General features: G+C 45.4%; 1 protein-coding gene, 1 long non-coding RNA gene and 3 pseudogenes across 2 annotated transcripts; 1 reads left to right on the forward strand and 4 right to left on the reverse strand.

The window, feature by feature from the left end:
* Window positions 1-57807: 57807 nt before the first annotated feature.
* Window positions 57808-931877, reverse strand: LOC144763399 (visual pigment-like receptor peropsin). Its single transcript, XM_078648972.1, has 6 exons — window positions 931751-931877; window positions 706059-706264; window positions 484156-484255; window positions 335981-336085; window positions 176806-177029; window positions 57808-59466 (listed from the first exon to the last, which is right to left on the reverse strand). Exons 1-6 carry the CDS (start codon window positions 931875-931877, stop codon window positions 59023-59025), a joined length of 1206 nt encoding a protein of 401 aa, XP_078505098.1. The 3' UTR covers window positions 57808-59022.
* Window positions 303656-353056, forward strand: LOC144763400 (uncharacterized). The gene is made up of 4 exons (XR_013596215.1): window positions 303656-303757; window positions 303889-303955; window positions 304374-304424; window positions 353038-353056. It is a non-coding gene; the product is annotated as an uncharacterized LOC144763400 (long non-coding RNA).
* LOC144765625 (28S ribosomal RNA) lies at window positions 908460-911830 on the reverse strand (annotated as a pseudogene).
* LOC144764568 (5.8S ribosomal RNA) lies at window positions 912161-912307 on the reverse strand (annotated as a pseudogene).
* Window positions 913258-915043, reverse strand: LOC144765513 (18S ribosomal RNA; annotated as a pseudogene).
* Window positions 931878-1153433: the final 221556 nt, after the last annotated feature.

Below are 1153433 nucleotides of genomic sequence, written 5' to 3' on the forward strand. Positions count from 1 at the left end.
AGTTTGGCCAAACAACGTGGAGATCTCATGGGCGCTAATTGTGTCAAGTTCCAAACTGGACAGAACATTGGCCATAATTGATCTTACTTCTACAATCTTACCCTCGTTGCCAACCATATTCCTCCATTTTAACCGTCTCCCAAAATTTGAAGGGCAAACTTCGCGTGACGATTTCCAATCATGGGGAGTTTGTTCATTAGTCCCAGACGTCCACAAGGGGGACAGTGACAAGGATAAGGGGTTGTGGTCACTATCGGTGGAGGGGAGAACCACCAGATCCCACAAGTGGCTCCACGGATTGACCTACCCTGTTGAACGTATGTACCCCACAAGGATCTGACTTTGTCCTGCCATTTACTGCCCTTACACCATATTCTAAGCAGAGGGCGTTACGATCAATGGCACGTTGGGTCCATCTCTTAATTGGTGACAAAGAAAGGGGGGGATACCTCCCCTAGCATCATCCTCCTGAGTGCCTAGTATATCTTCCACTGCTAGGGGTTCGAAGGTACAATTGAAGTCCCCAGCGAGCATGACAAACGAGTCAGCACCACAAGATCTAAGCTCGTCGTCAACACCCGTAAGCGACAGAGTAGACGTTCCACTCCTCTGTATTGTTCCCTAACTGACTAGGTCCAGGTCTTTCATCTGTTTCTTCTGCCTGGTCCCTAAACTGGCCTTGTTCAGGTGTATGCTGATTTTGACTCTGATTTGTTTCGATTTCTTCTTCCTGACTACAATTGTCTAGTCCTATCTGTTCCTGTTCAAGCTCTTCGAACTCTTGATTTTCTTCCGCATGAACTTCCGCCCTAGTCTCTATCTGTCCCTTTTCTGGTGCAGGTGTTCTGAGTGGAGTGTCAATTACCTGCTCTTCCCCATCTGATCCTCCTCAGAATCAGATTTAACGTGGATTTCGATGATCTGAGTAGCTTCTTCTTCACCTATCTTGTCCTCTCTATTCCACTGTCTATCTAACTGGGCTTGACTTCTAGTTCGTATAGGGTCGATTGTCAGATCGACTAATGGGATCCAATCTTCTTGTCTGGAGCTCGGTTGTTCTTCAGCTACTTCAGGACCGATGTCTTGGGATCCTTCAACTGTGCAAAGTTCAGCCTCAGTTTCGTCAGGTTCAGTCACTTTCTTCGTGTGGCTGGCATGGATCCAGCGAGGTACTCCTGCACACTTTACAGCTGTGGTGGTACCCACAATCACCTGTCGTGGCTTTCCCCACCTGGGCTCGAGGCAACTTTTCCGAGTGTGCTTCTTTATTACGACCCCGTCACCTGGATTCAGGGCATGTGCTGGAGTCGTTGGCCTGGCGACGTCTTCTCCCCCAACCTGGCGAGAGATAGAACGTACTTGGTCAGCCAGCTCTTTACAGTATTCCAGTACCAAATCATCAGATATGCTTATTATTTTGTATCCTGGCACCTGTGCTTGCCGCATTGCTCTTCCCATCAGGATTTCATGGGGACTCAAGCTCCTGTTCCGATCTGGAATACTTCTGAGTCCCATCAAAACAAGAGGCAGAGCATCTGGCCATTCCAGTTGAGTGTATTCACACATCTTTCCCAATCTTGATTTGATTGTGCCATTTATCTGTTCTACCACTCCAGAAGCCTCTGGGCGATATGCACAGTGCAGTTTTTGCGTGATTTTGAATGCTTCACAGATTTGACTTATTATTTCATTCTGGAAATGACTTCCTCTGTCAGATTCAATTAAGACTGGGAAACCGTAACGAGGTATAAGTTCCCTAAGTAATAATTTGGCTACTGTGATGCTGTCATTTCTACGTGCAGGGAAAACTTCCACCCATTTTGAAAACAGGCAGATAATGAAGAAGGTATTTCATTCTTCGACAAGGGGGCAACTGAATGAAGTCAAGTTGTAGTCTAATAAAAGGGCCTTCTGCCTTTCCAATTTTTCCTGGCAAAACAATAGTTTTCTTTCCAGGGTTAAATTGCTGACAGGTCAAACACCTCTGGCAGAGTGCCTCTGCTACACTTCTGAATTTCAAATTGAACCATGTCTGACGGAACATGCGAATCATCGCATCTCTGCCTACATGTGTGTTTCCATGAATTAATCTAGCCATAGGAGCAAGCATACAGTCTGGCAATACAGGCATATCATCCAGGTAAACAATGACACCATCTGCACTTCTCCTCCGACAACCGAAGTTTCTCCATCGTTGTTTCTCCTGTGGCTCTGCTGCTTCCTGTAAGTCTCTCACTTCCTCCCATGTATTCACTTCCTCTAGTATCAAAAGTTGGCAGCTGTTTCCGTTTCCCCCACCTTTATATTGATTGAAATTCTACATTTTGCACAATGTTGGGCTAACTGGTCAGCATATCGATTACCTGCTGTCACATTGTCATTGCCAGATTTGTGAGCAGCACACTTGACCACAGCCAATTCCTTTGGTAACTGGATTGATTCCAGTAAATCCTGCACATATTTTCCATTTCGGATAGGAGTGCCTGAAGAAGTCATGAACTCCCTTTGTAGCCACAACTGGCCAAAGTCATGCACAACCCCATAACCATACTGGCTATCAGTATATATGGTTATTCTCAAATTTCTCCCAAATTCACAAGCGTTTGTTAATGCAATTAATTTGGCTATTTGTGCAGACTTGACTCCATACAAGTAGGATGCTTCCACTGGACGATCTAGAGTGCACACGGAGTAGGCAGCGCTTAGGCCACCATCCTCATGTCTCATGCATGAGCCGTCTAAAACAGCTCATAATTTTCACTGTACAAAGGGTCCTCTCTGATGTCTGGGCGTGGTTTGGTAATGAATTCAGTCAAGTCAATGCAATCATGTGCAAATTCTTCCCTCACTTCTGCTGCAAATGAATTTGGTAGTAAGGTAGCTGGATTCAGAATGTTACATCGTTCAAGGGTCACGTTTCCTCCACCTACAAGGATTCTCTCGTACTTAGTCAGCCGACTAGGCGTGAGATACTGGGTTTTTGTTCTTGTCAGTAAAATTACAGCAGAATGTGGAACATACACAGTTACCGGATGTCCCATAACAATGGACTCACTCTGTTCAAGACTCATGCAAGTTGCAGCTACAGCTTTCAAACATACAGGTAATCCAGCTGCTACTGGGTCCAATGTGGAAGAAAAATATGCCACTGGACGTTGAGTCAAACCATGAATTTGGGTCAGGACTGAAAGTGCACAATTATCTCTTGTGTCACAGAACAGTGCAAAATCTTTTGAATAATCAGGCATTCCTAATGCAGGAGCAGTACACAGGCATTCTTGTAATTTGGTAAAGGCTGTCATGCTTTCCTCATCCCACTCCACTGGGTCACTTGCTCCTTTCTTTGTCATTTTTATCAATGGTCTAGCTAGGACTGCAAATCCCACAATCCACTGCCTACAGTACCCTACAACTCCAAGGAACATTCTGATTTCCTTCTGGGTATTGGGCAATTCCATGTTCCGAATTATCCTGATTCTTTCCGTGGTGACTTTTCTGATACCTCTCTCTATCTGGTGCCCCAGATATTTTACTGATGTGGTACAGAATTGCAGCTTTTCTGGTGATACTTTATGTCCTCCTTCACCTAAATGGTTCAGCAAGGCAATGGTGTCAGTTACACAGTCTCTTCGACTTTTAGATGCCACCAATAGTTCGTCTATGTATTGCACCAAAACTGATTTTCCGGGCAAAATTAGGGTCTCAAGACACTTTTTCAGAATCTGATTAAAGATTGAGGGGCTTTCTGTATACCCTTGAGGGACGCGATTCCAGACATACACGTGACTGTCGAATTCAAATGAGAAAAGAAATTTGCTGTCTGGATGCAATGGAATTGAAAAGAATGCATGACATTAGTCAATGACGGTAAACCATCAAGCATTCCATGGAATTTGGTACAAAATCACAGCAGGGTTTGGCACGACAGGACAACAAGGAACCACAATTTTGTTAACCTTGTGCAGGTCCTGTACTACTCTGTACTTACCACTAGGTTTCTTGATTCCAATTATGGGTGAATTACATGGGCTGCTCATCACTTCCTGAATGATTTTTGCTTCTAACAATCTTTTTATTTCATTGGCGACTCCTGCTTTTACTTCTGCACTCATTTTGTACTGTTTAATATTTGGGTATACTGCATTTTCTTTTATGTCTGTTTTAATTGGGTCAACATTTTTCATCAATTCTACATCTTTTCCAGTAAAATCCCATACTTCTGGTTTCACTGTTTCTTGGAGCTCTTCAGGTAAGTCTTGTATTGTCAGTCTTTTAATTTCTGAGTCTGGTCTTTCTAGCATTAATTTGTAAATTCCATCTTCGTCTGGGGTTTGAATTTCAACGCCATTTGGTGTGCAAAAGATAGTGCAGTTCATTTTACACAACAAATCTCGTCCGAGCAAGTTTACAGGACTGGAGTCACAGACAACAAACCTATGCATTTCTTTAAAATTCCCAATTTTAATTTCCATAGGTTTTGTAACTGGGGTACTAATTAGCTGATTAGAAACGCCCACTACTTGGATCGCTTCTCCCGAGAGGGGTAGGTTTGGAACGTCTGCTGTTCTCACAGTAGAACGGGTAGCACCAGTGTCCAACAGAAAGGTGACGTTATTTCCTTCAACCTTTCCTTCAATGTATGGCCCTGACTGGTCCACCGGCAAGGAGGCACCAAGCACGCACTCCTCATCTTCCCCCCTCAGGCACGTCAGTAGGTGTCATCACAGAGAAACGTGTCATTCAACAGAAATTGTGAAGTTGCTGCATTTCTATTCTCCCTTTCTTCCCATACTTCGGTGTCTTCACCCTGTTGTGCTTTGCTCCTATAATTTTGTCTAGGTGCACGAGGCAACTGATTCTGCTTTACCTGTTGCTGGGTCTTACGTGGTTTCTCATTCTGCGTCTGTGGATTTAAATAATTTATTTGCACGTTACCATTCTGTACATGTAGACACTCGTCTCTCCAGTGACCTATCTGTCCACACCCGTGACAGGGGAACTTCTTTTTGGCCTCTTCTCTGCTCATTTTTACTTTAGGTTTCACCCCACCCCCGGGGCCTTGATTCTGATTACTGGTCAATTTATTTAGCTGCTGTTCTTGGTGTTCGGTAATTTCACCTGAGCCCACATGACTTTTTCCTTTAACTCTTTTCGTTTATCTGCCAATTGTTATGTTATGTTATGTTATGTTAGCCTACCTTATACCGCGCTCAGCTGCCCCTGCAAAGGGGCGTCCCGGCGCCATGCAAGGTACCCAAAACACAACACTGTTAAAAAGCTGAAGAAATAGATCAAAGAGAGCATCAAATAAACTAGACAAATAGAATAGTCTTAATGGCCCGTCTAAATGAAAAAAGGTCTTCAAGGGCCCGAATGTGAGGGGGGAGAGCATTCCAAAACTTCGCCGCTAACACTCGGAAGGAAAACCCGCCGGCTCTGCTCAATCTGAAGCGCCGAACCACTGCCAGGTTTTGGCCCAGGGATCTAAGGGTTCGTGAGGGCACATATGGCCTCACCAGATTCTCCAGTATTTGGGGGTATGAGCCCTTGAGGATTTTAAATGCAAGGCACAGCACTTTGAAATTAATCCTCTGGTTCATCGGAAGCCAATGAAGAGAGCGTAACGTTTTAGCGACCGAACAGTACCTTGGCAATCCAATCACAACTCTGGCTGCAGCGTTTTGAACTCGCTGCAGCCGGATGAGTTCCGACTGATTAATCCCCACCAAGAGCGAGCTAGCATAATCCAGCCGGGACAGCACTGAAGCTTGGACCACTTGCTGCATCGTGGGGGCGTCGAAGAATTTCATAATTGGTCTTAAACCTCTGATGATACCGTAACAAGTAACCGCCACCTTCCTGGTATGGCAACTGAAACTGAGAGACGGCTCCAACCAAACCCCAAGAATTTTTATCTCCGATGCCGGAACAGGGGTCACCCCCAGTTCAGGAGGCCACCACCTGTCCCCCCATAACTCCGCCTGCTTGCCGACCACCATAACCTCAGTCTTCTTGGCGTTTAACTGGAGACAGTTGGTCGTCATCCAGTTGGCCACTGCTAAAAGTCCGTCACAGAACCTGGGTGCCTCCATGTCAGGGTCTCCACTCAACGAGACCACCAGTTGCGTGTCGTCTGCGTATGAGACCATCATCAGGCCCCATTCCTTGACGACCGCTGCCAGCGGCCTCACATAAAGATTAAATAAAGTTGGGCTTAACGAAGAACCCGGCGGGTCACCCAGTTCCAACGGATACGATTTAGACTGGCAGGGCGGAATCGCCACCTTAAAGGACCGATCGGCAAGAAATGAATGGAACCAACCTAGGGCAGACCCCACGACACCCACTTCTTCCCGGCGCTGAAGCAAGATCCTGTGCGAGATCGTGTCGAACGCGGCACTAAGGTCTAATAACAACAGTGCCGCCGTCCGACCCTCATCAAGCACAGAGCGCAGATGTTCCACCATGGCAAGTAGGGCCGTCTTCATGCTATGTCCCGCACGGAACCCATTCTAGGTAGGGTCCAGGATGTTAGCCCTGGTGAGGTGGTCAGAAAGAATTCCGTTCACATGAGCCTCAGTTATTTTCGCAGCCCAAGGTAGGAGGGAGACAGGGCGATAGTTCTCAGGTTTAAGGGGGTCTAACGTCATCTTCTTCAGAATCGGTGTTACTACAGCTTGTTTCCACCTAGTGGGAACAACACCTGAAGATAGAGACAGATTAATCAAAGAGAGCAAAGGGGCACGGCATAGCAGAGACATACTCCTAAGCTGAGCCGGTTTCATCGGATCTGCAGGAGAACCCGATTTGATTTTAATGCTCAAGGAGTAAAAGGTCTCAGTCGATAAAGGGGGCAAAGTGGTGAGACACTCACCTCCACCCAGACTACCACTGACCGGCTCCAGGCTGTCAGTGCCCTTCGGGAAAGTTCCGTAAATGGCTCGAACTTTCTCGAGGAAAAAGGAAGCCAGGTCCTTGCAACGAGATTCCGAACAGATTTCCGCCACCGTAGCACGTTTGGCCATCAAGTCCTTTAACACCTTGAAAATGAGTTTCGAAGGATTAGAACTGTTCTGGAATTCTTGGGCATAGAAGGTAGCACGTGTTCTACACACTGCCCTATGGTATATTTTAATACTGGCGAGGTAGCATACCTTTTTCATCGGATCATACGCCTTTCGCCACTCCCTTTCCGCCTGTCTAAAGGCTTTTTTAAGATGCGCTAGAGAGCTATCATACCAAGGGCTGGGCTCTTTTGTACAACCCCTAGCCCAAACCATGGGGATCAGAGAATCAAGAGCGTGGGTAATGCACTCGCAGAAGTGGTCATAGCCTCGCTCCACCTCTGTTAGGGGGCCCAATGGAGTCTTCCTCACAATACTTAGCATACTTCAGGACCTCATCAATTGGATTAGACTGCCAGCAGATTTTATTGTCTTTGATCCACTGTGAAGTTTCAGGTCTTAATCCTAGCACAAATCTATAAATGAAATGGGTCATGTCTTTCATCTCAATATTGTCCAGACCACTGTACGTCTTGAACACCTGTAACAGTCGTTCATAATAGGAGTGCACACTTTCATCTCTATTCTGGGTAGTTCTGTCTATTCGGGTCCAATCAGTTTCTTTTGCAGGTACTTTTCCTTTTAAATGTAATATTACCCAATTGTACTTTTTCATTACTTCGGCAGAAGGAGCTCCTGTGTTTGGGTCTCTCGGGTATTCCTCACTAGGCCAATCAATAGCAATGTTACATTCTGTCCACAAATCCACGGGAAGTACAATGTCAAAGAACCCATCTAAATCTTTCCACAGACACTTCTGGACCTTCACAAATCTCTCGACCTGTCGGTACCAATCTACAGGTTTTTCTCGTAATTTTGGGAAGTCATTTGTAAAGGACACAATATCCTGTCGGGACCATGGAATATGGACATACTTTCCACCTGGCACTTCTCTCATAGGATAACATTTTTCTGCTCTATCTGCTTCTTTTAAGACCTATTCAGAATTCATTTGTTTGGTTCTAATTTTGTCTTTTTTCTTTGCCCACCTGGCTTTCCATTTTTCTAATTCTCCCCATTTTTGCAACAGGTTCAATAACTCTCTGATCTGCACCTTTTTCCCTGACACATTCATGTTTCCTAAGTCTCTGTCGGAGAACTCTGCTCTGTAGGGTTTCGGCAATACTTTAGATTTTTCAATATCTATTCCCATACTAGCCGCGGTGTCCATTAATTTCTCATGGAACACTCTGGTATTATGGGTGATACTTTTGCAAATAAACAGCAATTCTTCTTCAGTAAAGGTATTCAGACTGTCTAACCCCACATTTTCAGCCATCAGTTCTTCCAATTCTATTCTTAATTTGTAAATATCCAATGGTTTCGTCTGAGGATTTTGTTTCTCTAATTCTCGACTCCATCTTTCAATTTCTTCAGGAGTCACTACCGTGGCACTTCTAGTACCCGTACAGGACTCAATCTGCACTTCTCTTGAAGTGAAAGGAGTATTCTTTCTCTGTGAACCCCTCTCTGGCTCCCTCACTGGTAAATCCATTAAAGAAATCACGGATTCACATTCACTTGCCTGATCATCTACAATTAATGGCTCTTTTCTCGGCTGTACTACAGATGGGGTAATAATTGGAGCCTTTGGATTTCCCTGTTTATCCCCATACAAAGGAACAACTGGTCCAATAGTTACTGGGATTGTCAAGGCTTCAGGACTTGTATTTAGTTGGGAGATTTTCTGAATTAACTCTGTTCTCTGTTTAACTAGAGCCTCTCGCTCTCTATCCTGTAGTGCCCTTTCCATGGAGGTTTCATACAATATTTGCGGAGTTAGGGATGGAGTATAATTCGGGGCAGTCGGATGTGTTATACTTGGTCCCTCACCATAATTTGGTTTTAGGAATGGATTTCCTGTACTTAAGGGTCTGGACTCTTCCTCATAAAGAGGTCTTAGACCAGAGTCTCTCTCACTTAGGGGTCTCGATCCTGCACTATAAGGGGGTCTTAGACAGGTGTCTCTCGCACTTATGGGTCTTGAACCTTCATTATAAGGAGGTGGATTCTTCATTAATAATTCCTCCAAATAATCATCATCTGAATCCCCACAGGTCATCAAATGCTTTGTTTTCTCTGTCATCTTCTCTCCCATGGGTGTTTCTAGGGTTATTACAGAGTACAGTCCTTCTACTATCATATTCTGTCTCCATTCTTTCCTTCTCTTCTCTCGGGTTTCTTTTTTCACTTTAGGATACCATTTGGTTAACCCTTTGTCCATTCTAGGTTTGTCTCGCTCAAAAGCCTCTATCTCCCATTCTTCTAAGGCCTCGTATTGCGTTAATCTAGGTCTGGGATGTAAATCATTCATTCGGGTTCTCAAATTGAACAGAATCCTGCTATTAAATGTACCATCTAACGGAAAGGCCAAAATTCCGTAATATTTAGTATATTCCACCCAATTTTCCAAACATACACAAGAGTGGTATCCTTTATCAAACATCATGAATGATGCGGGAGTATTGGGTGGAGGAATGACAACTCCTTTTCTAGTTTTGATAGGCTTGTCTTTCTTGAAATAATTCTTTACTTTGTTTACTAAGGTCATTTTCCTCTTATTTCCGTACTTGATGCTACAGTTATGACCTTTCCACTTTTCTTTAGCAACCCCTAGATATCTTGGATCAGCTCTAGTCTCCGGAGTATACGTATTCCACATATACTTTTCCGCAAGCTACCTTGTTTACAAAATCACTTCCAATCCAAATGCGTCTCTTATTTTCTCTGCAACCAATCAAGTGCGCGATTTCAAAATTATTTAACCAATGGGTGCGCGGCGTTTCTCGTAGACGAGTTCTCACGCTCCTGTGCTCACCCCTCCTTTACAATTCCGTCTCAGCTACACGCCCGCTGTCTCGACCAATACCAGCGCGGCACTGAGTGACGTCAGTGCAGCTCCGCAACTGACTCCCTCCTTCACAAGGTAAGAAACGCTTCGATTTCTACCTTTTAAAGTGCAAGTGCTTTATTTAATTTACAGCGAAAACACATTCGCCACTGTACTCGAGTGTCTAGAAAGAAAAGATTTATTTCACTGCAAGTAAACTTCTTCTATTTACTTTTCAAATACTACGAGTACATCCCTTCTGCCTACTCTTCACACAAGCATTAGTGAACCTGCTACTCCTTCGACTCATCCACTTTGGAATATATACTAAGCCAAAAGTTTCACTAGTGAACTCCTTTGCTATCAATCAAGCTTAGATGAACCTGCTACTCCTTCCGTGTGACCCTTACTAGGTTATATCACAATAGAAGTTTTGCCATCGAACTCTTTGCTACCATTTATTCAAACATTTATTCAGAAAACCCTAATTAGTGCTTCCAGTTCTGCCTAACCTGCACCAATTTTCCTCGAGCTACTGACCTCAATGCGACGTGGTTTCTCCTCACCACCCGCTATTCTGCCCCCGCGGATTTCCAGACAAACATGTAACAAATTACTAACGAGTTTTGTTAGAACACATATCAATATATCAACAAGAAAAACAATTTAAAACATTTCATAATTTTCAAAGCAATAAAACAAAAATTGTACAGTCGATCGATCAATTTAGCAGCAAATACATTTTCACAGTTTAGCAGCAAATATCCTAACTAGTCCTACCTACCTTTAACTAGTCCCTAACCATCACCTCTGCTGCCAGAAAATTACTGATAGAGCGCGCAAGTCATCAGACTCATAATTTTACCACATGCGCATCGGGCCCATAAATTCAATTCACCATATTTATTAATCGGGTAACCTTACACTCTACTACCAGTAACCCTGTTCCTTCCTATTTACTTCCAGTGTACCCGACTTACCAATCCACTGTCACAGGTACCTATGATCACACAGGATCAGGGAGCTAGCTGTAAAAGAAAGGTAGACACAAAATACAAGAATCATATACTATATTTTGCACTCATGTAATAACCACAGACTCGGGAAGTTTTAAAACCTTTATCTAGTTCTCATCAAGTTCAGTAAGCATAAGGTTTACAACAAGTAGACTGTCTATAACTAATATTATAAAGAGCACATATCCATATAGAAAGTAGATAAGACCAACCATTTATGAGTCTAAAGGGAAGGTAAGAACAGGGAACATAGGAAAATAAAACTTTAATCTATACTATGATAATTTTGAAAATACCAAGTGACTATGGAATAAGGTAAGAATGGACCATACTAATAAGACGGTGTAATTACTTGAATCGACTAAAGGATGGGTAAAGAAAAGGAACATCTATATTGTATGAACAATATATAGAACAGTACTTATAGGATGGGAAAAATTGGAACATGCTAGTATAACAACTACAATGTAGGATTTTATCATTTGCCAGTGTAAAGAGAGTAAGAGTAAAAGGATAATGTGCAAGTGCGATTTTATTAAAAGCAGAGAAAATAGAGAATGCAAAATGGGTTCCCTCAGATTTATATTTACCTAGAACGGTGTGGAGACCAACCCTGGCCACGGGTCAGTTAATGACAGGAGAAACCCCACGGAAAGACAGTCGCCAGTAGGCCAGCAGGTGCAGAATGGACACCCCAGGACAGGACAGGAAAACCAGATTAGGATCAGGACAGGACCACCAAGGTAAGACCAGCACCCGCAGTTCGGAAGCAACGCATGCGCTCCACCCTCTCTGCAGCTAACAGTCAGAACCCCGATTGGGTTATCGAATTCTCCAGCAAAGTGCTCCGCCAGCACTTAAGGTTTCCCAAAACCCCGCTTGGGTCTATGGAAATTACGGAGCTCTCTGTATCAGTCACCTAATGAGTGCGTTGGGTCAGTGACAGGTCAGCTATTCGGACAAGTCGGACAATTTCTCTAGCTAAACCTAGGCTAGTTATACTGTTTTCGGGTCAGTGTACCACCCCCCAAATGTTGCAAGTGTAAGAATCCCCAATTTCGATTGGTCCTCAAGTAGGACAGGTCAATACACCAACCAGGATTAAACTTCTACAAGCCCCAATTTGCATCTTCTGGGACCGCCTATTGAATTTGGGGTTCCCATGACATGTGCTCTTCTCCTAACAATGGCTAATACAATTTAATATACAATTGTTACAAAATGCAGTACAGTTCAGCTTCGTCCTGCTGGGTCACAGGTCGGTTCTCATGAGCATCTTGACTGTGGCTGCCAGCTGGCTAAGTTCCACTGGTACAAGGTTTTCTTCCCTCTGCAAGGGTGACATGCGCAGTAGGGACTTCTAAGATGGGGTTTCAGACACCTCCCAGGCCCAAAGGATTCGATACATGAAAAGTAAATGAAAACAATTTATAACACAGAAATAAATGAATACATTGTATACCAGGAATCCCTATTTGACTCCCCTTACTTTATATTAACTATAGCATTAATATTAATGCAAAACGAACAGCAATGCAGAAAGCGGCAGGGCAAGCTTCAGCATGTGAGAACACAAAGCGGCCATTTTAAAGCTAGTGCGCAAGCGCAAAGATTTCCCACCAGAACTGCGAGTACGTCACGTCACGTGAGTGTGACCAACGCATGCGCAGAAGAAATTCCCGCCAAGCAGCGGCCATTTTAGTGGCAAGTGTATTACGGTTAGTAAACACATATGCAAGCTTCTTTGGGACACCCCAAATGTCAGAATAAATGGGAAATTAGTGAGACAAACAGATTGATTTAGTTCATTAAAGTTATTCGAGGTTATTGAATACAAGCAAGTCGCTTTACGTGCGAATCCTTGCTCCATCACTATCCTAGAGGTAGCATGGACTAAGCAGCCTAAAGGTTTAACTCAAGAGGACATGTGAAGCCAGCTGTTTTACCATATGCAATCCTGTAATATCAAATGAAAGGACACCACACAAGTTATATATTATAAAAATATATGTATTTATTCTCAGAATAATCCCCTGTACTCTTTATGAGTATAGAAGCACAAGCGTTTAAACAAAAGCACAGTATAACATATGAAAGTTGCAAGTTTATGGATGAGGCCGGTGGCCACTCAAACCATATATCAAAAAAGTGGTATAAGTATCACTAATCGATCAGTGGTAAGGTCTAGGTCCTTGGGAATCGCTGGGACTACACTGGACTAACAGCAGTTAGGATGGGAGTAGCCCGCGGGATTCGGGTGCAGCGCTAAAAGCACACGCATGCACCAATGCAAAGTCAATGGTGCGTAAAAGTTATCGAGTTACAGTTTTAAGAGTCTTCCGACTGGACTAGAAGGACAAAACTTTAGACTTAGACACTAGAGGTGTAAACCACTACAGGAGCACCGGCGTTCAAGAGTTACCTCACCCACAGGAAGCGGGTGCACAGGTGCAAAAGCGTGTTGGGTTTCGTCGTGTAGATCTGTGGAGCCTGGAGATGAAGATGCTGTAGGTGGCCAGAAGAGAAGAGTCCGGTGTGATCCAAGGGTGGATCGAAGATGTAGAGTACCTGAAAGCAGAGGGGACAGAGTCTGGGTCACTAGCCAGTGACCAGGAAGGAACCAGGAAGGAACCAGGCGATGTCGAGTGCAATCAGGTGCTTGTCGCGAAGCTTGTCTCCACTGCCACGTGGACTCTCAGGCACCAAGGATATGCAGGAGTGGATCTCCCACGAAGGCTCTCGCTGTCGGTGGTGTCGGCTTCCGGATCAGAGTTGACAAGACTTGGCAAGGGCAACCCACGCAGGATTCAAAGATCGCCTCTTATTCGGACCAGCAAGGTCAGAGCTGGTGCTCCTTTTCAGGGGAGCGAGGGCCATTCTGGAGCAACCAGACTAGCAGAGCAAATTCAAAGGTCCGTCGGTACTGTGGCCGCTAGCCAACGGGCAAGCGACCGGACCAACGCGTCAAGCAGGAAAATGCAAAAGGGCCCCATGCAGCACTCGATGAGTGTGGAGAGGTGTGCTTCGGTGCAAAAGCTGTTAGGGGCTGGAGCTTCTTAATCTTCAAAGCACATATTCGAGGAAGCCTCGGATGCTGCATGGTCAGCCCTTTGTAGTTTTTCCAAGATGGCCGGCCCCATGCTTCAGGTCACGTCCACGGGTCTCAGCTTTGCAGGGACTGTGGATCGGGCTGTTGCAAGGCAGGAACACTGGGACTTGTCAATCTCTGTCGCTTGAGTTCTGATGGGAACTCCAACAAAGCAAACAGTGAGGCGCTGGATGGTGCCTGTTTGCACAGGGTGGTCACTCCTTAACCACAAGGGAGATTCTTCAGTCTTCTACGTCGAGTAGGATGTCGAAGGGTCCAGAGTTTCGTTTCATAAGTTTCAGTCAGGGTAATCTGATGTGCATTGGCACTGCTCCCACCTTTATTCCAAATCTGGGGGCTGGATAACCTGCTAGGTCCCTCCTATGGGTGGGACCCAGGAAGGGGGTGGTTACACCCCTTTCCCTTTGTCCAGTTTCACGCCAGAGCTGGGGCTGGAGTGCCCCAGAACCGGTTTGACTGGATTTTGCATGGGACACCTTGTGTGCCCCAGGCAGTGTCTAGTTTCTTTCAACCCTCCCTGCTCCAAACCACTATCTCCTGTCTGGGGTGGTGTAGCACCTCCCTGTGACAGCAAACTCTTTGTCCAGGCCTCCCCTGCCAGGTTTCGGTCAGCAGCAGGAGGTCAGACTTGTGTCGGGGCAGCAGCATTCATTTTGTGATGCTGAGGTTCTGGTTAGGATTAACCGCGTTTTAAGTAAAGTAACAAGTGCTTTCCCTCTAGAAGGGTGGAATGCTAACCCCGTCGCCAGAACTGGTGAGGGGGTAGTATTCCAAAGTGTATGACACCTTACACAACATGTTTTGATAAAGCCAAACCAAAGTTAGCAATAACCGCGAGGATTATAATGCACTTAAGAGTATATGGTATGGCAATACCCTGGAACAGCAGTAAGGAAATGGTTCGGAACTCTGCAGACAGGCTCAGCTCATGCTAGAGCACCATCTCACATAAAACCAAGCACTCTGCCTCCAGGATTGTTAAGGCATGCCATAGGAGTGACTTATAGGTGTATATGTGTCCAGATATAGGTTTAGATATAGGTATACTATATCTAAGCAAGGGGTGATTACACCACCTTGCCCCAGCTGAGTGATCAGCCGGTTGTGTCGATTTGAATGGCCAGCTAGGGGTGGCAAAAGATATGCTGCAGCCCCTGGTAGGCCTTGGATGCACCTATGCCCTGGGCACCTATAGTGCACTGTACAGGGGCTGATAAGGTGTCCAGTACCAAATTGGTGATGTACCTAGGGTACATGGAGTCCATTTTAAAGAGAGAGCAGATAGCCCGGGGCTCTGATTAGCAGGATCCCAGGCCAACTAAGTTGAAAACCATCTAAACACAAGGCAAAAAATCTGGGGTAACCATAGTCAGGTATCCACCTTCCTACATTCACTATCTTCCCCCCCTCTGTGTGCTCCAATTAGCCTCTGCATGTAACATTTCTCAAACTGTTTCCAGCATTTCATCTCTGTTGGACCATTTTATCCTCTGTATGTACCATGTCTGTGTCTGCTTGCACTATCTGTGTCTCTGCTTGAACCATCTCACCCTCTCTCTGCAACATCTTTTCTGTGACTGCACCATCTGTCCCTCTGCCTGCAGCCCTGCACCATCTATCCTCTGATTGTACCATGTCTGTGTCTGCTTGCACTATCTGTCCCTCTGCCTGCAGCTCTGCACCATCTATCCTCTGTGTGTACCATGTCTGTGTCTGCTTGCACTATCTGCCCCTCTGCCTGCAGCCCTGCACCATCTATCCTCTGTGTGTACCATGTCTGTGTCTGCTTCCACTATCTGTCCCTCTGCCTGCAGCCCTGCACCATCTATTCTCTGTGTGTACCATGTCTGTGTCTGCTTGCACTATCTGTGTCTCTGCTTGAACCATCTCACCCTCTCTCTGCAACATCTTTTCTGTGACTGCACCATCTGTCCCTCTGCCTGCAGCCCTGCACCATCTAGCCTCTGATTGTACCATGTCTATGTCTGCTTGCACTATCTGTCCCTCTGCATGCAGCCCTGCACCATCTATTCTCTGATTGTACCATGTCTGTGTCTGCTTGCACTATCTGTCCCTCTGCCTGCAGCCCTGCACCATCTATCCTCTGTGTGTACCATGTCTGTGTCTCCTTTCACTGTCTGTCCAGCTGCCTGTAGCCTTGCACCATCTATCCTCTGTGTGTACCATGTCTGTGTCTGACTGCACGATCTGAGTCTGTGCTTGAACCACCTCACCCTCTCTCTGCAACATCCTTTCTGTGACTGCACCATCTGTTCCTCTGCCTGCAGCCCTGCACCATCTATCCTCTGATTGTACCATGTGTGTGTCTGCCTGCACTATCTGTCCCTCTGCCTGCAGCACTGCACCATCTATCCTCTGTTTGTACCATGTCTGTGTCTGCTTCCACTATCTGCAACCTCTGCCTGCAACCCTGCACCATCTATCCCCTGTGTGTACCATGTCTGTGTCTGCTTGCACTATCTGTGTCTCTGCTTGAACCATCTCACCCTTATTATGCAACATCTTTTCTGTGACTGCACCATCTGTCCCTCTGCCTGCAGCCCTGCTCCATCTATCCTCTAAGTGTACCATGTCTGTGTCTGCTTGCACTATCTGTCTCTCTGCCTGCAGCCCTGCACCATGTATCCTCTGTGTGTACCATGTCTGTGGCTGCTTGCACTATCTGTGTCTCTGCTTGAACCATCTCACCCTCTCTCAGCAACATCTGTTCTGTGACTGCACCATCTGTCCCTCTGCCTGCAGCCCTGCACCATCTATCCTCTGATTGTACCATGTCTGTGTCTGCTTGCACTATCTGTCCCTCTGCCTGCAGCCCTGTGCCATCTATCCTTTGTGTGTACCATGTATGTGTCTGCTTGCACTATCTGTCCCTCTGCCTGCAGCCCTGCACCATCTATCCTCTGTGTGTACCATGTCTGTGTCTGCTTGCACTATCTGTCCCTCTGCCTGCAGCCCTGCACCATCTATCCTCTGATTGTACCATGTCTGTGTCTGTTTGCACTATCTGTGTCTCTGCTTGAACCATCTCACCCTCTCTCTGCAACATCTTTTCTGTGACTGCACCATCTGTGTCTCTGCCTGCAGCCCTGCACCATCTATCCTCTAATTGTACAATGTCTGTGTCTGCTTCCACTATCTGTCCCTCTGCCTGCAGGCCTGCACTATCTATCCTCTGTGTGTACCATGTCTGTGTCTGCTTCCAATATCTGTCCATCTGCCTGCAGCCCTGCACCATCTATCCTCTGTGTGTACCATGTCTGTGTCTGTTTGCACTATCTTTGTCTCTGAGGGAACCATCTCACCCTCTCTCTGCAACATCTTTTCTGGGACTGCACCATATGTCCCTCTGCCTGCAGCCCTGCACCATCTATCCTCTGATTGTACCATGTCTGTGTCTGCTTGCACTACCTATGTCTCTGCTTGAACCATCTCACCCTCTCTCTGCAACATCTTTTCTGTGACTGCACCATCTGTCCCTCTGCCTGCAGCCTTGCACCATCTATCCTCTAATTGTACCATGTCTGTGTCTGCTTGCACTATCTGTCCCTCTGCCTGCAACCCTGCACCATCTATACTCTGTGAGTACCATGTCAGTGTCTGCTTCTACTAGCTGTCCCTCTGCCTGCAGCCCTGCACCATCTATCCTCTAATTGTACCATGTCTGTGTCTGCTTGCACTATCTGTCCCTCTGCCTGCAGCCCTGCACCATCTATCCTCTGTTTGTACCATGTCTGTGTCTGCTTCCACTATCTGTCCCTCTGCCTAAAGCCCTGCACCATCTATCCTCTGTGTGTACTATATCTGTGTCTGCTTGCACTATCTGTGTCTCTGCTTGAACCATCTCACCCTCTCTCTGCAACATCTTTTCTGTGAATGCACCATCTGTCCCTCTGCCTGCAGCCCTGCACCATCTATCCTCTAATTGTACCATGTCTGTGTCTGCTTGCACTATCTGTCTCGCTGCCTGCAGCCCTGCCCCATTTATCCTCTGTGTGTACCATGTCTGTGTCTGCTTGCACTATCTGTGTCTCTGCTTGAACCATCTCACCCTCTCTCAGCAACATCTTTTCTGTGACTGCACCATCTGTCCCTCTGCCTGCAGCCCTGCACCATCAATCCTCTGATTGTACCATGTCTGTGTCTGCTTGCACTATCTGTCCCTTGCCTGCAGACCTGCACCATCTATCCTCTGTGTGTACCATGTCTGTGTCTGCTTGCACTATCTGTCCCTCTGCCTGCAACCCTGCACCATCTATCCTCTGTGTGTACCATGTCTGTGTCTGCTTGCACTATCTGTCCCTCTGCCTGCAGCCCTGCACCATCTATCCTCTGTGTGTACCATGTCTGTGTCTGCTTGCACTATCTGTGTCTCTGCTTGAACCATCTCACCCTCTCTCTGCAACATCTTTTCTGTAACTGCGCTATCTGTCCCTCTGCCTGCAGCCCTGCACCATCTATCCTCTGATTGTACCATGTCTGTGTCTGCTTGCACTATCTGTGTCTCTGCTTGAACCATCTCACCCTCTCTCTGCAACATATTTTCTGTGACTGCACCATCTGTCCTTCTGCCTGCAGCCTTGCACCATCTATCCTCTGATTTTACCATGTCTGTGTCTGCTTGCGGTATCTGTGTCTCTGCCTGCAGCCCTTCACCATCTATCCTCTGTGTGTACCATGTCTGTGTCTGCTTGCACTATCTGTCCCTCTGCCTGCAGCCCTGCACCATCTATCCTCTGTGTGTACCATGTCTGTGTCTGCTTGCACTATCTGTGTCTCTGCTTGAACCATCTCACCCTCTCTCTGCAACATCTTTTCTGTGACTGCACCATCTGTCCCTCTGCCTGCAGCCCTGCACCATCTATTCTCTGATTGTACCAGTTTAGTCTCTGCCTGCATTATCTAATTTTCTGTCTGCACCAACCCTCTCCCACTGCCTGCACCCTCTCTTGTGCATCTGCACAGGCCTATTAAGATATGGCTGCTGGTGTGTATTAGACAGCACTACCATGTTAAATCTTTTCCTTCTCTGCCTGTAATCTCACACCATGTCTGTGTCTGCTTGAACTCTCTGTGTCTCTGCTTGAACCATCTCACCCTCACTCTGCACCATCTTTTCTGTGATTGTTCCATCTCTCCCTCTGCTTATAGCCCTGCACCATCTATCCTCTGATTGTACCAGTTTAGTCTCTGTCTGCATTATCTCATTTTTTGTCTGCACCAACCCTCTCCCACTGCCTGCACCCTCTCATGTGCATCTGCAGAGGCCTATTATGATATAAATATTTCTATTTTGGTGAGAAAAAAATAACATGCATAGGCTTATTGGAGCACACAGGGGGGGGAAATAGTGAAGACAGTGATAAAATGGTACACGCAGGGGGTGTGAGACTACAGGCAGAGAAGGAAAAGATTTAACATGGTAGTGCTGTGTAATACACACCATTTAAAGTAAAGGAGTTAGGTCCTTTGAGACGTGGGAATGGCTGGACCTTATCATGTACCAAGAAGAAAAAATGCCAACCCACTTTGTATAGTTTGCTCTAAATTATAAGCAACAGATCAATATTATTTTTGATATGTTAGGTATATTTATTTTTACCTTTTCTTTAGATTCTACTTTTTGAAAAAATCATTGATTAATGTCAGAAAGACAACACAACACATATAACACATATGTACATCAACTTATACAATACATTTACCAAAAAAACATTGTTACAAAAATATATACATTCACTGTACACAGCATGACTTATGCATTTCTATTTTTAACTGTTCAAAAGGCGAATATCAACTCTTTGCCTTATTTAACCATCAGTGATTACAGTGTTAAGAACAGTAGTGAACAAAGTCACGATCAACCAGAGATATTAAGCAGTAGTTCTATGAATCAATAATTATAAATATTTCTAGTTTTTATCTCCGTTCTGCCGACGCGTTTCGAACACCATACACCAGTTATGGGTTCTCCTCAGGGCCTTGTCACTTCTATCTGCATGTGTGTAAAGAAGAGAAAAGCACCAAAAGGTGTTTTAGTGTCATTTCTCATAGCCTCCTGTTTTCGTTTCCATTATACTCTTATACCGAATACATGTTACCTTTCCTGTAGCCGTTGTTCTCCTATGTTTGAATCTGGGTCTTTGAGCTGCAATCTGCAGGATATCAAGGAATCCTGTTAGAGCCACACTCAGTTTTCGATTTGTGGTTACTTCACAAAAACACTGCATGACATACCTTTTTGTATCTATATCTGGGCGTCCCCCTATGGCTCGCAAACACTTGTAACCTGCGGGTAATACAAGGCTGGTTTACTATTTGTGGGCTTGTGTAACTATTCAAATATGTTAAACAGCTCTCAAGTATCTTCATACCTTTCTATGTCCACCATTCGCTTTTAGGGGCGTCTCACTTCATATTCGCGTTGTTTTATACATGCGTGCAATCTGTCAAAATATAACGTTGTACAGGTTCTAAGTTTAAATTATTTAAATTAAAAGAGGCTGTATCAAGTTCACAGCACGTCCGTACTGACCTGGTTTAAAGTTGTCTGCCGGGCTCCCGTTACGTGTGCCTCGTTGTCCCCGCTATGTATGCCACGTTGTTCCCCTTCGGGTTACTCGCAGTTGGATGCACTGTTAATGTTAAAAAACGGTGCGCGGATTAAGACCCCGCTTGGTTCTCAACTCTTATCGAGTCTAATCCATGCCCCATTCAGGTTCTCCTTACCTCTTTGTAACTTGCTACAGGGTCTTGCTCGCTTCACTGTGGAAAGCGGCGGCCATGTAACCTGATTATTTGAAACAGTCATGTGACATTTAGATTTCTGGGAATTGTAGTTTTGCATTTTAATTCGCACTAGCGGCATTGTATGAACTCTAAGTACAATCTTATCTAAATCGAGATTATGTATATGTTTTGTGTTGCCCGATTACAAGGAGATTTGTGTTACATATTTGCCTCGCTGTTGGTTTACCGCTCTTTGGGAGGGGATAACCAGTCTCACATGGAGCCCTATGAAAAATTCTTACATTTTAAATTACAATCTCGATACCTCCGAAAGAGTGTTCAGTCCGTTTTGCGTGCTATTAAATTTGAGAATCAGGTATGCTTCTTTTCTCAGCAAAGTTTCTTCAATGTCAATGGGACCTTTATTTCCTGATGCCACTATGGTACTCAATATGGTCCATCGGAAGTCAGTTTCGCTGTCATTTGAGTCCAAAAAATGTTGGACCATCGGTGCACTCAACACCTTCTTTTTAATTCTTGACCTATGTTGGGTGATCCTACTGTTAGCCTGCTGTGTGGTTTTACCTATGTAAATTTTTCCACATGCACAAACGACTGCATACACCACATTTTGTGTCCTACAGTTTGAAAAGCCATTGTTTTTCCACTTTATGCCCTTGTGTTCAAATTCAACCCCTTCTATCGTTGAATCGCACGATATGCAATTACCACATTTGTGGTGACCCTCGATGGGTTTAAGACCCCATTTCGAGAGTAAATCACTTTTAGGTTTGGGGGTTAGTACATCCGCTCTAATGACGCATTGGCCAATGCTCCTGTTTTTTTTATAGGCGAATATGGGCCGTGGGAAGGCACATTCAAGCTCCTCTAACAAATGCCAGTTTTTAAGGACCATTTGTCGTACTCTGTGGGTGTCTGGACCAAAAGTGGTTACGCATACCAACCTATCCAGGTCGCGTTTTACTTTTCGTTCAAGTAGGCACTCCCGTGGGGTATAATGTGCCCTTTTCCTTGAGTGACTTAACAGTTTTTTTGAGTACCCGCGATTCTTCATCTCCTCACAAAACCTTGTTGCATGTTTTTCATACTCCGTCACCTCAGAGCAGTTCCTTCGAATCCGAAGTAGCTGCCCATACGGCAAATTGTCTTTTAGACTGCTGGGATGTGCACTTTGATGGTGAAGGATCGTATTTTTGTCTGTCTTCTTTTTGAAAAGAGATGACTTCAAATGCCCATCTGTGCAATTTATTTCAATATCAAGAAATGTCATTTTTTCATTACTGGACTCTAAGGAAAATTTGATGTCCTGGTGTCTCCTATTGATCCACAGGTGAAAGTCCATCAACTCCGCGAGGCTCCCCTGCCACAGGAGCCACACGTCGTCGATGTACCTCAACCATTGTTTGATGTGTTTACTGAAAGGGTTGTTAGAATAAATAAATCTGTTTTCATACTCAGCCATATACAATATGGCCATTTCTGGCGCATAGGGACAGCCCATGGCCGTACCTTTGATCTGCATATAAAATCGATCATTAAATCTGAAATAGTTTTTCTTTAATGTTACTTCTGCTAATTGCAGAATAAACGAGGTTGGGACTTGGTGTGGTCTTTCCCTACTTTCGAGGTATAGTTCTAATACCTCTAGCGCCTCATCCTGAGGGATTTGGGTGTACAAGGACGAAACGTCCATTGTCACCATCAGTTCTGTGGACGGATCAAACTCCATTCCTTCAATTTTTAACAAGAAATCGGTGGTATCCTTCAAATATGATTTTACGGTGGCAATAAAGGGTTTAAGAAAAAAATCTATATATTTCGAGAGCGGCTCTAGACAAGACTCACACCCAGAGACGATTGGTCGTCCTGGGGGCTCATCCGGATTCTTGTGAATCTTTGGTAAGAAATATAAGATAGGCGTTCTCGGAATTTTTTTTATCAAGAATTCACTTTCTTTGTGGCCCACAAACCCATTCTCCAGTCCGGTTTGTATAATTCCACAAATTTGTCCCTGGATTGCTCTGACTGGGTCCTCAGGAAGTTCTCTATACCAGTCGACATTATTGACCTGTGTTGCCCCTTCCTTAAGATATTTTTCTCTTGACCAGATAACCACTGCTCCGCCTTTATCCGCGGGTTTGATGACGACTGACAGGTCATCCTTCAAATTTTTGAGGGCTGCACGTTGGCCCTTCGTGATATTTTGTTTAACATATTTCTTATTTTTCTCTAATTTATTTATTGATGATAACATGATCTGTTCAAACGCAACAACCTGCTTGGGGATATTTTGGTATGGAATAAACGTGGATTTATTCCTCAGGCCTGTTACCTCCATATCAGCAACGGGTGGTTTGTTTGCGAAAAAGGCTCTTAAGCGAATTTTTCGACAAAAAGCTGCTGGTGTGTATTAGACAGCGCTACCATGTTAAATCTTTTCCTTCTCTGCCTGTAATCTCACACCATGTCTGTGTCTGCTTGAACTCTTTGTGTCTCTGCTTGAACCATCTCACCCTCACTCTGCACCATCTTTTCTGTGATTGTTCCATCTCTCCCTCTGCTTATAGCCCTGCACCATCTATCCTCTGATTGTACCAGTTTAGTCTCTGTCTGCATTATCTCATTTTTTGTCTGCACCAACCCTCTCCCACTGCCTGCACCCTCTCATGTGCATCTGCAGAGGCCTATTATGATATAAATAATTCTATTTTGGTGAGAAAAAAATAACATGCATAGGCTAATTTGAGCACACAGAGGGGGAGATAGTGAAGACAAAGATAAAACGGCAAAAGCAGAAGGTGCGAGACTACAGGCAGAAAAGGAAAAGATTTAACATGGTAGCGATGTATAATACACACCAGCAGCCATATCATAATAGGCCTCTAAAGATACACATGAGAGGGTGCAAGCAGACGGTGCAACCAGAGGGAGAGAGATAGAGCAGACAGAAAATACATTTACAATTTACAGCACTATTTCTACACCAGCATTTAATCAAAACTTGAGACACAATATCAAAATAAAGAGTACCCTATAAGCAGAGAGATGCAAACTGTGAGGAGACACACCTGACATTATAGAAACATCTACAAATATATTTCTTTAATTTACGCAGACACTCAGTGTCATCCTACTCAGAAATGTTAAAACATACATTTCACCAAAACACATACACCACAGTAAATCGTTTAAGAGACAGAACACAGCCCATGAATATAAGCACTACATTGCAATGCAGAAACCTAACTCGTTTCCAAAATACATTTCCAATATGTACCATTAGTTTTTTGCCAGCATTACATCCAAACATGCGACACAATACAGGAAGAAAAAGGCCCAATATGCGTGTAAATCTGCCCATAGTGTATACAGCAGTCTATCTATATTAGGTTGGTCATTGCTAAGAGGAGGTCTAAAAAAACAGAGAGTATTATTAAGAAAGCAGAGGAGGGACTATAACATGAAAGTGGAACATTAGGGGACAGTAAAAACAACCACAACAGAGGGAACACAAGAAACTATTTTTTAAAAATAGCACTCTCAAGAAAGACAAGGAAATATAAGGAAAGAGTGGAAATTTCAGAAAACAAAGGACAGTATAAGAAGAGAGAGGTAGACTGTGAGGAGACACAGAGGAGATTATAGAAAAAGGTGCAAATATAATTCTTTAATTTACACAGACACTCAGTGTGATCCTGGACAAAAAGTTTAAAACCAAACATTTTACCAAAACACATTTACCTCACGAAACAGTTTAACAGACAGAACACAGCCTATCTATTTCAGCACTACCGTACAGTGCAGAAACCTGAGTCATTTTCAAAATACATTTCCAATTTGCAGCATTACTTTTTGCCAGCATTACATCCAAACATAAGACACAATATTTTGAAAAAAGAAGACAGTATAACTAGAGAAAGGTAGACTGTGAGGAGAGACAGGAGAGAATATAGAAAAAGGTGCAAATATAATTCTTTAATTTACACAGACACTCAGTGTGATCCTAGTCAAAAATGTTAAAACCATACATTTTACCAAAACACATATACCACAGTAAATCATTTAAAAGACAGAACACAGCCCATGTAAATGAGCACTACATTACAGTGCAGAAACCAGACTCATTTCCAAAATACATTTCCAATATGCACCATTAGTTTTTTGACAGCATTACATCCAAACATGAGACACAATGCAAAAAGAAAGAGGCCCAATATGCTTGTAAATCTGTCCAAGAGTATATATAGTACTCTATCTATATTAAGTGGGTCATTTCTAAGAGGAAAAAATAGAGGAAGGAAAAAGAACAGTGGTGGAGAGAAAGGAAGACGGTGAGAGAGAATGAACGAGAGAGAAAAGGGAGTAACTTTCACATTACAATACATTTTTATTATTAACTTACAGTGCACAACATATATCCCCTTACAAATTAATAACACATTTAAAAATGCTTTTGAAGAATTAGAACAGTGTCAATCACACACCAGATTTTCTTAAGCAGAATCTCTGAAATGTACCTCAGACACTGCAACCACAAAATGGCCCCGATTCCCTCTCATTTTTCACACATATTTCTGTACATGACCAATTAAATTTCTTCCCACACTAATTCAAAACCAAACTACCATTTTAATTGGTTGTACATTTCAACACTACCAACCTTCCCCCACTGCTCTCTCTGCCTGTTACCATGGTAACTCTCCATAGAACACCTAACTGAACTCAAATGGTGAAAAGTTCATCTCTCAATGTTGCAAACCAAAGCAGCAAGTGTGTCTGACTTCTCAATATTCCAGCTTATCCTGTGCAATGTTCTTTTCAATGACTTTTTCTAAACCAATAGTATTATTCCTTTTAGAAAACAGTAGTATGCACCCTAGTTTTCAATGTTAAATATTCTGAAACCACCAATCATTTCTTGTTTTTCAAGTGCACTGAATATCAACCACATTTTTTTCTAAACTCCTATTTTTCAAACTGCCATTTCATCTCCAGAGCCCATCTGAGTACAACCAGATCTGCCTTCAAATGCTTACAGTATGGATTGTAGGACATAGCTATATTTTCTGGAGTGAAAGGTATGCAGCAAATAGATGCTTTCTCAACCTTGATTTACCAAATGTGGATATTATGTGGATTGGCCAGAGAGGATTGAGATGTCACCAATTGATACACCCTGACCTCATAATTGTGCACTGTGGTGGAAATGACCTGTGCACTTTGACTGGGGTAGGTCTGGAAATGCTTCTAAAGGACACCTTTGGGCAATTGATGTCACTTTTTCCACAAACTGCCTTGGTATATTGTAATATATGCCAAAGGCAAAAATGGAACTGGTCCAACCAATATTGTCCACAGATTGAGAAAGCAAGGAAACATGTGAATAAGTCTGTTTCTGCTTCCCTCAGAGACTTTGGTATGGGTTCTATATACCACAACAACTTGCGTTACAACATGCAAGGCATCTATAGGAGAGACGGTGTACATTTCACAGATGAGGGGAACAGAGTTTTCATTTTAAACTTTAGACTCTGCATTGGTACTTACTTGTAGGTACAAAAAACACTCAATGAACACAACATTTTTTTTTAGAGCCACTCAACATCTAAACACACAAACTTGTTATTTAAATGTATTTTTTTTGTTTTTTATTCTGGCGTGCGCGCACCTCGTAGGTAAAAAAAAAAAAAGACATTGTTTTTTGCCCTTCGGGGTCCTTCAGGGACCCCCTGAGAAGGCCTAGGGGGTCAAGGAGTCTCTTCACTGCCTCCTTTTCCACGTTCTCCATATTGTTTTTTACTCACTTTTGCCTCGGGGTGCATGCACCGTGCGCGCACCTCGCGATTTAAAAAAATATATGTATATTTTTTGGCCCTTCAGGGGTCCTTCAGGGACCCCTTGAGAACACACTGAGGGGGTCAGAGAGTCTTTACCCTGCCCCCTTTTCACGCTTTCCACTTTTGGCCTCTGCCTTGGAAAAAAAATGGCGGCCAACACTTCCTGATTTCGACCGATTGGAATGTTGACAGAATTCAGAATTCCGCTCGCGCACACATGGTGCGCGCAACCTGCTCGCACGGGTGCACGCACGGTGCGCGCTTATAGATATATACATTTTTTCAAACTTAATTTCCTCAACAACTACTGGAAGAATTTACACCATTTAAACAAAAGGGCAATCTGCGAATCAGACTCTACCATTTTGCCAAATTTCATGTAATTCCGTTCAGCCGTTCAGGCTGTAGCCGTGTCTAATCGTCCTATGGAAAATTGCATGGGGAAAACACGTTTTGGGACCCCCTTTTTTCTCAGCCCCCACTTGACGAATCCCCCCCAAACTTTCAGGGTAGGAGCGGAGCAGGGCGGGCCATCTTCTTTGAGAAATTTGCGAAGATTCATCAACCGGCGCCAAAGTTATTCCCAATAGAATGTTGCGGATTTCATATGGAAACTAGGTCCTAACTATAACTAGGGCCTGTGTCAGGGCCAATGCTTGGGGGCACGGTTATTTCGAGCCTGCGGGCTCCAACATCTCGGGGGCATTTCGGGAGGTAGAGCGGCCCCGGCTGGCAGCGGGCAGCTCCTAACAGTTGGCAGCATTTGTTTCAAGCCCCCGAGGCTCAAGAGGGGCCCGTGTTCTGCCCCTGAGGGCCCCCGTTGTTTTAAGGGCCAGAAGGCTCCCAATGTGCCCAGTCTTTCCTGAGCCCGAGGGCTCCCGGGCACCCAGTTATTTCTAGAGCCTAGAAGGCTCCCATGTTTGGCGCAGTTCTGTTCTGAAGGGCTAGGGAGAGCCCATGCCGCAGTTTGTCATCCCCAGCTGCCAAGCAAGTAGTGGGCAGCTGCACCGTTTAGGCTTTTATTCCAAGGGGACATGTTCTTTTGGACTCAGGAGTGAGTCGCACTCCTTTGCCCTACCTTGGCCTTCCCCAGCTGCGCAGGACTTAGTGCCAGCTGCAGCGTTTAGGCCCTGTTCTGTCCCTGTCCTCAGCTGCCCAGCAAGAAGTGGGCAGCTGCTACATTTAGGTTTTGGCGCAGAAGCGCAACCTGGACTTTAATGTGATTTCTGCGCTAAATGTGATTTATGTGCTTCTTAGGGTGCTAGGAAATGTACTGTGTGTAGAATGTTTTGTGCACCCTGTTCTGATATCTCTAGACATATGTTTATGCTTAGGAGGTTGTTTTATCTTGTATGGGTTATACTAGTGTGTTCATGGTTCCCTGCGTGATATATGCCTAAGGTGGTTAGGATTGCGTAGGAGGTACTTACCTGTTACCAGTGGTTACTGGTTGTGTGCTACTTTTGCTATTTTTGGCTACAATTGTTCTATGTTCTAAGTGCTAGTTCTAAAAGTGCTTATTCCTGACAGTGGCCCACGTGGCCCTGTCCCATGTACATAATCCCCTGTAAATTCTGCCTGTGCCTATGGCACATTGTAATGTGTATGTTCATTATCTAATGTGTTTGGTATACTACAAAGGCTATTTTTATATATAACCTTGTGTGGAGTTCCTTTTGTGAGGGGTCTGGGATGTTGTTGTTGGTGGGTGCGTGCGCAAATACTTAACTTACATTGCCTCCGGGGTAAGCCTTACTGCTCGTGTCACACTACCAAGGGGGTGAGCAGGGTTATCTTGGCTTGTAGCTCCCTTGCCCTGACTAGAGTGGTGGTTTCTGCCTGGTTTTGGCTCCAGCTTTAGCCAACCAGAAATCCCATTTCTAACAATGGTGCATGACCGTTACTTCACACAAGCATGAGGAGCTGGTAACATGCAGTTGCACACCAACCTACCTTTTCATTTGGACGTTATCTATAAATGTTTGAAAGGACATCTCTTTTCCTTGTGCGTGTTATGTGACAAATTACTCCCACACCAATGAATGGAATGTAATGAACCAGTGATGATTACAGATTTAAGCTTAAAGAACCCGCGACAGTTTGCTCCTCGAGCCTTCACAGGCCTCACCGGCAGCGCATCCGCCTTATCATCATGCACCTACCTACACACGTCCCACCCTCCTCTGCACCTCGGTCGGCCCCTTTTTCCATTTCAGCCAAGATGTACGACCGAATAATTCCTGCAAGAAAATTAGAAAGTGGATGTGCAGGAATATTATGCACGGCAGGACATCATCGACATTAAGTGGTGGGAATGTGATTAGCAGAAAACTGCTTGTGACAGGGGAATGAGATTGCGTGAAGCTCCGAAGGCGCGAGGATAATGACGCAGCAAAGCCGCGCGGCCGTGAAAGTGCGCGAGTCGCGCTAAAAAAGGCCTGTGCATGTTTCCCATGTGTGCACGAGCAGGGGCACCATATGTTTGCAAGGTAATTACAAACATATGTTGTCCCTGCTTGCTCCCACCAGGAAATAGCCAGACATGCACGCGTTGCCATTGAAGAAAATGGAGCGTGTGCACGGTTTGGCCTGAAAAGGCGCATCGTGGCTGTAAAAAGTACCCATATTAAAATATCGACTTTGTACAGTGTCCAACGTATGTTATATTCCTATGCACTAGGTCATTATGTTCAACATTGTCGGACAAAGCAGGCTTGCTTTGGAAACCCAGAATTCAAATCTGTGACCAGTAGACTGATCGGTGCTACTGTGAATGGCTTGTATCACCTAAAAGTTGCTCCTATTTCTGCAACATGCTGTCTACGCCACTGAGCTAACCATGTTTAACGGCGGTGATTTGCACTTTAGACATAGATTTTAGTGTTTGCGTTAGTTACACGTAACTGCTGGTAAATAAGCCTTTACGTATCACTGAGCAATGTTTCCTGGAAATCGGAGCTGTTATCTGTAAATTCCTTTCTAACGTGGTGTAGAGGATGTAGTCTTGCGGCTACAGTGGTAGACTTCAAAGCGGAAAAAACGGGTTCGAGAGTAGGCAACAATGCTCAACATCCAGTGATTCTGGGCAAATCACTTAATATCCCCGTGCCTAACAAAATGGAATGTGTCGTCAGGTAACAAAATTGGTGCTCACGCGCTCCAATACCCGATGTTTCAAGTCTAGTTTACATGATGTGAAACAATAGTCGGGCGATGTGTTTGGGCGTCGCACGCCGTTTATAGTTAGTACATGCCTCCTTTGAATGGTTTCCAGTGTGCTTACCGTGTTATTTCAATGGTTTGTTCTGCATTCTCCGTAGACGTATTTATGCTAAGGGACACATGCAATGTGAAAGAAACAGGTGTCAACTTTGTTTTAAATTAAGGCAACAGACATATACCTCTTTTGTTGTACACTTTAATACATTGGTAAATTTATATACCAGAGAATGTGGGCTCCAATTTATGCTAGGTATGACTTTCTACATCAAGTTAGGAGCTAAATGATTCTACATGTTCGTACATTCAGTTGGAGGAATAAGCTCCTGTTATTCAGCGCCAATATGCCCCTTTGGGGGTGAAAGTGCATGGCGCAGATATGTCATGCCAGGTGTCAGAGATATGGAGGGGTTGCAGTGATCTGGTAGTGATCCTGTGCCAGTTGGGATGGTAGTTGGAACGTTTCCCCAATATAAGGTCGCAACCCTGAGGTACAACATTTCTTGGTTGTTATTTTATTGGTGTTTTCTGGTGATTGTGTGGTGTGATAACTCATCCACTGAAGAGGCCGGTGTTCAGCCTCATGGGCACAGGTTCAGTTAATGGTGGGTGCATCTAGCTTTTCATCTTGGAGGTGGGGCACTAATAAGCTACTTTTAGTCGTGCTAAGTGTCAGGAATATGGGTGGGTTGCTGTGATCTGGTTGTGAACCTTTGCTGGTGGGATGGTGGTTTAAATCTTTTCCAACTTTTCGGTTACAACCCTGGGGCAAAACAATTCTTTGTTGATATGCTGATTCTGTTCCATAACCGTACAAGGGTTGACCATGTGGCTTGATTCATGTTTGCAAGAGTGATACAATGATTTCCATTCATCAAAGCAGCTATTGTCAATGCGGGGATTTGCAACCATCGCTACGGTTACTCCTAGCTCTATATATGTGACAGCCCAAAGATAATAGGGCTAGTTAAAGAAAATAACTAAACCTGATAAAGGGTGCAGTTGGCTTTGCCTGTTCACGTAAGCAATTTTCAAAGTATCTGTCTGCTGTGTATTCCAAGATAGAATTCAGGCCCAGCATTAGGTACAATCACTTGTGGAGGGCCAGCAGCCATGTGGGGAGTGGCTAAGAATTCAGTCAATACTTAGACAGCTTAACTTAACTGCCAAATATTTATATACAGAGTTTCTCTTTTCCTTTAACTGGCTGCTGTCTTTCATGAGGACTTGTGATGTACAATACCATTTTTTACAAGGGGGGCCTTGGGAACAAAATGCATTTTAAAAGCTTATTCTTCTTTCGGGTGAACTCAAGGTGTACAATAGGATTAATAAGGGGGGGCCTTGGATAAGGGATGCAATTTTAAAAGCTCATCCCAATAAGGGGCATTTTGTTTGGAGGTTAATCCACAGGCTATGCGGCAATTGTCAGCAGTTTTTAGTAAGGACTCGTCATGCGCCTTGGAAAGGAAAGCCATTTTAAATGCTCTCCTCAAGTATGTTTGGAGGTTGATTGACCATGTTAAAATTTCATTCGTCTTTCGTGCGGACTTACGGTGTACAATACGATTAACAAGGGTGGGACTTGGAGAAGGGAGGCAATTTTAAAAGCTCATCCCATTAACGGGGCATGTTTGTTTGCTTGGAAAGGAAATCCATTTTAAATTGTGTTCAGGCATCCTGGCAGTCTGGTGTGGTATGCGGTGCCCAGGAGTTCAATTACAGAAACTGTTCGCTGTAGCACGTTAGGGCCTGCCGGCGCATCGTGCGCAGCTGAGTGGACAGCCTGGTGGGCAGAGTCAGTTAAGTTCAGTAGTAAGGCCCAGCTTAAAGGCAGGTGCAAGGTGGGGCCTAATTTTTTTACAGCCTTCGACATGCGGTTGAGCTAAACTTTACGGCCAAATCCACAGTTCAAGGGTAATCACGATGCAGTGAATAATTGTATATATCCAAGCAGTTTGGCTTTCTGATATTAGCTGTGGTTCTTAAAATACTTAAATAATAATAATTTAAGTCCAGGGTCCCAATTTTGGGGCGCCAGAGCCCAGACAAGGGGGAAGATGAGGTTTTCTGTTCAAGCTTCCTTTCATACACAAAGCCCACACTAGAGGAGAATCGATGGCATTTAGGGTTTGTCTGGAGTGCAAATGTCGGGATTATGCCTATGTGCAGGTACCCCAGGGGCCAAAACATTCTTATGCGGGCCCAGGTTTGTCAAATAATTCAACTATTTCCGGTAGTACAAGGGGTGGGCTGGCACAATGTGTGGAACTAAATGGGTCCGTAGGTGGCCAAATGAAAACTCAAAGTTCTTGGGTATGGCTAAGGTAAAGTTCAAGTGGATTGCCTTGCCTAATCTTCCTTACGGCCATTAGGAGAAAATATGTAACTTTCCAGGTTCTGTCTGGTTGGCTTAAAAAAGCTATACAATCAAACGCTGTTTCCCACTTCAGTCCTTTTAGTCATGGAAGCTAGTGGGAAGGATCTAATGTCATTGGGAAGGCATCTTTCCAGGGAGGCCTTGTTCACACATGTGGTCAAAAGTAATACTGCAAGCAGTATGGGCCGAGGGTGTCCCTATTCAGACAATAACAACATCTGTAGAGCCAACAATTTCATTATAGAAATCCTGGTGGGTGCCACAACAGGTGCAAGTTGGTACAATTTGCTCTAGTAGGTGAAGGTGACCAATGCTGCAGAGAAGGGGTGCATCTCTTAGAAAATGCACATACGCTCAAGCGGTATGGGCTGAGGGTGTCCCTGTTCAGGCAATACGGGCATCTGTAGAGCTGAACCATTTCATTATAGAATCATGGCTGGTTCCACAACAGCAACAAGTTAGCACAACTGCAGGAAGGTGGATACCTGACTATGGTTACCCAAGATTTTTTGCCTTGTGTTTAGCTGGTTTTCGACTTAGTTGGCCTGGGATCCTGCTAATCAGGGCCCCAGGCTATCTGCTCTCTCTTTAAATGGACTACATGTACTATAGGTACATCACCAATTTGGTACTGGACACCTTATCAGCCCCTGTACAGTGCACTATACGTGCCCAGGGCATAGGTGCATCCAAGGCCTACCAGGAGCTGCAGCATATCTTTTGCCACCCCTGGCTGGTACTTAAATCGACACAACTGGCTGTTCAAACAGCTGGGGCAAGGTGATGTACTCACCCCTTTCTTAGATATAGTATAGCTATGTCTAAACCTATATCTGACAGTTCAGGGGGTATGTGAGGAGTACTCCTATCTAAACTGAATATTCAATCTAATCAAGCGGTGCTGCAACTAATCAGGTGTGTCACGCCTGTGGTTGAAATACTAGTTATGATGGGATAGAATCTCATCTAGTTGCGCACAGTTCACCTGGTGTAATCCTACACCTTAAATAATTATACAATATCAAATCTGTATACTGTAGTCAATCAGTTATTTAATATCATAATCTGATTCTCTTTAAATCAATCACAAAATAATGCATTCCATAATCTTGATACAATCGTGATTAACAATTTGTCACAATATTTACACTTGTACAATTTATTCTATATCGATATTTTATAACCAATCGTGATTCATAACATTTCACTATTTTTCATTCCTGCCCAATGCATTTCAGCACCCTATAGTGCCTTCATCAGGGGCTGATCTGCAATGAAAGTAAAAACAACTAAATGTGAAAGTGTATTCTAATTGACGTGTGTCATGGGAGTATGTATATTAAGGTAATTTCATTTCATACCTCTCAATATTGTTTATGTACTCAGTCAGCTGAAAGTAAAAAAAACGCAATACCGAGTGTTAGAGATATTAGAATGGACAATCTCGGGTCTACTTCATCAAAACCAAAATGCTGCTTGCTTACCCTATGCTTTCTGGGACTTGGTGTTCTATAGGAGAGAATTGTTACAACCCGAGTGTTAGTTATGATCATTCGTTTTTATCTGTTTTTTATCAGTGAATACAACACATGTTCGATAAATAAAAGATCCTACCTTAACTGGACTGGTAATGACGACCTATAAACGCATAATGGGACGTTTAGATACTTATGTGGGATCTCAAACAGATATGTATCATGACCAACGGTTCCGAAAAAACATACCTCTAGAGTAATTGCTCTCTCCCTAGGGATGGAAAAAAAACGGGTTTGTTTTAAAAAACGAACTGATGTTATTGAGAATTCTATCTTCTAGCAAGATATATGCTATGAAGAGAAATGCCTGTATTGAATGCCGTCGATGTTCTAAACCGAGTGCTCGAACCAAATCCTGCCAGTGTAGTGAGTAAGCTAACCGCGTCTTGCTGATGTTTATCGTATCAGAATACGCGCCATCCGCTGACACTAAAGACGGACTCAAATGACAACTCTCTGAGACTACAACCGTTGCAGCGCGCCATTTGTTAGAGTGCAATGTTCATACAAAATCGTGTTTTCAGAGCTTAGAGTGGAAATGTTTCTCCTTTACTTTGAAAAATCCTAAGCCGAAAAATGTGGCACCGAATGCGGTTCACTGCTATTTACAAAATCTTATGAAGTGATTAATGATAAAACATTGTACAATAGTTATCTCTTTGATATTCAATGTATAATTTGTTCATTTTATCGGGTCTTACAATTATGTAAAACGGAACAATATAAATCGTAAAGTCATGAAACTCATGGTTTTATGTATATAATAAAACGGATCCGAGAGGAGAATCCCGATATCAACGAGTATGTCAATGAATATTGATGTAACTTAAGGATAACTAAACCACAAGGAGCCTTGACATTGGTAATTAAGCAGAGATGTTATCATGTTAAGTGTACCATGCGTGATCATATGAATGAAATGTCCATTTCAGAGAAAATCACAACATCATATGCTTTGTGATAGAGGTAGTATACATATTAAACCACAAGAAACCTAAACATTGATCATTAAGCCTAAATATTATCATTCTAAGTACACCATACATAATAATGTGAATGAAATGTACATGTCATAGATAATCACAACCTCATATTCTGTTCTAATAGTGGTAGTATGCATGTTGTACGTTATAATGAGCGCTAGACTATCTATTTCATTTGTTAACTAGACATAATCGGAATGCTATTCCGGAGGTGGATTGTTCTGAACATTGGAACGCTGAAACGATCGTCCTCATTGATTCTAGAGATAACACGATAAATCATATCTATCATTTAACCCCTTCGGCTGCATTGTCTGTAGTTGTTTGATCCAATACAACTCTTGTTGTAGGAGTCTCTCTCTATTATCAATGTCAGATTGGATTGTCACTTTTTCTATGATAAAGCACCGTAGTTGGGAAATCTTATGATTTGCTTCTTTCCAATGTGTGGCAAGTGGTGATGACAAATACTGGTCTCGTATTCTACTTTTGTGCTCAGTTAATCTCGTTTTGAACTTCCGCTCAGTTTTAAAAACATACATTTTGCCACATGGGCACTTGATCCCATATATCACATTTTGAGCGTTACAATCACTGGTATGCCTCAGTTTTATGGTTTTACCGGTTGTTGGATGTGAAAAAGTATTGCCAATGATTATGTTATTGCAATTTGTACAATTCTGACAACGTACGGTGCCCTTATAGTCAGTATTACGGTCATCCATAGTAGTACGTTTCAGTATTTGTCTAATGTTAGGTCCTCTCTTGTACGCATGCATAGGTTGTTGTGCGAATATACCTTTAAAGTCTTTCTCTGTAGACAAAAGTTCCCATCTCTGATTGATAATTCGTTTTATTTTTGTGGATACTGTAGTGAACTTTGACACAAATACCATTCTGTCCTGGTTAGTTACAGCTCTTGGTTGAAACAATGTTTGTCTACTCATTTGTGTGACACGCTCTCTGCTTTGTTCCATTATTTGCACAGGATATCCACGATCTTGGTATCTTTGGACAAACCTTTCAATGTTAGCCTCACATGTTGTTATTTGTGAACAAATCCTTTTGATGCGAATAAATTGGTAGAGGGGTAAATTCTCCACTAATCGCCTCGGGTGGAAACTGGTATAGTGCAGTGCACTATTACGATCCGTAGATTTAGTGTATAGTTCTGTATTGAAACCCGTGGGGTGTTTGTGTATCCTCACATCTAAGAAATCCATCGTATTACGATCAATTTTGTATGTAAATTGAATCCTAGGGTTCACCTGATTGAGATGTTGTATGGTGTCCAGTAATGATTCCTCAGTGCCTTGCCAGATAAGAAAAATGTCGTCTATGAAACGACAATACATTTTGACTATGACCACTTTGTAGTTTCAATCAGATGTTCTGCCTCAAATTGCGCCATGAAAATGTTCGCGTATGCAGGGGCCCCTGCAAAGCCCATAGAAGTTCCAGTCATTTGGGCATCAAAACGTTGATTCCATTCGAAATAACTGTTGTTTGAACAAAATTTCAACAACTGCAGAAGAAACACTTTATCTGTAGGTAGATCCTCCATTTGCAAAAGTGCCCATTCCACTGAGTCTAGCCCAGCAGAGTGTGGTATTGAAGTGTACAAAGATATTACATCAATTGTACAGAGAATCCAACTTTCTTCTACTTCACCATTGATTTCTGAGATTTTGGTTAAAAAATCACTTGTGTCCCTTATGTAGGATCTCCATCTTTGTACAAACTTCTGCAGAAAAAAATCCAAGTATCTTCCGAGGGGGTCAAAAATAGACCCACACCCCGAGACGATAGGTCTGCAAGGTGGGTTCGTTAGATGTTTGTGCACCTTTGGGAGTATGTATAGTTTAGGACAGCGTGTGTGATTGGTAGTCAAAAAACCTCTGATTTTGTCGTCAATACATTCATGTTCAATAGCTTTTTGCAACAAATCTTTAAGCATTAGCTGTAATAATCCTGTGGGATCTCTATCCAAAAGTTGATATGTATTTGTGTCAGAGACATGCTCCTCTACTTTTGAGATATAAAAATCCATATCCATTACTACCCTTGCTCCACCTTTGTCAGCTGGTTGAATCTGTATTGTCCGATTCATTGCTAGATTGTGTAATGTTTGTTGTTCAGATCTTGTGAGATTACTGTGTTGTGTTAACCTATAATCCAAGCCTTGTATGTCCTTTTTCACCATTGTTTCAAATGTATCGAGCATTTTATGCGACATTGGCGGTTGGTAAGTACTCTTGGGTTTAAATCGTGTATTGTATTCAGTTTGGGTTGTATCTGTAGGTGGTGCTATGTTGCTGAAAAAGTGTCTTAATCTCAGCGTTCTCATGAACCGATAGAAAGCTCCTTCCAATTCCATTTCACTTGCTCTGGCTGTTGGAACAAAAGATAATCCCTTATTTAACACTCTTATCTGTTGTTGTGTAAGGGTAAATGAGGAGATATTGATGATCAGACTACTGTCCTCCCGCTCCTTAGGGATTTTCCGGCCATTTCCTCGCCTGGTTTTTCGCTTACTGTTGTGACTATTGATTGACCCGCAGGTTGTAATCCTTTGTTTTGTGTGTGGGACAAAAAAGCCACATTACCACTAGTAGTTGGTTGCTGTGTACTCTCCGTAGATGTTGTCAAGGTCTGGTTGGTTAGTTGGACTGGTCCCCGGGTGATTGATGTTTCTTTCTCAGTCACTAAGCTCTCCTCAGAGGAGTGTGTTGTTGTTTGTACTTTTTTTGGATGGTATTGTCGACGGGCATAGATCTCCGCCCAGGTGTACACCTCATTGAGTTTGTAGTCAATGGTGTCTCGGTTGTATTTCCGTAATTTACCCTCCTGGAGTTCTTTGCAATACTTTTCGAGTTTCTGAGTTAATCCATCTATAGCAGCAAATCAAAAGGGAGAGAGAGGACTAGGTAAGCTAGTCCGGATCCCCTGGTTATATGTAGGAATATCAAAAGAGAACTAGCTTAGTTGTGTTAACGAGACTCAGAAGGTACGTCTGTAGGCAAACCATTTGGTTTGGTCATGAAGCCCTCACCCACCAACCTAGTTGGTGGCATGCTTCATCATCGGGCCCACCACAGTGACACCGAATGTGTCCCGGGTGTGCTGCGACTCCAGATTACTGAGGAGCTGGTATGCTTACTGAGTGTGCAGTGAATAGTGGGTATGGACGTGATGTTTAAAAGCTATGCAGGTGGTCCCAGTTCCCGAGGGTATAAGGATAATTTTAATTCCTGGGCCCCTGCTAGCAGATAAAAAGGATTGCGGACGATGTGGAGTGTATTATGAACTCCTACGTCCTGTGTGGTCTACATGTTTCAGCCAGGCCTTTTGTTAAAACTGGCTTTCCTCAGGACCAATGAGTATGTGTGGGTGAAAAATAAACTATATTAAGTGGTTTAGTGTGTGATAAAAAAGTGTCGCACTCGCTAAGGTGCTGTACGTGTTAGAGGGGGATTCCCTCTGCTTTACTGTACATAGAACACAGAGACATAAACAGACATACAAAGGAGAACCAATGAGAATGGTATTTTAAGTAACACAACATGGTGCCGACTGCTAATGTGCGTGAGCGACCTAGAGCGGCAGTTAGAACGTGGCCATGAGCGTTTACATGGCTGATGTGATTTATAGCGAGGCATCTGACGCAGACTACATTTCCAAACAGGAGGCTGACTACCTCTGCACACAGAATGCCAGAGTACCCTATTTTATCTGCTAGCAGGGGCCCAGGAATTAAAATTATCCTTATACCCTCGGGAACTGGGACCACCTGCATAGCTTTTAAACATCACGTCCATACCCACTATTCCCTGCACACTCAGTAAGCATACCAGCTCCTCAGTAATCTGGAGTCGCAGCACACCCGGGACACATTCGGTGTCACTGTGGTGGGCCCGATGATGAAGCATGCCACCAACTAGGTTGGTGGGTGAGGGCTTCATGACCAAACCAAATGGTTTGCCTACAGACGTACCTTCTGAGTCTCGTTAACACAACTAAGCTAGTTCTCTTTTGATATTCCTACTTAATCCATCTATACTCATTTGCCATGAGTCAATCTCCATCCTGGTCTCAAGTTCTGATTTTAATATGGAGATTTCTTCTTCAAGTTCCCGGATTGTTTTAGAAAGTTCCTCTATAATCAAAAGGATCAAATCCAGCGAACATTTATTAAGTATATTATACCACTACTCCATGAATTTTGCGTTCAAATTGAACCAAAACAACATTGGCTTGATCGACAGTCGTAGTCCCCTAGGGATCACTTGGCTTTTTGATACTGCACCAATGTTGATACATGCATTTTTTGGTTTAACTGGCGTCTGGTAAGGTATTCAAGTTGTTTTAACTGCTGACTAATAGAACCCCCATGAGCATCCATTGTACGTACTTCCTGTATCATGGAATACATTTTATCAGCCTGTTCCGTTGTATAAGCCATTGTACTGGCCCTGTTATCCGTCATTGCTGTAATGTTATCAAACTGCATCGTGACGTTGGGTGCCTCCCCACCTTGTGACAATGTGTAAAAGACAGTTCAGGGGGTATGTGAGGAGCACTCCTATCTAAACTGAATATTCAATCTAATCAAGCGGTGCTGCAACTTATCAGGTGTGTCACGCCTGTAGTTGAAATACTAGTTATGATGGGATAGAATCTCATCTAGTTGCGCACAGTTCACCTGGTGTAATGCTACACCTTAAATAATTATACAATATCAAATCTGTATACTGTAGTCAATCAGTTATTTAATATCATAATCTGATTCTCTTTAAATCAATCACAAAATAATGCATTCCATAATCTTGATACAATCGTGATTAACAATTTGTCACAATATTTACACTTGTACAATTTATTCTATATCGACATTTTGTAACCAATAGTGATTCATAACATTTCACTATTTTTCATTCCTGCCCAATGCATTTCGGCACCCTATAGTGCCTTCATCAGGGCCTGATCTGCAATGAAAGTAAAAACAACATAATATGAAAGTGTATTCTAATTGACGTGTGTCATGGGAGTATGTATATTAAGGTAATTTCATTTCATACCTCTCAATATTGTTTATGTATTCAGTCAGCTGAAAGTAAAAAAAACGCAATACAGAGTGTTAGAGATATTAGAATGTACAATCTCGGGTCTACTTCATCAAAACCAAAATGCTGCTTTCTTACCCTATGCTTTCTGGGTCTTGGTGTTCTATAGGAGAGAATTGTTACAACCCGAGTGTTAGTTATGATAATTCGTTTTTATCCGTTTTTTATCAATGACTACAACACATGTTCGATAAATAAAAGATCCTACCTTAACTGGACTGGTTATGACGACCTATAAACGCATAATGGGACGTTTAGATACTTATGTGGGATCTCAAACAGATATGTATCATGACCAACGGTTCCGAAACAACATACCTCTAGAGTAATTGCTCTCTCCCCAGGGATGGAAAAAAAACGGGTTTGTTTTAAAAAACGAACTGATGTTATTGAGAATTCTATCTTCTAGCAAGATATATGCTATGAAGAGAAATACCTGTATTGAATGTCGTCGATGTTGTAACCGAGTGCTCGAACCAAATCCTGCCAGTGTAGTGAGTAATCTAACCGCGTCTTGCTAATGTTTATCGTATCGGAATACGCGCCATCCGCTGACACTAAAGACGGACTCAAATGACAACTCTCTGAGACTGCAACCGTTGCAGCGCGCCATTTGTTAGAGTGCAATGTTCATACAAAATCGTGTTTTCAGGGCTTTGAGTGGAAATATTTCTCCTTTACTTTGAAAAATCCTAAGCCGAAAAATGTGGCACCGAATGCGGTTCACTGCTATTTACAAAATCTTATGAAGTGATTAATGATAAAACATTGTACAATAGTTATCTCTTTGATATTCCATGTATAATATTGTTCATTTTATCGGGTCTTACAATTATGTAAAACGGAACGATATAAATCGTAAAGTCATGAAACCCATGGTTTTATGTATATAATAAAACGGATCCGAGAGGAGAATCCCGATATCAACGAGTATGTCAATGAATATTGATGTAACTAAAGGATAACTAAACCACAAGGAGCCTTGACATTGGTAATTAAGCAGAGATGTTATCATGTTAAGCGTACCATGCGTAATCATATGAATGAAATGTCCATTTCAGAGAAAATCACAACATCATATGCTTTGTGATAGAGGTAGTATACATATTAAACCACAAGAAACCTTAACATTGATCATTAAGCCTAAATATTATCATGCTAAGTACACCATACATAATAATGTGAATGAAATGTACATGTTATAGATAATCACAACCTCATATTCTGTTCTAATAGTGGTAGTATGCATGTTGTACGTTATACTGAGCGCTAGACTATCTATTTCATTTGTTGACTAGACATAATCGGAATGCTATTCCGGAGGTGGATTGTTCTGAACATTGGAACGCTGAAACGATCGTCCTCTTTGATTCTAGAGATAACACGATAAATCATATCTATCATTTAACCCCTTCGGCTGCATTGTCTGTAGTTGTTTGATCCAATACAACTCTCGTTGTAGGAGTCTCTGTCTGTTATCAATGCCAGATTGGATTGTCACTTTTTCTATGATAAAGCACCGTAGTTGGGAAATCTTTTGATTTGCTTCTTTCCAATTGGTGGCAAGTGGTGATGACAAATACTGGTTTCTTATTCTACTTTTGTGCTCAGTTAATCTCGTTTTGAACTTCCGCTCAGTTTTGCCAACATACATTTTGCCACATGGGCACTTGATCCCATATATCACATTTTGAGCTTTACAATCACTGGTATGCCTCAGTTTTATGGTTTTACCGGTTGTTGGATGTGAAAAAGTATTGCCAATGATTATGTTATTGCAATTTGTACAATTCTGACAACGTACGGTGCCCTTATAGTCAGTATTACGGTCATCCATAGTAGTACGTTTCAGTATTTGTCTAATGTTAGGTCCTCTCTTGTACGCATGCATAGGTTGTTGTGCGAATATACCTTTAAAGTCTTTCTCTGTAGACAAAAGTTCCAATCTCTGATTGATAATTCGTTTTATTTTTGTGGATACTGTAGTGAACTTTGACACAAATACCATTCTGTCCTGGTTAGTTACAGGTCTTGGTTGAAACAAACAATTTTTGTCTACTCATTTGTGTGACACGCTCTCTGCTTTGTTCCACTATTTGCACAGGATATCCACGATCTTGGTATCTTTGGACAAACCTTTCAATGTTAGCCTCACATGTTGTTATTTGTGAACAAATCCTTTTGATGCGAATAAATTGGGAGATGGGTAAATTCTCCACTAATCGCCTCGGGTGGAAACTGGTATAGTGCAGTGCACTATTACGATCCGTAGATTTAGTGTACAGTTCTGTATTGAACCCCGTGGGGTGTTTGTGTATCCTCACATCTAAGAAATCCATTGTATTACGATCAATTTTGTATGTAAATTGAATCCTAGGGTTCACCTGATTGAGATGTTGTATGGTGTCCAGTAATGATTCCTCAGTGCCTTGCCAGATAAGAAAAATTTCGTCTATAAAACGACAATACATTTTGACTTGTGACCACTTTTTAGTTTCAATCAGATGTTCTGCCTCAAATTGCGCCATGAAAATGTTCGCGTATGCAGGGGCCCCTGCAAAGCCCATAGAAGTTCCAGTCATTTGGGCATAAAAACGTTGATTCCATTCGAAATAACTGTTGTTTAAACAAAATTTCAACAACTGCAGAAGAAACACTTTATCTGTAGGTAGATCCTCCATTTGCAAAAGTGCCCATTCCACTGAGTCTAGCCCAGCAGAGTGTGGTATTGAAGTGTACAAAGATATTACATCAATTGTACAGAGAATCCAACTTTCTTCTACTTCACCATTGATTTCTGAGATTTTGGTTAAAAAATCACTCGTGTCCCTTATGTAGGATCTCCATCTTTGTACAAACTTCTGCAGAAAAAAATCCAAGTATCTTCCGAGGGGGTCAAAAATAGACCCACACCCCGAGACGATAGGTCTGCAAGGTGGGTTCGTTAGATGTTCATGCACCTTAGGGAGCATGTATAGTTTAGGACAACGGGGGTGATTGGTAGTCAAAAAACCTCTGATTTTGTCGTCAATCCATTCGTGTTCAATAGCTTTTTGCAACAAATCTTTAAGCATTGGCTGTAATAATCCTGTGGGATCTCTATCCAAAAGTTGATATGTATTTGTGTCAGAGACATGCTCCTCTACTTTTGAGATATAAAAATCCATATCCATTACTACCATTGCTCCACCTTTGTCAGCTGGTTGAATCTGTATTGTCCGATTCATTGCTAGATTGTGTAATGTTTGTTGTTCAGATCTTGTGAGATTACTGTGTTGTGTTAACCTATAATCCAAGCCTTGTATGTCCTTTTTCACCATTGTTTCAAATGTATCGAGCATTTTATGCGACATTGGCGGTTGGTAAGTACTCTTCGGTTTAAATCGTGTATTGTATTCAGTTTGGGTTGTATCTGTAGGTGGTGCTATGTTGCTGAAAAAGTGTCTTAATCTCAGCGTTCTCATGAACCGATAGAAAGCTCCTTCCAATTCCATTTCACTTGCTCTGGCTGTTGGAACAAAAGATAATCCCTTATTTAACACTCTTATCTGTTGTTGTGTAAAGGTAAATGAGGAGATATTGATGATCAGACTACTGGCTTGGATTATAGGTTAACAAAACACAGTAATCTCACAAGTTCTGAACAACAAACATTACACAATCTAGCAATGAATCGGACGATACAGATTCTACCAGCTGACAAAGGTGGAGCAATGGTAGTAATGGATATGGATTTTTATATCTCAAAAGTAGAGGAGCATGTCTCTGACACAAATGCATATCAACTTTTGGATAGAGATCCCACAGGATTATTACAGCTAATGCTTAAAGTATTGTTGCAAAAAGCTATTGAACATGAATGGATTGACGACAAAATCAGAGGTTTTTTGACTACCAATCACCCACGTTGTCCTAAACTATACATGCTCCCAAAGGTGCATAAACATCTAAAGAACCCACCTTGCAGACCTATCGTCTCGGGGTGTGGGTCTATTGTTGACCCCCTCGGAAGATACTTGGATTTTTTTCTGCAGAAGTTTGTACAAAGATGGAGATCCTACATAAGGGACGCGAGTGATTTTTTTTAACCAAAATCTCAGAAATCAATGGTGAAGTAGAAGAAAGTTGGATTCTCTGTACAATTGATGTAATATCTTTGTACACTTCAATACCACACTCTGCTGGGCTAGACTCAGTGGAATGGGCACTTTTGCAAATGGAGGATCTACCTACAGATAAAGTGTTTCTTCTGCAGTTGTTGAAATTTTGTTTAAACAACAGTTATTTCGAATGGAATCAATGTTTTTATGCCCAAATGACTGGAACTTCTATGGGCTTTGCAGGGGCCCCTGCATACGCGAACATTTTCATGGCGCAATTTGAGGCAGAACATCTGATTGAAACTACAAAGTGGTCATAGTCAAAATGTATTGTCGTTTCGTAGACGACATTTTTCTTATCTGGCAAGGCACTGAGGAATCATTACTGGACACCATACAACATCTCAATCAGGTGAACCCTAGGATTCAATTTACATACAAAATTGATCGTAATACAATGGATTTCTTAGATGTGAGGATACACAAACACCCCACGGGTTTCAATACAGAACTATACACTAAATCTACGGATCGTAATAGTGCACTGCACTATACCAGTTTCCACCCGAGGCGATTAGTGGAGAATTTACCCCTCTACCAATTTATTCGCATCAAAAGGATTTGTTCACAAATAACAACATGTGAGGCTAACATTGAAAGGTTTGTCCAAAGATACCAAGATCGTGGATATCCTGTGCAAATAGTGGAACAAAGCAGAGAGCGTGTCACACAAATGAGTAGACAAACATTGTTTCAACCAAGAGCTGTAACTAACCAGGACAGAATGGTATTTGTGTCAAAGTTCACTACAGTATCCACAAAAATAAAACAAATTATCAATCAGAGATGGGAACTTTTGTCTACAGAGAAAGACTTTAAAGGTATATTCGCACAACAACCTATGCATGCGTACAAGAGAGGACCTAACATTAGACAAATACTGAAACGTACTACTATGGATGACCGTAATACTGACTATAAGGGCACCGTACGTTGTCAGAATTGTACAAATTGCAATAACATAATCATTGGCAATACTTTTTCATATCCAACAACCGGTAAAACCATAAAACTGAGGCCTACCAGTGATTGTAACGCTCAAAATGTGATATATGGGATCAAGTGCCCATGTGGCAAAATGTATGTTTTCAAAACTGAGCGGAAGTTCAAAACGAGATTAACTGAGCACAAAAGTAGAATACGAGACCAGTATTTGTCATCACCACTTGCCACCCATTGGAAAGAAGCAAATCAAAAGATTTCCCAACTACGGTGCTTTATCATAGAAAAAGTGAAAATCCAATCTGACATTGATAATAGAGAGAGACTCCTACAACGAGATTTGTGTTGGATCAAACAACTACAGACAATGCAGCCGAAGGGGTTAAATGATAGATATGATTTATCGTGTTATCTCTAGAATCAATGAGGACGATCGTTTCAGCGTTCCAATGTTCAGAACAATCCACCTCCGGAATAGCATTCCGATTATGTCTAGTTAACAAATGAAATAGATAGTCTAGCGCTCATTATAACGTACAACATGCATACTACCACTATTAGAACAGAATATGAGGTTGTGATTATCTATGACATGTACATTTCATTCACATTATTATGTATGGTGTACTTAGCATGATAATATTTAGGCTTAATGATCAATGTTAAGGTTTCTTGTGGTTTAATATGTATACTACCTCTATCACAAAGCATATGATGTTGTGATTTTCTCTGAAATGGACATTTCATTCATATGATCACGCATGGTACACTTAACATGATAACATCTCTGCTTAATTACCAATGTCAAGGCTCCTTGTGGTTTAGTTATCCTTTAGTTACATCAATATTCATTGACATACTCGTTGATATCGGCATTCTCCTCTCGGATCCGTTTTATTATATACATAAAACCATGAGTTTCATGACTTTACGATTTATATCGTTCCGTTTTACATAATCGTAAGACCCGATAAAATGAACAATATTATACATTGAATATCAAAGAGATAACTATTGTATAATGTTTTATCATTAATCACTTCATAAGATTTTGTAAATAGCAGTGAACCGCATTCGGTGCCACATTTTTCGGCTTAGGATTTTTCAAAGTAAAGGAGAAACATTTCCACTCTAAGCTCTGAAAACACGATTTTGTATGAACATTGCACTCTAACAAATGGTGCGCTGCAACGGTTGCAGTCTCAGAGAGTTGTCATTTGAGTCCGTCTTTAGTGTCAGCGGATGGCGCGTATTCCGATACGATAAACATTAGCAAGACGCGGTTAGCTTACTCACTACACTGGCAGGATTTGGTTCGAGCACTCGGTTTAGAACATCGACGGCATTCAATACAGGTATTTCTCTTCATAGCATATATCTTGCTAGAAGATAGAATTCTCAATAACATCAGTTCGTTTTTTAAAACAAACCCGTTTTTTTTCCATCCCTAGGGAGAGAGCAATTACTCTAGAGGTATGTTTTTTCTGAACCGTTGGTCATGATACATATCTGTTTGAGATCCCACATAAGTATCTAAACGTCCCATTATGCGTTTATAGGTCGTCATAACCAGTCCAGTTAAGGTAGGATCTTTTATTTATCGAACATGTGTTGTATTCACTGATAAAAAAACGGATAAAAACGAATGATCATAACTAACACTCGGGTTGTAACAATTCTCTCCTATAGAACACCAAGACCCAGAAAGCATAGGGTAAGAAAGCAGCATTTTGGTTTTGATGAAGTAGACCCGAGATTGTACATTCTAATATCTCTAACACTCTGTATTGCGTTTTTTTTACTTTCAGCTGACTGAATACATAAACAATATTGAGAGGTATGAAATGAAATTACCTTAATATACATACTCCCATGACACACGTCAATTAGAATACACTTTCATATTATGTTGTTTTTACTTTCATTGCAGATCAGGCCCTGATGAAGGCACTATAGGGTGCCGAAATGCATTGGGCAGGAATGAAAAATAGTGAAATGTTATGAATCACTATTGGTTACAAAATGTCGATATAGAATAAATTGTACAAGTGTAAATATTGTGACAAATTGTTAATCACGATTGTATCAAGATTATGGAATGCATTATTTTGTGATTGATTTAAAGAGAATCAGATTATGATATTAAATAACTGATTGACTACAGTATACAGATTTGATATTGTATAATTATTTAAGGTGTAGGATTACACCAGGTGAACTGTGCTCAACTAGATGAGATTCTATCCCATCATAACTAGTAAACCTATATCTGGACACATATACACCTATAAGTCACTCATGGCAGGCCTTTACAATCCTGGAGGCAGAGTGCTTGGTTTTATGTGAGAAGGTGCTCTAGCATGAGCTGAGCCTGTCTGCAGTGTTCGGAATCATTTCCTTACTGCTGTTCCAGTGATACTGCCATACCATATACTCTTAAGTGCATTATAATCCTCGCGGTTAATGCTAACTTTGGTTTGCCTTTATCAAAACATGTCGTGTTTGGTGTCATACACTTTGGAATACTACCCCCTCGCCAGTTCTGGCGACGGGGGTAGCATTCCACCCTTCTAGGGGGAGAAGACATGTTACTTTACTGAAAACGCGGTTAATCCTAACCAGAGCCCCAGCATCACAAAATGGATGCTGCTGCCACAGACACATGTCTGGCCTCCTGCTGCTGACCGAAACGTGGCAGAGGACGCCTGGACAAAGGGTTTCCTGTCACAGGGAGGTGTCACACCACACCAGACAGGAGATAGTGGATTGTTGCAGGTAGGGTTGAAAGAAACTAGACACTGCCTGGGGCGCACAAGGTGTCCCCGGGCAGATTCCAGTCAAACCGGTTCTGGGGCCATCCTGCCCCAGTCCTGGCGGCAAACTGAACAAAGGGAAAGGGGTGTAACCACCCCCTTCCTGGGTCCCACCCATAGGAGGGACCTAGCAGGTAATCCAGCCCTCAGATTTGGAATAAAGGTGGGAGCAGTGCCAATGCACATCAGATTATCCTGACTGAAACTTATGAAACAAAACTCTGGACCCTTTGACATCCTACTCGACGTAGAAGACTGAAGAATCTCCCTTGTGGTCAAGGAGTGACCCCCCTGTGCAAACAGGCACCATCAGCACCTCGATGTTTGCTTTGTTGCAGTTCCTGCCGGAACTCGAGCAACAGAGATCAACAAGACCCAGCGTGCCTGCCTTCTAACAGCCCGATCCACAGTCTCTGCAGAGCTGGGACCCATGGAGGTGACCTGAAGCGTGGGGCAGGCCATCTTGGAAAAATACAAAGCGCTGACTGTGCAGCATCCGAGGCTCCCTCGATGCTGTGCATTGAAGTCTGAGAAGATCAAGACCCGAGCAGCTTTTGCACTGAAGCTCACCCCTCCACACTCAACGAGTGCTGCGTGGGGCCCTTTTGCATTTTCCTGCTCGACGCATTGGTCCGGTCGCTTGCCAGTTGGCTAGTGGCCCCAGTACCGACGAACCTTTAAATTTGCTCTGCTAGTCTGGTTGCTCCAGATTGACCCTCGCTCCCCTGAAAACGAGCACCCGATCTAACCTTCCTGGTCCGGTCGAGAAGCGATCTTTGAATCCTGTGTGGTTTGCCTTTGCCAAGGCTTGTTGACTCCGATCCGGAAGCCGACACCGCCAACAGCGAGAACCTTTGTGGGACAGCTTGTGATCCACTCCAGGACATCCTCAGTGCCCCAGAGTCCACGAGGCAGCGGAGACAAGCTTCACAACTTCAACCTGATTGCGCCCGACATTGCCTGGTTCCTTCCTGGTCACTGGTTAGTGACCCAGACTCTGTCCCCTCTACTTTCAGGTATTCTACATCTTCCATCCACCCTTGGATCACACCGGACATTCTCTTCTGGACGCCTGCAGCATCTTCATCTCCAGGCACCATAGAACTGCGTGTTGAAACCCGACACATCTTTGCACCTGTGCACCCGCTTCCTGTGGGTGAGGTAACTCTTGAACGCCAGTGCTCCTGTAGTGGTTTACACCTCTAGGGTCCAAGTCTAAAGTTTTGTCCTTCTAGTCCAGTCGGAAGACTCTTAAAACTGTAACTCGATAACTTTTACGCACCATTGACTTTACATTGGTGCATGCATGTGTTTTCTGCACTGCACCCGAATCCCGCGGGCTACTCCCGTCCTAACTGCTGTTAGTCCAGTGTAGTCCCAGTGATTCCCAAGGCCCTAGGCCTTACCACTGATCGATTAGTGATTGTTATACCACTTTTTATTGATATATGGTTGAGTGGCCACCGGCCCTATCCATAACTGTGCAACTTTGATATGTTATATTGTGCTATTGTTTAAACGCTTGTGCTTCATTGCTCATAAAGAGTAGTGGGGATTATTCTGAGAATAAATACATATATTTTTATAATATATAACTTGTGTGGTGTCCTTTCATTTGATATTACAGGATTGCATATGGTACAACAACTGGCTTCACATGTCCTCTTGAGTTAAGCCTTTAGGCTGCTTAGTCCATGCTACCTCTAGGATAGCTTGTCTTTAAGGTTGACTTACAACCACCACCATAAGGGATTGTTTGGACTGATACAGGGTGCCCACAGAATTGTGGACATCATATACCAGGCCAACTTCTCACATTGGTGAGCAGTGGTACGGATTTGAGCTTGCTGTTGTTTTACCTTTGCAGCCTTTTATCAAATTGAAAGATCACATTAAGTACCATAGGTACATATAAACAAAGCTTAGCATATTTAAGTTCTACTGAACTTAATAGTTGTAGGTAGAAGGGCTTAGCACACCCTGACCACAACTCACTAGCAAGGTACAGTAGGAAAACACTTAGTGTAGGTAAGTGCATCACTTACACCTCACTAGAGTCATGTCTAGCACAGGTGAAGCTCTAAGCTCTCTACCTGTGGTGGTTGACCCTCCACAGGCAACCTCAGACTATGACAAATACAGCCATAGAGACTTGAGTGCCTTGTGCACTGCAAGGAAGCTGAAAAAGGGTCACAACCCTACCATTCCTATCATGATAGCCATCCTGGAGAAGGATGATCTTGAGAAAGCTAGAGTAGTTCCCTCAGGGTCAAGAGAAGGAGTGAACCCCCCAGAGACTGAGAACACCTCCCCAGATGTAGAAAATGAGGAGGCAGACCCTGAATCAGAAGGTGAAGAGTCAGAACAGGATCAGAGGGGAAACCAGGTACCAGTGGTAAGGCTTAGCCAAGCCAACTTGGTCCTACATGGGAATGGAGAAGGGAACCACTTCTCCAGACCCAATAGCAGAATTCTCCTAGGCAATAGGAGAGAGAGAACTCCTTCCAGGGATTCTCACATTTCTAGTGCCTCAAGAGAATCTCAGAGGGGAATGACTTCTCCCCAGAGAAAAGAGCATAAGGCCAGGATGAGAGCTGTTAATCTCAAAATAGAGAGGGAGGAAGTAGCCCTGGCCCAAGCTAGACTTGCTTTTGCAAGAGAACAGAAGTTAAGTGGTGAGATACCCACTGGTGGTAACATTATCCCTAAGGATAAAGACAGGTCCTATGACCATAGAAACCTGAGTAAGATTGTGACCCCCTACAGAGATGGGGATGATATCCACAAATGGATAACTGCTCTAGAGAGGGCCTGCATGGTACAGCAGGTCCCCCAAGAACAGTGGGCAGCACTCTTGTGGCTCTCCTTTTCTGAGAAAGGGAGAGATAAGCTCCTCGCTGTTAGAGCTGAGGATGCTAAAAATTACACTGTCCTGAAGAGTTCTCTTATTGATGGGTTTGGCTTAACCACTGAACAATACAGGTTGTTGTTCAGAGACACCCAAAAAGCTCAGATTCAGGACTGGACTGATTTTGTAGATTGTGCTACTAAGGCCCTGGAGGGTTGGCTACATGGCAGCAAAGTACATGACTATACAGGATTGTATAATTTGAATATGAGGGAGCAGATCCTAAGTAATTGTCAAAACCAGCTTTTACACCAGCACCTGGTGGACTCAGATCTGACCTCTCCTCAAGAATTGGGTAAGAGGGCAGACAAATGGGTCAGAACCAGGATTATGCCTAAGAATCAGGGTAATGACCAAAAGAAGGATACTTCCAAGGCTCAAGAGAAGGGTGGGGATAAATCTAAAGAAAAATCTCCCTCAGGGCCCCAAAACTCCAAGGATGGGGGTGGGTCCCAAAACACTTCCTCTGACCAGAAGAAACCTTATTGCCATGCTTGTACAAAGCCTGGCCACTGGAAAACAGACAGCTGTTGTCCAAAGAATAGCAATAAGGAAAATATTCCTCCAAGTAAAGCTCCAACACCTCCTGTTACTGTCAGCACTAATCCCCCAGGTGGTGGGAGCACCCCCAAGAATTTGGGTGGGTTTACTTTTGGAACCCAGGTGGATTCTGGCTTAACCAGGTCCCCTAATACAGATACTCTTGTCTATGAAAATGGCATGGGGTTTGCCAACTTCACTGATTGCCCAAACACTTTGAGCAAGTATAGACAGGAGCCCATCATCAATGGTCACAAACTTGAGGCCTACAGAGACACAGGGGCTAGTATCACTATGGTGACTGAGAATTTAGTCCCCTCAAGGCAACTTTTACCTGGTGCCACATATCAGGTGACTAACATTGATGGAGTGCCGAAAAATCATCCCATGGCAGTAGTAAATATCAGCTGGGGAGGTGTCACTGGCCCAAAGAGAGTGGCAGTGTTAGCAAACTTGCCTGTAGATTGTCTACTTGGGAATGATTTGGAAATCTCAGCCTGGGCTGAGGTTGAACAAGAAACCCATTCTAAAATGGTAAATGTCCATGGAAAGGTTAGTGGAGCTGTGATGGCCACAGCCCCAATCCAAGATGTCCTTCTTGAAAAGGTTGGTAGGGCTGTCCAAGACTCAGCCCCATCTTCAGCAGAATCCCTTCCTGAAAAAGTTAGCAGAGCTGTTATGGTAACAACCCATACCCAAACTGAGTCCCTTCCTGAAAAGGTTGGTGAGGCTGTGATGGCCACAGCCTAAGCTCAAACTGATTCATGTGTTGTGAAGCCTGAAACTATGGATCACTCCACACAAACAAAGAGCATTGAGGAGGAAGAGAAATCTCCCTCCCACCAGACATTAGGAAAGGATCAGCCTCCTCAGGGAACTGATCTTACCCCTTGTGAAGGAACTTCCCCAGAGTTAGTCAGGCCTAGCATGGCAGAGCCCCTGATGTCAGTGGACCCTTCCAAGGTGGGAACCAGTCTGGAGCAGGTAACCTGCCCCTTTCTACCCTGCCTCAGTCAGCCCAGGGCTAGAGAGGTCAAGGAGGTCAGTGAGCCCCAAAGGGCCCCCTGTCAAATAAAACACCCCCATCAGCAGATTATGGGCACCAAAGCTAGCAGCCCTAGCAAGGTGAAAACTTTAAAAATTCCTGAGGGATCCCCCTTACAACTAGTTAGGGACCTCCCCCAAATGGACACTGATGGGCACAGCCAAACCTGGGACCTAAGGGCCCCAAACCTGACCTGTCCCTCCAGTAAGCCAACCAAAGGGACCCCGCCTCCAGCTGTGGGCAGCCAGAGGTTGACCCTGAGAGCACAGTGCAACTCAGTCAAGGAAAGAAAGGCACACATGGTGGAAGAGGATTGGAGGGAGCTGAGCCCTAATTTAGTGGAGCCTCACTTCAGTACTCCATCTCAACACCAGCCTTTTACTTGGCCAAAACACACCACAGGTAGTGATTCCCTATGGTGGAGACCCTCTGATACCCCTAGGGTGAGGGATTGCTTAGTGGACCATGAGACAGGGGGTAACCATGCTAGTGCAGGCACTTCCTTATATGGCCACTTAGGCAATATAGGCTTACCTGGTCAAGGATAGCCTTATCTCCTTTCGTTTGGGGGGGGCTATGTAGGAAGGTCGATACCTGACTATGGTTACCCCAGATTTTTTGCCTTGTGTTTAGCTGGTTTTCGACTTAGTTGGCCTGGGATCCTGCTAATCAGGGCCCCAGGCTATCTGCTCTCTCTTTAAATGGACTCCATGTACTATAGGTACATCACCAATTTGGTACTGGACACCTTATCAGCCCCTGTACAGTGCACTATAGGTGCCCAGGGCATAGGTGCATCCAAGGCCTCCCAGGGGCTGCAGCATATCTTTTGCCACCCCTGGCTGGTACTTAAATCGAAACAACTGGCTGTTCAAACAGCTGGGGAAGGTGGTGTACTCACCCCTTGCTTAGATATAGTATACCTATGTCTAAACCTATATCTGGACACATATACACCTATAAGTCACTCCTATGGCAGGCCTTTACAATCCTGAAGGCAGAGTGCTTGGTTTTATGTGAGATGGTGCTCTAGCATGAACTGAGCCTGTCTGCAGTGTTCGGAACCATTTCCTTACTGCTGTTCCAGTGATACTGCCATACCATATACTCTTAAGTGCATTATAATCCTCGTGGTTAATGCTAACTTTGGTTTGGCTTTATCAAAACATGTCGTGTTTGGTGTCATACACTTTGGAATACTACCCCCTTGCCAGTTCTGGCGAAGGGGGTAGCATTCCACCCTTCTAGAGGGAGAAGACATGTTACTTTACTGAAAACGCGGTTAATCCTAACCAGAGCCCCAGCATCACAAAATGGATGCTGCTGCCACAGACACATGTCTGGCCGCCTGCTGCTGACCGAAACTTGGCAGAGGACACCTGGACAAAGGGTTTCCTGTCACAGGGAGGTGTCACACCACCCCAGACAGGAGATAGTGGATTGTAGCAGGGAGAGTTGAAAGAAACTAGACACTGCCTGGGGCGCACAAGGTGTCCCCGGGCAGATTCCAGTCAAACCGGTTCTGGGGCCATCCTTCCCCAGTCCTGGTGGCAAACTGGAGAAAGGGAAAGGGGTGTAACCACCCCCTTCCTGGGTCCCACCCATAGGATGGACCTAGCAGGTAATCCAGCCCCCAGATTTGGAACAAAGGTGGGAGCAGTGCCAATGCACATCAGATTATCCTGACTGAAACTTATGAAACAAAACTCTGGACCCTTTGACATCCTACTCGACGTAGAAGACTGAAGAATCTCCCTTGTGGTCAAGGAGTGACCACCCTGTGCAAACAGGCACCATCCAGCACCTCGACGTTTGCTTTGTTGCAGTTCCCGCCAGAACTCGAGCAACAGAGATCAACAAGACCCAGCATGCCTGCTTTCTAAAAGCCCGATCCACAGTCTCTGCAGAGCTGAGACCCGTGGAGGTGACCTGAAGCGTGGGGCCGGCCATCTTGGAAAAACTACAAAACGCTGACCGTGCAGCATCCGAGGCTCCCTTGATGCTCTGCTTTGGAGTCTGAGAAGATCCTGTCTCGAGCAGGTTTTGCATCGAAGCTTACCCCTCCACACACAACGAGTGTTGCGTGGGGTGCTTTTTCATTTTCCTGCTTGACGCGTTGGTCCGGTTGTTTGCCCGTTGGCTAGTGGCCCCAGTACCAACAAACCTTTGAATTTTCTCTGCTAGTCTGGTTGCTCTAGACTGGCCCTCGCTCCCCTGAAAAGGAGCACCCGATCTGACCTTCCTGGTCCGGTCGAGAAGCGATCTTTGAATCCTGTGTGGGTTGCCTTTGCCAAGGCTTGTTGACTCCAATCCGGAAGCCGCCACCCCTGACAGTGAGAGCCTTTGTGGGACAGCTTGTGATCTACTCCACGACATCCTCGGTGCCCCAGAGTCCACGTGGCAGCGGAGACAAGCTTCACAACATCGACCTGATTGTGCCCGACATCGCCTGGTTCCTTCCTGGTCACTGGCTAGTGACCCAGACTCTGTCCCCTCTGCTTTCTGGTACTCTACATCTTCGATCCACCCTTGTATCACATCGGACACTTCTCTTCTGGACGCCTGCAGTATCTTCATCTCCAGGCACCATTGAACTGCGTGACGAAACCCAATACATCTTTGCACCTGTGCACCCCCTTCCTGTGGGTGAGGTAACTCTTGAACGCCGGTGCTCCTGTAGTGGTTTACACCTCTAGTGTCTAAGTCTAAACTTTTGTCCTTCTAGTCCAGAGTGTAACTCGATAACTTTTACGCACCATTGACTTTACATTGCTGCATGCGTGTGCTTTCTGCACTGCACCCGAATCCCGCGGGCTACTCCCGTCCTAACTGCTGTTAGTCCAGTGTAGTCCCAGCGATTCCCAAGGCCCTAGGCCTTACCACTGATCGATTAGTGATTGTTATACCACTTTATTGATATATGGTTTGAGTGGCCACCGGCCCTATCCATAACTGTGCAACTTTGATATGTTATATTGTGCTATTGTTTAAACACTTGTGCTTCATTGCTCATAAAGAGTAGTTGGGATTATTCTGAGAATAAATACATATATTTTTATAATATATAACTTGTGTGGTGTCCTTTCATTTGATATTACAGGATTGCATATGGTAAAACAACTGGCTTCACATGTCCTCTTGAGTTAAGCCTTTAGGCTGCTTAGTCCGTGCTACCTCTAGGATAGCTTGTCTTTAAGGTTGACTTACAACCACCACCATAAGGGATTGTTTGGACTGATACAGGGTGCCCACAGAATTGTGGACATCATATACCAGGCCAACTTCTCACAACAACTTGCTCTAGTAGGGGAAAGGGACCAGTTCTGCAGAGAGGGGGTGCATCTTTCAGGTAATGCACATCAGCTCTTTAACTACATAATACTGGTGGATATGAGGGAGCAATGTCAGTGCCTAGTGGGGGGGTGAGGGCGAGTACGCCGGGTGGCTTCTCACCCTGTGGCGGAGCACTGACAGTTAACAACAAAGGGGAAGGCACAACAATGGAAGTTCAGCGATTTGATGGACCCAGGGAGGGGGTAGGATCCACGTGTGCGGAGGGTTGGCGGGGAGTGGGACCTGCCGGCGGTCCTCAACTCTACTTCCCTAACCTGCCACTTATGGACTGAGGTGAATCTTGGGGAGGGTGCCTGTGTTCAGGTACCCCCGGAGGGCCGGTGTGCTATGCGCTGCCCTGGATTGCAAGTAATGATACTGTTTGCTGTAGCGCATTGGGGCCTGCCAGCACAATGTGCGCAGCTGAGTGGGGAGCTTGGCAGGCTGAGTCCGCCCAAGTTCAACTGTGCAGCCAAGCTCAACTGCAGGTGTAATGTTGTGCACAATTTTCTTACTGCTTTTGCCAGGTTGTTGCCGCTAAAGTGTACGGCCAAACTGAAATGCAAGTGTAATGTCGTACCTAATTACTTAATGCCTGTGACCAGGTTAATGCGGCTAAAGCATGATGCTGTGAATAATTTTATATATCCTAACAGGATGGTTTCTCCTATTGATCTGAGATGAATTACCTGGTTTGACATGAATAAACAGGCTACGCCCTGGACAATATGCTCTTTTTCTGAGAGTTCTTGGGCATAGTGGGGTGGAAAATAAAGGAAATGGCGAGGAGTGAATGTTGCATTGTGCACATACTATACATTATCGGGTCTTGCTCACAATGGTCGCACACATACTGCCGGCATTTGGTGAGAGCCATCCCCCGCGCTTCAGTAAGTAAATCTACTAACATCTTCTGTTATTTCCGTAAACACGCTGCATGGCACGTTTGCATTTAACCAGTATTTCACACCACATTTTGGTATGTTCGGCATATATGTGCCTACATTTGCATTCATCAGCTCCGTGATCACAGAGTATTCACATTGTGTATGCATCAGTAAAAAGTCACAGCACGGGTTAAGTTTTGTTCTATCTTTATATTCCTCACTCACATTCTCTCTATAACTTTGCTCATTAGCCCTTGAACCTTGTACTTGTTCTGTGGACTTTTTCTTTTCTACTTTTTGAATTAATTGTTTATGGACTTTCGTAAACACAGTTCTGTACTCGATGCATGCTACACCTCCCACTACACCTGGGAGAAGGTGGAGGACTGCATTTTTCGACTGGTCACTCATTATACTTTGTAATATTATTTTGTAGAAACCTCCCCTGACGAAGGGCATTCAGTGCCCGAAATGAATTGGGTGATGTTGAACGTTTTCTTAAACAGTGTCAAGTTGATATAAACAGATCTGCGATATGAAAATTATAATATTGTTACATTGAATAAAATATCATCAATCTACACGAAGATTGGAGTCAACATTTTTATATAAACTCTTGAGATATATTTAGTAGTGCCTCCTGCGATCCTCCGCTGTGCTCAGGGGGACGGTGTGTAACTCAGGCAACGCTACCTTTTAGGCATTCCCAGATTTACCAACACAATGTTAAACCTGGGACTGTAGCATAAAGCTGCGCAAGGGAGGCGTAATGAGGATAAATATATTTATCTTTCTCTTTTCCTCTTTCTATGTGTGTTGCATTCTGCAGCACAGATAGAAAGAGGAAGACGTCTCAGGGGATTGTTGTTGTGCAGGAAGGTGTCCCTTCCAACACGAAAAATAAACCTGCTTACTACACAGGAACCCTTGAACAATGATGAAAGGCTGCCTGCATAGGAGCTAAGCAGCACATTTTGCGCCAGTGCAGGGAAATTACAGGAATGAGATGTATATTGTTTTTTTCTTCTTTAAACACACTTTATTGATGACTTTGACATTCCATCTAATGCAATGAGTATCATACAGAGGCAGCCTTTTGTATTTGTGATAGGTACAGCATAAATGTTGCAAGCAAATTCTGTACATGTTGCTCAATGCAATAACATAAAAGACCAAGAACAATGCTCTCCAATGAAATTGTTGGTACTAAAACATTGTAGCCCCAGAACAAAATGTGTCAATATAAAGCCTTTACAGTTCTAATTAACAATAGAAACTTGTTCAACCGTGTCCCCTCCCTCCCTAACCCACCCAATCCCGACTCCTGGTCTATCTGAATTTAGCTTCCATAATAATCAAAGTAGTATGTTATAAATGTGATCCTGGGTGGACTTTAGTGCCCTTGGGTTATATTGCATGGGTCAGCTTCTCGGAACCCAATGATACAGTGTCAGAGAGCGACATTGTGTGTTATGGGTTGGGGTACCCTGAAGGGGTAATAGGTCAAGTGATTCTAGTGTGAGTAGCATAATCTCCCAGTCCATCGAGATGGGTTGCTTTCTCAATCCCCGCTCTTCTCTGCGAAGAGCTGCACCCTCTGCCTTCCCCCACTGAAGCATGTCGGCTTGCCAAGTGGATATCGCGGGACAACTGGGGGACTTCCACCTCATGGTGAGGGCTCTTACTGCTAGAACGAATGAGAAGTATATTGTTAAGTACAGTGCATTCCTGCCCTTTCCCTATCATGCAGCGCAGTGCAGCGGGGTGACTGGCTGCACTGCGTTCCTTCTTAATAAATATGCCCCATAATGTATAGGCCATATTGCATTCCAGAAGATGTTTGGACAGGAGGGTTAATTTCCACACGTTCCCTGTGACATGGCTTGTATTTACCGCTATGGTATTATGGATGCCTAAGAGAAGAATTAATGAAACGGAGGGGCGGGAGGTGGTCAACATTTAAGGGGAATTTGAGTTTATGTTTTTCATTTTCTTTTCTGTGCGAATATATGTGGTGAATTAATGTCATCTATAGCAACACAAAAAGATGATGGACGGAATTTTTGACAATGTTCAGAATTCCGTCCATCATCTTTTTGTGTTGAATTAATGTCAATTTCATTTATCCTTGAACTGTGAGTATCGAGAATAATAATAAAAATTATAAAAAGTTGGGCTGCTTTTGTTTCCAATCCCAACCTGTGCAAAGCCCCGAGCTGCTCCAGTACCCCAGTAGTTTATAGGAATCTAAAAACACTGCCTGAAAATAGTTTCCACAAAGGAAACTCTTTTGTTACACGTTGGCCAAAATTAGTGCTCTGTAAGCCAATGGCTCACCTCACGAATGATATTCAAGCACGAGCCTACGGAAAACGCTTTTCTATTTTTTCAATGCTATTTAATGATCTAAACACCTCACAGTATGCAATTTATCACAAGATAGCCACGTTTAGTGCCAGGCACAGAACTCACATTTATCGTATAAGAAAGAGTGAAAAGTAATGTTTGCATAGTCAGATAGGAATATACCTCAAAGTCTGTCACATTCAACATTAATGTTCTCTTCGATTACAATTGATGCACCCACACATAATTCCTTTGTTTGAGGAGGGAGGGTGTTGCTTTGACAAACTAATCCAGAGTCATAAATTGGTCGCAGCCGTTTCTCTGAAACCTGTTTTTGCTCTCTGACATGTTGCAAAGATTCTTGTTTCTGTTTAAGGTGTTTAAAGCATTTAAGCTTCACAGGATCCCTGTTTTCCTTTGAGCAACGCAGCAGGCTGTGAAGATCTTTCCGGAATTTGGAGCTCATTCCAAAATAGATGAGAGGGTTGTAAAAGCTGGCAGATTTAGCAAAAAGGCTGGCTAGTATGCTCGTCAAGCTCGGTACAAAGTAGCCAGACGCCGACCACATGGATATAACAGCGTAGGGAGACCAGGCAACAATAAAAGCCGTGCATATGACAACAGATACCTAAAAGGAAAAAAAATAACAATGAAAAACATTAGGCTTTTATATCATTATTTTTTAAAACAAACGGTTACAACAAGTTTATTGTCATTACCTTTCGTATGCTGCGAAGTGTCACGTATAAAAGAATAAAAAGCATTGCATATAATTTCTGGTCGTAGAATGTCCTTACTTCCTTTTACACAAACCTCAATTGATTAGCTTTGTAAAGGAAATATTTTACTGGTCAATAGGAAATGGCATATGCAATTTTTCTAATGGGTAAAGATGATCAACGGGAAGAGACAATATTTAGGACTGTGCCTTGCAAAAGTGTTATCGGGACATATCACAAAATGGTATAAAGGGTATATGGGTGCAGAGCTAAGCTGTGCGCCCGCTTTTTTCAGTGCTCAATGTATACACAGGTTCAGGTTTTAAAGTCTTTATTTCGATTTTTACATCATAAAAGACAATTAAAAAGATAAAAAAGGGTACAGTTCTCAGTTTAAGAACATCATTCTTACATAATACAAATCATCAATGTAATAAAGACCATTTTTACAAAAACCCATTTAGAATCAAGATGCCTATAACTGTTTTGCTCTAATAACCCATGCCCACCCCAGGAATTTTGCAACACCTACAATCACCACCTCGGAGGGGGTGGTACGTAGCGCCCACAGCGCCTCGGCACTCCCTCGTATTTTGAGGAGGAGGCAAATGGGCCTAATCCATTTGTTTCTTGGTGCATAATAGGCGGGGCAAGCAAATAGAAAATGACCAATACTGTCTTTATGGTCGATACACCAAGGGCAACGGTCATTCGAAAAGGCGAACCATTTCTTGGTAAAAGACTTTAGAGGCAGGGAGCCGACTCGGAATTGATGGTACAGTTTTTTATCTAGTGGCTTGGTTATAAGGTCCCAGTAGTTCTCATAAGAGGGGTCTAGTTTGTGGGACAGGAATCTCCCAGTTAAGCTGGTAGCATCTGAGCTTATGACAGACTCCTGTCGAACACAGGCCCAAAATAGTGCTTTATAATCTTTCTTTGAGGGAAAGGGAGTAGACTGCGGGGAAACCCACAGCTGATTGCAGCCCATGTCTTCTAAAATTGTTTTAACTTCACGCAGCCAGGGTATGGTATTAGAACCCCGAAGCGATCTCACTTCCTCTAATTCCCTAGCAAAGAGGCTTGAATCTGAAGATGTCCAAATGCGTCTCCACAGGGCTACTAGCCGATATCGGGCCAGCTCGTTGATAGGTGCACAGCCCATGTCCAAACAAGGTGGTTTTGTCGGAGTTGATTGGGGAATTCCAACCAGCTTTCGCAAAAAATTATTTTGGACCTTAACCAAAGTAGAAAGGTCCATGAACCCCCAAAGATCAGCCCCGTATAAGATTGCGGAGCTGATCTTAGCTTCATAAATCCTGAGGGCGGGCTTAACCCGTTTGGTCAGGGAGCTTTTTTGCTCCTGCAAAAGACAGCCAGTAAGACGTGCAAGTCTTAGAAAAAGTGTGTCAACCTGTGGTTTCCAGCTGAGGCGGTGATCCAAGGTTACTCCTAGGTAGGTCATGACCTCTACTTGTTCTAGACTTACTCCGTTCATCCTCACATGACTTTTAATTGAACAACTTTTATTTAGGACCATGAATTTTGGTCTTACTAACATTGATTTTCAAGTCGTTAACCAAGCAGAACTCTTCAAATCTATTTAATGCAGTTTGCAGGCCACTGCGGGTCTTTGAGAGGAGCAGAGTGTCATCTGCAAAGATGAGCATGGGGAACTTACTCCCACCCAGAGAGGGGGCATCAGTGGGGGTATCGGAAAAAAACTTCACTACTTGGTCGATGAACAACAGAAAGAGCGTGGGTGCCAATACACACCCCTGGCAGACGCCTCGTGTTACGGGGAAGCAATCTGTCACCTGCCCTTGACCCCCCCACCTCACCCTAGCGAAGTTGCCCTCATGTAATCTTACTACTAGGTCAAGCAATTCCATCGGCAGTCCCAGGTTTTTTAGGACAGCCCACAGTTTAGCCCTAGGCACAAGGTCGAAGGCCGACTGCAGATCAACAAAGGCGGCATAGATGGATCCGCCGCCTAACAGCACCACCTTCCAGTATATCAGAGTGAATCTGAATACTTGGTCGATAGTGCTGGTGCCTGATCTGAAGCCGGCCTGCATGGGAAAAAGAATGCTTTGCATCTCTATCCAACCCTGGACCCTAGCAAGGACCATCCTAGCGATGATTTTTTGAAGGGAGTCTATTAAGCTTATGGGGCGATAATTACCCGGGACCGATCGGTCCCCTTTCTTAAAGATGGGAAGGATTTCCGCCCCCTTCCAAGAAGATGGAATCCGTGCTACCTTTGAGATGGCATTCGCTACTGAAGTTATATAAGGGACCCAGAGTTGGAGATTGGTTTTAAATAGATCGGCGGGGATGGAATCCATCCCTGGCGCTTTCCCACGCTGGACCAAGCGGATTGCTAACTCAGTATCTAGGAGCGTAAACTTTAACACTTGGTTATGAGTGTGGAGGGAACTTTTCCACCTGGCTTATCCTGTACTAGAATCTAAGTCAGGATCCAAAAACTGGCTAGAATAGAATTCTACTCATGCTTCCACGGGCATATGGTTAGCAGGAATTTGTGAATCGGGGTTCCTACCCCACTTCACTAGTTCCCAGAATTTGACCTGATTGGAGGAACTGCAGGCCTCTAGGAGATCTAACCAATGGCGTTCATCCCACTCTTTTTTCGTCTCCCACTGAACTTTTTTATACCTTAGACGTGCCTCTTTTATGTCGCTGGTGATCCTAGATTTAACAGCTTTGATTAATTCGCTATGCGCGATCCTGCATTTCTTGTTATACCATTTTTCTTGACAACCCTGTGCCCTCGCTTTGCCTCGTGTTAATGGGAGGGTTAAGAGGGCCTTAAGTTTGTCAAAACACTGTTCGTGTAGGTCACAGATCCGATCTAAGGCTGCCACAGCAGGCGATACTTTCAGGATTTCTCCCAGAGTCGATGATACTACCTCTGTGATGCCATCTAGGAGGGAGGGATTTTCTACAACCCTTGTCCTTTTAAGTCTTCTTCTATCATTGGTCAAGATGCCATCACCCGTTATGTATGCAGCAGAGGTAAGCCTGCCGGGGACGCCAGGAAGTCTTAGACTAAGTGACAAAGGGTTGTGGTCACTTTCGGGACGAACCATGACTTCCATGTCGTCCAGAAATGGCCAATATTCTATTTTTCGGAGAATATAGTCTATTCTGCTTTTACTAACCCCGTTATACACATTTTTCTTTTAAACACATCAGTGCTGGTGCCGAAGCGAACAATGCAATCAAATAGTGCATTTTAAGGCACACGTTACATTTACTAAAAAGCCAAAGGCTCTGAAATAGTACTCATTAAATATTCCATTACTTTCACGGTGGGAAATGTGTGACAAGAAACAACTTCTCTTATACTATATTTACAAAACTCATTGTGTAAGAGCCAGTTATGCCATATTACCGCCGTTTTCCCTATGTCCTGCTGTTTAAACTTGTAAAACTATGAGCACCTGAGTTAAGGTCCTACAACACCACATTAAATATGTTGTGTTGAAGCCTCTTAAGTATCGACTGCTTCAGCAGCATTTGAGATTCTTTTTTTAATAATATTTTTTACAGGAGTTTACCATCTCCAAAGTTGCGAGTAGCAAGAGATGCTGTCACAATATTCATATTCAATATGTTATATTTATCTGGGGATAACGTTAAGCCAAGGGAGCCTTCAAATACATAATGCTACCATTAGACAGGGGAGGCTAGTCTGTTCTGAATCTTTGTTTTTTACTATCATGTTTGTTTATTGCAAAATATGCGTATTCTGCTGACAGGGGAAGACGCGATAGAGGCAGAAGCTCCTTCAATAGATCAACTAGTGCTAGGGGAAGAAGCTAGAAATGTGGTATTAAAATTTTCCGAGCCAAGTTATTATAAAAAAAATAGGTTTACGGTTATGATTTCAGCTTATAAGGCTTGGAAAAGGGTATGTAAGGGGTTGCATATTACACAACTAAACTATTGTACTCCACTCGGTTCAGCTGTCAGGTTTCCGGAAATATTCTTGGACTTTAAGATGTTGTATTGGAAGATGCAGGGGATTAGATATCTGGGGGATTTATACAAGGGTGGGGTGCTATGCTCATTGAAGGAATTAGTTGAAAGTTATCAACTTCAACATCATGACTTTTTTAAGCATCTGCAACTTCGAGATTATCTCGTTAGACAACACCTGTATAAGCGAATCACAACGCTTCCAATTATAGAGGCTATTAGAAGGAAGGCCAAGATAGGGGTACTATACTCTATGCTAATTGAATCTCAAAAGGATGATCTGACTGCTTATGATCTTAAATGGGCTGCGCGTTTAGGGGTTGATGGAGAGGTGACCCAGACTTCTATAGATATAGCAGGAAAAATACTGCTCTCATCGAATTTACAAACGCAGCATTATAAGACCATCTTTGATTTATATCACACACCTGAACGCATGATGAAGTGAGGTGGAAATAATGATGGTAAATGCTTCAGGTGTTATAGCGATGGAGCAGATAGTGTGCATGTTTTCTTTGAATGCTTTGCACTGTCGCATTTAAAGCAACAAATAGAATTGTTTCTAAAAGAAGTTACAGGTACCTCTATATCAATAACGAAGGAAATGATGTGATTAGGATATGTACAAATATTTCAAACGAGCAACCAATGTACACATTTTGATACTTATCATTTATTTCTGCAGCTGTGGCGCGTCTTTGTATTGCCTCTTGTTGGCTCCAAAGGGAGGCTCCCATATTTGAGATGTGGATGGAAAAATGTTACCATGTTTTTAATATGGAATATAATTTATATGCCTTAAAATCAGGCAGGCAGCAAAAACTTGGGATTTAGATATGGGAGGTTATGATACACTATATGAAATATTCAACAGCTCTAGGTTGTTTAACGATAATATGATCATAATTTGCTTGTTGCTGATGCTCTTGCGGACTTACCCTATGATCGTTTATGATACTGTATTGACTATTTTGTTACCTTTCGCTTATAATTGCTATGATATATATTTGTGACATGGATAGAATCGATAACATTTATTTTAAAAAAGTTTCTCATCTCCAAACTTGCGAATAGCAAGAGATGCTGTCACAATATTAAAACATAGTAAACAGGAATCTGAAAGGGCTCAGTTGGCTATGCTAAGATATGTGTTTCAGACCAGATGTTCACCGAAGCTCAGCTTGCCAGCATTTATTCTATTGTGATATTAATAAACGACTAACCTGTTGTGTGGTGTTTTAGGCTTCGAGTGAATTTTCGCGATACATGCTCTTAAAAAGGTACAAATCACGTTACCCTAATATAGGCATAGAAATCAATCCCTTATTTAGGCATAGCCCATGCAACCCAAATACAGGCATCGCTACTTCCACCCGTACCAAACGTCACAACAATTTCTTGGAAAATCAGCTTAAGCAGTCAGGGACTTCCCCTTGCTTGAATATTGATTTCTCCAAGAACTCAGCATGCTTTACAATGAACAACAATTCCCATGGGGTTCATTCTGATGTTCTTATGCCCGACTTTACATCAAAACTGCGGCATTCCTAAACACCTTTAAGGTATAAATATACCTTCACTTGCTCTAGCAAGACATGGTGGTGCGGAGCAGATCGACTATCTACTTGCCCAACGCAGCTCGCTACAGCAAGTGCCGAAGGAAGCAGATCCTCCAGCTGACGCACTGATCAGAAGCTGCCTTTCTCCTGCCGAGAATCCACCTCCAATGTTTCCAAGCTCCCCTTGTGGGGTGTTGGGAAAACGAGTCCGGAGACAGAGATACCAGACCTGCTCCATTCTAAACTAAGGTATGGAGCTGATTAGAACCTAGAGAAATCTTGGATAGATTCTTGGCAAAGCAAACTAAAACCTATGCTACACAATACTTACTTCTTACCGCGTACTAGACTTAGGTTAGGTACAATGGGGTAGGCATATTTTAGAAGCACCAGTTGAGTATTTTAGTCTTTGTATTTATGTATGTTATTTTATATGGCTTAGAAACCATAAAATGCTCTTACAGTATTATTTTATAATATTGTTCTCGCTGTTCGCATTATACTTTGCAGTCTGCATTACGATTGTAGCAGTTCACTTCTCTTGTATGAGAAAGAAGACAGTTCAATAAACCCTTTTTATTGAAAACGCCCGTCTATCTATTTGTCCACCAACTCTGTTGAAACGAAGCATGCACGATTGACTGAGTGAAATCCTTATCTATTGTTTCCGCGACTCTAGAGATATATTTCTTATTCTTGGGACACAAAGTTGTCATGTTTAGGCAGTTGTCAGAAACGAATCCCTTCTTGTGAATTCGACAAAGTTTCTAGTGACCTCTGCGCTAGCTGGCACTCACTATTAAGTTTAGTATATTCAATAGAGACCTAGTCGACCTCAGTCCTACGTCATATCTATAGGATATATTATTCCAATGCACAGAGCCTATTGGGAATATAGGAACTACACTACATTGCACCCAACATTTGGTAAGGCACTAATTTAACGCTTGATACTAAAGTAACTCAGTCGTGCTTTTCTCAGAGACCCATTTTTCCCGTAAATACTCTGGAGTGGGTAAAAGGATCAAATATCCTCCATAACTGAGTAGGACGAAAATTCTATGTATTAGTTTTTGGTTTGTTCAACGGTGAAGGATACAGTGTTCCAAAATATTGTGCACCTTATCTTTGTTTTCTTGAAACTTGCTCTGCAAACTTTCAGTCAACAAAATGAGTGACGAAGAGAACGGTGGACCTACAGGCAATAATTCTGAGATACCGATGTGGATGCTATAATCATCCCAGAAAATTTAAGGTAAACAATCACTATAAAATTTATGACAAATGGCCCATCATTAAGAGGTGGTAGGGTAATTTTTGTGATAGAGGCACATGAATATCGTCAGACAGAGGTATTCTATTCATGGATTCTCTTCCCTGAAGTAAATCCAGTAACACATATGTTTCACTTCTACAAAGGAGAGGAACCTCCAACGGAATACATTCCTTTCGAGGATATTGAAATTCCACTAACTTACCAAGAGCATGCGCTCTGGTTTAAAGGCGCCCTAAAACATCAAAATAACATTACCAGGCAACATGGCCGGTATTATTCAGCTATACACCATGTGAGAAGTTGTCCTGGTATATGATGTTCACTGTTCTAGTGAGCACCTTGCACCAGTCCAAACAACCCTTATGGTGATGGTTGTAAAGTCACCCTTATAGACCAGCTATCCTAGTGGTAGCATGGACAAAGCAGTCTTAGGCTAACTCTTCAGAGAGCATGTGAAGCCAATTGTTTTACCAATAACAATCCCTTGAATATTAAATGAAAGGACACCACACAAGGTATATATCAAATATATATGCATTTATTACTAACACAACCCCTCTGCACTCTTTATGAGGTCAGAGTTCGAGATACAGCAAAAGTTACTCAATAAGCATACTATAAGTTGCACAAATACAATTCTGCCCTGGGGGCCTCACAAACCATATACTAAGGAAGTGGTATAAGAACCACTTCAGGAAAGGTGAGTAGGCCTAGGGCCTAGGAAATCACTGAGGCTACACTAATGTTAGAAGCGGCTGTCTCTAGTTGGCAGAGGTATATACTTCTGACAAATAGGGACACACCTTTTCTAGTCAGGGCAAGGGGATCACACACTTAGATAACCCCTGCTCACCCCCTTGGTAGCTTGGCAAAGCAGACAGGCTTATCTCAGAGGCAGTGCGTTAAGCATTTAAGACCACATACAGTAATAAAGTGAATACACCACAAATGAGCACAACACAGTAGTATTATAAAAATAAGGATGTTTATATAAGGCTTAGCACAAGACCAAATAACGACAAAAATATACCACAATCTTAATAAATACTCTTGGAAGGAAAAATAATAGCTCAAGCGTAGTTTCTTCTTAGCACAAAGTCTTTAGTAACAAAAGCAACTCTTCTTCTTTAAAACACAGTTCTTTTCAACAATGTAACCCACACGGGAGTCACACGACGTCGAGGCAAAGTTAATCCAAAGGTTCGGAGTCGATCGCGAGGAGCGCTACGTCGAGCCCGGAGTCGCAACCGACCCCCACAACACAGTACCTTGGAAAAGTGAAGCACACGATGATCAGCGGCGACGAGATGTCCGGCGTCGCGTCTTCGGCGTCGATCGAGCCTCGGAGTCGGGGCGATCTGCAGCGGCATCGACAGATGTCAGGCAGGAGCAGCGCTCACGAGGCGAAGCAGGATACGGCGTCGAGGTCGATGATGATGTTGCAAGAGTGAGCAGGGCTCACGGCGTCGAGATGGCTCGGTGTCGAGGCGTCGGCAGCGGCTTCGCTACTAGCGTCGATCGGGCCCGGCGGCCGGCGTCGAAGGTGCGGGACACGAGAGCTGCACTCACGATGTCGAGCTGGATTCGGCGGTGTCCGTCGGCGTCGAGATTGCTGGATTCTTCAGAGGTGCTGGATTTTCAGGTTCCAGCAACAAGCACTTTCAGCAAATAAATGAAGTCCTTTGACCCTGTGACTTCAACAGGAGGCTGGCACTCTTCCAACCGTTGGAGATTTTCTTTAGCAAAGTTTGAGAGTACACACTCAGTTCCTCTCTCCTGGTTCCTTGGTAAAAATAAAGAAGCAACTGCAGGATTCCCCCAACAAACAGCACTCAGGCAGAAGGGGTAGGCAAGTCCTTGGATCAGCAGGCTTCTTGTCCTTGGTTCAGGTTTCCTTGTCAGAAGTGATCTAAATTCTTGGTTCAGGGGTCCTTCTCTTATACCCCTTTTTGGCTTTGATCCCTTTGTCCATGCAGGGGAATTTCCCCCCATCCTGGCTTTGTTGTGGGTGTTGCCAGGCCGTGGCACCTGGCCTATTCACTGTGCAGGGCAGAGTCTTCAGCCGCCCAGCAGGAAGTGGAGCCAGCATTGTCACTGGCAGGGGCAGGGCCATCAGTCGCCCGGTAGGAGGTAGGGCCAGGATCGTCCCTGGCAGGCACAGAGTCATCAGTCGCCTGGCAGGAGGTGGAGCCAGCATTGTGTCAGGCAGGGCAGGCTATCAGGAGCTACTCTCAATGCAAATGCCCCACTCACCCCACACTGACTCATTCAGACCTCTGGAGCCACCCAGCTCCTGTCACACGCACACCAAACCAGCAGAGAACAGTAGATAGTCAGACAAGAAAATAGCCTCTTTCTAAAAGTGCTATTTTCAAACACAGAGTCCAAAAACCATCCACCCAAACGGATGCGTTATTAAACCCTGAGTTCAGGGATACCAAACTCGACATTGCACCATGCTCCCTGAGCCCGCTAGGATTATAGCATTAATAACCCGGGCAGCCCATTCTAACTGATGGAGAGCAGGTAACCTTACAATAGTGAAAAACGAAAATGGCTGTAATTCACTATTAGGACATGCCAACCTTGTCAGGTTTGTCCTACCTTATGCTTACAATGCACCCTGCCCTTGGGCCTACCATAGGGGTGACTAACATGAAGTTAAGGGAAGGTTTAGGGACTGGCAAGTAGGTGTACTTGCGCAGTCTGCGTGACAGTACCAGACTGCACATAGATCTAGCAATGGCAGACCTTTAGACATATTTTACCAGGCCGCTTCTGTGGGTGGCACAACACGTGCTGCAAGCCCACTAGCAGCATTTGTATTTACAAGCCCTGGCACTCCTGGTGCACTCTACTAGGGACTGACAGTAAACCAAATAAGCCAAACATGGAATTCAATCAATACAGTAATTTCACATAGGGAGCACTTGCACTGTGGCACTGATTTGCAGTGGCACAGTGCCCAAAGCAATATACCAGCAAAAACATCGTAAACAGAAGAGGCAAACAGAAAAAATGGAGGAGAGACTCATGCCAATGATGCCAGGTCTAACACTACACTGAACAACCAAAGGACTGCATGTAGGAGACCCACAGGATGCGTGTGCAGTGTCTAAACACACACGCGGGTTACCATAGACTTTCAATGGGAACGTAAAGTTTACAAAGTAGTTGATTTCTGACACTTCCGGGTGGACTACAGGAAAACCCAGTTAAACAGGACACTTGGATAGTTGTTACCCATGGGAGCACCGGAGTACTCGAGTTACCTTACCCAGGGAAGAAGGGTGCATAGGTGTTCTTTTGTGTCCGGTTTCGTCGTTGAATCCTATGGAGAGCTGCAAGAAGATGCTGCAGGGGACCAGGAGGAAGATGTCCAGGTGGATCCAAGGGTGGATCGGAGTCAATAAGAACCTGAAAGCAGAGATGACAGAGTCTGGGTCACTAGCCAGTGAACGGGAAGGAACCAGGAAGGAACCAGGCGATGTCGAGATGCAATCAGGTGTGGATGTGAAGCTTGTCTCTGCAGCCACGTGGACCAGGAGGCGTCGATGATGATCAGGAGCTGGATAGGGACTGTCCCACAAAGGATTACGCTGTTGGTGGTCTCTGCTTCCTGATTGGAGTCAACAAGCCTTGGCAAAGGCAACCCACGCAGGAAGGGAAGATCGTCTTCTGTTCAGACCAACAAGGTCTGGGGAGCTTCCCCTTTACAGGAAAGCAGGAGCAATCCCAGAGCAACCAGGCAAGTGGTGTTGATTCAAAGTGATGTCTTCAGGAGGGCCACTAACCAATGGGCTAGCAACCGCAAAGATGCATTGAGGAGAAATGCAGGCACAGGCCCCACGCAGCACTCGTGGAGTGTGGAGGGCTGAGCTTCGGTGCACTTACTGCTCGGGATTGGGGCTTCTCAAACCCCAATGCACAACTTTGAGGATGCCTCAGAAGCTGCACAGTTTGCAAAAAGCAGGAACTGCAGGATGTCCGGTCCCACGTCTCTCGTGTCCGCCACGGGTCTCAGCTTTGCTATGAATGTGGGTCAGAGTCAGAGAAGTCTTGAAGTCCAGAGGCTGCATCGCTAAGTTGTCGGGATCCGGCTGGAGCGTCAACAAATCAAAAAAGCAAGTTACTGGTGGTGCCTGTTTGCACAGGGGGGTCACTCCTTGACCACAAAGGAGATTATTCGGTCTTCTAGTTGCAGTAGAATGCCGAAGGTCCAGAGTTTCGTTTCAGAGTTTCAGTTCAGGATAATCTAAAGTCTCTAGACTCAGTTCCTAGCTCTATACTAATCTAAGGGGCTGGATTACCTGCTAGGTCCCTCCTATGGGTGGAACCTGGGAAGGGGGTGGTTACACCCATTTCCCTTTGTCCAGTTTCATGCCAGAGCTGGGGCTGGAGTGCCCCAGCAACTGGTTTGAACCGGGCTATGCATGGAGCACCTTGTGTGCCCCAGGCAGTGTCTCATTTCATTCAACCCACCCTGCCCCAATACACTACAGGCTGTCTGGGGAGGTGCCAGCACCTCCCAAGACAGGAAACCTATTGTCCAGGCCTCCCCTGCCAGAGTTTTGTCCAGCAGCAGGAGGTCAGACTCATGTCTGTGGCAGCAGCATCCATTTTGTGATGCTGAGGCTCTGTTTAACTGTCACCGGCTAAAGCTACAAATACATGTCTTCTCCCTCTAGAAGGGTGGAATGCTACCCCCGCTGCCAGAACTGGCGGGGAGGGGTAGTATTCCAAAGCGTATAACACCTTACACAACATGTTTTGATAAATCCAAACCAAAGTTAGCAATAACCACGAGGATTATAATGCAATTAAGAGTATATGGTATGGCTATATCATAGAACAGCTATAAGGACATGGTTCCGAAAGCTGCAGACAGGCTCGGCTCATGCTAGAGCACCATCTCACATAAAACCAAGCACTCTGCCTCCAGGATTGTTAAGGCCTGCCATAGGAGTGACTTATAGGTATATATGTGTCTGTATATAATGGTAGGTATAGGAATACTATACCTAAGCAAGGGGTGATTACACGACCTTGCCCCAGCTGACTGATCAGCCAGTTGTGTCAGTTTGGATGGCCAGCCAGGGGTGGCATAATACATGCTGCAGCCCCTGGTAGGCCTTGGAAGCACCTATGCCGTGGGTACCTATGGTACACTATACAGGGGCTCACAAAGGTGACCCAATACCCAATTGGATATGTACCTAAAGTACATGGTATGAATTTAGAGAGAGAACAGCTGGGCTGTGGGTCTGATTAGCAGGCCCACAGCCACACTAGAGTCGAAAAAACAGTGAATCAGGGCAAAAAGTGGGGTTGACCATATGAAGAAGACCCTACTCTCCTACACACCACATCCTGCCATGGAGGAAATTACAGGTGCGGAACTATTAGTTCAACTAAAACAACTAATGAAAATCCATAGACAAGTGGTTCAATATTTCATGCGGACTCTAACAGTCCAACTTCCTATAAGGATTCCACAACACACCCCTTACCAGGGGAACACAAATAAAATTACACCACAGACTATACAATCAGTCATTGGTTAATTGCCTGCAAAACGGGAACAAATTCCATTCTGGATAGCTAAAAAAATTACTCAAATCGAGGCCGTATTTCCTGATACTACCCCTCATGAGAAACACAGAATTCTAACAATCTGTTTACCAATACGGATCGCACCACACCTGGAGGACTGCGACAATTGGGGTACAGTCTTTGCTGCAATCTACACCAAAACACATGGTGTTCCATCCATGGTGGTAATACCAGACGTCCTGAAACAGATTCAAAATTAATACGGGGCAGAGCATGCTTTAAATCTAGGTATGAAATTACTGAAGGATTTCAAACAGGTCTCAACAATAATATTAGCTAATATTAAAGGTGAAGCAGCATCCGTGGCGATCCACCAAAAGCTAAGAGAATTTGATGTAACTGAGCAACCTCAGGAACTAGCCAAAATCATTGAAAAATCCTATGAAGAACTAGGTAGAGACAGTTTGGGTGGTAAACCAGTGAAACCCCAACTGACTGAAAGTCCTAAAATGGTCTTTAATAAAAACACTCTTACTCTTCCTAAAAAGAAGTGGGAGAACACTAAACAAACTTCTAAAGAGAAGCGTTCTCATTCCAGAGGGAGGTTTCCTCAAAAGGAGTCCTCTAAAACGAGGTATAACCTCAGGAACAGGGATAATTTGAAAAACCTGATAGATATCAAGATACTGATACACTTTCCTCTCGTACCTTTTAGACTCACAGAAATCCAAAAGAAGAGGACGGTCAGAACACAAGGAAGAACGCGTGAAGTCCAAAGACATTCAACACGTTCCAAAAAATAAGGAAACTTAATTCACCAAGAAGAAAGTAGCAGGCGTAAAAATCAGACATGCCGAGGATCTTGAGGACACAACTCAAGAACGGGGAGTGGGCTCAAACAATGTTGGACAGCGCATCAGAAGTCACCATAGCTCGCAGGATCATGAAGGATCATCTGGAGACAGTGGACTTGAATGAGTACATTCAAGTTGAAACTGCAGATACCAGGGTGAGTGTCCCATACACGTTATATGAAGTAACACTCCGGATGGAGGGGGACATAACTAGAAAAATAAGAGCACTCTTTTGGGAGAAGCTCTCACAGGGTTATGCCATTCTTCTAGCTGAAAAAGAATGGCCACCTGAATTTGTCAGGGAGTGCCCACATGGTGAAGACATCATTATGCCAGCCTTCTCCCATCATATTCCAATTCATAAAAAATATACCTATGCCAGGAAATGGGCAGTAGCCCAGGCTACTGCATAATACAAAAATCATGTAGGATGGAATGAGGATTCTCCTCGCCATAAAATCCAGTTAAAAATCAACCAACTGCACAAAGGCAGTATCCAGTTAAGCAAGAAGATAAAAAACAGGTCATGGAGATCTTAGATCATCTTGAATATCAAGGGGTGATTGAAACATGCACCTCGTCCATGAACAATCCTTTGTTTCCTGTCTCTAAACCAGACAGTACATATCGTCTAGTTTTGGATTACAGCCTTTTTAACTGTTGTTGCAAAACTTTTGCAGTACAAAATGCACACAGTACAGCACTAATGAATAACATTGTGCGTAAAAAATATAAAACTACATTAGATATTTCTAACTGTTTCTTCTGTCAAAATATCGCACCAGAAAGTAGGTACTTGACAGCTTTCTCAATTATGGGGACACATGGTCACTTCTGTCGTCTCCCCCAGGGATTCAAGAATAGTCCAGGGTTATTTTCAGCGAGAGTAACAAAGTTACTACAAACCTATGATGATGAGGTATTATCTTATGTTGATGACATCCATCTAACAGACGATGACTTAGATAGGCACTTGAACAAGGTGAACACCATAATACTTGGTTTCGCCTCAGAAGGGTATAAATTCAATTTAAAAAAATCGAGAATTGCCCACTTAAATGTCCTGTTTCTAGGATATGAGTTATCAAGTGAAGGCAAAAGCCTGGCAGCCAACTTCTTAGAAAAGTGTCGCTGCTCCAACCTCCAAAAATGCTGAAAACCTACAGTCAATTCTAGGTTTCCTAAATTTCGGAAGAACATACATTCTAAATTACGCAGAAAGGGTTAAACCTCTCTACGAATTAATCAAACCTGATTTCAAGACAGTTAATTGGACACAAAAACACACAGAAACTTTGCGTTAAGTACAAACAGACATGTTAGCAACAACATATTTACAAACACGCGTAAACGTACGCAACCTAGTTATCCGAATCATTCCAGGAAGATGCAGATTCACGTACTCAACCTTTAATGAAGGAGAAAAAGTACCCATAGCTTTTAAATCACACTTGAACACACAAGCAGAAATGAAATTCACCTCTACAGAGAAAATTCTGACAGCAGTTCAAACTGCAGTAGCAAAAGAGAGAGCCCTCGCACAGAGTAAGCGAATAATGGTCGTTACGCCTGTACCTGCCTTAAAGGCAGTGAAAAAAGCAAGCATTCCGAATACAAAAGCTTTACATCTGAGATGGATACAATGGGTTATTTCTCTTGCTGCAACAGACGTTGAATACGTTTTTGACCCCTATTTGAAAACACAAGAATTTCTACAATACGAACAAGAATGTCCTCTGCCTACTGAGATTCTGCCTCTAGAACAGTATGAATGCAGAATACATACTGACAGATCAGCTCAACACGCAATTGGGGTAAACAAGCTTATAGTGCTGCGTGCGAGATCGTTAAAGGTTGCTGGCGAGATGGCAAATTCTGACCTATGGTCACTAAAACACAATCTCTAGGAGATTGTACAGCTCAGCAAGCTGAACTACAAGCATTCAAGATGGCGCTTGAAAATACTGATCGCAATTCCCCACACTAATAGTGTGCGATGTTATGTTATCACAACTTCTATACTCACTACTACCCATAGGTGTCTAGGCACTTGTGGACCGCATGCTGCACAAAAAGCTTCGTTCTTAAATAACCATGTTTTAAGTTTTTTCCTAAACTCCAACAAAGACGAAATCTTTCTAAGAGTAAGCGGGAGAGAAATCCAGAGACTAATGTTACTATGACTAAAACTCCTGCCACCCCATTTGGTAGTCCGGATTCTGTGAGTAGGCATTAAGAAGGCAGTAGCCGAACAAAGTTGTTTGGAAGGGGAATACCAGTTCAAAATCTGGCAAAGAAATCGTGGGCCAACTTTATGTAAAGCCTTATGTGCTAGACACAAGGCTTTCAATTTTACGCGATAAGCAACTGGCAGCCAGTGCAGGTTTTGTATTCCAGCCCTACTGGACTGGTATTTAGGGACATTGAGTACCACTCTGGCAGCACCATTCTGCACTGTCTGCAGTCTTCTAAGTTGACGACAGTAAATTAATATATAAGGCATTACAGTAATCGAGTTTAGTCAGCACAAGGGAGGTTACAACTGTTTTTCTTGCACTCTCCAGGACAAATGGAAGCATTTTGCGCACTGTTCTAATGGTGAGAAATGCAGAGTACATCACCTTGGAGACTTGGGCTTTAAAATTCAACTTCTCATCAATTATAACCATCAAGTTTTTAGCTTTCACTACAGGCGTAGGAGGGGGGCCCAGGATGCTTGGCCTCCATACTGGGGACCAAGGAGGGGCTAGTTTACCAAAAAGCACAACCTCAGTTTTACTCGAATTAAGCTTCAAACAGTGTTTGCTCATCCAGAAACTCAAGGGTATCATACATTCGTGCAGATTGTTAGCATGATTGACTTCCTTATCAATGGTTAAAATAACTACTTGAGCATCATCTGCGTAAGAGGTCGGAATCTTGTTAAATCAAAGGTGCAAGTTCCGACACAAAAATATTAAAAAATGAGGGCTCAGAGAGGAGCCATGAGGCACCCCTCACGGCAATGTAAAAGGTGAGATTTAAGATCGCCTAGTTGCACTATCTGAGACCTGTCTGATAAAAAAGATGTTAAAATCGACAAAGCCTTCCCTCCCAGCCAATAGCTTTCAGCCGATCTATCAGTAGGGTATGGTCCACGGTATCAAAAGCTGCGGACAATTCAAGGAGGATCAGAGCTGCTGATCTCCCTCCATCTAAAGCAGCACGAATCTCCTCTGTAGACTTAATTAAGGCAGTTTCAGTCCTATGGCAAGGACGGAAGCCAAATTGGCTACGATCTAGAACATCATTATTCGAACTATGAGAGGAAAGTTCCATATTAAGGATTTCTTCAATTATTTTAGCCGATAGCGGAAATCTCGCAATAGGCCTGTAGTTAGCTGGATCCGTTACATCAAGATTGTTTTTTTTTTAAATAATGGGAGTATGCAGGCCTGTTTCCACAAGGTGGGCAAAATGCCTTGTAGAAGCATTTGATTATAAATGCCAGATAGCTGAGGGCTAATATTGTGGTTGATGGTATGCAGTAGTCTAGGAGGACAGGGGTCATCTGGAGAACCCGATTTATTTTTAAGGAGGAGGGAAGTGACCTGCTCAGAAGAAGTAGCAGGGAAATTTGTTAATGATGGTATGGCTTTGACTCCCTCATCTGAGTCAACATTTTGAGAAATGTGGCCATCAAATTGATAAAAAATTTGATCTACCTAGTTTTAAAAGTCTGAGCCAGAAGGTTGCAAAAGTCTTGCGTACTGATCTGATTACTATCCTTTTTCGAGGAAGTCAGATGGGATATGACTGATAAAAGTTCCTTGCTGGAGTTCCCTGCCATTTCTATTTTCTGAGTATAAAAATCACTCTTCTTTGTAACAATTTTATTTTTGTAATTTGCTAACATAAGCTTGTATTGTTCTTTTTCAGTTATATCGTCATTTTTCTTCCATAATCTTTCTTGTTTCCTACACGCCTGTTTATCGAGTCTTAAGGCTTCAGTGAACCATAAGGCCGATGGGTTTTTCCTATTTCTATTGTTCTTACACATGGGAGCTGCTTTGGTGAAGTTAAGGTCAAGCCAGGAGGTATAGCCTCTCACTGACCCGTCTGCCTCCAATTCAAGGTCGGGTATGCTTTGGATTAGCTGAGTTTCTAAAGCCCCTGCATCAATCTTATTCCAAGCTCTCCTCGCCAAATTGTTGTTAGCTGTATTAGTGGTCATAGAACCAGGGGACGCCCACTGCACAATTACAGCGTAAAGATCAGACCATGTAAGGGGGAGGATAGAGGTGTAATAGATAAGGCAGGATTGTTTGTGAACACACCATCCAGGGTGTGAACTGCTTGATGAGTTGCACCTTCAACTAACTGTTGAAGGCCATCATCTGAAATTATGTCTAAAAGATCCTGAGTATCTTTATCACCTGATATGTCCAGGTGAAAATTCAAATCACCTAGCATAGTAAAACTGTCGGGTGAAATGGATGGCTCTAACAAAAGCAAAAGATTGGTTAGAAAATTCACTTTTGAGCCAGGTGGGCGATACATTAGTAATCCCTTAAACGTATCTTGATCAGATATATTAATATTAAAATAAAGTGCCTCACAATCTAGAGAGGGACATATTGAGCAATGTACTACCAAATAATTCTTAACAATAATTGCAAGTCCCCCACCTTTTTTTGGGTAGGTCTATCCTGCCTAGTAACATGATATCCCTATGGCGCTGCAATGTTAAAATCAAAATCTGATGCTTCCTCACCCCAAGTTTCCGTAAAAAAATAGAATATCCAGTTTATCTAAAATAAAATCAGAGATCTCATATTTGTGCCTAATCAAAGACCGAGCATTAATCAAAGCAAGAATTAATTTTGTTTTAGTTTTGCTAACTTTATTAAAACATTTAACGGAGTTTACCTCCCCTCCACCCTCCATATGGATATTCTTAGAACAACCCAGACAGTATAGATTGTCCATAGAAAGTAGCTCCTCACAGGTGAATTGGCGACAGCCTTTGTCTCTAGGCTGACCTAAAGAAAGAAGACTCTCCCTTGAAATATGCAATGTAACATTTTGGGAATTATTTGAACCAGGAGTCCTGGCCCTGGGCCTGGTCCAGGTGCGGACGGGCTTAGATGGGGTTGCCTTAGGCGCGCCTTTGGCGCGCCAGCGTCGCGTCCGCTGCACGTGCGCTCCAGCTTGCCCCATAATAGGCGATGCTGGAGTCTAGAGCGCTAACCGGGCGGGAAGAATCCCGGAAGTGAGTTGAAGCCTTTGGTCCTCCCTCCGCAACAAACGGCCAACTGCCACGGTGGACCAGGGAGGATCGAAGTATGGTGCAATGAAATGTGCAAATAACAGGTAAGTCGTTTAGCAGCAGAGATAAAGCAGCCCAATGTTCAAAATGAGAGGCACAATTAAAACTCTGTGGTCTAAAATAATGAATAGCATACAAGAAGTGTAACTGAGCAATAAATTACAGCAAAGCTTTCTGAGCAGCGAGTCCGCTTCCCGTGCGCTCCAGCTCGCCCCTAAATAGGCGATGCTGGAGTCTAGAGCGCTAACCGGGAGGGAAGAATCCCGGAAGTGAGTTAAAGTCTTTGGTCCTCCCTCCGCAACAAACGGCCAACTGCTGTGGCGGACCGGGGAGGATCGAAGTAAGGTGCAAAGAAATGTGCAAATAACAGGTAAGTCATTTAGCAGCAGAGATAAAGCAGCACAATGTTAAAAATAAGAGGCACAATTAAAAATCGGGGGTCTAAAATCATGAATAGCATACAAGAAGTGCAACTGAGCAATAAATTACAGCAAAGCTTTCAGAGCAGTGATTCCTAATATTGCATCCAATCTTACAATTAATACTTGCAGAACTGGATTAGGAACGGTTTCAAAGATGCAAAAGGTGGCACAATCAAGCATAAATTGCTTTGGGAACAGGTAGTTCTGTTACAAAAAGAACTACAAAAGACTCATGTGATACATACACTGAGTCATCAGCGTGATGGTGTTCACGTTGCAGGGAATTCATTGGCTGATGAAGCCGCGAAAGCAGCTGTGCAAACGGCTTCCGTAGCTGCAATCACTCGTTCAAAAACGAAAATAGACAGCAAAATAATGCAAGCTTTCAATGCTTCATGCAAAGACAGTGGTAAAATATTACCAAAAGGCTTTCCACTCAAATACTCATATATATAACTGAAGCAAATAATGTTCCGTTTGCGAGAATCCCTGGAGTAGGGGATAGAGTAATTCCAAACATAGAACATAGATTAGGACTAATTTTAGCAGCACATGAAGGGCTTGCCTCTGCACACGCAGGTGTTCCCTCCACAGTGTCGCTATTAAAACAAAGACACTGGTGGACGCCATGAGGAAACATGCCAGAAACTATGTTTTAGAATGTGCAATCTGCCAAAAGATGAAAGTCTCCACAGTGAAACATCCTGCGCAGACGCCCCTGTTAATTTCAGATAAACCATTTGCTTGTATTGATCTGGACCACTGCGGTCCCTTACAGAGGGATGGTAATTATGAATATATCATTGTCGCAGTGGATTCATGTTCAAGAATCATTTGGATGTGGCCTCAGCGCTCGGCTGATGGAACTGTTACAAAAGATTTGCGAGTCTTTATTGGCACATACGCAGTCGGCACGCTACATTCTGACCAGGGACCTGCATTTAGCTCTCGAGCTTACAAGGAGGCCATGCCAATCTGGGTGTTGCATTGCGGTATCTAGTCCATTCCATCCTGAGGGAAATTCGGTAGTGGAGAGAAAAAAATGGGACATAACACAGTCTATAACAGCTAGGGTATTAGGCTCGGGTGACGGTGGGTCAAACATCTAATAAGTGTCCAACGTAGTCTTAACAATCTGCCAAGAATTTCTCTAGGAGGTATCACTCTATATGAAATCCTTTTTGGAACTAGAACGATTGTTCAGGACCTCGATCGTCACACTTCAGTGGTAGAACAAAAACCCTTTGATATCAAAGATCGTTTAGCTGTTTTGCAGGACTTAAATGAAAAAAGAAAAAGTCAAAGCAACGTGTTACTGAAGCCAACGATCACTGAAGAGAAACCACCCATCCCAGCAAGGCCTGCCTCGATTCCAAAGATTGGGGATCTAGTCAGAGAAAAGATTGCGGACAAGAAGAAATTTGGGCTTTCTTACAGACAACCAGTACCTGTCCTAGCAATCCACGGATCAAAAACAGTACTACTGCTGCCCCTTGCTGGTAAAAAGAAGAACAGCTTTGTGTCCATCGACCTGGTCAAACCACATCATGAGGCAGATCATAAGTAGTAGGCCAAGTGGACTCCAAAGATGTAGCAGACGCCCGAATCTGGGTACTATCCAAGAGATTCAAACTGAGAGACTCATCACCTTTGCGGAATCTACAGTGCGAAATAAAGGACTATGCAACAAAGCCATGGAACTTGTACCTCTTGAGACCCAAATAACAGTTCATCAAGAAACGCCTGTCTACAATGAAATAGCATCTGACTATATAAATAGGACAAGTGATCAAGTGGTTCCAGTGATTTCAATGAATCCTAATGCAATCCCTACAATTGACAAAACTGCCTCTGGCTATTTCATTAACTTTGATACATTTTCCGAGGATCCCAGTGAACCTGAAACAATGCCAGCTAAGAGAACTTTTAAGGAACAAGCAACAGAAATTTTTCGGCAACTGAAAAAAACGTGTCTGATTTCACCATGGGTTGAAATTTGGATTTTGTTGGGTGTACTTTTTCTTTTAGTTTGGTCGATCCTTGTAATTACTTTGAGAATGCTGATCAATGGAAGATATGTTAAAAAGGACACAGCAAGTAAGACATCAACTTACTACTCAAACCACACAAATCATCTCATCATGAACAAAGAGACTTGTCATCAGTGAACATCACAGCTGTTCCTATACCTGGTGGCATAGCTTTGGACATAACTGATTATGTCATCTTTTGTCCTGCAGAGCTCTTGAAGATTCTACACCAATTCAAGGTTTCCTTGAGTGACTTTGTTTCATCTAGTACCTTTTCTGATGATTGGGACTTTGAGACTATTCCTAATATGATGTCAGACTTAGAAATGTCTGCAACATTTACAAATCATGAATACTTAGAAGTTTCATCAGATTATGAGCAAATGTATTGTTATAATCACCATGGTCATCATTTCTTGCACAGATTTACAAACCCAAGAAATATTTTAAAATATAACCAATGGGAACATTGTCCTACGGCACCGAAGGGTAGCTCAAAAACATTTTATGAAAAATGTCCATACTTTTCAGGTTTTATTGTTTCAAATCCAGAGACATTTTACTTTAAAAATGTTAATAAGACAGGGATGAAAAGTTTGTTGACTAATACTAAACACATTTATTGTGAGACCTTTTTGCTCAGCTGTCTTCACTAGGTTTTGACTTTTGAAAAGACAAAATTGAGACGAAAACTGTCTGGGGCACAAAAGACTGGCAGGTGCAGAGATTAGAAGCCTTATTTAGAGCCTGCATCATCCCTGAATAAATATTGTTTTTGAATGACACTGTTCAACAGGCATCTTGTCTTGGGTTAGCCGAGATAAAAGATTTAAACAAAACGTCCATACCTACACCTACACCTGATAGTAAAAACACTAAAGAGGGGGTGGTCGACACACATACTATTTTTCTTGAAAACAGAACAGATCCTGATTGGAAAAAATGGTTAATCTGGCCCACGAATAAGACACAGGGGTTTACTTTCACTAGGCAAGATACAAGATATGTCCAGAGACAACATCCAGGGATGGTAACATCATACAGTGAAGGGAAACTGTGCCTTGAGTGGCTACGAAACTCTACACTAAAAGAATTAAAACAACACTTATCTTTACTTAAAGATGGTGTTGATCTGAGGGACTTTCTACAAGGACCTACTAAACCGCGTCATAAACATTTTATATACGCCGGTATCTATGCTGCTTATAATGAAGCATGGAAGATTACGCAAGCAGAGACTGCAGAACGAATACGAGAAATCGATCATATTAACTTAGAGAAATCTCTCTCTGTAGTTGACAATGGGTTAACGACTCTGTCATCCAGGATATATTCTTTGGACAGCATAGTTTCTTCTTAGTGTCCCTGGCGGCAGAGATAGCACCAGTAGTAGATGTGACATCACTTCCAGACCCACTCTGTGTCCAGCCTCTTGAGGATGAGGAAGGACCTCTGTTTGTCTGTACAGTTATCTTCATCTAGACCCCCCTCCACCTTCCTCCCCACCGCCTGAAGGCCCCAAAGGTGCACCTGCCCCTCCCCAGGAGGCTGAGAGAGCCTGAAAATGTCTGAACAGCCCGTGTTGCTGCTGCTCATCTGAGTCACCTGGCCTCACCTCGCCTGAACCAGTCCAACGGGACTGCAACACTGCCTTTGCCTCAACGCGGCTGCTGCAAAACCAACCAGGCGAGACACGGGCACTGGGGACTGGGGACTACAACTCCCAGCGTTCCCCCCCCTGTGACGCACACCACCTACGTCACGGAGAAGCGCCAGGAGGTTCTTTAAAGCCGCTTGAGGGCACCAGCAGCGCGGGTCCCTTTTCTAGCCCATATTGCTGCTGCTCATCTGACTCACCTGGCTTCCCCTCGCCTGAACCAGTCCAAGGGGACTGCAACACTGCCTTTGCCTCAAGGCCGGTGCCGCAAAACCAACCAGATGAGACGCGGGCACTGGGGACTACAACTCCCAGCGTTCCCCCCCCCTCGCGGCGTACACCACCTAGGTCACAGAGAAGCGCCAGGAGGTGCTTTAAAGTCGCTTGATGGCTCTCGCAGTGCGGGACGCGTGCGGGACGCGTACAGGCATGCCCGTGCGCTGGCCGGGCCAAGGGCATGCCCGTCTGTGCCAGACCAAGGCAGGGCAGGGCCACCCCCCCTGAGTCTCTGAGTCCGAAGATTCCGGCAGTTGCGGCAAAAGATCCGAAAGGTACTTTCTTTCTCCACTTACTGTGAAAACTGGACTTACACCTCTGGTCACCATTTCTGAAATCTGTTCCCTTAAACTGGTGGGCGGCAAACGCCTTAAACGTTTTAATTTAACAGCGTGGCAAACTTTTGTATACCATTAACTGCTCTACTGTTTTATATTTGTTTCCATTCAGATCACTCAATACATATTTTCTTTGTCCTACATTGTTAATTGCGTTCTATCCAGTGTAATTCAGGCCCATTAAGAATGGGGAAAAGAAAAGCCGCGGATAATGGGGAGGGGGGCCTCATAAAGAAAGGTAAAAAAGCTAAAGAATCGTCCAAATTGCAGAGTAAAACCCATGCAGCTATGGATCGCATTTCCAATCTTGTAGGTGAATGCGAGGAGATTTTACTTGATTCAACTGGCACGTGTAGCTCCACCACTGTGGCCAGTGTTGTACCACCCATACCAGCCCAAAGTAATAACCAAATTGCCCCAGTTATTCCTGATATGTTCAAAAAGTACCCTTCAAAGGGCCATCAACCTGCTAATTCCGACCCCAGTCAACTCAAAGAGAGTACTAAGCTCGCTCTGCCAAGCCCATGTTCCGCGAAAATCTGTGTAAATGATTCCGCCATTGTCTGTACAAAGCGTTTCCTGCCCCTATTGCAAATTTCCCAGGAAGAAAACATCCAGTTAACCTCTATGGGGACAGAAGATGAAAGCAATAGATGCAACGACACAATGAATAGGGCCCAATGTACATGCCCAATTCAGTTTAGAAATCGGATAAATGACTTAAAAGAGCAGACTAGGCACCTCATGGAGGAAGTTAAGGAACTAAAGGGAATGATAGACAGCCTTAACTTAGCGCTGAAAGCAAGCTCTAGCAAAGAATGTCTGGCTACACAAGCTTTGCCTCCTATCCAAGCTTGCAGAGCACCAATCTCTAATACAAGTAATTCAAATTGCCCAATTGCTAAGAACGTAGTCAATGTCCAAATGGAAAGAGTTCCGAAAAAACCACCCAGAGTTATAAACACTATGTGGAAATCTGCTGTTACTAAAGAAGTAGTAAGTAGAACAGATACTCTGCTTAATACATTCAATAGTAGGGATCTCCAATCCCTGTATTTTCCTTTTAATCAGCCTAGGGTAAGTTCACTCACAAGTGCAAGTTCTTCTGAAAATCCTGGTCCCCGCCCACTTACGTCTAACATTTTTTAAACTAATGTTCCCAGGATTTTGCCTAGCTTCACTAGAGAAGACGAACAGTCCTTGATCAACAAAAGTACCCAGTGGCTGAGGCATGTTCGTAAGTGCAGATCAATAATCAGGGAGGATATATCTTCTGCTGTAAGATACCGCATAACTGACAAATTTGGCCGCTGTGCTATCACCGAATGCAACTATCAAACAGGCCACAAAATGACACTCTATGCTATTTATGGGAGCAACCTAGACGATCCTGGGGTCATTGACGAGGTCTCTAAAGAACTTTCACACTGGTCTCTTCCGCTCCTGGTTTGTGGGGATCTCAACATAAATCTCCCGTCCGATTGGTCTCTGAAGGACGACTGGGTTTATAAAGGCCGAAAACCAAAGGTATTTCGTGCTATCAAGAATCTTTGTTTAGCACATGGGCTTGTGGACAGCTGGCAGACTTCTAATACTAATAGTAGTGATTTAGGCTACACTTATTACTCTAATCCACACCGTACACACGCCAGATTAGACTATATGCTTATATCAAACTCGCTTAGTCAGGACTGTCAAACTGTGAAATTGCCCCGTATATTATCAGATCATAATCCCCTATTTTGTACTTTAACTAATAGATCACCTAAACTAGAACCAACACCTTGGACATTTGAAAACGCCCTATTGAATGACTCCCAATATTGTCTCCATATGAAAGATTGGATCCCCAAATTTCTAGTAGAGAATATTAACAGCACTTCAATAGAATTTGTATGGGACGCTTTAAAAGCCGAGATTCGGGGCGAGATCATGCTATTCTCACTTAGATCAAACAAGCAGGAGAAGGAGGAGATACGGAGGTTACAGGATAAGGTGACGATAGCAGAAGTAGGTCTTGTTAGAGCCACCAGCAATGGTGATCCAACTGTGGATATCTTGTATAGCTTAGCCCAAGTAGCAGTTGCTAAAGCAGCAATTACTAATATCTTTACAGACAAAGCCATTCGGAAAGCCACTGCACGAAATAAACTAGTATATGAAGTAAATGAACAAGTGGGTCATCAACTAGCGGTGCGAATGCGGCAACAAACTAATGTTAACATAATTAGGGAGATTAAAGATCCAGTGGCAGGACAACTAAAAGACCCAGAATTAATTAGGGAAGCCTTTTGTCGGTTTTACACAGAACTATATTCAGAAGATAGCAGTGGGGACATAGCTGAAATGGAAAATTACCTAAAGAACTGCGAAAGCGGCAGCCTTGAGGAAAACGTACAGCAGACTCTAGAGGAAACTCCTAGTATGGAGGAGATGCTAACGGCTGTCAAAAGTTTCCCGAAAGGGAAGGCAACAGGACTTGATAGCATCCCCTCAGAGTTCTATAGTACATTTATAGATCAAATCAAGCATACACTGAATGACTTGATTATACATATTTTGTCTGGGGGTCAACCACCTAGCTCCTGGTCCAGGGCTAGAATTGTGATCTTTGCCAAAAAAGGGAAAGCCCCTGAACTCTTGGGGTCGTACCGCCTCATAACTCTTATAAATGCCGATTCCAAAATATATTCAAACATTTTGGCAAACCGGGTAGCACCAATTATACAAAAATTAAAATTAGTAGCAAGTAGCCAACATGGTTTTGTCCCCGGGAGGTCAACAATAAATCATATTCAGAGGGTTATCACGCTTTTTGATGGAACAGGAACTGCAGGAGACCCTATGGCCCTAATCCTTCTGGATGCAGAGAAGGCCTCTGATAGGGTCTCCTGGCAGTTTCTCTGGAAAGCAATGGCTATGATGGGATTTCGAACAGGGTTTATTCGGGCTACACAAAAAATGTATGTTAATCCAAAGGCTGTAGTGTCTGTTAATGGAAGCTTAACCAAGGAATTTCTTATATCTAGAGGTACTTGCCAAAGCTGCCCTTGCTCGCCATTGCTCTTTGCAATATATATAGACTCTTTTATTCGCTACCTGGAAAAAAATGACAACATTGCACCTATCATATCTCAGGGACACGCTACAAAAACGCTAGCATATGCTGACGATATTGCTATAGTCATCCCAGATCCTGTAGGTGCAATGCTGAACATTGAGGCGGAGGCGGTGACATTTGGAGCTGTCTCTGGCTATGCACTCAATCAGGGGAAGACACAAATTGTTTTAAATCAAAAAATTGTGATGGACGACCCTAGAGTAGTAAAGGGAGCAACTTACCTGGGGGTTACCATCTCCTCAAACCTGGAGGAAGTTGTGGATATTAATGTCAAGCCAATGCTGAACTTAATGCATAAGGACTTACGACGCCTAGATAACCTTCATCTGTCTATCATTGGGAGAGCAAACGCAATCAAAATGGTGTTTTCCCAAAAATATTATACTTATTCAGGGCAATTTGCTTGGAATTCTCTAACCAGTGGCTTACCTCAATGGAACGTACATTCTCAAAATTTATATGGGCATATGCACAACCCCGGCGTGCATATAAATATCTCACTCTTCCTAAAGATAGAGGTGGGCTAGCTCTTCCTAATCAGAGAAGAAATTACTGGTCATGTGTACTACTTTACAGTAAGGAACTACTACAAGAGGGAGATAACACAGAAGATCATACAGTATCAATTTTCCAGCTACTCGTTGGAAACTCTAGTAGTGGTTATCTATGGAGGCATATTCATGACAGTTATCACAAGAAGGTCAAATTTAAGACTCTCTATAGCTGCTTTAAAGTTTGGAAGGCCATAAGAGAAGCACTAGGAATAGGACAAATCTCACATTACACACCGATATGGAACAATCCAATTCTCCCACCAATGGTTTTCAAGGATAATTGTGTGAGCAAATGGCATAGAACAGGAATTACACAATTAGGGGACATGTTTACAACACAGGGGTTTACATCTTTTGAAGCTTTGAAACAAGAATATAGCTTAGATTGGAGAGATTTCTTTAAATACCTCCAAATGAGGCACTTTATAACTTGCAAACTGGGGGCTAGGACATTGGGGGAAGAAACTACCCTAGTAGAGATGATCATACATTCTAAAAATCATTCTATAGGTGGAGTTTACTCGCTGCTGTTAGCCATATTCCTGGACGACCTAGATAAAACATCAATGAAGTGGCAAAGCAAACTTGAGATTTCAAACAAAGGCTTTCTATACACCTATCAACTAGCTCAAACTATTCTGATCTCCACTAAACTTCAGGCACAATTCTACAAAACCTGTTTTTTTCTTTATTATACACCTGACAAGATTACAAAATGGGGAACCGGCAAAGGGACCTGTTGCCCGAGATGCAACTTATCTAAATCCGATTCCATACATATCTTTGCCTCTTGCCCTGGGCTAATTCCTTTAAAGCAAGACATATAGAGGTTCTTATCATCTGTTCTTCATAGAGAGGTGATTTTGTCAAAAGAGGCAATGGTACATGGGGCAGACGAACCAGATAACATTGAAAGTGGCCAAGAGTTCATATTCTTAGCGATGGCTGTTCTTCGGTTATGCCTAGCTTCCGCTTGGCTCGACCCGTTAGCGCCCTCTTTCCAACAGTGGTTAGCTAGGCAGTTGGCGGTACATAATATTGAGATAGCCATTTACCAACGAAAAGGTAAACAACGGCATAAAAGGGGCTGAAAATCTGGACCCCTCTTACACTATGGCGGGATTTACACAAACATAATCGAATGTACATATAAGGCTGTAATGTATATAGAATTTTTCTCTTAAGTCTGGCTTATGTAATGATGGGTTAAAACAAAAAGAAAAAACAATGTAATGCTCATGACGTTAATGTGCGTATGTTTACCTGTCTGTCATACAGGGGATCAGGGGGGGGGGGGAATAAATGTAATACTATGAATAAAAACATTTAAACAAAAAAAAAGTAAGATACCGCATGAGGGATATCAGCTCTGATTGTGTGTGCCTTACATTTACATCAAATATTAGGCTGAAATTGAACCCTCCTGACTCCGCCAGCTACCTACCCATTAATGTTCATGAATCAAAGGGAATCGGGGACTCGTCCCTCCAAAATATTGATTAACCACCAATTGGTCCGTGTTCACAAGGATGACCCATGGTGGCCTGCTTAACAGGAGGGGATGAAAGCGTTTCTATAAACTGTCCTTCTGGTATTGGTCTAAAAGGGATAGTTGGGTTCGATGATATGCTTAGGACCCCTGTTCAATTTCTGAGCGAAGACCAAACTCAAATGGGTAACTTTAGCCTATTAGCAAAGTATAAGCCGGTGCCAGCCATTCCTATATTGGGTACAGTAACGGTGGTCAGTCCAGGTAATACTACGGTGTACCACGACCCATCTCTATTGAGATTGGAATCGTGGAATATAGCAGGGTTGTCCCATAAGATTAACTCATCTGATTGGACTGATTTTATAGAAACACTAGACATTATATTGTTTTAGGAAACCGTTGGCATTGGCCCCGATTTTTCATCATGGTATTTGAACTTCCACAAATCCGCAGTAGGTGGGCATAGAGGAACACATTCAGAGGCTTAACAATGTGAGTGAGGCAGAGTTCCTCTCTTAAGATAATAGAAGTGAAGATTGATAATTTAGATATTCTGGTGTTGCTTATCTGTCATATCTTAACAATTTCTTAGTAAGGGAGATGGGCACAACATATTAATTGCTGGAGATTTTAATATCACATTTGAGCCCTTGGACTATGAAGACGGCCACCTAAGTGCAGATGAAGATGCCCAATGGGATATTTTTTCAATTAGAAATCCCACCAATTAAAAAATGGACCGATGCTGCCTTGCAGCTGAAAGCCTTTAGCCTTGATAGGGGTGTGAGAGCAGTAAATGGTTGCACGTCATCAGACCGCTCAGGCTCACACACTTATAATCATGGCCTGAGGAGTAGTCAAATCGACTACATCCTTATCAACATAGAGTACTGGTCATCAGTAGTGGATATGAAAGTCTGTACAAGGATCGAAAGCGATCATGATCCACTACTGTTAACAATAAAAGGCCCAGCTCATGTAGCACTCATGCCTCCAGCTGAGGTAATTGGGACCGCCGATGCTATAATCAGTAGTGATATGAGGAGGGTCAAATGGTCTCATGTAATGAAAGCTCTCTCATAAGCATGAATGTTGAGGTGTCAAATACATTAGCTCTCCTCGGAAAATGTAATAGCGAGGACGAAATCATTGGTAACATTACACACATTCATGAGACTATGTTTGAAAACATTAGGTGTTTTTTTACCAAACCTTATAAAACCCCTAAGAGACCGCTTTTAAAGCATGAGCATTGGTATGATAAGGCATTAAAGGCAGCATATAAGCAACTGTTGAGGGCCATAAAATCTAATGACGTAGATAGGATAAGAACGGCCCGCAAGCAGTATAGAATTACACAAAAATGGGCAAAAAAGGCATGGGAGGAACAAAGGTGGCATGAACTTTTGCAAGCAAGCAAAATGAACAATTCGCAAGCATTTTGGCAGCTTATTAAATGGGGCGGAGGGGGCGAAGGAAGTGTCCCTTCAAATCATATTGCCGCAGACCAATGGGTATCTTTTTTTGAGCAACAATTCGCTGTCACTGAGAACACACCTCCATTCATAGTCCCAAGTGTAGTGACACCGGTAAAATTCTCTTTAAGGGAAGTTGAAACCGCCGTGACCTCAGCACCAAAAGGTAGGGCACTCGGTCCTGACTGTGTCCCAGTGGATTTATTTTTTAATCGATAAAGGGAAATGGTTTAGGTACATCTTGTTTCTTGCAAATGCGATTGCCAGTGGAGCATCTATTCCTGATTCCTAGCGTGGGGCAAAAATCCTCCCTATTTATACAAAGGGGGATCGTTCAAGCCCCAACAACTACAGGCCTATCAGCCTGATTGATTCCACTCAAAAGATCATGGCCATATTGATTTTTAATAGAATCCAGTTATGGATAACAGAAAATAACATACTATCCCCTTTTCAAGCAGGCACGATAGACCAACTCTTTTATTTTGTACTAATCTATTGCTGTGTTGTATTGCTGGCGGGTGGAACTATTTATGCCACTTTTGTAGATCTCAAAGCAGCTTTCAACTTGGTCCCGAGAAATAAGCTCTGGGTCATATTGAGAGATCTAGGGATCCCCCACAAACTTTTGCAGCTGGTGGTTAAATTGCATTAATCAAGCTAAGTGCAGGTTCGATGGGGTGCTCAAGGAAACAATACCCCTAAATTTCCAATCTCAAAAGGGGTACGCCAAGGATGCGTGCTGGCTCCAACCCTGTTTTCACTTTTTATAAATGGTGTGGTTAGTTATTTTTCTGATTATCTAATCTTGTCCAAAACGCAAACCGGGTTGCAACGAACATGAGCTATTGGTAAATGTGAAAAAGACCAAATGTATGGTGTTATATAACCATAAAACCATCAAGTGAAGAGTGGTTATGAACAAAGAATCTCTAGAGCAAACTGATTTGTTTACCTATCTAGGAGTAAATATTAATTGCAAGTTAGATTGGAAGCCTCAAATAGAAACAATGGCGCTCAAACACTCACAGATAGCAGGGCTGATTTTGAAAGAACATAGGCTCTCCCAGACAAAGCCCATTGGCCCTGCACTCAAGATTTATCATGTTAAGGTTATGGCGTTCATTTTGTATGGGGCAGAACTCTGGGGGTTCGAAAATCTGTCCTCACTAGCCCAGGCCCAGAAAAGCTTTTTACGAGGTTTGGTAGGTCTCCCCCAGAGTACACCTCTAACTCCTTTATATTTTGACATGGGGAGCCATTCGCTGACAGAGGTTGCTAGGTTCAAACCATTGGCCTACTGGAGAAGGCTTTGGTCCACTCCGGAGCTAGCCCATTATGCCTTAGCTCCTTTGGACATCCAAGGACTCGATACTTCCCATAAGATCAGCTGGCTTCAACAGGTCAATAGATCCCTGGTGGATATGGGCATGAGGCATCTCTGGGAAGGTCCAGTTCACAATACCTTTCCCTCTAAAAAAGCATTTAAAGATGCATACTGGTCTACGATCAGATCAGGTATTTTAAGCCAATCCAGGTCTCCTTCACTGACCAGTTCTTTCCTGGACCACAAGCGGAACCATTAAATGAAGAATTCTGGGATTCTTTAACGAGGCCAATTGATAGAAAACGCTATTTTCAGTTCCAGATAGGAACACTGCCAACTAAAGTTTTCACCAAGACCTGGCACCCTTCCCAAGATAGCAAATGTCAATTTTGTCAGAGTAAGGACGAAACAATTCCCCACATACTTTTCACTTGTGTAGCCTATTGTTCGCCATGGAGAAAATTACTTAAACCATTGTGTCAGAATCTAGGCACTAGGTCGAGCGACACCTGTGATGTATTCCTATAGGTACTGTATCGATTCCCCTATTCCTGACCCTGGTCTGGTTAATAATTAACTAGCAGCCATCTAACGGTGCAAAAACCGTTATCTGATTAAGCCACACCACGGCACAGAAGCGCGTTATCTGATTAGGTCATAACGCATGCCATCTAATTAGACAAGCGATATTCCTCCAGCCCCTGATAAGGCATACGGAGTTCTCAAAACAAATCAAACCTACAGCGACCTGGGAAATTCCCATAGCCATTGTTTTGATTTCACAGAGAACTTCAGCAAAAGAATGTGCGAACGAGCCCGTTCATATGACATCCTTATTGACGTATATATGTCCATCCTTACGTCAATCTCGGCACCTTTCAGGTATAAATATTACCGACATTGCCTTAAGCAAACACATGCGGTGGTGACGAGATCGGAGCAGCGAGACGTGCCGAGGTGCCCAGCAGAGAGCGAAGCCCACAGGCGCTGCCCCGCCTTCCTGACGCGCTGAGAACGAGACGCTGCCTTTCTCCTGCTGAGAAATCCAGCTCCGGCGCTTCCAAGCAGCCCTCGCAGGCAGCTGGAATATCAAGACCTGGGATAAGAGATACCAGCCCTCCATCATTCTAGATCTCAGGTACAGAACTGAATAACCCCTTGCAGAGAATTCTCGAATCAGTCCCTTGGCAAAACAAACTTACCTTAAACTGCTACTTATCTACTCCCGCCCACGTATTAGGCTTAGGTCAGGTACACTGGGGTAGGCGTGGTTAGAAGCACCAGTTGAGTATGATTAGTCAAATGTATATATGTATGTATCTATTTTATCCATTTTAAAGTATCATATGGCTTAGAAACCATATCAATGCTTTTACAGTATTATTTTATAATTCTGTCTTTACTGTATGCACTTTACTTAACTATAAGTATTACAATAATAGCGATTCATTTCTCTTGTATGAGAAAGGAGACTGATCAATAAATAACATCTTTATTGAACACGCCCGTCTTTCCCCTTTCTCTACAATCTGGTGAAACTAAGAATGCACTGAACTGACTGAGTAAAATAAGTTGTCTTTTGTTTTCACACGACTCTAGAGATACACTCTTGATTAGGGGAGAGCAAAGTTGTCATGTTCTATGGTTGTCAGAAACTAAATCCCTTCTTGTCTATCCAGGGAGGTTAAAATCCTCCTTGCCTATTCGAGAAAGTTTTTAGTGAACTCTGAGCTAGCTGGCAAACACAAAACTTTAAGTCTAATATCGTCGGTAGAAGACCTAGTTAACCTCTGCCCTAGGTCTATACTATTGAAGATATTATTCCAATGCGCAGAGCCTATTGGGATGATAGGAACTACACTACATGGCGCCCAACGTTTGGATAGGCGATAAAACTAACTCAAGACATTAGAGTAACTCAGTCGTGCTTTTTCACACAGAACCCCTTTTTTCCCATAATACTCCAAAGACGTCTGGAGTGGGTGAAAGGTCATATCCGCCAAACCTCACAGGAGGAGACTCCTATGTATGGTTCTTGGTTTATTCAACGTTGAAGGATACACTGTTCCAAAATATTGTGCATCTAATCTTTGTTTCCATAGAAACCTGATCTGCAAACAAACAGAATAACCTTCCTGTCAGTAAAATGACAGAAAGTGAAGAAGAAAGGGAGACAGTTAGACTAGCAGCTGAACTCCTAGCAGCAGACAATACTCTGCTGGAAAATGACCCAGATGCAATACTCATCCCGGTCAACATAAGGAAATCTATAACCCTAAAACTTATAGAAAATGGACTGACACCAAGAGGTGGTACAGTCATATTCGTAATTGAGGCACACGAATATCGGCGGACAGAGGTATTCTATTCATGGATAAACTTTCCAGCAGCAAACGCTGTAACAAAGGACTTCCACTATTACAAAATAGAGGAACCTCCTAGTGAGTACACTCCTTTCGAGGAAGTGGAAATACCACTCAAATTCCAAGAGCACCTGCTCTTGTTTCATGGCGCCCTAAAACATAATAATCACATCACCAGGCTCGGTCCACTAGGTAGACCAGGAGCAACGTGGCCGGTCCTAGCCGGATATACACCACATCCAGACATTGAAGAAATGCCTGCACCAGAGCTTTTAGCACATCTAAAACAATTAATAAAAATACATAGACAATTAGTCCAATATGTAATGCGGACTTCAACAATCCAACCAGCATTTAAAATTCCACAGCTGACCACTCATCAGGGGAACACAAATAAAATTACACCTCAAAACATACAGTCCTGTCTAGGTAAAGTACCCGCAAAACGGGAACAAATTCCTTTCTGGCTAGCACAAAAAATCACTCAAATAGAGGCGGTGTTTCCAGATACCACCCCTGTTGAGAAACATAGGATTCTGACTATCTGTCTCCCAATGGGAATCGCACCACATGTGGAGGACTGTGACACTTGGGGAACAGTCTTTGCTTCCATTTACACAAAAACACATGGTGTACCATCCATGTCAGTAATACCAGATGTGCTAAAACAGATTCAAGATGAATACGGTCCAGAACCCGCTTTAACTCTCGGTATGAAACTACTGAAAGATTTCAAGCAGGTCTCTGCAATATTATTAGCCAACATAAAGGGAGAAGCAGCAAATGTGGCGATTCGCCAGAGGTTAAAAGAGACAAATATAGCAGACCAACCATCTGAAATTGCCAGAATCATAGAAAAATCCTATGAAGAACTAGGAAGAGATAGTTTGGGTGGAATACCAGTGAAACCTCAACTAGTTGAAAGTCCTGAAAAGGAATTTATAAAAAATAATTTAAACACTCAAACAAAAGAGCTGGGATGAAAATAAGCAATCCAATCCTAAAGAAAAAAGATTCTAGTCCAGAGGAAGGTCTCCTCGGCGGAGAGAAAGATCTCCTGATCAAGGATGCAAGTCTCCCCAAAGGGAGCCCTCTGTGAAAAAATACAACCTTAGAAATAGGGATAATATAAAAAAGCCTGATAGATATCAAGATATTGATACACGTCCCTCTCAATCTTTTCAGACTTCCTCGCAGAAATCGGAAAGAAGAGGACGATCAGAACACAGGGAAGAGCACGTCAAGTCCAAAGACAAAGAACCTGCTCATCAGAATAAAAAATTACAATTTCCAAAAAAGAAGGTAGCCAGTATTAAAGTAATTAACAATGCCGAGAATACTGAGGACACAGCTGAAAAACGGAGAATGGGCTCAGACAATGCTAGACAGCGCAGCAGAAGTGAGCATAGCTCGCAAAGTCCTTATGAATCATCTGGAGACAGTGGACACGAATGAATACATTCAGGTGGAAACTGCAGATACCAGAGTTAGCAAACCTCATAAAATATATGAAATAACATTGCGTATAGAGGGGGATAAGACTAGAAAAATAAGGGGTCTATTTTGGGATAATCTCTCCAAGGGCTATGACATCCTTCTAGCTGAACGAGACTGGCCTCCAGAGTTTGTCAGGGAGTGCCCACATGGCAAAGAAATAATTATGCCTGCCTTCTCAAACCATATTCCAATTCATAAAAAATATACACTTGCAAGAAAGTGGGCAGTAGCTCAAGCCCCTGCCTTATATAAAAATCATGTGGGATGGGATGAGGACTCTCCTCCTCACAAAATCCAGTTAAAATCACAACCTACTGCACAGAGGCAGTACCCGATTAAGCAAGAAGCAAAAAAACAGGTACAAGAGATCCTAGATCAACTTGAATACCAGGGGGTGATTGAAACTTGCACCTCACAAATGAACAACCCTTTGTTTCCTGTCTCCAAGCCAGACAATTCATATCGTCTTGTTTTGGACTACAGACACCTTAACTCATGTTGCAAAACATTTGCAGTACAAAACTCGCATAGTGCTGCACTAATGAATAACATAGTGCGCAAAAAATACAAAACCACATTAGACATTTCTAATGGATTCTTTTGTCAAAATATAGCACCAGAGAGCAGATATTTGACGGCGTTCTCAATAAATGGCATGCAAAAAAATGTCTGTCGTTTGCCCCAGGGGTTCAAGAACAGCCCAGGATTATTCTCAGCGCGAGTAACTGAATTACTACAAACATATGATGACGAGGCATTATCTTATGTCGACGACATCTATCTAACAGACGATGACTTGGATACTCACTTGAAGAGAGTGAACACCATAATACTTGGGTTCGCAGCAGAGGGTTACAAATTCAACTTTAAAAAGTCAAGAATTGCCCATCTAACAGTCCTGTTTTTAGGATATGAACTATCAAGTGAAGGCAAAAGCCTGGCTGACAATTTCCTAGAGAAATGTGCAGTAATCCAAGCACCTAGAACACTGAAAAACTTACAATCAATTCTAGGCTTCCTAAATTTCGGAAGAACTTACATTATAAATTATGCAGAGAGAATTAAACCTCTCTATGATCTAATAAAACCAGATTTTAAAAGAATCAATTGGACTCAAAAACACACAGAAATTTTGAGATCTTTACAAACAGATATGTTAGTTAAAACAAAATTACAAACACGTGACAACACACGCACCTTGTGATTCGAGTCATCCCAGGAAGATGCGGATTCACATACCTGACCTCTAATGAAGGAGAGAAGGTACCAATAGCATACAAATCACACGTGTACACAAAAGCTGAAATGAAATTTAGCCCAACGGAAAAAATTCTGACCGCAGTACAGACTGCTGTAGCAAAGGAGCGGGCCCTAGCACAGGGTAAACGAATAATCATTGTGACACCTATACCAGCCCTAGAGGCAGGAACCAAGGCAAGCATTCCGAATGCTAAAGCACTCCATCCGAGGTGGATACAGTGGGCTAACTCTCTTGCTGCAACAGACGTGGTATACGAATTTGATCCCAATTTAAAAACACAAGAATTTCTCCAATATGAATTCGAATGTCCTCCGCCGACCGAAATTCTGCCTCTAGAACACTACGGCTGTATAATATATACAGACGGATCAGCACAACCCGCAGTGGGGGGTAAGCAAGCCTACAGTGCTGCGTGCGCGATTGTTAAAGGTCGCTGGCACGAAGGAAAATTTAAACCTGTGGTCACTAAAACGCAATCTCTAGGAGACTGTACAGCTCAAAGAGCAGAACTACTAGCATTCAAGATGGCGCTTGAAAATACCGACCGAGGATTCCCCACACTTATTGTGTGCTATTCGTATTACTGCGTTCAATCTTACAATGAATACTTGCAGATCTGGGTTCAGAATGGTTTTAAAGATGCAAAAGGTGGCACAATCAAACATAAAATGCTTTGGGAACAAGTAGTTCTTTTGTAAAAGGAACTACAAAAGACTCACGTGATACATACACTGAGTCATCAACGTGATGGCGTTCACGTTGCAGGGAATTCATTGGCTGACGAAGCAGCGAAGGCAGCAGTGCAAACGGCTTCCGTAGCTGCTATCACCCGGTCAAAAACAAAAATAGACAGCGAAATTTTACAGGCTGTCAGCGCTACAGTAAAAGATGCGATAGAAACACTCCCGAAAGGCTTTCCAGTAAAGTACTCATACATAACTGATGCAAATAATGTTCCGTTTGCTCGAATCCCTGGAGTGGGGGATAGGGCAATTCCAAACATGGAACATAGGTTAGGACTCATTATAGCGGCACACGAAGGACTCGCTTCTATACATGCTGGCGTTTCAGCCACAGTGTCATTATTAAAACAGAGATACTGTTGGCCACAAATGAGAAGACAAACAAGGAAACATGTTCTAGAATGTGAAATATGTCAAAGAATGAAAGTATCAACAGTGAAACGACCAGCACAGACGCACCTTCTAATCTCAGATAAACCATTAGCCTGTGTTTACCTAGACCACTGTGGTCCCTTACAAAGGGATGGTAACTATAAATATATCTTGGTCGCAGTGGATTCATGCACGAGATTCATATGGTTGTGGCCCCAGCGATCGGCTGACGCCAGAACTGTTATAAAAGATTTGCGAGTCTTTATCGGCACATACGCAATTGGCATGCTACATTCTGATCAGGGTCCTGCATTTAGCTCTCGAGCTTATAAGGAGGCCATGACCAGCATGGGCATTGCATTGCAGTATTCTTGTCCATTTCATCCTGAGGGAAACGGAATCGTTGAAAGAAAAAACCGTGACATAAAGCAATCTATAACAGCAAAGGTATTAGGTTCGGGAGCTGGGTGGGTCAAACATTTAATAAGTGTCCAACGTAGTCTAAATAACCTGCCAAGGAATTCTCTGAAAGGGTTCAGTCCGTACGAACTATTGTTCGGGACTAGAATGATGATCCAAGATCTTGATAGTCAGACTTCAGTGGTTAAAGACAAAAGCTTTGATATCAAAGATCGTTTGGCTATTTTACAGGACTTAAATGAAACAAGAAAAGACCTGAGCAACATAAAGTGGAAACAACAGCCAACAACCACTGAAGAGAAACCACCTGTCCCAGCAAGGCCTGTCTGGATTCCAAAAGTCGGGGATCTAGTCAGAGAGAAGATCGCGGTAAAGAAGGAATTTGGGCCTTCTTACAGAAAAGCAGTTCCTGTCTTGTCTGTCAACGGGACAAGATCAGTAGTACTACCGCCCCTTGCTGGTAAAAAGGAGAACCGAGTTGTATCCATCGACCTGGTTAAACCACAATCATGTGGCCGATAACAAACAGTAGGCCAAGTGGACTCCCAAGAAGTAGCAGAACACCAATGTTTGCTACGAATACAGAGGCTCAAACTGGAAGACTGATCACATTTGGAAAATCTACAGTGAATCAACAAGGACTATGCAACAAATCAATGGAACTTGAACCTCTTAAAACCCAAATTAAAACTTTTCATCAAGAAACAACAACCTATGATGATGTAACTGCAGACTTTGCTAATGAAACAAAGCAAAATCCAAAAACAATTGGAACAATTGACAGAACAGCATCCGGCTACTTCATCAACTTCGATGATTCATCTGAAGACCTGAGTGAAGCAAAGAAACAGCCATCAACAAAAACTTTTAAAGACAAAGCTAAGGAACTTTTTCAACAGCTGAAAGAAACCTATCTGATTTCTCCATGGATTGAATTTTGGGTGACCTTCGGTGCATTTATCCTCATTCTTTGGCTCATCATGGTACTATGCTTGGGACATTTCATTGAAGGAAAATATGCTAAAATGGACACAGCAAGCCAGAAAATCAACTTGGTCCTTAAACCACACACATCTTCACACATCGAGAAAAGAGAACTTTCTTCAGTGTACTTCACAGCCAATCCTATACCAGGCGGTGTAGCATGGGACAAAACTGATTATGAAATCTATGGTCCGGTTGAAATCCTGAAGTATCCACACCAATTCAAGATCTCATTGAGTGACTTTGTAAAACCGAGCTCATTTGCTGATGATTGGGACTTTGAAAGTATTAATGATATGATGTCTGATCTTGTGATGTCTGCTAAATTTACAGAACATGATTATTTGCAGGGTTCGTCTAATTATGATCAGATGTTCTGCTACAACCACTATGGTAACCATTATCTACATAAATCTGCTCAACCTAGAAATGTTTTAAATTATAACCAATGGGAACATTGTGCTATTCCTCCAAAGGACAGCTCAAAAACATTTTATGATAAATATTCATACTTTTCAGGGTTTAACACAAGTAATGCAGAAACATTTTATTTCAAATTGTCAAATAAGATAGGTATGAAGACCATGCTTACAAACACAAAATTGATATATTCCGATTCAATCTTTGAACAAATGAATACATTTGGGTTTGATTTCTGGAACAATAATATTGAAGCAAAAACTGTTTGGGGTACAAGAGATTGGCAAGTACAAGGTATAGAATCATTGTTTAGAGCCTGCATGATCCCAGAACAAATTATATTCTTGAATGACACTATTCAACAAACTACCTGTCTTGGCTTAGCCAAAATCAAAGATTTGAACAAACCGTCTATTCCAAAGCCAACAGTGAACAGTAATAGCTCTATAGATGATGAGATAGACGTAAACCATATATTAAACCAAAACAGAACACATCCTGAATGGAAAAAATGGTTGATCTGGCCCACAGATACAAATAACTGTCAAGACAGATTCCTGAACTAAAAACAGGGGTTCACATTTACTAGGCCAGACCCTAGATATTCCCAAAGACAACATCCAGGGATAGTAACCACCTACAGCGTGGGCAAGCTCTGCCTTCAATGGCTACGAACGTCCACACTGGCTGAAATTAAGCAACACCTAACTTTACTTACAGAAGGTGCTGACTTGCGTGATTTCATATTGGGACCACGCAAACAGCGTCAAAAACGTTTCATAGCAGCCTCTATATATGCAGCTTATAACGAAGTTTGGAAAGTAACTCAAATTGAGACAGCAGAAAAAATACGGGAAATTGACCGTATTAATTTGGAAAAATCACTTTCTGTGGTGGACAATGGGTTAATGACTCTGTCCTCCAGAATATATTCTCTGGACAGCATTGTGTCTTCAGCAATCGATATAAAATCGCAAGACTTACTGATGTTACAACACGGTCAGTCCCAATTGCGTTCTATTGTACAGCTTGGCTGGACGTTACAAAATCTGCGTTCTGGCTATGTGCCTTGGCGTTTAATCAACACAACGTCATTATTTAATATCTTTAACCTTACTGATAAACAAATCAGTCTGGCGCAGAAGAGTGCTGACTATACAATTCTGAGCATTGAAAGACTTGAAAGATTACCATTAACAATGTCAGAACGACCTGTCATTGAATGGATAATACATGGAATAATAAATATTCCGATAACTACTTTCCAGTTTCAATTCTGCCAAAAATATATACAGGCAGGCCAGTATGAAAGGTTGGGTAAAGGGTACATTAAGTCAATATGGAACTTGCCCTATACACACGAATGTGTCAGTAATAAAGGCCAGAAAGTGTTTCTCAGTGGCAATAATTGTGCAAGTTGACTAAGCGGTACACTTCTGTGTCAGGGTATTAGCTTGCATGGAGCCTGTGAAGGGACTTCAAATAACCTTTCATGTTACCAGCTCGGCACACCTGCAACACAAATAGAACCATTCTTTAGGAGACTCTCGAACGGGAGTTACATTCTAATAGTAGATCACAGATGTTGTAGTTTGCTGCCCAGAAAACCTTATCTCATAACCGTGACTAGGAAGGTCATGTGCTGTGAACGAGTATTGTTCCCGAACGATTCTCCAGACAGGGAGGCAAGGTTATGGCCCGATTTGAAAATTGCTTCTATTCGAATAGATACTTTAAGCAGAATGAAGACTGTGCTCCTACAGACGCCGACCAGGCTCACGTCATCAAAAGAAACGTATGATCTCCAAGTTGCAAGGACAACAGAAGAGATTCATTCATTATTATCAACTAATTCCCCCATACATTTCGCAGAAATACTGAACGAAATCTTAAATATTTCTGATACCACTGGTGCCTCCAGTGTATTTAAAGCAGTGTTTTCGGGTGCTTTAACTCCATTCAAAGCCATCCTGGGCATTTTTCCAGACTTTGTCCATTCCATTTTTGGCGGACTTCCACTCCTTTTGGGACTAGTAGCGGGTATTCTATTTTTGATCCTGTTATTTCGCTATGGCAAACCATGTCACAGACAAAACACCTGCGACAAGGGAAGAAATGATCCTAGCCATTGGCTACCGGGACCGGGTAACTAAAATCCTTGGACTATCCCGGCTTAGAGACCTGAACATGACTTGGTCTCTTTCATTTAGACCAATGTGGCAAAGTTGTGTTATGCCTGTATTAAGGTGCTTGCTATGCGGCGAAGAATGCGTGTTGGACACCTGTCTGGCACTACTATCGGATGTGCCAATGGACGCAGATACCTTGTTGGGTCCGGTAACGGCTCATGCATTGTGCTGTCCCCAACGGCTACCAATCCTGATGACGGCATTCATGGAGACTTCACCACTACGATTGAGGGGTAGTGAAGCACAAGATGAAAGCAGCATCGATCAGGTACGACCTTCAGTCAGCTATGCTGATCAAAACATCAATGGAGGCAATCATGCTCAGGCTCATGAATGCATGGTAACAACCTTTTCCGAATTAGTGGAACTTACGCAAGAAGCTGTTGACAGTTTTTTCAACAGTCTAAATGATATGATGTTTTCACCAGAGCAGCAGGAATAACTTTGAGCAAACTAGCACTCGGAGTTCCCTACATGCTGAATTTGACCTTCAACTTCTCAAAAAGCGATATGAAAACATTTTCTCTCATCATTTTTTCAGACTGCAAGAGTTTTTTTTTCTCCCCAATTCAAAAATATTTACGATTTTTTGGGACACTTATCTTCTGCTTAAAGTAGACATTATTCTTAGAGAACTAAATTTCTATTTTAGGTAGTCACGAGACATTCGCTATCCTCTAGCATTATTATACATAACTTTATGATTGTGATGAAATGGTCTCGCACTTTTTTTCTGTATTAAGAGCCATTTCATGTGTATTTTTCGCATTTTTTCATGATAAATTTAAAATATGCGTTATATGTTTAGCATTATTAGACTGCTTGTGCATATGGTAGATGTGATAGTACATGTGATTATGTTTCGTATATTTCGTAGTTCAAAATTTTCAGGATACATATGAATGTATTTTGGGGTGGTACGATATACACAAACGCTACTGGTTTTACTATGCCTAGATTTGCAAATATGGACATAGTCTACGTGGAGTGGGTGTGATGTATTCCTATAGGTACTGTATCGATTCCCCTATTCCTGACCCTGGTCTGGTTAATAATTAACTAGCAGCCATCTAATGGTGCAAAAACCGTTATCTGATTAAGCCACACCACGGCACAGAAGCGCGTTATCTGATTAGGTCATAACGCATGCCATCTAATTAGACAAGCGATATTCCTCCAGCCCCTGATAAGGCATACAGAGTTCTCAAAACAAATCAAACCTACAGCGACCTGGGAAATTCCCATAGCCATTGTTTTGATTTCACAGAGAACTTCAGCAAAAGAATGTGCGAACGAGCCCGTTCATATGACATCCTTATTGACGTATATATGTCCATCCTTACGTCAATCTCGGCACCTTTCAGGTACAAATATTACCGACATTGCCTTAAGCAAACACATGCGGTGGTGACGAGATCGGAGCAGCGAGACGTGCCGAGGAGCCCAGCAGAGAGCAAAGCCCACAGGCGCTGCCCCGCCTTCCTGACGCGCTGAGAACGAGACGCTGCCTTTCTCCTGCTGAGAAATCCAGCTCCGGCGCTTCCAAGCAGCCCTCGCAGGCAGCTGGAATATCAAGACCTGGGATAAGAGATACCAGCCCTCCATCATTCTAGATCTCAGGTACAGAACTGAATAACCCCTTGCAGAGAATTCTCGAATCAGTCCCTTGGCAAAACAAACTTAACTTAAACTGCTACTTATCTACTCCCGCCCACGTATTAGGCTTAGGTCAGGTACACTGGGGTAGGCGTGGTTAGAAGCACCAGTTGAGTATGATTAGTCAAATGTATATATGTATGTATCTATTTTATCCATTTTAAAGTATCATATGGCTTAGAAACCATATCAATGCTTTTACAGTATTATTTTATAATTCTGTCTTTACTGTATGCACTTTACTTAACTATAAGTATTACAATAATAGCGATTCATTTCTCTTGTATGAGAAAGGAGACTGATCAATAAATAACATCTTTATTGAACACGCCCGTCTTTTCCCTTTCTCTACAATCTGGTGAAACTAAGAATGCACTGAACTGACTGAGTAAAATAAGTTGTCTTTTGTTTTCACACGACTCTAGAGATACACTCTTGATTAGGGGAGAGCAAAGTTGTCATGTTCTATGGTTGTCAGAAACTAAATCCCTTCTTGTCTATCCAGGGAGGTTAAAATCCTCCTTGCCTATTCGAGAAAGTTTCTAGTGAACTCTGAGCTAGCTGGCAAACACAAAACTTTAAGTCTAATATCGTCGGTAGAAGACCTAGTTAACCTCTGCCCTAGGTCTATACTATTGAAGATATTATTCCAATGCGCAGAGCCTATTGGGATGATAGGAACTACACTACACACCATGCTAAGATTACTTAAGACTAGCACCCAAGAGGCTATTGTGATAGCTATAGAGGAAGTTCCTGGGGTGGGCGTGGAGAATACATCAAAAGGCCAAAAACTAGAAGACTGTGACAGTGTTTACTAATGCTCTGTCTTCTGCTTAGTTTTATAGTATTGTTATACACTGCTTTATATATTTTTATAAATTTTTTGTAACATTTATATATCTGTATTGGGCCCAGTTGGTGTTGATTATTGTATGAATTGTTTTTTTGTGGTTTTTTTAAGCCTATACTCCATTTTTAAACTTTTTTAAATTATTGTCCTTCTTTTGTATATAATTATATTACTTGCATAATCTTCAACGAGAATTGAATTTTATGTATGTACTGTGTGATGATGTAAATATTCTTGTCTTTTATGATCAAATTGGTCGAAATTAAGACTAATAACTGAAATGAAATAAAAGTATCTTCTGTCATAGACATTATGGAACAGGACTTGGTCATGTTGCAACATGGTCAGTCACAATTGCGTTCTATGATGCTATTGGGCTGGACGTTACAAAACCTTAGTTCAGGCTATGTGCCTTGGCATCTAATCAACACCACGTCATTGTTTTCTGAATTCAATCTGACAGATAAACAAATCACACTGGCGCAAAGGGGAGCAGACTATAATGTGCTCAGCATTGAAAAACTGGAAAGATTGCCATTAACTGTTTCTGAGAAGCCAGCAACAGAATAGATAATACACGGTATAATCACTCTGCCTGTTACAATTTTCCATTTTCAGTATTGCTTAAAAGTCATACCAGCACACCTATATAAAAGGTTGGGTAAAGAATACATCAATACATCCTGGGATTTACCTTACACGCACAGATGTTGGAGTGGTGTACGGAAGTGTTTCTTAGTCATTGTAATTGTGAAAACGCACTATGCGGTTCTTTCCTACGTCAGGGTATTAATTTACACGGGCCTGCGATCGTTCCTCGAACAACTTATCCTGCCACCTGCAAGGTTCACCAGCTGCGGTGATTGATCCAATTTTTAGGCAACTTTCTAATGGAAGTTATATTATGTTGAATGATCACAGCTGCTGTGGCATGTTGCCAGAAACCCCCTATCTCAAAACTGTGTCAGCCAGGGTCAGTTGCTGTATGCAAGTATTGTTTCCAAAAACCAAAACAGACCGGGAGTCGCCACTTTGGCCTTCATTGAACATCTCTTCTATATGAATTGATACTTTAAGCAGAATGAAAGCCATTCTTTTACAAAAAACAGTGCCATTGACCTTGTCCAAAGAAACGTATGATCTGCAAGTTGCAAGGACTTCTGCAGAGATACATACTCTTTTTAAAAATATATGTTTTATTGAAAGCATTTTTATTGTTATTGCATTTTCATTCACATCCATATGAACAATAAACATCTCCATCTGAAGTTAGGTTGTAGATATCACATCTTATGGCCTACACAACAGACATGACAAATACGTCACAGCTTAGAAACTTACAATATAACAGGTGACGTTACTTTCATAGCATCCCTCCCATCTCCACAGTCCAACCTATGCGACCCTTCCAATGTTCACGGGCTTGCTTCAGGGGTTGCGTCAGTTTCACATATTTTCCCCTGGAATTCATTCCACTTTCCCCATATTCTGGACCATTTTTTGGGACACCCCCTATGGGTGTAAACTGCCCTTTCAGCCACCATTGCGACATCCATGTCTCTTTCCCATTGTTGGTGCGTAGGTAACACCCCCAGAGCCCCAGTTCTTGGCTATATTTTGTTTTGCGATTGTTGTCCCTAGCGTGGCCCAGTTCTGTAGCGCCAAATTTAAATCTGTAGGTTGCCAAACATTCAGGAGGCAGCATCTGGGATCTAGCGGGACTTCTGCCCCCCCCCACCTCCGAGATCTCATTCATCACCTGTTCCCAGGAGGATTGTATATGCGGACAGTCCCATATTATATGATAAAATGTTCCAGTATGCCCACAAACCCTGAGGCAGAGTGTATCGGGGGTGTAACCAAGCTTGTGTAATGTGGTACGTGGATAATATATACGGTGTAGCACTTTGAGTTGTATGAGTTTTAGCCTAGATGGAATCGCTGCCTCCCGGGCAGACGCTAGTGCGTCCATCCAGTCTGATTCCTCCATGTCCCCTAATTCTGCCTGCTATCTCTCCCTCAGTGTTACCGTGGGGTCTGGTTGGTTATTTACCAGTTTGCGATACGTCTGGGAGATGGCCTTTTTGACCATAAAGTCCGTGAGGAGTCTGTCTTCCAAGGGCGAAGTCTCTGCTAGTTGGGTATCTGGGGGGATAGCGCTCTGGAGCGCGTGTCTGATTTGGATATATCGATAGAGTTCTGTATTTTTCCCGCAGTGTTGCAAAGGGAAGGACCTCCCCTTTCACCCATAGATCCCCTATTTTAGTAATACCAATGAAGTCCCATTGTCTGAACCCCTTAGTGTTAGCCAAGTTGCCCAAACGTCGGGTCTCCCAGAGGGGGGTGTCTTGTGTCAGTACCCCTTCCAAGCCCAGCGCCCTTTGTGCTGTGTGCACTATTTTAATTGTGTGTGCCGTCGGTCCTGTGAGTGTGTTTTGTCTCTTATTGGTGTAAAGGACTTTCATCAGATGATCTTCAGGTAGGAGGCACCTATCTATTCTGAATGCTGGTTCATCCTGCGGGACATGCAGCCACTGGTTTATCAGCACTAGTTGTGTGGCCCAATAGTATAATTTAAGATTTGGTAATGCGATTCCCCCATCGTACCAGCTACGTACTAATTTGTGTTGTACTATGCGGGCCGGTTTTCCGTCCCACAGCAGCGTGGAAACTTCGGCTTCAATTGCTTTAAAGTAAGAGAGGGGGACTGGAAATGGGGTATTCTGAAGGGCGTAGAGGAACCTAGGCAATGCCAAAATTTTGAAGAGCACCGCCCTCCCCAGTAACGTCAACCGAAGGGATCTCCAGTGTTTGACATCCGCCCGGAATTTTTGCCAGTGGCCTCATCAGGTTTTCCTCTATAAAGATAGTTTCCTGCGGGGTAACATATATTCCTAAACATTTGAATCCTCTGGTCGTGATTTGTTACTCGCAGCCTCGTGGGAGCCTGGGAGTAGGACCATGCAGCACATAGAGCAGTGATTTTGTCCAATTGATAGTGTATCCGGACACTGTCCCGTATGCTGTAAAAATATCCAGCAAGAACTCCAGGGATCTTGCCGGAGACGTTAAGTATATTAACACGTCATCCGCGTAAAGCGAAATCCGGTCTTCCCTGTCCGCCTCCCATTTTATCCCACGGATCAACAAATCCTGTCTTATCCATGCTGCAAGTGGTTCCAGTATTAGTGTGAAGAGGAGTGGAGACAGTGGGCAACCCTGTCTCGTACCCCTCCCCAATGTAAACTCTCGTTATATACGTCCATTTGCTACCACTTGTGCTAGGGGTGCTGTGTATAGTAGTTTGATCCACCCGCAGAACTGTGGGCCGAACCCCATCTTTCGGAGTACTGCAAACAGAAACGGGCATTCCACAAGGTCAAACGCCATCGTGGCGTCTAATGAGAGGATGGCCGCATCTTCTTGGATCGTTGGTGTCCGAGCCAATACTCCATGTAGGCGTCTTAAATTAAGGGAGGTATTGCGTCACGGCATGAACCCAGCCTGATCTGGGTGAATCAGCGTCTTAAGGTGTGGCTGTAGTCGGAGTGCTAATGCTTTGGCCATTATCTTGGCTTCTGCGTTTATTAGGGATATTGGGAGGTAGGAAGAGCGAGTCATTGCGGGTTTACCTGGTTTGTGTATTGCCACAATTGTGGCAAATCTTTGGTCTTTGGGTAACATCCCCTGCTCTAGGCTCTCATTGTATATATTGAGTAGATGGGGCGTGATCTTTCCTGCCACTTTTTTGTATAGTTCTACCGGCAGGTCATTAGGCCCCATTGCCTTCCCCCTGTGAAGCGCTGTCAGCGCCACCCCCAATTCCTCGGCCGTAAAGTCTGCTTCCAGATCTTGCATGGCCTCCAGTGATAGTGTAGGCATCTCTATGTCTCGGAGGAACTGTATGTTTTCCTCCATTGTGGCTTTGGCGTGTGGCGTGTAAGCCTTTTCATTATATGTTGCCAGCTCCTCTACTATTAGTTGTGGATCAGTCGTTGTAGTGCCGTCATGTAACGTCAGTTGGGCAATCCATCTATTCGCCTTCTCCCTCCTTTCCAACCATGCAAGCATTCTCCCAGTCTTATCTCCCAATTCATACACCCTACGTCGGGTATCGGAGTGTCTGGTTTTTGCAATTTCCCACACATACGCCCCAAATTCTTGGGTTGCCAATGTCAGGGTTTGCGTTGTGGTATCGGTAGGATTTGCGGCATGTACAACCTCTGGCCTCTGCACTGCTTTTTCTAGGGTGTCTAGGTTCTTCCTATGTTCTTGTTTGTGTCTGGTAATGACCGAGATGGCTTGACCCCTAATTACTGACTTGTATGCATCCCATAAAATGAGCGGCGATTCCACTGACTGTGTGTTCTCAGTAAAGTACTGTTCAGTGGATTTCACGAGGGCCTTGGCAATCTTAGGGTCCTTCAGGTAGCCCGGGTAGAGCGGGAAAATTATTATCCTGCCAGGAATCTGTGCGGTATTTATAAATTGTATTGGTGAGTGGTCTGAGATGCCTCTTGGTAATTGTACCACTTCGCTTACCCTTATGGCTAGAGTCAGTATATAGTCTTTTCGGGTAAGACTGTTGTGCACTCCGGAGTGAAAGGTGTACTGGTGTTCGGTAGTGTGTTTAACCCTCCAGATCTAAGTCAGTCCCATTGCGTCTAAAAATTCCCTCAGGGCCTGATTGGACCTATTTGCATCTCTGGGCAGTCTTCGGTCCTTAGTAGCATCTATTACTGCCTTAAAATCCCCACCAATGATCAGTTCCCCATCAGGAAGGTCCAGTAGGACCCTCCCAAGATCCTGAAATGCTGCCTGATGAAGCGCCGGAGGGACATACACCGAGACCATGTTGTACATCCGTCGCTCCCATTAACATGACAATGCGGCGAAGCGTCCCTGGTCATCAGTCCAAGTCCCCTTTACCACCAAGGGAGAGCTTCTATGCACCAGGATACCCACCCCCCGGGACCCAGATGTGAACTCCGCGTGGGCTACCATTTTGAACCCCCAACGGTCCAGCGCTTTACAGGCCGTGCCCACTAAATGTGTCTCCTGGAGTAACGCTACTGTGGGGCCCTTCCATTTAGAAATTGAAGAACCAACCCCCTTTTGATCTTCTGCCCCAGTCCATTCACGTTCCACGATATAACGGACAGGGGAGGGCCTAGTGATCGTGGCGGCTGAGAGCTAGCGTCTGGATCTACTCGTCTTATCATAGTATATGTAACATGTGGTCCCAGTGCCACGGAACAGAAACTGCATTGGCAACCATGCTGGACACCCTTCGAATGCGAGCCGACAATGGCAATTCCTCAGTCCTGGTGCTGTTGGACATGTCGGCCGCATTCGATACGGTTAGCCATGCGGTTCTGTTAAGTAGACTGGAAAAACTGGGCGTGAAGGGCAAGGCCCTGAGGTGGATACAATCCTACCTGACAGACAGACAACAGGTGGTGACCTTAGCACCCTTCCCATCTCCCAAGTCTAAGGTCTGTCATTGAGTTCCTCAGGGCTCTTCGATCAGCCCTATTCTTTTTAATCTTTATTTGCAGCCTCTGATCCCTATGATCAAATCCTATGGAATTGATTTGATAAACTACGCCGATGACACCCAATTGGTGTTCTCCCTAGAAGGAAGACAGGCAGTGACCATGGAGACCTTTCAGGACTGCATGAGCAGGGTCTCCAGGTGGCTGAAAATAAACTCCCTCCAATTTAACGAAGGGAAGACGGAGGTGGTTTATTGTTCGTCAGCCAAATTGAGTCACCAACCTTCTTACGAGATCAGGCTTGCGCCGGGAGCTGATCCTTGCATCCCAGTGAAGACCGTGCGTAACTTAGGGGTACTGTTTGATGCAGATCTCCAAATGACCTCCCAGACCAATAAAACCATCAGTGTCTGTTTTGGATTGCTGAAAGCGCTCAGACAGATCTTGCCCCTTCTGCCTGATGAGTCTAGACCGCTAGTGGTCAGGAGTGTGATCCTGGCTAGACTGGACTATTGTAACTCTCTATATCTAGGGGCCCCCTTATACATCTTACAGGGGCTCCAGAGGGTCCAGTCTATAGCGGCTAAGCTGGCTCTCATAGACCTCGTAGCTCTTCCACTATGTTGGCACTTAGAGATTTACATTGGCTGCCAATCTGGAGCAGAGTTGCTTTTAAGTCCCTATGTATTGTGTATAGAGCCCTGCACAACATGGGACCTATTCCCTTACAGGAAAGGCTCACCTGGTATAAGCCTACAAGGTCCCTGCGCTCCTCTTGTCTGGGTTTGGCAGCAACTACCAGGATCAGGAGATCGAGGATGGGAGGCAGAGCTTTCTGCACTTCTGCATCTAGGCTGTGGAACGAGCTCCCCCAGAATATCAGGCAAATGGACACCTTGTTGGGGTTCAGAAAGAGCCTGAAAACATGGCTGTTCGTCAAAGTCTAATTTTCTTGAGTCCATCTAACAGTTCAGGCGGTTGTTTTTGTATGACATGACAGCCTGTGTATTGTTGTTTCCATCTGACTATTTCCTGTTGGCGCCAGGATACCCGTAGTGTGACAGTTGCGCGTTATAAATAATAAATACAATACAATACAATACAGTGCTGTTGGTAGTGACAGAGTAAAGGTGTAGGTCGTGTGCATGAACACATTGTACAGTCATTATCAACTTTCTTAGGAGAGATGCTTTAACAAGAAAAACATAACATAACCAGTCAAGTCCCCTGATTCCCTTGATCCGTACCCCCCTCCCTGCCTTCCTGCCTGGCCGTTCTAAAACTGCCCGCCCCCCCCAACTGACCAGAGCGCTTAAATTCCCAAACAAACCACATCATTCGTGGGGGTGAGTCTTCCGTGATCAGATCAAAGCCCCCCATCACAAACTGTCTGTTCAGTGTTTCCCCCCCATCTGTTAGATCCTACCTGTGGGGGCCTGACCCCCGGTCCAGGTTCGTGAAATCGATTGTCCATGACCCAGTCCATTCATGAACAATGTCTTATCTCGTGCAGCAGTGTCCAATAAAGGGTCTTCTTCCGAGATATCGGTGCCTTACATTAGTTCATTGGCTGTTGTTGTCTGTGTTGCGTTTGTCCTGTAGGTGTCCTGGTCTCAACCTCGCGGTGATATACCTCGTCTTTGGGTGCTGTCCTCATGCTCCTCAGCGAGTAGCGTGTGTGTTCTCCCTATTCCTGGGCCCTCTGGCCGGCCCCCATCCCTCTAGCCAGTCTCGTGCCTCTCCCGGCATTTCGAAGAAGAATGTCTTTCTTTCAGGTTCAACTCGGAGCTTCGCCGGTAAAAGCATAGAGTACTTCAGTTCTCTGACACGCAGTTCTTTCTTAACCTCCGTGAAACTACGTCTTTGTTGTGTGACGGCTGCTGTATAGTCAGGATAGAAGGTGACTTCCGAGTTATCAATCTTTATTGGCAATGCGATGCGTGCGGCCTGTAGGAATGATTTGTGATCTCAAAAGTTGAAAATTCACGCCAATGTAGGCTGCGGTGGTGCTCCCGGATGTGGTTTGCCTCCTGGTACACAATGCGCTCTTTCTACTGAAAAATAATTGGAGAGCCCCCGCGGCTGTAGTTGGTTCTGGATCAGATCAACTACAAAAAGATCTAGGGCTGGTACACCTGCCTTTTCCGGCACACCTACGAGGCGCACGTTATTTCGCCGGGAGGGGCCTTCTTGGTCATCAAGTTTGGCCATCATCATTTTGTTGTCCTCTTATAGCCTCTGTACTTGTTGCTGCAATGTTGCCATGTCTGTCGAGAGCCCCGCCGTTGTCTTCTCAACCTTCACCAGTCGGTCCGACATTTTGGCGAAGTCCGCCCGTATGAGGGAGACATCCATGGAGATCGTGCCCATTGAGGACTGCATTGTTCTTAGGGCCGCCATCACATCTTGGAGGGTCAGCTCCTCTGTGACCTCTGGTGCATCGGGAGGTCGGGCGCTGGCCAGCGCTCCGGAGGAATCCTTTGTGTAGGCATATTTGTCTAGCCTGGGGGTGTGTTGTACTTTGGGCACTCTCACACTCATCTCCACGGCCGATTGACACCCTTTGTAGGTCTACCACGCAGTGGGTTGCAAGTCTGCTTTCTTTAACCACGTTCTGCCGCGCCTTCACCGGCGCTGTATTTTGATGGTGGAGCCAGTGGGCCTTACAGTCTATTCTACTGGCTGCCACTGTCTGACTGGAATTAATGTGCACCCCCGAAAAATGTTGACCTACTCCTGTTTCTGCGCTCGAGTGGCACGTGTCTTCTCCTGTGTTGGCAGTCACCTCTCCAGGCCTTATTCTCTGCTGCCTGATGGGTCCTGGGGTGGTCTCGCTGGTGCAATGAGCCCACGCTGCACGGGACACAGATGATCACTGGTGGTCTTCCCTGCTTGTGTGTCACCCCTTTGTCTGTTTCCCCCCGCCACGGGTGCAGTGGCTGATCGCGTCTTGAAGTTGCGCAGCAGAGGCAGCGTGCCACGGATCCCAGCGCCCAGCTTCGCCTCGGCCGACGCCGCCTACCTCCATCCCGCGCCGGTCTCCCCATGTCCGGGGTTAGCCCTTACTTGAGGTCCCGGCTGCAGCGTGGTCCCAGGCTGAAATCTTCTGGGCGGTAGACCACAGCGATTGCTTGACTCTGGGGTCTGGATCAGTTCATCCAGCGTTGGAAGTTGTTTCCGCTGAAATCTGTTAATGCCACACTGATAATAGTCCGTGCCTCATATTCTGCTGCCCGTTGGTGCCTAGGCTGTTCCGGTTGTTCCAATGAGTCCCAGTCGTGCGGTGCCCCAACGACCACTGGTGGTCCTTCCCCGCTGATATTTGCTCTGTTGCTTGTTTCTCCCAGCTCCGGGTACAGTGGCCAAACAGCAGCTCGGCATTTCGCGGCAGAGTCAGCGCGCCACCAATCTCCGCGCCCAGCTCTGCCTTGGCCGACGCCGCCTACCTCCATCCGGGTTGGGTCTCTACTTTAGGTCCCGGCAGCCACGTGGGCTTAGGCCGTGATTTTCTCGGCAGCAGAACTCTGTGATCTCATTAACTCCGGGGGTCCAGTCCAGCCCATCCAGTGTCGGAAGTTTCCCTGCACTAGAATCTTGGTGCAACACTGATTTTATACAGGATCAATGAGCGGATTTATGTGGGAAGGCCCCGTCTGCCACGGAGCTCGGTTAAACTGCGGCCATCTTGTTTGGTTGCTAGCCATGCCCCCGATACATACTCTTTTAACAACAAATTGCTCTATACATTTCTCAGAAATGTTAAGTCGTATCTTAAAAATGTCTGATATGAGTGATATTGTACATGTATTTAAGACATTTTTTTCGGGACAGTTAGCACCTTTCGAAGCAGTCCTAGGGATATTTCCGAACTTCGTGCTCTCTGTGTTTGGCGGATTGCCTCTCGTTTTGGGACTCGCAGCAGGGATACTATTTTTACTCCTATTGCTCCGATATGGCAAGCCAAATCACCAGCGATACCCAGTATCTGTGGAGTCAACTCTACTGGCGATGAAGTGTCGTGAGCGCATAATCCAAATTTTGGGATTAACTCGTTTGAGAGGATTGAATTCCACATGGTTTATGTCATTTAGACCGATATGGCAAGATTGCATCTTGCTTGATCTGCGATGCCTGCTATGCGGAGCAGAATGCGTGTTAGACATCTGTATTACACTACCATCAGTCCTGCCAACGGATGTCGATACATTGCTTGGACCAGTAATGGCTCATGCACTGTGTTGTCCCCAACGGCTACCAATCCTGATGACGGCATTCGTTGAGATCTCATAGACGCAACATGCTGACGGTGAGATACATGGTGTAACAGGCGCACAGGTACCATCTACTTCGAACATTGCTAATGCGACTGACGCTGACGGCGATGCTTCACATCTGTGTACGATTGATCTTCTCAACGAGGTAATGCAACTTTCACCTACAATGGTAGATGAATTCTTTACAGACTTAGACGATTTTATGTTTTCCCCAAACAATAACTCTGACTTTTGAAGTTGGTACACAATGTTCTGAGAGACTCTAAATTCGACCTACATTTTTCAAAACAGGCTTCTAACTTTGGTACTCTATTTTTTCTACGATCAGACTTTGCTTTCCAAATTTGTATTTTTCGATTTTTGGCACAAAGTAATCTGCTTAAAGTAGTGCTATTCATAGAGAACTAGAATTTTTTTAAAGACTTCCAAGAGACAAAATTTTACCTGGTCCACATTCAAACAGTTTAAATATTCTGTCATGGAATGGTCTCAACTTTTTTCTTCTGTATTTAAGAGCCATTTCATAAAATGTATTTTTGTGATTCATTCAGACAGCATTTTTTCAATTGTCATCTACATGCTTTGAATGAAACATTGCTTTTAAACGCGTACAGCACAAATGCTCTTTTTCGAGTACAACCAATACCAATGTATTTTTATGTATTTTGGGTGGGTTTTTAACACATGTTTAGATATGTTTACTCTGTTTAACACTTAGTAATGTCGTACATAATAAAGTGGAGTGGGTGTTGTGTGGCGTTTTAGGCTCCGAGTGAATTTTCCCGATTCATGCCCTTATATAGGTACAAATCACGTTACCCTTATTTAGGCATAGCCGTGCAACCCAAATACATGCATGGCTACTTCCACCCGTACCAAATGTCACAACGATTTCTTGGAAAATCGGCTTAAGCAGTCAGGGACTTCCCCTTGCTTGAATATTGATTTCTCCAAGAACTCAGCATGCTTTACAATGAACAACTATTCCCAAGGGGTTCATTGTGACGTTCTTATGCCCGACTTTACATCAAAACTGTGGCATTCCTTAACACCTTCAAGGTATAACTATACCTTCACTTGCTGTAGCAAGACACGGTGGTGCGGAGCAGTTCAACTATCTACTTGCCCGACGCCAAATGAAGCCGACCCTCCAGCTGACGCACTGATCAGAGGCTGCCTTTCTCCTGCAGAGAATCCAGCTCCAGTGTTTCCAAGCTCCCCTTGTGGGGTGTTGGGAAATCGAGTCCCGAGACAGAGATACCAGACCTCCTTCGTTCTAAACTAAGGTATGGAGCTGATTAGAACCTAGAGAAATCTTGCATAGATTATTGTCAAAGAAAACTAAAAAATATGCTACACAATACTTACTTCTTCCCGCATGCTAGACTTAGGTTAGGTACATTGGGGTAGGCGTATTTTAGAAGCACCAGTTGAGTATTTTAATCTATGTATTTATGTATGTTATTTTATTTGGCTTAGAAACCATACAATGCTCTTACAGTATTATTTTATAATATCGTTCTCGCTGTACGCATTATACTTTGCAGTCTGCATTAAGATTGTAGCAGTTCACTTCTCTTGTATGAGAAAGAAGACTGTTCAATAAACCCTTTTTATTGAAAACGCCCGTCTATCTATTTGTCCACCAACTCTGTTGAAACAAAGCATGCATGATTGGCTGAGTGAAATCCTTAACTATTGTTTCCACGAATCTAGAGATATATTTCTTATTCTTGGGAAACAAAGTTGTCATGTTTATGCGGTTGTCAGAAACTAATCCCTTCTTGTGAATTCGAGAAAGCTTCTAGTGACCTCTGAGATAGCTGGCACTCACTATTAAGTTTAGTATATTTGATAGAGACCTAGTCGACCTCAGTCCTACGTCATATCTAAAGGATATACTATTCCAATGAGCAGAGACTTTTGGGAATATTGGAACTACACTACAACCCCTTCATGTAGAAATATAACAAAATATTTAAAAAGGTAGCGGCTACAGGGTGCAGGGTAAATAGTGAATTTTTACTGTCATTTGCATAGCTGCTGGCTAAATATCAGCGATTATGCACTATTTGAAAGGAGGCTGTGTAAAGAGGTAGCAAATTTCATTATTTACCCAGCCGCCGACTAAGTAGCAGAGATTATGTTCTCTTTGCCTGGTGGACATGCAAACAGCCAAAAAACTTCACTTTTCACCCAGCCACCGACTAGATAGAAGAGATTATGTACTGTTTAATCATCGGCCATGTACATAGCAAAGAAACGTCACTATTTATCCAGGAGCCAACTAGATGGCAGAGATCATGTACTATTCAGCCTGTGGCCATTCAAACAGCAAAGAAGATTCACTATATATACAATAGATATAGCTAGCAGAAATAATGTAATATTTGGACTGCTGGCTAGATGGCAGTTATCATTTACTATTTGGCCAGCGACTGTGCAAACAACTAAGGTACTTCACTATTTATTTGGCTGCCGACTAAAATAGTAGAGCTCATGAAGTATTTCACGGAACCCATGGAAACCACTAAGAAACTATTGCCCAAAGCAGTGCAAATAGCAAGGGAACTTCACAATTAATCCTGTCAATTACTAAATAGCAGAAATTGTGTATAATTTGGCCAATGGCTGTGCAAATAGCAAATAAAGTTAATTATTTACCCAGCTAACAACATAACGGTAGAGATCGTGCACTATATTGCAAGAACACATGAAAACAGTAAAGGAGCTTCAATATTTACCCAACCACAGACTACATAGCTGAATTCATATACTATTTGTCAGGCAGACATGCAAATTGCAATGAGGCTTCTTTATTTGCCTGGCCGCCAACTAGATGGCAGAGATCATGTGGTATTTGGCTGGCAACTGTGCAAACAGCAAGGAAAATTCACTCTTTCTAACCTCCACTGTTTACTATTTGCATAGACACTGGCCAAATAGAGCACGATCTCTGCCATTTAATCAGCGTCTGGGAAAATAGTGAATTTTATTTGCTATTTGCATGGCCTGCCTGCCAAAAAGTACAGTATCTCTGCTATGAGGTAATGTTATTGGGTAAATGGTGAAGCTTTTTTGCTGTTGCATGGATGTCGACCAAATAGTAGGTGATTTCTGCTTCTCGTCCACCGCTGAGTAAACAGTGAGGCTTCATTTAACTAATATTCATTAGGATGGTATCAATTTGCGACCCTCTGTGATCGGCTATTAACACAGGGATGGTGGCCTGCAAGGAACAGCTCACCTTCATCCCTATTACTTCATACCAAAATGGATTTCATATCCCCTATGACAGCTAACAAAATTGTTACCAAGTGTCACAGAGGAAATTTGCACTGCTACTGCCAGCGCAAACACACAATGACCGGATACTGATTACTGTCAAAGCTATGGCCTACACTGTCCCCAAGGTATTTTGCATTCCAGTGTATAAAGTCTACTTGTTCAAATGTTCTGTTCAACCTCACAACACATCTACTAACTACTGTATAGTGTCCCCACAGTGTACACTGTGCACCACTATGTGATAACATGTCACATGGTCACATACATCCACTTTCATGTCCGTGCCTGACACATAAAAACATGTAGATGCACTAAATGTTGTACTAAAGATTTGTTACAGAAGGAAATTATTCCAACAGCTATTTCCATGTGTCATGTAATTGTAAGGATGAGGGTTCACATTTTGAAATGGTACACATATATCCACACAATCAAAGCTTATTAGACAATTGCCTATGAAATCTTGAAGTACACATTGTCATTGGTGACCAATCAACTCCTACAAGGTATTACTACTGAATCTCGAGAAATAGAGGCATCACAGGGAGCAACGAATCTGGTTGTGTAGTAATGTGTAAACTAGTACCAATTAACACTTGTATGAATTTGTTGCTGTTTCATGGCATATACATGTCTGTGTGCAAGGTGAATGTAGAAAGCTGGACACAGGACATAATGGCGACCAATGCACTTCTCCCCCACATCATTATTGCTGACTAATGTAACACCTTTTTCCATTTGTTTAGCTGACCAAGGGTATGCACCGATGCCGTGGGTATTGGCACTGGTGAAGAATCCAGAAACCCAAGCACAGATGACCTACAATCAAGCTCTCGGCTGCAGCAAGTTGATTGTGGAGTGGACTTTTGGTGTCTTTAAGTCACAATTCCGCTGTCCGGATGCATCTGGTGGTCGATTTTTATACTCCCCAACCATGGTCTGCAAGATCATCCTTGTATGTTGCATCCTGCATAACATATGTGTTCGGACAAATGTGCCTTTGCCAGAGAAAAATGTAGAACTTGAAATTTCAGATGATGGATATGAGTGAGAAGAGGAGCCTAGGCAACCTGCAACTATATCTGTAGCAACAAGGTGGAGGGATATCGTAACCAATTTCTTCCCTGAATAACATGTAACATAGATCATAAATAACAAATGTGGTATATTGAGAAATGTTGGTATGTATATAAATACATTTTCACACAACATAAACATTTTTTATCCTATTAGTACACTACACTCCTGGCATACAGTTTTTGATCCGCTCGTGTATTTTACACAGACTTGCATATGATATATATATATATATATATATATATATATATATATATATATATATATATATATATATATATATATATATATATATATATATATATATATATATATACTAGCAGCCCGCCCCAGCGTTGCCTGGGGCAGAAGGGGGCTGGGGGCTGCATTTTTTGGCTGGGGCGGAGCGAGCAGAGGTAGGTGTGATGTACCTCACGACCCCCGCAGCCCCGACCCCCTGCGCTGACAGATTGCTCCTCCACCCTGCTCCGCTCCGTTCTCGGCCGCCCTCAGCCCTCAGCCGGTCAGCTGTGCTCCGCTCCCCTACGCTCGAAGTGCTGCAGCTGACGGGACTCCTCCTTCTCCTTCTCTGGAAACACGGACACGTTCACGGACACGGATCACCTCCCCCCTCCCGCCCCCCTCCCGCCCCGCTCCCGCCCGACATTTTCTGTGTTTGTAAATGCCTTACCTGATCTCCTCACATCACCGCCGCCCCATGTCCCGTCATCACGCACGTCGCGGGCAGCGCGTCGCGGCCAGCGCTACGTCGCGGCCGGCGCTTCTTTCAGGGGACTACTTTGTTTTTAAAGTTAATTTTTTTAATTTACGTTTTTTTTTAATTTTATGTAGCCTATGTCCATCTACACACCCTGACATTTTCAAGGATGTATCGGGTGTGTAGATTGGCGCTGTGGTTCCGAGTTTACCTGGCTCAAAGGTGAAAGTTCTCTCTTTATAATAGTATATATATATATATTACCTACTGGCGGTCGCCAGTAGGTATATATAGTTAGGATTTTTTCCCTATGGGATTTTTGAAAATTCTATGTCTAATAACTTTGGCGTTTGTGGACGGAATTGGCTGAAATTTTCTGGAAAATGGAACATTTTGTTTCTGAGCAGCCCCTGGAAATTTGGGGGGGGTTCGTCAAGGGGGGGCCGAGAAAAAAGGGGGGTCCCAAAACGTGTTTTTAACATTGAGTTTTCCATAGGGCGGTTGGCCTCACTTTTAGCCCGAACGGCTGAATGGATTTCCACGAAACTTGGCAAAATTGTAGGGACTGGTAGCCCGATGTGCCTTTGCTAGGTCTCAATATATGTGCTTCAGTGGATTTTGAGAAATTAACGTTCAAAAAAAGATATATATCTGTAACAGCGGACCGGGCAGCGCTCCGGTTCGCGGACTTTACGCGTAACGGAACTTCGCGTAGCGAAGCTGATTGGCTCTCCGGTGTCTGTCAACATTCTAAACAGTCCGGAGCGGCCGCCATCTTGTCTCTCGGTAGGATTGAGAGACAAGAGGAGGCCAAAACAAAGGGGGAAATGACCATAAGGGGGCATAGTAGATCCTCCCTGACCCCCTAGGTTTAATGTGGAGGCTTTAAAAGGGCCCCGCGGGGCAAAAAAAAAATTATTTGTTTTTTGTTTTTTTGCGTGGGTAGCGCCCGGTTCGCGAACCGGGAAGCGTTCTGGGCAGCGTACTATAAGGAAAAAAGAATGATAGACTTTTCAAATACTGTATGTTAATTGATTGTTGGTTTTGTTGATTATTTTTTAATTTTTTAATTTTTTAAGCAATTATTTATTATTGTGATTGTGTTTGAAAATTTAATAACATTTCTAACATTTAACTAGTTTATGAATTACATATAAAAATGATTAAAGACTCAAACAATTTTTTAATATTACATACAATTTTATTTTTCGGATTGTTTTTCAAAATTTAATAGAACGTCTAGCATTTGACTGTCCGATATGTCCTCTTGTTGAGTGAACATAAGTTCCCACATTTGACCGTCATCATAATGAAGTAAATGATCCACAGATTCTACACATTGAACTAATTCATGGTCCCGTGATTCATCCATGAAATCTGAGTCATCATTGTCCTCAATATCTTTTTCTGTGTTGTTCTCCAGAACAATTTCGAAGGAAACATTCTGCTCACCTTCCATTTTATTGCTGTAATTTGCATAAAAAATAAATATATCAGTAGAGATAGGGCACTGTTGGGTTTAAGTTCAGACAGGTACTTGTGAGTTTATAACAGAGAAGTAATCTATGGGCACTGTATGGTTTCAGGCGTGAAGTAGTACTATTAAAAAGTGCCTGTGAAGAAGCCTAAGTAAATTCATAATTATACCACAGAAACCTAAATCAATCCATAATTATAATAAAGAAGCCTTTCTCAATGTCTAACTCTTACAGAGGGATAGTATATAACTATCTGAAAATGTTTTCAAATTTATAAAATAATATCTCACCTTCTAAAAACAAGTTTAAGTTGTGAGTGAAAATGATCTTGCAATGTAGTTCAGGAAGTAGTAGTCAAAATGGCTGTGTTTCTCTCTCTTCCTTTATATATATTCAGGTACATAGCCAATCAAATGTCAGGTAAAAAAAGTAGAAAATGAAAGTAACATTTTAATTGGTTGTCAATTCCAACACTTCAGATGTGTTTTGTGAAGTAATTTACCTCAGGGTATTTAGAGAGGTCTACAGGCTAAATGGTTAAATGGAATTTCAATCAAATTTGTGAAAATGGTAGGCATTGGTATGTAGTATGAGCTAATCTATATTTGGTGAAATTGTCTCCAGTCGCTTTTCTGTAAACTACTTTCCCACCTTTTTTGATGGTGCGCTTCCCAGGGAGCGACCCGGTACGCGAACTGGCGAGCGCCCCGGTTCGCGAACCTTAAGCGTTGCGGGAGTCCACCATTTTGTGTTTCGGTCGAATTAAGATACAAGATGGAGGGCAAATAATGTTCAGAATGGGTAGAAGGGGGCACGGTAGACTTATCTTGACCCCCTAGGTTTTCTGAGGGTGGCTGAGGAGGCCCATATGTGCGAAAAAAATACATTTTTTTTAAAATTTAGCGAGGTTAGCTCCCGGTTCGCGTACCGGGTAGCGCCCCAGGGAGCGTACTTTGTTGAAAATTAGTGAACAATGTTAGAGTAAAATAATAATTGTGAGTGATCAGATGTAGGGTAGCTCTGAGAAGAGCTTTTGGGTTTATGGTACATTTAGGTACTTATAAGTAGGTACCAATGCACAGTCTTAAATTCAGAATGAAAATTCTGTTGCCCTCATCTGAGAAGTGAACTCCATCTCCTCTGTAGATATCTTGCATGTAGTAACGCAAGTTATTGTTGTACAGGGAGCCCATTCCATGGTCTCTCATGTAAGCTGAAACAGATTTGTTTACATGCTTCCTCGACTTCTCAATTTGTGGACAAAATTGGTTTGACCACCTCCATTTCTGTCTTTGGCATATATTTGAATATACCAAGGCAGTCTGAGGAAAAAGTGCCATTAATTGCTCAAAGGTGTCCTTTAAAAGCATTTCCAGACCTACCCCAGTCAAAGTGCCCAAATCATTACCTCCACAGTGCACAATTAACAGGTCAGGTTTTGGCAAATGCATAAAGGTTTTCACCAATGGTATCAATTGGTGACATTTTAATCCTCTGTGGCCAAACCACTTAATTTCCACATCTTGTAAATTGAGGTTAGGTAAATTCCTGTTCTCAGCATACCTCTGAGCCCAATAGATGTAACTATGTCCAACAATCCAGACAGAAAACATGGTGAGAGAAGGTTCTCCTGCAGTCAGATGAAGTGTGGCAATGAAATGGCAGTTGAAAAAATAAGAGTTTAAAATGAAAAAAACTGTGGAGTTTCTGTGTTAATGAAGCAGTAACAGTGATTGGTGGATTTTGATTGCTGAAAACAGAAAGTTAGGGTGCATGGATGAGTTCTTTGAAAGATGTATTTTGAGTGGTCAAGAAAAAATCATTAAATGAAAGAATGCACTGGATATGAGGTGCACTGAGAGTTCAGAGTTCAATTGCAACATTGTTGTGTGAACTTGCAAACACCAGAGGCCTTCAAGGAGGTGGTTGCTATGCAAAAAAGGCAGAAAGGGCAGAGGGGGGAAGGGTTTTGATTTGAAAAAAGTGAGGGAAGAGTTTTGATTGGGTGACATGAGAGATATGTGTGAAGAATTACAGCATTTCTGTGCTTTTGATAGCTGCAGACTCTGGAGTGCATACCTTTTGCTCTGCTGAAGACAAATTGGTGTGTTTCTGAGACTGTTTTGAAACTCAAAGTATTTGCTAAGGTGAGAAAAGATTTCTTTAATTTAGATAGAGAATAGTGTGCTTTAAGGAGAAAATTATGAAGAAAGTTGTGTTTTTCAAATGTTGCTTTGTCTCAAGTGTTTTACAAATAGATTTTGTTTCTTTGAGAAAATGTAATTGGAGAACATGTGAAGTATTAGTACTGACAGGGTGTTATTGTGCATAGGAGCTGTGGAGTCTTTTCAAATTATGACTTGAAAATCGTTTTTGAGGAAAATGAATGGTTATAATATTTATGACAAGGACATAATGGTTTATGCTTCTTTATAAGGCAATTGAGTGTCTCTGATGTTATTTTTCCCATTTTAATGTAAGACCTTTCTCTGTGGAGCAAATTGCTTGTAAATATGCTCCCACCTGTGCATGGCAAATTTAGATTTTGAATGTTTGCGTTACATAGCCATGTTAAAAGTGACACAACCATGCTGGAAAGGCAATCAAAAAACGCTTTCATGTGTCTTAAGGACATTTTAAGTCATTTCTCCATGTGCAGTGTTTTGAAATTATGATTTGAAAATCGTTTTTGGGGAAAAGGAATGGTTTTTAAATTTATGACAAGGACATAATGGTGTATGCTTCTTTATAAGGCATTTCAGTGTCTCTGATGTCATTTTTCCCATATTACATTAAAAGACCTTTCCCCGTGGGGCACATTCCTTGTAAATATGCTCCCACCTGTGCATGGCAAATTTAGATTTTGACTGTTTGAGTTACATAGCCATGTTAAAAGTGACCCAAAAACTTTCAAAGGCTTTAAAAAAACACTTTCATGTGTCTTAAGGACATTTTAAGTCATTTCCCCGTGGGCAGTGTTTTCAAATTATGACTTGAAAATCGTTTTTGAGGTAAAGGAATGTTGTTAAAATTTATGTGCGCCATATGCCCCCAAATTTCTTTTTCAGGGGTGCAGCAGGGTGTTCTTGAGACACCCCTGCACCTTTGGAAAAATTCCTAATTTGCGATGAGCTAATTGCTAATCGCAAATTGCACCTTCATTCCTATGGGCCTCCTGGCCCATGGAAATGAATGGGTAATTTGCAATTAGCAATTTGCTCATCGCAAATTAGGAATGGTAAAGAATCGCTATTTATTCCTTAAAATTCGCTATTTTGGAAATGCAAAATAGTTTGATGATACATATGGCGGTTCATCTCTAACAAGATAAGAAGCTTAGGGATACATTTATGATGACTGGCGCAATGAAGTGGACATCACTTACTTCATTGGTAGAGCTTTACATGTATTATCTCCTCTGTATTCTTCATCAAGCGTAACTTTCATCTGCAATCCTGAGTAGGCCTCACCTTAAACAAACCTCTGGATAGGGCACACCTTATCGTCATCCTGAATTAATCATTTAAAATGCTAGGGACAGATTTATGATAGGTGTATGCCTCTTTTGCGCCACTGTGCGTCACTTTTGTGATGCAGCGGCGGTGCAAAAGATTTGCTATGAGGCGACAAAATTACAAATTGATGCATTTAGGCAGATGTGTCATGGTGTAAAAAACACCGTGCCACATGAAACTGATGCAGCAGTGATGCAAAAGATGCACCATGTTGCAAGACAGGCCTCACTTGGGGCCATATGTATGAAGCTAATTAGCATTTGCAAAGGCCGAAGTTCTGTGAATTTCGGCCTTTGCGAATGCTAATTAGACAAATGGTATGTATCAAACAAGTTTGATGCAAAATAAGGAATAGCAAAATTTGCTATTCTTTATTTTGCGATTGCACTGAAGGATTTGCAAATTTTGTGATTTCTTAAATGCAATGTATCAAACAAAAAATATGCAAAAAAGACCATTAAGGATTTGCAAATGACCACCAACTTCTAGTTGGTGGTAATTTGCGAATTCTCTTCAAAAAGCTTTTTTTCCAAAAAACAAAAGGTGACATATGACGCCCATACATGCCCTTAGGGCATGTATGTGCGCCATATGCCCCCAAATTTCTTTTTCAGGGGGTGCAGCAGGGTGTTCTTGAGACACCCATGCACCCTTGGAAAAATTCCTAATTTGCGATGAGCTAATTGCTATTCGCAAATTGCACCTTCATTCCTATGGGCCTCCTGGCCCATGGAAATGAATGAGTAATTTGCAATTAGCAATTTGCTCATCGCAAATTAGGAATGGTAAAGAATCGCTATTTATTCCTTAAAATTCGCTATTTAGGAAATGCAAAATAGTTTGATGATACATATGGCAGTTCATCTCTAACAAGATAAGAAGCATAGGGATAGATTTATGATGACTGGCACAATGAAGTGGACATAACTTACTTCATTGGTAGGCCTTTACATGTATTATCTCCTCTGTATTCTTCATCAAGTATTGTTCATCAAGTGTAACTTTGATCTGCAATCCTGAGTAGGCCTCACCTTAAACAAACCTCTGGATAGGCCACACCTTATCGTCATCCTGAATTAATCATTTAAAATGCGAGGGACAGATTTATGATAGGTGTATGCCTCTTTTGCGCCACTGTGCGTCACTTTTCTGATGCAGCGGCGGTGCAAAAGATTTGCTATGATGCGACAAAATTACAAATTGATGCATTTAGGCAGATGTGTCATGGTGTAAAAAAACCGTGCCACATGAAACCGATGCAGCAGTGATGCAAAAGATGCACCATGTTGCAAGACAGGCCTCACTTGGGGCCATATGTACCAAGCTAATTAGCAATCGCAAAGGCCAAAATTCTGTGAATTTCAGCCTTTGCGAATGCTAATTAGACAAATGGTATGTATCAAACAAGTTTGATGCAAAATAAGGAATAGCAAAATTTGCTATTCCTTATTTTGCGATTGCACTGAAGGATTTGCAAATTTTGCGATTCCTTAAATGCAATGTATCAAACAAAAAATATGCAAAAAATGCCATTAAGGATTTGCAAATTACCACCAACTTCTAGTTGGTGGTAATTTGCGAATTCTTTTCAAAAAGCTTTTTTTCCAAAAAACAAAAGGTGCCATATGACGCCCATACATGCCCTTAGGGCATGTATGTGCGCCATATGCCCCCAAATTTCTTTTTCAGGGGGTGCAGCAGGGTGTTCTTGAGACACCCCTGCACCTTTGGAAAAATTCCTAATTTGCGATGAGCTAATTGCTAATCGCAAATTGCACCTTCATTCCTATGGGCCTCCTGGCCCATGGAAATGAATGGGTAATTTGCAATTAGCAATTTGCTCATCGCAAATTAGGAATGGTAAAGAATCGCTATTTATCCCTTAAAATTCGCTATTTAGGAAATGCAAAATAGTTTGATGATACATATGGCGGTTCATCACTAACAAGATAAGAAGCTTAGGGGTAGATTTATGATGACTGGCGCATCACCAGGGATGTGCCAGTCATCTTGCGCTGCTGTTCCGCCACCCATGGTGTGCTGCATTTACAATGCGGTGCAGCATGGGGCAAAAATGGCACAGATGCGTGACGCATCTGTGCCGTAAAGGTGGCGCATTGCTAGAGTTGTATCGCAAGTGTGATGCAGCTCCAGCAAGGCTCAGGGGTGCCCCATCTCCACAATGTTGCGTCAAGACCTATGCCTGCTTCAAGCAGGCGCAGGGTTTTGACGTAGCTTTCTCCTATCTGATTGTAAATGCGGCACACCATGGGTGGCAGAGCAGCGGTGCACGTTAACTGGTGCATGCCTGGGGATGTGCCATTTAACATAAATCTGCCCCTTTACATTTAAGTATGTGCAGGGGACACAGAGTCGGTGAGGCTTATCCAAGGTTAAGAAGAGATGAGTCCTGTTCACTGAAAAATTAGACATAGGCTTCACCTGCTCAGCATCGCTGGACATGGCTATATAATAGCTGCAAAATGTTACTCTTGTTAAACAATTTTACTATTATAATCTCTGAGATTTGTCTCTTACTCTGCAACATCTCATTGTTGTTATCTTTCTTTAAAGATAAAGACAACATCAACATGAGCGACAATCAGCAATCAGTTGATTTTGACCTCATCATTGAACTCGTAATTGAAACATCAGTGGATGTTGATCCCTTGGATGATTTAAATCCTGAGGATGAAGAAGAACGTGATGAGGATGCAGATTTGTCCGAATTATATGACATAGGATGGGAAGCTGACGTGCTTGAGCCTATGGAACTATAAACATTTATTTTAAAAATTTATAATAAATAAAAAGTAAAAATGTAAACCGTTTAATTTAAAAATAAAGACACCTTCAAAAACAGGTTATGTGTAGTGTCTTCAATAAAATATTAAAATATGCTCATAAAATTAGATCAGATTCACATATAAAATAGCACAGGTAACATGAATATAAATTCCATTTCTTTTCTGCTATTTCTGTATTCTAAATTTGCCAAGCACTAAAAAATCTTCTATGTAAAAATGTCAAGTAGTGTTTTAAGTTTTTGATTACTGTTATTGATTTACTGTTGGGTAATAGTGGTTAATAACATTTTTTAATATATTTTACCACAGATTCAACTGCAGATCATTTCAAGATTTCACCATGCCAACGAAAGAAAGACTGAGAAAGGCTGCAAAACGTCAAAGACAGCAGGTGAATGAAAAAAAGCAGCAGTCCTCTAATAAAAAGATTTGTCAAGTCACCAAGAAAGCACCGGGTAAGAGTACAAAAACATTCATAAGAAATATTTGTAGTAAAAAAAATATTACTACAGAAAATGTTTCAGTCCAGAAAAAGAGAAGCAATTCAAACGGAAAGGAAAGGCCAATGAAAAATGTTACTGCTAGAGCAAGAGATAACTCTGTGCATGATATTAGAAGGAAACAACAGTTTAGGGACATTCGTAAACGAATGTTCCGCAACAGGATAATTGGCAATTTGTTAAAAAATATTAAGAAAGGTCAACAGAAAGTGGTTTTTTATAAGAGAAAAAAAAAAGTTGAGAAACTTATTGATCAGGCATTTGAAATTAAACGTAAGTTATTTATTTTGATAATCAATAGAATTAGGAAGCTAAACAAGGCAATTTATGATTTCAAAAGAAATAGTAGATGGAAGAGAATAGTTAATTGTAGTAATTTTTGTGAAGTTTTTTCTGGAGAATGGATGCATAGTTCAAGCTGTGAGGCATTTTTTAATGAGGAGAGTTATTTCCAGGATAATGATTTGGTGCATGCAGTTGACACCAGTGGTCGTGCTTATGAAGTGAAAGATGGTTGTCCAGTTGAAAAAGAAAAACTTGTGACAACAGAGGCAGAAGAGGTGTTAGGTAATGAGGTTTTAGGAAGACGTGCTAAGGGTCCTGTGTACACCTGGAAGTGTAGTAGTATTTGCAGTGTGCGACAGGATTCCATCAATTTGCTTTGTGATTTTGTACGGTCATTTAATAAGAAAAGTTTGAAGCAGAAAATGAGGTTGTTGCAAGAATTAGATCCTTGCAGAGCGAGAGAAGTGACAGGTTTGCATGGTCATTCACTGGCTTGTCTTTCCAGGAGAGTATGCCAGAGTGTTTTTCATCATTTCAGGATGCTAGCAGTGCATCATAATAAAGTGAGGAAATTAGTTAGAATGTTGTATTATGCTAAGAGTCCAGCAATTATGCTTAAACAATTATGCGCTGCTCTTTTGCATGGTTCTGAAATAGATGTGAAGAATATATGTGAAGAAATTGAGTTTTGTTACTTTGGAAGTAAAGAGGAGAATGTTGAAATTGACCAAGAAGAAGCGGGTAATGTGGAAGATAGTGTACAGGTTTCCAGTACAGATAATTTCCAGAGGGAAATTGCGACGTTTCAGGTCAAATCAAGTGAGAGGCCAAATTTCACTTGTGTGTGTTGTCGACGCACTTATTATAAGAATCAGACTAAGTTAGTGGATTTATATGCAAAAAGTGAAAGGGAAAATAATAGTGAATGGAAGGATTTCACAACATACTTGATGGCAGAAAATTGTTTTGATTTGGGATTGGATCAACGTGTGTGTACTTATTGTTGTTGCAAATTAAATCAAAACCAGATGCCTGCTAGAGCAGTTCATAATAATCTGGAATTGGTTGAGATTCCTTCTGAATTGAAGGATTTAAATACTTATGAATCTATTTTGATTCAAAGTATCCATCCCTTTCAGGCTATTGTAAGAATGGAGCCAAAGACAGGGAAATTGCCTCCATCAGATTTACAGAGAGGATTAAAGGGAAGAGTTGTTTATTTGCCTCTAGATTTGAAGAAAAACATTAACACAATTGGAGTAGAAAAAGTGGAAGAGGAACCTCTGGTTATCTTAGTTAATGGGGTTCCGACAAAGAATAAGAAAATATGGCAAGATTTAGTGGATGTTAGGAAAGTTAAAAAGGCAACATTGTATTTGAAAAAAAATAATAAATACTATAAGAATGTATATGTTGCAGAAGAGGAAGTAAGTGAGGAAGAGGATAGCGATTTGTGTGCTGGTCAAATTGAGAAAGTAGAACCCTCTACTAGTGAAGAAATATATGAACATTATAGTGTTCATCCTTTGCATTCCAAGGAAGTCATGGGGAATGCTATTGAGTTGTTTCAAATGAAACAAGCCAAAGGGAGTCCCATTAGTGTTTGGGAGGAAAGTTTGGAAGCTCGGTGTTTCCCACAGCTTTTTCCAACAGGTCAGGGAGGAAGATATGATGAGCGACCTCATCAAATTCCTGCTTCTGAATACCGGACTTTGCGATTGTATGCAGGAGATGCTAGGTTTCGACAATGCATTCCTTATTTGTTTCATCTCCTGTTTGAAAGCGATCTGTCTGGACTGTCATATGCAGTGAACCACATCTTGAAAAGTGGTATACACATGCAAAACATCTCGGCAAGTGACTTTATGGATAAAGTCAATGTCCAAGACAGTATTTTGGATTCTCACCTGATTAATCTCATGGCGTGTCAGCGTGGTACTAATGAGTACTGGTACCGTCGTCATGGTGATTTAAAATGTATGCTGAGGAACTTAGGAACTCCCACATGGTTCCTCACTCTGAGCTGTGCCGAGTATGGCTGGGAAGACTTACTTGAATTTCTACTAGAGGCAAATGCTAACGTAGAAAACATCGAATTCAAGACACCCGGAGAACTGTGCTCTTTGGATCCAGTCAATGTATGTAGGCACTTCAATCATAGATTTGAAGCTATGATGTCTTTCATCATGAATAAGAAGAATCCACCTCTTGGAGAGGTGTTGGATTTCTTCTGGAGAAAGGAGTACCAAGCAAGAGGTGCTCCTCATATACATATGTTGCTGTGGATCAAGGATGCACCTAAATTTGGAACGGATCCAGAAGACTCAGTGATGAGTTTTATACAACAGTATTCTACGTGTGCTGTTCCAAACGCAAAGGAGAAGAAAAGCCTAAGAGAAAAAGTTCTGCGTTTCCAAAGCCATCGATGTGGAAAGTACTGTCGTCGTAAATTCCGAAACAAGGACAAGTTCTACACCAAATGTCGTTTCGGCTTTCCACGACCGGTGATTTCTAAAGGAAGAGTAAACAGTTTGATGTCTTCGCTGCGACATAATGTGATGAAGAAATCACCTAAAAACACATACAATTTGAAGAGGAACGAAGAGTCCAAGTACATCAACGACTACAACCCGGTGATTTTGTCCATGTGGAATGCTAACATGGATATACAGTTTGTGGCTGATAACTGTATGGCTGTGGCTCGGTATGTGACATCTTACATCACCAAAAAAGTGAAGACAGAATTGAAGGATATGTGGGAGGACATTTCCCATGAAAAGAGCCTCAGCAAGAAGTTGTACAGTTTCAGTCTGAAGATGTTGTCCCATCGAGAAATCGGAGCGTACGAATGTTCTGACCGGTTGTCTTCAGCAAGTCTCTATGCCAAGTCCAGGAGTATTGTTTGGGCGAGTCTTGGTCTTGCTGCAACGCGTAATCGAGTTCTCAAACCTGTGCGGGAAATTGAGTATTTGGCGGAAAAGGAGCCAAACAGTACCGACATTTTGAAGACCAACATGTTGGATACATATTATCCAGATCGAAGCATTCACCTCGAGAATGTTTGTCTGTATGAGGTTCTTCAAAATTACATATTCAAGAGGAACATCAAAGAAGATACTGAGAAAGGAGTGTATGCTGTAATAGGAAGTGAGGGATGTCTGGTCAAGCAAAGAAAATGCCACTTGGTAAACCATCGAAAATTGAGTGGCGAATCTCCTGAAAAAAAGGAGTTTTTCTATTTAGCACTTTTGCAACTTTTCAAGCCTTGGCGTGCAGAAGAGGAACTGCTTGGAGATTTTCTCTGTTACGAAGACTCTTTCAATGCCGCCAAGGAGACCATAGAATGTCCTGCTTTTCCCAAATATGTAGAAATGTTGAATGCGGAAATTGAGCAGGAAGCAATGATTGCAGCCGAGATTGCCAGAGACAGTTCTCAGGACAGTCAGAGTTCTGCTTCATTGAGTCAGGATCCACTAGGAGGACCTGTTATCGAAAATGAAGCTGCCACTGCTATGAATGAAGTGGAAAGAGCCATGGCACATGCTCAGGAGGATGCGGTTAACTTAGAAGAGTTGGAAAGACAACTCAACGTTGAGCAGAGGAAAATATATGACAAAGTTACCATGCAAATTGATCATGGTTTAAGTCATGACAAGAAAGAGTGCTCATGTACGTCGTTGAAGCCTGTCCGACTGTACGTGAGTGGAGAAGCGGAAACTGGAAAAAGTTTCCTTATTAAAGCAATTTCATGTTATTTGCAGGAAAGGACAGAGTCATCTCTGTCTTGTGTTGTCACCGCTCCAACTGGACTGGCAGCACATAACATTAAAGGGATTACTTTACATCGTTTACTGATGCTGCCAGTGGAGCATGACAACAAATTACAATATCACAAGCTATCTGGAGATGCTTGTTTTGAAGTTTCAAGAATCTTGAGGAAAATGAAACTTCTTATCAGTGACGAAGTAAGCATGGTTTCCAATGTCATGCTTGCCTTTGTGCATTTGAGAATGCAAGAAGTTCTCAAAACAGAGTATGATGTGTTATTTGGTGGCAAACACATCATTGTTTTCGGAGATCTTCTGCAGCTGACACCAGTGAAAGGGCAACCTGTGTTCAAAATGCTCACGCATGAAGATACCAGGAAGTGCCTAGGCAGCATTGGCAACGTCAATATATGGTTAAACTTCAATTATGCTGAACTGCATGAAAATATGCGTCAGGCGAAGGATGAAGTTTACAAGACTATTCTACAAGATGTTAGAATTGGAAAAGTGACCGAGCATGGGAAAGAAGCTTTACATGCACGATTACTGTCAAATTTATATGCAGAACAAGATGTTGTGCCTGAGAATATTTTTCAGAAAATTACTGAGAAGAAATCTGGAATATGTTTGATGCCAACTCTTGCAGAATGTGCCAAATTCAACAACAAAATGTTGCATTTAGAAAAGCAAGAGATTGTGAAACTGGAAGCTATTGACAGAGTAGAGCATATGGGATCAACAATTATTTTGTCTGAGAATCTGAAAACAAAATTGGATTCATTAGAGAAGAGTATATCTAAAACTGCAGGTTTTGAAAAGACTCTGAATGTGTGCTTGAACTGCCGTATAATTTTAAGAAGGAATTTACATGTTGAAAGAGGTCTGGTAAATGGATCAATGGGTAATGTTGTTGATTTTGTAAAATACAGAAATAGAGATGGAATTGAATTTTTAAAAATTAAATTTGATGGCATTGAGGACGTACAGCTAATTGGTCGTTGTTCTGCTAGATTTTTGCTTGTAAAAGACTTATATGTTCGCCGTAAGCAGTTTCCTGTTTGCTTGGCATATGCGGTGACAATCCATAAATCGCAAGGTTTAAGTGTAGACAGTGCATTGGTGAATATTGGCAGTTCTGTGTTCAAGGAGGGTATGGCATATGTGGCATTGTCACGAGTTAGAACTTTATCGGGATTGTACTTGATTGAGTGTGATGTCACAAGCATTTGTGCGGATCTAGATTGTGTTAAGGAATACAATAGGTTAAGAAGAGAGTATGCGCCACATTTGCCTCAATATCCTTTGTTTGAGAAACGTGTGGTAGGCCGGAAACGAAGAAATTTGACCAATACTGGGGAGGTTGTAGCAAAAAGACGAAAAGTCGATGAACCTGAAATTATAAGCAGAAACAAAAAGGATTCTGTTGAAGATGTTGTTGGTTTTCAATTTGAAAACAGTTCTGGTGTCAACTGCTATGCTAATGTAGTGGTTAATGTTTTGTTTTCTCTAGAAAATGTAAAAGAAGAGATTGTGGTCAATTCTGATCAAAGATTTTGCAGTTTGTTAAATTCTGTCTTAGAAAAATGTAGCACTGATAGAACAAACATAGAAAGTGTGTCTGAAATTCGAAATCTGTTAGACAGATGTTCAGGCCAAACACAATTCTCTCAAAATATTCAGCAAGATTGTCAGGAGTTTTTAATGTATATGCTTGATGTATTGCATGCTGAAGGTGTAGATGTAGATCAGCTGTTTGGGCTTTCTTATCAATGGCAGCATGACTGCGAGAACTGTAGGGTATCAAGTACTACTAGTGTAGACTCAGAAAGATTTATATATTTAACTTTGCCAGACAGTAAATCAGTCTCCTTTAATAAGCTAGTAAAAGCAGCTGATCACAACATGGAGTGTAGCCAATGTAAATCTGAAATGATGTCCACATTATTTATACGAACATATGGCCAGTATGTCATTTTAATGTTCCAACGATGTAGGCCTGATGGAACAAAATTGACAACTTTAATTAAAAATTTTGTGGCTTCGCAGTTGTCAATATCAGGAAGGACTTTTGTAACTGCAGCAATTATATATCATGACGGTCCTTCAATAACATCAGGACATTACACAGCTTATTTAAAGTCTAGAAATGGCTGGTCATTCTGCAATGATTCTGTTTTAATTTTCAAAAAACAATTGCCGTATGACCTTAAAAACTCTTACCTGGTGTTTTTAAAACCAAAATTTTAGGGAAAGAATCTCGGGATGTGCTCTGAGGAATTTCAAGAAGTTCTAATGGCTCCTACACGATTTGGCCTTGAGGATAAGTGTAGTTCAGAGACATAACTTCTAACCATAAGACTGGACGTCATGGAGAAATAAGTGCACTTTGAATGAGTTCAGAAAAACTATTTCTTTTTATAAGCTAATTGAAGCAGCCAATCAAAACATAGAGTAGAGGGAATGTAAGTCTGCAATGCTGTCTACTGTTTTACATTGCTTTGTGATTAAAAGTGATGTAGAGAATTAAATAATTGTAGTAGTCATAGAGGTAGTGTAAGTCTGCTTCATAGTAAGCAGTATCAGTGTCATAGGAAATGTAGAACATGACTGAGGAAGAAGGGGAAGATATTACTAGTCCAGGATTGTGAAAATGATCATCAACATTTTAATTCTGAAAGTGGCGGAAATGCCAAATGACGGGATTGGCTTACAAGAAATCCAAGAGTTATAAATGGCTCTGACAAGATTTGGCCTTGTGGAAACTTGTGGTAGAGAGCAAGAAGTCATTTATTGTATGTAACATGTTTTTCAAAACGATGGAGGTTTTCTTTCAGAAAGTGACGGGCTGAAAGTAATAACAGCACAACAGAGTATAAGCTGTTCATAGGACATCCTTCGCCGTCATGGAAAGTAAGTTAACTTTAAGGAGTTCTGAATTCTGATTTGTTATGTTGTATGGGTTTTTTAAACACAATCATTTTGATTGTGTTTTTTTTTCCCCGCTGTTATATGATGAATACCTTCAAGTCACTGTTTTTAGTGAAATTTGATACATTCTGAGAACAGCAAAAATAAACCATTTAACATGTATAATTAATTCTGTACTGTTTCCATTTATGATGTACATTTAGAACTGTGTAGGAGGCATGGAGAAGGAGAGGCTTCTGTAAGTGTCAAAGTTCTTGCATACAGTGCTCATATTCTACGTAGTCTTTCATATGATAGACTACATTTCCACAATGAGATACCTAAGCAAAGGAAACACAGGTCATATGATTGTGGAATGAGCAAAAAAATGTGCATGTTTTTCAATTATATTACCTGTGTTTCCTAACATTACACACCACATTGTGTAGATGAGGTTTAGGCCTGTTCCTGGAGACAGAGGAGGTCTGACATTTGTTCAAGAGTGCAGTGGACATTACTCACTTCGTTGGTAGGCCTCCACATGTATTATCTTCTCTGTATTCTTCAACAAACCTAAATTCCATCTGCAACCCTGAGTAGGACTTACCTGAAACAAATCTGTGGATAGGTTACACCTTATTGGCATCTTGAAACAATCATTTAAAATGTTAGGGTCAGATTTATGGTGGCCGTGCGCCTCTTTTGCTCCATTGTGGGTCACTTTTGTGTAAAAGATGCACCATGTTGCAAGATAGGTTTCAGTTCATCTCCAGCAAGATACCATCAGTTTAAAATGTATATAATTAGCATTGTGTAGGGGGCATGCAGAAGCAAAAGCTTTTATAAGTGTCAAAGTTGTTGCATGCAGTGCTGCACTTCTAGGTACTGTTTAATATGCTGGACTACATCTGCACTATGAGATACCTAAGCAAAGGCAACACAGGTGATGTGATTGTGAAATGAGGAAAAGAAACTCCACATTTTTCAATTACATCACCTGTGTTTCCTAAGTTTATGAATGACATTGTGCAGATGAAGTTTAGGTCTGTCCACGGACACAGAAGAGGTCTGGCCTTTGTTCAAGAGTGAAGTGGACATGACTTACTTCATTGGTAGGCCTTCACCTGTAGTATGTCCTCTGTTCTCTTCAAACAACTCGAAATTTCATTTGGAACCCTGAGTAGGTCTCACCTCAAACAAACCTCTGGATAGGACACATCTTATTGGCATCCTGAAGCAATCATTTAAAATGTTAGTGTCTTGCGACACTTTTCTGAGACAACAGCAGTGCAAAAGATGCACCATGTTTTAAGATAGGCCTCACTTCATCTGCATCAAGATACTGTTAGTTTAAAATGTATATCTTTAGGACTGTGTAGGGGTCCTGGAGAAGCAGAAGCTTCTGTCAGTGTCAAAGTTGTTGAAAAACTGTTTGTCCTTCAATCTTTTCCCTTGTCTTTTGTAATTTTTAAATACATGTTTTAATATTTTTCAAATGTTTGTTCTCTCTTTCACAGATTGAAAGTATAAAAACAAAAAGTGAGTAATTTAACGACAATTATAAGGTAAATGTTTTGTATTCTTTTCGTTACATTTCTATCACATTCACCTACTATTAGTTCCACAGCTTCATTTCTTTAACCCTCAGTTTCCTGCCTTTGCTACTTTCCTCATTCCTTTCTCTATTACCTACTTACTCAACTCCTTCCACTCTTTTTCTCAGTCCCTCTCTTCTCATAGTTCCTCACTCTTGTTCACTCACTCCGTCTCTATTACTCTTAGTGTCTTTGACTGATCACTCTTTCACTACTTGTTCATAATGCTTTCTCTGTGTAGTTGAAGCACACTAAGGGGCATATTATGAACACAGCCAATAAAATTATTGCTGTTTTTATTGGCAGAAAACTGGTGCAAAAGTGGTTTTAGCGGCAGTTTTCTGCTGCAAAAGCGGCTTTGGTGACATATTTCTGCCGATAAAAGCTGCAAAACTTTTATTGCCTATGTTGATGATATGGCTCTATGTTATTTACATTTCTTTGCTGTTTCAATTAATCTTTTTCTGTTACTTCTTCTTTTCTGTTTTCTATTTTTTCTCTCTGTTATTCCCCATGTTTTAATCTTATTTTGAACATTCACTCACATTCTCCAAGAAAGTCTTCTTTGTTATTGTTCTACTCTCTTTTTTTTCTTTCACTTCCTTATCTATTTTGTTTTTCACAATTATACCCTCTTCCGTCTTTTCTTCGGTAAATAGATCTATTAAACAGTATCTCTGGTTTACTCCCTATAGCTGTCTTTCTTTTAACATCACTCTCTGTTTACTTTCCTTATACTTACTCTTCTTTTTTTTTTTTAAAACATTTTTTTTGGTTAGCTCCCGGTTCGCGAACCGGGAAGCGAACTGGGAAGCGAACTAAAAGAAATAGAGCTTGCCAGAGTGCTAAACATTCTAGCAATTTTTTTTGAAAGGGGAGGTAGTTCTGAAAAGAACTTTTTTTTAATGTTTTTGTTGTTTTATATTTTTTTTTATTTTTTGAACATTTTTTGTTTTTTTTGTATTTTTTGAACAATTTTATATTTTTGGGTTTTTTTTGGGGGGGAAACAACAAAAAACAGGCATTGAAAAGGGCTCAACAGGAGCAAAAAAAAAATTACTGTCTGGGGCGGTTAGGACAATTGTGATTGTTATAAGCTAGGTTGATTGAATTAATGCTCATGTTACCACATGATATCAATGCACCGCAGTGCAGACAAGTATATTTCATATGCCCAAAATTCTCCTGGATGTTTAGCACGGTTTCCCGTGCCTCTGCTGCTGTCAACGATATTAACGATGTTGACCTGGCCACAGGAGTTGCTGTTGGGTTTTCTTCCATGTCACGTATCTCCGCCCGGCTGTAATTCAATGGATGCCACCTGTTCATGTGCCGATGCATGGTATAGTTCCCGTAGCTATACTTTTTATCAGTCCCTCTTGATAATTTCTCTTTGCAAATGAGGCAGGTGACATACCTCGCATTTACTTTTTTCTGCCCTGGAGGGATTGAAAAAAACTGCCAAATGAAACTGGCTTTCCTATGGGAAACCCGGGGCACCTCTTCCAAGAACTGTGGTCCTTCTCTCTCCTCTTCCTCTAGTTCTTCCTCTTCCTCCTCTGTGTTGGTGATGACCTGGGGAGGTGGTCCTCTCTTCCCATGAGGAGGTGGAGGTGGTGGTGGGGGTGCACCAGCTGAAGCAACTACTGAAGCCATTGCTCTACTATGAATAAAGGTCTTCCTCTCACAATGATGAAAGTCAGAGTGAGGAAAGAAGGAGGGGTTTTCATCATTTGGGAAAAACAATAGTTCTAAACCAATGAAAAGTGTTATTTTTAGGTCACCTGACCTAGCCTTACATGATTATGAAACCAAAAGTTAAATGAACCAATGAAAAGTTTTATTAACAAGTCACATGACCTCTCACGCTTATGTTACGCGCTGCGGAACGCGCCCCGGATCGCTTCCGGGTCGCTGCGCTTCGCGCCTCGGTTCGCGCTCCGGAGCACTTCCGGGTGCGCTAACGTGGCGCGTCATAAGATGCATTACGCGGCAAAGCGATACGTCGCGCTTTCGCGACGCGCCGCGGATCGCTTCCGGGGAGCTGCGCTTAGCGTCTCAGTTCGCGTACCGGAGCACTTCCGGGTGCGCTAACGCGGCGCGTCATAAGACGCATTACGCGACAACGTGATACGTCGCGCTTCCGCGACGCGTCACGATGTTGATTTCTAACGCGGCAGTTGCGCTAACGGAACGTTTACCGGTTCGCGGACCGGGTCGCGGCATCAAATTGAGCTAACGGAAAGCTTCCCGGTTCGCGAACCGGGAGCGAAACAAAAAAAATATTTTAAAAAAAAATTATTAATAAACATATAAAATATATTTTGGGATTTAAAGAAGAATACATTTTACAGCTATAGATATTAGCTTTTAAAAAACCAATGAAATTCACTGAAAAAACCATAGGTTATAGACCATATATAGTTAGGAATTAGCATTTACAAAACCTTGAAAATTCACTGAAAAAACCATAGGTTATAGACCATATATAGTTAGGAATTAGCATTTAAAAAACCTTATTTTACTCACACAAAACCATTGAAATTCCATATATAGTTAGTTGCACTAACTATATATCGCGCACCCGCAATTCACTGCTGATGATGTCACATATTACATCATTCATGACATGGTCAGTGACATCACTGATGACATCACTGATGACATCTCAAATGACATCACTGATGACATCACTGATGACATCTCAAATGACATCACTGATAACATCTCAAATGACATCACTGATGACATCTCAAATGACATCACTGATGACATCACTGATGACATCTCATTTGACATCATTGGTCACATCACTGATGATATCATTCATGTGACAATACAATGCATCTCCTCACACTTTCATATAACCTCTGTTACACCCAGTGTTTAATACAGAGTATAATTGTTTAAACCATTGACACACCAATACTAGTTACTACATACGCACTCACTGATTCCTATGTTTACACAAACACTCACTCATTCACCCATACAATCATTCATACATACAATCACTCATCTTTACAACACTATCATATGCACTCATACACCTATACAGACACTCACACTCTGCCACTCATCCATGGAGTTACTCACACACCTAGTCAGTCCTGTAAAGAATCAATCACACTTCCATTTTCTAATCTATACAGTTAAACATAGAGCACCTTACATTTTCAAACATATACTAACACATACTTACTCTCTTATACAATCATTGTTACAAGTACACATTGATCTGCACAGAGTCACACACCTCCCAGCCAGCCACACACACACTCAGTCTCCCATACACATACTTGGGCAATCAATCAATAACCCATATAGTTACTCATATAGCTACTGATCAACACATGCAGCAGTTTACAGAACAAAAGACATAATGATGCACAAATTAAGACAGTTTAGTCACTAACCCATGCACTCAGTGAGACACATTTAATCACTCACTCATACATTCAGTCATGCACCTACTAAATCCTTCGTCCAGACACTTATACATCTACTCATTCCTCAATATGTAAGACATATTTTAACTTTACAGAAACATACAGTCACTGGATGTTGTCATCAGTGATGTCATCAGTGATGTCATTTGAGATGTCATCAGTGATGTCATCAGTGATGTCACTGACCATGTCATGAATGATGTAATATGTGACATCATCAGCAGTGAATTGCGGGTGCGCGATATATAGTTAGTGCAACTAACTATATATGGAATTTCAATGGTTTTGTGTGAGTAAAATAAGGTTTTTTAAATGCTAATTCCTAACTATATATGGTCTATAACCTATGGTTTTTTCAGTGAATTTTCAAGGTTTTGTAAATGCTAATTCCTAACTATATATGGTCTATAACCTATGGTTTTTTCAGTGAATATATATATATATACACGAGTATATGATACTTACTATAACATAATACGGTACCAGAATAAATTTAGCGCACTCCAACTACAAAATGCAGATCGGGCACCATTTGGAGCAATTATCTTTGTGTCGTCACATAGATGGTGGGCCCTAACAGTGTGTCTGCCACTCCTGATGCTATCCATGTGTTTGGCTAATACTTGTGCTTACCAGTAGAGGCCACTGTTAATTGGAATACACAGGAGTGTTCCACATAGGTTGTGCATGAAAACACACTCACACAACGGCAGAGCACATATGCCATTCATGATACATTTATTTACGTGTTACAATCAGATATTTAGTTCCATTGATGCTGTCGAATGGTAATTATCTAATGTTGCCTAGGCCTCGGTGTTGCATCTGTACTCACAATGCTGGTGGAAAAGTACAATGGGACTTTGAAGCTAAAACTCGCAAAGATACAGGCTTCCACTGCTTTGACTTGGCCAGATGCTTTGTCTTTGGCATTATTGTCTATCAGATCAGTACCGCATTCTCGGACGGGCCTTACCCCATACGAGATAGTTTTCGGGTGCCCCATGAATATATGGGGAGTGCCCAAACCAAGCTCAGTGTATGATGTACCTTGTGTTTTAATGAATGACTATTTGGCACAATTAACTGACAGTTTGGTTTCTATTCATCAACAGGTTCGAGAAGTGCTCCCTGATCGGTCCACAGGTGAAGGCCATAATCTCCGACCAGGGGATTTTGTCCTCATCAAGTCATTTGAGAGGTCGAGCAGTCTGGAGCCAAGGTGGTGTGGTCCTGAGCAGGTTCTTCTCGCAACAAGAACAGCTGTCCGAGTCACCAATCGCAAGAACTGGATACATTCTCTTCACTGCAAAAAGGTGCAACCTGGACTCGTGGAGCCTGCTGTGTTGACGGACCATCGAGAACTCCTGACTGCAGAGAAAGGCCGTGCTGTGGAACCTGACGACATTGAGGAGTTCTTCCCGGACCGACAGTTTCTGGAACAAGAAGATATAATTTGCGATCAAGGAAAGAGCCTGCGGTTGTGTGAAGTTGTCAGAACGGTCTCTAGGTCAGTGAAACGGAGAGCCGATGTGGCAAGGGTGGGGGAATCAGCCCTGCATTAGTGTAGCGACACCCGTCTAGGCCCGCTGGTGAAGAAAACAATGGCTGCCTAGGGGTAAGAGTTCTGACAACACTTTAGTTTCAGAAAGATACTGTGTGCATTTGTTCGAATGGATAAGAAGAAGATTTACTGTGCTGTATTGTTCATTTTTGTTGTAGCAGTTGTTGCTACAATCACGTGGTTTGTCGAGGATGAAATTCCTGCCCGTGAGTTCTATGTTGTTTCCACTCCTATCCAGAAGAGCATTTCTTTTATACACTTCCATATCAAGAGCTGAAACATCGACAGTCATATTTGAATAACACTTTCATCCAGATGCTGCATCATACCCACGTAGCTACTAATACCACAAACTGTTGGATATGTGGGATGATGCCGGCACATCAGAAGAAGGGGGGAACACCGTTTATACCTCTCCCTTTCTCTCATAATGGCTCTTGTCGAGCCTGGTATACTTTGCTTTTTGCTACGAGAAAACCTACAGTGGGTAGATTGCTTTTTAGACTGAATAAAGAATGGCACCAGGATAAGGAAGGCTATCCACAAGCCAATGGAACTATATATGAATGGGAAGAATATCGACCGGACAATGAATCAACGCCCTACATCTTCACGAACACTAGAGACATTGTTGGCAATGAGAAATTTGTGATTTCAGTAGCCCAAGCGCAAGAAGATTTGTGTGTACAAAGTGTAGGCTATATTCCTGTAGGAGTTAGTGATTGTATTGTTATACTGAATATTGATGGTTTGAATAATAGCACATTCCTTGCCTCTCATAATACTCACTTTGTATGTGGTAATAGGGGTTATTATCGTCTACCAGCTGGATGGTCTGGGGTGTGTTATGTAGCATTTCTGTTACCACCTGTATTTGTAGCACCTGCTTCATATCATAAAGATTTGAAACTACTGAATAACGTGACTGTAAATAGATACAAGCGGACTTTGTCTATTGATGAAGTGGACCAGACAGATACTAGTCTGCAAAAGTATATAGATTTTAACTTGGGATTGTTTTTCTTTGTTGGAGCTGCTCTCAATAGTAGAAAGATACGGCGGTTAACGAGAGTAGTAGAGGCTGTGACGAACCAAACTGCTGCAGTCCTTGGTAACCTTACTGAAGAACTGCAAATTACTAGAATTGTTGCGTTGCAGAAACGTATGGTTCTGGACGTTATGTTAGCTGATAGAGGTGGTGCTTGTAGAATTATTGGAAGTAGTTGTTGTGTGTTCATCCCTGATCATACTCCTTCCGTGTACAAAGCAATAAATAAACTACATAAGATCGCAGCTGATATACATGTTGAGAACGGAACTTGGACCTTCTCATCCTGGTTCTGGACTCTAATCTCCACATGGGGTTGGAAAATACTTACGGGTTTATGTATAATTATTGCCATTATTTTTACATGTTGTGTATGTAGTCAATGTAGTCCAATGATATGTTCCCTTTGCATTTCTTTTTTTATCCCTAATAAACGAGTTGAAGCTGTCCGTCAGAAAAGTATGACCAAAGAGGTAGCAGACATGATGAGCATCGATATCAACGATGAGTATTTAGATTACCCTAGAAAACCGAATGTCTTCAGCTAATGCTGAAAGGGTCATCTGTTGTAAATAAAACAGCGATAAGTGTTAAGCATTAGCTAAAGACATGAGATCGAGATTCACTTGTGGCGTTTTACTGCTCAAATATCTTCTATGGCCAGACTCCATCTTGTTTTCTGTCCTCCATTTTGTTTGCTACATATTGCCATGTGCCCGTCATGAGGCAAGTCCTACCTCTGTGCTAGTCACCCCTGGAAGTTTGCCCAGCAACAAGTTATAAATAGTCCTTTGTTCATCTAGCGCATGCTCAGTGAAAGCCACATCTGTGTTTGATTAGCTCAGATAGGAATGTGCATTTCCGTGGGCTCCGAGAACCGTTAGCTCCGCCCATGTATCGATCATGTTCAAAAATGTCCTTATATGGTCGTAAATCATGTCCTGAGTTGAACCCTCCTATTTATGAGCCCCTTCTTTGTGTATAAAAGGGGACTGTGTACTCGTGTTCTTTGTGCTACCTTGTACAATGCCGTAGAGTGTTGTGTGGGCTGTAGTACCACCTTTAAAGGTTTATTAAACTATGTTTTTGTATTTCCAGTTTCCGTGCCAATTTCTTTGTGTAGTCTGAGGACTTCGTGTACAGGAGGGCGAACCCTTTACACTCACAGGCCTTGCTGAGGCCTGTACACATCAGGATGACACTATGGGCTGATTACAATGGCGGGGACTAACGGAGCGCGGGACCGCCCTCCGATGCTGCGGCGGTCCCGCCTTGCACATGCGCAGGATGCGCCCGCCACACTGGTAGGCGCATCCTGTGCCTTTTCCATTGTGGGTGGATCTGCTGGCTGCAGACCCGCCCGCAATGGAAAAGAACTGTGCACAGCATTGTCATGCACTACATGGCAGGCACCACGTGGTGCCTGCCACGTAGTTCATGGCAATGAGGGGGGATACCATAGGTACTCGCCATGTGCACCCTCCACCCCCTTCACCCTGGGGGCACGCAACGGGCCCCCAAAGCAAAGACCGTATGCCTTTCCAAGGCAGCAATGGTGTCTATCTACTTTGAATCTTTGGCCGGGGTTTTCAGATAAGAGGTTGATTCAGGATGTAATAGCCTTTGTGGGGTGGAATTGGCATTTCTGGCTCCTTGGTTCACATTACTAGATCCTAGAGGCTTAACTGGTGTCTGATCTTTTTTTTGTTATTTTATTTAATTTATTAGGTTGCACAGTAAAAAGAAAGACATGTCTTGCTTACAATTAAGCGATAAATGCCAACCATTGCAGAGTATATGTCTCTAAGCATCTACATGTGTGTATTCAATTGTAGAAGTAAATAAAGCAAACCTTTTTATAACAAACAGTGGTCATAGCAAAATTATTCAATGCACATTACAGGCACAGTTCTTATCTCCTATAATACAAATTATTTGCTAGGTTGGTCGATGTTAGACTTGGCATCTTTTGGCGAGTTTCCACTGAATTTTTGCTTTCTGACCTCCCGGTTTTGACTATGTTTGTGCTGGCTTAGTGTTTCTGCGTACTTTTCTCAAAGCTGATCAGTGGTAAAGTGCAAGTGCTCCTGTGGTACAATGTGTTATGGACTGGTGTTTCCATGATTGGCCTATATGATTTATGTGTCGGTCCCTAGTAAAGTGCACTGCGTGTGCCAGGACCTGTATATCACATGCTGTTGGTGGGCTGCAGCACTGGATTATGCCACCCACTCAAACAACCCGTAAATGTGACTCTGGCCAGCCATTGCAGAGCCTGTGAGCAGTCTGGTACTGTCATGTCGACTTGGCAAGTGCACCCACTTGCCAGGCCCTAACCTTCCCTTTTCTTATATGTCAGCCACCCCTAAGGTAGGCCCAAGGTACCACTGTGGGCAGGGTGCTGTGAATGTGAAAGGGAGGACATGCCCTGGTGTGTGGCATGTCCTGATAGTGAATTACTGGCAATTTTGTTTTTCACTATTGCAAGGGTGCCTGTTCCCCATAGGACAGAATTGGAAGTTTGTCTATAACATCTTATAAACAGTAAGCAGTCAAAATATTGAAAATTAAATACCGACCTACACTAATATCGAGGTGACAATATCGAAGGGACAGAATATCGATGGACAGAATATCGTCCCTAAAGTAAGTAATATCGATTTTTTTAATATCGATGTAAGTAAAATCGAAGTTAGTAATAACGATATCAAATATATTGATGTTACTAATATCGATGTTACTAATATCAATATTTATATTATTGTTATGTATTTTATTATGTATTTAATACGTATGTGTTATATGTGTTTCGTTAAGTGTTCTAATTGTTTTAAAATATATGTATACAATTTTTATACGTTAATAATGTTTTATTTAAAGTTTTTTTATGTTTTTAGTACCGTAGTAGGTTGTGGGTTTATAGGGGAATAGGGTGGGAAATAATTATGGTGGAGAAGTGTGGCTCACTGGTTAGAGGAGGCAGACCTGGAAGCAGAGGTCAGCCCGGGACCAGGGTTCAATTCCCGGCTCGGCGGGGTCTTGAGTCCTAAAATGTCCATGGACTCGACAATTCTCGCTGCAGTGCCTACTCGATTCACGGGTTCACACTCTGCGACTCTGGGCAATAGCTTGCTTAATCTCCACAACGGCCCCTCGCGGCGGGATGCCTGGCTTTCACCTTGTGGATACCCTGCCGGGGTTATCTCACAGGGGAATACCAGGACGGGTTCCCTAAGCAAGCGCTTAGAAACCGCTTGGTGATTTGCGCTATATAAATTCCTGTACATGTACATTTATTTGTAATTGAGTAATAATTAATTTTTATTAATTGGTATTGATAATTATATTATTGTTAATTAATTAGGAATTTTAATTAATAGGACATTTATTTGTATTAATTGATTAATTGATAATTATGTGAAGTGTATTATTTTATTATTGGAGTGTGTTGCGCTTTTATAGGGGAATAGTGTTGAAAGTAATTTAAACTAATTAAGTAATTACATTTATTATTGTGTATTGATAATTAATTTATTGGACATTAATTATTCATTGGTAATTATTTTAAATTATAATTTTTGGGTTATGAAAATTATTGTATTGTTGTTTTATCATTAGTCATTACATATTATTAACTATTAGTTATTGATAAATTAATTAATATATTAATAAGTAATTATTAATTGGTTATTCATGTTTAATAATTATTCGTTTGGTATAAAACATCATTTAATTGTTCAATATTTGTTAATTAGTAATTACTTTTTAATAATAATATGTTTTTTGTTATGACATATATTTCATTGTTCAATATTTATTATTTGTTAATTAATATGTATTAGTTATTATTTATTGGTATTTTTAATAATTGTATTATTAATTATTCATTGTTAGTTATGTTTTATTATTAATTATTCATTGTTAGTTATGTTTTCACTAAATATGTATTGGTATTTGTAAATAGTTTGGAGTTATTTAATAACTAATTCATTAATTATTTAAAAAAATTAGTATGTGATTTTGAACCTCTATGCTATCCAACACTTTCCCTACTGTTGCTCTCATTGGAGTGGGAATAATAATGTTTACCCTCCCGCTATCCAACGCTTTCCTTACTGTTGCACTCTCTGGAGTGGGAATAGTAATTTATACCCCTACGCTATCCATCGCTTTCCTTACTGTTGCACTCCCAGGAGTGGGAATAGTAATTTTTACCCCTACGCTATCCAGCGCTTTCCCTACTGTTGCACTCTCTGGAGTGGGAATAGTAATTTCTACCCCTAGGCTATCCAACGCTTTCCCTACTGCTGCACTCCCTGGAGTGGGAATAGTAATTTTTACCCCTACGCTATCCAACACTTTCTCTACTGTTGCACTCTCTGGAGTGGGAATAATAATGTTAAGCCCTACGCTATCCAACATCTTCCTTACTGTTGTTTTTTTTTTGCTGGAATAGTAGTTTTATTCCTTCCGCTATTTAATATTTTTTGTATTATTTTAGTTAATTATTATATAATTAATTTTAAAAATATTAAAAGTAAATGTATTTATTTTAATTTGTTTTAAATAATTATTTAATTTGTATTTATGTTATTGTTTTATGTATATAGATGTATTTGTAATTTATATTTTTTAATAATTTATAAGTTATTAAAATAATGATTAAAACGGCTTAGTAAGTATATATATTATATTTATTTGTTTAATTAATATTTTAATAAATTATATATATTACTTATTAATTTTAAACATTATAATTTTTTTAACTATGTTTATTTTATTTATAAGTATTATATAGTTCATTTTACATATTTTTTTAACAAAAAACCCCGATATTTTTACTAACGATGTTTTTGACATCGATATTTTTTTCTCTATAATTTTGTACTTGCCATGTTGTAGATAGGATATCAATATTCTTGACATCGATATTCTTGCTCCGATATTTCTGTAGGTCGATTTTTTGACCTTTGATATTTTGTCAGTGATCCCTTATAAACATAACTGGCCCTGGGAACTAGGTAGCAAAATAAAGGTTAGTATGCCTGAACTTAGAATATAAAGATGCATCTTTTAGTAAAGGTGATTTTTACATTCTGTGAAAATACCACTTTTAGAAAGTAGGTATTTTCTTGCTTAGTCATTCTGTGTGCCTCTGCTGGAATGTTGATTGCCTGTCTGGGTTTTGGATGACAGAAGGCTGGGAAGAGGAGTGGCTCCAGATAGTCTAGGTGGGTCAGGAAAGGGCCGAATAGACCTGGGCTGCAATTGGGGAAGGGGGAGGAGATTTCCTTGCACCTCAAAGGGTCTGGTCTGCCTCTGACAATGCTGTCTCCACCTCTTGCCAGGAAGTCACACCAGAGTAGGCAGAACTGGTTTTGGCTGGGCACAGACACTCTCTTCGTAAGAGAACAAAGGATTTTGGGATATAAATATTGGGGCCCAGACCCCGAATTTTAGAACGCTTTTGGAGCAAGAAGACTGCCAAGAAGAAGAGCTGGAAAGCTGTGAGGAGGAACTACCACTTTGCTGTGTGTTCGCTGTGTTGGCCTGCAGTGGCTGCTTCTGTCTTGGGCAGTGAAAGGACTGTACTGAACTTTCTGCAATCTACTTTTGGGATTTTCTCAAAGGGCTTGAGGTAGAGCTTGCCCCCTGTTCAAGAAGTCTCAGGAACAGCAAAGCCTTCAAGCTCTGGGGACTGTGTGTTTTGTGTTTTGCGCGGCAACAGAAGATAAAGAAACCCGAAGCCGTCTGATGACTCAGTGTCCTGAAAGCACTGCAGAGGGCACTGCAACCCTGGTCTCACCGACAACGCCTGCTGATGCCGCCAACGAGCCCCAGGTCGCACCCCGAACTGTGGGTACAGCACTCCACACCGCCTTACTTCACGACGATGCCTTGGTATCTCCTACGACGCCGCTCCACGCCAAAATCTACGCCACTACTTGCACCATGGTTTGAGGGCACCGCTTGTAAAGTTACATGACGCACCGCCCTCATCCCGCACCGCAGCCTTGGCCTACCGATGCCATCGACTCCAGTTCGTCAGCCGACGACAGCGCTTCAGCCACAACGATGCCACTTCTTGCACTGTGACCTTCCAGCATCGCGACGAGCACCGATCTCACGACAATGCCATCTGATGCTGCCACCGAGCCGCTGCTCGCTCCACAACCGGAGGGCACCGCACACCGCACCACTGCACCTTGCACTCGACGCCTGCGCTCCTGACTTCAACAGAGGGGAGTTCCACCTGCAATGGGTGTGACTTCAAGGGCCTCCGACCTCCGGAACCGACGCATGAAGATGCCGTGCATTCAGAAGCTCAACGAGAGGTCGCTGACGCCCTGATTTCTACAAGGTACTGTTTGCAGGTCTTCCCGACACCGTAGCTGGCCCGCAATGCTGCTTTTAGCCAGAACTGTTTGGATTGGTTTGTTCACGATGCCACGATAGCCACGGACGGAGCCATCAACATCAAGGAACAGTTTTTCAAGCATAGTTTGATAACTGAAGAGTTTTAAGTGCTGTATTGTGGATTGTTATCATTTTTGGTCTTGTCTTAAGAATATAAAAATATTTGATATTTTTCTACACTGGTGTGGTGTCCTTTTGTAGTGCTTACACTGTATTACTGTTGGTTATGTTCACATGCTTTACACACTGCCTGTAAGATAAGCCTGACTGCTCGTACCAAGCTACCAAGGGGGTGAGCAGGGGTTATTTTAGAAGTGTAACTCCCTTATCCTGACTGGAGTAGTGGATTCTGCCGGACGTTGGCACATTCTCTAGCCAACCAAAGATCCTGTTTCTAACAGTCGATCAGAGCAATCACTACTATCCACACCACATAATTTAAAATGATTAACATTTACCCTGGGTTGCCCACCGCAGCAGGAAGCAGACTTTCGTTCCGGAGATCCTGTTCAGCAAGGTATTATTAGTCAAACCCCAGAAGTTCTTAGGTTGGCTACGGGGTGGGGAAGCAGCCCCCTATCGAGTTCTGACTGCGTGTTGCAATACAAAATGTCCCGCGACCAGACCACTCATGTATTGTGGGAGGAGGACCTCACGCCCAGCCCATAGCAAACCTGTGCATTACAATAAGCATACCCATTTCAACTAGTCGCTGCAGTCCCTTATTGATTCAAGTCAAGTCAAATTAGCTTTATTCGATTTTAAAATACAAAATCATAAAAGCATACATTTAAAAACCAGTGTTAAAAAAAATCTGTACATTTAAAATTTGACGATATAAAAGAGATACTGTAATGCAATTCATATAGAGCCAATGGTTATCAGGGAAACACTCCACTCAATACAGTTTATGTAGCCAAAAGTAGAAGGAGTAAGGAATATGTATGTACATGTTGGGTTGTGAATCTTTGCGGCTTCATTATACACTATATACAAACTTTCCAAAAACTTTCTAATGCAAAAGAATACAATGTCAATATGCATTACATCGTGTTCCGGAACCTAATGATAAATCGTAAAAAGGAGGATACTGCCTTGATAACATGTTCATTTTCTAACTGTTTTAACTTAAATATGGGCTTCAGAAATATCTCCCTTGGTATCAGGTAAAACTTGCAAAACAGTACACAATGCATATTTGATTGGTATGAGGTGTCATCGCATGGGCATATTACCCTTTCCCTTGACCAGTCATTACGTTCTGGGAAGGTAATCAATCTATGAAATGTGTCCGTGCGGAAACGAGTCAACAGCATGCGAACATAAGAGCTTGGCTCTAATAACAGATACGGTTGGACCCCATCACGGATAGTAATTAGTTGCTTTTCTATAACTGTACATCTAGCTTTTTCCAGCAGCCACCTCTTATTATCTAAGTGTTCAAATACCATCTTTTTCAATGATTTTCTGGGCACAGCTTCCATGCTTATGGGATTTACAAAGAATTCTGGGTGGCCAATCTCATTTAACATTTGTTTTACATAGTTAGACCATTTTATATTAGCCGCTCAATCTAGCCTAAGGCAGTCTGCGATAAGATCTCTATTTAGGCTTGTCTCAGGTGTTACCCATACTTTGTGCCACAATAATAGCAGGGCTACAATCAGGTCAGAGAGCATCAGTGCCTCTGTAATGGTGTTCAGAGTCTGAAACACCTTTTACTAGAACTTAGCAATTAACAGACATGTCCAGACTACATGCAGAAAGTCTGCCGAACACACCCTGCATCTCTCACATTCGGCTGACTTGCGCAGCCCATATCTAAATAGCTGCTCTGGGGTATAGTAAAACTCTCTGAAGGTATTTGAAATGAATCAGGCGATGCCGACCATTTAGTGACACACAAAGTGTAGGCTCGCAGCAATACCTCCAAATGTCGTCATCAATAATTAGACCCAGGTCCTTTTGCCACTCCAGTCTAGACTTTGTATAGGAGTATTTGCGATAAGCCTGTGCAATTTCATAGAACCTAGACACTAACTTAACGGGTGTTTCTACCTGTAGTATAAGTGTAAGTGGGGTAACATCAGGGGGTTCTGCCATATCCTTGCCAAGAATTTCCCGCAGGGCATGCCTCACCCTTTGATACTGGAGCTGCACTAATGGGGGGGGGGGAGTAACGCCCTCCAGTATTACCTAGTCTCACATGCAAGCCCTCCTCTCCAAGAAGAGGTCGCCTACCACTTTGATGTTCAAAGTCTTCATGCCCTCATCACTACGCGGTCTCCGCACACATGGAGCCAAGCACACCATTCCAGCGGAGTCAGTGGGGAGTATAAAATGTTACAGTCCTGTCTTTTGAAAAAATCCCACCATGCGTGAATCATAGAGTTTATAGAGTCAAAAATTCCAGTTCGGCCGTCTCGGGGATGAAACAGACTCGTGGGTAGGTCAGAAGGAGCGACTGCCACTCTCTCAACGTGTAAGTGTGGCGGGTTCTGTGTCCGGTGTATCCAATGAAACATGTGTGTGGTTTGCAGACCTCTGTAGTACAAGTTTAGATCCGAGTCTCCCAGACCTCCCAAATAGTAAGGAAGAGTGAGGAACTTCCATTGCACCCTTGATTATTGCCCGCCCACGCCAGTTTGGTTAGAATAGTGGTGATAGTTTTGAAAACCATCAGAATGTTTAAAAATAATAACAAAAACCTCGGCAATATCACCATTTTCATTAACGAGACCCGTCCCAAGAGAGATATAGGCAATTGTATCCATCTTTCAATGTCGTCTTCTAATTTAGTAACTGCTGTCCCAACTGTCTCCAGGTTAAAGGGAAAAGTTGCTCCATGGGAGTAGTAGTGAGTATCAATGGGAAGATAATGGACTTAGTCCAGTTGATTTTTAACCCTGAAAGCTCACCAAGTGAACAACTTCCCAAAGTACAGGGGATAGATTGTCCGCAGGGTTCCTGATATAGAGCAAGGTGTCCTCAGCATACGAGGACAGTATTAAATTATACGTCGGACAAGGACACTATTAAATTATAAGTCAGAAACCTGAGCCCCCGGAAGCCATAACTTCCCGGAGGGTCCAAGCCAGGGGTTCCGCAACTATAGTGTAGAGAAGGGGTGACAGCGGGCACCCCTGTCTAATATCCCTGGAAATGTGTACTGGAGCAGTGGCCATATCTCCCGTGTGAATTGTAGCAGTGGGCGAATCATAGACAACTGCAATTAACTTTAAAAAGACCCCACCCACTCCCATCCTTTCTAAGACAGCTTGCATAAATGGCCATTCAACCAAGTCAAACGCTTTTTCAGCGTCTAAAAATACCGCTCGGGGTTGACATGTTGGAGCGCACCAAAAAAAGAATGCAAGTTGTATGTTAGATTGTGACCCGGAACGAACTTTGCCTGTTCTGTGCTTGCCAAATTCGGGACCAAAGGAGCTTGACGATTAGCCAGTATTTTTGAGTAAATATAAGTATGGATGTATGACGTTACAACGCATACTTTTACAATGGATACCTTTACAATGCATTTTTTACAACGCAACATCCATTACAACGCATTCCATTATAATGAATTTTTAACAACTACCTTTACAACGCATTCCATTACAACGCATACTACCTTTAGAACGCATACCATTACAATGCATAATATTACATTGCATGTATGGTAAGTATTGGATAGTGTAGGGGTAAAAATTACTATTCTAACTCCAGCGGGGGTGCAACAGTAGGGTAAGTGTTGGATAGTGTAGGGGTAAAAATTACTATTCTAACTCTAGGGGGTGCAAAAGTAGGGTAAGTGTTGGAAAGTGTAAGGGTACTATGCGTTGTAATGTTATGTGTTGTAATGGTATGCGTTGTATTGACATGCGTTGTAGTGGTATGCGTTGTAGTGTCATGCGTTGTAATGGTTGCGTTGTAATGGCATGCAATTTAATGGATGTTGCGTTGTAAAAGTTTCATTGTAATGGTAGTGCGTTGTAAAAGTTGCGTTGTAAAGGTTGTTTCCCATAAGTATCAACATTCAGCAAGGACAACGGGCGATAAGACTAACATTCCTCAGGAGGCTTACTCGGCTTAGGTATAGTGACTATTATGGCTTCACCCATTGTCGGGGTGAGTCTCCCTGTTTCGTAGAGCTCTTCAAAGAGCGTGACCAAGTGTGGGGTCAGGAGGTCCACAAATGCTTTATAGAAGGTCACTGTTAAGCCATCCTGCCGGAGCGCATATGATGTAATGCCTTGTGTATTTCCCAGGCCTCTAGTGGTCTCATCAGGTACTCTCGCTGGTCATTGGTGAGCCAGGGTAACTTAATGTGTTCTAAATAATCCTGAATGGCACTATCGTTTGCCTGAGAGTGAGAGCGATAGAGGGTTTCGTAGTATTGCCGAAATCTGTAGCAATATCCTCAGGCTCCGTTAGAAGCTCACCCCCTCCGACCGTATCACCGTGATCATAGATCCCTCCCTCTTTCGCCTCAACAAAGATGCATGCGTGGCTCCTGGTCATTCTCCTTCCCCATAGCTTCTAGGTATTGCATATTTCCCCATGTGTTGGACCTCGTTGTCAGCAACTTCCTGATAATCGGCTAGAGTTTTTTGCAATTCTTCATCGCCCGCTATGGCCCCATCTGGACACAATGTCGTCTCTAGTTCAATCAAACATTTTTCTAGATATTCTAGTCTACTCCTAATGGCGCCAAGCACTCCAGAATGTTTAGATATGGCAACACATCTAATATATACTTGAATGTTCCCAAATCGTGGAAAACTGCGAAACCAATCCTATATTATTTGCAAAGAAACCTTCGATGGCCTCCACCATCTCAGCTTTGAAAACAGAATCTAGGAACAAGTATGGGGGTAACCTCCAAGTAAATGGAGCAGGCTGTTTCTGGGAGCTCTGTAATTCTATGAGTATAGGAGCATGATCTGACAGGATGCGAGGGTGGACCTTACAGTCTCTGACCTCAGCACACAGTGCCCGAGACAGTAACCAATAATCTATTCTCATATGAAGAGTGTGTGGAGTAGAATAGTCTATGTAGCCCCCGTCCGCCCCTGGGTATCATGTCTTCCACACACCCAAAATATTAAGTCTTACTGTTGTGTCTCCGTTGAGTTTTGCAGCAGCAGAGATTCAGTGCTCAACGCCCCCTGACCAATCCAGTGCTGGGTCTAGAATGCAGTTGAAGTCGCCCCCCACTAACAACGGAAGAGTTACGTCAATGCCTGGAGTTGTGAAAAGGAAGTGGTAGAACTGTGGATTATCATAATTGGGACCATACACATTGATAACCAGTAAATCTAGTCCCTTCCCCCTACACTTGGAAATGGTGTACCGCCCCTCTACATCTGTCGTAACCGGGTCAATTTTATATCCTGATTTTGGGTTTACCCACGTGAATACCCCTGTAGCATGGGAAGTGCACCCTGAAGCATGGATGCAATACTTTCTGCCACAGCATCGTACTATCCAATGGGCAGGTGAGTTTCTTGCAGCAAAGCTATATCGACAGAGTGTTGTTTAAGATAGGCAATGACATTTCATACCTTGCGTGATTGTTTAAGCCTCGGACATTTCATGTTAAGAATCTAATAATCTGACCTGGCTGCTGTGTCATCCCAGGGATAGGTAAGAACCGGTAGGAAACAAAGTGGAGCTCGCTCTGTCCTCCCTAGCAAGCTGGTTTAAATAATTGAACTGCACCTCATAATCAGGTCTTCTGCTATGACTCAAAGAAAAATAACCAATACATCCCCCCTCCCCCACCCACATTGCATTACCCCCAACTTGACACAATCGGTTGCCCCCCCCCCCTCGTCACAACTCAAACAAATATGGCATAATGCCATCTGGTGGAACACACACAGGGGCGGATGTTGCCTGTCTGCAAAAGTGCTCCTTGACGTAGCCAAGTGCACAACACTGCCATGTAACAACTATTATGGCAGATTGTTGTAGAACCCTAATGAAGCACAGGCCACCCCACAGGCCGAGCGTGGCACTACGTCTGTATCATGCTCTTGGAGCGCCTAACCGCCAACCATACCCAGCTCGGACTCTGCGAAACTCCCTCCTTACCACTAGATGATAAGCTTTTCTTGTAGGGCTGAAGCGCTACCCTCTTCTTAAAGGCCGCCATTCTACAGTAAATCTTTAGCTAGTGCATACCCCACTCGGCGTGACAAATGCTCACATTAAGGGGTACACAGCCACCGAAAACCTGACCACGAATTCTAACATGATAATATAGACGTGTAGAGGGAGACTAGCATTTTAGCGATAACAAAGAACAATTCAATACAGCACCTAATTAAATTATCCATTACCTAAAGCGCGAAAACATCCATAATAGAAAAAAATCTTAATCATAGTCTCCCATCTCTAATGTTAGTATATGCTTCTACTGAAAACTAGGCTTGTGGCATGCTTTTAGTCATTTTCATCTGGGGTACCTCCCTCCGCCCCCTGCAAGCGCCTCAAAGCAGCCCCACGTTGCTGTTCCTTAGTATAGTCCTTGAGGGCTTTCTGCAGGGACTTGAGGTCTTGATAGATATTGGAGACACCATTCATGGCAACTTACAGGCTCGCAGGATAAAGCATAACGTAGTCTAGTTCTTGGGCCCAAAGCGCCCGCTTCAGTGGAGCAAACTGTCTGTGCGCATCCTGAACTTTAGCTGTAAAATCGGGGAACAATGAGATCGTGGAGCCCTCGTATTGTAGTGTCCTTAGCTCCCTGGCTTTCCTCAGTGCTGCATCCCTGCCCCTGTATTTCAAGAATTTAGCAATAATCGGGCATGGAGGCACCCTGGAGGCGGCCTTGGGCCCAACAAGTGATGCACCCGCTCAATAGAGGGTTTCAGTAAAAGTCTCCATATTGCCAGTGAATGTTACTCCTTCGAGATCTAGCTTCAAGGTCCTCTGCTTAATCTTGCAGCTGCATTAAGGCTTTCCCCATCTATTTCTGTGTTGCGTCTGTGTCCATATGTGACTCCTCGACTTCACTGATGCGCCTCTTTGCCATATCAATCCTCTCCGTGTGTTTGTCGAGTTGCTCCGACATATGATCAACTCTGTAGACCGAGTCTATCTTCTCGTCAATGGAGCGGAGACCGGATTGTATGGTTGCCAGTATTCATTTATTTAAAAGATTTGTATAGTGTGGACATGACCCCGGAGGGTATCAGAGCACTTTACATAGGTTTAGTTAGACAAAGGAAAATAGGTAGGTGAGAGAAATCATGGAAACAGTGGGGGAATATACAACAGGGGCAAGCAGAAATTAGGGTGGGCAAAGGAAGCAGGAAGGGTGAGAGCGACAAGTAGGGCAATATACATCAAGAGCAAACCAGACAAAAACAATCACTTAGAGGCAATAGGAACAGCATTAAGTTCAGCACATTGTTCATTAGAAGAGTTTGTTTAATAGTAGAGTTTTGACTTCCCTTTTGAAGCCAAAATTAGAGGGAATCAGTCTTGTTTCCACTGGAAGGGAGTTCCAGATTCTCGGGGCGATGCCAGAGAATTTACAATTGTACGTTTTCAGCTTATTACATTTCTTGGGCTTGAGCAACAGTGTGCCAGTGCTCCTTGTGGACCTGGAGCCACCTGAAAGTTCCAGTTTGTATGTCAGGTAGAGTGGGGTGTTGAAGTGTAGTGCTCTATGGGTCATGCAAGCGAACTTAAGTTGTGTCCTAGCTTCAAAGGGAAGCCAATTGAGTGATTTCAGTTCCGGTGAAATGTGATTGGTCTTCTTAGAGCCTGTGATGAGTTTAGTGGCAGAAATTAGAAATGCTCTGATAGGTGCTGAACTGAGTTTAGGCAGACCGCAAAGAGTCACTCTGCCGTATTCTAGTCTGGAAATGACAAGTGTTTGGAACCGCCGATTTAAAGTCAACTTGGGGAAGGAAGGGTTTGAGTTTTCTTAGGATGCAGAGTTGAAAGTTCGCTCTTTTGGTTGATGATCTGATGTGATCTTGCATGTTTAAGTTTTTGTCTAGCACAACCTTCAGTGATTTAGTGGAGTCAATGATGTGAGGTGTGCAGTTGAGAGCGGTGAGGTTACAGAGACATTTCAACACAGTGGGGGTTTGCCTAGCAGGTGCAATGAAGAGGAATTCCATCTTGAGGGTGTTTAATTTGAGATGGTTGGAGGTTAGCCAGTTAAGGGTTTTAAGAAGGGTTCAGTTGAGAGATTTGATGTCTTCGGGGGAGGAGATTTTCATGTGGAGTTGGGTGTCGTGTGCATACATGTGATATTGGATCTTGGTGGCTTTAAGAATTACAGTCAGTGGTTCCAGGAAAGGTTAAAAGAGTGGGGGAAAGTGAGGATCCTTGGGGAACACCCAGTGTGCAGGGACTCGGGTTGGAGAGAGACTGGTTAGATTTGACCCTTTGTGTGCGGTTGTTGAGGAAAGAGGCAAACCATTTAAGGACCATGCCTGAGAGCCTCATTCTGCGTTCCAAGAGGAAGAGTAGATTGTCATGTTTGACATTGTCAAATGCCGATGAGGGAACGAGTAAATTAAAAGGCGGGTTTCGTTTTGGTCAAGTAAAGTGAGAGCGTTGTCTACAATGTGAGTGATGGCCTTTTCGGTGCTGTGGCCAATGCGGAAACCAGATTGGAATAGGTGGAGAAGCTGGAATTGCTCAATGTGTTTCCGCAGTTGTTCATGAACACATTTCTCCAGAAGGTTCGCTAGGGTCGGTATGTTTGTGATTGGGTGGTAGTTGTTCAGGTCAACAGGGTCAGCAAAGGGTTTTTTGAGAATAGGGAGCACTAGGCCCACCTTCAAGCAGTCCGGGATCTCACCTTGAAGAAGTGAGGCATTGATGATTTTGGACCAGAGTGGTGCTAGTGAACCTATCATTTCTTTAAAGACGTTAGGGGGAGGGGGGTCATTGAAGCGATTTGAGGGTTTAAGGGTAGAGAGCATGTTGTGGATGGTAATGTCATTGAGGTGAGTGAAATAACTCCAAGAGGCATTGTTTTTGAGTGAGAAACCCTGAGCTGAGGGCAGGGGTGTGGAGACAGAAGAGTCAGGAGAGGGCGAGAGTGTGAGTGCAGCAGAGCTTAGATCTGATTAGATCTTATTTGTCTTTTCGAGGAAGAATTCAGCCACTGCATCGCAGTTTGGTTGCGGTCAAGTGGTGTGCTGAGATGGGGTAGAGGTTGTTGTTGGATTGTGATTTAATGAGCTCAAAAAGTCGTTTCGGGCGATTTTTGGCTATGTCAAGTTGGTGTTTGAAGAAATTGGCTTTCACCGTTTTAATGAGTTTGTTGTATCTGCTTCTTTGGGATCTTAGAGTGTTTAGAAGATCCGTGGAGGGAGAGGATCTCTACTTGCGTTGAGTTAGTCTAAGACTGCGTCTGTCCGCATTTAGTCTTTCATTGAACCACGATTTTGAGTCTTTTATGGGAATTCTTTTTAGTTGAAGAAGGGCCAAATCATTCAGGGCGGATAGCATGGTGTTATAGTGGTCGGTGAGGTCATGAACGTCAGTCATGTTAGAAGGCAGCGAAAGGGAGAGATTGCAGCGTTCTATGAGCTCTTTAATGCTAATGTTATGTAGCGGTCTTTTCCAGTGTTTTAGTTTGAGTGGTTAAGCAGATTTGTGGTTCCAACTTTCATGTAACAGGAATTTGATTAAATGATGGTCAGACCAGTAACAGGGGAGAATGGATTTGAGATGAATGGAGTTGGGGTTGGAGATTATGAGATCAAGTGTAGAGCCTAAGTTGTGAGTGGGTCTGTCGCAGATTTGAGTGAGAGATAGGTCGGTAAGGAAGTTTTTGTGGGTTGTAGCAGCCTGATCGTGGGGTCATTCCAGTGGAGATTGAAGTCACCTAGAAGATCTGGGGGAGTGACGGCCCAGGTTGGAGAAGATGGTTTCCATAACTTGTTCGATTAGGTGGAGGTTATCACCTGGGGGTGGTAGAAGATGTGAAGGCTGCATAAAGGTCTGTGTGTGCTATTGATATCTATGCACAGGTATTCACAGGAGGAGAGATTAGCTGAGGGGGACTGTTTTGCTGTGAGAGAGTTGCGCAAGATACAGGCAATGCCACCTCCTAATTTCTTAACTCGGTCAAGGCTGATAATGTTGTGACTAGGAGGGACTAATAGGTCAAGGATAGAGGAGTCGTTGAGCCATGTTTCTGTGCGGATAAGGAGGTCCAGATTCTGGGCTAGGATGAGATTGGCAAGGTCTGTGGCATGTTTCACCGCTGATCTACAGTTAAGTAGCATGCTTTTCAGGTGTGATTTGTTCAAGGTGTCCGTGGGCGCAGGTTGTGAAGTGGGGATCTTCAAGAGGTTATTGAAGTTTATGGAATTGGCGTTGAGTCTGGGCACTCTGTGGGGGTTGGGCGTGATGGTTCGGATGGGATCCAAATTATCATGGTTAGGGAGTGTTGAGTTATGTGCAATTTGTGAGGCTGTTAGAGAGCATATAGCAGGGCTGGAGATGGTCGAAGGAGGAGAGGTGTACATAAAGAGGAGGGTGAGAATATCAGGTTCTGGATCTGGATTTAAGGATCTTGCAGGTCTAGACGGGGCGTTAGGGTAGGGGGTGCGGTTTGAATTTTGGATAGGGTGGGTTTTGAGGGGATCGTATGTGGGATCTCAAGTGTTGGCCTGGTGGAAGAGAGATGGGGGATCTCGAATGTGGACATGTTGGGAGAGAGATCAAGGGCTAGCTCTTCGGTGGCCTTAATGAGTTTAAGGATGGCAGTTTTGAGAGTTAGCAATTCATGGTTAATTTTTCTGAGTTTAGAGGCAGGATCAGAGTGTGGATTATGGGTCGCGTGGAGGGAAGGAGGAGGGTTGGTCAATGGGGAGGGCGGGGGAGATCAGGGTAGGTGTGCGAGAGGGCTGGGGGAAAACCCTAATGGACAGTTCGATCTCCTTGCTTGGTACTGTCGCGCGAGGTGAGTGGGTGATGTAAGGGAGGTTGGGGGAAGGGAGGTTGATTGAATTCCTGTTGGAAAGTGGGCAAGCCTGCTGTCCAGTGAGGGAGTTATGTAGGCAAGCGCTAGTGGGACAGGGGGTGGGAGAAGTATCAGAGAGGTGGTCGGGCGAGGGAGAAGATGTGCTTTGTGATTATCGGTCAAAGTCTGGTCAGGATGTGGCACGATGGGTGAGTTAGGGGAGCCTGGTGTTGGAGGAGCTATGGTCCAGTGGGTGTTGATCAGGATAGGTGAGGCAGCCCTCAGGCTGCGGTCCATTAAAGAGGGATCAGGGACCTCCTGAGATGGGGTAAGGGAAAGATCGTACCTGGATTGAGTAGGGGATTCGCTAGGGACCAGGGATCTTTTAAAGAGTGCAAACCTGACATCAAAGATGTCCGGCTGTGATCGGTGGCCTGAATAAGAATAGTCCCATTGTTGTATTTGACAGAAGTCCGCGGGAGTCTCCTCACATGTAGCTCCCTGCTCAGGGAGGGATTGAGCCTCATTAGGCTCTCGATTCCTGGTCTTACACTTTTCGAATTGGATCTTTGGTTTCCCCAAAGCTGCTAGAATAGTGCCCCAAGGGAATCGTCTGGGTAAGTTGTAGAAGCAAGGTCACAGCAGCAATGCAACAGTCCGGCGCGGTCACTCCTGATAGCCCACTGAAATGTAGCTTCAGAGAAGCAGGGGGAGCCAATAAAGGACTCGGCGAATCTGGTCCTGTTCTGATACGCACACTGGTATGCACTGTTGGGGAGTGACCACCGTAGATGCCCCCAGCTCTCCTCCCTCCCTCAGTCACTCATGCAGGATAAAAATATAAGTATCTGTCAGAGTGAACACTAGACTACTGAGCCATCCTGTTGGGCTGATCACACCAATGCGTGGTTCGTACGGGGGCGCTACGGTAATGTATGTGTGTGGGAGCTTGCCCCGCATCAGCGCATTCCCAGCAGGGACCTCCCCTGGTGTGGATGCGAGAAGGCAGGGGCGTCAAGCACGACAAGGTATCTTCTGTCGCTTCAGCGCACTCCTCACATATGTTGAAGACACTGACTGTTTACTCGCTTGTTGTGCCCCATTAATTATCACCTTTTGTGGCAATTTGGGTCGATGACTTTATAGCTTGCGCATGCTTGGGTCCAGAGTGACATTAAGTCCCTTATTTAGATGTTCTGTCCCATCGTGGAGGGTGGGGGACAAGTGTGCCTAGTAGCCTCAGTTTCCACACGGGTTGTCATGAGCTGGTTTTCCCCACAGTGGCCCAGGGTGGTTGCCTTCCTGTTCCTGCCCTTCCTTTTTTGTTTGTGATGCTCTTTTGTGATTGTGCATTTTTCTTTGCGGCACACTCTTCGATTAAGTGTAATAGTGTGGAACCTTCTGGCATTTGATTTAAACTAGAGAGTAAGTTCCCCTTATTTTGGTGCCTGGTCATCGTTGTGTCTATTCCGGATGTCCGTTCAATCGTGCCTTTGCTGGCCTCAATGGTTTCAGTGGTGTTATATGATATAGTGTTTGTTTTTAAGTCTGTTAGAAGGTGTCCTAACATTGTTGGCAAAGTGGATAGTTTATCAATAATCTGATGCAGGTGGTTCCTCAAAGGGGTGAGCAAAAACAGGGAGCGGCCCCACTGGCCAAGAGACAGGGCACCACTAGTAAATATAAAGAAACGCCTTATAATCAAGTATACAGTCAACTACACTCGTCACCCAATATACACTTTATATTGGGTCCAGAGGTGTGGCTCCATTTGTGCGGATGCACCTGTATGGGTGAGATAATAGTGTATATTGGGTGACGAGTGTGGTTGACTGTATACTTGTTATAAGACGTTTCTGGTGTACGTCCAAGAGCACCCTTTCTTTATATTTACTGGTTCCTCAAAGGGGCCATCCTCCAGCCCATTCTCCACAGCTGTGGTTTAATTCAGTATGGAGTGGGCTTCCACCCAGTCCCTCAGCGCCTTTTGCAGTTCCACCTTCCTGGTGGTACTCTTGACAGAAAGTCCAAACTCATTGTAGAAGTCTCTGAGCTGGGCCACAGTGCATTCTTCTGTGTTGGCCAACTCAAATTCCATGCTTGTGGTAGTAGATCCAGCAGCCGGATACATGATGGTGAGTAAAATTGAAAAATGTCAATTAGGGAGAATCTAAAATTTTGAATTGGTTTTCGATGTGGACTGGTAGTTCACACCAATTCATTGTATAGCACTGCAAGAACACAACCCCTTTCCTCCCCGCTGATCACCAGTGCTAGAAATTAGGATCCAGGTTGACTGGGTTATGAGACCTGGTCAAACAGTAACCACAATCCTACTCAGGATAAGGCTCAATCAAACCCTAGTTTATCCTGTGTTCACACTATGTTAGCTTGGCACAGAGCAATCAGGCTTAACTCAAAGGCAATGTGTTAAGTATTTGTGCAACACTTGAAACAGTAAAACAGTGAAAACACCACACAAAAAGATTCCACGCCAAGTTAGAAGAATACACAAAACAAGACCAAAATGACAAAAATCCAATCAGTAGAACTTGAGATATTGGACTTTTGAGTTGTAGGTAAAAAATAGTGCCAAAAAGTACAAAGCACTATTGGGGGATCTCAAAATCAAACGTTCAGGCCGCCCGCGATTGAGAACAAGCCGACTACTGGGACCCAGTAATGCCCGCTGAACCAAAGTTCCGTAAATCCTGTTTGCCGGGCATTGCATGGACCACGTTGAAGATCAGTTTCACAGCAGAGGCAATGATTCAGTTCTCCAATATGGCGAGGCTTTGGTACGCGGTCTTGATGTGTCAACAGTGAGGATCCTGTCGATGGTGCTTAGACTGTGAAGGCCAATGTTGAGGTTGCGTGGCACAGTTGAGGCGATGTGTCCGTTCCGATGAGCAGTGAAGCTGTGATGCAGAGTTTCAACCTCTTTGTCAAAGGGTGCTGGGAGGAGCTTTCGCCAGGAAAAGTGTTTATGCAGTTACGGTTCCAAAGGTGATGCTTCAGTCCCAAGATGCAGGATGCAGAGACCTTGTGATTTTTTTACGACAGGTCCATTTCATGCAACAGTGATGATGAGTTGGTTCTGCTACAAAATGTGCCGCTCAGCAAAGGGGATGTCAGCTTTGCTAGGGTATGCATCGATTAGGAGAAAATGCATCTGTTCCACTGGTAAAGCACCTAGGCCCACTTTGAAGTGTCCAAGACTGGAGTGGCACCACTTGGCAGGGTAGACTAACAGATAGAGCGGTCCAGGTGAATGTGTTGGATGTCTGTTATGTCCCTGAGGATTTAATCAGGAGGCCAGCCAGCAAGCCATTAGAGTCACTCTGTGTTCAAGTGATTCAGGTCCAGTCCTTCTTTCCCAAGCAAAACAGGGCAGTAGGCAGCAGTTAAGCAAAGCAAAGCAGGAGTCCTGCAAAGCAGCAGTTCAGCAGAGTGGCAGTCCTTTCAGCAGCACAGCAGTCCTTCTTCCTGATAGAGTCTTCACAGGTCCAGAAGTGTACTGAAATGCTGGCGTCAGAGGTCTAGTACTTACACCCAGTTCGGCCTTTTAAGTGGGGAAGACTTCAAAGACAGGCCTTTGAAGTGCACAGAGCTCCTGTCCTTCCTGTTCTGGTGCCAGATTCGCTACAGGGGTTTATACAACCTTTTGTGTGAGGACAATGCACAGCCTATTCAGATGTACATGAGGCTGGGTTCAGCACCTCCCTCCAACCCTGCCAGGATGGACCTTTAAGTCACACCTAAACTTCCATTCTGTGTGGCTGAGTGTTTAGTGGGAATACACAAGGCCCAGCTGTGACCCAGCCCAGACTTGTGGTCAGAGACAGGCATCAGGCATTAAATAGCTAAAGTAAGAAATGCCAACTTTCTAAAAGTAACTTTTTCAGAATTGTGATTTAAAATCTGACTTCCCCATAAGCTAGGATTTTAAATTTGCATTTCAGAGACACCAGATTTAGAGGTATTATCTCTTCCCTATTTGAAATTACACCTACAATATATAATAAGGTAATCCCAATGTTATCCTATGGGAGAGATAGGCCTTGTTGTAGTGAAAAATGACTTTGAGAGTTTTTCACTACCAGGACATGTAAAACTTAAAAGTACATGTCTACCATTTAAATACATTAAATGGGTTATCAAGGGCCTACCTTATGGGTAGATTATATGTATAAAAAGGGAAGGTTTGGACTTTTCAAAAGGGTTTATTTTGCCAGGTTGACATGGCCTTGTGAACTGCGCACACAGTCTCTGCAATGGCAGACCTTTGACATGGTTAAAGAGGTACTTAAGTGGGTGGCACAATCAGTACTGCACGCCCACTAGTAGTATGTAATTTCCAGGCCCTGGATACAGGTATAACCACTTTACGGGGGACTTACAAGTAAATTAAATAGGCCAAGTAGGGATGAACCCTTATTACCATGTTTACGGGAGAGAGCTTCAGCACTGGTTAGTAGGGGTGAAGTGTGCAGAGTCCTGATAACAGCAAAAACAAGGTCAGAAAAATTGGTGGAGGCAGTCAACGAGTTGGGGGAAAGACCACCCTAAGGCTGTCAGGTCTAACAGCACTATTTAACTAAATATGGGGACATGCGCCCACCTTCATAGTAAAATGCAGAAACATCTGTTATTTAGAGTCTGGCCATTGAAATTTGTGTTGAGGGTGTCCGCTCCTAGAAGTGCTCTCTCCCCTGCACTGTCCTTTGTCAAAGGGACTGTCTGCCACAGCTAGAATGTCTCCAATTCTGAGTGACACCCAACACAGTCCTACGGAGTAACTGGGAATCACACCTGAAATATGCCCCATAAAGATTCAAAGGACTAAGCCATCCTTACTATCAAATGTATTGGCACTGACAACCTTATCAGCCTCACCATCTTCATGACAAAGAACCCAGGCCCCACTTACCGGTAACTTTTCCTGGAATCAGAAACCCTTGATGTGTATGGATGAAGCTCCGCTTCGATCCCACTAGTGTGTGAGTGGGCCATTCCGAATCTCAGGAATGTCAGTAATACACATCTCCTGTCTGGGGGTTGGAGTCCATACCTCTCCAGCCTCTGCAGGCCCTGTGCTTCCAAAATGGAACTCACAGGCGTCCATGTTATGTACCATCCACAGAAACACATGCAACCAAGCATGCACCGACACATATCATGATCTGTGACCGCATACACTCACACACACACACACACACACATATCACACGCTGTCCACTACTGCACACTATCCATGTAGGCCAAGACTGAGCTATATACACAGTCACATAATATTCCACTAGTGGGCCAGTAGGCACCACTCATGTGAAACATTCAAAAAGGCCTGTTAACATTACTGAATCCACTGCCACCACTGGGCTCCTATCACATAACTTCAGGTAAAGGCAGTAGCCCCTACCTTCAGGGGGTAGCGCTTGGTGTGCCCTTCTCAGTGTACAAAAAATGGGGGTGGTGCACAACACGTAGGTTTCTCAATGGAGTTTATGAATAAGGTTCATTCATTTGATAAAGGTAGGGTGCTCCACAGGTCGCGTATCCGTACTGTAACGTCATCCAATTACTGATAATTAGTACACACATAAATTATGAGTGCATCCCTGGTTTGGGCACACCTTAGGTTCTTTACAAAAGACTCCTCTTAGGTCTGTGTAGATAGTATTGTTTATTAGGTTGTAGTTTAACTTGTATGAGATATTTTCATCATATCATATCATTTTCAAGTTTTTAAATCTTTTGAAGGTTATTCGTACATGACATTCTTTAAATGCTCCGATGCATTTCGGGCTCAGAAGCCCTTTTTCTAGGAGCTCTATGAATCAAAACAGAACAAGATGCAGCCATAACTAACAAAACATGTCTCATTTCTCAGCAACTTAGAGTTAATACAAAGCATATTGTGTAGTGAAAGCATGCCCGCGAATCGAGTGTAATCGAAAGGGAGGTGACGAAGTGTGAGGGGGGGTGAAATAAAGGTGAAACGAGTACGCGGTGTGATGGAATAACGGTCGATATGGTAAAGCAAACTTACATGACTGAATGTCCGCCGCTTAAACCGCTAGGGTGCTGTAGGAACAGATAGAACACCAAGTTTAATGTGAGGCGCTCGCGCAACAAAGACGCCTCGCCAATATTCGAGAACAGGTGGAATCGGTTTGAGGACCCACTTACTTTGTAAATCGATACTCCAGCGAAGTCGTTTTCGGAATCTCGTACAAGCGGATAGCTTGCGAGTTAATTAACGCAACGTATAGGTCATGGGACTGTGTTTTTTTTTTTACAAGCTAACGTCATGGGCTCAGTGAGATTCACATGGGAGGTGAAACCTAAAAGTAGGACTAAGGCCGGCGGCCATGTTGGAACGGTGAAGGTGTGTAAAGTGAATGCATGGTGCAATAAAGATGCGAGCGACCTGAGTCAGATCTTGAAAAAAACAAAAACATAACATGTGACAAGTTATCAATCTAGGCAACATCCAAAGTACATAAGGCATCAGAACGCCACTGAAAACAGTGGTTAAATAAAGCAGCTAAATTCAGTCCTGTCATTAATCCAAAAGGGTTTCAAGGCTTTAAGACGATAAATCCAGGATGTCTCATCTTGTAACAACACTTTATTATTGTCCTTACCCTCACGTTTTTCAATGATTTCAAGTACCAAATATTTTAGTTGAGCAATGCTATGTTTGTTCTCCAAGAAATGTACAGCGATGTTCGATTGCTCATTTCTGGTCCTTATGTTAGACTTATGCTAATTTAGTCGGACTTTAATTTTCCTTTCTGTCTTGCCAATATAAATTTTCCCACATGGACATTTTAGCAGATATATCAAGTTGGATGAATCGCACGTGGCGTTGACCTTTAACTTGATGTTATGGCCCTTCATGGGATGAGTGATGGAGTTGCCTTTAATTACATTATTGCAGTTATTACAGTTCATACAAGGGCGAGTGCCTCCGCTTTCGCTTGGTTCCGGTGATGCCTTAGATAGTATCTCTTTAATGTTGTTATTGCGTGTGTAGGCAAAAATGGGTGGTGTTTTAAACAGCTCTTTGAATTCATGTTCTGATTGAAGGATGGGCCAGTGTTTTAAGATAATTTTCTTGTATGTGGTACTAAGCGTGGAATATTTTGATACTGGTACCATCCTGGTTTCATTGCTTTTTTTTATTCTTGTGAGTGCTTCTTCTCGAGAGATCGCGGATACGCGGTTTTCCGCTTGTTCAATGACATTTTGGGGGTAGCCCCTTTCTCGGAATCTGATTCCCATTTCTTTAATACGTTTCCCTCCCGTGTTGGCATTAGATGAGATTCGCTTAGCACGCAACATTTGAGAATAAGGTAAATGGCGCTTCAAAGAGGCTTGATGAAAGCTCGAGAAGTGCAGTGTATTATTGCGATCATCTCTTTGCGGAATAGATCAGTTTCAAACCCTTTGTGTGATCTGGAAATGAATACATCCAGGAAGGTAATGGATTCTTCACTCATCTGCCAAGTCACTTGTATTCTATCATCCTTGGTGTTTAATGTAATCAGAGATTTTTGTAGATGTTCTTTGGTATCTTTCCAGATGAAAAACAAATCATCGATATATCTAACATACATTTTTAGGTTATCTGACCAGTCTGAGTTGCCAAAAATGTGAGTGTCTTCAAATTCTTTCATGTATATATTCGCATATGTGGGCGCTGCACAATTCCCCATCAGACAACTCCTTTATCTATCGAAGCGCCAAATCAATCATAAAACTACATGCTAATACTCTCATTAAGTATCACAGAGCCTACGGATTCCCCGTGGATTAAGGATAGCATTGAAACCTTCCTTATGCAAGAACTCCAAAACATTCCAAGAGAAATGGAATGCGATCCTTAATAAATGTAGCCTGGACCTTATTCTACTTATCATAGAAGAATTATCCGAAATACTTATTGAACTTAATCGCGAAATCAAAGATATTGAAAAAGAATTAGAAAACACTGTTTCATCTGACGAATGGTCTAAGACTCTGGACGAGATCAAGATACAGTTAGACAAACATACACGAGAGATCAACGAAAGAAAAGTACGCAAATTCAGGAGAGACACCCTGGATTATAAACTGGGGGAAGTTTACACATGGGCAGAGGTGTACTCCCAAAGACGAAGAAATAAGCCATATAGTCAGCAAACTGATACATCTTCATCCGGTAGTGAATCTTCGAACCGTCCACCAAAAAAAAACAGGCACATTCACTCCTGCAAAACCTAGATCTGAAGCATCAACAAGCAACACGGAAAAAAACAGCCTACAAGAAGACAGTCCACCTGTTCCAGAACCTTTTTTAGAAGATGGCCCAAACGACAGAGGAGACCCAGGTGGGGCAAAAACAAAAGAAAGGGGTCCTCCAAACACAAGGAGTATGATACAAAAGAAGGACAACAAAAAGAAGAACACCTAGTTATCAACATTTCTGATACCACTTTAAAACCATACGAAATGAAACTGCTAGCAAAAGGCACATCATTTATTCCGACCACACAGACTAACTTACTCGAATTGGAAGTAAGCACCTTCAAATTCACTCGAAAATTGCGATTACGTCATTTTTTTGACGATGTTTTACCACCAACCACCAACAAAAAACCAGACCAATTGATGGGTCTACGTCCTCCTAGTTCATACCAAGCGCCTTGTAGCCACAAATGCATTGACACCTTTGAAACCTTGGTCAAACAAGACTTGATGAAAATCAATTACAACAAGAAAATCACTAAAAATATCACCCAGAAAAGATCGGGACACCATCAAGAAAATTGCCAACAACAAAAATATAAAATGCATTAAAGCTGAAAAGGGGGTGCTCTTGTCATTGTGAATACCCAAATGTACGAAAGAAAAATCTTTGAACACATTTCTGACACAGAAATTTATATGAAACTTGAGAGAAATCCTACTACACAGTTTAAAACTACATTGACTGAACTACTAGTGAAAGCCAATGAATCAGGAACCATCGATGAGAGGATGAAAAAATATTTACTTCTTGAACATCCAAAAAGCCCATCTATACATATGACACCAAAAATCCACAAAAATATCCAAAATCCACTGTTTAGACACATAGCATCTACCAGGGGATCCCTACACGAACCGGTGGGGAAATTCCTAGACAGATACTTACAGCCACTGGTAAAACAAATGCGAAGTTACGTCAAAGATACTACGGAGTTTTTGGTTAAACTAGCTGAAGTCACCATACAAGCAGACGAACATCTAGTTTTATGCACAGCGGATGTCAAGTCTTTATATACGTCAATCCCTCATGCCGGGGGAATTGATGCTATGGAAAAAGCCATCCTCAACAGTGAAATGGATACTTCTATGCAAGCATTTCTAATGGAACTCATGGTATTTATTTCATACCATAGTTATTTTGAACACGAAAAGGTCTGGTATCAGCAACTATCTGGCATGTCCATGGGGAATTGTGCAGCGCCCACATATGCGAATATATACATGAAAGAATTTGAAGACACTAACATTTTTGGCAACTCAGACTGGTCAGATAACCTAAAAATGTATGTTAGATATATCGATGATTTGTTTTTCATCTGGAAATATACCAAAGAACATCTACAACAATCTCTGATTACATTAAACACCAAGGATGATAGAATACAACTGACTTGGCAGATGAGTGAAGAATCCATTACCTTCCTGGATGTATTCATTTGCAGATCACACAAAGGGTTTGAAACTGATCTATTCAGCAAAGAGACTGATAGCAATAATACACTGTACTTCTCGAGCTTTCATCAGGCTTCCTTGAAGCGCCATTTACCTTATTCTCAAATGTTGCGTGCTAAGCGAATCTCATCTAATGCCAACACGGGAGAGAAACGTATTAAAGAAATGGGAATCAGATTCCGAGAAAGGGGCTACCCCAAAATGTCATTGAACAAGCGGAAACCACGTATCCGAGATCTCTCGAGAAGAAGCACCCACAAAAACAAAAATAAGCAATGAAACCAGGATGGTACTAGTATCAAAATATTCCACGCTCAGTACCACATACAAGAAAATTATCTTAAAACACTGGCCCATCCTTCAATCAGAACCTGAATTCAAAGAGCTGTTTAAAACACCACCCATTTTTGCCTACACACGCAATAACAACATTAAAGAGATACTATCTAAGGCATCACCGGAACCAAGCGAAAGCAGAGGCACTCGCTCTTGTATGAACTGTAATAACTGCAATAATGTAATTAAAGGCAACTACATCACTCATCCCATGAAGGGCCATAACATCAAGTTAAAGGTCAACGCCACGTGCGATTCATCCAACTTGATATATCTGCTAAAATGTCCATGTGGGAAAATGTATATTGGCAGACAGAAAGGAAAATTAAAGTTCGGCTAAATGAGCATAAGTCTAACATAAGGTCCAGAAATGAGAAATCGAACTTCGCTGTACATTTCTTGGAGAACAAACATAGCATTGCTCAACTAAAATATTTGGTCCTTGAAATCATTGAAAAACGTGAGGGTAAGGACAATAATAAAGTGTTGTTACAACGTGAGACATCCTGAATTTATCGTCTTCAAGCCATGAAACCCTTCGGGCTTAATGACAGGACTGAATTTAGCTGCTTCATTTAACCACTGTTTTCAGTGGCGTTCTGATGCCTTATGTACTTTGGATGTTGCCTAGATTGATAACTTGTCACATGTTATGTTTTTTTTTTTCAAGATCGGACTCAGGTCGCTTGCATCTTTATTGCACCATGCATTCACTTTACACACCTTCACCGTTCCAACATGGCCGCCGGCCTTAGTCCTACTTTTCGGTTTCACCTCCCACGTGAATCTCACTGAGCCCATGACGTTAGCTTGTAAAAAAAAAACACAGTCACATGACCTATACGTTGCGTTAATTAACTCTCAAGCTATCCGCTTGTACGAGATTCCGAAAACGACTTCGCTGGAGTATCGATTTACAAAGTAAGTGGGTCCTCAAACCGATTCCACCGGTTCTCGAATATTGGCGAGGCGTCTTGGTTGCGCGAGCGCCTCACATTAAACTTGGTGTTCTATCTGTTCCTACAGCACCCTAGCGGTTTAAGCGCCGGACATTCAGTCATGTAAGTTCGCTTTACCATATCGACCGTTATTCCATCACACCGCGTATTCGTTTCACCTTTATTTCACCCCCTCTCACTCTTCGTCACCTCCCTTTGGATTACACTCGATTCGCGAGCATGCTTTCACTACACAATATGCTTTGTATTAACTCTAAGTTGCTGAGAAATGTGACATGTTTTGTTAGTTATGGCTGTATCTTGTTCTGTTTTGATTCACAGAACTTCTAGAAAAAGGGCTGCTGAGCCCGAAATGCATCGGAGCATTTAAAGAATGTGTAACATCCACTAAAGATGACGGACACAAGTGAGATGCAGGTCACTTAAGTATTTATTTAAAGCTCGTGAGTACTGGGAACGCAGCGACCTAAGCCACAGCGACAGCCACAACAGGTGACAGCTCACTAGCCTTCGCGGCGCTCGCTTTGGAATCTTGGTCGTGGTGACATTCTAAGTGATGTCACCACGAGCAATTCCATTACATGCGGAGCTGCCAGGGAGGGGGGGAGGTGAGTGGGAGATACCACACATCCCCCTTCCCTACGGTTTGAGACATAAGAATTGAACCATCAGAAAACAACGATATACAACAGAGAATTACATCGTCACATATTGCTCCAAATGTCTGGGCGGTCTGGTCACTCTCCGGCTTGTCCTACCAACCAGGTGAAGGACCGTCCCCTGTTCTCTGGGAGGGGGACCCTTGCTCCCCACTGAATTGTTCTCACGCCCTCCTTTCTCACAGGAATCCTGCCCAGGGGGGTGGTACCTCACTACTCTTCCCAGGTTCCAGATCTTTCCTTCCTGGGTCTTCACAGCATTCCTAAACAATTTTGTAATCTTAGTGGGCCTACTGTATTCAGACCAACTTGCCCTCCCAGTGGGTGTTTTGATCTTAATGTCATCTCCTACTTTGAATCCAGCCTCTTGTGTAGAGTGGAGTTTATCGTACCTTTCTTTCCTGTCAACCATGGCTTCCCTCTGTCTCTCTAGCCCCTTCGATTCTTTGGAGTGGTCTGACCATGCCTTGTGCCACCCCATCCAGCCTGGCGATAGTTTGGTGTTGGGTATCCTTGCCCGGAGCAACTCAAAAGAGGTGACGCCCGTTGTCTGGTGCGGTGTAAACCTGTACGCTTCTATCCGTCTCCAAACTTCTTCCTTCCAGTTCAGGCCGCTGGTCTTTGCCAACTGAATGCTCTCTTTGAGAGTCTTGTTGAAATGTTCGACCATTCCATTGGTCTCTGGGTGGTACAAGGCGCAACGTTTGTGTGTGATTCCCCTCTCTTCAAGGAAGTCTTTCATCTCTTTCGAAAACAGTTGCACCCCATTGTCCGTGAGTAGACTGCTGTGTAGCCCCTCTCTAATGAACAATTCTTGGAGGAACTCAATGACGGTCTTCGTTGTGATTTCACTTACTATCTTCACTTCCGGCCATCTGGAGTACAGATCCATGAGCACCAGAATGTACCGTGAGCGCACTTCTCCCGTCAGTGGGCCAACGATGTCTAACTCCAATTCTTCCCAAGGTCCTGATGGGGGTGGCCTACACACCATTGGAGGTGTTAGTTGTCTCAGCACTTTGTCGCTGATGTTGCACGGGATACAGTATCTTACTTTGCTTTCAAAGGCAAGGCCCATGCGCAGCCACCAGTAGTCTTCTCTCAATCTCTGTTTGGTCTTAGTGATGCCCAGGTGGCCATCATGGGCGGTATACACCAGATTTTCCCTCACCGCTGTGGGAGGTACCAGCCTCGTCCCTCTGAACAAGCATTCGTCGACCACAGACAGTTCATCTTTGACGATCCAGAATGGCCGTAGAGCATCGTCCCGCTTATCTTCAAGTTTCCATCTGCTTTTTATTCTTCTGCACACAGCATCCAAAACCTCGTCTGACTTTAATGCTTCTTTCCATGTTTCTTCTCCTAAGGCTCCCTGAATTATTGCGCACACATTTTCTTTTTGATAGTCCTCAATCTCCTCTTCCACTTTGTCATTCATTTAGTTTCCATCATTTTCCCTCACCAGTCGTGACAAGCAGTCTGCAGCAAAATTTCGTGTTCCAGGGACATATTCAACACTGAATGTGTACTCTTGGAGGCTTACAACCCAACGTCTTATCCTGCTAGAGATTGCATCAAGGCCCTTCTTGCCGAAAACCTCTATCAATGGCTTGTGGTCCGTCCGAAGAATGAACTTTGTCCCCCATAGGAAGTCCCTGAATTTGCTCATGGCCCAGAATACCGCCAAGGCCTCCTTTTCAATCACAGAGTAATTGCTCTCTGACTTCTGTAGAGATCTCGAGGTGAAAGCTATCATTTCTTCTCCGCCTGGTCCTAGTTGGGTGAGGACCGCCCCTAGCCCCTTGGCACTTGCTTCGGTGGTGACTACAGTCACACGATTGGGTATGAAAGACTTGAGGCTGGGTGCTTCTGCGAGTGCATTCTTCACGTCTTCAAACTCTCTTTGGCACTCATCACTCCAGCTGAACACTGTATCTTTTTTCAGCAACTGTCGTATTGCAAATGTCCTTCTTGCAAAGTTCCGTACTAATTTGCTGTAAAATTCCAGCATTCCCATGAAGGACTTGATCTCATCTTTGCTCTTCGGGGGCACTAAGTTCGTAATGGTGTTTTGGAGCTCTGCTTTCGGACAGACTCCTCCTGCTGTTACCTTATGTCCCAAAAAAATCCAGTTCCTTGCAGCCAAACATGCACTTTTCTCTTCTCACCGTTAGTCCTTGTGACTTAAACCTGGCCAGCACTTGCCTTAACCTCTTGTCGTGTTCTTCATTGTCTTTTGCGAATACCAACACATCATCCTGGTGGCATAGGACGCCAGGGATCTCTCTCAAGATGTTGCCCATGAGTCTCTGGAACACGGCTGCAGCCGATACTAAGCCGAAAGGCATCCTCTTGAACTTGAATGCGCCCATGGGCGTCACAAACGCCGTGAGTTCTTGCGACTTGATCTGGAAATAAGCTGAGGTGAGGTCAAGCGTGGAAAACACTTTTGCGCCCTCTAGCATGCTCATCATCTGAGTGATGTTGGGCAGTGGGAACCGGTCGACCACGACCTCCTTGTTCAAAGCCCTAAGGTCAATGCACAAACGAACCGACCCATCTTTTTTCTGAGCTGCTACAATTGGCGCCAACCACTCCGTCGCCTCCACAGGTTCGATGACTCCTGCTTTGCACAGTTTCTCCAGTTCAATCTTCACCGCTTCTTGGATGGCAATGGGTAGCTTCCTTACCTTGGCTACTATAGGGTTCGCGTTTTCTTTCAGTTTGATCTTGTGGCAGTAATTCTTCAGACACCCAAATTCTTCTCTAAATACTTCTTTGAACTCCGTTGCCAAGTCTTCCCTTGATTCTTGTACTTCTTTTTATTAGGATTTGAGGATTCCTGTTGGGATTTAGATAGACCCCTAACTCCTTCTGTGCCTGCCAGCCCAGGATGTTGTCGCCGACTGTAGACACATAGACTTTGGACACTGTCGTTCTGTCCTTGTATTCTACTGTGTCCCAGAAATAACCCTTCATCGAGATGGGGCGACCAGCATATCCCCCATGCCTTATATCCATCCTACTCAATCTAATCCTCCCCTTGGACACTCGTGAAATTTCCTTTGCGCTGATGATTGTTATTCTTGAACAGGAATCAAACAATGCCTCTACTTCAGTGCCCTTTACTCTTATGGTGTCTTTGGGACTGCAGACCTGACCTACACCTACTTGCAAGACTATTTCATCACATACTGTGTTCGTCCTGCTTTACTCTGTTTGCTTACTCCCTGACCACTCCTGCAGTATTGCCTGAAATGACCTTTCCTGCCGCACTTGTTGCATGTGAATTAGAGGGCAGGGCACTCCTTGTCATTGGCCATGTGCCCTTGCTTTCCGCATCTATAACAGGTACCCTTGAATGACCATCCCATTTTGCTCTCTTTCTGCTCTTTACATACTATTTTCTGACCTTTGACCATGGACACAGCTGCACATTCAGTCACGACTTTGCTCACTTTGGGTTTGTCTTCACTTCCTTTCTCACCACTGTCCTGTTTAATTTCACTGACGCACTGCAGCATGTGTTCTACCTGTTTAGCAACTATTAAAACTTCCCTCAGTGGTGGGTCGTCTTTCAACCACAACTCCTCATGTATACGTTCCGTCCTACACGCTAACACAAACTGGTCCCTGATCCTTTCTTCACTTGCGCCCCCAAACTTGCATGTCGCGGCTAGTTTGCGTAGATCAGACACAAAATCTTCTACGGATTCTCCTTCCTTTTGTACCCTCTTCCCGAAATGGTATCTCTCCGTTATGGTGCTAGTCTTAGGAAGGAAGTGTAAATCTAATTTCTTCAGGCTGACTTCCAACTCATTCAGACCCCTTGCTTCCTGCGCCCCTTGGTCTGGGAGGTGATCCAAAACTTCTTCCCCCTCTGCCCCAGGTAGTATGACAATAGGGCCACTTTCCTTTCTAACCCTAGATTTGGGCAACACACAGTAGCATAATTCAAAAACACACTTATTCCATTTTTTCCATTGTATAGCAGGTTCCCCAGGGTTAGTTAGGAAGAAAGGTGGAGGCGTCACACTCTGCATAATGACAATATCCCAATGGGCCCACCCTGAATCACCAGAAAATACGTCTTTTTTAGTTCAAAGGGGTAGGAAGGAATGCCAACTGAAATCTCTACAAAGCGCAGGATATTTTACATGTAACATTCACGAGGATTTGCCTAGGATTAAACCCTTAACAGTATCTCAATGCTGGTGGTAATGGACGATATTTTTCCTTTTGTCCACTGGGAGGCACTATGGCGCCCACGTCAGTTCCTACTGAGGTGAATTGTGCTTGAAAAATGCGCTGTTGTTGTTCCTTATCACTGAACACCACCAGTCTCTCAAAGGCCAATGCGATGTACCTCCCCTCAGTCACACAGCAGGAAAGCTGTTTACGGAAGTCTATGCCGCCTGCGCTAAGATGGCTCCAACTTCAAAGGGGAAGCACATATTTGCCCACTCGTCGCGATGAAGGTAAGGCCATTTCTCGACTCTCATTGGGATTATGTTGGTTACTGCCTGTAATGCCGTCTTGCCGAGTGTATCCTATGACGTATTCACACTCTCACGCGCCGCTTCCCCGCCGGTCACTTCCATGCTAGCATTCGCCTTCAACCGCCTATGTTCGGCGGGAGCCCTTGCTTCCTCACACTGACGTGGCCCAGCTATGACAGTCACCCAGCCTGAAAATCGCCTTGCGACTCACCACTGCTCTTCGATTCTCTTGAGAACTTCAGCTGCCCAGCACGCACCGCCAGCTAACGGCTTGCCAGCCGCCTGTGTTCGCTGCCTTTCACGCTGCTGACTCCAGCCAAAGGTTACCCCCTACTCCTTACTGTAAAGATAGTAGCGGCTGGTATTCTTCACTCTCAGCAATAGCCTGCTGAACTCCAACTCGCCGCGATTTCCTCCACTTGTTGCTCGTAAAACTCCACGCTATCAGACACCACCGGAGTTTCTTACATTCAATTTCCGCTGGCTTCACGTCAATATTTCTTTTTCTTCGCCTCTCGAGCGTGTTGAGGTCGCTGTCCCCTTTTGACACTCGTCGCCACTGTAACATCCACTAAAGATGACGGACACAAGTAAGATGCAGGTCACGTAAGTATTTATTTAAAGCTCGTTAGTACTGGGAACGCAGCGACCTCAGCCAACAGCGACAGCCACAACAGGTGACAGCTCACTAGCCTCCGCGGCGCTCGCATTGGAATCTTGGTCATGGTGACATTCTAAGTGATGTCACCACGAGCAATTCCATTACATGCGGAGCTGCCAGGGGGGGGGGGAAGGCGAGTGGGAGATACCACAGAATGTCATGTACGAATAACCTTCAAAAGATGTAAAAACTTGAATATGATATGATATGATGAAAATATCTCATACAAGTTAAACTACAACCTAATAAACAATACTATCTACACAGACCTAAGAGGAGTCTTTTGTAAAGAACCTAAGGTGTGCCCAAACCAGGGATGCACTCATAATTTATGTGTGCACTAATTATCAGCCCTTCTCAGTGTAAACAGACTGTATTACCATGAGACAAGCCTAAGTTATAGACACATGCATGATCCATGTATCCCTATAATCAAAGATCAGTACCAGGGATCCAGATATTGTTGCAGCTGGGACATTCATGGCAGGGGTGCACATCTTTCCCCATGCAGTGCCCATAGATATTTCCCCACAAGAATGTTTAGGAAATGTGGTAAAGTATGAAATGCATTTCAAGGCAAATTGGGTAAAACTATATTTAGATAAGTCTTACTTTACAAAGCAGTTGTGTTAATTTCTTCCAAGAAAATGTGAATATTGGACCGATAATTTTGATCAAAAGTCAGTATAATTTATGGACTGCTTTACAGGACATTTGGAATTCCGCCAAGGAATTTTAGTTGGAGGAGTAGAATCAGTCATGTCAATCATATGTCCAGGCTCTAATTGACATGCAACTGACATGGCCTTTCTCTAGCCTTTCAAATGCATTGACTTCTCATCCTTACTTGTTTGCCCGGTAGGCCAGTACTTCTGTGGCAGAATATCAGTGAAAGCGAGGCAGGTACCAGGTCCTTCTATTCAACAGACGCCTCGCTGTTATCTGCATGGTCAACAGAGTGGTGCTATTCTGAGAAAAAAAACTCCCAGATACCCCTAGGGGTGACTGTGTTGTACTTTACAAATGCTGTTTGATTGCTTGCTTGATTGACAGTGATACAACATCTTCTGTCCTTATTATTGAAGTGAAATAACAGCAGAGAAGAGAATTCCTTAGTCCAAGAAACATTTCCAAAGCCAAGATATCTGCACCTACAAACACGTGCGTGCTTGCTGTTTGTATGCATCATCATATTAAACCACACCAATGGGCAACACCTATTGGCAATGCCAAAGTCTGTTTACTTTAAACCAGAGTTTTAGAAAAAATATGCTTACCCTTGTGACATCTCGTTCCATTCGTCTCTGTCTTTCAGTAGGATCTCCAACACTTCCCAGAACATGACTGGACTTCACTTTAATAATTATGGAAACATATGCGAAGCACATTACCAGGACAGGGAGGAAAAAACAGCATATGAAGATGGTCACAATATATGACTTGTATATTGTGGAGAAGCTGGCTTTTGTCCAATCAATCTCACAGGTTCCATACATGCGATCTAAGAAAATGGAAACATAAAATGACAGTTTAGTATCATTCTTATCTATAAAAGATAACGGGCCCAATTAACAAAAGTAAACTGGGACGAAAGTCTAACTTTACGACTTTTGGTATTCACAAAGGACATTTACTACAAGTAAATACCCTCTATGATTACCAAAAGTTGAACTTTACATGTTTCAGTATTCAGAAAGGGCATTTACGAGTAGTAAATGCCCTTTGTGACTACCAAAGGTTGTAAAGTTAGACTTTCGTCTCATTTTACCTTTGTGAATCGGGCCCAACATATATACAATAATGAGTCATCTAATGTACCAAATATCTTATCAACAGTTTTCAAATATTAATCGCAGAACATAAAAGCATGATAGAAGACTCAATAGATATAAATTCAACATTTATAAACCTAAGCTATCCTCTACATGAAAGGCCTCATTCACAAAGCCCCTGCACCGCCGGAACATCATTTTCAGTGATGGTCCAGCAGTGCACACTGCAGGGTCATATCTACAATGGTACACAAACAAATGATAGACAGAATGCTGAATAAAACATACATTCACCCCTAGTCAAGAGATCTGGGTTAAACCCATCTTTCTTTGGCTCACCGTGCCACCCCAAATTAGACCCAGCCATATGCAAATCAGTCTTGACCCTGTGCCTTATGTGAACAGTCCAGACCATACTGCCAAGCCAGGTCCTCGCTGGACCGGAAACAAGCATCCTGGGACCTGTTTCTGGGTATTACCCTTCATCAGCCAGGCTAGCTTGAATCCAGTGGCACAGTGAGCAAGGGACCAACGTGGGGGCATACCCATCCCACTTAGGGTGAAAAGTGCTATGCAAACAAATGATGGATAGAATGCTGAATAAATCAAACATTCAAACCCAGTCAAGAGATCTGGGTTAAGTCCAAAGTTCTTTTGCTCACCATGCCACCCCAGTTTAGACCCAGCTATATGAAAATTAGTCTTGATCCTGTGCCTCATGGGAATAGTCCAGACGGAATGCTGAATAAATCATACATTCACCCCCAGTGAAATAGATATATATATATATATTCACTGAAAAAAACCATAGGTTATAGACCATATATAGTTAGGAATTAGCATTTACAAAACCTTGAAAATTCACTGAAAAAACCATAGGTTATACACCATATATAGTTAGGAATTAGCATTTAAAAAACCTTATTTTACTCACACAAAACCATTGAAATTCCATATATAGTTAGTTGTACTAACTATATATCGCGCACCCGCAATCCACTGCTGATCATGTCACATATTACATCATTCATGACATGGTCAGTGACATCACTGATGACATCACTGATGACATCTCAAATGACATCACTGATGACATCACTGATGACATCTCAAATGACATCACTGATGACAACATCCAGTGACTGTATTTTTCTGTAAAGTTAAAATATGTCTTACATATTTAAGAATGAGTGGATGTATAAGTGTCTGGATGAAGGATTTAGTAGGTGCATGACTGACTGTATGAATGAGTGATTAAATGTGTCTCACTGAGTGCATGGGTTAGTGACTAAACTCTTAATTTGTGCATCATTATGTCTGTTGTTCTGAAAACTGCTGCATGTGTTGTTCAGTAGCTATATGAGTAACTATATGGGTTATTGATTGGTTGCCCAAGTATTTGTATGGGAGACTGAGTGTGTGTGTGGGTGGCTGGGAGGTGTATGACTCTGTGCATAGATGTGTGAGCAGTTGATTCACTAGATGTATGGGTTCAAAAGTGCATGTGGAAACAGCTGTATGGGCGGTTGACTGTGTGCATCAGTGTATTGGTGAGTGAATGGATATCTCAGTGCTACATGTCAAAGTAAGTACATATGTAAAACACAGTACATGTGAGAGTTGACATATATAAATAACTGTGCAAAAGAGCCAGTGAATGTGTGAGTGGCTGTATGGATCATTGTGAACTTGTATCAGGGATTGTATAAGAGAGTAAATATGTGTTAGTATATGTTTGAATAAGTAAGGTGTGTATAACTGTATAGTTGAGGAAATGGAGGTGTGATTGATTCTTTGCATGACTGACTAGGTGTGTGAGTAACTCCATGGATGAGTGACAGTCTGTGAGTGTCTGTTTACACTGAGTGTATCTAAGGTTATATTAGAGTCTGAAGAGCTTCATCGTATTATCACATGAATGATGTGATCAGTGATGTGATCAGTAATGTCAAATGAGATGTCATCAGTGATGTCATCAGTGATGTCATTTGAGATTTCATCAGTGATGTCATCAGTGATGTCACTGACCATGTCATGAATGATGTAATATGTGACATGATCAGCAGTGGATTGCGGGTGCGCGATATATAGTTAGTACAACTAACTATATATGGAATTTCAATGGTTTTGTGTGAGTAAAATAAGGTTTTTTAAATGCTAATTCCTAACTATATATGGTGTATAACCTATGGTTTTTTCAGTGAATTTTCAAGGTTTTGTAAATGCTAATTCCTAACTATATATGGTCTATAACCTATGGTTTTTTCAGTGAATTTCATTGGTTTTTTAAAAGCTAATATCTATAGCTGTAAAATGTATTCTTCTTTAAATCCCAAAATATATTTTATATGTTTATTAATAAAAAAAAATTAAATATTTTTTTTGTTTCGCTCCCGGTCCGCGAACCGGAAAGCTTTCCGTTAGCTTAAATTGATGCCGCGACCCGGTCCGCGAACCGGTAAACGTTCCGTTTGCGCAACTGCCGCTTTAGAAATCAACATCGTGACGCGTCGCGAAAGCGCGACGTATCGCGTTGCCGCGTAATGCGTCTTATGACGTACCGCGTTAGCGCACCCGGAAGTGCCCCGGGGCGCGGACCGAGGTGCGAAACGCAGCTCCCCGGAAGCGATCCGGGGCGCGTCGCGAAAGCGCGACGTATCGCGTTGCCGCGTAATGCGTCTTATGACGTACCGCGTTAGCGCACCCGGAAGTGCCCCGGGGCGCGGACCGAGGCGCGAAGCGCAGCGACCCGGAAGCTATCCGGGGCGCGGACCGGAGCGCGTAACGTAAGCATAACAGGTCATGTGACTTGTTAATAACACTTTTCATTGGTTCATTTCACTTTTGGTTTCATAATCATGTAAGGCTAGGTCAGGTGACCTAAAAATAACACTTTTCATTGGTTGAGAACTATTGTTTTTCCCAAATGATGAAAACCCCTCCTTCTTTCCTCACTCTGACTTTCATCATTGTGAGAGGAAGACCTTTATTAATACTTGAGAAATGGCTTCAGTAGTTGCTTCAGCTGGTGCACCCCCACCACCACCTCCACCTCCTCATGGGAAGAGAGGACCACCTCCCCAGGTCATGACCAACACAGAGGAGGAAGAAGAAGAAATAGAGGAAGAGGAGAGAGAAGAACCACAGTTCTTGGAAGAGATGCCCCGGGTTTCCCATAGGAAAGCCAGTTTCATCTGGCAGTTTTATTCAATCCCTCCAGGGCAAAAGAAAGTGAATGCGAGGTATGTCACCTGCCTCATCTGCAAAGATAAATTATCAAGAGGGACTGATAAAAAGTATAGTTATGGGAACTATACCATGCATAGGCACATGACCAGGAGGCATCCACTCAATTACAGCCGGGCGGAAATACGGGATATGGAACAAAATCCAACATCAACTCCTGTGGCCAGGTCAAGATCGTCAATATCATTGACACCAGCAGAGGCACGGGAAACTGTGCCAAACATCCAAGAGAATTTTGGCCACATGAAACATACTTGTATGCACTGTGGTGCGTTGATAGCATGTGGCAACATGAGTATCAATTCAATAAACCTAGCTTACAACAATCATAATTGCCCTAACCGCCCCCAGTAATTTTTTTTTTGCTCCTGTTGAGCCCTTTTCAATGCCTGTTTTTTGTTGTTCCCCCCCCCCAAAAAACCCAAAAAAATATAAAATCGTTCAAAAAATACAAAAAAAACAAAAAATGTTCAAAAAAAAAATATATATATATAAAACAACAAAAACATTAAAAAAAGTTCTTTTCAGAACTACCTCCCCTTTCAAAAAAAATTGCTAGAATGTTTAGCACTCTGGCAAGCTCTATTTCTTTTGGTTCGCTTCCCGGTTAGCTTCCCGGTACGCGGACCGGGAGCTAACCCAAAAAAAAAAAAAAAAAAAAAAGAGTAAGTATAAGGAAAGTAAACAGAGAGTGATGTTAAAAGAAAGACAGCTATAGGGAGTAAAGAAGAGATACTGTTTAATAGATCTATTTACCGAAGAAAAGACGGAAGAGGGTATAATTGTGAAAAACAAAATAGATAAGGAAGTGAAAGAAAAAAAAAGAGAGTAGAACAATAACAAAGAAGAGTTTCTTGGAGAATGTGAGTGAATGTTCAAAATAAGATTAAAACATGGGGAATAACAGAGAGAAAAAATAGAAAACAGAAAACAAAAAATAACAGAAAAAGATTAATTGAAACAGCAAAGAAATGTAGGTAACATAGAGCCATATCATCAACATAGGCAATAAAAGTTTTGCAGCTTTTATCGTCAGAAATGTGTCGCTAAAGCCGCTTTTGCGGCAGAAAACCGCTGCTAAAACCACTTTTGCACCAGTTTTCTGCCAATAAAAACAGCAATAATTTTATTGGCTGTGTTCATAATATGCCCCTTAGTGTGCTTCAACTACACAGAGAAAGCATTATGAACAAGTAGTGATAGAGTGATCAGTCAAAGACACTAAGAGTAATAGAGACGGAGTGAGTGAACAAGAGTGAGGAACTATGAGAAGAGAGGGACTGAGAAAAAGAGTGGAAGGAGTTGAGTAAGTAGGTAATAGAGAAAGGAATGAGGGAAGTAGCAAAGGCAGGAAACTGAGGGTTAAAGAAATGAAGCAGTGGAACTAATAGAAGTTAAATGTGATAGAAATGTAACGAAAAGAGTACAAAACATTTACCTTATAATTGTCGTTAAATTACTCACTTTTTGTTTTTATACTTTCAATCTGTGAAAGAGAGAACAAACATTTGAAAAATATTAAAACATGTATTTAAAAATTACAAAAGACAAGGGAAAAGATTGAAGGACAAACAGTTTTTCAACAACTTTGACACTTACAGAAGCTTCTGCTTCTCCAGGCCCCCTACACAGTCCTAAAGATATACATTTTAAACTAACAGTATCTTGTTGCAGATGAAGTGAGGCCTATCTTAAAACATGGTGCATCTTTTGCATTGCTGTTGTCTCAGAAAAGTGTCGCAAGACACTAACATTTTAAATGATTGCTTCAGGATGCCAATAAGATGTGTCCTATCCAGAGGTTTGTTTGAGGTGAGGCCTACTCAGGGTTGCAGATGAAATTTAGAGTTGTTGAAGAGTACAGAGAAGATAATACATTTGCAGGCCTACCAATGAAGTGAGTCATGTCCACTGCACTCTTGAACAAAGGCCAAACCTCCTCTGTTTCCCTGGACAGACCTAAACTTGATCTGCACAATGTGATTCGTAATGATAGGAAACACAGGTGATGTAATTGAAATACGTGCAATTTCTTTTGCTCATTTCACAATCACATCACTTGTGTTTCCTTTGCTTAGGTATCTCATTGTGCAGATGTAGTCCAGCATATGAAAGAGTACGCAGAAGTGCAGCACTGCATGCAACAACTTTGACACTTACAGAAGCCTCACCTTCTCCATGCCTCCTACACAGTTCTACATATACATCATAAATGCAAACAGTACAGAATTAATTATACATGTTAAATGGTTTATTTTTGCTGTTCTCAGAATGTATCAAAATTCACTAAAAACAGTGACTTGAAGGTATTCATCATATAACAGCGGGGAAAAAAAAACACAATCAAAATGATTGTGTTTAAAAAACCCATACAACATAACAAATCAGAATTCAGAACTCCTTAAAGTTAACTTACTTTCCATGACGTCAAAGGATGTCCTATGAACAGCTTACACTCTGTTGTGCTGTTATTACTTTCAGCCCGCCACTTTCTGAAAGAAAACCTCCATCGTTTTTAAAAACATGTTACATGCAATAAATGACTTCTTGCTCTCTACCACAAGTTTCCACAAGGCCAAATCTTGTCAGAGCCATTTATAACTCTTGGATTTCTTGTAAGCCAATCCCGTCATTTGGCATTTCTGCAACTTTCAGAATTAAAATGTTGAAGATCATTTTCACAATCCTGGAATAGTAATATCTTCCCCTTCTTGCTCAGTCATGTTCTACATTTCCTATGACACTGATACTGCTTACTATGAAGCAGACTTACACTACCTCTATGACTACTACAATTATTTAATTCTCTACATCACTTTAAATCACAAAGCAATGTAAAACAGTAGACAGCATTGCAGACTTACATTCCCTCTACTCTATGTTTTGATTGGCTGCTTCAATTAGCTTATAAAAAGAAATCGTTTTTCTGAACTCATTCAAAGTGCACTTATTTCTCCATGACGTCCAGTCTTATGGTTAGAAGTTATGTCTCTGAACTACACTTATCCTCAAGGCCAAATCGTGTAGGAGCCATTAGAACTTCTTGAAATTCCACAGAGCACATCCCGAGATTCTTTCCCTAAAATTTTGGTTTTAAAAACACCGGGTAAGAGTTTTTAAGGTCATACGGCAATTTTTTTTTGAAAATTAAAACAGAATCATTGCAGAATGACCAGCCATTTCTAGACTTTAAATAAGCTGTGTAATGTCCTGATGTTATTGAAGGACCGTCATGATATATAATTGCTGCAGTTACAAAAGTCCTTCCTGATATTGACAACTGCGAAGCCACAAAATTTTTAATTAAAGTTGTCAATTTTGTTCCATCAGGCCTACATCGTTGGAACATTAAAATGACATACTGGCCATATGTTCGTATAAATAATGTGGACATCATTTCAGATTTACATTGGCTACACTCCATGTTGTGATCAGCTGCTTTTACTAGCTTATTAAAGGAGACTGATTTACTGTCTGGCAAAGTTAAATATATAAATCTTTCTGAGTCTACACTAGTAGTACTTGATACCATACAGTTCTCACAGTCATGCTGCCATTGATAAGAAAGCCCAAACAGCTGATCTACATCTACACCTTCAGCATGCAATACATCAAGCATATACATTAAAAACTCCTGACAATCTTGCTGAATATTTTGAGAGAATTGTGTTTGGCCTGAACATCTGTCTAACAGATTTCGAATTTCAGACACACTTTCTATGTTTGTTCTATCAGTGCTACATTTCTCTAACACAGAATTTAACAAACTGCAAAATCTTTGATCAGAATTGACCACAATCTCTTCTTTTACATTTTCTAGAGAAAACAAAACATTAACCACTACATTAGCATAGCAGTTGACACCAGAACTGTTTTCAAATTGAAAACCAACAACATCTTCAACAGAATCCTTTTTGTTTCTGCTTATAATTTCAGGTTCATCGACTTTTCGTCTTTTTGCTACAACCTCCCTAGTATTGGTCACATTTCTTCGTTTCCGGCCTACCACACGTTTCTCAAACAAAGGATATTGAGGCAAATGTGGCGCATACTCTCTTCTTAACCTATTGTATTCCTTAACACAATCTAGATCCGCACAAATGCTTGTGACATCACACTCAATCAAGTACAATCCCGATAAAGTTCTAACTCGTGACAATGCCACATATGCCATACCCTCCTTGAACACAGAACTGCCAATATTCACCAATGCACTGTCTACACTTAAACCTTGCGATTTATGGATTGTCACCGCATATGCCAAGCAAACAGGAAACTGCTTACGGCGAACATATAAGTCTTTTACAAGCAAAAATCTAGCAGAACAACGACCAATTAGCTGTACTTCCTCAATGCCATCAAATTTAATTTTTAAAAATTCAATTCCATCTCTATTTCTGTATTTTACAAAATCAACAACATTACCCATTGATCCATTTACCAGACCTCTTTCAACATGTAAATTCCTTCTTAAAATTATACGGCAGTTCAAGCACACATTCAGAGTCTTTTCAAAACCTGCAGTTTTAGATATACTCTTCTCTAATGAATCCAATTTTGTTTTCAGATTCTCAGACAAAATAATTGTTGATCCCATATGCTCTACTCTGTCAATAGCTTCCAGTTTCACAATCTCTTGCTTTTCTAAATGCAACATTTTGTTGTTGAATTTGGCACATTCTGAAAGAGTTGGCATCAAACATATTCCAGATTTCTTCTCAGTAATTTTCTGAAAAATATTCTCAGGCACAACATCTTGTTCTGGATATAAATTTGACAGTAATCGTGCATGTAAAGCTTCTTTCCCATGCTCGGTCACTTTTCCAATTCTAACATCTTGTAGAATAGTCTTGTAAACTTCATCCTTCGCCTGACGCATATTTTCATGCAGTTCAGCATAATTGAAGTTTAACCATATATTGACGTTGCCAATGCTGCCTAGGCACTTCCTGGTATCTTCATGCGTGAGCATTTTGAACACAGGTTGCCCTTTCACTGGTGTCAGCTGCAGAAGATCTCCGAAAACAATGATGTGTTTGCCACCAAATAACACATCATACTCTGTTTTGAGAACTTCTTGCATTCTCAAATGCACAAAGGCAAGCATGACATTGGAAACCATGCTTACTTCGTCAATGATAAGAAGTTTCATTTTCCTCAAGATTCTTGAAACTTCAAAACAAGCATCTCCAGATAGCTTGTGATATTGTAATTTGTTGTCATGCTCCACTGGCAGCATCAGTAAACGATGTAAAGTAATCCCTTTAATGTTATGTGCTGCCAGTCCAGTTGGAGCGGTGACAACACAAGACAGCGATGACTCTGTCCTTTCCTGCAAATAGCATGAAATTGCTTTAATGAGGAAACTTTTTCCAGTTCCCGCTTCTCCACTCACGTACAGTCGGACAGGCTTCAACGACGTACATGAGCACTCTTTCTTGTCATGACTTAATCCATGATCAATTTGCATGGTAACTTCGTCATATATTTTCCTCTGCTCAACGTTGAGTTGTCTTTCCAACTCTTCTAAGTTAACCGCATCCTCCTGAGCATGTGCCATGGCTCTTTCCACTTCATTCATAGCAGTGGCAGCTTCATTTTCGATAACAGGTCCTCCTAGTGGATCCTGACTCAATGAAGCAGAACTCTGACTGTCCTGAGAACTGTCTCTGGCAATCTCGGCTGCAATCATTGCTTCCTGCTCAATTTCCGCATTCAACATTTGTACATATTTGGGAAAAGCAGGACATTCTATGGTCTCCTTGGCGGCATTGAAAGAGTCTTCGTAACAGAGAAAATCTCCAAGCAGTTCCTCTTCTGCACGCCAAGGCTTGAAAAGTTGCAAAAGTGCTAAATAGAAAAACTCCTTTTTTTCAGGAGATTCGCCACTCAATTTTCGATGGTTTACCAAGTGGCATTTTCTTTGCTTGACCAGACATCCCTCACTTCCTATTACAGCATACACTCCTTTCTCAGTATCTTCTTTGATGTTCCTCTTGAATATGTAATTTTGAAGAACCTCATACAGACAAACATTCTCGAGGTGAATGCTTCGATTTGGATAATATGTATCCAACATGTTGGTCTTCAAAATGTCGGTACTGTTTGGCTCCTTTTCCGCCAAATACTCAATTTCCCGCACAGGTTTGAGAACTCGATTACGCGTTGCAGCAAGACCAAGACTCGCCCAAATGATACTCCTGGACTTGGCATAGAGACTTGCTGAAGACAACCGGTCAGAACATTCGTACGCTCCGATTTCTCGATGCGACAACATCTTCAGACTGAAACTGTACAACTTCTTGCTGAGGCTCTTTTCATGGGAAATGTCCTCCCACATATCCTTCAATTCTGTCTTCTCTTTTTTGGTGATGTAAGACGTCACATACCGAGCCACAGCCATACAGTTATCAGCCACAAACTGTATATCCATGTTAGCATTCCACATGGACAAAATCACCGGGTTGTAGTCGTTGATGTACTTGGACTCTTCGTTCCTCTTCAAATTGTATGTGTTTTTAGGTGATTTCTTCATCACATTATGTCGCAGCGAAGACATCAAACTGTTTACTCTTCCTTTAGAAATCACCGGTCGTGGAAAGCCGAAACGACATTTGGTGTAGAACTTGTCCTTGTTTCGGAATTTACGACGACAGTACTTTCCACATCGATGGCTTTGGAAACGCAGAACTTTTTCTCTTAGGCTTTTCTTCTCCTTTGCGTTTGGAACAGCACACGTAGAATACTGTTGTATAAAACTCATCACTGAGTCTTCTGGATCCGTTCCAAATTTAGGTGCATCCTTGATCCACAGCAACATATGTATATGAGGAGCACCTCTTGCTTGGTACTCCTTTCTCCAGAAGAAATCCAACACCTCTCCAAGAGGTGGATTCTTCTTATTCATGATGAAAGACATCATAGCTTCAAATCTATGATTGAAGTACCTACATACATAGACTGGATCCAAAGAGCACAGTTCTCCGGGTGTCTTGAATTCGATGTTTTCTACGTTAGCATTTGCCTCTCGTAGAAATTCAAGTAAGTCTTCCCAGCCATACTCGGCACAGCTCAGAGTGAGGAACCATGTGGGAGTACCTAAGTTCCTCAGCATACATTTTAAATCACCATGACGACGGTACCAGTACTCATTAGTACCACGCTGACACGCCATGAGATTAATCAGGTGAGAATCCAAAATACTGTCTTGGACATTGACTTTATCCATAAAGTCACTTGCCGAGATGTTTTGCATGTGTATACCACTTTTCAAGATGTGGTTCACTGCATATGACAGTCCAGACAGATCGCTTTCAAACAGGAGATGAAACAAATAAGGAATGCATTGTCGAAACCTAGCATCTCCTGCATACAATCGCAAAGTCTGGTATTCAGAAGCAGGAATTTGATGAGGTCGCTCATCATATCTTCCTCCCTGACCTGTTGGAAAAAGCTGTGGGAAACACCGAGCTTCCAAACTTTCCTCCCAAACACTAATGGGACTCCCTTTGGCTTGTTTCATTTGAAACAACTCAATAGCATTCCCCATGACTTCCTTGGAATGCAAAGGATGAACACTATAATGTTCATATATTTCTTCACTAGTAGAAGTTTCTACTTTCTCAATTTGACCAGCACACAAATCGCTATCCTCTTCCTCACTTACTTCCTCTTCTGCAACATATACATTCTTATAGTATTTATTATTTTTTTTCAAATACAATGTTGCCTTTTTAACTTTCCTAACATCTACTAAATCTTGCCATATTTTCTTATTCTTTGTCGGAACCCCATTAACTAAGATAACCAGAGGTTCCTCGTCCACTTTTTCTACTCCAATTGTGTTAATGTTTTTCTTCAAATCTAGAGGCAAATAAACAACTCTTCCCTTTAATCCTCTCTGTAAATCTGATGGAGGCAATTTCCCTGTCTTTGGCTCCATTCTTACAATAGCCTGAAAGGGATGGATACTTTGAATCAAAATAGATTCATAAGTATTTAAATCCTTCAATTCAGAAGGAATCTCAACCAATTCCAGATTATTATGAACTGCTCTAGCAGGCATCTGGTTTTGATTTAATTTGCAACAACAATAAGTACACACACGTTGATCCAATCCCAAATCAAAACAATTTTCTACCATCAAGTATGTTGCGAAATCCTTCCATTCACTATTATTTTCCCTTTCACTTTTTGCATATAAATCCACTAACTTAGTCTGATTCTTATAATAAGTGCGTCGACAACACACACAAGTGAAATTTGGCCTCTCACTTGATTTGACCTGAAACGTGGCAATTTCCCTCTGGAAATTATCTGTACTGGAAACCTGTACACTATCTTCCACATCACCCGCTTCTTCTTGGTCAATTTCAACATTCTCCTCTTTATTTCCAAAGTAACAAAACTCAATTTCTTCACATATATTCTTCACATCTATTTCAGAACCATGCAAAAGAGCAGCACATAATTTTTTAAGCATAATTGCTGGACTCTTAGCATAATACAACATTCTAACTAATTTCCTCACTTTATTATGATGCACTGCTAGCATCCTGAAATGATGAAAAACACTCTGGCATACTCTCCTGGAAAGACAAGCCAGTGAATGACCATGCAAACCTGTCACTTCTCTCACTCTGCAAGGATCTAATTCTTGCAACAACCTTATTTTCTGCTTCAAACTTTTCTTATTAAATGACCGTACAAAATCACAAAGCAAATTGATGGAATCCTGTCGCACACTGCAAATACTACTACACTTCCAGGTGTACACAGGACCCTTAGCACGTCTTCCTAAAACCTCATTACCTAACACCTCTTCTGCCTCTGTTGTCACAAGTTTTTCTTTTTCAACTGGACAACCATCTTTCACTTCATAAGCACGACCACTGGTGTCAACTGCATGCACCAAATCATTATCCTGGAAATAACTCTCCTCATTAAAAAATGCCTCACAGCTTGAACTATGCATCCATTCTCCAGAAAAAACTTCACAAAAATTACTACGATTAACTATTCTCTTCCATCTACTATTTCTTTTGAAATCATAAATTGCCTTGTTTAGCTTCCTAATTCTATTGATTATCAAAATAAATAACTTACGTTTAATTTCAAATGCCTGATCAATAACTTTCTCAACTTTTTTTTTTCTCTTATAAAAAACCACTTTCTGTTGACCTTTCTTAATATTTTTTAACAAATTGCCAATTATCCTGTTGCGGAACATTCGTTTACGAATGTCCCTAAACTGTTGTTTCCTTCTACTATCATGCACAGAGTTATCTCTTGCTCTAGCAGTAACATTTTTGATTGGCCTTTCCTTTCCATTTGAATTGCTTCTCTTTTTCTGGACTGAAACATTTTCTGTAGTAATATTTTTTTTACTACAAATATTTCTTATGAATGTTTTTGTACTCTTACCCGGTGCTTTCTTGTTGACTTGACAAATCTTTTTGTTAGAGGACTGCTGCTTTTTTTCAATCACCTGCTGTCTTTGACGTTTTGCAGCCTTTCTCAGTCTTTCTTTCGTTGGCATGGTGAAATGTTGAAATGATCTGCAGTTGAATCTGTGGTAAAATATATTAAAAAATGTTATTAACCACTATTACCCAACAGTACATCAATAACAGTAATCAAAAACTTAAAACACTACTTTACATTTTTACATATAAGATTTTTTAGTGCATGGCAATTTTAGAATACAGAAATAGCAGAAAAGAAATGGAATTTATATTCATGTTACCTGTGCTATCTTATATGTGAATCTGATCAAATTTTATGAGCATATTTTAATATTTTATTGAAGACACTACACATAACCTGTTTTTGAAGGTGTCTTTATTTTTAAATTAAACGGTTTACATTTTTACTTTTTATTTATTATAAATTTTAAAAATAAATGTTTATAGTTCCATAGGATCAAGCAGGTCAGCTTCCCAACCTATGTCATATAATTCGGACAAATCTGCATCCTCATCACGTTCTTCTTCATCCTCAGGATTTAAATCATCCAAGGGATCAACATCCACTGATGTTTCAATTACAAGTTCAATGATGAGGTCAAAATCAACTGATTGCTGATTGTCGCTCATGTTGATGTTGTCTTTATCTTTAAAGAAAGATAACAACAATGAGATGTTGCAGAGTAAGAGACAAATCTCAGAGATTATAATAGTAAAATTGTTTAACAAGAGTAACATTTTGCAGCTATTATTTAGCCATGTCCAGCGATGCTGAGCAGGTGAAGCCTATGTCTAATTTTTCAGTGAACAGGACTCATCTCTTCTTAACCTTGGATAAGCCTCACCGACTCTGTGTCCCCTGCACATACTTAAATGTAAAGGGGCAGATTTATGTTAAATGGCACATCCCCAGGCATGCACCAGTTAACGTGCACCGCTGCTCTGCCACCCATGGATCAGATAGGAGAAAGCTGCGTCAAAACCCTGCGCCTGCTTTAAGCAGGCATAGGTCTTGACGCAACATTGTGGAGATGGGGCACCCCTGAGCCTTGCTGGAGCTGCATCGCACTTGCGATACAACTCCAGCAATGCGCCACCTTTACAGCACAGATACGTCACGCATCTGTGCCATTTTTGCCCCATGCTGCGCCGCATTGTAAATGCAGCACACCATGGGTGGCGGAACAGCGGCGCAGGATGACTGGCACATCCCTGGTGATGCGCCAGTCATCATAAATCTATCCCTAAGCTTCTAACTGCCCACAGGGAAATGACTTAAAATGTCCTTAAGACACATGAAAGTGTTTTTTGAAAGCCTTTGCAATTTTTTTGGGTCACTTTTAACATGGTTATGTGACTCAAACAGTCAAAATCTAAATTTACCATGCACAAGTGTGACCATATTTACAAGGAATGTGCCCCACGGAGAAAGGTCTTTTAATGTAATATGGGAAAAATGACATCAGAGACACTGAAATGCCTTATAAAGAAGCATACACCATTATATCCTTGTCATAAATTTACAAACCATTCCTTTTCCCCAAAAACGATTTTCAAATCATAATTTGAAAACACTGCACATGAGGAAATGACTTAAAATGTCCTTAAGACACATGAAAGTGTTTTTTGATTGCCTTTCCAGCATGGTTGGGTCACTTTTAACATGGCTATGTAACACAAACATTCAAAATCTAAATTTGCCATGCACAGGTGGGAGCATATTTACAAGCAATTTGCGCCACAGAGAAAGGTCTTACATTAAAATGGGAAAAATAACATCAGAGACAGTCAATTGCCTTATAAAGAAGCATACACCATTATGTCCTTGTCATAAATTTAAAAACAATTCCTTTTCCCCAAAAACGATTTTCAAATCATAATTTCAAAACACTGCACATGGGAAAATGACTTAAAATGTCCTTAAGACACATAAAAGCGTTTTTTGATTGCCTTTGCAGCATGTTTGTATCACTTTTAACATGGCTATGTAACACAAACATTCAAAATCTAAATTTGCCATGCACAGGTGGGAGCATATTTACAAGCAATTTGCGCCACAGAGAAAGGTCTTACATTAAAATGGGAAAAATAACATCAGAGACAGTCAATTGCCTTATAAAGAAGCATACACCATTATGTCCTTGTCAGAAATATTATAACCATTCATTTTCCTCAAAAACGATTTTCAAGTCATAATTTGAAAAGACTCCACAGCTCCTATGCAGAAAAACACCCTGTCAGTACTAATACTTCACATTTTCTCCAATTACATTTTCTCAAAGAAACAAAATCTATTTGTAAAACACTTGAGACAAAGCAACATTTGAAAAACACAACTTTCTTCATAATTTTCTCCTTAAAGCACACTATTCTCTATCTAAATTAAAGAAATATTTTCTCACCTTAGCAAATACTTTGAGTTTCAAAACAGTCTCAGAAACACACCAATTTGTCTTCAGCAGAGCAAAAGGTATGCACTCCAGGGTCTGCAGCTATCAAAAGCACAGAAATGCTGTAATTCTTCACACATATCTCTCATGTCACCCAATCAAAACTCTTCCCTCACTTTTTTTCAAATGAAAACCCTTCCCCCCTCTGCCATTTCATGCCTTTTCTGCATGGCAACCACCTCTTGGAAGACTTCTGGTGTTTGCAAGTTCACACAACAATGTTGCAATTGAACTCTGAACTCTCAGTGCACCTCATATCCAGTGCATTCTTTCATTTAATGATTTTTTCTTGACCACTCAAAATACATCTTTCAAACAACTCATCCATGCACCCTAACTTTCTGTTTTCAGCAATCAAAATCCACCAATCACTGTTACTGCTTCATTAACACAGAAACTCCACAGTTTTTTTCATTTTAAACTCTTATTTTTTCAACTGCCATTTCATTGCCACACTTCATCTGACTGCAGGAGAACCTTCTCTCACCATGTTTTCTGTCTGGATTGTTGGACATAGTTACATCTATTGGGCTCAGAGGTATGCTGAGAACAGGAATTTACCTAACCTCAATTTACAAGATGTGGAAATTAAGTGGTTTGGCCACAGAGGATTAAAATGTCACCAATTGATACCATTGGTGAAAACCTTTATGCATTTGCCAAAACCTGACCTGTTAATTGTGCACTGTGGAGGTAATGATTTGGGCACTTTGACTGGGGTAGGTCTGGAAATGCTTTTAAAGGACACCTTTGAGCAATTGATGGCACTTTTTCCTCAAACTGCCTTGGTATATTCAAATATATGCCAAAGACAGAAATGGAGGTGGTCAAACCAATTTTGTCCACAAATTGAGAAGTCGAGGAAGCATGTAAACAAATCTGTTTCAGCTTACATGAGAGACCATGGAATGGGCTCCCTGTACAACAATAACTTGCGTTACTACATGCAAGATATCTACAGAGGAGATGGAGTTCACTTCTCAGATGAGGGCAACAGAATTTTCATTCTGAATTTAAGACTGTGCATTGGTACCTACTTATAAGTACCTAAATGTACCATAAACCCAAAAGCTCTTCTCAGAGCTACCCTACATCTGATCACTCACAATTATTATTTTACTCTAACATTTTTCACTAATTTTCAACAAAGTACGCTCCCTGGGGCGCTTCCCGGTACGCGAACCGGGAGCTAACCTCGCGAAATTTTAAAAAAGAATGGGTTTTTTTCGCACATATAAGCCTCCTCAGCCACCCTCAGAAAACCTAGGGGGTCAAAATAAGTCTACCGTGCCCCCTTCTACCCATTCTGAACATTATTTGCCCTCCATCTTGTATCTTAATTCGACCGAAACACAAAATGGTGGACTCCCGTAACGCTTAAGGTTCGCGAACCGGGGCGCTCACCAGTTCGCGTACCGGGTTGCTCCCTGGGAAGCGCACCATCAAAAAAGGTGGGAAAGTAGTTTACAGAAAAGCGACTGGAGACAATTTCACCAAATATAGATTAGCTCATACTACATACCAATCCCTACCATTTTCACAAATTTGATTGGAATTCCATTTAGCCATTTAGCCTGTAGACCTCTCTAAATACCCTGAGGTAAATTACTTCTCAAAACACATCTGAAGTGTTGGAATTGACAACCAATTAAAATGTTACTTTCATTTTCTACTTTTTTTACCTGACATTTGATTGGTTATGTACCTGAATATATATAAAGAAAGAGAGAGAAACACAGCCATTTTGACTACTACTTCCTGAACTACATTGCAAGATCATTTTCACTCACAACTTAAACTTGTTTTTAGAAGGTGAGATATTATTTTATAAATTTGAAAACATTTTCAGATAGTTATATACTATCCCTCTGTAAGAGTTAGACATTGAGAAAGGCTTCTTTATTATAATTATGGATTGATTTAGGTTTCTGTGGTATAATTATGAATTTACTTAGGCTTCTTCACAGGCACTTTTTAATAGTACTACTTCACGCCTGAAACCATACAGTGCCCATAGATTACTTCTCTGTTATAAACTCACAAGTACCTGTCTGAACTTAAACCCAACAGTGCCCTATCTCTACTGATATATTTATTTTTTATGCAAATTACAGCAATAAAATGGAAGGTGAGCAGAATGTTTCCTTCGAAATTGTTCTGGACAGCAACAATGAACAAGTTATGGAACCCATTGATGACTTAGAATTCATGGATGAGTCACGGGACTATGAATTACTTCAATGTGTAGAATCTGTCGATCATTTACTCCATTATGATGACGGTCAAATGTGGGAACTTATGTTCACTCAACAAGAGGACATATCGGACAGTCAAATGCTAGACGTTCTATTAAATTTTGAAAAACAATCCGAAAAATAAAATTGTATGTAATATTAAAAAATTGTTTGAGTCTTTAATAATTTTTATATGTAATTCATAAACTAGTTAAATGTTAGAAATGTTATTAAATTTTGAAACACAATCACAATAATAAATAATTGCTTAAAAAATAAAAAAATTAAAAAATAATCAACAAAACCAACAATCAATTAACATACAGTATTTGAAAAGTCTATCATTCATTTTTCATTATAGTACGCTGCCCAGAACGCTTCCCGGTTCGCGAACCGGGCGCTACCCACGCAAAAAAACAAAAAAAAAATATTTTTTTTTTTGCCCCGCGGGGCCCTTTTAAAGCCTCCACATTAAACCTAGGGGGTCAGGGAGGATATACTATGCCCCCTTATGGTCATTTCCCCCTTTGTTTTGGCCTCCTCTTGTCTCTCGATCCTACCGAGAGACAAGATGGCGGCCGCTCCGGACTGTTTAGAATGTTGACAGGCACCGGAGAGCCAATCAGCTTCGCTACGCGAAGTTTCGGTACGCGTAAAGTCCGCGAACCGGAGCGCTGCCCGGAGCGCGCTTACAGATATATATCTTTTTTTAAACGTTAATTTCTCAAAATCCACTGAAGCACATATATTGAGACCTAGCAAAGGCACATCGGGCTACCAGTCCCTACAATTTTGCCAAGTTTCGTGCAAATCCATTCAGCCGTTCGGGCTAAAAGTGAGGCCAACCGCCCTATGGAAAACTCAATGTTAAAAACACGTTTTGGGACCCCCCTTTTTTCTCGGCCCCCCCTTGACGAACCCCCCCCAAATTTCCAGGGGCTGCTCAGAAACAAAATGTTCCATTTTCCTGAAAATTTCAGCCAATTCTGTCCTCAAACGCCAAAGTTATTCGACATAGAATTTTCAAAAATCCCATAGGGAAAAAATCCTAACTATATATACCTGCTGGCGACCGCCAGTAGGTAATATATATATATATATATATATATATATATATATATATTACCTACTGGCGGTCGCCAGTAGGTATATATAGTTAGGATTTTTTCTCTATGGGTTTTTTGAAAATTCTATGTCTAATAACTTTGGCGTTTGTGGACGGAATTGGCTGAAATTTTCAGGAAAATGGCACATTTTGTTTCTGAGCAGCCCTTGAAAATTTGGGGGGGGTTCGTCCAGTGGGGGCCGAGAAAAAAGGGGGGTCCCAAAACGTGTTTTTAACATTGAGTTTTCCATAGGGCGGTTGGCCTCACTTTTAGCCCGAACGGCTGAATGGATTTGCACGAAACTTGGCAAAATTGTAGGGACTGGTAGCCCGATGTGCCTTTTGTAGGTCTCAATATATGTGCTCCAGTGGATTTTGAGAAATTAACGTTTAAAAAAAGATATATATCTGTAAGCGCGGACCAGGCAGCGCTCTGGTTCGCGGACTTTTCGCGCAACGGAGCTTTGTGAAGCGAAGCTGATTGGTTCTCCGGCGTCTGTCAACATTCCAAACAGTCCGTAGCGGCCGCCATCTTGTCTCTCGGTAGGATCGAGAGACAAGAGGAGGTCAAAACAAAGGGGGAAATAACTATAAGGGGGCATAGTAGATCCTCGCTGACCCCCTAGGTTTGATGTGGAGGTTTTAAAAGGGCCCCGCGGGGCAAAAAAAAATAATAATAATAATAATCGAACGGCTGAATGGATTTGCACGAAACTTGGCAAAATTGTAGGGACTGGTAGCCCGATGTGCCTTTGCTAGGTCTCAATATATGTGCTTCAGTGGATTTTGAGAAATTAACGTTCAAAAAAAGATATATATCTGTAACAGCGCACCGCTTCGCGTACTTCTCGCGTTACGGAGCTTTGCGAAGCGAAGCTGATTGGCTCTCCGGTGTCTGTAAACATTCCAAACAGTACGTAGCGGCCGCCATCTTGTCTCTCGGTAGGATCGAGAGACAAGAGGAGGCCAAAGCGAAGGGGCAAATGACCATAAGGGGGCATAGTAGATCCTCGCTGACCCCCTAGGTTTGATGTGGAGGTTTTAAAAGGGCCCCGCGGGGCAAAAAAAAAAAATAATAATAATAATCGAACGGCTGATGACCATAAGGGGGCATAGTAGATCCTCGCTGACCCCCTAGGTTTGATGTGGAGGTTTTAAAAGGGCCCCGCGGGGCAAAAAAAAAAAATAATAATAATAATCGAACGGCTGAATGGATTTGCACGAAACTTGGTAAAATATTAGGGACTGGTAGCCCGATGTGCCTTTGCTATGTCTCAATATATGTGCTTCAGTGCATTTTGAGAAATTAACGTTCAAAAACAAGATATATATCTGTAACAGCGCTCCGCTTCGCGGAGATAAAATTATATCTGTATTACCTAGCTGTTGCTAACACCAGTTAGCGACGGCTAGTAGGAGATAGCGACCATCTTGGGTCCCACTTTGCATGTGAGTGATATTTATCACTAATGACATGCAAAGTGGGCATGCCAAGATGTTAGCGACTGGAAACAGTCGCTAACATCGCTATCTCCTATTATCAACTTTTGGAAATATTCGAGATAAGCGCGAATATCTCCAAAAAGTAACAGCTGCCCTGAGCAGTTCTTAGCCATGTTATCCAATGGGAGGTGGATAACATGGCTAAGAGCATTAGCTCGGTAATGCATGAATATCGCAGAGTTTTCAGCGATATTAATGCATTGCGCTCGTTTTTTATCGTATTTGCGATAAACCTTGATAATAGCAAGGTTTATCTGCGATAATTTCTGACGGTAAAAAAATCTTTGCAATGCATCGTTAGGGATAAATATCGCTTAACTTTGGTAATATGCCCCAACGTCTGTTAACGTTCGATTCGAAGGAAATCAGGAATTGTTGAAAAACATTGTGTGCGCCATCTTGTCTTTTTTCAAATGCCACACTTTTGTCGTGCACGGCAGCCATTTTAGATGCCTTGACCAGATCCACTCTGTGCACGCTGTCGATCCTTAGCATGGCTCCCCACCCTCGCAAGCATCTCCCCCAGGCAGTGGTCACCCCCGCTCTCTGTTTTATGCATGGGTAATAAACCTCCCCCCATCTGCGCTGTTCTTCCCTGAGAATCACACCCTGTGCCCGCCCGACACCTCCCTTTCGCCCTATTCACTACCGCACCCTCTGACACTCCTTTTCCTCTGTGTCCGATTGTCCAGGCCGGTCCTAGGCTATCAGCTAGCCCTGCAGATGTAGTTTATGGCCACAGCTGTAAAGAATCACCCGTCTTCAAAGGAGTTATAGTAGATCAAGGCCCACACTCGATGAGATCCGTCACAGCAGAAGCGTTGCTATTATCTGAAAACCATCCTGTATTGTGATTGGGGAGGGGACCGAGCGTGAAGCGGAAGATTCCAGGGATGACTCTTTGTACATCAAAGTTTTTACAATTATGTGTCACATTAAAAATATATAGCACTCCGACAAAGTAGTAAGATTATAAAACTTTAATAATTTATAAATATATACAAGAAAACAAAAATAGTAATAACATATAAACATTTTTAGAGAAAAACAACGAAGTAGCGGTCGGCTGTGCGAATAGTCCCAACGCAGCACAACGTCCAGATTTCCGGCGTGGGGCGTCGCGGGGGGTGGGTCATCAGTAGCAAACTGTTGTGCGAATAGTTCCAAGGCAGCAGAACGCGCCGAAATCTAGATGACACGAAAGTGATGTCTAGTAAGTTGCCACCCAGCAAATAACGGCGTGGGGCGTCGCGGGGGGTGGGTCATCAGTAGCAAACTGTTGTGCAAATAGTTCCAAGGCAGCAGAACGATGGCACCAAGGTGATGTCCAGTAAGTTGCCGCACTGGTTTTGGTATCCTACAATGCTGCTCCGAATAACGGCGTGGAGCGCCCCGGGGGAGGCGGCGTGAACGGGCCTCTCCAGGTGGAGTCTCATCTGTTTTAGTGGGGCGCCCCTTTACCGTTTCAGTTGCCATTCCGTCCGCTTTTGGTCCACTGTGTCAAAATCCGCCATTCAGCTGAGTTGCGCCCACTCTTGCGGTGCAGCGATAGGCGGCTGTCACAGGACTCTCAAAATGGCGGCAGGCTGTTTCCTTTTTGGGCCTGGTCCACTGAAATGGCCCTGGGACACCTTGGAAATCGGACGCTTGTCTGCTAGGTCTTGGACCCCATTCTCGAAAGCGTCCCCTCCGCCTTGAGAATTCATCAAAAGTTTTGGGGGCCCCGAGTCCTGCAGGCTTCTGGTGGGGAGCGGCTGCCATGATTGCTCGCGGAATGACCACGACGGAGCTACGAGATGGTGGTGCTCTCATGGTGACGCCAGTTTAGTCTGAAACATCCAGAAACAAGGTGGGGCTTTCATCGTTTGGGGGAAAAAAAAAGTTTTCATCCAATGAAAAGTGTTGTTTTTAGGTCATATGATCAAGCCTTCCATCATTAGGAAACCAAAAGTAAAATGAACCAATGAAAAGTTTTATAAACAAGTCACATGACCTGTTATGCGGCATAGGGTATAAAATGCGGAGAAAATACGTTGGCACGTGAGGCGGCGTCAGTAGCGGACCGATGTGCGAATAGGCCGAAGGCAATACAACGCGCTAAGATCCGGATGGCACCGAGGTGGTGTCATAGTTGAGAGTTCTGAGCAGCGGTTGTAACACTGTCTGAAGCTTATTTGCAGCTGCTGCAGCTTCACTACGCGCCAAGATCCGGATGGCACCGAGGTGGTGTGTAGGAAGTTGCCGCACTGGTGTGGCCATCCTACAATGCTGAAAGTCGGCGTGGGGCGCCCCGTTGGCCTGTGAGTTTGCGTCAGTAGTGGACCGATGTGCGAATAGGCCGAAGGCAGCACAACGCGCCAAGATCCGGATGGCACCGAGGTGGTGTCTAGTAAGTTGTCGCACTTCTGTGGCCATCCTACAATGTTGAAAGTCGGCGTGGGGCGCCCCGTTGGCCTGTGAGATGGTGTCAGTAGCGGACTGATGTGTGAATGGGGCCAAAGGCAGCGCAACAATATTTTCTACTATATTTCCGGAGTAGAAGACACCACAAGGCGCTGAGATGCCAAGATCCGGATGGCACCGAGGTGGTGTGTAGCAAGTTGCCGCACTGGTGTGGCCATCCTACAATGCTGAAAGTCGGCGTGGGGCGCCCCGTTGGCCTGTGAGATGGCGTCAGTAGCGGACCGATGTGCGAATAGGCCGAAGGCAGCACAACAATATTTTCTGACTGACACCACAAGGCGCTGAGATGCCAAGATCCGGATGGCACCGAGGTGATGTCTAAGTTGCGGACTGATGTGCGAATGGGGCCAAAGGCAGCGTAACAATATTTTTTGTATGGAAGATACCACTAGGCGTTGAGATGCCAAGATTCGGATGGCACTGAGGTGATGTCTAGCAAGTTGGTGTGGTCATCCTACAATGCTGAAACTCGGCGTGGGTCGCCCCATTAGCCTGTGAGATGGCGTCAGTAGCGGACCGATGTGCGAATAGGCCGAAGGCAGCACAACGCGCCAAGATCCGGATGTCACCGTGGTGGTTTCATAGTTGAGAGGCACTTCATCTGCAGTGGGGCGCCGAGATCCGGATGGCACCGAGGTGATGTCTAGCAAGTTGCTGTACTGGTGTGGTCATCCTACAATGCTGAAACTCGGCGTGGGTCGCCCCATTAGCCTGTGAGATGGCGTCAGTAGCGGACCGATGTGCGAATAGGCCGAAGGCAGCACAACGCGCCAAGATCCGGATGTCACCGTGGTGGTTTCATAGTTGAGAGGCACTTCATCTGCAGTGGGGCGCCGAGATCCGGATGGCACCGAGGTGATGTCTAGCAAGTTGCTGTACTTGTGTGGTCATCCTACAATGCTGAAACTCGGCGTGGGTCGCCCCATTAGCCTGTGAGATAGCTGTTCTTTGGATTTGGGCCTGGTCCACCAAAATGGCCCTGGGACACCTTAGAACTCGGACGCTCGATTTTTTTTTCCTTTCCTGTACATGCAAAAAAAGGTAAATGCCCGGTACGTTACACGCTTCATCTGCCACGATGAACTCTCCAGAGGAACCGAAAAAAAATATAGTTGTGGTAACTATACCATGCATCGTCATATGGAGAGGTGGCACCAATTAATTATAGTGCTGCATAAAAGAGAGATTTGGAGGAGAACCCCTGACCTGCTAGTACATTCATCAAAGAAGTGGCACTGAGAGCTTCAGAGGCAAGGGAAACGGTCCCAAATATTTAGAAGAACTTTGGAAAGATTAAAATGACATGTTTAGATTGTGGCAAATTATTTTCATGTGGACAGATGAGTGTTACTCTAATAAATACAGCATATGAACATCATCATAGTCGATGGTTGGTAGAGACATTTTGACTATATCCTGGACCTGCCCGTCCTCGCCCAAAATGGCGCCAGAATAAATGGGACTCGTAACTCCTTGTTGTGTACTGGTTGCAGAACCTTGAAATCACGAGATACGTATGCAGTTTTGAAGCACATGGCGGGCGGGGACGAGAATTGATTGAATATTTCGACATCCCTATTGATATTAAGTTCTGATGTGTTATTGATTACTGTACTGTTGAAAGTTCGAATTAACGTCACCCATGGTACTTGCCCGCAAATGTATATCTAGATAATTTTATTGTAACTGGCCCTGTCGTATTTTAATTATAAAATGTACGTCCACCGATTCCGTAACTGTTAGACACCTTAGTTCTTGCAACCTAATGGCCCGCCCGTTACGTTCCTCTACAGTGTAAATGTCTATTCATCATATACGATTACAGTTTGCTCCGTGGCCGGCCCACGTGGTTATAGGCTCGTATTTGTATAATGAAATTTTCACAATAAAGGTTTTTAAAAGAAAACATGGTAGTAGTATATACATTGGTAAAGTTTTTAATAATAGTCACTGTTTTAGAATCATTAAAAGGCAAGTGAAATAAAGCAGACCAATTACATGAAGGGTAAAAGGTATAATACGAAGGAACGCAGTAAAGATAAATGGTCAAGGGCTGTTGTGTTTTCTATTCCTGCAACATAAAGTGATCGATAAGAATCTCATATTCAGGCGTATCGGCGACTAAGACAGCAGGTCGACCCTCTTTTGCTCAACGGCTCCGTCATGGGACGAAGAAACGCTCTTTTTCTCGAAAAAAGAATATATTTTACTTGCAGGACAGTTGTAAAATTTCCGGGAAAGTACATTAGCCTGGAACATTATAACATATATTTAAGAAAAAATAATGTTCGGAAGTAATGAAAAGCGTAATTTTTAGGTCATATGACCAAGCCTTTCATCATTACAATAAGAAAAGTAAAATGAACCAATGAAAAGTTTTATTAACAAGTCACATGACTTGTTATGCTTACGTTACGCGCTGCGCGCCCCGGATGACTTCCGGATGCGCTAACGCGGCGCGTCATATGACGCATTACGCGACAACGCAGGTACAGAATATAGTCAAAATGTCTCCACCAACCAGCGGTCGGAACACAACCCCTTTCAGCAGGCTAAATAGTTCTGTTAAATGACAACAGAAGGGACAGGCAACAAGAACCATCAGTCAAAGAGGGGAGGGCTAGTTCTTCTCTACCGGGTTACATTGGGGCGCTACCGGAACTGATCGAATTGGTAGTCTACAGTGTTTCTGGATGTTTCAGACTGAAGCTGGGGTTAGCATGAGAGCAGCACCATTTCGTAGCTCCGTCGTGGTCATTCCGCAACCAATCATGGCAGCCGTTCTTTATCGTTATTTTGGGCGGGGTGGGTGGCGGAGCCGAGCTGTTTTGCAGCCATCATTGTGTGGAGTTCAGTTCATCTCACTAGTTTTGTATTTGTCATGAGGGGTTGTTCCTAATGTTTCTATTTTAGCGAGGTCAAAAAGAGATCCCATTAGTGGCCTACTGATTTTGCTCGATTCCTTTTCTTTTTTTTTACACGATTTTTCGTTATCTGCAAAGACTAAACAGAGTATTGCGACTCTGTGTTTGTTTGTAAATAGAGAATGAACCAAAGAGAACTAATTCTAAAACAGTAAATACTTGGATAACAATGAATCAAATGGAGAGAGAAGCAGGCACGACGGATTACAATGGGGGCAAAGACCTGCGTTAACTACCTTTCACTATCTGCAAAGAGAGAGTACTCCTAATAGAAATGAGGGGGGGGGGGCACCATTCAAAGCAGATCAGTGTGCATAAACACGAAAATGTTTTCACTTACCACGTACTTGACATTCGACAGCTTATGATATTTGCTATTAAAAAACCATTGAAATTCACTGAAAAAACCATAGGTTATAGACCATATATAGTTAGGAATTAGCATTTACAAAACCTTGAAAATTCACTGAAAAAACCATAGGTTATAGACCATATATAGTTAGGAATTAGCATTTAAAAAACCTTATTTTACTCACACAAAACCATTGAAATTCCATATATAGTTAGTTGCACTAACTATATATCGCGCACCTGCAATCCACTGCTGATGATGTCACATATTACATCATTCATGACATGGTCAGTGACATCACTGATGACATCACTGATGACATCTCAAATGACATCACTGATGACATCACTAATGACATCTCATTTGACATCATTCTTGTGCTAATACGATAAACCTCTTCAGACTCTAATATAATCTTAGATACACTCAGTGTATACAGACACTCACACACTTCCACTCATCCATGGAGTTACTCACACACCCAGTCAGTCATGCAAAGAAACAATCTCATCTCCATTTCTTCAACTATACAGTTAAACACACCTTACTTATTGAAACATATACTAACACATATTTACTCTCTTATACAATCCCTGATACAAGTTCACAATGATCGATACAACCACTCACTCATTCGGTGGCTCTCATGCACAGTTATTTATATATGCCAACTCTCACATGTACTGTGTTTTACATATGTACTTACTATGACATATAGCATTGAGATATCCATTTACTCATCAATACACTCATGCACACAGTCAACTGCCCATGTAGCTGTTTCCACATGCACTCTTGAACTCATACACCTAGTGAATAAACTGTTCACACATCTATGCATAGAGTCACACACCTTTCAGCCACCCCCACACAAACTCAATCTCCCATAGAAATACTTGGGCAAGCAATTAATAACACATATAGCCTCTCGTATAGCTAATGATCAACACATGCAGCAGTTTACAGAACAACAGACATAATGATGCACAAATTAAGACAGTTTAGTCACTAACCCATGCATTCAGTGAGACACATTTAATCACTCACTCATACAGTCAGTCACGCACCTACTAAATCCTTCATCCAGACACTTATACATCCACTCATTCTTCAATATGTAAGATATATTTTAACTTTACAGAAACATACAGTCACTGGATGTTGTCATCAGTGATGTCATCAGTGATGTCATTTGAGATGTCATCAGTGATGTCACTGACCATGTCATGAATGATGTAATATGTGACATCATCAGCAGTGGATTGCAGGTGCGCGATATATAGTTAGTGCAACTAACTATATATGGAATTTCAATGGTTTTGTGTGAGTAAAATAATGTTTTTTAAATGCTAATTCCTAACTATATATGGTCTATAACCTATGGTTTTTTCAGTGAATATATATATATTCACTGAAAAAACCATAGGTTATAGACCATATATAGTTAGGAATTAGCATTTACAAAACCTTGAAAATTCACTGAAAAAACCATAGGTTATAGACCATATATAGTTAGGAATTAGCATTTAAAAAACCTTATTTTACTCACACAAAACCATTGAAATTCCATATATAGTTAGTTGCACTAACTATATATCGCGCACCTGCAATCCACTGCTGATGATGTCACATATTACATCATTCATGACATGGTCAGTGACATCACTGATGACATCACTGATGACATCTCAAATGACATCACTGATGACATCACTGATGACATCTCAAATGACATCACTGATGACATCATGACACACCAATACCAGTTACTACATACGCACTCACTGATTCCTACGTCTACACACACATTCACTCATTCACCCATACAATCACTCATACATACAGTCACTCATTATTACAACACTATCATATGCACTCATACACCTATGCAGACACTCACACACTGCCACTCATCCATGGAGTTACTCACACACCTAGTCAGTCCTGTAAAGAATCAATCACACTTCCATTTCCTCAACAGTTAAACACAGAACACCATACTTCAGTGACATCACAGATGACATCACTGATGACATCTCAAATGACATCACTGATGACATCTCAAATGACATCACTGATGACATCTCATTTGACATCATTCTTGTGCTAATACGATAAACCTCTTCAGACTCTAATATAACCTTAGATGCACTCAGTGTATACAGACACTCACACACTGTCACTCATCCATGGAGTTACTCACACACCTAGTCAGTCATGCAAAGAAACAATCTCACCTCCATTTCTTCAACTATACAGTTATACACACCTTACTTATTCAAACATATACTAACACATATTTACTCTCTTATACAATCCCTGATACAAGTTCACAATGATCCATACAACCACTCACACATTCAGTGGCTCTCATGCACAGTTATTTATATATGCCAACTCTCACATGTACTGTGTTTTACATATGTACTTACTATGACATGTAGCATTGAGATATCCATTCACTCATCAATACACTCATGCACACAGTCAACTGCCCATGTAGCTGTTTCCACATGCACTCTTGAACTCATACACCTAGTGAATCAACTGCTCACACATCTATGCACAGAGTCACACACCTCCCAGCCACCCCCACACAAACTCAATCTCCCATACAAATACTTGGGCAACCAATCAATAACACATATAGCCTCTCGTATAGCTAATGATCAACACATGCAGCAGTTTACATCACAACAGACATAATGATGCACAAATTAAGACAGTTTAGTCACTAACCCATGCATTCAGTGAGACACATTTAATCACTCACTCATACAGTCAGTCACGCACCTACTAAATCCTTCATCCAGACACTTATACATCCACTCATTCTTCAATATGTAAGACATATTTTAACTTTACAGAAACATACAGTCACTGGATGTTGTCATCAGTGATGTCATCAGTGATGTCATTTGAGATGTCATCAGTGATGTCATCAGTGATGTCACTGACCATGTCATGAATGATGTAATATGTGACATCATCAGCAGTGGATTGCAGGTGCGCGATATATAGTTAGTGCAACTAACTATATATGGAATTTCAATGGTTTTGTGTGAGTAAAATAAGGTTTTTTAAATGCTAATTCCTAACTATATATGGTCTATAACCTATGGTTTTTTCAGTGAATTTTCAAGGTTTTGTAAATGCTAATTCCTAACTATATATGGTCTATAACCTATGGTTTTTTCAGTGAATTTCAATGGTTTTTTAATAGCAAATATCATAAGCTGTCGAATGTCAAGTACGTGGTAAGTGAAAACATTTTCGTGTTTATGCACACTGATCTGCTTTGAATGGTGCCCCCCCCCCTCATTTCTATTAGGAGTACTCTCTCTTTGCAGATAGTGAAAGGTAGTTAACGCAGGTCTTTGCCCCCATTGTAATCCGTCGTGCCTGCTTCTCTCTCCATTTGATTCATTGTTATCCAAGTATTTACTGTTTTAGAATTAGTTCTCTTTGGTTCATTCTCTATTTACAAACAAACACAGAGTCGCAATACTCTGTTTAGTCTTTGCAGATAACGAAAAATCGTGTAAAAAAAAAGAAAAAGAATCGAGCAAAATCAGTAGGCCACTAATGGGATCTCTTTTTGACCTCGCAAAAATAGAAACATTAGGAACAACCCCTCATGACAAATACAAAACTAGTGAGATGAACTGAACTCCACACAATGATGGCTGCAAAACAGCTCGGCTCCGCCACCCACCCCGCCCAAAATAACGATAAAGAACGGCTGCCATGATTGGTTGCGGAATGACCACGACGGAGCTACGAAATGGTGCTGCTCTCATGCTAACCCCAGCTTCAGTCTGAAACATCCAGAAACACTGTAGACTACCAATTCGATCAGTTCCGGTAGCGCCCCAATGTAACCCGGTAGAGAAGAACTAGCCCTCCCCTCTTTGACTGATGGTTCTTGTTGCCTGTCCCTTCTGTTGTCATTTAACAGAACTATTTAGCCTGCTGAAAGGGGTTGTGTTCCGACCGCTGGTTGGTGGAGACATTTTGACTATATTCTGTACCTGCGTTGTCGCGTAATGCGTCATATGACGCGCCGCGTTAGCGCATCCGGAAGTCATCCGGGGCGCGCAGCGCGTAACGTAAGCATAACAAGTCATGTGACTTGTTAATAAAACTTTTCATTGGTTCATTTTACTTTTCTTATTGTAATGATGAAAGGCTTGATCATATGACCTAAAAATTACGCTTTTCATTACTTCCGAACATTATTTTTTCTTAAATATATGTTATAATGTTCCAGGCTAATGTACTTTCCCGGAAATTTTACAACTGTCCTGCAAGTAAAATATATTCTTTTTTCGAGAAAAAGAGCGTTTCTTCGTCCCATGACGGAGCCGTTGAGCAAAAGAGGGTCGACCTGCTGTCTTAGTCGCCGATACGCCTGAATATGAGATTCTTATCGATCACTTTATGTTGCAGGAATAGAAAACACAACAGCCCTTGACCATTTATCTTTACTGCGTTCCTTCGTATTATACCTTTTACCCTTCATGTAATTGGTCTGCTTTATTTCACTTGCCTTTTAATGATTCTAAAACAGTGACTATTATTAAAAACTTTACCAATGTATATACTACTACCATGTTTTCTTTTAAAAACCTTTATTGTGAAAATTTCATTATACAAATACGAGCCTATAACCACGTGGGCCGGCCACGGAGCAAACTGTAATCGTATATGATGAATAGACATTTACACTGTAGAGGAACGTAACGGGCGGGCCATTAGGTTGCAAGAACTAAGGTGTCTAACAGTTACGGAATCGGTGGACGTACATTTTATAATTAAAATACGACAGGGCCAGTTACAATAAAATTATCTAGATATACATTTGCGGGCAAGTACCATGGGTGACGTTAATTCGAACTTTCAACAGTACAGTAATCAATAACACATCAGAACTTAATATCAATAGGGATGTCGAAATATTCAATCAATTCTCGTCCCCGCCCGCCATGTGCTTCAAAACTGCATACGTATCTCGTGATTTCAAGGTTCTGCAACCAGTACACAACAAGGAGTTACGAGTCCCATTTATTCTGGCGCCATTTTGGGCGAGGACGGGCAGGTCCAGGATATAGTCAAAATGTCTCTACCAACCATCGACTATGATGATGTTCATATGCTGTATTTATTAGAGTAACACTCAGATGTCCACATGAAATAAATTTGCCACAATCTAAACATGTCATTTTAATCTTTCCAAAGTTCTTCTAAATATTTGGGACCGTTTCCCTTGCCTCTGAAGCTCTCAGTGCCACTTCTTTGATGAATGTACTAGCAGGTCAGGGGTTCTCCTCCAAATCTCTCTTTTATGCAGCACTATAATTAATTGTTGCCACCTCTCCATATGACGATGCATGGTATAGTTACCACAACTATATTTTTTTTCGGTTCCTCTAGAGAGTTCATCGAGGCAGATGAAGCGTGTAACGTACCGGGCATTTACCTTTTTTTGCATGTACAGGAAAGGAAAAAAAAATCGAGCGTCCGAGTTCTAAGGTGTCCCAGGGCCATTTTAGTGGACCAGGCCCAAATCCAAAGAACAGGCCGCCATTTTGAGAGTCCTGTTGCAGCCGCCTGTCGCTGTAGCATCAAGAGCAGCCGAAACTCAGCTGAATGGCAACTGAAACGGTAAAGGGGCGCCCCACTACAGCAGACGAGCCAGGCCCAAATCCAAAGAACTGCTATCTCACAGGCTAATGGGGCGACCCACGCCGAGTTTCAGCATTGTAGGATGACCACACAAGTACAGCAACTTGCTAGACATCACCTCGGTGCCATCCGGATCTCGGCGCCCCACTGCAGATGAAGTGCCTCTCAACTATGAAACCACCACGGTGACATCCGGATCTTGGCGCGTTGTGCTGCCTTCGGCCTATTCGCACATCGGTCCGCTACTGACGCCATCTCACAGGCTAATGGGGTGACCCACGCCGAGTTTCAGCATTGTAGGATGACCACAGCAACTTGCTAGACATCACCTCAGTGCCATCCGAATCTTGGCATCTCAACGCCTAGTGGTATCTTCCATACAAAAAATATTGTTACGCTGCCTTTGGCCCCATTCGCACACCAGTCCGCAACTTAGACATCACCTCGGTGCCATCCGGATCTTGGCATCTCAGCGCCTTGTGGTGTCAGTCAGAAAATATTGTTGTGCTGCCTTCGGCCTATTCGCAAATCCAAAGAACTGCTATCTCACAGGCTAATGGGGCGACCCACGCCGAGTTTCAGCATTGTAGGATGACCACACAAGTACAGCAACTTGCTAGACATCACCTCGGTGCCATCCGGATCTCGGCGCCCCACTGCAGATGAAGTGCCTCTCAACTATGAAACCACCACGGTGACATCCGGATCTTGGCGCGTTGTGCTGCCTTCGGCCTATTCGCACATCGGTCCGCTACTGACGCCATCTCACAGGCTAATGGGGTGACCCACGCCGAGTTTCAGCATTGTAGGATGACCACAGCAACTTGCTAGACATCACCTCAGTGCCATCCGAATCTTGGCATCTCAACGCCTAGTGGTATCTTCCATACAAAAAATATTGTTACGCTGCCTTTGGCCCCATTCGCACACCAGTCCGCAACTTAGACATCACCTCGGTGCCATCCGGATCTTGGCATCTCAGCGCCTTGTGGTGTCAGTCAGAAAATATTGTTGTGCTGCCTTCGGCCTATTCGCAAATCCAAAGAACTGCTATCTCACAGGCTAATGGGGCGACCCACGCCGAGTTTCAGCATTGTAGGATGACCACACAAGTACAGCAACTTGCTAGACATCACCTCGGTGCCATCCGGATCTCGGCGCCCCACTGCAGATGAAGTGCCTCTCAACTATGAAACCACCACGGTGACATCCGGATCTTGGCGCGTTGTGCTGCCTTCGGCCTATTCGCACATCGGTCCGCTACTGACGCCATCTCACAGGCTAATGGGGTGACCCACGCCGAGTTTCAGCATTGTAGGATGACCACACCAACTTGCTAGACATCACCTCAGTGCCATCCGAATCTTGGCATCTCAACGCCTAGTGGTATCTTCCATACAAAAAATATTGTTACGCTGCCTTTGGCCCCATTCGCACACCAGTCCGCAACTTAGACATCACCTCGGTGCCATCCGGATCTTGGCATCTCAGCGCCTTGTGGTGTCAGTCAGAAAATATTGTTGTGCTGCCTTCGGCCTATTCGCACATCGGTCCGCTACTGACGCCATCTCACAGGCCAACGGGGCGCCCCACGCCGACTTTCAGCATTGTAGGATGGCCACACCAGTACCACAACTTGCAAGACACCACCTCGGTGCCATCCGGATCTTGGCATCTCAGCGCCTTGTGGTCTCTTCTACACCGGAAATATAGTAGAAAATATTGTTGCGCTGCCTTTAGCCCCATTCACACATCAGTCCGCTACTGACACCATCTCACAGGCCAACGGGGCGCCCCACGCCGACTTTCAACATTGTAGGATGGCCACAGAAGTGCGACAACTTACTAGACACCACCTCGGTGCCATCCGGATCTTGGCGCGTTGTGCTGCCTTCGGCCTATTCGCACATCGGTCCGCTACTGACGCAAACTCACAGGCCAACGGGGCGCCCCACGCCGACTTTCAGCATTGTAGGATGGCCACACCAGTGCGGCAACTTCCTACACACCACCTCGGTGCCATCCGGATCTTCGCGCGTAGTGAAGCTGCAGCAGCTGCAAATAAGCTTCAGACAGTGTTACAACCGCTGCTCAGATCTCTCAACTATGACACCACCTCGATGCCATCCGGATCTTGGCGCGTTGTGTTGCCTTCGGCCTATTCGCACATCGGTCCGCTACTGACACCGCCTCACGTGCCAACGTATTTTCTCCACATTTTATACCCTATGCCGCATAACAGGTCATGTGACTTCTTTATAAAACTTTTCATTGGTTCATTTTACTTTTGGTTTCCTAATGATGGAAGGCTTGATCATATGACCTAAAAACAACACTTTTCATTGGATGAAAACTTTTTTTTCCCCCCAAACGATGAAAGCCCCACCTTGTTTCTGGATGTTTCAGACTGAAGCTGGCATCACCATGAGAGCACCACCATCTCGTAGCTCCGTCGTGGTCATTCCGCGAGCAATCATGGCAGCCGCTCCCCACCAGAAGCCTGCAGGAGTCGGGGCCCCCAAAACTTTTGATGAATTCTCAAGGCGGAGGGGACGCTTTCGAGAATGGGGTCCAAGACCTAGCAGACAAGCGTCCGATTTCCAAGGTGTCCCAGGGCCATTTCAGTGGACCAGGCCCAAAAAGGAAACAGCCTGCCGCCATTTTGAGAGTCCTGTGGCAGCCGCCTATCGCTGCACCGCAAGAGTGGGCGCAACTCAGCTGAATGGCGGATTTTGACACAGTGGACCAAAAGCGGACGGAATGGCAACTGAAACGGTAAAGGGGCGCCCCACTACAACAGATGACACTCCACCTGGAGAGGCCCGTTCACGCCGCCTCCCCCGGGGCGCCCCACGCCGTTATTCGGAGCAGCATTGTAGGATACCAAAACCAGTGCGGCAACTTACTGGACATCACCTTGGTGCCATCGTTCTGCTGCCTTGGAACTATTCGCACAACAGTTTGCTACTGATGACCCACCCCCCGCGACGCCCCACGCCGTTATTTGCTGGGTGGCAACTTACTAGACATCACTTTTGTGTCATCTAGATTTCGGCGCGTTCTGCTGCCTTGGAACTATTCGCACAACAGTTTGCTACTGATCACCCACCCCCCGCGACGCCCCACGCCGGAAATCTGGACGTTGTGCTGCGTTGGGACTATTCGCACAGCCGACCGCTACTTCGTTGTTTTTCTCTAAAAATGTTTATATGTTATTACTATTTTTGTTTTCTTGTATATATTTATAAATTATTAAAGTTTTATAATCTTACTACTTTGTCGGAGTGCTATATATTTTTAATGTGACACATAATTGTAAAAACTTTGATGTACAAAGAGTCATCCCTGGAATCTTCCGCTTCACGCTCGGTCCCCTCCCCAATCACAATACAGGATGGTTTTCAGATAATAGCAACGCTTCTGCTGTGACGGATCTCATCGAGTGTGGGCCTTGATCTACTATAACTCCTTTGAAGACGGGTGATTCTTTACAGCTGTGGCCATAAACTACATCTGCAGGGCTAGCTGATAGCCTAGGACCGGCCTGGACAATCGGACACAGAGGAAAAGGAGTGTCAGAGGGTGCGGTAGTGAATAGGGCGAAAGGGAGGTGTCGGGCGGGCACAGGGTGTGATTCTCAGGGAAGAACAGCGCAGATGGGGGGAGGTTTATTACCCATGCATAAAACAGAGAGCGGGGGTGACCACTGCCTGGGGGAGATGCTTGCGAGGGTGGGGAGCCATGGTAAGGATCGACAGCGTTCACAGAGTGGATCTGGTCAAGGCATCTAAAATGGCTGCCGTGCACGACAAAAGTGTGGCATTTGAAAAAAGACAAGATGGCGCACACAATGTTTTTCAACAATTCCTGATTTCCTTCGAATCGAACGTTAACAGACGTTGGGGCATATTACCAAAGTTAAGCGATATTTATCCCTAACGATGCATTGCAAAGATTTTTTTACCGTCAGAAATTATCGCAGATAAACCTTGCTATTATCAAGGTTTATCGCAAATACGATAAAAAACGAGCGCAATGCATTAATGTCGCTGAAAACTCCGCGATATTCATGCATTACCGAGCTAATGCTCTTAGCCATGTTATCCACCTCCCATTGGATAACATGGCTAAGAACTGCTCAGGGCAGCTGTTACTTTTTGGAGATATTCGCGCTTATCTCGAATATTTCCAAAAGTTGATAATAGGAGATAGCGATGTTAGCGACTGTTTCCAGTCGCTAACATCTTGGCATGCCCACTTTGCATGTCATTAGTGATAAATATCACTCACATGCAAAGTGGGACCCAAGATGGTCGCTATCTCCTACTAGCCGTCGCTAACTGGTGTTAGCAACAGCTAGGTAATACACATATAATTTTATCTCCGCGAAGCGGAGCGCTGTTACAGATATATATCTTGTTTTTGAACGTTAATTTCTCAAAATGCACTGAAGCACATATATTGAGACATAGCAAAGGCACATCGGGCTACCAGTCCCTAATATTTTACCAAGTTTCGTGCAAATCCATTCAGCCGTTCGATTATTATTATTATTATTTTTTTTTGCCCCGCGGGGCCCTTTTAAAACCTCCACATCAAACCTAGGGGGTCAGCGAGGATCTACTATGCCCCCTTATGGTCATCAGCCGTTCGATTATTATTATTATTTTTTTTTTTGCCCCGCGGGGCCCTTTTAAAACCTCCACATCAAACCTAGGGGGTCAGCGAGGATCTACTATGCCCCCTTATGGTCATTTGCCCCTTCGCTTTGGCCTCCTCTTGTCTCTCGATCCTACCGAGAGACAAGATGGCGGCCGCTACGTACTGTTTGGAATGTTTACAGACACCGGAGAGCCAATCAGCTTCGCTTCGCAAAGCTCCGTAACGCGAAAAGTACGCGAAGCGGTGCGCTGTTACAGATATAAATCTTTTTTTGAACGTTAATTTCTCAAAATCCACTGAAGCACATATATTGAGACCTAGCAAAGGCACATCGGGCTACCAGTCCCTACAATTTTGCCAAGTTTCGTGCAAATCCATTCAGCCGTTCGATTATTATTATTATTATTTTTTTTTGCCCCGCGGGGCCCTTTTAAAACCTCCACATCAAACCTAGGGGGTCAGCGAGGATCTACTATGCCCCCTTATAGTTATTTCCCCCTTTGTTTTGACCTCCTCTTGTCTCTCGATCCTACCGAGAGACAAGATGGCGGCCGCTACGGACTGTTTGGAATGTTGACAGACGCCGGAGAACCAATCAGCTTCGCTTCACAAAGCTCCGTTGCGCGAAAAGTACGCGTCCTGGGCCGCTGCCCAGTCCGCTGTTACAGATATATATCTTTTTTTAAACGTTAATTTCTCAAAATCCACTGGAGCACATATATTGAGACCTACAAAAGGCACATCGGGCTACCAGTCCCTACAATTTTGCCAAGTTTCGTGCAAATCCATTCAGCCGTTCGGGCTAAAAGTGAGGCCAACCGCCCTATGGAAAACTCAATGTTAAAAACACGTTTTGGGACCCCCCTTTTTTCTCGACCCCCCCTGGACGAAACCCCCCCCAATTTTCAGGGGCTGCTCAGAAACAAAATGTGCCATTTTCCTGAAAATTTCAGCCAATTCCGTCCACAAACGCCAAAGTTATTAGACATAGAATTTTCAAAAAACCCATAGAGAAAAAATCCTAACTATATATACCTACTGGCGACCGCCAGTAGGTAATATATATATATATAAGCTATAGTTGGGACCTAGTTTCCATAGGAAATCCGCAACATTCTATTTGGAATAACTTTGGCACCGGTTGAGGAATCTTCACGAACTTCTCAAAGAAGATGGGGCGCTCCGCTCCGGTCCTCAGGGTGATTTAAGAAGCGGGGGCCGAGAAAAAAGGGGGGTCCCAAAACGTGTTTTCCCCATGCAATTTTCCGTAGGACCTTTAGGCAGGGCTACAGCCCGAACGGCTGAACAGAATTACACCAAATTTGGCAAAAAGGTAGAGTTCGATTCGCAGATGACCCTTTTTGTTGAATGATGTAAATTTGTTCAGTAGTTCCTGAGAAAATCATAAGTAAAATCATAAGTATATCTAGAGGAGCTTACCGTACTCTGTACTGTAATCTGTACTGTACGCTTATAGTCCGCGTACCTTCCCGAGCACGAGCTGCATGCTGATTGGATGTCAACTGTCTGTCAACACTCCAAACTAGGAAGTGTTGGCAGCTATTTTGTGTCTCGGTAGAACCGAGGCACAAGAAAGCAGAATACAAATGCGCAAAACACATAAAGGGGGTACGGTAGATACACCCTGACCCCCTAGGCCTCCTCAGGGGGTTACACATGGACCCCCAAGGCCCCCCAAACGTTTCTTTTTTAAATCGCGGGGTCCGCGTAAGTACGCTAATGCCGCAAAAACCCCCCCAAAAACCCCCGGTCTGCTGTTTTAAAAATTAGCCCCCGGGGGGGACCAAATCCCGGGGGCAAAATGATAAAAAAAGTATGGGGGGTCACAATCCCCCCACACTGCCCCGGGGACCGCCACCACCCGGGGCAAAGTAATTGTTATTGCGGGGGGGCATAGAGCCCCCCCGCAGCCCCGGGGACCACCACCCCCGGGGATTTTTTATTATTATTAAAAGAAACCAATAGGGGGGGCTAAAAACGCCCCCCACATGCCCCAGGGACCGCCACCTCCCCGGGGCACTTATATGCAAAATAGGGGAGTCCGTGATGGACCCCCCCAGCCCCGGAGACCACCACCCCCGGGCTTTTCTATGTTGGAAGGGGGCCGCACGGCCCCCCTCCTGGAGCATTGTGTGGCCCTGAGGACCGCCACCTCCCCAGGGCCGGCTCCTGCAGTGTCCCGGGGTGCCTACCCCGGGACACTGCTGTTTGTTATGGTAGGGCGGGAGTCTCGCGGCTCCCACCCTACATTAACAAACTGCTTTTCGTCAGAGAGAGCAGCATGTTAGCTGCTCTCTGTGAGAAGTTGGCCTGATGTATGATGTCTCCAATTCTGGGGGCACCTTATATCAGTCCAAACAATCCCTTATCGTGGTGGTTGTAAATCAACCTTAAAGACAAGCTATCCTAGAGGTAGCATGGACTAAGCAGCCTAAAGGCTTAACTCAAGAGGACATGTGAAGCCAGCTGTTTTACCATATGCAATCCTGTAATATCAAATGAAAGGACACCACACAAGTTATATATTATAAAAATATATGTATTTATTCTCAGAATAATCCCCAATACTCTTTATGAGTAAAGAAGCACAAGCGTTTAAACAAAAGCACAATATAACATATGAAAGTTGCACAATTATGGATGAGGCCGGTGGCCACTCAAACCATATATCAAAAAATTGGTATAAGTATCACTAATCGATCAGTGGTAAGGCCTAGGGCCTTGGGAATCGCTGGGACTACACTGGACTAACAGCAGTTAGGACGGGAGTAGCCCGCGGGATTCGGGTGCAGCGCTAAAAGCACACGCATGCACCAATGCAAAGTCAATGGTGCGTAAAAGTTATCGAGTTACAGTTTTAAGGGTCTTCCGACTGGACTAGAAGGACAAAACTTTAGACTTAGACACTAAAGGTGTAAACCACTACAGGAGCACCGGCGTTCAAGAGTTACCTCACCCACAGGAAGCAGGTGCACAGGTGAAAAGATGTGTCGGGTTTCGTCACGCAGTTCTATGGTGCCTGGAGATGAAGATGCTACAGGCGTCCAGAAGCGAAGTGTCCGGTGTGATCCAAGGGTGGATCGAAGATGTAGAGTACCTGAAAGCAGAGGGGACAGAGTCTGGGTCACTAGCCAGTGACCAGGAAGGAACCAGGAAGGAACTAGGCAATGTCGGGCGCAATCAGGTGGTTGTCGTGAAGCTTGTCTCCGCTGCCACGTGATCTCTGGGGCACCGAGGTTGTCCTGGAGTGAATCACGAGCTGTCCCACGAAGGCTCTCGCTGTCAGCGGTGTCGGCTTCCAGATCGGAGTCAACAGGCCTTGGCAAAGGCATCCCACGCAAGATTCGAAGATCGCTTCTTACTCGGACCAGCAAGGTCTGAGCGGGTGCTCCTTTTCAGGGGAGCGGGGGCCAGTTTGGAAAAACCAGACTAGCAGAGCAAATTCAAAGGTTCGTCGGTACTGGGGCCACTAGCCAACGGGCAAGCGACCAGACCAACGCGTCGAGCAGGAAAATGCAAATGGCCCCACGTAGCACTCGATGAGTGTGGAGGGGTGAGCTTCGGTGCAAAAGCTGCTCGGGGCTGGAGCTTCTCAAACTCCAATGCACAGCTTTGAGGGAGCCTTGGATGCTGCACAGTCAGCGCTGCGTAGTTTTTCCAAGATGGCCGGCCCCATGCTTCAGGCCACCTCCACGGGTCTCAGCTCTGCAGGGACTGTGGATCGGGCTGTTAGAAGGCAGGCACGCTGGGTCTTGTCGATCTCTGTTGCTCGAGTTCCGGCGGGAACTGCAACAAAACAAACGTTGAGGTGCTGGGTGGTACCTGTTTGCACAGGGTGGTCACTCCTTGACCACAAGGGAGATTCTTCAGTCTTCCACGTCGAGTGGGATGTCGAAGGGTCCAGAGTTTCGTTTCATAAGTTTCAGTCAGGATAATCTGACGTGCATCTGCACAGCTCCTACCTTTATTCCAAATCAAGGGGCTGGATTACCTGCTAGGTCCCTCCTATGGGTGGGACCCAGGAAGGGGGTGGTTACACCCCTTTCCCTTTGTCCAGTTTTGCGCCAGAGCTGGGGCTGGAGTGCCCCAGAACCGGTTTGACTGGATTTTGCAAGGGACACCTTGTGTGCCCCAGGCAGTGTCTAGTTTCTTTCAACCCTCCCTGCTCCAATCCACTATCTCCTGTCTGGGGTGGTGTAACACCTCCCTGCGACAGGAAACCCTTTGTACAGGCCTTCCCCTGCCAAGTTTCGGTCAGCAGCCGGAGGTCAGACTTGTGTCGGGGCAGCAGCATCCATTTTGTGATGCTGAGGCTCTGGTTAGGATTAACCGCGTTTTAAGTAAAGTAACATGTCTTCTCCCTCTAGAAGGCTGGAATGCTACCCCCGTTGCCAGAACTGGTGAGGGGGTAGTATTCCAAAGTGTATGACACCAAACACGACATGTTTTGATAAAGCCAAACCAAAGTTAGGATTAACCGCGAGGATTATAATGCACTTAAGAGTATATGGTATGGCAGTATCACTGGAACAGCAGTAAGGAAATGGTTCCGAACACTGCAGACAGGCTCAGCTTATGCTAGAGCACCATCTCACATAAAACCAAGCGCTCTGCCTCCAGTATTAGAAAGGCCTGCCATAGGAGTGACTTATAGGTGTCTATGTGTCCAGATATAGGTTTAGACATAGGTATACTATATCTAAGCAACGGGTGAGTACACCACCTTGCCCCAGCTGTGTGAACAGCCAGTTGTGTTGATTTAAGTACCAGCCAGGGGTGGCAAAAGATATGCTGCAGCCCCTGGTAGGCCTTGGATGCACCTATGCCCTGGGCACCTATAGTGCACTGTACAGGGTCTGATAAGGTGTCCAGTACCAAATTAGTTATGCACCTAGGGTACATGGAGTCCATTTTAAGAGAGAGAAGATAGCCTGTAGCCCTGATTAGCAGGAGCCCAGGCCAACTAAGTCGATAACCAGCTAAACACAAGGCAAAAGAATCTGGGGTAACCATAGTCAGGCATCCACCTTCCTACACTCTCTCTGACAAAAAGCAATGCCGGCTCCCGAAGGGCGTGGGGAGCCCACGGGGACCATGGGGGCTTTGGGGCTCCCCTCACGGTCCCCAACATTATCTTTTAGCCCAGGGGGATGGGGTCCCCGGGGATTATAAAAAATTAGTAATATACGCTATTTTTTTTTTACTATAGATTTACGGTACGCGTACCATGATCGCACGTACGACATACGGTGCAAAGTCTGTAAAATGTTCCATAAGCGTACATAAGGTAGAAAAAGTACAATATTTTTAGATATTTATGAAGTGTATGTGCTTATATGTTGGGTGGCTCAAAAAAGAGCCCTTGTGTTTAGTGGGAGATTTTAGTACCTACAGGTAAGTGCCGATGCAGAGTCTAAATTTCAAGAGGAAGACTCTGTTCCCCTCATTTGTAAAATGTACACCATCTCTCCTATAGATGCCATGCATATTGAAGCGCAGATTGTTATGGTAAATGGACCCCATTCTATAGTATCGGAGAAATGCAGAAACAGATTTATTCACATGTTTCCTAGCTTTCTCAATCTGCGGACAAAATTGATTGGACCAGTTCCATTTTTGCTCTTGACATATATTAGAAAAGACAAAGGTAGTTTCGGGGAAAAGTGACATCAGTTCTGTAAAGGTGTCCTTCATAAACATTTCTACACCTACCCCGGTCAAAGTGCCTAGGTCATTGCCACCACAGTGCACAATTATGAGGTGAGGGTGTTGGAGATGCATTAAGGATTTCACCAATGGCGTCAATTGATGCCACTTTAACCCTCTCTGTCCAATCCATTTAATGTCTACATTTGGTAAACCTAGGTCTTTGTGAATTTCTTTCTGTTGTGCGTACCTTTCGCTCCAGAAAATATAGCTGTGTCCCACAATCCACACTGTAAGCATGTTGAAGAGAGGTCTTGATGCACTCAGATGGTCTCTGTAAATGAAAGGGTAGTTTGAAGATTTTTTTTTTCTAAAATGGTGGATAAGTGGAGTTTTGAAAAAAAGCCAAGAAGTGATTGGTTGTTTGAAATGTTACTAGTTAGAAAAGTAGGGTGTAATTTTCTATTTTTTAAAAGCCTGTCATTTATTGGTTAAGAAAAAGTGATAGAAAAGAACATTACTTAATATAAGCTGGTATATTGAGAAGTCAAGCACACTTGATGTTTTGATTTGCAACAATGTATGATGAACTTTTCACCTGTGTGCTCAGTTCGGTGTTCCCTGAAGTGTTTCTATGGTAACTGGTAGAATGTATATATATGTGTATGTAAACAATGGTGCTCCTACGGAGCAAAATTGAGCTGCCCTCATGGAGGTGGGTGGAGGAATTAGTTTATTCGGCGTTTTCCTTTCGTAATATATTTCGGTTTATCTCAGACCTTCTTTAGAGGACAGCCAGTTCATCTCCGGACCCTCATGCGCACCACATATGCTCGCAGTATTGAAAACGTTATAGTGCCCCCTAGTGGACTCCAATTGGTGGAAATGGGGCATGCTGGTAGTTGTGGTGCGTTGAGGTTTTCTCGGTCCTTACCCTTCCATGGGCGATATTAGTACTTCCACTCCTCCTGAATCCCCAAGCAAACAGCCTTTCATGTTGCATCGGGACCGAGCCAAGGTCCAGTCCTTGGTGGCAGCCCACTGCCCTATTTGCTTACGCAGTCATCAGGTTTTTGGTCCGGTGGCGGGCAGGATGGTGGCGCTCTTGTCGGCGGTGCAGCTCTAGGCGGGACCGTGCCTAAAACATGTAAACAATGGTGCTCCTAAGGAACAAAATTGAGCTGCACTCATGGAGGTATATATATATATATTCACTGAAAAAACCATAGGTTTCACACACGTTATAGTTAGGAATTAGCATTTAAAAAACCTTAGAAATTCACTGAAAAAACCATAGGTTTCACACCAGTTATAGTTAGCTGGACATTTTACTCATACAAAACCATTGAAATTCCCCCGTTATAGTTAGTTGTACTCACTATAACTCGCGCGCCCGCAATCCACTTCTGATGATGTCACATATTACATCATTCATGACATGGTCAGTGACATCACTGATGACATCACTGATGACATCTCAAATGACATCACTTATGACATCACTGATGACATCATCCATGTGGCAATGAAATACACCTCATCACACACTAGTATAATATTTCTTCACTCACTGTAAAGTAGAAAGTGCCATATTTCAAACCATTGACACACCAATAGTAATTTCTAAACACCCACTCAGTGATTCATACATCTATACACACAGCTAATCACTTACCTATAGATTCAGAGTTATATGCAGTTAACAAATAACAGAACACTATCAAATATACTTATACGCCTATTTCAACTTACACACCAGCACACATTCAATTTACTTATACAGATAACCTTCTGAATTATGCAAACAATTGATTATACTTACATTTACTCATTCCATACTTATACAAACACCAATTTATCTATTTATATGAATAGTAACTCACACTTAGGGGCCGATTAGGATGGCGGTGAATCCGCATCCTCCGGGCCGGCAGAAGCCATGGCCGGCCTGGAGGATGCGGATTCATCGCCGCGGACATTGGAAACACTCACCGCCACATTAGGATGGCAGTGGGTTCAGCGGCGGACGGCAAGTCCGTCCGCCGCTGATCCGCAGTGTATGCAGGCAAATATGGTGACGGTGTCTGTAAGACACCGCCAGCCATATTAGGATGCAGGCTGAAACATGCTTTTCCACAGCGGCTTTTCCGCCGTGGAAAAGCATGTGGTCTTTTGTGTTTAAGGACCCGTTGTGGGCCCCCAGGGTGTTGGGGGTGCACATGGGGGTACCTATGGTACCCCCCCTGCATTTACATGCACAAAGCGGCAGGCACCGCGAGGTTGTAGCTGTGTTGTTTTGTTTTAACATTATTATTCATTTTACCTATTTGCAATATTGTTTCAGAATCTGTATAATTTTAAGATAGTAATATGTATAAGGAGAAATTAGATAAAGGGCCTATGGATAATTATTTAATTCAAAACATTACCCAGATTAACTCTAATAGACGTGCCTCTCTTGGCCAGGGGAATCCTTCTCTGACCCAGGAGGAGGCGCTCCTAATTGATATATCTTCGCCTAAAAAACCTTCTATTCCCTGTGGTAAAGTAGTTACTGCGACAGCACAGGTCCATGTTATAAAACTTCCCGATTATCCAGATATCGTGGAAAAACAAAATCATACCCCACCTGTAAGAATATTCAAAAAGGCAAAAATACGAAAGAGAAGGGGGAAGCAAACGCACAAAGTACATGTACCTAAAAAAGCACACAAGTGGTTAATATGATAAGTAAAAGTACTTGTGTGGACAATATAGGGTCAGCCCCATCGGTATCGCATGTACATAGCAGTGTGGAAGAAATTAGGTCACCCAACCTAGGAGACAGGGAGAATAAAGTTGGAGCACCGGATTATTCCACATCTGAGTTCTCCATTTTAACAACTCCTGTTAGTTTGAAACCACACCACATGAGTCTATGCAGTACCTATGTTGACGAAGGGCTATCAGACTCCCCCAGATTTTCTCCTGCTTCACTTACTAATTTAACCCAGATGTCTCCATTGAAAACTACTACTAATTTTACTAAAAAAAGAGGGGGATGTCCCATGACGACTAGGGAAGCTAAACTACAGAAGAGGAGTTTGACTCCAGTAGTGACTGATGCGGCTAACTTACCATCCCTCCCAATTTTACCTCCAACAATAACTGATTCTTGTTCTTGGGGTGAGACTGGTTTATTAGTAAAATTAGAAAGTGTGTTAAAAGGGCTAATTCAGCCACTGATGGAGGGAATTAATTTGTGTAATACCAGACTTGATCAGCTAGATAAAAAAGTAGGGAAAATACGCAACTACTAGCTGATCTGGTACAGGGGGTGAACCTCATGAAATCTAGTGGTTTATCCGTGCCAATGATGACTGCTCCTAAACTAGCATCACCTTGCCTAGTCCCCTCTACAAAATTTGCCCAAGAAGGGATAAAATTGACTGGCCCTACACCAAAAAGCGTTCCACCTGTATCTCTGTTAAAAAAGAAGCCTGACATTAAACCTGTGAGTACAGTAGGCGGCCAAGGTGGGGAAAAAATGTTGGTCGAAGAAAGGCCACTGATATCCCAATCTAAGGCCATTAAGGAGAATGGTACAGTAAATTCTTATAACAGAAAACGGTACCAACAGAGAACTGTTGACCTACCGCCTGAAGCTGCCCCTTACACAATAGTCATGGCAGGTGTCCCCGAGTTACTTATGGACGCTAGGGAAGATCACCATGCTATAAGAAATAAAGTAACACATTGGCTATACAATAACAGACCCCTGCCAGCGCATATCAATGGAGAAATCCTGACTGTGAGGCGATCAGTTTGGGTGGGTTCTAGACCCAAAGACAAGAAAGGGGATGTTATCATTGTAAATTTCAAAGACCATAGAGCGGTCCGCCATATAGGAGACTGGTATGAGTCAAAAGGCAGCGACTCTATCACTACTCACTATCTTAGTTATTTTTATCCGTATTGCCCAGGACAAAACCCTGGAGATAGGGATAGAGTAAGACATCCTGTAGATTGGTTTTCCTCAAACCAACCTGGATATGGTATGATTCCATTATCCCAACCTGGGAGACAGTTTGGTATTAACCGGAGGCAATTTTTTCCAACAACGCCTGGATTAGATTATAGGAATAATAACCTTTTCTGGGAGAATAGAGATTTTTCACGTCCAGCCTATAATCTACCAACCTACAATAGATTCGATGTATTTTCGGGCCTTGATTATGTCGATTGACATAAAAAGCTTGCCGATCGGACCAACACTCGGAGTCTAGAAGAGGTGGCTGTTCCTAAAAAGAACCTTATAAAGTCCACCTTAGGGGAGGGATGCCAAATAATCCTATCTTCAGAATCGACCCTAAATATAAACTCTGGTGACGTTGATGATCCTCCTTCTAATACTGACATCACCCAGAAGGTAGAGGCTGGGGATAACAGTGGAAGAGTAAGTCCCCCATGAAAGGAGACACCTTGTGATACCCCCACGGTAGAAGAGGAAGTAAGTAACAAAAAAGGGAATTCCTGTACATTCCTATCCTGGAATGTAGCAGGCTTAAAGAATAAGATAAATAATCCATCCTTGGAGATAATTCTAAATGAGCGGGATGTCGTGGTCCTTCAAGAAACTTGGACCACGGAACCGGTATATTTAAGTGGGTACAGAACCTTCTTCACTTCAGCTGAGGGGGGTCAACATGGCCGTGCGAAGGGAGGCCTAATAACATTTCTTTCTAATAAGCTTAAATACGAGAAAGTATGTTTTAAATCTAATTCAAATTATTACCAATTAATAACCATACGCATAAAGGGAGTTATTGTAATTTTGATTAATTTTTACAATAACAGGGGATTTGTGGCCTAATGTTAGAACAAGATATAAACATAACACACTTTGATCATTCCTTGATCGGGGATTTACTTAATGAACTAGTATTTATGTATGACTTGGGTTTTGTAAATGAAATAGCTCAGAACCCTACTCCTTTTCAACCTACATTTATTGGCAGAGGAGCCATGTCCACTATTGACTTTATTCTTGTATCAAATAGTTATAGTCATAGGATCAATGGTTTAGAGATTTTAGAGTTACCCCTAAGTGATCATTTGCCCTTATCATTAGAGGTTGAGAATCCTTTTTATGAACATTCTGAACATACTCTCACCCCATATATAGCCTCTGATTTGATTTTGGGAAGGCAAAATGGGTATACACTAAAATGGGGCAAGGTCATGCCAGAAATGTTTCTTGCAAAGCTGTTAAATACCTGTTCAGATAGTTTCTCTATTTGCCTAGGGGAGACGTCTTGCTCCAATCAGATCTTAGAGCATTTTGATAAAATAGCTCTTGAAATTAAGAAAAGTCTGTGGGTGGAGCTAAGAAATAAGACTAGGCGTACTAAAAGCTGGTTTGATACCGCTTGTACCAGGGCACTAAGTGATTTGAAACATGCTATCCATAGGTCTCCCCGGGATCACTTAGTAATAAGAGGGTTAAGGAAAATCTATAACAAGGCCCTGAAAAGTAGGAAAAATGCCATAAAAAAGGAGGCCCTTGAGGCACTCTGCGAGGCTGCACAGTCTAAAGATGCATCCGCTTTTTGGAGGGCAGTTAACGCCCCTTTCCTCTTTGATAGTCATAAGGCTCTTATAGAGACGGCGATTACCGAAGAGGAATGAGTAGAACACTTTTCAACTTTATATAGCTCGCAGGATGCTTCTTACTCTACAAATGTTTTTAAATATGTGAACGGTGCAATGGGTGAGGAAAAGTTGGTGATATCCCTGGAGGAAGTTTTAATCGGGTTGAAGGCAACGAAGGGTGGCAAGGCTGCTGGCCCAGACGGGATCCCTGCAGATTTATATAAAGCAAACATAGAGATTTGGGGTCCCATGTTAGTACAGCTTTTTAATGCCGCTCTTGCTAATGGCTTGCATTCATCCTGGTTTACCTCGATAATTGTGCCGATTTACAAGAAGGGTGAGAGACAAAATTGTGCATGTTATAGGCCAATCTCCCTTCTTGATTCATCTGTAAAAATTCTCGGTAGAATAATTTTGGCAAGACTCCAGAATTGGGCAGAGGAAAATGAAATATTGAGCGACCTACAGTACGGTTTCCAGAAAGGTTTGGGTACCGTCGAACAATGTTTAAATTTAATGATTATCCAACAAAAATATACAATGGTTAAAGGGGAACGGTTATATCTTATGTTCGTTGATTTGTCTTCGGCATTCGATTGTGTATCGCATACTAAACTGTGGGATATCTTGAAAGGGCTAGGCGTCGATGATGCCATAATTCGTTTCCTGAGAGATCTATACTCAGGTGCCACAGCATCAGTTCGATATGGCCGTGGGGGAGAATGTACTAGAAGTTTTGGAGTGGGACGCGGAGTACGCCAGGGCTGTGTTCTGGCCCCGTTCCTATTTCTTCTTTACATTAATGGACTTGAACATCGTCTCCTGCAGGAGTGCAGGGACGTGCCTAGAGTGGGGAAGAGGTCGATCCCTGCGCTCATGTACGCGGACGATGCCGTTCTAATGGCTCGAACCCCCTTGGCCTTACAGAAACTGTTATTATCCCCTGAAAAGTTCATGTTGAGCTTAGACCTGAAAATTAACTGTGGTAAAACATACTCCATGAACTGCGGTACAAAATCTGGAAAAAAGTTGAAAAGTATGTTTTTAAATAACGTTCCCTTGGAAAATATTTCGTTTTTCCCCTATTTGGGTATTTTGTTTCATGAACGGGGGGGATGGTTAAGTGCTATAAAGGCTAGAACTCTTTTGTTCCAAACAACTATAATGGCCCTTAAGACTTTTTTGAAAAAGTTGGGAAATAAACCAATAAAAGAAATCTTGACCATATACAACGCCACATGTACATCCGTAGCCCTCTATGGTACGGGACTCTGGGGCTTTTCTAATATTGACCCATTACAAATTGCTGAAAACAAATTCATGCGGGATGTCTTATCTGTACCGCAGAGTGCTCCAACTTATATTTGCCATATGGAGCTGGGTCAACCCCACGTATCAGATTTACTTAGAATACAGCCCATTCTCTTGTGGCACAGGGTATGGACTACTAATGAATGTGTAGTTAATCGGGCTGTGATACAGGATATATTGAACATGGAAAATACGGCCACTGTCGAATGGCTAGCATACATTAAGCAATTTATGTTTGATATTGGACACTGCGAATATTATGAGGATCCATCATCTTTGGGAACTATACCCGGAAGATTTTTGAAAAAACTGAGCCTGGAACACCTCAAGGATAAAAGAAGAAGAGCAGAAGCCAGTAAAAAGACAGTTGCTTTGCATAATTTGATATTGACTGGAGTAAAAGTACAGCCCTATTTGACACAGTCGATGTCAAATCATGATCGATTTCTTTTAACCCGCTTTATATTGAATCTTGTTTTTAGACTTCTGTCCTTCCCAAAAATGAACTTATGGTCGCAAAATTTATCAACCTGCCCCTGTGATGATTCCTCGTCCCAATCCGATATTCACATTTTATTCTTTTGTAAATTCTATATCACCCCTCGCCGAAAATTTTTAATCCCCTTTCTTAAAGACATGAATTTAAACAAATGTCGCTTAGCCTTCCTAGAATGTTAGAGAATGGATACTGTTTTTACTGTTGTGGTACTTTTAAGCTATTTTAAACATGTTTTGAAATTAAGGAAAACTATTACTGTAAATGAAATATAATGATAATGTCTGTTTTAAGTTAGCTGCTCTATATAGTGTATTGTTCATGTTGTTACTTTCATGGTTAATGATTTTAACCGAATAAAGTACTTTCTGATTCTGATTCTGATTCTATTAAACAAATGTTCTATATTTTTAACAATACTAAAATTTTAATTTTGATTAATGTATTATTATGTACTAATTTTTGATTTGTTAAAATAATTCTGGGCTTATTTTTTTTTGTTGGTGTTTTTAAGGTGCGCGCACACTGTTTGCACGCATGCATGCACGATGTTCACACGCATGCGCGCACAGTGTTCGCACGCAAGCGCGCACGGTGTTCGCACCCCGCGAAAATGTTTTCATTACAAAAAGTCATTTCTGTAAATGTAATGTACCTAATAACCCAAGACATTCTGTGACATAACTGTAAAAATTGTATTTTTGACTTTTTAAAACCGTATATTAGCTTTAAAAGCATTTACGAAAATTGGGTAAAACGTCATTCATATGCGACGTGCGAACACCGTGCGCGCATGCGTGCGCGCCACTTGCGCGCATGTAAAGTCATGTGACTTGAAAACAACACTTTTGATTGGTTATAGTAGTTTCTTTTCCAAATCTTCAAAAACCCCACCCACTTCCTTCACAAGCTGTTTCACTTTCCAGGGAGAAACATCTAGAAGGAGTTGCTTGTGGTTTTCACCTTCTAAAAATGGCAGAACAGCAGCAGCCACAGCAGTCTTCCTCTAATTCAGATGTGGAGTTTGTTCCTGAAAAGCCACCTAAAAAGAAAACCATGGAGTCTTTCATTTGGAAGTTTTTCACGTATCCAGAGGGGCAAAAAAAAGTAAATGCAGCAGAGGTCACTTGCAAAATATTGCTACGATGATTCGGCATGTAAAAAATCTTCTTCCCATCAATTATGCTCGGGCATCTACTGAAGATCTGAGGGACAATCCTCCAGCTGCTGTCCTCAGCACCTCATCTTCGGGAGCATCTCCATCTGCAACTGCTCTAGATATCCGGCCGGATTTTGCAGATGTACATGTACGTTGCAACTATTGCAACAAAATGTTGTGCTACGGAGAGCAGAGCATAGATTTAATCGAGGCAAAGAAGAGGCAGCACAGATGCTCCCGCCGTTAATTTTTTTTCTTTTATTATTTTTGTTCCTGTTCCTGTTGAGCAGTTTTTGGTTACCTGTTTTCTTTTTTGTTTAAGAAAATCCCCAAAAATATAAAATTGTTTAAAAAAACCCAAAAAAAATTAAAACAAAAAAGACAAAAAAAACAGTTCTTCTAAGAACTAACTTCACTTCTCCAAGAGAGCTATTTTCTTATATACTGTGTCATACTTTTTTTGAATGAATGCGTAGTGTATAAATTAATGACTGAAATGACTGAGTGAAAGGGAGGAAGGGACTTAGGGAATGAGTGAGGAAAGGGGAGTACGGTGAGTGAGGAAAGGGGAGTGAAAGAATGACTGAAAGAAGGGGACTAAGGGTAGGGGAGTGAGGTAAGGAGAGTGAAAGAGTAAGGGAATGGCAGTAAGGAAAGGAGAGTGAGGGAGGGGGTGTGAGAGAAGGGGAGCGAGGAATGGAGACAGGGAAGGGGAGTAAGGGACAGAGATGGGGAAGTAGAGCAGGGTAAGGGGAGTGAAGGTAAGGGAAGTGGAGTGACGATGAGGGAAGAGGTATGAGGATGAGAAAAGGGGCGTAAGGGAAAGTGAGAGGATGGGAGTGAAGGAGACAGAAGGGGAGTGAGGGGAAGGAGGGAGTTAGGGAAGGGGAGCAAGGAATGGAGTGAGGGAAGGAGAGCGAGGGGGAGTGAGGGAAAGGGAGGGGGAAAGGGAAGGGATGTGAGATACAGATAGGAGGAAGTGGAGTAGGGGAAGGGGAATGACGGTGAGTGAAGGGCAGTGACAGTTAGGAAAGGGGTATGAGGGTGAGGGAAGGTGAATGAGGGAGAAGGAAGAAAATTAAGAGAGAGGGAAAGTGAGTGAGGGAGAGAAGAGGAGTGATAGAAAGAGAGAGGAAAGGAAAGGAGATTAAGGGAAAGGGAGAGAGAGGGAGAGAGGGAGAGAGAGGGAGCGCAAGGAACTGAGAAGGAGTGAGGCAGTTAGAGTGAGTGAGATAGAGGGAGACAGGGAGAGAAACATGGATAAAAAAGTGAGGGAGGGAGTGAACGAAGGGGGGTAAGTGAGGGAGTGAGGAAAGAGGAGTGAAGGAAGGGGAGTAAGGGAAGGGGGTGAGGGAAAAGTACTGAGGGTGAGTGAAAGGCAGTAACAGTGAGAGAAGGGGTTGAGGGTGACAAACGGGGAATGAGAGAGAAAGTAGGAGATTAGGAGAGATGAAAGGGGACTGAGGGATAAAGTAGGAGTGAAGGAAACAGAAAGGGAAAGAGAGGAAGGGTGAGGGAGAGAGAGAGAGGGAGAGAGTGAGAGAGAAAGAGAGGGAGAGCGAGTGACTGAGAGAGAGTGAGGCGGTTAGACTGAGTGAGACAGAGAAGAGAGGGAGAGAGAAAGGGATTGAAGGGGAGTGAGGGACTAAAGGAATGGGAGTCAGCAAAAGGGAATGAGGAAAGGGGACTGACGGATGGAGTGAGGGAAAGAGAGTGATGGGGAGTGAGGGAATAGGAGCAGGAGAAAGGGAATGATAGTGATACATAGAGAGAAGAACATGACGTAGGGGAAGAGGAGTGCGATTAAGTGAAGGGCAGTGACAGTGTGGGAAGGGATATCAGGGTAAGGGAAGGAGAGTGAGGGAAAAAGAAGCATATTAAGATAGAGGAAAAAGTAGTGAGTGAGAGAGAAGGATTTATGGAAAGAGAGAGGAAAGAAAAGGAAGAGTGGTGGAGAGAGAGGGAGACAGTGAGAGAGAGAAAGAGAGGGAGAGTGAGGGACTGTGAGGGAGTGAGGCAGTTATAGTGACAGAGACTTAGAGACAGATGGAGGAAAGGGGAGTGCGGGAGGGAATAAAGGAAGGGGAGTGAGCAAAAGGAAGTAAGGAGTAAGAGAAGGGGAGTGACTGAAAGTGAGTGAGGGATGGTGTGAAGGAAAGAGAGTGAGGGGGAAGAGAGAAAAGAGTGAGGGATAGAGCAAAAGAAGGGTAGTGATGGAAGAAGAAAGAAAAGAGAAGTGAGGGACACAAAGAGGAAAGATGGAACAGGAGAAGGTAAGTGAGGGTGAGGGAAGGGTACTGATGGTGAGAGAAAGAGTGTAAAGGTGAATGAAAGGGAGTAAGGAGAGTGAGGGAAGGGGAGTAAGATGAGTAAAGGAAGGAGACTAAGGGACAGAGTGAAGAAAGTGGAAAAGGGAAAGAGAAATAGGAGAGTGATGAGAAAGTATTTTTTGTTTGTCATACTTACGTTATAAGTAAAGAAAAGTTAATAATACATTTTTTATAAATATAGTATCTGTGGAAGAGAAGAAAAAATTGAGTTATAATTAGGGCTCCCGGTTTTATGGTATTTATTTTTTTGCCATTTCCGTCTGTATTTATCCATATTTATTTTTTGGGCATTTTATCTGTATTTATCCACATTTATTTTTGCCACAAGCAGAAGGCAACGGTGCAGCTAGTATTTTTCCACATTTATTTAAATTGACAATGCACACATGCATTCGGTTGTTATTGGTCAACACAATACATTCATCGGAAAACCCCAGGCGTGTCTGTGAGAGAGTGAGATCGCAGCCCGAGCCAAGGGAAGGGAGGGGGGATGAATGCGGTTTGTGTGAGTTTTTATTTTATTTTATGCGATTTTATATAGCAAGAACATTACGCAAAGGTGTCAAAGCGCTTTACAAAAGAACTAGTTGCGATACATACGGACTTAGGATTACATGAGTTACATAAAAGATACAAACATTTTTTTTGCAAAAGTACAAGTTGTAAAGTCACACAAGGAAGAGATACAGAGAAAATTGCAAATGTACATGTAGTAAAGTCACTCAAGGAAGAGATACAAATGGATAAACTCTAAGAATCACATAGGAATGGTAGTGAGTACAAGGGTCTACTACATATGTTAGTGGTTTCATCTCTATATACATATATATACAAATAGGAGATTTGCTCAGGATTACATTTTACTGAGGAGTTGCAGCCGCAAGATGGAGGGTTCAGGTCATGGAGGTAAATATCCCCCCCCCCCCAAAAAAAAAGAAAAAAAACTAACCGGATGATCAGTCAGAGAGAACACCTACCCCTGAATGGGAAGGCAAAGTCACCAACATTTGAACATCGAACAGATGCCATGCTCCGGGTGAAGGATTCCTATAGCTAGCGTGGGTCATCCTAAGATTCAAAGACTCTGGAGGGAGGTGGCTGAGAGTATTGAGTATGGGTATTAAGTCAGAACATACCAAATGCAATTATGCACTGATTCAGGCTAATTCTGTAATAGCATTTGCATGGACGATGTGAGCAATAAGCTTTTGGTCTGGGTTTCATGACTAAACCATTGAGCAATAGTACATTAGAGCGAGACTCTCAAGAGTGAGCCACCTGGAGTGGACAGAGAGGATTATGTTGTAAGGAAGTCCCCCATGCAGTTCAGTGCAAGCACTGGGATGGTGGTGGGAAGATACACCCTGACAGCCAATAGCATTAGTTAAGAGATCAAGACTCCAATGGGCTGAGCCAAAACATGATTGTTAAAATCTCCTGTCAATGAATGAAAGAGGCTTGTCAAAGAAAACAAATGGTTGAACGGAATTGATAAAAAGCTGACTTTATGTATCTTATTATCAATTGATCTGTGTGACAATTGCACTGTGAAAGCCTAGAGCTCAGCAGACATATGCACGTAGCAGTTTCATGATCACATTTTGATTGCAGTTCGTTGGTGCCAATGATATAACACAACTACAGAAAAATTCAACTAAGATCTCTGTGTCTGAAAGGATGTCTCAGTGAATTAAACGCTTTCAATTTCCTGGCAAGGCTGATTCAGCCTTCATGTTTACGAAGTCGGTGAATCGATCACTACTACATTATGTAAGAGACATTTGTTATTTAAAGTGGTTAGTAGCAGCATAAGTGTGGTGCAAATGGTGTTACAATAAATACATTATCATTATTATGTGGACTTTGTGGTTTAATATTTTGTGCCCCGATGTAAGGCAAATGTTTATATACATCTGGTCATTTACTTAGAAACAGCCTGAGCTCAGGCTCAGAAGCGTAGGGGATAGTAGGAAACGCTGGCTGGTTGTTAGCACTTGTGGCTTTTCGTGTATGGCCTTAGGAGGAGGAAACAAAACTAACTGGCTAAATTATTGACTGTACCACCCTGTCCCCCCCATACACACATACACACCCCACCCCCTAATCCCAGTTTCAGCGTTTATCAAAATTATTGAGTGACCGTGTGCAAATCACTTTATTGTTCTTTGTTTCAAGAGGTACATATGTGTAATGTATATTTGGAAATCCAGTTGTTTGTTGTGCTGTCTACACATATTTTATACGGAGAAGTACACAGATTTGCATGTCACCTCGAGGTGGGGCGCTGAGAACAATGCAGGCCTCCTGGGGCTGGCAGCTTTGGATCATCTGGGAGCTCAGGGCACAGTGCCTCCTGCAACGACCCCCATTGTGCAGGCACTTACTGAGCGCTAAAACAATTACCAGGATTAGCACGTACTTGCCTTTCTTTTGAAATGGCTGGCCAGGCTCACTCGAGGGGTGGAGCGGAGCCCCAGACATGGCTGGGGCAGCTAACAAAAGGCCGACAGGAGCGACCCCACAGCACTAGCATCAGCAAGAGGGCGTGACGAGGCAACTCTGCTGGAGCACAGCAGTGCACAAAATGTGCTAGTATTTTCCCGTTTTTACATATAAATACAGACAAAGGAAAACATGTTTTCTGTATGTATTTATATGTAAAAATCAGTTTAAACGGAAAACCGGGAGCCCTAGTTATAATATATATATTTCACAATACAAAATAATTTGTAAAATATGTTATGTATCTTATTTTGCTGTTCTCAGAATATATTGAATTTCAATGAAAACAGTGAGTTCAATAGTACTCATCATATAACAGCGGGCAAAAAAAAGACAATCAATAAGATTGTCTTTAAAAAACCCATTCAACATTTTCATTAATAATGTAACATTTAGAAAAAAACATATCTTAAATGTTTTTTTCGAACAGCAATTTCTTACGTAAATATGGGACATCTCCAGCAATCACAAAGTAACAAAACATTATTACTTCTTTTTTATACACTCTAAATAAAGTTATGTACAAACATATGCTAACAACATTTACCCGAAATAGTCATTTTTTGTTTCAAATACCATTCCTCATGGCCAAATAGTATGTGTGAAATCCTTAGTTTGGAAGATACTTAATAGTACTCTTAAGCGTCTGTTTACCAACCTTCTGAATCAAAAGCACCAACATCTTTTGTACCATCTAACAATGGTTATACCTCCACCTGATGGTATTTATCATGTACATAGAACCTTAAACAACTAGCATGCTATCAGAATCTCAACATCATCTGGTATGCCGATGACACTCTACTCATCCTTTATCTTATCAATGAGCTGTATACCATTAAAAGAAACCTCTGCATTGGAATAAAACATGTCACCAACATCTACAACAACTACAACAAATCTAAAACACCTCTGCCTCACTGATGATCAACATCTCCTGTGATAGCTACATCACCCACTATCTGATACACTTACACTACCTCTACATCAACTATAACAATTTTTTGAACCTCATCACCCTCACTCACAAAGTACATTTCAACACCGGACTACCCTTCCTTAACAGTAGTAATTGTCCCAGGCCAATTATTTTCCCTAAAATTTTGGTTGTAAAAACACTGGGTAAGAATTTGGTAAGTCATAAGGCAAACATTGTTTAAAAATCAATTGAGTATCATTACAATGAGCCCAGCCTTTTGTACATTTTAAATAAGCATCATGGAAAATAATTGCTACAGTTATAAAAGTTATTCCTGATATTGATAGTTGAGAAGCCACAATTTTTTAAATTAAAGTTGTCAGTTTTCTTCCATCAGATCCGCATCGTTGCAGCATTAAAATTACATACTGTCCATATCTTTGAAATAATAATGTTGATAACATTTGTGAGTTACATTGGGTACAGACCATGTTTTTATTTGCTTCACTAACTAGATTATTAAAAAACACTGATTTGCAGTCTGGTAAAGTCAAATATATAAATCTTTCAGTGTTTATTTTAGTACTACTTGAAAACGAACAATTGTCACAGTCATGTTGCCATTTATAAGAAAGGCCAAAAAGATTTTCAATGTCTATACATTCATCTTGAAAAACAACAAGTGTATACATTAGAAATTCCTGACAATCTTGCTGAATATTCTGTGAAAATTGATTTAAACCAGAACTTATGTCTAAAACCTTTCGAATATCAGAAACAATTTCTATTTTAGTTTTATCACTACTACATTCCTCAAACGCAGAATTCATCAAACAACAAAATCTTTTGTCCCGATTTTCAACAATTTGTTGTTATAAAGTTTCAAGAAAAAAAACAACATTAACCACTACATTAGCATAGCAGTTGACACCAGAACTTTTTCAAACTGAAAACCAGCAACCTCTTCAATAGAATCCTTTTTCTTTTTGCTTACTATCACTGGTTCATCTTGTTTTTTTCTTTTCTCTGCAACCTCGCTACAAATTTTCTCATGTCTTCTTTTTCGACTTACCACACGCTTTTCAAATACTGGATATTGAGGTAAATTGGGAGCATGTTCTCTTCTTAACCTATTATACTCTTTCACACAATTTACATCTGCACTAATCTTTGTCTCATCAAAATCAATCAAGTATAATCCAGATAAAGTTCTGTAGTGTAGTTCCTATTATCCCAATAGGCTCTGCGCATTGGAATAATACCTTCAATAGTATAGGCCTAGACCAGACGTTAACTAGGTCTACTACTGTCGATATTAGACTTAAAGTTTTGGGTTTTGCCAGCTAGCTCAGAGTTCACTAGAAACTTTCTCGACTAGGCAAGGAGGAGTTGAACCTCCCTGGATAGACAAGAAGGGATTTAGTTTCTGACAACCATAGAACATGACAACTTTGCTCTCCCCTAATCAAGAGTGTATCTCTAGAGTCGTGTGAACAAAAGACGATTTATTTTACTCAGTCAGTACGTGCATTCTTAGTCTCACCAGATTGTAGAGAAAAGGAAGAGACGGGCGTGTTCAATAAAAGATGTTATTTATTGATCAGTCTCTTTTCTCATACAAGAGAAATGGATCGATATTATTGCAATACTTATGGTTAAGTAAAGTGCATACAATAAAAGCAGAAGTATAAAATAATACTGTAAAAACATTGATATGGTTTCTAAGCCATATGATGGTTTAAAATGAATAAAATGAATACATACACATTTACATTTGACTAATCGTACTCAACTGGTGTTTCTAACTACGCCTACCCCGTGTACCTGACCTAAGCCTAATACGTGGGCGGGAATAGAAAGTTACAGTTTAAGTTAAGTTTGTTTTGCCAAGTGACTGACTAGAGAATTCTCTGCAAGGGGTTATTCAGTTCTGTACCTGGAATCTAGGATGAATGAGGGATGGTATCTCTCGTCTCTGTTCTCGATATTCCAGGCTGCCTGCGAGGGCTACCCGGAAGCACCAGAGCTGGATTTCTCGGCCGGAGAAAAGGCAGCTTCTCGTTCTCAGCGCGTCAGGAAGGCGGGGCTGCGCCAGCGGGGTCTGCTCTGCTCTGGGCTTTGGCAAGTCTGGCTGCTCCGATCTCGTCACCACCGCGTGTGTTTGCATAGGGCAATATCGGTAATATTTATACCTTTAAGGTGCCGAGATTGACGTAAGGATGGACATAGATACATCAATAAGGATGTCATACGACCTGGTCGTTAGCACATTCATTTGCTGAAGTTCTCGGTGAAATCAAAACAATGGCCGCAGGGTTTTTCCCAGGTCTGTCATAGGTTTGATTTGTTTTGAGAACTCCGTATGCCTTATCAGGGGCTGGAGGAATATCGCTTGTCTAATTAGATGGCAAGCGTTATGACCTAATCAGATAACACGTTCCTGTGCCGTAGTGTGGCTTTATCAGATAACGGTTCCTGCATCATGGGGGTTTTCTGCCTCATGGGATGGCTGCTAGACAACTTGTTAACCAGAATAGGGTCAGGAATAGGGGGATCGATACAGAACCTATAGGAATACATCACACCCACTCCACGCTAACTATGGACATATTTACGAATCTATGCATAGTAAAACATACTGTAGAGTATCGTGTATACCTTACCACCCCAAAATACATAAATGCATTTTGAAATGATCAAATATACAGAAAAAACAGTCACATGTAATATATGCACTCAAGCTGTAGAATACTGCTAAAGTAATCACGCATATCTATACATTAACACTAACTTGTATATGAGAATCTACACATGAAATGGCTCTTAATACAGAAAAAAAGTTTTGAGACCATTCCATCACAGAATAAAATAATTATGAACATACCAGCGGGCAGCTAATGTCTATAAACTTATCTAAAATTAGAAATTTCAGTTCTCTAAGAATAGTTCTTACTTTAAGCAGAAGATAGTGTCCCGAAAAATATGCAAAAATATTCTGGGGCTGCTGAAAAAATTGCTGTCCTTGAACTGGAGGGAAAATTGTTCATGGTATTTTGCTTTTCTAGTTGAAGGCCAAATTTAGGGAACGCTGTGGGCGAGCATGCTCAAAAGTCTCTATTTCTGCTCTGGTGAGAACATCATATCATTTAGACTGTCGAAAAAGCTGTCAACAGCTTCCTGGGAGAGTTCCACTAACTCGGAAAAAGATGTAACCATGCATTCGTGCGCATGATTGTTTCCATTGACGTTTTGATTAGGATTGCTGACAGAAGGTCGTACCTGATCAATGCTGCTTTCATCTTGAACTTCACTACCCCTTAATCGTAGTGGTGAAGCTTCCACGAATGCCGTCATCAGGATTGGTAGCCGTTGAGGGCAGCACAAAGCATGAGCCTTTATTGGACTCAACAATGTTTCTGCATCCATTGGCGCATCTGATTGTAGAGTCAGACAGGTGTCTAACACGCATTCTTCTCCGCATAGCAAGCACCTTAATACAGGTAAAACACATCGATGCCACATTGGTCGAAATGAAAGAAACCAAGTCATGTTCAGGTCTCCAAGCCGGGATAGTCCCAGGATTTTTGATATCCGGTCCCGGTATCCAATGGCTAGGATTATTTCTTCCCTTGTCGCAGGTGTTTTGTCTGTGACATGGTTTGCCATAACGAAATATGAGGACTAAGAATAGGATTCCTGCAATTAGTCCCAAAATGAGGGGAAGTCCGCCAAAAATCGAATGGACGAAATCTGGAAAAATTCCCAGTATGGCTTTGAATGGTGTTAATGCCATCGAAAATACTGTCTTAAATACTTTTGAGACTCCACTGGTATCAGAAATATTTAAGATTTCATTCAGGATTTCTGCGAAATGTATGGGGGAATTAGTTGATAATAAGGAGTGAATCTCTGCAGTCGTCCTTGCGACTAGGAGATCATACGTTTCTTTTGATGACGTGAGTCTGGTCGGCGTCTGAAGAAGCACTGTTTTCATTCTGCTTAAAGTATCTATTCGAATAGAAGTAATTTTCAAGTTGGGCCATGCCCTTGCCTCCCTGTCTGGAAGGGAGCTGGGGAACAATAAGCGTCCACAGCACTTGACCTTCGCAGTCGTAGTTACGAGATAAGGAGTCCCGGGCATAAGACTACAGCATCTGCGATCTACAATTAGAATGTAACTCCCATTATAGAGTCTTTGAAAGAATGGTTCTATCTCTGTTGCAGGTGCGCCTAGCTGGTGACATGAAAGGTTATTTGAGTTCCCTTCACAGGCTCCATGCAAACTAATTCCGTTACACAGAAGTGTACCGCTCAGTGACATTGCACAATTATTGCCACTAAGAAACACTTTCTGTCCTTTATTACTGACACATGCATGTGAATAGGGCAGGTTCCATGTTGTTTTAATGTACCCCTTTCCCAATTTTTCGTACATGCCAGCCTGTATATATTTTTGGCAGTATTGAAACCTGAAGGTTGATATTGGAATATTAATTATCCCATGTATTATCCATTCACTGACAGGTCGTTCTGACATTGTCACTGGTAATCTCTCGAGTTTCTCAATGCTCAGGATTGTATAATCGATACAGAAAAGGGGGTGGTGAATTAAGCAGACCACTCTTACCCAGTCCAAAGATCAGGGCTTGATCCATCACCGTTATTTATCTCACTGCCCCATCCCAGCTCAGAACCTGGCTATATGCAAATTAGTCTGTCCCTGGCCCAGTGCATCATGGGAACAGGGCAGACCAAACTACCAAGCCAATTCTTCACCAGAAAGGAGACAAGCTACCGGGGACCGGTTTCTGGCATTTCAGCCTCTTCGGCCCGGCTTGCTTGAATCCTGATGGAGCAGTGAGAAAGGGACTCATGTCTGAGTATACCCTGCCACACCTATAGTGGCCAAAAACGATACAGAAAAGGGGGTGGTGATGAACAGAGTGTCTGAATTAAGCAGACCACTCTTACCCAGTCCAAAGATCAGGGCTTGATCCATCACCGTTATTTACCTCACTGCCCCATCCCAGCTCAGAACCTGGCTATATGCAAATTAGTCTGTCCCTGGCCCAGTGCATCATGGGAACAGGGCAGACCAAACTACCAAGCCAATTCTTCACCAGAAAGGAGACAAGCTACCGGGGACCGGTTTCTGGCATTTCAGCCTCTTCGGCCCGGCTTGCTTGAATCCTGATGGAGCAGTGAGAAAGGGACTCATGTCTGAGTATACCCTGCCACACCTATAGTGGCCAAAAACGATACAGAAAAGGGGGTGGTGATGAACAGAGTGTCTGAATTAAGCAGACCACTCTTACCCAGTCCAAAGATCAGGGCTTGATCCATCACCGTTATTTATCTCACTGCCCCATCCCAGCTCAGAACCTGGCTATATGCAAATTAGTCTGTCCCTGGCCCAGTGCATCATGGGAACAGGGCAGACCAAACTACCAAGCCAATTCTTCACCAGAAAGGAGACAAGCTACCGGGGACCGGTTTCTGGCATTTCAGCCTCTTCGGCCCGGCTTGCTTGAATCCTGATGGAGCAGTGAGAAAGGGACTCATGTCTGAGTATACCCTGCCACACCTATAGTGGCCAAAAACGATACAGAAAAGGGGGTGGTGATGAACAGAGTGTCTGAATTAAGCAGACCACTCTTACCCAGTCCAAAGATCAGGGCTTGATCCATCACCGTTATTTATCTCACTGCCCCATCCCAGCTCAGAACCTGGCTATATGCAAATTAGTCTGTCCCTGGCCCAGTGCATCATGGGAACAGGGCAGACCAAACTACCAAGCCAATTCTTCACCAGAAAGGAGACAAGCTACCGGGGACCGGTTTCTGGCATTTCAGCCTCTTCGGCCCGGCTTGCTTGAATCCTGATGGAGCAGTGAGAAAGGGACTCATGTCTGAGTATACCCTGCCACACCTATAGTGGCCAAAAACGATACAGAAAAGGGGGTGGTGATGAACAGAGTGTCTGAATTAAGCAGACCACTCTTACCCAGTCCAAAGATCAGGGCTTGATCCATCACCGTTATTTATCTCACTGCCCCATCCCAGCTCAGAACCTGGCTATATGCAAATTAGTCTGTCCCTGGCCCAGTGCATCATGGGAACAGGGCAGACCAAACTACCAAGCCAATTCTTCACCAGAAAGGAGACAAGCTACCGGGGACCGGTTTCTGGCATTTCAGCCTCTTCGGCCCGGCTTGCTTGAATCCTGATGGAGCAGTGAGAAAGGGACTCATGTCTGAGTATACCCTGCCACACCTATAGTGGCCAAAAACGATACAGAAAAGGGGGTGGTGATGAGGATTGTATAATCAGCACCCTTTTGTGCCATACTGATTTGTTTATCAGTAAGGTTAAAGATATTGAATAGTGACGTTGTGTTGATTAAACGCCAAGGCACATAGCCTGAACGCAGATTTTGTAACGTCCAGCCAAGCTGTACAATAGAACGCAATTGAGACTGACCGTGTTGTAACAACAGTAAGTCTTGCGATATTATGTCGATTGCTGAAGACACAATGCTGTCCAGAGAAAAAATTCTGGAGTCATTAACCCATTGTCCATTACAGAAAGTGATTTTTCAAAATTAATACGGTCAATTTCCCGTATTCTTTCTGCTGTCTCAATTTGAGTCACCTTCCAGGCCTCGTTGTATGCTGCATATACAGAGGCTGCTGTGAAACGTTTCTGACGCTGTTTGCGCGGTCCCATAATGAAATCACGCAAGTCAGCACCATCAGTAAGTAAAGTTAGGTGTTGCTTAATTTCTGCCAGTGTGGAAGTTTGTAGCCACTGAAGGCATAATTTGCCCACACTGTATGTGGTTATTATCCCTGGGTGTTGTCTTTGGGAATATCTAGGGTCTGGCCTGGTCATTTTGAACCCCTGTGTTTTGTTCAGGAATCTGTTTTGACAGTTATTAGTATCTGTGGGCCAGATCAACCACTGTTTCCAATCAGGATGTGTTCTGTTTTGGTTTAATACATAATTTACGTCTATCTCTTCATCTGTAGAGCTATTGCTGTTCATTGTTGGTTTTGGAATAGACGGTTTATTTAAGTCTTTGATTTTGGCTAGGCCAAGACAGGTAGTTTGTTGAACAGTGTCATTTAAAAATATAATTTGTTCTGGGATCATGCAGGCTCTAAACAAAGATTCTATACCCTGCACTTGCCATTCTTTTGTACCCCAAACACTTTTTACTTCAACATTTTTGTCCCAATAATCAAAACCAAAAGTATTCATTTGTTCAAAGAATGAGTCTGAATATATCAATTTCGTGTTTGTTATCATGGTCTTTGTCCCTGTCTTATTTGACAATTTGAAATAAAATGTTTCGGCATTACTTGTGTTAAAACCTGAAAAGTATGAATATTTGTCATAAACAGTTCTTGAGCTTCCTTTTGGAGGGGTTGCACAATGTTCCCATTGATTATAATTTAAAACATTTCTAGGTTGTGCAGATCTATGTAGAAAATGGTTACCATAGTGGTTATAACAGTACATACTATCATAATTTGTCGAACCCTGCAAATAATCATGTTTGGTAAATTTAGCAGACATCACTAAGTCAGACATCATATTATTTATACTTTCAAAGTCCCAATCATCAGCAAATGAGCTTGGTTTTACAAAGTCACTCAACGAGATCTTAATTTGGTGTGGATATTTCAGGATTTCAACCGGACCATAAATTTCGTAGTCAGTTTTGTCCCATGCTACCCCACCCGGTATAGGATTGGCTGTGAAGTTGACTGAAGAAAGTTCTCTTTTCTCGACGTGTGAAGATGTGTGTGGTTTGAGGATCAAGTTGATTTTCTGACTTGCTGTGTCCATTTTAGCATATTTTCCCTCAATGAAGCGTCCCAAAGTTAGTACCATGATGAGCCAAAGTATGAGGATAAATGCACCAAAACCCACCCAAAATTCAATCCATGGAGAAATTAGATATGTTTCTTTCGGTTGTTTCAAAAGTACTTTAACTTTATCTTTAAAGGTTTTTGTTGATGGCTGTGTTTTTGATTCAGTGAAGCCTTCAGAGGAATCATCGAAGTTAATGAAGTAGCCGGATGCAGTTCTGTCAATTGTTCCAATTACTTCAGGATTACTGTTTCTTGCATAGTCGTTTGTTACTTCATTATAGATTGGTGTTTCTCTGCTAAATGTTTTTATTTGGGTTTTCAGAGGTCTAAGTTCCATTGCATTGTTGCATAGTCCTTGTTGTAGTTCTGTAGGCGTTTCGAATGTGATTAGCCTCTTAGATTGAACCTCTGTGTTAGTAGCAAATCTTGGTGTTCTACTACTTCTCGGGAGTCCACTTGGCCTACTATTTGTTATCGGCCACATGTTGTGGTTTTACCAGGTCGATGGATACAACTCGGTTCTCCTTTTTACCAGCAAGCGTGGGTAGTACAACTGATCTTGTCCCGTTGACAGACAAGACAGGAACTGCTTTTCTGTAAGAAGGCCCAAATTCCTTCTTTACCGCGATCTTTTCTCTGACTAGATCCCCGACTTTTGGAATCCAGACAGGTCTTGCTGGGACAGGTGGTGGTTCTTCAGTGGTTGTTGGCTGCTGTTTCAACTTTATGTTGCTCAGGTCTTTTCTTGTTTCGTTTAAGTCCTGCAAAACAGCCAAACAATCTTTGATATCAAAGCTTTTTTCCTTCACCACTGAAGTCTGACTGTCGAGATCTAAGACTAACATCCTAGTTCCAAATAATAATTTGTACGGACTGAATCCCTTCAGAGAATTTCTTGGCAAGTTATTTAGACTACGTTGGACACTTATTAGATGTTTGACCCACCCAGCTCCCGAACCTAATATCCTTTCTGTTATAGATAGCTTTATGCCTTGGTTTTTTCTTTACACCATCCCGTATCCCTCAGGAAGGAAGTGAGAAGAGTCCCGCTGTGCTATGCTCACTTGGCCATGTTTCCCCTCAGGCTGGAGGGCCAGATTGAAAACAATGGTCAAACGTAGCATGCTCTTAGCGTATATGCCATTTAGACTCGCAAATCTTTGTATAACAGTCCAGACGTCAGCCGAGTGCTGGTGATCTACATTATAAGTGGAAACTAGCCTGTATATGTTAATCGGATGCTTTGCTTTTTACTGTTGGTCTTTTCTGGAGTGAAACGACACGGTATTACACCGTTTCTCTCACCACTGCGATTTCTGTTACAGTTTGGGCAGTTCTTTACAAAAATGGTATGATGCAGGCTCATGCCTGGCCACCAGTACCTTGATTGTAATTCTTCCAGAGAATCTTTTAGTTTGAGGTGTCTGAGACCCTCGCCCATATGTGCGTCTGCTATTAACAAGTTTCTCCTGTCCATGTTTGGAATCACTCTATCCCCCACTCCAGGGATTCGAGCAAAAGGGTCGGAGTTTGCATCGATTATGTATGTATAATTGAGTGGATAGTTGATCGGTAGCGCTGAGCAGTCGCCTTTTGATGACGTTTTCACCGCCAGCACTGTTTCACCGTCAATATACTTCACTGTACGCTTTTTTCGAGCTACGGAAGCCGATTTAGTTGCTACCGCTGTGGCTGTCTCAGCCAATGAATTCCCTGCAACGTGAACGCCATCACGCTGATGACTCAGTGAGTGTGTCACGTGAGTCTTTGGTAGTCCTTTTTGTAAAAGAGCTATTTGTTCCCAAAGCAGTTTTTGCTTTATTGTTGCACCTGTGTCATCTTTGTAACCGTTTTGAATCCATGTCTGCAAATCGTTGTTATATGATTTGACGCAGTAATATGAATCGGACACTATAAGTGTCGGGAATTCGCGATCCGCATTATCTAGCGCCATTTTCAATGCTATTATTTCAGTCTGTTGTTCTGAATTAGTTTCTACTGAGTGTGTTTTTGTTAATAGAGGTCTTAGTTTACCTCCGCGCCACACTTCTTTTGTAATCTCACATGTGGGGTTGTATGCTTGTTCTCCCCAAACGGAGGGTTGAGCATGTCCGTCTGTATAGATTACACAAGCGTATTGTCGTAAGGGCAGAATGTCGATAGGTAGAGGGAATGTTCTTTCATATTCTAGATTTTTCAATTCCTTTAGTTCTGGATCAAAGTAGTAGTATACTTTGTCCGTTGTAATTGAATTCACCCATTGTATCCATTCCGGATTCAATGTTGTTGTTGGTAAATTACACGGTGTTGTTAATGCCTCAAAGGCTGATTCTGCTGTTCTGACTGTGATGTGTCTACCGTCCGCTTGATCTTTTTCTCTAGCTATTGCGGTTTGAACTGCATGAACAATGTTTTCCTTAACGCTGAATTTCTTTTCAACTTCTGTGTACAAGTGTGATTTGAATGCAATTGGTACCTTTTCTCCCTCATTAGAGGTCAGGTATGTGAATCCGCATCTTCCTGGGATGACTCGAATCACAAGATTGACATGACAACTTTGCTCTCCCCTAATCAAGAGTGTATCTCTAGAGTCGTGTGAAAACAAAAGACGACTTATTTTACTCAGTCAGTACGTGCATTCTTAGTCTCACCAGATTGTAGAGAAAAGGAAGAGACGGGCGTGTTCAATAAAAGATGTTATTTATTGATCAGTCTCTTTTCTCATACAAGAGAAATGGATCGATATTATTGCAATACTTATGGTTAAGTAAAGTGCATACAATAAAAGCAGAAGTATAAAATAATACTGTAAAAACATTGATATGGTTTCTAAGCCATATGATGGTTTAAAATGAATAAAATGAATACATACACATTTACATTTGACTAATCGTACTCAACTGGTGTTTCTAACTACGCCTACCCCGTGTACCTGACCTAAGCCTAATACGTGGGCGGGAATAGAAAGTTACAGTTTAAGTTAAGTTTGTTTTGCCAAGTGACTGACTAGAGAATTCTCTGCAAGGGGTTATTCAGTTCTGTACCTGGAATCTAGGATGAATGAGGGATGGTATCTCTCGTCTCTGTTCTCGATATTCCAGGCTGCCTGCGAGGGCTACCCGGAAGCGCCGGAGCTGGATTTCTCGGCCGGAGAAAAGGCAGCTTCTCGTTCTCAGCGCGTCAGGAAGGCGGGGCTGCGCCAGCGGGGTCTGCTCTGCTCTGGGCTTCGGCAAGTCTGGCTGCTCCGATCTCGTCACCACCGCATGTGTTTGCATAGGGCAATATCGGTAATATTTATACCTTTAAGGTGCCGAGATTGACGTAAGGATGGACATAGATACGTCAATAAGGATGTCATACGACCTGGTCGTTAGCACATTCTTTTGCTGAAGTTCTCGGTGAAATCAAAACAATGGCCGCAGGGTTTTTCCCAGGTCTGTCATAGGTTTGATTTGTTTTGAGAACTCCGTATGCCTTATCAGGGGCTGGAGGAATATCGCTTGTCTAATTAGATGGCAAGCGTTATGACCTAAACAGATAACAAGATTGCGTGTGTTATCACGTGTTTCTAATTTTGTTTTAATTAACATGTCTGTTTGTAAGGATCTCAAAATTTCTGTGTGTGTTTGAGTCCAATTGGTTCTTTTAAAATCTGGTTTTATTAGATCATAAAGGGGCTTGACCCTTTCTGCGTAATTTGCAATGTATGTTCTTCCGAAATTTAGGAAGCCTATAATTGACTGTAGGTTTTTTAGTGTTCTAGGTGCTTGGAGTACGGCACATTTCTCTAGGAAATTGTCAGCCAGGCTTTTGCCTTCACTTGATAATTCGTATCCTAAGAACAGGACTGTTAGATGGGCAATTCTGGATTTTTTAAAGTTGAATTTGTAACCCTCTGCTGCGAACCCAAGTATTATGGTGTTCACTCTCTTCAAGTGAGTATCCAAGTCATCATCTGTTAAGTATATGTCGTCGACATAAGATAATGCTTCGTCATCATATATTTGTAGTAATTCTGTTACTCTCGCTGAGAATACCCCTGGGCTATTCTTGTACCCCTGGGCTAACCGACAGAATTGTTTTTGAGTGCCGTTTATTGAGAATGCAGACAAATATCTGCCTACTGGTGCTATGTTTTGACAAAAGAATCCATTAGAGATGTCTAATGTTGTTTTATATTTTTTGCGCACTATGTTATTCATTAGTGCAGCACTATGCGAGTTTTGCACAGCAAAAGTCTTGCAACATGAGTTGAGGTGTCGGTAATCCAAAACTAGACGATATGAATTGTCTGGTTTGGAGACCGGAAACAAAGGGTTGTTCATTTGTGAGGTGCAAGTTTCAATCACCCCCTGGTATTCTAATTGATCTAGGATTTCTTTTACCTGTTTTTTAGCTTCTTGCTTAATTGGGTACTGTCTTTGTGCAGTAGGTTGTGATTTTAACTGGATTTTGTGAGGAGGAGAGTCCTCATCCCATCCTACATGATTTTTATATAAAGCAGGAGCTTGAGCTACTGCCCACTTTCTGGCAAGTGTGTATTTTTTATGAATTGGGATATGATTTGAGAAGGCAGGCATAATTATTTCTTCGCCATGAGGGCACTCCCTGACAAACTCTGGTGGCCAGTCTTTTTCAGCTAGAAGGATGTCATAGCCCTTGGAGAGATTATCCCAAAATAGTCCCCTTATTTTTCTAGTCTTATCCCCTTCTATACGTAAAGTTATTTCATATATTTTGTGAGGTTTGCTAACTCTGGTGTCTGCAGTTTCCACTTGAAGATATTCATTCGTGTCCACTGTCTCCAGAAGATTCATAAGGACTTTGCGATCTATGCTCACTTCTGCTGCGCTGTCTAGCATTGTCTGAGCCCATTCTCCGTTTTTCAGTTGTGTCCTCAGTATTCTCGGCATTGTTAACTACCTTGATACTGGCTACCTTCTTTTTTGGAAATTGTAATTTCTTTTTTAGATGAGCAGGTTCCTTGTCTTTGGACTTGGCGTGCTCTTCTCTTTGTTCTGATCGTCCTCTTCTTTCGGATTTCTGCGAGGAAGTCTGAAACGATTGAGAGGGACGTGTATCAAAATCTTGATATCTATCAGGCTTCTTTATATTATCCCTATTTCTAAGGTTATATCTTTTCCCAGAGGGGTCACTTTGGGGTGACCTGTGTCTTTGGTTCGGAGATTTTTCTCTTCGCCGAGGAGACCTTCCTCTGGACTGGAATTTCTTTTCTTTAGGATTGGATTGTTTGTTTCCATCCCAGCTCTTCTTTTGTGATGTTGAATTATTATTAAAAAATATTTTTTCAGGACTTTCAATCAGTTGTGGTTTCACTGGTATTCCACCTAAACTATCTCTACCTAGTTCCTCATATGATTTTTCTATAATTCTGGCAATTTCAGCTGGTTGGTCTGCTATATCTGTCTCCTTTAACCTCTGGCGGATCGCCCCGTTTGCTGCTTCTCCCTTTATGTTGGCTAATAATATAGCCGACACCTGCTTGAAGTCTTTTAGTAATTTCATACCAAGAGTTAAAGCAGGTTCTGGACCGTATTCGTCTTGAATTTGTTTTAGCACATCTGGTATTACCGAAATGGATGGAACACCGTGCGTTTTTGTGTAGATGGAAGCAAAGACTGTACCCCAAGTGTCACAGTCCTCCACGTGTGGTGCGATTCCCATTGGAAGACAGATAGTCAGAATCCTGTGTTTTTCTAACGGGGTGGTGTCTGGAAACACCGCCTCTATTTGGGTGGTTTTTTGTGCTAACCAGAATGGTATTTGTTCCCGTTTAGCTGGTACTTTACCTAGGCAGGATTGTATATTCTGTGGTGTAATTTTATTTGTGTTCCCCTGGTGAGGGGTCAGCTGTGGAAGTTTAATTGCTGGTTGAATTGTTGAAGTCCGCATCACATATTGGACTAATTGTCTATGTAATTTTATTGATTGTTTTAGCTGTGTTAAAAGCTCTGGTGCAGGCATTCTTTCGATGTCTGGATGTGGTGTGTGTCCGGCTAGGACCGGCCACGTTGCTCCTGGTCTACCTAAGGGACCGAGCCTGGTGATGTGATTATTATGTTTTAGGGCGCCATTAAATAAGAGCAGATGCTCTTGAAATTTAAGTGGTACTTCCACCTCCTCGAAAGGAGTGTACTCATTAGGAGGGTCCTCTGTTTTGTAATAGTGGAAGTACTTTGTTACAGCATTTGCTGCTGGAAAATGTATCCATGAATAATATACCTCTGTCTGCCGATATTCGTGTGCCTCAATCACGAATATGACTGTGCCACCTCTAGGTGTCAGTCCATTTTCTATAAGTTTTAAAGTTATAGATTTCCTCTTGATGACCGGGATGGGTATTATATCCGGGTCTGTGTCTTGCAGTGCATTATCAGCTGCTGCGAGTTTAGTTGCTATCCTAACTGTCTCTCTTTCTTCTTCACTGTCTCCCATTTTACCGACAGGAAGGTTATTTAGTTTGTTTGCAGATCAGGTTTCTTATGGAAACAAAGATTAGATGCACAATATTTTGGAACAGTGTATCCTTCAACGTTGACTAAACCAAGAACCATACATAGGAGTTTCCTCCTGCGAGGCCTGTCGGATATTACCTTTCACCCACTCCAGACGTCTTTGGAGTATTATGGGAAAAAGGGGTCTGAGTGAAAAAGCACGACGGAGTTACTCTAAATATCTTACAATAGTTTTATCGCCCTTCCAAACGCGTTGGGCGCCATGTAGTGTAGTTCCTATTATCCCAATAGGCTCTGCGCATTGGAATAATACCTTCAATAGTATAGGCCTAGACCAGACGTTAACTAGGTCTACTACTGTCGATATTAGACTTAAAGTTTTGGGTTTGCCAGCTAGCTCAGAGTTCACTAGAAACTTTCTCGAATAGGCAAGGAGGAGTTGAACCTCCCTGGATAGACAAGAAGGGATTTAGTTTCTGACAACCATAGAACATGACAACTTTGCTCTCCCCTAATCAAGAGTGTATCTCTAGAGTCGTGTGAAAACAAAAGACGACTTATTTTACTCAGTCAGTACGTGCATTCTTAGTCTCACCAGATTGTAGAGAAAAGGAAGAGACGGGCGTGTTCAATAAAAGATGTTATTTATTGATCAGTCTCTTTTCTCATACAAGAGAAATGGATCGATATTATTGCAATACTTATGGTTAAGTAAAGTGCATACAATAAAAGCAGAAGTATAAAATAATACTGTAAAAACATTGATATGGTTTCTAAGCCATATGATGGTTTAAAATGAATAAAATGAATACATACACATTTACATTTGACTAATCGTACTCAACTGGTGTTTCTAACTACGCCTACCCCGTGTACCTGACCTAAGCCTAATACGTGGGCGGGAATAGAAAGTTACAGTTTAAGTTAAGTTTGTTTTGCCAAGTGACTGACTAGAGAATTCTCTGCAAGGGGTTATTCAGTTCTGTACCTGGAATCTAGGATGAATGAGGGATGGTATCTCTCGTCTCTGTTCTCGATATTCCAGGCTGCCTGCGAGGGCTACCCGGAAGCGCCGGAGCTGGATTTCTCGGCCGGAGAAAAGGCAGCTTCTCGTTCTCAGCGCGTCAGGAAGGCGGGGCTGCGCCAGCGGGGTCTGCTCTGCTCTGGGCTTCGGCAAGTCTGGCTGCTCCGATCTCGTCACCACCGCGTGTGTTTGCATAGGGCAATATCGGTAATATTTATACCTTTAAGGTGCCGAGATTGACGTAAGGATGGACATAGATACGTCAATAAGGATGTCATACGACCTGGTCGTTAGCACATTCTTTTGCTGAAGTTCTCGGTGAAATCAAAACAATGGCCGCAGGGTTTTTCCCAGGTCTGTCATAGGTTTGATTTGTTTTGAGAACTCCGTATGCCTTATCAGGGGCTGGAGGAATATCGCTTGTCTAATTAGATGGCAAGCGTTATGACCTAATCAGATAACACGTTCCTGTGCCGTAGTGTGGCTTTATCAGATAACGGTTCCTGTATCATGGGGGTTTTCTGCCTCATGGGATGGCTGCTAGTTAACTTGTTAACCAGAATAGGGTCAGGAATAGGGGGATCGATACAGAACCTATAGGAATACATCACAGTTCTGACTCGAGATAAAGCAACATATGCCATACCCTCTTTAAACACAGTACTTCCAATATTCACCAAAGCACTATCTACACTTAAAGCTTGAGATTTATGAATAGTCACCGCATATGCCAAACAAACAGGAAACTGTTTTCGGCTGACTTATAAATCTTTTACAAATAAAAATCGAGCTGAACAACGACTTAATTGTTGTACTTCTTCAATTTCATCAAATTTGATTTTCAAAAATTCAATGTCATCTCTATTTGGGTAATTGACAAAATCAACATCATTACCCATTGCTCCATTTACTAAACCACTTTCCACATGTAAATTACATCATAAAATTATCCGACAATTTATACATGCATATAAATTCTTTTCTAAACCAGCAGTTTTAGATATTGATTTCTCTAAAGAATCCAATTTTGAATTAGTAGCTCCTTCATGCTCTATTCTATCAATAGCTTCTAGTTTTATAATTTATTGATTTTCTAACTTTAACATTTTTTCATTGAATATTGAACATTCTTGCAGAGTTGGCATAAAGCATATCACTGATATCTTTTCTGCAATTTTTCTATATATATTCTCTGGGAGAATATTTTCGTTTGGAAACAAATTTGTAAGTAATCATGGCTGTAAAGCTTCTTTGCCATGTTCACTCACTTTTCCAATTCTTATATCTTCAAGAATACTTTTATAATCAGCGTCCTTTTCCTGTCGAATATTTGTAATGAGTTCTGAATATTTGAAATATGACCAAATATTAACATTTCCAATGCTTCCCAGGCACTTTCTGATGTCTTCATGTGAACTGATTTAAATACTGGTTGTCCTTTCACAGGAGTTAGTTGTAGTAGATCTCCAAAAACAATGACATGTTTGCCTCCAAATAACACATCATACTCTGTTTTAAGGATGTGTTGCATTCTTAAATGCACAAAGGCAAGCATTAAATTTGATACCATGCTTACCTCATCAATAATGAGAAGTTTCATTTTTTTCAAGACTCTAGAAACTTCACAACAAGCTTCTCCAGATAGCTTGTGGTATTCTAATTTATTTTCATGCTCTACTGGCAGCATCAATAAACGATGTAAAGTAATCCCTTTAATGTTATGTGCTGCCAACCCAGTTGGTTTGAGAAAAGGAGGGGTCGTGTCCTATTTAGCGCTGGGTAGGACAACGTAATCATGAATATCAATAAAAGGAACCCAGTCGCTTTTTGGTTCTGCTACTTATTTTTATTTGAGCAGATTTTTACACCCTACGATTTTTAATCTGTGGGTATTGTGATTAGTTTATAGCCAAAGTTACAAGTTGCTTCACTTGGATCACCCGGTATATTAGTCCGAGGGTTTGCTTTATCATGCACAGACACCAAGTTATTATATACAAAATCTACAATTAACGTCCAAACAAACAAATAGAAAATGACTATACATTACTATACAATTTCTACATATATTTTACAAACAGACAATCGAAGTTGAACCCTACTAACAATTTTTACCACCAGACCGTCATTGTATGACTTGTGTATAATTTGGGGCTGGTTACGCAAGGGCAAACGTATTTCATAAACGTTAAAGTAGAAAGTCAAACGTTATATTGATGGCCCTTTGCGCATTAAGTGTTCATGTATTGGAGTGAACAAACAAAATATGAATAAGCCGACGCGTTTCCAAGACCGTGTCTTGTTCGCCAGGCTTTTCTTCAGGGCTTTTGTTAGTTGGGTACCTATATAAAAACAATGGAGGACACCTTTCAGAATGGGACCTTACACTTACATCAATTCTGTGCCTTAAGTCATTTGCGCTGTATGTTACCTTTACAAGATGTGGGTTTAGGTCTATCTTGCTCGGTACTCCTGGGCTACAGGTGGTTCTTCAGAAGTAAGAGGTACTTATTATCTCTGTTGTCCGTGTTTATACAGCAGCTTACTGTCACAGTGATTAGAGTTTATACAAGCAGATTACTGTCACAGTGATTAAAGTTGCATCAGGACTTACATTTGTCTAAAGTCTTCGTTATCTTGTGATTGGGGAGTCTGTTTTTCTTTTTACTGTCGTTTCTTTGAGCGGCGGAGGCAGGGTCTGTATTGGCGATAAAGTGAGGAGAATCCTAAGTTATATATATTCTTGCATTTAGCGAGACTTTTTAATTAATTCCCCAATTGTTGGTGCTTACTTACTTGGGGGTTTAGTCCGCGGGCCGGCCGCTGCTTTTTTCAATTGTGCGGCGCCGCCTTTTTCTCTGTTCTCGTTTTTATCGCGTTTACTGCAAGAGTAAAAGGGAAGGTTTTTTAGGAATTGTGCTGGGAGTTCGCCTCGTTTGCCCTTCCGTTAGCAAACCTTACCTTTGGAATTCTTTCTCGCTCGTAGTTTTCCTGCCAGCTTTCGTGTTGAACGGGTGTTTGGTGATGTTGGTCACATGATCTCTTCTATTATACTCATGTCATGTGATCTGGTGGTTTATGGGTGATGTAGTCCTGATGCTAGTTTTTTGGTCAGTCTTTTTACAGAGGACACAGCCTTACATTCAGATTTCAAATTGCTCATTTAATCCCGCGGTCACGCAGTTGAACTTCATGATTAAGTACGCTTCTCTCCTAAGTAAAAGCGTTTCCACATTTCCTCCTCTTGGGGGAAGTTTTATTCCAGATAAAACAGACCAACGTAGGTCTTTTTCAGTGTGGTTCTGCTCTATGAAGTGTTGGACCATGGGTGCGGTCAACACTTTCTGTTTTATCCTGGAGCGATGTTGTGCCAATCTTTGTGTGATTTGCTGATTTGTCTTGCCAATGTATATTTTGTCACATGGACAAATTATTACATAGACAATATTTTTGCTTTTACAGTTGGTAAATTCATTATGGTTCTATTTGATGGTGTTGTGTTCAAACATCGTACCTTCAATGGTACTTGCACATGAAACACAATTGCCACATTTATGATGGCCTTGTACTGGATCTAGGTTCCATAGAGTGTGAAGATCACTTTTCACTGTAGAAACGCCTAAGTCAGCTCTTATTAGTTGTTGACCAAGATTTTTATTCTTTTTTAGAGCAAACATAGGTTTTGCGAATGGAATTTCAAGATTTGACAATATGTGCCAATTTTTTAAAACTATTGATTTAAATCGGTTTGTCAGTGGGCCATATGTTGAGACACAAACTAATTGTTCCAGAGGTTTTTTTTCTTTTTTTGTTAGCAGTACCTCTCTGGGAGTAAACCAAGCACGTTTTGTCGCTTGTTTTAACATTTTCTTCGGGTAGCCTCTAGCCTTTAGTTGCTCACAGAAGATTTCGGCATGTGTCAAATAATCTTCTTTTCTAGAGCAGTTTCGCCGGATTCTTAACAATTGGCTATACGGTAGATTTTCTTTTAGGCTCTGTGGGTGGAAACTTCGATAATGTAGGATAGTATTTTTATCAGTCTGTTTTCGGTGTAATGTGGTAACCAATTCGTTATTTTTGGGAAAGACCTCAACATCTAGAAAAGTTAAGCGAGTGTTGCTATGTGCCATACTGAATTTGATGTCTGGATGCCTGCTGTTTAGCCATTCATGGAACTGGGCCAGATGTTCTTGGGTCCCACTTCAATGGCAACAGACATCGTCTATATAGCGGTACCATTTTAGGATGTGCTTGTTATATGGGTTGTTTTGATAGACAAATCTTTCTTCGTACAGGGCCATGAAGAGCACCGCCATCTCCGGGGCATAAGGACACCCCATGGCGGTGCCCTTCACCTGCACGTAGAAGGTGTCCATGAATCGAAAGTAATTTCTTTTTAGTGCCAAGCTGGTCAGCTCTATTATGAATTTGGTGGGAACTCTTTGGGGTTTTGGCCTGGTGTCTAAGAAGAACTCAATAGCTTCAAGTCCCTCCTCTTGGGGGATCTGGGTATACAACGAGTTTACGTCGAACGCCACCATTAGTTCTTTCTTTTCATCAAACGGCAAATTTTCAACTTTATTGATGAAGTCTCCTGTGTCCTTAATGTAGGATTTTACATCGCTCAAAAAGGGTTTTAAAAAAACATCCACATATTTGGCTAGCGGTTCTAGGATAGAATCACACCCGGAGACTATCGGTCTTCCGGGCTGATTTTGCAGATTTTTATGCACCTTGGGCAGGAAATAAATCACTGGGGTCCGTGGATTTTTCTTGTTCATGTATTCAAATTCCTTTGACCCAATATGCCTTCATCAAGTCCTTCTTTCAGTTTAATTTGTATCTCTGCCTGGATCCTATTAGTTGGATCATCCGTTAGTTTTCTATACCATTCTGTGTTGTCAAGTTCAAGTTCAAATGATCTTTATTCGGATTTAGTACATCCATAAAAGTACATACAGAAGGAAAATACATTTAAAAGCATTGTAAAAACACGCATAAAAGGTTAAAAACAAATTGTCCAATTAGGTTAAAGCAGCATATTTGACTTAAAGTGCATAATATATAAAGTGCAAAAATGCATAATACAGGAGAGGCATTAGTCCATTGATGTCCATAGTTGCAAAATATAGTTATATTCTCCCTCAAGGATTGATTAAAACAAAGCACATATACAATGGAATCATTATTTAGTAACTGGTACAATGATGAAGTACACAAATACATAGGATGGCTTAATACTACTGTACATTAGCCGTGTTCCATACTTGCCCTCGATTTCACATAGGCTTTTATGAAACAACTAACAGAATAAATGACTTCATCAGTATGCAACATTTGCAAAAATTGCAGTGCAAGAATGGAGTCTCGTAAATTATATTTGCGGAGAATTGGTCTTAAATATTGGCAGGTATACAATTTATAATGGCCACAAAAGAAGAAGTAATGTAATAAACTTTGTTTTACACCTTGAAAACAAGGGCAATCCAGCTCTTCTAATTTTTTATTGTAGCCGGTAGGAAAGCTAAGCAAATAAACTATGCTTCCCTCCCGAAACCTGAATAAAAGGCTCCGATTCCATCTTCCTATAGGGATTGACAGGTATCTTATAGTATTATTTAGATTATCAACACCTGAATTGATAGTGCGCAAATATCTACTGACCACTCGTTTAATGGATTCTGATCTCATCCTTTCCTCATTATATAGATCCAGGAGTGCCGGTTTAATACTATTCTTGTGAGCGGGTACAATAGAGTCAGGGGAGGTAAATAGAGATCCTTGTCCCACACACTGCAGACTGTTTTTGACTGCATTTAGCCAGGGTATATGATGAGATCTATCACTAGACAAGCAGTCAGATATAATACTGCGCGTTAATGTTGCTGCTGGATTTAGCCATATTTTAATCCAAAAAAGCGCAGGCCTTGACTTAATAAAATCGACAATATATGGCAGCCTTAGTTCATTGTGACAGATCAAAGTGGGAGCACAAGGAACTCCCCCCAGTACCCTCCTACAAAATCTATTTTCCTCCACCTGGAGGGCCGAGCTGTTACAATAGCCCCATACTTCAGCCCCATAAGTCCCAGTTGGTCGGCATTGGGTGCGGTAGATGGTAAGAAGGGGGGTAACAACATCAGCCAATTTAGGTTGACGAAGAGATAAGATCGAATTAATTGACTTGCCAATTTTGTTACTCGCATGGACAGCATGTTGCTGCCATGAGCCTGAGTTAGAAAATAACAACCCTAAATAAGGGAAAGTACTGGTGCATGTTAGAGTATTGTTACCAGATTTAATGGATGTGATGTTATACTTCTTTGGTCCGCAGTTCATTATAAAAGATTTTTTAAAATTGGTATTTAGACCAAGGTCGGACATGAAGGTAACAAACCCAGAAATTAGAATGCGTAAAGCATTCGGTGTACGCCCCATTAATACAGCGTCATCCGCATAGAGTAGGGTAGTAATGGGGGAACCATTTATTATTGGGACATCCTTAATGATCTCACTCAGAGTACTACTTAACCTATTGATATATAAAATAAAAAGCAGTGGGGCGAGTACGCAGCCCTGTCTAACTCCTCTGCTAATAGGGATATCGTCAGATAAATCGCCATCATTATTAATTCGTACTCGCGCTTTTAAATCCCTATGTAAGTAAGAAAGAAAATACACCAGTGAGTCGTCTAAACCATAATCAAGTAAAAGTGACCACAGCCTAGAACGGTTAACAAAATCAAACGCAGAACTCAAATCCATAAAACCTAAATAAAGAGGGGATTTTTTGACAATAATATATTTGGCCATAATCAGATTTAGATTTAAACATTGCTCAATAGTGCCTATTTTACTTCTAAATCCCAGTTGGCTACAATGGAGAACGTTGTTATCTTCAGCCCAGTCCCCAATCCGTTTAAAAATTACCCTTCCCAGGATTTTTAACGTATTATCGATCAGTGAGATCGGGCGGTAACAGGCGGGATCAGACCTGTCACCTTTCTTGAATATAGGAACGATGACACCGTTCGACCAGGATTCTGGAAATGAGCTGTCATTCAGGTTATTAAATAGGTTGCATAATAGGGGGGCCCAGAAGTTGATTTCTGATTTTATTTGATCAATAGAAAGGCCATCAGGGCCTGGGGCTTTATTACTAGCACTATCAATGATAGCATCCTCGACCTCAAGTAATGAAAAAATCAGAGGTTCAGCGCTAAGGGATAGAGAGACAGTATCTGGAGCGGTAGCTGATATTGCGTAGATTTGGGAGAAATGCTCTACCCATGCCTCGCCTGTTATATTACTGTTAATTGGGTTGATGTTAGAACCAAAAGATCGTAAGGACTTAACTTCTTTCCAGAAACCTGTTGTGTCCTTCAATGTGGCAGTACGCGTGAGAGATTCCCAGTGATTAATTACTAGGGCCTCAGATCTAATTTGTAAGGCACTTTTATATTTTGATCTTAATACTCTCACGAGTTGAGAGTCCCTTGGGTTGGTATTAAGGGCTGCCCTCAAGTCCCTATTGGCCTTGGAGCAAGAAGAATCAAACCAACGGGGACCCTGGGAGATGTTCTGCCTAGCGGGTTTGGAAGATTCAATTTTAATAGCCCCGCATAAGTCTCCAAATGCGCCAACCACCTCATTACTAGGACTTGTGTGAGACAGGCAAATCTCGACTGTCTCGGGATGTTTTTTGATTACTCTGGAGAGAATTCCTTTATTATCAGCTCCCTTCCATGCTAGTCTCAATCTGTCCGTTGATAATGCTAGATTTTGAGGCCCTACCTCTTGCTTCACTGCCACCCTTGAGGTCTGGGTATTGTGTAAATAAATTCTAAGCGGGTAGTGGTCGCTATAAGCGGAACAGACGACTTCTGCTTTTAAAATTATGTCTCTTAAAGTCGGGCATATGAAAATATAGTCTATCGTAGAAGCACAGCCCTGACCTATGAAAGTTGGGGTTGTTATATTGTTTGCACTTGTACCTACAATTTCCATAACATTAACTAGATCACGGGAAGCTATATGATTTTTCAGTTCTTCCCCGTTTTTACATATTGGGCTATGGCGATACATATGTGCATTAAAATCCCCTCCGATGCAAATACCATCAAAGGGTCCGTACTTTTGCCCCCCCATGATTTCATCTATAAAATTAAACAGTAATGTAAAATTACCATTTGGACGGCTAACAAAATCATTATTATAAAAGTTAATAATACATAATTTCAATCTGTTAATGTACTTCATAGCCATAAAACAACAATTGCCCGGTGTGGGGATCAATTTAGTTTGCACCCCGCATTTTATTTTGGACCAAATAGATAATCCCCCACTGGGTCGACCCATATAAGACGGGGAAGCCTTGAGATTATAACAGCAGAAACCCTCAATTGTTGGTGACGTTGTACTCCACGTTTCTTGTAGCAACAATATATCACAGTTATTATCGACCCAATTGAGCCACTCTATGATTTTCAGTTTAGATTTTAAGCCTGCTATATTCCAGCTAACAAGAGATAGTTCTGAATCCAAAGGCAAATGAGTAAGGGTCTGGGGAGGTTTACTCAGAGTACATTGAGACAGGGATTCTGAAACAAGCAGGGGATCGGATATCGGAGTCAAAGATAATTCGACAAAAGTGGTCGAAGGTGGTCAATCTTGCATATCCAGATCCGAAAGAGGTGCAAATCTATTATACGTTTGGAATGGGAAATAAGGTTGTTGAAATTGCATAGGTGGTGGCCGAAAATGCATAGGTGGTGGTTGGGAATGCATAGATGGTGGTTGGAAATGCATTAATGACGATGGAAATTGCATAAAAGGTGGGCGAGGTTGTGTGGCCATTTGTCTATAAAAGTAACTCAAGGGTAACATGATTGCAACAGTAGGAATGGTTGAATAGTTGCTATTTCTGTTAAGGAGGCTTCTTACGGTCCCAGGATTTTTAAAATTAAGAACTATACAGTCACCTTCCTTATCCTTGAGTAAAGGACCGACCCACGATACCCTGCGGGCAGATATGATCTCTCTTGAGATGTCAAATCCAACACCTTTGTGCTTGGTCAGCCAGTCTATGCTCTTATTTCGCAATTGCACCCATGATTCCCCCTGGTCCTCCCTCAGTGGCGGAACACCCGCTAGAACCAAAACAAAAGGACAAGCATCCGGTGGCAAATGTAGGGCTGGTCCTTGATGTTTAAAAGGTTTAATGGACCCTTGAGAGCCAGTACCCACGTTGTTATTGGCAGCAGTCGGTCTTAGAGCTGCAGTTTGTTTAGTTGGGCCATTATTGCTGTTTGGAACGGGAATGTTAGAAGTAGATGGAATAGCAACTTTTCTGGGAGCAGGTATGGGGATTGGTTTTGTGGATGAGTTAGCTGTATTCATAGTTGGCCCTCTTTTAGTAGGTGTGGGTTTAGTTATTAATGGCACAGTAGATTGAGATAAAGATGCAGAATTGCTCAATACCCCACCCAAAGTGCTGGTGATATCCTGTTCCTTTGATGACAGTATATTGTTTACAGTTTCCAATTCCTTCAAGAGGCGATCTGCTCTAACTTGGTCCAGGATGATTGACCCCTTCCTTTTTATTTCTCCAGCCTTGACCAGGTTATCTAATCTATCCAGTCTTTTAAAAACGTTATTAAACTGACTGATCATTTGCTTTTCAATCCGGTTAAAAATAGTATCGACTATGGTTTCTATTATGTTCCCATTCTGTCTAGATAGATTGTAATTATCACCCATTAATGCTGTTTGGGTCCATATGGTTTTAGAATTCCCGCAAGGATGAGTGGTAGTTGCATCGGAAATACTGTCCGTATCAGCGGAGTCTTTATCCTCTATGAGGACAATTTGTGCCCCCGGAGATTTATTTTTATTCCATAGACTTTGTGGTGTAGGCTGGTTTTTGTGGAATAAAGGCTGTTTCCTTTTATTAGCACGTTGCTTAGTTATGCCTCTTTTACGTTTTTCCCTTCCCGGTTTGTTACTGGTGGGATCAGTGATATCCAGAGTAATAACATCATCCTGCGAAGCAGTTGTAATTGTAGAGACGCTCTCTGTCTGGAGGGATACTGGGGATGTCGCTGTCAGTATTGGCTTAGGCATTACTGCTGCTGGTGTTGTAGAGGCGGAATCTTGTGCTATGTAGGTGACAGTATTTTCATCATCCAGAATAGTGGGCACGTCGACATAAAGATGTGACGGTTTTACCACAATTATTTCCGGGTTTATGTGTACATCTCCATTGGCACAGCTTGTACTACTTGAAAAAGTCGTTTTATTGTTAATGGAAAGGGAACCCATCGAAAACCTTCTCTCAGTCTCCACTATTTCATTAAAAGCGGAGTCTATCATTGACTCAAAGGAAGTGATGAGAGAGACAGAAGTGGCAACACCCTTGTTTTCAACATCAATGTTATTACTATCGGCCATTTTTTAATCCAAGGTAGGTGCTCACCTTTTAACACAGATGTTAGAGGGGTGACCCGCCCGTCCACTGCAGTCCACTGACGGCCACAGACGGCCCGCCCTTTGCCCGGGCTTCGCCCCGGGCGCTCCCCACGCGCGACTCGCGGGGCGAGAGGCGTTGCACTCTTTTTACGCGCCTCCGGGGGCTCTGCTGTCGTCACGGCCGCCGGGGCACCTGGGAATTGTAGTTCCCTGCCCGCTCGGCGCCGTCGATCAAGGTGTTGCTGTTCGTTGCGCCGTTTCCCTCACGGCGGTGCTGAGGCACAGTTCTAGTGGCCCCAAAGAGGTAAATTCGGAAAGCCGTTTCCCTCACGGCACTGCTGTCTACCTCAGGAAGCTCCTATTCTGTGTTGTCTATTTGGCTCGTCGCTTCTTTAATATATTTATCTTTTTGCCAAACCTCTAGGGCACCCCCTTTATCGGCTGGCTTCACTACGATGGTTGCGTCCTCGCTTAGATGTTTAATTGCTGTCTGTTGGTCTTTTGAGATGTTTCTCCTGAAAAATGTCTTTTGTTGGCCTAACTGCGTGATTGAGGAAAGCACAGCTTGTTAAAACGCCAATACTTGTTTGGGAACCATTTGAGATGTCGGAGTAAAAGACGATTTATTGGATAAATTAGATGGTTCTGGTGGTCTTGTGTTTTCCTTATTATGAAAGAAGGCTTTTAATCTGATTTTTCTGAATAGATCTTGAACCTCTATCTTTAGATTTATTATGTCCGTTTTTACTATTGGGACAAATTTAATTCCTAGTTCAAGGACTGATCGCTCATGTGCAGTGATCTGTTTAGTAGAAAGGTTAATGATCGACGAGCTTGTTATGTCTTGTAGTAATTCTTGTTGCGGGTTCTCATCTCCCATGCTTGTGGTTGGGGCTTGAACCTTACGCGGCCTCTGCCTTCGCCCCTCTCTAAAAAAGTATTTTGACGTTTTGATGTACCTTCTCTGGGGTCTGGATCTCCAGAAGAGTCAGAGGATGAACTCTCTGAGAAGGTGAGAAAACAATTTTTAGAACGCCCTTGATATTGGGAGAGTGCTCTACGGGATTCTTGTTGAGTGTAGAAATCCTCGTTGGAACAGTAACAACACAAGAGAGTGACTACGCTGTTCTTTTCTGTAGATAAGTTGCAATTCCTTTAATTAGAAAACTTTTTCCAGTTCCTACTTCTCCACTCACGTACAGTTGGACAGGTTTAAGTGACGTACATGAGCACTCTTTTTTCTCATGATATAAACCATGCTCAATCTGTTCTGTCACTTGATCATGTATTTGTTTTTGCTCAACATTTAGTTGTTTTTCCAATTCTTCTAAGTTTATTACATCCTCTTGAGCGTGTTGCATTGCTGTTTCCACCTCATCCATGGCAGTTGCTGCTTCATTTTGGATAATTGGTTCTCCTAGTGGATCCTGACTCAACGAAGCAGAACTTTGACTGTCTTGAGAACTGTCTCTAGCAATCTCTGCTGCAATTGTAGCTTCTTGCTGTATTTCGTCATTCAATATTTTCAGATAATTGATAAAAACAGGACATTCTATACTATTTTTAGTTGCGTTGAATGAATCTTCATAACTGTCAAAATCTCCAAGTAGTTCCAGGTCTGTTCGCCATGGCTTAAAGAGTTGTAAAAGAGCTAAATAGTAAAATTCCCTTTTGTCAGGAGTTTCACAACTCAGTTTTCGGTGATTAATCAAATGTCCTTTTCTTTGTTTCACTAAACATACTTCAGATCCAATCACAGCATATACTCCTTTATTGACATCTTCTGTAATATTCCTCTTAAAAGTATAGTTTTGCAGTACTTCATAGAGACAAATGTTCTCAAGATGATTACTTCTATTTGGATAGTATGTATCCAACATGTTTGTCTTCAAAATATCTGTACTGTTTGGTTCTTTCTCCGCCAAATATTCTATTTCTTGTACAGATTTCAAAAATCGTTTTCGTAGTGAGCTTGTTACTAAGTGTACATGCACACAAGCTTCAGCCACTGCATTACACGCGCACATCATGCGACTAGCATGCGCTCTGTTCCTCATTTATGTCAACATCAGTATAACATATTATTTAAGCTTGTGTATTCTTGTGTACTCCAACTCCTCTTTGAACCACGAATACCACTAACAGTTGGTAGATTGTACTTCAAAAATGAAGGATGCACTCAACTCCTATTTTCTATCAAGCTTAAAATAAATCTTAATTTACCTCCAGAAGTTTCCACCATTACATTTTTTCTCCCTTTTCAGACCACAAGAAGGGCAGAGCAGGAGCTGACCCCGCAATGATGCCCTGGCATTCTGACAACTTCCATTGTGGTATCAAGACACAGTCCCCGACCGGAGACCTGGTCTACTGTACAAACATACCCAGGACTAGGGGCTTGCACCAACACGTCGTGGAACATACCAGTGGTGGCAGGTGAGCAGTGAAGCCTTGGTGTGCAAGACCTACAATTGAGCACAGTGTGGGGGAAGGGGCTGGCGTGCAGCACCCTGGGTGCACAGGTTCATGCAAGCATATATGTCTAAAACATTTCGAATATCAGAAACAATGTCTATTTTAGTTTTATCACTACTACATTTCTCAAACACAGAATTCATCAAACAACAAAATCTTTTGTCCCGATTTTCAACAATTTGTTGTTATAAAGTTTCAAGAAAAAAAACAACATTAACCACTACATTAGCATAGCAGTTGACACCAGAACTGTTTTCAAACTGAAAACCAGCAACCTCTTCAATAGAATCCTTTTTCTTTTTGCTTACTATCACTGGTTCATCTTGTTTTTTTCTTTTCTCTGCAACCTCGCTACAAGTTTTCTCATGTCTTCTTTTTCGACTTACCACACGCTTTTCAAATACTGGATATTGAGGTAAATTGGGAGCATGTTCTCTTCTTAACCTATTATACTCTTTTACACAATTTACATCTGCACTAATCTTTGTCTCATCAAAATCAATCAAGTATAATCCAGATAAAGTTCTGACTCGAGATAAAGCAACATATGCCATACCCTCTTTAAACAAAGTCCTTCCAATATTCACGAAAGCACTATCTACACTTAAACCTTGAGATTTATGAATAGTCACCGCATATGCCAAACAAACAGGAAACTGTTTTCGGCGGACATATAAATCTTTTACAAGCAAACATCGAGCTGAACAACGACTTAATTGTTGTACTTCTTCAATTTCATCAAATTTGATTTTCAAAAATTCAATGTCATCTCTATTTGGGTAATTGACAAAATCAACATCATTACCCATTGCTCCATTTACTAAACCACTTTCCAAATGTAAATTACATCATAAAATTATCCGACAATTTATACATGCATATAAATTCTTTTCTAAACCAGCAGTTTTAGATATTGATTTCTCTAAAGAATCCAATTTTGAATTAGTAGCTCCTTCATGCTCTATTCTATCAATAGCTTCCAGTTTTATAATTTTTTGATTTTCTAACTTTAACATTTTTTCATTGAATATTGAACATTCTTGCAGAGTTGGCATAAAGCATATCACTGATTTCTTTTCTGCAATTTTTCTATATATATTCTCTGGGAGAATATTTTCGTTTGGAAACAAATTTGTAAGTAATCATGGCTGTAAAGCTTCTTTGCCATGTTCACTCACTTTTCCAATTCTTATATCTTCAAGAATACTTTTATAATCAGCGTCCTTTTCCTGTCGCATATTTGAAATGAGGTCTGAATATTTGAAATATGACCAAATATTAATATTTCCAATGCTTCCCAGGCACTTTCTGATGTCTTCATGTGAACTGGTTTAAATACTGGTTGTCCTTTCACAGGAGTTAGTTGTAGTAGATCTCCAAAAACAATGACGTGTTTGCCTCCAAATAACACATCATACTCTGTTTTAAGGATGTGTTGCATTCTTAAATGCACAAAGGCAAGCATTAAATTTGATACCATGCTTACCTCATCAATAATGAGGTTTCATTTTTTTCAAGACTCTAGAAACTTCACAACAAGCTTCTCCAGATAGCTTGTGGTATTCTAATTTATTTTCATGCTCTACTGGCAGCATCAATAAACGATGTAAAGTAATCCCTTTGATGTTATGTGCTGCCAACCCAGTTGGTTTGAGAAAAGGAGGGGTCGTGTCCTATTTAGCGCTGGGTAGGACAACGTAATCATGTATATCAATAAAAGGAACCCAGTCGCTTTTTGGTTCTGCTACTTATTTTTATTTGAGCAGATTTTTACACCCTACAATTTTTAATCCGTGGGTGTTGTGATTAGTTTATAGCCAAAGTTACAAGTTGCTTCACTTGGATCACCCGGTATATTAGTCCGAGGGTTTGCTTTATCATGCACAGACACCAAGTTATTATATACAAAATCTACAATTAACGTCCAAACAAACAAATAGAAAATGACTATACATTACTATACAATTTCTACATATATTATACAAACAGACAATCGAAGTTGAACCCTACTAACAATTTTTACCACCAGACCGTCATTGTATGACTTGTGTATAATTCGGGGCTGGTTACGCAAGGGCAAACGTATTTCATAAACGTTAAAGTAGAAAGTCAAACGTTATATTGATGGCCCTTTGCGCATTAACTGTTCATGTATTGGAGTGAACAAACAAAATATGAATAAGCCGATGCGTTTCCAAGCCCGTGTCTTGTTCGCCAGGCTTTTCTTCAGGGCTTTTGTTAGTTGGGTACCTATATAAAAACAATGGAGGACACCTTTCAGAATGGGACCATACACTTACATCAATTCTGTGCCTTAAGTCATTTGCGCTGTATGTTACCTTTACAAGATGTGGGTTTAGGTCTTTCTTGCTCGGAACTCCTGGGCTACAGGTGGTTCTGCAGAAGTAAGAGGTACTTATTATCTCTGTTGTCCGTGTTTATACAGCAGCTTACTGTCACAGTGATTAGAGTTTATACAAGCAGCTTACTGTCACAGTGATTAAAGTTGCATCAGGACTTACATTTGTCTAAAGTCTTCGTTATGTTGTGATTGGGGAGTCTGTTTTTCTTTTTACTGCCGTTTCTTTGAGCGGCGGAACAGCAGGGTCTGTATTGGCGATAAGGTGAGGAGAATCCTAAGTTATATATATTCTTGCATTTAGCGAGATTTTTTAATTAATTCCCCAATTGTTGGTGCTTACTTACTTGGGGGTTTAGTCCGCGGGCCGGCCGCTGCTTTTTTCAATTGCGCGGCGCCGCCTTTTTCTCTGTTCTCGTTTTTATCGCGTTTACTGCAAGAGTAAAAGGGAAGGTTTTTTAGGAATTGTGCTGGGAGTTCGCCTCGTTTGCCCTTCCGTTAGCAAACCTTACCTTTGGAATTCTTTCTCGCTCGTAGTTTTCCTGCCGGCTTTCGTGTTGAACGGGTGTTTGGTGATGTTGGTCACATGATCTCTTCTATTATACTCATGTCATGTGATCTGGCGGTTTATGGGTGATGTAGTCCTGATGCTAGTTTTTTGGTCATTCTTTTTACAGAGGACAAAGCCTTACATTCAGATTTCAAATTGCTCATTTAATCCCGCGGTCACGCAGTTCACCTTCATGATTAAGTACGCTTCTCTCCTAAGTAAAAGCGTTTCCACATTTCCTCCTCTTGGGAGAAGTTTTATTCCAGATTAAACAGACCAACGTAGGTCTTTTTCAGTGTGGTTCTGCTCTATGAAGTGTTGGACCATGGGTGCGGTCAACACTTTCTGTTTTATCCTGGAGCGATGTTGTACCAATCTTTGTGTGATTTGCTGATTTGTCTTGCCGATGTATATTTTGTCACATGGACAAATTATTACATAGACAATATTTTTGCTTTTACAGTTGGTAAATTCATTATGGTTTCATTTGATGGTGTTGTGTTCAAACATCGTACCTTCAATTGTACTTGCACATGAAACACAATTGCCACATTTATGATGGCCTTGTACTGGATCTAGGTTCCATAGAGTGCGAAGATCACTTTTCACTGTAGAAACGCCTAAGTCAGCTCTTATTAGTTGTTGACCAAGATTTTTATTCTTTTTTAGAGCAAACATAGGTTTTGCGAATGGAATTTCAAGATTTGACAATATGTGGCAATTTTTAAAAACTATTGATTTAAATCGGTTTGTCAGTGGGCCATATGTTGAGACACAAACTAATTGTTCCAGAGGTTTTTTTTCTTTTTTTGTTAGCAGTACCTCTCTGGGAGTAAATCACGCGCGTTTTGTCACGTGTTTTAACATTTTCTTCGGGTAGCCTCTAGCCTTTAGTTGCTCACAGAAGATTTCGGCATGTGTCAGATAATCTTCTTTTCTAGAGCAGTTCGCCGGATTCTTAACAATTGGCTATACGGTAGATTTTCTTTTAGGCTCTGTGGGTGGAAACTTCGATAATGTAGGATAGTATTTTTATCAGTCTGTTTTCGGTGTAATGTGGTAACCAATTCGTTATTTTTGGGAAAGACCTCAACATCTAGAAAAATTAAGTGAGTGTTGCTATGTGCCATACTGAATTTGATGTCTGGATGCCTGCTGTTTAGCCATTCATGGAACTGGGCCAGATGTTCTTGGGTCCCACTCCAATGGCACCAGACATCGTCTATATAGCGGTACCATTTTAGGATGTGCTTGTTATATGGGTTGTTTTGATAGACAAATCTTTCTTCGTACAGGGCCATGAAGAGCACCGCCATCTCCGGGGCATAAGGACACCCCATGGAGGTGCCCTTCACCTGCACGTAGAAGGTGTCCATGAATCGAAAGTAATTTCTTTTTAGTGCCAAGCTGGTCAGCTCTATTATGAATTTGGTGGGAACTCTTTGGGGTTTTGGCCTGGTGTCTAAGAAGAACTCAATAGCTTCAAGTCCCTCCTCTTGGGGGATCTGGGTATACAACGAGTTTACGTCGAACGCCACCATTAGTTCTTTCGTTTCATCAAACGGCAAATTTTCAACTTTATTGATGAAATCTCCTGTGTTCTTAATGTAGGATTTTACATCGCTCAAAAAGGGTTTTAAAAAAACATCCACATATTTGGCTAGCGGTTCTAGGATAGAATCACACCCGGAGACTATCGGTCTTCCGGGTGGATTTTGCAGATTTTTATGCACCTTGGGCAGGAAATAAATCACTGGGGTCCGTGGATTTTTCTTGTTCATGTATTCAAATTCCTTTGACCCAATATGCCTTCATCAAGTCCTTCTTTCAGTTTAATTTGTATCTCTGCCTGGATCCTATTAGTTGGATCATCCGTTAGTTTTCTATACCATTCTGTATTGTCTATTTGGCTCGTCGCCTCTTTAATATATTTATCTTTTTGCCAAACCACTAGGGCTCCCCCTTTATCGGCTGGCTTCACTACAATGGTTGTGTCCTCGCTTAGATGTTTAATTGCTGTCTGTTGGTCTTTTGAGATGTTTCTCCTGAAAAATGTCTTTTGTTGGCCTAACTGCGTGATTGAGGAAAGCACAGCTTGTTCAAACGCCAATACTTGTTTGGGAACCATTTGAGATGTCGGAGTAAAAGACGATTTATTGGATAAATTAGATGGTTCTGGTGGTCTTGTGTTTTCCTTATTGTGAAAGAAGGCTTTTAATCTGATTTTTCTGAATAGATCTTGAACCTCTATCTTTATATTTATTATGTCCGTTTTGACTATTGGGACAAATTTAATTCCTAGTTCAAGACCTGATCGCTCATGTGCAGTGAGCTGTTTAGTAGAAAGGTTAATGATCGACGAGCTTGTTATGTCTTGTAGTAATTCTTGTTGCGGGTTCTCATCTCCCATGCTTGTGGTTGGGGCTTGAACCTTACGCGGCCTCTGCCTTCGACCCTCTCTAAAAAAGTATTTTGACGTTTTGATGTACCTTCTCTGGGGTCTGGATCTCCAGAAGAGTCAGAGGATGAACTCTCTGAGAAGGTGAGAAAATATTTTTAGAACGCCCTTGATATTGGGAGAGTGCTCTACGGAATTCTTGTTGAGTGTAAAAATCCTCGTTGGAGCAGTAACAACACAAGAGAGTGACGACTCTGTTCTTTTCTGTAGATAAGTTGCAATTCCTTTAATTAGAAAACTTTTTCCAGTTCCTACTTCTCCACTCACGTACAGTTGGACAGGTTTAAGTGAAGTACATTAGCACTCTTTTTTCTCATGATATAAACCATGCTCAATCTGTTCTGTCACTTGATCATATATTTGTTTTTGCTCAACATTTAGTTGTTTTTCCAATTCTTCTAAGTTTATTACATCCTCTTGAGCGTGTTGCATTGCTGTTTCCACCTCATCCATGGCAGTTGCTGCTTCATTTTGGATAATTGGTTCTCCTATGGATCCTGACTCAACGAAGCAGAACTTTGACTGTCTTGAGAACTGTCTCTAGCAATCTCTGCTGCAATTGTAGCTTCTTGCTGTATTTCGTCATTCAATATTTTCAGATAATTCGTAAAAACAGGATATTCTCTACTATTTTTAGTTGCGTTGAATGAATCTTCATAACTGTCAAAATCTCCAAGTAGTTCCAGTTCTGTTCGCCATGGCTTAAAGAGTTGTAAAAGAGCTAAATAGTAAAATTTCCTTTTGTCAGGAGTTTCACAACTCAGTTTTCGGTGATTAACCGCATGCGTGCGGGCGGAATTCTGCCCGTACGCTGAGTTTTTTAAAATCGCACTTTACGTGACGAGCTGGGCTCGTCATGAGCATGCGAGGAGGCTACCTCATGACGAGCCCAGCTCGTCATGAGCTTGGAAGGGGTTAATCAAATGTCCTTTTCTTTGTTTCACTAAACATCCTTCAGATCCAATCACAGCATATACTCCTTTATTGACATCTTCTGTAAAATCCTCTTAAAAGTATAGCTTTGCAGTACTTCATAGAGACAAACGTTCTCAAGATGATTACTTCTATTTGGATAGTATGTATCCAACATGTTTGTCTTCAAAATATCTGTACTGTTTGGTTCTTTCTCTGCCAAATATTCTATTTCTTGTACAGATTTCAAAAATCGTTTTCATAGTGAGCTTGTTACTAAGTGTACATGCACACAAGCTTCAGCCACTGCATTACACGCGCACATCATGCGACTAGCATGCGCTCTGTTCCTCATTTATGTCAATATTAGTATAACATATTATTTAACCTTGTGTATTCTTGTGTACTCCAACTCCTCTTTGAACCACGAATACCACTAACAGTTGGTAGATTGTACTTCAAAAACGAAGGATGCACTCAACTCCTATTTTCTATCAAGCTTAAAATAAATCTTAATTTACCTCCAGAAGTTTCCACCATTAAATTATTTCTCCCTTTTCAGACAGTCGATTGATCACAAGAAGGGCGGAGCAGGAGCTGACTCCGCAATGATGCCCTGGCATTCTGACACCTTCCATCATGGTATCAAGACACAGTCCCCGACCGGAGACCTGGTCTACCGTACAAACATACCCAGGACTAGGGGCTTGCACCAACACGTCGTGGAATATACCAGTGGTGGCAGGTGAGCAGTGAAGCCTTGGTGTGCAAGACCTACAATTGAGCACAGTGCGGGGGAAGGGGCTGGCATGCAGCACCCTGGGTGCACAGGTTCATGCAAGCGATTTTCCAGTAGCTAATAATGTAGGACTATATTATCTAAGAACATTGATAACATTATCACCACTTTAGCGACAAAAAACTGCTGCTAAAGCGGCTATAATAGGCTTGATAATATACTCTTGTGAATTCCCACAGAAGCCCAGGTTCGCACCGGAACCTTGGCTTCTATGGGAATTCGCAAGGGCATATTATCAACCCCTTATCGCCGCTTTAGCTGCAGTTTCCTTCCACTAAAGCGACGATAATGTTATTGCTCTTCCTTCATAATATGGCCCATAATCTCTGGCCTCATGTATTTAATTTTAAGGACTTGCTGAACCACACTCTTTCTTGCAGACCCCAGCGTCCTACACAAATGGGTGACGGAGGGTAAACACTAAGGGCTGGATGCAATAGGCTGACGCTCTGTCTCCTCCTCCCTCTCTTCTTTTAACTCTCTCTCCCCTTCTCCCTTCCACCCACTCCCTCTCCCTTCCATTCTCAGCATTGCTCTTTCATTCGGACTACCTTTCTTGACCTCTTCCACATAGCACACATACTTACGTTTCATTTTTGTCTTGCAGGTTTCCTACGCTGCTTCCACTGGAGTCCAACCCACGTTGTTTATATTATGCGGTTCTATTAAAGGTAAATTTCTATATGTTTCTGTTTTAATAAAGGTTACTTTTTTTTCAAAAAAATAACTGAGTGTATAGGTCTTCTTTTTCTGACAACACTTGCCTATTATTTATTGTGAAAATTATCTATTTATAGGAGATTTTAAGGACAACATTATTTAATATTAGAGTGCACCTACCAAACATAATCTAACTGACTATTAGACAAATGAAGGCTGGGTAATTGTACAAATGCAAGAGTTCTATGAGTGTATCACTTTATAACACCACTAGCAGCTCGTCCCGACATTGTCCGGGTATAAATTGCTGCCGGCCAGTAGTATATTGTTTTGTAGGATTTCGTTTTGATAGCATTTCTTATCTGTGACAGGCCTGTGAAACGCTCCGATTCACAGTGCACTGCTGAATCACTTAAGAGTGCGCGTTCAGTATGTGTAAACTCGAGTTTCCCTACTTTATTTTTCCTTGCAATATTATATAGCGCGAACTCGACAACATGGCATGAGCACAATTTACATTACAGAAGAACACATTCATTTGTGGCAGGCACGGGGAGACAAAGCGATTTGCCTGGAATCACACGATGTTGAGCTGATGCCGAGATTCGAACGTTGCTCCCCAGCTCTAAAGTTCGCAATTCTAGAACTTGTGGCGGGAGGTGTGTATGTCGGTGCTGGCCATCAATGAGAGAGACCTGTGCATTTTTCAAATGGGTGGTAAAAAATATGAGTATGTTGCTGGAGATGTGGGCCGCCGTGCCTACAATGTACTTACCGGGGGAGGATAAACACCCATTATTCCGCAACTTTCTTTCCGCATACCATCACTCTGCATACTTTCATTACGAAATTACCATGACTCCGCAATGCCATTATAACGCATGGCTTTATATTTTATATGCTTTTACCATGCATACATTTACAACGAAATTCGTTGTAAATGTATGAATGGTAAAAGCATGTTTTTTTATGTTTGGATAAGGTAAGTATGGGTATAGGGGTATATGTTTTGGGGTACTGAGGTATATGTTTTGGGGTGTGTGGGTATTTTAAGGGTTCAGATATAGTTTTGGGTTATGAGGTACAGGGGTAGTTTTAGGGTTTTGGGATAGGTATGGGTTTTGGGGTACAGGGGTATTTTTAGGGTTCAGGTGTAGGTTTAGGGGTACAGGGGTATTTTAAGGGTTTATGGCTAGGTTTGGTTTTTGGGGTACAGGGGTATTTTTAGGGTTCAGGGCTAGGTTTGGGTTTTGGGGTACAGGGGTATTTTAAGGTTCAGGGGTAGGTTTGGATTTTGGGGTACAGGGTTATTTTTAGGGTTCAGGCTCGGTTTGGGTTTTGGGGTACAGGGTTATTTTAGGGTTATGGGGTGGTTTTGATGTACAGTGGTATTTTTAGGGTTCAGGGCTAGGTTTGGGGTACAGGGGTATTTTTAGGGTTCAGGGGTAGGTTTGGGTTTTGAGGTACAGGGGTATTTATAGGGTTCAGGGCTAGGTTTGGGTTTTGGGGTACAGGGGTATTTTTAGGGTTTAGGGATAGGTTTGGGTTTTGGGGTACAGGATATATTTATAGGGTTAAGATGGGTTAGTGTTTAAGGGTGTTGGGGTATTTCAAGGAGTAAGGGTGGGTTATGATTATGGGGTGCAGGGGTATTTAAAGTAAGCAGGTTGGGATTAGCACATGATATGAGACATGGCATGAAGGGCGGAACTTACCACATGCCCCCAGCGTTTGTCACGCCCCCAGCACACACCCACAGCACAACGCAGACACGCCCACAAGGGACTACTTTGCTGGCACGGTTCTTTTACCTTTTAAATGTATATGGTGGGCGTCTGCATAGCCTATGTCCTTCTGCTGCAACTGCCCTTTCCAACGCTGTATTGGGTGTTGTGATTGGTGCTGTAGTTCCTGAGATTACCCGCCTCAAAGGTTTGGGCTCTCTCTTTATTATATTAGTATAGATAAGTACTGGCTGTGTGATTACAGAACAAATAAGGCACTGCCTAGGGCCACCGAGGCTTCAGGGACTGCCAAGGCAAACCCTGCATATTTAAATAAAGACCCAGAGTGTGGTGATCCCGGACTTCAATTGTCCTCGAACCCTCCGAACAATTAGTAAACAATACCCGGGAAGGTGGCACTCCCCTAGGCTGCAAAACGTCTCTGTGCCATTCCGCGCCTAATTTACATGTGACATTAAGATCCCCATTCCTACAGAGACCCCGCAATATAATAATTATATTGGCCACGAAACATTACCCACCCACCAGGGTCCTCATTTGGAGAACGGGTGAGACCCTGCTTTTTTTTCTTTTTTTTCTCTCCATTTTTGCCATCCGCATCCACTCTATTACAGCGATATAAGGTTTACCTCCTCTCGCTTCAAGTAGACGAACAAGCATTTGCTATCACAGGGTGGAAGCCATGCACCACCCTCTAATAGCAAACACAAATGTCCAGCGAATGCACACCCCGGGACATTGCATGAGCTGCGCCTGAGAGGTCACCCTCCCCACTACCATGATGCATTTGTTAGTATAAACACATACTAACACTACTTACACACGTGTAGTACAGCGACCAGAATGTAGTGAAGAAGCAGAGGAAGCGCAAAATCTAAAAATATAAATCCTACCAGCAGTCGGATGACATAGTTCAATGAGCCGACGACCCTGGCATGAGTAGAAACAGCTACACAAAGAAAACGGGTCTTCAGCACAAAAAAAGCAATTTTGAAATATTGGTGAGTGGTGCCTTCTTTTTGCCTTCTCCCGCTCATCGCCAAAATTATGTAGTGAAGAGGCAGACAGCAGTGGATCCAATAAGTAGATTTATTACAAGAAAACAAGACACCTGAAACAACCACCAACAGGAGCAGACAGCAAAGCAACCGTCTAATCCAGGACTGTGTACAAACTCCGCAAGGTTCCCCTCATGACAGCCCTACATTCTAACATTACATACTGAGGGCCATATTATCAAGGAACGGCGTTAAAAACATCGCTGCTTTAGCGGCAGGAAACTGTCACTAAAACGGCGCTAATGGGCTTGATAATATGCCGTCGAGAATTCCAATAGAAGCCCATATTTTAGAGTTAACATGGGCTTCGATTGGAATTCTCTACGGCATATTATCAAGCCCATTATCGCCGTTTTAGCGGCAGTTTCCTGCTGCTAAAGCGGTGATAATTTTAACGCCGTTCCTTGATAATATGCCCCTTAGATTCTAGTAGAATTACATACTAACATTCTACCATGACTTACAATGGAATACTACACAGAGCACATGACTTTACAGCAATGAGCTCATGGTTTCATCCACAAGTCTTGAGACTGGTAGGGGTAAGACTTTCGCTTCCCACTCCCTATATTGTATAAACGTAAACTAGCACTTCTTCCACAAGTATGCTACAGCGCCTAGAGCACATCACTTTACAGCAATGAGCTCACAATTTAGGCTCAAGGTTTAATCCCCGAGTCTTCACACCAGTAGGGATGAGTAGTTCGGTTCCCACTCCCTATATACTATAAATGCATACTAACACTACTTACACACTTATACTACAGCGGCTAGTATCCTACAGTGCCGAGAGCCCATCACTTTACAGCAATCAGCTCGGTTTCACCCCAAGTCTTCACACCGGTAGGCGTAACTACTTCACTTCCCCCTTCCGGTATACGATCAACACACGGTAGCAGTCAGTAGTTCGCTTCCCACTCCCTGTATGGTATAAACGCCCACTAACACTACTTGCACACGTATGTAAAAACACCAGACCACATCACTTTACAGCAATGACCTCACGGTTTAGACTCTCGGTTTCATACCCGAGTGTAGCACCATATCATATCACCACCATGCCACTCTGAGCAACACCGCACTTTCAGACTGGTAACAGTGATAACTACCTACTGGTGACCGCCAGTAGGTAATCAAGAACAAAATACAATAGTTTCTTGATTCTTTTAGCTTTGAAAAATTCTCTCTATTACTGTCTTTCTACTTTGCCATACAAATTGTTTTTTTAATATTCAAGTACACATCAAAGTCAGAAATGTAACTTATTCTATCAACACACTTTCTAGAACATACTACAACACATGGAGGTTAAATGTTTATAAATTCTTTTAAACCTAACAATATTTTTTTGCAACATTTTCTCAAACATTTAACGGAACGTGCAGGTTAAAAGTTCACGATTGTTTTAAGTTTGAACAGTGCCTTCCAAATGCAAGTAGCAGGTGTAGTTGAGTTGAGCATATTTTATCCTATAATATGTACTCCACATGCAAACTGCTTTTTCAAAAAAAAATTGGGAATTTTCAGAACAAAAAAACAAACAAATGGGGGCATCACAGTGACATTTGCATCTCATAGCGTGCACATAACACAACATGAAATTGGCTCGACATGTATCTAGGCAGGTGACAAGACTAGCACTTAGTATCCCACAGGGGCCCGGTACATGGACAACAACTTTTAACAAATCAAAATGTCTTGTCTACAGTAGTATATCTCATTCAGAGGGCGCCTGTGCAATCATACATACAGCATATATAGTGTTGACAAAGGTAACAGCATGGGATTATCTCCATAAGAAAGTTAACACCTCCACTCACTGTACTGGAGCAATATCCATTGTAGGCACACAAGTTTATAATATAACATTCTCTTCATCAACATTTTGCAACTCCCCCAGATCTCCGTCGTCATCTGCGCTTCCTCGAGAAAGCAAGTATGTACTCAAAGGTCCCCAGATGTCTCTAGGCCTACTGGGTATCGGCAGTGTCTCAGCAAAGATTGCAGATTGCTCCTGACAGTAAATCACATCTGCCAGCCATTCTTTGAATTTCGGGGCCCTGCCACGACCCCAACGACATGCCACTCGTCTTTTTTCCAGGAGTATGGCGATATCTAGGAATTTTCTACATGTTTTTGGGATAGGTAGTGTGTATCCTAGGAGCATTAATAGGGGGTCAAGATTTATGGACTCCTCAACCATGGTCTCAAGGGCACCTCATACCTGTTGCCAGTAATCCTGCATTGCGGGGCACTCCCAGGCTAGATGAAGGAAGCCAGCACGCTCTGCATGACAACGCTCACATCTATCATCAGTAGTTAAATGAAATCTATATTTCTTGACTGGAGTATAGTATAATCTCTGCAAGAATTTGTAGTGAATCATCTTGAGCCTGCAACTAGCAGAGACCCTTGCCGTGATATCACAGCAGTAGAACCACTGTTCATCAGTAATCTCCATCATTAGGTCGGTAGCCCAGTGAGATCGGGCAGAGGACTCAACACTCAGCCTGGACATCCGAACCCGTTTATGCATACCCGCCACCAGGTGTGAGCCATCCTGTGAGCAGAGCATAAAGTGTAGGGGAGTCAGAGCCTCTGGTTCATGGGGAAAATCAGGCAAGATCTCCCTCATTCCCTGTCGCAGTCGTATATAGTAAAATATATCAAGCGGGGTGGGATTATGAGTTTTAAAAAACAATTCCCTACTATTGAAATGGCCGTCAGTGAACAGATCGCCCCAAGTAGATACCTGTAGGCGCTGACACAGTAGTTGAAAACCTTTTTCCTGTAGGAGTGCTAGTTTAGGGTGATATGTCAAAGGCATCCGGACAGAATATAACAAGGCGCAATTCAGCATCTTAGCGATGTGTCTCCAGGGATCAATAGTGCACGTAACCGTTGTGAATGGAGTGTCTATAGCCGTCAACAGACATTGTATGAGGCCACTCAGTGGAAGAGGATTTGCAATCCAGTCCTCTGCTGCTAGCTGAGGCATGAAGGGCGTGGGGATCATCCAATGGTACGCATAATGCTCTTGGGCACAGGCATACTAGGCTTCGAAATCAGGAATGTCAAAACCGCCTCTGTCGTAAAGTTGTGTCAATACCGACCACCGAAGTCGCGGCTGCTTACCTCCCCAGAATAATCGGCACAGTTCAGTCCTCAATGTCTTGAAGAAGAAAGCGCCCGGATAGTAAGGAATATTCAAGAACAGATATAAAAAGCGGGGTAGGACAATCATCTTGATAAGTGAGGCTCTGCCTGCCATGGACAGGGAGAGGGAGAGCCAACGATCGACAGTGGTGGTAAGCTTAGTGACAGCCACTCCATAGTTAAGCCTCAGCGTCTCATCCTTATCTTTAGAGATTTGGATTCCCAGATAGCGCAGGTCCAAGCGGCACCATTCCAACGGGAAATCTAACGGAAAGTCAGTGACTGCATTCGTGAGGGGGTAAAATTGCGATTTTGCCCAGTTAATCTGCACCCCCGATAATCTGCCAAAGACCACGAATTCTCGCAGCAAGGGATTTAAATTATGCATAGGGTCAGTGACGAATAGCGTCATATCATCTGCGTATAGCGACACAGCGATCTGACGTTGAAAACAGCGAAATGCCCCCTCCGGATGCAATTGGCGCGATCAGCAGGCAAGCGGCTCCACCGCTATCGCAAAGAGGAGTGGGGAGAGTGGGGATCCCTGTCTGGGGCCTCGTGTGAGGGCTATCGAGGGCGAAAGATGGCCATTAAGTAGCACTTTAGCAGATGGCTGAGTGTACAGCAACTGGACCCAGGAGATAAATAATTTGGGAAATCCCATATCCACCAAGACGGTAAATAGATAGTTCCATTCAACTGAGTCAAAGGCCTTAGTGGCATCTAGAAATATCGCAGCAACAGGGAGCTCGGGATGTACCGTCCGGATCAAGGAGAATAAAGTTCGAAGGTTAGGGGATGTGGATCTACCAGGGACAAATCCCGACTGATCGGGCACTATTATGTTCGTCATTAAAAGGGACAGCCTGGTTGCTAGGACCTTGGCCAATACTTTCACGTTGCAGTTCAGCAGCGACAGTGGGCGGTAGGAGTCACAGGCACGAGGGTCTTTTCCGAGTTTTAAGAGGGACGTGATCATGACTTCCCGCATTGAGCGGGGCAGGATCCCGCAGGCAAGAGCTTCCTCAAAGACCTCTTGAAGAACGGGGGCCATGATGTCGATATAGGTTTTGTAAAACTCAGCAGGGATCCTATCAAGACCGGGGGCCTTACCATTTTTCAGTGACATTATGGCATGCCTGACCTCGTCCAGTTGGAAGGGGGCACTCAAGAAAGTTCTATGTACGTCTCTTAGCCAGCATAGCGCAACATCGCTGAGGAAGGGATCATAGTGCACGTCGGTTGTCGTAGCAGTAGTGTATAGCGTACGATAATGTACCGTGAAGACATTCATTAGCCCCTCAGCATCCCTGATGAATCGCCCCCCATCGTCTGTAATCTCGAGAATTGTGCTATTAAGGTGGGGATTCCGAGTCAAAGTTGCCAGGGCCTTGCCTGGTCTATCACCTTCACCATACTTCCTAGCCGTGCAGTATTTCCCCTTGAATTTAGCCTCTCTGGCTGCCTCCTCCTCATATTGTGTCAATTTTTGTCTGAATTCTGCATGTGCACATGTATAATCCCCCGTCACCATCTGCTCTTCCAGGCTCTTCAAATCACTATCAAGTGTGCGTAATGTGCGCTGTATATCGCGCAGAACTCCGAAGCTCTTGGAAATGCAGTGACCCCTGACCGTTACTTTGAATGCCTCCCACATTGTCTCTACAGAGTCTACCGTACCTTTGTTATGAGGGAAGAAATCAGCTATTTCCTCCCTTAGCTCTGTACGGAAGACATCATCCAACAAGGCCGCAGGTTGCAGTCGCCAATGCGGTCTGGGATTATCGCAACCAGGTATCTGTAGGTGTATCAGGAATGGACTGTGGTCTCAGTACGTTCTGGGCAGATGTGTTGCTTTTACTAGACCGGTACCCAGCCCTCTGTATAAAAAGAAGTAATTGATTCGTGCCCAAGTACCCGTCAACGATGTGAAGTGCATATCTTCTTTTTTGCAGGGGTGAAGATGTCGCCAGGCGTCTATCATGTCGCCTTCGTCCATTATACCCAGCAGTGCATCCCTGGTTCTAGTCTTGTATAGTGCCGCCCCATCCACCCTATCTTGAGTAGTTACCAGGGCGACGTTGAAGTCACCGCCCCAGATGATATATTTGGAACCTATATCCACAATTTTACCCCAGAGCATTGTGAAGAAGGTCGGTGTATCCACATTAGGGGCATAACAGGCCGCAATGGTAATAGTGTCTTGTCCAAGGCGGCCCCATATTATGACGTATCGCCCCTCATTATCAAGGAGCTCACCGATCACCTGGAATGGCACAGTACGCCTGATCAAAATAGCAACACCTCTGGCGTATGTGGAATTAGATGAGAAAGCTCGAGTAGCAGCCCATTTTCCGGCAAAGGTTGCTCGTGTCTGTGGTGACAAGTGCGTTTCCTGCAGCATGGCAAGTTGGACCTGATGTCGGTCCAGATATGCAAGTACATTTCGAGATTTCCGCGCATCATTCAAGTCCCTAATGTTCCATGACATACATCTTAGTAGTGTGTCCGTCTCTATCCCTGCCATGGTCCTGCATGTATTGTAAGAACAGGATATATCTCATACATGTCTACAATGCGTATATTCCACAGATGCCACACGCCCCCGTGTGGAGTTAGTCGCCGCCCCTCCTGCAAATGAAAACCCCCAACCGTGTTTCTCAACCCCACGCCCACTACCGCATCCCAATCATGCAGGCAGCCACCTGTCCCGTCCCCCACCCCATCGCACCCATTGTAATAACACCAATATGCTAAGAAAAAGAAGTCTACCCTCACCCACCCTCCCAGCCACCCTCACATGCAATGCAACAAACCCCAGTAAACAAGTCCCATGGTTGGGGTATTCCCGTAGGGGAAACAACATTAATAGCGCACAACCACTTCTCCCCCCTTTAGCCTCCTGTTCTGTGCCACCCTCGGTGGAGGCCAAGGAGGGATAGTGGTCCCTGGAGTACTTTACCACTGGAAGAGTTCGAATGTCCCCAACTTCAGTGTTGTGTCCGAGCCTCCGGTCACAATGTTCCCAAGTTCCATTCATCCAGGACAGGATCTAAGTTTCAGATCTTGTTGGAGGTACTCTGCATCAGCTGTCTTCATCCGCTATCGGCGGGTCGTCCTCCTGTTCGTCATTCCTGCCCTGACCTCCCCTCTGTGCTTTCTTGACTGCTTTCAAATAGTCCTCCCCTTTTTGCGGGTTTGTGAAGAACCACTGCTTTCCTTGGTGCGTTACCCGCAGTTTCGCTGGGTAGAGCAATGCATAGTCTATCTGGGCTTCGCACAGTTTCTTTTTGACATCCATGAATTTGCGTCTCTCCTCCTGCACTAGCGGAGTGAAATTAGGATAGATAGAAAAGGTGATACCATTGTAGTTCAGGTTCTGTTTAGTGCGGGTTGCTCTCAGTGCCACGTCCCGATCGCGATAGTTCAGCAGGAGAGCGATGATAGATCGCGGCGGTGTTCCAGGCTTAGGTATTGGGGCCAGCGATCTATGCGCCCTTTCGACAATGAATTATGGTGAGAAGGCATCCTCCCCCACTGCCGCTCTGAGGAGTTTCTCCACGTATAGCTCCATCCTGCCGTGTCCGGGGACTCCGGTATGCCCGTAACGCGGATGTTGTTGCGTCTGCTGCAGGTTTCCAAATCCTCATTCTTGGCCGCTATAATCCGTAGTAGGTTGTCCATGCGGGCAAGTTGAGATGTATGTGACGCGGTGATATCATCATTGTCCGAGATGCATTGTTAGGTCGCCGTTATCCGCTCCTCATGTTGGTCTACTTTGTGCACCAAAGCGTCCATCCTGGAGGACATTCTGTCCACCTTCTCTACCACCGGGGCAAAACCTTGTCGCATCTCCTGCAGTAATCGGTGCATGTCTAGTTCCGCAGGAGGAGAGTCTTTGTCAGTATCGCCTGCTCCACTAAGCCTAGGTCCCTCCGCCGTCATCTTCGACCTTTTCTTCGCAGTTTCAAAATTTATTTTTGGTTGGCGATTGTCTGGTTGCACCATCGTGCCTCTGCGCCGCTCACCGCACGCCACTTTAGGGTCCAGCGGTACAAGAGTGCGCCTCCACTGGCCAATTGGGGGGTCACGATACCTTATGGCACACCCTTATTCGAGGTATTGCAACAGTTCTGTAGCTCGTGCCCTCTTGTGCTGTTATTTCGCAGCGAATGTGCTAGCCACAGGGTGTTGCCCAGTCAGGGCGCAGGTGCTGGGGAGGCCACGTGCAGCAAGAAGTCCTCACAGGCCCCTGTCAAGAGCAAGGTCACACTTGGTTCCCTGTTGGAACCTTTGTCGAAATACTGCGATTTCTTCCTACGGCCCATCATCGAAATGACAAGCACATACTTCAAAGATACCAAAAGTCTCCTGGCTATGCTACAGACTATAACTATGCCAGAAGAACCCTGTCTCTTGGCAACATTAGACATAGAGAGTCTGTATACCTCAATACCTCAGGATGCCAACATCGAGGTAATTGCACATACATTAGAACAAACCGACTGGCAGTATCAGACATCTCGTTCTTTTGTTCTTGATTGTGCGACACTAGCACTGAAGAGGAATTTTTTCAAATATGAGGATGATCTCTACCTACAAGCCACCGGCACGTCTATGGGAAGCACATTTGCCCCAAGCGTGGCGGGGTTGTATGTTTTCAATTTTGAGAGCAAATACATTCTACCCAATACTAACCCCCACATCACAAACATCATTCTATGGCAGAGATATATAGATGATGTGCTGCTAATTTGGAAGGGTGACGAGGAGTCTCTACTTGGCTTTTTCGAATGGCTTAACAACCAGGATTTACATCTCAAGTTCACACATGAATATGACAGTACTGAGATTGTATTCCTGGACGTGAGAATCACGAGAGTAGGCAGAAACTTAACATCTAAAACCTATTTTAAACCAACTGCGAAGAACAACCTACTACATTACTCTAGTTTCCACCCTCAACCATTGAGAGAGAATCTTCCCTTTGGACAATACCTCCGGATCAGGAGGAATTGTAGTTAGGTCTCAGATTATAAGACACAAGCTCAGGACCTCACAAAGAAACTACAAAGGAGAGGATATCCTAATCACCTTTTGGGTAAAAGCTATAAGAGGGCACGCAATCAAAATCGCGATGCTCTTCTGGAAAACATTCCAAGAGCAACTAACCAAGAGATACCTCTGACATGTGTCACGACGTACAATGTAGCCTCGAATGCAGTAAGTCGTAGCATCAAAAAACACTGGAGAATCTTGACCTCCAATAACTGTACTTGGGAGAAACCTTTATTCTCTTTTCAGAGAGCTAGGAGTTTGAAAGACTCTTTGGTACATACCCGCCCACGACGACACGAACAGAAAACAAGAAGTGTCTTGGATGCATGGGGTCTTCCTCCTGTATGTGGTCACTTTCCTTGCGGAGGATGCAGTGTCTGTTCCCTCACATCCGCATCTAAAGTACTGTCTCTGGAACCAGGAAAAACTTGGCAGCAACGACAACACACAAATTGTAACACGTGTAATGTCGTTTATTTAATATTATGCCCGTGCAGATTGAGATATGTAGGAATGACCAAGAGGATGGTCAAGCTCCGGATTGGTGAACATCGTAGCAACATAAGATGTGGCAAAGATAACACCAAATTCACGACACATTTTAAAGAGCACAAACACTCCCCTACAGATATCCATTGGACTGTGCTGGAGCACCTGGAACATGGAACAGAGTCGAGTCTGTTTGAGAAGTAACAGAGATGGATACATCGCTTGTCTAGCCATGTATCCGGGTTGAATGATGATTAAGCATGGGCGGATTTTGCGGATTGGCAATCCGCGAATTTGCGTATTTACGGATTCGCAATCCGCGAAGATCCGCGAACTCTAGCGGATTTGCGGATTTTTCCGTTTTTTGTGTTGGCGCGTGTTCGCGCCGATTTTGGGACAAGTTCGCAATTGCAAACTTACTTTTCGGCTTGCAACGGCCGCGACTATGTTGTTTCTACGTCTGGTTTATCATCACATGTTCACAGCACCCTCTGTTTCACCACTGCCACCCTCTGGGACACCCATGCCACCCTCTAGTACATCCTCACTGGCACCTATTAGGTTTATTTATCACTGTAGATTATGGTGGTTGAAAAAAGCAAGCACACCTGCCCTTCTTCAACTGCCATCAATTAATTTGTGTTTCATTAATGTGTCAGTAATTTTGAAAGTTCCAGTCTGGCTGGCACCTGCTTCCTTCCTTATCTGTAATTTGCTTTTTGTTGCAGTGAAATTTTTTTTTCACAGGACCTTTATGGTGCTATTCTATGAGCCTGCTGTTTGGGTCATAGCAGGGTCATAGAATAGTTGCAAACTCTGGAGGGGCCCATCAGGAAGCACTACCTTGAATGTTACTAATGTTAAGTTTGAACTTTTGCACCTGCTCATTGCTTTCAGTTTAGCTAAAATCGTTTTTTCTGCAATTTCGCGCGTTTTTTGGGGCGCGAATCCGTGCGAGATCGATTTCGGAAGCCGCGAATACGTGCGAATATAAAATTGTTTTTGTTACGACGTGTATGTTCGCGTGATCTTGCGCGTGTTCGCGAGGCGCTTCTAGCTATACGTTTGCCAAGTTACCCTATCGGTCGTACACGGGCGCGGCCATCTTGTTGGCGTGACGTAATTCCGTTTCCGCCCGCTATGTGTAATCTCGCAAAGTGTGCTGCTCGCTAGTACAATTTCGCGCGTACTCGCAAGGAAAATCTCGCGCGAACTTACCCACGCGGTCGTGAACGGGCGCGGCCATCTTGTTTCTCATTCATTGCTATGGTTCTGGGCATGCTTTCTCTATCCTCTCTCAATCTCTGCCATCCTTTGCTTGTTTGAAGTTTTTTTGATCTAATTTTACTTATTATCTAACCCTCTATTTTTCTAGCTCTATATTTTTGTGTTTTCTGCAGCTTTTAGTTACTTTTAAACTACTTTTTTAAACTCTTTTCTTTTCTTCTTCACTATTCTATTTCTTCTTTATCATTTAAGTTTATTTCTGCCCAGACCATGGTAAAGGGAGCCGGGAAGCACCCTGAGAAGGGGAAGGGTCCCGCACCCCGTGCCCGGCTCCCGTGCGGGCGTTTAAGGGGGGAGCAAGTGGTCCCGAGGGAGATCTTCAGCGCGGAGGAAGTGGCGGCACTGATCTTCCACGTCCAGCGCCGCCTCCCCAAGACGATCCTGGGAGGCGGCAAGATCGCGACCGGCTATGGCATCCGGGAGCGTCGCAAGCGGTGGGAGAAGGTGTGCCGGGCCATGTACAAGATCTCTGGGGTCCGGCGCACATATAACCAGGCCACCCACCGCTGGACCGATGTCATGGACCGGGAGCGGGACTTGCTGGACGCGCTCGACGTAGAGGTCCCCGGGCTTGGTGAGTAGTAGTAGTAGTACATTTACTACTCTGTTTTATCCTGCTCTGTTATTTGCAAATCTTTGTTCTTTACCAAGAGCAATAATGCTGCCGATTACATTGAGGTAAATTATATTTCAAAATCTTCTATGCATTTCAGGTGCACTGCTCTCCTTCTCAGTAGCCTTGCTTGCTACTATGCTTCTTTGTTTTGTATGTTGTGTTCAGAAGCATTTCATTGGCCTGAGAAATTATGTATGAGTGTACTGTAAAGAAAAGAACTGCGTAATGCTAGACAGTAAGGGTCATATTTTCAATTACCGGCGCATCCCTGCAAAGTAGCAGGGATGCGGCAGTAATTGTGTGCCATGCCACCACCACCCATTGGCCCAAAACGTCACAGAAGCCTTACGCATCTGTGCCGTAAAGGCAGCGCATTGCTGGAGTTGCGTGCCAACGATGGCGCAGCTCCAGCAATGCTCTGGGGTACCCTATCTCCCCAATGCTGCATCAAGCCGTACGTCGGCTTCAAGCGCGCAGGGTTTGAGTCATGCATCATTGTCCTAAAAGTGACTGATTGACATCTTGTAGATTTCCCTCAGCCACTTTTAGGATTCGTTCCTGCGCAGGTACGCCCTCCCTTGCGCCGGAACGCCCCCTGATGGCGCAGGGCTTTACAACGTGATGCATCGCCCATATGCCCATATGTTGTTTTTTTTTTTAATATATACGCCGCACCAACACCATGGCGAGTCTTTTGTTCTGCCGCTGCGTCAGAAAAGGCACGCAACAATGGAGGAAAATCAGCCGCAACTTCCGCAAGGGACTTATAAATCAGCCCCAACAGACTGAAGTCCAGTCCTTCCTTTAGACAGTCACATGGCTATCAGAAGAAATAGTGGCGGTGGTGGCGGGTGGATTGATAGTTTGAGTATTCACTGATCTGCAAGCAGGATGGACTTTGTCTGTCACGTGTTGCGCACTGCTGCCTGCAGTGCCAGGCCTAGCCAAACCTCTTTAGTAGTCTGTTTATTGAGTTACATAGGAACTTTCTAAGTCAACGTTCCGCAAATCAGGCAATACGAATAACGTAGTATACCACATGAGATAGATCCCGTGGAATAGTTGTCTATCTATTTGCTATTTTTCCAAAATATGTTGTTATTGTTCTTTTGAAATGTTTGATTTGGTTGAAAAATCTCATCCATGTTTTCTGGTTTTTCTTTCTTTCATGTTGTACATCAGCTCCCCCCAAGGGCAAGAGGACACAGGAGGAGGGTGCTGAGGATGCAGGCCAGGATCGGGCAGGCTCCTTTGCTGGCCCCAGTAAGTTTACATTTTAATAAACAGTACATATTTTTTCCTAGCGTTCCTCATTCGATTTTTTCTAAATCGTCTTTGATCTTCTTGTAGACTGGATATAAATTCTTATCCTGCCTCGAATATGACTCCCTGTGGTATTACTAGACTATTCTTATTAGTCTGTCTGTGTAGCTAACTAAGATTGGACATTTGGCAATTCCATTGGACTCCCATTATATTCAGCAATACCTCTATGCACTGTCTCCTTACTGACTAGATAGTGTGGCAGAGTCATTCAGCTTCCGAAGTCACCGATTATAGATCCCCAATGATCTCTAGATTATCGTACGCAGGACAAGAGAGTAGTACGGAGTCACAGCACAGTCAAGAAGTGTCAGAGGCACTCATGCTTGCAAAAATTCCAAAACCTTTAGCTCATCCACTCTAGTCTAGAGGAACAAAAACCACAGAGTCTATTTAAGTGTAAAAGCTTTATTAAAAGTAAACACATTTATTAAAATCTACTTTGTCATAAAACTATTTAACTGTAAACGGAAAAGTGGTTAGTGCTGACGATTAATTGGACACATTTCTTGTGGTCGAGCCGAACTCTCACCTAGTTTGAACTTGATCCTGGTCGTGTTCTTAGGACTCAGGAGTCAAGCTTCTGTCTGTTAGGAGAAAAAGTGGTGCGTGTTAAAAATCAAAAGCAAGCATTCATCAGTTGTGCATAAAAGTGCAGCAAGACAACAGCCTTCCCTGGAAAATGGGACATTTTTACTATGGAGTAGACAGTCACAAATTATTACATTGTATTCTGTTTTTTTAACATTTCTCCTAGACCAAATATTATATAGTAGTGAGTGGTGTATTCTAACATTCTTAAATGTACTTTGTAGGTGTAACATCTGGTGACGGGGCCAGCGCGGAGGTGGCTGTGTTGGACTTGGACTCGGAGGCCTCTGGGGAGGAGGCGGCGGTAGAAGAGCTGGTGGCCGTTCCTGTGGGGGATCAAACGGTGGTGGCGGAAACAGGTAAGCTATATATTCCTTACTTATTGAGATTGAAGACTGCATAGTGTGCTTTCTGCACGGGTGTATTACAATTACAAATCAACCAGGTAGTAGCCTCCTCGAAATGTACTTCGACTTAGCTGTGAAGTTTTTGGTGAGAAGAATCCCAATAAGTTCTTAGACGAACGTGATGGATGGGATGAACGAAAAGCGAAAGAAGGGTGTAAGTAAGTGGGACGCGAACTTGTATGATGGCTGGCAAAGAAGAACGATATGTGTTTGCTTGGACCCAGAGGTGGCTGGGAAGGAAAGAATATGGTATGGTGCATGGCTGGGTCAATGATGAAGCAAGGATGGGTGGAAGGACAGCAGCCTGGGTGGGTGAAACAGAAACTGTATGTGTGCGTATACTTTGACTGAATGGATGCCTGGAGCATGGTATTCTCTGACTCTTACATAGCACATGTGTATCTAGAGAGAGTAGATGGTCGCCAGGTGAAGTAAGTGTTACCTTGAAGAGCATGTACCACCGCACCCGCACGTCCGTCCCAGTGCAGGGAAGGCAAGGAAAAGAAATTGTAAATGTGTCCAATACTACCATGAATAGTAGCAGTACTTTGTATTGCGTTTGCATTCACAGCATATATCTGGTTATTACGGTGGACACTCCGTACCTCTCTTAATAACTTTAGTTTACTTGTAGTACGTCATTCATGTGTGGGTGTATCACTGTTCACTCAATATTAAGCAAAGCACCTAAAGTCATCTCATCTGTCATTAAATACGTCCCATGTGAAGTGATAGATAATCAAATTAGTTAGCTTCTTCAGTTTCCTTTTCTAGTACTCATTTGCACTGTAGGGTGAAAGGTAAATTAATTAAGCAGTAGCCCTTGTAACAGAGTATTCTCAGTGCCACCCGTAATAGAAAAGTAATAGCTTCACCACCTGCATGTACTGGACCGGTACAGTAACGCAAGTCTGTCTCCATCATCATGGTGTGCAACTTTTTTTCTCGGGTGCAACTTCACTGTGCTGTGTCCATGTCATTCTGCCGGCTTGCATAAGATAACGTACCCATTTCCCTAAACAAGAGAGAAGAAGAAGAATAAGACTGGTGTACTGTCATAGTCGACTGTAATGGAAGTCCATAGTGGTCGTAGAATTAGTTCATTAAACTACCACTACTGTTAGAGCAAGGATGCAGAAGTGGGAGGTTACATAGATACTGTCCTCAATAGTTATGTACTGTGCTTTCAATTTGCTACTTGTACTCTGTGACCCAACTTTCGGCTCAATCACTTTGTGTTATTAATAAGGAGCATTGGTTACAGACTATGTCTTTCTTTCTTCATATAGTTGCTCCTTCCAAATCAACAACAAGGAGGGAGCAGGCTAGATGGGCCCGGCAACGGAGGCTGGAGGCCACAGTCGCCGAGTATCGGCGGCTGGTGGCCCTGGAGGAGGAGGAGGACACGCAGTCGAGCGGGGCAACATCTTCGACTGTGACCACTGCATCCTCCTCCGTGACTAAGCCAGCGGGACCGAGCCGGGCTAAGAAAGCCGACCGCCACCGCCAAGCAACCGAAATACCAGCTGCCCCCCACAGGAGCTGCAAGGAACGCCAACGCCGCCTACGAGTCCGCATGTCCAACCTGGAGCAGGAGGTCCTGAGGTATAAGAACTTGGTTAAGGGCCTCCGCTCCGAGCTTGCCACCCTCCGCAAGGAGTATGATGCCCATGCCGCATCATGCACCAGCACCAGCACCCTCCAGTAGTGGAGTGTCCCTTGCAATTTTTTTATAGACTTTTGGGGGGTGGGATTTGGGAGTTGGGATCGTTTTGGGACGTTTCAGAGACAATCGTTGGGGTTAGGGTGGGTGAGGGAGATTATTTTGTTAGGGCTAAATAAATATATTTTTCAACTTTATCTGACCATACCTGTTTTTTACTGCTTTTCAGTCTGGTGGGTGGGGGGCGGGGGTGTAACAGTAACTTTGTTTTCCTGAACAGTCGTAGGACTTTAGTAGTACAACCGTCAATCTCTTGTCTACTCCGAAATAATACTCCATTATACTACCTCCCACCAAACGCTTATCTTACCTGTAATTTGTGTTAGAAATTAGGGCTAGGCCCAGGGCTGGCTCCAGGTGAAATGGGGATTACCGTTGTCAATCCTGGGCGGGTGACATTTCCTCATTGCGGTGGTACTAGTGGTGTGACACAGTGGCAGTTGCATGCCTATGGAAAAAAAGAAAACGAAACCTTGTTTGTACTCCTTACTGTAGCATTACAACGGTTACGGTACGATCGAGAAAATAGCAGGTGACAGTACACTAGAACAGTGCCATAATGTAGCCTAACAAATGGTAAAGTATTGCAAGTATAACTAGTACTTGCGTTGAATTTATTTGACATTGGCTACTACTACTAGAAGATATAGTACTGAAGCTGAGTAAGTCTAGAAGATATCCTCGTATTCCTTCACCAGCCTGTTGCTGCTATCACCTTATCCTCCCCAGCAAGTGTGTGGAATTATTGATGTCATTTTAGTCAGACATCAAGCAAAACAACACAGCCCGGGGGAAGAGGGTTAGGGTTTGTAAAATGGATGGGAATGGGGGTTTCTTTTTGGGTAGGTTTTGTTGAGAGAAGAAAAAAAAAGCAGAGCATGGACAAACAATAATTGAAGATACAGAGTTTACAGACAATCTTTGGTTACTTACAAACTAAAGGTAAGCACATGCAGTCATACTCATAGAATAAAAGACAACAATGGATACTGTATCTGTATTGCGTATGTTGTTGGAGTTGTCCTGTTGAAATTGGTAAGTAAGTTGCATGCAGCAAACAATTCCTCTTATTGGCGGCACTCCTCCATTCCAGCTGACGCTTCGTCCATCAATGTGGTGGTGACCACTGACAGAAGAGACACCCTGTCCACTGCCTGCCTGGCGGATGTTGACTGAAACCCGGCCTGTAATTATTGAACGGAAAACAGGAAGTGCTATTACAATACCACTGATAAATAAATAAAAGGTATGTACGCTGTGTGGTTCAAAAAGTGACACTTTGATTTCCCTAATAGACAGTACAATATTTTTGAAATTGCGTGCTCTGTCTGAGTCACCTTTTTAAGGATCAATAAGTATGGCCAAAATATTATAGCGGATCTTTCCCCTCAAGGTGGGTGTACTACTGTGTTTTAGAACAAAATTTGACCTTCCCAGCAATGCTCCCACCAAGACCCTTACTAAAGCCAGTCGCAAAAATGTAGAAGAACCCAATCATATCTCCAAAAACGATGCCTAGCAGAAAAATGGTTACAAAACGTACTTTGAAAGTAACAGTAGACCCAAATACAGACCGTGGATTGTATTCAAACCACTTGCCTGCAAGCAAAAGTATCCATAGCCAGCATCGCTCCAACAGTGCTCTACAACAACAGAACCGCGTTGCAATAGAACCCCCCTAAACACATGCAATCCTGCTGCTAGGGCTAACCCTAACGAACCCTAACTTACAAAAAGTGCCAAAACTGGTGTTTCCTTATGGATTTTGTCCAACAAACTTCTAGCCGGTATTAGACCTTCCCAGGAATGCCCCAGGCAAGACCCGCCAACCCACCCGCAAAAAACACCCGACACAACACCACCAAACAGCGAAAAAGCTAAATCTCATACTTACAATGTCTCTCGGCCTTCGGTCCAAACGCGGCGCTGTGCAGCTAGGTCGTCATCATCATCAATCATCATAACTCCTGTTTTCCACCACGGATTTCCTGAAAAGCAAATGCAATCAAGATTAGACTGTCGCAGCAGTGCTTCGACAGAGACCCCGGCCGCAACCCACCCACGAACAGCAGGAAGCCCCCCAAAATGCTACATTGAGCAAGATGTCTGAAGAAATGGCAAAAAAAAGTCTTTTCCTTAAGGATTTTGTCCAAAACACTTCTATCCGGCATTAGACCTTCCCAGGAATGCCCCAGCCAAGACCCGCCAACCCACCCGCAAAAAAACACGCGACAACACCCCCAAACAGCGAAAAAGCTAAATCTCATACTTACAATATCTCTCGGCCTTCGGTCCAAAGTAACGCGCTGTGCAGCTAGGTCATCATCAATCATCATAACTCCTGTTTTCCACCACGGATTTCCTGAAAAGCAAATGCAATCAAGATTAGACTGTCGCAGCAGTGCTTCGACAGAGACCCCGGCCGCAACCCACCCACGAACAGCAGGAAGCCCCCCAAAACGCTACATTGAGCAAGATGTCTGAAGAAATGGCAAAAAAAAGTCTTTTCCTTAAGGATTTTGTCCAAAACACTTCTATCCGGCATTAGACCTTCCCAGGAATGCCCCAGCCAAGACCCGCCAACCCACCCGCAAAAAAACACGCGACAACACCCCCAAACAGCGAAAAAGCTAAATCTCATACTTACAATATCTCTCGGCCTTCGGTCCAAAGTAACGCGCTGTGCAGCTAGGTCATCATCAATCATCATAACTCCTGTTTTCCACCACGGATTTCCTGAAAAGCAAATGCAATCAAGATTAGACTGTCGCAGCAGTGCTTCGACAGAGACCCCGGCCGCAACCCACCCACGAACAGCAGGAAGCCCCCCAAAACGCTACATTGAGCAAGATGTCTGAAGAAATGGCAAAAAAAAGGCTGTTCCTTATGGATTTTGTCCAAAACACTTGTCTCCGGTATTAGACCTTCCCAGGAATGCCCCAGGCAAGACCCGCCAACCCACCCGCAAAAAAACACCCGACACAACACCCCCAAACAGCGGAAAAGCTAAATCTCATACTTACAATGTCTCTCGGCCTTCGGTCCAAACGCGGCGCTGTGCAGCTAGGTCGTCATCATCATCAATCATCATAACTCCTGTTTTCCACCACGGATTTCCTGAAAAGCAAATGCAATCAAGATTAGACTGTCGCAGCAGTGCTTCGACAGACACCAAAAATTACACACAAACCCCCGGAACCCCGCCAAAGAGCACCTCAAAGGCAAGCAAGTCAGCAAAAACGGCAAGAAATTTCCACCTCATATTTGGTCCAAAACAATTTTGTCCATTATTAGAGCTTCACAGCAATGGGCCCAAAACCGTCAACTCACCCGCAAAGAAGTACAACACCCCCACAAGTGCTGAGTCTTTCTTCATTGTGCGTAATCCAGCACTCTGCTTGGAGGGAAATCGCAGTCTGGAGGAGGAGGATAGAGGAGCATGTTCTTCAGAACTTGTGAACCTGAGGAATGTAGACTGCGGCACCTTCAAATCAATAAGCAAACAAGTGAAGACAGTTCTGATGATGGTCTTGTTTTTGGGATTAGGTGATTAAAGTTTGAATTAAATTAACTGTGCAAAACAAAGAAAGAGAGACACAAAGCACACAGGAATAAAAGTGAATAAGGACGAAAAAGAAAGTTCTTGATTGATTGTCTCATTTTCAGGGCTCGGTGTCAGGGAATAAGAACAAGATTTCGTCATCATACTCTGCGAATTCAGGCTGGATGAGGTCAGTGGCACCGAACAGAGAAAAAATCCCCTCATCTACGTTGCTGTCCTCCTCGTCTTCATGCGGCGTGCTTTCTCGTACTTTGTAATCTGGTGGTATGAGGTGCTGATTCATCTTGATCATTGTCAGCCGCTCCACATTTTTGGGCGAGAGGCGGCTCCGTTTGGGAGTTACAATGCCACCAGCAGCACTGAAAACACGTTCAGAAGACACACTTGCGAGTGGGCAAGACAAATAGTTTATAGCCAGGTTGAAGAGCTGTGGCCACAATTGTTTTTTGCCATGCCAATACTGCAATGGCTCATCATTAAGGAAGACCTCTGTTGAGTCATTCAGATAGTCCTGCACCATCGACTCAAGGTCATCAACTGTTCCTCCACTTTGCTTACTTTTTGCTGTGCCTGTGACATTTTTTCAAGAACCATACCCCATCAAACTTAGCCAATCCTCCTCCCCAGCCACTGTTAGTGTTGTCATTGTGTGTGGTGCAGATGATCCAGTTGCCGGTGTCTTTAACGGCTGAGAGGTCACTTGTGCCCCAGCCACAGGTGCAGAAGTGGATTCTTGTGACTGCGGATGGCCTGCTGATGCTGATGCTGATGTACTGGCTTCTCCTTCAATAACCTGCCGTTCTTTTTCAAACCTCTTGGCTGACCAGGCTAACCAATGTTTGTACTTTTGAACATCTGCATCAGCGAAAGGAAAGAATGCGTTGTCTGCCAGCGCCTTTTTGTAGCGTGGATCCAGAATAGTAGCACAAATGTAATGCTGATCTGAGTTGATGTTTTTAAGACGTTCATCACCACGTAGGCGATGTAATAATTTCTCAGACAAAATGAAATGGTTTTTTTTTTTTTCATCTTTTTCAAACTCAGAAGAAACCGCCATCAGTTGGTGCTCCAGTATGCACAACAATGGGATAGCTTTTCCCAAATTACAGTCCTCCTGGCTGACTGCACGCGTGAAGAACTCAAAAGGACGAAGCATGTCTGTCAGGCTTTTAACTATGGCCCATTGCGCCTTACTCATCCGCAGGTCCTCCTTCTGAGATGTAGCCTCTGTCAAGAAATAGTGATCGAGTACCGTATACTGCTCATACAGACGCTCAAGCATGTAGAAGGTTGAGTTCCAACGTGTTGCCACCTCCTGGATGAGTGCTTTCACTGGCATTCCACGTTCAAGTAGCAGTCTCCGCAGATGCTTCCGGGCCTTAAAAGAATGGCTGAAATGGTTGCACATTTTGCGGCAGGTGGCCATTACCTCGAACGCTGGACTCTCTTTATCACTCAAGAATTTTTGAACTACCAGGTTGATACAGTGCGCCAAACACGGCACTCTAACATGGTCACCAAGGAACATGGCCTTAACTACATTGGCGCCATTATCCGTGGAAACATAACCAATCTTGCGTTTTAGGGGGGATAGCATTGTCAAGACCTTTTTGTCAAACTCTTCCAAAAGGTTTTCTGCTGTGTGACTTTTCTCCAAGCCAAACATGGCTAGTGTTGCATGTTTCCGAGCAGCTTTGAAAACTTGGTCCGGGTCAACACCTGCGTTTAGCTTTGCTATAACACCTGAAAAAGAGACCCAGTGTGCAGTGATGCACATGTAATCATCGCCTGGGCCACTGGTCCACATGTCTGTTGTCAGATGTATTGTGTGAACAGAACTCTTCTGCAAAGCTGCCCCAATCGCCTGCAGCACATCTTCATGTAGTGCTGGAACCGCAACTCTGGCAAAATAGAACCGGCTCGGAACCTTCCATTTAGGGCAGAGCGTTGCAACTAATTCAAGAAAACCTACCGCTTCTACAAAAGAAAAAGGTAGAAGGTCCACAGCTAGCATTTTAGCCAGCTTAGTGTTATACAGACGCGTCAGTGGGTGGTTGCGTTCATATGGCACGTCTGAAGTAAGCATTGTTCTAATGTTGCCCTGGACCAAGCATTTACGGGCTGATAATGACTTTGTTGACCCAATTTTGCTCGCTGGTGAACTTTTGTGCGTTGGTGTCTCACTCGCTCCAAAACTCTTAGTGTGCCTCACATTGGGTGTGCTGCTGACAGGGGTACTGGGTGTAAGGGAAGTGTTTGACACGTCTTCTTCCTGCTCGTCAACATCAGATGAAACATCAACGTTTCCTTGATTTTGGCCTTTCTTGATCGCAGCTAGGTGCGCAAACCATTTGACAGCGTGCTTTCTCTCAAGATGACCACTCTGGCCGCCGGTACCATAGTTGGTACCTGACTTACCACGACTAACTGCAAGCTTACAAAGGGTACAAATGGCAAACTTTGGATCTTTGGGACAAACAGTAAAGAAGTCCCAAACTGGGGACTTGAAGTGTCTGTGGGACCTGGAGGAGGCGGCGATACTGGTGGTGGTGGTCATGAAGCTAATGCCAGATGAAGTGGAGGATCTGGATTGCCCAACTTTTGTACGTTTTCCACTTTCACCGCCACTAATTAAGGTCGAGGTTGACGCAGGTCTCTTCTTGCCAGAAAGAAATATGGAAGCGGGACGAGTTGGTGTACTACTTAACTCCAATGATTGTGGTGTTTCCACTGCCTCCTCATCGACAACATCATCATCATCATCATCACGCGCAGCAGCTCTTCGGGCTAGGGTCAAAATGTCTGTTTGCTGCATGCCCGCTGGGGCTGCAGTGACCTTTATGATGACTGGGTCGTCGTTGGCAGAGTCTTCATCAGCAGCAGTATCCGCCACTTCTTGTTGAGCCTCATCACACTCCATAAGTCTGAGACTTTGGACGAGCTTCCTTTTACGCTCAAGTACCTTTGTTGGATCATGGTGTGCCTCACTCTCAGACGGCTGTGGTGCTGGTTCCCAAGTTTGATCCGTATCATCAGAAGGAGGTGTGCTTGAAGAGGATGTAGACACCACCCTTGATCTCTTCCTTGCTAGGGTTGTGGAAGACAATGAAGGATCAGCAGGAGGAGTGGCTTCCTCAAATGATACCTCGCCTTGATTGTCGATTTCCTGATGTGCCCCTACTTCGGGAGGAACAACTATTGTGGGCACTTGTGACCCTCCATGCACCTCTGCTTGCGCATCTCCTTGCGCTGCCTCTCCTTCCACATGTACTTGGGCTTGTACTTGCACATGTGATTGTTGTTGCGGCTGTGGTTGTTCAACACTCGTCAGATGAGCTACAACAACCTGTGTTGATTGAGGGACATTGCTGCTGCTTTCTTGCGATGAGCCAACATCACTGGTCGATGGTGATTGAAGAACTATACTGGCTGCCTCTGCAGCACTCAAGGGCTTGGACTTAAGTTGGCGTGGTGGTGGTGGTGGCACTGAGCCCAATGGAGCGGGGGGGGGTGCTGCCAGCTTGGTCCCCAGCAGATCCCGCTGCTGCTGCTGCAGGCATACTTTTTTTTTTACTCCCAAAAAAAGGGGCGGGCGGCACACCAGTCTCCTTGGTAACTTGCTTCTTCTGCTCCTTACTGGCACCTTTCTTGCTAGAGGAGCTACGGGTTACTTTTTTTGGGGCCATCCTCTTCAGAGCAGGTCAGCAGGCAGCAGTTGCACGAGTTGCAGAGGGTTCTGTGTCCAGACGTGACGTCGCGTGACGTTATGCTGCACACACCGCTGCAGGACTTCTTCCTGGCACTGGTGGTTCTCTTGAGTCTTCTTGTGCACCTAAAAGCAACGGAAGACAGAGGAACATCAGTTCAGTTATACACCCCAAAAATTCGACAAAACACAGAAAAATGAGCACAATCCCATGCCATCCTTGATGTTTACATTGAAGACACCCCACAGAAAGACTACGGACATGCAAGTATGCAACACTCACTACCCCTGGGCATAATGGATGAAAAGTAGGCAAAATAAGTGCAGGCCTCAGACACTGCCTCTCCTCAAAATGGCCCCTTACACCCCAGGCACATGTTGCCTGTACCAGCCAGCACTCAAGATGGACACCACCACCACCCACATGGCCAGTCCACATCAACAGTACACCCCCAAAAAACAGAAAAACAGCCAGAAATCACCACAATCCAACGCCATCCATGATGTTTACATTAAAGAGAGTGAGACCACACCACAGGCACACTCAGTCCATGCACCACCCACCACCCCTGGGCAAAGGGCCCCACCAGCAGCCCCCCAAAAACGACAAAAAACAATAAAATAAGCACAATCCCAGCCCATCCATGGCCTCAATTATGTTTACATTCAAGAAGACACCCCACAGAAAGACTAGGCCCATGCAACACTCACCACCCCTGGGCAAAGGGCCCCACCAGCAGGCCCAAAAAAACGACAAAAAACAATAAAATCAGCACAATCCCAGCCCATCCATGGCCTCAATGGTGTTTAAATTCAAGAAGACACCCCTCAGAAACACTAGGCCCATGCAACACTCACTACCCCTGGGCATAATGGATGAAAAGTAGGCAAAATAAGTGCAGGCCTCAGACACTGCCTCTCCTCAAAATGGCCCCTTACACCCCAGGCACATGTTGCCTGTACCAGCCAGCACTCAAGATGGCCACCACCACCACCCACATGGCCAGTCCACATCAACAGTACACCCCCAAAAAACAGAAAAACAGCCAGAAATCACCACAATCCAACGCCATCCATGATGTTTACATTAAAGAGAGTGAGACCCCACCACAGGCACACTCAGTCCATGCACCACCCACCACCCCTGGGCAAAGGGCCCCACCAGCAGCCCCCCAAAAACGACAAAAAACAATAAAATAAGCACAATCCCAGCCCATCCATGGCCTCAATTATGTTTAAATTCAAGAAGACACCCCACAGAAAGACTAGGCCCATGCAACACTCACCACCCCTGGGCAAAGGGCCCCACCAGCAGGCCCAAAAAAACGACAAAAAACAATAAAATCAGCACAATCCCAGCCCATCCATGGCCTCAATGGTGTTTAAATTCAAGAAGACACCCCTCAGAAACACTAGGCCCATGCAACACTCACTACCCCTGGGCATAATGGATGAAAAGTAGGCAAAATAAGTGCAGGCCTCAGACACTGCCTCTCCTCAAAATGGCCCCTTACACCCCAGGCACATGTTGCCTGTACCAGCCAGCACTCAAGATGGCCACCACCACCACCCACATGACCAGTCCACATCAACAGTACACCCCCAAAAAACAGAAAAACAGCCAGAAATCACCACAATCCAATGCCATCCATGATGTTTACATTAAAGAGAGTGAGACCACACCACAGGCACACTCAGTCCATGCACCACCACCCCTGGGCAAAAGGCCACACCAGCAGCCCCCCAAAAACGACAAAAAACAATAAAATAAGCACAATCCCAGCCCATCCATGGCCTCTATTATGTTTAAATTCAAGAAGACACCCCACAGAAAGACTAGGCCCATGCAACACTCACCACCCCTGGGCAAAGGGCCCCACCAGCAGGCCCAAAAAACGACAAAAAACAATAAAATCAGCACAATCCCAGCCCATCCATGGCCTCAATGTTGTTTAAATTCAAGAAGACACCCCTCAAAAACACACTAGGCCCATGCAACACTCACTACCCCTGGGCATAATGGATGAAAAGTAGGCAAAATAAGTGCAGGCCTCAGACACTGCCTCTCCTCAAAATGGCCCCTTACACCCCAAGCACATGTTGCCTGTAGCAGCCAGCACTCAAGATGGCCACCACCACCACCCACATGGCCAGTCCACATCAACAGTACACCCCCAAAAAACAGAAAAACAGCCAGAAATCACCACAATCCAATGCCATCCATGATGTTTACATTAAAGAGAGTGAGACCACACCACAGGCACACTCAGTCCATGCACCACCCACCACCCCTGGGCAAAAGGCCACACCAGCAGCCCCCCAAAAACGACAAAAAACAATAAAATAAGCACAATCCCAGCCCATCCATGGCCTCAATTATGTTTAAATTTAAGAAGACACCCCACAGAAAGACTAGGCCCATGCAACACTCACCACCCCTGGGCAAAGGGCCCCACCAGCAGTCCCAAAAAAAAAGACAAAAATCAGCACAATCCCAGCCCATCCATGGCCTAAATGGTGTTTAAATTCAACAAAACAGTTGTATCATGCACCCCTAACCAACCCTGGTCCTACTGGATACTGTGGCTACCCACAATATAATTTATTTAATGTTCTGAAAAAGTTCCAAAATTTTACTTGCAGCAACTGTAATGCCCCAAACAAACTTACTTGTGAAAGTTGATTTCTAATCCAAAAGTGATCCAAAGACAGTCAAAAAGGCCTCAAATCCAAATATCCAGCAGCACCCACAAAAAGTAATCCTTCCAGCTCCAGATCCAAATGAAAGTGACCAGGAGATGGACAAAGCACTGGGAGGAGCCTGCTGGACAGGAACAGGAAGTTGGAGACTGTGGGGCACTTCCTTCCTCCCCCCCCCCCAAAATGGACTCCTTGCAAAAAAAAAAGGCCATGCAAATGTCAACCTGAGGAGTGATTCTGATAAAAATCATAATTTTCTGAAGGTTTATCCTGTTTGCTGGTGATTTTCTTGTGCGAAATTGCAAAATCTCTATTTCGCAAGTGCGAGATTGTTCCTTTCCGCCGCAACTACGTGTTCGTAATTGCGAACTCTCGCGAGGTGTGCTGTGCAAGGTGGCAAGCCGCGAGTACGTATTCGCGGGCGACAAACTCCCGCGGGAACACGCAGCAAGATCTAAAATGGCGCGTCACTCGCAAAGAAAAACAACTCGGCAAACGCTAAAATGACGGAAAGTGAACGCCGTGCACCACGCCGCGCGCCGCAACCAAGCAAAAAATCCGCCGCGAGCGGATTCACGGATTTTCGACAAATTCGCGAGCGTTCGCGGATTGCGGATTTGCCGAAAATCCGAAAAATCCGCGAGCGGAGCGGATTTTACGCCCATGCTTAATGATGATATCCCTTGGAATACTGTAATGAGACGCCAAGGCTGCTCAAGTAAACAATTATGACGCTTGTCTCAATATTCTGAATTCCAAATTACTCTACGAGCAAAGATTCCTTTTTTCTGCTAGGTACATGTGATTATAGACATAATCAACATATAATGCAAAACAGAATTGTCAAATTGCCAATTGCACCACCATATACTGATATAAGCACTGCTTTATATGGGAGACGATGAATTGTAATTTTCTTTTTCTTTTTCTTTGTTGTCCCATTCATAATCCTGCCCAACACTCTCAATCAAGGAATAAACTGAATGAGAACAACAAATAAACCATCTATTTGTTTTTGGGTGTAGATACACACAAGTGTGAAAGTAATAGATTGCACAGAACGTCGATGTAATAAATTCTGTGCTTAGTGTGTATATGTATGATGACTGCATGCAACTTCCAATCAATCTGAAGGGTGGGTGTTTAGTCCACTCTTTGTGTTGCTTCCTCCTTTGTTTGGTGTCCCAACCTGAATTTGATTCGAAGTCATATGAGGCTCAATGAGAGAAGGAATTTGACATTTATTTAATTCACAAGATTTGGACCTACATAGAGAGATGGCAATCGTCATTTATCGAATAACATCCATAGGAAAATACCAAATATAATGGGAATGCACTTTGTAGTTGAAACAACATGTGCTTAGTCCACTTTTTATGTTGCCCGCAGCACTAACGAACCTAGCCACGTTACGCTGCATGCGTGATGACGTTCACACAGCGCATAACATTGTGCGCAAGCCGGTGTCCGTGATGTTCAGAGAACAGCGTTTTTCCAGATTAGGTGGACGGCGGCGAGTCGCTGCGGTTGAAGTAAGTGCTTGCTGACTGGTAACAGGTTTGAAAAGGGTGAACTCTAATGGGTTTATTTCTTTAGAAAAGACGCCACAGCCGGAGCATGCAGTTTGTAAAAAACGGGTCATGTTTTTATGTCATTTTTACAGTGGACACGCAGCGTGAAGACTGAGCCGCGCTGTTTCTCTAAGGGGCATATCTATGATCTGATTTGATGTGAGTAGAGACTTCTGCCAATGACTACACTTTTGTGTGTATGTGTAGTATTCTTTGAGAGATTTTAAGATTCGATTGTGGGGTCTAACACACAATGTCTTCCATTTTAGAACAGGGGTAGCTTGAGAGAATGTATTTCTTGGTTTTAAAGCAACGTTCTTCCTTTTTTTCGAATTGAGAAAAAGACGCAATTCCTAAAATGACCAAAAAGTTTGGTGGAGTTTTAGAACCCTTAGATAGAGGGTATGGTGATATTAAAGATTGCCCTATAATCTGAAGACATTATTCTTATAAGATTACAGGCACAGCACAGATGTTGAAACATGGAGACAACCACAATAATGATGTTGGCTAAATGAGTTTTTGATACTAAACAAACATGTAATGAATGATGTTTTACGTTGGTATGTTATTTCAGGTTGGGCTCCGGTTGATTTACCGCGAGTACATTACGACACGGTACAAAACCGTAAGTCCCTTTTTCTTGTTTTTCACATAATATCTTCACGGTGTGGACGTGCCTTAACGCGCACGGACCCCCGGGGGATTACACATTTATGGTCCTGATGAAAGCTGCGCCACAAATGGCTTCTTTTGACAGCAGAAACATGTTGACCTTATTAATTCTGTAGGAGATAGTGATTATTACAATCAATATAACGGTCTCCCCACCCATTTTTAATGTGATCAGCAGACCTACGAATAAAGTTTTTTTGTGGTACTGCTGTTTACTTTTAAATTTTCACTCACAATCACTTAGCACATAGCACTCATTTCACTACCAACCTGCTCCGCTGCAATTGCAGGCGTTGAAGCACACGGGGGAGATACTCGGTTTCCCCCGTAGGAACCCCATGATGAAGCATGTCATCACTAGGATGAGTGAGGGTTCTTCTTACAAATAGTACCTTTTTTTCATTACAAATAGGTTGTTTCTCCATAATGATTTGTTTATTCTGCTTTTTTCACTTACACGTAGTGATCTAACCGTTAGTTGCTCTTTTGTTGTTGAAATATTTTGTAGTGGGGTAGAAGAGTAACTATCTTTAACCCTGACTCTCCTGTTGATGAAAGCAATTTTGCAGCGCACAGCTGCGAGAGTATATTCTGTTCATTGTTGCTTACCCTTGTTTAATACAGAATGGAAGATCTAGGTCTCTCTTATTCTAGAGAAGAAGTTGATGCCCTCTTAGGGGATGCGTCGTTATTTGCAGATCCACTTATCTCCCAGACTATCTCCCAAACAACCGAGTGGGATAAGCTTGGGGAACAGAAGAGAAGCCGCATTAGGGCCATCTTGCATGGCACGATGTTAAAAGAATATCTAATTAAAAATACAGCTCCTAAAGGACTACTAGTAACTAATGCCCCAAGGATTTTTCTTGAGGACGTAACATTCAGAAAGGATTGGGCACAAATAGCCTGGCACTGCACCAGGGACTGGGCAATTTTGATAATTAAAACTGCTCTGAGACTATCAGAAGCCTTACAAATTGAGATCCAACAGACCGAAAGCCATTTCAGGGCAACCCTGACTGGATATAAGAAAAAACTAGATGATCTCAATAAAGAGATGAATGAATATAAAGAAGGTTTGGCACAATCAAAAGCCCAGAAATTCCAAAAAGACTTGACACGTTGGTCATATGTGAAGGCCTACCCATACACCAGTCCCGACTTCACCCCGCCATCTAAGACAGACTACAACTCTGATGCTTCGGGAGATTCGAATAATAGCGACTCCAGCACAGGGAGTACGGGAAAAAAGAACAGGGGTCGGGGGAGAGGAAGAGGTGCCCAATATCGTGGCCACCAAGCATACCAACAGGGAGGCTATCTAGGTGCCTATCAACAACCCCTACCTTTCCCACCAATGATGGGATGGAACCCACCTTTTGGCCCACCACAGCCACAGTTCTATCAACCCCAATTATACCCACAACCGCCTTTTTTAGGGAGAGGCCGGGGGAAGAAAGGGAAATGGAGAGGGTCCAACCAGGTACATTGGGAGACAACGGAATTGGTGGGCGACAACACGAGGAGCAAGACATCCGACCAGAGAGCCGGACCAAGCAATCAGAAACCTTAGTTCTGAATCTCTCCACAACCAACCTAACCACTCCTGAAATGAGAGTATTAGAAAAGGGTTTAGGATTTGTTCCAACACCGGGCTTTGACAAATTCAAACTACGCTGTGAGTTGAGTGATTTTTTCCGTAAATTACGGTTAAAATATTTTTTTGAGAAACAAACCACGGGAGACACACAAACAACAGGAGGTGACACGGATTTTAGACCCAAATCCACTTTCACCCCACCAACGCATATGATCTCACCAGGTCTTCTGGCATTTGAGCAGGCGGTTATCAATGATGTCGAGTCCTTACAGACTCCAGTTCCTTACAAGAACTTAACCTCCATGGAGTTCCAAGCAATTCGCTCACTACAAGATAACAACAAAATAGTGATTAAGAGTGCTGACAAAGGGGGTGGCATTGTTATCCTGAATAAAGAGGATTATGATCAAGAATGCCGCCGCCTTCTAAGTAACCATACGAATTACATACGATTAAGGGAAGATCCATCTCTCAGCTTGAAAACAGAGATAATTGACCTAGTGATGGAGGCCGAACATAATGGGGAGATAAGTAAACAAGAAGCAGATTTCCTGACAATGACAGATGGGAAAATACCGTATTTTTACATACTCCCTAAGACCCACAAAGGGATCCTTCCACCTCCTGGGAGACCAATTGTTTCAGGTCTTGGTTCCCTGTTTGAACCTCTGTCGAAATACTGCGATTTCTTCCTACGGCCCATCATCGAAATGACAAGCACATACATCAAAGATACCAAAAGTCTCCTGGCTATGCTACAGACTATAACTATGCCAGAAGAACCCTGTCTCCTGGCAACATTAGACATAGAGAGTCTGTATACCTCAATACCTCAGGATGCCACCATCGAGGTAATTGCACATACATTAGAACAAACCGACTGGCAGTATCAGACATCTCGTTCTTTTGTTGTTGATTGTGCGACACTAGCACTGAAGAGGAATTTTTTCAAATATGAGGATGATCTCTACCTACAAGCCACCGGCACGTCTATGGGAAGCACATTTGCCCCAAGCGTGGCGGGGTTGTATGTTTTCAATTTTGAGAGCAAATACATTCTACCCAAAACTAACCCCCACATCACAAACATCATTCTATGGCAGAGATATATAGATGATGTGCTGCTAATTTGGAAGGGTGACGAGGAGTCTCTACTTGGCTTTTTCGAATGGCTTAACAACCAGGATTTACATCTCAAGTTCACACATGAATATGACAGTACTGAGATTGTATTCCTGGACGTGAGAATCACGAGAGTAGGCCTAAACTTAACATCTAAAACCTATTTTAAACCAACTGCGAAGAACAACCTACTACATTACTCTAGTTTCCACCCTCAACCATTGAGAGAGAATCTTCCCTTTGGACAATACCTCCGGATCAGGAGGAATTGTAGTGAGGTCTCAGATTATAAGACACAAGCTCAGGACCTCACAAAGAAACTACAAAGGAGAGGATATCCTAATCACCTTTTGGGTAAAAGCTGTAAGAGGGCACGCAATCAAAATCGCGATGCTCTTCTGGAAAACATTCCAAGAGCAACTAACCAAGAGATACCTCTGACATGTGTCATGACGTACAATGTAGCCTCGAATGCAGTAAGTCGTAGCATCAAAAAACACTGGAGAATCTTGACATCCAATAACTGTACTTGGGAGAAACCTTTATTCTCTTTTAAGAGAGCTAGGAGTTTGAAAGACTCTTTGGTGCATACCCGCCCACGACGACACGAACAGAAAACAAGAAGTGTCTTGGATGCATGGGGTCTTCCTCCTGTATGTGGTCACTTTCCTTGCGGAGGATGCAGTGTCTGTTCCCTCACATCCGCATCTAAAGTACTGTCTCTGGAACCAGGAAAAACTTGGCAGCAACGACAACACACGAATTGTAACACGTGTAATGTTGTTTATTTAATATTATGCCCGTGCGGATTGAGATATGTAGGAATGACCAAGAGGATGGTCAAGCTCCGGATTGGTGAACATCGTAGCAACATAAGATGTGGCAAAGATAACACCAAATTCACGACACATTTTAAAGAGCACAAACACTCCCCTACAGATATCCATTGGACTGTGCTGGAGCACCTGGAACATGGAACAGAGTCGAGTCTGTTTGAGAAGGAACAGAGATGGATACATCGCTTGTCTAGCCATGTATCCGGGTTGAATGATTATATCCCTTGGAATACTGTAATGAGACGCTGAGGCTGCTCAAGTAAACAATTATGACGCTTGTCTCAATATTCTGAATTCCAAATTACTGTACGAGCAAAGATTCCATTTTTCTGCTAGGTACATGTGATTATAGACATAATCAACATATAATGCAAAACAGAATTGTCAAATTGCCAATTGCACCACCATATACTGATATAAGCACTGCTTTATATGGGAGACGATGAATTGTAATTTTCTTTTTCTTTTTCTTTGTTGTCCCATTCATAATCCTGCCCAACACTCTCAATCAAGGAATAAACTGAATGAGAACAACAAATAAACCATCTATTTGTTTTTGGGTGTAGATACACACAAGTGTGAAAGTAATAGATTGCACAGAACGTCGATGTAATAAATTCTGTGCTTAGTGTGTATATGTATGATGACTGCATGCAACTTCCAATCAATCTGAAGGGTGGGTGTTTAGTCCACTCTTTGTGTTGCTTCCTCCTTTGTTTGGTGTCCCAACCTGAATTTGATTCGAAGTCATATGAGGCTCAATGAGAGAAGGAATTTGACATTTATTTAATTCACAAGATTTGGACCTACATAGAGAGATGGCAATCGTCATTTATCGAATAACATCCATAGGAAAATACCAAATATAATGGGAATGCACTTTGTAGTTGAAACAACGTGTGCTTAGTCCACTTTTTATGTTGCCCGCAGCACTAACGAACCTAGCCACGTTACCCTGCATGCGTGATGTTGTTCACACAGCGCATAACATTGTGCGCAAGCCGGTGTCCGTGATGTTCAGAGAACAGTGTTTTTCCAGATTAGGTGGACGGCGGCGAGTCGCTGCGGTTGAAGTAAGTGCTTGCTGACTGGTAGCGGGTTTGAAAAGGGTGAACTCTAATGGGTTTATTTCTTTAGAAAAGACGCCACAGCCGGAGCATGCAGTTTGTAAAAAACGGGTCATGTTTTTATGTCATTTTTACAGTGGACACGCAGTGTGAAGACTGAGCCGCGCTGTTTCTCTAAGGGGCATATCTATGATCTGATTTGATGTGAGTAGAGACTTCTGCCAATGACTACACTTTTGTGTGTATGTGTAGTATTCTTTGAGAGATTTTAAGATTCGATTGTGGGGTCTAACACACAATGTCTTCCATTTTAGAACAGGGGTAGCTTGAAAGAATGTATTTCTTGGTTTTAAAGCAACGTTCTTCCTTTTTTTCGAATTGAGAAAAAGACACAATTCCTAAAATGACCAAAAAGTTTGGTGGAGTTTTAGAACCCTTAGATAGAGGGTATGGTGATATTAAAGATTGCCCTATAATCTGAAGACATTATTCTTATAAGATTACAGGCACAGCACAGATGTTGAAACATGGAGACAACCACAATAATGATGTTGGCTAAATGAGTTTTTGATACTAAACAAACATGTAATGAATGATGTTTTACGTTGGTATGTTATTTCAGGTTGGGCTCCGGTTGATTTACCGCGAGTACATTACGACACGGTACAAAACCGTAAGTCCCTTTTTCTTGTTTTTCTCATAATATCTTCACGGTGTGGACGTGCCTTAGCGCGCACGGACCCCCGGGGGATTACACATTTATGGTCCTGATGAAAGCTGCGCCACAAATGGCTTCTTTTGACAGCAGAAACATGTTGACCTTATTAATTCTGTAGGAGATAGTGATTATTACAATCAATATAACGGTCTCCCCACCCATTTTTAATGTGATCAGCAGACCTACGAATAAAGTTTTTTTGAGGTACTGCTGTTTACTTTTAAATTTTCACTCACAATCACTTAGCACATAGCACTCATTTCACTACCAACCTGCTCCGCTGCAATTGCAGGCGTTGAAGCACACGGGGGAGATACTCGGTTTCCCCCGTGGGAACCCCATGATGAAGCATGTCATCACTAGGATGAGTGAGGGTTCTTCTTACAAATAGTACCTTTTTTTCATTACAAATAGGTTGTTTCTCCATAATGATTTGTTTATTCTGTTTTTTCACTTACACGTAGTGATCTAACCGTTAGTTGCTCTTTTGTTGTTGAAATATTTTGTAGTGGGGTAGAAGAGTAACTATCTTTAACACTGACTCTCCTGTTGATGAAAGCATATTCTGTTGCCTGCCTCTCGTCAATAGGCGCTGTTCAAACCACGGGCTAATCAAGCGTGGGTGTGCACTATATAATTTTGGCGCCCTAGTGTGCACTTAGCGCATCATCAGCAGTCGCCATTTTGTGCGTGGTATCAAGACGCAGTTGGCCGCTCTGTGGCTCCACACTTCAGCGTTATTGCGGGGCAATGGATCAGGTCTCCGCAGAAGCCAGTGGCAGGTGGCAGTCGCTCTTGCAGCCCCCTCCACGTCTCCGATAATGCTGCGCAGGCCAATCTCGATATACCACTTTAGGATCAGGGGACTAACAAATGTAACGGTACAGCAGGTGCCCCTACGATGAGTGAACAATTCGAATGCCAGATGCTGCCAGGAGCCAGAGGGATCGAGGACAGTCTCCAGGCTTCACTGACACCCCCAGCACCTGGCGTCGGTCGTCACTAACGGGTTTCACCAAGATGTCCACAGCATCAGTCTCTCTAACCCCAGCAGCGCACCATACCTTCTTGCTGACAGCAGTGATCAATTCTGGAAAGGCGTCTAACTCGGCAGCAGCCTTAGCCCGCAGCGACAACTACGGGGCCTCCCAGTACTCTTCGCATTCAGCGCCAAGTCTCTCCCAGGGCGCCTTTTCCCGACCGCCTGGACAAGGTACGCGTGTGTGTGCAATTGGCGCCAGGGCTGGCAAATCCAGTATCTATATTCCTCCCAGGTTCCAGGGCTCCGGGTGGGACCCTCAGTAGGCAGGGGAGGGGATCAATCGCCACGTTGACAGATGCGGATATTTCGGCCCCCGTAGCAGAGGCCAACGGTAATCCCCGGCCTCGCCTGGCAGCAGTACTCCGATCCCCCTGTCCCACCAGCTCCAGTGGCAGCTCCGGGGTAAGCCAGCAGGGACACTTTCTCGGTCCCAGTTGCACTCAGAGACTCCAAAGTTGGACCGAGTCTAGATGTTCGTATACGTCACCGAATTAGTAGCGTTTGGGGTCATTCGCTTTCCAGTAAGGCAGGATTAATGAAGGATAAACTTTCCAGGGAACAGGAGCCTCACCGTTAGGCGGCCATTCCGCGTGTCTGCCCTCTAGCGCCCCCAACTGCTTTTTTTTAACCAATCACAAACATACTTTTCCATAAAACGAATGTGCACCCTACTTTTAAAAAACAATGTTTTTCATCTCCCAATCAGGTACCGTTTTGTCTGCGAAAAGAAACTAGTTTCCCATCTTTAAACATACGAAGGAACTGCATGAGCTACAGACATCTTTCCATACCTTCCAGCCATACTTTCAAAATGCTAGTGTCGATCGTAGGACATAGCTATGTTTTCTGGTGAAAGTGGTTTGCAGAACAGAGACTATTGACTTAGACCTAGGTTTACAAAATGTGGACATTAAATGGTTTGCACAGAGAGGATGGAAGTGGCACCAATTGTTGCCTTTCGTTAAAACCTGTTTGCATCTTCAACACCCTGACCTCATGATTGTGCATTGTGGTGGAAACGACCTAGGCACATTGACTTTGTAGGTTTGGAAATGCTTATGAAGGACACCTCTGGACAACTGATGTTACTTTTGCCTCAAACTGTCTTTGTATATTCCAATATATGCCAAAGACAGTAGTGGAAATGGTCCAAACAACTTTGTCCTCAGATTGAAAAATCTCAGAAAAAAGTCAACAAAGCTGTCTCTGCATACCTCAGAGACCGAAAAATGGGGTCCATTTACAACAACAACAAACGTTTTGATATGGCGGATATATACAGAAGTGATGGAGTACACTTCACAGATCAGGGAAACCAAATTTTCCTGAATAACTTGAAGGTGGGCATCTGCACTTATATGTAGCTCCAACTAATGAACACAAGGACTCTTTTTAGAGCCACTCTATAACTTACAAATTAGGCCCGCTATCTGAGGATGCTGACACTACTTGCACAGATGTGGCACAGCGGCCAGAGCACATGACTTCACAGCATATGACACACAGTTTAGGCTCACGCTTTAATCCCCAACTCCCACAGCAGCTCAGCTTAGCAGCATGAGACTCTAGACACTACCTCATATACTTTCCGTACTCCAGGACTTTCAGACCAGTACGGGTCAGTAGTTCGTCCTAGTAGTTATAAACACATCCGGACACTACTTCCATAACTGTAGTGCAGCTGCCATGGCACATGACTTCACAGCATAAGACACACAATTTGGGCTCACGCTTTAATCCCCAAATCCCGCACCAGCTCACCTTACCCGCATCAGACTCTACACAATACCTCACTTAATTTCCGTAGCCCACCACTTACACACTGATAGGGGTATATACTTCGCTTTGCACCCCCTCTATAGCACACCCTAAACACCCCACAGAGGTTACAGTGCTCCTACCCTTCTATTTCCCACTTTTTCCCTCCTTTTTCCCCCCTTTTTTCACCTTACTCTCTTCAACAAAATCACAAAATGGCGCCCAACACTTCCTGGTTGCACCCCCTCACACCTCTCGCAGCCAATCAGCAACAAGCTTGTGCTCGTAACGCCTCAGCCAATCAGATGGCAGAATTCCCAAATATCGATATCTGTAATTTTCAATATTTCTCAAAAACTACTGAACCAATTTACACCAAATCAACAAAAGCGTGCTTTCTAGACCAAGACCCTTCTCCCTGCCAAATTTTGAGTAATTCCATTCACCCGTTCGATCTGTAGCCTTGTCTAAAATTTGCTATGGAAATTAACATGGAGAAAACTCATTTTGGGACCCCCCTTTTTTCTCGGCCCCTCCTTGACGATTCACTTCCAAACTTCCAACATAAGAGCTGATCTCAACAAAGAATTTGTTTAGAAAATTTCACGAAGATTCGTCAATCGACGCCAATGTTATTGGGAATAGAATGTTGTCATTTTCCTATGGTAGCTAGGTCCAAACTATAACTACCTACTGTCGACCGCCAGTAACCAAAATATATATATATAAATAAATAAATAAAAAAAAATATATATATATATATATATATATATTACCTACTGGCGGTCGCCAGTAGGTATATATAGTTAGGATTTTTTCTCTATGGGATTTTTGAAAATTCTATGTCTAATAACTTTGGCGTTTGTGGACGGAATTGGCTGAAATTTTCAGGAAAATGGCACATTTTGTTTCTGAGCAGCCCCTGAAAATTTTGGGGGGGTTCGTCAAGGGGGGGCCGAGAAAAAAGGGGGGTCCCAAAACGCGTTTTTCCCATGTTAATTTCCATAGGGCGGTTGGCCTCACTTTTAGCCCGAACGGCTGAATGGATTTGCACGAAACTTGGCAAAATTGTAGGGACTGGTAGCCCGATGTGCCTTTTGTAGGTCTCAATATATGTGCTCCAGTGGATTTTGAGAAATTAACGTTTAAAAAAAGATATATATCTGTAACAGCGGACTGGGCAGCGGCCCAGGACGCGTACTTGTCGCGCAACGGAGCTTTGTGAAGCGAAGCTGATTGGTTCTCCGGCGTCTGTCAACATTCCAAACAGTCCGTAGCGGCCGCCATCTTGTCTCTCGGTAGGATCGAGAGACAAGAGGAGGTCAAAACAAAGGGGGAAATAACTATAAGGGGGCATAGTAGATCCTCGCTGACCCCCTAGGTTTGATGTGGAGGTTTTAAAAGGGCCCCGCGGGGCAAATAAAAATAATAATAATAATAATCGAACGGCTGAATGGATTTGCACGAAACTTGGCAAAATATTAGGGACTGGTAGCCCGATGTGCCTTTGCTAGGTCTCAATATATGTGCTCCAGTGGATTTTAAGAAATTAACGTTCAAAAAAAGATATATATCTGTAACAGCGCTCCGCTTCGCGTAACGGAGGTTTGCGAAGCTGATTGGTCATTCTGTCACTGGGCTATAGTTGGGCTACATCTGGCTGATATTTGGGCTACATTTGTTTTTTTGTGTGTCTGGCGGCCATCTTTGGGCTACATTGGGCTACATTGGGCTACATTTGGGCTCCAACATATATATAGGCCAATGTAGCCCAATATATATTTTTCAAAGTTAATTTTCGTAAAAACCACTGGAGCATATATCTTGAGACATAGCAAAGGCACATCGGGCTACCAGTCCCTACAATTTTGCCAAGTTTCGTGGAAATCCATTCAGCCGTTCGAGCTAAAAGTGAGTCCAACCGCCCTATGGAAATGAAGGAAATGAATGGGTAATTTGTAATTAGCAAATAGCTCATCGCAAACTAGGAATGGTAAAGAATCGCTATTTATTCCTTAAAGTTCGCTATTTAGGAAATGCAAAAAACTTTGATGATACATATGGCGGTTCATCTCTAACAAGATAAGAAGCATAGGGATACATTTATGATGACTGGCGCATCACCAGGGATGTGTTAGTCATTCTGTGCCGCTGTTCCGTCACCTATGGTGTGCTGCATTTACAATGCGGCGCATCATGGGGCAAAAACAGCACAGATGCGTGATGTATCTGTGCCGTAAAGGTGGCGCATTGCTGGAGTTGTATCGCAAGTGTGATGAAGCTCCAGCAAGGGTCGGGGGTGCCCCTGTCGCAGGGTTTCTGTTCTCACACAGAACTGTGGACAGAGGATTGGAACCTCGGCGAATTAGGGTGTCCCAAAACTCACGTTAGTAATCAAAAACTCCTTAGCAAGCTAGGTACGGTGTCACATTGGATATAACAAACTCTCAATGTTTAGACAATCCAGAATATGAACTTATAGTACCTCAGGATACGTGGAACTCATGAACAGTCGGTCGTTATATATTTCTTAGAAACCAGAACATGGAGTTAAGAAGAACACATGTGTATTTGAAATGTTTATTTACTAATGCCGTCTTCACAGGCGTAGTATCTTAGATAATACAAGTACACATATTATCAGTAGCAAAATTACCAGCATAGTTACTAGTACATAAAAAGCGAATGGTGATAGTATGTTAACATGCTGTAAATGAATAAGAGTTAGCAACACTTATAAGCAGCCGCGGGCCGTGGAGGGAGTTACGGTGGGGCAGGGAGGCGGGGAGGGGGAGGGGCAAGGTAGAGAGGGCTCCACCCTGCTTCTCCCCCTCCCCGCCTCTCTGCCTCACCGTAACTCCCTCCACGGCCCGCGGCTGCTTATATCTCACCCTCCCTAATACACATATTATATTATTTGCTAAGAAGGTCTCTTTGTGTTGGTTTAGGGCGTGCCCATACTTTAGTGTCTTAGATTTGAAGGAATCACATCAGCATACACCAGCTCTCTCTTCATGTGAGCCGCATCAACTGTTGTGTATGTGTGTTCGGCAAAGCAATATAAAACCCGCCTCATGCCCAGAATTGGCAGAAGTTGCACTTATGTTATGAGTATGAAGTCGTGGAGATCAGACCTCATAACAATTCTGTATCGTGTTGTTCTTGAAACTTTAGCACTCGCTGTACAGATATAGTTTAACAAGCAAAGCAGATAGTAGAGCAATAACATATTATTCTCATGTAAACCACGATGAACTACTAGGTGGAAAGCTAAAGCAACAACTAAGTGTCGTGTGCAGAAGTTGCAAAAAAGGAAAAATGGCGTTTAAACCGGTAATGAGCCCATGCTAACTTAACACGGTGTAAAGATATCCAGGACCTAGATGACACCTCCCCATGATCCGGAAACGAACTGAATAAGATAATAGAAGTGCCATCTCATGAGAGCAGATTGCAAGTTTATATGTGGACGGTCCGCAAGGTAAAGCATTAAAAACTAGGAAAATTTAATGCTAAAGAAAAATAAAACAGCCAAGTACTTTATCGAGTCTTAAGCCAATAGGCAAGGTAAATAATAAAAACTTGACAAATAAGTCAATGAATTGTCAATGAAATGCTAGTACTCAGCATATCAAACATGAAAAAGGTCTATGACATAACTGTGTATGCAAAATAAGCTGCAACAGCCTCCAATAGGAAGTCACCGTCTTCATCCGAAAACAGTTCAGCCATCCAATTTAAAAGTGGAAAAGAACATACGTGCTCTCCCAGCACCGGATCCTCTATCACCATCAGAGGACAGCTCGGTGGGTTTTCAAGAAAGCTCTGTTCCAAGAAAGACTGTGCTGCCGCCAGTAAATTCCAGGGACCAAGTAGTCCATGCATCAATGCCACAGCCATAATCCTTTCGCCAGGACAAACCAACTCGTGAGTAATGATAGGAGTCATCAGCTGATTAAAGTCGACGTCAGGAGAAACCGGTCCGCAGAGACACAAATCAATGGCCCAATCGAAATCACAGGTCAGGCAGTGAAATACAGGCTGGACACAGGTGAAGTAGGAGAATCGAAAAGATAATTCATATGCCGTGCTTAATATCGCCAACGGCATTGTGCCATAATATTCTAGCATGCGATTGCGGAACAGTGTCAGCAGCTGCAGGGTGGGAGGTTGCATAGGAGGGACATCCATATTTAAAAATGTAAAAAAGCACAAGAGCGTCCGCTGGTAATGCAAGTAAAAATGCCAATCCACGAACCAGAGTGGAGAAAATAGAATGAAAGGAAGCAGGGATGAGTCCAAAGATTTTCTCAAATGAAGTCACGAGACCACTGGTAACAACTTTAAAAAAGTGTGCCAGGGACTTTGCGGAGGATGCGTTAAAGATAGTCGGAACCATCTTGCTGAATTTGAAAGGCAAATCTGAATTGAAAAGTGTGTGCACCTCTGTACGGGTGTTCGCTATGTGAAGCACGAAAGTTTCACGGGCCGAACTCAAGGCCACCTCTCTCTGAGACAAAAGAGCTCTTATTCTTGCCATGCCGTTGAAATCTGTCCCAAGGTTGGTATTTGTGGCCAGATTGAAAACTCCCTATGTTCATGTGTGGGAGGAAATAGAACATTTCTGCAGCAAATAACCCGTTCACTTACTGTTACGATAAAAGGAATACTTTTAATTAACTCAGAACAATCTTCATTATTGAGCATCAAATAACTACCATTTTCCAACAACTTGAACGTGGGGATGATAGCAGGAACTGGCGTGCCTTGCAACACGCAAGCCATATTTGGTCGGTGTTTGTTGCATGAACCGTGTAACTGTATGTGCCTACACATTAGTGAATGATCTGGCGTCTCAGTGCATTCCTCTCCATTCAGATAAACTTCTTGATCATCTTTGAAACATCTGTATGTGTATGGAAGCGACCAGACCTCATGAAGAAAAGCACTACCTAAAGGTTCATAACGACCTATTGGTATATATTTCATACAATTTGAAAACTTATATAAAGCAAAAGGCAGCGTTATTAAACCGTGGATAAGGCACGTTGCCAAAAAACCCGCAATCCTCTGCTGATGATGTCACTGAGCATGTCATGAATGATGTAATATGTGACATCATCAGCAGTGGATTACGGGTAATAGTATCTCTAGTTTACTCCCCTATAGCTGTCTTTCTTTTAACATAAGTGTCTGTTTCCTTCCCTTATACTTACTGTTTTTGGTTCGCTTCCGGTTCGCGCACCGGGGAGCGAACTGGGAAGCGAACTAAGAGAAATAGAGGTTGGCACAGTTCCAAATATTGTACCAATTTTTTAATAACGGGGAGGTAGTTCCGAAAAGAACTTTTTTTTTTATTTTTCAGAACATTTTTTTACTTTTTTTGAATTTTTCTGAACAGTTTTATATTTTTGGGGGTTTTTCTTGGAGGGGGCAATGAAAACGATTCATTGTAAAGGGCTCAACAGGAGCAACAAAACAAAAAAAAGAAGTATTTATTATTTTGGGCGTTTCGTACAAACTTGCATATGATAGTCAATAGCTCTGTTGATCAGAGTGATGCTTTTTTCTCCGTAGGAAATGAATCCATCGCAAAATACGCAGATGTGTTTTACGTCACCAAATCTCATTTGTATATTTGGCACCATCTCCCTGCCCTCTGGTCCCGTTACTTCCGGTACAACAGATCTTCTGGCCATAATAGGGAGATTATCTAGGTCGTTCCGAAACTGTGCAGCACTGTAGTTGTTAGGATGCCACCTAGTCATATGGTGATGCATTGTGTAGTTTCCGAAACTGTATTTTTTGTCGGTCCCTCTGGACAGTCTATCTTGACATATAAGGCAAGTTACGTATCTTGCATTTACTTTTGTCTGACCTTTGGGAATTTTAAAAAATTGCCAAATGAAGTTTTCTTTCCGGTGAGACGTCCTGGGCTGCTCAGGCAAAAACTGCCTCTCTTCGTGCTCGTCCTCCTGTTCCTCTTCTTCCTCTCCTTGTTGAATTATAACTTGAGCAGGTGGTCCACTCTTCCTTGGATGTGGTGGAGGTGGTGGGGAAGCACCAGCTGAAGCTACTAAAGAAGCCATTGCTCAGTGATCACAAAGGGTCTTTCTCTCACAATGATGAAAGTCAGAGTGAGGAAAGAAGGAGGGATTTTCATCATTTGGGAAAAACAAGAGTTCTCAACCAATCAAAAGTGTTCATTTTAGATTATATGACCTAGTCTTACATCATTAGGAAACCAAAAGTGAAATGAACCAATGAAAAGTGTTATTACCAAGTCACATGACTTGTTTGTGTTTACGTTAAGCGCTTTGCAGGGCCTCCCGGTTTGCTTCCAGAAACCTGCGCTTTGCGACTCGCTTCGCGTACCAGTTCGCTAACGTTGTACGTCATATGACGTATCACGCGACAACGTGAAACGTCATGCGGACGGGAGGCGTCACGATGTTGTTTTCTAACGCAGCACTTGCGGTAAAGAAACGTTTACCGGCTCGCGGTCTATTTCGCGGCATCAAGGTCAGCTAACGGGAAGCTTCCCGATTCGCGAAGCGGGAACGAAGAAAAAAAAATATTTTAAAAAAAAATTATTCATAAACATATAAAATATATTTTTGGATTTAAAGAAGAATACATTTTACAGCTACAGATATTAGCTGTTAAAAAACCAATGAAATTCACAGAAAAAACCATAGGTTATAGACCATATATAGTTAGGAATTAGCATTTACAAAGTGTCTGAACAAAGGATTTAGTAGGTGCATGACTGACTGTATGAGTGAGTGATTAAATGTGTCTCACTGAGTGCATGGGTTAGTGACTAAACTGTCTTAATTTGTGCATCATTATGTCTGTTGTTCTGTAAACTGCTGCATGTGTTGATCAGTAGCTATATGATTAACTATATGGGTTATTGATTGGTTGCCCAAGTATTTGTATGGGAGACTGAGAGTGTGTATGGGTGGCTGGGAGGTGTATGACTCTCTGCATAGATGTATGGGTTCAAAAGTGCATGTGGAAACAGCTGTATGGGCGGTTGACTGTGTGCATGACTGTATTGGTGAGTGAATAGATGTCTCAGTGCTACATGTCAAAGTAAGTACATATGTAAAATACAGTACATGTGAGAGTTGACATATATAAATAACTGTGCATAAGAGCCAGTGAATGTGTGAGTGGCTGTATGGATCATTGTGAACTTGTATCCAGGATTGTATAAGTGAGTAAATATGTTTTAGTATATGTTTGAATAAGTAAGGTGTGTATAAATGTATAGTTGTGAAAATGGAGGTGTGGTTGATTCTTTGCATGACTGACTAGGTGTGTAAGTAACTCCATGGATGAGTGACAGTCTGTGAGTGTCTGTTTACACTGAGTGTATCTAAGGTTATATTAGAGTCTGAAGAGGTTCATCGTATTATCACATGAATGATGTCATCAGTGATGTGATCAGTAATATCAAATGAGATGTCATCAGTGATGTCATCAGTGATGTCATTTGAGATGTCATCAGTGATGTCATCAGTGATGTCATTTGAGATGTCATCAGTGATGTCATCAGTGATGTCACTGACCATGTCATGAATGATGTAATATGTGACATGATCAGCAGTGGATTGCGGGTGCGCGATATATAGTTAGTAAAACTAACTATATATGGAATTTCATTGGTTTTGTGTGAGTAAAATAAAGTTTTTTAAATGCTAATTCCTAACTATATATGGTCTATAACCTATGGTTTTTTCAGTGAATTTTCAAGGTTTTGTAAATGCTAATTCCTAACTATATATGGTCTATAACCTATGGTTTTTTCAGTGAATTTTCAAGGTTTTGTAAATGCTAATTCCTAACTATATATGGTCTATAACCTATGGTTTTTTCAGTGAATTTCATTGGTTTTTTAAAAGCTAATATCTATAGCTGTAAAATGTATTATTCTTTAAATCCAAAAATATATTTTATATGTTTATTAATAATTTTTTTTTAAATATTTTTTTTGTTTCGCTCCCGGTCCGCTAACCGGGAAGCTTCCAGTTAGCTCAATTCGATTCCGCGATCCCGTCCGCGAACCGGTAACAAATCAACATAGTGACGGTATTGCGTTGCCGCGTAATGCATCTTATGACGTACTGCGTTAGCGCACCCGGAAGTGCCCCGGGGCGCGGACCGAGGCGCGAAACGCAACTCCCCGGAAGCGATCCGCGGCGCGAAAGCGCGACGTATTGCGTTGCCGCGAAATGCGTCTTGTGACGTACTGCGTTAGCGCACCCGGAAGTGTCCCGGGGCGCGGACCGAGGCGCGAAGCGCAGCGAACCGGAAGCTAACCGGGGAGCGTTCCGCAGCGCGTAACATGAAAGTTAGAGGTCATGTGACTTGTTAATAAAGCTTTTCATTGGTTCATTTCACTTTTAGTTTCATAATTATGGAAGGCTAGGTCAGGTGACCTAAAAATAACACTTTTCATTGGTTGAGAAGTATTGTTTTTTCCAAATGATGAAACCCACTCCTTCTTTCCTCACTCTGACTTTCATTATTGTGAGAGGAAGACCTATTTTGCTTCTTGGAAGACCTATTTTGATTCTATGAAAATGGCTTCACTGATTGCTTCAGCTGGTGCACCCCCACCACCACCTCCACCTCCTCATGGGAAGAGAGGACCACCTCCCCAGGTGGTTATCAACACTGAGGAGGAAGATGAAGAGATGGATGAGGAGGGAGAACAACCACAATTTCTTGAAGAGTTGCCCCGGGTTTCAAGAAAGAAACCCAGTTTCATCTGGCAGTTTTTTTCCATCCCTCGTGGCCAAAAAAAGGTCAATGCCAGGTATGCAACATGCCTCATATGCAAGGAACAATTGTCCAGAGGGACGGACAAAAAATACAGCTACGGTAATCATACCATGCATAGGCATATGACGAGGAAACATCCCTTAAATTACAGCCGGGCGGAATTAAGGGATATGATGGACAATCCTCGACCAACTCCTGTGACGAGACCAGCAACATCGGTTTCTTTATCACCAGAGGAGGCACGGGAAACTGTGCCAAATATCCAGCCCAATTTTGGGAACATGATACACTTATGTATGCGCTGTCGTGGATTATTAGCTTGTGGCAACATGAGCATCAATGCACTGAACCTGGCGTATGAACACCATGATTGCCCTAACCGCCCCCAGTAATTTTTTTTTGCTCCTGTTGAGCCCTTTTCAACGCCTGTTTTTTGTTGTTTCCCCCCCCCCAAAAAAACCAAAAAAAATATAAAATCGTTCAAAAAATACAAAAAAAACAAAAAATGTTCAAAAAATACAAAAAAAAATATAAAACAACAAAAATATAAAAAAAAAAGTTCTTTTCAGAACAAACTTCCCTTTCCAAAAAAATTGCTAGAATGTTTAGCACTCTGGCAAGCTCTATTTCTTTTGGTTCGCTTCCGGTTTAGCTTCCCGGTACGCGTACCGGGAGCTAACCAAAAAAAAAAAATTTTTTTAAAAAAAGAGTAAGTATAAGGAAAGTAAACAGAGAGTGATGTTTCAAGAAAGACAGCTATAGGGAGTAAAGAAGAGATACTATTTAATAGATCTATTTACCAAAGAACAGACAGAAGAGGGTATAATTGTGAAAAACAAAATAGATAACGAAGTGAAAGAAAAACAAGCATTGGCATAGCCAATAGGTATCGACTTTGGGACCTTCTAAGTCTTTAGTTATGCAGCATAATATCCTTGGTGCAGCAACATCAACTGTTGCATGGCGAAACACGTATAAAGTCCCAAAGGCGAGACCTATTGTCTATGCCAATGCTTGTTTCTTAAGTAGAATTGCAATACGTATGGCTCTTCCATGTAAAAAAATCTTATCTTGTGCTCTAAAGATTGCTAAAGTCTCGACAGAGAACAGGCTAGATTGTAAGTAGGGTAAATTGCGCTTGGTGATCTGTTTGAGGGAGCGTCTGCTTTGCCTGGTGTCTTTGGAGAGCAATTTTGATTGTTATACTGGACAATATAGCCCTAATGTAAATAACATAGGGGCATATTATCAACATAGGCAATAAAAGTTTTGCCGCTTTTATCGGCAGAAATGTGTCGCTAAAGCCGCTTTTGCACCAGTTTTCTGTCAATAAAAAGAGCAATAATTTTATTGGCTGCATTCATAATATGCCCCTTAGTGTGCTTCAACTACACAGAGAAAGCATTATGAACAAATAGTGATACAGTGATCAGTCAAAGACACTAAGAGTAATAGAGACGGAGTGAGTGAACAAGAGTGAGGAACTATGAGAAGAGAGGGACTGAGAAAAAGAGTGGAAGGAGTTGAGTAAGTAGTTAATAGATAAAGGAATGAGGGAAATAGCAAAGGCAGGAAACTGAGGATTAAAGAAATGAAGCAGTGGAACTAATAGTAGTTCAATGTGATAGAAATGTAACGAAAAGAGTACAAAATACTTACCTTATAATTGTCGTTAAATTCCTCACTTTTTATTTTTTTACTTTCAATCTGTGAAAGAGAGAACAAACATTTGAAAAATATAAAAACATGTATTAAAAAATTACAAAAGACAAGGGCAAAGATTGAAGGACAAACAGTTTTTCAATAACTTTGACACTTACAGAAGCTACACAGTCCTAAAGATATACATTTTAAACTAACACTATCTTGATGCAGATGAAGTGAGGCCTATCTTAAAACATGGTGCATCTTTTGCATTGCTGTTGTCTCAGAAAAGTGTCGCAAGACACTAAAATTTAAAATAATTGCTTCAGGATGCCAATAAGATGTCTACTATCCAGAGTTTTGTTTCAGGTGAGGCCTACTCAGGGTTGCAGATGAAATTTCGAGTTGTTGAAGAGAATAGAAGACATAATACATGTGAAGGTCTACCAATGAAGTGAGTCATGTCCACTGCACTCTTCAACAAAGTAGAAACCTCCTATGTTTCCCTGGACAGACCTAAACTTGATCTGCACAATGTGATTCATAATGATAGGAAACACAGGTGATGTAATTGAAATATGTACAATTTATTTTGCTCATTTCACAATCACATCACTTGTGTTTCCTTTGCTTAGGTATCTCATTGTGCAGATGTAGTCCAGCATATGAAAGAATACGTAGAAGTGCAGCACTGCATGCAATAAATTTAACACTTACAGAAAACTCACCTTCTCCATGCCTCCTACACAGTTCTACATATACATCATAAATGCAAACAGTACAGAATTAATTATACATGTTAAATGGTTTATTTTTGCTGTTCTCAGAATGTATCAAAATTCACTAAAAACAGTGACTTGAAGGTATTCATCATGTAACAGCGGGGAAAAAAAAACACAATCAAAATGATTGTGTTTAAAAAACCCATACAACATCAGCAATCAAAATTCAGAACTCCTTAAAGTTAACTTACTTTCCATGACGTCCAAGGATGTCCTATGAACAGCTTACACTCTTTTGTGCTGTTATTACTTTCAGCCCGCCACTTTCTGAAAGAAAACCTCCATCGTTTTTAAAAACACGTTACATGCAATAAATGACTTCTTGCTCTCTACCACTATTTTCCACAAGGCCAAATCTAGTCAGAGCTATTTATAACTCTTGGATTTCTTGTAAGCCAATCCCATCATTTGGCATTTCCGCAACTTTCACAATTAAAATGTTGAAGATCATTTTCACAATCCTGGAATAGTAATATCTTCTCCTTCTTGCTCAGTCATGTTCTACATTTCCTATGACACTGATACTGCTTAATATGAAGCAGACTTACACTACCTCTATGAGTACTACAATTATTTAATTCTCTACATCACTTTTAATCACAAAGCAATGTAAAACAGTAGACAGCATTGCAGACTTACATTCCCTCTACTCCATGTTTTGATTGGCTGCTTCAATTAGCTTATAAAAAGAAACAGTTTTTCTGAACTCATTCAAAGTGCACATATATCTCCATGATGTCCAGTCCTATGATTAGAAGTTATGTCTCTGAACTACACTTATCCTCAAGGCCAAATTGTGTAGGAGCCATTAGAACTTCTTGAAATTCCACAGAGCACATCCCGAGATTATTTCCCTAAAATTTTGGTTTTAAAAACACCAGGTAAGAGTTTTTAAGGTCATACGGCAATTTTTTTTTGAAAACTAAAACAGAATCATTGCAGAATGACCAGCCATTTCTAGACTTTAAATAAGCTGTGTAATGTCCTGATGTTATTGAAGGGCCGTCATGATATATAATTGCTGTAGTTACAAAAGTCCTTCCTGATATTGACAACTGCGAAGCTACAAATTTTTTTATTAAAGTTGTCAATTTTGTTCCATCAGTCCTACATCGTTGGAACATTAAAATGACGTACTGGCCATATGTTCGTATAAATAATGTGGACATCATTTCAGATTTACATTGGCTACACTCCATGTTGTGATTAGCAGCTTTTACTAGCTTATTAAAGGAGACTGATTTACTGTCTGGCAAAGTTAAATATATAAATCTTTCTGAGTCTACACTAGTAGTACTTGATACCATACAGTTCTCACAGTCATGCTGCCATTGATAAGAAAGCCCAAACAGCTGATCTACATCTACACCTTCAGCATGTAATACATCAAGCATATACATTAAAAACTCCTGACAATCTTGCTGAATATTTTGAGAGAATTGTGTTTGGCCTGAACATCTATCTAACAGATTTCGAATTTCAGACACACTTTCTATGTTTCTTCTATCAGTGGTACATTTCTCTAACACAGAATTTAACAAACTGCAAAATCTTTGATCAGAATTGACCACAATCTCTTCTTTTACATTTTTTAGAGAAAACAAAACATTAATTACTACATTAGCATAGCAGTTGACACCAGAACTGTTTTCAAACTGAAAACCAACAACATCTTCAACAGAATCCTCTTTGTTTCTGCTTGTAATTTTAGGTTCATTCACTTTTTGTCTTTTTGCTACAACCTCCCCAGTATTGTTCTCATTTCTTCGTTTCCGGCCTACCAGACGTTTCTCAAACAAAGGAAACTGAGGCAAATGTGGCGCATACTCTCTTCTTAACCTATTGTATTCCTTAACACAATCTAGATCTGCACAAATGTTTGTGACATCACACTCAATCAAGTACAATCCCGATAAAGTTCTAACTCGTGACAATGCCACATATGCCATACCCTCCTTGAACACAGAACTGCCAATATTCACCAATGCACTGTCTACACTTAAACCTTGCGATTTATGGATTGTCACCGCATATGCCAAGCAAACCGGGAACTGCTTACGGCGCACATATAAGTCTTTTACAAGCAAAAATCTAGCAGAACAACGAGCAATTAGCTGTACTTCCTCAATGCCATCAAATTTAATTTTTAAAAATTCAATTCCATCTCTATTTCTGTATTTCACAAAATCAACAACATTACCCATTGATCCATTTACCAGACCTCTTTCAACATGTAAATTCCTTCTTAAAATTATACGGCAGTTCAAGCACACATTCAGAGTCTTTTCAAAACCTGCAGTTTTAGATATACTCTTCTCTAATGAATCCAATTTAGTTTTCAGATTCTCAGACAAAATAATTGTTGATCCCATATGCTCTACTCTATCAATAGCTTCCAGTTTCACTATCTCTTGCTTTTCTAAATGCAACATTTTGTTGTTAAATTTGGCACATTCTGCAAGAGTTGGCATCAAACATATTCCAGATTTCTTTTCAGTAATTTTCTGAAAAATATTCTCAGGCACAACATCTTGTTCTGGATATAAATTTGACAGTAATCGTGCATTTAAAAATTCTTTCCCATGCTCAGTCACTTTTCCAATTCTAACATCTTGTAGAATAGTCTTGTAAACTTCATCCTTCGCCTGACGCATATTTTCATGCAGTTCAGCATAATTGAAGTTTAACCATATATTGACGTTGCCAATGCTGCCTAGGCACTTCCTGGTATCTTCATGCGTGAGCATTTTGAACACAGGTTGCCCTTTCACTGGTGTCAGCTGCAGAAGATCTCCGAAAACAATGATGTGTTTGCCACCAAATAACACATCATACTCTGTTTTGAGAACTTCTTGCATCCTCGAATGCACAAAGGCAAGCATGACATTGGAAACCATGCTTACTTCGTCAATGATAAGAAGTTTCATTTTCCTCAAGATTCTTAAAACTTCAAAACAAGCATCTCCAGATAGCTTGTGATATTCTAATTTGTTGTCATGCTCCACTGGCAGCATCAGTAAACGATGTAAAGTAATCCCTTTAATATTATGTGCTGCCAGTCCAGTTGGAGCAGTGACAACACAAGACAGCGATGACTCTGTCCTTTCCTGCAAATAGCATGAAATTGCTTTAATGAGGAAACTTTTTCCAGTTCCCGCTTCTCCACTCACGTACAGTCGGACAGGCTTCAACGACGTACATGAGCACTCTTTCTTATCATGACTTAATCCATGATCAATTTGCATGGTAACTTCGTCATATATTTTCCTCTGCTCAACGTTGAGTTGCCTTTCCAACTCTTCTAAGTTAACCGCATCCTCTTGAGCATGTGCCATGGCTCTTTCCACTTCATTCATAGCAGTGGCAGCTTCATTTTCAATAAGAGGTCCTCCTAGTGGATCCTGACTCAATGAAGCAGAACTCTGACTGTCCTGAGAACTGTCTCTGGCAATCTCGGCTGCAATCGTTGCTTCCTGCTCAATTTCCGCATTCAACATTTCTACATATCTGGGAAAAGCAGGACATTCTATGGTCTCCTTGGCGGCATTGAAAGAGTCTTCGTAACAGAGGAAATCTCCAAGCAGTTCCTCTTCTGCACGCCAAGGCTTGAAAAGTTGCAAAAGTGCTAAATAGAAAAACTCCTTTTTTTCAGGAGATTCGCCACTCAATTTTCGATGGTTTATCAAGTGGCATTTTCTTTGCTTGACCAGACATCCCTCACTTCCTATTACAGCATACACTCCTTTCTCAGTATCTTCTTTGATGTTCCTCTTGAATATGTAATTTTGCAGAACCTCATACAGACAAACATTCTCTAGGTGACTGCTTCGATTTGGATAATATGTATCCAACATGTTTGTCTTCAAAATGTCGGTACTGTTTGGCTCCTTTTCCGCCAAATACTCAATTTCCCGCACAGGTTTGAGAACTCGATTACGCGTTGCAGCAAGACCAAGACTCGCCCAAACGATACTCCTGGACTTGGCATAGAGACTTGCTGAAGACAACCGGTCAGAACATTCGTACGCTCCGATTTCTCGATGCGACAACATCTTCAGACTGAAACTGTACAACTTCTTGCTGAGGCTCTTTTCATGGGAAATGTCCTCCCACATATCCTTCAATTCTGTCTTCTCTTTTTTGGTGATGTAAGACGTCACATACCGAGCCACAGCCATACAGTTATCAGCCACAAACTGTATATCCATGTTAGCATTCCACATGGACAAAATCACCGGGTTGTAGTCGTTGATGTACTTGGACTCTTCATTCCTCTTCAAATTGTATGTGTTTTTAGGTGATTTCTTCATCACATTATGTCGCAGCGAAGACATCAAACTGTTTACTCTTCCTTTAGAAATCACCGGTCGTGGAAAGCCGAAACGACATTTGGTGTAGAACTTGTCCTTGTTTCGGAATTTACGACGGCAGTACTTTCCACATCGATGGCTTTGGAAACGCAGAACTTTTTCTCTTAGGCTTTTCTTCTCCTTTGCGTTTGGAACAGCACACGTAGAATACTGTTGGATGAAACTCATCACTGAGTCTTCTGGATCCGTTCCAAATTTAGGTGCATCCTTGATCCACAACAACATATGTATATGAGGAGCACCTCTTGCTTGGTACTCCTTTCTCCAGAAGAAATCCAACACCTCTCCAAGAGGTGGATTCTTCTTATTCATGATGAAAGACATCATAGCTTCAAATCTATGATTGAAGTACCTACATACATTGACTGGATCCAAAGAGCACAGTTCTCCGGGTGTCTTGAATTCAATGTTATCTACGTTAGCATTTGCCTCTCGTAGAAATTGAAGTAAGTCTTCCCAGCCATACTCGGCACAACTCAGAGTGAGGAACCATGTGGGAGTACCTAAGTTCCTCAGCATACATTTTAAATCACCATGACGACGGTACCAGTACTCATTAGTACCACGCTGACACGCCATGAGATTAATCAGGTGAGAATCCAAAATACTATCTTGGACATTGACTTTATCCATAAAATCACTTGCCGAGATGTTTTGCATGTGTATACCACTTTTCAAGATGTGGTTCACTGCATATGACAGTCCAGACAGATCGCTTTCAAACAGGAGATGAAACAAATAAGGAATGCATTGTCGAAACCTAGCATCTCCTGCATACAATCGCAAAGTCCGGTATTCAGAAGCAGGAATTTGATGAGGTCGCTCATCATATCTTCCTCCCTGACCTGTTGGAAAAAGCTGTGGGAAACACCGAGCTTCCAAACTTTCCTCCCAAACACTAATGGGACTCCCTTTGGCTTGTTTCATTTGAAACAACTCAATAGCATTCCCCATGACTTCCTTGGAATGCAAAGGATGAACACTATAATGTTCATATATTTCCTCACTAGTAGAGGGTTCTACTTTCTCAATTTGACCAGCACACAAATCGCTATCCTCTTCCTCACTTACTTCCTCTTCTGCAACATATACATTCTTATAGTATTTATTATTTTTTTTCAAATACAATGTTGCCTTTTTAACTTTCCTAACATCTACTAAATCTTGCCATATTTTCTTATTCTTTGTCGGAACCCCATTAACTAAGATAACCAGAGGTTCCTCTTCCACTTTTTCTACTCCAATTGTGTTAATGTTTTTCTTCAAATCTAGAGGCAAATAAACAACTCTTCCCTTTAATCCTCTCTGTAAATCTGATGGAGGCAATTTCCCTGTCTTTGGCTCCATTCTTACAATAGCCTGAAAGGGATGGATACTTTGAATCAAAATAGATTCATAAGTATTTAAGTCCTTCAATTCAGAAGGAATCTCAACCAATTCCATATTATTATGAACTGCTCTAGCAGGCATCTGGTTTTGTTTTAATTTGTTACAACAATAAGTACACACACGTTGATCCAATCCCAAATCAAAACAATTTTCTACCATCAAGTATGTTGCAAAATCCTTCCATTCACTATTATTTTCCCTTTCACTTTTTGCATATAAATCCACTAACTTAGTCTGATTCTTATAATAAGTGCGTCTACAACACACACAAGTGAAATTAGGCCTCTCACTTGATTTCATGTCAAACGTCGCAATTTCCCTCTGGAAATTATCTGTACTGGAAACATGTACACTATCTTCCAAATGACCCTCTACTTCTTGCTCAATTTCAACATTCTCCTCTTTACTTCCAAAGTAACAAAACTCAATTTCTTCACATATATTCTTCACATCTATTTCAGAACCATGCAAAAGAGCAGCGCATAATTGTTTCAGCATAATTGCTGGACTCTTAGCATAATACAACATTCTAACTAATTTCCTCACTTTGTTATGATGCACTGCTAGCATCCTGAAATGATGAAAAACACTCTGGCATACTCTCCTGGAAAGACAAGCCAGTGAATGACCATGCAAACCTGTCACTTCTCTTACTCTGCAAGGATCTAATTCTTGCAACAACCTCATTTTCTGCTTCAAACTTTTTTTGTTAAATGACCGTACAAAATCACAAAGCAAATTGATGGAATCCTGTCGCACACTGCAAATACTACTACACTTCCAGGTGTACACAGGACCCTTAGCACGTCTTCCTAAAACCTCATTACCTAACAACTCTTCTGCCTCTGTTGTCACAAGTTTTTCTTTTTCAACTGGACAACCATCTTTCACTTCATAAGCACGACCACTGATGTCAACTGCATGCACCAAATCATTATCCTGGAAATAACTCTCTTCATTAAAAAATGCCTCACAGCTTGAACTATGCATCCATTCTCCAGAAAAAACTTCACAAAAATTACTACGATTAACTATTCTCTTCCATCTACTATTTCTTTTGAAATCAAAAATTGCCTTGTTTAGTTTCCTAATTCTATTGATTATCAAAATAAATAACTTACGTTTAATTTCAAATGCCTGATCAATAACTTTCTCAACTTTTTTTTTTCTCTTATAAAAAACTAGTTTCTGTTGACCTTTCTTAATATTTTTTAACAAATTGCCAATTATCCTGTTGCGGAACATTCGTTTACGAATCTCCCTAAACTGTTGTTTCCTTCTACTATCATGCACAGATTTATCTCTTGCTCTAGCAGTAACATTTTCCATTGTCCTTTTCTTTCCATTTGATTTACTGCTCGTGTTATGGACTGAAACATTTTCTGTAGTAATATTTTTTTTATTACAAATATTTCTTATGAAATATTTAGAGCTCTTACCCAGTGCTTTCTTCGTGGCTTGAGAAATCTTTTTGTTAGAGGACTGCTGCATTTTTTTTTCTCCTGCTGTCTTTGACGTTTTGCAGCCTTTATCTGTCTTTCTGTTGTAGGCATATTAAATTCTTGAAATGATCTGCAGTTGAATCTGAGGAAAAATATAATAAAAAATGTTAATAAACATTATTATCAAACAGTAAATCAGTAATAGTGATCAAAAACATAACACACTACTTGACATTTTAATTTGAAGATTTTTTAGTCATTGCCATTTTTACAATACAGAAATACCAGAAAAGAAATGACATTTATATTTATGTTACCTATGCTATTTTATATGTGAATCTGATCTACTTTTATGAGCATATTTTAATATTTTATTGAAGACACTACACATAACCTGTTTTTGAAGGTGTCTTTATTTTTAAATTAAACGGTTTACCTTTTTACTTTTTATTGATTATAAATTTTAAAAATAAATGTTTATAATTCCAAAGGCTCAAGCAGGTCAGCTTCCCATCCTATATCATATAATTCGGACAAATCTGCATCCTCATCACGCTCTTCTTCATCCTCAGGATTTAAATCATCCAAGGGATCAACATCCACTGATGTTTCAATTACGAGTTCAATGATGAGGTCAAAATCAACTGATTGCTGATTGTCGCTCATGTTGATGTTGTCTTTATCTTTAAAGAAAGATAACAACAATGAGATGTTGCAGAGTAAGAAACAAATCTCAGAGATTATAATAGTAAAATTGTTTAACAAGATTAACATTTTGCAGCTATTATTTAGCCATGTCCAGCAATGCTGAGCAGGTGAAGCCTATGTCTAATTTTTCACTGAACAGGACTCATCTCTTCTTAACCTTGGATAAGCCTCAACGACTCTGTGTCCCCTGCACATACTCAAATGTTAAAGTGCAGATTTATATTAAATGGCACATCCCCAGGCATGCACCAGTTAATGTGCACCACTGCTTTACCACCCATGGTGTGCCGCATTTACAATCAGATAGGAGAAAGCTGCGTCAAAACCCTGCGCCTGATTGAAGCTGGCATAGGTCTTGACGCAGCATTGTGGAGATGGGGCACCCCTGAGCCTTGCTGGAGCTGCATCGCACTTGCGATACAACTCCAGCAATGCGCCACCTTTACAGCACAGATGCGTCACGCATCTGTGCCGTTTTTGCCCCATGCTGCGCCGCATTGTAAATGCAGCACAACATGGGTGGCGGAACAGTGGCGCAGGATGACTGTCACATCCCTGGTGATGCGCCAGTCATCATAAATCTATCCCTAAGCTTCTTATCTTGTTACAGATGAACTGCCATATGTATCATCAAAATATTTTACATTTTCTAAATAGCGAATTTTAAGGAATAAATAGCGATTCTTTACCATTCCTAATTTGCGATGAGCAAATTGCTAATTGCAAGTTACCCATTCATTTCCATGGCCTAGGAGGCTAATATGAATGAAGGTTTAATTTGCGATTAGCAATTTGCTCATCACAAACTAGGAATTTTTCCAAGGGTGCAGGGGTGTCTCAAGAACACCTGCTGCACCCCTGAAAAACAAATTTGGGGGCATATGGCACACATACATGCCCTAAGGGCATGTGTTGGCGTCATATGGCACCTTTTGTTTTTTTGAAAAAAAGCTTTTTGAAAAGAATTCACAAATTACCACTAATTTACCACAATAGTTTCCAAATCCTTAATGTCATTTTTTACATAGTTTTTGTTTGATACATTGCATTTAAGTAGTCACAAAATTTACAAATGCTTCAGTGCAATCGCAAAATAAGGAATAGCAAATTTTGCTACTCCTTATTTTGCATCAAAGTTGTTTGATACATACCATTTGTCTAATTAACATTCGCAAAGGCCGAAATTCATAGAATTTTGATCTTTGCAAATGCTAATTAGCTTGATACATATGGCCCCAAGTGAGGCCTGTCTTGCGACATGGTGCATCTTTTGCATTACTCCTGATTGGGTTTTATGTGGTACGTTTTTTTTTACACCATGACATATCTGCCTAAATGCATCAATTTTTAATGTTGTCACCTCATAGCAAATATTTTGCACCACCGCTGCATCATAAAAGTGACGCACAGTGGCAGAAAAAAGGCATACACCTATCATAAATCTATCCTTAGCATTTTAAATGATTAATCCAGGATGACAATAAAGTGTGTCCTATCCAGAGGTTTGTTTAAGGTGAGGCCTACTCAGGATTGCAGATCAAAGTTACGCTTGATGAAGAATACAGAGGAGATAATACATATAAAGGACTACCAATGAAGTAAGTAATGTGCACTTTATTGCACCAGTCATCATAAATGTATCCTTAAGCTTCTTATCTTGTTACAGATGAACCACCATATGTACCATCAAACTATTTTCCATTTCCTAAATAGCAAATTTTAAGGAATAAATAGCAATTCTTTACTATTCCTAATTTGCAATGACCAAATTGCTAATTGCAAATTACCCATTCATTTCCATGGGCTAGGAGGCTCATAGGAATTAAGGTTGCAATTTGTGATTAGCAATTAGCTCATCACAAAATAGGATTTTTTTCAAGCGTGCAGGGGTATCTCAAGAACACCCTGCTGCACCCCTGAAAAAGAAATGTGAGAGCACATGGCACACCTACATGCCCTAATGGCATGTATGGGCGTCATATGGGACCTTTTTTTTTTTTGAAAAAAATGCTTTTTGAAAAGAATTCGCAAATTACCACAAACTAGAAGTTGGTGGTAGTTTCCAAATCCTTAATATCATTTTTAAAATTTTTTTTTTTTGATACATTGCATTTAAGGAATCGCAAATTTTGAATTATTGACATTTTAAGTAATTTCCACATGTGCAGTGTTTTCAAAATATAATTTGAAAATCGTTTTTGGGGAAAAGTAATGGTTTGCAAATTTATGACAAGGACATAATGGTGTATGCTTCTCTATAAGGCATTTCAGTGTCTCTAATGTCATTTTTCCCATATTACATTATAAGACCTTTCCCCATGAAGCACATTCCTTGTAAATATGCTCCCACCTGTGCATTGCAAATTTAGATTTTGACTGTTTCAGTCACATAGCCATGTTGAAAGTGACCCAAAAAAATTGCAAACGTTTTAAAATAACACATTCATGTGTCTTAAGGACATTTTAAGTCATTTCCCCATGGACAATGTTTTCTAAGTGGCACAAAAGAGGTATACACCTATCATAAATCTGTCCCTAGCATTTTAAATGATTAATTCAGGATGACAATAGGATGTGGCCTATCCAGAGGTTTGTTTAAGGTGAGGCCTACTCAGGATTGCAGATTAAAGTTACGCTTGATGAAGAATACAGAGGAGATAATTCATGTAAAGGCCTACCAATGAAGTAAGTGATTTCTACTTCATTGCGCCAGTCATCATAAATGTATACCTAAGCTTCTTATCTTGTTAGACATCAACCGCCATATGTATCATATAACTATTTTGCATTTCCAAAAAAGCGAATTTTAAGGAATAAATAGCGATTCTTTACCATTCCAAATTTGCGATGAGAAAATTGCTAATTGCAAATTACCCATTCATTTCCATGAGCTAGGAGGCTCATATAAATGAAGGTGCAATTTGCGATTAACAATTTGCTCATCACAAATTAGGAATTTATTCCAAAGGTGCAGGGGTGTCTCAAGAACACCCTGCTGCAACCCTAAAAAAGAAATTTGGGGGCATATGGCGCACATAAATTTTAACAACATTCCTTTCCCTCAACAACGATTTTCAAATCATAACTTCAAAACACTACACATGGGAAAATTACTTAAATTGTCCTTAAGACACATAAAAGCGTTTTTTGATTGGCTTTCCTGCATGGTAGGGTCACTTTTAACATGGCTATGTAACACAAACATTCAAAATTAAAACTTTCCATGCACAGGTGGGAGCATATTTACAAGCAATTTGCGCCACAGAGAAAGGTCTTACATTAAAATGGGAAAAATAACATCAGGGACAGTTAATTGCCTTATAAAGAACCATACACCATTATGTCCTTCTCATGAATTTAAAAACAATTCCTTTTTCCCAAAAACGATTTTCAAATCATAATTTCTAAACACTGCACATGAGAAAATGACTTGAAATGTCATTGAAACACATGAAAGCGTTTTTTGATTGGCTTTCCTCCATGGTTGGGTCACTTTTAACATGGCTATGTAACACAAACATTCAAAATTAAAACTTTCCATGCACATGTGAGAGCATATTTACAAGCAATTTGCGCCACAGAGAAAGGTCTTACACTAAAATGAGAAAAATAACATCAGGGACAGTCAATTGCCTTATAAAGAACCATACACCATTATGTCCTTGTCATGATTTTATAAACAATTCCTTTTCCCCAAAAACGATTTTCAAATCATAATTTCTAAACACTGCACATGGGAAAATGACTTAAAATGTCATTAAAACACATGAAATCATTTTTTGATTGACTTTCCAGCATGGTTGAGTCACTTTTAACATGGCTATATAACACTAACATTCAAAATCAAATTTTTCCATGCACATGTGAGAGCATATTTACAAGCAATTTGCGCCACATAAATCATAATTTTCTCCTTAAAGCACACTATTCTCTATCTAAAATAAAGAAATATTTTCTCACCTTAGCAAATACTTTGAGTTTGAAAACAGTCTAAGAAACACACCAATTTGTCTTCAGCAGAGCAAAAGGTATGCACTCCAGAGTCTGCAGCTATCAAAAGCACAGAAATGCTGTAATTCTTCACACATATTTCTCATGTCACCCAATCAAAACTCTTCCCTCACTTTTTTTCAAATGAAAACCCTTCCCCCCTCTGCCATTTCTGGCTATTTTCCATAGCAACCACCTCTTGGAGAAAATCTGGTGTTTGCAAGTTCACACAACAATGTTGCAATTGAACTCTGAACTCTCAGTGCACCTGCATATCCAGTGCTTTCTTTCATTTAAGGATTTTTTATTGACCACTCAAAATACATCTCTCAAACAACACATCTGTACACCCTAACTTTCTGTTTTCATCAATCAAAATCCACCAATCACTGTTACTGCTTCATGAACACAGAAACTCCATAGTTTTTTTCATTTCAAACTCTCATTTTTTCAACTGCCATTTCATTGCCACACTTCATCTGACTGCAGGAGAACCTTCTCTCACCATGTTTTCTGTCTGGATTGTTGGTCATAGTTATATTCACTGGGCTCAAAGGTACGTTGAAAGCAGGAATTTACCTAACCTCAATTTACAAGATGTGGAAATTAAGTGGTTTGGCCACAGAGGATTAAAATGTCACCAATTGATACCATTGGTGAAAACCTTTATGCATTTGCCCAAACCTGACCTGTTAATTGTGCACTGTGGAGGTAATGACTTGGGCACTTTGACTGGGGTAGGTCTGGAAATGCTTTTAAAGGACACCTTTGAGCAATTAATGGCACTTTTTCCTCAGACTGCCTTGGTATATTCAAATATATGCCAAAGACAGAAATGGAGGTGGTCCAACCAATTTTGTCCACAAATTGAGAAATCGAGGAAGCATGTAAACAAATCTGTTTCAGCTTACATGAGAGACCATGGAATGGGCTCCCTGTACAACAATAACTTGCGTTACTACATGCAAGATATCTACAGAGGAGATGGAGTTCACTTCTCAGATGAGGGCAACAGAATTTTCACTCTGAATTTAAGAATGTGCATTGGTACCTACTTATAAGTACCTAAATGTACCATAAACCCAAAAGCTCTTCTCAGAGCTACCCTACATCTGATCACTCACAATTATTATTTTACTCTAACATTTTTCACTAATTTTCAACAAAATACGCTACCGGGGCCGCTACCCGGTACGCGAACCGGAAGCTAACCTCGCGAAATTTTTTTTGAAAATTTTTTTTTTTCGCACATATAAGCCTCCTCAGCCACCCTCAGAAAACCTAGGGGGTCAAGATAACTCTACCGTGCCCCCTTCTACCCATTCTGAACATTATTTGCCCTCCATCTTGTATCTTAATTCGACCGAAACACAAAATGGTGGACTCCTGGAACGCTTAAGGTCCGCGAACCGGGGCGCTCAACGGTTCGCGTACCGGGTCGCTCCCTGGGAAGCGCACCATCAAAAAAGGTGGGAAAGTAGTTCACACAAAAGCCACTTGAGATAATTTCACCAAATATAGATTAGCTCATACTACATACCAATCCCTACCATTTTCACAAATTTGATTGGAATTCCATTTAGCCATTTAGCCTGTAGACCTCTCTAAATACCGTGAGGTAAATTACTTCACAAAACACATCTGAAGTGTTGGAATTCACAACCAATTAAAATGTTACTTTCATTTTCTACTTTTTTTACCTGACATTTGATTGGTTATGTACCCGAATATATATAAAGGAAGAGAAGGAAACACAGCCATTTTGACTACTACTTCCTGGTGTACATTTCAATAGGATTTTCATTAATAACTTCAACTTATTTTTAAAGGTAAGTTGTTATTTTTAAAACTGAAGTATATTGTGCACTTTAAGTTATTATGGCAAACTTTTTCTGTTAGTTATATACTATCCCTCTGTAGTACTTATAAATTTAGATACAATCACTCTGATACTATACACTGCCCAAAGATAAATTCACTGTTAAAAACTGCCTATCTAAAATTAATCCCAACATTGCCCTACCTCTACTAATATATATTTTTTTTATGCAAATTTCAGGGAAAATGGAAAGCGAACAAAAAATTTCATTTGAAATTGTCCTTCCAGAGTCCAACACAGAAATCATTGATCCAAATGAGATTGAATTTATGGATGAAACTTGGGACCAAGAACTACTGCAATGTGTACAAGCAGTAGATAACCTCCTTGCAAATGAGGACATTTTACAACCTCAGAGACTACAATGTATATTCCATGATAATTTTGAAATTTCTGACAATGAAATGTTAGAAAGTTTAATAAAATATGAAACACAATAAAAAATGCTTAAAAAATAAAAAAAAATAAAAAATAATCAACAAAAACAACAATCAATTAACATACAGCATTTGAAAAGTCTATCATTCATTTTTCATTGCAGTACGCTGCCCAGAACGCTTCCCGGTTCGCGTACCGGGCGCTACCCACGCAAAAAAACAAAACAAAAATTTATTTTTTTTTGCCCCGCGGGGCCCTTTTAAAGCCTCCACATTAAACCTAAGGGGTCAGGGAGGATCTACTATGCCCCCTTATGGTTATTTCCCTTTTTGTTTTGGCCTCCTCTTGTCTCTCAATCCTACCGAGAGACAAGATGGCGGCCGCTCCGGACTGTTTGGAATGTTTACAGACGCCGGAGAGCCAATCAGCTTCGCTACGCGAAGTTTTGGTACGCTCCCCGGTCCGCGAACCGGGAGCTGCCCAGTCCGCTGTTACAGATATATATCTTTTTTTAAATGTTAATTTTTCAAAATCCACTGGAGCACATATATTGAGACCTACAAAAGGCACATCGGGCTACCAGTCTCTACAATTTTGCCAAGTTTCGTGCAAATCCATTCAGCCGTTCGGGCTAAAAATGCGACAGACCGTCCTATGGAAAACTCAATGTTAAAAACACGTTTTGGGACCCCCCTTTTTTCTCGGCCCCCCCTGGACGAACCCCCCCCCAAATTTCCAGGGGCTGCTCAGAAACAAAATGTTCCATTTTCCAGAAAATTTCAGCCAATTCCGTCCACAAACGCCAAAGTTATTAGACATAGAATTTTCAAAAAACCCATAGGGAAAAAATCCTAACTATATATACCTACTGGCGACCGCCAGTAGGTAATATATATATATCCTTTCAAAAGATGCCCTGCATTAGAGATGCACTCCTCCAGCAGGCGAACTTTCAAAGTTCTTTTATTTCAGAAAGAGGCATGTTCATTTCGCTTTCATACATCCTCCTACCTGACGCGTTTCAGAGCAAACGTGCTCTTTCCTCAGAGGCAAGCTGGCTGCACACAGTGGCTTTGGCTCACTAAGGGCCCGATGTAGGTAAATCTAATTTACCACTTCTAAAATACCGAATCATACCGATTTGGTATTTAAGAAGTGGTAAATTAGAGGGGGGGAAATGTAGGTAATTCTGATTCGGTAAATACCGAATCTGTAAGATTCGGTATTTACCAATTCTGTAAATACCGAATCGGTATCCCCCATTGATTCCTATGGGCCTTGAAGCCCATAGGAATCAATGTGGAATACCGAATCGGTATTTACCGATTCGGTAATTACCTATTCTTGCAAGGGTGCAGGGGGTGTCACTTTGACACCCTCTGGCACCCCAATTACAGGCATGTGTGCCATGTGGCACACAGACATGCCCTAAGGGCATGTCTGTGTGTCACATGGCACAGGTGTGCATGCACAGATGTACATGCACACCTGGATTCGGTATTTCACCACCCAATTGGATTGGGCGGTAAAATACCGACTCCTAAAGGCCTGTGGTACTCAGAAGAGTCCCACCTACATCTGGAAGGTACCGAATCGGTAAAAATACCGATTCGGTATTTTACAGATTCTGTAAATTTACCGATTCGGTAAATTTACAGAATCTGTAAAATCTGGCCCCCTACATCTCAAGATGTCAAATACTGGTCGGAAACGGCCGAATTCTGCCGTTTCCGACCGGTATTTGCCACCTACATCGGGCCCATAGGGCTAGATGTAGGTAAATGATATTTACCGATTCATAAATACCGAATTTTACCGATTCGGTATTTATGAATCGGTAAATATGAAGGGGGGAGATGTAGGTATTTCCAGATGTGGAAATACCGAATCGTTAAAATTCGGTATTTACCGATTCAGTAAATACCAAATCGGTATTCCCTATTGATTCCTATGGGCTGTGAAGCCCATAGGAATCAATGGGAAATACCGATTTGGTAATTACCGAATCGGTAAATACCGAATTCTGCAAGGGTGCAGGGGGTGTCACTTTGACACCCTCTGGCACCCCACAAATAGGCATGTGCGCCATGTGGCACACAGACATGCCCTAAGGGCATGTCTGTCTGTCACATGGCTAGGTGTGCATGCACACATGTGCATGCACACCTGAATTCGGTATTTTAACACCCAATTGGATTGGGTGGTAAAATACCGAATTTGTAGGGCCTTTGGGACTCAGAAGAGTCCCACCTACATCTGATATTTACCGAATCGGTAAAAATACCGATTCGGTATTTTACAGAATCTGTAAATTTACCGAATCTGTAAATTTACAGATTCTGTAAAATTATGCCCCTACATACCAATTCTTAAATACCGGTCGGTAACGGCCGAAATCGGCCGTTACCGACCGGTATTTAAGCTCCTACATCTGGCCCATAGTTACCTGCATTAGCTCATTAATTAGGCCTCCGGTGTGCCTTACTCAATAGTTTTCATTTCCTGATGCACGCTGGAACTTGTGGTGACATTCCATTGAATGAAAATGCCTGTTTCTGAAATAAAAGAACTTTGAAAGTTCGCCTGCTGGAGGAGTGCATCTCTTATGCAGGGCATCTTTTGAAAGGATATATATATATATATATAGATAGATATGTGTAGCTCTAGATATAAATGAAAGTCAATCAAAAGTATTTAAACCTAACTAACTTACATAGGATATTATGTCCCACTAAGTAAATAACTAAAATATGACACTCAATGTAAAGACTCCTGTACATACCTGTAGTGACTAATGATGTAATGTGTTCAGTGTAACAACAATATATCCTTTGAAATGTTAATAATGTCCTTTGCCAGTATATCAAGTCTGTGGAGAAGTGCTGGCCATGTGATATTGAAACTATGTCAACTCTACAGAGATGTTCCAGTGTGAATGCTGATGGGGCCCTATGAGCTCCTTAAGTACATTTCATCTAGGGAAAATATTATAACCAAGACCTATTAACCGTGTTCCTACACAAGTTTCTTGTTCCGTTCCACACGCACACTAGTGAGACTTAAGACTGAATTGTTTCTAATTGGTTCATTGTTCTCATATTTCAGCAAACCGGTTTGCTGAAAGAAACAACTGATATTCGATATCCGAGAAAATGCTATATTTAGCACACCTGTGTTTGCATTCCTCTGTCACTACATGCTGCCACCTAGAATACAATATTTTTGCAGTGTGCGCTAAACAAATACAATAAATACTTGTTTATCACGTTTTAGTAACAATCTATCGCCACAGAATATTTTATAGGAAAATACGTTTTTTTTTTCCAATTCGATTACCTGTATAGCTTCCCCATCCTAGAAGTGGAGCCACGGACCAGAACAAAGCTGCGAGCCAAATGAAAACCATGGCCCCCGCGATGCTGTTATTATTGATACAGTGAGCTGAAAAGTACAATAGAAGCAACTGTTATGACATTGCCTTCTTGTAAATGATCAAATATATTTTAGCGATGTCTGCATATTTCAGAAATAAGTTTCTAAACTCTGCTGTCTTACCTGTTTTCATTTCAGGAAATATTTTTGTAAATTGATTTGTTTGGTTGGAGTCAAAATGTTATTAAATATATCGTTTAGCTATGATCTGAGTGCCTAAACATGGAAGAAAAACAGCAAAATATGCACAACTTAGGACCTCATGTCCTACCCCACTCGCAAAAGGTAGTTGACGTTTTGCACATGAATCAGTATTGTGTGATTTGAACTAAGTACAAATAGGATTGTTCACAACATGACTGGTCGCAGATCGACCGGCAAACTTAAAATTCATTGGACAGGTCCCAATTTGTGACTCCCACCTACACCATACATAATCAAGAAGATGATGGCCTGCATGAGTCACTAGTGACTGTGATTGTGTTTGAATAAAAACAACTTTTAAAAAAACGCAGCCCATTCTTCTTAAAAACAAGACTACGTTCAAAAACAAAAAGTTTTCTTTTTGTAAAAAGTTTCACTGAGAATAGGCAGAGGTTCCATGGACCAATACCGATCCTGACTCTCCCTTAAACCTTTTTCAAGATTCACAAATTAGGAAGAGGCCCCAAAGAGGACACATTTCATTTTGCAAATGAGTCACCACACCAACTTGGGGATCAGTAACTTTTTCAATGTTTTGCGGCCAGATAACATTAATACATCAGGGCCCGAATCGCTATTTGAAGATTTGTGGATTTTGAGTAGGAGAAGTTTCACACACCTTTTAAATTTAATGTTTAATGAAAAACGTTATTTTACAATTTCCCTTGAGGAGATTTTGTTCACCTGACAAAACTGTTTGTAGCTCATATCAGTAAGTTTTGCAGCAAAGCTTACAATTCACACATACAAATAACTCTATAAGTTTCTATGTGACATCTGGCATAGATTTGCCTTCTAAAGTGGGAAGTATAGAGCCTCCTTGGTGCATCCTTTTATCAGACTTTGGACAAAGACTTGTATATACAATTCTAAACTAGTACATTGTTCTCAGGACATGCAACAATGAGGAACAAGTACAAGAAAATAATTTACTGCAGAATACATTTGAGGATTCTCTCATAGTAGTATTACATGGGATTTAGTCATTCTCACAGTTTAGTCAAGTGTACTAGTTGATACAATGTGTACCGACGATAGCCTAAGGCAGTCAGTCTCCTTGGTTTAGCACAGTGCTGGGAAAATTATCTGAGAACATTCTTTCTGTTATAATAGACTTGTGTTAGACCTGACACCTTGGCATGGGTCTTCCTTCCATTTTTTGCTGTTGCCTCATGTGTTTTTGCTGGTGTTAGATGCTTTGGGCACTGTGCCACTGCTGTCCAGTGCCAGAGTGCAAGTGCTCCCTGTTGTAAAATTGATGTAAATGTAAATTGATACTTGTATAGTGCACTACTCACCCGCAAGGGTCTCAAGGCGCTTGTACGAATACCACTGTGGAACCCATCCTGGCTTTCCCTGTGAGGTGTCCACTCCTGGGCACCCCAAAGGTGGAGGCCAGGTATCCTTAGCGTTGTGGGGGCCGTTTTGGAGATTAAGCAAGCTATTGCCCAGAGTTGCCGAGTGGGACTCCATGATTGGAATAGGCACAGAGTCGAGAATTATCAGGTCAGTGGAATTTTGAGCCCAAGACCCGCCGAGGCGGGGAATTGAACCCTGGTCCCAGGCTAGACCTCTGCATCAGGGTCTGCCGCTCTAACCATTGAGCCACACTTCTCCACTTCTCCATGTATTGATTAGTGATTCCATGGTTGGCTGGTTTGGTTTACCTGTCAGACCCTAGTACAGTGCACCAGGAGTGCCCCGGGCTGGTAATCCAAATGCTGCTGGTGGGCTTGCAGCACTGGTTGTGCCACCCACAAAAGCAGCCTGTAAAAGTGTTGTAAGGCTTGCCATTGCACAGCCTGTGTGAAGTCTGGTACTGCTATGCTTACTGGGCAAGTGTACCCACTTTCCAGAACCTAAACCATCCCTTTTCTTCATATCAGACACCCCTATGGTAGGCCCAAGGTCAGGGTGCATTGTAAGTATAAGGTAGGACAAGTCCTGATGTGTGTGGCATGTCCTAATAGTGAATTACAGCCATTTTAGTTTTTCACCATTGCAAGGCTACCTACTCCCCATCGACCAGAATGGAAAGTTTAAGTATTCCATCTTATAATCCTACCTGATTCAGGGAACATGTTAGAAATTCGAGTTTAGCAAGCCTGAACTCCAAATGAGAAAATACATCTTTCAGTGAAATTGCTTTTAACATTCTGTGTTTGAAAATACCACTTTTAGAAAGTAGGTATTTTCTAGCCTAACCATCCAAGCCTGCCTCTGCTCGGTTGTGTATTTCTTGTTAGGAGTTTAAGTGTCTGGGGGATTCCAGGAGAGAGGGTGAGTCAGTCCAGTGTTGAATAGAGAGTTCTGCATCCAGATGGGAGGGAGGAGTTGCACCTGGGACCTGAATAGGGCTGTGCCTTCCCTCCACAATGCTGACTCCACCTCCTGTGGTGCGTCTAATGTCTCTGCCCTGCACTGTGAAAGAAAAGAAGGAGTCATATAAATAGAGTGCTCCAGGACTGACAAGAACTGGTTTGGACTAGGCAAAGGCCCCTCTGCCTACAGAGAACAAAGAAAAACTGTGTATAAAAGAGGGGACCCAAACCCCAGAATTTTAGATCACTTTTGGACAACAACAAGAAACCTTTGCTGAGGAGTGGAACCAGAGAGACTAAGGAGAGACTATCCCTAAGCTGGAGTGCTGCTTGGGTGATTGGCCTGCAGTGGTTGCCTGACTGCCAAAGAAAGGAGAAAGGAACTTTGTGTGGGCTTTATTCAACTTGTAAATGATCTCCAAGGGCTTGAGAAAAGAGCTTGCCTCCTGCTGAAGTCTCAGGGACAACAGACTTAAACCACCAGCTCCCCAAGGATTCTTTGGAAGTGCCTGCAACTGTTTTGAGCCTTATGAGGGACTGCGTGTCGCAAGGAGCTGGAAGCACGACTCATAGAGAAGAAGCGCGTCGCCGTCGCAGCCGCTGCTGTCGCATCACTGAGCAAGGGTGTCTGCGCTGTAGCTGACGCATTGCACCGCATCACAAGAAACGTCTCGCAACATCGAAGAAGACTGTCGCCGCCGCTGCATCACTGAACAAGGGTGTCGCCGCTGAAGCTGTCACATTGCATTGCCGAAGCACCTCACTTCCACGGAGAAGCGTGCCGCTGTCATTGCATCACAGAACAAGGGTGTCGCCGCTGAAGCTACATTGAGTCAAAGCATCTCGCATCGTCGGAGAAGAGTGTCGCCGCTAAAGCCGCTGTCGTCGCATCGCTGAACAAGGGTGTTGCCGCTGCAGATGTCGCATCAAGTCGAGACATCTCGCAACCTCGGAGAAGCGTGTCGCATCAAGAAGAAGATGCCGTCTTTGTTTCTTTGCACCGAATTTTCAACGCAACACAGTCTTTGCGTGTAAAGAACTACCGCAGCACCATCCCTGCAACACTTTCCTTGTTGAAGCGTTACGCATCTTAAGGTACATTGACTCAAAGTGTCGCATTTTAAAATCTAAAGAGAACTAAGCTAATTCTACCATTTTAAGTACAGTATTGAGGATTTTTGTCGTTTGTGGTCTTGTGTTAAATCTATATAAAGAATACTTATTTTTAATATACAACTTGTGTGGTGTCAATCTGTAGTGCTGTCACTTGATTACTGTATGTGTTCACAAATGCTTTACACACTGCCTCTGAGATAAGCCTGTCTGCTTGTGCCAAGCTACCAAGGGGGTGAGCAGGGGTTATTTTATGAGTGTACCCCTTACTCTGACTAGTCGCAAGGATCCCTATTTGTCACAGGTACCTACCTATGCCAACTAGAGACCCCCAAATCTAACATTGGTGGTCAGGGGTGAGGATTCTGGACTTGCATTTGTGACTCATGTGCAGTGATTGATGAACACTACTAGTGAGTGCAGACCAAAACACAACCACATACTTTTTGGTAGATTTTTTTTCCATGAGATTTTCTATTTTTGCTAAGTTTGACAATCATGGAGCAAGCAGAATCCGTAGCCTCTGTTTATTTTGATTGGGAAGAGGAGAAACTGGAATGATACAATATAAGGCAGCTGAAGCACTTCTGCAAGAAATTCAATGTTTCTATTATTGGGCTCACCAGAAAGGAGGAGTTCTACAACGCGCTGAGGGCCTGGGTAGAAGCAAGGAATACCCCTGAGAATGTGGAAGGGGGTGAGAATGCAGATGTGCAGCTGGAAGGGCCATTGGGTCCAGGAGAGAGGAGAGCACCTTCCCCCGTAGGTAGCAGTGTTACTGGCAAAAGTCTGTCCCCAGAGGAGCTGGAGGACTGAGAGAGATGTGGGAGGCATGAAATGAAGCTGGCCGAGCTCAAATTGTATGGGCAACTGGAGTTAGAAAATAGAAAATTGATCCTAGAGGAAAAGAAAATGCAGTTGGATCATGGAAAAAGTTTGAGGGATTTGGAATTAAAAACCAGGAGCTTAGAGATTACTCCCTCTGGTGGCAGCACACCGTCAATGCCTGTTTAATCTAGAGTGTATATTCCTAAGAATGATGACATTGGGCAGTGGTTCAAGGCCTATGAGGTAGCCATGTCTTCCCACCGGGTCCCTGAGAAGGATTGGGGAGTGGGTTTGTGGGGGGCAGTTCCTTAGCGAGGGGCGGGATACACTGTTAGACTTGCCTTCTGATGTCCATAATTCTTATAGCCACATGAAAGATGCATTAATGTCCAGGTATGGTTTGACTCCTGAATTGTATAGACAAAGGTTCAGAGGTTGCAAGAAGATAGAGAGCAGTACCTGGGTGGAATATGTCACTTTTTTCGCAGAGCATTGGATGGTTGGGTGAAGGGCAGCAAAGTTAATGATTTTCAGGGGGTCTTTAATTTGATTGCATGGGAGCACTTGTCCAGTAATTGTTTTCCAGAGCTGCGCCAGCACCAGATTGATAGTAGTCTGACTAGCCCTAGGACGCTTACTGAGGAGGCAGACTGCTGGGTGAGCACCCGGTTCCACAAGGGTCAAGTGGAAGACTCCGCCAAAGGTGGGCAGGGTCCCAGCAGAAGAGTGGGGTGATTAGTGTAAACAGAGGGAGTTCGAGAAAGGGCCCCAAAGTAATTCCCAAGGGAACCAAGGGAAAGGCTCCCAGCCTCCCCCTGAGAGAAAGCAAGGGGCCAGACAGGTAACCCTGTTTACAAGGCACCCCTGAAGTGTTACGAGTGTGGGGACCTGGGTCATAAGGCGAATGATCCACGGTGCCCCCAGTTTGGAAAAAAGCGCCCCCTGGTGCTCCACCCCGGCAGAAGGCGAGTGTAGCCTTGGGGGAGGAGATTGGTGTCCCCGTGGGGACCCGCAGAGATGTCCCTTGTCTCTTTAGGAGACTGTGAGGTGGTCCCTGGGACCCAACTGCCCCACAACATTAAGAGATATGGGCAGTGGGTGACCATCAATGGCCATAAGGTGGAAGCTCTTAGAGACACAGGAGCCAGTGTGACAGCTATCAAGTGTCATCTGGTGTCTCAAGAGCAGATTGTCCCTCATGCATTTTGCAGAGTTGTTGCCACCGAAAACACAGAGAGCCATTATCTAATGGCTCAGGTTCCCTTTGAGTGGGGGGGTCTCTGGTACTCTTCAGGTAGCTGTGAGGCCCGCCATGCCTGTTGACTGTTTGTTGGGGAATGATTTGGAGAGCTCACCTTTGGGAAAGGTGGAGCGGAGTACTCACTTGGAGATGTTGGGTCTGCCTGACTGGGCGTGTGTGACCACACGGTCAATGGCAGCCTGTAGGGGTGCTCAAGAGGACCTGGAGCCTGAGAGGGAGGCCCAGGGACCTGCCTTAGAGAGAAGAGGGAGGGGCGTGGGAAACTTTCCCCCAAAGTTCCCACTGTCCAGGAGGAGGTAGACCCTGAGGGGGATGCCCTGGAGCGTACAAGGGAACAGATAGCTGAACTGCGGGACCTGCCTGAGCTGACCAATTGGTAGCAGGAAGGAGGACCCTCCAGGAAAGAATTCTGCAAGGAGCAGAGAGAATGCCCTTCTCTTGTGGGTTTGCAGCAACGGGCTGCAAGCGAGGCAGCAGGTGATCTGTCTGGATCACATTGGATCTACTGGGAGAATGGTCTCCTGTATAGTGAGCCTAAGGTTGCTTAGCCTGGGTCAGCCCGTGTGCTGGTGGTACCCCAGTGCTTCAGAGCCTTCCTACTCGGGCTGGCTCATGATGTGCCATTGGCAATACATTTGGGGCAGGACAAGACCTTTGATAGGCTTGTCACCCACTTTCATTGGCCCCGCATGTGCAAGAGTTCAGACACTCATTGCAGGACATGTTAGACTTGCCAGGCAAGTGGAAAGAGTGGGAGGAAGCAAAAGGCTCCTCTCCAGCCATTTCCTGTGGTCAGAACCCCCTTTGAACGGGTGGGTATTGACATTGTGGGACCACTGGACCCCAAGACAGCTATGGGCAACAGGTTCATCCTGGTTTTGGTGAACCATGCGACCCAGTATCCGGAAGCCATACCTCTGAGGACAGTGATGGCCCGTGGTGGGACGGGCACTGATGGGAATTTTCTCATGAGTGGGATTCCCTCAAGAGCTAGTGTCTGACCAAGATACTAACTTGATTTCCAAGAATATGAAGTCCCTGTGCCAGGAGTGTGGGGTAACTTACAAATTTACCACTCTTTACCACCCCCAAGGAAATGGGTTGGTTGAGAGATTCAACCGAACCCTGAAAGGCATGACTATGGGTCTTGAGGAACCTATGAGGCATAAGTGGGACGTTCTCTTACCATTCCTTTTGTTTGCATACCGTGAGGTGCCACAGAAATCTCTAGGGTTCAGTCCCTTTGAGCTTCTCTATGGTCACCCAGTGAGAGGACGTCTGAGTCTGGTCAAGGAAGGCTGGTAGCAATCTCCCAGGAAACCTCCCCAGGATGTATATAGCTACATGTTGGCCTTCAGGAACCAGACTAGGCATTTCAGACAACTTGCTGAGGTTAATCTGAAAGCCAGCCAGGAGAAGATGAAACAGTGGTATGACCAGAATGCCACTCTGATAGAGCTTCAGCCTGGTCAGAAAGTATGGGTCATGGCACCAGTGGAGCCCTGTGCGCTCCAGGATAAGTTGACTGGACCATTTGAGGTGGTGGAGCGCAAAAGTCCTGTTACCTAATTGGTGGTCTTGCGGTCTCCCAGCAACCCCTTGCGGGTCCTGCATGTCAACCACTTGAAGTCCCACTTGGAGAGGTCCGTAGTGGGCATGCTCCTAGCGCTAAATGCTGGAATTCAGGAGGAGACCAAGCCTCTTCCTGACCTCCTGTCTGCAACATAGCAAGATGGGTCAGTGGATGGTGTAAACCTCTCTTCCAGCCTGCCCCTTGAGCAACAGAATGACTGCCGCCAGTTGCTGGGACAGTTTTCTGATCTGTTCTCCCTGGTTCCTGGTGTCACAGATTGGTGCATCCATGATGTAGACACATGGGATAGTCTTCCTGTGAAGCACAATTCATACAGGGTGACTGACTTGCATCAAAGAGGAGGTCTCAAAGAAGCTTGTGTTAGGGGTGATTGAGCCCTCTCACAGTTCTTGGGCCAGCCCAGTGGTCTTGGTCCCAAAAGCTGCTGCAGGGTGCCACACCAGAACTCTGGTTCTGTGTGGACTACCGAGGGCTCAAATCAGTCATGAGGACTGACGCGCACCCCATCCCCAGAGCTGATGAGCTTATTGATCGGCTAGGGGCTGCACGGTACCTCAGCATGTGTGACCTAACGTCTGGGTACTGGCAGATCGCCTTGACTGATGGGGCAAAAGAGAGGTCAGCATTCGCCACACCAGATGGGCACTACCAGTTCCGGGTTATGCCCTTTGGGATGATACGTGCTGTACTTGGGACACCAGGCTGGGAGCGGCCAGGTGGCGCCCCTAAAGCCCAAAATTGAAACCATCCTGGCTTGGGAGCCCCCCAAGACCCAGACAGAGGTAAGAGCCCTTTTAGGACTCACTGGGTATTACAGGAGGTTTGTCAAGGGGTATGGCAACATTGTTGTACCCTTGACAGAGCTGAATCCAGGAAGCAGCCCAAGAAAGTGATTTGGACTGACACCTGTCAGAAAGCTTTTGAGGCCCTTAAAGCTGTCATGTGCATGGCACCCGTGCTCCTGGCACCCAGCTTCTCAGAGAGTTTATTGTTCAGACAGATGCTTCAGAGTATGGTGGGGGGACTGTTTTGTTACAGATGAATGAAGAGGATCTAGATCAACCCGTAGCCTTCATCAGTAGGCGGTTACTTCCATGGGAACAGAGGTAGAGTGCTATTGAAACTGAGGCATTTGCTGTGGTCTGGGCACTGAAGAAGCTGAGACCATACCTGTTTGGGACTCACTTCCGGTTTTAGACAGACCATAGACCCCTCTGATGGTTGATGCATATGAGGGGTGAGAATCCAAAGCTGTTGAAGTGGTTCATTTCCCTACAGGGGATGGACTTCATGATGGAACAAGGCCCTGGTACAGAACACGCCAATGCTGATGGTCTGTCCAGATTTTTCCGCCTTAGCGATGAGAACTCCCAGGAGGTAAGGTAGTTCTCCCCACATTTCAGCTGGAGGAGACACAGGTTAGACCTTGACGTGGGTCTCCCTTCCAGTTTTTTGCTGTTGCCTCATGTGTTTTTGCTGGTGTTAGATGCTTTGGGCACTGTACCACTGCTGTCCAGTGCCACAGTACAAGTGCTCACTATTGTAAAATTGATATATGGATTAGTGATTCCATGATTGGCTGCTTTGGTTTACCTGTCAGACCCTAGTAAAGTGTACCAGGAGTTTCCAGGGCTGGTAATTCAAATGCTGCTGGTGGGCTTGCAGCACTGGTTGTGCCACCCACAGAAGCAGCCTGTAAAAGTGTGTCTAAGGCTTGTCATTGCAGAGCCTGTGTGCAGTCTGGTACTGCCATGCTCACTTGGCAAGTGCACCAACTTGCTAGTCCCTAAACCTTCTCTTTTCCTCATATCAGACACCCCTATGGTAGGCCCAAGGGCAGGGTGCATTGTAAGTATAAGGTAGGACAAGGCCTGGTGTGTGTGGGATGTCCTAATAGTGAATTACAGCCATTTTTTTTGTTTTTCACCATTGCAAGGCTACCTATTCCCCATAGGCCAGAATGGGCAGTTTGATTATTACATTTTATAATCCTAACTGACTCAGGGAACATGGTAGAAATTCGAGTTTAGTATGCCTGAACTCCAAATAATAAAATACATCTTTTAGTGAAGTTGGTTTTAACATTCTGTGTTTGAAAATACCACTTTTAGAAATTAGGTATTCTCTTGCCTAACCATCCAAGCCTGCCTCTGCTAGGTTGTGTATTCCTTGTCTGGAGTTTGAGTGACAGGGGCTGGGGGATTCCAGGAGACAGGGTAAGTCGGCCCAATGCTGAATAGAGAGATCTGCATTTAGATGGGAGGGAGGAGTTGCACCTGGGACCTGAATGGGGCTGTGCCGTCCCTCCACAATGCTGGCTCCACCTCCTGTGGTGCGTCTGATGTCTCTGCTCTGCACTGTGAAAGGAAAGAAGGAGTCATGTAAACAGAGTGCTCCAGGACTGACCAGAACTGATTTGGACTAGGCAAAGGCCTCTCTGCCTTCAGAGAACAAAGAGAAACTGTGTATAAACGATGGGACCAAAACCCCAGAATTTTAGATCACTTTTGGACAACAAGGAGAAATTTTTGCTGAGGAGTGGAACCAGAGAGACTGAGGAGAGACTATCCCTAAGCTGAAGTTCCGCTTGGGTGATTGGCCTGCAGTTGTTGCCTGACTGCCAAAGAAAGGAGAGAGGTTCTTTGTGTGTGCTTTCTTCAATTTGTAAAAGATCTCCAAGGGCTGTGTCGCCGTCGCAGCACTGAACAAGGGTGTCGCCGCTGAAGCTGTCGCATCGAGCCGAAGCATCTCACATCGTCAGAGAAGTGTGTCACTGCCGAACCCGCTGTTGTTGCATCGTTGAACAAGGGTGTCGCTGCTGCAGCTGTCGCATCGAGCTGAAGCGCGTCACATCGTCGTTGAAGAGTGTCGCTGCCAAAGCCACTGTCGTTGCATCGCTGAACAAGGGTGTCGCCGCTGTAGCTGTCGCAACGAGTCGAAGCATCTCGCAACCTTGGCGAAGCGTGTCGCATCAAGAAGACGCCATCTTTGTTTCTTTGCACCGGATCGTCAACGTGTGTAAAGAACTACCACATCACCATCCCTGCAACACTTTCGTTGTAGAAGCGTTACGCATCCTAAGGTACATAGACTCAAAGTTTCGCATTTTAAAATCTAAAGAGAAATAAGCTAATTCTACCATTTTAAGTACAGTATTGTCGATTTTTGTCGTTTGTGGTCTTGTGTTAAATCTATATAAAGAATACTTATTTTTAATATACAACTTGTGTGGTGTCCATCTGTAGTGTTGTCACTTGATTACTGTGAGAAGTTGGCCTGGTATATGATGATCACTAGTTCTAGTGATCACCTTGTACCATGCCAAGCAACCCTTATGGTGCAGGTTGTAAAGTCAACCTTATAGACAAGCTATCCTAGGGGTAGCATGGACTAAGCAGTCTTAGGCTAAACTCTGTAAAGGCATGTGAAGCAAGCTGTTTTACCATACACAATCCCCTTGAATACCAAATGAAAGGACACCACACAGATATATATTGAAAATATATATAGATTTATTTCTACAAATAACCCTGATACTCTTTATGAGCACAGAAGCAAATGCGTTAAAACAAAACACAGTTTAAATATACAAAAGTTGCTCAATTATGGATGAGCCCTAGGGGCCACCTAAACCATACACTAAAATAGTGGTATAAGAACCACTATGGGGAAAGTGAAGAGGCCTAGGGCCTAGGGAATCGCTGGAGCTGTTCGGGACTAGCAGTGAAGAAGTCGGGAAAGGCCCGCGGGACTCCGGTGCAGTGCGGAAAGTGCACGCAATACCAATGCAATGTCAATGGTGCGTAAAAGTCACAAAGTTAGTTATTAAGGAACCTTCCGAGTGACCTAGAAGGATGAAACTTTAGACACAGACACTAGAGGTGTATACCAGTGTGGGAACACCGGCGTTGCTGAGTTACCTCACCCACAGGAAGCGCGTGCACAGGGTCGAAGTAGTGTCGGGTTTCGTCACGCAGGTCGATGGTGCTTGGAGCTGAAGATGCTGCAGGTGGCTCGATGTGAAGAGTTCCGGTGGATCCAAGGGTGGATCTGAAGAGGTGAAGACCTGAAAGCAGAGGGGACAATGTTCAAAGTCACTAGCCAGTGACTACCGTGGAACCAGGAGGGAACCAGGCGATGTCGGGTGCAAACAGGCGATATTGTGAAGATTGTCTCTGCAGCCACGTGGACACGAAGAGGTCAAGGACGTCCAGGCGTTGGTCACGAGCTGTCCCACAAAGGCTCTCGCTGATGGCAGTGTCGGCAACTTGATTGAAGCTAACAGGCCTTGGCTAAAGCAAGCCACGCAGGAAGTGATTCAAGCTTCTCACTCGGACCAGCAAGGTCAGAGCAGGTGCTCCTTTTCAGGGGAGCAAGGGCCAATCTGGGGCAACCAGATCAGTGGTGTAGTTTGTAGATTTCATCACCAAGATGGCCGCTAGCCACGTGGCAAGTGGCTGGGAAGGCGCGTCGAGTGGCACAGTGCAAAAGGGCCCCACGCAGATCGTGGAGATTCTGGGAGGCTGATCTTCGGTGCAAGGGCTGCTCGAGGTTGGGGCTTCTCAAACCCCAAAGCACAGCATCAAGGGTGCCTCTGATGCTGCGCAGTCAGCTTCTCGGGGGTCTTTCAAGAGGTCCGGTCCCACGTCTCTCGGTGCCTCCACGGGTCCCTTCCTTGCAGGGACTGTGGATCAGGCTGTAAGAAGTCTGGGAGTCTGGGTCTTGTCAGGCTCTGGGCTCGGGCTCCGGCGCGAGGCGGCGGCAAAGCAGACGTCGAGTTGCTGGATGGTGCCTGTGTTCACAGGGTGGCCACTCCTAGGCCACAAGGGAGATGCTCTACAGTCTTCTGTGCAGCAGAATGTCGAAGTCCAGTCGTCTTCTTAGTTTCAAGTTGATTCAGGATGATCTGAAGTCTCAGGACACAGCTCCCACTCTTATTCGAATCTGGGGGGCCGGATCACCTACTAGGTCCCTCCTCTGGGTGGGACCAGGAAGGGGGGTGGTTACACCCCCTTTCCTTTGTCCAGTTTCGCACCAGGACTGGGGCTGGAAGGCCCCAGCACCGGTTTGAACTGGCCTATGCACAGGGACACCTTGTGTGCCCCAGGCATGTCTGATTCTATTCAGCCCTGTCCTACCCAATACACAAAATCCTGTCTGGGGTGGTGCTAGCACATCCCAAGGCAGGAAACCCTTTGCCCAAGCTGCCCTCGCTGGAAGGACTCCCAGCAGCAGGAGGTCAGACTTGTGTCTGTGGTGGCAGCATCCGTTTTGTGATGCTGAGGCTCTGTTTAACTTTAACCGGGGTTCAGGCTAGGTACATGTCGAGTCCCTCTAGAAGGGTGGAATGCCACCCCCGTTGCCAGAACTGGCGAGGGGGTAGTATTCCAATTCGTATGACACCTTACTCGACATGTTTTGATAAAGCCAAACCCAAGATAGCATTTAACCGCAAGGATTATAATGCACTTAAGAGTATATGGTATGGCAGTATCATGAAACAGCTAAAGGACATGGTTCCGAAAGCTGCAGACAGGCTCAGCTCATGCCAGAGCACCATCTCACATATTTCCAAGCACTCTGCCTCGAGGATTGATGAGGCCTTCCATAGGAGTGACTGATAGGAACATATGTGTCCATTTTAGGTTAGGTATAGGCATACTACACCTAAGTAAGGGGTGGTTACACTGACTTACCCCAGCTGAGTGATCAGCCAGTTGTGTCAAATATGGAGGCCAGGCCAGGGGTGGCACAATACATGCTGCAGCCCCTGGTAGGCCTTGGACGCACCTATGCCCTGGGTACCTGGGTACACTGTTACAGGGGCCAATAAGGTGAACCAGTTCCAATTTCGTTATGCACCTAAAGTGCATGGGTAATAATTTAGAGAGAGAACAGCAGGCTGTGGGTCTGATTAGCAGGCCCACAGCCACATTAAGTCATAAACCAGTGAAGCAAAAATTTGGGGTGACCATAGGATAGCAGACCCTACTCTCCTACAATTACTATATGTGTTCACAACTGCTTTACACACTGCCTCTGAGATAAGCCTGTCTGCTCGTGCCAAGCTACCAAGGGGGTGACAGGGGTTATTTTAGGAGTGTACCCCCTTACCCTGACTAGACGCAAGGGTACCTATTTGTCACAGGTACCTACCTTTGCCAACTAGAGACCCCCAAATCTAACAACTTGCACTTCTTTTTTTAGAATATGAAACAGTAATCACTTGATACGCTAGGACAGGGATTCAAAATGGAAAACAGTGTAAGCATAGATTTATGTTCGCATAAACCCAGTTTCTAATGCATTTAAATGAGGAAACAAGAAAAATTTCTCACAACCTCCCCTTTGGATTTATCACTATATTTCTTTATTACAACACATTATTCATCAACGTCAGGTTCTTCTCCTTGGATTCTCCCAAGTACTTCAAGGGGTCTAAATGATCACTTTGCATTTCTTTAACCGTCACTTCAAGTCTGTTTCTCTTTCTTAATCTCGTTTCTGACATTGTCTTGTACTCACAATTCATACCATTCTTTAATTTAATTTACTGGTAGGATTTTCAGGAAAACAAGAACACATGCAACACTGATTAGTATAAGCAAGAGAGGTGTTAAAAGCTATTTTAGAATTCCCCCTTCTTCACTACCAAGCCACTCCACTTTCTTCACAAATCCTCCCCCAATAGATCCAACTATAGGGCCTAACAGTTCTCTGCCACCTGACTCTTTCAGCTCAGTTAATTTGTGCTTTAGGATTGTTATTTTAGTAATGTGGCTGTCAAGCTGCTTATCTATACTTGGTATGTAAGCACAGCATTCCTGAGTGTGACTGACTCTGCAAATGCCACCGTCATTTGCGAGGAGTAAATCCATTGCAAGGCAATTTTGCATAATTATTTCTCTCATTGCAAGCAATTCTTTATTGATTACAGTTAGCACTCCTGCCGTGTTAGTAGCAAGCCGATCTACAAATGTGGGCACCTTTCTAATCTTTACATCCTTTAGTGCCCCTCCTATAGAAGGTTTGAGTTCTCCAAATGTTGAACTAAGAATCTTCTTGAAAACTAAGCTTGCTTGGCCTTCTGTATTGCTCAAGAGGGAAATCTAGCTCGCTAGTATGATAAATACTAGTGAAAACTACGGCTGCATATCAACTACCAACTCAATTATGTGGCAGTTGAAAATAAACTGACTTACCTAACAGATGCCTTTCATACTTACCTCTAATATAAAAAAGGTGTTTCCCTTGACTAGGTAATTATGCTTGCATTCGCTCCATCCCAATCTCTTATGAGTCTCATTCCCATCTTCTTCCCATATTACACATAAGGATCACTTTTTGGTGATATCAATGCTCAATCTTGGGGGTGGTTCCTTTCAGGTCTCCCGTAAAATGTTCTGCCTCAGTCTCCTTTTCTCCTTTCTCTTCATCTATCTTTATCCTCTTGCTCAGTTTGTACGTAAAAATACCCTTTCATCTTTGCTAATTTTACAGGTTACATCATCTAGTTAGTAACACTCATGTTAGTTAAGGGGAACTTCATCATAATCTCAATTGGATTTGGTGACTTACACCCTTTGTAAGAATGATAAACATTTTTATTAGCTCATAAATACAGATAAGCTCCATTTACAATTGGAACCTCTTCTAATGGATTATCAAAATCAGAACAGAATAATTTGATGGAATGCTGTGGGTGAAAGAAATGCACAAAAAAGAGAAGGACAAAGACGGGTAAAAATATGCTGCTCCCTCAGTCGCAGAGGCTGGGAGGTAAGACCACACAAAGCAATTTTCTAATTCCATAACTCTAATGTGCTAGCATTTGATAATACACAACATGACTGTACATACTCCTATGCTGTGGGACACGTAAAACTTTAGTCTTGAGGTACGGTGGGATGGCTACAGATGTAAGTGTAGAGTTTGTCAGAGCGTGAGGGATATCCTCTCCCAACAGATAAACATCCAACAGCCATCCAAACATAGAAACAGAAATGGCAACCGCCAAACCTGCAAGCAAAATGTTGCAGAACTGTTGCACCATGTTAGTTTAATCAGGTCAAGGAAATCTCTGAATCTCAGATAATGGTGGTTAGTCATCTGGGGGCATAATATCAAGGACCGGTGTCAAAATTATTGCCGTTTTTTCGGCAGGAAACTGCAGATAAAACGGCGATAATGGGCTTGATAATAGGCCCTTGTTAATTCCCATAGAAGCCCATGTTTACATCAGAACACGGGCTTCTATGGGAATTAACAAGGGCATATTATCAAGCCCATTATCGCCGTTTTATCGGCAGTTTCCTGCTGATAAAACTGCAATAATTTTAATACCAGTCCTTGATAATATAGCCCCTGGGTTCTACTCTATCATGATTCACTACTCTATCTTGAAAGCTACAGGGATTTTTATTCTGCATCAGCTGGAGGCCTAAAGGAGCTTCCATCCTCTGACCGGTACTGTTAGACATGGCATCTTTTAGCATGTTTCCCATGTCTTTTTGCTTTCTGACTTCCTGGTTTTTACTCTGTTTTTGCTGGTTTAGTGTCCCTGCTCTCTTTCTCACTGCTGTTCAGCAGTGTTAAAGTGCAAATGCCCCTATTGTACATTTTAATGTGCTTATATTTGATTTACTGGTAAGTCCCTAGTAAAGTGCACTGAGAGTGCCAGGTCCTGTAAATCAAAAGCTGCTAGTGTGCATGCACTATATTTCTTAATTACACAGATTTTGCCACCCACACGAGCAGCCTGTCAAAGGGTTCTCAGACATGCCTCTGCAGTGTCTGTGTGCAGTTTTTTACTGCCATGTCGACTTTCCAAGTGCACCTTCTTGCCAAGCCCTAACCTTGTTTTTAAATACATGTGAGACACCCCTAAGGTAGGTCCAAGGTACCCCTATGGGCATGGTGTAGTATATGCAAAAGGTAGGACATGTCCTGGTGTGTGTGACATGTCCTGATATTGAACTACAGCGTAATTTGTTTTTCACTGTTGAAATGCTATTTGTTCCATAGGATAGAATCGGAAATACTTGGTAATATTTTATGAGTATATCTTCCCATGGGGACAAGATAGAGAAATGGAGTTTAGTATGCCTGAAATCAGAATGTAGAAATGCATCTTTTAGTAAACACGATCTTTATATTCTATGTTTGAAAAAACAACTTTTAGAAAGTAGGTATTTTCTTGCTTAGCCATCCTGTGTGCCTACGCTGGGCTGTGGATTGACTGCCTGGCTTTTGAGTGACAGGGGTTGGGCTGTGCATTCTCTTCAGACTGCCACTGGGGGGGGCTAGGTGTGTCCTGCCTTTCCTAGATGTGTCAGGGTGAATAGTCTGGTCCTGCATTTAGAATAGTAGGAGGAGATTTCCTTGCAACTGAATGGGCCTGGTCTGCCCTGGAAAATGCTGTCTCTACCTCCTGCTGGGAAGCTCAGCCAGATAGGACCAAACTGGTTCGCACTAAGCACAGACACTCTCTGCCAAAGAGGACAAAGAGAAATGCTGTATATATATTGGTGCTCAGACCCCAGAATAGAGAACGCATTTGGTTCAAGGAACCTGCCAAGAAGAAGAGCTGGAAGAACTGACAGGAGGAGTAATGCCCCTTTTCTGTATTGTTGCTTTGCAGGGTTGGCTGCAGTTGATGCTTCTGCCTTGGGCAGTGAAAGGACTTTACTGACCTTTTCTCACATGACACTGAGTATCACCAAGGGCTTTAAATAGAGCTTGACTCCTGTTCACGAAGTCTCAGGAACAGAAATGACTTCAGTTACCTCTGGGTACCGCCTCTGGAACTGTGGATTTCAGTTGCCACAAAAGGGGAAAGCGGCCAACACCATCACCAACACTGCTGTGGGCTCCATGTCCTGAAGGCACCGTAGAATGCACATCCGCAATTCGCACTGCAACCCTGATCTCACCTACTATGACGACCACCGCCGCCACCAAGCCCTTGCTTGCACCGCGACCTGTGGGCACCGCAGTCCACACCTCCTTGCTTCACTCTTCCGCCATGGTCTCACCAATGATGTCACTGCATGCTGACCTTGCCACCAGTGACCGCACAATGGTTTGGGGACGCCACTCATAAGTCAAACGATGTACACCCCATCCCACAGCTCAGTCTGGGTGGACCAATGCCAGCTCCCATCAACCGGCACTGCCACTTGCACCGTGACCTATCAGCACCGCAACGCGCACCACCTCACTCCGCACAACAGCCCTGGTCACTGACACCGCTGGACAACCGTCACTGAGCCGCTGCCTGCATCGCGACTTGAGGACAATGCACACTGTGCCACTATGCTTCACATCACAACTGCAACAGTTATCATGACCGGCCCACAGTGATGCGGTCAGCTGCTTTGGTGCCAGCTGACTGCATCATTTACTAGTCTGCTGACACGAATGCTGCTCCGCACTGACTCAGTTGGCCGGAACTGTTGGATTCTGTTGTTTTCGGAGCTACCGGCTTCAAGGAACTGCATTATAAAGGTTTTTTTGCAAAATGCATACTTTTGATTACTTTATGTTGTTCTTTTATCGTTTTGGCCTTGTTTGCTCAGATAAATATTGGTTTTTTTTTTACAAAAAACTGTCCTTTTGTAGTGTTTTCACCGTATTACTGTATGTTGTGGGCAAATGACCAAAACAAAGACAAAACCCAAACAAAGACAAAACCCTTACAATCAAACAGCACAACAAGCGACACCCCACACTGTGAAGCCTTCTCTGCTTTCTTTAAGCTAAAGACAGACAACATAAGAAATGACCTCATTATGGATGTAAGCCGATTCCCCAACCACACCAGAATGGCTAACACTCAACCTAAAAACAAGGCATCTTGGCTGTACTTCGATACATACTCTGAAGAAACAATACACAAACTGCTCCGCACCTTGAAGCCCTCTAATCACCTCACAGACCCTCTACCTGCTAATGCTGTAAAAGACTTCATCCCCTTGCTCCTCCCTCTCTGGACCAAAATTGTCAACCGCTCCCTGCAACAAGGCCTCATTCCAGACTCCCTCAAGGTGGGGCAAGTCACACCTATACTCAAGAAACCTACAGCAGATCCGTCTGACCTAAACAATTACCGGCCCATCACCAATATCCCCACCCTGGCCAAACTGCTGGAGAAATGTGTCCAACTCCAACTAACAAAACACATTGACCAATTTGACCTCCTCAACTCTCATCAATCAGGCTTCCGAGCGAAACATAGCACGGAATCAGCTATGACACACATAATTGATGACGCCCTCCAAATTCTTGATTGCAATGAGTCCTGCCTCCTCATCCTTCTTGACCTCTCGTCAGCATTTGACACGGTCAAACATGAGAACTTGCTGGAGTTGCTAAGCACTAGAATGGGTCTATCGGGAACTGTTCTCAAATGGTTTTCGTCCTTCCTTCACAATCGGTCTCAGAAGTTCAAGATCGACAATGTGTTATCTTCACCTGTGCCTGCAGATCTAGGTGTTCCACAAGGATCCTCCCTCTCCCCCACATTGTTCAACCTCGTCATGGAACCGCTCGCCACCTTGCTCCAAGCTTCCAATGTTCAATTCCATATGTACGCTGACGACACACAACTGTACCTAAAGCTTCAATCCCCGGAAGATATCAAACATCTGAATTCCACGCTTATTAACACTCAATCTTGGCTAGCAGATAACCACCTCAAACTAAATGCTCTGAAAACTGAGTTCCTACTCATCTCACTCCCCGGCAAAAATTTCCACCACCCAAACATGGCTCAACAACCTAACAGCACTCAATGTCCAACCCACCATCGTGGACTCAGCGAAATCCCTAGGCATCACACTGGACGCCAAGCTCAACATGCAGCAGCACGTCAGCAAAGCCACAAAAGCAGCTAATTTCCAAATAAACACACTGAGGAAAATTAAACCCTTCCTCCCTGCTGAAGACTTCCATGCTGCTGTACAAGCGTTAGTCATCCCTCGAATAGACTACGGAATTGTGGCCCTCAGCGGACTCCCGCTATCCACAACAGCACCCTTAAGAGCCTCCCTGAACGCTGCCGCGAGACTCATTACTGGCTCAAGAAAACATTCGCATATATCCCCAGACTTAAAGTCCCTAAAATGGCTGCCTATTGAAGCCAGAATACAGCTAAAAATTGCAGTTATGACACACGCGGCTGTGCACCACAATGCACCCAACTACCTCGCTCAAAAATTGTCTATATCAGGAGGTTCTAGATCCAATAGAAGCTCTAAAAATCTACTCCTGAAACCTCGTAGATTCCGGAAAGAGAAAACTTACAAGCGCTCCTTCTCAGGAATGGCACCCAGGATCTGGAATGCGCTCCCTCCTGAAACCAGGCGTATCTCCTCCACGGCACTCTTCAAGAAAGAGGTGAAAACCATCCTACTGGCCTGAACCTTATAGGTGCTGGGTCAGAGACCCTGCATTGCATTGTGTCATTGCACACCTTGTCTTTTGGCATTATACCTCTACTTGATGGGGACACTACTACGCTACTTTCATACTACCGACCAATATATGATACACGTTGGGTCACTGATTCACTCTCCCTATGCCCCCACTCAGTGCTCCCTCTATACTAAAACATTGGTATAAACCTCCAGACACCCAAGGTGTACCTGAACACCTCTGTAGTGGGGTCAATGACTTGTGCTGTCTTATATTACTTCTTTACCTGATTGTATATTGATATGTTTTATGTATGCTATTATTATCCTATCATGTTAGTGACTACTACGTTGCTCCCATTACTGCTGTTCATTCCTACTGCCCCTACCCTGTCTTTGTGAAGCGCTCTGATATCTGTAAGGATCTTGTTCGCGCTATATAAAACTTTGAATAAATAAATAAATAAATAAATGCTTCACACACTACCTCTGAGATAAGCCTGACTGCTCGTGCCAAGCAACCAATGAGGTGAGCAGGACTTATTTCTGTAGTGTCTACCCCTTATCCTGATTAGAAGGAAGGGTAACTATTTGGACAAAGGTGCAAACCATTGCCAACCAGAGACCCCCATTTATAACAGTTACCCTAACTCTTTGACCGTCCTGTCAATGTTGTCTGTAATCACCATGCATTTACTTTTGATGTGGTTTGTCTTGGTCTCAGGGGGGTTCATCAACCCCCCTGAGATGGTGCATCATTTGAAAATTATCACTCAGTGGCGTCGCTATGGCAGTGTACGCATTCCGCGGGGGCGGTGCAGGCTAACACATACTTTTGAATATGCAATTCAAAATGGCAGTTGATACCCGACCTTACAGTCACATTGCAGCACCCACCGCAGATCGCCGGTCCTGGCCGGTCACCCACCGCTGTTCCTGGCCGGTCACCCACCGCCGGGTCCTGGCCGGTCACCCCCGCCGTTCCTGGCCGGTCACCCACCGCCATTCCTGGCCGGTCACCCACCGCCGGGTGCTGGCATTGAGGTCCCCATGGCATGGATGGGCCTGGCCAGTCACCCACCGCCGGTCCTGGCTGGTCACACACCGCCAATCCTGGCCGGTCACCCACCGCCAGTCCTGGCCGATCACCCACCGCTTTTCCTGGCCGGTCACCCACTGCCGGGTGCTGGCCGGTCACCCACCGCCGTTCCTGGTGTGTCACCCACCGCCATTCTTGGCCGGTCACACACCGCCGGTCCGGGTCGGTCACCTACCGCCGGGTGCTGGCGGTGGGTGAGCGGCCTGTGCATTGAGGTCACCATGGCATGGATGGGCCTGGCCGGTCACCCACCGCCGGGTGCTGGCGGTGGGTGACTGGCCTGGACCGGCGGTGTGTGACCGGCCAGCACCGGCGGTGGATGACCGGCCAGCACCCGGCGGTGGGTGACCGGCCAGGACAGTCGGTCTGCGTTAGGTGCTGAAATGTGATTGTAAGGGGGGGTACCAGCTGCCATTTCGAATTTGCATATTGAAATGTATGTGTTAGTCTGCTCCGCCCCGCGGAATGCGTGCATCGCCATAGCGACGCCAGTGATTGATTTTTTTCAAATGATGCACCGTCGCGGAAGCACGCACATGCGGTTGCCGATGTGTGGCCATGAGGGTCCGTGCACCTGTAGCCAATGGAAACAGGTAACGCGGGGCGCGTATGCGCATTCAAAAATAGCGGAAGCCGTGCACCGCCACACCAGGGCCAGTCATTGGCTCTTTTTGAATGAGGCATCCAGAGAAAACCAATTGCTGCAGACGTGTGCCACTGAGATAAGCTCAGGGCCCTATATATGTGTGAATTTCTGCAGCACACATTCACTGCTTTCAGCCACTGCTGCCTGCGGGCATCACCTCGACCTGCTGCTGCTGAGCTATCCAACAACTGCTGCCTACGACCATCACCTCGACCTGCTGCTGCTGAGCTAACCAACAACTGCTGCTGTAGTGCCACAGTCCTGAACCTTGCCATGCAGAGAGTGCAAGAGATCCGGTCTCGTCCCTTCACCGCAGCGGAGCTGGATGTCCTTGTAGACGGTGTGCTTAGCCACTATGAATGGCTCTACGGTGCCCCCGGACAGGTGGTAAGTGCAGTGAGGAACATGTTGATGGGCATGAGGTGGTCACTGACTCCTGGCTTCTGCAAGCTTGGCGGTGTGCTGTGGGACCTTCACATGTGTTGTACTGAGCATGGCTGCATGAAGATACGTGTTTCTACGATGTTTGGAATGTCAAACTGTCCACTGACGTTCCCCTCTTGTCTCCCATCATGGTAGGTCAAGCTGCACCTTCGCAAGGCCGTGTGGAGGACCATAGCACGTGATGTACGGGCAGTGGGGGTGTGCAATAGACGACACACACACTGCCACAAGCGCTGGGACGACATATCCAGGCTAAGCAAGAATATTGCCGAGATGACACTGGGGATGATTCCAGGATCAACCCGTCTGGCCCGACACACCATGACCCCTCTAATGTACCGTATCATTGCTGTGACGCATCCTGACCCGTCCGCCCGGCTGAGAGGGGATCAACAGCAAACTAGCGGTAAGCAGACTGTATGTGTCTGTGACTTGTGAGTGCATGCATGTATTGGTGCTCAGACACAGTAGTGACATCCGTGGTGCATTTGTTTTGCTGCAATTGCATGTTGGTGCCATTAGCGGAGAGAGCAGTGGCATCCATGTCCGCCTGGTGGACATACCACTTGCTTTGTATTTGAGGGTTCCAGAACATGCCGTTGAGGTCTGTGGTCCCATGGCATGACATGTGTGGTGGTCTGCATGCACTTGCCCTGTTCGTATGATGTACATGTTTCACAGCCACCGACGGTTCTTTGATATGAGGATGTCTGGTAGGGGTGGGTCGTGTGCAGGATGGGTGCTACATGTTATTCGACTGTAAGGAAAGTTGTGATTTTGTAACCTTCAGTACGTGAGTGTAGCACTTAGGTAAACCTCTTTTCTCTCTCTTTCAGCTTTGGCAGAGGGCACTGACCCACAGATGACGGAGATGAGTGGTGGCAATGTATCCGGATCCGAGATCACACACACGCAGACTGACACTGAAGAGGGCAGCCCCGGAGAGGGGGACAGAACCGTCCCTGAGGACTCACATGTGGAAACACCATCGTCCTCATCTTCAGACAGTGTTGGTGAGTCAGCACTGTTGTCACAGACAGGGAGTGGGCAATCAACACCTTCAGTCGGAACACAGCACACAGGGCTCACACTGCCACCAACTGCAACAAGTACTGCTCGTGCTCGCCAGAGTAGGGGGAGCAGAGTTGCCTTCGGTGCAGGCACCGCAGACCCTGCCCCTGCCCCTGTGACACAAAGTGCACTTTGTGCTGAGGTTGTTGATCTGCTGCGACAGCTGAGTGTAGGGCAGACCAACATGATCAATGCATTCCAAGACCACGATAGGAAGTTGGAGCAGGAGGTGGCATTCATGGAGGGGTTGCATGGCGATGTTGCTGGTCTACACAGAACAGTTCAGTCATTAGCAAACACTGTGTCTTCAGCCATTCTACAGTCGCATAGACAGGGTGCTACTTCTGTTCCCCCATCCACACCACTTGATGTCTCAGGGGTGAGTGAATTTTCAGACCAGGCCTCATTTACAGGTTATTGCACTAGAAGCAGCCACAGGCAGCAAGGCAGGGCACAGAGGGCACAGACACCATCCCCTAGGAAAGGGAAATCTTTCACCGAAGACAACGTGAGCTACACTGGAGTTGACACACAGGATCCTCAAGGGGTGTTGGGGGAAAGGGCTTCACATGCTACACAGGCATCCCCCACAAAAGGTACTCCCAAGGCAAGGGCACCTCCCAAGTCCAGGGACACTCCCAAGGACAAGGACACTACAAAGGAAAGGGCAACTCCCAAGAGCAGGGACACTCCCAAGGACAAGGACACTACAAAGGAAAGGGCAACTCCCAAGAGCAGGGACATTCCCAAGGACAAGGACACTACAAAGGAAAGGGCAACTCCCAAGAGCAGGGACACTCCCAAGGACAAGGACACTACAAAGGAAGGGGCAACCCCCAAGAGCAGGGACACTCCCAAGGACAAGGAGGCTACAAAGGAAAGGGTACCTCCCAAGGGCAGGGACTCTCCCAAGGACAAGGACGCTTCAAAGGAAAGGGCAACTCCCAAGAGCAGGGACACTCCCAAGGACAAGGACGCTTCAAAGGAAAGGCCACCTCCCAAGAGCAGGGACACTACCAGGGACAAGGACGCTTCAAAGGAAAGGCCACCTCCCAAGAGCAGGGACAGTCCCAAGGACAAGGACACTACAAAGGAAAGGCCACCTCCCAAGAGCAGGGACACTCCCAAGGACAAGGACACTTCAAAGGAAAGGGCAACTCCCAAGAGCAGGGACACTCCCAAGGACAAGGTCGCTCCAAAGGACAGGTACACTACAATGGACAAGTCTGCACCCAGGGACAGGGCACCGTTCAGGGATCAGGGACATTCCAGAGACAGGACACCTCCTACGGCCAAGGCACATCCCAGGGCCAAGGGTTCTCCCATAGACACGAGCTCCATCAAGGACAGGCATACATCACCCCTGGCTGCACCGAGGCTGATGTTGTTGAAGGAACGTAAAACACATGTGTCAGCGGTGGAGTTCCCCCATACCTCTACTCCCATCCACACCCCGCAGAAGCAGAGGAAGGAGTACACTGTTGTTGCATCCCCCATTACACATGATACAGAGGGCAGAAGGCAGGCCCACAGCAAACGACAAGCAGGGTCCAGCACATCCCCAGAGAGCAGACCCCCACCAGCACATGATCCACCGTTGATGGGTGATGTTTCAGATGAGGCCGCACCACGTACCAGTCCAGTCATGTCCAGGGTGCCCTTACATATCCCTAAGAAACGTAAACACACACCATTGACACCTGACCACCCCGATGTCGCTCCAGTACAGCTATCCCCGGCTCCCAGAGCCACCCTGCCTCCTAGCCCATACAGCCCTGTGGCTTATCATTTCATTGGTCCTAGTGGCGCAGCTGCAGTTCACTCTCATGTGTCAGATAGTGGCACAGTGTCTATTGTTCGATGTCATGCATCATGTAGTAGCACTGTGTCAGTTGTGCCCTCTCCTGTTTCAGGTACTGGCACTGTGTGTGTCCGCCACTCTCATGTGTCAGATGCTGGCATGGTATTTGTTGGTCACTGTACAGGGATATGTCCTAGCAGTGTGTCAGGGTCTATGGCTCATGTGTCAGTCAGTAGATCTGTGGCTGTGTCTCACACTCCTGTTTCTGGTGCTGGCAGTGTGTCTGGGTCTATGGCTCATGTGTCAGTCAGTAGATTTGTGGCTGTGTCTCACACTCCTGTTTCTGGTGCTGGCAGTGTGTCTGGGTCTATGGCTCATGTGTCAGTCACTAGAGCTGTGGCTGTGTCTCACACTCCTGTTTCTGGTGCTGGCAGTGTGTCTGGGTCTATGGCTCATGTGTCAGTCACTACAGCTGTGGCTGTGTCTCACACTCCTGTTTCTGGTGCTGGCAGTGTGTCTGGGTCTATGGCTCATGTGTAAGTCAGTAGATCTGTGGCTGTGTCTCACACTCCTGTTTCTGGTGCTGGCAGTGTGTCGGGGTCTATGGCTCATGTGGCAGTCACTAGAGCTGTGGCTGTGTCTAACAAACCTGTTTCTGGTGCTGGCAGTGTGTCCGAGGCGAGTAGTTCAAGCAGTCCACCAGATTCTGTGATGTGAGGTTTAGTTCCCATCACTCACATGTAATTTGACTTGGTGTTTAGATTGTCCATTGTAACCACCCTTGCATTATTAATGTCCTTGGGACGGGTCGCTCAACCCACGTACTTGTGTTGCCAGTGATTTACCTGTTCTGTCCTATGGACTGTTGATGCACTTAGCCCCTCTCATGTACTGACTCAGATGTACCTGCTCTGTGCCATGGACTGTTGATGCACTTAGCCCCTCTCATGTGCTGGCTCTGATGTACCTGCTCTGTTACGAACACTGCCCTGTTGCTGTTCTGATACTGCATTGTGCCCTCACATGTGCTGCCTCAGATGTACCTGTGCCTTGCTATGGACTGTTGATGCACTTAGCCCCTCTCATGTGCTGCCTCAGATGTACCTGCTCTGTTATGGACACTGCCCTGTTATTGTTCTGATACTGCATTGTGCCCTCTCATGTGCTGCCTCTGATGTACCTGTGCCTTGACATGGACTGTTGATGCACTTAGCCCCTCTCACGTGCTGCCTCTGATGTACCTGCTCTGTGCCATGGACTGTTGTTGCACTTAGCCCCTCTCATGTACTGACTCAGATGTACCTGCTCTGTGCCATGGACTGTTGATGCATTTAGCCCCTCTCATGTGCTGCCTCAGATGTACCTGTGCCTTGCCATGGACTGTTGATGCACTTAGCCCCTCTCATGTGCTGCCTCAGATGTACCTGCTCTGTTACGAACACTGCCCTGTTGCTGTTCTGATACTGCATTGTGCCCTCTCATGTGCTGCCTCAGATGTACCTGTAGTTCTGAAAATTCTGTACTCGAGAATTAAACTTCATCATAGCATGACGATTTTTATATCAAAAGACCGAGAATGGCTAGTACACTATGTACAAGCATTTTCGTCATATTCGAGTGACGATTTCACCTCGAAATCGTCATTTTCGTCCTGAACCCTTGGCTTCCATTTTGTGTACGGCAGCCATTTTGTGAGTTGCCCTCACATAGGCATACGAATTAAGCCAAATTCGATTCCAAAGGACACGTACACCTTAATTGACTTTTCTGTGACCTGGGCAAGCTGGAACCATTGCCCCAGGCCAAACCCGTTTGGTCAGTTCCTCTCCCAGTGGCCGAACGAGATAGCATCAAGGCACAACAGGCCATAAACCCTTTTCATCGCACACACACCCTGCCGAATCTTGCTCACACCTGTCCCTGCTCTTTTCTCTCTCACTTGCTTTATGAGGAGGAGGTGCCCGTTTTTATTGGGGGTCTACCGGTATCTGATGGAAATGCTGGGCTTTGCCGGATGATGTATTGTGGGCTGGACGAACTGTGATGTGGGCTTGTCATCATGACTCTGCTTTTCCTTTGTAGTGGAAACATGTGAATGGTATACTAAAATTTGAAGAATGTTTGCCTAAAGCACAATATTTCGTATAAAAAGGGAAGCCTGACTTTGTAAGATTGAGCAGTCTCCTGAGAATATACATCCCGTGTTGTTGTACTTCTAGGACGCCTGTTACTTGGTTGCAGCTAATAAAATCGATCCTTGACTTCACCTAGAAGACTCTGAGTTTCTGTGGTCTAAATCAGGAGAGTACTCGAGGTCTTTGGGTGTGTACCCTGACACCACTGGGTTACCGGTTCGGTACCGGTTCTGAAAAACCCAGTACCTCAATTGGCGCCCAACGTGGGATGATACCAGCGGTACCGGTCCAGCCAGAGGTTCGTGAGGAGCTTCGTGTGAAAATTCTGGAGGAACGCCAACCACTTCATCGACCCCTGCATGTCGACGTGGTCCGAAAGTCTTTGCTGCGAGGTTCCCCGCTTCCCGACGGCTACGAAGGACTGCTGCCCTGGCTATCGCCCTGATTTGGACCCTTGAAGTTTGGTAGAGCAAAACGCTAAGACGAGTCTTCTGGTGACGTGATCAATATCTCAGTTAAGTATAAGTGGAGCGTCTCCCAGTCCTTAGTTGGTTCTTAGTTTTGGGTATCCCTTTGGGATCACTTTGTTTGGAACTTGCAAGTGCCAAAGCCGAAGGACTCGTGTATTCACGAGAAATATCGTAATCGATAATCCTTTGAAGTTTGGAGCTAGACTAGAGAGCGAAGATGCCTGGTCTTAGCAGACTTGGAAATTTGTTTTGTCTTGGTTGTAATAATAGGGATTCCCGATTGGAGGACTCTTGTCTGGTTCCTCCGATTGGAACTCCAACTTATGAACTGTATGTGAAACATGGAGTAGGCCCCATCACATATAATGAAGTGTGGATCAAATACACCAGAAAAGATGGTGTTTTAAAATGGCCCAAATACGGTAGCTTTAAAACTGAAATCTTAGATAATCTTGAAGATAAACTTTTTAAGAAGAAAGCCCGGCCGGCGATGTTTGACTCTTTCCGCCTATGGCGTAAGGAAGCCAAACAGAAGGAAATTAAATTAGCAAAGAAAAATAAGAGAGAAAGGGGTATTTCGATAACGCAAGCTGCCATGCAGTTTAAAGACGATGAAGAAGAACAGATGAGTGAGCAGTTGCACAGGCAACGTAAAATGGTAATAGATAAATGCTATCCAGTTTTGCTGCCTCTTCAGCAAGATGCAGCATAAGAGCTTGAAAAAGATCCCTTAATGGCGCATTTGTTAAGTTCACCACCCCCCTATGCGCAGAATGCTACGGCACCTCCGCAACCCTTAGCTGCGCAACCTGTGGTTGTTATGCCTCCTGTTCCTCCACAGCACCCACCAGCTACTCTTCAGCTGGCTCCTGCTCCTCCGGTGCAGCCTCCTCAAGGGCCACCGGCTTTTACATCTGCTCTTCCTATACTCCCTACAACTTTGACTACTATATCGACTACCACTCCTGGTACTTCTCCTGACACTGCCTCTGCATCTGCCTCGTCTCACTCTGCTTTCCCTCTTGTCTTTTCATCGACTTCTCCTTCTGTTCGTCAGAGAGTGGCTAGTACTGTTACTAGTATTCTGTATCCTTTCTTTGGAGCGGCAAGTCCGGCTCCTGTCTCTGAGCGTACACAGTTGCGTATTCAACAGCCTGGTTCTAGGGAGAGAGAAACGTTGAATCATTTGGCACATAGATGGGTGACTGACCCGACAATATATGATCTAGAATCTGTTATGGATGTCTTCCAGCAGTGGGAAGCATCAAAGCAGAGATACGTTTTTGAGAAAATGTGTGCTTTTCTTTGTGAAGATTTAGAGGAAAATTATTTGGACTCTAATCCTCCTGAGTTGAGCCATGTACGGTTTGAGTTTTCAAAAGGCGCAATTGTGGGTTCAGATGTTAGGAAAGTGTTGTACATGGCTTCTACCACTTTATAGTTGCTCAAGCCAGAGTGAATGTGGAGTCTATGTAGAATGTTAGAGTGCGTGATGTCAGAGAGTTCAGAATGTGTGTGTGCCTGTATGTCTGTGGAATGACAGTTGAGAAGAGTGGGCTGAGCAACTAACATCTAGCTCCTGGTGGGACTTTATAATTACTATTTACTTATATTCATGATATTACCTGAGACATACATGGAACTTGTATTAATCTTCCAATAAACCTACATCTTGGACAAACCATCCTGGCTACCTGTACATTATATCATCAATTACCCACGACAGAAAGCAGTTGCAACGTTGTTGTCACTTAGGACTGAAGGTGTTTCCAAGTAGTTGTTTGAATCTGATTCTTCTGTCAAAAAGAAGGGAAGACAATATCCCATGAGAGAAGTTCCCCCACAATGGAGAGAGGGTGACGCTAATGCTAAGCCGGTTATTCTGCCACACTTTCAGCGTGTGTGGGTACATGTCCCATGGAAGCGAGCTGAAGTTTTGCCCCTTAAACAGACATTGCCTGATCCCCGTAAGAATCCTGCAGGGTATTACAAGGAATTGTCGCAGACAGCAGGGTCATGCATTATGAATTTAGCCGATATCGATATGTTGTTTGGGAACGTTGTTCCACAGCCTTTATGGGGAAAGATTCGTCATGCAGATCATGATCAGGAATTAGGTGACTCATGGGCTAATGTTGCTGCTGCAGATGCCCTACAAGTTGGTGGTGCTAAACCTGAACCTTTAGTAGCAGATCTCCCTGGTAGGATAATTGAGTACATGAAAACTTTAATGCCTGCGATGTGTGTGAATTGGGACAAATTGTCTGCGTGCAAGCAGAAGAAAGATGAAACGGTGTCAGATTTCTTCACCAGGTTTGAAGAAACGTTTGTCGACCACAGTGGTCAAGATATGAGCACAGAAGGTGGTCAGCGATTGTTCGTCGATAAATTTGTGCACAATCTGCTTCCAGAGTTGTGTAAAAAGTTGAAAGATTCAGAGAGTTCTTGGGCAGTTTCCTCTTCAGCACAAATATTGGCTACTGCACAATATTATGAAAATAGAGACAAAGACGAGAAAGATAGAGCAGAAAAGAAAACTAAAGAGTTAAAAACAAAGGTTCTGTTACAGCAAGCGTATCTGCCACGTGGTGGTGGCCAGAATAATGGTGGTCAGAGTAACTATCAGAATAATTATCAGCAGCCTCAACAGTATCAGAGGAACTCGCAAAGAGTCGAGTATACTCAACCACGTGTCCCCGTAGGTCCCAATCAGTGTTCATATTGCAAGGAAGAGGGTCATTTCAAATATAGTTGCCCTGTCTTGTTACAGCGTACAAATGGTGCTTCTGGTGTAAGAGGTCGAGGTGTTCAACAAGCGTCTAGCGGTAGAGGACGTGGAAATTTCCCCCAGAACACACAGTCTCTCCCGCCTCAGAATTCAATGAATAGGTTCGATCAACAGAATAACGCATCTGGTAGGACAGCTCAGTACTATGCTGATGATTACTATGCAGAAGATGAGCATATGGAAGGTAATGATTGCTAGGACAGCCATAGACAAAGAGAGGGAGTTGTTTCAGTTCCAGTAGATCAGAGTGGACCTTACTTCGAGGTGATCACATCAGGTGTGTCAGAACCTTTTCTGTTGGATACTGGTGCTACAAAGAGTTCTATTATGCACTCAAAACTCCCTGGCGCACATTTGTCTGGCGAAATGAATGTTTCTGTAGGTTTTTCTGGTGCCCCGGTTAGAAATCCGATTTCTGACCCTTTGTCTCTTTCTGTTGGTCCTTGTGAATTCAAAGCACCCCTTATTCTGACAACAGGTTGTGGTGAAAACTTGTTGGGATTGGATCTGTTAAAAAGATTGTATGCGACTTTGTACTGTTCTCCTTCGGGAGAACAACTTACACTGGGTAAGAAAGTGGTTTCTCCAATGTATTTGTCAAGGGATAAACTTCCAACAGAATTGTCGTTTCTTCCTGATATTCTTTGGGCCACTGGTCCTAATGATGTGGGTCTTTTGGAAATATCACCATATGTTGTAACATTGAAAGCCAATGTTAAAATGCCACGCATTCCCCAATATAAAATCTCTAGAGAAGGTGAAAAAGCGTTGCTAGCGATCGTTTACGATCTGATTGAAAAAGATGTGATTGAAGAGACAAGAGGCAACGTTTGCAATAGTCCTGTTCTGCCTGTTTTGAAACGAACTGACCCTTCCCAGCCACCTGTGTACAGATTTGTGATTGATCTGAGAGAGGTGAATAAAATAGTTGTGCCACAATTTCCAGTTGTTCCTGACATTACTGCCCCATTGACTATGATTACAGCTTCTGCAACCTGGTTTTCAGTGATTGATTTGAAGAATGCTTTCTTCAGCATTCCGATTGCTGAGGAGAGCAGGGATATTTTTGGCTTCAGTTTAGGAGGTCGAAGCTTCCGCTTTAAGCGCGCTCCCCAGGGCTACTGTGAAAGTCCATCAATATATAGTCAAGCTTTAAAGACACAGCTTGATTGGATTGTTTTACCTGAAGGTGCTACTCTTGTACTGTACGTTGATGATTTGCTTGTTGCTGCAGATACTGAGGAAATATGTAAGAAAGTCATGTTGTCATTGTTGCGTCATCTGTGTGATTTGCATCACAAGGTGTCACTTTCCAAATTGCAATATTGTCGACAAGAAGTGACCTACTTAGGTCATCTCTTATCGAAGGAGGGAAGGAAACTGACCCCAGAAAGAATTCAGGCAATAGCAAAATTAAGTGTGCCAAGAACACAGAGAGAAGTGCGTGCTTTCTTGGGCATTACATCGTACTGTAGACAGTGGATTCCAAATGTTTCGTTATTAGCCAAACCCTTGGTGGCATTAACGTGTAAAGATACACCCAATCCCGTTCCTTGGTCTGAAGAGTGTCAGAAAAGTTTTTCTGAATTGCGCACAGCATTATGTTCGGCTCCTGTGTTGGGTACCCCCAACTACAGTAAGCCCTTTACATTGTATGTCCATGAGAAAGAAGGTTGTGCATTGTCCGTGTTGACACAGTTGTTTGGAGACAAGCAGCGTCCATGTGCATATTTTTCGTCGACTTTGGATCCGGTAGCTAAAGCATTGCCAAGTTGTTTAAGAGCAACAGCGGCAGCAGCTGTTTCTATTCGACAGTCTGCTGGTCTAGTGATGAATAACACGCTAGTTGTGATGGTCCCACATGCAGTAGACACGTTGTTAAACAGAACCAAGACACAGCATTTAACTAGTGCTCGATTGTCAGGTTACGAATTAACCTTGTTAGCAAGTCATGTGCACATAAAAAGATGTAACACATTAAACCCAGCTACGTTGTTACCGATTGTAGAGGAATTAGATGCTTCAGAACAGCATGATTGTTTTCTTAGAACAGAAGAAGAAACGAAAGGGAGAATAGACCTCCAGGACACTCCTCTTGCTGAATGTGATGGTATCTTATGGGTGGATGGTTCATGCTTCAAGCTTCCGAATGGTGACACGACTGCAGCATATGCTGTCACGACTTTGCATACAATTGTTGAAGCTGCACGTATTCCACATAATTCAGCTCAAGCAGCAGAGTTGATTGCACTTACAAGAGCATGTGTGTTGTCAAAAGGAATGACAGTGACCATCTACACCGACAGCCAGTATGCGTTTGGAGTGGCTCACAGTTTTGGACAATTGTGTAAAGAACGTGGGTTCCTGACTTCGCATGGAGCTAAGATTCAGCATGGTCAGTTGGTGAATGAGCTTCTTGAATCACTGACCTTGCCTCTGCAAGTGGCGATTGTGAAATGTAGTGCTCACAAGAAGGTGACTGATGATGTTGGGCGTGGAAATGCATTTGCTGACGAAATCGCGAAAGAAACTGCAAGGAATGTGATGAGCCGAATGTATGTGGCAGGCCCTGCAAGATGGGTTGGTGATGTTAGAATGTGTGAAAATTGCAAAAAACACAGTTGATGGACAGAATGTAGAACAATGTCATACATTCACCCCAGTACAAGGATCTGGGCCTAAATCCATCGTTTTTTTGCACACCACCCTGGGTTAGACACTGGCTATATGCAAATCAGCTCTGACCCTGTGCCTCATGGGAACAGTCCAGTCTGAACTACCAAGCCATGTCTTTCCCAGACCGGAATCAAGCATCCAAGGACTGGTTTCTGGCTATCAGCCTTCATTCAGCCTGGATAGCTTGACTCCAGTGGTGTGGAGAGCCTGGGACTCACGTCTGAGCATACCCAGCCCACTCGGGGTGAAAATTGCAAAAAACACAGTTGATGGACAGAATGTAGAACAATGTCATACATTCACCCCAATACAAGGATCTGGGCCTAAATCCATCGTTTTTTTGCACTCCACACCACCCAGGGTTAGACACTGGCTATATGCAAATCAGCTCTGACCCTGTGCCTCATGGGAATAGTCCAGTCCGAACTACCAAGCCATGTCTTTCCCAGACCGGAATCAAGCATCCAAGGACCGGTTTCTGGCTATCAGCCTTCATTCAGCCTAGATAGCTTGACTCAAGTGGTGTGGAGAGCCTGGGACTCACGTCTGAGCATACCCAGCCCACTCGGGGTGAAAATTGCAAAAAACACAGTTGATGGACAGAATGTAGAACAATGTCATACATTCACCCCAGTACAAGGATCTGGGCCTAAATCCATCGTTATTTTGCACTCCACACCACCCAGGGTTAGACACTGGCTATATGCAAATCAGCTCTGACCCTGTGCCTCATGGGAACAGTCCAGTCCGAACTACCAAGCCATGTCTTTCCCAGACCGGAATGAAGCATCCAAGGACCGGTTTCTGGCTATCAGCCTTCATTCAGCCTGGATAGCTTGACTCCAGTGGTGTGGAGAGCCTGGGACTCACGTCTGAGCATACCCAGCCCACTCGGGTTGAAAATTGCAAAAAACACAGTTGATGGACAGAATGTAGAACAATGTCATACATTCACCCCAGTACAAGGATCTGGGCCTAAATCCATCGTTTTTTTGCACTCCACACCACCCTGGGTTAGACACTGGCTATATGCAAATCAGCTCTGACCCTGTGCCTCATGGGAACAGTCCAGTCCGAACTACCAAGCCATGTCTTTCCCAGACCGGAATCAAGCATCCAAGGACCGGTTTCTGGCTATCAGCCTTCATTCAGCCTGGATAGCTTGACTCCAGTGGTGTGGAGAGCCTGGGACTCACGTCTGAGCATACCCAGCCCACTCGGGGTGAAAATTGCAAAAAACACAGTTGATGGACAGAATGTAGAACAATGTCATACATTCACCCCAGTACAAGGATCTGGGCCTAAATCCAGCGTTTTTTTGCACTCCACACCACCCTGGGTTAGACACTGGCTATATGCAAATCAGCTCTGACCCTGTGTCTCATGGGAACAGTCCAGTCCGAACTACCAAGCCATGTCTTTCCCAGACCGGAATCAAGCATCCAAGGACCGGTTTCTGGCTATCAGCCTTCATTCATCCTGGATAGCTTGACTCCAGTGGTGTGGAGAGCCTGGGACTCACGTCTGAGCATACCCAGCCCACTCGGGGTGAAAATTGCAAAAAACACAGTTGATGGACAGAATGTAGAACAATGTCATACATTCACCCCAGTACAAGGATCTGGGCCTAAATCCATCGTTTTTTTGCACTCCACACCACCCTGGGTTAGACACTGGCTATATGCAAATCAGCTCTGACCCTGTGCCTCATGGGAACAGTCCAGTCCGAACTACCAAGCCATGTCTTTCCCAGACCGGAATCAAGCATCCAAGGACCGGTTTCTGGCTATCAGCCTTCATTCAGCCTGGATAGCTTGACTCCAGTGGTGTGGAGAGCCTGGGACTCACGTCTGAGCATACCCAGCCCACTCGGGTTGAAAATTGCAAAAAACACAGTTGATGGACAGAATGTAGAACAATGTCATACATTCACCCCAGTACAAGGATCTGGGCCTAAATCCATCGTTTTTTTGCACTCCACACCACCCTGGGTTAGACACTGGCTATATGCAAATCAGCTCTGGCCCTGTGCCTCATGGGAACAGTCCAGTCCGAACTACCAAGCCATGTCTTTCCCAGAACGGAATCAAGCATCCAAGGACCGGTTTCTGGCTATGAGCCTTCATTCAGCCTGGATAGCTGTCAATGTTGTCTGTAATCACCATGCATTTACTTTTGATGTGGTTTGTCTAGGTCTCAGGGGGGTTCATCAACCCCCCTGAGATGGTGCATCATTTGAAAATGATCACTCAGTGGCGTCGCTATGGCAGTGTACACATTCCGCGGGGGCGGTGCAGGCTAACACATACTTTTGAATATGCAATTCGAAATGGCAGTTGATACCCCCCCTTACAGTCACATTGCAGCACCCACCGCAGATCGCCGGTCCTGGCCGGTCACCCAGCGCTGTTCCTGGCCGGTCACCCACCGCCGGGTCCTGGCCGGTCACCCCGCCGTTCCTGGCCGGTCACCCACCGCCATTCCTGGCCGGTCACCCACCGCCGGGTGCTGGCATTGAGGTCACCATGGCATGGATGGGCCTGGCCAGTCACCCACCGCCGGTCCTGGCTGGTCACACACCGCCAATCCTGGCCGGTCACCCACCGCCAGTCCTGGCCGATCACCCACCGCTTTTCCTGGCCGGTCACCCACTGCCGGTTGCTGGCCGGTCACCCACCGCCGTTCCTGGTGTGTCACCCACCGCCATTCTTGGCCGGTCACACACCGCCGGTCCGGGTCGGTCACCTACCGCCGGGTGCTGGCGGTGGGTGAGCGGCCTGTGCATTGAGGTCACCATGGCGTGGATGGGCCTGGCCGGTCACCCACCGCCGGGTGCTGGCGGTGGGTGACTGGCCTGGACCGGCGGTGTGTGACCGGCCAGCACCGGCGGTGGATGACCAGCCAGCACCCGGCGGTGGGTGACCGGCCAGGACAGTCGGTCTGCGTTGGGTGCTGAAATGTGATTGTAAGGGGGGTACCAGCTGCCATTTCGAATTTGCATATTGAAATGTATGTGTTAGTCTGCTCCGCCCCGCGGAATGCGTGCATCGCCATAGCGACGCCAGTGATTGATTTTTTTCAAATGATGCACCGTCGCGGAAGCACGCACATGCGGTTGCCGATGTGTGACCGTGAGGGTCCGTGCACCTGTAGCCAATGGAAACAGGTAACGCGGGGCGCGTATGCGCATTCAAAAATAGCGGAAGCCGTGCACCGCCACACCAGGGCCAGTCATTGGCTCTTTTTGAATGAGGCATCCAGGGAAAACCAATTGCTGCAGACGTGTGCCACTGAGATAAGCTCAGGGCCCTATATATGTGTGAATTTCTGCAGCACACATTCACTGCTTTCAGCCACTGCTGCCTGCGGGCATCACCTCGACCTGCTGCTGCTGAGCTATCCAACAACTGCTGCCTGCGACCATCACCTCGACCTGCTGCTGCTGAGCTATCCAACAACTGCTGCCTGCGACCATCACCTCGACCTGCTGCTGCTGAGCTAACCAACAACTGCTGCTGTAGTGCCACAGTCCTGAACCTTGCCATGCAGAGAGTGCAAGAGATCCGGTCTCGTCCCTTCACCGCAGCGGAGCTGGATGTCCTTGTAGACGGTGTGCTTAGCCACTATGAACAGCTCTACGGTGCCCCCGGACAGGTGGTAAGTGCAGTGAGGAACATGTTGATGGGCATGAGGTGGTCACTGACTCCTGGCTTCTGCAAGCTTGGCGGTGTGCTGTGGGACCTTCACATGTGTTGTACTGAGCATGGCTGCATGAAGATACGTGTTTCTACGATGTTTGGAATGTCAAACTGTCCACTGACGTTCCCCTCTTGTCTCCCATCATGGTAGGTCAAGCTGCACCTTCGCAAGGCCGTGTGGCGGACCATAGCACGTGATGTACGGGCAGTGGGGGTGTGCAATAGACGACACACACACTGCCACAAGCGCTGGGACGACATATCCAGGCTGGGGATGATTCCAGGATCAACCCGTCTGGCCCGACGCACCATGACCCCTCTAATGTACCGTATCATTGTTGTGACGCATCCTGACCCGTCCGCCCGGCTGAGAGGGGATCAACAGCAAACTAGCGGTAAGCAGACTGTATGTGTCTGTGACTTGTGAGTGCATGCATGTATTGGTGCTCAGACACAGTAGTGACATCCGTGGTGCGTTTGTTTTGCTGCAATTGCATGTTGGTGCCATTAGCGGAGAGAGCAGTGGCATCCATGTCCGCCTGGTGGACATACCACTTGCTTTGTATTTGAGGGTTCCAGAACATGCTGTTGAGGTCTGTGGTCCCATGGCATGACATGTGTGGTGGTCTGCATGCACTTGCCCTGTTCGTATGATGTACATGTTTCACAGCCACCAACGGTTCTTTGATATGAGGATGTCTGGTAGGGGTGGGTCGTGTGCAGGATGGGTGCTACATGTTATTCGACTGTAAGGAAAGTTGTGATTTTGTAACCTTCAGTACGTGAGTGTGGCACTTAGGTAAACCTCTTTTCTCTCTCTTTCCGCTTTGGCAGAGGGCACTGACCCACAGATGACGGAGATGAGTAGTGGCAATGTATCCGGATCCGAGATCACACACACGCAGACTGACACTGAAGAGGGCAGCCCCGGAGAGGGGGACAGAACCGTCCCTGAGGACTCACATGTGGAAACACCATCGTCCTCATCTTCAGACAGTGTTGGTGAGTCAGCACTGTTGTCACAGACAGGGAGTGGGCAATCAACACCTTCAGTCGGAACACAGCACACAGGGCCCACACTGCCACCAACTGCAACAAGTACTGCTCGTGCTCGCCAGAGTAGGGGGAGCAGAGTTGCCTTCGGTGCAGGCACCGCAGACCCTGCCCCTGTGACACAAAGTGCACTTTGTGCTGAGGTTGTTGATCTGCTGCGACAGCTGTGTGTAGGGCAGACCAACATGATCAATGCATTCCAAGACCACGATAGGAAGTTTGGGCAGAAGGTGGCATTCATGGAGGGGATGCATGGCGATGTTGCTGGTCTACACAGAACAGTTCAGTCATTAGCAAACAATGTGTCTTCAGCCATTCTACAGTCGCATAGACAGGGTGCTACTTCTGTTCCCCCATCCACACCACTTGATGTCTCAGGGGCGAGTGAATTTTCAGACCAGGCCTCATTTACAGGTTATTGCACTAGAAGCAGCCACAGGCAGCAAGGCAGGGCACGGAGGGCACAGACACCATCCCCTAGGAAAGGGAAATCTTTCACCGAAGACGACGTGAGCTACACTGGAGTTGACACACAGGATCCTCAAGGGGTGTTGGGGGAAATGGCTTCACATGCTACACAGGCATTCCCCACAAAAGGTACTACCAAGGCAAGGGCACCTCCCAAGTCCAGGGACACTCCCAAGGACAAGGACACTACAAAGGAAAGGGCAACTCCCAAGAGCAGGGACACTCCCAAGGACAAGGACACTACAAAGGAAAGGGCAACTCCCAAGAGCAGGGACATTCCCAAGGACAAGGACACTACAAAGGAAAGGGCAACTCCCAAGAGCAGGGACACTCCCAAGGACAAGGACACTACAAAGGAAGGGGCAACCCCCAAGAGCAGGGACACTCCCAAGGACAAGGACGCTACAAAGGAAAGGGTACCTCCCAAGAGCAGGGACACTCCCAAGGACAAGGACGCTTCAAAGGAAAGGGCAACTCCCAAGAGCAGGGACACTCCCAAGGACAAGGACGCTTCAAAGGAAAGGCCACCTCCCAAGAGCAGGGACACTACCAGGGACAAGGACGCTTCAAAGGAAAGGCCACCTCCCAAGAGCAGGGACAGTCCCAAGGACAAGGACACTACAAAGGAAAGGCCACCTCCCAAGAGTAGGGACACTCCCAAGGACAAGGACACTTCAAAGGAAAGGGCAACTCCCAAGAGCAGGGACACTCCCAAGGACAAGGTCGCTCCAAAGGACAGGTACACTACAATGGACAAGTCTGCACCCAGGGACAGGGCACCGTTCAGGGATCAGGGACATTCCAGAGACAGGACACCTCCTACGGCCAAGGCACATCCCAGGGCCAAGGGTTCTCCCATAGACACAAGCTCCATCAAGGACAGGCATACATCACCCCTGGCTGCACCGAGGCTGATGTTGTTGAAGGAACGTAAAACACATGTGTCAGCGGTGGAGTTCCCCCATACCTCTACTCCCATCCACACCCCGCAGAAGCAGAGGAAGGAGTACACTGTTGTTGCATCCCCCATTACACATGATACAGAGGGCAGAAGGCAGGCCCACAGCAAACGACAAGCAGGGTCCAGCACATCCCCAGAGAGCAGACCCCCACCAGCACATGATCCACCGTTGATGGGTGATGTTTCAGATGAGGCCGCACCACGTACCAGTCCAGTCATGTCCAGGGTGCCCTTACATATCCCTAAGAAACGTAGACACACACCATTGACACCTGACCACACCGATGTCGCTCCAGTACAGCTATCCCCGGCTCCCAGAGCCACCCTGCCTCCTAGCCCACAGAGCCCTGTGGCTTATCATTTCATTGGTCCTAGTGGTGCAGCTGCAGTTCACTCTCATGTGTCAGATAGTGGCACAGTGTCTGTTGTTCGATGTCATGCATCATGTAGTAGCACTGTGTCAGTTGTGCCCTCTCCTGTTTCAGGTACTTGCGCTGTGTGTGTCCGCCACTCTCATGTGTCAGATGCTGGCATGGTATTTGTTGGTCACTGTACAGGGACATGTCCTGGCAGTGTGTCAGGGTCTATGGCTCATGTGTCAGTCAGTAGATCTGTGGCTGTGTCTCACACTCCTGTTTCTGGTGCTGGCAGTGTGTCTGGGTCTATGGCTCATGTGTCAGTCAGTAGATCTGTGGCTGTGTCTCACACTCCTGTTTCTGGTGCTGGCAGTGTGTCTGGGTCTATGGCTCATGTGTCAGTCACTAGAGCTGTGGCTGTGTCTCACACTCCTGTTTCTGGTGCTGGCAGTGTGTCTGGGTCTATGGCTCATGTGTCAGTCACTAGAGCTGTGGCTGTGTCTCACACTCCTGTTTGTGGTGCTGGCAGTGTGTCTGGGTCTATGGCTCTTGTGTCAGTCAGTAGATCTGTGGCTGTGTCTCACACACCTGTTTCTGGTGCTGGCAGTGTGTCGGGGTCTATGGCTCATGTGGCAGTCACTAGAGCTGTGGTTGTGTCTAACAAACCTGTTTCTGGTGCTGGCAGTGTGTCTGGGTCTATGGCTCATGTGTCAGTCACTAGAGCTGTGGCTGTGTCTCACACTCCTGTTTCTGGTGCTGGCAGTGTGTCTGGGTCTATGGCTCATGTGTCAGTCACTAGAGCTGTGGCTGTGTCTCACACTCCTGTTTCTGGTGCTGGCAGTGTGTCTGGGTCTATGGCTCTTGTGTCAGTCAGTAGATCTGTGGCTGTGTCTCACACTCCTGTTTCTGGTGCTGGCAGTGTGTCGGGGTCTATGGCTCATGTGGCAGTCACTAGAGCTGTGGCTGTGTCTAACAAACCTGTTTCTGGTGCTGGCAGTGTGTCCGAGGCGAGTAGTTCAAGCAGTCCACCAGATTCTGTGATGTGAGGTTTAGTTCCCATCACTCACATGTAATTTGACTTGGTGTTTAGATTGTCCATTGTAACCACCCTTGCATTATTAATGTCCTTGGGACGGGTCGCTCAACCCACGTACTTGTGTTGCCAGTGATTTACCTGTTCTGTCCTATGGACTGTTGATGCACTCAGCCCCTCTCAGGTACTGACTCAGATGTACCTGCTCTGTGCCATGGACTGTTGATGCACTTAGCCCCTCTCATGTGCTGGCTCTGATGTACCTGCTCTGTTACGAACACTGCCCTGTTGCTGTTCTGATACTGCATTGTGCCCTCTCATGTGCTGCCTCAGATGTACCTGTGCCTTGCTATGGACTGTTGATGCACTTAGCCCCTCTCATGTGCTGCCTCAGATGTACCTGCTCTGTTATGGACACTGCCCTGTTATTGTTCTGATACTGCATTGTGCCCTCTCATGTGCTGCCTCTGATGTACCTGTGCCTTGACATGGACTGTTGATGCACTTAGCCCCTCTCACGTGCTGCCTCTGATGTACCTGCTCTGTGCCATGGACTGTTGTTGCACTTAGCCCCTCTCATGTACTGACTCAGATGTACCTGCTCTGTGCCATGGACTGTTGATGCATTTAGCCCCTCTCATGTGCTGCCTCAGATGTACCTGTGCCTTGCCATGGACTGTTGATGCACTTAGCCCCTCTCATGTGCTGCCTCAGATGTACCTGCTCTGTTACGAACACTGCCCTGTTGCTGTTCTGATACTGCATTGTGCCCTCTCATGTGCTACCTCAGATGTACCTGTAGTTCTGAAAATTCTGTACTCGAGAATTAAACTTCATCATAGCATGACGATTTTTATATCAAAAGACCGAGAATGGCTAGTACACTATGTACAAGCATTTTCGTCATATTCGAGTGACGATTTCACCTCGAAATCGTCATTTTCGTCCTGAACCCTTGGCTTCCATTTTGTGTACGGCAGCCATTTTGTGAGTTGCCCTCACATAGGCATACGAATTAAGCCAAATTCGATTCCAAAGGACACGTACACCTTAATTGACTTTTCTGTGACCTGGGCAAGCTGGAACCATTGCCCCAGGCCAAACCCGTTTGGTCAGTTCCTCTCCCAGTGGCCGAACGAGATAGCATCAAGGCACAACAGGCCATAAACCCTTTTCATCGCACACACACCATGCCGAATCTTGCTCACACCTGTCCCTGCTCTTTTCTCTCTCACTTGCTTTATGAGGAGGAGGTGCCCGTTTTTATTGGGGGTCTACCGGTATCTGATGGAAATGCTGGGCTTTGCCGGATGATGTATTGTGGGCTGGACGAACTGTGATGTGGGCTTGTCATCATGACTCTGCTTTTCCTTTGTAGTGGAAACATGTGAATGGTATACTAAAATTTGAAGAATGTTTTCCTAAAGCACAATATTTCGTATAAAAAGGGAAGCCTGACTTTGTAAGATTGAGCAGTCTCCTGAGAATATACATCCCGTGTTGTTGTACTTCTAGGACGCCTGTTACTTGGTTGCAGCTAATAAAATCGATCCTTGACTTCACCTAGAAGACTCTGAGTTTCTGTGGTCTAAATCAGGAGAGTACTCGAGGTCTTTGGGTGTGTACCCTGACACCACTGGGTTACCGGTTCGGTACCGGTTCTGAAAAACCCAGTACCTCAGTTGGCGCCCAACGTGGGATGATACCAGCGGTACCGGTCCAGCCAGAGGTTCGTGAGGAGCTTCGTGTGAAAATTCTGGAGGAAGGCCAACCACTTCATCGACCCCTGCATGTCGACGTGGTCTGAAAGTCTTTGCTGCGAGGTTCCCCGCTTCCCGACGGCTACGAAGGACTGCTGCCCTGGCTATCGCCCTGATTTGGACCCTTGAAGTTTGGTAGAGCAAAACGCTAAGACGAGTCTTCTGGTGACGTGATCGATATCTCAGTTAAGTATAAGTGGAGCGTCTCCCAGTCCTTAGTTGGTTCTTAGTTTTGGGTATCCCTTTGGGATCACTTTGTTTGGAACTTGCAAGTGCCAAAGCCGAAGGACTTGTGTATTCACGAGAAATATCGTAATCGATAATCCTTTGAAGTTTGGAGCTAGACTAGAGAGCGAAGATGCCTGGTCTTAGCAGACTTGGAAATTTGTTTTGTCTTGGTTGTAATAATAGGGATTCCCGATTGGAGGACTCGTGTCCGGTTCCTCCGATTGGAACTCCAACTTATGAACTGTATGTGAAACATGGAGTAGGCCCCATCACATATAATGAAGTGTGGATCAAATACACCAGAAAAGATGGTGTTTTAAAATGGCCCCAATACGGTAGCTTTGACACGGAAATCTTAGATAATCTTGAAGTTAAACTTTTTAAGAAGAAAGCCCGGCCGGCGATGTTTGACTCTTTCCGCCTATGGCGTAAGGAAGCCAAACAGAAGGAAATTAAATTAGCAAAGAAAAATAAGAGAGAAAGGGGTATTTCGATAACGCAAGCTGCCATGCAGTTTAAAGACGATGAAGAAGAACAGATGAGTGAGCAGTTGCACAGGCAACGTAAAATGGTAATAGATAAATGCTATCCAGTTTTGCCGCCTCTTCAGCAAGATGCAGCATAAGAGCTTGAAAAAGATCCCTTAATGGCGCATTTGTTAAGTTCACCACCCCCCTATGCGCAGAATGCTACGGCACCTCCGCAACCCTTAGCTGCGCAACCCGTGGTTGTTATGCCTCCTGTTCCTCCACAGCACCCACCAGCTACTCTTCAGCTGGCTCCTGCTCCTCCGGTGAAGCCTCCTCAAGGGCCACCGGCTTTTACATCTGCTCTTCCTATACTCCCTACAACTTTGACTACTATATCGACTACCACTCCTGGTACTTCTCCTGACACTGCCTCTGCATCTGCCTCGTCTCGCTCTGCTTTCCCTCTTGTCTTTTCATCGACTTCTCCTTCTGTTCATCAGAGAGTGGCTAGTACTGTTACTAGTATTCTGTATCCTTTCTTTGGAGCGGCAAGTCCGGCTCCTGTCTCTGAGCATACACAGTTGCGTAGTCAACAGCCTGATTCTAGGGAGAGAGAAACGTTGAATCATTTGGCACATAGATGGGTGACTGACCCGACAATATATGATCTAGAATCTGTTATGGATGTCTTCCAGCAGTGGGAAGCATCAAAGCAGAGATACGTTTTTGAGAAAATGTGTGCTTTTCTTTGTGAAGATTTAGAGGAAAATGATTTGGACTCTAATCCTCCTGAGTTGAGCCATGTATGGTTTGAGTTTTCAAAAGGTGCAATTGTGGGTTCAGATGTTAGGAAAGTGTTGTACATGGCTTCTACCACTTTATAGTTGCTCAAGCCAGAGTGAATGTGGAGTCTATGTAGAATGTTAGAGTGCGTGATGTCAGAGAGTTCAGAATGTGTGTGTGCCTGTATGTCTGTGGAATGACAGTTGAGAAGAGTGGGCTGAGCAACTAACATCTAGCTCCTGGTGGGACTTTATAATTACTTTTTACTTATATTCATGATATTACCTGAGACATACATGGAACTTGTATTAATCTTCCAATAAACCTACATCTTGGACAAACCATCCTGGCTACCTGTACATTATATCATCAATTACCCACGACATTTTGGCGACGTTTTGAGGAGAATTAAGAATCTACAGCGTGCAAGAATCATAAAGAAGTAAAGAAACGAAGAATCTGGGTAATTTAAATAATGAAGATTATCTCTGCTGAAACAGAAAACAAGAGAACAAGAGAACAACCCTGGTAAGTCCCACCAGTGTCCCTATCCAACGGACAGCCTACCAACCCAGGGTTTTCATTTAAATGAAAATTTTATTCTGACAGATAGCGCAATTAACTCATCATACAAACACGCACTTCACTTAAATGTTATGACCGAGTTGAAAATGATCGTCGTGTTATACATAAATATAATGGCAGAGTTGGCAGAAATCGTCATTGCAGAAATATTGCAGCTGTTAAGGAAAGGAGAGGTTTAATTAGAATATTACCTCGGCTAAAGAACTGCGTGTCAAAAGTGATTTTGAAACTGTTATGCTGTTGGATTTTCGTTTGACATTTAACTTTGTAAACAGAAATCATTTTCGCTTGCATGAATTTCGAGTGAGCAGTGCCGCGGATGTATTTATGGGGAGTTTGAGCTGTCACTTCGTGTGCCTGGAACATTTCAAAATCAACAACATGCAGCTGGTATATTAAAAGCACTTGCAGATGTCAAAATGAAGAACACGCAGCGCTCGAGTTTATAAACTGAGCAGAGTCATTCAAGTGCTTTAGCAATGTCTGGGAATGTTTCTCTTCAAAATTACTCAGGCTGCGCAATGGGAAAGGCATGACTCGAGTTGCCTGTATTTGAAAGATGAGCACAGTCATTGACATTTTAAATATCACAGGTTAACTGCGCAATATATAACTGTCACTTTTTTAAAGAGAAGAGCACATGGACGCGTGAAGCCTACCTTCTTGCTCCAGCTCCTTGTGACGAAGTTTGTTACTGCGATCGCAAGTTATGAGCAGAGGCGTGCCCAGAGCCACCCAGCGCCGCGTGGAATGCGTGCCAACATTTCAAGCTGTCTTTGCTTTGTTAAGGAGCAATACACAGAGCGTCACCATGGAAACATCTCTTGGGACTTGCGAGACTGTTTGCCACACGTTTTTAAGGTTAGTGAAAAGAGAATATTGCCACTTTGCGTTGAGGTTAACATGGCAGTGTGTATGTCACATCACAAGAAAATTTTACACAGTGAGATCTTCGAAGAAAGTATAAACTCTTGTGCAACTACTGTTCAAGGGAATAGAATGAACTCTTGATGGTCGATTTTTATTAAAAGCTGGCACAAACATTCTGGATGTGACATGGGAGTTAAGCCCTGACGATGAGAAAAGTATTATCGGAATACTGTTTTTATGAAAGACGTCACGAATCTTGCCATATTTACAGCATTTCCTACTACTGAAGAGGACTGCTGAGGAGAACTCAGGTGAGAGAGTTCGCTCACCGGTGTCGTAATTTACATTGTTTGAACTGTATTAATTAATTTACATTAATTTTAACCAGTGCGGTGATTTACATCATTTAAACTGTGTTGATTATTTTTACATTGATTTTAAGCGAATGTTATATTATTTACTGCTTCTATTAACCTTCTCATAAAGTAGTCAGGTACTGTATTTAATATTTTTGAGTATTTATACCACATTTATTCGTAGGATATTATTAGGAAGAAGCTGGTCTTCTTGCTCTTATTAATTTATTCAGTAAGAGTAGTGCGCACACTCTTTAACTGTTCAATACCTACATATTTATGTGATGACTGACTTACTTTCACTATACATCCAGCAGTGTAAGTTTTGTTCTTTTAGCCATGTTTTTAAATTAATTCATTATTAGTACACTCTAGTTTGTGTAATTTTAGGTGTGTACTATTTAACCTTAAAGCGCAAGTAGTAAGACGCAATGAAATTCTATAATTATTATATAATACAAGTATATGGTGCAAGTATTATAGCACAAACTTTAATATTTAGATAATACAGGTATTAAAACACGTTATTCTTCAATTTAGTAAATACAGGTATCAAAACACGCTATAAGTATCAAAACACGTTAGCTTCTATGTTTAGGAATTACAGGTATAAAGACGTGTTAACTTCATAAAATAAAGTACAGATTTTATGACGTGTTAGTTTCATAGATGAAAGCGCAGGTATTAAGACGCATTAGCGTTATTGAAGAAGCGCAGGTTTCAAAACGCATTAGCGTTATTATTAAGGAAGTGCAGGTATGAATACGCCTTAGCATTTTTATTGATAAATTTAAGTATTGAGGTTACTTTATTAAAAGTTGTGCATTCACATTATATGTATAATGCAATGAGATATCTACTATATGTTATTGCACTTTAAAAAAAAATCAAATTCACATTGTTTGATTTCTCCAAAAGAAAGGGATATATGCCATGTTTTATGGTTTATCCTTTTACTTTGTTTCGTTGTTTCCTTTATTCTTTTCACCTATTTCTTTCTCTCTTTCCTTTTGATCTGTCCGCTTCTTTGCAAGTTTATATTTCATGTTATATTTACTTAGTTGTAAATTATTCTGTTTATTTCCTGTTTATTCCATGTGAAGAAAAGGGGATATGTTGTACATGGCTTCTACCACTTTATAGTTGCTCAAGCCAGAGTGAATGTGGAGTCTATGTAGAATGTTAGAGTGCGTGATGTCAGAGAGTTCAGAATGTGTGTGTGCCTGTATGTCTGTGGAATGACAGTTGAGAAGAGTGGGCTGAGCAACTAACATCTAGCTCCTGGTGGGACTTTATAATTACTATTTACTTATATTCATGATATTACCTGAGACATACATGGGACTTGTATTAATCTTCCAATAAACCTACATCTTGGACAAACCATCCTGGCTACCTGTACATTATATCATCAATTACCCACGACAGAAAGCAGTTGCAACGTTGTTGTCACTTAGGACTGAAGGTGTTTCCAAGTAGTTGTTTGAATCTGATTCTTCTGTCAAAAAGAAGGGAAGACAATATCCCATGAGAGAAGTTCCCCCACAATGGAGAGAGGGTGACGCTAATGCTAAGCCGGTTATTCTGCCACACTTTCAGCGTGTGTGGGTACATGTCCCATGGAAGCGAGCTGAAGTTTTGCCCCTTAAACAGACATTGCCTGATCCCCGTAAGAATCCTGCAGGGTATTACAAGGAATTGTCGCAGATAGCAGGGTCATGCATTATGAATTTAGCCGATATCGATATGTTGTTTGGGAACGTTGTTCCACAGCCTTTATGGGGAAAGCTTCGTCATGCAGATCATGATCAGGAATTAGGTGACTCATGGGCTAATGTTGCTGCTGCAGATGCCCTACAAGTTGGTGGTGCTAAACCTGAACCTTTAGTAGCAGATCGCCCTGGTAGGATAATTGAGTACATGAAAACTTTAATGCCTGCGATGCGTGTGAATTGGGACAAATTGTCTGCGTGCAAGCAGAAGAAAGATGAAACGGTGTCAGATTTCTTCACCAGGTTTGAAGAAACGTTTGTCGACCACAGTGGTCAAGATATGAGCACAGAAGGTGGTCAGTGATTGTTCGTCGATAAATTTGTGCACAATCTGCTTCCAGAGTTGTGTAAAAAGTTGAAAGATTCAGAGAGTTCTTGGGCAGTTTCCTCTTCAGCACAAATATTGGCTACTGCACAATATTATGAAAATAGAGACAAAGACGAGAAAGATAGAGCAGAAAAGAAAACTAATGAGTTGAAAACAAAGGTTCTGTTACAGCAAGCGTATCCGCCACGTGGTGGTGGCCAGAATAATGGTGGTCAGAGTAACTATCAGAATAATTATCAGCAGCCTCAACAGTATCAGAGGAACTCGCAAAGAGTCGAGTATACTCAACCACGTGTCCCCGTAGGTCCCAATCAGTGTTCATATTGCAAGGAAGAGGGTCATTTCAAATATAGTTGCCCTGTCTTGTTACAGCGTACAAATGGTGCTTCTGGTGTAAGAGGTCGAGGTGTTCAACAAGCGTCTAGAGGTAGAGGACGTGGAAATTTCCCCCAGAACACACAGTCTCTCCCGCCTCAGAATTCAATGAATAGGTTCGATCAACAGAATAACGCATCTGGTAGGACAGCTCAGTACTATGCTGATGATTACTATGCAGAAGATGAGCATATGGAAGGTAATGATTGCTAGGACAGCCATAGACAAAGAGAGGGAGTTGTTTCAGTTCCAGTAGATCAGAGTGGACCTTACGTCGAGGTGATCACATCAGGTGTGTCAGAACCTTTTCTGTTGGATACTGGTGCTACAAAGAGTTCTATTATGCACTCAAAACTCCCTGGCGCACATTTGTCTGGCGAAATGAATGTTTCTGTAGGTTTTTCTGGCGCCCCGGTTAGAAATCCGATTTCTGACCCTTTGTCTCTTTCTGTTGGTCCTTGTGAATTCGAAGCACCCCTTATTCTGACAACAGGTTGTGGTGAAAACTTGTTGGGATTGGATCTGTTAAAAAGATTGTATGCGACTTTGTACTGTTCTCCTTCGGGAGAACAACTTACACTGGGTAAGAAAGTGGTTTCTCCAATGTATTTGTCAAGGGATAAACTTCCAACAGAATTGTCGTTTCTTCCTGATATTCTTTGGGCCACTGGTCCTAATGATGTGGGTCTTTTGGAAATATCACCATATGTTGTAACATTGAAAGCCAATGTTAAAATGCCACGCATTCCCCAATATAAAATCTCTAGAGAAGGTGAAAAAGCGTTGCTAGCGATCGTTTACGATCTGATTGAAAAAGATGTGATTGAAGAGACAAGAGGCAACGTTTGCAATAGTCCTGTTCTGCCTGTTTTGAAACGAACTGACCCTTCCCAGCCACCTGTGTACAGATTTGTGATTGATCTGAGAGAGGTGAATAAAATAGTTGTGCCACAATTTCCAGTTGTTCCTGACATTACTGCCCTATTGACTATGATTACAGCTTCTGCAACCTGGTTTTCAGTGATTGATTTGAAGAATGCTTTCTTCAGCATTCCATTTGCTGAGGAGAGCAGGGATATTTTTGGCTTCAGTTTAGGAGGTCGAAGCTTCCGCTTTAAGCGCGCTCCCCAGGGCTACTGTGAAAGTCCATCAATATATAGTCAAGCTTTAAAGACACAGCTTAATACGATTGTTTTACCTGAAGGTGCTACTCTTGTACTGTACGTTGATGATTTGCTTGTTGCTGCAGATACTGAGGAAATATGTAAGAAAGTCATGTTGTCATTGTTGCGTCATCTGTGTGATTTGCATCACAAGGTGTCACTTTCCAAATTGCAATATTGTCGACAAGAAGTGACCTACTTAGGTCATCTCTTATCGAAGGAGGGAAGGAAACTGACCCCAGAAAGAATTCAGGCAATAGCAAAATTAAGTGTTCCAAGAACACAGAGAGAAGTGCGTGCTTTCTTGGGCATTACATCGTACTGTAGACAGTGGATTCCAAATTTTTCGTTATTAGCCAAACCCTTGGTGGCATTAACGTGTAAAGATACACCCAATCCCGTTCCTTGGTCTGAAGAGTGTCAGAAAAGTTTTTCTGAATTGCGCACAGCATTATGTTCGGCTCCTGTGTTGGGTACCCCCAACTACAGTAAGCCCTTTACATTGTATGTCCATTAGAAAGAAGGTTGTGCATTGTCCGTGTTGACACAGTTGTTTGGAGACAAGCAGCGTCCATGTGCATATTTTTCGTCGACTTTGGATCCGGTAGCTAAAGCATTGCCAAGTTGTTTAAGAGCAACAGCGGCAGCAGCTGTTTCTATTCGACAGTCTGCTGGTCTAGTGATGAATAACACGCTAGTTGTGATGGTCCCACATGCAGTAGACACGTTGTTAAACAGAACCAAGACACAGCACTAAACTAGTGCTCGATTGTCAGGTTACGAATTAACCTTGTTAGCAAGTCATGTGCACCTAAAAAGATGTAACACGTTAAACCCAGCTACGTTGTTACAGATTGTAGAGGAATTAGATGCTTCAGAACAGCATGATTATTTCTTAGAAAAGAAGAAGAAACGAAAGGGAGAATAGACCTCCAGGACACTCCTCTTGCTGAATGTGATGGTATCTTATGGGTGGATGGTTCATGCTTCAAGCTTCCGAATGGTGACACGACTGCAGCATATGCTGTCACGACTTTGCATACAATTGTTGAAGCTGCACGTATTCCACATAATTCAGCTCAAGCAGCAGAGTTGATTGCACTTACAAGAGCATGTGTGTTGTCAAAAGGAATGACAGTGACCATCTACACCGACAGCCAGTATGCGTTTGGAGTGGATCACAGTTTTGGACAATTGTGGAAAGAACGTGGGTTCCTGACTTCGCATGGAGCTAAGATTCAGCATGGTCAGTTGGTGAATGAGCTTCTTGAATCACTGACCTTGCCTCTGCAAGTGGCGATTGTGAAATGTAGCGCTCACAAGAAGGTGACTGATGATGTTGGCGTGGAAATGCATTTGCTGACGAAATCGCGAAAGAAACTGCAAGGAATGTGATGAGCCGAATGTATGTTGCAGGCCCTGCAAGATGGGTTGGTGATGTTGGAATGTGTGAAAATTGCAAAAAACACAGTTGATGAACAGAATGTAGAACAATGTCATACATTCACCCCAGTACAAGGATCTGGGCCTAAATCCATCGTTTTTTTGCACTCCACACCACAATGAGTTAGACACTGGCTATATGCAAATCAGCTCTGACCCTGTGCCTCATGGGAACAGTCCAGTCCGAACTACCAAGCCATGTCTTTCCCAGACCGGAATCAAGCATCCAAGGACCGGTTTCTGGCTATCAGCCTTCATTCAGCCTGCATAGCTTGACTCCAGTGGTGTGGAGAGCCTGGGACTCACGTCTGAGCATACCCAGCCCACTCGGGGTGAAAATTGCAAAAAACACAGTTGATGGACAGAATGTAGAACAATGTCATACATTCACCCCAGTACAAGGATCTGGGCCTAAATCCATCGTTTTTTTGCACTCCACACCAACCAGGGTTAGACACTGGCTATATGCAAATCAGCTCTGACCCTGTGCCTCATGGGAATAGTCCAGTCCGAACTACCAAGCCATGTCTTTCCCAGACCGGAATCAAGCATCCAAGGACCGGTTTCTGGCTATCAGCCTTCATTCAGCCTGGATAGCTTGACTCCAGTGGTGTGGAGAGCCTGGGACTCACGTCTGAGCATACCCAGCCCACTCGGGGTGAAAATTGCAAAAAACACAGTTGATGGACAGAATGTAGAACAATGTCATACATTCACCCCAGTACAAGGATCTGGGCCTACATCCATCGTTTTTTTGCACTCCACACCACCCTGGGTTAGACACTGGCTATATGCAAATCAGCTCTGAACCTTTGCCTCATGGGAACAGTCCAGTCCGAACTACCAAGCCATGTCTTTCCCAGACCGGAATCAAGCATCCAAGGACCGGTTTCTGGCTATCAGCCTTCATTCAGCCTGGATAGCTTGACTCCAGTGGTGTGGAGAGCCTGGGACTCACGTCTGAGCATACCCAGCCCACTCGGGTTGAAAATTGCAAAAAACACAGTTGATGGACAGAATGTAGAACAATGTCATACATTCACCCCAGTACAAGGATCTGGGCCTAAATCTATCGTTTTTTTGCACTCCACACCACCCTGGGTTAGACACTGGCTATATGCAAATCAGCTCTGACCCTGTGCCTCATGGGAACAGTCCAGTCCGAACTACCAAGCCATGTCTTTCCCAGACCGGAATCAAGCATCCAAGGACCGGTTTCTGGCTATCAGCCTTCATTCAGCCTGGATAGCTTGACTCCAGTGGTGTGGAGAGCCTGGGACTCACGTCTGAGCATACCCAGCCCACTCAGGGTGAAAATTGCAAAAAACACAGTTGATGGACAGAATGTAGAACAATGTCATACATTCACCCCAGTACAAGGATCTGGGCCTAAATCCATCGTTTTTTTGCACTCCACACCACCCTGGGTTAGACACTGGCTATGTGCAAATCAGCTCTGACCCTGTGCCTCATGGGAACAGTCCAGTCCGAACTACCAAGCCATGTCTTTCCCAGACCGGAATCAAGCATCCAAGGACCGGTTTCTGGCTATCAGCCTTCATTCAGCCTGGATAGCTTGACTCCAGTGGTGTGGAGAGCCTGGGACTCACGTCTGAGCATACCCAGCCCACTCGGGGTGAGAATTGCAAAAAACACAGTTGATGGACAGAATGTAGAACAATGTCATACATTCACCCCAGTACAAGGATCTGGGCCTAAATCCATCGTTTTTTTGCACTCCACACCACCCTTGGTTAGACACTGGCTATATGCAAATCAGCTCTGACCCTGTGCCTCATGGGAACAGTCCAGTCCGAACTACCAAGCCATGTCTTTCCCAGACCGGAATCCAGCATCCAAGGACCGGTTTCTGGCTATCAGCCTTCATTCAGCCTGGATAGCTTGACTCCAGTGGTGTGGAGAGCCTGGGACTCACGTCTGAGCATACCCAGCCCACTCGGGTGAAAATTGCAAAAAACACAGTTGATGGACAGAATGTAGAACAATGTCATACATTCACCCCAGTACAAGGATCTGGGCCTAAATCCATCGTTTTTTTGCACTCCACACCACCCTGGGTTAGACACTGGCTATATGCAAATCAGCTCTGACCCTGTGCCTCATGGGAACAGTCCAGTCCGAACTACCAAGCCATGTCTTTCCCAGACCGGAATCAAGCATCCAAGGACCGGTTTCTGGCTATCAGCCTTCATTCAGCCTGGATAGCTTGACTCCAGTGGTGTGGAGAGCCTGGGACTCACGTCTGAGCATACCCAGCCCACTCGGGGTGAAAATTGCAAAAAACACAGTTGATGGACAGAATGTAGAACAATGTCATACATTCACCCCAGTACAAGGATCTGGGCCTAAATCCATCGTTTTTTTTGCACTCCACACCACCCTGGGTTAGACACTGGCTATATGCAAATCAGCTCTGACCCTGTGCCTCATGGGAACAGTCCAGTCCGAACTACCAAGCCATGTCTTTCCCAGACCGGAATCAAGCATCCAAGGACCGGTTTCTGGCTATCAGCCTTCATTCAGCCTGGATAGCTTGACTCCAGTGGTGTGGAGAGCCTGGGACTCACGTCTGAGCATACCCAGCCCACTCGGGGTGAAAATTGCAAAAAACACAGTTGATGGACAGAATGTAGAACAATGTCATACATTCACCCCAGTACAAGGATCTGGGCCTAAATCCATCGTTTTTTTGCACTCCACACCACCCTGGGTTAGACACTGGCTATATGCAAATCAGCTCTGACCCTGTGCCTCATGGGAACAGTCCAGTCCGAACTACCAAGCCATGTCTTTCCCAGACTGGAATCAAGCATCCAAGGACCGGTTTCTGGCTATCAGCCTTCATTCAGCCTGGATAGCTTGACTCCAGTGGTGTGGAGAGCCTGGGACTCACGTCTGAGCATACCCAGCCCACTCGGGGTGAAAATTGCAAAAAACACAGTTGATGGACAGAATGTAGAACAATGTCATACATTCAACCCAGTACAAGGAACTGGGCCTAAATCCATCGTTTTTTTTGCACTCCACACCACCCTGGGTTAGACACTGGCTATATGCAAATCAGCTCTGACCCTGTGCCTCATGGGAACAGTCCAGTCCGAACTACCAAGCCATGTCTTTCCCAGACCGGAATTAAGCATCCAAGGACCGGTTTCTGGCTACCAGCCTTCATTCAGCCTGGATAGCTTGACTCCAGTGGTGTGGAGAGCCTGGAACTCTTGTCTGAGCATACCCAGCCCACTCGGGGTGAAAATTGCAAAAAACACAGTTGATGGACAGAATGTAGAACAATGTCATACATTCACCCCAGTACAAGGATCTGGGCCTAAATCCATCGTTTTTTTGCACTCCACACCACCCTGGGTTAGACACTGGCTATATGCAAATCAGCTCTGACCCTGTGCCTCATGGGAACAGTCCAGTCCGAACTACCAAGCCATGTCTTTCCCAGACCGGAATCAAGCATCCAAGGACCGGTTTCTGGCTATCAGCCTTCATTCAGCCTGGATAGCTTGACTCCAGTGGTGTGGAGAGCCTGGGACTCACGTCTGAGCATACCCAGCCCACTCGGGGTGAAAATTGCAAAAAACACAGTTGATGGACAGAATGTAGAACAATGTCATACATTCACCCCAGTACAAGGATCTGGGCCTAAATCCATCGTTTTTTTGCACTCCACACCACCCTGGGTTAGACACTGGCTATATGCAAATCAGCTCTGACCCTGTGCCTCATGGGAACAGTCCAGTCCGAACTACCAAGCCATGTCTTTCCCAGACCGGAATCAAGCATCCAAGGACCGGTTTCTGGCTATCAGCCTTCATTCAGCCTGGATAGCTTGACTCCAGTGGTGTGGAGAGCCTGGGACTCACGTCTGAGCATACCCAGCCCACTCGGGGTGAAAATTGCAAAAAACACAGTTGATGGACAGAATGTAGAACAATGTCATACATTCAACCCAGTACAAGGATCTGGGCCTAAATCCATCGTTTTTTTGCACTCCACACCACCCTGGGTTAGACACTGGCTATATGCAAATCAGCTCTGACCCTGTGCCTCATGGGAACAGTCCAGTCCGAACTACCAAGCCATGTCTTTCCCAGACCAGAATCAAGCATCCAAGGACCGGTTTCTGGCTATCAGCCTTCATTCAGCCTGGATAGCTTGACTCCAGTGGTGTGGAGAGCCTGGGACTCACGTCTGAGCATACCCAGCCCACTCTGGGTGAAAATTGCAAAAAACACAGTTGATGGACAGAATGTAGAACAATGTCATACATTCACCCCAGTACAAGGATCTGGGCCTAAATCCATCGTTTTTTTGCACTCCACACCACCCTGGGTTAGACACTGGCTATATGCAAATCAGCTCTGACCCTGTGCCTCATGGGAACAGTCCAGTCCGAACTACCAAGCCATGTCTTTCCCAGACCGGAATCAAGCATCCAAGGACCGGTTTCTGGCTATCAGCCTTCATTCAGCCTGGATAGCTTGACTCCAGTGGTGTGGAGAGCCTGGGACTCACGTCTGAGCATACCCAGCCCACTCGGGGTGAAAATTGCAAAAAACACAGTTGATGGACAGAATGTAGAACAATGTCATACATTCACCCCAGTACAAGGATCTGGGCCTAAATCCATTGTTTTTTTGCACTCCACACCACCCTGGGTTAGACACTGGCTATATGCAAATCAGCTCTGACCCTGTGCCTCATGGGAACAGTCCAGTCCGAACTACCAAGCCATGTCTTTCCCAGACCGGAATCAAGCATCCAAGGACCGGTTTCTGGCTATCAGCCTTCATTCAGCCTGGATAGCTTGACTCCAGTGGTGTGGAGAGCCTGGGACTCACGTCTGAGCATACCCAGCCCACTCGGGGTGAAAATTGCAAAAAACACAGTTGATGGACAGAATGTAGAACAATGTCATACATTCACCCCAGTACAAGGATCTGGGCCTAAATCCATCGTTTTTTTGCACTCCACACCACCCTGGGTTAGACACTGGCTATATGCAAATCAGCTCTGACCCTGTGCCTCATGGGAACAGTCCAGTCCGAACTACCAAGCCATGTCTTTCCCAGACCGGAATCAAGCATCCAAGGACCGGTTTCTGGCTATCAGCCTTCATTCAGCCTGGATAGCTTGACTCCAGTGGTGTGGAGAGCCTGGGACTCACGTCTGAGCATACCCAGCCCACTCGGGGTGAAAATTGCAAAAAACACAGTTGATGGACAGAATGTAGAACAATGTCATACATTCACCCCAGTACAAGGATCTGGGCCTAAATCCATCGTTTTTTTGCACTCCACACCACCCTGGGTTAGACACTGGCTATATGCAAATCAGCTCTGACCCTGTGCCTCATGGGAACAGTCCAGTCCGAACTACCAAGCCATGTCTTTCCCAGACCGGAATCAAGCATCCAAGGACCGGTTTCTGGCTATCAGCCTTCATTCAGCCTGGATAGCTTGACTCCAGTGGTGTGGAGAGCCTGGGACTCACGTCTGAGCATACCCAGCCCACTCGGGGTGAAAATTGCAAAAAACACAGTTGATGGACAGAATGTAGAACAATGTCATACATTCACCCCAGTACAAGGATCTGGGCCTAAATCCATCGTTTTTTTGCACTCCACACCACCCTGGGTTAGACACTGGCTGTATGCAAATCAGCTCTGACCCTGTGCCTCATGGGAACAGTCCAGTCCGAACTACCAAGCCATGTCTTTCCCAGACCGGAATCAAGCATCCAAGGACCGGTTTCTGGCTATCATCCTTCATTCAGCCTGGATAGCTTGACTCCAGTGGTGTGGAGAGCCTGGGACTCACGTCTGAGCATACCCAGCCCACTCGGGGTGAAAATTGCAAAAAACACAGTTGATGGACAGAATGTAGAACAATGTCATACATTCACCCCAGTACAAGGATCTGGGCCTAAATCCATTGTTTTTTTGCACTCCACACCACCCTGGGTTAGACACTGGCTATATGCAAATCAGCTCTGACCCTGTGCCTCATGGGAACAGTCCAGTCCGAACTACCAAGCCATGTCTTTCCCAGACCGGAATCAAGCATCCAAGGACCGGTTTCTGGCTATCAGCCTTCATTCAGCCTGGATAGCTTGACTCCAGTGGTGTGGAGAGCCTGGGACTCACGTCTGAGCATACCCAGCCCACTCGGGGTGAAAATTGCAAAAAACACAGTTGATGGACAGAATGTAGAACAATGTCATACATTCACCCCAGTACAAGGATCTGGGCCTAAATCCATCGTTTTTTTGCACTCCACACCACCCTGGGTTAGACACTGGCTATATGCAAATCAGCTCTGACCCTGTGCCTCATGGGAAGAGTCCAGTCCGAACTACCAAGCCATGTCTTTCCCAGACCGGAATCAAGCATCCAAGGACCGGTTTCTGGCTATCAGCCTTCATTCAGCCTGGATAGCTTGACTCCAGTGGTGTGGAGAGCCTGGGACTCACGTCTGAGCATACCCAGCCCACTCGGGGTGAAAATTGCAAAAAACACAGTTGATGGACAGAATGTAGAACAATGTCATACATTCACCCCATTACAAGGATCTGGGCCTAAATCCATCGTTTTTTTGCACTCCACACCACCCTGGGTTAGACACTGGCTATATGCAAATCAGCTCTGACCCTGTGCCTCATGGGAACAGTCCAGTCCGAACTACCAAGCCATGTCTTTCCCAGACCGGAATCAAGCATCCAAGGACCGGTTTCTGGCTATCAGCCTTCATTCAGCCTGGATAGCTTGACTCCAGTGGCGTGGAGAGCCTGGGACTCACGTCTGCGCATACCCAGCCCACTCGGGGTGAAAATTGCAAAAAACACAGTTGATGGACAGAATGTAGAACAATGTCATACATTCACCCCAGTACAAGGATCTGGGCCTCAATCCATCGTTTTTTTGCACTCCACACCACCCTGGGTTAGACACTGGCTATATGCAAATCAGCTCTGACCCTGTGCCTCATGGAAACAGTCCAGTCCGAACTACCAAGCCATGTCTTTCCGAGACCGGAATCAAGCATCCAAGGACCGGTTTCTGGCTATCAGCCTTCATTCAGCCTGGATAGCTTGACTCCAGTGGTGTGGAGAGCCTGGGACTCACGTCTGAGCATACCCAGCCCACTCGGGGTGAAAATTGCAAAAAACACAGTTGATGGACAGAATGTAGAACAATGTCATACATTCACCCCAGTACAAGGATCTGGGCCTAAATCCATCGTTTTTTTGCACTCCACACCACCCTGGGTTAGACACTGGCTATATGCAAATCAGCTCTGACCCTGTGCCTCATGGGAACAGTCCAGTCCGAACTACCAAGCCATGTCTTTCCCAGACCGGAATCAAGCATCCAAGGACCGGTTTCTGGCTATCAGCCTTCATTCAGCCTGGATAGCTTGACTCCAGTGGTGTGGAGAGCCTGGGACTCACGTCTGAGCATACCCAGCCCACTCGGGGTGAAAATTGCAAAAAACACAGTTGATGGACAGAATGTAGAACAATGTCATACATTCACCCCAGTACAAGGATCTGGGCCTAAATCCATCGTTTTTTTGCACTCCACACCACCCTGGGTTAGACACTGGCTATATGCAAATCAGCTCTGACCCTGTGCCTCATGGGAACAGTCCAGTCAGAACTACCAAGCCATGTCTTTCCCAGACCGGAATCAAGCATCCAAGGACCGGTTTCTGGCTATCAGCCTTCATTCAGCCTGGATAGCTTGACTCCAGTGGTGTGGAGAGCCTGGGACTCACGTCTGAGCATACCCAGCCCACTCGGGGTGAAAATTGCAAAAAACACAGTTGATGGACAGAATGTAGAACAATGTCATACATTCACCCCAGTACAAGGATCTGGGCCTAAATCCATCGTTTTTTTGCACTCCACACCACCCTGGGTTAGACACTGGCTATATGCAAATCAGCTCTGACCCTGTGCCTCATGGGAACAGTCCAGTCCGAACTACCAAGCCATGTCTTTCCCAGACCGGAATCAAGCATCCAAGGACCGGTTTCTGGCTATCAGCCTTCATTCAGCCTGGATAGCTTGACTCCAGTGGTGTGGAGAGCCTGGGACTCACGTCTGAGCATACCCAGCCCACTCGGGGTGAAAATTGCAAAAAACACAGTTGATGGACAGAATGTAGAACAATGTCATACATTCACCCCAGTACAAGGATCTGGGCCTAAATCCACCGTTTTTTTGCACTCCACACCACCCTGGGTTAGACACTGGCTATATGCAAATCAGCTCTGACCCTGTGCCTCATGGGAACAGTCCAGTCCGAACTACCAAGCCATGTCTTTCCCAGACCGGAATCAAGCATCCAAGGACCGGTTTCTGGCTATCAGCCTTCATTCAGCCTGGATAGCTTGACTCCAGTGGTGTGGAGAACCTGGGACTCACGTCTGAGCATACCCAGCCCACTCGGGGTGAAAATTGCAAAAAACACAGTTGATGGACAGAATGTAGAACAATGTCATACATTCACCCCAGTACAAGGATCTGGGCCTAAATCCATCGTTTTTTTGCACTCCACACCACCCTGGGTTAGACACTGGCTATATGCAAATCAGCTCTGACCCTGTGCCTCATGGGAACAGTCCAGTCCGAACTACCAAGCCATGTCTTTCCCAGACCGGAATCAAGCATCAAAGGACCGGTTTCTGGCTATCAGCCTTCATTCAGCCTGGATAGCTTGACTCCAGTGGTGTGGAGAGCCTGGAACTCACGTCTGAGCATACCCAGCCCACTCGGGGTGAAAATTGCAAAAAACACAGTTGATGGACAGAATGTAGAACAATGTCATACATTCACCCCAGTACAAGGATCTGGGCCTAAATCCATCGTTTTTTTGCACTCCACACCACCCTGGGTTAGACACTGGCTATATGCAAATCAGCTCTGACCCTGTGCCTCATGGGAACAGTCCAGTCCGAACTACCAAGCCATGTCTTTCCCAGACCGGAATCAAGCATCCAAGGACCGGTTTCTGGCTATCAGCCTTCATTCAGCCTGGATAGCTTAACTCCAGTGGTGTGGAGAGCCTGGGACTCACGTCTTGGCATACCCAGCCCACTCGGGGTGAAAATCGCAAAAAACACAGTTGATGGACAGAATGTAGAACAATGCCATACATTCACCCCAGTACAAGGATCTGGGCCTAAATCCATTGTTTTTTTGCACTCCACACCACCCTGGGTTAGACACTGGCTATATGCAAATCAGCTCTGACCCTGTGCCTCATGGGAACAGTCCAGTCCGAACTACCAAGCCATGTCTTTCCCGACCGGAATCAAGCATCCAAGGACCGGTTTCTGGCTATCAGCCTTCATTCAGCCTGGATAGCTTGACTCCAGTGGTGTGGAGAGCCTGGGACTCACGTCTGAGCATACCCAGCCCACTCGGGGTGAAAATTGCAAAAAACACAGTTGATGGACAGAATGTAGAACAATGTCATACATTCACCCCAGTACAAGGATCTGGGCCTAAATCCATCGTTTTTTTGCACTCCACACCACCCTGGGTTAGATACTGGCTATATGCAAATCAGCTCTGACCCTGTGCCTCATGGGAACAGTCCAGTCCGAACTACCAAGCCATGTCTTTCCCAGACCGGAATCAAGCATCCAAGGACCGGTTTCTGGCTATCAGCCTTCATTCAGCCTGGATAGCTTGACTCCAGTGGTGTGGAGAGCCTGGGACTCACGTCTGAGCATACCCAGCCCACTCGGGGTGAAAATTGCAAAAAACACAGTTGATGGACAGAATGTAGAACAATGTCATACATTCACCCCAGTACAAGGATCTGGGCCTAAATCCATCGTTTTTTTGCACTCCACACCACCCTGGGTTAGACACTGGCTATATGCAAATCAGCTCTGACCCTGTGCCTCATGGGAACAGTCCAGTCCGAACTACCAAGCCATGTCTTTCCCAGACCGGAATCAAGCATCCAAGGACCGGTTTCTGGCTATCAGCCTTCATTCAGCCTGGATAGCTTGACTCCAGTGGTGTGGAGAGCCTGGGACTCACGTCTGAGCATACCCAGCCCACTCAGGGTGAAAATTGCAAAAAACACAGTTGATGGACAGAATGTAGAACAATGTCATACATTCACCCCAGTACAAGGATCTGGGCCTAAATCCATCGTTTTTTTGCACTCCACACCACCCTGGGTTAGACACTGGCTATATGCAAATCAGCTCTGACCCTGTGCCTCATGGGAACAGTCCAGTCCGAACTACCAAGCCATGTCTTTCCCAGACCGGAATCAAGCATCCAAGGACCGGTTTCTGGCTATCAGCCTTCATTCAGCCTAGATAGCTTGACTCCAGTGGTGTGGAGAGCCTGGGACTCACGTCTGAGCATACCCAGCCCACTCGGGGTGAAAATTGCAAAAAACACAGTTGATGGACAGAATGTAGAACAATGTCATACATTCACCCCAGTACAAGGATCTGGGCCTAAATCCATCGTTTTTTTGCACTCCACACCACCCTGGGTTAGACACTGGCTATATGCAAATCAGCTCTGACCCTGTGCCTCATGGGAACAGTCCAGTCCGAACATCCCCTTTTGTATCACTTTGTTCGCCCTAAGTGTGGCAGGGTATGCTCAGACGTGAGTCCCTTGTTCACTTGGCCACTGGATTCAAGATAGCTTGGCTGATGAGGATTATGAATCCGAAACCGGTCCCAGGATGCTTGTTTCCGGTCCAGGGAAGACATGGCTTGGCAGTTCGGGCTGGACTGTTCCCAGGAGGCACAGGGTGAGACTGATTTGCATATAGCCATGTCTGAACTGGGGTGGCTGAGTGAACTAAAGAATGGTGATGGATTAAACCCAGATCAGTTGACTGGGGTGAGTGTTTGATTTGTACAAACGCTCCGTTCATCATCCCCTTTTGTATCGCTTTGTTCGCCCTAAGTGTGGCAGGGTATGCTCAGACGTGAGTCCCTTGTTCACTTGGCCAATGGATTCAAGATAGCCTGGCTGATGAGGATTATGAATCCGAAACCGGTCCTAGGATGCTTGTTTCTGGTCCAGGGAAGACATGGCTTGGCAGTTCGGGCTGGACTGTTCCCAGGAGGCACAGGGTCAGACTGATTTGCATATAGCCATGTCTGAACTGGGGTGGCTGAGTGAACTAAAGAATGGTGATGGATTAAACCCAGATCAATTGACTGGGGGTGAGTGTTTGATTTGTTCAAATGCTCCGTCCATCATCCCCTTTTGTATCGCTTTGTTCGCCCTAAGTGTGGCAGGGTATGCTCAGACGTGAGTCCCTTGTTCACTTGGCCACTGGATTCAAGATAGCCTGGCTGATGAGGATTATGAATCCAAAACCGGTCCCAGGATGCTTGTTTCCGGTTCAGGGAAGACGTGGCTTGGCAGTTCGGTCTGGACTGTTCCCACGAGGCACAGGGTCAGACTGATTTGCATATAGCCATGTCTGAACTGGGGTGGCTGAGTGAACTAAAGAATGGTGATGGATTAAACCCAGATCAATTGACTGGGGGTGAGTGTTTGATTTGTTCAAATGCTCCGTCCATCATCCCCTTTTGTATCGCTTTGTTCGCCCTAAGTGTGGCAGGGTATGCTCAGACGCGAGTCCCTTGTTCACTTGGCCACTGGTTTTAAGATAGCCTGGCTGATGAGGATTATGAATCCGAAACCGGTCCCAGGATGCTTGTTTCCGGTCCAGGGAAGACATGGCTTGGCAGTTCGGGCTGGACTGTTCCCACAAGGCACAGGGTCAGACTGATTTGCATATAGCCATGTCTGAACTAGGGTGGCTGAGTGAACTAAAGAATGGAGATGGATTAAACCCAGAGAAATTGACTGGGGGGTGAGTGTTTGATTTGTTCAAACGCTCCGTCCATCATCCCCTTTTGTATCGCTTTGTTCGCCCTAAGTGTGGCAGGGTATGCTCAGACGTGAGTCCCTTGTTCACTTAGCCACTGGATTCAAGATAGCCTGGCTGATGAGGATTATGAATTCGAAACCGGTCCCAGGATGCTTGTTTCCGGTCCAGGGAAGACATGGCTTGGCAGTTCGGGCTGGACTGTTCCCAGGAGGCACAGGGTCAGACTGATTTGCATATAGCCATGTCTGAACTGGGGTGGCTGAGTGAACTAAAGAATGGTGATGGATTAAACCTAGATCAGTTGACTGGGGGTGAGTGTTTGATTTGTACAAACGCTCCGTCCATCATCCCCTTTTGTATCGCTTTGTTCGCCCTAAGTGTGGCAGGGTATGCTCAGACGTGAGTCCCTTGTTCACTTGGCCACTGGATTCAAGATAGCCTGGCTGATGAGGATTATGAATCCGAAACCGGTCCCAGGATGCTTGTTTCCGGTCCAGGGAAGACATGGCTTGGCAGTTCGGGCTGGACTGTTCCCAGGAGGCACAGGGTCAGACTGATTTGCATATAGCCATGTCTGAACTGGGGTGGCTGAGTGAACTAAAGAATGGTGATGGATTAAACCCAGATCAGTTGACTGGGGGTGAGTGTTTGATTTGTTCAAACGCTCCGTCCATCATCCCCTTTTGTATCGCTTTGTTCACCCTAAGTGTGGCAGGGTATGCTCAGACGTGAGTCCCTTGTTCATTTGGCCACTGGATTCAAGATAGCCTGGCTGATGAGGATTATGAATCCGAAACCGGTCCCAGGATGCTTGTTTCCGGTCCAGGGAAGACATGGCTTGGCAGTTCGGGCTGGACTGTTCCCAGGAGGCACAGGGTCAGACTGATTTGCATATAGCCATGTCTGAACTGGGGTGGCTGAGTGAACTAAAGAATGGTGATGGATTAAACCCAGATCAGTTGACTGGGGGTGAGTGTTTGATTTGTACAAACGCTCCGTCCATCATCCCCTTTTGTATCACGTTGGAATGTGTGAAGACACGATAGAGAGTGTGAAGTCTATTCAAGCTGAGGCTACAGAGAAAGAGTTGAACATGTGGAGAGAAAGTACGGGTAGAATGGATGCAAATGGTTGTTGGGTTGAATTGTCAGATCATCAGAGGTGGTTTCTACCCGATGCGTATGTGCTTGCAGTGGTTACAATGGCTCATGGAATGGCTCACATCAGCGTGAAAGGGATTTGCAAGTTGTTGGCTCCAGTATGGCAAAATGCAGGAATTCCTAAGTGTGCAGAGAATGTGGTCAAGAATTGCATGGTGTGTCTGAAACACAATCCTGGTAGGGGAACCCCAACTCCAGCTGGTCATTTTGCACCTCCTACGTATCCGTTTGAGGTTTTGCAGCTAGATTTCATCCACATGGAGAGGTGCAATGACTTAAAATACGTACTTGTTGTTGTTTGTGCCTTCTCAAGATGGGTAGAAGCATATCCCCTAAAGGACAATACTGCCTTGTCCACAGCAAAAGCCCTTGTGAAAGAATTCTTCCCCAGATTTGGAATGCCTAGAATGGTCTGGAGTGACAATGGGAGTGAATTTGTGGGTCGTGTGATGAAGAAAGTATGTGAAGGGCTAGGCATTCAGCAAAAGTTCCACGCTGCAAATCACCCCCAATCAGCTGGACTAGTAGAATGTTACAATGGCACGCTTAAGTTAAAACTAGCCAAAATTCAAGCGAGCACTGGTCTTAAATGGCCTGATGCTCTACCCTTAGCACTCCTATCCACCAGAATGACTGTGCATTCGCGAGTGAAACTTAGTCCCTATGAAATTGTCTTTGGCCGCCCGGCCAACATATGGGGAGTGCCAAGCCCCACCAAGTTCAGTGAAATCGAACACCCTGTTTTGCTTGATTATCTGTACGAATTGACGGCTAAATTGCGTGTTTTACACCAACAGGTCCATGACACCCTGCCTCCGGTCTCTGAAACTCCAGGTCATCCCATCGACCCTGGATCCTGGGTTCTCGTGAAAAACTTCCAGCGAACCAAGAACGACCAGCCCAGGTGGACCGGACCGCACCTCGTCCTTCTTTCCACAAGATCAGCTGTTCGAGTGGAAGGGAAGAAGCACTGGATCAATGGGGTCCATTGTAAAAGGGTACCTTTACCTCTGCTGTACGACCAGTGGGTCCAGAAGGGTGTCGCTGACTCAGAGACTGAAACCGTGCCACGTTTTCTGCCTTTCAGTGATGCACGTGTAAAAGGAACACTTACTGAACAAGAGAGTGATAATATTTTGCAACCAGCTGTATCACCGTCAGTTCCATTGGACACTACAGAGCCTGAACTCCTTTTCCGGGATCACACCATACCTGGAAAGCAAAGATACAATCTGAGGCCGAGAAATACGAACTAATAAAAGTGTTTTTTTTTCCTCCAAGTACTATTTTTGAAAGCGCAGCTCTCCCATCTGAGAAACTTGCTTATTTTTGTTTTTCGAACCGCCATCCGGGTTCCGCTGCTAGGGCCGCAATTGCCCAAAGTCTTTGGGGTGCAGCTGACGACGTTAGGTCGACAGTTCTGGTTGGTCCAAGGGAGTTGCCCTAGACTGACAGAAGCATTCCTTAGCAGAAACAACCTCCCATCGCGGGCAGCACTTTAGAGAGGATGGAGTTTTTCGAGATGGAGAGACCTGCCAGAACAATGAACTTTAAAGCCAGGATATGTAAAATGATGACAAAGAAAAGCTTTTTGATATTGTGCATTTTTATGTTATTCAGTATGATAATGTTTTTAATAGGATATGTTTTATTCTCTTTATGAGTAACATTTGCATCCACTACATTGCCTACACCTTCTCTTTCTACTGTTTCCTCTCATTCTTTTCAACCCCTTCCTGAACACGAATCCGCTAGGAGATTAGAGTTTATTAATAACTCCTTTGTTCAGCTTTTGCACCAACACCAACTAGTAATGAACACAACTAACTGTTGGGTGTGTGGTCTTATGCCTCACAAAACGGATAAAGGTATCCCTTATCTGGTCCTGCCTTTCAGCCATAATGGTTCTGTGTGGGCATACAGAACAATGTTCATCTATGCTCGTGAAGTCCACCCCCTACGTTCTGTAAAAGACAATCCTAAGAATAGTGCTCTGGTTAAGGGTATAGTCGACATGATTAAGGAAGATATTTCTTATGAAACTACCCCCGAAGATGAGACACTTGCATATATAGGATGGAACGTAACCGGATATGGAGCTACTCTGAGTGAGAAACAGCAAGCTAAGAGATCTTCCCCGATTTGGATTGTACCCCATCAGGGTCACCTGTGTCTGAAAGGTACTGGCAAGAACCCCAGAGCTCAGTTAGGGAAAAGTGTCTGTACGGAAACGTATGTTTTTGGGTCTCAGACTTCCCCTGCGTTCGTAGCAGCTAAGGGTACATATTTCATCTGCCATGATAAAGCCTATACATGGTTGCCCCCTGACTTTTCGGGCTCATGTTTTGTTTCGTTCCTGTTGCCTCCCACCTACACAGCAGCGGCAGACTACCACAAGACAAGGATAGTTAGAGGTGTCTTGAGTAAAGAAGACACTGCAGGTCAAGAATTTGGGGACTTCGTAAAGGGTTTTCTGCCGTTCTGGGGACCCATGGTTAATAGCAGGAACATAAGGCAACTGACAAGGGTGGTTGAATCCACTGTAGTTGAAACTGCTGGTGCCCTTAGTAACTTGACTGCTGAGCTCCAGTCGGATCGTCTTATGACCCTTCAGAACAGGGTCGCGTTAGACGTCATCCTTGCAGACCGAAGTGGGGTATGTAAATTGATCCAATCGAGTTGCTGTGTTTTCATTCCAGATAACGCTCCAACAGTGTACCAGGCCATCTCCAAACTGCATAAGATTTCCGAATCTATTTATGTGGATAAAGGAGATTGGTCGTTAATGGGATGGTTCTGGGAACTGATATCCGCCTGGGGATGGAAAATTCTGATGGTCATTGGGATGGTTTTAGCCATTCTTTTCCTGTTCTGTCTGTGCGTGCAGTGTGCTCCTGCAATATGTGGCCTCTGTGCTACATCATGTGTAAGGAAACCTGCATCAAGAGACGAGCTAAGTACTAGGATGATGTTACAGCAGCATCTCAATGACTTTAGGAATATAGACCTGGACTCAGATTAGCATGAGATTAGGTTAAATTGCCTATGTAAGGGCAAAAGGAGGGTTTGTAGTTCTGAAAATTCTGGACTCGAGAATTAAACTTCATCATAGCATGACGATTTTTATATCAAAAGACCGAGAATGGCTAGTACACTATGTACAAGCATTTTCGTCATATTCGAGTGACGATTTCACCTCGAAATCGTCATTTTCGTCCTGAACCCTTGGCTTCCATTTTGTGTACGGCAGCCATTTTGTGAGTTGCCCTCACATAGGCAGACAAATTAAGCCTAATTCGATTCCAAAGGACACGTACACCTTAATTGACTTTTCTGTGACCTGGGCAAGCTGGAACCATTGCCCCAGGCCAAACACGTTTGGTCAGTTCCTCTCCCAGTGGCCGAACGAGATAGCATCAAGGCACAACAGGCCATAAACCCTTTTCATCGCACACACACCCTGCTGAATCTTGCTCACACCTGTCCCTGCTCTTTTCTCTCTCACTTGCTTTATGAGGAGGAGGTGCCCGTTTTTATTGGGGGTCCACCGGTATCTGATGGAAATACTGGGCCTTGCCGGATGATTTATTGTGGGCTGGACGAACTGTGATGTGGGCTTGTCATCATGACTCTGCTTTTCCTTTGTAGTGGAAACATGTGAATGGTAAACTAAAATTTGAAGAATGTTTGCCTTAAGCACAATATTTTGTATAAAAAGGGAAGCCTGACTTTGTAAGATTGAGCAGTCTCCTGAGAATATACATCCCGTGTTGTTGTACTTCTAGGAAGCCTGTTACTTGGTTGCAGCCAATAAAATCGATCCTTGACTTCACCTAGAAGACTCTGAGTTTCTGTGGTCTAAATCAGGAAAGTACTCGAGGTCTTTGGGTGTATACCCTGACACCACTGGGTTACCGGTTCGGTACCGGTTCTGAAAAACCCAGTACCTCATACCTGTGCCTTGCCATGGACTGTTGATGCACTTAGCCCCTCTCATGTGCTGCCTCAGATGTACCTGCTCTGTGCCATGGACTGTTGATGCACTTAGCCCCTCTCATGTGCTGCCTCAGATGTACCTGCTCTGTTACGACCACTGCCCTGTTGCTGTTCTGATACTGCATTGTGCCCTCTCATGTGCTGCCTCTGATGTACATTCTCTGTTATGGACACTGCCCTGTTATTGTTCTGATACTGCATTGTGCCCTCTCATGTGCTGACTCTGATGTACCTGCTCTGTTACGACCACTGCCCTGTTGCTGTTCTGATACTGAATTGTGCCCTCTCATGTGCTGCCTCGAATGTACCTGTGCCTTGACATGGATTGTTGATGCTCATGGACCCTCTCATGTGCTGCCTCTGATGTACCTGCTCTGTTGTACCCAATGCCCATGCTCTTGGCTACTGTAAAATTATACCCCTATTATGTTTGATAAAGCAAGTCAATCATGTGTAGTGGTTTGTCGTTGTCATTCCTGGTTGTGTACTTGAACTGTGGATATATTGGTGCGATCGTAAATGAAGTTTCTCAAACATGACACTCCCCCTCCCAACGTCACAGCCCTGGCCAGTACTCCCCTTCCGACAGCAATTGGTGTGTTGGCGTACCTGCGTCGTCGTCGGTGATGGTCCATAACTTGCTGGTGGTGGAGCACGAAGAGTATCGGAAATGCGTGTAGCGCTGGGTCCATGACGGTGAGCTGCTTGTGGTGGGTATCTCTGCAATGTGTTGTATCTTCGCTGTGGGGAATCCGCCGTGTTCAGGCAGGTTGTTTTTCCGCAGCGATTTGATGTGTGTTTTCCGCCATCGTGATTTAGAGGACGGTCGGAGACGTCATTCCGTACCGCGGGGTCGGGTGTAGTTCCGCGGCGGTGCGTGCTCTTCCACCGCGTACGGACTTTTGACAGTGTTTCCCATCCTAATATGGCAGACGGAGTGACCGCGGCAGGCGGACTGGAAAAAGGCATTTTCCGCCTACTCCAGGCTGTCGTCGTCCTTCCGTCCGCCATCGTAATCGACCCCTAAGTTCACAAACTTCACATTCTCTCTGCTTCATTCACAAGCACTTTTAACATGTGCTGCCTGCTGCGGGGCCACTGGAAATAATTATGCAGCAAAAGAGGACAAAATTATGCTGCAGTGTTGACTAAATTATGCATTAAAAAAGGTAGTATATTTTCTGATATTTTATTATTTTGACATGTGTACACATGCTAACAGTCTCTGGAAAGATTTTCCCTTATTAATACCAGTGTAACATACAAATGCAGCAGTGAGAAAGGTGATCAGTCAACCTTTGCAAAAGCCATCCACTCCGCAGCAACACAAGTCACATGTTTTTATTAACTTTTGACACGTTTGAGCTATAAACAATGTATTAGTTTAAATGGTCAGATCTTGCATTATGAGGCAAATATGGCAGAACCATAATTATATATAAAACATTTACAAACTAGGATATTTTGCCATTCATATTTGAACTGCTGTTGTGGAAAAAGGGAGAAGATGATAGAAACTCCATGACTCAGAGACAAATGGCTTGTGCTTCCACATTTTATGGTATTTGGGACATTCTGTGATTATAAGCATATCCCACTTTGTGAATGTGTTTTAATGTCAGTAACTCATTATAACCTTAAAAAATCATGTGTATCCATTGGTTGATTAAACTAGGCAGTGAAATACCAAACAAATACTTAAAATCTGGATGTTGCGCATTCTGGCCACACATCTGGCTCCTCCCACTGACCCAATCCTTGGGTTATACCCGCCCTCTGATTCTCTACCCACAGTTCCCCTACTCTTTCTTCCCCCACTTCGATCACTGCATGTAATAGCCAGCCATGAGCCATCACCCCTCTGAGGTCGAAACATGCTACATGCATGATGCAGCAGGCCTGACATGCATGCAACATGGAAACCAGAAGGAGGACCTCGGAGTCGGTCCCGGTCCTGGTCCCGGACCTCGAGGGGTGAATGTGATGGCTAAGTTAGCGCTGCCGCCCGCCACGCCCGTGATTGATTTCCCATTCCCATGTCTCATGATTTTGTTTCCATATTTATGGCCACAATTCTGAACTGCAGACAGACATATTTACATCTTACATCTATATGGGGGTTACACAGTAATTAAATGCAAAGCACCAAATCCATTGCAAACAAATGTATGCAGGAATGTATGCTAATAGGAAATAACCAATTCTCAGAAGATTTTCAGAGTTGCATATCAAGTAGATTTAAGACATCAGCGGGCTGTGGCTTTGCAATAAAATATTTAAGAATTGCCTGTGCCGGCCGGCCGGGCGGCCGGCCGCGTTTACTTCAATGCTGACTTTCCTCCACTCTCATTCATATTCAAATACCATTCGATTTATAGAAAAAAATTGAATTATTATTTCCAAATTATCCGTTTGGAGATCGAGACCTGGGGTTGGCTATAAAATGTGTTAAACTGACAGTTAGCACATAAACGCTGCATGATGTATCTTCCAAACAGTCCTGGTACCAAGGCTTTTTGGAAGAGACGCCTGGAAGCATTTCCGTGCCTTCCAAATGAAAGGCGGTGTTGGAACTGTGCCGTTTACCGGGCATCTCGCTGGCATTGCAACACTTGAAGTAAAAGTCAAGGCCGGTTCAAGGCGCAACAGAGACACGTGTTCACATTTGCTGCATGTCTATGCAGTCATTTAAGTCTAATAAGTTACAGGGTGACAGACAAGGCTAGCTACAGTTTCCATCGATGGCAGCGAATCACTTGCTAAACCCCTTACCTAACCTGCCACATAAAACGAATGTTGCAGCAGCATGCAGACGTGCCCGAGAGCAATGCAATAAATTATTTAAATAAAATACTGGTTGGTTTATTATGGAGCGATCCCCGGTGCAGAGCAGAAAGTACAGCTTAAGTGACCCTAAAAATACACGTGACGTGATATCAAGTTTTTAGGGAAATTAGTTGAGGATATTATGCATTTCAACAACCATTTCCAATCTCAGACGACAGCCTGTGGCAAACTGATAGATAAGCTGGGATCACTGAATTCTTGTTCGAAGAATGGGTGCTGGTCGAAGGGTAAATGAAAGGCAGCAGTGGTGCCTGATGATCTGTCTCCCTTCGTAGGCATGACAACCTCATTGAACCTCAATGGGTCACTTACGGGCACATAGTCCTACACATTCTTTACTCGCCACTCTCACTCAGCTCAAGAATGTCCTTGTTTCTGTTGAGAAACAAAAGTCATCTTCACCACACATTGCTCTGCTTGTCAGATCCTTGTTCAAAGTCATTCAGTCATACTTTCATGTCTGCCTTCTTTCTTCTTTCATGTCTACTGTAAATCATTTGTGGCCTCCCATTTATCTGGGAGCTGAGCATCTTTGGTGCGTCAGTTGTGTAACCTGCACATGTACTATTCATCCGAGCATGAAGTCACCCTCCTTGTAGAAGCTTTGCTGAAAGCTGCTTTTCAGGGCGCAACCAGATGTTTGCTTCACAGTCAGATTTCCACAGTGAACACTGAGGCACACGAACCATTGAGTGACAACAGCACTAAACTCCACCACAGAACACTTGTAAAGCAGCGCACACTCAGGACTTTCATTACTGCTAGTGATGGAGTGCAGTGCAGGGTGTGAATGACGCCCAAGCAGAAGCAGTCTGATGTGCATGCAGTGTGACGTGGATCTGTGAACTCTGGTGTTGCCACTGATGCTGTGCCTCTCCTGTCCCTTCTGTTTACACAGGTTATTAATATTAAACAATCAGTTGCATGGGTTCAGTGCTATTGTGTAGATCGGTTGTTTTCGTGAAGGGTCATCCAAGGAAGACAGGATTTTGCTAAATGCAGATCATATTTTATTATGCATCATGGAAGACCCTGAACGATCTTTGCCCAGATATGCATATATGGGATATACGTGGGGACACATCTGAATTCTTAGTTAAATGGGAGAAAACAACATATATGCTGATAGCAGGTGACTATATAGATGTAGAGGAAGTGTCAACCCTTCTAAGGGCAAATGATAATTTTAAATACCTTGGCAATAAAACATTTTGCGAGCAGGCATTGTGTCCGCCCTAACAAGAAATGGAGATGGCTACTACGCTTTATTTGGCTTTGTTCTGGTGCGAGATGGAACAGATCTACCGGATTGTAAACCCAGATTTTTCAATTGAATGTGTGCATAGGCCGTGCGATTATAATATATGATGGTGCACTGTTTGTATTTTGGACCTGCGAGGGCTTTCTCTTAGATATACTGTGATAAAGTTGTTGGGCCAAACTCTTACTATGTCCTTTGCATACATCTTTGTCCACTCATCAAAGCTCATCCATCTATCCATTCATTCATTTATCCATCCATCCATCCATCCATCCATCTATCCATCCATCCATCCATATATCCATCCATTTAAATGGGATTATTCTCCGTAGTCCCCTCCAGGTTCTTTTGCGATTCAAAAGGCTGCGCACATGTGATGCACATGTAGAGCACATGCCTGTCATAAAGTGTCATACAAGTTGTCACACAAGTGAATTGTCATATAAGTGCCCTTGAGGACAACCTATGCCATTGCTTCATGTTCACGGTTGGGCTAAATGGTTGGTGGGCTCTGTAACTATTTGCTGCTGATACAATGGCAGTAGGATATGACAATTATTAACTCCTCAAAGTAAATTGACATACCTGTCTGCGAATCTGCTTCAAATAACACTCAGATTAATTTAAAAGAACTTTAAAGAATATGCATCCATAAACTCTTTCCTGTGTTAAACATTCCAAAATGATACCGGGACTTCATGGGGCGATGCTCTTCAAGGAAAGTGAGCTGTAGCACTAGTCTTCCACAGGCCTCCCTTGTGAAGTGTTTTTTTAGATACATATTGTTCATACTTACTGCTGAGACATGGTTAGATAAGTCCTTGTCGGCCTAAGATTTCTCCACATTAATTTCAGTTTTGATCTGCTTTATTAGGTATAGGTAGAACGTGGCCATGAGGAATTGCATGGCAGGTCACCTGGCAGGGAGAGAAGACCCTAGGCATTGTAAAAAGGCATAAGTTAGGGCTGATCTGCGTGCTCCTGCGACCTATCGTCCTGCTCCGGTGTCCCGAGTGAGAGTTTTGAGCTCAAAACTCTCACTCGGGACACCGGAGCAGGACGATAGGTCGCAGGAGCACGCAGATCGGCAATTCCGTGAGTAACCATACTGATTCACCTCTACGATCTGGGTAAGCAGCAGTATCTTTCTCCCACAGGTTCAGCCCTAACTTATGCCTTTTTACAATGCCTAGGGTCTTCTCTCCCTGCCAGGTGACCCAGGAGGCTTTAACAGCAAATAGCAAGTGTGAGGAAATATGTATTATACTTACCTGCACCTCACGCTACGCTCGCATCGCTGTTTAGCCCACCACCGCCACTACGCTGTAAAATAACGCTATAATCACACCTGCCATGCAATTCCTCATGGCCACGTTCTACCTGCCGCTCTAGGTCGTTCACGCACCTTAGAAGCCGGCAACATGTTGTGTTATAAAAATATAATTCTCATTGGCTCTACCTTGTATGTCTGTTTGTGTCTCTATGTTATATGTACAGTAAAGCAGAGGGAATCCCCCTCCAACACGTATAGCACCTTAGCGAGTGTGACACTTTTTTAAGACACACCAACCACTTAATATAATTTACTTTATCACCCACACATACTCATTGGTCCTGAGGAAAGCCAGTTGTAAACAAAAGGCCTGGCTGAAACATGTAGACCACATAGGATGTAGGAGCTCATAATTCACTCCACAACGTCCACTTGCCTTTTTATCTGCTAGCAGGGGCCCAGACATTAAAATTATCCTTATACCCTCGGGAACTGGGACTACCTGCATAGCTTTTAACATCACGTTCACACCCACTTATCACAGCACACTCAGTAAGTATACCAGCTCCTCAGTAATCTGGAGTCGCAGCACACCCGGGACACATTCGGTGTCACTGTGGTGGGCCCGATGATGAAGCATGCCACCAACTAGGTTGGTGGGTAAGGGCTTCATGACCAAACCAAATGGTTTGCCCACAGACGTACCCTCTGAGTCTCGCCAACACAACTAAGCTAGTCCTTTCTTGATATTACTGAAAAGGAACCTTTTGCCAGGCCTAAAAATATTCACTTTTACTACATGTGTCAGCAGGATGTCACCACTAGCGCAAGCCCTTTCCATAAGGCAGGGAGCAGTATGCAAAGTGCAGTGTATTTCAATGGTTTGGCATGTGCTTTTTTATATGTCCCGGTATAGGCAAGGCTGATTTGCATCCCCTTTTGTATCGCTTTGTTCGCCCTAAGTGTGGCAGGGTATGCTCAGACGTGAGTCCCTTGTTCACTTGGCCACTGGATTCAAGATAGCCTGGCTGATGAGGATTATGAATTCGAAACCGGTCCCAGGATGCTTGTTTCCGGTCCAGGGAAGACTTGGCTTGGCAGTTTGGGCTACACTGTTCCCACGAGGCACAGGGTCAGACTGATTTGCATATAGCCATGTCTGAACTGGGGTGGCTGAGTGAACTAAAGAATGGTGATGGATTAAACCCAGATCAATTGACTGGGGGTCAGTGTTTGATTTGTTCAAACGCTCCGTCCATCATCCCCTTTTGTATCGCTTTGTTCACCCTAAGTGTGGCAGGGTATGCTCAGACGTGAGTCCCTTGTTCACTTGGCCACTGGATTCAAGATAGCCTGGCTGATGAGGATTATGAATCCAAAACCGGTCCCAGGATGCTTGTTTCCGGTTCAGGGAAGACGTGGCTTGGCAGTTCGGTCTGGACTGTTCCCACGAGGCACAGGGTCAGACTGATTTGCATATAGCCATGTCTGAACTGGGGTGGCTGAGTGAACTAAAGAATGGTGATGGATTAAACCCAGATCAATTGACTGGGGGTGAGTGTTTGATTTGTTCAAATGCTCCGTCCATCATCCCCTTTTGTATCGCTTTGTTCGCCCTAAGTGTGGCAGGGTATGCTCAGACGCGAGTCCCTTGTTCACTTGGCCACTGGATTTAAGATAGCCTGGCTGATGAGGATTATGAATCCGAAACCGGTCCCAGGATGCTTGTTTCCGGTCCAGGGAAAACATGGCTTGGCAGTTCGGGCTGGACTGTTCCCACAAGGCACAGGGTCAGACTGATTTGCATATAGCCATGTCTGAACTGGGGTGGCTGAGTGAACTAAAGAATGGAGATGGATTAAACCCAGATAAATTGACTGGGGGTGAGTGTTTGATTTGTTCAAACGCTCCGTCCATCATCCCCTTTTGTATCGCTTTGTTCGCCCTAAGTGTGGCACGGTATGCTCAGACGTGAGTCCCTTGTTCACTTGGCCACTGGATTCAAGATAGCCTGGCTGATGAGGATTATGAATCCGAAACTGGTCCCAGGATGCTTGTTTCCGGTCCACGGAAGACATGGCTTGGCAGTTCGGGCTGGACTGTTCCCACGAGGCACAGGGTCAGATTGATTTGCATATAGCCATGTCTGAACTTGGGTGGCTGAGTGAACTAAAGAATGGTGATGGATTAAACCCAGATCAATTGACTGGGGGTGAGTGTTTGATTCGTTCAAACGCTCCGTCCATCATCCCCTTTTGTATCGCTTTGTTCGCCCTAAGTGTGGCAGGGTATGCTCAGACGTGAGTCCCTTGTTCACTTGGCCACTGGATTCAAGATAGCCTGGCTGATGAGGATTATGAATCCGAAACCGGTCCCAGGATGCTTGTTTCCGGTCCAGGGAAGACATGGCTTGGCAGTTCGGGCTGGACTGTTCCCACGAGGCACAGGGTCAGACTGATTTGCATATAGCCATGTCTGAACTGGGGTGGCTGAGTGAACTAAAGAATGGTGATGGATTAAACCCAGATCAATTGACTGGGGGTGAGTGTTTGATTTGTTCAAACGCTCCGTCCATCATCCCCTTTTGTATCGCTTTGTTCGCCCTAAGTGTGGCAGGGTATGCTCAGACGCGAGTCCCTTGTTCACTTGGCCACTGGATTTAAGATAGCCTGGCTGATGAGGATTATGAATCCGAAACCGGTCCCAGGATGCTTGTTTCCGGTCCAGGGAAGACATGGCTTGGCAGTTCGGGCTGGACTGTTCCCACAAGGCACAGGGTCAGACTGATTTGCATATAGCCATGTCTGAACTGGGGTGGCTGAGTGAACTAAAGAATGGAGATGGATTAAACCCAGATAAATTGACTGGGGGTGAGTGTTTGATTTGTTCAAACGCTCCGTCCATCATCCCCTTTTGTATCGCTTTGTTCGCCCTAAGTGTGGCACGGTATGCTCAGACGTGAGTCCCTTGTTCACTTGGCCACTGGATTCAAGATAGCCTGGCTGATGAGGATTATGAATCCGAAACTGGTCCCAGGATGCTTGTTTCCGGTCCACGGAAGACATGGCTTGGCAGTTCGGGCTGGACTGTTCCCACGAGGCACAGGGTCAGATTGATTTGCATATAGCCATGTCTGAACTTGGGTGGCTGAGTGAACTAAAGAATGGTGATGGATTAAACCCAGATCAATTGACTGGGGGTGAGTGTTTGATTCGTTCAAACGCTCCGTCCATCATCCCCTTTTGTATCGCTTTGTTCGCCCTAAGTGTGGCAGGGTATGCTCAGACGTGAGTCCCTTGTTCACTTGGCCACTGGATTCAAGATAGCCTGGCTGATGAGGATTATGAATCCGAAACCGGTCCCAGGATGCTTGTTTCCGGTCCAGGGAAGACATGGCTTGGCAGTTCGGGCTGGACTGTTCCCACGAGGCACAGGGTCAGACTGATTTGCATATAGCCATGTCTGAACTGGGGTGGCTGAGTGAACTAAAGAATGGTGATGGATTAAACCCAGATCAATTGACTGGGGGTGAGTGTTTGATTTGTTCAAACGCTCCGTCCATCATTCCCTTTTGTATCGTTTTGTTCGCCCTAAGTGTGGCAGGGTATGCTCAGACGTGAGTCCCTTGTTCACTTGGCCACTGGATTCAAGATAGCCTGGCTGATGAGGATTATGAATCTGAAACCGGTCCCAGGATGCTTGTTTCCGGTCCAGGGAAGACATGGCTTGGCAGTTCGGGCTGGACTGTTCCCACGAGGCACAGGGTCAGACTGATTTGCATATAGCCATGTCTGAACTGGGGTGGCTGAGGTAACTACAAAGAATGGTGATGGATTAAACCCAGATCAATTGACTGGTGGTGAGTGTTTGATTTGTTCAAACGCTCCGTCCATCAGCCCCTTTTGTAAGGCTGATTTGCTACCCTTATTCTTCGTGTGATTCTTGGATTTTTCACAATCCTGTGATTTCAGTGATGCACAGGCAACATTGATGGCAGCACCCACACTCTGAAAAGTGTTCCAGTGCCACCAGCCTGGGTGCCTTTGTGTGATATTTCCATGCTTTCTGGCCCGGGTGCTTATGTGTGCTATTTCCATAGTTTCTGGCCTCAGTGACCTGGAGACTCATATGTGACATTTCCATGCTTACTGGCCTGGGTTCTTATGTGTGACAGTTCTGTACTTTCTGGCCTGGGTCAGTGCCTATGTGCTTATGTGTGACATTTCCCCAGTTTCTGGCCTCAGTGGCCTGTGTGCTCATGTGTGGCATTATATGTCAGTGCTCAATGTGTGACAACGTGAGTGACAATTTATTGAAAATACATAAAAGAATATCAGAATCTGTGTTGTTATGACGTTGAAAAAGTCTTATGAAAAAAAAGCCTACAACGCATAGCACTTTTTGCTGAAAAGACAAGAGTGGACCGAATGGCAGCAATGTATGCAATTTCACTCTTTTACACCTACCCAGGGAGTAATCTGTAGGTTGTGATTTCCCTCTGTACTGTGCTATCACTGAGCATGTCCTAGGGAGTGGTCTCTTCTTCAGTTGTGATCTTATTCTGTTTGACACAATGCCTCAGCCTGACTCTGTTCAATGAAGCAGTTTTTCTTCTGTTGCGATTTTATCTTCTATTGAGATTCTCTGAGTCTGTCCTGGCAAACACTCTCTGGAAGAGTTATGATCACTCAACATTGTGCAGTCTATTTGTGAATCAAGGTCCCACACTATAGTATACTATTTCTTAAACTACACTGGAGAGAAGCCTCTTACTCTGTCTTGGACACCACTACTCCAATGCAATGTCGCACAACCATGTGTAGTCTCTCAACAAATTCTGAGATGCGCTCAGAAAAATAATTTCAGGCTATGTTGATACTTTTGTGGACCCCAGGCATGTGCTGATAGACTGATAGAAAGAAGCAAACAGAAGGCACTGACATCATTATTAATGATAACACCAAAAAAAGTAAGTGTAGTGTTAATGATAATAATTCCCAATGAAAACGTGCATGACTGAAAAGGAGCCAATTATTGAGAATTCTTGAGTTGGAATTATTTACATGTTTAAAATTCATAACATGTGTCTGCAAGAGAATGGATGACAACTCCCCAAACTCCCACTAGTAGTGGTTGCTCCCTGTGCTTGCTCGCTACACACCATGTGGGAGCTGGTCTCACTTTTACCTTGTTCTCTCTGATTCATTACTTGTGTCTATTTTTGGTGCTCTCTTAAAGAATGTCTATGGGTACATATGACTGGGTGGGTAACCTGGTTCTCTTTAAGGTTATCATCTACTATTTACTGTGCTTTGAAAGTTGATACAATTGAATATGTAATGAAAAATGTGCTATAAAATTCCCCATTTTGGTCTGTCTTTTTCCAAAATTTTCTTGGGGGGGAGATTCCCCCAAATCCCCCTAGTAGCGGTTGGGCTTGCTTGCTGCGCTCGCTCAAGACGCCCCGGGTGGGGGCTGGCCTATCAAAAGTTGTTAGGGCTGCTTTCAGTTACCAGTCCGGCCCTGAGTGAAATAGTTGAAAAAAGAAAGTAAAACAGCATATTGAAAATGTTTTGGGAAATTATTATGCATGAGTTTTTTCAGTACAAATATTAATGCAAAATCATGTCATAATTAGGAGTCCAAATTTAGCTGGTAAAAGTCTACTGCGTTTCAACCTTCATTGCTAGAGGTTAACATAGGGGGAAGGGTGACACAAGGTGGATGATTGCTGCCTAATGGGAAAGATGAAAAGGAGGTTTATAACCCTGATACTGATTGAAGCTGGACCAAAGTAAGAGAGCATGAGAGACGTGTTGGTGGTACCTTAAAGAAATCCAAGGCACCTGCAGAGGAAGAAAGAAAAAGTGCTAATATTAGCCACCACTAGCATTACCCAAATGAAGCAACCTTCCTGATAATTAATTAAAATAATGACCCCAAATACATTCACGTGGAGGGGATGCCATCAGTGTGTGTAAAAGTTAGGGTCTGTGCTAGCATTGCTGGTCCCCAGGGAGGAAGGAGAAGATCTACTAAGGTCCATCTTGGCTTTGCGAGTGAACTTCCGCGAGGCATGTGAATCAAGATGTGTTCCAAGTAATAAGTTGTGAAGGGAAAGTGAGATACATATTAGTCTGTGTTCTGTAATTGCTGTGACTGGAATTCGCATTCAGGAAGAGTAAGGCAAAAGAACACACCACCAATGTGATTCTACCCCCGTGAGTGTGGGGTGCCAGTGTTAAGAGGCTGGCACGAGGAACGTAAATTGTCCCCATTGGAGCCGCCTAAGTAATGAAAGAATATATTTAAAATAAAAAATGAATAGTGAGAATGAATGTTCAAGTGCTGCATACAAATGGGCAGCCACAAGTCTGTGCTCGTACTAACCAGTATAATATTAATCAATGTGCTTGTGTCAGATTTAAGGGGTCTTGAAGCCTCTTGGCATCTCTTCAAACCAAGATTTAAAAAAAAGGAGTACTCCACTTAGACTGAAATCTTCGATAAGCTTGGTCTCAATGGTCTGAGAGCAAAAGAAACATGTAGAAACAATGTTAAAAGAGGAGTGCCACTAGAAAGAGAAAGATCTCACAGGCAAGGTGCCAATTCCAAATTTAATATAGAAGCTCTTTGCTAAGGGGGTAGGATCTCTACAAGAAAGTGTTCAAACTTGGGGAAAGGCTTGTGAGCCAAAAGTTGATCTGTGAGAGTCCACCTTTAGTAGTCCGATGCCACTGTTAAATAATGGTTTCCTAATATATATTTATAAGATTATTCTTTGTTGCTTTTTAAATGGTCACTGGATCACTCCACATTGATAACATACCAGGTTTAAGGATCCACAATTTCACAAGACTGAACCATCTTATCTTTGAGGCGGTGTCAAGCTGGAGAACTTCGACCATTTCATTTCAAAAAGGTTCCAATTCATTTTGAGATTACAACCTTATCCAGTGAAGAAGAGGTTTCAGGGCAGCTACATACTCGATGGACTTTAGGTAGGTGTTCAAACTCAAAGGTAGAGTGGGTGACCTCTGAGGGAGGCTTAATAATGACTTTAAAAAACTGTTTTATTTTGCAGTCAAAGATCTTAAGGCCTAATCACCTATGTTTCTGTTCCGTATAATTCAGCTGATTGAGCTTTCATTGTTATACTTGGACTGCAGATGAGATTGATCTGGACTGAATGCCCGGTGCCGTTTTAAAATTGTTGCTGGACTAAGCGATTGGATTTGTGGATTTGGGGCGTCCATGATAGTAGACCGGCTATTTTTAAATCAAGATAGTCAAAGGTTTGGACCTTTTCGAGAGTATTGTTTTCCAATGGCACTATATCCCAGACCCCTTGTGGGAATTAAATATCATGTACTTATTTTTTTGAGTATTCATTTGAGACCTGTTAGGCACCAAATTCTTTGAACTTGGTGAGGAGATTATGTAGGTCAACGGGAGCCCTAGACAATAAAAGGGTATATAAATAGGAGAGCAGGCACTTTTATGCCATTTACTTTAGGGCAATTGCGTATTGCCTTAAAGTAAATTGATATACAGTGAAAAATATGTAGGTGTCAGAACGCATCCATTGTGAACCCCTCTAGCTATTGGGATGCTCTTTGTTCACTCGCCGGCCCTCCCGCATCTGATCTGGGCATAGTTGGAATGATGTAGCCTAATGAGCAAATTTAATATGGGAGGGTAAACACCCACTTCACCAAGAACCTCCAACAGCTTTTTCCTTGGGACCAAGTAGAACGCACCCTTAGATCGATGAAGGCTATATACAGATGGTCTTTTTTCAACTCGCTAAATTTCCATACTATCAATGTAAAATGAAACATTTGGTCAGTGGTGCTAATTTTGGCCAGAAAGCCTGCCTGGAAGGGGGATAACATCTGTGCCCTGTCCACCCACTCTTGAAGCTTGTCCAACAGTTTTTTACAGAAATGTTTTTGAAGATTATCTAGGAGACTTATTGGCCTATAGTTTCCAGGGATCCCTCTGTTGCCCTTTTTGTAAATCTGAATAATATGTGCCCCAGCCCAGGTATCGTATAAATTGGCTATATCAACAATAGCATTGGACAGTACATTCATATAGGGTGCCTACAGAGCAATTTATGGCTTGTATAAATCTCCCTGAATCATATCTGTCCAGGGGCCTTACCAGAGCAAACAGACTTGATGGTGCTACTTGTGTTCGTCATAGAAAAGATAATACACTCTTCATCAGAAGTTACTATCAGGCCACGGGCTGGATCCCTTTCTAAAATGTTAAAAGGTGTAAGCTTCTGTTTTGAGTGAAGGGCTGAAAAATGCTTGACCCAAAGACTTGGGTAATTATCTGTAGGCATACCAAGGGATACATTATCATGGGATTTTACGTGCCAAAAGGCAACATTGTCATTAGAATGAGATTCCTTTAATAAATCCTGCCCATCATTTTCATCCCAGGCTTTTTTTATGGCTACAGTATGTTTGTATACAGTGCTTGCTTCTCTGATGGCTTCTTGGGATTGTTTTTTGATTGTTGTTATATAAGATTTTTCTTTGACCTTCTGCACTTGCTACATACAGAACCATGGGGTTAACTTGTTTTTGCACTTTGAAGCCAAGAATTTCATATTTATAAAACGATTTCTGAGTAGATGTGATAATTTAGTATGTAGTTCCGTTATTGCTATTTGTGGTCTGAACATGTATGCCACAGGTTCTAAGATAGTAGAGAAAGAGTTGTAAAAGTTTGCCATAATATGGTGGTTGCACTGTATATTCTCCCTCTTTATTCCTCTCCTATTGTTTAAACTAGATGGCTCCAGATGGCTCTGCCTGCAGGAACCACCAGAGGAGCATACAAAATCAATATTAGATCTAAGGCATTGTGATCACTATCTTTCCATGGGATTATTTGGAAGTCTATTATATTCCCCCATCCCCTGTTGTCATTAATAATGCAGTCAAGTCTACTTTTAAATAAACCTCTTTTAAAAGTATGGATTCTTGCCACATTGGAGACAGAGCTATCTATCATTGCAAGGACTTAGGCCATAGGACAAGGTTAAGGAATTTAATTGCAAGGTGACTGAAGGCCCTGATTTAATCTGTTCGCCTTCCAGACTTGGGATGCCTAAACTCTTGCCCTGGCAAGAACAGAGGTATGCAGTTCCTAAGGGAGGAGAGGAGGGGTGTAATAGGGGAGGGGGATTTGGGGACAATGAATGGTAGGGTGTTCCAGGTGTAGAAGGGGGACTAAAGGTGGAGTAGCTCCAATTAGGAGCAAGGCCCTCACACACCATTGGACAGTAGCTTGTTGGGCCGGTGCTGCAATGCCCAATGAGCCCCACAGGGGGTCTCTTTGCCAGGGGTCTTCTCTGGTTGGCGATGTGAAGCTAGAGAGTGATGTGGGGGCGTATGTGTAGTGAGTAGAGATGGAAAGCAAAAAGTGTGAATCAAAAATTGCTAGAGGATCCCCAAAAATAATGTTATTCATTGAGTTCCTATGCTAAAGATGGAAACAACCATCTGTAAAAGTTGTGGCTGGCAAGGAAAGCAGCCGTCTTGGGGATAGCAAGTGGAGCAGAGTCAATATTTACTCAGTATGAGGTCTTCCACAGTGCGGGACCTACCAACGTCTGGACATCAGCGGGGATGTCTGCGTATGCGACGAGGTGGTTATATCTGTAAAAGTGTCCGAGAAGTGGGAGGACTGGTAGCATCCATCACAAAATAAATTAAATGGGTTAAGAAGGGTAGGAGACGAGGAAAAGCGAGCACCATCTTATAGTACAGTATGTATGATGGAAAAACAGGCTTGCTGCCATGTGGCAGAGGCGTAGTCATAGGCTCAGAGACTGAATTAGAGAGGAGGCTATCAGGGGGATAAAGAAAAGTGACTAAGGATCATCCAATGTAGCCCATCTGGTGTGTGGCCCATCTCAGTGTAGTGAGTAAGCATTTTAGTCATTGATCTGCCTTACCAGATGTTACTACGGTGTTCTGTTATTCTTAATTTTGCTGCCCTGGTTATCATCCTGATTTACCATTTCTGACATGGGTATGTGGTCATGTACCCACAGTTGCGAGTATTACAATTAGTGTGGGGCTTTTGGATCCAAGCTCAATTTGTTTGGAAGGTCGTGTTAGGGGACATAAACTGCATGAGTAGTAGTGGATTGTGACTGGAGGTAGGCCCCAGAGTTGTGATTGCCTTGATGTTTTCTTAGGATATAGTCTTGTGTGTACAACTATGTCTTTGATGTTGGCAGTGCGTTTGAAGACAAATCGGGGTTTGCTGGTGACATATTGCAGGTCTGCAGTATAGGCCAGTGTTTCTTGGTGATCTTTTTTATCTAGTTGGACTGAAGTGTAAAAGATGCGACGCAGGTGATTGCGTCTGAGGAGGCCCATTCACATGGTTCTAGGAGGCCCTTCCTTTTATTATTCCTTGCTCTCTTGTAAGCTCTCTGTACCAAGGCTTTGGGATAGTGTCTAGCCACTAGACACTATCTACTAGCGTAATTCATGTAATTTTTTTTTAAGTAGATACTCCCTCTTTTCATTGATCTCAGTGTTGATTTCTGATAGTTTGTTCTTGTATTCTGTCATGAGGAGTCCGTATAATGTGATTTTCACATATAATCTTTTCATTGTGGTGAGTAAGCTCTAGTCCTCCGGTTGGTTCATGAGGTGGAACCTTCTGCTCCCAAGAGCTCTTAGTATTTCTGACACTATGTCATTGTCAAAGGCAAGACCTTAATGAAACTCCATGATGGTTGCTTGGAGATGTAGAACGGTCAGGCGTGCAGTAAATGCCCTGTACAGAGCTGGGGGCTGTTTGGACAGGGTGGGTGGGGGAGCTATCTATCACTGTATCAGGGATCACACTTTGTGTTTCTGTTGATCTGAGGGCACTCGATCAACTGCTCTTGAGTGAAAGTCTCATGGTTTAGTGACCGTGCTCAGTAGTAATCACAAAAAGGAGAGACAGGGGCTTGGTAAGTCCAGCGTACAGGCCCCTAGTAGATATGGCAAGAGCAAGTGTATGCATTTCCTAAGGGAAAGGACATGGGAAGGGGGGGTTCTCTTGTCCTCCCATTGCATTAGATTAGTCATGCATGACAGGGCTTCAAAAGTGGTTTTTTTAAGTCCCCAGCGAGAATTACTTTGGAGCTGCTAGTTATGCACAATAAATCCTTTTCAATGTCTTGCAAGTTCAAAGATTCTTTGTTTATAGGGAATAAGTGATAGTAAACATTGAAAATTAAAAAAGGAGAACCCCTTGCATGTCTTTAGGGCTAAAATATCAGGCAATGGAATGTTCCATCTTTTGACTAGCATGCAAGTGAGATCTTCAGCCATATTAATAACCATCAAGAGGGTCTATCAGCACTTGAGGGTATTGCATCTACAGTCATCAACATATAATCTTGTCTATGTAATTGGGTCATTGCCCATGTTTCCTCTAAAAGGCAAATATGATATGCGTCCATTAACTCCTTTCACTCAGGGTCAATCAGTTTTGAGCGTATGCCAGCTACATTCCAAGAGAGCAGATGGATTTTGAGAAGGAGATCTTGGGCGTCATCTTTGATAGAACTACTGGGTTAGATAAATCTTGTACTAAAGTTAGCGCCATGAAACTGCCCGGTGTACGTGCTCTTTATAAGACATTTTTAACATTAACATTAACATTAAAGTTAGTTGGTTCAGTGAATGAACTGGTTTCATTTTGAGATTGAGTGTCTTGATTATCACCATGTGAGAAAGAAGTGTCAGCTCTATGTTGTCAGAAAAGAACCTCACAATTGATGGTCAATCAACTTCACTAAGATTAGAACCCACTGGGAGTGACAGTTGTGTGAACCTAGTAATCTTCTCCAGATGGCTCTGAGGCGGCTGTAGTGTCGATGGATTAGAAGTGAAATGCTCGGGGCAGGATTTACGGCGTGATTTTGCATGCTCAAGCGGTTCTGCGATTCGTTTGCGCATGCAATATCACTGTGGGCCATGTGCAAAGCCTGTTTAGCGAGTTGCAAATTATTTGCGACTCACAAAATAGGTTTTGCGACTCGCTACTAGGAAGGGGCGTTCTCTTCCTAATAGCGACCAAAAGCCCATGTACGATTGTTTTGCAACTGCAATTGCGGTCGCAAAACACTCACAAATTACCACCCCCTTAAAGAAGGTGGTAATGCACTCGCAAAAGGAAAGGGGTCCCCAGGGGACCTCTTCCCCTTTACAAATGCTGGGGAAAATATTTTTTAAAGGCAGCCAGTCTCAAACACACAATTTTACATGCAAATTAGCGCCTCACAAATTGCGAGTTACAAAAAACTCGCAATTTGGAAAGCGCTATTTTGATTGTCTTACATCTGGCCCTTGATGCCCAAGGGGCATTACATTGAAACTATATCATAGAAACAGCATTTTTAGGGGATTGGTCAGAACTAGATATACTAGTCCTTCAGCTAGTTCCTGATCTTTCAACTTCAGGTCAATAAAATCCAGAGAACCTGAGCGCATTGGGAAGCCCTGAACTAAAAGTATATCAGAGCAAATTATGACAATGTGTATGCAACCTGATCTAGTGTATCACTTCATTTCTTAAAGACTCACTATCTTTCCTCCACCTTCCATCATGTTTAGGGACAATTATAATGTAAACCTTGCCTACTCTGCATGTAGGGATAAAGGTTTTCAGTTTATTGGAGTGGGAGGAATGACTTGTGGAAAGGCATTGCCTTGATCGAACCTCAACTAAGGAACATTTCTGCCTAAATGTGTCAATCGAGAATCATAAGCAGGCCATCTAAGCAAGTAGTTTCCTATATGGAGAATGCTGTGCATGGCCAGTAAGTAAGTAAGATTTATTGTACAGTTAATAAAAACTCACAATATAAAACATACAAATGTGTAAAAAAAAGCAATCATGGTTACAGTTAAAATATAAAAAGCAAGTGGGCTTGCTTGTTGAGATCATAAAAAGTCACAATGTGCATTGTTCGAAACCATAGGAATGTAAGGAAACAAGGTGCTCCAAGGGGCTTAGCTCAGCATTGAGTTAGCTAGTGCTTAGTGTGAGCCAGGTGTCTGGATCGTAAGCCTTCTGGCCACTAAGTCAAAGAATTTAGTTAGTCTACAGTTTAACTGAGTCTCCTCAGGGTTAAAGCACAGCATCGCAGCCTGCCTGCAACTTGTTATGCCCTTCTGGTTCCATAGGGCCCGGAGTAGGGATCGTCTTATGTCCATAAGTTTTGAACAGACGCAGATTATATGGTTAAGATCCTCTTTTCCTGATAGGCAGAGTCGGCAGCAGCTTGCTGAGCTTCCTTTTTTCCAAGGTGCCAGGTGCGGTAGTATGGGTATAATGCCAAGGCGCATGTTTAAGAACTTGTTTTTAGTTGACTGCGTGAGGCCCATTTTTAGATATTCTTGTGGTTTCAGGGCGCTGTAGTCTTTCAACACGGCCCATCCGTGGGCCCTCTTAGTCAGGGTGGCTTTATCCTTTATAGATGAGATCAACTTGGTTACTTTCGTTACCACTTTTTTGAAGGTTTTAAGATCTGTTGACGACTCCCAGAGGTTTGTTAGGTCCAGGATCTCCAATGAGTCTTGGAGGTATTTCCTTGCGGGTGAGTTGCCTCTGGTGGATAATTCACTCCAGAGAGGGGCGTTTAGGGATCCGTGGTCGGCATCTCTGATTTTCCGCCACGTTTTAATATATGCCCCCCTCCTCTCCACTGCTTGTTTCTGGAGCCCGAATTCGAGACGAATTTGAGCGGGCGAAAGGTAGGTGGGTAGTTGGAATGTTGCCCTATATGCGTGACTGATGGTGTTGTCTAATATCGTGGCATCTTTTCCTTGCAGGGATTCACTGCCGTACGTAAGCATGGGTTGCAGTCGTGCCCTTATCACCTGCAAAAGGGGGGCGAATGACCGGTCTGGGAGAACTTTCTTCAGGGGTTTAATTGACAAGTAGAAAGTTGTGCCCTTCTGGAGAATGGCCTCTAGTTGGGGCCTGAATGAGCCTTTGCTGTCTATATGGACGCCTAGGTATTTATAGGTTGCTACCTGTTCTAGCCTCTGTCCGTCCAGAAACCAGGCAAGTTTCCTTTTTTTATTGTAGTTCATTGTCATAACTTTTGTTTTGTTTAAGTTGATGTTTAGTGAGTTATTTATGGAAAATATGCTGGTTGTATCCAGAAGATTATGGAGACCAATAGGGGACCGGCTGATAAGGACCAGGTCGTCGGCGTATAGAAGGTTTGAGAGTGTGATATCGCATAATCGCGGGGCATGGGATTTGATTTTCTCTAGTTCCCCCGAGAGATCTGCCAGAAAGAGGTTAAACAGCATTGGGGCTGCGACACTGCCTTGTTTCAAGCCTTTGGTGGTACTGATTTGCCTTGAAATGTGTGTTCCGGAGCCCAATTTGATCCTAACCCAGGTGTTGGTATGTAGCATAATCAACTGCTGTAGGAGTGGGCTTGGTATCTCCCATCTTTCCAGCTTCTGCCAGAGTTTGCTCCGGTCTACATGGTCAAATGTGGTGCTGTAGTCAATGTAACATAGGTATAGTGAGCTCTTGATGGATTTTACTGCATCTGTCAAAAGAGTTAGCGCCATGATATTGGTCGTTGTGCCCTGACCTCTGCGGAATCCGGTCTGGGTAGCTGGGATGATGTGGTTTTTGTTTGCCCAAGATGTTAAATCCTCCAGAACGAGGGTCGCATAATACTTTGCCTCTATATCGACTAGCGCTATTAGTCGGTAGCTGCTTGGGTTATTCCTTTCACCCTTTTTGTAAATCTGGCTTATTATGGAGCCTCTCCAGGTTTTTGGACATATTTCTGTTTCCCTTATTTCCTGGAAGACTGGTGCCATGATGTTACTCCAAAAGTCAGAATCTTGTTTGTATATTATTGACGGGATCCCGTTAGGGCCCGGGGCACCCTCAAGTTTGCCCTTTATAATTTGTGATCTGATCCTAGCCGCTATGTCCGAATATGTGTATTCCTCTCTGTTTGTGATTGGCGCGAGTCTTGTTGTTGCTTCCTCGTTCAGTGTACCAATGTAGTGTGGGGATGGTTTCTTTGTGTGGACGTTGAACAGTTCCTTGTTGTTTGTGCCTGTTTTATCAGGGGCCTGATCCAGACCAGATTTCTGGGCTTTGCCTCTGGGCGAGCACCCCACTAGGTTTTCGGTATTGAAATGACCTGATAGGTAGTTTGCCCAGAATAGTTCCGAGATGTTTGAGTTGATTCCCTTATGATATGGGCTTTGGAGGGAGTGAATTAGTTTCCAGAATCTAGAGCTGTTCTTTTCTTTAGAGTCGTTTAAGATTTTTGCCCAGAGGTTATCGTTCAGCTGCCTTTTCCTTTCCCACTTTTTTTATTTAGCTGTGCTTTTAGGGTGCGCAGCTTCTTTTGCTGACCTTCGTTGTTTGGGTCTTTACGGAGCTGTCTCAAAGTCTGGTTTATTCCACTTTTTACAGTTTTTATCTCTGGTGTTGTTACATTGGTTTTCCCTTTAACGATCTTTTGTTCTTTGGTGTGTTTCGCCCCGAGTTCCGCAATGAATTCACCCCAGGCATCTAGTGACCTTTTATCTGCGCTAGATATCTGGTGCATGATTGTTTTGGCACTAGTTGATAGTTCCTCAGCTTCGTCTATCTTACACCTCATTCGCCTGTAATTTGAGGTGTACTCTGTACAGATGTTTGTTCTTTCCGCCACCTGATTCCTACAGGACATGGCCAGTTTCACTTCTAGCGGCAGATGGTCACTTTTGCCACTGTCTCCTACTTTGAGTGAACTGATTTTTTCAAACAATGGTAGGGTCGCGAGAGCAAAATCGAGGTGAGAGGAAGTGGTTGAAGACAGATATGTTGGAGCTGGTGGGGTGTCCTCTACAAATTGACCTTAAGAACTCTCAAGTTTAACTGCTCGAGATCGATCAATAGCTGGTTTGAGGTTTTTGTATGTTTGTTTGGTAAGGGAGTTGCTTGGTTCGGGATATCCCATGCGAGATCCATTGTCTTTGTCATCTCGTCGACTGGTTTCTTTCCGAAAAGATGAAGGTTAAAGTCGCCAACTACGTGTATGTTATCCATTTCCCTTTCCGCCATAAGTCTTGCCAATTCGCTGACAAGTTCCCTTGCCGCCGGTTGTCTGTGCTTTGGGTGTATGTATGTGTTTATGATAAATAATGATTGAATAGTCTGAATAATTGTGGTTGTTATAGCTAGTGCCTAAACCGCACTGGGGGGAGTGATTTTTATCGCAATTTCTTCCATTGCTCCAATGGTTGATATTGAGGCGAATGACGCCAGGCCACCTGAGCAGTGGCCGTAATTGGAGCCTCTAATTGCCGGATGGATTAAGGTTGTGTAGTCTTGTAGTGAGATCTCCTGTTCTTCCAAGGGTTTCTTGTAGTAAGATCAAATCAAAAGATTTTAAGTAGGTTAATATTTTGGGGTCCTCTAGTTTGTCTGAGAGGCCATTGATGTTACAGGTACATATACTGATTTTGGAGTTGGCAGCTGTCTTGGAGGTTGGTGCTATTGCTCTGTGTCAATTGGTCTCTCTTGTGGGTGTTGTCTGCCGTATTGTTATTCTGTTTGTTCTAAGTTGATCAGGTATGAGGTGTTGTAAGTGCGGTCGGTTGCTATCAGCTCCCGGCGAGTGGCAACGTGCTCCTTTCAATATTGACTTAGTTGTTGCTGTGCAAGGGTTGTGGGCCCGTGCACCCTTATAAGTTAGGGAGTGGCCCTCAGCTAGGACCAGACTGGCCGTAGTGGGCACCAGGTGTTTACCCAGTGGGCTGGAGGGGTGAGGGCCGGTTTTGTGGCTGTGGGGGCTTTTTTGTCAGGGGCCTGTTTTTCAGCATGATGCAATATCGTCCCCTGTAACAAAAACCAAAGCAGTGCTTCTTACTAGCATCTCCCACAGCAGGGTTATAGGGAAGCTCTGGAACCCAAACTAAGTTGGCTTTAGAGTTATTTGGGTCTTTAATGATTGAGGTTGGATGTATAGAATCCTTGATGGGACAGGTGTGATCCTAGCCATCCCGAACAGAAAAACTAGTTATCATCATTGTGACAAAAGCACCTCAATCATTTCATTCAGCCTTGAGACTTTGAGACTTAAAGACCCCACCTTCCCTTTTAGGAGATAGGGAATAGGGAGGAGATAGCTAGCAAGTGTTGGAGAACTTACAGAGCGTGAGGCCCTTTAGAGAGTAACAGGCCCTGACAAGTCAGGGGAGAAGGCCTCATAACTATCTGCAGGGTCAAGTGCAGCTAAAAGTAAAAATCCATTATTACTGATTGGAGCAAGGTCTCCTTCTGGGAGAAGTATTTGTTGTGGAAACTATGGAGGTCCCAGTCTTTACATCAAAGGGGAATGAATGTGACTTGTTAATGATTTGTTGACAGTGCCAAAAATCTTGGATATCTTATGATTGGAAGCATTGCCCCTATGTGCCTGCTCTATATTAACATTTATTCCACCTCCTATTTTAGAGTGCCAGTTCCCCCTAAAATTGAATTTTCAGCTGCATGGTGACGGATCTTTTTGTGGGGTTTTCACATGCCAAGTGGGGCCTCCTTAGCTTTTCTTTTCCCCATGGTGGAAGGCAGAAAGGGAAGTTAGTGATATAAGGGATGGAAGTATAAGTGAAAGGAAACAGAATGCAAACCTAGGAGGGTAAAGGTACAGCAAGGACTTCCTAGATGTATATATTTAGCAAGAATCTCCTTTGAACAGTTAGTATACGGAGCCCAGTCAGTCTGATTGATGTATCTAGGGGAGCTTGAGGCACTGGCGTAACGAAAAGTGAGGGGGCCTCCCTGCACACGTACTTAGAGGGGCCCCCTCTGGGTTCAATCAGGAGCTCTATGGCCACAGTGCAGTGCCGCGGGGGGCCCTTGGAACTAGAGGGCCCCCTGCACTGCAGGGGCTGCGTGGGCCTGTGTTACGCCCCTTGCTTGAGGAGAAAATATACCTTTTAGCATCTACTGTTGGCCAGGGCCCCCCTCATTCCTTCTATCGCAGACTCCTCGAGAAAATAGAGAGTCCTGGGACTTATAGTCTCCTTGAAGCACATTGATATCAAATTGAGAGACCCACAGAGTTGCCAACACATTCATACTGGCCTGTGGCCTCTTAAACCACTCACTGGTAGATGTGATGATCAGGATGGGACAGAGGCAAGCCAAGCTGTATGGCAGTGATACTAACCAGCACAAAATGTTTTTTTACCAATTTAAGCTCCAGAGCAAAACTTGTTTTGCATTGGAAAGTACCCCACGAGTAATGAAAAGCAGTGCGAACCATTGCTTTGCTTGCTTAGCGCTAAGGGGGTGTTACATGGTTGGTGCATGTGCGTTCCCATGCAACCACCCATGCCTTCTGATGCAACACCCTATCTACAAAAAGTAGTAGATGGGGTTTAGCACCAAAAGTTAACACCATCTCAAAGGATCATCATGGTACCATGGTTAGGAGTAGCTAGGAAATAGCATAGGTGTTCACAGCATACTACTCTACTTTATATTGCCAGGTGACCATGTCGGCCTCAGATGCGCTAAACAGCTTCTTAGCTGACCTCCTTGTAAGTCACATAACAAGTGGGAAGAGAGTATGTATTGAGAGGATATCACTAGCAAATAACTTTTAGAGGCCTTAAGTCGATAACAGGCAGAAAAGAACCAGAAGCCCAATATGTTTCCTGCTGAATTTAATTTTTTAAGTAATGTATTCAAGCTTGCTGACCTGCTTTTAACCGTACGGTGGGAAATTCCTGCCTGACTTGAGGCTGGCCAAAATGAGTGTAGTCTATAAGCTAGGCCGACCCCTTGAACACTGCTCATCAATATCACCTGATATTCATCCTCAATGTAAAGATATTGGCAAAAACTTTGGCCCAAACTGAATTGTTAATTTATGCTGAAACTAACCACCAGACTTAACATTGGTTGTTTCCATACCGCCCTGGCCCTCATGGACAGTTTGGAGGGTCCACTGGAGTCAGTTATGGCCGATTGTAAGATGGGACTATGTAAGATCCACATCAAATGATCTCAGGAAGCAAGAAAGGTTGTAGAATCCAGTTTATTAGGTTTCTAATAACAGAGACCCCATCCAATGCACAGACCTGGCAACTGTCATCTGAAGCTCTGCTGAGCACAGAACAGTGTAGCCAATGTTCCAGATTACATGCAGAGTTAAAGGGCAACAGTACATTAATACACATTACACACTTCTATATACTTAAGACACTACATTACCTAATAATACTGCAACAGACAGTAAAAGGATAGTGACGCCAAATAAAACAAAGAAGCAAACCAGAATGATAACAGATAGACACCTTCTAACAAAATCATTTAGTCTTGAAGGACGTCTAACCATTCTTTTAGGTCTTTCACAACATTACAAACCCAAAGTATGTGAAGATGAAGTCGAAGGTCAAGGAGAAGTTAAAGATTTGGGAGATCCAGAGCACGGTACATCTTGCGGAAGATATTTGGACACTCTATTAAAATTCCAAACTCTATGATCAATTTGTCTTGATAGCATTCTTAAAAATCTCTATGACTTTGAAAGGTTTACTGAATTTGGAAACACTAGAGTCAAGGCGGGGAGACCTGATTTTGACCCAATCTCCCACAGAAACCAATGTTCTCTTTGTGGCCTTACGATTGTCAAACCACTCTTTGCGCTTATTCACCTCCTTTGACTGTTTCTCCTTCCATCCCTCAATTCTGTCAACATTACCATCCACCAACATTCTTTTTGTCAAGACCCAAGAAGGACACACTTCAACATTAGGCATTCTGACCCTAAAAAATCTGAAAGGCGAGACCCCTATGGAGGAGTGTGGAGTGAATCTATACTCCCTTACTTTCTTTCTCATTGCCAGTTCCCAGTTATTACCCGAAGCAAAGGCCAACTGTAAACACTCTTTTAATACCTTGACAAATCTCTCCACAAGTCCATTGCATTCAGGATGATAGAGAGCTGCTCTCTTATTCTTTACCCCTCTCGAGGAAAGAAAATTCTCAAAATCTTTTGAAGTAAACTGAACGCCATTATCCGACAATAAAGATGATAGAAAGCCTTCCCTTTCAAATACCTCGTCCAAAAAATCAATAACAACTTTAGTTTCTATAGAGTTCACACATTTGACTTCTGGCCAACGTGAAAACATGTCCATACACACTATTACATACCTATCTGAAGAATTCTTCCGCCTCCCACAAACACCACCAGCTGATCCGCACCACCAAGAAGACAGCATTCAAAGAAAGACTGGACAACAACGCCCACAACAGCAAGGAACTCTTCAGCATCGTCAAAGAGTTGTCCAACCCCAGCGCCGGAAACAACGACATAACTCCCTCGCAAGACCTCTGTGACTCACTCGCCTCGTTCTTCCACCGCAAGATCGCCGATATACACAACAGCTTCGGCGCACCAACCACGCACCCAACCACCGAACCAATGCCCCCCACCACCACCCTCTGCGCCTGGACCCCGGTCAGCACCAAAGACACCACCTGCACGATGAACACCATCCACTCCGGATCGCCAACCGACCCCTGCCCCCACCACGTCTTCAACAAGGCCGACTCCATCATCGCACCCCATCTCCGGGACATCATCAACACCTCCTTCAACACCGCCACCTTCCCGGAGAGCTGGAAGTACGCCGAACTCAGCGCCCTCCTGAAGAAACCAACAGCGGACCCCACCGACCTCAGGAACTACCGCCCCATCTCGCTTCTCCCTTTTCCTGCCAAAGTCATCGAGAAGACCGTCAACAGACAGCTCGCCGCCTTCCTCGAGATGAACGGATCCCTCGACCCCTCGCAGTCCAGTTTCCGAGCCAACCACAGCACCGAGACCGCCCTCATGGCAGCCACTGACGACATAAGATCCCTGCTCGACAACTGGGAAACAGTGGCCCTCATCCTCCTGGACCTCTCCGCAGCATTCGACACTGTCTGCCACCGCACCCTACTACAGCGCCTCAGCAACATCGGAATCCAAGAGAAGGCACTGGAGTGGATCATCTCGTTCCTCGCCGGAAGAACCCAGAGAGTCCGCCTCCCCCCGTTCAGATCCGAGGCCACCGAAGTCATCTGCGGCTTACCACAGGGATCATCATTTGGCCCAACCCGTTTCAACGTCTATATGAGCCCTCTAGCAGCCATCGCACGCAAACAAAACCTCAACATCATCTCCTATGCCGACAACACCCAGCTAATCCTCTCCCTCACCAATGACCCCGCCACCGCCAGAACCAGCCTACACAAAGGGATTAAAGACGTCGCCGAATGGATGAAGAACAGCCGCCTGAAACTGAACTCAGACAAGACGGAAATCCTCATCCTGGGTCATTACCCTCCGCCTGGGATGACTCCTGATGGCCCCCTGCCCTGGGCACCACTCCCAAACCAACGGACCACGCACGCAACCTGGGTTTCATCTTGGACTCCTCCCTCTCGGTGACCAGACAAGTCAACGCCGTCTCATCATCTTGCTTCAACACCCTGCGCATGCTCCGTAAGATCTTCAGATGGATCCCCACCAAAACCAGGAAGACGATCACCCAGGTACTCGTCACCAGCCGACTGGACTACGGAAACACCCTCTACGCCGGAACCACAGCCAAACTTCAGAAAAGACTCCAGCGCATCCAGAACGCCTCCGCATGACTCATCCTGGACATCCCCCGACACAGCCACGTCTCCGGCCACCTGAGAGACCTGCACTGGCTCCCCGTCAGCAAGAGGATCACGTTCAGGCTCCTCACCCACGCACACAAGGCCCTCCATGACCGGGGCCCCAAGTACCTCAACAACCGCCTGACCTTCTACACGCCCACCCGCCAGCTACGATCAACCTGCCTCGCCCTCGCCGCCATACCACGCATCCACAGAGCCACCGCCGGAGGAAGATCCTTCTCCTACCTGGCAGCCAAGACATGGAACTCCCTCCCGATCCACCTCCGGCTGACCCAGGATCATCTCTCCTTCAGGAAGCTCCTCAAAACCTGGCTCTTCGAGCAGTAGCGGGCCCCTCCCCCCAAGCGCCTTGAGACCCTTCCGGGTGAGTAGCGCGCTATACAAATGTCCATGATTGATTGATTGATGGTTCCTCACAGGACCTAAAATATCAATTGAAATATCACTCCAGGGGCCGGCCGAAGGCTGTCTTTTGACCATTGGCTGCATCCTGCACTTTAATATCTTATCACTGCTAGAACACTTGGGACACTCTCTAACAACTCTCTCAACCTGGAAATCCACACCGGGCCACCAATATGCCTCTCTAATCCTCTCTTTGGTTTTCACTATGCCCATATGACTTGAGTGAGCACGTTCTAGCAAAGGACCCCTTAAATCCTGAGGTGGGACCAATTTGCTACCTCTTAAAAGCATGCCATCTACGACAGACAACTCATCCTTGACTTGCCAAAATCCTCTAACCACATCATTACAGTCCTTCTTTTCACACCACCGTCCACAAACCAAAGAAATAACCTCCGGTAACACTTTATCTTTCAAAAGAGAGTCCTTCCAAACCTTTTCAGATATTATACCTTCACTGATGACACAGACATTAACCTCTTCACTGAGCTCTTCTCCTGCGAACCAATCACCTTCAGCATCAGCAGAGGTTACCACATCATCATTTGTATCTCCCAACCTGGACAAACAATCTGCTAATTTGTTGCTCACTCCAGGAAGATAATTCACCTCAAACTCAAACTCCTGCAGCGCCAAAACCCACTTTCTTATGCGATGAGAGACCAGATCAATGCCCTTTTTAGATAAGACCTCCTTCAAAGGTTTGTGATCCGTCAAAACTGAAAAGAAACACCCCCATAAAAACTTGCAAAGTTTTCGTATAGCCCAATAAATGGCGAGAGACTTCCTCTCTATAACTGAATAATTAAATTCAGCATCACTCAATGGTCTAGACAGAAACAATATTGTCTTATCCTCTGCTTCACCTTTCTGCATTAAGACAGCTCCTATGCCCTTTGAGCTTGCATCAGTCATCACAAAAGAATGTGTCTTGGGGTCGAAGCTCCCTAAAACAGGAGCCTTGTTCAATTGAACCTTCAGGTATTGAAACTCCTTTTCGCATACGTCACTCCAGATGAACTCACTACCCTTTTTTAATAGACATCTTAAATGTTCTGTGACACTAGCAAAGTTAGGAATGTATTCATGATAAAACTCTACCATTCCCAAAAACTTCACCAGTTCATCTTTATCTTGGGGAGACCTCAAATTTGAAATGGTGTTGACTAAGGCTGGTTTTGGCTCAATCCCCTTAGAAGAGACTAGATGACCTAGATACTCTATTTGTGCAACATTGAAACAACACTTATCAGCTCTTAAAGTTAGGCCTGCATTACACAACCCTTTCAAAACAGACCTCAACCTACCATCATGTTCACCCAAATTCGTGCCAACAACCAGAACGTCTTCCTGATAGATGCGTACCCCATCTATGCCTTTTAATATATGTTCCATCACCTTCTGAAAAACAGAGTCTGCGGAGATGAGGCCACAGGGCATCCTCACAAATTTGGAATCAAACGTTTTTTATTGAGCAGCATAGTATCTCATAACACTGCTTGGCTGCCTACATCCATCGGCCGGCAGAGCACAGTCCAGCAATATTTGCACACAGCCTTAGGGCCTACACCCCTGGAGCCAACCCGGCGAGGACAAACAAAAGGCCAAGAGGAACAGCTAGGCCTATCATTGATACTGCATTTTATAGAAAGGAAAAAACAAACAGTGACAGAAAGACAGAAAACCACCCACCCCCCCTACCCGTCCCCACCATCATCCCCCCTCCCCCTGCCTCCCGCCTCCGCATCCGCCCTACCCACGCCTCCGTAACTGTCCACTCCCACCTCACCGCTGGCACCTAGCAGACCAAACCTCTCTAGGAGCTTGCACTCTGTGGCCCCAACGGAATAAGTTGTAGGATTTGCAAAAACTTGGGGCATGTCACTTCGCGCAAGTCGCGTGATAACAAGCGTATGAATGGTTCCCACAGCTCCGCATACGTCTCACCCCTGCCATCCACACAAAGTGACAGCCTCTCTATGCCCAGCAATAGCCACAGTCGTCGGATCGAATCTCTCGGGTCAGGGCCATCAGGGGAAGGCCACTGCGCAACGATAACTAGGCGCGCAGCCAGCAAAGCTCGGGCTATCTGCCTACCCCGCATGGAGCGTAAGGGGAACGCTTTAGAGTGTGGTAGACCAAGCAGCACATGCTCCAGGGCTCTGGGGAATGTGATGTTGAACGCTTCATCCACGTCGTCCAGGACCGCTTTCCAGTATCGCACTAGTTGGGGCAGTGCCAGAGCAGATGCGTCAGGGTGCCCGTCGCGCCACAGCCCCGCCAGCATAGACTCGGGCATTTAGGGTCCCATGTGTGAATCCTAGCCGGGGTATGGTACCTTTAGGACACCATTTTGTAGGCCGATTCGGTCCCTGTTACGTTAGCTGCAGTGTGGTGTGCGCGATAGAACACCTTGTCCCACTCGTTGCGAGACAGCGGGCGGCCTAACTCCGTCTCCCAGCGAACCTGCGCCTTAGTACGCTGTGCATGTGGCCGTGCGAGAATCAGCGCGTAAAGTTCAGAGAGGAGCTTGCGGTCGTCCTTTTTACAGATCACCCAACGCTCCAGCTTTGTCATGGGACGGGACATGGCAGCCACATTAGAGGGTTGCGTGACCCAATGCGCTACCTGTGAGTAGGGAAAGGCGTCGAACTCAGGAAGGGAAAAGTGTTCCCGACGCAAGGAAGAGAACGGGATCAGCCCGTCTAGATCAAAGAGATGACCCACCCTCTTGCAGCCCTGTTCCCTCCAGCACTGGAAAACTGGCGACGCACAACCTGGGGGGAACTCCGGATTATCGACGATGGGCGTCATGGGCGATGGAAAGGTGGTCCAACCTCGTCGGCACGCCAGTTGGCCCCAAGCAGTCAGCGTCGGGGAGGTGACCGGTGATGAATACAAGCCCCATGCTCTGTGTTTATGCGGGAGCCACAGTTCTCGCCAGATATTGCAGCCCGCAACTGCCTGGTCCATAAAAAGCCAGTGTTTGCAGGACAGTGGTCTATTCCACTTAAGGATATAGCGCAGGCACGACACCTGATAGTATGCCTCAATGCAGGGGAAGCCTAAACTGCCCTCGGCCCGCGGGACCATGACCCAGGAGAACGCCAATCGTGGACGCTTGTGGTTCCACAGAAATTTGGTGAGCAGCCCCTGCAATTTCTTCAGCGCACCCGGTGGGGGACGTAGGGGTAACATCTGAAAAAGGTAGAGAATGCGCAGGAGGATTGTCATTTTCACCGCCGCCAGTCGACCAAACCAGGCCAGTTGTAACCGGGACTAGTCCGATGAGGACCTGGTTGTCTGCTCAATCAGGAGTCTGTAATTGAGGGAAACAGTCTACGCTATAGTGGGCGCTAACCGAATTCCAAGGTATGGAATGTCCGTACGGACCCATTGGAAATCGAAGTCCCTCTGAAGGTCCAGGGCGTCCTCGGCCGGGACCGCGATATTGAGTACCTGAGATTTGAGGAAGTTAACCTTAAAGCCAGCAATCGCTCCGAAGTCACGGATTTCGTGCGACAGGTGCCGCAAAGAAGTGTGAGGGTGGGTGAGCGAGAGGATCACATCGTCGGCGTACAGACTCACCTTGTGCTCGTCTGCGCCAAAACGAATTCCGTGGATGGCCGCGTTATCTCGGAGACACTGAGTGAACGGCTCCATATAGAGCGCGAAGAGCAATGGCGACAGGGGGCAACCCTGCCGCGTCCCGCGTGTGATGGGGAAATGTTCCAATCTGCAGCCATTGATCCGCACCGCCGCTCTCGGGAGGCATAAAGGCAGCGCACCCAGTTAACAAAGGTGTCTCCTAGCCCGAAGGTCTTTAGGACCGCGAACAGGTACGACCAGTCTACACGGTCGAACGTCTTCTCGGCATCAATGGATAGAAACAGGGCCTGCGTACAGGAGCGGTGCACTGAGTCCATTAGATGTAGGAGCCTCTTTGTATTTTCACCCCCCTGTCACGTGGGAACGAATCCCACCTGGTCAGGCTCGACAACTCCATCCATGTGAGGACTGAGGCGAGCGGCTAAAATGCCTGCGAACAACTTCATGTCAACGTTGAGGAGCGATATGGGGCGATATGAACTACACTCCATTGCGTCTTTTCCTGCCTTGGGGATGACCGTGATCACCGCCTCCGACATAGAGGGAGTCACCGTCCCCGTCTCCCGGAAAGAGTTAATGAGGCGAGTTAGGAAGGGCGCCAGTTCTCTACAAAACTTCTTATAAAAGATGGCCGAGAAGCCATCCGGTCCCGGAGAGTTGGCTTGCTTCAGCTGCAAGATCGCGGAAATGACTTCTTTAATGCGTATCTCCGCATCAAGAGCTGCCGCCAAACCCGGGGAGAGCGGTGTGATTCCGCATGTCGCTAGGTAGGCTTGCACTCAGTCAGGGTCGGACGGCTCCCGTGTATACAACGTATGATAGAAGCGTTGAAAGGCCGCCGCGATATAATCGTCCGCCATCTGTTCCATCGTGTTCGAATCACGAATGGAGGGGATAGCCGCCTGCTGCGTGCGCGCCCGCAAGCGGTGCACCAGCATTTTGCCCCCCTTATCGCCACTGAGATAGAACTTGTGGCGTAAACGCAGGAGTGCATATTTCGCTCGGTCGAGATACAGGTGTTTGAGCATGCGCCTCTTAGTCTCCAGTTACCTCCAGACACGTGGTGCCCCGGTCCGCTTATGGATCGCCTCCAACCCCCGAACCTCACTCTGAAGTTCTTCACATTTCTCCCTGCGCAGCTTAGCCAGGGACGCCGAGATCGCTATGAAGTCGCCCCTCACCACTAACTTAAGTGCTTCCCACACCGAGCTCAGTGGCATGTCATCTATATCGTTGGCCACAAGGTACTTTGTAATCGTGTCTCGCATGCGGTCGACTACCGATTCGGAATTAAGGAGGGAATCTCGCAGGCGCCAGCCCTCTACGTTGGTCGCTTGTGTTCGTTACCAGCCACGCGCACAGAGATGAGGGCATGATCGGATGCGAGCGCGGGGCTATCTCCGCTGCAGAGAGCTGGGGCATGAGCGAGGTGGAAGCAAGGAAGTGGTCTAAGCGCGTGTAGGTTTTGTGTGCCGCTGAGTAATAGGTGTAGTCGCGCTCTAGCGGGTGATGAGTATGCCATACATCATGAAGCCCCCCTTTTTGTAACCACAGTAGCCTTCCCTTGGAAATGGCCCCAGCTTGGTGTGAGCGCGCCTCTGACCTATCTAGGGACGGGTCCATGACCAAATTTAGATCACCTCCCAGAAGCACCCAGGGATCTGGCAACGCCAGGGCGTCCGCAAGCGCTGAGGTCAAGAAGGGCTCTTGCTGATCATTAGGAGCATAGATAGAGCCCACTGTAAGGCGAGTATCGCCCCATTGAATCCTAACCGCTAAAAAACGGCCTTTAATATCGACAACATGAGACAGTATTTTACAATGAGCTTTGGCCCCGATGAGGATCGCTACTCCCTGCTTCTTCGCAGCGCAAGAGGACCACACCTGTATCGGAAAGCGTCTATCTCTCATTCTCTTAGTTTCCTTGGTGAGGAGGAGCGTTTCTTGCAGCAAGCAAATATCGCCTTCCGCACCCTCCAGTAGTGACAAAATGGCCTCACGCTTAACTGGGCTGTTGAGGTCCCGCACATTCAGACTAACAATTTTAAATTCCTTCCCCATCATTCCGGCATAACACTGAGGGCCCTAGATATGTTTTGCGCACCGTACATTGGCAGCAGAGTACGTAGCATCATCTTGGAGGCATTTAGAGACTGATGCGGAGTTCTCCCTCCCCCAAAATCCCCCCACCCCATCCCCCCTCTATCATCAGAAGAAAACCCCCAATTAACAGAATCCCCAACAATGTGACCGTACCCCCCCGCAAAACAGGCAAAAGGAGGGAACAATAGTCCGTCACACAAGTCCAAAGAACAGGGGGCCAAGACTCAACCCCGCTTACCACCCAGGTCCTGATACAGGACATCCCCCATGGCGGGAATGACACAACGTTACCCATCTGGCTCCAGACGACAGTCCCTTCCGGCACCAGCTGTCGGGCTCTGGAGGCCAAGCATATGAAGATAGTGATCATAAGCCCTCCGGGGCCTCCGTCACCTTCTCCACAGAAGCCACAGCCGCTCCTCTCTCTCTCAGGCTGATTGACAAATCAGGTCCCGCTGGTTTCACTGGCTTGCCCACCTTTTGCCACTCCGTGGAGCGGCATCGCTGGCGAGCAGGGGAGGCCGCTGCTCCAGGTGGGGTATCAGGCCGATCCAGCCCCAGGATTTCACGCGCCGCCTCCAAAGACCGCACCTGGATCAACTTGCCCTTCCATTTAAAGACCAGTCTGAATGGGTGCCCCCAAGAATAGGGAACCCCTTGCTCCCGCAGAAAGGTGGTGATAGGTCGAAAGTCTCTCCGCTTGTCCAAGGTAGTGGCCGCCAAGTCTTGGTATAACACCGGGCGATGGTCACGGAACTCGAGGGGGGCGTTCTCACGTGCCTTCCTCAGAATCCGTTCTTTAAGCTGAAAATCGTGGACGCATACCAGGATGTCCGGGGGAGGAGCATTGGATACACGCGGAAGGCCAACCCTATGAACTCTGTCCATCTGGATCTCTCCTAGATCCTCCTCGTGCAGGACGTGTCGGAAGAGAGCTTCAACATATTCCCGCAGTTCCGCTCCTTCTCCTTTCCATGGGACCGCCCGAATCCTGATATTATTGCGACGAGACCTATTCTCTAGGTCCTCCATATGCGCCTGCAAATCCAAGTTCTACTCTGTGAGGCGCAGGACATCTTGCTGGAGCTGATGGATATCCTCGCCAGCCCCCAGGTCGTGTTCTTCCAGGGTCGCTAACCTCTCTCCGATTGCGTCGACGTCCTGTCGTACTTCCTTACTTCCTTCAAGTCCAATCCTAACTGAGTCCGCAGTTCCTGAATGTCTTCCTTTATCGCTGCAAAGAGCTCACGCATAAAGGCCTTGGTGGCAGGAGCTTTGTTGTCATCCGGGCACTGGGACTTGTCGGTCACCAGCGGGGGCCGCAGCGGCAAGCTCTTTAGGGTGCCGTCCTTTGGGGGTTTGTCTTTTTTTGGCCTGGTCGATGCCATGGCGCCTCTCCCTCTCTGCCACACAGAAGCGATGACCGCCGCCCGGTCCCCGCGGGTCGGGTTGCAGGGCTTCCCCACCCACCAGACTGCAAAGAGCGCAAGGTTCAACGGCCAGCGGGCCCCCTGACCGTCGGCACGGCCCCCCGCCAATCGGCCCGGCACTGCAGGGTCCTCACCGTCGGTCCACGGCGAACAGCTGTGAGCCCAGGTCAGAAGAAGATGGGCGCGGACCGCCGTGCCCCCCGCGACACTCGAATGGCTGATGCCCACTGTGTCACCACTTCGGGAGGGTGCGATCGCACTGCTCCAGGTCACTGCGCCCCAAAGCACCAGGCGCCGTCTTCCGCAGCACCAGAATTAAAGCTGGTCCCGCCAGCACCCTCTGATCACCAAGTGCTGCGCCGGGCCCCAGCACCCCCTACGCGGTCCCCCGGGTCACCTCAACTCCACTCAGCTCGGCCCCTTCGCCGGGGCACTCGGGCCGTCAGCTCCCCGCCTGGTCCCGTGGGGCAGTGGGCGACCAGCGTGGGCCCCTTGCGGTTCTTATCTCCGTCCGCTGCGTCGCCTCTCACCTTTTGCCCGGTAAGGCCCGATGCTGGAGTTCCTCAGAGTCACCGTAACTCCAGCCGGCCGGTCGGGCCCACGTGCACCGCGGGTCCACCAGGCGGCCGCTCACCGACACCCTCAGCTGCACGGCGTGCTCCGCGGGTCATTTGCTGGGGGTCGCGTCGACTCCGGCCTACAACGCCAGGGTCTGGCATTACTGCTCGCCGGAAGCGTGAGGCGCCACGGGCTCCGGCATCAGGGGGACGCGACTCCCCGGTCTCGCGTCGCTCGCGGGCCGCACCTCAGCCCGTCCCCGGCACCACTTCACATCAGCAACTCGCTCCGCTGCGACTCTCAGGGCAGTGTCCAGACGCCGGGCATCAGCTGTGGGCCCCAGAACAGGCTCTCTGCAGGGCGCAATACAAAGCTAAAACAAAAGCGGCGCCGGAGGGACTGATCAAGACTTCTCACTCCGCCGCCATCTTGGCCACGCCCCCATCCGCACGAGTTTGAATGTGCCAAACTGCGTTACAAATGCGGTGAGATCCTGAGATAATGGATGTAATCTGACCTGATGGTAGGCCAAAGTAAGATCAAGTGACGAAAAGTGTTTAGCACCATCTAAAGAACACATCATCTCACTAATGTTTGGGAGTGGGTAGTGATCAACGACAACCGCTTTATTCAGCTCCCTTAAATCCACACAAAGTCTGTCCTCTCCATTGGCCTTACGGGCCATCACAATGGGAGAAAGCCATTCCGTAGCTTCTACCTCTTGTATGACTCCATTAGCAATCAATTTGTCAAGTTCAACCTTCATTGAACTTTAGTTTAGTTGCGAACTTTAGCTACCTTAGGAATCGCCTCTTTCTTTAATTTAATGTGATGAAAATAATTTTTAAGACAACCAAGCTTGGAATCAAACACTTCAGGGAACTCCCTTACCCATGAGGAACAATCATCACCCACTTAGCTTACAGCAGGCAATTCTTTTAAGCAGACAGAGGGAGTCTTGTTAGGATCCAAGATTATATGCAAATCTCTTTGATGAAATCAACTGATGAGTGAATCACCCTTCGTTGACACATACACTTTACCTGGAATGATTTTACCCTTGAAATCAATAGTGCCTACAAATCCACCCACCAGATCAATGAACTCACCGCTAAACCCTCTTGGTTTAATATCAGGTTTACTCAGCTTCACTTTCCCTTTTAGATTCTGATCAAAGAATGACTTAGGAATTAGAGTGACCCTGGCCCCAGAATCAAATAACATTTTGACAGGGGCATCATGTATGAGGACAGTTTCAAAGGGACCATCACTATCAGCAGATTTCACTTGACAGATGTTATACGCCACCAAATCGGAATCACTTTCATACAGATCTATTTCCCTTACTTTCTTCACATTTTTCCCTGATTTACAACATTTCGTGAAATGATCCTTTCTGCCACACACCGTGCAAGTGGATTTCAGGGCAGGACACTTTTTTGAGTTGGCTAAATGCCCAGGATTGCCACATCTGAAACACTTACCCAAAAAAGGTTTTGAGAACCCTGGCTTAGACTCTGAAGACCCAGGTTTAGAGTCTGTTCTGGTGAATACATTGGAATTAAGAGACTTTTCTTTTTCTATCACAAGAACGCTACTGTCATCTTTCTTTTTAGCAGAGTCATTACTGCGTATGGTGTCAATGAAGGCTTTGGAATGTTCATGCGTTTTTGCAATAGTAATAACTTCATGTAGAGAAGGGTTGTCTTTTTGCCAAAGGCTGTCACGAGCTTTATCTATTGTACAACCCAACATGAACTGGTCACAAAGTCTTTCTTCAAGAGAGGCAGCGAAGTTACAGTAGAACAGTAACATATTGTTCCACCGACTCATCCTCCCTTTGCATTCTTCTTCCAAAATGAAATCTTTCAAGGACAGTACTGATTTTAGGCAAAAAGTGTAAATCTAATTTTTTTATAGCTATATCAAATTCATTTAAGCCAGCAGAATCAGTATCTGAAAGGTCAGGAACGTGTTCAAAAATTTCCTGGCCTTCAGATCCCAAACAATGCATTAGTAAGGAGGTCTTTCTCTCTGCACTAAGAGACGTGCCACACTCCATGGCGTAATGGGTAAATACTTTCTTCCATTTAATCCAAGGAAGAATGGGATCACCAGGGGAAGAAAGAAAGAAGGAAGGAGCTGGAACGTTTGCATATTGAACACTAAGTTGACACTTTAACTTAACTTTACTTTAATACAATTTACCCTTATTTATGGTAATATACAGTTTAGGTAGTAAATTACTCGAAACAATCACAAAATAAAGTTATAGTTTTATGCACCTTCAAATTTTCACCACCTTTAGTCGTTTTGTATTTAATTAAAGATGATATTCACAACCTTTAGTCGTTTTGTATTTGATTAAGGCTGTGCACGTCAGCGCGTTGTGAAATGTCTTGAGCTGTGTGCATCAGCGTGTGAAACGAGGTCTTAGAGTGTGCACAATGACTAACCTTAAAAGGCTGTACTCACACTTGAAAGAAGCGTAGTTAAAGTTGCGCGCGTTAGAACGTTACCAGATACTTCAAGCTGTGTGCATCAGCGTGGGAAATCAGATGTCAAGCTGTGCACATCTGTAGTAACGAAGGTTCAGCTGCGTGCTTACAAATAGAAAGGCTGAGCGCATCAGCGATGTCAAGCTGTGCACATATGTAGTGACAAAGGTACAGATATGCGCTTATTGAAAGAACGGCTGAGCGCATCAGCGAAAAAGATCCAAAAGAGCAACAAACATCAAAGACAACTGTGCGCTATCAGTTGACCAGCTGAGCGCATCAGCGAAAAGGAATTATATTTACTCTGTGCTGCCTGATCCAAAATGGCCGAAAGCTGCGTAGCCAACGCAGTGACGTAACAAGTGATTTGAGTTCATACGGTGAGCTTCAAGGACGTCACCGCCAAAGGAATCCAAGGAAACAATGGAAATCAGGCAGCCTCTCTCAAGGGAGACCAAGACGCTCGAGCAAAGAGCGAGGCAGTCACGAAGAAAAAGTAAGGCAGTTGGATGTGTTTTGATTTAAAAACAATTAGTTCAATTAATAAAGAGTTTCTCTTTTTCAAATCCAGTAACTTCACTGTATATGAGAAAATGCTCAAAACATAAGAAAAGCAATTTAAGCTGCCGCTAAAAATCAAGACAGTTTTTCCCAAAAAGTTGTTTGAATAAATTCAAACAGCAGTAGTCACATGAAAAATAAATACACCAGCAGTCACTTGAAAGTTAAATACACCTCACCAGGACGTTGATGATCTCAATCTGATGATCAATTCAATCCAGGTCAACTCGATGAGTCTTGTTTAATCAAGTTGCTGTTGGGGTCTCTTAATGAAAATAGGGTTCTTCATAAGTCCATCGTCGCCAAATGTAAGATCCACATCAAATGATCTCAGGAAGCAAGAAAGGTTGTAGAATCCAGTTTATTCGGTTTCTAATAACAGAGACCCCATCCAATGCACAGACCTGGCAACTGTCATCTGAAGCTCTGCTGAGCACAGAACAGTGTAGCCAATGTTCCAGATTCCATGCAGAGTTAAAGGGCAACAGAACATTAATACACATTACACACTTCTATATACTTAAGAAACTACAGACTACTTATTAGCTCTACTGCAGAAAGTCAATTTGGGTCAAAACTTAATTAGATATATTTGACTATTATATATGCACCTGTTGAGTTATCCAATTCTTTCCTTGGGGAGTGTGAATCTAGACAGGGTTGGCCACTGACCCCGTTACTCCTTCCATTATGAATACAGCCACTGGTGGAATGGATAACGATGGATGGCCAGATGAGAGACTTCGAGTGGGCTCCTAATGTTGCAGATAGAGTGGGATTGTAAGCAGATGATGTCTTTATAGAATCCTCAGTGATACAGCGCAAGGGGCCTAAGATTCTTTAAAAAGGGGCTTATTTATGAGCCCTTGCGTCACTTTTGAGCCGCCGGTGCGTCACTTTTTGTGACGCACTGTTGTGAATGTATCTAGGACCCTAATTAAATATTCCCGATTCATGCCCTTATGTGGTTATAATAAAACATATCCTTATAAAGACATAAGAATCATGTCCATATTTAGTCATAGCCAATGCAGTCCAAATACGGCAAGGCTACTCCCATAGACTCCTAGAAAGTACAATGCGTTCTTTAAACAAACCAAGCCTCCAGCAGCCCGGGAATTCACCCTGCTTTTGTTTTGATTTGCACAAGAACTCCTGGAGTCCAGAAAGAACTGTAAGTTCTTAGTGACGTCTTATGTCCAACCTTACGTCAAACCCGGCACCTTCCAGGTATAAATATACCAACGTTGCCGTAAGCAAACACACGGTGGTTTGGAGCAGAGCGGCTATATACTTGCCCGACGCCCAGCTGATGCGAGTGCCGAAGGAAGCCGACCCTCCTATTTAACGCACTGAGAGAGACGCTGTCTTTTCTCCTGCCGAGAAATCCAGCTCCGGTGTTTCCAGTCACCCTTGTCTCCGTGAATAACGAGATCGGTAAACAATGCAAGGATGCATCCAATATATCGGCATCAGGAAATGAAGGAACACTAGAATTTAAACCCAGCGCTCCATTATAACTTCTATGCAAAGGCGCTGAAGTGTCACCGTGAATAACGAGATCGGTAAACAATGCAAGGATGCGACCAATATATCGGCATAGTCGCAGAAATTAAATTTCATTAACCTAGAGCCCTAAGAATGGAGGTCGATCTAGCTATAGGGATGCCCTCTCCACTTCTAGCCAGCTAGCGCGCTGCAAGCAAGAAACGTGCTCCGCCTTAAAGCCATGAAGTGTCTCCGTGAATAACGAGATCGGTAAACAATGCAAGAATGCTGTGTGTTAAGCCTGGAGGTCTGGTAGGGGGGAAACCCGGGAGATCTGCTGAACCCTTTAGGTGGGTTGTGCTTTAGTGGAGTGTGTAGTAATGAAGGTTCGCTGTAATTGCCAGGAAATGAAGGAACACTAGAATTTAAACCCAGCGCTCCATTATAACTTCTATGCACGGGCGCTGAAGTGTCTCCGTGAATAACGAGATCGGTAAACAATGCAAGGATGGTGTGTGTTAAGCCTGGAGGTCTGGTAGGGGGGGAAACCTGGGAGATCTGCCAAACCCTTTAGGTGGGTTGTGCTTTAGTGGAGTGTGTAGTAATGAAGGTTCGCGGTAATTAGGTTTTAAGTATTATTTAATACAGCCCCACAGGGAGTATGCTTCAGTTAGGCTCAGGAGAAAATGAGGACAGTTGGGAACAGGGGCAGAGGAGAGATAGCATTGGAATTTTGGGATAGTCAATGGGAGGGGTGAACACAAGGATGCTCTCGCGCAGGAGAGTAAAGGCAGTCACTGTCATGCGCTGGTAGTAGCGCATAGGGGGAACCGCTGGTAAAGAGAGGCTGCCTTGGACGGGGAGGGCTCCCTGGGTAAGACGGTATCGCGTAGGTGGCGGGGGTGAAGCCTTTGGGGAAAGTAGGTGGGCCCTGAGACGTCAGGGCCTTAATGGGAGCGAAGAACCAAAATAATAAATAACTGGTCGGGGGACGTGGCGGGACTGCAACACGGTTCCGGTCATGCGTCGCCCCTGTGGCGAGAAACGCACATCCCAGGCCGGGTCTCTTTGTTCTCCTTCCTGGCTCAAGTCGGTCTCACTGACAGGTGGTAATTGCAGGTGACAGGTGCACATATCGGGTGCTATTTTATTACATTACACAAGTTTTAAACGCAGCAACGCAGCACTGCAAAATGCTCAGCACAGCCATATGCGATAGCTGCTGCCCAAGGTGACAGGTGCACATATCGGGTGCTATGTTTCTTCGAACGTGTGGTAGGGCACAAACATCGTGTTGTCATGTCGCACGATGTAAAGTCGACGATGTGACACGCTAGCCAATTACATGGCCGCATTTGCGTCGCAACAAAGTTCGATGGAAAAAATGCCGCTGTGATCGCCGATGCGATGTAAGTGCCGTGATGTAAATACCTGCGAAATAATTGTCGGCGATAGAACGACATACAACCCAAAAATAATTCAATAGTAAAGCAAAATCTAGCCACTCTCCAAGCAAGACATGTATTGACTGCATTTTTAATTCATAAGACACAGAAACATCGAATAGCACAAGGCACATTAAGTGTGTGCCAAGGCTAGTGAAGCAAGTAATGCAGTGTGGGTGCAGACGTACATCACAGCAGGTAATGATGCCTAGGGTTCTTGGCAATGTTGCTTGAAAATCCCTCCAACCCTCCCACAAGTAGCACACTGGCTGTTCTCCAGTTGCGGATGGTTAAATGGGGACAGCGCTGGGACGTAACGTTTCATGGAGCAAGCAGAGCTGAGGCAAGTGTCGCGAATACCCCATGGCACAGCACTAAACGGGCAGGCAGGCACCACATTGCAACAGCGCATATAGGCTTACTTAATGGGGAGAACAACGTGAGAGGTAGGCACGAGCACCGAGCATCCTTCTAGTGTGGCACTGAGAGGGTTAAAGACACAATGCCAGCTGAGCCTCCCTCACACACTGAAATCTTAGCCATTGCCGGTGCACAGCAGGGAACGCACAGGCGCACAACACGCGCGCGCACACAAACACGCAGGCATAGTTGTAAACAGATGGCACAGTAACATTACCTCATTCTCTGTAAAATCTCATCTGTCAGTGTGGCACGGCAGTCAAGTCAGCAGACCTAGCGATTGCACCCTTCATCATACGGTACTCGCACAGGACTGAATGCATTGTGAGGTAACCACAAACAGATGTGTATAGAAGCCACTGACAACACACACACACATGAACAAAGGCAATGTACACACAGCAGGCACGAGAGTACACCCACACACCGGTGTACACAGAAGGCACAGAGGAGTACCTACAGGCACACAGAGGTGACCACAGACAGCCCTAGGGTATGCGCGCTAAAGCCTCTCCTCTCCCTAAAACATACACAGGTGTACAGAGAAAACAATTTGAAGTGACAGCGCGCCTCCGAGCCCTTCGAAATATTCCACACCACCCTATATGTAAAGAGGGTCAGCACGCATAAGAGGTTCGGCCAGGGGTGCGGGAAAAGGTGTGAACACGTGTAGACAGGCGCCCCAGCTTACAAGGGATGGACACTGTTGTATCGCCATGCCATGCCTGTCCTGTCTGTAACCCGGGACCAGGCATGGCAGGAACAGGAAGGGGAGGAGCTAGGGAAAGGAAAGTCAGTCCGCGCTGAGACGCGTTAAAATACAGATGCGTATGAGTCCCGCTGGTGTCTCGTGTGGTTTATATTGCGGGACCAGCAGGGATAGGAAACTGGCGACGAGGGTGGGATCGAGGCAGCCCCCTCTACCCTGACAGCTACATGCGCGCAAAAGAAAAGGAGAAAAAAATGCTACCGTGAGTGAGGAGCGGAGCATCTTCAAGGACGTCCAGAACACTGAAGACAATGAGGTGAGAGCGCGAGGGGTAGCCAGAACATTTATACAGCACCCCCCCCACTCTCCCTGTGATGTATTCCTATAGGTTCTGTATCGATCCCCCTATTCCTGACCCTATTCTGGTTAACAAATTAACTAGCAGCCATCCCATGATGCAGAAACCGTTATCTGATTACGCCAGACCACGGCACAGGAGCGCGTTATCTGATTAGGTCATAACGCTTGCCATCTAATTAGTCAAGCAATATTCCTCCAGCCCCTGATAAGGCATACGGAGTTCTCAAAACAAATCAAACCTATGACAACCTGGGAAAAACCCTGCGGCCATTGTTTTGATTTCACCGAGAACTTCAGTAAAAGAATGTGCTAACGACCAGCTCGTATGACATCCTTATTGGCGTATCTATGTCCATCCTTACGTCAATCTCGGCACCTTACAGGTATAAATATTACCGATATTGCCTTAAGCAAACACACGCGGTGGTGACGAGATCGGAGCAGCGAGACTTGCCAAAGCTCAGCAGAGAGCGAAGCCCACTGACGCTGCCCCGCCTTCCTGACGCGCTGAGAACGAGACGCTGCCTTTCTCCTGCCGAGAAATCCAGCTCCGGCGCTTCCGAGCAGCCCTTGCAGGCAGCCTGGAATATCGAGACCAAAGATGAGAGATACCATCCCTCAATCATCCTAGATTCAAGGTACGGAACTGAATAACCCCTTGCAGAGAATTCTTGAATCAGTCACTTGGCAAAACAAACTTAACTTAAACTACTACTTTCTATCCCCGCCCACGTATTAGGCTTAGGTCAGGTACACTGGGGTAGGAGTAGTTAGAAGCACCAGTTGAGTACGATTAGTCAAATGTTTATATGTATGTATCTATTTTATCCATTTTAAACCACCATATGGCTTAGAAACCATATAAATGTTTTTACAGTATTATTTTATACTTCTGCTTTTATTGTATGCACTTTACTTAACCATAAGTATTGCAATAATATCGATTCATTTCTCTTGTACGAGAAAAGAGACTGATCAATAAATAACATATTTTATTGAACACGCCCGTCTCTTCCTTTTCTCTACAATCTGGTGAAACTAAGAATGCACGTACTGACTGAGTAAAATAAGTTGTCTTTTGTTTTCACACGACTCTAGAGATACACTCTTGATTAGGGGAGAGCAAAGGTGTCATGTTCTATGGTTGTCAGAAACTAAATCCCTTCTTGTCTATCCAGGGAGGTTCAACTCCTCCTTGCCTATTCGAGAAAGTTTCTAGTGAACTCTGAGCTAGCTGGCAAACCCAAAACTTTAAGTCTAATATCGACAGTAGAAGACCTAGTTAACGTCTGGTCTAGGTCTATACTATTGGAGGTATTATTCCAATGCGCAGAGCCTATTGGGATAATAGGAACTACACTACATGGCGCCCAACGTGTTTGGATAGGCGATAAAACTAACGCAAGACTTTAGAGTAACTCAGTCGTGCTTTTTCACTCAGACCCCTTTTTTCCCATAATACTCCAAAGACGTCTGGAGTGGGTGAGAGGTAAAATCCACCAAACCTCGCAGGAGGGAACTCCTATGTATGGTTCTTGGTTCAATCAACGTTGAAGGATACACTGTTCCAAAATATTGTGCATCTCATCTTTGTTTCCACAAGAAACCTGATCTGCAAACAAACAGAATAACCATCCTGACAGTAAAATGCCAGAAAGTGATGATGAAAGAGAGATAGCTAGAGTAGCAGCTGAAGTAATAGAAGCTGATAATACTATGCAAGAAGCAGACCCGGATATAATACTCATCCCAGTCAACATAAGAAGATCTATAACGTTAAAACTTATAGACAATGGACTGACACCAAGAGGTGGTACAGTCATATTCGTAATTGAGGCACACGAATATCGGCAGACAGAGGTATTCTATTCATGGATAAACTTTCCAGCAGCAAATGCTGTAACAAAGGAGTTCCACTGTTATAAAATAGAGGAACCTCCGGATACCTACACTCCTTTCGAGGAAGTGGAAGTACCACTTAAATTCCAAGAGCACCTGCTCTTGTTTAATGGCGCCCTAAAACATAATAATCACATCACCAGGCTCGGTCCACTAGGTAGACCAGGAGCAACGTGGCCGGTCCTAGCCGGATACACACCACATCCAGACATCGAAAGAATGTCTGCAGCAGATGTTTTAGTACAACTAAAACAATTAATTAAAATATATAGACAACTAGTCCAATATGTAATGCGGACTTCAACCATCCAACCTGTAGTTAAAATCCCACAGCTGACCCCTCATCAGGGGAACACAAATAAAATTACACCACAGAACATACAGTCCCCATCCGAGGAAAAGCCCATGGCAACCAGTCGAGGACCAGTAACATACACCCGATGAAGAATTTTAAGTTGGACGAGACGGAGACGGGCGGGAATGGCGACCTCCTTTGGGGAAGACACTGCTGACTGCCAGTCTTTGTCATCCAACTCCAGCCCGTCCCCAGTCCAGGCCACCCTGAGACACACAAGAAGATCAGCCCGAACGTTGATCAATTTCTTATATATTAGCGATATCGTACTATCTAGCAGGTGTCCATCGAGTATACGGTCCTCAAGCGGGGAGGACTTGGGAACATCAGTGCCGGCGGCGAAGAACGACGTCAGGGCATGGTGGACCTGTGCATACCTGAAAAACTCTCTATCACTCAACTCATACTCGTTCTGAAGGACCGCAAAGGACTTAACCGCGCCCTTCACCCAGAGGTCACCCACTCTGCTTATACCTATCATGTCCCACTTCTCAAAACCTTTCGATGTCCAGAGGCTTCCCAGTCTTTCGGACGCATACAAAGGGGTAGCTCGTGTCAATCGATCGGACCATCCCATGGCCGCACTTGCATCCTTCCACACACGCACCGCAATCCTAGTTGGTCCAGTCAAATCACTCCCTGCTGCCCGGGAGTAGAGTGCCCTTTTGTAGTCACCACCCGGCAATTGATGCCTGTCCATCTCGAAAGCCGGATTCGGACTGGGGGCATACAATGCGTGATTGATAGCGGACAGCTGGGAGGCCCAATAATACCGCCTGATATCCGGGAGCGCTATGCCCCAGTCATACCAGGGGAGAGTCAGCTTTACGAGAGCAATTCGCGCACGGCCGTCCCAGACGAGCCGTCTCTGTAAGCCCTCCACCTCCCGAAAATAGCTCGCTGGGATGACGTCGAACGAATTCTGGAGTGCATACAGAAATCGAGGCAAAGATATCATTTTTAAAAAAGTGCGGCGCGGCCGAGTGGCGACAACGGCTGTTTACGCCACCGGGCCACGTCTAGTCTCAACCGACGGAGAGGAGGAAGGAGATTATGTTCATAGCGGGCAGCCGGATCCAGTGATATAAAAAATCCTAAGTACCTGAAACCGGAACGAGAAATTTGAATGGGAAATCTACTTGGCAACGAGGGAAGGTCACCCGAGATGGCGTATACACAGGATTTCGACCAATTTATAATCAATCCGGAATTCTTGCCGAACGAAGAAAGGACATCAAACAAGACGTTAAGAGACTTACAAGGAGAGTTAAGATACAGAAGAATATCGTCAGCATACAACGAAACTCAGTCTTCAAAATCGGGGGCCCACCGGATGCCCTTTATCGACGGCTCCCATCAGAGCCAGGCCGCAAGCGGTTCTAAAGCCAGAGCAAAGAGAAGGGGGGACAGCGGGTACCCCTGTCTGGTACCCCTCCCGAGAACGAAGGGCGCGGACACACGATCGTTGACAACGACCTGCGCCAACGGTTCCTTGTATAAGAGCTGCACCCACCCGACAAATTCCGAACCAAAACTGAATTTCGCAAGGGCGGGCCAAAGATAGGGCCATTCAATCGTATCAAAGGCCATCGTGGCATCCAAGGAGGCCAAGATGGCTGGCTCCGAAAGAGACCCTGCAGCCGCCTCAGATTGAGGGCAGTGTTCCGATGCGGAATAAAACCGGATTGATCCGGATGGATCAGGTCACAGATAACAGAGAGCAATTGAGTAGCGAGAACCTTAGCAAGAACCTTAGGCTCCGCGTTCAACAGGGAGATGGGCCTGTATGATGCGCAAAGGTCCCGAGGCTTACCCTCCTTTGGAATGACCACGATCGTTGCCAGACGCTGGTTACAAGGGAGAGTGCCCAGGTCACGAGACTCCAGAAACATATCATGGAGATATGGAGCGACTCTATCAGGTCGCAGTTTGTATACCTCGATAGGCAAGCCGTTCGGGCCCATAGCCTTGCCCGAACGGAGAGAACGAATCGCTGTCGCAATCTCATCCACAGACAGCGGGGCATCCACGCACTTCCGATCTTCCTCAGAAAGGCAAGGCAACGCGATGTCGCGCAACAATGAATGGGAGTCTTCTTCATCTCTGTCGGACACCGGGAGTACACACCACGAAAATAATCCGCAAAACACTCAACTATCTCACTCGGGTCAGTCACACTCACACCATCAAAAGTCTGAATCACAGGAACCACACGACTCGCTCTCTCCCTCTTGTCAAGACATGCAATCAGTTTACCCGCCTTATCCCCGACATCATACAGTTTACCCTGCTGCTCCCTATACATCGACCTGGCAGCATCAGTAACAAGAGATTTATAATCTAGCTGCTTCAGAGCAAGGTCGTGGAGTCTATCCTGCGTGACACCGGATTCTAGGTCAGCCTCCAATTCCAATATTTCATCCTCAAGACTCACCACCTCCTGATTCCTAACTTTCTTGGTTTCCACAATTAAGGATAGGGCCTGTCCACGGATAACAGTCTTAAATGCCTCCCATAATGAAACAGAGGAAGAAACAGACCCCTCATTCTCCAGGAAATAGTGGTCCAGGGACTTTACCAAACTGTGACGGGTCTTGGGATTACGCAAGTGCCAAGGGTTGATAGGGGCAACCCGTCCCTCAACATTCGCCCCAGTATCCATACAGAACCACAATGGGGAGTGATCGGAAATGCCCCGAGCCAAGTGTCTAATTTCCCTAACAGAAGAGGATTGGACAGCGGGCATGAGAATGTAATCAAGTCTGGAAAGACTCCCATGGGCCCCAGAGTGAAAGATGTACTGACTCTGAGTCGGGTGCATCAGTCTCCAGCAGTCCACCAGACCAAAAGTGTCCAGGAACCCACGTAGCCATGACTGAGAGTTGGAAATATCCGTGGGGGGGTGACGATCCAAAGTGCCAGAAAGTACGGCATTAAAGTCCCCACCCATGAGGAGGATACCTTCAGGGAGCTCCAGTAACAGACGACCAATATCTGAGAATGTAGAAGTCTGGAGACCCGGTGGAACGTACACAGTGAGCAAAGTAAGGGACTTTACCCTCCCACCTACCGGTGAGGGCGGCGTAGCGCCCTCTGCCGTCAAGGATTACATCATCAATCTCGAAAGGGAGAGAAGACCGAATCAAAATACCCTAAAATACTCTAGAACCAGTGGTAAACCCGGAGTGTGCAACCAGTCGATAACCCCACCTATTCATAGCACGACACATATTTCCCACCAAATGCGTCTCTTGCAAAAGTACCACGTCAGGAGACAAGCGACGCAGATATTGCAGCACCACACCCCGTTTTATGCGGTCGCCCAATCCATTAACATTCCAAGACATTAACCTCAACCCACTACCCCCATCCCAACAGATAATGCATGAGTCACCCCACAAAGAGCAGAACATTCAAAGCTTGAGAGAAACCAATACGTCGCCTTGAGAAAGAAAAACAAACTCACAAACACCCCTTCCCACCCCCCAACCAACTCCCGTTACAACTCCCCCCTCCCTGCACCCCTGCAGTAGACTAAATAGCCACCCCAACATGCAGTGTGCCTGTCGCCCTAACAGTCTCAATCTACAGAAAGACCCCAGAGGAGGAAAGATGCCCATCTCCCCCGCCACCCTAGAAGAACAGCAACGAAAAACATACATAGAGAAAGCTCAGAATCCAGCTGACCAATGTCAAGTATCGGGAAATAGGGGCCGAGTCATCAGTTTTAGCGAGGCTCACCACCCTCGGCACCACCAGGGTGCTCAGTGCGATCGCTCCGGGCAGGCAGAGAGTCCAGCCAGTCACTCACAGGTTCCGGTCGATCAAAGAAAAGTGTCCGTTCCTCATACTCCACACGAAGCCTAGTAGGGAAAAGCATTGCGTATTTCAGGCCCAGGTCTCGAAGACGTCGCTTTATCCCCTGAAAACCCATCCTTTGCCTCTGGACGAGCTGAGTAAAGTCCGGGTAAAAGTTGACTGTAGAGTTCTCGAATTTCACCGGGCCGCTCACCCTCGAGGCCTGCAGGATAGCATCACGGTCTCTGAAGTGAAAAAGCTTTGCGATGATAGGCCTCGGAGGGGCGCCCAGTTTAGGCTTACCACCAGGAACTCGATGGGCGCGCTCCACTGCAAAGAATTTGCTCAGTCCAGAAGGGGAAAGATGGTTCAGGACAAGATCCTCAACCAGGAATCCGTCGGGAGATCCTTGGAAGTCTCCGGAACACCTATGACGCGAATGTGGTTGCGCCTTGCCCTGTTTTCAAAATCCTCCAACCATTGAGACAAGAGATAATTAGCCGATTTCAGAGTACCAGTCTCGGTCTGAAGCTCAGACACATCGGCCGTGAGGCTAGAAGTCTTCAGGTCCAACGATTTCACCTTCTTGTTGGTTTTAGCTAGGTCGGCTCTGATCAGGGTGACATCGATTGCCACTGTGTCGATTTTACTGGCAAGAGCCTCATACTGTTGAACGATGGTCTCCTTCATACTGGCAATGGCACCCATGATGTCCTGAAGAGAGAGATCCGTAGCGGCGGTGGAATCGTCCTTGGGGTCCCCCGGGGGGTGGCTAGCGCCACCAGGAGATCCTTTAGTTAGGGTGTACCGGTCCATAATGTTGGATTGGACCGGGCCCCCTCGGAGGGTCGTCTTAGTCTTCCGTTTCTCTGCGTTGATCCTGGCAGCCATGCTGGAAGATGCGCCCCGGAGGGACCCGTGAGACCTGGTGAAAATGGCCGCTAGCGGGCAAGGCAACAACAGTCCACAAAAACAGGTTTGCGTGGCCGAGGCAGAGTCACGGCCGGACCCGACTGCATAAGGGGCAGAGGCACACTTCGACTGAGCCGGCTGGACACCGATGGGAACTGCCCCGCAGTTCGACAATGCCAGTAATCGAAAGCGAAACTGAAAGTTGAAGTAGGGCTACTGGGGGAAAACCCCTCCGCCGACGTTGTTCAACTCCGTCCCGGCGTTACACTCCACCAAGACCCCGGCTCACCGACGGGTTGGCCTCAAAAGTTCAACACGACGTAGTTTCGGTTCCCAAAGTCCAAATCAAAATTTGAAAAAAATTATGGCATCAGCTAAGGTTCCTCTTCAATAAGCCGTCCAGACATTCAGGATTTCGGCAGGATAAAATGCAAAGAGTGGCGAGGGTCCGGGGAGCTCTGTGCTTACGCGGCCATCACGGACGCTCGCGTAGCTCCTCCAATTAATTTATATTTGGTAATTAATTAAATTTTAATTGGCAATTAATTTTAATTAATTGCTAATTATGTTAATTTTACTAATTTATTTTCTGTAGCGGGTTGTGGGTTTATAGGGGAATTGGGTGGGAAGTAATTTATTTATAATTAATTAAATATGTTAAAATATTTATTGATATTGTTTTAGAATTAATTGTTAATTAATTTTCTATGGGCAATTAATTAAATTTGAATAGCCAATTAATTTTATTTAATTGATTAATTGCTAATTATGTTAATTTTACTAATTTATTTTCTGTTGTGGGTTGTGGGTTTATAGGGGAATAGGGTGGGAAGTAATTTATTTATAATTAATTAAATAAATAAATGTATTTAATTGTATTTAATTTGAATTAATTGTTAATTAATTTTTAAATGTTAAATTATTATTTGTTAATTTGTAATTAATTTGTATTAATAGGTAAATAATTGTAGTAATTAATTTTAATTTGTTATTTTAATTGATTAATTATTATATTATATTAAATTGGTAATTACTTTTAATTAATTTTTTATAGATATTAATTTATATTTATTGAACTAATATATGAAGTATTTAATTTCCCTACTATTGCACTCTCTGGAGTGGGAATAGTAATTTTTACCGCTAGGCTATCCAACGCTTTCCCTACTGTTGCACTCACTGGAGTGGGAATAGTAATTTTTACCCCTACGCTATCCAACACTTTCCCTACTGTTGCACCCACTGGAGTGGGAATAGTAATTTTAACCACTACTCTATCCAACGCTTTCCCTACTGTTGCACTATTTGGAGTGGGAATAGTAATTTTTACCCCTACGCTATTGGAATAGTAATTTTTACCCCTACGCTATCCAACGCTTTCCCTACTGTTGCACCCACTGGAGTGGGAATAGTAATTTTTACCCCTACGCTATCCAACGCTTTCCCTACTGTTGCACTCTTTGGAGTGGGAATAGTAATTTTATCCCCTACGCTATCCAACGCTTTCTCTACTGTTGCACCCACTGGAGTGGGAATAGTCATTTTTACCCCTACCCTATCCAACGCTTTCTCTACTGTTGCACTCTTTGGAGTTGGAATAGTAATTTTTACCTCTACCCTATCCAATGCTTTCCCTACTGTTGCACTCACTGGAGTGAGAATAGTAATTTTTACCCCTACGCTATCCAACGCTTTCCCCACTGTTGCACCCACTGGAGTGGGAATAGTAATTTTTACCCCTACGCTATCCAACGCTTTCACTACTGTTGCACCCACTGGAGTGGGAATAGTACATTTTACCCCTACGCTATCCAACGCTTTCTCTACTGTTGCACCCACTGGAGTGGGAATAGTAATTTTTACCCCTAAGCTATCCAACGCTTTCCCTACTGTTGCACCCACTGGAGTGGGAATAGTCATTTTAACCCCTACGCTATCCAACGCTTTCCCTACTGTTGCTCTATTTGGAGTTGGAATCGTAATTTTTACCTCTACGCTATCCAACGCTTTCCCTACTGTTGCACTCACTGGAGTGAGAATAGTAATTTTTATCCCTACGCTATCCAACGCTTTCCCTACTGTTGCACTATTTGGAGTGGGAATAGTAATTTTTACCCCTACGCTATCCAACGCTTTTCCTACTGTTGCACTCTTTGGAGTTGGAATAGTAATTTTTACCTCTACGCTATCCAACGCTTTCCCTACTGTTGCACCCACTGGAGTGGGAATAGTAATTTGTACCTCTACGCTATCCAACGCTTTCCCTACTGTTGCACTCACTGGAGTGGGAATATTAATTTTTACCCCTACGCTATCCAACGCTTTCCCTACTGTTGCACTCTCTGGAGTGGGAATAGTATTTTTTACACTTCTGCTATCGTACGGTAATAATATTGGATACTATTTAATTATATTATGTTACTATATATATATGTTTTAACAAATATGATTGTAAAAAAATGTTTTTATAACTTTCATTCATTATTTAATTATTATAAGTTAATTTAAGTATTTAAGTATATTTTAGTAATTAATTTTTAATATTAATTTAATTTAACACTGTTTTTAATAAAGTCGATATTTTTATTAACTATATTTTTGTAAACGATATTTTGAACTCGATATTTTTGTACTTACCTGTTTGTAGATACAAACTCGATATTCTGTCTGTCGATATTTTGTCATCGATATTTTTGCTAGTCTATATTCTGTCCCTCGATATTATGTCAGTGATTCTCTGGCAGCTTTGGGAGTTTGAGATAAGATTGGAAAGGGATTTGGTGCAGTTGGAAGTTGGTTTGTAGGCCTAGCAAAGGGAATTCTTGTATACATTCTGAAGCCAATCATAATTGTTGTAATTTGTGCAATCATCTTTGTAAGTATTGTTGGAAGGTGGATATCCGACTATATGGTTATCCCAACTTTTTGCCTTGTGTTTTGCTGGTTTTCGACTTTGTTGGCCTGGGATCCTGCTATTTAGGGCCCCAGGCTATCTGCTCTCTCTATAAAATGGACTCCATGTACTTTAGGTACATACCAAATTGGATATTGGGTCACCTCTGTGAGCCCCTGTATAGTGTACCATAGGTACCCAGGGCATAGGTGCATCCAAGGCCTACCAGGGGCTGAAGCATGTATTATGCCACCCCTGGCTGGCCATCCAAAACTGACACCACAGGCTGATCACTCAGCTTGGGTAAGGTGGTGTAATCACCCCTTACTTAGATATACTATATCTATATCTACCTTATATATAGACCCATAGTAACCTATAAATCACTCAGCTGGCAGGCCTTAACAATCCTGGAGGCAGAGGGCTTGGTTTTATGTGAGAGGGTGCCCTAGCATGTGCTGAGCCCCTCTGCAGCTTTCGGAACCATGTCCTTATAGCTGTTCTATGATAAAGCCATACCATATACTCTTAAGTGCATTATAATCCTCGCGGTTAATGATAACTTTGGTTTGGCTTTATCAAAACATGTTGTATAAGGTGTCAAACACTTTGGAATGCTACCCCCGCCAATTCTGGCGGTGGGGGTAGCATTCCACCCTTCTAGAGGGAAAAGACATGTATGTTACTGCTTTACCTGGTTAAAGTTTAACAGAGCCTCAGCATCACAAAATGGATGCTGCTGCCACAGACAAGAGTCTGACCTCCTGCAGCTGGACAAAACTCCGACAAGAGAGGCCTGGACAATAGGTTTCCTGTCCTCCCCAGACAGCCTGTAGTGTATTGGGGCAGGGTGGGTTGAATGGAAAGATGCTTTTCCAGACACTGCCTGGGGCACACAAGGTGCTCCATGCATATCCCGGTTCAAACCAGTTGCTGGGGCACTCCAGCCCCGCTCTGGCATGAAACTGGACAAAGGGAAAGGGGTGTAACCACCCCCTTCTCAGGGTCCACCCATAGGAGGGACCTAGCAGGTAATCCAGCTCCTAAAATCAGTATAAAGATAGGAGCTGTGTCTAGAGACATTAGATTATCCTGGGACGAAACTCTGAAATGAAACTCTTGGACCTTCGACATTCTATACCGACTAGAAGACTGAAGACATCTCCCTTGTCGTCAAGGAGTGACCACCCTGTGCAAATAGGCACCACCAGTAACTTGCCGGTCTGCTTTGTCGACGCTCCTGTTGGATCCCGAAGACTCAGTAACTCAGCAACTTGACTGTCAGACTTCTCTGACTCCGACCCACATCCACAGCAAAACTGAGACCCGTGGCCGACACTAGAGACGGGGGACCGGACACCCTGGACATCCTGCATCTTGCTAACTGTGCAATGACCGAGACACCCTCGCAGTTGTGCATTGGGGTACAAAAAGCCCCATACCAGTGCGCCATTTGCACTAAAGCTTAGCCCTCCCCACTTCACGAGTGCCGCGTGGGGCCCGCTCCTGCATTTCAGCTTGACGCTTCTTCCCGGTTGCTAGCCCGTTGGCTTATGAGCCCTCCTAAGATGAACCTTTGAATCTACACCACTTGCCTGGTTGCGCTAGGCTTGCTCCAGGTTCCCTACAAAGGAGAAGCACCCCAGACCTTGCTTCACTTCACTTCCTGCGTGGATTTCGTTTGCCAAGGCTTGTTGGGTCCAATCCTGATACCAACACCGCAGTCAACTAGATCCTTTGCGGGACAACTCGAATCCAGCTCCTGGTTGTCGTCGACACCTCCTGGTCCTCGTGGCTGCAGAGACAAGCCTCACCTCTTCACCTAATTGCATCACGACATCGCCTGGTTCCTTCCTGGTTCCTTCCTGGTCACTGGCTAGTGACACAGACTCTGTCCCCTCTGCTTTCAAGTTCTTCAGTTATTCGATCCACCCTTGGATCCACCCGGACACTCTTTCTTCGGCCGCCTGCAGCACTTCTTTTGCAGGTCTCCATTGAAAGCATCGACGAAACCCGACACGAAAAGAAACCTATGCACCCGGCTTCCCTGAGTGAGGTAACTCGAGTACTCCGGTGCTCCCGTGGGTATTTACTATCCAAGTGTCCTAGTTTAAAGGGGTTTTGTTGTAGTCCATCCGGAAGTGCCCTAAATCAGTAACTTTGTAGCTTCTTCGTTCTCCATTATAAATCAATGGAAACTCGCGACTGTGTTCCCACACTGCACGCGTCTGCCGTGGGTCTCCTACTTCCTAACCTTTGGTTCTGTTGTGTAGCCCCAGCGATTCCCTAGGCCCTAGGCCTATTCACTATTCCTGAAGTGGCTCTGATACCACTTACTTAGTATTTGGTTTGTGAGGCCCCTAGGGCAAAACTGTATTTGTGCAACTTATAGTATGCTTAATGAGTAACTTGTGATGTATTTCAATTTCTGACCTCATAAAGAGTTCAGAGGGGTTGTGCTAGAAATAAATATATATATATTTGATATATACCTGGTGTGGTGTCCTTTCATTTGGTACTCAAGGGATTATAATTGATAAAACAGCTGGCTTCACATGCTCTCTGAAGTTTTAGCCTGAAAGGATAGGTTGTCTATAAGGTTGACTTTACAACCACCATCAATAAAGGTAGTTTAGACTGGTGCAAGGTGCCCACCAGAATAGTGGACATCATGTGCCAGGCTAACTTCTCATAAGTATTGTTAGAAGCGGCTGTCTCTAGTTGGCAGAGGTATACACTTCTGACAAATAGGGACACACCTTTTCTAGTCAGGGCAAGGGGATCACACACTTAGATAACCCCTGCTCACCCCCTTGGTAGCTTGGCAAAGCAGACAGGCTTATCTCAGAGGCAGTGCGTTAAGCATTTATGACCACATACAGTAATAAAGTGAATACACTACAAATGGACACGACACAGTAGTATTATAAAAATAAGGATTTTTATATAAGGCTTAGCACAAGACCAAATAACGACAAAATATACCACAATCTTAATAAATACTCTTGGAAGGAAAAGTAATAGTTCAAGCACGGTTTCTTCTTAGCACAAAGTCTTTAGTAACAAAAGCAACTCTTCTTCTTTAAAACACAGTTCTTGGCAACAATGTAACCCACACGGGAGTCACACGACGTCGAGGCAAAGTTAATCCAAAGGTTCGGCGTCGACCGCGAGGAGCACTACGTCGAGCCCGGAGTCGCACAGACCCCCACAACACAGTACCTTGGAAAAGTGAAGCACTCGATGATCAGCGGCGTCGAGATGTCCGGCGTCGCGTCTTCGGCGTCGATCGGGCCTCGGAGTCGGGGCGATCTGCAGCGGCGTCGACCGAAGTCAGGCGGGAGCAGCGCTCACGGGATGAAGCAGGATACGGCGTCGTCGATGTCGATGTTGCAAGAGTGAGCAGCGCTCACGGCGTCGAGAGGGCTCGAGGTCGATGCGATCAGCGGCGGCGTCGACACAGGGTCACTTGGAGCTGGAGCCGAACTCGCTACTCACTGGCGTCGCTACTGGCGTCGATCGGGCCCGGCGGCCGGCGTCGAAGGTGCGGGACACTGGAGCCTTTACTCACGATGTCTAGCTGGATTCGGCGGCGTCCGTCGGCGTCGAGATTGCTGGATTCTTCAGAGGTGCTGGATTTCAGGTTCCAGCAACAAGCACTTTCAGCAAACAAATGAAGTCCTTTGGCCCTGTGACTTCAACAGGAGGCTGGCACTCTTCCAACCCTTGGAGATTTTCTTAACAAAGTTTGAGAGTACACACACAGTTCCTCTCTCCTGGTTCCTTAAAAAAAAAATAAAGAAGCAACTGCAGGATTCCCCCAACAAACAGCACTCTGGCAGAAGGGGTAGGCAGTCCTTAGATCAGCAGGCTTCTTGTCCTTGGTTCAGGTTTCCTTGTCAGAAGTGATCTAAATTCTTGGTTCAGGGGTCCTTCTCTTATACCCCTTTTTGGCTTTGATCCCTTTGTCCATGCAGGGGAATTTCCCCCCATCTTGGGTTTGTTGTGGGTGTTGCCAGGCCTAGGCACCTGGCCTATTCATTGTGCAGGGCAGAGTCTTCAGCCGCCCAGCAGGAGCGGAGCCAGCATTGTCACTGGCAGGGGCAGGGCCATCAGTTGCCCGGCAGGAGGTGGGGCTAGGAAAGTCCCTGGCAGGCACAGAGTCATCAGTCGCCTGGCAGGGGGGCGGAGCCAGCATTGTATCAGGCAGGGCAGGCTATCAGGAGCTACTCTTCCCCTACTCTCAATGCAAATGCCCCACTCACCCCACACTGACTCATTCAGACCTCTGGAGCCACCCAGCTCCTGTCACACGCACACCAGAACCAGCAGAGACCGGTAGACAGTTAGACAAGAAAATAGCTACTTTCTAAAAGTGCTATTTTCAAACACAGAGTCCAAAAACCATCCACCCAAACGGATGCGTTATTAAACCCTGAGTTCAGGGATACCAAACTCGACATTGCACCATGCTCCCCGAGCCCGCTAGGATTATAGCATTAATAATCCTGGCAGCCCATTCTAACTGATGGAGAGCAGGTAACCTTACAATAGTGAAAAACGAATATGGCTGTAATTCACTATTAGGACATGCCAACCTTGTCAGGCTTGTCCTACCTTATGCTTACAATGCACCCTGCCCTTGGGCCTACCATAGGGGAGACTAACATGAAGTTAAGGGAAGGTGTAGGGACTGGCAAGTAGGTGTACTTGCGCAGTCTGCGTGACAGTACCAGACTGCACGTAGGTCTAGCAATGGCAGACCTGCAGACATACTTTTACTAGGCCGCTTCTGTGGGTGGCACAACACGTGCTGCAAGCCCACTAGCAGCATTTGTATTTACAAGCCCTGGCACTCCTGGTGCACTCTACTAGGGACTGACAGTAAACCAAATAAGCCAAACATGGAATTCAATCAATACAGCAATTTCACATAGGGAGCACTTGCACTGTGGCACTGATCAGCAGTGGCACAGTGCCCAAAGCATTATACCAGCAAAAACATCGTAAACAGAGGAGGCAAACAGAAAAAATGGAGGAGAGACTCATGCCAATGATGTCAGGTCTAACACGTGTCCCCTCCAGCTGAAATGTGGGGAGAACTACCCTTACCCTAGGGAGTCCTCATCACTAAGGCGGAAAAATCTGGACAGACCATCAGCATTGGCGTGATCTGTGCCAGGGCGTTGTTCCACCGTGAAGTCCATCCCCTGTAGGGAAATGGACCACCTCAACAGCTTTGGATTCTCACCCCTCATCTGCATCAACCATCTGAGGGGCCTGTGGTCTGTCTGAACCCGGAAGTGAGTCCCAAACAGGTAGGGTCTTAGCTTCTTCAGCGCCCAGACCACAGCAAATGCTTCTCTCTCTATCGCACTCCACCTCTGTTCCCTGGGAAGTAACCTCCTACTGATGAAGGCTACAGGTAAGTCTCGGCCCTCTTCATTCACCTGAGCTAGATCAGCCCCCACGCCATGCTCTGAAGCGTCCGTCTGGACAACAAATTCTTTAGAAAAGTCGGGTGCCTGGAGTATGGGTGCTGAGCACATTGCAGTTTTCAGGGTGTCAAAGGCCGTCTGACAGGCGTCAGTCCAGATCACAAGTCGTGGCTGCTTCCTGAAAGTCAGCGAAGTCAAGGGGTGCACAATGTTACCATAATCCTTGACGAACCTCCTGTAATAACAGGTGAGACCCAAGAAGGCTCTCACCTAAGTCTGGGTTTTGGGCGGTGCCCATGCCAGGATGGTATCAATCTTGGGTTGCAGGGGGCGCACCTTGCCGCTCCCTACTTGGTGCCCCAAGTACACCACTGAACCCTGCCCAATCTGGCACTTACTGGCTTTGATTGTGAGGCCTGCTCTGCGCATATCCAACAACACTTCCTGGAGGTGGCGCAAGTGTTCCTCCCAGCTGGCGCTGAACACTGCGATGTCGTCCAGGTAGGCGGCACTGAAATCCTCCAGTCCAGCCAAGACCTCCAGTCCAGCCACTGAGTGACACCAGGAATCAAGGAAAACAGATCAGGGAATTGTCCCAACAATTGGCGACAATCCTGCTGCTGTTCAGGGGTCAGTGTGTCAGAGAGGACAACACCATCCACTGACCCATCTTGCTCTTTTGCAGACAGGAGGTCAGGAAGAGGCTCACTCTCCTCCTCCATTCCAGCATCTGTAGCTAGGAGCATGCCCACTTCGGACCTTTCTAAGTGGGGCTTTAAACGGTTGACATGCAGGACCTGCAAGGGGTTCCTGGGAGACTCCAAGTCCACCATGTAGGTGACATCGCTCTTTTTCTCCACAACCTTAAATGGTCCAGTCCATCTGTCCTTGAGCGCACAAGGTTTCACAGGGGACATGACCCAAACTTTCTGACCAGGCTGAAGCTCTACCAGAGTGGCATTCCGATCGTACCACCGCTTCATCTCTTCCTGGCTGGCCTCCAGATTTGCCTGAGCAAGATCTCTGAAGCGCCTAGTCTGGTTCCTAAAGGCCAGCATGTAACTGTATACATCCTGGGGAGGTTTCCTGGGAGATTGCTCCCAGCCTTCTTTGACCAGACTTAAAGGTCCTCTTACCGGGTGTCCATACAAAAGCTCAAAGGGGCTGAACCCTAGAGACTTCTGTGGCACCTCACGGTAAGCAAACAACAGGCATGGCAAGAGGACGTCCCATTTACGCCTCATTGGTTCTTCAAGACCCATAATCATGCCTTTAAGGGTACGGTTGAATCTCTCAACCAACCCATTACCTTGAGGGTGGTAAGGAGTGGTGAACTTGTAGGTTACCCCACACTCCTTCCACAGAGACTTCATATAGTTGGAAATGAAGTTGGTGCCCCGGTCTGACACCACCTCTCTGGGGAACCCCATTCGGGAAAAAACACCCATCAGTGCCCGTCCCACCACGGGGGCCGTCACTGTTCTGAGAGGGATGGCTTCCGGGTACCGTGTGGCGTGGTCCACCAAGACCAGGATGAACCTGTTGCCCAGGGCTGTCTTGGGGTCCAGGGGCCCAACAATGTCAATCCCCACCCGGTCAAAGGGGGTACTGACCACGGGAAAAGGTTGGAGGGGAGCCTTCTGCTTCCGCCCATTTTTCCCACTTGCCTGGCAAGTTTGACAGGTCTTGCAATGGATATCTGTATCCCTTCTCATCTGAGGCCAATAAAAATGGGTGACAAGCCTGTCATAGGTCTTGTCCTGCCCCAGATCTCCAGCTAACGGAACGTCATGAGCCAAACCCAGTAGGAAGGCTCTGAAGCGCTGGGGTACCACCAGCACACGGGCTGACCCAGGCTCAGCAGCCTTAGGCTCGCTATACAGGAGGTCGTTCTCCCAGTAAACAAAATGTGACCCTGACTGATCACCTGAGGTTTGGGCTGAGGCCTGCTGCCTCATACCCACAAGAGAAGGGCACACTTTCTGTTCTGCACAGAATTCCTCCCTGGAGGGACCACCATCCTGCTGCCAGTGGGTCAGCTCGGGCAGGTCTCCCAGTTCAGCAACTTGTTCACCTGTGGGTTCCAGGGCATACCCCTCAAGGTCTGCCTCCTCCTGGACCACGGGAACTACGGGGGCGGTTTCCCGCGCCCCCTGCCTCTTCTCTTCACAGCTGGGTCCTGGGCCATACTTTCAGGCTCCAGAACCCCATCAACACCCTTACTTGCGGTCATGGATCGAGTGGTTGCACACACCCACTCTGGCACACCCAACATTTTCAAATGTGTCTCCCTCTCTACCTTAGCCCAAGGGGAGTCTTCCAAATCATTGCCCAGGAGACAATCAACAGGCATGGCGGGCCTTACAGCAACTTGAAGAGTACCTGAAACTCCCCCCCATTCAAAGGGAACCTGAGCTACCTCACACTCTCTCTGGGAGTTGTCAGCAGCTATCACAGGATAGAATGCGTGGGGAACAACCTGCTCTCTGGACACCAAGTGACACTTGACAGCTGTCACATTCGCTCCGGTGTCTCTGAGAGCTTACACTCTATGGCCATTAATGGTCACCCACTGCCTATATTTCTTAGTGTTACTAGGCAGAGGGGGTGGAGGGACCAATTCCATGTCTCCTAGAGAGACCAGGGACATCTCTGCGGGACCCTCCCCACCATGGGCAACCATCTCCTCCCCTCCCAGGGCTACGCTCGCCAATTGACGGGGTGGTGCACTGGGTGGTGCACTAGAGTTCTTCAAGGGACACTGAGGATCATAAAAACGATGTCCCACCTGCTTACAAGCGAAGCAGGTCATTGGGCCCCTACGAACAGGTTTACCTGTCGGGGCCTCTGATTTCTTATCTGGGGGAGGCTGGGAACCCCTCCCTTGGTTCCCTTGGGGATTACTTTGGGGCCCTTTCTGGAACTCCATCTGTTTACCCTTGTCCCCCCACTCTTCTGCTGGGGACCCTGCCCACCTTTGGCTGAGTCTCCCACTGGACCCTTGTGGACCCTGGTACTGACCCAGCGGTCCGCCTCCTCAGCAAGTTTTCTAGGGTTAGATATCTTGCTATCAATAAGGTGCTGGCGCAGCTCTGGAAAACAGTTATTAGACAAGTGCTCCCAAGCAAACAAATCATAAAGAGCATCATAACTTTCCACTTTGCTGCCCTTTACCCAACCATCCATGGCTCTGCAAAAATATGACACATATTCCACCCACGTAGAACCAGGCAACTTCTTACATTCTCTAAAGGCCTGTCTGTACTTTTCTGGGGTTAGGCCATACCTTAACATTAAAGCATCTTTCATATGAGTATAAGACATCCTATCCTCAACAGGCATGTCTAACAGGGTATCTCTTCCCTCATTCACAAAGCGACCCCACAACCCCGCTCCCCAATCCTTCTCAGGGACCCGGTGGGCCAACAATGCTAACTCATATGCTTTAAACCATTGACCAATATCTTCATTCTTCTGGAAATCTTTGATCACATCTTTAGGAAAATAAAACCTACTTTCTGCAGGCACAGATGGGATGCTGCCACCAGAGGGATTCAATTCTAACTCTTTAGCTTTGAGCTCCAACTCCCTCAACCTGGTATCACGCTCCAAAGCTAACTTCTCTCTTTCAAACTCCAACCTTTTGATCTCCAGATCAGCTTCTCTCCTGCCTCTTGCATTCTCTATCTCCAACTGCCCATTTATCTTAAGTTTTGCCATTTCCAAGTTGTATGCTCGCTCCTTCGCCCTTTCTTCTCTTTCTTCAGGAGAAAGACGTTTGGAGGAAACACTGCTGCCAGGAGGAGATGTGGGCCCATTCACTGGCACTTCCTCCTCCCCTTCCCCTGTCGGTACCACCACCGGATCAGAGGAATCTCTGGCCTCTAACCAGGCCTGCAATGCTTTGAGATAATCTGGTCTCCTTGAAATGCCTGTGGTAGGAACTTTCAACTGCTTGCAAAAGGATTTCAGCTTCTTTAACGGATAGTCGTTCATCTTACTCCTATCAAATTCTTCCACAACAACAACAGGGGTAGTGACTCCGGCATCACTCATGGTCAAAACTGGCAGTTTCAAAAATCAAGCTTCAGGAAATTTGGAGAACAAAAATAGGATATCCAACCAAAACAGATTGTGGCTGCGCTATGGTCTGCTTTCACTATGTAGCGCACACTAATCACTGACTGCACATGGGTCATAAATGCAAAGTTCAAATCCTCACCGCTGACCCACCAATGTTAGAAGCGGCTGTCTCTAGTTGGCAGAGGTATACACTTCTGACAAATAGGGACACACCTTTTCTAGTCAGGGCAAGGGGATCACACACTTAGATAACCCCTGCTCACCCCCTTGGTAGCTTGGCAAAGCAGACAGGCTTATCTCAGAGGCAGTGCGTTAAGCATTTATGACCACATGCAGTAATAAAGTGAATACACTACAAATGGACACGACACAGTAGTATTATAAAAATAAGGATTTTTATATAAGGCTTAGCACAAGACCAAATAACGACAAAATATAACACAATCTTAATAAATACTCTTGGAAGGAAAAGTAATAGTTCAAGCACGGTTTCTTCTTAGCACAAAGTCTTTAGTAACAAAAGCAACTCTTCTTCTTTAAAACACAGTTCTTGGCAACAATGTAACCCACACGGGAGTCACACGACGTCAAGGCAAAGTTAATCCAAAGGTTCGGCGTCGACCGCGAGGAGCGCTTCGTCGAGCCCGGAGTCGCACAGACCCCCACAATACAGTACCTTGGAAAAGTGAAGCACTCGATGATCAGCGGCGTCGAGATGTCCGGCGTCGCGTCTTCGGCGTCGATCGGGCCTTGGAGTCGGGGCGATCTGCAGCGGCGTCGACCGAAGTCAGGCGGGAGCAGCGCTCACGGGATGAAGCAGGATACGGCGTCGTCGATGTCGATGTTGCAAGAGTGAGCAGCGCTCACGGCGTCGAGAGGGCTCGAGGTCGATGCGATCAGCGGCGGCGTCGACACAGGGTCACTTGGAGCTGGAGCCGAACTCGCTACTCACTGGCGTCGCTACTGGCGTCGAACGGGCCCGGCGGCCGGCGTCGAAGGTGCGGGACACTGGAGCCGTTACTCACGATGTCGAGCTGGATTCGTCGGCGTCCGTCGGCGTCGAGATTGCTGGATTCTTCAGAGGTGCTGGATTTCAGGTTCCAGCAACAAGCACTTTCAGCAAACAAATGAAGTCCTTTGGCCCTGTAACTTCAACAGGAGGCTGGCACTCTTCCAACCCTTGGAGATTTTCTTAGCAAAGTTTGAGAGTACACACACAGTTCCTCTCTCCTGGTTCCTTGGAAAAAAAATAAAGAAGCAACTGCAGGATTCCCCCAACAAACAGCACTCTGGCAGAAGGGGTAGGCAGTCCTTAGATCAGCAGGCTTCTTGTCCTTGGTTCAGGTTTCCTTGTCAGAAGTGATCTAAATTCTTGGTTCAGGGGTCCTTCTCTTATACCCCTTTTTGGCTTTGATCCCTTTGTCCATGCAGGGGAATTTCCCCCATCATGGGTTTGTTGTGGGTGTTGCCAGGCCTAGGCACCTGGCCTATTCATTGTGCAGGGCAGAGTCTTCAGCCGCCCAGCAGGAGCGGAGCCAGCATTGTCACTGGCAGGGGCAGGGCCATCAGTTGCCCGGCAGGAGGTGGGGACAGGAAAGGCCCTGGCAGGCACAGAGTCATCAGGCGCCTGGCAGGGGGGCGGAGCCAGCATTGTATCAGGCAGGGCAGGCTATCAGGAGCTACTCTTCCCCTACTCTCAATGCAAATGCCCCACTCACCCCACACTGACTCATTCAGACCTCTGGAGCCACCCAGCTCCTGTCACACGCACACCAGAACCAGCAGAGACCGGTAGACAGTTAGACAAGAAAATAGCTACTTTCTAAAAGTGCTATTTTCAAACACAGAGTCCAAAAACCATCCACCCAAACGGATGCGTTATTAAACCCTGAGTTCAGGGATACCAAACTCGACATCGCACCATGCTCCCCGAGCCCGCTAGGATTATAGCATTAATAATCCTGGCAGCCCATTCTAACTGATGGAGAGCAGGTAACCTTACAATAGTGAAAAACGAATATGGCTGTAATTCACTATTAGGACATGCCAACCTTGTCAGGCTTGTCCTACCTTATGCTTACAATGCACCCTGCCCTTGGGCCTACCATAGGGGTGACTAACATGAAGTTAAGGGAAGGTGTAGGGACTGGCAAGTAGGTGTACTTGCACAGTCTGCGTGACAGTACCAGACTGCACGTAGGTCTAGCAATGGCAGACCTGCAGACATACTTTTACTAGGCCGCTTCTGTGGGTGGCACAACACGTGCTGCAAGCCCACTAGCAGCATTTGTATTTACAAGCTCTGGCACTCCTGGTGCACTCTACTAGGGACTGACAGTAAACCAAATAAGCCAAATATGGAATTCAATCAATACAGCAATTTCACATAGGGAGCACTTGCACTGTGGCACTGATCAGCAGTGGCACAGTGCCCAAAGCATTATACCAGCAAAAACATCGTAAACAGAGGAGGCAAACAGAAAAAATGGATGAGAGACTCATGCCAATGATGTCAGGTCTAACAAGTATGGTAAGAGAATACAAATGGCACAAGATGAGGCAAGTGGAGAACTCCTCAAGGGAAACAGAGAGAAGGGTGGAAAGACTGCAGGACAGTCATTATAAGAATCTGAAGGAGATGGAAGGAGTTCTGAAAAGGAGATTAGCTACGACATCTGTTTAGATAGGTCTACTCTACAGGGATTTTAAAGTGTTTTGTGATGACTCAACGTCATCAGAGGGGGAACTGATGCAGCGGAAATCCCATTTTATTTGTAGTGGTGCATTACAATGTAGAGCACACCCGCATATCATAATTTGTTGAATTAACGTAAAGTGTTAGAATCGTGAAATGTGTTAACCTGAAACTTGATGTATTTAGGCCACTGAAAAGTAACATGGAAAATCAATGTAGAAAGTGAATCTGATTAAAAATTGTTCCCCGTTGCACAACTTACAGAATCTGTTTTTAGCTCGATTGTTGGCTGTGCCAAAAACGAGCTCAACATATATAACTCACAAGGAAGTGACAGTTCCTTTTTTAGAGGACGACCTACTTGCTAGCCCTGTCCTCTAGTGGTAGAATATATGGGCAAAGTAGGGACAGAGTTCACAAAGGCTATAATATTAGACTGCCTAACATTAGATGCATGGAGAAAAATAAGATGGCGGACTTACATAGACAGCCACCCAAGAAAAGAGGATAATAGCATTGGAGTTAAGGATTATGGGCCTGATTCACAGAACTAACAAAAAATCCTAAACCTACTACAATTTTGGTATTCACAGAAGGCACTTACTCATTTTGGTATTCACAGAAGGCACTTACTCATTTTGGTATTCACAGAAGTTAGGAGTCCTAACTTTAGGACTCCTAAATGCCTTCTGTGAATACCGAAAGTCTTAAAGTTAGGATTTTTCTCAGTTTAGGAATAGTAAAGTTAGGACTCCTAACTTTAGTACTCCTAAATGCCCTCTGGGAATACCGAAAGTCTTAAAGTTAGGATTTTTCTCAGTGTAGGAGTCCTAAAGTTAGGAGTCCTAACTTACTTAATGGAAAGTCAGTAGAAAAAGCTAAAGGCACATTGAGCTGTGGAAAAAAAGAGTCAATAATGCAGACAGCGTAGTTGTAAAGACCTCAGCATTTAATCCATGAAGGTCCGTGTACAAAGATGCAATTCCCTCCAACAGTTCATCCTTGTAATTGGTAAAAAAAATGCGATGAAATCCAATTAAGTAAGTTGAAGGAGCAATGATGTACCTAATACGCAGGAGCATCCAAAACCAGAAATGGGAAACTTGTGTGATATTCAATGAAACTACTTTGTAGGAAAGTCTGCACCGCCGCACAGATATCCCATTGAGACAAGATTCCAAGTAGAGCTGCAAGCGCCATTTGACCATCCCCAGAACAAGCTTGGTCATGCGCCTCCAAGGTAACCATCAACTAACTGAAATCAGGGACTGGACACCACATGTTCGATAGGCACAGTTCCATCGCCCAAGAGAAATTACATCTCTTGCAATGGAGCACAGGCTGAAGGCAAGTATAGTATGCAAACCGAAAGGTCAAGTCGTAACTTACATCAATCGTTGCTAAGGGCAAGCATCCAAAAGCCTCATACAGGCGAGTGCTGGTCCGGCCTGTGCATAGCCTCAAAGTGAGCAGCCATTATGAAGCACAAAGAGGAGGATCAGGCTACCAGTCTCAAGCACCAATATGAAGTGTCATCCGCCGAAGACGCTGGAATAGGTGGAATGAATTAAAGCTGGTATGACCGCGAATACAGTTGGGACAGAACAGATCATGCCAGATCCCCCACATTGAAAAAAATGTGCAAGGCCTGTCGTCTCAGATGCATTGAATATTTGGTGAAATTAGTTCCTACACATGAAGTGGGAGGTCAGTGTCAAGAAGCAACTGTATCTGACTCGAGGTCCGAGCCATCTGCAATCCTTGGATTATTCTCTGGTGGAAGTGCGGGCAACCTCCTGTTGGAATAAAAGGGCTTCATGCCCGCTTTAATTTTTGAACTCTGCTTTCAAAGTTGGAATGAAAGGCCAAAGTGTAGAATCTTGACTCCCTTGCGTGGGCGGGAAAAATACCTTGCTACAGCAAGTTACCCCCTAGGAAACTGTTACAGAGTTTCGGACTACCGCCCGCAAGCCACAGCAGGCTTGATTGTAAACACAAGTTAGCTGCCGTCAGTAGGCAATGTAAAGACAGGCGTGATGGATGGTCTTGGTGTCCCCTTCAGTAGGCATGCTGGATTCTGCTCAAACATATTACATCCAAAGTGCAATTGGACGTGTTTGCATACGAGATTGACACACTATCGATTCACACTCCTCCCCTGTAAGAAAAACTGCTTTATCCTCCCTCAGACACCAATAAGCAAACGGTAGCTCCCATGATCATGCATGAAAGTGCTACCAAGTGGTTTGAGGCAGCAAACAGGAATGTTTTGTTGTCAGGCTTGCGGACATGCGCAGACAGGCATGACAATGGTATGCCATAGGAGTGCAAGTGATGCAACTGAGCAGCGCACACATGGAAATGGGCTCGGGGGGAGCAGCTGTGAGGCTATGTAATACACATTGATCACAATGTGATCCCACACATTTGACTGAAGCAAAACATGGCAGGCATGAATCCCAAAGTTGCACACATCACACACCACTAAACTTGTAGGTCTGCCAACACAGCATGCAGAACCACCAATTCACCCATGTCTCACATACCTCTCACAGGTGGTCATGGATATGCACTCTGTCCGTGGATAATGTCACCCATCCGAGCCCCGAACACCCCGGACCAGAGGCAGTACAATGTGACCCACAAACGCACCAGGGGCATTGTTGGTCGCACATTTGGTGTGTTAAAGTCATGTGTCAGGTGCCTGGGCATCAAAGGTGGAAGACTCCTGTAGAGCCCAGAAAAAAAGTGAGCAGGATGATCATTGCATGTTGTGTATTGCACAACATCTGTATACGCACCAATGCCCCATGGATCCAGGTGCCAGATGCACTGGACAATGATGAGGGGGATGAGGCAGGTGGACCACACCCCACTGTGCTGCTTATTGCTCATGATTTTATCGCTGTTGGGCCCATCGCAACTTTTTTAACGTCTCGGTTTAATTTTTTATCGGTGTCCAGGTAATTTTAATGCAGACGTTTGACGCGTTATCGGGAAACCATCACCTGTTGCCTGCCTGTTGAGAATACGCCGTTAACATAGAGTTAGTTTCCCGCGATAGACCGCGTTCTGGGCACGTGCATTCACGTAGGTTGGCGATAATTATCGCACATTCTTGAGAATATCCCCCTGAGAATTTTACCACTGCTAGCCAGTGCAAAAGTGCATGAACTCTCTCCTCTAAAAATGGCAATATTGGCTTATACCCAATTTTATATCTAATTGACATGTTTCAGGTGGATTTAGAGGCTCAACTACATATCAACTACAGATAAATGGTATAAAACTGTAACTGCCTGCTCACTAATAAAGGTGATTTAATCATTGGTGACAGTATATAAATCCACAACAGGCTCCCTCTAATCTGTGATTTGGTCCCGAAGAAGTGCCAATGATCTTTTGATGAACACCAGGCAAGAAACATGTCTAGCTTTAGGAGAAATTTAGGGGTTCATTATCTCCCATCATATCCCCACCTTGACAAGGATCCTTTTTACTATAGTAGTTTTCAGAGATACACTAGTTAATTTTAATATTTTTGGTTTGACGAATCTACACTTCTAGTCATCTCTGGATTCAAGAAAAGATGTCCAGAAAAGAGCCTTTTTTTAGGGGCTGATAGGGCATTGCAGCCCCGAACCAACAATAAGTTTGTCTAATGATGAAGCATATCATCCCAAGTGGTGGGTGAGCGGTTTTGCTTCGATACTCTTAATATCCCTTCTGGCTCCCTACAGGTTGGTTTACATGATTGGTGTTAACAGTAACTATGTATAGGAACAGTTTTATTAATTGGTATAGATGTAGGAGTGTATGTGCTGGACCTTGATTACTCCCAGTCCCTTTTGTTCTATAGCTTCCTTATAATCAATTAACCTGATGTTAGGTCCCACTAGCAGACTCCAGGCCCTGCCAGCCTAACTTCTTGACTCACAAGCCAGATATAAGGACCAAATAGCCAGAACGCAGGTATAAAAAATAGTGCATATCTGCTATCTCTCTGCACTGGTGCACTTGTGCCTGCCAACGCAGGCACCCTTGTACCATGGTACAAGGGTGCCTGTGTAACAGCTAGGATTGTTTTTGTGCAGGAAAGGACAACTACCTTTTCCCCTTTTTCTCATGTTCCTCATTTTTTCCTCTCGTTCCACGTGTCTCTCATTCTCATGTTTTCTCATGTTCCTCATTTTTATTTTCGTGCAGGAAAGGGCAACTACTTTTCCCCCTTTTTTCCCATTTTCCTCTTTCTATGTGTGCTGCGGAGTGCAGAATGAAAATGTCCCTCATGTCCCTCTTTCTCATGTTTCCTCATGTTCCTCATTTTTGTTTTTGTACAGGAAAGGGCAACTACCTTTTCCCCTTGTTTCACATGTTCCTCATTTTCCTCTTTCCATGTGTGCAGAATGAGAAAATAACAAGGAAGAATAAACATATTTCTCCATGTTATGCCTAACCTGGTAGGGCATAGATTTTGATGCATTCCCAGGTTTAGTAAATCTAGAAATGTGCCAAAAAAGTGGTTGGATGATTGTAAAGCCCATGCTCCACCAATGGATTGGCTTCCCAATGCAGAGTAATGCAAGGCAGTGACTTGCACTTCCTTGCGTTACTCCATATTTACTATGCAACACCGATCCACCTTGACTGTGTGTGGCATAGATAAATCTGACTTAAGGGCTTGCATTGCTGTGTATGATGCAGCAGTGATGCAATCCCATGATAAATCTGGGCTCATGACTCTTTTCATACCACAGGACCCACATGCAATAATTTGGGACCCGCCTGTTGGTGCTCAGGATCTACATGTTAGACACCAGGACCTACATTTTGGAACCCACCAGCCACACCCAAGGCACAAACTGCCAGACTATAGACTGCTCAAAAGGAAACACAATTAGCAACTGTAATGCTGCTGCTGCAGAAACATACTTTAGTGTATGGAGTTAATTTTCCTTAACCCCTTCCATGCTCATGACGAGCTCAGCTCGTCATGCAGTACACTGCTCGTGTGCTTATGACGAACTGAGCTCGTCATGAACCATGGAAATCTGAAAAGTTCAGCACAGCAGGGGAATTGCTCTAGCAGTCAAGGTGTTAAGGGTCCTCCAGTTAGTCATCCTCCTTGTCTCTTTCATCCTAGCCTTGACCATCCTATTGGTCCTCCTCCTTTTGGTCCACGTCAAACCTACTTCTGGGCCTCTTCATACTGATTTTCCTCCTTCTAATAGTCCTGGTCCTACTTGGGACCTTGGTTCACCTCTTTATTGTTTGCCCCATCATCCTGCTGGCCCTGATGTTTCTCTTTCCGTAGTACCCTTGGCCCTTTGCTCGCACCTTGCCTGTCGCAAAGTGTGTGGTTTGTGACAGGATGCAAGGAATGTCCATAAGCTATCTATTGCGTGGAAGACCTTTCCATCACCTGTCATTAAGGAGTGAGGGGAGTCCGTAGTCTGTCATTTATTAGGCCTGTCCATATTCTGTCTCTCGGTGTTAAGCCTGTCTGTAGCCTGCCAGCAGGGTCAGAAGATCTGCATATAGCCTGTCACCTTGGTGTGAGCCTTGTCCATGGACTGTTGTTGTCAGAAAAGGCTTGTGTATAGCCTCTTACTTTGGTGCGAGATCAGTCTCCTGGATGTGATATCTATCCCTAGTCAGTCACATAGGGTGAGTTAAGGATATCCTTACTAGCAGGTCAATGGGTGAGGTAGGTTTGGCTGGTCACTGGGTGGGGTGTCAAGCTCTTACACTGCAGATACTCAGGAGCCACTGGGTAGAGGAACGGGGTGAAACATGTCCATAGGGTGTCACTCGAGGAAGGTTTTTGTGAGGGGGTGCAGCATCCAGTCTATTGCATGTCACTTAGTGCAAGGTCTGCCTAAAATAGACAATTACTCAGTGTCAAGGAGTCAGGGAGAGGTGTGGTGCCGCGGCGATGGCGACTGACGCTGGAATCTGGGGATCACAGTTCGATTCCCCGGCTCCGGCGGCAGATTAGCCCAGCACCATGTGACTCTGGGCAATAGCTTGCTTAATCTTCCTGACGGTCCTCAGCGCCTAGAGACCCTTATGGGTGATTGTTCGCGCTTTGCAAATGTGGATTAGGTTAGTGGGGGGAGGTAGATGTGATTTGTCACTCCATGGGTAGACCAAACCTTAAAAAGTAGGGATAAGGCCTGTAAATACCAGGTGGTCATTGGCAGGGGAATGGGTTGAAGCATGCTCATATGCGGCCACTTGAAGGGCTGGGGTACCGGAGCTTGACTACTGTTGTTCACAGAGGGTAAAGCCTGTTGATACTAAACAATCACTCAGTAACGGGAAGTGTGAGTTTTGTAAATAGCCTGTCACTGAAGGTGACGCTTAAAGCACAGTGTTAAATTAAGGAAGTCCAGATGCTTGTTTGAGGTTCAAAGGTTTATTCAGGAACACAGCATATTAGCACAACACCAACTGTACAGCAGGATACTCAGCTCTGGAATTAGTGATTCATGAGGCACCATGCATCACTACATTCCATGACATGGGCAGGGTTCCATACATCTTAAGATTTACAACACACCCAATAAGTGAGAAAAATGATTAAACAAAAGAAACAAAAAAAAATCAAATGCAGTAAAGAAAAAATAAGACAAAAGTCGAAAAATCCTGCGAAAGGAAAGCAACGTATTAGAGAAATACTGCATAAATATAAGACATAATCCCTCAACTTCACGGGCAGATTTCTATGCCTTCCAGTGGAAGTGTCAGCTTTCCTGTTGCAAGCATCCTCACCTAATGGGTCATGATCATCAGATAAATTACTCTCAAGTGATGCATGCATATTTGGAGACTGCCCAGTATATCTTATCAGCCTAGACATGCTCCTCATGCAAGCTTTGCCAACCTTCACAACATTCTTTCTGATGGCAACAATGGTGAAGGGACCCATGAAGCTAGAATTCCCTTTAGGAGTATGCCTTGGATTTTTGACCATAACCTGGTCACCTCGAGACACCACTTCTTGTTTCTCACACACAGCTTGGCGTCATAACTCAACTTGTATTTTTGCTGATAATCAGCAATTCTGGATCGCCTCGACTCAACAGAAATACCCACATTATCACATGCAGGCAGCCAAGATGGGTTTAACTTCGAAAAAGCCTTCTTTCCACTCAAGGCTTCAAAAGTAGATCTTTACGTGACCATATTAGGAATTGTGCGGTGTGCCCACCATGTATCTCTTAAAACACTACGGAAAGGCAACCTTGATTCAAGAGCACACTGAGCACAACCTTTGACAACCCGGTTCATCCTCTTGATCAATCCATTGGTCTGTGGTGCATAGAGATCCTTTAGGAACTTACACGTTTCATGAGACCAAACTTGTACCCATTGTCCGTGACCAGAAATTTAGGCACACCCTCAGACACAAATACATCTCCAAGGAAGTCAATAACAGTTTTGGTGTTCAAAGTGGACACACACTTCGTGACTACCCACTTGGAGGTGTAATCCACCAGGACAAACTGGAGGGCAAGAGTTCAAAAGGACCAATAATATCCAGGCCCAATTATGACCACCCATCTGGAACCTCAACAGGAGATAGAGGCTAATGGCTGGGGATAGGAGACTTGTCACTGGAGGCACTTAACAGCATTTTCAGTCATGTGGTCCATACCGGGCCACCAGTATCTTTCCCTCACGCAAGCTTTAGTGAGACTCCTCCCCCAAGTGACCCTCATGAGCAATGTTAATTATCCTCCCCCTGAATTCAATGGGAGGAATCACTTGTTTGCCCCTCATGAGATTGCCGCAATAAAATGACATACCATCTCTCACAGACCAATATGCCTTAATTTCCATTTCCAAAGCCTTGTAGCAGGCCACCCCTGGCTCGTCCACATCTTGAGGGAAGAAATAATTTTGTTCTACTTTACACCATCCAACCAAGTCTCCACTGGACAGGATCAGTTCAGCAACCCAACACACATTCTCAATTTCACCATCATTCTGATCAAAGTCAACAGGCAAACAAGAGAGACAATCGGCGGACTTGTTGCTTGGGTCAGGTATATACTGTACACAAAAGTTAAATTCCTGGAGACCCCCACTCCAACGCTTAAGTCTGGGCGTGATATGTTCACTGTGGCGGCACAAAAATGATCTGGACTAAGGGACAATGATCTGTCTTGACCAAAAATGGGATGCCCCAGAGATAAAATTTAAAGTGCTGCACTGCCCAAAACACACTCAAGGCCTCTCTCTCAATACATGAATAATTGGCTTCGGCATACCTGAGAGCCCTGGAGGCAAAAGCGACTACCCTCTCCTCCCCATCCACAACTTGGGAGAGTACTGTCCCCCAACCCCTTGAGGCTGACTCAAGTTTGACTAAGATGGTCTTACAGTTGACATCAAAATGTCCCCGGGTGGGCATCCTCCCAATCTCATACTTGATGCTGTCAAACGCTCTTTGGCAGTCATCAGACCACAGGAAAGGCACACCTTTCTAAGTAGAGCTCTGATGGGTTTAGTCACACTAGCAAACCCCTGCACAAACTTGGAATAGAACTCAGCAAGTCCCAAGAATGACCTCACTTGCTCCTTATCTTTGGGGGTGGTAGCCTTCACGATACTCTCAGCAAGCTTTAACTTGGGTTGGATCCCTTCTCCCAAGATCACGTGTCTCAGATACGTAACTGATCTCAACCCAATGCAACACTTCTGTTTCTTTACAGTGAGCCCCCTCTCCTTTAACTTCTCCAATACACAGGTTAGTGTCGCACCATGATCTGTTTCATTCTTGCCATAGGCCAAGAAGTTGTCCTGGAAGAACATGATGTTGGGTATCCCTTCCAGGACCATATACATGACCCTCTGGAAACATGCCGCAGCTGATGCCAAGCTGAAGGGCATTCTTAGGAAGCGATAAGCTCTCAGAGGTGTCACGAAAGATGTAAGATGCCTAGAGTCTTTGGGCAGGAGAATTTGGTGATAGGCTGATGATAAGTCTAACACACTGAAAGTCCGGGCTCCATTGAGCATGCTAAGGGACTCTGATATATTGGGCAGGGGTTGGCAATCCACCCAAATTCATTGGTTAAATTCCCTCAAGTCCACACACATCCTGACACTGGCACCCCATCTTTAGGGGCCAAAACAATGGGAGGCAGCCATTCAGAAGCTTCTATCTCTTCAATGACTCCCAAGTTTAACAGTCTCTCAAGCTCAGCCTTCAAGGTTTCCATCATCATATTGGGCACCCTCCTCACTTTATGTACACAGGGTACAGCCTTCTCCTTGAGGACAATTCGGTGTTCAAACCCTTTAAGACAACCCAAGGTATCCGTGAAAACTTCAGGAAACTTATTAAAGTACTCACTACCTTGATATTCAAAGTCCACCAACATGACTTGATCCCTAGGATCTCTTGCACTCGGATGGAGCATGATACCTAAATCAAGTTGGTGTCTCCATCCCAACAGATTGTCCCCCCTTTCAGCCCAGTAGACTTTACCAACAGTATGTCTATTTTTGACCTGGACTCAACATAACCAAGGACATTAATTTCTGCACCACCATAACTGACAGGATTTATATCAGGTGGCAAAAGTGCCATGTTGTTCGACCCCACACTCTCATCCCATTGCTTGTTGCCGATCATGGTGAAAGACAAACCAGAGTCAGCCAATACAACAAAGTAATGACAGTCTACTAAGATATGCACTCAGGCATTTTTATCTTCCCTACATCAACTTCACCATTATTTTCACTGATACTTAGAACAACAGTGCGCACAGTCTGGGTTACGAGCTTTAGCAGAAGACTTGCAAACTCGAGCATAGTGTCCCTTGACGCCACATTTGTTGCACACGGACTCTCTGGCATAGCAATGAGGATAGTTGGAGAAGTGTGAGAAACTCTCACAACTAAAACACTTAGGTTTAGGAAATTCCCCCATGGCTTTGTCATTAGCATTGCCACCAGCATTAGGAGAGTGAACCTCACCTTCTGTTCTCACCAGAAAGCCCTTGTGTGTCCTTCTCCGAGACCTTACACTTGTCACTATGTGAAACTTTGACTATATTGTCACAAGCCTCCAAGGTGTCAAAATCCACTAGAGCATGAACATCTCCTTGCCCCTCCTTTTTATCCTCATGGTTTTTCCTCATCTGCTTCAGCTTCACCCATGTAGAAGGATTCTCCATACCTTCTACAATGGCAACAGCCTCGGCCAAGGACGGTATTTTTGACAAAAGTTTTTCCTGAACTCAGGTACTGTTGGTGTACCTCACCAACTGATCTCTGACTAGGGAGTCAGAGAGTTCACCAAATTCGCAAGTCCATGCTAGGGTCTTAAGAGAGGCAACATAACTACCTACCAGCTTAGCTGGACCTTGGACCCTGGTAAGAAACTTGTGTCTTTCTAGGACAACATTAATGCGGGGACCATAATATTTCTCCAACATAGTCGTAGACATTTCGTAAACATCAGTTGGTTCTACATCACCATTCCCAACCAACTGGTATAAGATCCATACTACTGTACATATTCCTTCCTTCTACACCTAAATTTTGGAGAAGAATAGTTTCTTCCTAAATGCTGAAAACCTCTCTCCACCGAGCACTACAATATAGGAGTCAAATACATTTCTCCATCTCCTCCAAGGAAGGATCGGATCACCCTTCTCTGATAAGAAAGAGGGGGCTGGGACATGCTTGTTGTGGCAGTCATGGTAAAATTCGGATGTGGAGACAAAACAAGTCAATTCGAAAGCAGCAAAAAATATATATATATAAGCAAACTGAAAATCCAACCAGTTAAAGCGCCAACAGTTAAAATCCAAACTTGACAGTTTCCACTGTAGTAATTCCTGTAGTAATTGTTGGCGATTAGCAAGAAAGCAAAATAAAACCGCTAGAGTACTAGGCGATTTCAGTAATAAAAACAATGTCACCGATGTAATAAAAACAATGTCACTGCTGTACTTGGGGCAAATGTATTAACATTCCAACATTGCCAACTCTCGCCATGTGCCAAGATTATAGCGTAGCGATCAATGATAAATGAATGAAAACATTGTCCGTCCTGACGAGATGAGTCTTTACTCAAATTAGCCGCACGCCACGTAGTCACAGCGTGATTATGTGCTGGAGTGCGGCGTGCATTCCAGCATGCGTTCCAAAATAAACAAAAGCCTGATCCAAAATGGCCGCACACCGCATAGTCACAGCGTGATTACATGCTGGAGTGAGACAAGTGTTCTAGGATGTATTCCAGTAGGAGTGATGTGATGCAGTGTGATGGAGGCTCAGCGCGAAGGAACACCGCTTCAGGAAGAGCTCGCAGTGTGGCAGTTGAGCAGGTGAGCCCAGCATGTCCCAGAAAGCAGCCTTGCGCTCATCTAAGAGGCCTCAATCATGAAAAAATAAATTTAAAACTTACAGTTCTCGGGGTGAAGACAGCAGTCAATGTCATGGCCTTGCCTCTTTAAAACAAATGATGACAGCGGTAGGCGCAGATCCACAATGTGATGGCACAATCCCAAAGGCGAAGTTGGCAAACAGGGGATTCGTGCTGAAGGTGCCTGTCCCCAATCAGGCAAAAGCTACTCGTTGGCCACGAGTGTTAAATTAAGGAAGTCCTGATGCTTGTTTGAGTCTCAAAGGTTTATTCAGGAACACAGCATATCAGCTCAGCACCAACTGTACAGCAGGATACCCAGCTCTGGAATGAGTGATTCATGAGGCACCATGCATCACTACATTCCATGACATGGGCAGGTTTCCATACATCTTAAGATTACAACACACACCTCTCAAATCATCCTCCTTTACCCTCTGAATCTTCACCATCCTCTCGAAAATATTTTCAATTGCATTGATTCCAATAGAATCATCTTCAAATCTCACTGTCCCGGAAGCTTAGAGCCTTTTACTAGGGTTGAGTCCAGTTCATAGTCTGTGACTTGGAAAATGAAATAGCAAAAGCACCATTTGCCCTTACACAATCAAGGAATTGGATAAACACAAACATTAAATGGGGTGAAGTGGGCCCTTACACCCACGTGCTCTGGACCCACTTCACCTACCTTCTTACACCAATGATAACTATGCACTTGGAACCTGAGAAGTGGACCTCTACACCTCTGGTCTCTAGTGCCATTGTACATCCTACGCTACTAATAGCTATGCATCTGAAATCAGTGAAGTGGCCCTCTATACCCCTGCACTACTGAATGCTATGCACCTTGGACTAAGTTTGCCACCTTTCTTAGGAAAAAATACCTGTCATTTGTTTCTGCTTTGGGAACAGGTAATAGCTGGTAGATAAAAAAGAATGTATGAAAAATTGTCAAAATACTTTTGTAACATGTTAATTGTCCTTCTGTTTTCTAAAACAGTGTTGTGACGGGAGCATCTCTCAAATACTAAACAAGTGATTTCTTTGTGTGTTTGCTGTTTTACGTTTATGTTACCGGCTTTCACTATCTCTCCAAACATTTTTACCAGCCAGTGTGTAAAAATACAGGCCAGGCTGATAAAACAACAACAGGACAGATGGCAAGCCTAACCTCAACTCATGCTGAAACCTTCTATACCGAGAGAGGCCTCTCCATAACCTTTCCCCGACGAAATCCCCTAACTTCCCACGTGCACTATTGATCACCATCATCGTGAAACCTATGGACATAACCCCTTTCCCATTTTATTTGTCTCTCTTTACTGCGCACTATATGCTCACCTCTTCTCTGTAAGTCATGTTGAGGACTTTCTAAAATGCAGGATTGAGGGCTCCGTTTTTTGAAAGGGTGCAGCAGTTTGAAGCTTTGTGTGAACCCAAGACAATAATTACTGATGTTGATGTTTGGGACAATTGGAGCCATCTTCCCTTGCTCGAATTTGCAATTGGTGTAGCTAAGGAGCTCTAACCAATCAGAAAGGGCACAACTGAAGGCAATGAACTGGATCGCCAGATTTTTTAAGTTGGGAAGAAATATTTCTGCTAGTTCTTTTTATGATCTGACTTAATAGTGCTTTGTCACCAGACAATTATGTAAGAATCACCAGGAGAGGGGCCTTGGCTCAGCCCACATGTTTAGTGCCAGGAGTGCATGTTTTGATTGGGCAAAAGTTGTGTGTTTCAACAAACAAAAAGTGCTGGCCTGCAGCTAAGATAATTTTGTTTATTTATTTTCAGGGGCATGCACATGACATTGTAATGCTATTAAATTGTCTTAGCTAAATAGACCATTTATGGTATGTTTATCTGGCAGCAACACATGGATTTTTAGGTCTAATTTCACATTACAACTGTCATGTGACCTTTTAACCTACACCAATATTACTCTACAATTATTTGTTCCCACACAAATGCATATCCATTAACATGCTATCTACTTGTAAGGCTTTACATTACCATACAACTGTCCTTAACAGTCAGCCTCATTGGCATAGCCAATGCTTGTCTATGTCCATTGCCATTTGTTACAGAACAGTTTGTAACTGCTGGTGGATTATTTATCTGTGACACGGAGTTGCGGATCCTAGCCTATTAGTCTATATCAGACATATCTGAATCCCTTGAAGTCTGCTGTGAGCGGGCCTGAATGCTGTTCCAACCCACTTTCCTTCAATGTCGTAACTGTCACAATTATGATTATGTGCAACTGACTCACAAAGATAAGCTGCCTGTCGACAAAATAATTCCTGAATGATGAATCAGCAGGGAGAAGCGTTAGGCCTCTGGGCCCCATGGCACAGCACCTACTGAACCAATGAAAGATACATCCCTTCTCCCTCAGAGTATGCAGTATTGCAAAAGTATGTAAACGTTTTTTTTTTTGCAGAGTTTTATATAGCGCGAACTAGACTCGAACCGAATCAGGTATCAGAGCGCTTTACATATCACCAGTTACGTTACATGAGGACACACATTCATTTTAGGCACGGGGAGATTAAGTGATTTGCCCAGAATCACAGGAGGTTTTGGCGTCGTTACCGAGACTCGAACCCAGATCCCCAGGTCCGAGGTCGAGTCCCTAGCCGTTCTAATTATAAATGTAACAGAAACATCTTGCAGTCAAGACATTCACTGGATCTCACTTGCTCTCTTCAAGCCATGATTATACCATGTAAGTTAACAAACGCAGCACTCTTAGGATTTATTATTTCTAATATCAAGCCAGACGCGGAGGATCATTCTATGTTAAGGCCTAAGTTGAAGTTGCTGCAACCCCAATTAGCTTGCTGCTGCTGCTGCAAGGTTAACTGATGCAGGACCAACTCTTGACTGCAAGTACTGGGAACAGGCCACAAACCAGACAATGCCAATGAGCCAAGGGTTCTACACATGAAGACTCCAGGGTCAAATGTATCAAACTTTGATGCAGCACATTGCAGCAAAACAATTTGTTGCACCAAACAGAAAGGGCAGGAAAGCACCATATCTATTAGGAAATGGAGCATTTTTCTTGCACTGGTGCACTCAGTGCAGGCCTAGCACCAAAGCAGACACCCTTGTGTCATGGTGCAAGGGTGACTGTGTTGCAGGCATTATTGTTCTTATGCAGGAAGGGATGCTTTCCTTCACAAAACAAACCTTAGAGATGTTTCTGCTTTCCAAATGTTCTGCAGCACACTTAGACTGATGTAAAAACAAGGCATAATAAAGATATTTCTCTTCGTTGCGCTTCTAGCGGGAAGGTAAGCATTTTGACACATTAACAGGTTTAGCAGTATTGGTAAATCTGAGATGTGCCCCAATACAAGGGTGGGTGCATGGGACTACCCATGCTCCACCCATGGAACACCATTCTAGGGCAAAGTAACGCAAGGTAGCGACTTGCACTGCCTTGCGTTACTCCCGATTTACCAAGCAGCGCATGCAGAGTGGCCTTGCTTTGCTTTCTAAATCTGACTCAAGGATTGCAATGGCATTGCGACACCATGCCTGACACAAAGGCCATGAAATCCAATGATAAATCTGGTCCATAGAGCTTTGCAGTAATCCTCCTGGGGCAGTACACACTGGCTGTAATTCTTCTCACATGGCTGTTTCTCATTGATTATCACAGCTGTCTTAAGCCAGATAAGAGATTCCAACATAGGTGAGATGCACCTGAATGTCATCTTTCTAAAAAGAGAATTGCATTATTGTTGCTTCTGTTACCCCTAAATTAGATGCATAAAATAAAATTTAAGAAGCCAGCGGCATCAAGAGCCAACATATGTTATTGTGAAAAGGCTGAGGTTTTAGAAGAAATTTAGAAATGAGATCAAAATATAGACATATGAAACTTACGTAAAACAACATATTTCAAGTTATTTAAGCAAGTATCTGTTCATTTGGGTGAACAACCTTTACAACAAAACTTTTACAACGCACTACCATTACAACGTGGTCATTACAACGCAAACCATTACAACGCATTGCGCTGGGGGGCGCTCTAGGATAGGGAATACGTTTAATTTACTATCCAACACCTTCCCTAGTGTCCACGGGGACTGGAGTTGGAATAGTAAATTAAACTTTTCACTATCCAGCACCCCAAAGCGCTATGCGTTGTAATGGATTGCGATGTAAAAATCGCGTTGTAAAGGCATGCGTGGTAAAAGCATGCGTTGTAACGTCATACATACGTTCATTTGTAATAATTACGTACCTCTTTGTGGATGGCAACCTTTAATATACCTGGTCAAACTAATCACAGTAAGAGTGTTAATACTGGAAAGTCCAAAAAGGAGTGTCAGAAATCCATCAATCTGGAAATTAGAATTAAAATAGCACTTTATTGAAATTGAAAGATATAAAAAAGCATATTACAAAACAATATATACTGTAGAGGACAAAAGTGACAGAACCTAAAGGAGAAACCTTTCTCAGTTGCCAAATTAGAATGAATATATATCAACATATTTGAAAAGCTACAGCAATAACGCCCAAGACAATCCAATATGGCAAAGGAGACAATGATGATACAGATTCAAGTGGGTGGTCATAAACCAGTGACCAGTGTAATACTATTCTTAAGAATCTGTTAGGGCAGGATTTAATGAACGGCTTTATATCACAAAAGCTTTGCCTGAAAGATAGCTTTAGGTTGCCCAAATACGCTAATTGAGGGATGAAGGGAAAAATGTACAAAATTCTCACGTGGTGCAGCAGCCAAGAATGCTGCGCTGCATTGCATGAGGAGAGAGCAGCACAGTGCCATATTTACAAAGATATGGCTGTCTCCTCCCCTCCCTGTGCCAGCTCAGAATGTGCATAAGTCTAGCATAGGTTTTGTGGTGGAAGGATTCCCTTCCAGTACAAAATACAATGCCTAGACAACTTTGAAATCTTTTCCTACTTTGTATGTGTGTTATACAGTGCAGCACACCTACATGGTCGGAAAAGAACGGAGAAATGAAAACATTCCGCCTTTTAATGCCTCCTTTCAAGTGACGTTAAATTTGCTGCAAAACCCTTGCTCAAATGTTTTGAAGTTAGGGTTTTGCATCAAAAAGCATGGGTGGTTCCAAGAGGATACCATGTTCCACCTATGAAACACCCCCTTATTGCTAAGTAACACAAAACAGTCCATCGAGATTTGCGCTGGAAAGTAAATAACAAAAAATAAAATGTTGTGCTAGTTTGCTTTCCTTTTTCTGATGCAAATACAGTGCAAAATGTTTGTAAATCTTGCCCGAAGAGTTGCAGATCGATGTTCATTGAAAAATCAATTAATACACATAATTCCAAACTCCAATTCATTTTTCAGAATGTGAACTATGAAAATAATTTCTGCTGAAAATAATAATGTTTATTTTATTATAAAGATCTTTTGTGTGCAATGTGTTAATACGTTTCAAATATGTTGAATTGCCATTTACCATAGTGTGTCATTATTGTATCGGGGCTGTGCTGTGTGCCACTTTGAATAAAGAGAACTTCTACATCTATTTTATCTGCCTCTTGATTAACGAAAGAACGCCAATACATTTGGTGACGATTGGGATCTTCGTTTTGCACTTTCCTACAGCACACCGTTTTCCGATTTGTTCCTGACAGGAGAGTACTGAAAAGTGTGCTGATTAGACTCTGGCAGACGTATCTCTCTTGGTCTACTAAGCTACAGGTCGTATTTTTACAATTTGTTTTCTTTTATAATCCAACTTTCATCGTGGCCTGTGTTTCTTAAACTAACTGTTAACCCGCGAGCGCCCAGTCTACCTTACACACGCATTTCGGATTTTCAATCATTTCCGCAAGATTCTCTTCTCCGTCTTCAAGATTCTTCTGGCCACAGCGTTCTTTCGCCACCTCACGCACGTTAAGGTCATGTAAAGTTCACCCAACGTGCCACCATTTTGTCAGGCATTAACGTTGTCGGGAACTTTTGTGCATTCACGCATATACATTCAGCTGAGCGTGCGCCTGAAGTTGATTTCGGTGACACGCACACCTTGCATTTTATCTATTTTTAACCAGCTGCTTTTGATCTACAAAGCCAGTAACACGCAAGTCAGCTGAGCACGCTCATTTTTCCAACTCTGTGATGCGCACACTTGCTCTGTTTCACGTAGATATTGTCAAAGTCACCTAAATCTGATTTCGGTGAAGCGCACACTGTGAGAAGTTGGCCTGGTATATGATGCTCACTAGTTCTAGTGATCACCTTGTACCATGCCAAGCAACCCTTATGATGATTGGTTGTAAGTCAACCTTACAGACCAGCTATCCTAGTGGTAGCATGGGCAAAGCAGTCTTAGGCTAAACTCTCTAAGGCATGTGAAGCAAGCTGTTTTACCATACACAATCCCCTTGAATACCAAATGAAAGGACACCACAAAGATATATAGTGAAAATATATATATATTTATTTACTACAAATATCCCCTATACTCTTTATGAGCACAGAAGCAAATGCGTTAAAACAAAACACAGTTTAAATACACAAAAGTTGCACAATATGGATGAGCCCTAGGGGCCACCTAAACCATATACTAAAAAAGTGGTATAAGTATCACTAATGGGAAAGGAAATAGGCCTGGGGAATCGCTGGAGCTGTTCGAGACTAACAGTGAAGAAGTCGGGAAAGGCACGCGGGATTCGGGTGCAGCGCTTAAAGCACACGCCTGCACCAATGTTAAGTCAATGGTGCGTAAAAGTTACAAAGTTAGTGTTTAAGGAACCTTCCGATGGACCTAGAAGGACAAAACTTTAGCTCTAGGCACTAGAGGTGTGTACCAGTGTAGGAACACCGGCGTTGCTGAGTTACCTCACCCAGAGGAAGCGGGTGCATAGGTGCCAAGTAGTGTCGGGTTTCGTCTCGCAGGTCGATGGTGCCTGGAGGTGAAGAAGCTGCAGGCGGGTCGTCGAGGAGAGTTCCGGTGGATCCAAGGGTGGATCTGAAGAGATGAAGACCTGAAAGCAGAGGGGACAATGTTCAAAGTCACTAGCCAGTGACTACCGTGGAACCAAGATGGAACCAGGCGATGTTGGGTGCAAACAGGCGATGAGGTGAAGATTGTTTCTGCAGCCACATGAACACGAAGAGGTCAAGGACGTCCAGGCGTTGGTCACAAGCTATCCTACAAAGGCTCTAGCTGATGGTGGTGTCGGCTTCTTGATCAGAGCAAACAGGCCTTGGCTAATGCAAGCCACACAGAAATCGATGCAAGCTTCTCACTCGGACCAGCAAGGTCAGAGCGGGTGCTCCTTTTCAGGGGAGCGAGGGCCAGTCTGGAGCAACCAGACCAGCGTTGTTGTTTGTAGTTTTCGTTGCCAAGATGGCCGCTAGCCTCGTGGCAAGTGGTCGGGATGGCGCATCGAGTGGCAAAGTGCAAAAGGGCCCCACGCAGATCGTGGAGATGCTGGGGGGCTGATCTTCAGTGCACATGCTGCTCGGTGGTGGGGCTTCTCAAACCCCAAAGCACAGCATCGAGGGTGCCTCGGGTGCTGCGCAGTCAGCTTCTCGGGGGTCTTTCAAGGGGTCCGGTCCCACGTCTCTCGGTGCCTCCACGGGTCTCTTCTTTTCAGGGACTGTGAATCGAGCTCTGAGATGTCTGGGTGTCTGGGTCTTGTCAAGCTCTGGGCTTGGGCTCCGGCGGGAGGCGGCGGCATAGCAGATGTCGAGTTGCTGGTTGGTGCCTGTATTCACAGGGTGGTCACTCCTTGGCCACAAGGGAGATTCTCTTCCATCTTCTGTGCAGCAGAATGTCGAAGTACAGTTTTCTTCTTAGTTTCAAGTCGAGTTCAGGATTATCTGAAGTCTTGGGACCTAGCTCCTACTCTTCTTCCAAATCTAGGGGCCGGATTACCTGCTAGGTCCCTCCTCTGGGTGGGACCAGGAAGGGGGTGGTTACACCCCCTTTCCTTTGTCCAGCTTCGCGCCAAGACTGGGGCTGGAGAGCCCCAGCACCGGTTTGAACTGGCCTATGCACGGGGACACCTTGTGTGCCCCAGGCATGTCTCATTCTATTCAGCCCTGTCCTACCCAATACACAAAATCCTGTCTGGGGTGGTGCTAGCACCTCCCAAGGCAGGAAACCCTTTGTCCAAGCCTCCCTCGCTGGAAGGACTCCCAGCAGCAGGAGGTCAGACTTGTGTCTGTGGTGGCAGCATCCATTTTGTGATGCTGAGGCTCATGTTTAACTTTAACCGGGGTTCAGGTTATGTACATGTCGTGTCCCTCTAGAAGGGTGGAATGCTACCCCCGTCGCCAGAACTGGCGACGGGGTAGTATTCCATTTTGTATGACACCTTACTCGACATGTTTTGATAAAGCCAAACCAAAGATAGCATTTAACCACGAGGTTCATAATGCACTTAAGAGTATATGGTATGGCAGTATCATGGAACAGCTAAAGGACGTGGTTCCGAAAGCTGCAGACAGGCTCAGCTCATGTCAGAGTACCATCTCACATATTTCCAAGCACTCTGCCTCCAGGATTGATGAGGCCATCCATAGGAGTGGCTGATAGGAACATATGTATCCATTTTGGGTTAGGGATAGGCATACTACACCTAAGTAAGGGGTGATTACACCGACTTACCCCAGCTGAGTGATCAGCCAGTTGTGTCAAATATGGAGGCCAGGCCAGGGGTAGCACAATACGTGCTGCTGCCCCCTGGTAGGCCTTGGAAGCACCTATGCCCTGGGTACATGGGGTACATTGGCATTAATTTAGAGAGAGAACAGCAGGCTGTGGGTCTGATTAGCAGGCCCACAGCCACATTAAGTCATAAACCAGTGAAGCAAAAAGCAAAAATTTGGGGTGACCATAGGATAGCAGACCCTACTCTCCTACACACACCCCCCAAACGCAGGGACATTAGACTAACCTTGACCAGTTGTGTCTTCATGTTCTAAGTGGAAGTACCTGGAGAGACCATCTGCATTACCATGGTCAGTCCCTGGGCGGTGCTCCCCTGTAAATGGACCACCTGAGCAGTTTTGGGTTTTCACCCTTCATCTGATTAAGCCATAAGAGGGGCTTATGGTCGGTCTGAATCTTGAAGTGAGTGCCAAACAAGTATGGTCTCAACTTCTTCAGGGCCCACACCACAGCAAAAGCCTCCCTCTCAATGGCTGACCAACGTTTCTCTCTGGGGGTCAGCCTTCTGCTAATAAAAGCAATGGGCTGGTCTTGACCATCTACATTAAGTTGTGAAAGCACAGCTCCCACTCCCAACTCAGAAGCATCTGTTTGGACAATGAACTCTCTTGAGTAGTCGGGACTCTTCAGGATAGGTGCAGAGCACATGGCCTTCTTCAGGTCATCAAATGCCTTTTGACAGTTTACTGTCCACGGAACCTTTTTGGGCATCTTCTTGGATGTCAGATCATTAAGAGGAGTCACAATGGACCCATAGTTCTTAACAAACTTCCTGTAGTACCCAGTCAGGCCCAAGAAAGCTCTGACCTGAGTCTGGATAGTTGGAGGGGACCAGTCCTTTATGGTCTGGATCTTACTCTCCAGTGGTTGAACTTAGCCTCCACCTACAATGTGGCCCAAGTATACAACTTTACTCTGCCCTATCTGGCACTTGGTTGCCTTGATAGTGAGGCCTGCCTTTTGCAGAGCCTCTAGCACTTCCTTCAGGTGGACCAGGTGATCCTCCCAGGTGGAGCTGAAGACAGCAATATCATCCAGATATGCTGCGCAAAAGTCATCCAACCCAGTAAGGACTTGATTCACCAACCTTTGGAAGGTGGCAGGTGCATTTTTCAAACCAAAGGGCATCACCACAAATTGGTAATGACCTCCTGGGGTAGAAAATGCAGTTTTGGCTTTTGACTCCTCAGCTAACCTGATTTGCCAATAGCCAGCTGTCAAGTCAAATGTGCTCAAGTACTTGGCAGAAGCCAATTTGTCTATGAGCTCATCTGCCCCTGGAATAGGGTGTGCATCTGTCCTGGTGACAGCATTGAGTCCTCTGTAATCCACACAGAACCCCATCTCTCTCTTTCCATCTTTGGTGTGAGGTTTGGGGACCAGAACTACTGGGCTAGCCCAGGGGCTCTCTGAAGGCTCAATAACACCTAATTCCAGCATCTTTTGCACCTCAGTCTTGATACAGTCCTTGACATTTTTATGTTGCCTGTATATCTTGTTTTTCACAGGAAGACTGTCACCAGTGTCCACCACATGGGTACACCAGTTAGTCTGACTGGGTGGTAATGAGAACATATGTCTAAATGACTGTAGAACCTGTCTGCAGTCACTTTGCTGATGCTCAGTGAGGCTGCCATCTAAGGCCACACCATCAACTGAGCCACCTTCAGGGTTCTGAGTCAGCAGGTCTGGGAGAGGGTCACTCTCTTCCTCCTGCCCCTCATCTGTTGCCATGAGGAAGCCCATGTCTGCCCTGTCAACATATGCCTTCAATCTGTTAACATGGAGCACCCTGTGGGGGCTCCTGGGAGTTCCTAGGTCCACCAAGTAGGTAACCTCTCCCTTCTTTTCAATGATAGTATGGGGTCCAGACCATTTGTCTTGGAGTGCTGCTGGGGCCACTGGCTCCAACACCCATACTTTCTGTCCAGGCTGGTACTCAGTCAAGACAGCATTTTGGTCATGCCAAGCTTTCTGTAATTCTTGGCTAACCTCAAGGTTTTTTGATGCCTTCTCCATGTACTCAGCCATCCTGCAGCGGAGACCAAGTACATAGTCCACTATGTCTTGCTTTGGCTTTTTGAGAGGTAACTCCCATCCTTCCCTCACCAAACACAGAGGTCCTCTTACAGGGTGCCCAAACAACAATTCACAGGGGCTTTTGTGGGACCTCTCTGTAAGCAAACAGAAGGCAGGGTAGAAGGATGTCCCATCTTTGCCTGAGCTTTTCTGGTAATCCTTTGATCATACCCTTTAGGGTCTTGTTAAATCTTTCAACAAGCCCATTGCATTGTGGATGATAGGGAGTGGTGAACTTGTAGTTGACACCACATTCCTTCCACATAGCTGTCAAGTATCCTGACATGAAGTTGGCATCTATATCAGATACTACCTCCTTAGGAAACCCCACTCTGGAGAAAACTCCAAGTAAGGCCCTGGCCACAACAGGAGCTGTAGTGGTCCTAAGGGGAATTGCCTCTGGGTACCTGGTGGCATGGTCCACCACCACCAGCATGAATCTGTGCCCAGATGCTGTAGGGGGATCCATTGGACCTACAATATCAATCCCCACTCTCTCAAAGGGCACCCCCACCACAGGTAGTGGTATCAGGGGGGCCTTTGTAGTACTACCTGCTTTGCCACTGGCTTGGCAGGTTACACAGGAGCGACAAAACTCCTTGGTATCTTCAGACATGTGAGGCCAGTGAAAGTGAGAGACAAGCCTGTCCCAAGTCTTATTCTGGCCTAGGTGTCCTGCTAAGGGAATATCATGGGCCAAGGTAAGAAAGAAGCCCCTAAATTGCAGAGGTATGACCAACCTCCTGGTTGCACCAGGCTTGGGGTCTCTACCCTCTGAATAAAGGAGCCCATCATCCCAATATACTTTATGGGTACCTTGAGCATTCCCAGCAGCCTCAGCATCAGCCTGCTGTCTGAGGGGTTCAAGGGAAGGACAGGTTAACTGAGCCTGCCCCAAGTCTGCCCTAGAAGGTCCCCCTGTCCCCAGAAACTCAACCTGATCAGGTTCAAGTTCTTCAGAGACAGTTCCTTCAGGGGTCTCAAGATCATCTTCCTGTGAAGGCTGATCCTCACTTGTAGGCAGTTGGGAAGGCACAGCTTTTACCCTCCTGTTCTTCTTCTTGGTAGGTGCTTGGTCCATTGTTCCAGGATCCAAGACCTGAGGTTCAGAGAGGCACTTTTTGGGCTGTGACCTGGTCACAGCAAGGACATGTGATGATATGCCTAACATCTCTGCATGAGTCCTGTACTCAACTTCTGACCATAGAGAGCTCTCCAGGTCATTGCCCAACAAACATTCAACTGGGAGATCTGCACTAACCACAACTCTTTTTAGGCCAGTTACCCCTCCCCAGGAAAAGTTAACAATTGCCACACTATGGGTAGTAGTGACATTGCTGGCATTGGTCACCAGGTAATTATCACCTGGTATGTATTGTCCAGGGTCCACAAAGCTAGGTGTCACCATGGTGACACTGGCACATGTGTCCCTGTATGCTTGAGCCATTTTTTCATTAATCAAAGGCGTCTGCCTGTACTTGCCCAGGTTACTGGGGCTGACAGTAGGGGACAATTCCATGTCCCCATCACAAATCAGAACAGCCTGTGTAGGGGTTCTGACTAGGCCAGAATCTCCCTCAGTTCCCAAGGTGATACCTACTACCCCCTTAGTTTGTGGACCAACACTGCTGACTGTACTATTGGGTGCAGGTGCCTTAGGGGCTGCAGTGTTGGGGGCTCCACCCTTTTTACACTCACTTGTCCAGTGAGAGGTGTTTTTACATGTACTACACCAGGGTTTTCTTTGACCTTCTTTCTTCTTCTTCTTGGAAGTTTGGGACCCACCCTCAGTATTAGTTTGGGGCCCTGTTGAAGACTTCTGGTCTTTAGCTTTCTGCTCCCCACCCTTCTGGTCTGTTTTCTTTTGGTCACCACCCTGGTTCTGGTTCTGGTTCTTTTGCTTAACTCTGGTTCTAACCCATTTGTCTGCCCTCTTTCCCAATTCTTGGGGAGAGGTCAGATCTGAGTCAACCAAATGTTGATGCAACTGCTGGTTCTGACAATTATTTAAAATGTGTTCTCTCATAAGCAAATTGTACAATCCTTCATAGTCTGTAACCTTACTTCCCAGCAACCAGCCCTCCAGAGCCTTAGTGGCACATTCAACAAATTCAGACCAGTCCTGAGTCTGTGTCTTCTGGGTGTCTCTGAACATTAACCTGTACTGTTCAGTGGTTAAGCCTAACCCATCAATCAGAGCACTCTTCAGGACCAGGTAGTTTCTAGAATCCCCATCACTAACTGTGAGGAGTCTGTCTCGGCCTCTGCCTTCAAAGGAGAGCCACAAGATTGCTGCCCACTGCTCCTGAGGGATCTGCTGTACTTTGCAGGCTCTCTCAAGTGCAGTCATCCATTTGTGGATATCATCCCCAGCTCTGTAGGGGGGCACAATCTTACTCAGGTTTCTGTTATCAAAAGACCTGTCTTTATCCTTGGGGATAATGCTGCCACCAGTGGATCCTAATCCACTCTCTCTAGGCTGTCTTGCTTTAGCAAGTTTCTCTTTGGCCAGGGCAACTTCTAATTCTTGCTTCTGGATCCTAAGCTCAGCCTCTCTCATTTTGGCCTCATGTTCCCTCCTCTGAGGGGTTGCCATCCTCCTTCTGGAGTGGCCATGAGAACCTCTAGAAGCATGGGAGTGATTAGAGTCACCTGAGTGATTCCTCCTCCTCCCAGACTCCTGGTTAAGTCCACCTGGGGGTCTGAATGGGTTGGACCCACCTTCAGTCCCAAACAGGCTTAAGTTAGCCTGGTTAAGCCTGCTGACTAACACCTGACTATTTCTCCCATCATCAGAATCACTCTCTTCCTCCTCTTCCTCATCCTCAGGCTGAGTATCTCCAGAGTTCTGGACTTCCTCATCTATCTGGACAGTTGGGACAGGGGCAACAGTGTTATCATCTTCAGTAGGAGAGCCTCCATCTCCATTCCCTGTGGGGCTTGGTTTAGAGGTCTTTAGAGCTTCAGACTTTTCTAACAGCTCTCTGAGGTGGTCTGCTGGAGGGGTAGGACCTGTCTTGATACCTCTTAAGGTACACAGCTGCCTCAGTTCCTTAAAGCTGAATATAGCAAATTTGGATGGTGCCTTTGGAGGGTCACTCTCAACAGGGATAGGTCCAGTGGACCCCTCTGCTCCAGACATTGCTCTAGTGTGGGTGGATATGTTGCAATCTACCTACACTGGTGTTTACCTACTAAACCTATCTAGTAGTTGTAGTCAGTGTGTGCTACTCCCTATCCTCTACAACAACTAAGTTCAGTAGAACTTAAGTATACTAGTCTTGTTTTACATGTACCTAACAGGTACCTGTATGATCTTTCAAATGATACTCTCAAAGATTGTAATGGTAAAACAAACAGCAAGCTCAAATCCCAACCGCTGCTCACCAATGTGAGAAGTTGGCCCGGTATATGATGCTCAGTAGTTCTAGTGATCACCTTGTACCATGCCAAGCAACCCTTATGATGATTGGTTGTAAGTCAACCTTATAGACCAGCTATCCTAGTGGTAGCATGGGCAAAGCAGTCTTAGGCTAAACTCTGTAAGGCATGTGAAGCAAGCTGTTTTACCATACACAATCCCCTTGAATACCAAATGAAAGGACACCACACAGATATATATTGAAAATATATATATATATTTATTTACTACAAATATCCCCTATACTCTTTATGAGCACAGAAGCAAATGCGTTAAAACAAAACACCGTTTAAATACACGAAAGTTGCACAATATGGATGAGCCCTAGGGGCCACCTAAACCATATACTAAAAAAGTGGTATAAGTATCACTAATGGGAAAGGAAATAGGCCTAGGGCCTGGGGAATCGCTGGAGCTGTTCGGGACTAACAGTGAAGAAGTCGGGAAAGGCCCGCGGGACTCGGGTGCAGCGCTTAAAGCACACGCATGCACCAATGTTAAGTCAATGGTGCGTAAAAGTTACAAAGTTAGTGTTTAACCCCTTCGATGCTTGTGATGGAACCGTTCCGTCATCAGTCACGGCTGAGCATCAGTCACGGTTCCGTCACGACCGCACCCTGTTCTGGAATGTCCAGCACTGGGGCGGAATCGGCGCCGCAGGAAAGCGGTTAAGGAACCTTCTGATGGACCTAGAAGGACAAACCTTTAGCTCTAGGCACTAGAGGTGTGTACCCGTGTAGGAACACTGGCGTTGCTGAGTTACCTCACCCACAGGAAGCGGGTGCATAGGTGCCAAGTAGTGTCGGGTTTCGTCACGCAGGTCGATGGTGCCTGGAGGTGAAGATGCTGCAGGCGGGTCGTTGAGGAGAGTTCCGGTGGATCCAAGGGTGGATCTGAAGAGATGAAGACCTTAAAGCAGAGGGGACAATGTTCAAAGTCACTAGCCAGTGACTACTGTGGAACCAGGATGGAACCAGGCGATGTCGGGTGCAAACAGGCGATGAGGTGAAGATTGTCTCTGCAGCCACGTGGACACGAAGAGGTCAAGGACGTCCAGGCGTTGGTCACGAGCTGTCCCATAAAGCCTCTAGCTGATGGCAGTGTCGGCTTCTTGATCGGAGCAAACAGGCCTTGGCTAATGCAAGACACGCAGAAATCGATGCAAGCTTCTCACTCGGACCAGCAAGGTCAGAGAGGGTGCTCCTTTTTAGGGGAGCGAGGGCCAGTCTGGCGCAACCAGACCAGCATTGTTGTTTGTAGTTTTCGTCGCCAAGATGGCCGCTAGCCACGTGGCAAGTGGTCGGGATGGCGCATCGAGTGGCAAAGTGCAAAAGGGCCCCACGCAGATCGTGGAGATGCTGGGGGCTGATCTTCAGTGCAAATGCTGCTCGGTGGTGGGGCTTCTCAAACCCCAAAGCACAGCATCGAGGGTGCCTCGGGTGCTGCGCAGTCAGCTTCTCGGGGGTCTTTCAAGGGCTCCGGCCCCACGTCTCTCGGTGCCTCCACTGGTCTCTTCTTTTCAGGGACTGTGGATCGGGCTCTGAGATGTCTGGGAGTCTGGGTCTTGTCAGGCTCTGGGCTCGGGCTCCAGCGGGAGGTGGCAGCAAAGCAAATGTCGAGTTGCTGGTTGGTGCCTGTATTCACAGGGTGGTCACTCCTTGGCCACAAGGGAGATTCTCTTCCGTCTTCTGTGCAGCAGAATGTCGAAGTCTAGTTTTCTTCTTAGTTTCAAGTCGAGTTCAGGATGATCTGAAGTCTTGGGACACAGCTCCTACTCTTATTCCAAATCTAGGGGCCGGATTACCTGCTAGGTCCCTCCTCTGGGTGGGACCAGGAAGGGGGGTGGTTAACCCCCTTTCCTTTGTCCAGCTTCGCACCAAGACTGGGGCTGGAGAGCCCCAGCACCAGTTTGAACTGGCCTATTCACGGGGACACCTTGTGTGCCCCAGGCATGTCTCATTCTATTCAGCCCTTTCCTACCCAATACACAAAATCCTGTTCGGGATGGTGCTAGTGATGAAGCAAAGCTTCGCATATTTTGCGGCTTGCCGAAGTCAAGAACCTCGTTTATGTGTAATAAGGTAACAAAATGTATGTTTTACTAACATTTATTCTGTTTAGGCAAAGTTCCCGAAGCTTGCCTATGTGTATTTCTAATGAAGTTAATCCGTGTCCTCTAATATGGCCGCCGCTTGTATTTTAGTTACTGCGCATGCGTCAGCCACACTCACGTGTCCTGACGCGTCTGCAGAAGTGGAGGGAAAGTTATGCGCATGCGTAATTCATAGCTGTGCTTATCATGTGGTACTGCTCGTGCCACTGCTCTTGTGCCCGTATCAATGTAGCTAACATTTAGATGCAATAAGTTTATTTCTTGATGATGAGTTAAAAGTACAAACCGTGTGGTGTGTTTTCATAATGACATTATTATGTATTAATTTGTTTTCGCTTACTTTTCATGTACCGCGGGGAATGGGGGTCCAAACTGATTGGGAGCCATATTGACGGTCTCTTCTGCGCATGACCAGGGAGCATTGAAAGGTGGCCACTTTGGACAGTGGAACTCAGCCAGCTGGCAGCCACAGTCAAGATGCGCCTGGGAAAGCCACCTCTGCGCTACGAGAACGGCGAATGTTGCTCCTCATGTGTTACAATGTTAATATTCTGCACAGTTCTCATGAGAACCCCAAACCTGCTAGGCGGTACCCAAATATGTTAATGAAGGCTTCAAATCGTGTATTGTGATTGGTGTGTTACCCAAATCCTACCTTAGGACCAATCGAAATTGAGGGATTCTGACACTTTGCAACATTGGGGGGTGGTACACTGTCCCCAAACTGTATATCTACCCTGGGTTCACCTAGTGAACCGTCCGACTTGTCTGGTTTAGCTGACCTGTCACTGACCCAACGCACTCAATAGGTGACTGAAGATACAGAGCGCTGCAAGCACTCTGTCCGAATTTGACCATAGACTAAGGTTCTACTGAACCTTAAAGTGCTGGCAAGGCACTTAGCTGGGAGTTCGCTGACCCAATCGGGGTCTTGATCGATAGCTGCAGAGCGGGTGGAGCGCAGGCGTTGCTTCCGAACTGTGGGTTCCGGTCCTGTCCTGAAGAGGGTCCTGTCCTGAGGGTTTGCTGTCCTGTCCTGAGGGTCCTGTCCTGATTCCTATTCCGAGGGTATCCTGTCCTATCCTGGGTGTCCATTCTGCACCTGCTGTCCTTTGAGGGGTATCCTTCCTTGAGGGTTTCCTGTCCTTAACTGACCCGTGGCCAGGGTTTGGTTTCCACACCTTTCTAGGTAAATATTGCTCTGAACCTCTTTAAATCTTGCACCTTCTGAATTTCTAACTTTTGCTTTAATAAAGTTCAACATTGCATATGTGATATTTTCCATGCCTTTCTGCAACTATTGAAAGTCATTTATATTTTTCCATAAGTTTATTCCTATGTCTTCTCATTTGTTAGAAATTATATTTTGCATAGCAGTGTGTCATTTCCTGGTATGGTCTAGAACTTCATTGCCTAGATTGTTCAAAGGCCCATTCACCTTAAGTGAAGCGTGTTATTCATTATAAGCTCTCCTATAGTCACTCACACTTAGGCTATCCCTGTTTAGATAATACTGACTTGCATAGTATCTTTTCTCGTTACATTTTATTAGTACTTTGATGATTACTCTGTCATTATTTTTTTATGCATATATAATTTACGTTATCTTGGTTATTGATTGCCTTGTTTTATTGTACCTCATGCAAGAAAATAATGAACTTTAGATAAACATTTTAAAACTTCCAGTTGTCCGTGGTCATTTAAACAGTATTTGAATGTTATTGGTTGGGTTTGTATTTGCTGCCTTTTCTTTTACAGCTAGCTCCCTGATTCATTGTGGTCATTAGGCACCCGCATCGGTGGATGGTAAGTCGGGTGCACCGAAAATTGGTAGCAGGGAACACACACACCCCAACTTGGTAGAGCTCGTGAAGTCACCTGATCGATGTATATGGTGATTTGAAAAGTATATGGGCCCTGAAGCCGGAAACGGCGAAAACTATTGGTCGGGTGGCCTCGCGCGCTCTATCAGTTTTCTGGTAGATCAGAGGATGGTTAGGGACTAGCTAAAGGTTAGGTAGGACCAGTTAGACTAGTTGAGTCGGAAGCTGCTAGTATATTGATGCTGCTAGAAGAGCGGCTGTTCTAAGAGACCTGATCAATCTCTTGTGAATACGCACGAATAATATCTTGAAAAAATAATTCATGAATTACTGTATTGCCATTATTCTTGTTCTTATATTGTTATATGTACTAATCCATGCAATTGTCAATCGTCTAGTTGTATGTTGTCCGAACTCCCCGGGGAATTGAAAGGGCAAGTGGTGAATAGAATCCATTGTCCTGAGGTCACAGGTTCGAGGAAAGTTAGGTGCAGGTTAGGATAACCGGGAAGCACTAACTAGGGTTTTCTGAATACATGTGTGAATAAATGACAGTAACGGGGTTCATTGGCAAAATTCCCATAGTGGCGTAACCTAGTAAGGGTCACATCGGAAGAGTAGCAGGTTCCTCGGAGCTAGCGTGAAAGCAGAGGGGTCCGCTGAGAAACCTTAAACTCGGAATATATCCCGGAAAGAAGTGGATGAGTTTAGGGGAATAACAGGTTCACCGATGCTAGAGTGAAGGGTAGGCGGAAGAGATCTGCCCGCAGCGCGTGAAAAGTAAATGGAAGTAGTTTACTTGCAGTAAAACAATTCTTTCTCTGTCTAGACACTTGAGCACTGTGGCGAATGTGTATTTGTTGTAAAATAACCAAGCACTGAGCACTTTAAAAGAAAGAAAGTTTCCGTTACCTTGTGAAGGGAGGGAGTCAGTCGCGAAGCGCCTCTGACGTCACTCTGTGCCGCGCTAGGATTGGTAGAAGCAGCGGGCGGGTAGCGGAGCTGGAATTGTAAAGGAGGGGTGAGCGCCGGAGCGTGGGAACTGTCTCACGAAGGGGCCGCGCACCCATTGGCGGAGCTTATTTAGTGTCGCGCACCCATTGGTTGCACGAATTTCTGAAGCGCGTTCTGATTGGAGGTAGTTTGTAAACAAAGTTTAGCGCAGAAGTCGTATGTGGCACTCGCAGACTACAGGAACTCGACCTGATCCAAGGCACCTAGGGTTTGAAAGGGATCAGTGGAAGACTAATAGATACGATATTATGTACGGAACCAAGAGAAAATTGTCCCTTATAAGTAAGGTGAAAAATTATTTTAAAACGGACAAACCGATTAAATCTAGGGAAAGTGTTCTTGTCCCACCACCTAATACTCCTGCCTCATTCATGATGTTTGACCGAGGGTACAATACCTGTGTGTGGTTGGAGAATTGGGTGAAGTACACAAAAGATGACGGAGTATTGGCTTTTCCGTTAGATGGTACTTTCAATGGTAGGATCTTATTTAATTTAAGAACCCGAATGAATGAACTGCATCCCCGACCGAGACTAACGCAGTATGAGGCATTAGAGGAATGGGAGATTGAGGCTTTTGAAAGAGAAAGACCCCGAATGGACAAGGGTTTGACCAAGTGGTACCCCAGGCAGAAACAGGAGTCCAGGGATAAAAGGATGAAACAGTGGAGACAGAGCATGATTGTTGAGGGTCTGTTTCCCATGATGCCGGCATGTCATAACATTGGAGCGGGTGAGAAAAGTACTGAAAAATGTAAGCATTGGGGGGCCCTGGGGGATTCAGATGATGAACTAATAGATGATATCTGTACCAGAAGTCCGCCACCTTACAATGAGGGAACCCGACCTTCCAGTGTAGGAGATGTTCCCCGACGCCACTTCCTAAAGGAAGAAGACAGGTCCCTGGGACTGGGAGGGGGTGGTCAAGTATTGCCCTATCCTGAAAAACCCGAACCGGCGGAAACAAGGGATATATATCCCAAAGTGCCCGCGAGCCAGGAAGAAAAATATTCACGTACGAAAATCTTTTTTCCCAGACCCTTGTATGAAAGCGAAGAGAAACCCTCGAATTCAGGACTGCCTTTTGTTCAACCTCCATATGGGGAAGAGCGCAGGTCCTTTAATACTGGAACTTTATTCCCGAAACCTAATTATGGGGGAGGACCAAGTGAAACGCATCCTACTGCCCCGAGTTTTACTCCTCCATTGACCCCACAGATATTACATGACACAACTTTAAGAAGGGTACTAGTGGAAAAGGAGCAAGAGGCTCTAGCTAGACAAAGAACAGAAATAATTCAGAAAATTTCCCAGTTAAATACCAGTCCTGAGGCATTGACTATTCCAGTAACTATTGGACCGGTGGTTCCGTTATACGGAAATGGTCAGGGAAATCCGATTACTCCAGTTATGACCCCAGGCATGGCAACCCCGAGACAGGAACCGATCATCATAGATGATCAGTCCAGTGAGTGCGAGTCTGAAGTTGCGTTCTTGGAATTACCAAACAAACAGACTGGAAAGGGAATACAGCAGAGGCATAACCCTTTTAATACAAAAGAAATTAAATTAGAGACAGCAACAGGTACTAGGAATGTCTCTCTGGTAACTCCGGATGAAATTGAGAGTTGGAGTCGTGAATTAGAGAAACAGACTCCGCAAACAAAACCTTTAGACCTCTACAAGCTGAGGGTCGAAATAGAAGAATTAATGGCAGGAAATGTGGGGTTGGATCGATTGAATACCTACTCTGAAGAAGAATTGTCGTTCATATGTAAAAGCTTTACAAGGAACACCAGAGTGCTCCACGAAAAACTGACCGAAACAGCAGTTAGTATGGGGGTAGATATCTCAAAATCCAAGCCCTTACAGAAACCGTACAGAGCAGACTTCTCAGACAAAGATATAGAACACCTGAATGTGGCAGGGAAGAAGTTGCAGATTAAAGAATTAATGGGGGTACTGCAGAAATGGGGAGATGTGGAAAGATGGAGAAGCAGGTGGGCGAAAAAGAGAGAAGAGGTTCGCTCCCGACAAGTGACTCCTGAGTTTGCTTTAAGAGAGGTAGAAAAACCTGAGCAGTTATGCCCCATGCGCGAAGTTCCAGGAGGGAAATATGTGCATGTCCCCTGGTCTAGGCAGGATATTGTGTCCTTCACGAACGATTTTCCAAAATTACGAGAGAAACCAGTTGACTGGTACAGGCAGGTGGAAAGGTTCGTGAAGGTACAGAAATGTCTGTGGAAAGACCTGGATGGGTTTTTCGACATTGTGGTTCCAGTAGATTTATGGACCCAGTGTAAAATAAACATAGACTGGCCGAGTGAGGAGTACCCAAGAAATAAAGAAACAGGGGAGCCATCAAAGGATGTCATGCGAAAATATGAGCAGGTAATTCAGCACTTGAAAGAAAAGGTGCCCGCAAAAGAAACTGATTGGACAAAAATAGATAGAACAACACAGGAAAGGGACGAGACAGTGCACTCCTTCTATGAGAGGTTATTGCAGGTATTTAAAACATACAGCGGTATTGATAACATCGACCTGAAGGATATGACGCACTTTATTTACAGGTTTGTAAATGGTTTAAGACCTGAAATTTGTCAGTGGATAAAAGATAATAAAATCTGTTGGCATACAAAAAAAATGGATGAGGTCCTGCGGTACGCTAAGTACTGCGAGGATGAGATGGCAGAAAAGAAAAAGGCCCTCAAGGAAAAGGTGATGTGGGCTCAGGTGAAGCTCGCAGAACAGCAGGAAAAACAATTGAGTAACATGGTTAAAAATGCTGAGAACAAAGGTCCTGGGGGAGGGGGTGGAGGAAAGCCCCGGCCCAAATTTAGCAGGGAAGAGGCTATGAAAAAATTTCCCTGCCATCAGTGCGGCGAAATTGGACACTGGCGAAACGAGTGTCCCCAATTAGTCGATGTTAATGAAAAAACTCCTGATTTAACTCCACAGACGCAGAAAGAAAGACCAAGAAAGACTCAACCCCAGGTAAAAACAGTTCAGGTGCCTCGAGCACCCAAGCAGGTATACAGGGGAAGACAGGCAGAAGATGAAGAGATAGAGGTTTGGGAAAGCGGGGAGAACAGAAATACAGCAACTTCGCAGTATCTGCTGAATGATACCTTCCTTTGTAATGATCAGGACTGACGGGGCCTGAGAGGGGAGGACGAGGAGTGCGTACTTGGCGCTTCCTTGCCGGTAGACCAGTCTGGACCATATATTGAAGGAAAGGTTGACGGAAATGATGTCACCTTTCTGTTGGACACTGGCGCTACCCGTTCTACTGTAAGAACAGTGGACGTTCCAAACCTACCCCTCTCGGGAGAAAATATCCAAGTAGTGGGTGTATCTAATCAATTGATTAGTACTCCTGTTACCGAACCAATGGAGATTTCAATTGGAAATTTTAAACAGATGCATAGATTTGTCGTCTGTGACACCAGTCCAGTGAATCTACTGGGTCGTGATTTGCTGTGCAAAATGAACTGTACCATCTTTTGCACACCAAAAGGTGTTGAAATACAGACCCCAGATGAAGATGGCATTTATAAATTATTGTTACTTAGACCTGACTCAGAAATTAAAAGATTGACCCTGCAGGACTTGCCCCAAGAACTACAGGAAGCCGTAAAGCCAGAGGTGTGGGATTTCACTGGAAAGGATGTGGGGTTGATGAAAGATGTGGACCCCATACAGATAGCCATCAAGGACAATGCAGTATATCCTAACACTAGGCCTTACCGAATGAATGCTGAAGTGAAAGCAGGTGTCACTCTGGAAATACAAAAATTATTAGAAGGAAACATCATACAGGAAGTGATGAGCAGCCCATGCAACTCACCGATTATGGGCATCAAAAAGCCTAGTGGCAAGTATAGGGTAGTGCAGGACCTGAGAAAGGTTAACAAAATTGTAGTTCCTTGCTGCCCTATTGTCCCAAACCCTGCAGTGATATTGTACCAGATCCCTTGGGATGCTGAATGGTTCACTGTGATTGATTTATGTCATGCATTCTTTTCGATACCCCTGCACCCCGACAGCAAATTTCTTTTCTCATTTGCCTTCGAGGGTCACGTGTATTGTTGGAACCGGGTCCCTCAAGGGTATACAGAGAGCCCCTCTATCTTTAATCAGATCTTGAAAAAATGTCTAGAGACTTTGATCTTACCTGGGAACTCTGTGTTAGTACAGTACATAGACGACCTTCTACTGGCGTCTAAAAGTCACAGGGACTGTGTAGTTGACACCATTGCCCTCCTAAATCATCTGTGTGAGAAAGGGCATAAAGTGGCCCCTGACAAACTACAGTTCTGTGCGAAATCAGTAAAATATCTAGGACACCAGATAGAAAAGGGTGTCAGAAAAGTCACATCAGAAAGAGTGAGAATAATTCAAAAGATGCAGTTGCCCCGTACTCAAAAAGATGTCAGAATGTTCCTGGGGGTATTAGGGTACTGCAGACAGTGGATTCTGGGATTTGCAGCTTTAGCCAGGCCCTTGATAAAAATGACCACGAGAGGAATGCCAGATGTTGTAGAGTGGGACGATGAAAGTCTAATGGCTTTCACAAGACTGAAGAACTGTCTGTGTACAGCCCCTGCGCTGGGAATGCCAGATTATTCCAAAGAGTTTGCCCTTTTCTGTGACACTCGCGATAATTGCGCATTGTCAGTCCTGACTCAAGAACATGGCACGACCAGAAGGCCTGTGGCTTATTTCTCTGCCACATTGGACCCAGTAGCTGCTGGGTTACCAGGCTGTCTGAAAGCAGTAGCTGCTACCTGTGCAAGTTTGGAACAGAGTGAGTCCATTGTCATGGGACATCCTGTGACCGTGTATGTTTCACATGGAGTGGTAATTCTATTGACCAGAACTAAAACACAGTATCTCACCCCTAGTCGGCTGACTAAATACGAGAGGATTCTTGTGGGTGCAGCAAATGTAAGCATTGTTAGGTGCGGTATTCTGAACCCTGCCACCTTACTCCCCGACCCCTTGGAAATAGAAGGTGGGGATGATGATGAACATGATTGTATTGACCTGACAGAGTTCAGTACTAAGCCACGCCCAGACATAAAAGAAGTACCATTGCCTGAGCATGATAAAGAACTATTTGTGGATGGTTCCTGTCTAAGACATGAACTAGGAGGCTTGAGTGCTGCTTATGCAGTAGTGTCTTTCACCAAAATTGAAGAAGCAGGTTACCTATATAACATCAAGTCTGCACAAGTAGCCGAATTGATAGCCATGATAAAGGCTTGCAAAATTGGGAAGGACTTACGCATAACAGTGTATACTGACAGTCAGTACTGTTATGGAGTTGTGCATGACTTTGGCCAATTATGGCTACAAAGGGAATTCATGACTTCCTCAGGTACTCCCATTCGGAATGCAAAGGTTGTTCATGACCTTTTAGAGGCCATCCAGTTGCCCAGAGAACTGGCAGTGGTAAAATGTGCTGCTCATCAAAGGAGCATGGACAGAGTATCACTGGGAAACGATTATGCTGATCGAGTGGCCCAATGGTGTGCCAAAGATCGGTATATTGTAAATCCAAAACGAGGGGGGCCAGGAACCAGCTGCCAGCTTCAGGTGTTTGAAGAAGTGCCTACGTGGGATGAAGTGAGAGAGTGGCAGGAATCGGCTCCTTGGCAAGAAAGAGAGAAATGGAAGGAGGATGGGTGTAGACCAAGACGTGTGGATGGTGTGATTTTGGGCCCAACTGGTATGCCTGTGTTACCCCGACACTTGCTTGGCACAATGGCAAGATTAATACATGAAGGATCACACATTGGTAGGGATGCCATGATTCTGGTATTTCAACAGACTTGGTACAGTAAAAAGTTCAGGAAGGTAGCAGAGTCCCTCTGCCAGAGGTGCCTGTCATGTCAACAGATGAACCCAGGCAAGAGGACAATGGTTGAACTGAGCAGGATTGGGAGATCAGGGGGTCCCTTTATAAGTATACAGATTGATTTCATCACCATGCCCCGTTGTGAAGGGAAACGATATGTCCTTGTCATTGTTTGCGTATTTTCAAAATGGGTAGAAGCTTACCCTACTCCTCAAAGTGACGCACTGACAGTAGCGAAGTGTTTACTAAAAGAACTGATACCTAGATTCGGAATACCATACATTATTGAATCAGATAAGGGTGGACATTTCCAGAATGAAATACTGGCTGAACTGTGTAAGGCCTTTGGAATAAGGCAGAAACTTCACTGTGCATACACCCAGAGGCTTCTGGAATAGTGGAACAAGTAAATGGAACTATCAAAAACAGACTAGCAAAGCTGACAGATGCTACTGGCATGACCTGGGTGAAAGCCCTGCCCCTGGTCCTGATGGGACTGAGAAGTGTTCCTGACCGCAAGACAGGCCTAAGTCCCCATGAAATCATTATGGGAAGAGTGATGAGACAAGCCTGGGTGCCAGGAAGCAAACTGTTGAGTATTACTGATGATTTGGTGCTTGAATACTGCAGAAGATTGGGTGACCAAGTGCGTTCTATCTCTCGCCAGATTGGAGACGACGGCATCCTCAATCCAACGACTCCTCTCCACAGCTTGGTTCCAGGAGACTGGGTCAAAATAAAGAAGCACACTCGATCAAGCTGTCTGGCACCAAGGTGGGGAAAGAAACGCCAAGTAATCCTGGTAACAACCACTGCAGTGAAAGTCGCAGGTGTTCCCCAGTGGATCCACGCTGGACACACCCAGAAGGTATTACCAGACAGAGGATTTGAAGAAGAAGGGCAACCAGCAGAGGACCCTGAAGGAGCCAGACCAGAAGCAACTGACAACGAGCAGCCCAGCACCAGTCAGGTTGCAGGAACAGCAGACGTTGGCCCAGGAGTAGTTGACTACGAACTGCCAAGAAACCAGCCTGTGGAAGAGGTCCCGGAAACTGAGCCAGGAGTAGCTGAAGACGAGCTGCCAAGCATATGGCCAGAAGAATGGATACCGATGATTGATCTGACCGAAGATCCTATCAGAACAAGAGAACGACTTAGTGAAGGGAGAGAGTGGACTAGTCAGGAAAAGCAAGGAACAGGCGAAGAACCTCAGCCGCTTGAGATTCACATCAAAACTGAGGAAGGAGAAGGTCAGACAGGGACAGAGCAGGTATTCGATACACCACCGCTAACACCTGATGCAGATAAGGGAGAGACTAGAAATAGAGTGATAGTTCGAGCAGAAGAAAATCAAGAGATCGAAGTGCTTGAACAGGATCAGAGAGGGTTAAAAGAACGAGTTCAGGAAACAGAAACAGAAACAGAGACAATCGAAAGCCAAAAACAAAATATTCCTGAACAAGGCCAGATTAGTAACCAGGCAGAAGAACTTGATGCTAGCCCTGGAACTAGCCAGATAAGGGAAGTAGGAGAAGAAAGTGGAGAAGAATTACCACAAGATAAAGAGAACAAGAGAATAAGAAAAGAAAGTGAAGTCCAAGTACCAACTAAGAGACTAAAGAAAAGAAACAACCTTGAGCCTAGGTTTGTAAAAAGATTGAGACTAAGGATAAAGACAGTGGAAGAAAAACGTGCAGAAGCAAGAAGAAGTGCTCGAATAGCAGAGCAAGAAGAAGACTCTTCCAAAAGAAGGAGTGAACGAATAAAAAGACAAAACAAAAAGTACAAGTCTCCTGAATGGACACTGGTTTTGGAGGAACTTGAAGATCTTGATATAACTGACGTGAGCGACGGAGAACCCGTCCCAGAGTACTCAGCTGAAGAGGAAGACGAACCACCGTGAATTTGCACAAAGTAAGCTAATTGTGTAAAGCCAAAAAGAGGGGTTCGAGAGACTCCTTCTGAGCCAAAATGTCTGATTCAACAGTGAATGGTAGACCTAGTTGCAGCCGTTTTAAGACATGTTGCAAGGTGTGTATATGTAGTGTAGTAGTACTGATAGTTATCTGGATAGGATTAACAATTTTCATTCCCTTTGCTGTAAGTAAAGATACTAACATTGTCCCTACTGAAGTTGTAAATACTGACAATGAGGAGCTAACAACACAGAGTGTAGCACGACATGAAAGAGCTTTGAGACAAACAAAACAGAACTTAGAAGCATCAGATGAGGGAGGACTACATTATCATGGAGTTAAGAACAAGACACACTTAAACGTTTTCGCAAACTTGTTAATACACTATGTAGAGACTATGGAAATTGAAGATTGCTATGTCTGCATGAAGCTACCTACTTCGGTGGCTGAGGGCGTGACATACCATCACCTGCCATTGACATATGGAATCTCCTGTAGCATTTTAGCCAGTTTATTTTACAAAAGGGGACCGTTACAGTATTATTATTCTAACAATGACGTGATCTTTTCTGAACTTCCTATACGTGGGAACTTGAATCCTGTACATACCAAAACTGACACCATAAGATATATGGGAGACTACTTTCTGACTATAGGTAACATTGACATAGCAGACGCACACAGAGATAACTTGACTTGTTCTTTGCGTGAGCAGGAAAAGATGTTCCTGAACATGGCAGAGAAAAGGAGAATTAAAATTCAAAAGAAGGCTAATGACGAAAGTCAGAAAAAGCCAAAGTGGGCAGAGAACATGGAAGGCACCTCATCTGGTGGAGCGGGTCCTGCTCTGTTGCTGGATTTTGAAAAGAAAGGCAAGCTATGTCTTCACCGCGAGAAGACTAGCTATTATAATAATGTTTTCATTGGTTCCAGTGAATGCGAACATAATTACAAGGTAATTGGAGGTTGGGGTTTCAAAAATGGGTCAGAGCCTGTGTTTCCTGGAATTTATTATATTTGTGGGGACAAGGCTTATTTCAAATTGCCGGATCACTGGTATGGAAGCTGCTACTTTGGCATTGTCTTCCCGAAAATATACCATGTGAATGGAAAAGCTGGAAGCAATGAAGATACTAATGGCTTAGTGCGTAGTAAAAGAGAAAGTATAGGTGAAATTATGGGTAGTATTTTCAGTGCACTGATACCTGGAGTGGGAGTGGTTCTGAACACTCACAGAATTTGCAAATTGTCTACTATAGTAGATGTGCTGTCTACTGAAACGGCTCATGGATTTCTGCTGGTTAATACCGAAATGGTTGCGATCAGATCAATGGTTTTACAAAATCGACTTGCTCTTGACACCTTATTAGCGAAAGAGGGCGGAGTCTGCCGGATGTTGAAGGCGCAACATTGTTGCACTTATATTCCGGATAAAAGTGTACAGATCAAAAGATATGTGAAAAACATTACTAATTTGGCAAAGGAACTCAAACCACTCGAGGTTGATAGTGCCTGGAAGAGACTGGTAGATGGTCTCTCAAATGTAGGTCATTGGCTTGCTAGCATAGGTAAAAGCTTATTATTCAAAATTCTGATGCCAATTGGTATTATAGGTCTTATTATACTTTCCATTTTCTTATGCTGTAAATGCCGCAAGCGTACCAAAAAGCACGAGGTAAATGCAAGAGGAGTGAAACGAAGTGTGGATGAGATTGAATTAGAGGAGGTGAATGATCAGATATACAAAAAGGTGAAGACTTCTCACCCTGCTAAAACTGAGAGAGAAAAGTTAGAACGGCTGCTGGAAGAAATAGAACTTTATAAAGTATGAAAGAAAGTTGGCATCTGGTTCCATTATAATTTGTGATGATAGTAAATATCATCAAAGAGGGGATTGATGAAGCAAAGCTTCGCATATTTTGCGGCTTGCCGAAGTCAAGAACCTCGTTTATGTGTAATAAGGTAACAAAATGTATGTTTTACTAACATTTATTCTGTTTAGGCAAAGTTCCCAAAGCTTGCCTATGTGTATTTCTAATGAAGTTAATCCGTGTCCTCTAATATGGCCGCCGCTTGTATTTTAGTTACTGCGCATGCGTCAGCCACACTCACGTGTCCTGACGCGTCTGCAGAAGTGGAGGGAAAGTTATGCGCATGCGTAATTCATAGCTGTGCTTATCATGTGGTACTGCTCGTGCCACTGCTCTTGTGCCCGTATCAATGTAGCTAACATTTAGATGCAATAAGTTTATTTCTTGATGATGAGTTAAAAGTACAAACCGTGTGGTGTGTTTTCATAATGACATTATTATGTATTAATTTGTTTTCGCTTACTTTTCATGTACCGCGGGGAATGGGGGTCCAAACTGATTGGGAGCCATATTGACGGTCTCTTCTGCGCATGACCAGGGAGCATTGAAAGGTGGCCACTTTGGACAGTGGAACTCAGCCAGCTGGCAGCCACAGTCAAGATGCGCCTGGGAAAGCCACCTCTGCGCTACGAGAACGGCGAATGTTGCTCCTCATGTGTTACAATGTTAATATTCTGCACAGTTCTCATGAGAACCCCAAACCTGCTAGGCGGTACCCAAATATGTTAATGAAGGCTTCAAATCGTGTATTGTGATTGGTGTGTTACCCAAATCCTACCTTAGGACCAATCGAAATTGAGGGATTCTGACACTTTGCAACATTGGGGGGTGGTACACTGTCCCCAAACTGTATATCTACCCTGGGTTCACCTAGTGAACCGTCCGACTTGTCTGGTTTAGCTGACCTGTCACTGACCCAACGCACTCAATAGGTGACTGAAGATACAGAGCGCTGCAAGCACTCTGTCCGAATTTGACCATAGACTAAGGTTCTACTGAACCTTAAAGTGCTGGCAAGGCACTTAGCTGGGAGTTCGCTGACCCAATCGGGGTCTTGATCGATAGCTGCAGAGCGGGTGGAGCGCAGGCGTTGCTTCCGAACTGTGGGTTCCGGTCCTGTCCTGAAGAGGGTCCTGTCCTGAGGGTTTGCTGTCCTGTCCTGAGGGTCCTGTCCTGATTCCTATTCCGAGGGTATCCTGTCCTATCCTGGGTGTCCATTCTGCACCTGCTGTCCTTTGAGGGGTATCCTTCCTTGAGGGTTTCCTGTCCTTAACTGACCCGTGGCCAGGGTTTGGTTTCCACACCTTTCTAGGTAAATATTGCTCTGAACCTCTTTAAATCTTGCACCTTCTGAATTTCTAACTTTTGCTTTAATAAAGTTCAACATTGCATATGTGATATTTTCCATGCCTTTCTGCAACTATTGAAAGTCATTTATATTGTTCCATAAGTTTATTCCTATGTCTTCTCATTTGTTAGAAATTATATTTTGCATAGCAGTGTGTCATTTCCTGGTATGGTCTAGAACTTCATTGCCTAGATTGTTCAAAGGCCCATTCACCTTAAGTGAAGCGTGTTATTCATTATAAGCTCTCCTATAGTCACTCACACTTAGGCTATCCCTGTTTAGATAATACTGACTTGCATAGTATCTTTTCTCGTTACATTTTATTAGTACTTTGATGATTACTCTGTCATTATTTTTTTATGCATATATAATTTACGTTATCTTGGTTATTGATTGCCTTGTTTTATTGTACCTCATGCAAGAAAATAATGAACTTTAGATAAACATTTTAAAACTTCCAGTTGTCCGTGGTCATTTAAACAGTATTTGAATGTTATTGGTTGGGTTTGTATTTGCTGCCTTTTCTTTTACAGCTAGCTCCCTGATTCATTGTGGTCATTAGGCACCCGCATCGGTGGATGGTAAGTCGGGTGCACCGAAAATTGGTAGCAGGGAACACACACACCCCAACTTGGTAGAGCTCGTGAAGTCACCTGATCGATGTATATGGTGATTTGAAAAGTATATGGGCCCTGAAGCCGGAAACGGCGAAAACTATTGGTCGGGTGGCCTCGCGCGCTCTATCAGTTTTCTGGTAGATCAGAGGATGGTTAGGGACTAGCTAAAGGTTAGGTAGGACCAGTTAGACTAGTTGAGTCGGAAGCTGCTAGTATATTGATGCTGCTAGAAGAGCGGCTGTTCTAAGAGACCTGATCAATCTCTTGTGAATACGCACGAATAATATCTTGAAAAAATAATTCATGAATTACTGTATTGCCATTATTCTTGTTCTTATATTGTTATATGTACTAATCCATGCAATTGTCAATCGTCTAGTTGTATGTTGTCCGAACTCCCCTGGGAATTGAAAGGGCAAGTGGTGAATAGAATCCATTGTCCTGAGGTCACAGGTTCGAGGAAAGTTAGGTGCAGGTTAGGATAACCGGGAAGCACTAACTAGGGTTTTCTGAATACATGTGTGAATAAATGACAGTAACGGGGTTCATTGGCAAAATTCCCATAGTGGCGTAACCTAGTAAGGGTCACATCGGAAGAGTAGCAGGTTCCTCGGAGCTAGCGTGAAAGCAGAGGGGTCCGCTGAGAAACCTTAAACTCGGAATATATCCCGGAAAGAAGTGGATGAGTTTAGGGGAATAACAGGTTCACCGATGCTAGAGTGAAGGGTAGGCGGAAGAGATCTGCCCGCAGCGCGTGAAAAGTAAATGGAAGTAGTTTACTTGCAGTAAAACAATTCTTTCTCTGTCTAGACACTTGAGCACTGTGGCGAATGTGTATTTGTTGTAAAATAACCAAGCACTGAGCACTTTAAAAGAAAGAAAGTTTCCGTTACCTTGTGAAGGGAGGGAGTCAGTCGCGAAGCGCCTCTGACGTCACTCTGTGCCGCGCTAGGATTGGTAGAAGCAGCGGGCGGGTAGCGGAGCTGGAATTGTAAAGGAGGGGTGAGCGCCGGAGCGTGGGAACTGTCTCACGAAGGGGCCGCGCACCCATTGGCGGAGCTTATTTAGTGTCGCGCACCCATTGGTTGCACGAATTTCTGAAGCGCGTTCTGATTGGAGGTAGTTTGTAAACAAAGTTTAGCGCAGAAGTCGTATGTGGCACTCGCAGACTACAGGAACTCGACCTGATCCAAGGCACCTAGGGTTTGAAAGGGATCAGTGGAAGACTAATAGATACGATATTATGTACGGAACCAAGAGAAAATTGTCCCTTATAAGTAAGGTGAAAAATTATTTTAAAACGGACAAACCGATTAAATCTAGGGAAAGTGTTCTTGTCCCACCACCTAATACTCCTGCCTCATTCATGATGTTTGACCGAGGGTACAATACCTCAAGGATCCTCACTGAGCCCCACCCTCTTCAACGTCTACATGAGCCCCCTCGCGACCATCGCACGCCAACACAACCTCAACATCATCTCCTACGCTGACGACACCCAGCTGATCCTCTCCCTGACCAACGACCCCGCCACCGCCAGAGCCAACCTGCACGAAGGGATGAGAGACGTAGCCGAATGGATGACGACCAGCCGCCTGAAACTGAACTCAGACAAGACGGAGGTCCTCATCCTGGGCTCCACGCCCTCCGCCTGGGACGACTCCTGGTGGCCCCCCGCCCTGGGCACCGCACCCAAACCGACGGACCACGCACGCAACCTGGGCTTCATCCTGGACTCCTCCCTCTCCATGACCAGACAAGTCAACGCCGTCTCCTCGTCATGCTTCAACATCCTGCGCATGCTACGTAAGATCTTCCGGTGGATCCCCACCGAGACAAGGAAGACGGTCACCCAAGCCCTCGTCACCAGCCGACTGGACTACGGCAACGCCCTCTACGCCGGAACCACTGCCAAACTCCAGAAGAGACTCCAGCGGATCCAGAACGCCTCGGCGAGACTCATCCTCGACATCCCCCGACGCAGCCACATCTCCGGACACCTGAGAGATCTGCACTGGCTCCCGGTCAACAAGAGAATCACCTTCCGGCTCCTCACCCACGCGCACAAAGCCCTACACGACCAAGGCCCGAGCTACCTCAACAACCGGATCAACTTCTACACTCCCAAGCGCCTCCTCAGATCAACCAACCACGCCCTCGCCGCCGTCCCCCGCATCCGAAGAGCGACAACAGGAGGAAGATCCTTCTCCTACCTGGCCGCCAAGACCTGGAACTCACTTCCGACCAATCTGCGCCTGACCCAAGACCACCTCTCCTTCAGGAAGAAGCTCAAGACCTGGCTGTTCGAGCAGTAGCGGCACCCCCCCCCTCCCAGCGCCTTGAGACCCTACGGGTGAGTAGTGCGCTCTACAAATGACCTGATTGATTGATTGATTGATACCTGTGTGTGGTTGGAGAATTGGGTGAAGTACACAAAAGATGACGGAGTATTGGCTTTTCCGTTAGATGGTACTTTCAATGGTAGGATCTTATTTAATTTAAGAACCCGAATGAATGAACTGCATCCCCGACCGAGACTAACGCAGTATGAGGCATTAGAGGAATGGGAGATTGAGGCTTTTGAAAGAGAAAGACCCCGAATGGACAAGGGTTTGACCAAGTGGTACCCCAGGCAGAAACAGGAGTCCAGGGATAAAAGGATGAAACAGTGGAGACAGAGCATGATTGTTGAGGGTCTGTTTCCCATGATGCCGGCATGTCATAACATTGGAGCGGGTGAGAAAAGTACTGAAAAATGTAAGCATTGGGGGGCCCTGGGGGATTCAGATGATGAACTAATAGATGATATCTGTACCAGAAGTCCGCCACCTTACAATGAGGGAACCCGACCTTCCAGTGTAGGAGATGTTCCCCGACGCCACTTCCTAAAGGAAGAAGACAGGTCCCTGGGACTGGGAGGGGGTGGTCAAGTATTGCCCTATCCTGAAAAACCCGAACCGGCGGAAACAAGGGATATATATCCCAAAGTGCCCGCGAGCCAGGAAGAAAAATATTCACGTACGAAAATCTTTTTTCCCAGACCCTTGTATGAAAGCGAAGAGAAACCCTCGAATTCAGGACTGCCTTTTGTTCAACCTCCATATGGGGAAGAGCGCAGGTCCTTTAATACTGGAACTTTATTCCCGAAACCTAATTATGGGGGAGGACCAAGTGAAACGCATCCTACTGCCCCGAGTTTTACTCCTCCATTGACCCCACAGATATTACATGACACAACTTTAAGAAGGGTACTAGTGGAAAAGGAGCAAGAGGCTCTAGCTAGACAAAGAACAGAAATAATTCAGAAAATTTCCCAGTTAAATACCAGTCCTGAGGCATTGACTATTCCAGTAACTATTGGACCGGTGGTTCCGTTATACGGAAATGGTCAGGGAAATCCGATTACTCCAGTTATGACCCCAGGCATGGCAACCCCGAGACAGGAACCGATCATCATAGATGATCAGTCCAGTGAGTGCGAGTCTGAAGTTGCGTTCTTGGAATTACCAAACAAACAGACTGGAAAGGGAATACAGCAGAGGCATAACCCTTTTAATACAAAAGAAATTAAATTAGAGACAGCAACAGGTACTAGGAATGTCTCTCTGGTAACTCCGGATGAAATTGAGAGTTGGAGTCGTGAATTAGAGAAACAGACTCCGCAAACAAAACCTTTAGACCTCTACAAGCTGAGGGTCGAAATAGAAGAATTAATGGCAGGAAATGTGGGGTTGGATCGATTGAATACCTACTCTGAAGAAGAATTGTCGTTCATATGTAAAAGCTTTACAAGGAACACCAGAGTGCTCCACGAAAAACTGACCGAAACAGCAGTTAGTATGGGGGTAGATATCTCAAAATCCAAGCCCTTACAGAAACCGTACAGAGCAGACTTCTCAGACAAAGATATAGAACACCTGAATGTGGCAGGGAAGAAGTTGCAGATTAAAGAATTAATGGGGGTACTGCAGAAATGGGGAGATGTGGAAAGATGGAGAAGCAGGTGGGCGAAAAAGAGAGAAGAGGTTCGCTCCCGACAAGTGACTCCTGAGTTTGCTTTAAGAGAGGTAGAAAAACCTGAGCAGTTATGCCCCATGCGCGAAGTTCCAGGAGGGAAATATGTGCATGTCCCCTGGTCTAGGCAGGATATTGTGTCCTTCACGAACGATTTTCCAAAATTACGAGAGAAACCAGTTGACTGGTACAGGCAGGTGGAAAGGTTCGTGAAGGTACAGAAATGTCTGTGGAAAGACCTGGATGGGTTTTTCGACATTGTGGTTCCAGTAGATTTATGGACCCAGTGTAAAATAAACATAGACTGGCCGAGTGAGGAGTACCCAAGAAATAAAGAAACAGGGGAGCCATCAAAGGATGTCATGCGAAAATATGAGCAGGTAATTCAGCACTTGAAAGAAAAGGTGCCCGCAAAAGAAACTGATTGGACAAAAATAGATAGAACAACACAGGAAAGGGACGAGACAGTGCACTCCTTCTATGAGAGGTTATTGCAGGTATTTAAAACATACAGCGGTATTGATAACATCGACCTGAAGGATATGACGCACTTTATTTACAGGTTTGTAAATGGTTTAAGACCTGAAATTTGTCAGTGGATAAAAGATAATAAAATCTGTTGGCATACAAAAAAAATGGATGAGGTCCTGCGGTACGCTAAGTACTGCGAGGATGAGATGGCAGAAAAGAAAAAGGCCCTCAAGGAAAAGGTGATGTGGGCTCAGGTGAAGCTCGCAGAACAGCAGGAAAAACAATTGAGTAACATGGTTAAAAATGCTGAGAACAAAGGTCCTGGGGGATGGGGTGGAGGAAAGCCCCGGCCCAAATTTAGCAGGGAAGAGGCTATGAAAAAATTTCCCTGCCATCAGTGCGGCGAAATTGGACACTGGCGAAACGAGTGTCCCCAATTAGTCGATGTTAATGAAAAAACTCCTGATTTAACTCCACAGACGCAGAAAGAAAGACCAAGAAAGACTCAACCCCAGGTAAAAACAGTTCAGGTGCCTCGAGCACCCAAGCAGGTATACAGGGGAAGACAGGCAGAAGATGAAGAGATAGAGGTTTGGGAAAGCGGGGAGAACAGAAATACAGCAACTTCGCAGTATCTGCTGAATGATACCTTCCTTTGTAATGATCAGGACTGACGGGGCCTGAGAGGGGAGGACGAGGAGTGCGTACTTGGCGCTTCCTTGCCGGTAGACCAGTCTGGACCATATATTGAAGGAAAGGTTGACGGAAATGATGTCACCTTTCTGTTGGACACTGGCGCTACCCGTTCTACTGTAAGAACAGTGGACGTTCCAAACCTACCCCTCTCGGGAGAAAATATCCAAGTAGTGGGTGTATCTAATCAATTGATTAGTACTCCTGTTACCGAACCAATGGAGATTTCAATTGGAAATTTTAAACAGATGCATAGATTTGTCGTCTGTGACACCAGTCCAGTGAATCTACTGGGTCGTGATTTGCTGTGCAAAATGAACTGTACCATCTTTTGCACACCAAAAGGTGTTGAAATACAGACCCCAGATGAAGATGGCATTTATAAATTATTGTTACTTAGACCTGACTCAGAAATTAAAAGATTGACCCTGCAGGACTTGCCCCAAGAACTACAGGAAGCCGTAAAGCCAGAGGTGTGGGATTTCACTGGAAAGGATGTGGGGTTGATGAAAGATGTGGACCCCATACAGATAGCCATCAAGGACAATGCAGTATATCCTAACACTAGGCCTTACCGAATGAATGCTGAAGTGAAAGCAGGTGTCACTCTGGAAATACAAAAATTATTAGAAGGAAACATCATACAGGAAGTGATGAGCAGCCCATGCAACTCACCGATTATGGGCATCAAAAAGCCTAGTGGCAAGTATAGGGTAGTGCAGGACCTGAGAAAGGTTAACAAAATTGTAGTTCCTTGCTGCCCTATTGTCCCAAACCCTGCAGTGATATTGTACCAGATCCCTTGGGATGCTGAATGGTTCACTGTGATTGATTTATGTCATGCATTCTTTTCGATACCCCTGCACCCCGACAGCAAATTTCTTTTCTCATTTGCCTTCGAGGGTCACGTGTATTGTTGGAACCGGGTCCCTCAAGGGTATACAGAGAGCCCCTCTATCTTTAATCAGATCTTGAAAAAATGTCTAGAGACTTTGATCTTACCTGGGAACTCTGTGTTAGTACAGTACATAGACGACCTTCTACTGGCGTCTAAAAGTCACAGGGACTGTGTAGTTGACACCATTGCCCTCCTAAATCATCTGTGTGAGAAAGGGCATAAAGTGGCCCCTGACAAACTACAGTTCTGTGCGAAATCAGTAAAATATCTAGGACACCAGATAGAAAAGGGTGTCAGAAAAGTCACATCAGAAAGAGTGAGAATAATTCAAAAGATGCAGTTGCCCCGTACTCAAAAAGATGTCAGAATGTTCCTGGGGGTATTAGGGTACTGCAGACAGTGGATTCTGGGATTTGCAGCTTTAGCCAGGCCCTTGATAAAAATGACCACGAGAGGAATGCCAGATGTTGTAGAGTGGGACGATGAAAGTCTAATGGCTTTCACAAGACTGAAGAACTGTCTGTGTACAGCCCCTGCGCTGGGAATGCCAGATTATTCCAAAGAGTTTGCCCTTTTCTGTGACACTCGCGATAATTGCGCATTGTCAGTCCTGACTCAAGAACATGGCACGACCAGAAGGCCTGTGGCTTATTTCTCTGCCACATTGGACCCAGTAGCTGCTGGGTTACCAGGCTGTCTGAAAGCAGTAGCTGCTACCTGTGCAAGTTTGGAACAGAGTGAGTCCATTGTCATGGGACATCCTGTGACCGTGTATGTTTCACATGGAGTGGTAATTCTATTGACCAGAACTAAAACACAGTATCTCACCCCTAGTCGGCTGACTAAATACGAGAGGATTCTTGTGGGTGCAGCAAATGTAAGCATTGTTAGGTGCGGTATTCTGAACCCTGCCACCTTACTCCCCGACCCCTTGGAAATAGAAGGTGGGGATGATGATGAACATGATTGTATTGACCTGACAGAGTTCAGTACTAAGCCACGCCCAGACATAAAAGAAGTACCATTGCCTGAGCATGATAAAGAACTATTTGTGGATGGTTCCTGTCTAAGACATGAACTAGGAGGCTTGAGTGCTGCTTATGCAGTAGTGTCTTTCACCAAAATTGAAGAAGCAGGTTACCTATATAACATCAAGTCTGCACAAGTAGCCGAATTGATAGCCATGATAAAGGCTTGCAAAATTGGGAAGGACTTACGCATAACAGTGTATACTGACAGTCAGTACTGTTATGGAGTTGTGCATGACTTTGGCCAATTATGGCTACAAAGGGAATTCATGACTTCCTCAGGTACTCCCATTCGGAATGCAAAGGTTGTTCATGACCTTTTAGAGGCCATCCAGTTGCCCAGAGAACTGGCAGTGGTAAAATGTGCTGCTCATCAAAGGAGCATGGACAGAGTATCACTGGGAAACGATTATGCTGATCGAGTGGCCCAATGGTGTGCCAAAGATCGGTATATTGTAAATCCAAAACGAGGGGGGCCAGGAACCAGCTGCCAGCTTCAGGTGTTTGAAGAAGTGCCTACGTGGGATGAAGTGAGAGAGTGGCAGGAATCGGCTCCTTGGCAAGAAAGAGAGAAATGGAAGGAGGATGGGTGTAGACCGAGACGTGTGGATGGTGTGATTTTGGGCCCAACTGGTATGCCTGTGTTACCCCGACACTTGCTTGGCACAATGGCAAGATTAATACATGAAGGATCACACATTGGTAGGGATGCCATGATTCTGGTATTTCAACAGACTTGGTACAGTAAAAAGTTCAGGAAGGTAGCAGAGTCCCTCTGCCAGAGGTGCCTGTCATGTCAACAGATGAACCCAGGCAAGAGGACAATGGTTGAACTGAGCAGGATTGGGAGATCAGGGGGTCCCTTTATAAGTATACAGATTGATTTCATCACCATGCCCCGTTGTGAAGGGAAACGATATGTCCTTGTCATTGTTTGCGTATTTTCAAAATGGGTAGAAGCTTACCCTACTCCTCAAAGTGACGCACTGACAGTAGCGAAGTGTTTACTAAAAGAACTGATACCTAGATTCGGAATACCATACATTATTGAATCAGATAAGGGTGGACATTTCCAGAATGAAATACTGGCTGAACTGTGTAAGGCCTTTGGAATAAGGCAGAAACTTCACTGTGCATACACCCAGAGGCTTCTGGAATAGTGGAACAAGTAAATGGAACTATCAAAAACAGACTAGCAAAGCTGACAGATGCTACTGGCATGACCTGGGTGAAAGCCCTGCCCCTGGTCCTGATGGGACTGAGAAGTGTTCCTGACCGCAAGACAGGCCTAAGTCCCCATGAAATCATTATGGGAAGAGTGATGAGACAAGCCTGGGTGCCAGGAAGCAAACTGTTGAGTATTACTGATGATTTGGTGCTTGAATACTGCAGAAGATTGGGTGACCAAGTGCGTTCTATCTCTCGCCAGATTGGAGACGACGGCATCCTCAATCCAACGACTCCTCTCCACAGCTTGGTTCCAGGAGACTGGGTCAAAATAAAGAAGCACACTCGATCAAGCTGTCTGGCACCAAGGTGGGGAAAGAAACGCCAAGTAATCCTGGTAACAACCACTGCAGTGAAAGTCGCAGGTGTTCCCCAGTGGATCCACGCTGGACACACCCAGAAGGTATTACCAGACAGAGGATTTGAAGAAGAAGGGCAACCAGCAGAGGACCCTGAAGGAGCCAGACCAGAAGCAACTGACAACGAGCAGCCCAGCACCAGTCAGGTTGCAGGAACAGCAGACGGTGGCCCAGGAGTAGTTGACTACGAACTGCCAAGAAACCAGCCTGTGGAAGAGGTCCCGGAAACTGAGCCAGGAGTAGCTGAAGACGAGCTGCCAAGCATATGGCCAGAAGAATGGATACCGATGATTGATCTGACCGAAGATCCTATCAGAACAAGAGAACGACTTAGTGAAGGGAGAGAGTGGACTAGTCAGGAAAAGCAAGGCACAGGCGAAGAACCTCAGCCGCTTGAGATTCACATCAAAACTGAGGAAGGAGAAGGTCAGACAGGGACAGAGCAGGTATTCGATACACCACCGCTAACACCTGATGCAGATAAGGGAGAGACTAGAAATAGAGTGATAGTTCGAGCAGAAGAAAATCAAGAGATCGAAGTGCTTGAACAGGATCAGAGAGGGTTAAAAGAACGAGTTCAGGAAACAGAAACAGAAACAGAGACAATCGAAAGCCAAAAACAAAATATTCCTGAACAAGGCCAGATTAGTAACCAGGCAGAAGAACTTGATGCTAGCCCTGGAACTAGCCAGATAAGGGAAGTAGGAGAAGAAAGTGGAGAAGAATTACCACAAGATAAAGAGAACAAGAGAATAAGAAAAGAAAGTGAAGTCCAAGTACCAACTAAGAGACTAAAGAAAAGAAACAACCTTGAGCCTAGGTTTGTAAAAAGATTGAGACTAAGGATAAAGACAGTGGAAGAAAAACGTGCAGAAGCAAGAAGAAGTGCTCGAATAGCAGAGCAAGAAGAAGACTCTTCCAAAAGAAGGAGTGAACGAATAAAAAGACAAAACAAAAAGTACAAGTCTCCTGAATGGACACTGGTTTTGGAGGAACTTGAAGATCTTGATATAACTGACGTGAGCGACGGAGAACCCGTCCCAGAGTACTCAGCTGAAGAGGAAGACGAACCACCGTGAATTTGCACAAAGTAAGCTAATTGTGTAAAGCCAAAAAGAGGGGTTCGAGAGACTCCTTCTGAGCCAAAATGTCTGATTCAACAGTGAATGGTAGACCTAGTTGCAGCCGTTTTAAGACGTGTTGCAAGGTGTGTATATGTAGTGTAGTAGTACTGATAGTTATCTGGATAGGATTAACAATTTTCATTCCCTTTGCTGTAAGTAAAGATACTAACATTGTCCCTACTGAAGTTGTAAATACTGACAATGAGGAGCTAACAACACAGAGTGTAGCACGACATGAAAGAGCTTTGAGACAAACAAAACAGAACTTAGAAGCATCAGATGAGGGAGGACTACATTATCATGGAGTTAAGAACAAGACACACTTAAACGTTTTCGCAAACTTGTTAATACACTATGTAGAGACTATGGAAATTGAAGATTGCTATGTCTGCATGAAGCTACCTACTTCGGTGGCTGAGGGCGTGACATACCATCACCTGCCATTGACATATGGAATCTCCTGTAGCATTTTAGCCAGTTTATTTTACAAAAGGGGACCGTTACAGTATTATTATTCTAACAATGACGTGATCTTTTCTGAACTTCCTATACGTGGGAACTTGAATCCTGTACATACCAAAACTGACACCATAAGATATATGGGAGACTACTTTCTGACTATAGGTAACATTGACATAGCAGACGCACACAGAGATAACTTGACTTGTTCTTTGCGTGAGCAGGAAAAGATGTTCCTGAACATGGCAGAGAAAAGGAGAATTAAAATTCAAAAGAAGGCTAATGACGAAAGTCAGAAAAAGCCAAAGTGGGCAGAGAACATGGAAGGCACCTCATCTGGTGGAGCGGGTCCTGCTCTGTTGCTGGATTTTGAAAAGAAAGGCAAGCTATGTCTTCACCGCGAGAAGACTAGCTATTATAATAATGTTTTCATTGGTTCCAGTGAATGCGAACATAATTACAAGGTAATTGGAGGTTGGGGTTTCAAAAATGGGTCAGAGCCTGTGTTTCCTGGAATTTATTATATTTGTGGGGACAAGGCTTATTTCAAATTGCCGGATCACTGGTATGGAAGCTGCTACTTTGGCATTGTCTTCCCGAAAATATACCATGTGAATGGAAAAGCTGGAAGCAATGAAGATACTAATGGCTTAGTGCGTAGTAAAAGAGAAAGTATAGGTGAAATTATGGGTAGTATTTTCAGTGCACTGATACCTGGAGTGGGAGTGGTTCTGAACAGTCACAGAATTTGCAAATTGTCTACTATAGTAGATGTGCTGTCTACTGAAACGGCTCAGGGATTTCTGCTGGTTAATACCGAAATGGTTGCGATCAGATCAATGGTTTTACAAAATCGACTTGCTCTTGACACCTTATTAGCGAAAGAGGGCGGAGTCTGCCGGATGTTGAAGGCGCAACATTGTTGCACTTATATTCCGGATAAAAGTGTACAGATCAAAAGATATGTGAAAAACATTACTAATTTGGCAAAGGAACTCAAACCACTCGAGGTTGATAGTGCCTGGAAGAGACTGGTAGATGGTCTCTCAAATGTAGGTCATTGGCTTGCTAGCATAGGTAAAAGCTTATTATTCAAAATTCTGATGCCAATTGGTATTATAGGTCTTATTATACTTTCCATTTTCTTATGCTGTAAATGCCGCAAGCGTACCAAAAAGCACGAGGTAAATGCAAGAGGAGTGAAACGAAGTGTGGATGAGATTGAATTAGAGGAGGTGAATGATCAGATATACAAAAAGGTGAAGACTTCTCACCCTGCTAAAACTGAGAGAGAAAAGTTAGAACGGCTGCTGGAAGAAATAGAACTTTATAAAGTATGAAAGAAAGTTGGCATCTGGTTCCATTATAATTTGTGATGATAGTAAATATCATCAAAGAGGGGATTGATGAAGCAAAGCTTCGCATATTTTGCGGCTTGCCGAAGTCAAGAACCTCGTTTATGTGTAATAAGGTAACAAAATGTATGTTTTACTAACATTTATTCTGTTTAGGCAAAGTTCCCGAAGCTTGCCTATGTGTATTTCTAATGAAGTTAATCCGTGTCCTCTAATATGGCCGCCGCTTGTATTTTAGTTACTGCGCATGCGTCAGCCACACTCACGTGTCCTGACGCGTCTGCAGAAGTGGAGGGAAAGTTATGCGCATGCGTAATTCATAGCTGTGCTTATCATGTGGTACTGCTCGTGCCACTGCTCTTGTGCCCGTATCAATGTAGCTAACATTTAGATGCAATAAGTTTATTTCTTGATGATGAGTTAAAAGTACAAACCGTGTGGTGTGTTTTCATAATGACATTATTATGTATTAATTTGTTTTCGCTTACTTTTCATGTACCGCGGGGAATGGGGGTCCAAACTGATTGGGAGCCATATTGACGGTCTCTTCTGCGCATGACCAGGGAGCATTGAAAGGTGGCCACTTTGGACAGTGGAACTCAGCCAGCTGGCAGCCACAGTCAAGATGCGCCTGGGAAAGCCACCTCTGCGCTACGAGAACGGCGAATGTTGCTCCTCATGTGTTACAATGTTAATATTCTGCACAGTTCTCATGAGAACCCCAAACCTGCTAGGCGGTACCCAAATATGTTAATGAAGGCTTCAAATCGTGTATTGTGATTGGTGTGTTACCCAAATCCTACCTTAGGACCAATCGAAATTGAGGGATTCTGACACTTTGCAACATTGGGGGGTGGTACACTGTCCCCAAACTGTATATCTACCCTGGGTTCACCTAGTGAACCGTCCGACTTGTCTGGTTTAGCTGACCTGTCACTGACCCAACGCACTCAATAGGTGACTGAAGATACAGAGCGCTGCAAGCACTCTGTCCGAATTTGACCATAGACTAAGGTTCTACTGAACCTTAAAGTGCTGGCAAGGCACTTAGCTGGGAGTTCGCTGACCCAATCGGGGTCTTGATCGATAGCTGCAGAGCGGGTGGAGCGCAGGCGTTGCTTCCGAACTGTGGGTTCCGGTCCTGTCCTGAAGAGGGTCCTGTCCTGAGGGTTTGCTGTCCTGTCCTGAGGGTCCTGTCCTGATTCCTATTCCGAGGGTATCCTGTCCTATCCTGGGTGTCCATTCTGCACCTGCTGTCCTTTGAGGGGTATCCTTCCTTGAGGGTTTCCTGTCCTTAACTGACCCGTGGCCAGGGTTTGGTTTCCACACCTTTCTAGGTAAATATTGCTCTGAACCTCTTTAAATCTTGCACCTTCTGAATTTCTAACTTTTGCTTTAATAAAGTTCAACATTGCATATGTGATATTTTCCATGCCTTTCTGCAACTATTGAAAGTCATTTATATTTTTCCATAAGTTTATTCCTATGTCTTCTCATTTGTTAGAAATTATATTTTGCATAGCAGTGTGTCATTTCCTGGTATGGTCTAGAACTTCATTGCCTAGATTGTTCAAAGGCCCATTCACCTTAAGTGAAGCGTGTTATTCATTATAAGCTCTCCTATAGTCACTCACACTTAGGCTATCCCTGTTTAGATAATACTGACTTGCATAGTATCTTTTCTCGTTACATTTTATTAGTACTTTGATGATTACTCTGTCATTATTTTTTTATGCATATATAATTTACGTTATCTTGGTTATTGATTGCCTTGTTTTATTGTACCTCATGCAAGAAAATAATGAACTTTAGATAAACATTTTAAAACTTCCAGTTGTCCGTGGTCATTTAAACAGTATTTGAATGTTATTGGTTGGGTTTGTATTTGCTGCCTTTTCTTTTACAGCTAGCTCCCTGATTCATTGTGGTCATTAGGCACCCGCATCGGTGGATGGTAAGTCGGGTGCACCGAAAATTGGTAGCAGGGAACACACACAGCCCAACTTGGTAGAGCTCGTGAAGTCACCTGATCGATGTATATGGTGATTTGAAAAGTATATGGGCCCTGAAGCCGGAAACGGCGAAAACTATTGGTCGGGTGGCCTCGCGCGCTCTATCACTAGCACCTCCCAAGGCAGGAAACCCTTTGTCCAAGCCTCCCTCGCTGAAAGGACTCCCAGCAGCAGGAGGTCAGACTTGTGTCTGTGGTGGCAGCATCCATTTTGTGATGCTGAGGCTCATGTTTAACTTTAACCGGGGTTCAGGTTATGTACATGTCGTGTCCCTCTAGAAGGGTGGAATGCTACCCCAGTTGCCAGAACTGGCGAGGGGGTAGTATTCCAATTCGTATGACACCTTACTCGACATGTTTTAATAAAGCCAAACCAAAGATAGCATTTAACCGCTAGGTTCATAATGCACTTAAGAGTATATGGTATGGTAGTATCATGGAACAGCTAAAGGACGTGGTTCCGAAAGCTGCAGACAGGCTCAGCTCATGCCAGAGCACCATCTCACATATTTCCAAGCAATCTGCCTCCAGGATTGATGAGGCCTTCCATAGGAGTGGCTGATAGGAACATATGTGTCCATTTTAGGTTAGGGATAGGCATACTACACCTAAGTAAGGGGTGATTACACCGACTTACCCCAGCTGAGTGATCAGCCAGTTGTGTCAAATATGGAGGCCAGGCCAGGGGTGGCACAATATGTGCTGCAGCCCCTGGTAGGCCTTGGAAGCACCTATGCCCTGGGTACCTAGGATTCACTGTTACAGGGGCCAATAAGGTGAACCAATTTCGTAATGCACCTAATGTGCATTGGCATTAATTTAGAGAGAGAACAGCAGGCTGTGGGTCTGATTAGAAGGCCCACAGCCACATTAAGTCATAAACCAGTGAAGCAAAAAGCAAAAATTTGGGGTGACCATAGGATTGCAGACCCTACTCTCCTACACACACCATGTACATTCTATTACAATTTTAAAAATAGCTCGGTTGAGTGAGCACTTGATTTATTCAAGTTGGTGATGTGCACATCCTTTTACCGTTTTCGTACAAATTCATTTTAGAATCACTTTTTCAAGCTTCAAGCCTCCAGCTTCTTCAGTTATATTTTATAATTTTTCATTCAAAATGTACAAATTTGTGCATTATAGTGTTATTACATTGGAATGTTATCGTACATCCTTTGTTTTCAATTATTTTGCACTATTTGGAGTTCCCCAACAGGAGTTCTTTGTGATGAAATTATTTAAATTTTGGGCATTTTAGTTACATTGCTGATATCAGCTATTGACTGTACATTATGTCTGCGTACCTATACACGTATTCTATTGTCTGCTTTGATTGTCACAATGCAAAATATTATAACATGTCCTTTGCATTTTTTGCAGGAGCCTGGTGTGCCCAAGACAACATGGAAACAATGGTTTAAAGGGTTTTCCAGTCATATAATAGCGTTAGACTTCTTTTCAATAGTTTAGGTTCAGAAGGTCAAATTATTTTTGATCATTTACCTGTGGTCACTCAACCTGATTAAACTGACTGGGATGTTTGTAAAGAAGCATTTTCCAGACTTTCTAACTATTTCAAAGATGATACCAGTGTTGTAGATGAGAGACACAAGTTTTACACTAGACGCCAGTATGAATTTGAGTCCATTGATATCTTTTTAGCAGAACTGAGAGTTTTAATTGCCATGTATGAATTTGATGGCAAAATTGATTCTTATTTAAGAGATCAATTAAATGAACTCAAGACCCGCTGCAAATCCGACCTCCCCCCCCCTCCCCACATCACCTCGGTCAGTGACCTCAATGATCACTACTCTGTTACGATGTCGAACATTTTGGATGACCTAGCCCCTCTTAAACTAAAAAGCACTCAAGTCAAAGATAGAAACCCATGCTTCACAGGTTCCCTCAACGACGAGAGGAGATCCCTCCGACAAGCCAAAAGAATATGGAGACAGCACCCATCGGCAGATCACCTAAAACTTCTTCGCCAGGCCAGAAATGCTTACAACAAAAACATCCTCAACTCAAAAAAAGAGTTTTTCAGAGCGGAACTAGGAAATGCCCAGAAAAAGCCATGCAAACTCTTTGAGATGATCAAACTCCAATCGAACAAACTGTCCAAAACAGCGAAAGAAAACCCCAAGTCTCTCATGTCCTCCGAGGACTTCTCATTTTTCGCAAACAAAATCAAAACCTTAGGTACCGAACTCAAGGCTGCCTCACTCCCCCACCGAACCTTGACCCTCCGCCTCCTCCATCCCTACCGACACTGACCTCACCCAAGAATCTAGCGCACTGGTCCGAATTCTCACCCTACGATGAAGACTCTGTCGCAAATATCCTTTCCACCTTGAACCCGAATAACCACTTCAACGACCCGCTCCCCTCTAACTGTCTTGCGACCGCTGCCAAATCCATTATTCCTTGCTGGACTGTGATAATGAACGCCTCTCTCCGGCAGGGATCAATCCCGACCTCGCTGAAAGCAGGCCAAGTCCCCCCTATTCTGAAAAAGGCGTCGCTGGACCCAGCCTCCCCAGATAACTTTAGACCAAGTTCCAACATTCCCCTCTTGGCGAAAGTGCTGGAAAAGTGTGTTCAAATACAAGTAAGTCACCACATCAACAACTTCCATCTACTCGATGACTGCCAATCCGGCTTCGGACCGGGACATAGCACTGAAACCACCATGCTCCACATTGTCGATGATGCTCTTCAAGCCCTTGACCAAGACAAAACCTGTCTCCTAATCCTCCGTAATCTATCCTCTGCCTTCGATACTGTCAATCACGAGATGCTACTCGAACGCCTCAAACTTAGGATGCGATTAGATGGCACAGTACTCGATTGGTTTAGTTCCTACCTCCAAAACCGATCTCAGAGATTCCTAATCAATGGCGAAATTTCCACCCCCTCCGTGGTCACGGTGGGAGTCCCTCAAGGATTAACGTTGTCCCCCACCTTTTTTAATCTCTATTTAGAACCCCTTGCCGAAGTCCTTCGTACTGCAAATATCTCCTTCCATATGTACATTGATAACACTCAGATCTACATAAAAATCTCATCTCTTGCGGAGATCCTCACCTTGAGTGAGGCCCTGAAGCAGACCGTCCGATGGCTCTCCTCAAATCAACTCAAACTCAATGCTAATAAAACTGAATTCCTTCTAATCTCCCCGCCCAAGAGCAACTCAGAGATCCAGACATGGATCAAAGCTATCACAGCCTTAAACTGTCCCCCGACCATTGTGGACTCGGCCAAATCATTAGGAATTACCTTGGATTACAACCTAAACATGCGAGACCACATCAACTCAATGGCCGAATCTGCCAGATTCCACCTGAGCTACCTATGGAATCTGAAACCCTTTCTAGCTGCTCCCGACCTAAAACTTGCAGTCCAATCATTAGTTATCTCTCGGCTGGAATATGGGTGCTCCACCCTCTCCGGTTTACCCAAGGTCTCTCTGGCACCCTTAAAAGCCTGCCTCAACGCAGCCGCCAGATTACTTACAGGATCTAGAAAATTCGATCACATCACTCCTCACCTGAAAGCATTGAACTGGCTTCCCCTCGAGGCTAGGATTCACCTCAAGCTGGCATGCATCACGCACAAGGCCTTACACTCTAACTCCCCAGCGTATCTAGCACAGAAGCTTGTGATATCCGGAGGAAGCAGAAACTCACGATCAACGCCTTCCTACTCGGGCCTGCACGCTTTAAGGGAAAAAAAAACTACAATCGGGCTTTCACCGGGACTGCTCCAAGAATATGGAACTCCTTCCCTCCTGACATCAGAAGAATCCACTCCCTGACACGCTTCAAAAAGAGGCTAAATCCTTCCTCATGGGTAAATTCCTTGGCTAAACCCGCTCCACAGCCACCGAGAGACTTAGTACCAGTACCTGCCTATTGTATGATCCTCGACTCTGTAAATTACCCTGTTGTATAGTTTTCTTTTTCCGTCTCCTAATGTAAAGCACCCCTGCAATATCCTGCCTATTGTATGACCCTCTAATCTGTAAAATGATCCTATGTACAGTTTTCACCCTTCCCTCTAGTACCCAGCACCCCCTCCCTCCATTGCACAGTACCCTTAGACACCCTGCCTACCATATGACCCTTGATTCTGTATAGCTCTCCGATGTATTGGTCTCATGTGATAACCGTTTTTTCTGTATCATTCTATGAACCTGTAAAGCGCTCTGATACCCTCACGGGTCAAGTTCGAGCTCTATAAAACCTCAAAATAAATAAATACAAGAAAGATTACTCTGCTGCAGAAACCCTTCTTTGAATGAAACTCTTGAATTAGCCAGAGGCATTGAAAGATCGGTAGTAGCACAAAAAGAGTTGAATAAAGGTAAATCAGATCCTGTTTCTGAACCTGTTAACGCTATTGGTACCCAACCTAAAATCATTTTCAGCCAAGGGAACTACACCAAAAAACAGAGTGTTTGTTACAGATGGGGCTAATTTACACACTTAGCCAATGCTATAAATTGTCCCGCAATAGGTAAACCATGCACAAATTGAAAAAAGAATGGGCATGTTTCTCGTATTTGTAAGATTCCCCATAAGGTTGCCACACTGGAAAACATTGAAGATTTTCCAGACACCAATGTTTGCACTGTTAAAAGTCCCAACAGAATTGTGCTTTCCATTGACTCTGATTTGAAGGAGGGTGGTCCTTTGTGTAATGTCACAATTGGTGATTTAGAAATCCAGGTGACTGTTGATTCTGGTTCCCCTTTTACTTTTGTGACTGATGTACTATTTTACAAACTTTGGAGCTCTCTTCAATTATCACCATCTGACATTCACATTATTTCCTTTGGTGGTCACAACATTGATATGTTTTTTTTTTCTTAAGTAATATTAAATTTAAAAGACAGACTGATTTTGATCAAAGTTTATGTGGCAAAAAAAGGCTACAACAAACTAGGATGGAAAGACCAAGGGAAATTCGGAATGGTTTTAAGACCAGGTACTTCTTGTCCTAATTCTCTAGTAGATATACCTGATGATAGTCATTCTTTACAACAATTACTTCTTACATATGAGGCCTTGTTTGACGAGAAATTAGGTCTGGTGCAATGTTTTGACCACAAAATCCTCTTAAAAAAGAATGCAGTACCCATTATTCACAAAGTTAGGAATGTCCCTTAGTGCATCAGAGAGCAATTGAAGCAACATCTGGAGAACCTATGCTCTGATAAGGTAATTGAGCTGATTGATTCAGCTAAGTGGATTTCTCCGATCGTCGTCGCAAAGAAAAAAGGAACAAAAGACATCAGACTCTGTATCGACTTAAGATCTTTGAAAAAAAACATTTTAGTTGATTGCTTTCCCCTTCCCAAAATTCAAAAGACGTTAACTCAGTTGGGAAGCGCCATGGTGTTCTCCTGTCTTGACTTAAAATCTGCTTACCAACAAGTGGAACTTACTGAAGAGTTGCGTTCCCTCACTGCTTTCAAGGCCCCTTTTGGTGCTTTTAGATTTGTAAGAATGCCATTTGGCCTGGCGTCGGCCGCTTCTGTTTTTCAGAAGTTAATGTACAAATTATTTGGGGATTTCAAAAATGTTCTTGCATATTAGGATGACATACTTATTTTTTCTAAAAATACTGAAGAGCATGTGGAAATTTTAAGTAATGTTTTACAAATTTTAATGTCAAATGGTTTCAGTGTTAAAACCTAAAAGTGCAAATTTTCAGTTAGCAACATTGATTATTTAGGTCATCACATTTCTGAGTCTGGTATTAAACGTAAATCGGACCTTGTCAAAGCAATAGTTGGCAGTTCTCCTCCTGGGAATAAAGATCAGTTAAGATCTTTTCCCGTATTATGTGGATACTATTCACTGTTCATTGACAGTTTTACTCTCCAAACCGAGCCTTTGAGGAAACTACTTAGGAAAGGTGAACAATTTCTTTGGGATGAGACTGAATCAGCAGCTTTTAGTAATTTAAAAAATCCCATTGTCAAAGAGCTGGCCTTACACTCACTACAATGTTCAATCCATAGTTACAGTAGATGCCAGTGGTGTTGGATTAGGTACTGTCGTCACACAACTGGTAGAGGGTGTAGAATGTACAGTAGGTTTTGCATCTAGATCTCTTTCCCAAACTGAACGTCATTACAGTACCATTGAAAGAGAGGTTTTGGCCTGTGTTTGGGCCACTAAACATTTTGAAACATTTCTTTGGGGCAGAAGATTTATTTTAGTCACTGATCATAAGCCTCTCGTTTTTCTTTTATCAAGGAATGATCATGATAAGGTTAGCCCCACACTAGTGAGGTTACTTTCGGGGATATTTTAATGCAATTTTATAATCAAGCACATTCCTTGAGGAAAAAACGCTTGTGCTGATATTTTGTCTAGGTGTCCTATATCTGAAGAGCAGATCAATACTTATAATGATGATCTTGAATGTGTTGTTGGTTTGGTTGATGGTTTAGTTGTTTTGGAGGGAGCCATCAGTAACTCTGAATGGTTAGTTTTCTCTAAAGGTGATGAATTACACAATTTGATTAAAGATTGCCTCATCAAGGGTTGGCCTGAAGAAAGGAAACGGAGTGAAGGTTTACGTCATTTTTGTAAAATAAAAGATGATCTTACCATTGAAAATTATTTTATTTAGGGGGGCGAAGGTCATATTTGCTTTTTTTTCTCTGGATTTTATGTAAAATTGAGGGTGAAAAAACATAAAATGATTCAATAAAGACTTGTTTAAAAAAAATATATATATTTCATTATGAGAGGTAGTCTGCTGATTTCCCCGGCAGCTCTCAAGTTAAGATTGATCAATTTTGCCCACCAAGGCCACCTTGGCATGTCTGGTACAAAAAAAGTTTGCAACTTTATTATTGGTGGCCAGTGATGGATGTTGAGGTGGAGAGTTTTGTTGGAGGCTGTTCTAGTTGTTCCATGGCTGATAAATCATTTAAAGTTCTCAATACTCCCCTTCATCCTGTTGATTTTCCCACTGATCCTTGGGAAAAAGTGGGGATAGACTTCATTGGTCCAATGTACAGTCTCAAGGCCAGTATGAGATTTGCCTTAGTTGCAGCTGATTATTTCTCCAAATGGGTGAATTGTAAGTTCTTGCCTGATACTTCTTCCAAGCGCAGTCCTAATTGGGTTTTGGAGCAAACAAAGTGTTCTAATAAGATCCCTCATCATAAACATGTACGTGATCCTGTTGAAAAAGCTCAAGCAAAAATTAAACAATTTTATGACATAAACAAAAAAGTGAAAGATACTCAACTTTCCGTTGGTGGTCTAATCAAGGTTAAAAGACCTGTCGGAAGCAAAAGCCTTTATTCTAATTTTTTCCCCACAACACGCATTGTTAAAGTTTCTAAACATGCAGTTATAGTGGAGAATGGCAAATGGTGAGGTAAAAGAAGTGTGGTCTTGGTGAGAAACAATTTCCATGATAAGGCTGTTCTTGATACTTCTTCTAGTTTCTCTGATTTGTCCTTATCGAATAGTTTGTTTCATAGTCAATCAACTGAAATTTCAACGCATCATACTGGTTGTGGTGATGCCACATTTTCTCAAGTTGTTCAAAATAAGATTTCTCCCTTGTCCGAACACGCACAATTTGATTCTTGTTTGCTACAAAGAGAAGGGAGGAGGAGGAATGATGTTACTGTCAATCCATCAGTTGCTCTTGATTCTGCCTCTAAGGTGGTGGAGGTTGTACCACGGGTAAGCGGAAGGAATATACGTACTCCGTATTATTTAAAAGATTATATTCTACAAAAGTGCATTGCTCTGTTTAATCAACCTTATTTTCTGTATTTTGTTTTATCTTCATTGTTTTGATATCATGTTTGTTTTAGGTCTCTCATCATTTGTTTTGTAGTGTGGTACTGAAAATTTTGGACCTGTGTCATAGACATCGTCGTATCATGACGATTTTGATATCAGCAGACCGAGAATGGCTAGTACACTCTGCACAAGCTTTTTCGTCATATTCAAATGACAGAATCACCCTGAAATCAGAGTTTTCGTCCTGAACCCTCGGGTTCCATTTTGTGAACGGCAGCCATTTTGTGATTGCCCTCCCATAGGCTGATGACTACAGGATGACTGTGGCCAAACAAGTCTCTAGGGACACATACACCTTAGCTGACTTCTGTGTGACCTGAACAAGCTGACTCCCTTGCCAGAGGCTGACCTCGTTGAGCCAGTTCCTTGTTAGGCAGCTGGTCTGATAGAGATCAAAGAGCAGGACATTGCAATGTTTATTGTACACGCACACACCCCTTTATCTTGCTCCTATCTGTTTCTGTTCCTTCTTTATGGTCTATTTATGATGTGGGCTGCGGGCCTTTTCATTATGGGTCTTGTCCAGCTTGTCTAAAGTAGAATGTTTATTATGGGTTTGTTTGATGATTAATTTTGGGCTGGACAAACTGAAAAGTGGGTTTGTCATCATACAGTGCTTTGTGTGCACGTCCTGGGAGTGACCAACAATAATGTACTTCAAAGAGAAAATGTGTGCCTAGGGCATAATAAATGGTATAAAAGGTCTGTGCTGAGACCATTCAGCAGACTGCCTCATTCAATTGCTAAGGCACTTGGGTGACGTAGCCTCACTTAATTGTGTTTAATAAAGATGTCTTTTTCATATTTCAGCTTCTGTGCCAAGTTTTTGTTATATTAGTAAGTATTCCCTGAGAACGAAAATTTTCACTAGTTCTTCAGTTGGCGCCCTAACGCGGGAATCATCAGAGAAGTGACTTTCTGTGGTAGTGATCGTGCCAGGAGACTGAAATAAACTGAGGAGGACAGAGCAAGATTCTACTAAGAAGGTACTCTGTGCACGGGGATTCTGGAGATTCTTTGATTCTGCGGCCCAGTATATTTCTGATCTTCCTGATTTTTGATCCTCCACATGATGTCACTCCTGACTGATAACCTTTTTGGCGTGAGTATTCTTGAAAAGACCGTTAGGTCATGTAGAACTTGACAGTTAGAATCTGCATAACATTTTTGATTAATAAAAGTAAGAGTTAAGTATAAGTGGGTCACTCCCAGTCCTTTGTTCTTTGGTTCTTTGATTTTGATTGGTTCTTAGTTTGTTTGGTCCTTAGTTTTATTTGAATATTGCAATTTTCAAAAACCGAGGGTCTTGTATATTTACGAGTGTATCGATAGAGATAGCCCCTTGAAGTTTGAAGCTAGATTAGTGAGCTATAAGATGCCTGATCTTAGCGAATTTGGAGATTTGTGTTGGCCAACTTTGTATACGTTTGGATTAGCCGGCTTCCCCTAAAGGGGATATCTAAATAGGTTTAGATTTAAAACACATATTTCTTCCTTGGTAATTTTGTATCCCCAGGGAATTAAAATATGACATAATACAAAACAAGGATCCTTTGTTCTGCGCAATTTTATAAATGGAGATATGCAGAACGATTTTGGTGTTCTGCCAGCCAAAGTTAGTGAATTAAGTGTATTGTGGCTTCGTGCACATACAGCAGTCTGTTGGGCTATGTTTTTGCAGTCTTTTGGAACCCTATTGCGACGTGTTTCTTGTAAATATGACTTAGCTAGTATTTACAAATGGCTTTATTTTCACCCTGAGTGTCGATTTGTGGGTTCAATGTGTGTTTCAATGTCTATGTGGTTTTCTCATTGGTGTAACTTCAGTATGTGAATTGCGATGGCAATTTATGGAAACAATAGCTACAGCACTGTATTGTGTGTCCTGTTTGAATCCTTTCTCTTTATGCCTGCAATGAGCTCAATATGGGTTTGTGGGTGTCTTGATGTTTTCAGTCTGTTAAGTAAAATGTCAGATTAATTGATATTAAGTAGAAATTAAATAACACTCCAGCAATTTACTATGTCACATGCTAAAATCGCTATATGTTGCTATTTAATTTACAGGCTAAGCAAAAACGCATATGTGCAAACTGTTAAATGCTTAAAATAGATAAGTTAAAATTCACATTCACTAGGAATACGAAGGGCCTCAAGAATAATTGTGTCTTTTGTAGCAAAACGAATTTGTAGCGTTTTTACTTACAAGCATTATAGTATATGTAAAAGGCAAACACCTCAGCTAAAGTAAATTTTTTCTTGCTAGATTTAAATGCGTCTTTTTGCACGCGCATTTTTAAAACTTGAAATGTCTGTTTACAGTAAAACTGAAAGCGTGCTCAGGTTTCAGCACTCTTTCAGGTTTCAGCCTTTCCTGCCTTAAGGCAGCAGATGTTGTTTTTCGAAGGCCATAAATAGCATTGGAATGTTTATTTAGCCCAGGACTTAGCCGTTAGTTAATCACAATTGGCCTCTTTTTCATTTCAAAATAGTGTTTTAGAGGGTTACAAAATTAATGTTCATCACTTTGTATCACTGGCAGACATTCCAAATGCGGTTTTCCTCTCTGAAAGCATTTTTGAAGTATATTTTTGGTTCTGTCGCTAAATACTGATTGTCCTTTAAAAATGGGGCGAATAAGCTACGAGTTGAGGTAAATGAGAGGACTTGGTTTTTCGAGAACGCGGAGATGGCATCGGACTAGTTGGACACTGTGAGGCCTGGTGACACCGAAGACCAGCAGCAGGCCGCTGAGGAAGGTCTACAGGGCTTGGATTGAGACATTTCTGCCTTGAAGTGACTATGGGGGGGGGGTATGTCCTTCATTAATGTGTAACAGTAACAAGTGTGACCAATAATTTGTTCCTTGGGAGTTTTTCGATGGGAATGGGTCCGGAGACTGCGCGGCAGGCGCCTCCTCTTCCTACTTTTAGTAACCATTGTTGGGCGGGGCGACAGGCACACTGTGAGTTGGGGTTGGGGCGTAGTCCTAATGCAGGGGTGCAGGGTGGGGGGCGGACTTTGGTGTTGGGGAGGGGGGTTGTTTCTGTTTCCTGTTTCCTGTTTTTGGTTTCGTTTCGCATTGCATTGGGTGTTGACTGTTGTGAGTGTGCGCGAAGGGGTGGAATGAATGGCTAGCCACGGTCTGGGATCGGGGATTCGGGTGATGAGTTGGAATGTTATTGGGCTGGGTGACAAAATCAAGAGGGGTATGGTCAGTCAGTTTATTAGGCGTCACTCGCCGGATGTGGCCCTTCTGCAAGAGACCCATCTCGTGGGTAATCGTTGCATGGCCCTTCATAGAGGGGGCTATAAATTGATCGCACATGCCGGGTTCACGTCAGGCTCTCGGGGTGTTGGGATTTTGGTGAGGAGGGCCCTTCCGTTTGAAGTGCAGGCTGTTTGGTCAGACCAACGGGGCAGATATGTGGGAGTCTCTGGTAGGATCGGAGGTAAAGTTGTCACTTTCCTTTCTGTCTATGTTCCCCCGGCCCTCCAATCTGACACCTTTAAGGATCTTGCTAAGGTTTTTCTATTGTTCCCGCTTGGTCTCCTGTTCCTGGGGGGCGATTTCAATACTGTTTTAGATGGGGGCGTGGACCGTGTTCCGCCGAGATCGCTCCCCCCCGGCCGTCAGTGGCTTTCTGACTTCTTGGATTCTTTGGGTCTAGTTGATTCTTGGCGCCTTTTAAATCCTACACTTAAGAGTTATACGCATCTCTCGGCGGCGCATGGGTCTATGTCACGCCTCGATTACATCCTATTGCCCGCTGCGATGGTTGATACTGTGAGGGAGGCTCGTCACCTGGGTAGGGGTATATCTGATCATTCACCGGTTTGGATCCGCGTGGAGCTGGGACAACCTTTGGTTGGTAGAGTTGCACCCATTAATGCTTGGCATCTCCGAGACCCGGTTATTAAGAAGGAACTATGCCGGGCTTCCGAGCGCTACTTCCAGCACAATCAGGGTACGGTGGACTCGGCTCAGACGTTGTGGGAGGCCTATAAGGCGGTCTTGCGTGGTGAAGCGTTGTCTCTTATTGCGGGTAAGAAGAAGAGGCGGTTGGCTGAGGTCACTGCGGCTGAGGCTGAGGTTGTCCGACTGGGACAACGAGCCGCTGATGATGCTACTGATGAGAATCGGCATCTGCTGCTTCTCAAGCAAGATGAGTATCGTGGGTTGTCTAGGGAGTCGGCAGTAACGCAACACAATGAGGTCCAGAGTAGGATCTATGAACATGGAGATAAGGCCGGTAAACTTATTGCGTGGCTGGAGCGGGGTGATCGCGCATCCCGGCTGCTCCCTGAACTTGATGGTAATGATTCGGAAATTCTGACAGATCCTCAGTTGACTGCGGATGCCTTTGGCATGTACTATGGTAATATCTATTCTTCTTCGGACACTCATGACAGTTTTGAACATGCAGAGATGATTAAGGATATTATTGCCTCAGTTATCTGAGGTTGATCGGAAATATATGGATTCTGCTATCACCGATGACGAAATCGGGAGGGCCATTAGGAGCATTAATTCCGGGAAGGCTACTGGCCCTAATGGTATTCCCATTGAACTCTACAAAATGAATGCCCACAAAATAGCGCCGCATTGGAGAGCTATGTTTGTTCACAGTAAGCAGGTTGGCATCCTCCCTTACGATCAGCGTATCGCCAATGTTGTTGTGATACACAAGTCTGGTAAGCCCCGCGCCTCCCCCTCCTCATATAGACCCATCTCCCTGCTTAATGCTGAGCCCAAGATATTGGCTAAACTGTTGGCGACCAGATTAGTAAAGGTGATATCCACTTTGGTGCATCCTGATCAGTCTGGCTTCATGGCCCGCCGTAACACCGCGCTTAATCTTCGGCGTTTGCATGGCGTTTTGGGTAGAGCCCGTGATTTGTCGCAGCCCGCTGTGTTGGTGTTGCTTGATGCCACTATGGCCTTTGATCGGATTGAATGGTTGTATCTCTTTGCGGTCTTGGAGAAACTGGGCTTTGGACCTGAGTTTATCGGATGGGTGCGCCTGCTTTATACCGCCCCCTTGGCCCGTGTGGTCGTGAATAATTGTCAGTCTAGCGATTTCGTATTGGAGAGGGGGACGAGACAGGGGTGCCCGTTGTCTCCCCTTCTGTTCGCTCTGGCACTGGAACCCTTGGCGGCTTGGATTAGATGGGAGCGAATGATACGTGGATTGAGGTGGTCCCCTGACTGGGAGGATAAAATCTCTCTCTATGCTGATGACATCCTACTTTATCTCTCCACGCCCAGATCCTCTTCGGATGTCTTTCTAGACATACTCAGAGTGTTCGGTGACTTCTCGGGCTTTGCGATTAATTGGTCTTAATCCGTATTGTTGGTGCTGTCCGGGGATCCGCCGGTGGTCCCGCAGAACTGTCCTCTTCAGGTGGCCACCAAAGGTTTTGTCTATTTGGGGATCTATGTTGCCTTAGACTCTAGGACTAGGTATACTGAGAATCTACTGCCACCATTGGTTAGATTGCGCGCTGATGTTGAACGTTGGAGGACATTGCCTTTTTCGCTTCTGGGTAGAGCGGTTCTTTTTAAAATGTTGGCTCTTCCGCGCTTCTTATACGTTCTCCAGAATACTATGGACCCAGTGCCAGTCAAATACTTTAAGGAGATTGAAGCGCTCCAGAGACTCCTCCTTTGGGGTGGCAGGTCCTGTATCGCTTACTCCAAACTTACCCTGGCTTGGTACGATGGCGGCATTGGGCTTCCCGATTTACGGAAATACTATTGGGCCTCCCAGTTGGCGGCTATTAATCAGATAGTTTATGGCCTCCCGGGGGACCCTGGGTATGCCATGGATCGTAGTCAGTCCCCCGCGGGAGATTTCCTTTGGACCCTGTATAATCGACCGGGACGGTTTTCCCTCACAGGGCCCACCTTACATGCGGTGAAGGCTTGGCATGCGGCTAATAGAGGTCTGGGATGGGAGGGTAGGTTGACCCTCGCGACCCCTCTCTTTGGCTCTGCCAAGCTGGGCAATTTGTTTACATCCAAGGGCTTCGATAAGTGGGAGTTGATCGGATTTAGTCGGATAAAAGATGTCTGGGGGAGGGAGGGGATTTTGTCTTTCGAAGCACTCCAGCAGAGTCACAACCTACATGCCAATGAGCACTTCCGCTACCTGCAGGTCAGACATGCCCTTTTGTCCCATGTTTCACCGGGTGCTCCTCTCCCCGAGGCCTCCCCCCCTTGAGGATCGTGTATTGGATGGGCACCTGCCCGAGAAAACCGTCTCTCTGATGTACCGCAATTTGATTAACCACATGGGTGACCCGCTCGGGTCTCTGCGGGAGGCTTGGGTTGCCGATGGCATAGAATTGGATGATGAGGACTGGGTAGAGGCTGTGTTCTCCCCCAAGGTAGTGGCTGTACAGATGAGGTTGCGATTGGTGCAATTGAAGATTCTCCATAGATCCTATTTTACGGGTCCCGGGTTGGTGAAGATGGGGTGGAGTACGACTGGCGAGTGCAAGAGGGGCTGTGGAGAGGTCGCAACATTTTTTCACATACTTTGGCACTGTGATAGAGTGCAGGCCTATTGGCACGACATACATGATATTCTACGGGATGTCCTGGGTTGTGAAGTGCGATTGGAGGCGCGTAGGTGCCTCTTGAATGTTTGGGAACCCACAGATCTTAATCAATATCTATCTCAAGCAATGGGTTACCCTGGCGTGTATGATTGCCAAGCGCAACATAGCTCAGTTGTGGGGAGCCGCTCTCCCGCCGAGGCGCACTAAATGGGCCCAGGACCTTGACTGGTGTATATTTCGAGAACAAGCGATGTATGTTGCTAGGGGCTGCCCCGAAAAATGGGCAAAGATATGGGGGCCATGGAATGTTTACCGGGGAGATATTTGTGTTCCCCCGGCCAGACGAACTGATTTGGACACTCTGGACTCCCCTTGATCCCCAGTTTTTGCTAATTCTGTTTTATCCTGTTGGCGAGTCTTCTTCTGCTCCGAGCACTCTTATATTGATGTCGAAGTATTCCCAATGCATTGTTTTTGTTTGTATTTTCTTGTTTATCTTAATAAAAAGAAATATAAAAATAAAAAAATGGCGCGAAAAATGTCATATTTTAAGTTAGGTTTTTTGTGCGTAGACGCATAAATGAATGCATCTAAAAATGATAGGCAAAGGGATGCAACTTACCTTTAAATGTGGAATTATCAAAAAACAGATAATTGGTCTCATTGAACGAAAAATTATTAATTATGAAAAAATTACTTGAGAAAAAAATAAGTGTTTTTTAAAATCGTTTTTTGATATTCCTAAAGCTTAATACTGATACCATGACCTCCTAGTATTAAAATTTGATTTAAGTTATGTGTTACGGTGTAATTAGGTAATTTGCATGTTGGTTTTCACTTGACGCAGGTGTAAAAACTCATTTTTTCTAAGGAATTAGATGTGATATGCTCAATGTCCAGTCTTTGCAATGTGTAAAGCACATTCTGAGGATGATTAATAAGTAATATAATTGTAGGATTTTTATTTTTAAGTGCCCCAAAGATAAAAGTCGAAATTGAGTTAAATGGGTTTTTAACACAGATTCTTGTCATTTACCATAACTTGAAAGTGTCTCTGGCTTCAGTAAATGCATACATTTGTGCATAATACAAACTTGCGGGTTGGTATTAAGGTTGTTTTTCATAGCTCAGTGAGCCAATGTGCCCGGTGCAGAGGTTTGTGTTTAATATCAGGGTTGAAGGTTCTAACTTTAGCGGAGCCCATTTAATGTTCATCAATGTTAGGTGGCTAAAATGAGTACCATTGTATAGGATGGTAGCAAGCATTTGTTCTAAAAACTGGTATGTGTGAACCCTTCACAGTAAATGTAGTAGGCCTTCTGTCTTTGTCATGCTGACATTTGTGACCTTTTAAATTCGAGCCTTGTCTCTGTGAAATGCAGAACAACGTTTCTAAACAGGCCTCTGAAAGGTGGAATTTCTGGTTTAAAGTTAAAGACTTAATTCCAAAGGGAAATATAAAAAAGGTTTCTTGAAAGGTTTCTTTAAAAGTCCCAACATCATGACATTTGTATTTCTGCTCTAAAAAAATAATGTCTGCTAGTACAGAAAACGAAGTGTTGCATTACGTCTTAGACAAAAAAAATAAGATGCATCCTTTTACTAAAATTTTGAAGCCTACATGAATAAGTAAAAACGATTTGCCAATTAAGAATTTTTTTTATCATGGAGATTGTGGCACAAGGCTAATTTTAGGTGTCAGGGAAAGGATTTTACCTCTAAAAGTTAAAAAGGCTTCATGTTGCAAGGTGACTGACAAGATGGTAACAGTTAAGTAATGGAAATTTATTTTTGTGTTTTTTTAATGTGTATCATGTTTTGTCTTCTGCTTAAAAGTTACAATTGGTGTCAGAAATGTATCTCTTTTGTGTGCTGTGTATTTTTTTTCCTTTTCGCTTCTGCTCACAGATCATTCATGGATTGCTCTGGGGGCTTTTAAGCATAACAAGACACGTGAGTTTGGTTGGTTGAAATGAGATGGGGTTTTTTTGCGCAACTCCTTTGAAAAGAAATGTCCATGCGTTTTTCATGTTTGTGTATTTTGATCTATCATGAATTGTTCTTGCTGGTTCTGTGTGTCCGAAAGTTGTATTTGACAGCAGATACCCACTATTGGGGATCTACTGTCAAAAAGGAGGGTATCCTTACATGGTATTATGTGTCACCGCTCATTTATGTATGCTATCGTTTTACAGCGAGTATATCTGATGGCTTGACGTCCGTTTTGTGCGTTTTTGCATGTTTTATGTTGTATGTTGCTGCTTAAGAAATTATTACAAATTCACCCGTGTTGTTGTGACATGTATGACGATACGTGTCGCTGTCAACAGTTGGGTAAAATTTCGCTGATACTGAAATTCACAGATATGATTTTTTTTAATTGTGAACCAGACAGACAACACTTCACCAGTGTATGTCAAATTTGGCTATAAGTATTGAAGAAAAATAAACAGCAAACTGTGTCATTTGTAGTCACGATACTGCCCTTTCCTGTAAGGAACAGGCAACCCTAAAATTATATATCCTGATTGGACATAAGGATAAATTATAGATTTGTGACTCTTGTACATGGTGACCTAATTTCTATATCACATTAGTCAGTTTTATTCTGCTTCCTAAGTGGCCTTCCTCTGGCTCTAAACCGTAAAAGAAACCAGGTTTCATTTTTTCTACTCCCATTCCTCTTTTCCGTATTCCTTTCACCAGTCAGCTTTTTATTATTATTAGCGTATTGTTCAGGTTCACACTTTCAGATTGCAGTAATGTACCATGGACCCCCATCTTATGTATAATTCCCTTTTGCATAACTAGACTGGTTTCTAAGAATTTTCTTTAGGCCTATTCTGATGTTTTTCCAGTCTGACTGTTAGGACTGTTAGGACTGATTAACTGACTCAATACTATAGCAAGATAAGCTTTCCACCTCAATAGGAGACACATTACGTTTTGTTTTAATATAATAAATTCAATGCCTATTCTAATTTGGTTTTTAGTTCCTTTTTACTGCTTTAATTTTAATGGACCAGATATATTTTAAATAATGGAAATACCAGGACTCTCTAGTTCTTGTCTTTTGTTTCCATATCTTGATAATTAGCGTTTGTATTGCATAGTCCCACCTGATGCACAATTATTATGATAATATGTATGTGATCCCGCTTTTGAGATGTTCTAGATGAGGATTTTAGGAACACTTATATGTAATAATTGAGATAAAATGTGTTTACCCAATTAGACAATGCCACTATGTGTGAGGACAACCATTCAGATAGAATTCCCATGTCGCTATGATGATGAAAGATATGCTCTCACACGGAAACCCAATTGAAGAGCCTAGAGGCACTGTTTTGCCTATTGCCTTTGTTTTTGTATTGCCTTTGAGAATGACAGTGTATTTCAACGCAGAATTGTCCCATGGCGTGTGGCCACTCCTTTGAAGATCGTAGGCCACCTGTTTGCAGTCCCCTTGTTGTACAACAAACTGTTTAAAGCATCGCACTTGCTTCATCAGAAGGCGTTCAACATCAGAAAAGAAGAAGGAACTGGTTTTGCCACAGTCCCTTGAGATTTCAGTGCAAAAGAGCGCCTGTTATGTGCTGGTTAACCTCTGACAGTGTGCAGTCCCCTGAGCAGTGCAAAAGAGCGCCTGTTATGTGCTGGTTAACCTCTGACAGTGTGCAGTCCCTTGAGCCCATTGGCCTGAGTTTTGGCCACACACACACCCCCCCTTTTTTTTCCTTTGCTTCAACGGAAGTGCAGTGCACCGGAGGATCCAAGAGTGGCAAAAGGCACTCCCTTCTGGTGCCCATGAAAGAGCGCCCTGAGCGTCCTCTGACACTGAATGATGAGTGTTGGAGTCTGAGAATGGTCCCGGGTCTGCACGAGATGATCTGTGCCCATTGACCAATGAAGCACACAATATCTGTAGTGTCTGCCGCAGAGGAGAGATACGGTGCACTGCCTTGAGACATTGAGACTTTGTGAATGAGCTATGAGTGTTTGCCTGGAGGGCACTCCAACAGATACTGAACATCAAGAGCATGGGAGGCCTGAATCCAAAGGCCCATGCAACAACGGGAGCAGACTTGTTTGGACAATAGAAGTCTGCCAGAGAGGCTTTTTGAACAGACTCTGGGCATAGTTGGTTTCACAAGAGGTTTCCGTGTGATTGTATAGACTACGTGTTAGGAGAATGATTTTATTGTTCTGCTGGCATTATTTTAAAGTAGTATTCTGTTTAGTAAAAGCAGAATAAAGTCCATTTTCTGTGAAAGAGTATCCCCTTTTCACCTCAGAGCATTAATGAGGGTCACCACTGTTTCACTTGAACATATAATGAATTACAGAAATGCATAGGAAGACTTAAAATGTTACTAGATAATTTTAGGATTTACTTTTTGCTTAGGGTTGTGGAAAATGATGATTTCATTTGTAATAGCGGTCACTACTTTGTCTATATGTTCTTAATGACGCGTTTTCTAGTGTTTTTTAAACATGGCATTGTCTTTTATGGGTGGGATTGTTTTTTGCTGCCCAATTCACATCTGTACCCACCTCCCAACCTATGTCTCTTCCTACTTCTACTTCTTTGCATTCTTTCCAGATTTTACCTGAACATGGACTAGTTAGAAGGTCAGAGTTTACTGATAATTCCTTTTGTACAGTTTCTGCATCAACACCAGTTAGTAGTGAACATCACTAATTGTTGGGTGTGTAGTCTTATACCATATACTACAGATAGAGGCATTCCCTATTTGGTCCTGCCATATATGTCCTTTGTGCTACTGCGTGTGTAAGGAGACCTGTCCTGAGAGAGTCGCTAAGTAATAGGATTATGCTTCAGCAACATCTTGATGATTTGATAAATATAGACCTGGACTCAGACTAGCGTGAGTATAGGTTATTGCCTATGTAGGGGCAAAAGGAGCGTCTGTGGTACTGAAAATTTTGGACCTGTGTCATAGACATCGTCGTATCATGACGATTTTGATATCAGCAGACCGAGAATGGCTAGTACACTATGCACAAGCATTTCCGTCATATTCAAATGACAGAATCACCCTGAAATCAGAGTTTTCGTCCTGAACCCTCGGGTTCCATTTTGTGAACGGCAGCCATTTTGTGATTGCCCTCACATAGGCTGATGACTACAGGATGACTGTGGCCAAACAAGTCTCTAGGGACACATACACCTTAGCTGACTTCTGTGTGACCTGAACAAGCTGACTCCCTTGCCCGAGGCTGACCTCGTTGAGCCAGTTCCTTGTTAGGCAGCTGGTCAGATAGAGATCAAAGAGCAGGACATTGCAATGTTTATTGTACACGCACACACCCCTTTATCTTGCTCCTATATTTCTGTTCCTTCTTTATGGTCTATTTATGATGTGGGCTGCAGGCCTTTTCATTATGGGTCTTGTCCAGCTTGTCTAAAGAAGAATGTTTATTATGGGTTTGTTTGATGATTAATTTTGGGCTGGACAAACTGAAAAGTGGGTTTGTCATCATACAGTGCTTTGTGTGCACGTCCTGGGAGTGACCAACAATAATGTACTTCAAAGAGAAAATGTGTGCCTAGGGCATAATAAATGGTATAAAAGGTCTGTGCTGAGACCATTCAGCAGACTGCCTCATTCAATTGCTAAGGCAGTTGGGTGACGTAGCCTCACTTAATTGTGTTTAATAAAGATGTCTTTTTCATATTTCAGCTTCTGTGCCAAGTTGTTGTTATATTAATAAGTATTCCCTGAGAACGAAAATTTTCACTAGTTCTTCAGTTGGCGCCCTAACGTGGGAATCATCAGAGAAGTGACTTTCTGTGGGAGTGATCGTGCCAGGAGACTGAAATAAACTGAGGAGGACAGAGCAATATTCCACTAAGAAGGTACTCTGTGCACAGGGATTCCGGAGATTCTTTGATTCTGCGGCTCTGTATATTTCTGATCTTCCTGATTTTTGATCCTCCACATGATGTCACTCCTGACTGATAACCTTTTTGGCGTGAGTATTCTTGAAAAGACCGTTAGGTCATGTAGAACTTGACAGTTAGAACCTGCATAACATTTTTGATTAATAAAAGTAAGAGTTAAGTATAAGTGGGTCGCTCCCAGTCCTTTGTTCTTTGGTTCTTTAATTTTGATTGGTTCTTAGTTTGTTTGGTCCTTAGTTTTATTTGAATATTGCAATTTTCAAAAACCGAGGGTCTTGTATATTTACGAGTGTATCGATGGAGATAGCCCCTTGAAGTTTGACGCTAGATTAGTGAGCTATAAGATGCCTGATCTTAGCGAATTTGGAGATTTGTGTTGGCCAACTTTGTATACGTTTGGATTAGCCGGCTTCCCCTAAAGGGGATATCTAAATAGGTTTAGATTTAAAACACATATTTCTTCCTTGGTGATTTTGTATCCCCAGGGAATTAAAATATGACATAATACAAAACAAGGATCCTTTGTTCTGCGCAATTTTATAAATGGAGATATGCAGAACGATTTTGGTGTTCTGCCAGCCAAAGTTAGTGAATTAAGTGTATGGTGGCTTCGTGCACATACAGCAGTCTGTTGGGCTATGTTTTTGCAGTCTTTTGGAACCCTATTGCGACGTGTTTCTTGTAAATATGACTTAGCTAGTATTTACAAATGGCTTTATTTTCACCCTGAGTGTCGATTTGTGGGTTCAATGTGTGTTTCAATGTCTATGTGGTTTTCTCATTGGTGTAACTTCAGTATGTGAATTGCGATGGCAATTTATGAAAACAATAGCTACAGCACTGTATTGTGTGTCCTGTTAGAATCCTTTCTCTTTATGCCTGCAATGAGCTCAATATGTGTTTGTGGGTGTCTTGATGTTTTCAGTCTGTTAAGTAAAATGTCAGATGAATTGATATTAAGTAGAAATTAAATAACACTCCAGCAATTTACTATGTCACATGCTAAAATCACTATATGTTGCTATTTAATTTACAGACTAAGCAAAAACGCATATGTGCAAACTGTTAACCGCATCAGCGCGGCGCGAATTTTCGCGCTGTGCTGAGCGTTCTAATGAGCCAACGGGCTCATGACGGAACGGTTCCGTCATGAGCACAGCTCAACCGTCGCTCATGACGGAACCGTTCCGTCATCAGCATCGAAGGGGTTCAATGCTTAAAATAGATAAGTTAAAATTCACATTCACTAGGAATACGAAGGGCCTCAAGAATAATCGTGTCTTTTGTAGCAAAACGAATTTGTAGCGTTTTTACTTACAAGCATTATAGTATATGTAAAAGGCAAACACCTCAGCTAATGTACATTTTTTCTTGCTAGATTTAAATGCGTCTTTTTGCAAGCGCATTTTTAAAACTTGAAATGTCTGTTTTCAGTAAAACTGAAAGCGTGCTCAGGTTTCAGCAGTCTTTCAGGTTTCAGCCTTTCCTGCCTTAAGGCAGCAGATGTTGTTTTTCGAAGGCCATAAATAGCATTGGAATGTTTATTTAGCCCAGGACTTAGCCGTTAGTTAATCACAATTGGCCTCTTTTTCATTTCAAAATAGATTTTAGAGGGTTACAAAATTAATGTTCATCACTTTGTATCACTGGCAGACATTCCAAATGCGGTTTTCCTCTCTGAAAGCATTTTTGAAGTATATTTTTGGTTCTGTCGCTAAATACTGATTGTCCTTTAAAAATGGCGCGAATAAGCTACGAGTTGAGGTGAATGAGAGGACTTGGTTTTTCGAGAACGCGGAGATGGCATCGGACTGGTTGGACACTGTGAGGCCTGGTGACACCGAAGACCAGCAGCAGGCCGCTGAGGAAGGTCTACAGGGCTCCGAATGAGACATTTCTGCCTTGAAGTGACTACTTGTCTTAGACCTTATGGGGGGGGTGGGTATGTCCTTCATTAATGTGTAACAGTAACAAGTGTGACCAATAATTTGTTCCTTGGGACTTTTTCGATGAGAATGGGTCCGGAGACTGCGCGGCAGGCGCCTCCTCTTCCTACTTTTAGTAACCATTGTTGGGCGGGGCGACAGGCACACTGCGAGTTGGGGTTGGGGCGTAGTTCTAATGCAGGGGTGCAGGGTGCAGGGTGGGGGGCGGACTTTGGTGTTGGGGAGGGGGGTTGTTTCTGTTTCCTGTTTCCTGTTTTTGGTTTCGTTTCGCATTGCATTGGGTGTTGACTGTTGTGAGTGTGCGCGAAGGGGTGGAATGAATGGCTAGCCACGGTCTGGGATCGGGGATTCGGGTGATGAGTTGGAATGTTAATGGGCTGGGCTGGGTGACAAAATCAAGAGGGGTATGGTCAGTCAGTTTATTAGGCGTCACTCGCCGGATGTGGTCCTTCTGCAAGAGACCCATCTCGTGGGTAATCGATGCATGGCCCTTCATAGAGGGGGCTATAAATTGATCGCACATGCCGGGTTCACGTCAGGCTCTCGGGGTGTTGGGATTTTGGTGAGGAGGGCCCTTCCGTTTGAAGTGCAGGCTGTTTGGTCAGACCAACGGGGCAGATATGTGGGAGTCTCCGGTAGGATCGGAGGTAAAGTTGTCACTTTCCTTTCTGTATATGTTCCCCCGGCCCTCCAATCTGACACCTTTAAGGATCTTGCTAAGGTTTTTCTCTTGTTCCCGCTTGGTCTCCTGTTCCTGGGGGGCGATTTCAATACTGTTTTAGATGGGGGCATGGACCGTGTTCCGCCGAGATCGCTCCCCCCCGGCTGTCAGTGGCTTTCTGACTTCTTGGATTCTTTGGGTCTAGTTGATTCTTGGCGCCTTTTAAATCCTACACTTAAGAGTTATACGCATCTCTCGGAGGCGCATGGGTCTATGTCACGCCTCGATTACATCCTATTGCCCGCTGCGATGGTTGATACTGTGAGGGAGGCTCGTCACCTGGGTAGGGGTATATCCGATCATTCACCGGTTTGGGTCCGCGTGGAGCTGGGACAACCTTTGGTTGGTAGAGTTGCACCCATTAATGATTGGCATCTCCGAGACCCGGTTATTAAGAAGGAACTATGCGGGGTCTTGCGTGGTGAAGCGTTGTCTCTTATTGCGGGTAAGAAGAAGAGGCGGTTGGCTGAGGTCACTGCGGCTGAGGCTGAGGTTGTCCGACTGGGACAACGAGCCGCTGATGATGCTACTGATGAGAATCGGCATCTGCTGCTTCTCAAGCAAGATGAGTATTGTGGGTTGTCTAGGGAGTCGGCAGTAACGCAACACAATGAGGTCCAGAGTAGGATCTATGAACATGGAGATAAGGCCGGTAAACTTATTGCGTGGCTGGAGCGGGGTGATCGCGCATCCCGGCTGCTCCCTGAACTTGATGGTAATGATTCGGAAATTCTGACAGATCCTCAGTTGACTGCGGATGCCTTTGGCATGTACTATGGTAATATCTATTCTTCTTCGGACACTCATGACAGCTTTGAACATGCAGAGATGATTAAGGATATTATTGCCTCGGTTAACTGAGGTTGATCGGAAATATATGGATTCTGCTATCACCAATGACGAAATCGGGAGGGCCATTAGGAGCATTAATTCCGGGAAGGCTACTGGCCCTAATGGTATTCCCATTGAACTCTACAAAATGAATGCCCACAAAATAGCGCCGCATTTGAGAGCTATGTTTGTTCACAGTAAGCAGGTTGGCATCCTCCCTTACGATCAGCGTATCGCCAATGTTGTTGTGATACACAAGTCTGGTAAGCCCCACGCCTCCCCCTCCTCATATAGACCCATCTCCCTGCTTAATGCTGAGCCCAAGATATTGGCTAAATTGTTGGCGACCAGATTAGTAAAGGTGATATCCACTTTGGTGCATCCTGATCAGTCTGGCTTCATGCCGCGCCGTAACACCGCGCTTAATCTTCGGCGTTTGCATGGCGTTTTGGGTAGAGCCCGTGATTTGTCGCAGCCCGCTGTGTTGGTGTCGCTTGATGCCACTATGGCCTTTGATCGGATTGAATGGTTGTATCTCTTTGCGGTCTTGGAGAAACTGGGCTTTGGACCTGAGTTTATCGGATGGGTGCGCCTGCTTTATACCGCCCCCTTGGCCCGTGTGGTCGTGAATAATTGTCAGTCTAGCGATTTCGTATTGGAGAGGGGGACGAGACAGGGGTGCCCGTTGTCTCCCCTTCTGTTCGCTCTGGCACTGGAACCCTTGGCGGCTTGGATTAGATGGGAGCGAATGATACGTGGATTGAGGTGGTCCCCTGACTGGGAGGATAAAATCTCTCTCTATGCTGATGACATCCTACTTTATCTCTCCATGCCCAGATCCTCTTTGGATGTCTTTCTAGACATACTCAGAGTGTTTGGTGACTTCTCGGGCTTTGCGATTAATTGGTCTAAATCCGTATTGTTGGTGCTGTCCGGGGATCCGCCGGTGGTCCCGCAGAACTGTCCTCTTCAGGTTGCCACCAAAGGTTTTGTCTATTTGGGGATCTATGTTGCCTTAGACTCTAGGACTAGGTATACTGAGAATCTACTGCCACCATTGGTTAGATTGCGCGCTGATGTTGAACGTTGGAGGACATTGCCTTTGTCGCTTCTGGGTAGAGCGGTTCTTTTTAAAATGTTGGCTCTTCCGCGCTTCTTATACGTTCTCCAGAATACTATGGACCCAGTGCCAGTCAAATACTTTAAGGAGATTGAAGCGCTCCAGAGACTCCTCCTTTGGGGTGGCAGGTCCCGTATCGCTTACTCCAAACTTACCCTGGCTTGGTACGATGGCGGCATTGGGCTTCCCGATTTACGGAAATACTATTGGGCCTCCCAGTTGGCGGCTATTAATCAGATAGTTTATGGCCTCCCGGGGGACCCTGGGTATGCCATGGATCATAGTCAGTCCCCCGCGGGAGATTTCCTTCGGACCCTGTATAATCGACCGGGACGGTTTTCCCTCACAGGGCCCACCTTACATGCGGTGAAGGCTTGGCATGCGGCTAATAGAGGTCTGGGATGGGAGGGTAGGTTGACCCTCGCGACCCCTCTCTTTGGCTCTGCCAAGCTGGGCAATTTGTTTACATCCAAGGGCTTTGATAAGTGGGAGTTGATCTGACTTAGTCGGATAAAAGATGTCTGGGGGAGGGAGGGGATTTTGTCTTTCGAAGCACTCCAGCAGAGTCACAACCTACATGCCAATGAGCGCTTCCGCTACCTGCAGGTCAGACATGCCCTTTTGTCCCATGTTTCACCGGGTGCTCCTCTCCCCGAGGCCACCCCCTTGAGGATCGTGTATTGGATGGGCACCTGCCCGAGAAAACCGTCTCTCTGATGTACCGCAAACTGATTAACCCCATGGATGATGAGGACTGGGTAGAGGCTGTGTCCTCCCCCAAGGTAGTGGCTGTACAGATGAGGTTGCGCTTGGTGCAATTGAAGATTCTCCATGGATCCTATTTTACGGGTCCCGGGTTGGTGAAGATGGGGTGGAGTACGACTGGCGAGTGCAAGAGGGGCTGTGGAGAGGTCGCAACTTTTTTTCACATACTTTGGCACTGTGATAGAGTGCAGGCCTATTGGCACGACATACATGATAATCTACGGGATGTCCTGGGTTGTGAAGTGCGATTGGAGGCGCGTAGGTGCCTCTTGAATGTTTGGGAACCCACAGATCTTAATCAATATCTATCTCAAGCAATGGGCTACCCTGGCGTGTATGATTGCCAAGCGCAACATAGCTCAGTTGTGGGGAGCCGCTCTCCCGCCGAGGCGCACTAAATGGGCCCAGGACCTTGACTGGTGTATGTTTCGAGAACAAGCGGTGTATGTTGCTAGGGGCTGCCCCGAAAAATCGCCGAAGATATGGGGGCCATGGAATGTTTACCGGGGAGATATTTGTGTTCCCCCGGCCAGACGAACTGATTTGGACACTCTGGACTCCCCTTGATCCCCAGTTTTTGCTAATTCTGTTTTATCCTGTTGGCGAGTCTTCTTCTGTTGCGAGCACTGTTATATTGATGTCGAAGTATTCCCAATGCAATGTTTTTGTTTGTATTTTCTTGTTTATCTTAATAAAAAGAAATATAAAAATAAAAAAATGGCGCGAAAAATGTCATGTTTTAAGTAAGGTTTTTTGTGCGTAGACGCATAAATGAATGCATCTAAAAATGATAGGCAAAGGGATGCAACTTACCTTTAAATGTGGAATTATCATAAAAACAGATAATTGGTCTCATTGAACGAAAAATTATTATTTATGAAAAAATTACTTGAGAAAAAAATAAGTGTTTTTTAAAATCGTTTTTTGATATTCCTAAAGCTTAATACTGATACCATGACCTCCTAGTATTAAAATTTGATTTAAGTTATGTGTTACGGTGTAATTAGGTAATTTGCATGTTGGTTTTCACTTGACGCAGGTGTAAAAACTCATTTTTTCAAAGGAATTAGATGTGATGTGCTCAATGTCCAGTCTTTGCAATGTGTAAAGCACATTCTGAGGATGATTAATAAGTAATATAATTGTAGGATTTTTATTTTTAAGTGCCCCAAAGATAAAAGTCGAAATTGAGTTAAATGGGTTTTTAACACAGATTCTTGTCATTTACCATAACTTGAAAGTGTCTCTGGCTTCAGTAAATGCATACATTTGTGCATAATACAAACTTGCGGGTTGTTATTAAGGTTGTTTTTCATAGCTCAGTGAGCCAATGTGCCCGGTGCAGAGGTTTGTGTTTAATATCAGGGTTGAAGGTTCTAACTTTAGCGGAGCCCATTTAATGTTCATCAATGTTAGGTGGCTAAAATGAGTACCATTGTATAGGATGGTAGCAAGCATTTGTTCTAAAAACTGGTATGTGTGAACCCTTCACAGTAAATGTAGTAGGCCTTCTGTCTTTGTCATGCTGACATTTGTGACCTTTTAAATTCGAGCCTTGTCTCTGTGAAATGCAGAATAACGTTGCTAAACAGGCCTCTGAAAGGTGGAATTTCTGGTTTAAAGTTAAAGACTTAATTCCAAAGGGAAATATAAAAAAGGTTTCTTGAAAGGTTTCTTTAAAAGTCCCAACATCATGACATTTGTATTTCTGCTCTAAAAAAATAATGTCTGCTAGTACAGAAAACGAAGTGTTGCATTACGTCTTAGACAAAAAAATAAGATGCAGCCTTTTACTAAAATTTTGAAGCCTACATGAATAAGTAAAAACGATTTGCCAATTAAGAATTTTTTTTATCATGGAGATTGTGGCGCAAGGCTAATTTTAGGTGTCAGGGAAAGGATTTTACCTCTAAAAGTTAAAAAGGCTTCATGTTGCAAGGGGACTGACAAGATGGTAACAGTTAAGTAATGGAAATTTATTTTTGTGTTTTTTTAATGTGTATCATGTTTTGTCTTCTGCTTAAAAGTTACAATTGGTGTCAGAAATGTATCTCTTTTGTGTGCTGTGTATTTTTTTTCCTTTTCGCTTCTGCTCACAGATCATTCATGGATTGCTCTGGGGGCTTTTAAGCATAACAAGACATGTGAGTTTGGTTGGTTGAAATGAGATGGGGTTTTTTTGCGCAACTCCTTTGAAAAGAAATGTCCATGCGTTTTTCATGTTTGTGTATTTTGATCTATCATGAATTGTTCTTGCTGGTTCTGTGTGTCCGAAAGTTGTATTTGACAGCAGATACCCACTATTGGGGATCTACTGTCAAAAAGGAGGGTATCCTTACATGGTATTATGTGTCACCGCTCATTTATGTATGCTATCGTTTTACAGCGAGTATATCTGATGGCTTTACGTCCGTTTTGTGCGTTTTTGCATGTTTTATGTTGTATGTTGCTGCTTAAGAAATTATTACAAATTCACCCGTGTTGTTGTGACATGTATGACGATACGTGTCGCTGTCAACAGTTGGGTAAAATTTCGCTGATACTGAAATTCACAGATATGATTTTTTTTAATTGTGACCAGACAGACAACACTTCACCAGTGTATGTCAAATTTGGCTATAAGTATTGAAGAAAAATAAACAGCAAACTGTGTCATTTGTAGTCACGATACTGCCCTTTCCTGTAAGGAACAGGCAACCCTAAAATTATATATCCTGATTGGACATAAGGATAAATTATAGATTTGTGACTCTTGTACATGGTGACCTAATTTCTATATCACATTAGTCAGTTTTATTCTGCTTCCTAAGTGGCCTTCCTCTGGCTCTAAACCGTAAAAGAAACCAGGTTTCAATTTTTCTACTCCCATTCCTCTTTTCCGTATTCCTTTCACCAGTCAGCTTTTTATTATTATTAGCGTATTGTTCAGGTTCACACTTTCAGATTGCAGTAATGTACTATGGACCCCCATCTTATGTATAATTCCCTTTTGCATAACTAGACTGGTTTCTAAGAATTTTCTTTAGGCCTATTCTGATGTTTTTCCAGTCTGACTGTTAGGACTGTTAGGACTGATTAACTGACTCAATACTATAGCAAGATAAGCTTTCCACCTCAATAGGAGACACATTACGTTTTTTTTTAATATAATAAATTCAATGCCTATTCTAATTTGGTTTTTAGTTCCTTTTTACTGCTTTAATTTTAATGGACCAGATGTATTTTAAATAATGGAAATACCAGGACTCTCTAGTTCTTGTCTTTTGTTTCCATATCTTGATAATTAGCGTTTGTATTGCATAGTCCCACTTGATGCACAATTATTATGATAATATGTATGTGATCCCGCTTTTGAGATGTTCTAGATGAAGATTTTAGGAACACTTATATGTAATAATTGAGATAAAATGTGTTTACCCAATTAGACAATGCCACTATGTGTGAGGACAACCATTCAGATAGAATTCCCATGTCGCTATGATGATGAAAGATATGCTCTCACACGGAAACCCAATTGAAGAGCCTAGAGGCACTGTTTTGCCTATTGCCTTTGTTTTTGTATTGCCTTTGAGAATGACAGTGTATTTCAACGCAGAATTGTCCCATGGCGAGTGGCCACTCCTTTGAAGATCGTAGGCCACCTGTTTGCAGTCCCCTTGTTGTACAACAAACTGTTTAAAGCATCGCACTTGCTTCATCAGAAGGCGTTCAACATCAGAAAAGAATAAGGAACTGGTTTTGCCACAGTCCCTTGAGATTTCAGTGCAAAAGAGCGTCTGTTATGTGCTGGTTAACCTCTGACAGTGTGCAGTCCCCTGAGCAGTGCAAAAGAGCGCCTGTTATGTGCTGGTTAACCTCTGACAGTGTGCAGTCCCTTGAGCCCATTGGCCTGAGTTTTGGCCACACACCCCCCCCTTTTTTTTCCTTTGCTTCAACGGAAGTGCAGTGCACCGGAGGATCCAAGAGTGGCAAAAGGCACTCCCTTCTGATGCCCATGAAAGAGCGGCCTGAGCGTCCTCTGACACTGAATGATGAGTGTTGGAGTCTGAGAATGGTCCCGGGTCTGCACGAGATGATCTGTGCCCATTGACCAATGAAGCGCACAATATCTGTAGTGTCTGCCGCAGAGGAGAGATACGGTGCACTGCCTTGAGACATTGAGACTTTGTGAATGAGCTATGAGTGTTTGCCAGGAGGGCACTCCAACAGATACTGAACATCAAGAGCATGGGAGGCCTGAATCCAAAGGCCCATGCAACAACGGGAGCAGACTTGATTGGACAATAGAAGTCTGCCAGAGAGGCTTTTCGAACAGACTCTGGGCATAGTTGGTTTCACAAGAGGTTTCCGTTTGATTGTATAGACTACGTGGTAAGAGAATGATTTTATTGTTCTGCTGGCATTATTTTAAAGTAGTATTCTGTTTAGTAAAAGCTGAATAAAGTCCATTTTCTGTGAAAGAGTATCCCCTTTTCACCTCAGAGCATTAATGAGGGTCACCACTGTTTCACTTGAACATATAATGAATTACAGAAATGCATAGGAAGACTTAAAATGTTACTAGATAATTTTAGGATTTACTTTTTGCTTAGGGTTGTGGAAAATGATGATTTAATTTGTAATAGCGGTCACTACTTTGTCTATATGTTCTTAATGACGCATTTTCTAGTGGTTTTTAAACATGGCATTGTCTTTTATGGGTGGGATTGTTTTTTGCTGCCCAATTCACATCTGTACCCACCTCCCAACCTATGTCTCTTCCTACTTCTACTTCTTTGCATTCTTTCCAGATTTTACCTGAACATGGACTAGTTAGAAGGTCAGAGTTTACTGATAATTCCTTTTGTACAGTTTCTGCATCGACACCAGTTAGTAGTGAACATCACTAATTGTTGGGTGTGTAGTCTTATACCACATACTACAGATAGAGGCATTCCCTATTTGGTCCTGCCATATATGGCCTTTGTGCTACTGCATGTGTAAGGAGACCTGTCCTGAGAGAGTCGCTAAGTAATAGGATTATGCTTCAGCAACATCTTGATGATTTGATAAATATAGACCTGGACTCAGACTAGCGTGAGTATAGGTTATTGCCTATGTAAGGGCAAAAGGAGCGTCTGTGGTACTGAAAATTTTGGACCTGTGTCATAGACATCGTCGTATCATGACGATTTTGATATCAGCAGACCGAGAATGGCTAGTACACTATGCACAAGCATTTCCGTCATATTCAAATGACAGAATCACCCTAAAATCAGAGTTTTCGTCCTGAACCCTCGGGTTCCATTTTGTGAATGGCAGCCATTTTGTGATTGTCCTCACATAGGCTGATGACTACAGGATGACTGTGGCCAAACAAGTATCTAGGGACACATTCACCTTAGCTGACTTCTGTGTGACCTGAACAAGCTGACTCCCTTGCCCGAGGCTGACCTCGTTGAGCCAGTTCCTTGTTAGGCAGCTGGTCAGATAGAGATCAAAGAGCAGGACATTGCAATGTTTATTGTACACGCACACACCCCTTTATCTTGCTCCTATCTGTTTCTGTTCCTTCTTTATGGTCTATTTATGATGTGGGCTGCGGGCCTTTTCATTATGGGTCTTGTCCAGCTTGTCTAAAGAAGAATGTTTATTATGGGTTTGTTTGATGATTAATTTTGGGCTGGACAAACTGAAAAGTGGGTTTGTCATCATACAGTGCTTTGTGTGCACGTCCTGGGAGTGACCAACAATAATGTACTTCAAAGAGAAAATGTGTGCCTAGGGCATAATAAATGGCATAAAAGGTCTGTGCTGAGACCATTCAGCAGACTGCCTCATTCAATTGCTAAGGCAGTTGGGTGACGTAGCCTCACTTAATTGTGTTTAATAAAGATGTCTTTTTCATATTTCAGCTTCTGTGCCAAGTTTTTGTTATATTAGTAAGTATTCCCTGAGAACGAACATTTTCACTAGTTCTTCAGTAGTGTTAAGGGGGAAGATGTGTTGTATTTCCTCTTCCATTGGAATGGGTATTAGAATGTAAGATGTGGAATGTACAGGGGATTCAAGGTTAGTATTCGAGGTCCAGCAGTTATCCGGTGACCTTTGAAGCTGCCCGCTATGTCGGGGCTGTGCTGTGTGCCACTTTGAATAAAGAGGACTTTTACATCCATTTCATCTGCCTCTTGATTAATAAAAGAACACTACTCCAGGTAGTTTAGAAGAGAGTGAGGGGGGCAGGTTATGATAGGTATTCGCTGCTGTACATCAAGGAATGCAAACAAAAAAAGGAAGTAGAAACAAATGCTAAATCTAACATCTCCCAAAACCTTTTACTCAGTCAATACCCCAATTCATTGCTATTGTAAATCCAGATGCAGGATTCAAAAGTGTCTTATCCTTAATAACAGACATGACCCAATCTGAGGCTTGAAAGAAGTATCAACAGAATATATTAACAGCAGCATGATCTCACTGTCACTATGACTCTGTTGTTGGAAGTGAAAAGGACAACAGAGGGGTGTTGGCAGCTAGCCAATCTCATATGGCAGTGTGGGCATGGGAGATATAGGAGGCATGGATAGAACGCAACATATTATTCAGAATGAGAGAAATAAATCTAGTTTAAAGTTCAGCCACTTGACATGACAAACTCCCATTGTCATTCTCATTGCCACTCCCACAAAGGCTCCCCTATGAGGGGCTATATGACAACAGATACTCCACCGCTACTTGTGTTAAACCCATACCAAATGCCAAAAACATGTCGGTAACCTGTTGCGGTATATTACGGATGATGCATAATATTGTGGACCTAATCCCAGAAAAGGCTTGGAAGACGGTGGTCCAGGTCATGGTGGTCTCGTGACTGGACTACGGCAACTCCCTGTATCGTGTTCTTTTACTTATGTGACTGACAGGCTACAGGTGGTCCAAAATGCTGCAGCCAGAATGCTTCTGAAGATCCCCAGACACTAATCAGTAAGATCCTCTCTGAAAAAGCTGCATTGGCTATCAATTCAATCCAGTGTCAAGTTTAAAGCCCTCTGCCTCGCCCACAAAGCCATGCAGGGGAGAGATCCAGCCATAATACGATCCCTCATCTCCCCATACATCCCTAACAGGTCCCTCAGGTCCTCATCCAATTTCCTGATGAACATACCAAAGATAAAAGGATCACGGTGAGGTTGAATATCCTTTTCAAGCCAGGTCCTAAAACTTCGGAACTCAATGACCGCGGAACTGAGGCTGGTTTATATTGAACAGTCTTTTAGGAAAAAACTTAAACCTGGTTGTTCCCATGATACCTCACCTACCAATTGCCCCTCTCGGTAGCGCTGGGAAGCACTCGGGTAGCTATGCTCTTTATAAATCCCATAAACATAAAAAATTGCAAAAAGTTGACATGCAAATTAGTCCAGTCCCACTGGCATCACAAGTAAGGTGTATGGAGGATTATGGATAGCCCTGTGTGGCAAAAATGTAACGTGTTGGTTAGATTTTGAAGTGCTTTTTAAGGAACTTGTGTATACAACACAAGGACCACTCTGATTGCCCAAGAGAACCAGAGTAAGTGTAATAAGTGAAACAAATGTCCCTTGGGACTCATTCACCAACACGTCTACTTGCTTTTAAAATGTACAAACCCAATAAGTAACTTGTACATTGATCAATGTCATTGAAAAAGGAAATAGGAAACAATTTCTTGCATGAGGATGATTTTCAGCTTTTTAATATCAAGTCAATACACGTTTCAGTATATTTCAAAATTAGTTCAGACAACACAGTGCTCAGTTTAGGAACTAATACGTATACAACACCATTGAGAAAGACAGTTAAGCAGGTTACAAGGTTGTATATGATTTTATATGAAACAAACATGAGCAAAGATCCTGAAACAAACATAAGCAAGATCCTGTCATGTATGTTCATATATGGAATCTCCTGGTGAACCAGAACATGTTTTGAAAGCAACTTAGGGTGTTAATGACGAGTTGACCTCTAGTCGGTCTTCGAGTCGCATCAGGACAAAAGTCGTCTGACTAAAGTTCCCTAGAAACTGTGGAATCTTGGGAAGTTCAATAAGGCATTCTGTAAGCAATACATGCAAGAGTTCTTCAAGACAGAAGGCCTGGTTTAGATCCCAGTGGACAGGTTACTCCGTCACAACGGTGATGGATATCCTGTCCACTAAAATATAAATCCCATTATATCCTATGGGATTTATATTTTGACAGACGGGATATCCTCCACCATGGGATGGAATAACATGTCCAAGGAGATCTAAATCAGGCCCAGAGTCTACAATGTATATCATGCTGCTCGGTTAGTCAGACATTTCTGATGGGGTAAACAAATAATTTGAGAGAAGTACACTTTTGTATTGTGTGGGGAAAGTGGCCACACATACAAGACAAATCCTAGACAAAGCCAACAATGCAAAATGGGCCTCTCGGTTCTTAAGCCAGTCCCTTAGAGGTAAATGAAGTACTAGGGAAAAGCACACTTTTGTATTGTGTCATGTCACCAACATGATTGCAGATTATGCTGTATCATGACATAATGCAAAGTTATGCTTTTCTTGAGTAATCCATTTACATCTACGGGACCATCTAAAGAACAGTGGGGCCTGTGTTTGCATTGTTTGCTTTATCTAGGAACACTCTTGTATGTGTAGGTGTGACCACTTTCTCCACACAATACAAAGTTGCACATCTCCCAAATAATTTGTTTGCCCCTTTGGAACTTTCCGACTAACAGAGCACCCCAGTATACATTGTAGACTCTTTATCAGGAGTGTAAATGTTGCACAAAGAAGGACAAACGTAAAACATACTTAACAAAATAAATACCATGACACAAACCAACACAATTCTATGAAACAATACATAATACACAAATAATCACACACATAGGTGTCTAGTTTTAAAAAAAGTATAGGTTTGCTAGGTTTCCTGAGTTAGGGTCCAAAACCTACAGCAACCCACTTTGCAAAAAAAGGGCCAGTTTTGAATGGAAAACTGTGATGTATCCATCTTGTGTTTTTGGCCAAATACAAATACAAACTTTTTTTATTTCGGTAGAAAACCATAAAAGATACAACCATTCAAGACAAGCATCATACATTCTGGCTTAAGAGTCGACATATGGGTAGATTTTAAAAGAAAATACAGTTAAAACAATGGCTGAAGTTAACAAGACAGTAACAGCATACAAGAAATGCGTAAAGGAGACAATTATCAAATAATTCATGGCTTTATTGCCACAAACAAGCCAGAGGTTACTATGCAGAGTGGCTAGAATCCTTGTCTAAAGTGCAAGTGCATTCAATAGGTTTTGTGAGAGTCGGACTCTACAAGATTCATATAAGTATATAAAAAGCACCATCGTTCAAGATAAAACACTGAGGGCAGAATTAAAAAAATGTTAATTATTAACAATAAAACAGCTATTTACAATGTAAAAATAGTAACTACTATAGCAATTGATCTTATGTAAGCGGGTCAGCACATCTTTGGCTCTCTAGGGTAGGTAAGGGGGTTGACAGCGCTCTCCTTCTAATCCCCCAAGAGTGGCCCAAAGATTTCGCAGTTGCGCAAGCAAAGAAAGGCCTTGCATCTGATTTCAATATGTGCAGGGCCACTTTGGAATCTCGAGTTCCAAGTTGTCTACAGACTGGGACTAGCCATTTGCCCCTGAGTTTCACAAGAAAAGAGAACATGGCCTATCGATTTATATGGGCAGGGGCAGAAAGGGCAGCTCTTAGCTTGAGATTGGTTAGTCAGCCAAGAGTTTATAAAAGCATTAATTGGCAAACTGCCTTGCCTGAATTGAATATAAAGCTTCCTATCTTCTGGAACCTTGATGATATCGAGATAGCTTTCTAAGGAACAGCAGGCTTTCAAATCTCCCAATTCTTCTGTTAGTCTGCTCTGGTTCCTTTTGGAATATGCATTCTGTTCAATCAATGGCCAATATAGTCATTTAACCTGACCCCTAGTATGGGTTGGTGAGCAGCCAATACTATGCCCTGAAGACCAGTGCTTGGCAGAAGGCTATTTACATGTTTGATCCAGACAATTTTTTTGTGGTATCCAGAGTGCAAACCTCATTTTAAAAGCTGCAGCATAAGGTGCCAATTCAGGAATGGTGACCATTCTGTGCCAAAATAACAGGGGGGAAAGCCTTGCTAGGTCATTAATAGGCTTGATACTCAAATCAAGCTTTAGTGGGGAAATGGGGGTGCTTTTTGGGAGACATAGAAACTTGTTCTCCGTTGCTGATAGGTCACTTGCACTTACCATGCCCCACAACTCAGCCCCATATAGGGAACTGCTCACAGTGTTGCAGCTATATAGTTTCTGTGCAGGTGCTATTGGCTTTGTGTAGGAGAGATAATGCTCCTTCATCAGAGCCTTAGTTACCTGGGAGAATTTGAGGAAGTTCTTCTTAAGATGGAACTTCCAGGCCATACCCTCCGACAGCTTGATTCCCAGGTAATCGAAAAAGCTGACTCTCTCTCAAGGAACATTGTCCAGGAACAGATTTCCCTTAAAGGACTTATGGGGGTTCAGCAGCATTAACTTAGTTTTGGAGGTGTTAATTACCAGACCTCTCCCATCACAAAAGATCTTGAATTGGTTTAGTGGTATTTTCAGGCCCATGGGAGGTTTTGAGACGAGAAGGGTATCATTTGCAAATAATAAGGTGGCGATTTTATGGCTTGGTAACGAGGGAGCATCCGCTGGAATGGAAAACAGGAGCTCAGCTACTTGGTTGATATACAGTGAGAAGAGGGTTGGGGCTAAAACACAGCCCTGTCGGACCCCCCGCTGTGTTTTAATAGGGTCGGTAATTTGTCCCTGGCTACCCCATCTTACACGGGCAAAGTTCTCTTCTTGTAACCTGATTAAGAGTGGCAGAATTCCCGAGAGCATGCCCATATCTCTGAGCACCCGCCATAGTATGTTCCTGGGAACAAGATTGAAAGCTGTTTTTAATTCTATAAAACCTATATACAGACTCCCCTTGCCCAGCATGACCACCTTCCAGTATAGCATGACAAGGTGAAAGACTTGATTGATTGCCCCAGTCATCTGTCGAAAGCCTGCTTGGAGCAGAGAGAGGATGTAATTCTCGTCCATCCACCCCTCGATCTTAACTAGGAGAGAGCAGCAGAAGACCTTTTAGGCACAATCGACTAAGCTAATCAGCTGATAGTTGGAGTGGTTGGTCCTATCGCCTTTCTTATAAATGGGTATCACTTCGGCCCCATTCCATGATTCCGGAATCATCCCCCCACCAGTGATGTCATTGGAGAGTGTCATTAGATAAGTTGCCCAGTTCTCCCTATCTAAGCAAAAAAAGGTCTCTTGGGATGCCATCCGGACCCGGGGCTTTAGCAGGTGCAATTGCCTCCAGAGAGGCCATAATTTCCTCTTTGGTGAACAAGAGTTTGCATTATGGTTGATGTTAGAAATGGGATCCCTGGCTGGCCAGGCCTTGTGCCAAAGTCAGTCAGAGACCACCACTCCTAGGTCAGGGCAAGGGAGTTACACGCCAAGATAACCCCTGCTCACCCTCTAGGTAACGTGGCGCAAGCAGCAAGGCTAAACTTGGAGGCGATGTGAGTTAAGTATTTGCGCACGAACCCCAGCAACAACACCCAAGGCCCACCACAAAGGAAACTCCACACAAGGTTATATATAAAAATTACTGGTAACAGGTAAGTACCACCTACGCAACCCTAACCACCTTAGGAACAGGTCACGCAGGGCACCAGGACCTCACTAGCACCACCTGTACTAGGAGAAAAACAACCACCTAAGTATCACAATACCTGTAGGGGTATAAGCACATAACACATGATGCATAACATACATTCAGCGGTGTAAGGACAAGGCACATGATGCATCAACAACACATTCAGAGGTGCAGGGAAGGAAAACACATGATGCCAACAAACATTCAGAGGTGTATCAAAGAACACAATTGCGTAAAACTCACATTAGTCACCACCTGTGACTGTCCCTAGGCCAACTGGCCTTGTTGGGGCTAGGACGCTCTGTGTCCCACAGTCAGGGGCCTAAACGTGGCAGCTGCCCACGAAGTGCTGGGCAGCTGTGAAGCAATGGTGGGGACAACGTTGGAGCCTTCCAGGCTCTGCACAAACCAACTGTCCCCTTGGAGCCCCGCTGGGCTCTAGACAAATGACTGGCCCCTTCGAGCCTCGCTGGGCTCTTTGCACAAGAAAATGCCCCCTCTGAGCCTCTCAGGGATCTAAGTAACAGTGGCACTCAAGGGCCTCTTCTGGGCTCATGAAACAAATATGCCACCTCACTAGGGGAGCGGGGCGGCTTGAGCCTCTCGTGGCTCAACAACAAAATATGCCCTTCATTGGAGTCCCCCTTCTGGGGAGTCGAAATAGATTATGGCCACTGGGAGCCTCGGGGCTCCTAATCGCAAATGCGGGGTCGTTGGAGTCCCTCACGGGGGACTCAGAACAAATGCAAATGCCCCACAAGCCTCTCTGGGCTCGAAACAACTGGGCCTCTCTCGGGCCCGTGCACTGGAGGGGAGAGGCGGGCACCGGCAATGTGCCCCGACGCCCTCCTCCCTTCACTCGCTCTCCCGGCCCCACTCACCGGCTTCTCTTGGGCCTGACGGCAGTCTCACTGGGGCTCCGGGCGGGGCTCCTCTTTCTCGGGGCCTCGCCGGCGGCGCTGTTTTCTTTTCATGCACCGTATCCCGGGGTCGGTTCATGGCAGCTTCCGGCTTCCTCTTTCCTGTCCCAGGCCGGCAGCCAATCAGAGCGCGGCCCGGGGAATGAGGTAACGGGATGTCCCGCAGTCCCGCCCCCGGCCTGCCTGACTTCCTGGTCACGGCCGGGCGGCAACGGGGACAATTTCGCCGGGCAATGCCGGGTGGTTAGGGTTGCGTAGGTGGAACTTACCTGTTACCAGTAATTACTGGTTGTGTACTTTATGTTCTAATTTGTGCTAAAGTGATTTATATTCTATGTTCTAAGTGCTAATTCTACCAAGTGCTAAGTTCTAAAAGTGCTGATTCCTGACAGTGGTCCAGGTGGCCCTGTCTTGTACATATCCCCTGGAAATTCTGCCCGTGCCTGTTGGCACATTGTAAAGTGTGTGTTTTTATCTAATGTGTTTTGGTGTAATACAAAGGCTATTTTTATATATAACCTTGTGTGGAGTTTCCTTTGTGGTGGGCCTTGGGTGTTGTTGCTGGGGTGCGTGCGCAAATACTTAACTCACATCGCCTCCAAGTTTAGCCTTGCTGCTCACGCCACGTTACCTAGAGGGTGAGCAGGGGTTATCTTGGCGTGTATCTCCCTTGCCCTGACTTAGGAGTGGTGGTCTCTGACTGACTTTGGCGCAAGCCCTGGCCAGCCAGGGATCCCATTTCTAACATTGGACGCAGAGGTGAGGATTTCGAATTTGCATTTATAATTATATACAGTAAATTATTGATCACCACATAGTGAGAGCAGACCAATAACATAGTCACATACTGTTGAATTCGTTTTTCTATTTTTGGGATTGCTGAGGAATCTCCATTTTTTTGTGAATCATGCCTGGCTCAAAGTCTGGAGGAAAGGCAGCATCCATAACCTCTGGTGGAAGTGGAATAGAAGAGGTAGAGTGGGAAGAAGAGAGGCTAGAAAGCTACACAGTACCACAACTGAAGGGCTTCTGTGAAAAATTTGGAGTCACCAAAACTGGATTTAGAAACAAACCTCAATACCTAAAGGCGCTGAGGGCCTGGATTGAGTCAAGAGCACCAGAGAATAGAAGGGAAATAGTACCCCCGAAGGCATCCATGATGTTGGCAGAGTCCTGTCGCCAGAGGAGCTGGCAGACAGGGCAGCAACCAGGGCACATGAAGTGGAGATGGCAAAACTTAATGGACAGATGGAGCAACAAAGATTGGCAATAGAGGAGAGAAAGATCCTGTTTGTGAACCAAGATGCCCCCTCTGCCTGAGGAGAAGGAACCAAGGAAGCTGAAAGAGGAAGACTGTCCCTGTCCTGGGGGACTGACCAACAGTGGGAACCTTGCTGCCAAAGGAGAGGAGGAAACTCTGCTGAAAGACTTTGCTTTATTTTTACTTTCTACCAAAGACTTGTGCTTCAAGGCTGATCTCCACGGGCCCGGAAGCGAGTTGGCCCCCTGAACTGAGCCCCAGGACCATTGGGCTCTCTCTCCCTCATCTAACCGAGCTGCTGGGCTGAACTACGCTAGTGCCCCACTGAACGCCGTCGCTGTGAGCCTCATAAATCCTGATTTGGGCCTGGACGTGTCCCCGAGTCCGTGCCACTGCCGCCCGACACCGTGTGCCCCGCTGATTGCAGCCGCCGCCACACTGTGTCACCCCAGGGCCGCCCCGCACCTGCCTCGCTGTGTCCCTCCATGGCCTGAGCCTCACAGCCCCCGCTGACAGTCCAGCTGCGGGAGCCGCCAGCCGAGTGCCCGCCTGTACCTGAGCCATGAAGAAACTACTGGCACACTCCCCCTGCTGTTGGAGCCCCCAGCCGTGCGTCCTGTACCTTGGGACTGCTGGGAGGCCGTCCTGTGCCCGCCCGCCCCGTGTGACCCGCTCTGCTTCGTGCCGCTCTCACACTGTGAAACCGGGCTGCCCACACCCGCCTTGCCCTCCTGAAGGACGCCCTGATCTGCGGCTGCATCCCCACTGGGAAGAAGTATTCCAGAGATTGCCCCCTTTGCCTGTGGAGTCGCCGAGTACACCGCCGTGTACTCTCTCCCCTGCACCGCGCTATCCTGGGAAGCAGTATTTCCCCGCTCCAGACTCGGCTGACTGAAGTACGCGTCGTACGCGTAAAGCGTACTCCTTTGAAGGCCGCTGAGATTCTGCGCGTCGTACCGGCTGGAAGCCAGAAGCCGCGTATGACTCGCACTGGGCCACACAATTATCCCGGTGTACGCGCCGTACACCTTGAACGCACCAGCCTTGCCCGCCTGTAAGAATTGGACCTAGGATTGTGGCGTATGCCTGCAGCGTACCTGCTTGTCCCGCTCCTGTCCCCGGCCGCGCCGCACCTAAGGGCCACATTGCCTCGTGGAAGAAGATCGGACCAGAGCTACAGTACGCCGCTGTGGATCATCGTGCCTGCCAGCGCCCCCCTTTTTGAAAGGTACTGTAACGCCGCATCCTGCACTGTGCGCACCGGACTCCAGAGTCCCCCGTGGCCGGCCCGTTTGTTCTGTGCCAGTTAACCCCGCCACGTCCCGCACAGTCTTTCTCTTAAGCCTCCTGCCTGCCTGGTAGGGAGCCCTCGTGGGGCAGATCTACACAGAGCGCTATTTACAAGCGCAGTCCCATTGAGAAGGATTGTGGGCAATCTTTTAAACTACGGGATTATTGATTTAAAGACGCTTTGCTGAAGGGAACTGTATTTTGAAGTAACACTTGAATTGAAGCATTGAACAGCCAAGAAAAGTATCCATTCCAACACTGAGAAGAGTATTGTGTGCATCCTAATTGAATGTTACTTAAGGTCTTGTGATAAGTCTGCAAATCTATTATTTTTATATAAAGTAACAGTATTTGTATACATACCACAGCCTGGTGTCCATTTGTGGGGGGGGTCAGTGTTATTTATTGTGTGTGATTATAAATGCTTAGCTAATGCGCCCTAGAGATTAGCCTAGACTGCTCACGCCACGCAACCTAGAGGGTGAGTAGGGGTTATTCTTTAAGGGTAGTTCCCTTGCCCTGACTAGAGGAGAGGGTCCCTGTTTGTCACAAGTGCCTACTTGTGCCAACCAGAGACCCCCAATTCTAACAGTTGACATAAGTCAAGCAGCATCGGAACTCTGTTTTGGGTGCACGCAATGGAATACAGAGCGCTAAAATGTTTTTGAAGCGCCTTTGCAGGGATGTTATTGGCCAGAGGGGGAGACCTTTCAAAATTGCCCTTGGACAGGAGTGACCAAAACATCCTAGTGTCTTGATGCAGAATGGCCTCCCCAAGTTCTTCCCATCTCCTTTCATCCCATTCTCTCTTTTCTTTCGTTTGTGGCAGTTTTTATAATGCATCCTTATTTTGCGGATCAGAGGGATGTCCCTGTTAGTAATAGTTGTAGATAATCTCCTTCTTAGTACTCTGCACTCCTTATTGAACCACAGATTTGTTCCCGGTGGTCTCTCCTGTTTTGGTCTGGCGCTGTGTGTTTGGACATAAAGGGTTCTGGCCAGGTGTTCAAATAACTTTGTATGTAGGGCTCTACAACTTGCTGTTGTTTGTCAGACGCTGGTAGCAATTCACCAAATGTGTTTCTAGATCGCTTTTTAGCGTTTTGAGCTTTAGATCGTCTGCCATGATTACGGGCCATTTATGTTGGTGTTTATCATTTGAAGGGGCCACCTCCTTAGTGAGAAGTGTAGTGGGTTCTGCCCTCACCTTTTTGCCCCATGGGTGCTCAACAGTCAGGCTAAGGAGATTGTGGTCACTTTCACAAGTCGGGATAATAGCCATGTGTTGAACTAGTGGCCGTAATGTAAGGTCCACGAGTATATATCCGACTGGACCAGTTTGGCCAGGTGAAGGTCATTCCCCCCTCCTATGTCAGAGCAAGTTCTACCATTGGCGGCCCATAGCCTATGTTCCAGGGTTATGGCATTCAACTGCAGGGCTGCTTGCAACCACTCTTTATGAGCAGGAGCTCCAATGATGGTACAGCCACATTTTATCCTCCTCATTAACCTCAGATGTGTCTACCCAGTGGAGTGGCTCGTAAGTGACATTGGAGTCGCCACCCACAATTAGGGGGTGACTATCTTGCTTGTCATCCAATAGCTCATCCAGGACCTAAAGGGTTGGCGAACATCCTCCTCTAAAGCTCCTGGTGTAGACATTAAAGATGGCAATGTTCCTACCTATGCCACCCGTTAGTCTAACCCCAAGAATATCTGAGTTAATGATGGAGGGCTCCTAGGTGTTGCTAACTAGTGAGATAATAATCAAAATCAGCAGCCCTCCAAGTGGCTGGCCATGTTTTGAAGGAATTACTTGTCTGTGGAATGTCACAAATCCCGGAATGAATATAGGAGTCAGGCTCGGAGTTCCCTGCAAAATGCAGATCTCATGCCGATTAATGAGCTCAAGCAAATGGCAACGTTCAAGCTTCCCACTTATGCCCGCCACGTCCATGGTGCTATTTTCAGCTTCCTAATATCTATGATATGGGGAGGAATCTGAGGGGGGAGTAAAATGGTCATTTTGGTCAAGTGGGTTGCAGGGTGTATACATTTGTTTGTGTCTACGGCCTGAAAGTAATCTCCTATTTGTGGAGTAGTGCCTACACCTAGGACAGGCTGTGAATTAGATGTCATTGACTCAGTGCCTAGGGCAAGACCCTCCTGTCGAGTATGCAGAATAGAAGAAGATAAAGTCAGTCGGTGTTAGAAAGGTGTACAGGTTCCTGAAGGAATTTTGGGAGTAGTCAGTCATTCTGAGACAGGGTCGAAAGAGGGGAGTCCCTCAGAGGCAACAGAGCAGTCTTTACCGATTCCACCAGACTAGGGATATTCAACTTCAGTTGAATGTTTGTGGCAGGTGATGGGCAGGTTATGGCTTCAGGAGCAACTAAGTTATGCACTAGATGTTCGCTAGCTAGGGTAAGCTCTGTTGTGTCAACAGTGCTGTTGTTTAAGACACGTCTTCTTGCCCGCAAAATGGCATCCCTTATTATAGATCTACATCTCTTTTGTGCCTAATCCAGTGTATTACTTTGTTTTTAAAGCCTTCATAATTCCCATATTTGATGATGTTGCAGTCAACCTTAGGTATGTTGATCATGTAAATAGTAGTGAACTGGGAGCAGTATAAGTGGAATGGGTAAGACGACGGAGTGAAGGTACCATAGTACAGCTCGTGCTCAGAAGTGATGGTTCGTGCTCTATGGGTGTCCCTAGTCCTGCTTTGCCCCTAAAAATAACCCTGTGTTCCCCCCCAGGGTCCCTCCTGATTCTTGCCATGAGCAGTTGTTGAATTGCAGGGGACCCTGACATAGTGGCCTAAGCTACCAGACGAGGATACAGGGTTGGAATCGTTGTGTGTTGTTTGCCTACTATGGGAGTTGGGAAAACTCATGATTGAGTTTCATGTTAATGCTTGAGAGGGTCACGGGTGGGGAGGATTCCAATTTACCGCATTCTTCTAATCTGAGGTACAGCCTCGACATTAGGGCAGTCAGAGCCTCTATAGTTTATTTTAGGGCTACTATTTCCCGCTGGCGATCCAAATTAGAGGGTGGTGTTTCACTGGCTAACGACCTTCCACCTTGACAAGGGCTCATATTTGGCCTATTAGCTGCTAGACTCCTAGGTCCTGAGTCTATTATGCGTATTAGTTTATGGGGGATTGCTCTGCAAGGGGTGCAAAGCAATTACTCAGGGGGAGCTCAGCTAGCATGACGCATTCAGTCACTCATGGTTGGCTTGATGGGCTGGTGGAGGGCTCTTTTAGTGCTTACGGGGCTTTCAATGGGTGGGTCTTGCTGACTGCTTTTTAAAATGGACACTGTATGTTCCGGTACCCTGTATTAGTGGGTCCAATGAGAATATGTGCTTGGGAAGCCATGGGGTGAGGGCAGGAGTGTCAGAAGAGGATGTGGGTGATGGGAGCAGGTCCTCACAATCTGCAATTATATTATCAATTCGATCCAGCACATTCACCTCACGCTCACCATCTCTCCCTGACTCAGGACTTGAGTTCTGACTCTTTTTCTTTGTTTTTTTCTTCACAGCTCCTCCCAAATCGGCCTCAGTCACTTTCCTTTTCCCCATGACAACAAATGTACACAGCAGTGGGAGGTAGATGCAACTTGACTAGAGGAGCCTAATAAAGCTTGAAAAGTCAATGGAGTGCAGTACCTTCAGAGAGAAGCAGTCCAAGTCCTTAACATGCAGATTTAACGGGGATTGCCCAGCCTCCTCCGGGCTCTGACGGGCACGAACGGGCCCAACCTTGGCCTAGGCACGGCCTGGGCACGACCATGTGTGTCCTGTGCTGCGGCAGCCCGGGATAGTTTTAGAGCACCTCCCGGTGGGAAAAATTGTGTTGGCGCCTCCTGGCACGTTTCTGGGGGATGGAGTCCCCTGGCGAGCAGACAGCAACAGCAGCAGCGGTATCAGACTCCCACGCTGCATGAGCCTGGGACTATTTTAGAGCACCTCCCGGCACAGAAAATCGCGTTGGCGCCTCCTGGCACTTTTGTTTCTGGGAGATGGAGTCCCCTAGCAAACAGACAGCAACAGCAGCAGTGGTATCAGACTCCTGCGCTAAGGGAGCCCTGGACTGTTTAAGAGCGCCTCCCGGTACGGAAAATCACGTTGGTGCCTCCTGGCGCTTTGGTTTCTGGGGGATAGAGTCCCCTAGCGAGCAGACAGCAACAGCAGCAGCGGTATCAGACTCCAATGCTGCGGCAGCCTGGGACTGTTTTTTAAAGCGTCGAAATCCTGTTGGCGCCTCCTGCCGCTTTGGTTTCTGGGGGATGGAGTTCCCTAGCGAGCAGACAGCAACAGCAGCAGCGGTATCATACCATTACCCTTGCAACATATAGCAAGTTATTCAGCGGAAAGAAGGGTGTTCCTGTGTTCACTAATGCCATGTTGCCATGCTGGACAAGATGAATGCTGAGCATTTTTGGTCATTTCCTGTTGTAGGCACTAGGCCTACTCACACAAGGGAGGTAGCAAGTTTGAGTTTGCATGGGATTCTGAGTAACAGACCATGGTAAGAGACACACAAGTCACCCCATTTGGCTTTCCCCTTGGTGTCTAGTTGTCATAAATGTACAGGTTTGCTAGATGTGAGAAGTTGGCCTTGTATATGCTGTCCACTAATTAAAGTAGGCACCTTTCACCAGTCCTGGCAACCCTTACTGTGATTTAAGAGGTCAAAGATAACCTTAGAAATCTATCTAAGTGGTAGCTGTGGAGAGTAGCCTTCAAGCCAAGTCTTGAAGGAATGTTAAGCAGCTTGTTTTACCAGAATGCACCAGTTAAATGAAAAGGTAAATGAAATGTACAAAATATACTGGTTAAATGAAAGGGGAACCATACAGTAACTTCTACACGAAGATACTCACAAAGCACACTGTGAGAAGTTGGCCTGGTATATGATGTTCACTATTCTAGTGAGCACCTTGCACCAGTCCAAACAACCCTTATGGTGATGGTTGTAAAGTCAACCTTATAGACCAGCTATCCTAGTAGTAGCACGAAGAAAGCAGTCTTAGGCTAAACTCAAGAGGGCATGTGAAGCCAGCTGTTTTACCATATGTAACCCCTTTAATACCAAATGAAAGGACACCACACAGGTTATATATAAAATATATATGTATTTATTACTAAATTAATCCTCTCAACTCTTTATGAGTTCAGAAGCACAAACACATAACAAGATACTCAATTATCATACAATAAGTTGCGAGGGCATTGCCGGACCAGCCAAGATGGTGGACGTCTCTCCGTGAGGCTCTTGCTGCCAGCCAGCGACCGCGGCCTCTAGTGCCCATTCTAAGTGTCCTCACGCATCGCAGTGCCCACCATCGGATCCCGGAGGTGGCAGGGATCATGCCAGTGCGCCTTGCTCGCGGATGTGCGGAACAGCGGGGACGATAACACTCCGCCTGCTGCCTCAGCGAGCGACCTCCCCAAGATGGCGAACAGGCGCCGGAGCATCGCAGGCCTCTAATGGCCGGCTAACCCCAGTGTCGCCCGGTTGGATCGAGCAGGACTGAGAGGAGAATAGCTGTCGGACCTGGCTGACCGGTCCTTGAAACAACGGATCCTCCGGATTGTCGAGCTGCGACACAGCGACAGTGCGGGAGGAGGCCCCTCCCCCCCTCCCCCGCCTGGCCCAGCCTGCATAAACAGATCCCGAGCCAGCACCCTGGGGCATAACGAAGCAGCGGCGTTCGAGGAGCAGAGTGAGGGGAGTCGGAGACCGGCACCACTGGGGACGTGTGCCCTACGATCATCAGGTGAGGCGGCGGCAGCCCGAGCCCAGCGGCCCAGAGACTGTGTGCAATTCACGGGGCGAGTGGCCGCGTCGTGCTCAGTGACTGTCTTCAATGCCCCCACGAGACCTCGGCAGGGGCAAAGAAGGGTAGGCCTCCGGAGGAGACATCCTGGGAGGGCGATACTGCCTAGATGTCACGCCCGCAGCACCACAGAAGTCCGCGAGCGCGCCCTCCCTAGCCGACAGCAGGGCCATAGTTGCGCAGACAAGGCCGAGGTGCCCGTGTGCTCCAAAGGCAGCGGGGAGACCTTGAATGCACGGGGGCCAAGAAAGAAGACGCACCATTGGCGTCTACGGCAGAGGCATCCACAGTGCTGCTGGGGGGGCATAAAAGGGGGCACTCTATCGACCGACGACACCAGCCCCCCCTCTTACAACCAGTTGGGGGCCAGTCCACATCAGAACACAGTGACTAGCACCCGGAGTCCAGCGTCGCTCCTGCAGCGCACCAGAAGATTACAAATGCGCTTGGGCTCGCCCTCCCCCACTAACAGCAGAGCCCCGGTGGTGCCGGGGGTGTGTGCCTGCTGACCGGGCGCACTGAGAGGAGGCTGGGTAACCCTCAAACGTATTGAAGCCTGGAGAGAAAACGCGCCATAGGCGTCTGCGACAGAGGCAACCATGCAGTCACTGGGGGGGAGTACACGGGGAACCCTGTTGATCGATGACACCAGCCCCCTCCCCGCTCACAGCCGGTGAGGTGCCGCATTGCATCGGTGCAAAACACGGTGACCAGCACCTGACGCAGGGTGACCACCCTGACGCTCCCTGCGAGATAAAGAACCGACTGTCGCCCCAAGCACATCCTTGGCATCGCGAGGGAGCGACACCCCGGGACGCCATCGGCCTGGACTGCTACGGGAGAGCGCACCAACACCTCACCACGAATACTGCCCCACGCCCGAGAAGCGGTGCCGGCAAGCCGTCACTTATCCTTCAAACGGCAGGACCATTCCACTCCACACGTCCTGCGGGTGAGACTAGATCGGTTCCTATGCACCACAAATCTGATACCTAAGATAAGACATGCAGATTACATGGGGCGAATATTATCAGACCATGATGCGCAAATAGTGATACTTCGCTGGCAGCCTCCTCACCCCCCGGTCCCAACGTGGAAACTCCCCCAGGAGTGTCTCATTGATCAAGTCTTTTGCCACACACACGGCGAGTTCATCAGGGACCACTTTCTGCGCAACGCTGGCACAGCCTCTTCCAGGGCAATAGAGTAGGACGCATACAAAGTTAGTGCTAGGGGTCACTGCATTCAGCAGGTGGTGGGGGTACGGCGAACGCTAGAACAGGCACTAAGCGGAGTGGAGAAATTGCTGGCAGATCTCTCCCGGGACACAGATCAAGGGAAAGCCACACTTGTGCAACTCTCAGCAGCGAAACTCACACACGCGGAGGCTATGAGAGACTTGCGCAAATATAACTTCCGCGCTTATGCGACCCGAGCACATAGGGAGGGCAACTGCAAAGCCCTCGCACACACAACTTCAAGTATACAGATCATGTAGTCAAATCACAATAATGTTCACAATGTAGAGCTAAATCACGACAACTGCAATCCAAAGCAGTATGTTAGGGAATCTGATGTAGATTTATTGGTTCCGTAAGCCAGCCGACACGTGTTTCGTCGCGTGGGAACAGATCACCGCGACTCCTCAGGGCTGGGAAGGAAGCACAGTAGTGTGGGTACAACCTACTTAGATTGTGTACAGACATGTACATACTTGATTAGGCATTAGGTTGCACTTTAACACAGGAACACACCTAAGTGTGTATTGGTGACTGGTGACTGTTGTGTCAAATGAAACAAAACAGTGAAGAAAGAAAAATTCCAATTGAAAATCCCATAGAGAGAAACATAAATTGGTGAGTAATGTGCTGGTGTGGAGAACCTAGAGACATAGTTTTGTATCACATTCTATTTTACATGAGTAAAGGTACTCCAAATCATTTTACTAAAGGACTGATAAGACAATCAGAGGTGTTAAAGAGTTATAGCCTTACCAAGAGATAGAAGCAAAAGCAAAGAGCAGTAGAACCACCATAGAATTGTGAAAGTTTCTGGTGTTAGGGCAAGGCATGCACTCCATGATTGTTTATTCTTAGTGCGTCGTGTCATGCACGCATGCCCACCCGATCTTAAACGGAGTAGTGTGGAAAAGTAGCTCTATTCGAAAATTTCGAAAAAAACGCTTACCATAGGACACGACCCAGAGACAATTCTGTCCCGGTAGGTGCCTCTTTATAAACTGGTTGCTATAGTAGGGAAGGTGTTGAAAAGGGGAAAAAAAATAATTATCTGGGGGCGGCTGGAAAGTATCATCCAATTATTTATTTATTATATCCTGGATGATATATTAAAAGCTAAATTGCATTAACTGTCAGCACCAAAAAATGCCACATGGCATCATGAGTTAAAATGTTATAGCCTCTCACCGTGATGTTGTTGGAGATTTCTTTCAATTTATATAGAAATGCTGGTACGGCGATGAAATAATGAAAGGAAAACTTGTTTTGGTCAAAAGGGTCCCAGGTGTGGTGGCTCCCTCCTACGGACAAAATACATGGACACGGTGAGACTGATAAGAGTCAGCCTGTCCGTGGTAATAATGGTCTAATTACAAACAATAGATCGCGAAGTAGACCAAGAGACATTAAGAAGAGGGGTGTTTCTCTTATTCACTGTGGTTATGAGTAATCCGAGTTGAATCACAGGTGTGTCTTGTCTTCCATTACTATCGAGCAGTCACTTGAAAGTTCGTATTTTTTATATAATAAAGCAGAGGTAAAAGACAAAAAATTGCCCAACCTAGGATCAGACACGGGTTCTAATTTTATATTTGCAAATAACAAGCATGTCTAAGCGATAGATAGTGAAGTACCTTGATATGAGTGTGTACCAAGTCTTGGACCGGGAGGGGAAGCTGTGTCAATTTCCGGGTCTGGAGAATGCTACCTGATGCCGGATAGTCTGTGATAAAATAATTATAGACAAAATGTTAAAAAGAAAGTCCTAGGTTGTTGCCTTGTCATTAAACTTGAATAGTTTCAGATCGCTCTCGAAAGAGACACTCACCGTGAACGCGTAATCCCTCCTCCTATGTTTCCCGGTCGCCGTTTTCCGAATACTGTCACGTGACCGGAAACGAGGTGGGATTAAGTAGTGTGTTGAAGCAAAAAGACTAGAGCGAGAAACCACATAATAATGCCGGTTTAGCTTGTGGTTCAGAAATATATGAAAGTTTGATTAAAAGTTCCTTTCGTTAAGATGAATTTCATTATAAGAAAACAAATAACGCGTGAGAGGTTGTCTTTTTTAGATATAAATATATTATGTAAGTTGAGACCATAGGTCATGTGGTCACACTTTATGTGTGATCGGCTTATCCATACGTAATTCTTCATCCAGTATTCTCTATGGTGCTGTGAGATCATTGACCGTTATTGTCAAGGCATGTGTGTTAACAGAGATGCCAAGAGTTGCACATATTCTCTAACTTTTGTGCACACTGAAATTGTAAATATTTAGTAGAACGTTCGAAAGAAACGAAGATTCGCAAAGTGCCTCATGTGTCGAGTGTTTAAAAGATGGTGATTAATCCGATTTCGGAATTTCGCGAAAAGTGTGTGATTCACCCCACTCCGAGTGACCAAATATATATTTTTAAGTTAGAACATACTTATTTCTGCATTACTTTGAAAATAAAGGATACTATTTGTTACATCATAAAATATCTTACACAATATCTGCGGTTATCAAAAGTCTAATTTTACAGTTGTTACACATGGAATATGGAGATAACCTCTACAGATTGCTAATAACATTACAGAAATGCAATTTTCGAAATCTACTACTCATTAAACAGCCATGCTAAAAGAGAAGTATATATCATCAGATTGCTTTGTAATATTTGTTATGACTTATCATAAAGCATTGTGTTGCTGTTACATTTCTTATTGTATCAATCACCTAAGAAAAATTGTAATTCCGGATCGTAATTGAGCCCATGTTCAATACAGTGTAGACGCATGATTCACATTGCTTCCCTACGTCTGAGAGTTAATTCACGATTTCCACCTCTAATGTTTAGTGGAATAACATCTATACCGTAAAACCGTACTTTAGCCTCATCCTCCATAGGTTGACAATCAGCGACATGTAATGCCACTGGGTATTTTGGATCTCTTTTCTGTATGGCCCTCATATGTTCAGACATCCTATCTTTAAGAGCTCTGATGGTACTGCCTATGTAATACTTGCAGGACTATCTACCAGTAATAGTTCAACAGCGTCCAGCAACACATCCCTTAGCACAACAGGACTAAGTGGTTCAGAAAATGATCAAGCTGGCAACAGTGGTATCACTGGTTCCGCTTTTTTAGTGGAAATGCAACGCATCAGAAAAGGCAACAAGATAGCTCCACCAAGAAGCGGTCAAGACCTAAAACCCACAGGGGCAAGCGGAGTAAACACCGAAGATTACCGCAAGAAACTGAGATCAGGGACCATGAGGAATTGAGCACCACTAACCAGGAGGTACAGGTCATCAATCTTTCCTCTTTCCCACTAACCTCAGACATGATTTCGTTACTTAGCAAAGGCCTTAGTTTTAATCCCTACTCCATTGGTGACATTTGCCAAACTAAAATCGATGTCTTCAAATTTGTTCGAAAGTTGAAACTAAAAAAACACTTTGCTGGAAATAGTAACACCAAAAATTGTTCCAAGAATGTTCCCACTGTCTTTGATGCTGATGAAATTACAATAAATGATGTGCAAGCAACACACCTGCTTCTTTCCTTGACTGAACGTGAAGAAAGTCCATATGACATGGAGAGGCTTTTAGATGAACTTGATATAGAAACTGACTATGGCATAACCAGTGGTTTAAAATCTAAGTCCAAATGGACCCCTACTCTACCTGGAGGTAATGCCATTGACAATTTCCATAGACACATTTTAGAAGATCTGAATAAACTGAACACCAAAAGTATAGATTCTACCTTTAGATATAAAGACAATCTCACTAAGGGTGAACGTCATGCCCAAAAATTCAAATATAATTATCAGAGAAGCTGATAAAGGGGGCAACATTGTGGTCATGAATCTCCTAGACTACAATCAGGAGATCCTTGGCCAATTAAATGATGAATCTTGTTATTCACAGTTGTCATACAATCCAATGGGTCGTCTGACATTACTAATCAATGACAGACTTCTTCATTGGAAACATTCTGGCCTACTAAACGATGAAGAATCCCTCTACCTGAAAGTATCTAAACCATCCTTTCCCTGGCTATACACGCTTCCCAAGATTCACAAGGATCTCCCCTTCCCACCAGGAAGACCTATAGTCTCGTGGATAGGGGCACCGACTGAAAGGATAGCTGAGTACGTGGACCTTTTCTTAGGTCCTCTTGTAAAAACTTACCATCTTACATAAAAGGTTCCAAGCATATACTGAACACAATGACAGACATTGAATGGCAACAGGGTACCACGTTGGTAACTATGGATGTGGTATCCCTGTATACCAGTATCAATCCTGAACTAGGTATGAAAGCCATGGAAAAGATTCTATCAAACAGACCAGCTTCATTATGGGCTCACACAAAAATGTTGCTTTCAACGATGGACCTCATCCTCAACAATAACTTATTCATGTTTGACCGTAAATGGTATCAACAGAAGAGAGGAGTGGCCATGGGTTCAAAATGTTCCCCATCTTTTGCCAATCTCTTCATGGGGGCGTGGGAAGCAGACTTAATTTGGGGTACCAAAGGCTCGCAGTATATCGACTCTATTATATTCTGGGGTCGATATATTGACGATTGTATTTTACTGTGGTCTGGTTCGGAGGAACTACTGAATAACTTCTTTACATTTCTTAACACGAATACTTGGGAGATCAGGTTTACTATGCAACACAGCCAAAAGAGCATTGAGTTCCTTGATCTAGAATTCTACATTGACAACAACACCTTACAAAGTAGACTTTATAGGAAACCTACCTCTTGCAATGCAATTTTACATGCATCCAGCTTGCATCCATCACACCAAATACATTCCATTCCATATGGAGAATTCTTACGAGCAAGACGTAACTGCAGTGATTCAACAGAATTCAAGAACTGTATCTCAGAAATGACTAATAGATTCCTCAGGAGAGGATATTCAGAGACAACTGTGAATCAAGCCAAAAAAGGAATCGGAAAAATTAAGAGACCTGACAGTCTAGTCAAACGTACTAAACCCGAGTCCGCCTCTAACAATCTAAGACTCATAACCGAGTTTAACGCTATACACAATGTTGTGAGAAAAAGCTTTACTAAACATTGGAATCTTTTAAAAACAGACCCCCAGGTGAGGGTAATGATTCCTGACAAACCATCGATCACATATAGAAAAGGTCTAACACTCAAGAGTAGACTTAGTCCCACTGTCCCACGGTACATTCCCATCAATACCTGGATGACTAAACTAAGTACCGACTTCTTTAGATGCGGGTTTTGTACCATGTGTAGATGGGGCAAACATAGTACCAAAACATTTGCGGGTTTTGATGGGACCACGTATAATATCAATCATAACATTTTGTGTTTGACCAAATTTGTGGTTTACATTATAGAGTGCCAGTGTGGCAAGTATTGCGTAGGCAGTACCATCAGAGCTCTTAAAGATAGGATGTCTGAACATATGAGGGCCATACAGAAAAGAGATCCAAAATACCCAGTGGCATTACATGTCGCTGATTGTCAACCTATGGAGGATGAGGCTAAAGTACGGTTTTACAGTATAGATGTTAGTCCACTAAACATTAGAGGTGGAAATTGTGAATTAACTCTCAGACGTAGGGAAGCAATGTGAATCATGCGTCTACACTGTATTGAACATGGGCTCAATTACGATCCGGAATTACAATTTTTCTTAGGTGATTGATACAATAAGAAATGTAACAGCAACACAATGTTTTATGATAAGTCATAACAAATATTACAAAGCAATCTGATGATATATACTTCTCTTTTAGCATGGCTGTTTAATGAGTAGTAGATTTCGAAAATTGCATTTCTGTAATGTTATTAGCAATCTGTAGAGGTTATCTCCATATTCCATGTATAACAACTGTAAAATTAGACTTTTGATAACCGCAGATATTGTGCAAGATATTTTATGATGTAACAAGTAGTATCCTTTATTTTCAAAGTAATGCAGAAATAAGTATGTTCTAACTTAAAAATATATATTAAGTCACTCGGAGTGGGGTGAATCACACACTTTTCGCGAAATTCCGAAATCGGATTAATCACCATCTTTTAAACACTCGACACATGAGGCACTTTGCGAATCTTCGTTTCTTTCGAACGTTCTACTAAATGTTTACAATTTCAGTGTGCACAAAAGTTAGAGAATATGTGCAACTCTTGGCATCTCTGTTAACACACATGCCTTGACAATAACGGTCAATGATCTCACAGCACCATAGAGAATACTGGATGAAGAATTACGTATGGATAAGCCGATCACACATAAATTGTGACCGCATGACCTATGGTCTCAACTTACATAATATATTTATATCTAAAAAAGACAACCTCTCACGTGTTTTTTTTGTTTTCCTATAAAGAAATTCATCTTAACGAAAGGAACTTTTAATCAAACTTTTATATATTTCTGAACCACAAGCTAAACCGGCATTATTATGTGGTTTCTCGCTCTAGTCTTTTTGCTTCAACACACTACTTAATCCCACCTCGTTTCCGGTCACGTGACCGTATTCGGAAAACAGCGACCGGGAAACATAGGAGGAGGGATTACGCGTTCACGGTGAGTGTCTCTTTCGAGATCGATCTAAAACTATTCAAGTTTAATGACAAGGCAACAACCTAGGACTTTCTTTTTAACATTTTGTCTGTAATTATTTTATCACAGACTATCCGGCATCAGGTAGCATTCTCCAGACCCGGAAATTGACACAGCTTCCCCTCCCGGTCCAAGGCTTGGTACACACTCATATCAAGGTACTTCACTATCTATCGCTTAGACATGCTTGTTATTTGCTAATATAAAATTAGAACCCGTGTCTGATCCTAGGTTGGGCAATTTTTTGTCTTTTACCTCACCATTATTATATAAAAAATACGAACTTTAAAGTGACTGCTCGATAGTAATGGAAGACAAGACACACCTGTGATTCAACTCGGATTACTCATAACCACAGTGAGTAAGAGAAACACCCCTCTTCTTAATGTCTCTTGGTCTACTTCGCGATCTATTGTTTGTAATTAGACCAATTATTACCACGGACAGGCTGACTCTTATCAGTCTCATCGTGTCCATGTATTTTGTCCGTAGGAGGAGCCACCACACCTGGGACCCTTTTGACCAAAACAAGTCTTCCTTTCATTATTTCCTCACCATACCAGCATTTCTAAATAAATTGAAAGAAATCTCCAACAACATCACGGTGAGAGGCTATAACATTTTAACTCATGATGCCATGTGGCATTTTTTGGTGCTGACGGTTAATACAATTTAGCTTTTAATATATCATCCAGGATATAATAAATAAATAATTGGATGATACTTTCCAGCCGCCCCCAGATACTTATTTTTTTTTCCCCTTTTCAACACCTTCCCTACTATAGCAACCAGTTTATAAAGAGGCACCTACCGGGACAGAATTGTCTCTGGGTCGTGTCCTAAGGTATGCGTTTTTTCGAAATTTTGGAATAGAGCTACTTTTCCACACTACTCTGTTTAAGATCGGGTGGGCATGCGTGCATGACACGACGCACTAAGAATAAACAATCATGTTATGTTATGTTATGTTATACACATTTATATTGCGCACAGCTGCCCCAGCTAAGGGGCGTCCTGGCGCATGGCAGGAAATGTGTAACAGTTACCAGAAACACAACACAGAAAAAGGACTTTATTTAAAAAGGAAAGTTTTCAGAGCTTTGCGGAAAGCAAAAGATCGTCATGGAGTGCATGCCTTGCCCTAACACCAGAAACTTTCATAATTCTATGGTGGTTCTACTGCTCTTTGCTTTTGCTTCTATCTCTTGGTAAGGCAATAACTCTTTAACACCTCTGATTGTCTTACCAGTCCTTTTGTAAAATGATTTGGAGTACCTTTACTCATGTAAAATAGAATGTGATACAATACTATGTCTCTAGGTTCTCCACACCAGCACATTACTCACCAATTTATGTTTCTCTCTATGGGATTTTCAATTGGAATTTTTCTTTCTTCACTGTTTTGTTTCATTTGACACAACAGTCACCAGTCACCAATACACACTTAGGTGTGTTCCTGTGTTAAAGTGCAACCTAATGCCTAATCAAGTATGTACATGTCTGTACACAATCTAAGTACGTTGTACCCACACTACTGTGCTTCCTTCCCAGCCCTGAGGAGTCGCGGTGATCTGTTCCCACGCGACGAAACACGTGTCGGCTGGCTTACGGAACCAATAAATCTACATCAGATTCCCTAACATACGGCTTTGGATTGCAGTTGTCGTGATTTAGCTCTACATTGTGAACATTATTGTGATTTGACTACATGATCTGTATACTTGAATTTGTGTGTGCGAGGGCTTTGCAGTTGTATTTATGTCTTGTAGGTTAGTCTCCTAACCCACAACAGGACGGTTAAGGGGTCTTATCTGTTCGCCTTTCCGCATCACATCCCTACTACCAGTTTCTCCACACCTTAACGTTTATTTCAGGTAGTGCGCCTACACTTTCTGATTTCTAAAAACCCCACCAGTAGTATTATCACATAGGGAGGGCAATAGAACGGGTGCGCTCCTAGCTTGGCTGACCAAACAGGACATGATGGCGCAACCCATCACAGAACTTATGAACTCACACGGCCACCTGAAACACTCCCAACTTGACATCTTACACATATTCCACGACCATTACGCCGCGGTATACCGCGCCCCGGCACCGACGACACTGCGCGAATTACCCCAATTCTTAAGCCCGTCGTGCATACCTGTCATATCCCTGGTGGATAGGAAAGATCTAGACAGTACGATTACACCTCACGATATAAAGCACGCTATAAACTAGCTAGCAAAGAAAAAAGCGCCCGGCCTGGACTTCTTCCCCCTGGAATACCTCGAAACCTTCGCGGCTGACTTAACACCCCACTTGGCATCCATATACGGGGAAGCCCTAACTAAGGGCATCCCACCAGCCTCGTTCCGCGAGTCGCTAGTCGTAACATTCCCAAAACCGCAGAGAGACCTCACACTTCCGGCCTCTTATAGGCCTATTATACTACTAAACGCAGACTGTAAACTCCTAGACAAGCTGTTAGCCGACCGCTACAGTCAAATCCTCCAAGCGCTGGTACACCCCGACCAGTGTGGCTTTGTCCCCCACCGCAACACCTCCCATAACTTACGCCGGCTGTTCCACATACAGCATGAAAGTATGGACCGTTTCCCACGAGCAGCCTGCCTGATCTTCGATCTGGAAAAGGCATTTGACACCCTGACCTGGCCCCACCTTTTTGCTGTCTTGCGGGCCATCCAGATAGGTCCCACTCTGATGGCATACACCCAGCTTCTGTATAGTGGCCTGACCTCCAGGATAAGGGCCGCAAAACTAATCTCGGCCCCGTTTCCAGTGGAGAGGGGAACCAGACAGGGGTGTCCCCTCTCCCCCCTTCTGTTCGCGCGGTCTGTGGAGCCCCTGGCCATTCGATTACGGCGGGAGGGGGGATGGGGCAACCCGATCAAGGGCACGTTTCACTGCGTCTCTCTATACGCAGACGACCTGCTGGTCTAAGTCCGGGACATAACGAGCGATCTCACCCCCATCTGGCGTACTCTGCAGGAGTTCGGAGATATGTCAGGTCTCAAAGTAAACTGGGACAAGTCAGCAATATATCCACTTAGCCAAGACATAGCACCCTACGATTTACAGGTAGGCGCGCAGACCCTAAAATGGAGCACGGTGGGCCCCAGATATCTGGGCGTGCGGTTATACCACTCTCCGGAAGACCTTTACGAGGGTAACCACCGCAGCGTACTAGCAGGCCTTCGGTCCGCAATAGGCTTCTGGAAGACACTCCCCCTGGCGCCTATAGGGAAGATAGCCATTGCTAAAATGATAATGGTTTCAAGACTACTGTATCATTTCACTAACCTCCCGGTGATTCTGCCTCGGTCCTTCTTCCGAGAGCTGGACGCACTCCTTACAACATTGATCTGCGGAGATGGGCGACGCAGAGTAGCCCTACGCACTCTGCAGCTACCCACTACGAGTGGAGGTCTGGGCGCCCCATAATTTGAATCATACTTTCTAGCTGCGCAGCTCCAGTGGCTGTCTTATTGGACAGCGGTGAGGCAGATGGGAGAGATGGTCACCGAAAACGGGGGGCTGCCTCTACCCCTCCTTCGGCTAATCTTGATGCCAGGTTCCAAGCCAGACCGCACGTACCCAGTGCATGTCACTATAGCCCGCAAGTGCATGATGCGCGTCCACAGACTATCCAAAGAGCGGCCGCTATACTCCCCGATGCTCCCCCTAGTAGGCTTCCCCCGGGAAGAGGGATATTACACCGACAGAGACCTGCAGACGTGGACAGAAAGCGGGGTGTCGGAAATGGAATCTCTGTTCCAGGAGAGACAACTGAAGACATTCGAACAACTGATCGAGTGGTACGACCTCCCTCCTGGGCAATTTCTAACGCATAGACCACTGATAGACAGCAGCCAACATACTGGGACTCGCGGGCAGGAGAACCCCCAACGCACCCAGTGTTGCACACAATACTGCGCATGGGGACGGGCAGGCACCTGGTGACATGGCACTACAAGGCCATTTGGGAACTCATGGAAAATCCTCTAGTCAGGCTACGTCAATCCTGGGAGGACGACATAGGACGAGTCCTCCACGACACGGAGTGGACAGGGGCGCTAGAGTACCCCAAAAAAGTTTCCCGGAACGCCCGCTTCAAAAATATACAGTTCAACATTTTACACCAAGCTTATCTAACGCCCGACAAGCTGCATAAATATTATCCCGATACGGAATTCCGTTGCCCCCGATGCCAGTTGCTGAACGCAACCTTTCAACATATGTTCTGGGACTGCCCGTCCCTGCAAGCATACTGGAACAAGGTATACCGTATGTTGCACGCGCTGGTACACTTACAACGCATCACCACTTGGGAGACTTGCGCTCTAGGTATCTATAAGAGGAAGAAATCCGAGAAGCTGCAGTGGCGGTTCGCATCCTTGGCCATCCTCCTGGCTGAACAGAATATAGCCATGCACTGTAGGGCCCCTACGGGACCACCAGAAGTGGCCTGGGTGGGAGCAGTAAATAAGTGGGGTGCGGCGGAGGAAGAGCTCCTAAGAGATGAAGAGGTAAAATGTGCACACAAACACCCTATTTCTTTTGAGTGGGCACTCCTGCTGATACAGATTAAGCACAAGACGACAGTCCGAGACACCCCAGAGCCGACGCAGTCCCAACCTGACGATCCCCCTCGGGACCCCAGCCCTCGGACCCGACCACTACAGCACACATAGCGCCCCTGTAGAGTAGTCGACGCACCACAGTAGCCTACCCAGTAGATATGGTCATCTGATATGGCCGCAGACCTTCCCCATCCCTCTGTCCTGCTAGCCCCCCCGCGGCACGTACCGCCAACTCCCACCGGGCGGTGACCGCCAGGGCACCGCCCGGAAGCGCTGCGCCCCCTCTGCTCGCCGTTATCCCTTTCTAACGCTGCTTTCCTCCCCCTCCTTCCCTTACACCTCCTCAGGGGATATCCCCTCCCCGCGGATCCCAGTTTAGCCTCAGTCGGCAAGTTCAAGTCCAACACGTTTACATATAACATTGCTGTTAGCATAAGCCGAGCAGGGTGGAACACTGACGGAAGGGTAACAGTTCCACATGACCCCATAATTATATCGTCCAAGGGATCAGGTACACTGAGACATGGTATTTTGCAACATGATAGCCCACTGATGAGTTCAGGGACTCAATGTACCATTGTCACACCCAAGAGACAAAGGCCAACCTGTTGTCATTGAACGACAATTGTAATTGTCATGTAATGATAGCATCTATGTTGATTGTTCTGTGACCTATCCTGGAAATGTAAAAAACCCTAATAAAAATTTTTTAACAAAAAAATCATACAATAAGTTGCACAAAATACAGTAATGGCCTAGGGGCACTTCAAACCATATTCTAAAATAGAGGTATAAGAACCACGTCACGAACCAAGGATAGGCCTAGGGCCTGGAGAATGGCTGGGCCTAGGCTGTACTACCAAAGGATAGGGAGCAGGAGGCCCACGGGATGCGTGTGCAGTGTCTTTACACACACGCGAGTTACCATTGAGATAGAATGGGAACGAAAGAATTGGAAACTAGTTCTTTTAGGTAACTTCCGGATGGACTAGGAGAAAGCCACTGAAAAATAGGACACTAGGATAGTTAATACCCACAGGAGCACCGGAGTACTCGCGTTACCTCACCCACAGGAAGCGGGGGCATAGGTGTCAAAGTGTATCAGGTTTCGTCGCTGAATCCTATGGAGCTGTGAAGAAAGATGCTGCAGGCGACCAGGAGGGAAGTGTCTGGTTGGATCCAAGGGCGGATCGAGGATGAAGAGTACCTGAAAGCAGAGGGGGCATAGTCTGGGTCACTATCCAGTGACCAGTAAGGAACCAGGAAGGAACCAGGCGATGTCACGAAGCAATCAGTTGATGTCGTGAAGCTTGTCTCTGCAGCCGCGTGGACCAGGAAGTGTCGACGAAAACCAGGAGCTGGATACGGACTGTTCCACAAAGGCTCTCACTGTTGGTGGTGTTGGCTTCCGGATTGGAGTCCACAAGCCTTGGCAAAGGCAACCCACGCAGGAATCAAAGATGGCTTCTGGATCAGACCAGCAAGGTCTGATGGGCTGCTCCTTTTTAGGGAAGCAGGGGCCAGTCTAGAGCAGCCAGACCAGTGGTGTAAATTCAAAGGTTTGTTTTCACAGAGGCCACTAGCCAACGGGCAAGTGACCGGACAGATGCGTTGAGCAGGAAAATGCAGAAGGGCCCCACGCGGCACTCGTGGAGTGTGGAGGGCTGATCTTCGGTGCAGATGGTGCTCGGGCTGGAGCTTCTTAATCCCCAATGCACAACTTCGAGGGTGCCTCAGAAGTTGCACGGAAAGCAATGCGCTGGGTTTCCATGATGGCCGGTCCCACGTCTCTCGTCGCGTCCACGGGTCTCAGCTTTGCTGTGGCTGTGGATCAAGCTGAAGGAAGTCTGGAAGTCTGGGTCTTGTCAGGCTCTGTGCTCGGGCTCCGGCGGGAGCGTCGACAAAGCAAACCGTTGATCGCTTGATGGTGCCTGCTTACACAGGGTGGTCACTCCTTGAACACAAGGGAGATTCTCCAGTCTTCTATCTTCAGGTAGAACGTCCAAGGTCCAGAGTTTCGTTTCAAGTTTCAGTCAGGATAAAATCTAAAGTCTTGGGACTCAGCTCCTACCTATATACCAAATTTAGGGGCTGGATTACCTGCTAGGGAAGGGGGTGGTTAGACCCCTTTCCCTTTGTCAAGTTTCCCGCCAGAGCTGGGGCTGGAGTGCCCCAGCACCGGTTTGAACCGGACAATGCATGGGACATCTTGTGTGGCCCAGGCAGTGTCTCATTTCATTCAGCCCTCCCTGCCCCAATACACTATGGCCTGTCTGGGGTGGTGCTAACAGCTCCCAAGACAGGAAACCTATTGTCCAAGCCTCCCTCGCTAGAAGGACTCCCAGCAGGAGGAGGTCAGACTTGTGTCTGTGGCAGCAGCATCAATTTTGTGATGCTGAGGCTCTGGTTAACTTTAACCGGGATTAGTAGGAACAACATGTCTTCTCCCTCTAGAAGGGTGGAATGCTACCCCCGTCGCCAGAACTGGCGAGGGGGTAGTATTCCAAAGTGTATGACACCTTACACATCAGGTTTTGATGAAGCCAAACCAAAGTTAGCATTCAACCGCAAGGATTATAATGCACTTAAGAGTATATGGTATGGCTATATCCTAGAACAGCTATAGACATGGTTCCGAAAGCTGCCGACAGGCTCAGCTCATGCTAGAGCCTCATTTCACATAAACCAAGCACTCTGCCTCCAGGATTGTTAAGGCCTGCCATAGGAGTGACTAATAGGTGTATATGTGTCTAGATATAGGGTTAGATATAGGAATACTACACCCAAGCAAGTGGTGATTACACAACCTTACCCCAGTTGAGTGATCAGCCAGTTGTGTCAGTTTGGATGGCTAGCCAGGGGTGGCAAAAGATATGCTGCAGCCCCTGGTAGGCCTTGGGTGCACCTATGCCCTTGGTACCTATGGTACACTGTACAGGGACTCATAATAGTGACCCAACATCCAATTAGGTATGTACCTAAAGTACATGGAGTCCATTTTACAGAGAGAGCAGATCGCCTGGGGCCCTTATTAGCAGGATCCCAGGCCAACTAAGTCGAAAACCAGCTAAACACAAGGCAAAAAATCTGGCTTAACCATTGTCAGGTATCCACCTTCCTACACAACCCCCCTCCCCAAACGAAAGGAGATAAGGCTATCCTTGACCAGGTAAGCCTATATTGCCTAAGTGGCCATATAAGGAAGTACCTGCACTAGCATGGTTACCCCCTGTCTCATGGTCCACTAAGCAATCCCTCAACCTAGGGGTATCAGAGGGTCTCCACCATAGGAAATCTCTACCTGTGGTGTGTTTTGGCAAAGTAAAAGGCTGGTGTTGAGATGGAGTACTGAAGTGAGGCTCCACTAATGTAGGTCTCAGCTTCCTCCAATCATCTTCCACCATGTGTGCCTTTCTTTCCTTGACTGAGTTGCACTGTGCTCTCAGGGTCAACCTTTGGCTGCCTACAGCTGGAGGCTGGGTCCCATCTGTTGGCTTACTGGAGGGACAGGTCAGGTTTGGGGCCTTTGGGTTCCATGTTTGGCTGTGCCCAACAGTGTCCATCTGGGGGAGGTTCCTAACTAGGTGTAAGAGAGATCCCTCAGGAGTTTTTGAAATTTTCACCTTGCTAGGGCTGCTAGCTTGGTGCCCCTAATCTGTTGATGGGGTGTTATTTGGACAGGGGGTCCTTTGGGTTCCACTGGCCTCCTTGACCTCTATAGCCCTGGGCTGACTGAGGCAGGGTAGAGAGGGGCAGGTTACCTGCTCCAGACTGGGTCCCACCTTGGAAGGGTCCACTGAAATCAGAGGCTCTGTCAGGCCAGGCCTGGCTACCTCTGGGGCAGTTTCTTCACAAGGGGTAGGGTCAGTTCCCTGAGGAGGCTGACTCTCACCTAATGTCTGGTGGGAGGGAGACTTTTCTTCCTCCCCAATGCTCTCTGTTTGAGTGGAGTGATCCATAGTTTCAGGCTTCACAACACAAAAAACTGTTTGAGTTTGGGCTGTAACCATCACAGCCCTGCCAACCTTTTCAGGGAAGTCTGCCTGAGCTTGGGCTGTGACCATCACAGCCCTTCCAACCTCTTTAGGAAGGAATTCTGCTTGAGCTGGGGTTGTGACCATCACAGCCCCACTAACCTTTTCTGGAAGACCTACCATTTTGGAATGGGTTTCTTGTTCTACCCCAGCCCAGGCTGAGATCTCTAGATCATTTCCCAGTAGACAATCTACATGCAAGTTTGTAGACACTGCCACTCTCTTTGGGCCAGTGACACCTCCCCAGCTGAGATGTACTACTGCCATGGGATGATCTTTCTGCAATCCATCAATGTTGGTCACCTGATAGGTGAACCCAGGTAAAAGTTGTCCTGAGGAGACTAGACTGTCATTCACCATAGTGATGCTAGCCCCTGTGTCTCTGTAGGCTTCAACTTTCTGGCCATTGATGTGGGGCTCCTGTCTGTACTTGCCCAAAGTGTTGGGACAAGCGGAAAAGTTGGCAAACCCCATGCCATCCTCACAGACTAGAGTTTCTTGGTTAGAGGACCTGGCCAGAGTCCACTTGAGTTCCCCAGGTATACCCAGCCACATTTTTGGGGGCACTCCCACCATCTGGGGGATTACTACTAATAGTAACAGGAGGTCTGGGAGTATTACTTGGTGGAATGTTTTCCTTATTGTTGGCCTTTGGGCAACTACTGTCGGTCTTCCAGTGGCAAGGCTGTTTACAGACATGGCAATAAGGTTTCTTTTGGTTAGAGTAAGTTTTTTGGGACCCACCCCCACCATTGTAGTTTTGGGCCCTGTACAGGACTTGTCTTTTGATTTATCCCCACCTTTCTCTTGAGGCTTGGTAGAATCTTTCTTCTGGTCACCACCCTGATTTTTAGGCCTAATCCTGGTTCTGACCCATTTGTCTGCCCTCTTTCCCAATTCTTGTGGAGAGGTCAGATCTGAGTCTACCAGATGCTGGTGTGGAAGCTGGTTTTGACAATTAATAAGGATCTGCTCCCTCATAATCAAATTATACAATCCTGTAAAGTCATGCACTTTGCTGCCCAATAACCAGCGCTCCAGAGCCTTAGTAGCACAATCTACAAAATCAGTCCAGTCCTGAGTCTTCTGGGTATCCCTGAACAACAACCTATATTGCTCAGTGGTTAAGCCAAACCCATCCATCAGAGCACACTTCAAGGCTGAGTAGTTTTTAGCATCTGCATGGCGAGAAGGGGAGGGGGGCGGACGGGGTAATGCACGGCGAGAATGGGAGGGTGGGGTAATGCATGGCGAGAAGGGGAGGGCGGGCGTACAGGGTAATGCACGGCGAGAAGGGGAAGGCGGGCGGGGTAATGCACGGGGAGAAGGGGAGGGCATGAGGGGTAATGCATGGCGAGAATGGGAGGGCGGGTAGGCGGGGTAATGCACGGCGAGAAGGGGAGGGCAGGCAGGCGGGGTAATGCACGGCGAGAAGGGGAGGGCGGGCAGACAGGGTAATGCACGGCGAGGAGGGGAGGGCGGGCTTTCAGGGTAATGCACGGCAAGAAGTGGAGGGCGGGCGGGCGGGGTAAATTACTGCAAGAAGGGGAGGGCGGGCGGGTGGGGTAATGCACAGCAAGAAGGGGAGGGCTGGCGGGCAGGGTAATGCATGGCAAGAAGGGGCGGGTGGGCAGGGAAATGCACGGTGAGAAGGGGAGGGTGGGCAGGGGAATGTATGGCAAGAAGGGGAGGGTGGGGGGGAATGCACGGCAAGAAGGGGAGGGCGGGCGGCAGAATGCACGGAGAGAAGGGGAGGGGGTGCGGTGGAATGCTCGGAGAGAAGGGGAGGGCGGGCGGTGGAATGCTCGGAGAAAAGGGGAGGGAGGGCTGCTCGGAGAGAAGGGGAGGCCAGGTGGTGGAATGCTCGGAGAGAAGGGGAGGGCAGGCGGTGGAATGCTCAGAGAGAAGGGGAGGTCGGGCGGTGGAATGCTCGGAGAGAAATGAAGAACGGGCTGGGGAATGCACAGAGAGAAGGGGAGGGCAGGCGGGGGAATTCTCAGAGAGAAGAGGAGGGTGGGCAGGGAAATGCACTGAGAGAAGGAGAGGGCGGACAGGGGAATGCAAGGAGGGGAGGGAGGGCGGGCAGGGGAATGCACAGAGAGAAGGGGCGGGCAGGGGAACGCACAGACAGAATGGGAGGGCGGGCGGGGGAATGCACAGGGAGAAGGGGAGGGCGGGTGGGGGAATGCACGGAGAGAAGGGGAGGGAGTGCGGGTACGGGAATGCACAGAGAGAAGGGGCGGGCAGGGGAACGCACAGACAGAATGGGAGGGCGGGCGGGGGAATGCACAGGGAGAAGGGGAGGGCGGGTGGGGGAATGCACAGAGAGAAGGGGAGGGCGGATGGGGGAATGCACAGAGAGAAGGGGAGGGTGGGCGCACGTGGGAATGCACGGAGAGAAGGGGAGTGGGTGTGGGGGAATGCACAGAGAGAAGTGGCAGGCGGGGGAATAGCCCAGAGAGAAGGGGAGGGAGGGCGGGGTAATAGCACGGAGAGAAGGGGAGGGCGGGTGGGGGAATAGCATGAAGAGAAGGGGAGGGCTGGCGGTGCAATGCACAGAAAGAAGGGGAGGGCAAGGCAAGAAGGGGAGGGCTGGTGGCCTGGGTAATGCACTGCGAGTAGGGGAGGGCTGGCGGACGGGGTAATGCATGGCGAGAAGGGGAGAGCGGGTGGGGTAATGGACAGCGAGAAGGGGAGGGCGGGCGGGCAGGGTAATGCACGGTGAGAAGGGGAGGGTGGGCGGGGTAATGCACGGCGAGAAGGGGTGGGCGGGCATTGTGTAATGCGCGGCGAGAAGGGGTGGGTGGAGTAATACACGGCGAGAAGGGGAGGGTGGGTGGTTCGGGGTAATGCACGGCAAGAAGGGGAGGGCAGGTGGGTGGGGTAATGCACAGCGAGAAGGGGAGGACGGTCGGTTGGGGTAATGCACGGCGGGGAGGGCGGGCGGGGTAATGCATGGCGAGAAGGGGAGGGTGGACGGGGTAATGCAAGGCAAGAAGGGGAGGGTGGGGTAATGCACGGTGAGAAGGGGAGGGTGGGTGGGGTAATGCACAGCGAGAAGGGGCGGGCGGGCGGGGTAATGTACAGCGAGAGCGGGCGGGCGGGAGGGGTAATGCACAGCGAGAAGGGGCGGGCGGGCGGGGTAATGCACGGCGAGAAGGGGCAGGCGGGCGGGATAATGCAAGGCGAGAAGGGGCTGGTGGGGTAATGCATGGCGAGAAGGGGCGGGTGGACGGGGTAATGCATGGCGAGAAGGGGTGGGCAGGCGGGGTAATGCACAGTGAGAAGGGGCGGGCGGGCTGGGTAATGCACGGCAAGAAGGGGAGGGCGGGCGGGGTAATGCAAGGCAAGAAGGGGAGGTCGGGGTAATGCACAGCAAGAAGGGGAGGGTGGGCGGACTAATGCACAGCGAGAAGGGGCAGGCGCGGTAATGCACGTCAAGAAGGGGAGGGCGGGTGGGGGAATGCACAGAGAGAAGGGGAGGGCAGGCGGTGGAATGCTCAGAGAGAAGGGGAGGTCGGGCGGTGGAATGCTCGGAGAGAAATGAAGAACGGGCTGGGGAATGCACAGAGAGAAGGGGAGGGCAGGCGGGGGAATTCTCAGAGAGAAGAGGAGGGTGGGCAGGGAAATGCACTGAGAGAAGGAGAGGGCGGACAGGGGAATGCAAGGAGGGGAGGGAGGGCGGGCAGGGGAATGCACAGAGAGAAGGGGCGGGCAGGGGAACGCACAGACAGAATGGGAGGGCGGGCGGGGGAATGCACAGGGAGAAGGGGAGGGCGGGTGGGGGAATGCACGGAGAGAAGGGGAGGGAGTGCGGGTACGGGAATGCACAGAGAGAAGGGGCGGGCAGGGGAACGCACAGACAGAATGGGAGGGCGGGCGGGGGAATGCACAGGGAGAAGGGGAGGGCGGGTGGGGGAATGCACGTCAAGAAGGGGAGGGCGGATGGGGGAATGCACAGAGAGAAGGGGAGGGTGGGCGCACGTGGGAATGCACGGAGAGAAGGGGAGTGGGTGTGGGGGAATGCACAGAGAGAAGTGGCAGGCGGGGGAATAGCCCAGAGAGAAGGGGAGGGAGGGCGGGGTAATAGCACGGAGAGAAGGGGAGGGCGGGTGGGGGAATAGCATGAAGAGAAGGGGAGGGCTGGCGGTGCAATGCACAGAAAGAAGGGGAGGGCAAGGCAAGAAGGGGAGGGCTGGTGGCCTGGGTAATGCACTGCGAGTAGGGGAGGGCTGGCGGACGGGGTAATGCATGGCGAGAAGGGGAGAGCGGGTGGGGTAATGGACAGCGAGAAGGGGAGGGCGGGCGGGCAGGGTAATGCACGGTGAGAAGGGGAGGGTGGGCGGGGTAATGCACGGCGAGAAGGGGTGGGCGGGCATTGTGTAATGCGCGGCGAGAAGGGGTGGGTGGAGTAATACACGGCGAGAAGGGGAGGGTGGGTGGTTCGGGGTAATGCACGGCAAGAAGGGGAGGGCAGGTGGGTGGGGTAATGCACAGCGAGAAGGGGAGGATGGTCGGTTGGGGTAATGCACGGTGGGGAGGGCGGGCGGGCGGGGTAATGCATGGCGAGAAGGGGAGGGTGGACGGGGTAATGCAAGGCAAGAAGGGGAGGGTGGGGTAATGCACGGTGAGAAGGGGAGGGTGGGTGGGGTAATGCACAGCGAGAAGGGGCGGGCGGGCGGGGTAATGTACAGCGAGAGCGGGCGGGCGGGAGGGGTAATGCACAGCGAGAAGGGGCGGGCGGGCGGGGTAATGCACGGCGAGAAGGGGCAGGCGGGCGGGATAATGCAAGGCGAGAAGGGGCTGGTGGGGTAATGCATGGCGAGAAGGGGCGGGTGGACGGGGTAATGCATGGCGAGAAGGGGTGGGCAGGCGGGGTAATGCACAGTGAGAAGGGGCGGGCGGGCTGGGTAATGCACGGCAAGAAGGGGAGGGCGGGCGGGGTAATGCAAGGCAAGAAGGGGAGGTCGGGGTAATGCACAGCAAGAAGGGGAGGGTGGGCGGACTAATGCACAGCGAGAAGGGGCAGGCGCGGTAATGCACGTCAAGAAGGGGAGGGCGGGCGGGGTAATGCAAGGCAAGAAGGGGAGATCGGGGTAATGCACAGCAAGAAGGGGATAGTGGGCGGGGTAATGCACAGTGAGAAGGGGCGGGCGGGGTAATGCACGGCGAGAAGGGGCGGGCGGGCAACGTAATGCACGGCGAGAAGGGGGGGGCGGGCAACGTAATGCACAGCGAGAATTAATGCACGGCAAGAATGGGTGGGCAGGCAGGGTAATGCACGGCAAGAAGGGGAGGGCGGGCGGGGTAATGCACGGCGTGAAGGGGAGGGCGGGCGTGGTAATGCACAGCCAGAAGGGGAGGGTGGGCGGTGGAATGCACGGCGAGAAGGGAAGAACAGGTTGGGGAATGCACGGAGAGAAGGGGAGGGCATGAGGGGTAATGCATGGCGAGAATGGGAGGGCGGGTAGGCGGGGTAATGCACGGCGAGAAGGGGAGGGCAGGCAGGCGGGGTAATGCACGGCGAGAAGGGGAGGGCGGGCAGACAGGGTAATGCACGGCGAGGAGGGGAGGGCGGGCTTTCAGGGTAATGCACGGCAAGAAGTGGAGGGCGGGCGGGCGGGGTAAATTACTGCAAGAAGGGGAGGGCGGGCGGGTGGGGTAATGCACAGCAAGAAGGGGAGGGCTGGCGGGCAGGGTAATGCATGGCAAGAAGGGGCGGGTGGGCAGGGAAATGCACGGTGAGAAGGGGAGGGTGGGCAGGGGAATGTATGGCAAGAAGGGGAGGGTGGGGGGGAATGCACGGCAAGAAGGGGAGGGCGGGCGGCAGAATGCACGGAGAGAAGGGGAGGGGGTGCGGTGGAATGCTCGGAGAGAAGGGGAGGGCGGGCGGTGGAATGCTCGGAGAAAAGGGGAGGGCGGGCTGCTCGGAGAGAAGGGGAGGCCAGGTGGTGGAATGCTCAGAGAGAAGGGGAGGGCAGGCGGTGGAATGCTCAGAGAGAAGGGGAGGTCGGGCGGTGGAATGCTCGGAGAGAAATGAAGAACGGGCTGGGGAATGCACAGAGAGAAGGGGAGGGCAGGCGGGGGAATTCTCAGAGAGAAGAGGAGGGTGGGCAGGGAAATGCACTGAGAGAAGGAGAGGGCGGACAGGGGAATGCAAGGAGGGGAGGGAGGGCGGGCAGGGGAATGCACGGAGAGAAGGGGAGGGAGGGTGGGTGGGGGAATGCACGGAGAGAAGGGGAGGGAGTGCGGGTACGGGAATGCACAGAGAGAAGGGGCGGGCAGGGGAACGCACAGACAGAATGGGAGGGCGGGCGGGGGAATGCACAGGGAGAAGGGGAGGGCGGGTGGGGGAATGCACGTCAAGAAGGGGAGGGCGGATGGGGGAATGCACAGAGAGAAGGGGAGGGTGGGCGCACGTGGGAATGCACGGAGAGAAGGGGAGTGGGTGTGGGGGAATGCACAGAGAGAAGTGGCAGGCGGGGGAATAGCCCAGAGAGAAGGGGAGGGAGGGCGGGGTAATAGCACGGAGAGAAGGGGAGGGCGGGTGGGGGAATAGCATGAAGAGAAGGGGAGGGCTGGCGGTGCAATGCACAGAAAGAAGGGGAGGGCAAGGCAAGAAGGGGAGGGCTGGTGGCCTGGGTAATGCACTGCGAGTAGGGGAGGGCTGGCGGACGGGGTAATGCATGGCGAGAAGGGGAGAGCGGGTGGGGTAATGGACAGCGAGAAGGGGAGGGCGGGCGGGCAGGGTAATGCACGGTGAGAAGGGGAGGGTGGGCGGGGTAATGCACGGCGAGAAGGGGTGGGCGGGCATTGTGTAATGCGCGGCGAGAAGGGGTGGGTGGAGTAATACACGGCGAGAAGGGGAGGGTGGGTGGTTCGGGGTAATGCACGGCAAGAAGGGGAGGACAGGTGGGTGGGGTAATGCACAGCGAGAAGGGGAGGACGGTCGGTTGGGGTAATGCACGGCGGGGAGGGCGGGCGGGCGGGGTAATGCATGGCGAGAAGGGGAGGGTGGACGGGGTAATGCAAGGCAAGAAGGGGAGGGTGGGGTAATGCACGGTGAGAAGAGGAGGGTGGGTGGGGTAATGCACAGCGAGAAGGGGCGGGCGGGCGGGGTAATGTACAGCGAGAGCGGGCGGGCGGGAGGGGTAATGCACAGCGAGAAGGGGCGGGCGGGCGGGGTAATGCACGGCGAGAAGGGGCAGGCGGGCGGGATAATGCAAGGCGAGAAGGGGCTGGTGGGGTAATGCATGGCGAGAAGGGGCGGGTGGACGGGGTAATGCATGGCGAGAAGGGGTGGGCAGGCGGGGTAATGCACAGTGAGAAGGGGCGGGCGGGCTGGGTAATGCACGGCAAGAAGGGGAGGGCGGGCGGGGTAATGCAAGGCAAGAAGGGGAGGTCGGGGTAATGCACAGCAAGAAGGGGAGGGTGGGCGGACTAATGCACAGCGAGAAGGGGCAGGCGCGGTAATGCACGTCAAGAAGGGGAGGGCGGGCGGGGTAATGCAAGGCAAGAAGGGGAGATCGGGGTAATGCACAGCAAGAAGGGGATAGTGGGCGGGGTAATGCACAGTGAGAAGGGGCGGGCGGGGTAATGCACGGCGAGAAGGGGCGGGCGGGCAACGTAATGCACGGCGAGAAGGGGCGGGCGGGCAACGTAATGCACAGCGAGAATTAATGCACGGCAAGAATGGGTGGGCAGGCAGGGTAATGCACGGCAAGAAGGGGAGGGCGGGCGGGGTAATGCACGGCGTGAAGGGGAGGGCGGGCGTGGTAATGCACAGCCAGAAGGGGAGGGTGGGCGGTGGAATGCACGGCGAGAAGGGAAGAACAGGTTGGGGAATGCACGGAGAGAAGGGGAGGGAGGGCGGATGGGGAAATGCTCAGAGAGAAGGAGTGGAAGGGCGGGCGGGGAAATGCTCGGAGATAAGGGGAGGAGGACGGGCGGGGAAATTGTCGGAGACAAGGGGAGGGTTTGAAATGCTTGGAGAGAAGGGGAGGGAGGGCGGGCGGGGAAATGCTCGGAAGAGAAGGGGAGGGAGGGCGGGCGGGGAAATGCTCAGAGAGAAGGGGAGGGAGGGCGGGTGGGGAAATGCTCGCAGAGAAGGGGAGGGAGGGCGGGCGGGGAAATGCTCGGAGAGAAGGGGAGGGAGGGTGGGCAGGGAAATGCTTGGAGAGAAGGGGAGACGGGCGGGGAAATGCTCGGAGAGAAGGGGAGGGCGGGCGGGCGGGCGGGGAAATGCTCGGAGAGAAGGGGAGGGCAGGCGGGTGGGGAAATGCTCGGAGAGACGGGGAGGGCAGGCTGGCGGGGAAATGCTCTGGGAGAAGGGGAGGGCTGGCGGGTGGGGAAATACTCAGAGAGAAGGGGAGGGTGGGCGGGGAAATGCTCAGAGAGAAGGGGAGGGCGGGCGGGGAAATTTTTCAGTGCGGAAAGCGCACGCATTACCAATGCAATGTCAATGGTGCGTAAAAGTTACAAAGTTAGTTATTAAGGAACCTTCCGAACGACCTAGAAGATGAAACTTTAGACACAGACACTAGAGGTGTGTACCAGTGTGGGAACACCGGCGTTGCTGAGTTATCTCACCCACAGGAAGCGGGTGCATAGGGTCGAAGTAGTGTCGGGTTTCGTCACGCAGGTCGATGGTGCTTGGAGCTGAAGATGCTGCAGGCGGCTCGATGTGAAGAGTTCCGGTGGATCCAAGGGTGGATCTGAAGAGGTGAAGACCTGAAAGCAGAGGGGACAATGTTCAAAGTCACTAGCCAGTGACTACCGTGGAACCAGGAAGGAACCAGGCAATGTCGGGTGCAAACAGGCGATGTCGTGAAGATTGTCTCTGCAGCCACGTGGACACGAAGAGGTCAAGGATGTCTCGGCGTTAGTCACGAGCTGTCCCACGAAGGCTCTCACTGATGGCGGTGTCGGCAACTTGATTGAAGCAAACAGGCCTTGGCTAAAGCAAGCCATGCAGGAAGTGATTCAAGCTTCTCACTCGGACCAGCAAGGTCAGAGCGGGTGCTCCTTTTTAGGGGAGCAAGGGCCAGTCTGGAGCAACTAGACCAGCAGTGTAGTTTGTCGTTTTCGTCACCAAGATGGCCGCTAGCCACGTGGCAAGTGGCCGGGATGGCGCGTCGAGTGGCACAGTGCAAAAGGCCCCCACGCAGATCGTGGAGATGCTGGGGGGCTGATCTTTAGTGCAATGCCTGCTCGAGGTTGGGGCTTTTTAAACCCCTAAGCACAGCATCGAGGGTGCCTCGGGTGCTGCGCAGTCAGCTTCTCAGGGGTCTTTCAAGAGGTCCGGTCCCTTGTCTCTCGGTGCCTCCACGGGTCCCTTCTTTGCAGGGACTGTGGATCGGGCTGTGAGATGTCTGGGAGTCTGGGTCTTGTCAGGCTCTGGGCTCGGGCTCCGGCGGGAGGCGGCAGCAAAGCAAACATCGAGTTGCTGGATGGTGCCTGTGTTCACAGGGTGGCCACTCCTAGGCCACAAGGGAGATGCTCTTCAGTCTTCTGTGCAGCAGAATGTCGAAGTCCAGTCGTCTTCTTAGTTTCAAGTTGATTCAGGATGATCTAAAGTCTCAGGACACAGCTCCCACTCTTATTCCAATTCTGGGGGCCGGATCACCTACTAGGTCCCTCCTCTGGGTGGGACCAGGAAGGGGAGTGGTTACACCCCCTTTCCTTTGTCCAGTTTCGCGCCAGGACTGGGGCAGGAAAGCCCCAGCACCGGTTTGAACTGGCCTATGCACAGGGACACCTTGTGTGCCCCAGGCATGTCTGATTCTATTCAGCCCTGTCCTACCCAATACACAAAATCCTGTCTGGGGTGGTGCTAGCACCTCCCAAGGCAGGAAACCCTTTGTCCAAGCTGCCCTCGCTGGAAGGACTCCCAGCAACAGGAGGTCAGACTTGTGTCTGTTGTGGCAGCATCCATTTTGTGATGCTGAGGCTCTGTTTAACTTTAACCGGGGTTCAGGTTAGGTACATGTCGTGTCCCTTTAGAAGGGTGGAATGCTTCCCCCGTCGCCAGAACTGACGAGGGGGTAGTATTCCAATTCGTATGACACCTTACTCGACATGTTTTGATAAAGCCAAACCCAAGAAAGCATTTAACCGCGAGGATTATAATGCACTTAAGAGTATATGGTATGGCAGTATCATGAAACAGCTAAAGGACATGGTTCCGAAAGCTGCAGACAGGCTCAGCTCATGCTAGAGCACCATCTCACATATTTCCAAGCACTCTGCCTCCAGCATTGATGAGGCCTTCCATAGGAGTGGCTGATAGGAACATAGGTGTCCATTTTAGGTTAGGTATAGGCATACTACACCTAAGTAAGGGGTGGTTACACCGACTTACCCCAGCTGAGTGATCAGCCAGTTGGGTCAAATATGGAGGCCAGGCCAGGGGTGGCACAATATGTGCTGCAGCCCCTGGTAGGCCTTGGAAGCACCTATGCCCTGGGTACCTGGGCACACTGTTACAGGGACCAATAAGGTGAGCCAATTCCAATTGTGTATGTACCTAAGGTACATGGAGTCCATTTTAAGGAGAGAGCAATTAGCCTGGGGCCCTGAATAGCAGGATCCCAGGCCAACTAAAGTAAAAAACCAGCTAAACACCAGGCAAAAAGTTTGGGGGTAACCATAGTCAGATATCCACCTTCCTACATAACCCCCCCCCCCCCCAAACGAAAGGAGATAAGGCTATCCTTGACCAGGTAAGCCTATATTGCCTAAGTGGCCATATAAGGAAGTACCAGCTCTGGCTTGGTTACCCCCTGTCTCATGGTCCACTAAGCAATCCCTCACCCTAAGGGTATCTGAGGGTCTCCACCATAGGGAATCTCTACCTGTGGTGTGTCTTTGCAAAGTTAAAGGCTGGTGTTGGGATGGAGTACTGAAGTGAGATTCCTCTGTAGGACTCAGCTTCCTCCAATCACTCTCCACCATGTGTGCCTTTTTTTCTTTGACTGAGTTGCACTGTGCTCTCAGGGTCAACCTCTGGCTACCTAAAGCTGGAGGCTGGGTCCCTCTTGTTGGCTTACTGGAGGGACAGTTCAGGGTTGGGCCCTTGGGGTCCCAGGTTTGGCTGTGCCCAACAGAATCCATCTGTGGGAGGTCCCTAACTACTTTTAAGGGGGCTCCCTCAAGAGCTTTTAAAGTTTTCACCTCACTAGGGCTACTAGTTTCGGTGCCCCTAATCTGTTGATGGGGGTGCTTTATTTGACAGGGGGCCCTTTGAGGCTTACTGTCCTCCTTGTCCTCTGCAGCCCTGGGCTGACTAAGGCAAGGTAGAGAGGGGCAGGATGCCTGCTCCAGACTGGGTCCCACCTGAGAAGGGTCCCCTGACATCAGGGGCTCTGTCAGGCTAGGCCTAACCACCTCTGGGGAAGTTCCTTCATCAGGGGTAAGATCAGTTCCCTGAGGAGGCTGATCCTTTCCTAATGTCTGGTGGGAGGGAGATTTCTCTTCCTCCTCAATTCTCTGTTTGTGTGGAGTGATCCATCTTTTCAGGCTTCACAACACATGTATCAGTTTGAGTTTGGGCTGTGGCCATCACAGCCCCACCAACCTTTTCAGGAAGGGACTCAGTTTGGGTATGGGCTGTTACCATAACAGCTCTGCTAACTTTCTCAGGAAGAATTTCTACAGAAGATGGGGATGAGATTTGCTCAGCCCTACCAACCTTTTCAGGAAGGACATCTTGTATTGGGGCTGTGGCCAGCACAGCCCCACTAACCTTTCCATGGAGATTTACCATTCTAGAATGGGTTTCCTGTTCAACCTCAGCCCAGGCTGAGATTTCCAAATCATTACCAAGCAGGCAATCTACAGGAAAGTTTGCTGACACTGCCACTCTCTTTGGGCCAGTGACACCTCCCCAGCTAAGATTGACTACTGCCATGGGATGTTTGGTTTCTATTCCATCAATGTTTGTCACCTGATATGTGGCATCAGGTAAACGTTGCCTTGAGGGGACTAGACATTCAGCCACCATGGTGATGCTAGCCCCTGTGTCTCTAAAGGCCTCAACTTTCAAGCCATTGACGAGGGGCTCCTGTCTATACTTGCTCAAAGTGTTTGGGCAAGCAGTGAAATTGGCAAACCCCATGCCAGTCTCATAGACAAGAGTATCTGAGTTAGGGGACCTGGATAGGCCAGAGTCCACCTGTCCTCCAAAAGTAAACCCACCCAGATTCCTGGGTGTGCTCCCACTTCCTGGGGGGGTTACTGCTGACAGTAACAGGAGGTGTTGGAGCTGGCTTTGGAGGTATATTCTCTTTATTGCCATTCTTGGGACAACAGCTGTCTGTTTTGTAATGCCCAACCTGTTTACAGGCATGACAATAAGGCTTTTTCTGGGTTGAAGTGTCTTGGGACCCACCCCCATCCTTGGAGTTTTGGGGCCCTGGGGAAGTCTTTTCCTTACTTTTATCCCCACCCTTCTCTTGAGGCTTGGTAGTCTCTTTCTTTTGGTCACCACCCTGGTTCTTAGGCCTGATCCTGGTTCTGACCCATTCGTCTGCCCTCCTACCCAATTCTTGTGGGGAGGTCAGATCAGAGTCAACCAGGTGCTGATGTAGAAGCTAATTTTGACAATTACTTAAGATTTGCTCTCTCATAAATAAATTATACAAACCTGTATAGTCAGTAACCTTACTTCCCAGCAACCAGCCCTCCAGAGCCTTAGTGGCACTTTCAACAAATTCAGACCAGTCCTGAGTCTGTGTCTTCTGGGTATCTCTGAACATTAACCTATACTGTTCAGTGGTTAAGCCTAACCCATCAATCAGAGCACTCTTCAGGACTAGGTAGTTTCTAGAATCCCCATCACTAACTGTGAGGAGTCTGTCTCGGCCTCTACCTTCAAATGAGAGCCACAAGATTGCTGCCCACTGCTCCTGAGGGACCTGCTGTACTTTGCAAGCTCTCTCAAGTGCAGTCATCCACTTGTGGATATCATCCCCAACTTTGTAGGGGGGCACAATCTTACTCAGGTTTCAATTGTCATAGGATCTGTCTTTATCCTTAGGGATAGTGCTGCCACCAGTGGATCCTAATCCACTCTCTCTAGGCTGCTTTGCTCTAGCAAGTTTCTCTTTGGCCAGGGCAACTTCTAATTCTTGCTTCTGGATCCTAAGTTCAGCCTCTCTCATTTTGGCCTCATTTTCCCTTCTCTGAGGGCTAGTCAACTCCCTTCTGGAGTTGCCATGAGAACCTTTACAAACATGGGAAGTATTGGAGTCACCTGAGTGATTCCTCCTCCTCCTATGCTCCTGGTTAAGTCCACTAGGGGGTCTGAATGGGTTGGACCCACCTTCAGTCCCAAATAAGCTTAAGTTAGCCTGGTTAAGTCTGCTGACTAACACCTGGCTATTTCTCTCATCATCAGACCCACTTTCCTCCTCCTCCTCCTCTTCTTCCTCATCCTCTGGCTGAGTATCTCCAGTGACCTGGTCTTCCTCATCTATGTGGATAACAGAGACAGGGGCATCAGTGTTTTCTTCTTCAGAAGGAGAACCTTCCTCACCAGTCCCTGAGGGGCCTGGTTTAAAGTTCTTTAGAGCTTCAGACTGGTCTAAAAGCTCTCTGAGGTGTCCTGCTGTAGGAGTAGGACCTGTTTTGATTCCTCTCATGGAACACAGCTGCCTCAGTTCCTTAAAAGGAAAGATAGCAAATTTGGATGGTGCCCCCCTTGGAGGGTCACTCTCAACAGAGATAGGTCCAGTGGATCCCTCTGCTCCAGACATTGCTCTAGTGTGGTGGATGTGTTGCAATCTACCTACACTTGTGGTTTCCTACCAAACCTATCTAGTAGTTGTAGTCAGGGTGTGCTACTCCCTATCCTCTACAACAACTAAGTTCAGTAGAACTTAAGTATACTAGTCTTGTTTTAGTGTACCTATCAGGTACCTGTATGATCTTTCAAATGATACTCTCAAAGATTGTAATGGTAAAACAACAGCAAGCTCAAATCCCACCGCTGCCACCAATGTGAGAAGTTGGCCTGGTGTATGATGCTCACTAGTTCTAGTGATCACCTTGTACCATGCCAAGCAACCCTTATGGTGCAGGTTGTAAAGTCAACCTTATAGACAAGCTATCCTAGGGGTAGCATGGACTAAGCAGTCTTAGGCTAAACTCTGTAAAGGCATGTGAAGCAAGCTGTTTTACCATACACAATCCCCTTGAATACCATATGAAAGGACACCACACAGATATATATTGAAAATATATATAGATTTATTTCTACAAAGATACCCTATACTCTTTATGAGCACAGAAGCATATGCGTTAAAACAAAACACAGTTTAAATATACAAAAGTTGCACGAATATGGATGAGCCCTAGGGGCCACCTAAACCATATACTAAAATAGTGGTATAAGGACCACTATGGGGAAAGTGAAGAGGCCTAGGGCCTGGGGAATTGCTGGAGCTGTTCGGGACTAACAGTGATGAAGTCGGAAAAGGCCCGCGGGACTCGGGTGCAGTGCGGAAAGCGCACGCATTACCAATGCAATGTCAATGGTGCGTAAAAGTTACAAAGTTAGTTATTAAGGAACCTTCCGACCGACCTAGAAGGATGAACCTTTAGACACAGACACTAGAGGTGTGTACCAGTGTGGGAACACCGGCGTTTCTGAGTTACCTCACCCACAGGAAGCGGGTGCATAGGGTCGAAGTAGTGTCGGGTTTCGTCACGCAGGTCGATGGTGCTTGGAGCTGAAGATGCTGCAGGCGGCTCGATGTGAAGAGTTCCGGTGGATCCAAGGGTGGATCTGAAGAGGTGAAGACCTGAAAGCAGAGGGGACAATGTTCAAAGTCACTAGTCAGTGACTACTGTGGAACCAGGAAGGAACCAGGCAATGTCGGGTGCAAACAGGCGATGTCGTGAAGATTTTCTCTGCAGCCATGTGGACACGAAGAGGTCAAGGACGTCCCGGCATTGGTCACGAGCTGTCCCACAAAGGCTCTCGCTGATGGCGGTGTCGGCAACTTGATTGAAGCAAACAGGCCTTGGCTAAAGCAAGCCACGCAGGAAGTGATTCAACTTCTCACTCGGACCAGCAAGGTCAGAGCGGGTGCTCCTTTTTAGGGGAGCAAGGGCCAGTCTGGAGCAACCAGACCAGTGGTGTGGTTTGTCGTTTTTGTTGCCAAGTTGGCCGCTAGCCACGTGGCAAGTGGCCGGGATGGCGCATCAAGTGGCACAGTGCAAAAGGACCCCACGCAGATCGTGGAGATGCTGGGGGGCTGATCTTTGGTGCAATGGCTGCTCGAGGTTGGGGCTTCTCAAACCCCAAAGCACAGCGTCAAGGGTGCCTCGGGTGCTGCGCAGTCAGCTTCTCGGGGGTCTTTCAAGAGGTCTGGTCCCACGTCTCTCGGTGCCTCCACGGGTCCCTTCTTTGCAGGGACTGTGGATCGGGCTGTGAGATGTCTGGGAGTCTGGGTCTTGTCAGGCTCTGGGCTCGGGCTCCGGCGGGAGGCGGCGGTAAAGCAGACGTCGAGTTGCTGGATGGTGCCTGTGTTCACAGGGTGGCCACTTGTAGGCCACAAGGGAGATGCTCTTCAGTCTTCTGTGCAGAAAAATGTCGAAGTCCAGTCGTCTTCTTAGTTTCAAGTTGATTCAGGATGATCTAAAGTCTCAGGACACAGCTCCCACTCTTATTCCAATTCTGGGGGCCGGATCACCTACTAGGTCCCTCCTCTGGGTGGGACCAGGAAGGGGAGTGGTTACACCCCCTTTCCTTTGTCCAGTTTCGTGCCAGGACTGGGGCAGGAAAGCCCCAGCACCGGTTTGAACTGGCCTATGCACAGGGACACCTTGTGTGCCCCAGGCATGTCTGATTCTATTCAGCCCTGTCCTACCCAATACACAAAATCCTGTCTGGGGTGGTGCTAGCACCTCCCAAGGCAGGAAACCCTTTGTCCAAGCTGCCCTCGCTGGAAGGACTCCTAGCAACAGGAGGTCAGACTTGTGTCTGTGGTGGCAGCATCCATTTTGTGATGCTGAGGCTCTGTTTAACTTTAACCGGGGTTAGGTTAGGTACATGTCGTGTCCCTCTAGAAGGGTGGAATGCTACCCCCGTCACCAGAAGTTCAAAAGTTCAAAAAAAAATTATTATGATTTGGCTCTCACTGAGGGCCACATAAAAAATACATACACATTAGTATATTGATAGGAATTAGAAAACATCACACGACAACAGGACCCGGCACAAATTATCTACAAGTAATCCAAACATCAGCATCTCCTGTAAATTCATTAATAAATATCTAAGAACTCTTTAAAATATTTAAAAATTCTGGAACAGAACATTTCGTTAGGGGGACAATAAAGTGCAAGGAAAAACATTTTTACATTCACAATTCCCAATTGTAAACAAATTGGTTTTATCCATTTTTGACGCATAGGGGACAATACCGGACAAATGAACAAAACATGGTTAAGATCTTGAATAGCATTATTACAATGATTGCATATAGGAGAAACTCCATACCATTTTGCTAAAAGTGGATTAAGTGGAAGCAAATTATGACGTAGAAGGTACCACATTCTACGGACTCCATGCGGAATATTCCAAGTTAGATATTGTTGGGCTAATTTTGGTGTGTAGGTTATGACCAGGGCTTCCTTTTCTTTAAGCTTCTGTTGGGCAAGTATATCCGACTTATAACAAAGTTCCCAGGACATACTTTTTAACTTTAGCTTTAACTCTAATGGAGAGAGCAAGAATAACGTGCTTTCATCCAATTCAAGCAGCAAGATCGCTTTTCTAAAGTTCTTTACCAGCTGCGAGAACTCATTAAAGTTGCCCAATAATTCCTTTTTTAAGATTGCTCGTAAGGTGCCTGGTTTACCTCTGGCCAAACAGGCTACCCATCTTACGAGGGCCGCCAACCCCTGAGCCCAACAACTTCGAAGTCCGAATTCCAGCCTGCATGATGTTGTAGAGCAGGCAGAATTAAATGAGGAGATTTTCCTTAGTACCTTTCCTTCCATTTTTTGCATGAAACCCCATTGTTTCAAATCCACTAATTCTATTCCATAAAGGAGGGTTGCAGGAATTTTCGCTCTAAATACATCCAAGCATAAAGAGAAGTGCCTCTTCCCGGTAGCTTTATACAGAGAACATAGTCCCCTTCCATGGGCCATTGCTTTTCGTGAGCTATGTTCAATGTGTGGCTTCTCACTAAGATTAGCAGAGATTAATTTGCCTAAAAACATGTAGGATTTAACTACCTCAAGTTTTTCTCCGCTAATTGACCAATTATAGCTACTAGATCTGCACTTCTTCTTTCCAAAGATGCACATAATTTTACTTTTAGAGCTATTAATTTTCATAAAATGTGCATCAGCGAATTGATTCAATGCATGAAGTCGATTAGAGAGACCTTTAGGGGTCAGATCTAAAACCAGTATGTCGTCCGCATACATTAGAATCGATATACCTGTCCCTCCAATTTTCGGAGCTATTCCCTCACAAACTGCAACTGTTGTTGGCAAATCAGCTATATACAAGGAAAACAAAGTAGGTGCCAAAATACAGCCTTGTTTTAATCCATTCCGGGAAGGGATCGATTGGGAAAGACCCCTTTCACCGCCTTGTAACACCTTACACCATGTGTTCGAATGTAGAGCCTTAATTAAATTCAATAAATATTCCGGCATACCCAATGCCGCCAGCTTTCTCCACAACGTAGGACGATCCACCTTGTCAAACGCTGTGGAGAAATCTATAAATGCTACGTATACGCCTCCCCCCCGTACACGAGCATATTTATCCATGATTACCTGTAACGATGTTAAATTATCTAACGTTCCATGCTCTTTTCGAAAACCTGTCTGTTCCATGGGTATAATATTGTTTAAATTTGCCCAATCTGTTATTAAGACTAATAAGAGTTTAGCAAAAATTTTCCCTATTGAGTCTAATAAAGCTATTAGACGATAATTAGAGGGATTATCCCGGTCACCTTTTTTAAAGATTGGGATTAGGATACTCCCCCGCCACGATTCGGGGACTGTTTGTGTCTTAAAACACGCTGAAAATACTGGGAGGAGAATCCTGCTCCAAGAAATTATATCTTGTTTAATTATAGCCATGGGTAATTCATCGGGTCCCATAGCCCCAGAAGAGCGCATGCTCTTTATTACGGAAGCTATGGAATACTCAGTAGGGAGTTCCATTTTAAGATCACTATTAAGCCTTGGATCCCATGAGTCCACCCCTGTCCCATTTGGCGCATATAAGGTGGTTACAAATTGGGTCCAGGCATCTTCCGAAATAGCTATAGGAGTGGACGTTTTTACAGACCCACATCCTTGCCTTATTACGGACCAAAACTCTCTAGAGTTTTTGCGGATTGATACCTCTCTTAAATTGATCCATAAATTATCTTCTTTTTCTCTTTTTAACTTGGATCTCAATCTTACCCTCCTTCTTTTTAATATAGCTAGCTGAGACTCATTTTCCCCTGATCTATTAAGATATTGCTTTCTGACAAGTTTATTAATCTCAATATTTAACTTTAATAAGGGACTAGGAGAAAAATATTTCTTTTTATGATTTCCTGTAATTCTAGCCGTTGCGGTGACTTTTTTAATAAGAAATTCGAGAAACAGGAATTCCCTTCCTTGCCAGTGGTCAAGCTCCATTAGTAATTGGGTAAGGATGCTTTGTACATTCTTGTTGTTAGTAAATCCCCAATAACATCTATCTTTATTATAATTAATAGAAAAACCTCTATTCTTTAAAGACCAGAGGCTAGTTTCAGGGGGAGTTAGAGAGACAGTTAAGTTGATAACTTTATGGTCACTCAGGGGGGTATGCGAGATCACTAAATCTTTAAGAAAAGAGAACATATCGAAGTCTGTTATTACATAGTCTAAAATAGATTCTCCCTTGGTGGAGCCATGTGTATAATTAGCCGGGGTATCTGATGGCATTCTGCCATTTATAATAATTCCCTCCACAGAACTAAGTTCCCCAAGTAGAATCTTGCCTCTTTTATTAGTTTTTATTTTAGTAGGCAGAAGAGCTTGGGGTATATTATATACTTCTTCTTTTACTTTGTTTCTAAACATATCTAAAGAAGTATTAGACACTTTACAGTTTAAGTCCCCCACCAATAATAAGTATGGGGGGTGATCCACCTCTATTTGTTGTTGTACATAGGAAAACATACGTTTTAAAACTATCGTAAAAGTATCTTCAGGGGGAATATAAGCGTTTAGTATTATAAGCGAGGACCGTTGAGCAATGGAGTCCAAATTGGAAATGGTTATGGCTTGGAATAGGTTACTCTCGTCTTTGTAATATGAGAAATGCCATTGCAATGCATTTGATAGTAAGCAGGCAATTCCACCTTTAGCATGACCTTTTTTTGAAGGAGTGGCAGGGGCCTCTAAGACGAAGTAATCATTCCCTCCATATGGAAGATTTTTACACCATGTCTCTTGAATACATACCACATCTGGATTCAAGGAAAGAAGAAAATCAAATTTCTCAGGGCAATTAGACAAACCGGCAGCATTCCAAGAGACAATTTTTATACCAGTGTTAAAGATGCGAAACTGGTTTTTGAATTCCCGAAGAGGAATTTGAAAGAACTCCGGGTAACCAGTTCCACATCGAAATGTCTTCCTTTAGAGGATTATCTGTGCTACCAGGTACTGAAAGTACCTGGGAAACCATTCGTTTACCTCTGGAAAGCCAAATCTTTAGGTCATTATTACCCAGTGAAAAATCATCATGTCCAGAGGTCAACTTTATGTTTCGTTCAATAGAGGATGAACACAAATTGTTATTAACAATGGGTAGCACGTCAATTCCTCTACATTGAAAGGCTTCGGCTTGCTGAAGAACTAAGTTAGCAATTATTTTCGAGTAAAATTTTACCCTTGTTCTTTGCCCATTTATAGATCTTATTGGGAGAACTAAATCAATATCGTTTGTTGAAATCAACTTTAAGCTATCTATTTCTTTAAAACAATTAAGTAGCCAGGATCTATTCATTTTTAAATCAAAATCAAATAGTGGGAGAAAATCCAGTGTTAGAGTATCCACATATAAAATAGGGCTTTTTGCAATCTGGGGTATTACATTCCTAACTACCTCCTTCTGAGAACAAAAGATGGGGGCAGCTGGATTAAATACTCTTGTTGCTGACAACAAGTGTATATTATCATCGGTACTTATAGAGTGATGATGAGCAGGATCATTTACCATTGGGCATGTGGCCTCCCTCTTCATAGTTGCTTCGACCAGGGTGTTCCCACATTCTTCCTTTATAGTACTTTCAACTTCCACCTTATCAGGGATGTCTGGAGGTGGGGTATACTCTCTTTCTATGCGAACAGGTGTTTCCGATATTATGTGTTTTTGAAAGATAATTTGTCTGGGTCTTTTCTTTTTATATTTGCGTATCTGTTTCCTATTTTTCCCTCTCGATTTTGCTTTAGCAGCTCGAGGAGTCCCGATGGGCCCCTCAGGCTCCTTTTTATCAAGTACAAAAATAGGAAAAAGATCATGAGCCCCCATGTGAGGCTCTTCAAACACATTTTCTTCCTGTGCAGCCAGTCTTGGTTCTGTTCTCTGGAGCAAGAGGGATGAGGAGGATTGATCAGGAGACTTATGAATATCTGCCACTATAGTACATCCCAAAGGAGCATTTCCCCTCACCTCACTATTTTTAACGGCATCTTTTTGTACGGGAAGATCAGGGTTAGCAGAAGTAATCAAAGGATTAATCACATTTTCAACAGTTTTCACATTTTGTGCCAATAATGCCTGCAATATCTCAGTAACCGAAGACAAAATACAATCGGAATTTACAGCAAATTTACCCATTAAAAGTAGTATGGAAGACAGAATTTGCTCAAGGGCAATGAGTGACTCAGAGATAGGTTTGTCATTTTTTGGATAGCTGGATGATGTAAAAGCACAAATCCCCGATAGATTAAGTTGCGGAGATTGCACACCACTCTGTGTAGACAGATTATCGCTAGATTTAATAGAGGGGGTACTGCTGTATAATAGCAGACCAGAGGGTGTTTCTCCACGGGGTGTTTTGTTAGCCGCTATATGGGATAAAGATGTCTTATCTACATATCGACCACAGAGTTCTAAATCAATGCTAGTAGCTATTGAGACATCACCCTTAGCTTCATCCAAAGTATCATTTCCCTTGAGATCATTATGGCCCAAAGCTTGAGATATTATCAAAGGATCAGCGTCAGCCACATATACTGGACATGGAGGGAGATTTCCCTCACTTGTCTGATTCACGGACCCTTTTATTTCTGCCATAGGCTCCAACAAACAAACTCCCTCCACGTTTGAGCAAAGATCTAGTTTAAAAGATTTATCTGTAACACTTATCCTAGAATTTTCTAAGGATTTATTCAAACTTTTCTCCCAAATTTGAACCAGTTGCATCTGGCCCTTCATGTGATCAATAGTAGCTTGTTTTTTCCTCAAATGAGTAGAACCGGGTAATGTACCAGGTTTCTCCATTACAACTTTCCCAGAGCGTAATTTCTTTGCCTCCATGAAGCTATAAGAAGGAAAAGTATCAGGTCCTACAACAGAATTCCCAAACATAAAACTGGAACGAAATTTAAAATAATAAATAGTCACAGGAGATGAGGGCGTGAGACAAACTTGCAGAAAGGAATTATGTGACAATAATCCTATCGGCGTATTTACATACCCTAAAAAATATATAGTACGGCACACAAATAACTAAGAGAATACAAAATCTAAATACCGTGGCCCTGCCCGGCCTACCTCGGCCACTGAGGGCCACAGAGGGCCCGCCCTTTGCCCGGGCTTAGCCCGGCGCCGCCCGCGCGCGTTCCGCGATGCGCGTACCTCAGGCGCTAATGAAGGCAGGTGAGGGGGGCGTGTCCGGTACAGTTCGTGTTACCAGAGGCTTCTGGTCAGTGTAGTCTCTTTACACCCAGTGGTCAGTAGGCAGTTCCAGGCGAGTGTTTCCCGCGAAGCGGGAAACGCGAGCAGTAGTGTCAAGCAAGCGCTGCCAAAATGCGCTAACAGATAAGAGGCGCTGGGGCGGCTTCAGCGCTTTTTCTTCAAGTCTCGCTCTGCCGCTTCAAGAGCCCACTTCGTTTAACGCGACCAACAGCCAGCAGGAAAAAGGATCTCCACAGCTCAGCGCACCTCAGGCGCTAATGAAGGCAGGTGAGGGGGGCGTGTCCGGTACAGTTCGTGTTACCAGAGGCTTCTGGTCAGTGTAGTCTCTTTACACCCAGCGGTCAGTAGGCAGTTCCAGGCGAGTGTTTCCCGCGAAGCGGGAAACGCGAGCAGTAGTGTCAAACAAGCGCTGCCAAAATGCGCTAACAGATAAGAGGCGCTGGGGCGGCTTCAGCGCTTTTTCTTCAAGTCTCGCTCTGCCGCTTCAAGAGCCCACTTCGTTTAACGCGACCAACAGCCAGCAGGAAAAAGGATCTCCACAGCTCAGCGCACCTCAGGCGCTAATGAAGGCAGGTGAGGGGGGCGTGTCCGGTACAGTTCGTGTTACCAGAGGCTTCTGGTCAGTGTAGTCTCTTTACACCCAGCGGTCAGTAGGCAGTTCCAGGCGAGTGTTTCCCACGAAGCGGGAAACGCGAGCAGTAGTGTCAAACAAGCGCTGCCAAAATGCGCTAACAGATAAGAGGCGCTGGGGCGGCTTCAGCGCTTTTTCTTCAAGTCTCGCTCTGCCGCTTCAAGAGCCCACTTCGTTTAACGCGACCAACAGCCAGCAGGAAAAAGGATCTGGTGAGGGGGTAGTATTCCAATTCGTATGACACCTTACTCGACATGTTTTGATAAAGCCAAACCCAAGATAGCATTTAACCGCGAGGATTATAATGCACTTAAGAGTATATGGTATGGCAGTATCATGAAACAGCTAAAGGACATGGTTCCGAAAGCTGCAGACAGGCTCAGCTCATGCTAGAGCACCATCTCACATATTTCCAAGCACTCTGTCTCCAGGATTGATGAGGCCTTCCATAGGAGTGGCTGATAGGAACATAGGTGTCCATTTTAGGTTAGGTATAGGCATACTACACCTAAGTAAGGGGTGGTTACACCGACTTACCCCAGCTGAGTGATCAGCCAGTTGTGTCAAATATGGAGGCCAGGCCAGGGGTGGCACAATACGTGCTGCAGCCCCTGGTAGGCCTTGGAAGCACCTATGCCCTGGGTACCTGGGTACACTGTTACAGGGACCAATAAGGTGAGCCAATTCCAATTGTGTATGTACCTAAGGTACATGGAGTCCATTTTAAGGAGAGAGCAATTAGCCTGAGGCCCTGAATAGCAGGATCCCAGGCCAACTAAAGTCAAAAACCAGCTAAACACCAGGCAAAAAGTTTGGGGGTAACCATAGTCAGATATCCACCTTCCTACAATGGCTTGCAGATCGGGTGACTCCAGATTTAGATCCTTTACATTAAGTTTACAGGCATGGCTTATGAAGATGGAAAGACTGACGGACGACCAAAGATCGTCCTTTTGGTAGCTGATTTAAAATGTTCGTAAAAGCCAGCTATTGGGGTCGTTGACCTAGCCCAGGTCTCCTGGATGCATAATATGTCCCCCTGAGCCAGATAGTCATGAGTGGTCGTGTCCCTGCGGATATTATTTAGCCCCGCAATGTTCCATGAAATGATGGTTAACTTGTTTTAATAACCATATAGTTAGTAAAATAAAAAATGTATAGGCACATGCGTGAAAAGTATCCCACTGATTATCTCACAAGTTGCCGCCTTTAAGCACAAACGCCCTTCACCTGTTGGGCTATGAGCTTGAAGTAACACCGCCTCTTCACCTGGCAAAACACTGAAACCCACGAAAATAAACATGACTGCTTATCACTGCATTTGCGTACCTTCCTCTCCCTTCAATCTATTGCAGAGGGGCCACGCGCTGTCCATGAGGATCGCACGTGCACCTCTGCTATCGCCTGCCATGCTCCCTCGTTACTAAGGAACAGTGGGCATGGCCTCTCGAGCAGCGATGTCGTAATCCATGGAATGATGTAATGTATGATCAGAGTACACACATAAACGTGTATCTGAAGTTTTATAGAAAGAGTGATCAGTGACTCCGAGAGAGTAATTCATGACAGAGAGCGAGTGGTCACCTATAGGGAAAGGCTGGCGAGAGACAGGGAAAAGACGGTCACTGACAGAGATAAGCTAGTTCCTGCGAGAGAAAGGGTGCTTCCAGAGAAACGACGAGCTGTCAGTGGGAGGGAGAGGTCAGATGCCGAAAGGCAGCGGAGACTTGATGAAAGGGGGAGGGGGCCTGCCGATTCCCTTGCGGGAACTAGCGGCAATAAGTATTACCATATGGCGCTGCCGCTCGCAGCACCATATGGTATTACTTATCACCGCTCGTTCCCGCGAGGCAATCGCCCCTCGTGCACACGTTCCATTGAAGGAAATGGAACGTGTGCACGAGTTTGCCTCAAAAAGGGAATCAACGGCTTTAGTTCTCTTTCCTAATCAGCGCATGCACGCAGCGTAGGCAAGACCTAAAAATCTGGGGTGGGTGGGGGCTCTACAAAAAAGGCCAGGTCCAACAGCTGACATTGAAACCTTAATGGTATTTACAATAATTCCTAACAAATCAATCATAGCTTTTGCTCTTAAAGTTAAGGATATGAATAGTGGCCCGATAGGGACCTGTTTCAAAGTCAATTATTAATTCCTAGCATGTCTGAGACCCATCAATACCTGACCCACTTAAAGCCCTACCCACTGTCAGGAGTTCTTGAGAAGGGAGGTGTCGCTCAAAGAAGCTGCATAGTTTCTCTTTGACCCTCTGCGTAGGAATTCAGTGTGCATGGTCCTGGTTTTTCCTGTTTCCCTCTCTGATTGTCCTCTATCGGCGATAGAATGTTAGAGGAGGAGAGGCAGACTTTGTTTTCAAGAGTAAGTACAGACATAGTTGTGATTCTATTTATATTGTTTCACTATAGGTCCATGGTGCAACCTATGTCCTGACGATGGTCTCGCTATATTGTATTGTATGAGACCGAAACGTCGACACAACGACACTTCTTTGTAAATAGTATCAGCATTGAATGGATTGTAATTTTGTATATAGTTTGTGCAAAATTATTGTATATATGGAAGATATGTAAATACTGTCCATATTCATTACAAAAGTGTCTTTTGGTACTGTATATATTTTGTAAAAACTGAGGAAACAGTATGCCAATGTGTTGCCGAAAGTGGATTGAAATATAATGTATATACATATTCTTATGATTTAGGATGAATATGACTGAATAAAAAGAAATGATTTACTATTTGTATTTTCTCTTGAAAAATTGAAATTTATGTTCACTGTAGTGACAATCCTTCAACTGTGAAGTTAAGCTGAAATAATTCGCCTAAGGAACATTGTTTTTCTGTTATTGAATATGCCCAGTTCTTTGGGAATATTGGGTCGCCCTATTGAATTTTTGACACGTTTCCATGCAGCCATTCCAAAATTAGCATTTACCGCAAGGTTATAATGCACTTGAGAATATGGTCTGGCTGCATCACAGAACAGTCTCAGAGAATAGGCTCCGAAAGCTGCAGAGGGGCCCAGCTCATGCATGGGCACCCTCTCATACAAAACCAAGCACTCTGCCTTCAGGATTGATAAGGCCTGCAATAGGAGTGACTGATAGGTTTATTTGTGTCAGTGATTAAAGGTAGATATAGCTAACCTTTATCTTAGTAAGGGGTGCATGCACCACCTTACCCAGGCTGCAGTAGCAGTCATGTGGTGTCATTTTGAAAAGCTTCCCAGGGGTGTCATAATACATGCTTCAGCCCCCGGTAGACCTCTGTGGTACCTAGGCCCTTGGAACCTAAGGTACCATATACTAGGGACTCACAAGGGTACCCCAGTAACCAACCTGGAGTGTACCTGAAGGTGCAGGCAATCATTTTAGAGAGGAAGCAGCTAGGCTGGGGTCCTGGATAGCAGGGATCCCAGCCAGACTAAAGTAAAAAAAAACTGTGAAACACCAGCAAAAAGTGGGGGTAACCATAGTAATCAGATCCTACTCTCCTACACACTACCCCCCTCAAATGCAGAGACATTAAACTAACCTTGACCAGTTGAGTCTTCATGTTCTATGTTGAAATATCTGGAGAGTCCATATGCATTGGCATGTTTACTCCCAGGTCTATGTTACACTGTATAGTCCATCCCCTGTAGGGAAATGGACCACCTCAAAAATTTGGGGTTTTCACCCTTCATCTGTTTTAGCCACATGAGGGGCTTGTGGTCAGTTTGAACAGTGAAGTGAGTGCCAAACAAGTATGACCTCAGCTTCTTCAGAGCCCCAACCACAGCAAAGGCCTCCCTCTCAATAGCTGACCAACGTTTCTCTCTAGGGGTCAGCCTTCTGCTAATAAAAGCTACTGGCTGGTTCAGACCTTCATCATTCAATTGTAAGAGCACAGCCCCTACCCTCAACTCAGATGCATCTGTTTGGGCAATGAATTCTTTGGACTACTTAGGGCTTTGCAGAATTGGTGCAGTCATAAAATGCCTTTAGACAGATGACTGTCCACTGAACTTTCTTAGGCATTCTCTTAGAGGTTCAGTCATTTAGGGGTGTCACAATGGAACCATACCTCTTGACAAATCGTCTGTAGTACCCAGTCAGGCCCAAGAAAGCTCTGACCTGAGTCTGGGTCGTTGGAGCAACCTATTCCATGATGGTCTGGATTTTGCTCTGTTATGTTTGAACCTGGTCTCCACCTACAAGGTGGCCCAGGTACACAACCTGACTCTGCCCTATCTGGCACTTAGTAGCCTTGATAGTTAGGCCTGCTTTCTGCAGGGCCTCCAAAACGTTTCTCGGGTGGACCAGGTTATCCTCCCAGGTGGATCTAAAGACAGAAATATCATCTAGACATGCTGCACTATAGTCTTCCAGGCCTGTTAGGACTTTGTTCACCAACCTTTGAAAAGTGGCAGGTGAATTCTTCAAACCAAAGGGCATTACCATAAATTGATAGTGCCCACTAGGTGTAGAAAATGCTGTCTTTGGCTTTGCATCATCAATGAATCTGATCTGCCAGTAGCCAACTGTAAGATCAAATGTGCTCAGAAACTTGGCTAGGGCCAAAGTATCTATAAGCGCATCTGCTCTTGGGATTGAATGGGTGTTAGACCTGGCACCACTGGCGTGGGTCTCCCTTCCATTTTTGCAGTTGCCTCATGTGTTTTTGCTGGTGTTAGATGCTTTGGGCACTGTGCCACTGCTGTCCAGTGCCTGAATGCAAGTGCTCCCTATTGTAAATTGATGTATGTATTCGTGAATCCATGATTGGCTTGTTTGGTTTACTTGTCAGACCCTAGTACATTGTATACATCATCACTCGCACAAGGGGACATGATTACACATTTTATTTTCTGTAGTCAGCACATAAATTATTTTTATCTTATTTCGTATAGTCTTTTTTTTCCCTTTTTTTTAAAACAAACAACAAGAAATACTGTGTATATTTTAGTATCAATACTTCATACACCACTATATACATCCATATATACACACCTATATACAACCAACAAAAAAACACTTTAGACAAAAATGTAACAAAAAACCAAAAAACTAGAAAAAGAATTTTCACCCTTAGAAAAAGATTGTAGCAAAGGCTAAATGCCCTCCCATTAGCTCTAGGAGGTGCACTAGGAGGTCGTCAGACAACACTGGTTCAATGCACACATTTTACAGAACCTAAATTCAAGTGTGTCACAAGGCATTCATTTCCAAAATCAATTTTTATACAGGGACTCCTCCATATGGAAAGTGTCGACGCGGTCGCGTTTCGGCCATCCAACAAGTCTGGCCTCTTCAGGACAGGGCGATAAACAACCTAGAAATACATATAACACAATACAAAGTCTCATTTAAAGATCTAGTCATATACTCTGTGCCCTCCAGACCCCTCTAACACGATCCATCTCCAGTACCCATCGTGCTCCAAGTGTTAAACAAATAACATTAAAGTGTCCACTTCAAAACCAAAACGCTACTAATAAAGAAAACCATTTTAAGTGGGGCGGAATTATCCTCACTGACTCCCAAGTGGCTTATAAAGCAGAATAAACAAACCACGGCACCCAATCGCCATTTCTGCAAGCTCGTAGAGACCCACCATAAGCCTCCACCAGGTGAGTAAAAACTAAAAGTTTGTGCAATCCATAACAACACCAATTGCATGCCAAATCATATGCACCACTGTGGCACGCTTCTTAGCACTTACAAGCAAAATCAATACGGCAGCAGCTGGTAACCAATCACTCAAGGTGCAATTCACTATTTCTGTAAGACAATATGTATAAGCCGATAAGCACTTAAGGGGTTACTACTAAACCTAAACATCTTATTCTGACCATACGCTGCAGTTCCTAACGTGCAAACACATAGTACATGCTCAGAGTCTCCTACCTTATAAACACCTGGATATGGTGTGTTTCTATTCGCGTCTGGGTCCGTCTTTCCTTTCTAATGTATACTTTCCAAATGTCACTACAAACAAAACAATAATCAAAAGCATCCCCATAAATGCGAGTCTCAATTATATATCGGGAAAAACAAAAGAATCACATGTAAGTATAATCCTAATATCAAGCTTCACCGCGCTCGGTTACCTCTTCTACGTGTGAGTCCTATAATACAACCACGCACGGGGCCGCCATCACGGTCGGAAAAAATTCAACTACCGCACGCCAGTGCTTCCTCTCTATGGAGCTAAGAACGTAGCGCCCCACGTGACCACAGCATTGTGGAATGGATATAGAAATCGGCCTACGCTTTTTAGAAGAAACTCCTGTAATCATTAATAGCGGAAAGTTGTTTGCCGTTATCGGAAACCTCTCTAGCATTCCTACTCACTAAACCTCAGTGAAAACATCGCTGCTCAGCATATACACCAATATATTCACATAAAGGTGATGTTATTTAAAAGGCAAGAAACAAATTGCATTCGATAAAAACCACATATGCAGGATGAAAATTACACCAAGAAAAACGTATTCATGGGCAAGAGTCCTAAATAATCCACTGTAACATCAATTATGTAAAAACGAGGTATGGACTGAACCTCCAATGTAAGGAGCCAGGGGAAGCACGGAAATGGATCGGGAGGAGACTGCAAATCGGGCACAGAGGCAGACTACTAATCCCCACAGTTAACAGAATGTGTATATATACAATAAATGTTCACAAAACACATCGTGTGTCCATAATTGTGCAGGCACGTGTATCAATCAGCAATGTACATACAATAACATTATATAATAGGGCATAAATACAATATATATACATATAATCACATAATATTACTACAAAATCAACAAATGGTTATAAATCACAACGAAATCACAATAGAAACATTCAGACTCATCGCAGCTAGTCACATCGCAGTCTTATTATGAATTTAATAAAGCCCACATTTCATCACGGTCATTCAAGCCTCCTCTCGCAGTTTCATATTTTTCAATCATTCTGGCTTCTAATCTGTTCAGGGTTGCCTGCATCATCATAGTACATTGGGCTCTCACCACCATTAGGACCGACCAACTGATTTCATTTTCATTGTGTCCCTCCTCAATGTAATGTTGCACCAATGGGGCTCCCAAATTCCGGCACCTAATTCTGGATTGATGCTGGACAACTCTCGATTTTACATTCTGAGTAGTTTGCCCTATGTACGTTTTCCCGCACGGGCAAGAGATGCAATACACCACATTTTTGGTGTTACAATTCGAAAAACTCAATTGTGTGTGTTTTTTACCATTGATCGTCACATGTTTGGTATTATTAGTGAGGGGACAAACCACACAACCGTTACATCTATGGTGTCCCACCACCGGAGGTAGATTCAGCATACTTCTTAGATTTCCCCTTTCCGGTGTAGTTCTAACTGCCTTGACCAAATGTTGGCGAATATTTTTGCCCTTTCGAAAAGCAAATAATGGTTTCGAGATATCGAATTGCTGTATTAGACGCCAGTTTCTAAGGATAATTTGCTTGATCTTGTTAGCCTTCGGACCATAGGTGAGAACACAAGTCATTTTTTCAGTTTTCTGTTTTTCCTTTGGTGTCAGCAGTGTCTCACGAGGCGTGAACCAGGCCCTCTTGAGCGCTGTTTTAACCAATTTCTTGGGGTATCCTCTATTCACTAGTTTAGTTTGCAATTTTTCAGCATTCTCAAAATAGTCACATTTATTTGTGCAGTTTCGACGGATCCTAAGAAATTGCCCGTAGGGCAAGTTCTCTTTCAAAGTCCTCGGATGTCCGCTATTAAAATGGAGGAGAGTGTTCCGATCCGTAGGCTTGGAGTACAGGCTTACCTCGAGTCTCCCTTCATTATGAATCACATTTAAATCCAGAAAATTAATTCTGGAATGACTGTGGGACATGGTAAATTTCAAGTCGACTGATCTATTATTGAGCCAAGCATGGAAAAAACCTAGTTGCTCCAAGCTCCCTGACCAAATCATAAAAATATCGTCGATAAATCGACTCCATTTTGTAATGTGTGCTCTAAAGGGTGTTGTCTCCTGGAAAATATAATTTCTTTCAAACATGTCCATTACTAAATTAGCAATTTCCGGAGTGAAACAACAGCCCATGGCTACTCCTTTGATTTGTAAAAACAAATCCTTTTTAAACGCAAAAAAACTATTTTTCAAGCAGATTTTGGCCAAAGATGAAGTAAAACTCATTGGCACAGCATGTGGTCTTATCCTTTTGTCTAATACGAGGTTCAAAATAAATAAGGCTTCCTCCTGAGGGATATTAGTATATAAACTTTCGATATCGAAAGTGACCAACACCTGGTGATCACTTTCGAATCTCGAACCCTCTATTTTGGCAATAAAATCCATGGAGTCTCTGATGTATGCCTCTGTCTGCGGTACGAATGGTTTTAAGAAGACATCAATGTACTTCGCAAGTGGCTCCAACAAGGAACTACATGCGGCAATGATAGGATGACCTGGGGGGTGATTATGGTCCTTATGAACTTTAGGAAGGACATATATGTTGGGAATCTTAGATGTATTTGAGTTGAGAAAGGCGTGTTCTTTATTACATATATACCCCTCATCTAAAGCTAGTGTGGTAATCTGCAAAATTTGGGCTTTCAATCTCTCTGTCGGGTCCTCCTTAATAGGGCAATAATGGTCTATGTTGTGCAATTGTCTCAGGATCTCCTTGTCGTATTCATTAGCATCCCACAGGACAATCCCTCCCCCTTTATCTGCAGGTTTAATCACGGTGAGCGGGTTGTTGGCTAAGTCTTTAAGTGCTACCATTTCTTGTTTAGAGAAATTCGTCTTGAAGTGTACTTTTTTACAATTAAATTCATCTACTTCTTTCAAGATTTGTTCTTCAAATATTCGGATCTCGTCTGGCATTGTAGCACTATCTGGACAAAATAAAGACTTTTTATGGAGCCCACTAATATTTATTTCTGAGGTCTCGTCTTTATCAGCAAAAAATATTTTAAGTCTGATCTTACGAAGAAATTGTAAAACCTCAGTCTTAATATTCACAGGGTCCTGCAGGATCAAAGGGACATAGGATAAGCCTTTATGAAGCACTCTTTCCTCCATTTTCGTTAGGGTATGTTTTGAGAGGTTATAAATAGGAATCAATTCATTACCACTATTATCTGTTTCAAACTGTGTACCACCTATCTGTTGTATGTACGGTGCCTTGTTCTGAATATTCCCTGGTCTGGTGGTGGTGGTGGTGGTGGTGCTTGCCTCCATCCTCCCCTGAAACCCCTTCCCCCCCGCCCTCTGCCTAAAAAAGGAGCGGTTCTAGGGTATTGGAAGTATGTGGGATATGGCTGATAATGTTGATACTGGCCGGAGGGTCCTTGGTCCGAGTCAGATGAAGACTCAGAGAACGTAATAAAGTTCCTTCTTGATCTCCCTCTGTACTGTAGGTTCAGTGTGCTAGGATTATTATTCTTAAAGAAATCGTCCTTCAGATAGGGATAAACGTTTTCAAAATTAAAATTCTTAATATCCCTAGTCACTTTAGTTGTTTTCAAATTCACCGTGTGGGTTTTAAAATCACAGATGGTTTTTTCAATTGTTTCTAACAAAGCCTTGGCGTCAGTTATATTCGCGTCCGCCCCAATCTCTTCCTCCAATTTCTTTATTTCCTTCAGCTCTTCATCACTGATCCTTAGTGCTGTTTGAATGGACAATACTATCCAATCACGTGAACATTTAGTCCCTACCCCACTAAAATCCATTAGGTAAGGCTTATCATTAACAAAAATGACTGGAATGTTTTTAACCTGTAATCCTACAGGAATTGTGTTACTCTTAAGATGGTCTAACAATACTTGCGCATGCAGTTGTGTCCTGGTGTTTTTTCTCCGCAACTGTACAAGGCGTTCACTTTTATCTGAGCTATAGGTTCCAGATATACCTTGATCTCCCCCTAACAAGGATGGGATATGTAATAATCGATTGATGTCTTCTTCAGAATACTGTACCATATGGGGTTCATTCATATCCGGACAGTGATGAAAAATGCTGCACACGCTACTTTCACAAAACGGACACACCTCACATTAAATGTATCATTCATACATACCCCCAGATTCAGTGATGAGCAGTTTCATTGACTTCAATATCGTATATCCACATAAAATACTATCATCCACACTATATATACAACCCTCACACTTAGCAAAGTGTAAAACAATTATGTAAGCCAAAAAGCAAGAACGGGGTTTACCCAAATTACCCTCCTTTACCTGGGTAAATACAAATTCGAAAAACACAACGATGGAAAAAGGAGAAACAAATTCTGCACTATTCTAAAAATAGGGGACAATTAATTCACCTATTTTCATGCCAAAAGTTCACTGTAGAGTTAATCCAACATTGTATACATCATCACTCGCACAAGGGGACATGATTACACATTTTATTTTTTGTAATCAGCACATAAATTATTTTTATCTTATTTCGTATAGTCTTTTTTTCCCTTTTTTTTAAAACAAACAACAAGAAATACTGTGTATATTTTAGTATCAATACTTCATACACCACTATATACATCCATATATACACACCTATATACAACCAACAAAAAACACTTTAGACAAAAATGTAACAAAAAACCAAAAAACTAGAAAAAGAATTTTCACCCTTAGAAAAAGATTGTAGCAAAGGCTAAATGCCCTCCCATTACATTGCAACACCGGTTGTGCCAGCCACAGAAGCAGCCTTGTAAAATGTGTCTAAGGCCTGCCATTGCAGAGCATGTGTGCAGTCTGGTACTGCCATGCTGACTGGGCAAGTGCACCCACTTGCCAGTCCCTGAACCTTCCCTTTTCTTCATATCAGACACCCCTATGATAGGCCCAAGGGCGGGGTGCATTGTAAGTATAAGGTAGGACATGCCCTGGTGTGTGCGACATGTCCTAGTAGTGCATTACAGCCATTTTCATTTTTCACTATTGCAAGGCTAACTGTTCTCCATAGGCCAGAATGGGCAGTTAGATTATTACATTTTATAATCCTAACTGACTCAGGGAACATGGTAGGAATTCGAGTTTAGTGTGCCTGAACTCAGAATGATAAAATACATCTTTTATTGAAGTTAGTTTTAACATTCTGTGTTTGAAAGTGCAACTTTTAGAAAGTAGGTATTTTCTTGTATAACTATCCAGGCCTGCCTCTGCTAGATTGTGTATTCCTTGTCTGGAGTTTGAGTGAAAGGACTGGGGGATTCCAAGAGACAGGATGGGTCAGCCCAATGTTGCATCTAGATGGGAGGGAGGAGTTGCATCTGGGACCTGAATAGGGCTGTGCCTCCTGTGGTGCGTCTGATGTCTCTGTCCTGCACTGTGAAAGGAGAAAAGGAATCATGTCAACAAAGTGCTCCAGAGCTGTGCTTTTCCTCCACAATGCTGGCTCCACTCCTGTGGGGCGTCTGATGTTTCAGCCCTGCACTGTGAATGGAAAGAAGGAGTCATGTAAACAGAGTGCTCCAGAACTGGTTTGGACTAGGCAAAGGCCACTCTGCCCTCAGAGGATTTTGGGGTATAAATATTGGGACCCTGATCCCAAGAAATTCGATCACTTTTGGACTACAGGAAGAAAACTTTGGTGAGGAGAAGAACCTGAAGAAACTGAGGAGAGACTATCCCTAAGCTGAAGTGCTGCTTGGGGGATTGGCCTGCAGTCGTTGTCTGACTGCCAAAGGAAGGAGAAAGGAACTTTGTGTGCTTTATTTCAAGGTGTGAAGGAACTTCAAGGGCTTGGAAAAGAGCTTGCCCCCTGACTGAAGTCTCAGGACCAGTAGATTTCACCAGCTTTTGTGGATTGCTGCTGGGAACGCTGTTTCAGTGGCTACAGAGGCAGGGAGCTGTGACCGACTCTCACGACCGGCCCAGTGTCCTGTAGGCACCGCATCAAACAACGTCCGCATCGAACAACGCAAGCTCTGAGCTCACCGAGTCCGTCCTGATGCCACCACCGCGCCGTTGCCTGCACTGCGACATGTGGACACCGCGATGTGCAACGCCTCGCTACACCAAATCGAACTGATATGAGCGACACGATCACTGTTGCTGCCTTCGAGCCCTGTGAACGCATCAGAGTTGGACACCGGTCGCACACTTCACGACGCACTGCCGAACTCGTACCGCTGTCCGGACTGCTTGACGCCAGCTCCTGCAATCCGGCTCTGTCACAGCACCGCAAGCTGCAAGCACCGCATCGAAGCACCGTCTCGCCCTGCAGCATACGCCTCAGACCCACCGACTCCGTCAACGGGCCGTTGCCTGCACGGCATCGAGGGATAACGCGTCCTGCAATGCTTTCTTTTCTGCACCGCGACAAACGCCTCAAGTAAAGGTACTGTGACTGAGTCTGTCGACACTTGAGTTGGCCCGTACCGACGCGGTCCGCTGGATTTGTTAGACTCTGTGTTGTTTCAGCAACGCTGTAGCCGGACAGGGCTACCAACTCGCACGGAACTTTGATTTAAGTATTTTTAACAAGATCTCTTGATTTCTAATAGTATCGTGGATTATTTTTGTCGTTTATGGTCTTGTGGTAAATCTATATAAAAGATACTTATTTTTATAAATATGTGGCGTCCATTTGTAGTGTTGTCACTGGATCACTGAATGTGTTCACAAATGCTTTACACACTGCCTCAGAGATAAGCCTGTCTGCTCGTGCCAAGCTACCAAGGGGGTGAGCAGGGGTTATTTTAAGAGTGTACCCCCTTACCCAGACTAGAGGAGAGGGTCCCCAATTGTCACAAGTACCTACCTGTGCCAACTAGAGACCCCCAATTCTAACAATGGGCATCAGTCCTAGTTAATTCATTGAGACCCCTGTAGTCTACACAAACATCATCTCTCTTTTACCACCCTGGTTTGTGAGGTTTAGGTACCAAGACAACTGTACTAGCCCAATGGCTATCTGAGGGTTCAATAACTCCTAAATCCAACATCTTCTGGACTTCAGTCTTGATACAGTACCTGGCATAGTAAGGTTGCCTGTAAATCTTATTTTTAACAGGCAGACTGTCCCCAGTGTCCACTTCATGAGTGCACCAGGTATTCTGACTAGGAGTCAGTGAGAGCATGTTCCTATACTGATTGAGCACCTGTCTACAATCAGCTTGTTGCTGAGCAGTGAGGCTGACTGCCAAGGCTACATCATCAGCTGACCCATCATCAGGGTTCTGTGAGAGCAGGTCAGGGAGTGGATCACACTCTTCCTCCTGTCCCTCATCAGTAGCCATGAGCAAGCCCATGTCTGCCCTGTCAACATAAGGTTTCAGTCTGTTAACATGAAGCACCCTATGGGGGCTCCTGGGAGTTCCAAGGTCTACCAAATAGGTAACCTCTCCCTTCTGTTCAACAATTTTATGGGGGCCATTAAATTTGTCTTGGAGAGCTGCTGTGGGTACAGGCTCCAACACATACACTTTCGGTCCTGGCTGCTAAACAGTCAGCACAGCCTTTTGGTCATGCCAGGCTTTCTGTAATTACTGGCTAGCCTCAAGGTTTGTAGTTGTCTTTTTTATGTATTCAGCCATCCTGGAGCGGAGACCAAGTACATAGTCCACTACAGTGGCGGCTGGTGACATTTGAAAGTGGTGGGGAGGAAAGTTATAGTGGTACTGCACTGAGGCGAGTGAGCGTAGCGAGCAAGCCTGAACAACCTACAGGGGGTTCGGGGGGATCACCCCCAAGAAATTTTTGAAAAAGAGTCGATAAATTGAGCATTTCCAAGCAAATTTGAGGAAGCAGGAAGGTTGATAAAGCAATTGTGAAAGTTTTATGACACCAATAGTAGAGATTTCATATGATAATGACGTAGGTAACCACTTGTTCAGTATAATCAGAGAACTTAACTTTACAACCCCCAAAAACACAACGCATTGACTCACCGGTAAGCACTGTATTTTCCTTTACAATTGCCTTCTCAATATTTTGGCAACTGTGTACCTCCTTCACACACAGTTGCACAGAATCACAATCGCAACTTAAATAAGTGACCTTTTCTTTGATTGTTCAGCAGAGAGGCCAGGGGTTGGATGGCCACGATTTCTTTTTGACCCACTGACAGGCACTGTGGGAAACTGACACAGCCTTCAGCCTTTGCTCTAAAGTTCTCAATGGTGGCCCGTTAAAAATGACTGAACGAGGCTCAGTTCAAAGTATGTACTGTATAAGAAATATGCTACACAACAAAATACAGAAATACAGCATCCTAGAAATAGTGGGCACTCTTAAGGAATGCAAGATTAATTAAAACTTGTGAAACGTAAACAAAAACCATATCACTGACATGGAATACCTTAATGTTTTATACATTCATTGTTCAGAAATCAGTTATTTCCCAGCTGTGGATGGGTGGGTGCATGCATGCATGCATGCAGGTATGTATGTATGGATGTATGGATGGATAATTGGTGATGTGGAAGGATGGGTGTGGGAGTGAATAAATGTGTTTGAAAATGATGGATGGTTGATTGGGCAAATGTGCTGATGGGTGAATGAATGTATGTGTGGGCCATGGGTCGATGGATGAGGTTGTGGGGCAAATAGTGGGATGCAGTAAGGAAGGGGTGTGACAGTCAGAGAGAGGCTGAATACCCTTGATCCAGTGCTGGTTGTGAAATCATTAATACAGTGTGGATTGGGCCTGATTGACCTCCGGAGACTACCGCTGCGCCACGCTCCGTCTTAGCCGTGGACAATTGCTGTGTAAGCACCAGTGTCCGCAAGAACAACCAGCTTGCCACAGTGGCCCACATGCTCAAAATGAGGCGGTTGCGACGGGAAACTTATGTGAGGCAACAATGCGGCACCACATCCATACAAACAGTTCAAATCTCACAGTCAGGACAACAAGTACCCAGGGCCTGGGCCCGACATGACCCCTGTGCCCTGTAGCAATCACACCAATGGAAGGGACACAGTTCAACATCATGTACAAGCAGGGTTGAATTACAATGCAATTTTGCATTGTGAATTGACAGTTTGTATTTGTAAATTGAGATGCGCTGTCTTAACAAATGCAAAGCACATTTGTGGCTCTGGCCACAGGGTTTGTAAAAGATCCAGTCGGGCTTCCCTTCCATTATAGAGGTGGGTTCTGCCAGCCCTTCATGTTATGTTATGTTATTTTAGTTGCTCTTTTATAGCGCTTGACTCACCATGGGGCATCTCGGCACTGCCTAGAGAAACGTCTCAGAATAGCGGGGGCCTGAACCGTAGTTGTTTTAATACAAGAAAGCCTTTAGGTGTTTCCTGAAAGTACCGTAGATTGGAGTGTCCCGCAAGGCCTTAGGCAAGCTGTTCCAGTACTTCGGAGCTAGATACGAAAAGGCTTTGCCTCCAGTGCGATTCAAACGGATGCGAGGGATGTGTAACAGTTTTAGAGAACCTGATCTCAAATGTTGGCCTGGAGTGTGTTTTATCAGTTTCTTTTGTAAATAGTGAGGTCCTCGACCATTTAGAGCATTGTACGACAGGTAGCAAATTTTAAAAAAGGATCTTTTTTTTACCAGCAGCCAATGCAGTTCCTTTAGAAAAGGTTCAGAGGGGGAGCCTGCTGGCATGTTTAATATCATTCTAGCAGAAGTATTTTGAATGACCTGTAGTTTGAGCATGGTCACACTCACTTCTGCCAGCAAGGCGTTTCCAAAGTCCAAGCAGCTGATCACCATTGCTTGGACCAGGGTTCTGCGGTGAGCAGTCGGCATGTAGGGGAGGATTTTACGAAGTAATCGTAAGCTGTAGTAGCAGGAGCTCGTTGAGGCTGCTACGTGATCCTTCATTGTTAGTGATTGATCCAAATTTCCTCCAAGATTTTTGACACTATGCTTGGGCATGGGGGCGTTGCGTTGCCAAACTGTGAGGGCCACCAGTCATTGGACCAGGCCGCCGAGGCTTTTCCCAGTAGCATGACTTCCATTTTTCCTGGGTTTAACTGGAGACAGTTGTCAGTCATCCATTTGGAAATTGCCAATATACCCTTGGAGAAATGAGATTTGTCAGCTTCTGTATTAGGACCGATGGTGAACATACGCTGGGTGTCATCAGCGTAGGAAATCGTTTCAAAACCCAGGTGTTCTACTACTTTTGCGTGAGGAGCCATATAAATGGTAAAAATGGTTGGGCTTAGACACGAGCCCTGAGGAACACCCTTGTCCCGTGGCATTTTTCCTGATTGAAATGGGCCCAAGATGACAGTTTGGGTTCTGTCGGACATGAAGTTCTGTAGCCAATTCAGGGCTACTCCATGAATGCCACAGGAGGTTAACCTCTCCACGAGCCTTGTGTGGTAGATGGTATCAAAGGCCGCGGAGTGGTCCAGGAGGATCAATATAGCTGATCCACCTGCATCTATTGTCAGCCTGAGGGAGTCCGTCACGGCTAATATGGCTGTCTCGGTGCTGAAGCACGGTCGAAAGCCCGATTGTGAGGGGTCCAGGATTGAGTTGGTTTCCAGATAGCTACTCAGTTGCCTGTTGATAATACTTTCTAGCACTTTAGCCAGTAATGGAAGCAGGGAAATTGGGCGGTAGTTGGCAAGATCCAGGAGATTTGCCGAGGGTTTTTTCAGTATAGGACGACAAACGCTTCCTTCCAGGTTGTGAGTATAGTGCCAGGTTGTATAGACTGATTGAAAAAAATTGGGATGGCTGGTGCACATCTGGAGGATAGTAGGGTCATGATTTTGGGAGGACAAAGGTCTGTGGGTGAACCTGATTTAGCGGAGTACTGTGCCTTGGATACCTCTTCCAGTGAGGTAAGTTCAAAACAGTCAAGGGAACAGTCTACCGGGTTTCTGAGTCCATCGGGGTAGCCCAGTGATCTCTGATTTAGCGTGGGTGTAGATGGAAAATTAGAATAGATGTTAACAATTTTTTCCAGAAAGTGGTCTGCTAGGGAGTTACAGAGTTCTTGCGTTTCCAAAGGGGTTTGTTTGCAGGCTTGAGGGGATACAAAGTATTTTACTATGTCAAAGAGAGCTTTGGAGGAATTGCTAGAGAGCTCAATTTGGTTCATAATATATATGTGTCTAGCTAACTTTAGATTGAAATAGTAGCTAGACAGAGCTTGTTTAAACACTAGTCGATTCTGGGAATCCTTGCTCGCTCACCAGAGTCTCTCTAGTTTCTTACAGGAGGATTTTTCCAGCCTCAGCTCTGCAGAGTACCAAGGTGCTGATGTCCGCCTTTGGATTGGACCAAGGTTATTTTTTATTGGAATTACCGAGTCCAATGCATTCACAAATGCCTTGTTAAAGGAGTCCAGCATTTTTGATACTTCTAAGTCATTTATTTGGGATTCCATGTGGAACGCCTCATCAAAGGCCTCTAAGGAGAGCTTTCGTCATGGTCTATGAGCCGCTTTTTTCCTCCTTGCAATCTGAGGTAAGTTTTTTAAGCAAGGATAAGATATAGAGAACTTTATCATGGAGTGATCCGTCCAGGTAAGGGGCAGCGGAGTGTTACAGGTCAGATTGTCAACGTTGGAAAAAATGAGATCTAGAGTATGGCCAGTCAAGTGGGTTGGGCCTTTAACTCTTTGGGTTAGACCAAGTTGCTCTAAGCCGGTAAGGAGTTTATTTGCCTCCTGGGTTGTGTGTGTTTCATCATGGAAATTAAAATCTCCCAGCATCAGGAAATTATTTGACGCGAGAACGTGTATGGCTATATAGTCTATGAGTTTGTCCATGAAGTCGACTCTAGGGCCGGGGGGGGGGGGCGATATACTAGGGCTCCATTTCAACTTTCCGTGGGGGATGAAATGACCTTAATTTCTAAACTATCATTTATTAAGGTTGATAACCAATTTACACTGAGATGGTTCTTGAAGGCGATGGCTATTCCACCTCCTGTTTTTCCATCTCGGTCCAAGTGAAGGAATTTGTAGTCCTCTGGGATGGCTAGGTTAATAATAGGATAATCCGAGGGGTTCAGCCAAGTTTCCGTGAGGAAGCAGATTTCAGGGAGTGGGAGGTGATCAGGTCCCATATTTCGAAGGGGTGTTTAGCTAAGGAGCGTACATTGCATAGGATGTTATGTGGACCCTCTGGTATATGATCTGTCAAAAGCCTAGATGACAGAGAATTTGTTGCAACCAGATCGCTTTGGAAAAAGCAGTGTCTGCAAGCTACTGGCCTTCCAGTGTGCTAGGGAACTTCTTTGAGCAGCACATGTCTGTACTACGTTTAGCTAGTTCATAGGCTCTGATATTGTACAGTTTGTCAGCAGAGTATGATATACGGGTAGGATGGGGTCTCTACCTTGATTTGGGCAGGGTCCGTGGCCTCTGGGCTCGGGTGGGTATGGACGGGGGCAGACGTGCTTGACTTTGGCGCCCCCTCTGCGCACGTTCGCTGCGCGTGTGCATTGTCACCTTCCTTTATGGGTCCGCTGAGTGCGAAAAGACTAGCCCGCCACCCTACGTGACTCCCAAGAAGGCCGCTCGTTTCCCCCGGCTGCCTCTTAGGTCGTGCGGCACTCAGCACCTCGATCGGCTGAGTGGTAGTGGGTGAGTGCAGTGGTTATTTGCGTGGCAAAATTAAAAAGTGAGGAGCGATCAGCAAAAGACAGTACAAGATTAAAATACAACAGCTCCCGGCTTCCGCCTCAGGAGTTTCCTGAATAGTACCTGGCACTGAAGATGACATCTGCGGGTCACATGACACTCACATGTCTATAGGTAAAACGTCAGCGCATCTTTCATCACTTATTGTACACTTACTGTATGCGAATGCTAAGGCGCAGCAAGTCAACATGTGTTTTTAGAGTGTACAGCGTTTCCTCAGCCACTAAGGACCCGATTCACAGAACGAACTTAAGACTAAATCCTAAACGTACTACTATTTGGTATTCACAGAATGCACTTACTACTTCTGGCATTCACAGAATGAACTTACTACTTTCAGGATTCACAGAATGAGCTTACTACTTTCGGTATTCACATAATAGACTTACGACTACTAACTTTACGTCAACACCCGGGCTGTACTTTCCGCCACCGGGCCGGAATTTACGGCTCTGCGGCAGGATTTACGATTCCGGACCGTGATTTCCAGCTTTGCGTCGAAATTCCCAATTTTGGGAGTTGGTCATGTTAGCCAAGGGTAAATACCTGTCCAAGTGCCTACCATCCCCCACCATGGATCAGCTGACACACTGCAGCCAATTCCAGCCCTCCAACATGTATAAATGCAGAGCAGACACAAACAAACCCTTTCACAATGTCACTGAATGTGTTCGTAGCACTGCCCCTTGCCATGCGTCAAAACTACTTGAGGAGGAGGAGGGCAGAGAGGATCTTCAGACAGAGGATCAACCTATTTGGAATGACTAGCCAAGATGTAAGGGACAGGTACCGTTTCCTTCCAGAAGTCATCTTGGATATGGTCTGTGAGTGGGAGCAGGAACTTGACTCTGTGACCTGCTGCTCACATGCAATACCAGCATATCTCAAGATCCTTTCTGCTCTCCACTTCTTTGCCACTGGGTCTTTCCAAAGGGTCTCCAGTGACCATGTGGGCATTTCCCAGGCGAGCCAGTTGTGGTGCCTGCATCAGGTACTGAGATGCATCACTGCTAGAGCCCCCAACCACATACAAATGCCACGTACACTGGCCATGAGACAAAGTGCAGCAAGAGATTTTTTATCTCCTTGCACAATTTCCACGTGTGCTGGGTGCAATTGACTGCACCCATGTGGCCCTTCAGCCACCCCGCCACATTGCACACATCTTCTGCAACAGACACAGATGGTATTCCATCAATGTGCAAGCTGTCTGTGATGCCAGTGGGAGGTTCATCAATGTGCATGCAGTGTTTCCAGGCAGTACACATGACAGCTTCATATTCCGCATGTCACCTCTTGCCCGGCATATGGCTGCAGGAGAATTTGGCAACATGTGGCTATGGGTAAGTACCAAACACTAAAAATGAGTGATATGTGTCATTGAAATGTTTGAATGCCCCCCAATATTAACCATTGTACAATAAGAATCATGGCCCAACAGACACTGCATGTACGAACGTATAGATCATGTTCTCTACAAGTCAAAGAGGGAAATGTTAACAACTGCCCTTTCTTCCCTCCTCAGGCGACGCTGGCTATGCACTCTCCCCACATCTCCTCACCACTTAAAGGCGTGCAAACACTGTACCTCAGCCTAGGTACAATTGGGCACACATACGACTCGAGCCATCATAGAGTGCACTTTTAGTCTGTTGAAGTCGCGATTCAGATGTCTCGACCGTACAGGGGGTGTGCTGCTGTACTCCCCAGAAGTCATGTGCAAGATTATATTATCCTGTTGTGTTTTGCACAAAATTGCTTTAACGCATGGCTTACACATGCCTCTGGAACCTCGGCTAGCTCTGAATCTGGGAAACCGGGCCATTGCACATGACCGACGGCAGGGCGTGCAAGTCCGTGATCAGCTCGTTGCCACGTTTTTCACATGAGCAACCTGTAGTGTCATGGACAAAATGTGGTATGCTGTTTGTTGACAATGATGAAACTTGGATAGACACGACTGTGCCAATAAATCCCACCCTGAGATGACTTTGCAATCCACACTAACTCCATGTAAATCACAGCCGCTGACAGTAGTCAAAAGGTGGAGTGTGCCTCAGGTCATGTGCCCATATCAGCGATCAGTGTAGTGGACGTCCCTAAAAACAACTATTCACGCTGATGACAAACAATACATGTCCTGAGAGACATACCTGGACCTCATGAGGATGGGTCACCTAATCACATAAGGCCATAACCCTTGCATACTCAGGCCTGTGACCTCAACAGATTTGACTCCCCCGCAAATGATGGGCCCAGAATGTGAGTGATGATGTCATGGGAGAATCAGGCACCATGGGGCAGATTTACAATAACTGGTGCATCCCTGCATATCAGCAGGGATGCCCCAGGTATTGTGCATCACAGCAGACACCCCTTGCGCCATCATGGATGCGCCGCTTTTACAATGCGGCGCACCATGGGGCAAGAATAGACAGAAGCGTGACGCATCTGCTGCCATAAAGGTGAAGCACTGCTGGAGTTGCGTCGCAAGCGCAATGCAGCTCCAGCAAGGCTTGCGGTGACTCTATGCCTAACATGCTGCGTCAATCCTTACGCCTGCTTCAAGCAGGCGCAGGGTTCTGACGCAGCATGGCCATTAAAGTGACTGAGTGAAATCTTGTAGATTTCACTTTGCCACTTCTAGGAGGCCTTCCTGTGCCAGTACGCCCCCCCGTGCCTGAACGCCCAACGGTGGCGCAGGGCTTTACAACGTGACACATCTCCCAGATGCGACACGTAGAAAATATCCCACAGCATGGCGGTGGCACATCACACAACTCTGATAATGAGCACTCAATATGGACTACATGTCCCATAATGCAAAGTAGGAGAAAATGAAACTGGGGTTTGATGTTGTGTCAGCACCCCCCCCCCCCCGACTGTGCAGAAATGTCATGAAATGGTCTGTTCCGCCTTTTGTTACATATTCATGATTCTCACCTGCACTGTCATATCAATTTGTCCCACAACAGAACATCAGGATGGCAGTGGATTTGATTACTGATTGTGGATGGATCAGGATGAATACAAAATGGCTGCCAACTACTTCCTGTGATGTATTTCCTGTCTCCCACTACCTGGATAACATTTCCTGTATGATATAATGTGTTCCGGGTCATTTTCAGAGGTTACGGCCCAAAAACGTAATTTCCGATTTAGCGCCGTAATGCGCGTGAGCGGAAACGACGCTCCGGACCCGGAAACTACGTTTTCGGGCCGTAATCTCCGAAAATAAACTGGAACACATGATTTCATAAAGGCAATGTTATACAGGAAGTGGGAGATAGGAAATACATCACAGGAAGTAGTTGGCAGCCATTTTGTGTTCATTCTGAGTCATCTTCTATCACTGATCAGATGCTCAGGCATCCTGCTGCTCTCATCAAACTTATTTCCCCAAAATGGCTGAGGATTATGAGAAGAGAGCCCCCCTTTCTCAGAAAGGGAATTGGACATCTTGGTGGGGGGGGTGCTGGAGAAATTTCCTCAGCTATATGGGGACCCTGAGTCCCAGCTGAGCACTGCAGCCCGGGGCAGGCTATGGGCCAACATCGCTGAGCGCTGCAGTACAGTGGGAGTGTACACCCGGAGTGCTAGGGCGTGCCACAAGCGCTGGGAGGACCTAAAGCGCTGGTCCCGCCACAAGGCTATGGAGCTGGTGGGCCTGTCCGTCCAGCACCATGTGCATCGTCCCCGCCTCTCCCCACTGTACAGGAGGGTCCTGCGAGCAGCTTGGCTGACCCTCCATGATCAGCTGGAGGAGCATGAGCAGCAGGGACCTAGTAAGTACATCATATGCAATATGTGTCTAGGAGTATGATATGAGTGAAACAGTGCTGCACCATTGTGTGTCCCATGCCTCCATACACCAATCCTGTGTCCATGCAGCAGTCACCAAGATTAAAAAGGCACACTGTGGCATATGGACTGTACAGGGCAGAGTGCATTTTGGGAGTTGTAGTTTCTTCATGACAACTGGGTAAATGAGCCACACTTGTGCATTCACATTGAATCCTGCTCTGCCAGCACCACTACCATTGAACCAAGGGAATCATAACTGATGTGTGCATTGGATGAGTAATGGTACAGAGACTGTCCAGTGTGCGCATGGCAGGCCATAGGGTATTGGATGCTATGATTTGCATTGCATTTGTAGAGTTTGGGTTCCAATTGAGACAAATCATCATGTGCCATGGAGTCAAGACAGACTTTGAGATCCTTGCATCACTCTTAGTTTTCCTAAATTTGCAAGGTGTGTCCACTGACAGACGTCTCACCCTCAGTGGCCTGTATGACATTTCACATGTATAGGTAGCTGTCACAACCACCCACCACTGTTCACCGGTGTACTGCACTACCTTTTAAGTCAACAAAGTCAATATGTGGCACTGGATTGTCCTATGATGTGTGGGGACGGCAAAAGGCTAGACTCACAATGTAGCTAGAGGAGTAGCCCAGAACCTATGTGGATGTGTGACCCACATTCGGCATTCGGCTTGTCCCATACAATGCTACAAAGCAAATGACACTTGTCCAGACGTTAAATAGCTGCTACTCCGTATCAATGGCCAAAATCTATTACATTTGGAGTCTTCATGTTCCCCTTTGGTGACCTGATTTTGGAATTGGCACAATTAGCAGTGACTGGACACACAGATCACAAGAATGACAAGGTTGAGGTTTGGCCAATACAGTTGCGTAAGCCACAATAATACACATGAGATGTCCATGTCAAACTCCATTCAGTATATGACAGTGAACATACATGTAATGTAAGTTCATAAACACTGAGGGGCAGATTTACAAGGCCCTTGCGCCTCTTTTACACCGCCGTGGGGTCACTTTTGTGGTGCAGCGGCGGAGCAAACCAAGCGCCATGCTGCTGGGTTATTACAACGTGATGCATCTGGGAGATGCATCACGTTGTACAGCCCTGCACCACATATAGGCATTCTGGCACTGGGGGGGGCGTTCTGGTGCAGGAACGCCTACTTAAAGTGGCTGAGTGTAAACTGCAAGATTTCACTCAGTCATTTTTCGGGCCATGCTGCGTCAAAATCCTGTGCCTGCTTGAAGCAGGCGTAAGGATTAACGCCATTACATAAAGGGTTGACCCAAAAGTACTGGGACCTGGGTATTGAATGTTGCAGGGAAAAGAGGTCCCAGTATACACTCTTAAAAGAACAAAAACAGATTTGTTATATTGCACAAAAGGAAATTATACATTGAATTAGGGAGAGATGTTATTTATTCACACCCTCACAAGCGCACATATATGAAAAAATACATTACACATGAACGTTGTGCCCGGAAGAGAGGGTCAGGTTGGGGTGGTGGGGAAGGTAGGTGATTTTATGAGGATTGAAGTAGTGTAGACAGTTTAAAGGGTTTGGTGTAGTCACAAGATAAACAGTTGACATCCCATAGGCATATCATTAGGCCACATTGGGGGCCCGATGTAGGTAAATATTTTTTACCGGTTCGTAAATACCGAATAATACCGAATCGGTATTTATGAACCAGAAAACCAGATGTAGGAAAATAATCTGTAAAAAATACTGATTCGGAAACATTCGTTATCCTCACTTGGTAAATACCGATTCGGTAATCACCGATTCGGTAATCTCCGATTCGGTAACACCCATTCAACCCTATGGGCCTCCAGTCCCATAGGAATGAATGGGAGACACCGACTCGAAGATTACCGAATCGGTAAATACCGAATCGGTATTTACCGAATCGGTAAAATCCGATCTCGAAAATTCGAATACATGACATGTGAGCCAGTGAACCAATCAGGGACACCCACCACACCCCACAACAAAGCATCTGAGAAATCAACCAATCAGATGCAAGTACCACACCCCAGTACCTGGAGGTGGCCACACTCATGCAGGTGCAGAGCAACAGAACTGTAGAGAGAGCTGGAGGGGAGACAGAGGAGCAGGCTACACTGAGCCCAGCATAGCAACACCATGGAGTCCCAGGAGGCTCAAAAGGATGGAGGTGACAGAAAGAGGAAGCTGAAATTCAGCACAACTGAGCTCCAGGTGCTGGTGGAAGAGGTAGTGCAGCATTACAGCCAGCTTTTTGGGAGACAGTCCCTGCAAGTAGCAGAGTCTGTAAAGAGGAACACCTGGCTGGCAATCCAGAGCAAAGTTAATGACTTAGGAGTGACACATCACAAAATAGATGACATCAAGAAAAGGTGGTATAATCTGAGGATCACCACCAAGAAGAAGCTTGCCACCCAGAGGAAGGAATCTGCAGCCACAGGTGGGGGGAAGAGCCGTGCACCAAGCCTCACTGAACTGGAGCAGCTTGTGGAATCCACCATGGAGCCTGAGAGCATACATGGGATTGGGGAAGCGGATAGCTCAGCCAGAGCTGCAAGAAAGAAAGGTAAGATGCAGGGACATGTACCCCACCCATTCCCTGGCCCCTTCCCCAATGTGGGTGACTCACTCACAATCCAGTACACATGACAGTAGTCACCAGCAATGCATCATGGTAGTCGAAGGCATAGGTACATACATCAAAGCAGCCAACACCCAACACTGCATGCCATGCCACACTCCCCATACACAACCAGTTGAGGCATATGAAAATGTGTGTTAGGTATTTGTGTGATGAAAACACACAGCTGATCATTGTCCATGTATGCCCACAGGAGAGTCATCCGCTGAGCAGCGCAGGGAGGGGCGTCAAGTGCACCAACAATGGCTGCGAGGGAGAAGCCCACAGACACAGCAGGACCTAGCACTGTCCCTGAGGACACTACCACAATGCACACACCCACAGCAATGGAGCAAGACACCACTGTACAGCTACTGTCGCCCCTGCTGTTCGAGACACAGACTCCGGCAGCACCTGCAGATGCCACAACACCAAGCTCAAGGTCCTCTGTGCATGTGAGGCAAAGGAGGCAGGACGTACCACCATTAAGGATCCTGGAAAGCTCTGATGAGGAAGAGGTGGAGGCTCCCAGACCTAGCACTCCACCACTGGCTGGCAATGCAGGGCAACAGGGGTCAATGGGATCTGGCCGTGCAAGTGACCGTGGCTGTAGGGCACGTGAGCAAGACGAGGGGCAGAATGTGCAGGGGGTCTTTGCTGGTCTGGAAGCCACTATGGCTAAGGTCCAGCGCATGCAGGCCAAAGGAATCATGGCAGTGCACAGACAGGTGCGCATCCTGAACAGCATGATGTCAGACATTGATCGGGGGATAAGCGCCATGGCAAAGGAAATGGAGTCCATGGGCAAAGGAATGGATTCCATGGGCAAAGGAATGGGGTCCATGGCAGAGGGGATGAGGGACATGGGTGTGCGCATGGGTTCCCTCTGTGACAGGCTGGAGAGTGACCAACAAGAAAGGCGCAGGTATAGGCGCGAGGTCAAGCAGCTGAATCAGTCAATTAACCGTCTGGCAACTTCAACCACATTGCTATGCCGCCAGTGAGTGAACATGCAGACTGACATTATGCACTGCTGCAGTGACTTGTCCAGGGTGATGGGGAGGGTGACCTCTGCTATGGAGGTACTGCTGACAGCAGACAGCCACTGCTGGTAACACGTGTGTTGGGGACACAGAGGAGTCCACAAGCAGGAGTGGATCCAGCACGCCTGTACAGGACATTCGTCGGAGCAGCAGACTCCATGCAGATGACACTGGCACCACTGCGCAGGTTGAACCCCAGCCCCGTGGCTCCCACAACATTATGCGTAAGCGCAAACATTAAGAAATCATAATGAACACAGGAGAGGTCACAGTGAAGTGAACTTTGCCCACCCAGTGTGCAAAGTGAATTTAATTAGATGTTTGTGGTCTTGAATAGTGCAGTAGTGCCTATTAAAGTGAGTGTTTTAAGACATGAACATGCCTGTGTGTCATCACTCTATTAAAAGTATCTGTTGGTGATTTCTGCTCATCGCAGTCTACCATCTGTTGCTGGTGCTGATCCTGCTGCATTGTGATCGGCTTGTACTGTCCCATCATCTATGTCCTCATGATATGTTAGTTCAATCTCTGTGCCCTCCTTGGTGGCAAGATTGTGCAGCATTGCGCAGGTCGCAATAATCTTGCAACAGATAATTGGCGTGTATTGCCGTGCACCTCCACTCTTATGGAGGCACCTAAATCTACTTTTCAGCAGTCCAAAAGTGTGTTCCACCACGCAACATGTTGGTCTGTGTGCCACGTTATAACGCCTTTCGCTCCTGGTGGATGGGTTCAGGTAGGGGGTGAGCACAAATGACCGCAGGGCATATGCACTGTCACCTGGGTGGAAAATGAAATTTTGATTAGTCACATACTCATGATTGCTCCTTCTGCATGGACTATCAGGGTGTCTCACACATACTTACCCAGCAGGTATCCATCACCAAAATCACCAGCCACAAGGCGTCTGTATATCCCACTGTTCTGGAATATGTAGGAGTCATGGGTACTCCCTGGATATTTGGCTACAATGTCCGTAATTATGTTGCCAGCGTTGCAGATCACCTGCACATTGATAGAATGTGTGGACTTCCGGTTTCTGTATATGTGTTCAGTTGCTGCAGGTGGGCATAGTGGGATGTGTGTCCCATCGATACAGCCTATGATGTGCGGGAACTGTGCAAGTTGATAGAAATCGGTTTTCGTCCTTGCTAGTTCTGCAGGTGTGTCAGGGAACTCAATGTAGTGGTCCATCTTCTGCATCATGGCGTCAAGAAATTTTCTGAAAAACCGTGACAGGCAGCTCTGGGACACCCCACCTACTGTGGCTATCACGTGCTGGTAGCTCCCAGAGGCAAGAAGGTGTAGGCAGCACAGCACCTGCACATGGGGTGGGATGGCGTGTGCTCTTGGGGTTGGGTGTTCCAGATATGGGTGGAGGTCCATGATCAAGTCCAGGATGGTTCTGGGGTTGAGTCGGTACCTTTGCAGGATCTCAGCTTCAGTCAGTTGGAAGAGGGTGATCCTCTGCCTATACACCTGCTCCTCCCTTAGCCAGACCCTCTCTCCTGCTGCCTGTTTCCGTAGCCGCCTTGCAATAACGTAGAAAGCCGCCATTGTGGTTGCACTGTTGCATTTTGGGGCCTTCTTATATATCATGTTCCTGGTTTCCACCTGCTTCCAATCCATGGTAAATACCGACTCTTAAATACCGAATTTCATGGTTTTCGGTATTTTTGGGATTTGCTACATCTCAACAAGCCATTTTTACCATTGGTATTTACCGATTCGGTACGTTTTTAGTCACATACATCTCGATGCTCCTATACCGGTCGGTAAAGGCCGAAATTACCGAATTTCGGGAGTTACCGACCGGTATTTGGCTACCTACATCGGGCCCAAAATGTTTAAACAGTTGTTAGCCATATTTTGAACTGTCTACACTACTTCAATCCTCACAAAATCACCTACCTTCCCCACCACCCCAACCTCACCCTCTCTTCCGGGCACAACATTCATGTGTAATGTATTTTTTCATATATGTGCGCTTGTGAGGCTGTGAATAAATAACATCTCTCACTAATTCAATGTACAATTTCCTTTTGTACAATAAAAAGAATCTTTTTTGTTCTTGTAAGGATTGACGCAGCATGTTAGAGATCGGGCACCCCCAAATCTTGCTGGAGCGACGTTGCAATTGCCACGCCAGTCCAGCAAAGCGCCGCTTTTCCACAGGGGATGCGTCATGCATCTGCCTACCCAAGCACCACAGTGTGCCGCATAGTAAATGCGGCGCGTCAGGGGTGCGCACGGGTGGGCAGATGCGTCGCAACTCTTCTGGCACATCTCTGCTGATTAGAAGAGATGCGCCAGAAGTCATAAATCGCCCCCTGACAACTGTAGAGTGTGATCAGAGGAGAAAAAAATCTGATCTTGGCTCATCTATGTATGTGTCTCGTCCTGCATGAAACAACCACCACATCAGGATTTTGCTTATATTCCTGCAGGCACGGCTGGTGAGACAGAAGACCTGCAGGAATTGGTCCGGAGCAGGAGGACATCAGTTTGCCGGTGACTACACCCTCTTTCCACCAGCGAGGAAGAAGAGGAGGAGGAGGGGACCTCAACATCAGCAAGCCAGGGGATTGCATCCACCCGGGAAGAGGAAGGACACGACTCTGGTGCTACGTCCCAGGTGGAGGCTGAGGACATTGTAGGTGGGGGGGAAGAACTGGACACATCGGACCATGATGTGTCGAAGAGCCACTCACCCACTCACTCTACATCAGTGGCTCTCAAAGAGGTGTCCCTGGGGCAGGCCAACATTCAACCTGGGCCTACCATCTGCCACTCCCTACCTCTAGAGTCCCCCATGTCATCAGGGGCTCCAGCTCTATCCCCTGAAACCTGCCCCCCCTCCTCGTAGCCGCCAAGCCGAACACAGCTCCGGAACTGAGGTACCACATCCCTCCTGTCCTGCCGGTGTTGTTCCTCCTGTGGCTGTGCCAGGGGACTTGAGTTGGATGGTCGAGGGGCAACCAGACATGTACGCTAGCATCATGCTACAGGTGTGTCTCGAGATACACACGATGCGAGCAGACCTTCTCCAATCTATGGACAACCTCGCCACTAACGTCCAGGCCCTGACCACAGCCATGTCGTCTTTTGTCTCCCAAATCCCTTCCCATACCACCGTCAATGTGTCCCCCTGTCCATTGCCCCACACTGTTTCCCCCATACTCCTCATGTGTCACGTACCCATGTGGTGCCTGTTCCTGCAACAGCCAGCCATGTGGATGTGTCCTACCCTGAGGAACTAGACATTGTGGTCCTGGAGGATGACCAGAGGACACTTGACTTTTGGACTGCGACATTGTTCTGGACAAAGATTTATTTTTCCCCTTGTTAATAGACTGGTTTCCCTGACGCTCCCTGACGTATTATATTTGTTTTGCCCCACCCCAATCCAAGTTCCCTCCTCCTTCTGCATCAAAATCATCATTTGTTTTCCTTTCTCCCTTCCAAATGGACGGTTTGTCTTTGTTCCTACATAAATATCTTTGAGGAATTATACTTAGTTTAACTTGTTTGACTTAATTTTGAATGTCTGTTTCCAAATATGGACACATATTTTGTGAGTCATATGCTATGCACATAATAGCGTGTTGCTATGATGGGTTACACTTGTAACGGTGTCTCACACACACATGCCTACATCGTTAGACAGGACATGATACACAACAGGATATTACTTTTGTAGATCATTATTTCACTATACACCTAATTGACCACGTGAATGTCACTGGCGATCGTGTTTGCGGCTCCCAGTGTGATCTACAGGTGCAGGTGCAGGTGGTGTCTGCACATTTGGTGTTTGTGCCTGGACAAGGGCTGGTTGTGCAGGTGGTGGGAGTGACTGTACAGGGGTTGGTGGTGGTTGTGCAGATGGTGGGGGTGCCTGTTCAGGGTGCTGGTGTGTTTGTGTACCTTTGCTGTGGTGCTGTGCAGTTGGTGTTACAGGTGTGTGGATGTGCTGTCCTGCAGGCCGATATGATTGTTCCCCTGCCTGCATTGGCCCTTAAGGGAGACTTTGGATCACTCTCACCATGCCCTCCATCATCTTCATGGCCAAGGCATGGTGTCTTAAACTCTCTTTCCTTTGGATGGATATCAGGTCTGTCATATTCCTGGACATGTCCTGCCAAGTTCTATCCATCCTATCCGAAGCTTGGCTCACCCTGTCCACCACCTGAGGGAATTGGACCATGTCCTGCAGGGACCCAGACATGTCTGACAGGGTAGCCCTGTGAAATGGCGCCATCCCCTACCTCCCTGAAACGGCGTCCTCCGGCAAAATCCCCGGCCTCAGAACCCGACCCTGAAACCTCTCCGACAACCAGGACTCCACCCCTCTATCCTTCATTAAAGGATCCAATCGGGATTGATGGAAAACCGGAAGCACCCTTCCGTAACCCCGGAAGGCCCTCCCTCATCCTGGAGCCGGAACACGGAAAAGACGGAAGCGGGCAAAGAGGAGCGTTCAATGCGGCGGACTTGTGGCAGGAGACAGCGTGCAGAGAACCCAAGAAGGCGACCGGAGGAGTGGAGGAGGACGGAGAACCTGAGAAGGCGACCGGAGGAGCGGAGGAGGATGGAGAACCCGAGAAGGCGTCCGGAGGAGAGGAAGAGGACGTTTGAAGCGAGGACTGGTGGAGTCTGCAGGAGGTGGCTGGAGAGCGGCCGCAACTCTCGGAAGAGTTGCGGCGGGGCATGTGAGTACCCTATCTCCATTAACACTTCCGGGAATTGTAAATAGTTGTGTAAAGTAAACAGCCTCAGTACGTGTCGGGGGAAGACCCGGACTATTTCTTTACGAACTTCGAGCGACTGGCGCAAGCAGCTTCCTGGCCCCCTGAATGCTAGGGTCAGTATCTGGGACCCCTGTTGACCGGCGAGCTACAGTCAGCCTATCAACAGGCCAATATCCAGGGACAGACCCCTTACAAAGACATCAAAAGATGCATCCTGGAACGTCTGGGTATCGATGATGAGACCTCTAGGGTAAGGCTCCTACAAGCCAAGGAAGGACCACAGGAGACTCCCCGGGCTCTGTCCTTCCGCATCAAGGACCTGGCTAACCGCTGACTAAGACCTACCACTTCCTCCAAAGATGAAATCCTCTCAAAGATCTACTTGGAACAGTTTTTGGCCTCCCTTCACCCCTCCAGCCAGAAATGGGTTCGCCAACATGCCCGTCTCACGCTGGAAATCGCTAGCGCCTACAGCCGTGCTCAGGACTTCCAGAAGGGAAAGGACGACCACCTCACCCGATCTCAACAACCCGGCAACAATCGACCCAATAGGCCTCCTCTACCCCGGAAACCGGAGCCCGTTCCTCTTCTTCCATATCCCGTCATGCCCAGACCACCCCTTCCTGGACCTCAGTGTTACCACTGCGGGGGTTATGGCCACATAGCCCGAGTGTGCCCCCAGAAGGAAAAGTCTATGGAGGTGGGACTGGCCAGGAACTTTGTTTGTGTCACATCAGAAGCTACTCCACCACGGTTTTACTGTCCGGTGAGAATTGATGGACACTCGGTACTAGCTCTCGCCGACACAGGATGTAGGCAAAGCATCATCCGACCTCAGGAGTTGCCAACCCCGGTGGGGCCAGTAACCGGTACCGTGGCCATTCAGTGCGTACATGGGGACACCAAACACTACCCTACTACTCGGGTTCGGGTTCAACACCCCTCTGATTATGGAAGCCTGCTAACAGTGGGTCTTATACCCAATCTTCCAGAACAGGTGATTCTAGGCAGCGACTACTCTGGTCTTCCCCACCTTCTTCATGACACAACGGATTCCTTAGAGAAATGGTGGTCGGAAGCCCCCTTTTCCCGGGTTCATCCCTCCCCGGAGACAATTGTCAAACCCCACAAAACGAAAAACCAAAAGAAGAAGGAGAAAAGAGGCCATACTGCCGCCTATCCTGTGCGGCTCGAAGAACACCCATGGGAGACGGACAGAGAGTTCCGTGATGCACAACAGGAAGATCCCGTCCTGCAGGACGCTTGGGGCCGTGCTCTAGACAATGAAGATCCTCTGCAAGTAGGTCCATATTTCTATAAAAAGAATGATCTATTGTATAGAAAGGGCGGGCCTCGGCAGTCTCCCCAGTTGATAACACCTGGGCCCTTCCGCGACAAAGTGTTATTCCTTGCACACAGCCATTTACTGGGAGGTCACTTTAGTGATGAGAAAACGGGGCAGTCCATTCTAGAGAAGTTCTATTGGCCGTGCGTCTAACAGCAAATCAAGCAATACTGCCGTGAATGCCCGGTCTGCCAGAAGAATAGCAGGTATCGCCCCCCTAAAGTGCCTCTTCAACCCCTGCCCCTCATTGAAATACCCTTCAGTAAAGTAGGGATGGACATTATAGGCTCCCTGTTGCCTTCCCGAAGCGGGTGCCGATACGCCCTAGTCCTGGTCGACTATGCCTCCAGCTTTCCCAAGGCCATACCCCTACGACAACCCACCGCCCAGAACATCGCCAAGGCACTGGTCACAATCTTCTCTAGGGTAGGTTTCCCTATAGATATCCTAACAGATCAAGGGACCCCTTTTGTCTCCGCCCTTATGAGACAGGTATGTTCTCAACTGGGTATCAAACAAATTAGGACTTCCGCTTACCACCCCCAAACTGATGGGCTCGTTGAACGTTACAATGCCACACTCAAAACCACCCTAAAGAAACTGTTAGCACTTGAGAGCAATAGGTGAGAAGAGATGTTACCCTTAGCCCTATTCGCAATCCGCTGCAAGATACAGAGCAGCACTGGATATTCTCCCTATGAGCTTCTCTACAGCCGTCCTCCACGAACCCTGCTAGACATGGCCCGAGAAGCCTGGGTGGCCGATCTGGATCGAACCAGACCCCTCCCTGAGTACATAGAAAATCTCAGAAACCATCTGGGACAGATACGAGAGATCGTGAGGCTAAAAATGGTGACCGCACAAGCAACCCAGAAACACCAATATGACAAAGGCACGAAGGCCCGGTCCTTTTTCTCCGGAGACTTGGTGCTCCTGTTAATGCCGTCCTCCGACCAAAAGTTATTGGGTCAATGGCAGGGTCCTTTTTCAGTACTACGACAGGTAACACCCTTCACCTATGAGTTGGAAATGGATCCTGTTCGGGGAACCACACAGATTTACCATATAAATCTTCTAAAGAAATGGGAGAGACCCCAACCAGTGCTGTCTAGTATGAATCCCAGAACCGGTCTCTCTTATTAGATCTGCATGGATCCAGACCTGACAGAGAGCCAGAAACAAGACCTCCGGGACGTCCTGTTGCCCCTACAACAGGTCTTCTCCTTCAACCCCGGTCACACCACTGTCATTGAGCATGCCATCCAGACAGAACCCGGTAAATCGGTACGCCAACGACCCTATCGAGTCCCTGAGGCCCGTAGAGCCATTATCAAAGAAGAAACAGACCGAATGCTGCTCATGGGCATCATCAAGCCGTCCGTTAGCAGCTGGAATTCACCCATCGTATTGGTCCCCAAACCGGACGGATCGATAAGATTTTGTATCGACTTCCGTGAGGTGAACAAGATCTCAAGCTTTGACACCTACCCTCATCCTTGGGTAGACGAGATGTTTGAAAGTATAGGAAAAGCCAAATATATAAGCACGCTTGACCTATGCAAGGGATATTAGCAAATCCCATTGAAGAAAGAGGACAAAAAGAAAAACAGCGTTCTCGACACCCGATGGGTTATTTCAATTTACGGTATTACCCTTCGGCCTTCATGGCGCCATGAACCTTGTTTTGCGACCACACTCCCGATACGCCGGGGCATATTTGGATGATATCGTCATCTATAGTAACGACTGGGAAGAACACTTGCATCACTTGCAAAAAGTCATCTCTTCCCTCGGTTCGTTTGGGTTCACCATCAATCCTTCCAAAACTACCCTAGCCGCACAAACAGTGAAGTACCTAGGTTACCTTTTAGGTGAGGGCGTTATTCGTCCCCAAAACAACAAAATCTCTGCCATTCAGTCTATCCCCTTTCCACAGACCCGAAAAGATCTCCGAACCTTTCTAGGTCTTTTGGGGTACTATCGGAGATTCATCCCTAACTTTTCCCAGATCGCTGTTCCCCTGACCGATCTCTTAAAGAACACCTCAAAAACAGAAAAGGCCCTGAAAAATCCAACCTCCCCCTGTTGCAAGCATTTAACAGGCTTAAGCAATCCCTGATGTCCGACCCTGTGCTTATTAGCCCCGACTACTCACAACCATTCATTCTCCAGACTGATGCCTCAGATCAGGGTTTGGGGGCAGTTCTATCCCAGAAAGATAGGAATGGGGAAGAAAGACCTGTCCTCTACCTAAGCAGGAAGCTGTTTCCAAGAGAAATGAACTATGCCGTTGTGGAAAAGGAGGCTCTTGCCATTAAATGGGCAGTTGAAAGCCTCCGCTATTACCTAGAAGGACGAGACTTTATCCTATACACAGACCATGCCCCTTTGGAATGGATGGCCCGAAACAAGGGACACAACGACCGCATCCTCAGGTGGTTTTTGTCCCTACAGCCCTATAGGATCAGGACCCTACACTGGAAAGGTGTAGACCAAGGAAACGCTGATTACCTCTCCCGGTACCCACCCCCTACAAGAAGGACAGCTAGGGGAAGGGGATGTGAAATGGCGCCGTCCCCTACCTCCCTGAAACGGAGTCCTCCGGCAAAATCCCCGGCCTCAGAACCCGACCCTGAAACCTCTCTGACAACCAGGACTCCACCCCTCTGTCCTTCATTACAGGATCCAATCGGGATTGATGGAAAACTGGAAGCACCCTTCCGTAACCCCGGAAGGCCCTCCCTCATCCTGGAGCCGGAACACGGAAAAGACGGAAGCGGGCTAAGAGGAGCGTTCAATGCGGTGGACTCGTGGCAGGAGAGAGCGTGCAGGGAACCTGAGAAGGCGACGGGAGAAGCGGAGGAGGACGGAGAACCTGAGAAGGCGCCGGAGGAGCGGAGGAGGACGGAGAACCCGAGAAGGCGACCGGAGGAGAGGAAGAGGACGTTTGGAGTGAGGACTGGTGGAGTCCGCAGGAGGTGGCTGGAGAGCGGCCACAACTCTCGGAAGAGTTGCGGTGGGGCATGTGAGTACCCTATCTCCATTACCACTTCGGGGAATTGTAAATAGTCGTGTAAAGTAAACAGCCTCACTTTAGGTTCGTTTCTCGCACTGTATATCGATATTGTAAAGCAGCCTTGGGTCACACGGTCACTATTGTAAAAATCCCTTCACTTGCCCTTCACCAATACACCCCCTGACTTTCCGTTCTATGCCTCCTAAATGTTATCCGCTCCCCTACCTCCCTCACGCTCTCTTAAACCTCCTGCACAAACCCTGGTGTTGGAATAAGGACTCAGTCAGTCCCGATCAGGTGGACTAACAGCCCTCTTTTTGTTTCACTCATTCCATACCTCCGAGGACGCCACCTGGATCAGCCCCAGCGAGGACCCAACAACCTGGCTCCCAGTCAAGCAAAGACCCGAAGACCCTTCCCTTCCTACATCATCCTTATGGTTCCACCCTAACTGCCAAATAAAGAAACTGTACAAAACAATAAAACAAGCGAAGTCATCGCCCACTATATACGGCCTTCACGCCTGTTATTCCGGTCCGCCCCTACCCCACGATTACAAGCCCCTACGGCATGAATGTCCTGCCTCCCATCTGCCTGCTGTTGGAAGAAGTCCTGCTCCCACTGGCCACCATCGCCGGGTGCAGGCCCCCTCTGCAGGTGTCTGCCAGGGATGAGATGAGCAGCTCCAACACCAGGGGGGGTGGCAGGTGGAAGACTGTGGGTAGGAGAAGGGTGCCCAGGGGATACCTGCACCACAACAGGGCTGGTACTTCTCACAGATGGTCGAGAGAATGGCAGGGATACACTGCGTAGGGAAGAGTGGGTAGGGGAACCTACATGTCGGTCCTGGACGTGAGGGCTGTGAGGGAGTGATGTCTGTGTTGTGATGCGTGTTAGCTGTGGCCGGTTTGCTCTATGCTGGGGTTTGGGAGAAGGCTGACAAACGTTGCTTGATGGAGGATGTGATGGCGTGACATCAGAATCGTCATCCACGGAGTCAATGGATATGTGGTCATCATCATCCTCAAAGTCAATGTCCTCATGATCTTCCTCCTCCTCTTGAGCATGACTTGCTGCCGACATTACTGCCTGGAGGATCAGGGGATTCTCCCCTCTGATTCCCCATCAGACAGCACTGGTCGTCGGTCTGTCATCCACTCTCTCAGCATCATCTAAAACACAGAGGTTGCAACCGTATTAGTGATTGACATGGTATTACATGTGGTGAAACACCAGGGTTGTATTAACTGTACTTTGCTATGTTAACAAGCAAGGACCCCCTGATACGGATAGTTATCCTGGGACAGGGTAAACAATATATGTGAAATAACAATCCCAGGCATATATTAAGGCAACAACCAATAGATAGAACAAAACAAACTAGTGCAGTTTCAAGACATATACATTTTTAATTTGATTAAAAAAGATTCAATAAAAAACAGTGCATTGATCAAAATTGATAAAAAATTCTATAATGATACATTTGTATTCATAAGAAAATTTAATTAAAAAGGAGGTTAGGTGGCATCCGGTCAACGCGTTTCGGCATAAACTATGCCTTCATCGGGACTTAAACCATCCAATTTCTAAATTTGTACTGAGGTACAAGGCCAGTGCTGTTCTCTAATTATTTAAACTGCAGGGCGGCTGTGTAGATACTGTATCCACGGATTCAAGACTGAGTGATTTATTTAAAATTTTCTTTTATTTCTATTTAGTGTTCATTCAGGGCTTCCTTAGCCTAAGTTTCTTGTTAAAATATGGACAGGTCACAACATCCCTCAGAGGATTATTTTATGTCCTTCTACTGGGGTCTTTTTAAACGATTATAGGTAACGTGACAAGGCCTCCGGTGTGTTGAATAAGGTCCTAAATATTTTTAGGTGATGTTATTGCGTGGTGCCAATTCATTCACGTAAGTTGAGTAAAAAACTTGTTTAAGGTAAGGTCATCCTGTGTTCTTTTATTCTGTTTCTATAACTGATATAGGCTCCTAATTTAAAGAAAGCCGCTAATTCATACGTCGTGTACTGCTACACTCGTGATTCAGTCCTGAGTCTACGGCGGAGACGTCATGATATTCCGCTTTGATAGGTCTCCAAATGCACGTAACTCCTTGAGTTTGCACAGGGACGCCGACAATTCCGGATACACTGCCGATGCGACAGGCTGTGAGGGAGTGATGTCTGTGTTGTGATGCGTGTTAGCTGTGGCCGGTTTGCTCTATGCTGGGGTTTGGGAGAAGGCTGACAAACGTTGCTTGATGGAGGATGTGATGGCGTGACATCAGAATCGTCATCCACGGAGTCAATGGATATGTGGTCATCATCATCCTCAAAGTCAATGTCCTCATGATCTTCCTCCTCCTCTTGAGCATGACTTGCTGCCGACATTACTGCCTGGAGGATCAGGGGATTCTCCCCTCTGATTCCCCATCAGACAGCACTGGTCGTCGGTCTGTCATCCACTCTCTCAGCATCATCTAAAACACAGAGGTTGCAACCGTATTAGTGATTGACATGGTATTACATGTGGTGAAACACCAGGGTTGTATTAACTGTACTTTGCATCAGCAGATGAGGATCATGTGATCTAGTTAGGGTACCACCACAAATGACCGCTCACACCATAGCCCTGAGGTGTTATACAGAGATTTACTTTATGCTAGCAAACTCACCAGCTCCAGCCACAACTCTCTGTCCCTTCGTGTTCCCCCCTGGTGTATCCTGCTGAACCTGCCTCCTCATAGATGTTGTAGACATAGCTGTAAAGGGTAGAGACAACATTCTCAATGATCTGCATCACCAATTGACAGACAGGCACATGTGACACTCCTGATTTGTATTACACTTTGTAAACAACAACTGTTGATTCCATGCAGAAGGGGATCTCGATCTCTGTCATGGCTTAGTAATCTAAGCTAGTGACAAACCTCATGCCCGAATTACCTGAAGGACAGGTGCGCAAGGGTTTCACTGCTGCAGCCAGGATGTCATGCATCCCCCTGGATGGTGTCCGCTGCAGTGGTCTCATCCTATAAGCAGCTGTGATGAGACATACATGTCCATATTTTAGTACAACAGATTGTAGCTATGAGCCAACATGTCATACTCATTAACCATTTGCGGATAATCAAGGACGATGTGCAGCATGTTTACCTCATTGACTTTAAATGTGGGCACCTGCTCACATGCAGCATTTACCAGCTGTTACATCCATGCAGCACTGACATCAATGAGATGGCAAATCAACTGACAAACTTGTATGAGAAGGTTGCTGATATTTCAAGGCAGGGGATAAATGACCCGGACTCATCTGCATCACACTGATTTCACCTTTACCATTGAGACTAACATTTTTCACGGGTGTAAGGTTGTCTGTTACCAAGTCAGAAAGGAGTTCATGTCTGAGATGTGCAGTTGTCAGGGACATGATGTTGCTCATTTGTGCTACCCTACTCATGAAGTCACACAGCTCATTTTGAATGAGAGAACACAGATTTCTAATGTCCATCCTTTGAGTGTCCTCTGTTCCCATACTCCATTTCCAACATTATGGTACTACTTAGCTGACAACGGATGGTGTCTTGTGCAGCAGACATCCAAACCTCATATGTCAGACACTCACCTATACATGTAAATACGATAGAAGGGAGGCAAGCAGAAAACAACATTTGGTTATGATCACACATTGCAGACGATGTGAGAAGCTTTGAGGCTTCCCGCCTGCACTGGATTATCATGTTGCTCTTCAGCCAATTCATTTTGCAGGTGTAACTGTGTGAAGAGTCACATTAGCAGCCCCTACACCCATCTCAAAGGTACACAACTGGCACCAGTGTGTGCCTCAGCCATACCAATTTCATTTTGATTTGACCATGTATATTTTGCTAGGGATGTATCCTATCATTTAATTGCAAGCCTGTTGTGTTTTGGTCAGTTCATATGACACATTGTTCTATTGTATGTCCATTCTGTACACACTTGGCATACATTTTGTGTCAGTCTCTCATTTGTCACCAAGGTCTGATCTGCCATGTGTTCAAATGCCATATGTGACAATATTGTGATGCAGGACAACAGTGTTGTACAACACATACGGTGGAGGTGAAAGGCACAATTAATGAGCATTCAGCCAGGTTGACTAACCTTGGCCCAGCATCGGAGCAGTGTGTGGTCCCTGAACAGATGTCCCGTCCGACCTTGTAGCAGAAGTCAGTGTGTGTCTTTGGTTCTGGGAGGACCGCATTGTACCTACAATGATAAGTGTGTTTTGCAACTTTACATTTCTGCTGCCACATGTGATGCACTCAATTTCTGGCACAGAGGACGAGTACAAGCAGTTGTGGGCACCACCGTTGCAGATGTGTGTCATACATAATGTAATGAGTGATCCCACGTATAACTTAGAATGGGCCCAATACCTTGATGCTACCTATATCACAATTACACGCCTACGAATCAAGAGGTAAGGTCCACTATCGTGTTTTGTTGTTGCCCAGAAAATAATCCATCCAATGTAAGCAGTACATGACCAGCTATGTGGACTGTGCAATTTAATGTATATTGGAAAGATTTGAAGTTGGACAGTGGATGCATTGTCAATACTACCGAGACTGGTATCTCACTGCTTGTTCATCATTTCCATATCTGTGCTAATAGGATTTCTAGATTAGGTCTACAGACACTATTACAATATAGTGGGCACACCCTTTCGACTAGTTGTGGCTCTCGATTACAGGATTGGTTTCCCCGGTCTGGGACTGTTGGTGAAATACATGTTGTGTACCACAATTACAAAGGTATGATGAGCCAAGACATTTTGGCGCAGATCTACAAGGCCCTTGCGCCTCTTTTACCCCACCGGTGCGTCACTTTTGTGACGCAGCACCGGCGCATAAGATGCGTCATGCTGAGGGGTATTTACAACGTGATGCACCTCGGAGATGCATCACGTTGTAAAGCTCTGTGCCAGAAGGAGGCGTTCCTGCGCGGGGGGGGCATTCCAGCGCAGGAACACCTCCAAAAAGTGGCTGAGTGAAATCTACAAGATTTCACTCAGTCACTTTTGAGCCCATGCTGCATCAAAACCCTGCGCCTGCTTGAAGCAGGTGTTATGATTGATGCATCATTGTAATGATGGCCCCCCCAGAGCATTGCTGGAGCTGTGTTGCGCTTGCGAGCGACTCCAGCAATGCGCCGCCTTTACGGCACAGATGCGTCAAGCATTTGTGCCGTTTTTGCCCCATGGTGCGCCGCATTGTAAATGCGGCGCATCCATGGTGGCGGAGGCCTGGCACACAATAACTGGCACATCCCTGCTGATATGCAGGGATGCGCCAGTTATTGTAAATCTGCCCCTTTATATTTTGTCTTTCGCTGTTCACAAGTGTCATATGGTAAAGGTGAATGTCCATTGACAACTCCAATTGTAATGAAGCAAATTTTGACTTACATGGGCACTATTTGTCCCTCTGTCATCTCCTGACATTGTATGCATTTTGACGTTCTCCTGGCCAGTTTGACTTACCAGCTAGTGTGGTTGTCATGCCTTCCTCAGTACATTGCCGATTCCTCCCAGTAGATGCGGTGACCTCTGCTACTGCAGTTGTCTGTGCTCTGGCTGGATGTGACAATGGGTGAGAAGAGAGAAATTAAACCAAATGGGAAATGTGATTGTGGAACTTTTCAGGGATTTGCCCATAACTTCTGTGTGCTAACAGTGTTGTGAAGTACTGGCGCAGACGGGGTAGGTAGGAGCAGTGGTGTGTTGGGGATGTAATTGCGTGGCAGAGTGGAAAATGGACAACAGAAAATGTGTATGACATATTTTGATCTGATGATACTCTCACCTTCTGCTTTGTGAATAAGGCTGGCACAGGGTGATGTACTTCTTGGAGAATTTTTGGCAGTTTTACAGGCCCCTTGAATAAGATTTACACTGCTGTTGCATCACTTCTGTGACACAGCGGTGGTGTACAACAGACGACACATTTAGAATTATTCACAACGTGACGCATCTATGGTGAAGCGTCACGTTGTGAGGCCCTGCGCAACACTGAACCTGCGTCATGTAGGCAGATGTAGGCAGGGTGGGCATTCCTTTGGGATATGCCGCATACAAGTGATTCAGTGAAGTTTACAAGATTTCACAGAGTCACTTCCAGCAAAGCCCCCCCTACACACCATCAGATTCAACACACATCTGTCTATCCCTGCGCCACAGTGCACCGCCATGTAGATGCGACGCACCCGAGTTTGCGCAAGGGTTGAATTGCATGTCACATTGGCACTGGCGCTTCCCTGCTCATATTTGTCAATTGCTACTTTTTTTAACTTTATTTAGCATTTCCATATATCATTGCACATTTTCAGTCAATATGAACAGTTATTGAATTAGCAGGGTTGTGCATGTACGGCAGCAGTACTGTGCCCATGTTTTCAAAAGGGGGGGAGGGATTTGCCATTTCTAATGCAAAGGATTCTGGGACTTGTGGTGCTACATACAGAGGGTGACACATAAGTCTCTGACTGACTATATTTTTATATACACTTTGGACAAGTTCCTTAATACCAATGACAGTGTAACACAGACAATCTTTTCATGCACTTTTTCTTTTTATTCCACTTACCTGGTACCACGTAGCGGACGTCACCGAAAGGCAGTCCATGGACCAAGTGGAGGTGTATTGTTGTGAGGATATCCTCCTCCAGTGGGGTGAGACGGATGCGGGGTCCAGGGTATGCAGAAGGGAGGATCCTGCTTATTTCTATCCTGGAGTATTTCTCCTTCACCCTCTGCCTTTCGTCCTGCCACTTTTTTTTATGTCCTGTACTGTGCACCTCTCCTCCCCCAGTGCTGAGACAGCAGTGGTTAACAGCTGCCGTAGGTCTGCCTTATGTGTCCCACTGGTACAGTAGGGTGGGAGTCCATATAGGCGTTTGTGGTACCTGACTATGAACTCCACAAGCATGGTAGTCTCCTCTGCAGTAAAGTTCCTTTTTCTCCTCATCTCCATTTTCTGTGGCACTGTGAGCGTTGTGGACACAAACTCTCTGTGGCCTAACCTGTTTCTTCAATGTGGGCTGCTTTTATGTGTTTTGTCGTGCTGGTCAATTAGTGTTAATTGGCTTCAGCTTGAGCGTGGTGGGGGATGGTAGGCACTGGCAACATTCATCATGGCAAAATGGAGATATTGGCTGGAATTGGCTGTAGTGTGTCAACTGACCAATGGTGGGGGATGGTAGGCATTTGGACAGGTGTTTACCCTTGGCTAACATGACCAACTGCCAAAATTTGTATCTTCCGGCCCGTAATCGTAAATTACCGCCCGGAACCGTATATTCCCACCCAAAATCGGGCATTGCGACGCAAAGCCGGAAATCACAGGCCGGAATCGTAAATCCCACTGCAGAGCCGTAAATTCCAGCCCGGTGGCAGAAATTACGGCCTGGGTGCGGACGTAAAGTTAGTAGTCGTAAGTCTATTCTGTGAATAGCGAAAGTAGTAAGTTCATTCTTTGAATCCCGAAAGTAGTAAGTTCATTCTATGAATGCCAGAAGTAGTAAGTGCATTCTGTGAATACAAAAATAGTAGTAAGTTTAGAATTTAGTCTTAAGTTCATTCTGTGAATCGGGCCCAGAGTGAAAAGGATTGAGTGAGAAAGAGACAGAGAGTGGGAGAGAGAGAGCGAGAGCGAGAGAGGGGTAGAGAGAGCAAGAGAGACAAAGAGAGAATGGGAGAGAGAAAGAGAGAGGAGAGGGGGAGAGAGAGAGAGAGAAAGAGAGAAAGAGCCCGGGAGTGCTGCATCCATGGGTGCGCAGTCTGCTTTTTTTGGAAGCACATTCTTGTGCTTGTGGTGCGCTCCTGCTTGCTGCCGCAAGGTGGATGCCGACACAAGCATGAGTATGTGCGTCCAAAAAGAGCAGAGTGACGGCTACAGGTCTCCTAAGCAGCGCGTGCGCGCAGCGTAGACGAGACCTAAAAAAGGGTTGACAAAAGTCGGAAAAAAAAGAATCCTTTAAAATACGACAGAGGGAAGCTCTCTTCACCGATCAGCGCTTGGCAGGTGCAGAAAGAAAAGAACTAAAGTCAGTGTGCCAAGGTGGCGCCTATATTGGTGACGCAGCCATCACTCCAGGTGCGGATGATGCCACGTGGCGCAGACCACCATCACCTACTGGCGCGCAGGGGCACTGCTCAAAGGAAAATCTTCCGGATCCAGTCTAATACCTGGGGAATTCAAAGGTAAGGAATCTGCGGCAATATGTCTTTATCAGAATTATGTATTTAAATATTCTTCTTATAATCTGGTGTGGGAGTCTTCTTGTATAGTGTTTTCATGTTATTATTGTTTGAAGAGTTGCACAAATACCTTATACATTGCCTTTAAGTTAAGCCTGACTGCACTGTGCCAAGCTACCAGTATCCTAATTTGTTACAGGGGACAAATGTAAATAATAGAGAATAGTGGAAAGCACACGAGGGGCAGGAATCATGACTGAGGGTGAAAGAGCATGGCAGATGAAGTAACAAGTGGAGTCTGAGTGAGGTGTTGGTGCTGGGAGTGTGATGTATGGAATGAAGGATGATATGGAGTTCAAGAAATCGAAGGCTGGAAGCATGTAAGGAATATGTCTGGTTGGTGAGTCAGTGAGTGGGGAGTTTGTTTGGCAGCAGGGTTTACTTCATTTACCTGTGGCAGAAAAGGAAATCGGCTAATATGTCCAAGGAACTGTTCTGGTGCCAGGGGTGTCAGCATAATCATCTCAACAGCACTTCCAGACAAAAAGCACCAGTGGGTGGTGACTGGCATCTGGGGCTAGTGTGGGGTTGCTTGAGCAGCATCTTGTTGATGCAGCACCAGTGACATGATCAAATGTCCTGAAAGCCCATCCTGCAACACCCTGAGCATGCAGGAGCTGTGAGATTAGCCTGTGGAATGCAGAAGAGAGAGAGAGAGAGGGGGCCATAGGATGACCTGGTGGGTCTAAGCGTCTTCAGGGGAGAAGGAGCAGGCAGGCCCAGAAAGGTAGTGGTGAAGCAGTCAGGCTGGTGAGGCTGCACTGCAGTCAGGCTCATGGGGTGACGGTGGGGGAGTGGGCACGTGGGCGGGCACTGAGGTATTTGGCAGGAAACCTACTGCCAAGATGATGCTGCAGCCTCCAGCCCTCACGCAGTCACCGTGGTGCTATGGTGCAAGTAAGTACACTTGCTGGATTCATCCTTGGAGGTAGGTCAGGAACAGGCACCTCAAAGATGGTTCTACGTAGGGAAGGCAGAACAGCAGCAAGAAGTGATAGCTTCTGAACTGCTTGTGTGCTATTGCGGCAGCAGAGCAATGGTTTTCAGCACACTCGCCAGGAGACACATGTTGTGCTGCATGGAGCACTGGCTCAGGAACTGACTGCGGCCTTGCAGCAGCAGGGTGATGTCAGCTGGGGCACTTGACAACAGCCATATATACAGCATAGAACATCAGCTTCTGAGCCGCTTGTGGGGCCTCCTGGTGGACGTCCTCAGAGACGCATGGCAGAAGACAAAATCTTGCTGGTCTACTTAAGTGCAACTTTTTACAGCGGCTTGAGCTGCTTCTAGAATTAAGACGTGCAGCCTGTTGGCGCAGTAGTGGTTTACTGAAAGGTTATGTGCGCGTGCGCCCCTGGTGCCTCCCTAAAAGGAATGAGGCCTCCTTCACTTAGGGAGAGCAAAAATGGTGGATCCACCATGTCCCCTCACATTGGGTTCCTAGAACGGCAAGCTCATTGCCGGGCACAATCAATCAATCAATCAATCAATCATATCATTTGTAAAGCGCACTAGTCACCCATGAGGGTCTCAAGGCGCTGGGGTGGGGGATGCTGCTACTGCTCGAAAAGCCAGGTCTTGGGTCTGCCGTAGGTGGATGGGGAGGGTTTTCCAGGTCTTGGCGGCGAGGTGGGAGAACGATCTGCCGCCTGAGGTCGCTCTTCGGAAGCGGGGGACTGTAGCGAGGGTGAGGTCGGCGGAGCGGAGCTGGCGAGTGGGGGTGTAGAAGCTGAGTCGTCTGTTGAGGTACGTTGGTCCGGTGTTGTGGAGTACCTTATGTGCATGGGTGAGGAGCTTGAAGGTTATCCTCTTGTTGACCGGGAGCCAGTGCAGGTCTCTCAGGTGGGGTGTGATGTGGCTGTGGCGAGGGATGTCGAGGATCAGGCATGCAGAGGCGTTCTGGATGCATTGGAGCCATCTCAGGAGTTTGGCCGAGGCACCTGCGTAGAGGGCGTTTCCATAGTCCAACCTGCTGCTGACAAGGGCCTGGGTGACTGTTCTTCTCGTTTCAGTGGGGATCCACTTGCAGATCCTACGGAGCATGCGGAGGGTGTTGAAGCAGGAGGAGGAGACGGAGTTGACCTGTTTAGTCATGGAGAGGGTTGAGTCGAGGATGACCCCTAGGTTGCGTGCGTGGTCGGTGGGTGTTGGAGTGGTTCCCAGTGCGGTCGGCCACCAGGAGTCATCCCTGGCCGAAGGGTTGGATCCGAGGATGAGGACCTCCGTCTTGTTCGAGTTCAGCTTCAGTCGGCTGTTCCTCATCCATTCAGCAACGGCCTTCATTCCTTTGTGAAGGTTTGTTTTGGCGGTGTGGGGGTCCTTGGTGAGGGAGAGTATCAGCTGGGTGTCATCGGCATAGGAGAGGATGTTTAATTCGTGCCGACGAGCGACGTGGGCGAGCGGTGCCATGTAGATGTTAAACAGGGTTGGGCTGAGGGATGCGACCTGGGGTACGCCGCAGATGATCTCGGTGGCTTCGGAGCGGAAGGGGGGAAGGCGGACGCTCTGTGTTCTGCCGGAGAGGAGGGAGGTGGTCCAGTCCAGTGCCTTTTCTTGGATCCCAGCGTTGTGGAGGCGTGTTCGTAGTGTGTGGTGACAGACCGTGTCGAAGGCGGCTGACAGGTCCAGGAGGATGAGGGCCGCCGTTTCTCTGTTGTCCAGCAGGGACTTGATGTCATCGGTGGTGGCGTTGAGGGCAGTCTTGGTGCTGTGGTTGCTGCGGAACCCGGACTGGGAAGCTTCCAGCTCTCTGGGAAGGTTGCTGTCTCAAAGGAGGTGTTGATGACTTTCCAGAGATGGGGTGCGATGGATGTACTGGCTTTGTTGAAGATGTGGTGTGGGCATGGATCTGACGGAGATCCGGAGTGGATGGTGTTCATGATCTTGATGGTGTCATCGTCGTTGATGTTGGTCCAGTAGAGCAGACGGATGGTGCGGATGGTGGTCGTGGGGGCGGAGGTCTCAGTGGATGTCAGGGCGGTTGTGACATTGAAACTGTCGTGGATGTCTGTGATATTGCGGTGGAAGAAGGTGGCCAGCGAGTCTCACAGGTCTTGCGAGGGTGGGACGTCGTTGTTGTTGGAGCTGGGGTTGGAGAGTTCCTTCACGATGTTGAAGAGCTCTTTGCTGTTGTGTGCGATGTTGTCTAGGCGGTCTTTGACGGAGGCCCTTTTGGCGGATCTGATGAGGTGATGGTGTCTGCGGGTGGCATTCTTTTGGGCGGTGTGGCTGTCCGGTGTTCGTTCACGGAGCCAGATCTTCTCCAGCTTTCATCAGGTTTGCTTGGAGGCCCGGAGGTCTTCAGTGAACCAGCTGGCTTTCTTGTTGGTATGATTGTTGGAGGGTTTCTTGATCGGGCGAGGGTGTTGGCACAGTCGTTGATCTACTGTCTGAGGTTGCGGGCGGCGGTATCGGGGTCGGTATGGTCGGCGGGTGGGCTCTGGGCGAGGTTGGTGGTTAGCTGGTCTTCTGTGACTTTGCTCCAGCAGTGGTGAGGCATCTGCTGGGTGCGGTGGTGCATGGTGGAATTCTTGAAGGTGAAGTGGATGCAGCGGTGGTCGGTCCAGTGGAGTTCGGTGGTATGGTTGAAGGAGAGGTGGGGGCTTGCTGAGAAGATGGTGTCAAGCGTGTGACCGGCGGAGTGGGTGGGTGTTGTGACGAGTTGTCCGAGTCCGAGGTTGGCTAGATTGTCGATCAGGGTGGTGGAGTTGGTGTCGTCATTGTTCTCGAGGTGGAAGTTCAGGTCCCCAAGGAGGATGTAGTCCATGGAGGCGAGGGCGTGTGTCCTGACGAAGTTGGCGATGGAGTCGCTGAACTGTGGTCGGGGTCCGGGCGGTCTGTAGATGAGGGTTCCTCTGAGGGTGGTGTTGGGGTCAGTGTGGATCTGGAAGTGCAGGTGTTTGGCAGTGCTGAGAGTGTCGTCGGTGTTGGTCGAGACTCTGAGAGTGTTCCTGTGGACGATGGCGATACCACCTCCCGGTTGATTTGAGTAGGTCCCAGAGTTCAACAGCATGTTTTCGGGCGGAGCAGGTGTTGAGAAGGATGCATCTGAGGTGGTTGGGTTCTTTCCTGGTCAGCAGCATGGCGGGGCGGATCCTTGTGAAGCTGCAGTTCCGGCAGGTGAAAGCTCCGTGGGTGTGCTTCGGGGCGGCCAGGAAGCAGGTGTGTGATCATCCGGTGTTGAGTGCGTGGAGGGTTCTGGCATCGTAGCAGTGTCGGGCGTCGTGGCGTTCGTAGTGTCCAGGGGTCTTGGTGCTGTGCGCGGTCCAGGCACGGACGGGCACAGACGGGCTTGCCTTAGGTGCGCCAGCGGCGCGCCCGCTGTGCGTGACTGAGGGGATGTGGGAGGGAGGAGCAGCTGGGAGGCGGGAGCGGGGCGGCGAATGGGATTACAGGTGGGCGGGGCTGCAGGGACACAGTGGCGGGAAAAACAGGCGGGGCCACGGGAGAACTGGGCACAGGAAGGAAAAACAGGTTTAGGCAAGAAAACAAGTACAGGCACAGAGGAATAAAAACAAGTCTGGGCAAGAAAGCAAGTTAGGCAGAGGGGAATAAAAACAAGTCTGGGCAAGAAAGCAAGTACAGGCAGAGGGGAATAAAAACAAGTCTGGGCAAGAAAGCAAGTACAGGCACAGAGGAATAAAAACAAGTCTGGGCAAGAAAGCAAGTTAGGCACAGTGGAAAAATACAAGATTAGGAAAAAACAATGCAGGCAGAGTCGTGCAGCAGCGTGGGAAGCGACCTGCCTGCGAGCAGGGTCATAGGTTGCTCACTGGGCTTTGCAGTACCTTGGAATGTCCAATGTGGGCACTTTGCCTGTGCACATAGGTATTCGTGTACTAACGCATTTTTCCATGTTCACAGAATGTGAAAACCCCTCTTGCTACAGCAGCTCCATCCTTCGGTAATGGAAGCATGCATGGGGGACACAGACCTCCATTTCCATGGGAGCGGCTCTCCATGCAGTGAAGGGCAGTCCTCTCTTAAATGTGTGGCTATTGTAACAGTGTCAAGCCTATCTATTACAGCAGCGGTTTTTGTCCTCAGCAGGGCAAAGAACACCGACTGCCCTTTGAACTAAGGATACAGTTTTCAAAATACGATTCCACTAGTAGGTGTAAAGTGCATCGGACGATAAACACACTGCCTTTCTACATAAAAAAAATGCACCATGGGACATATTTCCGTATGTGTGAATCCGTCCTAAACTACTCGGCACAACTAAAAACCAGCACAAGCGCGCGCCTCGCGCGGCAGCTGGGGGAGGGGGTCGGCCCGATTCCCTTGCGGGAGCGTGCAGCAAGGCACGATGATTGCGACCATATAGTACCACCATATGGTGCCGCGCGCTCCCGCAAGGGAATCGCCAGAGGTGCACGCTTTGCCATTGCAAGCAATGCAACGCGTGCACGTTTTTGACCCCAAAGCTGTGTCGATGGCTAAAGGTCTCTCTCCTAGTCAGCGCATGCGCGCTGCGTAGGAGAGACCTAAAAAGAGTGGGTAAATGGTGCATTTTCAAGCAAATTTGAGAAGAAAGAAGGTTAATAAAGCAATTGTGAAAGTGTGGTTATCTATACTAATATTATAAAGAGAGAGCCCTAACCTTTGAGGCGGGTAATCTCAGTAACCACAGCACCAATCACAACACCCAATACAGCATTGAAAAGGGCAGTTGCAGCAGAAGGACATAGGCTATACAGATGGCCACCATATACATTTGAAAGGTAAAAGAACCTTGCCAGCAAAGTAGTCCCTTGTGGGCGTGTGCGTTGTCAGGGGCGCGGCATGATGACAAAAAAAACCTTCCTTAAACGTGTGCGTTGTGCTGGAGGCGTGTGCTGGGGCGTGACAAAGGCTGGGGGCGTGTGCTGGGGGCGTGTGCTGGGGGCGTGACAAACTAAAATGGGCACGGCAATTGTGCAATTGCGCGGGAGCAAGGGGCAAGACAAACGACAATGGGTGTGGCAATTGCGGAATTGCACGGGAGCAAGGGCCGTGGACAATGAGCGCGGCTATCGGCCGACACCAATCGTGCCACATTCCTAAATTATTATGCCAATCGTGCACCTGGGCGTTTGCGTTCAATGGGCGTCTGCGTTCAGCTGGAGGCCTGGTAAGTAACCGTTCGCTCTACTCACTTGTGGGTCTCCACGTTGTGCTGTTGGTGTGTCACACATACTGGGGCCGAATGCAGTGTGTGCCTTGTGCTGGGTGCGTGTCAAACAGACTGGGGCCGAATGCCGTCTGTGCTTTACTAAATTGCCGTCACGTTCCCGCCTTCACGCCATGTGGGTCCTAAAAAAATAATAATACCGGGAGATAACTTTCAAGGGTCACCTAATTCGCATTATAATACGGTCGCCGCTGGAGCCGGTCCTCAAGCGGGGGCACACGCCACTGAGCGTGCCTGCGGGGACAATAACTGGAGCGTCTCCTGCGCGCTGTCACTCAACTCTCTGCATAAACGAATTTACACACGGCGCACAACATCAAACAGGGCTGGAGCCGGCCTCAAGCGGCGGCTGATGTGACTAAGCCATCCTGCTGGCACACTAACCTTGAAACTGACTGCACTTTCCCACACGCGCAGCGTCTCTAGTGCGAGCTGTCACCCACTCAACCCTTCAAACCCGGACAACGTCGGGACGGGCTGCTAGTTACATTAATAAAGGGATGTGATATAACAACATGTAGAGAGAAATGTTTCTGGAGCTAGGCCCTGCCAGTGCCACACACCTCTGAGCAATATACACGATGTGTGCCAGCAGGGCCTAGCGTCAGAAACATTTCTATCATTATGTTTTTGAAGCTATGCCCAGTTCTGGCACACAGTGGGTATGCTTCTCAGAGGTGCATCACGCGTGGCAGGGCCTGTAGCTTCAGAGTGAGAAACATTTTCTGAACTAGTATGCGTCCCGGCTAACTTCTCTCTGCCCTTCTGCCCTGCACCTCACACTCACCGGCTTAGGGATCTCAAGCAGATTTAAACTTTCAGAGTGCTTCAGCCATACGTAAATACAACAAGATCAGGTTTAACAAAAAGGTCAAAAGCACAACTAATCACATGTATATTGTGAATGCAAGTGGCATCCAGATGTTTGCATTCTCATATATATTTGATCCAGACTAAAGCATGACATTTATTCAATATGTAGGCGCTGTTTACATTGAGTTCAACCATAAGCCTCAAATACAGATGTGCCCTCTCAGACGTCCTTTTACATAGTGTGGGGGCACCGCTGGATAAAACTGTTTTGAATTTCTCTTCCTGTATTTTTCAAACGATGGCGCAAGAGTGTGTGTGCATGTTATGTGCATTCATAATCCTACAGGAGTCATGTGACAGAGGAAACGAAACATATCTTCTGTACTGTGGACATACTGCAGCTCCTTGACTTGCATCGCTTCACCGCGATTTTCCAATATTTAGAAATGCATGTTTTCTTTTAAATTTGAAAACTTTGCAGATACATCTAAATCAAAAAAGCATCAAAGCAGGCTTTGGAACGCTTGACCTCGAAAAAACACATCATATCATTTGCCTGCCAGTAACCAGGCATATAACAAAATAAGGCGACACCATCTGTTAAGATCATCTGTTAATCCCAGTCAGCACAGGGTAAAGCGGCGAATGCAAATACAATAGAAACACAGCACTGTACTACACGCGAGCCCATGAACTGCTTCAGATGCACTGCCCATATTAATGATCTTGCAGCGCCCTGCGGAATTCAGAGCAGGCGTCCATGCTATAATCCCAGACCAACTACATGCACATGGCAGCCAAAGCACATCTCATCTGCCTGGCAGCACGAGGCGAGCCAAGCCTTTTATTTCCTAGCTCCAAGTCACAAGTCAAACTAAAATTCACACTGTCTGAATTCCATTCACATCTGTGGTCTCGCTCCGCTCCACTTGTATTTCCAAACACTGGACAGGGCTTTTTGAACCTCTTAGCTCCCCAAGATAACACATGAAAATTCCCCATACAGCTCTAGAAACGAATCAAAACAAATACAAAAGGATATCCTCCAGCACACAAACTCGAAAAGAATTGTAAATGCTTAACCACAGCAAATAGAAGCAAAGAAGGTTGTGTAAAAAATATGACTGGGATTATTGAAAGATATAAACTCCGGGGCAGATTTACAAGCCCCTTGCGCCACTTTTGCGTCACTTTTCCAATGATAAAAGTGACGCAAAAGTGGCACAAGGGGCTTGTAAGTCTACCCCCGACCCCTGGCCTTTCACAGATTTCCTTCAGCTTTGCCAAGGAAACTCAACAAATCTTTAGAGACAGCTTCCCATGCCTCGAGTACACATGTGAGGCACTTTTGGCCGATGTGCTGTTGACACTGAGACACAATGCGATAGCCAAACTGACACTTCGAAACGTACATATGCTACGGAACATTAACCTACATAGAACAGTTCAGTTGCACTCTGTGAGAAGTTGGCCTGGCATATGCTGTCCACTAGTTATAGTGGGAACCTTGCACCAGTCCAAACAACCCCTTAGAGGTGATAGGTTAAAGACAACCTTTATTGAAAGCTATCCTAGTGGTAGCTATGGAGAGCAGCCTTCAGGCTAAGTCTTGAAGGAATGTAAAGCAGCTTGTTTTACCAGTCTATAATCTCTTGAATGACCAAATGAAAGGAGAAGCACACCAGGTATATATATAAAATATATGAATTTATTCTAAACACATCCTACTAATCTCTTTATGAGGCTAGAGGTAAAAGCACATACGTTACACGGATGTATGATGTTACAACGCATACTTTTACCACGCATACCATTACCACGCGGTTTTTACCACGCATACCATTACAACGCATAGCGCTTTGGGGTGCTGGATAGTGAATAGTTTAATTTACTATTCCAACTCCAGTCCCCGTGGACACTAGGGAAGGTTATTGGATAGTAAATTAATCTATTCCCTATCCTAGAGCGCCCCCCAGCGCAATGCATTGTAATGACCGCGTTGTAATGGTGCGTGGTAAAAGTTTTGTTGTAAAGGTTGTATACCACGTTACACTCATATCACACAGTAAATTAGCACAATATACGTTGAGCCCTAGGGATGTACCAAACCATATATTAAGAAAGTGGTATAAGAACAACGACTTGACAAGACACAAGGCCTAGAGCCTGTAGAATCGCTGGGCCACAAGGAACCACCCAAGGTAGTGACAAAGGGGACCCACAGGGGACGTGTGCAGTGTGAGAACACAGCTGCGAGACGCCGTTAGCTTCTATGGTGAAAGTCGCGGTTGGAAATTTAAAGATTAAAGAAACTTACGAGAGGACTTTGAGCAAACCCCTTTAGACTTAAGGGGTTCTAGGGCCAACACCCATGGGAGCACCGGAGTACTCGAGTTACCTCACTCAGGGAAGCAGGGTGCATAGGTGTCTGTTGGTGTTGGGATTCGTTGTTGAATTCAATGGCGATATGCTGCAAAGAGCTGCTGCTATCGAAGTGGAAAGTATCCGGTGTGATCCAAGCTGAGAAGAAGATGAGAAGAACCTGAAAGCAGAGGGGACAGAGTCTGGGTCACTTGCCAGTGACCATGGACACGATAGTTGAATGCCCACCGATGTCGTGTGATTTCAGGTTGAAGAGGTGAAGCTTGACTCTGCAGCCACGAGGACCAGGATCTGGATTCGAGCTGTCCCACAAAGGAAGTCGAGTGCTGCGGTGTCGGTGACCGGATTGGACCCAACAAGCCTTGGCAACAGCAACCCACACAGAAAGTGAAGAAATGCTTCAGTGCAGACCAGCAAGGTCTGAACGACTCACCACGTGGTGGAGAGTCAGTGATCATCTGGAGCAACCAGGTAAACCCACTGAAAGTCAAAGTTACCAGCAAGGTCTGAGGGGCCCACCACGTGGTGGAGAGTCAGGGCACGTCTGGAGCAACCAGGTAAACCCGCGAAAAGTCAAAGTTGCCTTCTCAGGGACCCACCAGTCAACGGACCAGGGATCGCGAAGGTACCTCGAGCAAAAAACACTTGTAGAGTGTAGGCCAGCAATCTTCAGTGGAAAAGGTGCCTGGGTCTGGGCTACAAGTAACCCAATGCACAGCCTCAAGGAACATCGAGAAGCTAATGCACTTGCAAATGTGAACGGTGTCCAGGGGTTCCGGTTCCACGGTACTCACAAGGGCTGTGGGTCTCAGCTTTGCTGGGGACTCAGGTCGGCCTCGGACAAGTCTGGAAATCCACCTCCTGGGCTGCAATTACTTCGGAGTCCGGCGGGAGCTTCGGAGATGCAGACCGGTCAGATGCGTCTTTGGTGCCCGCCATGCAGGGGAGTAACTCCTTTACTCCCAGGGAGGAACTTCAGTCATCTAGTCATGTAGATAGTGGAAGTTCCAGGATATCTGTAGCAGAGTTTGGTCCAGGTGTAATCTAAAGTCCTGTAGTTAGGGGTTCCTTTCTAATACCCAAGGAAGGGGTTGGACATACTCTGGGGACCTACCTAAGGGAGGGTTTGGAAAGAGGGTGGCTACACCCATTTCCTTTGTCCAGTTTTGTGCCAGAGCAGGGGCTGGTAGCCCCTGCAACCGGTTTGAACTGGGCTATGCACAGGGACACCAAATGTGCCCCCAGTGAAGACATCAAAGCACTCTCAGAGTGCACTCACCCAGCCCCAATACACTAAAGCCTGTCTGGAAGGTGGTTACACCTCCCTGTGACAGGAAATCTATTGTCGAGGCCTCCCCTGCCAGAGTTTCATCCAGCAGCAGGAGGCCAGACTCGTGTCTGTGGCTGCATCATCCATTTTGTGATGCCTGGGCTCTTTTAAACTGGTACCGGGTATACCGGGGTGTATATGTCTCTCCCTCTAGAAGGGTGGAATTCTGGTGGGGGGTAGGATTCCAAAGTGTTTGACACCAAACACAACATGTTTCCGTGCAGCCATTCCAAAGTTAGCATTTACCGCGAGGTTATAATGCACTTAAGAGTATATGGTCTTGCTGCATCACAGAACCGCCCCAGAGAATAGTTTCCGAAGTGGTCCAGCTCATGCATGGGCACCCTCTCACACAAAACTCAGCACCCTGCCTTCTGGATTGATAACGCCTGCCATAGGGGTGACTGATAGGTTAATATTTGTAGTGATTTAAGGTAGATATAGGTAACCTATATCTAAGTAAGGGGTGCAGGCACCACCTTACCCAGGCTGCAGTAGCAGTCGTGTGTTGTCATTTTGGAAGGCTTCCCAGGGGTGGCATATCCATGCTGCAGCCCCTGGTAGATCTCTGGGGTACCTATGCCCTTGGTACCTAAGGTACCATATACTAGGGACTCATAAGGGTACCACAGTAACCAAACTGGAGTGTACTTAAAGTACTTGAAATCGATTTAGAGAGGAAGCAGCTAGGCTGGGGTCCTGGATAGCAGGGCCCCAGCCAGACTAAAGTAAAAAAAAAACAGTGAAACATCAGCACAAAGTGGGGGTAACCATAAGAGCAGATCCTACTCTCCTCCAGGAATGATGTGATAAATATCAGCCCTTCAGAAAAATTGAATTTTGCCTCTTGGAGCACTCCTCACTCGCTTTAATAAAGACTTATTCTGAAGTGTTTTCCTGTAATTTAGCACCACCTGGAGCCCTAAGGCTTTTGCTTTACTTCTCCTTACAGGAACATTGGCCCTTACTTCCATAGCATGTTAAAACACAAGTGGAAATGTAGGTAAACGCCTCAGTGAATAGAATTAATGCCTTTTGCAAAAATCTATGTAAATGTTACAGGTTTACCATCCTCCTCGGATTAATAAAGTCTGAACTGCTTGTGTTGGGTGACATAAACACATTGGATTGTTTACACGCCATCACTTGCTGCAAACGGCTTGGATACATAATTTATGACAGGGGTGCAGAATAAAAGAGCTATAAATTGCTTGGATGCCTCGCATATGACAGAGATGCACAATGCTTTACTAGAAAGGCTGCAAATGACTTGGATACATAAGTTATGACAGGGGTACAGACTGCAGGATCAAAGCGCTGTAAGTATCTTACGACAGGGTTGCAAAATACTTTAAGGGCAAAGAAAGCTTCGTACGTGTTTTGAATGCACCGAAGATAACTGGGATGCATAAAACATTACTGCGAATCTCATTACTTCACTCAGACGCTCAATATATAGAAGGGATGTATGATATATTCATGGGCCATGCAGAATTCCATTTCTTTGCTACTATTCCAAACATGTCAATCTGTCTCTCCTGCTAAGCAGGTCACATGAGTGAGGTACACACTCTGGGCCAGATGTAGGTAATTCTATTTTACCGACTCATAAATTTCGAATTTTACCGATTCGGTATTTATGAATCGGTAAAATAGAAGTGCCGAGATGTAGGTAAATCCAGATGTGGATTTACCGAATCTTTAAAAGTCGGTATTTACCGATTCGGTAAATACCGACCGGTAATGCCCATTCATTCCTATGGGCTTTGAAGCCCATAGGAATGAATGGGCATTACCGATTCGGTATTTACCGAATCGGTAAATACCGACTTTCACAAGGGTGCAAGGGGTGTCACTTTGACACCCTCTAGCACCCCCAAAAAAGGTTCGGGTGCCATGTGGCAGGCATACCTGCCCTAAGGGCAGGTCTGCCTGTCATATGGCACAGGTGTGCATGCACACATGTGCATGCACACCGGATTCGGTATTTTACCATCAAATTGAATTTGATGGTAAAATACCGAATTTGTAGGGCTTGTGGGACTCAGAAGAGTCCCACCTACATATCATATTTACCGAATCGGTAAAAATACCGATCGGTAAATGTACAGAATCAGTAAATTTACTGAACGGTAAATTTACCGATTCTGCCCCCTACATCTCAAAATCCTTTTACCGGTCGGTAACGGCCGAATTCGGCCGTTACCGACCGGTAAAACCCTACCTACATCTGGCCCTCGGTTCGAAGCACCTACAAGCGGTCGCCGTGCAAGAAGGTGGTCAAATAAACAGAACACGATAAACAAACACAGTCGGGGCTCGAAAATAATTGTGGAAGGCAGGGGGGTCGTGTCAGGCGGGTGAAGCTACGGGTGGTTAATTAATCACAAAAGCGGCAGTGGCAGAGAGCCGGATCAACATACCTTTAAGCAAAGAGAGACAGCAGCCGTTCGGTCCGTCTAGTTATTGTGGAGTGACTGGTGGAGAAGACACGAGTTAAAGTACCTGCCAAGAAAATTTGCTGGAAAAGTAAAATACGTGCAAGGAGGCACATAGTCAAGATCCACAGGGAGGGGCAAGAAAGGTCTCCTAGTGGATCCATGAGGCACGGATAGATCCCTGTCTCTGACTGCGCGCATGGTTTCTAGGCAGAGTCAGAACAAGTTATGGCTGCTCGGGTGGCAGTGTATACCCCGCAAGTTTGCCTATCTAAGTGGGGTCCGCACAGGTCAGGGTGCCACCCAAGATAATGGTGCAGCCCGTCCGTACTGTGTGTGATCGAGGCTGTAAATGTATAACATGTGTAGATGAGAAAAAACGGGATCAGTGCCATTGGCGAAACTGGGGGCCTACCCGGAAAAGAGGGGAGAGTCCAAATGATGGTAAAGTGGTTTCAGGAAAAACAGGCGGGCCCACTGCCACCCAAGCCCTGGTGGAGCCTGTCTGTTCCGTGTGTAATGGAGTAATGGAGACAGTATACATGTATAGGCAGCGTCAGTACATGTTGTGTATGCTCTAGTGGCAGCATCAGTACATACCCCGCATAAATGTGCATCTAGGGGTGGCATCCGCATAAGTCAAGGTGTCACCCAAGCTAATGGGGGAGCCTGTCCGTTCCGTGTTTGGTCGAGACAGTGGGTATATAAAATAAGTGGATGAGTAAAAAATGGGATCAGTGTCATTAGCGCACTCGGAGCCTTCCCAGATATGAAGGGAGAGCCCAAGGGATCGTAAAGAGGTTCACGCACAATCCCATCAATACATTACAAACCACCATTAACAACAGACTCACAGAATAAAGGGAGGAATGTCTACTCACCACTAACGAGTATAGATACCTGCACATTGAGAATGCACACTTCCTGTGCATTTACATTCTCCTTAAGGTGCAAAAGGGGGCCACTTCCCACCAGTTAGACCAATCATCTCAGGCATGGGGTCCCCCACTGAGAGACTGTCAGAATTTGTTGACCTAACACTACCGAAACATGTCACTATCTTACCGGCATACCTCAAAGATAGCAAGGACCTTCTGGTCAAACGAGAGGGATTCACATGGTCAGAGGAGCTCAGATTCGTAACCCTAGATGTGGTGGGGCTCTATACATACATTCACAAACACTTTGGCATGCTGGCCACAAGTCACTACTTGGACACAGAAGGGGCAGATCATTACGCCTACAACAACATGACCATGGACATGATAGAGCTGATCCTTACCAACAACTTCTTTAAACATGATGACAAGTGGTACCACCAGTTACAGGGGACCGCTATGGGTTCGAGATTTGCGCCTTCGTACGCGGGGCTCTTCATGGGCTGGTACGAGAAGGAGCTTGCTTGGTCAAACGTGCCTCCCCCTGGACCAAATACATTGTCTACTGGGGGAGGTACATAGATTACATTATCTGTCTATGGTCAGGCACAGAGTTACTACTACACGAATACCTGTAACACCTTAATAACAACCCATACAATGTCCAGCTAACAATGCAACACCATCAAGAACACAAAGAATTTTTGGACATTTATTTCTTTGTGAAAGACAGGGTGGTTCACAGCTCATTACACCACAAACCTACCTCCTGCAACAGCATACTGCATGCGGGTAGTGCACCCGCCAAATCGGTCCTCTCCAATATTCCTTATGGAGAAATGGTCCGGGCATGACGCACTTGTAGCGAGGAGGATGGCTTTAGAGAGAACATCACTGATATCAAGGAACGCTTCAAATCAAGGGGCTAACAAAGGGTTTTAGACAGAGCCGAGCAGAGAGTACTTTCTCTGCCAAGAGTTGAAAAACTCACAAACAAGACCACACAAGGGACGAGTAAATAACACAGCCCTAAGCACCATAACGACAGGATAGCCTGCTTCCCTAACCACACGGCACATAGCAACCAGATCTTCAAGGCCTTCAGGAAACATTGGCACTTACTGGTTGAAATTCTCACATTACGTCCTCTCATCAATGAACACCCTTCATTTTTTTTAGTAGAGGACGCACCCTGAGAAGCTCTCTATGTTCCAGTTACGTCATCACCAGCAAAACAACTACACACACTTGGCTATCTAAGTGGGGTCCGCACAAGTCAGGTTGCCACCCAAGATAATGGTGCAGCCTGTCCGTACTGTGTGTGATCGAGGCTGTAAATGTATAACATGTGTGGATGAGAAAAAACGGGATCAGTGCCATTGGCGAAACTGGGGGCCTACCCGGAAAAGAGGTAAGAGTCCAAATGATGGTAAAGTGGTTTCAGGAAAAACAGGCGGGCCCAGTGCCACCCAAACCCTGGTGGAGCCTGTCTGGAGCCGCCTGAGGAGGAGCAGAAAGAAAAGCTCCTGGTTTAGGGATCACCTTTTTTGTGTAAATCCCTGGATAAACCTAAAACCATCTCCGTTCAACACACCTACTAAGACAAGAAGACTTCCTTTATCTACCAACGATATTGAAATTAATTTCGGATCTCTACTCACGTATTTGGAGACATCCGAGCGACGAGGCGGCTTGCTGGTCTCCTCTGGTCCGAGCCGTGCTCACCACCGGGACCCCCTCGATACAGCCGCCGAGCCGAATGACTACCGGGACCCCCTCGATGCTGCCGCTGTGCCGAGGACATTGACTGGACCCCTTGCCCACTGCCGCCGAACCGAGTGCATTTCCGGGACCCCCCTTGAGGCTGATGCTCGAGGTTACCGCTGATCCGGGTGCCCTGCAGTGACCCCTGTTGATGCGGCCATTGCCTCCATGCTTTAATTGCCAGCTGCTGCTCTCCATTATGGTGCCTCTGCAAAGTTGGATTCCCCGAACTCGGTCTGCATTGTCTTTTGGGCTGACTCGAGCGTGATGCTCCCGCTGCTCCCTATCTATGAGACCTCATCTGAACCAAGGGCAATGACGAGACCCCCTCAACGCTGCCTCTGATCTGGGTGCCCTGCCGTGACCCCCCTGATGCGGCCGCTGCCTCCGTACTTTAATCGCCAGCCGCCGCTCTCCGTCCTGGTGCCTCTGCAGAGCGGGCTCCCCTGAAGCTTGGTCGGCATCGTCTTGGAAGACTGATCCGAGCATGTTGCTCCTGATACTCCCTTCCTGTGAGACCTCCGGGGCTAGGGGCTATGATCGTCGGTGACGGAGACTGGGCGGAGTCTCACGGTTGTTCGTGTGACCGATCCTTACACTAGGGGAGGAAGTCTGTTACCCCTCCCTTGCTCTTTCGTTTTGGATGCTGCAGTCTACCGGTCTGCCTGCAGGCACCCAGCTTGGGGGCTGCAGGTTGGCCGAGACACCCCTGCCGCATGACACTGTTAAGTACCCCGCCCGCCCCTGATACACAGTGTAGGCAGCTTCGCTCCTGATGTCCTGGACTACCTCATTGATACAGGTAGGATCAGTGGGGCTCGGCTACTCCAGTGAATTTTCCTGCAAACGGTCCCTACAGGGAACAGATCATGGCTTTGGGCTGATGCCCTGGGCTGCCACATTGCTGCCGATTTGATCAGTGGGGGCACTGATGTTCAACGCCAACCCACGCAGGACACACGCAAATCGTGAGCTGTAAGGATCCAGCCCTCATCACTCCCATACGGGCAAACTCACTCATTGCCCTTGTCCATTTTGTTTTCCTCAGACATTAACTAGTTTATCTGTCCTCCATTTTGACGATCTCTACCCACTCAATAATATACTCCTCCTCCCTATTGATGACCTAGACACTAAGAAAGGACTGCTTTCTTCTATTTGTGACATTGACACTAAAAAAGGACTGCTTTCTCCTCTACAAACCTGACGACCATCTTTGGAGACTGCCCTGATCTTTAATCACAATTATAAGCCTATGCCCACTATCTCTGCTCTTTATCCTATTTACTGTCATCTCACAACCAGCTCCCTTATATCTCCTCCTGTCATTTTCCTCCTTTTCACCCCATTTTCTTTTCTTTTCTTTTCTTTAACCTCACTATACCCCCCTTAAACCAGTTATCCTCACTGTATGCTATTTCATACTATTTTATTCTCACTTAGCTTACTTCTTCTCTACCTCCTTCATGCCTGCACTTTATAACTTTCTAATAATCTAAATTTTAAAATCTAATTTTATTTATTCTGGATTTGTGATTTCTTTGCTGTACATTCCAACTGGCTCTGTACACTTTCCATTTGTAATTTCTTTATCTACTGATTGTGTATTAAGTTATGTCCCTCTTCCGCATGGCATTTTATTTTCTTCATATAGTTGTAATCTATTTGTCATACATTTCAACTTTAATTTTAATTCTTCTATTTTAGACTGCCTATGTCATTGTGCCATCCTTCACTTTGCACGTTATCCTTATGTATAATATGTTGTTATATATTCTGCTTTAGTGTATATTTGATGCTCCTTTTACATTTTGTTTCATTGTTTATTTTGAAGCTCCTCCGTTTAACTCACCCTCATGTCATATCACTGTAATCTGCTTCAATTTTTCGTTCGAATTATTCTCTATGATATATTTCCACCTCCTGTCTGCGCTTCTTTGACCAGTACGATCCAATCTGCTATCCATCCCGTTTCTCCCCCTCTTCTCCAAACCATGCCTCCACTCACTCTTCCACCCTCAATCTCAACCCCTCCCATCTCTAAACTCGGCCCAAACTCTTGGTCCATCATCTACCCCCCATCTCTCCAAACATGGTATGAAGAATTTCAAACATAAAATGCTCTGTCTACACCCAGAAACCTTATTTGCTGATCACCATAACAGCCTTAATTCCTCACTTACCACCAACTTAGTCTTCTTCACTAAACGTCCATCTAAATGGAAAAGCATATTCTTATGCCACCTCACTTACGGTCTAAAACTCTCCACCACACCATCCTCATCCTTCCCTGGCGAAGTAGTTATCTCCATCTTCAAATCCGGAACCATACTCATCCAAGCATCTGAAAACCATCTCGACACCTTTGAACAACACTTTTGTAAGTTTTCCCAAACCCTCACTCAATCCCTGAACCCTACCATCTCACCCCCTCTACCCTCTTCATCTCCTCCCATCACATCCCAGACCCCCTCACTTCATCTCTCTGATTTATCCCAATTCATTTTGCCTTCTTCACCCTTAATTTCACCCTCCCTCCTATCTCCTCTTCCTGACCATCCCTCTCCCTCTCTTACTCTCAACAACGTTTCCCCCTCACAACCTCAAATGACATCCCCCACTTACATCTCCAGTATGAGCTCAGATCCACCACTCCCTCACCCCATTATATCCCCTCTCTCTATCTCTCCCCCCACCCACTCTTAATGACAATTTACACCCCATTATATCCCCTCTCTCTTTCTCCCCCTCCTCCCCTCCCTCAATCAAACTGACTATTCTCAATCTCTACTTACCTCTCTCGCTCGCAACATTATAACCTGCTACGACTCCCTTATCTCACAATCTTCTAGTGTTCATGCCCTGCTCCCCTTCTCTGCCTCCGACTCTCCCTCCCCCTCCTCGAGTCCTTCACCCCCTCTAATCCCCTGGCTACCCACACACCTCCCCTTGCTCCCCTATCAATACCTAATGCACTAGGCTCTGTCTCATATGTCTCTCCTCTTGCCCCCCTCTTCCACATCCCTCCCCCATATACCTCACCACTCATTCCCTCTACGACACCTCCAACATCCCCCACTCACCCCCTGGTCCATCCCGCTTCTAACTACAAACTCTCTCCCACACTCCTCCCACCCCTCGAATGCCTTACCAACTCTCCCTCTGCCTCTTACCTCCTGGTTCCCCCACGCTCCATTAATTATCTCCCTTCCATGCACCCCCCTTGAATCTCTCCTCACTTCTCCCACTGCCACGTACCCCCCGATTCTACCCCCCTCCTTACACACACCCTCTCCTTCACTCCTCCCTCCCCACGACTCTCATACCTTCCCTCCCTCTGGCTCACATCCCCGCACCCCCTTAGCAGCCACCTTTTACCCTCCACAACCACCTCCTCTCACTTCCCTATTATCTTCGATTACCCTCAATCCAACAGGTTCACCTCTTCCTACTTCCCCGGTGCTACTTTCTCCAAACTGTCAGCCTGAAAAGTACAACTTTACCACATTCTCCTCGTGTTCACTTTTGCCCCACAAAAATGATCCCCCCACATTTTAATCCCACCCCTCCCCCCTCCAGGTTTCCTCCCCCATCTTCCTCACGTCCCCTTTCACCACCCAACCCCAACACTGTCAACTTCCCAATAAATACAGACCCACCTCTCCTATCTAACCACACATTGGCATCCCCCAATATTGAACTGGTCCTCACATCCCTAGTTTTAGAACTCTCCTCCCTCAGAAATGACATCTCCCTTCTTACCAAAACCATCTCCACACACAATGACACTCTCCGCAACCCTTCCACTTTCTGTCCACTTAACACGTTTACCTACAGCAACACGCCTCCCCACTCTAATAATGACACAACCAGTCCCGTACACACTCATCCTTCCCTAATTGTCCCACCCTACATGGACAAAACGCCTTCACCGCAGCATCCTGGTACTCCCCCAACAACCTTAGAAAGTAACATATCTACTAACGCTCCCATCTCGCCCTCCCCACCCTTGCCCACCTCTCCCCATATTCATCAATCTAATATCCCAGTCCTCTTAGGAACTATCAGACTCCCCCCTCCTCCGACCTCCCTGAGACCTCCCCAACAACTTAGACCTATCCCTCCTGTCCCCCCTCCCAATCACCCGACCCCACTCCCCTATGTTGCATGCTGATCAATTGCCGCTCCGCCTCATGCCATGCCACTGAGATTGCAGAAACATTCTCAGCGAAGACATTGACATCGCATTCTTAACTGAAACCTGGCTCACCGCCCACTCCACCCCCATCCTCGACTTACTTATTTCCCCTGGCTATTCTATCATTAGGAAAGGTAGAATCGAACAAACAGGAGGAGGACTCGCCTTAATTTTTAAAGCTGAACTTAACATCTCACTTGTCCCCCTTCAAGATCCTTCATCCTTTGAATACCTCTGCGCCAATCTCACTATACCAGACTCCCCTCCATCCGGCTGCACTCGATCTACCACCCCCGGGTAATAACATCCCCTTTACGGAAGAGATGACTGATCTTATTATCCAAGCATCACTCTCACACCCTAACAATGTCTTTCTCGGTGACTACAACATCCATTGGAACAAAAAAGATGACCCTGCGGTCTTCATATTCAATGACACCATGGATGTCACCAATATGACCCAAATCTGCCATTCTCCTACCCATAACAAAGGTGCCACCCTTGATGCTATTATGACCAGCTGTGATCTGGCCTCCCTATCTAACATACTTCTGGTTGACTGGTCTGACCACTACCTAATCCTTTTTACCATGAATAGATCCTTTCCTCGCCTCACCCCCATGAACACTTTACCAAAGAAACCCACACGCAACCTTCACCTCATTCCCCCTGGACAATTGGAATCGACAATTAAGAACCATTTACTTCTTCCCCCACTCTCTGACAGCACCAACGATCTAACTAACCACTATAATAACTCTATTCGTGAAGCCCTCGACCAAATTGCTTCAATCAAATTCAAACAACAAAAATCCCTCCTAAGTCTTGGTTCAATACCGATCTAAATTATCAAAGACGGACCCTTAGACATTCTGAAAGGGTCTGGAGGAAGCATCCGACCGTTGAAAATCTGGCTCTACTCAGAGCTGCTAGAGCCCAATACAAAAAACATATCTTCAATGAAAAAGCCTCCTTTCTCCGGACTCAGCTTGATCAGGCGAGAAACCGCTCTAGAGAACTCTTTAACATTGTTAAAAAAACAACTTCCACTGGCCCTCCCAAAATTTTAGCCTCTACCGACAGATGTGAAGAAATTGCAAGCTTCTTTACTAACAAAATCAACTTGATCGAACTATCCTTCTCCTCCCTCCCGCTCTCACTCCAACCTCCCCCATCCAACACACCCTCTCCACCTCCTCTAACTCAGCTTCGTTCACTATCTCAACACCTCTCAATCCCTCTCAAGCCCTCCCGGCTCTCTTCCAACCAGACCCCAGTCTGGAACTAAACACCCCGGCTAAAAACAATGCCTCGTGGAGTGACTTTAGTCCAGTATCCGAATTTACGATCACTAATGTCATTCCACTGGCTGCGTTCCCGCCTCTCTTCAACTTGGTCAAATCACACCAATTCTAAAAAATCCCACGACTGACCCTAATGACCTCAGCAACCTTTGCCCTATCTCTAACCTTCCATTCCTCTCTAAAGCCCTAGAGAAATGTGTCCTACTACAATTAGATAAACACATCATCACCTACAATCTACTTGATGTTTTCCAATCTGGCTTCAGAAAGGGATGTAGTACCGAAACTGCTATGCTAAACATTACCGACGACATCCATCGCTCACTAGACAGGGGGGGAATCCTCAATACTAATCCTCCTTGACCTCTCTTCTGCTTTTGATACTGTACACCACCCCACCCTTCTCAACATTCTTAAAGCTCGATTTGGCCTTGAAGGTAATGTTTTAAATTGGTTCTCCTCATTCCTTCATAACAGATCACAACAAATCAAGCTCAACCACTTCCTCTCTAAACCCCAACCCGTCTCACTCGGCGTCCCTCAAGGATCCATCCTCTCCCCAACCCTATTCAATCTGTTCATGGAACCACTCACTCTCATCCTCAAACAAGCTAATATCAGTTACCACCTCTATGCCGATGACACCCAACTATACTACAAGATCAAATCCCACAAAGACATACTTCACCTCAATGACACCTTGACTAAAGTTCAAACCTGGTTCTATCGGAACCATCTCAAACTTGACCCAAAAAAAACTGAAATCATACTGTTCTCCCCCAAAAACAATTCCCTTCCCATCCAACTCTGGATCAATGACATCAAAGCTCTTAACTGTTCACTCTCCACTTCTAATTCCGTTAAATCCCTAGGCATCAGTATTGACCAGAACCTCAATCTCATACCCCACATTAAAATGCAGCAAAAAGTGCCCTTTTCACCCTTCTACACCTCAAGAAAATTAAACCATTTATTCCAGCAGTCGACTTCAAGCTTGTTGTCCAATCGCTTGTCCTTTCTAGGATCGACTATGGTAACGCAACTCTGGCCGGCACACCTAAAATCCATCTTGCTCCAATCAAATCTGTCCTCAATCTAGCTGCGAGACTCATCTCCGACTGTAAAAAATTTGATCACATCTCCCCCGCCCTCAAGATCCTCAATTGGCTCCCAATAGAAGGAAGATCAACCTCTAAGATCGCTTGCATCACACACAAAGCTCTCCACCAAAACACAGCTTCTTACCTTTCAACCAAACTACACAAAGCAGGATGCTCCAGGTCCCTGAGAAGCACTAACTCCCTTGTCCTTATCCCTCCTAGACTCAAATGTCAAAAGACCCAATCCCGTGCATTCTCTGGCAACGCTCCTACAATTTGGTACTCTCTCCCCAAAGATCTTCGCTGCAACCCCTCTTACTCTCTCTTCAAAAAAGAACTCAAAGTACTTCTTCTCAACAAATACTGGGGTAACTAATGCAAGCTCTGCAGATTACACTTTTGTGAGAAGTTGGCCTGATAGGTGATGTTTCCAATTCTGGAACCACCTGGTATCAGACCAAACAATCCCTTATGGTGTCTGGTTGTAAGTCAACCTTATTAGACAAGCTATCCTAGGGGTAGCATGGACTAAGCAGCCTAAAGGCTTAACTTAAGAGGTCGTGTTAAGCGAGCTGTTTTACCACATACAATCCTGTAATATCAAATGAAAGGACACCACACAAGTATATATTATAAAAATATATGTATTTATTACTAAAAACAATCCCCAGTATTCTTTATGGATAAAGGGGCACAAGCGTTAAATCAAAAGCACAGTATAACATACAAAGTTGCACAATTATGGATGAGGGCAAGGGGCCACTCAGACCATATATATAAAAAATGGTATAAGAGATACCAATCGATCAGTGGTTAGGCCTAGGGCCTAGGGAATCGCTGGGAGCAGTTGGGACAAGCAATGCTGAAGTCGGGAAAAGCCTGCGGGATTCGGGTGCAGTGCAGAAAGTGCACGCATGCATCAATGTTAACCAATGGTGCGTAAAAGTTACACAAATAGAGTTTAAGGACACTTCCGCTGAACCTAGAGGAACAAAACTTAAGACACAGACCCTAGAGGTGTGTACCAGTGTGGGAACACCGGCGTTGCAATGTTACCTCACCCACAGGAAGCGGGTGCACAGGGTCGAAGTTGAGTCGGGTTTCGTCACGCAGGCTCTTGGTGCTTGAAGCTGAAAGGGCTGCAGGCGGGGTGAAAGAGAAGTGTCCGGTGGAGTCCGAGGGTGGACTCAAGTCGAAAAGTACCTGAAAGCAGAGGGGACAGAGTCTGGGTCACTCAGCAGTGACCAGGGTGGAACCAGAACGGAACCAGGCAATGTTGGGCGCAATCAGACGGTTGTTGAGGAGCTTCTCTCCGCTGTCACGTGGGCTCTGGGGCGTCTACGACGTCCAGGAGCGGGTCACGATCTGTCCCACGTAGGCTTTCACCGTCGGCGCTGTCGGCTTCAAGATTGGAGCAAGCAACACTTGGCAAAAGCAATACACGTGGAACCGGGAGATTGCTTCTCACTCAAACCAGGAGGGTCAGAGTGGGGGCTCCTTTTCAGGGGAGCTGGTGTAAGTCTGGAGCAAACAGAATCACAAGTCGATTTTCAAGTTTCGTCGGCACAGGGGCCACAAGCCGGCTGGCAAGGGACCGGGCCAACGCGTTGAGCCAAAAGAAGCAGAAGGGCCCCACGCAGCACTCGTCGAGTGTAGAGGGGTGAACTTCAGTGCAAGAGTGGCTCAGGGTTGGGGCTTCTTAAACCCCGGTGTACAGCTTCGAGGGTCACTCGTGGGCTGCACGGTCAGCGTCTCGTGGTCTTTTCAAGATGGCCGGCATATCCCCCAACGTGTTGCCATTCAAGATCGTCAGACCCAGGTCTCTTAGATCAAGGGCTAACCTGGAGCCTCGTTTGGGCTGTCGCATGGTTCCTTTTACCCTATGTTTACCAATTAGATCGCTGTTGAAATCCCCTGCGATTAATAGTGGACATCCTAGATACGTTTTTTGCATCATTTTGATCAGCGACGTCAGGCTAATTTGTTTTTCTTGTTGTAGCTTCCGGTCCGGGTGGATATAAATATTGAGGGTTATGATTTGCCACTGTTTGGGCCCAATTGACATGGATTCAGTGATTCTGGTCGCTTGTACCCAGTTGAGGCCTACATCCAGTGCTTCTGATGACCAGTTAAATTTTTGAGTTATATGAGTTGATAAACCTCCCCGGTGGTGCCCAAAGTTTGAATGTCTTTCTGCCGGGATGTGATGGGTCTTAAAGCCTGGTATTACGCTTGGTGCTAGTTTCCATGACTCCTGAATCAGGATTATATCTTGGTTGGAAAAAACAGGATTGTGTATCATGGTCCAGCTCCATTTCTTGGAATCCGTGTACGTTCCATGCGCATACTGAGATCTTTGTTGAGGTTATTTTGGCACTCTGCGTTTCCTCCATCCTACATGGAGACGATGAGGAATGTTTCTTTGTGTTAGGGTCCCTTTTTACACAGGAACGTGGGGACCCAGGACCAGACTGTTATATCCCGGCCGTGTTACCTGGTTGGTTGCTTGGTGACTGTCTCGATTTCCCCGTCCGCTAAGCTTGCAGCGGCTGGAGAGGTAGCACGTGCTCCTAATAGACATGAAAACAGAGGACGTTTTTTTCCGTTGCCCTTTGATTCGTTGTGGATGTTTATTTGTAACGGAAATGGATATCTTGGGCGTGTGTTTCGTACAAGCGAGATGCCCCATGTGTGGAAGTGATCTTTTGTGGCGAATATCTTGTCGGCGATGGCTTTTGAGGCCCATGTTGTGATGGTGACTTCCGACTCTGTGTGATGGGGGATTCTTTTAAATTCGACTGTCAGAAGGTCCTTTGATGTTATCTCGTTTAGCTCCTCTATTTCCTGGAAAAGTTTTAGGAGGTTGCCTCGGTTTATGAAGTCCTGAGGCCCCTCTGATGGGTATTCCGGGATGAATGTTAGGATGTGGTGTATAGTTTCCAGATGGTCGTTGGAATCTTTAGACTGTTGAGGCATCGTAAATTCATTAAGTTTGGGAGTTGTGGAAGGAGGGTCTCGTTCCCGGTCCGTATTTACTGATGTCGTCTGATTAGTTGGACTTTGGTTTAGACCTGGTTTATGTTGCTCCTTTAAGAAAGAGTTTTGCCGAGCTTGTAATAAGGCACAGGTCCGCTCATTTTCCGAAACGGTTACACGCATGCGAGTGGATACAGTTTTTAGCTGTAGTCCTGGATTTCCTCCTGACTTATTTTTTTGGAGGGATACCGGTATCAGGCGGCTGGACTGTATTCCGGTGGAGTTCGGACTGTTATAGTCGGCCAGTTTTTATGGACATTGTCCCTCTATGTGAGCTCCTGTGTTTTCTCTGGTCCTTATTTGCTCTGGTCCTCCCTTTTCGGCAATCCGGGTAAAATTAGGAATTCCTTCCCTGTGAATCTGGACGCTCTTTGGTACTGGTGTTTTGTCCTTAGTGCCACTGGCAACTTTTGCTGGTCCCAGGTTCGTTGTGCAGGTTTGGTTGACAGATGTTATTGTCGCTTTCTGCCTTGGGTTGTCCTCCCTTAAGGGAGTGTGGGACTCTCGTTTTGCTGGCGGCTGAATTGGGCCCTCCTTGCCGTCTTGCGGCATGATAGGAGAATCGAAGTTGGAGTCCTGAGCGGAGTTTACGTTGAAGATCGGAAACAGCTTGCCTGGGTCCGTAGTTTGTTGCTGCTTGTACTTTAATCTGGCTTTCCTGGCCTTTTTCTTTTGTCTCTTGGTTGCTATTTTTTCCTCTTTAACGGCAATTTTTTCCGCTTCAACTGATATTTGGGGGGGTGATGATGTTTCCTGGTCTTGTGCTGATCTTTCTAGCCCCTCTTCCCTCGGGAAATGTTCTAAATCCTTTAGGTAGTTACTGGTTAGGTGCTCCTTTATGATAGACCTGTTAGAGGTGTATGATCTTTCCGGTGTAAAATTTGTGGGTTTTTCAGCTGGATTGTGAGGGTTTCTTACCTCCCGTAAGATGTCCATTAGAATAGCCGGCAAGCTTGCTAATTTTTCAATTATTGGGCCACAACCACAACACAGCTGTTGTTTGTTAGTGCCTGTTTGGTCCTCTAATTCCCCCTGATTTTTTAAAAGTGAGGTAAGAGCGTCCATTTTTAAGTTTAAGCCTGCAATGTGGCCTGCCACTAGGGTAATGAGGTCGATTTGCACCTCCATTTTATTTGATTGAAAGTTCAAAACTTTTATGGCTTGATCTAAAGAGCTTAGTAGGGTCTTAATCCAATTGGACGACTGATCTCCTTGAGTCTTGTTTGGAGCTTTGTTATCAATGTCCATCGAGCTGCCCGACGAGATGGTTATTGGTGCTGTTTGATTTACGTAGGATCGTTTATTGTCAAGATGTTACTGTCATTTATAGTAAGGTTTTGATGGTTTCTTTTTTCTACTGGCCCTCGAGGAGTAGACATTGCTGGACCTAGACTTGTGTGTGGATTTTTCGGACTTGGCTCAGATCGTAATGCTCTGCCTTGAGTTTCTAGGTACATTGATATTCTTTCCGTCAGTTCTTCCAGTTCGAAGTCGTTTGACAAAAACAATGGTTTGTGCCATGGGTCACTATCACACGGGGAGTCTACGTATAGGTTGCCAAGGCTTATTGGACCATCATTGGGTCTTGTAGGACCTTTAGGATCGTTTACTTCCTCCACATCGGTAGGTGTTGAGCTGTCAGGAGTTTTCCGGCTGCAGTCCTTTATGGTGGCATCCGCCAAGGTGGGCTTTCGAGTTTCTGCGTGGTTGATTTCCCCTGCGTGGGGGTTTAGATGGTGTACTTGTGCGGTTATAGTCAGTGTACTTCCCTTGGGTGAGGGACCCTTTGATTGTGTGCAGGGCTTTAGCCCGTCGCTCATGCTTGGCTTGTTTTTGTCCAGAGAGGATAGAGCATTTATTGGGGAAATTGGTTTTGGTAAGTTGCTGACTTCAGCTGTTGGCGTGTAGATCGCTGCAATTGGATCTTTTAAATAAAAGAATTTTAGGAGCCCTGACTTCCTTGCGAGTTTTGATGTCGATTCGGGGGTGGGCGCTGAGACCAACCTCTCCCTTTGGCCGGCTTGAGCCCCCAAGGATGTGTCTACTACGTTTGACTTTTTTGAATTTTTCGGGGTTTTTTTGTTTTCCAACGGTCGTCGAGTTCTTCCTGACCTCATTATCCCCCTGTTAGGGCTGTCAGTCACAGTATACGTGCTGCTACTTTTCCTTGTCAATCGTTTTCCTTTTTCCTTCCTTCTCCTCTTCCCACTCCTTCCTCGTAGTGCTGCCGCACCCTTTCCGCAGTCTCTCTGCTCGCTGCCCTCGGCGGGGCTGGCAGAGAGCTGACTGAGCTAGGCTGGCAGGCTAGTGCGGCAGGTTGGCTGGATCGTCTGTTGATGGCCGTTATAGGTGTTAACTGTTGCTAACTGTTGAGCAGGCAAAAAGCAGGCAAAAGGCAGTGACGCGGTGAGGGGAAGGGAGTGACCCACGGTCCACAAGCCTTTGTTTGCTAATGGTAGCCTGTGATAGCCGGCGTTTGGTGGCGTTTGGTGGCGTTAGGTGTCGCTCTAATGGCTCTAATGCTTCAGGCAGCGAGGCAGCGAGTCACACGAGTCACGAGTCACAAGTCGCGGCAACTCACCTTCCCCACTGACGCCGCCAATGCCGCTGTCACCTCCTCCGCCGCTCCTCTAACTCCGCCTCTCCGCTGCGTTCCGAGCTCTGCTCCGCTCCGTAACTCCGTAACTTGCCGCGGCCAGACTTCTCCTCAGCCTCTTAGCCGGAGACTTAGCTGATTCAGCCGATTCAGGCTCTGATTTGGGCTCCTGCTGCGCCGCACCGCAACTGCACCGCCGAGGTTCTCACAGCGCAACGCGGTCGCAGCACCCGTGGTTCTCACAGTTCTGGCAGGCAATTTGATCGCCGCTTATTCCGGGTGCTCAAGCCGCCGCCGCACCGGGGAGCTCAGGGCCGCCAGTGTCTCGGCTCCACCGCGGTGCTCAGAGCCGTTTTTCTTGCCACTCTAAACACTCTAAACACTGACTCCGGCACCGGCCTTTCCTTTTGCTTTTGCTCTAAGGCTCAGGCTCCCTCAGAACCGCTGCAGACCGCCGCCGGATCTATTTCATCTTCTCTCCTCACTCACGGCTGCTCGTGGCTGTGGTCTGTGGCTTGTGGCATTTTGCAGCGTTTGCTGCTCTCTGCTGTGTGTGAGCTATGGGAGGCGGTGGCGGTGGTGGTAGCGGTGGTGGAAGTGGTGGCAGTTCTCCCAGTCTCACTGACCCACCACACCTCCGCGCTGTTCTCTGCTCACCTGCTCACCTGCCTCACACTTCACGCTGCAGCCTTCCGTTCACCTCCTGCTCACCTGCGGCCTTGCTCGCCACCCGGAAGGCTGCAGGTTCGGCCCGAAGCTCAGACCGCTCGCCAGGGGTCACCAGCACTCTCCGTGCAGCCTCCGAGGGCTCCGATGCTTCGGTGCTCTCCCACAACACCACACCGCCAACACGGCACGACACGGTGCCAAAGCTTCACAGTGCCGGTTCTGCTCCAGGTGTGCAGTTTTTTGACTTCTCACCCCCTTCACGATTCACGCGGGTCGATGCCACAGCAGCCGCCGCCGCCGCTCTCTCCTCTTGCTTGCTTCCTTCCTCACTCTCGCTGCGAGCCTCTCGCAAAAACATTCATGTGAGGTGCTAGTCATTGCTTACCCTACCTCCATAGCTTCAGTCTATACATTAGATACATTCAGGACATGTACTACCCCTGTTGTGGTAGCATGGATTTGGTACCACAATGAGTGCTGCCCCAACTGTGGTATATTGAATATGGCACCACGTGAATGTAGGGCAAAAAGAACAGAGACCTAATGTCCTAGTGGTCTGATTATGTCATCAACTGGTTCCATGGGGATACCTGTTTGGGAAAAACACCACTTTGGATATGTGACATTTAGGGTAAGAGGCTAGAAAACCAGTCCTTCCCCCATCATGACACGGCGGTAGTTAGGAGAAGGGAGGAGCAGGGTCAGTGGGGCGGTGGTAAGACTTAAAAGATGTTTTGAGCAAAGAGTAGAAACAAAAGGGGATCTGTACATACCGAAAAGTGATGTGGTCTCCTTGGATATACAGGGTGGCTGCGTGGGCCTCCTTGATAAGGGCCGGCATACGACTAATCTGATATGGAGAAAGGCAATGTGTAAGCATGGGTCCATCCACCACATCGCAAATGAACAGGACAAAGGAGCGCAGCAAGCGGGGTAGTGGGAGGAGAGGAGGGAGCAGCGTGCAAAGTGCGTTAGAAACCCCCACACCTCCATGTTCCCCCCATTGGCCGAAGCAGCAACAGGTTTAGGGATCTGCAAAGTAAAGAAAGAGTGCCCAGGCTGTGGCCTGTCGGGTAACCGCGTCTGCTCTCGACCACTAAATAATGTGTACGGGCACATGGTGGGAAACCCCGGTGGTGAGGTTAGATCAAGGTATGCCGTTAAAAGACTCACAGACTGGTGTGTATATTAGTATACAATAATGTGCGCATCGGAGGAGTAAGGGCCGCGCGCCAAGCTGCTGTGAGTGTGGGATGGGAAAGTAGAAAGAGAGAGTGAGAAGTGGTGCAGACACAGATCACGACATGCAGCCACAATGCGTGTTTCAAAAGAGAACCACCTAGTAATGTAAAGTGGAAAAAGAAACAAAGACTAGCTAGGTCGGAATGCACTATGCATCAGTTTGGGAACTATAAAAAAACAAAGCTGCAGGTACCAAAGCATGATGGTAACATGACATAGAGGAGATTTAGACATCGAGGTGTCCGCCTAGTTCGGCCGTAATGCGATGGAAGATCAGTAAGTCCATGAAACATATAGTAGTAGGGTTTAAGATATCGTGACCGAAACGCCAAGACAAGATATCAGCGGTGTGTCTGTAAGCGGCGTGGGTTGTACATGTGGTGTGTGGGCGAGTCTGCATGCGCGTGCCGTAAGCGGATGAGGGGGATACAAAAGGCTAAGTGTCAGGCGGGTGAAGCTACGGGTGGTTAATTAATCACAAAAGCGGCAGTGGCAGAGAGCCGGATCAACAGATTGGTAATCACAAAAGCGACAGTGGCAGAGAGCCGTATCAACATACCTTTAAGCGAAGAGAGACTGCAGCCGTTAGCTCCGTCTAGTTATTGTGGAGTGACCGGTGGAGAAGACACGAGTTAAAGTACCTGCCAAGAAAATTTGCGGGAAAAGTAAAATACGTGCAAGGAGGCACGTACTGAGATCCACGGGGAGGGGAAAGGAAGATTTCCTAGTGGATCCATGAGGCACGGATAGATCCCTAACTCTGACTGCGCGCATGGTTTCTAGGCAGAGTCAGACCAAGTTATAGCTGCTCGGGTGGCAGTGTATACCCCGCAAGTTTGCCTATCTAAGTGGGATCCGCACAGGTCAGGGTGCCACCCAAGATAATGGTGCAGCCCGTCCGTACTGTGTGTTATTGAGGCTGTACATTTATAACATGTGTAGATGAGTAAAAACGGGATCAGTGCCATTGGCGAAACTCGGGGCCTACCCGGAAAAGAAGGGAGAGTCCAAATAATGGTAAAATGGTTTCAGAAAAAAGGGGGCCCAGTGCCACCCAAACCCTGGTGGAGCCGGTCTGTTCCGTGTGTAGTGGAGACAGTATTGTAGTGTTGCGCTCTAGACTCCGACGCCCGACGTGATGACGCGGTGCGCCGGAGCCTGGGCGGAACACTAGCGCATGCGCACGGAGCGAGGGAGAAAGAGCGCGAAGCGAGGGAGACGGAGAAGCGACCGGAGCCGGTGTTTGTGACACGCTCGGCGCTCTGTTATAGCGCGACCTGTAAATCTAATAAACACAGTTTGCTCACATCCTGCATCTGTCATCTGTGGAAGGGGGAAGAAAATAACAACATTACAGTGGCGATGAGACTGGGATCACCCCACCCCCACACAGCACCACGAGGGAGCTGCTTCAGGACAGCAAGGAGCTACAGGTCAGAGTGTGAGAACAAAACTATAAGCCTAGAGCAGGCCCAGAAACCAGCGCTATTCACTACAGAGCGTGGCAGCAGCACTATACGCAAGCACCCAGCATAGCAAAGTACCCAGCCCTCCCTGAGCAGAACAAAGCCAGCGCAGTGCAGCAGATCACAAAGCTGAGACCCTGGCAGAAAACAGTGACAGCGAGAGGGAGGAAGGAGAAGTGCGCCCCTCCAGCGCCCCACAAGACAACCCATTAGACGCGCCAGGCAGTCCCAACAGCCAAGGGAGCAACGCAGATAGGGACAGCAATCGCAACGCTCCTGGCAGCCCAGGCAACAGGGATGGAGAGCCGGATACAGCGTCCAGAATGAGCAACCAAATGTCATCACTCACAGCCCCCGTCCCTTTCCTACCCAGACCAGGGGAACCCCTGATGAAATGGGAGGACTGGAGGGAGTATTTCAAGAACTACGTGGAGGCCTTAGAGGATGAAAATGGTGAACCGTTCTCCAATGCTAGGAAGAAAAGACTACTGCTGCACAACCTGGGCCCAGAAGGGGTGCGAGTGTACACGAACATAGTGCCTGCAGAGAGGCCAGCAGCGGCGGATGACGACTTCAAGAATGCCTTAGAAGACCTAGACAACCATTTTCGCCTGGCAGTCTGCGTGTCGGTCGACCGATACAACTTCCAACAAAGGAAACAAGAGCAAGGAGAATCAATAGACGAGTACGTGGCTGCTCTGAGACGTCTAGCCATCACATGCAAATATGGGCAGCTGCAGGATGAATATATCAAGGACCAAATAGTCATGCATACCACGAACAGGTCGGTTCAGGACAAGTTGTGGGCACAAGGAGAGACATCGCTCAAGGAAGTCATAGCTATGGTGAAGAAGGCTGAACTTTCAAAGAGATGTGCAGACTCCGCCAAAAAAGACTGCATGCAGACAGATGGTGAACAAGATAGACGACGCGGCCTCATCCCCGAGGTACAAGGGAGCGACAGGAGAAAGAAGGCAAGACCCCAGATGGGCAGGAAAGCAAGCTGCACCGGGTAGACAACACACGGACAACACATTTTCGTGCTACAGGTGCGGAAGTGTAGATCATTCAGCACAAGACAAGAGGTGTCCTGCGTTTCGCGCCAGGTGCTCGTTCTGTGGCATTGTCGGACATTTTGAGAAAGTGTGCCGCAAGAAAGGGAAAAGAAATGTGGTGAAATTCATTGGGCAGTCTTCGTTGGAGGCCTCGGCGGACGACGACCTGGTGGAAGACAACATGGTCTTGTGCATCGAGGATCACGTGCTGAATGTAGCTGGCGGGCGCTCAGACAAGCCTCGCACAGACATGCTGATAGGGGGAGTGAAGGTTCACATCGCAATCGACTCAGGATCCCTGTACTCCATCGTCCAACGGTCAGTATGGGAAGAAGACTTCGTGCCCGTCCTAGGTACCCGACTACATCCCCCAGACCTACGTCCTATTTCGTTCACTGAAAATGCGATCCCCATGGTTGGCTTCCGCACCTTGAAGTTCGAATTCAGAGGCAGATCTGCGAATTGCAAGCTGTACGTAGCAGAGAGGGGTCCCTCAGTACTCGGATGGAGAGACCAGGGCGACTTGGGCATCAAGCTAGATCCGGGCGGCAAAGAGCAAATCCTGCTAACGGAGGACTACCCATGGCCGCTGCAAGAGAAAGTAAAGCAGGCTTTTCCCAAAGTATTTGGAGGGACAGTGGGCAAGCTGGACAAGTTTGTGCACAAAATACTCCTCAAGGAAGGTGCCCGTCCTGTGTCCCACAAAGTCAGGAACATTCCCATTGCCGTGAAGGAAGCAGTCCGGTTGGAACTCCAAAGGTTGGAAGAACAAGGGATTATAGAACCAATAGACAGCTCAGAATGGTTGGCCCCCCTGGTTGTGGCCAGGAAACCCAACGGCAAGGTACGCTTATGTGTGGACCTCCGCGAGCTCAACAAATGCTTGATTGTGGAAAAGTTTCCCCTGCCAAGGATTGAGGAGATGCTAGCCAGAACGAAAGGGGTGTCTTGGTTCTCCACGATAGACCTCACGTCGGCATATCATCAGATCGAATTGCACCCATCTAGCAGGAAACTAACCTCATTCATCACACCTTTCGGGTGTTATCAATTTCGCCGCATGCCGTTTGGGCTGGCCTCGGCAGCAGCGGTGTTCCAAAAATTGATGCACCGTCTGTTTAAGGACTCACCAGGCGTCCAGTACTTTCAGGATGACATCCTGATCATGGGAACCAGTCAAGAAGATCATGATGAGAAACTAACAAAGGTACTCACGGTACTCCAGGAAAGAGGACTCACAGCTGAATGGAGTAAGTGCAAGCTGGGCATGTCATAAGTTACGTACTTAGGGCATGAAATTGGAAACGACGGAATATCTCCAAAACGACAAAATGTGAAAGCCATTTGTGATGCGAGAGCCCCGGCCAACAAGGAAGAAGTGAGGTCATTCCTTGGGATGGCGGAGTACTATAGTAAATTCGTAAGACACTTTGCCACCAAGACACACAAACTCCGCCAGCTCATCAGGGACAAGTCACAATTTGCATGGGATGAAGAAGCTCAAAGTGAATTTGAAAAGTTGAAACTTGACATCAGTGACGCAGTACCTCTTCATGGCTTTGACCCCAAAAGCGATACCATCCTTACAACGGATGCCAGCGAAAAAGGCTTGGGAGCAGTGTTAGCACAAGAAAGAGCGGATGGCACTGTTGAGACACTCAGTTTTGCATCTAGAGCGTTGTCACCCACGGAGCAGAAATACAGCGTCATCGAGAAGGAGATGCTGGCGGTCTCTTGGGCCATGGCAAAATTTAGACAATTTGTCTGGGACACCCGCTTCAAACTGCAAACTGACCACAAACCCCTGGTCAAAGTGTTAACCTCAAGTGGACATGACACGGCCACCCCTCGCATCGCGAAGATGTCACTCAAGCTTCTGGACTATACCTATGATGTGGAGTATCTGCCGGGGACACGCAACAAGGTTGCGGATTATCTCAGCCGCGCCTCGGCCATGGAGGATGCACCGGCTGTCCCGCCGGACTATGACGAGATGGTGGCAGCAATGGAGGACGCGGAGAAGGCCATCAGCAGGCAGGAGTGGGCCCTGGCATATGAGGAAGATAGAGAAATGGAGGAGGTAAAGCAGTACCTGATCTCAGGGTGGCCAGAGAAAAGACGCCTCAAAGAAGGCCTGAGGAAGTACTATGAAATACGGGAAGAATTGTCGATGAGCGACTCAGGCATCTTCATGTACAGGGGGGACAAGGTAATTCCTCCGATGACTTTAATTCCCCTACTCCTGGAGCAACTCCACGAGGGACACCTTGGCATAGTCAAAACCAAGTTGAGAGCGAAACAAATGTATTGGTGGCCGGGGATGGACAGCCACATCGAAAGACAAGTGAGGGAATGTAACCAGTGCCAAGGAGCTGACAAAATCCTAAGACCCCTGAGGCCAGCATTGGGTAAATTCGAACAGCCCCAGAATCCCTGGGAGGACTTAGCCATAGACATTTTAGGGCCCATACTCGACAACAAGGGCATAGCCAAGTACGTTTGTGTAGTCATAGACAAATACTCGAAATGGCCAGAGACTGAGATACAGGAAACCATGGACACGGACACGGTGCTGAGATTCCTCACCTCACTGTTCTTGAGAGAAGGGATACCGAGAACAATATTAAGTGACAATGGGCCGCAGTTTACGTCGGACAAATGGAACAAGTATATGGAAAGGAATGGAATACAGTCGAAGCACACAGCAGTGTATCACCCAGCTTGCAACGGTCAGGTGGAACGGTTTAACCGCGTACTGATGGGCTCCATACAGGCAGCCATAATGCAAGGGAAAGACTGGGAATTGGAAGTGCAGAGCATGTTATGGGCTTACAGGATCACCCCCACGACCGTAGGGTACAGCCCCTTCCAAATCCTTAGAGGCAGGCTCCCCTTCACAAGAGACAATGTGGCATGGAGAGAAAAGACTGTGACGAGCAAATGGTCACCGGCGGTGGTCCAGCACAACATGGAAAAAGCTCAAAAAGTGTATGCAGCGCATTACGACAAAAGGCACAACACGAAAGACACAGCTCTGGAAAAAGGGGAGTGGGTTAGAGTCAAGCTGGCGACTCTCCAAAGAAAAGGCGAAAGCAAGTACAGCAAACCTCTACAAGTACGAGAGGTACACGGAAGAGCTGCCCTACTCAGTGATGGGAGAGTGTGGTCCCAAGACCGCATGGCAAAAGCCAACAGGATCATGCAGTGGCCCGCTGCCAAGGAAGAAGAGGAAGAAGGCCAGGAGTCAGCCAACTACGATGAAGAGAATGTGATAGGGAGTGAGGACTTGAAGGAAAGACCCATTCTAGGAAGCAGGGAGGAGAAGGAACAAGCACGGTCAGAAGAAACCAATGTGAGCGTGACCCCTGCTGGAGAAAAGGAAATGGACACATCCAAGAGAGAGAAGAGTCTTCCCTGTGACGCCAACAGAGAAGAGCTCGGACCGGTAAGACGAACCCGAGTAGGAAGGGTGGTCACTTTGCCCTCTCGGTTCAAAGACTATGATATAAGTGACTATTGATGGTTGGACCTTGTTCTGTTCTGTTATTGGAAAAGAAGGAGATATGTAGTGTTGCGCTCTAGACTCCGACGCCCGACGTGATGACGCGGTGCGCCGGAGCCTGGGCGGAACACTAGCGCATGCGCACGGAGCGAGGGAGAAAGAGCGCGAAGCGAGGGAGACGGAGAAGCGACCGGAGCCGGTGTTTGTGACACGCTCGGCGCTCTGTTATAGCGCGACCTGTAAATCTAATAAACACAGTTTGCTCACATCCTGCATCTGTCATCTGTGGAAGGGGGAAGAAAATAACAACATTACAAGTATATGTGTATAGGCAGCGTCAGAACATCTTGTGGATGCTCTAGTGGCAGCGTCAGTACATACCCCGCATATATGCACATCTAGGGGTGGCATCCACACAAGTCAAGGTGTCACCAAAGCTATTGGGGGAGCCTGTCTGTTCCGTGTGTGGTCGAGACAGTAGGTATATAAAATAAGTGGATGAGTAAAAAAGGGGATCAGCGCCATTAGTGCACTCGGGGCCTTCCCGGATATGAAGGGAGAGCCCAAGGGATCGTAAAGAGGTTCATGAAAAGTGGGCGGGCCCAGTGCCACTCAGACTCTTGGTGGAGCCTGTCTGTTCCATGCGTGATGGATACAATAAGTATAAACGATGTAACTGGATAAGTCTCATTGACGAGCTCGGAGCCTCGCCCATGGGAAGCTTGGTCGTCTGTGAGTCACAGGGGACCAAAAAAGAATACCCCCAGGGGACCATGAGATAACACAAATGACCACATACTACTTTTCCTGGTAGAATTACCCCGAGCTAAGGGAGGGCTTTTGACGCTCGGGCTTAGTGTGGGATGATTTTATCTCAGAAATTGTGAAACTCATGGTCAGTGTTGTGTCCCCTCTTGACCGCATTATGTCTACAAATCCACTTTGCCTCTGCTCTCCTGAGTGTCAGTTCCCTGTTTCCACCCCGGTTGCTTGGTGGGATGTGGTTGATGCCAAAGAAACTGAACTTCATGGGTCCTGTGTGTGTTGAGCGATAGTGTTCAGTCATTACCATTGATAAGTGCCCTGCGGTGTTCTTGAATCCTGGTCTTGAGGTTGCGACCTGTGCTGCCCACATAGATAATACCACATGGGCATTCAAGTATGTAGATAACAAACTGGGTGTTGCAAGTTATGTGATGTTTGATTTTGTGTGGTGTCTGGTTTGAGTTGTAACTCCATTCCTTGTGCTTGTTCTGTCCTAGACAGCAGACATTACAATTAGTACAGGTGAAGAAGCCTTATTTATTTATTTTATTTCAAAGGTTTTATATAGCGCTGCTGGACCCAAGAGTATCAGAGCGCTTTACATGGAGGTGAGAATCAACAAATGTGTGTGCGGGAAACAGAAAAACAAAAAGCAAATATACGTAATGAAAGCAAATATACATAATAAAGCAAAAATACATAATGAAAGTTGTAGGAGAGTAGGGTCTGCTATCCTATGGTCACCCCAAATTTTTGCTTTTTGCTTCACTGGTGTTGGACTACTGAGGCTGTGGGCCTGCTAATCAGACCCCCAGCCTGCTGTTCTCTCTCTAAATTAATGATACATGTGCTATAGGTACATACCACAATTGGAAATGAACTCCTAGTCAGCCCCTGTACCATGCACTATAGGTGCCCAGGGCATAGGAGCCACCAAGGCCTACCAGGGGCTGCAGAATATCTTTTGCCACCCCTGGCTGGTTCTTAAATTGACACAACTGGCTGATCACTCAGCTGGGGTAAGGTGGTGTAATCACCCCTTGCTTAGATATAGTATACCTATATCTAAACCTATATCTGGACACATATAAACCTGTGAGCCACTCCTATGGAAGGCCTCATCAATCCTGGAGGCAGAGTGCGTGGTTTAATGTGAGATGGAGCTCTAGCATGAGCTGAGCCTGTCTGCAGCTGTCGGGAACAACTCCCTAAGCTGTTTCAGGATAATGCCATACCATATACTCTTAAGTGCATTATAATCCTCGCGGTTATATAGCAACTCTGGTTTGGCTTTATTAAAACATGTCGTGTAAGGTGTCATACGATTTGGAATACTATCCCCTCGCCAGTTCTGGCGACGGGGATAGCATTCCACCCCTCTAGAGGGAGAAGACATGTTACTTTACTTAAATGCGGTTAATTTCTAAAAGGGCCTCAGATCCACAAAATGGATGCTTCTGCCACAGACACAAGTCTGACCCCCTGAAGCTGACCGAAACTCAGCCAAAGGGGCCTGGACAAAGGGTTTCCTGTCGCAGGGAGGTGTCACACCCCCCCAGACAGGAGATAGTGGATTGTAGCAGGGAGGTTTGAAAGAAACCAGACACTGCTTGGGGCGCACAAGGCTGCCCCTTGCATAATCCGGCCAAACCGGTTCTGGGGCACTCCAGCCCTCGTGCCAGCGCGGCCTGGATCAAAGGAAGGGGATGTATCCACCCACTTCCTGGGTCCCACCCATAGGAGGGGACCTAGCAGGTAATCCAGCCCCCTAGATTGGTATAAGAATGGGAGCAGTGTCAATGCACTTCAGATTATCCTGATGAAACATAAGAAACGAAACTCTGGACCCTTCGACATCCTACTTGACGTAAAAGACTGAAGAATCTCCCTTGTGGTCAAGGAGTGACCACCCTGTGCAAACAGGCACCATTCAGCCATTGACGTCTGCTTTGTTGCAGTTCCCGCCGGAACTCGAGCAACAGAGATCGACTAGATCAAGCTTGCCTGCCTTCCAACAGCCTGATCCACAGTCCCTGCAGAGCTGAGACCGGTGGAGGTGACCGGAAGCGTGGGGCACGCCATCTTGAAAAGACCACGAGACGCTGACCGTGCAGCCCACGAGTGACCCTCGAAGCTGTACACTGGGGTTTGAGAAGCCCCAACCCTGAGCCACTCTTGCACCGAAGTTCACCCCTCTACACTCGACGAGTGCTGCGTGGGGCCCTTCTGCTTCTTTTGGCTCAACGCGTTGGCCCGGTCCCTTGCCAGCCGGCTTGTGGCCCCTGTGCCGACGAAACTTGAAAATCGACTTGTGATTCTGGTTGCTCCAGACTTACACCAGCTCCCCTGAAAAGGAGCCCCCACTCTGACCCTCCTGGTTTGAGTGAGAAGCAATCTCCCGGTTCCGCGTGGATTGCTTTTGCCAAGTGTTGTTTGCTCCAACTTGAAGCCGACAGCGCCGACGGCGAAAGCCTACGTGGGACAGATTGTGACCCGCTCCTGGACGTCGTAGATGCCCCAGAGCCCACGTGACAGCGGGAGAGAAGCTCCTCGACAACCACCTGATTGCGCCCGACATTGCCTGGTTCCACCCTGGTCACTGCTGAGTGACCCAGACTCTGTCCCCTCTGCTTTCAGGTACTTTTCGACTTGAGTCCACCCTCGGACTCCACCGGACACTTCTCTTTCACCCCGCCTGCAGCCCTTTCAGCTTCAAGCACCAAACGCCTGCGTGACGAAACCCGACTCAACTTCGACCCTGTGCACCCGCTTCCTGTGGGTGAGGTAACATTGCAACGCCGGTGTTCCCACACTGGTACACACCTCTAGGGTCTGTGTCTTAAGTTTTGTTCCTCTAGGTTCAGCGGAAGTGTCCTTAAACTCTATTTGTGTAACTTTTACGCACCATTGGTTAACATTGATGCATGCGTGCACACTTTCTGCACTGCACCCGAATCCCGCGGGCTTTTCCCGACTTCAGCATTGCTTGTCCCGACTGCTCCCAGCGATTCCCTAGGCCCTAGGCCTAACCACTGATCGATTGGTATCTCTTATACCATTTTTTTAGTATATGGTCTGAGTGGCCCCTCGCCCTCATCCATAATTGTGCAACTTTGTATGTTATACTGTGCTTTTGATTTAACGCTTGTGCCCCTTTATCCATAAAGAATACTGGGGATTGTTTTTAGTAATAAATACATATATTTTTATAATATATACTTGTGTGGTGTCCTTTCATTTGATATTACAGGATTGTATGTGGTAAAACAGCTCGCTTAACACGACCTCTTAAGTTAAGCCTTTAGGCTGCTTAGTCCATGCTACCCCTAGGATAGCTTGTCTAATAAGGTTGACTTACAACCAGACACCATAAGGGATTGTTTGGTCTGATACCAGGTGGTTCCAGAATTGGAAACATCACCTATCAGGCCAACTTCTCACATTGGTGAGCAGCGGTGCGGATTTGAGCTTGCTGTTGTTTTACCATTGCAATCTTTTATCAAATTGAAAGATCACATCAAGTACCTAAGGTACATATAAATCAAAAGCTTAGCATATTTAAGTTCTACTGAACTTAGTAGTTGTAGATTAAAGGGATTATCACACCCTGACTACAACTCACTAGCAAGGTACAGTAGGGAAGACTTAGTGTAGGTAGGTGCATCACTTACACCACACTAGAGTCATGTCTGACACAGGAAAAGCCTCAGGTTCTGCTCCTGTGACAGTTGACCTTACCAAGGCAACTTCCAGTTACGACAAACTAACCCACAAAGACTTGGTTGCCTTGTGCATATCAAGAGGGTTAAAAAGGGGCAGAAGTCCCACCAGTCCTTCCCTGATAGCCATTCTAGAACAGGATGACTTAGATAAGGCGAATGCAGTTCCCTTATAATCAGGAGATGGAGTGAACCCCCCTGTAGCTGAGATCCCCCCAGAGGAGGAAGAAGAGGAGGAGGACTCAGAGGTAGAGGACCCTGAAGATCAGGATCTAGGGGTTAACCAGGTTGTAGTTGCCAGGCTTAACCAGGCCAACTTGGACCTACTGGGAAATGGAGAGGGCCAGCACCTCCCCAGAACCCAACATGTCATTCTCCCAGGCAACAGAAGAGTGAGATCTCCCTCAGGGGACTCTCATATTTCTAGTGCCTCAAGAGAATCTCAGAGAGGTATGACTGCCTCTCAGAAGATAGAGCATAAGGCCAGGATGAGAGCTGTCAAACTCCAAATAGAGAGGGAGGAGGTAGCCCTGGCTCAAGCTACACTTGCCTTGGCAAGAGAACAAAAGTTAAGTGGCTTAGATGCCACTGGTGGCAGCAATATTCCTAGAGAAAAAGACAGGAGCTATGATAATAGAAACCTGACAAAAATGGTGGCCCCCTACAAGGAAGGGGATGACATCCACAAATGGATGACTGCTCTTGAGAGAGCCTGCATGGTACAGCAGGTTCCTCAGGAACAGTGGGCTGCAATTTTATGGTACTCCTTTTCAGAGAAAGGGAGGGACAGGCTCCTCACAGTTAGACCTGAGGATGCCAAAAACTACTCTGTCTTGAAGAGTGCTCTTATTGAAGGGTTTGGCCTAACCACTGAGCAATACAGGTTGTAGTTCAGAGACACCCAAAAAGCACAGACTCAAGACTGGACTGATTTTGTTGATTGTGCCACTAAGGCTCTGGAGGGTTGGTTGCAGGGAAGTAAAGTTTCAGACTATACAGGATTGTACAATCTTATCATGAGAGAACAGATCCTTAATAACTGTACAAACCAGCTGTTGCATCAATACCTTATTGACTCTGATCTGACCTCTCCCCAAGAATTGGGAAAGAAGGCAGACAAATGGGTCAGAACAAGGATTAAGCAGAAACCCCAGAACCAAGGTGGTGACCAGAAGAAAACAGACCAGAAGGGTGGAAATCAGAAAGATAAAGAAAAAGACCAGAAGTCTTCAGGCCCCCAAAATAGTAATAAGGAGGTGTGGCGCCGCGGCCAGGGCGACTAACGCTGGAATCTGGGGATCAGGGTTCGATCCCCGGCTCCGGCGGCAGGTTAGCCCAGCACCATGTGACTCTGGGCAATAGCTTGCTTAATCTTCCCGACGGCCCCCAGCGCCTAGAGACCCTTACGGGTGATTGTGCGCTTTACAAATGCGGATTATTATTATTATTATTATTATTCCCAAAATGGAAACAAGAAAAAGAAGAATGATGGCCCAAAGAAACCGTGGTGTAATACCTGCAAATCAGTTTCACACTGGGGCAGTGAATGCACCAAGAAAAATCCAGTCCCCACCACTGCAGCTCCTAAAGCACCTGCGCCCCCTAGTTCAGTAAGCAGTGGTGGAACACAGCCAAAGGGTGTAGTAGGGTTAACCCTGGGTACTGAAGTAGGATCTGGCCTAGTCAGAATCCCTACTCAGGCAGTTCTCCTATATGATGTGGACTTAGCTTTGTCCACTACAGTGAGTCCCAGTAACCTGGGCAAATATAGGCAGACACCTTTAATCAATGAGAAACTGGCTCAGGCCTACAGGGACACATGTGCCAGTGTCACAATGGTGACACCTGACTTTGTGGACCCTTGACAGATTGTGCTAGGTGAAAGTTACCTAGTGACCAATGCAAGCAACTCCACTACTTCCCATAGTGTGGCAGTTGTGAACTTCTCCTGGGGAGGGGTAGATGGCCTAAAGAAAGTTGTTGTGAGTGCAGACCTCCCAGTAGACTGTCTGTTAGGCAATGATCTTGAAAGCTCAGTTTGGTCAGAAGTGGAGTACAGGACTCATTGCTAGGGATTTCAGCACATGTCCTTGCAGTAACAAGGACTCAGGCTAAGAAGTGCCTTCCTGAACCAGTGGTGGATCTTGGAACAATAGACCAACCACAACCCAAGAGAAGGAGCAAGAGAGGAAAGGCTGAGCCTTCCACCTTGCCCCAGGTTGAGGATCAGGTTTCACAGGAAACTGATTCTGCAGTCCAAGAGGAGACTGTCTCTGAGGAACTTGAACCTGACCAGGTTGAGTTTCTGGGGACAGGGGGACCCTCAAGGGCAGACCTGGGGCATGCCCAATTAGATTGCCCTTCACTTGAACCCCTCAGACAGCAGGCTGCTGCTGAGGCTGCTGGGGATGCCCAAAGTACCCATACTGTGTATTGGGATGATGGACTCCTTTACTCAGAGGCTAGAGACCCCAAGCCTGGTACAGCCAGGAGGTTGGTTATACCTCTGAAGTTTAGGGGCTTCCTTCTTACCTTGGCCCATTATATTCCCCTTGCAGGACACTTAGGCCAGAACAAAACGTGGGACAGGCGTGTTTCACACTTTCACTGGCCTCATATGTCAGAAAATGTCAAGGAGTTTTGTCGCTCCTGTGTCACTTGCCAAGCCAGTGGTAAGTCAGGTGGCACAACAAAGGCCCCCCTCATACCACTACCTGTGGTGGGGGTACCCTTTGAAAGAGTTGGAATAGATATTGTGGGTCCCATGGATCCTCCAACAGCATCTGGGAACAGATTTATACTGGTGGTAGTGGATCATGCCACCAGGTATCCAGAAGCTATTCCCCTGAGGACCACCACAGCACCTGTGGTGGCAAAAGCCCTCATTGCAGTTTTCTCAAGAGTGGGCTTTCCAAAGGAGGTATTGTCAGACAGAGGTACTAACTTCATGTCTAGCTATTTGAAAGCAATGTGGAAGGAATGTGGAGTAAACTACAAGTTTACCACACCCTATCACCCACAGTGCAATGGGCTTGTGGAGAGATTCAACAAGACCCTCAAGGGAATGATAAAAGGATTACCAGAGAAGCTTAGGCGGAAATGGGACATTCTTTTACCCTGCTTGCTCTTTGCTTACAGAGAGGTCCCACAGAAGGGGGTTGGCTACAGCCCTTTTGAACTTTTGTTTGGCCACCCTGTGAGGGGTCCACTATGTCTGGTGAAGGAAGGATGGGAGTTACCTCTCAAAAAGCCTAAGCTAGATGTAGTGGACTATGTACTTGGTCTCCGCTCCAGGATGGCTGAGTATATGGAAAGAGCATCCAAAAACCTGGAGGCCAGTCAAGAATTACAGAAAGCTTGGCATGACCAAAAGGCTGTTCCGGTTGAGTTCCAGCCAGGGCAGAAGGTGTGGGTGTTGGAGCCAGTGGCCCCAGCAGCACTCCAGGACAAATGGACTGGACCCTACCCTATCATTGAGAAAAAGGGAGAAGTCACCTACCTGGTTGACTTTGGAACCCCTAGGAGCCCCCACAGGGTGCTCCATGTGAGTCGTTTGAAAGCATTTGTGGACAGGGAGGACATGAGCTTGCTCATGGCCACAGATGGGGAACAGGAGGAAGAGAGTGACCCTCTCCCAGACCTGCTTTCTCAGAACCCTGATGATGGTTCAGTTGATGGAGTAGCCTTGGCAGGCAGCCTCACTGACCAGCAACAGATGGACTGCAGACAGGTTTTGCAAGCCCATAGACACTTGTTTTCACTCACACCCAGCCAGACTAACTGGTGCACCCATGAGGTGGACACTGGTGATAGTCTGCCTGTCAAGAATAAGATCTACAGGCAACCTGACCATGTCAGGGATTGCATCAAGGCTGAGGTGCAAAAGATGTTGGAGCTTGGAGTGATTGAGCCATCAGAGAGCCCATGGGCCAGCCCAGTAGTCCTTGTGCCAAAACCTCATACCCAAGATGGAAAGAGAGAAATGAGGTTTTGTGTGGACTACAGAGGTCTCAACGCTGTCACTAGGACAGATGCACATCCCATTCCAAGAGCAGATGAGCTCATTGACAGATTGGCTTCTGCCAAGTTTCTGAGCACATTTGATTTGACAGCTGGCTACTGGCAAATCAGACTAGCTGAGGAGTCAAAAGCCAAGACAGCATTCTCTACCCCCAGTGGACATTATCAGTTTGTGGTGATGCCCTTTGGTTTGAAGAATGCACCTGCCACCTTCCAAAGGTTGGTGAATCAAGTCCTTGCTGGGTTGGATGACATTTGTGCAGCATATCTAGATGATATTGCTGTCTTTAGCTCCACCTGGGAGGATCACCTGATCCACCTGAAGAAGTTTCTGGAGGCCCTGCAATAAGGCAAGCCTGACTATCAAGGCCACCAAGTGCCACATAGGGCAGAGTAAGTTTGTGTACCTGGGCCACCTAGTAGGTGGGGGTCAGGTTCAACCACTGGAGAGCAAAATCCAGACCATACAGGACTGGGCCCCTCCAGTTACCCAGACACAAGTCAGAGCCTTCTTGGGCCTGACTGGGTATTACAGAAAGTTTGTGAAAAACTATGGGTCCATTGTGACACCATTAAATGACTTGACATCCAAGAAGATGCCAAAAAAGGTTCAGTGGACAGTTAGCTGTCAGAAGACATTTGATGAACTGAAGAAGGCCATGTGCTCTGCACCTATCATGAAGAGTCCTGACTACTCCAAACAGTTCATTGTACGGACAGATGCTTCTGAGTTGGGGGTGGGAGCTGTGCTTTCACAACTTAATCAAGATGGTCAAGACCAGCCCATTGCTTTTATTTGCAGAAGGCTGACCCCCAGGGAGAAACGTTGGTCAGCCATTGAGAGGGAGGCCTTTGCTGTGGTTTGGGCTCTGAAGAAGTTGAGGTCCTACTTGTTTGGAACTCACTTCCTAGTTCAGACAGACCATATGCCCCTCTTGTGGCTCAATCAGATGAAGGGTGAAAATCCCAAACTGCTCAGGTGGTCCATTTCCCTACAGGGGATGGACTTTACAGTGGAGCACCGCCCAGGGACTGACCATGGTAATGCAGATGGTCTCTCCAGGTACTTCCACTTAGAACATGAAGACTTATCTGGTCAAGGTTAGTTTAATGTCCCTGCGTTTGGGGGGGGGGTTGTGTAGGAGAGTAGGGTCTGCTATCCTATGGTCACCCCAAATTTTTGCTTTTTGCTTCACTGGTGTTGGACTACTGAGGCTGTGGGCCTGCTAATCAGACCCCCAGCCTGCTGTTCTCTCTCTAAATTAATGATACATGTGCTATAGGTACATACCACAATTGGAAATGGACTCCTAGTCAGCCCCTGTACCATGCACTATAGGTGCCCAGGGCATAGGAGCCACCAAGGCCTACCAGGGGCTGCAGCATATCTTTTGCCACCCCTGGCTGGTTCTTAAATTGACACAACTGGCTGATCACTCAGCTGGGGTAAGGTGGTGTAATCAAGATGGCGTGCCCCACGCTTCCGGTCGCCTCCACGGGTCTCAGCTCTGCAGGGACTGTGGATCGGGCTGTTGGAAGGCAGGCAAGCTTGATCTCGTCGATCTCTGTCGCTTGAGTTCCGGCGGGAACTGCAACAAAGCAGATGTCGATGGCTGGATGGTGCCTGTTTGCACAGGGTGGTTACTCCTTGACCACAAGGGAGATTCTTCAGTCTTCTACGTCGAGTAGGATGTCGAAGGGTCCAGAGTTTCATTTCTTATGTTTCATCAGGATAATCTGAAGTGCATTGGCACTGCTCCCATTCTTATACCAATCTAGGGGGCTGGATTACCTGCTAGGTCCCCTCCTATGGGTGGGACCCAGGAAGTGGGTGGATACACCACGTACCTGAGTGGAAGGGTCCACTCAACTATAGATTACACAATAGTAAGTGATGACTTAATTCCGGGCATTGAGACCTTTAAAATTGTCCAACGGCCAGAAAGTGACCACTTCCCCCAAATAACTTCCCTAAACTCTGCACCCAACGTGGCACCGAAAATATCAAGTTTACTACACCAAGCCTCTAAATTCAATTTAAAGAAACTAAAATGGCGAGGAGAAACGCTGGAAAAAATCCAGCTCGCCGCAACAGCTTGAAAACTTGAGTTAGGGCCGCAAAAAAAGGAGGACCTGGTAAAAAATTGGGAGCAATTGGTCCTGGACCTTCTTCACAAATTTCCAGCAACTTCAGGTGTACAGAGTAAGTCTACCCTTAAAAAGGAGCCCTGGTTTTCGAACGATTTAAGAACAAAAAAAAGGAGGGTAGCGAAGGAGGTCCGACTTTTAGCTCGGCAAAAAAAACTGGGGTTACAAACAAATAAGGGGGACCTGATAGAAGCCAGAAACGCTTATAGGGAGTCACTAAACATCGCAAAATCTGCCTATAAGGAGAAGCTATGGCATAAACTACTAAGTGCAGGAAAACACCCCAACAGTCGAGAATTTTGGGGTATCATTAACGACCTAAATAAAGGACCAAAACTCTACCAGGAAGCGGGAGTAGGAGCAGACTCTTGGTCCCAACATGTGCAATCCCTCTATAGCATAACAACAGCAGGCCTCCCGAACAATACACGGGTAAAAAATCCAGTGGAGAACGGCCAGTTGGGAACTTCCAACATAGGTATAGTAGGACCGGGTTTAAAGGACAGCTCAAAAGAGGAGACGACAATCCCAGAACTAACCTCCAGAGGGGAACTTCGTAAAATCATCACAAGGCTAAAGGCCAAAGGAGCACCAGGCCCGAACGGGCTGCCCAACGCCATCTTTAAACACGACCCGGAATTCTGGGCAGAAATCCTAACGCCACTTTTTAATCAAATCTATCAAGACACACAGGTACCTGCATCTTGGAAGGGCAATGTGATTCATCCAATATTCAAACATGGCGACCATGGCAACCCAACTAACTACAGACTTATATCGCTGATAGACGTCGAAGCAAAGCTTTACGCCTCTTGTATTCTCCTAAAGCTGCAAGACTGGATTGAAGAATCTCACAGAATCCCCTGGTTTCAGACAGGCTTTAGGCGTAATATGGGGACAATTACCAACTTAACTTGCCTGTCTCTATTAATGGACAGAACAGAAGCAAAGGGCGAGCGATTGTATGCCTGTTTTGTAGATATTAAATCTGCCTTCGACAGAGTTAACAGAGAGCGTCTATGGGGTAAATTGCAGCATTGGGGGACGCCAACAAAACTAATACAGGCAACAAAAGCTTTACACGAAGACACATGGGCAAAGGTTAAATTGGGAAATGGAGCTTACACAACGAGGAACATACCAACACACCAGGGCCTAAAACAAGGCTGCGTTTTAGCGCCCACACTTTTTAACCTTTTTCTCTCTGACTTCGCAACAGTGCTGGACACAGATGAAGTGCATCCACCCTCATTGGCAAACTTGCGAATTCCCTGCCTGCAATACGCAGATGACATAGTCCTGCTGAGCAAAACCCCAGTTGGTCTACAAAGGGCCTTAAACATACTATCAACGTACTTAAAACAAGAAGGTTCGGATCTAAACAAAGAAAAAACCAAAGTGGTCCGTCTAGTAGACCCAAAAAAACTTAGATACACATGGACGTACAACGGGTCGAAGGTGAACGAACATGGTTCGTATAAATACCTTGGAGTTACAATTTCCCAGGGAGCAAAACAAACGGAGCATATAACTGCAATACGCGCAAAAGCCCAAAGCCTAATTTTTGCTTATCGGTTGCTAAAAACAAAAATGGACTGTCCGAACTACAATCACCTCCTGAAGGTTATGTCAGCACAAATCTTACCATCCTTGTCTTACGGTCTCGTCACCTGGTGTGGCAAGGAAATAGACTTACTAAATGAGCTCCAAACCAAAATCTATAAAGCAGTTTTTAACCTTCCAAAGTGTGCCTCAGCCCCGCAAGTTAGGCTGGAATTCGGTCTGCAAAACCAGAAATATAGGAGCATGAGCGGCTTCGTAAAACTGTGTCACAAGTTAAGATCAGCAGATCCGGATTCAATGGATTGGTTAAACTGGGAAGCAATAAAAAATCAAGGAGTGAAGGGAACTCTGTGCCCTTGGGGAAAACATCTGAAAATCTGTGTAAAAGAGCTGGGGTTGGAAGGCACATGGGAGTCCGTGACGGACAAAGCAACCTTAAGTAGATTAGCCAACAAGGCAGCAAGGACGAAATCTTTTCAAGATGACAAAGCATCACTTCTCAAACGGCGACATGGTTGGACCATAATCAACTCCTTTAAGGCTGGACTACCGCATGCATACTTATCCTCTCATTTCAATGTGCACTTAAAAAGAGCCTTCACAGACTATAGGATGGGTATGCACATTTCGAAGGATCTAGCACCATCCTGGAAAGGCAACTATCAGACAGAAAGTTGTAGACTATGTGGATACAAAACAGAATCACTAGCTCACATTCTGTGTGTTTGTCCGGCTCTCCTGGCACAACGTCGTCGATTCTTAAAACAGATCTGCAACGAGTTAAAAATCCGCACCTGCAGGCAAATGGTAACTTGTTGGCTGGGAGGGAGTTCAATTATCTTGGCTTGCCGGGGAATAAAATTCTTGGCAGAAGTGAAAAAACGCCTGAGGCTTGTGGAACAAGGACAGGGCTAACGAAGCGGGTCACCAACGCTGCCTTGATCCTAATGACTGGTAAATCTTGCACAACTCATATATTAACATTTTGACCCTAAAGCCTGCGGGAGAATCCCCGGATGAAATTTTTAAACTGTGTTACATCATTTTAAAAAGGAGTAGTCTAATCTTTTAGCAAGCATTTTGTCTTTTGTATTATAAAATGTATGTGGAAATTGTAATGATTTTAATTAATTATGCAATAAAAAAATTTTTAAAAAAAGAATGTATTTCACACAAATGTTACACGTCACCATATCACTTGGTAATTATATGACCTCCAGTTACTTTTCCCTTTTTATTCTGATTGCTGTTTATTATTTCCTATCAAATGTACTATGCCTTTTTGGGCTCATGCCTGAACCCAACACGCTTACCTCTTCTTTTCGCCCTCCTTCCCCCACCTCTCCCCTCACCCTCCGACCATGCCGTCTGACATCCCTGTTTTCTACTGTATCATCACCCACTGTTCCCCCCTTCTCAATATCCACCTCTGTGTCACCTTAGTCCAGTATCATGCCAAAATGAATGTGTTTTCGTTTTCTTCTTTTTTATGTTTTGCGCATATACTTATGTATTTCATATTGAAATTCACAGCCCTGAAGAAGTTCATTGTATATGAATGAAACGCGTTGGATAGCAAATTTCTGTATTTGGATTCTGATGAAAATAAAGGGTCTATTGAGACAACCTAATCAAGACTTTAAGCTTTATTGGAAAAACTATCTTCACTTAACGGGTGGTGAACCACTCCATATCTTGGCCTCATCCTTTTTCTGCTACGCAGCTGTCACCCAACAACAGCAGGTGCTGGAGTAGCTTTGCACACCAAGCCAGACTCATTTTTTAACCAAACACAAAGGGAACACAGCAGGGGAGTGCGGACACAGTGTCCGCCATTATCTGTAACTGTACTCTGCCACAATGCTGCAATGGCAGCGTTGTAATTGGCACAGAGTCCCGGGAAGCGCCCAGCCGGGCACCAGTAGGGACGCCATTTTCTCTATGTAGGCTGCATGCAGCCTATATAGAGAAAATGTAGAGTGTGCATGACTGCTTTGGTTGGCCCCAGGGCCGACCAAGCAGTCTGGGCACTTAGAGTGGTGCAGGCTGGTCCTCCCCGACTCACCCACACGACCGCCCACAACCGGGCAATCCCTCCCACCCGCCCCCAACCAGGCATACCCCTGACGCCTGCTTTCTCGCAGACGCGAGAAGCAGAAAATAAAATGGTAATTAAAATACCATTTTATTTTCTGCTTCTCGCACTGCGAGAAAGCAGTGGGGCGGTGCTCCAGAGCCCAAATGGAGCGGCTGCCACCCATGGTCCCTGGTGAGGGGATTGAAATCACATGATGGGAGATAACATAAGCTAGAACCCCCTGTGCAGTATGGGTCCCAGGCCATGTTTTACAGACTGAGCACTGGTGATGGTCATGAGGGATTTTGCATAATCCCCAGGACATTAGTAGCATCTGATTGGCGGGTGGGGGATCGGATGTTAGACCTACCCAAAGTCCCTGCCTCCCTTTCTATGACCCCTCACTCATACCTTGTAATAGCGAAGGGCTTACCGCCATGTCCCTCTATAGATACCATGGGCCTCATTTATGAGGCTGTGCGTCACTTTTATGCTGCTGGTGCGTCACATTTTGTGACGCACCAGTGCCGTAAAAAATGCACCCTGTTGCGCCATATTTACAAAGTGACGCATCTAGTTAGATGCGTCACTTTGTAAACCCCTGCGCCACATTATTCCTGCGCCAGGTATAATGTATGCAAGGGGGGCGTATTGACGCAAGAAAGGGTCGTAGAAGTGACGCAGTGAAATCTATGAGATTTCACTGCGTCACTTCTAGGACACCATTGCATCAAAATCTTGCTCCTGCCTCACAGCAGGCGTAAGACTGACGCAGGCTCTTTCACATGGGGCAGGACACATTGCTGGAGTTGCGTCACTTTTGTGACACACTCCAGCAATGCGTCACTTTTGCGCTTACAAATATGTGCAATGATGCATCATACTGTAAATATGACGCATCATTGGTGTCGCAAGGAGGGCGCAATGAAAAGTGACGCATCGCTGTTTTCACACAGTGATGCGTCACTTTTCATAAATGAGGCCCCATCACTTTAAGCACCCACCTCCTTTCACACAGCAATATTCATCGAAATGTTGGCAAGCTTGCAAATAATATGTTATACTCACTTCATAGATGTATCCTTGTTTAACAGATGTTGTCAGAGCATAAACAGAGCTTTAAAAATCCTGGGGCCTCATTTATGAAAAGTGACGCATAGCTGCGTGAAAACAGCGATGCGTCACTTTTCACTGCGCCCTCCTTGCGAGACAAATGATGCGTCTTATTTACAGTATGACGCATCATGGCGCAATGAGTTACAGATACGTCGGTATTTCTGACGTATCTGTATGGCGCAAAAGTGACGCATTGTTAGAGTGTGTCACAAAAGTGACGCAACTCCAGCAATGTGTCCTTTCACATGGGGCAAGCCCCATGTGAAAGGGCCTGCGTCAGTTTTACGCCTGCTGTGAGGCAGGCGTAAGAAATTGACGCATTTGTGTCCTAGAAGTGGTGCAGTGAAATCTTATAGATTGCACTGCGTCACTTCTATGACCCTGCCTTGCGTCAGAACGACCCCCCCTGCATACATTATACCTGGCGTAGGTATAATGTAGCGCAGGGGTTTACAAAGTGACGCATCTACCTAGATGCGTCACTTTGTATATATGGCGCAACAAGGCGCATTTTTTACGCCACTGGTGCGTCACAAAAGTGACACACCAGCTGCGTTAAAGTGACGCACAGCCTCATAAATGAGGCCCCTGGTCTTTGCCTGCTTTCCCCATGCATCTTCATGGCCCACCCAGGCTTCTTCATAGCACTCCCAGATCCAGAATCCTGAAGACGGGCCTGACTGGACATGTATGAAGTCAGGCCTGACTGGACATGTAATTGTAGCTAACTGTGGGACACAAACGTTTGCTCAGACATCCCTGGAGGTTCTATCAATCATTCAGTACACACATATTTCTGCAGAATAATTCAGGAACACAACCTACTGGATCTAGCAGCACCAAAAACGATGGTGAGGAGGACTATTGCTTATATACAACAGTGATAACAACAGGTTGCTCGGACCCCAACGCTTACCTGTAAAATTAAACTGAACATGTCGTATAACGTTTCAAAGATAGAAATATATATAACACGACTTGGTCTTTTCATAATTTTCCTCATCCAGACACAATGCATACTACACAAAATACTACAACTAAAACATAAATGTATGATTTTGGTCCATACCTGACATGTCCATATTGACGTAATAAGGAATCCATCATCCTTAAAAACATTGAAAATGTCAATAATTCCTCGAGAATATCCAAAAACAGAAACACTTGCATCCGATGCAGCCAGGTTAAGTGTCAGATAATCAGTAGGCAATAAAGAAGTTCTCTGTTTGTACAGAATAAAGATCACAATACTGTTTCCAAACCAAGATAGCCATCCTATGAGTAGAAACACAAACAGAGTTATATAAAACAAATCTACATGGAATGCTTACGGCTGTATACATTTAGTAGCAGAAATGCAGATACACATTATTACCACACGGCCTTTCGTCAAGTAAGGTATTGTTGTTTTTGCTATACATACTATTGTTTTCTCTTTCGGCATTTTAGTGTCTGGTAATTAATGTATTCAGACAAAAACTAAATGAGTCATCTAGTGTAATCATTGAAATAAATAGTCTAGAGATCCAGAGGATGTCAGTGGTAACGCTTCTTTTACTAATGACAAATTTAAAGTACTTCTGATGTACCAAGAGTGGTGTTAAACCATTAATGATTTTGTTGCTCCCAAACTGGACCATATCAACGCAATACAAATTACAATATAAATAGTAAAGCACATTAGGTTTTGCACTAAAAACGCAACAAATTATTAAAATAAAACCAGGAAGGTTTATTAAAGGTTTATTATTACAGAAGGCAAATACATGGTTAGAGTCAGCCAATTAGTCATTTAAATCACGAAACAGAATGATGCTCAGAATAAAATGTATACAATAAAATTTGAGCCCAAAACACTATTCACTTCAAATAAAAAAAGTCGGGGCGTGGTCTGGCCACGCAGGAGGATGGCTGCCTGAACACCGAGCTCCGCTTCGGGGGGAGGTGGGAGGGGGGTCTCCGACAGGAGGAACTTCTCTTCCCAACGCGCCTAAGACTTCGGCGCCACCGTTTTTCGCAAGCTAAGTGAAGAGGCAGCGGCTGGGCAATTTATTAGATACGTCTGCCTTTCCTTTGTGCTCTTTTTTGACGCGGCCGTATTCTCCCCAGAAGATGCGCGTCGGGCATTTCGCCGCAGCACCAATCCCTGTGACTCGTGTACCAGGTGCTCCCGCTCCCTTCACATGTGAGGCTTATCTCAAACGACCTGCCTCACTCACGACATACAAACTATGCAGAGGAGGAGATTCGTTGTACTGAAAGGCTATTAGGGGAGCAGCTTCTTGCTTCCATAAATAATGGCTTATGAGCACGCTGTCATTAGAAGGAATCAGCTAATGTGATATCTGTTGCCTTCCCGTTGCAGTGGCGGCTCCTCTATAGGGGCGTTTGAGCGCCACCCCCTGCTTTCTCGCAGTGCGAAAAGGCAGAAACATAAAAGGTAATAACTACCATTTGTTTCTGCCTTCTCGCACGGCGAAAAAGCAGAAGTTCCTGGCTGGGGGTGGGCGGTCCTGCTCGAAGGCAGGGGGGAGTGGCTTGCCTACTGTTGTTCATACTGACTGTTTGGGCAGCCTGAGGCCGCCCAAACAGTCAGTATGAACTACAGTGGACAAGCCACTCCCCCCTGCGCTCGAGTGACACCGCCCACTCTCCCTGTTCTCTATGCAGCATACATAGAGAAAATGACCCGAGTGCGCCGAGGCCTCACCAATCACAACGCTGAGGTGGAGGGGAGGGAGGCTGCTTGCAGCCTTCCTGATGACGAGTACCCTAGGAATTCAAAAGGCAGGACGGCGGGAGTCGGGAGTCTCGGGACTTAAGCAAAAGCGGGAAGGTAAGTTTGACTTTTATTTTATTTATCCCGCCTCTCCCCCATCCCCTCCGCGGCGCGACAACCCCATTTTCAACCCGCCCGTAATGCCGGCCACGACTGGCATCTAGCAGTCTTTCTCATATAGAAGAGTCCGAAGAACCTTCAGGTCCTGAGTCCGTGGAGACTCCTGCCTTGGACATAATTTTATGAATGACCCTTATTTCTGGGGGTGGGGCACACTGGGTAGATTCCCGTAGTCCCCAAAGGAAACTACAACCTATGCAGAGAAGAGGAAAACTGATCGTTGTTTTCTAACCTCTACTTAAAGCGATCGAGTGCTTAGGATCTGCAAGCTGCAGATAATATGTTGCTCCTACAGAGGAAAGATAGAGGCATCTTAAACTAACTGTCCCGTCTAACAGCGGGCCAACCGTTTAGTCTCTGCTCAAAATTGGGGTTTGTTTTTAGGTAGAAGCTGCAGGCAGCAATGTGCTTTTTTTCGCTGGTCGTCTTTTTGGTCCTTTAATCCTTGAAATCTGTTTTAGGTTAACAAGCGTTGGCTGCCAACAAAGAGTCACTGTGCCGGTCCGTTGGTTCACATTGCACAGGCGCTCAACCCACCAACCTGCCTTGGCAGACACACTCTTCGTAAAGCACCTAGAATGTGCTTCCAGTTTGGCGCACGTTGCATAGAGAGCTGTGCAGCAGGCGCCCAACCCACCAACCAGCTTTAGCAGAGGAACTCTTCGTAAAGCACCTTGAATGTGCTTCGAGTTTGGCGCACGTTGCATAGAGAGCTGTGCACCAACCCACCAACCTGCCTTAGCAGACAAAGTCTAAGGAATCTGTTGAGTTTTGTGTACTGATTTCCATTGTCCAAAGAGTTGCACATCCAAGACGGATTATTGCAAGGCTTCTGCTGATTGTGAATGACAATTTATGGGTTTCTCTCTAAGTAGGAAGTATTCCATCGTTCAGGAGCTTCTGGTTATCCCCACAACACTACTTACCAGGCTTTGCTCTAGTAGTTCTTGTCTGATGACATTCCTCTTCCTATGGCGCTATATAATTAATGCATATTGAGCTTATTGAATGTAGAGGCTTTTAATAAGTCAGATATGCTATTCTCTGTCATGAAAAATGAAAACAGACGCTCGTTCCCCACAGTGCAGTATTTACGCCTCGCCACTTTCAAATGTCACCAGCTGCCACTGTCCCGTTGTCTGTTTGTGAAGTGCCAGACAGCCTTGCTCAATCAAGAGGCTGTGAGGGGAATTATGTGCCATGTGCTGTCATCTGCCCAGAGCCAAGCTGCACCCGCTTCTCTATCTACCTCTCAGCTGATTTAACTTTTGTGGGGGGTGCTGGCAGGGAAGAGGGAGCATTCCTTTCGACATATACAAAAACAAAGCCAACCTTTTGTTACACAAGCAGCTTTACCAAGAAAATTCCAAGGAATTCTACTGCCACCTTCTAGTTTCAAAACAAATTACCGCTGACAAGCACAGCTCTTGTCAATTATTTATTAGCATATTGGATTCTCGCCTCATATTTATGCTGATGAGCACAGCTGTGTGTAACCCATGCAGAGACGGGCGAGTCTCTTTATGTTTATGTATTTCTTTGCTCTGAGCTGTGCCCACATGCACCTCCGTGCCCTCGAGTCCAATAGCGCCCGTCCCACTCGCTGATCGGAAGTGATGTCCGGTCTCTGTCCCCTCCTCTCGGTCGAGTGCAGGGTCCTAGTGCCCCTGACTCAGGTCATTACATCTCCCCCTTTGTCACGAAGAGAATGCGATGAGAGAGAGATGGATCTAGGTATATGTCGAGAAGAAAGGGGAAAGAGAGAGATAGGGAGAGAGAGAGATAGATAGAAAGTGGGAGGAATGGAGAGACAGATATTCGTCCCCATCACTACATTTCTTCAATCAGTCTTTTTACCTTCTTGCTCACTCTTCTTGGACAAGTCCCTTCTTTTTCCTCCTGTAGGTCCTCTTCTTGTCCTTCACTCTTGTCCATACCTCTTCCTTCATTGTCTATTGCTCTGTTCCTCTCCTGTGCGCTGATGCTCTCTGTTGCAGTGTCCTGCAATGGTCTTCACTCCTTTGAAGTGAGAACTATATCTTGTTATTCGGTAAGGTCCCAATTCTGCCGTGATCATTGGCCCCTTGACCTCTGTCATTGTTAGTTGGTCCTTTGAGAATGTTCTGTCGGACTTTCTCCGTTGTCGCTGACATACCACCATTTGGTCCCCTGGCTTGAGGTGCACCGGAGTGGCATGCTGCCTGGTGTCCGCGTATGCTTTCATATTTTCCTTTGCCTCTTGGTCCTTGACAGCAATGCTGCTGTGATCTGTTGATCTCTTCACCTCTAGCTGTGGTAGCCTTGTTCTGCTTGTCCTTCCCAGTACTAATTCAGCTAGACATCATCCTGTGGAGCTGTGGGGGGTGTTTCTATAGTCCCGTATCACTTGACAGAGTGCCTGTGCTATGGAAATCTGCACCAGCTTTTCTCTCTGGACCGCCTTCTTTATGTTGCTAATGAATCGCTCCACCATGCCATTCGCTTGTGGCCCCAGAGGTGCTATCTTCCTGTGGTGAATGCCCAGGTAGGTCATGAATTTTTTTAACTCCTCCCCTGAAAACGGAGGACCGTTATCTGTCTTTAGCTTCCCTGGTGATCCCCAGGCTGCAAATATGTCATCCAATATTGGTAATGTCGCAGATGCTGATGTCGAGGAGGCGTGGCGTACTATGGGAAATCTTGAGTATTCATCAATGATCACGAGCATGTAGTTGCCCGTGTCTAGCGGCCTATAGAAGTCTGCTGCTAATGTTGTCCATACTGCCTTTGGAAGTTTTGACATTTGTAATGGTTCCGGCTTTGCTGGTGGGCCTGTAGATTGGCAGATGTGGCAGCTCAGTATGGTGTCTTCCACCATTCTGTCCAGGCCAGGGAACCATACCTTCTCCCGTAGCATCCTCTTTGTTGCAACCAAGCATCTGTGTGACTCATGGGCTAGACTGACAGTCTTTCGACGTAGCCCTCTTGGTATTACTATCCTTGTTCCTTGCATTACTATACCATTTTCAGTCTCTGAGAGCTTGTCGTGTATCCTTTTGAATGTTATAATTTCCTCCTTGTTGACTCCGTCTCCCATTGAACAGTTGTTGTTGATGTGTCTCCATATTTGCTGTCTTGTTGTTGCTTTCATTGCTTGCATCGTCTCATCTTTTGCTGTCTACTGCTCTATTTCGGCCAGTGTTAGTGGCACCAGCGTGTTCTTGTTTTAGTACGAAGTCGAGATATTCGTCTGCCATTGAGGTCTTCTCTTGTGCCTGTGGTAAAGGGTGCCGAGAAAAGTAGTCATCCGGGTTGTGTTCTTTGCCCGGCTTGTGCACTATCTTGAAATCGTAGTCCATTAGTCTTAACCCAGCGCTCAATGCGCGGCGACATCTTTACATTCAGATTGCCATATATTGTCACCAGGGTCTGGTGGTCAGTTATGATGGTGAATGGTTTGCCATAGATGAACATGTGATAGTGTTCGCATACGACCGCCAGGCTCTCCTTTTCAGGTTGGGAGTATGCTCTTTCGACGTCCGACAGACTTTTGCTGGCGTATGCAACAATTTTTCTTGGTGAGTCTCTACCTGGCAGGTATTGGGCTAGTATTGCCCTTGGTCTGACCGGGCTGACATCTACGGTCAGCTCGGTGCATAGCAGCGGATCAAAATAGGCATGGTGATCTACGGCCATCACGGCCTGTCTGATGGCTTCAAATGCCCAACTGCATTCTTGCGACCACATGTACTTCTGACCCTGCTTTGTCAGGTCCCAAAGGGGTGTGCTTATCGTGGTGAAGTCTTTCATGTAGCGGGCGCAGTAGCTGGCAAACCAAGAAACAACATCACTTCTGCAAAATCTATTGGAGGATTTGCCTTTTTCAAGGTCTCTACCATACTGGGGTCTGGACTCATTCCTTTCTTGGAGAAAATGTGCCCAAAGAATAGAAATTCACTTCTTCCCAGCTCACATTTGCCAGCGTTCAGCGTTAGTCCTGCTTGTTCCAGCTGCAGGCATACTTCACGTAGGGCACTGTCATGAGCTTCATCGGACCGACCAAACACCAGGATGTCGTCGCTGTAGTTTACGCTGTTTTTTACCGGCCTTATCACTTGCCTTATTGATTCCTGAAATATCTCCATCACAGATGATATGCCGAAACTCGGACGCTTGTAGCGGAACAGGCCCATGTGTGTGGAGAATGTGGTAATGTACCTTGACTGCTCATCTAGCTCCAGTTGATGGTACCCTTTGCACAGGTCCAGCTTTGAGAATCGGCATGCACCAGTGAGACAGCTTATCATGTCATTTAGGTGTGGCCCAGGGTGTCGTTCCCTCTCAATGGCGTGTTTGGTATCCTCATGTCCACGCATATGCGAATCTTTGAGGTGTTCTTTTTTGGAACCACTACTATCGGAGATACCCAGGGAGTAGGCCCTTCCGCAGGCTCAATGATGTCTTGCGCCAGCAGACTGTATTTCTTCTTTGACTTGATTTTGTAGATGTATGGGCACTCGTCCATGATGCTGCGCCACCGGTTTCACTGCCTCGCTGATGTGCAATGTTATTTCTTTCCTTTTTAGTTTTCCTAGGCCTTGTAATATGGCTGGATGTTCTTGTAGAATGTTCAGTTTCTCTGACGTGGTATGTCATTGCCAGTAGGCCCATTACCTGCACCGTGATATTGCTCAGCAGGCATGGTTCTCCCCGTAGCACATGTATCGCCTCTCTGCATGACCTGTCTTTGTACGTCAGTGTCTCTGTGAACTTTCCCATGTTTTCCACCGGCTTCTTTGAGCCCCAGGTGAAAACATCGACGGTCGATGGTGATAGTGGCAGTTTTGTCTTCATCTTCTCGTACTCCGATGTGCACATGATGTTGCACGTGGCCCCACTATCAAGCATAAAACGTGTGCTGTGGCATCCTACTTTAAGCATGGGCGTAAAATCCGTTCCGCTCGCGGATTTTTCGGATTTTCGGTAAATCCGCAATCCGCGAACTCTCGCGGATGTGGCGAAAATACGCAAATCCGCGCGCGGCAGATTTTTTGCTTGTGTTCGCATTGCTCGCGGGCCGCGGCGCGGGCAGCAACAATCTCGCACTCGCGAAATTACAAAAATTACAATTGGGGAGGGTTGAAGGAAGTGACCCAGTCTCCAACTTCCTCTTCCTGTCCAGCAAGCTCCTCCCATTGCTTAGTCCATTTCCTGGCCACTTTGAATTCGATCTTGACTAGGAAGGATTACTTTTTGTGGATGCTGCTGGAGATTTGGCTTTGAGGCTTTTTGGATTACTTTTTGATTAGAAATTTGATTTACAAGTAAGTTGATAAGTTGATGTTGTTTGTTTGTGGTGATTTTTGTGTGTGTTTTTCGACTTTTTGGGGTGGGTTTGGGGGCTGGCTATGTGTGGGAGGCCATTTTGAGGCATGGTCCTGCAGGTCCTGGCCATGTGGATGGGGTCAATCGGCCATTTTGAAGTCAGGCAGTGTGCTTTGTGCCCTATGCCCACCCAGTCTGCTCTGATTGCTTTCATTATGCCCAGGGGGCCTCGAACTCCCGCGGATTACCCGAAAATCGGATTTTATAAAAAAAAATTGCCTGTGTTCGCACTGCTCGCGTCCCGCGCAGCAACAATCTCGCACTCGCGAAATTGTAAAAATTACAATTCTGCACATGAATTGAAAACTACCAGGCTTAGTTATGGGTGCATGCATGATACAACTGTTTTTTTTTTAATTTTAACATTATTCTGGCCAGGGCATGGATGGCATTGGATTGTTGTGATTTTTGTGTGTTTTACGACTTTTTGGGGTGGTGTTGGGGGCTTGCTATGTGGGTGGGGGCCAGTTTATTGCCTGGTCCCGTATGGGTGGGGGTCTAGGGGCCATTTTTAATGCAGATTGTGTGCTTTGTGCCATAGGCCTGCACCCAGTGTGCTTTGATTTTATCATGCCCAGGGGGCCCAGAATCCATCTGTTTGCGGATTTTGCTGGTTTTTCGCCACGTTCGCGTCGTGAAGCAACAATCTCGCACTCGCAAAATTGCAAAAATTGCAATTCTGCACCAGAAAACCACCAGCAGGCAGCCTAAACCTTCTGAAACTTGATGGATGGCATTGGATTGTGGTGATTTGATTGGTGTTGTGTTTTTTGACTTTTTGGAGTAGGGGTTGGGGGCTGGCTATGTTGGTGGGGGCCATTTTGAGGCATGGTCCTGGCCATGTGGATGGGGGTCAAGCGGCCATTTTGAAGGCAGGCAGTGAGCTTTGTGCCATAGGCCTGCACCCATTTTGCCTTGCTTTCACCCATTGTGCCCAGGGGGAGTCAGTGGTACATGAAACTATAACCCTCTCTGTGTGTGCTCTCTTGGATCAATGTTAAATTCCTGTTTCCCAAAAATTTAGCAATTCCTAATTTTGAAATTTCCATATTGTGTGGTGTGCACGTGTGTATTCATAATCATAAATGCCTACTTGCAAACTATTTATTGAAGCGCTACATATGCAACATATATTTACTGATGTTCCTCTGTCTTCGTTTGCTTTTAGGTGCACAAAGTCAATAACTCCGCATCATCGTTGAGCATCAGTGCCAGGAAGAAGTCCTGCTGCGGCCTGTTGTTCCGACATCTGAAGAAGATGGCTCCAAAAAGAGGTGCCAGTAGCTCCTCTTGCAAGAAAGATGTCTCTACTAAGGAGAAGAAGAAGCAAGTGGCACCACTTACCAAGGAGACTGGTGGCTCGACGACTAAATTTTTGTGGAAAAAACAAAGGCCCACCATGAGTGCTGCACAGGTAGCCTGTTTAGTGGTTCAATCACCAACGACCAGTGATGTTGGCTCATCGCAAGAAAGTAGCAGCACACCATCAACACAGGTTGTAACTCATCTCACAAGTACTATTCAACAACCAAAACCGCAACAACAACTGCATGGGCTACTAGTACAAGCACAAGTACATGCGCAAGGAGCTGGCCGAGAAGGAGCTGGCCGAGAAGGAGCTGGTCGAGAAGGAGCTGGCCAAGAAGGAGAAGGCCGAGAAGGAGAAGGCCGAGAAGGAGCTGGCCGAGAAGGAGCTGGCCGAGAAGGAGCTGGCCGAGAAGGAGCTGGCCGAGAAGGAGAAGGCCGAGAAGGAGAAGGCCGAGAAGGAGAAGGCCGAGAAGGAGAAGGCCGAGAAGGAGAGGTCCATGGAGAGTTGCAAGTAGAGGTCAGTGAAGAGGCCCATGTAGCGGCGCATGGAGCGGTGCAAGTGCCCACAATGGTTGTTCTTCCAGAAGTAGGGGCACAGGAGGAAATTGACTTTGGAGCCGGGTTATCATGTCAGGAAGACGAAGGCATTCCTCCTGATGATTAATTTTCTCCCAGCTCCCCACCAAGGAAAAGATCAAGGAGTGTGTGTAGAAGTTCCTCTTCAAGCCCCGCTCCATCAGATGATGATCTGGATCTAGATTGGCAACCATCTCCGACGTCTGAGAGGGAGGCACACCATGAGCTGCGAAAGGTATCAAATGTTAAAAGGAAGGGCCCCGGAAAGCTCATACTTATGGATCCGAACGTCGGACTTGATGAAGTGGTGCATTCTGATGTTGTTGAACAGGATGACAGCAATGACCTAGTCATCACACACGTCATTCCAGCCACACCGGCCATGCAGCAGACAGACATTTATACCCTATCCCGACGTTATGCTGAGCGTGACCCTGGCGACGTGGCACTGGTAGCACCACCAACGCAGTCAAGTAGTACAACAAGTTCAACAAAACCTACAGCTCCCATATTTTCTCCCCAGAGGGGGACTCCATCCAGCTCGACTCCCTCAAGTAGGGTTGCTGCAATAATTGCACAACCCAGTAGATGTCTGCAAGGCTCATCCACTTGACCCTTTCCCCCCCAGAGTAATGAATACTCTGAGCACAGCTCTCTGCCCCGTAATTCAAAAGGTCTTAAACCTTTCTTACAAAGAAGGTAAACTCCCCCAGCAATGGAAAGAGGCAGTAGTGAATCCTATCCGGAAAAATTCCACCTATCCCTGGACAGAACTCTCCAATCTTCGCCCTATCTCTCTTCTGCCCCTCCTGAGTAAACTAGCCGAGAAACATGTTAACACCCACATGTCCAGTTTCATAGAGGCGACAGGAGGCCTGGACCACTCACAATCTGGGTTCAGGCCCAACTATAGCACCGAATCAGCGCTCCTCTCCGTGACCGACAACATCAAGATGTCACAGGATAGAGGAGGCTCAATGATTTTGGTGCTGTTAGACCTGTCGGCCGCTTTTGATACTGTGTCTCATAAGATTCTCATGAGCCGTCTAAAGGGAGTGGGCATTGGAGGACAGGCCCTTTCTTGGTTGGAGAGTTTCTTGTCCGGGCGCTCACAATCCGTCAACTTGGGACCCTATCGTTCCTCCTCTAGGGTGCTCACGAAGGGGGTGCCACAGGGCTCATGCCTAAGCCCCACATTGTTTAATGTGTATGTGGCCCCCCTTGCTGAGACTGTGAGGAAATATGGATTCACTCTGGTGTCTTACGCTGACGACACCCAACTCCTCTACCCTTTCCATTCTCTCAGCGCTAATGTCAGGGAAAATTTCGCCGAAGGAATGAGGGCTATCTCCAATTGGATCGCTTCCAACCGTCTCCAATGTAACGTTGGGAAGACGGAAGTAATGCTTTTTGGAAAAGCATCTATACTATGGTCCCCTGATTGGTGGCCCCTGGACCTAGGTCCTGTACCTTCCCCAAAATTGACAGTAAAGAATTTGGGGGTGAAGTTAGATCAAAATCTAACTTTAAAAGAAAACGTGAACGCGATCGCTGGGGCATGTTTTCACACCATTGGACTACTGAGACGAGTCTTCCCCTATCTCCCAGACAACTACAGAAAGACCCTTGTTCAGACCATGGTAATAAGTCGCCTTGACTACTGTAACGGGCTCCTGATACAAGCTAACGAGGATGCCATAAACCGTTTACAGGTGGTACAGAATACGGCGGCAAGATTGATTTTGAATGCCCCTCCAAGAACCCCCTCCAAGCCTTTACTAAGAGAACTTCACTGGCTCCCAATAAGGCAGCGTGTCAAATTTAAAATCTGCTGCACCGTCCACAAGTGCCTGTTTGGGAACGGCCCCAAATATCTGAGTCAAAAACTATACCCTTACAAACCAGATAGATCCCTACGTTCAAGTAACCAACTGCTGATAAAAACCCCTCTTGTAAAAAAGACCAGACAGGGTGGCCGTGCCTTTTCTTTGGTAGGGCCTACCCTCTGGAATAACCTGCCCTTCAGCATAAGGCAAATTTCTAACCATCTCGCCTTCAGGAAAAAGTTAAAAACTATACTGTTCCTAGAAGAATAATTGGATCGTTCTGCTTATCAGATCACAGCTCTTCTGTTACAACCTCTCCAAGACTACATCTAACGAGCAAAGCGCGGAGATACCCCGTAAGAGGTCTATTCTTGCGCTATACAAGAAATTAAATTAAATTAAATTAAATCCACCACTGCTTCATCTGGCATTGGCAGTATCATCTCGTGCGGCAAAACCAGAAGTTTCCAGTCCCCAGTTTGGAACTTTTTTAGTGTCCATGCAAAGTATGATAACATAGCCGTTTGTTGCATTTGTATGACTAGAGTTAGCCGTGGTAAGACTGGTACCAACTATGGAACCGGAGGCCAGATAGGTCATCTTCAAAGAAGGCACGCTGTCGAATGGTTTGCGCACCTAGCAAACATCAAGGGAAAGCAATCCCAAAGGGCAAGTGGCCAAAATATACCCATACTAGGTGTTTCAACTGAAAATGACGGGGAGGTAGAAGAAGCGTCAGACATTTGTCCGGTTGCACCCAGTACCCCTGGCAGCACCACACCCTCCGGAACACATAGGAGGCACACTGAGAGTCTGGGAGACACACCAATGTGGAAAATGTCAACACTGAGCAGAAGTGGGTCGAAGAAGGCATCAGCATCATCCAGTAAATTTGTCCAGCGCACCATTTCAGCCATGTTCTCCTCAGATGCGCAATTTCAAGGCAACCACCCAATTGTACGCCTGTATAACACTAAACTGGCTAAAATGCTAGCGGTGGACCTTCTCCCTTTTTCGTTTGTCGAAGGTGTGGGTTTTCTTGAACTCGTGGCAACACTGGCCCCTAAATGGAAGGTTCCTAGCCGGTTCTATTTTGCCAGGGTTGCTGTTCCAGCACTACATAAAGAGGTGCTTGAGTTGGTTGGGGCAGCTTTGCAGAAGAGTGCTGTTCACACTATACACCTGACAACAGACATGTGGACCAGTTGCCAAGCCCTTGATTACATGTGCATCACTGCACACTGGGTCTCTTTTTCAGGGGTTGCAACTCAGATAAATGCAGGTGGTGACTTGGTCGAGATTATTAAGGGTGCTCGTAAACATGCAACATTAGCCATGTTTGGCATGGAGAAAAGTCATACTGCAGCCAACATTTTGGATGACTTTAACAAAAAGGTCTCGCAATGGCTGCCCCCAAGAAATTGCAAGGTTGGTTATGTTTCTACTGATAATGGCAGCAATGTAGTTAAGGCCATGGAGAACGGTTACTATTTCAGAGTGCCGTGTTTGGCGCACTGTATGCACCTTGTCGTGCAAAAGTTCTTGAAAAAAGAACTTGCAGTCGACAAAATACTGATCATCTGCAGAAGAATATGCACACATTTCAACCATTCTTTTAAGGCCCGGAAGGAGCTGAGGCGCCAGCAAAATGTACGTAGAATGCCAGTGAAAGCACTTATCCAGGAGGTGGCAACACGTTGGAACTCAACCTTCTACATGCTTGAGCGTCTGCATGAGCTGTTTCCAGTAGTCAATGAGTATTTCTACAACCTGGGTGGTGATACGACAGAAATGATGCTAGTGGTGGAGCAATGGCAGCTAGTTAAAAGCCTGACAGACATGCTTCGTCCTTTTGAGGTCTTCACGCGTGACGTCAGCAGGGAGGACTGTTCTTTGAGCAAAGCTATCCCATTGTTGCTGAAGCTCGAGCACCAAGTCAAGGTGGTGTCTTCAGAATTAAAAGATGCTGGAAAGAATGAACCATATGAGTTGGCGCAGAGATTATTACAACGCCTAGTTAGCAATAAACGGCTTGTAAATATCAAGAAACAACAGCACTACATTTGTGCTACTATTCTGGATCCACGTTACAAAAAGCCATTGTTTGGCAAAGTAATAATTCCTTTTGAGACATCAGATGTTACAGAGTACAAAGGTTGGCTAGCTCAGTCAGCCATTCGTTTTGAAAGAGAGCGGAAGGAAACTGTAGGAGAAGACAGTACTACTAGTGAATCAGCAGGCCATCAGGCGTCCCAAAAAAACACTTCCGCATCTGTGCCTGTGGCAGAAGTGAGTGACTTTTCCTCTGAGCCGTTAACCACACCAGCAACCGTATCATCTGCACCAGGCCCAGGCGATATGTCTGAAGCGGATTGGCTAAGTGAGCTAGGGTTTCCTTGTCCCAGAAAGGACACAGAAGTGCAAAGTACAGGAATCCGGGAGGACATTCTTTCAATGGTGCAGGCCTATCTGGATGACTCAACAGCGGTCAATATTACTGAGGACCCATTGGCGTATTGGCATGGGAAAAGAAACATATGGCGAGAGCTCACCAACCTGGCTATCAATTACTTGTCTTGCCCACTCGCAAGCGTGTCTTCAGAACGTGTTTTCAGTTCTGCTGGTGGCATTGTGACTTGCAAAAGGTCCCGCCTCTTGCCCGCAAATGTGGAGCGGCTCACCATGATAAAGATGAACCAGCACTTCATACCACCAGATTACAAAGTACGAGAATGCACGCAGGAAGAAGAGGACACCGACCTACCTGAGGAAAGTTCTCCTCAGTTACCAGAAGTACTACCGACTCAATTTGCAGAGTTTGAGGACGAGCTCTGCTTCCCTGACAGCGAGTTCTGAAAATTAGTCAATGATTCATTAACTTTAATATTAGTCCTTATTCACTTTTATTCCTGTGTGTCTGTCTTTCTTTTTTTAGCAAGTGCTTCATCACATTCACAACAAAACTGTAATCACCCAATCAAACAACAAACCCATCAACAGAACTGTCTTGATTTTGATGCCGCAGCATTCCTCAGGTTCACAACATTTAGTTGACAAGAACTCAGTCCTGGTCGTCTATCCTCCTCCTCCAGACTCACCCTATCCATTTCCCGTAATGCTGATGCCTGGATTCTGCACAATGAAGAAACTTACGTTGACGAGTCCCCTAAACAGGGACTGTCTGGAAGTAGTGAGTCCTCATTTAAATACATTTTGCTAAGTGTGACTTTTTTGCGTTTGGGTTTACGGGTCTTGGCTGGGCCATTGCTGGCAAGGTCTATTAAGGGATGAAATTGGTTAGGCATTTACTTTGGAAAACATTTGGCCTATTACACGTGAACGTTTAGGCGTTATTATTGCTCGCTTGCCTGTCTTAGGGGTGCTGTCTGTGGGGCTTCTAGGATTTTGGGGTCTGTGAGCACCGCTGCCATATTTCTAATGTTGATTGCTTTTGTTTTGCAGAAAATCCACGCCGGGAAACTCCAGTTGGGGCCGTGCTGCAGAACGCTTTAGGACACTGTGAATTCCAGGTGGAGCCAGCCCTCAAACACAAATTACAGGTAAGATAAGCGTTTGGATGGGAGGTAGTATAATGGAGTATTAGGAGAGGCGAGAGAGTGACAGTGGTACTAGTAGTAAAGTCCTAGGACTCTTCAATTAACAAACTCTGTGACAGGCATTTACTTTGGAAAACATTTGGCCAATTACACATGAACAAACATGATGACAGTGTTCAGTAAAACGAACTTACTGCAAAACCACCACCCACCAGGCTCAAAAGTAGTAAAAAAACAAGATATGCTCAGATAAAGTTTGAAAAAGTATATTTTTATATCCCTAACAAAATAATCTCCCGCAAGACCCTCCCTAACCCCAACAAATAAATAGTCCCTCAAAAGTCCCCAAAAAACCCAACTCCCAATTCCCACCCCCCAAAAGTCTCTAAAAAAGGGGCAAGGGACACTCTAGGGATGCATGGCCATGGTGTTGACTTTGGCCTCCAGGGCATCATCATTACACAACCAATGCCGTAGTTTCTGAGGCGTTTCTCAATTTTTGATCTGTAGACAAACATGGATGAACCACACGTGCTTCCAGGAAAACTCTAACCTTTAGAGGCTTTCAAACTTGTCTCAGTCTTACGCCTTAAATAAAATAGCCCCTCTCTGATCCATATACATTAAGACAGCACATGACCCACAAACATTTAACACACATGAAAAAAGAGTGGGGAAGGCGAGATTTTATTTAAGGCGTAAGACTGAGACAAGTTTGAAAGCCTCTAAAGGTTAGAGTTTTCCTGGAAGCACGTGTGGTTCATCCATGTTTGTCTACAGATCAAAAATTGAGAAACGCCTCAGAAACTACGGCATTGGTTGTGTAATGATGTATTGAGTGGAGGGCGCCGTAGTTTTGTTTTTCCCTCTATACTCCTTGGTGTTTTCACTCCAGGGCATCATGCCTTAGGGCCAGGGCATCATACTGCTCCCGGAGGGTGGCGTGATCTAAACGGAGGCTCTCCAACAAATTTTGGTACTCTTTCCATTTCCGGACCTCCGCCTCCAGGTCCGACACTCTGCGGATTGCACGGCGCAAGCGAGCCTTTACAGTACTGTGAGGTGCAGCCTTTGCTGCTCGGCGGTGGCGTCTGCCAGCACGGCTCCGTTTGGCTGGAGCACTGCGCTGACCGGCAGAACGTGGGGTCACGGAGGAGGATGCAGATGTTACATTCGAAGTACTGGACTGCGTGTCGTCCCCCTCCAGTTCCACCAGCCGCCGATATTGGGCAACAGTTGCATCCAGCCTCCGTTGCCGGGCCAGTACAGCCTGCATACTCCTTGTGGGTTTTGTTTTTTTAGTATGACCAACTATATGAAGAAAGAAAGACATAATCTGTAACCAATACTCTTTAAGAATATGATTAACACAAAATGATTCAGCAGGAAGTTGTATCACAGTACAACTAGCAACTAGCCAGCGCAGTACAAAAGAAACTATTCAGGCCAATATCATGGGCGTCCGCAGGGATGGGCAAGAGAGGGCGCGATTGCCCCCCCCCTGGATCGCAGGTCCATCCAGTGCTGGCCCAGTGACAAATTACAATATGGTAATTACAGCAGGCTGGGACCGACAGACAGATAGAGGCAGAGACAGAGAGAGAGGAAGACAGAAGGAGAGAGAGAGAGAGGGAGGGAGCCAGAGGGTGACAGAGGGAGGATGAGGGAGGGAGACAGAGAGAGTGGGGGGGGAGAGAGAAAGAAAGATGTGTGTAATGTGTATGCCAGGTCTGGTGGCTCAGTGGACGAAGGCATCCGCTGCAGGGGCATGAGTACAATTTCATGGTCATTTTTTTTTTGTTGCTCTAGATCCACCCCCCTCCCCCACTGACTCTGCCCCCTTCGGTGCGGCCCTTGGCCACAAACCACACTATCAATTTGGCCCCGAGAGAAAGTTTGTGAGGACCCATGCTCTATAACCACATCCTCCTGATTTAGATTGAATTTTTTTTTCTGGCATTTTTTGTTTTTCCCTCTGTTTTAATTTAGTTGCCAGGTCGTCTGCTGTGGTGCTGCACAAGATTTTTCTCTTCTCCCTATGGGGTTCTTTGTTTATTTAAGCTCTATGTCGTGTTAAATTTAAAAAAAAAATGTTTAATACTTGTGCTCAATCATGTCAGGAGTAGGACTCAGGAGATGGTGATGATGTTGCACCCCCCCCTGGAAACATTTCATAGTATGTTCGTAGTTCATCCAGTGACCGTCTACTCTCTGTAGATACACATCATATGCTATCTAAGAGTCAGATAGTACCATGATCCAGCTTACCTGTACCTGCCACCGCCACTGTCTGCTTCCTCACAGTCTGTTCTTGCGCCGCCTCCTCCCCAGAGCTGTCATCGGAGTCTATCACCACCACCTCATCCGAGCTGGCCCCGCCACCAGATGTTCCACCTACAAAGTAGATTTAAGAATGTTAGATTACACCACTCACTAGTATTTGGTCTAGGAATGAAGAAATGTGAAAACAACAGAAAAAGTAATTGACTGTCTACTCTAGTCTAAAGTAAAAATGTCCCTCCTTCCAGGGAAGGCTGTTGTCTTGCTGCACTTTTTTGTCACAATTGATGAATGCTTGCTTAATTTTAACACACACCATTTTTCTCTGAACAGACAGAAGCTGGACTTCTAAGGACAAGAGCAACATCAACTTCAAACCAGGTGAAAGCTCGGCTCGACCACAAGAAATGTGTTCCATTACTCATCAACTCAGCACCAAGCACTTTTCCTTTTCTAGCTAACTTTATTTTAATATATGTGTTTACTTTTACTTTTAATAAAGCTTTTAAACTTGAATAGACTCTGTGGTTTTTGGTCCTCCAGACTCGAGTGACTGAGCGAAAGGTTTTGCAATTTTTGCAAGGAGGAGTCCGTGCCGCTGACACTACCATGTTTATACAGTGTGCCAAACACGCCACTCTGAAATATTATTACTCTGGTTTTTGGTGTCCATAGTTCGGTTTGTGGAGAATTGTCCCTGCAACAGTAGTATTATGGATTTTGCTCCTATCTAAACACTATGTCAAAAAAATTAAATTAGGAACGCTTTGACAACAATAGGTCCTCTATATTTAAATGAAAACTTACTGGGGCCAGCAAAGGAGCACTCGCCGCCCTGGCCTGCATCCTCCTCCTTTGGAGCCACAGCATCCTCCTTTTCCGTCCGCTTGCCCCTGGGCGGACCTGACGTACAACATGAAAAAAAGAACAGAAAACATTGATGATTGCTGCTTGTCGATGTCCTTGTCAACCAAATCAAACATTTAGAAAGAACAAGAACCAACTATTTCAGCCAAAAAGAGGGCTACAAAGGAAGAACTGCACCTGAGCCTCTACTCAGAGGTGCACCAGAACAAATGCGTAACGCAAAACTAACCTTGCGTCACGGCAGATGCGCCGCAATTACAATGCGGCAAACCCTGGCGCAAGGGTAGGCAGATGCGTGACGCATCTCGTGACGAAAGAGGGGCGCATCTCTAGAGTCGCGTCGCAGGCGCGATGCAACTCTAGCAATGCTCAGGGCTGCCCAATACTCAACATACCGCATCAGTCCTTACGCCTGCTTCAAGCAAGCAGGCATAAAGAATTGACGTAGCAGCGTCGCGGAAGTGCCTGCGTTAAATCTTGTAGATTTCACGCAGGCACTTTTGCGAGGCGCACAGCTGCCTGACCGCCACCCACCCCCCCACCCCCCTGCGTGGGAACGCACCCATTGTGGCGCAGGCACAGGCCTTAACGTGGCGCATCTCCTTAGATGCATCACGTTGTAAATGACTCGCAGGGATGCGCCACGTAAGGCAGCGTAAACGTGGCGCAAGGGGCTTGTAAATCTGCCCCTTTGTATCTAGCATTACGCAGTTCTGTAAAGTACACTCATACATTACTCAGCCCAATTAAATGAACACAAAATAGAAAACAAATAAGCAGTGGCACCGCCACAGAGAAGGAGAGCAGTTCACCTGAAATGCACAGAAGATTTTGAAATATTAATTTACCTCTCCTATCAATGTAATCGGCAGCATTATTGCTCTTTGTAAAAAAGTTAAAGCAAACATTTGCAATATAACACACAGAGCAGGAGAAAAAACAGAGTAGTGAGTGATGAAAAAAATTGCTAATACTACTCACCAAGCCCGGGGACCTCCACTCCCAGCAGGTCGAGCAGGTCGCGCTCCCGGTCCAGGATATCGGTCCAGCGGTGGGTCACCTGATTGTAGGTGCGCTGGACCCCCGAGATGTGAAACAGGGCCCGGCACACCTGCTCCCACTGCTTCCGTCGCTCCTGGCGGTTGGTGTAGCCACCAGCGATCCTGCCGCCTGCCGCGATGGTCCTGGGGAGGCGGCACTGTACATAAAAAACGAGTGCGCCCACCTCCTCAGGGCTGAAGATCTCCCTGGGCACCATCATTTCTGCCCTCAAACGGCCACACAGGAGCCGGGCACGGGCTGCGGGGGCCGTCTTGGGCAGCTTCACAGCTGTCTTCACCATGGTCTGGGCAGGTGTTAGCAGCAAGGAGACAAAATGAAAAAGAATAAGATTAGGGAAGAAGAAAATAAAAGTTTAAAAAAGTAGTTGAAAAGTAAACAAAAGTAGCCTAAAACACAAAAATATAGACCTAGAAAAATAGAGGAATAGAAAGTAAGTTAAATAGATCAAAAAAATATTAAAATAAGCAAAGGATGGCAGAGATATAAAGAGGATAGAAACACCATGCCCAGACACATAGGAATGAATGAAAAACAAGATGGCGGCCCGATCACGTGCGCGTAAGTAAGTTCGCACGCGATTTCTCTCGCGAACTCGTGCGAACTTGCATTCGCAATGCGCTCATTCCGCGAGATTACACATAGCGGCCAGAAACGGAAATACGTCACGTAAACAAAATGGCGGCGCCCATACTCAACCTTGGGGTAACTCGCACGAGTTTGCGGCTTCCACGGTCGAGTTCGCACGACGCCGCGCCTCGCGAATAGGGCGAAATTACCGAAAAAAGAGTTTTGCAAAAGCAAAACCAACGAGCAGGTGCAAAAGTTCAAGCTCATCATTTGTAACCATTTCCCTGTAGTGCTTCCTGAAGGGGCCCTCCAGAATCCGGTTGCCTACTTGCAACTATTATGTGACCCTGCTTTGACAGTCACAGAATAGTTAGAAGTATGCCATTGCATCCTGTTAAATTTTTTTTACATTGCAACAAAAAGGAAAGGGAGCAGACAAGCAGGTGCCAGCCTTCTTTAATGTCAGTTGGGTCAGGGCAGGTGTTGTTGTTTGCAAAACTTGAAGCAATTACCAGGTGTGCTTTGCTTTGCTACAATAATGTACACTCACTGGACAACCAGAGGGTGCTGTGATGACACCGAAGGTGGCATGGGTGTGCCAGCCAGAGGGTGGCATGGGTGAACCAGAGTGCCAGTGTTGACAAAGGATGGCAGTATTTTGCTTTGCCCCAATAATGAACACTGGTGAACCAGAGGGTGCTGTGATGACACTGAGGGTGACATGGGTGACATGGGTGACATGGGTGGGCCAGAGGGTGGCATGGGTGAACAAAGACAGTGCCAGTGGTGACAGAGGGTGGCAGTGATGAAGAAAGCCTTGCAAACAGGCTGCGCACGTAGAAACAACAAGTTCGCAAAACTGGCGACCCGACAAGTAAGTTCGCAATTTGCGAAATTCTACAAAACCCTTGCGAACTTGCAGAAACCCGTGCGAACACACATCCCCAAAAAAATCCGCAAAATCCGCGAGAATTCGCGGAGTTTGCGGATTTTCGCAATCCGCAAATCCGCAAATCCGCAAATTCACGGATTGCGAATCCGCAAAATCCGCCCATGCTTAATCCTACTTCAATTTCCACCGTTGCTATTTTCTTGATCTGATACTTCTCCATGGTGTTAATGTGTTCTTGCCTTCATTCTCCCGTGGGTGCATCTGACATCAGATACAGTTGTTACGCCCTTTCCGGTGCGACTGCTCCTTCGGATTCATCTGAGGGGCTGCAATTTGCTGTCTCCATGTGCCTGGCATGCCTGCTCGTTACTGCTAGCTAAGTTACTGCAACAATAAGTGGTCTCGTCGCTACGGAGGTGCAATGTCTACCAAAAGTATAGGGCACATACCTTTGTCTATCATTCTCATGGTTCTCTGATTCCGTCACAATCCACAGTTTCATTACTGTTTCACTATTGATTTTCCTCATTACAACTATTTCATCTGCTAAACTTCCTCCCCACTACCATTTAGATAAGTGGTCTTGTGCTATATTATTTGTACTCTTTTACTATATCACAGACAATATCCAAATGCCTAATTTCTAGAACGAGAGTAAGAACTCCAAGCAGCCTCTTTTCAAAGAAGTTCTCAAACAACCCCAAAGTATGTCTGCGAAAGGCTCAACCTCACCAGTATCTAATCCATCTTTGGTTACCTTCTCTACAATGTTTCGGCTTTCCTGAAAAGATCGAAGGTTAAAATGCTAGAACCTTCGTATGCAATGTCCTGCCCAAGTTGCTGGATATCTCCTTTACTCCACTGCTTTAAATCCAATGTGCTCATCGAATCGGTCCTCCGCGTGCTGTCTCAGATTCTCGACCACGACCCCTCATTGCTTGCTTTTTACGGCTTGAACAAGTATGTCAAATACTACTGGCAGCACACCCGCAAGGCTCCTATATCTATGCTGGCCATGAAATCCGTATTGCAGCTGACTTTTCCAGAGGAACCAATAAACGGAGAAAGGCTTTCCTCTCTATGAGGCCCCAATTACAGAAAATGGACATCAAGTATGGTTTATTTAATACGGCTCATTTCCACTTTACCAAAAATGGTGAATCCAGAGACTTCTACAATCCTGCAGATCCACAACACTTTATAGATGAACTGCATATTAAGGAAATAGACATACAAGATACACCTATTGAACAGTTACCTCACGATTTTCATCATCCTCCGCCACTAGTCGATACTCGACGACGCACCATTGGTGAAACTCGTCCTCATGGTAGAGATATTGAAAGATCAATTCGTATTCATGAAGACAAAATCTCTGCCCTTCAAAAAGTATCTACTTTTACGCAAGATTTCATATAGACAAATCTAGATCCCCCTTAAAATCTGCCTCGCATGAAGAATGACCTTGCTAATATTAAATTTACGGTCTATGTAATCGATAGTTCAGATTTTACCTTATATGACATTTGGATGTATGACGTTACAACGCATACTTTTACAACACCTACCTTTACAACGCGGTTTTTACCACGCATACCATTACAACGCATAGCGCTTTGGGGTGCTGGATAGTGAATAGTTTAATTGACTATTCCAACTCCAGTCCCCGTGGATAGTAGGGAAGGTTATTGGATAGTAAATTAACCTATCCCCTATCCTCGAGCGCCCCCCAGCGCAATGCGTTGTAATAAGTTGCGTTGTAATGGTAGGTCGTTGTAAAAGTTTCGTTGTAAAGGTTGTATACCATAACATTTATTTTCTCTGATATTGCATACTTTGGCTCATAATAATGATGTGATTGATAACTCATATCTTCTGTTCACAAAAAAAGGAGTCTACCTTCTATAACAGGGGCTATCTGCCTTATCTGCACAATTGTTGCTCAACCTAGAACAGTTATAGAATTATTTATTACATATTTCTTGTGGAATGCATTACTAGATTTTACTTGCATCTATTATATTTGATAATAAGTATTTAAGTCAGTCAGTCAAAGATCTTTATTCGGAATAAAATACATCCATAAAAGTACACAACAAGCAAAATGGCATACGATACAATACAAGAATAATCAACCATAAATATAGTCTGTCCAATCTACAAAAATGCAGAAACATGTTAAAAAGACAATATATACAATATTTTTTAAAAAAATCTTAAAAACAGCGACAACTATAAAGCGTAAGACAAAGAAGAAAAAGAATCCGAACAGATATATGTGCAAATTACAAAGTGCAAGGTGATGAAGGATATAAAGTGCAATGTGCAATATGCAGATTCTTATTAATCAATATGCAAAGTAGCTCGTGAGCGAACAGCAGCTTTGAGAAAACAGCTCACTCTAAATATTATTTCATCTGTACCTAACATTAGTAGATTCCTCATCGCAATCTTAAAATCTAACAGATCGTGTTTCCGACAATATGGCATTAAAAAGTGCACAGTAAACAATTTATAAAAATCACAAAAGAACATAAAGTGCATATGGCTTTGTTTCATGGTCGGATTACATGGACAAGCAACGGTTTCCAAATGTTTATTGTAACGCAAAGGGAAATTTAACAAATTTACGATGCTCCCGTCCCGGAAACGGAACAGTAAACTTCTATTCCATCTACCGAGATTTAGACGTAGATATTTCTGGGGCGGGCAGAGTAGCTAGAAGCGGGCTCTAAATAGCCCATATACTTTGCAACTGTACGCTTTGGAAGGTTTATCCTTTCCCGTTTTTCTCTATAGAGGTTGTAAGTATTTAAGGTTTACTATATCACTTTCAATAAGTAGTTTACATACTTTTCTCTATAAGTTAGAATTATAGATATTTTACTATGTCCCTTCACATCTTTTTACACTTTTTCCCTTTACTATTTATTACTACCTATGTTATTATTATATATTAGATAACATCTATGTTTAGAACTACATTTTGTTCTTAAATATTACCTATTTAATGATATACATATCTATTTACTTATCAATTAATGGTTGCACATTTTATGCCTTTACTTATACATCTATGGAACATCTATGGATTACTGCATCTTTTTATATACTTATACGTTCATGGATTAATTCATATTTTAATACATATATTTGCATTTTATTAGTTCTTCCTCAATCTTTTCTATATTCTTAAATTATGGATATTCCACATTTATAATATCAATTCTTTCATTCATATATAAGTTTATGCTACATATTTTCTCTATTATGATACGTCTTTTTATATATATATTTATATCAGTTTTACTTTACTCTATTTCATATGTGCATATTTATTTGTTAATAAATATTACGTACAGTTATTAATAATCAATAGCTTATTCAGTATTTTGGTTTGTATTTAGGCGATATTGAATTAATATATATATTTCTATATATCTTTCTGTACTCTATCAATCTATGTCTCTTCCCTTTCAGCGCTCACTCTTCTATATACTTGGCTCTTTCCCTCTTCATTTCACACACTTGGCTGTACAGATTCTTTTGTTTCTCTTACATAGTCCTCACCATGTTTCAACCTTCGTGGCAGGGGTCGTACCCATGGCGGTGCTCTAGTGAGCCCAGACCTGCGGCTAAAGTTAATCTTTTTCCTTCTTTTTGTTTTTGTTTTTCATACTTTTATCTTTTACATTTTTTTTGCTTTTTTCTGACATCTTTTTTCTTTAGATTCCTTTCTCCTATTAGATTTCCTTATACTATACGTTATCCTATTAATAGTATCTCTCTTTCCCTTTTCCTTCCCTCCCCCCTTTTTTCTTTTACACTAAACCTTGGATTACTCACTTAATAAATCTGGCGCTTGCTCTCTACTTCATTTCTACCTTTATCTTAGTTCATTACTTTCCTAACTTTTTCAAGCGTTGTGGTTTCCACTTGAAGTATGACTACTACTCATTCTCTGCCGGTTATAACATGGAATGTAAATGGTTTTAATACACTATATAAAAAGGTTCTTTCCTATCTGAACTTCAAAAGGAGTAGATGTGGCTCTCCTTCAGGAAACCCATCTTGAAGCATCAGAATCTGAAAAATTACGCAGAGAAGGAGTGGGTAAAGTCTATCACAGCAGCATTCATACAGACAGATCCTCAGACACTACCCCTGTTCGTGAATGTGGAGTGGGTATTTTGATCCGTAAATCTTTACCAGTTTCAATCTCGAAAACTTGGGAAGATCCAGATGGCAGATATGTCAAATTGCACATCGGCAATACACTCCTTTGCATGTGTTCCATTTATGCCCCAAAGGGTAAAATAAAATCATTTCTTCTTCAATTAAATCGCTTATGGTCTGAGATTGGCTATTCCCAATATCTGATAGGAAGAAATTGTAACCTAGTCAGAGATCCAGTGCTCGACAAAACAGGTCTTCTTGACAAGAATAATGCAGTGGACAGAGCTCTTATGGGCAATATTATTGAAGATCATGGTCTGATTGATCATTGGGGCCTTTCACATCCAACTGCTAATGAATATTCCTTTCTTTCTCCCACTCATGGTACCTTCTCCAGACTGGATTATTTCTTAATCTCATAAAGGGTTGTTCAGTTAGTCCATGAATCTCATAATCACAGAAGCATCGATCTCTAATCATTCTCCAGTTTTGTTATCCCTTCAGACAGAGATCCCTGGTCTCTATGTTCTTACTAGCTCAACAGAGAGTACTCTACCGCCTCCTGTCTACATGTGCTCAGTAAAGTCACAGATTTCAGGATAAAAAGTGTGTGTGCACAACAACCGTTGACAATTCACTCACCTCACCGTGCCTTTCTAAGAGGATGTGACCTACAGAAAAGGGGGAGGGAAGTTGGCAGAGCCTCACGGGAGCAAAACCCGTGGAGGAATATCCAGGCTGGTACTTGCCTGTGTCCTTACGTTCTCATCATCAGCATCTGCCAACTGACAACATAAAGGGGATACAAACAGTGCAGAAAAAAAAAAACCATTGCGTGTTTAGTGAAAGTGACCCAATGTGGTTTGCCAAACTCTCTCGTCGAGATCTGGTGCCACCACCAATAAAAAGAGCTAGGCTACACTGGCTCAACTAATTTTATTCCATGCTGTGTGCCCACTCTATTAAAAAACCAACATGTTTCATTGCCTAGTTTCATTTACCGTCAATTTCATCAGGGTGTTGGGTCTGCGTAATCTCTGCACGTCTAGATTCTCCGTATATTGTACCTGTGGTTGTACACGAAATAAAATCACACACACTTATTTACTCACTGTGTCTCGATAGGGACTCCTGCAGCAACTGCACAACGCTATCTAGTGTATAAAATGTACTTTACCAGGTAGCCGCTGAACTCACGCCTACCAGTGCCCCCGTAGACGAATCAGGGTTATCAGGAACCTATGGCTTTTATACAGGTCCCTGGAACCGCCCTCGGTCAGTTCTAAAAAGGGAAAAACATAGGGTCAGTGTGACAATCATATCCCTTCACAGCTACCTCTCATTACTAGCTCCTCGGTACTTGCTATTGTGCCCCGATTGTTGGTATTACTGCGCCCCTATAAATCATATATTTAGCTGCTGGTCCCCATCGGTGACCCTGATTGTACAGACCTCCCTCTATTTGAGATATTTAATTAGGGAGAGGAAAAAAGTAAAAAAACTTGAAAAGCGGAATGAGAAGGGGCAGAAGCTGCTGCTCTCACCCTCTCGTCCGCCCGAATTCACTGATTGACAAAGTACTGGCTGGTCCCGTGCAAGTACCTCTACGCTCATATAGAAATTTTCTCTTACCGGTATGCGTGCAGGAATGGCCTCCGCTCACCCGCCGTGATAATGAACTCACCGGTACTTGTTTTAAAGGACGCTGAACAAAACCTCATGGTTCCCGCGTCTGTGACTCCGCCCACCCCACGCACGTAAAGCTAACGGAGCCAGCGCGTGACGTATTGATGGCGGCCATGATGGATCGGGGAGCTCTATCTCTATTTGATACTCGTGCCAGCTCCCATTCATGGTGCCGTCAATGTACAATGTGCAGTACCAAGGTCCAGAGTTGTACCTCGTTCTTGTTTGTGTTCACAGTAACACTGTGCTAAAGCGGTCAGTCTACAGATATTCTCAAGGCTGTCAACCAGGTTCATAAAGTGTGCGTCTGGAACTGATCGCTAATATATATATATTTAGCTAATGGGGCATCTCTATCAACTCTCCACCTCCAATGAGGACTGGCTTATCCTTTTCATTAACACAGCCAAACGGTTAAGTGAGGAGCTACTCACAGAAATACTAGACCTTGAAACTAGCATAAAAAAGTGACACCACGATAATAGATGCAAAGGAACAACTATCTAGGATCCAGAATGATCTGGGCGAGTACCAAGCATATATAGTTAACCAGAAGATAAAGCGTTTAAAACACAATCTAGATAGATTCAGTCATGAGTGGGCCTTCCCATATACAGAAGACCACTATTACCAACAATCACCTAACCAAAGTGTAGGATCACCACGTGGGAGGGGTGGGCGATATCCAGGCAAAAGGGCCCGTACAACTGGGCGTTTGATAACACAAGCAGTGAAGATGAAGAAAGGGCCGCGCCACCACCACACGGTAACACCCGAGTAAGGTTCAACCCCCAAGATAATACAGATCAAGATCTGGGGGCCTTCTTCAGGGCTTTTTAGGACAGCACCCTCCAGACCAGAGATGGGCCAACTCCAGAGGCAACGGCAGGGGCAGGGCACGCCAGAACCTGAATTCGACTTGGCAAACGTACTCCCCCAGAATCACCCGGAGCCGGGGACGAGTGCCACTATAGATTCCAGTAACAACATTGTGGTAAATCTATTGCATTATACACTCACTGAAAGTGAAAACGTAGTCTTGAATAAAGGTTTGGGGTATGTCCCAACACCCAAACATGATAGTTTTCAACTCGGGTGAATTTAATGGCTTAATGCGCAAGATAAAACTCATAACGTTTTTTGAAGGGAAGGAAGTAATGCCTACTACATCTTTTTGCACTCACTTACGGCGACCTTCGGTCTTCACGCCCCTTAACCATCAAGTGGGCCCTAAAGTAACGGTCTTCGAGCAGAAGGTTCTTAAAGATATCTGTGATCTTGACCAAAAACAGAACAGGGCGACACATAGCAATATATCAAAAGCTGATTGGATGGCTATTAAATCACTTCAGGACAACAGTTCCATCACTATCAAACCCGCCGATAAGGGTAGGGCGGTGGTGGTGATGAACACCACAGATTATGAGACCAAAATCAACAGGCTCCTAGGAGTTAGAGAACATTATAGACCACTGGCTAAAGACCCTACAGAAGAGTTACAAACCATCATACTCTCCATGGTAGTGGCTGCGAGGGAGAAAAAATGGCTTACAGCAAAAGAAGCGGAATTTTTGATTAATCCATCACCCAGAGTACCGGCGTTTTACATTGTGCCAAAAATACACAAAGAACAGCGGCACCCCCCTGGACGGCCAATAGTCTCTGGCATAAACTCGGTGCTTGAACCCTTGTTGCAGTTTGCAGATTTTTTCCTCCGAGAATGCGTGGTATCACAATTGTCCTATGTACAGGACACCACAGACATATTAAGACATTTACAGAATGTGACATATGACCCTGCTGAACAATTTCTAGTGACGATAGACATCGAGTCACTATACACAAACATCCCCCAGGAGGCAACGCTGGTGGCAGCAGCCCACTCCTTGGGGGAATGTGAGTGGTTCTACGACACTGCACAAACATTTGTGCTACAGTGCATGGAGATTGCACTCACGTGCAATTTTTTTGCGTACAAAGACCAGCTGTACCTTCAAACGTCAGGGACTTCGATGGGGGCAACTTTTGCCCCCAGCCTGGCATGTATCTATGTGGGCCTTTTCGAAACTAACTACATTTACCATCCATCTAATCTCTTCCAGGGAAACATTGTCCTCTGGAAAAGATATATTGATGATATTCTGTGTATTTGTAGGGGCACTGAAATTGCACTGAACGAATTTCTGACATGGATTAATAGCCTAGACAGGTGTCTTAGATTTACGTGGCATGTAGATCGGCAAAAAGCCACGTACTTAGACCTGGACATACAGGCTAAAGACAACAAATTATCAACTACGGTCCATCAGAAGCTGACCGATAAAAATTCGCTATTGCACTACAGGTCATTCCACCCGAGGGCGCTCCGGAACAATCTCCCGGTGTGACAATTTTTGCGGTACTGCAGAAATTGTTCTTCCACTGACAGTTATCTGGAACAAACTGAGGAGCTGGCTAGCAAACTCACCTCCAGAGCCTACCCACGGAAAATAGTGAAACAAGCCTGTAAGCGGGCCCTCAACACCCCGAGGGAAGTTTTACTGGAAAGATACCCTAAAGAACAGAAGGAATGTATTCCGGTGGTCACTACTTTTGGCCCGTGTTCCACGAAAATACGCCAAATCATCAGGAAGCATTGGCACTTGTTAAGCACAACAACGATGCAAATGCCACAACCCAGATTCGCCTTCAAACGGTCCTCTAGCCTTAGGGATCCACTGGTCCATACACGACCTACAATGCAGACGCAGGAATCTGGTATTCCACCAGGACACTACCCGTGTGGTGGATGCACAGTATGTGCACTAACAAGCAAAACCAAAATGATCACACGATCCAACGGAAAGACTTGCCATCTCAATAGATTCAGCAATTGTAATTCTAATAATGTAATTTACAGACTTACATGCCCGTGCGAGATGCACTACATAGGCCTAACAACAAGGAAAATTAAGATCAGAATCCAAGAACATCTGAGCACGCTTAAAGCAGCCAAACTAACTACTAAATTGTTGCAACATTTCTTCACACAAAAACATCAACCCGGGGATTTGAAATGGGTAGTGATTGAGAGAGTGATGGGAGACCAATTTAACATGGAGAGCAGATTATTCAGGAAAGAAGCACACTGGATTTTTGAAGAGGTCTTAATGATGTCATAGAGTGGAACAGAATAGCTGCCTCTTAGCTCACATAAACACTGTATACATGCATAGAGGCCGAAAAATCTAAGTTAGGCCAGATCAACAGCCAACGGCAATCCGGGATGTTATAAATGAAATTTACAATTGACTATATAGCGCCCAATTGACTATATAGCGCCTAAATTAATTTTTTAACCTAGAACTCAGACTAACAGCGTCAACCAGTTAACAATGTGTACATTACGGGCATGAGGTTTACGAGAGGTCTCGGTAATTACAACACTATATACGGACGATGTAGGCCATTGAGAGTAACCAGCTACTCATTGGGAGGTGGAGAGTTGAAAGAGATGCCCCATTAGCTAAATATATATATATTAGCGATCAGTTCCAGATGCACGCTTTATGAACCTGGTTGACAGCCTTGAGAATATCTGTAGACTGACCGCTTTAGCGCAGTGTTACTGTGAACACAAACAAGAACGAGGTGCAACTCTGGACCTTGGTACTGCACATTGTACAGTGACGGCACCATGAATGGGAGCTGGCACGAGTATCACATAGAGATAGAGCTCCCCGATCCATCATGGCCGCCGTCAATAGGTCACGCGCTGGCTCCGTTAGCTTTGTGTGCGTGGGGTGGGCGGAGTCACAGACACGGGAACCATGAGCTTTTGTTCAGCGTCCTTTAAAACAAGTACCGGTGAGTTCATTATCACGGCGGGTGAGCGGAGGCCATTCCTGCACGCATACCGGTAAGAGAAAATTTCTATATGAGCGTAGAGGTACTTGCACAGGACCAGCCAGGACTTTGTCAATCTGTAAATGCGGGCGGACGAGAGGGTGAGAGCAGCCGCTTCTGCCCTTTCTCATTTCGCTTTTCAAGTTTTTAAACTTTTTTCCTCTCCCTAATTAAATATCTCAAATAGAGGGAGGTCTGTACAATCAGGGTCACCGATGGGGACCAGCAGCTAAATAGCCCGTATATGATTTATAGGGGCGCAGTGATACCAACGATCGGGGCACAATAGCAGGTACCGAGAAGCTAGTAATGAGAGGTAGCTGTGAAGGGATATGATTGTCACACTGACCCTATGTTTTTCCCTTTTTAGAACTGACCGAGGGCGGTTCCAGGGACCTGTATAAAAGCCATAGGTTCCTGATAACCCTGATTCTTCTACGGGGGCACTGGTAGGCGTGAGTTCAGCGGCTACCTGGTAAAGTACATTTTATACACTAGATAGCGTTGTGCAGTTGCTGCAGGAGTCCCTATCGAGACACAGTGAGTAAATAAGTGTGTGTGATTTTATTTCGTGTACAACCACAGGTACAATTTACGGAGAATCTAGACGTGCAGAGATTACGCAGACCCAACACCCTGATGAAATTGTCAGTAAATGAAACTAGGCAATGAAACATGTTGGTTTTTTAATAGAGTGGGCACACAGCATGGAATACAATTAGTTGAGCCAGTGTAGCCTAGCTCTTTTTATTGGTGGTGGGACCAGATCTCGATGAGAGAGTTTGGCAAACCACATTGGGTCACTTTCACTAAACACGCAATGGTTTTCTTTTTTCTGCACTGTTTGTATCCCCTTTATGTTGTCAGTTGGCATATGCTGATGATGAGAACGTGAGGACACAGGCGAGTACCAGCCTGGATATTCCTCCCCGGGTGTTGCTTCCGTGAGGCTCTGACAACTCCCCTCCCCCTTTTTCTGTAGGTCACATCCTCATAGAAATTCACGGTGAGGTGAGTGAATTGTCACATGGTTGTCGTGCACACACACTTTTTATCCTGAAATCTGTGACTTTACTGAGCACATGTAGACAGGAGGCGGTAGAGTACCCTCTGTTGAATTGGTAAAAACATAGAAACCAGGGATCTTTGATCCCATACCAGTAAGGGGCAGGTCATTTGTTGCTAGAGACGTATTGAGTGGGGGCGGCCTGTAATACCCCTGTTTCCCCTCGATGTTCCTATTGTTGAGATCCCTTCAGACAGGCCTGACAACACTGGGAGCAAACCTTAGCGAATGAATATTCAGCGCTATAAAACTCTCGGTAAAACACAGCTTCAAACCCATCTTCAAACATATCTTTTCCTTAATAATGGATCTGCGCATTCAAGCAGAACCCTATGGGCTGCAGCCAAAGCTACTATCATGGGTCAACTTATGAAAGATGCGACACAGGCCAATAGACAAAATGCTACTCGACAGAAAGAGTTACAACAGGATATTGAAACGTTCACTCCATTATATACTAAAATACCTCTCTTACAACATTGCAAGTGTCTAAAGCAGGCATGTATGGCATTGAACAGCCTTTTTACATCCAAAGCTGAGTATGCTTTACAAAAGATGAAAGGACGTCATTATGAACAAGGGGAAAAGGCAGGCCGACTCCTAGCGGCCCAATTGCGACAACGAGAGGTTGCAATGGCTATTCCAGCCATTAAAACATCTGGGGGAAATATATTAACTCCATCCACAGGATATTGTCAATGAATATACTTCTTACTATCAATCATTATATACCCCGGACGCACAAATAGACCTCAACAAAATGCTTTCTTTTCTTTCCCAAGTAAATCTCCCTTCTCTGTCTGACGAAGACAGAGCACTTCTTGAAGGGGACATTACTAAAGAAGAAATTTTACAAGCAATAACTAATCCCATATCACAAAGCCCCATGGGAAGATGGTTTCCCTGCAGAATTCTATCGCTGGTCAGGTGAACAAATAATTCACAGTCTCTATACTGCTATTCAGGAAGCAAACAAAAGAACCTCCCTAGCCTGTGTATCTAATAAAGCGATCATTGCAGTCCTCCCTAAACCGGGCAAAGATCCATTAATATGTAGTAGCTATAGACCCATATCTCTTCTTAATTGCGATATCAAAATACTAGCTAGTATCCTCGCATCTAACTTGCGTAAAGTCTTGCCTTCTTTAATTCATCATACCCAAGTGTAATTTGTACCCTTACGTTCCACTAGAAACCATCTGTGTACCTTGGCACATACGCTCCACTCCGCCAAATCTCTTCAGAATGGTGCATTGGCTCTGTCTCTTGATGCTGAAAAGGCATTTGATTGAGTGGAATGGCCTTATCATTTTCATATATTGGAAAAATTTGGTTTAGGGTCCAAATTTATACAAAAAGTACAGTTATTATACCAACACCCTACTGCTCAAGTGAATTGTGGAGGTTTCCTTTCAGAGCCCTTTCCAATTTCTAGAGGAACACGTCAAGGTTGTCCTCTATCCCCTCTTTTATTCCTCCTTGCTTTAGAACCTTTAGCAGCAGCAATTTGTCAATCATTTGATATTTTAGGCATCTCTGTTCCGGTGGGGAACTCAAAAAATGTACCTGATGATGAGGACATATTACTCACTATTACTGATTTACCGCGTTTTCTGCCCTCACTGCTTCAAATCATAGAATAATTCTCCTATTTCTCTGGTTATAAAATTAACTGGAATAAGAGTGAAGCACTTCCAATATCCGATGGTACTACTAAATCAGCCATTCAGGACTTTAACTTCCACTGGAAACCCTCACGACTAAAATACATTGGTATCCTGGTAAACAAGGGAACGATTGGAATGGTTGCAGATAATCTTGGTCCTCTGATCACACAGATGCAGCAGGATTTTGACAAATAGAAAATATTAGGATTATCTATGTGGGGACTGGTTCAAGCTGTAAAGATCGTCACACTTCTGCGTTTCCTCTATACTCTTGGTATGCTTCCCCTTCACATACCTTTATCTTCCCAACGCCTTATAGATTCTAAAATTAAATCCTTTATCTGGGGCTCTTTTAAACCGCATCTAGCTATACAAAAACTGAAAGCACATCATTTTCATGGAGGTTTAAGTCTCCCATCCATAGAACACTACCATTTGGATGTATGACGTTACAATGCATACTTTTACAACGCATACCTTTACAACGAAATTTTTACAACGCAAACACTATTACAACGCATGTATTTACAACGCATGTTTTTACAACGCAGGTACCTTTACAACGCATACCATTACAACGTAAGTATTGGTAAGTTTACATTAATTTTTTTTATTTAAATTAATTGAAATTAATATAATTTATTTAATTTAATTTAATTTAATTTCATTTCATTTCATTTCATTAATTTAATTTAAATTTAATTTTATTTTATTTTTACCCTGTACCCCTGTACCCCAAAAACCCAAAACTGACCCTGAACCCTAAAAATACCCCTTTACCCAAAAACCCAAATCTGACCCTGAACCCTAAAAATACCCCTTTACCCAAAAACCCAAAAGTGACCCTGAACCCTAAAAATACCCCTTTACCCAAAAACCCCAAACTGACCCTGAACCCTAAAAATACTCCTTTACCCAAAAACCCAAAACTGACCCTGAACCCTAAAAATACCCCTTTACCCAAAAACCCATAACTGACCCTGAACCCTAAAAATACCCTTTTACCCAAAAACCCAAAACTGACCCTGAACCCTAAAAATACCCCTTTACCCAAAAACCCAAAACTGACCCTGAACCCTAAAAATACCCCTTTACCCAAAAACCCAAAACTGACCCTGAACCCTAAAAATACCCCTTTACCCAAAAACCCAAAACTGACCCTGAACCCTAAAAATACCCCTTTACCCAAAAACCCATAACTGACCCTGAACCCTAAAAATACCCTTTTACCCAAAAACCCAAAACTGACCCTGAACCCTAAAAATACCCCTTTACCCAAAAACCCAAAACTGACCCTGAACCCTAAAAATACCCCTTTACCCAAAAACCCAAAACTGACCCTGAACCCTAAAAATACCCCTTTACCCAAAAACCCCAAACTGACCCTGAACCCTAAAAATACCCTTTTACCCAAAAACCCAAAACTGACCCTGAACCCTAAAAATACCCCTTTACCCAAAAACCCAAAACTGACCCTGAACCCTAAAAATACCCCTTTACCCAAAAACCCAAAACTGACCCTAAACCCTAAAAATACCCCTTAAAAAACCCAAACATATAACATTTTAAATATAAATATATACTTACCAATACTTACGTTGTAATGGTATGCGTTGTAAAGGTACCTGCGTTGTAAAAACATGCGTTGTAAATACATGCGTTGTAATGGTTTTTGCGTTGTAAAAGTTTTGTTGTAATGGTAGTGCGTTGTAAAAGTTGCGTTGTAAAGGCTGTTTCCCCTACCATTTGGCTTTACAATTATCCCAAATCATATACATGCTGCAGGATAATTCTCATACACCACAATGGGTGCACGTAGAGCATCATTTACTATCTGCTGAACCTGGCCTCTCAGTTCTTTATACCACAGGTACTAGTCGCCAAGATCCTCGCAATCCACTATTGACTTCAATGCTTAAAACATGGCAGAGAGCTCATCGCCTCTTAGCTAACCCCCGTATTCATATTAAAGCTCCAATATGGAACAATACTTCCATACGTGTCAAGGGAAAAACCATTTCCTGGCCCTAATGGAAACACGCTGGTATTTCTATTCTAGATCAACTTATACATACTGGTGACCTTAAACCCTTTGCCCAATTAGCTGAAAAATGTGGTCTTCCGTCGCATCAATTCATGAATTATACTCAACTTCATCTCTGTCTAATCAAAGCCTTGGGGGCATGCCCATGGTCTCTCCAAACTTCACCTATCCTATCTATATACTTGCATGACTCATAAAGGGGTAATTTCTGGTTTATATATAATATATTCACATCTCATTTATTCTCCCAACCCTTATCATGTGCTCTTCGTCTCAAATGCCAAATACGCCTTTCACTTACATATAACGATGAAGACTGGCTTACTCTTTTGGAAACTTTAACCAGAGGAGTCAGAGAAGCACAACAGAATGTTGCTTATTCAATATTTTACATGACTGGCATTGGTCTCCCTCAAAACTGCAAAAATAGGACTTCTTCCTCATACTAATTGTTGGAAATGTGCTTGCTGTTTCTCGTTGTGACATAGTCCACATCCTCTGTTCTTGCCCTATCATCAATCCTATTGGTCCTACATAGGTCAGGTTTAACAACACACTCTGCCTTTGGATTAACCGTTAACATCAGCCATCATTCTTCTGCATGTTTTACAAACTTTACCACACCTTTCCAAACCATAATGCCGTCTTTTATATAGCGCCCCAATCACAGCTAAAATGTGCATGCTACGTCAATGGAAATCTACGACTCCACCCTCTTCGGAATCTTGGATGGTGGCTATGGTTCAAACTGCCTCTTATGAAAGAGTTATCTATAATTTGCAACATCAGGCACAATTATTTAATCAAATTTGGGCCCCCTTTCTACAATTGAATAATCCTTCTGTGATGGACTATTCCGGTCGCTCTATAGTGGATTCCACTGTATCATAACTTGTTCTCTCTTTCTATTTTACTCTTGCTTCTAATTTACTTTTCTCACCTTTGCTGTCATGCATTTACATACCAACACTGAAAACCTGTTCTAAATCCGCTCTCATCTTATTTCCTCTAATTTCTTCCTTTTTATCTTTGGTTAATTTCCCTATATAAGTTTCTATACTATATGTTCTATTCTTTTATATTTTACTGCATTGATACCTCTCCTTTATTATTCTTCACTTTCTTTCTACCCACATTTCCTGTTTTTCACTCACTTATTCGTTTGCAATTTCATGCTCACCTTATATTAAGTTCTTGATCTTTTTTGCTTTAAAATTACTTTTTATCTCACCGTAAGTCATTAGAGTTTTTCAATCAAATAGCTTATTGTTTTATTCACAACTGAATTCTTTTATCCTCCTTTCATCTTATTATTGCATTACTTACATTTAAATAAGATAAAGTCTTCATCCTTATGAATTCATATATATTTAACTTTATGCCTTACTTCCAATGTAATTTATGTTATCATATTGCACATTTCTGTATTTTATTGCTTTATTGTCTTGTATTTAATAAATGCTAATAAACAATTTAAAAACAAATAAAATAAGTCATAAATCAGGTCAGACCAACATAATCTTGCCACCTAAAGATCAGGGGAGAATAAGTCCAACACCCTTCGGAGACTCTTTCTTTTTTTATACAAAATACAGGAGATTATGTGGCTCAATGGCTAGAGCGGCCGACTTTGAAGTTGGGGAACCAGGTTCGAGTTTGGCTGGAGGCTCAAACGTCCTATGTTTCGGGGTAAAGTGCTTAATCTCCCCGTGCCTTAAATTGAACTTGTCTGTCTGTAATGCACCTGGTGCTCATTAAATCGATCTGATCCCTCTGGGTTGACTTTACGCTATATAAAATTTCAAAAAAATAGAATCATACATTCAATACAACTGTGCACTTCTATAAGTAAATGCCTCTTTTTGCATGATCGCCTCCAAAGTTTCGGACTGAGGCCTCCTAACCAGACCTCAGTTGCAGTGCTCAGACGCTTAAAATTGTTTGCGTAATTAGCTTATACATTATTGTCATAAATTAACTTATGCATAATATATATGGCTTGTGGCACAGAATAAGCTTATTTCAATTTCAAGAAGTCTTTATTCGATAATTAAATCATAAAAGACATGTACACAAAAACAAATTTCTAAAAATACATGTACATTCCATAAAATAGATAGAGTAAGTATAAACACAGTAAGACCATATTAAATCACTAATGTTAGACAACTTGAAATACATTAAAAGAAAATTTACAATAGATCCTAAGTCAAATGACCTTGACAGTAATCCTAGGGCAGTTAAGAGATCCACAATTACACATAACCACTAACAGTTCTAAAAGCTTAACAGTATAACCTATAACAGATTAATATATCTGGCTCTGAGGATCCAAGCCCACCCAATAAATTTAGCAACTCCTATTACAATTAAGGGTGATAGGTCAGTCTTTAGTATCCTACTAGCGTTTGCTGCTGAGCGAGTTCCCAGATTCCTACAAACTGGGCTTAGCCACTTTGCTCTAGGGGCAGCGTACAACGGACAGACAAAAAGAAAATGATCAATATTCTCTTCCTGTCCATAGCAGCTTGGACAATTTCCCGGGCCTCCCTTACCCCATTTTTTAGTGAATTCCCTTAAGGGCAAAGAACCGCACCTAAATTGATGAAAAAGTTTGCGGTCCAGGGGCTTAGTTATTATTTCCCAGTAGTTTTCGAAGCTGGGGACATCTTTCATAACAAAAAAAAATGCCAGTAAGGTTACTGTGAGTTAGACTAGAGTGTCTTTTGGTTGCCACCCATTCCCAATAGTGCAACTTTAAATCCTTTTTTGAGGGAAAGGTTGCGTTGGCAGGATTTGACCAAAGATCTTCATAGCCCATATCACACAGGGTGGTTCTTAAAGTCTTGAACCAGCCAATGTTAGAAGAGCCTGGGAGATCCTTAACCTCTAAACATGCTCTAGCATACAACTGAAGCTCTGGCATTGTCCATAGGCGCCGCGAAAACGCAAGTGGACGCAATCTGGCCATGTCCTCCACCGGCTGGCACCCAAGGTCATACAAGAGCGGAAGCCGCGGGGAGGACTGCGGGAGGCCAGTGGCTAACCTTAAAATTTTATTTTGGGCAACCTTCAGGGGTTCGAGGTTGCTATAGCCCCAGAGCTCAGCTCCATATAGAACTGATGGTAAAACTTTCATGCCATAGATTTTAATTAGGGGCAACATGGGCCTAGAAAATGAGCTTTTATGTTCTTTAAGCAATGCTCCTCCTATCTGCGAGTGCTTCAGTGCCAATAAGTCGACCTGGTGGGACCAACCAAGGGTCTCGCTAAATGTAACCCCAAGGTAGGTAAACAACTTGGTCTGTTCCAGGGGTATACCTCCCATAGTAACCCTGGCTGTGGTCGGGGAACGTCCTCTTAAAACCATAAATTTAGTTTTAGTCACGTGTACCTCTAGCTCATGTTCACAGCAGAATAAATCAAACCTAGACAGGGCGTGTTGAAGGCCCTGTCTGGTCTTAGATATTAACCTTTTGAATGCTATGGGGATTTTTCCCCTGTGCTGGAAAATCATGATTACCATTATTCATGACGAGCTGGGCTCGTCATGAGCGTAGCAGGAGGCTACTGCATGACGAGCCCAGCTCGTCATGAGCGTCGAAGGGGTTAAGAGAGTATCGTCTGCGAACATGAGCAGTGGAATTTTCAATCCGGCCAGGGACGGGGCATCGGTAGGCTGGTTCGTAAAATACTGCGTGACCCGGTTATATATAAGGAAAACAGGGTGGGTGCTAAAACGCACCCTTGCCTTACACCTTTAGTAACTGGAAATTTGTCTGTTACCTCACCTGGTTTACCCCAGCGTACTTGGGCAAATGTATGGGCATGTAGATTAACCAAAAACGCGTAGAAGGGAGGATGGCATACCCAACTTTGCAAGGCAATCCCACAGCTTAGCCCTTGGGACAAGGTCAAAAGCAGACCTTAAGTCCACGAAGGCTGCATAGAGATTACCTTTACCTAAGGTGACAGTCTTCCAATGGAGAAGAGTAAAACGAAGAGCCTGATCTAGAGTGCTCACGTGTGCCCGAAAACCCGTCTGAAGGGGTGTAAGAGTATTAGACTCATCAATCCATTCTTGAATCCTGCCAAGAACAAGGCGGGCAATGATTTTTTGCACTGCATCAATTAAGCTGATCGGCCGGTAGTTGGAAGGAACCGACCGATCGCCTTTCTTGTAGATTGGCAGGATTTCTGCCCCAAACCATGATTTGGGGACCTTAGCACCTGAAGCTAAAGCATTTGCCAAGTGGACTAGATAGGGGACCCAAAGGTCCTGATCCTGTTGGGATAGGTCGGCAGGAATGCAGTCCGGGCCTGGGGCCTTTCCACTTGGGATAGACTGCAGAGTATGTTTTACTTCAATACATGTGAATATGAGGGGGGACTGGGAATAAGACAAGGAATATCAACCTGTGTGTTACTACAGTTCTTAAATTGATCTTCAAAGTAACGTACCCACTGGTGTTGACCAACCGAGGCGGGGCTTGGGCGATCTTCCTGAGATTTGCCCCATTTTAACAGGTGCCAAAACTGACACATGTTACGAAGACTACATGCTTCGGTTAACATTGCCCAACGTTCTTCATCCCAGTTGGACTTAGCTTTATCCCTAGCTTTTTTATAAGCCTTCCTACAGTCCCTAATTACGCTATAATTTTTAAGTTTTAATGAATTAAACAGATCCCCATGAGTTCGACGACAATCTACGTTAAACCAAGATATGGTTTTCTGTTTTCCCCTCCTACCCTGCTTAGCTATGGTTTTAACAAAGAGTTTTTTTAGCTCCAAAAATAAATTATTGTGGATATCAGTGATATCCACAATAATATCATTTTGGGACTCACGACCCACAATTTCTTCCAAGGAGCTTGAAACCAAGCTTCTAATCTCCTTGCGTGCCTCAACATTAACTGAGACTTTTGGCCACCGAACCCTTCTCATGTCGTTACTAAGCACAACTTGATTCTCTACAACATTCATGCAATTTCTATCTAACCCCTGAAAGCTATGTTCCCTTAATTCCATCACCAATGGATCGTGGTCACTTTCAGGTCGAGTTGTAACCACCATATCTTCCACTGTGGCCCACATCTTAACATCAACCAAAATATAGTCAATCCTACTACTAGATCAGCCATTAGAAAAAGTGTGTCTACCTATCCTGTCGGACCGTACCCTACCGTTGAGTGCTCGCAGTCCCTTGTCTAGACAAAACCCTTTAATAAATATGGCAGATTGCGTCCATTTTCTAATCGGGGCCAACTCAAGCTGGGGAATCCCCCATGTCATATCCTCAGCCTCGGTGAGTAAATCATCACCTATACTCAGGGGTATAAACAGGAATTAAGGTCCCCCATTACAACCGTAGAACCTTTTACATTTGTGCCAGAGAGAAATGTATCCAAAATATAAAGGCTTGAGGCAACCCTTCCACCCTGGGGGCTCCTGGCCTAGATATTTATCAAGAGGATATCGAGGCCTTTAATGGATCTTATTCTAACTATCAGTATGTCGGGGCTATCAATTTGCACCTCCTCAGCTCTTACACCCTCATACTGTCGGACCCAGGTAGTCAGACCTCCCTTTGCACGTCCTCTATGCCCTTTGATTGCTGGCTTGCTAAAATTTAGGTAGCCAACAAGGAACAACGCTGGGAGTGTCCAGGTTTCCTGGAAAGACCAGACATCACTTTGATTAATAAAATCCACCCATTCAGTGTTGTACAGACGGGACTCAAGCCCAGCAATATTCCAAGAGCCAAACTTGGTCCCACTTAGAACAGCCCCCGATGTACTATGCACCTTCACTATGTCATCATCCATAGCACCCATATAGTTTGATCTGTCGATTGGGGGCGCTTTATCTGTACTCTTATTCATTTCGACCCCTCCATCTACTCCCAACTCTAACGAACAGACCCCATTGCATGACCCACCGTCATTATCAATCACCACATCATCAACCTCTACTGTTGCTACTATCTGTGTTACCCTTTCTATATCCAGGTTCCTACCCCAAACCCTACCGGGAGGATCATGCTTCTCCTTACCATAATGAGTATGTATCTGGCTGGAGATAGCTCCAAAATGACAGGCAGATTCTGGGGTAATAAAAGTACCCATGGGGTTTAAAATGTCCCTGTCAACTTGAAAAGGAGAATCAAGTCAGTCATTTAGATCCATCCCTGTCAGAGGTTCATAAACATTTTTCAGTGGGATATTCCAATGCTCGTTGAGCCAGTTTGAGTTTGAATGATTGCTTATTATGGGGAGATATTTCGGTGGGTAGCAACGAGAATTTGGGGGACATGGAAAGTTAAAGTTGTTAATAGGAAACGAGGAGGACGGGTAAGGATTCGGGGTGTTCAGGAAGGGAGTGTAACCACTAGCGCCACGATAAACCTGAGGTCTGAGCAGGGGCTCTGGATAGAAGTAACTCAGGTTTCTTGTGGATACACCACCCTCATTATTCCCGGGAAACCAATCGCTTATGTGGGAGACCACTCTGTGGTCTTTAAAGTTAATGATCACGATGTCACCCTCTAAATCTTTTGGACGCAGACCCACCCAGTTTCACCTTCTTACTGAGATGATATCTCCGTTAAGATGGGCTGGTAAGGGTCTATATTTACTCAACCAAAAGATGACTTTATTTTTCAAATTTGCATTGGCCTCACGGTTACCATTTGTGATCGGAGGAACTCCAGTTAAAACGATCACAAAATTTGATGATTCAGGAGGTAGGTCCACTATATTCTTAAGATTTGGAAGAGGTCTTTGAGATAGAGTTTTAGCTTTGGCAGCCCCCAATGGCAGTGTCTGACTATTAGCAATGGATGTTTGTTTGGAGCCCAACACATGCTTCTCATTAGCTGGTTTATGTACTAATGACAATTTGGGTGTTGGGATGACTTTGGTTTTCTCACTATCTGAATTAGCAAAGGTTTTGGGTAATATGTTTTGAATCAATGTGGAGGTAGGCGGAATCACCTTCAATTGGGGCTGATCCGTAAGGATCGTTGGGTGAAGTGTTTTGGTCGGGTCAGCTGTTAATAAGAGGTTATCCATTTTCTCCCCCCAAATCCTAATCCTCTCCATAAGAGGGAGCATATAGGATTTTAACATTTGATCAAAGAGATCTATAGTCTCTTTTTTTGACATATGTGAAGGATCAACATTAACGGGTGGAGTGGATTGGGAAAGAGAACCTGGCAAAACCACCCTCACTGGGGGTACGCTTTTTTTAATCTTAAGTGTTTCTCCCAACGGAGATGGGGGGGCCTGTGTGGTAGAACTTTTCCTTTTGACGCCCCCTTTTTTCCTCCTTTTTCTAGGCGGGGAATGATAGACCCTACGTAAATTCATGGGTTTGGCTCCAGTGACATTTTTACTATGTGAAGACGTTGTTTTATTTTGGGTTGGCTTAAATGGGGCTACACTATCGATTGATTGATTGGTTAAAGAAGAATGTAATTGTGGAACTATAGATGGAGCTACAGGGGTATTAAGGTCTATAAGACTGTTTACATCAGTAGACGAACTAATGCAATTGTCGACATTATTGTTGCCAGAGTTAATAACAGACGTATTAAGGTCACGGAAAATGGTAGGTAAGTGGTCAGTACAAAATAGGTCGGCATCTCTGTCCGACCCACATGTGCTTCCCATGTCCTGGGTGACACTTCTATTAGTAATGGGAGGCAGAGGATTCTGTTTCAGATGTTCAATGGATCTGCGTCGCTCAGCACGTTTCTCTTCTAAGAGAAGTTGTTTGTCTATCTCCCTATTAGCTTTCTTAAAGTATTTGTCAAGAGGCCCTAAAATTGAGACTCCAACACATGATGGTAGGGAGTTAGACATGACGGTGACAGGTTTACAATATTGAAGAATATAAAGAATATAAAGTCAAACTAACCCAAGTACAACTGGGGCAGAATATAGAATCTTAGGGACCGGGCCCAGCCCGGCCACCCTCGGCCCCTGACGGCCCCTGACGGCCCCGCCCTTGTCCCGGGCTTCTCCCGGGCTTCTCCCGCGCAGCGGAGTGACGTGCGCTGTTTATAGGGGGAGTGATAAAGGGGGGCGTGTCAAAGCAGGGAGAGCTTCCCAGGTGACTCGGGCAGGTCAGCAACAGCAGGGACTCCTGGGAACCGGAGTCCAGTTGCCAACACGCTCGCAGCCCTGCTCTATCTTACGCCCACAGCAGACTTTGGTAACTCCTACTCCCCAACGCCCACAAAAGTCCAGCGCCGCGAAGCTTATTTATTACTGATGTTGGACTACATGGTTTATTTTTATTAATCTAAAAACAATGTGTGCAGAAATTTCTCAATCCGGTTTCTGTTTTTATTTTATTTTCTGATTGCAAGACTGTTGAGGCCAGATCACAATTCTGAAGTTGCGAATCTTGCAACATAAGCACAATTCAGACTGGGATGCACATTGCTGAATCACATGCTATCTGTTTTATTGCAGTTACCAGGCAGGGCAGTTAATGCCCGAAATGCATCGGTTTAAAAAATCAACGCCATGCTATGAGGAAAGTGGAAATTCCCTTGTGTTGTGTCGTAAAGCCTGGATAGGCATTCGTTGAATATGGCTTTAATAGTGAATATGTTTGGACAAGAATGGATCATGGATTAAAATCAGTAAGAAATAAATCGTCTAAATATGAAGAAATCATTGGAATTCATCTGTTTGTGAATTTCCCTTTTTGCTGTGCATACTGTACTAGGACATGACGAGGCTCCAACATTACTCTAATAAAAGGTTTATTGTGCCAGGTCGATATGGCAGTGTAAAACTGCACACACAAGTTCTGCAGTGGCAGACCTGAGACATGATTAAGGGGCTACTTAAGTGGGTGTCTCAATCAGTGTTGCAGGCCCACTAGAGACATTTAATTTGCAGGCCCTGGGTATACTTTACTAGGGACTTATAGGCAAATTGAATGTGCCAATTGAGGATGAACCAATGTTACAATGTTTAGGGGAGAGAGCACAAGCCCTTTAGCACTGGTAGCAGCGGTAAAGTGCACAGAGCCTTAATACCCGCAAAAACATGAGATGAGAAAAGTGGAGGAGGTAGGGAAGAAATGTGGGGGATATCACCCTAAGGCTGTCAGGTCTAACACATGTCGCTCCCAGCTGACAGTGGGGAGAGTTACCCAACCCCTTAGAGTTCTCTTCACTAAGGCGGGATATACACATATGTATGAGGGACATAAGATCGACCTTTTGAGAGTAAATTTATGCTGTGTGTATCTAAATCCAGAGATGACAAATTGAAAATGGAGATTATATCCCCTGTTCCCAATACAGTCTGTTGCGTGTTTCTAATATATACTGAAGGTCCGGCTGTTGATGATGATGAGGCTGATAATTTCCTCGACTCTGGGGCTGAAATCTGACTCTCTGACGCCCTCTGCGTGTCCCTCGTGTGGCTAAAAAAGATTGATGTGAATTGCGTTTAGCCTGAAAAGAATTATAGTTAACTTTTGGTTCATAATATGCTACACCTCCTTCACCCTCCGAATCGGTGGTATCTGAAAATGTAGTCACTCTCTGTTGTTTAGACCTACTTTCATCCATATAGTGGTTTTGTTCATAAAAATTCTCTCCCAAATAGGGATGAGTATTCTCTAACGAATAGAATCTTTTGTCTTTCATTAATTTATCAGTTTTACGTTTCTTCAGATAACTGGCAAAAGATTCCAATTCTTTATTGGAGTCTTCTAATTTCTTCATTGCTTCTTCCACACTATTTGCTTTTTTTCATTTTGTCTTCGAATTCATCTAATTCTATTTTAAGGGAAGAAGCTAACTCCTTCGCGGTTTCAATTATTATTATCATAAGATCTCTAGAACATCTACTAGCGATCATGCTCCATTCCTCTAAAAACTGTTTGTAATGAACAAATAATCCTGGAATATTACGTACACGGAGGCCAGAGGGTATGATACCAGCTTTTAGATACTCCTGCATGTATTCTCCGTGTGCTTCCATCCGTTTTAACTTCTTTTTGAGATCTATAAATTTATTTATATCATCATTACTATGGATACTATTTTTAGAGCTGTTGCCGAATGAGTTGCTGGTTCCTACAAGTATGGCAAACTCCTCATCTGAGAAGCCAAAAGTTTTTTATAGGGCCATAATACAACTACTGCTAGTTGACAGAGAAACAGTTAAGAATTAATTAAAGAGAATGAAAGATAGAAAAACAAATAAAAAAACAAAAACAATAGAACAAATGGAACAATGACAGGATAATATTTGCAATCTTAGGCCACTCAGACATAAACAGCAACCATTGATAAATTGTCGCAGAATGCGATAGAACAGCCCTGCACAGACAAGCTGTGGGTAAAACAAATGAGGAAAACAAGGACCCCCTAAACAATAGATAGCACAATTGGTTTGGGTACATAACACCGTGGGGCATCGGGTGCAGGGGTACCTTGGGATGATGAATTTTCTTACCCGATCTGGTCACGGTAGGGGTGGGTCTTCTGGATTTAGGCTGCAGGCATCTTTGGAGGCTTGAGACAGGTCAGGGATCGCCGGATCTCAGGTCAGGATCGCTGGGGTGACCTCCTCATGGTGTTTTTCCACTCGAGCTCGGGCCGCGTTTGGCGGGTGCAGAGTGGGCTGGATTCATGGTCTCTGGCTGGCACCAGAAGTTGCAGTTTGAACAAGTCTGGTGTTCACAGGAGATTCAGTCTTTGAAGTGAAGGCAGGCAGGTCCTCCAGGGTGTTTTTGAGGTTGCTGGCTACAGGACACACCAGGATTTTGCAGAAGCAGGTTCGGAGGGGAGATAGGCCTGTGGGGCTGGGGCCATGTCAGTGGGTGTTGTCCTTTTGTAAGCTCTGAAAGGCTCATCGTTGTCTTTTCTTGTTGTTGTTGGATCTGAGAAAGGAAGGTTCAGGGTGCCCCTAAATACTAAATGTAGGGGCATTACAGGTAGGTAAAGGGCAGGGACCAATTGGTCCCTTTACTGGGGTGGGTGCACCCCCTTTTCTGCCACTCTCCAGTGCTAGGGGGGCCGGAGCCTGTCTCTGGTTCGCTGGGTCCCCCATCCTCAAGATGGCGGGAGCTCGATGTTGTGCTTCAACTCGCCTCCCCCACCAAAGGGGTGGAGTTGGCAGAGGTGGGCACACCTCTCCTACTCACTTTGTTTTTATCACCAGTTCTCCTGCCCAAAGTGGGGGCGGGGCGGTAGAACCAGTGGGGACCAGTTGCTGAAAGCAGCAAATGGTCTGGAGAGGCTCACAAAGGCAGCAAGCCTTTGGTGCTTTCCCTTCGTGAACCCTGCCCATCCTGGGGGAGGAGGCTTGGCACATCGCCCCAGGATGTGCATTGTTTCAGGCCCCCGAGAGCAGCAGCTCTCGACCCAGGGGTCCAGAAATATGTCTGGTGGTGGCAGCCTAGGCAGCCACTCAGTCAGGTCACTAGAAGTTGGTCGAGTTTTGGGGGCATCTCTAAGATGCCCTCTGTTGTGCATTTTACATTAAATCCCACACTGGCATCAGTGTGGGTTTAATGTGCTGAGACGTTTGATACCAAACTTCCCAGTCTTCAGTGTAGCCATTGTGAGAAGTTGGCCTGGTATATGATGTCCACTATTCTAGTGCGCACCTTGTACCAGTCCAAATGACCCTCATTGATGGTGGTTGTAAAGTCAACCTTATAGAAAGCTATCCTAGTGGTTAGTGTGGAGAGCAGCCTTCAGGCTAAGACTTTAGAGGCGAGTTAAGTGAGTTGTTTTACCATTTATAATCTCTTGAGTACCAAATGAAAGCACACCACACAAGGTATACATCAAATATATATGTATTTATTCTAAACACAATGCCTCTGGACTCTTTATCAGGTCAGAGGTAAAAGTACAATACAAGCATACGAGAAGTTGCACAGTATACGTTTTGCCCTAGGGGCCCTCACAAACCATATACTAAAATAGTGGTATAAGAACCACGTGAGAAATAGAAAGCAGGCCTAGGGCATGTGGAATCGCTGGGGCTGCCTAGAACCACCAAAGGTTAGGATGTAGGAGGCCCACGGGAGACGCATGCAGTGTCTAAACACAGCCGCGGGTTACCATTGACTTTCTATGGAGAACGAACAAGTTACAATTTTAAAGTTTAAGGATACAAGGAGGTGAACTGCGATGGAATCCTTTTAGACTAGGACACTTAGAGAGTCAATACCCCCGGCAGCACTGGAGTACTAGTGTTACCTCACCTAGGGAAGCCGGGTGCATAGGTGTCTTTTCGTGTCGGGTTACCTTGTCGATTCCAATGGAGACCTGCGAAGAAGTGCTGCAGGCGACCAGAGGAAAAGTGTCCGGGTGGATACAAGGGTGGATCGGAGATGTGAAGAACCTGAAAGCAGAAGGGACAGAGTCTGGGCCACTAGCCAGTGACCAGGATGGTGATGGGAAGCTGCCAGCCAATGTCGGGTGATTTCAGGTGAAAAGGTGAAGTTTGTCTCTTCAGCCACGCGGTCCAGGAGGCGCTGATGATGACCAGAAGCTGGATTCGAGCTGTCCCATAAAGGATCTAGTTGACTGCTATGTCGGTATCCAGATTGGACCCAACAAGCCTTGGCAAAATCAATCCATGCAAGATGTTAAGATTGGCTTCGGTGCAGACCAGCAAGGTCTGGCGAACCTTTATTTTGCAGGAAAGTTGGAGCCAGCCTAGAACAACCAGAAAAGCAAAGTAAATCAAGGACTGGTCTTCTTGGGGGCTCACTAGCCAACAGACTAGGAACTGTGAAGATGCATCGAGCTGAAATGCACAAAGCGGGCCCACGGGAAACTTGTGGAGTGTTTGCCTCCGCGCTTCAGTGCAAAAGGTGCTTGGGGATAGGGCTTCAAGCATCCCAATTCACAACTTCAAGATACCTCGGGAAGTAGGTGCAGTTTACAAAATGCAGGATGCCCAGGAGTTCCGGCCCCACGTCTCTCGTGTCCGCTACAGGTCTCAGCTTTGCTGGGAGCGCAGGTCAGTATCAGAGATGTCTGAAAGTCTGAGTCCTGTGTCACATATTCTTCGGGATCTGGCAGGAGCTTCAAAAATGCAGACCGGCAAAGATGCAGTTGGTGCCTGTTTGTACAGGGTGGTCACTCCTTGACCACAAGGGAGATTTCTTCCAGTCGATATGGAATGTCGAAGGTCCAAGATATATGTTGCAGAGTTTCGTTCAGGGTAATCTAAAGCCCTAGGGACTGGGGTTCTATACTTATAGTAAGTTTAGGGGTTGGACTAACTCTAAGGTCCCTCCTACGGGTGGACTTGGGGAGGGGATGGTTACACCCCTTCCCCTTTGTCCAGTTTCGTGCCAGAGCTGGGGCTGAGCACCCCAGCAACCGGTTTGAACTGGAAAATACATGGAGCACCTTGTGTGCCCCAGGCAGTGTCTGAAAAGCATTCACTGAATGCAACCCACCCTCCCCAATACACTAAAGCCTGTCTGGGGAGGTGCCAGCACCTCCCTGGACAGGAAACCCATTGTCCAGGCTTCCACTGCCGGAGCTTAATCCAGCAGCAGGAGGGCAGACTCTTACCTGTGGCAGCAGCATCCATTTTGTGATGCTGGTGCTCTGTTTAACTTTAACCGGGTTTACTAGTAACTACATGTCGTCTCCCTCTAGAAGGGTGGAATGCTACCCCCACCGCCAGGACTGGCGGGGGGGGGGGTAGTATTCCAAAGTGTTTGACACCTTACACAACATGTTTTGATCAAGCCAAACGAAAGTTAGCATTAACCACGAGGATTATAATGCACTTAAGAGTATATGGTATGGCTATATCATAGAACAGCTATAAGGAGATGGTTCCGAAAGCTGCAGAGGGGATCAGCTCAAGATAGGGCACCCTCTCACACAAACCCACGCACTCTGCCTCCAGGATTGTCAAGGCCTGCCATAGGAGTGACTTATAGGTTAATATGTGTCTATCTTTATATAGATATAGGTATACTATATCTAAGTAAGGGGTGATTACAGCACCTTACCCAGGCAGCAAGTGCAGACCTGTGGTGTCAGTTTGGAAGGCTAACCAGGGGTGGCACAATACATGCTGCAGCCCCTGGTAGGCCTAAGGTGCACCTATGCCCTGGGTACCTAAGGTACACTATACAGGGGCTCCCAGTATCCAGGGTGACCCAGTAACCAATCTGGTATGTACCTAAAGTACATGGTATCAATTTAGAGCGAGAACAGCTAGGCTGTGGGCCTGATTAGCAGTGCCACAGCCATACTAAAGTCGAAAAAACAGTGAATCACAGCAAAAAGTGGGGGTAACCTTGGGAAGCAGACCCTACTCTCCTACAGCCATTATGGTGTTGTAGAGTTCATAATGACAAACTCCCAGCACCATATATTGTTAATGGCAGCACTCCACTTACTGTGCCGAGGAATGGACTATGGCACTGCAGGGGTACAGGGCTCATGCACCTGTACCCTCACCACTTGCATAGGGCACCCAGCTAGAGGGATGACTGATGAATGCCAGTGCAGTGGTTTGTGTGCCATGTCGACTCTTCACTTTGTTCTGCACCAAGACACACAGCCTGCAAAGGCAGTGTGTGAGTGTTGGGGTACAGGGCCTCTAAGGGTGGCACAATAAGTACTGCAGCCCTGTAGGCCTTCTCGGGTCACAGTGCCCTGGGTACCTGTGGTACCATTTACCAGGGGCTGACATGTGGACAGAGATGCCAATTGAGTTTAGGCTTCAATGCAGTTTTAGAGAAGGAACAAAGGGCCTGGGTACCTAATTAGCAGGAGCCCAGGGCACACGGAGGGATGCAAATTAGATTTCCTGTGCATAAGGGGTATTGGACCTATGTTATGTTAGCATGATGTATCTAAATGTATACTTTCTGCTTGATATGTCTTTTTGCTAGGAAGAAACCTTTTTTTCCTTCTCTGTAAATCTGCTGCTAGAAGAGAAGGCCAAGAACCATACAGACGCCATTTTCAGCACATGTGCTCGAGCACGGGATGCAGTCATGTGCTGATCACGTGCTGTTTTCAAGCTCCCTGTTCATCTGTGTTACTGGTAGTAGCTGAAGGTAGCCTGTTGACTTTACTGTTTTAGACTCAAGGTCGTATCTGGCTTTGGGAGTGATTAGAGCATTCCTGAAGGCGCCGCCTCTTCTTTCCCAAGCACAGAGGCAAAAGGGAGTCACCCCTCCTGCCCTCCCCAGTAATAGATAGCTATGCCTTTGTTCCTATCCAAGCTGTGCCATATATGGTCCCTTCCTGGAGGTAGGGAGCCAACTGGTGTTTTTCCTTTTATAGGGATGGTATGGGGTGGGCAAAAGTGTATATAACTCAGTGTTTGAATATGAGCCAGCAGTCTTCTCTGCGCACCTGATGGGTGAGGGTCAGAGAGGCTCCTCTATAGAGTATGTTGCTTAATAAATGATTGAACTTTCTTCACTGCCAACTGACTGATTATTTGTAAATGGGATTGGGGCTATTGGTAGGTATAGCCCTATATGTTATTTTTATGGTACATCAACACTCAGCCAAAGAACATCAACAATTCAACAAAATGTGGGGGCATATCATGCAAGAAAGAGGGCACTTTCTCACCCCCCCCCAGAAAGATTATTTGAATTTGAATTTAAAAGCATTTGTACAGCGCTCGTTTACCAGGCGGTTTCATGGCGCTAGTGGGGGACAGTGGGTGGCAGCAACAAGAGGAGGCTAAGTCCGGTAGGCTTGCGCGAAGAGGAAGGTTTTGAGGTTCTTCCGAAATAGAAGGTAGGAAGGAGAAGTGCGCAGGGTAGCAGGGAGGGAGTTCCAGAAGGTGGGAGCCAAGACAGCAAAACTCGATCCGCCCGCTTTCTGTTTTTTAAAACGAGGAATGGCAAGGAGGGCCGAGTAAGTGGAGCGAAGTTCTCTACCAGGATGATAAGACTTGATGGTAGAACAGATGAATTCGGGAGCAGTGCCCGATCTGGCCTGATAAGTGAGGCAGCCAAGTTTAAAGAGGGCGCGCTCTTTTATTGGGAGCCAGTGTAGTGTTTGGAGCAGTGGGGTGGCCCGATGGTATTTGGGCAGGCCGTGGATCAAGCGAGCCGCCTGGTTCTGCACCAGTTGCAAACGACGGATCGCGTAGGCAGGGGCCCCATTATAGACTATGTTCCCGTAGTCTATACAAGACAATACCATGGCCAATACGATTACTTTTAAGGCAGAGGAAGAAAAAAAAGGGAAACTTTCCTAATGATTCTAAGGGAGAAAAAACAAGAGGAAACCACGGAACTAACTTGTGAATGGACGGTGAGTTGAGAATTGAGGAAAATCCTGATGATGAGACTAACCTTGCCCTAGAGAGTCTTCATTGTCTAAGTGGAGGAACTTGGAAGCTCCACCTGCATTGGCATGGGCAGTCCCAGGTCTGTGTTCCAGTTCAAAGTCCATTTCCTGTAGAGAGATGCACCACCTCAACAGTTTAGGATTTACTCCTTTCATTTGCATTAGCCATCTGAGAGGTCTGTGATCAGTTTGAACTAGTATGGTCTCAACTTCTTAAGGGACCAAACCACAGCAAAGGGCTCCCTCTCAATGGTACTCCAACGCTGCTCCCTGGGAAGAAGCCTTCTGCTTATGAAAACAACAGGTTGGGCTTGCCCTTCAACATTGGTCTGGGATAGGGCAGCTCCTAACCCTAGCTCAGAGGCATCAGTCTTCACTATGAACTGCTTGGCTTAATCTGGAGCTTCCAGAATAGGTGCTGAACTTCTTTCAGTGTATCAAAAGCCTTTTGGCAACTAACTGTCCAGTAAACCTATTTGGGCATTTTCTTGGATGAGTTCTGTGAGGAGGGGGGGGGGGTCACAATGGACCCATATCCCTTCACAACCTCCTGTAGTACCCAGTCAAGCCAAAGAATGCCCTGACTTGGGTCTGGGTTGTTTGAGCTGTCCAGTCCAGGATGGATGGCCTGGAGCTTGGGCTGTAAGGGCTTTACCTGGCCTCCACCAACAAGGTGGCCCAAGTACACCACAGTGCCCTGCCATATCTGACATTTGGATTCCTTGATAGTTAGTCCTGTAGGTTGCGGTGCATTTAAAACCTTCCCAAAGTGTATCAGGTGATCCTGCCAGGTAGAACTAAAGACAGCAATATCATCAAGATAAGCTGCACTAAAGGATTCCAACCCAGCAAGGACTTGATTCACCAACCTCTGAAAGGTGGCAGGGGAATTCTTTAAACCAAAGGGCATAACAGTGAACTGATAGTGCCCATCAGATGTGGAGAATGTTATTTTCTCTTTTGCGCCTGGGGCCATGCCAATCTGCCAGTACCCTGCAGTTAAGCCTAAGGTACTTATAAATTTGGCTGCCCCCAATTTGTCTATCAACTCATCTGCTCTTGGGATAGGGTGAGCACTGCCTTGGTGACAGAGTTGATCCCTCTATAGTCTACACAAAACCTCATTTCTCTCTTTCCACCCTGTGGGTGAGGTTTTGGGGACTAGAACCACTGCGCTGGCCCAGGGCCTCTCAGAGGGTTCAATAACCACTAACTACAGCATCTTGCTAACTTCAGCTCTGATGCTTTCCTTGACTTGGTCTGACTGTCGATGATTTTGTTTTTGACAGGCGCACTAGCACTAGTGACCACATAATGGGTACACCAGTTTGTCAGACCAGGGGTCAGGCAAAAGAGCTTAGCATACTGTTGCAAGACCTGCTTGCAGTCGGTCTGCTGTTGGGCTGAGAGTGTGTCTGAAAAGACAACTCCATCTACTGACCCATCTTTTGGGCTGTAGGAGAGGAGGTCAGAGAGAGGTTCACTCTCTGCTTCCTGTTCCTCATCAGTCACCATCAGCATTGTGATGACAGCCCTGTCATTGTAGAACTTTAGGCGGTTCACATGGATAACCCTTTTGGGTGTCCTGCTTGTGCCCAGGTCAACTAAGTAGGATCCCTCACTCTTTTTCTCTAGTATAGGGTAAGGGCCACTCCATCTGTCCTGGAGTGCCCTTGGTGCCACTGGCTCCAAAACTAACACCATTTGCCCAGGTTGAAATTCAATCAGTGCAGCTTTTTGGTCATACCAGTGCTTCTGAAGCTCCTGGCTGGCCCTCAAGATTCTTGGATGCCATTTCCATGTACTCAGCCATTCTGGACCTTAGGCCAAGCATATAGTCCACAATATCTTGTTTGGGCTCTTGTGGAGGATTCTCCCAACCCGCTGTTACAAGACAGAGTGTTCCCCTCACAGGATGGCCAAACATAAGTTCAAAGGGAGAAAACCTACTCCCTTCTGTGGCACTTCTCGGTAAGCGAAAAGCAGGCATGGTAAGAGGACATCCCATCTTCTTTTGAGTTTCTCAGGGAGACCCATAATCATACCTTTTAATGTCTTGTTGAATCTCTCACTCAACAAGGCCATTGGCTTGTGGTTGATAGGGTATAGTAAACTTGTACTGCACTCCACACTTTTTCCACATGAGTTTGAGGTAAGCAGACATGAAGTTGGAACCTCTGTCTGAAACCACCTCCTTAGGAAACGAAGGCCTTGCCTACTGCAGGAGCTGTAGTAGTCCTATGGGTAATTGCTTCAGGGTACATAGTGGCATGATCCACTACCACCAGTATGAATTTGTTCCCTGAAGCTGTGAGAGATTCAAGTGGACCCACTATGTCCACACCTACCCTTTCAAAGGGAACCCCTACCACAAGCAGTGGTATCAGAGAGGCCTTTGGGTGACCATCTGTGTTGCCACTGGCCTGACAGGGAACACAGGAGCTGACAAACTCCTTCACCTTTTGGTGCATCTGGGGCCAGTAAACATGGCTAATTACCCTTTTTCAAGTTTTGGTTTGGCCCAGATGTCCAGCTAGGGGATGTCATGAGCTAAAGTTAGGAGGAACTCCCTGTACTTCTGTGGCACTACCACTTTCCTGGTGGCTCCAGGATTGGGGTCTCTTGCCTCGGTGTCCAGTAATCCCTCTTCCCAATAAACTCTGTGGGTACCACTGACATCACCCTTTGCTTCTGAAACAGAGTGTTGCCTCAGGCTTTCAAGAGTGGGACAGTCCTCCTGTCCCTGGCACAGCTCTTCCCTAGTGGGTCCCCTTGGGCCTAAGAGTTCAACCTGGTATGGGTCAAGCTCCATAAGCTCAGTTCCTTCTGGGGTGTCTAAGTCCTCTCCCTGCGGAGAGGGGTCCTGATCCTTTTGCTGAATAGAAGCTGGTTCCCCAGTCTTCTTACCTTTTCTCTTGGTAGGTTGGGCCATTCTTTCAGGCTCCAACACAATTTTTTCACCCTGCCTGTTGCTCTGTGCTCTTGTTTTTACACACACTAATTCAGGGATATCCAGTATTGCTGCATGGGTTTTTAGTTCATCTTCAGCCCAGGCTGAGGTTTCCAGGTCATTGCAAGCAGACATGCAGCGGGTAGCTTTGGAGAGACCACTGCCAGTAACCCTCCCCAGTCTAATATCAGCCTAGCCATTGCATGATTGGTGGTAACACTGTTAGCATTACTCAGGGGAAACCAGTGTGTCTCTCACCATAGTGACACTGGCACCTGTATCCTTCAGAGCCTCTATCCTTGTTCCATTAATCCAAGAGTACTGTAAGTATTTCTTTAGGTTGGGTGGCCAGAGAGCTACAGTGGTAAACTCAACTTCCCCCTCTGAAACTAGAACTTCTTCAGTGTGCAACCTGATTTGCTCTGGGCACACTGTTGATCCCATCTGGAGACTAGCTACACCAGGTGTAGCTGTAGAACTAGGGGCCTCATTGCTAGGGCAAGCCTTGTCTCCAGTTAAGTGTCCCAACTTCCTACAGCTGTTACACCAGGCCTTTACAGGATCAAAGTTCTTCCCCCTATAGGGCTATGGAGTATAGGGAGTGTTTTGGGACCCACCCCCCATGCAGGTTTTTAGGGCCCTCTAGAAGACTCAGACTTTTTTCTTGGGATTCTCACCATCTTTTCCCTTGGGAGGTTCTGTGACCCCCTTCTTTTGGTCACCCCCAGTGGTTGTCTTGGTCACTCTAGTCTTGTCCCAGTGGTCTGCCTTCTTTCCCGATTCTTGGGGAGAAATTAGACCTAGGTCTACCAAATGCTGATGTAACTTTTCATTTGTGCAATTACTTAAAATATATATCTTCCTTCATAAACATATTGTAAAGTCCAATAAAGGCATGCACTTTGTGTCCAGTTAACCAACCATCTAGTGTCTTTACTGAGTAGTCTACAAATTCAATCCACGACTGGTTCTGGGAGCCTCCCTGAATCTAATTTTGTACTCCTCAGTTGTGAATCCAAATCCCTCAATCAGGTCATAAGACCCAGCTTCTGGCCCAGAGAGGGTCAGGAGTCTGTCTCTGCAATTACCAGCGAACAGTTCCCACAGGAGTGCCCCCAGAGACCTTTCTCATGTCACAATCCCTCTCAAAGGCTGTGAACCCTTTAGTGATGTCATCACTCTCGTCAAATTTAGGGACATCCCTTTGGCGATTTTAAGATCATAAGATTGCTCTTTGTCTGTATTATTAGGATTGCTGCCACCATTGATGGGTGCTAAACCCATCTCCTTTCTTTCTTTTTCTAGAGCCAGGAGTCTGCACTCTAAATCCAATTTTTGGGCCAGCCTTACTAAATGGCTGGCCTCTTCATTGAGGCTGTCCTCATTGCCCTCACCAGGACCTGGTTATAAACAAAGGGTAGACCCAAATAAGTCACTGGGACCTGGGTATGAAACAGTACAGTAGCAAGTGGTCCCAGTGGGCATTGACTAGGAATGTGTACACATTGAAAACAATTTAAACAAAATAACACTGATGCTGTTAGAGAAAAAGGGTTCAATATTATTTAATCACACTGAACAATTGTAGGTGCTGGTTAGTCAGCATATAATTCCAAACACTTTGCACACGTGCCCCATAGCAGTGGGAGAAAGGAAAGGGAAAATAAAAGTGATAAGTGTCGTCATAATCACAATATTCGTTACAATAGAAATGGCATGTTTGAGCCATAAAAAGTGATGGTCTTTTTAACATTGCCATAACAAGAAACAGTATCACAGTTGCAACTCACTGTTGATAGTGGCTGGCATAAAACGACAACACAGTCGACGTTTCGACCCCAAATAGAGTGTAAGCTATTACGTTTCCTAGGGCGGGTCTTCCTCAGGACTAGAACAAAGGGGCACCATGAGCCACCCTTGACTGTGGGTGATAAAGTTGAGATGGGGCCCGTACCAGGCGGTAACAGTAGCATCAACTGCGTTAATTTCAGACTTCGGAGTGCCACGTGTTTGATGAGTAATCACGCTATGTAGCACAATCGGGGCGACGTCCCCCTCCTCTACCGCGACATGTGGAGTGAAGGCATGTGGTCTATACCAGTGAAATATGTACTGAGCTTGTGTACTTAAACAATATACATAAAAGTCTGGGGCTCCAAACCCCCCTTTCTCGTATGTCCTGGCAAGGACCGTCCATTGTACACGAGCAGGTTTGCCCCCCTACACCAACCTAATCAGCTGACTCCGAAGGTTCCTGAAGAATCCCATTGTTAGTACTATTGGGATGTTAAGAAACAGGTAGAGGAATCGCGGCAGCACCACCATCTTGATGAGTGCAATGCGATCTGCCAACGATAATGGTAGCGAAATTCAGACATCCACCTGGCTCTAATTTCGAGTACGCCCTCCCGTAATTCTCCCTGACGACTACACTCGGGTCTCGATGCACCCAGATTCCTAAGTATTTTACCGGGTCCGTTGACCACTCCAGGAGGAACTCCAAATCAGGACATGTAGTCGATGCTGTCAGTGGGATTATAAATGATTGATCCCAGTTGATATATAGGCCTGATAGACGCCCAAACCAAACATACTCCCTGAGCAGCTGCGCCAAAAATCTAGAGGGATCGCGGACAAAAAGAACCACGTCGTCTGCATAGAGTAAAATGGCTATTGGTCGATAGTTAAAATTAAGTGCTGTTTCTCTATGTCGTTGCCTAATCACACAAACCAAGGGCTCCAATATTATTGCAAACAGTAGCGGTGATAGAGGACACCCCTGACGTGTTCCCCTCTCTATTGGAAAAGATTCAGATGTAATACCCCCAACCCGCAATCGCGCACAGGGTTCCGTTTATAACACTGTTATCCACTGTAGAAATAGTGGTGGAAATCCCATACGACGTAATATGTAATGCATGTATTGCCATTCAACTGAATCAAACACTTTGGCAGCGTCTAACAGTACTGCCGCTGCCGAGAGGGTCGGCTCAAGGATATGAAACATGGAGAAGACGGTTCGAAGATCGTACGATGTGGATCTTTCAGGTATAAATCCCGATTGATCCGGCAGTACCAGACATTTCATCAGGGGTTGTATTTTAGACGCAACAATTTTGGCCAGAATTTTGGCGTCAATGTTGATCAGTGACAGCGGCCGGTAGGAGTCGCATCTGTTCGGGGGTTTGTCTTTTTTGAGCAATGTAATTATTAATACCTCTCTCAAGGATGTTGGTAATTTCCCCGAGTCATATGCCTCTGCGTACATCTCCAAAAGATGTGGTGCGACGAGATCCGCGTATTTCTTATAGAACTCAACCGTTAGTCCGTCGTGTCCTGGTGCCTTACCATTAGATAACGTCATAATCGCTGTTTTAACATCTTGTTCATCAATAGGTACGCACAAATACTCACAGTGCACATCAGAGAGCCAAGCGCACGCCACGTCCTCCAAATATTTCTCAAATTCTACCTCCTGGACCCTTCCCCTTGACTTATATAAATCTGTATAATAACCACGTAACTGTTCCGTGATGTCAATTGGATTGTGATGCTCATCTCCCATCTCATCTGCAATACTATCTATCCGTGGGTGTTCAAGACGCTCCTTAATCTTGAACGCTCATGTACGACCCGGCCGTCTCCCCTCCCCATACCGTCTGGCCACGTGTCATCACGACAGGTATTTTATCTCTGTGTCAGCGAGCTTGTCGAAGTCCGCGAGCAATTTTCTCAGATGAGCCAATTTGTTAGCTCTCGGCTCAGTCTCATAGTGTCTTTCCAACTCTCGCAGCCTGTCCTCGATTCTCTTCAATTGTGTACTTATATCCCTCAGTATACCTGCTGCAGTGCTGATGCATACCCCTCTAATAGTGACTTTAAAGGCCTCCCACAGCGTTGAAGCCTCATCCACTGTGCCTTTATTTAGCTCAAAGTATTGTAGAATGGCCTCCCGTACTGTTGTCTCATATATTGGTTCCAGTAGTGCCTCCGATCGCAAACGCCACGTAAATGGGGGACGAATAGTCGTCGGGAACACTATATCTAGTTGCACCGGATTATGATCCGATAGTGTACGGGCAAGTGGCGTTACCCCTCTCACCCAGTCCATCACCTCTGCCCCTATTAGCCAATAGTCCAGGTGCAACCAAATTCCATGTGATGGTGTCACATGTGTGCCTACCCACGCCTGAGGGTTCCACACCCTCCAAGCATTGCAGAGGCCAAATACCTCCATAGCGCATACTATGGTTTTAGCAACTTTAGGTGTAATGTGAGATATGGGGTTAGATTTATCCAATTCCACATGCAGATACATATTCAGATCTCCCCCCCATAAAATCGGAGTCTCTGGCCAGTCTCTCAATATCCCACACATGCGAGCAACACAAGATGGATCATCCACTATTGGTCCATACATATTTGCTATAGTAATCAGTCTGTCATTAAGCTTGCCACACACCATTAGGCAAATGCCTTCCTCACCTGCATATGTATGTATCGGCTGGAACTCCACCCCTCGCTTGATCAAAATCATAACCCTCCTCGCTTACGAAGAGTAAGACGCAGCCACTCGGAAGCCAGCCCATCTACCCACCACACCACAGTCTGTGTACTTGGTTAAGTGCATTTCCTGCAATAAGGCAATATGTACCATGTGGCGATTGAGATATGCCACCACCTGCCTCACTTTTTTAGGCGAATTGAGGCCCGTAACATTCCAGGTCAGCAATCTGCATTTGTCCTCAATCACCTACCGGAGTTCTACCTCCAAGTTCTTCCCAACTTGTCAGAGAGAAGCAATGACTATGCCAAACTAGCCCTTTTTCGGACTCTCGATATGCACCTAAGTGCATCTTGGTAGTTGTGTCTTGAAACAAAACAGAAAACAACAGAACTCCCCCCACACCCCCCCTCCCGCCTCCCACTCCAACCTCCCAATCAGGTCGAGACCAGATCCCACCACCCACCTGTCTATCTGCACCCCAACACATTCAATTTTAACATTTGGGGAGCACCCGCCAGGGGAAGAGGTTCAGCAGCGGATACCCGCACCGAAATGCGGTTGCCAGAATACAGTAGTTAGTCTCCCTGCGTACCTCATGCCAACATGTTGTGATGAATATATAACAACGTCCCTCTTAGAACAACCAGAATGCAATGACAGTGAAATCCCGCCGCCCTCCTACCGCACCACGGAAACAATATGTCTGATCGTCTCTACCAACCGATCCAGCTCGGTTATCGCATATCTACCATTGCAATGGGAATCACTTTCAGTTCAGGTGCACATCCCTAGTCTGCGTCATCTAGTCCCGACTCCACCGTTGCCCCCTCCTGTGCACGCTGCCGAGGCTTGCCTTACGAATGTGCTTGGTGAATTTCAGAGCTGATTTTGCATCTGTGAAGAAATGCGCCTGCTCCTTGTGAGTAATTTTCAACTTGGCTGGGTAAAACATGGCGTAGGGGACCGAGGCCTCTCGCAGCAGCTTCTTTACTGGCACAAATTCCTTTCTCGCCACCTGTACCATCGGAGTGTAATCTGGAAAAAAGGAGAGTTTATCTCCCTTGTAGACCACCGGTTCTTTGGCCCGGGTCTCTCTCAGCACAGTGTCTCTGTCAGCATAGTTTAGAAGGCGCGCAATGATCGGGTGTGACGGCGTGCCAGGTTTAGGCCTTGGCCCCAGCGAATGATGCGCATGCTCCACAACCATCACGGTGGAGAGTACAGGCCCAAACAGCTCACGCAATAGGCCATCTATGAATGTCTCCATTTTGGATATCGGCGTTGATTCCGACAGCCCAAGAATGCGAAGATTATTGCGCCTTGAGCGTGCTTCCAAATCTTCATTTTTCACCTTTATTACCTCCAAGATCTTTTCCATCTGGAGGATCTGCGTTCTTGATTCAGTTTGTGCATCGTGCGTGTCCAATACCCGATTCTCTAGCACATCCAGCCGATGTTCTTGCTTTTCAACTTTCTTTTTGACGATATCCAGTCCGGTCGTCAATGCGTCAATCTTGCTGTCTATGGTTTTCATGCCGGCCCGGAGTTCCAGCAAGATGGTCCTAGTGTTGTCCTCCGCGGTCTCTGTATGGCCAAGGGCGCCTCGCAACTCTGCTGGTTCACCCATGCCCTCTGCAGCGCGGGTGGCGCGTTTATTCTCGAATTGTAACTTGGCCTGTTTGGGTTCTGTTTTGCCCATTGTGATAGTGAGAGCCACCTCTAAGCCCGTGTCGCCCAGTTCAGCGCAGGCCTTGACAGTCTGGTCAGCAGCTCCTCTTCTGTAATTGCCTCTCACACCACTTCTACATTCATTTTCGTAAAGGCCGGAGACATGCAAATCAGAGTGACAGCTCGCCGTCAGCCACGTGCCTTCAGCAGTCGAACTGGGATGCAGCACCGTCCACCCAGAAACCACTCCAGGCGACCCTTACGCTCCTCTTCTATGGCTAGTGATAAGTCCACCCTGCTACTCTTTGCACAAAAGTCCAAGGCCCTCTATCGTGGACAAGGAGTGCCCCTACTTTCTGGCCAGTTGTTGGAGGTAGATAGCCACACCATGCACTCCAGGCATTGCCACTTCCGCCCCACCCGCAGCCGAGTGGCCCCCCTGCGTCTCCCCGGCCCCCCCGGTCCGCAACAGACAGACCAGCGGATGACTAGGGACCCACCGGGCAGCACACCCCAGCCTCCAGTAGGCAGCTCCGCAAACGCCCAGAGTACACAGAGCACGCCACCCGAGCCTGTGCCTTCTGCCACCCGATAGCCCGACCCCCACCAAGAGCCACCACTCACACCAGTGCAACGCTCAATGCCGGCCGCGCCACCCCAGTAGCTCAGGCCCAGACCACCCTGGCGCCCTCCTTACCCTGTCCGGCCATCTCCAGCGCTTTTCCACTGCTCCGTCTCGGGCTCTTCTCCAGTGTACTCCGCTCCTGCTCTCGGGCCGCTCGGAGGTTCCTTCCCAGATCCCGCCACGCAGCATGTTCCCGCTCTGCACTGTGAGCGATCAGGCAGCTCAGGAGAGGTTTGCGACCCGCCTTCGCTCAATACTCCACACTATGTAGTGATCCACTTCCGTGGGTCTGCGCCCACCACCAGCACCGATCCTCCGTACAGTTGGTCTCCCGCGGCGGCAGGGTGTCACTTTGTGCAGTTGTGTGTATAATCAATTGGTGGAGGGAGGAAGAGTGGAGATCCTTTCAATCTCCTTTCAGTAATTCAAAATCAATATAGAAAGGATCACTGGTCCTGCATAACCAAGGTCTGCAGGTAGGTAAGTAGGTGTCTCCCAAATAAAAGACCCTCATACACGTGTCTTTAAGAAGTTGCATAGCGGTATATGATGTGTCCCCGCTCTTTGTTACACGTGATTGTGCGTAATCCTTGGGCCAGTTTTTTGTTTGCACCCTCCGCCAGGAGGTTTTACCTTTGGTTAAAACAGTGGTGATAGTGAATAGTGAATGGTGTGATAGGACATTAAAAATACCCGGACAGCCAGGGATTCAACTTTAATATATCTGGATTCGGGTAAAAAAGTTGTAATTGTGCAGCTATGAAATTATTTATGAATTCTAGCGCACTAGTTAAGTGAGGTTAAAAGTGGTCGACATGTTTCAGCCTTGGTTGCCAAATGGTCAGTAGGCTTTCTTCAGGACCATAAAGTGATTAGGTGAATGTGAAGAAAAAGGTAAATTTATAACCTGATTCGTCTTACAGTAGGAGGTCACATTGTACCTGTAATGAGAGAAGAGGGGAAAGTGCATCCAACATATAGAGGAAGGTAAAGGAAGACACACAAAATGTACAATGACATAATTTTAAAAAATAGTCGATTATAGAAATGAATTTTGCAATACTTAACACAGAGTCACATTCATATCACGCGTCAACTTTCTCATTCTCAAAAGTCCGTGTAAATATCAATTGCTACAGTACTATGTTCATGTTGGTACTGTTCCTAATGTTTACCGGTACATCATAGGTACTAAAGTAAATGACTTATTGTGATTGTGCAATACTAGGCATGCTCATTAGTACTAATGGTGATCATCATACAAACAAATACAATGCCCTGTTGTTAATATGGTTCGTATTTTCAGAATTGTGTTTGAAATTCGTATATATTTCTCGAGCGGTAACCCTTCGTGTTCTAAAGTACCGTGATTAATTCATGCACGCGCTGACATGATGGTATTATCAAGTCCGTGCTCAGAATAGGTTATTTGATATTATTCGTTGTCCCTTAGTGTTTAACAAAACTTATCGTTTAAATCGCAAAATAGGTGCAAGGTTGAAAGCATGCAAGCGCTGGGTGATTACACATTAACTCGGCGCAAGCGGTGCTTAGCGTGTAGATCATATTGTTCATACCTCTATGTTACATAAGCATTGCTTCTTCGGGGACAACGGCAGATAGGGGGGAGGCTTCACTGTTAGGAGTGAAGGGAACAGTTTAGTATAGGGGGAGTTTAATACTTGCGGTTCTCTCCAAGTGAGTAAGGACGATAATCCTCGATACCTCTAGCCTTCTGCACCCTTCTTGCAGCATGTGCTGTCTCTGCCCGTGGTGACCCGGAATCAATCGCGGGTGTGTTTCTGGGCTTATTAAGTTCAAAGTAATAGAGATAGAAGAGTTACTCGATCGTATTTGCATGTCACTAGATAGAATTCTTGACAATGTTTATTTAATACGATCGGTTTGTGCATTGAGGCCAATAATTGATAGTGGACAATGGATCGCACTTTTTTGGGACTATTAAAAGGGCACTGTTGTATGGTACATTGTGCAAGGGTTACTCAGAGATCGTCCAATATGGTTTCAGCAGAGGGATCAGGTGCAATTTTTCATGACACGAAGGTATCTTGTTATAGAAGTGTTTTTTTTGGTTATTTATTGAGGGATAACCACGGAACGGCATCATTCAAGCCGCCACGGTCTGTCTTAAGTCTGTGCACCCAACGTTGCTCTTTTTCTAACAAAATTTTTGCTGCGTTCCTGTCTACTATTTCAAGTGTTTCCAAGATGACCCACTGTAGGTCATTCACAGTATGGCCTAATTCCTTAAAATGGGTTGTCATCTTTGTGGTTGTTCTTTTACAATTTACATAACTGCGGTGTTCGCAAAGCCTTTGTTTAGCCTTTCGGCAGGTCATGCCAATATATCTCATTTGGCATGGGCAAGTTACCATGTAAATGACATGGCTTGTATTGCAGTGGGTGTCTTTTTAATTTCCAATTGAAATCAGGGAGTAGCTGTAATTCTTTTGTGGGTTTTGTAGTATCACAGACTGTGCAGGTTCCACATGGGTAGTGGCCCGTTACTGAACTATTATTCCACAATCCTGGTTGCTCCTTCTTTTTCTTTGGAGGTGGTCTTGTGTGTACCAATAAGTCCTTAAGGTTGCAACTTCTCCTATTTGCAAACCTTGGTTTGGGCCAGTTCAGGCTGTTAGAAGTGACTATTCTCCAATTTTTATTGATTATTTTCTTCACCTGATTTGTCACTAGGCTATAGGTGGTTACACATGTAATCCTTTCTTCCTTCGGTTTTGGGCACGTCTCTAGTAGGGCTTCTCTTGGCTGATTGCGAGCGCGTTTTTTACATGTATTGATCACCTTTTTTGGATATTGACGGACCAATAGTTTGTCGCACAGATCACTCGCTTGGCTCCTATAATCAGAGATTGTGCTGCAATTCCTCCTCAACCGAAGGAATTGGCTATACGGGAGATTTTCCCGTATAGGTCTGGGATGGAAGCTTTGGAAGGATAACAAACTATTCTTGGCCGTGGGTTTAAAAAGGTTCGGGTTTGTAGAGTGTTGTCTTTTGAAAAGATGGTAATATCTAGAAAGTCCAGGGTGCTTTCATTAGCGGTATATGTAAATTTTAGGCATTCATCTTGGGTATTGAGCTAACAATGGAAATTATTCAAGGTTTTCTTGTCTCCCTTCCATATTAATAGAATATCATCTGTATATCTCTTCCAAAAGAGAATATGATGAAGGAAGGGGTTGCTTTCATAGTGGACAAAAGTGCGTTCAAAGGTGCTGACGTACAAACCCACCACACTAGGGGCAAATGTACTGCCCATAGATGTTCCATGGCGTTGGAGAAAGATGGTATCTTTGTACTGGAAAAAAAATTCTGTTAGAGCTATTCTACAACATTCCAGTACAAAGTGTCTAGGGGTTTTATTGGGCCAGTCAATGTCAAAAAGTATTGTCTCTAGAGTGTCTAGAGTTTTTTTCTGTGGCAAAATCGTATAAAGACTCTCTACGTCTAGGCCTACTAGGAGCATGGTCTCTTCTGAGTATTCAAAGTTTTGTAGCATATTGAGAAGGTTTCTTGTGTCCTTCAAGTAGCTGGGCGTTTTTTGGACCAGTGGTCTTAGATACTGGTCTGCAAACTCTTAGAGTGGCTCTAAAATTGAGTTGATACCGGAGACAATTGGTCTCCCTGGGGGTGGCATTATCCCCTTGTGTGTTTTTGGTAAGGAGTAGAAGTATGGTGTTGTAGGTGTTTTTCTTTCCAGATATTCTGCCTCTTTCTTAGACACCCAATTGTTAACTTCCGCTTCCTCAACCATCATAGATATCGTTCTTTGAAGACGGGCAGTTGGGTCTATTGTTAGGACCTCGTAGAACTTTGAATACTCAGAAGAGACCATGCTCCTAGTAGGCCTAGACGTAGAGAGTCTTTATACGAGTTTGCCACAGAAAAAAACTCTAGACACTCTAGAGACAATACTTTTTGACATTGACTGGCCCAATAAAACCCCTAGACACCTTGTACTGGAATGTTGTAGAATAGCTCTAACAGAATTATTTTTCCAGTACAAAGATACCCTCTTTCTCCAATGCCATGGAACATCTATGGGCAGTACATTTGCCCCTAGTGTGGCGGGTTTGTACGTCAGCACCTTTGAACACACTTTTGTCCACAATGAAAGCAACCCCTTCCTTCATCATATTCTCTTTTAGAAGAGATATATAGATGATATTCTATTAATATGGAATGGAGACAAGAAAACCTTGAATAATTTCCATTGTTGGCTCAATACCCAAGCTGAATGCCTAAAATTTACATATACTGCTAATGAATGCACTCTGGACTTTCTAGATATTACCATCTTTTCAAAAGACAACACTCTACAAACCCGAACCTTTTTTAAACCCACGGCCAAGAATAGTTTGTTATCCTTCCAAAGCTTCCATCCCAGACCCTTACGGGAAAATCTCCCGTATAGCCAATTCCTTCGGTTGAGGAGGAATTGCAGCACAATCTCTGATTATAAGAGCCAAGCGAGTGATCTGTGCGACAAACTATTGGTCCGTCAATATCCAAAAAAGGTGATCAATACATGTAAAAAACGCGCTCGCAATCAGCCAAGAGAAGCCCTACTAGAGACGTGCCCAAAACCGAAGGAAGAAAGGATTACATGTGTAACCACCTATAGCCCAGTGACAAATCAGGTGAAGAAAATAATCAATAAAAATTGGAGAATAGTCACTTCTAACAGCCTGAACTGGGCCAAACCAAGGTTTGCAAATAGGAGAAGTCGCAACCTTAAGGACTTATTGGTACACACAAGACCACCGCCAAAGAAAAAGATGGAGCAACCAGGATTGTGGAATAATAGTCCAGTAACTGGCCACTACCCATGTGGAACCTGCTCAGTCTGTGATACTACAAAACCCACAAAAGAATTACAGCTACTCCCTGATTTCAATTGGAAATTAAAAAGACACACTAACTGCAATACAAGCCATGTCATTTACATGGTAACTTGCCCATGCCAAATGAGATATATTGGCATGACCTGCCGAAAGGCTAAACAAAGGCTTTGCGAACACCGCAGTAATGTAAATTGTAAAAAAACAACCACAAAGATGTCAACCCATTTTAAGGAATTAGGCCATACTGTGAATGACCTACAGTGGGTCATCTTGGAAACACTTGAAATAGTAGACAGGAAGGCAGCAAAAATTTTGTTCGAAAAAGAGCAACGTTGGGTGCACAGACTTAAGACAGACAGTGGCGGCTTGAATGATGCCGTTCCGTGGTTATCCCTCAATAAATAACACATAAAAACACTTCTATAACAAGATACCTTCGTGTCATGAAAAATTGCAACTGATCCCTCTGCTCAAACCATATTGGACGATCTCTGAGTAACCCTTGCACAATGTACCATACAACAGTGCCCTTTTAATAGTCCCAAAAAAGTGCGATCCATTGTCCACTATCAATTATTGGCCTCAATGCACAAACCGATCGTATTAAATAAACATTGTCAAGAATTCTATCTAGTGACATGCAAATACGATCGAGTAACTCTTCTATCTCTATTACTTTGAACTTAATAAGCCCAGAAACACACCCGCGATTGATTCCGGGTCACCACGGGCAGAGACAGCACATGCTGCAAGAAGGGTGCAGAAGGCTAGAGGTATCGAGGATTATCGTCCTTACTCACTTGGAGAGAACCGCAAGTATTAAACTCCCCCTATACTAAACTGTTCCCTTCACTCCTAACAGTGAAGCCTCCCCCCTATCTGCCGTTGTCCCCGAAGAAGCAATGCTTATGTAACATAGAGGTATGAACAATATGATCTACACGCTAAGCACCGCTTGCGCCGAGTTAATGTGTAATCACCCAGCGCTTGCATGCTTTCAACCTTGCACCTATTTTGCGATTTAAACGATAAGTTTTGTTAAACACTAAGGGACAACGAATAATATCAAATAACCTATTCTGAGCACGGACTTGATAATACCATCATGCCAGCGCGTGCATGAATTAATCACGGTACTTTAGAACACGAAGGGTTACCGCTCGAGAAATATATACGAATTTCAAACACAATTCTGAAAATACGAACCATATTAACAACAGGGCATTGTATTTGTTTGTATGATGATCACCATTAGTACTAATGAGCATGCCTAGTATTGCACAATCACAATAAGTCATTTACTTTAGTACCTATGATGTACCGGTAAACATTAGGAACAGTACCAACATGAACATAGTACTGTAGCAATTGATATTTACACGGACTTTTGAGAATGAGAAAGTTGACGCGTGATATGAATGTGACTCTGTGTTAAGTATTGCAAAATTCATTTCTATAATCGACTATTTTTTAAAATTATGTCATTGTACATTTTGTGTGTCTTCCTTTACCTTCCTCTATATGTTGGATGCACTTTCCCCTCTTCTCTCATTACAGGTACAATGTGACCTCCTACTGTAAGACGAATCAGGTTATAAATTTACCTTTTTCTTCACATTCACCTAATCACTTTATGGTCCTGAAGAAAGCCTACTGACCATTTGGCAACCAAGGCTGAAACATCTCAACCACTTTTAACCTCACTTAACTAGTGCGCTAGAATTCATAAATAATTCCATAGCTGCACAATTACAACTTTTTTACCCGAATCCAGATATATTAAAGTTGAATCCCTGGCTGTCCGGGTATTTTTAATGTCCTATCACACAATTCACTATTCACTATCACTACTGTTTTAACTAAAGGTAAAACCTCCTGGCGGAGGGTGCAAACAAAAACTGACCCAAGGATTACGCACAATCACGTGTAACAAAGAGCGGGGACACTGGCTCTATATATACTACACCAAAATGAGGTATGGTGTGCATAGAGTCCAAGTGTCCCTAGAGGTAGGCAGAGGTTAAAGTTAGATAGAACCTTACTCTAATAGTGGTAGCTTGGTCGAGCAGTAAGGCAGTATCAGAGGACAGTGTTTAGCATTTGATGTACACACTCAGGGCCAGATGTAGGTAATCTCAATTTACCTATTCTTAAATACCGAATCATACAGATTCGGTATTTAAGAATAGGTAAATGGGATGTAGGTAATTTTTCATTAAAAATTACCGAATCTGTAAGTTTCGGTAATTACCGAATCGGTATTTACCGATTCAGTAATTGCCATTCATTCCTATGGGCCTGGAGGCCCATAGGAATGAATGACAATTACCGAATCGGTAAATACCGATTCGGTAAAAGGGGGAAAGCATTGAAGGGTGGCAGGGTGTCACTTTGACACCCTGTTGCACCCCTCAATTGTGTATGGGTGCACATGTGGCACACATACATGCCCTAAGGGCATGTATGTCTGCCACATCGCACGGTTGAAAAAGCAAAAAAAATGCTTTTTCAAAGGTTTTCAATATTTACCACCAACTAGTAGTTGGTGGTAAATAACGAATCCTTAACTGAGGAATGCACCAACTTGAGTGCTCCCTACATCCTGGATTCGGTAATTTACGGAATCGGTATGTTAAGAATTCGGTATTTTACCGAATCCTTAAATTACCTATTCGGTAAAATACCGAATCCTAAAAAAATGCCACCTATATCTAAAAAGCCCAATACCGGTCGGTAACGGCCGAAATTAGTTAATTTCGGCCGTTACCGGCCGGTATTGGGCGACCTACATCTGGCCCCAAGTCAGCAAATGAATTCACACACTCAAGAAATGATCTCTAGGCCTATTGTTGACGTATAAAAATATACTGTTGTTTATTTTTAAACCAAGCAAGCCTGGTTCAGGTAAGCATTAAATACTTTTCAGTAATGAGTTACTGGATATAGAACAGTTTGTAAATGCAATAGAAATTGTCTTTTGTTTGATTTACAGGGAAGCAGTAGTATGCACTTAGCAAATACAGTACATTGGAATGAGTAGGCTTTTTCAGTAAATTGCAGGTAAGTTACTTTTTACGTTACTTTTCTGAGTCAGAGCTGGAAACCTAGATTCAGCACTGGGACATTTCCTAGAAACAGGTAAGTAATTATGTTTTGGTTATTCGCATGATTTTTAAAGAATATTTTCAGTTTTCAAAACTCCAAACTTTAGAAACTTTTTGGAGCAGTACATTGAAATGATTGGGCTTCTACAGTAAATTGCAGGTAAGTTACTTTTCACTTTACTTTTCTAACTCAGTGCTGATACCTAGATTCAGCACTGGGACATTTCCTGCAAACAGGTAAGTAAACACGTTTTGGTTATTTGTGCGATTTTTAAAGAATATTTCTAGGTTTCAAAACTCCACACTTAGAAACTTTTTGGAGTAAAAGTGCCAATATTATCCTATGAAACTTTTTGGAGTAAAAGTGCCAATATTATCCTATGGAAGGAAAACAGGTTAACAGTTCACAGGTAAGTAAACGGCTGTGGGAGTTAAGGTTCTGGGATTATACTCCTGGTCTCCCAGGGTCAGTGATGCACTGTTGTTGCACCCTCAGCGGCACTAGGGCGGCCGGGTGCAGAGTGTTGAGGCCCAATGTAACCAGGTTGGTGGCTGCTGGCAAGCAGGCCAGGAGGTTGTGGGAGCAACGCTCCTAGGGTTTACCTCAGGGCAAGTTGCAGACCAAAGTAGCATCAAAGGTGCACTCTCAGCGGCAATAGGGCGGGCGGGTGCAAGGTGCTGTTTTGAGGTCGGGTGCCCTGTTGTTTCCAATGGAGAACCTCCGGTACGAAGAAACACTGCAGGCTCGGGGACAAGGATCTTTTGGGTGCGACCACCATTTCGAGGCGTAAGATGGGATGTCATGGGTTGGTAGGGCACCGTTGGTTTGGTCCTCTGGATTCAGGCTGCAGGCGTCGTCTGGAGGCTTGAGGCAGGTCAGGGGTTGCCGGATCTTGGGTCAGGATTGCCGGGGTGACCTCCTCATGGTGTTTTTCCACTTGAGCTCGGGCTGGGTTCGGCGGGTGCAGAGTGGGTTGGATTTGCGGTCTCTGGTTGGCACCAGAAGCTGCAGTTTGACCAAATCCGGTGTTCCCGGGAGATTCAGTCTTTGAAGTGAAGGCAGGCAGGTCCTCTGGGGTTTTTGAGAATGTGCAGCAGGACACATCGGGATTTCGCAGGAGCAGGTTAAAGGGGAGACCAGTAGGGCTGGGGCAAAGTCAGTGGGCATCGTCCTCTTGATAGCTCTGCACGGCTCTTCGTCCTTCTTCTTATCTTCTTTTCTTGTTGTTGCTGGATCTGAGGAAGGAAGGTTCAGGGTGCCCCCTAGATACTAAATTTAGGGGTGTTACAGGTAGGTAAATGGCAGGGACCAATGTGTCCCTTCCCTGGAGTGAGTACACCCCCTATTCTGCCACTCTTCAGTGGGAGGGGGGCAGGAGCCTGTCTCTGGTTGGCTGAGTCCCCCAATCCTCAAGATGGCAGAGACTCGAGGTTGTGCTACACCTCGCCTCCCCCACCTGAGGGGTGGAGTTGGCAGAGATGGACACACCTCTCTTCCTCAGTTTGGTTTTCCCGCCGGTTCTCCCACCCAAAGTGGGGGGTAGAACCAGTGGGGACCAGTTGCTGAAAGCGGCAAATGGTATGGAGAGGCTCACAAAGGCGGCAACCCTTTGAAGCTTCCCCTTCGTGAACCCTGCCCATCCTGAGGGAGGAGGCTTGGAACCTCTTCCCGGGATGTGTATTGTTTGGTTCTGGCAGCCTAGGCAACCACTCAGTCAGGTCTCTAGAAGTTGGTCAAGTTTCAGGGGGCATCTCTAAGATGTCCTCTGTTGGCCATTTTACATTAAATCCCACACTGGCATCAGTGTGGGTTTATTGTGCTGAGAAGTTTGATACCAAACTTCGCAGTGTTCAGTGTAGCCATTATGGTGTTGTGGAGTTCGTAATGACAAAGTCCCATCACCATATACTCTTAATGGCAGCACTGTACTTACAGTGCCCATGAATGGACTTGGACACTGTAGGGGTACCGGTTCATGCACCTGTACCCTCACCACTGGCATAGGGCACCCAGCTAGAGGGGTGACTGATATATGCCAGGGCAGTGGTTTGTGGGCATGGCACACAGGGATGTGTGCCATGTCGACTCTTCACTTTGTTCTCCACCAAGACATGCAGCTTGCAAAGGCAGTGTGTGAGTGTCAGGGTACATGGCCTTTAAGGGTGGCACAATAACTGCTGCAGCTCTTAGAGGCCTTATCTGGTCACAGTGCCCTGGCTACCTGTGGTACCATTTACCAGGGGCTGACATGTGTCCAGAGATGCCAATTGGGTTTAGGCTTCAATGCAGTTTTAGGGAAGGACCCTAGGCCCTGGGTTCCTGATTAGCAGGAGCCCAGGGCACACTCAGTGAAAGAACATCAGTAATTCAGCAAAAAGAGGGGCATACCATGCAAGAAAGAGGGCACTTTCTCACAGGTACCCATTGGGGAAACCCTTGGTACCACTACCACAGGGCTGGACCATGGGACTATTGGAGGGCTCAATCGCCCCTAAAACCAGCATCTTGGAGCACTCCTTCTGGATACTGGCCCTCACCTTGTCTGGCAACCTGTACATTTTATTCTTCAGAGGTAAGCTGTATCTGGTGTGAATATTGTGGACTCACAGGTGTGTGGGTTCAGGGGTAAGGGAAAACAGGGAAACAGAGAGGCATACCCGTAACAGTTGCTCTACTGCTGTTGTGTCAGAGACGAAGAGAGGTTGATACCTTCCACTGACTCATCATGTTCCTGTGCAGATAAGAGATCATGGAGAGGTTCACTCTTCTCTTCCACTCCCTCATCTGTCACTAGGAGCATGCTTACTTCTGACCTCTCAAAGATAAGCCTAAGGTAATTCACATGGCGCACCCTTAAGGAGTCCTGGGGGTCCATAGGGTTACCAAGTAGGTGGACTTCCCCTTTCACTCTTTGAATCGGTTGGTCCAGGGGTCCTAGAGAGCCCGTGGCTGTAATGGTTCCATGACCCATACTTTCTGACCAGGCTCAAAATCCAACAGAGTGGCCCTTTGGTCATATCAATCAGATTACTTTTTTCCCTTCTTCCAGAAGCAATGCATCTGGTTGTGATGGGCCAACATGTAACTGACCTCATCCTGGGGGGGGGGGCGGGGGGGGAGTTCCTAGGAGCTTGAGGATTCCACTGAGGACAGTATATGGTACACGTACCCAGGGCATAGGTACCCCAGAGGCCACCCATCGGCTGAAATATGTATTATGCCCACCCTGAGAGGCCATGCAAAATGGAACTATAGGTCTGCTACTGCAACCCATGTAAGTTGGTGCTTGCACCACTTACTTCAGATATAGGTTCACACTTAAAACTTATAAGTCATCCTATAGCGGGCCTTGAGCAGAGCCCCTCTGCAGCATTCGGAGACCATTCTCCCTGGTTTTCTGTGACTCAGCCAGACATATAGGTAGAGGTGCATTATAACCTCGCGGTAAATGCTATCTCGAAAACAGCTGCATAGAAACATGTTGTGTTTGGTATCAGACACCTTGTAATCATACCTCTACACCTGTAACTGGTGTGGGAAGTATGATTCCACCCTTCTGAAGTGACCTTTGTGGGGTCACTGTTCTATTGGGTGCCAGTCTTCTCTACCCGATCAGCACAAAATGGATGCTGCCGACCAAAGACACATTTCTGCCCTTCTTCTGCTGAGCCAAGCTCGAGCCAAAGAAGGCAGCACAATAGGCATCCTGTCACAGGGAGGTGTCACCACCTCCCAGACAGGATTTTGAGCATTGGGGCTGGGTGGGTGCACTCCTAGAGGGCCTGAAAGTCTGCACCCGGGGCACATTTGGTGTCCCTGTGCATATAGTCCAGCTCAAACCAGTTCAGGGAGCTGTTTGCTCCTGCTCTGGCACATAACTAGACAAAGGACATGGGAGTAACCTCCCCTCTGTCCTGACCCTCCCCTAGAAGGGTCCCCTGAACCTGTCTAACCCTCTCCTGTGGGTACATAAGGGCTTACCTGGCTTTAGGTTCTTATGTTTGAAGTGGACAGGATTTTGAAACAAGAAACCATTGACCTTCGACCGTCTGGACACTCTGGACTTCGACTGGGCCTGACTTCATCTCCCTCTCCGTCCAAAGCTTTGTCTGTGCCTTTGCTCCATGAAGGCTCCATGCAGGACCTGTGGTGCACTAAGGACAACCGAAGAATATCCTTTGGGGTGAAAGAGTACCTCAGGGCAACTGACCAGTCTGCTGCTCACGAACTCCTGCGGACTCTGAAGACTCCAGCAGCACAGGAGGCAGGTGTCAAAGGTCCCTAAGGTTGATCTGCCCTCTCAGCAAGTTTGAAGAGTGTCCCTAGTAGGACTGCATAACCTGAACCCCTGTGCACTGCGTCTATTTGCAAATGCAGATACTTGTTTGCAAATCCCAAGCTAGTGCATTGGACTCCATATAGTCCTGACCCTGAGCAGTATTTCCACCAGTATTTTCACCAAAGAAATCCGGCCTCCTCACACCGAGTGCTCCGTGGGCTGGTACTTTGTGATCTTGCCCGAGGCCCAATCATGACTCCTGGTCATTAGGCCTGTGGGTCCTCCTGAGGGTCATCTTGAATTCTGATGGGCTTTCCTGGTTGCTCCAGATGTGCCACGACTCCCCATTGCTTGGTGAGTCCCCTGGACCTTGCTGGTTCACACCGTAACCTACTTGACCTTCTGCGTGGGTTGCTTTTGCCAAGGCTTGTTGGTGCTCCAGCACTCAACATCCTTCGTGGGACAGCTCACATCTGGCTCCTGGTCGTTGTCAACATTCCCTGGTCCTCCTGGCTGCAGAGTTAAGCATCCCTTATTCGCACCTGAAGCACCCGACATAGGTGGGCATTCAACTCCCGAGCCCCTGGTCACTCAGAAGTGACCCAGACTACGTCCCCTCTGCTTTCAGGTTTATTTCTTCAAGAAGCCATCCTTATATTCCACTGGACCCTTTTCATCTTCAAGCAGCAGCACTTCTTCGAAGCCTTCCATAGAGAACGACAGCGGTTACCGGTGGCTCTTCATCCCTATGCACCTGGCACCTCTGGGATAGGTAAGTCTGGTACTTCGGTACCCACGGGTGGAGTAGCTCTCCAACCTCCTAAGTTCTGAAGGGTTTCCTCAAAGTCTTCTTAGAAGAGTCCTTAAACTGTAAAATTGCAACCGCGACTTCTCCAGAGATTTGTACAGAGCCCGCGGTCGTATAAGAGTACTGCACCCGTCCTCCGTGGGGTCCATATCTACTCACTTTGGGTGGTTCCTTGGGGTCCAAACAATTCTACGTGCTCCAGACCTTGTCTTGACCTGAGTCGGGGTTGTTGTCCACTATTTTAGTATATGGTTTGGTCTCCCCCTGGAGCCCACTGTGTATTGTGCTACTTACAACTGTTCTATTGATCTCGTATTGTGTGCTTTGTGTTCTATCCTCAGGTAGAGGATACTAGAGAGTGATATATTAATAAATACATATTTTTATATAACTACTGTGTGGTTCCCCTTTCATTTAATTATTTCAGGAGGTGATATTCTGGTAAAACTAGCTGCTTTACATTCCTTCAAGATTAAGCCTGAAGGCTGCTCTCCACATCTACCACTAGGGTAGCTTTCTAAAGGTTATCTTTGATCATCATAAGGGTCGTTTGGACTGGTGCAAGGTTCCCACTTTAATTAGTGGACAGCATATACCAGGCCAACTTCTCACACCCACCCCTCCTTGACAAGGCTCAGAGATCTCCTAACAGGGTGGCCATAGGGGAATTCAAAGGGGCTGAACCCAACTTCCTTCTGTGGCACCTCCCTGTAGGCAAACAGCAAGCATGGAAGGAGGACATCTCACTCTTATGCTTCAGAGGCTCAGGCACGCCCATAATCATGCTCTTCAAGATCTTGTTGAATCTTTCCACAAGACCATTGGTTTGGGGGTGATAATGTGTGGTGAGCTTGTAGGCTATCCAGCACACTCATCCCACATGGACTTCATGTACGCGCATATGACATTAGTGCCTCTGTCAGACACCACATCCTTGAGGAACCCCTTATGGATAATTCATTTTATTTATTATTTTATAGGTTTTATATAGCGCTAGCTAGACCCGGGGGTATCAGAGCGCTTTACATACATAGGTGCATTACATAGCATGACATAGGGATGTATAAACATGTACGTTAAACATTATATTAAGGCATACATTTCATAGCATGAGGATATAAGCAACACATTATAATTAGGCCTACAGTGAAGGATAGGGGGAGCTCCCGAGGTTGAAGCAGTTGAAGCAGTTGAAACTACACTTATCCAGGATGGACAAGTGAGCAGGGAGTCAACTAGGTTATTGGAGTCTTGATTCGTTGAATTGGACGGTAAGGTATTTCTTGAGGAGAAGAAGTTTCAGGTCCCTTTTGAAGCACAGGAAGGAGGGTTTGCATCTGATGTCAATCGGGAGTGAGTTCCATATCCTGGGTACGTTACCAGAAACGGATCAGGACTGAGTGGTTTACTTTTTGAATTTTGGAAGGGATGAGAAGAAGTGAGTTGGAGCTTCTCAGGGATCTGGTTCTTCCAGCTTTGACCAGTTTGCTGTTTGGGTAGTTGGGGGAATGTGAGTGGAAGGTTTTGTGTGTGATACAGGCCAATTTGTAGATGCATCTGCCTCCAATGGGTACCCAGTTGAGGGAGTGGAGGAATGGTATGATGTGAACAAACTTTCTAACCCCCGTTATGAGTCGAGCAGCCATGTTAAGGACGGACCTTAGTGGCGCTAGGTGAGCTTTTGGCGTCCCTGTAAGGATAGCGTTCCTGAAGTCCAGTTTGGATAGGACTAGGGATTGAACAACAATCTTGAAATCGTCTTGCGGAATGAAAGGTTTCATTTTCTTCAGGTGTTTTAGTGAATACAGCACACTTTTTGCAGAGTTTTTGAGGTGGTCCTTCATCGATTAGTTCTTGTCCAAGGTAATGCCTAGTGACTTAACCGAGTCGGTTATGGCGAGGGAGCAGTTTAGGGCATCCAGGTTCTTGAGCCAGTCATGGATAGAAAGGTGGTTACTTTTTGTAGCGAACAGCATTAATTCCAATTTGTCCGGGTTCATCTTTAAGTAGTGTGCGTTAAACCAGGTTTGGATCTTGGTTAGTCTGACATTGAGGTGTTGGATGTCGCTGGGTGATTTGATTTTGTAGTAGAGTTGAGTGTCGTATGCATATAGATGATATTTAACTCCTGCTTCTTTCAGAATGATTGTCAGGGGTTCCATGAAGAGATTGAAGAGGGCAGGGGAGATGCTCCACACTTGAGGGACCCCAAGTGTAACTCCTGTTGGCTTAGAGAGACAGGATTTTAATTTGTTACGACCGGTGCTGGAGGTAGGAAGCAAACCCTTTTTATACCATGCCATCAATGCCAGAACGGCCCTTCAGAGTCTCAAGTAAAGCAAGGTGATTAATTGTGTCGAAAGCTGCAGATAGGTCAATGAGAATGAGAAGACAGGCTTCACCTTCATCTAAGGCTCTGTGGATATCGTCTGAAATATTGATCATGGCTGTTTCAGTGCTACACCCTTTCCTGAATCCCAATTTAAAGGTGTCCACGAGGTTGAAATCATCAATATGTTTGTTCAGTTGTTGGAGAACACACTTCTCCAAGGTTTTGGCTAGGAACGGGAGGTTGGAGATAGGTCTGAGATTGTTGAAATCATTAGGGTCGGCTCCTGGTTTTTTGAGTATGGGTGTGATTTGTCCTAATTGAAGGGCGTCTGGGACACAGCCTGATGTGAGAGAGGAGTTGATGATTTTATTCCAGAAAGGGGTAATGGTGTGGTTGAGTTTTTGTACAATAGTGGCTGGAATAGGGTCCAAAGTGTGGGAGGTAGGCTTTAAGCTTGCAATTATATTGAAGTCCTCATTTTCCGACACAAATTCAAAGTCCGACCAATTTGCATCACTTTTCAGTAGGCAGCGGACCTGGTTGTCCTTGGTATGATTGAGATCTGCTTGGTTGAGGGCGAGTATTGGGGGGCAGGTTGGGATTGAAGGTGTAATGGAGGTTTGGATGAGTTATTGCTCAATTTTTGTGACCTTGTCTGTGAAGAACCTGGCAATTTCTTCGCATCGATCCTTGATCGCTTTAATTTTGTGAGGGGATTCGCGGTTTGCTTGCCTTTTGACAATATTGAAGAGTTCTCTAGGTATATTCTTAGCCTGTTCTAGTTGGCTGCGAAAGAATGAGGCCTTTTCTCTAAAGATGTGCTTTTTATATTCTGACCGAACAGACCTAAGTAGCGCTAGGTGCCGTGTTGCTGGTTTTTGTCTCCAAGTCCTTTCAGCAAGTCTGAGTTGTCGTCTTTCGGTATTGAGATCCACATTCAACCATGATTTAGATTTGATAGATCTCAATTGTTTAAGTTTGAGTGGCGCTACTTGATCTAGCACCTCCATCGTTGTTGAGTTAAAGTGAGCTGTAAGGTCATCAGCCAACATAATGGTAGGCTGGGACTGTAGATGGGCATGTATTTGGATTCAAGTTCGGGGATAGGGACTTTATTGATGTTCCTGATCCAGTGTTTGGGTTTGTCGGATTGTATTGGTTGGTGTCGGACAGGTGAGTTGATATTAATCAAAATTAGGTGGTGGTCAGACCAGTCAATGAGCCAGATTGATCTCAGAGAGACTAGTTCATTTCTGGTGATGATCGCGTTCAGAGTTGCTCCTTTGATGTGTGTTGGTTCATTGCACAGTTGTTTTAGGTTGGTTATTTGAAGCAGGTTGGAGAGGTTATGGGCAATGGTGTCTTCTGTGCTGTTCCAGTGGATATTGAAGTCACCCAGGAACACGTCTTTCGGGTCTGTTAGGGAGAAGCGTGTTATAAGGTCAGTTAGTTCTTCGGCGAAGAGGGCGCTCTTCCCAGAGGTTGGTAGATGGTGTGAACTTTGATGGGTGTGGTGCCTTTGACTGCAAGTTAAAAAAAAATGCAAAAAAACAAAAAAAGCAAAAAAAAACAGTTGATGGACAGAATGCAGAACAATGTCATACATTCACCCTAGTACAGAGATCTGGGCCTAAACCCATCGCTTTTTTGCTCACCACACCACCCCAGTGCAGACATGGCCATATGCAAATCAGCCTTGACCCTGTGCCTCATGGGAACAGTCCAGCCCGAACTCCTAAGCCATGTCTTTCCTGGACCAGAATCAAGCATCCTAGGACCGGTTTCTAGCCATCAGCTGTCTTCAGCCAGGATAGCTTGACTCCAGTGGCGTGGAGAGCACGGGACTCACGTCTGAGCATACCCGTCCCACTCGGGGTGACAAATGCAAAAAAAGGTCAGTTTGTTCTTCGAGAAGATGGCGCGCTTCCATGGGGTTGGTAGATGGTGTGAAATTTGATGGGCGTGGTGCCTTTGACTGCAAGTTCGACACCAAGGTACTCCAGGGTCAGGTATTCCTCGGGTTTTAATGCAGTGATCTGCATACCTTCATTGTGGACGATTGCTAGTCCTCCACTTGTTTAGAGCGGTCTGTCCTGTCTAATGACGTTGTAACCTGGAAGGGAGATTAGGTCAAGAATGGGGTTAGCGTGGTCGTTGAGCCAGGTTTCTGTGAGAAAAGCTATGCCTATTTCTTTCCTAAGTATAACTTCGGCAATGTCTGTGGCGTGTTGTACTGCTGATCTGCAGTTGAGGAACATGCAAGATGCAGGGCAGGATGTTATAATGCCGGGGTGTGCTTTAAGGATAGAAATGTATTGCGCCAGGGGTCTGGGCGAGGACTGTTCTAGGTCTTCCGTTAGTGCCAACAATGATTGGGATTGCAGCGAGAGCTGTATTCTGGTTTGTTGCGGGGTGAGGGTTGATAATTTCCTCTGTTTCCATTATTGAAAGGATGCAGAGAGCTCGATTAGGTCGATGAGCCTGCCTCCCCAATGGAATGGAGGGCCATGGGGGACAGGTGGGGCCATGGAAGTGGCTGTGTGGGGAGGAGGTATGTAACTACCCCGAGAGCATGAGCAAGGTGGCTTAAACAGGTTGGGCCAGTCTTGTTGTAGATGTAGGATGTCGGCCGCTAGGGCGTCGATCTTTTGTTCCATTCGAGTCGTGTAGGAAGGTAGATACCTGACTATGGTTAACCCAGATTTTTTGCCTTGTGTTTAGCTGGTTTTCGACTTAGTTGGCCTGGGATCCTGCTAACCAGGGTCCCAGGCTATATGCTCTCTCTTTAAAATGGACTCCATGTACCCTAGGTGCATAACTGAATTGGTATTGGACACCTTATCAGCCCCTGTACAGTGTACTATAGGTACCCAGGGCATAGGTGCATCCAAGGCCTACCAGGGGCTGCAGCATATCTTTTGCCACCCCTGGCTGGCCATCCAAACAGACACAACTGGCTGATGACTCAGCTGGGGCAAGGTTGTGTAATCGCCCCTTGCTTAGATGTAGTATACCGATGTCTAAACCTATATCTGGACACATATATACCTATAAGTCACTCCTATGGCAGGCCTTAACAATCCTGGAGGCAGAGTGCTTGATTTTATGTGAGATGGTGCTCTAGCATGAGCTGAGCCTGTCTGCAAAGTTCGGAACCATTTCCTTACTGCTGTTCCAGGATATTTCCATACCATATACTCTTAAGTGCATTATAATCCTCGCGGTTATTGCTAACTTTGGTTTGGCTTTTTCAAAACATGTCGTGTTTGGTGTCATACACTTTGGAATACTACCCCCTCGCCAGTTCTGGCGACGGGGGTAGCATTCCACCCTTCTAGAGGGAGAAGACATGTTACTTTACTTAAAACGCGGTTAATCCTAACCAGAGCCTCAGCATCACAAAATGGATGCTGCTGCCCCGACACAAGTCTGACCTCCTGATGCTGACCGAAACCTGGCAGGGGAGGCCTGGACAAAGAGTTTCCTGTCACAGGGAGGTGCTACACCACCCAAGACAGGAGATAGTGGATTGGAGCAGGGAGGGTTGAAAAAAACTAGACACTGCCTGGGGCACACAAGGAGTCCCATGCAAAATCCTGTCAAACCGGTTCTGGGGCACTCCAGCACCAGCTCTGGCACGAAACTGGACAAAGGGAAAGGGGTGTAACCACCCCCTTCCTGGGTCCCACCCATAGGAAGGACCTAGCAGGTAATCCAGCCTCCAGATTTGGAATAAAGGTGGGAGCTGTGCCAATGCACATCAGATTATCCTGACTGAAACTTATGAAATGAAACTCTGGACCCTTCGACATCCTAATCGACGTAGAAGACTGAAGAATCTCCCTTGTGGTCAAGGAGTGACCACCCTGTGCAAACAGGCACCATCCAGCGCCTTACCGTTTGCTTTGTTGCAGTTCCCGCCGGAACTCGAGCAATAGAGATTGACAAGACCCAGCTTTCCTGCCTTACAACAGCCCGATCCACAGTCCCAGTGAATCTGAGACCTGTGGAGGCGACCTGAAGCGTGGGGCCAGGCATCTTGGAAAAACAACAAAGTGCTGACCGTGCATCTCCCTGGGCTCCCTTGATGCTGTGCATTGGGGTTTGAGGAGCTCCAGCCCGAGCAGTTTTTGCTCTGAAGCTCACCTCTCCACACTCACCGAGTGCTGCTTGGGGCCCTTTTGCATTTTCCTGCTTGACGCGTTGGTCCGGTCGCTTGCCCGTTGGCTAGTTGCCCCAGTACCGACGAAACTTTGAATTTGCTCTGCTAGTCTGGTTGCTCTAGACTGGCCCTCGCTCCCCTAAAAAGGAGCAACCTCTCTGACCTTGCTGGTCCGAGTAAGAAGCGATCTTCCAATCCTGCATGGGTTGCACTTGCCAAGGCTTGTTAACTCCGATCTGGATGCTGACACCGCTGACAGCGAGAGCCTTTGTGGGACAGCTTGTGATTCACTCCAGTTCATCCTCGGTGCCCCAGAGTCTACGTGGCAGCGGAGACAAGCTTCTAGACAACCACCTGATTGCGCCCGACATCGCCTGGTTCCTTCCTGGTCAATGGCTAGTGACCCAGACTCTGTCACCTCTGCTTTCAGGCACTCTACTTCTGCGATCCACCCTTGGATCCAACCGGACTCTTCTCTTCTGGCCGCCTGCAGCATCTTCATCTTCAGGCTCCATAGATCTACACGACGAAACCCGACACGCTTTTGCACCCGCTTCCTGTGGGTGAGGTAACTCTTGATCGCCGGTGCTCCTGTAGTGATTTACACCTCTAGTGTCTAAGTCTAAAGTCTTGTCCTTCTAGTTCAGTCGGAAGACTCCTAAAACTGTAACTCAATAACTTTTACGCAAAATTGACTTTGCATTGGTGCATGCGTGTGCTTTTAGCGCTGCACCCGAATCCCGCGGGCTACTCCCGTCCTAACTGCTGTTAGTCCAGTGTAGTCCCAGCGATTCCCAAGGCCCTAGGCCTTACCACTGTTCGAATAGTGATACTTATACCACTTTTTTGATATATGGTTTGAGTGGCCACCAGCCTCATCCATAAACGTGCAACTTTCATACGTTATATTGTGCTTTTGTTTAAACGCTTGTGCTTCTATACTCATAAAGAGTACAGGGGATTATTCTGAGAATAAATACATATATTTTTATAATATATAACTTGTGTGGTGTCCTTTCATTTGATATTACAGGATTGCATATGGTAAAACAGCTGGCTTCACATGCCCTCTTGAGTTTAGCCTGAAGGCTGCTTAGTCCATGCTACCACTAGGATAGCTTGTTTTTTTAAGGTTGACTTACAACCACCACCATAAGGGATTGTTTGGACTGATACAAGGTGCCCACAGAATTGTGGACATCATACATCAAGCCAACATCTCACATTGGTGGCAGCGGAGGGATTGGAGCTTGCTGTTGTTTTACCATTGCAATCTTTTTATCAAATTGAAATATCACATTAAGTACCATAGGTACATATAAACAAAGCTTACATATTTAAGTTCTACTGAACTTAGTAGTTGTAGATCAAAGGGCTTAGCACATCCTGCCTACAACTCACTAGCAAGGTATAGTAGGAAAACACTTAGTGTAGGTAAGTGCACCACTTACACCTCACTAGAGTCATATCTGGCACAGGTGAGCAACCTCTTGCTCTGCCTGTGACAGGTGACCTTACCCAGGCACCTTCCAGCTATGACAAACTCAGCCATAGGGACGTGAGTGCCTTGTGCACTTCAAGGAAGCTGAAAAAGGGTCACAACCCTACAATTCCCATCCTGATAGCCATCCTGGAGAAGGATGATCTTGAGAAAACTAGTGTAGTTCCCTCAGGGTCAGGAGCAGGAGTGAATCACCCAGATACTGAGAACACCACCCCAGAAGCAGAAGATGAGGAGGTGGACCCTGAATCAGAAGAGGAAGAGTCAGATCAGGATCAGAGGGATAACCAGGTACCAGTTGGGAGGCTTAGCCAAGTCAACTTGGACCTACATGGAAATGGAGAGAGCCAGCACCCCTCCAGAGTACATAACATAATACTTCCAGGCAATAGAAGAGAGAGATCTCCTTCCAGGGAATCTCACCTTTCTAGTGCCTCAAGGGAATCTCAAAGGGGAATGACTTTCCCCCTGAGGAAAGTGCATAAGGCCAGGATGAGAGCTGTTAGACTCCAGATAGAGAGGGAAGAGGCAGCTCTGGCCCAAGCTAAACTTGCTCTAGCAAGGGTACACAAATTGTGTGGGGAGATACCCACTGGTGGCAGCATTATTCCCAAAGAGAAAGACAGGTCCTATGATACTAGAAACCTGACAAAGATTGTGCCCCCCTATAGGGAAGGGGATGATATCCACAAATGGATAACTGCTCTGGAGAGGGCCGGCATGGTACAGCAGGTTCCCCAAGATCAGTGGGCAGCAATTTTATGGTACTCCTTTTCTTAGCAAGGGAGAGATAAGCTCCTCACAGTTAGACCCGAAGATGCTAAAAACTACACAGTCCTGAAGAGTGCTCTTATTGATGGGTTTGGCTTAACCACTGAGCAATACAGGTTGTTGTTCAGAGATACCCAAAAAACTCAGACTCAGGACTGGACTGATTTTGTAGATTGTGCTACTAAGGCTCTGGAAGGTCTGCTACATGGCAGCAAAGTACATGACTATACAGGATTGTATAATTTGATTATGAGGGAGCAGATCCTAAGTAATTGTCAGAACCAGCTTTTGCACCAGCACCTGGTGGACTCAGATCTGACCTCTCCCCAAGAATTGGGTAAGAGGGCAGACAAATGGGTCAGAACCAGTATTAGGCCTAAGCATCAGGGTAATGACCAAAAGAAGGATACTTCCAAGGCTCAAGAGAAAGGTAGGGATAAACCAAAAGAAAAGTCTCCCCAAGGGCCCCAAAGCTCCAAGGATGGGGGTGGGTCCCAAAACACTTCCTCTGTCCCAAAGAAACCTTATTGCCATGTCTGTAAACAGCCTGGCCACTGATAGCAGTTGTCCAAGGAATAGCAATAAAGAAAATATACCTCCAAGTAAAGCTCCAACACCTCCTGTTACTATTAGCACCCCCAAGAATTTGGCTGGGTTTACTTTTGGAACACAGGTGGATTCCGGCCTAACTAGGTCCCCTACAATAGCTACTCTTGTCTGTGAGAATGGCATGGGGTTTGCCAACTTCACTGATTGTCCAAACACTTTGAGCAAGAACGGACAGGAGCCTCTCATCAATGGTCAAAAAGTTGAGACCTACAGAAACACAGGGGCTAGTATCACTATGGTGACTGAGAATCTAGTCCCCTCAAGGCAACTTTTACCTGGTGCCACATATCAGGTAACTAATATTGATGGAGTGCAGAAAAATCATCCCATGGCAGTGTTAAATCTCAGCTGGGGAGGTGTCACTGGCCCAAAGAGAGTGGCAGTGTCAACAAACTTGCCTGTCGATTGTCTACTTGGGAATGATTTAGAAATCTCAGCCTGGGCTGAGGTTGAACAAGAAACCCATTCCAAAATGGTAAATGTCCATGGAAAGGTTAGTGGGGCTGTGATGGCCGTAGCCCCAATCCAAGATGTCCTTCCTGAAAAGGTTGGTGGGACTGTGATGGCCACAGCCCAAACTCAAACTGATTCATGTGTTGTGAAGCCTGAAACTATGGATCACTCCATACAAACACAGAGCATTGAGGAGGAAGAGAAATCTCCCTCCCACCAGACATTAGGAAAGGATCAGCCTCCTCAGGGAACTGATCTTACCCCTTGTGAAGAAACTGCCCCAGAGGTAGTCAGGCCTAGCCTGGCAGAGCCCCTGATGTCAGTGGACCCTTCCAAGGTGGGACCCAGTCTGGAGCAGGTAACCTGCCCCTCTCTACCCTGCCTCAGTCAGCCCAGGGCTGCAGAGGTCAAGGAGGTCAGTGATCCCCAAAGGGCCCCCTGTCAAATAAAGCACCCCCATCAGCAGATTAGGGGCACCAAAGCTAGCAGCCTTAGCAAGGTGAAAACTTTAAAAATTCCTGAGGGGTCCCCCTTACCACTAGTCAGGGACCTCCCCCAAATGGACACTGTAGGGCACAGCCAAACCTGGGACCCCAAGGCCCCAAACCTGACCTGTCCTTCCAGTAAGCCAACAGATGGGACCCAGCCTCCAGCTGTAGGCAGCCAAAGGTTGACCCTGAGAGCACAGTGCAACTCAGTCAAGGAAAGAAAGGCACACATGGTGGAAGATGATTGGAGGAAGCTGAGACCTACATTAGTGGAGCCTCACTTCAGTACTCCATCTCAACACCAGCCTTTTACTTTGCCAAAACACACCACAGGTAGTGATTCCCTATGGTGTAGACCCTCTGATACCCCTAGGGTGAGGGATTGCTTAGTGGACCATGAGACAGGGGGTAACCATGCTAGTGCAGGTACTTCCTTATCTGGACACTTAGGCAATATAGGCTTACCTGGTCAAGGATAGCCTTATCTCCTTTCGTTTGGGGGGGGTTATGTAGGAAGGTGGATACCTGACTAGGGTTACCCCAGATTTTTTGCCTTATGTTTAGCTGGTTTATGACTTAGTTGGCCTGGGATCCTGCTAACCAGGCTATCGGCTCTGTCTTTAAAATGGACTCCATGTACCCTAGGTGCATACCTAAATTGGTATTGGACACCGTATCAGCCCCTGTACAGTGTACTATAGGTACCCAGGGCATAGGTGCATCCAAGGCCTACCAGGGGCTGCAGCATATCTTTTGCCACCCCTGGCTGGCCATCCAAACAGACACAACTGGCTGATTACTCAGTTGTGTAATCACCCCTTGCTTAGATGTAGTATACCTATGTCTAAACCTATATCTGGACACATATATACCTATAAGTCACTCCTATGGCAGTCCTTAACAATCCTGGAGGCAGAGTGCTTGGTTTTATGTGAGATGGTGCTCTAGCATGAGCTGAGCCTGTCTGCCGAGTTCGGAACCATTTCCTTACTGCTGTTCCAGGATATTGCCATACCATATACTCTTAAGTGCATTATAATCCTCGCGGTTATTGCTAACTTTGGTTTGGCTTTATCAAAACATGTTGTGTTTGGTGTCATACACTTTGGAATACTACCCCCTCGCCAGTTCTGGCGACGGGGTAGCATTCCACCCTTCTAGAGGGAGAAGACATGTTACTTTACTTAAAACGCAGTTAATCCTAACCAGAGCCTCTGCATCACAAAATGGATGCTGCTGCCCCGACACAAGTCTGACCTCCTGCTGCTGACCGAAACCTGGCAGGGGAGGCCTGGACAAAGAGTTTCCTGTCACAGGGAGGTGCTACACCACCCCAGACAGGAGATAGTGGATGGAGCAGGGAGGGTTGAAAGAAACTAGACACTGCCTGGGGCACACAAGGTGTCTCATGCAAAATCCAGTCAAACCGGTTCTGGGGCACTCCAGCCCCAGCTCTGGCGCGAAACTGGACAAAGGGAAAGGGGTGTAACCACCCCCTTTCTGGGTCCCACCCATAGGAGGGACCTAGCAGGTAATCCAGCCCCCAGATTTGGAATAAAGGTGGGAGCCGTGCCAATGCACACCAGATTATCCTGACTGAAACTTATGAAATGAAACTCTGGACCCTTCGACGTCCTACTCGACATAGAAGACTGAAGAATCTCCCTTGTGGTCAAGGAGTGACCACCCTGTGCAAACAGGCACCATCCAGCGCCTCACCATTTGATTTGTTGCAGTTACCGCCAGAACTCGAGTGACAAAGATCAACAAGACCCAGCTTTCCTGCCTTCCAACAGCTCGATCCACAGTCCCAGCAAATCTGAGACCTGTGGAGGCGACCTGAAGTGTGGGGCCGGCCATCTTAGAAAAACTACAAAGTGCTGACCGTGCATCTCCCAAAGCTCCCTTGATGCTGTGCATTGGGCTTTGAGAAGCCCTAGCCCCAAACAGCTTTTGCACTGAAGCTCACCCCTCCACACTCACCAAGTGCTGCGTGGGGCCCTTTTGCATTTTCCTGCTTGATGCATTGGTCCGGTCGCTTGCCCGTTGGCTAGTGGCCCCAGTACCGACAAACCTTTAAATTTGCTCTGCTAGTCTGGTTGTTCCAGACTGGCCCTCGCTCCCCTAAAAAGGAGCAACCTCTCTGACCTTGCTGGTCCGAGTAAGAAGCGATCTTCCAATCCTGCGTGGGTTGCACTTGCCAAGGCTTGTTAACTCCGATCTGAAAGCCAACATCGCCGACAGCGAGAGCCTTTGTGGGACAGCTCGTGATTCACTCCAGATCATCCTCGGTGTCCCAGATTCCACGTGTCAGGGGAGACAAGCTTCTCAACAACCACCTGATTGCGCCCGACAACGCCTGGTTCCTTCCTGGTTCCTTCCTGGTCACTGGCTAGTGATACAGAATCTGTCCCCTCTGCTTTCAGGTACTCTACATCTTCGATCCACCCTTGGATCCAACCGGGCTCTTCTGGCCGCCTGCAGCATCTTCATCTCCAGGCTCCATAGATCTACACAACGAAACCCGACACGCTTTTGCACCCGCTTCCTGTGGGTGAGGTAACTCTTGAACGCCGGTGCTCCTGTAGTGATTTACACCTCTAGTGTCTAAGTCTAAAGTTTTGTCCTCCTAGACCAGTCGGAAGACTCCTAAAACTGTAACTCGATAACTTTAACGCACCATTGACTTTGCATTAGTGCATGTGTGTGCTTTTAGTGCTGCACCTGAATCCCGCGGGCTACTCCCGTCCTAACTGCTGTTAGTCCAGTGTAGTCCCAGCGATTCCCAAGGCCCTAGGCCTTACCACTGTTCGAATAGTGATACTTATACCACTTTTTTGATATATGGTTTGAGTGGCCACCGGCCTCATCCATAAACATGCAACTTTCATATGTTATATTGTGCTTTTGTTTAAACGCTTGTGCTTATATACTCATAAAGAGTACAGGGGATTATTCTGAGAACAAATACATATATTTTTATAATATATAACTTGTGTGGTGTCCTTTCATTTGATATTACAGGATTGCATATGGTAAAACAGCTGGCTTCACATGCCCTCTTGAGTTAAGCCTAAGACTGCTTAGTCCATGCTACCTCTAGGATAGCTTGTCTATAAGGTTGACTTTACAACCACCACCATAAGGGATTGTTTGGACTGATACAAGGTGCCCACAGAATTGTGGACATCATACATCAGGCCAACTTCTCACAAGTCGGTTTTTGGGAAAGGGCGTTAAAAGAGTTACTAGTTTTTGGAGGGGGCAGTATATGACTAGGATCTGTATAAGGAGAGACCACTGGGATCTGGGATAGAACGGTATCATTGGGGTGGGCATACGGATAGGCTGAGCGTGTTGAGTTGAGTCATTGATGTTTCTAGTCTTGAGGTCAGTTGGAGGTGTTGTGGTACTAGGGTCAAAGGGAGGGGGGGTGAGCAATGGTATGGAGTGGGTCAGAGTCCAGGGGATTGGCAGTGGTTTTGGTGGTGGGGGTGGGTTGGGCATGTGGTCTTGGGTCAGAAGAAGAAGAGTGAGCAATGCTTTGAGGGAGGTCAGTGTCCGAGGGATTGTCAGTGATGTTGGACCTGGGGATGTTTGTGGCAGATGGAGAAGGGTCAGTGTTGGAGTTGGGGATAGGTTGTGAGGGTAGAGTCAGATCTACTGAGGTCAAGAGGGGTGTGGCTATAGTGAGTACCGTAGTGGGGAGACTGCAGTGTGTGTCCGATCTATCTGGTTCAAGATCAGACTTGCGGTGTTAGTTGGCTGTTCGTTTGCTGGTCCTGGTGGGATTAGTTGATGTCATGATAGGGGGTGTTTGTTGGCATTGTGTGATAATGGGGGTAGTGAGGTTGTAATGAGTGAAGGAGGATGTCCATGAGTCATAGAGTGAGTCAGTAGGACAGGGCTATTGGCTGTGTTCTGGGGAATTTGTCAGGGTAGAGGTTAGTGCAATGTAGAGTGAATCGGCAAGGCAGGGCGGCTGCCACTGTTCCCGGATGGTTGTCAGGGTGGAGGGTAGTAGGGGAGGATGGGTTTGATGGTTCTGTTAAGTTAAAGAGGAGATTAGTGTCGGGAAGTGACAATCAAAGGTGGTGAGGTGCAGATCCGTGGCCTGTATGACAATTTTTCCCGTTCTAAAGATGGAAATGGTGAGTTCCCCTTTAAAGGTAGGGGAGATGGTCATGGAGATGTTTTCACCATAGGGAATATTGACAGACTTGGTGACTAGGAAGTGAAGATGGAAGGTGTTTTTCCACATTGTCGGACGGTTGGTGTAGAAGACGTAGTCAGTTTTCGTCTTGCCGTTAGTCGTGGTGTGGTAGTTGTCTACTATGAGTATTTCCTGGTGCTGTTTTAAAGTTCTGTGTTTGAAGTTCTTCTTTGCATAGCTGGGCAGATTTTCTGGGTAGATTATGGACCAAGAGTTGGGTACATAACACCTGAGTGCCGAGTTAAGGGGGGGGTTGGCGGGTGCATGGTTAGCGATTGAGAGGTCCGGTTCTATGTGACTCGGACGTAGGAGTTGATCTTGATCTGGTCAATAACGAGGGTGTTCAGTTAAAGCAAGATATATTCTCTCTATCACATTTGACTTCATGTAGCTTCTTTGAGAAATATTTTTATGGCAGATGTATGAGTAGGAGGCAAGAAGGTGGCTGTATCCCATTTAAATTTGTGTAACTTAGTTGAGAATTATTTGTCCGGCAGATGTATAAAAAAGGGCCAGAAGATGGCGCTGAAACCTTACTTGTCTTCTATTCTGGGTTTCCTGTTTTAACAGTGGGGACCGTTTTCGGAGCGATGGGAGCCCGAGTTTATTTGATTTCGGATAAACAAATGAAATTACCACGGATGACACTCACAATTGGCAGACCAGTTGATTTAGAAATTGCTTGGTGTATTAGTTTCTTTGAAGCAGGTTAGACAATTTGTGTTACACTGTGTAGCTGTCACGTAAAGTATCCATTTGGATAAGGTGTGCCACTATTAATTTTTATACTGTTGCCTCAACATGGTCCAGGAGCTGGAGATGACGGCAGCGATAGTAGTTAAGGTTATGGTGCGGGGCTGGTCAGACTTCCTCACGTATTTAATCTAAGATGGCGGGCTCCCATAGATAATTGAGTGAGTAGAGGGGTAAAATGCTGGTGGTACCGCCTGACCTGCTATCAGCCTCCAGGCTGCGGAACACAGAGACAGACCCCAATCTCGATCAAGGAGCAGGCAGCGGAAAGGAGGGGAACAACCTGGGAGCCCTCTGTTGCACTCAAATACCCATTAGAGCTCTAACCTTCATGGGTGCAGTCACAGTCCTCAGAGGGATAGCCTATGGATATCTGGTAGCACGGACCATCAAGATCCAGACAAACCTGAAGCCTAGGGCAGTCTTGGGGTCCAAAAGGTCCAATGACGTCAATGCCCACCCTTTCAAATGGGGTGCCAACGACTGGTAGTGGGATCAGGGGTGCTTTTCCTCTTTCCCTGATTTATCACTGGCCTTGTAGGTGAGACAGGACCTTCAGAATGCATTTGAGGCTGCTTTGATTCTGGGCCAAAAGAAATACTGGAAGACAAGCCTGACAAAGCTCTCGTCTTGCCTTAAATGTCCTTCCATGGTTTTATTGTGAGCCAAACCCAGTAGGAAGGTCATGTAACACTGGGGGACCGCCAGTACATGGGCTGCCCCAGACCAGGATCCTTAGGTTCACTATATAGGAGATCATTCTCCTAGCAGATTAGGGGATCCTCAGAGGCTTCAAATGCTGCCTGGGGTTCAGGCCATCTAGAGTGGGACACTCTCCGCATTCTGCAGAGTTCCTCCCTGGTGGACCCACTCTCAACTTGCCAGTTAGCAAGCTCAGGCAGGTCAATTAGGGTGGCAATGCCCTACCCAGGAGGCTCGGGGCCTCCTCCTCAGGGACCCTGTAAACCTCCACTTTTGGAACTTCAGGGGATGGTTTTCCACACCCCTTGCCCCTCTCTTTTTCGGCAGCTGTCTTGGCCACTATGTGGTCGTACAGGCCCACTCAGGCAATACCAACATCTCCAAGCGTGACCTGAGCTCTACTTACCACCAGGCTGTGAGCTCCAGGTCATTGCCCAACAAACAGTCTGTAGGCCTTGCAGGTTTCACAGCTACTTTCAGAGAACCTGAGACTCCCCCCACTCAAAGGGAACCAAAGCTACCAGTTGATGTCTCTCATGCTTGTCGGTGGCTATGACTTGGTAGAATTTCTTCACTAGGACCTGCTCTGCAGACACCAGCTGTGACTCTTCACATAGTCATGTTGGCTCCTGTGTCTCTCAGGGGCTCCACCCATTGCTCATTGATGGTGACCTACTGCCTATACTTGGAAGTATTAGCTGGCATATGGGCTTTTGACACCATCTCTTCATCAGCCAGGGACAAATGGGTCACCTCAGTCTGCTCCCCAAAGCTAACTAGGACTACCTCCTCCTCGAGCGCTATGCTCGCCAACACAGTTGTCTGCCCACCAGAGGGGGGCTTTACCCTATTGGGACATTTGGAGTTCCCCTTGAAGTGCCCATACTTGCAGCACTCAGTAATTGGGGTCCAAATCTCCCCGTCTTGTGGTCAAACAACCCCTTCTTTTTAGGACCATCTGAGACTGGTTACCACTAACCCCTTGGGAATTATTTTGGGGGCATTTAGAGAACTCCTTATTTTTTAGTTTTTCTCCTCCCTCTTTCCTCTGGTTGAAATGCTGGGCACCTTTGTGGGAGTCGCCAGATACCTTTTTGGACCCTCTAGTGCTAGCCCAGAGGTCCATCTCTTCAGCAAGCTTCCTGGGGTCAGTCAGCTTACTGTCAGCTGGGTGTTAGGGCAACTCTGTAAAATGCAAAAAGAACAATTGATGGACAGAATGCAGAACAATGTCATACATTCACCCCAGTACAGAGATTTGGACCAAAATCCATAGTTTTTTTGATCACTATGGCATTCTAGTTTGGACCCAGCCATATGCAAATCAGTCTTGACCCTGCACCCAGTGGGAACAGTCCAGCATGAACTGCCAGGCCAGGTCCTCCCTGGACTGGAAACAAGCATCCTAGGACTGATTTCAGGCTTTCAGCCCTCATCAGCCAGGAGAGTTTGACTCCAGTGGCATGGAGAGCACAGGACCCACGTCTGGACATACCAATCAATCAATCAATCAATCATGCCATTTGTATAGCGCACTACTCACCCGGGAGGGTCTCAAGGCGCTTGGGGGGAGGGGTATGCTACTGCTCGAACAGCCAGGTCTTGAGTTGTTTCCTGAAGGCAAGATGGTCCTGGGTCAGCCGAAGGTGGATGGGGAGGGAGTTCCAAGTCTTGGCAGCCAGGTAAGAGAAGGATCTTCCTCCGGCGGTGGCTCTTCGTATGCGTGGTACGGCTGCGAGGGCGAGGCTGGTGGACCGTAGCTGGTGGGTGGGCGTGTAGAAGGTCAGGCGGTCGTTGAGGTACTTGGGGCCCAGGTCGTGGAGAGACTTGTGTGCGTGGGTGAGGAGCCGGAACGTGATCCTCTTGTCGACGGGGAGCCAGTGCAGGTTCCTCAGGTGGCTGGAGATGTGGCTGCGTCGGGGGACATCCAGGATGAGTCGGGCGGTGGCGTTCTGGATGCACTGGAGTCTTTTCTGTAGCTTGGCTGTGGTTCCGGCGTAGAGGGCGTTTCCGTAGTCCAGTCGGCTGGTGACGAGTGCCTGGGTGACAGTCTTCCTGCTCTCGGTCGGGATCCAGCGGAAGATCTTGCGAAGCATACGCAGGGTGTTGAAGCACGATGAGGAGACGGCGTTGACTTGTCTGGTCATCGAGAGGGAGGGGTCCAGGATGAAGCCCAGGTTGCGTGCGTGGTCGGTTGGCTTGGGTGCGGTGCCCAGGGCTGGGGGCCACCAGGAGTCGTCCCAGGCGGAGGGCGAAGATCCCAGGATGAGGACTTCCGTCTTGTCCGAGTTCAGTTTCAGGCGGCTGTCCTTCATCCACTCGGCAACGTCTTTCATCCCTTCGTGTAGGCAGGTTCTGGCGGTGTCGGGGTCTCTGGTGAGGGAGAGGATCAGCTGGGTGTCGTCAGCGTAAGAGATGATGTTGAGGTTGTGCTGGCGTGCGATGGCTGCGAGAGGTTTCATGTAGATGTTGAAGAGGGTGGGGCTGAGTGAAGATCCTTGCGGGACGCCGCAGATGACTTCGGTGGCCTCGGAGCGAAACGGGGGGAGGCGGACTCTTTGTGTTCTTCCGGCGAGGAACGAGGTGATCCACTCCAGTGCCTTCTCTTGGATACCGATGTTGCTGAGGCGCTGGACTAGGGTGCGGTGGCAGACTGTGTCGAACGCAGCGGAGAGGTCCAGGAGGATGAGGGCCACTGTTTCCCCCTTGTCGAGCAGGGTCCGGATGTCGTAGGTGGCTGCGATGAGGGCGGTCTCGGTGCTGTGGTTGGCTCTGAAGCGGACTGCGAGGGGTCGAGGGATCCGTTCGTCTCGAGGAAGGCGGTCAGCTGTCTGTTGACGATCTTCTCGATGACTTTAGCAGGAAAAGGGAGGAGCGAGATGGGGCAGAAGTTTTTGAGATCGGTGGGGTCCGCTGTAGGTTTCTTCAGGAGGGCGCTGATCTCGGCATGCTTCCAGCTCTCCGGGAAGGTGGCGGTGTTGAAGGAGGCGTTGATGATGTTCCGGAGTTGGGGTGTGATGGTGGAGTCGGCCTTGTTGAAGACGTGGTGTGGGCAGGGGTCGGTCGGTGATCCGGAGTGGATGGTGTTCATCGTGCGGGCTGTGTCTTCGGTGGTCACCGTGGTCCAGGTGCGAAGGGTGGCGGTGGGGGGCGTTGGTTCGACGGTTGGGTGTGTGGGTGGGGCGCCGAAGCTGTTGTGGATGTCGGCGATCTTGCGGTGGAAGAACGAGGCGAGGGAGTCGCAGAGGTCTTGTGACGGAGTGATGTCGTTGGTGCCGGTGCTGGGGTTGGAGAACTCCTTGACGATAGTGAAGAGCTCTTTGCTGTCGTGGGCGTTGTTGTCCAGTCGTTCCTTCAGGGATTTCTTCTTGGTGGTGCGGATGAGCTGGTGGTGCTTGCGGGTAGCGTGTTTGAGGGCGGTCATGTTGTCGGTGGTCCGGTCGAGGAGCCAGGCTTTCTCGAGGGTGCGGCAGGTCTTCTTGGAGTCCTTGAGGTCGTCGGTAAACCAGGATGCCTTCTTGCTTCTGGGTCTGCTGGGAGGGTTCTTTAGTGGCGCGAGGTCATCGGCGCAGGCGGTCAGCCACTGTGTGAAGTTGCGGGTGCTTCGTTGGGGTCCGCTGTGTTGGCGGGTGGGCTCTGGCTGAGGGAGGTGGTGAGCTGGTCTGCGGAGATCTTGCTCCAATTCCTGTGAGGTACCGGTTGCGGGTGGTGGTGGGTCGTGGATCTTTTGAAGCTGAAGTGGACGCAGCTGTGGTCGGTCCAGTGGAGTCCGGTGGCGTGGCTGAAGGTGATGTACTTGCTGGAAGAGAAGACGGGATCAAGCGTGTGGCCGGCGTAGTGGGTGGGGGTGTTGACCAGTTGCTTGAGTCCGAGGTTGGCGAGGTTTTCCAGCAGGGCGGTGGTGTTGCGGTCCTTGTTGTTCTCCAGGTGGAAGTTGAGGTCCCCGAGGAGGATGTAGTCAGTGGAGGGGAGGGCGTGCGAGCTGATGAAGTCTGTGATGTCTTCGCAGAATTGTGTGCGTGGTCCTGGGGGTCTGTAGACGAGGGTGCCTCTGAGGGTCGTCTTAGGGTCGGTTTGAATCTGGAAGTGGAGATGTTCGGCTGCGGCGAAGGAGTCGTTGGCGTCGGTCGTGATGCGGATGGTGTTCCTGTGGACGATGGCGATGCCACCTCCGGTCTGGTTGATGCGGTCCCTCCTGATGATCTTGTACCCGTCCGGGATGGCGATGGCGATGTTGGGTGCAGAGGAGGCGTTCATCCAGGTTTCCGTGAGGAAGGCGACGTCTGGTGATGTAGCGTCGAGGAGGTTCCAGAGTTCCACGGCGTGTCTGTGGACGGAGCGGGTGTTGATCAGGATGCACTTGAGGTGGTTGCTGCTGGTGTTTGTCTTGGTGGGTGCGGGGCAGGTTCAGAGGCAGGTGAACTTGCAGGTGCAGCAGGTGAAGGGTCCGTGGGTGCGTCTCGGGGTGGCTCGGCAGCAGGCGTGGCTCCGGCTGGCATTGAGTGCGTTGAGAGTGGCGGCGTCGTAGGTCAGTCGGTCGTCTTGCCTCGGCGGGGAGGGCCAGGGGTCCTGGCGCTGGGCGGGGGCCAGGCGCGGACGGGCGCAGACGGGCTTACCTTTGGCGCACCTTCGGCGCACATTCGGCGCTCCCGCTGCGCGCGTCCGCTGCGCGGTCGCTCTGGGGGCGTCATAAGTAAGGAGCCGGGAGGGAGGAGCAGCTGGGTGGCGGGAGCGGGGCGGTGAATGGAATCACAGGGGAGCGGGGCCGCAGGGAGGCAGCGGCGGGAAATTCCAAGAAGCAGCGGGCAGCGGGAAATTCCCAGGAGCAGCGGGAAATTCCCAGGAGCAGCGGGAAATTCCCAGGAGCAGCGGGCAGCGAGCGAAGGAATCTGCAGGCAGGAGGCGGCAAAGGCAGGCAGGAGCGGCAGCAGTGAGTGGGGCGACCAAGCCCTGTGGAGGGCTGAGCCCCACTCGTGGTGACAAATGCAAAAAGATCAATTGACTCTGTAAAGCAAATACTGAGCACATGCTCTTTCATAATTAGATTGTACAACTCAACATAATCATTTACTTTGCTGCCCCACACCCAACTATTAAGTGCCTTGCTGGAGCAGTCCACAAAATCTACCCGGAATTGGTTGGAGATGTTCTGGCTGTCTCTGAATCTTTGATCCTACCCAGGGGTCAGCCTATTAAAGCACGGATTGGACAGCACCATAGCAGAATTAGGAATTCTGTTTCCAATGCCCCGCTTGTCAACCACTATCTAGAGAAATCTCACACAGCCGACGAGCTCAAATGGCAGGTCATCGACAAAGTCCAGATCTCCCCTAGGGGTGGGGACCTTTCCTAAATCCTTCAAAGACTGGAATGCCACTGGATTGAACGCATTAACTCAATCACAGAGGGGCTCAACTTCGCAGAGGAGTGGCGTGGATTTGTTATCTCGTTAACAATTTAACCCCTCAGATGATTCAAGGATGAGCATACACATGCGTAGACTTGAGTGAATTGATCAGTCATACCCCCCACTGTGAAACAACACGTGATTATATTGGTTATATGTGGCATAGCGCCCTGTACAATATTGGTTACACTATAGAGCAGGTGAAATACCAGTGATCCAATCCCTGTTACACCACCCCACAATTGGACTGAATTATCACTGCAACAATACAGATGTAACCAGAGTGCAAACACACATCAGGCCGTCTTATTTTATCATGAATAGAGTATTTGTGTTTACAATATGCGTGTTAGAATTGCCGGACCATGTGTGGGCACCAACAATTCCCTAACTGTACTGATCTCCATGTGAGGTTAAAAATGTATACCATGCAGACCTGATTAATACACAAATAACTATGAGTGCCAATTGTAACTGCACTGTTCACAAATGTTTGATATGCTTATCTATATGTAGACCACCTAGCTGCACTAATCGATAATTGATATATGACTTAGTGGAGCGGTTGTATATGAGATGGTGACAATAGTATGATAGCTACACAACTGCCACATTAATGCACACCTGTAGGTTACAACTTAGCCAGATTTAGGGTTATTCTCACGCTATTTCTGCAATTGCTCGGGACACGCTATAGATTTCATCACTCAGCCCCATTGTTCTCTACATTCTCCGAGATCATGAGTGACATTTGTAATTTACAATTTATAATTTACAATTGATAATTTATTGCTGGCTTACTACACATTTGCTCAATGTATGCTCAATTAAGCATTCTTAAAGATATTACAGACGCCACTGACAGTCTGTCCTCCAGTGCCATTCAACCCTCATGTTAGAGATCACAAATCCACAGAGAGCATCGGAGCTCTGTCCTCTATTCACCAGCCCCCAAATATTTGCCACGTAGACGGCATCTCCGTATAAAACACCACGAGGTGCAATACAGTAACTGTCATCGCACCGGCAGGAGAGGACACATCACGGAGGCTATCAAAGAATACCGTGCCAGCACCAGGTAGGCAACTATAACTGAATCAGAGCATGTGACCTTGCTCATTGCAACCCCGACCACAAGAAATGAAGAGACTAACATGTGGTATCTCCCACTACTTCCTTTTCCCCCCCGGTAGCTCAGCTCAGATTAGAACGACTCGCGGTGACGTCATGCCGAATGTCACCGCGACCAAGGTTCTAAGTTGAACGCCCGGAACCTGAAGTGTCACCTGCAGGGCGCTTGCTGTGGCTGAGGTCGCTTATGTTGGAAGTTGTTTCTTGAGCAAATAAAGGTTCTTTCTAACATTGACATTTGGCGTCCGTCATCTGTATGCGGACACTACACTGGCGACGAGGACCATCCCTTAACAGCGACCTCAACACGCAAGTCAGGAAAAGAAGTTGTCGGAGCAGATAGATGAGGCGGGGAAGGCAGACTGAAGTGCTGCGGACGTGAAGTTAAGGAGCAGGAGCTGACTGACGCCAGCAGAGAGAGCCGCCTCACGGAGCATCCGGACTCCCGCGCTGTGAGTAGAGACGGCTGAATGTGGGCGGACTGGGCTACCAGCTGTGCGTGAGGACGGACTGTGTGAGCTGGACATCTCGTGTGGGAGAATCCCCGTGTGGATAGCGGACGTCGCTTCAACGGGAGGAGCGTCGGAGGAAGAATGGACTAAGGGTCGAGTTGAGGGGGCGGACTGTTATGCCTGTAATGCCGGAGAAGTCTGGAAGAGCCGGCTGATGTAGGGACTGGAGTTACTGACATCGTGTGACAGAGAGAAATGCTGATACACGCCCTGTCGAGTTCTTGGCAACTTTCAAGCCGAGATTCCTAATGACATTGCCCCTGCATAGCGTACCCTAACCAGCCTTCTCAGCGCTCGTACCCCTACCAGTCAGGGTGCATGCGAGGGGGTTGAGTGGTGCCAGCGCGCGCTGTAAATTGGCAAAGTACTTTGGAGGGGAAGCTTCCATTCACTGTGTAACGCCTGAGCTCACCTGTGGCCCCCTCTCGATCCTGCGTTTTCGGCCCTCTGGAATACTCCTGTTGAAATCTCCAGTGAGGGAGGAGGGCATCGGCTGGTATTCTCCTCAGTAAAACAACATCCTGTGTTCTGCACGACAACTGGACAATTGTCAAGCTCGAATTCTCCTCTGAGCTGACTGACTTACGCACCACAGTGCCACCCAGTGGTTATCATGGGGATAGGTTGAATTTTACTGTAACAGTGCAGGAATTGTGTTATATTGTAAGCAGAGTGTAGGTACTGTGTTGGCTTGTGATAGACTTCCTCCCTATTCCTGCGCGTTGTACACCCACTAAGTAAGCTTCCCGTTACCTTGGGGAGGTCCCATCTTACCTTCAGCATGCAAAGTGTGACGCCCCCACCTTTTTTTTTGACCAACCCAGGGGAACCTGCTATTCAGTGGAAGAAATGGAAAAAGGTGTTCTTAAATTATGCTACTGTGTGTGGCCCTAATCTTGGGTTGGAGAGGAAAGTGGCACTGTTAGCGTATTACCTGGGAGCAGAGGGGGAAGAGGTTCTTGATCACCTCCCAGACCTAGGGGCACAAGAAGCGAGGGGTCTCAATGAACTAGAAATAAGCTTAAAGAAACTAGATTTGCACTATCTCCCGAAGACTAGCACCATAATGGAGCGTTATCATTTTGGGAAAAGAGTACAGAAGGAAGGGGAGACTATAGAAGACTTCGTCTCAGACCTCAGGAAGTTAGCTGCTACATGCAAATTCGGTGGGGCGAGTGAGGAAAGGATCAGGGACCAGTTCGTGTTGGCATGCAGGATGGAACGGGTACGGGAGGAATTGTGGCTTAAGGATGACCCACCCCTAAGAGAAGTTTTAATAATAGCCAAACAGGTAGAACACATGCTTCAGTGCGTCAGTGAAATAAAACAGGACAGTGGGGAGAGGAGAAGCGAAGAGAAATCCAAAGTAAGTGAAGTTACAACTGAGTTGGAGGCAGTGTCTGTGATCAAGGGCCAGAAGGTAGTGAACAAGGAACATAAAGATGACAAACCAGGATGGTCATTCAAGGGTGCCTGTTACAGGTGCGGGAAGCAAGGACACATGGCAAATGACAAGGAGTGCCCCGCCCTCAAGTTCACATGCAACAAGTGCGGAAAGAGGGGTCACTTCAGGCAGTATTGTAAAAGTGGTCAGGGACCCAGTAGACAGTATAGGGACAGGACTAACACGGTCTGTGATGAAATAGTTGTGCAAGTGGAAGAAGGCCTGGTCTGCAGCCCTAAAGACACTGTGAAAGTAAAAGGCACCGAGTTAGAAGCTCTGTTCGATTCCTGTTCAAGGATAACCATCATCAGTGCGAAAGAGTTTTCACGCGTGTCCAAAGGGAAGGTTATCTTGAAGAGAATGGATCTGAGGCCTGGGGGATATGCGGGTCGCCCTATCTCAATGAAAGGTTACTTCTGGGACGTTATAGAATACAAAGGCAGAACAACGACGTCCAAAGTGTATGTGTCCACTGTCGGTGATAACATCCTGGGTTGGCAAGCACAGAAGGAGCTGGGGGTATACTTGAATCCTAACAGCAATCCCCAAATTCTGATACAAGAGATACAGGAGCCGGAAGAGGGTCTAGTGACGGAGTTTAAGGAAGTATTCAAGGAAGAGCTGGGGTGTTTGAAGAACTACTGCCACAGGATCAAATTGAAAGAAAATGCAAGGCCAGTAGTAGCCAAGGTCAGGAAGCTACCCATTGCCATCCAAGAAGCAGTGAAGACTGAAATTGAGAAATTGTGCAAGGCTGGTGTAATTGAACCGGTAGAGGCAACGGAATGGTTGGCACCCATCGTCGCTGCACAGAAAAAGGATGGGTCGGTTCGGCTGTGCATAGACCTCAGGGCCCTGAACAAGGAGGTGGTGGTCGACCGCTTCCCGCTGCCCAACATCACCCAGATGATGAGCATGTTAGAGGGTGCAAGGGTATTCTCCACCCTTGACCTTACTTCAGCATACTTCCAAATCAAACTTCATGAAGAGTCGCAAGAACTCACAGCGTTCGTGACACCCATGGGCGCATACAAATTCAAAAGGATGCCATTTGGGTTGGTTTCTGCGGCCGCTGTTTTCCAGAGGCTCATGGGAAACATCCTGAAAGAGATTCCTGGGGTCGTGTGCTACCAGGACGACGTCCTAGTATTCGCCAGAGACCATGAAGAGCACGACAGAAGATTGAGACAAGTACTAGCCAGGTTCAGGTCACAAGGTCTGACAGTGAGGAGAGAGAAGTGTGTATTTAAGTGTGCTGAACTGGACTTCCTGGGACACAAAGTGACTGCGGAAGGAATCCGTCCCAAAGCAGAGCTCCAGAACACCATCGTAAACCTGGCGCCCCCGAAGAGCAAGGAAGAGATTAAGTCCTTCATGGGAATGCTAGAATTTTACGGGAAGTTCATACGGAACCTCGCGGGGAGAACGCATGCTATCAGGCTGCTGTTGAAGAAGGACACGGTGTTCAATTGGAGTCAGGAGTGTCAGTGCGAGTTCGAGGACGTGAGGAATGCACTTGCAGAAGCACCAAGTCTGAAGTCCTACATACCAAATCGGACGACTATAGTCACCACGGACGCAAGTGCCAAGGGGCTAGGGGCGGTGCTCACTCAAGCAAGCAAAGACGGAGAAGAAACTATAGCTTTCGCCTCAAGGTCCCTCCAGAAGTCAGAAAACAACTACTCCGTGATCGAAAAAGAAGCCTTAGCAGTGTTCTGGGCGCTGAGCAAATTTAGGGACTTCCTGTGGGGCACGACGTTCGTCCTTCGCACCGACCACAAACCATTGGTGGAGGTCTTCAGTAAGAAGGGGCTGGATGCGATCTCCAGTAGAATCAGGCGTTGGGTTGTTGGCCTCCAGGAGTACACCTTCAATGTGGAGTATGTCCCTGGAGCTCGCAATCTGGCGGCAGACTGTTTATCGAGGTTGGTGAAAGGAGGCGATGGGAGTGAATCGCAGGACAAACCGGAAGATGATTTGGATAGTCACCAGATGGAAAATGTTTGTGCCATCCAGAGAGCAATAGGTGAGGATACTTGGAAATGTGCAGTAAAGGACGACGAAGTTTTGGATGAGGTATGCAAGAGAGTAACGGACAGATGGAAACATGAAGATAAACGCGTGGAGGCCCTTCGGCCATTCTGGATTGTAAAGGATGAGTTGTCTGTGGTCGACGAATGTCTGTTCAGGGGATCGAGGTTGGTTCCTCCCGCAACGGTGAGAGAGAATCTCATTGACATGGCTCACGATGGCCATCTGGGCATCACCAAGACCAAACAAAGGTTGAGGGAAGACTACTGGTGGCCGAGCATGGATCTGGCGATTGAAAGGAAGGTGAGAGACTGCATCCCGTGTAGCATCAGCGACAAAGTGCTGAAGCGATCGACACCTCCAATGGTGAGCAGACCGCCGCCATCAGGACCCTGGGAAGAGTTGGCGTTGGATATCGTCGGTCCATTGACAGGAGAGGTGCGCACGCCATATATCCTGGTGCTCATGGACCTGTACTCCAGATGGCCGGAAGTGAAATTGGTGAGCGAAATCACAACCAAGATTGTCATCGAGTTCCTTCAAGGGCTGTTTGAGAAGGAAGGATTACCCAGCAGTCTACTCACGGACAATGGAGTACAACTGTGTTCGAAAGAGATGGAGGATTTCATGGGAGAGAGAGGAATCACGCACAAACGGTGTGCCCTGTACCACCCAGAGACTAATGGCATGGTGGAGCGTTTTAATAAGACCCTCAAGGAGAGTATCCAGTTAGCCAAGGCCAGCGGCATGAATTGGAAAGAAGAAGTGTGGAGGCGCATTGAAGCGTATAGGTTCACCCCGCACCAGACGACGGGTGTTACCCCGTTCGAGATGCTCCGAGGAAGGATACCCAACACCAAACTGTCTCCGGGGTGGATGGGGTGGCGCAAGGGTTGGTCAGACCACTCCAAAGAAGCGGAAGGGTTAGTGAGGCAGGAAAGAGCAACGAGGGAGAGGAAAGAAAGATTCGACAGGCTCAATTTCACACGGGAGGCCGGGTTCCAAGTAGGTGATGACATCAAAATCAGGACACCCACTGGCAGGGCAAGTGAATCAGGATACAGTAGGCCCACCAAAATCACTAAGTTATTCAGGAATGCCATTAAGACCCAGGAAGGGAAGATTTGGAACTTGGGGAGAGTAGTGAAGTTTTACCCACCCGGTCAAGGTTCAGATAGAGGCAGTGTTGGGGAGGACGACTCCAAAGGGAACAGTGGCCCCTCTCCCAAGAAACGGGAGGCGGACCCCCAACCTGGTGGAAGAAGTAGCCTGAGAATGACCAGACCACCCAGACATTTTGATCAATATGTAATGATGTAATCCGCCTGTATTATCTGGTAACAATGTTTAATGTTCTATTCTTGTTTCCGCAAGGGAGGGGGATGTGTGGTATATCCCACTACTTCCTTTTCCCCCCCGGTAGCTCAGCTCAGATTAGAACGACTCGCGGTGACGTCATGCCGAATGTCACCGCGACCAAGGTTCTAAGTTGAACGCCCGGAACCTGAAGTGTCACCTGCAGGGCGCTTGCTGTGGCTGAGGTCGCTTATGTTGGAAGTTGTTTCTTGAGCAAATAAAGGTTCTTTCTAACATTGACATTTGGCGTCCGTCATCTGTATGCGGACACTACATAACACTAGACTCCTCCTTGCAGAGCCAGTATCGTCTGAAATTATTCACCATCATTACGGAAGGAATCAGTGTATCCATTAAAACAAGTTTACCTGAGCAGAGAGCGCCCTCGTGGGCATCCTGGTAAGAATTGACAGTGCCTCGGTTTTATTTAATCTTAATCACGAGTTTCACCGCCTTCAGTCTTCCGTGTATTTGTTTCCACATTACAGTCTCCTGCCTCTCCTGCTACACAATGATCATTTGTACTCCGGATCACGTGGACCGGCTATTTATACATGAGCGCCTGCTTACTTCACCCTCATCTGGGTAAAGTGTTTATTCAAGCCATAATCCTTTATATGTCACTCTCGCTTTATATTGTTATGAGAGTCTCACACCATTATTTCTTTGACATGATTGCACAGCTCCCGGCTGGGATCCCTGTGAGTTTTTCCTTCACCTATACTGCACGGTGCCACCATTCCTGATACTTAGCAGCGCAAGCCCCCTTCAGGTACACTCAGATACACTTTGAGTGATACTGCAACTCTATATCTTAGAATCATTCCACACCGCTGGCCCACTAGCTAACATTTCCCCAACATTATACTCCATAGGTGTCCCCACATTGACAAGTCCTGAGGAGACCCGACATCCACCATGGGTTGAAACGTCGTCGACAGCTAAAAGAGACAGACCGCGAACAATAGTTGCCTAATTTTCCAACTGTTGTACATTGATTTGATATACTCTACTTGGTCGCCTCTTTCTGATGAAACCAAACCAAAAATAGAAAACTTCTTTTTTTCTATATGTTATTTATTTGTCACTATAGTAGTGTAGGTTCTATGATATATTCACTTGGGACACACCATCACTTGTTACACTATGTATGTAAATATTTTGTATATCATGTAAAAATTATTTGTTTATGTCTATATAAACTATGCAAATGCACTCCCAAACTGGCTAAGTGTGTAGACAGCTTCTTTCTTTGACGTCCAACTTACCACCCACATTGCATAACACTTATCATAAGTGTTATATATGTATCCACAGAAGCTGTTGTTGTTTTCTTAAAGCTTTATACCCAGGCTCCAAGTGAGTAGGGTGCCCTTGTTCCCCTTTCCAGTACTGAGAACATCAAAGCGGCCGTGAAAGTGAGAACACATCAGTGACCATCTACGTAAAAGTACTGCCCTTACCACCTAAGGCCAATTCACTTTATTCCTTTTCTCGCAAACGCCTTCATTGTTGTTTGGGCTCCACAAATAATCTCTTCCACTGCAGAGCACTTTGCAAATATCCCATGTTATGTCAATTGTCAAAGCAGTTTTTAAATCAACTTATTGTCTTCTAGTCACAGTCTCGCATAGTACAGTCTGCTTCCGGGTCAGAGCGAGGTCTGCTTGAAGCCGATGCTCTGCCTCCACGTGCTCCCGTCTTCAACCGTCATTTGACTTCTGTTGCTATTCCGCGCATGATCAGCTGTCGCACTTTGGCTCTGCCTGTCCTTACAGGGCACTCAAGAATTCATTAGCACATTCCTAAGCCTGCCACACTTGCTGTTTCAATGGCTCGCCCCTTCTCATCACCAGGCATTTCTTTAGCATCGATCCCCACCCCAAGCTCAGGTATTTTTAGCCTTTTGGATCCACACTAATTCTTCATTAGATAGCTGTGCCTCAGCTAACATTTTAAAACCATGAGAACAAGCCTTTATGATATAGTAGACGTAGAGCAACGTTCTTTTTTTAATTAGCACTTTTTTTTATAGCCCTCTGTGCCAGTTTGACTTACAATGTGCTTTTTCTTTCCACAAACTCGAGGTTTGTGTTCCTTTATTTTGAGATGCTTTTAGTATTAATATCACACAAACATCCACACAAACATCCATACACACACAACCCCCCACACACAACCCCCACACACACAACCCCACACACACAACCCCACACACACAACCCCACACACACACAAACCCACACCACACAACCCCCACACACACAACCACAACCCCCCCACACACAACCACAACCCCCCACACACACACACAACTACAACCCCACACACACAAACAACCCCACACACACATCCTCCCACACATACAACCTCCCCCACGTACAAACAACCCCACACACAACCCCCCACACACAAAACCCCCACATACACACACAACCCCAAACACACACAACAAAACACACACACACAAACCAACAACTACACAACCACACACACACAAACACACAACTACACAACCCCCACACACAACCCCTCCACACACACACAACCACCCCACACACACAACCCCCCCACACACACACAACCCCACACACACACACAACCCCCCCACACACAACCACACAACCCCACAACCCCACACGCACAACCCCCACACACATACAACCCACACAACCCCCCACACACACACACGCACAACCCCACACACACACACATAACCCCCCACACACACAACCCCACACACACAACCCCACACAACACCCCACACACACAAACATACAATCCCACAAACACAACCACACAACCTCACACACAACCCCATACACACAACCCCACACACACAACCCCATACACACACAACCACAATCACCCACACACAACTCCACACCACACAGCCCCCCACAGACCCCCAACCCCCACACAACCCCCCCCCACACACAACCACACACAACCACACACACACAACCCCCTCACACACACAATCCCCCACACATACAACCCCACACACACACAACCCCACGCACACAACCCCACACATACAGCCCCACACACACACAACCACATACACTACCCCACACACACAACCACAACCCCCACATTCAACCCCACACACACAACCACACACAACCCCCCCCACACACAACCCCACAGACACATACCCCACACACAACCCCACACACACACACAACCCCCGACACACAACCCCACAACCACACAACCCCAAACACACAACCCCACATACACAACCCCACAACTCCACACACACACAACCCCCCACACACACAACCCTACACCCACAACCACACAACCCCACACACACAACCTCACACACAACCCCACACACACAACCCCACACCACACAACCTTCCCCCGCACACTACCCCACACCATACAACCCCCCACACACACAACCACAACCCCACACACACACACAACCCCACTCCCACACAACCCCCCACACACACAACCCCCACACACACAACCCCCCACACACACCCATACACACAACCCCCCAAACAAACACACAACCACACACATGCAAACCCCCACACACGCAACCCCCCCACACACAACCTCAACACACAACCCCACACACACATACCCACACACACACACAACCACACACACATATCCACACACACACTCCCACACACACACAACCACACGCACACACAACCCCATACACACACCCCCATACACACAACCCCACACACACAACCCCACACAAAACCCCATACACAGACAACCCCACACACACAACCCCACACACACACACACAGCCACACACACATACAACCACACACACACACACAACCACACACACGCACACACACAACCACACACACACACACACACACACAACCACACACCAGGATAGCAAAACATAGCATAGCAAAACAAAACATAGCAAGGCATCACAAAATATAGCATAGCATAACAAAACATAGTATAGCGTAACAAAACACAAAAACATAGCATAACAAAACACCAAAACATAGAATAGCACAACAAAACATAGCATAACAAAACAACGCATAGCACAACAAAACACAACAAAAAATAACATAGCATCACAAAACAGCATAACATAACAAAACACAACAAAACATACCATAACAAAACAAAACATCGCATAACTAAACAAAACATATAGCATGGCAAAACATAGCATAGCATACAAAATACAACAGAACATAGTATAGCATAACAAAACATAGCATAAGAAAGCATAGCATAGCATAACAAAACATAGCATAGGAAAACAACGCATAGCATAATAAAACACAATAAAACATAGCATAGCATAACAAAACATAGCATAGCATAACAAAGCATAGCATAGCAAAACACAGCAAAACATAGCATATCATAACAAAACATAGCGAAGCATAACACCACACACAACCACACAACCTCACACACAACCCCATACACACAACCCCACCCACACAAACCCATACACACACACAACCACAACCCTCCACACACAACCCCACACCACACAACCACAACCCCACACACACAACCCCCCACACGCACAAGCCCACACAAACACAACCCCCACACACACACAAAACCCCCCACACACAACGCCACACACACAACACCACACACACACACAACCCCTCACACACAACCACAACCCTTCACACACAACCACAACCCCACACACATAACCCCCACACACACAACCCCCATACACAACCCCACACACACACAACCCCCACACACACAACCCCACAACCACACAACCACACACACACAACCCCACATACACAACCCCACACACACACAACCCCCCCACACACACGCACACCCACACACACAACCACACAACCCCACACACACAACCTCATACACAACCCCACACACAACCCCACATACACAACCCACACCACACAACCCCCCCACACACACAACCCCACACCACACAACCCCCACACGCACAACCACAACCCCCCACACACAACCCCACTCCCACACAACCCCCACACACACAACCCCCACACACACAACCCCCCACACACAACCCCCCCACACACAACCCCACACACACAACCACACACACATACCCACACACACCCACACACACACAACCCCCACACACACAACCACACACACACAACCCCACACACAACCTCACACACACAACCCCACACACACAACCCCACACACAGACAACCCCACACACACAACCCCCCACACACACAACCACACACACACACAACCACACACCAGGATAGCAAAACATAGCATAGCAAAACAATAAATCGCATAGCATAACAAAACATAGCATAGCATAGCATAACAAAACATAGTACTGACCGTTATGACTCATCTAATCAACCCCCTCAAATTCTCAATTCTCCTAGTTTATGTAACGTATGCTCTCTGGCTAAACATTCGGTAGGGGTATGGGACATGATCTCCACACTCCCCTGATCTTTGTTTCATCACTGAAACTTGGCTGACATCAACAAATCTCCCCTTGATCAACTTGGCCATTCCGGAGGGTTACAAAATGATACATCTGGATAGAGCGGGAAAAATTGGAGGCGGTATCACCAATGCCTTTAAAAACCATCTAAAGGTTCAATGGCTGTCCTCCATAACCAATGATATCCTGGAACTAGGGATTTTTAAAATCACTAGCTCCCCCTCAGAGGTCTGGAATGGGGCATTGATTTACCGACCACCAGGATCAAAAGCACATTTTGCTACCTATTTGATCTAACTTATTGCTATGCAAGTCCTCACCTCCACAAAGTTTATCCTACTTGGCGATTTTAACTTTCACGGTGAAGATCTCGCAATCCCAGAGGTGAATAAATTGGTTTCCAGACTCAACCTTATTGGCCTTGTCCAAAAGGTGGGTGGCCCTACACACCAAGCTGGGCACATGCTGGACCTAATTGTCACCAATATGGAACATCTAAGCTGTCTTCCTGCCTCCCCACTCACATGGACGGATCACTTCATGATTGTGTTCACCGATCAATTCCAGACTGCCCCTACCTTTTTTGAATACCCACAACAGAAAAAGAAACAACGAGGCAGACCTTGGTATAAACTTACACTAGAGTCCTTTAACGAGGTTATTTCACGATACAGGGGAGAAAATGACAATACTGACGGTAATGTCTCTGACAGGTTGGACAATATCAACTCCAAGCTGATAACAGCATTTGACTTAGTCATTCCCCAAACTAATCACAGCACGACTCAACGATGACGATCTGCCACCTGGTACTCAGGGCAGCTGAAAATGACAAATCCAGCTGCAAGCGCCTTGAGAGACGTTGGTGAAGCACAAAAAATCCTCAAGATAGCCATATCTATAAACTTGCACTCTCCAGCTACCATCAAAATATAAAGAAGGCGAGATGTATATACATCCTGAACCAAATTGAACAAGCAACCAACTCTTCTAAAGCTTTGTTCGACATAGTCAAATATTTTGTGGCATCCCAAGCCTGTAAGGAAATACCAGTGGAGTCGCAGATACTCTGCGACTCAATAGCGGAATTCTTTCATAACAAAATTTCACTGACTTATGCTAACTTTCCCACCACTACTTCATATAACTTAGATTCAACCATTAGTTTTGAGGAGGAGCGGGCAACATCATCTGCTGGGCGTCTCGACCAGTTTAATACAATCCTGCCAGAAGAGATAAGGAATCTTCCGCTATCCTTAAAATCGGGCTAGCCGGGGGACTTTTGCCCTCCTAAAATCATGGCTCTTCTTTCTTCCAGCTGTGCGCTGGACATCTCAGAAATCTTCAACTGTTCGATTCAATCAGGCTGTATCCCCGCAGTATGGAAGGAAGCCTTGGTCCGCCCTATTTTGAAAAAAGCCTCATCGGACCCCCAGGTGCTCAGCAACTATAGACCCATATCTTTGCTGCCCCTGCTCGGTAAAATATTAGAAAAATTTGTAAACAGACAACTAAGTTCTTACCTGGAAGCGAATGAGATCCTTCACTCATCCCAATCTGGATTTCGCCCAGGCTTTAGCACAGAGACAGCCTTTCTAGCAATGACCGACTCTATGAGACGGACCCTAGATACAGGTGGCTCTATGGTTCTGATCCTTCTTGATCTCTCTGCAGCATTCGATACCAACTCCCATGGAATTCTAGTGGAGAGATTACATGCCTGTGGTATACGAGGACTGGCCTTAAAATTGCTTAATGATTTTCTGAAAGACCGATGGCGAACCATCATGCTTGGTCCCTACTTGTCAAAAAAATATCGGTTAGACAAAGGGGTGCCCCAACGCTTATGTCTTAGCCCTACACTCTTCAATATTTATATGGCCCCTTTGGCCTCTATTGTTGAACCACTTGGGTTCAAAATTGTTTCGTATGCTGACGACACTCAGCTTATATTCCCAATAGGTTTGAATCCTGAAGAGGAGAAATTGCGATTTTCAGAGGGCATGTTGGTCATCTCAAAATGGATGACGGAAAATCGCCTCCAGCTTAACCCTGAAAAAACGGAGCTGATGCTTATGGGCAAAGCATCATCCATCTGGTCCGATGACTGGTGGCCTGACCTTTTGGGACGGCCTCCTGTTCCAGCATTATCAGTAAAAAACTTGGGCCTAAAATTGGACCAAGCTCTTACTATGAAGGATCATATTTCAGCTACAGTGAGCTCCTGTTACTACAGCTTCTGCCTCCTGCGCAGAATAATACCTTTTCTGCCAGAGAACCATCGCAGAACCGTGGTCCAGGCGCTGGTAATCAGCCGTCTTGATTACGGAAATGCTTTATTGGCGGAAGTGGGTGAGACACTATTAGCCAAATTACAAGTCATTCAGAACACTGCTGCTAGGATGACACTAAGTCGTCCTCCCGGCTCCGCATCGCTTCCCCTGTTGAAAGAACTACACTGGCTGCCAATAAAAAAATGTTCCTTCTTTAAGATCTGCTGTCTAACGTTCAAAGCCTTGGAAGTTAAGGGCCCCCAGTACCTTCAAAAGATGCTTGTTAATCAGATCTCGGGTTGCAATCTTAGGACCAATTCTTTAGCTCTACTGAAGGTCCCACGTATTCGTCTCATACGTACGGGGCGTAGAGCATTTTCCTATGTTGCCCCAAAATACTTGAATCAGCTCCCTTTAACCCTGCGTAAATGTACCTCCTACCTGGTCTTCAGGAAACACTGGAAAACATTCCTGTTCTAACCCCACTATCTATTCGTGGTTCCACCTCCTGTCCTCACTGTATTTGCTAGGTGAAGCGCCGAGATGCCCCACGGTGATTCGAGCGCTATAGAAAAGCCCCTAACATAACATAACATAGCGTAACAAAACACAAACAACATAGCATAACAAAACACAACAAAACATAGCATAGCACAACAAAACAAAGCATAGCATAACAAAACACAACCAAACATAGCATAGCATCACAAAACAGCATAGAATAACAAAACACCACAAAACATAGCATAACAAAACAAAATATAGCATAGCATAACAAAACAAAACATATAGTATAGCAAAACATAGCATAGCATACCAAAAACAACAGAACATAGTATAGCATAACAAAACATAGCATACGAAAGCATAGCATAGCATAACAAATCATAGCATAGCAAAACAAAGCATAGCATAATAAAACACAACAAAACATAGCATAGCATAACAAAACATGGTATAGCATAACAAAGCATAGCATAGCAAAACACAGCAAAACATAGCATAGCATAACAAAACATAGCATAGCACAACAAAACAAAGCATAGCATAGCACAACAAAACAAAGCATAGCATAGCATCACAAAACATAGCATAGCATAACAAAACAAAGCATAGGATAGCAAAACAAAACATAGCATAGCATAACAAAACAAAACATAGCAAAACACAACAAAGCATAGCATAGCATAACAAAGCATAGCATAGCATAACAAAACATAGCATAGCATAACAAAACATAGCAAAACAAAACAAAGCACAGCATAACATAACAAAGCATAGCAAAACAAAACATAGCATAGTATAACAAAACATAGCATATCATGACAAAACAGAACAAAACATAGCAGAACAAAACATAGCATAACACAACAAAACATAGCAAAACACAACAAAACATAGCATAGCATAACAAAACACAGCAAAACATAGCATAGCATAACAAAACATAGCATAGCAAAGCATAGTATAACAAAACAAAACATATCATAGCATAGCATAAGAAAACAAAGCTTAGCATAGCATAGCATAACAAAACATAGCATAATAAAGCATAGCATAGCATAGCATAACAAAGCATAGCATAACAAAACATAGCATAGCATAACAAAACATAGCAAAACAAAACAAAGCATAGCATAACATAACAAAGCATAGCAAAACAAAACATAGCATAGTATAACAAAACATAGCATAGCATGACAAAACAGAACAAAACATAGCAGAACAAAACATAGCATAACACAACAAAACGTAGCAAAACACAACAAAACATAGCAGAACAAAACATAGCATAACACAACAAAACGTAGCAAAACACAACAAAACATAGCATAGCATAACAAAACACAACAAAACATAGCATAGCATAACAAAACATAGCATAGCAAAGCATAGTATAACAAAACAAAACATATCATAGCATAGCATAAGAAAACAAAGCTTAGCATGGCATAGCATAACAAAACATAGCATAATAAAGCATAGCATAGCATAACAAAACATAGCATAGCAAACAAAGCATAACATAGCAAAACACAACAAAACATAGCATAGCATAACAAAGCATATCATAACAAAACACAACAAAACATAGCATTGCATAACAAAACAAAGCATAGGATAGCAAAACAAAACATAGCATAGCATAACAAAACATAGCATAACAAAACACAACAACACATAACGTAACAAAACATAGCAAAACACAACAAAACATAGCATAGCATAACAAAACGTAACAAAACATAGCATAGCAAAGCATAGTATAACAAAACAAAACATAATATAGCATAGCATAACAAAACAGAGCTTAGCATAGCATAGCATAACAAAACATAGCATAATAAAGCATAGCATAGCATAACAAAGCATAGCATAGCAAAACAAAGCATAGCATAATAAAACACAACAAAACATAGCATAACATAACAAAATATAGCATAGCATAACATAGCATAGCATAGCAAAACACAACAAAACACAGCATAGCATAACAAAGCATAGCATAACAAAACACAACAAAACGTAGCCTAGCATAACAAAACAAAGCACAGGATAGCAAAACTAAACATAGCAGAGCATAACAAAACAAAACAAAGCATAGGATAGCAAAACAAAACATAGCACAGCATAACAAAACATGGCATAACAAAACACAACACATAGCATAACAAAACATAGCAACACACAACAAAACATAGCATAGCTTAACAAAACACAACAAAACATAGCATAACAAAACAAAACATATCATAGCATAGCACAACATTGCATAGCATACCAAACACAACAAAACATAGCATAGCATAGTATAACAAAACATAGCATAACAAAACAGCATATCAAAACAAAGCATAGCATAATAAAACACAACACAACAAAGCATAGCATAGCATAGCATTACAAATCAAAGCGTAGGATAGCAAAACATAGTATAGCATAACAAAACAAAACATAGGATAGCAAAACAAAACATAGCATAGCATGCAGCATCACTCAGCACCATCACAGAATCACTCAGGGTTACCACAACATCACTATGCGCTACCACAGCATCACTGAACGCCACAGCACCACTCGTTCGCACCACAACATCACTCAGCGCCACCACTGCATCAATCTGTGCAACCATTCAACAACAACTGGTTCAAATATGTTCTCTCAATGTTTCAAGCTTTATTACAAATGTCACAAAAATATGTTAATATTCCACTTCTGTTCTTGGATTTTCGTCACAATAAAATACACTGAACATAATCTTCACAAAAGTTATTTACAAAAGTTTAGGCTATTGCCATTATAACTTACGATAACTTTTACTTAAGTATTAATTATTTAAAAAAATTTAAATCCATTGTGATTTGTAATATCAATACATGTAAGTCACGTAAATACAACACATATTGCATTACAAATGCTATAGGTGTCACATTTGCGAAAGTTATAACTTTTGGCATTGTAAATGACAAAGCTATTTTGCTATTTTCAAAACCAACACATAAATAAAAAAATTGTCATTTACAATACCAATAGCTCAAACTTTCCTAATGCGAGACCTATTGCATTGCAAATGCTTGTTGCTATTGTAAGCCCCAAAGTGACCCAGAGTGTTTGGTGACTGTTCAAATCTGTGGGTTCCCAAATGTTGAGAAGGCATCTTCGTGCCTCTTCGCAGAAAAGAACTGCAAGGACCTCGCTGATTACCTTATGTATTTTCCCCAATAGGCTTGTATGTAGGTGCAGTCCCAGATAATATGTATAAACGTGCCCAACTGGGTGCTACCCCTCCTACACTCTCCTCCTCCAGCCACTCCCATATGTAGCAGTTGGGGCCCTGTCACATAGACTCTGTGTAGGATTTTAAGCTGCATCAGTCGCAGATGTCCAGAAATTGCCACTATTCTTGGGGAGGACACTGGTTCCTCCCATTCCTCGTCGTCAATTATCATCCCATCATTCACCCATTTTTCTCACAACGCATGGAGGGGGTCTTCCATGTTGTTTATTAGCTTTTCATATATTAACGAAATTGTCCTCTCTGGCAAATGGCCGTCCAGTATTCTGTCCTATAGGGGAGACGCATCAAGGGGGGGAGGAACCCGCTTGAAGGAGTGAGCGAAGTGCATGACGCACCTGTATATAGCGAAAATGCTCCGAGTCTGCTAGTTCATATTGGTGTTGCAGTGTGGCTATTGGTTTGATCTCGTTCTTATCCCAGAGGTCTTGGGCGCGCGAAATCCCTATAGGTTCCCACTTGTCGAATCCTTTCGATTGCCACAAGTCTCCCAGCCGCTGGGAATCCCACAACGGGGTGGCCAGTGTGCGCTTCATCCCCCAACCCATTGACCTATTAGCAGTGTGCCACACAGCAGTAGAATGTTCAGTAGGGCCTGTGAGGGGATATCTGCCTGGCTTAGAATACAGCACCCGATTGAAGGTTCCCGGCAGTGAGGAGCCATCTGTCCATAGAGTACCCCAGGTCGTCTGCACGACCATAGGAACTGTGATTTATAGCTGTGAGGTGCGCCGCCCAATAATATTTTTTATGTCTGGCAGGCTGATTCCACCATCATACCAGTTAAGGGTTAATTTCTGTAGAGCTATTTGCGGTTTACGGTCCCATAGGTGATTTCGTTGAAGTCCCTCAATTTCCCTAAAGTATGCTCTGGGAACAGGATCAAGCGAATTTTGCAAAGCGTATAAGAATCGAGGTAGGTACATAATTTTAAAAAGAGTCGCTTTGCCCAACAGTGAGAGGGGAAGCGCCTTCCAGCTCATTATGTCTCTTTTAAGTCTTTGCAACGGCGGGACGAGATTGCGGGTGTAGTGGAGCATCCGATCCAGGTATCAAAATCCATCCAATGCAATTTGAAGGGGGCAGCCTCATGGCATTTGGGGTGGGTCACCCCAGAGAACATAGAGAAGGGACTTCTGCCAGATTACACTGAAACTGGAGTATCTACCAAACACAGTAAGGATGTAAAAAACCGCAATCAGAGACTTGTTTGGGGTGGCAAGATATAGCAGAATATTGTCCGCATAGATGGAAATTTGGTCTTCCCAGTTCGGCGACCAGCGCAATCCGCGGATAACTGGGCCCTTCCGGATCCAAGCCACCAGAGGCTCGAAAGCCAGAGCGAACAGTAGGGGAGAGAGTGAGCATCCTGTTGCGTCCCCCGACTTGGTGGAAAGGTATCCAATTTGTTGTTGTTTACAACTACTTGTGCTAAGGGTGCACTATATAGGAAGCGCACACATTGTATAAATCTCGGTTCTAATCCCAGCTTAGTGAGTGTGGCAAAGAGATACGGCCATTCTAGGGTATCAAATGTCATAGTGGCGTCTAGTGAAACAATCACCGCCTGTTGTTGTATGGTAGACACTCTACCCAAGACAACATGGACCCTGCATAGATTCAGTGCTGTATTCCGATGAGGCATAAACTCGGATTGGTCCGGGTGGACCAAGCCTCCACTAACTTTAACCAGCCGATTAGCCAGCAGTTTAGCCAGGATTTTGGGTTCAGTATTAAGAACGGATATAGGACGGTACGACACACATTCTGTCTTGGGTTTACCCTCCTTATGGATAGTGACAATAGTGGCCATTCTCTGGTCTAACAGCAGTAGTCCCTTCTTCAAACTGTCCAAGTACATAGCTTTCAGGTAGGGAGCCAGTTTATCTGGCCTCAATTTGTAGAATTCAATCGGGATACCGTTGGGGCCCAGAGCTTTGCCTGAGTGCAACGTGCGAATGGCAAGTGTTATTTCGTCTTCTGACAGAGAGCTGTCAAGAAATTCACAGGGGCTTATTTTCAAGGCCCTTGCGCCACTTTTGCGTCATTTTTAACATAGGAAAAATGACGCAAAAGTGGCGCAAGGGGCATGTAAATCTGCCCCACAGTCTTCTACTTAGAGAGTGGGGAGAGAGATATCTCGGAGGAGCTCAGCCGCGTCGCTTTTGTTGTCTGGTGCTATCGAGGTGTAAACGGATTGGAAATGATCAGCAAATTGATTAACTATCTCTTGCGGTTCTGAGATGGGGCGCATACCTGTTCTATGGAGTTCAGGGACCAGCCGACCGTCTCATTCCTTTCTGTCAAGCCAAACAATCAGTTTTCCCGCCTTGTCACCCGGTTCGTAGAGTCTACTCAGCCGGTCTCTCCCAAGTGCTTTGGCCTTTTCAGTTACTAATTCTCTATAGCTGTTCAGTCTGAGGCAGAGCATGTGCAGCGACTCAGGTGTGACATCATCTGTCAGGTCTTGCTCTAACCGGTAAATCTCTGCTTCACATCTGCAATATCCTTACGCTTGTCTTTTTTATTCCCGGAGATCAGAGACCGGGACCGGCCGTGGATTACTGTTTTAAAGGGCTCCCACAGTGTTTGAGGCGATGGCACAATTCCCTCATTCTCCCTGAAATAGTCCTCCATGGCTTTGAGCAGTTCTTTACGAATTTTGGGGTCTCGGAAATACCATGGATTGAGTGGGGCGACCCTGCCCACCCGTGTATGGTTAATCACTAAGTGTACCCAAAGGGGAGAGTGGTCAGAAATTCCCCTAGCCAGGTGTCTGATTTCATGAATATACGCTATGTGTGACCCAGGGACTATGATATAGTCAAGTCCAGAGAGGCTAGCATGCGCGCCGGAGTGGAATGTCTACTAAATTGTGTCTGGGTTGTAAGCTCTCCAACCGTCTACCAGTTCCATTGCTTCTAGGAAGTCAGGCAACCAACGGGATGACTGCGCAATCACCCGGGGGGATGGTGATCCAATTCGCCTGATAGTACTGAATTAAAATTGTCCCCAAGCACCAGCAGACCCTCCGGTAAAGCCAGTATGATAGCACTCAGGTCTCTGAGCATGGTGGCCTGTGGACCTGGTGGAACATAAACTGAAATGAGTGTGATAGATTGACCCTCCCAAATACCCGTGACCCCAATGTAACAGCCCGATCGTCGATCCAGGTGGCTTCCAGGTGGCTGTAACTGTGAGAGGGAATGACTTCTTAAACATAATTCCCATTCCGCTTGAACTAGATGTAAAGCCGGCGTGGGCAATCATGGTGTAGCCATATCGATGCATAGGCTTGCACGTGTTACCATCTAGGTGAGTTTCTTAGAGCATGACCACATCGGACGCTTGCCTTTTAATATGTTGGAGTACTACGCTACGCTTCACCTTGTCTCCCAGCCCATTAACATTCCAACTTAAGATCTTAACATTCCTGTCCCACTGCGCACACATCAAAGCTTAAATCGTTTGCTATATCTCTTACATTTCCTTCAGCCTGTACTGTCATCGAAAGAAAATGAAACCAATCAAACAAATTAGATCCCCCTCACCCCAAGCAAACCCCCAACCCAACAACCCCCCACCCTCCTTCCCTGCATTGTGGGCGCCCAACTGCCCAACTGCCCATTTGAACCTGCAGAGCGCCTGTCACCCCAACTGGTTAACTAAAAGAAGAATAAGAAGGGGAATAGCACCCGTCCCGTTGCCCTCCCCCTTACATCACAGTTGTGTATAACCCAAATGAGTCACTGCCTACTGGCATCTTGGTCGATCAGCCGGGATGGGCTCCAGTCCAAGAAAAGATTCCTTCGGCCCTATGAGGATGCAGGGCCTCAACGATGATCCGGACACTTCTCAAGTGTGAGCCCTTGTCTGCAAAGTTGGTATTAGTCATCGTGCCGGACAGCGGAGCGGTCCCCATGGTTGGGCTGCCCAGCACCATGGTTCAGCCACTCTGAGGTCACGTCCGGTTGATAAAAAAAAAACAAGTTTGACCTTCTACTTCAACTCTGAGTTTCGCGGGGACACAGCATGGCATACTTGAGTCCCCGGTCTCTAAGTCATTTCTTCACTGCCAGGAATTATTTTCTCTGATTCTGCACCATCTGAGTAAAATCTGGAAAGAAAGTGATGTTGGCGTTTTCATAGCGGAGGGGGGCAGACGTTCTTGTGCTTTGTAGGATGATATCTGTATCTCTAAAGTTCAAAACCCTCGCCAGCAGGGGAAGTGGAGGGGCCCCAGGTTTCGGACGACCCCCCTGGATACCCTGTGCACCCTTTCTGCAATGAAGAATTTGCTGAGTCCTTTAGGCTGCAGGGTTTTTTGGAATAAGTTCTTGAACAAAGAGGTCTGGCGTCTGTCCCCCCGCCTTTTCAGGGACCCCTACTATGAGTAAGTTGTTCCTTCTAAGACACCCTTCATAGTCATCCAGATTATGCTCTGCAAGTTTGTTGAATGTGCGTAGGTCCTGTACATTTTCCTGCAGATGCGATACATCTTCTGCAAGACTTGCCATCATGATTTCGACCTGTTTGATCTTCTCAGTGGCTTTAATCAGATCTGCCCGGATAAGATTAACTTCAATTGAGAGCGTATCCATTTTGTGCTCCAGAGGGGTTCTTATTCCAGCTATGGCCTCCATAACGTCCTTCAGCGTCAATTCCTGGCTTTCACATTCCATTTTCGGTCACCAGCCGGGTTCCGGGACATAATTCCAGGGGCTAGTCTCTGGGGACCATTGTATCGGTCCAGTTTGTTAGATTGGACTGGCTTGTGGCCCCTCAGACCAGTCGTCTTCGGCTTATCAGAGGTCACCATTTTCTGTTGAGGGCCGCAGCAGGCTGGCCTCCTTCCTTTCTCTGCTTCCAAGCGCCGTATGGACTGGAGGGCACTTTACAGGATAAAAGTAGGTTTTATTCTTCTCACGCCCAAAGAGTTAGCCAGGAGAGGTGTCCCATATGGTCCGGCCAGGGAGTCTCACCGGTGGGGAAACTGCAGCCCAAACTGAAGTTACCTACCAAATATGTAGCAAACTGGGCTCTAGATCAGCCCCTCCCAGTGATCAGCTGCACGGGAGCCACTCTCGCCCGTCCTCCAGGTCTGTCCCTACAGCGCAACGGCGGGGGGGAGGGTCAACCTCAAACACAGGATCGCACCGATTCCGGTGGGGGAGTGGTCAGGTAATTCGCCAGCACAAAGAAGCAGCCCCCGATCTTCACTGCTACCACCAGGGATTTCCTCACCGCTCCACCACCGCACCGAAGGGCAAAGAACATCTGCGCCAGTCACCGGGTGTTCCACTTGCCATCCAGTCTCAGCAGGAGGCTCCTCTAGTCGTGTATACCCCTCCCAAGAGGCAGGAGGGGTCCACCGGTTAATTTTGGGAAGCTGTGATCTTTTGTTATGGGGGCCGCCTTAGGCCCCAAGGTCGCGTTGTCAGCTGGCCGCCTGCTCTCGACCATCCGCCGGCTGACGTCAGCACCCCAGGTCCCGGCTTTAGAGGGCATGTAGGCCTCACCGCAGTCAGTGGCATAAGTGTTACCCCGGACCTCCGAACGATACCGGAGCACTGAGGGGGAGTCCGCACCCCTTCCGGTTCACAAATCAGAGATCGGTGGTCAGATGCATGAGGCGTATAGATGTGTCTTGGTGGCAAGGTGGGAGAAGGATCTCCCACCGGTGGTTGTTCTTCGGATGCGCGGGACGGTGGCAAGTGAGAGGTCGACGGAGCGTAGCTGGTGGTTGCGGATGTAGAAGGAGAGCCGTCTGTTGAGGTAGGCTGGGCCAGTCTTGTGGAGTGCCTTGTGTGCGTGGGTGAGGAGCTTGAAGGATATCCTCTTGTTGACGGGGAGCCCATGCAGGCTTCTCAGGTGGAGGGTGATGTGGCCGTGGCACATTGAGGATTTGTTGTGCTGAGGCATTTTGGATGCGTTGTAGTCGTTTGATGAGCTTGGTCGGGGCTCCTGCGTAGAGGGTGTTTCCGTAGTTGAGTCAGCTGCTCATGAGGGCCTGGGTGACTGTCTTTCTTGTATCTGTCTGGATCCATCTGTAGATCTTGCGGAGCATGCGGAGAGTGTTGAAGCAGGAGGAGGAGACGGCATTGACTTGCTTGGTCATTGAGAGTGTTGAGTCGAGGATGATTCCTAGGATGTGCGCGTGGTCGGTGGGTGTCGGGACTGCCCCCAGTGCCTTCGGCCACCATGTGTCGTCCCAGGCTGAAGGGTTGGAGCCGAGGATGAGGACCTCCGTCTTGTCCGAGTTCAGCTTCAGACGGCTGGTCTTCATCCAGTCAGCGACGGCCTTCATTCCTTTGTGGAGGTTGGCTTTGGCTGTGATGGGGTCCTTGGTGAGGGAGAGGATCAGCTGAGTGTTGTCGGCGTAGGAGATTATGTTGAGGTTGTGCTGTCGGGCTACCTTGACGAGCGGGGCCATGTAAATGTTGAACAGCGTCGGGCTGAGGGAGGATCCCTGGGGTACGAGGCAGATGATCTCGGAGGCTTTGGATCAGAATGGGGGAGGCGGATGCTCTGGGTTCTACCAGAGAGGAAGGAGGTGGTCCAATCCAGAGCCTTGTCTCGGATCCCTGCGGCGTGGAGGCGTGCGCATAGTGTGCGATGGCAGATGGTGTCGAAGGCGGCAGAGAGGTCTAGGAGGATGAGTTCTGCTTTCTCGCCGTTGTCCTGATGTCATCGGTGGCGGCGATGAGGGCAGTCTCGGTGGTGTGGTTACTGCAGAACCCTAACTGGAAAGGGTCCAGGATTCTGTTTTATTCAAGGTATCGAGTTAGCTGTCTGTTGACGGTTTTCTCGATGACCTTGGCCGAGAAGGGGAGCAGAGAGATGGGCCGAAAGTTCTTGAGGTCTCTTGGGTCTGCCTTAGGTTTTTTGAGTAGGGCTATGATTTTTTGTTACAGGTATTTGGAATGTTTTATCTTTTGAGGAATTGTGACGTTTAAAGTACATGCTGAGGCACTCAACAGTATGGTATTTTTATGATCTTTTTGCTGTAATTTCAGATCTCCCTCCTTGCTTTTCCCTCTCTATCCTTCCATCGCTTGATCATATCACTGTCCTGTGCTGCTGTATCTGTTCTGGCTTAGGACTATCAAGAGGTGGACCCTTCTGAGCTACAAACCAACCCTGAGGATTTCTATCTTGACATGAACATTACAAACACACCCTTTTTTTGTGCCCGTATTTTTCGGTCCCCACTGTACGGATTACCCCGAAACTTATCATGACACACAAAACATACTTTGACACCTTTTGGGGAAAATGTCATGAGGATTGGTCAAATGACGCCAAAGTTATAGGCAAGTCAAAAAATGCTTTTTCTATGGAAACTAGGTCCTAACTATAACTACATATTGGCGACCGGCAGTAGGGTTTTGTTATATATATATATATATATATATATATATATATATATATATATATATATATATATATATATATATATATATATATATATACATATATAAAACTCCAACTATACTCAGACTACAAAATAAGCAAAAATCAGTCTTCCGTTGTAGTTTCAAATATTTATTACGGTGCAAGCCATCAGACGCGTTTCGGAATAAGCATTTTTGTTATGTTGGTATGTTTCTATGGGACGTTGTTCTAGATAATGTTTATCAAAGGTCATCTGCTCTGGAGACTCGCAGATCTCACGCAGACTCAGTTTCTTACAAGATGGAAAGCAGCAAGGGAAAGCAGGCCAGATTTCGTAATGTGCCATAAAATAGAAATGAAATAGTTTTAGAACATAGAAAAATGAATACACTGTATACCATGAATCTCTACACTATTCCATTACTTTATAATAAACTATAGCATTAGGGTAAATGCAAAACAAACTGCATAGCAAAAGCAGCAATGCAAGCTTCAGGAATGTGAGAACACAAAGCAGCCATCTAGTTCTACTGCGCAAGTGCAAAGAGTTTCCCACCAAGACTGCGAGTACGTCACGTCACATGGGGTTAGACCGACGCATGCGCAGAAGAAATTCCCGCGTAGCCAGCAGCCATTTTTAATCTGCATGCGTATTACTATTAGTAAACACATAAGCAAGCGTCACTGGGGCACCCGAAATGTATTTGAGGTTCATGAATACAAGCAAGTCGCTTTACGTGCGAATCCTTGCTCCATCAAGAGGACCTCCTTCAAAGATTGCCTCAACAACAATGCACACAATAGCAAGGAGCTCTTCAACATCATGAAGGAACTCTCCAACCCCAACACCAACACCAACGAGATCCCGCCATCGCAAGCCCTATGCGACTCCCTCACCACCTTCACCATAGGTGTGCGCGCCCGAGTGCGCGCACCCCGCAACTTTTTTAGAAAAAAAATATATATATATTTTCACCTTTAAGGACCTTACTGCACACCCTGAGAAAACCTACGCAGCAAAACAATCTCTACCTTCTCCCCTTTCCATGTTCCAACGCTTTGAAAGGAACAATATATTTACTCGCAGTGACAAAATGGCGGTCAACACTTCCTGATTTCCTTCGAATCGAACGTTAACAGACGTCACGCAGCAAAAAAAAAATTCCGCTCGCGTGCAGCCGCTTGAGTGCGCGCACCCGTCCGCGCTTACAGATATATAATTGACTTTAACTTTAATTTTTTCATCAACTACTGAACGGATTTACACCATTCCGAAAAAAGCGTAATCTGCGAGCCGGACTCTACAGTTTTGCCAAATTTCTTATAAATCCATTCAGCCGTTCGACCTGTAGCCGTGTCTAAACGTCCTATGGAAAATAACATGGAGAAAACACGTTTTGGGACCCCCCTTTTATCTCAGCCCCCGCTTCACCAATCCCCCCCAAACTTTCAGGGAAGAAGCGCAGCGGACCGAGCCATCTTCTTTGAGAAATTCGCAAAGATTCATCCACCAGGGCCAAAGTTAATCCAAATAGAATGTTGAGGATTTCCTATGGAAACTAGGTCCTAACTATAACTACCTACTGGCGACCGCCAGTAGGTAATATATATATATATATATATATATATATATATATATATATATATATATATATATATATATATATATATATATATATATATATACACACACACACTCACATTCAGAGTGTAACATTCTATTTATTACACATGGTGAGCATGGGAAGGGGCCTTGACTCATGAGAAATGCAGCCATCTGGCCCCCTTCCTCAATAACCGCAATAAATAGCATCCAGTACTTTTCACATCTGTATGTATTGGTTATGCCATGGGGCTTTATTCATGTGCAGCAGTTATGATCAAATCGTTCTAACCATATTCACAGTATGGGGGTTACACCTGTGCAACAAGAAAGATTGACAGTGACTTAGTAAAGCCTCACTGTCTTCTTCTGTCACCTGTAAGTCAAAAAGCATTGTTTTCTTATTACAGTGCGATACAGAGTACTATTGTAATGTGATTGGATCTTTGCACTTTGTAATACATGGGTTTAAGTGTCTTTATGATTACACTTGTTAAACATGCGCTACACCCCCCAACTATGCCTATTTATTTATAGGCTGCTGGGAGGAGCAGGTAGTCTGTCAAGTAGTCTGGACACAGATTATGGAGAATTTTCCGCCTGACACCGTCTTGGAATCGGGACCGACCGACTCGTGGTCAGCTGTCCTGCCTGACAGATTACAATGCGGCTGAACAATGTTCAGTAGGATTACTATTGTTTCCTATGGGAGCTTGTGTTCTACCTGACAACAGACCACAAACTGGGATCCTACTGGAAAATGGTGTGTGTGCAGAAAAGTCTGCACCCTGTTGCAGGCACCCCCATGGTGCCTGTCACATAGTGCATGGTTTTCCAGGGGGGTCCTTAAGGTACACCAACCATCAGCCACCAACCAATGGCCTCAGGATGAAGGGGGCCCTGCGAGAGGCACTTTCTGACAGTCTTTTTGCGTCGGAGAGACCGACTTGGAAAGGCTGTTGGAAATCGACATCGCAATCCTGAGGCTGGAAAGGCTGTCTGTAGGGCTGTACGATGCAGTTCTGACCAACACAGATACTCCGAGAGCCTGTCAGAACCGATTCAGAATGACCGCGTGCCTTACCTTCTGACTGTGAACATCGTAATCGGTCGGTCGGAATGTAAACCGGCCAAACAGGTCGGAAGAGTTCCAACAGGATCTAGGAGAATCCGACTGTCGGTCAGAGCCTTTCCGACCGACATTGTAAATGGCCCCTTACATGTAGCAGTAGAGGTCAAAGAAAATAGGATGGAAATGTACCATTTTAGAAAACCCACGACGGGTGATAACCTTTTGAATGAGAACAGCAGTCACAAATCTAACAAGCATTTGCAATGCAATAGATCATATATTACTGAACGTTTGAGCGATTGACGCTGCATTATTATTTGCAACCCCAATACCTCAAACTTTCAGTAATGTGAGACCTATTGATTTGCAAATGTTTGTTTTACTTGTTTCAGTTTCACCATCATACCCATTAGCTTACAAATTTCAGCAAAAGTGCTGTTACCTAAATGCCAGGACTGACAAAGGGTGTCACGCAAACCATAGGGCCACTTGTCATCTATGTGCCAATGCAAAAAAGTTTGCTCTCACATGGATGAGTTCAGTTTCCTGTGTTAACAATGAGGCATGTTTCACAAGAACTAATTTTACTCCAAAACAAGAAAAACCCATACTCTTCCTAAAGGTGTAAATGACCAAGAACTAGCTGCTCCATGTCGGGTTAGAGTGCTGTAGAAATATGGCACATTAAACTGAATTCTACTGTTGAGTAGCAGGTGAGGGCTTGAGAGCTTGGGCAGAAGGAGGAAGCGCTGCTCACAACCAAGACAGTTGTGGGTCTCTCATGGACGTGTCAAGGGAGTCGTGACGCAAGAAGAGTGCTAGAACCAAAGGAACATGCACAATAGCACCTTAACAACGTGCTCTGGAAATGTAATTTACAGATAAATTGTAGCTTCATTACTGGGCCTCCATGAGATCTGTGAGCTGAGATAGGAGCATAAAGCGCTGGTCACTGACATAAGAGATGTAACCAAATATTTACGAAATTAGCTAAATGCCCAAACAACCGTCTATCAATGAGAAAAATAAAAAGCAGCCAGTAGAGCATATACATTACTTAATGTTTAAATAATGTATGAGCCCGCCAGTAGTCGCTATCAAAGACTTGCCCCCATCTGAGGCTCTGAACATAGCGGTGAAATGCAGCAACCAGGGGCTTGCTGGGAGTATGCTGCCTGGTCCCAGCCTGATTTCTCTAGACTCAGAAGGAGCGCTGGTACACAGCTTAAGGGAAAACATCTCAAGGGACAGTGAGAAGCAGCTAAAAGTGTAAATTGTTTTTCATTCAGTGTTTATTGTTATGAATGATTAAATGCCCGTACATTGGAGAAAAACTGCCAAGCAGCAGTTAAAAATCACAAGATGGGAGGAAGGTATGAAATGGTGATCGAAATGCCAACAAGTCACCCGGTGTGAGAGCAGCGGAAACAAGAGCATGCTCATCTGGGTCACCAACATAGAAAATGAACTCTCCTTGCTTGTAGTCCGCCATTGACGACTGATCACAGAGCGGCCATCTTTCAAAGGAGTCATGGGAAGTTTGCACATCAGCTGCAGAATTGTTTCAAAATATTTCCACTAGAAGGAACATGTTATTTTTAGATATGGTTTTGAGTAAACACCAGAGTGACCATAGCTTAGACCAGCAGCAAGATTTTTACGAGTAGGATCCAAATTGAATGACGCTCACGGATGTGAATGGTTATCAACAACAGGGGCAGCCCTGAAAACCTGAAACAGGGTCAAACGATACAAGAATACTAACAAGGGTTCAAGTTAACACAATACTTGCCTTCTCTGTCACTTTGCATAGGTGGATAAGGTCACTAATAGTAGTTCATTCCTTTTTTGGTTTCATAGCTTCATTCTACAGAGTCATTTTCCGGGCAGACTCCATACAATCATATTCGGTTGGGTCTACTTTAACAATAGGTGAATCGACTATTACATCTCCTTGTTTTTGAGTTATGGTACATTTTGGCACATTAATCTATTCTTTTCACACATATAGGTTCTGAAGATGGTTTAAGGGTCTTTTCTCCCCTTCCTCTTGGTGGTGGTAGTCATTGCCAGGCGCATTATCTTTTGTTTCTTCTCTCCTTTTTCTAAATAAAGAGGGATTTTGTATTGTCAGGCAGCCTCACTGAACAGCAGCAGATTGATTGTAGGACGGTCCTCTATCAGTACAGACACATGTTTTCACTGACTCCAAGTCAGACTACCTGGTGTACACATGAGGTGACAGTCTGCCTGTTAAAAATACGATTTACAGACAACCTGATCCTGTCAGGGACTGTATCAAGACTGAAGTCCAGAAGATTTTGGCCAAGTTTAAGTCCTATTTCGGCAACAGCCGGTGAGTTTGATCATAGTGCTGAAACCAACAATGCTTCCTGAGCAGCAATGTTTGAGATCAGAGATTCTCTAAGCTTACGGTGTTCAGAGTTTTGTCTAATCACATAAGTCTGCGTAAAGCCCCGAATGCTTGCCTTACAGGCATCCCAGACAATATTACACGTAGTAGAATTTTGATTGATTTCTATGAAATCAATAAGGTGTATTTTTAACTGTGATATGTAGACAGAATCTGATGCTAAATATCTAGGAAAAGAGAATGGTCGAGAGCGTGTATGAGTGTGTGGAATAGAAAATACTAGCATTATAGGATTATGGTCCGAGGAAATTCGGGAGCATACCTCCATTGAGCTAATTTTCAATAGATTATCTCTGACTAAAGCCATGTCCAGCCGAGAGCATTGTCTATGAGGTGCAGAGTAATATGTATGCCCAGGAGTATTTGGATGTAAGTGCCGCCAAGCATCCTTAATGTTATAAATTCTGCATATATCTAAGATAGACATTCTGGTTTTGCGCATCCGCTGAAAGCTCCCAGGTCTTGTAGTATCTAATTGGTAATCCATAATGCAATTAAAATCTCCCATTATTATGAGTTCCCCTTCCCAGTCTAAGAGTTTTATATTTAAATAGTCAAAAACCTTCGGTTCATCCCGGTTTGAACCATACACCACACATAGAACGTATTTATTATTATCACTGCTCAATTGGGCAATAGCCCATCTACCGTCTCTATTATAAGCAGTTTGCAGAATTTCTGCCCTGAATCGTTAATCCTTGAGGATCGCTACCCCTCTGATAGAAGCCCCAAGAGTAGAGCAGACTATAGTGTCATATCCTAATTGACAGAGTAGTTTTTTATCCTTGCCGGCTATATGAGTTTCAGATTATAACGCAAAATGAGGATTATGTAATCTTAATTCTTCCGACACAAGACGTCTCTTATTTTTACTATTTAGCCCCGCGACGTTCCATGCTAAACATCTTAAAATATGCATTCAAGAGAGAAAAAATACATCAAACCAAAAACCAAGTGGAGATCTTCTATCCTTGAGTCACACAAAATTAGGTATTTACTCGTAAATTTATTCCTGATAGCATGTCTTCCGATCAGATTGAAAATACATTTTTTCAACTTTTCACCCCCCAAAACCCCCCACCCTGCGGAGAACAATGAACCCCCTCCCTCCACCCCCCTTCCTCCCACCCCAGCTGGGGGGGGACCACCCTTCAGCTTTTGCTGCCGCTGTAGTGGCAGCACGTGCGGTAGAGCACCTGCAGAGGCCCCCGACCACCCCCTCTGAAAGAAAAATTCCTTTTCTAATCATAAGAGATAGCTACCCCTGAGAACCAAGAAAAAAAAAAAAGGGAGAGGAAAGAAATAGGTTATCACATAAATCTAGTTCTTAGCTCAAACTAGATAGAAATGCCTCAACTTCGTTTGTATCATTAAAAAAGTATGTGCGCCCATTTTTAATGACCTTAAGACAAGCAGGTTCCTGAAGAAAAACCTGTCCCCCTCTAGATTTAATTGGGTCAATCATTTTGCGAAGCTCCCACCTTCTTTTCATAGTAGCTTTGCTTAAATCAGAACGAACGAACAAAGAAAAATCCCCTATAGCTACAGGAGCATTAGGACGCGCTTTCTGCCAAACAGCCTGTCGCAATAAGAAGTTCCCAAAACAGATAAGAAAAGGACGAGGAAATTTGCTCTCTTTGTTCCTTTGAGCTAGAGGCAAACGGTGTGCACGTTGAATTTGAGAGTCCCATTCCCAATCTGCTAAGTCCGGGAAAGCTTTTTGTAATAAACCAACCAGGAAGGTTCTTGAGTCGGAGCCTTCGGAACCCTCCGGTATCCCAAATAGTCTCAGATTTGATCTTCTCTGTCGATTTTCTAAGTCCTCAACCTTCAGTTGAAGAGACAACAGCTGGGTGTCGTGTTTGCTTATTTCAGCGCTCATACGTGTAGTCCCCTCCTCTACGCCCACCACCCAGTGCTGTAATTCTTCAATGTCCTGCGTGACCCCGCTAAGAGTTGAAGTCAGTTCTTGTAGAGAGGTCTGCAGTTTATTGTTGTCCTCCCTCAGCTGTAGATAATGATCTTGTGCTTCTGCACGTTGATTAGTTAATAATTGGAGTATAATGTCCAGTTGGGAGGGACCATTCTCTTGTTTTTCTTCATCTTCTAACCCCTGGGGCGTGGATGGATTTGTGTCAATCATAGAGGTGACTGGTAGTACTAAAGTTGGGGTTATAGAAGAGGCAGAGCGTGTAGCTGACGGCCTTATATTGTCAATACGTTTCATGCTATTGCATAATAATGTTGTAGGGTCAGGCTCTCGCGCAAGCAATGGCTCTTGTTCACTTGGTACAATTGATGGCGCATTTAATGATTCATTTAATACGTTGGTCTCTAGTGAGGTGGAGCAGCATAGAGTATCTAAAATAGGGTCAAGGTCCGTAGGGGTGGTCCCCGATAGTCTTAGTGTCATATTTTTGACAAGACCCTTCGCCTCCATTCATTTTCTTAGAGGGCTTTTATCAACAACAATCTTCCTAGCAGATAAGTTATTATTCGTAATTAACCGATTTAGGGTAGTGCCAGTTTTGCCGATCTTGCCAGATTTTCCCCCTTATTAAATTTTGGGTTTATTTTTCAGTTTACATCTTCTTTCTGCCAAGGATTTCGATATATTATCAGAGGGGTCGCCTGTCTCTTCTTCTATCTCCACCTCACAATCTTCGTAAGAGCCTAAATCAGTGTTCTCCTCTTCCACCTCTTCGGTGGTATGAAGGTTAGTTTGTCCTTCATGCACCCCTATATTAAGCAATCCAAAATCCCTTATAGCCAAGCTAGGAGCCAATCCAAGATCAGGATCTAGTGGTGGTTGAGAAGGACCTATATTTGAGTCATCCATGACGACATTGGGAACTCTTTTGTTGAGTTCTAAGTTAACTTCGAGCTTGACTTTGCATTTCTGAGCACTTCTTTATGTTGAGTTCTAAGTTAACTTCTGAGCTTGACTTTTCAATATCAATGTCCATAACATCATTTAATTTTGCCATAATTAATGTTTCATTAGTACATGTCTGCTTGGTATTATGTATCTTTGCAGAAGCTAAAACATTGTTGCTGAGCTGTGATTCTGCCAAAGCTCCTTTAAGTTCCACCGTAGCGGTTGTATTTGGAGCAGTTGCATCCGCGGGGGAAACATGACCCCTTTTGCCCTCTGTCGTGTGTCCTGATAGACCCCCCGTCTTAGTCCCTGGTTTTGCAACATTTTTAGTGGCGTTTTTCGAAGAGGGGCCAGCGACCGTCAACGTAGGGGGTCGCAAATATTGCTTATCGGCTATAGCTCGGTCCGAGCCCTTATCTTCTGCCAACGCCGTCACTGAAGTTGTTTCTTTACTCGCCTTCGTCTCTCCCATTGAGGCCGTGAGACCTGGTGAAATCACTTCTGCTCCCGCTTCTGCTATCGTTGTTACTGCCGTTGTTGCTGCCGCAGTGGGGAGGGGCCCACAGCTGCCGTTGTTGTCACGGGCGCAGGGGGAAGAGATGCAGCGGCGGAAGTGTTCTTGCTATTGCGGGTAGAGCGAGGCGGATTCTTCGGTGGATTCTTTGGCGTCATTCTGACTAGCCTCCAGGCATGAGCAGCTGATTGAAGACCGGACCAACCGAGCCCAGAGGCGGTGATCAGGCCACGAATGGTATGTCGAAGACTCCGTGAAGCGCCTAGGAGCCAGAACATCAGTAAGGTCCATATGCAAGCTCTTATTCCCGATTCTTAAAAGCTTTTTCAGAGTTTTTTCCTTCCCTAGGATTTCGTACAAGTTTCATACAGCTTAAGCCTTCAGACTTGCATCCATTCCTCCGTTCCTCCGTTCTTGTCCATTCAGAAGGGGTAGGGAGCCTCCGGGTCAGCTACCGAATGGCCGAGTCCTCACTCCGCCATCATAAAATGTGAAACTAGGGCAAAATGTATCCAAAAAAAACAGTGCTAGTATACACAAATTTAAGATCGCGCAATACGAGGGTGGGGATAAAATAGGTAAAATTTTGGCTTACAAAGTAGCAGAGGATAGAGCTGGTACTTTGATTACTAATATCCGAGGATCTGATAATAAGCTTTATGACCAGCCACATGATATATTAGAACAATTTGTGGATTACTATCGGTCTTTATATACACAGGAATCTACACCAAACCTAGCTGCAATACAGAACTATCTAGATGAGAATCCAATAAATGTGGGCAATGCTCTAGAAATAGACTCACTGTCTGAAAACATAACAGGGCTAGAACTTCGCCAAGCTATTGCCGCACTGCCTGCAGGAAAAGCTGCAGGAGAAGATACTATTCCCCTTGAAATTTATAAAATTTGCTCAGAAGAAGTGACACCTCTACTTTTAAAAGTTATACAATCTATTGGGTCAACTGGAAAAGCTCCTAATTCATGGAATAGGGCTAAAATAGTTTTTTTCCTTAAAAAGGGCAAACCAAGAAGAGAGGGGGTCATATAGACCCATGTCTCTGATTAATACAGACGCAAAAATATTTTCGAAAATACTAGCAACTAGGTTGGCCCCCATTATGCCTCAAATAGTTAATCCGCAGCAACATGGTTTTGTAACTGGGAGAGATACCACCGCCCACGTCAACATGGCCATAATGGTATTTGATGTGGCAGAGATAGAGTCCACCTCACTCGGCATGATCTTGCTGGATGCTCAGAAGGCTTTTGACCGAGTGGGGTGGGACTATCTCTGGCACGTTATGATGAAAGCAGGGTTTGGCGGGTACTTTCTAAAGGGTACACAGGCGCTGTATGATAATCCCTCTGCTTGTATTAGCTATGGGGGGTTAATCTCCACAGATTTTGTAATTTCTCGGGGTACCCGTCAAGGCTGCCCTCTATCACCTTTATTATTTGCCCTTTCATTAGAACCATTTCTGTTTGCTCTCCAGGCTCAATCGCGAATTGTACCATTTAGGTCCAGCTCGCAGGCACTGAAAATTACGGCATACGCCGATGATATTGCCATTTATTCTTCTGATATCATCGAGGCACTGCAAGGGGTTACCACTGAGGCTTGTAAGTTCGGGAAAGTATCAGGCTACAAGCTTAATACAAATAAAACACAAGTTATAGCTAATTATGCACCAGTGGTAGCGGTTCCTGAGATCTGTAAAGTCGCTACATATCTAGGCGTTAAAATCACATCCAAAATTCGGGAAATTAACAATATTAACTATAATGAACTAATCAAATCCACCACTGTACTATTAAATTAGATTACCTTGTATTGTATTGTACTGTATTGTAACTAAATTTGTAATGCGCACAGCTACCCACATGGGGTCTCCCGGCGCCAGCAAAAGGTAGTAGTGGTAGAGTCAGACAATCATCACTGAGGGAAAAGCAAAGTTTTAAGCTTTTCACGAAATTTGGTAAGGGAAGGCTCGAATTTTAGTGAGGCAGGAAGGGAATTCCACAGTTTAGGGGCAAGACAGGAGAATGAACGACCGCCCATTCTTGCCAATTTGAAACGTGGAATCAAGAAATTCCCTTGAGACGAGGATCTGAGGAGGCGGGGGGAGAATAAGGTTGGACAAGCGACTGGAGGTAGGCTGGGGCTAGCCCCTGCTTGATCTTATGCATGAAGCAGAGGGCCTTGAATTTGACTCTGCTTTCAATGCGGAGCCAATGCAGATCTTTAAGATAGGGGGAGATGGGGGCTCTCCAAGGAACTTTGCAAAGTAGTCGAGCGGCCGAGTTCTGGACAAGCTATAGTTTCCTTTGAGACTCTGCCGTGGCTCCAAGGTAAAGTACATTACCGTAATCCAGGCGTGAGATTACTAAAGCCTGGACTACAGTACGCCTTGTCGAGTCCGGAAGCATCCAGAGGATTTTACGAAGCCACCCTAGAATGGAAAAACAGGTGGCTGCCACTTTGACTATTTGGTGCCGCATAGTTAGTGACTCATCCAAAACAAAACCAAGGTTCCGTACCTGCGTAACAGGCAGGGGCAGAGGGCCCATTTCTGGTGGCCAATGTTGAGGGCCCCAGAGATGTTTGTGTTTGCCTAGGATGACCACCTCCGTCTTGTCTCCATTCAATTTTAGGAGATTGGTCTGCATCCACTCCGCCACTCGGCTAAGCCCTAATTTAAGAGCAGACGGGGCGCACGCCTTAGCCAGGGAAAGAGAGAAGATAATTTGAGTGTTGTCTGCGTATGAGTAAAGGGAAAGACCAGAGTCTTCCACAATGCTTGCCAGGGGCCTCACGTAGATGTTAAAGAGCATAGGGCTCAGGGAGGACCCCTGGGGCACCCCATGCGCACACGATCGAACAGAGGAGACAGAGTTAGAGGAGAAGACCTGAAATGAGCGACCGCTCAGAAAGGAAGAAAGCCAGGCCAGTGCAGGTCCAGTCACCCCGGCCGACTTCAATGTTTTCAAAAGAACATGGTGTGAAACCGTGTCGAATGCGGCGCTTAAGTCTAAAAGAATAAGCGCCGAGGTTTCACCCTGATCGAGGCGGGAACGCAAGTTCTCAGTAACCCCCAAGAGGGTGGTTTCTGTTGAAAAATGGGTACGAAACCCAGATTGAGACGGGTGTAGGAAGCCTGTGGCCTCGATGTGGGAGGTAAGGTGGATATTAATATGCCTCTCTAGAATCTTTGAAAACATTGGCAGCAGAGAAATGGGGCGGTAGTTGAAATATGTCTTGGGATCAGCACCTGGTTTTTTTAAAAGTGGGATCACCATGGCTCTTTTCCAATCGTCAGGGACAAAAGATTCTCATAGTGAGGAATTGAGAAGCTCTTGAATGACCAGGAGCAGGTCAGGGGAGAGCTGTCGGGGAATAGCAATAGGAATTGGATCAAGGGGAGAGCCTGAATTTACCTTGGCCATGCAATCGCAAAGCGAGGTCTGATGGAACTGGGGCCATTCTGAGATATATGCCACCACGGGTAAAGGGCCAAGTATATAAGGGGTGGAAAAATCATGCAATGTCCCAGGGGAAGTCGAGGAGAGTGATTTATAGATAATGTCGACTTTAGAGATGAAGAAATCGGCGATTTAATTGCATTGGGTTTCCCCCAAAGCCGGTGGGATGGGGGAGGTATTTGAACCTGCTAGCTTTTTCACCATTGAGAATAAAGCTTGCGGCCGGCTAGTGGCGCTATTGATAGACTCCGAGACATAAGAAGCTTTCGCTTCTCTACAGGCTCGATGGTACTGCCTAGGTGCAGAACGATAAATTAATTTATTGTGTAGGGTGTATGTCTTTCTCCAAGATCTTTCCTGCTGTTTACATTTAGACTTCAACATTTTCAAATTGTCCGTGAACCATGGAGCTGGAGGGAGGTGGGTAATGGGACGTCTGGAACTTAATGGTAAATGATAATTAATATTAGAAGACAGCCATGTAGAGACTTCCTGGTTCAGCGAATTACACATTAGGTTGGAATTAGGGCGGCTGGCAAGTAGTGTTGCGTTGAACGCAGGAATATTTAGCTTGGACCAAACTCTATAACTATTTATAGTGGCAGGAAGAGACTCTTTCCTAGTACTCTCTGCAACCAGACTGAAAAAGATAGCAAATTGGTCTGACCATTCAAGAGGAAGAGCAGGGGTACTACAGTCAAGTGATATGTCTGAACCTAATCGGCAGAATCAATCTAATTAAAATGAAGGTACTGCCCAAATTCTTATATCTTTTTCGCTCCATCCCACTAGCACTAAATAATTCATTTTTCAAGCAATTAGATGGAATATTTAGCAGTTTTATATGGGGGTACAAAAAAGCCAGAAGGTCACTAAAACTTTTTTTAAAATGACACGGACAAGGGGGGTCTTAACTTTTCCGACCTTAAGTTATACTTTTGGTCCTCATTTGTTAGGCGTCTTCGGTCTTTACTAAATAGGGAAGACACATTTTTGTTTCATTTATTTTTGTTAAAAAGTGATTCAAACATGTTTTTGTTTCGAGCTAATGACCCCAACTACTACAAGAGGGTGACATTTAAGACTGCTAGGGACATAGTTAGGATCTGGGCTAATATACTAGCATACTGCAAGACTTCTTTTTTTCATCCGAAACAGCAGCTGTGGGGCAACCCGGGTCTTCCGGGGGTCTTCAATGATGGCATGGCCCTTAGATGGTCTAGGCAGGGAATTAATGTTTTGGGAGACTTATATGATACACAAGGGTTCTTAGATTTTCACACACTTAAAATGTTATATGATTTACCAGAAACTGAGGTTTAAACATCTACACATATACGATTTTCTGATTAGGAAAAATCAAATGTATGATATTTATGATTGTGACATTTGGAATTGTTTATATTCAACTAAAAACAAATCAGTAATAAGAGAAGCCTACAGGCACTTATGTGCCTTTAAAACCGATGATTGTTTAAAACTAGCTGAGAAATGGAGCTGCAAAATGGGTTTAAACAGAACATCTAAACAGATAACATGCTCTCTATCTAATATTTATAACTCGGTACGATCATCTAGCTTAAGGCTGCAACAGTTTAGAACAACTTGCATGCTGTATTATACACCGGAAAGAATTTCCAAATGGCCCTCAAACAACAGTTACAGTGATCAAACAAAGTGCCCTAAATGCTCAGTTGAATCAGCAGATCTGGAACATATGCTGTTCTCTTGCCCCAACCGTAGGGACTTTTGGGGGGAAATACACAAAGTTATGAAAATTAAGAAGATCCAGCTGCCCTCTATTACTGCACTAACAGTATTACTCGACATCCATCCTGCTCTTCTATCTCGATCTGCGCTGGTGACGATTCTCATATCTTGCGCTAAATTAACATTGGCTAGAGCCTGGATCTCCCCTAACCCGCCTAACATCTGGGAATGGTGGACACTGGTAAATGAGATTCATTCTATGGAGTTAGCTCTGGCAAAACTTAGAGGAGCACGCTCATTAAGGAAATTCGAACAAATTTGGGGCAATTTCATTACTTGAACACTGTTTCTAAAAATGTCTTCTTTTTTTTTTCTTTTCTCTTTCTCTTCTTTTTCTTTTAAAAAGATGCTTTGCTTCTGGGTAGAAAATGAACTGCGCTACAATGTGTTCCAAGTGGAAATCATCGAAATAAGTACTCTGCTGAGAATGATGTAATCTTTTTTTTTTTCCTTTCTTTTATTATATGGTTGTCTTATAAAGTGTATATTGGTATGTTTTTCTGATCAGTTTGTTAATAAAAAAAAACTTTAAAAAGAAGTCCAGAAGATGTTGGAACCTGAAGTGACCCAGACACTGTCCCCTCTGCTTTCAGGTTCTTTTCACCTCAAATCCAGGTTTGGGTTCCACCAGACACTCTTCGCCCTCCTGACAGCAGGACTTCTTTGCAGCTCTACATTGAAAACGATGAAGGTTTCCGGCACCACTTGACCCCTGTGCACCCGGCTCCTCTGGGATAGCTAACACGGGTACTTCGGTACTCACTGGTGGATTGGCCTTAGTACCTCCTTTGTTCCAAGGGGTTTGCTCGAAGTCCTCTTAGAAGTGTCCTTAACTTGTAAATTTCCAACCGCAACTTTCCCATAGAGTTGTACAGAGCACGTGTCTGTGTTTCCTCACTGCACCGGTCCTCCGTAGGCTCCCTGTGTCACTCCTCTGGGTGGTTCCTTGGAGTCCCAGCGATTCTACATGCTCTAGGCACTTTGTCTAGTGAAGTTGTTGTATCATATTTTTAGTATGTGGTTCGGTCTCCCCCTGGAGCCTGCTGTGTATTTCGCTATTTCAGTTCAGTTTATAAGGCTTTATTTCGATAAAACATATATCTTTAAAAGCATGACAAAATACATCAGTTACAATCCATAGTTAACACCAAACTGATTTTACACGTCATTTTATAAAAATACGACATAAATAGTATTAAAATTGGTTAAAAAGAATGTTTAAGACACTAATTAAACAATATCATTAAGCCTTTTGGTTCTGATGGACCAAGCCCATCTTAAAAATGTTGCCAGACCATAGACATACAAAGGCCGAGTGTCAGACATCAAGATACGCAATGCTACAATATGACGTCTGGTACCTAGTACTCTACATACAGGTTTTAACCAACTCTTTCTCGGCATGATGTATGCCGTGCATTCAAATAAAACATGGGGAACCGACTCAACTCTGGTCACACATGTAGGGCAACATGGAGAAGTTTGAAAGGGGACTTTCCAGCATGCAGTCAGTTCTCCTACTGGGAGGGTTCCTACCCTGAATTTAAAATATAGAGCCCGATCACTTGGCTTCAAGATAATATCAAGGTACGGTTCCCTAACTGCAACATGCTTTGTTCTGATAAACTCGTCAGTTAATCTGCCATGCTTTGTGTCAGAACTAATTTTGCTGGATAGCCAACTCCAATAAATCTTCTTTAAGACTGCCTTTGGGGGAGCAGATCTAGATAGCCAAAATTCCCCAAGCCCCAACTCTCCTAGCAGGAATTTAACATCATTTAGCCAACTAATTTTGGACCAGCCAGGCAACGAGAGTATTTCAGACAGCCCTGCCGCATAACTATCAAGCTCTGGGACCCACCACAGACTGGCCCATAATAGTAACGGGCGAAGTCTGGCCTGGTCCTTGATTGAGCGGCACCCCATATCTAGGAGCAGGGGTAGCGTGGGGGTGCTCTGTGGGAGGGCCATCAGATTCTTCAAGAATTTATTCTCTGACCTGGAAAGCTGGTCTACATTACTTGCACCCCACAGTTCTGCCCCATAAAGGGCCGCGCTAACTCCTTGTGCCTTGTAGATGTCTATAACAGACGCAATTGGTTTTATAGACGAGGAGCGCTGTTCCATGAGGAGGGCCCCCACAACCCTTTTATGGCCAAGTAGCAACTTCTGAAGGTGGGGGTACCACTGCATAGTATCCGATAAACGGATGCCCAGGTAGTCAAATTCCGCCACCCTTTCCAGGGGCACACAATTCAGGGCTGGCGGTCGACCAATTTTTTGGGGTGGATTCAACACCAGATATTTAGTCTTATCAGTATTGATTATAAGCCCTCTACAAGTGCAGAAGGACTGAAAACTGTCCAGAAGACTTTGTAAACCCACTGGGGTCTTGGAAATAAGAAGAATATTGTCAGCGAATAAGAGTGTTGGTACTCGCATGCCGGCCAGGGAAGGCGCGTCAGATGGATTTTTCAATAAATGCTCCACCACACCTTTCACATACAATGAGAACAGTATGGGGGCAAGGACACAACCCTGGCGGATACCCCTATTCACTGTGATTTTTCAGTCTTCTGTCCTTGTGTGCCCCACCTCACCTGTGCAAAGTTTCCGATATGGAGCTTTATCAATAATGACAGAAGATACCTTGGCATCCCCATATCAGACAAAAACCCCCACAAGCGGTCCCGAGGCACAAGGTCAAAGGCAGTCTTTAAATCGATAAACGCGAGATAAAGACTGCCCTTGCCAATTATGACCACCTTCCAGAATAGGAGCAACAACCTGAAGGCCTGCTCAATGGTCCCTGTGCCAGACCTAAAACCAGCCTGATAGTCCGAGAGAATCTTAGAATCCTCAACCCACTGGAGCACTCTTCCCAAAATCACCTTCCCAACAACCTTCTGAGTAGAATCAATTAGGCTTATTGGGCGTTAATTGGCAGGGTCATACCGACATCCCTTCTTAAAAATTGGGACGACCTCAGCCCCTTTCCAAGAGTCTGGAATTCCTGCACCAATAGTGATGGCGTTAAGAAGAAATGAGATAAGCCTACCCCATTCTGTATGATTAAGGCGAAGCAGGTCCCCCGGTATTCCATCGGGACCTGCTGCTTTGAGAGGCACTAAGCTTTTTATCACATTTTCAACTTCCTTAGGTGTAAAGGAATAGGCTTCGCAGTCCTCTATAGAGTCCATTAAAGTTGGCAAAGTCATACTTTGCCGATCTTCTGAGTTGGACGTATAGAGGGATGAAAAGTGATCAAACCACGATTGGCCAGTAATATTACAAGTAATAAGAGTATTACCCGGCCTATTCTTGCCCCTCACAAGGTTCCAGAACCCCCTTGAGTCCCTCCTCACTAGCTACCTTTAAATCATGCCAGAACTGGTCCTCCCAATCTTTCTTGGCTTCGCTAACAGACTGCTTATAGGCTTTCATAGACAAGCGGATCTGCTCGGGGGATTTATCCTTAACTGCTTTAATAAGTACCATTTTCATCTGCCGGCATTTTTTAGAAAAACAACCCGGGTTACCCCTAGGTCTCTGCCGCCCCTTCTGGGAAGAATCCCTGCCTCGTACTAGGAATAGATTACCCAGATCATCAATGACGCCACTAAAAAGTGCAGAGGCTTCGGAAGGATCCTGAATGCTAATATCCAACCTAGTCCCAGCCTCTGCCAGAATGGCACCTATTTTCTGGACTTTCCCCTCTTCTAAAATAACTTTGCACCATTTGAGGCGCCTCCCACAGTTTGATGGACAAACTTCTGCAGTTGTCAATAATTTAGCAGGGGGGGCTAAACCATCTACACGTGACCACAGATGGTGCAGGGTCAAAGCGAGTGGATTGTGGTCACTATCCACAGTAGGCATGACTTCCATGTCATGCAAAAAATGCCAAAGTTTATAATCCAGGAATATATAATCTATCCTTGAAGAATGATCTACCCTGTTGAACGTATGAGCACCTAGGGGATCTGAGATGGATCTGCCATTAACTGCTCTTAATCCGAATTCCAAAGAAAGAATGTTCAGTTGAATAGCCCGCTGCGACCATCTTTTTATGAGTTGAATTGATAGGGGGGGTATTCCCCTCCTCGCATCATCATCGGAGATATCCAAAATGTCCTCGGCCGCAAGGGGCTCAAATGGGCAGTTGAAGATCCCTGCGACCAGGACATGCATGCCATTGGGGCGATCCCTGAGTATATCCTCTAAGATAGTAACAGTGGGAGATGGAGACCCACCTTTAGTACCCCTGGCATAGATGTTGAATATTTCCAAAGTACAACCTCTCAGTGGCCCCTTAACCAAGATTCTTTGTAAGTCTGGGGTGTTGGTATCCTTTTGTACAATTTGGCAACCCAGAGATACGCTTACCCAAATGAGGAGTCCACCCGAAGGACGACCTCTCCCCATGAGGGGAAGAACTGCAGGGATAAAAAAAGTGGAATAGCCTACCTTATGACAAGGTTCAACAATCCAAGTCTCCTGAAAGATGCATATCGCATAAGAGTCAATCAGAGTATTCCATTCAGGAAGATCTAATTTCCTAGAAATATCAGCTATATTCCAGCTAAGAATCCCTAAGACAGAATCTTCAACAACTCGCAGTGAGGGAAGCTGAATACTAACCATACTCGACCTAGGTCGGGACTCCTTTGATATGCCATTTAACTCCATCGTCCTAGGCCTGGTGTTTGTCGGGGAAGTATTATAAGCCAAAGTATTCAGAGGAGGACAGACTTTAGGTAAAAAGGAACTATCAGATATAGCAATGGGATCCAATAGGAGACTTGACATGCTCGGCTTTCTAGTCCTTATTAAATCTACTGAAGATACTTGCCCTTTTGCAAAATTATAAACACCATGTCAGTAGCCACGGGCCATCCCGTAGACATAAAAGTCTCTATAGGGGGCCTGGGCCTTGTAGGTATGAAAAGAATTTAGATACGAACCTGATTGCTGACCCCCCCAGGGCTGGTAGCTAGCATACGAAGGGCGAGCAGGTTGCTGATGGAAATAGCTAAGATCATGTGTACTAATACCAGCTCTACCATGACCTGGATTTTGGTTACAGATAAACCCTGCGACCCTAGCATCCATAAAATTCACCAAAATGCAATCGCCCGATGAATCTTTGTTTCTATTACCAGCCCTACTGACCCTTCTAACGTGCAGGACTTGGCCATCAAGATGACTGGGAAGAGGTCTATTCTCATTTAACCAGTGCATGGTTTTATTTTGAAGCTCATCATAGGATTCGGGTCTTCCGACCTTGCACTGTGGAACCCCAGTTAAGACGACCACGTAGGGCATACAGTCTAGGGGTAGGTTTATACTTGGTAGGTTGGATTCACCATTGAGGACCGGGTTGTGCTTTTGGATTTTTGCGGAGGGACTACAATTAGACCCCCATTTTTACCCCCTGTCTTATCAATATCCTGCCTCGGCATAGGTAGACAATTGTTAGAATCTTTCTGCTGTTTTGTCAACCTTAATTTCGGATTTGGGGCAGTTTGCTGGACACGATTTGCAGATATTACTGGTGTTACATCATTCAGGCCCAGCATGGGCCCACCAACTACCGCTTGTACAATTGGAACCCCTGCCTCTAAGGATGTGAGATCCACCATTGAACTTTCCTTTCGGTCACCCACTTCCTTAATATTCTTAAACTGCAATTTGATTAATGACTTGAGAGAGAAGAAGTTATCGAGAGAGGCTTGTTCAAATCTGTCCAGCCTCTCTGTCAAAACCTTCACCCTCTTGAGTACAGGGAGAATCAGGGATTTCATAAGTTTCTCTATCTGTGCGATCGTAGGGGCCTGAGGCAAAGAATCAGCGGGAGAATTAACAATTGGGCTAGTACATTCCTGATGACTAGGAATTCCCACATGCTGACTACTGAGCTTAGGGTTGTCTTCACTTCTAGATGGTATTAATTTGTCTTGCCTTCCCAACCCGGATGCCTTCTCACTTCTCACTAATGTTTTTGCCTTAAACTTCTTTGCCGTTTTAGGGAAACCACCCCTTACCCCGCTTATAACTCTTTTCCTTTTTGCGGGAGCTGGTCTAACCCCTGCATCAGTCACTGCCTCTATTCGCATGGAGGTGCTCTCAGAAATTATAGGATCGCTAATGCTGGGGGCATTATCCTCAGCACATATAGCAGGACTTGGTTCAATCAAAGTGGCCGGTTGCCTGGAAAATTCCAATGCATTAAGCCTCTCTAAACTATCCCTAATAGAAAAAGGATTTGGGGGGGCTTTACCAGGGATAACTCAACTATTTAAATTGACTGGGGAAACGGCCTGTGCCAATGGCCCAAGGGAGGAGCGCTTATGATTAAAAGATTCAAGTGAAACCCGACGCTCGGTGAGAGCAATTTCCTTTTCAAGGACTGAGTAGGCTCGGGTGATAAATTAGTCAAGAGTACCACTAACACAGCCTCCCCCCACCCGCTTACCCCTTCCAGATCGGATTGACATTGACATTTAGGTAATACACCTCCCTTATACAACACTAATAGCCCTAGTACATACGACTTATATTGAACAATACAATACAGCAGGAGTTAGAGGGTAGGGCCAGCCCAGCCCCGGTCTGCCCCGGACGGCCACAGACGGCCCGCCCTTTGCCCGGCTCATCCCGCGCTGCGGGATTTCAAGGCAGATTAAGTACATCTGTGGGGACATGTCAGGAGGCTGAGTCTGTGTCCCGATGTCTGATGGACACTGTAGTTCACCCTCCGAAGGTAGAAGCAGGAACCCCCAGCTGCGAGCGTTTTACGCGAAGCGGGAAACGCGAGAAGTGACAGAAATATTCCTGGGCAGAATCCAGATGAAAAGACAGGCGTGATTCTCTGCCAAATCGTGGCCCCCAGTCAAACTCCAAGCAAGCAAATTCCGCAGGTCGCTATTTACGAATGTTCTATTGATTAAGTAGTGTGTGCTTTGTGCTCTAGTCTCGGATAGAGACTAGTAGAGAGTGTTATATTAATAAATACATATTTTTATATAAACAATGTGTGGTTCTCCTTTCATTTAGTCATTTAGGAGGTTATATTCTGGTAAAACAAGCTGCTTTACATTCCTTCAAGATTAAGCCTGAAGGCTGCGCTCCATAGCTACCACTAGGATAGCTTTCAATAAGGTCATCTTTGACCTCATACATCATAATGGTCGTGTGGCCTGGTACCAGGTGCCCACTTTAACTAGTGGACAGCATATACCAACCCACCTTCTCACACCTGTTTTGTAAAGATTTACTGTCTGAGTGTGCTGAGGACCTTGTAGAAAACATCATCTTGCAGAATGTGGCCGCTTCAGGGGCAGTGTGGAATATGTGGATTTTTCCATCCAGGTCAAAATTTAGTCAGACTTGATAGAGTATTTCATGTTAAGCCCACAGAATGTTTGTTTTACTTCAGAAGATTTACAGCGTGCCTCCTATACCAAAGCAGTAAAGTCAGAGAAGATGGAGTTGGAAGAGCCATGGTGTAGTGGCCCCTTATTTCCTGAGGGCAGTTCATTGAGCCCCTTTTTGTTCAACAATTACGTCTCCGAACTGGCCCCACTGATTTGGGAATTTGGATTTAGTTTGACATCACATGCCAATGATACCCAGATTGTGGTAGCTGCTTATAAACGTCAAATCTCTCCTTATCAGCAGTTCCATAACTGCATGAGTGCAATTAACAAATGGATGAGCACGTATTGCCTCAAACTTAATTCCGACAAGACTGAAGTTTTGATTTTTGGCAACATGCAGCCTACCTGGAGCAATCTGTGGTGTCCGGCAGAGATGGGTGCTCCTCCTAAACCTGTGGCTAAAGTAAAGAACCTGGGGGTATTGATCGACAACAGATTAACACTCTGTCAACAGACGAATGCCATTGTATCAGCCTCATATTTTCTTATAAAGAAAATAAGGAAGATACTTCCTCATATCCCGGCGGATACTAGGAAAACAGTAGTCACATCTCTTATTCATTCCAAATTGTACTACTGCAATGGGCTGTATTTGAATGCCCAGAAACAGTGTCTAAAGAAACTCCAGATGGTGCAAAACTCTGCGGCACGTCTATTGCTTAATCTTCCCAGGCATAAAACTGTATCCAATGTAATCCGTAATCAGCATTGGCTGCCGGTACTTCGGCCCATTTAAATTCAAGGCGCTGTGTCTTGCCTACAAGGCCTTGAATCAGTCAGGTCCGGCTTTTCTTCAGAATCTTTTTGTGTGGTACCAACCAACTAGACTTCTTCGGTCGACGGGCACAAGACTTCTGTCAGTGCCTAGAATTCAGACTTCACATTGGGGTAGCCGTGGTTTTCACTACGGAACATCTAAAGTCTGGAATTCTCTTCCACTTGAGCTTATGAACCCCAGCTCCCTAACTGGCTTTAGAAGAAACTTGAAAATCTGGTTGTTCCAGAGCTAGGCGCGCAGCAGGTTTATTGTTGTCCTCAGCGCCACAACACCATTAGGTATTCGTGCGCTTTTATAAATCTCATTGACATTAACATTTTTGGCCAGACGTAGAGCAATTTCACAGTTGCAGAATGTTAGTATCCAAGCAATGGCATATCAGGCAACATAATACCACTTCCGCCTAATGACTTCATCATCAGAAATTATCGTTTTGAAAGAGTAAGGGGAGGCATCTTTGCCATATACTGAGACTTCTTACACTACAGGGAGTCAACAACTGCCCTTTCTCTACATTTCAATGCTTATCTCTAGTTTTACACTACCCCCTTTCAGATTAAATGGCACCTTCCATCCACTAGGTACCAATAAGGCTTTTTTGAGGAATTCATGGATCTGGCAATTAATCAATCAATGAATAGTGCCGAAATTATCTTTCTGGGAGGTTTAATCTTTATTGGGAAATCAATGAAGATTCAGCTGTAAACCACCTGGCCTCCTTTCTTTCTGGAAACACATAATAAAGGAGCCATATTAGACATGACAACCTCAAAAGATAACCTTCTCATCATAGATCACCCCTGTTTGAAATGGGATTTCTGATTGGCTAAGGGTTGCGCCAAAGCCAGGCAGAAACCACTACTCTAGTCAGGGAAAGGGAGTTACAAGCTGAAGATAACCCCTGCTCACCCCCTTGGTAGCTTGGCACGAGCAGTCAGGCTTATCCCAGAGGCAATCTTAAAGCGTTTGCACAACACACACAGCAGCAACACACTAGGCACACCACAAAAGAAACTCCACACAAGGTTATATAAAAATAGCCTTTGTATTATCATAAACACATTAGAAACATAATCACACATTTACACTAGGCCAACTGGCACTAGGCAATATTTACAGGCAATATTTACAGGACCAGGCCAATCGGACCACAGTAAGAACCATCAGAACGGGTAAGTAAATGTAAAACACAACCAGTAACTACTGGTACCATAATGACCTAAGCATTATCACATTAACCTAAAGTATCAAAGCATGACGTTAGGCATATCCACATTAGGCCCAAACCTCATTAGCATAAACACATTACACAATCACATTAGGGCCTCGCGCCCTACTAAAATAGACCTGACCCCAGGGCCAACTGGCCTTTCGCAGGGGCTCAAATGCCCCCTGTCCCAAAATGTCAGGGATGGCTGCCAATGCAGCAGAACCAAAAGTGCGCAATTGCGCTGGCACCACTGTGCCTCCTGGATTCCCACTGGGACTCTTAACAATGAACTGGCCTAAATGTTGCAGCTGCCGCTAATTGTGGTGCAGCTGTGCAGAGACTGTGGGCATTGGCACTCACTCTGCCCTATCACAGCTGACCACAGCACTCACTGGCCTCTCCTGAACCCCCCCCCAACTGGGACTCTGAAATAATTCTGACCCAAAAGTGAAGTAAACACTGGCACCAACTGAGCCTCAAGAGCCCCTGTTACCGGGCTCCTCCTGGGGCCAAAGCAAATAACACTGAAGTGGAGCCCCACTCACTGGGGCTCTTCCTCCGCTGTCCCCTGGCTCCTCCACTGAACATGCACCGACAGTGCCCCATAGGCTCCTCACTCCTCAACATTGGCACAGGGAGCCCTGGAGACTCTGGACTACCCCTCCTATGCAGCCTCGCTCACTGGGAATTTGCGGTCTCCTCCTGGATTTCCTCTGGTCTTCCTGTAATGTCCGGTGAGCCTGCGGGGTTCTAGGCTGCACGTGGGCTCTCTCCTCCAGTACGGGAGCCCCGCCTCGAGTCAGGCACTGAGTTGCCTGTCTTCCGCTCCGGCCGTGCAGCCGTTGGCGGCCGGAGCAGCTTTCTCTCCAGGCCCGTTTCGATTGGTGGGCCAGGATTTAACCCCACCCACAATCAGGCAAGCCCACCTGACTTCCGAGCCGCAGCAGTGATCCCTCCTTGTGAGGTGGGCTCCTGCCTGCGTACAACACCACAGCGGGGTGGGCACCCGCTAATACATGTACAAGTGGGGTGGGTACCTGCCAAATAAGCGGCAGTGCGGGGTGGGCTCCCGCTTTTCTAAGGTGCAGAAACGCAAGGTTGGCACCTGCTCTACAGATGCATAAAGTGGGGTAGGCTCCTGCTCTCCTTCTGCGCTGCGGGGGAATCCCGATGTCAGGATTACCTAAGGAGAGGATGCAGCTCAGCGCTGCAAGGCCCACACGCTCCTCTTCTCCTGGAATTAAACATAACGTGCCCCCATGGAACGAGTCCTTCAGGGTTCCAGGGGCATAGCTAGACCCAGGGAGGCCAGCACACAGGGCCCTCCAGAAGGGAGGCAAGCCCGCATGGCGGTTCTTCCTGGGCCCCAGCAGTAGCAAGCCCCCAGCAAGAATAGGAACAGCACTCATCATGGGGTCACAGCCCCTATACTTATACTACTATTCTCCTTTGTCTGCAATCCAGGGCTTTGGGGGAACCAGATGCAACTGGTTCAGGGAGGAATTGGAACACTTTGTTTCAAGGCGCCTCTTCCCCTTTGTCAGGTGGGGGGTCGTCATCAGACACACCATAGGGGGTCAGAGCCAGCATTGTACTGGCTAGGCACAGACCTATTCAGGGACCAGGGACTACTCCTCACACTACTCCAAATGCTGATGTCCCATTCAGCCTAGTGCTGACTCACCCTGCCCCTCCTGGAGCCACCCACACCTCACCAGCCCCTGTCACTCAAAAGCCAGACATGCAATCAGACAGAAATGGCAACTTCTAAAAGTGGCATTTCTAAATTAGTTATAATAAATCTGCGCACACCATCACGCAGCATTTATTATCGGTATGCCAAATATACCAAACTTGACCACGCTGTGCCTCTCATATCAGTAATAACGACTGAAACACTTATCAGGGAATCCCCAATGCATCCCTATGGGAGGGCAGCCCCACAGTAATGAGAAACCAAAATGGCTGTTTGTCACTACCAGGACATGTCACACACTTAATGTACATGTCCTATCTTTTATCTACAATGCACCCTGCCCATAGGCCTAGCTAGGGCCTACCTTAGGGGTGACTGACATGTAGTAAAAGGAGGGTCACTGACATGGCACACACTTTAGGTGCCACCTCACAGCGGCAGTAACACTGCACCCACAGGCCCTGCAATGGCAGAGGCCTGAGACAGGTTTAAAAGGCTACTTTGGTGGGTGGCGCAATCAGCGCTGCAAGCCCACCAGTAGTATTTAATTTACCAGCCCTGGATATATGAGATACCACTTTACAAGGGACTGACAGGTAACTTAAATATGCCAAACAGGTGTAGACCAATCTTACCATATATATCACAGAGAGCACACACACTCAACACTGAGCAGCAGTGCTAAAGTGCCCAGAGTCCTAAAACTCCTAACACCATGTCAGAAAAAAGGCTAGGAGAAAGGCAAAAAGTTTAGGGATGACCCTGCAAAAAATCACCAAGTCCAACAACCCTAGTAAGAAATTGAGTTGTTGCTTGACTGGGGGTGAGTTCTGGTCAAGCAGCAACCACAATCAGGGTAAGGCACATGCAAACCCCAAACTAACCTATGCTCAAACTCCTGGTGGCTTGGCACAGAGCAGTCAAGCTTGCTTAACTCAGAGGAAATTAGTAAAGTATTTGTGCAATACTTCAAAAAGTAATACAGGGACAACACATAACAAATAGAGTCCATAACCATATTAGAAATGCCCATGATGCATAGGTTATTGTACCTTGAGCATCCTTCAAGATCTTCATTCCTGGCTGCCATGAAGATAGCTGCTTCTCCATTTGTGTGAGCTTCATTCTTTTGTCAGGTGTGTCATCCTCGAAGTCAGATATTCTGGGCTCTGCTCTGTCTAGACAGACTGACTGCCTATCCAATTGCTCCGTCATGAGGTCCAACCAGGCCATCATAAAGTCTGTCTTGGCATCAATGGACTGCATCCTGGTCTTCAGTTCCAACACGCTTGCTGCAAATGAGCCGGTAGTCCTCAGGTTCAAAGCCTCAACAGCACCCTCCACATCCATGAATGACATCACTTCACGGTGGTGCGTGCATCTGGCATCAAATTTAAGCTTCCCTTGTTTGGGGTCACTCTTGATCATTGCAGGCTAGAGTTGATGGTGTGCGCAGTCTCAAATGTGAAAAAGGTCCCAAGCCTGCGGGTAGCTTAGGGTAGGTGGATCAGGTTGCAAATGGGTGTGGGTATAGAACACTGCACGTGGTACCACTGCCTTAAAAGAAGAAGGAAAGTGCTATGGAGTTCGGGCCATCTCACTCCAAATGGAGAATTGTGGCATTTGTAAGGAAATGAAGAACTGTGTCAAAGGATCATCAGGCCCTGGCACAATTTAGTGGAGTAGGCTCAGTAATTCCCCAATGGAGTTCGGAGAACAGGGCTATCCCATTGATGCAATGTCCACTGCCCCCTTTACCGAGCAAGCCCAATGTAATAGGAGCGGTCATCAGGTGTTCCCTGTAGTCCACATTGCCATGTGATCCGGGAACAAGGTGGAATGAGAGAAGTGGGCTGCTTGTGACTCTGCTGACGAGAATGCTGCAGCTCAGAATGGACCTACAGTCGGGGTGACTCACAGACCACCCGATTCGACGGATGGGTAATTAGGGCAGTCTCATGCTCATAAGCAGACCCTGTCACTGCTGGGCCTCTGAGGACAAGCCTTCTAACTGGGCAGCATATGCAGTCCCACTACTGCTGTTTAATTCTGTGGCTCCAGTGTGCTCCCCCAGGGACTAGATGATCACCTCTGTGCCTCCGGTGTCAGGTGTAGTGGAAGGCCATCTGAGTCTGCCTACCAACCATGAGGATGGGACATGCCACAAGGGCTCCAAGCTAGGCTGCCATCTTGGTCACCTCCATGACCATGCCCCCCAGGTACACAGTATTTCTATAGTGCGGACCTAGTCAAAAGGAAGCCGAGTGCTGAAAATTTCAAATATAGCATAAAGTGAATGAGTAAGAGGAGAGGAATCTGGGTTGTGGATGGTTAATGCATTGTGATGCAATGGTGAGTCTTCAATTCTGTCCAAAATTGGAGCAGTGTTGAGGCAGTCCTGATTGACGCAAGGATGTTATTACAGATCCTAGGGGCATAGATGACAATGACCTGCGGTCTTGTTTTTTTTTCTTTTTTTAATGTTTTAGTCTGTTGTCTGAAGGTGTCCTGTCTACGGTGGTGCCAAGATCCACCAAAGATCATGCGTTTGTCTGCAAGATAAGCGGGGATACTGGTATTGATAACTTTGTAAAGTATGCAGCTGGTTTTGAAGCTAGTGTGGGCCAGCAAGAGGAACCGATGGAGTTACATTAGGTTGGGGGTGCTGTGATTATATTTCTTAAGGGCCTAGATGGGATCAGCTGCAGCATGTATGATTCCCTAAGGGTTGCTAGAGCGGAGTATGAGAGGCAATGCAGCAAAACATTACCACCATCTAGATGCGGGAGTAATAGGGTTTTATCAGTGGTTCTAAAGTCACTTTCAGGATTAAAATGTTTGAATTTCTTTAGAAGAAAGAAAGATGGATCTAGGTGGTCTTTATTTTTGGGTAAGTGCACCTTGAGGATGAGGTTGGTGTTCAGGTTGAATACAAGTGACTTGTCATTTGATAAAAGTTGGGGTTCAAAGTTTTCAAAGTTCATATAATTGTGACCACTTGTACTGTATTTTGTTTAATATTAAGAAGGTGCTGCCTGGCACTGTCTAAATTGCCTTACCTGTTGCCTCAGTCCTCTGACCAGGCCCAGCCCTTCAGACCCTGCTTCTGCTCTTCTTCATCAGACTGAAGACCACAGTCTCCTGTCCTTTTCTCTTCTTTTTGTTCTTTTGCCACTTTGCTCTTTTTCTTGTGCACCTTTTTCCCTTTGGCTTCTGTTTTCCTTTCTTTGCACCTTCTTCCTCGCCTCTCTGAGCCCCAGTACATGGACTCCAGGTCTGACACCTACCCACCGCACCTCAAGGTGCTTCTCTGCTGCAGCCATACATGCCATTAACACCCATCCCGTGCAGGACCGTAGCCTACCTTACCAGCACCGAAAGTGTATGTTCCCGTGTCACATGCACGAGGTATTATCCTCAGCATGTGGATTGACATACGTACTGCAGGCTAATGTATATACATCAACTAAAAGCTTTCGCTTGATGTTCTTTTATTTAGTTTTTTCCTCTTCTGTTCCCTTCAGGTCGGTTCATATGTTGATTGTCCTAAGTTATACTATATATCAATTACAGCTAGGGTAAGGCACTGCTCTAGAAAACACCTGTACTATTGTCCAACTGACCCTTGAGTAGTCTAGTTTGCACCTTTCAATGTCCTGAATAATTGCTGCGATCATCTTTAAGACATGAATTGTAAGAAACATGTTAACCTACTCTTGATTTTAGAGCCAACGTGGACCATTATATCCACCTTTGGCTACCACATGCTTTTACTATGAACAAGGGATCCACAAATTAAACTAATCCTTTGGATTATCTCTAGTTATTTTTAGATCCACTATACATCATTCTACTCACTTGCAGCACCTTCACACAGCACCTCACACTTCATGTCAGCGGCCTCAAAAGAACTTTGGCAAAGAGTCCCCCAGCGGGGCCTGTAGGGCATAGCAGCACCGGCCCAACGAGGAGCTGTCAGATGATAAAGCACGAAACCCCTTGGGGTGTGTAAGGGCTCTTGCTCCTGGTGGATCAGATCCTCTGACTTGATGTATCGGGTATCTACGACCTCCCCTCTCCCACCTCCTCCTTACCTTAGGAACTGCATACCTCCGAATGTACCTGTACCTCTGGGGGTTTGTATGCTGGACCTTTATTTGCCCTGTGTCCCTCCCTTTGTATATTTACCTCTGTACTGTGGCTCAGCCGTGGGACTTTAACTATATTGAAGCAGTCGAATGACGCTGCTTTGATCAGCAAGACTAACTGCCTACTGATCCTTTCACTGCCTCACCTCATCTCTCTACCCCTTTCGAGATCTCTCCCTTTCAACAGCAGTGCCCGTTCATACACCATTGAAGATCACCAAGGTCTGAACTTTGACGATGATGTAGTCTCAGAAATTTTAAAAGCCCCATCTCTTCTGGGGCCCGATGGGAGCACTGCTGGGCCAGCAACAACGAGGACTGGACCTCCTTGACAGCGCTCAAATCCCAATCGGTTAAAATTACACTTCATGGTACTCTGATGACAGAATACCTGAAGGCCAACATAACCCCTCGGTGTTTGATTGTGGCTAACATCCCACACATTTTCTGCAAGATCCCATATTCAAACATGAATGGTCACTGGTAGCATGGAAATGCACCAAGGACCTCCTTGTATTATTCATCAATACAGCCAAGGACTTGCCTGACGCCTTTATGATCAAAATCACATTGGATGGAAACACTTTAAAAACTGGTATCTAGATCTTGAGTTACAAATCCAGACTTACTGAGATTAACAGTGAGATCGATGAGAACAGGCACTACCTGTTGAAGAGCAAGAAAGACAAACTTCAAATAGGCATCAAGATATTTGACAAAGAGAACTATCTAAGGGAGGACTGTCTAGTGGCTGGCGATACTTCTTCAGACGACAGTGGCCCCTAACGTTGGAGAAACACATCGATGAGTAGCAACTCAATCTCAGGAAGCTTGGGTAATGAAGATTTTTTAATGTTTTTACTTTACAGAGTTTTATATAGTGCGAACAGTATATAAGCAGATTTAATATAATCTGTTTACAAGAAACCTGGGCAGTTGATAATAGTTCCCTACATATTCAAGGGTACAAGTGTTTCTTTGTCCCCGCAAAGAAATCTAGATCAGGTAGGGCCATGGGAGGACTATCTTTATATGTAGATCTGAGCCTCCATGGCACATGGTTAACCATAAACTGTGACTCACATGACATTCAAGAGATTCGGTTTAATGGTAAAGGAATAAAATTGACCATGTTCAACATTTATAACAATGTAGCAGGTGGAGGTTGTAATGCACTGATAAGTGAATTGGAGTGCAGATTGTCCCAGGACTCTGTTGGAGGAACTGGGACCCACGCTCGAAACACTTTGGTAATGGGGGACTTCAATTGTCACCTCTGCCCGGCTCTTTTCCAACTGGATGAGGCTTGGTCGCACTGCCCAGAGGACAACGGAGCTCACTTTGAGCATTTGGTAGAAGGTGATGCTTTAACACAATTTTTGTATAACCAAGACCTGGTTCACACCATGGATATGGTGTATATACCGCAGAATGGCATCTTGCCACCAACTTTTAAGGGCAGGGATGCTCCACATATATTGACTATATCCTTGCTTCAAGGGTTTAAAAAAAAAGAATTTCTAGAGTCGGGATTGACTGGAGCCCATTCAGCGACCATAACCCCCTGGTACTAGATGTATTTTATCGAACCTGCCCCAGACGGAAACAGGCCGATGTGATAATTGAGAGGGTTACTGATCAGGGCAGACGCCTTAGGTGGTCTAAAATTGATGCAGAAAGGTTTTATAGATCTCTGATGGAGAAGGGGAAATTAGCTATTGAGGTGTGTTTAGACACGACAGTTGAAGGTCAGCATCTACTCACAGCATTCAAACAGATTGCTGGTCTGGTAGATGGCCTGTTAAAAACTAGCGCCCCTGAAAAAAGAACTAGCAGTCAGCAGCGGTGGTTAGACCGGGATTGCTCTAAGGCCTTGAGGGAACTTAAAAACAGCATTAAAATGATGCCAAGGGATGCCCAACGAGTCGTGTCTTGTAGGAAAAAATATAAGAGTGAGCTGAGTAGGAGGAAATTAGCACTACAAGCAGAAGGATGGGCAGATTTAAGGGAGGCGGGGGAAAAGAGGGACATGACAGAATTCTGGAGGATTATTAATAGACCTACATTCCAGGATGATAAGGCCCCTGAAATAGGAACAAACATCACGCCTGACATGTGGATTACTCATTATAGGGGTTTATATAATCACGAAGCGGGAACATCTGATGAACAAGGGAATGTTGACCAGGGCCAGCCAATAGCCTTTACACTAAAGGAAATCAATGCGGGGATTGAGGGCTTGTCTAAAAACAAAGCACCCGGCCCAGACGGTATCCCGCCCGATCTGTTCCTAAGCTCTGTGGAATTATGGGCCCCTATAATGACCAGGGTTATAAACACAGCAATATGCCGTGGTTTGCCGCCCTCTTGGTCAACGGCTATCATTGTCCCTATTTTTCAAAAAGGGAAACAGGGACGACCCCCAATGTTATCGCCCGATCTCTCTGATCGATGTATCCGCCAAAATCTTGGGAAGGGTGATACTAAACCGTTTGTCTGAGTGGACTGAGGCAAACAATATTATCTCAGACACTCAGTACGGTTTCAGGATGGGCCGGTCCACGAGTGACCAATGCTTGAACCTCTACATGCTAGCAGCCAAATACACGAAGGCTAGTAATGAATCCATTTACATGGGGTTCATGGATTTGGCAGCTGCCTTCGACCATGTAAATAGGGTCATGCTTTGGGACATGATGACCAGATTGGGGATAGAGGTTGGCCTTATTACCATCTTAAGAGAATTGCATAGCAGCACCTCAGCGCAGGTTCGGTATAACATGGAGGGTGGATGCACTGACTCCTTCCCTTGCAAAAGCGGGGTTCGCCAAGGTTGCATTTTGGCGCCCTTCCTATTCTCTCTCTATATTAATATTTTGGAGCAGCATCTTTTACAGCTGAGATCCGATTGCCCACGAGTAGGGTCGCGTCATGTCCCTGTGTTACTTTACGCAGATGACGCGGTCCTTCTCGGACGCACACCAAAGAGTCTACAGATTTTAATTGATAGTTTCGTATCTTTTATGGGCTCATTAGACCTGTCTGTCAATTTGGGTAAATCTTACGTCTTATCTGTCGGCAACAAACTCTGTAACAAATGTTCCTTCACGATAGGGAGCCATAATATAGAGAAAGTCAAATCATTCTCGTATCTGGGCTTACTATTTGACGGGTCATTAAAATTCAACTGCCTGGTGGAAGAACGTTGCCGTAAGATGAATGCCACTAATGGCGCAATTGCAGGTTATGGACGAAGGTTGGGGAGATGGTGTCCTGAACTGGTGCTCAACCTGTATAATTCCATGTGTTGCTCTAAAGTCACTTATGGGGGAGAGGTGTGGGGCTTCGTGAATACTTGCCAACTGCAGCGGGAGGAGAACAAACACTTACGATCTGTCCTGAAAGCCCCACAAAGTCTAGCTGCAGTAATTGCACATAGGGAGTTAGGGATACCCTACCTTGAAGATCTGGTGAAGGTTAGGCCAATTTTAGCCTGGCTAAAAATATGGGTTAACCCAGAGGCGACTTTAAGCAGGGAAATCATGAAAAACTGCCTGGGCAGAAATAAATGGATGCAAATCCCGTGGCTCATTTATGTCAAATCTGCATTAGACACTCTGGGCTTCAGGAATCTCTTTGCCGACCCGGCAGCGATTATTCCCCAGCATAAAATGATTGTAAGAAAAGCATTTTTGGCACACAAAGTTACACAGAGAACAGAACTGGAAGGGGCTAAAACGACTGTGTGTGCTTATAACCTTGTAAAGATCACAGAAGGAATGGAACCCTATTTATATTTGATACACAATGCCCAGGACAGGTTTTTAATGAGTCGTTTTAGGCTCAATCTTTTACCATATTCATTGGCGTCACCACTAGGGTATTCATCTACAATTGAGCAGAAGGGAACCTGCGGCTGCGACAATAGGTCTCCGCAGGATTCCCTTCATTTTGTACTGTTATGTTCATTTTATGCAGAGCCTAGGCGTAGATTTTTGGTTGATATTTTAAAACAAGCTAATATGAAATGTGCTCAAGAGGCTTTGAGTTTTCTGCAACAAGCGACGACCCCCTTACATTGTGCTGTATCATTAATTTTATTAAAGTAGCGGTTTGATTAAGGGCAACCAGAGTGGGGGTGGAATTGTGAAACTTCGATGATAGGTTTTAACGGTTAGTAATGTCTTTTTTTAACATATGGTGATTTTGTCTGTATAAATGTTAGGATTCATGTTGTTTAATTGTATTTTAAAAGGAGTGTATATTATATGTTTGTACTTTTATGGTGATTTTTAATCATCGAATAAAGAATCCTGACTCACTGACTCACTGACTCACTAGTGCGAACTTGACCCAAAGGTATTGGGGTTCAGAGCGCTTTACATAGCACCAGTTGCGTTACATGAGGACACATAAAAAAATGTTTGTATTAGGCACGGGGAGATTAAGTGATTTTCCCAGAATCACAGGATGTTCAGAGTCATTGCCGAGACTCGAACCCGGTTTCCCAGATTCAAGGTCGACCGCGCTAGCCGTTAGGCCAACTCCTCTCCCCAAGATATTGGACACCCACTCTTTACATTGTCAACAGCCCCTCCCCACTTTGATTATGATATAAACTCATACCAGGGCCCCCCAGAGATGTGGCCACAACTGTATCCCATGTATCCCCAGGGTCCACATCTTCCCTTTCCTGCACTCTTCCAACCCCTTTATTTAGGCAAAGGATGGGCCAGAGGGTGAGGAAAAAGGACTCAACAAAAAGGAGTGCAGTGGCAGGAACCACAAACAGAGACAAAACAATAGACACGGAGTCAGACCAGCCACCACAACTGGACAAACTTATAGTGAATCTATCATATAAGGTTTTATTCAGTACTGAGACAGCAGAATTGCAGAAAGGTCTTGGATTCATTCCAACCCTAGGATAGAAAGGTTCTGAACCAAATGTGAACTCCAGCAGTTTGTCCGAAAGATTTGCTTGAAAGCCTTTTTTCTCAACAAACCAGTTAAGGTGTTGTGCGATTTGAGCCTACCACGTTTAAACCAACGGCAGGAATGGTTCCACCCGAATTATTGATATTCGAGCAGGCCATTCTGTAAGAGGTCAATGCACACAACACTGAATCTCCCTTCCACAACATGTCTAGACATGAAGAAGGGGCTGCGGGCACTAGGTGATGACACAACTATTACTATCAAACCAGGGAGGTGCTATTGTTGTCTTCAATACCACAGAATATGACACTGAGTGTCAAAGACAATTGTCTGACAGACAGTACTATACTCCAATCATGCAAGACCCTACCAGTATAATAAGCACCACCATTAACTCCCTTGTTACCTCTGCCAAAGCACAGAGATGACTGACCAAAAACAAGGCTGAGTTCCTGATCAATACTAATCCCAGAATCCCCTAATTCTACACACCTCTAAAAACACATATGGGTGTCCTCCCTCTGCCAGGCAGACCCATTGTATCAGACATAGGCTCTTTACTAGAACCACTGTGCAACTTTTGTGACCATTTTTTACAGCCCTTGGTCTCCAAAACCTCTTACTTCTTAAAGGACACTAGGGATGCCCTGAACCTGATCAATTAGGTCAATGAGGCAACAGTCATAATCGATCTGTTAGTCACGTCAATGTGAAGGCCCTTTACACAAACAGTCCTCAGGATGCCGCATTGGAAGTGATAGAGCAGATTCTAATATCTGAAGTGGGGATATCATCCACCCCAGTTAGCTTCACCCTCGAATATGCCACCATAGCACTCAAACTGAATTGTTTCTAAGTTAAGGAATAGCTGTACCTTCAAACACAAAAAGCATCTATGGGCATTACTTTTGCCCAAAGTCTAGCCTGCCTTTATAAGTCAAACTTTGAGAAATTGTTTATCCAGGGTAACAACCACCCCTATTCCGCCAACATCACGATATGGCATCGTTACATAGAAGACATACTTATATTTTGACAGGGAGAAATCAATACTTGTATACTTCTGATAATGGATTAATACTCTGAACCCTTTCTAACGATTCTTAAAGAGTGTGTCCTCTGAGAGCCTCCCCTTTCTGGACCTATTGATCACTCTTGAAGATGGTTACATTCAGACCTCTACATGCAAAAAGCCAACAGACAGTAACAGCTCTTAATGAATGACAGCCACTACCCTAAATATCTCGGGGATAACCTGCCATTCGGGAAATTCTTGCGCCTACGCCACAATTGTAACTCTACCAGAGATTATGAATCACAAGCTGCTGATATAACAACTAATCTGGATGCACGCTACTATCCGCCCCATGTTGTCAAAACAGAGCACAAGAAGGCCCGGAATAACAATAGGGCCTCACTCTTGGAATCACGATCAAAAGTCCAAGACAAGACATTGACATGCGTGCCTTCCAACACCACAACGATATCTAATAAATAAAATCATTAAAAACACTGTGGTATCCTGCAAACAGGTTGCCATGAATACCCTTACCCCAGGTTTGCTTTCTAACGAACCTATTGAGGGATAAAAATTGATTTCTCATGTATAGAGAGTATTTGATCTATATTATGTTAGCATGATGCATCTATACATATCTGCCCTCGTTACTAAATATTATCTTCAGACATCTATGTTTGCATGCAGGGAGGAAACGTTTTATACTTATTGCTAACCGAGTAGGCCAAGAACCGTACAGATGCCATTTTGCTTAGCTGATTCTCGAACACGAGTTGTGATCACGTGTTAGTCCCTGGTAGTTGTCAAGCCACAGTTCGATTGAGTTACAGGGGGCAGCTGAACGTGGATTGTTTTCTCTACTGTCCGGAGACTCATAGCCGCATCTTGCTTTGGGTGCGATAAGCGCATTCCTGGAGGCTCCGTGCCTACACTCCCGGGCACCAAGATGTAAAAAAATTGATACTTGTATAGCGCACTACTCACCCGCAAGGGTCTCAAGGCGCTTGTACGAATACCGCTGTGGCACCAATCCTGGCTTTCCCTGTGAGGTGTCCACTCCTGGTCACCCCCAAGGTGGAGGCCAGGCATCCTTAGCGTTGTTGGGGCCGTTGTGGAGATTACGCAAGCTATTGCCCAGAGTTGCAGAGTGGGACTCCATGATTGGAATAGGCACCGAGGCTAGAATTATCAGGTCAGTGGAATTTTGAGCCCAAGACCCGCCGAGGTGGGGAATTGAACCCTGGTACCGGGCTAGACCTCTGCATCAGGGTCTGCCGCTCTAACCATTGAGCCACACTTCTCCAAGATGAAAGGGAGTCACCCCTTCTGACCTTCTTAATAATAAATAGCTAAAGCTTTGAACTAATCATGTGTGCCTTATATGGTCCTTTCCTGGAGCTCGAGGGCCAACTGGTGTTTTTCCTTTTACAGTGAATATATTTATTGAACTGAAGGTATTTAACCAAATGCTTCAATGTAAGCCAGCAGTCTTCTCCCCGCACCTGATGGGAGAGGGTTGGAGAGGCTCCTCTATAGAGTATTTTTATTAATAAACGATTGAACTTTCTTCACTGCCAACTGACTGATTATTTGGTAATTAGGATTTGGACTGTTGGTAGGTACAGCCTTTATGTTATTTTTGCAGTACTTCACTATAACATAAAAGACACCAGAACAAGAGCCTGGGAAAAACCCACACAGCAACCTTATGGGGGCTCTCCGAGTGACCGGACAATTTCCCTGTGGCTCCTCTGCGTATGTGCCCTTACTAAACCCTCTAAAATGATCCAACTGGATGACAAACTGGTATGGATGCAAAAGTCTCACGCTAATTGAAATTCTAAGAACTTCATCTATATGGTCACCCCTCCCTGTAGGAAATGCTACATAGGCATGACCATCCAAAGGATCAAAACTAGAATTATGGAACATGGCAGTTGCATACGCTGCAAAAAAACCTCCCCTAAAATGAGCACACACTACCTTGAGGTGCACCATTTCCTTGACAACCTATGTTGGACAGTGCTAGAAGCACACCCCAACATACCGGAGCCCAATCTGTTCCGCAAAGAACAGAGATGTATTTTATGTTTATCCACTAATGTGACAGGTTTCAGTGATGATGTCCCATGGGGTGGGATATGTGCCATAAACTCCACATGTAGGCACTACGTCATCCTTCTCCCCGAATCCTTTCTGACACAGCCCCTTTTAGGCTGGCACCCTCTCTGAGACCCTTTTTCCAACTGTGATGAATCAATACTGACCATGGCTGAGGTCTGTTACATGTGTGTTAATGCCCCCATATATGAGCCACACCTAGAGATTGTGGGACGTCCACATAGCTATCATGACCTGATCTATACCTAGACATGCAGTACTTCCTCATATGTACCCATTTCACTAGTCATTGGATTCACTTAGACTAGTGACCCACCCTTAGTTGCTCTTGCGCAGTTTGGGGATTATTTAGCCGCCCAATCCACCATTGGCAGACCATTATCAGTTACACGCCCACATTGGGTATCCCCGCATATATGATACTCCTTGAACCACTACAGTGATCTTGATCCTGAACTAATGAATTTTACATTAGTAGCGATTTCGTAAACATATTGCCCTACCCATTTCAATTTAATTTGGATTTCACCATTTGAATCCCCATGTTTATGCTTGCATCTGTTCCGCCCCAAGATGGCTCCAGAATCTTAACTCACCATTAGTTGGGAAGTAGTTGAGTTCGTGGGCGCGCTAGTCATGGCGCAAAGCAAACACAAGGAGATGATGGACGGAGCACTGAAACTTTTCAGACACTCACCCCCAGTCACAGATCTGGGTTGAATCCATCATCGTTCTTTAGCTCACTTCGCCACCCCAGTTCAGAGTCACACACGACTGCTGCTCTCTTTACCACCTCTGCTCCGCCTCAGCCATACTTCAGTGGTAGAAGACTCGGGGTAGGTCACATGCTGTATGTGGCGACATCCAACTGTGAGTATGCGCTAGATATTTTAGCCTACTCCGCATCCAGGGTGACCCTGGCATCCGAATCCAATTTTCTAGGCACTCATTTTAACAACATACTTGTTTATTTATGTGTTTTTGTCCTCCATGCGGTTCAGCACTTATTTGCGGAACTCCTCAATTGACTATGAGGTTGTATCCTGCTATGTAGGCAGTAAGATTGCATTCGGTCCTTAATGTTGATGGCACCAGCTTATAATGTGTCCCCACACTGCCACATGAGTATTTTATAAGATTTGTATAACTTTTAAACTTTGGGCATCACTTCTGAGTTATACGTGGATATTGACATGAGATCTTTGTATGGCTTGCCACTTGACGTGCCATTTTTATTACATGTACCTTTACAAGGTATTAGCCACTTAGCATGTGGATTGACATACGTACTGCGTGCTAACGTATATACATCAACGAAAAGCTTCCGCTTGATTTTTTCTTTTGTTTTGTTTCTTTCCCCTTCTTTTTCCTTCAAGTCAGTTCATATTGTCAAACTAAGTACCTGAGTCTTGTTTCCACAGGGTCAGAAGAACCAATCTTGTTTCTTTTACTTCAAAAGAATCTTTCCCAAATCCCCCACTTTACTGGAATCAAAATTATTTCAACTAGCAGTAAAGAAAGGGAAAGGGGAATGGGAGATAAGAGAGACTGCCACTGTTGAATACTTGCTGATCACCCTCTAAATGGTTTTCAGTTCCTGAAACAATAAAGCATATGATTACTAACATTCACATATCTATTTCTTCTTCACTTGCTTTTAATCTAATTTAACTCTTCTAAATAAACAATTACCTTGTTATTCAGTGGTTTTATCTTCTCTCTACGATTCTTTACTTGTTTTAATTGTAGTAGAAGTCTTGTCATTTTAATTGTCACTTACAGTCTTTAATTTCTTGTCTTTTTCAGATGGATGCAGTCCTTGCAAAATGTTGTTTAAGTCAACTTGTTGGTAAGTATAAATATATATATTTCTACATACTACTATGACTTTAATTGTCTGTCAAATGTCTTGAGTTTATATTTTGTCTTGTATATCTAATCTTCCTTTTCGTTTCCTTTAAGGATGACACTTTACTCTGATGTTTTAAATCCTTAATGTCAAATTATCTTGTAATTTCCTTTGTGCTAAATTAAATGATGCCCCAAATGCTTGATCTTTACTTTCTTCAAAGAAGGGCGTCTCAAACTAAATTCAATAACAATACCAGTCTTTTAATTACATTGCTTCAATCTATTTGAGATTAGCATAGTCAGATTAAAGTTTAGTTGTCGAGGATTTCTGAATAAAAGGTTGTCTCAACAGACGACCAAACTGTACCTTTAACTTCCTGATGATTGCAAATCTCACTGGAACTGCCGCTCACTGCTCCTCCAAAATCAACCGGATAACTCCGAGCAGCACTGAAAATAATTCTGCAAACTGTACCTTTAACTTCCTGACGTTCGCAAATCTCGCTGGTACTTCCGCTCACTGTTCCTCCAAAATCACCCGGATTACTCCGAGCGGCACTGAAAATAATCCTGCAAATTTCCTGATTAATTACTCAGAGCACTGAAGACCTTCAACTGACTCCTACGATGCGATGGTTGAAGTGCGCTGACATAAAAACGCTCGTGCACGAAGTTAGAATTCCTTGTAAACGCTCAAACACTAGAGCGCTAACCTGCAATTTTTCATTATGGCCACCATATTGAAATTCCGCGAAGAAAAGCGGCCTCAAAATAATGAACTTAAGGAAATCTTCGAGCCACCAGTTGCCTCCAGGACAACTGTAACTCTTTTTGTCCACCTCCACTGTGTGACCTCTGACCCAAACTCCTGCGCCAGCCCCCCCTGTGAGACCACTGACTCCGCCTGAAAACTGCTTCTAGGCTATGACCCAACTTGACAGTTCCCGCCACCAAAAATCCTCCTCCTCCTTCTTTTGGCTTATTTGGATAAGTCTTATGAAATTGTCCTATTAATCTTGTGGCATGAATGTTGGAAGAAGGCTCCCACGACCTTTCTTCAGGACCATAACCTCTCCAATCAACTAGATAAAACATCTTCCCATGTCTACATCTTGAATCTAGTATTCTTTTAATTTCAAATTCTTCTTCTGAATATATCTGAACTGGTGCTGGTGGTGTGGCTGTTCTCAAGCCTGAGGTATTTCTTTTGAGTAAAGAGACATGAAACACTGAATATATTTTAAACTTACTTGGAAGTTTTATTTTCATACTAACTAGATGTATCATTTTTTCTACAGGATATGGCCCCACATAACGAGGTTGAAATTTCCTACTTCCTTTTAACTTTAAATGTCAAGTAGAAGTCCAAACTAAATCTCCAGGTTCAAAAATTGGATTTTTTCTCCTTTTCTTGTCTGCATATTTTTTATAAGAATCTTTAGCTCTTTTGAAAATTTTATTAGCAGTTTGATAAGCTTGTTGCAATTCTTGAATTACTTCTTCTACTGCAGGCACCTCACTTTTAGACTTTCCCACTAACATATTAGGATGTCTACCTGAATTAAAAAAGAATGGGGAAATGAATGTATGGCATTATTATAAGCAAACTCAACTGCCCAGAGCAACATAGGCCAATCTCCCTCTTGATCCATGAGATACAATCGTAAATACTGTTCCAAATGTTGATTTACTCTTTCTGTTTGTCCGTCTGTCTCTGGATGAAAACTAGTAGACAAGCGAATATCTACTCCTAATCTTTTCAAAAATGATTTCCAGAAACAAGAAACAAAATGTGGATCTCGATCTGAAATCACCACTCTTGGAATTCCATGAAATTTGACTATATGCTGAGCAAACAAAGTAGCCAATTGGGAAGAATTAGGAATGGATTTTAATGGAATAACATGGCATTTTTGAAAAATGATCAACAACTACCCAAATTGTAGTATACCCATGTCCAGATGGTAAATCAACAATAAATCAACAATAAAAATCCGTTGGAATAGTATGCCACAGATAAGGGGCCACTGGTATTGGCAAAAGTAAACCCTGAGGAGCCCGTCTTACGACCCTTCCTTTAACACACTGCTCACAAGAAGCTACGTACTGTATCATCTGAGTTTCCATGCCTGGCCACCAATATTCTCTTTTGATTAAATCCAAAGTCTTCTTTTCTCCTTTATGACCTGCTAATGGATGATCATGGCATAATTGAACTATTTCTTTACATAACTCTGGATTTGATATGAAAAGCCTTCCCATAAAAAATGGTTTTCCATCTTTAATTTCCCTGTTAGATCCACTCTTGGCCCAGTTTAACAATTCTTCTTCCGACCAACTTCTTAAAAGCTTCTCTTCCAACTCGGAATACTGGATGGTTCCAACTATTTTTTCTTCTGGAATTATTAATCCTTCTTTCTTGGGTATTTCATTCTCTTCTTCTATATTCAATCTAGACAAAGCATCTGCCTTTCCATTAGTGACTCCAGGTTCATAAGTTAAAACAAAATTATAATCAACAAAGAAAAGCGACCATCTTAATTGTCTAGGAGTAAGTGTTCGTGCTGATTTCAAAAACTGCAAATTCCTATGATCAGTGAAAACTGTCACAACATGTCTTGCGCCCAATAAATAATGCCTCCATTCTAGGAAAGCATCTTTGACTGCCAATAATTCCTTGTCAGCAATTGAATAATTTATTTTGGCTGGAGATAATTTACGAGATCGATAGGCCACCGGATGTAATTGACCTGTCTCCTTATGTCTTTGAGATAATATCCCTCCAATGGCCAAATTGGATGCATCAGGTTCTACATAAAAAGGTTCTTCCAAATTTGGATGTAAGAGAATTGGCACAGTTGTAAAAGCATCTTTTAATTGTTGAAAAGCTTTCTCACTTTCATCATTCCACAAAAAAATGTCATTCTTTTTCAAAAGACGAGTAATGGGGCTGAACTCATCAGAAAAATTACAAATGAAGAGCCGATAAAAATTGGCAAATCCTAAACATTTCTGAATATCCTTTACATTTTGCGGAGAAGGCCATTCTTTCACTGCCTTTTTATTTTTTTATCATCCATCTCCACTCCTTCAGATGATATAACAAGGCCCAAAAATTTCACTCGATTAACATGAAAAACACACTTTTCCAATTTAACAAAAAGTTGATGTTCCAATAATTTTTTCAAAATGGATCGTACATGTTCAACATGCTCTTGTGAATTTGCTGAAAAAAAGAGAATATCATCGATGTAAACTACTGCAAAACGGTCTAAAAATTCTCGTAAAATGCTGACAGGCAGCAGGAGCAATGCACAGACTGAAAGGCATAACTAGATATTCAAATAAACCAAATCTAGTATGCAAAGCTGTCTTCCAATCATCTCCTTCAGCCATCCTCCCCAAATGATAAGCTCCTCTTAAATCAAGTTTCGTAAAAATTCAAGCTCCTTTGACTTGATCTAATAATTCTGAAATCAAAGGTAGAGGATATCGATTTTTCTTAGTTACTTGATTTAGTGCACGATTGTCAATGCAAGCCCTCAATTTTCCATCATTCTTCTGAATGAAAAATAATGTATATGAAACTGGGGACTGTGAAGGACGAATGAAACCATTGTCTAAATATTGATCCAAATATTCCTTCAGATGACAATTCTCTGCTTCTGACAATGTATAAATCCTACTACAACGTAACAAGGCTCCTGGCTCAAGTTCAATTCGACAATCATATTCCCTATGAGGAGGCAACTTCAAAGCTTCTTGTTCATCAAATACTGATGAAAGATCAAAATATTCTTCTGGAATTTCAGGTAATTCTGTAGCACATATCATTTGCGTTTGTTCTGCCAAACTAAGGGGCCTATTAGGATTGCGGACGGAAATGTGTCCCGTCCGCCATGGTCGCGGAAAAAACACTCCTGACCGCACCACGGATAATCCGCGGTTGCGATTAGGATAATAATGTCAAGAAACTCCGACCGCGGAGGACGGATCACATCAAACACCGTCCGCAGCGGACGGAGCACACCAAAGACCGCCGCAAGCGGACGGTACCAAAGAAACACCCTCCGCCGCAGACGAACATGACCGCGGAAACAGGCACAACCGCCGCCATACCTGCGGAGGCTGCGGCCGCGCGATTAGGATAACGCCGCCATTCCAACGGAACTCACCACCTTCCTCTACTGCTGCGGAAACAATGCATCGACAAACGGAGCATGACTGCGGAAGGACCGCACGAACACCATCCCTGGCGTCAAACCGACACAAAATGGCAGACGGAAGTAAATAGAAAACACACTAAACAGGACACCCACCCACCTGAAACACCCACCCCCAGCAACTACACACCCCAATGACACCCCCCAAGCACCGAAAAATGCACCCAAGTCACCACACCCACAGAACACCTGACTGGCAACAACCCTTAGGACACAACCACCACACAGCGTATAAAATGGATCCCTCCCACAACCACAATCCTTTGCATCACAGCATAGCTGCAAGCAAGAGGCAGAATACCACTAACAGCAGACACACAAAAACACACATACAACCTGCACACAAACACACCCACCACACAAACACCCACCACACCATCCCTACACACCACACACCTGCACATCCCACCCCACCCCACCAACACCTTGCACATCACACACCATGGCACCAAAGAAAAACCCCAAGTTCTCAGACAGTGAGTTGAAGGTCATGGTGGATGAAATCATCCGTGTCGAACCACATCTCTTCGGTACCCTAGCCCAGCAGACCACCTTGGCAACCAAAAACAACATGTGGGACAGGATAGTGACCAGAGTCAATGCGTCAGGGACCGTGCCACGCACCAAACACGAGATCCAGAGGCAGTGGCACGACCTCAAGACAAGGGTGAAAGGCATCAGGGCAAGGAACCACCTGCGGGCACACCATACTGGCGGCTGCACTCCCCCGGAGCCCATACCATATGCAGACTGGGAGGAGAAGGTGCTGGGCATACTGCACCCTGAGAGCCTGGAAGGAATTGAAGAGGGACTAGAGGCTGGTAAGTACAAGCCAATGACCACTATCACACTGCCATGGTCTGCCTTGCACAACTGCCAACACACATCTCCCAGGCTCCAATCCAAGCATGTGGGCCACATAGTCACCCAAATGTGAAGTCCTGGACTCAAATGCACCCACCATGACCAAACACAAATGTTGCCTCCTACGTTCCTAGCCTTGCATGTTGTCAAAGCAGCCAGCACCACAACTCCCAAAAGGCCGCCATGTCTACAGGGAGGGTGGTGGTGGGTGGGGGGGGGTGAGAGAGGTGGGTGGGGTGTGTGAGAGACCAGCACTACAACTCCCCACAGGCCCCCATATCCACAGGGAGGGTGGTGGTGGGTGGGGGGTATGAGAGATCAGCACTACAACTCCCAACAGGCCCCCATGTCTACAGAGAGGGTGGTGGTGGGTGGGCTGTGTGAGAGACCAGCACTACAACTCCCAACAGGCCCCCATGTCTACAGGGAGGGTGGTGGTGGGTGGGGGGTGTGAGAGACCAGCACTACAACTCCCAACAGGCCCCCATGTCTACAGGGAGGGTGGTGGTGGGTGGGCTGTGTGAGAGACCAGCACTACAACTTTCCACAGGCCCCCGTGTCCACAGGGAGGGTGGTGGTGGGTGGGGGGTGTGAGAGGCCAGCACTAAAACTCCCAACAGGCCCCCATGTCTACAGGGAGGGTGGTGGTGGGTGGGGGGTGTGAGAGAGGTGGATGGGGTGTGTGAGATACCAGCACTACAACTCCCAACAGGCCCCCATGTCTACAGGGAGGGTGGTGGTGGGTGGTGGGTGTGAGAGACCAGCACTACAACTCCCCACAGGCCCCCATGAACACAGGGAGGGTGGTGGTAGGTGGAGGGTGTGAGAGACCAGCACTACAACTCCCAACAGGCCCCCATGTCTACAGGGAGGGTGGTGGTGGGTGGGGGTGTGAGAGAGGTGGGTGGGGTGTGTGAGAGACCAGCACTACAACTCCCAACCGGCCCCCATGTCTACAGGGAGGGTGGTGGTAGGTGGGGTGTGTGAGAGACCAGCACTACAACTCCCAACAGGCCCCCATGTCTACAGGGAGGGTGGTGGTGGGTGGGGGGTGTGAGAGACCAGCACTACAACTCCCCACAGGCCCCCATGTCCACAGCGAGGGTGGTGGTGGGTGGGGGTGTGAGAGACCAGCACTACAACTCCCAAGAGGCCCCCATGTCTACACAGAGGGTGGTGGTGGGTGTGGGGTGTGAGAGAGGTGGGTGGGGTGTGTGAGAGACCAGCACTACAACTCCCAACAGGCCCCCATGTCTACAGGGAGGGTGGTGGTGTGTGGGCTGTGTGAGAGACCAGCACTACAACTCCCAACAGGCCCCCATGTCTACAGGGAGGGTGGTGGTGGGTGGGGTGTGTGAGAGACCAGCACTACAACTCCCCACAGGCCCCCATGTCCACAGGGAGGGTGGTGATGGGTGGGGGGTGTGAGAGACCAGCACTACAACTCCCAACAGGCCCCCAGGTCTACAGGGAGGGTGGTGGTGGGTGGTCTGTGTGAGAGACCAGCACTACACCTCCCAACAGGCTCCCATGTCTACAGGGAGGGTGGTGGTGGGTGGGGTGGGTGAGAGACCAGCACTACAGCCCCCAACAGGCCCCCATGTCTACAGGGAGGGTGGTGGTGGGTGGGGGTGTGTGAGATACCAGCACTACAACTCCCCACAGGCCCCCATGTCCACAGGGAGGGTGGTGGTGGGTGGGGGGTATGAGAGACCAGCACTACAACTCCCAACAGGCCCCCATGTCTACACGGAGGGTGGTGGTGGGTGGGGGGTGTGAGAGAGGTGGGTGGGGTGTGTAAGAGACCAGCACTACAACTCCCCACAGGCCCCCATGTCCACAGGGAGGGTGGTGGTGGGTGGGGGTTGGTAGAGACCAGCACTACAACTCCCAACAGGCCCCCATGTCTACAGGGAGGGTGGTGGTGGGTGGGCTGTGTGAGAGACCAGCACTACAACTCCCAACAGGCCCCCATGTCTGCAGGGAGGGTGGTGGTGGGTGGAGTGTGTGAGAGACCAGCACTACAACTCCCAACAGGCCCCCATGTCCACAGGGAGGGTGGTGGTGGGTGGGGATGTGAGAGACCAGCACTACAACTCCCAACAGGTCCCCATGTCAACAGGGAGGGTGGTGGTGGGTGGGGTGTGTGAGAGAGGTGGGTGGGGTGTGTGAGAGACCAGCACTACAACTCCCAACATGCCCCCATGTATACAGGGAGGGTGGTGGTGGGTGGGCTGTGTGAGAGACCAGCACTACAACTCCCAACAGGCCCCCATGTCTACAGGGAGGGTGGTGGTGGGTGGGGTGTGTGAGAGACCAGCACTACACCTCCCCATAGGCCTCCATGTCCACAGGGAGGGTGGTAGTGGGTGGGGGGGTGGGAGACCAGCACTATAACTCCCAACAGGCCCCAATGTCTACAGGGAGGGTGGTGGTGGGTGGGCTTTGTGAGAGACCAGCACTACAACTCCCAACAGGCCCCCATGTCTCATCCCAGAGCAAGATTGAGTCATCACACCATTTGCTGACCACTGCATCTCCTCCTGCAAACTGACAGGTAGATAGACATCTTCACAGGGGGAACATCCAATAGCAGGACAGGACCACACATTTCCAAGTATTGCCTTCCCACCTCCACACCACCATATTGCCCTGTACTGTCAACCACAACAACATGATGACAACAACAACCATGTCCTGATTACATAGTGATTTGTAATGTTGGTATCAAAAACATGTCATGTCCACAGCATTGATTCTGAAAATCTTGTCCCTCAGGTGATCGCAACTTGACCGGCGAAAGCAGCAACCGCCAGCAGCAGTCGCCCCCCTCACAGCACGGACTCTCTGGAGACGATCCCATTGACAGCTCGGGTGCAGAGGATGATGCGGGCCCAAGCAGACTCCCAGGGCCATCAGGCTCCCAGGAAATCCCTGCCTCCACCACCTTGGCCTGTGTCACTTCACCAACACCTGCCATTGTGAGCTGTGCAGCCACCACCACCACCACCACCACCACTCCTGCCTGTGCCACCCTGCCTGACCCATCACCCGATGATAGGCGATCGACATCCCAGGCAAGCAGGGAGAGTGGACGGGAGAGGACACAGGTGAGGCCACAGCTCACAACTAGGAGTGCAGTTGTTAGGCGAGGTGGGGAAGGACACCAACCCCATCCTGGGGCCGAGACCCTGGAAGCCATCACCAGAGTCCATGCCTCCTATGAGCGGTCACAGGCACAGTCCGATCGGGCCCACCAAGACTTGCAAGAGAGCAGCCAGCTGTTGCGGTCCATTGACACTCATATTGGCCAATATGTGGACCTCATGGGCAAGCAACCTGCTCTGTGGAGGGATTGGTTATCCCGCGCCACGCCACCACCCCCTCACCCAAGTGCCCAGCGGGGCAGGTCACCAACACCACTGCCACCCACACCTGAGCCCACGGACAGGGAGGTGGCCCCTGACCAACCTGCCCCCACAGCTGTCTCTGCTCCGGCTCCAAGACGGAGGCTGTCCGAGGCTGGATCCAGCTGAGAGCAGTGGAAATGCCTCATCTACCCGTTCTAAGAGGGGCTGCAAATTACTTCACCCATCCTTGAGCCTGCCATTCACCCTGCCAACTATCCTGTCCCACGATGCCAAGCATTGGCACACGTCTGTCGGACTAGGTGGACATCACACAATGTGGTGTCCCCACGGTGTTTTCATCTGCCATGACCTTCAACTCTCAATTCCCCCCAACACCTATTTGTAAATATGCACCAACATCAATCTACAACCTGTTAATAAACACCACGTATACACTCAATGCTGTGTGACCTTCATGTTTTAATCACATGATTGTCTTAGAATTTGTCGTTACCAGGTGCATGGATCAATATTGTTGAGAATCATGCCTCTGTGGGAGTGACCTAGGGATAATGAAAGAACAACAAACACAGGTCAGGAAAGTGATTCACACCCATCACAACACACTGTACTGCAACATCCCACAAACCACACTCATCTCCAAATAAGTGGATCACAGGACACACATCAGGGAGCTTTGCATGTACACCATCTACCACACACGAATCTATGACATAATATCGACAGACAGAATATCTACCTACAAAAATATCGATACAAAAATATCGAAGTCAAAAATATCGGAGTTATATCTTCATAAAGGTAAGTACAAAAATATCGAAATTTTAATATCGTAGTACAAAAATATCGAAAGTAAAAATATCGTTTTTTTAAATGTATTAATAATACTGTAAAAATAGTTTAAAAATACATATAATTTTACAAATATTAAATAAAAACATTAAAACATATTTAGAAAATTATAACTAATACATATACATTTAAAATACATTTAAAACTAGGGAAAGCGTTGGATAGCGTAGGGGTAAAAATTACTATTCCCACTCCAGAGGGTGCAACAGTAGGGAAAGCGTTGGATAGCGTAGGGGTAAAAATTACTATTCCAACTCCAGAGGGTGCAAAAGTAGGGAAAGCGTTGGATAGCGTAGGGGTAACAATTACTATTCCAACTCCAGAGGGTGCAACAGTAGGGAAAGCGTTGGATAGCGTAGGGGTAACAATTTCGATATTTTCGATATTAGTAACATACATACCTTAAAAAAAACGATATTCTGTCTGTCGATATTTTGGACATCGATATTCTATACCATCGAAATTAAAACATCGATATTATTGTATATCGATATTTTAATTTCGATATTTTGTCTCACTACCACCACGCACATTTGCAAACAGAACATACCAGAACAGGCAGCATAGACACACCACATCCACACTCCACCAGCAAACATACATCACGCTGCACAAGAGGTAGTTACTCACATTCAAGGAAAATAGCAATCAATGAGCTGACGCCTCTGGTCCACACCTTCTTCCTCACCACTATCCTCATCAGTGGACATGGGTGGGATGGGAGGCGGAGCGACCTGTTGGTCTTCAGGGTCCATGATCAGTTCAATGTTATTGCGCAAGGCCAGGTTGTGGAGCATGCAGCAGGCAATCACGATTTTGCATACTTTCCCTGGTGAATATGGCAGGGCCCCTCCGGTTTTATCCAGGCAGCAAAACCTAGACTTCAGCAGTCCAAAAGTACGTTCCAGCACTCGACGTGTCCTCCCATGGGCATCATTATAACGCATTTCACCAGGGGTAGTAGAATTCCGTATGGGGCTCAGCAGCCACATCCGGTTTGGGTACGCAGAGTCGCCTAGGTGGGGGGATGACAGACACAAATATCATTACCAGTATTGGTGGGAACACCATGCCACACATACAACACAATTATCCTCACAGCATAGTCACCTACAAGCCACACACGTTCTGAATGCAGATTAGCCATCAGTTGGGGGACAATGCTGCTCCGCAGGATGTGTGAGTCATGTGCGGAGCCTGGAAATCTGGCACACACATGGGAGATGATGTTGTCAGCCAGGCTCACCACTTGCACGTTAATCGAATGGTAGTGCTTTCGATTGCGATATACAGGTCCATGTGCCTGGGGTGGAATGAGACCAATATGTGTGCCATCAATGGAACCCACTACGTGTGGTATCTGGGCCAGGGCATAGAAGTCCCCTTTGACTGCTGTCAACTCTGCTGGCCGTGGAAAATGGATGTAATCATCCTTGTAAAGCATCATGGCATTCAGAACATCCTGCAGTACCATGCTGAACATGGATTGTGACATCCCCCTGGCATGTCCAACTGTGTACTGCAAAGTGCCAGTTGCAAAGAAGTGAAGTGCCGCCATCACCTTTGCTGTGGGTGTAATAGCTCCTGGATATGTTCTGCGTGGCTGCAGATGAGGTGACAATTGGGCTACAAGCTCCAGCAATCTCCGTCGATCAAGCCGGAATTTGCGGATCACCTCCTCGTCAACCATGTCCTCCAGCACAGCGTATGGTCGATGCACATTTGGAGCCCTCCTGTGTGGGAGTAGATGGGAGCAGATGTCAATTGACCAACAACGCATAGCTGTGCCACACTATCACATGTTGACCAACACAATGCAAATAAGACATGTTGCAGACAATGATTATATGTGTGACGTGACCAATATTTAATGCAGATAACTACACACACAATGTTCACCCACAAACAACATCATGTGTGCAAACATGTCCAATGCAACGTGCACACATGTCGAAATAACTGCCAACAACACATCACTGAGGGCCCAAATGTGGACAAGCGTCACCACAGACACACATGCACCTACACACACAACACGAACATGGAACACACCCTCCTTGTCTTCATGTACCCATGACCCCACCTACAATGCTGGGCATCCTCACATGACATGCATGGGCACACAACAGGCAAACAATGCAGGATATCGGGATGCACACCATTTTTTGTTTTCAACTTTATCAAATTTGTCCCATGCTGTAAGTGAAATGCGTGCAGCATTGGTGTAGTGCCTTGCCCTGATGGCACTTGAATTAACAATGTAACGAGATGAGACGAATTTTCGCCCCAAACCAATTGCACAGCTTTGAACTGCAAGAATGTTTCACAATGCACATAGTACTTTTTGAATGTAACTATATTAGACAGCTATGCAAGATAGTAATGGCTTTATTGTTACTTTACAGTGTCCTCTGACGAAGGGCGTATCCCGCCCGAAATGCATTGGGTTATTAATAAACACTGCTTGGAACGAACCATAGCATCAGTCGTGTCTTTACAAGAGGCCCGGATGGGCACAGTTTAAACATGAGAAACTTGGAAAAAAGCCGAATGAACCCCGCATGTAGAGCGTAAAACTAGTTAAAAGGATAATGAATAGGACATTTTTGGAGTAAATTGATAATCATGATTAACTGATGGATGAACATATGAATGAATTGGCCATACTAGGCAGTTCAAAGCTGTGCAATTGGTTTGGGGCGAAAATTCGCCTCATCTCGTTACATTGTTCACACAACAGGCAACACACATACGCATATACAGAATGCATGTATACCCCCATCATTGTTACTTGCAAACACAAACCACACACTCACAACAGCTTCTGAATGGGGTCAGACACCCTTGATGTACTGTGTAGATGTGTACAAATGGAAACGTGTGTCCGCCAAACCAAGATGTCAACACGTCGCCATGCACATCTGACACAACTTGGGTGCCTATCAATACCCTTTGTTAACCACTGGCAAGGTCAATAGTATGAACACACATACCAAAAATGGACATGAAACACACACGTGGCCACGGGTCATTGACTTGACATCATAATTCTTGCAGCATTCTGGACATGTCCTAACACACATGTACAACTATCAACATTACATGTGTGCGGAAACATGCAGTGTGTACATTCGCCATGTGTGGACGCCTTCCACCTACACAGAAGTTGATCGTTGATCCTGCTATTGTGCATGACATATGCTGTATGGTCAAGGACCATCACGGTCACACCCCGCAAAACGCATGTGCGTACTACCGCGACGGTGCATCATTTGAAAATGATCACTCAGTGGCGTCGCTATGGCGGTGTACGCATTCCGCGGGGGCGGTGCAGGTTAACACATACTTTTGAATATGCAATTCGAAATGGCAGTTGATACCCCCCCTTACAGTCACATTGCAGCACCCACCGCAGAACTCGGGTCCTGGCCGGTCACCCACCGCCGTTCCTGGCCTGTCACCCACTGCCGGGTGCTGGCCGGTCACCCACCGCCGTTCCTGGCTGGTCACCCACTGCCGTTCCTGACCAGTCACCCACCGCCGGGTGCTGGCGGTGGGTGAGCGGCCTGTGCATTGAGGTCCCCATGACATGGATGGGCCTGGCCGGTCACCCACCGCCGGTCCTGGCCGGTCACACACCGCCAGTCCTGGCCGGTCACACACGCCGGTCCTGGCCGGTCACCCACCGCCGGTCCTGGCCGGTCACCCACTGCCGTTCCTGGCTGGTCACCCACCGCCGGGGGCTGGCCGGTCACCCACCGCCGTTCCTGGCCGGTCACCCAACGCCGTTCCTGGCCGGTCACATACCGCTGGTCCGGGCCGGTCACCCACCGCCGGGTGCTGGCCGGTCACCCACCGCCGGTGGGTGAACGGCCTGTGCATTGAGGTCACCATGGCATGGATGGGCCTGGCCGGTCAGCCACCGCCGGGTGCTGGCGGTGGGTGACCGGCCTGGACTGGCGGTGTGTGACTGGCCAGCACGGGCGGTGGGTGACCAGTCAGCACCCGGCGGTGGGTGACCGTCCAGGACCGGCGGTCTGCGTTGGGTGCTAAAATGTGACTGTAGGGGGGGTATCAACTGCCATTTCGGAATTGCATATTGAAATGTATGTGTTAGTCTGCTCCACCCCCGCGGAATACGTGCACCGCCATAGCAACGCCAGTGATTGTTTTTTTTCAAATGATGCACCGTCGCAGAAGCGCGCGCATGCGGTTGCCGATGTGTGACCGTGACGGTCCGTGCACATGTAGCCAATGGAAACAGGTAACGTGGGGCTCGTATGCGCATTCAAAAATAGCGGAAGCCATGCACCGCCACACCAGGGCCGGTCATTGGCTCTTTTTGAATGAGGCATCCAGGGAAAACCAATTGCTGCAGACGTGTGCCACTGATATGAGCTCAGGGCCCTATATATGTGTGAATTTCTACAGCACACATTCCCTGCTTTCAGCCACTGCTGCCTGTGACCATCACCTCGACCTGCTACTGCTGAGCTATCCAACAACTGCTGCCTGCGACCATCACCTCGACCTGCTGCTGCTGAGCTATCCAACAACTGCTGCCTGCGACCATCACCTCGACCTGCTGCTGCTGAGCTAACCAACAACTGCTGCTGTAGTGCCACAGTCCTGAACCTTGCCATGCAGAGAGTGCGAGAGATCCGGTCTCGTCCCTTCACCGCAGCGGAGCCGGATATCCTTGTGGACGGTGTGCTCAGCCACTATGAACGGCTCTACGGTGCCCCCGGAGAGATGGTAAGTGCACTGGGGAACATTTTGGTGGGCATGGGGTGGTCACTGACTCCTGGCTTCTGCAAGCTTGGCGGTGTGCTGTGGGACCTTCACATGTGTTGTACTGAGCATGGCTGCATGAAGATACGTGTTTCTACGATGTTTGTGAATGTCAAACTGTCCACTGACGTTCCCCTCTTGTCTCCCATCATGGTAGGTCAAGCTGCACCTTCGCAAGGGCGTGTGGAGGACCATAGCACGTGATGTACGGGCAGTGGGGGTGTGCAATAGACGACACGCACACTGCCACAAGCGCTGGGACGACATATCCAGGCTAAGCAAGAATGTTACCGAGATGACACTGGGGATGATTCTAAGATCAACCTGTCTGGCCCGACGCACCATGACCCCTCTAATGCACCGTATCATTACTGTGACGCATCCGGACCTGTCTGCCCGGCTGAGAGGGGATCAACAGCAAACTAGCGGTAAGAAGACTGTTTGTGTCTGTGACTTGTGAGTGCATGCATGTATTGGTGCTCAGACACAGTAGTGACATCCGTGGTGCGTTTGTTTTGCTGCAATTGCATGTTGGTGCCATTAGCGGAGTGAACAGTAGCATCCATGTCCGCCAGGTGGACATACCACTTGCTTTGTAGTTGAGGGTTCCAGAATATGCAGTTGAGGTCTGTGGTCCCATGGCATGACATGTGTGGTGGTCTGCATGCACTTGCCCTGTTCGTATGATGTACATGTTTCACAGGCACCAACGGTTCTTTGATATGAGGATGTCTGGTAGGGGTGGGTCGTGTGCAGGATGGGTGCTACATGTTATTCGACTGTAAGGAAAGTTGTGATTTTGTAACCTTCAGTACGTGAGTGTGGCACTTAGGTAAACCTCTTTTCACTCTCTTTCAGCTTTGGCAGAGGGCACTGACCCACAGACGACGGAGATGAGTGGTGGCAATGCATCCGGATCCGAAATCACACACACGCAGACTGACACTGAAGAGGGCAGCCCCGGAGAGGGGGACAGAACCGTCCCTGAGGACTCACATGTGGAAACACCATCGTCCTCATCTTCAGACAGTGTTGGTGAGTCAGCACTGTTGTCACAGACAGGGAGTGAGCAATCAACAACTTCAGTCGGGACACAGCACACAGGGCCCACACTGCCACCAACTGCAACAAGTACTGCTCGTGCTCGCCAGAGTAGGGGGAGCAGAGTTGCCTTCGGTGCAGGCACCGCAGACCCTGCCCCTGTGACACAAAGTGCACTTTGTGCTGAGGCTGTTGATCTGCTGCGACAGCTGTGTGTAGGGCAGACCAACATGATCAATGCATTCCAAGACCACGATAGGAAGTTGGGGCAGGTGGTGGCATTTATGGAAGGGATGCATGGCGATGTTGCTGGTCTCCACAGAACAGTTCAGTCATTAGCAAACACTGTGTCTTCAGCCATTCTACAATCACATATACAGGGTGCTAGTTCTGTTCCCCCATCCACACCACTTGATGTCTCAGGGGAGAGTGAATTTTCAGACCAGGTCTCATTTACAGGTTATTGCACTAGAAGCAGCCACAGGCAGCAAGGCAGGGCACGGAGGGCACAGACACCATCCCCTAGGGCAGGGAAATCTTTCACCGAAGACGACGTGAGCTACACTGGAGTTGACACACAGGATCCTCAAGGGGTATTGGGGGAAATGGCTTCACATGCTACACAGGCATCCCCCACAAAAGGTACTCCCAAGGCAAGGGCACCTCCCAAGTCCAGGGACACTCCCAAGGACAAGCACACTACAAAGGAAAGGGCAACTCCCAAGAGCAGGGACACTCCCAAGGACAAGGACACTACAAAGGAAAGGGCAACTCCAAAGAGCAGGGACACTCCCAAGGACAAGGACACTGGAAAGGAAAGGGCAACTCCCAAGAGCAGGGACACTCCCAAGGACAAGGACGCTTCAAAGGAAAGGGCACCTCCCAAGAGCAGGGACACTCCCAAGGTCAAAGACACTTCAAAGGAAAGGCCACCTCCCAAGAGCAGGGACACTACCAGGGACAAGGACGCTTCAAAGGAAAGGCCACCTCCCAAGAGCAGGGACATTCCCAAGGACAAGGACACTACAAAGGAAAGGCCACCTCCCAAGTGCAGGGACACTCCCCAGAACAAGGACACTTCAAAGGAAAGCACAACTCCCAAGAGCAGGGACACTCCCAAGGACAGGTACACTACAATGGACAAGTCTGCACCCAGGGACAGGGCACCGCCCAGGGATCAGGGACATTCCAGAGACAGGACACCTCCTACGGCCAAGGCACATCCCAGGGCCAAGGGTTCTCCCATAGACACGAGCTCCATCAAGGACAGGCATACATCACCCCTGGCTGCACAGAGGCTGATGTTGTTGAAGGAACGTAAAACACATGTGTCAGCGGTGGAGTCCCCCCATACCTCTACTCCCATCCACGCCCCGCAGAAGCAGAGGAAGGAGTACACTGTTGTTTCATCCCCATTACACATGATGCAGAGGGCAGAAGGCAGGCCCACAGCAAACGACAAGCAGGGTCCAGCACGTCCCCAGAGAGCAGACCCCACCAGCACATGATCCACCTTTGATGGGTGATGTTTCAGATGAGGCTGCACCACTTACCAGTCCACTCATGTCCAGGGTGCCCTTGTTACTTTGTTATGTTACTTTGTTTCTTTTATAGCGCACGGCTACTCCGAGGAGCATCCCGGCGCTTTGGCAAAGAATAACAGCATAAAAAAGGCAGCCACACACAACAGAAAGAGCAGAGAAGATGGCCCTTACATATCCCTAAGATGGCCCTTACATATCCCTAAGAAACGCAGAAACGCAGACACACACCATTGACACCTGACCAGCCCGATGTCGCTCCAGGAAAGCTATCCCCGGCTCCCAGAGCCACCCTGCCTCCTGGCCCATACAGCCCTGTGGCTTATAATTTCAGTGGTCCTAGTGGCGCAGCTGCAGTTTACTCTCATGTGTCAGATAGTGGCACAGTGTCTGTTGTTCGATGTCATGCATCATGTAGTAGCACTGTGTCAGTTGTGCCCTCTCCTGTTTCAGGTACTGGCACTGTGTGTGTCCGCCACTCTCATGTGTCATATGCTGGCATGGTATTTGTTGATCACTGTACAGGGACATGTCCTGGCAGTGTGTCAGGGTCTATGGCTCATGTGTCAGTCAGTAGATCTGTGGCTGTGTCTCACACTCCTGTTTCTAGTGCTGGCAGTGTGTCTGGGTCTATGGCTCATGTGTCAGTCAGTAGATCTGTGGCTGTGTCTCACACTCCAGTTTCTGGTGCTGGCAGTGTGTCTGGGTCTATGGCTCATGTGTCAGTCAGTAGATCTGTGGCTGTGTCTCACACTCCTGTTTCTGGTGCTGGCAGTGTGTCTGGGTCTATGGCTCATATGTCAGTCACTACAGCTGTGGCTGTGTCTCACACTCCAGTTTCTGGTGCTGGCAGTGTGTCTGGGTCTATGGCTCATGTGTCAGTCAGTAGATCTGTGGCTGTGTCTCACACTCCTGTTTCTGGTGGTGGCAGTGTGTCGGGGTCTATGGCTCATGTGGCAGTCACTAGAGCTGTGGCTGTGTCTCACACTCCTGTTTCTGGTGCTGGCAGTGTGTCCGAGGCGAGTTGTTCAAGCAGTCCACCAGATTCTGTGATGTGAGGTTTAGTTCCCATCACTCACATGTAATTTGACTTGGCGTTTAGATTGTCCATTGTAACCACCCTTGCATTATTAATGTCCTTGGAACGGGTCGCTTGACCCACGTACTTGTGTTGCCAGTGATTTACCTGTTCTGTCCTATGGACAATTGATGCACTTAGCCCCTCTCATGTACTGACTCAGATGTACCTGCTCTGTGCCATGGACTGTTGATGCACTTAGCCCCTCTCATGTGCTGGCTCTGATGTACCTGCTCTGTTACGAACACTGCCCTGTTGCTGTTCTGATACTGCATTGTGGCCTCTCATGTGCTGCCTCAGATGTACCTGTGCCTTGCCATGGACTGTTGATGCACTTAGCCCCTCTCATGTGCTGCCTCAGATGTACCTGCTCTGTTATGGACACTGCCCTGTTATTGTTCTGATACTGCATTGTGCCCTCTCATGTGCTGCCTCTGATGTACCTGTGCCTTGACATGGACTGTTGATGCACTTAGCCCCTCTCACGTGCTGCCTCTGATGTACCTGTGCCTTGCCATGGACTGTTGATGCACTTAGCCCCTCTCACGTACTGCCTCTGATGTACCTGCTCTGTGCTATGGACTGTTGATGCACTTAGCCCCTCTCATGTGCTGCCTCTGATGTACCTGCTCTGTGCCTTGGACTGTTGATGCACTTGGCCCCTCTCATGTGCTGCCTCTGATGTACCTGCTCTGTGCTATGGACTGTTGTTGCACTTAGCCCCTCTCATGTACTGACTCATATGTACCTGCTCTGTGCCATGGACTGTTGATGCACTTAGCCTCTCTCATGTGCTGCCTCAGATGTACATGTGCCTTCCCATGGACTGTTGATGCACTTAGCCCCTCTCATATGCTGCCTCAGATGTACCTGCTCTGTTACGAACACTGCCCTGCTCAACACCCGCTCCGTCCACAGACACGCCGTGGAACTCTGGAACCTCCTAGACGCCACAGCCCCTGACGTCGCCTCCCTCACGGAGACCTGGATGAACGCCTCTTCAGCTCCCGACATCGCCATCGCTATCCCGGAGGGCTACAAGATCATCCGGAGGGACCGCAACGCCAACCAGATGGGAGGAGGCATCGCCATCATCCACAGGAACACCATCCGTCTCACGACCAGCACCGACAACTCCCTGACCACCGCCGAACACCTGCATTTTCAGATCCACACCGACCCGCACACCACCCTCAGAGGCACCCTGATCTACCGACCCCCGGGACCACGCACACAATTCAGCGAGGACATCGCCGACTTCGTCAGCCCGCTCGCCCTCCCCTCCGCCGACTACATCCTCCTGGGGGACCTCAACTTCCATCTGGAGAACAACAACGACCGCAACACCAGCACCCTGCTCGACAACCTCGCCAATCTTGGACTCAAGCAGCTGGTATCCACCCCCACCCACCTCGCCGGACACACACTCGACGCCATCTTCTCATCCTGCAAAGACATCAACTTCAGCCACGCCACAGAGCTTCAATGGACGGACCACAGCTGCGTCCACTTCACCTCCAAGAGAACGACGACCCACCACCACCAACAACAGGCCGCCCGCAGAAGCTGGAACAAGATCACTGCAGACCAGCTCGCCACCTCCCTGAGCCAGCACCCTCCTGCCAGCTCAGCGAACCCCACCCAGGCCGCCAACAACCTCACAAAGTGGATAAGCAACTGCGCGGACGAACTCGCACCACTGAGGACCCCGCCCAGCAGACCCGGCAGCAAGAAAGCCCCGTGGTTCACCGACGAACTCAGGAGCTCCAAGAAGAACTGCCGAGCCCTCGAGAAAACCTGGAGAAGGGATCCTACACCGGACAACAGGACCACCTTCAAGCTGGCCACCCGGAAGCACCACCAGCTGATCCGCGCCGCCAAGAAAACTGCTTTCAAGGACCGGCTGGACAACAACGCACACAACTGCAAGGAACTCTTCAACATCGTGAAAGAGCTCTCCAACCCCAGCGCAGGAAACAACGACATCACCCCATCGCAAGACCTCTGCAACTCCCTCGCTTCATACTTCCACAACAAGATCGCGGACATACACAACAGCTTCAACAACCAACCAACGCACACCAAGACCGAACAACCACCCCTCACCACCACCCTCCACGCCTGGACTCCGATCAGCACCGAAGACACCATCCGCACGATGAACTCCATCCACTCCGGATCACCGACCGACCCCTGCCCTCACCACGTCTTCAACAAAGCTGCCGCTGTCATCGCACCCCACCTGCGAGACATCATCAACACATCCCTCGACACCGCCACCTTCCCGGAGAGCTGGAAGCACGCCGAACTCAGCGCTCTACTCAAGAAACCCACAGCGGACCCCACCGAACTCAAGAATTACCGCCCCATCTCGCTCCTCCCGTTTCCAGCCAAAGTCATCGAGAAGACCGTCAACAAGCAGATGGCCGCCTTCCTCGAGACGAATGGATCCCTCGACCCCTCACAGTCCGGCTTCCGAGCCAATCACAGCACCGAGACAGCCCTCATCGCCGCCACCGATGACATTCGAGCCCTGATGGACAACGGAGAAACAGCGGCCCTCATCCTCCTAGACCTCTCCGCAGCATTCGACACTGTCTGCCACCGCACCCAAGTGCAGCGCCTCAGCAACGTCGGAATCCAGGACAAGGCGCTGGAATGGATCATCTCCTTCCTCGACGGAAGAACACAGAGAGTCCGTCTACCACCGTACAAGTCAGAGGCCACCGTTGTCATCTGCGGCGTCCCTCAAGGATCCTCTCTGAGCCCCACCCTCTTCAACGTCTACATGAGCCCCCTCGCGGCCATCGCACGCCAACACAACCTCAACATAATCTCCTACGCCGACGACACCCAGCTGATCCTCTCCCTGACCAGCGACCCCGCCGCCACCAGAGCCAACCTACACGAAGGGATGAAAGAGGTAGCCGAGTGGATGACGACCAGCCGCCTGAAGCTGAACTTGGACAAGACGGAGGTCCTCATCCTGGGCTCCTCACCCTCCGCCTGGGACGACTCCTGGTGGCCTCCCGCCCTGGGCACCGCACCCAAACCGACAGACCATGCACGCAACCTGGGATTCATCCTGGACTCCTCCCTCTCCATGACCAGGCAAGTCAACGCCGTATCCTCGGCATGCTTCAACATCCTACGCATGCTACGGAAGATCTTCTGGTGGATCCCCACCGAGACCAGGAAGACCGTCACCCAGGCCCTCGTCACCAGCCGACTGGACTACGGCAACGCCCTCTACGCCGGTACCACCGCCAAGCTCCAGAAGAGACTCCAGCGGATCCAGAACGCCTCAGCCAGACTCATCCTCGACATCCCACGAACCAGCCACATCTCCGGACAGCTGAGAGACCTGCACTGGCTCCCCGTCAACAAAAGAATCACCTTCCGCCTCCTCACCCACGCACACAAAGCCCTACACGACCAAGGCCCGAGCTACCTCAACAGCCGAGTCAACTTCTACGCTCCCAAACGCCACCTCCGATCAGCCAACCTCGCCCTCGCCGCCGTCCCCCGTATCCGAAGAGCGACTACGGGAGGAAGGTCCTTCTCCTACCTGGCCGCCAAGACCTGGAACTCCCTCCCGACCGACCTGCGCCTGACCCAAGACCACCTCTCCTTCAGGAAGAAGCTGAAGACATGGCTGTTCGAGCAGTAGCGGCACCCCCCCACCCCCAGCGCCTTGAGACCCTACGGGTATGTAGTGCGCTCTATAAATGTCAGTGATTGATTGATTGACTGTTGCTGTTCTGATACTGCATTGTGCCCTCTCATGTGCTGCCTCAGATGTACCTGTGCCTTGCCATGGACTGTTGATGCACTTAGCCCCTCTCATGTGCTGCCTCAGATGTACTTGCTCTGTGCCATGGACTGTTGATGCACTTAGCCCCTCTCATGTGCTGCCTCAGATGTACCTGCTCTGTTACGACCACTGCCCTGTTGCTGTTCTGATACTGCATTGTGCCCTGTCATGTGCTGCCTCGGATGTACATGCTCTGTTATGGACACTGCCCTGTTATTGTTCTGATACTGCATTGTGCCCTCTCATGTCCTGCCTCAGATGTACCTGTGCCTTGCCATGGACTGCTGATGCACTTAGCCCCTCTCACATGCTGCCTCTGATGTACCTGTTCTGTGCTATGGACTGTGGATGCACTTATCCCCTCTCACGTGCTGGCAGTGATGGACCTGCTCTGTGCTATGGACTGTTGATGCACTTATCCCCTCTCGCGTGCTGCCAGTGATGTACCTGCTCTGTGCTATGGACTGTTGTTGCACTTAGTCCCTCTCATATGCTGCCTCTGATGTACCTGCTCTGTGCCATGGACTGTTGTTGCACTTAGCCCCTCTCATGTACTGACTCAGATGTACCTGCTCTGTGCCATGGACTGTTGATGCACTTAGCCCCTCTCATGTGCTGCCTCAGATGTACCTGTGCCTTGCCATGGACTGTTGATGCACTTAGCCCCTCTCATGTGCTGCCTCAGATGTACCTGCTCTGTTACGAACACTGCCCTGTTGCTGTTCTGATACTGCATTGTGCCCTCTCATGTGCTGCCTCAGATGTACCTTTGCCTTGCCATGGACTGTTGATGCACTTAGCCCCTCTCATGTGCTGCCTCAGATGTACCTGCTCTGTGCCATGGACTGTTGATGCACTTAGCCCCTCTCATGTGCTGCCTCAGATGTACCTGTTCTGTTACGACCACTGCCCTGTTGCTGTTCTGATACTGCATTGTGCCCTCTCATGTGCTGCCTCTGATGTACATGCTCTGTTATGGACACTGCCCTGTTATTGTTCTGATACTGCATTGTGCCCTCTCATGTGCTGCCTCGAATGTACCTGTGCCTTGACATGGATTGTTGATGCTCATAGACCCTCTCATGTGCTGCCTCTGATGTACCTGTTCTGTTGTACCCAATGCCCATGCTCTTGACTACTGTAAAATTATACCCCTATTATGTTGGATAAAGTAAGGCAATCATGTATAGTGGTTTGTCGTTGTCATTCCTGGTTGTGTACTTGAATTGTGGATATATTGGTGCGATCGTAAATGAAGTTTCTCAAACATGACACTCCCCCTCCCTACGTCACAGCCCTGGCAGGTACTCCCCTTCCGACTGCAATTGGTGTGTTGGCGTACCTGCGTCGTCGTCGGTGATGGTCCATGACTTGCTGGTGGTGGAGCACGAAGAGTATCGGAAATGCGTGTAGCGCTGGGTCCATGACGGCGAGCTGCTTGTGGTGGGTATCTCTGCAATGTGTTGTATCTTCGCTGTGGGGAATCCGCCGTATTCAGGCAGGTTATTTTTCCGCAGCGATTTGATGTGTGTTTTCCGCTATCGTGATTTAGAGGACGGTCGGAGACGTCATTCCGTACGGCGCTGTCTCTGGATTGGTTACGTCCGCTGTGGGGTCGGGTGTAATTGCGCGGCGGTGCGTGCTCTTCCGCCGTGTACGGACTTTTGACAGTGTTTCCCATCCTAATATGGCGGACGGAGTGACCGCGGCAGGCGGACTGGAAAAAGGCATTTCCCGCCTACTCCAGGCCGGCGGTCGTCCTTCCGTCCGCCATCGTAATCGACCCCAAACTGTAGAGAACATTGTGTAAGAAAAATTCGAGCCTTATGTGGATCTCCAGAAAACCTTTCAGGGGCAGCCAATGGAATAGTTGGAGAAAATGCATGTATGACCTGTGGATCACTGACAGAAAATCTACAGTCAAAATATCGACTTGTAAAAATATCGAGGTAAAAATATAGAATGCCAGAATATCGACTTCCTATCTACAAACAGGTAAGTACAAAAATATCGACTCCAAAATATTGATAGGAAAAAATATAGACAGTCAAAATATCGAATTATTTAAATATCTTAAAATTAATTTAAAACTAATATAATATTAAATATAATTAATTTAAACACACTTAAAATACTTAAATAAACTTAAAATTAATAAATGATTAATGTAACTTAAAAAAATAAATATTTAAACATATATATATATATATATATATATATATATATATATATATATACACATATTATTAACAAAACATGTACAATATTTTTTCAGTAGGATAGCGAGAGGGTTAAATTTACTATTCCCACTCCAGAGAGTGCAACAGTAGGGAAAGCGTTGGATAGCGTAGGGGTAAAAATTACTATTCCCACTCCAGAGAGCACAACAGTAGGGAAAGCGTTGGATAGCGTGGGAGTAAAAATTACTATTCCCACTCCAGTGAGCGCAACAGTAGGGAAAGCATTGGATAGCGTAGGGGTAAAATTTACTATTCCCACTCCAGTGAGTGCAACAGTAGGGAAAGCGTTGGATAGCGTAGGGGTAAAAATTACTATTCCAACTCCAGAGAATGCAACAGTAGGGCAAGCGTTGGATAGTGGGAGGGTAAAAATTACTATTACCACTCCAGAGAGAGCAACAGTAGGGAAAGCGTTGGATAGCGTAGGGGTAAAATGTACTATTCCCACTCCAGAGAGCCCAACAGTAGGGAAAGCATTGGATAGTGTAGGGGTAAAAATAACTATTCCCACTCCAGAGAGTGCAACAGTAGAGAAAGATTTGGATAGCGTAGGGGTAAAAATTACTATTCCCACTCCAGTGAGTGCAACAGTAGGGAAAGCGTTGGATAGCGTAGGGATAAAAATTACTATTCCTACTCCAGAGAGTGCAACAGTAGGGAAAGCGTTGTATAGCGTAGGGATAAAAATTACTATTCCCACTCCAGTGAGTGCAATAGTAGGGAAAGCGTTGGATAGGGTAGGGGTAAAAATTACTATTCCAACTCCAGAGAGGGCAACAATAGAGAAAGCGTTGGATAGCGTAGGGATAAAAATTACTATTCCAACTCCAGAGAGTGCAACAGTAGGGAAAGCGTTGGATAGCGTAGGGGTAAAAATAACTATTCCCACTCCAGAGAGTGCAACAGTAGAGAAAGAGTTGGATAGCGTAGGGGTAAAAGTTACTATTCCCACTCCAGTGAGTGCAACAGTAGGGAAAGCGTTGGATAGTGTAGGGATAAAAATTACTATTCCTACTCCAGAGAGTGCAACAGTAGGGAAAGCGTTGGATAGCGTAGGGATAAAAATTACTATTCCCATTCCAGTCAGTGCAACAGTAGGGAAAGCGTAGGATAGCGTAGGGATAAAAATTACTATTCCTACTCCAGAGAGTGCAACAGTAGGGAAAGCGTTGGATAGCGTAGGGATAAAAATTACTATTCCCACTCCAGGGAGTGCAATAGTAGGGAAAGCGTTGGATAGCGTAGGGGTAAAAATTACTATTCCAACTCCAGAGTGCGCAACAGTAGGGAAAGCGTTGGATAGCGTAGGTATAAAAATTACTATTCCAACTCCAGAGAGTGCAACAGTAGGGAAAGCGTTGGATAGCGTAGGGGTAAAAATTACTATTCCCACTCCAGTGAGGGCAACAGTAGGGAAAGTATTGGATAGCGTAGGGGTAAAAAATTACTATGTAGTAGGGAATGTAAATACTTCATATATAAATATAAATAACATAAATATTAATACCAATTACAAATTAATTAAAATATTTTACAATTGTATAAAATATATTAATGAATCAATTAAATTTACAAATAAAAATTAACTAATATTACAAATTACCTACCAATACTAATTATTTACCAATTACCAATAAATTAATTTACAATATAAAAATAATTAAAAATTAGACACAAATAAAAATATTTAAAAAATGTAATTACTTACAATTAAATTACTTCCCAAGCTATTCCCCTATAAACACACAACGCACTACAGAAAATAAATTACTAAAATTAACATATTTATCAATTAATCAATTAAAATAATTACCAATTATATTTTAATTAATTACCAATTAATAATTAATTGATAATTAATTTTAAATAAATACCAATAAATAAAATAACATATTTAATTAATTATAATTAAATTACTTCCCACCTAAACCCCTATAAACCCACAACCCGCTACAGAAAACAAATTACTAAAATTAACATATTTATCAATTAATCAATCAAAATTAATTACCAATTGTATTTTAATTAATTACCAATTAATAATGAATTGACAATTCATTTTAAATAAATACCAATAAATAAAATAACATATTTATTTAATTATAATTAAATTACTTCCCTCCCTGTTCCCCTATAAACCCACAGCCCGCTACAGAAAACAAATTACTAAAATTAACATATTTATCAATTAATCAATTAAAATTAATTACCAATTATATTTTAATTAATTACCAATTATTAATTAATTGACAATTAATTTGAAATAAATACCAATAAATAAAATAACATATTTAATTAATTAAAATTAAATTACTTCCCACCCTATTCCCCTATAAACCCACAACCCGCTACAGAATTATATTACACAAATATTAAAAATTATTATTAACTTACCTTAAGTTCGATATTTTTGTTGTCTATATTCTGTCTAATCGATATTATGTCCATTCTATATTTTTGATTCGATATTATGTCCATTTTATTCGATATTAACATTTTCTAGTTGATATTTTGGTAGTCTATATTCTGTCTAGTCGATATTATGTCTATTCTATATTTTTTACTCGATATTATGTCTAGTCGATAATAAAAACTCGATGTTTTGACTCTATACCATGACCTGTTTAGATAACTCTGTAGCAGCAGGAGAAGGGGACAATGGTCTAGAACTGGTCTCTTTAGGTAAAGGATATGAACTTGCAACAAACTCATCAAACCTCCTACGAAGAACTCCAGTCTCTTGATTTGATTTTCTGACCTCTTCCATAGTATCACTTAGTTGCTTTTGTAATCCTTCCAAAACCATAGCTAATGTCTTAACATCTAAACCTTCAGCCATTCTGACCAGGCGGAATTTATTTTGAGGGCACTTCAATCTGTCAAACTAAGTACCTGAGTCTTGTTTCCACAGGGTCAGAAGAACCAATCTTGTTTCTTTTACTTAAGAATAATTTTTCCCAATTCCTCCACTTCATTGCAATCGAAATTATTTCAACTAGCAGTAAAGAAATGGAAAGGGGAATGGGAGATAAGAGAGACTGTCACTGTTGAATACTTACTGATCACCCTCTAAATGGTTTTCAGTTCCTGGGAATAGTAACTTTTATCCTTACAAACTGGGGCTCTATCGCAGGAACCAAGTCACTTGCCTACTCCTAAAAAAGAAGATTTTCTATGTTGTAAATTCGATGAGGAGTTCTTTCTACAAGTCAAAGAAACTGCCATGGGTTGTCCCTTCACTCCAGAAATGGCAGTACTGTACCTGGCCAGATATGAACACCGCTAAATCTACAACAATCCGTACATTGAACATATATTGCTATGGTATCGATATATATATATATATATACTAGCAGCCCGTCCCGACGTTGTCCGGGTATGAATTGCCGCCGGCCAGTAGTATATTGTTTTGTAGGATTTCGTTTTGATAGCATTTCTTATCTGTGACAGGCCTGTGAAACACTCCGATTCACAGTGCACTGCTGATGCACTTAAGAGTGCGCGTTCAGTAGTGTGTGAACTCGAGTTTCCCTACTTTATTTTTCCTTGCAATATTATATAGCGCGAACTCTACAACATGGCATGAGCACAATTTACATTACAGAAGAACACATTCATTTGTGGTAGGCACGGGGAGACAAAGCGATTTGCCTGGAATCACAGGATGTTGAGCTGATGCCGAGATTCAAACGTAGCTCCCCAGCTCTAAAGTTCGCAATTCTAGAACTTGTGGCGGGAGGTGTGTCTAAAAGTGTATGTTGGTGCTGGCCATCAATTAGAGAGACCTGTGCATTTTTCAAATGGGTGGTGAAAAAATATGAGTATGTTGCTGGAGATGTGGGCCGCCGTGCCACCAATGTACTTACTGGGGAGGGTAAACACCCATTATTCCGCAACTTTCTTTCCGCATACCATCACTCCGCATACTATCATTACGAAAGTACCATGACTCCGCAATGCCATTGTAACGCATGGCATTACATTTTATATGCTTTTACCACGCATACATTTACAACGAAATTCGTTGTAAATGCATGAATGATAAAAGCATGTTTTTTAAAATGTTTGGATAAGGTAAGTATGGGTATAGGGATATATGTTTTGGGGTACTGAGGTATATGTTTTGGGGTTTTTGGGTATTTTAAGAGTTCAGTTATAGTTTTGGGTTATGGGGTACAGGGGTAGTTTTAAGGTTTAGGGATAGGTATGGGTTTTGGGGTACAGGGGTATTTTTAGGGTTCAGGGCTAGGTTTGGGTTTTGGGGTATAGGGGTATTTTTAGGGTTCAGGGGTAGGTTTGGGTTTTGGGGTACAGGGGTAATTTAAGGGTTCAGGGCTAGGTTTGGGTTTTTGGGTACAGGGGTATTTTTAGGGTTCAGGGCTAGGTTTGGGTTTTGGGGTACAGGGGTATTTTAGGGTTCAGGGGTAGGTTTGGGTTTTGGGGTACAGGGTTATTTTTATAGTTCAGTGCTAGGTTTGGGTTTTGGGGTACAGGGGTATTTTTAGGGTTCAGGGGTAGGTTTTGTTTTTGGGGTACAGGTGTATTTTAAGGGTTCAGGGCTAAGTTTGAGTTTTGGGGTACAGGGGTATTTTAGGGTTCAGGGGTGGTTTTGTTGTACAGTGGTATTTGTAGGGTTCAGGGCTAGGTTTGGGTTTTGGGGTAGAGGGGTATTTTTAGGGTTCAGGGTAGGTTTGGGTTTTGAGGTACAGGGGTATTTATAGGGTTCAGGGCTAGGATTGGGTTTTGGGGTACAGGGGTATTTTTAGGGTTTAGGGATAGGTTTGGGTTTTGGGGTACAGGGTATATTTATAGGGTTAAGATTGGTTAGTGTTTAAGGGAGTTGGGGTATTCTAAGGAGTAAGGGTGGGTTATGATTATGGGGTGCAGGGGTATTTAAAGGGAGCAGGGTGAGATTAGCACATGATATGAGACATGGCATGAAGGGCGGAACGTACCACACGCCCCCAGCGTTTGTCATGCCCCCGGCACACGCCCACAGCACAACGTAGACACGCCCACAAGGGACTACTTTGCTGGCACGGTTCTTTTACCTTTTAAATGTATATGGTGGGCGTCTGCATAGCCTATGTGTCCTTCTGCTGCAACTGCCCTTTCCAACACTGTATTGGTGTTGTGATTGGTGCTGTGGTTCCTGAGATTACCTGCCTCAAAGGTTTGGGCTCTCTCTTTATTATATTAGTATAGATGATGTTTGGAGCGTTTGGGAATGCAATGAGTCATCTTTAACTGAATTCAACATGTGGCTAAACAACTGTAACCGTGTCATAAAATGCAGCTTGTCACACAGCAAAAAACGTCTCACATTTCTGGACCTGAAGGTGAAACCATCGCCAAATGGTCTAATTACGACCTTAAACCGATTCAAGGACACATGAAGTGTGGCAACCGCTCCACCTGTAACTTGACCATTGAAGGAACCACCTTTACGGATGGCCGCACATATTGGCAACATAACGAGTTCACAAACTGCAAAAACAAAAATGTGGTGTATGCCATAGTATGCCCAGGTCAGAAAATATACATTGGCAGAACCAATCAAGAAGAGAAGCAAAGAATCATGCAACACCGTTCCAGACTCAAAAACAAAATTCTAGCAGCGCCTGTGGTAAACCATTATGTGGCACGCAATCCTACAGAAAAAGATTTGAAGTGGACTGTTCTTTCTGCAATCACACCTAACCCTAGAGGTGGAGATTCAGAAATTCTGTTAATAAGAAAGGAAGCATACCTCATAATGAAATTCAACACAGTCATGAGTGGGTTAAATTAAATGACCGAGATAGCCAAAATATGAAACATCAAACATGCCCAGACACCTATTAAAACTCGGTCTAACTCTTTTGAAACTCAAGAACCCAGAATGCAACTCGACTGGCTCATCAAAACACACGTTCTGAATGCTCCAGTACATACTTTTGTATGCATCTCTTGGAGACATAAATGCCAGGAGGCATTTCAAAAATGTAACCTGTGTTGAAGCACGAAGCTTCACAACTGAGCAACAAAATAACCTCAGGCAAGTTCCTGCGACGGAGCCCCAGTTTGTAAGGATCAGCATGATGTCATTAGATAACATGTAGCTTTTTTTTAAATGGAGTTTGGTAAAAGCAGTACACACGCGGTGCAAATACAACAAGCATTGGTATAACCAATAGGTCTCACCTTTGGGACCTTATAAGTGTTTAACCATGCAACAGTTAATGTTGTTGCACCAAGGATATTCTGCTGCATAACTAAATACGTATAAGGTCCCAAAGGCGAGACCTAATGGTTATGCCAGTGGTTCCCAAACTTTTTCGACCCCCGGTCCCCCTTGAGCTATTGGCCGTTGGCCGTGGCTCCCTATTATGTTACTTTTTTTTGCAAGTGGGGGGATGTAAGCACAGCTTCAGGGGTACTTTTATTTTTCTCCCTGAGAATAATTTGGGTGAAACCGAAGAAGGTATTAAAATCATGGAAAGTGTGGCAATGGTAGGCTATGCTGTGCATGACAGGTCACAGTAAGACCTTTTAGGTAGTACTTGCATGTAGTCATTTGACTCACAAATGAGTTTTGAAGAACTATTGTTTTTACACTAGACTTTGCATGTATGTGTGCATGCATGTTTGGTGCTCTGTCACTAACATATGTTGAACCTTGCAACAAACTGCATTGTTTGCAAAGATAGGGGAAATATGGCATCCCGGCTGAATAGTGTGCTGGTGCAGGTTGTATGATGAAGCATGTGAAATTCTGGAAGAATGGAATGTAGTGGTGGTAATCACAAAAGGGATCCAATTGGAGGTGCCATGCAAATCCTACAGATTAATATGAAAGTCCACACTTTACTAATGTGGCTTTCTTGGGTACTAGAAATACTGCCAGCACTTGCACTGATACTAGAACCACAGCTAGGAACAACAATATTGCCTAAAAACTATCCACAACCTTGCCAACCTCTTCTCACACTTTTAGGCCATTAGATGAGCTAGCCACAATTAAAGAAGTCACTTCTGCTGCTTTCCAGAGTAGCATGCGAAAACAGACTGTAGGAGTAGCACATGAAAACAAACCACAGAAACGAACTTTACAAAAGCAGATTACAAAACAGACTACCAAAATCTCCATATTATGTTAACATCTCCTACAAAAATTAATCCTTGCACCTCAAATACATGTTGATTTTTCAGAGAAGCCGGTTTACATATGGCCCAGATTTTGGTAGAATTCATTTCGAAGACTCTGAAAAAGATATTTGAACAGATTACATTCTCACATGGGGCAAACACTGGGTCGTTGCAGTCATGCCTCACTATGGAAAGGTTGGTGTCCATAAAATAGGTTTCTGGAACATTCAGCATGCTGTGTGGAAGTGGGGGCCCAACTAAACATCTGTTTATCTATTTTGGGGATGCATGCAAGCACATACATAAGAGTATGTGCCATCGGAACACAAAAGCAGGAAAAAGCAAAAAGCATCAGCGTTTTTAATGGTTTGTGCTTGTGTTATTTAATTGCCTAAACTTCATAGAATTCTCAGCTCACAAAAATACAGGTCAAGAGTTCACTGCTGTACACTGAAAGCTTCCGGTTCCCAATCTGTGTGCTTGGTGCACGGCGCCCCTGGCTACTTTTCACGGTGCATTGGGGTGCCACGGCGCACAGATTGGGAACCACTGGTCTATGCCAATGCTTGTTACAAATTGGTACATTTATTAGGACAGCTCAGGAGGGAGGAATCGTACTCTCTACAACCGTATGCAAACAACTGTGTCGAAATGGGTCCCCATAGGGCCCAAGCTGCTTTTTTTATTTATTTTTTTATTTCGAATATTTTTATTGAAAATAAATTTACATATACTGGAACCGACGGCCTTTCTGCCTGCAGTACGATGTAAAGTAAGGAGTGCCTCCTCAGAGTAACATTTTGAGGAAGAGAGCTCCAATTTGGGTCTCCCTCACACACAGTTTAGTAATAATCCTCCGGATTCCGTTAAAAAATATCAGAACAATGGGCTAACCATGCTTAACAGGAGCCAAAGAAATTAATGGCTGGAATTAAATCGTTTTTAAAATAGGGCATTAAACTGTTTACCAAAATAGCTTATTATCCTTTGTTTCAGCAGCTTGGGTCAATTTGGCCATGCCTCTTCCTGCAGCACCTTCTTCCTGGCAGCTAATACAGGATCATCATTTTTACGGAGTGAGTTAAAAGCCATATGGTAATACCCTCCCAATCGGGGCTAGAATAACCACATATCTGCTTCACAGGAAATGGCCATGACTGCATATTGAAATTGTCTGCCCATATCAATACAAAATTGGCAAAAGGGCTTATGCCCCTATTAAGGGCATGCACCACCGTACTACGGGCGGTATCAAATACGTGGTTATAAAAATTGAACACCACCGCGTCAGGGCCCCCCTTTGCAGCCAACCACAGTAACTGGGAGTGGGGTCCTACGGATAAGAGCCTTTATGCAGTAACAGGTTAATATTAGATATACTATCTGTAGTCCCCTAACCCCCCTTTAGCCTGCCCTGCTGGGGAAAGTACAGCACCCAGAAAATGTGAGGAAAAACCCTCGACGTGTGTTGGGTTCACACACCAGGTTTCCTGTATGCTTATAGCATCACACCAGAGGCAATACGCAGCCATTTGGAGAGTCTAACTTAATCTGTAACCCATACACATTCCACGTACCAAATTTATAGACTTCTGCAGTCTTATTTTTCCATTTACCACTTTAATATTCTATTTCAAAGAGGATAAAATGGTGGCATATGCTGATTTTCGAAGTTTTTTTTACTGGCCTTCGATTTAAAGATACTGGCCATATTGGAATTCCATTTAAATATATCTGTGAAAAACATGGTTCCTATAAGTTGGAAAACATGTTACACTGGAACTGACTCGGCTGGTAATCTGGGGTCACTTGTTGCATTGTTAGCAATGTACATTTTTGATTAGCTTATCTCTGTACGAAATAGGCATGCTTTGTAAAATGGTAATTCCATACAATTTACATCATCAGTGTAGGAAGGTGGCTACCAGACTATGGTTACCCCAGATTTTTTGCCTTGTGTTTAGCTGGTTTTTGACTTAGTTGACCTGGTTCCCTGCTAATCAGGGCCCCAGGCCATCTGCTCTCTCTGTAAAAATGGATTCCATGTACCCTAGGTACATACCACAATTGGGAATGGACTCCTTGTCAGCCCCTGTACCATGCACTATAGGTGCCCAGGGCATAGGAGCCACCAAGGCCTACCAGGGGCTGCAGCATATCTTTTGCCACCCCTGCCTGGTTCTTAAATTGACACAACTGGCTGATCACTCAGCTGGGGTAAGGTGGTGTAATCACCCCTTGCTTAGATATAGTATACAAATATCTAAACCTATATCTGGACACATATAAACCTGTGAGCCACTCCTATGGAAGGCCTCATCAATCCTGGAGGCAGAGTGCGTGGTTTAATGTGAGATGGAGCTCTAGCATGAGCTGAGCCTGTCTACAGCTGTCGGGAACAACTCCCTAAGCTGTTTCAGGATAATGCCATACCATATACTCTTAAGTGCATTATAATCCTCGCGTTATATAGCAACTCTGGTTTGGCTTTATCAAAACATGTCGTGTAAGGTGTCATACGATTTGGAATACTATCCCCTCGCCAGTTCTGGCGACGGGGATAGCATTCCACCCCTCTAGAGGGAGAAGACATGTTACTTTACTGAAATGCGGTTAATTTTAAAAGAGCCTCAGATCCACAAAATGGATGCTTCTGTCACAGACACAGGTCTGACCCCCTGCAGCTGACCAAAACTCAGCCAAGGGGGCCTGGACAAAGGGTTTCCTGTCGCAGGGAGGTGTTACACCTCCCCAGACAGGAGATAGTGGATTGTAGCAGGGAGGTTTGAAAGAAACCAGACAGTGCTGGGGGCGCACAAGGCTGCCCCTTGCATAATACGGCCAAACCGGTTCTGGGGCACTCCAGCCCTCGTGCCAGCGCGGCCTGGATCAAAGGAAGGGGGTGTATCCACCCACTTCCTGGGTCCCACCCATAGGAGGGGACCTAGCAGGTAATCCAGCCCCCTAGATTGGTATAAGAATGGGAGCAGTGCCAATGCACTTCAGATTATCCTGATGAAACATAAGAAACGAAACTCTGGACCCTTCAACATCCTACTCGACGTAGAAGACTGAAGAATCTCCCTTGTGGTCAAGGAGTGACCACCCTGTGCAAACAGGCACCATCCAGCCATCGACATCTGCTTTGTTGCAGTTCCCGCCGGAACTCAAGCAACAGAGATCAACGAGATCAGGCTTGCCTGCCTTCTAACAGCCTGATCCACAGTCCCTGCAGAGCTGAGACCCATGGAGGCGATCGGAAGCGTGGGGCTCGCCATCTTGGAAAGACCACGAGACGCTGACCGTGCAGCCCACGAGAGACCCTCAAAGCTGTACAATGGGGTTTGAGAAGCCCCAACCCTGAGCCACTCTTGCACCGAAGTTCACCCCTCTACACTCGACGAGTGCTGCGTGGGGCCCTTCTGCTTCTTTTGGCTCAATGCGTTGGCCCGGTCCCTTGGCAGCTGGCTTGTGGCCCCTGTGCCGACGAAACTTGAAATTCGACTTGCGATTCTAGTTGCTCCAGATTTGCACCAGCTCCCCTGAAAAGGAGCCCCCACTCTTACCCTCCTGGTTTGAGTGAGAAGCAATCTCCCGGTTTCACGTGGATTGCTTTTGCCAAGTATTGTTTGCTCCAATCTTGAAGCCGACAGCGCCGACGGTGAGAGCCTACATGGGACAGATTATGACCCGCTCCTGGACATCGCAGATGCCCCAGAGCCTATGTGGCAGCGGAGAGAAGCTCCTCAACAACCACCTGATTGCGCCCGACATTGCCTGGTTCCGTCCTGGTTCCACCCTGGTCACTGCTGAGTGACCCAGACTCTGTCCCCTCTGCTTTCAGGTACTTTTCGACTTGAGTCCACCTTTGGACTCCACCGGACACTTCTCTTTCACCTCGCCTGCAGCCCTTTCAGCTCCAAGCACCAAGAACCTGCGTGACGAAACCCGAATCAACTTCGACCCTGTGCACCCGCTTCCTGTGGGTGAGGTAACATTGCAACGCCAGTGTTCCCACACTGGTACACACCTCTAGGGTCTGTGTCTTAAGTTTTGTTCCTCTAGGTTCAGCGGAAGTGTCCTTAAACTCTATTTGTGTAACTTTTACGCACCATTGGTTAACATTGATGCATGCGTGCACTTTCTGCACTGCACCTGAATCCCGCGGGCTTTTCCCGACTTCAGCATTGCTTGTCCTGACTGCTCCCAGCGATTCCCTAGGCCCTAGGCCTAACCACTGATCGATTGGTATCTCTTATACCATTTTTTTAGTATATGGTCTGAGTGGCCCCTCGCCCTCATCCATAATTGTGCAACTTTGTATGTTATACTGTGCTTTTGATTTAATGCTTGTGCCCCTTTATCCATAAAGAATACTGGGGATTGTTTTTTAGTAATAAATACATATATTTTTATAATATATACTTGTGTGGTGTCCTTTCATTTGATATTACAGGATTGTATGTGGTAAAACAGCTCGCTTAACACGACCTCTTAAGTTAAGCCTTTAGGCTGCTTAGTCCATGCTACCCCTAGGATAGCTTGTCTAATAAGGTTGACTTACAACCAGACACCATAAGGGATTGTTTGGTCTGATACCAGGTGGTTCCAGAATTGGAAACATCACCTATCAGGCCAACTTCTCACATTGGTGAGCAGCGGTGCGGATTTGAGCTTGCTGTTTGTTTTACCATTACAATCTTTTATCAAATTGAAAGATCACATCAAGTACCTTAGGTACATATAAATCAAAAGCTTAGCATATTTAAGTTCTACTGAACTTAGTAGTTGTAGATTAAGGGATTAGCACACCCTGACTACAACTCACTAGCAAGGTACAGTAGGGAAACACTTAGTGTAGGTAGGTGCATCACTTACACCACACTAGAGTCATGTGTGACACAGGAAAAGCCTCAGGGTCTGCTCCTGTGACAGTTGACCTTACCCAGGCAACTTCCAGCTATGACAAACTAACCCACAAAGACTTGGTTGCCTTGTGCATATCAAGAGGGTTAAAAAGGGGCAGAAGTCCCACCAGTCCTTTCCTGATAGCCATTCTAGAACAGGATGACTTAGATAAGGCAACTGCAGTTCCCTTAGGATCAGGAGATGGAGTACAACCCCCTGAGAATGAGATTCCCCCAGTGGAAGAAGAGGAGGAGGACTCAGATGTAGAGGACCCTGAAAGTCAGGATCAGAGGGGTAACCAGGTTGTAGTTGCCAGGCTTAGCCAGGCCAACTTAAACCTACTTGGGAATGGAGAGGGCCAGCACCTCCCCAGACCCTATAACATTCTCCCAGGCAACAGAAGAGTGAGATCTCCAGCAGGGGACTCTCATATTTCTAGTGCCTCAAGAGAATCTCAGAGAGGAATGACTCCCTCTCAGAAAAAAGAGCATGAGGCAAGAATGAGGGCTGTCAAACTCCAAATAGAGAGAGAGGAGGTAGCCCTGGCTCAAGCTAGACTTGCCTTGGCAAGAGAACAGAAAATGTGTGGCTTAGATGCCACTGGTGGCAGCAATATTCCTAAAGAGAAACCCATGTCCTATGATAGTAGAAACCTGACAAAGATTGTGCCCCCCTACAAGGAAGGGGATGACATCCACAAGTGGATAACTGCTCTTGAGAGAGCCTGCATGGTACAGCAGGTTCCTGAGGAACAGTGGGCAGCAATCTTATGGTACTCCTTTTCAGAGAAAGGGAGAGATAAGCTCCTCACTGTTAGACATGAGGATGCAAACAATTACAAAGTCCTGAGAAGTGTCCTAATAGATGGGTTTGGCTTAACCACTGAACAGTACAGGTTGAAGTTCAGAGACACCCAGAAGACACAGACACAGGACTGGACTGATTTTGTGGATTGTGCTACTAAGGCTCTGGAGGGTTGGCTAAATGGCAGCAAAGTACATGACTTCACAGGATAGTATAATTTGATTATGAGGGAGCAGATCCTAAGTAATTGTCAGAACCAGCTCTTACACCAGCACCTGGTGGACTCAGATTTGACCTCTCCCCGAGAATTGGGAAAGAGGGCAGATAAATGGGTCAGAACCAGGATTAGGCCTAAGAATCAGGACAGTAACCAGAAGAAGGAGTCTACCAAGCCTCAAGATAAGGGTGGGGATAAAAGTAAAGAAAAGACTTCCCCAGGGCCCCAAAACTCCAAGAATGGGGGTGGGTCCCAAGACACTTCTTCAACTGAGAAAAAGCCCTATTGCCATGTCTGTAAGCAGGTTGGGCATTACAAAACAGACAACTGTTGTCCAAAGAATGGCAATAAAGAGAATATACCTCCAAAGCCAGCTCCAACACCTCCTGTTACTGTCAGCAGTAATCCCCCAGGAAGTGGGAGCACACCCAGGAATCTGGGTGGGTTTACTTTTGGAGCCCAGGAGGACCCTGGCCTATCCAGGTCCCCCTCCCCAAATAATCTTGTTTATGAGACTGGCATGGGGTTTGCCAACTTCTCTGATTGCCCAAATACTTTGAGCAAATATAGACAAGAACCCATCATCAATGGTTTGAAAGTTGAAGCCTTTAGAGACACAGGGGCTAGCATCACCATGGTGGCTGACTGTATAGTCCCCTCTAAGCAACTTTTACCAGGTGCCACATACCAGGTAACAAACATTAATGGAATCCAAACAAATCATCCGATGGCAGTAGTAAGTCTCAGCTGGGGAGGTGTCACTGGCCCAAAGAGAGTGGCAGTGTCAGCAAACTTGCCTGTAGACTGCTTACTGGGTAATGATTTGGAAATCTCAGCCTGGGCTGAGGTTGAACAGGAAACCCATTCTAGAATGGTAAATTCCAATGGAAAGGTTAGTGGGGCTGTAATGGCTACAGCCCCAATTCAAGATGTCCTTCCTGAAAAGGTTGGTAGGGCTGAGCAACTCTCTGCCCCATCTTTAGCTAAAGCTCTTCCTGAACAGAATAGCAAAACTGTTATGATAACAGCAGAAACCCAAACTGAGTCTCCTCCTGAAAAGGTTGGTGTGGCTGTGATGGCCACAGCCCAAACTCAAACTGATATGTGTGTTGTGAAACGTGAAATGATGGATAACTCCACACAAACTGAGAGCATGGAGGAAGAAGAGAAATCTCCCCCTCACCAGACTTTAGGACAGGATCAGCCTCCTCGGGGAACTGATCTTACCCCTGATGAAGGAACTGCCCCAGAGATTGTTAGGCCTGGCCTGACAGAGCCTCTGATGGTGGTGGACCCTTCTCAGGTGGGACCCAGTCTGGAGCAGGTAACCTGCCCCTCTCTCCCTTGCCTTAGCCAGCCCAGGGCTGCAGAGGACAAGAAGGACAGTGAGACCCAGAGGGCCCCCTGTCAAATAAAGCACCCCCATCAACAGATTAGGGGCACCAAAACTAGTAGCCCTAGTGAGGTGAAAACTTTAAAAACTCCTGAGGGAGCCCCCTTAAAAACAGTTAGGGACCTCCCACAGATGGATTCTGATGGGCACAGCCAAACCTGGGACCCAAAGGGCCCAAACCTGAACTGTCCCTCCAGCAAGCCAAACAGAGTGACCCAGCCTCCAGCTTTAGGTAGCCAGAGGTTGACCCTGAGAGCACAGTGCAACTCAGTTAAAGAGAGAAAGGCACACATGGTGGAAGATAATTGGAGGAAGCTGAGCCCTAAATTAGTGGAGCCTCACTTCAATACTCCATATCTAAACCAGCCTTTAACTTTGCATAAACACACCCAAGGTAGTGATTCCCTATGGTGGAGACCCTCTAATACCCCAAGGGTGAGGGACTGCTTAGTGGACCATGAGACAGGGGGTACCCATGCTAGTGCAGGTACTTCCTTATATGGCCACTCAGGCAATATAGGCTTACCTCACCAAAGATAGCCTTATCTCCTTTCGTTTGGGGGGGGGTTATGTAGGAAGGTGGCTACCTGACTATGGTTACCCCAGATGTTTTGCCTTGTGTTTAGCTGGTTTTTGACTTAGTTGACCTGGTTCCCTGCTAATCAGGGCCCCAGGCCATCTGCTCTCTCTGTAAAATGGATTCCATGTACCCTAGGTACATACCACAATTGGGAATGGACTCCTTGTCAGCCCCTGTACCATGCACTATAGGTGCCCAGGGCATAGGAGCCACCAAGGCCTACCAGGGGCTGCAGCATATCTTTTGCCACCCCTGCCTGGTTCTTAAATTGACACAACTGGCTGATCACTCAGCTGGGGTAAGGTGGTGTAATCACCCCTTGCTTAGATATAGTATACCTATATCTAAACCTATATCTGGACACATATAAACCTGTGAGCCACTCCTATGGAAGGCCTCATCAATCCTGGAGGCAGAGTGCGTGGTTTAATGTGAGATGGAGCTCTAGCATGAGCTGAGCCTGTCTGCAGCTATCGGGAACAACTCCCTAAGCTGTTTTAGGATAATGCCATACCATATACTCTTAAGTGCATTATAATCCTCGCGGTTATATAGCAACTCTGGTTTGGCTTTATCAAAACATGTCGTGTAAGGTGTCATACGATTTGGAATACTATCCCTTCGCCAGTTCTGGCGACGGGGATAGCATTCCACCCCTCTAGAGGGAGAAGACATGTTACTTTACTGAAATGCGGTTAATTTTAAAAGAGCCTCAGATCCACAAAATGGATGCTTCTGCCACAGACACAAGTCTGACCCCCTGCAGCTGACCGAAACTCAGCCAAGGGGGCCTGGACAAAGGGTTTCCTGTCGCAGGGAGGTGTTACACCTCCCCAGACAGGAGATAGTGGATTGTAGCAGGGAGGTTTGAAAGAAACCAGACAGTGCTGGGGGCGCACAAGGCTGCCCCTTGCATAATCCGGCCAAACCGGTTCTGGGGCACTCCAGCCCTCGTGCCAGCGCGGCCTGGATCAAAGGAAGGGGGTGTATCCACCTACTTCCTGGGTCCCACCCATAGGAGGGGACCTAGCAGGTAATCCAGCCCCCTAGATTGGTAGAAGAATGGGAGCAGTGCCAATGCACTTCAGAGTATCCTGATGAAACATAAGAAACGAAACTCTGGACCCTTCGACATCCTACTCGACGTAGAAGACTGAAGAATCTCCCTTGTGGTCAAGGAGTGACGACCTTGTGCAAACAGGCACCATCCAGCCATCGACATCTGCTTTGTTGCCGTTCCCGCCGGAACTCGAGCGACAGAGATCGACGAGATCAAGCTTGCCTGCCTTCTAACAGCCCGATCCACAGTCCCTGCAGAGCTGAGACCCGTGGAGGCAACCGGAAGCGTGAGGCACGCCATCTTGGAAAGACCACGAGACGCTGACCGTGCAGCCCACGAGTGACCCTCGAAGCTGTACAATGGGGTTTGAAAAGCCCCAACCCTGAGCCACTCTTGCACCGAAGTTCACCCCTCTACACTCGACGAGTGCTGCGTGGGGCCCTTCTGCTTCTCTTGGCTCAATGCGTTGGCCCGGTCCCTTGCCAGCTGGCTTGTGGCCCCTGTGCCAATGAAACTTGAAATTCGACTTGCGATTCTGGTTGCTCCAGATTTGCACCAGCTCCCCTGAAAAGGAGCTCCCACTCTGACCCTCCTGGTTCGAGTGAGAAGCAATCTCCCGGTTTCGCGTGGATTGCTCTTGCCAAGTGTTGTTTGCTCCAATCTTGAAGCCGACAGCGCCGACGGTGAGAGCCTATGTGGGACAGATCGTGACCCGCTCCTGGACATCGCAAATGCCCCAGAGCCCATGTGGCAGTGGAGAGAAGCTCCTCGACAACCACCTGATTGCGCCCGACATTGCCTGGTTCCGTCCTGGTTCCACCCTGGTCACTGCTGAGTGACCCAGACTCTGTCCCATGTGCTTTCAGGTACTTTTCGACTTGAGTCCACCCTTGGACTCCACCGGACACTTCTCTTTCACCTCGCCTGCAGCCCTTTCAGCTCCAAGCACCAAGAACCTCCGTGACGAAACCCGACTCAACTTCGACCCTGTGCACCCGCTTCCTGTGGGTGAGGTAACATTGCAACGCCGGTGTTCCCACACTGGTACACACCTCTAGGGTCTGTGTCTTAAGTTTTGTTCCTCTAGGTTCAGCGGAAGTGTCCTTAAACTCTATTTGTGTAACTTTTACGCACCATTGGTTAACATTGATGCATGCGAGCACTTTCTGCACTGCACCCGAATCCCGCGGGCTTTTCCCGACTTCAGCATTGCTTGTCCTGACTGCTCCCAGCGATTTCCTAGGCCCTAGGCCTAACCACTGATCGAATGGTATCTCTTATACCATTTTTTTAGTATATGGTCTGAGTGGCCCCTCGCCCTCATCCATAATTGTGCAACTTTGTATGTTATACTGTGCTTTTGATTTAACGCTTGTGCCCCTTTATCCATAAAGAATACTGGGGATTGTTTTTAGTAATAAATACATATATTTTTATAATATATACTTGTGTGGTGTCCTGTCATTTGATATTACAGGATTGTATGTGGTAAAACAGCTCGCTTAACACGACCTCTTAAGTTAAGCCTTTAGGCTGCTTAGTCCAAGCTACCCCTAGGATAGCTTGTCTAATAAAGTTGACTTACAACCAGACACCATAAGGGATTGTTTGGTCTGATACCAGGTGGTTCCAGAATTGGAAACATCACCTATCAGGCCAACTTCTCACAATCAGGTTTAAAAATGTACTTTAGAAGACTATTTAGGTGGGGGGCTGAGAGGGTAAACATGAAAGGCATCAAGAAACAGCTCAAAATTAGGGGGGGCAGAAAACTCTGCTCCGCCAGCGGAGTGGATAAAGCCAGCCACCTCCGGTCCCCGGCCCGGTCCCTCCTTCTTGAGGCAGCCAGGCTGGGGAGAGCCTCCCCAGGCCCCAGTGGACCCACTTCCCCAGTGCCCGGACCATCGGCTGGCTTGCAGGATGGGGGCTCCCGCACCTTGGGACACTGAGACAGAGCACAAGCCCCGAGCCCGGTCCCAGCTTCCGAACCCTAGCTAGGCTGGGGAAAGCCTCCCTGGGCCCTGGTGGAACCCCGTCCCCAGGTCCCGGACCCACAGCTGGCTTGCAGGATGGGAGCCTCCTGCACCCTGGGATGGAGCATGAGCCCGAGGCCCGGTCCCAGCTTCCAAACCCTAGCCAGGCCGGGGAGAGCCTCCCGGGACCCGGTTGACCAGTCACGACCCGCCTCAGGCCTTCGCGATGCTTTGGTTTAATTAAACAGTTGGATTCCCCTGGCCCGCACCAGTTCTAAGTCGGCTGCTAGGTGCCAGCCGAGGCAGAACGCTGTCTCCAGTGCCCGGACCCTCGGCTGGAACCAAGGTGGGTTAAGCCCAGGCCACATCCTCTCCCTGACGGCCTGCCCCGGGAGTAAATTTTTCTTGACTATTAAGCCCCCACATAGTGGGGGCTTACAGAACTTTGGGGAAGGACAAACGTTGGAGTTAGCCCGGCCGGCCAGCAGGCCGGCAATCTGGTCACCCGGCCCACAGGGCCATTTGGTCCCCCGGCCCGCAGGGCCATCTGGTCGCCTGGTCGCTCAGCCGGGCGACCAGATGGCCCTGGACGACCCAGCGCCCAGATGGCCTGGGAGGGTGCTGTACCCAGTCGCCCTTGCAGTCTGGCGAGGGGTGGCCAGGCACACGAGGCAGGTGCGCAGGAGGCTCCTTCCCCGGGGCTGCTGCTCGCCTCCCTGCCCAACTGGGGCGTGAGCAGCGGGAAGGAGAGGCCCGGCCGGCCCAGGCCATCTGGTCAGCCTGCCGACCCACAAGGGATGGTGGCCCCTATCCCTGGACCCCGGTAGGGCAGGGACTGGAGGGGGAGGCCATTGTGCCAGAGGGCATGTGGTGGAGGCAGCCTCCTACGAACCCGTGTTACCCCCTCTGCGTCCCTCCTGCCAGCAGAGGGAACCAACTCTGGGTGTGATGGAGGAGGGCATCAGCGGGGGCCCACACACAGAGAGACAAAAGTTCCGCTCAGAGGATGACTTTCAATAGATCGTAGCTAGGTAGCTGCTCTGCTACTTATGAAACCATAACCCAGAATCAGGGGGTGCCGCACGAACATGCAGTTCACTAAGGGTGATGGAGGTGGCCCCCTTCCGTCCGCGCTCCTGTCCCCAAGCGAGCGGCTCTACTTACGACCCCCCTAGAGAGGCCCGCTATGCCAGGCCAACAGAGGCTCCAAGGCACTGCGGTATCGTTACGGTTTAGGGGGGATTCTGACTTAGAGGCATTCAGTCATAATCCCACAGATGGTAGCTTCGCCCCATTGGCTCCTCAGCCAAGCACATACACCAAATGTCTGAACCTGTGGTTCCTCTCGTACTGAGTAGGACGACTATTGCAACAACACATCAGTAGGGTAAAACTAACCTGTCTCACAACGGTCTAAACCCAGCTCACGTTCCCTATTAGTGGGTGAACAAACCAACGCTTGGTGAATTCTTCTTAACAATGATAGGAAGAGCCAACATCGAAGGACCAAAAAGCGATGTCGCTATGAACACTTGCCCGCCACAAGCCAGTTATCCCTGTGGTAACTTTTCTGACACCTCCTGCTTGAAACCCAAAAAGTCAGAAGGATCGTGAGACCCCGCTTTCACAGTCTGTATTCATACTGAAAATCGAGATCAAGCAAGCTTTTGCCCTTCTGCTCCGCAGGAGGTTTATGTCCTCCCTGAGCTTGCCTTAGGATACCTGCGTTATCGTTTGACAGGTGTACCGCCCCAGTCAAACTCCCCGCCTGCCACTGTCCCCGGTGGGTGCTGAGCACTTGGAGCCAGAAGCGAGAACCCCACAGGACCGAGGGCCTCCCACTTATCCTACACCTCTCATGTCTCTTCACCGTGCCAGACTAGAGTCAAGCTCAACAGTATTCTCTTTCCCCCCCTGATTCTGCCACGCCCGTTCCCTTGGCTGTAGTTTCGCTAGATAGTAGGTAGGGACAGTGGGAATCTCGTTCATCCATTCATGCACATCACTAATTAGATGACGAGGCATTTGGCTATTTCTGTACCATCTCGCGCTGGGTCATTCTGGGTTATTATGCTGCCCATCAGCGTCAATTCAGTTTTGCTTCCAACAATACAACATTCTTTCGCTCCGGAGTACAGCCACACTAAACGCTGTCCTCACTGGAACTGGGATCACGTATAGGCCAGAGATAGTAAACCCTGCAGTAGTATTCCAACAATTTAAAATTGTCTACGAAAATTCCTTAGAAATTAAAATATGATTAGCAGGACATCAATAATAAATGTGTGATAATTATGTGTATGAGATTATTTGAGACCTATTCGTCATTCAAGACATTTCAATAAGTATGATGTACACAACTATATCTAAATTGTTATAAGCACACATTTATAAAAAAAACACATCTACAAATTGCACATCTAACTAGAAAAGCACATCTATAAAATTCACATCTATAAAATTCACATCTGTACTAAATCTTGTGTCAACTATAAACCTATATGTTAAAACAAAACGCTTTATAAGGGTGACATGTGTGCTGCAAGAAAGTGTACATCTCAGTATAAGCTTGATACTCAATTGTCCATGAATACTTGGCAACATTTTAAGAATGTCCATTAAAGTAGTCAGGCAAACACTTTTCTTGAATGGGAATGACATTTGCAGACCTAAATCAGCCAGGACAATATCATTACTTTGAGGCCAAATAACACGACAACCAGCGATAAAGTCATTACATTTTACAGTGTTGTATTTTGTGAGATCTTTAATTTGCTGTGACAGATCCTGATAGTATTTCACTTTGCTCTCAAACACTAATTCAAGGGAATTCTGAGTTTTCATAACAAATTGAAACATCAATCACTTCAGCTGTACCATTTTTGGTAAACAATACATCTGGTTTTCGTAGTTCTCCTTGATTATTCTTAACATGAGCTTCCCTATATGCCATCCAACCACACCTTTTCGCTCTATCAATGAGCAATTCCAGAATTTAGTTGTGTTTTTTTATCTTAATGTCCCTAGTTTTAGAACATGCGCCTGAAATATGGGGAATTGTTTCACAAACATCATTACAATACCCACATGTAGCAAATGTACGATTTCTTCCCCTAGTGACGGTTTCTCTAGTATATAAAACATTTGTTCTTAACATTATGTACTGGTTTTCTTTCATTTTGTTATGCTTGCTGATCCAGAAGTTTGAGGTTGGATTACCTGCTTAGTATTTTATACCATCACCTTGGACAGAGAGATTTGCCCATTTCTCAAATTCTTCTTTCCTCCAATCATATGTTGCTAAGAAATTCAAATCATAGCTTAGAAACCTACTGTCTAAAATGTTGAGTTTGTGCGTTTTGATGATGTTATCAATTTTTTCATTTAGATCTTCTCTTGCATACATAAATGAATGAGCTATGTACAGACTCACGCACATGTTAGACTCTTTGGCCCGTGTCTCAAGATGGGTCGGGTGGGTAACCGACATCGCTGCAGACACCTGGCACCCGGCATGGCCCTCCCCATCCGGCAGTGCACTGAGAACAGTCTGCCCCAGTCGACAGTTGTGCCGGGAGCAGGGGGCCCTGTCCCACCTTCAGCTACCCCGGCGCGCCCAGAGAGGCGGGCGGGAATGGGGGCCAGGGGAGGGCGTGGAGGTGGTTGATTCTCCTTCGGCCCCGCGGACATGCCAAAGCTGCTGCCAGGGGGGCTGTAACACCCTCCGCCGGAGCGGAGGGCCACCTGCCACCCTGAAGCCTTCCCAGCGGACCCGGAGCCGTTCGCGGTGTAGCGCCGCAGAAGAAATGCACCCTGCAGGGGTTGGGTAGGGCCTGGGTTGCCGGTCCCACGGAGGGGATCCAGAACTCCTGGGCCACCGACCTTCCCACCGCGTTGAATCCTCCGGGCAGACTGCACGGACCCCACCCGTTTACCTCTCCATGGTTTCACGCCCTCTTGAACTCTCTCTTCAAAGTTCTTTCCAACTTTCCCTTATGGTACTTGTTGGCTATTGGTCTCGCGCCTGTATTTAGCCTTAGATGGAGTTTCCCACCCTCTTTGGGCTGCATTCCCAAGCAACCCGACTCAGAGAAGACCTGATCCTGGCGTGCTGGGGGCCGCTACCGGCCTAACACCATCTGCAGGGTGATCCTCGATCAGAAGGACTTGGGACCCGTGAGTGATGCCGGGGAGTCGGTCTTCTATAAGCCTCTTCCCGTGCCCGCCGCCAGGTGGGGATTCGGCGCTGGGCTCTTCCCTCTTCTCTTGCCGTTAGTGGGGGAATCCTGGTTAGTTCCTTTTCCTCCACTTAGTAATAAGCTTAAATTCAGCGGGTTGCCACGTCTATCTGAGGTCGTAGTCGGAAGAAAACGCCGGAGCGTCAAGCGGGTTGCCGGGGAGGTGAGCACCCGAGATGCAGGCACGTGGTTAGCCGGTGGGAAATCACAGACAGGCACATGCGGCAAGCAGCCCGGTGCCCCGGGACGGGCTTATGGCAGACCGGTCGCCAGACCCCTTCTCAGGGCAAGGCGCGCCAGCGGCGTACCTCTGCGGCAGGACCCGGCAAGGAACCCTGCCACGGGCGATCAGGGGGTCAGACCTTGTGGGGGAAAAAAGGGAAGCGGAGCTAACCCTGCAATGGCCCCAGCAGTGTCCAGGGGAAGACCCAGGGCTATTGATGATCAAGCGACACTCTGACACGCATAGCCCCGGGAGGAACCCAGGGCTGCAAGGTGTGTTTGAAGTGTCGATGATCAATGTGTCCTGCAATTCACACTAATTCTCATAGCATTCTTCATCGACGCGCGAGTCGAGTGATACACCGCCAAGGGTCACAGGCAATTTTTCAAAAACGTTCACCCACCTACGGGCGCAGGAGAGGCGGGAGGAAGGTGAGGCCATCCATCCGCCAACTGCGCGGCAAGACGGCCCGGGCACCCCGTTTAAGGCTTCCCCTCCGGGAGTCAGACTGCCACTTTGGGAGACAGAACATTGCCAGGCGCTCGACCCGGGAGTCCCTCCCCACCCACCCACCCCCGGGCAAGGAAGGGGGCTCCCCGTGTGGCAGGAGCAGGCAGCCCCACAGCCGCCGGTCCCTCCCGGGGTAACCGGGAGGGACCGCGCGAGTCTTCGAACCCCTCGGCCTGGCCGCACGGGACCAGGTCAAACTGGATACATGGCAATGAGGAAGTGTCGCTCTACCTGAACGTCAGCCATCCATCGCCGGGCGGCCCGAGCCATGCCGCCGGCAGGCAATCAACCCACCCCACCCTCGCCCCGGTCGGAGGCACCAGAAGGGAAGAGACAGTTGGCTCCCCATCCCGCACACCTCCCACTGAGAGGAGCCGGGTCACCTCACAGGTCTTCGGCCCCTTCTCTTTCAGGTTGCCCTGCCATGTGGGAAGGGCCGCTCCTCGGTTGCCCAGAACCCGGTCTTGCTGGGACTCGGCCACGGGAGGGCCTTTCAAGGGAGGGATGGTACCACCCCGGGGATGCACTGCCATTCAGTTTGGGGGTCATGCGAGGTGAACTTGGGTTCCGTCTCGGAGAGAGACAGGGGATGGGGGCGGCCCCATTTCCGGTCCCTCACGCGTCGGTCAGGCCCTCCCCAGGGTAGAGAGGCCTGCCGAAGTTCCGGTCCTCAGCCGAGCACCCCATGCGGCCACAGACCGCTCCGCCAGCTGGGGCGCGCCAGGGCCGGGCCCTGTGCCTATGGTGTGTGCCTGCAGGAGGCGGCCAAGGGCTTCAGGTTGGGGCCGTCGGTCGCTCGGGCCACTTCGTCGTTAATGATCCTTCCGCAAGTTCTCCTACGGAAACCTTATTACGACTTTTACCACCTCTAGATAGTCAAGTTTGATCGTCTTCTCGGTGCTCCGCCAGGGCCGTTGCCGACCCCGGCGGGGTCAATCCGAGGACCTCACTAAACCATCCAATCGGTAGTAGCAACGGGTGGTGTGTACAAATGGTAGGGACTTAATCAACGCGAGCTTATGACCCGCACTTACTGGGAATTCCTCGTTCATGGGAAGTAATCAGGAATGGAGTTCAGCGGGTTTACCCGCACCTGTCGGCGAAGGGTAGACCCACGCTGATCCGTTCAGTATAGCGCGCGTGCAGCCCCGGAATTCTAATGGCATAACAGACCTGTTACTGCTTGATCTCGTTTGGCTGATCCCTCTAAGAAGTTGGATGCCACCTGCTAGGGGTTTGCTTAACTAGTTAGCATTGAGGAGTCTCGTTCATTATCGGAATTTACCAGACAAATCGCTTCACCAACTAAGAACGGCCATGCACCACCACCCACAGAATCGAGAAAGAGTTATCAATCTGTCAATCCTTTCCATGTCCAGGTGAGGTTTTCTGTGTTGAGTCAAATTAAGCCACAGGTTCCACTCCTGGTGATACCCTTCTGGCGATTCCTTTAAGTTCCAGCTTTGCAACCATACTCCCCCCGGAACGCAAACACTTTAGTTTCCCGGAAGCTGCTCAACGGGTCATTGGAGTAACGCTGCCGGATCGCTAGTTGGCATTGTTTAAGGTGTGAACTACAACAGTATTCGATTGTCTTCGAACCCCCAATTTTTGTTTTTGATTAATGAAAACTTTCTTGGCAAATGCTTTCGCTTTGGTTCGTCTTGCGCCGGTCCAAGAATTTCACCTCTAGCGGCACAATACGAATGCCCCCGGCTGTCCCTGTTAATCATGGCCCCAGTTCTGAAAACCAACAAAATAGAACCGGAGTCCTGTTCCATTATTCCTACCTGAAGTATTCGGGCGACCGGCCTGCTTTGAACACTCTAATTTTTCCAAAATAAATGCTTCAGAACCCCAGGACACTCAGTCAAGAGCATTAAGGGGGCGCCGAGAGGCAGGGGCTGGGACAGGCGATAGCTCACCTCACGGCGGACTGCCAGCTCGATCCTAAGATCCAAGTACGAGCTTTATAACTGCAGCAACTTTAATATACGCTATTCGAGCTGGAATTACCGCTGCTGCTGGCACCAGACTTGCCCTCCAATGGATCCATGTTAAAGAATATAAAGTGTACTCATTTCAATTACAGGGCCTCAAAAGAGTCCTGTATTGGTATTTTTCGTCACTACCTCCCCGAGTCGGGAGTGGGTAATTTGCGTGCCTGCAGCCTTCCTTGGATGTGCTAGCCATTTCTCAGGTTCCCTCTCCGGAATCGAACCCTTATTCCTCGTTACCCGTGGTCACCATGGTAGGCACAGAAAGTACCATGGAAAGTTGATAGGACAGACATCCAAATGTATTTTCGCCGTCACGGGGACGTGCGATCGGCACAAGGTTATCTAGAGTCACCAAAGCGGCCGGGTGAGCCCAGATTGGTCTTGGTCTGATAAATGCACGCATCCCGAGAGGTCACGCTCATCGGCATGTATTAGCTCGAGAATTACCACAGTTATCCAAGTAACAGATGGAGCGATCAAAGGAACCATAATTGATTTAATGAGCCATTCGCAGTTTCACTGTACCGGCCATGTGTACTTACACGTGCAAGGCTTAATCTTTGAGAAAAGCATATGCTACTGGCAGGATCAACCAGGTAGCCACACCTCCTGACGGGGTGGGTTCGGGGGGGCCGCGTGCCCATCTCCCTGACCGGCAACCTCCACACATCCCTCCCTCTTGGAGCCTGCTAAGGGAAGGAGCCCACCTGCCTGGGCAGGAGGTCTCGCTGGAGGGGTGGAGAGGTACGGCCGCAAGGGCATTGGCGGGTCCAGCCGTCTACCCCCAGGAGGGAGAGGTAGGCCGAGGCGCAGCCCGAGCGAGACACAGGGGTGATGGAGCCTTGCAGCGGCCCCACTCAGAACGGTCGGTCCGAGCTGCTTTGGAAATGTGCTTGGAGGAAAGGGGTGACAGCAAGGCGCACAGGGCCTGCAAACCTGCTGGGCAGCAGCATCCGAGGGCCTGGTGCCACCTGACCCCTTCCGCTCGGGTCAGACCACTGGGGGGCACGAGCTGCTGGGGCCACTTGGCCTTCGCTCTGCTGGGTAGGGTGAAGAGCCTCCTGCCAGGCGGCAGGCCCTCAAGTCGGACGGTCCATGCAGGGAGGAAGCTCCTTGCTTAAAACAACAGCCAAGGCTAGCCAAGCAGTCCATCCCTAAACGGACCGAGAGTGCCCAATCGATCAGAGTACAGCTGGAGCATCCCCTAGTAGGCCACCCTGCGCAGGGGGTAGGCTGGCTTAATGTCCCTGCCTGCTCCCGGGGCAAGCAAACTTAGAGAAAAAGGACCATCGGGAAGGGGCTGAGAGTCAGGTGAGTACCCGGGCCCCTGGGGGCCCCAGCGGGCGGGCCCGGGTGCTGCCTTCCCCCGTCTTAGCATCGCCGGACCTCACAGAGGTCTGACTGAGCAAACTCAAAGAAAAAGGACCATCGGGGAGAGGCTGAAAGGCAGGTGCATACCCGGGCCCCTGGGGACACCGATGGGCAGGCCCGCATGCTGCCTTCCCCCATCTCAGCATCGCCGGACCTCACAGAGGTCTGACTGAGAACACTCGGAGAAAAAGGACCATCTGGAAGTGGGTGAGAGGCAGTTGCGTAACCAGGCCCCTGGGCCCTGGGGGCCCGGCGGGCAGGCCCAGGTTCTGCCTTCCCCTGTTTCAGAATCACCAGACCTCTCGGAGTAATCCAGAGGAAAATGACCCGCCTTTCTTGTAATCCGTGCACACGAGGTGACGAAGGAGACCCGCGGCGCGAAAGTACCAACCTCCCGGAGCCCTCGCTGTGATCGGGGAGGCAAATGAGCCCTCATCGGAACTTCCAGGGAAGCCCGGCCATCTGGTCACCCCATAGGAAAGCATTGCGTGCAACCAGATGGCCGAGGGGGTAGGTGCCACCAGAGGGCTGAGGGGATAGGTGCGACCAGATGGCCGGGCACGAAAGGGAAGCCATCTGGTCGCTCTGTGCCCCAACGGAAGATTGAGCGGGCGCCAGGACATGGGGGACCGGAGGACCAGGGACCCAACTGGGCCTCAGCCATGGAGGCTCCAAGGGGGACCATCTGTCACGGGGCCCGCGGACCTTGACAAGCAGGGGAGGCCTGCACGGGACCGACAGACCCCCATCCTGGGCCCTTGTTGGAGCAGCAGGCCAGGGGACGGGGCCCAGGGCTGGAGCACTCAACCCAGGGCCCGGTGGGCCCCTGGACCCAGCCGGGGCTCCCAGGCCCAGAAGCACAGGGGAAGCCTCACTGGACACCATCCCGGACACCCTGGTACGCAGCAGGACCAAGGACAGAGCCTGGGGTGGAAAGGTTGCCCTCCCCAGGCCCCTCAGGGGCCCCGTACAGAGATCCTGAGCCAAGCCAAGGGGAGGCTCCATGGGCACCACGGAACCCCGTCCTGGCCCTTTGACAGAGCGGCAGGTCGGAAGACGGGACCCAGGGCCAAAGCACCTGACCCCAGGCCCGACGGGACAGCTGGCGCTCCCAGGCCCAGAGGCGCAGGGGAAGCCTCCCCGGGCTCACCGAACACCATCCCGGGCACCCTGCCACACAGCAGGACCGAGGACAGAGCCCAGGGGGGATAGGTCCCCCTCCCCGGGGGCCCTCAGGGTAATGGCTGGTGCTCCTGAACACAGCCAAGCAAGGGGAGGCTCCCTGGGCACAACAGAACCCCATCCCGGGCCTTTCTCAGAGCGGCAGGCTGGGGGACAGGGCCCAGGGCCGGAGCACCCGACCCGGCGCCTGACAGGCCCCTGGACCCAGCTGGGACTCCCAGGCCCAGAGGCACAGGGGCAGCCTCCACGGGCCCGCAGGGCACCATCCCGGGCACCCTGCCAAGCGGCAGAACCGAGTACAGAGCCTGGGGTGGGGAGGCAGCCCTCCCCATGGCATCTGAGAGCCCCTGAACCCAGCCAAGCAGGGCGAGCTCCCCAGGCACCACGGAACCCCATCCTGGGCTTTTGGCAGGACGTCAGCACAGGGGAGGGGACCCAGTGTTGGAGCACCTGACCTGGGGCCTGGCAGGGCCCATGGACCCAGCCGGAGCTCCCGGGCCCGGAGGCGCAAGGGACGTTTCCCCGGGCCCATGGGACCCCGTCCCGGGCACCCTGCCACACAGCAGGACCGAGGACAGAGCCCAGGGTGGGGAGGCCACCCTCCCGGGGGTCCCTGGGCGGGTCCCTGGCCGAGACTCAGGGGACCCTAGGCCCAGACGCGCCCAACTTCCTGGAGCCCTGGCTGGGATTGGGGAGCCACATGAGCCCTCATCGGGACTTCCAGGGCAGCCCGGTCATTTGGTCGCCACATTGGAAAGCATTGCGTGCAACCAGATGGCCGGGACCAAAAGGACTCCCATCTGCCCGTCCCAAGCCTTCGCGGTTGGGCTCCTGCCTGCCCTTGAAGGGCTTGGGGGCTCCGCTTCCTGGGTTGCTCAGGGACCCCAGCTGGGCCTCAGGCACTGAGAGGACCGCCGGAGGTCTCGGGCCTGGACACCCGGGGGAGGACTGCCCAGGACCCATGGAGCCCATACTGGGTACTTTGCCATACCATGGGCCGGAGGAGGGAGCCCCCCGATGGAGGGGAGGTGTTTTCCGGGCATAGCCTATATGGTTCCCGGCAGAGAACTGCCAGCCCGGGGGGTGGTGTTCCGGCATACCCTTCCCCTACTAATCCCTCTTTCTAGGAACCCATGTGCACCGCGAGACTCAGGGGACCCTGGGCGTGAATGCGCCTGACCTCCTGGAGCCCTGGCTGGGAACCGGGAGGTGAATGAGCCCTCATCGGGACTTCCAGGGCAGGACGGCCATCTGGTTGCCCCATTGGAAAGCATTGCGTGCGACCAGATGGCCGAGGGGAAAGGTGCGACCAGATGACCAGGACCGAAAGGACTTCCATCTGCCTGCCCGAGCCTTCGTGGAATTACTCCCACCTGCCTGCGCAGGCCTCAGGGGCTCCGCATCCAGGGGTCTCAGGGACCCCGGCTGGGCCTCAGGCACGGGGAGGACCACCGGAGCTCTTGGGCCCGGAGGACTGCCCGAGACCCATGGAGCCCATCCCAGGCACTTTGCTATGGCGCTGGCCGGTCGGAGGGAGCCCTGGAGGGTGGGAGGTGTCGTCCGGGCCCAGCCCATCTGGTCCCCGGCTGAGAACCGCCAGCCCGGGAGGGGTGTTCCGGCATACCCTGCCCCTAGTAATCCGGAGGAAGGCTACCCCTCTTTCTGGGAATCTGTGTGCACCGAGAGACTCAGGAGACGCTAGGCCTTGACGCGCCCTACCTCCTGAAGCCCTGTCTGGGATCAGGGAGACGAATGAGCCCCCATTGGGACTGCCAGGGCGGCCCGGCCATCTAGTCGCCCTATTGGAAAGCATTGCGTGCGACGAGATGGCCGACGGGAAAGGTGCGACCAGATGGCCGGGACCGAAAGGACTTCCATCTGTCCGCCCGGTGGCTTCGCAGTAGGGCTCCAGCCCCACGCAGGGCTCGGGGGCTCCGTGTCCAGGGGGGCTCGGGGACCCTGGCTGGGCCTCCGGCATGGGGAAGACCACCGGAGCTCTCGTGCCCGGTGTGCCCGGGACCATGGAGCCCATTCTGGACACTTTGACATACCATGGGCCGGAGGAGGGAGCCCCGGATGGAGGGCAGGTGTTGTCCGGGCATAGCCCATCTGGTTCCCGGCAAAGAACCGCTAGCCCGGGAGGGGTGTTCTGGCATACCCTGCCCCTAGTAATCCGGAGAAAGTTAACCCTTTTTCTGGGAACATGTGCGCACCGCGAGACTCAGGGGACCCTAGGCCTGGATGGGCCCAACCTCCTGGAGCCCTGGCTGGGATCAGAGAGGCGAATGAGCCCCCTTCGGGACTTCCAGGGCGGCCCGGCCATCAGGTCGCCCCATTGGAAAGCATTGCGTGCAACCAGATGGCCGAGGGGAAAGGCACGACCAGATGGCCAGGACCGAAATGACTCCCATCTGTCCGCCCGGTGGCTTCGCAGTAGGGCTCCAGCCCCACGCAGGGCTCGGGGGCTCCGTGTCCAGGGGGTCTCGGGGACCCCGGCTGGGCCTCAGGCATGGGGAAGATCACCGGAGCTCTCGGGCCCGGGGTGCCCGGGACCATGGAGCCCATTCCGGACACTTTGATACACCATGGGCCAGAGGAGGGAGCCCCGGATGGAGGGGAGGTGTTGTCCGGGCATAGCCCATCTGGTCCCCGGCAAAGAACCGCCAGCCTGGGAGGGGTGTTCTGGCATATCCTGCCCCTAGTAATCTGGAGGAAAGTTACCCCTCTTTCTGGGAACATGTGCGCACCGCGAGACTCAGGGGACCCTAGGCCCGGACGGGTCCAACCTCCTGGAGCCCTGGCTGGGATCAGAGAGGTGAATGAGCCCCCATCGGGACTTCCAGGGCGGCCCGGCCATCAGGTCTCCCCATTGGAAAGCATTGCGTGCAACCAGATGGCCGAGGGGAAAGGCACGACCAGATGGCCAGGACCGAAATGACTCCCATCTGTCCGCCCGGTGGCTTCGCAGTAGGGCTCCAGCCCTACGCAGGGCTCGGGGGCTCCGTGTCTAGGGGGTCTCGGGGAACCCGGCTGGGCCTCAGGCATGGGGAAGATCACCGGAGCTCTCGGGCCCGGGGTGCCCGGGACCATGGAGCCCATTCCGGACACTTTGATACACCATGGGCCGGAGGAGGGAGCCCCGGATGGAGGCGAGGTGTTGTCCGGGCATAGCCCATCTGGTCCCCGGCAAAGAACCGCCAGCCTGGGAGGGGTGTTCTGGCATATCCTGCCCCTAGTAATCTGGAGGAAAGTTACCCCTCTTTCTGGGAACATGTGCGCACCGCGAGACTCAGGGGACCCTAGGCCCGGACGGATCCAACCTCCTGGAGCCCTGGCTGGGATCAGAGAGGTGAATGAGCCCCCATCGGGACTTCCAGGGCGGCCCGCCCATCTGGTCTCCCCATTGGAAAGCATTGCGTGCGACCAGATGGCCGAGGGAAAAGGTGCAACTAGATGGCTGGGACCAAAAGAACTTCCATATAACCAGCCCAGAGCCGAGCCATAGTGGTAGGGCTCCCGCCTACCCTTGCAGGGCCCTGGGGCTCTGCACCAGTGACCCTTGTCCCAGGCAGATGAACACTTGGCGGGCCGCAGGACGGGGGCTCCCACAACCCAGGCCCTGAGCAAAACCCAGGCCCCGGGACTGGTTCCTGCTTCAAAACACAGTCAGGCCGGGGAGATCAGGGAGCCTGGCCGGGCATGAGGGACCCCTGTCCCGGGCACACAGACCCTCAGGATGTGTGCTCGTTTTCCACACATTCTTTTTCCCAAAATTCCGCGTAGAGGCCTTACGCAAATTCCGCCCAGCCCTACTCAAAATGCAATTAGATGTATATAGTTTGTGAGACCAAATATTTAAGGACATGGTGTGAGAAAGGTAATTTTAAAAAAAGATTCTGTCCCCTACGGAAATCCGCAAAAGTGGCAAAGACAATGTTAAAACTGCCATTTTTACAGGTGTACAAGGTAATATTACAGACTTAAATGCTACTCCATTACAACAATGGCACGAGTCGGGATCTGGACATAGATGTATTTAGTCCTCACACTATTTAGGGGAGGGGCTTCGTTCCCTCTACCCGAGGCAAAGGGAGGCTGAGCGAAGTCACCCTGTGCCCCAGCATTCAGAAATACAGTAAGCATGTAACCTGGCTTCAAGGCGTTTTTAAACCCCTTCCCACTGGCAGCACCCCCCTTATGTGCGCGAGAGGCGCAGTATTTTTTAATCTCTTAAAAAAAGCATCAGGGAGCTTCACAACATTTATCACTTTTACGTCCCAATTAACAGCAAGCACATTTTATTCCTCTATAAACATAGTTTAGAGGTGTAATACAAAGTTGTAGTTTAGAGGTGTAATACAAAGTTCTACGTGTCTCTTTAAAAACAGTGTACCTTTCCACTATTTCTGATGTATACTACCTAATGAAATGAGGAAAACCTTTTTTTTTAAATTGTGAAACAAACCCAAAATGTTCTTTTTAAATGTCTGCAATTATGCTAAATGTTTTGGGAGAATAGGCTGGTTTATTTCTAATTGGAGATTATTATTACGGTTTAATAATCCACACTGTGATGTCACTGTCTGTGACAGTATTGCAAAATGACTGCACTAAATGGTCCCTTAGTATTTTTCCCAGGAGTTCTGCTCTGGTTACAACTAAGCAAAAGGTAGTGGAGTAGGCATTACGTCCAGTTCTAAGTTGGTCATAAAAATCGTAATATAGTCTAACAGGCATGTTTAAGAGAAAGGTGTTGTGTGAAAAGGGCGGTACAACCACCGCCTTGCAACAAAAGAAAAAGCAGTGGCATAGACAATAGGTCTCGCCTTTGGGACCTTATAAGTTTTAAACCGTGCAACAAGCACATCACATAGTTCGCTCCTTTGATCTGCACTTTGAGGATATAGTGGCCAAAAGATCACAAAAACTGTGAAAGCGTAGTGTGTGTCACAATGTCACAAGACATACTAAGCATGGAGCTCATTGTGTGAGATAACCTAAAACTGAGGGAGGGGACGCAGTGCGTGTGATGTAGTAGCCTGTAAGAGAGGGCATGATGCACACGTGTCGTATCTCAGGTAATTACGGATTACGTGGCCCACAGTCTGCCATTAGTTCAGGAAGTCTGAGGTCATAATTGAGCATAGCGAGCACGCGGGAGCATAGGATGGAGGGGTGTGAGGTGGAGGGCTGTGGCTGGTAAGCAGGGCACATACAGATCAACATACATCACCAGAAGTTCCCAACCGGAGGCACTTGTCTTTAGTCAGCATCGGGCCCGTCCTGTTTTTTGGGCTGTTGGGGGATTGTCTGGTTGCCTCTTTGGGAGAATGCGTGAAAGCGTGTGTGTGGCAGCAAAGGGTAGGTGCGTGTTAAAGAAGTGAGTGAGACATAATTGAGGGCGCTTTGAGGTTCTCTGACTTAACACATAGTCTTCTTTATGGCCGTTGTTTTTTTTTGTTGGTTTCACAAGAACATGTGGTGCGCGCTTGAGAGAGGGGGGGAGCAGGAGGTGAGCCTGCGAGTGGTGCACTCCCGGTTGGGAGAGCAGTCTGCTCATTTTCAAGCACTGCACCCATACTTTGTGGCGCGCTGCTGCTCGCTCCCGCAAGGTGGATGCCGCCACAAGCACAAGTGTGTGCTTGAAAATGAGCAGAGCAACGGCTAAAGGCCCTCCTATGCCGTGCAACGTTACAACACAGGGTTGCCCTTAACAATTCTGAGAACGCCACGGTCAACCTCAGCAGACGGCTTGCGAGCATTTGTCAATTTGCTTGATTTAGATAATAAACAGACAAAGTGTGATTACAAGCTCAAGTTTGGGTGCATTCACATGCCTCACAAACACGCTTTACATTCATTAGGTGGAGCTTATACAACAAGACATGGAAGTCAACATCAATTTGAAGAATAAGATATTTCTAAAGATAAAGGCAAGTCTTTCGGTTACCCTGTCTAGCTAGGTTCATTAGTCAGTGTGGATTATACACAATTATTGAAAACGGCATACATTTTCTTGCGACAGGAATAGGAATTACTAGGAAAACCATCACGGCTCCGACATCGATGATTTTTCATGGAAACTTTCACTGAGGACAAGTGGGGCCTTCCACATTCTCAAATTACTTAAGGTACAATGCCAATTGACTAAGTATTCAGCAGTGGAACAGGGGTCTTTAAAGTCACTCAAATATAACACAAGTATTTTATTTTATTCAATTTCAGTAAAACACAACCGGGTCCAGGTCCTGATGATACCCCTTAACAGATTTGGGGTTTGAAACACGTTGACCCGCAGCTCTTGGCATAAGGCACCCACAGTGTGTTTTTGGAGAGATTACGCCTTAATACCACTTGTGAGAAGGTGGGTTGGTGTATGTTGTCCACTAATTAAAGTGGGCACCTAGTTCCAGTCTACACGACCCTTATGATGTATGAGGTCAATAATAACCTTTATTGAAAGCTATCCTAGTGGTAGCTGTGGAGAGCAGCCTTCAGGCTTAATCTTGGAGGAATATAAATCAGCTTGTTTTATTAGACTATCATCTCCTACATTACTAAATGAAAGGAGAACCACACAGTGTTTATATAAAAATATGTATTTATTAATATAACACTCTCTACTAGTCTTTATGTGAGAATTTTTTTTTTTTTCGCACTAGGGTTGAGGCAAGAACAACCTGCACCTGCTAACATCTGTGGCTACAAACTTTTGGTGATGGTGCTCATGAAACCAAGGAACACAACCCTGTCTGTTCCTTCATGGGCAAAGCCCAAAATGCACAGGATAAAATATGGAATCAGCACCCATCAAGGAAATGTTTTTTTAGAAAGTCTCTGGTGTCCTCAATAAGTCAAGAAATCAGTCTCATATCAGTCCGGACCTGTTTCTTATGAGACTGATTTCTTGACTTATTGAGGACACCAGAGACTTTCTAAAAAAACATTTCTTTGATGGGTGCTGATTCCATATTTTCTCCTAGTCTTTATGTGAGACTAGGGCACAAAGCACACAATACTTAATCAATAGAACATTCGTAAATAGCACAATACACAGCGGGCTCCAACTGGAGACCGAACCATATACTAAACAAATGGTATAACAACAATGACTTGACTAGATCCAGTGCCTAGGGCACGTAGAATAGGTGGGACCCCAAGGAACCACCCAAAAGAGTGACGCAGGGAGCCCATGGAGTACGGGAGCAGTGAGGAAACCCGGACAGTTGCTCCGTACAACTCTATGGGAAAGTTGCGGTTGGAAAATGACAAGTTAAGGACACTTCTAAGAGGACTTCGAGCAAACCCTTTGGAACATAGGAGGTTCTAAGGCCAACCCTCCAGTAAGTACCAAGGTAGCCGTGTTACCTATTCCAGGGAAGGCGGGTGCATAGGTGTCAAGTGTTGTCGGAAACATTCATCATTTTCAATGGAGAAGTGCAAAGAAGTACTGCTGCCAGGAGGGCGAAGAGTGTCCAGTGAAATCCAAGCCTAGATTCAAGGTGAGAGGAACCTGAAAGCAGAGGGGACAGAGTCTGGGTCACTTCTGGTGACCAGGGGCTCAGTAGTCGAATGCCCACCAATGTAGGGTGCTTCAGGTGAAAAGAAGGGTTGTTTGACTCTGCAGCCACGGAGACCAGGAGACGTCTAGGACAACCAGAATCCAGAGGTGAGCTGTCCTACAAAGGATGTCGAGAGCTGAGTGGTCGATGTCCGACTGGACCACCAACAAGCCTTTGCAACTGCAATCCACGCTTTCAGAGGAAACAGGTTACGTGGTGGACCAGCAAGGGCAAGCACTAGAGAGTCAGGGCACGTCTGGAGCAACCATGTAAGGCCAAGAATTTACAAGGTGGCCCTCGATAGGACCCACAGGCCAACGGCCCAGGGATCTCAAGGAGACCTTAAGCAAGTATGCAAAGGTCCACCCCACAGGACACTCGTGGAGTGGAGGCCGGAAATCTTCAGTGCAAATACTGCTCGGGGTCAGGACTACTCGGAGTCCAAAGGACAGGGTCAGGAATTGTCACTAAGCCTATGCAACTGCAAAAACACGCGGTGCACAGGGGATCGAGTTGCATGGTCCCCACAAGGGATACTGGTCTCAGAATTGCTGAGAGGGCAGATCGACCTCAGGGACCTTCGGGAACACATCTCCTGTGTTGCTGAAATCATCGGAGTCCTCAGGAGCTTGGGCTAAGCAAACTGGGTAAATGTGTTTAGGTGCCTGCTTTTACAGGGGAGTAACTCCTTTACTCCAAGGGAGATTCTTCAGTCATGCAGGGTTGTGCAGGCAGTTGAAGTACATGGTTTCTTCTGAGCAGAATCTTGTCCAGGAAAAATCTAAAGTCCTGAGATCAGGTTACCCACTGTATACCCATGGGAAGGGGTTGGATAGATTCTGTGGGCCTTCCTATGGGAGGGGCAGGACAGAGGGGTGGCTACACTCATGTCCTTTGTCCAGTTTCACGCCAGAGCAGGAGCCCATGGCTCCCAGAACTGGTTTGAGCTGGACTATGCACAGGGACAAAAAATGTGCCCCCAGTGCAGACTTTCTGGCACTCTCAGGGTGCACCCACCCAGCCCCAATACACTAAATCCTCTCTGGGAGGTGGTTACACCTCCCTGTGACAGGAGGCCTCTTGTCATGCCTTCTCCTGCACGAATTTAGCTCAGCAGTGGGAGGGCAGACCCGTGTCTGTGGCTGGCAGCATCCATTTTGTGCTGCCCAGGTCGAGAAAGCTGGTAAGGGTTATACCGGTGACCCACATATGTCCCTGTAAAAGGGTGGAATCATACCTCTCACACCAGTTACTGGTGTGGAGGTATGATTCTGAGGTGTTTGACACCAAACACGACATGTGTCCAAGCAGCCGTTTTAAGATTAGCATTTACAGTGAGGTTATAATGCACCTAAACATATATGTGTGGCTGCATCATAGACAACCCCGGAGAATGGTATCCGAATGCTGCAGAGGAGTTCTGCTCATGCAGGGGCACCCTCTCATGTAAAACCCAGCACCCTGCCTTCAGGATTGTTAAGGTCTGCCATGGGGTGACTGATAGGTATTTAAGTGTAGTGATTTAGAGAGATATAGTTAACCTATATCTCAGTAAGTGGTGCAAGCACCAGTTTACACAGTCTGCAGTAGCAGGCCTGTCATGTCATTTTGGATGGCCTCTCATGGGTTGCATAATACATGCTGCAGCCCATGGGAGGCCTTTGGGGTACCTATGCCCTGGGTACATGGTGTACTATATACTAGGGACTGATAAGCGTACCCCAGAATCCAATCTGGAGTGTACCGAAAGTACATGCATTGCAATTTACAGGAGAAAGCAGATAGACTGGGGTCCTGGATAGCAGACTAAGCTAAAAACAGTGTGACATCAGCAAAAAGTGGGGGTAACCATAAGAAGCAGATATTACTTTCCTACACCACTCTCCAATCGACAACACTTTTAGCTCAAATTCCCAGAGCCAAATTCACTGGCAGGATAAATAGACATTTCTTTAAAAAGTATAATCTTCGGCCTAGTGTTTCCGATTTTAGTAAGGAACATGTCATTACGTTTGGTTTGTTTATGTCACTTTTGCATATATAACTGTTTTGTATGTATAATATATTTTGCTTGTAAATATGTTGAAAACTCTTGTGTTGCCCTTCATGATAACATGACTAAAATGCATAAAACATTTTTCTGAATAAGATTAAAAAAAAGTGAAATAAATCACACGGGCTCATGAATTAAGGACATTGGCTCGTTTATTGTTAAACCTTTTGATAAACAATGCAACTAGATACCAAGGTTGTCTACTTTTAGAAAGTTGCCAGGTTTTTGTCCTACAATTTGTGCCTTCTGCAGTGTCTTTGGTCACATGACTGTGAATGACTCTGATGTTGGGGTTTGTTCATTCTTCCCAGACAGCGACACACAAAGGGACTATGTGTGGGCAGGATGGGCCATCTCACCACGATCTCTAGGGGTGGAGCTTCACTTGCACTTCAAAGGACTTGCCTCCAACCACACAAAGGAATATGACACTAGGTTTTTGTCACTCCAGAATTTTTTGGAGCCTTAACAGGGGAAGAACTTTCCAGAACCAGATGTGGGGGTAGTATAGGGAATCCCCCTATTCCAGGCTGGCACCAGATATAAATATTGGTCCTCCAGAGCCACTCTTCAGTACACTCCTGGACCAGTGGACATTTGCTCCTAAAGGACTGCCTTGTTGCTACCAGAGGACTGCCCTGCTGGCTGAAGAAATGAAATGAAATGAAAAGGCGACTTATAGAGCCCGAAACATACACCGAAGGTGTCAAGGCGCTTTGCTTTCAGGGAAGAAAGACTGGACCGGCTCCCTTCATCCACGACTAATTTGAGGGCCTCCAAGGGTCCGTTTGCTGCCCTGTCTGAGCTACAAGGGCTCAAATAGCTCCAGAAGCCTCCCTGCAACTGCCTAGCTGACCTGCTGCACTGAAGCTACTTGCATCTGCAACTGGTCCTAAAACTGAACCTGACTGAGCCCCGCTGGCCTCTGCTGGAGTAAGTGCCTAATCTGCAAGAGGTGCCTCCCGAGGTCCTTGTCCCTTGGATCACATCAGTTGACCTCCTCCAGTGAAAGAAGGGTAAAAACTGAAGTTGTGCCTCATTGTTAACTGGCCCATTCGTGCAGAGGCTCTGCCGTTCATGATGACTGCCAACACAAAACCCCTATGAATCCCACTTTTCTAAAGTGACAACCAACTGTAACTAGCAATTCGGGAGCTGCACTTCGCTTTACAGCAACGACAGTCCACTGTCACCACCAGCGGTTGGCTTGAACTTGTGACTTTCCCAGATGGCCTGAAATGGCACTTTGTGCTATTAGGTGTTATTTTTACTTACAACTTTAGAATTGAATACCTCTGGTTCTAGTGATTATATTTTTGTTGTTCTGGTATTTATTTATTTATTTATTTATTTTACAGAATTTTATATAGTGCAAACCTGACCCGAATCAGGTATCAGAGCGCTTAACATAACACCAGTTGCATTACATGAGGGCACATTCCTTTTCATTAGGCACGGGGAGATTACGTGACTTGCCCAGAGTCACAGGATGTTCAGCGTCATTGCAGAGACTCAAACCCAGTTCCCCAGATTCAAAGTCGACCGCCCTAGCCATTTGGCAAACTCCTCTCCTAGTATCATTTAATTATTAAAATGTACTCTAATTTTCTAAATTAGATGAGGATTTTTCTTGTGATGTGTTTTCACTTTACCACTGTTTTTGTGCTGCATAAATACTTTGTGGCAGAATTACTGATTTTTCACACAACACAGGGCAGCAGGCAAAGTTGCTGTGCTATGTTGCATGAAAGATAGCAGAAATTAGCCATATCAACTAGATTATGGCACATTTCTGCTGTCTCATAGCACTAGCACACTGTGTGCTGCCTAATGCCAATGCAGAAACCCTTGCACCAAGGTGCAAGGATGCCTGCTTTACAGTCATGATTCTTTGTGTGCAGGAAGGTACACCTTCCTGCACAAAAACAGTCCTTAAAGGCATTTCTCCTCTTTCTATGTGTGCTGCGAAAGTAGAAGTAATGAGGAGCAATACAGATATTTCTCCTGGTTACCCCAGCTTCAGGGAGCCTTAGCTTTTTAACACATTCCCAGGTTTATTAGCTTTAGTAAATCAGGGAATGTGCTAAAATCTATGACATTGGAGTCATGTGTTCTCTAACAACTCAATAAACACATTGATGAGTTCAACCTCCTCGACACCTTTCAATCGGGTTTCAGGAAAGGCTGTGGCACTGAAACAGCCACACTCAATGTCTCGGACGACATTCGCAAAGCCTTAGATGATGGTGATGCCTGCCTACTCATCCTTATTGACCTATCTGCGGCATTCGACATGATTAATCATCCAGCTCTTCTGGAGAACTTGTCGAAGTGCTCCGGCATAAATGGCACTGTACTAAAATGGTTCACCTCTTTCCTCCAGCATCGCTCGCAACAAATTAAAATCAACTCCTGTCTCTCGAAGCCAACAAAGGTAACACTTGGGGTACCAGAAGACTCGATCCTCTCCCGTCCCTCTTCAATCTCTTCATGGTGCCCCTCACAATCGTCTTGAAAAAAGCTGGAGTGAGTTACCACCTTTACGCGGATGACACCCAAATCTATTTCAAAATCAAGTCCCCCGATGACATCCAACACCTCAATACCACTCTAACGGAGATCCAAACCTGGTTCAACATCAACCACTTAAAGCTCAACCCAGATAAAACGGAACTGATCCTATTCTATCCAAAAAGCAACCATCGTCCTATCCAAGAGTGGCTCAAGAATCTGGTTGCCCTAAACTGCCCCCTCGTTCTATCCGACCCAGTTAAGTCTCTAGGCATCACCCTTGAGAAGAACCTATCTATGGAGGCCCACATCAAAAACTCTGCAAAAAGTGCTCTTTTCACTCTAAAACACCTCAAGAAATTGAAACCTTTTCTGCCCCATGGGGACTTCAAGACAGTAGTTCAATCCCTGGTTCTCTCTAAAATCGACTACGGGAACGCCATCCTTACAGGGACTCCAAAAGCTCACCTAGTCCCTCTTAGGGCAGTGCTGAACATGGCCGCTCGTCTTGTATCTGGAGTAAAAAGATTTGAACACATCACTACAGCTCTCAACTCCCTCAAATGGCTTCCCATGGAAGGGAGATGTATTTACAAGCTGGCCTGCATCATACACAAAACCCTCCTCTCTCCGGCCCCCAACTACCTGAACAACAAACTGGTAAGAGCAGGTCAAACCAGAACCCTGAGAAGCTACATCTCACTCCTTCTCATTCCACCAAAAATGAAAAAGAAAACCACCCAATTCCGATCATTTTCTGGCAACGCTCCCAGGATATGGAACGCTCTCCCTGGAGTCCTCAGATGCAACCCCTCCTTCTCCTGTTTCAAAAGGGACCTCAAACTCCATCTCCTTAACAAATACTTTCCTGTACTACGTCAACTAACATTGACCTCAATATTCTGAGTTGACTACCATTCAAGGATTGTTGGTGAACGGACTATGCTAATCACCTTGTTTTTTGCACAATTATTTATTTTTCATGCTGTATTCTTTATCGGTGATTTGCTTACTTACTGTCAGCCTTCTGGGTAATGTAAGGCCCTTCTGTTTTTCACAATGTGTATGTGAAGCGCTCTGATACCTACGGGTCTAGCTAGCGCTATACAAAACTTTTAAAATGAAAAAAATATGAATGGTTGCATAGGAATGTCCAGGCTCCACCCATAGAACCTCCCTAACGCAAATTAAAATAAGGTAGCACTATGTGCTAGCTCTCATTACTTTTTTGAAAAATTCTGATGCAAAGCTACACAAAACCGATTTGTCCTGGCTTTGTAAATCACAGATAACAGTTTGTGTTGTGGCTGCGCCAAAAAAGTTGCACATCCACAATGCAAAATGTTATTAAATCTGCCTTGTGCATTAAATTCAGCCTGATTGCTTTGTGTCAAGCTAACAGAGTGTTGAGCACAGGTTAATGTTGTGACATTTGCGCTACACCATGGACTGTGGTTGTTGCCTGAGTGGGGACTCCACCCCCTCAACCAATAACCCAATTTCTTACAATCGGGTTTGGGGGGATTGTAATCTGTGGGCATTGCCAATACTTGCATTCTTGTGAATGCGATTAGAGCCATGTTGTGGTGGTTTTATCACATTACGCCACATTCTACTACAGGAGACTCACCTTTGAGTGTCCGAGGGGAAGAAAACCCACGATTTGTTTTGTCCTAGCAAGGATGTCGACAATGATAAGGAAAGTTAAGTCCACAGGTGGGCTCGATGAGAGTGTCATGACAAATGTTAAGGTTGAGCAGAATAAACAAAAGAAATATTATGACAACAGGAGAGTGGTGAAAGCGTGTAAAAACGTGGGCAATAGGGGGGGGTGAAGAAAGTAGTGCATGTTCGGAAAGGAGTTTCGAAGTTTGGGGCTCCAGTTACTGTTGAAATATTATGTTTTTCTGCTGTTAGAGTGTCATGTGACAATGGTGGAATTGTGAGAGGGAGTAAAAGTGAACTGAGAGGTTGGCTAGAAAAACATCCCTTTAGATAAAAAGCTTTCTCCAGTGAATGATACCAAGTCTTCTGTTTCTCCCGTGGGTGTGAATGGTGCAGAACAGGCAGGTTACCAAAGGAAGCGGAGTTCTTGCATTATAACCAAGACGTTTGGATTTCAGTGAATTGTTTGCAGTTTTTCTAACTATTACCTTGCAGTAGGGTCTGTACATAAGTTCCTATGTTTAGGTTTTATATTTTCTTGATGTGTTTTTTTGGTTTGTTATTGGAAAACTGTGAAGGATAATGCCATATAATTTCTTGTAGTAGAGCATAGAATACTCATGCTAGAATGTTGTTTTTGAACTGTGTGCCAGTTGAGTTTGAAGACTGACTGGTGCTCATTGAGGACATCACTGATCACATATCAAAGGAAAATAACTTGACAATAAATTGAAAATAAATGTGACCTAAAAATGCATGTTATTTAGTGCAACAGTTCTAACAAACACTCATGTACGCATTATCCTTTATATACATTACATTTTCTACCATTTTTCTTGTGACTTGCTGTGAAGACGGAACAATCAGGACCGTAATTCCTATTTCTTTCTTTCGTTGTAAATAACAGTACCCACTCAAAAGAAGTTGGCACTAACAACTACAATTAATTGAGAAGTACATACCCAGAAATAACAGATAGACGCCTATGACAGTCTCTCCTTGTTCTGTAAGAGGAGTCTCCTTGTTTGGGAAATTGCTGATGTTATTGTTCCTCCACGGCGCCTGACCAGGAAGGTGCAGTGATGACATGGCTCAGATGTCTTAGTTATCCCGTTCGTGGACCTTCAATGCTAATTTGCACTGTTTTCCATGCTCTCCCAAATCGTATGCACAAAATCCGTCTGAACCACCAAGAAGGATAAGCTTACTAGGTAATCCTGGCGAAGACGTGGAGAGATCTGTTGTCCTGCCTCATTACTATCCCATAATCCTACCTATAAATAGATCTCCAATGGACGGTAAGGCCAAGTACAGTGCAACTGCAGGTCATTTTCTTAAAATGCTGCAAAACAGCAAATGAAAAGCTGTAACTGTTCTGGGTACGGTACGGTGTTTTGTAGCTAAAAGTGACACTGGCAATTACGGTGGCATTTGTATATGAGAAAGATATTCGCCAGTGTGCCGACAGCATGACTAAGTGTGCATATGTGATGATCTGCTTACAATTTCGAATCTAATCAGGCCTCCTCGTCCTTACAATTAAATTGTGTAATAGTACTACTTACTAAATCGCGGCGACAGTATGGTATTAAAGGGTCATATAAGATAAAGTTAGTGTGAGTAATAAACAAAACAGAAACCAAGTATATAGGTAGACTGGATTCCTATTTTTCCCCTCATAGCGAATCTTGCACTGAAACGATGTATGGTGTGCTGTTCTCTCTGACTGAAGTGCAAAACACAGGTGCAAGTTTCACATGCACAGTTTTGCGTTAGAGCAAGGACTTTGCACATGTTTTCCTCCCAATTACATGTGGTAAGTGTCGCCTGCACGTCTGTTAATCGCAAGTATTGGTGTATCACTGGAACCCAAGCCACAAAGGGGCTTATTATGATGGCGGTCGTAGCCAACTCCGCGGTGCTGTCGGTGGCGGAAAAATACGTTTTCATCGCGCCAGAAGCAGTCATCGCGACCGCCATATTACAATGGGCAAAGATAGCCCATTTTATGACTGTCACTGTGTTTCTGCTAGAAAAATCTTTCGACACCGGTGCCAGAGGGAGCCAATAGAGAAGCCATCTATGCGAAAGGACGCTCCGACCGCCCACCACATTATGATGCGCCAATCAGGCCATCTGAACGTGGCAGAAAAACCAGCTCATCACAGGTGGTGGAAACAGAACTACGGAGCGAGAAATGACTCACACTCACACACCTCTCCACTTTCCTGCCTTACAAGCCCTGCCGCTGTCTACCTGGTCCACAACCAACAAATACAATGCAGTAGCGGACCCCACCCAAGGTAAGTCCAAAACATATCCCTGCATGCAACTGCTTGACACCTGGACAACTTACCTGTAAACATCGGACACCCTGATGGACACAGGAACATATCCCAATATTTAAAGTAACCAAGCTGCGCGCAAAAGTCCATTGTCCACTCAGCAGCGGGGGCAACCATATCGATACAAATGATAGCATCTAGCCTGACCGCGGTGGTCACGTCACAGCAGCGCCTAAGCGGTGGGCAAAGATGCCCATATGGATGCAGAAGTTCCACAGAAGAGTACAGCCTTGCAAGATCCTCAAAGCATTCCCCACCCCACAGCCCCTTAAAAAGCAGCCCAAATTAGCCCAACACAGCTGCTGCAAGGAATGAGGGGCAGGGACAGTGTACATAGTGACATCATAGTAGGTGCATGAGGAATGGGATGAGCAATAGGAGATATGGAGGAGGGTGGAGACGACAGTAAGTATAAACGGCGATCATTGCAGTCAAATCATGTTCAGTCCTGATACAAGGAGGAGTACAGGAGGCAAGAGCTAACAGGATGTGTTTGGGAGCTCACAGTAGTACAATGAGGTGTGGGAAGAGTCAGAGAGCAAAGGTAGATGACACATTAAGACAGCTACCTCCGCGATATAGTCACAGGTCAGCCACACCCAAAGCAGACATTGACAGGCTCATGCCATACAATGGCATACCATCCCACCTAATGACAGGCCATGCCATTCACCCCTGTAGAGAATTATTGACATCAACTGAAAACTTAAAGGAAACACCAGTGGGTATTTGTCTCATTTGTGTAATGCCGCACTAAACATCCCCAAGTGAGTATGTCCTGTAGCAGAATAACACTGGCTATCCAGCCATTCCACTTAACTCATCCAAACGGACACTCCACATTTCCAAATGTAGTACAAAGCAGAAAATCTGGCCTGAATGCAAATGTGTCACGAAGAGTCCATTATGAAAGCGGCGAACCATGACACACCTCCTTATTCTTACACCTACCTTTCACTTATGTGAAAACACTTGCACAATTGAACACATATTGAATCATTGCGCAGATTACAAACTTTTCACTGGTCAGTCTGCATGTCAGAACCATGATCCACTCTCTGCAATACTTTAAATATTCATTCTTTTCCTCCACCACAAAGTGTAAATCATCACACTATTCAAACGTGTAGGAGCCTGTACAAGAAATGCATTACAAATGATTGGTAGCATATGTTCATGGGATGTAAGTGGTCTCACATATGAGACTACCCTTAGGACATCAACTGATCCATGTGTGGAACAGAGATCCAAATAGAATGAAATATATCAGTGCAGTATCACTGTGATCCAGCTAGGCAAGTAAGCCATTCGACCACAATTGAGAGCACTTGCCTAGCCATCCATGAATCAGCACTCTCTTTGTCTTAACTAAGCTGTCATGTGTATGCCACTGGCACACTACTCATGCCTCACTATGACCTTCCCTGTTAGCCAAACTTAAAAATACCATTCACATTTAACCCTCACCTACCCATCCACCACTTTCCCTGCTCTACAACTGGCACAATCTCTGTACAGATGCCACACTACTCCTGTGAGTTCCCTGCTCCAGAATGCATCACGCTGGTGGGTACACCAGCATGTCAGAGCCCAGGTCAAGGATGTTCGATGTAATCCAGTACTCTAAGCAATTGCTAAAGACCCTACTGACAGCCCACATCAAGATAATTCTAACAAGCATTGGTATGTGCAGCAAGAGGAGCATAGCCCAATGTGCTCCTAGTCCTCCCTTGAACAGATATAAGCCTTTCATTTGGCTAACTGCACAGACTGTATAAACCACCCTAAAATAATTCTACATGACCAACTGGGACATATAAACTCAAAGTGTGCCTCATTGAGACCAATATGGCAACACTGTAACACACACTCCACCGTTCACAAAGGGACCATGGTGTCAGACTGCCTCCCAAACATTCCCAGGTACAATACTGACAACTGACTGACAGGGGTTTTTAGAACTGGGGGTCTCTAGTTAGCAATGGTATGCACCTTTGACCAAATAGGAACCCTTGCTTCTAAGTCAGGGAAAGGGGATTGCACTACTCGATGACCCCTGGTAGCTTGGCATGAGCTTATCTCAGAGGCAGTGTGATAAGCATTTATGAACACATACAGTGATACCGTGAAAACACTACAGATGGACATAACACAGGTTTTTATAAAAAAGTATTCTTTATATAGACTTAACACAAGGCCATAAACGACAAACATCCACAATACTGTACTTAAAATAGACTTAAAGATGGTAGAAGTTACTTAGTTTAAGTTGATGGTAAATGCGACACAGTTCTCTCAAAAGTAGCTGGATGCGTAACGCAAAACAAACCAAAGGTTCGCAAGGACGGAGATGTTTTCGTTCCTTGTTCGGGGGAGATGATGCGTTTCGCCTCAATGCTTACGCAGAGTAGGGGATGCGTCTTGGTCCTTACGGGAGAGGATTCTCGTACTGCGTTCCAGGTACGATGCGAGAAGATGGCACCTGGATACGATGCGACAATCCGGTGCGATGCGATAAGATGGTGCCCTTGATGCGACGACGTGAACTCTGTAGCTTTGGAGCCGCGGCAGGCCCTTCTCCGGTGATGCGACGGCGACCTCTGCGGCAGCAGCACATTTCTGCGGTGATGCGTCTAGTAACAGCTTTGACAAAGACATGCTTCTGTGGTGAAACGGCAGCGACCTCCGCAGCGGCGACACTCTTCACCGGCGATGCAACGGCAACATATGCGATGCGACCCGCTTCTTCCATTGAGTGCACTTCCAGCTCCCAGCGACACGCAGGCTTCTGCAGACAGAATTCCCAGCATGGAAATTCAGAGGGGAGCTGGTGGTGAAGTCTTTTGTCCCTGAGACTTCAGCAGGAGGCAAGCACAAGTTCAAGCCCTTAGAGTAATATTCTGCAATAAGATGAAAGTTCTTCGAAAATTCCTTCTCCTCTCCTTGGCACTAAAGACACCACTGTAGGCCAACACAGCACACTGGCCTGGGGGCAGTCCAACTCCTACAGCTTCCTTGGTTCTTCTCCTTGGCAGAGGTTCGTCTTGTTGTTCCAGAAGTGATCTAAAGTCTTAATGTCTGGGTCCCTATATTTACACTGCAAAATCCTTTGTCCTCGAAAGCAGAGGGGCCTGTGCCTAGTCCAAACCAGTTCTGTGCCGACCTGTAGCACTTTGTTTACAGAACTCCTTCTTTCCTAAGGCAGGGTGGGCCAGGGTCATCAGACACACCACAGGAGATGAAGCCAGTTTGTGGAAGGCAGGCATAGTCCTATTCAGGCCCAGGTGCTACTTCTCCCACCCATCTACATGCAGAAAGGTCTACTCAGCCTTGTGCTGACTCACCCTGTCTCCTGGAGCCACCCCAGCCCCTGTCACTCACAAACCAGACATACAATACACAAGCTAGCAGAGGCAGGCTAGATGGTTAGGTAAGAAAATACCTACTTTCGAAAAGTGGTATTTTCAAACACAGAATGTTAAAACCAACTCTACAAAAAGATGTATTTTATCATTCTGAGTTCAGACACACTAAATTCGAATTTCTACCATTGTTTCCAGGGTCAGTTACGATTATAAGATGTTATAATCAAACTGCCTATTCTGGCCTATAGGTAGCCTTGCAATCGTGAAAAACAAAATAGGCTGTAATTCAATATCAGCAAAAAAGAAAAAGAAGAAAAAGAAAACCCTGCCCCTGAGATAAGCATGGGTCCAACACAGGGATCCTATTTATACAAGATAACTATCGCGTAGGAGTTGGAGCTGCACATACACAACACTAGTTTTTATGATTTCAAGATTTCATTTTATTTCGTTAAACAATTAGTTATTTTTTTGATATTTTGAAGGGGATAAAAACACATCATATATATTTATACATTAGAAAAAAGCTTTCATAGGTCACATTAACGGTCCCACACATATCATACCTATCAACACTCAAAACCCATTCATTACATACAGCAAACATTCATACTCTCCACTATAGAGTACATCAACGCCAGTTGGTGTGCAGGGGGGTGATTTTTGACTGAGGGGACACAAGTTCAAATTGGTCCAGATGTCACAGTCAGATGGAATTTCATCCCTCCCTAGAATCACGCCAACGTGCCTTTCGGTGTATGGTCCGAGGGGACCACACCTTCATCAGGGCAGAGAGGTACCAATGTGTGGGGGACACACCGCTTGTTTCAATTCGCGGGGAGAGAGTATGGATTCCTCCACCCGGGAATCGGGAGCATCAGTACGTCGCGAGGTAGGTTCTCCAATGTGGGGTGTTTTTTTTACATGCACGTCGCGAACTTTGCGTGATATATAGTTTCAGCCAGTCCTCTTTCCGGTGATCGCTCCGGGTTAGTGCTTGGTAGTGCACACCTTATTTCCTTCGTAGTCCCCAGGCAAGGGTTCATTGGAGTTGGGGGGCCTCCCGGTCGATTCTCAGTTATGGATACATCATCTCAGGCTATGGGGGCGGCTTCCCCGTCTGGATCGCAGAGTAGGCGGCTTATTCAAGTTGATGGCACGGGTCTACCAGTGCTGATTATTTCTCTCTGTCTTTAGATCCTGGAGCCCCGTGGCGGTTAAATGACCATCCGACCGTTCAGCGATTAACTATCAGGTCAAGCCACACACATCAGGGCTTGACCTACCATTTTACATACAATCCATCCTTGTTATAAACGAAATTGAGGCCCTAACATAGGTACTCTGTCTCAGAGGCACAAATCCTTCGTGTCACAGAGACAGGCAGGACCTTTCACCCAGTTAAGGCCCTTTGACCTAGATTAGCCCTCCCTTCATAATAACGAGCAACAAGAAGAGGCTGTCCCTTATCTGATCAATGTGATCTGTGCACAGAAGATGGTCCATCCTGAATACATAATCTCCATGTCCAACAGTGACTAACCTACGTCACAACAAATTCTTGGAAACAGGCCCTTTCTCCAAGAACACAAATTCTTGGAAACAGACCCTTTCTCCAAGAACTCATCTTCCTCTGACCAACTTTGCGTCAATCCAAGGCACCTATCCGGTATAAGTATACCTCCCTTTGCCCAAGCAAGGCAGAGGAGACCGAGACTTCCAGGGCGACACTCTGCCCAAGGCGCTGCAACCTCCAGCTGGCAGAGGTCCATCAACAATCTGTGGGTGTCCAGCTCGAGATCAGGCTGAAGTCCCACTAAGGTAAAGGGGTTAGACTAACTCCTAGGGGGATTCTTGGCTCTCTAAAGACTTACACACATCCTAGGTACACTTAGGTACATCTAGTTAGGCATCATAGGGGTATAGGCTTTATCTTAATGCATTCTGTATTTCATGTATGTGTTCATTACTATTGCAAAATGGTAGAATCATGCCTTTTTATTTAACTGCACTGCTGGCCATAATTCTCTGCTACTGTCCAACAGTTGTCGCAGGACATATGACCAGTACTAGAATAACAACTGTGCAATACATTTTATTGTAAACACACCTGACTTTCTTCTAAGTACTTCTCTGAGATGAGTGACTGAATGAAAAGTAGTATATTGTTTCCACGAACCTGATGGATCAGGGTTTTATGTTATGTGGTTGCCAGAAGCTATTCCCTTCTTGTCTTCAAGAACTTTCTAGTGGCCACTGAGCTAGCTGATACACAGTAATTAAGTTTAATATACATACTAGGGGCATACTGACCTCAGTCCTATGCCAAGTCTATCGTGTATGTTATTCCAATGCGCAGAACCTATAAGGGAAATAGGAACTACACTACATGGCGCCCAACCGTGATTGCGGCACTTATTTAACAGTAGAATCTGAGTATTTCTGTCATGCTTATTCTCAGAGACCCCTACTCACAAAATGCCAGAGACGTCTGGAGTGGGTAGGCACAAGATTCCACCACAGCTGAGTAGGCAAACTTCCTATGTATTGGCTGTTGATTAAACAAGCTTGAAGGAATAAGTTCCCAAACAATTGTCCTTTTTTTAAAAACCTTATCTGAAAACCCTTTTTAGGACATTTTGTTTTCACAACACAATGTCTGCCGAGGCAGCTGCTTCTGTCACTGGGACACAGGTCTCAAACGACAAAGAGGAAGCAAATGCAATACATTTTGCACCCAAAATCAGGCATGCACTAACAGAAAAACCCCTCAGACATGGTTTAACAGACCGAGGAGGTACAGTAATATTTATAGAGGCACACGAAGATTATCAAACAGATGTGTTCTATTCTTGGGTTACATTCCCAGCAGTAAATGCAACAACTCAGACTTTTCATTCTTTCATACATGAAAAAGTCCCAGCGGTCTACACTCCTTTTGAGGAGATTATGATTCCGCTCACTAACCAGGTAAGAGATGATAAACTGCAGATGTATATAAATGTGTAAATAGTTTCTAAATAGGTTTTGTTTAATTAGGTCACATGATTCAGTTGCCCAAAAATTGTCTCGTTAGTTTATGGGCCTTATGAGTGATTTATGATTATTGGTGAGTATTATGGTGTTGGGTAGCGTTGTTGAGACAGTTTTTCTATAGGGGCGCTGCATCAATTCCTTGGTAGCAGAGTTACGGTTACTATGGTAACGGACATGCTACATGGTAATTACATAGGATCGATGTTTTAACATATGTTGAGTCTGTTAAGTTGTTAAATGTAGTCGAAAGGTTTTTTCCAGCAGAGTGAAAATTCCTAGTTGAGCCGGCATAAGAGTAGTGTGACAAGTGAAGTTACACAGTGCATTTGTTTTGTTTCAAAATAGTGGTATTGACATATATCACTAGTGTTGTGGACGTACAGCACAAGTTTAGGGATTCTAGGTGTGCTAGGTAAAATGCATAGTGAGGATTGTCTATGAAATTCTAGCTCTGAGTATAAGGACTTGGTGCCTGTTTTAAAACTCACTGTGAAAAGAGTAGTAGATTTTATTCAAGCTTGAGTGAAGGGTAAGGTAGTGAAGTCTATTCTTACTGGCGAGAGTAGATTTCTATGGTTGGTTAAATTCCTACCGAGATTTATGTATGCTTGTTTAGGGTTTTCTTTGTTTGAATGTGCGAAAATGATTTCATAATTACGTTTGAGTTAAACTTGAATTGTCACTTTATGTGCATTCAGAGAGAAACAAGTTTGTTATTACCTGTTAGAAGGGTAGAGTAGTCTTACTTTATCAACGAATGAATATTCTGTGAGAATAGCGTCGTCTATTCCACGCAAAGAATACTTGTATGATTGTAAAAGCTATCACTTTATTTTAGCGAAACAGACAAATGGTTTGTTTTTCTGGAGTTACTAATTGAAATTCATTGAAAAGTTTTGTTTTAAAATGGCGCTGTGAAAATATTTTGTGAAGGAGGGGTAAGCTCTTGGAGTCAGAGACGAGTAGCTGCAGCGGCAGTGTGCGTCACAAGGGTCCGCGCTGTGATTGGCTAATATACGTCACAGCAAACGTGCTGATTGGTTCACGTGACTAAGACGAGCTGATAGCTGATTGGCTTCACCTGAAAGCAGTGTTTCTATTGGTTGAGCAAGGTGGTGACCTAGCTTAACCTGATTGGCTTGGTGGTGAATTTCGCGCACGGATTGGTTGGGTTCACGGAACAACAAGAAAATACTTACGATCATTTAAAAATAAGTGGATTTGATTAAAAACATGAGTTATTACTACAAGAGAGAGGAAAAGAAGCTTTCATGGTTTCAGAAATTGAAAAATATATTTAAACCTGATAAGAAAATTGAAACGCAAGGTGGAAAATTACTTCATAAGTTTAAAACACCTGCAGCCTATATGGAAGGTGAATATGGTTATCATACTTGTCTTTGGATGGATAATTGGATGGATTATACCAAAGATGATGGTGTATTAGCATGGCCGGAAGATGGATCATTTAATTTGAGGGTTTTGAAAAACTTGAGAGAAAAAATGATGGCTCTTGTGCCAAAGCCTAGACCTACTCAATTTGAAACTTTAGTTGAATGGGAGGATGAGATGTTTGAACTTCAACGAGAAAACAGTGGTATAACAAGAGGTCCAAAGTTAGACATTAATAGGGAAACTCATGAAGATAGAATGCGTCGTTGGAGACGTGCAGACATGTGTGATGGTTTGTACACAGTAAGAGAGATGGTTACTGAAGTACAAGGTCAAAAGAATATTCAAAAGAAAAATAATAATGTTGAAGAAAGTGATTTAGAAGATTCCGTTTTAGAAGAAATGTATATTACAAATCAGAAGCAGACTCCTTATAAACCAGCTTGTACTTGGTCTTCCCCGATGGTTCCTTCAGAAACTACTCCAAGTGCACCTCCTAGAGAAATTATTAATGAAGCATCACCCAGATTATACCCGAATAATGCAAATTCTCCTGAAAGAGTAGAAACCAGAACTAATTCTAGCATATCTGGTGAAAACAGAAATTATATTGAAACTCCAGTTCGCAGGAATGAAACTCTAAGAAATGTAATAAGAACAGAAGGTTCTGGGGATATGCCAAATACTTCGGAATATTTTTGAACAAAAGAAGAATTAATACAGCAGTTAACTAAAAGCATGGAAGCAGTAACAGTACCAGTAACGATTGGGCCTGTTCAACCAGTATTTGATCAAAGAGAAGTTAGACATTCAGCTTTGACTATTCCATTAAATGCAGAAATTCAGAAAGTAGCTGAAAATTTTTATTCAGATTTGTCAGAAATTCATCAAGAAAGAATAAAGATGCCCGATTTAACTTTTATTCAAAGTCCAATAGGAAGAACACCAACTGGTGCAGAATCTGATGCTGATACTCCAGAAAAGAGTATAAATAGAATAGATTTAACGCATACACCGCATACCCCAAAGACTCCAGAAGCTAAATTACTTGATGTTGCAAGATTGAAAGCAGACTTGGAGGAATTAATTATTGGCACAATTGGACCTGACAATTTAAAGCATTATCAAGATGAGGAATTGTTGTTTATTTGTAAAAGCATTCAATGTGATAGAGCGCGCGGGTCACCCGACCAATAATTTCGCCACTTCCGGCTTCGGGCCCATATATTTCAAATCACCATATACATTGATCGGATGACCTCATGGTCTGCTATCAGATATTTGTGAGTTCCTTTCGCTATTCCTCAGAGTACCCGACTTACCATCCACCGATGCGGGTACCTATGACCACAATGGATCAGGGAGCTAGCTGTAAAAGGAAAGGCAGCAAAATACAAACCCAACAAATAACATTCAAATTCTCTTTGTAAATGACCACGGACAACTGGAAGTTTTAAAGTCTTTATCTAATTTAGTAAAATTCAGAAATCATCAAATTCACAGTAATTAAGCAATCGATAATCAGAATAACAGAAAGTACATAGCTGAATAGCAAATAAGTCAGTGCAACCATTTATAAACTAATGGAACCAGGACACATTCAAATGAAGGATCAGGAATTAGAACGTTTAAGATGAATCACTAAAGATGGGATAGGCTCTTGATTAGGACTAGTATTCTAGAATTATCTCAAAGAATATGAGACAGGAGTTCGGGACATTTATATAACTATAGGAGAGTCTATGAAGAGAGACACGCTATGCTTTAAGGCAAAAGTTCTTTAGACAGTTTAAGTAAGGATGTTCTAGACCATATCAGCAAATGACAAACTGCAATGCAAAATATAATTTCTAACAGGTAGGGTAACATAGGAACACGTTATGAAATAAATGCAAATGGCTTTATGATTCAATGGTTGCGGGAGAAAGCATGGAAAATTAACATATGCAAAGGTATGTCTTTATTAAAGCAAAAGACAGAAATTCAGAAAGGTGCAAGATTCAGAGTTTTCAGAGTGATATTTACCTAGACTGGTGTGGAAACCAAACCCTGGCCACGGGTCAGTTAAGGACAGGAAACCCTCAAGGAAGGATGCCCCTCAAATGGACAGCAGGTGCAGAATGGACACCCAAGACAGGACAGGAAACCCTCAGATTAGGATCAGGACAGGACCACCAGGATACGACCAGCACCCGCAGTTCGGAAGCAATGCCTGTGCTCCACCCTCTCTGCAGCTATCGATCAGGACCCCGATTGGGTCAGCGAATTCCCCAGCAAAGTGCTTCGCCAGCACTTAAGGTTCAGTAAAACCTTCAGAGTCTATGGTCAAATTTCGGACAGAGTGCTCCGCAGCACCTCTGTATCAAGTCACCTATTGAGTGCGTTGGGTCAGTGACAGGTCAGCTAAACCAGACAAGTCGGACAATTTCCCTAGGTGAACCCAGGGTAGATATACTGTTTTGGGACGGTGTACCACCCCCCAATGTTGCAAAGTGTCAGAATCCCTCAATTTGGATTGGTCCTAAGGTAGGGTTTGGGTAACACACCAATCAGAACAGACTATTTGGAGGCCTATTTTGCATCTCTGGGTACCGCCTAGCAAGATTGGGGTTCCCACGAGAAGTCGCAGAGAATACAATGGAAAGAATACATTTCGATACAACAGAACATAATCATGATGCTTTTGCTGGGTGAAGGTACACTTTCCCAGGGTGGCTCTGGCATCAACCTTCTTTGGCCTGAGTTCAATGTCGTGGCAGCCTCTAGTGATTCTGCGCAGAAATACCCTCCAAGATGGACTCCCCAGCCCAGCACCCCTCCGAGTCGAGGATACATGAAAAGTAAGCGAAAACAAATTAAAACATAGAAGTGACGGTATGAAAAACACATCATGGGTTGTGTACTTCAAACTTATCATTATAAAAATATACTATGCAGTTTATATGTTAGCAACATATACACATTCACAAAAGCATCACCACGTTATTCACGAGAGCTGTGTATTACGCATGCGCACCCTTTCCCACCAAACTTATAACTACGTCAGGTCACGTGAGTGTGACTGACGCATGCGCAGAAGCAATTTTCCAAGCGGCGGCCATGTTTAGGAACACGGATTAGTTGTATTAGAAATACACATACGCAAGCTTCCTCTACTTCGTTCGAATATAAAATAAAAGATTAGTAAGACGTACAAATTTTATTAATTGATTACACACGGGCGAGGTTCATGACTCGAGCAAGTCGTGATGCGAATCTTGCTCTATCAATCCCCTCTTTGATGATATTTACTATCATCACAAAAACAATGGAACCAGATGCCAACTTCTTCACACTTTATACAACTCTATCTCTTCCAGCAAGCGATCCAGCTTCTCTTTTTCATTTTTGGTAGGGTGAGAATTTTTCACCTTTTTGTATATCTGATTATTCATTTCCTCTAATTCAAGCTCATCCACACTTCGTTTCACTCCTCTGGCATTCACTTGATGCTTTCTGGTGTGCTTACGGCATTTGCAACAGACAAATATGAAAAATAGGATAAGACCTATAATTCCAATTGGCATCAGTACCTTAAACAATAAGCTTTTACATAAGCTAGCAAACCAATGACCTACATTTGAGAGACCATCTACCAGTCTCCTCCAGGCACTGTCAACCTCGAGTGGTTTGAGTTCCTTTTCCAAATTAGTAATGTTTTTCACATATCTTTTGAGCTGCACACTTTTGTCCGGAATATAAGTGCAACAATGTTGCGCCTTCAACATCCGGCAGACTCCGCCCTCTTTTGCTAATAAGGTGTCAAGAGCAAGTCTGTTCTGCAAAACCATTGATCTGATCGCAACCATTTCGGTATTGACCAGCAGAAATCCATGAGCTGTGTCAGTAGACAACACATCCACTATTGTGGATAATTTGCAAATTCTGTGAGTGTTCAGAACCACTCCCACTCCAGGTATCAGTGCACTGAAAATACTACCCATTATTTCACCTACGCTTTCTCTTTAACTACGCACTAAGCCATTAGTATTTTCACTGCTTCCAGCAACTTCATTCACATGGTATATTTTCGGGAAGACAATGCCAAAATAGCAGCTTCCATACCAGTGATCCGGCAATTTGAAATAAGCCTTGTCTCCACATATATAATAAATTCCAGGATACACAGGCTCTGACCCATTTTTGAAACCCCATCCTCCAATTACCTTGTAATTATGTTCACATTCACTGGAACCAATGAAAATGTTATTATAATAGCTAGTCTTCTCGCGGTGAAGACATAGCTTTCCATTCCTTTCAAAATCCAGCAACAGAGCAGGTCCCGCCCCGCCATTTGAGGTGCCTTCCATGTCCTCAGCCCATTTTGGTTTTTTCTGTTTTTCGTCATCTGCCTTTCTTTTTATTTTTATTCTCCTCTTCTCTGCCATGTTCAGGAACATCTTTTCCTGCTCACGCAAAGAGCAGGTCAAGATATCTCTGTGTGCGTCACCTATGTCTATATTGCCTATAGTCAGAAAGTATTCGCCCATATAGCGAGTAACGTCACTTTTGGTATGTACAGGATTCAGGTTCCCACGTATAGGAAGTTCAGAAAAGATCACGTCATTGTTAGAGTAATAGTACTGTAACGGTCCTCTTTTGTAAAATAAGCTTGCTAAAATGCTACAGGATATTCCATATGTCAGGGGCAAGTGATGGTATGTCACGCCTTCAGCCACAGAGGTAGGTAGCTTCATGCAGACATAGCAATCCTCAATTTCCATAGTCTCTACATAGTGTATTAACAAGTTTGCGAAAACATTTAAATGTGTTTTATTTTTAACTTCGTGATAATGTAGTCCTCCCTCATCTGATGCTTCTAGGTCTCGTTTTGTTTGTTTGAGTGCTCTCTCACGTCTTGCTACACTCTGTGTTATCAGTTCTTCATTGTCAGTATTTACAATCTCAGTAGGGTGAACATTAGTATTTTTGCTCACCGCAAAAGGAATGAAAACTGTTAGTCCTATCCAAACTAATATCACTATAATTATACTACATACACATACCTTGCAGCATGTTTTGCAACAACTGCGACTAGGTCTACCACTCACGTTTGAATCAGACATTTTGGCTCAGAAGAAGTTTCTCGACCCCTCTTTGTGTCTTTGCACGAGTAGCTTACTTTTGTGCAAATTCACGGTGGCTTGTCTTCCTCTTCGGCAGAATACTCAGCGACTGGTTCTCCGTCGCTTTCGTCAGTTATATCAAGATCTTCAAATTCTTCCAAAACGAGCGTCCATTCAGGAGACTTGTACTTTTTGTTTTGTCTTTTTATTCGATCGCTCCTTCTTTTGGAAGTGTCTTCTGGTTGCTCTGCTATGCGAGAACTCCTCCTTTCTTCTGCACGTTTTTCTTCTACCGTTTTTATCCTTAGCCTCAATTTCTTTATGAATCCAGGCTCAAGGTGCTTTCTTTTCTTAAGTCTTTTAGTTGGCACTGGGATTTCGTTTATTTTTATTGCCCTTTTATTTTCATTTGCTTGTGGCAATTCTGCTTCCTTTTCTTCCCTTCCTATCTGACTAGTTCCCGGGCTCGTATCTATTTCTTCTGCCTGGTTACTAAACTGGCCTTGTTCAGGAGAGTTTTGTGTTTGCTTTTCAAATGTCTCTGTTTCTGTGTCCTGAACACGTTCTTCTAATCCTATCTGTTCCTGTTCGAGCACTTCGATCCCTTGATTTTCTTCCGCTCGAATCTCTTTACTAGGTCTAGTCTGTTGGTTTTCGACTTCTGGAGTTTGGGGAGGTGTATCAATTATTTGCTCAGTCCCTGTCTGACCTTCTCCTTCCTCAGTTTTGATGTGAATCTCAATAGTCTGAGGTTCTTCGCCTGTGCCTTGCTTTTCCTCTCTATTCCACTCTCTACCTTCCCAAATTCGTTCCCTTGTTCTGATGGGGTCTTCGGTGAGGTCAATCAAGGGTATCCACTCATCTGGCCATATGCTTGGCAGCTCGTCATCAGCTACTTCTGGACCAACTTCTTGGAACCCCTCAGCAGGCTTGACTCTCGGTAGCTCGTTATCAACTACCCCTGGACCAACATCTGCGGACCCCTCAGCTTGACTGGTACTAGGCTGTACGTTGTCAGCTACTTCTGGTCTTGCTTCTGCAGGCCCCTCTGCTGGATGGCCTTCTTCTCCAGGCTCTTTGTCGGGTAGTACCTTCTGGGTGTGGCTGGCGTGGATCCAATGGGGAACACCTGCACACTTCACTGCTGTGGTCGTTACCAGGATTACTTGGCGCTTCTGTCCCCACCTTGGTTCCAGGCAGCTCGACCGAGTATGCTTCTTTATTTTGACCCAGTCCCTTGGAACCAGTTTGTGGAGAGGAGTCGTTGGATTAGCGACGGCGTCTTCTCCGATCTGGCGAGAGATATAACGTACTTGGTCACCTAATCTCTTGCAGTATTCAAGCACCAAATCATCAGTAATACTCAACAGTTTGCTTCCTGGTACCCACGCTTGTCTCATTACTCTTCCCATCAGGATTTCATGGGGGCTCAGGCCTGTCTTCCGGTCTGGAATACTTCGGAGTCCCATCAGAACCAGAGGCAGGGCCTTTACCCAGGTCATGCCAGATGCATCACACAATTTCGCTAGTCTTGTTTTGATAGTCCCGTTTATTTGTTCCACCACTCCAGAAGCCTCTGGATGATATGCACAGTGGAGTTTTTGCGAGATCCCAAATGCCTTACAGAGTTGGTCGATCACATCATTCTGAAAATGTCGGCCTCTATCTGATTCAATAGTGACTGGAACCCCGAATCTAGGTATCAGTTCTTTTAGTAAACACTTTGCTACTGTCAGTGCGTCACTTTGGGGAGTAGGGTAAGCTTCCACCCACTTTGAAAATAGGCAGACAATGACAAGGACATAACGCTTCCCCTCACAACGTGGCATGGTGATGAAATCAACCTGTATTCTCACAAAGGGACCCCCTGACCTCCCAATTTTCCCTAGTTCCACCATTGTTCTCTTGCCTGGATTCATCTGTTGACATGACAGGCACCTCTGGCAGAGGGACTCTGCTACTTTCCTGAACTTTTTGCTGTACCAAGTCTGTTGGAATACCAGAATCATGGCGCCCCTACCAATGTGTGATCCCTCATGTATCAATCTCGCCATTGTGCCAAGCAAGTGTCTGGGTAACACAGGCATACCATTTGGGCCCAAGATGACACCATCCTCACGTCTTGGTCTACACCCTTCTTCCTTCCACTTCTCTCTTTCTTGCCAGGGTGCCGCCTGCTGCCATTCTCTCACTTCATCCCATGTAGGCACTTCTTCAAACACTCGAAGTTGGCAGCTGGTTCCGGGCCCCCCCCGTTTTGGATTTATGATCAATCGATCCCTGGCACATAATTGTGCCACTCGATCAGCGAAATCATTTCCCAAAGATACAGGGTCAAAGTCCTTCTTATGGGCAACACACTTGACCACTGCCAATTCCTTTGGTAATTGGATCGCCTCTAAAAGGTCTTGAACAACTTTTCCATTTCGAATAGGGGTACCTGATGAAGTCAGGAACTCCCTTTGTAGCCATAATTGGCCAAAGTCATGCACAACTCCAAAACAGTACTGACTGTCAGTATACACTGTTAGGCGTACGTTTTTCCCCAATTTGCAAGCTTTTATCATAGCGATCAATTCGGCTACTTGTGCAGACTTTACTTCAAATAAATAACCTGCTTCTACAATTTTGGTTAAGGAGACTACCGCATAGGCAGCACTCAGGCCTCCTTGTTCATGTCTTAGGCATGAACCATCCACAAACAATTCCATGTCATGTTTAGGCAAAGGTGTTTCTTTAATGTCTGGGCGTGGCTTTGTGCAAAATTCAGTTAAATCAATGCAGTTATGCTCATCTTCCTCCCCATCTTCCATATCCATTGAGTTGGGAAGCAGAGTGGCGGGGTTCAGAATGTTGCACCGGACAATCGTTATATTTGCAGCACCCACGAGAATCCTCTCGTATTTAGTCAGCCGACTAGGGGTGAGATACTGAGTTTTCGTTCTTGTTAGCAAAATTACCACTCCATGTGGAACATACACAGTTACAGGATGTCCCATGACAATGAATTCACTCTGCTCTAAACTTGTGCAAGTAGCAGCTACTGCTTTCAGACATCCTGGTAATCCAGCAGCCACTGGATCCAGGGTGGCAGAGAAATATGCCACAGGCCTTCTCGTTGTGCCATGTTCTTGGGTTAGGACTGACAATGCACAATTATCGCGAGTGTCACAGAACAGGGCAAATTCCTTGGAATAGTCTGGCATTCCCAATGCAGGGGCTGTACACAGACAATCTCGCAATTTTGTGAAGGCTGTTAAGCTTTCATCATCCCATTCTACAATATCCGGTGTTCCTCTCTTGGTCATTTTTATCAAAGGCCTAGCTAGGACTGCAAATCCCACAATCCATTGCCTGCAGTATCCTATCACTCCAAGGAACATTCTGATTTCTTTCTGAGTACGGGGTAACTGCATCTTTTGAATTATTCTCACTCTTTCTGACGTTACTTTCCTGATTCCTTTCTCTATCTGGTGCCCCAGATATTTCACCGATTTTGCACAGAACTGTAATTTTTCAGGGGCCACTTTATGTCCCTTCTCACTCAGGTGATTCAGTAGGGCAATGGTGTCAATCACACAATCTTTATGACTTTTGGACGCCACCAAGAGGTCGTCAATGTATTGCACCAAAACAGTATTTCCAGGTAAGACCAAAGTTTCCAAACATTTTTTCAAGATCTGATTAAAGATAGAGGGGCTCTCTGTGTACCCCTGGGGGACCCTGTTCCAGACATACACGTGACTGTTGAAAGCAAATGAGAAAAGAAATTTGCTGTCTGGATGCAAGGGAATGGAAAAGAATGCATGACATAGGTCTATCACAGTGAACCACTCAGCATCCCAGGGAATTTGGTACAGAATCACTGCTGGGTTCGGTACAATAGGACAACAAGGAACCACTATTTTGTTTACCTTTCTTAGGTCCTGCACTACTCTGTACTTGCCACTAGGCTTCTTGATGCCCATAATCGGTGAGTTGCATGGGCTACTCATTACTTCCTGTATGATGTTTCCTTCTAGCAATTTCTGTATTTCCAGGGCAACACCTGCTCTCACTTCTGCATTCATTCTGTAGGGTTTAGTATTAGGGTATACTGCATTGTCCTTTATTGCTATCTGTATGGGGTCTACGTTTTTCATTAATCCTACATCTTTCCCGGTAAAGTCCCATACCTCTGGCTTCACTGTTTCTTGGAGTTCTTTGGGCAAATCCTGCATAGTCATTCGTTTAATTTCTGAGTCAGGTCTTATTAACATTAATTTATAAATGCCATCTTCATCTGGGGTCTGAATTTCAACATCCTTTGGTGTGCAAAAGATGGTACAGTTCATTTTTCACAGCAAATCACGTCCCAGTAAGTTCACTGGACTGGTGTCACAAACGACAAATCTATGCATTTCTTTAAAGTTTCCAATTGAGATCTCCATGGGCTCGGTAACAGGAGTACTAATCAGTTGATTAGATACCCCCACTACTTGGATTGCTTCTCCCGAGAGGGGTAGGTTTGGAACGTCCACTGTTCTCACAGTAGAACGGGTAGCGCCAGTGTCCAACAGAAAAGTGACATCATTTCCGTCAACCTTTCCTTCAATGTATGGTCCTGACTGGTCTACCGTCAAGGAGGCGCCAAGTACGCACTCCTCGTCCTCCCCTCTCAGGCCCCGTCAGTACGGGTCATCACAAAGGAAGGTATCATTTAGTAAATACTGCGAAGTTGCTGCATTTCTGTTCTCATTGCTCCCCCAGACTTCTACGTCATCACCCATGCGTGGATTTTCCCTTAAATACTTGCTTTGGTGCTCGGGGCAACTGAATCGTTTTTACCTGTTGTTGGGTCTTTCTTGGTCTTTCATTCTGCGTCTGTGGAGTTAAATCAGGTGTTTGGGAGTTATCATCCTGCAAATAGGGACACTCGTCTCGCCAGTGTCCAATTTCTCCGCACTGGTGGCAGGGAAATTTCTTCTTAGCCTCCTCCCTGCTCATTTTGGGCCGGGGCTTTCCTCCACCCCCACCCCCAGGACCTGGATTCTGAGTGGATTTAGCCATTTTATTCAATTGTTTTTCCTGCTGTTCTGCGAGCTTCACTTGAGCCCACATAACCTTCTCCTTGAGAGCCTTTTTCTTTTCTGCCATCTCGTCCTCACAGTACTTTGCGTACCGTAGGACCTCATCCATCTTTTTAGTATGCCAACAGATTTTGTTATCTTTTATCCATTGACAAATTTCGGGTCTTAAACCATTTACAAACCTGTAAATAAAATGTGTCATATCCTTCATCTCGATGTTATCTATACCACTGTATGTTTTGAACACCTGCAACAGCCTTTCATAAAAGGAGTGCACTGTCTCGTCTCTTTCCTGCGTGGTTCTATCTATCTTGGTCCAATCAGTTTCCTTTGCTGGCACTTTTAGTTTCAGATGCTGTATTACCTGCTCATATTTTCTCATTACTTCCTTCGATGGTTCCCCTGTTTTGTCATCTCTCAGGTATTCCTCACTAGGCCAAGCTATGGCTATTTTACACTCGGTCCATAGATCTACAGGGACCACAATGTCAAAGAACCCATCCAGGTCCTTCCACAGGCATTTTTGCACCTTTACGAACCTTTCCACCTGCCTGTACCAGTCGACTGGCTTTTCGCGCAATTTCGGGAAATCGTTAGTAAAGGACACAATATCCTGTCTGGACCATGGAACGTGCATATACTTTCCACCTGGTACTTCGCGCATAGGGCATAACTGTTCTGGCTTGTCAGCTTCTCTTAGAGCGAATTCGGGAGTTGCCTGCCTAGACCTGGCCTCATCCTTTTTCTTGACCCATCGGGCTTTCCACCTTTCCACATCTCCCCATTTTTGCAATACGGTCAATAGTTCCTTGACCTGTGCTTTCTTCCCTGAAACATTCAAGTTTTCCAAATCCTTGTCTGAGAAATCTGCCCTATATGGTTTTTGCAGCGGTTTCGATCTCGAAATATCTACTCCCATGCTAGCAGCAGTGTCTGTCAGTTTTTCATGAAGTACTCGGGTATTTCGGGTGAGACTCTTGCAGATAAACATCATTTCGTCTTCGGAGTAGGTATTTAATCTGTCTAATCCTACGTTTCCTGCCATCAATTCCTCTATTTCTATTCTCAGCTTGTAGAGATCTAAAGGTTTCGTTGGGGACGCTTGTTTTTCAAATTCTTGACTCCATCTTTCGATTTCTTCAGGAGTCACCAATGTGACACTCTTAGTACCTGAGGTCGATTCCATTTGAATTTCCCTCGCGTTAAAAGGATTATGTCTTTTCTGTATCTTTTTTCCTGTATTTCTAACGGGCAGATCTAGCAGCGAGACCTCCGACTCACACTCACTTGTCTGGTCATCTATGATTAAGGGTTCTGGTCTGGTCGGTGCAATGACAGGAGTAATTACTGGAGGTTTCGGACTCCCTTGACGGTCCCCGTACAACGGAACCACCGGTCCGATAGTTACTGGGATCGTCAAGGCTTCAGGACTTGCATTTAGTTGTGACATTTTCCGTATTATTTCAGCTCTCTGATTTCCTAGCGCTTCTCGCTCTTTCTCTTCTAATAACCTGTCCAAAGATTTGTCATGTAACACCTGCGGGGTCAGAATAGGAGCATAACTCGGGGCAGTGGGATGTGTCTCACTCGGCCCTCCACCATAATTAGGTTTCTGAAACAAACTTCCTGTGCCTAGGATTCTCGGATCTTCCTCATCCCGGGGCTGTAATAACGGCATTCCTGCACCTAAGGACCTCACCTCACCTCCGTAGGGGGGACGAGGGCAAAAATCTCCTTCCCGTGAATATCCCATTTCCCCACCTACAGGTCTCCTAGGGTAAATACTTCTGGTTTCTACGGGTCCTAGATTCTCAGTATAAGGAGGAATTAGATAATCCCCTCCTACACTTGCGGACCTGACCTCTTCCCTTTGTAGGGGTCTCCGGGGAATATCTCCTGCACTCGCAGGTCGGTGTCCTTCATTATAAGGAGGCGGACTTCTCATGCATATGTCATCTAACAATTCGTCATCTGATTCTCCGAGGGGCCCCCAGTGTTTGGATTTCTCTGTCCTTTTTCCCCCCCCAGGAGGATCTTCTGCTGGCATCATGGGAAACAGTCCCTCAACAATCATGCTCTGTCTCCATTGTTTCATCTTTTTGTCTCGGGTTTCTTGTTTCAGTTTTGGGTAATACTTTGTCAGCCCTTTGTCCATTCGGGGCTTCTCTCTTTGGAAAGCCTCGATCTCCCATTCCTCTAATGCCTCATACTGCGTTAGTCTCGGTCTGGGATGTAATTCATTCATTCGGGTTCTTAAATTGAATAGGATCCTACCATTAAAGGTACCTTCTAACGGAAAAGCCATTATTCCGTCATCTTGTGTGTATTTCGCCCAATTTTCTAACCACACACATGTATTGTACCCTCTGACGAACATCATGAAAGAGGCAGGAGTATTTGGTGGTGGAATAACAATGCCCTCTCTAGTTTTGATCGGCTTATCCTTTTTGAAGTAATTCTTTACCTTATTTACAAGGGACAATTTTCGCTTACTTCCGTACATAATGTCGTATCTATTAGCCTTCAACTGATCCCTTTCAAACCCTAGGTTTCTTGGATCGGGTCTAGTCTCTGGAGTATACGAGTGCCACATACGATTTCTACGTTTAACTTTGTTTACCAATTTACCTCCAATCAGAATGCGTCTTGCAATTCCGTGCGACCAATGGGGTGCACGAGTTCAAATATTTTCGGCCAATGGGTGCGCGGCCTTTTCGCGAGACAGTTCTCACGCTTCGGCGCTCACCCCTCCTTCACAATTCCAGCCCCGCTACCCGCCCGCTGTTTCTACCAATCCCAGCGCAGCACGGAGTGACGTCAGAGACGCTTCGCGACTGACTCCATCCCTTCACAAGGTAACGGAAACTTTCTTTCTTTCTAAAGTGCTTAGTACTTGGTTATTTTACGACGAATACACATTCGCCACAGTGCTCAAGTGTCTAGACAGGAAAGAGTTGTTTTACTGCAAGTAAACTACTTCCATTTACTTTTCACACACTACGGGTAGATCTCTTCCGCCTACCCTTCACTCTAGCATCAGTGAACCTGTTACTTCCCTAGACCCATCCACTCTTTCCGGGATATATCCGAGTCTAAGGTTTCCCAGCGGACCCCTTTGCTTTCACCCAAGCTCCGATGAACCTGCTACTCTTCCGATGTGACCCTTATTAGGTTACGCCACTATGGGAATTTTGCCAATGAACCTCGTTACTAACATTTATTCACACATGTATTCAGAAAAAGCCCTAGTTAGTGCTTCCGGTTCTACCTAACCTGCACCTAACTTTCCTTGAGCCTGCGACCTCAAGCAAATGGATTCTATTCACCACTCGCTTTTCAATTCCCAGGGGATTTCCGACAACATTTAACAAAACGTTTTACGTACGCATGGATTAATACATATAACAATATAAGAACAAGAATAACAATTTTCAAACAATTCATAAATTTAAAAGCAACACATTTCAAGAGAGTGATCAATTCCTCGAATTGGCCGCTCTTGTAGCAGCATCCATATACTAGCAGCTACCGACTTGACTTAGCTTAACTAGTCCTACCTAACCTTTTACTATTCCCTAACCATAACTCTGCTACCAGAAAATACTGATAGAGCGCGCGGGTCACCCGACCAATAATTTCGCCACTTCCGGCTTCGGGCCCATATATTTCAAATCACCATATACATTGATCGGATGACCTCACAGTCTGCTATCAGATATTTGTGAGTTCCTTTCGCTATTCCTCAGAGTACCCGACTTACCATCTACCGATGCGGGTACCTATGACCACAATGGATCAGGGAGCTAGCTGTAAAAGGAAAGGCAGCAAAATACAAACCCAACAAATAACATTCAAATTCTCTTTGTAAATGACCACGGACAACTGGAAGTTTTAAAGTCTTTATCTAATTTAGTAAAATTCAGAAATCATCAAATTCACAGTAATTAAGCAATCGATAATCAGAATAACAGAAAGTACATAGCTGAATAGCAAATAAGTCAGTGCAACCATTTATAAACTAATGGAACCAGGACACATTCAAATGAAGGATCAGGAATTAGAACGTTTAAGATGAATCACTAAAGATGGGATAGGCTCTTGATTAGGACTAGTATTCTAGAATTATCTCAAAGAATATGAGACAGGAGTTCGGGACATTTATATAACTATAGGAGAGTCTATGAAGAGAGACACGCTATGCTTTAAGGCAAAAGTTCTTTAGACAGTTTAAGTAAGGATGTTCTAGACCATATCAGGAAATGACAAACTGCAATGCAAAATATAATTTCTAACAGGTAGGGTAACATAGGAACACGTTATGAAATAAATGCAAATGGCTTTATGATTCAATGGTTGCGGGAGAAAGCATGGAAAATTAACATATGCAAAGGTATGTCTTTATTAAAGCAAAAGACAGAAATTCAGAAAGGTGCAAGATTCAGAGTTTTCAGAGTGATATTTACCTAGACTGGTGTGGAAACCAAACCCTGGCCACGGGTCAGTTAAGGACAGGAAACCCTCAAGGAAGGATACCCCTCAAATGGACAGCAGGTGCAGAATGGACACCCAAGACAGGACAGGAAACCCTCAGATTAGGATCAGGACAGGACCACCAGGATACGACCAGCACCCGCAGTTCGGAAGCAACGCCTGCGCTTCACCCTCTCTGCAGCTATCGATCAGGACCCCGATTGGGTCAGCGAATTCCCCAGCAAAGTGCTTCGCCAGCACTTAAGGTTCAGTAAAACCTTCAGAGTCTATGGTCAAATTTCGGACAGAGTGCTCCGCAGCACCTCTGTATCAAGTCACCTATTGAGTGCGTTGGGTCAGTGACAGGTCAGCTAAACCAGACAAGTCGGACAATTTCCCTAGGTGAACCCAGGGTAGATATACTGTTTTGGGACGGTGTACCACCCCCCAATGTTGCAAAGTGTCAGAATCCCTCAATTTGGATTGGTCCTAAGGTAGGGTTTGGGTAACACACCAATCAGAACAGACTATTTGGAGGCCTATTTTGCATCTCTGGGTACCGCCTAGCAAGATTGGGGTTCCCACGAGAAGTCGCAGAGAATACAATGGAAAGAATACATTTCGATACAATAGAACATAATCATGATGCTTTTGCTGGGTGAAGGTACACTTTCCCAGGGTGGCTCTGGCATCAACCTTCTTTGGCCTGAGTTCAATGTCGTGGCAGCCTCTAGTGATTCTGCGCAGAAATACCCTCCAAGATGGACTCCCCAGCCCAGCACCCCTCCGAGTCGAGGATACATGAAAAGTAAGCGAAAACAAATTAAAACATAGAAGTGACGGTATGAAAAACACATCATGGGTTGTGTACTTCAAACTTATCATTATAAAAATATACTATGCAGTTTATATGTTAGCAACATATACACATTCACAAAAGCATCACCACGTTATTCACGAGAGCTGTGTATTACGCATGCGCACCCTTTCCCACCAAACTTATAACTACGTCAGGTCACGTGAGTGTGACTGACGCATGCGCAGAAGCAATTTTCCAAGCGGCGGCCATGTTTAGGAACACTGATTAGTTGTTTTAGAAATACACATACGCAAGCTTCCTCTACTTCGTTCGAATATAAAATAAAAGATTAGTAAGACGTACAAATTTTATTAATTGATTACACACGGGCGAGGTTCATGACTCGAGCAAGTCGTGATGCGAAGCTTACTCTATCAAATGGAAAACCAAAAATAAGTATGAACAGTTGGAAGAATTAGCCGTTGAACTGGAAGTTGATTTGAGCAGACAGAAGAATTTGGGTAAGCATTACAGAATAGAATTTACCGAGAAGGATATTGAAAACATGAATTCTAATGGAAGAATATTGCATATAAAAGATTTAATTGTGTATTTAAAAAGATTAGGAGATTTAAGTAAATGGAGAGTAAAATGGACAAAGAAAAGAGAGGAAGAAAGGAGAGAAAGAGGTGAAGTGGCAAATCAGTTTCCAATGAGAGAAATAGCAGGTGGTGGGTATGTGCATGTTCCTTGGACAAGACAGGACATCTTATTGTTCACTAATGATTTTCCCCGGTTGAGAGAAAAGCCTGTAGAATGGTATCAACAGGTGGATAGATTCATTAAAGTCTCGAAAGTTCTGTGGATTGATCTTGATGGATTCTTTGATATTGTCGTACCGTCAGATCTTTGGACAGAATGTAAAGGTTCTGTAAGTTGGCCAAAAGTGGAACCTGCACGAGATAGTATAACAGGTGCACCATCATCAGAAGTTATGGATTTGTATGATAAAGTAATTTATTGGTTGAAAAACAAAATTCCCCCGAAAGAAGTTGATTGGGTTAAAATAGATAGAACAAATCAGGAGCCGAAAGAATCAGTACATTCATTTTATGAAAGGTTACTGTTGGTTTTTAAACAGTATAGTGGCTATGAAAAATTAAGTGAAAAGGATATGAGCCACTTCATATACAGGTTTGTTTATGGTTTAAGACCTGAAATTGGCAATATGATTAGAAATGGAATAGTCGGTTGGCAATCACTTTCAGTTGATGACATTTTGAGAAAGGCAAAATATTGCAGTGATGACATAGATGCCAAGTAGAAAAAGTTAAAAGAAAAAGCCATGTGGGCACAAGTAAAAGTAGCTGAACAACAAATTGCAAGTTCGGAAAATAAAAATGTTAATCGGAATCAAGGTAAATTTAAAGGTAATTATAATAAACCAAAATTTTATGTGAATATTGAAGAACTTAAGCAGAAACTCCCATGTTTTAATTGCGGCGAAATTGGACACTGGAAGCGCAAATGTAAAAATCCGCCCAGAAATTTTAAAATTGCATCATTAAATCCACAGATGCAGAATGAGATAAATCTGCAGCAACAGCTACAGCGACAGGTAGTGAATCACCAGAGTCAGATTCCACAACCACCACTTCCAAATTGTGTGAATGTGCAGAGATACAATTCAGAGACGGGATTCTGTGGTGGTGAACAGGTAAACAGATCGCAAAGAGTGAATCTGCAAAATGTTTCACAACAGTATTTGTTGAATGAAAATGGAGGAAGTGATTCTGATGATTACTTATGACGGTGCCTGAGGGAGGAGGAAGAGTGTGTGCTTGGAGCCACTCTTGAGCTAGACCAATCAGGTCCATTTGTTAATGGTAAAGTGAATGATGTAGAAATCACTTTTCTTGTGGACACAGGTGCTACTCGTTCTACTGTTAGATCAGTGGAAATAGAAAACCATCCAAGTAGTTGGCATACCTAATCAACAAATTAAAACAGACTTAACAGATCCTGTCAAAGTTGAAATTGGTAAATTTAAAGATAAACATAGATTTGTAGTTTGTAACAGTAGTCCTGTAAATCTGTTAGGGAGGGATATATTGTGTAAGATGAACTGCAAAATATATTGCTCACCGGAGGGTATAGAGCTCCAAACTTTAGAAGAAGATGGGTTTTACAAATTAACAATGTGAATGGTTGAAGCAGAGGAAAGTAAATTATTTCCTGCATTTGATAAAGAAAATCTTCCAGAAGAATTAAAAGAGACAGTGAATGCTAAAATTTGGGATTTGATAGGAAGTGAAATGGGTTTAATGAAAAATGTTGACCCAGTTAAAATTACAGTGAAACAAGGAGTAGATTTTCCAAATATTCCTCAGTATAAAATGAAGGCAGAAACTATTGAAGATGTCATACCTGTAATTGAAAAATTCATAAAACAAGGTGTTCTGAAAGAAATTGAAAGCAGTCCATGTAATTCACCGATTATAGGTATCAAAAAGTCAAACGGAACTTACAGGATTGTTCAAGACCTGAGAAAGGTTAATCAGATAGTTGTTCCATGTTGTCCAGTTGTTCCAAACCCTTCGGTAATTCTTTATCATATTCTGCATGATGCAGAATGGTACACAGTCATAGATCTTTGCAATGCGTTCTTTACTGTTCCATTGCATCCAGATAGCCAGCAAATGTTTGCGTTCAGGTTCCAGGATCGCATCCTAGCATGGTGTCGTATCCCTCAAGGGTAAAGGTAATAGCACGCACGCGCGCTATGCTGCTGGAATTGTAATCTACAGCGCTGCTTAGTTTTAAAATACCGCTTTTGGATTTTCGTTTTTCTAAATTGCATTTTCCCCTGTTTTTAATTGCATCTTGCTGTGCCCACACACTTGCATTTAAATTGGGCCCCCCACCGCGTTTTGAGCGGATTCTTCCCATCTTCGTGTTTGGCGCCTGGTCGCCATCTTGGGGGTGGCTACTGGCGAGTGTGCCACTTGTTGGAGCGCTCTAGCGCTGATTAGGACCACAGGTGAGCCCTACTTAAGGTGAGCATTCCCTCAGCTCGACCTTGGTAAAGGTAATAGCACGCACGCGCGCTATGCTGCTGGAATTGTAATCTACAGCGCTGCTTAGTTTTAAAATACCGCTTTTGGATTTTCGTTTTTCTAAATTGCATTTTCCCCTGTTTTTAATTGCATCTTGCTGTGCCCACACACTTGCATTTAAATTGGGCCCCCCACCGCGTTTTGAGCGGATTCTTCCCATCTTCGTGTTTGGCGCCTGGTCGCCATCTTGGGGGTGGCTACTGGCGAGTGTGCCACTTGTTGGAGCGCGCTAGCGCTGATTAGGACCACAGGTGAGCCCTACTTAATGCTCGCTCTACTCGCGCAGCGGTGACGCGCAGCGGTAGAGCCGGACTCGCGCCGGAGTCAAGCCAGAGTCCTGCCCGTCTGCGTCCCGGAGGTGGTCGGGTCGGCAGGTGGGGCTCGGTTATTCGGCATGTGCACATCTGGTGCATCTATGTTGCGCTACACGTCTGAGGAGCTGGGCTCTCTCAATCATTGTGAGAGCCGCTGTTGCCCGGTCTTCCCTGGCCGCCACAAAGGTAAGTCTCGCTGCCCTTGCTGTGGCTGGCGCCCCAATCGTGCTCTTTCATCATCCCCCAATAGTAACATCGTTGGCGCTGAGTATTCCTGCATGCTGTTAAACACTAGATCTGCGTGCAGGCATGCGCAAGACATCTTTGAGCTTCTCGATACAGAGAAGCCACTTTGTCTTATGTTGACTGAGACCTGGTGGGGAGATTCCTCTAATCCGGACATTGCTATGGCAATTCCGCCGGATTATAACATCTTCAGGAAGGACAGAGCTAAGGGAAGGGGCGGAGGGGTGGCACTGATGGTGAAGAAGGGCACGGCATGTACCATCTTGCCTGCGGAGGACATCCGCGGCTCCGAGTCTCTCGCTTTTTCGATCTCTCTCGCTCCGCACCAATCAGTAAAGGGATTACTAGTATATCGTCCCCCTGGCCCGCCTGGTTTGTTTTTTGAAGACCTCGATTCGGTTTTGCTGGGACTGGCCCTGAAAGCAGAACATTGCATAGTAGCTGGGGATTTCAACTTTCAGATGTATGATCCGTCCGACCCGGCCGCTATTAAGCTAGCTGAGGCTATGACCCCGCTGGGCCTTATCCCTTATCTGCAGGGGCCTACGCATGTTAAGGGGCACACTCTCGACCAGGTTTTCTCTACATCCGCTCTTGTGGTGAAAGAGATTCTCCCGGTGCTGTGGTCTGATCATCGGCTTGCCAAATTTGTGATCAGAGGCACGGCCGGGCTGTCCATCTCTGTCCCACAGCAGCGGGGTCGAGTGTTTAGAGCATTTAATAGAGTGACTCCTGAGTTGTTGGCTCAGGCCGCTCTTGATCATCCCTGTCTTCTCTCAGGCGATCTGGAGAAAGATCTGGAGTCCCTGCAAGCTTGGCTCTCCGATAGGCTTAACGATCTAGCCCCGGTGCTGCCCCCCCGCTTGACATCGAAACGGGTATCGGCCCCCTGGTTTACCACTGCACTGTGGGCTATGCGTCAGCAGTGCAAGGTAGCCGAAAGGGCCTGGCGGGCACACTATGAGAATGTGGACAGGCTGACCTACAAGGCGGCGGTTAAGGCCTATCACTGGGACATTCGCCTTGGGAAAAAAGCCTACCTGGCAGGGAGGATAGAAGCGGCCTCCAACTCCTGCAGGGAGATTTTTACTATAGTGAGAGAGTTCATCTCCCCTCGGTCCATCACATCCGAAGCGGTGCCCTCAGATTCCTGGGCGGCGGATCTTGCTTGTTTTTTTACAAGCAAGATTAAACTCATACAGGACTCTTTTCCACCTGGAGCACCTGAAGGGCCGTTTAAACCTGAGGTTGATATGTTCCCTCCGGCCTCGCAAGGCGCTACGTTGGCTGTGTTTCCATCTTTGGCAGCCTCTGCCTCCTTAGTGCTTATGGGCAATCTGAAATCGGGCTCGCCATTGGACCCTTGCCCAGCTAAATTTCTGGGTAAGTTCGCGGAAGTGATCAATCCATTGGCGAACCCTCTTCTGAATCGCTCATTGAGCCAGGGAGTGGTCCCGTCGGCCTGGAAGCAGGCAATGGTTATCCCGCTGCTTAAAAAGCCGGGTCTCGATCCGAAGGCCCCAGTCAACTACAGGCCCATCTCTCTGCTGCCGGCTCTCGCAAAAATTTTGGAGAAGCACGTCCAGACGGTGCTCTCCAATTTCTTGGAGACTCACGAGATCCTGCATGCCACCCAGTCCGGCTTCCGCTCAAACCTTAGCACCGAGACCGCGCTCCTCGAGGTTTCGGAAACCATCAAAGGGGTGTTGGATACCGGGGGCAAAGTCATGCTGGTGCTGTTGGATCTGTCGGCGGCCTTTGACACCGTCCCCCATGATGGCCTTCTCGCAAGACTCTATGAGATCGGCCTTCGGGGGACGGTGCTCAGCTGGTTTTCCTCCTTTCTAGCTGGCCGCCGGCAAACGGTCTGGGCATCTTCAGACACCGCCGTGATGCCGCCTCTGGGAGTTGGGGTCCCGCAGGGCTCTATATTGAGCCCGACCCTCTTGAACATCTTCATGACCCCTCTGGCGGCGTTGGCGGAGTCGTTCGGTGCCCGGATCGTATCCTATGCCGATGACACCCAGCTCCTCTTCTCCTGCGAGAGAGGTGGAGACTTTGATGGGGAGAGTATCCGGAATTGCCTTGGGGCTGTTTTCAAATGGTTCCAACTGAACAGCCTCAAGTGCAATTCCGATAAGTCCGAGGTACTCTTCTTTGGGTGCGACACGGAGCCAATCTGGCAGGCCTGGTGGCCCATCGATATGTTCCCCCCGTCTTGTTCTTCCCCAATGGCTAAGAACTTGGGGGTCAAGATGGACAAGGGGCTAACGATGAAAGCCCAGATCCTGGGGGTGACTGGCACCTGCTTCGGCCTGCTAAAGATGCTGCGGAGGTTTCTACCTCTGCTGTCTGAGGAACACAGGAAGCTGACCGTGCAGGCTCTGGTCGGGTCCAGGTTGGATTACGCTAACGTTCTTTACCTGGGCCTACCAGAGTACCTGCTGCAGCGGCTTCAAGTCGCGCAGAACGCGGCGGCCCGGGCCATCTTCGGTCTAAATAGACGTGCCAGCGCCTCTGGTCTATTGCTGACGCTGCATTGGCTACCCATCCGCAAACGGATCGCCTTTAAGGCAATGACTTTGGCCTATAAGGCTCTCCATGCGGTGGGAGCAAAATACCTCCAAAACAGACTGACCTTCTACCAAGCGGCTCGCTCGTTGAGGTCAGAATTTTATTCCTGGCGGCTGTCCCGCGAGTGAAGAGAGCGCGTCTGGGCGGCCGCTCCTTCGGTTTGCTGGCTCCACAGATGTGGAATTCGCTTCCGCTCTCACTCCGGGGGGCCACCAGTCTTCTTGCCTTTAGGAGAGGTCTTAAAACCTGGCTGTTTATGCAGTAGGCCTCTCAGTAGCCCTTCTTACCGTATTTGGCTTGCTTTCTCATTTTAATTGTGTTGTGTTATGGTGAAGCAGCTTTCCTTACCTAAAGCGCCGGGACACTCTTTTTGAGTAGCCGTTGCGCTATACAAAAGACAAAATAACATAACATAACATAACATATACAGAGAGTCCATCTATCTTTAATCAGTTGCTAAAGAAATCTTTGGAGAACTTAAATTTGCCTGGAAAATCAACATTAGTCCAATACATAGATGACCTCCTTGTGGCTGGAAAAACATGAGATAACTGTGTTACAGATACTATTACTCTTTTGAATCATCTGGCAGATGAGGGACATAAAGTATCCCCTGCAAACTTACAGTTTTGCAAACAAGAAGTGAAATACCTTGGTCATAGAATTGCAAAGGGAATCAGACAAGTGACAATTGAGAGAATTAAAATGATTGAGGAAATGCAACCTCCAAAAATACAAAGACAGGTCAGAATGTTTTTAGGAATGGTTGGTTATTGTCGCCAATGGATTAGTGGATTTTCAGTAATTGCAAAACCACTGCAGAGACTGACGAAAGCAGATATAAAAGACCTGATTATCTTAACAGATACTGAGTTAGAAGCTTTTGAACAGCTAAAAAGAAGTATGTGTGAAGCACCTGCTTTGGGTATGCCAGACTATGAAAAAGAGTTTGAGTTGTATTGCATTGAAAGGGAAGGTTGTGCATTATCAGTTCTAATCCAGAGACATGGAAAACTGAGAAAGCCAATTGCCTATTTCTCAGCCGTTCTTGATCCTGTTGCAAAAGCATTACCTGGCTGCTTAAAAGCAGTGGCTGCAACAAGTGTGAGCCTTGAACAGAGTGAAGGAATCATAATGGGGTTTCCTGTAAAAGTTTATGTACCCCATTCTGTTGAAATTCTCCTTACCAGAAGCAAAACACAGCATCTGACAAGTAACAGATTAACAAAATATGAAAAACTATTCTGGGATCAGATAACGTCTCAATAGCGAGGTGTGTGAATTTAAATCCTTCTACATTGTTACCTGATGGTACTGTAACAGAAATCAGGAATGAAAATGACATTGATCATGAATGCTTGGATGTTCCGTTGCCAGAATCAGATTTTGTTTACTTTGTTGATGGTTCATGCTTGAGAACAGATGAAGGTATTCTAAGAGCAGCATACTCAGTCTGTATAGTTTCAGATGTAGTTGAGGCTTCCTGTCTCGAAGGAATTCGTTCAGCTCAAGTAGCAGAATTGATTGCTTTGATACGTGCATGTGAAAGAGCAAAAGAGTTAAGAATTACCATAGTGACTAACAGCCAGTATAGGTATGGTGTAGTCCATGATTATGGTCAGCTCTGTTCTCAAAGAGGTTATTTAACTTCTGCGGGATCACCAATAAGAAATGCGAAATGGATCAAGAGATTGATTAATGGCATTCAGTTACCAAAGAAAATTGCTGTTGTAAAATGTACAGCGCATAAAAAGGGCAATGATTATATCACAAAAGGTATTGCCTATGCAGATGAGATCGCAAAATACTGTGCAATTAACAATTTTTCAATCAATCGGGAAAAAGACAATGAACATGTTTTGAATTCACTTATGCTAACATCTGTAGTTGAGACATGGCAAGGAGTTAAAGATTTACAAGATGAGGCAGATGAGGAAAAAGACTCACGGTTAAGAGCAGGTTGCAGACAGAGAGAAGAAGATGAGATTTGGGTTTACAAAGATGACAGACCAGTTTAGCCAAATAGTATGATTGCTGACATGGCTCAAATGTATCATGGTTCTGGTCATATTGGAAGAGATTATATGCTAAGATTATTTAGGCAGACTTGGTACAACCCAAAGTTCAGAATAATAGGAGAATCTTTTTGTCAGAGATGTTTAATCTGTCAACAGATGAACCCAAACAGAAAAACAGTTGTGAGCATGGGAACCATAGGACGGGAAGGTGGTCCTTTTACTAGGTTGCAAATGGATTTCATTGACATGCCACCCCACAACAGGTTGAGGTACGTCCTTGTGATAGTCTGTTTGTTTTCAAGATGGGTGGAAAGCGTTCCCAAAACGTCACAATGATTCAGTTACTGTTGCAAAATTGCTTTTAAGGGAGATCATACCTAGGTACGATTTTCCAGTGACTGTTGAAACTGATCGTGGAACACATTTTGAAAACAGACTATTACAAATGATTTGTGAAGCATTAAATAAAAAACAAAAGCTGCACTGTGCCTACAGACCAGAAGCATCAGGTGTTGTAGAGCAAATAAATGGTACAATCAAGAATAGAATAGCCAAAATGTGTCTAGCTACAGGAGTTAAGTGGACAGATGCACTTCCACTTGTTTTGATGTCTTTGAGAAGTACTCCTGATAAAAAGACAGGTCTAAGCCCTCCTGATATTGTCATGGGTAGAGTCATGAGACAAGCATTTGTACCAGTGGGAAAATTAATGAGCATAAATGATAGCGTCATTTTGGAATAATGTAGGAATCTTTCTGACGTCGTGACTTCTGTGTTCCATCAGGTGGGAACTGATGTAATTACAAGAGACAAAGAAAAAGCTCATGGTCTGTTACCAGGAGACTGGGTGAGGACAAAAATACACCAGAGAAGAAATTGTCTAGTACCCAGATGGCAAAAAGCAAGACAGGTGATTCTTGTCACAACTAATGCAGTAAAGTGCAAAGGATTGAAAAGGTGGATTCACGCTAGTCACACCATTCGTGTGCCAACACCTGAAAATCCTGACGAAGGTGACACCACAACTGATTCAGATTCAAAAGAAGAACCTGAAAGAAATTAAGATCTTGAAGATCGACAAGAAGGTCGACATCTAGAACATTCAATTGCGAATGAGGCATTGAATGAAGAAACTGAAGAAATCGTGATACTAGATTCAGGAGATGATGAAAATTTGCTAGAAAAAGAGGTTGAAGAAGAGTCTGATCAAGTGAAATTTCAAAATCAGGAGAGTATTAAAGAGCAGATTGGAAGCTCTGAAGACAGGAACGGTATTTCTGAAACTGGGAAGTTGGAAGTTATTCCAGAAGAGGAAGATGAAGTTCCGAGTACCAGCTATAAGGATGATGTTCCTAACAGAGTGAAACTGCAGAGTAAAGAAGAACCTAAATTTAGAATTGAAGTCTATGATTCGGAAACAGATGATAGCGATGAAGATTCTGAAATAAGAAATTTTAGAAAAAGAGCTTGGAGAGTAGAGTGTAACACATCTGAACCAAAGAAGAAATTGCCAAGAAAGGGTGATAACTGGCCTAATGAAAATGAGGGTCTAAAATTCAAATTTGTGAACAGATCAAAAGAGCAGGTGAACAAAGTCTCTAGTCAGAAAAGTGACTCTGATAAGAGAATTCATGCAGGAAAGAAAATAGAAGTGATTAGTAGTAGAGCAAAAAGAATTGTAAAATCTAACCAGAAATACAAGTCCCCTGAGTGGACATATATAATCATCCCACCTGTGGTGGAGGTGAATGGTAGTAGTCAAGAAGATTTAGATGATACAAGTGGTAATGATTAAAGTGGTTTCTGTAAAATTTTGAGGATTTGTTTTGGCATAAGGCTGAAGAATATGTGTTAGGTGACACAAGGTCGAAGAAATTGTGTTAGCTGAAAAATACATTGATGTAAGACGCAAGGTAGAAGAAAAGCTGTTAGAAAGTAGGGTTTTCTTTTTTAAAAAAAAATTAAAACAGGGGGGTATATTATATTTAGTAATTTTTAAATTTTAGATTTTTGATTTTTCTTGTAAGGCTCTTGTTATAGAGTAAGGATGCCTTATACTAATAACAACTCGAGATGTTCAATTTTTAGGAGATGTTGTAAAATGTCTTTAATTTGTGTGGTTTTAATAATCCTGTTCTGGTTAATTTTAGCTGTCATTTTCCCTTTTGGACTTGACAAGGAAATGTACAAAGCTAATATGACAAGCAAAGTTATGGCTAAACAAGATAATCATGATACAGCAGGCAAAACTAACAGAGTTATTGATCACAAACCAGATATCCACCAAGCTAGATCTGTTGGTGATTTTTCTAGTAATACCTTTTCAAGACTTCTTTCTGAAAATGTTAGAGTTATGGATGTTAAAGACTGTTATATTTGTGTGAAATTACCAGCTTCTGTTTCTGAGGGGGTGACCTATAACATGCTTCCCCTTACATATGGCATTACATGCAGCGTAATAGCTAGTCTGTTTTATCAAACAGGTCGTTTAGAGTACTATTATTCTAATTACGATGAGAATTTTGCAAATTTAAAGGTTGATAAAAGCTTGAATAAGCATAAACAACCTAAACTGATGAGGGAATTTTTCATTGTAATAAATGAACTAACATACGAATATGCTTTTAGAAACAATTTAACTTGCAAATTGAGAACTGAGGAGAAGTCTTTATTAAACTTAGTTGAAGAGAGAAGAGCAATTTATAAAAAGAAATGAGATGCTGAAACAAACCAAATCTAAGTTTTGGCAAATTGAGGATGAAAAGTTTAATGGTAGATCATTAGAAAATGTTGCTATTCACATAGATAAACCTGTTAGCGGAAAGTTTTGCATTAGAAGAGACAACATGCTTTTTGATACTTACTTTGTGGGTGCTAGTCAGTGTGAGGATACTTATCAAATCTTGGGAGGTTGGGGATTCAAAGGTGGCAAAGATCCAATTTTTCCTGGAATTTATTTTGCATGTGGGGACAAAGCTTACTACAATCTCCCAGACCACTGGTATGGGACTTGCTATGTTGGATTAGTTTTTCCAAATTGTTTTCATGTAGATAGAAATGAAAAGGGTTCATTTGAAATTAGCAATCATCTGAGTAGATTTAGAAGAGAAAGCTTTACAGAAATTTTGGGAGATATTTTTGGTGCAGTAATTCCTTTTGTGGGTATAACCCTGAATGCAGTTAAAATCAGAAAATTGTCCACAATTGTTGACAGGTTGTCCACTGACACTGCTGGTGGTTTCCAGTTAGTAGATACTGAAATTATTGCCATGAGAACCATGGTTATGCAGAATCGTCTTGCACTTGACATTCTGCTAGCAAAAGAGGGAGGAGTTTGTGGAATATTACATGTCCAGCATTGCTGCACATATATTCCTGACAAGAGCAAGAATATTGAGATGTACATTAGAAACATTACAGAGCTTCATTCAGAAGTTGTTCCTTTAGAAGATGAGGACTTTTCAGAATGCTTGAGCAAAAGATTTGCAGCAATCAAAACCTGGTTTCAAGAGATAGGTAGTTCAATCTTAGGCAAAATACTGACTCCTTTATTAGTTATAGTTTTTGTGATACTTTTGTTAAAGATCAGTTGCATGTTATATAAGAGAAAGAAATACCTAAGGGAAAAGAAGAGGATTTACAAGCTCAGAAAAAAACAGGAGAAGGAGATTGAGTTAGAAGAGTTTCGCAGGTCACAATATGAGAGTTACAAGCAGACGGCTGAAACAAAACTTTAGAAACACTAATTCAGTGCAAATCAAAACATGTTCAAAGGGTTAAAATTTTGCTAAAAATTTTGGGTGTAGTTTGGTGATTTTAAAATCACCAGATGAGGGAGTTGATGGAGCGAGGTTCAGAATAATATTTTGTTCTGACTCGCAAGGTTAAATTTCCATAATATAACCATATTAATAAGTTTATGAGTGAAATGTACTAATCAACTTAGTTTAAAAGTGCATACATGACACAAGGGACTAACACATGTGCGTTATGTTGCATACTGCAGGTTTGTGAAAAATAATAAATTAACCTTGTCTATTGTCTTTGTCAGTATTAAATGCGGATGTTTTATTAATGGCATGTGCATATTTGTGTGCTTATGTTATGTCTTGCGTCTTTTATGTGGCCTAAGTTCGTGGAGAATTCTGTGGCTTCTGCTTAAGCTAGGTAACATAAATTAATGGGTTAAGTTTAGCAAAGGGGGTGGGTAACAGAATACGTTTTAATTCTTTAATTAATAAATGTCTTGTGTTTGTTTGAATACTAGTTACCGGGAGAGGGGCCTAAGGCCTTGCATTTTAAGATGATATGCTTGGAATCCTGTCCAGAGAGGAGCCTGCACGTATTGTTATTGTTATTGTTATTGTTATTGTGGTTTTGTATCGCGCCTAATCACCTGCAGGTCTCTAAGCGCTTGGAAAGATAGTATCATACAATAACTTAACAAGGTAGGAGCAAAGGCCGGAGCTGGATTACACTGTACTCAAGCTTCTACTGAACAGTAGCGTTTTTAAACCCTTTCTAAATCGTAACAGATTTCCTTACCCACGCAGCACCCCAGGCAGGCTGTTCCATAGCTGGGGGACTAGCACTGAAAAGGCTCTCCCTCCTTTAGTCACTAACCTGTAACGAGGACAGGTCAGTAGCTGGGAGTCTGAGGACCGAAGTGTTCTCATAAGGCAATACAGTTGTAGGCGATCTTTAATGTAGGCTGGGGCCTTGCCATAGATTGCCCTATGGGCCGTGCATAGGTTCTTAAATTCCACTCTTTCTTTAATGGGGAGCCAATGCAAACTTTGTAGTAGTGGGGTAGCTTTGGATCTCCTCGGGAGTCTGAAAATCAACCGAGCAGCGTCATTCATTATGACCTGAAGCCTACTGGTCAGTGTTTTGGGTAAGCCAAGGTACAGGGCATTACCATAATCAATCCTGGAGATAATAGTGGCTGCTACTATTGATCGCATCATGGACTGTGAGAGGACAGGAGCTAGCTTCCGCAGTTGCCGAATGATGTTTGTGCAACTGCCCACAACCATCGAGATCTGAGGGGCCATTGACAGATCACCATCCAGCTTAATCCCCAAGCTTTTTACAGCCGGGCTTGATTTTGGAGCAGGGCCTAACTCCATGGGCCAATAGAGGTCACCCCAAGGTGAGGTAGTGGATGGAATCACTAATACCTCAGTCTTGTCTGGGTTGATTTTTAACAGGTTGTCTGTCATCCATTGCACTGTGAACCTCAAGATGTTCTGGGCTTGGAGTTGTGCGGCCACAGTGTCGTCGACACTTAACAGCAATTGCGTGTCATCTGCGTAGTTAAAGACTTTACAGCCCATAGTGGCCAAAGAAGCAATCAACGGCTGCAGATAGAGGTTAAATAGGAGCGGGGACAGGGCAGACCCCTGTGGTACCCCGCACTCTAGACTCCCCATCTCAGATGTTTCATCCCCCAGTTGTATCTTTTGGGTCCTTCCTATAAGGAAGGATTGCAACCATTGAAAGGCCACACCCTTAATCCCAAAATCCTTCAGCCTTTCCAAGAGCAAGGCATGGCTGACAGTGTCGAACGCCGCTGATAGGTCCAACAAAATCAGGGCGCTCGGTTTCTTGCAGTCAGCCATGCCTCTTAGTTCGTCCAGCACCGAGAGCATCACCAGCTCGGTGCTGTGATGGGCTCGGAAACCTGCCTGTCGCTCATGGAGTAGATGGTAAGATTCCAAATAGAGGGACAGGGATTTTAACACATGCTGCTCACGGATTTTTGAGAGAAAAGGCAGCTGGGATATAGGTCTGTAATTCTTTAACACCGCAGGGTCCGACCCAGATTTATTCAATAGGGGTCTTACACGCGCCTCCTTGAGTTCAGCCGGTAGATACCCCGTATCTAAAGATCTATTAAGGAGGGAGATGATGCATTCCTCCAATAAGGGGCGCGCAACACGGAAGATCTCAGGTGGGCATGGGTCGGCTGGGGAGCCAGATTTGATTTTACCCATCAGCTGTTCCAGAATCAGTGCATCCATCTCTGGAAACCCTTCAAGGGAGCAGGCAGTCACATTCTCAGATGCTGATACCATAGTAGTCCTCATTACCACCCCGTTCTTTATCTCCTGAGTGATGATCTTCACCTTCTCCAAGAAGTAGGCCTGGAAGGTGTTACCATCAATGGGAACCTTGGAATTATCTGTTTTTTTACTCAGCTCTGCCAGTATTTTAAAGGTCTCTTTCTGAATATTCGCTGCCTTGCTTAGGCGGGACTCAAGGTATTCCGCTTTGGCTTGGATCATAAGATTTTTATAATGGTTAAGGGAGGCTTTATAAAGTTTCCTGTCTGTATCCAGCTTGGTCTTCCTGCACACTCTTTCGAGCGCTCTAAGCTTTCTTTTTGCTTCCCTTAAGGGTGGCGTAAACCAAGGAGCTCCTTTGCCAGATCCCTTTAGTCGCTGTGTTCTCACCGGCGCTATTTGGTCAATGGCCCGGGTCATGCTCCTCATTAAATCAGAGTATTCGCGGTCCAGGCTACGTCCCAGATCAACGACCTGGGGTGTTACCAGGAGCACCTTAGTCAGGGACGCTAAATCAACCTCAGCCCATTTCCGGGTTTTCCTAAAGCCAAGCGGGCCGTGAGTAATGCAGCTTTTAAGACGGGCCTCACAAGATACCAGATGGTGATCGGACCAAATGCAAGGCACTACATCTTTAAGGGTAAGACTGGCATCTGTAGTCCACACGAGGTCAAGAGTGTGGCCTTTTACATGTGTGGGGACATCCACAATTTGTTTAAAGCCCACCGCAGACATTAAGGTATCAATCTGGCGCGTAGGCAGATCCCAGTTAGGCTTATCCCAGTGTAAGTTGAAGTCACCTGTTACCAGGATTTTCGTATATCTGGAGCATAGGTCAGATATAATAGGGCAGAATAGATCATGGAAGAGTGAAGTTGAATTAGGTGGGCGATAGACTGATAAAATCACCCAGCACACATTGTGCACAGTGACCTTTACCCCAAGGTCTTGTATACCAAGTTGGAAACATTTGTCACGTTGACAGTTGCTAAAGAAATACTGATGAATGACTTTTGTGCAGGATGTGTTCTGAGAGTGACAAAATCAAGGACGGGATGAGGCAAATCTGCCAAGTAAAGGAAGCAGCGAACTGATATTCAATAAATTGTTGCATTTCCGAGGAAGCTAGAGTCGCATGACTGAGAGGACAATGGAGTTTTAGAAAGCTCAATTTTGGAATGAAAAAAGAGGGGATGATCTCACATGGACTGACATCTGTCAGCCAATTGGAACTTTGGATGGCAGGAAAAAGAATACTTTTAGCGGAGATTAGTTAGTCAGAGAAGGTATAAAACTTGACCCCTTTGACAGGAGGGGGCTGCCGCTCGTTTCCCGATTCCAGAAAGGCGTGACGTGCTGATGAACGTTTGGCGCACGTAAGATAATAGGCCTAAATGATTTTTCCCTTACAGGTGGAGCTAAGTTTAGTTAGAGAAATAGCTTGAGGGATTTAAATCTGTTATATTGCCTTAATACGTGTTTACTGAAATGCTTTGAAATGTCAGTCTAATTGATCATTCCTTATTAAATGCTGCTAATTTGCTAATAAAATAATGATTTATTAAATAAGATGCTATCTCTTTGAAGAATAAAATTAATAAATTAGATTTTGAAACGACAAGCTGGTCTTGTTTATTCATGGTCTAGTTACCATCATTTGATCCATTTACCTAAGTGACTTAATTAAATGTTATTTTCATAAAAACCATGGTAACAGATGATAAACTGCAGATGTATATAAATGTGTAAATAGTTTGTAAATAGGTTTTGTTTAATTAGGTCACATGATTCAGTTGCCCAAAAATTGTCTCGTTAGTTTATGGGCCTTATGAGTGATTTATGATTATTGGTGAGTATTATGGTGTTGGGTAGCGTTGTTGAGACAGTTTTTCTATAGGGGCGCTGCATCAATATAATGCCACAAGATGCACTGCTCTTACAACACAAAGAGTTGGTAAAACTCTTACAGAGCCATGACGCAACTCGTCATGAGAACACTTGGTGTCCAGCCCACGGTAGCTACAAATAATACAGCTCCTACACAGAGCAACGCTACTAAAATCACTCCACAAAACGTACACACAGTAATGGTTAAACTGCCCACGAAACGTGAACAGAATTCCTTTCTGGGTATCTCAGAAAAACACCCAGTTAGAAGCAGTTTTCCTAAATACCACACCATTTGAAAGCATATAATGCTAACACTCTGCTTGCCCATGGGGATCACACCACAGTTAAAGGACTGCACTAATTGGGGTACAGTCTTGGCTGCCATATATACCAGAACTCATGGTATTCCTTCCTTAGCAGTAATTCTAGATGTCTTACGACAGATACAGAACAAGTATGGAGCTAAACCAGCTCTGAGCTTAGGTATGAAATTACTAGGTAATTATGACCAGGTATCAACAATAATACTAGCTAACATTAAAGGGGAAGCAGCTCAGTGGCGATCCGCCAACACCTAAGAGAGGTCAGTCTTATAGACCAACCACAAGAACTTCCCAAAATAATTAAAACTGCAGATGCAAAACTGGGAAGGGACAGTATGGGTGGAAAAGCTTTTAAAAACCACAACTAATGGGCAGTCCTGAGAAGGACACTTCTAAGCAGACACCTACTTCTTCTAAAAAAGAAGTGTGAAAATAATAAAAAAACAACATTTTTCTGAAAAGATTCTCAGTCCCGAGGTAGGTCTCCTCAACAGGAGCCCTCTGCAAAGAGGTATAACCTTTGGAATAGGGATAATATTAGGAAACCTCCTTGCTTAATTTTTAAAACACATAGTACCGGGGCTGTCAACAGGAGGACAGTAGAGCTTGCACCATCCGTTGCCCCTGGCAGCACTGCCAATGACAACACCAACACACTACTTATCATCACACTCTTAAAAGTGTGACAATTCGTACTATTACAGGCCCCCAAAGCTATAAGAATGGCTTTGGAGGCAAATACTACTAATTGCAAATATAAATTTAAATAATGAACAGAAGTTGGTGAGCTCGTACATAAATTGGCAGACATCACTACCATGTGGCAGACAGTCATAAGCCCCGGCACAAATGAAGCACTGGAAACATGACAGGTATCAGGATACTGATACACATTCCTCCCGATAAACAACACAGGGAGAGAAGAAAAGTCAGCACACAAAGAAGAGCGCAAGCAGTCCACGGACAAGCACGCTCACGACTCTTCTAAAACAGAAGACAAGTCATACCTCAATTAAAAAAATAAAAATAAAATAAAAAGAAGAAAGTTGCAGGTCTCAAAGTTAGACTTGCACAGAATCCTAAGGACTGAACTTCTGAACGGGGATTGGGCTCAGACAATGCTAAGACAGAGCGGCAGAAGTAACAATAGCTCACCAGAATTTCTAGACAGCAAAATTGAATGATTACATCACAGTGGAAACACCAGACGAAGGGGTGAGCGTCCCACGTAAGTTATATGAAATAACACCCTGCATGGAGGAGGACGAACACAGGAAAGTAAAAGGTCTCTTTGCGAAGAACCTATAGTCTGGTTTTGACATCCTGTTAGCAGAATAAGATTAGCCGCCAGCATTCGCAGGGAGCGCCCAAAGGGAGAAAGTCTATTTTTCCTGCATTTTCCAACCAGGTTCCTGTTCACCTTATACATACATATGCACAAGAATGGGCAGTAGCCCAAGCTCCAGCATTGTATAAAAATCACGCTGGATGGGATGAGGACTGAACCCACCATGTGATCACGTTAATAGTTTCACCACATGCTCAAAGACAATATCGTATTAAGCAAGAAGCTAAAACACAGGTCACTTAGATCTTAAATCAACTTGATACCAGGAGATCATTTGAAATGCACTTCACAAATGAACAATACCTTGCATCACTTATCACAAACTGATAATAAATTTAGTTTAGTTTTCGTTTACAGACACTTGAACACTTGCACAAAGACACATGCTGTACAACATGCAGATAATGCAGAATTAATGAATAACATTCATGGAGCAAGGATTTGCACGTAAAGCGACTTGCTTTAACTCATGAACCTCAAATAACATTAATTCATTAATGAATATGTTTGTCTTATTAATTTGCCCCCTTTTCCGACACTTTGGGGTGTCCGAGTGAAGCTTGCCTATGTGTTTACTAATCTTAATACGCTTGCAACCTAAGATGGATGCTGCTACGTGGGAATTTCTTCTGCGCATGCGTCGGTCATACCCATGTGACGTGACGTACTCACAGTCTTGGTGGGAAACTGCTTGCACTTGCACATTAGAGCTAAGATGGTTGCTTTGTGTTCTCACATGCCTGAAGCTTGCAATGCTGCTTTTGCTATGCTGTTCGTTCTGCTTAATCACTAAGCTATAGTTTATTATAAAGTAATGGGTATAGAGTAGAAGTTCATGGTATACAGTGTATTAATTTTTTCTGTGTTCTAAAACTGTTTCTTTTCCATTTTATGGTACTTTACGAAATGTGGCCATTGTTCCTCGCTGTACTCCATCTTTGGTGAAACTGAGTCTGCGCGAGATCTGCGAGTCTCCACAGCAGTGACCTTTGAAATGAAGCCAAGGAGCTGACTGACTGAGAAGATGCTCCTGGGTGTGAGAAGTTGGCCTGGTATATGCTGCTCACTGGTTCTAGTGATCACCTTGTACCATGCCAAGCAACCCTTATGATGATTGGTTGTAAGTCAACCTTATAGACAAGCTATCCTAGGGGTAGCATGGACTAAGCAGTCTTAGGCTAAACTCTGTAAAGGCATGTGAAGCAAGCTGTTTTACCATACACAATCCCCTTGAATACCAAATGAAAGGACACCACACAGATATATATTGAAAATATATATAGATTTATTTCTACAAATATCCCCTATACTCTTTATGAGCACAGAAGCAAATGCGTTAAAACAAAACACAGTTTAAATATACAAAAGTTGCACAATTTGGATGAGCCCTAGGGGCCACGTAAACCATACACTAAAATAGTGGTATAAGAACCACTATGGGGAAAGGAAAGAGGCCTAGGGCCTGGGGAATCGCTGGAGCTGTTCAGGACTAGCAGTGATGAAGTCGGGAAAGGTCCGCGGGACTCGGGTGCAGCGCTTAAAGCGCACGCATGCACCAATGCAATGTCAATGGTGCGTAAAAGTTACAAAGTTAGTGTTTTAGGAACCTTTTGATGGACCTACAAGGATAAAACTTTAGACACAGGCACTAGAGGTGTATACCAGTGTGGGAACACCGGCGTTGCTGAGTTACCTCACCCACAGGAAGCGGGTGCAGAGGTGCGAAGTAGTGTCGGGTTTCATCACGCAGGTCGATGGAGCTTGGAGCTGAAGATGCTGCAGGCGGGTCGTCGAGAAGAGTTCCGGTGGATCCAAGGGTGGATCTGAAGAGGTGAAGACCTGAAAGCAGAGGGGACAATGTTCAAAGTCACTAGCCAGTGACTATCGTGGTACCAGGATGGAAACAGGCAATGTTGCGTGCAAACAGGTGAAGAAGTGAAGATTGTCTCTGCCGCTGTAGTGTAGTTCCTATTATCCCAATAGGCTCTGCGCATTGGAATAATACCTTCAATAGTATAGACCTAGGACAGAGGTTAACTAGGTCTTCTACTGACGATATTAGACTTAAAGTTTTTGGTTTTGCCAGCTAGCTCAGAGTTCACTAGAAACTTTCTCGAATAGGCAAGGAGGAGTTTAACCTCCCTGGATAGACAAGAAGGGATTTAGTTTCTGACAACCATAGAACATGACAACTTTGCTCTCCCCTAATCAAGAGTGTATCTCTAGAGTCGTGTGAAAACAAAAGACAACTTATTTTACTCAGTCAGTTCAGTGCATTCTTAGTTTCACCAGATTGTAGAGAAAAGGAAGAGACGGGCGTATTCAATAAAATATGTTATTTATTGATCAGTCTCTTTTCTCGTACAAGAGAAATGAATCGATATTATTGCGATACTTATGGTTAAGTAAAGTGCATACAATAAAAGCAGGAGTATAAAATAATACTGCAGAAGCATTGATATGGTTTCTAAGCCATATGATATTTAAAACTGATAAAATAGATACATACATATATACATTTGACTAATCGTACTCAACTGGTGCTTCTAACCACGCCTACCCCAGTGTACCTGACCTAAGCCTAATACGTGGGCGGGAGTAGATAAGTAGCAGTTTAAGTTAAGTTTGTTTTGCCAAGTGACTGACTCAAGAATTCTCTGCAAGGGGTTATTCAGTTCTGTACCTGAGATCTAGAATGGTTGAGGGCTGGTATCTCTCGTCTCTGGTCTTGATATTCCAGCTGCCTGCGAGGGCTGCTTGGAAGCGCCGGAGCTGGATTTCTTGGCAGGAGAAAAGCAGCATCTCGTTCTCAGCGCGTCAGGAAGGCGGGGCAGCGCCAGTGGGGTCCGCTCTGTGCTGGCCTCTTCGGCAAGTCTCGCTGCTCTGATCTCGTCACCACCGCGTGTGTTTGCTTAAGGCAATATCGGTAATATTTATACCTGTAAGGTGCCGAGATTGACGTAAGGATGGACATAGATACGTCAATAAGGATGTCATACGAACTGGCTCGTTCGCACATTCTTTTGCTGAAGTTCTCGGTGAAATCAAAACAATGGCCGCAGGGATTTTCCCAGGTTGTCATAGGTTTGATTTGTTTTGAGAACTCCGTATGCCTTATCAGGGGCTGGAGGAATAGTGCTTGCCTAATTAGATGGCAAGCGTTATGACATAATCAGATAACGCGTTCCTGTGCCGTGGTGTGGCTTAATCAGATAACCGTTTTTTGTACCGTGGGATGGCTGCTAGTTAATTATTAACCAGAACAGGGTCAGGAATAGGGGGATCGATACAGGACCTATAGGAATACATCACACCCACTCCACGCAGACTATGTCCATATTTACAAGATCTAGGCATAGTAAATATACTAGTAGAGCACGTGTATACCGTACCACCCCAAAATACCTCCATATGCATTTTGAAACCATGAAATATACGAAAAGATATATATATGCATTATATGCACTCAAGCAGTATAACAATGCTAAATAAATTACGCATATTTATACATCATTATTAATAAAATATGAAAACTACACATGAAATGGCTCTTAAGACAGAAGAAAAAAATGCGAGACCATTTCATCACAAAATAAAATATATTTGAACATGCCAGAGGGCAGCTAATGTCTTTAAAGTTCCTAAAATAGAATTTTAGTTCTCTAAGAATAGTTTCTACTTTAAGCAGAAGATAAGTGTCCCGAAAAATTGCAACATATTTTGGGGCCGCTGAAAAATTATGTTCCGCTGTCCGTAAACTGGAGAAAAGTTGTTCACAATACTTTATTATCAAAGTTGAAGGCCAAATTCAGGGTGTTGGGAACGCCGTGTGCTAGCTTGCTCAAAAGCCATTATTTCTGCTCTGGTGAGAACATCATATCATTTAGACTCTCGAAAAAGCTGTCAACAGCTTCCTGTGAAAGTTCCATTAACTCGGAAAAAGATGTTACCATGCATTCATGAGCATGATTGCCTTCATTGATGTTTCGATCAGCATAGCTGACAGAAGGTCGTACCTGATCGATGCTGCTTTCATCTTGAACCTCACTACCCCTCAATCGTAGTGGTGAAGTCTCCACGAATGCCGTCATCAGGATTGGTAGCCGCTGGGGACAGCACAATGCATGAGCCGTAACCGGACCCAACAAAGTTTCTGCATCCATTGGCGCATCCGATTGTAGCGTCAGACAGGTGTCCAACACGCATTCTTCTCCGCATAGCAAGCACCTTAATACAGGTAAAACACAGCTTTGCCACATTGGTCTAAATGAAAGAAACCAAGTCATGTTCAGGTCTCTAAGCCGGGACAGTCCAAGGATTTTAGATATCTGGTCCCGGTATCCAATGGCTAGGATTGTTTCTTCCCTTGTCGCAGGTGTTTTGTCTGTGACACGGTTTGCCATTGCGAAATAACAGGATCAAAAATAGGATTCCTGCCACTAGTCCAAAAAGGATCAGAAGTCCACCAAAGATGGAATGGACAAAGTCCGGAAAAATACCCAGAATGGCTTTAAATGGTGTTAAAGCCCCCGAAAACACTGTCTTAAATACATTTGAGACTCCACTGGTATCAGAAATATTTAAGATTTCGTTCAGGATTTCTGCGAAATGTATGGGGGAATTAGTTGATAACAATGAATGAATCTCTGCCGTTGTCCTTGCAACTTGGAGATCATACGTTTCTTTTGATGACGTGAGCCTGGTCGGCGTCTGAAGGAGCACTGTTTTCATTCTGCTTAAAGTATCAACTCGAATGGAAGCAATTTTCAAATTCGGCCATAACCTTGCCTCCCTGTCTGGCATTGCGCTGGGGAACAATACTCGTTCACAGCACATAACCTTCGCCGTCGTAGTTATGAGATAAGGTATTCCGGGCACCAAGCTACAACATCTGCGGTCTACAATTATAATGTAACTCCCGTTCGATAGTCTCCTAAAGAATGGTTCTATTTGTGTCGCAGGTGTGCCTAGCTGGTGACATGAAAGGTTATTTGAGGACCCTTCACAGGCTCCGTGTAAACTAATACCATTACACAGAAGTGTACCGCTTAGTGACATCGCACAATTATTGCCACTAAGAAACACTTTCCGGCCTTTATTACTGACACAAGCATGTGAATAGGGCAAGTTACATGTTGACTTAATGTACCCTTTACCCAATTTTTCGTACATGCCAGCCTGTATATATTTTTGGCAGTATTGAAACCTGAAAGTAGATATTGGAATATTAATTATTCCATGTATTATCCATTCACTGACAGGTCGTTCTGACATTGTCAATGGTAATCTCTCGAGTTTCTCAATGCTCAGGATTGTATAATCAGCACCCTTCTGTGCCATACTGATTTGTTTATCAGTGAGGTTAAAGATATTGAATAGTGTCGTTGTGTTGATTAAACGCCAAGGCACATAGCCTGAACGCAGATTTTGTAACGTCCAGCCAAGCTGTACAATAGAACGCAATTGGGACTGACCGTGTTGTAACAACAGTAAGTCTTGCGATATTATGTCGATTGCTGAAGACACAATGCTGTCCAAAGAGTATATTCTGGAGGACAGAGTCATTAACCCATTGTCCACTACAGAAAGTGATTTTTCCAAATTTATACGGTCAATTTCCCGTATTCTCTCTGATGTTTCAATTTGAGTTATTTTCCAGGCTTCGTTATAAGCTGCATATACAGAGGCTGCTATGAAGCGTTTTTGACGCTGTTTACGCGGTCCCATAATGAAATCACGCAAGTCAGCACCATCAGTAAGTAAAGTCAGGTGTTGCTTAATTTCTGCCAGCGTGGATGTTTGTAGCCATTGAAGGCAGAGCTTGCCCACACTGTACGTGGTAATTATCCCTGGGTGTTGTCTTTGGGAATATCTAGGGTCTGGCCTTGTCAATTTGAACCCCTGGATTTTGTTCAGGAATCTGTCTTGACAGTTATTAGTATCTGTGGGCCAGATCAACCACTGTTTCCAAACAGGATGTGTTCTGTTTTGGCTTAATATATGGTTTACGTCTATCTCCTCATCTAAAGATATATTACCGTTCATTGATGGCTTTGGAATAGACGGTTTGTTTAAGTCTTTGATTTTGGCTAGGCCAAGACAGGTAGTTTGTTGGACAGTGTCATTCAAAAATATAATTTGTTCTGGGATCATGCAGGCTCTAAACAATGATTCTATACCTTGTACTTGCCATTCCTTTGTACCCCAAACACTTTTTACTTCAACATTTTTGTCCCAATATTCAAAACCAAATGTACTCATTTGCTCAAAAAATGAGTCTGAATATATCAATTTAGTGTTTGTAAGCATGGTCTTTGTACCTGTCTTATTTGATAATTTGAAATAAAATGTTTCTGCATTACTTGTGTTGAACCCTGAAAAATATGAATATTTGTCATAAAAAGTTCTTGAGCTACCTTTTGGAGGGGTTGCACAGTGTTCCCATTGATTATAATTTAAAACATTTCTAGGTTGTGCAGATTTATGCAGATAATGATTACTATAGTGATTATAGCAGAACATTTTATCATAATTAGACGAACCCTGCAAATAATCATGTTTTGTAAATTTAGCAGACATCACTAGGTCAGACATCATATTATTAATGCTTTCAACGTCCCAATCATCAGCAACTGAGCTTGGTTTTACAAAGTCACTCAATGAGATCTTGATTTGATGTGGATACTTCAGGATTTCAACCGGACCATAGATTTCATAATCAGTATTGTCCCATGCTACCCCACCGGGTATAGGATTGGCTGTGAAGTTGACTGAAGAAAGTTCTCTTTTCTCGACGTGTGAAGACGTGTGTGGTTTGAGGACCAAGTTGATTTTCTGGCTTGCTGTGTCCATTTTAGCATATTTTCCCTCAATGAAGTGTCCCAAACATAGTACCATGATGAGCCAAAGTATGAGGATAAGTGCACCTAAGGCCACCCAGAATTCAATCCACGGAGAAATAAGATAGGTTTCTTTCAGATGTTGAAAAAGTTCCTTAGCTTTGTCTTTCAAGGTTTTTGTTGATGTTTGTTCCTTTGATTCACTCAGGTTTTCAGATGAATCATTGAAGTTGATGAAGTAACCCGATGCCGTTCTGTCTATTGTTCCTATTGTTTCAGGATTGCTGTTTGCTTTATTATTGTGTTTTGTTGCAGCAGCATAGTCATTTGTTACTTCATTGTAGATTGGAGTGTCTCTGCTAAATGTTTTTATTTGGGTTTTTAGAGGTTTAAGTTCCATAGCATTGTTGCATAGTCCTTGTTGTTGTTCTGTTGGCATTTCAAATGTGAGTAGCCTCTTAGATTGAACCTCTGTGTTTGTAGCAAACCTTGGTGTTCTGCTACTTATCGGGAGTCCACTTGGCCTACTGTTCGTTATCGGCCACATGATTGTGGTTTTATCAGGTCGATTGATACAACTCTGTTCTCCTTTTTACCAGCAAGGGGTGGTAGTACTACTGATCTTGTCCCGTTGATAGACAAGACAGGAACTGCTTTTCTGTAAGAAGGCCCAAATTCCTTCTTTACCGCGATCTTTTCTCTGACTAGATCCCCGACTTTTGGAATCCAGACAGTTCTTGCTGGGACAGGTGGTTTTTCTTCAGTGGTCGTTGGCTGTTGTTTCAACTTTATGTTGCTCAGGTCTTTCCTTGTTTCGTTTAAGTCCTGCAAAATAGCCAAACGATCTTTGATATCAAAGCTTTTTTCTTTAACCACTGAAGTCTGACTGTCAAGATCTAAGACCATCATTCTAGTTCCAAACAATAATTCGTACGGACTGAATCCCCTCAGAGAATTTCTTGGCAGGTTATTTAGACTACGTTGGACACTTATTAGATGTTTGACCCACCCAGCTCCCGAACCTAATACCTTCGCTGTTATAGATTGCTTTATGCCTTTGGTTTTTTCTTTACACCATCCCGTTCCCTCAGGTAGGAAGTGAGAAGAGTCCCGCTATGCTATGCTCATTTGGCCATGTTTTTCATACGCTTTAGGGCAAGAAAAAAAAAACATTCAGCCAAACGTAGCATGCTTCTAGCGTATATGCCATTATAGACTCGCAAATCTTTTTATAACAGTCCAGACGTCAGCCGAGTGCTGGGGTCTACATCGCAAGTGGAAACTAGTCTTTATATGTTAATTGGACGCATTAATTTTTATTGTTGATCAATTCTGGAGTGAAACGCCATGCTAATATACCGTTTCTCTCGCCACTGCGATCTCTATTGCAGTCTGGGCAGTTCTTTACAAAGAGGTGATGATGCAGGCTCATACCTGGCCACCAGTACACTGATTGTAATTCTTCCAGAGAATCTTTTAGTTTGAGGTGTCTGAGACCCTCACCCATATGTGCGTCTGCTATTAACAAGCCTCTCCTGTCCGTGTTTGGAATCACTCTATCCCCCACTCCAGGGATTCGAGCAAAAGGGACTGAGTTTGCATCGATTATGTATGTATAATTGAGTGGATAATTGATCGGTAGTGCTGAGCAGTCGCCTTTTGATGACGTTTTTACCGCCAGCACAGTTTCACCGCCAATGTGTTTTACTGTATGCTTTTTCTTGACTACGGAAGCCGATTCACTTGCTGCCGTTGTGGCTTTCTCAGCCAATGAATTCCCTGCAACGTGAACGCCATCACGCTGATGACTCAGTGAGTGTATCACATGAGTTTTTGGTAGTTCTTTCTGTAATAGAACTACTTGTTCCCAAAGCACTTTTTACTTTATTGTTGCACCTGTGTCATCTTTGTAACCGTTTTGAATCCGTTTCTGTAAATCGTTATTGTACGATTTGACGCAGTAATACGAATCGCACACAATAAGTGTCAGGAATTCGCGATCGGCATTATCTAGCGCCATTTTTAACGCTATTATTTCAGTTTGTTGTTCTGAATTATTTTCCACTGAGTGTGTTTTTGTAAGTAGAGGTCTTAATTTACCTCCGCGCCACACTTCTTTTACAATTTCGCATGTGGCCATGTAAGCCAGCTCTCCCCAAACTGAGGGTTGAGCATGCCCGTCTGTATGTATTACACAGGCGAACTGTCGTAAAGGCAGAATGTCGATTGGCAGAGGGTATGTCATTTCATATTCTAGATATTTTAATTCCTTTAATTCTGGATCCAAGTAGTATTTTACTCTGTCCGTTGTAATTGAATTCACCCATTGTATCCATTCTGGATTCAACGTTGTTGTTGGTAAATTACATGGGGTTGTTAATGCCTCAAAGGCTGGCTCCGCTGTTCTGACTGTGATACGTCTACCGTCAGCGTTGTCTTTTTCTCTTGCTATAGCAGTTTGAACTGCATGAACAATGTTGTCTTTAATACTGAACTTCTTTTCAGCTTCTGAGTACAAGTGTGATTTGTATGCAATTGGTACCTTTTCTCCCTCATTAGAGGTCAGGTATGTGAATCCGCATCTTCCTGGGATGACTCGAATCACAAGATTGCGTGTGTTGTCACGTGTTTCTAATTTTGTTTTAATTAACATGTCTGTTTGTAAAGATCTCAAAATTTCTGTGTGTTTTTGAGTCCAATTGATTCTTTTAAAATCTGGTTTTATTAGATCATAAAGGGGTTTGACCCTTTCTGCGTAATTTGCAATGTATGTTCTTCCGAAATTTAGGAAGCCTAGAATTGATTGTAAGTTTTTTAGTGTTCTAGGAGCTTGGAGTACCGCACATTTCTCTAGGAAATTGTCAGCCAGGCTTTTGCCTTCACTTGATAATTCATATCCTAAAAACACGACTGTTAGATGGGCAATTCTTGATTTTTTAAAGTTGAATTTGTAACCCTCTGCTGCGAACCCAAGTATTATGGTGTTCACTCTCTTCAAGTGAGTATCCAAGTCATCATCTGTTAGGTAAATGTCGTCGACATATGATAATGCCTCGTCATCGTATGTTTGTAGTAATTCTGTTACTCTCTTTGAGAATAATCCTGGGCTGTTCTTGTGCCCCTGGGGTAAACGGCAGAAGCTTTTTTGCGAGCCATTTACCGAGAACGCAGTCAAATATCTGCTCTCTGGTGCTATATTTTGACAGAAGAATCCATTAGAGATGTCTAATGTTGTTTTGTATTTTTTGCGCACTATGTTATTCATTAGTGCAGCACTATGCGAGTTTTGCACTGCAAAGGTTTTGCAACATGAGTTAAGGTGTCTGTAATCCAAAACTAGACGATATGAGTTGTCTGGTTTGGAGACAGGAAACAAAGGATTGTTCATTTGTGAGGTGCAAGTTTCAATCACCCCCTGGTATTCAAGTTGATCTAGGATCTCTTTTACCTGTTTTTTAGCTTCTTGCTTAATTGGGTACTGCCTCTGTGCAGTAGGTTGTGATTTTAACTGGATTTTGTGAGGAGGAGAGTCCTCATCCCATCCTACATGATTTTTATATAAAGCAGGAGCTTGAGCTACTGCCCATTTTCTAGCAAGTGTATATTTTTTATGAATTGGAATGTGATTTGAGAAGGCAGGCATAATTATTTCTTCGCCATGAGGACACTCCCTGACAAACTCTGGAGGCCAGTCTCGTTCAGCTAGAAGGATGTCATAGCCTTTGGAAAGATTATCCCAAAATAGTCCCCTTATTTTTCTAGTCTTATCCCCCTCTATACGCAATGTAATTTCATATATTTTATGAGGTTTGCTAACTCTGGTGTCTGCAGTTTCCACCTGAATGTATTCATTCGTGTCCACTGTCTCCAGATGATTCATAAGGACTTTGCGAGCTATGCTCACTTCTGCTGCGCTGTCTAGCATTGTCTGAGCCCATTCTCCGTTTTTCAGCTGTGTTCTCAGTATTCTCGGCATCTTTGATTACTTTAATACTGGCTACCTTCTTTTTTGGAAATTGTAACTTTTTATTTGGATGAGCAGGTTCCTTGTCTTTGGACTTGACGTGCTCTTCCCTGTGTTCTGATCGTCCTCTTCTTTCCGATTTCTGCGAGGAAGTCTGAAAAGATTGAGAGGGACGTGTATCATTATCTTGATATCTATCAGGTTTCTTTATATTATCCCTATTTCTAAGGTTGTATTTTTTCCCAGAGGGCTCACTTTGGGGAGACCTGCGTCCTTGGTTCGGAGATCTTTCTCTCCGCCGAGGAGACCTTCCTCTGGATTGGAATCTTTTTTCTTTAGGATTGGATTGTTTGTTTCCATCCCAGCTCTTTTTTTGAGTATTTAAATTATTTTTAATAAATGCCTTTTCAGGACTTTCAATCAGTTGAGGTTTTACCGGTATTCCACCCAGACTATCTCTTCCTAGTTCTTCATAGGATTTCTCTATGATTCTGGCAATTTCAGTTGGTTGGTCTGCTATATCTGTCTCTTTTAACCTTTGGCGGATCACCACGTTTGCTGCTTCTCCCTTTATGTTGGCTAATAATATAGCCGAGACCTGCTTGAAGTCTTTCAGTAATTTCATACCAAGAGTTAAGGCGGGTTCTAGACCATATTCATCTTGAATTTGTTTTAGCACATCTGGTATTACTGACATGTATGGTACACCATGTGTTTTTGTGTATATGGAAGCAAAGACTGTACCCCAAGTGTCACAGTCTTCCACGTGTGGTGCGATTCCCATTGGAAGACAGATAGTCAGAATCCTGTGTTTTTCTACCGGGGTGGTGTCTGGAAACACCGCCTCTATTTGAGTGATTTTTTGTGCTAGCCAGAAGGGTATTTGTTCCCGTTTTGCGGGTACTTTACCCAGACAGGACTGTATGTTCTGTGGTGTAATTTTATTGTTGTGTTACCCTGATGAGGGTTCAGCTGTGGAATTTTACTTGCTGGTTGGACTGTTGAAGTCCGCATTACATATTGGACTAATTGTCTATGTATTTTGATTAGTTGTTTTAGCTGTATTATAAGCTATGCTGCAGACATTTCTTCAATGTCTGGATGTGGTGTATATCCGGCTAGGACCGGCCACGTTGCTCCTGGTCTACCTAGTGGACCGAGCCTGGTGATGTGAATATTATGTTTTAGGGCGCCTTTAAACAAGAGCAGGTGCTCTTGGAATTTGAGTGGTACTTCCACCTCCTCGAAAGGAGTGTAGGTATCCGGTGGTTCCTCTATTTTATAATAGTGGAACTCTTTTGTTACAGCGTTTGCTGCTGGAAAGTTTATCCATGAATAGAATACCTCTGTCTGCCGATATTCGTGTGCCTCAATTACGAATATGACTGTACCACCTCTCGATGTCAGTCCATTTTCTATAAGTTTTAAAGTTATAGATTTTCTTATGTTGACCGGGATGAGTATTATATCCGGGTCATTTTGTAGCAGAGTATTATCAGCTGCTGTTAGTTCAGCTGCTAGTCTAACTGTCTCTCTTTCTTCATCACTGTCTATCATTTTACCGACAGGAAGGTTATTCTGTTTGTTTGCAGATCAAGTTTCTATGGAAACAAAGATTAGATGCACAATATTTTGGAACAGTGTATCCTTCAACGTTGACTAAACCAAGAACCATACATAGGAGTCTCCTCCTGCGAGGTTTGGCGGATATGACCTTTCACCCACTCCAGACGTCTTTGGAGTATTATGGGGAAAAAAGGGGTTCTGTGTGAAAAAGCACGACTGAGTTACTCTAATGTCTTGCGTTAGTTTTATCGCCTATCCAAACGTTGGGCGCCATGTAGTGTAGTTCCTATTATCCCAATAGGCTCTGCGCATTGGAATAATACCTTCAATAGTATAGACCTAGGACAGAGGTTAACTAGGTCTTCTACTGACGATATTAGACTTAAAGTTTTTGGTTTTGCCAGCTAGCTCAGAGTTCACTAGAAACTTTCTCGAATAGGCAAGGAGGAGTTTAACCTCCCTGGATAGACAAGAAGGGATTTAGTTTCTGACAACCATAGAACATGACAACTTTGCTCTCCCCTAATCAAGAGTGTATCTCTAGAGTCGTATGAAAACAAAAGACAACTTATTTTACTCAGTCAGTTCAGTGCATTCTTAGTTTCACCAGATTGTAGAGAAAAGGAAGAGACGGGCGTATTCAATAAAAGATGTTATTTATTGATCAGTCTCTTTTCTCGTACAAGAGAAATGAATCGATATTATTGCGATACTTATGGTTAAGTAAAGTGCATACAATAAAAGCAGGAGTATAAAATAATACTGCAGAAGCATTGATATGGTTTCTAAGCCATATGATATTTAAAACTGATAAAATAGATACATTCATATATACATTTGACTAATCGTACTCAACTGGTGCTTCTAACCACGCCTACCCCAGTGTACCTGACCTAAGCCTAATACGTGGGCGGGAGTAGATAAGTAGCAGTTTAAGTTAAGTTTGTTTTGCCAAGTGACTGACTCAAGAATTCTCTGCAAGGGGTTATTCAGTTCTGTACCTGAGATCTAGAATGGTTGAGGGCTGGTATCTCTCGTCTCTGGTCTTGATATTCCAGCTGCCTGCGAGGGCTGCTTGGAAGCGCCGGAGCTGGATTTCTCGGCAGGAGAAAAGCAGCGTCTCGTTCTCAGCGCGTCAGGAAGGCGGGGCAGCGCCAGTGGGGTCCGCTCTGTGCTGGCCTCTTCGGCAAGTCTCGCTGCTCCGATTTCGTCACCACCGCGTGTGTTTGCTTAAGGCAATATCGGTAATATTTATACCTGTAAGGTGCCGAGATTGACGTAAGGATGGACATAGATACGTCAATAAGGATGTCATACGAACGGGCTCGTTCGCACATTCTTTTGCTGAAGTTCTCGGTGAAATCAAAACAATGGCCGCAGGGATTTTCCCAGGTTGTCATAGGTTTGATTTGTTTTGAGAACTCCGTATGCCTTATCAGGGGCTGGAGGAATAGTGCTTGCCTAATTAGATGGCAAGCGTTATGACATAATCAGATAACGCGTTCCTGTGCCGTGGTGTGGCTTAATCAGATAACCGTTTTTTGTACCGTGGGATGGCTGCTAGTTAATTATTAACCAGAACAGGGTCAGGAATAGGGGGATCGATACAGGACCTATAGGAATACATCACAAAAGTTCTTCACTTTTTAGCGTTTTCTATCACTTTCGTGTTTTCGGGGGCCTGCTTGGGGGGTTCCTGGTGTTTGTGGGTGGGTTTTGGGGTCTGGGAGCACTGCTGGCACAGTCTAATTTTGATTGCATTTGTTTTTAAGGAAATCCATGGTAGAAAATGGGAGTTATGGCCTAGCTGCCCAGCGCGCCTGGAGTGATTTTGGAATGAGGCCAAAAATATTTCTGTGTGAGCTTTTCTGTTTTTGCTTTTTGCCTGTTTGGGGGTCTTCTACTTGTTTCCGCCGGGGTTGACGGGTCTGGGGCCATTGCTGGGAAGGTCTAATACCGGATAAAAGTGTTTTGGATAAAATACATGGTTAAAAGTTCTTCACTTTTTAGCGTTTTCTATCACTTTCGTGTTTTCGGGGGCCTGCTTGGGGGGTTCCTGGTGTTTGTGGGTGGGTTTTTGGGTCTTGGAGCAACGCTGGGTATGGATACTTTTGATTGCAATAGGATTGAAGCAAATCCATGGTGGCAAAGAGGAGTTAGGGCCTAGCTGCAGAGCGCGCGCTGAGTGATTTTGGAAATTTTCCTGAAAATGTCTAAGTCCCCACTTTTGTATATTTGCTTTTTGCGTGTTTGGGGGGCTTCTACTTGTTTCCGCCTGGGTTGACGGGTCTGGAGCCATTGCTGGGAAGGTCTAATACTGGATAAAAGTGTTTTGGATAAAATACATGGTTAAAAAGGTTTTCACTTTTTAGCGTTTTCTATCACTTTCGTGTTTTCCGGGGCCTGCTTGGGGGGGTTCCTGGTGTTTGTGGGTGGTTTTTTGGGTCTTGGAGCAACGCTGGATATGGATACTTTTGATTGCAAGAGGTTTGAAGCAAATCCATGATGGCAAAGGTGAGTTATGGCCTAGCGGCAGAGCGCGCTCTGAGTGATTTTGAAAATTTTCCTGAAAATGTCTAAGTCCCCACTTTTGTATATTTGCTTTTTGCCTGTTTGGGGGGCTTCTACTTGTTTCCGCCTGGGTTGACGGGTCTGGGGCCATTGCTGGGAAGGTCTAATACCAGATAAAAGTGTCTTGGAGAAAATATGAGTTGAAATTATTTTTGCGTTTTTGCTCACTTGCTTGTCTTTGGGGTGCTGTTTTGGGGGGTTCCTGGTTTTTGGGGGTGGGTTTTGGGATCTGGGAGCACTGCTGGCACAGTCTAATTTTGATTGCATTTGTTTTTCAGGAAATCCATGGTAGAAAACGGGAGTTATGGCCTAGCTGCACAGCGCGCCTGGAGTGATTTTGGAATGAGGCCAAAAATATTTCTGTCTGAGCTTTTCCGGTTTTGCTTTTTGCCTGTTTGGGGGTCTTCTACTTGTTTCCGCCGGGGTTGACGGGTCTGGGGCCATTGCTGGGAAGGTCTAATACCGGATAAAAGTGTTTTGGATAAAATACATGGTTAAAAAGTTCTTCACTTTTTTGCGATTTCTATCACTATCGTGTTTTCGGGGGCCTGCTTGGGGGGTTCCTGGTGTTTGTGGGTGGGTTTTTGGGTCTTGGAGCAACGCTGGGTATGGATACTTTTGATTGCAAGAGGTTTGAAGCAAATCCATGGTGGCAAAGGGGAGTTAGGGCCTAGCTGCAGAGCGCGGTCTGAGTGATTTGGGAAATTTTCCTGAAAATTTCTAAGTCCCCACTTTTGTATATTTGCTTTTTGCCTGTTTGGGGGCTTCTACTTGTTTCCGCCTGGGTTGATGGGTCTGGGGCCATTGCTGGGAAGGTCTAATACCGGATAAAAGTGTCTTGGAGAAAATCGGAGTTGAAATTATTTTTGCGCTTTGCTCACTTGCTTGTCTTTGGGGTGCTGTTTGGGGGGTTCCTGGTGTTTGGGGGTGGGTTTTGGGGTCTGGGAGCACTGCTGGCACAGTCTAATTTTGATTGCATTTGTTTTTCAGGAAATCCATGGTAGAAAACGGGAGTTATGGCCTAGCTGCACAGCGCGCCTGGAGTGATTTTGGAATGAGGCCAAAAATATTTCTGTGTGAGCTTTTCCGTTTCTGCTTTTTGCCTGTTTGGGGGTCTTCTACTTGTTTCTGCCGGGGTTGATGGGTCTGGGGCCATTGCTGGGAAGGTCTAATACCGGATAAAAGTGTTTTAGATAAAATACATGGGTAAAAAGTTTTTCACTTTTTTGCGTTTTCTATCACTTTCGTGTTTTCGGGGGCCTGCTTGGGGGGGTTCCTGGTGTTTGTGGGTGGGTTTTTGGGTCTTGGAGCAACGCTGGGTATGGATACTTTTGATTGCAAGAGGTTTGAAGCAAATCCATGGTGGCAAAGGTGAGTTAGGGCCTAGCTGCAGAGCGCGCTCTGAGTGATTTTGGAAATTTTCCTGAAATTTTTTAAGTCCCCACTTTTGTATATTTGCTTTTTGCCTGTTTGGGGGGCTTCTACTTGTTTCTGCCTGGGTTGACGGGTCTGGGGCCATTGCTGGGAAGGTCTAATACCGGATAAAAGTGTCTTGGAGAAAATCGGAGTTGAAATTATTTTTGCGTTTTTGCTCACTTGCTTGTCTTTGGGGAGCTGTTTGGGGGGGTTCCTGGTGTTTGGGGGTGGGTTTTGGGTTCTGGGAGCACTGCTGCCACAGTCTAATTTTGATTGCATTTGTTTTTCAGGAAATCCATGGTAGAAAACGGGAGTTATGGCCTAGCTGCACAGCGCGCTTGGAGTGATTTTGGAATGAGGCCGAAAATATTTCTAAGTGTGAGCTTTTCCGGTTTTGCTTTTTGCCTGTTTGGGGGTCATTTACTTGTTTCCGCCGGGGTTGACGGGTCTGGGGCCATTGCTGGGAAGGTCTAATACCGGATAAAAGTGTTTTGGGTAAAATACATGGTTAAAAAGTTCTTCACTTTTTAGCGTTTTCTATCACTTTCGTGTTTTCGGGGGCCTGCTTGGGGGGTTCCTGGTGTTTGTGGGTGGGTTTTGGGGTCTGGGAGCACTGCTGGCACAGTCTAATTTTGAGTGCATTTGTTTTTCAGGAAATCCATGGTAGAAAATGGGAGTTATGGCCTAGCTGCACAGCGCGCCTGGAGTGATTTTGGAATGAGGCCAAAAATATTTCTGTGTGAGCTTTTCTGTTTTGGCTTTTTGCCTGTTTGGGGGTCTTCTACTTGTTTCCGCCGAGGTTGACGGGTCTGGGGCCATTGCTGGGAAGGTCTAATACTGGATAAAAGTGTTTTGGATAAAATACATGGTTAAAAGTTTTTCACTTTTTAGCGTTTTCTATCACTTTCGTGTTTTTGGGGGCCTGCTTGGGGGGGTTCCTGGTGTTTGTGGGTGGATTTTTGGGTCTTGGAGCAACGCTGGGTATGGATACTTTTGATTGCAAGAGGTTTGAAGCAAATCCATGGTGGCAAAGGTGAGTTAGGGCCTAGCTGCAGAGCGCGCTCTGAGTGATTTGGGAAATTTTCCTGAAAATTTCTAAGTCCCCACTTTTGTATATTTGCTTTTTGCCTGTTTGGGGGGCTTCTACTTGTTTCCGCCTGGGTTGACGGGTCTGGGGCCATTGCTGGGAAGGTCTAATACCGGATAAAAGTGTCTTGGAGAAAATCGGAGTTGAAATTATTTTTGCGTTTTTGCTCACTTGCTTGTCTTTAGGGAGCTGTTTGGGGGGTTCCTGGTGTTTGGGGGTGGGTTTTGGGGTCTGGGAGCACTGCTTGCACAGTCTAATTTTGATTGCATTTGTTTTTCAGGAAATCCATGGTAGAAAACGGGAGTTATGGCCTAGCTTTCGCTTTTTAGTGATTTTGGAATGAGGCCGAAAATATTTCTAAGTGTTAGCTTTTCCGGTTTTGCTTTTTGCCTGTTTGGGGGTCTTTTACTTGTTTCCGCCGGGGTTGACGGGTCTGGGGCCATTGCTGGGAAGGTCTAATACCGGATAAAAGTGTTTTGGGTAAAATACATCGTTAAAAAGTTCTTCACTTTTTAGCGTTTTCTATCACTTTCGTGTTTTCGGGGGCCTGCTTGGGGGGTTCCTGGTGTTTGTGGGTGGGTTTTTGGGTCTTGGAGCAACGCTGGGTATGGATACTTTTGATTGCAAGAGGTTTGAAGCAAATCCATGGTGGCAAAGGGGAGTTAGGGCCTAGCTGCAGAGCGCGCGCTGAGTGATTTTGGAAATATTCCCGACATTTTATAATTCCCCACTTTTGTATATTTGCTTTTTGCCTGTTTGGGGGGCTTCTACTTGTTTCCGCCTGGGTTGACGGGTCTGGGGCCATTGCTGGGAAGGTCTAATACCGGATAAATGTGTCTTGGAGAAAATCGGAGTTGAAATTATTTTTGCGTTTTTGCTCACTTGCTTGTCTTTGGGGTGCTGTTTGGGGGGTTCCTGGTGTTTGGGGGTGGGTTTTGGGGTCTGGGAGCACTGCTGGCACAGTCTAATTTTGAATGCATTTGTTTTTCAGGAAATCCATGGTAGAAAACGGGAGTTATGGCCTAGCTGCACAGCGCGCCTGGAGTGATTTTGGAATGAGGCCAAAAATATTTCTGTGTGAGCTTTTCTGTTTTTGCTTTTTGCCTGTTTGGGGGTCTTCTACTTGTTTCTGCCGGGGTTGACGGTCTGGGGCCATTGCTGGGAAGGTCTAATACCGGATAAAAGTGTTTTGGATAAAATACATGGTTAAAAAGGTTTTCACTTTTTAGCGTTTTCTATCACTTTCGTGTTTTCCGGGGCCTGCTTGGGGGGGTTCCTGGTGTTTGTGGGTGGTTTTTTGGGTCTTGGAGCAACGCTGGATATGGATACTTTTGATTGCAAGAGGTTTGAAGCAAATCCATGATGGCAAAGGTGAGTTATGGCCTAGCGGCAGAGCGCGCTCTGAGTGATTTTGAAAATTTTCCTGAAAATGTCTAAGTCCCCACTTTTGTATATTTGCTTTTTGCCTGTTTGGGGGGCTTCTACTTGTTTCCGCCTGGGTTGACGGGTCTGGGGCCATTGCTGGGAAGGTCTAATACCAGATAAAAGTGTCTTGGAGAAAATATGAGTTGAAATTATTTTTGCGTTTTTGCTCACTTGCTTGTCTTTGGGGTGCTGTTTTGGGGGGTTCCTGGTTTTTGGGGGTGGGTTTTGGGATCTGGGAGCACTGCTGGCACAGTCTAATTTTGATTGCATTTGTTTTTCAGGAAATCCATGGTAGAAAACGGGAGTTATGGCCTAGCTGCACAGCGCGCCTGGAGTGATTTTGGAATGAGGCCAAAAATATTTCTGTCTGAGCTTTTCCGGTTTTGCTTTTTGCCTGTTTGGGGGTCTTCTACTTGTTTCCGCCGGGGTTGACGGGTCTGGGGCCATTGCTGGGAAGGTCTAATACCGGATAAAAGTGTTTTGGATAAAATACATGGTTAAAAAGTTCTTCACTTTTTTGCGATTTCTATCACTATCGTGTTTTCGGGGGCCTGCTTGGGGGGTTCCTGGTGTTTGTGGGTGGGTTTTTGGGTCTTGGAGCAACGCTGGGTATGGATACTTTTGATTGCAAGAGGTTTGAAGCAAATCCATGGTGGCAAAGGGGAGTTAGGGCCTAGCTGCAGAGCGCGGTCTGAGTGATTTGGGAAATTTTCCTGAAAATTTCTAAGTCCCCACTTTTGTATATTTGCTTTTTGCCTGTTTGGGGGCTTCTACTTGTTTCCGCCTGGGTTGATGGGTCTGGGGCCATTGCTGGGAAGGTCTAATACCGGATAAAAGTGTCTTGGAGAAAATCGGAGTTGAAATTATTTTTGCGCTTTGCTCACTTGCTTGTCTTTGGGGTGCTGTTTGGGGGGTTCCTGGTGTTTGGGGGTGGGTTTTGGGGTCTGGGAGCACTGCTGGCACAGTCTAATTTTGATTGCATTTGTTTTTCAGGAAATCCATGGTAGAAAACGGGAGTTATGGCCTAGCTGCACAGCGCGCCTGGAGTGATTTTGGAATGAGGCCAAAAATATTTCTGTGTGAGCTTTTCCGTTTCTGCTTTTTGCCTGTTTGGGGGTCTTCTACTTGTTTCTGCCGGGGTTGATGGGTCTGGGGCCATTGCTGGGAAGGTCTAATACCGGATAAAAGTGTTTTAGATAAAATACATGGGTAAAAAGTTTTTCACTTTTTTGCGTTTTCTATCACTTTCGTGTTTTCGGGGGCCTGCTTGGGGGGGTTCCTGGTGTTTGTGGGTGGGTTTTTGGGTCTTGGAGCAACGCTGGGTATGGATACTTTTGATTGCAAGAGGTTTGAAGCAAATCCATGGTGGCAAAGGTGAGTTAGGGCCTAGCTGCAGAGCGCGCTCTGAGTGATTTTGGAAATTTTCCTGAAATTTTTTAAGTCCCCACTTTTGTATATTTGCTTTTTGCCTGTTTGGGGGGCTTCTACTTGTTTCTGCCTGGGTTGACGGGTCTGGGGCCATTGCTGGGAAGGTCTAATACCGGATAAAAGTGTCTTGGAGAAAATCGGAGTTGAAATTATTTTTGCGTTTTTGCTCACTTGCTTGTCTTTGGGGAGCTGTTTGGGGGGGTTCCTGGTGTTTGGGGGTGGGTTTTGGGTTCTGGGAGCACTGCTGCCACAGTCTAATTTTGATTGCATTTGTTTTTCAGGAAATCCATGGTAGAAAACGGGAGTTATGGCCTAGCTGCACAGCGCGCTTGGAGTGATTTTGGAATGAGGCCGAAAATATTTCTAAGTGTGAGCTTTTCCGGTTTTGCTTTTTGCCTGTTTGGGGGTCATTTACTTGTTTCCGCCGGGGTTGACGGGTCTGGGGCCATTGCTGGGAAGGTCTAATACCGGATAAAAGTGTTTTGGGTAAAATACATGGTTAAAAAGTTCTTCACTTTTTAGCGTTTTCTATCACTTTCGTGTTTTCGGGGGCCTGCTTGGGGGGTTCCTGGTGTTTGTGGGTGGGTTTTGGGGTCTGGGAGCACTGCTGGCACAGTCTAATTTTGAGTGCATTTGTTTTTCAGGAAATCCATGGTAGAAAATGGGAGTTATGGCCTAGCTGCACAGCGCGCCTGGAGTGATTTTGGAATGAGGCCAAAAATATTTCTGTGTGAGCTTTTCTGTTTTGGCTTTTTGCCTGTTTGGGGGTCTTCTACTTGTTTCCGCCGAGGTTGACGGGTCTGGGGCCATTGCTGGGAAGGTCTAATACTGGATAAAAGTGTTTTGGATAAAATACATGGTTAAAAGTTTTTCACTTTTTAGCGTTTTCTATCACTTTCGTGTTTTTGGGGGCCTGCTTGGGGGGGTTCCTGGTGTTTGTGGGTGGATTTTTGGGTCTTGGAGCAACGCTGGGTATGGATACTTTTGATTGCAAGAGGTTTGAAGCAAATCCATGGTGGCAAAGGTGAGTTAGGGCCTAGCTGCAGAGCGCGCTCTGAGTGATTTGGGAAATTTTCCTGAAAATTTCTAAGTCCCCACTTTTGTATATTTGCTTTTTGCCTGTTTGGGGGGCTTCTACTTGTTTCCGCCTGGGTTGACGGGTCTGGGGCCATTGCTGGGAAGGTCTAATACCGGATAAAAGTGTCTTGGAGAAAATCGGAGTTGAAATTATTTTTGCGTTTTTGCTCACTTGCTTGTCTTTAGGGAGCTGTTTGGGGGGTTCCTGGTGTTTGGGGGTGGGTTTTGGGGTCTGGGAGCACTGCTTGCACAGTCTAATTTTGATTGCATTTGTTTTTCAGGAAATCCATGGTAGAAAACGGGAGTTATGGCCTAGCTTTCGCTTTTTAGTGATTTTGGAATGAGGCCGAAAATATTTCTAAGTGTTAGCTTTTCCGGTTTTGCTTTTTGCCTGTTTGGGGGTCTTTTACTTGTTTCCGCCGGGGTTGACGGGTCTGGGGCCATTGCTGGGAAGGTCTAATACCGGATAAAAGTGTTTTGGGTAAAATACATCGTTAAAAAGTTCTTCACTTTTTAGCGTTTTCTATCACTTTCGTGTTTTCGGGGGCCTGCTTGGGGGGTTCCTGGTGTTTGTGGGTGGGTTTTTGGGTCTTGGAGCAACGCTGGGTATGGATACTTTTGATTGCAAGAGGTTTGAAGCAAATCCATGGTGGCAAAGGGGAGTTAGGGCCTAGCTGCAGAGCGCGCGCTGAGTGATTTTGGAAATATTCCCGACATTTTATAATTCCCCACTTTTGTATATTTGCTTTTTGCCTGTTTGGGGGGCTTCTACTTGTTTCCGCCTGGGTTGACGGGTCTGGGGCCATTGCTGGGAAGGTCTAATACCGGATAAATGTGTCTTGGAGAAAATCGGAGTTGAAATTATTTTTGCGTTTTTGCTCACTTGCTTGTCTTTGGGGTGCTGTTTGGGGGGTTCCTGGTGTTTGGGGGTGGGTTTTGGGGTCTGGGAGCACTGCTGGCACAGTCTAATTTTGAATGCATTTGTTTTTCAGGAAATCCATGGTAGAAAACGGGAGTTATGGCCTAGCTGCACAGCGCGCCTGGAGTGATTTTGGAATGAGGCCAAAAATATTTCTGTGTGAGCTTTTCTGTTTTTGCTTTTTGCCTGTTTGGGGGTCTTCTACTTGTTTCTGCCGGGGTTGACGGTCTGGGGCCATTGCTGGGAAGGTCTAATACCGGATAAAAGTGTTTTGGATAAAAGACATGGTTAAAAAGTTTTTCACTTTTTTGCGTTTTCTATCACTTTTGTGTTTTCAGGGGCCTGCTTAGGGGGTTCCTGGTGTTTGTGGGTGGGTTTTTGGGTCTTGGAGCAACGCTGGGTATGGATACTTTTGATTGCAAGAGGTTTGAAGCAAATCCATGGTGGCAAAGGTGAGTTAGGGCCTAGCTGCAGAGCGCGCTCTGAGTGATTTTGGAAATTTTCCTGAAATCTTTTAAGTCCCCACTTTTGTATATTTGCTTTTTGCCTGTTTGGGGGGCTTCTACTTGTTTCCGCCTGGGTTGACGGGTCTGGGGCCATTGCTGGGAAGGTCTAATACAGGATAAAAGTGTCTTGGAGAAAATCGGAGTTGAAATTATTTTTGCGTTTTTGCTGACTTGCTTGTCTTTTGGGTGCTGTTTGGGGGGGTTCCTGGCATTTGCGGATGGGTTTTGGGGTCTGGGAGCACTGCTGGCACAGTCTAATTTTGATTGCATTTGTTTTTCTGGAAATCCATGGTAGAAAACGGGAGTTATGGCCTAGCTGCACAGCGCGCCTGGAGTGATTTTGGAATGAGGCCAAAAATATTTCTGTGTGAGCTTTTCTGTTTTTGCTTTTTGCCTGTTTGGGGGTCTTCTACTTGTTTCTGCCGGGGTTGACGGTTCTGGGGCCATTGCTGGGAAGGTCTAATACCGGATAAAAGTGTTTTGGATAAAATACATGGTTAAAAAGTTTTTCACTTTTTTGCGTTTTCTATCACTTTTGTGTTTTCAGGGGCTTGCTTAGGGGGTTCCTGGTGTTTGTGGGTGGGTTTTTGGGTCTTGGAGCAACGCTGGGTATGGATACTTTTGATTGCAAGAGGTTTGAAGCAAATCCATGGTGGCAAAGGTGAGTTAGGGCCTAGCTGCAGAGCGCGCTCTGAGTGATTTTGGAAATTTTCCTGAAATTTTTTAAGTCCCCACTTTTGTATATTTGCTTTTTGCCTGTTTGGGGGGCTTCTACTTGTTTCCGCCTGGGTTGACGGGTCTGGGGCCATTGCTGGGAAGGTCTAATACAGGATAAAAGTGTCTTGGAGAAAATCGGAGTTGAAATTATTTTTGCGTTTTTGCTGACTTGCTTGTCTTTGGGGTGCTGTTTGGGGGGGTTCCTGGCATTTGGGGATGGGTTTTGGGGTCTGGGAGCACTGCTGGCACAGTCTAATTTTGATTGCATTTGTTTTTCTGGAAATCCACGGTAGAAAACGGGAGTTATGACCTAGCTGCACAGCGCGCTTGGAGTGATTTTGGAATGAGGCCGAAAATATTTCTAAGTGTGAGCTTTTCCGGTTTTGCTTTTTGCCTGTTTGGGGGTCTTCTACTTGTTTCCACTGGGGTTGACGGGTCTGGGGCCATTGCTGGGAAGGTCTAATACCGGATAAAAGTGTTTTGGATAAAATACATGGTTAAACATTTCTTCACTTTTTAGCGTTTTTTATCACTTTCGTGTTTTCGGGGGCCTGCTTAGGGGGTTCCTGGTGTTTGTGGGTGGGTTTTTGGGTCTTGGAGCAACTCTGGGTATGGATACTTTTGATTGCAAGAGGTTTGAAGCAAATCCATGGTGGCAAAGGGGAGTTAGGGCCTAGCTGCAGAGCGCGCTCTGAGTGATTTTGGAAATTTTCCTGAAATTTTTTAAGTCCCCACTTTTGTATATTTGCTTTTTGCCTGTTTGGGGGGCTTCTACTTGTTTCCGCCTGGGTTGACGGGTCTGGGGCCATTGCTGGGAAGGTCTAATACAGGATAAAAGTGTCTTGGAGAAAATCGGAGTTGAAATTATTTTTGCGTTTTTGCTGACTTGCTTGTCTTTTGGGTGCTGTTTGGGGGGGTTCCTGGCATTTGGGGATGGGTTTTGGGGTCTGGGAGCACTGCTGGCACAGTCTAATTTTGATTGCATTTGTTTTTCTGGAAATCCATGGTAGAAAACGGGAGTTATGGCCTAGCTGCACAGCGCGCCTGGAGTGATTTTGGAATGAGGCCAAAAATATTTCTGTCTGAGCTTTTCCGGTTTTGCTTTTTGCCTGTTTGGGGGTCTTCTACATGTTTCTGCCGGGGTTGACGGGTCTGGGGCCATTGCTGGGAAGGTCTAATACCGGATAAAAGTGTCTTGGAGAAAATCGGAGTTGAAATTATTTTTGCATTTTTGCTCACTTGCTTGTCTTTGGGGTGCTGTTTGGGGGGGTTCCTGGCATTTGGGGATGGGTTTTGGGGTCTGGGAGCACTGCTGGCACAGTCTAATTTTGATTGCATTTGTTTTTCTGGAAATACACGGTAGAAAACGGGAGTTATGACCTAGCTGCACAGCGCGCTTGGAGTGATTTTGGAATGAGGCCGAAAATATTTCTAAGTGTGAGCTTTTCCGGTTTTGCTTTTTGCCTGTTTGGGGGTCTTCTACTTGTTTCCACCGGGGTTGACGGGTCTGGGGCCATTGCTGGGAAGGTCTAATACCGGATAAAAGTGTTTTGGATAAAATACATGGTTAAAAAGTTCTTCACTTTTTAGCGTTTTCTATCACTTTCGTGTTTTCGGGGGCCTGCTTGGGGGGTTCCTGGTGTTTGTGGGTGGGTTTTTGGGTCTTGGAGCAACGCTGGGTATGGATACTTTTGATTGCAAGAGGTTTGAAGCAAATCCATGGTGGCAAAGGGGAGTTAGGGCCTAGCTGCAGAGCACGCGCTGAGTGATTTTGGAAATTTTCCCGACATTTTATAATTCCCCACTTTTGTATATTTGCTTTTTGCCTGTTTGGGGGGCTTCTACTTGTTTCCGCCTGGGTTGACGGGTCTGGGGCCATTGCTGGGAAGGTCTAATACCGGATAAAAGTGTCTTGGAGAAAATCGGAGTTGAAATTATTTTTGCGTTTTTGCTCACTTGCTTGTCTTTGGGGTGCTGTTTGGGGGGTTCCTGCTGTTTGGGGGTGGGTTTTGGGGCCTGGGAGCACTGCTGACACAGTCTAATTTTGAATGCATTTGTTTTTCAGGAAATCCATGGTAGAAAACGGGAGTTATGGCCTAGCTGCACAGGGCGCCTGGAGTGATTTTGGAATGAGGCCAAAAATATTTCTGTGTGAGCTTTTCTGTTTTTGCTTTTTGCCTGTTTGGGGGTCTTCTACTTGTTTCTGCCGGGGTTGACGGGTCTGGGGCCATTGCTGGGAAGGTCTAATACCGGATAAAAGTGTTTTGGATAAAATACATGGTTAAAAAGTTTTTCACTTTTTTGCGTTTTCTATCACTTTTGTGTTTTCAGGGGCCTGCTTAGGGGGTTCCTGGTGTTTGTGGGTGGGTTTTTGGGTCTTGGAGCAACGCTGGGTATGGATACTTTTGATTGCAAGAGGTTTGAAGCAAATCCATGGTGGCAAAGGTGAGTTAGGGCCTAGCTGCAGAGCGCGCTCTGAGTGATTTTGGAAATTTTCCTGAAATTTTTTAAGTCCCCACTTTTGTATATTTGCTTTTTGCCTGTTTGGGGGGCTTCTACTTGTTTCCGCCTGGGTTGACGGGTCTGGGGCCATTGCTGGGAAGGTCTAATACAGGATAAAAGTGTCTTGGAGATAATCGGAGTTGAAATTATTTTTGCGTTTTTGCTGACTTGCTTGTCTTTTGGGTGCTGTTTGGGGGGGGTTCCTGGCATTTGGGGATGGGTTTTGGGGTCTGGGAGCACTGCTGGCACAGTCTAATTTTGATTGCATTTGTTTTTCTGGAAATCCATGGTAGAAAACGGGAGTTATGGCCTAGCTGCACAGCGCGCCTGGAGTGATTTTGGAATGAGGCCAAAAATATTTCTGTGTGAGCTTTTCTGTTTTTGCTTTTTGCCTGTTTGGGGGTCTTCTACTTGTTTCTGCCGGGGTTGACGGGTCTGGGGCCATTGCTGGGAAGGTCTAATACCGGATAAAAGTGTTTTGGATAAAATACATGGTTAAAAAGTTTTTCACTTTTTTGCGTTTTCTATCACTTTTGTGTTTTCAGGGGCCTGCTTAGGGGGTTCCTGGTGTTTGTGGGTGGGTTTTTGGGTCTTGGAGCAACGCTGGGTATGGATACTTTTGATTGCAAGAGGTTTGAAGCAAATCCATGGTGGCAAAGGTGAGTTAGGGCCTAGCTGCAGAGCGCGCTCTGAGTCATTTTGGAAATTTTCCTGAAATTTTTTAAGTCCCCACTTTTGTATATTTGCTTTTTGCCTGTTTGGGGGGCTTCTACTTGTTTCCGCCTGGGTTGACGGGTCTGGGGCCATTGCTGGGAAGGTCTAATACAGGATAAAAGTGTCTTGGAGAAAATCGGAGTTGAAATTATTTTTGCGTTTTTGCTGACTTGCTTGTCTTTGGGGTGCTGTTTGGGGGGGTTCCTGGCATTTGGGGATAGGTTTTGGGGTCTGGGAGCACTGCTGGCACAGTCTAATTTTGATTGCATTTGTTTTTCTGGAAATCCACGGTAGAAAACGGGAGTTATGACCTAGCTGCACAGCGCGCTTGGAGTGATTTTGGAATGAGGCCGAAAATATTTCTAAGTGTGAGCTTTTCCGGTTTTGCTTTTTGCCTGTTTGGGGGTCTTCTACTTGTTTCCACCGGGGTTGACGGGTCTGGGGCCATTGCTGGGAAGGTCTAATACCGGATAAAAGTGTTTTGGATAAAATACATGGTTAAAAAGTTCTTCACTTTTTAGCGTTTTTTATCACTTTCGTGTTTTCGGGGGCCTGCTTAGGGGGTTCCTGGTGTTTGTGGGTGGGTTTTTGGGTCTTGGAGCAACTCTGGGTATGGATACTTTTGATTGCAAGAGGTTTGAAGCAAATCCATGGTGGCAAAGGGGAGTTAGGGCCTAGCTGCAGAGCGCGGTCTGAGTGATTTTGGAAATTTTCCTGTAATTTTTTAAGTCCCCACTTTTGTATATTTGATTTTTTGCCTGTTTGGGGGGCTTCTACTTGTTTCCGCCTGGGTTGACGGGTCTGGGGCCATTGCTGGGAAGGTCTAATACAGGATAAAAGTGTCTTGGAGAAAATCGGAGTTGAAATTATTTTTGCGTTTTTGCTGACTTGCTTGTCTTTTGGGTGCTGTTTGGGGGGGTTCCTGGCATTTGGGGATGGGTTTTGGGGTCTGGGAGCACTGCTGACACAGTCTAATTTTGATTACATTTGTTTTTCTGGAAATCCATGGTAGAAAACGGGAGTTATGGCCTAGCTGCACAGCGCGCCTGGAGTGATTTTGGAATGAGGCCAAAAATATTTCTGTGTGAGCTTTTCTGTTTTTGCTTTTTGCCTGTTTGGGGGTCTTCTACTTGTTTCTGCCGGGGTTGACGGGTCTGGGGCCATTGCTGGGAAGGTCTAATACCGGATAAAAGTGTTTTGGATAAAATACATGGTTAAAAAGTTTTTCACTTTTTTGCGTTTTCTATCACTTTTGTGTTTTCAGGGGCCTGCTTAGGGGGTTCCTGGTGTTTGTGGGTGGGTTTTTGGGTCTTGGAGCAACGCTGGGTATGGATACTTTTGATTGCAAGAGGTTTGAAGCAAATCCATGGTGGCAAAGGTGAGTTAGGGCCTAGCTGCAGAGCGCGCTCTGAGTGATTTTGGAAATTTTCCTGAAATTTTTTAAGTCCCCACTTTTGTATATTTGCTTTTTGCCTGTTTGGGGGGCTTCTACTTGTTTCCGCCTGGGTTGACGGGTCTGGGGCCATTGCTGGGAAGGTCTAATACAGGATAAAAGTGTCTTGGAGAAAATCGGAGTTGAAATTATTTTTGCGTTTTTGCTGACTTGCTTGTCTTTGGGGTGCTGTTTGGGGGGGTTCCTGGCATTTGGGGATGGGTTTTGGGGTCTGGGAGCACTGCTGGCACAGTCTAATTATGATTGCATTTGTTTTTCAGGAAATCCCTGGTAGAAAACGGGAGTTATGGCCTAGCTGCACAGCGCGCTTGGAGTGATTTTGGAATGAGGCCGAAAACATTTCTAATTGTGAGCTTTTCCGGTTTTGCTTTTTGCCTGTTTGGGGGTCTTTTACTTGTTTCCGCCAGGGTTGACGGGTCTGGGGCCATTGCTGGGAAGGTCTAATACCAGATAAAAGTGTTTTGGATAAAATACATGGTTAAAAAGTTCTTCACTTTTTAGCGTTTTCTATCACTTTCGTGTTTTCGGGGGCCTGCTTGGGGGGTTCCTGGTGTTTGTGGGTGGGGTTTTGGGTCTTGGAGCAACGCTGGGTATGGATACTTTTGATTGCAAGAGGATTGAAGCAAATCCATGGTGGCAAAGGTGAGTTAGGGCCTAGCTGCAGAGCGCGCTCTGAGTGATTTTGAAAATTTTCCTGAAAATGTCTAAGTCCCCACTTTTGTATATTTGCTTTTTGCCTGTTTGGGGGGCTTCTACTTGTTTCCGCCTGGGTTGACGGGTCTGGGGCCATTGCTGGGAAGGTCTAATACCAGATAAAAGTGTCTTGGAGAAAATATGAGTTGAAATTATTTTTGCGTTTTTGCTCACTTGCTTGTCTTTGGGGTGCTGTTTTGGGGGGTTCCTGGTTTTTGGGGGTGGGTTTTGGGATCTGGGAGCACTGCTGGCACAGTCTAATTTTGATTGCATTTGTTTTTCAGGAAATCCATGGTAGAAAACGGGAGTTATGGCCTAGCTGCACAGCGCGCCTGGAGTGATTTTGGAATGAGGCCAAAAATATTTCTGTCTGAGCTTTTCCGGTTTTGCTTTTTGCCTGTTTGGGGGTCTTCTACTTGTTTCCGCCGGGGTTGACGGGTCTGGGGCCATTGCTGGGAAGGTCTAATACCGGATAAAAGTGTTTTGGATAAAATACATGGTTAAAAAGTTCTTCACTTTTTTGCGATTTCTATCACTATCGTGTTTTCGGGGGCCTGCTTGGGGGGTTCCTGGTGTTTGTGGGTGGGTTTTTGGGTCTTGGAGCAACGCTGGGTATGGATACTTTTGATTGCAAGAGGTTTGAAGCAAATCCATGGTGGCAAAGGGGAGTTAGGGCCTAGCTGCAGAGCGCGGTCTGAGTGATTTGGGAAATTTTCCTGAAAATTTCTAAGTCCCCACTTTTGTATATTTGCTTTTTGCCTGTTTGGGGGCTTCTACTTGTTTCCGCCTGGGTTGATGGGTCTGGGGCCATTGCTGGGAAGGTCTAATACCGGATAAAAGTGTCTTGGAGAAAATCGGAGTTGAAATTATTTTTGCGCTTTGCTCACTTGCTTGTCTTTGGGGTGCTGTTTGGGGGGTTCCTGGTGTTTGGGGGTGGGTTTTGGGGTCTGGGAGCACTGCTGGCACAGTCTAATTTTGATTGCATTTGTTTTTCAGGAAATCCATGGTAGAAAACGGGAGTTATGGCCTAGCTGCACAGCGCGCCTGGAGTGATTTTGGAATGAGGCCAAAAATATTTCTGTGTGAGCTTTTCCGTTTCTGCTTTTTGCCTGTTTGGGGGTCTTCTACTTGTTTCTGCCGGGGTTGATGGGTCTGGGGCCATTGCTGGGAAGGTCTAATACCGGATAAAAGTGTTTTAGATAAAATACATGGTTAAAAGTTTTTCACTTTTTAGCGTTTTCTATCACTTTCGTGTTTTTGGGGGCCTGCTTGGGGGGGTTCCTGGTGTTTGTGGGTGGATTTTTGGGTCTTGGAGCAACGCTGGGTATGGATACTTTTGATTGCAAGAGGTTTGAAGCAAATCCATGGTGGCAAAGGTGAGTTAGGGCCTAGCTGCAGAGCGCGCTCTGAGTGATTTGGGAAATTTTCCTGAAAATTTCTAAGTCCCCACTTTTGTATATTTGCTTTTTGCCTGTTTGGGGGGCTTCTACTTGTTTCTGCCTGGGTTGACGGGTCTGGGGCCATTGCTGGGAAGGTCTAATACCGGATAAAAGTGTCTTGGAGAAAATCGGAGTTGAAATTATTTTTGCGTTTTTGCTCACTTGCTTGTCTTTGGGGAGCTGTTTGGGGGGGTTCCTGGTGTTTCGGGGTGGGTTTTGGGTTCTGGGAGCACTGCTGCCACAGTCTAATTTTGATTGCATTTGTTTTTCAGGAAATCCATGGTAGAAAACGGGAGTTATGGCCTAGCTGCACAGCGCGCTTGGAGTGATTTTGGAATGAGGCCGAAAATATTTCTAAGTGTGAGCTTTTCTGGTTTTGCTTTTTGCCTGTTTGGGGGTCATTTACTTGTTTCCGCCGGGGTTGACGGGTCTGGGGCCATTGCTGGGAAGGTCTAATACCGGATAAAAGTGTTTTGGGTAAAATACATCGTTAAAAAGTTCTTCACTTTTTAGCGTTTTCTATCACTTTCGTGTTTTCGGGGGCCTGCTTGGGGGGTTCCTGGTGTTTGTGGGTGGGTTTTGGGGTCTGGGAGCACTGCTGGCACAGTCTAATTTTGAGTGCATTTGTTTTTCAGGAAATCCATGGTAGAAAATGGGAGTTATGGCCTAGCTGCACAGCGCGCCTGGAGTGATTTTGGAATGAGCCCAAAAATATTTCTGTGTGAGCTTTTCTGTTTTGGCTTTTTGCCTGTTTGGGGGTCTTCTACTTGTTTCCGCCGAGGTTGACGGGTCTGGGGCCATTGCTGGGAAGGTCTAATACTGGATAAAAGTGTTTTGGATAAAATACATGGTTAAAAGTTTTTCACTTTTTAGCGTTTTCTATCACTTTCGTGTTTTTGGGGGCCTGCTTGGGGGGGTTCCTGGTGTTTGTGGGTGGATTTTTGGGTCTTGGAGCAACGCTGGGTATGGATACTTTTGATTGCAAGAGGTTTGAAGCAAATCCATGGTGGCAAAGGTGAGTTAGGGCCTAGCTGCAGAGCGCGCTCTGAGTGATTTGGGAAATTTTCCTGAAAATTTCTAAGTCCCCACTTTTGTATATTTGCTTTTTGCCTGTTTGGGGGGCTTCTACTTGTTTCCGCCTGGGTTGACGGGTCTGGGGCCATTGCTGGGAAGGTCTAATACCGGATAAAAGTGTCTTGGAGAAAATCGGAGTTGAAATTATTTTTGCGTTTTTGCTCACTTGCTTGTCTTTAGGGAGCTGTTTGGGGGGTTCCTGGTGTTTGGGGGTGGGTTTTGGGGTCTGGGAGCACTGCTTGCACAGTCTAATTTTGATTGCATTTGTTTTTCAGGAAATCCATGGTAGAAAACGGGAGTTATGGCCTAGCTTTAGCTTTTTAGTGATTTTGGAATGAGGCCGAAAATATTTCTAAGTGTGAGCTTTTCCGGTTTTGCTTTTTGCCTGTTTGGGGGTCTTTTACTTGTTTCCGCCGGGGTTGACGGGTCTGGGGCCATTGCTGGGAAGGTCTAATACCGGATAAAAGTGTTTTGGGTAAAATACATGGTTAAAAAGTTCTTCACTTTTTAGCGTTTTCTATCACTTTCGTGTTTTCGGGGGCCTGCTTGGGGGGTTCCTGGTGTTTGTGGGTGGGTTTTTGGGTCTTGGAGCAACGCTGGGTATGGATACTTTTGATTGCAAGAGGTTTGAAGCAAATCCATGGTGGCAAAGGGGAGTTAGGGCCTAGCTGCAGAGCGCGCGCTGAGTGATTTTGGAAATATTCCCGACATTTTATAATTCCCCACTTTTGTATATTTGCTTTTTGCCTGTTTGGGGGGCTTCTACTTGTTTCCGCCTGGGTTGACGGGTCTGGGGCCATTGCTGGGAAGGTCTAATACCGGATAAATGTGTCTTGGAGAAAATCGGAGTTGAAATTATTTTTGCGTTTTTGCTCACTTGCTTGTCTTTGGGGTGCTGTTTGGGGGGTTCCTGGTGTTTGGGGGTGGGTTTTGGGGTCTGGGAGCACTGCTGGCACAGTCTAATTTTGAATGCATTTGTTTTTCAGGAAATCCATGGTAGAAAACGGGAGTTATGGCCTAGCTGCACAGCGCGCCTGGAGTGATTTTGGAATGAGGCCAAAAATATTTCTGTGTGAGCTTTTCTGTTTTTGCTTTTTGCCTGTTTGGGGGTCTTCTACTTGTTTCTGCCGGGGTTGACGGTCTGGGGCCATTGCTGGGAAGGTCTAATACCGGATAAAAGTGTTTTGGATAAAATACATGGTTAAAAAGTTTTTCACTTTTTTGCGTTTTCTATCACTTTTGTGTTTTCAGGGGCCTGCTTAGGGGGTTCCTGGTGTTTGTGGGTGGGTTTTTGGGTCTTGGAGCAACGCTGGGTATGGATACTTTTGATTGCAAGAGGTTTGAAGCAAATCCATGGTGGCAAAGGTGAGTTAGGGCCTAGCTGCAGAGCGCGCTCTGAGTGATTTTGGAAATTTTCCTGAAATTTTTTAAGTCCCCACTTTTGTATATTTGCTTTTTGCCTGTTTGGGGGGCTTCTACTTGTTTCCGCCTGGGTTGACGGGTCTGGGGCCATTGCTGGGAAGGTCTAATACAGGATAAAAGTGTCTTGGAGAAAATCGGAGTTGAAATTATTTTTGCGTTTTTGCTGACTTGCTTGTCTTTTGGGTGCTGTTTGGGGGGGTTCCTGGCATTTGCGGATGGGTTTTGGGGTCTGGGAGCACTGCTGGCACAGTCTAATTTTGATTGCATTTGTTTTTCTGGAAATCCATGGTAGAAAACGGGAGTTATGGCCTAGCTGCACAGCGCGCCTGGAGTGATTTTGGAATGAGGCCAAAAATATTTCTGTGTGAGCTTTTCTGTTTTTGCTTTTTGCCTGTTTGGGGGTCTTCTACTTGTTTCTGCCGGGGTTGACGGTTCTGGGGCCATTGCTGGGAAGGTCTAATACCGGATAAAAGTGTTTTGGATAAAATACATGGTTAAAGTTTTTCACTTTTTTGCGTTTTCTATCACTTTTGTGTTTTCAGGGGCTTGCTTAGGGGGTTCCTGGTGTTTGTGGGTGGGTTTTTGGGTCTTGGAGCAACGCTGGGTATGGATACTTTTGATTGCAAGAGGTTTGAAGCAAATCCATGGTGGCAAAGGTGAGTTAGGGCCTAGCTGCAGAGCGCGCTCTGAGTGATTTTGGAAATTTTCCTGAAATTTTTTAAGTCCCCACTTTTGTATATTTGCTTTTTGCCTGTTTGGGGGGCTTCTACTTGTTTCCGCCTGGGTTGACGGGTCTGGGGCCATTGCTGGGAAGGTCTAATACAGGATAAAAGTGTCTTGGAGAAAATCGGAGTTGAAATTATTTTTGCGTTTTTGCTGACTTGCTTGTCTTTGGGGTGCTGTTTGGGGGGGTTCCTGGCATTTGGGGATGGGTTTTGGGGTCTGGGAGCACTGCTGGCACAGTCTAATTTTGATTGCATTTGTTTTTCTGGAAATCCACGGTAGAAAACGGGAGTTATGACCTAGCTGCACAGCGCGCTTGGAGTGATTTTGGAATGAGGCCGAAAATATTTCTAAGTGTGAGCTTTTCCGGTTTTGCTTTTTGCCTGTTTGGGGGTCTTCTACTTGTTTCCACCGGGGTTGACGGGTCTGGGGCCATTGCTGGGAAGGTCTAATACCGGATAAAAGTGTTTTGGATAAAATACATGGTTAAACATTTCTTCACTTTTTAGCGTTTTTTATCACTTTCGTGTTTTCGGGGGCCTGCTTAGGGGGTTCCTGGTGTTTGTGGGTGGGTTTTTGGGTCTTGGAGCAACTCTGGGTATGGATACTTTTGATTGCAAGAGGTTTGAAGCAAATCCATAGTGGCAAAGGGGAGTTAGGGCCTAGCTGCAGAGCGCGCTCTGAGTGATTTTGGAAATTTTCCTGAAATTTTTTAAGTCCCCACTTTTGTATATTTGCTTTTTGCCTGTTTGGGGGGCTTCTACTTGTTTCCGCCTGGGTTGACGGGTCTGGGGCCATTGCTGGGAAGGTCTAATACAGGATAAAAGTGTCTTGGAGAAAATCGGAGTTGAAATTATTTTTGCGTTTTTGCTGACTTGCTTGTCTTTTGGGTGCTGTTTGGGGGGGTTCCTGGCATTTGGGGATGGGTTTTGGGGTCTGGGAGCACTGCTGGCACAGTCTAATTTTGATTGCATTTGTTTTTCTGGAAATCCATGGTAGAAAACGGGAGTTATGGCCTAGCTGCACAGCGCGCCTGGAGTGATTTTGGAATGAGGCCAAAAATATTTCTGTCTGAGCTTTTCTGGTTTTGCTTTTTGCCTGTTTGGGGGTCTTCTACATGTTTCTGCCGGGGTTGACGGGTCTGGGGCCATTGCTGGGAAGGTCTAATACCGGATAAAAGTGTCTTGGAGAAAATCGGAGTTGAAATAATTTTTGCATTTTTGCTCACTTGCTTGTCTTTGGGGTGCTGTTTGGGGGGGTTCCTGGCATTTGGGGATGGGTTTTGGGGTCTGGGAGCACTGCTGGCACAGTCTAATTTTGATTGCATTTGTTTTTCTGGAAATACACGGTAGAAAACGGGAGTTATGACCTAGCTGCACAGCGCGCTTGGAGTGATTTTGGAATGAGGCCGAAAATATTTCTAAGTGTGAGCTTTTCCGGTTTTGCTTTTTGCCTGTTTGGGGGTCTTCTACTTGTTTCCACCGGGGTTGACGGGTCTGGGGCCATTGCTGGGAAGGTCTAATACCGGATAAAAGTGTTTTGGATAAAATACATGGTTAAAAAGTTCTTCACTTTTTAGCGTTTTCTATCACTTTCGTGTTTTCGGGGGCCTGCTTGGGGGGTTCCTGGTGTTTGTGGGTGGGTTTTTGGGTCTTGGAGCAACGCTGGGTATGGATACTTTTGATTGCAAGAGGTTTGAAGCAAATCCATGGTGGCAAAGGGGAGTTAGGGCCTAGCTGCAGAGCACGCGCTGAGTGATTTTGGAAATTTTCCCGACATTTTATAATTCCCCACTTTTGTATATTTGCTTTTTGCCTGTTTGGGGGGCTTCTACTTGTTTCCGCCTGGGTTGACGGGTCTGGGGCCATTGCTGGGAAGGTCTAATACCGGATAAAAGTGTCTTGGAGAAAATCGGAGTTGAAATTATTTTTGCGTTTTTGCTCACTTGCTTGTCTTTGGGGTGCTGTTTGGGGGGTTCCTGCTGTTTGGGGGTGGGTTTTGGGGCCTGGGAGCACTGCTGGCACAGTCTAATTTTGAATGCATTTGTTTTTCAGGAAATCCATGGTAGAAAACGGGAGTTATGGCCTAGCTGCACAGCGCGCCTGGAGTGATTTTGGAATGAGGCCAAAAATATTTCTGTGTGAGCTTTTCTGTTTTTGCTTTTTGCCTGTTTGGGGGTCTTCTACTTGTTTCTGCCGGGGTTGACGGGTCTGGGGCCATTGCTGGGAAGGTCTAATACCGGATAAAAGTGTTTTGGATAAAATACATGGTTAAAAAGTTTTTCACTTTTTTGCGTTTTCTATCACTTTTGTGTTTTCAGGGGCCTGCTTAGGGGGTTCCTGGTGTTTGTGGGTGGGTTTTTGGGTCTTGGAGCAACGCTGGGTATGGATACTTTTGATTGCAAGAGGTTTGAAGCAAATCCATGGTGGCAAAGGTGAGTTAGGGCCTAGCTGCAGAGCGCGCTCTGAGTGATTTTGGAAATGTTCCTGAAATTTTTTAAGTCCCCACTTTTGTATATTTGCTTTTTGCCTGTTTGGGGGGCTTCTACTTGTTTCCGCCTGGGTTGACGGGTCTGGGGCCATTGCTGGGAAGGTCTAATACAGGATAAAAGTGTCTTGGAGATAATCGGAGTTGAAATTATTTTTGCGTTTTTGCTGACTTGCTTGTCTTTTGGGTGCTGTTTGGGGGGGTTCCTGGAATTTGGGGATGGGTTTTGGGGTCTGGGAGCACTGCTGGCACAGTCTAATTTTGATTGCATTTGTTTTTCTGGAAATCCATGGTAGAAAACGGGAGTTATGGCCTAGCTGCACAGCGCGCCTGGAGTGATTTTGGAATGAGGCCAAAAATATTTCTGTGTGAGCTTTTCTGTTTTTGCTTTTTGCCTGTTTGGGGGTCTTCTACTTGTTTCTGCCGGGGTTGACGGGTCTGGGGCCATTGCTGGGAAGGTCTAATACCGGATAAAAGTGTTTTGGATAAAATACATGGTTAAAAAGTTTTTCACTTTTTTGCGTTTTCTATCACTTTTGTGTTTTCAGGGGCCTGCTTAGGGGGTTCCTGGTGTTTGTGGGTGGGTTTTTGGGTCTTGGAGCAACGCTGGGTATGGATACTTTTGATTGCAAGAGGTTTGAAGCAAATCCATGGTGGCAAAGGTGAGTTAGGGCCTAGCTGCAGAGCGCGCTCTGAGTCATTTTGGAAATTTTCCTGAAATTTTTTAAGTCCCCACTTTTGTATATTTGCTTTTTGCCTGTTTGGGGGGCTTCTACTTGTTTCCGCCTGGGTTGACGGGTCTGGGGCCATTGCTGGGAAGGTCTAATACAGGATAAAAGTGTCTTGGAGAAAATCGGAGTTGAAATTATTTTTGCGTTTTTGCTGACTTGCTTGTCTTTGGGGTCCTGTTTGGGGGGGTTCCTGGCATTTGGGGATGGGTTTTGGGGTCTGGGAGCACTGCTGGCACAGTCTAATTTTGATTGCATTTGTTTTTCTGGAAATCCACGGTAGAAAACGGGAGTTATGACCTAGCTGCACAGCGCGCTTGGAGTGATTTTGGATGAGGCCGAAAATATTTCTAAGTGTGAGCTTTTCCGGTTTTGCTTTTTGCCTGTTTGGGGGTCTTCTACTTGTTTCCACCGGGGTTGACGGGTCTGGGGCCATTGCTGGGAAGGTCTAATACCGGATAAAAGTGTTTTGGATAAAATACATGGTTAAAAAGTTCTTCACTTTTTAGCGTTTTTTATCACTTTCGTGTTTTCGGGGGCCTGCTTAGGGGGTTCCTGGTGTTTGTGGGTGGGTTTTTGGGTCTTGGAGCAACTCTGGGTATGGATACTTTTGATTGCAAGAGGTTTGAAGCAAATCCATGGTGGCAAAGGGGAGTTAGGGCCTAGCTGCAGAGCGCGGTCTGAGTGATTTTGGAAATTTTCCTGTAATTTTTTAAGTCCCCACTTTTGTATATTTGATTTTTTGCCTGTTTGGGGGGCTTCTACTTGTTTCCGCCTGGGTTGACGGGTCTGGGGCCATTGCTGGGAAGGTCTAATACAGGATAAAAGTGTCTTGGAGAAAATCGGAGTTGAAATTATTTTTGCGTTTTTGCTGACTTGCTTGTCTTTTGGGTGCTGTTTGGGGGGGTTCCTGGCATTTGGGGATGGGTTTTGGGGTCTGGGAGCACTGCTGACACAGTCTAATTTTGATTACATTTGTTTTTCTGGAAATCCATGGTAGAAAACGGGAGTTATGGCCTAGCTGCACAGCGCGCCTGGAGTGATTTTGGAATGAGGCCAAAAATATTTCTGTGTGAGCTTTTCTGTTTTTGCTTTTTGCCTGTTTGGGGGTCTTCTACTTGTTTCTGCCGGGGTTGACGGGTCTGGGGCCATTGCTGGGAAGGTCTAATACCGGATAAAAGTGTTTTGGATAAAATACATGGTTAAAAAGTTTTTCACTTTTTTGCGTTTTCTATCACTTTTGTGTTTTCAGGGGCCTGCTTAGGGGGTTCCTGGTGTTTGTGGGTGGGTTTTTGGGTCTTGGAGCAACGCTGGGTATGGATACTTTTGATTGCAAGAGGTTTGAAGCAAATCCATGGTGGCAAAGGTGAGTTAGGGCCTAGCTGCAGAGCGCGCTCTGAGTGATTTTGGAAATTTTCCTGAAATTTTTTAAGTCCCCACTTTTGTATATTTGCTTTTTGCCTGTTTGGGGGGCTTCTACTTGTTTCCGCCTGGGTTGACGGGTCTGGGGCCATTGCTGGGAAGGTCTAATACAGGATAAAAGTGTCTTGGAGAAAATCGGAGTTGAAATTATTTTTGCGTTTTTGCTGACTTGCTTGTCTTTGGGGTGCTGTTTGGGGGGGTTCCTGGCATTTGGGGATGGGTTTTGGGGTCTGGGAGCACTGCTGGCACAGTCTAATTATGATTGCATTTGTTTTTCAGGAAATCCCTGGTAGAAAACGGGAGTTATGGCCTAGCTGCACAGCGCGCTTGGAGTGATTTTGGAATGAGGCCGAAAACATTTCTAATTGTGAGCTTTTCCGGTTTTGCTTTTTGCCTGTTTGGGGGTCTTTTACTTGTTTCCGCCGGGGTTGACGGGTCTGGGGCCATTGCTGGGAAGGTCTAATACCAGATAAAAGTGTTTTGGATAAAATACATGGTTAAACAGTTCTTCACTTTTTAGCGTTTTCTATCACTTTCGTGTTTTCGGGGGCCTGCTTGGGGGGTTCCTGGTGTTTGTGGGTGGGGTTTTGGGTCTTGGAGCAACGCTGGGTATGGATACTTTTGATTGCAAGAGGATTGAAGCAAATCCATGGTGGCAAAGGTGAGTTAGGGCCTAGCTGCAGAGCGCGCTCTGAGTGATTTTGGAAATTTTCCTGAAAATGTCTAAGTCCCCACTTTTGTATATTTGCTTTTTGCCTGTTTGGGAGGCTTCTACTTGTTTCCGCCTGGGTTGACGGGTCTGGGGCCATTGCTGGGAAGGTCTAATACCAGATAAAAGTGTCTTGGAGAAAATATGAGTTGAAATTATTTTTGCGTTTTTGCTCACTTGCTTGTCTTTGGGGTGCTGTTTTGGGGGGTTCCTGGTTTTTGGGGGTGGGTTTTGGGGTCTGGGAGCACTGCTGGCACAGTCTAATTTTGATTGCATTTGTTTTTCAGGAAATCCATGGTAGAAAACGGGAGTTATGGCCTAGCTGCACAGCGCACCTGGAGTGATTTTGGAATGAGGCCAAAAATATTTCTGTCTGAGCTTTTCCGGTTTTGCTTTTTGCCTGTTTGGGGGTCTTCTACTTGTTTCCGCCGGGGTTGACGGGTCTGGGGCCATTGCTGGGAAGGTCTAATACCGGATAAAAGTGTTTTGGATAAAATACATGGTTAAAAAGTTCTTCACTTTTTAGCGTTTTCTATCACTTTCGTGTTTTCGGGGGCCTGCTTGGGGGGTTCCTGGTGTTTGTGGGTGGGTTTTTGGGCCTTGGAGCAACGCTGGGTATGGATACTTTTGATTGCAAGAGGTTTCAAGCAAATCCATGGTGGCAAAGGGGAGTTAGGGCCTAGCTGCAGAGCACGCGCTGAGTGATTTTGGAAATTTTCCCGACATTTTATAATTCCCCACTTTTGTATATTTGCTTTTTGCCTGTTTGGGGGGCTTCTACTTGTTTCCGCCTGGGTTGACGGGTCTGGGGCCATTGCTGGGAAGGTCTAATACCGGATAAAAGTGTCTTGGAGAAAATCGGAGTTGAAATTATTTTTGCGTTTTTGCTCACTTGCTTGTCTTTGGGGTGCTGTTTGGGGGGTTCCTGCTGTTTGGGGGTGGGTTTTGGGGCCTGGGAGCACTGCTGGCACAGTCTAATTTTGAATGCATTTGTTTTTCAGGAAATCCATGGTAGAAAACGGGAGTTATGGCCTAGCTGCACAGCGCGCCTGGAGTGATTTTGGAATGAGGCCAAAAATATTTCTGTTTGAGCTTTTCTGTTTTTGCTTTTTGCCTGTTTGGGGGTCTTCTACTTGTTTCTGCCGGGGTTGACGGGTCTGGGGCCATTGCTGGGAAGGTCTAATACCGGATAAAAGTGTTTTGGATAAAATACATGGTTAAAAAGTTTTTCACTTTTTTGCGTTTTCTATCACTTTTGTGTTTTCAGGGGCCTGCTTAGGGGGTTCCTGGTGTTTGTGGGTGGGTTTTTGGGTCTTGGAGCAACGCTGGGTATGGATACTTTTGATTGCAAGAGGTTTGAAGCAAATCCATGGTGGCAAAGGTGAGTTAGGGCCTAGCTGCAGAGCGCGCTCTGAGTGATTTTGGAAATTTTCCTGAAATTTTTTAAGTCCCCACTTTTGTATATTTGCTTTTTGCCTGTTTGGGGGGCTTCTACTTGTTTCCGCCTGGGTTGACGGGTCTGGGGCCATTGCTGGGAAGGTCTAATACAGGATAAAAGTGTCTTGGAGATAATCGGAGTTGAAATTATTTTTGCGTTTTTGCTGACTTGCTTGTCTTTTGGGTGCTGTTTGGGGGGGTTCCTGGCATTTGGGGATGGGTTTTGGGGTCTGGGAGCACTGCTGGCACAGTCTAATTTTGATTGCATTTGTTTTTCTGGAAATCCATGGTAGAAAACGGGAGTTATGGCCTAGCTGCACAGCGCGCCTGGAGTGATTTTGGAATGAGGCCAAAAATATTTCTGTTTGAGCTTTTCTGTTTTTGCTTTTTGCCTGTTTGGGGGTCTTCTACTTGTTTCTGCCGGGGTTGACGGGTCTGGGGCCATTGCTGGGAAGGTCTAATACCGGATAAAAGTGTTTTGGATAAAATACATGGTTAAAAAGTTTTTCACTTTTTTGCGTTTTCTATCACTTTTGTGTTTTCAGGGGCCTGCTTAGGGGGTTCCTGGTGTTTGTGGGTGGGTTTTTGGGTCTTGGAGCAACGCTGGGTATGGATACTTTTGATTGCAAGAGGTTTGAAGCAAATCCATGGTGGCAAAGGTGAGTTAGGGCCTAGCTGCAGAGCGCGCTCTGAGTGATTTTGGAAATTTTCCTGAAATTTTTTAAGTCCCCACTTTTGTATATTTGCTTTTTGCCTGTTTGGGGGGCTTCTACTTGTTTCCGCCTGGGTTGACGGGTCTGGGGCCATTGCTGGGAAGGTCTAATACAGGATAAAAGTGTCTTGGAGATAATCGGAGTTGAAATTATTTTTGCGTTTTTGCTGACTTGCTTGTCTTTTGGGTGCTGTTTGGGGGGGTTCCTGGCATTTGGGGATGGGTTTTGGGGTCTGGGAGCACTGCTGGCACAGTCTAATTTTGATTGCATTTGTTTTTCTGGAAATCCATGGTAGAAAACGGGAGTTATGGCCTAGCTGCACAGCGCGCCTGGAGTGATTTTGGAATGAGGCCAAAAATATTTCTGTGTGAGCTTTTCTGTTTTTGCTTTTTGCCTGTTTGGGGGTCTTCTACTTGTTTCTGCCGGGGTTGACGGGTCTGGGGCCATTGCTGGGAAGGTCTAATACCGGATAAAAGTGTTTTGGATAAAATACATGGTTAAAAAGTTTTTCACTTTTTTGCGTTTTCTATCACTTTTGTGTTTTCAGGGGCCTGCTTAGGGGGTTCCTGGTGTTTGTGGGTGGGTTTTTGGGTCTTGGAGCAACGCTGGGTATGGATACTTTTGATTGCAAGAGGTTTGAAGCAAATCCATGGTGGCAAAGGTGAGTTAGGGCCTAGCTGCAGAGCGCGCTCTGAGTCATTTTGGAAATTTTCCTGAAATTTTTTAAGTCCCCACTTTTGTATATTTGCTTTTTGCCTGTTTGGGGGGCTTCTACTTGTTTCCGCCTGGGTTGACGGGTTTGGGGCCATTGCTGGGAAGGTCTAATACAGGATAAAAGTGTCTTGGAGAAAATCGGAGTTGAAATTATTTTTGCGTTTTTGCTGACTTGCTTGTCTTTGGGGTGCTGTTTGGGGGGGTTCCTGGCATTTGGGGATGGGTTTTGGGGTCTGGGAGCACTGCTGGCACAGTCTAATTTTGATTGCATTTGTTTTTCTGGAAATCCATGGTAGAAAACGGGAGTTATGGCCTAGCTGCACAGCGCGCCTGGAGTGATTTTGGAATGAGGCCAAAAATATTTCTGTGTGAGCTTTTCTGTTTTTGCTTTTTGCCTGTTTGGGGGTCTTCTACTTGTTTCTGCCGGGGTTGACGGGTCTGGGGCCATTGCTGGGAAGGTCTAATACCGGATAAAAGTGTTTTGGATAAAATACATGGTTAAAAAGTTTTTCACTTTTTTGCGTTTTCTATCACTTTTGTGTTTTCAGGGGCCTGCTTAGGGGGTTCCTGGTGTTTGTGGGTGGGTTTTTGGGTCTTGGAGCAACGCTGGGTATGGATACTTTTGATTGCAAGAGGTTTGAAGCAAATCCATGGTGGCAAAGGTGAGTTAGGGCCTAGCTGCAGAGCGCGCTCTGAGTCATTTTGGAAATTTTCCTGAAATTTTTTAAGTCCCCACTTTTGTATATTTGCTTTTTGCCTGTTTGGGGGGCTTCTACTTGTTTCCGCCTGGGTTGACGGGTTTGGGGCCATTGCTGGGAAGGTCTAATACAGGATAAAAGTGTCTTGGAGAAAATCGGAGTTGAAATTATTTTTGCGTTTTTGCTGACTTGCTTGTCTTTGGGGTGCTGTTTGGGGGGGTTCCTGGCATTTGGGGATGGGTTTTGGGGTCTGGGAGCACTGCTGGCACAGTCTAATTTTGATTGCATTTGTTTTTCTGGAAATCCACGGTAGAAAACGGGAGTTATGACCTAGCTGCACAGCGCGCTTGGAGTGATTTTGGAATGAGGCCGAAAATATTTCTAAGTGTGAGCTTTTCCGGTTTTGCTTTTTGCCTGTTTGGGGGTCTTCTACTTGTTTCCACCGGGGTTGACGGGTCTGGGGCCATTGCTGGGAAGGTCTAATACCGGATAAAAGTGTTTTGGATAAAATACATGGTTAAAAAGTTCTTCACTTTTTAGCGTTTTTTATCACTTTCGTGTTTTCGGGGGCCTGCTTAGGGGGTTCCTGGTGTTTGTGGGTGGGTTTTTGGGTCTTGGAGCAACTCTGGGTATGGATACTTTTGATTGCAAGAGGTTTGAAGCAAATCCATGGTGGCAAAGGGGAGTTAGGGCCTAGCTGCAGAGCGCGGTCTGAGTGATTTTGGAAATTTTCCTGTAATTTTTTAAGTCCCCACTTTTGTATATTTGATTTTTTGCCTGTTTGGGGGGCTTCTACTTGTTTCCGCCTGGGTTGACGGGTCTGGGGCCATTGCTGGGAAGGTCTAATACAGGATAAAAGTGTCTTGGAGAAAATCGGAGTTGAAATTATTTTTGCGTTTTTGCTGACTTGCTTGTCTTTTGGGTGCTGTTTGGGGGGGTTCCTGGCATTTGGGGATGGGTTTTGGGGTCTGGGAGCACTGCTGACACAGTCTAATTTTGATTACATTTGTTTTTCTGGAAATCCATGGTAGAAAACGGGAGTTATGGCCTAGCTGCACAGCGCGCCTGGAGTGATTTTGGAATGAGGCCAAAAATATTTCTGTGTGAGCTTTTCTGTTTTTGCTTTTTGCCTGTTTGGGGGTCTTCTACTTGTTTCTGCCGGGGTTGACGGGTCTGGGGCCATTGCTGGGAAGGTCTAATACCGGATAAAAGTGTTTTGGATAAAATACATGGTTAAAAAGTTTTTCACTTTTTTGCGTTTTCTATCACTTTTTTGTTTTCAGGGGCCTGCTTAGGGGGTTCCTGGTGTTTGTGGGTGGGTTTTTGGGTCTTGGAGCAACGCTGGGTATGGATACTTTTGATTGCAAGAGGTTTGAAGCAAATCCATGGTGGCAAAGGTGAGTTAGGGCCTAGCTGCAGAGCGCGCTCTGAGTGATTTTGGAAATTTTCCTGAAATTTTTTAAGTCCCCACTTTTGTATATTTGCTTTTTGCCTGTTTGGGGGGCTTCTACTTGTTTCCGCCTGGGTTGACGGGTCTGGGGCCATTGCTGGGAAGGTCTAATACAGGATAAAAGTGTCTTGGAGAAAATCGGAGTTGAAATTATTTTTGCGTTTTTGCTGACTTGCTTGTCTTTGGGGTGCTGTTTGGGGGGGTTCCTGGCATTTGGGGATGGGTTTTGGGGTCTGGGAGCACTGCTGGCACAGTCTAATTATGATTGCATTTGTTTTTCAGGAAATCCCTGGTAGAAAACGGGAGTTATGGCCTAGCTGCACAGCGCGCTTGGAGTGATTTTGGAATGAGGCCGAAAACATTTCTAATTGTGAGCTTTTCCGGTTTTGCTTTTTGCCTGTTTGGGGGGCTTCTACTTGTTTCCGCCTGGGTTGACGGGTCTGGGGCCATTGCTGGGAAGGTCTAATACCGGATAAAAGTGTCTTGGAGAAAATCGAGGGTTGAAATTACTTTTGCGTTTTTGCTCACTTGCTTGTCTTTGGGGTACTGTTTGGGGGGGTTCCTGGTGTTTGGGGGTGGGTTTTGGGGTCTAGGAGCACTGCTGGCACAGTCTAATTTTGATTGCATTTGTTTTTCTGGAAATCCACGGTAGAAAACGGGAGTTATGACCTAGCTGCACAGCGCGCTTGGAGTGATTTTGGAATGAGGCCGAAAATATTTCTAAGTGTGAGCTTTTCCGGTTTTGCTTTTTGCCTGTTTGGGGGTCTTCTACTTGTTTCCACCGGGGTTGACGGGTCTGGGGCCATTGCTGGGAAGGTCTAATACCGGATAAAAGTGTTTTGGATAAAATACATGGTTAAAAAGTTCTTCACTTTTTAGCGTTTTTTATCACTTTCGTGTTTTCGGGGGCCTGCTTAGGGGGTTCCTGGTGTTTGTGGGTGGGTTTTTGGGTCTTGGAGCAACTCTGGGTATGGATACTTTTGATTGCAAGAGGTTTGAAGCAAATCCATGGTGGCAAAGGTGAGTTAGGGCCTAGCTGCAGAGCGCGCTCTGAGTGATTTTGGAAATTTTCCTGAAATTTTTTAAGTCCCCACTTTTGTATATTTGCTTTTTGCCTGTTTGGGGGGCTTCTACTTGTTTCCGCCTGGGTTGACGGGTCTGGGGCCATTGCTGGGAAGGTCTAATACAGGATAAAAGTGTCTTGGAGAAAATCGGAGTTGAAATTATTTTTGCGTTTTTGCTGACTTGCTTGTCTTTTGGGTGCTGTTTGGGGGGGTTCCTGGCATTTGGGGATGGGTTTTGGGGTCTGGGAGCACTGCTGGCACAGTCTAATTTTGATTACATTTGTTTTTCTGGAAATCCATGGTAGAAAACGGGAGTTATGGCCTAGCTGCACAGCGCGCCTGGAGTGATTTTGGAATGAGGCCAAAAATATTTCTGTGTGAGCTTTTCTGTTTTTGCTTTTTGCCTGTTTGGGGGTCTTCTACTTGTTTCTGCCGGGGTTGACGGGTCTGGGGCCATTTCTGGGAAGGTCTAATACCGGATAAAAGTGTTTTGGATAAAATACATGGTTAAAAAGTTTTTCACTTTTTTGCGTTTTCTATCACTTTTGTGTTTTCAGGGGCCTGCTTAGGGGGTTCCTGGTGTTTGTGTGTGGGTTTTTGGGTCTTGGAGCAACGCTGGGTATGGATACTTTTGATTGCAAGAGGTTTGAAGCAAATCCATGGTGGCAAAGGTGAGTTAGGGCCTAGCTGCAGAGCGCACTCTGAGTGATTTTGGAAATTTTCCTGAAATTTTTTAAGTCCCAACTTTTGTATATTTGCTTTTTGCCTGTTTGGGGGGCTTCTACTTGTTTCCGCCTGGGTTGACGGGTCTGGGGCCATTGCTGGGAAGGTCTAATACAGGATAAAAGTGTCTTGGAGAAAATCGGAGTTTAAATTATTTTTGCGTTTTTGCTGACTTGCTTGTCTTTGGGGTGCTGTTTGGGGGGGTTCCTGGCATTTGGGGATGGGTTTTGGGGTCTGGGAGCACTGCTGGCACAGTCTAATTTTGATTGCATTTGTTTTTCTGGAAATCCACGGTAGAAAACGGGAGTTATGACCTAGCTGCACAGCGCGCTTGGAGTGATTTTGGAATGAGGCCGAAAATATTTCTAAGTGTGAGCTTTTCCGGTTTTGCTTTTTGCCTGTTTGGGGGTCTTCTACTTGTTTCCACCGGGGTTGACGGGTCTGGGGCCATTGCTGGGAAGGTCTAATACCGGATAAAAGTGTTTTGGATAAAATACATGGTTAAAAAGTTCTTCACTTTTTAGCGTTTTTTATCACTTTCGTGTTTTCGGGGGCCTGCTTAGGGGGTTCCTGGTGTTTGTGGGTGGGTTTTTGGGTCTTGGAGCAACTCTGGGTATGGATACTTTTGATTGCAAGAGGTTTGAAGCAAATCCATGGTGGCAAAGGGGAGTTAGGGCCTAGCTGCAGAGCGCGCGCTGAGTGATTTTGGAAATTTTCCCGAAATTTTCTAAGTCCCCACTTTTGTATATTTGCTTTTTGCCTGTTTGGGGGGCTTCTACTTGTTTCCGCCTGGGTTGACGGGTCTGGGGCCATTGCTGGGAAGGTCTAATACCGGATAAAAGTGTCTTGGAGAAAATCGGAGTTGAAATTATTTTTGCGTTTTTGCTCACTTGCTTGTCTTTGGGGTGCTGTTTGGGGGGGTTCCTGGTGTTTGGGGGTGGGTTTTGGGGTCTGGGAGCACTGCTGGCACAGTCTAATTATGATTGCATTTGTTTTTCAGGAAATCCCTGGTAGAAAACGGGAGTTATGGCCTAGCTGCACAGCTTACTTGGAGTGATTTTGGAATGAGGCCGAAAACATTTCTAATTGTGAGCTTTTCCGGTTTTGCTTTTTGCCTGTTTGGGGGTCTTTTACTTGTTTCCGCCGGGGTTGACGGGTCTGGGGCCATTGCTGGGAAGGTCTAATACCGGATAAAAGTGTTTTGGGTAAAATACATCGTTAAAAAGTTCTTCACTTTTTAGCGTTTTCTATCACTTTCGTGTTTTCGGGGGCCTGCTTGGGGGGTTCCTGGTGTTTGTGGGTGGGTTTTGGGGTCTGGGAGCACTGCTGGCACAGTCTAATTTTGAGTGCATTTGTTTTTCAGGAAATCCATGGTAGAAAATGGGAGTTATGGCCTAGCTGCACAGCGCGCCTGGAGTGATTTTGGAATGAGGCCAAAAATATATCTGTGTGAGCTTTTCTGTTTTTGCTTTTTGCCTGTTTGGGGGTCTTCTACTTGTTTCCGCCGGGGTTGACGGGTCTGGGGCCATTGCTGGGAAGGTCTAATACTGGATAAAAGTGTTTTGGATAAAATACATGGTTAAAAGTTTTTCACTTTTTAGCGTTTTCTATCACTTTCGTGTTTTTGGGGGCCTGCTTGGGGGGGTTCCTGGTGTTTGTGGGTGGATTTTTGGGTCTTGGAGCAACGCTGGGTATGGATACTTTTGATTGGAAGAGGTTTGAAGCAAATCCATGGTGGCAAAGGTGAGTTAGGGCCTAGCTGCAGAGCGCGCTCTGAGTGATTTGGGAAATTTTCCTGAAAATTTCTAAGTCCCCACTTTTGTATATTTGCTTTTTGCCTGTTTGGGGGGCTTCTACTTGTTTCCGCCTGGGTTGACGGGTCTGGGGCCATTGCTGGGAAGGTCTAATACCGGATAAAAGTGTCTTGGAGAAAATCGGAGTTGAAATTATTTTTGCGTTTTTGCTCACTTGCTTGTCTTTAGGGAGCTGTTTGGGGGGTTCCTGGTGTTTGGGGGTGGGTTTTGGGGTCTGGGAACACTGCTTGCACAGTCTAATTTTGATTGCATTTGTTTTTCAGGAAATCCATGGTAGAAAACGGGAGTTATGGCCTAGCTTTTGCTTTTTAGTGATTTTGGAATGAGGCCGAAAATATTTCTAAGTGTGAGCTTTTCCGGTTTTGCTTTTTGCCTGTTTGGGGGTCTTTTACTTGTTTCCGCCGGGGTTGACGGGTCTGGGGCCATTGCTGGGAAGGTCTAATACCGGATAAAAGTGTTTTGGGTAAAATACATGGTTAAAAAGTTCTTCACTTTTTAGCGTTTTCTATCACTTTCGTGTTTTCGGGGGCCTGCTTGGGGGGTTCCTGGTGTTTGTGGGTGGGTTTTTGGGTCTTGGAGCAACGCTGGGTATGGATACTTTTGATTGCAAGAGGTTTGAAGCAAATCCATGGTGGCAAAGGGGAGTTAGGGCCTAGCTGCAGAGCGCGCGCTGAGTGATTTTGGAAATTTTCCCGACATTTTATAATTCCCCACTTTTGTATATTTGCTTTTTGCCTGTTTGGGGGGCTTCTACTTGTTTCCGCCTGGGTTGACGGGTCTGGGGCCATTGCTGGGAAGGTCTAATACCGGATAAAAGTGTCTTGGAGAAAATCGGAGTTGAAATTATTTTTGCGTTTTTGCTCACTTGCTTGTCTTTGGGGTGCTGTTTGGGGGGTTCCTGGTGTTTGGGGGTGGGTTTTGGGGTCTGGGAGCACTGCTGGCACAGTCTAATTTTGAATGCATTTGTTTTTCAGGAAATCCATGGTAGAAAACGGGAGTTATGGCCTAGCTGCACAGCGCGCCTGGAGTGATTTTGGAATGAGGCCAAAAATATTTGTGTGAGCTTTTCTGTTTTTGCTTTTTGCCTGTTTGGGGGTCTTCTACTTGTTTCCGCCGGGGTTGACGGGTCTGGGGCCATTGCTGGGAAGGTCTAATACTGGATAAAAGTGTTTTGGATAAAATACATGGTTAAAAGTTTTTCACTTTTTAGCGTTTTCTATCACTTTCGTGTTTTTGGGGGCCTGCTTGGGGGTGTTCCTGGTGTTTGTGGGTGGATTTTTGGGTCTTGGAGCAACGCTGGGTATGGATACTTTTGATTGCAAGAGGTTTGAAGCAAATCCATGGTGGCAAAGGTGAGTTAGGGCCTAGCTGCAGAGCGCGCTCTGAGTGATTTTGGAAATATTCCTGAAATTTTTTAAGTCCCCACTTTTGTATATTTGCTTTTTGCCTGTTTGGGGGGCTTCTACTTGTTTCCGCCTGGGTTGACGGGTCTGGGGCCATTGCTGGGAAGGTCTAATACCGGATAAAAGTGTCTTGGAGAAAATCGAGGGTTGAAATTACTTTTGCGTTTTTGCTCACTTGCTTGTCTTTGGGGTACTGTTTGGGGGGGTTCCTGGTGTTTGGGGGTGGGTTTTGGGGTCTAGGAGCACTGCTGGCACAGTCTAATTTTGATTGCATTTGTTTTTCTGGAAATCCACGGTAGAAAACGGGAGTTATGACCTAGCTGCACAGCGCGCTTGGAGTGATTTTGGAATGAGGCCGAAAATATTTCTAAGTGTGAGCTTTTCCGGTTTTGCTTTTTGCCTGTTTGGGGGTCTTCTACTTGTTTCCACCGGGGTTGACGGGTCTGGGGCCATTGCTGGGAAGGTCTAATACCGGATAAAAGTGTTTTGGATAAAATACATGGTTAAAAAGTTCTTCACTTTTTAGCGTTTTTTATCACTTTCGTGTTTTCGGGGGCCTGCTTAGGGGGTTCCTGGTGTTTGTGGGTGGGTTTTTGGGTCTTGGAGCAACTCTGGGTATGGATACTTTTGATTGCAAGAGGTTTGAAGCAAATCCATGGTGGCAAAGGTGAGTTAGGGCCTAGCTGCAGAGCGCGCTCTGAGTGATTTTGGAAATTTTCCTGAAAATTTTTTAAGTCCCCACTTTTGTATATTTGCTTTTTGCCTGTTTGGGGGGCTTCTACTTGTTTCCGCCTGGGTTGACGGGTCTGGGGCCATTGCTGGGAAGGTCTAATACAGGATAAAAGTGTCTTGGAGAAAATCGGAGTTGAAATTATTTTTGCGTTTTTGCTGACTTGCTTGTCTTTTGGGTGCTGTTTGGGGGGGTTCCTGGCATTTGGGGATGGGTTTTGGGGTCTGGGAGCACTGCTGGCACAGTCTAATTTTGATTACATTTGTTTTTCTGGAAATCCATGGTAGAAAACGGGAGTTATGGCCTAGCTGCACAGCGCGCCTGGAGTGATTTTGGAATGAGGCCAAAAATATTTCTGTGTGAGCTTTTCTGTTTTTGCTTTTTGCCTGTTTGGGGGTCTTCTACTTGTTTCTGCCGGGGTTGACGGGTCTGGGGCCATTGCTGGGAAGGTCTAATACCGGATAAAAGTGTTTTGGATAAAATACATGGTTAAAAAGTTTTTCACTTTTTTGCGTTTTCTATCACTTTTGTGTTTTCAGGGGCCTGCTTAGGGGGTTCCTGGTGTTTGTGGGTGGGTTTTTGGGTCTTGGAGCAACGCTGGGTATGGATACTTTTGATTGCAAGAGGTTTGAAGCAAATCCATGGTGGCAAAGGTGAGTTAGGGCCTAGCTGCAGAGCGCACTCTGAGTGATTTTGGAAATTTTCCTGAAATTTTTTAAGTCCCAACTTTTGTATATTTGCTTTTTGCCTGTTTGGGGGGCTTCTACTTGTTTCCGCCTGGGTTGACGGGTCTGGGGCCATTGCTGGGAAGGTCTAATACAGGATAAAAGTGTCTTGGAGAAAATCGGAGTTTAAATTATTTTTGCGTTTTTGCTGACTTGCTTGTCTTTGGGGTGCTGTTTGGGGGGGTTCCTGGCATTTGGGGATGGGTTTTGGGGTCTGGGAGCACTGCTGGCACAGTCTAATTTTGATTGCATTTGTTTTTCTGGAAATCCACGGTAGAAAACGGGAGTTATGACCTAGCTGCACAGCGCGCTTGGAGTGATTTTGGAATGAGGCCGAAAATATTTCTAAGTGTGAGCTTTTCCGGTTTTGCTTTTTGCCTGTTTGGGGGTCTTCTACTTGTTTCCACCGGGGTTGACGGGTCTGGGGCCATTGCTGGGAAGGTCTAATACCGGATAAAAGTGTTTTGGATAAAATACATGGTTAAAAAGTTCTTCACTTTTTAGCGTTTTTTATCACTTTCGTGTTTTCGGGGGCCTGCTTAGGGGGTTCCTGGTGTTTGTGGGTGGGTTTTTGGGTCTTGGAGCAACTCTGGGTATGGATACTTTTGATTGCAAGAGGTTTGAAGCAAATCCATGGTGGCAAAGGGGAGTTAGGGCCTAGCTGCAGAGCGCGCGCTGAGTGATTTTGGAAATTTTCCCGAAATTTTCTAAGTCCCCACTTTTGTATATTTGCTTTTTGCCTGTTTGGGGGGCTTCTACTTGTTTCCGCCTGGGTTGACGGGTCTGGGGCCATTGCTGGGAAGGTCTAATACCGGATAAAAGTGTCTTGGAGAAAATCGGAGTTGAAATTATTTTTGCGTTTTTGCTCACTTGCTTGTCTTTGGGGTGCTGTTTGGGGGGGTTCCTGGTGTTTGGGGGTGGGTTTTGGGGTCTGGGAGCACTGCTGGCACAGTCTAATTATGATTGCATTTGTTTTTCAGGAAATCCCTGGTAGAAAACGGGAGTTATGGCCTAGCTGCACAGCTTACTTGGAGTGATTTTGGAATGAGGCCGAAAACATTTCTAATTGTGAGCTTTTCCGGTTTTGCTTTTTGCCTGTTTGGGGGTCTTTTACTTGTTTCCGCCGGGGTTGACGGGTCTGGGGCCATTGCTGGGAAGGTCTAATACCGGATAAAAGTGTTTTGGGTAAAATACATCGTTAAAAAGTTCTTCACTTTTTAGCGTTTTCTATCACTTTCGTGTTTTCGGGGGCCTGCTTGGGGGGTTCCTGGTGTTTGTGGGTGGGTTTTGGGGTCTGGGAGCACTGCTGGCACAGTCTAATTTTGAGTGCATTTGTTTTTCAGGAAATCCATGGTAGAAAATGGGAGTTATGGCCTAGCTGCACAGCGCGCCTGGAGTGATTTTGGAATGAGGCCAAAAATATATCTGTGTGAGCTTTTCTGTTTTTGCTTTTTGCCTGTTTGGGGGTCTTCTACTTGTTTCCGCCGGGGTTGACGGGTCTGGGGCCATTGCTGGGAAGGTCTAATACTGGATAAAAGTGTTTTGGATAAAATACATGGTTAAAAGTTTTTCACTTTTTAGCGTTTTCTATCACTTTCGTGTTTTTGGGGGCCTGCTTGGGGGGGGTTCCTGGTGTTTGTGGGTGGATTTTTGGGTCTTGGAGCAACGCTGGGTATGGATACTTTTGATTGGAAGAGGTTTGAAGCAAATCCATGGTGGCAAAGGTGAGTTAGGGCCTAGCTGCAGAGCGCGCTCTGAGTGATTTGGGAAATTTTCCTGAAAATTTCTAAGTCCCCACTTTTGTATATTTGCTTTTTGCCTGTTTGGGGGGCTTCTACTTGTTTCCGCCTGGGTTGACGGGTCTGGGGCCATTGCTGGGAAGGTCTAATACCGGATAAAAGTGTCTTGGAGAAAATCGGAGTTGAAATTATTTTTGCGTTTTTGCTCACTTGCTTGTCTTTAGGGAGCTGTTTGGGGGGTTCCTGGTGTTTGGGGGTGGGTTTTGGGGTCTGGGAACACTGCTTGCACAGTCTAATTTTGATTGCATTTGTTTTTCAGGAAATCCATGGTAGAAAACGGGAGTTATGGCCTAGCTTTTGCTTTTTAGTGATTTTGGAATGAGGCCGAAAATATTTCTAAGTGTGAGCTTTTCCGGTTTTGCTTTTTGCCTGTTTGGGGGTCTTTTACTTGTTTCCGCCGGGGTTGACGGGTCTGGGGCCATTGCTGGGAAGGTCTAATACCGGATAAAAGTGTTTTGGGTAAAATACATGGTTAAAAAGTTCTTCACTTTTTAGCGTTTTCTATCACTTTCGTGTTTTCGGGGGCCTGCTTGGGGGGTTCCTGGTGTTTGTGGGTGGGTTTTTGGGTCTTGGAGCAACGCTGGGTATGGATACTTTTGATTGCAAGAGGTTTGAAGCAAATCCATGGTGGCAAAGGGGAGTTAGGGCCTAGCTGCAGAGCGCGCGCTGAGTGATTTTGGAAATTTTCCCGACATTTTATAATTCCCCACTTTTGTATATTTGCTTTTTGCCTGTTTGGGGGGCTTCTACTTGTTTCCGCCTGGGTTGACGGGTCTGGGGCCATTGCTGGGAAGGTCTAATACCGGATAAAAGTGTCTTGGAGAAAATCGGAGTTGAAATTATTTTTGCGTTTTTGCTCACTTGCTTGTCTTTGGGGTGCTGTTTGGGGGGTTCCTGGTGTTTGGGGGTGGGTTTTGGGGTCTGGGAGCACTGCTGGCACAGTCTAATTTTGAATGCATTTGTTTTTCAGGAAATCCATGGTAGAAAACGGGAGTTATGGCCTAGCTGCACAGCGCGCCTGGAGTGATTTTGGAATGAGGCCAAAAATATTTGTGTGAGCTTTTCTGTTTTTGCTTTTTGCCTGTTTGGGGGTCTTCTACTTGTTTCCGCCGGGGTTGACGGGTCTGGGGCCATTGCTGGGAAGGTCTAATACTGGATAAAAGTGTTTTGGATAAAATACATGGTTAAAAGTTTTTCACTTTTTAGCGTTTTCTATCACTTTCGTGTTTTTGGGGGCCTGCTTGGGGGTGTTCCTGGTGTTTGTGGGTGGATTTTTGGGTCTTGGAGCAACGCTGGGTATGGATACTTTTGATTGCAAGAGGTTTGAAGCAAATCCATGGTGGCAAAGGTGAGTTAGGGCCTAGCTGCAGAGCGCGCTCTGAGTGATTTTGGAAATATTCCTGAAATTTTTTAAGTCCCCACTTTTGTATATTTGCTTTTTGCCTGTTTGGGGGGCTTCTACTTGTTTCCGCCTGGGTTGACGGGTCTGGGGCCATTGCTGGGAAGGTCTAATACAGGATAAAAATGTCTTGGAGAAAATCGGAGTTGAAATTATTTTTGCGTTTTTGCTGACTTGCTTGTCTTTGGGGTGCTGTTTGGGGGGGTTCCTGGCATTTGGGGATGGGTTTTGGGGTCTGGGAGCACTGCTGGCACAGTCTAATTTTGATTGCATTTGTTTTTCTGGAAATCCACGGTAGAAAACGGGAGTTATGACCTAGCTGCACAGCGCGCTTGGAGTGATTTTGGAATGAGGCCGAAAATATTTCTAAGTGTGAGCTTTTCCGGTTTTGCTTTTTGCCTGTTTGGGGGTCTTCTACTTGTTTCCACCGGGGTTGACGGGTCTGGGGCCATTGCTGGGAAGGTCTAATACCGGATAAAAGTGTTTTGGATAAAATACATGGTTAAAAAGTTCTTCACTTTTTAGCGTTTTTTATCACTTTCGTGTTTTTTCGGGGGCCTGCTTAGGGGGTTCCTGGTGTTTGTGGGTGGGTTTTTGGGTCTTGGAGCAACTCTGGGTATGGATACTTTTGATTGCAAGAGGTTTGAAGCAAATCCATGGTGGCAAAGGGGAGTTAGGGCCTAGCTGCAGAGCGCGCGCTGAGTGATTTTGGAAATTTTCCCGAAATTTTCTAAGTCCCCACTTTTGTATATTTGCTTTTTGCCTGTTTGGGGGGCTTCTACTTGTTTCCGCCTGGGTTGACGGGTCTGGGGCCATTGCTGGGAAGGTCTAATACCGGATAAAAGTGTCTTGGAGAAAATCGGAGTTTAAATTATTTTTGCGTTTTTGCTCACTTGCTTGTCTTTGGGGAGCTGTTTGGGGGGGTTCCTGGTGTTTGGGGGTGGGTTTTTGGTTCTGGGAGCACTGCTGCCACAGTCTAATTTTGATTGCATTTGTTTTTCAGGAAATCCATGGTAGAAAACGGGAGTTATGGCCTAGCTGCACAGCGCGCTTGGAGTGATTTTGGAATGAGGCCGAAAATATTTCTAAGTGTGAGCTTTTCCGGTTTTGCTTTTTGCCTGTTTGGGGGTCATTTACTTGTTTCCGCCGGGGTTGACGGGTCTGGGGCCATTGCTGGGAAGGTCTAATACCGGATAAAAGTGTTTTGGGTAAAATACATCGTTAAAAAGTTCTTCACTTTTTAGCTTTTTCTATCACTTTCGTGTTTTCGGGGGCCTGCTTGGGGGGTTCCTGGTGTTTGTGGGTCGGTTTTGGGGTCTGGGAGCACTGCTGGCACAGTCTAATTTTGAGTGCATTTGTTTTTCAGGAAATCCATGGTAGAAAATGGGAGTTATGGCCTAGCTGCACAGCGCGCCTGGAGTGATTTTGGAATGAGGCCAAAAATATTTCTGTGTGAGCTTTTCTGTTTTTGCTTTTTGCCTGTTTGGGGGTCTTCTACTTGTTTCCGCCGGGGTTGACGGGTCTGGGGCCATTGCTGGGAAGGTCTAATACTGGATAAAAGTGTTTTGGATAAAATACATGGTTAAAAGTTTTTCACTTTTTAGCGTTTTCTATCACTTTCGTGTTTTTGGGGGCCTGCTTGGTGGGGTTCCTGGTGTTTGTGGGTGGATTTTTGGGTCTTGGAGCAACGCTGGGTATGGATACTTTTGATTGCAAGAGGTTTGAAGCAAATCCATGGTGGCAAAGGTGAGTTAGGGCCTAGCTGCAGAGCGCCCTCTGAGTGATTTGGGAAATTTTCCTGAAAATTTCTAAGTCCCCACTTTTGTATATTTGCTTTTTGCCTGTTTGGGGGGCTTCTACTTGTTTCCGCCTGGGTTGACGGGTCTGGGGCCATTGCTGGGAAGGTCTAATACCGGATAAAAGTGTCTTGGAGAAAATCGGAGTTGAAATTATTTTTGCGTTTTTGCTCACTTGCTTGTCTTTAGGGAGCTGTTTGGGGGGTTCCTGGTGTTTGGGGGTGGGTTTTGGGGTCTGGGAGCACTGCTTGCACAGTCTAATTTTGATTGCATTTGTTTTTCAGGAAATCCATGGTAGAAAACGGGAGTTATGGCCTAGCTTTCGCTTTTTAGTGATTTTGGAATGAGGCCGAAAATATTTCTAAGTGTGAGCTTTTCCGGTTTTGCTTTTTGCCTGTTTGGGGGTCTTTTACTTGTTTCCGCCGGGGTTGACGGGTCTGGGGCCATTGCTGGGAAGGTCTAATACCGGATAAAAGTGTTTTGGGTAAAATACATGGTTAAAAAGTTCTTCACTTTTTAGCGTTTTCTATCACTTTCGTGTTTTCGGGGGCCTGCTTGGGGGGTTCCTGGTGTTTGTGGGTGGGTTTTTGGGTCTTGGAGCAACGCTGGGTATGGATACTTTTGATTGCAAGAGGTTTGAAGCAAATCCATGGTGGCAAAGGGGAGTTAGGGCCTAGCTGTAGAGCGCGCGCTGAGTGATTTTGGAAATTTTCCCGACATTTTATAATTCCCCACTTTTGTATATTTGCTTTTTGCCTGTTTGGGGGGCTTCTACTTGTTTCCGCCTGGGTTGACGGGTCTGGGGCCATTGCTGGGAAGGTCTAATACCGGATAAAAGTGTCTTGGAGAAAATCGGAGTTTAAATTATTTTTGCGTTTTTGCTCACTTGCTTGTCTTTGGGGAGCTGTTTGGGGGGGTTCCTGGTGTTTTGGGGTGGGTTTTGGGTTCTGGGAGCACTGCTGCCACAGTCTAATTTTGATTGCATTTGTTTTTCAGGAAATCCATGGTAGAAAACGGGAGTTATGGCCTAGCTGCACAGCGCGCTTGGAGTGATTTTGGAATGAGGCCGAAAATATTTCTAAGTGTGAGCTTTTCCGGTTTTGCTTTTTGCCTGTTTGGGGGTCATTTACTTGTTTCCGCCGGGGTTGACGGGTCTGGGGCCATTGCTGGGAAGGTCTAATACCGGATAAAAGTGTTTTGGGTAAAATACATCGTTAAAAAGTTCTTCACTTTTTAGCGTTTTCTATCACTTTCGTGTTTTCGGGGGCCTGCTTGGGGGGTTCCTGGTGTTTGTGGGTGGGTTTTGGGGTCTGGGAGCACTGCTGGCACAGTCTAATTTTGAGTGCATTTGTTTTTCAGGAAATCCATGGTAGAAAATGGGAGTTATGGCCTAGCTGCACAGCGCGCCTGGAGTGATTTTGGAATGAGGCCAAAAATATTTCTGTGTGAGCTTTTCTGTTTTTGCTTTTTGCCTGTTTGGGGGTCTTCTACTTGTTTCCGCCGGGGTTGACGGGTCTGGGGCCATTGCTGGGAAGGTCTAATACTGGATAAAAGTGTTTTGGATAAAATACATGGTTAAAAGTTTTTCACTTTTTAGCGTTTTCTATCACTTTCGTGTTTTTGGGGGCCTGCTTGGGGGGGTTCCTGGTGTTTGTGGGTGGATTTTTGGGTCTTGGAGCAACGCTGGGTATGGATACTTTTGATTGCAAGAGGTTTGAAGCAAATCCATGGTGGCAAAGGTGAGTTAGGGCCTAGCTGCAGAGCGCGCTCTGAGTGATTTGGGAAATTTTCCTGAAAATTTTTAAGTGCCCACTTTTGTATATTTGCTTTTTGCCTGTTTGGGGGGCTTCTACTTGTTTCCGCCTGGGTTGACGGGTCTGGGGCCATTGCTGGGAAGGTCTAATACCGGATAAAAGTGTCTTGGAGAAAATCGGAGTTGAAATTATTTTTGCGTTTTTGCTCACTTGCTTGTCTTTAGGGAGCTGTTTGGGGGGTTCCTGGTGTTTGGGGGTGGGTTTTGGGGTCTGGGAGCACTGCTTGCACAGTCTAATTTTGATTGCATTTGTTTTTCAGGAAATCCATGGTAGAAAACGGGAGTTATGGCCTAGCTTTCGCTTTTTAGTGATTTTGGAATGAGGCCGAAAATATTTCTAAGTGTGAGCTTTTCCGGTTTTGCTTTTTGCCTGTTTGGGGGTCTTTTACTTGTTTCCGCCGGGGTTGACGGGTCTGGGGCCATTGCTGGGAAGGTCTAATACCGGATAAAAGTGTTTTGGGTAAAATACATGGTTAAAAAGTTCTTCACTTTTTAGCGTTTTCTATCACTTTCGTGTTTTCGGGGGCCTGCTTGGGGGGTTCCTGGTGTTTGTGGGTGGGTTTTTGGGTCTTGGAGCAACGCTGGGTATGGATACTTTTGATTGCAAGAGGTTTGAAGCAAATCCATGGTGGCAAAGGGGAGTTAGGGCCTAGCTGCAGAGCGCGCGCTGAGTGATTTTGGAAATTTTCCCGACATTTTATAATTCCCCACTTTTGTATATTTGCTTTTTGCCTGTTTGGGGGGCTTCTACTTGTTTCCGCCTGGGTTGACGGGTCTGGGGCCATTGCTGGGAAGGTCTAATACCGGATAAAAGTGTCTTGGAGAAAATCAGAGTTTAAATTATTTTTGCGTTTTTGCTCACTTGCTTGTCTTTGGGGAGCTGTTTGGGGGGGTTCCTGGTGTTTGGGGGTGGGTTTTGGGTTCTGGGAGCACTGCTGCCACAGTCTAATTTTGATTGCATTTGTTTTTCAGGAAATCCATGGTAGAAAACGGGAGTTATGGCCTAGCTGCACAGCGCGCTTGGAGTGATTTTGGAATGAGGCCGAAAATATTTCTAAGTGTGAGCTTTTCCGGTTTTGCTTTTTGCCTGTTTGGGGGTCATTTACTTGTTTCCGCCGGGGTTGACGGGTCTGGGGCCATTGCTGGGAAGGTCTAATACCGGATAAAAGTGTTTTGGGTAAAATACATCGTTAAAAGGTTCTTCACTTTTTAGCGTTTTCTATCACTTTCGTGTTTTCGGGGGCCTGCTTGGGGGGTTCCTGGTGTTTGTGGGTGGGTTTTGGGGTCTGGGAGCACTGCTGGCACAGTCTAATTTTGAGTGCATTTGTTTTTCAGGAAATCCATGGTAGAAAATGGGAGTTATGGCCTAGCTGCACAGCGCGCCTGGAGTGATTTTGGAATGAGGCCAAAAATATTTCTGTGTGAGCTTTTCTGTTTTTGCTTTTTGCCTGTTTGGGGGTCTTCTACTTGTTTCCGCCGGGGTTGACGGGTCTGGGGCCATTGCTGGGAAGGTCTAATACTGGATAAAAGTGTTTTGGATAAAATACATGGTTAAAAGTTTTTCACTTTTTAGCGTTTTCTATCACTTTCGTGTTTTTGGGGGCCTGCTTGGGGGGGTTCCTGGTGTTTGTGGGTGGATTTTTGGGTCTTGGAGCAACGCTGGGTATGGATACTTTTGATTGCAAGAGGTTTGAAGCAAATCCATGGTGGCAAAGGTGAGTTAGGGCCTAGCTGCAGAGCGCGCTCTGAGTGATTTGGGAAATTTTCCTGAAAATTTCTAAGTCCCCACTTTTGTATATTTGCTTTTTGCCTGTTTGGGGGGCTTCTACTTGTTTCCGCCTGGGTTGACGGGTCTGGGGCCATTGCTGGGAAGGTCTAATACCGGATAAAAGTGTCTTGGAGAAAATCGGAGTTGAAATTATTTTTGCGTTTTTGCTCACTTGCTTGTCTTTAGGGAGCTGTTTGGGGGGTTCCTGGTGTTTGGGGGTGGGTTTTGGGGTCTGGGAGCACTGCTTGCACAGTCTAATTTTGATTGCATTTGTTTTTCAGGAAATCCATGGTAGAAAACGGGAGTTATGGCCTAGCTTTCGCTTTTTAGTGATTTTGGAATGAGGCCGAAAATATTTCTAAGTGTGAGCTTTTCCGGTTTTGCTTTTTGCCTGTTTGGGGGTCTTTTACTTGTTTCCGCCGGGGTTGACGGGTCTGGGGCCATTGCTGGGAAGGTCTAATACCGGATAAAAGTGTTTTTTGGTAAAATACATGGTTAAAAAGTTCTTCACTTTTTAGCGTTTTCTATCACTTTCGTGTTTTCGGGGGCCTGCTTGGGGGGTTCCTGGTGTTTGTGGGTGGGTTTTTGGGTCTTGGTGCAACGCTGGGTATGGATACTTTTGATTGCAAGAGGTTTGAAGCAAATCCATGGTGGCAAAGGGGAGTTAGGGCCTAGCTGCAGAGCGCGCGCTGAGTGATTTTGGAAATTTTCCCGACATTTTATAATTCCCCACTTTTGTATATTTGCTTTTTGCCTGTTTGGGGGGCTTCTACTTGTTTCCGCCTGGGTTGACGGGTCTGGGGCCATTGCTGGGAAGGTCTAATACCGGATAAAAGTGTCTTGGAGAAAATCGGAGTTGAAATTATTTTTGCGTTTTTGCTCACTTGCTTGTCTTTGGGGTGCTGTTTGGGGGGTTCCTGGTGTTTGGGGGTGGGTTTTGGGGTCTGGGAGCACTGCTGGCACAGTCTAATTTTGAATGCATTTGTTTTTCAGGAAATCCATGGTAGAAAACGGGAGTTATGGCCTAGCTGCACAGCGCGCCTGGAGTGATTTTGGAATGAGGCCAAAAATATTTGTGTGAGCTTTTCTGTTTTTGCTTTTTGCCTGTTTGGGGGTCTTCTACTTGTTTCCGCCGGGGTTGACGGGTCTGGGGCCATTGCTGGGAAGGTCTAATACTGGATAAAAGTGTTTTGGATAAAATACATGGTTAAAAGTTTTTCACTTTTTAGCGTTTTCTATCACTTTCGTGTTTTTGGGGACCTGCTTGGGGGTGTTCCTGGTGTTTGTGGGTGGATTTTTGGGTCTTGGAGCAACGCTGGGTATGGATACTTTTGATTGCAAGAGGTTTGAAGCAAATCCATGGTGGCAAAGGTGAGTTAGGGCCTAGCTGCAGAGCGCGCTCTGAGTGATTTTGGAAATATTCCTGAAATTTTTTAAGTCCCCACTTTTGTATATTTGCTTTTTGCCTGTTTGGGGGGCTTCTACTTGTTTCCGCCTGGGTTGACGGGTCTGGGGCCATTGCTGGGAAGGTCTAATACAGGATAAAAATGTCTTGGAGAAAATCGGAGTTGAAATTATTTTTGCGTTTTTGCTGACTTGCTTGTCTTTGGGGTGCTGTTTGCGGGGGTTCCTGGCATTTGGGGATGGGTTTTGGGGTCTGGGAGCACTGCTGGCACAGTCTAATTTTGATTGCATTTGTTTTTCTGGAAATCCACGGTAGAAAACGGGAGTTATGACCTAGCTGCACAGCGCGCTTGGAGTGATTTTGGAATGAGGCCGAAAATATTTCTAAGTGTGAGCTTTTCCGGTTTTGCTTTTTGCCTGTTTGGGGGTCTTCTACTTGTTTCCACCGGGGTTGACGGGTCTGGGGCCATTGCTGGGAAGGTCTAATACCGGATAAAAGTGTTTTGGATAAAATACATGGTTAAAAAGTTCTTCACTTTTTAGCGTTTTTTATCACTTTCGTGTTTTTTCGGGGGCCTGCTTAGGGGGTTCCTGGTGTTTGTGGGTGGGTTTTTGGGTCTTGGAGCAACTCTGGGTATGGATACTTTTGATTGCAAGAGGTTTGAAGCAAATCCATGGTGGCAAAGGGGAGTTAGGGCCTAGCTGCAGAGCGCGCGCTGAGTGATTTTGGAAATTTTCCCGAAATTTTCTAAGTCCCCACTTTTGTATATTTGCTTTTTGCCTGTTTGGGGGGCTTCTACTTGTTTCCGCCTGGGTTGACGGGTCTGGGGCCATTGCTGGGAAGGTCTAATACCGGATAAAAGTGTCTTGGAGAAAATCGGAGTTTAAATTATTTTTGCGTTTTTGCTCACTTGCTTGTCTTTGGGGAGCTGTTTGGGGGGGTTCCTGGTGTTTGGGGGTGGGTTTTGGGTTCTGGGAGCACTGCTGCCACAGTCTAATTTTGATTGCATTTGTTTTTCAGGAAATCCATGGTAGAAAACGGGAGTTATGGCCTAGCTGCACAGCGCGCTTGGAGTGATTTTGGAATGAGGCCGAAAATATTTCTAAGTGTGAGCTTTTCTGGTTTTGCTTTTTGCCTGTTTGGGGGTCATTTACTTGTTTCCGCCGGGGTTGACGGGTCTGGGGCCATTGCTGGGAAGGTCTAATACCGGATAAAAGTGTTTTGGGTAAAATACATCGTTAAAAGGTTCTTCACTTTTTAGCGTTTTCTATCACTTTCGTGTTTTCGGGGGCCTGCTTGGGGGGTTCCTGGTGTTTGTGGGTGGGTTTTGGGGTCTGGGAGCACTGCTGGCACAGTCTAATTTTGAGTGCATTTGTTTTTCAGGAAATCCATGGTAGAAAATGGGAGTTATGGCCTAGCTGCACAGCGCGCCTGGAGTGATTTTGGAATGAGGCCAAAAATATTTCTGTGTGAGCTTTTCTGTTTTTGCTTTTTGCCTGTTTGGGGGTCTTCTACTTGTTTCCGCCGGGGTTGACGGGTCTGGGGCCATTGCTGGGAAGGTCTAATACTGGATAAAAGTGTTTTGGATAAAATACATGGTTAAAAGTTTTTCACTTTTTAGCGTTTTCTATCACTTTCGTGTTTTTGGGGGCCTGCTTGGGGGGGTTCCTGGTGTTTGTGGGTGGATTTTTGGGTCTTGGAGCAACGCTGGGTATGGATACTTTTGATTGCAAGAGGTTTGAAGCAAATCCATGGTGGCAAAGGTGAGTTAGGGCCTAGCTGCAGAGCGCGCTCTGAGTGATTTGGGAAATTTTCCTGAAAATTTCTAAGTCCCCACTTTTGTATATTTGCTTTTTGCCTGTTTGGGGGGCTTCTACTTGTTTCCGCCTGGGTTGACGGGTCTGGGGCCATTGCTGGGAAGGTCTAATACCGGATAAAAGTGTCTTGGAGAAAATCGGAGTTGAAATTATTTTTGCGTTTTTGCTCACTTGCTTGTCTTTAGGGAGCTGTTTGGGGGGTTCCTGGTGTTTGGGGGTGGGTTTTGGGGTCTGGGAGCACTGCTTGCACAGTCTAATTTTGATTGCATTTGTTTTTCAGGAAATCCATGGTAGAAAACGGGAGTTATGGCCTAGCTTTCGCTTTTTAGTGATTTTGGAATGAGGCCGAAAATATTTCTAAGTGTGAGCTTTTCCGGTTTTGCTTTTTGCCTGTTTGGGGGTCTTTTACTTGTTTCCGCCGGGGTTGACGGGTCTGGGGCCATTGCTGGGAAGGTCTAATACCGGATAAAAGTGTTTTTTGGTAAAATACATGGTTAAAAAGTTCTTCACTTTTTAGCGTTTTCTATCACTTTCGTGTTTTCGGGGGCCTGCTTGGGGGGTTCCTGGTGTTTGTGGGTGGGTTTTTGGGTCTTGGTGCAACGCTGGGTATGGATACTTTTGATTGCAAGAGGTTTGAAGCAAATCCATGGTGGCAAAGGGGAGTTAGGGCCTAGCTGCAGAGCGCGCGCTGAGTGATTTTGGAAATTTTCCCGACATTTTATAATTCCCCACTTTTGTATATTTGCTTTTTGCCTGTTTGGGGGGCTTCTACTTGTTTCCGCCTGGGTTGACGGGTCTGGGGCCATTGCTGGGAAGGTCTAATACCGGATAAAAGTGTCTTGGAGAAAATCGGAGTTGAAATTATTTTTGCGCTTTGCTCACTTGCTTGTCTTTGGGGTGCTGTTTGGGGGGTTCCTGGTGTTTGGGGGTGGGTTTTGGGGTCTGGGAGCACTGCTGGCACAGTCTAATTTTGATTGCATTTGTTTTTCAGGAAATCCATGGTAGAAAACGGGAGTTATGGCCTAGCTGCACAGCGCGCCTGGAGTGATTTTGGAATGAGGCCAAAAATATTTCTGTGTGAACTTTTCCGTTTCTGCTTTTTGCCTGTTTGGGGGTCTTCTACTTGTTTCTGCCGGGGTTGATGGGTCTGGGGCCATTGCTGGGAAGGTCTAATACCGGATAAAAGTGTTTTAGATAAAATACATGGGTAAAAAGTTTTTCACTTTTTTGCGTTTTCTATCACTTTCGTGTTTTCGGGGGCCTGCTTGGGGGGGTTCCTGGTGTTTGTGGGTGGGTTTTTGGGTCTTGGAGCAACGCTGGGTATGGATACTTTTGATTGCAAGAGGTTTGAAGCAAATCCATGGTGGCAAAGGTGAGTTAGGGCCTAGCTGCAGAGCGCGCTCTGAGTGATTTTGGAAATTTTCCTGAAATTTTTTAAGTCCCCACTTTTGTATATTTGCTTTTTGCCTGTTTGGGGGGCTTCTACTTGTTTCTGCCTGGGTTGACGGGTCTGGGGCCATTGCTGGGAAGGTCTAATACCGGATAAAAGTGTCTTGGAGAAAATCGGAGTTGAAATTATTTTTGCGTTTTTGCTCACTTGCTTGTCTTTGGGGAGCTGTTTGGGGGGTTCCTGGTGTTTGGGGGTGGGTTTTGGGTTCTGGGAGCACTGCTGCCACAGTCTAATTTTGATTGCATTTGTTTTTCAGGAAATCCATGGTAGAAAACGGGAGTTATGGCCTAGCTGCACAGCGCGCTTGGAGTGATTTTGGAATGAGGCCGAAAATATTTCTAAGTGTGAGCTTTTCCGGTTTTGCTTTTTGCCTGTTTGGGGGTCATTTACTTGTTTCCGCCGGGGTTGACGGGTCTGGGGCCATTGCTGGGAAGGTCTAATACTGGATAAAAGTGTTTTGGATAAAATACATGGTTAAAAGTTTTTCACTTTTTAGCGTTTTCTATCACTTTCGTGTTTTTGGGGGCCTGCTTGGGGGGGTTCCTGGTGTTTGTGGGTGGATTTTTGGGTCTTGGAGCAACGCTGGGTATGGATACTTTTGATTGCAAGAGGTTTGAAGCAAATCCATGGTGGCAAAGGTGAATTAGGGCCTAGCTGCAGAGCGCGCTCTGAGTGATTTGGGAAATTTTCCTGAAAATTTCTAAGTCCCCACTTTTGTATATTTGCTTTTTGCCTGTTTGGGGGGCTTCTACTTGTTTCCGCCTGGGTTGACGGGTCTGGGGCCATTGCTGGGAAGGTCTAATACCGGATAAAAGTGTCTTGGAGAAAATCGGAGTTGAAATTATTTTTGCGTTTTTGCTCACTTGCTTGTCTTTAGGGAGCTGTTTGGGGGGTTCCTGGTGTTTGGGGGTGGGTTTTGGGGTCTGGGAGCACTGCTTGCACAGTCTAATTTTGATTGCATTTGTTTTTCAGGAAATCCATGGTAGAAAACGGGAGTTATGGCCTAGCTTTCGCTTTTTAGTGATTTTGGAATGAGGCCGAAAATATTTCTAAGTGTGAGCTTTTCCGGTTTTGCTTTTTGCCTGTTTGGGGGTCTTTTACTTGTTTCCGCCGGGGTTGACGGGTCTGGGGCCATTGCTGGGAAGGTCTAATACCGGATAAAAGTGTTTTGGGTAAAATACATGGTTAAAAAGTTCTTCACTTTTTAGCGTTTTCTATCACTTTCGTGTTTTCGGGGGCCTGCTTGGGGGGTTCCTGGTGTTTGTGGGTGGGTTTTTGGGTCTTGGAGCAACGCTGGGTATGGATACTTTTGATTGCAAGAGGTTTGAAGCAAATCCATGGTGGCAAAGGGGAGTTAGGGCCTAGCTGCAGAGCGCGCGCTGAGTGATTTTGGAAATATTCCCGACATTTTATAATTCCCCACTTTTGTATATTTGCTTTTTGCCTGTTTGGGGGGCTTCTACTTGTTTCCGCCTGGGTTGACGGGTCTGGGGCCATTGCTGGGAAGGTCTAATACCGGATAAATGTGTCTTGGAGAAAATCGGAGTTGAAATTATTTTTGCGTTTTTGCTCACTTGCTTGTCTTTGGGGTGCTGTTTGGGGGGTTCCTGGTGTTTGGGGGTGGGTTTTGGGGTCTGGGAGCACTGCTGGCACAGTCTAATTTTGAATGCATTTGTTTTTCAGGAAATCCATGGTAGAAAACGGGAGTTATGGCCTAGCTGCACAGCGCGCCTGGAGTGATTTTGGAATGAGGCCAAAAATATTTCTGTGTGAGCTTTTCTGTTTTTGCTTTTTGCCTGTTTGGGGGTCTTCTACTTGTTTCTGCCGGGGTTGACGGTCTGGGGCCATTGCTGGGAAGGTCTAATACCGGATAAAAGTGTTTTGGATAAAATACATGGTTAATAAGTTTTTCACTTTTTTGCGTTTTCTATCACTTTTGTGTTTTCAGGGGCCTGCTTAGGGGGTTCCTGGTGTTTGTGGGTGGGTTTTTGGGTCTTGGAGCAACGCTGGGTATGGATACTTTTGATTGCAAGAGGTTTGAAGCAAATCCATGGTGGCAAAGGTGAGTTAGGGCCTAGCTGCAGAGCGCGCTCTGAGTGATTTTGGAAATTTTCCTGAAATTTTTTAAGTCCCCACTTTTGTATATTTGCTTTTTGCCTGTTTGGGGGGCTTCTACTTGTTTCCGCCTGGGTTGACGGGTCTGGGGCCATTGCTGGGAAGGTCTAATACAGGATAAAAGTGTCTTGGAGAAAATCGGAGTTGAAATTATTTTTGCGTTTTTGCTGACTTGCTTGTCTTTTGGGTGCTGTTTGGGGGGGTTCCTGGCATTTGCGGATGGGTTTTGGGGTCTGGGAGCACTGCTGGCACAGTCTAATTTTGATTGCATTCGTTTTTCTGGAAATCCATGGTAGAAAACGGGAGTTATGGCCTAGCTGCACAGCGCGCCTGGAGTGATTTTGGAATGAGGCCAAAAATATTTCTGTGTGAGCTTTTCTGTTTTTGCTTTTTGCCTGTTTGGGGGTCTTCTACTTGTTTCTGCCGGGGTTGACGGTTCTGGGGCCATTGCTGGGAAGGTCTAATACCGGATAAAAGTGTTTTGGATAAAATACATGGTTAAAAAGTTTTTCACTTTTTTGCGTTTTCTATCACTTTTGTGTTTTCAGGGGCTTGCTTAGGGGGTTCCTGGTGTTTGTGGGTGGGTTTTTGGGTCTTGGAGCAACGCTGGGTATGGATACTTTTGATTGCAAGAGGTTTGAAGCAAATCCATGGTGGCAAAGGTGAGTTAGGGCCTAGCTGCAGAGCGCGCTCTGAGTGATTTTGGAAATTTTCCTGAAATTTTTTAAGTCCCCACTTTTGTATATTTGCTTTTTGCCTGTTTGGGGGGCTTCTACTTGTTTCCGCCTGGGTTGACGGGTCTGGGGCCATTGCTGGGAAGGTCTAATACAGGATAAAAGTGTCTTGGAGAAAATCGGAGTTGAAATTATTTTTGCGTTTTTGCTGACTTGCTTGTCTTTGGGGTGCTGTTTGGGGGGGGTTCCTGGCATTTGGGGATGGGTTTTGGGGTCTGGGAGCACTGCTGGCACAGTCTAATTTTGATTGCATTTGTTTTTCTGGAAATCCACGGTAGAAAACGGGAGTTATGACCTAGCTGCACAGCGCGCTTGGAGTGATTTTGGAATGAGGCCAAAAATATTTCTGTCTGAGCTTTTCCGGTTTTGCTTTTTGCCTGTTTGGGGGTCTTCTACATGTTTCTGCCGGGGTTGACGGGTCTGGGGCCATTGCTGGGAAGGTCTAATACCGGATAAAAGTGTCTTGGAGAAAATCGGAGTTGAAATTATTTTTGCATTTTTGCTCACTTGCTTGTCTTTGGGGTGCTGTTTGGGGGGGTTCCTGGCATTTGGGGATGGGTTTTGGGGTCTGGGAGCACTGCTGGCACAGTCTAATTTTGATTGCATTTGTTTTTCTGGAAATACACGGTAGAAAACGGGAGTTATGACCTAGCTGCACAGCGCGCTTGGAGTGATTTTGGAATGAGGCCGAAAATATTTCTAAGTGTGAGCTTTTCCGGTTTTGCTTTTTGCCTGTTTGGGGGTCTTCTACTTGTTTCCACCGGGGTTGACGGGTCTGGGGCCATTGCTGGGAAGGTCTAATACCGGATAAAAGTGTTTTGGATAAAATACATGGTTAAAAAGTTCTTCACTTTTTAGCGTTTTCTATCACTTTCGTGTTTTCGGGGGCCTGCTTGGGGGGTTCCTGGTGTTTGTGGGTGGGTTTTTGGGTCTTGGAGCAACGCTGGGTATGGATACTTTTGATTGCAAGAGGTTTGAAGCAAATCCATGGTGGCAAAGGGGAGTTAGGGCCTAGCTGCAGAGCACGCGCTGAGTGATTTTGGAAATTTTCCCGACATTTTATAATTCCCCACTTTTGTATATTTGCTTTTTGCCTGTTTGGGGGGCTTCTACTTGTTTCCGCCTGGGTTGACGGGTCTGGGGCCATTGCTGGGAAGGTCTAATACCGGATAAAAGTGTCTTGGAGAAAATCGGAGTTGAAATTATTTTTGCGTTTTTGCTCACTTGCTTGTCTTTGGGGTGCTGTTTGGGGGGTTCCTGCTGTTTGGGGGTGGGTTTTGGGGCCTGGGAGCACTGCTGGCACAGTCTAATTTTGAATGCATTTGTTTTTCAGGAAATCCATGGTAGAAAACGGGAGTTATGGCCTAGCTGCACAGCGCGCCTGGAGTGATTTTGGAATGAGGCCAAAAATATTTCTGTGTGAGCTTTTCTGTTTTTGCTTTTTGCCTGTTTGGGGGTCTTCTACTTGTTTCTGCCGGGGTTGACGGGTCTGGGGCCATTGCTGGGAAGGTCTAATACCGGATAAAAGTGTTTTGGATAAAATACATGGTTAAAAAGTTTTTCACTTTTTTGCGTTTTCTATCACTTTTGTGTTTTCAGGGGCCTGCTTAGGGGGTTCCTGGTGTTTGTGGGTGGGTTTTTGGGTCTTGGAGCAACGCTGGGTATGGATACTTTTGATTGCAAGAGGTTTGAAGCAAATCCATGGTGGCAAAGGTGAGTTAGGGCCTAGCTGCAGAGCGCGCTCTGAGTGATTTTGGAAATTTTCCTGAAATTTTTTAAGTCCCCACTTTTGTATATTTGCTTTTTGCCTGTTTGGGGGGCTTCTACTTGTTTCCGCCTGGGTTGACGGGTCTGGGGCCATTGCTGGGAAGGTCTAATACAGGATAAAAGTGTCTTGGAGATAATCGGAGTTGAAATTATTTTTGCGTTTTTGCTGACTTGCTTGTCTTTTGGGTGCTGTTTGGGGGGGGTTCCTGGCATTTGGGGATGGGTTTTGGGGTCTGGGAGCACTGCTGGCACAGTCTAATTTTGATTGCATTTGTTTTTCTGGAAATCCATGGTAGAAAACGGGAGTTATGGCCTAGCTGCACAGCGCGCCTGGAGTGATTTTGGAATGAGGCCAAAAATATTTCTGTGTGAGCTTTTCTGTTTTTGCTTTTTGCCTGTTTGGGGGTCTTCTACTTGTTTCTGCCGGGGTTGACGGGTCTGGGGCCATTGCTGGGAAGGTCTAATACCGGATAAAAGTGTTTTGGATAAAATACATGGTTAAAAAGTTTTTCACTTTTTTGCGTTTTCTATCACTTTTGTGTTTTCAGGGGCCTGCTTAGGGGGTTCCTGGTGTTTGTGGGTGGGTTTTTGGGTCTTGGAGCAACGCTGGGTATGGATACTTTTGATTGCAAGAGGTTTGAAGCAAATCCATGGTGGCAAAGGTGAGTTAGGGCCTAGCTGCAGAGCGCGCTCTGAGTCATTTTGGAAATTTTCCTGAAATTTTTTAAGTCCCCACTTTTGTATATTTGCTTTTTGCCTGTTTGGGGGGCTTCTACTTGTTTCCGCCTGGGTTGACGGGTCTGGGGCCATTGCTGGGACGGTCTAATACAGGATAAAAGTGTCTTGGAGAAAATCGGAGTTGAAATTATTTTTGCGTTTTTGCTGACTTGCTTGTCTTTGGGGTGCTGTTTGGGGGGGTTCCTGGCATTTGGGGATGGGTTTTGGGGTCTGGGAGCACTGCTGGCACAGTCTAATTTTGATTGCATTTGTTTTTCTGGAAATCCACGGTAGAAAACGGGAGTTATGACCTAGCTGCACAGCGCGCTTGGAGTGATTTTGGAATGAGGCCGAAAATATTTCTAAGTGTGAGCTTTTCCGGTTTTGCTTTTTGCCTGTTTGGGGGTCTTCTACTTGTTTCCACCGGGGTTGACGGGTCTGGGGCCATTGCTGGGAAGGTCTAATACCGGATAAAAGTGTTTTGGATAAAATACATGGTTAAAAAGTTCTTCACTTTTGAGCGTTTTTTATCACTTTCGTGTTTTCGGGGGCCTGCTTAGGGGGTTCCTGGTGTTTGTGGGTGGGTTTTTGGGTCTTGGAGCAACTCTGGGTATGGATACTTTTGATTGCAAGAGGTTTGAAGCAAATCCATGGTGGCAAAGGGGAGTTAGGCCCTAGCTGCAGAGCGCGGTCTGAGTGATTTTGGAAATTTTCCTGTAATTTTTTAAGTCCCCACTTTTGTATATTTGATTTTTTGCCTGTTTGGGGGGCTTCTACTTGTTTCCGCCTGGGTTGACGGGTCTGGGGCCATTGCTGGGAAGGTCTAATACAGGATAAAAGTGTCTTGGAGAAAATCGGAGTTGAAATTATTTTTGCGTTTTTGCTGACTTGCTTGTCTTTTGGGTGCTGTTTGGGGGGGTTCCTGGCATTTGGGGATGGGTTTTGGGGTCTTTTGAGCACTGCTGACACAGTCTAATTTTGATTACATTTGTTTTTCTGGAAATCCATGGTAGAAAACGGGAGTTATGGCCTAGCTGCACAGCGCGCCTGGAGTGATTTTGGAATGAGGCCAAAAATATTTCTGTGTGAGCTTTTCTGTTTTTGCTTTTTGCCTGTTTGGGGGTCTTCTACTTGTTTCTGCCGGGGTTGACGGGTCTGGGGCCATTGCTGGGAAGGTCTAATACCGGATAAAAGTGTTTTGGATAAAATACATGGTTAAAAAGTTTTTCACTTTTTTGCGTTTTCTATCACTTTTGTGTTTTCAGGGGCCTGCTTAGGGGGTTCCTGGTGTTTGTGTGGGTGGGTTTTTGGGTCTTGGAGCAACGCTGGGTATGGATACTTTTGATTGCAAGAGGTTTGAAGCAAATCCATGGTGGCAAAGGTGAGTTAGGGCCTAGCTGCAGAGCGCGCTCTGAGTGATTTTGGAAATTTTCCTGAAATTTTTTAAGTCCCCACTTTTGTATATTTGCTTTTTGCCTGTTTGGGGGGCTTCTACTTGTTTCCGCCTGGGTTGACGGGTCTGGGGCCATTGCTGGGAAGGTCTAATACAGGATAAAAGTGTCTTGGAGAAAATCGGAGTTGAAATTATTTTTGCGTTTTTGCTGACTTGCTTGTCTTTGGGGTGCTGTTTGGGGGGGTTCCTGGCATTTGGGGATGGGTTTTGGGGTCTGGGAGCACTGCTGGCACAGTCTAATTATGATTGCATTTGTTTTTCAGGAAATCCCTGGTAGAAAACGGGAGTTATGGCCTAGCTGCACAGCGCGCTTGGAGTGATTTTGGAATGAGGCCGAAAACATTTCTAATTGTGAGCTTTTCCGGTTTTGCTTTTTGCCTGTTTGGGGGTCTTTTACTTGTTTCCGCCGGGGTTGACGGGTCTGGGGCCATTGCTGGGAAGGTCTAATACCTGATAAAAGTGTTTTGGATAAAATACATGGTTAAAAAGTTCTTCACTTTTTAGCGTTTTCTATCACTTTCGTGTTTTCGGGGGCCTGCTTGGGGGGTTCCTGGTGTTTGTGGGTGGGGTTTTGGGTCTTGGAGCAACGCTGGGTATGGATACTTTTGATTGCAAGAGGATTGAAGCAAATCCATGGTGGCAAAGGTGAGTTAGGGCCTAGCTGCAGAGCGCGCTCTGAGTGATTTTGAAAATTTTCCTGAAAATGTCTAAGTCCCCACTTTTGTATATTTGCTTTTTGCCTGTTTGGGGGGCTTCTACTTGTTTCCGCCTGGGTTGACGGGTCTGGGGCCATTGCTGGGAAGGTCTAATACCAGATAAAAGTGTCTTGGAGAAAATATGAGTTGAAATTATTTTTGCGTTTTTGCTCACTTGCTTGTCTTTGGGGTGCTGTTTTGGGGGGTTCCTGGTTTTTGGGGGTGGGTTTTGGGATCTGGGAGCACTGCTGGCACAGTCTAATTTTGATTGCATTTGTTTTTCAGGAAATCCATGGTAGAAAACGGGAGTTATGGCCTAGCTGCACAGCGCGCCTGGAGTGATTTTGGAATGAGGCCAAAAATATTTCTGTCTGAGCTTTTCCGGTTTTGCTTTTTGCCTGTTTGGGGGTCTTCTACTTGTTTCCGCCGGGGTTGACGGGTCTGGGGCCATTGCTGGGAAGGTCTAATACCGGATAAAAGTGTTTTGGATAAAATACATGGTTAAAAAGTTCTTCACTTTTTTGCGATTTCTATCACTATCGTGTTTTCGGGGGCCTGCTTGGGGGGTTCCTGGTGTTTGTGGGTGGGTTTTTGGGTCTTGGAGCAACGCTGGGTATGGATACTTTTGATTGCAAGAGGTTTGAAGCAAATCCATGGTGGCAAAGGGGAGTTAGGGCCTAGCTGCAGAGCGCGGTCTGAGTGATTTGGGAAATTTTCCTGAAAATTTCCAAGTCCCCACTTTTGTATATTTGCTTTTTGCCTGTTTGGGGGCTTCTACTTGTTTCCGCCTGGGTTGATGGGTCTGGGGCCATTGCTGGGAAGGTCTAATACCGGATAAAAGTGTCTTGGAGAAAATCGGAGTTGAAATTATTTTTGCGCTTTGCTCACTTGCTTGTCTTTGGGGTGCTGTTTGGGGGGTTCCTGGTGTTTGGGGGTGGGTTTTGGGGTCTGGGAGCACTGCTGGCACAGTCTAATTTTGATTGCATTTGTTTTTCAGGAAATCCATGGTAGAAAACGGGAGTTATGGCCTAGCTGCACAGCGCGCCTGGAGTGATTTTGGAATGAGGCCAAAAATATTTCTGTGTGAGCTTTTCCGTTTCTGCTTTTTGCCTGTTTGGGGGTCTTCTACTTGTTTCTGCCGGGGTTGATGGGTCTGGGGCCATTGCTGGGAAGGTCTAATACCGGATAAAAGTGTTTTAGATAAAATACATGGTTAAAAGTTTTTCACTTTTTAGCGTTTTCTATCACTTTCGTGTTTTTGGGGGCCTGCTTGGGGGGTTCCTGGTGTTTGTGGGTGGATTTTTGGGTCTTGGAGCAACGCTGGGTATGGATACTTTTGATTGCAAGAGGTTTGAAGCAAATCCATGGTGGCAAAGGTGAGTTAGGGCCTAGCTGCAGAGCGCGCTCTGAGTGATTTGGGAAATTTTCCTGAAAATTTCTAAGTCCCCACTTTTGTATATTTGCTTTTTGCCTGTTTGGGGGGCTTCTACTTGTTTCTGCCTGGGTTGACGGGTCTGGGGCCATTGCTGGGAAGGTCTAATACCGGATAAAAGTGTCTTGGAGAAAATCGGAGTTGAAATTATTTTTGCGTTTTTGCTCACTTGCTTGTCTTTGGGGAGCTGTTTGGGGGGGTTCCTGGTGTTTGGGGGTGGGTTTTGGGTTCTGGGAGCACTGCTGCCACAGTCTAATTTTGATTGCATTTGTTTTTCAGGAAATCCATGGTAGAAAACGGGAGTTATGGCCTAGCTGCACAGCGCGCTTGGAGTGATTTTGGAATGAGGCCGAAAATATTTCTAAGTGTGAGCTTTTCTGGTTTTGCTTTTTGCCTGTTTGGGGGTCATTTACTTGTTTCCGCCGGGGTTGACGGGTCTGGGGCCATTGCTGGGAAGGTCTAATACCGGATAAAAGTGTTTTGGGTAAAATACATGGTTAAAAAGTTCTTCACTTTTTAGCGTTTTCTATCACTTTCGTGTTTTCGGGGGCCTGCTTGGGGGGTTCCTGGTGTTTGTGGGTGGGTTTTGGGGTCTGGGAGCACTGCTGGCACAGTCTAATTTTGAGTGCATTTGTTTTTCAGGAAATCCATGATAGAAAATGGGAGTTATGGCCTAGCTGCACAGCGCGCCTGGAGTGATTTTGGAATGAGGCCAAAAATATTTCTGTGTGAGCTTTTCTGTTTTGGCTTTTTGCCTGTTTGGGGGTCTTCTACTTGTTTCCGCCGAGGTTGACGGGTCTGGGGCCATTGCTGGGAAGGTCTAATACTGGATAAAAGTGTTTTGGATAAAATACATGGTTAAAAGTTTTTCACTTTTTAGCGTTTTCTATCACTTTCGTGTTTTTGGGGGCCTGCTTGGGGGGGTTCCTGGTGTTTGTGGGTGGATTTTTGGGTCTTGGAGCAACGCTGGGTATGGATACTTTTGATTGCAAGAGGTTTGAAGCAAATCCATGGTGGCAAAGGTGAGTTAGGGCCTAGCTGCAGAGCGCGCTCTGAGTGATTTGGGAAATTTTCCTGAAAATTTCTAAGTCCCCACTTTTGTATATTTGCTTTTTGCCTGTTTGGGGGGCTTCTACTTGTTTCCGCCTGGGTTGACGGGTCTGGGGCCATTGCTGGGAAGGTCTAATACCGGATAAAAGTGTCTTGGAGAAAATCGGAGTTGAAATTATTTTTGCGTTTTTGCTCACTTGCTTGTCTTTAGGGAGCTGTTTGGGGGGTTCCTGGTGTTTGGGGGTGGGTTTTGGGGTCTGGGAGCACTGCTTGCACAGTCTAATTTTGATTGCATTTGTTTTTCAGGAAATCCATGGTAGAAAACGGGAGTTATGGCCTAGCTTTAGCTTTTTAGTGATTTTGGAATGAGGCCGAAAATATTTCTAAGTGTGAGCTTTTCCGGTTTTGCTTTTTGCCTGTTTGGGGGTCTTTTACTTGTTTCCGCCGGGGTTGACGGGTCTGGGGCCATTGCTGGGAAGGTCTAATACCGGATAAAAGTGTTTTGGGTAAAATACATGGTTAAAAAGTTCTTCACTTTTTAGCGTTTTCTATCACTTTCGTGTTTTCGGGGGCCTGCTTGGGGGGTTCCTGGTGTTTGTGGGTGGGTTTTTGGGTCTTGGAGCAGCGCTGGGTATGGATACTTTTGATTGCAAGAGGTTTGAAGCAAATCCATGGTGGCAAAGGGGAGTTAGGGCCTAGCTGCAGAGCGCGCGCTGAGTGATTTTGGAAATATTCCCGACATTTTATAATTCCCCACTTTTGTATATTTGCTTTTTGCCTGTTTGGGGGGCTTCTACTTGTTTCCGCCTGGGTTGACGGGTCTGGGGCCATTGCTGGGAAGGTCTAATACCGGATAAATGTGTCTTGGAGAAAATCGGAGTTGAAATTATTTTTGCGTTTTTGCTCACTTGCTTGTCTTTGGGGTGCTGTTTGGGGGGTTCCTGGTGTTTGGGGGTGGGTTTTGGGGTCTGGGAGCACTGCTGGCACAGTCTAATTTTGAATGCATTTGTTTTTCAGGAAATCCATGGTAGAAAACGGGAGTTATGGCCTAGCTGCACAGCGCGCCTGGAGTGATTTTGGAATGAGGCCAAAAATATTTCTGTGTGAGCTTTTCTGTTTTTGCTTTTTGCCTGTTTGGGGGTCTTCTACTTGTTTCTGCCGGGGTTGACGGTCTGGGGCCATTGCTGGGAAGGTCTAATACCGGATAAAAGTGTTTTGGATAAAATACATGGTTAAAAAGTTTTTCACTTTTTTGCGTTTTCTATCACTTTTGTGTTTTCAGGGGCCTGCTTAGGGGGTTCCTGGTGTTTGTGGGTGGGTTTTTGGGTCTTGGAGCAACGCTGGGTATGGATACTTTTGATTGCAAGAGGTTTGAAGCAAATCCATGGTGGCAAAGGTGAGTTAGGGCCTAGCTGCAGAGCGCGCTCTGAGTGATTTTGGAAATTTTCCTGAAATTTTTTAAGTCCCCACTTTTGTATATTTGCTTTTTGCCTGTTTGGGGGGCTTCTACTTGTTTCCGCCTGGGTTGACGGGTCTGGGGCCATTGCTGGGAAGGTCTAATACAGGATAAAAGTGTCTTGGAGAAAATCGGAGTTGAAATTATTTTTGCGTTTTTGCTGACTTGCTTGTCTTTTGGGTGCTGTTTGGGGGGGTTCCTGGCATTTGCGGATGGGTTTTGGGGTCTGGGAGCACTGCTGGCACAGTCTAATTTTGATTGCATTTGTTTTTCTGGAAATCCACGGTAGAAAACGGGAGTTATGACCTAGCTGCACAGCGCGCTTGGAGTGATTTTGGAATGAGGCCGAAAATATTTCTAAGTGTGAGCTTTTCCGGTTTTGCTTTTTGCCTGTTTGGGGGTCTTCTACTTGTTTCCACCGGGGTTGACGGGTCTGGGGCCATTGCTGGGAAGGTCTAATACCGGATAAAAGTGTTTTGGATAAAATACATGGTTAAACATTTCTTCACTTTTTAGCGTTTTTTATCACTTTCGTGTTTTCGGGGGCCTGCTTAGGGGGTTCCTGGTGTTTGTGGGTGGGTTTTTGGGTCTTGGAGCAACTCTGGGTATGGATACTTTTGATTGCAAGAGGTTTGAAGCAAATCCATGGTGGCAAAGGGGAGTTAGGGCCTAGCTGCAGAGCGCGCTCTGAGTGATTTTGGAAATTTTCCTGAAATTTTTTAAGTCCCCACTTTTGTATATTTGCTTTTTGCCTGTTTGGGGGGCTTCTACTTGTTTCCGCCTGGGTTGACGGGTCTGGGGCCATTGCTGGGAAGGTCTAATACAGGATAAAAGTGTCTTGGAGAAAATCGGAGTTGAAATTATTTTTGCGTTTTTTCTGACTTGCTTGTCTTTTGGGTGCTGTTTGGGGGGGTTCCTGGCATTTGGGGATGGGTTTTGGGGTCTGGGAGCACTGCAGGCACAGTCTAATTTTGATTGCATTTGTTTTTCTGGAAATCCATGGTAGAAAACGGGAGTTATGGCCTAGCTGCACAGCGCGCCTGGAGTGATTTTGGAATGAGGCGAAAAATATTTCTGTCTGAGCTTTTCCGGTTTTGCTTTTTGCCTGTTTGGGGGTCTTCTACATGTTTCTGCCGGGGTTGACGGGTCTGGGGCCATTGCTGGGAAGGTCTAATACCGGATAAAAGTGTCTTGGAGAAAATCGGAGTTGAAATAATTTTTGCATTTTTGCTCACTTGCTTGTCTTTGGGGTGCTGTTTGGGGGGGTTCCTGGCATTTGGGGATGGGTTTTGGGGTCTGGGAGCACTGCTGGCACAGTCTAATTTTGATTGCATTTGTTTTTCTGGAAATACACGGTAGAAAACGGGAGTTATGACCTAGCTGCACAGCGCGCTTGGAGTGATTTTGGAATGAGGCCGAAAATATTTCTAAGTGTGAGCTTTTCCGGTTTTGCTTTTTGCCTGTTTGGGGGTCTTCTACTTGTTTCCACCGGGGTTGACGGGTCTGGGGCCATTGCTGGGAAGGTCTAATACCGGATAAAAGTGTTTTGGATAAAATACATGGTTAAAAAGTTCTTCACTTTTTAGCGTTTTCTATCACTTTCGTGTTTTTGGGGGCCTGCTTGGGGGGTTCCTGGTGTTTGTGGGTGGGTTTTTGGGTCTTGGAGCAACGCTGGGTATGGATACTTTTGATTGCAAGAGGTTTGAAGCAAATCCATGGTGGCAAAGGGGAGTTAGGGCCTAGCTGCAGAGCACGCGCTGAGTGATTTTGGAAATTTTCCCGACATTTTATAATTCCCCACTTTTGTATATTTGCTTTTTGCCTGTTTGGGGGGCTTCTACTTGTTTCCGCCTGGGTTGACGGGTCTGGGGCCATTGCTGGGAAGGTCTAATACCGGATAAAAGTGTCTTGGAGAAAATCGTAGTTGAAATTATTTTTGCGTTTTTGCTCACTTGCTTGTCTTTGGGGTGCTGTTTGGGGGGTTCCTGCTGTTTGGGGGTGGGTTTTGGGGCCTGGGAGCACTGCTGGCACAGTCTAATTTTGAATGCATTTGTTTTTCAGGAAATCCATGGTAGAAAACGGGAGTTATGGCCTAGCTGCACAGCGCGCCTGGAGTGATTTTGGAATGAGGCCAAAAATATTTCTGTGTGAGCTTTTCTGTTTTTGCTTTTTGCCTGTTTGGGGGTCTTCTACTTGTTTCTGCCGGGGTTGACGGGTCTGGGGCCATTGCTGGGAAGGTCTAATACCGGATAAAAGTGTTTTGGATAAAATACATGGTTAAAAAGTTTTTCACTTTTTTGCGTTTTCTATCACTTTTGTGTTTTCAGGGGCCTGCTTAGGGGGTTCCTGGTGTTTGTGGGTGGGTTTTTGGGTCTTGGAGCAATGCTGGGTATGGATACTTTTGATTGCAAGAGGTTTGAAGCAAATCCATGGTGGCAAAGGTGAGTTAGGGCCTAGCTGCAGAGCGCGCTCTGAGTGATTTTGGAAATTTTCCTGAAATTTTTTAAGTCCCCACTTTTGTATATTTGCTTTTTGCCTGTTTGGGGGGCTTCTACTTGTTTCCGCCTGGGTTGACGGGTCTGGGGCCATTGCTGGGAAGGTCTAATACAGGATAAAAGTGTCTTGGAGATAATCGGAGTTGAAATTATTTTTGCGTTTTTGCTGACTTGCTTGTCTTTTGGGTGCTGTTTGGGGGGGTTCCTGGCATTTGGGGATGGGTTTTGGGGTCTGGGAGCACTGCTGGCACAGTCTAATTTTGATTGCATTTGTTTTTCTGGAAATCCATGGTAGAAAACGGGAGTTATGGCCTAGCTGCACAGCGCGCCTGGAGTGATTTTGGAATGAGGCCAAAAATATTTCTGTGTGAGCTTTTCTGTTTTTGCTTTTTGCCTGTTTGGGGGTCTTCTACTTGTTTCTGCCGGGGTTGACGGGTCTGGGGCCATTGCTGGGAAGGTCTAATACCGGATAAAAGTGTTTTGGATAAAATACATGGTTAAAAAGTTTTTCACTTTTTTGCGTTTTCTATCACTTTTGTGTTTTCAGGGGCCTGCTTAGGGGGTTCCTGGTGTTTGTGGGTGGGTTTTTGGGTCTTGGAGCAACGCTGGGTATGGATACTTTTGATTGCAAGAGGTTTGAAGCAAATCCATGGTGGCAAAGGTGAGTTAGGGCCTAGCTGCAGAGCGCGCTCTGAGTCATTTTGGAAATGTTCCTGAAATTTTTTAAGTCCCCACTTTTGTATATTTGCTTTTTGCCTGTTTGGGGGGCTTCTACTTGTTTCCGCCTGGGTTGACGGGTCTGGGGCCATTGCTGGGAAGGTCTAATACAGGATAAAAGTGTCTTGGAGAAAATCGGAGTTGAAATTATTTTTGCGTTTTTGCTGACTTGCTTGTCTTTGGGGTGCTGTTTGGGGGGGTTCCTGGCATTTGGGGATGGGTTTTGGGGTCTGGGAGCACTGCTGGCACAGTCTAATTTTGATTGCATTTGTTTTTCTGGAAATCCACGGTAGAAAACGGGAGTTATGACCTAGCTGCACAGCGCGCTTGGAGTGATTTTGGAATGAGGCCGAAAATATTTCTAAGTGTGAGCTTTTCCGGTTTTGCTTTTTGCCTGTTTGGGGGTCTTCTACTTGTTTCCACCGGGGTTGACGGGTCTGGGGCCATTGCTGGGAAGGTCTAATACCGGATAAAAGTGTTTTGGATAAAATACATGGTTAAAAAGTTCTTCACTTTTTAGCGTTTTTTATCACTTTCGTGTTTTCGGGGGCCTGCTTAGGGGGTTCCTGGTGTTTGTGGGTGGGTTTTTGGGTCTTGGAGCAACTCTGGGTATGGATACTTTTGATTGCAAGAGGTTTGAAGCAAATCCATGGTGGCAAAGGGGAGTTAGGGCCTAGCTGCAGAGCGCGGTCTGAGTGATTTTGGAAATTTTCCTGTAATTTTTTAAGTCCCCACTTTTGTATATTTGATTTTTTGCCTGTTTGGGGGGCTTCTACTTGTTTCCGCCTGGGTTGACGGGTCTGGGGCCATTGCTGGGAAGGTCTAATACAGGATAAAAGTGTCTTGGAGAAAATCGGAGTTGAAATTATTTTTGCGTTTTTGCTGACTTGCTTGTCTTTTGGGTGCTGTTTGGGGGGGTTCCTGGCATTTGGGGATGGGTTTTGGGGTCTGGGAGCACTGCTGACACAGTCTAATTTTGATTACATTTGTTTTTCTGGAAATCCATGGTAGAAAACGGGAGTTATGGCCTAGCTGCACAGCGCGCCTGGAGTGATTTTGGAATGAGGCCAAAAATATTTCTGTGTGAGCTTTTCTGTTTTTGCTTTTTGCCTGTTTGGGGGTCTTCTACTTGTTTCTGCCGGGGTTGACGGGTCTGGGGCTATTGCTGGGAAGGTCTAATACCGGATAAAAGTGTTTTGGATAAAATACATGGTTAAAAAGTTTTTCACTTTTTTGCGTTTTCTATCACTTTTGTGTTTTCAGGGGCCTGCTTAGGGGGTTCCTGGTGTTTGTGGGTGGGTTTTTGGGTCTTGGAGCAACGCTGGGTATGGATACTTTTGATTGCAAGAGGTTTGAAGCAAATCCATGGTGGCAAAGGTGAGTTAGGGCCTAGCTGCAGAGCGCGCTCTGAGTGATTTTGGAAATTTTCCTGAAATTTTTTAAGTCCCCACTTTTGTATATTTGCTTTTTGCCTGTTTGGGGGGCTTCTACTTGTTTCCGCCTGGGTTGACGGGTCTGGGGCCATTGCTGGGAAGGTCTAATACAGGATAAAAGTGTCTTGGAGAAAATCGGAGTTGAAATTATTTTTGCGTTTTTGCTGACTTGCTTGTCTTTGGGGTGCTGTTTGGGGGGGTTCCTGGCATTTGGGGATGGGTTTTGGGGTCTGGGAGCACTGCTGGCACAGTCTAATTATGATTGCATTTGTTTTTCAGGAAATCCCTGGTAGAAAACGGGAGTTATGGCCTAGCTGCACAGCGCGCTTGGAGTGATTTTGGAATGAGGCCGAAAACATTTCTAATTGTGAGCTTTTCCGGTTTTGCTTTTTGCCTGTTTGGGGGTCTTTTACTTGTTTCCGCCGGGGTTGACGGGTCTGGGGCCATTGCTGGGAAGGTCTAATACCAGATAAAAGTGTTTTGGATAAAATACATGGTTAAAAAGTTCTTCACTTTTTAGCGTTTTCTATCACTTTCGTGTTTTCGGGGGCCTGCTTGGGGGGTTCCTGGTGTTTGTGGGTGGGGTTTTGGGTCTTGGAGCAACACTGGGTATGGATACTTTTGATTGCAAGAGGATTGAAGCAAATCCATGGTGGCAAAGGTGAGTTAGGGCCTAGCTGCAGAGCGCGCTCTGAGTGATTTTGGAAATTTTCCTGAAAATGTCTAAGTCCCCACTTTTGTATATTTGCTTTTTGCCTGTTTGGGGGGCTTCTACTTGTTTCCGCCTGGGTTGACGGGTCTGGGGCCATTGCTGGGAAGGTCTAATACCAGATAAAAGTGTCTTGGAGAAAATATGAGTTGAAATTATTTTTGCGTTTTTGCTCACTTGCTTGTCTTTGGGGTGCTGTTTTGGGGGGTTCCTGGTTTTTGGGGGTGGGTTTTGGGGTCTGGGAGCACTGCTGGCACAGTCTAATTTTGATTGCATTTGTTTTTCAGGAAATCCATGGTAGAAAACGGGAGTTATGGCCTAGCTGCACAGCGCACCTGGAGTGATTTTGGAATGAGGCCAAAAATATTTCTGTCTGAGCTTTTCCGGTTTTGCTTTTTGCCTGTTTGGGGGTCTTCTACTTGTTTCCGCCGGGGTTGACGGGTCTGGGGCCATTGCTGGGAAGGTCTAATACCGGATAAAAGTGTTTTGGATAAAATACATGGTTAAAAAGTTCTTCACTTTTTAGCGTTTTCTATCACTTTCGTGTTTTCGGGGGCCTGCTTGGGGGGTTCCTGGTGTTTGTGGGTGGGTTTTTGGGCCTTGGAGCAACGCTGGGTATGGATACTTTTGATTGCAAGAGGTTTCAAGCAAATCCATGATGGCAAAGGGGAGTTAGGGCCTAGCTGCAGAGCGCGCGCTGAGTGATTTTGGAAATTTTCCTGAAATTTTCTAAGTCCCCACTTCTGTATATTTGCTTTTTGCCTGTTTGGGGGGCTTCTACTTGTTTCCGCCTGGGTTGACGGGTCTGGGGCCATTGCTGGGAAGGTCTAATACCGGATAAAAGTGTTTTGGATAAAATACATGGTTAAAAAGTTTTTCACTTTTTAGTGTTTTCTATCACTTTTGTGTTTTCGGGGGCCTGCTTGGGGGGTTCCTGGTGTTTGTGGGTGGTTTTTGGGGTCTTGGAGCAACGCTGGGTATGGATACTTTTGATTGCAAGAGGTTTGTGCAAATCCATGGTGGCAAAGGTGAGTTAGGGCCTAGCTGCGGAGCGCGCTCTGAGTGATTTGGGAAATTTTCCTGAAAATTTCTAAGTCCCCACTTTTGTATATTTGCTTTTTGCCTGTTTGGGGTGCTTCTACTTGTTTCCGCCTGGGTTGACGGGTCTGGGGCCATTGCTGGGAAGGTCTAATACCGGATAAAAGTGTCTTGGAGAAAATCGAGGGTTGAAATTACTTTTGCGTTTTTGCTCACTTGCTTGTCTTTGGGGTACTGTTTGGGGGGTTCCTGGTGTTTGGGGGTGGGTTTTGGGGTCTAGGAGCACTGCTGGCACAGTCTAATTTTGATTGCATTTGTTTTTCTGGAAATCCACGGTAGAAAACGGGAGTTATGACCTAGCTGCACAGCGCGCTTGGAGTGATTTTGGAATGAGGCCGAAAATATTTCTAAGTGTGAGCTTTTCCGGTTTTGCTTTTTGCCTGTTTGGGGGTCTTCTACTTGTTTCCACCGGGGTTGACGGGTCTGGGGCCATTGCTGGGAAGGTCTAATACCGGATAAAAGTGTTTTGGATAAAATACATGGTTAAAAAGTTCTTCACTTTTTAGCGTTTTTTATCACTTTCGTGTTTTCGGGGGCCTGCTTAGGGGGTTCCTGGTGTTTGTGGGTGGGTTTTTGGGTCTTGGAGCAACTCTGGGTATGGATACTTTTGATTGCAAGAGGTTTGAAGCAAATCCATGGTGGCAAAGGTGAGTTAGGGCCTAGCTGCAGAGCGCGCTCTGAGTGATTTTGGAAATTTTCCTGAAATTTTTTAAGTCCCCACTTTTGTATATTTGCTTTTTGCCTGTTTGGGGGGCTTCTACTTGTTTCCGCCTGGGTTGACGGGTCTGGGGCCATTGCTGGGAAGGTCTAATACAGGATAAAAGTGTCTTGGAGAAAATCGGAGTTGAAATTATTTTTGCGTTTTTGCTGACTTGCTTGTCTTTTGGGTGCTGTTTGGGGGGGTTCCTGGCATTTGGGGATGGGTTTTGGGGTCTGGGAGCACTGCTGGCACAGTCTAATTTTGATTACATTTGTTTTTCTGGAAATCCATGGTAGAAAACGGGAGTTATGGCCTAGCTGCACAGCGCGCCTGGAGTGATTTTGGAATGAGGCCAAAAATATTTCTGTGTGAGCTTTTCTGTTTTTGCTTTTTGCCTGTTTGGGGGTCTTCTACTTGTTTCTGCCGGGGTTGACGGGTCTGGGGCCATTGCTGGGAAGGTCTAATACCGGATAAAAGTGTTTTGGATAAAATAGATGGTTAAAAAGTTTTTCACTTCTTTGCGTTTTCTATCACTTTTGTGTTTTCAGGTGCCTGCTTAGGGGGTTCCTGGTGTTTGTGGGTGGGTTTTTGGGTCTTGGAGCAACGCTGGGTATGGATACTTTTGATTGCAAGAGGTTTGAAGCAAATCCATGGTGGCAAAGGTGAGTTAGGGCCTAGCTGCAGAGCGCACTCTGAGTGATTTTGGAAATTTTCCTGAAATTTTTTAAGTCCCAACTTTTGTATATTTGCTTTTTGCCTGTTTGGGGGGCTTCTACTTGTTTCCGCCTGGGTTGACGGGTCTGGGGCCATTGCTGGGAAGGTCTAATACAGGATAAAAGTGTCTTGGAGAAAATCGGAGTTTAAATTATTTTTGCGTTTTTGCTGACTTGCTTGTCTTTGGGGTGCTGTTTGGGGGGGTTCCTGGCATTTGGGGATGGGTTTTGGGGTCTGGGAGCACTGCTGGCACAGTCTAATTTTGATTGCATTTGTTTTTCTGGAAATCCACGGTAGAAAACGGGAGTTATGACCTAGCTGCACAGCGCGCTTGGAGTGATTTTGGAATGAGGCCGAAAATATTTCTAAGTGTGAGCTTTTCCGGTTTTGCTTTTTGCCTGTTTGGGGGTCTTCTACTTGTTTCCACCGGGGTTGACGGGTCTGGGGCCATTGCTGGGAAGGTCTAATACCGGATAAAAGTGTTTTGGATAAAATACATGGTTAAAAAGTTCTTCACTTTTTAGCGTTTTTTATCACTTTCGTGTTTTCGGGGGCCTGCTTAGGGGGTTCCTGGTGTTTGTGGGTGGGTTTTTGGGTCTTGGAGCAACTCTGGGTATGGATACTTTTGATTGCAAGAGGTTTGAAGCAAATCCATGGTGGCAAAGGGGAGTTAGGGCCTAGCTGCAGAGCGCGCGCTGAGTGATTTTGGAAATTTTCCCGAAATTTTCTAAGTCCCCACTTTTGTATATTTGCTTTTTGCCTGTTTGGGGGTCTTCTACTTGTTTCCGCCTGGGTTGACGGGTCTGGGGCCATTGCTGGGAAGGTCTAATACCGGATAAAAGTGTCTTGGAGAAAATCGGAGTTGAAATTATTTTTGCGTTTTTGCTCACTTGCTTGTCTTTGGGGTGCTGTTTGGGGGGGTTCCTGGTGTTTGGGGGTGGGTTTTGGGGTCTGGGAGCACTGCTGGCACAGTCTAATTATGATTGCATTTGTTTTTCCCGAAATCCCTGGTAGAAAACGGGAGTTATGGCCTAGCTGCACAGCTTACTTGGAGTGATTTTGGAATGAGGCCGAAAACATTTCTAATTGTGAGCTTTTCCGGTTTTGCTTTTTGCCTGTTTGGGGGTCTTTTACTTGTTTCCGCCGGGGTTGACGGGTCTGGGGCCATTGCTGGGAAGGTCTAATACCGGATAAAAGTGTTTTGGGTAAAATACATCGTTAAAAAGTTCTTCACTTTTTAGCGTTTTCTATCACTTTCGTGTTTTCGGGGGCCTGCTTGGGGGGTTCCTGGTGTTTGTGGGTGGGTTTTGGGGTCTGGGAGCACTGCTGGCACAGTCTAATTTTGAGTGCATTTGTTTTTCAGGAAATCCATGGTAGAAAATGGGAGTTATGGCCTAGCTGCACAGCGCGCCTGGAGTGATTTTGGAATGAGGCCAAAAATATTTCTGTGTGAGCTTTTCTGTTTTTGCTTTTTGCCTGTTTGGGGGTCTTCTACTTGTTTCCGCCGGGGTTGACGGGTCTGGGGCCATTGCTGGGAAGGTCTAATACTGGATAAAAGTGTTTTGGATAAAATACATGGTTAAAAGTTTTTCACTTTTTAGCGTTTTCTATCACTATCGTGTTTTTGGGGGCCTGCTTGGGGGGGGTTCCTGGTGTTTGTGGGTGGATTTTTGGGTCTTGGAGCAACGCTGGGTATGGATACTTTTGATTGGAAGAGGTTTGAAGCAAATCCATGGTGGCAAAGGTGAGTTAGGGCCTAGCTGCAGAGCGCGCTCTGAGTGATTTGGGAAATTTTCCTGAAAATTTCTAAGTCCCCACTTTTGTATATTTGCTTTTTGCCTGTTTGGGGGGCTTCTACTTGTTTCCGCCTGGGTTGACGGGTCTGGGGCCATTGCTGGGAAGGTCTAATACCGGATAAAAGTGTCTTGGAGAAAATCGGAGTTGAAATTATTTTTGCGTTTTTGCTCACTTGCTTGTCTTTAGGGAGCTGTTTGGGGGGTTCCTGGTGTTTGGGGGTGGGTTTTGGGGTCTGGGAGCACTGCTTGCACAGTCTAATTTTGATTGCATTTGTTTTTCAGGAAATCCATGGTAGAAAACGGGAGTTATGGCCTAGCTTTTGCTTTTTAGTGATTTTGGAATGAGGCCGAAAATATTTCTAAGTGTGAGCTTTTCCGGTTTTGCTTTTTGCCTGTTTGGGGGTCTTTTACTTGTTTCCGCCGGGGTTGACGGGTCTGGGGCCATTGCTGGGAAGGTCTAATACCGGATAAAAGTGTTTTGGGTAAAATACATGGTTAAAAAGTTCTTCACTTTTTAGCGTTTTCTATCACTTTCGTGTTTTCGGGGGCCTGCTTGGGGGGTTCCTGGTGTTTGTGGGTGGGTTTTTGGGTCTTGGAGCAACGCTGGGTATGGATACTTTTGATTGCAAGAGGTTTGAAGCAAATCCATGGTGGCAAAGGGGAGTTAGGGCCTAGCTGCAGAGCGCGCGCTGAGTGATTTTGGAAATTTTCCCGACATTTTATAATTCCCCACTTTTGTATATTTGCTTTTTGCCTGTTTGGGGGGCTTCTACTTGTTTCCGCCTGGGTTGACGGGTCTGGGGCCATTGCTGGGAAGGTCTAATACCGGATAAAAGTGTCTTGGAGAAAATCGGAGTTGAAATTATTTTTGCGTTTTTGCTCACTTGCTTGTCTTTGGGGTGCTGTTTGGGGGGTTCCTGGTGTTTGGGGGTGGGTTTTGGGGTCTGGGAGCACTGCTGGCACAGTCTAATTTTGAATGCATTTGTTTTTCAGGAAATCCATGGTAGAAAACGGGAGTTATGGCCTAGCTGCACAGCGCGCCTGGAGTGATTTTGGAATGAGGCCAAAAATATTTGTGTGAGCTTTTCTGTTTTTGCTTTTTGCCTGTTTGGGGGTCTTCTACTTGTTTCCGCCGGGGTTGACGGGTCTGGGGCCATTGCTGGGAAGGTCTAATACTGGATAAAAGTGTTTTGGATAAAATACATGGTTAAAAGTTTTTCACTTTTTAGCGTTTTCTATCACTTTCGTGTTTTTGGGGGCCTGCTTGGGGGTGTTCCTGGTGTTTGTGGGTGGATTTTTGGGTCTTGGAGCAACGCTGGGTATGGATACTTTTGATTGCAAGAGGTTTGAAGCAAATCCATGGTGGCAAAGGTGAGTTAGGGCCTAGCTGCAGAGCGCGCTCTGAGTGATTTTGGAAATATTCCTGAAATTTTTTAAGTCCCCACTTTTGTATATTTGCTTTTTGCCTGTTTGGGGGGCTTCTACTTGTTTCCGCCTGGGTTGACGGGTCTGGGGCCATTGCTGGGAAGGTCTAATACAGGATAAAAATGTCTTGGAGAAAATCGGAGTTGAAATTATTTTTGCGTTTTTGCTGACTTGCTTGTCTTTGGGGTGCTGTTTGGGGGGGTTCCTGGCATTTGGGGATGGGTTTTGGGGTCTGGGAGCACTGCTGGCACAGTCTAATTTTGATTGCATTTGTTTTTCTGGAAATCCACGGTAGAAAACGGGAGTTATGGCCTAGCTGCACAGCGCGCTTGGAGTGATTTTGGAATGAGGCCGAAAATATTTCTAAGTGTGAGCTTTTCCGGTTTTGCTTTTTGCCTGTTTGGGGGTCTTCTACTTGTTTCCACCGGGGTTTACGGGTCTGGGGCCATTGCTGGGAAGGTCTAATACCGGATAAAAGTGTTTTGGATAAAATACATGGTTAAAAAGTTCTTCACTTTTTAGCGTTTTTTATCACTTTCGTGTTTTCGGGGGCCTGCTTAGGGGGTTCCTGGTGTTTGTGGGTGGGTTTTTGGGTCTTGGAGCAACTCTGGGTATGGATACTTTTGATTGCAAGAGGATTGAAGCAAATCCATGGTGGCAAAGGTGAGTTAGGGCCTAGCTGCAGAGCGCGCTCTGAGTGATTTTGGAAATTTTCCTGAAAATGTCTAAGTCCCCACTTTTGTATATTTGCTTTTTGCCTGTTTGGGGGGCTTCTACTTGTTTCCGCCTGGGTTGACGGGTCTGGGGCCATTGCTGGGAAGGTCTAATACCAGATAAAAGTGTCTTGGAGAAAATATGAGTTGAAATTATTTTTGCGTTTTTGCTCACTTGCTTGTCTTTGGGGTGCTGTTTTGGGGGGTTCCTGGTTTTTGGGGGTGGGTTTTGGGGTCTGGGAGCACTGCTGGCACAGTCTAATTTTGATTGCATTTGTTTTTCAGGAAATCCATGGTAGAAAACGGGAGTTATGGCCTAGCTGCACAGCGCACCTGGAGTGATTTTGGAATGAGGCCAAAAATATTTCTGTCTGAGCTTTTCCGGTTTTGCTTTTTGCCTGTTTGGGGGTCTTCTACTTGTTTCCGCCGGGGTTGACGGGTCTGGGGCCATTGCTGGGAAGGTCTAATACCGGATAAAAGTGTTTTGGATAAAATACATGGTTAAAAAGTTCTTCACTTTTTAGCGTTTTCTATCACTTTCGTGTTTTCGGGGGCCTGCTTGGGGGGTTCCTGGTGTTTGTGGGTGGGTTTTTGGGCCTTGGAGCAACGCTGGGTATGGATACTTTTGATTGCAAGAGGTTTCAAGCAAATCCATGATGGCAAAGGGGAGTTAGGGCCTAGCTGCAGAGCGCGCGCTGAGTGATTTTGGAAATTTTCCTGAAATTTTCTAAGTCCCCACTTCTGTATATTTGCTTTTTGCCTGTTTGGGGGGCTTCTACTTGTTTCCGCCTGGGTTGACGGGTCTGGGGCCATTGCTGGGAAGGTCTAATACCGGATAAAAGTGTTTTGGATAAAATACATGGTTAAAAAGTTTTTCACTTTTTAGTGTTTTCTATCACTTTTGTGTTTTCGGGGGCCTGCTTGGGGGGTTCCTGGTGTTTGTGGGTGGTTTTTGGGGTCTTGGAGCAACGCTGGGTATGGATACTTTTGATTGCAAGAGGTTTGTGCAAATCCATGGTGGCAAAGGTGAGTTAGGGCCTAGCTGCGGAGCGCGCTCTGAGTGATTTGGGAAATTTTCCTGAAAATTTCTAAGTCCCCACTTTTGTATATTTGCTTTTTGCCTGTTTGGGGTGCTTCTACTTGTTTCCGCCTGGGTTGACGGGTCTGGGGCCATTGCTGGGAAGGTCTAATACCGGATAAAAGTGTCTTGGAGAAAATCGAGGGTTGAAATTACTTTTGCGTTTTTGCTCACTTGCTTGTCTTTGGGGTACTGTTTGGGGGGTTCCTGGTGTTTGGGGGTGGGTTTTGGGGTCTAGGAGCACTGCTGGCACAGTCTAATTTTGATTGCATTTGTTTTTCTGGAAATCCACGGTAGAAAACGGGAGTTATGACCTAGCTGCACAGCGCGCTTGGAGTGATTTTGGAATGAGGCCGAAAATATTTCTAAGTGTGAGCTTTTCCGGTTTTGCTTTTTGCCTGTTTGGGGGTCTTCTACTTGTTTCCACCGGGGTTGACGGGTCTGGGGCCATTGCTGGGAAGGTCTAATACCGGATAAAAGTGTTTTGGATAAAATACATGGTTAAAAAGTTCTTCACTTTTTAGCGTTTTTTATCACTTTCGTGTTTTCGGGGGCCTGCTTAGGGGGTTCCTGGTGTTTGTGGGTGGGTTTTTGGGTCTTGGAGCAACTCTGGGTATGGATACTTTTGATTGCAAGAGGTTTGAAGCAAATCCATGGTGGCAAAGGTGAGTTAGGGCCTAGCTGCAGAGCGCGCTCTGAGTGATTTTGGAAATTTTCCTGAAATTTTTTAAGTCCCCACTTTTGTATATTTGCTTTTTGCCTGTTTGGGGGGCTTCTACTTGTTTCCGCCTGGGTTGACGGGTCTGGGGCCATTGCTGGGAAGGTCTAATACAGGATAAAAGTGTCTTGGAGAAAATCGGAGTTGAAATTATTTTTGCGTTTTTGCTGACTTGCTTGTCTTTTGGGTGCTGTTTGGGGGGGTTCCTGGCATTTGGGGATGGGTTTTGGGGTCTGGGAGCACTGCTGGCACAGTCTAATTTTGATTACATTTGTTTTTCTGGAAATCCATGGTAGAAAACGGGAGTTATGGCCTAGCTGCACAGCGCGCCTGGAGTGATTTTGGAATGAGGCCAAAAATATTTCTGTGTGAGCTTTTCTGTTTTTGCTTTTTGCCTGTTTGGGGGTCTTCTACTTGTTTCTGCCGGGGTTGACGGGTCTGGGGCCATTGCTGGGAAGGTCTAATACCGGATAAAAGTGTTTTGGATAAAATAGATGGTTAAAAAGTTTTTCACTTCTTTGCGTTTTCTATCACTTTTGTGTTTTCAGGTGCCTGCTTAGGGGGTTCCTGGTGTTTGTGGGTGGGTTTTTGGGTCTTGGAGCAACGCTGGGTATGGATACTTTTGATTGCAAGAGGTTTGAAGCAAATCCATGGTGGCAAAGGTGAGTTAGGGCCTAGCTGCAGAGCGCACTCTGAGTGATTTTGGAAATTTTCCTGAAATTTTTTAAGTCCCAACTTTTGTATATTTGCTTTTTGCCTGTTTGGGGGGCTTCTACTTGTTTCCGCCTGGGTTGACGGGTCTGGGGCCATTGCTGGGAAGGTCTAATACAGGATAAAAGTGTCTTGGAGAAAATCGGAGTTTAAATTATTTTTGCGTTTTTGCTGACTTGCTTGTCTTTGGGGTGCTGTTTGGGGGGGTTCCTGGCATTTGGGGATGGGTTTTGGGGTCTGGGAGCACTGCTGGCACAGTCTAATTTTGATTGCATTTGTTTTTCTGGAAATCCACGGTAGAAAACGGGAGTTATGACCTAGCTGCACAGCGCGCTTGGAGTGATTTTGGAATGAGGCCGAAAATATTTCTAAGTGTGAGCTTTTCCGGTTTTGCTTTTTGCCTGTTTGGGGGTCTTCTACTTGTTTCCACCGGGGTTGACGGGTCTGGGGCCATTGCTGGGAAGGTCTAATACCGGATAAAAGTGTTTTGGATAAAATACATGGTTAAAAAGTTCTTCACTTTTTAGCGTTTTTTATCACTTTCGTGTTTTCGGGGGCCTGCTTAGGGGGTTCCTGGTGTTTGTGGGTGGGTTTTTGGGTCTTGGAGCAACTCTGGGTATGGATACTTTTGATTGCAAGAGGTTTGAAGCAAATCCATGGTGGCAAAGGGGAGTTAGGGCCTAGCTGCAGAGCGCGCGCTGAGTGATTTTGGAAATTTTCCCGAAATTTTCTAAGTCCCCACTTTTGTATATTTGCTTTTTGCCTGTTTGGGGGTCTTCTACTTGTTTCCGCCTGGGTTGACGGGTCTGGGGCCATTGCTGGGAAGGTCTAATACCGGATAAAAGTGTCTTGGAGAAAATCGGAGTTGAAATTATTTTTGCGTTTTTGCTCACTTGCTTGTCTTTGGGGTGCTGTTTGGGGGGGTTCCTGGTGTTTGGGGGTGGGTTTTGGGGTCTGGGAGCACTGCTGGCACAGTCTAATTATGATTGCATTTGTTTTTCAGGAAATCCCTGGTAGAAAACGGGAGTTATGGCCTAGCTGCACAGCTTACTTGGAGTGATTTTGGAATGAGGCCGAAAACATTTCTAATTGTGAGCTTTTCCGGTTTTGCTTTTTGCCTGTTTGGGGGTCTTTTACTTGTTTCCGCCGGGGTTGACGGGTCTGGGGCCATTGCTGGGAAGGTCTAATACCGGATAAAAGTGTTTTGGGTAAAATACATCGTTAAAAAGTTCTTCACTTTTTAGCGTTTTCTATCACTTTCGTGTTTTCGGGGGCCTGCTTGGGGGGTTCCTGGTGTTTGTGGGTGGGTTTTGGGGTCTGGGAGCACTGCTGGCACAGTCTAATTTTGAGTGCATTTGTTTTTCAGGAAATCCATGGTAGAAAATGGGAGTTATGGCCTAGCTGCACAGCGCGCCTGGAGTGATTTTGGAATGAGGCCAAAAATATTTCTGTGTGAGCTTTTCTGTTTTTGCTTTTTGCCTGTTTGGGGGTCTTCTACTTGTTTCCGCCGGGGTTGACGGGTCTGGGGCCATTGCTGGGAAGGTCTAATACTGGATAAAAGTGTTTTGGATAAAATACATGGTTAAAAGTTTTTCACTTTTTAGCGTTTTCTATCACTATCGTGTTTTTGGGGGCCTGCTTGGGGGGGGTTCCTGGTGTTTGTGGGTGGATTTTTGGGTCTTGGAGCAACGCTGGGTATGGATACTTTTGATTGGAAGAGGTTTGAAGCAAATCCATGGTGGCAAAGGTGAGTTAGGGCCTAGCTGCAGAGCGCGCTCTGAGTGATTTGGGAAATTTTCCTGAAAATTTCTAAGTCCCCACTTTTGTATATTTGCTTTTTGCCTGTTTGGGGGGCTTCTACTTGTTTCCGCCTGGGTTGACGGGTCTGGGGCCATTGCTGGGAAGGTCTAATACCGGATAAAAGTGTCTTGGAGAAAATCGGAGTTGAAATTATTTTTGCGTTTTTGCTCACTTGCTTGTCTTTAGGGAGCTGTTTGGGGGGTTCCTGGTGTTTGGGGGTGGGTTTTGGGGTCTGGGAGCACTGCTTGCACAGTCTAATTTTGATTGCATTTGTTTTTCAGGAAATCCATGGTAGAAAACGGGAGTTATGGCCTAGCTTTTGCTTTTTAGTGATTTTGGAATGAGGCCGAAAATATTTCTAAGTGTGAGCTTTTCCGGTTTTGCTTTTTGCCTGTTTGGGGGTCTTTTACTTGTTTCCGCCGGGGTTGACGGGTCTGGGGCCATTGCTGGGAAGGTCTAATACCGGATAAAAGTGTTTTGGGTAAAATACATGGTTAAAAAGTTCTTCACTTTTTAGCGTTTTCTATCACTTTCGTGTTTTCGGGGGCCTGCTTGGGGGGTTCCTGGTGTTTGTGGGTGGGTTTTTGGGTCTTGGAGCAACGCTGGGTATGGATACTTTTGATTGCAAGAGGTTTGAAGCAAATCCATGGTGGCAAAGGGGAGTTAGGGCCTAGCTGCAGAGCGCGCGCTGAGTGATTTTGGAAATTTTCCCGACATTTTATAATTCCCCACTTTTGTATATTTGCTTTTTGCCTGTTTGGGGGGCTTCTACTTGTTTCCGCCTGGGTTGACGGGTCTGGGGCCATTGCTGGGAAGGTCTAATACCGGATAAAAGTGTCTTGGAGAAAATCGGAGTTGAAATTATTTTTGCGTTTTTGCTCACTTGCTTGTCTTTGGGGTGCTGTTTGGGGGGTTCCTGGTGTTTGGGGGTGGGTTTTGGGGTCTGGGAGCACTGCTGGCACAGTCTAATTTTGAATGCATTTGTTTTTCAGGAAATCCATGGTAGAAAACGGGAGTTATGGCCTAGCTGCACAGCGCGCCTGGAGTGATTTTGGAATGAGGCCAAAAATATTTGTGTGAGCTTTTCTGTTTTTGCTTTTTGCCTGTTTGGGGGTCTTCTACTTGTTTCCGCCGGGGTTGACGGGTCTGGGGCCATTGCTGGGAAGGTCTAATACTGGATAAAAGTGTTTTGGATAAAATACATGGTTAAAAGTTTTTCACTTTTTAGCGTTTTCTATCACTTTCGTGTTTTTGGGGGCCTGCTTGGGGGTGTTCCTGGTGTTTGTGGGTGGATTTTTGGGTCTTGGAGCAACGCTGGGTATGGATACTTTTGATTGCAAGAGGTTTGAAGCAAATCCATGGTGGCAAAGGTGAGTTAGGGCCTAGCTGCAGAGCGCGCTCTGAGTGATTTTGGAAATATTCCTGAAATTTTTTAAGTCCCCACTTTTGTATATTTGCTTTTTGCCTGTTTGGGGGTCTTCTACTTGTTTCCGCCGGGGTTGACGGGTCTGGGGCCATTGCTGGGAAGGTCTAATACTGGATAAAAGTGTTTTGGATAAAATACATGGTTAAAAGTTTTTCACTTTTTAGCGTTTTCTATCACTTTCGTGTTTTTGGGGGCCTGCTTGGGGGTGTTCCTGGTGTTTGTGGGTGGATTTTTGGGTCTTGGAGCAACGCTGGGTATGGATACTTTTGATTGCAAGAGGTTTGAAGCAAATCCATGGTGGCAAAGGTGAGTTAGGGCCTAGCTGCAGAGCGCACTCTGAGTGATTTTGGAAATTTTCCTGAAATTTTTTAAGTCCCAACTTTTGTATATTTGCTTTTTGCCTGTTTGGGGGGCTTCTACTTGTTTCCGCCTGGGTTGACGGGTCTGGGGCCATTGCTGGGAAGGTCTAATACAGGATAAAAGTGTCTTGGAGAAAATCGGAGTTTAAATTATTTTTGCGTTTTTGCTGACTTGCTTGTCTTTGGGGTGCTGTTTGGGGGGGTTCCTGGCATTTGGGGATGGGTTTTGGGGTCTGGGAGCACTGCTGGCACAGTCTAATTTTGATTGCATTTGTTTTTCTGGAAATCCACGGTAGAAAACGGGAGTTATGACCTAGCTGCACAGCGCGCTTGGAGTGATTTTGGAATGAGGCCGAAAATATTTCTAAGTGTGAGCTTTTCCGGTTTTGCTTTTTGCCTGTTTGGGGGTCTTCTACTTGTTTCCACCGGGGTTGACGGGTCTGGGGCCATTGCTGGGAAGGTCTAATACCGGATAAAAGTGTTTTGGATAAAATACATGGTTAAAAAGTTCTTCACTTTTTAGCGTTTTTTATCACTTTCGTGTTTTCGGGGGCCTGCTTAGGGGGTTCCTGGTGTTTGTGGGTGGGTTTTTGGGTCTTGGAGCAACTCTGGGTATGGATACTTTTGATTGCAAGAGGTTTGAAGCAAATCCATGGTGGCAAAGGGGAGTTAGGGCCTAGCTGCAGAGCGCGCGCTGAGTGATTTTGGAAATTTTCCCGAAATTTTCTAAGTCCCCACTTTTGTATATTTGCTTTTTGCCTGTTTGGGGGTCTTCTACTTGTTTCCGCCTGGGTTGACGGGTCTGGGGCCATTGCTGGGAAGGTCTAATACCGGATAAAAGTGTCTTGGAGAAAATCGGAGTTGAAATTATTTTTGCGTTTTTGCTCACTTGCTTGTCTTTGGGGTGCTGTTTGGGGGGGTTCCTGGTGTTTGGGGGTGGGTTTTGGGGTCTGGGAGCACTGCTGGCACAGTCTAATTATGATTGCATTTGTTTTTCAGGAAATCCCTGGTAGAAAACGGGAGTTATGGCCTAGCTGCACAGCTTACTTGGAGTGATTTTGGAATGAGGCCGAAAACATTTCTAATTGTGAGCTTTTCCGGTTTTGCTTTTTGCCTGTTTGGGGGTCTTTTACTTGTTTCCGCCGGGGTTGACGGGTCTGGGGCCATTGCTGGGAAGGTCTAATACCGGATAAAAGTGTTTTGGGTAAAATACATCGTTAAAAAGTTCTTCACTTTTTAGCGTTTTCTATCACTTTCGTGTTTTCGGGGGCCTGCTTGGGGGGTTCCTGGTGTTTGTGGGTGGGTTTTGGGGTCTGGGAGCACTGCTGGCACAGTCTAATTTTGAGTGCATTTGTTTTTCAGGAAATCCATGGTAGAAAATGGGAGTTATGGCCTAGCTGCACAGCGCGCCTGGAGTGATTTTGGAATGAGGCCAAAAATATTTCTGTGTGAGCTTTTCTGTTTTTGCTTTTTGCCTGTTTGGGGGTCTTCTACTTGTTTCCGCCGGGGTTGACGGGTCTGGGGCCATTGCTGGGAAGGTCTAATACTGGATAAAAGTGTTTTGGATAAAATACATGGTTAAAAGTTTTTCACTTTTTAGCGTTTTCTATCACTATCGTGTTTTTGGGGGCCTGCTTGGGGGGGGTTCCTGGTGTTTGTGGGTGGATTTTTGGGTCTTGGAGCAACGCTGGGTATGGATACTTTTGATTGGAAGAGGTTTGAAGCAAATCCATGGTGGCAAAGGTGAGTTAGGGCCTAGCTGCAGAGCGCGCTCTGAGTGATTTGGGAAATTTTCCTGAAAATTTCTAAGTCCCCACTTTTGTATATTTGCTTTTTGCCTGTTTGGGGGGCTTCTACTTGTTTCCGCCTGGGTTGACGGGTCTGGGGCCATTGCTGGGAAGGTCTAATACCGGATAAAAGTGTCTTGGAGAAAATCGGAGTTGAAATTATTTTTGCGTTTTTGCTCACTTGCTTGTCTTTAGGGAGCTGTTTGGGGGGTTCCTGGTGTTTGGGGGTGGGTTTTGGGGTCTGGGAGCACTGCTTGCACAGTCTAATTTTGATTGCATTTGTTTTTCAGGAAATCCATGGTAGAAAACGGGAGTTATGGCCTAGCTTTTGCTTTTTAGTGATTTTGGAATGAGGCCGAAAATATTTCTAAGTGTGAGCTTTTCCGGTTTTGCTTTTTGCCTGTTTGGGGGTCTTTTACTTGTTTCCGCCGGGGTTGACGGGTCTGGGGCCATTGCTGGGAAGGTCTAATACCGGATAAAAGTGTTTTGGGTAAAATACATGGTTAAAAAGTTCTTCACTTTTTAGCGTTTTCTATCACTTTCGTGTTTTCGGGGGCCTGCTTGGGGGGTTCCTGGTGTTTGTGGGTGGGTTTTTGGGTCTTGGAGCAACGCTGGGTATGGATACTTTTGATTGCAAGAGGTTTGAAGCAAATCCATGGTGGCAAAGGGGAGTTAGGGCCTAGCTGCAGAGCGCGCGCTGAGTGATTTTGGAAATTTTCCCGACATTTTATAATTCCCCACTTTTGTATATTTGCTTTTTGCCTGTTTGGGGGGCTTCTACTTGTTTCCGCCTGGGTTGACGGGTCTGGGGCCATTGCTGGGAAGGTCTAATACCGGATAAAAGTGTCTTGGAGAAAATCGGAGTTGAAATTATTTTTGCGTTTTTGCTCACTTGCTTGTCTTTGGGGTGCTGTTTGGGGGGTTCCTGGTGTTTGGGGGTGGGTTTTGGGGTCTGGGAGCACTGCTGGCACAGTCTAATTTTGAATGCATTTGTTTTTCAGGAAATCCATGGTAGAAAACGGGAGTTATGGCCTAGCTGCACAGCGCGCCTGGAGTGATTTTGGAATGAGGCCAAAAATATTTGTGTGAGCTTTTCTGTTTTTGCTTTTTGCCTGTTTGGGGGTCTTCTACTTGTTTCCGCCGGGGTTGACGGGTCTGGGGCCATTGCTGGGAAGGTCTAATACTGGATAAAAGTGTTTTGGATAAAATACATGGTTAAAAGTTTTTCACTTTTTAGCGTTTTCTATCACTTTCGTGTTTTTGGGGGCCTGCTTGGGGGTGTTCCTGGTGTTTGTGGGTGGATTTTTGGGTCTTGGAGCAACGCTGGGTATGGATACTTTTGATTGCAAGAGGTTTGAAGCAAATCCATGGTGGCAAAGGTGAGTTAGGGCCTAGCTGCAGAGCGCGCTCTGAGTGATTTTGGAAATATTCCTGAAATTTTTTAAGTCCCCACTTTTGTATATTTGCTTTTTGCCTGTTTGGGGGGCTTCTACTTGTTTCCGCCTGGGTTGACGGGTCTGGGGCCATTGCTGGGAAGGTCTAATACAGGATAAAAATGTCTTGGAGAAAATCGGAGTTGAAATTATTTTTGCGTTTTTGCTGACTTGCTTGTCTTTGGGGTGCTGTTTGGGGGGGTTCCTGGCATTTGGGGATGGGTTTTGGGGTCTGGGAGCACTGCTGGCACAGTCTAATTTTGATTGCATTTGTTTTTCTGGAAATCCACGGTAGAAAACGGGAGTTATGGCCTAGCTGCACAGCGCGCTTGGAGTGATTTTGGAATGAGGCCGAAAATATTTCTAAGTGTGAGCTTTTCCGGTTTTGCTTTTTGCCTGTTTGGGGGTCTTCTACTTGTTTCCACCGGGGTTTACGGGTCTGGGGCCATTGCTGGGAAGGTCTAATACCGGATAAAAGTGTTTTGGATAAAATACATGGTTAAAAAGTTCTTCACTTTTTAGCGTTTTTTATCACTTTCGTGTTTTCGGGGGCCTGCTTAGGGGGTTCCTGGTGTTTGTGGGTGGGTTTTTGGGTCTTGGAGCAACTCTGGGTATGGATACTTTTGATTGCAAGAGGTTTGAAGCAAATCCATGGTGGCAAAGGGGAGTTAGGGCCTAGCTGCAGAGCGCGCGCTGAGTGATTTTGGAAATTTTCCCGAAATTTTCTAAGTCCCCACTTTTGTATATTTGATTTTTGCCTGTTTGGGGGGCTTCTACTTGTTTCCGCCTGGGTTGACGGGTCTGGGGCCATTGCTGGGAAGGTCTAATACCGGATAAAAGTGTCTTGGAGAAAATCGGAGTTTAAATTATTTTTGCGTTTTTGCTCACTTGCTTGTCTTTGGGGAGCTGTTTGGGGGGGTTCCTGGTGTTTGGGGGTGGGTTTTGGGTTCTGGGAGCACTGCTGCCACAGTCTAATTTTGATTGCATTTGTTTTTCAGGAAATCCATGGTAGAAAACGGGAGTTATGGCCTAGCTGCACAGCGCGCTTGGAGTGATTTTGGAATGAGGCCGAAAATATTTCTAAGTGTGAGCTTTTCCGGTTTTGCTTTTTGCCTGTTTGGGGGTCATTTACTTGTTTCCGCCGGGGTTGACGGGTCTGGGGCCATTGCTGGGAAGGTCTAATACCGGATAAAAGTGTTTTGGGTAAAATACATCGTTAAAAAGTTCTTCACTTTTTAGCTTTTTCTATCACTTTCGTGTTTTCGGGGGCCTGCTTGGGGGGTTCCTGGTGTTTGTGGGTGGGTTTTGGGGTCTGGGAGCACTGCTGGCACAGTCTAATTTTGAGTGCATTTGTTTTTCAGGAAATCCATGGTAGAAAATGGGAGTTATGGCCTAGCTGCACAGCGCGCCTGGAGTGATTTTGGAATGAGGCCAAAAATATTTCTGTGTGAGCTTTTCTGTTTTTGCTTTTTGCCTGTTTGGGGGTCTTCTACTTGTTTCCGCCTGGGTTGACGGGTCTGGGGCCATTGCTGGGAAGGTCTAATACCGGATAAAAGTGTCTTGGAGAAAATCGGAGTTTAAATTATTTTTGCGTTTTTGCTCACTTGCTTGTCTTTGGGGAGCTGTTTGGGGGGGTTCCTGGTGTTTGGGGGTGGGTTTTGGGTTCTGGGAGCACTGCTGCCACAGTCTAATTTTGATTGCATTTGTTTTTCAGGAAATCCATGGTAGAAAACGGGAGTTATGGCCTAGCTGCACAGCGCGCTTGGAGTGATTTTGGAATGAGGCCGAAAATATTTCTAAGTGTGAGCTTTTCCGGTTTTGCTTTTTGCCTGTTTGGGGGTCATTTACTTGTTTCCGCCGGGGTTGACGGGTCTGGGGCCATTGCTGGGAAGGTCTAATACCGGATAAAAGTGTTTTGGGTAAAATACATCGTTAAAAAGTTCTTCACTTTTTAGCTTTTTCTATCACTTTCGTGTTTTCGGGGGCCTGCTTGGGGGGTTCCTGGTGTTTGTGGGTGGGTTTTGGGGTCTGGGAGCACTGCTGGCACAGTCTAATTTTGAGTGCATTTGTTTTTCAGGAAATCCATGGTAGAAAATGGGAGTTATGGCCTAGCTGCACAGCGCGCCTGGAGTGATTTTGGAATGAGGCCAAAAATATTTCTGTGTGAGCTTTTCTGTTTTTGCTTTTTGCCTGTTTGGGGGTCTTCTACTTGTTTCCGCCGGGGTTGACGGGTCTGGGGCCATTGCTGGGAAGGTCTAATACTGGATAAAAGTGTTTTGGATAAAATACATGGTTAAAAGTTTTTCACTTTTTAGCGTTTTCTATCACTTTCGTGTTTTTGGGGGCCTGCTTGGGGGGGTTCCTGGTGTTTGTGGGTGGATTTTTGGGTCTTGGAGCAACGCTGGGTATGGATACTTTTGATTGCAAGAGGTTTGAAGCAAATCCATGGTGGCAAAGGTGAGTTAGGGCCTAGCTGCAGAGCGCCCTCTGAGTGATTTGGGAAATTTTCCTGAAAATTTCTAAGTCCCCACTTTTGTATATTTGCTTTTTGCCTGTTTGGGGGGCTTCTACTTGTTTCCGCCTGGGTTGACGGGTCTGGGGCCATTGCTGGGAAGGTCTAATACCGGATAAAAGTGTCTTGGAGAAAATCGGAGTTGAAATTATTTTTGCGTTTTTGCTCACTTGCTTGTCTTTAGGGAGCTGTTTGGGGGGTTCCTGGTGTTTGGGGGTGGGTTTTGGGGTCTGGGAGCACTGCTTGCACAGTCTAATTTTGATTGCATTTGTTTTTCAGGAAATCCATGGTAGAAAACGGGAGTTATGGCCTAGCTTTCGCTTTTTAGTGATTTTGGAATGAGGCCGAAAATATTTCTAAGTGTGAGCTTTTCCGGTTTTGCTTTTTGCCTGTTTGGGGGTCTTTTACTTGTTTCCGCCGGGGTTGACGGGTCTGGGGCCATTGCTGGGAAGGTCTAATACCGGATAAAAGTGTTTTGGGTAAAATACATGGTTAAAAAGTTCTTCACTTTTTAGCGTTTTCTATCACTTTCGTGTTTTCGGGGGCCTGCTTGGGGGGTTCCTGGTGTTTGTGGGTGGGTTTTTGGGTCTTGGAGCAACGCTGGGTATGGATACTTTTGATTGCAAGAGGTTTGAAGCAAATCCATGGTGGCAAAGGGGAGTTAGGGCCTAGCTGCAGAGCGCGCGCTGAGTGATTTTGGAAATTTTCCCGACATTTTATAATTCCCCACTTTTGTATATTTGCTTTTTGCCTGTTTGGGGGGCTTCTACTTGTTTCCGCCTGGGTTGACGGGTCTGGGGCCATTGCTGGGAAGGTCTAATACCGGATAAAAGTGTCTTGGAGAAAATCGGAGTTTAAATTATTTTTGCGTTTTTGCTCACTTGCTTGTCTTTGGGGAGCTGTTTGGGGGGGTTCCTGGTGTTTTGGGGTGGGTTTTGGGTTCTGGGAGCACTGCTGCCACAGTCTAATTTTGATTGCATTTGTTTTTCAGGAAATCCATGGTAGAAAACGGGAGTTATGGCCTAGCTGCACAGCGCGCTTGGAGTGATTTTGGAATGAGGCCGAAAATATTTCTAAGTGTGAGCTTTTCCGGTTTTGCTTTTTGCCTGTTTGGGGGTCATTTACTTGTTTCCGCCGGGGTTGACGGGTCTGGGGCCATTGCTGGGAAGGTCTAATACCGGATAAAAGTGTTTTGGGTAAAATACATCGTTAAAAAGTTCTTCACTTTTTAGCGTTTTCTATCACTTTCGTGTTTTCGGGGGCCTGCTTGGGGGGTTCCTGGTGTTTGTGGGTGGGTTTTGGGGTCTGGGAGCACTGCTGGCACAGTCTAATTTTGAGTGCATTTGTTTTTCAGGAAATCCATGGTAGAAAATGGGAGTTATGGCCTAGCTGCACAGCGCGCCTGGAGTGATTTTGGAATGAGGCCAAAAATATTTCTGTGTGAGCTTTTCTGTTTTTGCTTTTTGCCTGTTTGGGGGTCTTCTACTTGTTTCCGCCGGGGTTGACGGGTCTGGGGCCATTGCTGGGAAGGTCTAATACTGGATAAAAGTGTTTTGGATAAAATACATGGTTAAAAGTTTTTCACTTTTTAGCGTTTTCTATCACTTTCGTGTTTTTGGGGGCCTGCTTGGGGGGGTTCCTGGTGTTTGTGGGTGGATTTTTGGGTCTTGGAGCAACGCTGGGTATGGATACTTTGATTGCAAGAGGTTTGAAGCAAATCCATGGTGGCAAAGGTGAGTTAGGGCCTAGCTGCAGAGCGCGCTCTGAGTGATTTGGGAAATTTTCCTGAAAATTTTTAAGTCCCCACTTTTGTATATTTGCTTTTTGCCTGTTTGGGGGGCTTCTACTTGTTTCCGCCTGGGTTGACGGGTCTGGGGCCATTGCTGGGAAGGTCTAATACCGGATAAAAGTGTCTTGGAGAAAATCAGAGTTGAAATTATTTTTGCGTTTTTGCTCACTTGCTTGTCTTTAGGGAGCTGTTTGGGGGGTTCCTGGTGTTTGGGGGTGGGTTTTGGGGTCTGGGAGCACTGCTTGCACAGTCTGATTTTGATTGCATTTGTTTTTCAGGAAATCCATGGTAGAAAACGGGAGTTATGGCCTAGCTTTCGCTTTTTAGTGATTTTGGAATGAGGCCGAAAATATTTCTAAGTGTGAGCTTTTCCGGTTTTGCTTTTTGCCTGTTTGGGGGTCTTTTACTTGTTTCCGCCGGGGTTGACGGGTCTGGGGCCATTGCTGGGAAGGTCTAATACCGGATAAAAGTGTTTTGGGTAAAATACATGGTTAAAAAGTTCTTCACTTTTTAGCGTTTTCTATCACTTTCGTGTTTTCGGGGGCCTGCTTGGGGGGTTCCTGGTGTTTGTGGGTGGGTTTTTGGGTCTTGGAGCAACGCTGGGTATGGATACTTTTGATTGCAAGAGGTTTGAAGCAAATCCATGGTGGCAAAGGGGAGTTAGGGCCTAGCTGCAGAGCGCGCGCTGAGTGATTTTGGAAATTTTCCCGACATTTTATAATTCCCCACTTTTGTATATTTGCTTTTTGCCTGTTTGGGGGGCTTCTACTTGTTTCCGCCTGGGTTGACGGGTCTGGGGCCATTGCTGGGAAGGTCTAATACCGGATAAAAGTGTCTTGGAGAAAATCGGAGTTTAAATTATTTTTGCGTTTTTGCTCACTTGCTTGTCTTTGGGGAGCTGTTTGGGGGGGTTCCTGGTGTTTGGGGGTGGGTTTTGGGTTCTGGGAGCACTGCTGCCACAGTCTAATTTTGATTGCATTTGTTTTTCAGGAAATCCATGGTAGAAAACGGGAGTTATGGCCTAGCTGCACAGCGCGCTTGGAGTGATTTTGGAATGAGGCCGAAAATATTTCTAAGTGTGAGCTTTTCCGGTTTTGCTTTTTGCCTGTTTGGGGGTCATTTACTTGTTTCCGCCGGGGTTGACGGGTCTGGGGCCATTGCTGGGAAGGTCTAATACCGGATAAAAGTGTTTTGGGTAAAATACATCGTTAAAAAGTTCTTCACTTTTTAGCGTTTTCTATCACTTTCGTGTTTTCGGGGGCCTGCTTGGGGGGTTCCTGGTGTTTGTGGGTGGGTTTTGGGGTCTGGGAGCACTGCTGGCACAGTCTAATTTTGAGTGCATTTGTTTTTCAGGAAATCCATGGTAGAAAATGGGAGTTATGGCCTAGCTGCACAGCGCGCCTGGAGTGATTTTGGAATGAGGCCAAAAATATTACTGTGTGAGCTTTTCTGTTTTTGCTTTTTGCCTGTTTGGGGGTCTTCTACTTGTTTCCGCCGGGGTTGACGGGTCTGGGGCCATTGCTGGGAAGGTCTAATACTGGATAAAAGTGTTTTGGATAAAATACATGGTTAAAAGTTTTTCACTTTTTAGCGTTTTCTATCACTTTCGTGTTTTTGGGGGCCTGCTTGGGGGGGTTCCTGGTGTTTGTGGGTGGATTTTTGGGTCTTGGAGCAACGCTGGGTATGGATACTTTTGATTGCAAGAGGTTTGAAGCAAATCCATGGTGGCAAAGGTGAGTTAGGGCCTAGCTGCAGAGCGCGCTCTGAGTGATTTGGGAAATTTTCCTGAAAATTTCTAAGTCCCCACTTTTGTATATTTGCTTTTTGCCTGTTTGGGGGGCTTCTACTTGTTTCCGCCTGGGTTGACGGGTCTGGGGCCATTGCTGGGAAGGTCTAATACCGGATAAAAGTGTCTTGGAGAAAATCGGAGTTGAAATTATTTTTGCGTTTTTGCTCACTTGCTTGTCTTTAGGGAGCTGTTTGGGGGGTTCCTGGTGTTTGGGGGTGGGTTTTGGGGTCTGGGAGCACTGCTTGCACAGTCTAATTTTGATTGCATTTGTTTTTCAGGAAATCCATGGTAGAAAACGGGAGTTATGGCCTAGCTTTCGCTTTTTAGTGATTTTGGAATGAGGCCGAAAATATTTCTAAGTGTGAGCTTTTCCGGTTTTGCTTTTTGCCTGTTTGGGGGTCTTTTACTTGTTTCCGCCGGGGTTGACGGGTCTGGGGCCATTGCTGGGAAGGTCTAATACCGGATAAAAGTGTTTTTTGGTAAAATACATGGTTAAAAAGTTCTTCACTTTTTAGCGTTTTCTATCACTTTCGTGTTTTCGGGGGCCTGCTTGGGGGGTTCCTGGTGTTTGTGGGTGGGTTTTTGGGTCTTGGTGCAACGCTGGGTATGGATACTTTTGATTGCAAGAGGTTTGAAGCAAATCCATGGTGGCAAAGGGGAGTTAGGGCCTAGCTGCAGAGCGCGCGCTGAGTGATTTTGGAAATTTTCCCGACATTTTATAATTCCCCACTTTTGTATATTTGCTTTTTGCCTGTTTGGGGGGCTTCTACTTGTTTCCGCCTGGGTTGACGGGTCTGGGGCCATTGCTGGGAAGGTCTAATACCGGATAAAAGTGTCTTGGAGAAAATCGGAGTTTAAATTATTTTTGCGTTTTTGCTCACTTGCTTTTCTTTGTGGAGCTGTTTGGGGGGGTTCCTGGTGTTTTGGGGTGGGTTTTGGGTTCTGGGAGCACTGCTGCCACAGTCTAATTTTGATTGCATTTGTTTTTCAGGAAATCCATGGTAGAAAACGGGAGTTATGGCCTAGCTGCACAGCGCGCTTGGAGTGATTTTGGAATGAGGCCGAAAATATTTCTAAGTGTGAGCTTTTCCGGTTTTGCTTTTTGCCTGTTTGGGGGTCATTTACTTGTTTCCGCCGGGGTTGACGGGTCTGGGGCCATTGCTGGGAAGGTCTAATACCGGATAAAAGTGTTTTGGGTAAAATACATCGTTAAAAAGTTCTTCACTTTTTAGCGTTTTCTATCACTTTCGTGTTTTCGGGGGCCTGCTTGGGGGGTTCCTGGTGTTTGTGGGTGGGTTTTGGGGTCTGGGAGCACTGCTGGCACAGTCTAATTTTGAGTGCATTTGTTTTTCAGGAAATCCATGGTAGAAAATGGGAGTTATGGCCTAGCTGCACAGCGCGCCTGGAGTGATTTTGGAATGAGGCCAAAAATATTTCTGTGTGAGCTTTTCTGTTTTTGCTTTTTGCCTGTTTGGGGGTCTTCTACTTGTTTCCGCCGGGGTTGACGGGTCTGGGGCCATTGCTGGGAAGGTCTAATACTGGATAAAAGTGTTTTGGATAAAATACATGGTTAAAAGTTTTTCACTTTTTAGCGTTTTCTATCACTTTCGTGTTTTTGGGGGCCTGCTTGGGGGGGTTCCTGGTGTTTGTGGGTGGATTTTTGGGTCTTGGAGCAACGCTGGGTATGGATACTTTTGATTGCAAGAGGTTTGAAGCAAATCCATGGTGGCAAAGGTGAGTTAGGGCCTAGCTGCAGAGCGCGCTCTGAGTGATTTGGGAAATTTTCCAGAAAATTTTTAAGTCCCCACTTTTGTATATTTGCTTTTTGCCTGTTTGGGGGGCTTCTACTTGTTTCCGCCTGGGTTGACGGGTCTGGGGCCATTGCTGGGAAGGTCTAATACCGGATAAAAGTGTCTTGGAGAAAATCAGAGTTGAAATTATTTTTGCGTTTTTGCTCACTTGCTTGTCTTTAGGGAGCTGTTTGGGGGGTTCCTGGTGTTTGGGGGTGGGTTTTGGGGTCTGGGAGCACTGCTTGCACAGTCTGATTTTGATTGCATTTGTTTTTCAGGAAATCCATGGTAGAAAACGGGAGTTATGGCCTAGCTTTCGCTTTTTAGTGATTTTGGAATGAGGCCGAAAATATTTCTAAGTGTGAGCTTTTCCGGTTTTGCTTTTTGCCTGTTTGGGGGTCTTTTACTTGTTTCCGCCGGGGTTGACGGGTCTGGGGCCATTGCTGGGAAGGTCTAATACCGGATAAAAGTGTTTTGGGTAAAATACATGGTTAAAAAGTTCTTCACTTTTTAGCGTTTTCTATCACTTTCGTGTTTTCGGGGGCCTGCTTGGGGGGTTCCTGGTGTTTGTGGGTGGGTTTTTGGGTCTTGGAGCAACGCTGGGTATGGATACTTTTGATTGCAAGAGGTTTGAAGCAAATCCATGGTGGCAAAGGGGAGTTAGGGCCTAGCTGCAGAGCGCGCGCTGAGTGATTTTGGAAATTTTCCCGACATTTTATAATTCCCCACTTTTGTATATTTGCTTTTTGCCTGTTTGGGGGGCTTCTACTTGTTTCCGCCTGGGTTGACGGGTCTGGGGCCATTGCTGGGAAGGTCTAATACCGGATAAAAGTGTCTTGGAGAAAATCGGAGTTTAAATTATTTTTGCGTTTTTGCTCACTTGCTTGTCTTTGGGGAGCTGTTTGGGGGGGTTCCTGGTGTTTGGGGGTGGGTTTTGGGTTCTGGGAGCACTGCTGCCACAGTCTAATTTTGATTGCATTTGTTTTTCAGGAAATCCATGGTAGAAAACGGGAGTTATGGCCTAGCTGCACAGCGCGCTTGGAGTGATTTTGGAATGAGGCCGAAAATATTTCTAAGTGTGAGCTTTTCCGGTTTTGCTTTTTGCCTGTTTGGGGGTCATTTACTTGTTTCCGCCGGGGTTGACGGGTCTGGGGCCATTGCTGGGAAGGTCTAATACCGGATAAAAGTGTTTTGGGTAAAATACATCGTTAAAAAGTTCTTCACTTTTTAGCGTTTTCTATCACTTTCGTGTTTTCGGGGGCCTGCTTGGGGGGTTCCTGGTGTTTGTGGGTGGGTTTTGGGGTCTGGGAGCACTGCTGGCACAGTCTAATTTTGAGTGCATTTGTTTTTCAGGAAATCCATGGTAGAAAATGGGAGTTATGGCCTAGCTGCACAGCGCGCCTGGAGTGATTTTGGAATGAGGCCAAAAATATTACTGTGTGAGCTTTTCTGTTTTTGCTTTTTGCCTGTTTGGGGGTCTTCTACTTGTTTCCGCCGGGGTTGACGGGTCTGGGGCCATTGCTGGGAAGGTCTAATACTGGATAAAAGTGTTTTGGATAAAATACATGGTTAAAAGTTTTTCACTTTTTAGCGTTTTCTATCACTTTCGTGTTTTTGGGGGCCTGCTTGGGGGGGTTCCTGGTGTTTGTGGGTGGATTTTTGGGTCTTGGAGCAACGCTGGGTATGGATACTTTTGATTGCAAGAGGTTTGAAGCAAATCCATGGTGGCAAAGGTGAGTTAGGGCCTAGCTGCAGAGCGCGCTCTGAGTGATTTGGGAAATTTTCCTGAAAATTTCTAAGTCCCCACTTTTGTATATTTGCTTTTTGCCTGTTTGGGGGGCTTCTACTTGTTTCCGCCTGGGTTGACGGGTCTGGGGCCATTGCTGGGAAGGTCTAATACCGGATAAAAGTGTCTTGGAGAAAATCGGAGTTGAAATTATTTTTGCGTTTTTGCTCACTTGCTTGTCTTTAGGGAGCTGTTTGGGGGGTTCCTGGTGTTTGGGGGTGGGTTTTGGGGTCTGGGAGCACTGCTTGCACAGTCTAATTTTGATTGCATTTGTTTTTCAGGAAATCCATGGTAGAAAACGGGAGTTATGGCCTAGCTTTCGCTTTTTAGTGATTTTGGAATGAGGCCGAAAATATTTCTAAGTGTGAGCTTTTCCGGTTTTGCTTTTTGCCTGTTTGGGGGTCTTTTACTTGTTTCCGCCGGGGTTGACGGGTCTGGGGCCATTGCTGGGAAGGTCTAATACCGGATAAAAGTGTTTTTTGGTAAAATACATGGTTAAAAAGTTCTTCACTTTTTAGCGTTTTCTATCACTTTCGTGTTTTCGGGGGCCTGCTTGGGGGGTTCCTGGTGTTTGTGGGTGGGTTTTTGGGTCTTGGTGCAACGCTGGGTATGGATACTTTTGATTGCAAGAGGTTTGAAGCAAATCCATGGTGGCAAAGGGGAGTTAGGGCCTAGCTGCAGAGCGCGCGCTGAGTGATTTTGGAAATTTTCCCGACATTTTATAATTCCCCACTTTTGTATATTTGCTTTTTGCCTGTTTGGGGGGCTTCTACTTGTTTCCGCCTGGGTTGACGGGTCTGGGGCCATTGCTGGGAAGGTCTAATACCGGATAAAAGTGTCTTGGAGAAAATCGGAGTTTAAATTATTTTTGCGTTTTTGCTCACTTGCTTTTCTTTGTGGAGCTGTTTGGGGGGGTTCCTGGTGTTTTGGGGTGGGTTTTGGGTTCTGGGAGCACTGCTGCCACAGTCTAATTTTGATTGCATTTGTTTTTCAGGAAATCCATGGTAGAAAACGGGAGTTATGGCCTAGCTGCACAGCGCGCTTGGAGTGATTTTGGAATGAGGCCGAAAATATTTCTAAGTGTGAGCTTTTCCGGTTTTGCTTTTTGCCTGTTTGGGGGTCATTTACTTGTTTCCGCCGGGGTTGACGGGTCTGGGGCCATTGCTGGGAAGGTCTAATACCGGATAAAAGTGTTTTGGGTAAAATACATCGTTAAAAAGTTCTTCACTTTTTAGCGTTTTCTATCACTTTCGTGTTTTCGGGGGCCTGCTTGGGGGGTTCCTGGTGTTTGTGGGTGGGTTTTGGGGTCTGGGAGCACTGCTGGCACAGTCTAATTTTGAGTGCATTTGTTTTTCAGGAAATCCATGGTAGAAAATGGGAGTTATGGCCTAGCTGCACAGCGCGCCTGGAGTGATTTTGGAATGAGGCCAAAAATATTTCTGTGTGAGCTTTTCTGTTTTTGCTTTTTGCCTGTTTGGGGGTCTTCTACTTGTTTCCGCCGGGGTTGACGGGTCTGGGGCCATTGCTGGGAAGGTCTAATACTGGATAAAAGTGTTTTGGATAAAATACATGGTTAAATGTTTTTCACTTTTTAGCGTTTTCTATCACTTTCGTGTTTTTGGGGGCCTGCTTGGGGGGGTTCCTGGTGTTTGTGGGTGGATTTTTGGGTCTTGGAGCAACGCTGGGTATGGATACTTTTGATTGCAAGAGGTTTGAAGCAAATCCATGGTGGCAAAGGTGAGTTAGGGCCTAGCTGCAGAGCGCGCTCTGAGTGATTTGGGAAATTTTCCTGAAAATTTCTAAGTCCCCACTTTTGTATATTTGCTTTTTGCCTGTTTGGGGGGCTTCTACTTGTTTCCGCCTGGGTTGACGGGTCTGGGGCCATTGCTGGGAAGGTCTAATACCGGATAAAAGTGTCTTGGAGAAAATCGGAGTTGAAATTATTTTTGCGTTTTTGCTCACTTGCTTGTCTTTAGGGAGCTGTTTGGGGGGTTCCTGGTGTTTGGGGGTGGGTTTTGGGGTCTGGGAGCACTGCTTGCACAGTCTAATTTTGATTGCATTTGTTTTTCAGGAAATCCATGGTAGAAAACGGGAGTTATGGCCTAGCTTTCGCTTTTTAGTGATTTTGGAATGAGGCCGAAAATATTTCTAAGTGTGAGCTTTTCCGGTTTTGCTTTTTGCCTGTTTGGGGGTCTTTTACTTGTTTCCGCCGGGGTTGACGGGTCTGGGGCCATTGCTGGGAAGGTCTAATACCGGATAAAAGTGTTTTGGGTAAAATACATGGTTAAAAAGTTCTTCACTTTTTAGCGTTTTCTATCACTTTCGTGTTTTCGGGGGCCTGCTTGGGGGGTTCCTGGTGTTTGTGGGTGGGTTTTTGGGTCTTGGAGCAACGCTGGGTATGGATACTTTTGATTGCAAGAGGTTTGAAGCACATCCATGGTGGCAAAGGGGAGTTAGGGCCTAGCTGCAGAGCGCGCGCTGAGTGATTTTGGACATTTTCCCGACATTTTATAATTCCCCACTTTTGTATATTTGCTTTTTGCCTGTTTGGGGGGCTTCTACTTGTTTCCGCCTGGGTTGACGGGTCTGGGGCCATTGCTGGGAAGGTCTAATACCGGATAAAAGTGTCTTGGAGAAAATCGGAGTTTAAATTATTTTTGCGTTTTTGCTCACTTGCTTGTCTTTGGGGAGCTGTTTGGGGGGGTTCCTGGTGTTTTGGGTTCTGGGAGCACTGCTGCCACAGTCTAATTTTGATTGCATTTGTTTTTCAGGAAATCCATGGTAGAAAACGGGAGTTATGGCCTAGCTGCACAGCGCGCTTGGAGTGATTTTGGAATGAGGCCGAAAATATTTCTAAGTGTGAGCTTTTCCGGTTTTGCTTTTTGCCTGTTTGGGGGTCATTTACTTGTTTCCGCCGGGGTTGACGGGTCTGGGGCCATTGCTGGGAAGGTCTAATACCGGATAAAAGTGTTTTGGGTAAAATACATCGTTAAAAAGTTCTTCACTTTTTAGCGTTTTCTATCACTTTCGTGTTTTCGGGGGCCTGCTTGGGGGGTTCCTGGTGTTTGTGGGTGGGTTTTGGGGTCTGGGAGCACTGCTGGCACAGTCTAATTTTGAGTGCATTTGTTTTTCAGGAAATCCATGGTAGAAAATGGGAGTTATGGCCTAGCTGCACAGCGCGCCTGGAGTGATTTTGGAATGAGGCCAAAAATATTTCTGTGTGAGCTTTTCTGTTTTTGCTTTTTGCCTGTTTGGGGGTCTTCTACTTGTTTCCGCCGGGGTTGACGGGTCTGGGGCCATTGCTGGGAAGGTCTAATACTGGATAAAAGTGTTTTGGATAAAATACATGGTTAAAAGTTTTTCACTTTTTAGCGTTTTCTATCACTTTCGTGTTTTTGGGGGCCTGCTTGGGGGGGTTCCTGGTGTTTGTGGGTGGATTTTTGGGTCTTGGAGCAACGCTGGGTATGGATACTTTTGATTGCAAGAGGTTTGAAGCAAATCCATGGTGGCAAAGGTGAGTTAGGGCCTAGCTGCAGAGCGCGCTCTGAGTGATTTGGGAAATTTTCCTGAAAATTTCAAAGTCCCCACTTTTGTATATTTGCTTTTTGCCTGTTTGGGGGGCTTCTACTTGTTTCCGCCTGGGTTGACGGGTCTGGGGCCATTGCTGGGAAGGTCTAATACCGGATAAAAGTGTCTTGGAGAAAATCGGAGTTGAAATTATTTTTGCGTTTTTGCTCACTTGCTTGTCTTTAGGGAGCTGTTTGGGGGGTTCCTGGTGTTTGGGGGTGGGTTTTGGGGTCTGGGAGCACTGCTTGCACAGTCTAATTTTGATTGCATTTGTTTTTCAGGAAATCCATGGTAGAAAACGGGAGTTATGGCCTAGCTTTCGCTTTTTAGTGATTTTGGAATGAGGCCGAAAATATTTCTAAGTGTGAGCTTTTCCGGTTTTGCTTTTTGCCTGTTTGGGGGTCTTTTACTTGTTTCCGCCGGGGTTGACGGGTCTGGGGCCATTGCTGGGAAGGTCTAATACCGGATAAAAGTGTTTTGGGTAAAATACATGGTTAAAAAGTTCTTCACTTTTTAGCGTTTTCTATCACTTTCGTGTTTTCGGGGGCCTGCTTGGGGGGTTCCTGGTGTTTGTGGGTGGGTTTTTGGGTCTTGGAGCAACGCTGGGTATGGATACTTTTGATTGCAAGAGGTTTGAAGCAAATCCATGGTGGCAAAGGGGAGTTAGGGCCTAGCTGCAGAGCGCGCGCTGAGTGATTTTGGAAATTTTCCCGACATTTTATAATTCCCCACTTTTGTATATTTGCTTTTTGCCTGTTTGGGGGGCTTCTACTTGTTTCCGCCTGGGTTGACGGGTCTGGGGCCATTGCTGGGAAGGTCTAATACCGGATAAAAGTGTCTTGGAGAAAATCGGAGTTGAAATTATTTTTGCGTTTTTGCTCACTTGCTTGTCTTTGGGGTGCTGTTTGGGGGGTTCCTGGTGTTTGGGGGTGGGGTTTGGGGTCTGGGAGCACTGCTGGCACAGTCTAATTTTGAATGCATTTGTTTTTCAGGAAATCCATGGTAGAAAACGGGAGTTATGGCCTAGCTGCACAGCGCGCCTTGAGTGATTTTGGAATGAGGCCAAAAATATTTCTGTGTGAGCTTTTCTGTTTTTGCTTTTTGCCTGTTTGGGGGTCTTCTACTTGTTTCTGCCGGGGTTGACGGGTCTGGGGCCATTGATGGGAAGGTCTAATACCGGATAAAAGTGTTTTGGATAAAATACATGGTTAAAAAGTTTTTCACTTTTTTGCGTTTTCTATCACTTTTGTGTTTTCAGGGGCCTGCTTAGGGGGTTCCTGGTGTTTGTGGGTGGGTTTTTGGGTCTTGGAGCAACGCTGGGTATGGATACTTTTGATTGCAAGAGGTTTGAAGCAAATCCATGGTGGCAAAGGGGAGTTAGGGCCTAGCTGCAGAGCGCGCTCTGAGTGATTTTGGAAATTTTCCTGAAATTTTTTAAGTCCCCACTTTTGTATATTTGCTTTTTGCCTGTTTGGGGGGCTTCTACTTGTTTCCGCCTGGGTTGACGGGTCTGGGGCCATTGCTGGGAAGGTCTAATACAGGATAAAAGTGTCTTGGAGAAAATCGGAGTTGAAATTATTTTTGCGTTTTTGCTGACTTGCTTGTCTTTTGGGTGCTGTTTGGGTGGGTTCCTGGCATTTGGGGATGGGTTTTGGGGTCTGGGAGCACTGCTGGCACAGTCTAATTTTGATTGCATTTGTTTTTCTGGAAATCCATGGTAGAAAACGGGAGTTATGGCCTAGCTGCACAGCGCGCCTGGAGTGATTTTGGAATGAGGCCAAAAATATTTCTGTGTGAGCTTTTCTGTTTTTGCTTTTTGCCTGTTTGGGGGTCTTCTACTTGTTTCTGCCGGGGTTGACGGGTCTGGGGCCATTGCTGGGAAGGTCTAATACCGGATAAAAGTGTTTTGGATAAAATACATGGTTAAAAAGTCTTTCACTTTTTTGCGTTTTCTATCACTTTTGTGTTTTCAGGGGCCTGCTTAGGGGGTTCCTGGTGTTTGTGGGTGGGTTTTTGGGTCTTGGAGCAACGCTGGGTATGGATACTTTTGATTGCAAAAGGTTTGAAGCAAATCCATGGTGGCAAAGGTGAGTTAGGGCCTAGCTGCAGAGCGCGCTCTGAGTGATTTTGGAAATTTTCCTGAAATTTTTTAAGTCCCCACTTTTGTATATTTGCTTTTTGCCTGTTTGGGGGGCTTCTACTTGTTTCCGCCTGGGTTGACGGGTCTGGGACCATTGCTGGGAAGGTCTAATACAGGATAAAAGTGTCTTGGAGAAAATCGGAGTTGAAATTATTTTTGCGTTTTTGCTGACTTGCTTGTCTTTGGGGTGCTGTTTGGGGGGGTTCCTGGCATTTGGGGATGGGTTTTGGGGTCTGGGAGCACTGCTGGCACAGTCTAATTTTGATTGCATTTGTTTTTCTGGAAATCCACGGTAGAAAACGGGAGTTATGACCTAGCTGCACAGCGCGCTTGGAGTGATTTTGGAATGAGGCCGAAAATATTTCTAAGTGTGAGCTTTTCCGGATTTGCTTTTTGCCTGTTTGGGGGTCTTCTACTTGTTTCCACCGGGGTTGACGGGTCTGGGGCCATTGCTGGGAAGGTCTAATACCGGATAAAAGTGTTTTGGATAAAATACATGGTTAAAAAGTTCTTCACTTTTTAGCGTTTTTTATCACTTTCGTGTTTTCGGGGGCCTGCTTAGGGGGTTCCTGGTGTTTGTGGGTGGGTTTTTGGGTCTTGGAGCAACTCTGGGTATGGATACTTTTGATTGCAAGAGGTTTGAAGCAAATCCATGGTGGCAAAGGGGAGTTAGGGCCTAGCTGCAGAGCGCGCTCTGAGTGATTTTGGAAATTTTCCTGAAAATGTCTAAGTCCCCACTTTTGTATATTTGCTTTTTGCCTGTTTGGGGGGCTTCTACTTGTTTCCGCCTGGGTTGACGGGTCTGGGGCCATTGCTGGGAAGGTCTAATACCGGATAAAAGTGTCTTGGAGAAAATCGGAGTTGAAATTATTTTTGCGTTTTTGCTCACTTGCTTGTCTTTGGGGTGCTGTTTGGGGGGGTTCCTGGTGTTTGGGGGTGGGTTTTGGGGTCTGGGAGCACTGCTGGCACAGTCTAATTATGATTGCATTTGTTTTTCAGGAAATCCCTGGTAGAAAACGGGAGTTATGGCCTAGCTGCACAGCGCGCTTGGAGTGATTTTGGAATGAGGCCGAAAACATTTCTAATTGTGAGCTTTTCCGGTTTTGCTTTTTGCCTGTTTGGGGGTCTTTTACTTGTTTCCGCCGGGGTTGACGGGTCTGGGGCCATTGCTGGGAAGGTCTAATACCGGATAAAAGTGTTTTGGATAAAATACATGGTTAAAAAGTTCTTCACTTTTTAGCGTTTTCTATCACTTTCGTGTTTTCGGGGGCCTGCTTGGGGGGTTCCTGGTGTTTGTGGGTGGGGTTTTGGGTCTTGGAGCAACGCTGGGTATGGATACTTTTGATTGCAAGAGGATTGAAGCAAATCCATGGTGGCAAAGGTGAGTTAGGGCCTAGCTGCAGAGCGCGCTCTGAGTGATTTTGGAAATTTTCCTGAAAATGTCTAAGTCCCCACTTTTGTATATTTGCTTTTTGCCTGTTTGGGGGGCTTCTACTTGTTTCCGCCTGGGTTGACGGGTCTGGGGCCATTGCTGGGAAGGTCTAATACAGGATAAAAGTGTCTTGGAGAAAATCGGAGTTGAAATTATTTTTGCGTTTTTGCTGACTTGCTTGTCTTTGGGGTGCTGTTTTGGGGGGTTCCTGGTATTTGGGGATGGGTTTTGGGGTCTGGGAGCACTGCTGGCACAGTCTAATTTTGATTGCATTTGTTTTTCTGGAAATCCATGGTAGAAAACGGGAGTTATGGCCTAGCTGCACAGCGCGCCTGGAGTGATTTTGGAATGAGGCCAGAAATATTTCTGTGTGAGCTTTTCTGTTTTTGCTTTTTGCCTGTTTGGGGGTCTTCTACTTGTTTCTGCCGGGGTTGACGGGTCTGGGGCCATTGCTGGGAAGGTCTAATACCGGATAAAAGTGTTTTGGATAAAATACATGGTTAAAAAGTTTTTCACTTTTTTGCGTTTTCTATCACTTTTGTGTTTTCAGGGGCCTGCTTGGGGGGTTCCTGGTGTTTGTGGGTGGGGTTTTGGGTCTTGGAGCAACGCTGGGTATGGATACTTTTGATTGCAAGAGGATTGAAGCAAATCCATGGTGGCAAAGGTGAGTTAGGGCCTAGCTGCAGAGCGCGCTCTGAGTGATTTTGGAAATTTTCCTGAAAATGTCTAAGTCCCCACTTTTGTATATTTGCTTTTTGCCTGTTTGGGGGGCTTCTGCTTGTTTCCGCCTGGGTTGACGGGTCTGGGGCCATTGCTGGGAAGGTCTAATACAGGATAAAAGTGTCTTGGAGAAAATCGGAGTTGAAATTATTTTTGCGTTTTTGCTGACTTGCTTGTCTTTGGGGTGCTGTTTGGGGGGTTCCTGGTGTTTGGGGGTGGGGTTTGGGGTCTGGGAGCACTGCTGGCACAGTCTAATTTTGAATGCATTTGTTTTTCAGGAAATCCATGGTAGAAAACGGGAGTTATGGCCTAGCTGCACAGCGCGCCTGGAGTGATTTTGGAATGAGGCCAAAAATATTTCTGTGTGAGCTTTTCTGTTTTTGCTTTTTGCCTGTTTGGGGGTCTTCTACTTGTTTCTGCCGGGGTTGACGGGTCTGGGGCCATTGATGGGAAGGTCTAATACCGGATAAAAGTGTTTTGGATAAAATACATGGTTAAAAAGTTTTTCACTTTTTTGCGTTTTCTATCACTTTTGTGTTTTCAGGGGCCTGCTTAGGGGGTTCCTGGTGTTTGTGGGTGGGTTTTTGGGTCTTGGAGCAACGCTGGGTATGGATACTTTTGATTGCAAGAGGTTTGAAGCAAATCCATGGTGGCAAAGGGGAGTTAGGGCCTAGCTGCAGAGCGCGCTCTGAGTGATTTTGGAAATTTTCCTGAAATTTTTTAAGTCCCCACTTTTGTATATTTGCTTTTTGCCTGTTTGGGGGGCTTCTACTTGTTTCCGCCTGGGTTGACGGGTCTGGGGCCATTGCTGGGAAGGTCTAATACAGGATAAAAGTGTCTTGGAGAAAATCGGAGTTGAAATTATTTTTGCGTTTTTGCTGACTTGCTTGTCTTTTGGGTGCTGTTTGGGGGGGTTCCTGGCATTTGGGGATGGGTTTTGGGGTCTGGGAGCACTGCTGGCACAGTCTAATTTTGATTGCATTTGTTTTTCTGGAAATCCATGGTAGAAAACGGGAGTTATGGCCTAGCTGCACAGCGCGCCTGGAGTGATTTTGGAATGAGGCCAAAAATATTTCTGTGTGAGCTCTTCTGTTTTTGCTTTTTGCCTGTTTGGGGGTCTTCTACTTGTTTCTGCCAGGGTTGACGGGTCTGGGGCCATTGCTGGGAAGGTCTAATACCGGATAAAAGTGTTTTGGATAAAATACATGGTTAAAAAGTTTTTCACTTTTTTGCGTTTTCTATCACTTTTGTGTTTTCAGGGGCCTGCTTAGGGGGTTCCTGGTGTTTGTGGGTGGGTTTTTGGGTCTTGGAGCAACGCTGGGTATGGATACTTTTGATTGCAAGAGGTTTGAAGCAAATCAATGGTGGCAAAGGTGAGTTAGGGCCTAGCTGCAGAGCGCGCTCTGAGTGATTTTGGAAATTTTCCTGAAATTTTTTAAGTTCCCACTTTTGTATATTTGCTTTTTGCCTGTTTGGGGGGCTTCTACTTGTTTCCGCCTGGGTTGACGGGTCTGGGGCCATTGCTGGGAAGGTCTAATACAGGATAAAAGTGTCTTGGAGAAAATCGGAGTTGAAATTATTTTTGCGTTTTTGCTGACTTGCTTGTCTTTGGGGTGCTGTTTGGGGGGGTTCCTGGCATTTGGGGATGGGTTTTGGGGTCTGGGAGCACTGCTGGCACAGTCTAATTTTGATTGCATTTGTTTTTCTGGAAATCCACGGTAGAAAACGGGAGTTATGACCTAGCTGCACAGCGCGCTTGGAGTGATTTTGGAATGAGGCCGAAAATATTTCTAAGTGTGAGCTTTTCCGGTTTTGCTTTTTGCCTGTTTGGGGGTCTTCTACTTGTTTCCACCGGGGTTGACGGGTCTGGGGCCATTGCTGGGAAGGTCTAATACCGGATAAAAGTGTTTTGGATAAAATACATGGTTAAAAAGTTCTTCACTTTTTAGCGTTTTTTATCACTTTCGTGTTTTCGGGGGCCTGCTTAGGGGGTTCCTGGTGTTTGTGGGTGGGTTTTTGGGTCTTGGAGCAACTCTGGGTATGGATACTTTTGATTGCAAGAGGTTTGAAGCAAATCCATGGTGGCAAAGGGGAGTTAGGGCCTAGCTGCAGAGCGCGCTCTGAGTGATTTTGGAAATTTTCCTGAAATTTTTTAAGTCCCCACTTTTGTATATTTGCTTTTTGCCTGTTTGGGGGGCTTCTACTTGTTTCCGCCTGGGTTGACGGGTCTGGGGCCATTGCTGGGAAGGTCTAATACAGGATAAAAGTGTCTTGGAGAAAATCGGAGTTGAAATTATTTTTGCGTTTTTGCTGACTTGCTTGTCTTTTGGGTGCTGTTTTGGGGGGTTCCTGGCATTTGGGGATGGGTTTTGGGGTCTGGGAGCACTGCTGGCACAGTCTAATTTTGATTGCATTTGTTTTTCTGGAAATCCATGGTAGAAAACGGGAGTTATGGCCTAGCTGCACAGCGCGCCTGGAGTGATTTTGGAATGAGGCCAAAAATATTTCTGTGTGAGCTTTTCTGTTTTTGCTTTTTGCCTGTTTGGGGGTCTTCTACTTGTTTCTGCCGGGGTTGACGGGTCTGGGGCCATTGATGGGAAGGTCTAATACCGGATAAAAGTGTTTTGGATAAAATACATGGTTAAAAAGTTTTTCACTTTTTTGCGTTTTCTATCACTTTTGTGTTTTCAGGGGCCTGCTTAGGGGGTTCCTGGTGTTTGTGGGTGGGTTTTTGGGTCTTGGAGCAACGCTGGGTATGGATACTTTTGATTGCAAGAGGTTTGAAGCAAATCCATGGTGGCAAAGGGGAGTTAGGGCCTAGCTGCAGAGCGCGCTCTGAGTGATTTTGGAAATTTTCCTGACATTTTTTAAGTCCCCACTTTTGTATATTTGCTTTTTGCCTGTTTGGGGGGCTTCTACTTGTTTCCGCCTGGGTTGACGGGTCTGGGGCCATTGCTGGGAAGGTCTAATACAGGATAAAAGTGTCTTGGAGAAAATCGGAGTTGAAATTATTTTTGCGTTTTTGCTGACTTGCTTGTCTTTTGGGTGCTGTTTTGGGGGGTTCCTGGCATTTGGGGATGGGTTTTGGGGTCTGGGAGCACTGCTGGCACAGTCTAATTTTGATTGCATTTGTTTTTCTGGAAATCCATGGTAGAAAACGGGAGTTATGGCCTAGCTGCACAGCGCGCCTGGAGTGATTTTGGAATGAGGCCAAAAATATTTCTGTGTGAGCTCTTCTGTTTTTGCTTTTTGCCTGTTTGGGGGTCTTCTACTTGTTTCTGCCGGGGTTGACGGGTCTGGGGCCATTGCTGGGAAGGTCTAATACCGGATAAAAGTGTTTTGGATAAAATACATGGTTAAAAAGTCTTTCACTTTTTTGCGTTTTCTATCACTTTTGTGTTTTCAGGGGCCTGCTTAGGGGGTTCCTGGTGTTTGTGGGTGGGTTTTTGGGTCTTGGAGCAACGCTGGGTATGGATACTTTTGATTGCAAGAGGTTTGAAGCAAATCCATGGTGGCAAAGGTGAGTTAGGGCCTAGCTGCAGAGCGCGCTCTGAGTGATTTTGGAAATTTTCCTGAAATTTTTTAAGTCCCCACTTTTGTATATTTGCTTTTTGCCTGTTTGGGGGGCTTCTACTTGTGTCCGCCTGGGTTGACGGGTCTGGGGCCATTGCTGGGAAGGTCTAATACAGGATAAAAGTGTCTTGGAGAAAATCGGAGTTGAAATTATTTTTGCGTTTTTGCTGACTTGCTTGTCTTTGGGGTGCTGTTTGGGGGGGTTCCTGGCATTTGGGGATGGGTTTTGGGGTCTGGGAGCACTGCTGGCACAGTCTAATTTTGATTGCATTTGTTTTTCTGGAAATCCACGGTAGAAAACGGGAGTTATGACCTAGCTGCACAGCGCCCTTGGAGTGATTTTGGAATGAGGCCGAAAATATTTCTAAGTGTGAGCTTTTCCGGTTTTGCTTTTTGCCTGTTTGGGGGTCTTCTACTTGTTTCCACCGGGGTTGACGGGTCTGGGGCCATTGCTGGGAAGGTCTAATACCGGATAAAAGTGTTTTGGATAAAATACATGGTTAAAAAGTTCTTCACTTTTTAGCGTTTTTTATCACTTTCGTGTTTTCGGGGGCCTGCTTAGGGGGTTCCTGGTGTTTGTGGGTGGGTTTTTGGGTCTTGGAGCAACTCTGGGTATGGATACTTTTGATTGCAAGAGGTTTGAAGCAAATCCATGGTGGCAAAGGGGAGTTAGGGCCTAGCTGCAGAGCGCGCTCTGAGTGATTTTGGAAATTTTCCTGAAAATGTCTAAGTCCCCACTTTTGTATATTTGCTTTTTGCCTGTTTGGGGGGCTTCTACTTGTTTCCGCCTGGGTTGACGGGTCTGGGGCCATTGCTGGGAAGGTCTAATACCGGATAAAAGTGTCTTGGAGAAAATCGGAGTTGAAATTATTTTTGCGTTTTTGCTCACTTGCTTGTCTTTAGGGAGCTGTTTGGGGGGTTCCTGGTGTTTGGGGGTGGGTTTTGGGGTCTGGGAGCACTGCTTGCACAGTCTAATTTTGATTGCATTTGTTTTTCAGGAAATCCATGGTAGAAAACGGGAGTTATGGCCTAGCTTTCGCTTTTTAGTGATTTTGGAATGAGGCCGAAAATATTTCTAAGTGTGAGCTTTTCCGGTTTTGCTTTTTGCCTGTTTGGGGGTCTTTTACTTGTTTCCGCCGGGGTTGACGGGTCTGGGGCCATTGCTGGGAAGGTCTAATACCGGATAAAAGTGTTTTGGGTAAAATACATGGTTAAAAAGTTCTTCACTTTTTAGCGTTTTCTATCACTTTCGTGTTTTCGGGGGCCTGCTTGGGGGGTTCCTGGTGTTTGTGGGTGGGTTTTTGGGTCTTGGAGCAACGCTGGGTATGGATACTTTTGATTGCAAGAGGTTTGAAGCAAATCCATGGTGGCAAAGGGGAGTTAGGGCCTAGCTGCAGAGCGCGCGCTGAGTGATTTTGGAAATTTTCCCGACATTTTATAATTCCCCACTTTTGTATATTTGCTTTTTGCCTGTTGGGGGGCTTCTACTTGTTTCCGCCTGGGTTGACGGGTCTGGGGCCATTGCTGGGAAGGTCTAATACCGGATAAAAGTGTCTTGGAGAAAATCGGAGTTGAAATTATTTTTGCGTTTTTGCTCACTTGCTTGTCTTTGGGGTGCTGTTTGGGGGGTTCCTGGTGTTTGGGGGTGGGGTTTGGGGTCTGGGAGCACTGCTGGCACAGTCTAATTTTGAATGCATTTGTTTTTCAGGAAATCCATGGTAGAAAACGGGAGTTATGGCCTAGCTGCACAGCGCGCCTGGAGTGATTTTGGAATGAGGCCAAAAATATTTCTGTGTGAGCTTTTCTGTTTTTGCTTTTTGCCTGTTTGGGGGTCTTCTACTTGTTTCTGCCGGGGTTGACGGGTCTGGGGCCATTGATGGGAAGGTCTAATACCGGATAAAAGTGTTTTGGATAAAATACAAGGTTAAAAAGTTTTTCACTTTTTTGCGTTTTCTATCACTTTTGTGTTTTCAGGGGCCTGCTTAGGGGGTTCCTGGTGTTTGTGGGTGGGTTTTTGGGTCTTGGAGCAACGCTGGGTATGGATACTTTTGATTGCAAGAGGTTTGAAGCAAATCCATGGTGGCAAAGGGGAGTTAGGGCCTAGCTGCAGAGCGCGCTCTGAGTGATTTTGGAAATTTTCCTGAAATTTTTTAAGTCCCCACTTTTGTATATTTGCTTTTTGCCTGTTTGGGGGGCTTCTACTTGTTTCCGCCTGGGTTGACGGGTCTGGGGCCATTGCTGGGAAGGTCTAATACAGGATAAAAGTGTCTTGGAGAAAATCGGAGTTGAAATTATTTTTGCGTTTTTGCTGACTTGCTTGTCTTTTGGGTGCTGTTTGGGGGGGTTCCTGGCATTTGGGGATGGGTTTTGGGGTCTGGGAGCACTGCTGGCACAGTCTAATTTTGATTGCATTTGTTTTTCTGGAAATCCATGGTAGAAAACGGGAGTTATGGCCTAGCTGCACAGCGCGCCTGGAGTGATTTTGGAATGAGGCCAAAAATATTTCTGTGTGAGCTTTTCTGTTTTTGCTTTTTGCCTGTTTGGGGGTCTTCTACTTGTTTCTGCCGGGGTTGACGGGTCTGGGGCCATTGCTGGGAAGGTCTAATACCGGATAAAAGTGTTTTGGATAAAATACATGGTTAAAAAGTCTTTCACTTTTTTGCGTTTTCTATCACTTTTGTGTTTTCAGGGGCCTGCTTAGGGGGTTCCTGGTGTTTGTGGGTGGGTTTTTGGGTCTTGGAGCAACGCTGGGTATGGATACTTTTGATTGCAAGAGGTTTGAAGCAAATCCATGGTGGCAAAGGTGAGTTAGGGCCTAGCTGCAGAGCGCGCTCTGAGTGATTTTGGAAATTTTCCTGAAATTTTTTAAGTCCCCACTTTTGTATATTTGCTTTTTGCCTGTTTGGGGGGCTTCTACTTGTTTCCGCCTGGGTTGACGGGTCTGGGACCATTGCTGGGAAGGTCTAATACAGGATAAAAGTGTCTTGGAGAAAATCGGAGTTGAAATTATTTTTGCGTTTTTGCTGACTTGCTTGTCTTTGGGGTGCTGTTTGGGGGGGTTCCTGGCATTTGGGGATGGGTTTTGGGGTCTGGGAGCACTGCTGGCACAGTCTAATTTTGATTGCATTTGTTTTTCTGGAAATCCACGGTAGAAAACGGGAGTTATGACCTAGCTGCACAGCGCGCTTGGAGTGATTTTGGAATGAGGCCGAAAATATTTCTAAGTGTGAGCTTTTCCGGATTTGCTTTTTGCCTGTTTGGGGGTCTTCTACTTGTTTCCACCGGGGTTGACGGGTCTGGGGCCATTGCTGGGAAGGTCTAATACCGGATAAAAGTGTTTTGGATAAAATACATGGTTAAAAAGTTCTTCACTTTTTAGCGTTTTTTATCACTTTCGTGTTTTCGGGGGCCTGCTTAGGGGGTTCCTGGTGTTTGTGGGTGGGTTTTTGGGTCTTGGAGCAACTCTGGGTATGGATACTTTTGATTGCAAGAGGTTTGAAGCAAATCCATGGTGGCAAAGGGGAGTTAGGGCCTAGCTGCAGAGCGCGCTCTGAGTGATTTTGGAAATTTTCCTGAAAATGTCTAAGTCCCCACTTTTGTATATTTGCTTTTTGCCTGTTTGGGGGGCTTCTACTTGTTTCCGCCTGGGTTGACGGGTCTGGGGCCATTGCTGGGAAGGTCTAATACCGGATAAAAGTGTCTTGGAGAAAATCGGAGTTGAAATTATTTTTGGGTTTTTGCTCACTTGCTTGTCTTTGGGGTGCTGTTTGGGGGGGTTCCTGGTGTTTGGGTGTGGGTTTTGGGGTCTGGGAGCACTGCTGGCACAGTCTAATTATGATTGCATTTGTTTTTCAGGAAATCCCTGGTAGAAAACGGGAGTTATGGCCTAGCTGCACAGCGCGCTTGGAGTGATTTTGGAATGAGGCCGAAAACATTTCTAATTGTGAGCTTTTCCGGTTTTGCTTTTTGCCTGTTTGGGGGTCTTTTACTTGTTTCCGCCGGGGTTGACGGGTCTGGGGCCATTGCTGGGAAGGTCTAATACCGGATAAAAGTGTTTTGGATAAAATACATGGTTAAAAAGTTCTTCACTTTTTAGCGTTTTCTATCACTTTCGTGTTTTCGGGGGCCTGCTTGGGGGGTTCCTGGTGTTTGTGGGTGGGGTTTTGGGTCTTGGAGCAACGCTGGGTATGGATACTTTTGATTGCAAGAGGATTGAAGCAAATCCATGGTGGCAAAGGTGAGTTAGGGCCTAGCTGCAGAGCGCGCTCTGAGTGATTTTGGAAATTTTCCTGAAAATGTCTAAGTCCCCACTTTTGTATATTTGCTTTTTGCCTGTTTGGGGGGCTTCTACTTGTTTCCGCCTGGGTTGACGGGTCTGGGGCCATTGCTGGGAAGGTCTAATACAGGATAAAAGTGTCTTGGAGAAAATCGGAGTTGAAATTATTTTTGCGTTTTTGCTGACTTGCTTGTCTTTGGGGTGCTGTTTTGGGGGGTTCCTGGTATTTGGGGATGGGTTTTGGGGTCTGGGAGCACTGCTGGCACAGTCTAATTTTGATTGCATTTGTTTTTCTGGAAATCCATGGTAGAAAACGGGAGTTATGGCCTAGCTGCACAGCGCGCCTGGAGTGATTTTGGAATGAGGCCAAAAATATTTCTGTGTGAGCTTTTCTGTTTTTGCTTTTTGCCTGTTTGGGGGTCTTCTACTTGTTTCTGCCGGGGTTGACGGGTCTGGGGCCATTGCTGGGAAGGTCTAATACCGGATAAAAGTGTTTTGGATAAAATACATGGTTAAAAAGTTTTTCACTTTTTTGCGTTTTCTATCACTTTTGTGTTTTCAGGGGCCTGCTTGGGGGGTTCCTGGTGTTTGTGGGTGGGGTTTTGGGTCTTGGAGCAACGCTGGGTATGGATACTTTTGATTGCAAGAGGATTGAAGCAAATCCATGGTGGCAAAGGTGAGTTAGGGCCTAGCTGCAGAGCGCGCTCTGAGTGATTTTGGAAATTTTCCTGAAAATGTCTAAGTCCCCACTTTTGTATATTTGCTTTTTGCCTGTTTGGGGGGCTTCTACTTGTTTCCGCCTGGGTTGACGGGTCTGGGGCCATTGCTGGGAAGGTCTAATACAGGATAAAAGTGTCTTGGAGAAAATCGGAGTTGAAATTATTTTTCCGTTTTTGCTGACTTGCTTGTCTTTGGGGTGCTGTTTGGGGGGTTCCTGGTGTTTGGGGGTGGGGTTTGGGGTCTGGGAGCACTGCTGGCACAGTCTAATTTTGAATGCATTTGTTTTTCAGGAAATCCATGGTAGAAAACGGGAGTTATGGCCTAGCTGCACAGCGCGCCTGGAGTGATTTTGGAATGAGGCCAAAAATATTTCTGTGTGAGCTTTTCTGTTTTTGCTTTTTGCCTGTTTGGGGGTCTTCTACTTGTTTCTGCCGGGGTTGACGGGTCTGGGGCCATTGATGGGAAGGTCTAATACCGGATAAAAGTGTTTTGGATAAAATACATGGTTAAAAAGTTTTTCACTTTTTTGCGTTTTCTATCACTTTTGTGTTTTCAGGGGCCTGCTTAGGGGGTTCCTGGTGTTTGTGGGTGGGTTTTTGGGTCTTGGAGCAACGCTGGGTATGGATACTTTTGATTGCAAGAGGTTTGAAGCAAATCCATGGTGGCAAAGGGGAGTTAGGGCCTAGCTGCAGAGCGCGCTCTGAGTGATTTTGGAAATTTTCCTGAAATTTTTTAAGTCCCCACTTTTGTATATTTGCTTTTTGCCTGTTTGGGGGGCTTCTACTTGTTTCCGCCTGGGTTGACGGGTCTGGGGCCATTGCTGGGAAGGTCTAATACAGGATAAAAGTGTCTTGGAGAAAATCGGAGTTGAAATTATTTTTGCGTTTTTGCTGACTTGCTTGTCTTTTGGGTGCTGTTTGGGGGGGTTCCTGGCATTTGGGGATGGGTTTTGGGGTCTGGGAGCACTGCTGGCACAGTCTAATTTTGATTGCATTTGTTTTTCTGGAAATCCATGGTAGAAAACGGGAGTTATGGCCTAGCTGCACAGCGCGCCTGGAGTGATTTTGGAATGAGGCCAAAAATATTTCTGTGTGAGCTCTTCTGTTTTTGCTTTTTGCCTGTTTGGGGGTCTTCTACTTGTTTCTGCCGGGGTTGACGGGTCTGGGGCCATTGCTGGGAAGGTCTAATACCGGATAAAAGTGTTTTGGATAAAATACATGGTTAAAAAGTTTTTCACTTTTTTGCGTTTTCTATCACTTTTGTGTTTTCAGGGGCCTGCTTAGGGGGTTCCTGGTGTTTGTGGGTGGGTTTTTGGGTCTTGGAGCAACGCTGGGTATGGATACTTTTGATTGCAAGAGGTTTGAAGCAAATCAATGGTGGCAAAGGTGAGTTAGGGCCTAGCTGCAGAGCGCGCTCTGAGTGATTTTGGAAATTTTCCTGAAATTTTTTAAGTTCCCACTTTTGTATATTTGCTTTTTGCCTGTTTGGGGGGCTTCTACTTGTTTCCGCCTGGGTTGACGGGTCTGGGGCCATTGCTGGGAAGGTCTAATACAGGATAAAAGTGTCTTGGAGAAAATAGGAGTTGAAATTATTTTTGCGTTTTTGCTGACTTGCTTGTCTTTGGGGTGCTGTTTGGGGGGGTTCCTGGCATTTGGGGATGGGTTTTGGGGTCTGGGAGCACTGCTGGCACAGTCTAATTTTGATTGCATTTGTTTTTCTGGAAATCCACGGTAGAAAACGGGAGTTATGACCTAGCTGCACAGCGCGCTTGGAGTGATTTTGGAATGAGGCCGAAAATATTTCTAAGTGTGAGCTTTTCCGGTTTTGCTTTTTGCCTGTTTGGGGGTCTTCTACTTGTTTCCACCGGGGTTGACGGGTCTGGGGCCATTGCTGGGAAGGTCTAATACCGGATAAAAGTGTTTTGGATAAAATACGTGGTTAAAAAGTTCTTCACTTTTTAGCGTTTTTTATCACTTTCGTGTTTTCGGGGGCCTGCTTAGGGGGTTCCTGGTGTTTGTGGGTGGGTTTTTGGGTCTTGGAGCAACTTTGGGTATGGATACTTTTGATTGCAAGAGGTTTGAAGCAAATCCATGGTGGCAAAGGGGAGTTAGGGCCTAGCTGCAGAGCGCGCTCTGAGTGATTTTGGAAATTTTCCTGAAATTTTTTAAGTCCCCACTTTTGTATATTTGCTTTTTGCCTGTTTGGGGGGCTTCTACTTGTTTCCGCCTGGGTTGACGGGTCTGGGGCCATTGCTGGGAAGGTCTAATACAGGATAAAAGTGTCTTGGAGAAAATCGGAGTTGAAATTATTTTTGCGTTTTTGCTGACTTGCTTGTCTTTTGGGTGCTGTTTTGGGGGGTTCCTGGCATTTGGGGATGGGTTTTGGGGTCTGGGAGCACTGCTGGCACAGTCTAATTTTGATTGCATTTGTTTTTCTGGAAATCCATGGTAGAAAGCGGGAGGTATGGCCTAGCTGCACAGCGCGCCTGGAGTGATTTTGGAATGAGGCCAAAAATATTTCTGTGTGAGCTCTTCTGTTTTTGCTTTTTGCCTGTTTGGGGGTCTTCTACTTGTTTCTGCCGGGGTTGACGGGTCTGGGGCCATTGCTGGGAAGGTCTAATACCGGATAAAAGTGTTTTGGATAAAATACATGGTTAAAAAGTCTTTCACTTTTTTGCGTTTTCTATCACTTTTGTGTTTTCAGGGGCCTGCTTAGGGGGTTCCTGGTGTTTGTGGGTGGGTTTTAGGGTCTTGGAGCAACGCTGGGTATGGATACTTTTGATTGCAAGAGGTTTGAAGCAAATCCATGGTGGCAAAGGTGAGTTAGGGCCTAGCTGCAGAGCGCGCTCTGAGTGATTTTGGAAATTTTCCTGAAATTTTTTAAGTCCCCACTTTTGTATATTTGCTTTTTGCCTGTTTGGGGGGCTTCTACTTGTTTCCGCCTGGGTTGACGGGTCTGGGACCATTGCTGGGAAGGTCTAATACAGGATAAAAGTGTCTTGGAGAAAATCGGAGTTGAAATTATTTTTGCGTTTTTGCTGACTTGCTTGTCTTTGGGGTGCTGTTTGGGGGGGTTCCTGGCATTTGGGGATGGGTTTTGGGGTCTGGGAGCACTGCTGGCACAGTCTAATTTTGATTGCATTTGTTTTTCTGGAAATCCACGGTAGAAAACGGGAGTTATGACCTAGCTGCACAGCGCGCTTGGAGTGATTTTGGAATGAGGCCGAAAATATTTCTAAGTGTGAGCTTTTCCGGATTTGCTTTTTGCCTGTTTGGGGGTCTTCTACTTGTTTCCACCGGGGTTGACGGGTCTGGGGCCATTGCTGGGAAGGTCTAATACCGGATAAAAGTGTTTTGGATAAAATACATGGTTAAAAAGTTCTTCACTTTTTAGCGTTTTTTATCACTTTCGTGTTTTCGGGGGCCTGCTTAGGGGGTTCCTGGTGTTTGTGGGTGGGTTTTTGGGTCTTGGAGCAACTCTGGGTATGGATACTTTTGATTGCAAGAGGTTTGAAGCAAATCCATGGTGGCAAAGGGGAGTTAGGGCCTAGCTGCAGAGCGCGCTCTGAGTGATTTTGGAAATTTTCCTGAAAATGTCTAAGTCCCCACTTTTGTATATTTGCTTTTTGCCTGTTTGGGGGGCTTCTACTTGTTTCCGCCTGGGTTGACGGGTCTGGGGCCATTGCTGGGAAGGTCTAATACCGGATAAAAGTGTCTTGGAGAAAATCGGAGTTGAAATTATTTTTGGGTTTTTGCTCACTTGCTTGTCTTTGGGGTGCTGTTTGGGGGGGTTCCTGGTGTTTGGGTGTGGGTTTTGGGGTCTGGGAGCACTGCTGGCACAGTCTAATTATGATTGCATTTGTTTTTCAGGAAATCCCTGGTAGAAAACGGGAGTTATGGCCTAGCTGCACAGCGCGCTTGGAGTGATTTTGGAATGAGGCCGAAAACATTTCTAATTGTGAGCTTTTCCGGTTTTGCTTTTTGCCTGTTTGGGGGTCTTTTACTTGTTTCCGCCGGGGTTGACGGGTCTGGGGCCATTGCTGGGAAGGTCTAATACCGGATAAAAGTGTTTTGGATAAAATACATGGTTAAAAAGTTCTTCACTTTTTAGCGTTTTCTATCACTTTCGTGTTTTCGGGGGCCTGCTTGGGGGGTTCCTGGTGTTTGTGGGTGGGGTTTTGGGTCTTGGAGCAACGCTGGGTATGGATACTTTTGATTGCAAGAGGATTGAAGCAAATCCATGGTGGCAAAGGTGAGTTAGGGCCTAGCTGCAGAGCGCGCTCTGAGTGATTTTGGAAATTTTCCTGAAAATGTCTAAGTCCCCACTTTTGTATATTTGCTTTTTGCCTGTTTGGGGGGCTTCTACTTGTTTCCGCCTGGGTTGACGGGTCTGGGGCCATTGCTGGGAAGGTCTAATACAGGATAAAAGTGTCTTGGAGAAAATCGGAGTTGAAATTATTTTTGCGTTTTTGCTGACTTGCTTGTCTTTGGGGTGCTGTTTTGGGGGGTTCCTGGTATTTGGGGATGGGTTTTGGGGTCTGGGAGCACTGCTGGCACAGTCTAATTTTGATTGCATTTGTTTTTCTGGAAATCCATGGTAGAAAACGGGAGTTATGGCCTAGCTGCACAGCGCGCCTGGAGTGATTTTGGAATGAGGCCAAAAATATTTCTGTGTGAGCTTTTCTGTTTTTGCTTTTTGCCTGTTTGGGGGTCTTCTACTTGTTTCTGCCGGGGTTGACGGGTCTGGGGCCATTGCTGGGAAGGTCTAATACCGGATAAAAGTGTTTTGGATAAAATACATGGTTAAAAAGTTTTTCACTTTTTTGCGTTTTCTATCACTTTTGTGTTTTCAGGGGCCTGCTTGGGGGGTTCCTGGTGTTTGTGGGTGGGGTTTTGGGTCTTGGAGCAACGCTGGGTATGGATACTTTTGATTGCAAGAGGATTGAAGCAAATCCATGGTGGCAAAGGTGAGTTAGGGCCTAGCTGCAGAGCGCGCTCTGAGTGATTTTGGAAATTTTCCTGAAAATGTCTAAGTCCCCACTTTTGTATATTTGCTTTTTGCCTGTTTGGGGGGCTTCTACTTGTTTCCGCCTGGGTTGACGGGTCTGGGGCCATTGCTGGGAAGGTCTAATACAGGATAAAAGTGTCTTGGAGAAAATCGGAGTTGAAATTATTTTTCCGTTTTTGCTGACTTGCTTGTCTTTGGGGTGCTGTTTGGGGGGTTCCTGGTGTTTGGGGGTGGGGTTTGGGGTCTGGGAGCACTGCTGGCACAGTCTAATTTTGAATGCATTTGTTTTTCAGGAAATCCATGGTAGAAAACGGGAGTTATGGCCTAGCTGCACAGCGCGCCTGGAGTGATTTTGGAATGAGGCCAAAAATATTTCTGTGTGAGCTTTTCTGTTTTTGCTTTTTGCCTGTTTGGGGGTCTTCTACTTGTTTCTGCCGGGGTTGACGGGTCTGGGGCCATTGATGGGAAGGTCTAATACCGGATAAAAGTGTTTTGGATAAAATACATGGTTAAAAAGTTTTTCACTTTTTTGCGTTTTCTATCACTTTTGTGTTTTCAGGGGCCTGCTTAGGGGGTTCCTGGTGTTTGTGGGTGGGTTTTTGGGTCTTGGAGCAACGCTGGGTATGGATACTTTTGATTGCAAGAGGTTTGAAGCAAATCCATGGTGGCAAAGGGGAGTTAGGGCCTAGCTGCAGAGCGCGCTCTGAGTGATTTTGGAAATTTTCCTGAAATTTTTTAAGTCCCCACTTTTGTATATTTGCTTTTTGCCTGTTTGGGGGGCTTCTACTTGTTTCCGCCTGGGTTGACGGGTCTGGGGCCATTGCTGGGAAGGTCTAATACAGGATAAAAGTGTCTTGGAGAAAATCGGAGTTGAAATTATTTTTGCGTTTTTGCTGACTTGCTTGTCTTTTGGGTGCTGTTTGGGGGGGTTCCTGGCATTTGGGGATGGGTTTTGGGGTCTGGGAGCACTGCTGGCACAGTCTAATTTTGATTGCATTTGTTTTTCTGGAAATCCATGGTAGAAAACGGGAGTTATGGCCTAGCTGCACAGCGCGCCTGGAGTGATTTTGGAATGAGGCCAAAAATATTTCTGTGTGAGCTCTTCTGTTTTTGCTTTTTGCCTGTTTGGGGGTCTTCTACTTGTTTCTGCCGGGGTTGACGGGTCTGGGGCCATTGCTGGGAAGGTCTAATACCGGATAAAAGTGTTTTGGATAAAATACATGGTTAAAAAGTTTTTCACTTTTTTGCGTTTTCTATCACTTTTGTGTTTTCAGGGGCCTGCTTAGGGGGTTCCTGGTGTTTGTGGGTGGGTTTTTGGGTCTTGGAGCAACGCTGGGTATGGATACTTTTGATTGCAAGAGGTTTGAAGCAAATCAATGGTGGCAAAGGTGAGTTAGGGCCTAGCTGCAGAGCGCGCTCTGAGTGATTTTGGAAATTTTCCTGAAATTTTTTAAGTTCCCACTTTTGTATATTTGCTTTTTGCCTGTTTGGGGGGCTTCTACTTGTTTCCGCCTGGGTTGACGGGTCTGGGGCCATTGCTGGGAAGGTCTAATACAGGATAAAAGTGTCTTGGAGAAAATAGGAGTTGAAATTATTTTTGCGTTTTTGCTGACTTGCTTGTCTTTGGGGTGCTGTTTGGGGGGGTTCCTGGCATTTGGGGATGGGTTTTGGGGTCTGGGAGCACTGCTGGCACAGTCTAATTTTGATTGCATTTGTTTTTCTGGAAATCCACGGTAGAAAACGGGAGTTATGACCTAGCTGCACAGCGCGCTTGGAGTGATTTTGGAATGAGGCCGAAAATATTTCTAAGTGTGAGCTTTTCCGGTTTTGCTTTTTGCCTGTTTGGGGGTCTTCTACTTGTTTCCACCGGGGTTGACGGGTCTGGGGCCATTGCTGGGAAGGTCTAATACCGGATAAAAGTGTTTTGGATAAAATACGTGGTTAAAAAGTTCTTCACTTTTTAGCGTTTTTTATCACTTTCGTGTTTTCGGGGGCCTGCTTAGGGGGTTCCTGGTGTTTGTGGGTGGGTTTTTGGGTCTTGGAGCAACTTTGGGTATGGATACTTTTGATTGCAAGAGGTTTGAAGCAAATCCATGGTGGCAAAGGGGAGTTAGGGCCTAGCTGCAGAGCGCGCTCTGAGTGATTTTGGAAATTTTCCTGAAATTTTTTAAGTCCCCACTTTTGTATATTTGCTTTTTGCCTGTTTGGGGGGCTTCTACTTGTTTCCGCCTGGGTTGACGGGTCTGGGGCCATTGCTGGGAAGGTCTAATACAGGATAAAAGTGTCTTGGAGAAAATCGGAGTTGAAATTATTTTTGCGTTTTTGCTGACTTGCTTGTCTTTTGGGTGCTGTTTTGGGGGGTTCCTGGCATTTGGGGATGGGTTTTGGGGTCTGGGAGCACTGCTGGCACAGTCTAATTTTGATTGCATTTGTTTTTCTGGAAATCCATGGTAGAAAGCGGGAGGTATGGCCTAGCTGCACAGCGCGCCTGGAGTGATTTTGGAATGAGGCCAAAAATATTTCTGTGTGAGCTCTTCTGTTTTTGCTTTTTGCCTGTTTGGGGGTCTTCTACTTGTTTCTGCCGGGGTTGACGGGTCTGGGGCCATTGCTGGGAAGGTCTAATACCGGATAAAAGTGTTTTGGATAAAATACATGGTTAAAAAGTCTTTCACTTTTTTGCGTTTTCTATCACTTTTGTGTTTTCAGGGGCCTGCTTAGGGGGTTCCTGGTGTTTGTGGGTGGGTTTTAGGGTCTTGGAGCAACGCTGGGTATGGATACTTTTGATTGCAAGAGGTTTGAAGCAAATCCATGGTGGCAAAGGTGAGTTAGGGCCTAGCTGCAGAGCGCGCTCTGAGTGATTTTGGAAATTTTCCTGAAATTTTTTAAGTCCCCACTTTTGTATATTTGCTTTTTGCCTGTTTGGGGGGCTTCTACTTGTTTCCGCCTGGGTTGACGGGTCTGGGACCATTGCTGGGAAGGTCTAATACAGGATAAAAGTGTCTTGGAGAAAATCGGAGTTGAAATTATTTTTGCGTTTTTGCTGACTTGCTTGTCTTTGGGGTGCTGTTTGGGGGGGTTCCTAGCATTTGCGGATGGGTTTTGGGGTCTGGGAGCACTGCTGGCACAGTCTAATTTTGATTGCATTTGTTTTTCTGGAAATCCACGGTAGAAAACGGGAGTTATGACCTAGCTGCACAGCGCGCTTGGAGTGATTTTGGAATGAGGCCGAAAATATTTCTAAGTGTGAGCTTTTCCGGATTTGCTTTTTGCCTGTTTGGGGGTCTTCTACTTGTTTCCACCGGGGTTGACGGGTCTGGGGCCATTGCTGGGAAGGTCTAATACCGGATAAAAGTGTTTTGGATAAAATACATGGTTAAAAAGTTCTTCACTTTTTAGCGTTTTTTATCACTTTCGTGTTTTCGGGGGCCTGCTTAGGGGGTTCCTGGTGTTTGTGGGTGGGTTTTTGGGTCTTGGAGCAACTCTGGGTATGGATACTTTTGATTGCAAGAGGTTTGAAGCAAATCCATGGTGGCAAAGGGGAGTTAGGGCCTAGCTGCAGAGCGCGCTCTGAGTGATTTTGGAAATTTTCCTGAAAATGTCTAAGTCCCCACTTTTGTATATTTGCTTTTTGCCTGTTTGGGGGGCTTCTACTTGTTTCCGCCTGGGTTGACGGGTCTGGGGCCATTGCTGGGAAGGTCTAATACCGGATAAAAGTGTCTTGGAGAAAATCGGAGTTGAAATTAATTTTTGCGTTTTTGCTCACTTGCTTGTCTTTGGGGTGCTGTTTGGGGGGGTTCCTGGTGTTTGGGGGTGGGTTTTGGGGTCTGGGAGCACTGCTGGCACAGTCTAATTATGATTGCATTTGTTTTTCAGGAAATCCCTGGTAGAAAACGGGAGTTATGGCCTAGCTGCACAGCGCGCTTGGAGTGATTTTGGAATGAGGCCGAAAACATTTCTAATTGTGAGCTTTTCCGGTTTTGCTTTTTGCCTGTTTGGGGGTCTTTTACTTGTTTCCGCCGGGGTTGACGGGTCTGGGGCCATTGCTGGGAAGGTCTAATACCGGATAAAAGTGTTTTGGATAAAATACATGGTTAAAAAGTTCTTCACTTTTTAGCGTTTTCTATCACTTTCGTGTTTTCGGGGGCCTGCTTGGGGGGTTCCTGGTGTTTGTGGGTGGGGTTTTGGGTCTTGGAGCAACGCTGGGTATGGATACTTTTGATTGCAAGAGGATTGAAGCAAATCCATGGTGGCAAAGGTGAGTTAGGGCCTAGCTGCAGAGCGCGCTCTGAGTGATTTTGGAAATTTTCCTGAAAATGTCTAAGTCCCCACTTTTGTATATTTGCTTTTTGCCTGTTTGGGGGGCTTCTACTTGTTTCCGCCTGGGTTGACGGGTCTGGGGCCATTGCTGGGAAGGTCTAATACAGGATAAAAGTGTCTTGGAGAAAATCGGAGTTGAAATTATTTTTGCGTTTTTGCTGACTTGCTTGTCTTTGGGGTGCTGTTTTGGGGGGTTCCTGGTATTTGGGGATGGGTTTTGGGGTCTGGGAGCACTGCTGGCACAGTCTAATTTTGATTGCATTTGTTTTTCTGGAAATCCATGGTAGAAAACGGGAGTTATGGCCTAGCTGCACAGCGCGCCTGGAGTGATTTTGGAATGAGGCCAAAAATATTTCTGTGTGAGCTTTTCTGTTTTTGCTTTTTGCCTGTTTGGGGGTCTTCTACTTGTTTCTGCCGGGGTTGACGGGTCTGGGGCCATTGCTGGGAAGGTCTAATACCGGATAAAAGTGTTTTGGATAAAATACATGGTTAAAAAGTTTTTCACTTTTTTGCGTTTTCTATCACTTTTGTGTTTTCAGGGGCCTGCTTGGGGGGGTTCCTGGTGTTTGTGGGTGGGGTTTTGGGTCTTGGAGCAACGCTGGGTATGGATACTTTTGATTGCAAGAGGATTGAAGCAAATCCATGGTGGCAAAGGTGAGTTAGGGCCTAGCTGCAGAGCGCGCTCTGAGTGATTTTGGAAATTTTCCTGAAAATGTCTAAGTCCCCACTTTTGTATATTTGCTTTTTGCCTGTTTGGGGGGCTTCTACTTGTTTCCGCCTGGGTTGACGGGTCTGGGGCCATTGCTGGGAAGGTCTAATACAGGATAAAAGTGTCTTGGAGAAAATCGGAGTTGAAATTATTTTTGCGTTTTTGCTGACTTGCTTGTCTTTGGGGTGCTGTTTGGGGGGTTCCTGGTGTTTGGGGGTGGGGTTTGGGGTCTGGGAGCACTGCTGGCACAGTCTAATTTTGAATGCATTTGTTTTTCAGGAAATCCATGGTAGAAAACGGGAGTTATGGCCTAGCTGCACAGCGCGCCTGGAGTGATTTTGGAATGAGGCCAAAAATATTTCTGTGTGAGCTTTTCTGTTTTTGCTTTTTGCCTGTTTGGGGGTCTTCTACTTGTTTCTGCCGGGGTTGACGGGTCTGGGGCCATTGATGGGAAGGTCTAATACCGGATAAAAGTGTTTTGGATAAAATACATGGTTAAAAAGTTTTTCACTTTTTTGCGTTTTCTATCACTTTTGTGTTTTCAGGGGCCTGCTTAGGGGGTTCCTGGTGTTTGTGGGTGGGTTTTTGGGTCTTGGAGCAACGCTGGGTATGGATACTTTTGATTGCAAGAGGTTTGAAGCAAATCCATGGTGGCAAAGGGGAGTTAGGGCCTAGCTGCAGAGCGCGCTCTGAGTGATTTTGGAAATTTTCCTGAAATTTTTTGAGTCCCCACTTTTGTATATTTGCTTTTTGCCTGTTTGGGGGGCTTCTACTTGTTTCCGCCTGGGTTGACGGGTCTGGGGCCATTGCTGGGAAGGTCTAATACAGGATAAAAGTGTCTTGGAGAAAATCGGAGTTGAAATTATTTTTGCGTTTTTGCTGACTTGCTTGTCTTTTGGGTGCTGTTTGGGGGGGTTCCTGGCATTTGGGGATGGGTTTTGGGGTCTGGGAGCACTGCTGGCACAGTCTAATTTTGATTGCATTTGTTTTTCTGGAAATCCATGGTAGAAAACGGGAGTTATGGCCTAGCTGCACAGCGCGCCTGGAGTGATTTTGGAATGAGGCCAAAAATATTTCTGTGTGAGCTCTTCTGTTTTTGCTTTTTGCCTGTTTGGGGGTCTTCTACTTGTTTCTGCCGGGGTTGACGGGTCTGGGGCCATTGCTGGGAAGGTCTAATACCGGATAAAAGTGTTTTGGATAAAATACATGGTTAAAAAGTTTTTCACTTTTTTGCGTTTTCTATCACTTTTGTGTTTTTAGGGGCCTGCTTAGGGGGTTCCTGGTGTTTGTGGGTGGGTTTTTGGGTCTTGGAGCAACGCTGGGTATGGATACTTTTGATTGCAAGAGGTTTGAAGCAAATCAATGGTGGCAAAGGTGAGTTAGGGCCTAGCTGCAGAGCGCGCTCTGAGTGATTTTGGAAATTTTCCTGAAATTTTTTAAGTTCCCACTTTTGTATATTTGCTTTTTGCCTGTTTGGGGGGCTTCTACTTGTTTCCGCCTGGGTTGACGGGTCTGGGGCCATTGCTGGGAAGGTCTAATACAGGATAAAAGTGTCTTGGAGAAAATCGGAGTTGAAATTATTTTTGCGTTTTTGCTGACTTGCTTGTCTTTGGGGTGCTGTTTGGGGGGGTTCCTGGCATTTGGGGATGGGTTTTGGGGTCTGGGAGCACTGCTGGCACAGTCTAATTTTGATTGCATTTGTTTTTCTGGAAATCCACGGTAGAAAACGGGAGTTATGACCTAGCTGCACAGCGCGCTTGGAGTGATTTTGGAATGAGGCCGAAAATATTTCTAAGTGTGAGCTTTTCCGGTTTTGCTTTTTGCCTGTTTGGGGGTCTTCTACTTGTTTCCACCGGGGTTGACGGGTCTGGGGCCATTGCTGGGAAGGTCTAATACCGGATAAAAGTGTTTTGGATAAAATACATGGTTAAAAAGTTCTTCACTTTTTAGCGTTTTTTATCACTTTCGTGTTTTCGGGGGCCTGCTTAGGGGGTTCCTGGTGTTTGTGGGTGGGTTTTTGGGTCTTGGAGCAACTCTGGGTATGGATACTTTTGATTGCAAGAGGTTTGAAGCAAATCCATGGTGGCAAAGGGGAGTTAGGGCCTAGCTGCAGAGCGCGCTCTGAGTGATTTTGGAAATTTTCCTGAAATTTTTTAAGTCCCCACTTTTGTATATTTGCTTTTTGCCTGTTTGGGGGGCTTCTACTTGTTTCCGCCTGGGTTGACGGGTCTGGGGCCATTGCTGGGAAGGTCTAATACAGGATAAAAGTGTCTTGGAGAAAATCGGAGTTGAAATTATTTTTGCGTTTTTGCTGACTTGCTTGTCTTTTGGGTGCTGTTTTGGGGGGTTCCTGGCATTTGGGGATGGGTTTTGGGGTCTGGGAGCACTGCTGGCACAGTCTAATTTTGATTGCATTTGTTTTTCTGGAAATCCATGGTAGAAAACGGGAGTTATGGCCTAGCTGCACAGCGCGCCTGGAGTGATTTTGGAATGAGGCCAAAAATATTTCTGTGTGAGCTTTTCTGTTTTTGCTTTTTGCCTGTTTGGGGGTCTTCTACTTGTTTCTGCCGGGGTTGACGGGTCTGGGGCCATTGATGGGAAGGTCTAATACCGGATAAAAGTGTTTTGGATAAAATACATGGTTAAAAAGTTTTTCACTTTTTTGCGTTTTCTATCACTTTTGTGTTTTCAGGGGCCTGCTTAGGGGGTTCCTGGTGTTTGTGGGTGGGTTTTTGGGTCTTGGAGCAACGCTGGGTATGGATACTTTTGATTGCAAGAGGTTTGAAGCAAATCCATGGTGGCAAAGGGGAGTTAGGGCCTAGCTGCAGAGCGCGCTCTGAGTGATTTTGGAAATTTTCCTGAAATTTTTTAAGTCCCCACTTTTGTATATTTGCTTTTTGCCTGTTTGGGGGGCTTCTACTTGTTTCCGCCTGGGTTGACGGGTCTGGGGCCATTGCTGGGAAGGTCTAATACAGGATAAAAGTGTCTTGGAGAAAATCGGAGTTGAAATTATTTTTGCGTTTTTGCTGACTTGCTTGTCTTTTGGGTGCTGTTTTGGGGGGTTCCTGGCATTTGGGGATGGGTTTTGGGGTCTGGGAGCACTGCTGGCACAGTCTAATTTTGATTGCATTTGTTTTTCTGGAAATCCATGGTAGAAAACGGGAGTTATGGCCTAGCTGCACAGCGCGCCTGGAGTGATTTTGGAATGAGGCCAAAAATATTTCTGTGTGAGCTCTTCTGTTTTTGCTTTTTGCCTGTTTGGGGGTCTTCTACTTGTTTCTGCCGGGGTTGACGGGTCTGGGGCCATTGCTGGGAAGGTCTAATACCGGATAAAAGTGTTTTGGATAAAATACATGGTTAAAAAGTCTTTCACTTTTTTGCGTTTTCTATCACTTTTGTGTTTTCAGGGGCCTGCTTAGGGGGTTCCTGGTGTTTGTGGGTGGGTTTTTGGGTCTTGGAGCAACGCTGGGTATGGATACTTTTGATTGCAAGAGGTTTGAAGCAAATCCATGGTGGCAAAGGTGAGTTAGGGCCTAGCTGCAGAGCGCGCTCTGAGTGATTTTGGAAATTTTCCTGAAATTTTTTAAGTCCCCACTTTTGTATATTTGCTTTTTGCCTGTTTGGGGGGCTTCTACTTGTTTCCGCCTGGGTTGACGGGTCTGGGGCCATTGCTGGGAAGGTCTAATACAGGATAAAAGTGTCTTGGAGAAAATCGGAGTTGAAATTATTTTTGCGTTTTTGCTGACTTGCTTGTCTTTGGGGTGCTGTTTGGGGGGGTTCCTGGCATTTGGGGATGGGTTTTGGGGTCTGGGAGCACTGCTGGCACAGTCTAATTTTGATTGCATTTGTTTTTCTGGAAATCCACGGTAGAAAACGGGAGTTATGACCTAGCTGCACAGCGCGCTTGGAGTGATTTTGGAATGAGGCCGAAAATATTTCTAAGTGTGAGCTTTTCCGGTTTTGCTTTTTGCCTGTTTGGGGGTCTTCTACTTGTTTCCACCGGGGTTGACGGGTCTGGGGCCATTGCTGGGAAGGTCTAATACCGGATAAAAGTGTTTTGGATAAAATACATGGTTAAAAAGTTCTTCACTTTTTAGCGTTTTTTATCACTTTCGTGTTTTCGGGGGCCTGCTTAGGGGGTTCCTGGTGTTTGTGGGTGGGTTTTTGGGTCTTGGAGCAACTCTGGGTATGGATACTTTTGATTGCAAGAGGTTTGAAGCAAATCCATGGTGGCAAAGGGGAGTTAGGGCCTAGCTGCAGAGCGCGCTCTGAGTGATTTTGGAAATTTTCCTGAAAATGTCTCAGTCCCCACTTTTGTATATTTGCTTTTTGCCTGTTTGGGGGGCTTCTACTTGTTTCCGCCTGGGTTGACGGGTCTGGGGCCATTGCTGGGAAGGTCTAATACCGGATAAAAGTGTCTTGGAGAAAATCAGAGTTGAAATTATTTTTGCTTTTTTGCTCACTTGCTTGTCTTTGGGGTGCTGTTTGGGGGGGTTCCTGGTGTTTGGGGGTGGGTTTTGGGGTCTGGGAGCACTGCTGGCACAGTCTAATTATGATTGCATTTGTTTTTCAGGAAATCCCTGGTAGAAAACGGGAGTTATGGCCTAGCTGCACAGCGCGCTTGGAGTGATTTTGGAATGAGGCCGAAAACATTTCTAATTGTGAGCTTTTCCGGTTTTGCTTTTTGCCTGTTTGGGGGTCTTTTACTTGTTTCCGCCGGGGTTGACGGGTCTGGGGCCATTGCTGGGAAGGTCTAATACCGGATAAAAGTGTTTTGGGTAAAATACATCGTTAAAAAGTTCTTCACTTTTTAGCGTTTTCTATCACTTTCGTGTTTTCGGGGGCCTGCTTGGGGGGTTCCTGGTGTTTGTGGGTGGGTTTTGGGGTCTGGGAGTACTGCTGGCACAGTCTAATTTTGAGTGCATTTGTTTTTCAGGAAATCCATGGTAGAAAATGGGAGTAATGGCCTAGCTGCACAGCGCGCCTGGAGTGATTTTGGAATGAGGCCAAAAATATTTCTGTGTGAGCTTTTCTGTTTTTGCTTTTTGCCTGTTTGGGGGTCTTCTACTTGTTTCCGCCGGGGTTGACGGGTCTGGGGCCATTGCTGGGAAGGTCTAATACTGGATAAAAGTGTTTTGGATAAAATACATGGTTAAAAGTTTTTCACTTTTTAGCGTTTTCTATCACTTTCGTGTTTTTGGGGGCCTGCTTGGGGGGTTCCTGGTGTTTGTGGGTGGATTTTTCGGTCTTGGAGCAACGCTGGGTATGGATACTTTTGATTGGAAGAGGTTTGAAGCAAATCCATGGTGGCAAAGGTGAGTTAGGGCCTAGCTGCAGAGCGCGCTCTGAGTGATTTGGGAAATTTTCCTGAAAATTTCTAAGTCCCCACTTTTGTATATTTGCTTTTTGCCTGTTTGGGGGGCTTCTACTTGTTTCCGCCTGGGTTGACGGGTCTGGGGCCATTGCTGGGAAGGTCTAATACCGGATAAAAGTGTCTTGGAGAAAATCGGAGTTGAAATTATTTTTGCGTTTTTGCTCATTTGCTTGTCTTTAGGGAGCTGTATGGGGGGTTCCTGGTGTTTGGGGGTGGGTTTTGGGGTCTGGGAATACTGCTTGCACAGTCTAATTTTGATTGCATTTGTTTTTCAGGAAATCCATGGTAGAAAACGGGAGTTATGGCCTAGCTTTCGCTTTTTAGTGATTTTGGAATGAGGCCGAAAATATTTCTAAGTGTGAGCTTTTCCGGTTTTGCTTTTTGCCTGTTTGGGGGTCTTTTACTTGTTTCCGCCGGGGTTGACGGGTCTGGGGCCATTGCTGGGAAGGTCTAATACCGGATAAAAGTGTTTTGGGTAAAATACATGGTTAAAAAGTTCTTCACTTTTTAGCGTTTTCTATCACTTTCGTGTTTTCGGGGGCCTGCGGGGGGTTCCTGGTGTTTGTGGGTGGGTTTTTGGGTCTTGGAGCAACGCTGGGTATGGATACTTTTGATTGCAAGAGGTTTGAAGCAAATCCATGGTGGCAAAGGGGAGTTAGGGCCTAGCTGCAGAGCGCGCGCTGAGTGATTTTGGAAATTTTCCCGACATTTTATAATTCCCCACTTTTGTATATTTGCTTTTTGCCTGTTTGGGGGGCTTCTACTTGTTTCCGCCTGGGTTGACGGGTCTGGGGCCATTGCTGGGAAGGTCTAATACCGGATAAAAGTGTCTTGGAGAAAATAGGAGTTGAAATTATTTTTGCGTTTTTGCTCACTTGCTTGTCTTTGGAGTGCTGTTTGGGGGGTTCCTGGTGTTTGGGGGTGGGTTTTGGGGTCTGGGAGCACTGCTGGCACAGTCTAATTTTGAATGCATTTGTTTTTCAGGAAATCCATGGTAGAAAACGGGAGTTATGGCCTAGCTGCACAGCGCGCCTGGAGTGATTTTGGAATGAGGCCAAAAATATTTCTGTGTGAGCTTTTCTGTTTTTGCTTTTTGCCTGTTTGGGGGTCTTCTACTTGTTTCTGCCGGGGTTGACGGGTCTGGGGGCATTGCTGGGAAGGTCTAATACCGGATAAAAGTGTTTTGGATAAAATACATGGTTAAAAAGTTTTTCACTTTTTTGCGTTTTCTATCACTTTTGTGTTTTCAGGGGCCTGCTTAGGGGGTTCCTGGTGTTTGTGGGTGGGTTTTTGGGTCTTGGAGCAACGCTGGGTATGGATACTTTTGATTGCAAGAGGTTTGAAGCAAATCCATGGTGGCAAAGGTGAGTTAGGGCCTAGCTGCAGAGCGCGCTCTTAGTGATTTTGGAACTTTTCCTGAAATTTTTTAATTTCACACTTTTGTATATTTGCTTTTTGCCTGTTTGGGGGGCTTCTACTTGTTTCCGCCTGGGTTGACGGGTCTGGGGCCATTGCTGGGAAGGTCTAATACAGGATAAAAGTGTCTTGGAGAAAATCGGAGTTGAAATTATTTTTGCGTTTTTGCTGACTTGCTTGTCTTTAGGGTGCTGTTTGGGGGGGTTCCTGGCATTTGGGGATGGGTTTTGGGGTCTGGGAGCACTGCTGGCACAGTCTAATTTTGATTGCATTTGTTTTTCTGGAAATCCACGGTAGAAAACGGGAGTTATGACCTAGCTGCACAGCGCGCTTGGAGTGATTTTGGAATGAGGCCGAAAATATTTCTAAGTGTGAGCTTTTCCGGTTTTGCTTTTTGCCTGTTTGGGGGTCTTCTACTTGTTTCCACCGGGGTTGACGGGTCTGGGGCCATTGCTGGGAAGGTCTAATACCGGATAAAAGTGTTTTGGATAAAATACATGGTTAAAAAGTTCTTCACTTTTTAGCGTTTTTTATCACTTTCGTGTTTTCGGGGGCCTGCTTAGGGGGTTCCTGGTGTTTGTGGGTGGGTTTTAGGGTCTTGGAGCAACTCTGGGTATGGATACTTTTGATTGCAAGAGGTTTGAAGCAAATCCATGGTGGCAAAGGGGAGTTAGGGCCTAGCTGCAGAGCGCGCGCTGAGTGATTTTGGAAATTTTCCCGAAATTTTCCAAGTCCCCACTTTTGTATATTTGCTTTTTGCCTGTTTGGGGGGCTTCTACTTGTTTCCGCCTGGGTTGACGGGTCTGGGGCCATTGCTGGGAAGGTCTAATACCGGATAAAAGTGTCTTAGAGAAAATCGGAGTTGAAATTATTTTTGCGTTTTTGCTCACTTGCTTGTCTTTGGGGTGCTGTTTGGGGGGGTTCCTGGTGTTTGGGGGTGGGTTTTGGGGTCTGGGAGCACTGCTGGCACAGTCTAATTATGATTGCATTTGTTTTTCAGGAAATCCCTGGTAGAAAACGGGAGTTATGGCCTAGCTGCACAGCGCGCTTGGAGTGATTTTGGAATGAGGCCGAAAACATTTCTAATTGTGAGCTTTTCCGGTTTTGCTTTTTGCCTGTTTGGGGGTCTTTTACTTGTTTCCGCCGGGGTTGACGGGTCTGGGGCCATTGCTGGGAAGGTCTAATACCGGATAAAAGTGTTTTGGATAAAATACATGGTTAAAAAGTTCTTCACTTTTTAGCGTTTTCTATCACTTTTGTGTTTTCGGGGGCCTGCTTGGGGGGTTCCTGGTGTTTGTGGGTGGGGTTTTGGGTCTTGGAGCAACGCTGGGTATGGATACTTTTGATTGCAAGAGGATTGAAGCAAATCCATGGTGGCAAAGGTGAGTTAGGGCCTAGCTGCAGAGCGCGCTCTGAGTGATTTTGGAAATTTTCCTGAAAATGTCTAAGTCCCCACTTTTGTATATTTGCTTTTTGCCTGTTTGGGGGGCTTCTACTTGTTTCCGCCTGGGTTGACGGGTCTGGGGCCATTGCTGGGAAGGTCTAATACCAGATAAAAGTGTCTTGGAGAAAATATGAGTTGAAATTATTTTTGCGTTTTTGCTCACTTGCTTGTCTTTGGGGTGCTGTTTTGGGGGGTTCCTGGTTTTTGGGGGTGGGTTTTGGGGTCTGGGAGCACTGCTGGCACAGTCTAATTTTGATTGCATTTGTTTTTCAGGAAATCCATGGTAGAAAACGGGAGTTATGGCCTAGCTGCACAGCGCACCTGGAGTGATTTTGGAATGAGGCCAAACATATTTCTGTCTGAGCTTTTCCGGTTTTGCTTTTTGCCTGTTTGGGGGTCTTCTACTTGTTTCCGCCTGGGTTGACGGGTCTGGGGCCATTGCTGGGAAGGTCTAATACCGGATAAAAGTGTTTTGGATAAAATACATGGTTAAAAAGTTTTTCACTTTTTAGTGTTTTCTATCACTTTTGTGTTTTCGGGGCCTGCTTGGGGGGTTCCTGGTGTTTGTGGGTGGTTTTTGGGGTCTTGGAGCAACGCTGGGTATGGATACTTTTGATTGCAAGAGGTTTGTGCAAATCCATGGTGGCAAAGGTGAGTTAGGGCCTAGCTGCGGAGCGCGCTCTGAGTGATTTGGGAAATTTTCCTGAAAATTTCTAAGTCCCCACTTTTGTATATTTGCTTTTTGCCTGTTTGGGGTGCTTCTACTTGTTTCCGCCTGGGTTGACGGGTCTGGGGCCATTGCTGGGAAGGTCTAATACCGGATAAAAGTGTCTTGGAGAAAATCGAGGGTTGAAATTACTTTTGCGTTTTTGCTCACTTGCTTGTCTTTGGGGTACTGTTTGGGGGGGTTCCTGGTGTTTGGGGGTGGGTTTTGGGGTCTAGGAGCACTGCTGGCACAGTCTAATTTTGATTGCATTTGTTTTTCAGGCAATCCATGGTAGAAAACGGGAGTTATGGCCTAGCTGCACAGCGCGCCTGGAGCGATTTTGGAATGAGGCCAAAAATATTTCTGTGTGAGATTTCTGTTTTTGCTTTTTGCCTGTTTGGGGGTCTTCTACTTGTTTCCGCCGGGGTTGACGGGTCTGGGGCCATTGCTGGGAAGGTCTAATACTGGATAAAAGTGTTTTGGATAAAATACATGGTTAAAAGTTTTTCACTTTTTAGCGTTTTCTATAACTTTCGTGTTTTTGTGGGCCTGCTTGGGGGTGTTCCTGGTGTTTGTGGGTGGATTTTTGGGTCTTGGAGCAACGCTTGGTATGGATACTTTTGATCGCAAGAGGTTTGAAGCAAATCCATGGTGGCAAAGGTGAGTTAGGGCCTAGCTGCAGAGCGCGCTCTGAGTGATTTTGGAAATGTTCCTGAAATTTTTTAAGTCCCCACTTTTGTATATTTGCTTTTTGCCTGTTTGGGGGGCTTCTACTTGTTTCCGCCTGGGTTGACGGGTCTGGGGCAATTGCTGGGAAGGTCTAATACAGGATAAAAGTGTCTTGGAGAAAATCGGAGTTGAAATTATTTTTGCGTTTTTGCTGACTTGCTTGTCTTTGGGGTGCTGTTTGGGGGGGTTCCTGGTGTTTGGGGGTTGGTTTAGGGGTCTGGGAGCACTGCTGGCACAGTCTAATTATGATTGCATTTGTTTTTCAGGAAATTCCTGGTAGAAAACGGGAGTTATGGCCTAGCTGCACAGCGCGCTTTGAGTGATTTTGGAATGAGGCCGAAAACATTTCTAAGTGTGAGCTTTTCCGGTTTTGCTTTTTGCCTGTTTGGGGGTCTTTTACTTGTTTCCGCCGGGGTTGACGGGTCTGGGGCCATTGCTGGGAAGGTCTAATACCGGATAAAAGTGTTTTGGATAAAATACATGGTTAAAAAGTTCTTCACTTTTTAGCGTTTTCTATCACTTTCGTGTTTTCGGGGCCTGCTTGGGGGGTTCCTGGTGTTTGTGGGTGGGTTTTTGGGTCTTGGAGCAACGCTGGGTATGGATGCTTTTGATTGCAAGAGGATTGAAGCAAATCCATGGTGGCAAAGGTGAGTTAGGGCCTAGCTGCAGAGCGCGCTCTGAGTGATTTTGGAAATTTTCCTGAAAATGTCTAAGTCCCCACTTTTGTATATTTGCTTTTTGCCTGTTTGGGGGGCTTCTACTTGTTTCCGCCTGGGTTGACGGGTCTGGGGCCATTGCTGGGAAGGTCTAATACAGGATAAAAGTGTCTTGGAGAAAATCGGAGTTGAAATTATTTTTGCGATTTTGCTGACTTGCTTGTCTTTTGGGTGCTGTTTGGGGGGGTTCCTGGCATTTGGGGATGGGTTTTGGGGCCTGGGAGCACTGCTGGCACAGTCTAATTTTGATTGCATTTGTTTTTCTGGAAATCCATGGTAGAAAACGGGAGTTATGGCCTAGCTGCACAGCGCGCCTGGAGTGATTTTGGAATGAGGCCAAAAATATTTCTGTGTGAGCTTTTCTGTTTTTGCTTTTTGCCTGTTTGGGGGTCTTCTACTTGTTTCTGCCGGGGTTGACGGGTCTGGGGCCATTGCCGGGAAGGTCTAATACCGGATAAAAGTGTTTTGGATAAAATACATGGTTAAAAAGTTTTTCACTTTTTTGCGTTTTCTATCACTTTTGTGTTTTCAGGGGCCTGCTTAGGGGGTTCCTGGTGTTTGTGGGTGGGTTTTTGGGTCTTGGAGCAACGCTGGGTATGGATACTTTTGATTGCAAGAGGTTTGAAGCAAATCCATGGTGGCAAAGGTGAGTTAGGGCCTAGCTGCAGAGCGCGCTCTGAGTGATTTTGGAAATTTTCCTGAAATTTTTTTAGTCCCCACTTTTGTATATTTGCTTTTTGCCTGGTTGGGGGGCTTCTACTTGTTTCCGCCTGGGTTGACGGGTCTGGGGCCATTGCTGGGAAGGTCTAATACAGGATAAAAGTGTCTTGGAGAAAATCGGAGTTGAAATTATTTTTGCGTTTTTGCTGACTTGCTTGTCTTTGGGGTGCTGTTTGGGGGGGTTCCTGGCATTTGGGGATGGGTTTTGGGGTCTGGGAGCACTGCTGGCACAGTCTAATTTTGATTGCATTTGTTTTTCTGGAAATCCACGGTAGAAAACGGGAGTTATGACCTAGCTGCACAGCGCGCTTGGAGTGATTTTGGAATGAGGCCGAAAATATTTCTAAGTGTGAGCTTTTCCGGTTTTGCTTTTTGCCTGTTTGGGGGTCTTCTACTTGTTTCCACCGGGGTTGACGGGTCTGGGGCCATTGCTGGGAAGGTCTAATACCGGATAAAAGTGTTTTGGATAAAATACATGGTTAAAAAGTTCTTCACTTTTTAGCGTTTTTTTATCACTTTCGTGTTTTCGGGGGCCTGCTCGGGGGTTCCTGGTGTTTGTGGGTGGGTTTTTGGGTCTTGGAGCAACTCTGGGTATGGATACTTTTGATTGCAAGAGGTTTGAAGCAAATCCATGGTGGCAAAGGGGAGTTAGGGCCTAGCTGCAGAGCGCGCGCTGAGTGATTTTGGAAATTTTCCCGAAATTTTCTAAGTCCCCACTTTTGTATATTTGCTTTTTGCCTGTTTGGGGGGCTTCTACTTGTTTCCGTCTGGGTTGACGGGTCTGGGGCCATTGCTGGGAAGGTCTAATACCGGATAAAAGTGTCTTGGAGAAAATCCGAGTTGAAATTATTTTTGCGTTTTTGCTCACTTGCTTGTCTTTGGGGTGCTGTTTGGGGGGGTTCCTGGTGTTTGGGGGTGGGTTTTGGGGTCTGGGAGCACTGCTGGCACAGTCTAATTATGATTGCATTTGTTTTTCAGGAAATCCCTGGTAGAAAACGGGAGTTATGGCCTAGCTGCACAGCGCGCTTGGAGTGATTTTGGAATGAGGCCGAAAACATTTCTAATTGTGAGCTTTTCCGGTTTTGCTTTTTGCCTGTTTGGGGGTCTTTTACTTGTTTCCGCCGGGGTTGACGGGTCTGGGGCCATTGCTGGGAAGGTCTAATACCGGATAAAAGTGTTTTGGATAAAATACATGGTTAAAAAGTTCTTCACTTTTTAGCGTTTTCTATCACTTTCGTGTTTTCGGGGGCCTGCTTGGGGGGGTTCCTGGTGTTTGTGGGTGGGGTTTTGGGTCTTGGAGCAACGCTGGGTATGGATACTTTTGATTGCAAGAGGATTGAAGCAAATCCATGGTGGCAAAGGTGAGTTAGGGCCTAGCTGCAGAGCGCGCTCTGAGTGATTTTGGAAATTTTCCTGAAAATGTCTAAGTCCCCACTTTTGTATATTTGCTTTTTGCCTGTTTGGGGGGCTTCTACTTGTTTCCGCCTGGGTTGACGGGTCTGGGGCCATTGCTGGGAAGGTCTAATACCAGATAAAAGTGTCTTGGAGAAAATATGAGTTGAAATTATTTTTGCGTTTTTGCTCACTTGCTTGTCTTTGGGGTGCTGTTTTGGGGGGTTCCTGGTTTTTGGGGGTGGGTTTTGGGGTCTGGGAGCACTGCTGGCACAGTCTAATTTTGATTGCATTTGTTTTTCAGGAAATCCATGGTAGAAAACGGGAGTTATGGCCTAGCTGCACAGCGCACCTGGAGTGATTTTGGAATGAGGCCAAAAATATTTCTGTCTGAGCTTTTCCGGTTTTGCTTTTTGCCTGTTTGGGGGTCTTCTACTTGTTTCCGCCGGGGTTGACGGGTCTGGGGCCATTGCTGGGAAGGTCTAATACCGGATAAAAGTGTTTTGGATAAAATACATGGTTAAAAAGTTTTTCACTTTTTAGTGTTTTCTATCACTTTTGTGTTTCCGGGGGCCTGCTTGGGGGGTTCCTGGTGTTTGTGGGTGGTTTTTGGGGTCTTGGAGCAACGCTGGGTATGGATACTTTTGATTGCAAGAGGTTTGTGCAAATCCATGGTGGCAAAGGTGAGTTAGGGCCTAGCTGCGGAGCGCGCTCTGAGTGATTTGGGAAATTTTCCTGAAAATTTCTAAGTCCCCACTTTTGTATATTTGCTTTTTGCCTGTTTGGGGTGCTTCTACTTGTTTCCGCCTGGGTTGACGGGTCTGGGGCCATTGCTGGGAAGGTCTAATACCGGATAAAAGTGTCTTGGAGAAAATCGAGGGTTGAAATTACTTTTGCGTTTTTGCTCACTTGCTTGTCTTTGGGGTACTGTTTGGGGGGGTTCCTGGTGTTTGGGGGTGGGTTTTGGGGTCTAGGAGCACTGCTGGCACAGTCTAATTTTGATTGCATTTGTTTTTCAGGCAATCCATGGTAGAAAACGGGAGTTATGGCCTAGCTGCACAGCGCGCCTGGAGCGATTTTGGAATGAGGCCAAAAATATTTCTAAGTGTGAGCTTTTCCGGTTTTGCTTTTTGCCTGTTTGGGGGTCTTCTACTTGTTTCCACCGGGGTTGACGGGTCTGGGGCCATTGCTGGGAAGGTCTAATACCGGATAAAAGTGTTTTGGATAAAATACATGGTTAAAAAGTTCTTCACTTTTTAGCGTTTTTTATCACTTTCGTGTTTTCGGGGGCCTGCTTAGGGGGTTCCTGGTGTTTGTGGGTGGGTTTTTGGGTCTTGGAGCAACTCTGGGTATGGATACTTTTGATTGCAAGAGGTTTGAAGCAAATCCATGGTGGCAAAGGTGAGTTAGGGCCTAGCTGCAGAGCGCGCTCTGAGTGATTTTGGAAATTTTCCTGAAATTTTTTAAGTCCCCACTTTTGTATATTTGCTTTTTGCCTGTTTGGGGGGCTTCTACTTGTTTCCGCCTGGCTTGACGGGTCTGGGGCCATTGCTGGGAAGGTCTAATACAGGATAAAAGTGTCTTGGAGAAAATCGGAGTTGAAATTATTTTTGCGTTTTTGCTGACTTGCTTGTCTTTTGGGTGCTGTTTGGGGGGGTTCCTGGCATTTGGGGATGGGTTTTGGGGTCTGGGAGCACTGCTGGCACAGTCTAATTTTGATTGCATTTGTTTTTCTGGAAATCCATGGTAGAAAACGGGAGTTATGGCCTAGCTGCACAGCGCGCCTGGAGTGATTTTGGAATGAGGCCGAAAATATTTCTGTGTGAGCTTTTCTGTTTTTGCTTTTTGCCTGTTTGGGGGTCTTCTACTTGTTTCCACCGGGGTTGACGGGTCTGGGGCCATTGCTGGGAAGGTCTAATACCGGATAAAAGTGTTTTGGATAAAATACATGGTTAAAAAGTTCTTCACTTTTTAGCGTTTTTTATCACTTTCGTGTTTTCGGGGGCCTGCTTAGGGGGTTCCTGGTGTTTGTGGGTGGGTTTTTGGGTCTTGGAGCAACTCTGGGTATGGATACTTTTGATTGCAAGAGGTTTGAAGCAAATCCATGGTGGCAAAGGGGAGTTAGGGCCTAGCTGCAGAGCGCGCGCTGAGTGATTTTGGAAATTTTCCCGAAATTTTCTAAGTCCCCACTTTTGTATATTTGCTTTTTGCCTGTTTGGGGGGCTTCTACTTGTTTCCGCCTGGGTTGACGGGTCTGGGGCCATTGCTGGGAAGGTCTAATACCGGATAAAAGTGTCTTGGAGAAAATCGGAGTTGAAATTATTTTTGCGTTTTTGCTCACTTGCTTGTCTTTGGGGTGCTGTTTGGGGGGGTTCCTGGTGTTTGGGGGTGGGTTTTGGGGTCTGGGAGCACTGCTGGCACAGTCTAATTATGATTGCATTTGTTTTTCAGGAAATCCCTGGTAGAAAACGGGAGTTATGGCCTAGCTGCACAGCGCGCTTGGAGTGATTTTGGAATGAGGCCGAAAACATTTCTAATTGTGAGCTTTTCCGGTTTTGCTTTTTGCCTGTTTGGGGGTCTTTTACTTGTTTCCGCCGGGGTTGACGGGTCTGGGGCCATTGCTGGGAAGGTCTAATACCGGATAAAAGTGTTTTGGATAAAATACATGGTTAAAAAGTTCTTCACTTTTTAGCGTTTTCTATCACTTTCGTGTTTTCGGGGGCCTGCTTGGGGGGTTCCTGGTGTTTGTGGGTGGGGTTTTGGGTCTTGGAGCAACGCTGGGTATGGATACTTTTGATTGCAAGAGGATTGAAGCAAATCCATGGTGGCAAAGGTGAGTTAGGGCCTAGCTGCAGAGCGCGCTCTGAGTGATTTTGGAAATTTTCCTGAAAATGTCTAAGTCCCCACTTTTGTATATTTGCTTTTTGCCTGTTTGGGGGGCTTCTACTTGTTTCCGCCTGGGTTGACGGGTCTGGGGCCATTGCTGGGAAGGTCTAATACCAGATAAAAGTGTCTTGGAGAAAATATGAGTTGAAATTATTTTTGCGTTTTTGCTCACTTGCTTGTCTTTGGGGTGCTGTTTTGGGGGGTTCCTGGTTTTTGGGGGTGGGTTTTGGGGTCTGGGAGCACTGCTGGCACAGTCTAATTTTGATTGCATTTGTTTTTCAGGAAATCCATGGTAGAAAACGGGAGTTATGGCCTAGCTGCACAGCGCACCTGGAGTGATTTTGGAATGAGGCCAAAAATATTTCTGTCTGAGCTTTTCCGGTTTTGCTTTTTGCCTGTTTGGGGGTCTTCTACTTGTTTCCGCCGGGGTTGACGGGTCTGGGGCCATTGCTGGGAAGGTTTAATACCAGATAAAAGTGTTTTGGATAAAATACATGGTTAAAAAGTTCTTCACTTTTTAGCGTTTTTTATCACTTTCGTGTTTTCGGGGGCCTGCTTAGGGGGTTCCTGGTGTTTGTGGGTGGGTTTTTGGGTCTTGGAGCAACTCTGGGTATGGATACTTTTGATTGCAAGAGGTTTGAAGCAAATCCATGGTGGCAAAGGTGAGTTAGGGCCTAGCTGCAGAGCGCGCTCTGAGTGATTTTGGAAATTTTCCTGAAATTTTTTAAGTCCCCACTTTTGTATATTTGCTTTTTGCCTGTTTGGGGGGCTTCTACTTGTTTCCGCCTGGGTTGACGGGTCTGGGGCCATTGCTGGGAAGGTCTAATACAGGATAAAAGTGTCTTGGAGAAAATCGGAGTTGAAATTATTTTTGCGTTTTTGCTGACTTGCTTGTCTTTTGGGTGCTGTTTGGGGGGGGTTCCTGGCATTTGGGGATGGGTTTTGGGGTCTGGGAGCACTGCTGGCACAGTCTAATTTTGATTGCATTTGTTTTTCTGGAAATCCATGGTAGAAAACGGGAGTTATGGCCTAGCTGCACAGCGCGCCTGGAGTGATTTTGGAATGAGGCCAAAAATATTTCTGTGTGAGCTTTTCTGTTTTTGCTTTTTGCCTGTTTGGGGGTCTTCTACTTGTTTCTGCCGGGGTTGACGGGTCTGGGGCCATTGCTGGGAAGGTCTAATACCGGATAAAAGTGTTTTGGATAAAATACATGGTTAAAAAGTTTTTCACTTTTTTGCGTTTTCTATCACTTTTGTGTTTTCAGGGGCCTGCTTAGGGGGTTCCTGGTGTTTGTGGGTGGGTTTTTGGGTCTTGGAGCAACGCTGGGTATGGATACTTTTGATTGCAAGAGGTTTGAAGCAAATCCATGGTGGCAAAGGTGAGTTAGGGCCTAGCTGCAGAGCGCGCTCTGAGTGATTTTGGAAATTTTCCTGAAATTTTTTAAGTCCCCACTTTTGTATATTTGCTTTTTGCCTGGTTGGGGGGCTTCTACTTGTTTCCGCCTGGGTTGACGGGTCTGGGGCCATTGCTGGGAAGGTCTAATACAGGATAAAAGTGTCTTGGAGAAAATCGGAGTTGAAATTATTTTTGCGTTTTTGCTGACTTGCTTGTCTTTGGGGTGCTGTTTGGGGGGGTTCCTGGCATTTGGGGATGGGTTTTGGGGTCTGGGAGCACTGCTGGCACAGTCTAATTTTGATTGCATTTGTTTTTCTGGAAATCCACGGTAGAAAACGGGAGTTATGACCTAGCTGCACAGCGCGCTTGGAGTGATTTTGGAATGAGGCCGAAAATATTTCTAAGTGTGAGCTTTTCCGGTTTTGCTTTTTGCCTGTTTGGGGGTCTTCTACTTGTTTCCACCGGGGTTGACGGGTCTGGGGCCATTGCTGGGAAGGTCTAATACCGGATAAAAGTGTTTTGGATAAAATACATGGTTAAAAAGTTCTTCACTTTTTAGCGTTTTTTATCACTTTCGTGTTTTCGGGGGCCTGCTTAGGGGGTTCCTGGTGTTTGTGGGTGGGTTTTTGGGTCTTGGAGCAACTCTGGGTATGGATACTTTTGATTGCAAGAGGTTTGAAGCAAATCCATGGTGGCAAAGGGGAGTTAGGGCCTAGCTGCAGAGCGCGCGCTGAGTGATTTTGGAAATTTTCCCGAAATTTTCTAAGTCCCCACTTTTGTACATTTGCTTTTTGCCTGTTTGGGGGGCTTCTACTTGTTTCCGCCTGGGTTGACGGGTCTGGGGCCATTGCTGGGAAGGTCTAATACCGGATAAAAGTGTCTTGGAGAAAATCGGAGTTGAAATTATTTTTGCGTTTTTGCTCACTTGCTTGTCTTTGGGGTGCTGTTTGGGGGGGTTCCTGGTGTTTGGGGGTGGGTTTTGGGGTCTGGGAGCACTGCTGGCACAGTCTAATTATGATTGCATTTGTTTTTCAGGAAATCCCTGGTAGAAAACGGGAGTTATGGCCTAGCTGCACAGCGCGCTTGGAGTGATTTTGGAATGAGGCCGAAAACATTTCTAATTGTGAGCTTTTCCGGTATTGCTTTTTGCCTGTTTGGGGGTCTTTTACTTGTTTCCGCCGGGGTTGACGGGTCTGGGGCCATTGCTGGGAAGGTCTAATACCGGATAAAAGTGTTTTGGATAAAATACATGGTTAAAAAGTTCTTCACTTTTTAGCGTTTTCTATCACTTTCGTGTTTTCGGGGGCCTGCTTGGGGGGTTCCTGGTGTTTGTGGGTGGGGTTTTGGGTCTTGGAGCAACGCTGGGTATGGATACTTTTGATTGCAAAAGGATTGAAGCAAATCCATGGTGGCAAAGGTGAGTTAGGGCCTAGCTGCAGAGCGCGCTCTGAGTGATTTTGGAAATTTTCCTGAAAATGTCTAAGTCCCCACTTTTGTATATTTGCTTTTTGCCTGTTTGGGGGGCTTCTACTTGTTTCCGCCTGGGTTGACGGGTCTGGGGCCATTGCTGGGAAGGTCTAATACCAGATAAAAGTGTCTTGGAGAAAATATGAGTTGAAATTATTTTTGCGTTTTTGCTCACTTGCTTGTCTTTGGGGTGCTGTTTTGGGGGGTTCCTGGTTTTTGGGGGTGGGTTTTGGGGTCTGGGAGCACTGCTGGCACAGTCTAATTTTGATTGCATTTGTTTTTCAGGAAATCCATGGTAGAAAACGGGAGTTATGGCCTAGCTGCACAGCGCACCTGGAGTGATTTTGGAATGAGGCCAAAAATATTTCTGTCTGAGCTTTTCCGGTTTTGCTTTTTGCCTGTTTGGGGGTCTTCTACTTGTTTCCGCCGGGGTTGACGGGTCTGGGGCCATTGCTGGGAAGGTTTAATACCAGATAAAAGTGTTTTGGATAAAATACATGGTTAAAAAGTTCTTCACTTTTTAGCGTTTTTTATCACTTTCGTGTTTTCGGGGGCCTGCTTAGGGGGTTCCTGGTGTTTGTGGGTGGGTTTTTGGGTCTTGGAGCAACTCTGGGTATGGATACTTTTGATTGCAAGAGGTTTGAAGCAAATCCATGGTGGCAAAGGTGAGTTAGGGCCTAGCTGCAGAGCGCGCTCTGAGTGATTTTGGAAATTTTCCTGAAATTTTTTAAGTCCCCACTTTTGTATATTTGCTTTTTGCCTGTTTGGGGGGCTTCTACTTGTTTCCGCCTGGGTTGACGGGTCTCATTGCTGGGAAGGTCTAATACAGGATAAAAGTGTCTTGGAGAAAATCGGAGTTGAAATTATTTTTGCGTTTTTGCTGACTTGCTTGTCTTTTGGGTGCTGTTTGGGGGGGGTTCCTGGCATTTGGGGATGGGTTTTGGGGTCTGGGAGCACTGCTGGCACAGTCTAATTTTGATTGCATTTGTTTTTCTGGAAATCCATGGTAGAAAACGGGAGTTATGGCCTAGCTGCACAGCGCGCCTGGAGTGATTTTGGAATGAGGCCAAAAATATTTCTGTGTGAGCTTTTCTGTTTTTGCTTTTTGCCTGTTTGGGGGTCTTCTACTTGTTTCTGCCGGGGTTGACGGGTCTGGGGCCATTGCTGGGAAGGTCTAATACCGGATAAAAGTGTTTTGGATAAAATACATGGTTAAAAAGTTTTTCACTTTTTTGCGTTTTCTATCACTTTTGTGTTTTCAGGGGCCTGCTTAGGGGGTTCCTGGTGTTTGTGGGTGGGTTTTTGGGTCTTGGAGCAACGCTGGGTATGGATACTTTTGATTGCAAGAGGTTTGAAGCAAATCCATGGTGGCAAAGGGGAGTTAGGGCCTAGCTGCAGAGCGCGCTCTGAGTGATTTTGGAAATTTTCCTGAAAATGTCTAAGTCCCCACTTTTGTATATTTGCTTTTTGCCTGTTTGGGGGGCTTCTACTTGTTTCCGCCTGGGTTGACGGGTCTGGGGCCATTGCTGGGAAGGTCTAATACCAGATAAAAGTGTCTTGGAGAAAATATGAGTTGAAATTATTTTTGCGTTTTTGCTCACTTGCTTGTCTTTGGGGTGCTGTTTTGGGGGGTTCCTGGTTTTTGGGGGTGGGTTTTGGGGTCTGGGAGCACTGCTGGCACAGTCTAATTTTGATTGCATTTGTTTTTCAGGAAATCCATGGTAGAAAACGGGAGTTATGGCCTAGCTGCACAGCGCACCTGGAGTGATTTTGGAATGAGGCCAAAAATATTTCTGTCTGAGCTTTTCCGGTTTTGCTTTTTGCCTGTTTGGGGGTCTTCTACTTGTTTCCGCCGGGGTTGACGGGTCTGGGGCCATTGCTGGGAAGGTTTAATACCAGATAAAAGTGTTTTGGATAAAATACATGGTTAAAAAGTTCTTCACTTTTTAGCGTTTTTTATCACTTTCGTGTTTTCGGGGGCCTGCTTAGGGGGTTCCTGGTGTTTGTGGGTGGGTTTTTGGGTCTTGGAGCAACTCTGGGTATGGATACTTTTGATTGCAAGAGGTTTGAAGCAAATCCATGGTGGCAAAGGTGAGTTAGGGCCTAGCTGCAGAGCGCGCTCTGAGTGATTTTGGAAATTTTCCTGAAATTTTTTAAGTCCCCACTTTTGTATATTTGCTTTTTGCCTGTTTGGGGGGCTTCTACTTGTTTCCGCCTGGGTTGACGGGTCTCATTGCTGGGAAGGTCTAATACAGGATAAAAGTGTCTTGGAGAAAATCGGAGTTGAAATTATTTTTGCGTTTTTGCTGACTTGCTTGTCTTTTGGGTGCTGTTTGGGGGGGGTTCCTGGCATTTGGGGATGGGTTTTGGGGTCTGGGAGCACTGCTGGCACAGTCTAATTTTGATTGCATTTGTTTTTCTGGAAATCCATGGTAGAAAACGGGAGTTATGGCCTAGCTGCACAGCGCGCCTGGAGTGATTTTGGAATGAGGCCAAAAATATTTCTGTGTGAGCTTTTCTGTTTTTGCTTTTTGCCTGTTTGGGGGTCTTCTACTTGTTTCTGCCGGGGTTGACGGGTCTGGGGCCATTGCTGGGAAGGTCTAATACCGGATAAAAGTGTTTTGGATAAAATACATGGTTAAAAAGTTTTTCACTTTTTTGCGTTTTCTATCACTTTTGTGTTTTCAGGGGCCTGCTTAGGGGGTTCCTGGTGTTTGTGGGTGGGTTTTTGGGTCTTGGAGCAACGCTGGGTATGGATACTTTTGATTGCAAGAGGTTTGAAGCAAATCCATGGTGGCAAAGGTGAGTTAGGGCCTAGCTGCAGAGCGCGCTCTGAGTGATTTTGGAAATTTTCCTGAAATTTTTTAAGTCCCCACTTTTGTATATTTGCTTTTTGCCTGGTTGGGGGGCTTCTACTTGTTTCCGCCTGGGTTGACGGGTCTGGGGCCATTGCTGGGAAGGTCTAATACAGGATAAAAGTGTCTTGGAGAAAATCGGAGTTGAAATTATTTTTGCGTTTTTGCTGACTTGCTTGTCTTTGGGGTGCTGTTTGGGGGGGTTCCTGGCATTTGGGGATGGGTTTTGGGGTCTGGGAGCACTGCTGGCACAGTCTAATTTTGATTGCATTTGTTTTTCTGGAAATCCACGGTAGAAAACGGGAGTTATGACCTAGCTGCACAGCGCGCTTGGAGTGATTTTGGAATGAGGCCGAAAATATTTCTAAGTGTGAGCTTTTCCGGTTTTGCTTTTTGCCTGTTTGGGGGTCTTCTACTTGTTTCCACCGGGGTTGACGGGTCTGGGGCCATTGCTGGGAAGGTCTAATACCGGATAAAAGTGTTTTGGATAAAATACATGGTTAAAAAGTTCTTCACTTTTTAGCGTTTTTTATCACTTTCGTGTTTTCGGGGGCCTGCTTAGGGGGTTCCTGGTGTTTGTGGGTGGGTTTTTGGGTCTTGGAGCAACTCTGGGTATGGATACTTTTGATTGCAAGAGGTTTGAAGCAAATCCATGGTGGCAAAGGGGAGTTAGGGCCTAGCTGCAGAGCGCGCGCTGAGTGATTTTGGAAATTTTCCCGAAATTTTCTAAGTCCCCACTTTTGTATATTTGCTTTTTGCCTGTTTGGGGGGCTTCTACTTGTTTCCGCCTGGGTTGACGGGTCTGGGGCCATTGCTGGGAAGGTCTAATACCGGATAAAAGTGTCTTGGAGAAAATCGGAGTTGAAATTATTTTTGCGTTTTTGCTCACTTGCTTGTCTTTGGGGTGCTGTTTGGGGGGGTTCCTGGTGTTTGGGGGTGGGTTTTGGGGTCTGGGAGCACTGCTGGCACAGTCTAATTATGATTGCATTTGTTTTTCAGGAAATCCCTGGTAGAAAACGGGAGTTATGGCCTAGCTGCACAGCGCGCTTGGAGTGATTTTGGAATGAGGCCGAAAACATTTCTAATTGTGAGCTTTTCCGGTTTTGCTTTTTGCCTGTTTGGGGGTCTTTTACTTGTTTCCGCCGGGGTTGACGGGTCTGGGGCCATTGCTGGGAAGGTCTAATACCGGATAAAAGTGTTTTGGATAAAATACATGGTTAAAAAGTTCTTCACTTTTTAGCGTTTTCTATCACTTTCGTGTTTTCGGGGGCCTGCTTGGGGGGTTCCTGGTGTTTGTGGGTGGGGTTTTGGGTCTTGGAGCAACGCTGGGTATGGATACTTTTGATTGCAAAAGGATTGAAGCAAATCCATGGTGGCAAAGGTGAGTTAGGGCCTAGCTGCAGAGCGCGCTCTGAGTGATTTTGGAAATGTTCCTGAAAATGTCTAAGTCCCCACTTTTGTATATTTGCTTTTTGCCTGTTTGGGGGGCTTCTACTTGTTTCCGCCTGGGTTGACGGGTCGGGGGCCATTGCTGGGAAGGTCTAATACCAGATAAAAGTGTCTTGGAGAAAATATGAGTTGAAATTATTTTTGCGTTTTTGCTCACTTGCTTGTCTTTGGGGTGCTGTTTTGGGGGGTTCCTGGTTTTTGGGGGTGGGTTTTGGGGTCTGGGAGCACTGCTGGCACAGTCTAATTTTGATTGCATTTGTTTTTCAGGAAATCCATGGTAGAAAACGGGAGTTATGGCCTAGCTGCACAGCGCACCTGGAGTGATTTTGGAATGAGGCCAAAAATATTTCTGTCTGAGCTTTTCCGGTTTTGCTTTTTGCCTGTTTGGGGGTCTTCTACTTGTTTCCGCCGGGGTTGACGGGTCTGGGGCCATTGCTGGGAAGGTCTAATACCGGATAAAAGTGTTTTGGATAAAATACATGGTTAAAAAGTTTTTCACTTTTTAGTGTTTTCTATCACTTTTGTGTTTTCGGGGGCCTGCTTGGGGGGTTCCTGGTGTTTGTGGGTGGTTTTTGGGGTCTTGGAGCAACGCTGGGTATGGATACTTTTGATTGCAAGAGGTTTGTGCAAATCCATGGTGGCAAAGGTGAGTTAGGGCCTAGCTGCGGAGCGCGCTCTGAGTGATTTGGGAAATTTTCCTGAAAATTTCTAAGTCCCCACTTTTGTATATTTGCTTTTTGCCTGTTTGGGGTGCTTCTACTTGTTTCCGCCTGGGTTGACGGGTCTGGGGCCATTGCTGGGAAGGTCTAATACCGGATAAAAGTGTCTTGGAGAAAATCGAGGGTTGAAATTACTTTTGCGTTTTTGCTCACTTGCTTGTCTTTGGGGTACTGTTTGGGGGGGTTCCTGGTGTTTGGGGGTGGGTTTTGGGGTCTAGGAGCACTGCTGGCACAGTCTAATTTTGATTGCATTTGTTTTTCAGGCAATCCATGGTAGAAAACGGGAGTTATGGCCTAGCTGCACAGCGCGCCTGGAGCGATTTTGGAATGAGGCCAAAAATATTTCTGTGTGAGCTTTTCTGTTTTTGCTTTTTGCCTGTTTGGGGGTCTTCTACTTGTTTCCGCCGGGGTTGACGGGTCTGGGGCCATTGCTGGGAAGGTCTAATACTGGATAAAAGTGTTTTGGATAAAATACATGGTTAAAAGTTTTTCACTTTTTAGCGTTTTCTATCACTTTCGTGTTTTGGGGGGCCTGCTTGGGGGTGTTCCTGGTGTTTGTGGGTGGATTTTTGGGTCTTGGAGCAACGCTGGGTATGGATACTTTTGATCGCAAGAGGTTTGAAGCAAATCCATGGTGGCAAAGGTGAGTTAGGGCCTAGCTGCAGAGCGCGCTCTGAGTGATTTTGGAAATGTTCCTGAAATTTTTTAAGTCCCCACTTTTGTATATTTGCTTTTTGCCTGTTTGGGGGGCTTCTACTTGTTTCCGCCTGGGTTGACGGGTCTGGGGCCATTGCTGGGAAGGTCTAATACAGGATAAAAGTGTCTTGGAGAAAATCGGAGTTGAAATTATTTTTGCGTTTTTGCTGACTTGCTTGTCTTTGGGGTGCTGTTTGGGGGGGTTCCTGGCATCTGGGGATGGGTTTTGGGGTCTGGGAGCACTGCTGGCACAGTCTAATTTTGATTGCATTTGTTTTTCTGGAAATCCACGGTAGAAAACGGGAGTTATGACCTAGCTGCACAGCGCGCTTGGAGTGATTTTGGAATGAGGCCGAAAATATTTCTGTGTGAGCTTTTCCGGTTTTGCTTTTTGCCTGTTTGGGGGTCTTCTACTTGTTTCCACCGGGGTTGACGGGTCTGGGGCCATTGCTGGGAAGGTCTAATACCGGATAAAAGTGTTTTGGATAAAATACATGGTTAAAAAGTTCTTCACTTTTTAGCGTTTTTTATCACTTTCGTGTTTTCGGGGGCCTGCTTGGGGGGTTCCTGGTGTTTGTGGGTGGTTTTTGGGGTCTTGGAGCAACGCTGGGTATGGATACTTTTGATTGCAAGAGGTTTGTGCAAATCCATGGTGGCAAAGGTGAGTTAGGGCCTAGCTGCGGAGCGCGCTCTGAGTGATTTGGGAAATTTTCCTGAAAATTTCTAAGTCCCCACTTTTGTATATTTGCTTTTTGCCTGTTTGGGCTGCTTCTACTTGTTTCCGCCTGGGTTGACGGGTCTGGGGCCATTGCTGGGAAGGTCTAATACCGGATAAAAGTGTCTTGGAGAAAATCGAGGGTTGAAATTACTTTTGCGTTTTTGCTCACTTGCTTGTCTTTGGGGTACTGTTTGGGGGGGTTCCTGGTGTTTGGGGGTGGGTTTTGGGGTCTAGGAGCACTGCTGGCACAGTCTAATTTTGATTGCATTTGTTTTTCAGGCAATCCATGGTAGAAAACGGGAGTTATGGCCTAGCTGCACAGCGCGCCTGGAGCGATTTTGGAATGAGGCCAAAAATATTTCTGTGTGAGCTTTTCTGTTTTTGCTTTTTGCCTGTTTGGGGGTCTTCTACTTGTTTCCGCCGGGGTTGACGGGTCTGGGGCCATTGCTGGGAAGGTCTAATACTGGATAAAAGTGTTTTGGATAAAATACATGGTTAAAAGTTTTTCACTTTTTAGCGTTTTCTATCACTTTCGTGTTTTTGGGGGCCTGCTTGGGGGTGTTCCTGGTGTTTGTGGGTGGATTTTTGGGTCTTGGAGCAACGCTGGGTATGGATACTTTTGATCGCAAGAGGTTTGAAGCAAATCCATGGTGGCAAAGGTGAGTTAGGGCCTAGCTGCAGAGCGCGCTCTGAGTGATTTTGGAAATGTTCCTGAAATTTTTTAAGTCCCCACTTTTGTATATTTGCTTTTTGCCTGTTTGGGGGGCTTCTACTTGTTTCCGCCTGGGTTGACGGGTCTGGGGCCATTGCTGGGAAGGTCTAATACAGGATAAAAGTGTCTTGGAGAAAATCGGAGTTGAAATTATTTTTGCGTTTTTGCTGACTTGCTTGTCTTTGGGGTGCTGTTTGGGGGGGTTCCTGGCATTTGGGGATGGGTTTTGGGGTCTGGGAGCACTGCTGGCACAGTCTAATTTTGATTGCATTTGTTTTTCTGGAAATCCACGGTAGAAAACGGGAGTTATGACCTAGCTGCACAGCGCGCTTGGAGTGATTTTGGAATGAGGCCGAAAATATTTCTGTGTGAGCTTTTCCGGTTTTGCTTTTTGCCTGTTTGGGGGTCTTCTACTTGTTTCCACCGGGGTTGATGGGTCTGGGGCCATTGCTGGGAAGGTCTAATACCGGATAAAAGTGTTTTGGATAAAATACATGGTTAAAAAGTTCTTCACTTTTTAGCGTTTTTTATCACTTTCGTGTTTTCGGGGGCCTGCTTAGGGGGTTCCTGGTGTTTGTGGGTGGGTTTTTGGGTCTTGGAGCAACTCTGGGTATGGATACTTTTGATTGCAAGAGGTTTGAAGCAAATCCATGGGGGCAAAGGTGAGTTAGGGCCTAGCTGCAGAGCGCGCTCTAAATGATTTTGGAAATTTTACTGAAATTTTTTAAGTCCCCACTTTTGTATATTTGCTTTTTGCCTGTTTGGGGGGCTTCTACTTGTTTCCGCCTGGGTTGACGGGTCTGGGGCCATTGCTGGGAAGGTCTAATACAGGATAAAAGTGTCTTGGAGAAAATCGGAGTTGAAAATATTTTTGCGTTTTTGCTGACTTGCTTGTCTTTTGGGTGCTGTTTGGGGGGGTTCCTGGCATTTGGGGATGGGTTTTGGGGTCTGGGAGCACTGCTGGCACAGTCTAATTTTGATTGCATTTGTTTTTCTGGAAATCCATGGTAGAAAACGGGAGTTATGGCCTAGCTGCACAGCGCGCCTGGAGTGATTTTGGAATGAGGCCAAAAATATTTCTGTGTGAGCTTTTCTGTTTTTGCTTTTTGCCTGTTTGGGGGTCTTCTACTTGTTTCTGCCGGGGTTGACGGGTCTGGGGCCATTGCTGGGAAGGTCTAATACCGGATAAAAGTGTTTTGGATAAAATACATGGTTAAAAAGTTTTTCACTTTTTTGCGTTTTCTATCACTTTTGTGTTTTCAGGGGCCTGCTTAGGGGGTTCCTGGTGTTTGTGGGTGGGTTTTTGGGTCTTGGAGCAACGCTGGGTATGGATACTTTTGATTGCAAGAGGTTTGAAGCAAATCCATGGTGGCAAAGGTGAGTTAGGGCCTAGCTGCAGAGCGCGCTCTGAGTGATTTTGGAAATTTTCCTGAAATTTTTTAAGTCCCCACTTTTGTATATTTGCTTTTTGCCTGGTTGGGGGGCTTCTACTTGTTTCCGCCTGGGTTGACGGGTCTGGGGCCATTGCTGGGAAGGTCTAATACAGGATAAAAGTGTCTTGGAGAAAATCGGAGTTGAAATTATTTTTGCGTTTTTGCTGACTTGCTTGTCTTTGGGGTGCTGTTTGGGGGGGTTCCTGGCATTTGGGGATGGGTTTTGGGGTCTGGGAGCACTGCTGGCACAGTCTAATTTTGATTGCATTTGTTTTTCTGGAAATCCACGGTAGAAAACGGGAGTTATGACCTAGCTGCACAGCGCGCTTGGAGTGATTTTGGAATGAGGCCGAAAATATTTCTAAGTGTGAGCTTTTCCGGTTTTGCTTTTTGCCTGTTTGGGGGTCTTCTACTTGTTTCCACCGGGGTTGACGGGTCTGGGGCCATTGCTGGGAAGGTCTAATACCGGATAAAAGTGTTTTGGATAAAATACATGGTTAAAAAGTTCTTCACTTTTTAGCGTTTTTTATCACTTTCGTGTTTTCGGGGGCCTGCTTAGGGGGTTCCTGGTGTTTGTGGGTGGGTTTTTGGGTCTTGGAGCAACTCTGGGTATGGATACTTTTGATTGCAAGAGGTTTGAAGCAAATCCATGGTGGCAAAGGGGAGTTAGGGCCTAGCTGCAGAGCGCGCGCTGAGTGATTTTGGAAATTTTCCCGAAATTTTCTAAGTCCCCACTTTTGTATATTTGCTTTTTGCCTGTTTGGGGGGCTTCTACTTGTTTCCGCCTGGGTTGACGGGTCTGGGGCCATTGCTGGGAAGGTCTAATACCGGATAAAAGTGTCTTGGAGAAAATCGGAGTTGAAATTATTTTTGCGTTTTTGCTCACTTGCTTGTCTTTGGGGTGCTGTTTGGGGGGGTTCCTGGTGTTTGGGGGTGGGTTTTGGGGTCTGGGAGCACTGCTGGCACAGTCTAATTATGATTGCATTTGTTTTTCAGGAAATCCCTGGTAGAAAACGGGAGTTATGGCCTAGCTGCACAGCGCGCTTGGAGTGATTTTGGAATGAGGCCGAAAACATTTCTAATTGTGAGCTTTTCCGGTTTTGCTTTTTGCCTGTTTGGGGGTCTTTTACTTGTTTCCGCCGGGGTTGACGGGTCTGGGGCCATTGCTGGGAAGGTCTAATACCGCATAAAAGTGTTTTGGATAAAATACATGGTTAAAAAGTTCTTCACTTTTTAGCGTTTTCTATCACTTTCGTGTTTTCGGGGGCCTGCTTGGGGGGTTCCTGGTGTTTGTGGGTGGGGTTTTGGGTCTTGGAGCAACGCTGGGTATGGATACTTTTGATTGCAAAAGGATTGAAGCAAATCCATGGTGGCAAAGGTGAGTTAGGGCCTAGCTGCAGAGCGCGCTCTGAGTGATTTTGGAAATTTTCCTGAAAATGTCTAAGTCCCCACTTTTGTATATTTGCTTTTTGCCTGTTTGGGGGGCTTCTACTTGTTTCCGCCTGGGTTGACGGGTCTGGGGCCATTGCTGGGAAGGTCTAATACCAGATAAAAGTGTCTTGGAGAAAATATGAGTTGAAATTATTTTTGCGTTTTTGCTCACTTGCTTGTCTTTGGGGTGCTGTTTTGGGGGGTTCCTGGTTTTTGGGGGTGGGTTTTGGGGTCTGGGAGCACTGCTGGCACAGTCTAATTTTGATTGCATTTGTTTTTCAGGAAATCCATGGTAGAAAACGGGAGTTATGGCCTAGCTGCACAGCGCACCTGGAGTGATTTTGGAATGAGGCCAAAAATATTTCTGTCTGAGCTTTTCCGGTTTTGCTTTTTGCCTGTTTGGGGGTCTTCTACTTGTTTCCGCCGGGGTTGACGGGTCTGGGGCCATTGCTGGGAAGGTCTAATACCGGATAAAAGTGTTTTGGATAAAATACATGGTTAAAAAGTTTTTCACTTTTTAGTGTTTTCTATCACTTTTGTGTTTTCGGGGGCCTGCTTGGGGGGTTCCTGGTGTTTGTGGGTGGTTTTTGGGGTCTTGGAGCAACGCTGGGTATGGATACTTTTGATTGCAAGAGGTTTGTGCAAATCCATGGTGGCAAAGGTGAGTTAGGGCCTAGCTGCGGAGCGCGCTCTGAGTGATTTGGGAAATTTTCCTGAAAATTTCTAAGTCCCCACTTTTGTATATTTGCTTTTTGCCTGTTTGGGGTGCTTCTACTTGTTTCCGCCTGGGTTGACGGGTCTGGGGCCATTGCTGGGAAGGTCTAATACCGGATAAAAGTGTCTTGGAGAAAATCGAGGGTTGAAATTACTTTTGCGTTTTTGCTCACTTGCTTGTCTTTGGGGTACTGTTTGGGGGGGTTCCTGGTGTTTGGGGGTGGGTTTTGGGGTCTAGGAGCACTGCTGGCACAGTCTAATTTTGATTGCATTTGTTTTTCAGGCAATCCATGGTAGAAAACGGGAGTTATGGCCTAGCTGCACAGCGCGCCTGGAGCGATTTTGGAATGAGGCCAAAAATATTTCTGTGTGAGCTTTTCTGTTTTTGCTTTTTGCCTGTTTGGGGGTCTTCTACTTGTTTCCGCCGGGGTTGACGGGTCTGGGGCCATTGCTGGGAAGGTCTAATACTGGATAAAAGTGTTTTGGATAAAATACATGGTTAAAAGTTTTTCACTTTTTAGCGTTTTCTATCACTTTCGTGTTTTTGGGGGCCTGCTTGGGGGTGTTCCTGGTGTTTGTGGGTGGATTTTTGGGTCTTGGAGCAACGCTGGGTATGGATACTTTTGATCGCAAGAGGTTTGAAGCAAATCCATGGTGGCAAAGGTGAGTTAGGGCCTAGCTGCAGAGCGCGCTCTGAGTGATTTTGGAAATGTTCCTGAAATTTTTTAAGTCCCCACTTTTGTATATTTGCTTTTTGCCTGTTTGGGGGGCTTCTACTTGTTTCCGCCTGGGTTGACGGGTCTGGGGCCATTGCTGGGAAGGTCTAATACAGGATAAAAGTGTCTTGGAGAAAATCGGAGTTGAAATTATTTTTGCGTTTTTGCTGACTTGCTTGTCTTTGGGGTGCTGTTTGGGGGGGTTCCTGGCATTTGGGGATGGGTTTTGGGGTCTGGGAGCACTGCTGGCACAGTCTAATTTTGATTGCATTTGTTTTTCTGGAAATCCACGGTAGAAAACGGGAGTTATGACCTAGCTGCACAGCGCGCTTGGAGTGATTTTGGAATGAGGCCGAAAATATTTCTGTGTGAGCTTTTCCGGTTTTGCTTTTTGCCTGTTTGGGGGTCTTCTACTTGTTTCCACCGGGGTTGACGGGTCTGGGGCCATTGCTGGGAAGGTCTAATACCGGATAAAAGTGTTTTGGATAAAATACATGGTTAAAAAGTTCTTCACTTTTTAGCCTTTTTTATCACTTTCGTGTTTTCGGGGGCCTGCTTGGGGGGTTCCTGGTGTTTGTGGGTGGTTTTTGGGGTCTTGGAGCAACGCTGGGTATGGATACTTTTGATTGCAAGAGGTTTGTGCAAATCCATGGTGGCAAAGGTGAGTTAGGGCCTAGCTGCGGAGCGCGCTCTGAGTGATTTGGGAAATTTTCCTGAAAATTTCTAAGTCCCCACTTTTGTATATTTGCTTTTTGCCTGTTTGGGGTGCTTCTACTTGTTTCCGCCTGGGTTGACGGGTCTGGGGCCATTGCTGGGAAGGTCTAATACCGGATAAAAGTGTCTTGGAGAAAATCGAGGGTTGAAATTACTTTTGCGTTTTTGCTCACTTGCTTGTCTTTGGGGTACTGTTTGGGGGGGTTCCTGGTGTTTGGGGGTGGGTTTTGGGGTCTAGGAGCACTGCTGGCACAGTCTAATTTTGATTGCATTTGTTTTTCAGGCAATCCATGGTAGAAAACGGGAGTTATGGCCTAGCTGCACAGCGCGCCTGGAGCGATTTTGGAATGAGGCCAAAAATATTTCTGTGTGAGCTTTTCTGTTTTTGCTTTTTGCCTGTTTGGGGGTCTTCTACTTGTTTCCGCCGGGGTTGACGGGTCTGGGGCCATTGCTGGGAAGGTCTAATACTGGATAAAAGTGTTTTGGATAAAATACATGGTTAAAAGTTTTTCACTTTTTAGCGTTTTCTATCACTTTCGTGTTTTCGGGGGCCTGCTTGGGGGGTTCCTGGTGTTTGTGGGTGGTTTTTGGGGTCTTGGAGCAACGCTGGGTATGGATACTTTTGATTGCAAGAGGTTTGTGCAAATCCATGGTGGCAAAGGTGAGTTAGGGCCTAGCTGCGGAGCGCGCTCTGAGTGATTTGGGAAATTTTCCTGAAAATTTCTAAGTCCCCACTTTTGTATATTTGCTTTTTGCCTGTTTGGGGTGCTTCTACTTGTTTCCGCCTGGGTTGACGGGTCTGGGGCCATTGCTGGGAAGGTCTAATACCGGATAAAAGTGTCTTGGAGAAAATCGAGGGTTGAAATTACTTTTGCGTTTTTGCTCACTTGCTTGTCTTTGGGGTACTGTTTGGGGGGGTTCCTGGTGTTTGGGGGTGGGTTTTGGGGTCTAGGAGCACTGCTGGCACAGTCTAATTTTGATTGCATTTGTTTTTCAGGCAATCCATGGTAGAAAACGGGAGTTATGGCCTAGCTGCACAGCGCGCCTGGAGCGATTTTGGAATGAGGCCAAAAATATTTCTGTGTGAGCTTTTCTGTTTTTGCTTTTTGCCTGTTTGGGGGTCTTCTACTTGTTTCCGCCGGGGTTGACGGGTCTGGGGCCATTGCTGGGAAGGTCTAATACTGGATAAAAGTGTTTTGGATAAAATACATGGTTAAAAGTTTTTCACTTTTTAGCGTTTTCTATCACTTTCGTGTTTTTGGGGGCCTGCTTGGGGGTGTTCCTGGTGTTTGTGGGTGGATTTTTGGGTCTTGGAGCAACGCTGGGTATGGATACTTTTGATCGCAAGAGGTTTGAAGCAAATCCATGGTGGCAAAGGTGAGTTAGGGCCTAGCTGCAGAGCGCGCTCCGAGTGATTTTGGAAATGTTCCTGAAATTTTTTAAGTCCCCACTTTTGTATATTTGCTTTTTGCCTGTTTGGGGGGCTTCTACTTGTTTCCGCCTGGGTTGACGGGTCTGGGGCCATTGCTGGGAAGGTCTAATACAGGATAAAAGTGTCTTGGAGAAAATCGGAGTTGAAATAATTTTTGCGTTTTTGCTGACTTGCTTGTCTTTGGGGTGCTGTTTGGGGGGGTTCCTGGCATTTGGGGATGGGTTTTGGGGTCTGGGAGCACTGCTGGCACAGTCTAATTTTGATTGCATTTGTTTTTCTGGAAATCCACGGTAGAAAACGGGAGTTATGACCTAGCTGCACAGCGCGCTTGGAGTGATTTTGGAATGAGGCCGAAAATATTTCTGTGTGAGCTTTTCCGGTTTTGCTTTTTGCCTGTTTGGGGGTCTTCTACTTGTTTCCACCGGGGTTGACGGGTCTGGGGCCATTGCTGGGAAGGTCTAATACCGGATAAAAGTGTTTTGGATAAAATACATGGTTAAAAAGTTTTTCACTTTTTTGCGTTTTCTATCATTTTTTGTGTTTTCAGGGGCCTGCCTAGGGGGTTCCTGGTGTTTGTGGGTGGGTTTTTGGGTCTTGGAGCAACGCTGGGTATGGATACTTTTGATTGCAAGAGGTTTGAAGCAAATCCATGGTGGCAAAGGTGAGTTAGGGCCTAGCTGCACAGCGCGCTTGGAGTGATTTTGGAATGAGGCCGAAAATATTTCTAAGTGTGAGCTTTTCCGGTTTTGCTTTTTGCCTGTTTGGGGGGCTTCTACTTGTTTCCGCCGGGGTTGACGGGTCTGGGGCCATTGCTGGGAAGGTCTAATACCGGATAAAAGTGTTTTGGATAAAATACATGGTTAAAAAGTTCTTCACTTTTTAGCGTTTTTTATCACTTTCGTGTTTTCGGGGGCCTGCTTAGGGGGTTCCTGGTGTTTGTGGGTGGGTTTTTGGGTCTTGGAGCAACTCTGGGTATGGATACTTTTGATTGCAAGAGGTTTGAAGCAAATCCATGGTGGCAAAGGGGAGTTAGGGCCTAGCTGCAGAGCGCGCGCTGAGTGATTTTGGAAATGTTCCTGAAATTTTTTAAGTCCCCACTTTTGTATATTTGCTTTTTGCCTGTTTGGGGGGCTTCTACTTGTTTCCGCCTGGGTTGACGGGTCTGGGGCCATTGCTGGGAAGGTCTAATACCGGATAAAAGTGTCTTGGAGAAAATCGGAGTTGAAATTATTTTTGCGTTTTTGCTCACTTGCTTGTCTTTGGGGTGCTGTTTGGGGGGGTTCCTGGTGTTTGGGGGTGGGTTTTGGGGTCTGGGAGCACTGCTGGCACAGTCTAATTATGATTGCATTTGTTTTTCAGGAAATCCCTGGTAGAAAACGGGAGTTATGGCCTAGCTGCACAGCGCGCTTGGAGTGATTTTGGAATGAGGCCGAAAACATTTCTAAGTGTGAGCTTTTCCGGTTTTGCTTTTTGCCTGTTTGGGGGTCTTTTACTTGTTTCGGCCGGGGTTGACGGGTCTGGGGCCATTGCTGGGAAGGTCTAATACAGGATAAAAGTGTCTTGGAGAAAATCGGAGTTGAAATTATTTTTGCGTTTTTGCTGACTTGCTTGTCTTTGGGGTGCTGTTTGGGGGGGTTCCTGGCATTTGGGGATGGGTTTTGGGGTCTGGGAGCACTGCTGGCACAGTCTAATTTTGATTGCATTTGTTTTTCTGGAAATCCACGGTAGAAAACGGGAGTTATGACCTAGCTGCACAGCGCGCTTGGAGTGATTTTGGAATGAGGCCGAAAATATTTCTGTGTGAGCTTTTCCGGTTTTGCTTTTTGCCTGTTTGGGGGTCTTCTACTTGTTTCCACCGGGGTTGACGGGTCTGGGGCCATTGCTGGGAAGGTCTAATACCGGATAAAAGTGTTTTGGATAAAATACATGGTTAAAAAGTTCTTCACTTTTTAGCGTTTTTTATCACTTTCGTGTTTTCGGGGGCCTGCTTAGGGGGTTCCTGGTGTTTGTGGGTGGGTTTTTGGGTCTTGGAGCAACTCTGGGTATGGATACTTTTGATTGCAAGAGGTTTGAAGCAAATCCATGGTGGCAAAGGTGAGTTAGGGCCTAGCTGCAGAGCGCGCTCTAAATGATTTTGGAAATTTTCCTGAAATTTTTAAGTCCCCACTTTTGTATATTTGCTTTTTGCCTGTTTGGGGGGCTTCTACTTGTTTCCGCCTGGGTTGACGGGTCTGGGGCCATTGCTGGAAAGGTCTAATACAGGATAAAAGTGTCTTGGAGAAAATCGGAGTTGAAATTATTTTTGCGTTTTTGCTGACTTGCTTGTCTTTTGGGTGCTGTTTGGGGGGGTTCCTGGCATTTGGGGATGGGTTTTGGGGTCTGGGAGCACTGCTGGCACAGTCTAATTTTGATTGCATTTGTTTTTCTGGAAATCCATGGTAGAAAACGGGAGTTATGGCCTAGCTGCACAGCGCGCCTGGAGTGATTTTGGAATGAGGCCAAAAATATTTCTGTGTGAGCTTTTCTGTTTTTGCTTTTTGCCTGTTTGGGGGTCTTCTACTTGTTTCTGCCGGGGTTGACGGGTCTGGGGCCATTGCTGGGAAGGTCTAATACCGGATAAAAGTGTCTTGGAGAAAATCGAGGGTTGAAATTACTTTTGCGTTTTTGCTCACTTGCTTGTCTTTGGGGTACTGTTTGGGGGGGTTCCTGGTGTTTGGGGGTGGGTTTTGGGGTCTAGGAGCACTGCTGGCACAGTCTAATTTTGATTGCATTTGTTTTTCAGGCAATCCATGGTAGAAAACGGGAGTTATGGCCTAGCTGCACAGCGCGCCTGGAGCGATTTTGGAATGAGGCCAAAAATATTTCTGTGTGAGCTTTTCTGTTTTTGCTTTTTGCCTGTTTGGGGGTCTTCTACTTGTTTCCGCCGGGGTTGACGGGTCTGGGGCCATTGCTGGGAAGGTCTAATACTGGATAAAAGTGTTTTGGATAAAATACATGGTTAAAAGTTTTTCACTTTTTAGCGTTTTCTATCACTTTCGTGTTTTCGGGGGCCTGCTTGGGGGGTTCCTGGTGTTTGTGGGTGGTTTTTGGGGTCTTGGAGCAACGCTGGGTATGGATACTTTTGATTGCAAGAGGTTTGTGCAAATCCATGGTGGCAAAGGTGAGTTAGGGCCTAGCTGCGGAGCGCGCTCTGAGTGATTTGGGAAATTTTCCTGAAAATTTCTAAGTCCCCACTTTTGTATATTTGCTTTTTGCCTGTTTGGGGTGCTTCTACTTGTTTCCGCCTGGGTTGACGGGTCTGGGGCCATTGCTGGGAAGGTCTAATACCGGATAAAAGTGTCTTGGAGAAAATCGAGGGTTGAAATTACTTTTGCGTTTTTGCTCACTTGCTTGTCTTTGGGGTACTGTTTGGGGGGGCTCCTGGTGTTTGGGGGTGGGTTTTGGGGTCTAGGAGCACTGCTGGCACAGTCTAATTTTGATTGCATTTGTTTTTCAGGCAATCCATGGTAGAAAACGGGAGTTATGGCCTAGCTGCACAGCGCGCCTGGAGCGATTTTGGAATGAGGCCAAAAATATTTCTGTGTGAGCTTTTCTGTTTTTGCTTTTTGCCTGTTTGGGGGTCTTCTACTTGTTTCCGCCGGGGTTGACGGGTCTGGGGCCATTGCTGGGAAGGTCTAATACTGGATAAAAGTGTTTTGGATAAAATACATGGTTAAAAGTTTTTCACTTTTTAGCGTTTTCTATCACTTTCGTGTTTTTGGGGGCCTGCTTGGGGGTGTTCCTGGTGTTTGTGGGTGGATTTTTGGGTCTTGGAGCAACGCTGGGTATGGATACTTTTGATCGCAAGAGGTTTGAAGCAAATCCATGGTGGCAAAGGTGAGTTAGGGCCTAGCTGCAGAGCGCGCTCTGAGTGATTTTGGAAATGTTCCTGAAATTTTTTAAGTCCCCACTTTTGTATATTTGCTTTTTGCCTGTTTGGGGGGCTTCTACTTGTTTCCGCCTGGGTTGACGGGTCTGGGGCCATTGCTGGGAAGGTCTAATACAGGATAAAAGTGTCTTGGAGAAAATCGGAGTTGAAATTATTTTTGCGTTTTTGCTGACTTGCTTGTCTTTGGGGTGCTGTTTGGGGGGGTTCCTGGCATTTGGGGATGGGTTTTGGGGTCTGGGAGCACTGCTGGCACAGTCTAATTTTGATTGCATTTGTTTTTCTGGAAATCCACGGTAGAAAACGGGAGTTATGACCTAGCTGCACAGCGCGCTTGGAGTGATTTTGGAATGAGGCCGAAAATATTTCTGTGTGAGCTTTTCCGGTTTTGCTTTTTGCCTGTTTGGGGGTCTTCTACTTGTTTCCACCGGGGTTGACGGGTCTGGGGCCATTGCTGGGAAGGTCTAATACCGGATAAAAGTGTTTTGGATAAAATACATGGTTAAAAAGTTTTTCACTTTTTTGCGTTTTCTATCATTTTTTGTGTTTTCAGGGGCCTGCCTAGGGGGTTCCTGGTGTTTGTGGGTGGGTTTTTGGGTCTTGGAGCAACGCTGGGTATGGATACTTTTGATTGCAAGAGGTTTGAAGCAAATCCATGGTGGCAAAGGTGAGTTAGGGCCTAGCTGCACAGCGCGCTTGGAGTGATTTTGGAATGAGGCCGAAAATATTTCTAAGTGTGAGCTTTTCCGGTTTTGCTTTTTGCCTGTTTGGGGGGCTTCTACTTGTTTCCGCCGGGGTTGACGGGTCTGGGGCCATTGCTGGGAAGGTCTAATACCGGATAAAAGTGTTTTGGATAAAATACATGGTTAAAAAGTTCTTCACTTTTTAGCGTTTTTTATCACTTTCGTGTTTTCGGGGGCCTGCTTAGGGGGTTCCTGGTGTTTGTGGGTGGGTTTTTGGGTCTTGGAGCAACTCTGGGTATGGATACTTTTGATTGCAAGAGGTTTGAAGCAAATCCATGGTGGCAAAGGGGAGTTAGGGCCTAGCTGCAGAGCGCGCGCTGAGTGATTTTGGAAATGTTCCTGAAATTTTTTAAGTCCCCACTTTTGTATATTTGCTTTTTGCCTGTTTGGGGGGCTTCTACTTGTTTCCGCCTGGGTTGACGGGTCTGGGGCCATTGCTGGGAAGGTCTAATACCGGATAAAAGTGTCTTGGAGAAAATCGGAGTTGAAATTATTTTTGCGTTTTTGCTCACTTGCTTGTCTTTGGGGTGCTGTTTGGGGGGGTTCCTGGTGTTTGGGGGTGGGTTTTGGGGTCTGGGAGCACTGCTGGCACAGTCTAATTATGATTGCATTTGTTTTTCAGGAAATCCCTGGTAGAAAACGGGAGTTATGGCCTAGCTGCACAGCGCGCTTGGAGTGATTTTGGAATGAGGCCGAAAACATTTCTAAGTGTGAGCTTTTCCGGTTTTGCTTTTTGCCTGTTTGGGGGTCTTTTACTTGTTTCGGCCGGGGTTGACGGGTCTGGGGCCATTGCTGGGAAGGTCTAATACAGGATAAAAGTGTCTTGGAGAAAATCGGAGTTGAAATTATTTTTGCGTTTTTGCTGACTTGCTTGTCTTTGGGGTGCTGTTTGGGGGGGTTCCTGGCATTTGGGGATGGGTTTTGGGGTCTGGGAGCACTGCTGGCACAGTCTAATTTTGATTGCATTTGTTTTTCTGGAAATCCACGGTAGAAAACGGGAGTTATGACCTAGCTGCACAGCGCGCTTGGAGTGATTTTGGAATGAGGCCGAAAATATTTCTGTGTGAGCTTTTCCGGTTTTGCTTTTTGCCTGTTTGGGGGTCTTCTACTTGTTTCCACCGGGGTTGACGGGTCTGGGGCCATTGCTGGGAAGGTCTAATACCGGATAAAAGTGTTTTGGATAAAATACATGGTTAAAAAGTTCTTCACTTTTTAGCGTTTTTTATCACTTTCGTGTTTTCGGGGGCCTGCTTAGGGGGTTCCTGGTGTTTGTGGGTGGGTTTTTGGGTCTTGGAGCAACTCTGGGTATGGATACTTTTGATTGCAAGAGGTTTGAAGCAAATCCATGGTGGCAAAGGTGAGTTAGGGCCTAGCTGCAGAGCGCGCTCTAAATGATTTTGGAAATTTTCCTGAAATTTTTAAGTCCCCACTTTTGTATATTTGCTTTTTGCCTGTTTGGGGGGCTTCTACTTGTTTCCGCCTGGGTTGACGGGTCTGGGGCCATTGCTGGAAAGGTCTAATACAGGATAAAAGTGTCTTGGAGAAAATCGGAGTTGAAATTATTTTTGCGTTTTTGCTGACTTGCTTGTCTTTTGGGTGCTGTTTGGGGGGGTTCCTGGCATTTGGGGATGGGTTTTGGGGTCTGGGAGCACTGCTGGCACAGTCTAATTTTGATTGCATTTGTTTTTCTGGAAATCCATGGTAGAAAACGGGAGTTATGGCCTAGCTGCACAGCGCGCCTGGAGTGATTTTGGAATGAGGCCAAAAATATTTCTGTGTGAGCTTTTCTGTTTTTGCTTTTTGCCTGTTTGGGGGTCTTCTACTTGTTTCTGCCGGGGTTGACGGGTCTGGGGCCATTGCTGGGAAGGTCTAATACCGGATAAAAGTGTTTTGGATAAAATACATGGTTAAAAAGTTCTTCACTTTTTTGCGTTTTCTATCACTTTCGTGTTTTCGGGGGCCTGCTTAGGGGGTTCCTGGTGTTTGTGGGTGGGTTTTTGGGTCTTGGAGCAACTCTGGGTATGGATACTTTTGATTGCAAGAGGTTTGAAGCAAATCCATGGTGGCAAAGGGGAGTTAGGGCCTAGCTGCAGAGCGCGCGCTGAGTGATTTTGGAAATTTTCCCGAAATTTTCTAAGTCCCCACTTTTGTATATTTGCTTTTTGCCTGTTTGGGGGGCTTCTACTTGTTTCCGCCTGGGTTGACGGGTCTGGGGCCATTGCTGGGAAGGTCTAATACCGGATAAAAGTGTCTTGGAGAAACTCGGAGTTGAAATTATTTTTGCGTTTTGCTCACTTGCTTGTCTTTGGGGTGCTTTTTGGGGGGGTTCCTGGTGTTTGGGGGTGGGTTTTGGGGTCTGGGAGCACTGCTGGCACAGTCTAATTATGATTGCATTTGTTTTTCAGGAAATCCCTGGTAGAAAACGGGAGTTATGGCCTAGCTGCACAGCGCGCTTGGAGTGATTTTGGAATGAGGCCGAAAACATTTCTAAGTGTGAGCTTTTCCGGTCTTGCTTTTTGCCTGTTTGGGGGTCTTTTACTTGTTTCGGCCGGGGTTGACGGGTCTGGGGCCATTGCTGGGAAGGTCTAATACAGGATAAAAGTGTCTTGGAGAAAATCGGAGTTGAAATTATTTTTGCGTTTTTGCTGACTTGCTTGTCTTTGGGGTGCTGTTTGGGGGGGTTCCTGGCATTTGGGGATGGGTTTTGGGGTCTGGGAGCACTGCTGGCACAGTCTAATTTTGAGTGCATTTGTTTTTCTGGAAATCCACGGTAGAAAACGGGAGTTATGACCTAGCTGCACAGCGCGCTTGGAGTGATTTTGGAATGAGGCCAAAAATATTTCTGTGTGAGCTTTTCCGGTTTTGCTTTTTGCCTGTTTGGGGGTCTTCTACTTGTTTCCACCGGGGTTGACGGGTCTGGGGCCATTGCTGGGAAGGTCTAATACCGGATAAAAGTGTTTTGGATAAAATACATGGTTAAAAAGTTCTTCACTTTTTAGCGTTTTTTATCACTTTCGTGTTTTCGGGGGCCTGCTTAGGGGGTTCCTGGTGTTTGTGGGTGGGTTTTTGGGTCTTGGAGCAACTCTGGGTATGGATACTTTTGATTGCAAGAGGTTTGAAGCAAATCCATGGTGGCAAAGGTGAGTTAGGGCCTAGCTGCAGAGCGCGCTCTAAATGATTTTGGAAATTTTCCTGAAATTTTTTAAGTCCCCACTTTTGTATATTTACTTTTTGCCTGTTTGGGGGGCTTCTACTTGTTTCCGCCTGGGTTGACGGGTCTGGGGCCATTGCTGGAAAGGTCTAATACAGGATAAAAGTGTCTTGGAGAAAATCGGAGTTGAAATTATTTTTGCGTTTTTGCTGACTTGCTTGTCTTTGGGGAGCTGTTTCGGGGGTTCCTGGTGTTTGGGGGTGGGTTTTGGGGTCTGGGAGCACTGCTTGCACAGTCTAATTTTGATTGCATTTGTTTTTCAGGAAATCCATGGTAGAAAACGGGAGTTATGGCCTAGCTTTCGCTTTTCAGTGATTTTGGAATGAGGCCGAAAATATTTCTAAGTGTGAGCTTTTCCGGTTTTGCTTTTTGCCTGTTTGGGGGTCTTTTACTTGTTTCTGCCGGGGTTGACGGGTCTGGGGCCATTGCTGGGAAGGTCTAATACCGGATAAAAGTGTTTTGGGTAAAATACATGGTTAAAAAGTTCTTCACTTTTTAGCATTTTCTATCACTTTCGTGTTTTCGGGGGCCTGCTTGGGGGGTTCCTGGTGTTTGTGGGTGGGTATTTGGGTCTTGGAGCAACGCTGGGTATGGATACTTTTGATTGCAAGAGGTTTGAAGCAAATCCATGGTGGCAAAGGGGAGTTAGGGCCTAGCTGCACAGCGCGCGCTGAGTGATTTTGGAAATTTTCCCGAAATTTTCTAAGTCCCCACTTTTGTATATTTGCTTTTTGCCTGTTTGGGGGGCTTCTACTTGTTTCCGCCTGGGTTGACGGGTCTGGGGCCATTGCTGGGAAGGTCTAATACAGGATAAAAGTGTCTTGGAGAAAATCGGAGTTTAAATTATTTTTGCGTTTTTGCTCACTTGCTTGTCTTTGGGGAGCTGTTTGGGGGGGTTCCTGGTGTTTGGGGGTGGGTTTTGGGTTCTGGGAGCACTGCTGCCACAGTCTAATTTTGATTGCATTTGTTTTTCAGGAAATCCATGGTAGAAAACGGGAGTTATGGCCTAGCTGCACAGCGCGCCTGGAGTGATTTTGGAATGAGGCCGAAAATATTTCTAAGTGTGAGCTTTTCCGGTTTTGCTTTTTGCCAGTTTGGGGGTCTTCTACTTGTTTCCGCCTGGGTTGACGGGTCTGGGGCCATTGCTGGGAAGGTCTAATACCGGAAGTGTTTTGGATAAAAGACATGGTTAAAAAGTTTTTCACTTTTTTGCGTTTTCTATCACTTTCGTGTTTTTGGGGGCCTGCTTGGGGGGGTTCCTGGTGTTTTTGGGTGGGTTTTTGGGTCTTGGAGCAACGGAGGGTATGGATACTTTTGATTGCAAGAGGTTTGAAGCAAATCCATGGTGACAAAGGTGAGTTAGGGCCTAGCTGCAGAGCGCACGCTGAGTGATTTGGGAAAATTTCCTGAAAATGTCTAAGTCCCCACTTTTGTATATTTGCTTTTTGCCTGTTTGGGGGGCTTCTACTTGTTTCCGCCTGGGTTGACGGGTCTGGGGCCATTGCTGGGAAGGTCTAATACCGGATAAAAGTGTCTTAGAGAAAATCGGAGTTGAAATTATTTTTGGCTTTGCTCACTTGCTTGTCTTTGGGGTGCTGTTTGGGGGGTTCCTGGTGTTTGGGGGTGGGTTTTGGGGTCTGGGAGCACTGCTGGCACAGTCTAATTTTGATTGCATTTGTTTTTCAGGAAATCCATGGTAGAAAACGGGAGTTATGGCCTAGCTGCACAGCGCGCTTGGAGTGATTTTGGAATGAGGCCGAAAACATTTCTAAGTGTGAGCTTTTCCGGTTTTGCTTTTTGCCTGTTTGGGGGTCTTTTACTTGTTTCGGCCGGGGTTGACGGGTCTGGGGCCATTGCTGGGAAGGTCTAATACAGGATAAAAGTGTCTTGGAGAAAATCGGAGTTGAAATTATTTTTGCGTTTTTGCTGACTTGCTTGTCTTTGGGGTGCTGTTTGGGGGGGTTCCTGGCATTTGGGGATGGGTTTTGGGGTCTGGGAGCACTGCTGGCACAGTCTAATTTTGATTGCATTTGTTTTTCTGGAAATCCACGGTAGAAAACGGGAGTTATGACCTAGCTGCACAGCGCGCTTGGAGTGATTTTGGAATGAGGCCGAAAATATTTCTGTGTGAGCTTTTCCGGTTTTGCTTTTTGCCTGTTTGGGGGTCTTCTACTTGTTTCCACCGGGGTTGACGGGTCTGGGGCCATTGCTGGGAAGGTCTAATACCGGATAAAAGTGTTTTGGATAAAATACATGGTTAAAAAGTTCTTCACTTTTTAGCGTTTTTTATCACTTTCGTGTTTTCGGGGGCCTGCTTAGGGGGTTCCTGGTGTTTGTGGGTGGGTTTTTGGGTCTTGGAGCAACTCTGGGTATGGATACTTTTGATTGCAAGAGGTTTGAAGCAAATCCATGGTGGCAAAGGTGAGTTAGGGCCTAGCTGCAGAGCGCGCTCTAAATGATTTTGGAAATTTTCCTGAAATTTTTAAGTCCCCACTTTTGTATATTTGCTTTTTGCCTGTTTGGGGGGCTTCTACTTGTTTCCGCCTGGGTTGACGGGTCTGGGGCCATTGCTGGAAAGGTCTAATACAGGATAAAAGTGTCTTGGAGAAAATCGGAGTTGAAATTATTTTTGCGTTTTTGCTGACTTGCTTGTCTTTTGGGTGCTGTTTGGGGGGGTTCCTGGCATTTGGGGATGGGTTTTGGGGTCTGGGAGCACTGCTGGCACAGTCTAATTTTGATTGCATTTGTTTTTCTGGAAATCCATGGTAGAAAACGGGAGTTATGGCCTAGCTGCACAGCGCGCCTGGAGTGATTTTGGAATGAGGCCAAAAATATTTCTGTGTGAGCTTTTCTGTTTTTGCTTTTTGCCTGTTTGGGGGTCTTCTACTTGTTTCTGCCGGGGTTGACGGGTCTGGGGCCATTGCTGGGAAGGTCTAATACCGGATAAAAGTGTTTTGGATAAAATACATGGTTAAAAAGTTTTTCACTTTTTTGCGTTTTCTATCACTTTTGTGTTTTCAGGGGCCTGCTTAGGGGGTTCCTGGTGTTTGTGGGTGGGTTTTTGGGTCTTGGAGCAACGCTGGGTATGGATACTTTTGATTGCAAGAGGTTTGAAGCAAATCCATGGTGGCAAAGGTGAGTTAGGGCCTAGCTGCAGAGCGCGCTCTGAGTGATTTTGGAAATTTTCCTGAAATTTTTTAAGTCCCCACTTTTGTATATTTGCTTTTTGCCTGTTTGGGGGTCTTCTACTTGTTTCCACCGGGGTTGACGGGTCTGGGGCCATTGCTGGGAAGGTCTAATACCGGATAAAAGTGTTTTGGATAAAATACATGGTTAAAAAGTTCTTCACTTTTTAGCGTTTTTTATCACTTTCGTGTTTTCGGGGGCCTGCTTAGGGGGTTCCTGGTGTTTGTGGGTGGGTTTTTGGGTCTTGGAGCAACTCTGGGTATGGATACTTTTGATTGCAAGAGGTTTGAAGCAAATCCATGGTGGCAAAGGGGAGTTAGGGCCTAGCTGCAGAGCGCGCGCTGAGTGATTTTGGAAATTTTCCCGAAATTTTCTAAGTCCCCACTTTTGTATATTTGCTTTTTGCCTGTTTGGGGGGCTTCTACTTGTTTCCGCCTGGGTTGACGGGTCTGGGGCCATTGCTGGGAAGGTCTAATACCGGATAAAAGTGTCTTGGAGAAAATCGGAGTTGAAATTATTTTTGCGTTTTGCTCACTTGCTTGTCTTTGGGGTGCTGTTTGGGGGGGTTCCTGGTGTTTGGGGGTGGGTTTTGGGGTCTGGGAGCACTGCTGGCACAGTCTAATTATGATTGCATTTGTTTTTCAGGAAATCCCTGGTAGAAAACGGGAGTTATGGCCTAGCTGCACAGCGCGCTTGGAGTGATTTTGGAATGAGGCCGAAAACATTTCTAAGTGTGAGCTTTTCCGGTCTTGCTTTTTGCCTGTTTGGGGGTCTTTTACTTGTTTCGGCCGGGGTTGACGGGTCTGGGGCCATTGCTGGGAAGGTCTAATACAGGATAAAAGTGTCTTGGAGAAAATCGGAGTTGAAATTATTTTTGCGTTTTTGCTGACTTGCTTGTCTTTGGGGTGCTGTTTGGGGGGGTTCCTGGCATTTGGGGATGGGTTTTGGGGTCTGGGAGCACTGCTGGCACAGTCTAATTTTGAGTGCATTTGTTTTTCTGGAAATCCACGGTAGAAAACGGGAGTTATGACCTAGCTGCACAGCGCGCTTGGAGTGATTTTGGAATGAGGCCAAAAATATTTCTGTGTGAGCTTTTCCGGTTTTGCTTTTTGCCTGTTTGGGGGTCTTCTACTGGTTTCCACCGGGGTTGACGGGTCTGGGGCCATTGCTGGGAAGGTCTAATACCGGATAAAAGTGTTTTGGATAAAATACATGGTTAAAAAGTTCTTCACTTTTTAGCGTTTTTTATCACTTTCGTGTTTTCGGGGGCCTGCTTAGGGGGTTCCTGGTGTTTGTGGGTGGGTTTTTGGGTCTTGGAGCAACTCTGGGTATGGATACTTTTGATTGCAAGAGGTTTGAAGCAAATCCATGGTGGCAAAGGTGAGTTAGGGCCTAGCTGCAGAGCGCGCTCTAAATGATTTTGGAAATTTTCCTGACATTTTTTAAGTCCCCACTTTTGTATATTTACTTTTTGCCTGTTTGGGGGGCTTCTACTTGTTTCCGCCTGGGTTGACGGGTCTGGGGCCAATGCTGGAAAGGTCTAATACAGGATAAAAGTGTCTTGGAGAAAATCGGAGTTGAAATTATTTTTGCGTTTTTGCTGACTTGCTTGTCTTTGGGGAGCTGTTTCGGGGGTTCCTGGTGTTTGGGGGTGGGTTTTGGGGTCTGGGAGCACTGCTTGCACAGTCTAATTTTCATTGCATTTGTTTTTCAGGAAATCCATGGTAGAAAACGGGAGTTATGGCCTAGCTTTCGCTTTTTAGTGATTTTGGAATGAGGCCGAAAATATTTCTAAGTGTGAGCTTTTCCGGTTTTGCTTTTTGCCTGTTTGGGGGTCATTTACTTGTTTCCGCCTGGGTTGACGGGTCTGGGGCCATTGCTGGGAAGGTCTAATACCGGATAAAAGTGTTTTGGGCAAAATACATCGTTAAAAAGTTCTTCACTTTTTAGCGTTTTCTATCACTTTTGTGTTTTCGGGGGCCTGCTTGGGGGGTTCCTGGTGTTTGTGGGTGGGTTTTGGGGTCTGGGAGCACTGCTGGCACAGTCTAATTTTGATTGCATTTGTTTTTCAGGAAATCCATGGTAGAAAACGGGAGTTATGGCCTAGCTGCACAGCGCACCTGGAGTGATTTTGGAACGAGGCCAAAAACATTTCCGTCTGAGCTTTTCCGGTTTTGCTTTTTGCCTGTTTGGGGGTCTTCTACTTGTTTCCGCCGGGGTTGACGGGTATGGGGCCATTGCTGGGAAGGTCTAATACCGGATAAAAGTGTTTTGGATAAAATACATGGTTAAAAAGTTTTTCACTTTTTAGTGTTTTCTATCACTTTTGTGTTTTCGGGGGCCTGCTTGGGGGGTTCCTGGTGTTTGTGGGTGGTTTTTGGGGTCTTGGAGCAACGCTGGGTATGGATACTTTTGATTGCAAGAGGTTTGTGCAAATCCATGGTGGCAAAGGTGAGTTAGGGCCTAGCTGCGGAGCGCGCTCTGAGTGATTTGGGAAATTTTCCTGAAAATTTCTAAGTCCCCACTTTTGTATATTTGCTTTTTGCCTGTTTGGGGGGCTTCTACTTGTTTCCGCCTGGGTTGACGGGTCTGGGGCCATTGCTGGGAAGGTCTAATACAGGATAAAAGTGTCTTGGAGAAAATCGGAGTTGAAATTATTTTTGCGTTTTTGCTGACTTGCTTGTCTTTGGGGTGCTGTTTGGGGGGGTTCCTGGCATTTGGGGATGGGTTTTGGGGTCTGGGAGCACTGCTTGCACAGTCTAATTTTGATTGCATTTGTTTTTCTGGAAATCCACGGTAGAAAACGGGAGTTATGACCTAGCTGCACAGCGCGCTTGGAGTGATTTTGGAATGAGGCCAAAAATATTTCTGTCTGAGCTTTTCCGGTTTTGCTTTTTGCCTGTTTGGGGGTCTTCTACTTGTTTCCGCCGGGGTTGACGGGTCTGGGGCCATTGCTGGGAAGGTCTAATACCGGATAAAAGTGTTTTGGATAAAATACATGGTTAAAAAGTTCTTCACTTTTTAGCGTTTTCTATCACTTTCGTGTTTTCGGGGGCCTGCTTGGGGGGTTCCTGGTGTTTGTGGGTGGGGTTTTGGGTGTTGTAGCAACGCTGGGTATGGATACTTTTGATTGCAAGAGGATTGAAGCAAATCCATGGTGGCAAAGGTGAGTTAGGGCCTAGCTGCAGAGCGCGCTCTGAGTGATTTTGGAAATTTTCCTGAAAATGTCTAAGTCCCCACTTTTGTATATTTGCTTTTTGCCTGTTTGGGGGGCTTCTACTAGTTCCGCCTGGGTTGACGGGTCTGGGGCCATTGCTGGGAAGGTCTAATACCAGATAAAAGTGTCTTGGAGAAAATATGAGTTGAAATTATTTTTGCGTTTTTGCTCACTTGCTTGTCTTTGGGGTGCTGTTTTGGGGGGTTCCTGGTTTTTGGGGGTGGGTTTTGGGGTCTGGGAGCACTGCTGGCACAGTCTAATTTTGATTGCATTTGTTTTTCAGGAAATCCATGGTAGAAAACGGGAGTTATGGCCTAGCTGCACAGCGCACCTGGAGTGATTTTGGAATGAGGCCAAAAATATTTCTGTCTGAGCTTTTCCGGTTTTGCTTTTTGCCTGTTTGGGGGTCTTCTACTTGTTTCCGCCGGGGTTGACGGGTCTGGGGCCATTGCTGGGAAGGTCTAATACCGGATAAAAGTGTTTTGGATAAAATACATGGTTAAAAAGTTCTTCACTTTTTAGCGTTTTCTATCATTTTCGTGTTTTCGGGGGCCTGCTTGGGGGGTTCCTGGTGTTTGTGGGTGGGTTTTTGGGTCTTGGAGCAACGCTGGGTATGGATACTTTTGATTGCAAGAGGTTTCAAGCAAATCCATGGTGGCAAAGGTGAGTTAGGGCCTAGCTGAAGAGCGCGCTCTGAGTGATTTTGGAAATTTTCCTGAAATTTTTTGTCCCCACTTTTGTATATTTGCTTTTTGCCTGTTTGTGGGGCTTCTACTTGTTTCCACCTGGGTTGACGG

This window comes from Lissotriton helveticus, chromosome 6 (assembly GCF_964261635.1).
Source record: "Lissotriton helveticus chromosome 6, aLisHel1.1, whole genome shotgun sequence".
NCBI lineage: Eukaryota > Metazoa > Chordata > Amphibia > Caudata > Salamandridae > Lissotriton > Lissotriton helveticus.

Coding starts and splice junctions, on each gene's coding strand:
- LOC144763399 (XM_078648972.1), bottom strand. CDS start 931,877: ATGTCATCACTGCACCTTCCTGGTCAGGCGCCGTGGAGGAACAATAAC. Junction 336,086..484,155: donor AGGTTGCCATCCACAAAGAG/GTACGTAATTAT, acceptor TGTACTTTTCAG/CTCACTGTATCAATAATAAC. Junction 59,467..176,805: donor TGGAACGAGATGTCACAAGG/GTAAGCATATTT, acceptor TTTTCCTTTTAG/GTATCTGTTGTCATATGCAC.